This window comes from Schistocerca piceifrons, chromosome 1, assembly GCF_021461385.2.
Source record: "Schistocerca piceifrons isolate TAMUIC-IGC-003096 chromosome 1, iqSchPice1.1, whole genome shotgun sequence".
Taxonomy (NCBI): Eukaryota; Metazoa; Arthropoda; class Insecta; order Orthoptera; family Acrididae; genus Schistocerca; species Schistocerca piceifrons.
The window spans coordinates 368035050-369188482 of record NC_060138.1 but is presented as its reverse complement, the minus strand read 5'-3'; the positions used below and the strand labels follow the sequence as shown (position 1 = coordinate 369188482).

At 42.3% G+C, this 1153433-nt stretch overlaps 2 protein-coding genes and 3 non-coding genes across 8 annotated transcripts; 2 read left to right on the top strand and 3 right to left on the bottom strand.

The window, feature by feature from the left end:
- Positions 1–23563: 23563 nt before the first annotated feature.
- On the bottom strand, positions 23564–23637 carry Trnas-cga. The gene has a single exon. It is a non-coding gene; the product is annotated as a tRNA-Ser (tRNA).
- Positions 23638–23724: 87 nt separating this feature from the next.
- Trnas-cga lies at positions 23725–23798 on the top strand. The gene has a single exon. It is a non-coding gene; the product is annotated as a tRNA-Ser (tRNA).
- Positions 23799–39788: 15990 nt separating this feature from the next.
- On the top strand, positions 39789–165279 carry LOC124783785 (nuclear pore complex protein Nup133). 2 transcript variants are annotated; one of them, XM_047254049.1, is made up of 22 exons: positions 39789–40000; positions 40794–40921; positions 41320–41522; positions 48984–49301; positions 52470–52646; positions 62129–62252; positions 68016–68189; positions 71049–71211; positions 72879–73053; positions 78440–78599; positions 85990–86102; positions 90663–90769; positions 102675–102774; positions 109374–109493; positions 125438–125584; positions 126114–126315; positions 141480–141613; positions 141696–141932; positions 146973–147167; positions 150882–150985; positions 160983–161104; positions 164687–165279. In XM_047254049.1, exons 1-22 carry the CDS (start codon positions 39882–39884, stop codon positions 164827–164829), a joined length of 3465 nt encoding a protein of 1154 aa, XP_047110005.1. In that variant the 5' UTR covers positions 39789–39881; the 3' UTR covers positions 164830–165279. The 2 variants fall into 2 exon arrangements, with proteins under 2 accessions (XP_047110005.1, XP_047110004.1); XM_047254048.1 differs by having other exon boundaries at positions 62126–62252.
- Positions 165280–281227: 115948 nt separating this feature from the next.
- On the bottom strand, positions 281228–1021312 carry LOC124786213 (protein similar). Of its 3 annotated transcripts, none has more exons than XM_047254246.1 (14): positions 1021131–1021312; positions 602973–603160; positions 583729–583874; positions 582055–582237; positions 572785–573020; positions 567600–567706; positions 446793–446940; positions 296277–296634; positions 292276–292822; positions 291894–292168; positions 291550–291785; positions 291163–291362; positions 290773–291068; positions 281228–282515 (listed from the first exon to the last, which is right to left on the bottom strand). In XM_047254246.1, the coding sequence occupies exons 1-14, from the start codon at positions 1021163–1021165 to the stop codon at positions 282243–282245; spliced, it is 3228 nt and encodes a 1075-aa protein (XP_047110202.1). In that variant the 5' UTR covers positions 1021166–1021312; the 3' UTR covers positions 281228–282242. The 3 variants fall into 3 exon arrangements, with proteins under 3 accessions (XP_047110202.1, XP_047110200.1, XP_047110201.1); XM_047254244.1 differs by lacking the exon at positions 1021131–1021312 and adding an exon at positions 718932–719105; XM_047254245.1 differs by lacking the exon at positions 1021131–1021312 and adding an exon at positions 644959–645011.
- Positions 1021313–1038685: 17373 nt separating this feature from the next.
- Trnat-ugu lies at positions 1038686–1038760 on the bottom strand. Its single transcript has one exon. It is a non-coding gene; the product is annotated as a tRNA-Thr (tRNA).
- Between the last annotated feature and the right edge of the window lie 114673 nt (positions 1038761–1153433).

Here is a 1153433-nt window from a genome sequence, read left to right as displayed (position 1 = left end):
GTTCATTTTAGCTGAAATATACTGTATTGCTCAAAGATGCACTGATCATTGTTGCCTTACACAATCATAATAGAGGGCAGCAGTTTCAACATTAAGACTTCTTCTGGATACTTTTTAGCGAAAATGTTGCCCTGCAACACTTGCAGACGCTCAATCCCATGTCTTGCCTTGCACGATGACAGTGATGGGACCATGACAGTGATGGAGTGCTTCATAGCGGCAGTGGTGCACTCAGGCAACAAGTCTTCGCCTGGTCGTCAACGAACGAACTTTGTTCCATCGCCTCCAATGACGCTGATCTTAGTCTCATTACTCCAGATGACTCTAGTCCAAATTATCTTACGTCCATCATTGTGTATTAAAGCATATTGGATAAGTTTCTGCATCGCCATTTTGTTCAGATAAAGATTATTTCTTGAAGTCTTTCTCGCAACCCATTTTCACAAAGGTTTTGTTTATCCATTCGATTAGAAAATTCAGTCGCTGAAATTTTCAAGATGGCATTTATATTTGGGAATTTGTGGTAAGGTCTTATGGGACCAAACTGCTGAGGTCATCGGTCCCTCAGCTTATACACTACTTAATCTAACTTAAACTAACTTACGCTAAGGACAACACATACATCCATGTCCGAGGAAGGAGTCGAAGCTCCGAGGGGGGGGGGGGGGGGGGGAAGTGGCATTCTGTAGCTCCCTGGAACAGTTTTGGTTGACCCAATTTCTTCAAACCGCTCGCAGACATCCCTCAGACTCGCCTTTGTAGCGCCTCCACACATGTGTCTGCTTTTCCTGCGTAATGTTTGCTCTTTTAACAAATGTACCTGCACAGCAATTTTTACTGTTTCCATGGAGGACTTTATTCCTTATTTTCTACTGTTTGACTTGAGCTCCTTAGCTCATCATGCACATTTACAATTTTAAAGTCATGGAACTTATGCAACTTTTCTTCTGAAGAAGGACCTGGTCAAGGGTTTTACAATATACGTATGCAACCGGTTGGCTGTGTACTCCCATAATTGAACATCTCTGCGTATGTAAAACCTTCTCTTGTTTCGGTGAGCGCTATCATCTCGTATAGGTAAGGAGACATTGTTTTCATTACTGTCTTCCGTCTCAACACGACTCACTTCTTTAAATCTTACATTTCAACAATAATGTATTTCTGGCTACTACAGTTACAACACTGATCAGAAAGCTTTTCCGCACTGGAAAAGCAATAATAATACGCATTCATTATTTAATTTGTAGTAACAGAACAAAAGATTAAGTAGCTTTGCAGTTGCACAAGCATCTAAAATAGTGAAATTTTTAAGTCTTTACCAGGTAAGTGCACTTATTTATTTTTAATAAAAATAGAACATATCCCATTTTCTAAAAATGATAAATATCTGGTATGCAGCTTGTAAGCAAAAAAATAGAAGCGTAATTCACGTATTTAGTCTACCGCGACTCCCGTATCTCTCGTGAAGTTAAAATGAGCCAATGTTTCTATAAAATATGCACAATAGCGCCACTACTGTAGATAACTTCAACTATTCGTCCGAAAGCAACACAATCGAACATCGTAAAAGTAACTCTACGGCTGTAGTGGAGGCCATGATTCGCAGTAGGAACTAGAAAAACATTTATTGTAAATGTAATGAAGCTAAAAGACCATTTCGAAAATAACCCACAGAGAAAAAAAAGATTACGAAAACAACAGACTGAAAGAGACAGAAGAGGACTTCAACAAAAATTACACATGAAACGTTTTCGGAACATTCAGAGAAAATATAACAAGATATCAACAAGCGAGCTTTTGCTTCAGAAGGAAAGACATTACACTGGAGACAAACCAGTAAAACATCTGTGAAATATTAACGCAATAGTTCAACACCTAGATGTAAAGTCTACAGTTCGAGAAGCCAGCACCTAACCTCGATTCCAAACCCCCAACGCACAAGGAGACTATGAAAATAATAAAATCATTGGAAAATAATAGAGTACCTGGAGAAGATGGACTGATTTCGGAAATCTGGAAATTAGACTACGAAAACATTACACCCAAAATACACACAATCATCGAAAACATCTGTGAAACAGAACAAAAAAAAAAAACAGAAGAATACGGGTCAGCCCTAACACACCTCCTCCGCAAGAAAGGGAAAAAACAGACCCTAATAACTACATAGGAATTTCGTTACTGGTTGTGACATACAAAACTATGACTTAAGTCCTTGGCTATAGCCTCAGATAGACCCATAAGTAGGAGAATACCAAGCAGGGTTCAGAAAGGGAAGATCAGGCAATGAACAGATCTAGTGCCTGAGAACAATACTAACAAAGAGAAAGTCCAGGAACATCACAATAACGTTCATCGACTTAAGAAGGCTTACGACACCATATGTACAGAAAAAAATCTTCAGCCTACTGAAATAAATGATGGTGGTCAACAAAACCAGAAAGTTGATCCAGGAAACATTAACAAATAAAACAACCAAAGTGAAGTTCATGGGAGAGATCTCGAAACCATTCGAAATCAAGACAGGAGTGAGACAGGGAGATGCCTGTCACCCATTCTATTGAACTCTGTTTTGGAGAAAATAATCAAGATATGGGACAGAGGAGTTGAGGGGGTAAGGATTGGGAGGCACAACGGTAAGACCATCAACATTAAGTGTCTCGCCTTTCTTCATAAAATAGCCATCATAACAATTAACAGAAAAGAAACCAAAGAAGCTCTAAAGATACTACACGAAGTCTCAGCCAAGACAGGACACAAATCTCATACGAAAAAACGCAGTAAATGGACACAAAATTCATAGACAAATACCTACTTCTAACGAAGTATAGAAATATAGACAAGCAGAAAGTTTCATTTACCTAGTAGAAATTGTTCAGAAAACAGGACTGAACTCAGACAATGAAGAAAGGATCACACAACTACAAAAAGCATAAGATTTACGCGGAACCATTTTAAAAAGAAGTATATCCATCAATGTCAAATCAAGACGTAGTATTACCAGAGACCACGCATGTTTCAGCCAAAACAGTATTCAAGGGAAGAACGAAAATCAAGCAGATGGAAAAACATGAGAGGAAAATGGTGAGAAAGATCTACGGCCGGTTCAGAAAGAGGGGATCTGCATAAAGAGACCGACAGAAGATCTGTACAAACAGACAGAGACGATTAGAAATAACATCAGGAAAAGAAGGGCAAAATTCTAAGGACACATACATAGAAAGAACGAAAACATACTGACCAAGAAGATTTTTAACATAGTGACCACTTATACAGTGAAAACCAACTGGGTAAAGGAAACCAAGGCAAGACCTCAAGATCCTAAACATCTCCACAGATGACATGACAGACAGGGAATAATACAGGGAAAAACCGGAAAGAAGCGGACAGAAGAGAGGAAGAAGAACCATAGTGAATATATCTGTAGTTTTGGGGATGAAATAAGAGACAGAAAAAACAGGAAAGAAGCGGACAGAAGAGAGGAAGAAGAACCATAGTGAATATATCTGTAGTTTTGGGGATGAAATAAGAGACAGAAAAAATGCCACGAAAATTGATTGTGTGTTTTAGCGCTCTCCTTAAGGGTGAATTAATGATAATGATAATAATAATACCTAAGATAGCATAGAAAATACAGTTTAGCCGTGGAGACTGCAATACTCAGTTCCTATTATATGTACTTATTAGTTGTAAATCGAAACAGCTATCACACAAGAAGAACTTAAACTATTTATTGAAAACAGACGAATCGTGTAAGGGCAAAAAGCCTCAGAGCTGTAGTGGGAATCACGATAAACGCAACAAACAAAAACGAAATTGATCGTGTAGAAATCGAAGCTAGTATCAAAAAATACTCTTTAGCTGTACATCCCAAGTGAAGACTGCAACACAGAATTATTAATATATCTGTATATCAAGAGTAAATCAAGGCGTTTATCACAAAAAGAACTTTAATTGTTTATGGGAAAGAAAATATAGTGGGGACCCCGATAAACAGTAAGAATTAAGACAAAAATTATGGTTAAAAAAAGGACTGATGAATCGACAGAATGCCACAATTCCGCCGAGACAGAAGATTCCGTATGTTGTTTCTCATACCCAGCAGAGATTAAAAATATAACTTATCTCAAAACTAATTAAAATATCACGACAAACAGCAGAATAAAACACTCAGTTGAAAATTCTCACTCCAAAAGTGATGTCACCGTATCTATTACCATTATGTCAAAATCAACGTTTAGTATCAGAAACTCCTCTTGATCCGAAACGCATGTTATTCACGTCTCACGTAACAGTTAGCGTCTTTCCTTCTGCTGACAGTCGACGCACAGTCACACCACAACAGCGGTTACTATTAGATAATGTCCCTACGTTAGTTACTTGGTAATAACTACAACAGGCAGAGGAGAGCATAGTACACACTTGTTCGACGAATGCAATACCTCTCCGGACCCAATATATCTACGCTTTTAACTCCTAGAAGTTAGTAAGGAAATTTCGAAGTAATCTCTAGATCAAGAACTACAAGGACGAAACATGTATGGAGATATGGGACTGATGTTCATATGAAGAGTCGTAGTAATAAAAATTTACACAAGAACCAAGAATATAGTTTTGATGATAGTAAGGAACATTTGTCTCATTGTGAAATTGAGTAATAGTCTTAAGGTGTAGGTGTCATGCTAAATTAATTACGCAACATCCTAATGATTGTACTAGTTCTTCTTGACTCAACATGGGATCGTAATTGCTATACGAAATACATTTTGAATCTAAATATCCACACCACTACAGTTTCAGAAGATTTAAGCCTTAAGCAAATGATACCAACCTCCGCATCCCGCACAGGCACTTTTAAGCTTGAATTTTGTCGCAGTTCCATCTGACAAAACAATTTTCTTCGTGTAAAACCGTTACTGTCCCTTACGACACTACATTGTGCAATTAAATTTTGAAAGCAGTTGTCATCAAAGATAATAGCTATTTTCACTCATCTCCAGCGATCTTATGGGTAGAGATAACTATTTATCTCTGAGGATTTTCTTTGGACTACGACTTTGTACTGTGATTTATGCACGTAGTAGTATTCCGCTCAAAAGTAGGGCGTACTGTAGCTTTTGCACCTTAATAATTGGATTTTTATCAGGACGGAGACCGGCCGTTGTGGCCGAGCGGTTCTAGGCGCTTCAGTCTGGAACCGCGCGACCGCTACGGTCGCAGGTTCAAATCCTGCTTCGGGCTTGGATGTGTGTGATGTCCTTAGATTAGTTAGGTTTAAGTTGTTCTATGTTCTAGGGGACTGATGACCTCAGATGTTAAGTCCCATAGTGCTCAGAGCCATTTGCACCATTTTTTTTTTTTTATCAGGACGGAACTTAGTTTAAGGCTTTGAAGAGATAAGCGCAAAGGTATTTCACAAGTGCCACAGTTCAGATGTCGCTGTTTTTCGTTTTTTTCAGTAGGAAAAGAAAAATTCTGTCCTGCGCAACTGAAATTTCACTTCATGTGTGTTCTTACTATATGTACAAATCACAGTAAAAGGTCATGCTCCGACCTCTAATGTTATCTTTGTACTGTACTCGGTCCGGTATCCGAATCTTCATTTAAGGGGAGGTTTACTATCTTTGGTCAGAAAAGAAGCATGTTCTTTGAGAATTCTTTGCTCTGGATGTGTTATAGATATCAATGTGAAATTTGGTCAAAATGTTTATTGATATTTACTCTACAAACTGGAATTTTTTTGACCGGAAATGTCGAAGAGCAAAGGCGGAAGTGCCGTCGGAACGAAACAAAATTTCGATGTTGATCTCCGCGCGCGGTATGTCACAGGTCAGCCGGCTCGTCTGAAATCAAAATTGAGTTGACGTTAGCGAAGTATATAAGATTCCTTAGGAACTGTACCTCGCTAAAGTTATTTGGACCATAGGAAACAAAATGGCGGGCATTTGAAAAAAAAATCGGGGTTTTTTTTTCATCGATTTTCCGACTTCGTTGCCGGCCGCGGTGGTCTCGCGGTTCTAGGCGCGCAGTCCGGAACCGCGCGACTGCTACGATCGCAGGTTCGAATCCTGCCTCGGGCATGGATGTGTGTGATGTCCTTAGGTTAGTTAGGTTTAAGTAGTTCTAAGTTCTAGGGGACTGTGACCACAGCAGTTGAGTCCCATAGTGCTCAGAGCCATTTGAACCATTTTTGAACCGACTTCGTCGGCCAAGTAAAAATATTTATAGTTGATGGATCGGAATAAAAGTGGTACAAAACCCAGACAATTTAGTTTGCTTCGTCGGAATTAAAGAATCATACCAATTGGTTCAGTAGATTTGAAGTTACCATACCGCGTGATAAAAATAAATAAATAAATAAATAAATAAGAAATAAAAAAACGCCATATCGACAAAAACACGTTTGAAGTTTTGACTACATATAAGTGCAATATTATGCAACGTACGTTCAATCTGCTTTTCCGGGTCCATAAACTAGTCCTTCTTCTTCCTCATAGAGGGCGTTCTGCTCGTTCTGGGCCATCCTGCGCTGCTCCAGAGCCGCTCGTACGGCCGGTGACACGCTGTTTTCGGCCGCAAACTGCGTCGAATAGAGTCCCAGGGTGACGTCCATCGTTGTCATTGTCTTCAGAATTGCTGAATACCCTTCGTTGAAGCCGCTCACTGCTAGGAAAGTGCAATCTCCACAGTCTTCGCACCAGAATACAAATGCTTGGGGGGCTAACTTCCAAACACACGCGTTCAAACTTTCATCTGAATTTTGTATGTTTCCTCCCAAGCACCGGTACAATAACTCGTCCTCCGAAGGAAAAAAACTGGTGCGTGAAAAAGGCCATTTCAGGCAGGTGCATTTTTTTGTTCAACCGCGAATAACAAACATTTCCGTTCCGTTTCCGGAAAAACCGTTTCAGCGGTGGATTCTAAACACTTTTATGGATCCAAAAATGCCATTTAAAAAATCGATTTTTGAACCAAAAGATAGTAAACCTCCCCTTCATAAACTATGCAACTGTGGAATTGCGAAACTGCTTCTTACCTCTACGCCAAAGCGAAAGTGTCCCGAGAAATATCAACTTTGGAGCTGTGATCAGCGATTTGTCACACATTGATACGTTTTTTTTTTATTTTTTCATTTTCTGGTGTCATCGAACATCCTTAGGAAAACGTACTTATTAATAATACACAGGCCGAGCGGTTCTAGGCGCTTCAGTCTGGACCCGCGCGACCGCTACGGTCGCAGGTTCGAATCCTGCCTCGGGCATGGATGTGTGTGATGTCCTTAGGTTAGTTAGGTTTAAGTAGTTCTAAGCTCTAGGGGACTGATGACCTCAGAAGTTAAGTCCCATAGTGGCTTAGAGCCATTTGAACCCAAATAATGTATAGTGTTGATCCATTGTGCCTTCTAGGTTCAAATGGCTCTGAGCACTATGGGACTTAACAAAATGGTTCAAATGGCTCTGAGCACCATGGGACTCAACATATGAGGTCATCAGTCCCCTAGAACTTAGAACTACTTAAACCTAACTAACCTAAGGACATCACACACATCCATGCCCGAGGCAGGATTCTAACCTGCGACCGTAGCGGTCGCGCGGTTCCAAACTGAAGCGCCTAGAATCGCACGGCCACACCGGCCGGCTGGGACTTAACATCTCAGGTCATCAGTCCCCTAGAGCTTAGAACTACTTAAACCTAACTAACCTAAGGACATCACACACATCCATGCCCGAGGTAGGATTCGAACCTGCGACCGTAGCGGTCGCGCGGTTCCAGACTGAAGCGCCTAGAACCGCTCGGCCACCATCGGCCGGCTGTGTGTTCTAGAATGACCAGATCACCCTGTGAATGCGAAGTAAACAATCCCCAGACCATTACGCTCCCTCCTCGGACCTGGACCCTTCCGATGATTGTTGCAAATTGTTTGTTTTCAGTCCGATGGAGCATAAAATTTGATTCATCTGAAAAGGTCGCCTGTCACCACTCAGTGGACCTTCAGTTGCGGTATTGGCGTGCAAATTCCATCCTTCGTCGCCGATGAGCAGCTTGGATGCACAAACCAGGCGCCTGCTGAGGAGGCCCACACACAGCTAAATTCACTGCATGGTCGTTGGGAAGACACTGTTGGTAGCTCCTAGGTTCATCCGGGTCAGCTGCTCCACAGTGGCACGTCTGTTCGCTCGCACACATACCCGCAGCCGTTGTTCACCGCTGTCATGTATGGCCCGTGGTGCACCGTAGTTGCATAGGCGCCAGTTTTGGATAGCTCCATTTTGCCATGCGCGGTATGCTCCAACCATGGCGGCTAGCGAACAGTTTACAAATTTAGCCGTTCCGGAACTGCTTCCATCCCTAGCCCGAAAGCCAATGATCACGCCCTTTTGGACGTCAGATACGTCGCTCCGTTTCCGCGTTGCGACAACGACTGCACTGTTTTCCACGTCCCCCGAATAGCTTTATGTACCTTCCACTGTTAGTGCTGCTACGTTGACGTCGAACACAGGGGTGGTCACATTTATGGCTGGCTGGCTCTGAGCACTATGGGACTTAACATCTATGATCATCAGTCCCCGAGAACTTAGAACTACTTAAACCTAACTAACCTAAGGACATCACACAACACCCAGTCATCACGAGGCAGAGAAAATCCCTGACCCCGCTGGGAATCGAACCCGGGAACCCGGGCGCGGGAAACGAGAACGCTACCGCACGACCACGAGCTGCGGACGGTCACGTTTATGTGAATGGATCGCGTATATGCTAGGTGTATCGTAATTAATGGCCTAAACACATGCAGTTGAAAATACACGATACCAGAAGCAAAAAATTATTTTAAACATGGGCTCTAAAATGTGTATCCTAAGAGCTACGGGCGTTTTTTCGTTTTCAGTGCTGTGAAACAAATCTCTAGTACTGCAAGATCTTCGCCCTCCATGTTTAGAGTGGTGATAGTATGGACAAAAGCAAGGAAAAAATGTCAGTGGACTCTAAAATGCGTAACTTAAGAGCAATGGGCACTTGTTCATCTTCGCTATTGTGAAACACCTCTTCTACTAAACAAGTGCGGATACTTCTTAAGGTATGCATTTTAGAGCCGATGTTTACTAGACAATGCTATCTTGTTTTGGTCAATACTACCCCCTTCCCAATATCGAAAAAAAGAGCTTGCTGTAGAAGAGACTTGTTTTACAATATCTAAGATGAAGAAGTGCCCATTGCTCTTCAGATACGCACTTTAGAGCCCATGTTTGCTAGACTTCTTTGTTTCTAGCGTAGTGTACTTCCAATTGTATGCGTGTACGCCATTAATTATGATATACCCTGTATATATTATACTAACAATAAGATAACTATTTCAGCTTCTTGTAAATACTGGGTGTTTCAAAGTGTTTGAGTGGAGCGTCTGTGGGTGATAGTTCACGTCATGGATAACAACTTTGTCAGTGACAGAATGTTCGCCGACGTTCCATGGCGACGCAAGGAGACGTTTAACCTTTTGTTACCCCAAAAATATGAAAAAAATATTTTAATTTTTTTCACAAAATTAACTTTGGTTATCGTATTAAGCATTGAATACAAGGAAAAAATGGCAAAGAGTAAACACATAATTGTTCCAAGGAGATTGTTTCAGGTTGGAATATAACTTTAAAATTTTCCCAAAATTAACATTTATTGTCATAGTAAACAGCGAATACAAGAAGAAATTGGAAAAAGTGAACAATAAATTGTTTTTAAGGAGGTTGCGCTGACAAAATCCCACATCTCGAAACTCTGATGAGCTCATCACGCCTAAAACAAATTATAGTCTTAAATAATAAGCAGAAACAAGCTTGAAATTTGGTAAATTTATATCAAAAGAATGTACTGCCCCAGCGCTTTCATTTCGAAACCACTCATAAAAGGAGCAGTACAAACTGAAATTTGCGATACAATAACTTTAGGTAACTTACTTTCAGTACCACTGCGGTCCTCAGTTCAATTATTACAAGAAAAAAAGCACTTCACAATCTCTTACAGCCACGTAGCACATTTCCGCGCCAATTGTTGCTTCGAAAGCTTTGAATGACTGCTTCAACGCACTACATTCATAGAAGTACATCAGCGTGCGACTATATGTCCCTCCTGTCTTTCATGCGAAAGATACTGGTATTTCAAAATTACATTAATAAAATGATGTTGCGAGGCGACTCCGACTACGGTGAAACAACAGGTACTCAAAGGGCTACGACTGGTTACGCCCCTGAGAGGGAGAAGGGTGTAGGCACTCTGCGTTCGTATGCAACGTGTGTTGTCTATCACCCAATCATCAGCTCAGCTTGAGTGGCAGTAGGCCAGACAAAATTGAAGTTCGTGATTGGCTTCTTAAGTATCTTTCTCCGCTGAGAGACACTCATTTTTATGCTTTTCTTGTTGAAAATCACTCTATACCTTTGCTGGAGTAGGTAGTACTCTTATGCAGTACACCTGGTTAGTAGATCCTGGTAGTTCGGTGAAATCTCCGTGTCCTAGATCCGGCGAATACTAAGCGAAAACTTAGCGTAAGTGGTTCTGGTGAAGTTGGTAGCCGATTTGAATATTTTCTTTTCAGAGTTCTTTATAGGTATTCCATAGTTCTAGAGTTCTCTGTACAAAAATTGGATAATTCTGCAGAATTTCGTGAATAAAACGATAATACTTGGGAAATTTTTAATCTTGTACAAAATAAGTAATTGCCAGATTTGCGAAAAAATAAAGAATCACAATTCTGAATAGCTCGCGAAAAGTTCTACAGTACTAATGACATTTCTTATGCAGATAATAGTTTATGAAATAATTGAATCCATGAGAGCCCATTTCCACGACAGAAAATATATGAAATAGCACTAGAATTCTGATGGCAGTTTCGATCAGAGTTCTAGATAGCACCCTAAGAGTTTTTTCGAAAAACTCCTGTAAATTGTTGTGAAGATATTTATAACGGCAATAATGCGGAACCCACTTCACCAACATGAAGCTTTTCGATCGCAGGCTGAGCGTCGCTGCCCTAGTTACGATTGGTGCATGTGGGCACACATCGTGTTGACTGTCGTTATGTATCTGACTGCTGACAACCTCAATAGTTTAGCGGTAGTTGGCCTGTTTAGTCTTCTTACAGTGTTGTATTGAAATAACTTTAATTTAATTTGATACTCTTTGCTACAATAAATTAAGAACCGGATCTGAAAATAGCTGTCTGTATAATGTGCCCTCACGAACTCCCGTTACTTCAGTGTTCGATACATAGTAGGATTTTCTAATATTTAGCAAGGTATACCGTATACGCTGTATTTTTCACACAGGGTTTCAGTTGTGTCATACAATTCTCGCACCTTTGTACCTTCGTACGTTCATTGTCGACGCTGGAAAATAGGGGTAGTATCTCGCTCGATTAGAGGAGGTAGAAGAATAACTGACTCACGCAACTAAATCAATCAATTTACGTCAATTCAAAAGACACACCAGTCATCAATAGTCGTAAATTATCTCTTCGATGAGAGGTGAGTGCTGTCATGGACCTCGCTTATGGTGCTACAGCGGTCGGAGAGTGTCGTTTGGTGAAGGTAACTCTCGGCCAGATTTCTGGGGGGGGGGGGAGACAGCGAGAGAGCCAGATGGAGCTCTGAGAGTTTCGAAATTGGAGATATCTGTTCTCTCTGCTCACTAGGAGTGGTCCAAGCATACGAGTGTTTGTAGTTTTTTAATTGATTTAATTAATATACAGGGTGTCCCAGCTATCTTGTGCACCCAAAATATCTCTAGAACAATAACAGCTATTGGAAAACGACTTTCACCGGTATCAATGTAGGGCTGGGGCCCATGAATGTACATATTTGGAAACATTCTAAAACGAAAGCATATGTGTTTTTTAACACAAACTTATGTTTTTTTAAATGGACCTCCTATATTTTTTCTTCAGCAATCCATAGCATGACAAAGCACATACACAATGGAGTTGATTGCATCGCAATATTCCCATTACATTCCGAGATATTGAGACGCGAAATTGACGCTTGAAACACCCGACATGCGCTGCTAGCGCACGTCCTGAGGCTCAGGCGTGAACCCCATGCTACCTGCAGCAGACCGTATTATTCGTTTCGGACCTCTTCATAAGTATGGAAGTGCGATTATGCATGTCAATCACATCGCGATTACGGGCAGCATGGGGTTCACGCCTGAGCCTCAGGACGTGCGCTAGCAGCGCATGTCGGGTGTTTCAAGCGTCAACTTCGCGTCTCAATATCTCTGGCTGTAATGGGAATATTGCGATGCAATCAACGCCATTGTGTATGTGCTTTGTCATGCTGTGGATTGCTGAAGAAAAAATATGGGGGGTCCATTTAAAAACACATAAGTTTATGTTAAAAAACACATATGCTTTCGTTTTAGAATGTTTCCAAATATGTACATTCATGTGCCCCAGCCCTACATTGATGCCGGTGAAAGTCGTTTTCCAATGACTGTTATTGTTCCAGAGATATTTTGGGTGGACAAGATAGCTGGGACACCCTGTATATAAACAACATCTATCATATCGTAGGCACCTTATATATCATTAATTTGAGTCTTTTATCAGTGATATTTGCCTTTAATAAATGTATTGGATAAGAAGCTAGTCATCTGTATGTTGTCTCAAAGAGACACAGGCTATGTAACTACCCTAAAGAGCCGAAGAAACAGGTACACCTACCTAATACCGTGAAGGGCCACAGCGAGCACGCAGAAGTGCCGCAACACAACGTGGCATGGACTCGACTAATGTCTGAAGTAGCGCCGGAGGGAATTGACAACATGAATCCTGTAGAGCTGCCCATTAATCCGTAAGGCTACGACGGGACTGAGATCTCTTCTGAACAGCACGTTGCAAGGTATCCAAGATATTCTCAATAATGTTCATGTCTGAGGAGTTTGGTGGTCAGCGGAAGTGTTTAGACTCAGAACAGTATTCCTGGAGCCACTCTGGACGTGTGGGGTGTCACAGTGTCCTGCTGGAACTGCCAAAGTCCGTCGGAATGCACAATGGACATCATTGGATGCAGGCGATCGGACAGGATGCTTACGTATGTGTCACCTATCAGAGTCGTATCGACGTATCAGGGGCCCCATATCACTCCAACTGCACACGCCCCACACATTACAGAGCTTCCACCAACTTGAACAGTCCCCGGCTGACATGCAGGGTCATTTGATTCATGAGGTTGTCTCCATACCTGTACACGTCCATCCGCTCGATACTACTTGAAACGAGTCTCGTCATCAGGCAACATGTTTCCAGTCATCAACAGTCCAGTGTCGGTGTTGATGGGCCCAGGCGAGGTCAAGGATACACGAGTGAGCCTTCCGCTCCGAAAGCCCATATCGATGATGTTTCGTTGAATGGTTCGCACGCTGAACTTGCTAATGGCCCAGCATTGAAATCTGCAGCAATTTCCGGAAGAATTGCACTTCTGTCACGTTGAACGATTCTCTTCAGTCATCCTTGGGCAACAGCCTTGCCGCAGTGGATACATCGGTTCCCGTGAGATCACCGAAGTTAAGCGCTGTCGGACGTGGTCGGCACTTGGATGGCTGACCATCCAGGCCGCCATGCTCTGTTGCCATTTTTCGGGGTGCACTCAGCCTCGTGATGCCAATCGAGGATCTACTCGCCCGAATAGTAGCGGCTTCTGTCAAGAATACCATCGTAACGACCGGGAGAGCTGTGTGCTGACCACACGCCCCTCGAATCCGCATCCTCCACTGAGGATGACACGGCGGTCGGATGGTACCGGTAGGCCACTCGTGGCCTGAAGATGGAGTGTGCAGTAGTCGTTGGTCCCATTCTTGCAGGACGTTTTTCCAGCCGCAGCGATGTTTTAGCGGATTCCTGATCTTCACGGTACACTGGTGAAATGATCTTAACGAGAAAATCCCCACTTCATTGCTACCTCGGAGATGCTGTGTCCCATCGCTCGTGCGCCGACTATAATACCACGTTGAAACTCACTTAAATCTTGATAACCTGCCATTGTAGCAGCAGTAACCGATCTAGCAACTGCGCCAGATACTTGTCTTATATAGGCGTTGCCGACCGCAGCGCCGTATTCTGTCTGTTTACATATCTCTGTCATTGAATACGCATGCCTATACCAGTTTCTTTGGTGCTTCAACGTATATCAAAATGTTCTTAGCTCTAAGGAATGATCGCCTTCAAATGAACACCAGAAATTAATTATGGCTGGATCATTTTGATGCGAAACAAACTTATTATATTTCATTTTTAGCAATGAAATTGTTTTTAAACGAATCAACTCTATTTCTGTGTCGCTGGGAATCTGCACTATACTTCGCTCACTAACTAAAAGTGGGTTTAAAATTTATGAAAACGACTTTCAAATTTACCTTGCAATATTTACGTGTTTCAAAATATTTGGTCTTATTGGTGCTATCCACATCACATTCACTCTGTTCATTCAGGCATGGAAATTAACTGAATTCCTTGTTTTACAACTGAGAGAAGATTATTTTACTGTAATTTTAAATGGACTAGTGCTTTACATTCCAGTTCTAAATTTAGGCACTGAGACAGCAAGTAACTTCGACTAAAAATACCAAATCAAATTGCTGACTGCCATGTCATATGTTTTCTTCGGTAGTGTGTCTTCGTGTTCTAAAAAATCAAAAACTGCATTTTTAAATTTCCAAACTGTACTCAGAAGCTTTCCTTTAGAAATACAGCGTCTCACAATGAAGGGCAAGTTCACCATACTCGAAATACAGCAATTCACAGTACCCTCAGAACTGTCGTGTAGTTAATGCCGTAGCCAGTGGCTGTTCGTGAGTGTACCTTCTGGGTATTCACAAATTTTTAGATTCAGATGAATATGAGAGTGTGAAATTAATGACATCTACTGTGTAACAGTTATGCTTATCAGCATATTTATACAACTACAACCACTGTCAATAATAATAACATGCGTAAAAGTCTGAAAAAAGAAAGAACTGTATTTATGGGATTTTGTTGTTTCGTACACAGTTAAGTACATTCCGGCCAGGAGCGAAATAATGCTTTATCTTTCGCTACTCTCCGTTTCGCGTTTTTGTGTAAATGGCAGTTTTAGCGCTTTTTTTTTATTTTTTCGGACAAGCGCACACCATCCGTAATACATATATTACTTAACGAATTAACTTCCGAGCTGAGAATCATTCTCACGTTGCACCTTCAAAACAACTTACGCTTATTATACACTTCGTTATTAAATGGTCGCTTGTAGTCACGCTTTTTTAATTTCGTCACGTTCTCAGTCAACGGATCTGGTATGATAGGCCCTAGTTCCTTCGTGGCTAACTTTCTCTGGTAATTTTCTTTTCTGTTAGCATTTAACACAGATTCGACAGAGTTCATGCTGACACTGCATACGAAAGCCAATTTCTGCACAGTAAACAACCAACTCCAAACACAAACTGCCAGTTTGTGGAAAGATTAAATTCGAGTAGTACTGTCTACCAACGTGGTTACGTGGCTAGAATATCGGTGTGGCGCTGTGAACCACAATGGCCAAAAGCACACCGTCGTCGATACCACAATTAATAGAATATCAGAGAAACCAGTAAGACAGCTTTTCGTGAATGTTCATGTATAAAATGTGGGCCTACTGCACAGATAAACCTGACCCATCAGAAGATCAACATATGTCAGAAGCATGAATGAATGCTACTGTCTCACAACCTATGACGTGCTTTATGGTTCTAAACGCCTCAGATGGATTACTGTTTGATAAAATCCAAAACTCAGTATACTATATCTCCGCCGGGCGGATTCGTGCCGGGGACCAGGCGCTCCTTCCCGCCCGGAAAGCCGTGCGTTATGGCCAACCGGGCGGCCATGTGGAAGGTATATTTTATACTTCTTTTACACTAGGCCCTCGACAACAAAATTTCTAAAATTTGTAATACAGTAACTTTAGCCTTCAGAAACTCTGGATAATCAACCTAATATTTCGATATTTCTTCTTTTGTTGCTTTAACAGCATGCTACTAAGTAGGTTTCATTCGAATACTGGTTGCAGTCTTTATCCTAGCCCCTCTGTGATCAGTTAAGTCGGCAGACTTCGTGATCCTTCGTAATGTGTAGTCAATAGAGGGAGTAATAGCTAAAATCACAATTTTTCCCGATAATCAGTAAACATTTGATGTCTGATCGCAGCATTTAAGAGTATGTTTAGGTGATGACAGGGTACCTGTATGTTTGTGCAGGTGTACGGAGAAGCTCTGTTTTGGAAAAGAGAAAAAATTAGCACAACATTGTCTTGTTTCACTGTTAAAAACCTTCATTTGAATTGTGTTGGCTTTTCTTGGGAATCTGAAGTATAGGCGCACTTCGGGTGTATTTCCGGCAGTCGAACATATTGAGGATTTTAATAATCATCCATATAGGGCGAGTGAATTTTACAGGCTCAGTCCAATTGAGTAGACAGCACGTCAGACAACAGACTGCATCTGGGCTCGGCGTTCGAACTGTTGAACGATTCTTGTAGTGATTCCTCAACTGAAGAGCAGTCCGAAGAAACGGACGTCACGCTTTCATATAATTGATTCACCTACATGGGCATGGAATCTACCTTCTTCAGTGTGGATGCACAATTACGACCGACCTCCTGAGGGAATCTCAGAGTAGCGAGCGTGGAAGGCATGGACAGGGACTGCAGATAGGTGGCGCTAGCTGAGAGTTTGGGTCAGGCAGGAGGCATGCTGAGATAGCCTATGCAATTGTGACAAACAGTGTGAGCAGATGGCACAGTGACTAACACAGCTGCCTAGTACAGGGCTTCCCAACCTTTTCAGCTGGCGGACACCTTCTATAGTCGAAAATCCATGACGGACCCCTAGTCAGTCAAGAGCACAGTAACTTTAAATTTCAGAACGAAACCCATGGGAACTGAAAGCTTCTTAATGCAAGTGCCATGTTCCCAGTGACCCCCCTCCCTTCCCCCCCCCCCCCCCGAAGTATCAATAGTCTTTGGAGCATCTTGTGATTGTTCTTCCTTTGGTCGTCCTCCCTCCTCCTTCATTTCAACTGGAAACTTCCCTTGTTGTGAAGGCGATGGAGAAACCGCACCTTCTTCAATGATCACGACTTCAGCCACCGGATCCATATTAGAAGTAATAAACTGATCAAAAATCGACTTATGAAATAGGTAGTGCACTGACAAAGCAAGTTTAACAATTAATGAAGCCATTGAGTGCCATTGAGCGCTGTGATTGGTCGACAAAGATCGCTCCGCGCAAGCGTAAAAGGTGTAAGTAGGCTGTTTATGTTTTCTTATTGGCAACGTTATGTAGCGCTCTGTATGAAAATCACTGGCTGTGCTGTGTGCAGTCTGTGGCTAGTTTGCATTGTTGTCTGCCATTGTAGTGTTGGGCAGCGGCAGTTGGAGGTGAGCCGCCAGCAGTGGTGGATGTGGGGAGAGAGATGGCGGAGTTTTGAATTTTGTAAGACTGGATGTCATGAACTGCTACATATATTATGACTATTAAGGTAAATACATCATTTGTTCTCTATCAAAATCTTTCATTTGCTAACTATGCCTATCAGTAGTTAGTGCCTTCCATAGTTTGAATCTTTTATTCAGCTGGCAGTAGTGGCGCTCGCTGTATTGCAGTAGTTCGAGTAACCAAGATTTTTGTGAGGTAAGCGATTTGTGAAACGCATAGGTTAATGTTAGTCAGGGCCATTTTTTTGTAGGGATTTTTGAAAGTCAGATTGCGTTGCGCTAAAAATATTGTGTGTCAGTTTAAGCACAGTCTTGTACAATTTTTCTAAGAGGACGTTTCAAAGGTTTCAGCGCATCTAGCGCCGTGACCCGGCGCACAAACGACCCCGAATTGTTGCGAAACAGTCCAGAGAAGCCAAATTGTCCGGCATTAAACTGTGTATGCGTTCTCACTTAGGAACCGCAAAGGCTGCTTAGGAATACGACCTGAAGTAAAAGTACACATGTTTTTCACACGGAAAAAAATAGTGATGAATTCGATTTTCACATTTTTATTCAATAATTTTACTCATTACTTTACATGATTTGGTGAAAAGTGGCCGCGGACCCCCTAGTAAGAGCCGGCGGACCCCTAAGGGGTCCGCGGACCACACGTTGGGAAGCCCTGGCCTAGTAGATAGGAGATTAGTGTTTGGATCCCGGTCGAGCATATATTTTCTCTCGACGCCGCTAATTCCCTTTAATGTCCCATGCAACTGATATCACTACTCCCTACCCTTTCTTCCCCCCTACACCTTTAGTTGACATATAACGTATCACAGCTGTGGATTCCGTGTGGCCGGCCTTTGTGACCGAGCGGTTCTAGGCGCTTCAGTCCAGAACCGCGCTGCTGCTGTGGTCGCAGGTTCGAATCCTGTCTCGGGTATGGATGTGTGTGATGTCCTTAGGTTAGTTAGGTTTAAGTAGTTCTAAGTCTAGGGGACTGATGACCTCCGACGTTAAGTCCCATGGTGCTTAGAGCCATTTGAACCATTTTTGATTCCGTGTGCTGTCTGTTCTTTCGGACGTGTCAGAAGGAATAGCCACCACGCTTTCATATAACTGATTCGCCTATATGGGTAACTAATCCACCTTCTTCAGTCAGGATGCACATTTATGTTCAAATGGCTCTGAGTACTATGCGACTTAACTTCTGAGGTCATCAGTCCACAATTATGTCCGAACTCGTGTGGGATCTCAGAATAGTGATCATGGAGGACAAGGACAGGGACTGTGGGTAGGTGGCGCTAGTTGGGAGTGTTGGTCAGCCGGGATGCATGGGAAGATAGTCCTTGCAGCTGTAATAAACAGTGTGCCCGGGTGCCACAGTGACTAACACAACTGCCTAGTAAGCAGAAGATCCCGGGTTTGGATCCCAATCCAGCACACAGATTCACTCGTCGCCAGTGATTGCACATCTCGTCCCAATGCAGCTGATATCACTAGCCCTTTTCCTTTTTCACCCCTTCACCTTCAATTTACATGTATGGTATTATGTTTTTAATATCATTAGACAAATGTTTATTTGCGAATTATACAGAAAAATATGACAACATCCGTGCACTAACAACAGTTGTTAAGTTATGAATTGGTTCAGTCTTTGAAGCGCTGAGTTTCTGATTCACAAATTTGCTTGACACGAGAAAATTCCTCAGGCACTAAGTGAGTCCGTTGAATCGCTGTGATTTCAGTAAATCTCAGGTCTCCAGGACAGCGATAGGAAACTGAAGGCAACCTGTGGAGCAGGTCAGTTGTGAACGCAAGGGTTTTTGAGTGTATAGCCTCGAAGCACCATAAAATAATATTTATCTCACAACCCATTTGTTTTACAAAGACACACTTTGGTACAAATGCGGATAATTTTAAAAAGAGATACACTTAGAAAGCAGGCCTTAAGCCTTTTAGCAAAAATTATTGAAACTTAAGTTTTTCTGTGGATGCCTGCCTTAGGTAGCACGATAATGGTATGCCGTGTTCTAGAGTTCTCTGTACAAAATTTGAGAAGTTCTGCAAAATTTCGCGAAGAAAACAATAATAATCAGGAAAATTTTAATCTTGTACAAAAAAATTAATTCCCAGATTTCCGAAAAAAATAAATTATCACAATCCTGAATATCTCCCGAAGGGTTCTACAGAAAATTCTAATGACCTTTTTTTATACAGGTAATAGCTCATGAGATAATCATAATCATGAGACACACATTTCTAGATTCATGTGAAGCTGGCACCCGATTTTCGAGAACTATACATTTTTTTCATAGTTCTTAATACGTATGCTATGGTTTTAGAGTTCTTCCTATAAATTTTTATAATAGTTCTGCAGATTTTGCGAAAAAAATTATGATATCAATTCTGAATAGCTGTGAAGTTGGCAATCGATTGTCGAGAAATGTACATTTTTTCTGAGTCCTTTGTATGCATGCTATACTTCTAGAGTTCTCTGTACAAATTTTGAATAGTTCTGTAGAGTTTCGCGAAAAAATTATGATCACATTTCTGAATAGCTGAGAAACTGGCACCCGACTTTCGAGAAATATACATTTTTTCTGAGTTCTTGGTAGATATGCTATATTTCTAGAGTTCTCTGTACTGTATTTGAATAGTTTTACAGAATTTCGCGAAGAAAACTCTAGTAACCGGTAAGAATTTAATGTTGAAAAAAATATTTGTCAATTTACGAAAGCAAAATTGTGATCATAATTCTGAAGAGCTCCCCAACGGTAATTACTTGTGAAGAGGTTTATATTTGTAATAATGTGGACCCATTTCACTAATATATATAGCTTTTCGATCGGAAGCCCAGGGTCACTGCCTTTTTTGTGATCGCTGCATGTGGGTTCAAGTGGACACACATGGTGTCGACTGTCGTTATGTATCCGATTGCTGACAACCTCAGCAATCTGTGGTTGCCATTTTTGGCTGCTTATTGTGTTGTATAACAACAAATTTATACAATTGTGTGCTTTCACAAACACTTGTTCGGTACATACATTTTCAAACATTTAGCAAAACATACTCTAAGATGTGAAGAGTGAGATGCGAAGAGCGTGTGTACGTGTGTGAGAGAGAGAGGCAACCAAGTACGAAATGAACTACTTGCAAATATTCTTAGCTCTTACTAAATGTCCACTGCATAACGAATTCCAGAAATTAATTATGGCAGAATTTTTCTTGGCGTGTCTTATTTTTGTTTATATCATATACATCAGGAACAGATTTGTACATTGTCTGTTGATGTACTCTTTCACGTAATACAATACTTGACTTTGATAGACACTACAGTGCGCAAAATCAGACTAACAAGGAAGAAATGGAGCTTGTACTTGGGTCTCACATATGGAAAGAAAATGTGACTTAGAGGAAAGAAGAAGTCAGAAAAACGCAAATTATATTTGCTAAAGTAAGTTGCGGAGAGTTGGCGATGATATAGGCGACATATGAATCTTCTTCAGCGTTCATCAAAAAGATAATCTTTCTGATGGTGATGGTACTGTTATTCTTGGTCTCCAAATACTTGCACGCTATTGGTAATGAGGGTATTGAAATGAATGTGGAAAAAAAACTGCTGTAACAAGACAGCCAGTTACGAGACGAAACGAGAAATTCTCTCAGGACATATCAAGCAACTGTATTTCTTTGTACTTTCTGTCCTCTAGCTTTAAATGGACCAAGGGACGTACGCGGAGTTACCGAGTTTACCATTTTTATAACTGGAAGTGATGTTAATTTTAATATCTTCGAAGATCTTGCCAGTCTGGAGGCACTGCATGCTACAACAAGAGACTCATAAATATTTGAAAAAGTAAACTTATGCCTACAAAAATTTAAAAGTAGGTTATAGTAGAGTCATCAATGTGTGTACTGACAGAGGGCCATCAATGGTGTGTAACATCAACGGCACAGCAACGTTGGTTGAAAATTTTTTCAATCATCCAGCACTAAAATATTACTGCATTAAATACCAAGCGTCACTGTGTGGAAAAACCTTAAAATCTAAAATATGCAGCATGTTATGACACTGGTTCTGAAATGTGTGTAGAGTTCTGGAGTTAAGGCCAGACACAGCTCTTGTGTAAGAGCACAAGAGCACGTGAACACCCCCACTTTTAGCACCTCACGGATTTATTGGTTATTTTTCTTTGAATACTGTCAAACATAATGTATACGTGGTAATCTGGAACACACAGCACTAAGTCTACAGCGCTTTGCTACATTGATACTCCTCTAGACACAGTGAAACTTGGCATCTGGGTCGTGAGCACATCTTCAGTTGTGCACGTTTTTAGCAGTTTTGTGCATGCGCAACTGGCGTGACGTAATTGCCTTACAGACCAAAAACATATGGTTCTGATAAACAACGTGCACTGTTCATGGTGTGTACAGCTGGTCCTCTCCACTTAACTTCAAGTACAATTAGATCGGACTTCAGTATATGTTATACTGATGGAAAAAACTATTTTGTGGGATTCTGAATGAGATATAGTATACTGAGTTTTGGATGGTTTTTAGGCGGTTTTCCATCTGCCTCAGTGAACGCGGGCTGGTTCCCCTTATTCTGCCTCAGCTACACTATGTCGGTGATTGCTGTGCAAACAAGTTCTCCACGTATGCGTACACCACCACTACTCTACCACGCAAACATAGGGGTTACACTCGTCTGGTGTGAGACGTTCCCTGGGGGGTCCACCGGAGGCCGAACCGCAAAATAACCCTGAGTTCGGTGTGGGGCGGCGAAGGGGTGAAGTGGACTGCGGTAGTCGTCGTGGGGTTGTGGACCACTGCGGCTGCGGCGGGGACGGAGCCTCTCCATCGTTTCTAGATCCCCACTTAACATACATACCTTTCACATTGAAAATAGGTCAAGGTACCTCTTTTATAGTTATTTGCGAAGTACTGAGTGGCACAGTGGTAGGGGATGGAGTGTTCTTGCTACGTGGAAGGATTCACAGAGAAAACGTGATTGACTGCAGCCGCATTCCACAATATCTGAATTCACTTCCTATTGACGAGAAATGAGGTTTTACTTTGCTTTCTTTTCTGAGCTCATTTGAGTCTGACCAAAATTTTCTCGCCAGAGCTGTTTTCATGATCACAGCCCATGCACAGCACTCGTATTTTCTCTCAAAATAAATACGTAAGGCAAGAAGTAGTTGGGGCTTTCCTTGTGGAATGATAGTACAATAGACATCGGAGTACACTGTATTCAATTTATTGCTGAATTTATAAGCATATAATCTGAAAGACTTCCTACACAAATAAATATACTGGCTTGTTCAAAGTAGTCGATTAACGTCCCAGTGCAGCCCCACCTTTCGTTTGAATCCCTCATCAAACATAACACATTGTCGAACAGAACATCAATATCATATAAATTGCGAGCAAGTCTTCTTCTCATTCTCAGCTAGTCTTCCTCGCTCAAGTAATCCCATTTACAGCTAAGACACTGTGAGTCAATAGTAAGCCATTTACCGCCAACCTTATGGGCAAATTTCTTTCCCCAACCAGCACAAAATATTTTGCGGATGCTTTGGCAAAAGAAGAGGCAAAAACTTGGACAAGGGCCACACAGGCAGTTTTACTCCAAGCTTGTACATACGCATCAAGTGCAGGCATGTAGAGGCAACTTTATTCACACGTGTTGTGATGCACACTTAGTCAATGAACAGTGTGGACAGCTCCCCTGCCATCTACTGCCACACAACCCCACCTCACTCGTGAGACACCGCAAGCAAATGCCAGAAGCCACATTTCAGTGCGGCCGATTTTGCGAACAGAGTAAAATTTGGAACTGGTGCGGAAATATACGCACTTGTGGGCAGATTAAAAATCTACACTAACGCAAAATGAAGTATTCTAGAACAGAAGAAAGTGAAGGTGAGATGCCCCGCTTAACCTTGCAGGACAGGACAAGTAGTTTAAATTGTGAAAAGTGGCTGTCAGTTACACTCGAACATACAACTTTATTCCAGAATGAGATTTTCACTCTGCAGCGGAGTGTGCGCTGATATGAAACTTCCTGGCAGATTAAAACTGTGTGCACCGACCGAGACTCGAACTCGGGACCTTTGCCTTTCGCGGGCAAGTGCTCTACCATCTGAGCTACCGAAGCACGACTCACGCCCGGTCCCCACAGCTTTGGAAGGTAGGAGACGAGATACTGGCAGAAGTAAAGCTGTGGGGACCGGGCGTGAGTCGTGCTTCGGTAGCTCAGATGGTAGAGCACTTGCCCGCGAAAGGCAAAGGTCCCGAGTTCGAGTCTCGGTCGGTGCACACAGTTTTAATCTGCCAGGAAGTTTCATACAACTTTATTATTTGATCAAACATTACAAGACCCCAAAAAAATTATTTTTAAACACACAGGTTCAATCTTTGGACTTAATTACCAGCTGAAAGCCACTTTAATTTAAAAACGGCTGAAGGCCAATAACTTAAAATGCAAGCATAAATTTAAAGGCAAGCCTTATCTTACAACAGTTCTTTACATAGGCCTGAAGACCCAAGGAATCGGAGATTATCAGAGCAAACAATTTGAATTCGAAATCGGTTGAAAGCCCAACACTTAAGACTAAACAACGCCTTATCTTAAAACATTTCTTAGGCTGAAGGCCCAAAGCATCAGACTCTTCGAGAGAAAACAAGTTAAATTCAAATCGGCTGAAAGCCTAATGCTTAAATCTCCATAACATTAATTTTTTTTAAATTCCAAAGTTCTTATGTAAAACAGTTCTTTAATTTAGGCTGAAGGCCTGAAGAATCTTATGGCAAAACAACCTTGATTTAAAAAAAAGACGGCTAGAAGCCATACAAGTACAAACAATAACAAATAAAAAAAAGGCAATACACCCAAGGGCGCTCAGATGTTCAAGGGTCGGCCTGGAATTCAAACACTAACGATCGCTTAGGTGAGACAGGCAGTCGGGCCAACCATTCACGATCCGACGACAACCCAACCGACTGACAGTCAATGGACCCACCGACAAGATAACTTCCACCTCACCTGACCAGGGCACAACAGGAATTCAACGGAACAACGTAGAAGATATTGGCGCCCACAACCAATCGTACACGGAGCTGACAAACTACACACAGTGCTGGACAGCAACAACACGGTGAGGAAACTACACTGCCTGAAATTTACGTCAATGGCCAGGGCAGGTAACCAGAGTGTAAACGGTCACAAGGGAGAAGATTCCGCTGGTGCACTTCAATTCAAATAACCAAATACAATGAAACTCCAGTGGAGGGTGGCTAGAATTTTCCAGCCTGAAAACCAAGATGTTGCTCGCGGGAATATCCCAACAGCCGACAACGAACTCCAAACGACACAATGGAACAGACTTGACTTGCTGGTAGATTAAATTACAGTCAACTTTCGATTCGAGGGTCGGTGAGCCACGGACCTCGTAGCAATGGGAACAGCCCCACACATTCCGACACCACGCAAAAACCGCCAGTACCCGGTCAAACTACGTCCCGCGGAGAATTCCTCGCTGCTCCACGCCCACCGACCAACACGTCAGGCCCGGAAACGGTGAAAGGACGAAATATACGTCGGCCGATGAAATGACCAACCAAACACTCAACCAACGGTCGTCCCACTTCAGTCTCCCTCCGTTAGATAGTTCATGTGTGTCACCAGCGGTCGGCGAGCACTAGCTGTCGGCGCCTCCCCGGTGCTCCGTCCCCAACTTCACTGCTGCTGCAACCCGACTGCACTGCTGGTCCATCCCGAACTAATTCCTAGACACACAACGACCCGAAAATACTATCGGTCGCTCCAAAGATGGTATGACAGTGCAGTTATCGATACGTGCTGCTGCTGCCGCTCACGGGCAAGTAAGTCAGGAAGTTAGTGACGCCAGTAAATGGAATAAGAAAACGAGGCAGCAGCACCTCAATAGAAGATGACAAACAATAAATTTGATAAATGCGAGCCGTGCACGGCTCAGAACGTTTCATTTATTTGTAAATATGTTCAACCAAACACAGACTAAAAATTCCTGTTAGTTACCCTACAGCATTGTTTCAGGAGCCAACAAAAAAGGAAAAAGCTTTCTGGAGCTCAATTTCGTCATCATAAATGAGCGGAAGACAGAAAGAAAAACTCACAGGTTGTATTGCGATTTTTTAAAAGTAAGTCTGATAATTAATATCAAGAAATGCTTGGCTTTGTCACATTGACAACATCAGGATCCGAACATATGAAAGTGTTTCAAGATAAATAGATATGTTACACTCTTAGTCTTTCAGATACTCTTAATGATAACATTAATACAAGCAAAAGTATTCCTGATGAATCTTCAAGCAATACAACAGCAGTTTGACTATTAATGATGGCCTACAGCTGTGGCATGCTAATATTAATAGTGATCTTGTCAATACTTTAGTTAAACCTGATTATATTCAGGTCACAATCACAATTTTCACGTTAATGAGAATAGAACAAAATTGGCTGAGATTTACTATTACAAATTTTTTCTAATGGTGAATAAATTGATATAAATGGTTTCATTGCTCTTGTTCAAAAGAATCATTTTATTCTTTTTATTGTAAAACGTTTGGTAAAAGTGTAAGTAGACTGATTTGGATTTTTTTCATATGGGGAACATTCATCTAACTCTGAAAAGATATAAGACGATCAATTTCTACAATGAAAATGTGTAGGTATTAGTGCAACTGAATAACATCCTTAAGACAAAGACTACAATTATTCAGAAGCAACTGAGACTTCTAGAGTAAAAAACAGCAGTGGAGTGACGTATTAGAAAGGATTGTGGCTGTCATCAAGTTCTTATAACGCATTATTTGTTTATTCGGATTTCATAAAAAAAACTGTTGAATATGGCAACAGAAATTTTGTAAAAGCAGTAGAAATGATATATTTCGATTCTGTGATGTGGGAATGTATTTTCAGAAATGAATCAAAATTTAATTCAAGTTAGATGTGTATGGGCTTCTATTAAGGAAATTATATTCAAAACTGCGCAACTCCGATGGGGGGTATTTAAGCACCAAGATGTAAGCAAGGGATTAGCGTGCCATTCATGTCTTATTTGGCACAATGACAAAAAATAAAAATTTTTCCCACCATATTAGACTGCACATCAGACATAAGGTACACAGAAAAAATAACAGTAATGCTTAGATATGTTTATCTAAATTGTAAAAATAAAGGAAAGACAGCTATGTGAACACTTTATTAGCTTTTGTCTGTTTAGTTTGAATTAATTTTCTCAATTAAACCACAAAATTCCAAATTTGTGCAGACAAGGTTCTGATAATGGTTTGAATATATGAGGGAAACACAGTGGTAGCAGAAAACATTTTTGGGTATCAATGACCATGCAGTTTATGTTCCATGCTCAGCTAATAGTTTAAATTTAGTAGTAAATGAAGCAGCATATATTTCTCATGAAACAGTCAATTTCTTTGGCTTAGTTCAAGAAAATTACTTTTACCTTTCATCATCTGCAGTTAGGTGAATCTTAATCTCCAGACATTTAGCAGTGTTAAAATTATAGGCGCTAAGTGCTACACATTGGTCAAACAAAATCAACCCAATCAAAAAAAAATATTTAGTGCTCTGTTGAAAATATTAGAAAATTCGGCTGGTTGGGATTGCATCACAACTCACAAAGCATATTTGCTTGTTTTAAAAATTTAGAATTATAAATTTATTTGTGTGTTCCAGTCCGGTTCGACATTTTGAATGATACTAATTCCTTAAGTTACTGACAGTTACAACTCAGATGAACACTTTGAAATGGTGTTACAGCAAGCTGTGAAAGTGCCACACAAACTAAATGCTGAAGCAGATTTCCTCCAGTAGTTTTATTTTGTGGACTAAAACAGACAAAATTTCAGTACAAACATCGTGTAGAAGTTTCATTACACCCCAAAATAAATTATGATGTGACATTTCTTTGAATTTTAGATCAGATATTAATCTCCTTAACAAATATATTTGAAAAGCTAAAAACTTTAGAGAATATCTGTGGCTTCTTTAGTAGGACACTATTTAGCTATCCTAAAGAAGAATTGAAGAAACATTGTAATGATTTACATCTGAACCCTAAAGACTATTTGAGCACAGAAACTCATATTGATGGTATTCATTTGTACGAAAAAAGTAATTCTCTGAAGCCATGCTTTGTAGACTATCAGTCTTGTGAGCCACATGCCAGTCTGGAATATCCTTTTACAAATTATTTAACATAAACTTTTTCCAACACAGCAATAGTGTTAAGAATACTTATGACTTTCCCAGTTATAGTTGTGCCTGGTGAAAGATCTTTCTTAAAATTAACATTATAAAATTATTTAACATCAAAATGCATCAGTAAAGACTTTCTAATTTAGTTATTATTTCAATATAATTTGAGACCTTAGATAATCTGCATCATAGGCAAACAGCAGAAGCAAGAATGGTTCCATTAAGTAGGTCAAAAATTATCTGCAATGGTGACATCAGTCTTCTTAGATAGTTCACTGACTTGTGTCCTTGTCTATGTTATTGCTATGCTCTTGTGGAGCTTCTTTGAAAGTTTAATCCTAAATCCTCCATTTGTCTTCCTTTTTTTTTTCAAATAGACCATTAGAAGGTTGCCCAGAGAGAGCAAGCAGTGCTCTGGTTTTTATTATCAGAAGGTTTATCGATTGTCAGAGTCCATCAAAGACTTTCAGCACAGTATGGGAATAATATCTTGCCACAGCAGAGAGTCTTTGACTGGATTGCAAAATTCAAAAATGGTCATACAGGTGTTACACATGAGGAAGGAGGCAGACAACCAGCCACCAGCACAAAATGATGACAGCATTGAGTATTAAAATCCTAGTAGTCAACTACTGAAGCATTCACAACAAAGTGCCGATGTTTGAAGCGCTATTGGCAAGCAGGAAAGCTCATACAATACTAGGAACAGAAAGCTGGTTGAACCTATAATAAAAAGGTGTGAGAATTCTAAGTAAAACTGAAGGGCATATCAAAAGGATAGGTTACTGAAAAATGGAGGTGATGCATTTGTCACAGTAGAAAAGAAACACACATCAGTTGAGACAGAAATTGAAACTGCATGTGAGATAGTTTTGCCAGAACTCAGTATCAGATGTAGGCATCAAATTATAATTGAATCCTTCTATCGACCAACAGACTCATCTTATGATGTAACTGAAAACTTATGAGAAGACCTCAGTTTACTAGTGTGTAAGTTCCCTGATCATACTGTAATCATTGGTGGAGACTTAAATCATTCAACAGTGAACTGGGAAAATTACAATTCTGTAAGTGATCGGCATGACAAGGCATCCTGTGAAACATTGTTAAATGACTTCTCTCAAAATGACTTACAATCGATTGTTCAGCACCCCACTCGTGATGGCAAAGTATTAGATTAAATAGTAAGAAATGGACCTGACCTCTTTGAGGATGTCCACATCAAAACTGGTATCAGTGACCGTGAGGCACTTGGGGGAAAGAATGATTATCAGAATGTAAAGGACAACTAAAGCAAGTAGAAAGATTTGTGTGTTCAGTAAACTAGGTAAGAAAGCAGCAGTATCATATCTCAAAGAGGAAGTAGAAACTTTTAACACAGGACTATGGCTCAAGTTTGAAAGAACAGTTGACCCTGATATACCATCATTGTAAAGTAACTTCTAACTGCAAAACAGATGTAAAACAAAGCTTATGTCTGCAGCTACAGAGATGCTGAATGAAATGCATTTGGCTGTAAAAAGAGCAATGTGTGAAGCGTTCAATGACTACCATAGCAGAATACTGTCAAATGAACTTTCACTAATCCAAATAAATTCTAGTCATATGCAGAGACAGTTTGTGGCACCAAAGTTAGCATCCAGTCATTCATGGATGAGACAGGAACTAAAACTAAGGAGAGCATTGCCAAAACAGGAGTGCGTAACTATGTTTTCAAATGTTCCTTTACAAAGAAAAACTCGGAAGCATTGCCCCAGTTTAATTCTTGTACAACTGAAAAGATAAATGAAATAGATATTAGTGTAAGTGGCAATGAGAAACTGAAATCATTAAAATTGAACGAAGCTCTAGAGCTCAATGTAAGCTCTATCAGATTGTATACCGAATTTGTAGCTGAGTTAGCCCCTCTTTCAACCATACTCAGTCACAGATCCTTAGAACAAAAAACCACACCCAATTGTTGGAAGGAAGCACAGGTTACAACCATCTTCAAGAAGGGTAGGAGAAGTGACCCACAAAACTGTCATCCTATATCCTTGACATCCATTTGTTGTAGAATCTTAGAACATATTCTGAGCTCAAACTTATTGAGTGATCTGGAACAGGATCACCTCCTCCTTGCCAACCAGCATGGATTCTGAAAACATCAATCATATGAAATGTAACTCGCAGTTTTTTCACATGACATAATGAAAGCCATGGATCGAAGCAGGCAGGTAGAAGCAGTATTTCTCTATTACCGAAAAGTATCTGACTCAGTGCCAGTACCAGATCTACTCTTATTGCCCAAAGTGCGATCGTATATGATAGCAAGACGTATTTGTGACAAGACTGAGATTTTTTGGTAGCAAGGATGCAACAAATTATCTTGGATGGAAAGTCATCGTCAGATGTATAGCCTGAAATGTATAGTCTGTAAATCGAGGGCTCGGACGAAATACTAACAGTTCTATGTGACAATCACTACCTGTTCCAGTGAAAGCAGCTAGTGTTCATGCAATATGTAGGTGTGTCGGAAATCTTTCATACATGGTGTGCAGTTCGCCACTGGGCTAATGTCACACTGGAGCATGTGTCGCTCGTAAGAAAACCTCTGTTATGAACTTGCACCACAACATAATGAAATAAAGCGAAAAAATACAAGTGGTCTAGCAGTTTTTAACAGAAGCTATTGTAATACAATAACAACACGGTTGCAATAATGTTAACAGACAACAAAGTAGGTTCACTCTGTCGAACTTGAACTGTTTTCGTTCATGTTAATAACAAAACACTCCTCTTTCTCCTTTAAAATTCTATCTAATTTCCACATTTGAGTTTCAACGCATTGGGAACACACTTTTTCTACTGTTCTGCAGTCACTGTTCTTACTGCTTATTCTAATAGTTCTTCAACTTCCAACATTTCATGTGTTCTGTTTTTTCCTGCAGTGCAACCTTTGATTCTGGCCCCAACCAACTCGATGTCCTTTAATTCGCAGTGGTATGGATGAATTCCAAATATAATTTTCCCTGCTTTCTTCGCCATTTCATCTACAGCATCTTCTTGTAGGCTACTCTGTGTTTTTAACGGTGTCGTGTACCTAGTTCTTTATTCAACATATCGTCTTCAAAAGCGATATTTTTCGATCTTAGCCATTGCGATGTAGCTTATTTAATGGAATTCTTTTCTGTGAGAATGGTATGGCGCGTTATCACTAACAATAACTGCGTTTTCCTGAAACCAAGGAAGACTTCTTGAACGTATATGTGCACATCTCCTTGTGATAATTTCTTTTTCTTCTCTTCTTGGACTCAAAAGCCCACATGACGAAACCTGCTTTACTCGCATTATGCGTGATAATCAAGCGTTTTCCCTTACCTGGCGGCCCGTAGTTTGTGATGGATAATCTGGACAGAAACGCTTTTTTCATGATTTCATGGCGTTATCTACCCAAACGGTACTTTGGATGTATGCTACATCAAAATGGCTCTGAGCACTATGGGACTTAACATCTATGGTCATCAGTCCCCTAGAACTTAGAACTACTTAAACCTAACTAACCTAAGGACGGCACACAACACCCAGTCATCATGAGGCAGAGAAAATCCCTGACCCCGCCGGGAATCGAACCCAGGAACCCGGGCGTGGGAAGCGAGAACGCTACCGCACAACCACGAGCTGCGGACTATGCTACATCCATCCACGTCTTGTACAAATAGTAAATGGGACTTCTTTCACCTCTCAATAATTTAAGGGCATGGAGACAACGCTGCCTCCATAAAATTTGATGTCATTCCTGTCTATTAGTATACTATCACATCCATGCAAAACATATTTAAAAATAATTTCTTTTAATAATTCATAAAACATAGCTCTCTGAAAAGAATTGACAAAAATCTGGGTCTTTGTTCACGACTTTGTCAATTGTTGGCAGTTCATTACATAAAAAATCGTGTACTTTCCTTTGTATCACATTTCTGTCGAAGCTTCCAACACTTTCTAGAAGCTTCTGTCATGATTTTCCATTCTTGAAAGTGTTCAGAGAGTGTGGACATTATACTCACTTATCATATGATACACTGAAGAATGACCAACAACTGCAGATGCAATTGTTTTCAAACAATATTGGTAAGTAAGTTTCCTTTAATTTACGTCTATGGTCACAATCTTTTTGTTTTATAGAACAAAAAGATTGTTAAACAAAAAGATTGTGACCATAGACGTAAATTAAAGGAAACATATTGCATATACGGGTAACAGCTTGTGAATATTGGTCAGCTTCAGCTCTGGATACAATAGCCCCATTTGTACACGTGAAGAGCCATGTATATCTCTGAAGAATTTAATGATTTTGTCTTTGATAGTTCTTAGGTAGACTCAAAATCGATGGCCATATTGGAGGCATAGATAAATTAAATTGAGAAATCCCAGTTTTGGGATGAAGTGCATTCCCTCACCTCTACAATTTTGGAAACTTCTCTACCAGAATGAAATTCTCGTAAACAATTTGCACTTATGCTCGCCTTGACTGTTGTTTCTATTTGCTTACTTCTTTCTGTCTAGGCTCACTGTGAGAGTTATCACTATTGTTACATCAAAACTTACATTCACTTCCACCGCAACTGCCACTGCTACTCAGAGGCACACAGTTGTGTGTTTCATTTAGACTTGATTTCTCTTATAACTGTAGGCTTCTGTGGCCATTGTCACATTCAATAAATTTTTTCTGTGTTTGTGAGCGCATTCTAAACATATATAAAACAACTGACACTGGGTTTCCACCAGTTAAAAGAAATAATAAAAACACCAATAGAGGCTTCTAACATCCCTCCCCTTCATCCTAAATAGCCTATCAGAATTAGATAATAGCCATGTCTGTAGGTATATAAGAAACAAAGTTTTCTGATTCAGCAGTAAACAAAAACACCCTGAAGAAGGTCGACTGAAACGTCGTTAGTTTGGTACTATTGACAAAGCAGTCACAAACACAGAAGAATTTCGTTGAAAGTTGATTTCTCTTGTATGAGCCTCTGATCTTCCACTGCAAATCACTGTGATTTTAATCTGCCTCTTCATTTCCTTTCTACTGTCATGCATTGATACATTCTTGCCAGTTCTTGAATGTGAGAAGTATCTGTACTTCTTCAGTTTCTGAAATTGGTACATAACTCATCATATCAGATCGTGCATCATGTTTTCAAATTTCGCATTCTGTTTTCTCACAGCTTTGACTTGCTAACTGATTTCGTTATGTCCTTCACCATCGTTACCTTCTTCTCTTCTAATAGCATGTCTGAAATGTCATCATACTTTATAACAGATTTCCATGGCAGATGTAAAGTCAGCCTCTCTTACATCTTCTTGTGGTCAATTCTTTTTGGTTTCTGGGGCGCTCAACTTTGCAGTTATCAGCGCCCTGTTAATTTTGTGGTGGGCTACATCCACAACGGTCATTGTTTGGTTTTGGTGCCCTGATTTTAGTTAAGTTGTTAGTTTAGTGTTTTGTCTCTTGAATGAGCTTCAAAACAAAAATGTGTAGCTGCATAAATATATTTTACATTCACTGTATTGAACTCCATCTACTGTTAGCATAAATAGCGCTAAGGAGATGTATTACTGGTCCAGTAAGTGTACCACAGTTCAAAATACCTTTATTAGCATATTTTCCGCAATTTGCAATTTCATATTACGTATTTTGTCTCAATGCCATACTTATAACAGCAGACTTTGCACTTGGCTATCGTCCATTTGTACATGCTGCCGCCATTTGGCAGAAACATAGCTACTGTAGCAGCGTTGACATTTCACTCTGCGTGTGGGGGCTTCTAAAGACAAATTGCTGGGTGTGAGATCTACTGATAGCACTAGATACCTGGTGGCCTGACATCATGAGCCAGAACCACAGAAAGCTGAGGGTTTTTTGTCAAATGCCTTGTTCACCTCTTAGCAGCAGCAGCTCTATGACATGTGTCTCGATGTGTTTCAGGGCATCTCACATTTTGTTGAATGTAGTATAAAAGCGACTTTGGGTGTGCCATGGGGAGAAATGTTTTCAACTGTAGCTGTTTGTGTTCTGTGTTAATGACCTTCCAGACAATATTAGTACTAACCTAAGACTTTTTGCAGATGATGTGCAGTTTTCATTAATGAAACACTGACTGAAACAAGGTGCATAAATACTCATTCAGATATTGATAAGATTTCAGTGTGGTACAAAGATTGGCAACTTGCTTTAAATGTTCAGAATTGTTAAATTGTGCACTTCACAAAATGAAGACAACATAGTATCCTATGACTATAATATCAATGAGTCACAGGTGGAATTATTTAGTTCATACAAATACGTGGATGTAACACTTTCTAGGGACATGAAACGGAATGATCACGTAGGCTCAGTCAAGGGTACAGCAGGTAACAGACTGCAATTGATTAGCAGAACAATGAGGAAACGCGATCATTCCACAAAGGAGATTTCTTACATATCACTCCTAGAATATTCATCAAGTGATGGGAGCTGTATCAAATAGGACTAACAGGGTATAGAAGATGAGCAACAAAATGATCACACATGTTTTTGACCTGTGGGAGAGTATTACAGGGATGATGTAGAAACTTAAGTGGCAGGCACTTGAGGACAGATGTAACCTATCCTTCAGAACTGGTTTTAAATTATGACTCTAGGAATATACTACAACCCCATACATTTTCTCCCATATGAATCATGAGGACAAGATGAGATTAATTACAGCCCATACAGAGGTGTTTAAACAATCATTCTTCTTGCTATCCATACATGAATGATATGTAAACTAACCATAAAAACTGAGATAATAGGAAATACCATTTGCTATGCACTTCACATTGGTTTGTAGGGTGTAGATATGAAAGTAGAATTTTTATTTTGGACATTACATAGAAATGGATGGTTAAATGCTTTTGAAATTAGAGGTAGTATGAGTTGAAGACCTTTAGTTTTTCACATGTCAGAATAAGTATAGAGAGTTACAAAACAGAAGAAACTCAAAAGCATGGTTCAACAGTGCTAGAATTAACCCTTTCATTCCCAATGTTGTTCCTAGCCAACACCAATTAAAAGCTGTAATACACACTATTATATGTATTGATCCGTAAAGTCGCCTTGTCATTGAGGGATGACAAGCTTCTAGCAAGAAATTTTGTCACTTGGTGGTGGATGCACCCTCTTCAGATGCATTATTATCTTTGAGTTGGAGGACTGAAAAGTTGAACTGACCCCAAGTTTAAAGAATATGTAACAAATTACAAAAAAATATATAGAAAAGTAATTACAAAAGCAAAATTACTAAGTAATGATAAATTAATAAGAAAATCAGGCAACAAATCCAAAACTATTTGGGAAATTGTGAAAAGGGAAACAGGTAAGGGCCTCAAGGATCAGGAAATAGTACTCAAAAATAGTGAAAATATTGAATTAAAAGATGAAGCTCTGGCAAATTACATTAATAATTACTTTTTAAGTGTACCAGTGTCATTAAGTAAAAACTTTACTAAACATGAGAAATTAACAGCCCCAAAAGTAGACAGTAGTATGTTGTTAATTCCCACAAATGATAATGAAATATTAAAGGTGATAAAGAGTCTAAAATCAAAACTGTCTGCAGGTGTGGATGAAGTGCCTGTGTCAATAATAAAAAAAGTTGCCCAACAAATTATAAAGCCCCTGGTACATATTGCCAATTTGTCTTTCAGCAAAGGTGTGTTTCCTGAGAGGTTGAAAATCTCTAAGGTTAGACCTCTCTTTAAAAAAGGAGATCCATACAAGGTAGAAAATTATAGACCAATATCCCTTCTCCAATCATTTTCAAAAATTCTAGAGAAATTAATGAAAACCAGACTCATAAATTACTCAGATGCTCACAAACTTCTAAACTGCAATCAACATGGCTTTCGCTCAGGCCACAGCACAGAATCAGCTATCCATGCCTATACCAAAGAGATTGTCAGGAGTCTCGACACTAAAAAATGTGTAGTGGGAATTAACTTAGATTTATCTAAAGCTTTTGATACAGTAAATCACAAAATTCTGTTGAACAAGATGGAGGCAATAGGTGTAAGGGGAGTTGTGAAGCAGTGGTTTGAATCTTACCTTCAAGATAGAACTCAGGTGGTAGAAATCATCGCAGAGCATAAAAATCAGAAAATCAAGTGGATCTCAGATGCAAAGAAATTGGAAATAGGTGTCCCACAGGGCAGTGTTCTCGGTCCTTTATTATTCTTGCTTTATATAAATGACATAAAAAATCCTAATATTTCTACCAAAATAATGTTGTTCGCAGGTGACACTAGAATAATTATAAGTGATGATGAAAAATCATTAACCACCACAACTGATATAGTCCTGAAATATATTCAACATTGGTTTAATGCTAATGAGTTAACACTTAATCTAACTAAAACAAATTATATACAGTACAGCAAAGCAACTCAAGATATGGACCTCCAGTTAAAACTAATGGATAAGAAGATAGAGAGTGTACAATCCACACAGTTTTTGGGCATGCACATTGATCAGAACTTAAGCTGGAAAGACCATCTCAAGTACTTATCCCACAGGCTCAATTCGGCATGTTTTGCATTGAGGATATTATCTAGAGTATGCAGCACAGACTGTACTAGACTAGTGTATTTTGGTTACATTCAGTCCGTGGTGTCTCATGGCATAGTGTTCTGGGGTAAAACTAAATCAAGCTTAACAGATATCTTCAAATTTCGGAAAAGAGCTGTACGAATCATAACACATAACTCTCCAAGAACTCATTGTAGGTCTCATTTCAAAGAACTGCAAATACTCACAATACCATCACCGTATATTTTTAAAAGCATTCTGTGTACAAGAGCACATATGAAAAATCTACGTACAAATGAGGACTGCCATAATTATAATACTAGAACTCGTAGGGAATTTGTATGTAGAAAGGGTAAGGACAACACAAACCCAAAAGCATGTAAGTTATTTTGGAATAAAACTCTACAGTGCTCTGCCAGTGTACATGAAGGCAATAATAGATGAAGTAAAATTAAAGACTGAACTTAAAAATTACCTTTTAAGCAAAACTTTCTATGACGTAGATGAGTACTTTGATTGTGTGTAAATTTACTGCCAAAAATTTGAATTTGTATGTCTAAACTTGTACTTTTAAAAAATGTCTTGAAAGTGAAATTCCATTATTATGTCTGTAGTACTTGTACTAGTATGATAACTTTGTTGTGACAATTCCTACATCATGTAAATGATATACAGGAAGATAATAAAATGAAAAATGAAATGAAATATGTTGCTGTCTGCGCATGACTCTTTGTGTGGTGTCTTTATGTTCATTTTACTTTTATTTGACCAGTGAATTGCTATTTCTTTGGTTCTGTGCTAAAGATTATGGTTGCATAATTGCTCTGAGAAATAACAGCTGAAGCAATAATATACCTTGATACAAATATGTGATGTCCATGAACTATGCTGAGACTAGAAGGTTAATAATTCTAAAGTTTAAAAAATAGTATCCTATTTTTGCTGTTTATATTGACTAAATGAATGACAGATTGAGATCTAATTGTTAGATGTATTTCATTTGCTTTGTTTTAGATTGTGCTGTGACTTTCCAACAAACTGGGCCTTGATTACAGACTAAAACTTTGAAAACTTATATATACTGTAATTACTTTTTTTGATGGCAGTGGGACATTTAGATTTAGAAAGAAATGACCACTGAGAAATTTCTGAATTTGCACGTTTATAAGCGTTGGCAATTTGCAGAAATTAGTGATTTCGCTAACAATACTAATAATGATGAACTAATCCATTTATGTGAAAAAATGTATGCTACTGACATAGTTCAGAATGTTGATTGAACCAGTAAAGTTAATTCAAAGCAGCGCCATTCCTAAAGTATCTACTGGCAGTCTATCAGATGTAAATTCGTCTGTGACAGGGACTACTACTATAACCTGTAATTTATCTGATAATTCACCTTCTCCTGAGACGATACGTACACAACAACGAAATAATATCTCAAAACAAAAATCTCTAAAAAAACGCATATAATCGTACAAAAGAGTGGACATCAAGAAAATATATTTTGAATCGCCAAATATTATATGATGCGATTACCTCCTGCTCCCTCCAAGAAATTTAGAAACTCCTCGCATAGATTTCAAAACATTTGTTACATGTGAAATCTATATTCAGAGCATCTTGTATACCTATCAAAGCGATGGAGATGTATTCGACTTTATGGAGATCAAAATTGAACACCTTCTGGAAAATTTACTCCAAATGAGACGTGTAAAAATGGCAGCTACCAAACTGTACTGGTCCATGGCATGTAGATACCCTCCTAGTGCAGATATAATGAGTCAAAAATAAGTTCCAAAAGTTTATCAAGTATTTTCATACAATGGGTAACATCAAACAGAAACGAAGAACTTATCCAGAACATGATGAACTAAATACAGACATTGCTTAACATTATTCTTCACAGTATGAATGTAATTCCTGTAAGAGAATACAATTCTGTTGATGAATGGGTTGTGACATTCAAAGGTTGCAGCTGCTTGAAACATTCGAAATAAACTCCACAGATGGTGTTTCAAGATTTTCACGGATGCAGGTTCATCTGGAATTATGTATTAATTTCGTTCTTATGTGGGAAAAGGTACATGTGGTGATTTTGGACATTGTTTCTCTGTGGACATAGAAGTGGCACTTTGTTAAGATTTATCCGAAGGACAAAATTTCAAAGTACTCTTTGATAACCGGTTCTCATCCTAGCAATTTGCAGTAACACTACAAGATATATTCTGTGTTGTCAGTATTAGGCAGGACTGAATGCAGAAATGCCCTTTGGCAAATGAAAGAGATCTGAAGAAAGTGGGACGTGATAGTAAAGACTGGAGAGTTGCAACCAAGTGTATCCTCTCCGTAATCCAGTGGAATGATTAGTAAGCCATCAATTTAATTTCATCACGTGCTGCCACAGAGCAAGAATCGAAATGCAAAAGGTGGTATACTACAGAAAAAAGTCTGTATATGTGGTCAAACCATTTATTGTAAAACAATACAACACATAAAACATGATAAAGATGACATGCTTCTGGAGCTGTGTAAAATTGATGTATGATCTCACAAGTGGTAGATATGAGACTGGTATTACGGTGTCTGCAAGGTAGCAGTCGTAAACAGGTAGCAGCTGGGTATTGTATGGGTGACATGAAGGACAACTGAGGAAACCAGTGAGTACTCACTGATGCAATTTCAAACTGTTATATAAACATGTTTGATGAAAACTGGAAAGTTGATAGGTATAAAAAAAGGGGAGACTTGCAGTAGTGAGAAGAATCTAAAGAAAAGAAAGGTGTGACTATCAACAAACCCAATTGCTAATGCCAGTTATAACAACATTGGTGAATGGTCAGAATATGGTGTCAAGCAAGGAAAGTGCAAATATTGTGCAAAAGGCTTCACACATATCACATGTGGAAAAATGTGGCGTACAGTTGTGATCGATGGCAAAAAAGAATTGTTTCAACTACTATCACATGCAGTAATGCGTATTTGGAGAAACTTTTGGAGTCTTTATTTCATTTGTCAATTTTTCACAATGTGCGTAATTTTAATGTTTCATTGACGTTTATTTCATTTTTGTACTTAGTAATGCCAAAAATAAACATTTCAGCAAATAATATGTTAACTTACGTCAGATTTATAACATTTTCCATGTGTTACGATGTTAACTTATTTCAGATTTATATTTTCACGTCTGTTGGTTTATTTATTATGTTTCTCATTCCATTTGACCGTCGACTGCCATCGCTGTTCCTAGACAACATTACATAAAATTAATATTAAAGAATATGTTTGTATCAGTGCTTTGTATTAATACTGAAAAAACTGAATTTTGGTTTTTCCATAGCTGAATTCCTAACGTGGGAATAAAATAGTTAATGTTTGAAAAAAACAGGAATTTTCGAGTTATGTCCTGAAAGCTCTATCGATACATCGATCTTCTATCGATCAGTAGCTTGATATTATTTTGAAAGAGTGCGGGTTGGTTAAGTTGATGTGCAATTTGTGTATTCTTATTAACTCATAATTGTTGTAACCTAATAAAGTTGATAACATAAGAATGAAGAGTTTTGGAAGCCCTTTCCAGTCGAAAACCGTCTTGTCGCCTAGAGTTCCAACTTCGGCGTCATCAAGTAGAAGAAGTTCACTGTTGCCGGGAGGAAACAGAAATGTTTCGTCGTAAGTCAATACTTACAGCGTTCATTCTGTCATTCACTTCATTTTTCGCGTTAATTCTTTTCTTTTATCAGTCTATCATTGACAAATATATTTTTTCTCGCTTCTTATTCGACTATGTTTCAAGAATACTAAATGACCCAATAGCTCCAAAGAAGAGATGTATTTAGAGCCGTACCAATCCAAAATAACAATTATGTAGGCATAATCTAGGCGTGTCATTAAATACAAATACTTGCTTCAAATAATGGGTAACAGTACTGTCTATTCATTATATTATTTCTGCCACAACTTTCATTTGCTTTCACATTTAAGCCTAGAATCACCTTTGTAGGTTCCAGCATTACAGCTTAATGTCCATGGAGATGGGCTTTGCTGTTACTGCCCTAAATGCTGAAGATTTTTCTTTATTCTTCATGTGGCTCTGTGCCTTTCTTGCTTTCTTATCCTTCAAACATGATAAAAATCGTTGGGCTGTTGGATCGTTGCTTTGTCCTAAGACACCACAAATATTTGAATATTAGGTAGGCTAGTCACCAAGTTGTTAAGCATCATTAGATCCTCGTGTTTTCTTAGCAGACATGTGTCTTGATTTAGTTTTAGTAGGATATTTTATTTGCCTGCAGAAATAAGTGTTTCTAGTAGAGAGCTAACACAATAATTCACTTCTGCTCATTAACAAGTGCATGTGGACTGTCTTCAAGATGATGAAACATTGGTAATGCTCGACGATAGTAGCTATTAAGAAAAAGAAAGTGCTTAAATACATCACTATTTTCTTTTCTGTGTTTTTCAGGAGGTACAGTATTTCTGGCCAGTCGAATCAGTCTATCCAGATTGTTTGCAAAACACCGTATCATACAGTTGAGAGTTTTGGACTGTCACTTCCTGTATTGGTGACTGAAGTGCTCACGTTTTCAGATAGTAAGTATCAAAAATAATTATGTAGGTGCAAAAAAGTGAAACTTTTTCCCTAGAATTCAGAATATTATCCTTTATCATTAAAAATTTTTTTGGTTTTGGTGCTGAAATGAAATTTTGTTTCTGTCAACTTCTGGACAGAAGCCGTATATAATTCTTGTTTTTATATTCCTGAAAAGCTGGGATTAGAACTCTTCCGCCCCCCCCCCCTCCCATTATCCCTCCTGAAACACATTCTTTACTTGCTTTAATTTGTGCTGTTTTGACTATATTTTGTAATGATATGGAACTATAATTAGGCCTAGTATCTGCATTGTTTTGCAATCAGCAGGAATTTATCTGACTGACTTCCTTATTCTTCTTACCATTTCACAAAGTTGCATAATTGTTTTCTTTTCCAGGATCAACAGCTGCAAGTGTGTCCATGTCAGCAGATGGGTGGGCGTGGTTTGTGTGTGGACGTCGTCTTCTCATTTGGCAGTATCGCCAGCCCCCTGGTCACTCTCGTCCTGCAAGCAGTCAGTGCCAAGAGCTAACGTTGCCACCGAGTGACCTTGCACACAGAGCATCTCTAGTTTGTGTTTTTACACCCCGTGGAAATCAGGTACATGAAACACCCATTGACTGTAAATATATGTTTAATTCATATTTATGTACATATTTTTCAGATGCAGTATTTTCTTCTTAGTATTTAACAACTAGTCAATGTTGAGGTCATTAGACTTTTTTATTATCATGAGTTCACATTTGTGGTAGCTTGAGGTGGTCATTTTACTGTGTTTGCAAGATGGCTTGCAAGGCCAGTTACCTTGTTGAGTGATATTGTAGAATATAGGTACATTTAACAGCATAAAAATTGGCAGAAATCACAGCCCAGGTAGCAGCCTTGTGGAACATTGAAGCTAATGAAAAGTAGTGTGTCAGGTTTTTAGTTGCTGTTATGGGCACCCAGGAGAGTAAAAATTACTTGAATCCTATGCAATAAGGTCCTGTCGATATTCATTGTACATACAGAGACCACCCACAAACTTCCATGCAAGCAAAAATACTCCGCCTTTATCTGTAAACACAATGGATAGTAACTGAAAATTGGACCTTTGTACCTATATGCTCCATGTCCATATTTTCCATGCTGAAGGTCTTGGGCTCAACTCCAAAAGCATTGGCAAAATATCACCTCTGTAGTAGGAACTTAAGCCATCAGCCCACCTATATGGAATGCTACTGATGAGCAGCTCCAGCCTCTTCAAAGGTATCGGAAAAGTATTACTGCCATAGGTGCTCTTCATCATAGTTTCCTCACCACTGTATAGTATTCCAACTGAAATAGTGCAAATCTGTGTCACTGTTTAAATAACTATTACTTACCAATATGAGAATATGATTAATTCCAACCTTCTGCCGTGTTTCAACTTGCTTAAGAAACTTCCAGACTAGTCAGTTATTTGATGTAACATATCTTGTAAATTGTTTAGTAACAAAAATAATACTAAAGTAATTCATCTGGAAAGTACTGCAGGAAACTTGATCCTCAGAGCTTGGTACTGTTATTAACACTACTTCTGTCACTTTATCCTTGGCTTTCCATTTATCTTGCTGCAGCGAGTTGCTGCCCTCCCCCCCCCCCCCCCTCCCCAAAGAAAGTTTGTAGGGATAAAAGTGGAGAAACAAATATTCTCGACTTGTTGATAGTGTCACCTCGCATGAGATGGAACCACATGGTGGGACAGTGTTTGATAAAACACCACATTACGTTAAATAACGCTTGGGATTATCCTGCATGTGTGGGCAGGTTATGCTGTCTAATCAATGAAAGCCAGTGAGAAGTCTGTAAACACACAATTTATTGTGCGATAACAAGTAACACTAAACAGTTATACCAGTTTCTTTACAAACTATACCTCATTGGCTTCCTATCCATAAACATGTCATTGCTCTTGTGGAGGAAAGCGTATAATAGTACTGAAAAACCATGGTGTTTTATGGAGTGACAGTGAATAGAGACAAGATGAAAAGGCAAAAATGTAATTGTAAAGGAGAAGCTCTGTGATGAATATTTACTGGGAGGGGACCAAAGAGCAACATCATTGGTCCCTTCAGACTAGGGAAGAATGGGGAAGGAAGTCAGCCATGCTCTTTCAAAGGAATAATCCCGGCATTTGCCTGAAGCGATTATTCATATAATTTTGAAACGCATCCCCATTGATTTTTGGATGTGTACATGATGTCTCTACCAGGGGAATCCCCGTCGCATCTAGAAATACTTTCCTGTAGACAAATGGGGATGGTGCTATACGAGCTGAGTGGAATAAAGCCGAATGTGTGAATGCTAATCGCTGTTTATGTGGTTGACTGGGTTTGTGAATGATCAGTGTTGTTATATTTACTAGCAAAATCCATGGATTCAGACTACCAGAGTGGAAATAAACGACTAATCGGAATAACAGGTAAGAAAGATTACTGCTGCTTCTTCTTTGTTTAATGCTCTCATGTCAAATGAAAACAAAACAGATTTCTGTGGCCAGAAGCTGTCAAGTGAATTAAAATACATTCACATAATTACGGAAGGCAAAAATTTGTTATTAGTTTCAGATTTTATTTTATTTCCATCTTTCTGACTGGCAAGCATTAATCTCCTTGCAGAACAATGAAGTTGTTATTGCCGATTTGCTAAAGAAATTTGGCTTTTATTAATCTTTTCCGCTGAGGCAGTCAGTGTATTTGAAACGAAGTGTTTAATTCCACACTATTCGCTAGTTTCAACTGTTTGCTGCATTTCAAGTGCACATTTTCGTCTTGTAGCACATGGGACATTATGCCATAATAAAGAACCATCATGAGATAATACAGTAGTGGTACTCCAAGAAAATTTACATTGTGAAAACCACACTGAAAAGCTTATGATATCAGGTCAAGGACTACTTCATTGGAAATCTGGACATATGGACGTGCACTTTAAGTATGCGCTTTAAATGTGCACGTTCCAATACTCTTGGGGTATCCTCTGATGTCTTGTTTCTTTTATGACATAACGTGAGATCTTTTAATGTTTTACAATTACGAACATATGGGCCTCCTACATCATTGCAGCTGCGCAAGCATGGTGGCACCTGTCGTCTGGCACTCTCTGGCAACTGCTGAAATGAACCTATTTCTAACAGGTCAAGGGGAAAATATTGTGAATGGTGATTTGAAAAGCATTACTTTCAAAGTAAATTTCCATTTATGCAAGTTGAACTACGTGCGAGAATGTATGATGAATTTCTTAAATCACACAGCGTTTGACTCTCATTTAAAAATCAACTCTTTGATAACGAGCCATTTAGAAGAATTTCGAGCCCAGCAGATCAGACATTTACGTTGTTATTAAAATTTTTACTGGCACATTTGTGTGATATATCTTAAAGTGTAACACACACAAAAATATCAACATTATTTGTGGAAGCTTCTTGCAGTTTATTAACCTTAGAGACCAATATTATATGTGAATGCTTTGCTTTTCTTGTAGTAACACCATGTATATCAATTTAAACCATTAACTTTTCTTGTTTGTGTGTTCGCGCTACTTAAGTCATGTTGCTAATTGGCTGACTACACCACGTGTCCTATGCTCTAAATATCCACCGTCATTTGCTGGCAAGATGACGTGACATGAGCTATGACTGGCTTACAAAAGCGCATCACAGTCTTGATTTCAATGCTTGGGAAAGTAACATGTGGTCTTTGATGGAATTAGAATTTATGCTTTCGTAATACAAAAATATGCAGGATACATGTTGCTTCACATCAAAGATCTTTCCAAAATGTGTTTTTTTTTTCCCCCTTGAGTTTCATTTTGTGAAGTGCCGGGAAATTCTACGCCCGTGTATAAAATCATAACCATTCAAAGGATTGATAAGTTTTACAGTTTCGAGGGAAATATACTGTCACTTAACTCAGAAAAAGTGTGTTTTCACCCAAGAGAAAGTGTACTTTTAGTTGGGAAATCTGGGAATATTTTTATCCTTGTCTGCGTATACACCCTGTTATAGTATCCACGCCCCTATTTTATAGTCAGTAAAAGATTATTTTTTAAAATATGTGATATCGTGAGAGATAAGTGTGTTGTCAGAGAAACAGTTTGGTTTTGATAGTGCAGAGATGGTGTAAGAGTATCTTCACAAACCATGGAAAATGGACTGTAAACAATGATACCTATTAATTATAAGAACAATTATTATTATCCCTGATTTTTTGTTGCTTTCTTCTTGTTCGAGTAGTCATGATGCTAGCAAGACGCACTTTAATCTGCCGTCTATGATAAGGTCTGGTATTATTACTATTACGTAAACTACCTATTGTAAATTATTGGAGAAAAATAGAGAATAATGTTATTCAAGTTTATCTAATATTTTCTGTAAGAATATTACTAATCTTGATCCTCCGCATTTCATCTTTGCTTCGCTCCGGACAAGCTGCAGTGCCGCCATTAGCGGTAATATATTTATATAATATTATTGGCAAGAGTTATAGTTTTATTTCTGATTGAAAATGCTGAGAACAATTATTTAAGCGGATTAATGTTTTTTTCAAGTCGAATTCAGTCAGTTATTTTCATGTAATTGGAACAGATCACTTCTGTGATACACCGATGCTCATTTATCTGCTGCGATTTCATGAAAGCTTTTGGCGGTGAGTTTCAATTGCCGAATAATTCTGACATATATATTTGCCATTGTAAAAAAGAATCCACGTAAAGGTAACTTTAATGTATATCAAAATCTGTGCTATGAGAAACTATTTTAACTTCTACCGCTCTTTGCTGGTGTCAGAGCATAATACTTTCTCAGCTAAATCTCAGAAATCTTTTCAGTAACATTTGCTGATTCCAATGTTGTGTCTCTCCATGTTATAAAAGTGTAGTGATATTCAAGAGTGAACAAAGTTTGTATGAAAGTAGTCAGCGAACCCAATTGAATAATTTTAAACAGATTTACTTCTTTACAGATAACATATGAAAACGGTTGTGTGCTTCAATGTAGTTCACATTCATGCTCATGTTATATTCTAGCCGGGTAATGCAGTAATTGAATGACAATTTAGAACTGAAGAGATATTTAAATATTTATGTTGGATGCTGCTACATTTACGCATGCACAACATGGTTTAAAAGACAGCACGGTGTCAATGTACTGGCTGAAAAAAATAGGGGGTGGAAGTGCAGTACTGTCTGCTGTAAATGACGTAGCTGACTGGTGCACATTTGTGTTTCAAAGTTGTTGACCTTTCACCCCCCCCCCTCCCATATACACATTTAATATGGCCAGTGCACTATTGTTTAACTTTCGATAAGCCTCATTAACTCATTAATAGTTTTCAGCCTAACATCCACATACTGCTATAATAATTTACTATTGAACATCTGCGAGCAGTAAAAACCTAATCACAGAGGTCGCAGTTCTTGAAGAATAGAAGGGTATGTATAGAGCAGACACTGTCGTTGTTTTAACACACGGCTTAATTGTGTTACACTTATTTCACATTTAAGTTGAAGCATTGTTGTTGCTCTCACCAACACAGGTTTCTCGTCTGAAACTCGGCCGTGGAATGACTGTCCGGGGACCAGAAATTGGGCCCTTATACAAGGGTCGGAATTTTAATAGTGGCAAGTATTTATCTACAGCTTGTACAAAGTTGTACTGACCTTCAAAGTAGTCACCAGCATTGTGTATAGTCCTTTGCCAGTGATGTGGAAGTCGTAGGATACTCTTAGCAGTGCCAGTTGTGTTGACAGTTTGAGCGGTGTGGTGTATTGCCCAACGAATTTGTAGCAGTTCTGAAGCGAATGCCGTGAAGTGTTTCCTTCAGTTTATTTTTGTTCACATGTGTATGTAGAGACATTATGGTCATAATGTTGTATATGCTGGAACTAGTGGTGCCCACCATGTTGATGACCTAATAAGTCAAAGCAGACAGTTGGAATCTGAAACTTCCTTAATGCCTACATTTCAGTAAGTTGATCTGAAGATGGCAACTTAGTTTGCTGAAACCAGTGATCTTGGAAAAATAACAATCTTTGCTGTTCGGAGTTTTTTTTAAAACTATTATTTTACAATGATGGTATTTTTCTTGTGGACTGTGACCACGAATGCATGTAAAAGACACAGTCTTGATTTCTGCCCCATAAAAAGCAGATAATTCCTGCAATGGCCATGTAACTGTGGCAATATGTGACCAGGCAGCTTCATGTGGACATTGAGTGCTTTCTGAAATAGACACAGTTTTTACACTGTCCAGTATACTGAGTAACATCACAATTCCAGATTGCTGCTACTCTAACCAGTGGAAGTAGTGTTTCCTGTGTCCATAAGGACCACACTCTAATGGTGGTGCAAGAGTGGACTGCTCCTCTCCTCTAAACCCCCCCCCCCCCCCCCCCAATGACAGTTTTGTAGGTACAGGCACAGTAAGCACAGGACTCTGGACTGTTGCAAAATTTTTCTTGATTTTCTGTGCTGCAATTTTCTGAGTACAGTGGCATATCCACAGTCATTTGTGTGACCATTATCCAGTCATCTTATCGATAAAACATTAGACACCAACTGATGGTCTACCAGGGCATATGCTACAAAATCCTAAGAAATTGACGTTGGGGAGATACTACATAAAGTAACAAATGTGATTTATTGAATGCTTGGTTCTCTGTAGCTTGTAAATATTTGTTAAAAGCCATGTAAACACCATGAACTGAACGTAAAATGTATAACAGCCAAACCGGTATTCGGGTGTACAACGCATCATCTGTGGCATCTGATACAGAGGACAACGAACAGTTGTACGTACGTCAATGTCTACGACATAAGTTGTATACATAACAGCAGAAATATAAATCTACGTACATTATGTATGTATGTATCAATGACATGAGTGTCAATTATATATTTTTTGTGATGTTGAAATTGAGGTTCAACTGGAAAACAAACAATGGTGCAGAAACCTAGAGCACTATTAAAGCCATGTCTGTGTTAATATGTTAGGATATGAAATTCATCCTACTTCATAGTACATAAATTGCCCTTGTGTGTTACTGTTATGTTCTTAGACAGTGACAGTTCTTAGTCACATTTGAAATATGTAACTTAAACATGGAACAGACAGGTAGGCCAAAGAGTCTATATTACATGTCTTCTGCTATTCTGAGATCATATTTATATGCATCTGTGACAAGGGTTCTTACATGTGAGATACCATGTTTGGAAAATTAGTATGTAAGGATTGAATATACTAAAAGTATAAAAAAGCTCTGACCAGAGATGCTGTAGTTGGCAGTCACATGTGCCTAAGGTATGTTTGGTTATGTGAATGAATGGTGTGTGTTTTTCCGACGAAGGCTGTGGCTGAAAGCTAATGTGTAAGTGTCTTTTAGTTGTGTCTGTGTGCAACTTAGTGTGTGATTTCTATTTTTCTGAAAAACTTTGTTTCTGTTCTTTGGACCCTTATAGTTTTCAGTGCCTTACTTCTATTGTAGAATATGAGTCAAGGAAAGGTCCAGTTATATATCAATATGTAGCTACAACTTAGCCTTAATTTTCTACCAAAAGAAGAGGATATAGGTTATTTGTGAACCTACTAGCTTGTTGTGCATTGTAGAGAGTTGTCAAAAGTATGATCAATGGAACATGCAAATAACTAAATTTTCTGTTGCTGTTTTACCATTATTTGCGTCTTAATTTTCCCACTTTTGTTCCTGTTGTAACTTATATTAGTATTCGTTGAGATAATTAAATATTCCCACTTACATATTGCAGTGTTTGGTGTGTCAACTCCTGTTACTACCCAACTTTGTACGACTCACAGTTGACCATGCAAAATTCATACTTGCATATTGTTTTCTGTGACTTTGAATGTTTCAGGCTTTCTCTATCAATTTTCTCTGAGTACAACATGAAAATAACAAAGTGCATCTATAATATATGGGACTATGATTTATTATTTATTTTTTGTAATCACTTTAAATTCTCAGTGCCCATTTGTTGACATGTTTCAATATTAACACTTCAGTCATTTGTTTCATGTTTTGTTAAAGGTACCATCCTGCATCGCTGTCTCACCAGAAGGCACAGTGCGGTATTGGCCAAGTGTTTTGCATTCTGGTGCCTCCGTAGAGCACGTTGTAGACCTCCAAGGTCAAGAATGCGACCAACTGGCAGATATATCACCTTTTGGCTGTGTTTTAGCAACAACTACAGCTACTGTAGTTCTAGTTCAACCACTGGTGCAGTCAGGTCGACACACACTCATTTGTCGCCCACTTAGATCTCCTCACGGTTGGCTCGGTGGTATTGGGCGGCGTGTGTCCTCGCTCATATTTGGTGGCTTGCCCACTGCACACTCAGCAGAAACAGTAAGTTTCTTGTAAATAATAAACACAATTTAACATCCTAAGTATGTGAATAATATATGTTTTATGTACAGACGTGGACAAAACGAGCAAGACCCCTCGCCTTTTCGTTATGCTGATCCGCACAGCTTTAAAGTCTGCTACACAGCATAACAGGCAAGGCGACGAAGTGTTACCAACATACTATGCACAGGCATGAAACTGAAAAACTATCCGAACTTTGTCAGGCTGTTTTCATGTTTAAGACTACATTAACACTGATTATTGTGTTAAACACAACATGTAAATATAAGATATAAATGAAAGAAGAAACGCTAATTAGTATGAACTGTATTAATAAAAATTAATTTCAGCTTATCGAGATAACATAACTGTTTTAGTAAGACAAAGTACTCCAGATTGTTACGAATTAGCAAAATATTATGTGCATTTGTCCACGAAACTGTCTGTAGCAACGGTCAGAACAGTCATACTGGATTACTGTTGCTGACCTACCATGAAAGTGTGCAAATTTAGCAATGCGTGAAGATTCATAACGAAATTCAGTGAAAAATCATTCAGTGCCACATTTAAGTCAATTCAGTTATTGACAGAAGCAGAAAAAGTAGGCAGTAACAAGTATGAAATTCTACAAGATTTTCTTATTTACATCCACAGAACGCCGATACCCAATAAAGGCAGAAGTAAAACGTATTGGGGTTGCGAGAATTTCTTAGAATTGCTTTACTGATAGTATATTGGCCTCCATCGAGATTAGAGCCGAAAACAAACCAGACCTCCCTTGCAGTAGCAAAACACATTTCACTAGGCTAGCAGACAACTCAGGCAAACAGCCCTCTATTTTTACTCCAGACATGAAGAAGGCGACAATTTCACAATGTAAATGGCAAAATGATCTGCAGTTTCCGTTGCATAGAGCTTTATGGGCTCAAAAACATGAATTTTCTATTTTTATGTCACCACTCATGTGACAATCATTCGGCATGTTTATCGAAATAACAAAATACTCTTATTAGCGAGTAAAATTAGGAGGATAATTCTGCACCACCAAAAGAAATAAATGGCGACAATAGCTGCCAAACGTATTCTACAATATTTCGAATTCTCCATTAGACACGCCACAGCCGTAAAACGTTCAAAAATAGCAGAAGTGTTTCTCAAGCTAGCTAGTAATGGAAATGCTCGCACTTCTAAAACACGTTCGCATTAATACTGGGATCTGAACTACCCCTTGTATAGGCATATGGAATTTATTTGAATTCCTGTAAAAATGATTTGGATCGAAAGCGTAGCTACAATTAAAATGCTGATGTATCGACTGCAACTAGAACACTTCGAACAATGAGTAGGGGGAATTATTTATGCAGCCCTCATCTTCAGCAACTGTCTTAGCTATTTTTGTTGTTAGGATTTTGTCACTTAAAAATGGAACCCTACTAGTCGCACTTTCTTGACCATCTATCTACCCAACCCTTAAAACCCTTTTACCTCGAGTATGGGTAGAAATAATAAGCGGAAATGTATCGCATTTCCTGCGGTATACGGTCTCTTGATGGTGTAAAAAAATGAGCTTTTATGTCAACGTGGCCATATATATAAATAAAATTTACGCGAAAGGTCAAAAAATGGGTGGTGCAGAATTATCCTACTAAATTTACTCGTTAACAACGGTATTTTGTTATTTCGATAAACGTGCCGAATGATTGTCACATAAGCGGTGACATAAAGGTAAAAAATTCATGTTTTTGAGTCCAGAAAGCTCAATGCAATGGAAACTGCAGATCATTTTGCCATTTACATTGTGAAATTTCTGGCTTATTCAGTTCTGGGGTAATAATAGAGGGCTGTTTGCCTGGGTTGTCTGCTAGTGTAGTGAAAAGTGTTTTGTTACTGCAAGGGAGGTCTGGTTTGTTTCGGCTCTAATCTCGATGGAGGCTGATATACTATCAGTAAAGCAATTGTAAGAAATTCTCACGCCCCCAATACGTTTTACTGCTACCTTTATTGGGTACTGGCGCCCTGTGGATGTAAATAAGAAAATCTTGTAGAATTTCATACTTGTTACTGCCTACTTTTCCGCTTCTGTCAATAACTGAATTGACTTAAGTGTGGCACTGAATGATATTTCACGAATTTCGTTATGAATCTTCACGCATTGCTAAATTTGCACATTTTCATGGTAGGTCTGCAACGGTAATCCAGTATGACTGGTCTGAACGTTGATACAGACCGTTTCGCGGCCGAATGCGCAAAATATTTTGCTAAAACAGTTATCTCGATAAGCTGCAACTGATGTTTATTAGTACAGTTCATACTAATTAGCATTTCTTCTTTCATTTATATCTTATATTTACGTGTTGTGTTTAACACACTAATCAGCATTAATGTAGTGTTACACATGACTGAAAACAGTCTAACAAAGTTCGGACAGTTTTTCAATTTCACGCCTGTGGATAGTATGTTGGCAGCACTTTGTCGCCTTGCCTGTTGTGCTGTGTAGCAGACTTTAAAGCTGTGCGGATCAGCATAACGAAAAGGTGAGGGGTCTCGCTCGTTTTGTCCACGACTGTACACTTCAGACTATGGTGGATTTGACTGCAGTTAGTGTAGAAGCTAAAAAGTGTCTGAAAGTTTTAGGCTTGGCGAGGTTTTTTTTCCACAAAAAATGACAGTGAGCAGTTAAACTGCAGAGAACATCAGTAACCAGATGGTTGGCATAATTGGTAAATAAAAATTAGTTTGTCATTTATATAATTGGTATTTTCTGAAACTAGAAGGCTCTATGCTTCAACAAAGCAGTTGTGAAACTTAGTGATGTTAACAGTGACTGGATCATACGACAAGGCTAAAATGTTTATAAAGTTGGTTTTTTTTTACCCTCTGATGTGTGGAGAAGAAAAAAGGAATAATGGTCTGTGCATGCCATTAAGTTGCCTGTGTTCATTTTGATTATATACAGTATTTATTATACCTGCAGTTTTACTTTATAAAGCAGTAGTGACATATATTCTGAATTGTGTGATAACACCAACAGTGCACCACATTTGATAAAGGAAAACAGCATGATAAAAAGTAATGAATAGTTCTTTAACATTCTTTTCTTTAGCTTTTTCATTTTCATACTATTTTCATGAGAGAGCTTCCTAACCCATGTCAATTGTCTTTCTGCAGAAGCTGGTGAAGATAGTTGCTGTCAGAAATAGTGATTCAGCATCAGATGATTGGAATATATTTGTGCTAGCTGAACATTCACTGCAGAAATGGTTACTGTCTTCGGGGGAGACGGAAACCCTTCTCTTTGAGTGTGACATTAGTGTGATGGTTAGAGAAGGGTTCTGTGCTCTTTGGGTAAGTAACTTGCTGCCGATAGTGGCAGAATAGTACCGTTTTTACCCAATGTAAGACGACCCATTCTTTTTTAAGGGGGAAGATTTTTTTTTTTTTTTCATATTCTGACTAATCAAAATTAAAATTTTATTGACCTAAGGCATCTTCCTAAAAAGTTACATGCCTTTTTTGTTTAGTTAGCCTGTTGTCTGTGGTATCACCATTTTTAGTCATCGTCATAACAGGACAACTGTGAAACTTGTATTTTTGTTGTCACAAATATTTGGCTGTTTCTTCCAAGTATGTTGCGGTTTTCGAGTTTGTTATGGAGGGACCTGACAACACGGCCCTTCTTTTTAAGAAGTAGCGGATTTCACTTCTGTACTGACTTGATAATGTTACAAAGTCTCGTGCTTTCAAACACATCGTTTGCCTGCCACTCTCTCTCATTGGCTGTTTAGAACCAGCTGCAGACACACTTGCCTATGATTCCTGTTACACCTCACGATGAGCATCAACAACATTGTTGCACAAAACACTAAGCACACCACTAGCTGCAAACTAGACTTTCACCATATTCTACAGAAATGTGTGCTGTTGTTGAGTACGTGTACGATTTTAAAGTCGGTTTGATTTCAGGTACAAATGGATTCAGGCAAACTGCTTTACAAGTGGTAGAAATTCATAAAAAGCCAGAGTACACAGTTCAGATTGCCTTGGTTGGCAGCACGATGAAATTTACTGTGTACTCAGTACCCTCCCTCCCCACCCTTGTTGCAGTTCTGCTTGTTAGCCAAGTTGGTGTTACTGTTCCCCTCTCCAACCATTGTAGTGTTGTGCTTAAGCAACAGTGAAACAAGATCAGCAATATCTTCTCTTGTACAAGTCATATGTAAAAACAGCAACTGATATATAAATAAAAATTCGCAATCATGATTCAGTCCAGTTCTCGAACTTCTGTTCATCCCGCAGTCTAGTGACATCTGTCAGTATTGCTTCCACAACAGATCTTTCCACTGTAATTTATTCTTGCAATAACAATTGCTGTCAGTTTAATGTGACCTATTTTGTTTGTTAAACATTTAATTCTGAATTAGTTTTCTTTCTCATTTTATCTGAATGTCACTATCTTGTTCTAAAGCTTTGCCTTTGCCTTTGAATGTTACCTTTTGTTTGAAAAGGAGCATAAATGTATGTATATGATATCCATACATATATGAGAACTTTTTATGCAAACCTGTTCAAATACAACAAAAATTTGTAAGTTGATAGAATTTAAAGCTATTTTCTCCACTGCCAATTGTTAAGCAGAGTATTAAATTGTAGTAGTGGCTAGTTCATCGTTTCTCAGTGTCCCTTGCACTAGCGCTGCGAGTCAAATGTTGTGTGATTGTTCAAGCAAGATTGCTACTGTATCAAGTGCTCCAACGTACTGGGAAAATCCTCGTCCTATTTGAATGCAAGTATTGTTTGCTAAGCCCTACACTTCAGAATTCTTCAAAGTAAACTTGTATGAAACTTCAGTGGCCAAAGCTTCATCTGTAAGATGATCCCTATAGTCACCCATTAAGCAATCTAAAAATGTTGACCTCACCAACAATAGTTTTTTATGTGAATATAAGATGAGTATTTTTCGAATGTCAGATTTGGGAAGAACCACATCTTACAGTCAGGTAAGTACGGTAAATGCTGGAAAGTAGGTTCACTATATGGAAATATGTTGTCTTTATTCTGCAGTGCCTGTCTCGTGTAAATATGCTACTTTGTTGTTTAGACTGTTGATCCCATGTGTGCGTAAATTATGAGACAGAATTGTTGGCTAGTTTCTAGGTAAACTACATTATCTACAAAAAATTATTAGATAGATGGGTTGAGGAAGGTTTAAAAGGAAGGGCAGTTCACTCATACTCTAGGACCAGAGGGACCCACGTATAGTGATGATGAGGGAAAACAAAGATCTTTGTCTGATAGTTACAAAAGCTAGGACAGTTTATGCTACTTTTACATGTGTGTATCACAGGGTGTGTACGATCCGGGAAAACCCGGGAATTTTTTAGAATTCCAGGAATTTTTCATTGTTTTAGTTTTCAGTCAAATTTTTGTGATTTTGACTGGTAAGAACTCTAACAAAGGATATTACTGTATCCCGCTACTGCAGAATAATACTGCAGCAACAAAGCAAGAACGAGAGAAAAAAAAAAAAGAAAATAAAACTGAAGTTGCAAAGGAAATTCACAGTGCTCATACAAGCGTCTGCCAGCAGCAAAGTGTGTCAAAGGCTTTAGGAAGACTATGCAATGCTTCATAATAACAAATTGCCTCCGAACAGATTTTTTTTGTGCCCGGAAGCTATCAAATGAATTAAAACACGTTCGCATGATGATGGAAGGCAAAAATATGTTTAGATTTTATTTCTACCTTTCTGACAGTCAAGCATTAATCACCTTGCAGAACAATGAAGTTATTTTTGTCAGTTTGCTAAAGAGATTTGCTTTTATTGATCTTTTCCACTGAGGCAGTCAATTTATTTGAAACGAATTGTTAAATTTCACACTATTGGCTACTTTCAGCTGTTCGCTGTATTTCAAGTGCACGTATGGCATTATGCCATAATAAAGAACCAAACACGAGATAATACAGTACTGCTATTCCAAGAAAATTTACATCTGAATGTGGACATACGAATGTGCACTTCAAACGAAATTATGCATTTTAATGTGGTTCACGAAATTCCAATGCCCTTGAAGTATCCTCTGATGTCTTGTTTCTTTTATGACATAATGTAAGATATTTTAATGTTTTACACATACGGACATATGGGCTTCCTGCATCATCGTAGCTGCACAAGTGTGGTGATGCCTGTTGTCTGGCGCTCTCTTGCAACTGCTGAAACGAACCTATTTCTGACAGGTCTGGGAAAATATTGTGAATGGTGGTTTGAAAAGTGTTACATTCAGAGAAAATTTCTTTTTACGCAACATGAACCGTGTGCGAGAATGTACGATGAATTTCTTAAATCACAAAGCGTTTGACTCTCGTTTAAAAATCAACTCTTTGAGGACAACCATTTAGAAGAATTTCGAGCTCGGAAGATCAGACATTTATGTCGTTATTAAAAATTTTACTGGCACATTTGTGTGGTATATCTTAAAGTCTAACACGCGCAAAAAAGATCAACACTATGCGGAAGCTTAGCTTCTCTTACAGCTTATTAATCCTCGAGACCAATATTATATGTAAATGCTATGTATATTAATTTAAACGATGAATTTTTCTTATTTGTGTGTTCGCACTACTTAAGAGTGATCTTGCTATTGGCTGACTACATCACATATCCTATGCTGTCATCAGCTGGCGAGATACGTGACATGAGCAATGACTGGCTTACAAAAGCGTATTGCAATCTTGATTTCAGTGCTTTGGAAAGTGACATGTGGTGTTCGGTGGAATTCAGATTTATACCTTCGTAATACGGAAATATGCAGCGTACATGTTGCTGCGCATCAGACAGCTTTCCAAAACACTGACTCATGTGCCTTTGGCCATAAGACTTGGCAGCCTAATTTGAAGGTGTAAGAGTGAATTTCAATGTTTCATTCACCTCTGCCCGAAATATTTATCTTCATGTTTTTCAAAAGCTTTCTGGTTTCATCATGAAAATTAGTTTTTCCACAATAATGATTCCTTCTTGAAACTCTTAACTTGGAATACAGGACATCACATTCCCTGATATTTTTGTGCACCAAATAGTACAAAAACAAAATGTTAAAGTGATTTGTAAAGATCTTTAATGGATTTAGTCAATTAAATATCCACATTTTTGTAGTATGTAAGTATAAATACAAAAATCACCAATTACAGCAGTTGAGCTTCATGAAGAAGTAAATTAACATGGCATCTGCTAGGGTTGCTCCTGTCAGCTAGTCACAGCACAAGATCCCTGAATTTGTGTAGATCTGTTGCTAGCAGTACAACAGAAATAGGTTGCTACAGGAAATGTATTACGTATATTAATTGTTGACCGTAAATTCACCATAAAAAGGATCGGTCCTATTCTCTTCATATATTTCCTTTTAATAATTTTATATGGGTAACTGTATTCGTCTTTTAATGTATCACAATTTTAAAAGTCTGCTACATGTATTTTACCTAATGTGATTTTATCAGATTATGTTTTTGTGTAAATGACTATGTAGATATATATATATTGTAGTGGGCGTCGCTCTACTGCAGTGTCACACGTGCCGAATAAATAGGAAAACAGTAGAACGTCTGTGTAGGGCCATGCGACTGCACGTCGCTCGGCCAACAGCGGCCTACTGCAGACCGACACTTAAGAGACACCAAATACAAATCGACATCGAGAGACAGGGTAGCCAGTTGCAATAATGACTGTGTGGACACTGTGGCCTATTCTACACCTTATTTTAGATCTACGTGATGATGCTGTGCTGATTATATGTTTTGATGATGCTATTATGGCCTTACCACTTTAGGACATGGTGTAAAAAAGGGACGTTTTATACTGTATTATGTTGAAAGACACACTGCTTACTAGGTGTATATATTTATATATTGTAGATCTGAGGATGGTCATTATGGACTGAAACTGGTCATCATCTAAAGAATTGATATTGTGGTCAAAGACTGAAATAAAAAACATTTGACAGTATCGGATCACTGTTTCTATACGCAACGATGTTGCAATTGGTGAAAACGGAGAATGTTTATTTCAATATTGTTTTTACTATTTCGTGAATGAAATTTGTTGTTGACAACCTAGTTTACAGCACAGCTGAAAGTGTTAGGCTGTGTTGAAAGGTGATAATTTGATTGTGCACTGAAAGGTGATAATTTGATTGTGCACCAGTGAGCCAATGAAAAGGTTCCAAAAGAACCTGTAATAGTACTTGTGCGTCATGGTTTAAATTCTTTCATCTACCACGTGGGTGATCATGAAAAAACCTATCATATGCGATGACAGCGACACTTGAGAGGCATAATGTATTCTGTGCTGTGATCGACTGATAGATGTAAATTGACAATCCATCATGTTAGTATAAGTGTTCACAAAGCCGAAGTAACTAAAGTGGTATTCATATTATTACTAGCTTACTACAAAGATTTGCACGTTAATTGATGTGGCATATTAAAGATATCTCCCAAATGCATCATTTATGGTGCATTTCATCACGTGAAAAGCTCAGAAAATGCAATGTCATTTACTAAACCTGTTCCTGCATTGAGTTTAGGTGGAAGTAGGATATTTTCATCTTGAGTCACATCTAGAATACTAGTTACTTGTACAGAAAATAAAAGATCATTTCAAGGTTGTATGTGAACCTTTGGTTTAAGGAAAGAACAGACATCCAACTTCAATCTTAAAGAACTATCAGTTGTCAATATTAGATAACTACTGTTCTCAGACTGCTGAGTGTTATGCCTGGAACTGAGGAAAATGCAAATTTCGTGATATTTTATTAAAACTATCGATTACACAATTCCTCATTTTAAAAAATGCCAGTTTCACATTATCATTTAAACAAAACTTTCATGTGTCTGCCTGTCATCTGTTTTTAATAATAGTTGGGTACTAGACTGCTGAACGTAAGTTGAGACCCGCTCAATTACCCATGTGTTCTAATGCAGCTGCTTCCAGGATGGGAAGGTACACCGGCCTCGGCTTGAAACCATCCAGCGGATTAACGAGGGGTCATTGTGCTAGCCAACATGGCTGTGGTTTCTGGAGGTTCCCCACATCCCACTATGTAAATACTGTGTTGGTGCCCATGTTCCGCAAACATTTAGAACACTTTCTCACACTTGCACACAATATTTACTCTAGATGCAGAGAGATTGGGGTACACTGCTTCTTCCCTGGGGGGTGAATATGTGACTGATGATCTTACTGTTTGCTCTCTTAAAATACATAAAGAGCTCAGCTGTAAATTATGATCAGATTTATAGTTAGGGACAAATTGTATACTGGAAAATCAGTTAACAGGAAACCACATGTATTGAAACTAGGGTGTGTATTATTAATGTGTTTCTTCAGTGGAACAAAGGAATTAAGTAGTTTATCTGTACATTTCGTAGCATATAGTGTGGTTGTTACTTCTTGTGGGTCTGTGAAAGGTGTTGTATACGGCAGTATATACATTACAAACGTTCCTCAAGCTTGGAATCATTACCCCAAGTGAAAAGCAGTAGTTCCTCCCTTGTGGTGCTGGTAGGTAGCTTTTAGTGTCAAGTGGTTCGCTGGGGTTGGCCAGAACTATAAATGTGACAGGCCTTGACCCATCAGCTACTGGGTATCTCAGTGCAAAGCAGATGACCAGCTATGGATGAAGATGCAGTATATCCCGGAAAACTTGACAGATAAGTAATGAATCACAGTCAGACAGATAATAAAATCAATTTTTGTGACTATTTTTCCATTGTTCAGTCTTCACTCTTGTGTGTCTTTTTTGAAACCAGCTTACATCCACATTGTTCATCAGAAGTAATATGTTACTGTGCCAACAGTGGAAATGATTACTTGCTCTTCAAGCTTCTTGCTTCGTTCTACTTCAAACCCCACCCACCCCTTCAATTAGTTGGATTTCACCTTGACATCAAAACAAACCTCTCTTCGCAGTTTCTTTCACACACCAGGTATTATAGATCACCATATATATCATACTATGCATTTCAGCTGCTTCCAGTATCATGTCAGGCAAAATGCAAAGATCCATCATGTGGAAACACATCAAGATAGATTTAAGTCGTGCTGTAGGTATCAAATTAGTATCTCAGTTTTTTTCCCTGCATTGGAAGAGGATGAACATTTAAACAGGGTGCTGTACAGCTACATAACAGATAAAACTACACACAATTGGCAGTAGTAATTTAATGTACACTAATTGCATTAACAGCCATAACAGGGGTCCAAAAATATTTACTTCTCTGAGTTACAATGTGTGGGTTGTGTCTTTATTGAATTTCGAAACCACCCATCAACTTGTGACTTCAGGATGGAACAGAGGACTGACCTATACTCATCTATCAGATAACACACTGAGTGGTCAATAAGAAATGTTGTTGAAAACAAAGATTTTGTAAAGGTGATTTACATACAAAACTGACGGAGACTGAAGAACACTCATTGAAGCTGTGCAAACCATTTTAACTAAGGATTCCAATCAAAGCCCAGTTTGCACAGTATCAGAGTTCTGCCAATTACACAAAGGCTGTGATACATAAATACCATAAACCAAACCAGTAGGTCGATATGTGCACGTCGATCAAAAATTGCAGCTGCTGTGGTCTTGCACGGGGCCAATTTATGCACCGTACATCCATAAAGTTCTGAGACTGATTTTATTCCTGGTGTACAAGTGACGTCAGCACAGAAATTATGGTAGCAGCTTGAACTGTGAACGACAGCTGCACATTCAGTCTGTCAGTTGTGAGCAGGCCGTGTTAAGTAGAGGAGGTGCAGTTGTAGCTTGTCATCATAGTTGTCAGAAATCACAATAGATCATCATCTCTAGGTCAAGTCCTGAAGACATTCTCCAGAATGTTTTTGAGAAGAAAAAAGTGTGTCAAAAGTTTGTCCTGCACACTGTGAATCCCAAACAAAAATGGCGTATGAGCGCCTTCTGCAACTTGATCAAAATTCAGAAAGCAGACAATTCTTTTCTGTAAAAAATTATTGTGCGTGACAGGACTTAGTGTTAACAGTACAAACCTGCCACAAAATGTCAAAGTTCAGAAATTAATATGAAGGGTCAACACCCTGATGACCTAACAAGCATTGAAGCTGTTCACACAGCTTGAACAACATTCCAAAAAAGGACTTTCCTGACAGCTTTAAATGGTTGTATGAATGTTATGTGCAAAGGGGGGGGGGGGGGTCACTATGTAGAACATTTCAACCATTAAAGCCACTGTCTTAATAACTTTTCTCTGTTTCTGTATAAATCCAGTCTCAAAACCTTTTGGACTGACAGGATGCACAGGATTTGTCAGAGGGCAGTCCTGGGGATAGGCACCCTCTGAACAATGGGGCTGTGGCAATCAACAGTAATGTTGCGCCAGCTACTCTGTTTTCATAGTGGGAAAGAAATTTGTTTGTGCCTTTTTTTTTACTTTCATTATCAATATTTTTTTCTTTCTGCAACTTTGATAATGAAAAGAGTTTTCAAAACCTGCCTGTGAATAAAGTAAAAAAAGTTATAGCTCTTCGGTGGATCTTCTTATCATAAAAGATTTTTAAATATTTTTCAGTTGTTATTTTTCACTTGGGAGTTGTTATTTGTATGGTGGTGTTATTTTGTGGCTGATCGCAAAAAGTCTGTAATTGGAACAATAAGCACCATGTATTAAAAAAGACATTTATTCACCTTCAGAGCAATGTCTATTGCCCACAGTATGCTTTTTGGCAACATGGTAAAATTGATGTCACATATTTGGATGTTACTATGTCTGCTTTGTGGCTGTCATTCGTGATTCCCATGAACCAGGATAACAAAATGAATTCTGTTGGCATCCGACGTGAGGAGTAGGCGTAGTGTTTCAGACATTACGTGATATGCTTAACCAGTAACTTTCATTCAGGAACTGCAGTGTGTAGTTATCTACAGTTGTGCACTAAATAACAATTTTGATCTGTGGTGTTGTATGTATATGTTACAACCATTTCAAAACTGATTATTTATAGTTTGGCCTTCAAGTTCCTTGAACTTATGGAGATGCCTCTTTGAGACAAGGGGAAGCTGGTGACTACTGTTCGTTGATTGTCTCTTGTACTCTGCATCAAACTTGTAGCACCAGCTATCACAAGTGATTGTGAGTTGATGTCAAGTTGGTTGTTGGTCACTTACGTTAATGAAATCTCCAGCAGTTTCCATTCATTCAATCTGTGTATTACATGTGCAGAAGCAGCTTCCTGCATATCAAAATATGTGTCAACACTTCTTTCAGATTATGAATTCCCAGAGATCGGTATTGAAGGCAAATTGCCAGTTTTGTGCGAAAAAAGGGTAGATTTTGGGAAAGTCATCCAGAACTGTGGGTCAGGGGAGATTACCATATGGGATGAGAAGGAAAGACTAAGGTAATACTTACTTACACTTGCATGCATCTTAGTTGCAGTTTTTCACAGACTGTAACAAATCTTGTACATGCAGCGCCCCATTAAACTATTACATGAGTCCTCCCTCTTATAATGTTTGACTTGCTGCAGCAGACAGATCAATCTGATGTACATTGTGTGCTCCGAAACGTGAACATGCATATGCACGTATTTTCAACCAATGCTTCCATTTATATAGCAGTTCATTTACCAAATATATGGACACTAAATATTTGTGACACAACATGTGTTTGTACGTTTCCTTGATGTTGTCATAGTTGTTGCATGCAAAAAAAATGAAATGTGTGAAGACTAAGATTGAGGGTGGTTTATATGCTACGAAAAAGGCAAAAAGAAATATATTTTTTATCTCTGTGTTTTGTAGCAGGATATGGTGGCTGGAAGTGAGCTGGACATTTGGCTCCTTGACATGCAGTCTACTGATGATGGTCTCATGCTCCTGGCAGCTGCACTTAATTCTTCTGTTTCACAGCAGCTTCATTATGCACTCGGTGAGTTAATACTTAAGTCAGCAATGATCATACATTGAGTAAGATGCGGGACTGATTTAGAAGCAGCTTTGTACAAATCCAGGTTCCACCATTCTCATTAATAACAGCCTCAGTATGGGACAGTAAAAACCACACACACACACACACACACACACACACACACACACACACACACACACACACACACACAGGGTGTATATGCACAACCAGGAAAACCCAGGTATTTTTTCATCCAGGCGAAAAATGGGCAAAATCCAGGATTTTTTTTTAGAATTCCTGGTAATTTTCATTGATTTATTTCTGTAATTTTGACTGGTAAAATCTGACATTCTAACAAAAATTTTACTGTTTCCTGCAGAATAATACTGCAGCAATAAAACATAAACAAGAAGAAGAAACCAAAATCAAAACTTAAGTTGCAAAGGAAATGCACAATTACAACAAAACAGTGCACACACAAGCGACTGACAACAGCAAAATGTGTCAAAGATGAAGACTATGCAATATTTCATAACAACATGCTTCTGATGAGCATGATGTCACAACTTTTTACATCAGGTTCGTTTGAGCATTTGCCAAAGGGGACATGCGCATTTGCAGTTGAGTCATGTATGAGCTGGTAATGTCTCCTGCATTTGGTGACTTGAAGTGTGGGTGTTAGCTGCATCAGCTGTAGCAACAAGCAGCCAGAGGCTACCCAGAAAAAACAGATTTCTGTGGCTGGGAGCTACTGAGTGAATTAAAATGCATTCACATAATTACTGTAGCCTAAAATATGTTATTAGTTTCAATTTCCTGATTTTATTTTATTTCCACGGCTTTGGCAGTCAAGCATTAATTGCCTCACAGAACAATGAAGTTATTTTTGTTGATTTGGTAAAGAAATTTGACTTTGATCAATCTTTTCTGCAGAGACAGTCAATTTATTTGAAATGAAGTGTTTCATTCTGCACTATTGGCTAGTTTCAACTGTTTCCCGAATTTCAAGTACATGTTTTCATCTTCCGGCATGTATGGCATTATGCCATAATAAAAAAACCAACCTTGAAATAATACTATACTGGAATTCCAAGAAAATTTGCATCCATAAAATCACATTGAAAAGTTAATTTCAACTAGGGGCCTACTTCTTTGTGAATCTGGACTTACAATTGTGTACTTCAAGAGAAACTATGCATTTTAGTATGGTTTACGAAATTATGATGTTCATGGAGTATACTCTGGTGTCCTGTCTCATTTGTGATGTGATGTAAGATCTCACAATTAATATTTTATTAATAGTGAAAGTTTACATTTTACAATGTAAGATCTCTTAATATTATATATGAACAAACATAGTGGCTTCCTGCATCATCATAGCTGCTTGCGCGCAATAAAACCTGTTTCCTGGTACTCTCTGAGAACTGCTGAAGTGAAGTAAATTCTAACAGGTCGCAGAGAACATAGTGAATGGTGGTTCGAAAAGAATTGCATTCAAAGTAAATTTCATTTTACACAAGATGAATCTTGTTACATGTGAGAATGTGCTTTGAATTTCTTAAATCACAGTTTGTTTGACTATAATTTAAAGCTTAACACTTTGAGGTCCAGCCACTTAGAACAGTTTGGAGACCAGAAGACCAGGTATTTATGTCAGTAATTATCTTAAAAAGATCAGTATTATATTTGAAAGCTTAGTTGTTCTTGTAGCTATACTATGTTCTCATATATTAATTTAAATCGTCAACTTTTCTTATTTATGTGTTCCCGCTACTTAACAGTGATGTTACTGTTGGCTGACTACATAACATGTCCTGTGCTCTAAATATCTGCTATCATTGCCTGGTGAGATCACGTGACGTGAGCTATGATTGGCTTAAAAAAGTGGGTCGCTATCTCTGTTTCACCAAATTCATATTCTTGAGGAAAAAGATCTTGTTTCACAAAGTGCCTAGCATCCAGTGCACATTGGTCTATCGATTATTCGTATGATTTTGAAACGCATCCCCGCTGATTTTTGAACAAATTCAAAGTTGATTTCAGAACGAATCATAAATTGATTTTTGAATGTGTGCATAGTGTACATGATATCTCTGCCAGGGGAATCCCCATCACACCTAGAAATAAACTTTCCTGTAGAAAAAAGGGGAAGTTGCTATACGAGCTGAGCGGAATAAAGCCGAACTGCTGAATGCCGGTCGCTGTTTATGTGGTTGACTGGGTTTGTGAATGATCAGCATTGTTATAATTACTAGTTAAATCCATAGATTCAGACTACCAGAGTAGGAATAAACAACTAACAGGAATAACAGGTAAGAAAGATTATGTTTTATCTTCTCAGTGTATCCAAGAAAATATAATTTTGACACAAAACTTTTGGCCAGACTACTATGCCAGTAAGAGCCAGTTGTACAGTCCCCGGCTAGCAGCCATTAAAGTTCTATTCTGGGAGTAGCATGGAAAACGCCTTGTACGAACACGTAATAATGCCAAACCAGAGAATAAACACGAGATAACTGCACTGGTGACTGTGGCAGGGTTAGTGAAGTTAACCGGAGAATAAGGTTGCACACTGGCAGGAAGAGTTACAGAATTAGTGGCAACTAGATTGTTTGTTAGATGGAGGAAGGAGAATAAATGGGGACATCACACAAATTATGGAAGAATTTGAAGATTTCAAATTTATATGAAAATTTCATACTACTACTTTTTATCTCATTCTTCAGGAGGAGGAGCATATAAATGAAATGTGAAGCTATTTCCTAACATAAAACTTTTTGCTTGTATTAGGCTTAATAGGCATTTGATATTGGTACTTCATGAATTATATTCTGTCTTTTTATAAAAATGACCATTTGTGTCAAAACAGTCTCATTTATTTGATGTGTTACAATTGCTGCAATATTAGGCAGACCTATTTCGTTTTATCTAGCAGACAGTGACAAAATACATGTAATTACATCAAGAAACCACACCAGGCTTGGGTACTGTTTGTATTAACAGCATTTTCAGTATTAGACGACGACATTTTGTTTTTTCGTGCAGCAAAACGTTTGATGAACTTCGATGAGGTTGTAGGTTCTTTCCCAGAAAGGAAAGCATGCCATGTAAAGCTACAGGAAGATTAGAGAGATAAAAATGCTAGTAATTAAGGATTGAAGAAATGTGTACTGTCTTGCTTGTATCTTGTCTCTACTAGTTTTATGTATCCAATATTTAATTTTATGTCACACAGAACAGCAAGTCACTAGCTAATAGGCAATAAGTAGTGAAAATTTTCTGAAGAGTTGCTGTTCTCTCAGTTACAAATAATCCCATCCAGTATTAATTGCGAGAATTTTTTTAAGAGAGGCAGGATATCAAACCGGCTGACTGGGAGCAGGAGAGGCACCACAGGACATTACAATTTCCACTGTCTGTAATGTAGATTGATTGCACCCATAGCAAAATATTACACGTTTGAATTCCACTGAGTGAAATACAGTGATGTGAGATAGAAAAAATGCAGTGTGAAGAGGTGTGGCACTGCCCTTTGGCACCATTAAGACCAAATAATCTGTCTTACATTTCGTCAAACACAAATGTTTTATGTGTCTGGCTCTTCAGAATAATGTGCACTAGAAAATGAACATATTTTTGAAAAGTCTTTTTTGTGTCCTGCCTCAAATGCTCAAGTATTGCCCCAGTTCAGAAATATCGTAGATCCGGGGCAGAGCAGTCTGAGTCGTAGTGGGGAGGTGGATAGCATCCGTGTGACCCATGTTAATGTTTAATGATTTTGCCCTTTCCTCTTTATTTGTTGCTCTCACATCAAATGAAAACAAAACGAATTTCTGTGACCAGGAGCTATCAAGTGAATTAAAATACAGTCAAACAATTACGGAAGGCTGAAATATGTTATTAGTTTCAGATTTTATTTTATTTCCACCTTTCTGACTGTCAAGCATTAATCGCCTTGCAGAACAATGGAGTTATTTTTGTCGGTTTGCTAAAGAAATTTGGCTGTTATTAATCTTTTCCGCTGAGGCAGTCAATTTATTTGAAACAAGGTGTTTAATTCTGCACTATTGGTTAGTTTCAACTGTTTGCTGCATTTCAAATGCATGTTTTCATCTTCTGGAGTGTATGGCATTATGCCATGATAAAGAACCAAACATGACATATTACAGTACTGGTACTCCAAGAAAATTTACATCCAAATCTGGACATACGAATGTGCATTTTAAGCCAAAATATGCATTTTAGTATGGTTCACGAAATACCGATGCTCTCAGTGTAGCCTCTAATGTCTTGTTTCTTTTATGACATAATTAAGGTCTTTTAAGTGTTTTACATGTACAAAAATACAGGCTTCTTGTGTCGTCATAGCTGTGCAAGCATGGTGACCCCTGTTTTTTGGCGGTCTCTGGCAACTGCTGAAAGGAACCTATTTCTAATAAAATATTGCAAATGGTTGTTTAAAAAGCGTTACTTTCAAAGTAAATTTCCTTTTACGTAAGATGAACTATGTGTGAGCATGTATGATGAATTTCTAAAATCACAGAGCTTTTGACTCTCATTTAAAAACCAACTCTCTGAGGATGACCATTTAGAATAATTTTGAGCCCAGAAGATCAGACATTTATGTCGTCGTTAAAAATTTTATTGCCATATTTGTGTGATGTATCTTAGTGCAACACACACAAAAAAGATCAACATTAAATGTGGAAGCTTAGATTCTCTTGCAGCTTATTAATCTTTGAGACCAATATTATATGTGAAAGCTTTTCTTTTCTTTTAGCAACACTATGTATATTAACTTAAACCATTAACTTTTCTTATTTGTGTGTTTGCGCTATTGGCTGACTACATCATGTGTCCTATGCTCTGAATATCCGCATTATTGTCTGGCAAGATCACATTACATGAGCTATAACTGGCTTACAAAAGCGCATAGCAATCTCAGTTTCAAGTAACAAGTGGTGTTGGGTGGAATTCGAATTTATACTTTCGTAATACAAAAATATGCAGTGTAGGTGTTGCTGCACATCAGATATCTCTCCAAAATGTATTTTTTTCCCTGTGTTTAATTTTCTGAAGTGTCGGGAAATTCTACGCCGATGTATAAAACCATAACTATTCAAAGGATTGATAAGTTTTACAGTTCTGAGGAGTGTATTTTCACCCAAGAGAAAGTGTATTTTTAATGAGGAAATCGAGGAATAATCCGGGACCTTTTTTTTCTTTGCTTGCGTATGCACCCTGTGAAACATGAATTTTTTCATTTCTGACTGAGAAGCCTAATACCAGTTTTCATAACTCTAGCTTTAAATGTATTTTAGTAGTTCTTTAATAATGATTAAAAAAAACTTTCACCAGTTGTTTCACTCTCATTGGAGTTAAATTTCTAAAAATGCTGAAATACATTTTTTTTTTTAAATTTGTGACTGAGAAACCAAATACCACTTGTCATAGGTGTAGCTTCAATATTGTCTTAATAGTGACATATTTTCAGAAAGACCTTTCATCCCCTGTTATACCCCCTTAAGGGTGAAATTTCAAAAAACACCTACAAATAAGATCAACACCCTTGCAACTTTAAAGTTTCTATCCTTAGTGGTTTGGGCTGGCTAATGATGGGTCACTGAGTCAGTCAGTTGGGACATTGCCTTTCATCTGTAGAGATTAATATGAGAGCTTTCCAGTTTCTGGTTTGATTAGTGTGGTGTAGGTAACTACTATTTTCCATTGTTAAGTCATGTTATGAAGCCTGTAAACTTTAATGTAAGATTATGTTCCTTTCAGGGAAATTACCCACAGAAAGAAATAACGTTCCTGCAAAATTTGCATCATTCACGCTTCTGAAACATACCACATTGTATCAAGAGACAGAGGAGCCTGAAGTATTGGGTTACCAGTTACTGCTGTCTGCCCAGGGAGCCTATCTGTTCAATCAGAAATCTGTGATTGCATTGTCAGGTAATATTACCTCTTAATACTTCATTTACAAGACAAGAAATTTGTAAATTTTAAAGACAAATATCTTTATCAAAATAAGTTTTGAATTTATCTAATTAATTATATCAAATGGTGTTTAATTGCTTGTATTTGCAAGTTCTTTTCACTTTTGAGGTCTGGGAACAAGAATTTGTTTTTTGAAATACCGTGTGGCTGATGATTATTATTATTATTATTATTATTTCTTTCTTGTCTCAGACGTTATGTCTGATTAAAAATGGAAGGTGACGCGGACCTTGATCAAGCGTGACTTCCTTTTAACTGTACGGTATATGTTACATTGCATTTAGGAATTTTCGGGTAATTGAACAAGTGTCAATAATTAAAGATTTCTGTAGTTGTATATATAAGTTTGGATGTAGCTGTATTGCATTGATGTACTGGTGGATATTGTGTGGTATGACTCCTGTAGTTGATAGTATAATTGGTATAATGTCAACTTTATCCTGATGCCACATGTCCTTGACTTCCTCAGCCAGTTGGATGTATTTTTCAATTTTTTCTCCTGTTTTCTTTTGTATATTTGTTGTATTGGGTATGGATATTTCGATTAGTTGTGTTAATTTCTTCTTTTTATTGGTGAGTATGATGTCAGGTTTGCTATGTGGTGTTGTTTTATCTGTTATAATGGTTCTGTTCCAGTATAATTTGTATTCATCGTTCTCCAGTACATTTTGTGGTGCATACTTGTATGTGGGAACATGTTGTTTTATAAGTTTATGTTGTAAGGCAAGCTGTTGATGTATTATTTTTGCTACATTGTCATGTCTTCTGGGGTATTCTGTATTTGCTAGTATTGTACATCCACTTGTGATGTGATCTACTGTTTCTATTTGTTGTTTGCAAAGTCTGCATTTATCTGTTGTGGTATTGGGATCTTTAATAATATGCTTGCTGTAATATCTGGTGTTTATTGTTTGATCCTGTATTGCAATCATGAATCCTTCCGTCTCACTGTATATATTGCCTTTTCTTAGCCATGTGTTGGATGCGTCTTGATCGATGTGTGGCTGTGTTAGATGATACGGGTGCTTGCCATGTAGTGTTTTCTTTTTCCAATTTACTTTCTTCGTATCTGTTGATGTTATGTGATCTAAAGGGTTGTAGAAGTGGTTATGAAATTGCAGTGGTGTAGCCGATGTATTTATATGAGTGATTGCTTTGTGTATTTTGCTAGTTTCTGCTCGTTCTATAAAGAATTTTCTTAAGTTGTCTACCTGTCCATAATGTAGGTTTTTTATGTCGATAAATCCCCTTCCTCCTTCCTTTCTGCTTAATGTGAATCTTTCAGTTGCTGAATGTATGTGATGTATTCTATATTTGTGGCATTGTGATCGTGTAAGTGTATTGAGTGCTTCTAGGTCTGTGTTACTCCATTTCACTACTCCAAATGAATAGGTCAATATTGGTATAGCATAAGTATTTATAGCTTTTGTCTTGTTTCTTGCTGTCAATTCTGTTTTCAGTATTTTTGTTAGTCTTTGTCTATATTTTTCTTTTAGTTCTTCTTTAATATTTGTATTATCTATTCCTATTTTTTGTCTGTATCCTAGATATTTATAGGCATCTGTTTTTTCCATCGCTTCTATGCAGTCACTGTGGTTATCCAATATGTAATCTTCTTGTTTAGTGTGTTTTCCCTTGACTATGCTATTTTTCTAACATTTGTCTGTTCAAAAAGCCATATTTATATCATTGCTGAATACTTCTGTTATCTTTAGTAATTGGTTGAGTTGTCGATTTGTCGCTGCCAGTAGTTTTAGATCATCCATGTATAGCAGATGTGTGATTTTGTGTGGGTATGTTCCAGTAATATTGTATCCATAATTTGTATTATTTAGCATGTTGGATAGTGGGTTCAGAGCAAGGCAGAACCAGAAAGGACTTAATGAGTCTCCTTGGTATATTCCACGCTTAATTTGTATTGGCTGTGATGTGATATTATTTGAATTTGTTTGGATATTAAGTGTGGTTTTCCAATTTTTTATTACTATGTTTAGGAACTGTATCAATTTAGGATCTACTTTGTATATTTCCAATAGTTGTAGTAACCATGAGTGGGGTACACTATCAAAAGCTTCTTGGTAATCAATGTGTGCGTAGTGTAGCGACCTTTGTTTGGTTTTATCTTGATATGTCACCTCTGCATCTATTATCAGTTGCTCTTTACATCCTCGTGCTCCCTTGCAACAGCCTTTTTGTTCTTCATTTATAATTTTGTTCTGTGTTGTATGTGTCATTAATTTCTGTGTAATGACTGAAGTTAATATTTTGTATATTGTTGGTAGGCATGTTATGGGGCGATATTTAGCTGGGTTTGCTGTGTCTGCTTGATCTTTAGGTTTCAGATAAGTTATTCCATGTGTAAGTGTATCAGGGAATGTGTATGGGTCTGCAATGTAACTGTTAAATAATTTAGTTAGATGTGAATGTGTTGAGGTGAATTTCTTTAGCCAGAAATTTGCTATTTTATCTTTTCCAGGGGCTTTCCAATTGTGAGTAGAATTAATTGCTTGGGTGATTTCATGTTGCAAAATTATCACTTCAGGCATTTGTGGTATCATCTTCTATGTATCTGTTTCTGCTTGTATCCACCGTGCATGCCTGTTATGTTGTGCTGGGTTTGACCATATGTTGCTCCAGAAGTGTTCCATGTCTGTTATGTTTGGTGGATTGTCTATTTTAGTGTGTGTGTTATCTATTGTGGGGTAAAATTTCTTTTGGTTTGTGTTGAGTGTTTGGTTTTGTTTCCTTCTATTTTCATTATTATTATTATTATTATTATTATTATTATTATTATTATTATTATTATTATTTCAGCTGCAAACTATGGGGACGAACCAGACATTGTAGAATTTATGAGTCCTGGAGACCGTTTACTTGGTGGTGCAATATGTGGAAATGTTCCAATATTTTTTTCAAAGATTCATGGGCTGGTGGCCCTTTCATCTGTAGACATGGCTCCTAATGATTTTTTAAACAGGTAGGCTATGTATGGATAATATAAAATGCATATTGTAAATAAGAAATAAGTCTTCCAAAATAAATAATTCAGGTGTAAAGCACTCACTGAATAGTGGAACCATTGAGTCGTTGACAGGTGCACAAAAAAAGGATAAGAAGTGTTAAGCTTCCAAACAAAATGCTTTGACAAGCTAGGGAGAGTGCACACCCTACCCCCCCCCCCCCCTCTCTCTCTCACACACACACACACACACACACACACACACACACACACACTCTACACACACACACTCTACACACACACACACAAGCCTGTGACAGGTGTGTTGGGAGGGGGGGGGGGGGTGTTGGGGAGGGGGTTTGCCCCACTAGCTCGTCAGATGGCTGCTTTTGAAAACTAGCAATTTTCCTTAATTTTTGTGCGGCTATCAATGCAACTAAACGTAATATAGCCCACACACAACCAAACTAATTAAGATTAAATTCCAATTCAAGTGTGATACCATTGGTGACAAGAGAGAAATAAGGTCATTTACTGAATCTCATTCACAGCACACTTTTTCCGTATTTAGAGTGTAAGAGGGAAAACTTCAGAGATGGAGGAACAACTAAAATATATTCCCCATATTCAGTCATTACACTCCTTGATTCTCTTGTTCATACTGAAAGTAGATACTTGTTCCACTAGTATACACCTTGTCTTCACCATCCACTTAATTTAAAATTGATGGATTTATTTGCTTTTTTTGTTTCTTTCATCTTCTGAAGTATATGCCAAACCTTCCCTTCCCTTCCCGTCTCTGTTAATGTCCCCTCAACTTCATCACCATCTACCTACTTAATTCATTCTGTACCATTTTCGACTACCATCTTTTTTACCTTTTCATTCTTCTTTAGTCAGGCCAGTTTTCTGCAGTAGTGTATGAACTGCTTGTATTCTGGAATTAGAATATCTGCTGTTGCAGGCTAATTCTTTCAGACTACCTGTGGATACAGAGATGATTACTCTGACTCATTACATGAAACTTTTCTGCTTTCTCTTCCAAGATGTAAAACAAAATTTCTCTCCATCTTCATCCTTTCAGCTTCCCCTGTAACCGAAAGTGTCATTGGAAAGGCGCACTTTCGTTAATCTGAATCCAGTTACTTTCTTCCATAGTTTTGAGTTGTTTCCCCTCTTCTACCTCAAATTCTATTAATCTGGTTTTTTACTTCCATAGTTTTGGTTATGGTTTTCCCAAAAAATCATCTGACTTGCATGTGTCAAAGTGTTTGTATAAAGGTGTGTGTAGTGGGTGTTGCTTTTCTTATTGTAAATGTACAAAGATATTCACAAACAGATTTGTCAAATCATTATTTGTACACTATTTATTGTAGCTTGTTAAATTTTTCCTCCAGATTTTCTTTAAGCTGCATTGTATTGCTCTATATATTGAACAGTAAATAACAATTCAGATACTCATTGTAAACATGTTATTAGTCGTCCCTGTCTCGTTAAGCTGTAATCATAAAAGATCCGTTCTTCTATTGTATGTGCGACATGTATTCTAAAAACCTTAACAATTGTAGAATAACTATTGTAGTAATTGACAATAACACGTAATATGTGGGAGATAAGATGCTGCCAAAATTATTGCATGTTTAGAAGAAATGACACTTTGCTTTTGTTTTGTATTCCAATTGTAGCAGTGTCAGTGTGGCTGACTTCCCAACTGTAACAGATGCCACTGTATCTCAGGCAACTGATGGGCTTGTAGCAGTGTCCATGACAGATTTTGAATTGGAGGAACTTTCAATCAGCAAAGACAGTGTTGCCAGAATGCGTGCTGCTTTTATATATCACATTAAAAATAAAAATAAGGTATGTATTAGCAAAAAGAGAGAGAGAGAGAGAGAAGAAGAAGAAGAAGAAGAAGAAGAAGAAAAATCTCTCTCTCTCTCTCTCTCTCTCTCTCTCTCTCTCTCACACACACACACACACACACACACACACACACACATTTTTCTTTCTGTCTTGTAGCATGTACCATGTGGAAATAGACTGTCTTGGAAAGGGTTTTGTATACTTTATTTTATTAAGGATAATGTTAATTTGAATTGTGAACCTTACTAGAATGATCTATCAAACAAGAACACTGATTTTCAGATCACTTATAGACATGTGCTATCAAAGCTGATAGGGTCAGTTCAGTGCGATTTTTCAGTTTTAGAGGTCGTTGAAGTTACATGACAGAAAGAAGTGTACATTCTGCCTCTGCTATACTAGACTACATGCACAGCTGTGAAAATGAAAACTAACTCAGTTACTGTACTCACTGTCCTTTTTGTTAAATAAACTAGACTAAGTTATTTAGAAATTTGTTTTTTTAATATGAAATATAGTTCAATTTTGTTAAATTATAATTTATATTTTAATGGGAAGTGCAGTGTGTGTGATAAATTTTAGTGTGCCATGACTAGAAATTACACAGGAAGAAATCTAGTAATCTGCCATTCAACAAATGCTCTACGCTATGTTATAGATATTGTTAGGGTTTATGTTGACACTTTGAGGTACTCTAGGAAACCCACCTTATTTTCTTAGAACTGGAATGCAATTATCTTAGCTAGGGTAGAGGAGCATTACCATGTTGGTAAAGAAAACATCTGATTTCATACAATGAAAACAATCAATTTTGACAAAATAATGTAATTGTATGGATAAAAAAAAAATCTATTCACCAAGCGGTGGCAGAACACACACAAAAAGAAGGTTGTAATTGGGCAAGAATGCAGGTCAGGGGCGACTTCATGGCAAGTCTCCCTTGACTTGTGGTTCTGGATGACTTTCCTATAATCTACGCCTTTCCCTAGACCTCTCCATTCCTTTTCCTTCACCCCCTCTTCCTTCCCCTTCAAGCCTTCTGCCTGAAGAAGGAGCCACTGGCTCTGAAAGCTTGTCCAACCACAACCTTCTTTTATGTGTGTATTCTGCCTACAATGAATCCAACCCAATCATTTTACTATGTTAAATATATGGTTCAGATTATTGTTATTCTGAGTGATTACAACATTGAAATAGTCCAGAATTTAGCAATAATTATTCCCTATGCATCAGCAATAATGAAGCCCAATTCCACTCTGTTTATAACAAAACTAAATAGAAAACCTTGCAACTGAACAATAGTGTCATCTGAGGTACAATACATGTACATCCCTGAATCGATAAACTGATGGTGAAGAACTCTCTATAGTAGAGAACTGTAGGCAGCAGTTTTTGGTGTATGTTCAGCCTGATATAACAGCAGTAATGATTTTATCCAAGTTAATAAGGAATTATTAACAGAAACAAATACAGTAGGCAACACAGTTACAGTGAATTTATTTGTGGTGGTTTATTGCTGATGAGCACATTGTTTGGACTGGCATAATTGCGAAGTGACTAGATGTCCAAATTATACATTTTCCACTTTAATCAAGTTTCACTCTATTTCTTCTTCTATAGAACCAGGTGGAACGATGATTTTCTGCTTCAAAAAGTTCGGCTTCATGTAGTATAGTATGAAACTTACTTACTGTAGCCCAATACGTATGGTGAACTAAAACAATATGAAATTTGTACTTTCACCAAGTGCATTAGAAAACAACTTTAATTAGACATAAATCATTGGTGTGCCATATCATGAAGGGTTACTTAACAAATATAAACATAAGCACATTAAACTGCACGTTATAATATTTTTCACCTTTGCAGCTGCATGGAATAATACTTAATTGTGAGCTAATAGAATAATAAGTTTCATGTGGAGTGTTTACCTACATCAAAATGATCCTCATAGAAATACACACACATAGTGACGATTGTTTCATTTGGATCTCCGAGTGCGTTGCAGCCACATTTTATGCATCTTCTCGTTCTTTGGAACTCTCGAAAACAATTTTTCAGGAGTTTTTGTGGATGTATGTGTACAGTGTGATACTAGACACCATTTGTAACTCATATTCCAAAATGTGAATTCCAAAACAAGATATCACTTTGAACGAGCTTTATGACAGTAGGAGCAGCAAGCTAGCCAGTGGTGTCATGGGCATGGAGTGTTTTAGTGGGCTTAGGAAATTATTTGAATTTAATTTGCTTTTAAAAACATAAATGCTGAAATTCATGAGAAAAAAGTATGATGTCGGTGTAAAATGACAGTTAATCATTTAAGATGATTTTCAGGAGATAGTCAAATGCACTGTTGTAAGATCATGTTGTGATTATGAAGCTAATTCTGTGTCTAAATCATAGTTATATAGCTGATCATTTTACACGGAAAGATCTATCAAAGGCATAAGCCATTACTATCCTGTTTCCACACTGCTGATGCTATTATGTGCTGCATTCATTGCTGCTATTATTGTGTACATTTGAACACACTGAGATTACTCAAGGCTATACTGCTGAATCAGCTTGTTGAGTGTGGATTAATGAGATGTGCAGTGTTTCAGTCAGTGAGCACTTCATTGTTCTTCTGCTGTTCTTGGTTTTCTTCTTGTAGTCTTGGAATGAGGCTTAGAATTACTATTACTAGTCTTAAATGCCAGACTGCCTCACACCTGTCACCAAATAAAATCACACAACTGTTATGTACATCATTAGATATACATGGTGGAAATGCATAGTCTCCCATTTGTAAAATTAAGGTACACACACACAAATGCACACTATCATGACACTTAGTGTCGCTATAGCCGCCTTACTGTCTCCAGGCACACACCACTAGACCACTGGGCCCAACCTTTCAAAGTAGTTTGAGGTGTTACATAATAACATACCCAAATCATTTGATGATGTCTTCTTAAGAAGTTGAAGCCGGAAACAAATCTACTTGTGTGACTTGAAGCTCAAATAATAATAAAAATTTAACTCTCTTCCTTAGACAATATGCCTAATCTGTCTATAACTTAGTTCTCATTGCTTCCCACTGAATATTAACACTAGAACAGTGGAAAATATGGTAGCCCTAGAACTGCAGGAAGTGGTCACTTTACCTCTATTGAGATTTGCTTTACAGTTCCACTGAATGGTTAAAGTAATTTTTTAAATTCATTTGTATGTTACGTACACATTTCAGTTGAAGCTTTACATTGAAATTCTGCAAAATTGTGTGTGTAAACCGAGAACTGTGACCTATTTCTAAAGTTGCTAACATTTCTTCATTTATTTCACTTGTTTGTTTGTAAAACTTGAAATCACAGTACAAGTACAGTTCTCACAGATGTTGTTAGTCATATTTCTTTCGCAAATTCTAATTTAACGCTTCTTTCAGTTTTTGATTTGTGCAGTACTAAAACTGCTTTTCCATTAGGTTGCCTTTTTGTGTTCTGTCCTGCTCTTTGTTGTTTCCCGTTTGTAAGTTCATTTACCAGCTGATGAATGAATGCAGTCTTCCTCCAGGAAATTTTTGATCATTTGATTGCAAATGACCCTAGTGTTTATTACTGCCATGTCTAAGGAGTTGTAGAACAGCAGATTGCTGCTCGCCATATAGAGGACGCATTAAGTTGCAGACAGGCACAACAAAAAGACTGCTATACATTTGAAGTTTCGTCCACAAGCCTTTTCACTGGAGTTGAAGTCTCAGCAGCCAGAGACGGTGGTCATGTGTGTGAGAGTTGTACTTATATGAACATTTGTGTGTGTTTTATACTTCAGAAGAAGACTTTGATCAAAATCTCAGATATATAGCAGTCATTTTATTGTGCCTGTCTGCAATCCAGCATCTCCTCATTATATTGAGTTGCAATTCATCCTTTCCATAATGTTGTTGTTATTCCATTGTGGATTTTCCACCATTTGATAGTCTAGAAGATATACTAGGCCACCACCTGTAAGCAACGTTAGTTGAATATTTTATGAATCACTAGATTGACGTCCACCCCTTCCTTTTGTTGCATTGTAGAATTTAAGTTTCTGACTGCTTTCCTTCTTTGCTCTTATTACTTCAGGATCTAGTACGCTGAGAATATTGACATTCTTAATCTTCTTCCCTCGGTACAGTGTGTGTGTGCACTCTGGCTTATCAGTCTTTTTTCCAGATGATGGATGGAATTCGTTCAGATTTGTTCTCATTCACGCAGTAGGGGATTGATCAGTGAATTTGGTTCATTGTTGTCACTAATGACATTTTCTTCTGTTGAAGTTTCTTAGGAAGCTGAGGTGTTGTGAAGAAGTTGTTTGTTGTCATGTTCCGTCACTAGTTTACAGATGGCTCCATGAGATGGACAATGTACAGATCCAAAGGCTGGTCGCCAGGTCGCTATTCCTGCCTACCAAGGTATGGAAAGATTTTGCAAATGTACTTGGATACTATCTCTGCAGCTGTCGTAAACTGAATCTACATTTGCAACTTTTATGTGGCATAAATGGAGTAAACCTATACTTCGCTTTGCTTGAAATAACTGCTCATCACTTGTAATCATCTCACCACAGTGGTAACAGCAGAGCCAGTTTTGCACAATTTTGTTCCATATTTCAGAGGTAAAATTGAACTTGTTAGCAGGGACGTGTTGAGCTTGGTTTGGCTTCTCATTGAAGCAGAAGAATGGGACAAGTTCATGGAATCTGTCTTGTTTCAGACGCCCCAGTAATATGATCAAATGTACAACATACCAATCATTGCCTCCAATTCCTCTAACAACATGGTCCATATGCTCCCCCCCCCCCCCCCCCCCCCCGAACATTTGATTCAGTGTGTTTTTTTTATTATAAACAGACTTTGGAAGGCACCAGTGACAGTCATCCACTCGGTGTCTTGCGTGCCACCTGTCATTGAAATGCCATGTGCCAAGTGCCTCTCACGCAGTGGTTTCCTCAGTTGTGGAATGAGGTCGGAGTCACATGAACTGAGATCTGATGAGTAGGGTGGATGGGGGTGGATCCATCTTGTAGCATGGCCAATCTCACACTGAATATTTCAGGTGCTGGTACAGAGCCATCCTTGCCTGTGGTTGCAACCTATCAGTTGATTTTGGTAATGTTTACCAAGGGCTTTCAAATGTATTTACTGAAATTACGGCAATGCCACATGTTTGTGTAATATACCATACTTTGCCATGACTTACAGAATGATGATAATGCTGTTATGTGTGTAGGCACATGTTGGACAGTGTGTTAAAACTAAATTTAGTTTTTGTTTTAAAACATAGAACTGCTGTGATGAAACACACAGTAATTGTGAGTGTTAATGGCATGCAATTTTCACTCATGTCTAAATTTATTTCAGTCCCAAAGTGAAGAAATTATTGAAGACCTTTTCCCTGAACACACAGAAACTATCAATGAAATTGACAATGTTATTGATACCGTCATTGTGAAAGTCAGTGAAGACCTAATAAATGATATTCCAGCTGCTGATCCTCGCTGGAGTGAAGTGAGATCATCAGGTAAGAGTAGGTTATCTGTAATAAACATGTGTGCAAGTGATGGATTTTACATTGAATGAATTGGAGTAGTGCTTAGCGCTGTTGAAATACTAAAAAGTGCTCTAATCTTAACAGAACTCATCATATGATTTCATTTAATAACATTGCCCTATTTCACTTAATCCTCTGTGGACAGAATTATTAAGCAATACAAACAAAGAATTATATGTGCTGTATTTGTGCATCATAAAGGTCACAGTAAACATATTTTGATGAGAAATGCCGGCCGGAGTGGCCGAGCGGTTCTAGGCGCTACAGTCTGGAGGCGCGCGACCGCTACGGTCGCAGGTTCGAATCCTGCCTCGGGCATGGATGTGTGTGATGTCCTTAGGTTAGGTAGGTTTAAGTAGTTCTAAGTTCTAGGGGACTGATGACCACAGCAGTTAAGTCCCATAGTGCTCAGAGCCATTTTTTTGATGAGAAATACAATTGATGTTTATTTTGTGGCGGTGTTCGTAGCGACAAACAATTCGCTGTAGAAACGGCTTACGAAGTCACCGCCACACTTTTAATAGCGGGTCGACCGGTCCGCTGGAACAGTGAACAGAAAGATGAAAACCCAAACACTCTGATTAAATAAAAGTCGGTACTTATCTTTATTGATGAAGATACAGAAACACAATACTGAACTCCGTGTCTACAGAGATCTGTCTAGTTCGAGTCGGAGCGGCTAGGTCAGCGTCGGCTGACGACAAACAACAACTCTGCTGTGATAAACACACAACTGACTAGCAAGTACACAATTCGGTGGCGAGTATACAACTGAGCGGCGAATACAGAACTGTCTTAGCGCTCGCGACTCCAGCACTTAAGAACCCAGACGCCAGCGGTGGCGCACGCAGACTTGCGGCGATTTGCTGTCTCGCTGGTGCTGCTTATGCGGACGGCGTCCGGACTTTGATGCTGCCAACCTTTTGGCAGCGGGCTCGGGTGGCATTACTGGCTAGGATATAACAGTTTATATAATTTATTTTGTAGTGTTACATTTGGAATTTAAGGGTACAGATGAAATAAAAATTGCCATGTGAAATTACTCGTGAGAAATTTTTGCAAGAAGACTGCTATGCCTGCCAATGGTGGATCAGAAATGAATTTGCGCTACAGTTTCCAAACAGTTTTAAGTGTTTTCATAAAAACAAAAGTGGTTGTCTACATAGGTATATGGATGAAACATAGATTTGCCATTGCATACCAGAAGCAAGATAAGTCAATGCCGTGGACAGAAGCAAGGTCTTTAGCACCAAAGAAGACAGATTACACGAATAGGAGGAAAGGTCTGTTGGCTCCCACCTACATAGCAAGAAGTGATCATCATGATAAAATCAGAGAAATCAGAGCTCGCACAGAGAGATTTACGTGCTCATTTTTCCCGTGCACTGTTAGAGTGTGGAACCATAGAGAAATAGCTTAAAGGTGGTTCAATGAACCATCTGCCATGCATTTAACTGTGAATTGCAGAGTAATCATGTACATGTAGGTGTAGATATAGGTATCAGTGGTTTGGAATAGAAAATGTGTTCTGTTAATTGACCTCTGGATGCAGAAATTCAAAGAAAAGAGATTTGGTTCACAGAAGAAGAGAAAAAAATCATCTTTCATACTGACAATGCATCTGCCCACAACAGTCTTGGCAACCAAATAATTTAGGGAGCTTTTCTATGTACCAAAACATAGTCTCCCTTGTTAGTCATTGCTGAGAAGTGAGTAGCAGCACTTACAGAGGAACATGATAGAGATGGAATAATGCCACTGCTAAACTACTGAATGAAGTACATTAATATTAAAGAAGATTATGTAAAAAGTTTTTGAAAAAATAAGTTATCATTTTCACTATCAGGCTTCAGACCACCCTAACACAATACATCTGTATAAAACTCATTGACATACATTGTATACCTTTGTAATCTTACTACTAATCACATTTTTTCTGACTGTTTTTAATAAGACAGTGCTAAAAAGCAATAGTTTGTGTATGATACACTTTATTAGTAGTGCTTATATGACTCTGATTGTCTCTGACTAGTATAGATGTCTCCAGTTGGCACTGCCTGCTGCTTCATCAAATGTCAGATTATATCATCTTCCGTAAAGTTGAATTTAGCTCAGGAAAGAGTGAATAATTCTGCTACAAAAATCTTGGATCACTTACTCATTGATATGTGGCAGAGGATAGAATTCCAAAGAAAATGATGAAAGGTGTGATCCATTCAGCTAGGTGAAAAGGGAGACCTAGAAGAAGAAGAAGAAGAAGGTGGATTGACGATGTAGGAAAGGATCTCACCAGTATGGGAGTCTGGGGGTGTGGAAAAGAGCAGCAAATAAGCGAGAAGTGTGGAGGCAGATCGTTGAAGCAGCCAAGGCTCACCAAGGGCTGTAGCGCTACTGAAGAAGACGAAGAAGAAGGACTCATTGATATTAAATGTACTTCAATAACTTTTCTTGTATGTTGACCACTTTTTTTATTTCCAAAAACACCTTACGCATTTCAACTTTCCGTCATTATCAAAGGCTACAAAAATTATTAGATTTCATCCAAATGACCGCTTCATCTCACAGCATTTTCATGCATTTGCATATTAAATGTCTGACAGGTAGCAAAGTTAAATTGAAACTGAACAGAAAAAAATTCCTTTGGAATCACTTTCCATAAAAGACTTATAATTTACAAAGTTGGAAGCTATTTAGTTCAAAAGTGTTATGAACCTGTTTGTGTTATTAAAATAATATTGTTTTCTGCTTTGTGAACTAACCTGTAAATGGGTAGCATGCAGATACATTTAAATACCAGTGAAGTTAATATGTAAACTGACCCAGTACACACCATTACAATACAGTGCTCAAAGTGACCCTTGGAACTTGTAATTAACTAAATCAACTTTATGCATTGGAGGTGATAAGTCATCAGACCTTTCTTGCCAGTAATGAAGTCATATGATGGGGCTGCTGAGAGAACTGGAGATTTCACAGGAGAAAGCTACCTTAAGGCAGTACAAAGATGGTTTGGATAGCCAGTGGATGGCAAAAGTCCTGCTGGCAGATTTCTTCTGTGCCCTAGCAGAGGACTCATAAAATATGTTGAGTGATATATGTATGATTTTTAACTTGTGCAATGATCACAATTTTTTGAGCATTTGGAGAGAGCTTTGTTGCCATCAGTCAACCAAAAGTTTGAATGTGTGCCACTGTGGAGTGACTTTATATATCTTCTTTCAGCTAAATACTAGAATTTTAGAAAAAAACCGTTCTGTCTTTGGGGAAAAGATTCTACATGTTTGTTATTTCTTTTAGATACAAATACAGAGCATAGTTTTATTTGTGGATGCTTTGTTTGTCATATCCCACCAGGAGATGGTCATCTAGTGGATGCAACAACAGGCGGCTACAAGAACACATGATACTGACGACCTGAGTTGTAAGACTGTAGTGATTGAGATCACCCACTGTGAGCAATATAGTGAGATTTTCAGTTTGTGATCCATATGTATAGGCATGTGATCAGTACATTACAGTAAATTAGCTCAGTGGATGCTGCAGATATTATTTAATTCTAAACACTGCAAACGTGATGAGATGTCGGTGCGACCTGGCAAAAGAAAATGTGTGGTGAATGAACCCTATACTAGTTAAAAGGAGATCTGTTTAAGATTTCTTTCACTTTCACAAGGATTTTGAGAAGAGCCCCTAAGTTCTTTGATTTTTATTGAATGCATCCAGAGATGGGTCACTACATTTTGCCTGGAGCAGAGGGGAATTCATGAAAGCATCTAATTTCAGAGAGACAGTAACACCACTGCATGTCCTCTTAAAACGTAATTGACGAGGCCATTTCCTGCATCACAACATGGACCATCAAAAATGATATTAATAAGCACATTTCAAAGGCATAGAAAGTACAGGTAATGTACCTTTCGTATCGTAACTAGCAACTGGTAACTGCTTCTTCCAACATGTATTGAGGTCAACCCTGATTTCACACATAAGATTGTTAAATGTTAAATTTTGTCATCAACAAGCGAGATGAACAGTATACTGCATCATTATAAGAGCAACCACAAACTGAAACACCCATCATATTTGCTTCATGACGTGAAAATGGAGGCGTCACTAATGCTTGTGTGATCAGAGACAAATTTACAGCATATGTGTGTAAATAAGAACCAAATATACGTGTGCGTTTGGGTGTGGATGTGCGTGTGGGTGCGCATGTCAGTCAATTGCACTGCTTGTGGTATAGGTGAAACCGAGGCATTTGTAGTGCCTCTTACTTGTGTGACACTTATGTCAAGTGGCATCTATCACAACTGTTTAATTGTGACCATATACCACCAGTGACCCACTTTCATACTAAGATCATTCCATACTCATGTCCCATGTTTGATTCCCAGCTGGGTTGGGGATTCTCTCTCCCCGGGGACTGGATATTTGTGTTGTCCTCATCATTTCATTATCATCCATTTTTTTAAGTGCATTATCTGAAAACTACCTTGAGCAGTTACACAGAGAACAGACTCGTGGCAATAACATGTTAGACTTTCTGGTGACAAACAGACCCGAACTATTTGAAACAGTTAACGCAGAACAGGGAATCAGCGATCATAAAGCGGTTACTGCATCAATGATTTCAGCCATAAATAGAAATATTAAAAATGGTAGGAAGATTTTTGTTTAGCAAAAGTGACAAAAAAGCAGATTTCAGAGTACCTGACGGCTCAACACAAAGGTTTTGTCTCAAGTACAGAAAGTGTTGAGGATCAGTGGACAAAGTTCAAAACCATCATACAAAATGCTTTAGATGAATACGTGCCAAGCAAGATCATAAGAGATGGAAAAGAGCCACCATGGTACAACAACCGAGTTAGAAAACTGCTGCGGAAGCAAAGGGAACTTCACAGCAAACATAAACATAGCCAAAGCCTTGCAGACAAACAAAAATTAAGCGAAGCGAAATGTAGTGTGAGGAGGGCTATGCAAGAGGTGTTCAATGAATTCGGAAGTAAAGTTCTATGTGCTGACTTGGCAGAAAATCCTAAGAAATTTTGGTCTTATGCCAAAGCGGTAGGTGGATCAAAACAAAATGTCCAAACACTCTGTGACCAACATGGTACTGAAACAGAGGATGACAGACTAAAGGCCAAAATAATAAATGTCTTTTTCCAAAGCTGTTTCACAGAGGAAGACTGCGCTGTAGTTCCTTCTCTAGATTGTTGCACAGATGACAAAATGGTACATATCGAAATAGATGACAGAGGGATAGAAAAACATTTAAAATTGCTCAAAAGAGGAAAGGCCGCTGGACTTGATAGGATACCAATTCGATTTTACACAAAGTACGCGAAGGAACTTGCCCCCCTTCTTACAGCAGTGTACCATACGTCTCTAGAAGAGCGTAGAATTCCAAAGGATTGGAAAAGGGCACAGGTCATCCCCGTTTTCAAGAAGGGACGTCGAACAGATGTGCGGAACTGTATACCTATATCTCTAACGTCGATCAGTTGTAGAATTTTGGAACATGTATTATGTTAGAGTATAATGACTTTTCTGGAGACTAGAAATCTACTCTGTAGGAATCAGCATGGGTTTCGAAAAAGATGATTGTGTGAAACCCAGCTCGCGCTATTCGTCCACGAGACTCAGAGGGCCATAGACACAGGTTCCCAGGTAGATGCTGTTTTTCTTGACTTCTGCAAGGCGTTCGATACAGTTTCCCCACAGTCGTTTAATGAAAAAAGTAAGAGCATATGGACTATTAGACCAATTGTGTGATTGGATTGAAGAGTTCCTAGATAACAGAACAACACAGCATGTCATTCTCAATTGAGAGAAGTTTTCCGAAGTAAGAGTGATTTCACGTGTGCCGCAGGGGAGTGTTGTAGGACCATTGCTATTCACAATATACATAAATGACCTTGTGGATAACATCGGAAGTTCACCGAGGGTTTTTGCAGATGATGCTGTAGTATATTGAGAGGTTGTAACAATGGGAAATTGTACTGAAATGTAGGAGGATCTGCAACATATTGACGCATGGTGCAGGGAATGGCAATTGAATCTCAATGTAGACAAGTGTAATGTGCTGCGAATACATAGAAAGAAAGATCCTTTATCATTTAGTTACAATATAGCAGGTCAGCAACTGGAAGCAGTTAATTCCATAAATTATCTGGGAGTGGGCATTAGGAGTGATTTAAAATGGAATCATCATATAAAGTTGATCGTCGGTAAAGTAGATGCCATACTGAGGATCATTGGAAGAATCCTAAGGAAATGCAATCTGAAAACAAAGGAAGTAGGTTACAGTACACTTGTTCGCCCACTGGTTGAATATTGCTCCTCAGTGTGGGACCCGTACCAGATAGGGTTGATAGAAGAGATAGAGAAGATCCAACGGAGAGCAGTGCGCTTCGTTACAGGATCATTTAATAATCGTGAAAGCATTACGGAGATGATAGATAAACTCCAGTGGAAGACTCTGCTGGAGAGATGCTCGGTACGGGCTTTTGTTGAAATTTCGAGAACATACCTTCACCGAGGAGTCAAGCAGTATATTGCTTCCTCCTACGTATATCTCGCGAAGAGACCATGAGGATAAAATCAGAGAGATTAGAGCCCACACAGAGGCATAGCAACAATCGTTCTTTCCACGAGCAATACGAGACTAGAATAGAAGGGAGAACCGATAGAGGTACTCAAGGTACCCTCCGCCACACACTGTCAGGTGGCGTGCGGAATATGGATGTGGATGTAGATGTAGATCCCCATCATTCGTGACAGTGGCTGGATTGGACTGTGAGAAAATTGGGACTTTATGTGGGCACTGATGACAAAGCAGTTGAGTGTCCCACAAACCGATCATCATCATCATCATCATCATCATCATCATCCACACTCATAGCTGCTGTTGATTGTCACCTGTTCAGATAACTGTTGTGATATAAGGGTTAAACCTTTAAAGTGCTTGGCCTCACTGTCCCATAGAGTAGTAACAGGCTCATCTTCTCAACACTGAAATACAGTGCAAGGAAGTGAATAAGCCATTTTGTGTGACCTGACAGATGTAGTGGAGCATATGGAATTGCACTCATTTTTCTAGTTGCACATTAACACTCCACTGGGACACATTTTATCCTTCCATTGTGATCTCTTACAAAAATTGGTAACTGTCACATGCTCAGGACTTGAACTTGCCTACGGCTGTTTAAAGACTGACTACACTCAGTCTGACTAGCAGAGGTTTGGCCATCAAGGCCTGTTTCCACTGTACATAGTGCACATACAAAAACTTGTAATTGCATACAGAAATGTAATATTGAATCACACTACTAGTGCTAAGATAATTTTCCACATGTTTCAGCTGTCAGTATTGGGAGTTCCAGTTCTCTCCAGATTCTCCATCAACTGGAAGGAAAACAGAAGGCTTTGGACCTGTTTGTACAGTTTCTGAAGGATGTGAAACTGTGGGATAGGGTAATACAATCACTATTACTTAACTTTGTTAAAGTTAGGAAAAAGTTAATAAAATATGAACAGTGTGCTTTGTACTTGTTTCATAAGTAGTACGTATTTTGCCCTGTGTGGATGTGTGTGTATTCTCCTTGTAGTATGTATTTTAAAATTGCATGAAAGAGTACACCCTTATAGTAGGCTTTATATTGTTCAGTCTCGTTGCAGACATCTTCTCTTCTATCGGGTTGGTATTTCTCACAAAATAATCTGGTGTACATTGTGTACTCCCATTATGCTGATGTAATACTTTGATATACACACAGGGTATGATTGTTACTGCACTGTGTTTTTTAACCATTGAGAATTGAACCATCATGTAAAGTACAGGATCCCAAATTGACATACCAGTCCTCATCCCAATGACTCCTCCACCTATAAACTCTGCCAGAGAGATACCATCCCAGAAGTCCAACACAAACTCCAATCCTTGCTTAAAGCCTTGGGCCCTTCCAAGAACATCTCTCCCACACACATACCTTCTACATGCTCCCAAAAATTTACAAACCCAACAATCCTCCACGCCCCATTTTGGCTGGTTATTGCAGCCCCCCTGAAATAATTTTGGCCCTCATTGACCAAAACAATTGTCTGTAATCTAGCTTCCCTCGTCAAAGACACTAACCACTTCCTTCACCAACTCTCCACCATCCTCACCCCTTTACCTCTTGGATCCCTACTTGTCACCGTTAATGCCACCTCCCTATACATCAACATCCCTCATGCTCATGGCCGTACCGCTGTTGTACACTACCTTTCCGTATGTCCTTCAAACTACAAACCCACTACCTCATTCCTCATACGTCTTACTAACTTCATCCTTACCCGGAACTATTTCTCACGTGAAGGGAAGGTATATAAACAAATCCGCAGCACAACCATGTGCATCCGCATGGCACTGTCCTATGCCGACCTCTTTATGTACCATCTAGAAGAGACCTTCCTAGCGTCCCAAAACACTAAAGCCCTAGCGTGGTTCAGGTTCATTGATGATATCTTCATCATTTCATGACCTGGAGTCAGGGCCAAGACACCCTATCCTTGTTCCTTCACAACCTCAACACCTTCTCTCTCATCTGCTTCATGTGGTTCTCCTCAACCCAGTGTGCCATATTCCTAGATGTTGACCCCATCCTCTGCGATGGCGCCATCCGCACCTCTGTCCATGTTAAACTCATCAACCACCAACAATACCTGCAATTTGACAGCTGTCATCCCTTTCACACCAAAAAATCCCTCCCATAAAGCCTGGCCACCCAGGGACGGTATGTCTACAGTGACACAAAATCCCTTGCTCAGTACTCTGAGAGGTCTTGCCAAGGCCTTCACAGACAGACACTATCCCCCCGAGACCTAGTCTGCTAACAGATCTCCCGTGATTTCTCTACACACTGCCAAACCTCCCATCACCCCCAAGAACCAGCCACAGAGGAGTGTCCTCGTCGTCAGCCAGTACTACCACGGGCTGGAACAACTGAACCACATTCTTCGCCAGGACTTTAATTACCTATGCCCTGAAATGTGGGACATCTTATCCGAAATACTTCCCATCCATCCTAAAGTGGTATTTCATCGCCCACCCAGTCTCTACATCATAATATTCCATCCCTATGCCACTCCCAATCCCAACCCCTTGCCACAAGGATCATATCCCTGTGGAAGACCCAGGTACAAAACCTGCCCAATCCACCCACCCAGCACTTCCTATTCCAATCCTGTCACAGGTTAATCCACCCCATCAGGAGATCGGCCACCTTGAAAGCAGTCATGTCATTTACCATTTCTGCTGCAGTCATTGCACAGATTTTTATATTGATATCATGACCAGCCAGCTATCCACCAAGATGAATGGCCACAGCCAAACTGTGGCACAACATGCAGCTGAACACAACACACTTGAGATCAATGGCTGCTTCGTTACCCCACCCATCTGGATTCTTCTGTCCACCACCAGCTTTTCTGAACTGCACAGATGGCAGCTATTCCTACAACACATTCTGAGCTGTCGTAATTATCCCGGGCTCAACCTACAGTAACATACTGTCCCCACACCCACCAACCAACAGTTTCCACCCTCTCTATCGTATCATCTCCTCCCCATTATCATCTCCCACCCTGTTTATTTGCAAACATCTGCCAATCGCCTATCTTTCCCTGCTCCTCTCCTTTTTTGCTCCATTTTTACCCCCACTTTCCTGCCACATGACATCTTGATGCTGCACCTGTTGGCAGTCTAGTGTCTTCACACTCCATCAGACAGCATTTGTCTCTCCCCCACCCATACACTACTATCCCTTCCCCTTTCACGCCCCCTACAGATTGCTGCTTGCATCCCACTTGATAGTTGCATTCTGGCCCATGATGCAGGAGTTGGCAGTCGCGCAGGAGTGTGTGTGTGTGTGTGTGTGTGTGTGTGATGTGCTTGCTTCTTGTGTGAATGGTGTCTGTCTGTCTTACTGCTGAAGGCTGTGGCCTAAAGCTTTATGTAACTGTCTTCTAATTGTGCCTGTGTGCAACTTAATGTATCTTCTTTACGGTAAGTAGCAGTTGTCTTCTCCTACATTGAAAATAACAAGTAGTATTAATCACTAAGTAAATGAGCTACATATACAGTATAAAGTCCTTCGTCAAAGGACTTTATATTGTGATCAAAGCCTGGAATTAAGAAACATTTGACTACTTATTATGCAGGTTAGCTGAGCTAGTTGTTGAACAGCTAATAGACGATCTAATTTTTATTGACCTACTATGTTTACTGAAGAGACGGTTCAGTTGCTTTTAAGTTTACTGATATTGATACTTCCAAAGAAGGCTAAATGGTCAGTGCAGAAGATCGTGTAAACTACATGACTTCTTTCCCAAAAGCCCTTACCATTGATATAAATTGGAATAAGAGCTTGGTTGAAGATATGTGAGAGAGATCTTTATTGCTGTTTATTGAACGGGAGTACCATTTCAAGGGATTGAAGAGATAGGAGTGCAGTATGACATCAGGTTGGAAAGTTTTATGGGTTAACTGGACATTGTAATATCACTAGACAGTGGCGGCTGGAAAGGAGGAGGAAGTGATGGATGATATCTCACACTGGTGTTTCACACAAAGAAACAAGAAACCTTATTGGAATATGAAACTTCCTGACAGATTACAACTGTGTGCCGGACTGAGACTCGAACTCGGGACAGACACCATTCACAAAAGAAGCAAGCACACCTCACACACACACAGGACTGCCAACTCCTGCATCATGGGCCAGAATGCAACCATCAAGTGTGATGCAAGCAGCAATCTGGAGGGGGTGGGGAAGAGGAAGGGAAAGGTCTCGAGTTCGAGTCTCGGTCTGGCACACAATTTTAATCTGCCAGGAAGTTTCATATCAGTGCACACTCCGCTGCAGAGTGAAAATCTGATTCTTATTGAAATACTTGGTTGAAATGTTAAGGTACAAAGTAATTCTTATAAATTAGCCTGGCACATCTGCATATGAAGCCAATTGGAAGGACGCTTCCATTTTTCAAGCCCCCTAGTACAAATTGGCTGTCACACTTAAAGCGCTAACAGTATTTTAAAGTAAAAAAAAGTCCCAAAGGAAGAAATTCTAACGTAAGTGCGACAAAAACTATAAAAAGAATTTTATTATTACCAAAATTGAAGCAGACAACAATTTTGAGGCCATGTAGTACTCTGTCCACTTGCAAGAAATGTCCCTTCAGGTCATTGTAACAAGACGTGGGAGAGGCACGTAGTATGCCTCAGGAAAAAGTGGAAATGTGAAAGAATGAGAATGGTTTTGGACACAGATAGTTTGTAGTAGTTAACTATTTAAAAGAGTGTGATGAATACTTCTTTAAATATTAGAAATTTCTTTGTGGATGGAAAGATTTGATAGTACATATAGGGAAAAAAATGGATATCACTGGAAATAAAAAGGTTGACGGAGTGGAAGTATGCACATAGATTCTAAAATTGGTCAGTACTGTGATTGGTACTGTGAACCTAAGAACTTCACTGGCTTTTGTTTCTCATTTATAAGGCAATAAAGAAAAGTTAGGGGATATCAGACGAAGTCTCGAAAGTATCATCTAGTGACTGTGAAAGAAGCAGCTCCCAAAAATCATTTATGGTAGCAGTTAACCTCACAAAGGAGTACCTTTTCAGTCAGAAGGACACACTTTTTTTCTGGCTCCCGAAAATTATTATGCCCCCCGCCCCCAAGAAGTCTTACCATAAGCAGAAAAAGCACACCATGTGCACACATGATGGTTACCATAGGTAGCTCCGACTGTAATGCGACTGTCAGTTGAATAATTCCTTTCAGATTTGTTTCACCTAAAATATTGGAAGAAATTCATTTTGAAAACTGAGCCGTTAATTGAGAAAGGTAAGCTGTTAACTACTCTTCAGAAATGATGGGTGCAGGGAGATATAAAATAAAAAAGATACACTAGAATGATATTTTAATAGGAAGTTTTGTTGTATGCTTTGCCTCATACCTATGAGCAGTGATTCATGTTTTGTTCAACCAGTTTTCAGCAGTCTCCATTAGAAGAACTCCAATGCCAACATCATATGTTCTGGGAGAACATGCAGAAAAAGTAGTAGCAGCAATTTCACTTCACTTGCTTCAGCCACAGTAAGTTTTTAAATATTTTGTAATGTAAATTACCATTATTAGTATAGAAAAACTGTTAAACATATATTTGAGAAGGGAACCCCAATATGTCTCTGCTATCTTGAGTGGTAAAAGATGTTAGAGTTGAAAATAAAACTAAAATAAATGTCTTTTTAATGAATGGAAACTCCAGGTTGGACTTTCAACAATGTTAGGAAAAAAATAGATTGCTATTTACCATAAATATGACACATTGAATTGCAGACAGGCACAACGGAAAGACAGCTATATATTATAGCTTTTGGCTAAAGCCTTCTTCAGCAAAGAAAACACACACACACCACACACACACACACACACACACATATCCATGCAAGCACGCACACCTCATGCACACATGACCACTACCATCGGTAGCTCTGACTGAAATGCGACTGTCAGTTGAATAGCAATCTGGAGTGGGGTGGAGAAGGGAAAGGAATAGCAGAGTATGTTTGGGAGGGGGAGGAGAGAAGAATGCTGTCTGGCGGGGTGAGTAGGGACTAGCTGGGGACCTGACTAGGCTGCAGGTGCAGTGTTTGGAGGTGGGGTGTGGGGGAATTGTGAATAGAAAAGGTGAGGAGCAGGGAAAGGGGTGGACAGGTGGGTGCATTGGTAGGGGCAGCACACAATGAGTATAAGGGGACATGAGAAGGAGGTGGTTATGGGGCGAGTAGGTTACCATTGGTTGAGGCCAGGATAATTTCGGAAGTGGAGAATGTGCTGTAAGGATAACACAGATCTGCACAATTCAGTAAAGCTGGTGGTGGAGGGGAGAATCCAGATAGCCCGGTTGTGAAGCAGCCATTGAAATAGAGCATGTTACATTCAGCTGCATGTTATGCCACAGGGTGGTCTGCATTGTTCCTGGTCACAGTTTGGCTGTGACGACTCATCCTGGCGGATAGCTGCTTTGTATTCATACCAGAGTAAAATGTTGTGAAGTGGTTGCAGCAGAGCTGGTATACAACATGGCTGTTTTCATAGGTAGCCCGGCATTTGATGGGTAAAACAAATCTCCAAAAGGATTGAAATAGGAAGTACAGGATGGATTGATGGATCCATCCACACCTCTGTCCACATACCCACTTACCACCAGCGTTACCTGCATTTCAACACCTGCCATCCGTTCCACACCAAAAAATTCTTCCCATGCAGCCTGGCCATCAGGGGATGACACATCTGCAGTGACAATAACTTCTTTCACAGTAGTCTTACCGAAGCATTCACAGACAGGCACTATCCCCTGAACCTAGTCCACAAACAGGTTTTCTGTGCCATTTCCCCAGACACTCCTCAATGTCCCACTAACCCCACATGAGCCAACTACAAAAGAATGCCCCTTCATGACCCAATGAAACCCTGATTGGAACAAGTGAACCACACGGCTTTGAAAGGGCTTTGATTATTGTCATTCTCTGAAATTAAGGACATCCTACCCTAGGTACCCCTCCTAAAATGGTGTTCCATTGCCCACACTATTACAGTCCTGTCACAAGCTTACCTTACCCCATCAATGACCATGTCAACCGTGAAAGCAGCCATGTTGTATATCAGCTCTGCTGCAACTGTTTCACAGCTTTTTATATTGGTATGATACCAAACCAGTGTCCACCAGGATGAACGATCACTGCAGAACTGTGCCCCAAGAACAAGTAGACCACCCTGTGGCACAACAAGCAGCTGAACACAGTACACTTTATTTCAATGTCTGCTTCACTGCCCAGGCCATTTGGATCCTCCCCTCCACCACCCAGCTTTCTCTGAACTTCACAGGTAGGAGTTGCCCTTACAACACAACTCCATTCCCGAAATTACCCCAGCCTTAACATTCGGTCACCTACCGTCCCCACACCCTCCACCCAACAGTTTCCACCACCTCTGTACATCACCTCTTCACTTTTCATATCCCCTCAGCCTCATTGTGTGCCACCCCTCTGCCAATGAACACACATGTCGTTCCCCTGCTTCTCTTCTTTTCCATGCCCCCCCCCCCCCCCCCCAATTCCCCATCTCCTGATATTGGACAGTCTTGTCCAGGTCGCCTTCTAGTCCCTGCACATAAAATTAGCCAGTCCTCTCTTCTCTCTGCCACCCATACCCTGCTATCCCTCCCAGTACCCTGCCCCACGGCAGACTGCTATCCACATGACAGTCACATTCTGGTCAGAGCTGCTGGAGTTTGCAGTCGTGTGCAAGAGGTGCATTTACTTGTGTGAATGTGCTATAATATCTAACAGTCTTTCCATTGTATCTGTCTGCAACTCAGTGTGTCATCTTTATGGCGAGTAGCAATTTATCCTTTTCCTAATATTGTTCATATTTATAAAGAAATTTAGAAGTTCAGCAGTATCACCAGCAGCTTCCAATAGTGAGACAGGAACAGAAGTGTTTAGAACAGGAACCTAATATTGTTTCTGCATCCATATGTAGTCATAACCAGGGATAAAAGTAACACAGTCTGAAAATTTTGTGATAACAGCTGTAACAAAATTTTTCTGTCTATAGTAGACATGTCGTCGTGCATACCTGAAGACACAATTTATGCTATCGAGAAAAATTGGTATGTACTTCATTTCAGGGAATTTCAGAAATTTCATAAAACCTCGGGGAATTCTGTGTTTTTTAACCTAACATTGTAATTTAATTTTATTGAGCTTGATTAACCACAGATTTTAAAATAACTAAATCTAATGTAACCTCGAAAACAATAAGCTTTTGACAATATAATGCAATTGAATAGATAAAAAAAATCTATTCACCAAGTAGTGACAGAACACACACATAAAAGAATGTTATAATCAGGCAAGCTTCAAGAACCAGTGGCTCCTTCTTTAGGTGGAAGGGTTGAAGGGGAAGAAAGAGGGCAGGATGAGGAGGAGTGACTGATGTTGGGGACTGCACAGGAAGAGATCTGAGAACCTGAGAGCTTAAAGGTGGAAGACAGGTTAATGTGCAAGACAGAGACTACTACTAAAACATAATTTACGAGTCAATAAGAATAAAAAACTAAGTGCATTGTATGTAACAGAGGTGGGAGCTGGATGGCAAAAAATAGGTAAGAAAATGAAAGCTGTAGAAAACCAAAATGGAAGGAAATTAAAGTAAATTAAGGCCAGGTGGTTTGACAAGAACCAAGGGCATGTTGCAGTGCTAGTTCCCATCTGTGGAGTCCTGAGAAACTGGTGTCAGGGGGAAGAATCCAGACGGCACATGTGCTGAAACAGGCACTGAGGCCATGATTCTCATGTACAGCATGCTCTGCAACAGGACATTGTGTGTTGCCAGTACACACCCTCTGTCTATGCCCATTCATCCTAACTGAAACCTGGTGGTAGTCTTGCCGATATAAAAGGCCAAGCAGTGTTTACATAACAGCTGGTATAGGACCTGTCATTTCTCAAATTGATTTCCTTTTGATAGTATATGTTTTGCCAGTTACAGGTCTTGTGTGGGTGGTGGTAGGAGGGTACATAGGGCAAGTCTTGCAGTGTAGAAGGGGCATAGGGACTGACATGGATATTGCGGAGATTTGGGAGGGTGACAAAAAGCTATTCTAGATGTGGTGGGCAAAATCTCAGACGGAATGGGTCTCATTTCAGGGCATGATTTAAGTTGTTTTCCAAAAAAAGGCATCAGCAGTACCAGGATTGTATGTGATGGCCTGCGAAATGTGCTTTTGAACTAGGCTGTAGCTGTGGTGAGAATGGTAGTGTATTGCTGTAAAGAGCCTGCATCCAAACAAATAAGCTTGCTTTGAATGCCAAGGTTGTATGGGAGGCAACATTTGACATGGGAAGGACAGCAACTGTCAAAATGTAACAACTGTTGTTTGTTAGTAGGTTTAGTGTGGACAGAAGTGTGTAGATGGCCTCTAGTGAGGACAAGATCAGCATTAGGGAAAGTGACACAGGATTCGGAAAAGAAACATGCGAAATTTAATTGGAAGAAGGTATTCAGAGATTTCAGGAATTTTAACAGGTCAGTCTCACCATGAGTCCATTGGTAAGGATGTCATAAATGTATTTAAACCAAACCAGGGGCTGAAGACTTATGGATCCCTATAAAGCCCCCTCTGCAGCTTCCTAAATAGCCACACCACATTAGCCACCATTCCTCTCCTACAAACCCAGCTTGGCCAAACTCCTTAACGTCAACATCCTTCACCACTGCCTTCTAGACCAACAACTCACAATTACAAGAACCAGTCACAACAGTAGGGAGTGTCCTCAATCTCTCGTCTGAAGCATTCTTCCCTCCTGAATTATCTGTATTTTCCAAGTGTCTCACACATCATTTAGTATTATTAGAGGACATCGAAAAAGTTCAAAAAACACAGCTTGTTATGTATTATAGCGAAATAGGGGGGGGGGGGGGGGAGGAGAGTGCCATAGATATGGCATGAAAATTGGAGTGGCAGTCATTAAAACAAAGGTGTTTTTCGTTGGGGCAAGCTCACCTTTTGAAAGTTCAGTCACCAACTTTCTCTTCCAAAGGCGAAAATATATTTTTGGTGCCCACCTACATCAAGAGAAGTAATCATCCTAGTAAAATAAGAGAAATCAGAGCTTGCATGGAAAAATTGAAGTGTTCCTTTTTCCTGTGCTTTTCAAGGGAGGAACTGTGGAGAAATAGCTTGAAGCTGTTTTGATTAATCCTGTACCAGGCACTTCATTTCGAATTGCAGAGAAATCGTGTAGATGTACATGTCAGTGTGTTCTTACTGTATTTATTTTTTGCCATTCCTTGGTTGCTTTTTTCCTTATTTCTCTTTTTGTTAACAATGTTTTTACACTGAGGTGGCAAAAGTCATGGGATATCTCCTAATATAGTGTTGTACCCCCTTTTGCTCAATGTAGTGTAGGAACTCAATGTGGCATGGAACTCAACAAGTCATTGGTAGTTCCCATGCTGCCTCATAGCTGTTCATACTTGCAGACATATTGGCAGTGCAGGAGTTTGTGCATGAACTGACCTGTCAGCTATGTCTGTTCATATTGGGATTCAGTTATAAAAGAAGTAGCCAAAATTAGATTACATTACAATGTTTTAGCTGATAGCCAGGAAATGCACTCAGTAGAGCACGTAAGTGGGCCATGGGCTCAGAGCAAAAACAGACAAGTGTCTCATAGCAGCGATAATTTCAAATGTTGTACCAGCCTTATATGAATAGAACACTATACCAACTCTGGCAGTCAATAATTTTAGTCATAATGATAAAGCAGGGGCAGTTTTTGAAAGCTCTAGAATTTAAGTTAAAAACTCAGGAAGTTTCATTCAAAGAACAGTTCTAAACTGCACTATGCTCGGAAACAAAAATCCTTTTTTTTCCCTGCATATAACCCTGTTGCTTCAGCTATGATTGCCTGTCCTATTACTTAAATAAAAACAATGCTTGATTTAACAATAATGAAAATTACTGGGTGGAACTATACATAAATAAGATGGAACTATACATAAATAATGCAAATGCAACCACTCGTCCATTACGTACTGTTTGTGGAGCATAGAAATGCATGACAGGAAATGCTGTGCCCTCTAGCTTTCAAACTCTTGCTCTATATGCAGTAAGAGTGCACAGACAACCAATCGCACACTCCCATAGCCACGACGAGAGTGATTGTTGAATTCCCCACGGAGCTTACGGCCCTTTAGTAAGTTCATGCATGGTGCCCTCAGGGCCCGGAGGTATTGCAGCTCGTTCTTCCTTCCTGAGCTGCATTACCTTCCCCATGCCACTTCCTCCCCATCCTCGCCCCTTCCCTGCTGTCCCCTCCTTCCCCTCTCTGTGTTATTACCATGTGTCAACATGGCTATCCACCTGGTTTCTTCTATTCCTCAGTTTTGTTCTCCTTGCCTTTTCTTTTTCATCCTTCTGTTTGGTGTTTTTCGTTTCCATTTCGGGTTTGACCTCCAGTTATAAGTTTTCTGTCTGTAGTGTGAGCCATTTGAGGAAGAACTCCCTCCCTAGTGTCTACACTGTGGATTCCCCCCCCCCCCCCCTATCCCACCCCCTTTACCTTCTCCGCTGTAGCTCCCCCTCCGCACCACTAGATCACCAGAACATGTAGCCAGTCCATGTGGTGAGGCTTTTATGTACCCATATAGCTGAGCCCCCTGAGAACACAGGGATCACACTTCTGATACCTGATCTGTTGCCTCACTCCTCATGTATGCCTTGGAGTGGTTGCTTGTCATTCTGGAGCATCAGAACTCCCAGCGATGGCCAACTTGCCAGATGGCCCTTGCTGTGGCTGTGTGAGACACATGGGGAGAGCCTCTATTGGAGTGGGTGGTATCAGGGCAGATGTTTTGCATTTGCAAAAATCTGGCCTTTTTCTACGGCCGCATCTTTGAATGGTGATGGATCATTGAATACTGGTTCTTATGATCCTGCAGCCTTCAGTTCCCTGACTACACCCTGGGAAGAGGGCTCAGCTCACTGGCTTGGGATGAAAAACTTCCCCCACTTCCTGGTGTACTAGGACAGACAGGAACACATTCACTGCCACGAAACCATTACTTTTTGTGGAAAATATCGAAAACAAGTTTGACGAAGTGGAATATCCAAGTAAGATGGGGTCGGGTTCCCTTTGATCAAAGCTGCTTCTACCACCCAGTCTGCAGCTCTTCGTGCTTATGGTCATCTTGGCAGTCTCCCACTGTCTGTTACAGCTCACCAGTTTTTGAATATGGTACAGGGAGTCATTTTTCATAGGGTCATCATCCTTCAAACTGATAAGGAACTCCGGGTATTCATTTTGTTAGGTGTTTGCAAAAAGATCATAAGGACAATCACATTTATACTGACGCCTTTATTCTGGCATTTTAGGGAGCTAACCTCCCGGAGAAGGTCAAGGTTACGTGTTATTGATGTGACGTGAAGCTGTATGTCCCACCATCCACTCGGTGCTTTTGGTGCTTGCATTTCGGGCAAATGTCTTCACAATGTACATCGGACCCTGTACATGGGACTGTGGACACCCACTTAATGCGGGGAGCCCATTTGTTCCACCACCCCTGTGTGTTAATTGTCACAACTGTCTGTCTCCATGCTCACCAGATTGCCTGGCTTATGAGAAAGGAGAGAAAAGAGAGATACAAAGGTATAAGTCCCTGGATTGTTTGTCTTGCACTGAGGCTCACCAAAAATTTGATTGACTTCATCCTCTAGCGATGACTTCTACTTTTGCCTGTGTTACATTCTTTCCCCCACCTCCCTCTTCCTTACCCCAGTCGCATCCCTTTCGCCTCTACCCATCCCCTGCAGTTTTCATATCCTCCTCAACAGGTGCTGCTTCCTCACTCCGTCCAAAGAAGTGACCCCCTTCTTTGGCGTCCACCAGTAATTGCGCTCCCTCCTGGGACATCTTTCCCAGTGTCTCTCGGTCTGGAGTCCTGCAACCATAACTTGGCCATGGCACAGACAGTCCATGCGTCCCAAGGTTGCCTGCTCTCTCTTGGTTCCAGATCTTGGAGAAGCCTGCTGTCCCTCTGTGCCCTGCCCTCCACAATGTATGAGAGAGAGAGGAGGAGGAGGAGGAGGAGGAGGAGGAAGAGAAGAAGAAGAAGAAGAAGAAGAAGAAACACAAGACCTCCCAGTGCTTCCAGAGGTGCTATCTCCCCCCTTGCACCCTGAGTATGACCTGTTATTTATGGATGTCATCCCGTTTTCATTTGTTATGGATGGTGACACAGTGGTATGATTGACTCTAGTCCGTACACCTCCCATTTGGATACCCACTCCTTGCTTATTCTGTGCAACTGTATTGGATACTGCCATCACCTCCCAGAGTTGCATTCCTTACTGCCTTTTATTCGGCAGCTTGTGTCATTCTCCAGGATTCTCGTTTTACTGATGTTCACTCATCGACCCCTTGTGGGTTCCGTGCTTTGTTAGAATTAAATTGGCCCTTTGAGGACTTCCGGTGATGCATGTATGTTGGTGCATATGGGTATTGCTGTCCTGGTCGACTGGGGTCACGGTTTGCAATATCTATCTCCCTCCTGACGTGGCACCTACATATGCTGTCCTAACTGCACTACTTCAGCAACTCCCTCATCCCTTCTTTCTCCTCAGGACTTTAATGCCCATCACCATTTTTGGGACCTTGCTTTTTTATCTAGTCAGGGGCTCCTTATTGACCAATTTCTCATGGACCACAACCTGTACCTTCTTAATGATGGTTACCCTATCCATTTTAGTGCCACATATCACACTCTCTCTGCTATTGATCTTTCCTCTATTCCCCTCCTGTTCCTCCTTCCTTACACTGGTCGCTACATGGTGACCTTTGTGATAGTGATCCCTTCCTGTCGATGCTCTTGTTCTCTTCCTGCCTCCCAGTGTCAAGGTTATCCCATTGAGCTTTCCATCATGCTGATTGGCCTCTATATACCTCCCAGGTCGGTTTTTCACCCATGAAATTGTCTGTGAGCTGTCCGATAAGGTAATTGGTGCTGCCAGCATTGCCTTTCTCTGCTTGATAGGCTCCATCCGCCGTCAGCAAGTCCTATGGTGGAGCAGAGCCATCGCCAATGTTATCCATGATCATTGTTGTGTCTTGCAACATCTTAAGCGGCACCCATCCTCTGCTGGTCATATTACTTTTAAATTTCTTTTTGCCAAAGCACAACAAAACAGCAAACGGATGTGTTGGAAACACTTTGCCTTCTCTCTAGGTTTTTCTGCTCCTCCGTCATGGATGTGGACTTTTTTCTGTGCCCTCCAAGGTTGCCAGTGGCAGTCTTCCATTCCGGGCCTCACCCTTCCAGGTGGCCTTTGTAAAGATCCATCAATTCTCATGCAACACTTCGTGTCCTATTTGGCGATGGCTTCAGTGTCCGCCTCCTATCGAGGAGCCTTCCTCCTGTGGAAGCTGCAAGCTGAAACTTCCCGCTTATATTTAATCCCTTGTCAGGTGAAATCCTACTGTGAACTTTTTACTAAATAGGAGCTTCTTCTGGCCCTCTTCTTTTCCCACAATTCAGCTCCTCATCCTGATTCCATCCATAACAAGTGCTTCAACACCTCAGTCTTCCACAACAATATCTCCTCCAGGTGTTTAACCTTCCCCTCTCAGTGGAGAGACGATATTGTGGTTCCTGTCCTTAAGCAAGCATGGCATGGATCCATCGTCTCCTGATAGTTTTTGGCCAGCCAGCCTGACCAATGTCTGCTACAAGTTACTAAAATGGATGGTGGCTTGTCAGCTCAATTAGGAATCTCAGCACCTTTCATTGCCTTATCAGTATGGCTTTTGGGAGGGACAGTTTCTGATCATCTGCTTTGATTGAAAACCACAGTTTGATAGGCCTTTTCTCAGTGCCGCTATCTTGTCACAATCTTCTTCGATATTCATAAGGTTATGGCAGCTTGGAACCATCACGTCCTCTTTATGCTGCATGAGTGGGGTCTTCAGGGTCCCCTCCCAATTTTTATTTTCCCATTCCTGTTCACCATTCGTTCAGGGTTTTCTGGGGTCTTCTTTTTGACAAGCTTACTTGGTTGCCCCATATCCTTCATCTGAAGATGACTTTTTCCGTAAACACCATGTTCCTTGCTTCCTTGCCTACACCTTGTTGTAAGTCTTCTCTGCCTCTATGGGTATTAGTTCTGTCTGGATAATGGTTGTCAAGTTCCTGTATCAGCTGCCCCTTCTGCTCTGCTCTTGGACCCGGGTCGTCCATTTAGCCACCAGGTCTTTTCGTGTCAATAGTCTTTTGGTTGACACTGAGGTCTGTCCCCTTTCTATTCGCCAGTCCAAGCTCCTAATTTCCTGTGCCATCACTATCCAGCTCTTCCCCTGCTCACCCCTACTATTCTATTTTTTTCATGGCTTTGGGCCAATGCCCATCCTTGGATTGGTTTACCTGTTGGGCTCCGCCTCACTTGTCTCTTCCATGACTTTCCGTCTACCCTCCTTGTCTTTCTCCCCACATTCTCTTTCGATCTCTACCATCCCCCACCCCCACCCCCCTACCCAGTTAGTTCCTCAGGCATGGATTCTGGTGGATGTCTTCCGGGGTCCAAAGCCTCCATTGCTGCAACGGTGTTCCATTATTTGTTCTGAATGCTGTTACGAGAGTTTCAGAATGCCTGTGTTTCTTATACCGGTGGCTCTAAACCTCCACTGATGTGGGATATGCCTTCATGTCTTCCAGTTGGCATGGAACACCATCTCTTGCCTGCCACATGTGGGGCGTTTATTGCAGAATTGACAACAATCTATCAGGGCCACTGCTTCATTAAACAATCCTTACCCACCCGAGTTCTGTTATGTGTGGGCTCAATGATTGGCGTTCAGGCTATCACTTGTTTTTCGCACCACCCCTTGGTCTCTGTCATTAATGACCTTCTTACTGATCTTGGCGATTCTGCTTGTTTGGTTGACTTCCTTTGGCTTCGTGGCCACTTAGGTATCCCTGGTAATGAACTTGCTGATCGTCTGGCTGGGGAGGGGGGGTCAACCATGCACCCCCCACGTTCTCCGAGACCCGCCATGTGGCATTCTTCCCCCTGCCTCTCCTGGCAGAAATCTTCCATCCTCTTCCGTCTTTGTATTGGCCATACTAGGTTACCCATGGTTTTTTATTCTGCATCAGCTCCCCCCCCACCCCCACCCTTTGTAGTTTCGGGGTTCCTCTCATGCTGATCCATATTTTGCTGTACTGCCCCTGCCTGGTGGCCCTTCGCACTTTATATGCCCTCCTACCTTCCTTGTCTCGGGTGTTAGCAGACACCCTTGCACGGTTACATCTGTCCACAGTTTTCTTCGGGTTATTTGTCATCTCGGGTACAAATTAGCATGAACATTGGTTATGGAGGCCTTGACCTTGCCTCCATGCCAGCCAGATTCCATCTTTTTTCTACACTTTGTTTGGTCTGTTGTACTGTTTCTTCCCCCTTTTCTTGTGTCTTATTGCCCTGGTGTTGTCCCTGTTGTATCGTGATGAGGTGTGGTCTGTGGTGGATGTGGATGTGGGGACAAGTCAGGGTCAGTGATAGTGCTGGTGCCCCATTGCGTGTAACATTTGTGGGCACCCCCTGCTCTCCCCATTTTCACCCAACTGTGTCCTGTTCTTTCCTCTTCCTTCTGCTCTATTGTCCTTTTTCCCCATTCTTGAATAATCAATCTCACTCTAACTGCGGGAGTGTACATTTGGTGTGTGTGTGTGTGTGTGTGTGTGTGTGTGTGTGTGTGTGTGTGTGTGTGTGTTTTTTACTTGTTTCAGTTATTCACACGTCACTCTGCTATAAGTGAGTGGTTGCCTTTTCCTCATTGTATGTACAATACTAAATTTAGTAGGAGTTGAATAGATGTACTAATTAGTACAGGATGACCACTTCTGACCTCAGTGCCAGATTGCATTCATCATTGTCATGTGGGCTTGGAACCTGATGATGTGATTGTACAGGTAAAACCACATGTTGCCCATGCTGTCCTGACAGACCTTCATGCAAAGGGTATGTTCAGTTGTGTTGCCCTGGCCAGCACCTTCTCCCATTCTCTCACCTGTCGGAAACATGTGGGTTCCGTGTTGCCGAGAGACAGGCATGCCACCACTCACCTGTCATCAGGAGCAATGAACTCTACACCAGAGGTGAAGCAGCATGGAATGACATAAGCTTATGTCATTCAGATTCAGTTTGTCCCAATGCATAACCAGTTTAGAGCCATTGATGCGGCCAGGGATGTCAGCTCTGAGTATTAAATTTTCTACTCTGTGTACCTCCAAATAAACTATGAGTTTTTCATGGATTTTGCCTTCTCTGCTGCACACACACAAAATAAGTAAAATTTCATTATTTTCTGTCTTTCTTGGCATCACAATTTTGATGTATATAATTTCTATAAAAGCAATATTATTGCACTTTGTTTTTCAGATACAGCATGGTGATTGAAACGAACATCAAACTACTGCTTGCAGATGAAAGGAAAATGCCAACTGGAGCTTTAAATTATTTTGACATCTTTTATCAAGAGGTAACGTGTGCAAATAGGAAACACTCCTGCTAATTTTGTGCAGAATGATATACTCAGCATATTTTCCATTAAGCATTCTATTGTTAAGATTACAACCATTCAACAATCCAGCAGCAAAAAAGAAAATCATGTGCAATGATATGAATTTGGTCTGATGACCACAAAGAGGTTGCATTGAGTGGCTCACAAGCACATTTAAAAATGGGATAAGCTGTTGGACAAAGTCCTCCTTTAGATTTAGAAAAACACACACACACACACACACACACACTCACACTGAAGTTAGTTGGTAGGTAGCAGTCTCGGCTTGAGTTGGTAATGGGCATACAGAAGAGGCAGGGAGGGGAGAGATAGCAGGCTAGGGATTGGGGAATATGCTACAATGCTTCCTATGGGAGTGTGCAGGGCTGTGATGGGGACAGGATAGAGGGCTGCCTGATGCAGCATTGTGGGCCTGTGATAGAGGGGGGAGGGGGGGGGGGGGGAAGCAAGTAAGTGGAAAGAACTATGCAGTTTTGCGGGGAGGACACAAGGTGCGTGTGAAACTGGAGTGAGACCAGGGAAGGGGATATAGGCAGGTGTAGGACAGGGACTACTGAGGTTTCAAGTAAGGTATGTTTGCTGGGAATCACACAAGGGCAATTGAGAAAAGCTGGAAGCTGGCATTGGTGTGAAGAATCCAGATGGCGTAGGCTGTAAAGTAGTCATTGGTGTAAAGCACACCATACTATACAGCTTGCTTGGTGACTGGACTGTCCAGCTGTTGCATGGCCACAGTTTGGTGGAGGCCATTGATGTGGACAGATGGCTTGTTAGTGGTCATGTCCTCATTGAATGCCGAACAGTGGTTGCAGTTAAATTGGTAGACCAGTTGGCTGCCTTAATGTGTGGCCTTGCCTTTGATGGGATAGGGAATGCCAGTGATAGGCCTGGAGTAGGATGTACGGAACTGGTGTTGCCTCTAGGCCTTGTACTGGCGTATGAGCCATGAAGGTAAGAGTTTAGGAGTGGGAATGGAACAAGGAAAAAAAATGATATTGTGGCCAGGGATATACGAGTGTGGGAGGGGACAATGTTTATTTTTCAGGACACTGTGAAGAACAGATTTAAGTGTTTCCAGTTGTGGGTACTACTGAATCACGAGGGTGGTACTCCTTGTGGGGCATGAGCAGGTATATAAAAAGTGGTAGAAGATTGGGAAGATCTATTTCTTGACAACATGGGGATGTTTATTGTGGTTTTTAAAGTCCTCAGCAAGACCCTTAGTATATTTGAGCAGCGACGGCTTGTTACTGCAGATGCAAACAGCTAGGCTATGTGGAAGGGGACATCTTGGCATGGAATGGGTGGCAGCTGTTAAAAAGGAGGTATTGTTGGTGTTTAGTAGATTTGATATGGATGGATGTGCTTATGAAGCCGTCCATGAGATGGAAGATTCACCAATGAAGGTGGCTTGTTAGGCTAAGGAGGACCAGGTGAAGCAAAAGGGGGGGGAAGGTGTTGAGGTTCTGGAGGAATGTGGTTAGGGTGTTCTTACACTTGGTCCAGATCATGAAGATCTCGTCACTGAATCAAAACTGAGGGTTTTGGGATTCTGGGTGGCTAGGAAGAAATGTCTAGATAGTCCACTAATTGTTTTGTATAGAATGATACCATGTGGGTGCCCATACTGTACTGTGGATTTGTTTGTTGCTGGTACTGTCAAAGGAGAACTAAATCTGGGTGAGAACACATTCAGTCGTGGTGACCAGGAGGGATTTGGAAGTTTTGAAGTCATTTGGGCACTGGGAAAAGTTGAGTTCAGGGCAGCAAGGCCTTGAGCATTGGGGGGATGTTAGTGCAGAGGAAGTTGGCATTGACAGCGATGGGCAGGTTGCCAGGTGATAAAGGGACAGGATCTGTGGAGAGTTGGTAGAGGTAATAGTTAGTTATACAGGAGATTAGTTATTTAATATCATTTATAATTAAAATATAGTAAAGAGAATGGTCATCAGAACAATTAATCATTTCCATGAGAACATTGGTGAAGAATTCTTGTATCGTGTTCCTGTCAGTATTCCTATAGTCTTCCCCAGTTTAGATATGTAAGAGCTTGTAATTGTCACATTTACTCATTTTCATTGTTTTGCCTGTGTTTTGTTTACATCCTTTCAGTTAGAAGGGCCGTAAATCTGAACATTAGAATTTGTCCTCTGCACCTCTTCTCCTGTTTAGAAATTTCTCTCATTTGAAACTGTGAACTCCAAGACATGACAGTGTACAGTGACAATGGTTGGGGTAAAGCAGTATGTGCTCACAGAACATTTGGTAATCTACAAGTGCCCCAGGATTGTGCCATACAACAGACATCTCAGGAACCTCGTCCCGTCTCTTATCTTGGCTGGATGCTGGTTTGTCAATTCGTGGGTTTCCAAGGTGGGAAACTGATGAGTGCTACTAGTCCTCATAGCTATAAGCTTGTGACACAATTTTGAGGTCCTCGTGCAGTGAATGGTGGAATGTTATGTGCCACAAATGAGGTTCTGTGTTAATTCCCAGGAATACAAAGATGGTAGCGATTTTGATTCAAAACCAACCTCAGAGTGTACTTTGCGCTCATGTACTGAAATGTGATCAAGATAAAATCATTACCAGACAACCTGTGTAGCACCTATTATACCACAGTTTGTGTGGGACATGCTCTCATTTTAAAGGATCTTCCTTAGTTCATAAAGTTTCTTGTGGAATTGAAATATCACTCACTGAGTCTATCAAAAACATTCCCAGTGGATCTAGTGGTCCACTAGTTGTTAGTAACACCCAAACAATAAAGAAAGGTTGTGGGGTTAGCCTGCCACAACACAAAAAATATTAAAGTTAAAAATGATAAGTAACTGTTTAACTTCCTCCAATAATAATATGGTATTTCTGGAGTTTTTCCTGTGTGTTGATCATCTGGAAGGCTTGTGATTATAATTTGAAGCATAGTATTTTTGAACACTCCACACATGGTGCTTTTGGAAACATGTTCCTATTTTTCTGTGACTCTTTCATCACATTATTTTATTATTCCAAGTCCATCATATTCTATTCGATCATTTTACACAATGGATTCATGTCTGTCAACTTAAGTGTTCAAAGTGTAACCATGTTTGCAAAATGTGTATCTGTGGGTAAAAGGCCCAGTTCTTTTGTCTTTATTTGTGAATGACTTCTCAGTTTTCAGTTTGTTTTAATGGTTTACAGCAGACATTGCCCAACTGCAGTTGGTAGTTAGAAAGTTGGAGGAATGGCTACTACTAGTCAGTTGTAAGTTTTCGAAAAATGTGTTTGTTTTTAATCTCCAGAAACTTAAAATGAGAGAGACCTTTTTAAATGATAGAAATTCAGAGAAATACCTGGACTACATTTTAATCAGAAATGTACATTGCTGCCACCAGTGAAGATGATGAGAACTAATACTTGAGTGTTTAATGTTGTAAAATGTATTGCTCATAGCACTTGGGGAGCAAAGAGAGCTTGTATGTTCAGATCTGCCTGCCTACAAGACCTGAAGATATTTGATGCATTCCACCATGAGGGAATTAGACTGACAACAGGTGTATTGAGAATCAGCCCAGTTTTCGTGCTCTGCACATAAACAAACAAATTGCCTGTTACCTCTTCATAGTATAAGTAGCATGTACTGGAGACACCTGCATGCCATAGCTCTGCTCACCTATCCACGGAATTATCCATGGAATGACTGTTCAGTAGTCATCCATGAGCAATAAGCCCTTTGGTATTCACACAAAGGGTTGTCTTATAGTAAGGGATGTGCTGAATATTGATCTTTTGTGCCAAGGTTCAATCAAATCAGCTTCTTGCTGTCTCAACACTTCCAGATCATTAATGGGCATTCATCTCACAAAACAGCATCATGATGATAAACATTTTGTCATTCAGAAATTGATGTTAAAACTTCCCAGTGATTAGTTGGTAATGTTGAGTACCTGGAGTGGTTGATAAGTCATAATTTTTCCTCAAGAAAGACACTAATGACTGTTTTAATGCATTAATGCCCAAAACTATTTTTTGTATTTGATTTTGATGAAATTAAGTCAAAGTAGTTCTTCCATGGATAGCAGCATGTGTCAATGACTAAAATGTTATTTTTTGAATTTTTACACTGTTTTATTTCATGTATGATAAAACATACAATGAGCATTAACATTTACAGTTCAGTAGCATAGTGTAATCTTTTATGTAGCAAAAATATTGTGTTAAATCTAATTTTATCCATAAAAACTGTTATGTTACTGTTTTTCCAATTTACAGTTCAGTCATTAATGATATTGGAAAAATAAAAACAAACTGGATGAAGTCCATCATCACATTATATCAGTGATAAGTTCTCTGTTTTGCACAATGTTTACCTGTGATATTGCAAAGTGCCCTTGAGGTTTATCCATTACTGGCAACATCCATAGAGGTAGTAAACACTTCATTGGAACTCCAACAAACTTATGTTATTCACCTTTCTATACAGCATCCACATATTGACGAGGCTTTTGTCAAGGCAGAATCTAACAAGAGGCCAGTACCATTTCTTGGAACAGAAACTGGTTCTATACAGACCTCTGTTTGTCAAAAAGACTGATATCTACCATCCCTTTGTTGTAGAGTTGTACTAAGGTGGGTTGAGGGATGGTCACATGCTTTCATTCTGCTTCATTTCATCTCTTGCAGGTCCCCTTGTTAAGACAATCATTGATTTGCAGATTTGTTGCTAATGTCGCTAGGCTGTTGTCGTGCCGTTTTAGCAGTGTAAAGTGTTCATTTTGAACAACATGATAATATCCACAAGGTTCCTTCTTTAAGTCTTCCTGTGGTGCTTTCTCAATCCTGTCTCTTTGGACAGGGCCAATGCAGTGTAATTCATGTTTGCGTAGTGATTCCAAGAGTGGCAGAAAGTTTAAATAGTTGTGAACAAAGACAACAGAGTTGGGAGGAATCGTTGAAATGCAGAAAATGATAGATTTGTTCAAGCCTGTTTCTACTGAATGAATTACTTATAAGGTAATTCCAAGTATCTGTCCTTGTCTCCCAATACATTCTTCTAAAAGGGACTGGATTGTAACCAGAAAGAATAATAATTCCAAAATATTTGTATAACTCATCAACTGAAAGTTGAAATTCTAAATATCCTTTTGGAGCATCATATTTCACTGTCTCCTTACAAATGTACTTCATAAATTCTTCATTGAAAACTTTGTTGAATATGTCTAAAGGCATCTTATGAAGCTGATTTATTTTAGCCACAAGAAAAGGCTCTGATATATTACCAGTGAAATTTACTTGACTGCCAACATTCATGGTTTTCAGTTCCTTTGATTTCCACTCCCGTGTTATTGTTTTATATTTCTTTGATAGTGCTGGTGTGGTTTTATCTCCATTGTTGCTTTCTCTCTCAGGCTGCTCACCAATATTGTTTCTGTTTCATTCTGTAGTGGCTAGTACTATCACTGGCTGCAAGAGAACTGTTTTTACCCATGTCACTGACACTAACAAGTCTTTCATCTTGACAAAGAGCATCATCACAGTTGAATTATTTCCATCACATGGTGGAAGGAGGACAAAATCTATCTCATTAGCTCGTTCTATTTCACTGCAGATACTATCTTCATCTCAGAGTCTCAAGTAGTTGTAGAATCTCTTCTGTATCACAGGGATTTTCAGGATTATAATAGTATTTATTTGACCTGACAATAAGATATATTACATAAGAATCTAGCAAAATGACCTCATGAAACTCTAAAAGTAAAAAAAGAAATGTTTACTGAATTAAATTTTAAAGTAGTTGTAGTTTCCCATTGTGTGGTATATCATATGACAAAGTATTACTCTATTGTGTAAGCCTAGATAAAGATTTTACAAACAGAAACAACAGTGTGCTTAATTGTTATTGTGATCTAACACTAAAACCGTAAGCCAAACTTTTATATCAATACAAGCAGTTTCAGTATAGGACAAAATTCTTACCTGTCGCACATTATCGTGTTGGTTCAGAGTAGCACTAACAGAAAGTGTCTAACTGTGCAATAATGATATTTTTGTGTCACTGAAAACTACTATTGTGGGGGAGCAGCACCCAATGACTGTACTCACAAACAATTGTAAGCAGTTCACACCATTTAATCTAGTGGTAACAATACAAAGTAAAAACACATGTGCAGCATATGATATAACAAACTGTGGGCATTAATGGGTTAAGGTGGCATAGTTTATTAATGAAAACTGGTTTGACAGTATAAAATCAGTAAATTGTGATTACTGTTCTAGTATATCACCAATAGATGTGCACAGCATCAATGATGATCATTTTAATTAATAAATGTTAATTTTTGTGTACTTACAGTCAGTTGTAGCTGATGTCCATTCATGTATTAAATTATAAAGTTAACACTTTGACGTACATTGATTTTGTCTTGCACTTCATTGCAACTAGATATTTATTTATTTATTTTATTTTTTTTATTTTTAGCTGAGAAAGACACAGTCCAATGGTGCAAATAGATTGTATCCTGGCGAAATTTATATATTACAAATTCTGTATTCAAATCTAATCTGTATTTTTATAGGTTACCAACATCCACAAAATATTCCACTTCATTTCAAAGTGGTGTGAAGATATAGCACATAGTGATCGTCGACCACAAGAGGTTGCAAAGCTCCTTGTTGAGGCAAATTCTGCAATACTGGTAAGTAGATGTTGTTATTATTGATTGAAATTTTGAGTTATTTCAAAAAATATATAATTTTTCTGACGCGTTATATTACAACAAATTAAGAAAGTTTTAACTTTTTGAACTAACTGAGATTAACTTCCCTCACTGCCTCCTCCACCTCATTCACTCTCAACCACCACCCCAACCCCCCCTGCCTCCATCTCTCGCCACCCCTGCCTCTGTTGCATTCTCTTCCACCCACACTGCCACCACCCGACTTGCACTTTCACATCTGCTTCACTGCTCCCCACTCGCAACTGCGCCCCTCACACCCCCATCCCTGCTCCACTCACACTCTCGTACCCCCATCCCTGCCCCACTCACACTCTCGTACCCCCATGCCGTGCCTTCCTGACAGTGGTATGGTTGCAAATGCAACCATGTGTGACCACATTTATGCACAGGTAAGTCAAGTTTGTATGTTTTGTCTCATGACTTGTATAAATTATTAGCTACCGCGAGTTTGGTACAATTTTGGTTCATACTGTGCGGGATGTTTTTAAACCTAAACATAATATCTTCTTTCATGGTATATGTACATGATGTTTGCTCTGTAACTGCTGAATGGTAACGTGCATTGTCCATTAGACTGACTGACTTCGTAACAAGGTGTAGCAAGAAGTGTCCATTGAACCACTTCTTGAAAGTGACAACGTTCATTGCCATATGGTAGTCACTGCTATTTTTCTCACATCTTAATACAAGTTTTCTCTTCGGAACAAAACCAGGAGAAGAGGCAGCTTGCAAAATAATTATCTGAAGACCTTTTCCTATGGGAAATGTAACTGGTAGTATCATCAGTCATTTTCCTGGAATGACTCTTGATTTGCCCATACACTATTGAATTACCTTCTTGTCTTACTGTGTACACCTTTGTAAGCAATGTAGCTTGTGCTGCAGCTATGGCACTTCTTCCCAGTAAAAGCTTTCTTCCATCATTATCCTAACATAATTGAAATCAATGTCTTTTAAAAGTTCTTTGCACTGATGTAGTAGCACATTTGAAGTCAATTTTCCCACACATAACTGTAGCAAATTTTTGTGATGTCAAAGCTTTATATACATTTCAAACATGTAAAGCCTTAAAATAGCCTTGTCAAAACAATCCATTTGTGTCATAAGTGTCTTGCAATGTTGATGCATCCATGGGACACACAACCAATTTTTCTTGATGCTTCTGACACTTTCGTTAACAAGTTGCTGTATAATTCTCTTGCCAACACCATATACTTCTGCAGTCCATTCTTATGTCTTCAGAATGTCATCAACAGGTGTCCTGCTTTCAGAGTCAGATTTGAAATAGTTTTGCATGTGGTAAATGCTTCCCCTTGCCCGCTTGTGAACCACTTAACATTTATTGCCATCAACTGGCACATTTATTTGGAAATTACACTCACACTTTTATGGATACTCATTCACAGCTTTACTGCTACAAGAAAGTAACACTGACACTCGAATGAATAATTCAGTTGCTCTGTGAATAAAACTGCGTTGTCATGAAGAAGAGCAACAGAACAGCCTACAGGGCAGAGATTCTCAATGTGTAGCAATTTTTGGCTAGCTGCTTGGAAGGAAAATGAATCGTATTGGCTGTCACTGGTTAATGGAGGTGGTTGGGCTAGATGGCTGAAAACTGGGCCATCTTTGTATGTGATATGGATTATAAATGCATAATCATTTATGATAAATTGTCAATTGTAGTGAAAGGAAAGTTTTTTCTCACTTACTACTACTCTTGCACTCATCATGGATAGTAAATTAAAGAAATATTTTGCCGCAAGCATAATCAAATTATTATTAATAATATTTTTATTAATTGTCATTATGTTGTTGTTGTGGTCTTCAGTCCAGAGACTAGTTTGATGCAGCTCTACACGCTGCTCTATCCTGTGCAAGCTTCTTCATCCCTCAGTACCTACTGCAACCTACAGCCTTCTGAATCTGTTTAGTCAGGGTGTATACGACCTGGGAGATCCGGGAAAAGCCCGGGAATTTTTTCATCCGGGAGAAAACCGGGAAAAACCCGGGAATTTTTTAGAATTCCGGGAATTTTTTAGAATTCCGGGAATTTTTCGTTGTTTTAGTTTTCAGTTAAATTTTTGTAATTTTCACTGGTAAGAATCGATACTATAACAAAGGATATTACTGTACCCTGTTACTGCAAAATAATACTACAGCAATAAAACGTGAACAAGAAAAAAAAATGAAAATAAAACATAAATTGCAAGGGAAATGTGCCATATACAACAACAAAACATAGTGCTCATACAAGCGTTTGCCAACAGCAAAATGTGTCAAAGGCTTTAGGAAGACTGTGCAATGCTTCATAACAACAAACTGCCTCTGATGAGCGTGACGTCACAACTGTTTACATTAAATTCGTTTTAGCAGTTACGAGCGGGCTCATGCGCATGCGAAGTTGAGTGGCGTATGAGTAGTACCTTCTCCCGTTTCTGGCTACAGAAACAGGACTATTGGCTGTGTAAGCAGTCGCAGCAGGCAGCTAGATGCAACCGGGAAAAATTTTACTGCCGCGCCCAAGCTGCCAGATTCACGCATGCGCAGCGGGCCCTGATCTGTGGGGGTGGGGCGCCAAATTCATATTCTTGAGGAGAAAAAACCTTGTTTCACAAAGCGCCTAGCATCCAGCGCACGTTGGTCTATCGATTACTCATATGATTTTGATGCGCATCCCTGTTAGTTTTTGAGCACACTCTGTAAGTTGATTTCTGAATGAGTCATAAGCCGCGCGGGGTAGCCTTGCGGTGTGAGGCGACTTGTCACGATTCGCGCAGCTCCCCCGTAGGAGTACGCATCCACCCTTGGGCATGGGTGTATGTGTTGTCCTTAGTGTGAGTTAGTGTAAGGTAGATTAAGTAGTGTGTAAGCCTAGGGTCCGATGACATCAGCAGTTTGGTCCCATGGGAAAAAAAAAAATCATAAGTTGATTTTTGAATGCGTGCATAGTGTACGTGATGTCTCTGTCAGGGGAATCCTTGTTGCATCTAGATATAAACTTTCCTGCAGGCAAAAGGGGACCGGGCTATACAAGCTGAGTGGAGTAAAGCCGAACGAGTGAACGCCGATCGCTGCCTGATTATGTTGTTTGGGTTTGCGAATGATCAGCAGTGTTATAATTATTAGGGAAATCCATAGATTCAGACTACCAGAGTGGAAATAAACGACTAACAGGAATAACAGGTAAGAAAGATTATGTTTTATCTTCTCGTTGTAGCAAGGAAAATGAAATTTTGTCCGAAAAGTTTTGGCCAGATCGCTACACTAATAAGGGCCAGTTGTACAGTCCCCGTCTAGCAGCCTCTTAAGTTCTATTCTGGAAGTAGTGCGGAAAATTGTTTGTACGAACATAACAATGCCTAACCGGAGAATAATCAGGGATAACTAAAGCCGTGATTCTGGCAGGGTTAATGAAGTTAACCGGCGAATAAGTTTTGACAAAGGTAGGGATAGTTCCAGAATTAGTCATGACAAGATTGTTTGCTAGAACGAGGAAGGAGAAGAAACGGGGACATCACACAAATTAGGGAAGAATATGACGATTCCAAATTTATATAAAAATGTCGTACTGCTACTTTTCGATCTCATGCTCGAGAAACTGGAGGGTATGAATGAAATGTGAAACTATTTCCTAACATAAAGCTTTTTCCTTGTAGTAGGCCTCATAGGCATTTTATGTTGGTCTTCGTGAATTATATTCTGTCGTGTTATAAAAATGACCATTTGTGCCAAAACAGTCACGTTTATTTGGTTTGGGTTACAATTTCTGCAGTGTTAGAAACCCCTGTTTTGTTTTATCTAGTGGACAGCGACAAAATAGACGTAATCAGTATTAGGTACTATTTGTAGGAAAACGTTTGACGAACTTCGATGAGGTGATAGATTCTGTCACAGAAAGCATGCCATGTAAAGCTGTAGCAAGATTAGAGAGAAAACAATGCAAATGTGTACTGTATTGCTTGTCTCTTGTCTTTAGTGGTTTTTATGTATCCTATATTTAATATTACGTCGCCCAAAATAGAAAGTTATTAGCTAACAGGCTATAAAGAGTGCATATTATCTGTTGAGTTCTTGTCCTCCCGATCACAAATAACCCCATCCCGTATTAATTACGAGTTTTTTTTAATTTTTTATTATTTTTTTTTTTAAAGAGGGGCAGGGTGTCAAACTGGGTGACTGGGAGGAGGAGAGGCACCACAGGACATTTTAATTTCCACTGGCGTGAATATAGTTCGATGGCATCCAGTACAAAATATATACGTTTCAATTCCAGGGAGCGAAATACAGTGACGTGTGATAGAAGAATGCTATGTGAAGAGGGGTGGCACTGCACTCCGGCACACTTAAGACCAAATAACTTGCCTTACATTTCCTCGAACATATATGTTTTAGGTATCAGACTCTTCAGAAAGATGTGCGCTACAAAATGAACATATTTTTGAAAATTCGATTTTTTAATTTTTTGACGTCGTATCTCAAACGCTCTAGGGAGGGGGAGCGGGTTGCAGGGAGCGCCACTATCATAGCATTGTCCCGGTTCAAAAATATCATAGATCCGAGGCTGATGCGCAGAGCAGTCTGAGTTATGTTGGGGAAGTGTGTAGTCTCCACGTGACCCGTGTTTACATTTAGTGAATTTGCTGTTTCCTCTTCATTTACTGCTCTCACTTCAAATGAAAACAAAATGGATTTCTGTGGCCGGGAGCTATCAAGTGAATTAAAATACATTCACATAATTACGGAAGGCTAATATGCTTTAGTAGTTTCAGATTTTATTTTATTTCCACTTTTCTGACAGGCATGCATTAATCGCCTTGTAGAACAATGAAGTTATTTTTGTTGGTTTGCTAAAGAAATTTGGTTTTTATTAATCCTTTACACTGAGGCAGTCAATGTGTTTGAAACAAAGTGTTTAGTTCCACACTATTGCCTAATTTCAACTGCTCGCTGCATTTCAAGTGCATGTTTTCACCTTCTAGCACGCATGACATTATGCCGTAATAAAGAATAAAAAATGAGTTAATACAGTACTGGTACTCCAAGAAAATTTACGTCCCGAAACCCACACTGAAAAGCTTAATATCAGGTCGAGGCCTACTTCATTGGGAATCTGGACATACGAATATGCTCTTTAAGTACGCACTTTAAATGTGCCATTTTAGTATGGTTCACGAAATTCCGATGCTGTTGGAGTATCGTCTGATTTCTTCTTTTATGACATAATGTAAGATCTTGTAATGTTTTGCATGTACGAACATACGAGCTTCCTGCGTCATAGCAGCTGCCAAAGCGTGGTGGCGCATTATCTGGCGCTCTCTGACGACTACTAAAACGAACCTATTTCTAACAGGTCGCGGGAAAATGTTGCGAATGGTGGTTTGAAGAGCGTTACTTTCAAAGTAAATTTCCTTTTACGCAAGTTGAACTATGTGCGAGAATGTACAATGAATTTCTTAAACCACAGAGCGTTTGATAACGAGCCATTTAGTAGAAGTATTTCGAGCCTGGAAGATCTGACATTCATGTCGTTATTATGAGCAAATTGATGTAGTGCTACGGGAAGCTCTCTCTTCTCTGCGGTAGCTAATTTATTTGTGGATAACTTTGAGGACAAATCACTGGACTCGGCTAAAAAATTTTGTGGCACATTTGTGTGATATATCTTAAAGCGTAACACACCCAAAAAATATCAACATTATATGTGAAAGCTTAGCTTCTCTTGCCGCTTATTAACCTTAGAGACCAATATTATATGTGAAAGCTTTGCTTTTCTTGTAGCAATGCTATGTATATTATTTTAAAACATTAACTTTTCCTCTTTGTGTATCCGCGCTACTTAACAGTGATGTTGCTATTAGCCGAGTACATCACGTGTCCTATGCTCTTAATATCCGCTGTCATCGGTAGGCGGGATCACGTGACAAGAGCTATGACTGGCTTACAAAAGTGCATCGCAATCTCGATTACAATGGTTCAGAAAGCAACATGCGGTGTTTAGTGGAATTCGAATGTATACTTTCGTAATACCTAAATATGCAGCGTACATGTTGCTGCGCATCAAAAATCTTTCCAAAAGGAGTTTTCTTCCCTAAGTTTCGTTTTCTAAAGTGCCGGCAAATTCTACGCCCATGTATAAAAACGTAACCATTCAAAGGATTGATAAGTTTTACAGTTCCGTTCACGGAAGAAGTGTGTTTTCATCCGGGAAAAATCCGGGAATTTTTTTTTCCTTGTCCACGTATACACCCTGTTAGTGTACTCACCTCTTGGTCTCCCTCTACAATTTTTACTATCCATGCTGCCCTCCAATACTAAATTGGTGATCCCTTGATGCCTCAGAATATGCCCTACCAACCGATCCCTTCTTCTAGACAAGTTGTGCCACAAATTTCTCTATTCTCCAATTCTATTCAATACCTCCTCATTAATTATGTGATCTACCCATCTAATCTTCAGCATTCTTCTGTAGCACCACATTTCGAAAGCTTCTATTCTCTTCTTGTCCAAACTATTTATCACCCATGTTTCACTTCTATACATGGCTACACTCCATACAAATACTTTCAGAAACGATTTCCTGACACTTAAATCTATACTCAATGTTAACAAATTTCTCTTCTTCAGAAACGCTTTCCTTGCCATTGCCAGTCTACATTTTATATCCTCTCTACTTCTACCATCATCAGTTATTTTTCTCCCCAAATAGCAAAACTCCTTTACTACTTTAAGTGTCTCATTTTCTAATCTAATTCCCGCAGCATCACCCGATTTAATTTGACTACATTCCATTATCCTCTTTTGCTTTTGTTGATGTTCATCTTATATCCTCCTTTCAAGACACTGTCCATTCCGTTCAGCTGCTCTTCCAGGTCCTTCACTGTCTCTGACAGAATTACAATGTCATTGGTGAACCTCAAACTTTTTATTTCTTCCCCGTGGATTTTAATTCCTATTCCAAATTTTTCTTTTGTTTCCTTTACTGCTTGCTCAATATACAGATTGAATAACATCGGGAGAGGCTACAACCCTGTCTCACTCCCTTCCCAACCACTGCTTCCCTTTCATGCCCCTCGACTCTTGTAACTGCTATCGGTTTTCTGTACAGATTGTAAATAGTCTTTTGCTCCCTCTATTTTACTCCTGCCACCTTCAGAATTTGAAAGAGAGTATTCCAGTCAACATTCTCAAAAGCTTGCTCCAAGTCTACAAATGATAGAAATGTAGGTTTGCCTTTCCTTAATCTATTTTCTAAGATAAGTCTTGGGGTCAGTATTGCCTCACGTGTTGCAACATTTTCATAGAATCCAAACTTATCTTCCCCGAGGGTGGCTTCTACCAATTTTTCCATTCGTCTGTATAGAATTCTTGTTAGTATTTTGCGGCTGTGGCTTATTATACTGATAGTTTGGTAATTTTCACATCGGTCAACACCTGCTTTCTTTGGGATTGGAATTATTATATTCTTCTTGATGTCTGAGGGTATTTCGCCTGTCTCATACTTCTTGCTCACTAGATGGTAGAGTTTTGTGAGGCCTGGCTCTCCCAAGGCTGTCAGTACCTCTAGTGGAATGTTGTCTATTCCCGGGGCCTTGTTTTGATTTACCGTATTTACTCGAATCTAAGCCGCACTGGAATCTAAGCCGCACTTGAAAAGTGAGACTCGAAATCAAGGAAAAAAAATTTTCCCAAATCTAAGCCGCACCTGAAATTTGAGACTCGAAATTCAAGGGGGAGAAAAGTTTTAGGCCGCACCTCCAAATCGAAACAATGTTGGTCCATTGTAATATGAGACACAATTTAGGTCGAATGAATGACGATACAGCTACAGTAGTTTGGTTCGAGTCGTAAGCTTAGCAGTTAAGCTTTACCAGGTAGCCATTGCTATGCGTCAGGCGCTCCGTCCATATTTATACTGGTACCCTTCCCTTTTCACGTGCTTCGTGTGGTTTAAATTGATTGCTTATTTTGCTTTGATCTGATAAGTGCCGTTTTCTTTGTTATAGGTGTTTACGTCACTCTAAGCTAAAAATGCCTTATTGTACTGTCAGGCAGTTTGTTGCATTCTGATGATGAGTGTTTACGACCAGTCGCCGCTCGCGGCATGGCTTGCTTTTGTGCGCGCTACCGCCACTTACAATAAAAAAAGGAGAGGAATTCTCTCATTAGCAAAACAATGGCAAGAGACTGCTACTTGTTGTTACTTACACTACTGCTTTCTTTGATAAAGAACAAAAAGAACCAAATAATAGACTGCGTATGATAGAAAATGTTGTGAACGATAATTTAGCTAAAATTATTCTCCGTTTGAAAATCTTTGCAGACGCCTCTTTAGTACATTACATTCTGCACAGAAATTAGTCATCTTAGATTCAAAAATCTAGTCAGTTGCCGTGCTTCATTTCTGACTGTATCACTATTCCACATGAGAATAATATGAATATAAATATGACATGATATGATATGTATATTCTTTAGCGTTTGCTGTTGTCTCACTCTAGTTTCGCTGTGTATTAGGCAGACAGGATTTAAATGAAATAGCAGCAAACACGAAAGAATACATGGCATAATATTTACATTCATATTATTCTTATGGTGAAGAGAATACTGCATGTGATTCACGATTCATAAAAGTTCCCATTAGCAACCATCTCTTGTCACAGGTAGGAAAAAATTCAGAATGTAGAGTTGGCCATATTGACATACATCCCAAACAGTCTTGCCAGCCAGATTTTCGTAGTAGATTTTTAGTGATGACTTCAACTGCAGTGTGTGTTGTTGTCTTCAGTCCGTAGGCTGGTTTGATGCCGCTCTCCACGCTTTTCTATCCAGTGCAATGCAGAGTAGCAACACTTATAAAATAAGAATGAAAATAACTTAGAAATTAAACGCTGAAATTTAAAACAAAATTTTATTAGGTTTGTAATACATCTTATACGATATGTTTAAACTATGTCATGATTCTGAATCACTATCACTCGATTCTTTGTTGCTCATTTCTTCATACAGAGCATCGTCCTCCGTACCATCTAGTGCATTGGATATCGAACACTTTTTAAATGCTTGTTGCACAGTCTGATTTGGAACACACTTCCATGCATCATAAATCCACTGGCACACTTGTGACAAACTTGCGCGTTTTACACGTCCTGTTGGTGTCAGTTGTCTGTCGCTTTTCGAAAGCCAGTCTGTGTACATGCGTTTAATCTTGTCCTTAAATGGTTTATTCAAACAGACGTCAAGTGGTTGCAGAATTGACGTCATCCCGCCAGGAATTACTGCCAAGTCCGTTTTGCTTTCCTCTAATTTTCGTTTAACTGCAGGTGTTGTATGGCCAGCGTACGCATCTAAAACCAACAGACTGCGTAACCCAAGCATTGCGCCAGGATGACGATTCCACACACACCTAACCCATTCCAACACCATGTCCTCCGAAAACCACCCAGTTTCGTTTGCTTGTACAATTACAGTTTTTGGAAACACTTCTGATTTCGGTAAAGTCTTTCGCGTGAAAACTATGAATGGGGGTAATTTATGTCCATCTGCTGTGCAAGCAAGCATGACAGACATCCGCTGTTTTTTCACCCCCTGATGTAAGAACACTTATATCTTTCTTTCCTTTGGCGTCAACCGTATAATTTGACGGCATGTCAAAATATACGGGAGTTTGGTCAGCATTTCCTATCTGACCAAGAAGGTATTGCTTTTCTGTGCGCCGCCTAATTATGAAGCGCTGAAATTCCGCAAGTTTTTGTTCATAATTTTTCGGCAGCTTCTGAGCAACTGAAGTTCGCCTCCGAAGTGAAAAACCCCAGCGCTTCATAAACAGATTAATCCAGTTGCGACTAGCCTTAAAATTTTCGATTTTTTGCTCTCTAGCAATTTCATGTGCCTTAATTTTTAAAATTTCGGCATTCACAGGCAGGAATTTCTGACGCTGTTCCTTAACAAATTCATTTAAAATCACTTCTAGTGCATGATATCGGCCACACTTTGGCCCACTAAATGCTTTCCTGCTACTTGAACATTCAAATAATTTGTCTCTCTGTAGTCGCCATCGCCTGACGTTGCTCTCATCAATCCCGTATCGCAGACCTGCAGCACGATTAGAACTTTGTTCCGCAAAAGAAATAACTTCCCTCTTGAATTTGGCACAGTAATGAAAGTGCTTCATTATGATTCACTAACACCAACAAGCACTTCACAAAATTCCACTAAACAATAGGTGCACTACGTGAAATCTTAATGAGCCCCAGCGTATCAACTCGTGCTACAATCCTAAAGTCTTGTGCATTGTTGATATCTTTGTGTTAAGAAATTTATTTTCGTTGCTACGAGTATTTTGAAAGGCCGCTACATTCGAAGATGAACAATACGAAATTTCTGTTTACTTCGTTGGATAATGTCTGTAAATGCAGTGGTCGAAACTTGGGGCGGAGACAAAAGCTCGTCTTCTACTTTTTTTTTTATTTTTTTTTATTTACTTACTGACGCAGAGGTTTTGGCACCAGTATTTATCTATGTGCCTGCAAAGCATGCCTGTGTAGCGCTTCATATATTCGACGGCAGAACTTAGTTGTGGCGGCAACTACCAACATTTTTCAGAACTTCCGCTTACTTTGCACTCGATTCTAAGCCGCAGGCGGTTTTTTGGATTACAAAAACCGGAAAAAAAGTGTGGCTTAGATTCGAGTAAATACGGTAGGTCTTTCAGTGCTCTGTCAGACTCTTCACGCACTATCGTATCTCCTATTTCATCTTCATCTACATTCTCTTCCATTTCCATAATATTGTTCTCAAGAACATAGCCCTTGTATAGACCCTCTATATACTCCTTCCACCTTTCTGCTTTCCCTTCTTTGCTTAGAACTAGGTTTCCATCTGAGCTCTTGATATTCATGCAAGTGGTTCTCTTATCTCCAAAAGTCTCTTTCATTTTCCTGTAGGCAGTATCTATCTTACCCCTTGTGATATGCGCCTCTACATCCTTACATTTGTCCTCTAGCCATCCCTGCTTAGCCATTTTGCACTTCCTGTCGATCTCATTTTTGAGACTTTTGTATTTCTTTTTGCCTGCTTCATTTACTGCATTTTTGTATTTTCTCCTTTCATCAATTAAATTCTATATCTCTTCTGTTACCCAAGGATTTCTATTAGCCCTCGTCTTTTTACCTACTTAATCCTCTGCTGCCTTCACTATTTCATCTCTCAAAGCTACCCATTCTTCTTCTACTGTATTTCTCTCCCCCATTCTTGTCAATTGTTCTCTAATGCTCTCTCTGAAACTCTCAACAACCTCTGGTTGTTTCAGTTTATCCAGGTCCCATCTCCTCAAATTCCCACTTTTGTGCAGTTTCTTCAGTTTTAATCTACAGTTCATAACCAATAGATTGTGGCCAGAGTCCACATCTGCCCCAGGAAATGTCTTATATTTTAAAACCTGGTTCCTGAATCTCTGTCTTACTATTATATAATCTATCTGATACCTTCCGTTATCTCCAGGCCTCTTCCATGTATACAACCTTCTTTTATGATTCTTGAACCAAGTGTTAGGTATGATTAAGTTATGCTCTGTGCAAAATTCTACCAGGCAGATTCTTCTTTCATTCCTTACTCCCATTCCATATTCACCTACTATGTTTTTTTTCTCTTCCTTTTCCTACTATCGAGTTCCACTCACCCATGACTATTAAATTTTTGTCTCCCTTCACTATCTGAATAATTTCTTTTATCTCATCATACATTTCATCAATCTCTTCGTCATCTGTGGAGCTAGTTGGCATATAAACTTTGTACTTCTGTGGTAGGCATGGGCTTCATATCTATCTTGGCCACAATGATGCGTTCACTATGCTGTTTGTAGTAGCTTACTTGCATTCCTATTTGCCTATTCATTATTAAACCTACTCCTGCATTACCCCTATTTGATTTTGTATTTATAACCCTGTATTCACCTGACTGTAAGTCTTGTTTCTCCTGCCACCAAATTTCACTAATTCCCACTGTATCTAACTTTAATCTATCCATTTCCCTGACATTCCACACTCCGATCCGTAGAACGCCAGTTTTCTTTCCCCTGATAACAACGTCCTCCTAAGTAGTCCCTGCCCGGAGATCCAAACGGGGGACTATTTTACCTCCGGAATATTTTACCCAAGAGGACGCCATCATCATTTAACCATACAGTAAAACTGCATGCCCTCGGGAAAAAAATTACAGCTGTCATTACATATATTATTAATTACTAATTATTAATGTTGTTTTTAATAGTTACTTAAGTATTATTCGAAAGAAACTATATTTTATCATTTACAGATACAAATACATTTTCAATGAGGGGATTTTATGAGTTAGACATCGTTTTAAATGACTCACTGCTTGCAAGGGCAAGGGCAAGAGCAAGGTCAAGACAAAGACTCAGTACAACTGCTGATAAAAATTTCAGTTTCTGTAGGTTCAGGTAGAATATAAGTTCTCTCTCCACACTCTATAACAGTTTGTGTTCTGTTATTAAGGACCTGAAAAATTCACTTTTGTGGTAAAAGCAGATTTAGATGTGAATCCTGCCTCAAAATGTAAAAAAGCAAAATTATCTGATAAATATCTTTTCACAGCAGATTGTATCCAGATGAACTATTTTGTGAGAGATTGTTTGAAACAGCTTTATTTTTGCAAATGTAACCAGTTTTTGGTTACTTGTGTTCAACATCTTCTAGCAAAGCCTAAGCTTGGAAAAGTAATGTGTGTAAGAATGTGTTTACAAAATAAAAATATGTATGAACGTAGCAATGTATCATTATGTTTACGTGCCACCATCTTTCGGAAGGTGAGAACGGAATTTCGGAAGTCAGATATGGCATCTGGAAAACAGTTCTTCCAGCCTCTGACTTAGTCAGCAAATTTGCTCTGTCTCTCCATTAAATATTACAGGTAGATAGCTTCATGATCAGTTTGATATTTCTACTTCCGTAAAATGTTAATCCATCCAAACAAACTGAAAATTTTTAAAAACTAGATGTTACCTGACAACACAAGCAAGCTTTGGAATGGTTGTGCATTTACTTGTAAGCAAAAATTGATTGTGGAAGTGGAGAACTGGCAGCTAGGACTGGATTCTCATAATTGATTTTGGAGTATTTACATGACCAACCGAAAATTGGTTCACAAAATCAGGTTTTGGGAGCTCCATTCATACAGAGTGTACGTGAAGTCTTTAACGTGACAGTTTTAGCTGACAAGTACACTCCTGGAAATGGAAAAAAGAACACATTGACACCGGTGTGTCAGACCCACCATACTTGGTCCGGACATTGCGAGAGGGCTGTACAAGCAATGATCACACGCACGGCACAGTGGACACACCAGGAACCGCGGTGTTGGCCGTCGAATGGCACTAGCTGCGCAGCATTTGTGCACCGCCGCCGTCAGTGTCAGCCAGTTTGCCGTGGCATACGGAGCTCCATCGCAGTCTTTAACACTGGTAGCATGCCGCGACAGCGTGGACGTGAACCGTATGTGCAGTTGACGGACTTTGAGCGAGGACGTATAGTGGGCATGCGGGAGGTCGGGTGGACGTACCGCCAAATTGCTCAACACGTGGGGCGTGAGGTCTCCACAGTACATCGATGTCGTCGCCAGTGGTCGGCGGAAGGTGCACGTGCCCGTCGACCTGGGACCGGACCGCAGCGACGCACGGATGCACGCCAAGACCGTAGGATCCTACGCAGTGCCGTAGGGGACCGCACTGCCACTTCCCAGCAAATTAGGGACACTGTTGCTCCTGGGGTATCGGCGAGGACCATTCGCAACCGTCTCCATGAAGCTGGGCTACGGTCCCGCACACAGTTAGGCCGTCTTCCGCTCACGCCCCAACATCGTGCAGCCCGCCTCCAGTGGTGTCGCGACAGGCGTGAATGGAGGGACGAATGGAGACGTGTCGTCTTCAGCGATGAGAGTCGCTTCTGCCTTGGTGCCAATGATGGTCGTATGCGTGTTTGGCGCCGTGCAGGTGAGCGCCACAATCAGGACTGCATACGACCGAGGCACACAGGGCCAACACCCGGCATCATGGTGTGGGGAGCGATCTCCTACACTGGCCGTACACCACTGGTGATCGTCGAGGGGACACTGAATAGTGCACGGTACATCCAAACCGTCATCGAACCCATCGTTCTACCATTCCTAGACCGGCAAGGGAACTTGCTGTTCCAACAGGACAATGCACGTCCGCATGTATCCCGTGCCACCCAACGTGCTCTAGAAGGTGTAAGTCAACTACCCTGGCCAGCAAGATCTCCGGATCTGTCCCCCATTGAGCATGTTTGGGACTGGATGAAGCGTCGTCTCGTGCGGTCTGCATGTCCAGCACGAACGCTGGTCCAACTGAGGCACCAGGTGGAAATGGCATGGCAAGCCGTTCCACAGGACTACATCCAGCATCTCTATGATCGTCTCCATGGGAGAATAGCAGCCTGCATTGCTGCGAAAGGTGGATATACACTGTACTAGTGCCGACATTGTGCATGCTCTGTTGCCTGTGCCTGTGGCTCTGTCAGTGTGATCATGTGATGTATCTGACCCCAGGAATGTGTCAATAAAGTTTCCCCTTCCTGGGACAATGAATTCACGGTGTTCTTATTTCAATTTCCAGGAGTGTATTTTAAATGTGGTTGCTCAAATACCAGTAGAGATCAGGCATGATGTACCTCGTTTACAACACGGTCAGCCTCAGCAAGCAATTGCACAGTAGCCATTACTGAATGCTTTGTGTTTCTTTTAATTATTTTGGAAATGAGTGAAGAGACTAGTCCTGCTCCAGCACAGAGTTTGATTATGCTCTTTGCAACATCAGAAGGGATTGATGATGCCTATCAGCACATGCCATGCAGAAATGCAGAACAATGGGGCAGCTTGCTACCATTCAAGGTGGATGCAGGTCTTGGTTCCTTGCTCTCTTTCCCCTCTGGTGGTCATAATTCTAGTTTGTTTAAGCTTGCAGTCAACTGTAAGTTTATAGGGTCAGCACTTTGCACTGTAGCAAACAGAAAACAAAACCTGTCAATGTATTTCAAGCACACCAAAAGTCTTCCCTAACGAGCGAACAGAGTTACTTTCAGTTCTAGTTTTACACAAAGTATGTTATCGTTGGTTTTATCTGTAGTAATTTCAAGTGCCCATGAAAGGTCGAAATCAATATTCTCCCAATTTTGTAGTTATGAAGTTGGGTAGGAAAAGATAATGTTTAGAAACACCTTAAGTCAGAGCAGCACTGTTCACTGTTGGGAAAATCCTGCTGCTGCCCTAAAGAAAGAATCATTTGTTGGAAGTTTAAATAGAGCCAGAAGAAGAAAGCAAGGACCCCAGACATTCCAGTCAGAAAGCTTCCCAATCACCGCTTCTTCTTCTTCTCCTCCTCCTTCTTCTTCTTCTTCTTCTTCTTCTTCTTCACTTTATTTTATTCTTTATTTTTTTAAACAGTCAGTTTCAAAGCACTAAGGATTCATCTTTTGGCATTTAACATGACAATCCTTTAAATCTGTGTTGTCATTTACAAACAAAAAAATTTAACGCAGATTTCAACAAAAGCATAAGCGAATTTTGACAAAAATATATGTGAATTTCACCAAAAGTAGATGCTACATTTTCAGGTCTCTATGTGTTATGCATAAGGTGAAAAGATAAAGGAAAATTGAAGGGGATTATGAAATGCACTACAGGAAATTCTGGAAATATCGAGGTGGATAACATGGCTAAATTTCACCTCATCCTAACAACAAATCAACATTTAACTGATTGTAGTAATTTTCAGCTAAGTTATTTATATGAAAAGAAATGTGTGTGTATTATACTCATTCATTTTATTGAGATCTTCTCTCAGTCTCTTGTCATTCATTATTTTGCAGTCTGTTCTGCAAGATGTTATACAGTTTCGCCAACAGAGGGCAGAGATGTTCTCACCTACCACTCCACTGCCTCCATCCATCACTGAGTATATTCCTTGGACTGCTGCTGTTGGTAAAAGTGGAGTGCGAGATGCTTTAAACAAACAGGTAAAAAATGATTTCCTCCAGAAATAATTTTTTTAGATCCAGCTGAAATGTACCTTGCTTATGGATTAAAAATGCATTCCAGATAAGTGTATTCCAGACTGTGACTGACTGCAACCCATATCTTTGGATTTTGTTTTATTTTTGAATACAAAAGCGTAAATACCGGCCCCCACCTAAAGTGCAGTTTTAGTTACCTGACATGACTTCACTTGTTGCCTTCTTATTTTGCATTAAGTATTCTTTTGTTTGGTATTTTAGTTACTGAAAAATTTCATTGTGACAAGTTTTTCGTGCCGTTATTAGCAAATTTCACTCATGCACTTTTAAGTCATAAATTCATAGAGTTAAAAGTTTATATAGATTGTATACTTAAAAAAATTCACACTTACTGGACTCATTGTGGTCAGAATTCATTTTCAAAATGCTGTTTTGCATGCAGTCCTACTATTATTTTTCAGTTAGAAGTTTAAGATGATTATAAAATACAGTATGAATCAAATATTTGTTTTATTGTGTTTTTGGATTTCAGCGAAAACTCACTCTTGAGTGTGGATCCTCCATTACAGGGGATATTGTATTAAAAAATCAACTGTTTGATCAGTTGGTCAATTTGATTGATATTATTCTTGATGGACACAAATGTCGTCTTGAAAGTATTCGTGGAACCGAAAAATTTGATGGCTTATTTCTGCAGTATGAACGTGAGCGGATGTCTCTGATTCAACCATTTTGTAAGTTCCAACAAAAAGCTATTTTCATAATCAGAGAACTTTTTTATCTGCATGTAGCAGAAAAAAATCATAAACAAAAATTTCATTTTTCAGGATAAAATTTAGTTATAAGTATGGATAAGAGCTATAATTAAGTATCAAATATGTTGGTCATGGGTACATGTACAAAAGCACCCCATCTTTGGCATTACAAAATGATGCTGATAAACCAGACCCATCACAAGATACTTGATGTTCTGTTCAGCTTCTTTAAAATTTGAAGTGCTTTTGGAATAATATGGATGCACACGACATATAAATGCAACAGTACCAGAAAAGATGTTCATTTCAAGTGGAGAGTGCCAGCAGGTGTTCATGTACTCCTCACTCCAGTTCGCAGCCCTATACAACTCTGGCCATACACATAGAATACCTAAAAGCAGCCATTTCCAAACTGTCATGTAGAATTTGGCATTGACAGTCTCACCATCAAGGATGAAATTTCAATGAATCATTTTGTTGCTGTTAAAAAAGGTGGTCAGTATTACTTTGAACCACGGCTTTTGGTGGCAACTTCTTTTGGGATATTAGGAAATTAGGGAACACTCTTGATGTGATACTAGGACCTCTGGATTACTCTGGAAACAGAAAGTAATATTTTCTGTACTTACGGTCTTCAGAAAATATGGATGTTGGTCACCTGTGCAATCTTCAGCAGTTTTCATTCATCTGTTTATCTATTCATCCATTCATTCAGTCATAGTCTGTCTTCCATAAATCTCAGCAAAGTCTTCAGGCATAGGGAATGAATCAAGTTATACACAAACTGACTTAAGTTACCACATTCACAACTATGGGAAATATGCTAGATTACCCTTAAAAACAGCTACTCTGTAAAAAGCTTCTGTTCTTCTTGTAAGCTGCTGCTTGTATCTAGCACTTCATGGTAAGCATTTAAGCAACTTCTCATATAAAGATATCAGATGTGTGTATACTGGAAAAGTTCAAACATACGAAAAGGAAAGTTGCCCCCCCCCCCCCCCCCACACACACACACACACACACACACACACACACACACACACACACACACACACACACAACACAACACAACACAACACAACACAACATCACACACACACACACACACACACACACACACACACACACACACACACACGAGACTGCAGTCTGAAGCAACCGTAGCCAAACTCTGTGTCTGTGGATTTGGTGTGTGTGAGGGGGGGGGGGGTTTACAAAGGTCCTACAGGCTGAAAGCTTTATTGGTGACAGTATTTTTTGCTGTACCTATCTGCAACTCAGCATCTTTGTTGTATGGTGAGTGGCAACTTCCATATTCGATCCTGGATTTCCATTTGTTTAAAATTTAAAACTTGTTTCATGTAAACATCAGTGTGGATAGGAATGTACAACCCCAAGTCAAATTATTCTGGTGAGTTGTACAAGGCCAATAGCAAGCTCTCTTAGTTTAGTTTAGAGTTTTTGGGGATTTCCAGTTTCCTGCCTGACATTTTCAGGCAATCTTTTAATGATCATTACATCAGAAAGTAACGCCCCATTTTGCATTCTGTATGAAAATTGCCATATACGAGATGCCTTTTCCTTGTTTGTTAGCTGTGCACCATGAAACAGATTTACCCCTTTCCCAAATTCTCAGTAATTGATGATGTAAACAGAGTTCTTGCTAATCACTAATTCCTTTGATACCATTTCCACAGTCAGTCACTGATTTTGTGCTAACGGCTGTGTCAGCTGTCCAGTGCTTTCCCGTTTGTTGACAGTTGACCCAAATATTACTCACAAACAAAAACTTTCTTCTCTTCCCCAAACCAATATAGCTCCTTATCACGGCCCCCATTCCTTACTTTTGCACGGCATCACATAAATGTTCCCCATTTCTTGTCATATGTAACAAAATTCATTACATGTTGCTCCATCTCACTGTGATTCAAGCCCCTCGCTGTGACGCAAGCCTCTACACTTTGTACTTATTTGTTTTATCAGACAAATTTATTTCATCTTATAAAATACCACATTACATTGAGCAAACTATCGTGTCTTTCCTTGCATACTTTTAACACACTTTTCCAGTTTATGTATTAGTCCATTCATCAAATGTAACTAATCTTTCACAGTTTCTTCAGAACATCAGACTCTGTTAGCCCTTCAGCTCTGATCAGAACTCCATGCTGCTGTGAAAAGACCTGTGGGATTATAGGGAAGGGCACCAAATTCATATTATTGAGAAAAAATACCTTGTTTCACAAAGCACCTAGCATCCAGCGCACATTGGTCTATCGATTACTCAATGATTATGAATGCATCCGGGTTGATCAAATTGTAAGTTGATTTCTGAATGAATCGTAAGTTGATTTTTGAATGCATGCATAGTGTACGTGATGTCTCTGTCATAGAGAGGGTGAATGACAATCGCTGTTTATGTGGTTGACTGGGTTTGCAAATGATCAGTATTGCTATAATTACTAGCTAATTCTGTAGATTCAGACTACCAGAGTGGAAGTAAATGACAAACAGGAATAACAGGCAACAAAGATTACGTCTTGTCTTTGTGTATCCAAGAAAATGAAATTTTGACAGAAAATTTTTGGCCAGACCGCTACATTACTAAGAGCCAGTTATACTGTCCCCGGATAGCAGCTGCTAAAATTCTATTCTGGGAGTAGTGCGGAAAATGCGTTGTACGAACATGTAATAACGCCTAACTGGAGAATAAATGCAGGATAACTAAACCAGTGATTGTGGTGGGGTTAGTGAAGTTAACCAGAGAACAAATTTTGACATTGGCAGGAATAGGTACGGAATCAGTGATGACAAGATTGTTTGTTAGAACACAAATTATGGGAGAATTTGACGATTCCAAATTTATATAAAAATTTCATACTACTACTTTTCGATCTCATGCTTCATAAGCTAGAGAGTATGAATGAAATGTGAAACTATTTCCTAACATAAAACTTTTTGCTTGTAGTAGGCGTAATAGACATTTGATATTGGTACTTCATGAATTATATTCTGTCATTTTATAAAAATTATCATTTGTGCCAAAACGGTCTTGTTTATTTGGTGTGTGTAACAACTGCTGCTGCTGTATTAGGTAGACCTATTTCGTTTTATCTAGCAGACAGTGACAAAATACACATAATCAGATAGAGAAACCACACCAGTCTTAGGTACTATTTGTATTAACAGCTTTTCTAGTATTAGACAGCTACATTTCGATTTTTCATGTAGCAAAACGTTGACGAAGTATAAAGCTGTGAGAGAGAGAGAAGCTAGGACATAAGGATTGAAGAAGTGTGTACTGCCTTGTTTGTCTCTTGTCTTTACTCGTTTTATGGATGCGATATTTAATTTTATGTCACACAAAACAGCAAGTTCTTAGCTGTTGTTGTTGTTGTTGTCTTCAGTCCTGAGACTGGTTTTTTGATGCAGCCCTCCATGCTAATCTATCCTGTGCAAGCTGCCTCATCTCCCAGTATCTACTGCAACCTACATCCTTCTGAATCTGCTTAGTGTATTCATCTCTTGGTCTCCCTCTACGATTTTTACCCTCCACACTGCCCTCCAATGCTAAATTTGTGATCCCTTGATGCCTCAGGACATGTCCTACCAACCGATCCCTTCTTCTAGTCAAGTTGTGCCACAAACTTCTCTTCCCCCCAATCCTATTCAATACCTCCTCATTAGTTACGTGATCTACCCACCTAATCTTCAACATTCTTCTGTAGCACCACATTTCGAAATCTTCTATTCTCTTCTTGTCCAAACTATTTATTGTCCATGTTTCACTTCCATAAATGGCTACACTCCATACAAATACTTTTAGAAACGACTTCCTGACACTTAAATCTATACTCGATGTTAACAAATTTCTCTTCTTCAGAAACGCTTTCCTTGCCATTGCCAGTCTACATTTTATATCCTCTCTACTTCTACCATCATCAGTTATTTTTCTCCCCAAATAGCAAAACTCCTTTACTACTTTAAGTGTCTCATTTCCTAATCTGACTCCCTCAGCATCATCCGACTTAATTCGACTACATTCCATTATCCTCGTTTTGCTTTTGTTGATGTTCATCTTATATCCTCCTTTCAAGACACTGTCCATTCCGTTCAACCGCTCTTCCAAGTCCTTTGCTGTCTCTGACAGAATTACAATGTCATCAGCGAACCTCAAAGTTTTTATTTCTTCTCCCTGGATTTTAATACCTACTCCAAATTTTTCTTTTGTTTCCTTTACTGCTTGCTCAGTATACAGATTGAATAACATCAGGAGAGGCTACAACCCTGTCTCACTCCCTTCCCAACCACTGCTTCCCTTTCATACCCCTCGACTCTTATAACTGTCATCTGCTTTCTGTACAAATTGTAAATAGCCTTTCGCTCCCTATATTTTACCCCTGCCACCTTTAGAATTTGAAAGAGAGTATTCCAGTCAACATTCTCGAAAGCTTTCTCTAAGTCTACAAATGGTAGAAATGTAGGTTTGCCTTTCCTTAATCTTTCTTCTAAGATAAGTCGTAAGGTCAGTATTGCCTCACATGTTCCAACATTTCTACGGAATCCAAACTGATCTTCCCCGAGGTCGGCTTCTACCAGTTTTTCCATTCGTCTGTAAATAATTCGCGTTAGTATTTTGCAGCTGTGACTTATTAAACTGATAGTTCAGTAATTTTCACATCTGTCAACACCTGTTTTCTTTGGGATTGGATTTATTCTATTCTTCTTGAAGTCTGAGGGTATTTCTTGTGTCTTGTGCATCTTGCTCACCAGGTGGTAGAGTTTTGTCAGGACTGGCTCTCCCAAGGCCGTCAGTAGTTCTAATGGAATGTTGTCTACTCCCAGGGCCTTATTTCGACTCAGGTCTTTTAGTGCTCTTTCAAACTCTTCACACAGTATCGTATCTCCCATTTCATCTTCATTTACATCCTCTTACATTTCCATAATATTGTCCTCAAGTACATCGCCCTTGTACAGACCCTCTATATACTCCTTCCACCTTTCTGCTTTCCCCTCTTTGCTTAGAACTGGGTTTCCATCTGAGCTCTTGATATTCATACAAGTGGCTCTCTTTTCTCCAAAGGTCTCTTTAATTTTCCTGTAGGCAGTATCTATCTTACCCCTAGTGAGATAAGCTTCTACATCCTTACATTTGTCCTCTAGCCATTCCTGCTTAGCCATTTTGCACTTCCTGTCGATCTCATTTTTGAGACATTTGTATTCCTTTTTGCCTGCTTCATTTACTGCATTTTTATATTTTCTCATTTCATCAATTAAATTCAATAATACTTCTGTTACTCAAGGATTTCTACTAGTCCTCGTCTTTTTGCCTACTTTATCCTCTGCTGCCTTCACTATTTCAGCCCTCAGAGCTACCCATTCATCTTCTACTGTATGTCTTTCCCCCATTCCTGTCAATTGTTCCCTTATGCTGTCCCTGAAACTCTGTACAACCTCTGGTTTAGTCAGTTTATCCAGGCCCCATCTCCTTAAATTCCTAGGCAGTAAAGACTGCAGATTTTCTGAAGAGTTCTTGTTCTGCCGGTTACAAATAATCCCATCCAGTATTAATTGTGAGAATTTTTTTAAGAGGGACAGGATATTAAACTGGCCGAGTGGGAGGAGGAGAGGCACCACAGGACATTTTAATTTCCACTGGTATGAATATAGTTTAATGGCACCCATTACAAAATATACACATTTGAATTCCACAGAGTGAAATACAGAGACGTGCGTTGGAAAAACGCTGTGTGAAGAGGCGTGGCACTGCACTTCGGCACGCTTAAGACCAAATAACATGTCCTACGTTTCCTCGAACATATATATCTTCAGAAAGATGTGTGCTACAAAATGAAGATATTTTTGAAAAGTTGATTTTTAATTTTTGGCATCCTATCTCAAACACTCGAGGGAGGCAGAGCACCACTATCTAGTATTATACTGGTTCAGAAATAGCGTAGGTCTGGACCTGATGGACAGTGCAGTCTGAGTTTTAGTGGGGAAGATGGTGGTCTCCACATGACCCGTGTTTACATTAAGTGATTTTGCTGTTTCGTCTTCCTTTATTGCTCTCATGTTAAAAAGAAAGAAAAAAAAAGATGATTTCTGTGACCGGGAGTGAATTAAATTACATTTACATAATTACGGAAGGCTAAAATATGTTATTAGTTTCAGATTTTCTTTTGTTTCCGCCTATCTGACAGTCAAGAGTTAATCACCTTGAAGAACAATGAAGTTATTTTTGTCGGTTTGTTAAAGAAATTTGAATTTTATTAATCTTTTCTGCTGAGGCAGCCAATTTATTTGAAACGAAGTTTTTAATTCCACACTACTGGCTAATTTCAACTGTTCGCTGCATTTCAAGTTCGCATTTTCATGTTCTAGCGCGTATGGCATTATGCCATAATAAAGAACCAAACATGAGATAATATGGTACTGGTACTCCCAAGAAAATTTACATCTGAATCTGGACATACGAATGTGCACTTTAAACTGAATTATGCATTTTAGTATGGTTCACAAAATTCCCTTGCTCTTGGAGTATCCTCTAATGCAGGGCCGGCCAGAAATTCTGCACACGTGCAGTGCTCCTGCACATGTGCAACTTCCGGGTCACAGTGTGCACGCCGCAGCCGTCAGCGTTCATGTAGTGCATGTTTCTACGCACAGATGTCGCTTTATCCACTTGCTGAGGTACTCTGTACCTGCGAATTCTAGTGCTCTTTCCACAGCTTGCAAGCCATCCATGGGAAGGTATTTCGCGTATTAAACAATTAAAATACTGTCACAGTCTACTCATTGAGACGTCTACTTTTATGTTAACAGTTTAGCCCAGTAAGACAAGTAATACAGTTAACAACCGTTGGTTTTTATTAAGGCACCTTGACTGACGGTACGTAAATACGTGTAATGTTTTTGATCTAGTATTTAAGAAAGAGAGGACTTAGCGACTTCCAACGAACCTTAGTCATGATTTCAAATAACATTAAACCAATGCAAGGTTTCCTACAACTAATTCTCGGTACCCTCAGTTACACCCACATAATTTCTGTCTCACTGACCTCTGAACAGAATGACAGCCGCAGACCTCTCGATGATGACCTGTACCATTATTGCTATATCTTTCATCAGTTCTGTCTGAAATCTGCATAATAACCGACAATTAGATGAATGTTATGTTTTATCGACTTCAGCTGAGCGTAGCCCTTCACACATTAAAAAAAAGACCCTAAATGTAAGTATACAACAATCGGTTTGTAGGCGACTTGCCTACAACAAATAACTGCATAGCCGTCCGGTATAACGAGTTAACGAAAAAATATTTATTCGTGAAAACTCACAATGAGAAGAAAACTAAAAACAACAGAGAAGTAACAAAAACTAGGAGATCCTATAGTCTTACGGCAAAGATAAAAAACAACACATGACCAAAAAAAAACTCTCGCGCACTTTTGATCTCACTTTGCACCAGACATGAAAAATACCACTGCCACACAGCCCCCCCCCCCCCCCCCCTTAAAGTGCAGAGCCCCAGGGATATCTTGATACTTGAATTCTATTCGACGTCCAGCTCTGGTGTGCGTCGGGTGTCTCGGGGGCGGTGATGTTGTTGTTTGTGGTGGTGATTCACCTGCCTCGGACGATGTACTGAGCGGTGTTTTGGTATGCTCTGCGTCCATCATGTGTTGATGCACAGGCGTGGTGTCACAGGTCGGAGAGGGTAAAACCCATGCTGGCTTGACACGTTCAATCGATACCTTTGTCGGAACACCATTGTACATTATGTCCACGGTATGCTTATTTGTACTCAGCACCTGAAATGGGCCCGTATATGGTGGTTGTAAAGGCGATTTGACTGAGTCTGTTCGCAACATTATGTGAGAGCAATTGTACAAGTCTTTGTGTACAAACACCTTACGGTTACCATGGCGAGAAGGTGGCGGGCAACGTATATTTGTGCAGTGACGTTTTAGCTGTTGCACCCAGTGTGTGAGGCCCTCTGATCCAGGTAGTAAGGTTGATGCTAAATAATCTGCAGGAATCCATAGCGGCTCGCCGTAAACCATCTCGGCAACTGATGCACCAATATCGGGTTTGTGAGCTATCCGCAGGCCTAACAACCCTAGTGGTAATGCTTCCGTCCATCTTTCTTGATGACACATCAATGCTGCTTTGAGTGTTCTGTGCCATCGTTCGACCATACAATTACTGGCAGGGTGATAGGCAGTCGTGTGGTGGCGTTGGAAACCGCACATTTTGGATAGCTCGAGGAGCAACGTAGATTCGAACTGACGTCCTTGGTCAGTTGTGACATGAAGGGGGTGTCCAAAACGGGCAACCCACGTACACAGAAACGTCTTAGCAGTAGTTTCGGCTGAAATATCGACTGTTGGAGTTGCTTCTGCCCATCTTGTGCACCTATCTATGGCCGTAAACACATATCTGTAACCATCTGACTGTGGGAGAGGTCCAACCAGGTCCACGTGAACGTGTGCAAATCTAGCAGAGGTACCTTGAAAATCTCCAATATCAGCACGCACATGTCGTCCTACTTTACTCTGTTGACAAGGAATGCAGGAACATACCCAAAGGCGCGCGTCTCTTTTCATAGAAGGCCACACATAGCGGTCTGTCAGCAGCTTTATTGTAGCGTTGGCTCCTGGGTGCGATAATGTGTGGACACTGTCGAATGCCGTCTTGCGCAATATTTCTGAAATGAATGGTCTTGGTCTGCCTTGAGAAAAGTCGCACCACAGCTTCCACTTGGAGTTAGGCACCAGAATTTGCTCGAACTTCAGACCTGTAGACGGGTCGTTTAACAGCTGTCGTAGCTCTGCATCCTTGGTCTGTTCCACTGCAAGTTTATCATAGTCTATAATTTTTGAAATCCCGCAAATACATGAAAAATAGTCAGCCACTAAATTTTCTGTGCCTCTTAAATGGCATATATCTGTCGTGAACTGACTTATGAACTCAATATAACGGAACTGTCTTGGTGAGCATTTATCACTGGTGTTTTTAAAAGCCGATGTTATGGGTTTGTGGTCTGTAAACACAGTCACTGGTCTAGCCTCTATTTGTGGGCGGAAGTATCGAATTGCTTCGTAGATCGCGAACAATTCTCTGTCATACGCGCTCCACTTCTGTTGTGCAGTCTGTAACTTTTTAGAGAAAAACTGTAGTGGTTGCCATTGCCCTTCTACACGCTGGTGCTATTGCTGACTGGCTCGCGTCTACAGCAATAGCTAGCTGTGCGTAGTGAACTGGGTGAGCGAGCAACACTGCTTTGCTTTGTCCATTTCTTGTGTCCACTTAACTATTCGTCGACCTTTGGCGTCGTGTCCCTTGAGTGCATCAGTGAGCGGTACTTGCACCGCAGCCGTTGCTGGTAGGTGACGTCTATAAAAATTTATTAATCCCATGTATCGTCGTAGCTCTTGGTAGTTTGTCGGTTTCGGAAGGGCCTGTATCACCGTGATCTTCTCTGGCAGAGGCAATATACCTTCTGATGACACAGTATGGCCGAGGAAAGTGACTTGGTTCTTGTGCATGACGCATTTATTTTCGTTTAAAGTGACTCCGTATCAGATAGACGCTTGCGAAGTTGACACAGATGCTGTTCATGTGTTTGACTGTCCGGAGAGAAAACCAAAATGTCATCAAGATAAGCAAAGCAAAAAGTTAATCCCTTTATCACCTCGTCGATAAAATGCTGCCAAGTCTGTGCTGCGTTCTTAAGGCCAAAAGACATAAATAAAAACTCGAATAATCCAAATGGTGTAATCACTGCTGTCTTCTGAACATCTCTTGGAGCCACCGGTATCTGGTTGTATGCTTTCTTGCAATCGAGGACGCTAAAAATTTTCGCGCCGGCCAAAGCACATGTGAAGTCCTGTATATTAGGTACTGGGTATCTATCTGGAATGGTTCTTGAGTTTAATGCTCGGTAATCCCCACACGGTTACCATGATCCATCTTTCCTACATACTAAGTGTAGGGGTGAAGACCACGGACTGTCTGACCGGCGAATTATTCCCGCTTGTAACATTTCCTCGAATATCGCCTTTGTTTCTGTCAATCTCTCTGGTGCGATTCTACGTGCTCGTTGTGAAACTGGTTGTCCTGGCGTGGTACGAATATAGTGAACCGTACTATGTTTAACTTCTTTTGTCTGTCCATCAGAACATCTCCGAATCTTCTCTTCATCATGTAGCTCTTCGGCTACAGAGTTGCCAATCGCCTGTAGCTTCTCACAAGTTGTATGCCCTTTAGTGCTTGATATTGCACTGTTGTCCGTCAGATTTAACAAATGTTTTCCTTGTAAGTCGACCGCCAACTCGAAATGTACCAGAAAATCAGTGCCCAAAATAGGTTCTGATATACCAGCTATCACAAAAGACCAGGTAAACTGTTTGGAAAAACCCACATCAATCTTGCACACTTTACATCCGTACGTGTTAATCACCGAGTTATTCACTGCCTTCAAACGTGGCTGTATGTCTTTTTCGTTGTGTGGTGCATGGCTGACAGGAAGCGAACTAATGTCTGACCCGGTATCCACCAAAAACCTTGTACCCGTAAGTACGTCTGATACATACAATCTTTTCGAAGCAGGAGGCATATGTATTGACGACTGTTGTTGCTGACATGAAAACACTGCACTGTTTCTGTACAAACCTTGGTTGTCTGAGTAGGTGCATGGTGATGTACATCTTGTAGCATCTCTCCCAAAACGTTTATGGTACCAACACACCTTACGCCCATCCTCTTGTTGACTTTGTGTTTCACGCCCAGCCCGGTCTCTCTTGTGCTTAAAGATAACTTGTGGTCGTTGTAGCGTGCGTAGTTGCGCTCGCAAATCCTCTATTGCAGTTTTTAAATCTCTAATTTTGTTTGAACTTTTTGTTGTTTGTCGCGTTGCGACCGCGGCACAGTTTACTGCTATATCATCAGTTTGGTCGTGCTGGTAATGGTAGTTACCGTACGTGGCATCTGTAGACATCATTGCGACTGTTGCATAGGCTCGTGCGTCTCGTAGATTCTGTCTGCAGCGAGCAGCAGTTTGTCAACTGATCTTTCATCGTATATAGCTAGTGTAGTTCTTACTTGCATTGGTAGCTGTTGTTGCCATACGTGGATTAACAGTCTATCAGAGACTGTCGATCTATCTACCAGGCTGCGTAAATGACGCCAGTATTCTGACGGGGTCCTATCTCCCCGTTTCTCTTGGTACAGTACTTGTTTGACTCTGATGTCGACTGATTTCACACACCGAGAAATTAATTCTTCTTTCAGTCTACAGTATGCTCCTTCAGCAGGCGGGTTCACTATAATGTCAGATATCAAAACCGAGGTCTGATGGTCCAAATTACTTACCACCAAGGTGAACTTCTCATGATCACTGAATATTCTTTGTTGTAGAAATATATTTTCCATTACCGCGAACCATGTGTGTGGCTGAGAAGGCATGAATGGGGGTGCCCGTAATTGCAACCGTTGAGTTGGTGAAGCGTTGAAACCAGCGGCTACTTCCGTTGCTGTTACTTGCTGTGGTTGTGCTGCCATGGTTGTTGAACCAACGTCATTCCTTTGGTTCGGTATATGCTTTAAGTTCATATATTTCGAAATATGCAACTGTAAAGTTTCTATCTCATTCTGAAGCCTATGAATTTCTTCCGTTATCGAACCGTATCGTTTGCCGTCATCGTTCATTGCTTTTGCAGTTAATGTTCGACGTAGCTGACGAAAGATTTAAAGTTCCTTAATCGGAGGTCACCAATTATGTAGGCGACTTGCCTATGACAAATAATTGCATAGCCGTCCGGTATAATGAGTTAACGAAAAAGTATTTATTCGTGAAAACTCACAGTGAGAAGAAAACTAAAAACAACAGAGAAGTAACAAAAACTAGGAGATCCTATAGTCTTACGGCAAAGATAAAAAACAACACATGACCAAAAAAAACTCTCGCACACTTTTGATCTCACTTTGCACCAGACATGAAAAATACCACTGCCACAGGTTTAATGACCAATTTTCCTGATAATAATGTAACATGGAGCAGAATGATGCAATAATGCACAGTTAGTAAACAATAATTTTTAATTATGAAAGGAATAAATCCAAATACATTTATCACTGGTCATCAGAAATGATATAGTTAATATCGCGCACAAAAGCACAACTCATTGACAAATGCAAGCAGTTGCGGGAGATTTTCATCACTGATGCTTGATCGAAACGACTGAGAACATAGATCTTCCGTTCTTTGCTTTTTCACAGTACCCGGCATTTCTCAGTACTTCTCTGTTAAGGTTACGGTCACCAGGGGTAAACGAAACTGGGTATGTTGCGTTCTTGCTTGTACCACATAAACAGGGAAGAGGAGCCACTGCCGTTCATTTAGGTCACATGTCTAATAACAGATGTCGCTGTCGCACACGTGCGCACTTGTGCAGCACTTCCGCACGTCTGCACATTGTGCAGCGTTTGGCCGGCCCTGCTCTAATGTCTTGTTTCTTATATAACATAATGTAAAGTCTTTTAATGTTTTATATGTACGAATGTACGGGCTTCCTGCATCATTGTAGCTGTGCAAGCGTGGCGACGCCTGTCATCTGACCCAAGTGCTGAAACGAATCTATTTCTAACAAGTCGCAGGAAAATATTCTGAATGGTTGTTGGAAAAATTTTATTTTCAAGTAAAGTAAGTTTCCTTTTACACAAGAAGAACTCTGTGCGCGAATGTCTGATGAATTTCATAAATCACAGAGCGTTTGATTCTCATTCAAAAATCAAATCTTTTAGGACGACCATTTCAAATATTTTCGAGCCCAGACCGACATTTATGTCGTCGTCAAAAATTTTACTGGCACATTTGTGTGATGTATCTTAAAGTGTAACACGCGCAAAAAAGATCAACATTATGTGTGAAAGCTGAGCTTCCCTTGCAGCTTAATAATCTTAGAGACTATGTATATTAATTTAAATCATTATCTTTTCCTATTTGTGTGTTTTCACTACTTAAGTGATGTTGTGATTGGCTGACTACATCATGTGTCCTATGCTCTAAATATCCGCTGCCATCGGCTGTCAAGATTGCTTGACATGAGCTATGACTGGCTTACAAAACTGCATCGCAATCTCGATTTCAACCCTTTGGAAAGTAACATGCAGTGTTTGGTGGAATTCAAATTTATACTTTCCTTATATGAAAATATATAGTGTACATGTTGCTGCACATCTTTCCAAAACATGTTTTTTCCCCTGAGTTTCGTTTTCTAAAGTGCCGGGAAATTCTACACCGGTGTATAAAACCACAACTATTGAAAGGATTGAGATGTTTCACAGTTCCAAGGAAAAGTATATGTTGCTTAACACGGAAAAAGTGTATTTTCATCCTGGAGAAACTGTATTTTTAACTGGGAAATCCGGGAAAATTCCGGGAATTTTTTTCCTCGTCCACGTATAAACCCTGTAAAATGCATCCAGCCAGATCAGATACCTAACATAATGCTATATAGACTGCCTCAAAAAAGAATTCATCCAGAAGCTTGTAAAGTTTTCACTCTTGTCTGTGTGCCTTTCAACGACACAAGAAATTATTACCTTTACTCTTTAAGTTATTCACATTTGACCGGGACTTTCCATTATCACAATTCCACAATTGTGTTCTTCAGTTTTTCTGGTTAATACAAGATTAAATGCATTGTGAATGTTGCCATATTGCAGTATCATCGAAAATACGAGGGCGGTTCAGAAAGTAACCTCCGATTGGTCACAGTGCGGGTTGTGGGGGGAGTAGCGACGCCATCTGTGCGTTCACGCACTCAACAAGTCAGTCGGCATCAAGCCGTGGTCGAGTGAACGTCGTACCTGCGCTAGTTTAGTTTTTGTGGCAGTTTGAAATGTGTGCTGCAATAGAAAACCCCGCCAAATGTGAAGTGCGTGCTGTCATAAGGTTTTTTACAGCCAAAGGATATTCTGCAGCAGCTATTCATCGTGAGCTTTGTGCCGTGTACGGACCAAGAGTTATGAGTGAAGGAGTTGTCCGTGAATGGGTACGTTTATTTAAAAGTGGACGAGAAAACGTTAATGATGAAGAGAGGAGTGGTAGACCATCATTGGTGACTGACGAGCTCGTTCAGACAGTTGATGCAAAAGTTCGTGAAAATCGACGTTTCTCAATGTCGGAGTTGTCTACTGGTTTTCCACAGATTTCTAAGACTCTCTTGTACGAGATAGTGACAGCAAGATTGGGTTACCGTAAGTTCTGTGCACGATGGGTGCCCAAAATTCTTACCGACCACCACAAAACTCAAAGAATGGCCTCTGCATTAGACTTTCTGTCACGTTATGAGGACGAAGGAGAACCATTGTTAAACAGAATCGTGACCGGTGATGAAACCTGGATTAAGTACGTGAACCCTGAGACAAAAGAACAATCAAAGATGTGGGCACATTCAAATTCGCCTACGAAACCAAGAAAAGCCTCGCAAGATTTTTCTCCCAGAAAACTGATGGCAACGGTGTTTTGGGATGCCAAAGGGGTGTTGTTGGTTGAATTCATGGAACGTGGTACGACCATTAATCAAGACGTGTACTGTGAAACAATAAAAAAGTTACGATGGGCTATACAGAACAAACGCCGTGGTATGCTGACTTCCGGTATCGTTTTTTTGCACGATAACGCCCGTCCTCACTCTGCTCGCAGAACAACGGCCCTTCTTGAGTCCTTCAAGTGGGACGTTATCAACCATCCACCTTACAGCCCAGACCTGGCGCCAAGTGATTATCACCTCTTCATGCATTTGAAGAAATGGCTCGGGTCACAGCGGTTTGATGACGACGAAGAGCTCAAAGATGCGGTCACAGGCTGGCTCCAGGCACAAGAGGGTGATTTTTATGCAGAAGGAATTTCAAAGCTTGTGAAGAGATACGATAAGTGCCTCAATCGCTATGGAGACTATGTAGAAAAATAGTGCAAAGATGTAGTTGTAAGATGTATATATTAAAATATTTTTATTTAACTTGGTGTATTTTTTTAAATCAACCGGAGGTTACTTTCTGAACGGCCCTCGTATTAGTCAAGATATTGCTCCGTGACGTGTTTTCTAAATTGAATCATTACTTTTTTATTACAGTGATAATGGAAGAATATGAAAGGGCAGCCATTCTAGCAGAAAAATACTGTGATTTTCAAATCTTAATTGAAATTTGTGAATCAACAGAAAATCAAGAACGTCTGGAACAATATACGAAAAAATTTGCAGACCAGGTATGATAGTAAATAATTTAAAACTAATAAATGTATGATGATACCAACTAACTGAACTAAATTCACAATTTTTTTTGTTTAGAATTTCTCCCATTTCCTTTTTAATTGGTACATCCGTGAGAATAAACAAGGCAAATTGCTGGAATACTTCAAGATGCGCAAGCTGTCCCCTGACCAGCAGCATTCATTGACAGAATTTTTGACAAAGTATCCTCATTTGTCATGGATAGCTAGTGTTTTTAGTAATGAATTCAATGATGCCAGCCAAACATTACATCATCTTGCGAAGGAAGAAACTGAACTTCTCTGCAGAAAAAAGGTATCATTCATAAAGCAGTACATGTATTCAGTTGGTTTAATGAGAGACACAGCATTATCTGACGTATTTAGTATGTTTATTTGACTTAAATATTTAATATAGAACTGCTTTATTGGAGATCATTATTATATAATTTGCACATTTAGTTCCTCGCTATTGCATTTTTAAACTTTCCAGTGTTTTTAGAATACTTCCACTTTTCTCTCACAATAATTTTTTCACTACCAATAATTATCAACTATACATCATAACATTCTTAAAAGTTAGAGGCTTTTACAAACTATGATAAAATTATGGTGTAGTTTTACATAGATGTTTATGAAAAATAAATACAAACTTGGTTTCTTCAAAGTACGAACTGTATTATGTAGCAGCTGCTGTTACGTAAGGACAGTGAGGAAATGTGCCTATATCACCTGACAGTTGTCAAAGTGAGTGACAACCAGTCTTTCTGTGGAATTTAGCAAGTTTAAGCTTTGAATCAATTAACTTTTAGTTTTTAGATGATTGTCTCACTGGAGACACTACATTTTCAACAGAAATTTATGAATTAGAGATAACAGAAGAGCATTGGTGTTGACACGCTATCTTGCCAGGTGTAAACAAAATTTGTGCTTTCTACAAATTTTGGCAATAGTATCCTCATTCAGACAATCATCCCCATAATTTCAGTGTACATCTGACTGAAAATATATTTTTGAGAGCTCAGCATTGTTGTGCATGAAGTATTTTGTAGTAAATGAATTATTCTGATTTACAGTTGTGAATTATACAAATTTTGATTGTTTGAAAAATCATTTCTCCTTAAATTCAGTGTTGGTAGTTACATGATTAGTGTAATATTTACACCTTTCTCGACTTATTGATCAGTTCGTTCTAAGGAAGTTTTTAAAAGTTTACTATTGCAATGTAAACATACCTCCTAAAAAGTCTACTGCTATGGCATAATATTGTATTCAGCATGTATTATAACTGTCACATTGTGTTCCAGTTAGTTGTTCCTTTCAACAGCTTTGTAAGTTATCTGTGTTGTAAATAATTTCCCTCTATTTTTGAGTTTGCTACAAGTATCTGTTAGTGTGCATAATCTCTACGAAACAAGACTTCTCTGTTTACATGTCTTCAGAGAGATGACTTCCAAAATCTATCAGTTGTTGTAACCATTGTCCTTGAATACTTTCCATAAATGGCTCAGTTCTTTCATTTCAGTGCCTGAAATGCCTTCTTCTCAGTCCACCAAGTTCCTCAGAACAGAATGTTTGTGCAGTGGGTGGTGATAGCTGCATGCTACACAAATCTCTGAACAGAAGAAAGATCAGCCATCCACAACCTAAAGACAGACACTCGTTTAATCATCCTCCTTGCAGACAGAGATTCCATCAGTGTCATGATAAATGGCAGTGATTATTAGATAGAAAACATGTGCCAAATGTTGAATCCTCCACAAAAAAGCCCTGCCATAGTGGTCCCATTCTAGAAGTCCAGTATAATGTCCAAACCCTACTTGAATCCTAAGGCATATCGCAGAATCATTCTCCTGAATCCAGTCAGATTTCCCACACCGTATCCTAACACACTCCTTATTCTCTCGTCATCCCTAGAACCAGCTGCAAAGCCCCCATCCCCAACCCCAAAATCACCCAGAATTGTCCTATTCTGGAACAACTGAGCTATGTCTACTGGCAGGGATTCAACTACCTACAATGACCCAGGTGCAAACTGCACCACAGAAGAAAAAGAGAAAAACAAATGTATATCTAGTATTCCATACATAGACAATGTATCGCAGAAGATTGCAAATATTTTCAAAAATCACAAAGTAAAAATTGGATTTTCTACATCTAATAAACTACAACAAAAACTAATACATAATATAAAGTGTAATCATGATCCATATTCAGACTCTGGAATATACAAGGTAACATTCCAGGAATGCTCCATATTCTACCTAGGACAAACAGGCCAAAATTTCAACACCAGGTACACAGAGCACACTAAAGCCTACACACACAACAAACACACTACGTCAGCAATAGCAACACACATACGTAATACAGGACACCCACTTGGAAAAAAAGGGCAAAATGTCAAAGTACTCCATTGACTAATTAAAGGACATAAACTGGATTTGCTAGAAGAGCTAGAGGTGTATTCACATTACAGAAAATATGAAGGTAAAATATTAAATGAAAAACTTGAAAGTGAATCAGTGAATTTCTTCAGATGTTTTGATAGAATACTTAAATAAAAATAGTAAAACATAGAAATAAGCACAATTGTAAAATGGATGTAAGTAATTTGAGCCAAACTGTTAAGATAAATGACCTCTGTTCAAAAGCATATCATAATGTGTGGATGATGTACAATGTTATCTCTGTGGACTACCTGTAAGAAGATCTTTGTAACTATCTTGTTTATATAAGACATTTTTGATGTGTAAAGTGTACAAGTTGTGTGTGATGTTTAGTGTGTGTGAGACTGCACAAATGTACAACTTCTTCTAAATTTAGCCACTAACTTCACCAAAACAATCGATACCCAACCAAAACATCACGCATTTCTTATATACTGTAGTAAAAGTCGACGAAATGAAGCAGGCACACACACATACACATTGACAACATCAATAGAAATGGCTTAATACACACAAAAAACGCACTTGAAAATGGGAAAATGGGAATCATTTCCCGAAATGTGTCGTGCGAAAAGTACAATAAATAAAAATCGCGACTGGTAGCAGAAGATTTATTTATAAACAAATCTATTGTTTTCACAGTCGCAGGCTTTCAAAAACCATCTATAATGGATCAAGAACCAGACATTTGTCCCAGCCAAATCCAACAAGCTGTAAAATGTGTGATCAGGCCAATTTCTTGATGGTGCGTTGACAGGGTATTTGCAAGCTATTTGGTGTACCATATCCACTCCATATGTAGAGCCATTAGAAAATGTAACTATATCTGGCCTCTTTTTCAACTCCAGTTTTAACGTAAGGATGCATAGTGCTGAGAATTGGGACATTTTGTTGCTCTTTCCCCGGTAAACTGTAAGTGTGATATTTCTTGGTACTGACTGGAATTTCCTTGTGAGATCAAACTATGGTGCCCACTGTGGTGAAAAAATTGTCACATGTGACATGTTTTCCTTTATTGAGGTAAGGTTGCGTCTGTTTCTTCACAACAAAATCACCAAGGCACTCATTAATCAGCCTAGTGCCATCCTTTCTTAGATAAGAGAAAGTATTCACACTATATTTGGAGTCTGTATCTGTTGCCATCCAGTACTTTTGAACCTATTTGTCTGGTTTTCAGGCCATGAACTGTGTGCACCTGCAACGGCACTTTAAAGGAAAAAGCTGTTTGTCAATTGTTATATGAACTCATACCAGGTTTCTTTTCTTTCAGTCGTTCTGATCTTGTGGATCTAATGTTAAATCTGAAATAATGCATGATCTCTCTAAATCAGTTATGAGCATTTGTTGACTTCACAAAATTATTTCCCCACACCATTGACTGCAAGGTGTCTAGTTCTAAGCTCTTCACTCCTATAGCACTACGGACATACAATATAGCTATAACAGCTTCCAGTTCAAAGTTCATAGTCCAATCATCTGTACCCAATACTTGACATGCTTCAGTCTCAGTGCATTTTACAGTGTGATTTAAAATTTGTCCGTGATCATAAGATGCCAAGCACTGTAATAGGTCTCACTAATGTTTTGGTTTGCACATGGAGATGGTCCTGTATAGTCTTTGAAAATATTCTGTTGTCCACATCTGCCAGCTGAACAGTCATCTGTAACTCCCACTTTTCAGGTCTTCCATCTGGTGCTACAATATCTCTACCTGAAGTTAATTGAAATAGTCCACAACCCTGGTCATTTCGTTGACCACAATGTCCTCATCAGTATTCAGTAGAACATCGTGACAAGTATAATCATCTTCTGATGAAAAGTCTAGAACGACAGGTGGTGGTAATTCTTTCTCAGATGAAGAATCCAGTGGCTGGCCCTCGGATTCATGATCCAAAATCTCATTCAGCGCACTTATAATGTCCTCTTCTGTACATAGATGTTTGGTCGTAATAAATTTCTATGTTTATTTACACAGTTAGAATGAACAGCAAAAACCGTATTTCGCGAGATAAAGCGCTGGCTGCACAGTACTTCCATACATGGTCAGACATGTTGTAACCTGCTTTCCCACTCCTCCCCTGCTGGAAAACAGAAATATCAGGCCGTGAGATGAAAGAGAGTTCTGCAACTACTGACCAAACACAGCCTAACAATAAACATGAACCTACACGAAAAATGCGATTGTTATAGCGGCTGCAGCAGAGGTGTCAGAACTGACCTGTCCGCCATTCTAGGTGAATCTTCATATTTCTCTTCTAAGGTTTTTCCACAAATGTAAAATTAAGCATTGCGAATTACCTTATTTCATAAGAGGTCAAAAAAAATTCAGCACTCTAGGTAATAATGCAAAAGAATGACAAACGAAACTATTAAGAAGTGGGTCACGAGTGACCCAGGTGCAGTTCTAAAGTTAAGCACATTGTAAACCATTGGTTCTTGCTGTCGATAGTGGCACTATTCCTTTTCAAGAATACATGTCATTACACAAATTAATTGCCACAATAGTGGAGTCCTTCCTTTGACTACATTCTCACTCACACACTAGTGATAACTCTACTTCTCATACATTTAATGGGCCTCAGAATTTATTTAGCTGCTTGGCTCTGATAGTTCCCATCCTTGTTTTGTGACATTGAACACACAAATATGATGACCCGAGACACAAAAATCTTTATTTCTCCTAGTTATAATTTTATTGCAGATTCCATTTCGTTGTAATGAAAATAAGTCCATATTCAAAGTCATTTGGTTTTTGGAAAGGTGGATAATGTGAGCACATTTTTGGCATTTTATCACGACAGAACATTGGCGTTTATTTTGCTTTTATGATATGATTTTAATGTTTTTGTGTTTTAGATCTATCAGTTGCCTATAATACATGACCATATTTAATTTTTTCCCCTCAGTCTATGCTGTCACTTTCAAAACTTGCACATTTGGCAGCTGGTAGGCAACCCACAGAAGAAAACAAGGAATTAAGATCAATTGATGATGACTTGACTTTAATTGCGCATCAAGAAGATTTACCAGAAACAGTTTTCACTGCCCTGGGATTTGATTACAAAAAGCAGAAAGTTCTTACTCCAGCTGAAATTATAAGGGTGAGTAATTATTATTGTTATGAGATGTTTTACTAGACCATTCCCCTTACCTTGTGTTTTATTAGTCTATTTTGGACATCCATAAATAGCAGTTCACTATAATGCTAAATCTGTATTAGTAGATGAACTTAGTATAGTTGATTCATGGACTTATCTACTGTGACCTGTCATTTTTATGGTGAGTATCAATAATTTGATGCCTTGTGTAGCACACCATCATCTTTAATAAACTACAGGAAAGTCCGTGGTGGAATACAAACAGCAGGAGAGTTAAAGGCAACCAACCATTCACCATATAGTTGACACATTGAGTGATTGCAATGTTTCAGTCTTGTTTGTGTGTCTGTCAGCTCCTCAGTGCCTCAGCTAAACATTGAGTGGTTAGCTTTATCAAAGCCATTGTTTAATTTCTGTCATCTGTTATATTGGTGATTCAATTTTATTTAACAAACATCACAACATTTCTGATCTGTATGAAATAACTTTTAATCGATTGACCCTGCGTAGAATTAGTTTGTAGCAAATAAGCTCCTTTGTAATACAGGCAAAAAGATTGACTGTTTCTATTACTTGTCTCGAAGCATGCAGCAAGTAAATGTGACAAAAGTTTATGAATATTGGAGGAAAAGATAATAATTCAATTACATTTACTAGAGGATCTCATGGGCTTCCTACCAAATGTTGAAGCTGATAGATATTCTTACAAGCTGTTATTGTTTGACATTTTTGGTCTTTTCCGGCAAAAGAAGAAACACACACACACACACACACACACACACACACACACACACGCACATACCTTTGTGATACCAGCCTGGCAAATAAAGAACAGTTGCTAACATATTTTATCCTACAAATATAAAAGCGGTTATATCATTTGTAATCTCTGCACAATTTAGCCTTTGTTCATTGGTAAGATGAAAGTGCAGTTCATCTCAGAAAAAGCCACAGCTCATATGCCCTCCTTTGAATGTTTATGGTACTGTATTTTATTTTGCTCCAAAAGTTTCCTTGAGAAATTTCTGTAAACAGTTTTCATCGGGTAAACTAAGAATATACACTATGTGATCAATACTATTCGGGCACCTGGCTGAAAATGACTTAAAAGTTCATGGTGCCCTCCATTGGAAATGCTGGAATTCAGTATGGTGTGGGCCCACCCTTAGCCTTGATGACAGCTTCCACTCTTGCAGGCATACATTCAGTCAGGTGCTGGAAAGTTTCTTGGGAATGGCAGCCCATTCTTCACGGAGTGCTGCACTGGGGAGAGGTATCGATGTCGGTCAGTGACGCCTGGCACAAAGTCAGCGTTCCAAAACATCCCAAAGGTGTTCTATAGGATTCAGGTCAGGACTCTGTGATGGCCAATCCTTTACAGGGATGTTGTTGTTACGTAAACACTCTGCCACAGGCCATGCATTATGAACAGGTGCTCGATTGTATTGAAAGAGGGCAATTGCTATCCCCGAATTGCTCTTAATCAGTGGGAAGCAAGAAGGTACTTAAAACATCAATATAGGCCTGTGCTGTGATAGCCATGCAAAACAACAAGGGGTATCTGAAATCTCGCTTATAGACGTATGACACAAGTGACACCCAATCACCTGATCATGTTCGAAGTCCATGAGTTCCGCGGAGTGCAACATTCTGCACTCTCACGATGTCTACTGACTACTGAAGTTGCTGATGTGGAGTACGTGACATCTGGTGGCAGCACAAAGCACCCAATATGAAAAACATATGTTTTGGGGGGTGTCCGGATACTTTTGATCGCACAGTGTACCACAGCATCATACATAAAGACCGGAAAAATTTGCATTTTGTGATAAATGCGAAATAGATGGAAATTCTGCCTTGAAGTGCAAAAATGCAAAAATACTTAATAGATGCTATTTCTTAGCGAATTGTATCCAGATGAACTGTATTATCAGTGTTTATTTGAAATAGCCTTATTTTCTGTGTATAAATATTGAACGTGTGACCAGTTTTCAGTTATTGGTATTGTATTGGCGAAACCCAGTTTAGAAAGGTAATATGCGTAAGAACCTGTTTGCAGTATAAAAAATTTATGAACATGGCGACGATATCAATGCAATCAATTATTGGTGCCATGCCAGTTGTGAGCAATTGAATGATGTACTTAAGGTACATGCCACATAATGCAACTCAATACTCATGTGTGGAACCTAGCATTTTATAACAGAGAAACACGTATGTTTCTTTAACTAAAGCTTAAAAGACTGTATAATGTGGACACTTTAAACATGGCGAATTAGGCGATGGATGTTTTGAACTTTGATTGCATAGAATACCATTATGGGGTGGGCCTGAATTATTTCGTTAACAATGCTCTGTTAATTTCAACAAGCGATTGCACGGAAACTGTCCCCCCCCCCCCCCATGCTTTGTGTTGTATGTTGATCATTGTTTTGCTGTTCTGAAATAAGTGAAGGGACTAATCCTGGTCCATCACAGATTTCGATTAAATCCTTACCACACCAGAAGGGATCGACAATCCCTGTGACAGTGTATCAGTTCTGCTGTAGGCTGCTGCCCAGTGAAAGGGAGATGGGACTTGTTTCCCCATACCGTTCCCCTCCCCATTGGTGGTCCAAATTCTAGCTTGTTTACACTTATGGCCATCTATCACTAAGCCAATAGTGCCTGTACTCTGCACTATAGCGATTGGAACACAAAATCTGTAACATTTTTCGCTTGTGCTCAAATTCTTCCCTCAGTGTTAAAATAGTGTTACCAGACATTCAGTTCTACTCTTATGCTAACGGCCTTGTCAGTTCTATCTGAAGCATCGTCCAGCATGGGTCGCACAGAGTATGAATGCCCACGAAAGTCGACATTAATAGTCTGCAGATTTTGTAATCATCGAATCGGACAGGTAAAGAAAAATAATGTCCAGAAACACCTTAAATTGGAGACACATTCAGTTCACTGGTGAATACTACTGCTGCTTTTCCACGGAACAATCATTTTTGAATGCTTGAATACAGCAAAACAATGAAAATAAAGACCATTATGGAAGAAAAAGATGAAAAAAATGTAGCGTAACAAACTTTTAAATTTGTGTCTGATCATTTGCGAACAAAAAAAGATGCAAATTTTGTCAAAAATAGATGCTACATTTTCTGGCCCCTAATGATACACATCACTGCATCATGAAAATACAGTTATATTTGCATCACAGTCTCATTCTTCCAATATGAGTAATAATAATATGTTAGAGTGACAAGTACCTTGTGGGACGTGTTGTTATATTTTGCTGATTAAAGATGTACAAGTGTCTGATAGATCCATCATGTCAGTAGATTTTTTTAAACTGAACATTCTGTAGAAAGTGTGAAATTCCATCAAATCTAAGATATCTATAAATACTTCAGTCAGTTACCATCATGTTTCATTTATACTGAACAAACATTCTTGCCACTGAATTTTGTAATACTAACATTTGTTCAGAACTGTGTTATCCTTTTTGAGATTTGATGTATAAAAAAAATTGTCATTGACAAATAGGAAAACACTGAAACAGTGATCAAGTTTAAAAGTAAACAAGTTGTGACACACATAAGAAAGAAGATGGGTGAACAATCATTGATTGCAGCTAGAAAAGGTTTTTGATGGCTTCATAATTTTATGATCTTTCATAAGTAAATTTTCTGATTTTTGTTTTGCTTTCTAAGAAGCCTTTTTTCATTTCAGTTGTACATAAGTGAAGAGAATCATATGATACAAGAATATGACTTTAAAAAGGCCCTGGACTTACTTGATTACATTCCTGATGAATTTGAAAAGAGTGAATTAAGGTAAATATTTCTCTTGCATAACTAACTTTACTTTTTCTTGCAATTATATAGTGTTAGCACAGTCAACGTTAGCTGTGTTTGAATAGAAATATTGAAATGTGTAGCTACGTTCGTATATTAAGTTACATATTATGTATTAATGGATCTTCTGATACTTTGTATTGGTATACATAAATCTCTTAGATGCTTCATACCAACTACACCTAGCTTCAGCAGACGTTTTAGGGTGGTGCCCTGAGGGAGAATCACTCTTGAAATAGGTAGACTGACCTATGAATGAAACTGATAGTGAATTACAAAAAGTTGACATTAATGTGTGTTTAATCAAATGAAGGGAAGAGGGGAACATATGTCAGTATTGTACCAAGTGGCAGATTTAATCCTTCTGAAAAGTTGCAAACATAGTATCAGGAGGGAAAAATTAGCTGTAATGAGAAACCTATTGTTGTTGTCAGTTGAGCCCGTATTTTTAGATTATAGCCCTTTATAGATCTAAACAAACTATTTTAGGCTTTATGGAGCTCTAATGAAAAATATAATGAAAACTGGTACTAACACACAATTTATTGTAATTTTGGAGCAGTTATTGTAGTACTTTTGGAAAATAAGCAGTTAACTATTCCTTATATTGACACTTGAAAAAAATGCATATATATTTTTATAACATTTTTATGAAAAGTCTTTTACTCAAAAATTCTTTTCACCTGACACAATATAAAAACCACATTCAGTTGCGTACATAAGTATGACCACAATATGTGGCCTAATGCTACAACTAACAAGAAATTTTTCATAAAATATCTAATGTTTGTAAAGTGAAACGTCTTCTGTTGTCTCTCAGTGAATTTTTTAAGGTGGGGAAGTTCTCTATACAGTACAATAGGTCAGTGGTGCATATTTAGGTGCACTTGCTCATGCCCCCCCCCCCCTCCTCCCCCCAATACAGTTGACTTTGAATTTTTCCCCTTGTATAGTGGCAGCCAGGATTCCTCAAAAGAATATTCCTTAATTTCCTCAAAAGAATATTCCTTAATTTAGTGATGCATGCTGTAGCTTTAGGTGTTGAATTGCAACATGTAGATATTGGAAGAGAGCTCTTACAAATGCCAAGAATGCAGCATTGTTGTTATTCTTAAGGTCTGTCTTAAACTTTTCAAGGAAAGCTCATTTACTAGTCAAATATGTCTGCTTCCTCTTTGACTTACTGATAATGTTTAGCACAATGGAAAGCTGCCAGGAGCCAGGTGTGCTGATATGTAAGTGTGGATTCAGGTGGAAGAAGAATGGTTGTTGCTGTTTTGTTAAAGGGGTGAATGTGGGTATGAGCTTTGAGAAATACTTTCTCAGACTATCTCTGTTAGACAGTGTGTACCGTGGGTGCAATGGGTCATACTGGGATAGCATTCTTTCAGTCTTGCTCCACTTGTAACATATTGGCAGCACAGTCAGTCACCAGCACCACAAAATTACTCTCCCCTATCTTCTCCTGAACATAGAATGTGTAGGGTATCCCTGACATTGCAGACTACAGTATTGTGATTCATCTTCTCCATGTATTTATACAGGAGTAGGTGGAGTGTCCATGGTGCAGTTTAATCTAATTTTCCCACCACAAAATTTGCTATAAATCTGCCACAACTGTCAGTGGTCTCATTGACTGGAAGCCAAATGGCCACTGATATCTGTGTATAAGCAATAGCCTTTTCATACACTTGTACAAATCATTTTTGCGTGTTGATGATTCACTTGATATACTGCAGCCATTGATGCTCTCCAATAAGCTCTTAAAAAAAGTATTCTTTAGCACATTCCATGGCACATTAGCTGACACTAAAGCCTCACTCAAATCTAGGTGAAATCTGTCCACTTCATTATTTGTCCTACAGGAAATTAAAGGTTTGAGTCTGTTGTTTCTTCTCATAATCTGTGCTGCGGAATCTTTGTGTTGAAGGAAACATCTCTTTTTATCATGGTTTACCCAAAAGTAAAACAAACGAACACTAAGAACAATGCAGTAACTAAAAAATGTGAAGAATGTGATTATGTAAAATGTCAACTTCAATTGAATTACATATGCATGACAGTAAACTGATTTTAAATTTTTGTTTGAAAATCCAAGGGAACAAGACTGGTAAATAAAAAGAATAATAAACTAACAGGTGTTCACATACTTGTTTTTCACTGGCTCAGCAAAAAATTACTAGGCCATCAGTTGTGAAATGGGAGTCTTCTCCAAGCTAGCGTCAGAAAAGGCCAATTTTTGATCATTTGCGTTTAGTCATGACAAAATTACATTTAAAGTGCAATACTCAGTACGACTCAACACAGCACACAACTTTACCTAACTACAAAAATAAAGAGACTAAAGCCTGGCTGATTTGTTCCTTTAATGGACCTCTCTGTTGTTGGCAAGCATTTAATAAAGACTCCCGGGCTTGTCCCAACAAAGTGGTGTGTGAACATGTTCTCAAAGGAACAATGCAGCATCAGTGCATCATACACAGTGTTGATTTCAGTGCGGGCTGTATCTATTACACCTTTCGAACTATGAAAATAAGTAGACATAAAGTTCCCTCGATGCAGCTGCATATTGACACACTATCGAATCACAAATATTAGCAACATTGAGCCGTACACATTTTTGGTTTCAGTACATGGTATAAATTATTTAATATGTCTTATCTTAAAATGTGCAAGTATACATTATTGATTTCCCTTGGTATTAATGCAGAATTTTTTTTAACCCATATTTTTCTGCTTAAGTTCTCTTTAGCCCTACTTTTTTTGTGAAAATCTTATTTAGCCCCTTTTAAGCCCTTCAGTACAAATTAGCCCTTTTAGGTTCTATAAGGTTAAAATCGTCAACATCGACAAGCAAGTCACCGAAGTGGTATCAACTAAAAAGACTAGCACCAGGCGACCGGTCTACCCGCCAGTAGGCCCTAGCCACACGACATTTCATTTCACCTGCAAATCAGGGCTCCGGTTATCAGGATGTCACACACCACGACAATGGTATTATCCACACAAATACTGGAAAAATAAAAGGAATGTTCAGTGCACAAAGTGTGTGACCTTGTATAGATAGGTAGGCTAAGTACAAAGATTAGAGGAAAAAAATAATAATTTCAAAATTTAGGGCACTGAAATGTCTTTATGCTAAAATATGATTGGTCACTGGGTGGCAGGGGATAAACATATGGCATTAAAATGATTTAAGAAAGTATTCTTGAGAAACTTTTATAGACAACAATATATTTTTCTTATTAGCTGTAGGGAATTGTTATGCAAAAAGGAAAAACTAATTAGAAAATCATAATGGGAAGAATGTAAATGGTAATTGGTTAGCCTTAAGTGAAGTGGAATTATAGATAAGGATAAATGTAAGTCTGTAGTCGTCTGAGAACCTTTTGGGCCCCAGCTAGGGATATAGCATCTGTTGGGGTGTATTGCAATATGTTTTACAGTGTGAAGACTAGTTAAGAGTCATAGCAATAATTAATATTTTGGTCTAGAAATCAGTTTCATTTTGCCCTTCGAGGGATGAGCAACAACTAAATGGTGCATATTAATGTAATGTAATGTGAAGGACTCTTTGAGAGTCAGGGAGAGCTCTTCCCTTCCTTGCCTCAGTGAAGTGCCTATTTACTGGTAGTTATCATGGTCTTTATTCTCTGTACAGGAAAACAATATTTTTCCCTGCTACAGAGAAATACCAGTTTTTTGGTTGGAATTGTCTTATGAAGGAGAGCCAGCAACAAAGGTAATGCTAGTTGTAGATTAAATGCTTAAGGAAATAAAACATTCTGTAAGAATGTTTCACAATGAGAAAATATGAAAAGTCACAGGCAAGCGCACATGTCGGCTTTCAGCTAGAAGGCCTCCTCCTGACATAGGAGGAGAAAAAAAATCCTCTCTCTCTCTCTCTCTCTGTGTGTGTGTGTGTGTGTGTGTGTGTGTGTGTGTGTGTGTGTGGAGAGAGATAGATAGAGAGAGAGAGAGAGAGAGAGAGAGAGAGAGAGAGAGAGAGAGAGGGGGGGGGGGGGGGGGTGTGTGTGTGTGTGTGTGTGTGTGTGTGTGTGTGTGTGTGTGTGTGTGTCCGTCCACTGAGGCCGAACTGCAAACAGCTGTGCCCGCCTGATGGGAGAAGCAAACTGGATGGTGGGGATAAGGAGGAAGCTGGGGAAGGCAGTGGGAAGGATAGCAGGATAGGGGTGGTGAGGGTGTAGTGCTGCTTGTGGGAGCATGCAGAGTCATGGTGGGGACAGGATAGGAAATAGGACTTGCAGATGCAGTCACAAGAAGATCGGGCTCCAGACGGCTGTGGGGTACTGCCGAGAGGAAACATAATTGTGTTCGGCATATGCCTCTGGCACATCGTTCTGCATCTGCAACAGCAATTTGAGCTGCGAACTGTTACACAGTGGTTACCTCAAGGACAGCTCCAAGCTGGCTCTGTGATGTGGATTCCACTGATTCCAAACCATTGCCATTTGCAACTTCAGTGGTGTCAAGGAAGAGTTCATTGGAGGGCAGGGTGGAGATCTGTTGTGTTTTCTGATGAAAGCTGCTTCTATCATGGTCCCAATGACGGCTGTATGTAAGTTAGGTGGAGGTCAGTTGAGGGCTTGCAACCAACCTGTCTTTGTGCGAGACACACTAGACCTTCACCAGGACTTACAATGTGTGGTGCAATTTTGTGTGACAGCAGGAACGCACTACTGGTTATCCCATGCACACTGACTGCAATTTTGTACATCAATCTGGTGATATAACCTGTTGTGCTGCCATTCTTGAACGACAGTCCAGGGGGTGTTTTCTGACAGGATAACATTTGCATATATACTGCTGTTGTAACACAGTACACTGTAAAGAGTGTCAACATGATGCCTTGGCCTGCTTGAGCGCCAGATCTGGCTCCAATAAAGCACATATGGGACATTATCGGACGACGACTCCATCTTCCACAAAAAGCAGTAACCATTCCTGTATTGACTGACCAAGTGCAACAGGCATGGAGCTCCATACCACAGACTGACATCTGGCATCTGTACAACACAATGCATGCACGTTTGCTTGCTTGCATTCAACTTTCTGGCAGTTACAATGATTATTAATGTACCAGCATTTCCCATTTGCAGTGGCTTATTAGTCACTTACATTAACCTATGATCTTTTAGTGTTCATCACTTAAATATGTTGCCTAGATAAATTATCCTGGAAATATGGTTAGTTAACATTAATTATTTTTGGGTGTTGCGGCTATTTTTATATCAATGTAGTTGGTCATGATGACCAGAAAGTAGGTCAGAGGTTAGGAGTCAGTCAGGCATTGGGAAAGGTAGTGTCCAATCACAGCAAGACCATGAGGATTAGGGATGTTAGTGTATAGAGCTAACACAGTAGTGACGAGCAGGGTGCTGTTTGGTAAAGGAACAGGAACTGTGGAGAGTCAGTAGAGGAAATGGTTGGTGTCTTTGATGTAGGAGGATAGGTTATGGGTAATGGGCTAAAGGTGTTGGTCCAAGGGCAAACTAGATGGTTGGGCTTACAGACTTCAGGAAGCATGTCTAAGGGAAGAGTGCGAGGAGTGGTGGGGGTGGGGAGGGGAGGTAGAGAGAGAGAGAGAGAGAGAGAGAGAGAGAGAGAGATGTTCTTTGGTGGGCCTAAGGAACTGAGGAGACACTGGAATTCGGTTGTATTTCCAGAATGGGGTCACTGTGGCACAGTTTGTAGATGTATGAATCTGACAACTGGCCATCACATCTGTAGTTATGAGTAGTCCCTTTCCAAATATACAAAGGATAACTGAGGCTTTTACAGGCCAAAATTACTCTCTGAATTTTGTACAGAAGTCAACCTTCCTCACCTTGTTTCTCTAGTCCTCTACCACCTCCCACATTTCCACCACAGCATTCCTCTCATTACTCAGTGATACATAGGACTGAACCAAATGAATCATGTTCACGTTCTCTGCAAGGGTTCTGACTCTCTCTCTCTCTCTCTCTCTCTGTCTCTCTCTCTCTCTCTCTCTCTCTCTCTCTCTCTCTCTCTCTCTCTCTCTCTTGTTGTGTCCTGAAATGAGGAATATTCTACCCACTATCCTTTCCACCCCTCCACTGTGCTATTCTTCTTTGCACTAAACCCACGCAATATCCTCATCCATCCATACTCCACCCTTGTTCCCAACCCCTTACATCACGGCTCATATCCCTGTGACAGACCTAAATGCAGGACCTGTCCCATACATCCTCCAATTCCCTACTCCTGTCCAACCACAAGCGTCACCTATCCCATCAAAGGCAGGGCCATCTGTGAAAGCAGTCATGTAATCTGCAAACTAAGTTGTAACCATTGTGCTGCATTCTGCATGGGCATGACCACCAACAATCTGCCTGTCCACATGAATGGCCACTGACAAACTGGCTAATAGGCAGCTGGGCCATCCAGTTGCCGAAAATGCTGCCCAAAACAGTATACTTCACTTTAATAAACTGCTTCAGAGTCTGCACAATCTAGATGCTTTCTTTGAGCACCAGCTTTTCTCAATTGCACAGGTGAGAACTCTCCCTGCAATGTAGCCTATGTTCCCGTATCCCCCCTGGCCTAAGCCTTCGGTAGTCCCTGACTTTCACTCACTTGTCTCCTTCCCTGCCCCCATTCCAGCATTGCGCAACCTTATATTTCACCAACTCACCCCCTAGTCCTTTTCCCCCTTCTCTACATCTCTTGTTTTCTGCACCCATTTCCCAGCTGCCCTCCCTTTTTTCCCCCCCATGTGCCCTGACTGCATTTAGAAACCCCACATTGACCCTGGATGCTTCCAATAACAGCACTACACCCTCCCCACCCCTATCCTGCTCTCCCTCCTCCTTCCTACCCCAGAGATCTGAGTCTCCTCCTTACCCTCACCAACAAGATTCCTTCTCTCATTAGGTGCAGTTGCTTGCAGTTTGGCATCAATGGACAGAGATGTTGGTCCTGTGCGTGTGAGTTTTTCTTTTGTGTGTGTGTGTTTCTACTTTTGAAGGAACTCTTCTGACTGAAAGTTCACATATACAGCTGTCTTTTTGTGTGCCTGTCTGTGACTCAGATCTTCTCTATATGGTGAGTAGCAGTCTGTCCTTTCCATAATATTGTCATTATTCCATCTTGGATTTTCCGTTGTTTGAGTCTTCCACATGAAACACTTGCTATAATTAATAATGTGTATAACCTAACAAATTTACATTAAGGTTTCTACGGAAATAGATAACAATAATGAAAATTCCTGGATGGAAATCACTTACCTGCAGATGATTAGTGTGTCTTGCACAGAAACAAGCAATAGAAAACAGTAAACACAAGCTTTTGAGCTCTCCCTCTTTTTCTAGTACATGTAAAACAAACACACACACACACACACACACACACAGGTTGCTGTACAACAAATGGTTTGGCGTGGTTTCTATAATTTGTAGATCTTGCTGTACTGTGCTTAGATGTCGGAGTAGTGCTAAACAGAAATACTAAAAACCTTTTTATCCCATATTCATTCATTGCTTTCCCCTCCTCTTCTTGTATTCAGTCACATTTTCTCTCTCCTACCTGTGTTGCTTTGGATTTTGTTATGTACACATTATTTACTATACTTTAAATGGCATTTCTTCCATTTAGATCTTTACAGGTGGGTATTTTGGTTTAACTTCAACCCTGTTAGTTAATATTTGCCTCTAATGCGTTGTTTCTATTTTTTTGATTTTCTTTGGCAATTCTCATGTCTTTCTTCTACCTGGGTTCTGAAGAATTTAAATATGAATTTTAACTCACCATCTCAGATATTGATGAAGCTTGGCACAGAGGTAATCTGCATGTAGATTAAGAAAAAATTTTAGGCCTAGTCATGTGAAATTGTCAAAAATCATCAAAAAATACCCCAATGTCATAATTTCAAATTTCTGTAGCAGCTGTCTTAATTATACTAAAATATGGGAAGGTGCAATTTTGCCATAGTTTCCATGAGCTTTTCTATTATATACACCACAGCATGAATTTGATAAGAAAATTGTTTTTCAGATTGAAGGGAAAATTAAAGTTATAATCTAACAAAAAGTGCACCTTTAGAAATTTTCAAAAAATTATGTATAACACTTAACATTATTGTTAACTAATTCCCTAAATATGAAAGTGGGACTGTCAAGCATTCACACATTAATAAAATCTGAAAAATAGATATTTTATTTAAAAAAAGACTTTTTGTAAAATTTATAGATGTAAGCAAATATTACCCATAAATAACTTTTCATTTTTTCATAAATTTATTTGTTGTAACCTCAAAATGTAATTGTTATGGGTGATGGTTGTACTAGAACTACTAAAAATGTAAAGTTCCTTTAATGCTTCTGTAATCTGATAGTAACGCAATGAAAAGTACTCTGCAAAATGCATTTGATAATAGTGCAGTCAAAAATATCACTTTTTGACACTGGGTTTCAGTAAACCGATTTAACTTAGAAACAGTGCAAAAGTCCTCGTCGAAGTTTATTGAATCGTTTTATGAAAAACTGACTAAATTCATACTGCATGATTTTGTTGCTAAATAGCAAATCCCTTTTGTAAATGAAGTCGAGGAAATCTTGACTGAGGGTCAATATGTTGTTACATGCAACTTTTTTGAAAATTACACTTTTGTGATGGTGCAAGATGAGGCCCAGAGTTAACATTACTAAACTGAGCAAGTAACAGTACACCACTTTGTAGTGTATTATAAAGGAAAGAAGAAAATGGAGCACATGAGCTGTGTCATAATTTCTAACTATCTACAGTGTAACACCATAGCAGCCTACTGTTTTTTTTTTTTTTTAAAAAAAAAGGCGAATTCAGTTTTTAAAAACCAAACCTCAAACTGATCTACATGAGATATATTCTACTTTTTGGATGGCATTGCAGCCCAATACAAAAATAAAAATAATTTTGCAAACATGTTTCCGTAAAGAAGATTTTGCCATTGAGGCAACATGGCATTGTTTCTCCTTCTTCTGGGGGCCGAACCGCACAATAACCCTGGGTTCGGTGTGGGGTGTCAGTGGGGTGGGTGGACTGCTGTGGCCTTTGTGGGGGTTGTGAACCACTGATGGCAACAGCGGGACGAAGCCTCTCCATCATTTCTAGGTCCCCAGTGTAATACACAACACACACAAAAACTCAGCAATACAAACAGGAGGAATATATCAAATTCCTGGGGATGATACTTCAAAAACAAATGAAGTATTTAAAAAGTTCTAAAATAAAAAACAGATACTATTTGTATCAGGTCTTGCAAGTGACATTTCGAATGCATGTGTTAACGGTAAATTTGAATGTGTACATAGATATATTAAGAATAATGTTATCTATTTTTACTCTTAAATCTTTAACTTTACAAAATTGTAATTTTTTTTTTTTTTTTTTAGTGAAATACATATTTCTGAAAGTTTATGAATATGTGATTCCATGACAGACCAACTTTCATACTTATGGAGTTAATTAACAAGAATGTGAAATATAAGATATAATGCTTCCGAAAATTTTGAAGTTGCGATAAATTAAAAACATAAATTTTTGTTTGAATTTGAAAAACCATTTTCATCTCAAACTTGTAATGTGTTGTGCATCATAGGAAAGCTCATCGAAAACACTGCAAAATGACACATTTCTCATAATTTTAGCTTTATTAGGAGATTTTACTATGGCAATATGAAGTTATGACAGCTGGGAGTTTTTGACAACTCCACATTGCTGTATTTTCAAAATGATTCGATGTATTTTAATAAAATTGGGTATTTAATCTATATGTGGGCCACTTCTGTGCAAAGTTCATCCAAATCTGAGATGGGGAATGAAATCACCATGTTGACTTGATGTGGAATGACTCTTTGAGTTAAATGTTATACCACATAATTTGTTTATAGACTATAAATATTTGAATTGTTAATTTATGTTATGTTTCATCACTAAACCACAACTTTCCTCCTCACAGGCAAAGTATTTGGTGCAGAGCTATTTTACATGATAAGTGGATTGACAAGGGCACAACTTCACCTATTGATGTGATACAGAGTACAATGTTTTATAAAGTGGCAGAAGTAGCGTGCTTACTTGGTAAGTCGTCGTCTTTTGGAATTTGGCTTAATTTTTTGTGATGACAAAGTAACACACAGTGTAAACTAAACATACTTCTTAGATGTTCTGTAGTATTTACAGGTAAAACAATCAGCATACCTGTTGTACAATTTGCTTTTGAATTAGGAGAATACAAAATAAATTCTTTATATAGTAATATTTTAGCCATTATTAGCAGGTGTCATTTTATCTATAGAAGTCACATATGTTATAAACACAACACAATATTCAAATGGAAAGAAAGAAGATGGAAATGCACTTTGCAAGATACAGATATCAGTAAGGTTGCCAGTAGTGGATGAAATATTATGAAGCGAGAGATTTTGAGCCCACAGTGAACTTAAGCAGCTGTTGGTGCTCACATCCTGTTGGCAAAGGAGGGAGATGGCGTGTGTGTGTGTGTGTGTGTGTGTGTGTGTGTGTGTGTGTGTGTGTGTGTGTGTCCATTACTGTACTGCTGTGCTTACTTTCTCTTTTGTCTTGTAGAGTCTGATATTAATTTTCTAACTTTTGTACTTTTTTAACAGTGTCTATTCGTATCATCGTTTCACTGCAGATACCTGTTTTAGAATTATCACAGGCATGTTGTAATTGTAAATTCTCATGTGTGAAGAGTTTGCTCTAATGAACTCACAAAATCCTATAATAAGATTCTGACATGAGTTCTGGACGCTTTTCATAAATTCTTTCTTTTCTAGATAGTACACTGAAATTGTGTTCTACTCTGTTTGATGAATTAATAAATTTTCATTCTACTTCCTTTTATAGAATTACAGAACTTCCTGCTGTGGTTGGAAATGTGGGTTATATTAGTATGACTTCTCCTTTTCTCGTGTCGCTGTGGTAACACTATGCATATTAATTAGTTACTCAGAAGCACTTTACCTTCAGAAAACAGCTAGTGATTTGTTCACTGCTAGTTCAAAATTTTACCTCTTTTGAACTTACCTTTGGCTTTCTGTAGTTACTAAGCAACAATACATTTGTGTGCCAAAATAACAAGTGACTAGATAATCTAGTGACGTTGTTACAGTTATTATGGAACTTTCATTCTCTTTATCGTTATAGTACTGGTTTGAAGCATTATACCTACAATATACAGTGTGAGTCACCTAACATTACCACTGGACGCCTCCCAAACCACAACAAACACAGAGTAACCAATTCCACAGACCAAAAGTGAGGAGAGGGGGTAGTGTAATTTGTTAATACAAACCATTGAGAAATGCACAGAAGTATGATTTTTAACACATACCTACATTATTTAAATGGAAACTTATTGTAATTTTTAGCACAACTGAAAACAGAAAAAAAAAATTAATCAATGGTGTTTCTTACACTGTAAAATGATAATTACATCCAGAGTAATTTGTAACATAAAGTTGACACTTGAGTAACTCCTCAGCAGTTCAGTTGTGTGTATCAGAGAGAACCAAATTAATTAGGGGTACAAAAAGAACAGTGATGTAATGTAGGTACAGAAGAGACTTGAACAGCGACTTATGTCCACATGCTAACATTTTTATTAGTCTTTTTCTCTGAAGAATACTATACGGCACTGATTTGTTAGAAGAAAATGTACATTAACATGAGAATTTAGTTAAACTTACAAATTTGTTTTTTTATTTTAAATTACAGAATGTAAAAGTGTATGTCCTGACATTTCAGGCCAATAAATGTTCAAGGTGGTGCCCATCATTTGCTGCACACATTTGCAATCTACCGTGTAATTAATGTCTTACATGATGCAGTACATCTGGTGTAATGTTGCCACAGGCTGCCTCAATACGATATTTCATATCCTCTGGGGTTGTAGGCACATCATGGTACATGTTCTTCTTTGACATACCCCACAGAAAGAAGTCTAAAGGTGTAAGATCAGGAGAACGGGCTGGCCAATTTATGCGTCCGCCGCATCCTATGAAACGCCCGTCAAACATTCTATCTAGGCTCAGCGAGTTACTCTGCACCATACATTTACATTCCATGCTCTACCTGTTGAAGCAAGCAAGGATTGTCCATGGACCAATAATGCATGTTTCGTTACTTCACTGCACCATTGTTTGTGAAACCTGCTTCATCGGTAAACAGGTAGAAACAATAACACATTCTCTGTTAATGCCGATTATTTAAGTCATCTCCATGTAATAGCTGATAAAGTGACACATAATATGGGTGAAATTTGTGCCGATGAAGTAAGCGCATTACACTACTTTGGCTCATTGCACTGCCTCTAGCAGTGCCACTTTAACTCGTGCGCGTTCATGGCAATAGCAGCCAACACACAAACTGCACCTGCTTCTACCTGTGATGGGTTTGTTACCGACCCTGTTTGCATGTTACAATCATACTTGTTGCATACAATTGTTTTTAGGCGTTTTCAAATGTGCAGCATGTTGGATGATCTCTGTCTGGGTACCTTTCTGCATACAACCTGCAGACTGCAGCTGTGTTTTGTCTACACTCGCCTTAGGTGGAGTATCTTCTCTGCCTTTTCAAGAGTTATGAATAAATCATTTTCATGGTTCTTATAACACAGTACACACTGTTGTACTTGTGACCTCACGTTCCTACTGTGCTTACTTAGACACTCCAGTAATGCAAGTGTACTACAGTTATTCTGAGTACAAGGACTAATTCAGCAAGCGCTACATGCAGACACGGAGACAGCCAAACTTGTAAACATTGTAGTCTTCGTAAACATACGTCTACAGATCTTGTTTGTTACAACATGCTGCTGAATGCCTGAGTGTTTCAAGCATCAACTTTACACAAATTACTCCAGGTGTAACTTATCATTTTACAATGTAACAGATGGCATTTGTTTCTATTTTCAGTTGTGCTAAAAGTAATAACTAGTTTCCATTTTAAAAAAAGTATATTTTGAAAATCAGACTTCCGTACATTCCTCAGTGGTTTGTATTAACCAATAACAACAGCCCCTCTCCTCACTTTCGGTCTGCGGAATTGGTTATTCAGTGTTTGTTGTGGTTTGGACAGTGTTTCCAGTGGTAATGTTAGGTGAACGCACCCTGTATTTATTATGTATCAGTTTCTGGTCAAATGAGTAAGTTGACCATGCAAAGATTATAAACATACAGAAATGTAGTATCTACCATGTTTCAAATTAAACTTTGGGAGTCTTAATTTGAGATACATGGTGTATTACTTCCCAGTGACTGATGCCCACAGAAACTCGACTGTAGAAAAAATCCTTGACACAGTGTTCTTTTGGAATCTGGTATCGCTTTGTAGCTGTCATTTCTGAAATCTAGGTACTGAAGTTCTACATTCATGATTGTTTCCTCAATTGGTAACTAGTCGCAGTCCTTCTGCTCCAGTTGAATAGAAATTAATTACCAAATAGACTAGATGATATGATATATATCCTAACAAATGACACCACTCTTAAGAGCCAGAAGAGCAATTTATGCAAAATAAGTATTGTGTGTGTGTGTGTGTGTGTGTGTGTGTGTGTGTGGTGTGTGCGCGTGCGTGCGTGCGTGCGTGCGTGGGTGTGTGTGTGTGTTTAGTACTGATTTCTAATAACTGTGTTTGCAGATGAAGGTGCCGACGAGCTTCTACCACCTGTGGAGAGGCTGCTAGAAGCTCCAGAAATTGGAAACCTTAAGGACAGCAGTAGTTTTCAGTACCTTTTAAAAGCAGCATATGAACATATAGAAAGGACTCTCCTCACAGTATAAATGTTGTGTTTTGAATATTTCAATTGTCTACTTGTGTAAATTGCGTGATTTGGTTTCATCATGTGGATGGGGGAACAAAAGTAAGGTTGCAAGAAGGATTTTTGAGGTGAATAAAAATCCTAAAACAATGGAAAGTCCAGCCTGGAATAATGACAGTGTTATGGAAAGGATATGTTGCTATTCACCACTATAGCGGAGATGTTGAGTCGCAGATAGGCGCAACAAAAGACTGTCAACAAGTAACCTTTTGGGAGACAGTGTCGTGTTTTTGTTGTGCCTATCTGTGACTCAGCATCCTTGCTGTATGTGTGAGTAGGCAATCTGCCCTTCCAGAATGTTGTCACTAATCGTAACAGTAAGTCTTTTTGTAAATTTGTGATAGTCCTGCCATGTTTTCTACAATGTTTTGTATTTTGAAAAAAAGAACTGTAATAAATGTATTTAGTTTTCTTTCATAGTTTCATACTGTACAATTTTCCACGACCGGGTTATGGGAAGGCAGCTGAGTCAACTACTGATTTTACACCATGTATAGGACATTGTTCAGCGTTGTTTGATTTACTATTCACTATTGTGAACTCTTGATTAATATACTCATACAATTGAAGTAGTATGGTGTGCTACTACCCTTTTCTTTTGCATTTTTTATCACCACCTCATTCCACAAACGGATTTCCTGTATTCTTAGCTCATCCCAGCACTGACTGACTCATGTATATGTAAAGGCAAAAAAGTTTACCTTGTGTCACACAATGTGACCCTAGCTTGTATTACAAATCTGACTTCACCACCAGTGCTTTTGTGAAGTAATTCTCTCAAATCAGTTATACCCTAACCACAGTTACAATCCTCAGGCTGTTTCCTTGAAACACACTTCATGCCTTGCAGGTTCCTTCACTGCAAAATCTCTGCTAAAGGTCACATGCTTTTATGTGGCCCCTAAGCAGAGGATGCTAGGAGCAGAAGCTTGCAATTGGCTCTTAGCACATTGGCTGCTGAAACAAGCTCTGACTCCTCCTCCCAGAGCAGCTTATAAAAGAAACAAACAAACATATAATTTTATAATTAGACCACGGACTTTAGGTAAAAACCTATTTTGCTCATCATTAAATAAAGGCAGTAAAAGTTATACATACACATATTGTGCCTATTTATGATGGAAAACACTAGTTTTGTTGCACCTAAAAATACCTAATTTGAGGTTAGGTTAGGGCCTGATTGTACCTAAATTTTAAAAATCCAATTAAATAAAAATTTTTACAATTAAATAAAATTCTTTAGACTAATATTCTCCTGTGGTTTTCCCTGCCGAGAATTGTGCGAATGTTTTATCGAAAATTGTAATTTTATAGTACTTAAAATACATAATTTCATGTTAGAACCTGAATGTGTCTAATTTTTAAAAATCCAGTCATATAAAATCTGTATGACTAAAACTACTTGTGTGGTCTTCCTGGCCACTTAGAAAACAGTAACTGAATAATAAAAGGTTTGTTTGCATACGTGAATGCCAATCACGAGTCAGAAGACGACAGCATACGCCAGGCTAGTACAGCCCGCCCTACTCCGCAGAGCGTTGTCGCTCACTGTGAATTATCATATGGGCCGGCAGGTCACAAAGGAGCCTTGGGATCTGTCTCCAGTGCCTTCCTCCCTTGTTGTAACAACCTGTTTGAAACACCTTTACTGTCTTCATTCAGTTGGTCAGCGTGCTGCTTGGATGTGGCGAAATATTTCACAGCGACAGTTTATTTGTGGAAAGTCAAGCATGCCGAAAGTAGCCAGCTCCAAATCATCTCTAATTCGTCTGTGGTTGCAAGAATTTCCTAATTTCTCTACAGACAGAAGATTTATTCACTGCAGTGTGTGCAACATAGACTTAAGAAAAATGTTAACCTTTTATCTGCTACATCCACTCAGAGAACAGTGATGCCACTGTTTTTCCCAAGTTAACTTTGACCAGACACATGCGAATGCTAAAATATTGTTTCTAAAAGTGTTTGTTTGTGTTGATCATAAAATATTGCTCCAGAAGTTGCACCATTGCAGAATACGGGGAGTAGCTCAAAGTTCGTTCTCCTCTTATTTCATCAACAGACAGCAAAAGGTCATTTTCCATAATGTTGAGAATCGCTGTGACGTGAAGTCTGAGTGGGGATACGGTCAAATGGGTGGTGCCCTAGGGATCAGTGTTGGGGCCATTCCTGTTCCTTATTTATATGAATGATAAGCCCTCTAGTATTATGGGTAACTCTAAGATATTTCTGTTTGCTGATGACACTAGCTTGGTAGTAAAGGATGTTGTGTGCAACATTGGCTCAGTTTCAAATAGTGCAGTCCATGACCTAAGTTCATGGCTTGTAGAAAATGAACTAATGCTAAATCACTTTAAGACTCAGTTTTTACCGTTTCTGACACACAATTCAACAAAACCCAGAATTTCACAGAAAGGCCATATGATTAGTGAAACTGGACAGTTCAAATTTCTAGGTGTTCATATAAATAGTAAACTCGTGGAAAGACCCCATTCAGAATCTTGTTCAAAGACTTAAGGCTGACATTTTTACTATACAGACGGTACGTGAAGTAAGTGATCGTTCGACACCAAAATTAGTCAACTTCGCTTATTTTCATTTGCTTATGTCGTATGGTATTATATTTTGGAGTAACTCTTCCCATTGTAAAAGAATAAACTACAATGAGAATTCAAAAATCTTAGCAGTAATCCACACACTTTCAAATCGAAAATGAATAGTTGCCTCATGGGTCACTCCTATTCTGTCAAGGAGTTCCTTGAAAAATTAAGCTGATTCTTGTTGTATTGTTGATTGTGTTTATTTAAACTTATGGCTTGACATTTTTTGGGTTCATAAACGTTTTATTTTTATCTGTTATTACTTTTACGATGTAATTTCATGTACTGAGACATTCCATGCCCTTGGAGATCTACTACTCAATTTGGTCCAACAGAACTTGACATGTAAATAAATAAATCACAAACAAACAAAAATTTTCAGCCTTGTGTTATTATTTCTGGTGCAATGAAGGCGTAATAAAATTGCAATTTCATACAAACTCTCATCTTACAAACACAGACAGTTTCGCAGATTTTTGTCCCCCGCGATGCCACGTAATCGTGATGCTTTCATAATCAAAGAATGCCTTTCACCCACATATGTTGCTCATTTGCAACTTCATTATGGAGATGTGGAAACTCTTCTGAGGGAAAACATTGCAGCACTTTTTAACAGTTTTATTATAAAAGAATTCCTGTTTTAAACTGGGATTGTAGTGCAAATCGATCAGGTCCATCCGCACATGTACAACTGAAACAGCAAACAGTCTCAAAAATAGCTCTAAAGGAGAGATAAGACTGGCAGTGTTCTCCAAACGTTTAGAAAACCATTCCTGTAATTCTTTGAATGCCACAATGAGTTTTTCAGAATTTGTTTTTTCCTTAACACAAGTAAGTTCAGGGAAATAGACGTTCTTTTTGGTTCGAAGTTGCCTCTCACTCAATACGATTTCTTTTGAAATAAATCCCAAACATATCAAGAATAAGTTGTTTCTTATCTCACAACATTTTACTGTGGATAGTTTGCAGTCAAGTCCCCTTAAAGTGAGAGGTCTGTAATTCACTTTGGATGTTCCAAGTTTTGTTCTTGCTTTCCTTTCTTTCAGGAGTTCAACAATAGTGGGTCCTCAATTGAAAGTGTTCCAGATCTGCCCCTTGATGTAACTAAATCCTGAAGAATTACATTAACCAATGTTCTTAACACTAATACATTACAACTCCATACTATTTGCTCAGTTCCAGCAAGAATGTTGCAACTGATTATAAAATAATGCATCGACTTCTTACCACCAATTTTATTGCATGATCCATGCCAGCTAATTTAAAACAAAGTGCTTCTTGATACAGAATGATAAATCCTGTACAAATTGTCTGGGGATCATTGTAATTTTTTGTTCTTTCCTCATCAGATAAATCTTTAAATTCTTTCTGAATGATATTGTACCATTCCATAGCATATTCGCAGTTCTGCATAATGGATATTAAGAATTCTGAATTGCTGATTCCCATTCATTTTTATAAGTTGAGACACTAGATTGCCTTAGTGCCTCTTTTTGTGCAAACACCCACTGGACCTATGAATTTCGCTAATACCGCAAATAAATAATGAATGATAATCAACACTGACACTACAATTCTGCGGAACTGAAGAAATTCATGTTGACCATAAAAAGCTGCAAGAAACAGTGTCACATAACACTGTTAAATGAAATGTACCGCATCAAGAAGGACCAAGCAAAACAGAGAGAAGCCGAGCCTCAGACCACACATTTGCAGCACGTCATGCTCGCGTGAAGTCCTGCATGATCTGGCCAACCACGTTGTGATGTGGTTTGAACCTGCTCACTCGCAGTTTACGTCATCACCCACCATGGTTCAGAATGTTCTGAAATAAAATTAACAAGAAACTAGTTCCAATGAGAAAGTGTGTGTGTGGGGGGGGGGGGGGGGGGGGGATGAAGGAATCCCCTTTATGATTAAATTAAGAGCTTACTATTTTTGCAGTATTGTAAACGTAGTCATAGATTTTGTACAAGCACTGAATGTGCACTTCTCATGTTCAACATAAATTAATTTCAATATATTAATGCCTTTCTATTGAGTTCACATAATGTGCAGGGAGGATAATTTTAATGCAAAATTCCTTTAGGAAATTGTCTGTTTTTGATAATTCTTTCAACCTGTTATTGTCTTATTCACCTTCTAACATGTTTTGTGCCACTCACACACACACACACACACACACACACACACACACACACACACACACGTGCGCGCGTGCAAACATGTGTGCGCACACAGCTAGGGTGTTGCTCATAATTCCACTACACTGGGATTTAATGGCTTCTGAACAGCCAACCTTGGAAGACCTAGCCCCTACAAAACTAACACTTTCCAATACAGAGGAATACAAAACTACACACACAGTCATCCATACAAAATTTTATAAAAGCCAGTAAATTTTAGAAAGTCATATTTGTGCTGAGTTAGTCCAGTTTCACTGCCCCCTGGTCATAAAGAATGAATAGATGAGATGGGGGTGCAAGAGCTACGTATCCACGTCCTGTCCAGTCACAGAGTCACAGTACTCCACACAATGACGTCTTCTCAGCAAATTGCCACATCAGTTTAAGCATGTTTGTTCATTAGCAAACCAAATCACAACAGCTGTATTTGCAAGAAATGAGATACCTCTCATCCTCCCCCTTGCATATCAGCTCTTAACACTTAAAAATGCGTGTTGGGACTTACTGTGCCCATCCTGCGCCAAATCTACTTCACAAAACAATGTGTCTACAGGCCTTTTAATCCCTTCTAGATAACAAGCCAACACAACATGAACTTCTGTGTAATAAGATTTGTATGCCTACGTATATTTAACTAAAATTTCAGAAATCCTCTTGCCATTGACCACTCTATGGGCACAGTTATCAAGCTCAATCCTCTTGTATTTAAAATCTTGAAAAACGATATATGTTGGTACTACAAGGAATTACTGCAGTTTTTGTATTTGTAGGCTAGCATGTTTTGAATACTATGTAATCACTGCACCCAAAGCTTGCGGGACACACCATGTTACTTTGCTCCTAATTCATGACTACCATTCTCATTACTATCTTTACTTTCTACCCTATTAAAATATATTTTATGGCAGGGATCAGCATTTTATTAGTTCTTTTGTTTGATTATACTCAATCTTGAATAGATAAACTGTTTTGACTTTACGAGCAGTGTGTGTGCTGAGTAAGGTATTCGAAAATAGCAGGTTTGATTTTTACCGATATGTGGCTGGCAAGTTGGAGTATAGCGGCAGAACCAGATAGGTAAGCAGAAGCTGTCCAGTAGTCTGATTCAGTGCTGCAGGCCATGCATGGAAGTGGGATAAGTTTGTTTACTCATGTAAATTAAATATATTGTACCACTGCATGCTTGTGAATGCCAAGGAAATATGCCCAAGGTCTGGTAAATCTAGAAGTTTTCTCTTATGCAGCAAATAGTAACAGAGTGCCAAAATTGGCTAGTGCTTTGTGTTCTGTTCTGTGAGGTATAAAATATAAGTCACAGTTGATTATTCTGCCGTGTTTAATGTGTAATATAGTAATACCTGTCTGCAAATTGTTTAAAAATGTATATTATATATGTTAAATATAGGAAAATGATGAAAAAGTTCTCATAAGAATGGTGTGGTAGTTACACACACACACACACACACACACACACACACACACGCTCGTCTGTAGTTGCTGGTCAAATAACAGAATTTTCAAATAGGCAAGCAGAGCATGGTTCAGAGCCTTTATGATGTTAGTGTCTCATTGGGTAGAGTAATTAGTAAGGTTTGTGTGGCTGACAGGCACATGTGTTTAAGCAATAGTTCAGAGATAGGAATGTGTCAATGTGCTGCCATTTGGGATTCAGTAATTGTTCAAGGTAACAATTTGGAGACTTACAAAGTATTTGACCAGGTGAGTGCTAATATAACTAACAGTATTGAACTTTGCTAAGGTGAACTGGTTATCACATAGTGTCTGAAAAGAATTTATTGAACTTTATGAATTTCATTCAGTTTGAGTGGTTTTGACACACTGCACAGTGCCTTTTGCATTCACTTTTGGTTGCGAACACTTTGCCTACACTGCTAGGTCAATTATTTTGTCTCTAATTGCATCACTGTATTTAAATATTAGCCTTTGTAAGGCTACTGCTCGAAGCAGTTAGAGTTTAAATCCATATAAATTGATAGTGAACTTTAATTCTGTGGTTGGGTTACTGGTTGGGCTGGCCTCCCTCAACTCATTTATTTATGCACTTTTGTAAAATAATCACTGTTTGTCCACTAGGCAGGTCATATGAATTATTCAGGGTGTATATGACCCGGGAGATCCAGGTAAAACCCAGGAATTTTTTCATTCAGGATAAACCCGGTAATTTTTTAGAATTCCAGGAATTTTTCATTGTTTTAGTTTTCAGTAAAATTTTTGTTATTTTGACTGGTAATAACCAATACTCTAACTAAGGATATTACTGTGTCTCGTTAGTGCATAACGATACTGCAGCAGTAAAACATGAACAAGAGAAAAAAAATAAAACTTAAGTTGCAAAGGAAATGTACCATATACAACAACAAAACGCAGTGCCACTATCTACTGTTTCCCCAGTTCGGAAATATCATAGATCCGGGGCTGATGCGCAGAGCAGTCTGAGTTGTAGTGGGGAGGGGGGTAGTCTCCATGTGACCTGTATTTACGTTTAGTGATTTTGCTGTTTCTTCTTCATTTATTGCTCTCACATCAAATGAAAACAAAACAGATTTCTGTGGCTGGGAGCTATCGAGTTAATTAAAATACATTCACATAATTATGTATGGCTAAAATATGTTATTAGTTTCAGATTTTATTTTAATTCCACATTTCTGACAGACAAGCATTAATCACCTTGCAGAAAAATGAAGTTATTTTTGTCAGTTTGCCAAAGAAATTTGGCTTTTATTAATATTTTCCGCTGAGGCAGTCAATTTATTTGAAACGAATTGTTTAATTCCACACTATTGGCTAGTTTCAAGCTAGTTTCAACTTCATATCAAGTGCACGCTTTCATATTGTAGCACATATGGCATTATGTCATAATAAAGAACCAAACATGAGTTATTACAGGACTGGTACTCCAAGAAAATTTACATCTAAAACTGGACATACGAATGTGCACTTTTAGCTGAATTATGCCTTTTAGTATGGTTCACGAAATTCTGATGTTCGTGGAGTATCCTCTGACGTCTTTTTTCTTTGTTATGACTTAATGAAAGATCTTTTAATGTTTTATACGTATGAATATACAGGCTTCCTGCTTCGTCATAGCTGCGCAAGCATGGTGAGGCCTGTTGTCAAAAACTTTTGGTATGCTGTGTGGTTGTGGTGGTGATGTGCGGATCCATGCAATGTGCTTTGTATTTTGCTGACTAGCTATGGTAACTCCAGAATGTTTGGTGATTCAGTGGGTTCTGACAGGAGGTGTAAAGATTCACCATACAAGACTTATGCTAGTTGTGTCTGTAAGTCACCTTTGAAGGAAGTGCATACACTCAACATCAAAGAAGGAACTCTCTCTCACCATGGTTCCCTACAGCACATTAAAGCTGCCTTGAGGGTGTGATGCCACCACTCTACCAACATATTAATCTGGGGACCGTAGGTGATGGTGTGAAAGCATCACACTCCACAAAGTGTGCATCATCCCCTGAAAAGTAATGAGTCATCGATGGCCCTGGTCAGTGGTAATCACACCCCACCAACCACATCTAGAAATCCACAACTTTACCCATGCTAGAGCTGTTGAGTCCATGGTAATGTCTGCCAGTGGTGCTGCTCTACCCAGTGTGTAACATGATCAGCAACCAAGAGAAAATACTCTGCTGGGAAGAATAAAATAAATAAATAAAATTAGTTCACCTGGAAATACAATGTCAATTTTGTTCCAGTGACAGCATATGCCACATGGGTGATTATTTGTCTGCTGATGATGGTGTCAGCATCATCTACCAATAGATACTGCACTGGCATAGTTACCAGAGCACCATCTGTGTCTACCCTTTAATAGGGAATGATCACAGACAGAAGGCTCAGTGTGGTACAGATATGTTAAATAAGCAGGAAATCATGTCATGGAGAGATACTCGGGCTTCCTACAGCCAACTGAGTGAGTTGAAAGGGGTCAAATTGTGGCATTCCAAGTGGCAAGATAGTCCTTTCAGAGAAATGCCAAACAAGTTGGATGTGCTATGTCAGTTGGACAACAATTCTTGTATCAGCTATAATGTGAACATTCTGACACCAGTAGCAAGGTTCTGGATGTCCATCAGCACAGACATGCACCGGTATTGTCATACCGTTAAGGGCAGCAGTTGCAGATTGTACAGCTACCACCGCACAGATAAGAGGGCTTGCAAGCCCAGATGTGTCAACATGAACTGTTGCAAACCAGTTGTTAACAGTGGGGCTATGGACATGCATACCTCTAGCCTGACTTTCACTCACACTGCAGCTTGTATGTTCATGGCTCGACTGATGCTATCAAAGGATCACTTGAAAGGTGGAACGGTCTTCAGCAAGGAAACCAGATTCTCCCTGCATGCAAGTGATGATATTTTTCATGTACGATGTTGACCTGGTGAGTGTTGGCTCCTACAGTGCATTCGTCCAAGACATACTGACCCCCCACCCCAGACCCCGTTGTCTGGGGGTGCAATAAGCTGTAACTCTCATTCCCCTGTGGTGTTTCTGGAGGGGATGCTAAATAGCACTCAATACATGCAGAACGTTGTTAGATCCATTCTTTCCCTGTTCTTGGAACAGAAAGATTATGTGTTGTTCCAACAAGATTGTGCTAGCCCACACGCTGCTCGTGAAACTCAGCATGCTCTGCAAGATATGCAGCAACGTCCCTGCCCATCACAGTCTCCTGACTTGTCTCCAACTGAGCACGTGTGGGATGTGATGGGATGAGCAGTGACCCGTGCGATTTGTCAAACGACTCCTACAGACTACAAGGGAGGATCGGAAAGTGTCGCACAATAACTTTTTCTTCCCTGGTATTGCAGCTTAAATGTTGAAATTTCACATCTATATATTTTGAAGTTTGCTCTACAGAAGGCATTTTGTTTTCATGTGCAACTCTAGCGAGAGAAGCCTGAACTATAAAACAAACATGGCATACATCTTACTGTCGTCAGCTTGTGAGTTGGATATTTGTGGCCCAAAGGACATAAACTAGTGAAATTCACAGGGACTTGCATGACATGTATGGGGACAACTGTACGGACCGTAGCAATGTCTCCAGGTCATATACATTCTTCTAAGAGGGCTCTGTGAACCTCAGCAATTTGCCATGCACTGAGCAGCCGGTAACAGCTGCAACCCCACAGAATGTCAAACGTATTGAGGTAGCAATTTGGAATGACTGGCATGTGCAACTGCAAACCTAATCGCAGCAGTTCAATATTTCCTTTGGTGTGGTGTAAGATATTGTTCATGAAATGTTGAAATTTCATAAAGTTAGTACTCGCTGGGTGCCTAAGAACCTTACAGGTAACCACAAGGGCTGGTGGATGACGAGCTTGGATCACTTAATGTGTTATACCACAGAAAGGGATAAATTTCTGAATGGAATCATCACTGGTGATGAGACGTGTGCCTACCACTACACACTCAAAACCAAGTAGGCCTCTATGGAGGGGGAACATATTGGTTCCCCAGTACGAATAAAGTTCAGAGTGACTTAGTCGGCTATGAAAGTACTCATGACGGTGTTCTGGAATATGCATGGTGTATTATTGGTGGCCTTTGCTGAACCCAGGACCATTGTGAATGCTGCAGCCTACTTTAAAACTTTCATTAAGCTGCGTCATACCTTTCGTGACAAACACAACAATGTTAATGCTGATGGTGTCAAACTTCTTCATGACGATGGGCTATACACCAACCAATGGAATTCTGCGTACAGGGCATACTGAAACTGGTTACACGATTTGAGAAATGTACTGTGAATGTTGGTGACTATATAGAAAAGTGAGTATAAGATGTAAGTTCAATGGTGATTTTTTTCTTTTGTCTTTTTACGTACTAAACATTTTGGTAATAAAATTATTGATTGTCACTTTTCAATCTTCTGTCATATTTAAACAAGTCAAGCAGGTGTGGCAAAACATATCCCAGGACATTATATGCCAACTGTATGATCGACTGGATGCCAGAGTCACTGCCTGCATTGCCACCCATGGAGGCTATACCACATATTGGAATTGCTCAGCATGGGTCAACACATGATACCTCAGAACTGCTTGTGCTATTGATCTGTAAATGTAACCATTTCATGTACCCCAAATGCACTATTGTAACAGTAAAACAATGGAAAATCCAGGATAGAATGTAACAGTATTAAGAAAAGGGTAGTTGCTACTCACCATAGAGTGGAGATGTGGAGTTGCAGATAGGCACAACAAAAAGACAGTTACAAAATAAGCTTTCGGCCAATGAGGCCTGTGTTAAAAATAGATGATAGACACACACAAACACACACTCATGTAAATGCAACTCACACACACATGACCACAGTCTCTGGCTTCTGAAGCCAGACAACGACCAGTAGCTCATGATGGGAAAGGTGGACTGGTTGGGCGTAAGGAGGCTGGGGCGAGGAGGGGGAGGGATAGCAGGACTGGGGTATGGCACAGTGGAGTGTTGCTGGGGAGTATGCAGGGACAAGGGGGGGAGAGAGTTTAAGGCAGCTGGGTGCACTCAGGAGGTTAGACAGGGAGGAGGGGGGTAGTGGAAAAGGAGAGAAGTAAAAAGACTGGGTGGATTGATGGAATAGAGGGCTGTGTAGTGCTGGAATGGGAACAGGAGTGGGGCTAGATAGATAAGGACAATGACTAGCAGAGATTGAGGCCAGAATGGTTACAGGAACATGGGATATATTGCAGGGAGATTTCCCTCATGCACAATTCATAAAAGCAGGTGTTGGTGGTAAGGATCCATATGGCATAGGCTGTGAAGCTGTCATTGAAATGAAGAATTCTTGTTGGATGGCATGTCAGTAACATGGTGGTTCAGTTTTTTCTTGGCCACAGTTTGTCGGTGGCCATTCATATGGACAGACAGCTTGTTGGTTGTCTTGCCCACATAGAATGCAGCACAGTAGTAGTACTTTATCTGGTTTCACAGGTAGTCCTGCCTTTGATGGGATAGGTGGTGGTGGAAGTATGAACGGGACAGGTCTTGTATCTAAGTCTATTACAGGGATATGAACCATGAGGTAAGGGATTGGGAGCAGGGCTTTTACAGGGATAGATGAGTATATTGCGTAGGTTTGGTGGATGGCAGAATACCACTACGGGAGGGGTGGGATGGATAGTGGACAGAACATTTCTCATTTCAGGGCACAATGAGAGGTAGTCAGAATCCTAGTGGAGAATGTAATTCAGTGGCTCCAGTCCTGGGTTGTACTGAGTTACAAGGGGAATGCTCCTCTGTGGCTGGACAGCGGGCCTTTGAGAGGTGATAGGTGACTGGAAAGATAAGGCATGGGAGATTTGTTTTTGTACAAGGTTGGGAGAATAATTACAGTGTGTAAAGGCCTCAGTGACACCCTTGGTGTATTTCGAGAGGGACCACTCATCACTGCAGATGCTATGGCTGTATGGAAGGGACTTCTTGGTAAAGAATGGGTGGCAGCTGTCAAAGTGGAGGTATCGCTGGTGGTTAGTAGGTCTGACATGGACTGAGGTACTGATGTATCCATCTTTGAGGTGGAGGTCAACATCTAGGAAGGTGGCTTGTTGGGTTGAGTAGGACCAGGTGAAGCAAATTGGCAGAGAAAATGTTGAGATTCTGTTGGAATGTGGATAGGGTGTCCTCACCCTCGATCCAAATCGCAAAGATGTCATCAGTGAATCTGAACCAGATGAGGGGTTTAGGATTCTGCATTTTTAGGAAGGATTCCTCTATATGGCCCATGAATAGGTTGGCATAGGATAGTGCCATGCAAGTGCCCGTAGCCATACCCTGGATTTGTTTGTAGGTAATACCTTCAAAGAAGACGTAATTGTGTGTGAGGATGCAGTTGGCCATGGGTACTAGGAAGGAGGCTGTTGGTTTTGGAATCTGTCAGGCATTGGGAAAGGAAGTGTTCAATAGCAGTAAGGCCACTGGCATTAGGTATGTTAGTGTAAGTGGAGCGGCATAAATAGTGACTATCAGGCCATCATGTGGTAAAGGAACAGGAACTGTGGAGAGTCAATGGAGGAAATGGTTGGTATCTTTTATATAGGAGGTTAGGTTCCAGATAATAGGCTGAAGGTGTTGGTTTATGAGAGCAGATATTTTCTCAGTGGTGGCACAGTAACTGGCTAGTTGAGTTTATGAAATTAGAAAGCATATTGAAGGCAGGAGTGCAGGGAGTGGTAGGGGTGAGGAGAGAGATGGACTTCAGGAAGAGATTCTAGGATGGGTCTAAGGATTTGAGGATAGACTGGAGATCCTGCTGGACTCCTGGAATGGGGTAACTATGGCAAGGTTTGTAGGTGGATGTATCAGATGGCTGGCAGCGTCCTTCTGCCAGGTAATCCTTATGGTTCAAAACAACAGCTGTGGAACCTTTGTCTGCAGGCAGGTTTATAGGGTCAGGATCAGTTTTTAGGTGGTGGACTGTGGGTCTTTCTCTGGATATAAGGTTAGTTTGCGTGTTGATGGATTTGGCAAATGATGATGAGGGAAGGTTCACGGTTGAGAAATTCTGGAAAGTTCACAGCGGGTGATTTGGGGCAGTGGGGGTGGACCACGATTGGATGGAGGAGTGAACTGGGTCAGGCAGGGTTCAACATTGTTCTTTGGTTGAGACTGATTGGTAGGATTGGTGGCAAAAAAGCGTTTCCACTGTAGGGATCAGGAGATGGGGAGAAGGCCTTTAACTAGTCCTGATGGCTGAATTTGTGAAGGGGACAAAAATGAGGCCTTTGGACAGGACTGATATTTCTGTGGGATAAGACTTTTGTACAAAAGGTTAATGATTGTGTTTCATGTCTGTTTACATTCTGGATTCTATGTGGTGGTGGGAGGAAGCTTTGGAGGGTGGGGTAAATGTAGTAGGTCTTTGAGATAGGTTTTTTTCCCAAACCCGTACAAAACAAATCTCCTGTGCCTTATCTTTCCAATTATCCACCACCTGCCAAAGTCTCACTGTCTGGCCACAGAGGAGCATTCCACTCATAACTTAGTACCAAGCAGAACTGGAGCCACTCAATTACATTCTCTGCCAGGATTACAACTATCTCTCATCACGCCTTGAAATGAGAAATGCCCTGCCCACTATCCTTCCCACCCCTCCCACAGTAGTATTCCGCCATCCACCGAACCTACACAATATACACTATGTGATCAAAAATAACCAGACATCCCCAAAAACATACGTTTTTCATTTTAGGTGCATTGTGCTGCCACCTACTGCCAGGTACGCCATTTTAGCGACCTCAGTAGTCATTAGACATTGTGTGAGAGCAGAATGGGGCACTCCGCAGAACTCACGGGCTTCGAGCGTGGCCATGTGATTTGGTGTCACTTGTGTCATATGTCTGTATGCATGATTTCCACACTCCTAAACAACCCTAGGTCCACTATTTCTGATGTGATAGTGAAGTGGAAACATGAAGGGACATGTACAGCACAAAAGCATACAGGCCGACTTTGTCTGTTGACTGACAGAGACTGCCGACAGTTGAAGAGGGTCATAATGCGTAATAGGCAGACATCTATCCAGACCATCACAGAGGAATTCCAAACTGCACCAGGATCTGCTGCAAATACTATGACAGTTAGGTGGGAGGTGAAAAAACTTAGATTTCATGGTCGAGTGGGTGCTCATAAGCCACACATCACACTGGTAAATGCCAAACAAAGTCTCTCTTGGTGTAAGGAGCGTGAACACTGGATGATTGTACAATGGAAGAACATTGTATGGAGCTACGAATTATGGTACACAATGTGACTATCTGATGGCAGGGTGTGGTTATGGCGAATGCCTGGTGAACATCATCTGCCAGCGTGTGTAGTGCCAACAGTAAAATTTGGAGGCAGTGGTGCTGTGGTGTGGTCGTGTTTTTCATGGAGGGAACTTGCACCCCTTGTTGTTTTGTGTGCCACTATCACAGCAGAGGCCTACATTGATGTTTTAAGCACCTTCTTGCTTCCCACTGTTGAACAGCAATTTGGGGATTGCGATTGCATCTTTCAACACGATCAAGCACCTGTTCATAATGAACAGCCTGTGGCGGAGTGGTTACACTACAATAACATCCCTGTAATGGACTGGCAAGCACAGAGTCCTGACCTGAACCCTACAGAACACCTTTGGGATGTTTTGGAATGCTGACTTTGTTTCAGGCCTCACCAACCGACATCGATACCTCTCTCAGTGCAGCACTCCGTGAAGAATGGGGTGCCATACCCTAAGAAACGCCGGCCGCTGTGGCTGAGCAGTTCTAAGCGCTTCAGTCCAGAACCACGCTGCTGTGGTCGCAGGTTCAAATCCTGCCTCGGGCATGGATGTGTGTGATTACCTTAGGTTGGTTAGGTTTAAGTAGTCCTAAGTCTAGGGGACTGATGACCTCAGATGTTAAGTCCCACAGTGCATGGAGCCATTTTGAACCCCAAGAAACCTTCCAGAAGCTGATTGAAGGTAAGCGTGCAAGAGTGAAAGGTGTCATCAAGGCTAAGGGTGGGCCAACACCATATTGAATTCCAGCATTACTCATCAAGGGTGCCATGAACTTGTAAGTAATTTTCCGCCAGGTGCCTGGATGCTGTTGATCACATAGTGTACTCGTCCACCCCTGTATGACACCTGCTCCCAACCCCTTACCTCTTGGATCATATCCCTGTAATATTCCCAGATGGAAGACCTGTCCCATACATCCTTCCATCACCGTGTACTCCAGTCTAGTCACAAACATCACATATCCCATCAAAGGCAGTGCTACCTGTGAAACCCATCATGTGATCTACAAGCTTCAACCACTGTGTTGCATTCTATTTGTGCATGACAACGAATAAGCCGTCTATCTGCATGACAACTGGACCACCTTGTTGCTGAGCATGCCACCCAACACGACATTCTCCATTTCAGTGACTCTTCACAGTCTGTGCCATATGGATTCTTCCCACCATCAGCAGCTTTTCTGAATTGCGCAGGTGGGGACTCCCCATGCAATATATATGTTCCTGTAACCCTCCTGGCCTGAACCTTCATTACTCATTGTGCTCACCCATCTAGCCCCTTCCCAGTTTTGATTCCAGCACGACACAGCCCTCTATTCCATCAACTCACCCAGCCATTTTACTTCTGTCCTTTTCTGCTAGCCCCCCCCCCCCCCCCAAAAATCTCCCCTGCCCTCCTCCTAATGTACTGAGTGCATCTAGCTGCCTTACACTATCTTCACCTCATCCCAGCGCACTCCCCTGCAACACTTCACCGTGCCATATGCCTATCCTGCTATCACTCCCCCTCCCCAGCCCGCCTCCTTCTCACATCCACCCAGTTGCCTCTCCCATAATGGATTACTGCTGCTGCTCATAGTCTGGCTTTAGTGAGTAGCAGCTAACCTTTTTATAATATTACTACATTCCATTCAAGATTTTCTGCTGTTTGATTTTGACTGATGACTTTTCTTCCATACTAACTCAGAGCTGTTTTCCTTTGTTACTATTTTCTAATGCAATATTATACTCCATGTCTGTCCTTCTTTCTTGTGTTCAGCTGTCTTGGCCATGCACAACAGACAGCTACAAGACCATGCTGCTTGTTGGTGCACCACCTTTATGTCCCACATTACTGCTGCCAATATTGCTAATCCTATACCTTCAAATTGATCACTCTCCCATATTTTCGTGTGTTATTTCCCGCAGCTTTGTGGTGCCACATGATCTTGTATCTCATCCTACCAACCCATCCCCACTCCTCCTCCCTTCTATCCCAGCTCGCACATACTAATTTCACCTCATGCCATCACATCTGCTGCCCCCTTCCTTTACACTTATCCACCCTCAGACCTGCAACCCACAGTAAAATATGTTTTTTATTTATATCTTTTCTTGGACTCATTGTGACTTTCCACCAATTTTAGCGGGTTTTTGCCTTTCAAAAGCATCGTATTCCCTCAGATCTCGCATCTTGTTTCCCCCTACTTCATCTGTTTCTTGATTTTCCCACATTTGTGTGTAATTTTGTGAACTGTTTTGGATGTAATCCTATGTTATTTGCTAATGGTTTCACACTTTTTTTCCACCAACTCTGTCCATCTACATTAACAGCAGAAAAGCTTTCGTATCCCTTACCAGAATCCAGTTTTACATACCATTCCTGTGTTGTTGCTTGGCTCATATGATCCACCCAATTGGCCCTACCAACAAATTACCCATCTCTGCCAGCCATCCATCCTTCCACAATAACCTCTATCTGTTCAGATTCCACCAATCCTTAGCCCTTACCAACATAGTCCTGCAAAACTATATCAATCAAGCCCAAGCCTCCTTGCAATACCTTCTCTCCATCCATAACATTCTCCTGCTATGCAATCTAAAATTCGCTGGAACCCATAACATACATTGAAACCCTTGCCCTGCAGGAACTAGAGCAACATGCACATCACCACCTCAAAAATCTCTCCACCTTGCTCACTTCCTACTCCTGCCTTGGAGTACCACTGTCCACCACCTCTACAACAACCTCCAAACCTCCCCCTTGTTCCCTCATAGCTGATAAACCCTGTCTCACAGACCTCCTACATTTACCCAACTCTACAAAACTCCCTCCCACCACTACACATGATCTGGAACCTAAACACACCCAAAACACTGTCATGAACATTTCCTCCAAAACCCTTAGCCTTATAGAAATATCAGTCCTTTCAAAAGGACTCACCTTCTGTACCATTCCCAAATTCAATCATGAGGCTTTGTTAAAGACCTTCCCTCCCTCTTCCAGTCCCTACAGTGAAAACACTGTTTTTGCCACTAACCCTATCAATCAATCAATCTCAACCAAAGACCAATGTTGAACCCTGCCTGACTCAGTTCACTCCTCCATCCAATTGTGATCCACCCCCACTGCTTCCCCCCCCCCCCCCCCCAAAAAAAAAATTACTTCCTGTTAATATTCCAGAATATCTTAACCTTGAACCTTGTCTCATCATCGCTCTACAAATCCCTCAACATGCAAACTAACCTTACATCCACAGAAAGAACCACAGTCCACCCTCTAAAATCTGATCCTGACCTTATAATGATATGTACAGACAAAGGATCCACCACTGTAGTTTTGAACTGCAAGGATCACCTGGCAGAAGGACTCCACCAACAGTCAAAAACATCCACCTATAAACCTGGCCACAGTTACCCCATTCCAGAAATCCTGCAGGATCTCCTGTCTCTCCTCAAATCCTTAGGACCGTCCCAGAATCTCTTCCCAAAGTCCATCTCTCTCCTCATCCCTGTCACTCCCCATACTCCTACCTGCTACACGCTTCCTAAAGTCCAAAAACCCAACCGGTTACTGTGCCCCCACTGAGAGAATCTCTGCTGTTATAGTGCAACACCTTCAGCCTATTACCCAGAACCCACCCTCCTACATAAAAGATACCAACCATTTTCTCCACTGACTCTCCACAGTTCCTATTCCTTTACCACATGGTAGCCTGATCATCACTATTTATGCCACCTCCCTTTACACTAACATACCTAATGCCAGTGGCCTTACCACTATTGAACACTTCCTTTCCCAATGCCTGACAGATTCCAAAACCAGCAGCCTCCTTCCTAGTACCCATGACCAACTACATCCTCACCCACAATTACTTCTCCTTTCAAGGCATTACCTACAAACAAATCCAGGGTATGGCTATGGGCACCTGCATGACACCATCCTACGCTGACCTATTCATGGGCCATGTAGAGGAATCCTTCCTAAAAACCCAGAATCGTAAACCCTTCACCTGGTTCAGAGTCATTGGTGACATCCTACTCACATTCCTCCAGAATCTTCACTCCTCCCCCATTTGCTTCACCTGGTCCTACTCAACCCAACAAGCCACCTTTCTAGATGTTGACCTCCACCTCAAAGATGGATACATCAGTACCTCTGTCCAAACCTACTAACCACCAGCAATACCACCACTTTGACAGCTGCCCCCTGTTCCTTACCTAGAAGTCCCTTTCATACACCCTAGATACCCATGGCCATAGCATCTGCAGTGATGAGTAGTCCCTCTCAAAATATACTGAGGGTTCACTGAAGCCTTCAAATACTGTAATTATTCTTCCAACCTTGTACAAAAACAAATATCCTGTGCCTTATCTTTCCAGTCTCCCATCACCTCCCTTAGTACCACCATCTGGCCACAGAGGAACATTCCCCTTGTATCTCAGTATCACACAGAACTGGAGCAACTGAATTACATTCTCCACCAGGGTTTTGATTACTTCTCATTGTGCCCTGAAATGAGATATGTCCTGCCCACTATCCTTCCCACTCCTCCCACAGTGGTATTCCACCATCCACCAAACCTGCACACTATACTCATTCATCCTTACACATCCCCTGCTCCCAACCTCTTATCCTCATGGCTCATATCTCTGTAATAGACCTAGATGCAAGACCTGTCCCATGCATCCTCCAACTGCCACCTTCTTCAGTCCAGTCACAAACATCACCTATCCCATCAAAGGCAGGGCTGCCTGTGAAACCAGTCATGTGATCTAAAAGCTAAGCTGCAACCACTGTGCTACATTCTATGTGGGAATGACAACCAACAAGCTGTGTGTCCACATGAATGGCCACCAACAAACTGTGGCCAAGAAACAACTGGACCACCGTGTTGCTGAGCATACTGTCCAACACGATATACTTCATTTTAGTGATTGCTTCACAGCCTGTGCCATATGGCTCCTTCCCACGAGCACCACCTTTTCTGAATTGTGCAAGTGGGGACTCTCCCTGCAATATATCCTACATTCTCATAATCTACTTTTGACAAAGGCCTTGTTGGCCGAAATCTTATTTTGTGACAGTCTTTTTGTTGTGTCTATATATGACTCAGCATCTCTGCTATATTGTGAGTAGCAACTATTTTTTTCATAATATTGTTGTGACAATAAATATTGTGTGAACTGGAAGCCTGGGGTGTGCTAATTTTTTTCTGGCAGTTTATTTATAGGAGTTTGATTGTGGAAGGGGCTGACCAAGTCTAAGTGAAGGTGTTGCAGTCTGCCAGAAGGGATGTAGGATTGGCATGAGATCCTGTTTTGCTCTGCTGATGGACTGCATATGCTTGTATCCACTGTTCACATTTTTTTTCTTTTTTACTTCAGGCCACACAAAATTGTCTTTTACCAGTTTCATTAAGGGCCATAGCCCCTGGTGAGACTTTCAGTCCAAGCAGTTAGAGACTTGTTTCTGCGTAGTTGATGGGACAATTGGTGGTCCGTGCCCCAGAAAATGTTGCACCAAATCTGTTTCTCCAAGATGGGGAGTGAGCAATGTTTGAACTTTAGGCTGGTGTTCACATTGTGCAAAAGTTCTTGAATTTGTGGGTCTCATTCCTATGCCACTGCAAGCTTCTCATAGTCATTGCTTAATCTATGCTTGCAGACAGTGCACTGATTCTGGACAAATAGCCAACCACCATGATTTCACCTCCCCTGATGTGCTATACATCAGTTGTGAACTGGCTCACATAGTCAACATGTCGAAATCTTCTTGGTGAACAGTCACTGTCTGAGTTTCCTATTGCTTCTGCTAACAGGCTGTGGTCTGTGAAAATAATGAACTGGTTGCCTTCCACTTCAGGCTTAAAGTGGTGCATCACTTCATATACTGCTAACAACTCATGATTGAACACTGACCATTTGCACTGTGAGTGTATGAGCTTTTGTGAAAAAATGTGTATTGGTTGTTGCTTGCTATCCACGAATTGCTGCAGAATTGCATCAAAGGCTGTATCACTTGCATCATCTGTGATGGAGTGAAGAATGTCCAGTATGGGTTGTGTTAATTTTGTAAGCATAACTTGATGTAACCAAATGCACATTGCATTGCTTTTGCTTGGATCCACTGTAGTAATTGTTTCCCCTGTTTGTTTCTTCCTTTGAAGGCATCAGTGAGTCATGCTATAGTGCTGCTGCCTGAGATAAATGACCCCTGTAGAAGTTTGCTGTCATAGAACTGTCCTCTGTTCTTGCTAATTGGAAGGACTAGGTAGTGCTTAAGGAAGTTTGATATGTTCCTGCATGGGACAGACACTTGTCTGATTTACTAGATGATCTACAAAAAGGTTGTTTTCAGAGCTGGCACTTCTCTTCATTTATTACCATGCTGTGCTGTCCTAGTATATTAAAAACTATGTGGAGGTGTTCCTCTAGTTCATTCAGAAAAGTTGAGAAAAGTAGAATGTCATCTTGGTTAGAAACAGAAAATGAAAATTGGAGTAATAACTTGTCAACCAAGTGCTGCCATGTTTGTGCAGCCTTTTATAATCTGCAAGGCATAAACAATAGTGTGTAGCATTTGAGTGGTGTGATTTCAGCCGTTTTGGCATACAGGAATTTGCAAATGTGCTTCCTTGCAGACTTGTTACCCTGAAAATGGTGACACCCACCAACACGGGGGAAAAGTCTTAGGTATTCTGGATTGGATATCTATCTGATATTGTCCACTCATTCAGAGCATGGTAATCCCCATAAAGTCTCTATGAACCATCATTTTTTGGTACTAGATGTGTAGACAAGGCCCACAAACTGTCCCATGGCTACACTATTTCTGCACATAGTAGCTTATCTGTCACAGTCTTAGCCACATGCATTCTATCTGGCACTGCAATTTAAAATGCACTGATGGTCCGGGGTAGTGTGAATACAATGCACAGTATTTCATTTGGCACCCTGATGTTGAGTACCAATTGTTTGATATGAGTGTCATATGACGGGCACTTGCACACTTTGAATGGTGCACTGACTGACCTGAACATTACATGTGAACTGTGGCTGAAGCGTGTAGTGCTGTTGCTCTTTGTGTTGTAGTTTCATGAGAGGTGCTTGCTTCTTCAATGAAATTGACACATCCTTGTAAAATTTCGTCAGAAGTGGTTTGCCTATGTAATTTTTGTCACAAGGTCCAGCACAAGGTGCAAATAATGAAGGAAATCCCCTCCGAAGATTGGTTTACACACATGCACTTAGTCATCAGTCCGAGATCGACCATTAATTTGACTGTTCTAAACTGTTGCACCAGTGTGTCATTAGCTGTCCTATGTCGTGTGCGTGAAGATCCTGCTGTCTGTGACGATACTATGTATATTATCTCCTTTTGTGATCAAGTTCTACTATAGTACATACTCATATAAAATGAACAATCGTAGTAATTAAGTAATAGTGTAAAGTTACTTGCTCTTCTGAGTTGTAATGAACATTGAACTGTGCTGTGACAGGCACTCCATGAGACATTTGTTCTTTGCTATTTATTTCATAGTCAACTTTCAGCATATGGATATGAGACTGGTCTTGGTTTGGGTGGAGATATATTTGACTCAGTTCTATCGGGAGAGATACTGATTTCTGTATTAAGTTGTACATTAAAGTGTAGGAAAAAAGTGCAGGAAGGTGAATAAAGAATTAAGCCAACATTGTCTATGGATTTATTTGGATGCAAGGCTTTCAAGTCCAGTAAATGTCCTCATCACTCCATTGCTCCGGAGACTAAATTTCAGTTCTTTGCTTATTTATTTTACTAGTCATAAATGTTCCAGATCATTGGCAGGCATGATAGACAGCAGCAAATCCAACGGATGAGCCTGCAGTAAAAAATCAATTGTATTTCTCTATGCTACTAACAGAACGTAGTCTTCCATATCTGAACACACCTTCTATCGAGTGTAGTCCTCCAGTCGTAACTAATCTGTTTTTTATTTCAGCAACATTCAGAAAATGGTCTGAAATAGGCTTATTTACAATAAGAGTAGTATAGGATATTTTAGTGTGGTGGCTGTGACAGAACTAATGAGAAATACAACTCCTGTAATTAGTACATTATATTCTTTTTAATTTTGTAATGTTTATGATAGTAGATAAAACATTGTGTTTTTGTTTCGCGTAATGTTTCCGATGCTGACAAAGCCATAACGAGTATTGGAATGAGATCTGATTAGCATTACCCAGGTCTATGAAGTATTCCAACACTGAATAAGTGTACACACTCTTGTCTATCTATGCTTAACAGTAACAAGGCTCTTGTTGGGCTTCAAGACAGTCAATAAGTTATGCATCTTTATTCAGTAAATACACTCATGCTCATAAATTAAGGATAATTGCGGAATGTGGTGCCACACAATGTGGCATTACACAAAACTGGCACTAATAGCACAGGCACATAGAGAACACACACAACACTGATCTGTAAGTCCACGGTATTGGTGCTAAGTTGAGAAAACTGCCCCGAAGCACATGTGCTACAAAATGCCACTGTTTCCTGCGTATGTACCCTGCCATCAATATGGGATATGATCACCATGCACAAGTACACAGGCCGCACAATGGGTTGGCATACTCTGGATCAGGTGCTCGAGCAGCTGCTGGGGTATAGTCTCCCATTCATGCACCAGTGCCTGTCGGAGCTCCTGAAGTGCCGTAGGAGTTTGAAGACATGCAGTGATACGTCGACCAAAAGCATCCCAGACATGCTTGATGGGGTTTAGGTCTGGAGAACAGGCAGGCAACTCCATTTGCCTGATATCTTCTGTTTCAAGGTACTCCTCCACAATGGCAGCTCGGTGGGGCCGTGCGTTATCATCCATCAGGAGGAAGGTGGGACCCATTGCACCCCTGAAAAGGCAGACATACTAGTGCAAAATGACTTTCTGATGCACCTGACCTGTCACAGTTCCTCTGTCAAAGACATACAGGGATGTACGTGCACCAATCATAATCCCACCCCACACCGTCAAACCACGACCTCCATACAGGTCCCTTTCAAGGACATTAAGGGGTTGGTATCTGGTTCCTGGTTCACGCCAGATGAAAACCTAGTGAGAATCACTCTTCAGACTATACCTGGACTCGCCCATGAACATAACCTGGGACCACTGTTCCAATGACCATGTACTGTGTTCTTGACACCAGGCTTTACAGGCTCTCCTGTGACCAGGGGTCAGGGGAATGCACCTTTCAGGTCTCTGGGTGAATAAACCATGTCTGAAACTGAAAGCCTAACTGTGAATCCAGTACTTAACACAGGTGCAAGTATCAGTGCCGTGACATTATCTCTATTCCAAAGAATTAAGGAAATAGTGAATGTACCATCTCTTCCAGCAGCAAACTATCAAATAATAGGTGCTGTTGGAGGACATTTGCAATTTGTGAAATGACACATATAAGTAAAAATAATTCTGGATAATGGAGTCACATTTGGTACAGTCAGTTACTCAGTTACTTAGGTAGTTACTTTCATGTTCCAAGGATCATTTAGCATGATAAATCCTCATGATGTGGAATGAGTCATTTTACATTCATATTGCAAATTAATTTGTACATCTATTTGTGCTCTAAACATCACCATATTTTTTCCCCCGAAATGAAAACAAGATGTACAGACTGAGTTAGCAGTTCCTACCCACCAGCTTTTACACATTACAGACATAGAAGTTCTTCTATGGAATAGAAGGAATTGTCAAGGAAAAACTTTTTCAATTTGTTTTCAAATTTTATCTTGCTGTCTGTTAGACATTTTATATCATTGGGTAAGTGGTCAAAAAATTTTGTTGCAGCTTTGTGCACCCCTTTCTGTGCTAAAGACAACCTTCATGTTGAGTAATTAATGTCATTTTTTTCTTCTAGTATTGTAATTATGTACATCATTGTTCCTCTTGAACTGTAGTGGATTATTCACAAAAAAACTTCACGAGGTAATAAATATACTGTGAAGCAATAGCCAGAATGCCCAATTCCTTAAACAGATGTCTACAAGATGATTGTGGGGAGCATCGCATATTATTCTTACAGCACTTTTCGGACAATGAAGACTTTCTTTCTTAAAGATGAGTTACCCAGAACGTTATTCCATACGACATTACTCAATGAAAATAAGCAAAATTTGTCAACTTACTGATTTCTCTCTTCCCAAAATTTGCTGTAATTCTAAGCGAAAATGTGGCTGAACTGAGTTGCTTTAGGAGTTCCAAAATGTGTTTTTTCCAATTTAAATTCTCATCAATATGGACACCTAAGAATTTTGAAGTTTCCACCCTATGTATTATTTCATCACCATATGTAACACTTATCACTGGTGCAGTACCCCTACAGGTGCAGAACTGAATATGATGTGTCTTAGTGAAATTCAGGGTGAGACCATTTGCAGAAAACCAGTCAATGATACTTTTGAGAACTTTGTTCACCATTTCTTCCATTTCTGTTTGTATACTGGGAGTATAGAGTATAGATTTAAGTGTCAGGAAGTCGTTTCTGAAAGTATTTGTATGGAGTGTAGCCATGTATGGAAGTGAAACATGGACGATAACTAGTTTGGACAAGAAGAGAATAGAAGCTTTCGAAATGTGGTGCTACAGAAGAATGCTGAAGATAAGGTGGGTAGATCACGTAACTAATGAGGAGGTATTGAATAGGATTGGGGAGAAGAGAAGTTTGTGGCACAACTTGACTAGAAGAAGGGATCGGTTGGTAGGACATGTTTTGAGGCATCAAGGGATCACAAATTTAGCATTGAAGGGCAGCATGGAGGGTAAAAATCGTAGAGGGAGACCAAGAGATGAATACACTAAGCAGATTCCGAAGGATGTAGGTTGCAGTAGGTACTGGGAGATGAAGAAGCTTGCACAGGATAGATTAGCATGGAGAGCTGCATCAAACCAGTCTCAGGACTGAAGACCACAACAACAACAACTGGGAGTGATTGCAATACTCGTGTCATCTGCAAAAAGAACTAATTCTGCTTCTTGTACATTAGACGGTAGATAATTTACATATATGAGAAACAGTAGTGGACCTAAGATTGAGCCTTGGGGAACCCCAAGCATGATTTCTCCCCAGTCAGAATTATGTCCCTGGATTCTGTTGTTTAAATTACTATTAAGTACAACTTTCTGCATTCTTTTGGTTAGATATGACATGATCCGTTTCTACGTTTCTAGCATTTGTAGACTTAGAGAAAGCTTTTGACAACGTTAACTGGAATACTCTCTTTCAAATTCTGAAGGTGGCAGGGGTAAAATACAGGGAGCGAAAGGCTATTTACAATTTGTACAGAAACCAGATGGCAGTTATAAGAGTCGAGGGGCATGAAAGGGAAGCAGTGGTTGGGAAAGGAGTGAGACAGGGTTGTGGCCTCTCCCCGATGTTATTCAATCTGTATGTTGAGCAAGCAGTAATGGAAACAAAAGAAAAATTCGTAGTAGGTATTAAAATCCATGGAGAAGAAATGAAAACTTTGAGGTTCGCCGATGACATTGTAATTCTGTCAGAGACAGCAAAGGACTTGGAAGAGCAGTTTAACGGAATGGACAGTGTCTTGAAAGGAGGATATAAGATGAACATCAACAAAAGCAAAACGAGGATAATGGAATGTAGTCAAATTAAATCGGGTGATGCTGAGGGGATTGGATTAGGAAATGAGACACTTAGGGTGGTGAAGGAGTTTTGCTATTTGGGGAGTAAAATAACTGATGATGGTCGAAATAGAGAGGATATAAAATGTAGACTGGCAATGGCAAGGAAATCGTTTCTGAAGAAGAGAAATTTGTTAACATCGAGTATAGATTTGAGTGTCAGGAAGTCGTTTCTGAAAGTATTTGTATGAAGTGTGGCCATGTATGGAAGTGAAACATGGACGATAACCAGTTTGGACAAGAAGAGAATAGAAGCTTTCGAAATGTGGTGCTACAGAAGAATGCTGAAGATAAGATGGGTAGATCACGTAACTAATGAGGAGGTATTGAATAGGATTGGGGAGAAGAGAAGTTTGTGGCACAACTTGACTAGAAGAAGGGATCGGTTGGTAGGATATGTTTTGAGGCATCAAGGGATCACAAATTTAGCATTGGAGGGCAGCGTGGAGGGTAAAAATCGTAGAGGGAGACCAAGAGATGAATACATTAAGCAGATTCAGAAGGATGTAGGTTGCAGTAGCTACTGGGAGATGAAGAAGCTTGCACAGGATAGAGTAGCATGGAGAGCTGCATCAAACCAGTCTCAGGACTGAAGACCACAACAACAACAACATGACATGATCCATTGGTTGGCTGTGCCCATAAAACTTCAATTTATCTAGGAGTATACTATGATTCACACAATCAGATTCCTTAGGTAGGTCCCACAAAATACCCACCAGTGCCTAGTTGTGTCAAATTTAGTTGCTGATTGCATGCTAGGGCTTGATTGGCTGCAAGAGGAGGATGCAAACATCGACTTTTCTGCAGGCGAGCCTATACATTCAAAACGATGGAGTCCTGACCACAGTAAACCTCTTAATGAAAGACTACATTGATGGGAAGTATTGCTGAGGACCAACGATTCAATTGATAAGAAGAGCAATGGCAAATACAATGAAACAGCTGCCTGTCAATGCAGAGACCGCACTGATTAGTGAACTGATTTGTGTAACAATCACAGATTCCATGGCCTTGTCAGCCACAGGGCAGATCAGGTTTATGAAGAGAAGCCAGAATAATCAAAGGAGACATCTAACAATGGAAAATCCAGGATGGAATGTAACGATACCAGAGAAGGAAAGTTGCTACTCATCATATAGCAGAAATGCTGACTCGCAATAGGCACAACAAAGATTCACACAATTATAGCTTTCGACGATTAAGGCCTTTGTCAGCAGTACACACTCACACACACACACACACACACACAAAATCACACACACGTCTGCAATCTCAGAGAGCTCAGGTTTCAGCTCTCTGAGACTGCAGACGTGTGTGTGTGTGTGTGTGTCTACTGCTGACAAGGCCTTAATGGCTGAAAGCTATAATTGTGTTGTGCCTATGGCAACTCAGCATCTCCGCTATGTGGTGAGTAGCAACTTTCCTTCTCTTGTATTGTTACATTCTAAAGGATACATCTGTCATTTAAACACCAGACCACACTGCATGTACTGCTATAGTCATTGTCCTATTCGCTGGGCATTAAAATAAGTCATGTACCATGAAATTAAGAGAATGTTTCAATAGGGAATTATAGAACCCTCGAACGTCCTTATTGTAGCCCATTACCAATGTTGCCAAAAGCAGGAGGTAGTGTCCACTTAGTCTTTGATGCCTGAGAAATTAATAAAATTTTGATACCTATGTGAACCAGACCACAAAATACTGGAGAAGTCATATGGAAGTTTCCTGATGTCAGATATGTCACCAGTGTCAACCTGAGATATTCGTACTGGCAGGTATCATTAGATGAGGAATCCAGGAAATATGCAGCATTTATATACTCTGGATGGAGTTATCATTGTATCGTCTTGCCTTTTGTGCTTAATGAAAGCTCCAGTGCATTCATACCTATTCTGAATACACTACTGGTTCCAGAGCTCAATTATTTGGTTACCTTGTTCATGGAAAATTTTTTGATAGTCTCACAAACCTGGGAAGCATACAATACAGGGTTGTGTAGAGTATTGGAGGAATTTTATCAGTATGGTGTAACAGCTAACAGAAGAAGTTGGAGCAATGGTACTCCTGAGAAACCATTTCAAATCATCTCTTTTCTCAGCAATAATGTATAAATGATCTGATTAGTGCTGCTACACTAGTTACATGAGACTTCATTGGAATTTCAGTTTGTCTGTTAAGAATTTTTCTGTTTCTGGGACCAGTACTCAATCCTAGGTACGTGCGAGGTCAGGACATTTGTGTGTGCACGTGCACATGTTAGCCCTCAGAAACATAACTACATCTTATGACCTGCTAGATAATGAGTCTAAATAAATGTACCCTGTGTACTTCCAGCATAAATCAGTTTGTGATTGTACAATCACTAAAATCTAAAGACATCTGAACCAGTAATAAAGGTGAACCTTCCCTGACATCCATAGACACAGCTATTATGAAAACTTATGTGTGACATTTAGTGAAAAGTTAGCAATAAGAATGGATTTGAAGACTGACTAAAGTCTGTTTTCAATCTCTTGTGCATCATTGGAATTATGAAGTTATAGTTAAGTGCAATGAATTTGAAACATAAACACTGCATGAATGTCACATGATGAATGTTCCTAAGGGCTTGAACTGTCAATAGCCATTGTGGTGTGAGGAAATCATTACCCCTGGAATATGCTTATTAGTGAAAGCTCTAACACTAAATGTTCAGTGACTGCATTAGTGAGTCAACAAGTTTCATGCTTCTGTTCTCGTCTCCATTGAACAGTGAATGATGAACACCATATTTTTTTCTGAATGTGAATGAATGGTTAAGCCAGACTAATCAATTTCTTCCAGCCCCATCAACAATAACAATTTTTTTTTTCTCTAATCTCATTGTTCCATGTCCGTATCAATCTAAATGTCTGTTGCTGACTGGAATCCATTTGTATCAAATGAGTGTTTCTGGCAATGCGCATTGTAATCCCTCGCATCACTAGTTCCTAACCTGATTCTGTCTGCCCTGCTGTCTACTTGCCACTGTTACTCCAACTGCAACATCTACAATCACTGCCATGTGCCGATCTACATAACGTCAAGACTGTATGAACAACCTACGTGTATATCTATCCATGAAGCATGTGTATGTTTCAATAAGTGTTAACAGAGCACAGTTGATAATGACCAAGACAGATAATTCAATGTAATAATGCAATTTAATTTCTACAGAGCTAACTCATTAATAATGAATGAAAGGTTCAACCTTGTTTTTCTTAACGCTGATGGACTTGTTGTAGATTATCTACGTATATAAGTTTTAAGAACATCTTTCAGTCAAGATTTTCAACTGCAGCATTAATCTAACATTTTAAGTATATGTGCATAGTTTGATTACATCTGCATTATATTACATACCTTAAAAGAATATAGAGTAACACAGTACTTACACGACAGCAACCATGATAGACCCGAGAATTATTGTTCAGTATCCTACAAATATGGCAACTGTATAATCTAGGTTACGAAATTTAATGTAACTTTTTTGTATTATTATTATTATTATTATTATTATTATTATTATTATTATACTAAATTAGTGAAGATTAATTACTTGAAAGTTATAGGATCAAATGACTCCCAGATCAGACCTACATTTGAGTCAATAGTGTTGCAGACTGAATATCTAATAATGAGTATTTTTCAACCAAATATGGTTAAAGGACAACAGATAATTCAAATAATCCATGGTTAACTCTCATTGTATGTATATCAGATTGGTCTTGTTTTGGATGAAGATAAGTTTGAGTGAGTTCTATCTAGAGAGATATTGAATTTTGTACTAAGTTGTACATTAAAGCATGAAAAACAGTGGTAAGAATGCAAATGAAGAATTACGCCAATTGAAATATACCAGGGCATAAGAATTAATTAGCAAGTACTCATCTTCATTTCTCGGCAACCTCCAGTGATGCTGCAGTAGCTGTAAAAGAATTTGCAAGTTATCTGTTCCACCAGAATTTGCTCAGCTTGTTGAGTTCTTGACAGCGTAGCTATAAATTTGGTGGTGCTAAGAGAAATGTCAAGAAATTCAGGTTGACACAATGTCGTTTTTCAGAGTGACTTGTTTATTGGATCATACTGTAACTATATGTATTTTTAACAATTAGTGCCTACATAATCCATTATTAAAAATGGAAAATTTATGGATTACAATCAAAATCTTCCTAGTGTACACAGATTGTCATCATTCCGTTATGCATTAATTTGTTCCTCTCACATTGTAACATGAAGTTTTACATGGCTTTTTCCTTTTTAGATTTGAAATTCGTAAAATCTATTTCATTAATAATTTTTTTTAATAAAGTTTCTTATATCATGAAGATTATGAACTGGAAAATGTTCCAAACATTTCTGTGAGTGTATGTTCAAATAACAATTAGTAACAGTTGAACCAGTGCAGAGATATATGAGTGCTTGCTAAAGACTGAATGAAATTAATGACAAAATATGAAACAGTATAATAAATCAAATGAAACTACCAGATAATTCAAATATGGTCGCTACAAAATTTATATAAGCCTGCAAATGTGGCAGCCTGACAGTTGAGGTCATCACTTCAGGCCCCCCCCCCCCCCCCCCCCAAAAAAAAAAAAAAAAAAAAAAAAAAAAAAAAAAAAAAAAAAAAAAAAAAAAAAAAAAAAACCACAACAACAACAACACACACCCCACACCCTCCCCAGAGTATTGCAGATGAGAATCAGGTATGATACTCTGTCAGAAATAAAACTTCTGCAAGTCTCCGGAAGCCATAGTATAAAATTACCAACCAGCACAACATGTTGACTTCAATGAACGTGAACTGTGGCAGTGAGGTGAGTGTAGTAAATCAAATATGCTTAAAGCAAAACTTGGCACAAAGATTCAAATTTAAACCATGTCTATTTCCACATAATTCAAAAAAGAAATAAGTGAGTCAATTACACAAAATTATAAAGGGAAAATGTATATATTCTTCTTACATGCTTCTCACTGCTTCAGAAAATTCCAGTCCATTTGTGGTAACACCTCCTACCAGTCTCTTCATATTCCTCTGGTGGTCTGACACACACTCTGTATTCAGTAATCTCTGCAAGTACATCCAATTGACTTTGTCACTATTCGTCTCAGCCACACTCACAGCATAGTATACAAAGAAGCAGAACAGCAAAGATGAATTATTACAGAGCAGGAAAGAGTTATACACGGTTGAGGCTCAAATACCCGGATATACTGCTTATATTAAAGTATCAAATTTCATTGTCATACAAATATTGATTCATAGGTTGTAGCTTTCTAGCAAGATAAGTGTTGCTCAATTCTATCAATAAAGATGCATGACTTCCTCAAATGGCATTTGTGGATAACATGTACATTCTCAGATGTCACCTCCAAGAAACAATAAAAGTTAAAACAGTGAGTAGATAGCAAAATAATCAGTTTGTGTTTTCATTGATATAAGTTGTTTTCAGTTTCTTTGCATGTTTGTATATTGATTGTGACATTATAATTGATCTCTCTCTCTCTCTCTCTCTCTCTCTCTCTCTCTCTCTGCAAAATAGTCTACAACTCAGAAAACATCCAAATATCAAGTAACAATTTCTTTTTTCTCTTTTTTTCAGAAGAAGAAAATGCTGTGAAAGCACACACTTTTGGGAAAATATTCCTCTAATTGATATGTAATTAAATTTTCATATACTGACAAATCAATATGTACAGTGTGCATATTATGTGATTAACAGTTATTAATCCAGTCAGATGTGTCACTACAAGTGACAGCTTACATGCCAATTCTAGTCAGCTAACTCCTTTTCTAATCCATCAAAGTTGCATTACAGGAAGGCAGCACTGTCCTTTACCATAGCTTGTCCAAGGTAACCCTTCTTTTTTCAAATGGCCTTAAATGTATCACTAAATAGCATTCATTGTGTGCATATACATACATATACCCAGCGTGCACAAGTGCGAGCCCCCCCCCTCCCCCTCCCCTTCCACACACACACACATTTCAACACCCATAAGTTTTGTAACTAAAAACCTGTCAAAATGCAATAAAAATGAAACTTGGGTATACAAACGCATCTCTTGATAAACAAATGAAGTCGGTTATAAGTTTACAATGTAGAACTCTTCCATGTGAACGTGTTTGAGACACTTTATTGCAAGAACAGCAGAAAGTAATATTGATCATACTTATTGTGTGTCACTAACTTCAGTTTTCGTTTACCAGTAGAATAGAAATCATGTGAAGTAGCATATAAGGCCAAGATGTGTCTATAAAGTGGCTTCAAATGCAATGTTGTTGTTGTTGTTGTTGTTGTGGTCTTCAGTCCTGAGACTGGTTTGATGCAGCTCTCCATGCTACTCTATCCTGTGCAAGCTTCTTCATCTCCCAGTACCTACTGCAGCCTTCATCCTTCTGAATCTGCTTAGTGTATTCATCTCTTGGTCTCCCTCTATGATTTTTACCCTCCACGCTGCCCTCTAGTACCATATTGGTGATCCCTTGATGCCTCAGAACATGTCCTACCAACCGATCCCTTCTTCTAGTCAAGTTGTGCCACAAACTTCTCCTCTCCCCAATTCTATTCAATACCTCCTCATTAGTTATGTGATCTACCCATCTAATCTTCAGCATTCTTCTGTAGCACCACATTTTGAAAGCTTCTATTCTCTTCTTGTCTAAACTATTTATTGTCCATGCTTCTCTTCCATACATGGCTACACTCCATACAAATACTTTCAGAATGCAATATATGTGCATTATTTCAAAACAGTATCGCTTTCCTTTTTACTCATTACTACTGAACCAAAAAATTTATCCACAGGATGTATGTAAAGTATGTGACATAAATTTGCAGAAATATTCTCATCGTAATATAGTGCCTTGTATCAAAATAATTCTCAGACAGTGATTATTTAAATAAAGTATTTCCCTTATCTCTCAGCAATCTGAAGAAATACATCTTCCAGCATCAATAATAGCTAACATGTGTTGTTTCTTTCTTAAGATTGCTAGTACAACTGACTAATTTCAAGTATAAAATTCTGTGTACATAGTCAAATATTCGTTTCAAAACAATGCAGCACAGTTTAGTTTTAAACAGTTTTCATACAGTATATAGGTTACTTAGTGTGTACAATCCACTCCTTCAACAAACTCTTCCAATGCCTAGCAAAATGTCTCTCACATATGTAATATTACCTATGACATATTTTTAGTATATAGTTGTGTAGTTGGCAAATGACAAAATACAAATAAGATGAAATTAATAAGGCCTTGCTGTGTTGGTACTGTGAACAGCTGAAAGCAAGGGAGAACTACAGCCGTAATTTCTCCCAAGGGCATGCAGCTTTACTGTATGGTTAAATGATGATGGCATCCTCTTGGGTAAAATATTCTGGAGGTAAAACAGTCCCGCTTTTGGATCTCCATGTTGGGACGACTTAAGAGGATGTCATTATCAGGTGAAACAAATCTGTTGTTCTACGGATTGGAGCATGGAATGCCAGATCCCTTAATCAGGCAGGTAGGTTAGAAAATTTAAGAAGGGAAATGGATAGGTTAAGGTTAGATATAGTGGGAATTAGTGAAGTTCAGTGGCATGAGAAACAAGACTTCTGGTCAGGTGAATACAGGGTTATAAGTTCAAAATCAAATAAGGGCAATGTAGGAGTAGGTTTAATAATGAATAAAAAGAATAGGAACGCAGATAAGCTACTATGAACAGCATAGTGAGTGCATTATTGCAGCCAAGATTGACACGAAGCCCACACCCACCGCAGTAGTACTAGTTTATATACCAACTAGCTCCGCAGACGATGAAGAGATTGAAGAAATGTATGATGCGATAAAAGAAATTATTCAAATAGTTAAGGGAGACGAAAATTTAAGAATCATGGGGGACTGGAATTCGTTAGTAGAAAAAGGAAGAGAAGGAAAAGTAGTAGATGATTATGGACTGGGAGTAAGGAATGAAAGAGGAAGCTGTCTGGTAGAATTTTGCACAGAGCATAACTGAATCTTAGCTAACACTTGCTTTAAGAACCATGAAAGAAGGTTGTATACATGGAAGAGTCCTGGAGACACTAGAAGATTTCAGATATATTATATAATGGTAAGACTGAGATGTAGGAACCAGGTCTTAAATTGTAAGATGTTTCCAGAGGCAGATTCATTGGTTATGAACTGTAGATGAAATCTGAATAAACTGCAAAAAGGTAGGAATTTAAGGAGATGGGACCTGATAAATTACAGAAATTTATATGTATTTTATGTGTTTATGCCTCAACAATTTATTCCATACTTTGTAAGTGAACTGTTCCCCTTTATGTGACTATTTGGCTTTGGGCCTTCTACATTCTGAAAATAGTCTTTACACATTTTAGAGATATTTCTTGGTTGTAACTTTTCTTAATGGGTAAAGTTTGAAGAATTTTGAGAATAGATGAACCATCACAAAAATATAGCTATAACCACCTTTAGATTTTGGTAACTCCACATAGAAATCCACTCCCACTAATTCCAATTGTGTTTTGGTATAACATTTTCCATATAACTTGCACACATTTGATTACTAACTTTTGTTCTTAGAAATCTGTCACATGTTGCTAAAAGATTTTTAACCATTCTTGTCATGCTATAAAAACATAAATGTTCTTGAATTTTCTGTATACATTTCAGCACTCCACAATGACCACAGCTTTCATGCACATACCAAGTAAGTGTATCCATAAAAGAAAAAGAGTCCTTTTGGACACTTTAAAGTACAATCCCACTTTTTCTTTTCCCTTTGTATCAACTTTTTACTAGTTTCCAATTTGAATCATGATTTTCATTCTGCGTGATCCTTACAAATCTTAATTATCTCCTTCTCATCTTTGATATCTCCATAAACATTATTTTGAAATTATCACATTCGCCTCCATTTTTCTCATTCTAAACCCCCCACCCTTCCGCCAGTGGTGGTATAGACAATTCATCAGCAGTCACATTTTCTCACCTTTTACATATCTGATTGTGTAATTAGACTGTTGTGGAAAAGTGCCCATTGTGTGATCTTGATGTTGTATAGTTTGCAGTTCCATATATAGCTCAGTGCTTCATAATCTGAATATACAGTGATTTCATGTCCTAATAGATAACTGCTGGATTTAAAAAATGCCCACTGAATAGCCAATAGCTCCTTTTCTGCAAATGTATAATATTTTCATGTTTCTGTGAAGTTCTACTTGCAAAAGCTGTTGAACAGTGCTCCACTTTACTATCTACATATTTTTCTTAAAGTAAATGAGTTCTAGAACTACTGTCACTGTTACCACACATTACACAAAAGGATAGATAAATCAGTATAAGATTTACTGACACAAAGTTGTTTCTTTGTCTCCTCACAGGCTTGCAGACAATTTTCATCCCAAATCCAAATACCGTTTTTCTTCAGAAGACTATCCAGATATGATTCATTAAGGGCTTGTATCATTACATATTTTCTGTAGAAATTAGTTAACTGAAATAATTACTTTGACTCTTTTTTATTTCTAGGTTTAAAAAAATTTGCTATGGCCAAGATTTTCTCTCCATCAGGCAAAATTCCCTCTTCTGTTACATAGTGTCCTGGAAACTCCGATTTAGTCACTGCAAACTTCACTTCTGTAATTTTAAGCTCATTCACCCTTTGTTTGATTTCTCCCCCACTTCACTTAAGATATTCAAATGTTTCATCCAACTTTTCCAAGTTATAAGTATGTTGCCTACATATACAGTTAGTTTATTTAACAGTTCCTTCCCCAACAGTAGTCCAAACCCCTAATGAATTCAGCCACAGAGACATTTAATCCAAAAGGTACTAAAGAATATTGGAAACATCTCCCATCACACAAAAAAGCTGTGTATTTCTTACAACTAGGTACAAGAGAAATTTGATGAAAACTGGAAGTAAGGTAAAGACTTAGACTTGACGTACAGGATATGTTTAAAATTTACTTACAAGTTCATTTATATTCTCTGGATAGTCTGTTTCTCTCTTCAAGTATTTATTTAGCTGTCTGAAATCAAATACAATTCTCACCCATCTCTTTCTTCTGCAACAACTGATGGATTATTGTATTCATTGCAGCCCTTTTCTATTATACCACCCCCCACCCCCCACTCTTCGTTTTCTATAGTTCTCTCTCAACATCCCTTCCTTTTGAAATTTGAATATAGTAACATTTTATGAAAAATGGCTCATGTGGTTTCAAGCTCAGGAATAATAAGACAGTCTTGTACAAAGACTAAACCATCAATTTCAAAGTCTAGCCTTACTTGAAACTTTATTATTTTTCTGTGCCTCCCAGTAGCTCCATTAATCTTGACACCAACATATAATTCAATAAAATATTTAATATACTTAATTCAGTTTCTCAGAAATTCTAGGGATTGGACTGCCAGTGTCTTCCAAATAATTACCTTCCCACTTATCAGTTTTAACAAAGATGTAAGGATATAAGGACTTACCTGTGACTCACCATCATCTCTACCTTCTTTCCCAAATAACAAATCATTTTCTACTTCTTTGCATCTAATGCCACACTCACCTTGATTATTATCAGATTCATTATGAGAAACTGGTCACAAAGCTCCTACAGGCATTTTATGTCCCTCTAAGTTATCCTCATTTCTCTCTTCCCACCAGACTGGGTGTAAAGCATTGCGAATCCTCTCTATTTTCACAACAATATTAACATTGTTATCCATATCTCTGTAGTGATCTCAAGCAACTTTTAAAATCTCATTGTCAATGCAAGTTCACCTTTCCTCTTGTTTGCTATCAGTGCTCCCTGCTTTTCTGACATCCACCTGCAACATCTGGTTCTCTTGTACCATCCTATTATATGCATCACTCCCCAGTGAATCATTGTCCCTACTTACATCATCATCTCCTTTTAGAACATCATCTGTAATCTCCACATAAATCATCACATTACTGAAAGTAATCTCACTTCTCAAATTAACATCATTGCCATTACAACATAATCATAATAACATCACAATATCTCTCAGCATTACTTTTACAAATCACAGAAACACCATCAGTGTCCACAGCCTCACAAATCATAGAATCATTATCAACTTCTACAGCCTCAACACTACAAATAATACTCTCTGTTTTCTCTTTGACACAACATCACCAAACTCACTAGTTTCAACATCAGGACTAACAGATTCATTCATACTTCACATGTCTTCATTACTTATCAGATTATTTATAGCATAAAGATCAAATTTGTCATTAGCATTAACACTTTCATCCCTACATTCTTACTATTTCTTGACTATACAAATTATGAAAAGCTGCCGCATCCAGTCTACATTCATATGCTTCCTCAGTTTCTAAATCTCTCCTACTGTATACATCAGTCTTCATTTCTCTCCAATATTTTCTGTCAAAATGTAGTTTTCCCATCTGACAAGCCCCCTCACAATCAAATCTGTGGCATTTCGTATTGAATTCTTTGATCCTATAGTGTTTTGCCCGATTCCAGTGATTTTTCTTGCCGCAAACTGACAGGTACCTGTTGAGGAGCCCTTCAGTTTCCTTGATGATTGGCTTTTTTGTTTTGTCTCAAGTTATGATATTCCCTACTCTTTCTCCCCATGGTCTATTCCTGCCATCTACTTCTCTGTTTTTGTTTCTATTTCTGTCACTCCACTGATTATTCCTTCTATTTCCTGCCCCATGATAATCATTTCTGAAGTCATACCCATCTTTCCTCTCATGGTTATCCCAATTATTACTCTGATCCCATCCATTTATTACTCTGATTCCATCCATTTGGTTGATACCTGTTATTCATAATAAAGTTACTGTCTTGATTTCCATTGCATTCTAAAGCTGTATTAAGTCTGTCCATGTATTTTAGGAATTCCTCTACAGATTCATCCAGTCCATACACAAGCCCTCACACCACATTACTTGGAAGTCTCCTTCTCAAAGCATCAGTCTGAGTGCATTCATCAAATAGTTTGTTTAAATGGGTTAGTGTCCTAAGTCGTTTTTCACAAAATCTTTTATGCTTCCCGGCCCCTCTCTATAGTTTGACCTATTCAAAAATTCATTCTTTATCTTTCTTGCTCTGTTTCGGACCAAAATTCATTTAAAAAACTCCTTTCAAATTTTGTCATACAGTATTTCAGTATTAATATTTTGGACTGCCCTTGATAGCCCTTCCCGGTCCAAAAAATTCTTGACAAATTTGATTTTTAGATTATCAGTCATACCATTTGCAAAGTTTATTCCCCATTGCTGTAAAAAATCAGTTGGATGAAATTTACTGTCGCCTGGAAACTGCTTAATTGAGATGTTACCCCACAAGCTAGTACAAATAACTGCTAAAGCTTTTAGCTACGAAATTTTCCTGCAACTCAATAAATTTCGTGTTAATATTGTTCATTTTTCTACTACATGCATCTATATTGATAGTTACAAGTTTTTCTAATTTAATGACTTTGAAGTCTAACTAACTATGATACTCTGTTATTACAATGGTCTTCTAATTTTATGAATTGAAATTCTAAGTCTGGCTTGTTGTTATTTATAGCATCTTTCAACACATCACAACTATCTACTGAGTTAATCTGAACAACTTCAAAATTGTGTTCAGTATGAGCAATCTCCACATTGAGTTCTGTTTCAAGAGTACCAGTTTTGGTTTACAAAGACCCAACTTAAGCATCAACCTGCTTCCAGTCTGTTTCTACATCATTTTTAAGCTCTGTGATCTCCTCTTTGTTTTTTGTGGTTCTTGTATAACTATTTTCTAATTGTGTTTTAACACCCTTCATAGTATTGCTTGTTTCAGAAATTTGATGACCTAAGGTACTACTTATAGTATTATCAGTTTTGTCTAGTAACCTTGACAATAATTCTAAAACTCCAATGTCTGAACCTGTAACTTCAGTTTCGTCAAAACCAAGAAACATTGCATAACCACTCACATTCCTACTGCCTCATTATCAAGAATCTGATTCTATGCTATCTCACTGTTTCCTTCACTTTCACTTTCATTATCAGTGAAGTAGTTGTTTAAACTGGCAACATTGTCTACTACCTTATCCTGATTACAACATTTCCATTTCCATACTGGCACAGTGTGTTGGCTATCATTACTCACCATAATGATAAACACAATTATAAGCACTCTGAATGAACATTTCAGTCCTCGCATTAAAGTTCTAGTCTTCACATGGAATTTTTAGCACACAGAAAAAAAAGAATAAACAATCAAAGTGCTTATCTCAATTATCCTGGATGATGTAGTTCCATGCCACAATGTCATTTCCTTATTTGTGTCCACTTTTTAGTTACCTTCTCTGTAATCTCCTTTTTTGAATTAACACACATGGTCCATTTCAGAATTCCACACAAGTGCTTTCTTTTAAATTGTCCATTGTATCAGCATCCATTATTGTACAAATCAACTGGAAACTCAAAATTCTGTTAGCAAAACCTCATTAGCAGTGCAACTGTAACCCAGGGATCCTCCACCACAACTGAAATACACCAGGGCGTAACAAATAATTACCAAATACTCATCTTCATTTCTCGGCAGTCCACAATGCTGCAGTAGCTTTAAGGGGTGTTATCTGCTCCACTAAAATTTGCTACAACTTTCTGAGTTCTTGACAGTGTAGCTAAGGATTTGGTAAGGCTAAGAGAAATGTCAAGAAATTTGGGTTGACATAATGTCCTCTTTCAAAATCACATGTTTATTGCAAAGTAACAAAACTGACAGACACCCAAGGCCGATTTGCCACTCCTTATATATATTAGTAACAATTACTGCCTACATCATCCATTATTAGAAACAGAAAACTTATGGATTACAATCAAAATCTTACTAGTGTGGGATTGCTATTGACACTGATGAGCTTCTGGATAGAAGTAACCCACAGTTGCAACTAAGCACTCTTTATTCATGCACAATAACCAGAAAAATAACACAAATTGGGTGAATACAAATTCCACAACAGGATCCAAAGCTCGTGACATTCACCTCATTTGTTGGTTCATAAACAGTCCTCAGTGCTGGCGTACTGCATTGCTATCCTGGCTGAAAAATGAGGGGCAGGGGAGTGGAAGTTCAACACTGGCTACTGGAAATGACTTAGCTGACAGTTGCGCAATTGCATTTCACAGTTCTTTACTTTCACTGTTCACAAACTCCCAATATTGCACAATCATGTGGTCAGTTCACTATTGGTAAATGTTGAGAAGCCTCATTAATAGGTTGCAGGCAACATCAGCATTCTGCTACAATAGTTTACTGTTGAACGTCTATGAGCAGTAAAAACCAAACCACACAGTTCACAGTTCTTGCAGAATAATACAATATGTGTGACACTATTTTTCAAACAAATTAAACAGACATTGTCATTAATTGTTCTACCACACAGCCTATTTGTGTTACACTTATTCCACTTTTAAGTTGCTGCTTTGTTATTAATCTAACCAATTCATGTTTCACATTGGAAAATCAGCCATGGACTGACTGACTGTCTCAGGACCAAAAATCAGTCCTTTATATATCCTCACACTAATAGGCACTGAAACTATACATTATTTGATGTTTAAGTTAGAGAAATTACATTTAAAACATAACTCATTCAATTAACTGAATACATCAAAAAATTCCTTCTACCGCAAAGGTTAGACCAAATTATTTGTTTAAAAAATTAAATTAACAGATATAGTTATACAAACAATACTTTTGACAAACTTGGTAATTATTTTGGAATTAATTAAGGGCTGGATTTGCTAATATGTTCACAAATAGAGCCAAATAAATACTTTAAGAATCCTAGTAATTCCTCTTCCAAATGTTTATAATTAGAACAGAATTTATATTTGTTTATAAGTTACAATAGAATCTAAGTCACGAAACAATTTCTGATTTCACTCTATAATGATCTGTAGAAAAAGGTATTTGCTAGAAATGGTCAAAATAAATTAGAAAATTAATTACATACACAAAACTAAGCGTAAAATTAGATCTGGTGCTTTATTCCTTAAGACTGAGGGCCAACCTCTCTCTTTTATGGAAGTACAGATTATACTCCTGCATGTTAATGGTAATTAGGCAAAAATGAAAATAAAATTAATTTAAGGAGGCAGATACCAAAACAAGAGAGGAAGCAAAGAGATCCCAGATTGCTTTGTCACAAACTCTTCCCATCTGAAGATAGAACATGCTGTATTATATCGTCATTGGCAATTGGTGGTCACCACAGAGCCCTCCCCACCCCTCCACCCCCTCCCCCTCCCCTGGGAAGTGCAGAGCACTGGGGAGAGGACGTGAGTGTAGTTGAATAAATGGGTGTTGAGGGCCACTCAATCACTGTTGGCTGATCGTGCAAGGTAGCGTGACCACCCATGCTGTGTCTGGTCCTAATGGAAGGCATGGGTAGACCATTTCTCACAGAGTCAAGGAGGTCCATGCAGAGTGGACTAGAGAAGGTATAGACTGCCATCCAGTAAGGAGGACGTACAAGTCACTCTGCTCATGTAAACTGTGCCAACACAGGAGGCAATGGTGTCGGAGGAGCAGGGACGTTTGTCTTGAGCATCCCATTTGTGCCGAGGGCCACTGTTATTCCAGCTGCATCACCTCATCTGGAACAGGGCTGTGAACAGGGTGGTTATATGTGAAGTGTGTGTGGCCTTGGATGGAGAGCTCCTCACAGGAGGATGAAGAGTGAGCCATATTGGAGCAGTAAGGAAAGCTCATCCCATGGACACTGAGAAGTGTTGATGGAAAAGCAGATCTTGTCAGTGATAGTTGTAGGTGGCACGAAGGAAGTATGGTGGAGGGAGGGGGAAATTGTAGCTCAGGAGAAGCCCAAGAGCACAGTGGGGGAACAGCATGTGATAGCACTTGCGAGGTTCATGCACAGGCATAGGGGTAGTACATACTGGATCGGCCTCATCACACAGTGATAGGGAATGTGACTCAAGAGATTGTGGAGGGACAGATTCCTCAATCATCCAGTCCAGTTTAACCTGCTGAAGTGAAACTGTCTGATGCTGGCTGTTGTTGAGGATGTCCATAGAATTAGTCATGTGAACCAATACCTGATGTGAACCAACGAAAGGTAGCTGCAGCTTTGACAGTGTCATTCCATAACATAATTCATTTGCATGAGTCCAAGGCGAAGTGTAAGAAAACTGGAGGGGGGGGGGGGGGGGGCACAGGTATGCGGTCACGTGAAGGTATACAAATGGCAGCTCAACAAGAGCAGGGAGATCAAATAGCTTGACTGTTGCAGCACTGTCGATGAACTCAGCTGGGAGGACTAATGTCTCACCATACAGGACTGCAGCAAGTGACACCTGGAGGTCTGCTTTATAAGCTGTGTGGATTCCTAACATGACCCAGGGGAGGGCGTCGAACCATTCACCACTGTGGTACATAAGGGCCGCTTTCAGAGTCCTATGCCAACACTCAATGAGCCTTTTACTCTGAGGATAGTACGCTGTAGTGTAAAATTTATCCACACCACAGAGCAGACAGAGTTTGTTAAATAATAGTGACTCCAACTGTCTAACCTGATTGGTAGTGATGGAAGTAGGGCACTCGAATCTAGCTATCCAAGAAGATACAAATGCTCATGCTACGGACGCTGCCATACTGTGTGCAAGAAAGATCATCTCTACCCACCATGTAATATGGTAGATGATTGACAAGATATACCTGAAACTGTTAGATACAGGTAATGGTCTAATGAGATCTAGGTGCATGTGTCAGAAACAGCCTCTAGGGACATGAAATTTGTATAGCAGAGGCTGCATATGTCTGCCGACTTCACTGTGCTGACAAGGCATGTTGGCGCGAGCCCACATACGACAATCCTGCTGCACGTCTGACCACAGAAAGTGTTCCGTGACAAGCCACATTTAGCCTTAGTGTCAGGGTGTTAAAGATTATGCAAAACAGTGAAAACCTGGTGACATAAAACAGCTAAAACAATAGGTCGAGTGACACCCATACACGTATTGCACCATAATTGCCTGACCAAGCCCTGTAGGTTACAAGAAACTATCTGTAGGGAAGTGGAAGGGACCTGGTGTAGGTTAGCATTTTGATATCATTGTCCTGTAAGTAGGCCATTTCGTCAAAGTTAATAGAAGATGAAATGGCATTGACACGTGACAGATTTTCAATTCAATTCAATTCAATTTATTAGCGTCCTTGTAGTACATCATCAAAATGACATAGGACTTGTCAATAAACATTACAATTTAAAATACATGTACATGAAAATTTATAATTGAATTTACTTGTCACTTAGACATTACAATTTTAATAGAACTATTAGAACATTAACACAAAAATATACAAGTAGGATAACAACGTACAAAAAAAAAAGTTAGTGATTCTCACATCAAAGATTATTTACATTCTTACGTTAACACTGTTTCACACTTTCATAGAAACAGCAAGTATTTAAATGTGAGCAATTACACATATTTATTATGTCAGGGAAATATTAACTGCACTTTTATTGTCAATGATTCATAAACTCTTCAATACTGTAAAAACTATTGCTCAATAACATGTTTTTTTAATTCTCTTTTAAATATGTGCAGTTTTGGTATTATTTTTAGTTCTTTGGGGAGAGCACTGTAGAGGATTTTGGGTTGGTATAGTACACTTTTGTGATACATAGCTGTTTTATGAATTTCTCTGTGGAACTCATTCCTATTCCTTGTTTCATAGTTGTGAAATTCTCTGTTTAATGTAGAAAATGCCTTGTGTTCTTTTAAGAAACATATGCTTTCATATATGTATGAAGATGGTAGTGTCATGATTTTTAATTCTTTGAAAGCATGCCTACAAGAGTCTCTATATCCTATACCTTTTATTATTCTGACTGCCTTCTTTAGTCTAAATGAGTGTTTTGTTAGACTGATGTTCCCCCAAAACTGTACACCGTATCTTAATAAACTGTGCATGAATGAAAAATAAACACATAACACTGTTTTAATATTACATGAGCTTTTAAGCATTCTAAGTACATAACATCTTTGACTTAATTTTTTGTTCAATGATATTACATGCTTTTCCCATCTTAAGTGTTCATCAAACCATACTCCCAAGAATTTAGTGTATGATGCTTGTTCAATCTTACACTTACCCAGTTCTACTGTAAGGTTAGTTTTTATTTTATTTGTAATATGTTAGAAGTTGATCCACGTTGTTTTTTTGGCATTCACAATGAGTCTGTTTTCATTAAACCATGTGTGTGCTTTGTCTGTTGCTAATGTGACTTTTTCCTGTAAGTCAGCTTCACTATTTGCTTTAACAAACAAACTTGTATCATCAGCAAACAGTACCGCCTCTTCTTCAGATAGTTGACTTGGTAGGTCATTGATAAATATTAAAAACAGTAATGGCCCTAATACAGATCCCTGGGGTACTCCATACAAAACTCTCTCGAATCTTGATGAATATGTCCTATCTGCCTGGCTTATCTCTACCTTCTGATACCTGTCCGACAGATATGATTCAAACCATTTGTGGGCAACTCTATGTATCCCATAGGCATATAACTTCCTAAGCAGTAACTTATGGTCGATGACATCAAAGGCCTTTGATAAGTCTAAAAACAATCCACAATTTAATTCCTTTCTGTTTATGGAATTTAGAACAAGTTGCAAAAAATTGAAGATAGCTGTTTCAGTTGATTTATTTTTATGGAAACCATTTTGCACATTAACCAATATTCTATTCTTAATAAGAAATTTGTATAGTCTCTGATACATTATCCTTTCTATTATTTTTGAGAAACCTGACAACATTGATAAAGGCCTAAAGTTACTAACATCATATTTATCACCATCCTTGTAAAGTGGCTTTATAGTTGACATTTTAAGTTTTGATGGAAACACCCCTGTCTTAAAAGATTCATTTATAATTTTCAGTGAGATGCGAGGCTATGTTTCTTGCACTTTGCTTAATGACTTTGTCAGGAATCCCATCACACCCACATGACATTTTATTTTTTAACTTATTTATAGCATTTAGTACCTCTGATTCAGTTACTGGATAAAGGAACATTGTCATGTCATTCATGGGGATTTTTACCTTGCTATTGGAATTGCATTTAGTTTTAATTAAATTTATGGCTATATTTGTGAAATGTTCGTTAAATATTTTGGCAATCTGAAGTGGGTCCTTAACAGTTTTACCCCCACTTTTAATGACAAAGCTGTTATCTTTTCTTTTGTGTCTACCTATATTTTTATTTATTACCTCCCAAGTTGACTTCATTTTGTTGTTACCTTTCTCAATATATGTATCATTATCAAGCTTCTTAGCTGCAATTATTACTTTCTTGTGCAGGCTTCTATAACATTTCACATGTGCTTTCAGTGCGACATTCTTTCTGGATGATTTATTTAACTTTCTGAGAGTGTCTTATGACTTTCTAATCCCCTGTGTAACCCATGTTTTGGTTTTATGTTTAGTTTTGACTCTTTTTATAGGAAAGGCTACATCGAAGCAGTGTTTGTAGCTTTCAAGGAATGAGTCAAACTTTCTGTTGACATCACCACTTGATTCACTACCCCAATTGTTATTTTCCAGAATGTAATTAAAAATTCTTATGCTGTCATCATTTATAAATCTCCTTTCTCTGTAACTGTTATTGATAACAGGGTCCTTGTAAGATCTGACATTTAAACTCAATTTGATACCCTTGTGATCCGAGAAACCAGTGTCAATTACTTCAGTGTTATATTCACACTTGTCCTTGTTTATAAATACTTGATCTATTATAGTTTCAGACATATTTCCGCATCTGGTAACTTCATTTACAGTTGCCATCATATTATGACACAAAAACAGATTGCACAGTTGTTGTTGTTTACTACAATCATTCTTAAAGTTAACATTAAAATCACCAAGAACAATTACATTATGTTTAAGTTCATTCAGTAGTCCCTCAATGTTTTCCATAAAAATGGCAAAGTTGCCCAATGGTGATCGGTACAAACACATAATAGTAATTTTTAATTTGGTTAGCTCACATATACTGTATTCAAAATCTTTTTCTATGCATTTTAGTTTACATTTCATTTCTTTTGATTCTACCCCTGTCCTAACATAAATACATGTCCCACCCCCTTTATGGTTGATTCTACAAAATTTGCTAATCAGTTCAAAATTTGGAATAATTATGCTAGACGCTTGCATTTCTTTTACCCAGTGTTCACTTATGCATAGTATGTTAATGTCTTTTAGATAGTCAGTTAATAGAACTTCTATTTCAGCTAATTTACTTTCTAGTCCTTGCACATTTTGGTTTACAACTGTTAAAGTTTCATGTAGTGGATTTGCTGCACTATTTACCTTTGTACTTTCTTGTTGTTGACACTGTAAAGATTTTGCCTTTTCTTCTTCTTCAAATTGCAAAGATCCCATAAAAAATAGTCACTATGCATAGCAGCTCTTCTTATCCTGAGGCTCTTCCTTTGAGATGTCTGCAGAGCAGCTGATGAGTTTCTGGATCTAAGTGAATGGTTCTTGGCTGTTGGTGTGGTTGCAGTCCTAGTTACAAGTGAGCATGAAGCATTAAGTGTGTCGAATGTGCTGACAGCTTCATCCTTGGAGGTTTCAGGTGCACATGAGTTTACACTAGGTTTGCAGGCTTTCTCATCTGAAGAAATTGTTTCCTCTTCAACTCTGCTGGTACCCCATATTCTACCACTCCTTCAGATACTGGTACCGGTATGTTAGGTATCTCTCTCATCTTAGACATTTCCTTGCAAATTTCCATTTGCTCAGTTACTGCTATGGTGAGGATACCAGGCAGTTTGTGTTGATCATTGAGATTATTTATTGTTTTCATAATTTGAGCACAGACATACAGTTGTCCTGCTCTATTTAGGAGATCTCCACTGTTTATGAAATGTTGTTTTCTGAAATCTAGCTGGACAAATGTTGAATTTGGGTAGCACTTTGTTATTTTGTGAAGCAGTCTGTTAGTTTTTTTTACTTCTTCGTTAACATGAGATTTCTTTAAAAAATCATATGGAATGCTGGTTACCATCACATGTACATTTTTGAGCTTTTCGAGCATCTCTCCTAGCACTCGTCTTGCTGATAATACATCATTGCAGCGGACGTCTACTCCGCCCCCTAGGATTAGAACACAATCATTTTTCTTTATCTTGATACTCAGATTTTCGCAGTTGTTGACGATCTCTTTCAGTGGAGCATCAGGTTTTATTGCGCTAGTAACACTGCATCCTGAGTTATATAGGGTTTCTGCCAGTCTTTTTCCGAGACTGTCGGCAAGTATATGTACAGTAAAAGCATTATTTGTTGTGCTCAAGTCTTCCGAAGTTTTGCAGTCTATTGTACAATCTTCTTTCTTTTCACAGTCTCTGTGTATTATATTATTAACAGATTTTAACGTTTTGAGCACATTATGAGCTGAGTTGTTAAGTTTTCGCTCGAGGTTTCTGTTAACAGTTGCTTGTATGTTAGGAGTAACGAACTTTTCGGAGGCTTGTTTAATTTCAGTTCTCACGACACTTACTGCTTCCACTCTCTCTCCGCAAGATTTTATTTCGTCACATATTTCCAGAGCATTGTATCTGTTTTGTACAGCGATCTTTTTAGTTGCTGTTAGTTCATATTTTTTAAAATTTACACTCGTTTTTGGAAGAATAGAAATTGCTGTAGATTTCGGAGTTTGTGTTAAGTGATGATACTCCATAATCAGCCATTACATTTTCTGAGCCATTGATATATTGGATGTCTGTTGTGAACTGACAGATGAGATCTATCTGCCAAAACTTGTTTGGGGGAGGGTCAATGGCAGGATTGCAAACAATATCTCTGAGGGGTTGATGATCCATGAGAACTGTTATGTTCCTTGGAGTTGGGTTGTTTTGCGGAGGAGACCAAACAGCAAAGTCATCAATCTCATTGGATTACAGAAGGATGGGGAAGAAAATCAGCTGTGCCCTTTCAGAGGAACCATCCCAGCATTTGCCTGGAGCGATTTAGGGAAATCAAGGAAAACCTAAATCAGGATGGCCAGATGCGGGATTGAACCATCATCCTACCGAAAGTGAGTCCAGTGTGCTAACCACTGTGCCACCTTGCTCAGTTATGTTCCTTCCTTTGATGTCTGCACAGAAAAATATTTAACAACCTTGTACTTTGTGAATTTTAAAATTTTCCTGGCGAATTGACTGTTCAAACAAATTTCAGGCTTGCAGCCGGTCGTCGTTCAATACTTCGCACGATATTTCAACTGGGCACCTGCCAGTCATCTTCAGGTGAGCCATCGCAGACTGGCAAAAACGTCCTCCATTCCGCAATATATAGCTTACTGTAACTATTCTGCCCATGCGTCGAAAACTTGATAGTTGAACCACACTGCCCGCCGGCAGTGCCCTCGCTGGTGGAATAGCGGAACTCAGTTGCCCTTTGCGTTGCTGTTTGCCATGGCCGTCGACGCACTCTGTCATGTTCGATTTGAGCAAATCGTGGAGATGATGGGATTCCATGCACTGTCCAGCTAGTAGCTGTTGTGATGGTTTAACAGATTTTCTGCCAGTCGTATTTCTACGGATTCTTTAATAATGGACAAAATCATTGTTTTCTCATACTCCATTGAATGTCCAGTAGAAATACAATGTTCAGCAATAGCTGACTTGCTTGGCTGCGAAAGGCGGGTGTAACGTTGATGTTTCGTGCAGCGTTCTTTCACGGTGTGTGTGGTTTGACCTATGTAAGCCATACCACATTCGCATGGTACCTCAGATCTGGATAGCTTACCTCAAGAACTCGCCCATCTAAAGACAGTATTCGGCGAAAATGGGTATTCCATCCAGCAGATTAACAGGGCACTAACAGTTAAAATTAAGAAGCAGGAAGTGAATAAAGAGGAGAACATGCAGGAACAATCTTTAGCTTTTCTTCCTTTCGTTGTCAACACTTCGTTGACAAGAATCCTCCAAAAATTTCAGGTAAAAGTGGTTTTCCGTCCACCATCGAAGATTGCGTACCTTGTGGGATCAGTTACGGACAATCTGTTACTACGAAAGGCCGGAATTTACAAGATACTGTGTGAATGTGGTATGGCTTACATAGGTCAAACCACATGCACTGTGAAAGGACGCTGCACTGAACATCAACGTTACACCCGCCCTTTCCAGCCAAGCAAGTCCGCTATTGCTGAACATTGTATTTCTACTGGACATTCAATGGAGTATGAGAAAGCAATGATTTTGTCCACAGCAACGTCTTTCTGGGACTCCATTATTAAAGAATCCGTAGAAATACGACTGGCGGAAAATCTGTTAAACCGTGACAGTGGCTACCAGCTGGACAGTGCATGGAATCCCATCATCTCCACGATTTGCTCAAATCGAACACGACAGAGTGCGTTGATGGCCGTGGCAAACAGCAACGCAGAGGGCAACTGAGTTCCGCTATTCCGCCAGCGAGGGCACTGCTGGCGGGCAGTGCGGTTCAACTGTCAAGTTTTCAACGCGTGCGCAGAATAGTTACAGTACGCTATATATTGCGGAATGGAGGACGTTTTCGCCAGTCTGCGACGGCTCACCTGAAGATGACTGGCAGGTGCCCAGTTGAAATATCGTGCGAAGTATTGAAGGACGACCGGCTGCAAGCCCAAAATTTGTTTGAACAACCTTGTACATTGTGAGAAGTTCTCTATAAAAGGGCACTGCTTACATTGAGCCACAGATAGCATTTTCTGAAAAAAATGGACTGGCTGAGTTGTGTCAGCAACATGTTGTTGAAAAACCACACCTGTTGCAAAATGACTTCCGTCCAGTGTTATAGAGATTTGAGCATCTGGCAAGGGCTGGGCAAGTGTGATGTACATCCTAGAGCAGTTTTGAGATCCTCAAAAGCTTTCACCATATTGTCAGACCACTCTAACTGGTGATTACCAGAAGTTTGTTTGCCAACTAATGCATATGCAAGGCACAGGCTTGGATAGCTGCTGCCATCAGTAGGCTGCGTCTGTAAGAACTGATGGTCCCCAAAAACCCACAGGGAGTGGTAGACTGTGAAAGCTGTCGATCTGATCTTCTGGGGGACATTGTAGTGCTTCGAGAATTTCCGTGTAAATTCTAGAACTACTTGGCCTTCCTCCATCTCGAACCCATGATATTTTAAATAGAAGTGTGAGAGAGATGACAAATCGAACCTACTGTGCATTGCATGTTTGTGTGTGGATGTCTAAAAACAGTCATGAGCTTGTGGACGTGGCAGCTGAACGGCAGTCGACAAGTACCTGCTGTATGATCCATGGAGTTTCAGTGTATGTGTAATTCAAGTATTGGTTTCTAAAACAAGACATGTTCATAAATTACAAGTGGTTCTTAAACCAACTCACTTATGAATGTTAATTTAATGCATTTATAAAGCTCAAAATATGAGTGAAATACGAGAAGACGGAGATATTTACATGTGAAATGTATAATCCAATATATCATTAATTGGTGAAAACATAAACTTTGTATGTTTACTCCACACATTCTATCATCAAAGAGTGTTAGAACATGGTGGCCAGTGAAACAGAACCCAAAAAAACAGGAATTAGAGACAAAACTGAGAAAAGTGGATGTTGCATGTTGCTGTAGCAACCGAGTATAACAAGACGAGAAAACCATTATGAGAAACTTGATTTATGCCAGAAATCAAATGAAAAAGAAAATTTGTGAATGCAGCAAAGGAAAAAAAGCAAGGAAGTAATAACATTAAAAGAATGGAAAGAAGACCTCAACGTATTAGACTAAGAAGAGATACGATGAGAATAATTCAACTAAGTAGATCAAGTGTGGGGAGTATACAGCTCTCACACACATCGTGGTGACGCCGATGTGGAAACCAACAACTGACACCACCCACACCAGTTGCTGTTCACCGGTGCTGATTCTACATCATGCCGACGCTGATGTGGAAGCCAACAACCAACACCACTCGCAACAGTTGCTATTCACTGGTGCTGATTCTACATCGTGCTGACACCGATGCAGAAACCAACAACCGATGGCGTTGGCACCAGTTGCTGGTCACCGGTGCTGATTTCACACCCACTCACCAACACTGCCTAAAACTCTATGCCAGGTGAGTGTAAAACAATAATTGTTTGAGTATAAAGTTGAAGAAAATGTTCAGTAGACTGTATTTGTGAATTTATTATACTTAGAATTATTTTTTTAAATGCTTACTAGATCTAAAATTGGTAAAACCATGGAAAACATACAATTAGTTGGAGAAACTTCAGAACCAGCCATGGCTATGAGAATCAGTAAAGAAACACCAGACTGGACTGAGTTAGCAAATTTAATTAAAGCACAAAGTGCAGCTTCAAATGATCAAATTGCAACTTTAAGTGAAAAACTAGATGCCCAGAGGGCAGATTGAGCAGCTTTAAGAAAGGAATTAAATGAAATTTTAAATTCTAGATTAAATGATCAGAATGAAACTCAGGAAAGAAATAGGTTTGGTACATTCTAGTTTAAATGCTCAAAGTGAAGTTCTAAATGACCAGAGTGAAACCTTGAATAGTCAAGCAACAAATATAGGTTTACTGAAGACTGAATTTTACACGCTAAAAAGTAAAGTTGAAAATCTGAAATTAGATTTAAAGAAAGAATTAACAAGTTCTTTAAACCTTTGTGTAAATCAACTATTCACTGACTTTAGTCAGAAACAGAATGATCAAATCCAAGATTTAACAAAAAGGTTAGAATTTGATATTGAGGAAAAATGTAATAATGTAGAAACCAAAACCAATGAAAAATTAGGATCATTTGAAAATGTATGTAATGTTAAGTTCGATGCTGTAAAGCAGAGATTATATACTCTAAGACAGAGCCTTGATAAGCAAGAGAAGTTGATACCAATTATCCAATTGCAAATTACAGGCATGAATACACGACTAGATACAGTGGAAAGAAATTTCAGAGAGAAACTAATGAACTCAGAAATTATAAATATAAATAGTTTATAGAAACAGGTGGAGGAAATGATGGATCGAAAAGTTGCCAGGAGAATAATACAGTGGAAATTATTATGAAATGATGGATGGAACAGCCATGGGTTCGCCACTGTCACCAGCAATAGCGAATTTTTTCATGGAGGACTTTGAAGAACGAGCCCTGAGCAGTGCTCACCTCCGCCCATCATACTTCTACAGATACGTCGACGATACTTTTTTAATCCGGCCACACGGCAGCGACACGCTGCAGCAGTTCGTCGAACATCTGAATGGTGTACATCCAAACATAAAATTTACATTGGAGGTAGAGAAGGAAGGGAAGTTATCTTTTTTAGATGTGTTGGTAGAGCGAAAGCCGGATGGACGACTGGGCCATTCTGTGTACAGGAAGTCAACCCATACAGACTTATATCTGCATAACCATAGCTTCCATCATCTGTCTCAGAAGAGAGCTATGCTGAATACTTTAGTACACAGAGCCAGGACTATTTCCGACAAGGACCACCTCGGTCCCGAGATTAACCATTTGATGACTGTTTTCAAGAGGAATAGTTATTCTGCCGGTGATATTAAATCAGTATTGTCCAAGAAAGTAAGACATGATGCCAGCCACATACAAGAAGAGGACCAACACATAGCGCGGCTTCCTTTTTGCGGTGCTACTATGAGCAAGATAGCCAGAGTCCTGAAGAGGCAAGGAATAAAACCAGTTTTCCGACCACCTAGGAAAATTAAGGAAATGCTGAGACCAGTCAAAAATAGTCTTGGCTTAAGAGTGCCGGGAATTTATACTATTCCTTGCGAATGCGGCAAGAATTACATGGGCCAGTCTGTAAGAACCGTTGCCGACCGCTGCATCGAGCACCAACGCCACCTGAAATACAGGTATTTGGAAAAATCAGTGGTGGCTGAACATAGCCTGCTTAACAAGCATAAGATTTTATTCGAAGAAACCAGAGTAATAGCCCACGCATCGAATTACTGGGACTCTGTGATCCGGGAAGCAGTCGAAATTAGACTTAGCGATAATAACTTTAATAGAGACAATGGCTATGCACTTAGCAACACTTGGAAGAGTGCACTGGATAAAGAAAAATCGCAGAGAAAAACTTCTCGCACTTTACCTCCTGATTCAAGGGATGGCGCTGCAAGCAACGCAGGATAGCAACTACATCTATGGAAGTAGAGGGCACCACTTCACTACGTGCCATATCGTTGACGTATTCCAGCCAATCAAAAGACGTCCTTTGCATATAAAAGTGGGAACCTCGCTAGTTCACGACAGTCAGTTTTAGCCCTGACGACGACCATGGAGGTAGTGGTCGAAAGCTTGGAGTTTTATCCAGAATTGACACGGCATGTACACCGAGAGATTTTTACTCAAGAAATACATCGCAAAAGACTTCGTAGCCAACATTCTGAGTTAATGCACGGAGTGACGACCGTCGGCTCCCGAGTTGTTTTCGGTGTTTCTTCCAAAATAGTTTTCCTGCACCGAATTCCCTTCAAATCTTAAACTATTCTGTCATATATTTCTGAATTCTTAAACTATCCTATAATATGATTACCTAGGAAACTGGATATGGCTATAACCTAAGGACCGGATTAAGAGAATCATGGATAAAAGGTGATCTCTAGATGAAATAAACTGAATAGAATATTATATTTGTGGAAAACATGATATTATGTGACTAATTTAAATAATTATTATACTATAGTGGATACTCTTTCTATTTTGCATAGAATATTTTATAACTTTTATGAGATGTGGTATAGCTTGGGAGGGTTTATATTAGTTTTGAAAGGGGTGGGTATTGTAGATAAAAGCATGATTTACACCAACAGATAAATCATGACTAACACAAAACGCACACCACATCATACCATTCAAACAACCCTCGCAAACAAGTGTGCCTGATTCTTCATGATTTGCCATTTCAATAGTATTGCTAAGATTTCCTTCAGGGACCTCAAGAGTGAAGGTGGGAATGTCCATTCTGTAGGAGACAATGTAACACCAAACGTCCTCCAGCTGCTCCCTCAAATACTGGTGAGGTAGGGATCCTGGGGAAGGGGTGTGGGAAGGGTTTCCTGTCTTTGGGGCTGTCTTCTTTCTCTTCTTCGATCTTAGCAACCTTATCTATTTTTTTCTTTTCTTTCTTACTACTCTTTTGAGGACCTATCTATTTTTCCCTCTTCCCATATTCATCTACTTCTATTGCACAAGTCCTTCCTAGTTTCTGTGGTTTCCAATAACCTACATCTTATAGGCCAAAGAATCAGACTACACAAAAACATGTCCGCATACACACAAAGAAATATGAATACACAAACAATGAAATTACAGATTAAAAGCAAGTGAGAACCTCCAAGGGTTGTAGGGGAAAAATATATGTGTACATCTGGAAAGATACACAATTGTTTTTAAAGTGATGGTTGTACATCCTTCCTTTTTTTTTTTTTGGTCGTATCTTGTATATATATACATGTATAGAGAGGTATATATAAAGAAAGAATGGCAGCAATAGAGATAGGAGCAGGAGAGCTTGTGAAATAATTATTAAACAGTGATACGCAAGGTTGGAGTTAATCATGATAATCATTTAAGAAAAGTCAGGGTAGTAAACACTCAGATGAAGTGATGAGTCATAGAGTAGTGGGATTTGATCATTATGTATAGACACAGTATCTACAATGAGTCGAATAATATCTGTAGACATAGTATCTACTAATACTATAGAAGTTCAGAAATGGAAGAGGACTCTAGAGTATTAGAGGAGGTACTAAGAAGTGAGAGTGAAGTGTAAAATATATTTTATTTTTACCAGGAAATATTTAATTATAGTGTACATAGAGATGTATACTAGGGCAATGATCCATGAGGCCTACTCATAAAGGATTTGCTAAGGATATAGGGCAGGCGTACCTACATAGAGATAGGACAACCTGTGGCCTGATGAATAGGGATTTTTTATAAAGTGGCATACCTACCAGAATGGAAGGAGGAAGTGCACTCATAAAGTCAACCCACATGTATGGTATAGGTACTGATCGTAGGGGAAAAGGACAGTATCGTGACAGAAGTCACACATTTAATAGGAATTATTCTGGTAAGTTTGAATTCTATATACCACTAGCTTTATTATGTTTAGGTAAGTTTACAAGTGTCAAAAGGGAACACATTTATTTTGCCCAGAGTTCCTCCAGACTACAGACTATGATAAATAATGATACTAATACATACGAAGGAAAAAATATTACAAATAATTAGAATAAAGAATAAAGTACTCAAGTCTCCTGAACACCTGGAATTTGCAATTGGATAAAGAGCAGAAAAAAGAAAAAAAATTGGTCCTCACGATTTTTAGATATTGAAAGAACTAACTCCAACATTGATTGAAATATTCATGTTTTGTAATTAAAGTAAAATGGAAAAAAAAGGAATAGCTAAATAAGAAGAAAAACGGTATTCACGGTTATTAAAAGAACAAGGTATACTGTTGAGAGATGAATTGTCATTCTGTGTGATATAAATGGACATAATGATGGTATATAAAATATCATGTGTTTGATCTGAGAGGGGAATATGAAGTGCTTCGAGAATTTCCGTGTGAATTCTAGAACTACTTGGTCATCCTCCATCTCAAACCCATGATATTTTAAATAGAAGTGTGGGAGAGATGAATCCGACCAATTGCGCATTGGATGTTTGTGTGTGCGGGTCTAAAAACAGTCACGAGCAAAATGTAGATGCGGTGGCCGAATGGCAGCCGACAAGTTCCTGCTGTACGATCCATGAAGTGTCAGTGTATGTATAGAGAAGAGCCTGTGCTATTCTTTGCTTGTATATACATACAGTGACTGTGATGATTGTTAAGGACAAATGAAGAAATGAGATTAGACTCTCAAGTAATTCATGTATTGGACTTGCTAGATGCAAGAGATTTTCAATTTTCTGGTGGTTATTAAACCAACCCTGTTGTAAATGTATCTTAATAGAGTCTAATGTTTGATGACTTGGTTGACATTGAGTTCGAATATTTATATGAGAAATGGTGAATTTGTTTTTTGTGGAAGTTGGAATATACCATGACTGAACTAAAAGTGTTCTTCGAGTACCAAATTATTTCAAGAGTAGAGAGAGAGTCTGATAAATTCCCTTAACCAGCATTATTCTTCAGAGAAGAAGTTTTTGGAGATTGGCATGGCTGGCTATCAAGAGAAGAAGATCGGCTGCGCATACTAAGTAAGTCAACCTATGGAAGAGAGGTGGGAAGTTTGCAAACCAGCTCCACATCGCTTCTTGTCGTCTAAAGCATTAGAACATATACCCTCACAGAAGACGGTGTACCTGAGAAAAGTAACAGAGATGTGTCAAAGTTGTGATTTATTGTACGAGGGTAAGTCAATTATTATCCTCAAAGTAGTTATAAAATTTTATTGTAATCAAATAGGAAACCTACAAGAACATTTTTCGGCATAGTCTCTTTGCATATCAACGCACTTGGTCCATCATTGTACAGGATTCCTGATGCCCTCATAAAAGAAGCTTCTTGGCTGAGCTATGAGCCAGGAATGCACCACTTCTTTCACTGCTTCATCCAAGGCAAATTGATGGCCCCTTAATGCCTGTTTGAGTGGACCAAACAAGTGATAGTCCAAAGGGGCAAGATCGCAACTATATGGAGGATGATCCAGTACTTCAAATTTGAGTTTCTGCAGTGTTTCAGCAGTGTGGGCAGCAGTATGCAGACGGGCATTGTCATACAACAACACAACACCTTTCGACAGCAATCCTCGGCATTTGCTTCGAATCGCAGGCTTTAACCTGGCAGTAAGCATCTCACTGTAACATACACTGTTCATTGTTGTGCCCCTTTCCCCATAATGTCCCAGTACTGGACTTGGGGTGTCCCAAAACACCATAAGCATCAGTTTTCCTGCCAACGGTTGGGTCTCAAACTTTTTCTTGCATGGGAAATTTGGATGTTTCCATTCCATACTCTACCATTTACTCTCCAGCTCGTAATGGTGGATCCATGTTTTGTCACCAGTAATGATCCTGTCTAAGAAGTTGTCCCCTTCATTACCACCCATGTCCGACCATCCTGATTTAGGTTTTCTGTGATTTCCCTAAATCACTCCAGGCAAATGCTGGGATGGTTCCTTTGAACGGGGACGGTCGACTTCCTTCCCTAATCCGATGAGACTGATGACCTCGCTGTTTGGTCTCTTCCTCCAAACAACCCAACCCAACCTTCATTACCACATTGATGCAAATGTTTTTTGCAGATGTCCAAGCACATTTGTTTAAGCAAATGTGTGAGTTGTTTTGGGACCCATCTTGCACAAACTTTTTGAATTCCAAGTCTCTTGTGGATAATTTTGCAGGCAGAACCATGACTAATTTGCAGACAATGTGCCACTTTGTCAATAGTTAATCATCTGTCTAAGAGAATCATTTCATGTGAACAGTCAATGGTTTCTTCATTTGTGGTGCTAAAAGGTCGTCCGGCTCCTTCATCATGCATAACACTTGTGTGGACCATTTTGGAATTTATCAATCCATTCGTAGACACTCAGTTGTGGCAAAACACTGTTTCCATACTATACCGAAAGTCCTCGACGAATTTCAGCCCCTGATACACCTTCCGACCACAAAAAATGGATCACTGAATGTTGCTCTTCTTTGGTGCAAATAGACAATGGAGCAGCCATGATTAACAGCACGGCAGCAATGACAAAACTAACTTAGCAGCTTGAAAACTGCAAAGATATAGTAATAAATAAACAAAGCATGTGTCATCAACGTAAAAAGACAGTGCTACCAAAATAAACAAAAATATAACTAAATTGCGGATAATAATTGACTTACCCTCGTAATTAATTTCAACTCCATTACTTGACACCAAGTCTTGTACCATGGCCAGGTGTAGCTCACATTCCTCATCAGAGGAAGAGAAAATGAGAATCTAGGTATGCATAACAGTAAAAGCAGTTAAAGAGAAGGGAGTTGATGAAACATTGCCAAGTTTGAGGCGTGTTTTCAGGGCCATAAGACATTTGACAAAATTCGCAAAGGCTGAAGAGGGTGATCAAGGCTGTTTTGGGTATGTCACTCTTTTCCATTGGTATTTGTAAATATGCCTTGTGGCATTCCAAAGCACTGAAAATGCATGCTACATTAAATAGTTGGGCAAAGTCCTGAATATGTGGGATAGCATAATTGTCTAATACGGTACATGCATTAAGGTGATGATAGTCACTGCAGAGGCACATTGTGCCATCCTTCTTGCAGGCTAAGTGTATGGGGGAAGATCATTTATTGTCCAATGGTCGAGCAATGCCTGCCAGCAGAAGTTCATCCACTGCAGCCTTACCAAGGCTTATTTTGTGCGGAGGGAGGCAGCATGCTTTATGACACACTAGGGGCCATCTGTTGTGACAATTTTTGTGTCATTCCATTCGTAATAGAGTTCATTTGACCCAATGAACACAGCAAGGGGACATCTCGAGAAGGAGTCGATAGCATGCAGAGTCATTAACCTGATATGCAATCAGTGTGGCCAAAGGCATACATGCTGGACTTATAAGAGGTGCATCATTTCTGTTGAGATACGGTGGCATAGACAGTTGGCATATGAGGTGCTGCACAACCGCAAGTACCTGCTTAGCTGTCACGATAGTGTGGCTAAGTTCTGCATTCTCAGCATGAAGATTATTGAACACAGAGTGCGCAGATTGGAGCTGAGTGATGAAAGTGGTGAGGCAATTCGCCAGAGAAGAGCACTCAATGAGAGCTTCGTCAGCATCATCGGAGTGCTGGGGGGGGGGGGGGGGGGGGGGGTAAGGAGAGCTGAGAGAGTGATCATGCAATATGTGTACCCAAAGCAGTGTGCACTAAAGCAGGCAACAGGAGGTCAGCCAACAGACCAAAATAAATCAGGAAATCAATTCCAAGTACCACGTCTTCAACGTTGGCCATGTGGAAGGACCATATGAATGGTTCACAGGGCATGAGTTTAATAGGTAACAAGACCATGCCATTGACACACAGTGACAATTTATTGGCTCCTCGAAGGAGAATTTTGGTTGGTGTTATATCAACTACAGTGAATGAGAGTGGAACAACACTGATGTCAGCTCCTTTTTCGAAAAGGAAATGACAAATTACTAAGCCATATCTTATGTAAAATGCAAATAAATACATTGCTGGAGTTACAGTGTCACATTTTATATGTCTTCAAGCCCCTGCTTATCTTTGTAATTAAGTCCAATGCTGCTGTAACCATTTAGTTTCCTTTTCTAAAAGCACGCTGTGTATTCTATAAAAGTTTGTCATCCTCAACATAACTCAACATCCGGTATTTCATTACACACTCCATAACATTAGCTAAAATGGTGACTACTAAAACTGATATAAAACTGTATACCTCACATGGGTCACTATTAGAGTGGTACTGCCCATGCCAGCTTTTGGAATTCTGCAAAGACACTGAAGGATTAGCATTTCATTAGTTTGGATATAACATACTTTATTGAGTCTGTGACCATGCTTGGCTCAATAATATGCTCTTGTCTTGGTTGCTAAATTCTTTTTATTGGAACTTCTTGTAATGTGTTTTGCTTTACAGCACCCTGTGGTACAAAAAGCTAGCTGTAGAATGGATGGAACAGAATTTTGTAAAGTAACGTTGTTTAGAGTAACTGTGGTGCAGCACAAGATGAATTACATGCCTTATGGATACATAGTGTATAGTCAAAGCTAAACATCTTATTCAACATCAGAGGTCAAACTGGCTCTTTCTGTCCAGTGTGTTATAAAGTAAACATGTTAAGCCATCAGGTAGCTGAAGTGAATGGAATATATCAAATATGATCTCTCAAAAAATTTTAATATGAAATAATTATTCTCTTCCTAAAATAACATAACTGCAGCCCAAATATATTACATTATAAAGCATAGCATTACATTACAATAGATATTACTGTTTGTCAAAATGTGTAACTTGAATCACATGATGACAAATTTACAATACAATTTTTTTAAGAATAACCAACACTGCAATTTACATGCATGCAGAAGAAACATATAACTGCAATATTAATACCATTATACCTATTTTATGTGATGGATTAAATGGTGGTTTTGAAATTTTGGTTTGAAGGACAGTATTTCAATTGAGATTTTTACCTCATTGGAACTACTTCATTGCTCTTGTGTAACTTTGACACTGAGCCACCCATAAAGTGATAATGAACAATGATCTCACTGCCATTATTTTCTAATATAGCAGCAATTGCTTAAGGATTTGTTTTATTTGCATGTAATTGTAATGGTGGACGTATGTGTCATAGGGCATTTGTTGTGGACTCCCACCCTAGTAATTACACATCTCAAATGGTGCATCATACATAACTGATGATGTTTTTTCATTTTAATTTTTATCAAATCTCTGAGTAGACATATGTTTCTTCTGTACATGCAACAGTTGCAGGTTTCGTTACTTTAAAAAATTTCATTGCAAATGTAGCATAATGTGATTCAGGTTACGTATTTTTTGTGCACAATAACGTTGACTGTAAAGTAATAGTATGTTTTATAATGTAATTAATATGTTTAGGCTGCAGTTATAATATTTATGAAAGGAAATAAATGTTTCACATTAAAATTACATGGGACATCATATTTGATTCATGTCATTCACTTCAGCCACCAGGTGGGCGAACATGTTTACTTTGTAATGCACTGCACAATGAGAGCCAGTTTGGCCATTGCTGTTGAGTAAGGTGATTAGCTTTGACTACATACTATGTATCCATAAGCTGTGTAATTCAACTTAGGCATCACACAGTTACTCTAAACATTGTTATTTTATAAAAGTCTGTTCCATCCATTCTAATGTCAGTTCTTTACACCACATATATGATGATGCTGTAAAACAAAACATGTTATAAAGAATAATAAGGAAAAGAATTTAGCAACAAGGCAAGAGTACATTATTGGGTACACATTTGTTAAGTACTTTGGCTATTGGTTTTAGTGGTTGTGCAAACTCCGAGATAATTTTCTTTAGGACTGTGCAGGACACACCACTGATACTTGCGCTCTCTGAAAACTTTTATGAATTCATTATTTTTACAATGTCCTTAGAGAGCACTTCCTTTCAGTTAAATGGTTAAACAGATTACATGGTTTAGGTGAGCTGCAGGATTTAAGACTGAGTCTGTAATTTTACTTACAGTATTTTTCACTATCCTAACAATGTAACTGAACACATCAGAACTACAGGAATTTAAAGTGTAGGTAGGCTTCATACTGTGCTCATATGCCAGAGTCCAATCTGCTTTACATGGTTTATGAGCATCTTTAATGAATGTATCATTGTATTTCTTTTTTTTATCCTCCACCCCATTTTTGTAAATTTTCTTGGCTCTTAAGTAGTTACAATGAAGCACATCTTTCTTTGGAAAATTTAATGGTGTCTTCATGCAGTCCCTGAACATTATGACAATAAATTTTAATTTATGTAGTTCAGATGTGCACCATATCTTGCTTTAATAGGTTTTTCCCTGATGTGTGATTTGTCAATAGGTTTCTACTTGGGGATTATTAGGATCACGTCATCAGATTTCACACTTAAATTTCAGAACAGACAATGAAATATGACACTGTCCCCCATATCTGCAATCTTCTGCTGCCATTTTATGACAGACAGCGCTGATTTCAGATTGTTTAGCCTGTCTTATTTAATAATCCTTCTTTGAATATGTAATATGAGAGCTTGTGCTTGGCTGTAGTTGCACTTGCTCATCATACTGAGCTTCATTACTAAAGCACTAAAGCATTGGTTCCGCTGTGCTGATATTATAATTCCAGGTACTGAGGTTAATCATAACAGTGTCTAGATCGGCATCACCCCCTCTTGGGAGCTGATTTCTTATGAATAATCCGTAGCTGTTTACTAACGCTTGAGCATGTGCACTGATTTTTGTAACAAGAACATGCGTGGTATACTTTGTACATGCGTAAAGAATAGTTGTTCTTGTGTCACCAAACTAAACTTGTAGGAGCAAAATCACAGTTTAATCTTAGTTTAATTAAACAACTATAAAATAAACTTATATGATGTGAGCTAAATCACTGTTTAATTAAACAATACTTTAAAAAAACTTTCATTATGTCACTCTGTTGCTGTGTACAAGTGTTACCCCACAGTAATGGCTGCCTTTGTTGCTAACTCAGCATATGGGGTATTTTCTTGCACAGATTGTAAATTTTATCTTACCGAGCTCACTGTTTTTGTTTTATACTACTGCTGCTCACTTGGATGTATCACAACACAAGTTATCGCTGTATTAGACAAAGCAATAATGAAGGAATAGGTATGGGATCACAATTGTGAAACAACAATGGAACAGTACAAGACAAGTTATTTGCAGTTGGCACACTCTATACAGAGGCACACCCACTTCAGGGTTAAGCCCATAAAGACCCTCTTTTGTACTTTCACCACATATATGTATGTTGAAGTCACCACACAATGTAGTTTTAGACTTAAATGTAGCAGGAAACTTCTGGTAGAATTTAAATAATTTAGAAATAAAGAAGACCAATCTTCCAATAGCAGAATCATTGAGTCATTGACAGACACACACAGAAGAGAAAGAAATCTTGCTAGCTTTCAGAATAAATTCTTTGTTGGGCTAGACAAAAGATTTCTTCTGAAAGCTATAGCATTTTTCAGAATAAATTCTTTGTCTAACTCAATGAAGTATTTATTCCAAAAGCTAGCAAGTTTTCTACCCTTTGTTGTGTGTGTCTGTCTGATGCAACACTTCTTTTTTCATTGAATAACCATCTTTACTCTCAAAGTATTTTAATTTTAGACTTAAGGCATGTTAGATAAGATAAACAATTGTCAAGCTGTGTGATAAAGTTTTCAAAGATATTATTTGGTGAATTGAACACACAGATAACAATGAGATTCATACTTGTTAACACTAGTACAGCCAATTCAAGGCCCCCCCTGTGGGCCTGGGGCTTAGAATAGGCCCAAGATATTCCTGCCTGTTGTAAGAGGTGACTAACAGAAGTTTCACACCTTGACCTTTATGTGATGGTCCTCTGTAGTATTTGACCTCCATTTTTCAAAATTTTCCTGAAGAGCGAACCAACTGGGAAAGAGGCCTTACATGGTGACTCGTCTCCATCGTGTATTGAGATCTTTAGGCCACTTTCTGATTGTGGCATTGCAGTCCCGCTCATCCTCCATCTCTTGAGTGAGGAAACCTTCCTGGGTGCATTTTCCTCGACCCACTATGCAGTGTCTTTTTCTGCACCATGGAATTCTTTGCACCTCATATCCGGCATGGTACCCAGTCCGTTGTGGTGGGGCCGCCATGTACCCTGTTGGTTGTAGCCCCCGAACTACACAGGGATCTCTCTGCTGATGCCTGCACCGTTAACTCCCCACGTATGCCAGGGAGTAGATGCCCGTCACGGGCATCAGGACTCCTGACAATGGCCATCCTGCCAGGTGGCCTTTGCTGCAGCTGGGTGGCACCCATGGGGAAGGCCCCTGGTCGGAGGGGATGGCATCAGGGTGGATGACATGTAATGAAACATACCACGCCATCACTTGCTGGTGATTAAACGCCAACAGTCTCTAAGGGTTCCAAGTCTCAGTACAATGCAAGGAAGTATGATCCTAAATCGTTCTCCTCCATGGCCACACCATGGGAGGAATGCCAGGTTAAGGATGGCAACGAACCTTATTTGCCCTCATATGTACGAGAGCTGATGGGTACTCCTTTGTCTCGATGAAGCCTCAGTTTTTTGTAGAGCATTTAGATGACAAGTTTGGGGAGGTGGAGGGCTTGTCCAAAATGTGGTCAGGGTCATTCTTGATAAAAATGGCATCCTCTGCCCAGTCATGGGCATTACTCGCTTGTGACAAGCTGAGGGATGTTTCTGTTACCATCACGCCTCATAAGAGCTTAAATATGGTCCAGGGTATTATATTCCACAGGGACCTTCTTTTGCAGTCTGATGACGAGGTGTGCACCAACTTACAGCAACGAGGAGTTCATTTCATCTGTTGTGTCCATCCGAGTCCGAGGGATAATCAGGTTGTCACCGATGCCTTGACTTGGCCTTCGAGGGTGACACATTACTCGAGAAAGTCAAGGTGATGGACTACCGCTATGATGTCAAACCATATAGCCCTCCCCCAATGTGGTGCTTTAAGTGCTAGAAGTTTGCCCATATGTCTTCCCACTGTATGTCCAGCATCACATGTTGAGATTGTGGATGTCTATCCCATTCCAATACTCCATGTGCTCCGCCTCCCATCTGTGTCAACTGCGGAGATCGTCATTCTCCTTGCTCATCAGACTGCAGGATTTTACAGCAAGAAAGGAAAATCATGGAATACAAGACCTTGGACCGACTGACCTACACTGAGGCCAAGAGGAAATTTAAGTGCCTACATCCTGTGGCTACAACCTCTTCTTATGCCACCAGTTTGAGAAGAGTTGTAGCCCCATCAGTTCAAGTCAACTCTCAGAGCCAGAAGACTGCACGTGCCCCCTTGATGGTGGGGGACACTTCCCTCCCTGTTGCTTCCGCACCATCTAAGTTGGTAGCACTGTTCCCCCAAGCATAGGGGACACCAGTCCCCACTTCTCAGCTGGAGAAGCATAAGTCTTCTTCAGCTCCTCTCACTAGGAAGGGGTCCCTTGGGTCATTCACTTCCCAGGTTTCTGCTAGTGGGAAAGATGACACCTGCCAGTGGCTGTAGTGGCCAAAAGCAGCTAGTCATTGGACTTCACCATCATCCACAGTCCCAGAGAATGAATCGGTGAAGCCCTCCCAGCCAGAGAAATCCAAGGCTCAGCAAGAGAAATCCAGAAAGAAGACTCCAAGATCAATGGAGCTGTGGTGACACCCACACCACCACTGCCCACAAGCTCTGCGTCTGAGAATGAGGTGAAGATTCTGGCGTCTGCTGTGGACCTAGGTCTTGCCAGACCCTCAGACACAATGGATATAGCCTGTTCAGGAAATGAGTCGGTGGCTTCAGGAGACCCTGAGGCATAGACTACCTCATTGAGTGTTTTGTGATGGTTTTTTCCACCTCCTGACTGAGCTACAGCAACTGTTACACTTTACACCTGCTTTCTGCATTGCCCTCCAGGAAACCCGGTTCCTGGAAATGCAGACCCCTGCCCTTTGTGGCTACAGGGGATATTACAAGAACCGTCATGAATATAATAGAGTGTCAGGTGGAGTTTGCGTTCATGTCTTGAACTCGGTATGTAGTGAACGTGTGCCTCTTCAAACTCCTCTTGAAGCTGTGGCTGTCAGGATACAGACAACGCAAGAAATAACTATCTGCAGTCGATATCTCCCTCCAGATGGTGCACTACCCCTGAACGTATTGGATGCACTGATTGATCAACTTCCTAAACCTTTCCTACTTTTGGGAGATTTTAGTGCCCATAACCCCTTGTGGGGTAGCACCATGCTTACTAGCCACGGCAAAGATGTCAAAAATTTACTGTCCCAACTCGACCTCTGCCTCTTAAATAGTGGGGCCGCCAGGACTCCTCCCAACTAACCATTGGAGAGCACATGACGTCCTCCCAACTAACCATTGGAGAGCACATGACGACCTGTGTGGTAGTGACTACTTGCCCATCTTCCTGTCACTCCCCTGCATCATACCCACAGACGCCTACCCAGATGGGCTTTAAACGAGGCAGACTGGGTAGCCTTCACCTCTGCTGTCACCCTTGAATCTCCCCCACATGGTGCCATCGATGTTGCGATTGAGCAGGTTATTACAATGATAATTTCTGAGACAGAAAACACGATCCCTCGTTCTCTAGGGTGCCCCCGGCGAAAGACAGTCCCTTGATGGTCACTAGATGTGACTGAGGCAATTAAAGTGCTTCGCTGAGCTCTACAGCGATATAAGCGGCACCCTTCCCTGGAGCACCTAATAGCCTTTAAGCGGCTCTATACCCATGTTCGCCTGCTTATAAAACGACGGAAACAGGAGTGTTGGCAGAGGTACGTGTCGACCATTGAATACCGTACTTCACCTTCCCAAGTCTGGACAAAGATCAAACGTCTTTTTGGGTGCCAGACCCCAACAGGTGTCCCTGACATAAACATCAATGGCATGTTCTCTACTGATGCAAATGCGATTGCTGAGCACTGCTGAGCACTATGCTCAAGCCTCTGCATGGGAGAACTACACCCAGCCTTTCGCACCCTCAAATGGCAGATGGAAAGGAAAGTCCTCTCGTTCACTACACGCCACAGTGACCCCCTGTAATGCCCCATTTACAGAGAGGGAGCTCCTCAGCGCCCTTGCACATTGCCCCAACACAGCTCCTGGCCGGGATTGGATCCACAGTCAGATGGTTAAACATCTCTCGTCTGACTAAAAGCAATATATCCTAGTCATCTTCAACGGCATCTGGTGTGATGGCATCTTTCCATCACAATGGCAGGAGAGCACCATCATTCCAGTGCTAAAACCCGGTGAAAATCCGCTTGGTGTGGATAGCTATCAGCCTCACCAATGTTCTCTGTAAGCTGCTGGACTGTATGGTGTGTTGGCGGTTGGGTTGGGTCCTGGAGTCACATGGCCTACTGGCTCCAGGTCAGGGCAGCTTCCGCGAGGGTCGCTCCACCACTGATAATCTTGTGTCTCTCGAGTCTACCATCTGAACAGCCTTTTCCAGATGCCAGCATCTGGTTGCCATCTTTTTTGACTTACATAAAGCATACCACACGACCTGGAGACATCATATCCTTATCACATTGTATGAGTTCGGTCTCTGGGGCTGGATCCTGATTTTTATCCAAAACTTCCTGCCGCTCCGTACTTTCCGTGTCCAAGTTGATGCCTCCCTTAGTTCCCCCCGCATTCAGGAGAATGGCGTTCCGCAGGGTTCCGTATTGAGTGTATCTCTATTTTTTGTGGCCATCACCGGCCTAGCAGCAGCTGTAGGGCCGTCGGTCTCCCCTTCTCTGTATGCAGATGACTTCTGCATTTTGTATTGCTCCTCCAGTACTGGTGTTGCTGAGTGGCACCTACAGAGAGCCATTCACAAGGCGCAGTCATGGGCTCTAGCCCACTGCTTCCAGTTTTCAGCTGCGAAGTCGTGTGTCATGCACTTCTGTCGGCATCTTACCATTCATCCAGAACCTGAACTTTATCTTAATGACGATCCACTCACTGTAGTGGAGACGTATCGATTCTTAGGACTGGTTTTCGATGCTCAGTTGACTTGGCTACCTCACCTTCATCAGCTTAAGCAGGAGTACTGGTAGCACCTCAATGCTCTCCACTGCCTGGGCAACACCAACTGGGGTGCAGATAGTTCTACGCTGCTGCCGCTCTACAGAGCCCTTGTTCAATCCTGCCTTGACTATGGGAGCCTGGTTTACAGCTCAGCGGCGCCCTCAGTGTTGCATTTCCTTGACCCAGTGCACCACTGTGGCGTTCACCTACTGACGGGAGCTTTTGGAACAAGTCCGGTGACCAGTGTCCTGGTGGGGGCCGGAGTCCTTCTATTGCAGATCTGACATGCACATTTACTCTCCAGTTATGTTGCACACATTCATAGTTCTCCTGAGCATCAGAATTACTGTCTCCTTTTCCCACCCGGTGGCAGTTCATCTCCTGCATCAGTGGCCCAGGTCAGGGCTCATGATTGCGGTTCGTGTGCGTCCATTCTCTCCAAACTTGAGTCCTTCCCTTTACCACCTCTACTTGAGGTCGATTCACGTACACCTCCAAGGTGTACACCTTGGCCAAAGTTTTGTCTGGACCTTTTATATGGCCCTTTCCATTAACCCCGCCGCTCTCCACTGTCACTTCCTCTCGATTCTTGACGTGTTCCGGGGCTCTGAAGTTGTTTACACCGTTGGCTCGATGGCTGATGGTAATGATGGCTTCACCTATGTCCTCAGAAGCCATATTAAACAGCATTCCTTGCCCACTGGCTGCACTGTATTCACTCCAGAGCTTGTGGCCATATCTCATGCACTTCAGTACATCCGTTCCTGTTCTGGTGAGTCGTTCCTTCTCTGTTCTGACTCCCTGAGCAGCTTACAAGCTATCAACCCTTGCCAGCCTCACCATCCTTTGGTAGTGAACATCCAGGAGTCCATCTCTGCCCTGGAATGGTCCAGCCATTCAGGGGTGTTTGTGTGGACCCGAAGACACATCAGAATCCCAGGCAAGAAAGTTGCTGACTGGCTGGGAAAACAGGCTACGCGAAAACCGCTCCTGGAGATGGGCATCTCTAAAACTGACCTGCGTTCTGTCTTACGCCGCTAGGTTTTTTTGGCTTTTGGAGATGGAGTGGCATAACAGTATGCACAACAAACTGTATGTCATTAAGGAGACTGCAATGTGTGGAAGTCTTCCCTGTGGGCTTCCCGCAGGTAATCAGTTGTCCCTTCTCGACTCCACATTGGCCATATGTGGCTCACACATGATTACCTCCTGAGTCACAAGGACCCACCTCAGTGTTGCTGTGGCTCCCAAATGACAGTCATCCACCTCTTGCTGCACTGCCGAATTTTAGCCGCTCTGCAACAGACTTTTAACTTTCCCAGCGCCCTACCTTCGGTGTTGGGTGACAACGCCTCAACAGCAGCTCTAGTTTTACGTTTTATTTGTGCGGATGGGTTTTATCATTTTATCTGAGTTTTAGTGCATGTCCTTTGTCCCTCTGTGTCCTACACCCAAGGGCTTTTAGGGTGGAGGTTTTTATGTGTTGCAGAGTGTCTGGCTGCTTCTTTTTTATTCTCATGGTCAGCCAGCCCTGATAATCTGCTTTCTTGTTTTTAATCTCCTCTCCCTGTTTCTTGCATCTCTCTGTGGTTTTTTAGTCCTGTTTTGTCCATTGTAGTGTTTGTTGTCCTGTTGTTCTTCTGGTTCTTCCTTTCTCCTGTTATTGTGCCGTACGTCTTCTTTGTTTTCTTCTTTCCCTTGGGTAATTGATTGTTCTGTTGGGAACAAGGATCCGATGTGGTCGCAGTTTGGTCCCTTCCCCCCCCCCCCCCCCCCACCTTTTAAAAGGTGTTGTAGGCATCTACAACTTACCTACATCGGAAAGAGCAAGTGATGCAAGAGAACACCTAAAAAGAAAAACAAGAGACATATAGCATCACTGCTGTCTTTGTTCCAGTCCTGTTTGTAAAGAACATGCAGCAACGATTATTCTTAATTGTCTGTGTGTGTCACAAGATGATGGATCTGGCTTAGAGTAGTAAAACAAAACTGAAGTTAACCTTAGTGACTCACTTATTATGAGTATTTCAAAGTGCTGTTACGAGAGATGTGGATGGAACGATATACTGTGTGCAACCACTGCATATTGAAATATTGTTAGGGTAAGCAAGATACATGTTTCACTCTATGTTTATACATATTTGTAATGTATTGAACAATGGAAAATCCAGCTTAGAATATCAACTATGTTAAGAAAAGGATAGATTGCTATTCACAGTAAAGATGACGCATTGAGTTGCAGATAGGCTCAGCAAAAAGACTGTTACACATAGTAGCTTTCAGTCAAAGGCTTCTTCAGCAAAGGAAACTCATACACATTTCCACAAGAAAGCACACCACATGCATGCATGAGTGCTACCACCAGCATGTCTGATTAGTATAAGGTAGTGAAAAGACTGATCTAAATTGGATATCAGAGTAAGTTAACTAAAACCCCATAAAAGAGCTTTCAGGTTTTCACCAAGGAAGGTTTTGCTGTGGACAGATTATTAATTTAGTCCAACATGTTGAGGATGGGTATGTGGCTTTCATTCGCTTTCGTTGACCTCACAGCAGCTTATGATACAGTAACCCACAAAAAGCTGGTGTGGAAAGTCTAGTCAGGCATGAAGGATTATTATTTAACACAATGCATTCATTTTTCACCCTAACAAACAAGAAAAGTTGATGGAGGATCCAAAAAATGACCCCTCTCATTGAAGTGTGTTGTCCCCTATGTTGTATAACATCTACAGACATGACCAATCAATTAGCTTTGGAATTTATTTATGCTGATGATAGAGTGATTGCTGCCTAAGGCAAAAATTTTATGGAGTTGGAGATAAAGTTGACAAAAATCCTTTACGACCTGGCCAAGTACTATGATGATAACCACCAGAAGCCAAATCCCGTAAAGACATGAGTTTGTGCATTTCATCTAAGAAATAGGGAATCTGAAGAAAAACTAAACATTACTTGGGCAGGAGGACAACTATTCCACTGTGACACTCTGAAATAGCCTGGAGTAAAGATGGACTGTTCCCTTATCTTCAAAGCCCACTGCAAAGAAATGTAGCTCAAAGTATCTGCACAGAGCACTATCATCTATAAATTTACAAGAACCATCTGGACACTCAACCTTAAGTGCTTCAAAAATCTTTCCTGGTGATATGTTTCTCCATGACAGAATATTCTGCATCAATCTGGCAAAATTCTCTACATGCCAGACAGGTGGATTCAGCTCTGAATGTGATTGGGTGCATTGTGACAGGCTGTATGTTACCAACACCACCCAGTAAATTGCACCAAATTATGGGTAAGCACTAACAAGTATTCACAGGAAAGGAGCTTCAGAAGTGGAGAAGAAGAAAGAGGAAACTGATGTTTAGAGATGAGCTTCAATGACCAAGGCCCAAATGAAGAAAGAGTGCGAAGTCCATTTTCTGCAACTCACTGAATGGAACTTTGGTGAGGTTATTTGTCTGAGGCACACTGAATGAATGTCAGAGGGAAACCAGCTGGAGGCTCAGACCTGCCTTATGTGACATGGAAGACACTGGACAGATTAAGAACTGGGGAGTCATGATGCACTACTTCAGGAAATGGGGCATTCAGAGCGATGATGAAGTTAGTCAGTGTGATGACCTGTAGGACCAATCAAATCTACTAGTCTGCAGGAATATGCTGGATACATAAACTACTAGTGATATGCTGGATTAAACTACTAGTGATCTTGCTGCAGCTAACAAAACAGCAATCAAAACTGCTGAATACTGGGCTGTACACACAATATGAAGTGAATTATGTTGCTGTTTCTTCCTGTCTGTACTTATGAATTTTTATTGTACATGTTAATTTCATATTTTTGTTGTTATTAGTTTCTGTCTTTATTTTATTGAATTTTCTGTAATTGATATTTTGTATGTGATTAATCTCAATGTGTTATTAATGCTCTACCAATGTCGTAATAACCTCATGTCTGGGACATACAAAATAAATAAATAAACTTCCGTACTATGCCATATTTGTGGCACAAATTCTCAAAAATTTCATCCTCACATTATTAAGTCCAACATTCAATACTAGTGGACTTCTTTTGGCCTGATATGTCCTTCTTACCTGTTCTAGTCTGATTTTTATGTCTTTCTTGCTTTGTCCATCATATATTATCTTGCTTTAAAGATAGCACTTCCAACAAGTTGCTGTACAACTTTAGTACAACTTCAGTACTTTCAACAGGAGACATCTCAAACTGATCAACTTATTTATATTAAAAGTGGCAGTAGACTTTTAGTTGAAGATGAATGGCTTCTCTAAACCGAACAGTTACAGAACTTGGACAAACAAATGTAGGTATATGAACAGTATAGGAAAAGATAGATTGCTACTTACCATAAAGAAGACACATTATGTTGCACACAGGCACAATTAGAGATACTTACATAAGGCTTTCAGCCACAGCCTTCATCAGCCAAAGAGAAACACATATAACTCATACACACAAGCAAGCACACGTCACACACAGATGAGCACCACTTCCAGCTTCTCGGGCCAGAATGCATCTATCACGTGGCATGCAAGCAGCAATCAAGATGGGATTGGAAAGGGAAGGAAATGGGAATGAACCAGAAATGGGTTCTAGGCACTTCAGTCTGGAACCGCGCAACAGCTATGGTCACAGGTTCAAATCCTGCCTCGGGCATGGATGTGTGTTATGTCCTTAGGCTAGTTAGGTTTCAGTAGTTTTAAGTTCTAGGAGACTGATGATGTCAGATGATAAGTCCCATAGTGCTCAGAGCCATTTGAACCATTTTTGAACCAGAAATGGGTAAAACAGATGTTGATGCTTGTGAGAGGAGCTGGATAAGAAAAAGACACGTAAAAATACATAAAAATACGTGAAAACATGAAGAAATGCCACAGATATGCAAAAATATGCACAGATACATAAAAATATCCACAAATATGTGCATTTTGACAACTGTTATCCCTTTCATACCAAAATATCCCTCCCATACAGCCTGGCCATCCAGGGATGACATATATACAGTGACAAGAATTCCCTTGCTCAGTATGCTGAGGGTCTCATTAAGGCTTTCACAGACAGGCACTATCCCCCCAGACCTAGTCCACAAACAGATCTCCTGTGCCATTTCCCTCTACTCCCCTAATCCTTCCACCACCCCCAGGAACCACCCACAAAGAAGTGTCACCCAGTACCACCCCAAACTAGAACAACTGAACCATATTCTTCATCAGGGCTTTGGTTACCTATGATCATGACCTGAAATGAGTGTCATCCTACACATGATACTTCCCACCTATCCTAAAGTTCCATAACCCATCTCACCTCCACATGTCCTAGTCCAGGGGTAGGCAACCAGAAAGCCTTCACAGTCTACTATTCCATACCAACTTATCAAAGTGATCTACTTTTAAAAATTCAATTGCTACATTTTTAATTTTTGGATACTGGTACTGTAAAACAACTATTTAAAATATAAGTTTTAAATCTTCACTATTTATTTGAAACATAATAATTTCATTTCATAATATTCTCAACTATATTCTTACATTAATAACGCAAGAATTACTTTACATTTAATGTGAAATCTGAGTAGCTGTTTTGTCAACAATGTCCTTGATATTTGGTGTATAACTTGTTACACTTAGTCGAATCCATGAGTCCAGTTGTTAATCAGTCAACCTTGTTCTGTGTTTATTTTTAATTAAGTTCATATCTGAAAACAGTGATTCACACAGGTAGGTAGAAGCAAACAAGGCCTTTATTCTAAGAGCAACAGTAACTAAGATAGGATATTTCTCCTGAGGAATTAGATGCCAACAGGTTTTGGGTTCACCAACACTTTTGAGAAACAAATCACTTTTAATGATATTATTTCAAGTTCAAGAGCTGCCCTAACTATGTCAAAAACTTTTGCAATGGAGGAAGATGTATTCAATAGTTCAATGTTAGCCCAAGGGAAAGATACAAACTTGGTTACCACTGAAATTTTTTTGAAGTGTGAAAACCAATCACTGGAATCATCCCTCAAATTGGAGATCATTATTGCATGACATTCACTATTGTAAGGTATTTCACTTTCTTCTATTTGTGTCTTCAGAGTTGGGAAATGTCTTAATTCACCCTTCTTAAGGACCTAGGACCTAGTCCATACCTATGCAACTCCTAATCCCAACCCCTTGCTATATATCCCTGTGGAATAATCAGATGCAAGACCTGCCCAATCCACTCATCCAACACATCCTATTCCAACCCCGTCACAGGCTTACCCTACCCCATTAGAGGCCAAGCCACCTGTGAAAACAGCTATGTCATATACCAACCCTGCTGCAAAAACTGCATAGCCTTTTACGTAGGTATGACTACCAACCAGCTGTCCACTAGGATGAATGGCCACTGCCAAACTGTGGCCATAAGAAACATAGACCACTCTGTTGCACAACATGCAGCTGAACATAACATGCTTCATTTCAATGGCTGCTTCACTATCCAAGTCGTCTGGATCCTCCCATCCGCCACTAGATAACATACTATTTCAACACTGTCCACCCAACAGTTCTGCCCCCCCCCCTCCCCCGCCCACTTGTCATATTATCTCCTCCCCATTATCATCTCCCACCCACTTTGTTTGCTGCCCTTTGCCAGTGCACTTGCCCATCTTTCCCCACTCCTCTCCATTTTCCCCCCATCTCCCCGCCTCACAACCTCATGGCAATCTGCCAGACAGCGTTCAGCTCTCCCCTTACCCCTACACTACTATCACTTCCCTCTGCATTCTGGCCTGAGATGTTGGAAGTGGCAGTCAGTGTGCATAAGATGGCTTACTTTTGTGTATGAATGGTGGGTGTTTCCGTTTTTCTAATGAAGGTTGTGGCCGAAAGCTTTACATAAGTGTCTTTTAATTGTGCCTGTCTGCAACATAATGTGTCTTCTTTATGGCAAGTAGCAAGCTATCTTGTACTACACTGTTGATATTCCTACCTGGACTTTCCATTGTTTGAAATGTAGATATGAGGAAGGTGACTGTGAGGAAATGTTGGGTAAATGCAAAATACTTCAACTGATCACCAAAAGAAGGAAGCAGAAAATGCTCATGAACCGAGCAATATAAGTCACTAAGGAATGAAATAAATAGATTGTGCAGAGAGGCTAAGAAGAAATGGCTGCAGGAAAAATGTGGAGAAATCGAAAAAGAAATGTCATCAGAAATACTGACTGACAATGCAGAAAAATGAAAACAACTTTTGGTGAACTCAATAGCAAGAGCAGCAACATTAATAGTGCAATGGGAATTCCATTGTTAAGCACAGAAGAGAGAGTTGATGTGTGGAAAGAGGAGAAAGTTGATAAGGAAAGAGTACACTGAATATCTCTACGAGGGGTAGCAACTTTCTGATGAAGTGATAAATGGAGAAATGGATGTTGATTTGGAAGACATATGTGATCCATTATTACAGTCAGAGTTTGACAGAGCCCTGAGAGACTTGAAATCAAATAAGGCAGAAGCATAGATAATATTCCTCTGCAATTTCTAAAATCCTTGGGGAAATGGCAACCAAATTATTATTTAAGTTGATATATAGAATCTATGAGTCTAGAGACGTAAGAATATGAAAAGGATCATTCATGGAATTCTGAAAACAGCAATGGTAGATAAGTATGAGACTTATCACACAATAAAATAAGAAATCATGCATCCAAGTTGCTTATGCCAATCATGTACAGAAGAATGGTAAGGAAATCAATGATCACTTAGAAGATGATCATTTTTGCTTTATAAAAGGAAGAGGTACAAGGGAAGCAATTCTGATACTCTGCTTGATAATGGAAGGGCACAAGTAAATCAAGACATACTGATGGGATTTGTTGTCTCAGGAAAAGTGCTCATTGATGTAAAGTGATGCACAGTGTTTGAAATTCTTAGAAAAATAGTGTTAGGTATAAGGAAAGATGGGTAATATACAATATGCATAAGAACCAAGAAGGAACAATAAGACTGGAAGACCAAGAACAAAGTGCTCAGATTACAAAAGGCTTAAGACAATGATGCAGTCTCTCCACCCTACTGTTCAATATACACATCAAAGAAGGAATGATGGAAATAAAAAATAGGTTCAGGAATGGGATTAAAATTTGGGGTAAAAGGATATTGATGATAAGAAACAAGATTAGTGGTGAACTTAACATCTGTTAGATGAAGTGGAGGAATTCTGCTACCTTCAAGATAATATATGACAGACAAAGCAAGGAAGACATAAAAAGCAGACTAGAATAGGTAAGAAGAACATATCAGGCCAAAAGAAGTCCACTAGTATTGAATGTAGGAGTTAATAACGTGAGGGTGAAATTTCTGAGAATTTGTGCCACAAACACGGCATAGTATGTGTTATATCCTAGCTAGTAATGCCACCCGAGCCCGCTGCCAAAAGGTTGGCAGCATCAAAGTCCGGACGCCGTCCGCATAAGCAGCGCCAGCGAGACAGCAAATCGCCGCAAGCCTGCGCGTGCCACCGCTGGCTTCTGGGTTCTTAAGCGCTGGAGTCGCGAGCACTAGGACAGTTCTGTATTCGCCGCTCAGTTGTATACTCACCACCGAATTGTGTACTTGCTAGTCAGTTGTGTGTTCATCGCAGCAGAGTTGTTGTTTGTCGTCAGCCGACGCTGACCTAGCCGCTCCGACTCGAACTAGACAGATTTCTGTAGACACGGAGTTCACTACTGTCTGTATCTTCGTAATAAAGATAAGTACCGACTTTTATTTAATCAGAGTGTTTGGGTTTTCATCTTTCTGTTCACTGTTCCAGCGGACCGGTCGGCCCGCTATTAAAAGTGTGGCGGTGACTTCGTATGCCGTTTCTACAGCGAATTGTTCGTCGCTACGAACACCGCCACAAAACTGGCGACGAGGACTTCCGAACTCGTGTGCAGGGCTGGTTCAACTTGTTTCTGGTTATACTAATTATAGCGATAAAATTTTGGGGGCTGGTTTAATTTGTGTTCACTATGTCTGCCGAATTACAACAGTTGATCTTGTTACAGAGTCAGCAAATACAAAGTCTGGTGGAAGCAATCGCCAAACAAGCGGCTAATCCTCCAACACAAAAGGAACAAGCACAGGCAGCACCACATTTCTGTGCTTTTGATGCATCAAGAGAAGAATGGCGAGAATATTTCGCGCAGTTGCAGGCGCACATGACAGTCTACAAAATCACAGGCACTGAGCGGCAGCTTTATTTAATTTCCACTGCAGGCGTGGAAATCTATCGACTACTTTGTAAGTTGTTCCCGGAATCCCAGCCAGAAGCTTTAGACTATGACGTTGTTGTTAACAAGCTTGCTGAGTATTTCGAGTCGCGAGTTCATGTGGCAGCAGCCAGATTCAAGTTCTTCAGATTAAAGAAACTGCCACATCAATCTAATAAACAGTGGTTAACAGATTTACGGGGCCTCACCCATCAGTGCCGATTTAATTGTGTGTGTGGAGCTTCCTACAGTGATGTCATGCTACGAGACGCTATTACTCAAAACATTGCAGATTCTCGTATTCGTGCTGCTATCTTAAAGTTGCCTGACCCGTCATTAGAGACTGTGATGAACATCATTGAAGCCCAAGATACTTTTGACTATGCTGAGTGTGAGTTAGATCAGCCATGTATTTCTCAAATTGCCTGTGCTAAGCAAGTTATGTCACGCCCGCGGCCCCACCGGCAGAGTCAGACTGTAAACACATTCATCAGCCGCGTGTGCAAAATGCAAGAGTTAAGTCTTGCCCTAAGTGTGTTCTTGCTCATCCTCGTGAACGTTGCCCGTTAAGAAACGCGGTTTGTCACTTTGTCAAAGGAAAGGACACATCCAGACTGTTTGTTTGTGTAAACGCAAGAACAATTCTAGTGCTGCCCAGCCCATGGAAATTCATGTTCTTCAAAGCCAGCCCGCCCAGACGGTCGCGTTTAAAGACTCTTCCATGGTTCGTGTGGGTAATAAACTTGTTCGCAATAAGCCACCCACCCAGCCCTCTGCTATGCGACCCAAGCGTAATTCAAACGCTGTAAAAAGTAATGTACAGACTGCAAGTGAAGCGGGAGTTGCTGTTCCACCCGCCCAACCCACGAGTTGTCGTAAGCAGCGAACACGCGCTAAACGTGCTGATTTTGTGTCTTTCGCCTCCACTGCACCGATCCAGAGACAGTGTAATAAACTATTTGTGAAGCTACGCATCCAGGATAAGACCTTCAATTTTCAATTAGACACTGGTGCGTCTGTGACTCTCATAAATAGTGCTACGTATGCGGCTATCGGCCGCCCTAAACTTTCAGCGGCAAAACATTCTTTGGCTACTTATAGTGGAGAACAAATTCCTGTGTTAGGTGTATGTAGCGTGCCAGCCACATTCCGTGGCAATACAAAAACAGTTTCATTCACAGTGCTCCGCGCTACAGACAGTGTAAAACATTTTCGGATTAGACTGTTTTGACTTGTTTGGCCTGTCTATCCAAGACAATGTGTTGCAAATTAATTCTGTTGTTGTTCCTCAAGACAGCATAACCAATTTGTGTAAACGGTACAGTGACATATTTAAAGACGAACTAGGTTGTGCTGCGAACTTTGCCGCTCATATTACGTTAAAAGATAATGCTTAGCCTCGATTTTGTCGTGCTCGTCCAGTGCCTCACGCCCTCCGGGCACCTGTAGAAGATGAACTTCGTCGTTGGCAAAACAACGGTGTTATTCAACCCGTTTCAGCGAGCCAGTGGGCTTCTCCCTTAGTTATTATAAAGAAACCGTCTGGCAAGTTACGTTTGTGTGCTGATTTTAAGTCGACAGTTAATCCTCAGACTGTCATTGATTCTTTTCCTTTGCCTAGACCGGACGAGCTGATGGATAAGTTAGGGGAAGCTCGTTTCTTTTCCAAAATTGATCTCCGTGAAGCATATTTGCAATTGCCCCTCGACGAGCAATCACAACAGTATTTTGTCATAAACACGTCGTTGGGGTTGTTCCGTTTTCTGCGTTTGCCTTTTGGTTGTGCGTCAGCTCCAGCTGTTTTTCAGCGTTTTTTGTCACAACTTCTGGCTAATGTGCCATCATGTTGCAACTATTTAGACGATATTGTTGTGTCCGGTCGGACGCCTGCTGAACATTTCCGTAATTTGGAGTGTTTGTTTAAAGTGTTGTCTCAGGCAGGCCTACGTTGCAACATCGATAAATGTTCATTTTTCCTTACGGAGATGGAGTATCTGGGACATGTTATTAATGCTCAAGGCATTCATCCCTCCCAGTCACATTTAGCAGCTATTCGTGATTTGCCCGCCCCTCGCAATCTGCATGAATTGCAAGCAGTTCTTGGCAAATTGATGTATTATATTAGGTTTATACCTAATGCATCACAGATTGCTGCACCGTTGCATCGTCTCCGCCGTAAGAATGTTCCGTTTGTGTGGTCAGCTGATTGCCAATCAGCCTTTCAGCAGCTTAAAGAGGCTTTATTGAATGATCGTTGTCTGGTCCATTACGACCCTAACAAGCCTCTGGGGTTAGCTTGTGATGCCTCTTCTTTCGGCCTCGGTGCTGTGTTGTCTCACCGAGTCGGTAACACCGAACGTCCTATTGCGTTCGCATCTAAATTGCTCAACAAAGCTCAGTGTAATTATAGCCAATTGGACAAGGAAGCGTTGGCTATTGTGTTCGGTGTCACAAAATTCCATCACTACCTCTATAGTAGACCATTCTATTTAGTAACAGATCACAAGCCCCTGACGTCACTGTTTCATCCGTCTAAACCAGTTCCTCAGCGGACAGCTCAGAAACTACAACGTTGGGCTCTTTTGTTATCACAATACCAGTATGAGATACTGTATCACCCTACAGCTCAGCATGCAAACGCTGACGCGCTTTCTAGATTGCCGATTGCTGCGGATGATGTCTTCGATTCCTCTGACGACTCTTGCCATCAGATTGACGCCGATGAGCATCAATCCCTCCGGGATTTTCCGATTGATTATCGTCAGGTGGCACGTGAGACAGCTACGGATCCTCATCTGAGTTTACTATTACGTTTTGTTCAACGTGGTTGGCCGTCCAAGGCAAAGGACATATCGGATCCTGTGGTTCGTCGCTATTATCCGCAACGTCATCTGTTGTCTGTTTCGCCCGGAGTTTTGCTGTTACGCACCAAGAATGACCAGCTTCGTATAGTGGTTCCCCAAGTGCTCCAATCCAAGGTCCTCGACTTGTTGCACCAAGGTCATTGGGGAGTGGTCCGCACCAAGCAGCTTGCCCGCCGTCATTGTACATGGATCGGCATTGATAAGCAGATTACGCAGATGTCTACAGATTGTTCGACGTGTGCCGAACACCAAGCTGCTCCGCCTCAACGCTATTTTGAGTGGGCACGCCCTGCCGGTCCCTGGCAGTGAGTACATATTGATTTCGCTGGCCCATATTGGAATTCCCGTTGGCTCATCGTGATAAATGCATTTAGTAATTTTCCGTTTGTTGTGCCCATGCAGTCTACAACGTCTGCACAAACTATACAGGCGTTGACTTCAATTTTTTGTATTGAGGGTCTTCCAGAAGTTTTAGTGTCTGACAATGGTCCACAATTTACCTCTGCTGAATTTGAACGTTTTTGTTCTGCCAATGGCATTCGCCATGTTCTTACTCCGCCGTTCCACCCTCAATCAAATGGTGCAGCGGAACGTTTTGTACGCACATTCAAGGATCGCCTTCGTGTTACGCACTCTCGTCAGCAGGCCCTCATCACGGTCCTGTCGTCGTACCGGACCACGCCACGCGACGGCCCTTCGCCTGCGGAGCTTCTCCACGGCCGGCGTCATCGCACCCTACTACGGTTGTTGCACCCCCCGGATCGACCCGCCGCTTCTGAGCATCGCACGCGTTTTCAGCGCAAAGACGCCGTTTTTTTCAGAGTTTATCACGGTCGCCATCGTTGGGAACGTGGTACCGTGATAAGTGTCCAGGGTCGCGGTTTTTATACTGTTCAAGGTGCTACTGGGGTGCACAGGAGGCATCAGAACCAGTTGCACCACGCTGGCCGCCCGGATTCTGCCGCTCGTTCTTTGTCCACAGATTTGGTCCGCGGCGGGTTCCAGCCGCGCCTTCCGACTTCGCTGCCGCCCCCAGGGCAGCAGCATCAGCCGTCGCCGCTACCACGCTGACAGCCCGTCCCGTTGATGCCTCCCGCGCAGCTTCATCCGGGAGCGCCCCAGGTGATCGCTCCGGCGCCTGCGGTCCCTCTTCAGTCGCCACCACCTTTGGAGCTGATGGACGTCGACCCCTCAGCCGGGCCGCCTTCCCAAGCGGTGGATGTGCAGCCTGTCCTGCAGCCGCTTTCCTTGGGCACCCCCAAGGAGTCTGACACCGCAGCGCCTTGTCCGGCGCCCACTCAGCAGCCGTCGACGCAGCGTCAGGAGACGCTGCCTCTCTTCGTAGGTCCCGACGCCCCGTCGCGTCCAGTACCAGAAGCTGCGTCCGTGGTCACAGGCGTGCACCCTGACCTCGGTTTTCAGTCGGTGTTTCCTGAGGCCCCGCGCAGCCAATGCTGGGGTGCAGACCGGGGACTGCCACTGACAACAGTCTCCGCCCCGGTCTCTTCTGCTACGCCTGCGGCCAGACCCCTCCCCCGCCGTCGACGCTCGCCACGTCATTACTCAACGATGGTGCGGCGATTTGGGGGGGAGGAGTGTTATATCCTAGCTAGTAATGCCACCCGAGCCCGCTGCCAAAAGGTTGGCAGCATCAAAGTCCGGACGCCGTCCGCATAAGCAGCGCCAGTGAGACAGCAAATCGCCGCAAGCCTGCGCGCGCCCCCGCTGGCTTCTGGGTTCTTAAGCGCTGGAGTCGCGAGCGCTAGGACAGTTCTGTATTCGTCGCTCAGTTGTATACTCGCCACCGAATTGTGTACTTGCTAGTCAGTTGTGTGTTCATCGCAGCAGAGTTGTTGTTTATCGTCAGCCGACGCTGACCTAGCCGCTCCGACTCGAACTAGACAGATTTCTGTAGACACGGAGTTCACTACTGTCTGTATCTTCGTAATAAAGATAAGTACTGACTTTTATTTAATCAGAGTGTTTGGGTTTTCATCTTTCTGTTCACTGTTCCAGCAGACCGGTCAGCCCGCTATTAAAAGTGTGGCGGTGACTTCGTATGCCGTTTCTACAGCGAATTGTTCGTCGCTACGAACACCGCCACAAAAGTATGGAAGTTAATTTATTTATTTTATATGTCCCAGACGTGAAGTTGTTACAACATTGGTAGAGCATTAATAACATATTGAGATTAGTCACACACAAAATATCAATTACAGAAAATTCAATAAAATAAAGACAGAAATTAATAACAACAAAAATATGAGGATTAACATGTACAATAAAAATTTATAAGCACAGACAGGAAGAAACAGCAACATAATTCACTTCATATTGTGTGGACAGCCCAGTATTCAGTAGTTGTGACTGCTGTTTTGCTAGCTGCAGCAAGATCACTAGTAGTTCATGTATCTGGCATGTCCCTGCAGACTAGCAGATTTGGTTTGTCCTACAGGTCATCACACTGACAAACTAGGAGCCCTAGTTCCTGAAGTTGTGCATCATGACACCCCAGTTCTTAATCTGTTCAGTCTCTTCCATGTCATATAATGTGTGTGAGCCTTCACCTGTTTTCCCTCTGACATGCATTCAGTGTGCCTCAGACAAATAACCTCACCAAAGTTCCATTCAGTGAGTTGCAGAAAATGGACTTTGTATGAAGTTCTTTCTTCATTTGGGCCTTGGTCACTGAAGCTCATCTCTAAACATCAGTTTCCTCTTCTGAAGCTCCTTTCCTTTGAATACTTGTTAGTGCTTACCCCTTGGCGCAATTTACTGGGGGTGTTGGTAACATACAGCCTGTCACAATGCACCCAATCACATTCAGAGCTGAATACACCTGTCTGTCATGTACAGAATTTTGCCAGATTGATGCAGAATATTCTGCCATGGAGAAACATACCACCAGGGAAGATTTTTGAAGCACTTAAGGTTGAGTGTCCAGATGGTTCTTGTAAATGAATGGATGATGCTGTTCGGTGCTGATACTTTGAGTCCAAGTAACGTTTAGCTTTCGTTTAGCTTCACTATTTCTTAGATGAAATGCACAAACTTGTGTTTTTATAGGATTTGGCTTCAGATGGTTATCGTCATAGTAGTTGGCCAGGTCTTCGAGGACTATTGTCAGCTTTATCTCCAACTTCGCAAAGGTTTTGCCTTGGGCAGCAATCACGGTATCATCAGCATAAACAAATGCTTTAATTACAGAGCTGGTTGGTTGGTCATTTTTGTAGATGCTATATATTATTGGGGACAACACATTTCATTGAGGGAGTCCAGTTTTTGAATCCTCCATCAACTTTTACTGTTTGGCATTGTGACAAATCATCTCACATTTTGCAAAAATCGTTGGATGCACTGTCTTAGCAATAATCCTTCATGACTCAGTCCACTTTCCTGACCATCTTTTTGTGAGTCACTCTGTCATAAGCTGCTGTGAGGTCAATGAAAGCCACATGTGTGACTTAACCACTTTCATACCCATCCTGAATGTATAGGACTGTGACTTCCTAGACTTCTGCCATAGGGTTGAGAACTGTAGGGTCACCCTAAATAGGTCAGGTGTGCACTACACATCAGAAGCTGCTACTCAAGTAGCTGACTGTGGGTGGAGTGCACACAAGAGTTTTTTTTAGATCAGGTGACTCTCCATCCAATCCAGATAATGATATTTGTAGAAAACCCAGAAGTATAAGTGTAAGATCAAAAGAAATGCCTCCCTCAGGTGAGAGTATTAAAATCCTAATCGTAAACTTGCAAAGCATTCGCAACGAAGGGCCAGAGTTTGAAGCACTCATGAAAAGCAGTGAAGCTCACTTAATACTAGCTACAGAAAGCTGGCTGAAACCTGAAATTGATAGCACTGAAATTCTTGGGGAAAATTGAAGTGTATATCAAAAGGATAGGCAAATGGGAAATGGAGGCGAAGTATTTGTCACAGTAGACAAAAAACATTAAATACCCCAAGATAGACATTGAACCTTCACGTGAGATTGTTTTGGCAAGTTTCAGTATTAGGTATGGGCATAAAATGATGATTGGATCCTTCTATCGCCCGCCAGATGCACTTCCTGATGTAACCAAAAAATTTAAAGAAAACCTCAGTTCAGTTGTACATAAGTTACCCAATCATATTGTAATCATTGGTGGATAGTTTAGTCATCCAACAATTAATTGGGAAAATTACTGTTTTGTTAGCAGTGGGCGTGATGAGACATCCTGTCAAACTTTACTAAAAGCTTTCTCTGAAAACTACCTAGAAGAGTGCTAGGAACCTTACCCATGATGGAAATATAATGTATCTAATGGCAACAAATAGACCTGACCTCTTTGAGGATCTCCACATTGAAACCAGTATCAGTGACCATGACACGGATGTGGCAACAATGATTACGAAAGTACAAAGGACAACTAAAACAAACAGAAAGATATACATACGTTCACAGGAGCTCAGTCCGTCAGTTCACCTGATGATGGCGACATGTATGATCACCGAAATATTGTGCCCGTTGGACACTATAGACTGGCAGCACACCCGTGGATATTTTGACTATGTACCCAGTAGATCAGTTCATAACAGTAGGGAACCTTCATGGTATGCAGTCACTATAAAGAAACTTTTAAAGAAACAGAGCTTACTGCATAATAAGTGTAAAACAAAGGTTGGGGGTATAGATAGAGAGATGCTGAATGACACATGTTTGCCTGTCAAGAGAGCAATGCATGATGTCTTCAATGAATACTTTAGCAGACTATTGTCAAATGACATTTCACAAAATCGAAAGAAATTCTAGTCATACATGAAGCTTGCTAGTGGCACCACAGTTAGTAAGTTGGGAACTGAAATTGAGGGTAGCAAAGCAAAAGCTTAAATGCTTATCTCATTTTCAAATGCTTCTTTACAAAGGAAAACACAGGAGATTTGTGCCAATTTAATTCTAATACTGCTAAAAAGATGAAAGAAATATCTGTTATTATCAGTGGTGTTGAGAAACAGCTGAAATCATCAAAACTGAATAACGCTCCAGGCTTGGATCGCTGTCAGATTCTATACTGAATTTGCTTCTGTTAGCCCCTTTTCTCACTATAATCTACCATAGATCCTTCAAACAAAAAACAATGCCCAGTTCTTGGAAGAAGGCACAGGCCACACCCATCTACAGGAAGGGTAGTAGAAGTGATCCACAAAATTACCACCCAATATCCTTGACATTGATTTGTTGCAAAATTTTAGAACATATTCTGAGCTCCAACATAATAAGGTACCTTGAACAGAATGACCTGCTCAATGCCAACCAGGATTTGTTTTTGAAAGCACCGATCATGTGAAACCCAACTTGCACTTTTCTCATATGATATACTGAAAACTTTGCATCAAGGTAACCAGGTAGCTGGAGAGGTTCTTAATTTCTAAAAGCACATGACTCAGTACCACAACTATGCTTCTTGTCAGAAGTATGATTATATGGGGTATAAAGTGAAATTTGTGACTGGATTGAGGACTCTTTTGTAGGGAGGACACAACATGTTATTTTGGATGGACAGTCATCATCAGATGTAGAAGTAACTTCAAATGTGCCCCAGGGAAGTGTGTCAGGATCCTTACTGTTTATATTAATGGCATTTCAGACAATATTAATAGTAAAATCATGCCTTTCGCAGGTGATGCATTTATCTAAAATAAAGTACTCTCTGAGAGAAGCTGCATGAATATTCAGTCAGATCTTGATACGATTTCAACATGGTACAGAGATTGGCAACTTGCTCTAAATGTTCAGAACTATAAAATTTTGAACTTAAAAAGAAGTAGTGTTCAATGATTCTAATATCATTGAGTCACTGTTAGAATCGGCCAACTCATACAAATATCTGAGTGTAACACTCTTTAGGGATATAAAATTGAATGATCACATAGGTTCAGTCATGGGTAAAGCAATTGGCAGGCTTTGATTTGTTTGCAGAGTACTGGAAAAATGCAATTAGTCTACAAAAGAGATTGCTTACAAATCACTTAGGTGACCCATCCTAGAATACTGCTCAAGCGTGTGGGACCTGTACCAAATAGTACTAACAGGGGATATTGAACGTGTACACAAAAGTGCAGCATGAATGCTCACAGGTTTGTTTAATCTGTTGCAGAGTGTCATAGAGATACTGAAGAAACTGAAATGGCAGACTCTTGCATGCCGATAAAGTCTATTAACAAAGTGCCAAGAACTGGCTTTAAATGATAAGTCCAGTGATATACTACAACCCCCTGTGTATCGCTCACACAGGGATCATGAGGATAGGGTTAGAATAATTACTGCATGCACAGAGGCATTCAATCATTCTTCCCATTCTCCATATGTGGATTGAACAGGAAGAAATACTAATAACTAGTACAATGGAACATACCCTCTACCATGCACCTCACGGTGGCTTGCAGAGTATAGATGTAGATGTAGATGTAGATGTACACGTACACTAAATTAAGGATCTGTCCACAGCAAGACATTCCTTGCTGAAAACCAAAATGCTCTTTTATGAGGCTTTTGTTAATTTACTCTGATATCTGATTTAGTATCAGTCTTTCCACTACCTTATACAAATGCCAGAGAAGAGAAACTGGTCAGACCTGCTGGTGGCAACACTCGTGTGTGTAAGGTGTGCTTCTTGTGTGAATATGTGTGTGTGTGTGTGTGTGTGTGTGTGTGTGTGTGTGTGTTTTCTTTGCTGAAGAAAGCTTTGGCCAAAAGCTATTATGTGTAACAGTCTTTTTGCTGAGCCTATCTGCAACTCCTACCATTTTTGATATCCCAAGATGGATTTTCCATTGTTCAGTGCATCACAAATATGTACAAACAAAGAGTGAAGCATGTATCTTGCTTAACCTAACAATATTTCATTATGCAGTGGTTGCACACAGTTTATCATACCATCCACATCTCTCGTAACAGCACTTTGAAATAATCATAATAAGTGAGTCACTAAGGATAACTTCAGTTTTGTTTTACTACTCTAAGCCAGATCCATCATCTTGTGACACACACAGACAATTAAGAATAATTGTTGCTGTATGTTCTTTACAAATAGGACTGGAACAAAGACAGCAGTGATGCTATATGTCTCTTGATTTTCTTTTTAGGTGTTCTCTTGCATCACTTGCTCTTTCCGATGTAGATAAGTTTTGGATGCCTACAATACCTTTTATTTTCTACTTCAAGTGGTGTGATATTCTTGGATTTAATATATGTTTTATCATACACTCTTTTGAAAGCATCATACTAATTTCTGTAAGGGTCTTTCTCCTTGGTATTAAATCATTTGTATTTATCTTGCATATTATTTGAGCCCTAACTACCCTAATGGTGATGTATCTGAATATGCCAACAGAAATCTTAGTGTAAAGCAAATCGATTTAAAAAACTGTTGTCAGACCTGCACCTTGAATTGGCTGCACTAGTGTTAATAAATATGAATCTCGTTGTTATTTGTGTGCGCAATTCATCAAATAGTAACTTTGAAAACTTTATCACACAGCTTGAGAATTGTTTATCTGTTGTCTCAGACAGGCACACACAAAAAAAGAAAGAAAACTTGCTAGCTTTTGGAATAAATACTTCATTGAGTTAGATAAAGAATTTATTCTGAAGAACTTACTAGCTTTCAGAAGAAATCTTTTGTTTAGCCCAACAAAGAATTTATTGTGAAAGCTAGCAAGATTTCTTTTTCTTCTATGTGTGCCTGTCAATGACTCGACCCTTCTGCTATTCGAAGAGTGGTGCCCTTTATTCCTAAATCTTTCCTACTACATTTAAGTCTAAAACAACATTGTGTGGTGACTTCAAAGTACAAAAGAGGGTCTTTATGAGCTTAAACCTCAAGTGGGTATGCCTTTGAATAAAGTGTGCCAACAGCAAATAACTTGTCTTGTACTATTCCATTGTTGTTTCACAACTATGAGCCCATACCTGTTCCTTCATTATTGCTTTTTCTAATACAGTGGTAACTGGCATTGTGATACATCCAAGTGAACAGCAGTAGTATAAAATAAACAGCAAGCTAGGTGTGGAAAAAGTTTACGATCTGTGCAGGAAAATGCCCCATATGCTGAGCTAGCAGCACACTCCCACAATGAGGTAGTTATCTATGAGACAATTAGTAATTGAGTAAGCATTTGGCTGGGCTCTGAAGCAAATGCGCTGTTGAATGCTTTGAGGCAGCCATTACTGTAGGGTAACACGTGTACACAGCAACAGAGTGACATAATGAAAGGTTTTTTTTAGTATTGTTTAATTAAACAGTGATTTAGCTCAAATCATATAAGTTTATTTTATTGCTGTTCAATTAAACTACGATTAAACTGTGATTTTGTTCATACAATTTTAACTTGATGACATAAAAACAACTATTCTGTACAAGTGTACAAAGTACGCCACACATGTTCTTGTTACAAAAATCAGTGCACATGCTCAAGCGTTAATAAACATTATGGATTGTTTGTAAAAAAACCAACTCCCAAGCACATCTGAACAAATGCTTTAGCACTTTAGTAGTGAACCTCAATATGAAGAGCAAGTGTAAACTACAGTCAAGCCAATAGCACTCAAATTCCACATTCAGTACAAGAATTATTAAGGAAGTGAGACTAAATGATCTGAAATCAGCACTGTCTTTTGTAAAATGGCAGCAGAAAATTACACATATGGGGCCAGTGTCATATGTCATTGTCTGTCCTGAAACGTAAGTATGAAGTTTGATGACATGGTCCCAATAATCGCCAAGAAGAATCCTGTTGGCAAATTACACAGCAGGCAAAAACCTATTAAAACATGATGTGGTACACATCTGAACCACATAAATTAAAATGTGCCATAATGTTGAGAGACTGTATGAAGACTCCTTTAGATCTTCCAACAAAAGATGTGTTTCTTTGTAACCACTTAAGAGCCAAGAAAATTTACAGATATGGATTGCAGGATAGAAAAAAGAAATACAATGACACATTCATGAAAGAGGCTCATAATCCACATAAAGCAGATTGGACTATGGTGGACGAACACAGGAAGAGGCCTACCTACACTTTAAATTCTGTAGTGCTGATATCCTCAGTCAGCACATTAAAATCACAGACTCAGTCTTAGGCCCTACAGCCCACCTAAACCGTGTAATCTGTTGCACTATTAAAAACTAGAAGGAAGTGCTCTCTACAGACATTTTAAAAATAGGAAATTTGTAAAAGCTTTCAGATGGTGCAGGTATCAGTGGTATGTCCTGCACAGTCCTAAAGAAAGTTATCCTGGAGCTTGCACAACCACTAAAACCAATAGCTGTAGTAATTAACAAATGTTTACCCAATAATATGTTCTTGTCTTGGTTGCTAAATTCTTTTGCTTAATACTATTTATAACATGTTTTGTTTTACAGCAACATCAGATATGTGGTATAAAGAACTGACATTAGAATGGATGGAATAGACTTTTATAAAATAACAATGTTTAGAGTAACTTTGCGATGCATAAGTTGAATTACACAGCTTACAGAGTAAGTGTGGCACTGACACTCTGTGATCTTAGCAAGGTATTTGACTGCATTTCCCACAAGATACTGCACAGTAAATTGAAGTGTTACTGTGTCGGAGGTGTTGTTCTGGCAACTTTTCAGTCTTATCTGGAAAACCGGAGACAAGTGGTATCAATTCATGGAGCAACATCACAAGAACAAAAGCTGGAAGATGGAGTACCCCAAGGGTCCGTCATAGAGCCTCTCCTGTTCCTTATTTATGTCAATGGTATGGGTTAAACAACAATATGTTACAGTTTGCTGATGACACCACCCTTTTTGCCAAAGGAATAACTGCTGCAGAATCACTCCAAGAAACAGATGTACTCTTCCAAAACATTAAAGAATGGTTCATCAAAAACGAAATGAAAATGAATGAAGAAAAAACACAACATCTGATATGCACCCTTATAACATCAGATGTCATGATAATATGGAGGCTGTCAAACTGTTGGGCTTCATGATAGACAGGAAACTAACAATGAATGAACACACAATGTACGTGTGCTCCAAGCTTTCCCATATAATATACCTTCTGAGGAGGTTAAAAGGTGTATTGAGTGGCCAATATCTCATAACAGTATATTATGCTCTATTCCATAGCCACATCAATTATGGCCTACTGCTACGGAGACATTCTGCAGGTTGTAAGGATGTGCTAATTCTACAGAAAAAAGCTCTCAGAATAATCACATCAAGCAAAAGACAGGAGCACTGCAGGCCTATATTCAAGCAGTTAGGAATTACGACAGTCTTCAGCCAGTATGTGTTTTTATATCTCATCAGCGTGAAAGAAAACCAAGGAGTCTTCAGCATGAGGCAAGATATACACAATCACAATAACTGTGACAAGAAGAGCATCGAAATACCCAGGTGTCGTCCGACGGGAATGCAAGACAGCTTTCCAGTGGTTGCCCTAAAGATGTTCAACTCACTGCCTCAAGAAGTGCAATTCCTGCTGCTAGGAACATTCAGAAGGAGAGTAGCACAGGACCTGAAAGAACACCCATTGTACTCCATTGGTGAATTCTTTAATAGTGACCAAAGTGAATGGACAAACAAATATTGTTTCTACTAAGTATAAATGTCTTAATTTTGTGAATATTTTTTAAAATGTATATATGTAATTAATCTTGATGCAGTCTGTCCAGTCATGGCTGTAAACGACACAGATCTAGTAATAAAGTAGTAATAATAGTAATAAAGTAATATGGATACATAGTATGCAGTCAAAGCTAATTGCCTTACTCAACAGCAATGGCCAAACTGGTTCTCATTGTGTGCCACATTACAAAGCAAACATGTTTGCCCACCTGGTGGCTGAAGTGAATGACATGAATTGAATATGATGTCCCTTGTAATTCTAATGTGAAACATTTATTTCTTTTCATAAATATTATAACTGCAGCCTAAACATATTACATTATAAAACATATTATTACTTTACAGTGATCGTCACTGTGCATCAAAAAATGTGTAATTTGAATCACATTATGCTACATTTACAATATAATTTTTAAAGTAACCAAACCTGCAACTGTTGCGTATGCTGAAGAAACATATGACTGCAGTATAAATACTATAAACCATAACTAATGATGTTATACATATAAAGAAGACTGGAACTTTATTTTGAAGGCTGGGAAATATATCCTTTGTATGACATCCTAGGTACAGTATCATAAAAAAACCAGTAATGACAGTAAACAGTATTGAAAATGATAATACACTATGGACATGGCTGTAGGTATTGTCCAAATTCTAGCTTTCTTGTGTGAACTTTATATCCAGTAAGAATAATATTCTGATGGTAAATTTATATACAATAAAAACATTATTAATATTTGATATGAAAATGTGTAATACATGTGTGCCTACTGCATGGTAGAGGGTTCAATGAACCACCCTCAAGCTGTCTCTCTACTGTTCCACTCTCAAACAGCGCGCAGGGAAAACGAGCACTTAAATTTTTCTGTGCGAGCCATGATTTATTTTATCATGATGACAATTTCTCCCTTAGTAGGTGGGTACCAACAGAATGTATTCACAATTGGAAGAGAAAACTGGTTTTGAATTTTCATAAGAATATCCCATCGCAACGAAAAATGCTTTTGTTTTAATGATTGCCACTCCAATTCACGTATCATGTCTGTGGCACTATCTCCCCTGTTTTGCAATAATACAAAATGAGCTGCCCTTCTTTGAACTTTTTCAGTATCATCCGTCAGTCCCACCTGATACGGATCCCACACTACACAGCAATACTCCAGGATAGGGCGGGCAAGTGTAGTGTAAGCAGTCTCTTTTGTAGATCTGTTGTACCTTCTAAGTGTTCTGCCAATGAACCACAGTCTTTGGTTTGCTCTACCCACAACATTATCTGTGTGATCATTCCAATTTAGGTTATTTGTAATTGTAATTCCTAAGTATTTGGTTGAATTTACAGCCTTAAGTTTTTTGTGTGACTTATTGCATAAGCGAAATTTAGAGGATTTCTTTTAGTACTCATGTGACTAACTGTACACTTTTCTTTATTCGGGGTCAATTGCCACTTTTTGCTGTCCTAGATTTCTCCAGTCCTTTTCCTTCACCTCTATTCCATCCCCTTTAACCCTTCTACCTGAAGAAGGAGCCACTGGCTCTGAAAGCTTAGCTGATTATAACCCTCTTTTATGTGTGTGTTCTGCTGCCATTTGGTGAGTTGATTTTTTATCTTCCCAATTATATTATTTTGTCAACACTTGAAATACTGTTCTTTATGCCAAAGTTTCAAAACACCATTTAATCCTTCACCCAAAATGGGTATAGTGGTATTAATATTGCAGTTATGTGTTTCTTCTGCATACATGTAAACTGCAGTATTGGTTACTTTTAAAAAATTTATTGTAAATGTAGTGTCATGTGATTCAAGTTACACACTTTTGACACACAATAACATTTACTGTAATGTAATAATATATTTCATAATTAATATATTTAGGCTGTAATTATGATATTTATGGAAGGGAATAATTATTTCATTTTAAAATTATATGAGGGATCATATTTGATTTATGCCTTTCACTTCATGTTTACTTTATACGCGCTGCACAGCAATAGCCAGTTTGGCCTCTGAAGCTGAATAAGATTTTTATTTTTGACTAGGTTCTATGTGCCCATAAGGTACATAATTCACCTTATCCTGCACCACAGTTATCCTAAACCTTGTTATTTTACAAAATTCTGTTCCATCTATTCTAATGCTAATTCAGTGTACCACAGACCTAATGGTACTGTAAAGCAAAACAGATTATAAGAAGTTATAATGAAAAGTATTTAGCAACCAAATTGTTGTTGTGGTCTTCAGTTGAAAGACTGGTTTGATGCACCTCTCCATGTTACTATGTCCTGTACAAGCCTCTTCATCTCTGAGTAACTACTGCAATCTACATCCTTCTGAATCTGCCCACGGTATCGTCTCTATACAAATAATTTCAGGAAGGATTTCCTAGAATTTGAATTTATACTCGATGTTAACTAACTTCTCTTCTTCTGAAATTCTTTTCTTGCCACTGCCAATCTACATTTTATATCCTCCCTACTTCAGCCATCATCAGTTATTTTGCTTCCAAAATAGCAAAAGTCATCTACTACTTTAAATGTCTTATTTCCTAATCTAATTCCCTCAGCATCACCTGACTGAATCTGATTACATTCCATTATCCTCATTTTTTCTTTGTTGATGTTTATCTTATATCCTCCTTTCAAGACACTGTCAATTCCATTCATGTGCTCCTCCAAGTTCTCTGCTGTCTCTGGCAGAGTAACAATGTTGTCGGCAAACCTCAAAGTTTTTATTTCTTCTCCATGGACTTTAATTCCTACTGCAATTTTTTCTTTTATTTACTTTACTGCTTCCTCAGTATACAGATTGAATAACATTTGGGAAAGGCCAAAACCATGTCTTACTCCCTTCTCAACCACTGCTTCCCTTTCGTGCCCCTCAACTCATATAACTGCCATATGGTTTCTGTGCAAATTATAAATAGCCTTTTACTCCCAGTATTTTACTCCTGCCACCTTCAGAATTTGAAAGAGAGTATTCCAGTCAATATTGTCAAAAACTTCCTGTAAGTCTACAAATGCTATAAACATAGGTTTATCTTTCCTTAACCTTTCTTCTATGAGAAGTCGTAGGGTCAGTATTGCCTCCCATGTTCCTACATTTCTCCAGAATGCCTCGGTGTTCCTACATTTCTCCAGAATCCAAATTGATCTTTCCCAAAATCGGTTTTTACCAGTTTTTCCATTCTTCTGTAAAGGATTCATGTTAGTATTTTGCAACTGTGACTTATTAAACTGATAGTTAGGTAATTTTCACACCTGTCAGCATCTTCTTTCTGTGTAACTGGAATTACTAAGTTGTTCTTGATGTCTGTGGGTATTTCATTTGTCTCACACATCTTTCGCACTTGGTGGAAGAGTTTTGTCGTGACTGGCTCTCTCAATGTCATTTGTAGCTCTGCAGCATATTGTCTACACCCGGGGCCTTACTTTGTCTTTCAGTGCTTTGTCTTTCAGTGCTTTGTCTTTCAGTGCTTTGTCAAATTCTTGACACAATATCATATCTCCCTTCTCATCTTCATCTGTGTTCTCTTCCATTTCCATAATATTGCCCTCAAGTACATCTCCCTTCTTTGCTTAGGACTAGTTTATCATCTGCACTCTTGATATTCATACAGCTGCTTCTCTTATCACCAAAGGCCTCTTTCATTTTCCTGTAGGCAGTATCTATCTTACCCCTAGTGATATAAGCTCCTACATCCTTTCATTTGTCCTCTAGCCATTTCTGCTTAGCCATTTTGCACTTCCTGCCAGTCTCATTTTTTAGACATTTGTATTCCGTTTTGCCTGCCTCATTTATTGCATTTTTATATTTTCTCCTTTCATTGATTAAATTCAGTCTCTCTTGTGTTGCCCATGGATTTATACTAACCCTCGTCTTTTTACCTGCTTGGTCCTCTGCTGCCTCTCACAGCTACCCATTCTTCTTCTACAGTATTCCTTTCCCCTGTTGCTGTCAGTCATTCCCTAATGCTTCCTCTGAAACTCTCTACAAGCTCTTGTCCTTTCAGTTTATCCAGGTCTCATCTCCTTAAATTTCCGCCTTCTTGCAGTTTTGTCAGTTTTAATCTGCAGTTCATAACCAATAAATTGTGGTCAGAGTCCACATCTGCCCCTGGAAAAGTCTTACAATTTAAAATGTGGTTCCGAAATCTCTGTCTTACCATTATGTGAGCAATATGAAACTTTCGAGTGCCTCCAGGTCTCTTCCACGTGTACAACCTTCTTTCATGATTCTTAAACCAAGTGTTAGCTATGATTAAATTATGCTCTGTGCACTATTCTACCAGACGGCATCCTCTTTCGTTCCTTTGCCCCAGTCCATATTCACTTACTACTTTTCCCTCACTTCCTTTTCCTACTATCGAATTCCAGTCCATCATGGCTATTTAATTCTCATCTCCCTTCACTATCTGAATAATTTCTCATATCTCACCACTCATTTCCTCAATCTCCTTCTCATCTGTGAGGCTAGTTGGCATATAAGCTTGTTCTACTGTGGTGGGTGTGAGCTTCGTGTCTATCTTGGCTATTGTAGTGTGTTCACCCCGCTGTTCATAATAGCTTACCTGTGTTCCTATTTTGTTATTCATTATTAAACCTACTCTTGCATTACCCTTATTTGATTTTGTATTTATAACCCTGTATTCACCTGACCAGAAGTCCTGTTCCTCCTGCCACCAAACTTCACTAATTCCCATGATATCTAGCTTTAATCTATCCATTTCCCTTTTTAAATTTTCTAACCTATCTGTCTGATTAAGTGATCTGACATTCCACACTCCAATCCATAGAACTCCACTTTTCATTCCCCTGATAATGACATCCTCCTGAGTCGTGCCCACCCGGAGATCTGAATGGAAGACTATTTTACCATTAGAATATTTTGCCCAGGAGGATGCCTTCATCATTTAACCATACAGTAGATCTGCATGCCATTGGGAAAAATTACACCTGATATTTCCCCCTGCTTTCAGCCGTTCGCAGTACCAGCACAGCAATGCCATTTTGGTTGATGTTACAAGGCCAGATCAGTCAATAATGTAGAATGTTGCCCTGCAACTACTGAAAAGGCTGTTGCCTCTCTTTAGGGACCATATGTTTGTCTGCTCTCCACAGATATCCCAAAGTTGTGGTAGCACCTATGGTATGGATGGCTATCTATACTGCTGAGGCACGCAAAATTCCCTACCGAGCAAAGTCCATGGCTCATGGGGGGCAGCAACCAAGATGAGAGTATATTACTGAGCCAAACATGGCCACAGACTCAATGAAGGATGTCATATCCAAACTAATGAAATGTTTATCCTTTAGCGTCTTCAAAAACTGTCATGGACAGTACCAGCCTAATGGTGGACCATGTGAAGTATACAATTTTATACCAGTTTTAGTAATCACAATTTTAGCTAAAGTTATGAAATCTGTAATGAAATAGCAGATGTTAAGTTATGTTGAGGATGACAAACTTTTTAAGGACACACATCCTGCTTTTAGAAAAGGAAATTAAATGGTTACAGCAGCACTGGACTTAATTACAAAGATAAGGCAGAAGTTTGATGACAGAGAAAATGTGGAACTGACACTGTAGCTCCAGCATAGCATTTGACTGAGTATTACATAACATATGGCTTAGTAAGATAAAGTGTTATGGTATCCAAGGTGCTGTTCTGAGAAGCTCTTCAATTTTATCTTGAAAACAAAAGGCAGGTAGTGTCATTCCATGGGGCAGTCTTCCGAGAACAAGAAGTGGAGCATGCCTTATCTCAGGGATCCATCATAGGACCTCTCCTGTTCCTTATCTATGACAATGATGTGGGTTGTAGCAACCATAAGTTAAAATTTACTGATGACATCACATTCTTCCCAAAGTGAAAACTGCTGCACAAACTCTGCTAGCAGAAGATGTGCGCTTTGAAAACATCATCTGATGCAGCCTCAGCAATGTCAGCTGCTAGGATAATATGGTGGCTGTCAAACTGCTGGTCTGACAGCATTACCGACTAATGAGCACACTGTGCATGTGTACCAAGCTCTCCTATGGGGTACACATACTGAGGAGGCTAGAGCTTGTGTTAACTGGCCCGTTCCTTATAACAGTGTATTGTGCACTGTGTCATAGCCACATTAATTATGACCTGCTGTTATGGGGTCACTCTACAGGTTGCAAGCAAAAGACTGAAGCACTGCAAGCCTGTATTTGCCTGGCAGAAATTATGACCATTTTCAGTCAGTGTATGTTTTTATGTCTCATTAGTGTGAAAGAAAATCAAGGGGATTTCAGCATGAAGCAAGAAATACATAATTGCGACTCAAAATGAGAGAGACAGAGAAATACCAAGCTGTTGACTGTCTGGAACACAAGACAGTTTTCCAATGGTTGCCCTAAAAATGTTCAACTGACTGCCTCCAGAAGTGAAATGTCTTTCACCATGATTATTCAGAAGGAAAATTTCACAGGACTTGGAACAGCAGCTATTACACTCTGTTGGAGAATTTTTCAATAGTGATGGTCAAAATATTGTTTTTATGTGTTTTACACTGAAGAGGCAAAGAAACTGGTACACCTGCCTAATATCGTGGACTCTACTGATGTCTGAAGTGGTGCTGGAGTGTACTGACACCATGAATCCTGCAGGGCTGTCCATAAATCCGTAACTGTACGAGGGGGTGGAGATCTCTTCTGAACAGCATGTTGCAAGGCATCCCAGATACGCTCAATAATGTTCGTGCCTGGGGAATTTAGTGGCCAGTGGAAGTGTTTAAACTCAGAAGAGTCTTCATAGAGCCACTCTGTAGAATTCTGGGTGTGTGGGGTGTCGTGTTGTCCTGATAGAATTTTCCAAGTCCATTGGAATGCACAATGGACATGAATGGATGCAGGTGATCACGCAGGAGGATTACGTACACGTCACCTGTCACAGCCATATCTAGACATATCAGGGGTCCCACATCATTCCAACTGCCCCACACCATTACAGAGCCTCCACAAGCTGCTACAGTCCCCTGCTGACATGCAGGGACCATGGATTCATGAGGTTGTCTCCATACCCTTACATGTCCATCTGCTCCATACAATTTGAAACAAGGCTCATCTGACCAGGCAACATGTTTCCATTCATCAACAGTCCAATGTCAGTGTTGACGGGTCCATAGCATATAGCATATAGCTTTGTGTTGTGCAGTCATCAAGGGTACATGAGTGGACCTGTGGCTCTGATAGCCTATATCGATGATGTTTCACTGAATGGTTCGCACACTGCACTGAAATCTTCAGCAATTTGTGGAAGAGTTGTGCTTCTGTCATGTTGAACAATTCTCTTCGGTCATCATTCGTCCCATTCTTGAAGAATTCTTTTCCAGCCACAGCGATGTTGGAGATTTGATGTTTTACCGTATTCCTGATACTGGCGGTACACTCATGAAATGATTGTACAGTAAAATCTCCACTTGATTGCTGCCTTCGAGATGCTGTGTCCCATCGCTCATGTGCCAACTATAAAACCTCGTTCAGACTCACTTAAATCTTGATATCCTGCCATTGTAGGAGCAGTAACCGATCTAACAACTGTGCCAGACAGTTGTTGTCTCATACAGGTGTTGCCGACCACAGCACCATATTCTGCCTGTTTATATCTCTGTATTTGAATACGCATGCCTATACCAGTTTCTTTGGCACCTCAGTGTATGTGTTCTTGTTGTTCTTTACATGTTATATGAAAAAATATTGTAAATATCTTTCTTCAGTTATAATATGATAAGTAATGTAATTTTGAGGCAGTCTATCCTGTCATGGCTGGTAAACGCTGCAGGTCTAGTAATACAGGTGTTCAGCAAGCTGTAAATCATTGTAAGAGGCCAATGTTGGCTTTGAGACAGAATATTCCAATTTCAGATGATGAACAACATCTACACCTCCTTTTGTGAGATTGTAGAATGTAATCACTGCAGGCTTATTCACTTTGCCACAGTCAGTGTCTATACTGATGGTCTAGACTGAAGGACAGGGTAAGCAGCAACCTGCATCTGTTTGCTGACAATGCTATGGTGCACAGGATGGGGTCATCATTGAGTTACTGTAGGAGGATACAAGATGACTTACACAAAATTTCCAGGATAAATAATCTAGTTATGTTTGGACACAACATTAGTAGTGTACTACAGCATAACATTGCAAAGTGATATAAATGGAAGGGTCACATAAAGGAGAGAAGGTGTAGAACACCAGTACTGCCTGAGCGTTTGAGGTATATACCTGGTAGGATTACAGGAAGATATTGAATCAATTCACGCAAGTTCATAGAGATGTTTCATAAACTCAAGTAGAAATCCCTAGAGGAAACAAGTTCTTTTCAAAGAACACTATCAAGAAAATTTAGAGAACTGGAATTTGAACCTGGCTGCAGAATGATTCTATGCTGCCAACATACATTTTGCATGATGTCCATGAAGGCAAGATAAGAGAATTTAGGACTTGTATGAAGCCAGAGAGAGAATTGTTTTTACCTTCTCTGTCTGTGAGTGAAATGGGAAAGCAAATTACTGGTAGTGGTAAAAGGTAACCTCTGCCACACATTATATGGTGGCTTGCCGGTGTACAAAAATTTGGAAGAACAACGCATTATCATACCTAATACAGTGTAGGAAAACTGTTGACATTCAAAATAGCTTCCAGTTGTCTTGTAATGGATAAATACTGTTCCCATATGGTTTTCAAGGGAATCTCATACCATTCTTCTCGTAAAATGGTGACAAGTTCAGATAACAATGATGGAGGTGGATAGCGATCACACACCCTTCTCTCAAAAGCTGACCACAAAGACTCAATATTATTTGGGTAGGGTGATTATGGTGGCCAGGGGAGATACAATCATTCATCTTCAAGCTCACACAGCCACTCTTGAATGATGTGAGCCTTGTTGTCTTGAAGCACAGCATCATCACTGGGAAACAAACATTGTATAATGCAGTGATCAGCCAAAATGGTAAGATAATCCTTGGCAGAGTACCCATGGGCTCCACAAAATACCATGATCTAGCTGCCCAAATCATCATCCAACCCCCGCCACATAAACTTGGCTAGACGTTGGAAACAGTATAAAACCAGTTGGAAACAGTATAAAACAAGACTCATCTGACCAAATGACATTCTTTCATTGCTCCATAATCCAGGTTTTATGACGTCAGCGTCGCATTTTCCTGTTATGGACATCCTGTTAAGGACATTTGCATCACTGATAAGCAGCTTTGGAATTCCAGCTTTCCCTGCAATTCTCTGCTTATGGAGCTCTCTGTGTGTTTTGGCACTAACAGGTTTCACAAGCGAGACATTTAGTTCTGCAGCAATTTTGGAGCTGTCATTTCTTTATTTTTTGTCACAGTCCTCTTCAATCAGTGTCACAATCACTCAACACACACTTTCATTCATTTTGCGGCTTAATAGGTGATGTTTTTATGCTTTCAATATATGCAGCATAAATCTTGAATATGGTGCCCCTTGGAACACCAAACACTTTGGTTTCCTCGGTTACAGAAGCACCCACTACATGAGTGTCAATAATTTGCCCACATTCAAATTCACTTAGCTCCAACACAATTCACTCGCAACTATACAGGACACTGTCCATATTGTGACTTGGTTGATGATATTTTTACACTTTCCCTATGGGTAGCATAAATCTTCAATCTGGTGCCTGTTGAAATACCAAACACTTTGGCTCCCTTGTTTACAGAGGCACCTATCAAACAAGTGCCAACAGTTTTCCCACATTCAGATTCACTTATCTCCAACTTAATGCACTTGCAGCTACACAGAACACTGTCCTCAGCATGACTGACACTTGCAATTTACTGAGGACATTGCAGAGGTGCCATTCATGATGAAATGCAACAGCTCAACCTACAGGCTTGGCTAGCATCCACAGTTATGTTCAAGCATGCATTTCTCATGGCATTTGCGTGTATTTTTCCAGCCCCTGTAGATATTATTAGTATATTCTTTTTCTGTTTCTTGTTTGGAACATATGATCAAAGGAGGCAATTGATACTTGATTTTTCTCCATGTGTGAAAATGCTGCTATTTTGTTGCCTGCCCTTTATTGACAGCAGTTCTGGTGGAACTGTTCTCTTATTCCTCTGCAGAGTAACTACTACTATGAATTGATGATAAGTGGACTGTTAGTTAGCAACTGACATAGATGTAAGTTGTACATCATCACATTTTTGCATGTGTTGCCAAAGAGTTGAATTAGTGGTGGTACCATATTCCCTGAATCATTGGGTACCTGATATGGACCATCAGGCTGTTTGTCTGTATAGACTTCCATTTTTAGGGAGTAAAAAGTTCTAGCATTACATCGTGCTTATACTTTTATACTGTATTTTGCTGGCTTGCTTGGAATGTTCTGCCTGAATTTACAATTCCACAGAATGCTTCCAACATATCATCTATTCTTGTCAGTGCTCTTGCACTGTCCGCCTCTGGTAGCTGAGTCCTAAGGGCCTGGGTCCAATTCCTGGCTGGGTCGCAGATTTTCTCTGCTCAGGGACAGGGTGTCATGTTGTCCTAATCATCATCATTTCATCCCCATCGACACGCAACTCACCGAAGTGGTGTCAAATTGAAAGACTTGCACCTGGCGAACGGTCTACCTGACGGGATGCCCTAGTCGCACAACATTTCCAATGCTCTCACACTGAAACTCTTCATGCAGACATTCACAAACTGATCAAATGTTTTTATAATTGGTGCCAGGTTATCCATTTCTTTCCACTGTGCGCTTGTAGACTTGTCATCAAATTGTACAGCTTGGAGACGAATATGGAACCTCTGTTTGCTCCTCAATGCAGTAAAAAAATCTGGTGCAGTCCCATAGTTCATCAGTGTTGAGATGCTCTGACTTTTTCACTTGTGCTAGGTATAAAACACCAAGAAAATCAAATAATTCTTCAAAATCTTTCTCTGCACAGTGTCTAGCACTCCATGAATAACCTGCTGCCATTCTGTCTACTATTAGTTCTTGGTCTGTGTACAATGTGGTCTATTACACTATCTGGAAAAAAGTTTCCAGCAATCCTTATGTGTTTGTGACATTTTTCTTTCTTCCTTACAGCTGGAAGCTGTGTCACAATACTCTGATGACCAATTTTTGATGGAGGGGTTTTATGCTTGACACATTTTGTTTTTCCATCCCTACTGCAATATATATCACAGTCTGCAAAAGTTTCAGAATCACTGTCAAACTGCTCTACTGCTGTGTTGATCTCTTCATGCTCAGACTGTGAGTCACTATCTTATTCTTATGTAGCTGTGTGTGTGTGTGTGTGTGTGTGTGTGTGTGGGTGTTTGTGGGTGCGAGTGCGCAGCTGCTTCTTTCAATATATAAAAACCCAATAAGAATATTTACTTTGCATATAAAAGAGGTAATATATGCAGAACAATTCCAGGACAAAACCTAGTTGCACTTAACTAACACAAAGAAACAGACTAAAGAGGAGGCCATGCAATGTTACAGGAATGTGTAAGAAACTGTTGTGTAATAATTCTCATGTGAGGAGAAAATCTAACAATATGCGCTGCTTCAAGCGAATCAATTATAGCAGGCTTGAATTGTAATTTGACCAATAAAAGAGACAATTACTAAAGGTAGATATCAACGAATACACTGTTGGATCAACATTTCAGTTTTTTTAAAAATATTGTTGCGTAGACGAAGATGTAAGTAGATGAATGATGAACACTAACTTCACTTAACGAAGGTTTATTCAGCACTTGCACATACAAGAGCGCAGAGTGAACTGCCTCTGGCCAGAACACATGTGGTATATGTACAGCTACAGAACATTCCAGTACAATGATTCTTGCCATTTGTGGATACTTCTAGAATGTACTCGAACCGAAGACAAAAATTAAAATGTTTCAGTTCAGGTGTGTTTTGAACTCATGACCCTCCATGCAACAATCTAGTATCATAATCACTACACTATGGCGACTGCACTACTTGGCTTCTTCTGCGACATTGCTCCCTCCTGAAGAGAACAGCATCTCAGTGTTATGTCCTCCTAGTCTAGGAATGAGTCATCAGTCCTGCATACTCCGACTCCCGATGACTGATGCTCACCGTGGTGGTGATCTTCTTAGAACTTCTTTTGGCACAATGCTCTTCATCACCTTTCCACTTGTTACCTTTGCTGGTGCTTCGAATTTACCCTGGGATGCAGGATCCTTGTAGGGCTTCATTCAAAGGATGTGGACCATATCTCTGATCTTTCATCATCTCGTGTCGGGGTCGAAATCTTCAACTTTGTAAGTAACATCAGACAACTGTCTTACAACCTTATAAGGTCCAAAGTATCACCTGAAGAGCTTCTCAGAGAGACCAACCTTCCGAACAGGAGTGAAGATCCAGACAAGGTCACCAGGCTGGTAGACAACAGGGTGGTAGCTCGCATCATACCTTCAGTGATCATTTTCTTGATCCTGCAGCGTGCGGAGTCGAGATAACTGCTGAGCTTCCTCAGCTCTGGTTAACACCTGGCCAATGTAGTCATCATCCATGTTATCAGGATGTAACGGAAACACAGTGTCCATCATCGTTGTCACCTCACACCCATGCACTAAGAAGAATGGCGTAGATCCTGTGGTGTCTTGTTTGGCGGTGTTGGAGGCAAACGTAACGAAAGGTAGCACCTCATCCCAGTTGCTCTGCTCAACATTGAGGTACATTGATAGCATGTCGGCCACGGTCTTATTAAGGCGTTCCGTAAGCCTGTTAGTTTGTGAATGGTAAGCAGTCATCATGTGATGAGTAAGGCTGCACCGACAGGTTATCTCTGTCACAAGATTCGATTGAAAAACTTTTCCTTGATCCATAATTAACGACCTTGGGGCACCATGTTTTAATACAATGTCTTCTATGATGAATTTGGCTACCTCGAATGCTTTGGCTGTTTTCACGGCTTTTGCAATGGCAAAGCACGTCAGATAATCAGTGCAAACAATGATCTATCTACTGCCACTAGCAGACGTTGGAAGTCATCCGAGGAGGCCAATCCCAACATGCTGGAAAGGCGTTTTGGTTGGTGGAATTGGTATGAGTTGGCCAGGTGGTTTCAGAGGAACTGCCTTTCTCCTCTGGCACTCTCGACAGTGTGACACATAGTGACAGACACTCCTAAATAAACCTGGCCAGAAAAATCTCTTGCGGATCCTATCATATGTCTTAATAAATCCTAAATGTCCAGCCTAAGGTTCTCATGGAATTTCTGTAGAACATCTAAGCGCATGTGTTTAGGAATCACTGGTAGCCACCTCTTTCCAAACGGATCAAAGTTTTTCTTGCAAAGTAATCCATTAACTACATTAAATTGTCCTTTCACATCCTCTGACCAACTTAAGGCAAGCATAATTTGAGATATCTTGGCATCCTTCTTCTGCTCAGCAGAGATATCCTGAAGTGCAGTGAGACAGTCACTATCTTCATCAAAGTCTTGATAGTCTTGCACAGGGTTTCTTGAGAGACAGTCGGCATCTTGGTGTTTTCTTCCACTTTTGTACACTATGGTAATGTCATATTCTTGAAGACATAGTGCCCACCTGGCGAGTCATCCTGTTGGACCCTTAAGACCTGTCAACCAATAAAGTGAATGATGCTCTGTAACAACTGTGAATGGCCTTCCATAGAGATACTGTCAAAATTTGCACATGGCCTAGATCGCAGCAAGACATTCTCTTTCTGTAGTTGAGTAGTTTCTCTCAGCTTTTGTAAGTGTCCTAGAAGTATAGGCTATAAACTTCTCTTTTCCATCCGAAATCTGCACCAGAACAGCACCGATCCCATACCCACTGGCATCTGTGTGTAGTTCTGTAGGTACTCTCTCATCTACAGACCAAGTACAGGGTCACCGTCAGACCTTTTCGCAGCACATCAGAAGAATCTTGTTGAGCACCACCCCAGATGAATTTAGCATCAGCTTTTGACAACTCTTGGAGTAGCCCGGCTTTGATACAAAAGTCTTTGATAAAATGAAGGTAATAAGAACACAATCTGAGGAAGCTTCTCACATCTCTAATACTTTTAGGAATAGGAAATTCTGTTATAGCTCTCACCTTTTCTGGGTCTGGCCACACACCATTTCTTGACACAAGGTACCCAAGCATTTTGATTTCTTTTGCTCCAAAGAGACACTTTCTTGGATTAAGTTTCAGTCCGGCTTGTTGGAGACACTTAAGAACGGCCCTCAGTCTTTTTATTTGTTCATCAAATGTCTCTGAGAACACTATAATGTCATTTAAATAACAAAGACACATCATCCACTTCAGGTGACATAGAAGATTATCCATCATTCATTCAAAAGTTGCTGGTGCATTACACAAACCAAACGGCATTACCTTAAACTCATCCAGGCCCACAGGGGTGATGAATGCAGTTTTCTCATGATCAGCCTCATCTACTTCAATTTGCCAGAATCCTGAGTACATGTCCATGGTTGAGAAAAACTTAGCCCCCTTCAGATAATCTAGTGTATCATCAATTCGTGGAAGAGGGTAAACATCCTTTTTAGTTACCTTATTAAGCTTCCTGTAATCAACACGAAAGTGTCAATTGCCATCCTTCTTCCTGACGAGAACCACTGGTGATGACCATGGGCTCTGCGAAGGATGAATGATGTCATTCTTCATCATTTTCTCTACCTCGTTGCGAATTACTCGACGTTCCATTGCTGACACATGGTATGCTCTTTAGCTTATTGACTGAGGGCCTCCAGTGCTAATCCGGTGCTTCACCATCGATTTGTCTAATTTGCTCTTCACCTGCGGATTGAAGCATTCAGAGAACTCTTGAAGAATGCCAAGTAGCTTCTCCTGTTGTTCCTTAGTGAGACTCATAGTGGTAGCACTAATTTCGCCCACAGACTCAGCATGGGAGGTTTCTATGACACTCAGCTGTTCTTCAATTAATGGCTCAGCATTTGCTATGCACATGCATCTTGGATGGTTCTCAGCGACAGTTAACTATCCACAATTCACCAAATCTGTTCTGAAATGAGATAACAGAGGCTGGGATGACCAAGTTATTCTTCAGTGGTATGCTTCTCTTACATTCCACTACAAGATCCACGGGTTGATGCATGGCATGACACATGACAGCTACCATTCTAGCGCTGACTGCAGGAATGATCACTTCATCCAGCACACATAGTCTCTACACACTCGGATGTGCATCTTCCTGTCCACAGTATCTCATCTCGTCTAGTGTAATCTTTGAGTGACCACAATCTATAATTGCTTGAGAAGCTTTCAAAAAGTCCCATCCGAGAATGACGTCATGACTACACTCTTGTAAGACGATGAATTCTAAGGTCTGTGTATGGCCACTTATACCCACACGAATGACACATCTTCCTGTAGGTTTTACATATTTCCCATGAGCCACCTTCAGCAGAGATGTTTGGTTTTCTGCAACTGGTGACGGTACTTCTCCGAAATGACTGAATATGATGCTCCAGAGTCCACAAGAGCTTTGGCTGGTGAACCATCCATGAGGATATCAACTTAGTTTCCTATCATTTTTGTAGTGATCGACGACAGAGGATTTTTCTCTTCGGCAGCCTCACCTCCAAGGTAGGTCACACCCTTTAGTTTTCCAGGTTGCAGCGGCTAGGTGATCAGCTGGAGCTTCTAAACAGCGATGGAGACCGTGATCGACGTGTTGGGGAACGTCCTCTCCAGCGGCTAGCTTGTGGCTAAGGTGACCTACGTCATCCTGCACCCACCTCTTCTTGTTCACCTTCGTCGTCCCAGAGTTGGTGTTGGCTAAGATCGGTCTGCTGTCTTCCGGCACAGGCATCATCAAATATCCGCCGCCTTTCTCTACAATAGTGCACCACATGTCTCGGTCATCCGCAGTGGAAACATACTGGTTGGTTATCCTGGGTCCTCCAGACATCAGTCTTCCTTGGTGCCCAAACAGGGTCCTCATGGGGCATTGTAGGAACATAACTTTGCCTGGGTCTCAACTTTTTCACCGTTTTAAACGGAAATGAAGGACGAGAGATTTGGTTCAATGTCTGTTCCACTTCCTTCCTTGTGTTCTCTTGAAGTGTCTCAGTTTTTTGCTTGCCGTGCAATCCAAGTGCCTTCTGAACTTCCTTTCTCACTATCTGATGAAGAACACTTGTGAAATTAGTTTCTTCCTCCATCAAAGACATTGATACAATGCTTGGAAGCTGTTCAAACTTCTTGCATGTAATTCTCTTTTGATGCATTGTCTTGATATACTGGCACCATTTTATTCTGTCGATACCTCCTTCAGGAGTAGGGCTTGATACATATCCTCAGCAACACCCTTCACTAGTTGTTTCTACCATATCTTCCTCCTTCATTCTAGGATCCACTATTTTACACAGCTCCAAGACATCTTGAATGTAGGATGCTGCCGTTTCTCCTGGGGGCTGTGCCCTGCACTTTAATTTATCTTCAGCCTTGCACTTCTGTCATCGTGTGTCGCCAAAATACTTGCACAGTTCCACCTGGAATACTTCCCAGCTTGTGAACTTCTCCTTGTTGTTCTCATACCATTGCTTGGCAGTGCCCTCCAAGTAGAAAAATATGTTAGCCAAACACACGGTGTCATCCCATTTGTTAAATTTGGCTATACACTCATATACCTTCAGCCACTTGTTTGGATCTTGGCCATCATCACCAGAGAACCCGGAAGGATGTCTCATGTGGTGGCACACAGTTCCTGTCATCATGACGTCCTCTTCTTCTTCTTCTGTCTCCGATAGATTGCGATCTGCTGAATATGGCTCAAACTTGGGTTTCTCGCCAGGTAAACAGCGGCTCTGTCGTGGCCTGATGGGAGCCACTGTGTTGTCGATAATGTGTGGTATCACAAGTTCCAATACCCAGCGCCTCCACCAGAAAAATGTCACGTAGACGAAGGTGTAACTAGATGAATGATGAACACTAACTTCACTTAACGACGGTTTATTCAGCACTTGCACATGATGCTTACTATGTGTTCCATCTCTCTTCCTTTGTTTGCAAACATAGTTCTTTGTATTTCTGTAAGTCTATAGCCACATCTCATACTCTTTGAGATTCATTGATAGAGTCCTCAGGAATATTACTCAGCCACAAAAGATATGGTTTACAAAAACCTCATTACGAAGTGTTCAGATATTTTGCCATTGCAATGGTCAATGTGTTAGTGTGTGCACTGATGCAAGAGAATTTTTTATATGGTAATTTTGATTGACTTTCACACTTTTCAGTCCAGTTCTAACTGCGGCTTTTTCTACCTAATGCAGTGGGTGATTCACATTCTGTCTCTAGTCACAGTCAATGCCAGAAGTACCCAAATTTTTCCACACGATTTTGAAATATACTTCTTCAAGGTTTTGGGACTGGAGTCAACAACACAGTTACAAGTTTCACTTTGCACTTTTGCCATGACAAGTATGTGTTTCCCATACACTGCATGGGGAGCTGCTACACTGTAAGTTTGTAAACTCACAAGCCACTTCCTCTATGCAACGTGCCAAAGTGTTGTGCAGTCACCTCAAATAAAGTGACACAGAATCCCTTCTTTTACGTATATGATCTGCCAGATGATGTAATAAAATTTGGAAATTTGGTTTTTCATAACATTTGGTCAATTAGTTAAGTTCAAATTATTAATTTTGCTACCTTAATAGGCATTTAATTCAGTAGCAATGGTAGTGACATTTTGCAGTTAGCTATTGATTCAGATGAAAACTCTACCATTTTGGCTAAAATTTTTATCTGAGACATTGACAAAGTTTTTTACTTATTTTTTTAAGTAAATTTTGTAGATAAAGTATAAGAACTACATAAGATCCAGAGACTTTTAAGTAAAAGTTATAAATAGTAATTTAACTATGCTGTGTCACGCTGGAACTTTGTAAAGTAAATACACTAGTCACATGGAAATTTCTTGGAACATCCCTGGTGGGAATAGATGCATTTCAAAATTATTACAGATGCAGCTTTGTGACTAGTACAATACACTACTTCTAGTTTCATTGGGAATGTGATTGTCTGTTCATAAAAAATTACTGAAAGTTATCAGGAACTGTAATTGGATTGCTGTATGTGATTTACAAAAACCTTTTGCCTTTGTCTGGTAGTTTAAAAAATATGCGAGTCACCTAGATCTAAGATGATCACTCTGTTGAGTGCAATGTGGAACTGATGACTCTTGAATATCAGAGTGCAGAAGCATTCTTGTTCAATGAGAATATCAAAATTCATGAGCAGCCAACCAGTCTCATATTGCCTACACGCTGTTAACAAACAACTATTTATTTGAACCAAAACAGTTACAATAATGTTCCAAATCCACAAGAAATGCTGATAGTAAAATTTCCTGCAATTCTGTAGAAATTTTCCTGACTTATTAATCCTGTCTCATGCATCAACCTTTTAATGACTTAGTATGAAATGAATTTATTTTGATCACAAAAGTTTTGCAGTTTATTCACCAACTAACACAGCTTTTCCCATTGTTGGTATCAAATAAATGTATATATGCTGCAGAGTGACTCCTTTGCACTAATCCATATGTATTATTCTTGTTTAAAATTAATGGAAATCATCTTATTGTTTAAATTCTTTTGTAGTCCATGTTTGCTTCCTAATATACAATTTGTTTCTACCTTGAGCAAACACAATTCTTCTTGTTAGAGCCCAAACATGTTTCAATGAGGTTTCTCCATCTTCAGTGGATTTATTTATTCTTTTCATATTATATATTGGTGTTCATGTGGCTGTCTAGTATTCGTAGTATATTTATAATTACTGGAGGACAATAATTATCTATGGAAGTAGTAGAAGCTGAAGAAATGAATTAAAATATGTGCCACAGCCAGGACTTCAACCAGGTCTCCTTGCTTACTTGGCGGTATAGCTACACAGCTGCATGGACTACCCTTGTCCAGTGACCTCCCTAACAGAAACTTCATTTCACATTTTCAGATTATTTTCGCCTTCTTAGATCATCACTATTGCCGAGGCACTCCGCTATTGGAATAGCACCCCAGAATTGGACGTAATGGGTAAATCCTGCCTGTTCTTCAGGTGTACGTGATCTATAGATCTGATATAACTAAATTTTCCTGGTGATGTTTGAGTCCCATCTTTATCTTTGATAATGATAGAAGCCAAGGAAATGGATTAAAATTTGTGCCATGACCGGGACTTGAACCAGGGTCTCCTTGCTTACTAGCCGACTCTCACCTGTAGTTGTAAATTTGCATATGGAGTACTTCGAGGAAGAAGCCCTAGTGTCATCTAAATGAAAACCCATGTGTTTTTTCCTCTATGTGGATGATACATTTGTCATGTGGCCCCATGGAAGAGACAAACTCCTTCACTTCCTTACACATTTGAACTCCATACATCCCAACATCAAAGTTACTATGGAGACCAAAGCAGAAAGAAGATTACCATTCCTGGACATCAGGGTCAAGAGAAAAGCTGATGGCACCCTGGGCCATGGCGTGTAGTAAAAGAAAACGCCCTCTGATCTGTACTTGTATCCAGAGAGTTGCCACTGATCTTCGCAAAGGAATGGGGTACTAAAAGCACTAGTACACAGGGCGTGCACCGTTTCAGCTGCAGAGTGTCTGCTCCAGGAGCTAGAATGCCTCAGACCTGCATTCCAAAAAAAATGGGTATCCAGAATCGCAGATTAGGTACGCTCTCTGCCCCACCACAACAGTACAACCTGTGGAGATGGAAGAATCCACAGAGGAAGAAGCAGCCTTTATATGGTACACTGGTGCACTATTACGCGAAATCGGATGCATATTAAAGAACCACTGAGTAAAAACTGTCTTTTGCCTGCCCAATAAAACATGAACATTACTAAGAAGTCACAATAAAACACGAGCATTACTAAGAAGTGTCAGAGTTGATCTCGGTTTGCAGAAGGCAGCATATACCAGATTCATTTAAATGTGACACGACATATTGTGCAGACAGTGCGCTCCATCAAAGACCATTGCGAACACCAGAGGCACACTCAACTGATGTATCCCAACAAGTCGGCGGTCGTAGAGCACTGTTTGTCCAAGAATCATGCAATGGAGAATGGCTGTATCCGGATCTTGGCATAGTCTTCCAAACACTGGGACAGCGTCATTAGAGAGGCCATTATAATTGTGGCAAGGCTTGGGAACTGGCAACGAGTTTAATTAAGAAGACTCTCAGCCAACAAAATGATCTAGTGACCAGGGGGGTCAGAGAAGTTACTTCAACGCCACCACAAACACCAATGCTAGGGTCTCCGCAATTGCCAACACAAGGCCAAAGACCACAGACAGAGGAGCTATTGGGGGCAGGGAATATTAGTCAGCCACGCACCCTCAAGAACTCAGTTCGTCAGTGCACCTGATGATGGTGACATGTCTAATCGCCAAAATACAGGATGTATCTAAAAGAATCATCCAACTTGGCTTGTCTATATTTCTGAAACTAATAAAAATTTAAAATGAATAATGTTTTTTTGATGAATGGGAAACTTAAAAAGTTATTTTTTTAAATACCTCTTCATAGGTGTTCAACATGCACCCCTTGAGATGCGCAGCATATGTCAATGGGGTATTCCAATTCTTCCCACACTGCAGCAAGCATGTCTTGAGTTACAGCTTCCATAGTTGCTGTTATGCGACGTCTCAGGTGATTCATTGTTGTTGGTAATAGAGGCACATAAACAGAATGTTTTATAAACCCTCACAAGAAATAATCACTTACAGTCGGGTCTGGAGACCTTGAAGACCAATAACGTAAGGCTGAATCATTTGGTCCAGTGCAACCGACCCATTGTTCAGTAATCCTTTGATTTAAAAATTCTCTCATTTCCAGATGCCAGTGCAGCGGTATCCCATCCTGTTGGTAAATGAAGGCATTCAAATCAGTCTCCAACAGTGGGAAAAGAAAGTTCTCAAGCATATTCAGATATGTCCTTCCTGTAACAGTGTTCTCGGCAAAGAAAAATGGACCATACACGATTTCCCGTGAAACAGCACAAAACACATTAAAGTTTGGAGAGCCCCTCTCATGTTGTACAACTTCATGTGGTTGTTCCATACCCGATATTCTCACATTATGATGGTTCACCTTTCCATTTAAATGGAATATTGCCTCTTCATTAAACACTAAGTGTGGAAGGAAACAGTCATCATTCGGAACACCAAATGTTGTTGTTTTTCACCTTTACGAAGAGCTTGCAGTAGCTGAATTTTGCATGGCTTCATGTGTAAACATCGACAGCATGAGTCAGATGGACATCGGGGGCACGTTGAGCTGTCAAAATGCATGGTGAACAGGTTTCTGTGAACTTCTTGTGAAACTATGGCAGATGCATTTGACGTCTGTGTCAGACAATTGGGGACGGCCTGGCAATTTGCCTTTACACCAACAACCCGTTTCTTGGAATTTTTCATGCCATCATCTAATTCTCTATGCTGTTGGAGGATCCACACAATACCTGGTACAAAAGTCATGCTGAACAGTTATTACTGACCTGCACTGTGCAAAATGTAGAACACGAAATGCTTTCTGGTGTCCGGACACCATTTTTACTAGAACTGAAGGGAGCACAAACTGCTGCTACCTAGTGGGAACCATGTAAAACTCGAAGAGTTTGCTCTTTTCAACAGTACATTGTTCACGCACGTACTTCTAATAAGATAATAATTAGGATTTTTTAAAAATCAGACGGTTCTTTTTGATACACCCTGTATTGTGCCTGTTGGAAGCTATGAACCAGCAGTACCCATGTGGACTGTGTTGTTAGGGCAGCAGCAGACAATTTGTCACTGATTGTTTGAAGGGTGGGGGAATGGATTCCTCACAGATTGCCTGGGATTTTTTTGCTATTTTTAATTGCCAGTATCATTTTTATTTATTCTTCCTTAAGGCTCTCTGTGATACAGAAAAATTTAATTCATAGTTAGAAAAATCTTTCGGCTTAATGATGCAAGAAGCCTGTAATAAACTGAAGTTGATTTTAAAATCAGTCTAAAATTGTTTCTTCTTGAGAACCATCTCTAGTCCACAGAGCAAAAATTTTCATCCATATTCATGCGCTTATGAAAATGAGTAGCATTTATCAATTACGGGGAAGTAATTTCTTTAAAAAAATCCCCCTATTTTCCACAAATAGCACTGTTAACTTCCCAAAAAAAAAAAAGGAAGTTGTAAGTTTAAAGGCATATCATGGAACATTGCTGCTTCAGTTAAGGAAGAAAGACCATGACACTGAATGTTGCCAACCTGAAATAATTAACAGAAACAATTGAAAATTCATACCAGGATGATCAGATGAATATTGAAACTCACTCTTCCTGACTAAGGAATCGGTGTGTAAATTGTTGCATCAGCTTACTTATATTTATTAATCCAAAATGCATAATTATCATCCAGTATATTTTCAATAACTGTAATATTTATTTTGTGTTGCTTAAGGCTTTGTGTAATGACTTCAAACTAAATCATTCTGTCTCTCTTGTTGAAATTTTTAGTAACAGGTAGGACAGAAATGTAAACTTTCCCAACAGTAAAATTGTTGAGGCCCTCAGATTTTGCATACAGCATCAGTAAGGCCTTCTTTGGGTTTCCCATCACCATTACACAAGATACTTTATGCCAGATCACATGCAATGCTCTAACCGACTTAGCTAGTCAGGCATGACTCAAAGATTTACTTCCACCAGTATCTCTCCCCTATCTTGCAAACTTCGTAGAAGTTCTACTGCATACTTTATGGAACTAGTGCTCCTAGAAGAAAGAATATTGCAGTGAAATGTCTTACACACAGTACTCTCGAAACAATAAACAATCACCAGAAGATGACAAGGAGGTGTTTTCTTAAAAATAATACAAATTCCAGCAACATCATCCAATGCAAAGCCCAAGAGGTTCAGAAATATTCATCCATTTCAAAAGTGAGGTTAGCGTTAAAACAAAGACATATTTTTATAGGTAGTTTAGAAGTAAAGGAAACCAATCTCTAGATAGCAGAAGCATCAGGTCACTGACAGGCACACACAAAGAGGAAAAAAAAACTTGCTAGCTTCTGGAATAAATCCATTGTCACTTCCCCCACCCCCACTCACACACACACTTGCCTCTCTACACTATGCTGGCTGGACAGGCTATGGTCTATATTAACTTTGTTTTACAGGTAATATATTATGTATATTTCCCTAAAGAAGTCCTCATTCCCACAAATTTACTATAACATGTCTACTACATGGGTAGCAAGTAAAATTTTCTACTCTGTAGTCAACATCTTGCATTATTCTTTATGAACCAGCCAACATCAAGGATAACATACATGAGGTCTGTTTAAAAAAATTCCAGAGCATTCATAACTTCATGCCAATGGTGTGCTGGAGCAAAATGTGGTTGGCGTCCCTGCAAATGCCTTTGTTTAATGCATAACTGCTGGAAGTTTCATTGTTGATATCTTTTAGTTATTGTTCAGTGCTGTATTGAGTAGAACGTTGTGTCGAATTTCGAGATGGCAGAGTTAGAGGAGCAACATGTCTGCATTACATTTTGCATGAAACGCATGAAAACTTTTACCGAGACACGCCAAATGATACAGGAAGCCTAAGGTGACGAGTGCTTAAGCTGTACTCAGTGTTATGAATGGTTCACATTGTTTAAAAATGGCTGGACAGTAATTAAAGACGACCCTTGTTCAGGATGCCATTCGCCATCTAGTTTTCTTTGACTTTGAAGGATTAGTTCATCATGAATTTTTGCCACAGGGATAAACTGTTGATCAGTGGTACTATCGGGACATGTTGCAATGCCTGTGAGAAAATGTGAGACGGAAACAGCTTCAAATGTGGTAAGACATTTCACGGCTCTTCCATCATGACAACGCACCTGCACACTCATCCCTGCTGGCAAGTGACTTTTGCACAAAAAACAAAATCACTACGCTGCCTCATAATCTGTACTCTCCAGACATGGTCCTTGCACATTTTTCTTATTCCTAAAGTTAAAAACCCCATTGAAAGGATAAAGATTTGCAACAACCAATGAGATAAAAGAAAATTTGCATATGGCGCTTCGTGTGATTGAGCAAGAGGCATACCAAGACTGATTTTGGAAGAGAGTATTTCGAGGGAGACCATGCACAACAAGTAAAAAGTAGGTGTAGGAAACTTTTGTGGACAAAGTTCCGGAATTTTTTGAACATACCTCGCACATCTTAAAAACACAAATAAAAGGACAGTTTCAAATAGTAATGCAAGTTTAAAGAATAAAAAACAACCCTGAAAATACATATGTTCTGAGGGATCCTTAGGAGCCTTTAGATACAAGAAGACTTTCAAACAAAAGGTTTCATAAATGTTTCAGTGCTGATCAGGATTAGGAATCAGTGTTCACTCTAACATTGATTTTAAGCTATTTTCATCAGAATTACCAGTAATGGTTTGGGCTGTGTAATAATGGTAAATGAAAAAAAGAGTACACACTTATGACCCATAAACAAAGTAATGGTTGAGATAATGAAACACCTTCCAGCAGACAAATTGGTCATCATCTGAGATGAAGGCAATGTATTTTTGAATAAGGATACAAATTAGGCAGTACTATACCTGACAAAAGATGCAACCATCATAATGTAGCACTCTGTCTTACTTCTTGACTAACTACAGCTGCAACTCTTAGCTGAACATCAAGGCAAGTGGCGAAGGTATCTAGTTTCTCTGAAACAATACCTCACCAAACCTGACAGCGCACAACAAAAATTAAAGACATTCATTGTGAAGTGTGAGAATACTTATGTTTCTCACTTGATTCGTTGCCCTATGCACACCATTATTTCTCAAAGACAAAAATAATTAGAATTACTAAGTTTCCAAGCCCTGAGAAGAGCTCATTTATCTACTTCCTGCTGGCCTCAGTTGTAGGCTTTATAGTGTCAGAGCCCTCCTGTCTAGCAGATCAGAAAGAGCACTCTAAGAACTAATGCAGACACGTGCACAACACAGAAAGTGAACACATGTTTATAAGTTGAGCTTCACACTGAGACGTAGCAAACTCAGAGCGTTTCCTTTGGTGGGCAACACTTACTAACTACACAGTTTCAACCTTGCAGTACACACCTACTGCCTTCCAAAGTTCACAGAGACTCTCCCACATACATTTGCTGATCCAGCCCACCGTTTAGACAGGCAATGGCTTAACCACTACCTAAGGGTTGTTCTCAGAATGAATATTACACTCTGCAGTAGCATTTATATTGTAATGAAATTTTCTGAAAGATGAAAGGTAATTATAAGTCTGTCTCTTTTCTTCCTTTCTCCCATGTGGACATGCCCAGCATGATATGCAGAAGAACCTTTGTGGATTGTGGCATGCGTGAGAGATAAACTTGCAAATATGAGCTGTGGGGCTGATAGTGGGTCGCACTTGGTGTGCTCAGTCACGTCCTAGACTGGCATTTCGCTTTAAATCAGCCAGGAAATTTCGCAGTAGTGGAAATTCAATTGCAGAGTGAAAGACACATTCTGATAAAAGCTTCATGTGGTTTTTTTTGTGCAACCAAGTAAATGCTGAAATAATATTTCCAATAATCCAAGACACATGGCAGATTTATTCCTTTTATCATTGTCAGCACTAAGTTAGTGAATGAGATGTTTATAAATAACATGTAATTGCTAGAAGAAAGAAAATCAAACTGATACCTAAGAATGCTGACAAGAAGCAAGGGACAAAACTGAAGAAACTGATGATTTTGCTTTTACTACATTACCTTCTCTTATCTCTGTCCTCTACATTCCATACAGATACTACTTCTATTTTATACAGTGCTATTCATTCACTTTCATTATGTGGAACCATCAGAGATGACGCAGCTTAATGCGTACGCCTAAGCCGAATGCCTATTCTTAGTCATAACTGCATATGTGATACAAATCAATGAAAATAACGAAATGGGTGAAAACTGTTACTTAAAAAACTGGAGATACTTTATTAGTCATATAATGATTATTCATATGAACACAAGAATAAAAATGGCTTATTTACTAAAACAATTCCAAAATAAAATATATCATAAAAACGTATGAAAACTATATAATATTTCAACATTAAAATCATAATTCATCTTGTTTATTTCCCATACACAGCTTAAATGTGCATACACTGAAAGTATATTACATGAAATAATATATTCCCATCTGAAAAAAGAGTTTCTGGAGTTCTCCAAAGTTCAGAAAAATTAGAACATTCAAATTTTATAAATCAAGCACTTCTCAATCTTCTGGTGGCAGATCTAAATCTTCCACAATGCAACTGCTTATAAAATTGTCTTTAAAATGTCTGTAGGTATCACCCTGTAATCTAAAATAACATACGAGCATATTTCCTTGTTCATTTCACAATATAGTGCTCTTGGACCCAGATATAAACATCAGTGGGGAAAAATGCACCACTATGATAAATCTTATAAAAAATTCAGGGTCACATCTTACAATTTTGTTGTTAAGGTAATGGCAGTAAAGTTGGTCTATTGTCCTTATCATAGCCCATAATATACCTTCCTTCACCAGCAATCTCCCACAAACACTATGGGTTCAATGGAAAATAAAAAAACAGCTCACTTGTCACTTATTTGTACACCCACAATTTCAACAGTTTTTAAAAGTGCTGTATATTTCATGATTTAAAGCAAATACATTTATATTTCTTTTTCAATAAAAGCTTGTCATGTCTACACAAAATACATCCATATTAATCTATGGTGATATGAACACAATAGGTTTTTTGTTTAATAATAAATACATTCAGGAAGTTCAGAATAAGTTTTAAAAACCTCTCAGAACATGAAGTTGGCATTTGGTGTTTAAGATTTGAAGAACAAGTTTGGATTTTGTACTTCAACAGTTCACCACTATCAAGAACTGATAAATTGTGGAATGTGCTTAATATGTAACAGTTGACTGAAAAAGATAGTCAGCATGCTACCCCATTAAAGCACTGGAAACTTCGAGAGCTGAAAGTAACTCTTGTCCTTGTAACAAACCACCACTTGAACTAACTGGAGCATTAACATCGTAGTCTTGTTGACTCAAATCTGCTAAAGATGGTATAGTTGAACTCTCTGGCTCCAAAAGCGAAAAGGAATTTTTGCGGATGCTTGCTTTTCGCTCCTCTGCCACTTTAGTGCCACTGAAAGCTGGCCCTGGGTCTTGAATTTCAAATTTCTTCTGGCCTGTTTTCTTAGTCATTAACTCCTGGAAAAACAGAAATTTACACACATTAGAGTTTGTTCCAGTTGCTAGCTTAAACTGTATCAAAATGTATACCAACTTCATAATTATTCACTCATTAGCAATAATGTATACAGGGTGTTCCAAAACAGTTATTGAAATTAATACAGGAGGTAGAGAACATCAAAACAAATATATTTCAACAAGGAACATATGGTCTCTGAAATCAACTTGGACTGTATGGGAACATTTTGTTAGTGGTACTGACAAAAGCTGTTGTGTCGATATCGCTGACTGGTAATGTGTACTGACACTGAAATATCCAGAATTCACATGTTTGGGCACAAATGAATCCACAAGGTACTCGGCGTACTGCTCATCAATAGTGATTCAGTGTTAATGTGTGTGCTGGCATTCTAGGTGACAGGTTGACTGGATCATACATTCTTCCATTTCACCTCAATGGATGGAGATATCACATCTTCGTGCAACTTGTACTGCCAGAACAGCTGGAGGGTGTACCCCTGAATATTAGACAAAGAATATTCTTCCAACATGATGGGGTGCCAGACCATTTCAAGATTGCAGCATCTGAACTATCTTAGGGAATTGATGGACTGGGTGGGCTAGGTGGCCCTGTGGCCTGGAAACCTAGCCCTCCTGGCCACATGTGTTTGGATTTCTTCCTCTAGGAGCACATGAAACAGCTGGTGTATAAAATCATTGTAGAAACAGAAGGCCTCATCACTAAAATTGCTGTCACTGCTAGTACAATTGCAGGCTTGCCACGAATCTTCGAAAGGACGTGACACTCAACTGTCCGACAATTTACTGTGTGCATATAGGGCAATGGTTGCGCATTTAAGCAGTTCTGGTGAATGCCACTGCTGTAATTAGCATGCTAACTACCTTCTCTGTAAATCATCCCTAGCATCAGAAATTGCTGTCAGGCATTGTTTTAATCTTCTCTGCCTTCTGCATTCTGAACACCTTGTGTCAAAAACTTAAATGAGCTAACAAAATATTACTCAGAATGCTAACATTTGGTTAAAAAGGCTGATGTATGCCAATAAGAGTCAAAGGAGTTTCAGTAAGATAAAAATTTACTTTTGATACTGATTCTTTCAGAACTATTACTTCGTCACTGCTAGTTAGAATAAAGTGAAAAGTGTCTAATTACACCAACGCAGTTACATCATCATCAAAATGACGAGCTCAAAAATGAAATACTAATTACATTATGTTACAAAGAGAAACACAAACATGACAATAAATTGCCAACAGTATAGATTTTATTCATCACTGTTTGCTTTCCACTCCAGTCAAATTCTTTTGTCTTATGTGTAATAGACTTCTGAATAACTTAGTACCACCATATTGACTTATCTTTTTCTTTCTTTCTTTCTTTCTTCTGAGGTTACATTAGCAATTGCATGCAATGTGTTTGTCAAGTTTTTTTTTAACTTATAGCAACAACAAATTCTTCGTATACCACTGTTCACATACAATAACAATGCTTAATAATTTTATTGTACAACATTTCAAATATAAGTTACAGTATGTTACATCTTTTTGCAGCTTTCCTTTGGGTTTGTGTGGGGAATTGAGTCAAATATTAATCAAGTTGATCGAACAAAAAATGAGTGGAAAAATAGTTCACAAGCAACAAATAGGTTAAATTCACTAAGAAGCATAGTTTAAAACAAGATTTTATTTACTCTTTGTATTAACTTAATAGAGTGATGCTGATATATAAACTGTTTTTTCAAAGTTTCATTATGTTGGTGGGGAACCATAATAGGGAGAAACTGCTTCTTAATAAATAATTACAAAAAAATCTGGCATATTTCTCAGGAGTAGGGACGCATTTCACAAACTGGTTTTTGGAATCTGCATTCTTCTGTCCCTTTTGCATTGTATTTTAATGTCTTTATCAAAGAAGTGTAGTCAAAAAATTCACCAAGCATCTCTCATGTCAAACGTTTAATGTGTCCAATTTTTACTTTTGTTCTGGCCATGACTCGTCAGACAATATGTCTTCATCTTTAATAGGTGGGTCAACACGTTACTGATTTTATGTTTCCAGACATTATTACATACATTATTCTATTCTACAGTCATAGCTTCATTTTATAATTTTACACTCATGAAGTGGTTTAATTACATATATATGAAAATTTAAATTACTAAATTAAGGGTACTACAAACTGTTCCTTTTTATTAGTAGGCCAACTAAGATGGCACATATATGTGTGGACTCAATAGTTGCCAATCAGTCAGCTTTTGTCTGTACTATTAAGCAAAATAACATGGTCTATGGAGCCCGACAAACAGGTTTATGCTCTTCCCTGGAATGTTGACCCTAACTTAGTGTTTTGTGTTCCCAAATTTTAAACGTGTGTTCAGTTTGCACAGTAAACCGTAGCTCATAACAATGGCACAAAAGTTGAAATATACCACTACAGCCCAGAAAGAAGACATGATGTACCTATCCAAAAATAACAATAATTTACCATACTGCTACTTAAGTATACAGGACTGTGACAAAATATGTAACTATTTTTATATTTACATTACCAATTTATTAGAACTTCTATAGAAATTCCTGGATAAAATAACATGTAAAATTACGATAAGACACTCACTCACGTTTAGCTGACTAATGTGTGGTGCATAGAAACATGCAACAGAAAAGATTATGTGCACTAGCTTTCAAGTGCTTGCTCTTCCTCTAACAAAAGTGTGCACGCACGCGCGCGCGCACACACACACACACACACACACACACACACACTCGTAGCCCCAGGAGTATTTTAGTGCCTGTGTGGTTGCATGTGTGAATGTGTGTACTTTTGCTAGAGAAAGAGCAAGAGCTCTTTGCCAGTGTAAATAATCTTTTCTGTTGTGTGTTTCGATGCATTAGACGTCAGTCAGCTACAGATGAGTGATTGCCTTTCCTTAATCTTAAGTGTTATTACACCTCCTGTTATGTATTTAGTTACTATGTGACACCATGTATTGTCAATATTAATTCTGACTTGTTGTGATTTAAATCTTAGCTATCTCTATCTGTATAATTCTCTCAAACTTCCTTGCAACTGTTAAGGCACCCAAGTCATTACCTGTAACTCATGAATGAATGGCGATGAGTTCCTTAGGAAGTAACTGATAAATTTTAATGTATTTGCACAGTTTCCCACTCATGTATTAATGTGGTCAGAGGTATTCCCTATGATAAAACTGATGTTAAAAGCAGGTACAATTCCATGGAAAACATGAGAAATGTCCAAATGTTCCAGACAATGAGGAAAATCTGAAATCATGTAGTAATGCCTCCCACACACCCCTCATCATTTTGAGAATGTTGCTACTGAAACATTAGTAAATACAATTGGAAAGTTTTGTGTGACTGCTGGCAGCCATATAATTAGTTGTATAACTTTTTTTACTTGTTGAGCACCTGTTTTTGACTTGTAAGTTGCAGAATTTATTTTATGCATTTGGTATGTTACATTATACCTAAGATATAACCCTGCATGTGCAACATCAAAATAAATGACTATATTCAAAAGTTTAGTTCTCAATGAGCATCAAGATCTTAATGCAACTTTCATACTGAGAATTTGCAAACATTGGGTTGGTGTTATAATGAAATAGAATTATTTCAAAGTAATTCATGTGTTGGATAATACAAAACTCTTGAGCAAACTGCCCCAGTTTTGATGTTTGACTATTTACAGGATCAGAACCAGATTGAGAACATTTTTTCCACACTAACAACATATCATTTGAATCCCAACCCCCCCCCCCTCCCCCTCCCCTCTCTCTCTCTCTCTCTCTCTCTCTCTCTCTCTCTCTCTCTCTCTCTCTCTCTCTCTCTGCTGCTGTGTACTTTCACCCGAATCAGGTTTCACTACTAATTATGTGTGATACACCCAGCACTTGGGAGCCCTAAGTGGCAGTTTGTGTCACTGGGCCCTTAAACTGGTCCTGTTCAGGAGACTATATAATTTGAATATTCTAAATCATATCACCAGCTTCTCACATCATAATGCCAACCTCACATCCTTCTGACAGTTTTAGATCTGAAAATACCTTTTCCACGCTGTGCAGTTTATGTATTGGGAGGAAAAAGTGCATTGAACAGTACTAAAACTGAAAAGGTTTCTTCAGTATGCAACTGGTTCTATCATATACCTGCATTAATTCAACATATACAGGATGAGTAAAGATGAAAGGTACATGCTTTGAGGGGTACTGGTATTCGCGATTCCAAACAAAAAACTTCATATGGTCATATCCCTATTCCAAATGGTTTCTAGGATGAAACACATTTAATATCACATTTATAGGTTTTTTTAGAATACTTGAAAACCTCACCTTCCAGCAAAAATGGGTCACAGTATAAAATTAAACTATATTAAATTTTGTACAAAAAAGGTCCTATTTTTTCTCTAGGACTAATAGTTTGCATGAAGAGAGAGCAATAATACTGTAAATCTTGCATAATACACATATGCTATAGCTTAGGTAGTTTTTGTAGGACAATTTGAGGGAGTTCCCTGAACTTTTAGCCCACAAGTGTTCTTTATCAAACTGTTCTTCTCAGCTTCTACACTACTGTGGTACCTTGTAAATAATGACAATGCCTGAATAGTATAAAAAAATACATAATGATATACATTAAATGTGTTTTATCTTACAAACCATTCGGAATAGAGCATATGTCCATATGGAGTTTTTTTTGTTGAGAATCACTAATACCATCACCCCTCAAAGCAGATAACTTTGCATATGTGTGTACATTCTCAGTACAGTACAGGTTCCTTGCAACACCTCGTTTGTTCATCTTCCTAATGTACTCTTACAATCCCAAATTCAGGTCTCTCTCTCTCTCTCTCTCTCTCTCTCTCTCCCCCCCCCCCCCCCTCCCTCCCTCCCTTTTCCTCTTTAATGGTATCCCAAGAATCCTTCATCTACAAATCATTCTGCTAGCAAATTTCAGGTTATCATGGTTTTAGATAACAGTTAAGTCTTTACTTTATTTGATTTTATTTAAAGTAAATATAAGCTTTGTTTCAGTCAAACTCAGACAAGACTGTCTCCTTTAAATTGAAGCTGCATACCTTATTATTATCTATTACTTACCAAAATCTAATCACAACAAAGCATGAGAGGAGAAGGAAGTTTTCTCAGTTGTTCTTTACAGGTCACAAGTTTTTAGGAGCGCAGTAGAGCAAATTTTTCCTCAGTGAATGGATGCTAATTTGGATGTGTGTGCCCTTGACTCATGAGATTATATACTTCGTAAGTTACTGACATCTAACTTTACCATTGAATTCTCAAGGTGTACGCAAGGAACTGTTTTATTTTGTAGCAATATGATTGTTGCAATATATCTTTGTGACAAATTATAACTGTTGATCTGATGTGATCTGTGCCCCCCCCCCCCCTCTCCTCCACTGATTTTATTTGTTATTAGAAAAGGACAGATTGCTGCTCACCATAAAGATAACCCATGCAGACAGGCACAACGAACAGACTGTTGCACATTGTAACTTTCGACCAATGCCTTCTTCAGTAAAGAAGAATATGTAACAGTCTTTTCATTGTGCCTGTCTGCAACTGAACAGGCCATCTTTATGGTGAGCAGCAGTCTATTCTTTTCCTAATATTGTTGATATTCCAATCTTGAGTTTCCATTGTTTTATTTGCTTTCGTATACACATAGCCCCCCCCCCCTTTCCCCAACCTTTAATCAGTCACAAAATGTGAACTACAGAGAAAATCTCGTGAAGCTATGTGAAAATCTCGTGAAGCTTTGTGCAGATATATTGTGCAGTGTCTCTCGTATGCCCATCTATTATTTCATGTTGCACTTTCAGTTCTGAGTGCACAGTGAGCATGTAAAGCTGCCTAGAAAATAATGTCTCCCACCAAGTGTGAAGTCCTCCTTGAGGGATTCTGTCTGATTTCATACAGCCCACATAATGTAACTGTCATGCTTTTCCCACTTCATGACAATTCTTGGCTGTATACTGCAGGAGCAACGTAGTCACTCCTGTAGCTTTTCCAGTGAGAAATATCTGATCCTCTTCATACATCCCTTACTTGGCTTCCTCTGATTTTCATCTCTTCACTCATGTAAGCTATGAGGACTGTATTTTGGCACAGACAATGCGCTGCAGACCAGTGTAGAGAACTGGAGGAAGTCACAAGTGGCTGCCTACTATGACAACAATATTGGACTGTTGGTGCCATGCTACAACAGATGTCCAAGTTGGAGGGGCAACTACATAGAGAGCCGCTGGAAGGAGTAGGTAAATTTTGCAAACAAAACATTTTTGATATTCACTGTGGTTTCTATTTCGCATCCAATCAGAAATTGGAAAAAAAAAATATAGCCCTCATATCGATGGGTTTCGTTTTATAACTAGTGAAAAGAAGAAGAACATCACATCAAAAAATCAGGAGGGCTAAATTTCAGACATTGTGAAGTTTTTGGAAATGGGTAATTTTATGTGATGATAGAATGATAGATAAAAACATGTACCTCATCCTGCAGGATAATTTTCCTTCAAATGGGAGGACAACATACACAAAAGAAGTCTCTCAAAGAAAGGAATGGGTGATGGTGGCACAAATGGATAGCAAATCCATTAAATGAAAGGAAAAAGTCACCTTGTTGAATGCTTCTCAGAGGTTTTAGTTATGATATGAGTGTTTCAAAAAGAAAACTTTCGAAAGTAAGTAACTAATGTAAGAATGTCACACTATCCCCCCCTCTGCCATGTGACTTTCTAGCCTCTTCCTGCTTTGCATTTGTTCTGCATATTACACATTTTCTATTTGAAAACAAATGTCAGAAAATACAGTGTTGCCAGTGTACTTAACATAACATATTACAAGGATATGTTCCTGTTGCAAATTGGTATGTTGTTACTTGAACGTGACAACCTTACCATACCTAAATGAATTCACATTGAAGCCCCCCCCCCCCTCTCTCTCTCTCTCTCTCCCACTTGAAGTTCATTTATAACAATTATTGATTCAAGTGCAAAAAAAAAAAAAAAAAAAACCTAATACCAACTTTAAAATACAGAAGGAAATAGGGATGAGTGAAAGAAGGGCTAATGTAAAGCTTACAATTACTACAAATTTCTTTATTGTATCACATAATCATTCTTACACTTAGAAATCAATAAAATACGACAGGTCTGCTGGCTGACACTTGTACTGCATACTGTACCTAGGACACATCTTCTCTATAAATGAAGATGAAAATTTTAAAACATTTCTAAGAGAAAGGAACAATACTTACTGTACATTGTTAAAGGCTGCACAAAGTACAGTGTCCTATTTTGTCTACTTAGCTGTCTTGTTGCAATGTACACTTATTAAGTGTGATGTCATTGTTTAAGAGAGGACTGACTGCAATGCAGTAGCCATTTCTGATACGTTTACAGAATTTCTTTTGACACAGATACAAAAATAATGGTTTCCATCTGATGAAGCATGATATATTGTTAATGTATGTTTCTTTTGTATCTATGAGTCTATTAGCAGTAATTCAGATTTTCATGAAACAATATACTACATAGGGAATGTCTCATTACGTCAAAAATGAAGCAGCAACAACCAGCTGTAACGCAACTAGATCAAGCATGTTTTACACATCTGTCACTGCCTCGCAAATTTTACATTCAGATTATTTTCCTTTTATTTGCGATTCTGTGTGCAAGACTAGCACACCAAAGCTAATATTGTCGACTAAACTTTCCCATCAAAATTATGACTTTCCTTTCCTTACTGATCTACCATGGGTTGGTAGCAACACAAAGATATGTGAGTCTCTGAAGTGTGATGAAGGTAAACAGAACAGATACGTATATACATTCCATTTCTGCTATATGGCATCTAGCCAACAAATGTTTACGTTTCACAACTGACAATTATAATCCTCATATATACATACCACTGTAAGAATGTTCTCTCCACTGTGCAAGTATGGCAATTGTCCTCATTTAGATCTCACTGGAAGAGTCTATTTACACAAATAAGGAAAGTGCCACTTCAGTTCTCCTGTGCTGAAGAGACAATGAGTGGCAGTATCATGTATAATAGGCAGTGTAGTTGATTACTGTGTGACTGTTCGTAAAAATTAACAACCACACAGTGGAAGTGAAACCCAAAGGAAAGCTCTACTTGCCTAAGAGGGCTTTGTCTGCTTGGATACCAGTCCTGCCCTAGTAGGCCCTAAGCAAATATAGCCAGCACTCACATCACACCCGCTGACCAGAAGATTCATCAGCACACTTTCACCAGGTGGTGGCGGTTTGGAACTTGTCCCCCCTCCATCAGGTATCCAGGCTCCAGGTGCCTGTCGAGGTCTTTTGCCTCCTGCCCCACCACCTGCATCTGAGCGAGCCGAGCCTGATGGTGCTACCCTCTTGCACGGAGGCCTGTCAGGGGCTCTTCTGCTGGTGGTTACTCCATTTGTTTCTTTTAAAGGGTCTGGTGGCCCATTCTGCCTCTGGCGTCGTGGACTTTTAGGCCAGTCACTGTCACTCACACACCCTGTTGGGATAGCATACAAAACAATGTAATTACTTTAAAAAGAAATCGAAAGCACTCTACATATGACTGGTGACAATAGAATACCACTGCTTACCTTTCTTACATGTTGCACTGGACAGCATATTATTTGTGTCAACCAACCCTCCACCATGATCATTGCAGCGTCCTATAGTGGTTCTTGCTGATGGTGGTGGTGGTGATGATGAAATCACAGGAGATGATGTACTATCTGAGCATAACAGTTGTGCTAGGTTTGAGCTCAGGTCTGGCTTACTGACAGGTGATAGCAATGACCTGAAAAATAAAGCTCATCATTTCTGTTGTACTCACATGCCACAATAAGGGAATCAACAAACTTAACAATTTATATGCTATACATAAAGTAAAACAACATTTTAAATTACAAAATTCCTTTAAGATGGAGGGATGTCTGAGGAGGAGTGTGGTGCAGGGGAGGGAATAAAAAATGACTTCCTCTCACCAATTGTCTTCAGATGGCGGCTTATCCTGCAGTGGGCCCCACATTAAGTCAGCTGATATGAGCAATGGGAGATCATCTCCCACACCCATTGGTATGTAAGGGGCACGCATTGTAAGATCCTCATCAGCATCAGTGCAAGGTGATCCCATGCCTACAGACATCAGCTGTGTCATATGATCGTCATCGCCAGATAGACTTGGGCTGCACAGGGATGGCATACTGCAACCACCTGGACTCTGTAATGTCAATGCAAATTATCATCATCATACTTCACGGAAGCTGAAGTATCTTAAACTTTGAAATATAGTTTGAAATATGTACAGTTACACCAGGAATATGTTTACCTTTGTAAATGATGAACTACTGAGGTCACTTGGAGATGCTGAAGGAGACAACTCTTCTCTGTATGAGAAGAATGGGTCTCCACTTGTCCTGGAGCCATTGCTTGACTGAGAGTCACTTAGAGAGTTCAAATCATCATTCAAGAGTGGACAATAGTTATCAGATAGCATAATATCATCAAACATGTCTGTGATAAAAGCATTTGTTTCAAGTGGAACACAGACATCTCCAGCTGTTGGGGCCAAGTGAGTAAGGTCTTCAGGCTCATCTTTAAGAACTGCAACAAACATTAAATTGGTTTCAAGACAAACTCTCTTGTGAGAGTCCCCAGTGTCTTACATCTATTAAAAACAAATATGTGAGAAATATAAATATTGTTCTTACTAGTCAACCCCGGTTCCTCGTCTGAAAACATAAGATATCCTTTGTTCATATCTTCAGTTCTTGGAGCAAATATCTTGGATGTTGAAGCTTGTGGTCTAGGCAAATCAGTTGCAGGTGCAGATAGCTTAGGCGGAGACTGCTGATGGATGATGTCTTTGGGAGCTGAAGCAAAGATCTTGCTTGTCACAGCCTGAGGAACATTTTTCACAGGTGTTGCTGGAGCATTAGTTATTATTATTGATGGAGCTTCTTTCACTTGAGGAGTGCTGACAAATGCTTTCTGTGTCACTGTCTGTGGCGGTGTATCTCTGATATTTGAAAAGATCTTGCTTGTCACAACTTGCGGTGTCTCTCGAATTATGTTGCTGAATATCTTGCTGGTGACAACCTGTGGTGCCTCCCTTGTCACGTTTGTGAAAACTTTAGCAGTTACTGTCTGGGGCTGTTCCTTTGAACGTACTCTATCAGGTGCAACTCGCAAAGGCTCACTTGGCGGTGGGGCTGTTAACTTGCTACCCACAACCAGTGCCGATTTGTTGGCCACAATCTGAAAATAAACAAACAAATTGTTCTGAAACTACAACATTTACTTAGGTTATCTCATGAAAGAAATAAAATTAAATGAAAACGTTCACAGCAATTAGTACTATTTCTTCTTCAAAATCCTCCATGTGAATGCTTTCTAGTGGGTTGCAATATATTCCTAGATTAATAATTTAAAACTTGTTTTTGTCATAATTAATTTTTGCTTGGTAAGTAGAGTCTTTCTTTAAATATTTGTTGATTCAGATTATTAATTACTGTTTAAACATTCTTTCATCAGAATAACAAATCACTGAGAACCAGCTCTGCCCTTCTTTGTGAAGCAGCATCATTGCCAACATGCCATGACAACATCCACAGGTTTTAAAGGAACCATTGTCAATTAACAGTGGATTGAAAGACAATGTCTAAAGAATACAGTCAGAACAGATATGAACTGACTGGTTACATGCATTTGTGTATTTCATAAAGTGAGCGCTTATTACTTGACAAAGAAAACTGTAGGCCCAGCCACAGCAGGAACTAACTTCATCTTTTTAGCTCTAAGTAGTGGCTGTTATTACCTCACAGTGTTAGTCAGACAATGTCCCCTTGAACTGCAAAAATGACTTGCTATCAAAGTCTTTTATTGTAATTGACAGAAATTTAATTTAATGAAAGTGTGAACAGTACTTAGTCCAATTTCTTCTTCAAAATCCTTGAAGTGGATATTTACAGAGGGCTTGAAAATACAGCAAGTTCCCAATAATCTCGATTTGAGGATTATCCTTATATGGCTTGGCTTTTTTTTGAAAAGAAATGAAGCCTGAAGTCTTCTATTATAATTGGATTAAAGTTTTCATTTACAATATAGTATTTGCATATTACTCATGTTTTATCATGTACAGTGAGTCCGCCCCGGTTCTGAGCGGTCAGCACGACGAAATGTCATGCCGAGGGGGCCGGGTTCGATTCCCAGCTGGGTCGGAGATTTTTCTCTGCTCAAGGACTGGGTGTTGTGTTGTCCTAATCATCGTCATCATCTCATCCTCATCGACATGCAAGTCACCGAAGTGGCATCAACTCAAGAGACTTGCACCAGGTAAACGGTTACCTGACAGGAGGCGCTAGCCATACGACATTTCATTTCACTGAGTCACTGAAATGCACTGATTCGTTAATAGAGTATTCAGGATAGAATTTGTTTGACTAATATTGATGTTTTGACCCTCTGGAAAATGAAATTGCTCATCAGGAGAAATATGAATCAAAACCAAAAACAGAAAAAAATGAATGGCTGTTTCCCGTAACTGGACTGAATCCAAATTATGTGAAATACAGTGCATTTTCAGCATAATTTCATAAATCATTAGTTAGTTTCCAGAGAGGAACTTATACTTAATCCAGTGGGTTTTCAAATGTGACATGAAACATGTTTTGCAAATAAAGCAAATAGCAATTTCCAGTAAAAACCTTTGTATTTTGGACTATCCATACTTTTAAGTTATCCATGTGGTCTTGGATTTTGCATTTAAGTGAATAACTTGCTGTATTCCTAGGGGAATCATATTCAAGTGGAGAAAACAAAATTGGAATTAAAATCATGAAAACAGCTGGCGGTTTGTTTTAAGGACATGCATATATGCACTCATTACAGAGAGTATAATGTGATGAGTACAGTTGTGCAATGGTTGTTACTGTGCACGTAAGTCTTAAGGGATGCTATCTGAGTTTACATATTATCACTTAGAGATAGTGAGTGGAGCTGTGGATGCTGGAAAATAGAGAACTAAGTGGAGGAATCAGAACATTTCCGACATATTCCTCCTTTTGGGCTCAATATAGGGGTGACAGCAGCGGATGCAGCTAGAAACATTTGCGCCGTGTATCGGGATAATGCTGCTGAACAGAGCAGGGCAAGAAAATGATTTTCCCATTTTATGGAGGATCATTTTGACATTAGTGATTCCACATTCAAGAAGGTCTTCAGGGTTTGATAAACCTCGTTTAAATGCATTAATCTACAATATTCACATCATTGTACTCAAGAGTTCGCAAATGTGGTAAACTGTGGTCATTTCAGCATCGTGCGACATTTGCATGCAATAAGGAAGCTTCATAAACTGGCTCTATGGATACTGCGTGCTCTAAGCCAAAATCACAAAAATCAGCAGGTGACCATATGTGCATCTCTGCTTGCCCCTCATTAACTGACTTATGAACAACGCTGACCATTCCTATCCTGTATTGTTACTGGTGCACCTCGTGGAACAGCAACGGTGTGGTGTGCTACAAATTGCTACCCTGAGGTGTAACTATCATTGCTGACATTTATTGTCAACAACCGAGGTGTCTCAGATACACAATCCAACAACACTGACCGGGAAGACTACGTGAAGTGATGTTATTCTACATACTGTAGACCTCCGACACGCAAGTCGCCGAAGTGGCGTCAACTAAAAAGACATGCACCACGTGACCGATCTACCCGACGGGAGGCCCTAGCCACACGACATTTCATTTCACACTGTACACAGAGGCCTACGAGAAAGATACGCTGTGGCACATACGTCACAGCATGTGACACTGCAGGTCTTATGAGTGCCAGTAACTATTTCAGACGAGTTCGATTATCGTTGACTGTGTGAGTAAATGCCTGCAAGTTCTCGACAGCACACAACAAAATTAAGACCTTTAATAGGTTACGTTTTCAATTGCATATCGATTTCCCGTGGGCTCTACACAGAGCCCAGCATTCGCCGAGTGTGACGGACAGTCGACTAGTGCGATGTCACCAGTTTGTCGCAGGGCCCACATTTCTTGTTGCCTCCGCTGCAGACTCACAAAAACATTTTACAGGAGCCGGGTTGGGAAGCCATTCAGCACACATCTTATTCACCTGATCTCGGACCATAAGATTTTCACCTCTTGCACACTCTATCGAACAACCTTCGAGGAAATTCCTTTCCGGATGAAAATGTGCTCTGAAAAAAGACTCGACGAGTTCTTCACCTCAAAACCACGTGATTTCTAGTCACTGAATCGAATATATTATTGACGACTAATGTCTCCCTCTAACGTCTCTCTTACGTGTATCTACTGCGTTTATTACACTTATGCATCAACGTAGTATTACAAAGAAAACCTGTGAATGGTCAGCGTGTAGCCATATTTATGTACAAATGTAGAATGACTCATTCCACATCGTTACAATTAATCATACAAATCGTTCACGGAACATAAAAATATCTACTTATGAGACACGAATACTAAAGTCACAGTACTTTTGAATGGGATCCATCTGTACCGGTGATGCAATGACATTCAAAATCAGCAGACTATTGGACACGATATAAGCTGGCGACAAAAGTTCTGCGTCTGAATGTTCACTCCACAGATATTCCCACTCTGTTGTGTCAAGTTCAACTGAGACTGCTGACTGATTGGTAGGGGAGTGGGGGTTGGGGGCTGGCGTGTACCTGCGGGGCCTCGAGCACGGCGGGCGCGCTAGCCCGGACTGCGGCGGCGGCGGCCCTCGGCTGGTGGACGGCGGCTGCGGCGGCGGCGGTGGCCGGGGAGGCGGCGGCGGCGGCGGCGGGTGCCGGGGGCAGGTCGGCGAGCGGCAACAGCACCGTCTGCGGCGCGTGGCGCACGGCGGGCGCGGCAGAGAACACTCTGGCCGTCACCGTGCGCGCCGACAGCAGCTTGCCCGACACGGTCTGCGCGACGCAAGGCCCGCTCTTCAGCGGCACCGCCACGCCGGCCGGCGCAGCGGCAGCCGGAGGGCCCGCGCACAACTGGCAGCTCGCGTACACCTCATCCCGGTGCTCGATGCCACTGCAACACGCGACGCCCTCATCAGTACTCAGTTAGCGCACAAACACATACATACACACACACACACACACACACACACACACACACACAACATGTTAATTTGAAATATTTTTGGTACATTTCCTCGAATTTTCAGCCTTTTTTGCCCTCAGTCGCCTGTTAACAATTCGTTACGTTATTTGTGTCGTCATGAATGCAACGGAAAACACGCATATTTACGCCAAAGGCGTCGGGTGTTTTCACTGTGAATAGCGTCATCATTTGCGATGATAATTTTTCGTAACAATTTCCTTGCTCTTGAAGTGTAAATGGACAGCTCTTACAACATAAGAATGGGCATTTATCAGAGAGAACGCAGAAGCCTAAAAAAGTGTCTCCTACGACGATTCTTTGCAAATAAAAAGTGCCTAGCTCATACACATATGGTGCTTTGCACAACTGATGATGTAACTAACCAAAATAATTATTTCTTGAACATTTACATAACGACTTCTTTTCTGTTCAGTTTTCACTAACAAGCGATAGTTTGGCATGGGAAAACTGTCATCTTCAAGTAGCCATAAGTGACAGATACAGCATGGAAGTCTGCCGCGGACACGCTCGCGCCAGTTAGTTTGGCAGCCTAAAAAGAAAAAAATGCAAAATTTTTAAAAGGTCTGGAATTGTTAAGACATCGAGACAAAGTGTACACTGCACTGCTGAACGGCGAATATGATAGTGAAACAACTATCCTTTTTTGATGAACTGTGTACGTTTTCACTGGCATTCTATAAACCTTGTTGGAAAAAGGAGAAGGTTTTACAGTGATATGACAATTGATATTCTGAGTGAGAGAGAGAGAGAGAGAGAGAGAGAGAGAGAGAGAGAGAGAGAGAATGTGTATGAGGGCCATACTATTGTGGCTGTGCAGCTTCACCTACACTGCTATGTAAAAATTCTATATCGAGGTGGAAATTTTGCTGAACCAGCAGACTATAGTTCCGTATTTCGCACATTACCAATGTTCTTTATTGAAGAGTTTATCTGCAAAAATTATCAAGGGCTGTATCGTAGAACTCTTTTTATAACCTCTCTCGAATATCTTTAGCAAGTATAGCATTTCACTGAACGACAAGTATTAGTACAATACGAGTATCAAGTGATTAAACACACCGCCGAGTAATCGTCCCTTCGTAAACTATCAGGAAGAATTCTCTGTCTCTAAAAATTTGTCGTAGCAATATTCTTTATTTATTGGCCATACAATGATTGTATTAACGCACAAGTTCCAATTGGTAACGCACAGCCGAGTCGGTGATGACCTTATGTTTCCAAAGACTGGACCACGTATTTAACTGACCCAACTCAACGTAAAATCTAGTAAGCGAACGAGTTCGCAACCTAGTCACTCCATCGTAAAAGAAGTCTCGCTTTGTTGTCAGCGAATGTAGAAAATATTGAACGCTTATTGATGTCCGCACACTGCGCAATTCGTTGATGATAAATTTCCATTGGAACTATAAATACATGAGCAAGGCACGAAATTTCAATTGCCTTCCGCGAAATCTGGTGGCCTTGGCAGCGCCGTCCTTCGACGAGAAGATAACGGCAGACCTTCCATATGATCGAAGCAGACGCAGCAACAGAGACATTCCGTAATGTCGAAAGAAAACCATGGGAAACAGAGTCCACGTCCGGTTGTACAGAAATTAAGCAGCCGATTTTTTACTTAAGTAACCAGCGTCTCTCAAACTCATCAGTAACGCCGACATGGAACAATGAAACATCACTCTCACTGTTTACATCGAAGACACAAGAAATGATTCGACAGCTTTCGTAAGACAGCGAAGCAGTGAACGGAAAGAGAGACGCACCCTCTGCATCAGTCATGGACACCCTTTGATGAAACATCTTTTAACAACGTAAGAAGCGCCCTGTGCTTTTACAAGGCTCAGCGATATGTCGCACCGTACTCTACACGCACACGCATGACTATGATAACTTTGTTGTCCCCAGAAAGAATCTGGCAGGTTGCGGGAGATCACAAATCACGCTTTTAACGAGAAATCACAGAGCCTGGAAGGGACAACAAGCCACTTTGAGCGATGGTATATGGATGTCAAGAGTTCTTCCCACCTTCAAATTCTGCAGCGGCCACATTCGCAAATAAAAGATAATGCTGAGCTAGTCGCATCAATTGTGCATTTCAGTCGACGTTTCGTGCATTTCTCCCTCGTCTTCGTGTGCAGTAAAACTAGCCGTCAGAACCACAACTAGACCACTCTTTTATACAATGATACTTCCACTAAAGCCTTTCTCTGGCATTAGTTTCCTCTCCGAAGAGTACGCAGCATGTAACTGTAGATTCTGCGTGTTAAAACATTCACGTATCCTGCCGATGAGGATGGATGTAACCATCAAAGCGTTGAGCAGAAAATACACAACTGACGTGGAGTGGATGGGCACTGAAATTGCTATAGACAACTTTTTTTTTCCTTTTTATATAGTTTTACGTTTCTCGCCGAAGCACTTGTATCCACAGCTGCCGATAACGCACATTCCGCACTGTATAATTCATCGCAAGTTCAGTTCTGAGATGTTTCTGATTGAGGCATTCTCCGTATAGAAACGTATTCTTGCTCTAGAAGCCTTTCGCGGATACGGCTTCGTCGTGTTCACTGATGGCGCGAGGAGCCGTAAGCTGCGCCACTCACCAGGAGTCACGGAAGAAACTACTGCTGCTTGTGCGTGGCGAAGCCTGTTGGGTGACAGCCCGGAACGTTGTGCTCGTGTGTGCACCGGCGAGCGACTGACGCGCGACACGGCGACTGCGCCTGCCCCGAGTCCCCGCCCCCTATTCCTCCCCTCCACCTGCCTCCCAGGGCGTTCACAGTGGAGCAACCAGCTGCCTCTCGCCCCTCCGGTGCTCACTGACCACCGAGTGTTGTCAACGGGACGCTTCGAAGCACTTCCTACCCAGAGCACACACACAACTGGGTCTCCCACACTCGCTTCGCACCTGCCGGGCTGCAGCGCTCACCGCTTCTTAACCACGTGCAGTCTGTGGCTGTGATATCTAGTTATTAAAACCGCATATAAAATGTCATATATACACTGACTTGACAACAGTCAAGGCATGCACATACGCAGCTGGCGGTAGCATCGCGTACACAAGACATAAAAGAGCAGTGTATCGGAGGAGCTGTCATTTGTACTCAGCTGATACATGTGAAAAGCTTTGACGTGATTATGGCCGCACAACGGAAATTAACAGACTTTGAACGAGGCGTGGTGTTTGGAGCTAGACGCACGGGAGATTCCATTTCGGAAATCGTTAGGGAATACAATTTTCCAAGATCCACAGTGTAAAGTGTGTGCCGAGAACACCACATTTTAGGCATACTTCACACGACGAACAACACTGGGGCCAACGGCCTTCAATTAACGACCGAGAGCAGCGGCGTTTCTGTACAGTTGTCAGTACTAATAGACAAGCAACACTACGTGAAAATAACTGCAAAAGTCAATGTAGGAGGTACGATGAACGTATCCTTCAGTACAGTACGGCGAAATTTGGCGGTAATGGACTATGCTAGCAGACGACGTCGCCTGCAGCGCCTTACCTGGGCTCGTGACCATATCTGTTCAAGCCTAGACGACTGGAAAACCGTGGCTTGGTCAGGTGAGTCCCGACTTCAGTTTGTAAGAGCTGATGGTTTGGTTCGAGTGCCGCACAGATCCCACGAAGCCACGGACCCAAGTTGCCGACAAAGCACAGTGCAAGCAGGTAGTGGCTCCATAACGGTATGGACTGTGTTTACATGCAACGGATTGGGTCCTCTGGTCCGACTGAACCAATGACTGGAAATGGTTATGTTTGGTTACTTGGAGACCATTTGCAGCCATTTATGGACTTCGTATACTCAAACAACGACGCAGTTTTTATGGATGACAGTGTGCCATATCACTGGGTGAAAGTTCACGTTAGGTTTGAAGAACATTCTAGACACTTCACTGACGCAATCGAGAGACCAATTCTTGCACAAAATCCTGTACCTGCAATACTTTCGCAATTATGGACGGCTGTGGAGACAGTACGGCACAATATATCTGCAGGGTACTTCCAACGATTTGTTCAGTCCATGCCACGTCCAGCTACTGCATTAGGCCGGGCAAAAGGCGGTCTGGCACGACATTAAGGAGGTATCCCATGACTTTTGTCACCTCAGTGTGAACCATGTGAAGTGCAGAAGGGTGATGTGTGTGTGTGTGTGTGTGTGTGTGTGTGTGTGTGTGTGTGTGTGTGTGTGTGTGTTTGGGGGGGGGGGCATTAGCGTATATGTTGCTTGAGCGATCACTATGCCATTGGGCGTTCACCGAGCTACAGAGACTGAAGGGGGTGGAATGGTCCGTCTTCGTGAATTCGGATCGTCATACCGTGAAATGCAGCCGTTGAAGAACCAAGTGCTTCTGGAGTACTCTGTGCGTGACGGGTGACGTGGTCTGAAGCGAGCCCGTAAATCTGGTACAAGATAACACGACATGACGAATATCCTCGGGGAGGGGGTAAAGGTTTTTAGGGGTAATCGTGAACACCACTACAGGTAAAAGGGAAGTTGGATGGTAACGCCTTGTCGACAACAATGTCATAGGTGACAGGGGACCAACTGGAGATGGGTAGCGTGCAAGAATTGAATACGACCATATTAACCAAGCATTCGCCTGACGTGGTTTAGGGAAACTAAGAAAACCTATTTAGTTACTAGACGTTTGTCCGAGCTCCTTTGCCCCTACTGCCTGCCTCCGCCCCTAAAAAATGTCAGTCGACGTTTCTTGTGCTATAGACCGCATACATTTCTTAACTCTCTTGCCAAACGAAAGCGCCTCCAACGACACACTCGCATCTAATTGTCTTTTCAAGTGAGTTTAGACCACTCTTGGACTTCAGTGACGGTTGCCTACGTTTAATTTTGTAAAATATGCCAACTGTGTTTCGGAGATTTAAGTTGCTCATATAATTACAAATTGTTTATTTATTCAACCAGACGATTATCATAGCTTTTACTCGTACAACTGCCGATTTCGACTGTAGTACACAAACATCTCAAATCCAATGATGCAGCATAAAAAGGCTTGCATCAATGGATATGAAGATGGACTGCGGATTACAGTTGAAATCAGGATGAGTACTACCTGTGCTTATAATCTGCTTAAATAAAACAAAAAAGTACGTTTGAGGCGTTAGGTTAATTTACTACACTCTAAAAGTCATACTGGAATTGTCAACTCTGCCTTTTGCTGGGCGGGGAAATTATTTAATGGTTGTCCACAAGCGTCTAGCCATAGTAGAAATAGGAACCCTGGACTACCGAAGGGACCGATAAATGTCTCTGTTGCGCGGTGCCTGATAGTACTATGTGGGAAGCCAGTCTAATAGATGAATTCTGAAAGCAACTCATTATATCGTCAGTTGGTACATTCACTGCTATACTGGAAGCTACCGCCGCCATTACTCTCTTTGAAATCGAGAACCTGCCAATTAAATACTGGTCATTACATAAGTACTACGAAAATTAGGCCCCCCCTAAGAAAGATAAATAGTGTTATATTATAGGCATCTCAGTATATCCGCCTTGCCTCGGCCGTATAGTGATCAGACTGTGACACTAGAGATCCATGGTTCAATTCTATTGTGATATTAGAATTTTTTTCATGACGTGAAGAGTGCCAAGTTGCACCCTGGTTCAAATTCCACGTTAAATTCGATAAGAGAGTTTTAAGATAGAAAGAAGGCTAGAGCACCGTTGTGGTGGCAGCAGTATTCATTTATTATGGCGCCCTTTACATGTACATCCTTCCACTGCAAATTACTGTGAAAGCAAGGCAGTGCGTACTTCACATTCTACCACGTATTAGTATTTCTCCTCATTTCATTCTCATACAGAGCGCTGGAAGAATGACTGCTTAAATGCTCTTGTACGTTCGGTAATTAGTTTAATCTTTTGTACGTTCGGTAATTAGTCTAATCTTTTCTTCCCGGTCTCTATGGGAACGATACCTAGAGGGTTGAATTTCTCTAGAGTCTTCATCTGCTATTTAATATTGGTTCTTGAAGCTATGTACGTAGAATTTAGCCTGATAATTGGTGTCTCTCTTCAATCGTACGCCAATTCATGTCGTGCATTATTTTGGTGACGTTTTCGCGCAAGTCAAACGAACAGTAATTCGTGCTGTCCTCGTTTGTATAAATTCAGTATCCTCCGTTAGTAATATCCTTCATGGTTCCCAAACATTTGATCAATAGCCTAAAATGATACGCACGAGTGTTTTGTAAATAGTCATTTTGTAGACGCCCTGATTATAATTTTTGGAGCACGCTGGTTTACGAATCTGGAATTAGTTTCCTTTTCGATTTGAGTCTTCTGTTTTTAGAAGGTTGCACTGTTTAATCTCAAACTCTCTATTCCACAGTAATTAAGTGTTAGTGGGGACGTTGTGGAGTGTTTTTCTTAAAAATTTGTTTCCGCAAATAGACGTTGGTCTTCTCATACATCGGAAAAAATATGCCGCTTCAAACATTATCAATCACGGAACCTCTACCACATCCAACGGTGCTCTCGTGGCAAGGAGAATTTTCGAGGACTCATTTTGTACGCGTAGTACGTGCTTGAAAACTTGAGAAACCCTTTCAACATCTGTCTCTTAACTACGAAATCCATTTCTGAATATTACCGACACGAAGAATTATAGTACCGTGATCAGAGTGCAAATTTACACACACACACACACACACACACACACACACACACACACACATACACACACCAGGGTACCCATTTTCTGCTGCAACTAGATGCTTGTGTCGTTTCACGCACGGTCTTTATTTCGAGTATCGGAAGAGGCCATGGTCCCCTTTAGTAGGAGAATAGCAGAACGCTAAACATGTCAGCGCTTCTCTACGCTCCAGCGCCACAACACACCATGAGCGACGTGACCGATGCTCGAGCTGACATTCAGGTTATGCGGCAGTTCGGCTGCTGGGGGCGGGACAGCCGAGCCGCCCCTCGAGACAGCGGCATCGCGACCGTCGGCGGAAAGATTGATGCTCCGCACACAGCCGTGGGCAGCAACCGGGCTTCTATATCGCACAGCGCCGTCCGGGAAACCTGCTCCAGCCGTTCGGCTTTCGCCACTTCTACGCTTTACAGCCGCTATAAGCATGTCGATTACTCGCTTCTTTTCTGATACTCCGGTATATACTGACAGCAATGGTCTTCTTGTCGTCCGTGACGAGGAACACGTTGCCAGACAGAACCGACCCGATAAATTTTATCTAGTGAAATACTGCAATGCAACTTCGTGGAACTGATAGATGAGCTGGGAAAGGTGTAGGTCTATTCTGGTCCTGATAATTTACCTATCCTCTCCTTCAATATATGTATGGAAAAAACGAACGATCCTGCTACAAAGCCTAGGCATACTGCCTTAGGGGAACGCAGTGAGCGTTTTGTAGATTTCTTTTATTTATTTCAGGTCAGGTCACACAAATGATACCATTACCGCTTTCTACTTACTACCAAGACATCACTGGATGTTCCGAACACGTGCACGGTAAAAACTGAACACCTCTTTAACATGGTTCGACAGATGAAATGGAAAAAGAATTTCACATCACGCGTTGGCTGCACTGACCTTTATCGCTTTACGATTATCTGTAATTGTTACAATACAATCACTCCTATAACAATGGTTGAAGCTTTCGTTTACAGGGCGTCACACTTTAAGTGGACACACAAAATAATTTCCAAACGGTTCAAGCTGTAGACGGAAGGATTTCGACGAGTGATGTATCCAAAGGGCCAAGTATTGTTTTCCTCGAGTTTAAACTTTTACTTTCTTAGCTGCGGAGAGACTGCTGTAATTATTTATAATAAAAGCAAAAGGCGAAGGATCTACCTCATTTTGAAGGGAAACAGAACTACTTAGTGATTCTGATTGCCTCTGGGAGCCTTTTAACTGAATACTGTGCCTTTTAGTCTATGAAGAGAATAGTTTCCCAAAAACATACAGCAAATGACTTACGCCCAAGGTCGAAATGTGCCGGCATAGAGTAGTTTCAGCCCTGTTATCCAATATTTACGTCGCAAGATAAGCGAAAAAGTGCTATGGCGGCAGCTTTGGTCAGCACTTGTTGTAAACCGGACTACTTCGCAAAATGTTGAACCTCAAAGCTATGGAAAGTGATCAAAAGCTATCCACTGTTGCATTAAAGGCAATGTACAACTGGTGTCTTGTAACTTAATAGGACTAAATGTTACAAGCATAAACCACACAAAAAAACCTCGTTACCCCCATTACGTAGTGTAAAATTGCCGGGAACATTATTTCGCAATCGCTAATAGTTTTATGTGTCCCTGGGGTGCACACAATTTCAGTACATATTCGGTAATAGCTACAAAGGCAAAATGTGATAGCCGGTCAGAGTGGCCGTGCGGTTCTAGGCGCTACAGTCTGGAGCCGAGCGACCGCTACGGTCGCAGGTTCGAATCCTGCCTCGGGCATGGATGTGTGTGATGTCCTTAGGTTAGTTAGGTTTAATTAGTTCTAAGTTCTAGGCGACTGATGACCTCAGAAAAATCGCATAGTGCTCAGAGCCATTTGAACCATTTTTTTACAATGTGATAGTTGTCAACGCTTGGTTCCCTCGTTACACACACACACACACACACACACACACATGCACCTGCACTGCTTGCATGCGTCCTAACGCATTTACAACGTTCGAAGCATTTGCCTCCTGATACGTCATAAAAAAATTGTGTACGTCCTGGCCAGCAGTAATATGGAATTTCCAAGATATCTGAGAATATATAGTTTCGTGTGTTCAGTCGTCTGGGTACTATACTACTCATAAATGGTCGCTGACCAATAAAATAGTTACCTGTCTACGTTTACGATAAAGGTGTGTTCAGAATTGCTTGTAAGTACCTCGAATTAAAACTAAATACAATTCGAGCTGCAAGAATTTCATTGTCAAACGTTAGGACAGAGGGATATCGTCTCTCTTTCGTTTCAGCATCTACTTTTTTTTTTCATATACTATCACGTTCACAATGAACACTTTGTACACATGAAAACTGTTTAGCATAGCTGAATCGCGGTCCTGGTCGTAAGGTATCATGATAATGTTTAGATCGTCTCAGAAGACATTCGAATTGTTTTTCCGGAGATCGATACCACATCTCCAGGCAGACTAAGACTACGAAATCAATATGGTTCTCGAACTAGTCTTCCGATTAATAACTGCTTCGCGTTTTGGGCCCTACGCGTGAAACTGTCAAGTCAGAGCCTTGGTAAGTAAAATCTTTTATGTGTGACTATTTATATCAATAGCTTTTCAATACGGATCGACCTCATCTTGTTTTGAGATGCACTGCCCGCCGTAAGTGTGAATAATCTGATTGGACGTCGAAGTGGAGCCCTGCGATAGATGGCATTTGTAAAAAATACCTCGTGTGCTTTTCTTATCCTTGTGGAAATCTCTTTAAAACCGAGTCCCGCGCTCTGTTCTTTACTCTCATGTTTCTGAATCAGTGCAAGACAGGGAGACTAAATGTGCACTGACCCTCTTCATTCCACCCACTATAAGCACAGTAACTGAGGTCGTACTAAACATCGCAAACTCACAATTTTTTTATAACGAAATTAATTATTAGATGCCTTTCGAGTAACACGCTGCTTGGCGTACATTCGTTACGGTAGATTCGCAATGTATTCGTTTCCAAGAAAGTTTATGTGGAAATTTCCATTCTTATTGTCTTGTACTTGATTTGTGATGCTCATCGTGTACTGGAGTTTGTTTTGCGTATCGCATTCCAATACGCCGCTCTCCGATGGAAACATTTTGTCAACTGGATAACTGTTTGGTGTGAGCGTTATTTCTCTTGCAGGATCTGTACACTAGCTTGTTCTTCCTTCTCGGCTCTACCCTGCTATGAAAGTGCAAGAGATATATAAAATAAATCACAGAAACGTCGATAGTGATGTTGCTTTCTCCATTAAATCGAGAGCATTGTTTGACATAATTGCCTTCTGTTGTGAATAATGTCATTTTTGTACCTTCTATTTAGATTTTTTTAAATCGTGCGTCTCTATGATAATCAAGCAGAAGTAAGCTGATTTGAACCCGAACGGTGGTGGAAAAAACATCTTTGCTGCTGCCATTTTACGAGCGGTAAATTAGATACTACAATTCGCTTGGCTCAAATGGCTCTGAGCACTGTGGGACTTAACTTCTGAGGTGATCAGTCCCCTAGAACTTAGAACTACTTAAACCTAACTAACCTAAGGACATCACACACCTCCATGCCCGAGGCAGGATTCGAACCTGCGACCGTAGCGGTCGCGCAGTTCCGGACTGTAGCAGCTAGAACTGCTCGGCCACTCTGGCCGGCTAGAACTCTCTGCCATGTTACATGGGCTAAGGGCGTAATCCAGTGTTAGTGGTGATCCGTCCCTGGGATACGGAGCTTAAGATCGGCGGGCCCCACAAATCTTCTGATAGCTACGGCCAGTGTGCCGGCACCGAGGTTCGTCCTCTCCCTCGAGTTCACCTCCATCTTCTCACGTAACGAGACGCCCACCACACTACATGTGATATCTGTACTAATCACAGATAGCTACAATACGGACACGCAACGAGCCATTTCGGGTCGAATGTCCTTGCTAGGGCCTTTACTTAAGCTGCCGTGGATTACAGACAAACGTTCAGCGTGCAAAATTACGAACACATCCTATTTTTTGCGGCAACAATAGAAGCTTGCCCTTCCGTAGTCGATGGCTGGAGACTGGAACACGATACATCAGGCCTTTTCGCAGTTGAGAAGTGCCAGTGCCTTCCAGTGTTTCTCGAATATAATCGCAAAAATGAGCCGTATTAAATTGCGCTTCGTCATACCACAACCCACCGATATGACATACTGCCCGCTTTTAGCCGTTACGGCATCTGCAACTAAACTGTGAGATGTTCAGAAGATTCGCTGTAACAGCACAGATAACGAAAACAGGGATAAGCGCATGAAATTTATGACTGCCAGACGTATTACGTCTACACGTTTACTTAGTTCAAATGAGAGTACGACGGATTAATTTCACAGCTCGCTGAATGAGGCTGGCGTAAGGATGTTCTTGGCCGTGGCCTTTTCGTTTGAATCATCTCGTCCCTCAGATGAGACTGTTTTGGGAATTCACACCTTTCGATGACGAGAGAAGGGAAAGGAAGAGAAGATTATATGTGCAGTCTTTTTGTGTGAGATGGCAGCTTTGTTCGCTATGTTTCAGTTTTAACTGACCAGGTACACGAAGAACGAATGGAGAATCAGGCGAGCATTTTCTCTCCAATGTGGAAAACTGGTTTAAGGGGGGTAGGACGTCAAACGGGCCGACTTGGAACAGGAGAGGCATCACAGAACATTTTAATTTCTAGTGTCTATGCTTTTACAAATAAATTCATAAAACTTTTTCAGCATCAGCAGGAAGGATTCGGGATTCACACTCATTGCAGTGGAAGTTCGGAAACAAAACAAAATAAATTTTTTTATTTGTGAAATTTCATCATTTTTTCACTTATTAATGGCTGCATTTGTTGCTATAGGTCCACTTTTCTTCACAAGTTAGAGAGATTCTTCGATGAATTTTGCACATGATACATACCATACTCACAGCTGTATGAAACTCTAGAATTTATTTAATTTATGAAAAAACGAATGAACTGTTATATTTTAAACATCATGTTTAGGAAAAACACAAATTTTATAGTTAATTACCTCAATTTTTACCACAGTTTTTAATAGATTTGGAAAATTCTAGAGTTTCATACACATTTAAGTATGGTTTGTATGCAGTGCACAATTCATCGAAGAATCTCTCTTACTTATGAAGAAAAGTGTACCTATAGCAACAAACACTGCCATTAGTAAGTGAAAAAAAATGATGAAATTTCACATGTAAAAAAAAATTATTTCGTTATGTTTTTGAACTTCCACTGCTATGAGTGTGAATTCTGAATCCTTCCTGGTCATGCTGACAAAGTTTTATGAATTTATTTGTAAAAGTATAGCCAGTGGAAATTAAAATGCCCTGTGGTGCCTCTCCTGCTCCAAGTCGGCCCGTTTGACGTCCAACTCCCCTTAAGTAACTGCTCGGACTGAGCGCTGTACCAGTTCTCTACAAGTACTGATTGCACACGAGCTCACTCAATCTTCGGCACGGAATCCTCTTCCCGAAATACGTGCTTATCTGGACACGCGTATCTATCGAATGCTTAAGCTGTTCTATACTGTGGCAGAGGTACACGATACGGGATATCTATTCTGTGTAATTTGTCGAGTCAGATTCCGCCACGTTTAGGTGTCGTGTCTGCGACGCGAGCCCGTGGCCCTTGGACATAGATCCACCCGTGTTCTACCTCGCCTGCTGAGGCACCGACGACTTGGAGAGTGGTCGTTGTGGAGGCGACGGCCTGCGGCTGCGCTGGATCGGAAGTTGCGTCAGGCTGGTGCGAGTGCTGTGCGTTGCGCGCCAGATTGTCTCAATTGGGGCCTGACACGGGCATAATGCGGCTGCCTCGTTTAGTCCACTTGGCGCGCCGTCGAGCTCGCTCCACGCTTTTCGCTAAGGCCTTTGTATTTCAGATTTGTGCACCTCATCTTCGGAACATTCCTCTACTTTCGACGACGCATCCCCCCCCCCCCCCCCCCTACCGACCGCCTTTTTGGAGGAGCCTCAGTTTCTTTACAGCTTGAATTCGTTAACAATTTTTAAGGGTTGTTAAATATGACTGGCGAACTGACCTCGTGTAGTGCAAGCGGTTACGAGACTCACTACGAAGCGTTTGAGGGAGACACTTTTATGGCTCATTGTTTCATTTCCAAGAAATACGGCCTGCAGCTGTGTCCTGCGTGACGTAGCCGGTCACGTTTCTGTTTGCTCGGCTTATCGGAGCTACTGATGGCATCCACGCGGAACTCTGCTCTCGCTCTCCGTACGGGTGTGGGAAGAGAGTACGTCTTACACATTTGTTACGTTATATTAAAAGTGTTTCGAACCGCAGGGTTTGCGAGGGATGTATCAATCCTCGTTCCTTATAAGGCTGCATACTCGAGTTACGTTCAGCGCACGTCATGAGTGAGCGAGTGAGCAACACATCGCGGAGGGAGGGAGGGAGGGGGGGGGGGAGGAGTACCAGAAATTCAGGGCAGTCACTGAAGTTCTAGTACCGAAACTGTGTAATAAAAATGGTTCAAATGGCTCTGAGCACTATGGGACTTAACTTCTGAGGTCATCAGTCCCCTAGAACTTAGAACTACTTAAACATAATTAACCTAAGGACATCACACACATCCATGCTCGAGGCAGGATTCGAACCTGCGACCGTAGCGGTTGCGCGGTTCCAGACTGTAGCGCCTAGAACCGCTCGGCCACCTCGGCCGGCAACTGTGTAATCAGTGGTGTTTTATCTTCCTGTCCAAGAGGTTTCAGAGTTATGTGTGTAATCAACTTTCGTAAACGAGTACCACCGGAACCGCGAAGAAATGCTTATTAAATTCTTCGGAAGCAGCTTTGGATCAACACAGTGGTGACCTCTAAAACTCAGAGATTCTTACATCCAAAATGAAGCCACTGGTTGGTTGTCTTTTCCGTTTGTTACTGGAATGAAAGTTGAATGACTCATCCCCTTTTGTCAGACCAATGGGTCAATTTCCCTTTTCCACAGAAAAGAAAATTCCGTCAGAGGTTAGGGAGCTCTAGCACAGAGTATAATGTGGCATAACATAAGAATCCTAGGTAGATTTTTCTTGCATCACCCACGGAAAGCAGTAGGGAGAGGGAAAAAGTACGACGAGTGTTCAATAAGTAATGCAACACCTTTTTCTCGGCTAATTTCTGTTGATAAAATGCGGAATTCGTTATGGGACATGCTGGAACATTCCCGCTTCAGCTCCTAGCCTTCAAAATGGCGTCTGCAACGGAGGTGCGTTCCAAGCAGAGAGCTGTCACCGAGTTTCTTTTAACGGATAACCAGAGCACCGCAGATATTCATAGGCGCTTGCAGAACGTCTATCAGGAGACCTGGCAGTGAACAAAAGCACTGTGAGTCGTTGGGCGAGGCGTCTGTCATCATCGCAATAAAGTCGCGCAAACTTGTTCTATCCCCTGCGAGTCGGCCGGCCGCACAGACCTTCCTGCGATGTTGGAATGTGAGGACATTCTCATTCGATGTGATGCAAAAGAACTTCTCCTTCTCCATGACAACATAAGGCTTCACCCAAGTCTGCCCGCCCGGGAGGAGATCTCAAAACTTCACTGGACTCTTCTTCCTCTTCCACCCTACGGCCCGGTCTCGCACCTTCCGACTTCCTTTCGTACTCTGAGAGAAGCAGTACGTGGATGATGGGGGAGGTTACTGATGCAGCAGAATGTTGGTTCCGACGTCGACCAGTAGACTGGTACGATACGAGCATACAAGTCCATCTAGTGAGGTGGCGTAAGGTCGTCGCATTGAATGGAAAAGATGTGGAAAAATAGAGAATTTTGTAGCCAAATGAGTGGGGAATAATACAGTGAATTGGAATTCTGAATAAAACCAACTTGCTTTCACGAAAAATATGCTGCATTACTTACTGAGCGCCCCTCGTTCTTTACTTTGTAAAGCACAATTTAATGCATTACGTTACTATCTGTGTTGCGATAAAAATTGTAAAATGCACGAATGAAATTTATATTCCATATTTTATACAGATCATCACTGGTGCACCGAAATATCTGTAACCCCTGTTGTGAGATGATGTACATAGAAGTAAGTGTTAAGCAACTCAGTAAGTGAAGCATTGTGATACAGTTCAATCGAAATATAAGCATTCACGAAAAAATCTGCACCACCTGTGGTGGTAAACTTAACATCTTCAGGCGACCGCCAAGTCTATCTATTACCCTGTCTTTCCAAAGCAGCAGAAAAGAATGTCGGATTTAGGTCCTGAGAAGAAAGCTAACACGGTGTGTCGTTAATTTCATTCTATGGTTGCCTGCATTCTAATTTCGAGCGACTGGCAGGCGCTGCACCGCCTAATTCTGGATCCTCGTTGGCAGTGATTCTAGAAACGCTTCCTCTGCACACCTAATCGCTGTCATCGAAGTTCTGCGTACAGCCGGTTGGGGGAGCTACGCACAAACGTGCTTTCCTATTCTCTCTTAGCAGAGTTGTCAGACAAGTTTGTTACTGTCTATCTATATCAGATATCTTTGATGATTTCGATCAAATAATTGGAAGACAATTCTATGACTGAGGTCAGGTCTATCTTCTCTTCATTGCCAACTTGCTGGCGTACCGCGAATTAAGTTCACCGGGCGAAGCGGTGAAGATGTTGGCCTTGCAGTCCGGGAAGAGCGGGGTACAAACGTCTTATAGTCAGCCAGCTTCTCAAACTAGTTTTATGAAATGCCGGGGTTGTTCCTTCGAAAAGAACACGGCCTGTTTCCCATCTGCGCTTCTGCTCCCCGTCTCTAGTGACCTAGTCGTCGGTGCTACGGTAAACCCCATTCCTTCTTCGAATTAACTTTCCGGCAACGAATAATTTAGTTGAAAATTAATGTTATAAAGCCGAAGTCTTTTCTTATACTGCAAATTACTGTTTGGTATCGAAGGCCATTCAAGTCAATAAACAAACATCTTCCGAAGAAATGCTCTATATGCGCTCAGCTAAACAGCTAGAACAAGAAGTAACGTGAGAGTATGGACAGTCAAAGACACCTATTGTGCTCGGATCTGAAGTACCGATGAAAGTAATTCACCACACTCATTAAATGTTACAACCATACAATGAGTATAGGGCGGGAAGAATACAGATGCAAATTTTCGCACAACGATAAGAGTGTGTGATGCAGTAAAGAACAGAGTTGGCTGTACGCGAGACGGGCCCAAGTGGCCCTGGGTGGCAGCTATCTACGTACGTGACGCTACGCTGGGCTACGAGGGCGGCAGCGAACTCACAAGTTGGCCGCCGCCGTGAACACCCCTTGCATTACAAGCAGTGGGGACGGAAGGAGCAGCGCAAACCGTCCACAACCGTACGAGATACGCGAGCTCAGCGTCGATTAAAGTGCCGAGTAACCGTGACTCTAAAATGTGCTTCCTGAGTGACCGTCACAACTTTTAAGTGGACTCCGAAGATGTCGATTTTGAGCACGTGCTGGAAACGACAGACGACAGAAAATATGAGGGCGTACGAGGACCAACGTTAATTTTTAGGTGTAAACGTACGTGTGCGTCGCAACAATTACGTGTGTGCCATGCTGAAGAAGCTTATTGTACTTTTCATGAATTCGTTGCATTCGGAATGCAGTGGCAAAGTAGGAATACATAAAGGAGTTCTGCTTACAGGGATGACTGGATGTTGTGTGACGTCCTTAGGTTGGTTAGGTTTAAGTAGTTCTACGTTCTAGGGGACTGATGACCATAGATGTTAAGTCCCATAGTGCTCAGAGCCATTTGAACCGAATCTGCTTACAGGAAATGTTGCTGTTAAAACGGATCAAATGGCTCTGAGCACTATGGGGCTTAACATCTATGGTCATCAGTCCCCTAGAACTTAGAACTACTTAAACCTAACTAATCTAAGGACATCACACAACACCCAGTCGTCACGAGGCAGAGAAAATCCCTGACCCCGACGGGAATCGAACCCGGGAACCCGGGCGTGGGAAGCGAGAACGCTACCGCACGACCACGAGCTGCGGACTAAAACGGATCAATTTGTTTTTATATCACACTACGGAAATCTGCAACTGGTGTCTGATGGTTAAGAGAGAAGAGGAGTTATGATTATTTTGATAATCTTCTCACAAGTCACAGAAGAAAAGCAAAGGGATTGGAACAATAGCAGTCGTTTGCAGTATGAATATTTCACTCTGCAGCACAGCGTACACTGATATGAAGCTTCCTAGCACATTAAAACTGTGTACCCGGGATCTCTGCCTTTCGCCGCGCCGGGTAGCCGCGCAGTCAGTGCGCCTTGCCACGGTTCGCGCGGTTCCCGCCGTCGGAGGTTCGAGTCCTCCCTCGGGCATAGGTGTGTGTCTTGTTCTTAGCGTAAGTTAGTTTAAGTTAAGATTAAGTAGTGTGTAAGCTTAGGGACAGATGACCTCAGCAGTTTGGTCCCAAAGGATCTTACCACAAATTTCGAATTTCTACCTTTCACGGGCATGTGTTCTACCGACTGAGATGTACCCAGGCACGACTTACGGCCAATTCTCGCAACATTACTTTCGCCAGTACATTTCCCACTTCGCAAACTTCACAGAAGTTCTCCTGCAAAACTCGCACGACTAGCACTCCTCGAAGAAAGGATATTTTCGAGACGTGGTTTAAACACAGACTGGAGAATGTCTCCATAACATGTTTTAATCTGCCAAGAAGTTTCAATAGCAGTCGTTATCTATGCAGGATTTTTAACGTCACGTCGAATTGAGGTGGGAATTCCAGCGCATTTGGAAAATGACGGGGAAGGAAATCGGACATGGTCTTGATGGAGTCATCGTCTGAAGCTGATTAAGGTAACCTAGGGAAAGGGCTCTTCACATATAGGAAAACAGGCTATGAAAAATGATGCAGGGGATAGGTAAATACAGAGATATCTCAATGTGTATATCATGGAGAATTCGATGTCACGTCCTACGCAATGTAATGCGGAATATCTGTTACACAAGGAACACGGCTTGGGCATCAAATCCTTCAAAGATACTTCGGGCTACAGGATTCTCCCACAGAAGACATTATAAAAGCATGCGACTGCTACTGGTGGCTACGCTCAAAGTGGCATTTTTGACAGTGCGTAACGCAAAGATATATCCTGTAATTTGTCAAGAAAAGATCCCTAGTGCTGTGAGTGAAGGTGAGCACTGGCTAATAAAAATAATTTCATGAGGCTGTAACTATGAGTTTGCTGACTCGTGATGCTACAACCCATAAACTTTTCTACATGGTTAGTTCATTCTTGAAGTTTCTCTTTATTTTTGTTAGATTCTGGTAGGCGGTATATTTCCAACATCAAAACCCGCGCAAACGTAGGCTGCCACGTTGGCTGATACGATGCGTCCACAACTGACGGTCTTGCAGATATTAACTGAAAAGTTAACGAGAAACCACGGCACTACGAAAACTGTATGAAGAAAGGACGAGAATGATCTGCAGCAAGGAAGAGCTGTTTTCATGTCACATCCGACAACTCTTACTTTCGCAGCTTTAAGATCTGAGTACTCTTTTTCTTACAAAAGAATAGACCACTTGGAAACTGTCACACGTAGAAGCGACTGTGGCTAAATGCAAATATTCTCCGAAATTAGTGCGCTGTCTGTATAACATTTATTCACACACGCTTTGAGTTCCGTCAATACCGAAAAGCTTGTTGAGCACGAGTCAATGATCGATAAACCGGTCATCGCGTGCTTTATGATGTACCTATATATGGAAAAAAATGTAACAAGAGAAGCAAGTTATCATAAAAATTGTCGACTACTTTCAAATTTCTCGGTGTAAACAAACGTCTAAATGAAATTTAGGGAACTTCAAATCTCATTCTCTCGACAATATTGGGTAACTCCAGAACTACCCCAGCATTAGTCTTGAGTAATTTATGATCATCAGCACTAAATAACACAAAGCAGGGACCTGAGCTTCGCTGACAGCGGGCAACATGTAAATCACTGTGCCGCCTCGTTTGATCCAGCTGTCTCGATAACTCGAATCCTTTGGCTAATTACCCGAACGCCAGTGACTGCGAAAGCCACACCTTTTAATGGCAGGTTAAGAGTTTTGTCGACATCAAGCTACGAGGGCTATCCACAAAGTACATTACGTTTTCGTTTGTGTCCGTTAGGGGCGGGGCTAGCGCGGCCATCTTGGTGTCGTGGCATTCCGCCGCTCAGTCGGCATCCTGCCGTGCTAGTGAGAGGTTCGTGCTGTACTCCGTTGAGTGACTGTGACAGTTTGAAATGTCAGCGTTAATTGAAAATGCCGCAAAGTGTGAAGTGCATGCTGTAATAAGGTTTCTGACTGCAAAAAACTATACACCGATAGAAATCTGTCGGCAGCTTTGTGAAGTGTATGGGTACAACATAATCACTGAAAGTGGAGTGCGCCAATGGGTCATAAAATTTAAAAATGGCCGAACTAACGTTCACGACGAAGAGCGAAGTGGAAGACCCAGCATAGTGTCTGCCGAACTTGTCGAAAAAGTCGATGCCGCGGTCCGTGAAAACCGTAATTTCACAATAACGGAACTCTCTATGAGTTTTCCACAAATTTAACGAAGTTTGTTGCACGAAATCATTACCGAAAAGCTTGGTTACCACAAGTTTTGTGCAAGATGGATACCAAAAATCTTGACAGAGATTCACAAAAATCAGCGAATGGCTGCAGCGTTAACGTTTTTGGACGCTTACGAGAAAGATGGCGACTCATTAATCGATCGCATCGTTACTGGTGACGAAACATGGGTTAAGCATGTGAACTGCGACACAAAATTGCAGTCAATGCAGTGGGGGCACACAAATTTCCCCCAAAAACCCAAGAAATGCATGCAGACAATGTCGGCAAGGAAGGTGTGGCGACTGTCTTTTGGGACAGAAAAGGTGTGATTTTTGTGGATTTCCTGGAAAGAGGCACTACAATAAACTCTCAAAGGTATTGCCAAACTCTGCACAACCTGAGAAGAGCAATATAAAACTAGCGCAGGGGAAAGTTGAGCTCAAAGATCTTGCTGATTCACGACAACGCCCAGGCCCACACGGCAAATGCCACTCGTGAAGTTCTCGAATCTTTTAAGTGGTAGTTGTTTCCTCATCCGCCGTACAGTCCCGACCTGGCACCGAGCGACTTCCACTTATTCCCAGCAATGAAGAAGTGGTTGGCTATGCAGCGTTTTGATGACGACGCACAGCTTCAAGAAGAGGTAACCACGTGGTTGAAGGCGCAGGCGGCCGAATTTTAAGACGAAGGAATTTCCAAGCTCGTCCATCGCTACGATAAGTGCCTCAATTTAAATGGCAGCTATGTAGAAAAGTAGTATTTAAGTGTGGCTTTCATCTGTATATAATAAAAAAATTCCAATACTTTATTTATTTTTAATTCCAAAACGTAATGTACTTTGTGGATAGCCCTCGTGTTAGAGACGAAGCATGGAAGAAGATAACGGACTGAATGTTGACGGCGCTCGATGAAACATGCTTTTCCTCACTACCATGAAGCGATTTGCAGCAACCGTGGTTAAATAACAGACAATAGCCGATCAGCACCAACTGGGCACGAGATCTCTACAGGTGCAGGATCTGGACGTAGCAATCGAGAATAAGGAACAACCCTGCTGTATAAAGAAGCGTTTCAGCACGAATTTGAAGCAGTTAAGAGGAACGCTAATTGCTACGGCTGTAACGGCAGCGGATATCAAGACTTCATATTTCGACAGCAGCGTCTAGCTCCTGCAACAAATAAATAAATAAATATCTACATCTTCTATGTTACGAGGCGTCGTCAGTAAACACTCCGACACGTAACTTCTATTGTATGATCTCCTCGTTACCTTACATTCGATCTGTGTAGACGACGTTAAACTAGTGGAACCCCCTGCACAGCACAAAAGAAATGCATTCTCCCGATCTCATGGCAACGCGAGAAACTTCGAAGTGGGTCGCCGCACCAGGAAGTGAACGAAGGCTTCCCAGCGAAATTCCAATTTGTGTGCTCGGGCCACTACACCGCTGTAGCTGCGAATGAGTCAAACATGGAGTCGGCCGCCGTGTTAGTAGATTTTATTGGACGGGGACCTCGTGCCAACACCCGGACAAGGCCTTCGCTTGCCACTGGAAATGTTCCACATCCGACGCTGGCGGCAAACGAAGGCGAGCGGCTCTGCGTTACCGAAGTGCCAAACGGCCCGTTGGCTGACGCAGCAGCCAATTAACGAAAGGCGAACGAGCACTAACGTCGGCTGCGGACTCCGGGACCCGACTGCCCCATCAGATGCGCCTCCCAGCTGCTCTGCTATTTACATCGGCCAGCATGTGAGCGTCTATTCTTACCTAACTGCCGCTGCCTTACATAAGGCCTAGTGTGGCCGGCGGCCAAACGGTGTCGGGCGTACTGTACGTACAGGAGTGGCTTTCCTCACACATCGATACTAGGGCTTCATTCCCGAAGCGGCGAGACCGTTCGCTTCGAGGTCAAATAACAGAATTCTTCAGAGGTCCATAACATCATGCAGTAACAAAGCATTTACTTGGTGATGTTTTTCACAATGTGTCTCAGTTCGGCTATTTTGATAACCCAAACGCGTAAGAAATAGCACGGTGTATGGACTGCAAGGGACGAGTAACGGCAGATGTAAACTATGATGGGGTTCCTGAGTTATGCATTTGTAGGTATGTCGATATGAGCATATTTCACATAAGGCATGGGTTCGAATGCGAATCTCATTATTCGGTGACGTCTTTCACAAAGTATGGCAGATGTAAGCTTACGAGGTGTGTAAGGAAAGTAACAACGCTCATTTTTTTATACACCAAAGTTTTTATTTATTTCAAACAACAATACTGTCCCCTTCAAAGTAGTTCACTTCGGCAGCCTACACCGGCAGAGTCGTCGTTTCCAGTCTTGGTGTTAGTGCTGAAAGGTTTCAACTGGTAGGGCCTTTAACATGTCGGTCTTATTCTTTTGAATGTCCTCCGTAGTCCGAAACTGATATACTTTTCAGACATTTTTCAATTTTAGGAAAAGATAAAAGCCACAAAAAAATGGTTCAAATGGCTCTGAGCACTGTGGGACTTAACAGCGGAAGTTATCAGTCCCCTAGAACTTAGAACTACTTAAACCTAACTAACCTAAGGACATCACACACATCCGTGCCCGAGGCAGGATTCGAACCTGCGACCGTAGCAGTCGCATGGTTCCGGACTGAAGCGCCTAGAACCGCTCGGTCTCCGCGGCCGGCTAAAAGCCACAAGCACTCATATCGGGTGAATAAGGGGACTGTGGAACAACAGGAATGCCTTTACAGGTTAAAAATTTCGAGATGGAAGTGGCCGTGTGGCATGGGGCATTGTCATGGTGCAGCATTCACTTCTCTGCAATGTACAATCTCACTCAATTCACCCTTTTCCTGAGTCTTTTAGTGCGTAAAACACTTGGTTGACAGTTTGTGCTGGAGGAACAAATTCTCTATGTGCGGTATCCCTACTGTCAAAAAAAGCTAATCAGCATTTTTTTTCATCTTTGATTTGCTCATTCAAGCTTTTCTCGGTCGTGGAGATGTCTCAGTCTGTCACTCCACACTTTTCCGCTTTGTCTCAGGATAGTATTCAAAAATCCATGATTCATCTCCTATGATCACATGACTGAACCATTCGTGGTTATTGGCAATCCTTTCGAGAAAATCAATGGACACGATGTTTCGATTGTCCTTCTGCTCTGTTATGAGATATTTCTGTATCATTTTGGCGCAAATCTTTTCCTTCTGCAAAACTGCGGACAACATTTGGTATACGGTGAAAATGTTTAAGTCTAACAGGTCACCCACCACCCATAATGTTAAATGTCGGTCTGATCTCACAAGAGCACACACATGTTCGACGTTTTCGTCGGTTTTTGAAGTTGTCCGAGCGTGGTTCATCTTCAACGTGTTCTCAGTCTTCCAAAAATGATTTTCACCAGCAAAAAGCTTGTGCTCTTGATAAGGACTGTTTTTAAACTTTTCAAAGGTCACACGCGCGGGTTCTCCAAGTTTAACACAACACTCGATTGCACGCCATTGCTCTAAATTCCCTGTTCAGTTTTCTTAACGCACAACAAGGACACGACTTCACCGATGACGCTCTCAAAAATCACGTGATGGCTGTACGGAGCTGAAAACTCGGAGTGAGCATCTGGAAGGAATGAACAGACCTGTCTACACAAGTGCAACAAGACGGCATTGCCAGATCGCTCGCAATTTTGAGGTCTAGGTTAGAAAAATGAAAAAAAAATTTGAAAGTAATCATCGTAATTGAGAAGAACTTCGTGATTTGACGGAAAATTGAAGTATTTCACGAACAGCTACTGCTAGCTATGTAAATGAAGTCTCAAAAAGTTCATCCCTTCAAGGCGTGATTACCGGTGTGATATTTAATTCTTAAAATGACTTCCTCCAAATTAAGAACTAAATTCGGATCAGTTCGAGAATAGAAAACTTCAGGGAAGGAAATAAGGAGTCAATATGATTATGCTTTTGATCAAGAGTTGACAATAAAAAAAAATATAGGCTAATGTTTTGTGACAGGGTTTGTCTAAAAGAAAGAAATAAAACAAATTAGTGAAACATTTGTCGCGCCTTTGAATGATGCTCGAAATCATGTGCTGCAGATAAGGTGCGTCAGATGTTTCTCTAATCTGTTTCATTTCTTTCTTTTAGACAAAACATTGGACCGATTTATTTAAGAAATTTTTAAGAACCGAAGTTCCACAATAGCGCACACTCAGCTGCAGAGTAAATGATTCACCCACGATACAGAGTGGGGAATTGGCGCCACTTCCAAACATTAGCATTAAGTAATGGTAGTGCTGTTAAAAACCGAAACAACAGTTTGACTGACCTCTAAATAGCCTTTCTACAATCTTGTAACATGTTTTGAGCATCCTAGATTAAACAACAAATAATAAATCTATCTTACTGGGCCAATTAATGTGATCAGAAAGGAAAACTGTCAATTTGTTCTTGCTAATGAACACCTTAACGAGGGCAGAAGCGACATAAAGAAAGAAGTTTCTCTGCGGGGCTTAAAGTGAAAAGCCGAGTACAATGAAAGGCTACAAGACGGTTTCAGAATTTCTAATGGTTTCTTTAGAAACATGCAAGAAGACGAGCTGTGGAAAAATCCTGTCATCATCAGTTTTGAAAATGATCGGGGATACATCTCTTTTTATCTTTAAAGGATATGAGTAACGTAACCTACTATTATACGTAACGAAGATGTCGATTGGAATCCAGTGATTGTTGAGATCGTCATATAGACCAGGGGTTCGCAGACATTGGTACGCGTACTACTCGTCGTACTCAAGGACATTTCAGGTGTTACGTGTAGAAGTAAATAATACACATACTGATATAAGTAAAATTATTCTCTTACGTTACTTATTTTTAAAGTAAAATGCCAGTGAGAAATCTGTTTGGTAAAAGCAGCAGCTTATAACGTTAAAGCAAATGGATTTACCGCAGAATGTTTATTTCGGACCGTACGCAGGAGACACGAAAATCGGATTCTAACCCCCACACACTCCCTTGATTTTCGTCAGTGCCTTGGCTGCGAATGGTTAATCTTGTTTTAACTTTGGCGATATTTTGTGGTGGTTATTCGAGGTTTCGTGCCCCTTTGCAATTGCTATCAACTTATGCGGTGCACCAATGTGTGGTGATGCAGTAGTCATTACGCAGTGAACGGTTTACTGTTGTTATTGTCGCTTTGTTGGGCTTTACTTTAAATGGTATGGTATCATCATACGAAGAAAGCTTGCGTCTGGAACCGGAATGTGCGTATTACAACGAGCTAATTCTTGAACACCGTAACTGTGATGCGAAGTTAAGCTTGACTGTGTGCCTTAATGGGTGATTGCGTTTTAAGTTAACCATGAAGTGATTTTTAAGCCAGGGAGCTCCCTTTACCTACAAGGAAGCAAAATCAAATTCAACACCTAACCGCAAGTGCGATGAAAGCTACATACAATTTGGCTTTGCGGCAGGGATCGTTAAAAAGTGAGCACGCTACAGTGGTAACGCTAAATTTATAAAAATTTCGAGTGGTACGGAGTGACAAAAAGCATTGGAACCCTTGCTCTAGACTGAAGCGACACAATCCACGTGTTTACTCGGTACGTTTATGTATCGTTATGTTAAAAGCAGAATCAGCGCAAGAAGTATTTTCCCGCACAACTGTTTATCGCCGCTGATATAGTTATCTGCGCTCCGAAACGAAAGACAGGCCTGACATAAGGAAGTTTTGGAGACTACATTTGTGTTAATGTATGCAGTGTCGTGCCGTGTCGTTGGTTGTACCAAGGACTGTGAGCAATGGGATGAGAATGGAGTGAACGAGAGTAAAGGTGCCTTTCTGGTTCAATCTCAGGAGTTCAAATCGAAAATCCAATAAAAAATATCTGCAATTAGTAGTCTAGAGTTTTCAGATCATCGAAAGTTTCACTAGGCGACACTGTCGGTATGATTCGCTGCAGAAACCGCCGACACTGACGCGAGTTTGATTACGTGGCGAGTGTTCGTGACGAAGCCTACATTTCTGAAACGAGCGAAGAGAGGAGTTCGGCACTGAAAATCCGGAGGTAGTTGAGACAGCGTTATGACACCGGCCAGACAGGGCAAACAGGAGCTATGCAGGCTGAGATGACGTCTGAAACAAACCGATAATGGTGTCACGGCCTGCTGGCTCTGATACGCACCGCACGCGATGAAAACAACTCGACGAGAAAACTGGCATCCGTGTAGTAACCGTTTAGTTTACACGGTGTCTTACGAACTGGCAATAGCAAGGACTATTTGCTTTCTGCTAAATGTTCGATACAGCCCGCTGACCTTCAGCGTCTAGATGAATTTGAGTAATTGCGTAATCCATAAATCATATTTGCAATACATGTTACGACATGGATCGTGAATCGGATATAAGGCGCACATACTGCTTCAAAAATGTATTTATATTATACTATGCCAACACATTCATGAGATTATAAATGTCTGTTCTCAACAACTTCTCTACGGCATATAATTCTGGAAGCCACTATTTTGATCTCTATCTGAAAACACTTTCACTGCCAGTGTGATATTTTACTTCCATGGCTAGATTGCCAAGCGTTTTATAGCTGGGTATTTCGCTACTTCCTGCGACAAAGTTACACAAGACAGGGGAGATATTTTTTCCTCTAGTATTGTATTTGCGAATGCCACTTTTATTTTTGTCAATAAATTTCTTCAGCGAATAAATGTACAGTAAAACCGTAGTTAATACAAGTAATTTGGCATACATTCAATATCCATTCTCGAATTAGAAATTTTCTCGAGTCAGTTCTCCAATGACGTAGGGTTCAGCACAGATTTAGAGTGAGCAAAGAAGGAAACACAAAAATAATTGAAGAAACGTGAATAGCTCAGGCACATATTCATTTCTGAAACGAGCGAAGAGAGGAGTTCGGCACTGAAAACATTTGTTGGTAATCAACTAACTCAACTGATAGCACTGTCCAGTGCTAAGGGATAAAGGAAACACACAGTTTTCTCACGCGTCATGCTGATATTTGGTATCTCTTCTTCCACTGTGGTTTATTTCTTCTTCGCCTACAGAGTCAGTATTTAGCATTGCGTACTGTTAATACGTTCGTTACTTAGTTAATTATGAATGTAATAATTACTCGAGCAACGGTAAATTTTTCTCACTCTTTCACATGGCAAACGCGGGAGTTTTTTCTGGCACAGAAACTGTATGCTTTTATTCAAACTGAATTCTATTTGGAGCCCACTAAAAGCCTTAAAACATTCTGTATAGATTGGAAACAGCACTGGTGCTATAATGCTTCCCTGAAGCAACTCAAATATTACCGTACTTTACCGTGAACACTCGCCACATAATACAGCGCTCTTTACCAGTCAATTACACGTTTGTTATGCTACTACTCGTACTACTGCTACTCCGGACGTTTGTATCTTTCATACCAGTCGACAGTGTGACGCAGTGATGAATGTTTTTAGGAAAATCAGGAATATGGAATGTGTCAGATGTGTGTGAAATTCATTTCAATTCACAAGCTGTCGCTCACACTCACAGGGACCAACTGCACAGCTTCTCTTTAGTCTCATCTTTTACGCTATAATAATAACGGGTGGCTCAAAGTCCTGGTGCAGGTCTTTCAACTGCACACCAGTTCGGCGGTTTGTTTGTCCATAACGTGGACGTTCAGTTTACCGTCGAGTCCGAACCACTTACCGTTCCTGGCGACATTCTTTTCTTTCCTTAGGGCGCTTGTGACAACTTTTAGCCTGGATTCTATTTTCCGTCCAGCTAGATTTATGTGGTCATTCCGCTTCAGATCGCGCCCGACGGATTCCAGTGACATAAGGGTGATCGTGGAGTAATTTACTTATGCCGAGTATCAGTAGCCACTTTATGTACCAAAACTCATGCTCTGGAAAGTCTTTGTAGCGTTAGCAATAATTTTCGAACAACGTGACCATTTATTCAACTGTGTCAAACTATCTGCTAACAATGGACGATTCGTTCAGAGAAGCTTCACTCCGTAGATTCGATGTAACATTTAACTTCGTAATACTATGAATTTCTTGTACAGGTTTAAAATAATAACTGTGAAATATTTTTAAATAATTGAATAAACACGTGAGAGGTTGAAATGAAGTTCGAATTGTACAGAACAAGTTTAACAAAACACTTCAGCTAGTACCACACTACACAAACATGTTGCCCTCAGGGCCGCATACAGCAGAATGCTCCTCTTTACTGTCAAAGGTCTTTCCTGCACCCACTGCCAGACGTCACACCCGCCGTCTACAGTGACTGCATTTACTACAAGAATGCAATGTAAAATACACGTCTGACCACATTTGTAGCTACTTATTACGTTTAACTGGAGGCTGTGACCCGTATTGCCTGGGCCATCTGTTGCTTCATCCTTCTTATAAACTAAACGATTTCTCTAATTTTTTGGGAGTAATCGCTGTGTGAAAGATTAACGCCGACTCAAAACTGACAAATATCCCCGCAATGTGGATCAGGTCCATCAGCATGGACTGCTGCAGCACCAATTGCCAGACAAGCGTCCTCTGCGGCGATGGCAAGTGTTATTTCTGCAATTCATCAGCCTAAAGCGTCCAACGCACGCTCGATAGGATGTAAGCGCCGGGGGGACAACAGGTCTTTCCAGACGCCTATAATATTTATCGAGTATCTCCCGTACATCGAACAGCCCTAAAAGGCTGGAAATGAGCGCACGGCGCTCCTGTCAACAAAAAGGGTGTAATAGAATAGCTGCGCATGGCTACATACCACACAGCTAACATCCTTGAGCATTTTCTCAGCTCAAGCGTTATGACGTTCCCGGGGGCGGGGTGGAAGAAGAAGCGTCTCTCATAGACCAGTACGGATTCAAGATACATTCTAGAGATGGGCCGTTCGCTAACTAACGGATCCAAAGGTATGGACACCAAGATGAATGGAACGAGGGAAGAACGAATTCTAAGGATCGGTCTTTCATAGTTCACTTTGGTCGCGGATTTCTACTTATAGTGCCCGGGAACGCGTAACGGTCGGTCTCGTTCCCGCAACGGCACGTCGGCCGGTCTCGTTCCAGCCTCGGTCGTGTTTCCGTCTGCCTCGGTCTCGATCGCGGCTTTCTACTTATAGTTCCCGGGAACGGGAAAAGGTCGGTCTCGTTCCAGCCTCGGTCCCGTTCCCGTCTGTCTCGGTCTCGGTTCGCTCGGCCGGACTCGTCCTCCTTCGCATGGCCATTCGTCGCAGTCCCACTGCCGACTGCTCATAGATCGTTCAGTATCGAGTTGTTCGTTTCGTTCGCTGCGCACGCCCATTCTAGATCAGTTTCAAACTTTTTTTAACTCTGAACCTCTGGTCCTTTTCGTATTCTATTCAGCGTCCATGTCCGGTAATTAAAATGTATTTTATAATGACGTAAATTATATAAAAAATTACGTGGTATGTAATACATACATTTTTAAGGCAACAAAACGGCATCTCAGCTTACTATTTCGATAAATAGCAGAAGTTTCCCAAAAAAGAGCGATCACCAGTGAACTGGTCCCCAAGGATGAACGAGTCTGCCCATCTCTAATACATTCCACGTGAGAAACACAGTTCGCTTTATTCACATGTTATTTCATGCAAATGCTGCAGGTGAACACTTAAATTGCGTTTTCCTAGAGTTCTGAAAGGTGTTCCACACTGCGCCGCTTTGGTAATCAATAAAGAAGATAGACCGTACTGAGTATCTTCACAAATACGTGATTGGCTCAATGAATATTTTACCAACACAACCTAGTACATTATACTGGACGGCGAATGTTCTACGGAAACTAAATAACACCAGGAATGTCTCAGGAAAGCGTAACAGGACCTCTGATGTTGTCAATACAGGTAAACGACCAGTCAGATAAGATCAGCAGCACTGTAAGATGGGTCCCTGATGGTGTTGTTGTCTACAGGAAAGTACCGTCGTTGGGCGATCGAAAAGGAAAGCAGAAAGACTTGGACAAAATTTCCACTTCGGTAATGCATGTCAGTCTTCTTTAAATGCGCGTAAATACGAGACAAAAGTATCTGACTACAAAATTAACGGTGATTCTCTGGAAGTGGCAACGTCAAAACTGAAGTGGGGAAAAAACAGAAATTAGAATCTACGGCAAGAGAGTTAATACTATGAGATTTGCACATAAGATTATACTGTTAGCAAATGATTTTGAAGAATTGCAGACATTAGTATAGAGTCTCGCCTCAGAACATCAGGCAGCGGGACGGAACATAAACTTTTACAAGATAAAAATTATGTCTAATAAGCGGAGCTCCGTAGAAAACTTAGAACTCGAAAACACACTACTGGACACAGTCAGAGAATATGCCTACATTGACCGAATTGTAAATATGACGGGACACACATGATTTCGCAACTTCCGACTCATAAAACTAAAGTGGCAAGCTTCTGTAAGACATTCAATACCCTTAGGTTAAATACGGCAGTAACAGTAAAAAATAGTTTTTTTATCAGTATGTACTTCTCGTTTGGATTTAACACCTATGAGACCTGGACACTACATGAATATACAAGACGGAAACTTAGAACCCCATATAGAGGGATGGAAAGGTTTATGTCGGATGTTTCTTTTTTAAAAAACGGAGGCAAAAGACACCAGATCAGTTACAGACGTCAGGGACAACCTGGAGAGAACAACCGATATGGACTGGCAATAAGCCGGTCACTGTGCCAGAAAAAAATATCACCGATGGACAAAGTCGGTACTGGAAATGGAGTCCAAAGACAGAGACAGACTACGAGGAAGACCGCCAGACCGATGGCACAAAGACCTGCGCAGCATCGCTGGATTAAACTGGCTCAATATTGCGTCAGACCATCCTTCATGGAAGAAGTTGCAGACATACTTGAGTTCAGTACTTGAAGAGGCCACCTCATCTGATGACAAAAATGAATGATGATGATAATGATCTAGAAACACGCCACATAATTAAAAAACTGAGGGGTAGTATTAAGTAGTGAAATGAAATGGGACGAACAGGTAGTATCTGTATGTAGTACGTATGGCAAATGAAGTATATACACTGACGTGACAGAAGTCATGTGATAGCGATATGGACATATAAAGCTGGCGGTAGTGTCGCGTTCGCAAGGTATAAAAGAGCACTGTATTCGAAGAGCCGTCATTTGCACTCAGATGAATCATGTGAAGAGGTTTGTGATGTGATTAAGGCCGAACGACGGGAATTCACAGAATCTGAACGAGGCATGATAGCTGGAGCTAAACGCATGAAACATTCCATTTCGGAAATCGTTAGGGCACACAATATTTCGAGAACTACAGTGTAAAGAGTGTGCCGAGAATACCAAATTTCAGGCATTACCTCTCACCCCGACATCTCAGTGGTCTTCACTTAACGACCGAGAGCATCGGCGTTTGCACAGAGTTGTTAGTGCCAACAGACAAGCAAAACTGTGTGAAATAACAGCAGAATTCAACGTGGGACGTACGATGAACGTATCCGTTAGAAAAGTGCAGAGAAATTAGGGGTTAAGCGGCTATGGAAGCAGACGACCGACTCGAGTGCCTTCGCTAACAGCACGATATCGCCCACAGTGTCTCTAGAGCCTGGGCTCGTGACCCTATCTGTCTTACTCTAGACGACTGGAGAACCACGGCCTGGTCAGATGAGTCCCGACTTCAGTTGGTAAGAGCCGACGGCAGGATTTAAGTGTGGCATAGAGACCACGAAACCACGAACCCAAGTTGTCAACAACGCACTGTGCAAGCTGGTGATGGCTCCATAATGGTGTGGGCTGTGTTTACATGAGTGGACTGGGCCATCTTGTCGAGCCGAACCGAACACTGACTGGAGCTGCTTGGACACCATTTGCAGCCGTTTATGGATGTCATGTTCCCAAACAACGATGGATGACAATAAGACATGTCTTCGGGCCACAATTGTTCGTGATTGGTATGAAGAACATTCTGGACAGTTCGAGCGAGTCATTTGGTCACCTAGAACGCCCGACGTGCATCCCATCATACATTTATGAGAAGTAATCGAGAGGTGCGTTCGAGCAGAAAATACTGCACCGGCAGCACTTTCGCAATTATGGACGGCTACAGTTTCAGCATGGAACAGTATTTCTGTAGAGGACTTCCAACGCCTTGAAGAGGCTATAAAGACTTGTTGAGGCCATGTCACATCGAGTTGCTGCACTACGCCATGCAAAAGGAGGTCCGACACGATATTGGGAGGTATCCCAAGACTTTTGTCACCTCTCTGTGTATTCATAAAATTATTAAAAAATGAAAGAGTGTTGGTGAAACGAATGTAGTGTTTCGACCATGTCTTCCCAGTGTCACCCTAAGTTTCGAAGCCCATTCACAGACAGATAGCTGGAAAGTGCAGAGTGGAGCGCAGCGCGCGGGGCAGCAGCCAGAGGAGCGGGTTCGCGCCTTGCAGAGGTGACGTGGCTGCGGCTGCGAGACTTCCCGGACCAGACCGGACCGGAGGCGGCGCGATAGCGGCCCAGCCCGCCGGCGGAACTGGGGCATTGCACCTGCCGCTGCCGCTGCCGCGCCCGTACGTGCGGCGCGACATGGCGCGGTTCGCGCACGTGAGCCGCCTCACGGCTGCGGGGCAAAAAACACCCAGCCCCGCTGACTCTGCTCCTCGCCGCTTTCCATTTCTAACGCGGCACGGACGCGCATTCTCGCTGCCACTACACAATATCTATCTTGCAAGCTACCCTACACACGCACCGACGCCTACTTAACAAAATACGTTCGTATCGGATATTCAACCTGATTTTCTGGAGGACTGTTAACTTCGTGACATGAAAATACGGCACGCTGTCCTGTATGGATCATTTTCTAGAGGCACAAGTACCAAAAGACAAAAAAATGGTTCAAATGGCTCTGAGCAATATGGAACTTAACTTCTGAGGTCATCAGTCCCCTAGAACTTAGAACTACTTAAACCTAACTAACCTAAGGACATCACACATATCCATGCCCGAGGCAGGATTCGAACCCGCGACTGTAGCGGTCGCGCGGTTCCAGACTGTAGCGCCTAGAACCGCTCGGCCACTGAGCCGGCACCAACAGACATCCTCATCGAATTATCATAGGATTGCTTATTGTACTGGGTTGGTGCATAAGTTCGTAAAGCTATCCCGCAAGCTCAATATACATAACAACACACAACAGAGTGGTTCAAATGGAGCACTATGGGACTTAACTTCTGAGGTCATCAGTCCCCTAGAACTTAGAACTACTTAAACCTGACTAACCTAACGACATCACACACATCCATGCCCGAGGCAGGATTTGAACCTACGACCGTAGAGGTCGCGCAGTTCCAGACTGTAGCGCCTAGAACCACTCGGCCACTCCGGCCGGCACACAACATAGTCTTTAGTCATCAATAATATATTCTCCTTCACTATTTTCACTATATATTCTCCTTCACTATTTTCACTGTCAAAACTGAGGTAATTTTTCGATCCCGCGGCTGTAGGAATGACGTTGTTTTGAGCCGAAAAACTCGTCGAGCCATGTTCGCAGCCGATTTACACCCGGAAAGGAAGTTCTTTTCAGGTTGTTCAATAGAGAATGCAAAGGTGAAAATCTTAGAGCGAAAAATCACTTGAATAAGGTGGCTGCGGAATAACTGCCCAACCCAAGTCCTGTATCGTGTTTTTTGTGTCTTGCAGAATGCGGGCTGGCGCTATCGTAGAATAGCATCACTTCACGCAGTCTTCCTTACCACTGTTATTGGATTGCGTCTGCAAGACGTCTCAGTTGTTGACAATAAATGTCAGCAATGATGTTTACAAGTCGGGGAAGCAATTCGTAGTACATCACACCGTCGCGGTTCCACCAGATGCAAAACATCTTTTGTGGATGCGCGCAGGTCCTTGTACCGGGAGGTGCTACTTTGTTTGACCTCAATCATTCCTTTTTTTTCCTTATGTTAGCTTAAAGACACCGTGTCTCATCACCAGTAGCGATACAGGGTAGGAATGATCGGCGTTGTTCACGAGGCAAATGATGACGAGGAAGCAGAGATCCACATATGGCCGCCCAGTGATTTCTGTGATTTTGGCTTAGAGTATTTGTTACCCATACACTCGATTTTTGCACCTTCCCCATTGCATGCAAATATGGCACGTTGGTGGAATGATCCCAGTTCATCACATTTTCCAGTTCCCGAGTACACTGACGTGGATTTCTGTGTATTAATGCTTTTAAACAATTTTCATCGAACCTCGAAGCTCTTCCTGAACGTGGAGAGTCACTCATGTGAAAACGATCCTCCTTACACCGAGTAAACCATTTTCTTGCCGTGCCCTGTCCAATGGTATTATCCACACACACAGCGCAAATGTTTATGGCTGCCTCCGTTGCTGTCCCCCCTACATTGAAGTCAAACATAAATATGCCGGAAATGTTCCGATTTTTCCACTTGGCGCTCCATTTTCTAGTGCCCACAGCTGCACTCTTTATCTCCAAACGAGAAAATGACATTATGTAAGCTCAAATGGCAACAGTGAACTACAGACAAAAAATTATATTCGATAAATAAACCTATAGCAAGCTGAATACCAACATAAAAAAACACGCTACGAACTTATGTACCAACCTAATACACGCCATTCACAATGATTTTTTGGAGGGGTTGGGAGAAGATTATGGTTTGATGTGCCAAATCTCTTCACCTCCTACGCTAGTCTCTTTGTGTCAGAGCAGCACTTACATCCAACATCCTCAATTTCTTTGGTACATATAAGTCATAGTTTACGTTTAAGGGAAATTTTATCTCAGGAAAGGTAAAAATTTTTGTGGGCACATGATACGAGTCTCAGATACGTGAGCAGTGCGTAAGTCATACGTGAGCACTGCGTAAGTCAGTGTACAGGGTGTTTGGCTCCTTGAGGTACAAATGAAAGGGGCGAGTAGAGGACAACGAAACAAGTAAATAATCCCAATAAACATAGCTCCCGTAACCAATCATCGCAAGTGAGGCGTAAATTACAAAGTGATAAAGTGCCCTCATTTAGTTTTATCATCATTTCGGATACCTTTGTGCTGGTAAACACTGTTTAGACAGCCACGAACATGGTGTAATCGTTTCTTCAGTTCCCTAAGAGTTTCATAATACGCTTCGGAATTGTTCGACTGATCATGATAGAGGACTTCGAACAGAACAAGCCCATTCAGGTTCCCAAGAGATGGTAGCCATGACTTTACCTGCTGAGAGTACTGTTTTGAACTGCTTCTCCGAAGTGGGTGTTGTGCGGTGTCGCTCCATGGATTGCCGTTTTTCTTTCAGGTTGCAAGCTTCTAAGCTTCATCATCTGTGACAATGTTTGACAAGAAATTGTCACCATCAGCGTATAATGAGAAGCGGGTCAACACAGATGATTTTTCTTTCCTCTTTATGCTCTTCAGTTGGGCTTCGAGGAAATCAGCGAGCACAAACTTCTGAATACGCTACCAGGTGCACAAGTGTATCAGCATTGGGTTGCTTGACTATTATACGTCGATCACGTCGAATAAAGTGTGTCCGGACATTGCAACACTGCAGAAGTCACAAATGTGTGCAGCCGTCTGACATATGACATTACACAGATTTACTTTTTTTTGTTCTGTTGACGACAGACGCATCGCCCAGTGACTTGCGATGCTTTAATCCACTGCCCGGTGTCTGTACATATTCTGTACACGCCTCTCAATTTCGGTGATGGTGTGGTTTTCCGCCAGAGAAAATTCACAAATGCTCTTTGCTTGGGACGCAACTCAGCAGGAGACGCCTTTTTTAAGACCAGTTATAACACTACTAAAGCTACCATTCACCAGGAGTTACTGGATATACATGAGATGACGCAGGAATGTTTAGGGATGTTGTAAACAAAATTGCGAAATTTTTTAACCTAAACTGGTCGAGAAAAAATGTTGCATTGCTTATTAAACGCACCTTGTTTATAGTTTTTGATAAGGAAAGTATCATTGTCATGACTTAATATCCATACATTTCTGCAGCGTGATATACAACGATGGCACAAGAGACTTTCCTATCCTGACGGTAAAGTGGGGACCTCAAGTCTGGATGCTCATTGCTAAGCGTCAGAAACTTCCCCCCCCCCCCCCCCTCCCCACCCCCAAAGCCCTTTTCCCGCGTCTGTCGCCAGACGCAAACCCATACTAGTTACACTTACGAAAGATCATATTCGCATCACGTAAAGGAGGTGCTCCGAGTGCGTGTACACGAACTCAGCAATTCTGTATCCTGTACGAGCACATTTTATTGTGTAAGAAGCCATTCGCTCGTAGATATGCAACGCGGATAAAATCTTGTAAGCATTGCGTTTCTTCGGAAATTCTCCCTCACTCTTCTGCCAATACCATCTTCTTCATACAACAGTTCAGCTCTCCAGGACACAAATCTAAATCAGTGAATAAGCCGGCTGGTCGCACCTTTCCAGCAGCCACACCGTAACACAAACTTATATGCAATACCTCCTCGGGCGCCAAGCCGCTATTGACGGTTCCATAGCAGCCGCCACAAAAACTGTGAAACACTGGCGTACCGCATACAGCGCGCATTCGTATCTTGTAAGGATTGTTTCGTTACCAGTAATAGGCTTGGTTTCATATGTCACAGAAACTTGAAGAGAATAAAAAGAATTAGAATTTCTGTGTCGTCTTTCCTGCTTTCGTACCACATACAGGATAAATGATTTCAGATATGGAACATCACTATGGCTCAGAATTTTTGATACGTTGTAGGAAAAAAAAAGGACCTCAAGCGACGGTTACATGCGGTCGCGCGACCGTCACCCGTTTTACGAAATACTCCTTCTATCACGGTATGCAGCGAAGTAGCGTTGAGATAACCCCGCAGAGTTCACGCCTATACACAAGCTTGCTTACGTTGCAGACATTTTATGTACGCTAAGCCTTAAGTCTCCCCTCGTGATCGTTATCTGAATTACCAAATAGGCCATCGTTCATGGACACTTCTGCGCTCCATAGGCACAAGGCCACGGACAGACCCAATGAGATTGACTGCCGAAACTTACAACAACGGCTGACATGAAAATTAAAAAAAAAAAAAAAACCTGGTAATAGCAGCTGCATATTTATTCAGCACAAGCAGAATATTCGAAACTTCGGTAACACAAATGTGATGTGCATATGACACTGACAAATCTAACAATACTCCGCGAGTTGTTCTTCAAGAATATGGAGTAGATTCCTTCGTCGCTGGTTGACGTGCTGCAGACTGCTAGTTCAAATATGATCACCAACAAATGTTTGTTATTTAGAATCAACTTTTCTAGTAGGTTCTAGAAATTTCTTACGTTTGTAATGTTTGGAAATGCTGGAATATTTTATGTTTGTATAAATACCAGAAGATAGTTCTGTTCTATCGCTACGTAGTAAATGTGCTAAGGGTGCCAAGTGTTGTACTTCACCGACGGAGCTGCTTTCGGATCTGGACTTGATTGGGTTACGGCGTGACAAGTGTCTCAATAAGTTCCGTATCTGTGTACTAAAACACGACGCAAAGATCATTAACGTCGTTGGACGCACAAAGACAAACTAATATAAGCTAGAAACAAAACTACATACAGCTACTAACGCTGTGTGCCTATGGCATCACGTTAGGAGAGAGACGACTACTGAGACGTCCACATCATGAAAGATAGTAACGAAAGAAATTCAATCCATGTTTTTATCACATGGCTCCCGAATGTGCATAAGCTAATCATGAAAATCATCTGCAGCCGATTAAAGGTATTTAACGTAAATGTCGAGTCACTTTTGCATATCTTAAAATTAAGTGGAAAAGAACCTGTAATTGATGACGAGGTTATATTATTATAAAACTGGTGTTTTGGGGGTGAGAATCTGGGACAGTCACTGCTCCATCGAACTCCTCTTCCGCTAGTAAAACACGTTTGAGATTTCGCTCGGAAAGTCTACGTTAATAAATGGAAAACTACCAAAGTTAGCTACCTACGCGTGATGAAATTCTATTCATGCCAAATATTATGGAGTACTGAAACAAAAATATCGATTGTAGGGACACTGGAAGCTGCCTGGTGGTGTGATAGCCTACTCAGTTAGGGCAAAACCTTACCGTCTGTGTGTGTAATTTTGTGCTCCTTACCACGTCAGTCATTCGCATTCATTCACACAGTCATTTCTTATTTACCATCTACATTCCATTACGAAATAATTTCTTTTAAATGTCAGACTTGCAATTATTCACCTACTCCTAATACGTACGAAATTTGATACGCAAGAAATTTAAATTTAGTATTTTCAAATAAACTATCCGACGTAGATTTAAAGTTTACCACAGCGTGAGAAATATACGTTTTTGTACTACAATAAAGTTTATCGTTGAATCATTTATACCATCACTGCGGGAAAAGCCGAGTTACATGACAAAGAACCAAAACACGCAAAGACATAATCAGACGCAAAGAACCGCGAACTCCGTTTCAAAATTTTGCAGCCGTCTAACGGAAACGCTATGTGCTACGGTGAACCATTTTAAAATACTTAAAAACAGTCGACCCATACTTCATACGGGAAACAAACAGGCTGTGAAATAAGAGTAGTGCATGCGTTGCGCACGTAAGGACAAAGATTCTGGATAGCACGCAAGCCTTCGACGGTCACCGAAACACGTAAAACCGACCATACGGCAATCTCGTTTGAGTGAGGCAGGGCAGTTTGCAACAGGAAAGTGACAATGGACGGTGTGAGGCAAGACGGCTAGCCTCAGGGACTATATTTGCCGCTGGCTGCCGTCGCCGACCCAGCATGCCTCAGCGGCCGGCGGTACACACTACTACAGCTCAAATCGCAGATGTAAACAGCAAAGAAAAAGATACCATCAGCGCCGCGAATGAAGCTTTAAGGCGGAATCGTATGGTACAGCGTGACGCCAGCCACACCGGAAAGGACAGAACCTCACAAATTCGAGGGTAATACTTTAGTTTACGACCCCAACATGGAGATAGCAGCACTTGTGTGTAAAAAAAAAAAGGGGGGGGGGGGGGGAATTTGTTTGCGCATGCGTAGCACGCCACTCATCTAAATTTCAGTCATTTTGGACGCGATGTAGTTGTTTGACATTCGTTTTGGTGAGTCGATGCGAGTGTTTTTGTGAAAACGGACAAAATCGAGTATTGAACCGTCATCAGATTTTTGTTTTTGAAAGGCAATATATCTACACAAATTAAACAGGAGTTGTATGCTGTGTACGGGGATTCTGCACTACAATTTACCACCGTGAACTTTTAGGCTCAAAAACGGCTCTGAGCACTATGGAACTTAACATCTGAGGTCATCAGTCCCCTAGACATTAGAACTACTTAAATCCAACTAACCTAAGGACATCACACACATCCATGCCCGAGGCAGGATTCGAACCCTCGTAGCGGTCGCGCGGTTCCAGACTGTAGCGCCTAGAACCGCTCGGCCCAACATTTAGGCAGCTGAATTTAAATGTGGACGTATAAGCTTGGGTGATGAACGTTCGCGTCGGCCAGAAACTGCATCAATTTCCGATAACATTGCTCAAGTTCATCAAATTGTAATAGAGAACCATCGAATTGCGGCGAGAGAGAATGCAAGGGCTATGAACATCTCCCTCCTTACTCACGAGGACAGGAATTTTCCCTCGAATAAAGAGGCAGCCACATTCGTAAACAACTATTTTGCAAAGAAAGACACTAACTACGAGGGTTGGAACTTAAATACAGGCAACTATTTATTCACAACGGATATAAAAGAGTGACGTGTTTGCACGTGTTACTGTTCTTCAAAGTAATCACCAGCGTTGTGTAGAACTCGTTGCCAGCGATCTGGAAGGCGTAGTATAGCGTTAGCAGAGCCTGTTCTGTTGATGGTGGGAATGGAACAGTCTACTGTCTGTCGAATCTCTGGAACAGATCTGAAGCGAATGCCACGAATTGGTTCCTTCATCTTCGGAATCAAATCAAAGTCACAAGGACTTAAGTCCGGGGAGTTGATGGATGGTACAGTACTTCCCAGTCCCATCGACCGAACAGAGCAGCCGCAGCTTGCCCTGTATGCGGTTTCTTACGCCGTATTGTAACACTGGATGAGGCATGGGCCACATCTTATGAGCCAAAACTGAAACGCCAATCCAACGAAAGGCGTCATTATGGGTCGCCGCGAAAGTCGAAAGTGCGTCAGAGCCCCAGTATGGTGATGACGCCCCAGTATGGTGAAAGTTATGGTGATACTCGTGTACGACTGTGATGGTGTTATCCTAACGCATTACGTTCCTCCACGGCAGAATGTCAATGCACAGTATTACTGTTCGTTTTTGGAGCATCACCTGCGACCAGCTTTGCGAAAGAAGTGGCGACACTTTCTGCGCAACCTACCCATCATTTTGCACGACAATGCGTGGGCACATACAGCGCAAGCTGTGGCTGCTCTGTTCGGTCGATGGGACTGGGAAGAACTGTACCATCCACCATACTCCCCGGACTTAAGTGATTCCGAAGATGAAGGAACCACTTCGTGGCATTCGCTTCAGAACTGTTCCAGAGATTCGACAGGCAGTATACCGCTCCATTCGCACCATCAACAAAACAGGCTCTGCTAACGGTATACTACGCCTTCCACATCGCTAGCAACAGGTTCTATACAACGCTGGCGACTACTTTGAAGGACAGTAACATGTGCAAACATGTAACTCTTTCGTATCGGATATGAATAACTAGTTGCCACTAGTTAAGTTCCAACCCTCGTATTACTTGGACTTGTTAAAGAGATAGGACCATCGTGGAGAAAAGTGCACAGACTTACAAGAAGACTATTTTGAGCAATAAAAAGAAATTTGAAGAAAAAGTCTTACTTCTTTGTTAAGACTGGAAGTTGTGAGACTACCCTCATACACTATCTCACCAAAAATATCCAGACATCTATTAGAGGACATTAATGTGAGCTGTGGCTTTCGTGGCCAATTGTTGACAAACTGCCTGTTGGATTCTGCCTCGAGTTTTTGGACGACTTTCGTCTGATAATTTTTCCAGCCTTTCGCTAGTACGAGTGGCTGGCATTGTCAAAGCTTCACCCGCCATTTTTGGTGGTGGGGAGCCAGTCTGCGGCCACGAACTCGGCTCCGGTCCACCACCAGCAAATTAGGGTGAAGCTTTGACAATGCCAGCCACTCGTGCTGGCGAAACGTCAGAAAAATCATGAGTCGAATGTCAGCCGAAGAACCCTAGACGGAGGCCAACAGGCAGTTTGTCAATGTGAGGTTTGTTCACCCTCCAAGTCGGCGGAGGAATGGCAGCCCATTCCTGTTAAGCCGAAACAAGAGAAGGGTGGGGTCTGGTGCGAAGTCGAGGTTCTGCCTCATTCCAAAGGTGTTCCACTGGCCTCAGATCACGACTCGGAGCAGGCCAGTCGATTTCAGGAATGTTATTGTTCATAAACCAATGCCTGACTGATGCTACTTTATGACAAGCTGCATTGCCATACTTATAAAACCATCGTCCCGGAATTGTTCCTCCACTGCATCCAGTATATAATGTTGTAAAATGTGTTCACATGCTTCCACCCTCAGCTCTTTCCTAAGCGCAATAAGGGGATCACGCCCACACCATGATCACAAAAACACCCCATGCCAGAGCACCCCATTCATACTTCTCTCTTGGCACTACATATTATGACAGGTAACGCTCTCCAGGCAACTGCCAGCTCAGACCCTCACCTCGCATTGCCAGAGGGTATAGATTTATCCATCACTCCAAATCACTTGTTTCTACTCATCTACTGTCCAGTGTTGTCGCTCCTTACACCACCTCAAGTGTCACTTAGCACTGACTACAGGAATATGTGTCTTAGAAGGAACAGCTTGCCAACCATACCCCATTCTTATTAACGTCGTATGCACAGTCACTGTCCCAGCTGAACTGCTGACGGCACTCTGGAACTCAAAAGAGATTCCCTCCACTGGTTTCAAGCGATTTTTTACAATCACAACCGAAATGCTCGATGGTCCTTGTCCGTCAGTGAATGAGATTTGCCTGGTCATGGTTTAGAAGTGGGTGTTCCTTCGCATTTCCACTCCACAGTCACATCACCAACAGCAGACTTGGGCAACTTTAGAACGGTTGGACTGTCCCTATGGATTTGTTACACAGCTGACATCCAATGACTGGTTCAAGCTGAAGTCACTGAGCTCTGCTGACTGATCCGTTCTGCCGCGCTACTTCTCCACTGACAACACAGCACTCACAGCTTCTTTTTACACTAGCGGTTCCGCATCTCGTGACATCTAGAGATCAGTTCCGCATAACATGGGGTTGTCCGCATAGTTTCGATCAGATTGTAAATTAATTCTGGTTTACTCGAATGTGCGATGTGCATTGCTGCCAAAAGGAACTGACGTCTATAGATTGAAATCAATAACGTTACGACGTCTCTGGCTATGACAGAGAGTGGCACACATGATTATCGCCGGAGACGGGCTGCCTGAGAGAGAATACGTCACACAATCAGAATCATGCAGGGAGGAGGTGTCCCGGCCACAGCGGAGCTGACAGCTGCGTGGTCCCCAGGCGGGGGCAAGGCCAAAGCAATCAGCACGTCCCCGTCATCTGATGAACACGCTCTAACTAGCGCAGCGTACGGGGGGACGCGAGGGAAGCTATCCGCTTGATGCAGCAGCTCGCGCCGAGGAAGGCATCCAAGAATTCGGGCTGCTGGCTACTTCGCCGCTGTGCCAGCACAATCCCGTCGATCTAAAAAAGAAAATACTGTGTGTGGCAATCGCGCCATCCTCCTAATATATTTCAAGGCCGACGCGCGGCGCACACACACCCCGCTCTCGGTTGCTTCGTCCACTGTCGCCCGAATGTCCTCGGAACCACAGAGTGATAACCTGTGCACCATTTGCTGAATTCCGCTCCGCAGCCTCGGTATGTTGTACTGCAGAAATCGTTCACACAAAAAAATCTGCTATTAAATGATACAGGCTGGGTCGTAAGCCATTTGTCACTACCAATCTTTGTAAAAACTTTCTAAAGCCAAAGATAGCATTAATGTTTCTTTATATACAAACATCAGGTTTCGACAGACTTTTGGTGCCATTTTCAGGTCTTCAAACATTTCTGTTATAAAATGTGTTAATTTTGAGTTGGACCTCACGCCAAGTTGTCACGCACATAAAATGTAGCACATAGTATAAACGTTTGTCACAAATAAAACATTTAAAATCAGGAAGCATTTCGCGCACATGGCAATGCCCATATACGTAGCGCTCACAGATGATTGTTACGTCATAAAAACAAAGTATACAATAAGATAAACAGTGCCACATCTGTTAACGTTAGCTGGACATGTTCTAATCACTGATAATCCACCTTAGTCTAAGGAGGAGGAGGAGGAGATTACTGTTTAACGTCCCGTCGACAACGAGGTCATTAGAGACGGAGCACAAGCTCGAATTAGGGAAGGATGGGGAAGGAAATCGGCCGTGCCCTTTCTAAGGAACCATCCCGGCATTTGCCTGAAGCGATTTAGGGAAATCACGGAAAACCTAAATCAGGATGGCCGGACGCGGGATTGAACCGTCGTCCTCCCGAATGCGAGTCCAGTGTGCTAACCACTGCGCCACCTCGCTCGGTGGTCTAAGGTGTCGAAACCGGTTGTTTGTAAATATTTATGCGGTCCTGGCTTCAGAAAGCTTTTGCCAAGTAAAACAGATAGCTCCTTCTAATTTCTCGGCATGAGGAAATTTAATCGTACCAATCCTTTCACTTTGTGTTGCTTAGCGTAGCAGTAGTCAGCAGTACACTGGACTAGAGCGTAGAGCCCAAGAGTCAATCGGCACCATGGGTTTGAGATTATGTGTTTCTTGTTATCCGAAAAACAAAATTAGAAAGTTAACTGCAAGAGAGCGTGTATTTATTTTGCACACATGATGGAAACGTGTCCATAATTACAGTGATGTTTGTGGTTTGTTTGTGGTACGTTTCCCAAACATCTATCTCGACAAGTACTCGCAAATTAACTTTAAGATTTAGAAAGACTGGGTCGATAGTGGAGTTTCCTCGATTAGGTAGGCCGAAGTGTGTTACAACAGAAGAGAATCTTAATGTTGTCACGCAGCGTTTTGAGCAATTAGCTACTAAATCTCAAAGAAAAGCATTCATGGGGTATGGAAAAGCCTACGAAACATCCAGAAAAAGGTGAAATTGAGACATGCAGGCCTTCTTTACTTTTAAGGCGAAAATGAAGATGATCTGGAGAGGCGTATGATATTCTGCGAGTTGCACACAATCCGAAAAGAAGCCGATCCAAAGTTTTACAAAAGCATTCTTTGGGGCTACGAAGCGATTTTCAAGGTGAATGGCAGAGTTAACGAATTCTACGAATTATCGTGTGGCGATGGAGACGGAATTAAACTCTCCTGACATCAGCGTATAGCCAGAGATTTTCAGTTATTGCCTAATCTGGCCTTCCGCAGCCAGATAAGGAAAATTTGATACGGAGTCACTGCAAGAAACTTTCTAAATGAAAGCTTTGATCTGTGGATTGGCAGAGGGGGAAGAATTGAATAGCTTCCACAATCCCCAGATCTCATACCCATGGATTTCTCAGTCTGGTGTTTACTAAAAAATAAGATTTATTCCGTCAGGATTAGTGGTGCTGAAGGAACGAATACGATCATAATTTGAGTACCTACAGGCTACAGTCCCAGAAGATTCGTGACAAAATTTGTAAATCTGTGTTGAAAAGGCGCAATGTTTGCCTAGAGCAGTATGGAAACCTCGTTCACTACCTTTTGTACATTCATTGAAACCTAAATGTATTCCTGTGCCGGTAATAAATTTTTCATTTGTTTAGAACTAATGCACCATATGTATTTCTGAGAATTGACTGACTGCCCACCCTGCACTTTATTTTACTGTGAGTAGTTTCGACATTGCTTCATCATTTGGCAGACTTCAGCTCAAACTGGTATACATGTCCACGATTACAATGTACCTAAAACACAGTGTTATACATACATGGTGCATCACAATTTACGGCAAAAATTGACCGTGGTAGAAGTATGCGATAGCAGAAGCACAAACTTTTCAGTGAACTTCACAGACGATCCGTCTGAGAGAAATTAGCGAACGTGTGGTTACAAGCTGCCACTGACTTACGGATGAAACACGGCACTAGTTAGAATAAATATATCAGAAATGTAAACTCTTCGATGAGGTTTAAATTTAACCCTTGGACTACTACTCGCATAACAAGTAATAAAATACCACTTCAGTATATTCACTGTTTCACTTTTCTGTACATTCATACATGTTAGCCGGCCGCGGTGGCCGAGCGGTTCTAGGCGCTTCAGTTCGGAACCGCCCGACTGCTACGGTCGCAGGTTCGAATCCTGCCTCGGGCATGGATGTGTGTGATGTCCTTAGGTTAGTTAGGTTTAAGTAGTTCTAAGTTCTAGGGGACTGATGACCTCAGATGTTAAGTCCCATAGTGCTCAGAGCCATTTGAACATACATGTTGAAGGCGGTACTCCGCGCGTCTTCATCCCACTTAGAAGCAATAATGCATTTCACATCTGCAGTGATTTAGGAATTCTTCCAGACACCTTCGGATCAACTGACAGATCTCAGTTACACTACGCAACTGACTGCTCAATTCTTCAACCGTACCAACGATAGTGCCGCACACTGTTGGTATTACCCGAGCAGAAATATCCACAGATTTGAGATCAGGTGATGTTCGAGACCAAGGTACAGGCCGTGCTCGACCTGTCCATATTGGACCAAATTGGCACGATAGACGTCGTCTTACATCAGCAACAAAATGTCCCAGTGCTCCATCATGCGTGTACCAGATGCCCCAACCGTAAGCCATGGACGAAATTGGAATCCAAACAGACTGAAAAGTGATGGAAAAATTTACATTTCAAACATTTTTATACTAACTAGAACTACATTTCATTCGTACGTCCGTAGCAGTTCGTAACCACAAATTCGCAATTATCTCGCATGCGTCTCGTTCGTTTATTGGAACAATTTTGTTCATTCATGTCAGCTTCCGCTATACAGGGTGATTCAAAAATGCATGTAAATATTTCAAGGGTGTATTTGTGAGGTAAATATAAGACAAAAATGTTCTATACAATTTTTTCCATACTTGGCTTATTACAGAGTTATGAACAAAACAGGATAATACATTCAATACAACGTAAGGTATTTAATTCCCAGAGTTCACAGTTTAATTACAGTGCATTTGGACTAACAACGCAAACTGATAAATAAACGTGACGTAACAAACTGAAACAATTCCTCGCGAACACTGTATTAATTTAGGTCCTGTTGATTGAACTACAGCAATGCACAATAACTAAGGAAAATTGAAGCATTTTACAGACTGTACTGTACTGTACTGTATTTGCACAAATCTTAATGCAATGCATGTTCAAAATGCTGTCCCTGAACTTGCAGACAGACCCGTGCTCGTCGCATCAATGATCTCTGCACATTACACAGTCCGTTCAACTCTCCACGAATAATTTCACAACCACCTTCAATTCTTTGTTGTAGCACTTCTCTGTTCGGTACTGCAGAAGAATACACCAATGTCTTTAGTCGGCCCCATAAATAAAAGTCTAAAGGGTTCAGGTCAGGTGATCTGGCTGGCCAAGCAATTGGTCCTCCGCGACCTATCCATCGATGTGGATACGCAGAATTGAGGTACGCCCTTACGTTGCGGCTGTAATGGGCGGGAGCACCATCGTGCATAAACCACATGGTGGCTCGTGTTGCAAGAGGGACATCCTGTAACAATCCAGGCAATTCTCCCTCCAAAAATTCGCAGTACGCGTGCCCATTCAGCCTTGGAGGCAGAACATGAGGTCCGAGTAAGTAATTCCCCACAATACCACACCAAATGTTTATGGAGAATTGATGTTGATATCCACGCACAATTCTCGCGCCAGGATTCTCGACAGCCCACTGGTGCATATTATGCGAATTGATTACACCCGCACGAGTAAACATGGCCTCATCTGTGAATAATATCCGCCGAATGAACATTGGATCATTCAAATGACGCTCTTGTAACCACTGGCAGAATTGCTGACGGCGAGGATAGTCTTCAGGTGTCAATTCGTGCACTTTTTGCAGGTGAAATGGATGCAACTGTTGTCTCCGAAGCAGCCGCCATACAGTAGATTGTGGAAGTCGTACAGCTGCACTAATTTGTCTCGTACTGATAGATGGATCTTGGTCTACCAGGTCCAAAACATGTTCCTCGACGTTCACTGCATGCTCAAGTGGTCGACCTGAATGTGGCCCAGGACGAATGCCATACTCCCGCATACGTCTGTCCACAGATACAAACGTCTGATGACTTGGTAACCGTCTTCCTGGAAACAGCTCACTGTACCTTCGTCTTGCTGCAAGTGCATTTCCATCTGCTGCACCATACACAAGGTGCATATCAGCATACTCACTGTTTGAGTACATCATGTGCACGAAACCTTTAGCCTTCCGACGATGAATGAACGACAGGACGTACTTTTCCGTTACCAACAACATCAGCGCCATCTTCCGTACAGTAGGAGTAAACATCACGTGCAAACAAAAACAAACACTATTCATGCAGTTTCGAATCAACTGTTGGGAGATACGTATGTGAATTACGTACCAGAATATGGCATCCTGCTGCTTGCACTGCCGTCGTTTTGATACGGACATGACTTTCGTATTTAACGATAACTCTGGAATTAAACGTTTATGGAAAAACATTTATAGAACATTTTTGTCTTATATTTACCTCACAAATACACCCTTAAAATATTTACATGCATTTTTGAATCACCCTGTATACACAGAGGTTAGAAAAAATATGGAAAAACCGCGAGAAATGCATGCATGAACAAAAGTGCAGACGCTAGCCAAGCCTGCAGGTTAAAAAAAAAAACACAAAAAACACGAACGACAGTTGTATAATGTCCTCAGTACAATGCAAGTGTCAGTCATGCTCAGAACAGTGTTTTGTGTAGTTTTGAGGACATTATCTCACAGGCAAGTGACTTCGAACACGGGCAAATTGTTGGTGCTCGTATGGTGTGTGTGCTCCCGTAACCAAGGTGACCGTAGTGTTTGGTTTCAGGAGGCGCCGTATCGAAGCTTTGTGCCACATAATGGGAAAGCAGAAAATTATATACGAGAAATTAGGACTCATGTGGAGGTATACAGGCAGTCGTTTTGGCTACCCGCGAGTGGAACAGGAAAGAAAATTACTAGGAATGGTTCAGAGCACCCTCTGCCACGCACCATACGGTGGCTTGCATAGTGGATGTAGATCATCTGCTAAGCCAAAACGCGGACGAACATGCGTGTTGAGTGATCGTGATTGAAGAGGACTGTGACGAAAATAAGAGGACGGCAGCTACGAAAGGCCCTGCAGAACTGAATTTCGCATCATCAAAAGAACACGCATGGAACACCATAAGCAGGGAATTGCAGGACGGGCTACGATTCCAAAATCATTCGTATCAACGATGCAAGTCCCCATAACAGCAAAACGTGGTGCCGAAGCCATAAAACCCGAACCATGGACCAATGGAAGAATGTCATTTGTCCACATAAGTCTTTTTTCACGCAGTTTCCAACTTCAGGGCGAGAGTGGGACATGACGGGGTTTGGGTGATGATTTGGCCATCATATCATACCCTCTTTCAAATTCTAAAGGTGGCAGGAGTAAAATACAGGGAGCGAAAGGCTATTTACAATTTGTACAGAAACCAGATGGCAGTTATAAAGAGTCGAGGGACATGAAAGGGAAGCAGTGGTTGGGAATGGAGTGAGACAAGGTTGTAGCCTCTCCCCGACGTTATTCAATCTGTATATTGAGCAAGCAGTAAAGAAAACAAAAAAAAATTCGGAGTAGGTATTAAAATCCATGGAGAAGAAATAAAAACTTTGAGGTTCGCCGATGACATTGTAATTCTGTCAGGGCAAAGGAATTGGAAGAGCAGTTGAACGGAATGGACAGTGTCTTGAGAGGGGAATATAAGATGAACATCAACAAAAGCAAAACGAGGATAATGGAATGTAGTCGAATTGAGTCGGGTGATGCTGAGGGAATTAGATTAGGAAATGAGACACTTAAAGTAGTAAAGGAGTTTTGCTATTTGGGGAGCAAAATAACTGATGATGGTTGAAGTAGAGAGGATATAAAATGTAGACTGGCAATGGCAAGGAAAGCGTTTTTTGAAGAAAAGAAATTTGTTAACATCGAGTATAGATTTAAGTGTCAGGAAGTCGTTTCTGAAAGTATTTGTATGGAGTAAGCCATGCATGGAAGTGAAACATGGACGATAAATAGTTTGGACCAGAAGAGAATAGAAGCTTTCGAAATGTGGTCCTACAGAAGAATGCTGAAGATTAGATGGGTAGATCACATAACTAATGAGGAGGTATTGAATAGAATTGGGGAGAAGAGGAGCTTGTGGCACAACTTGACTAGAAGAAGGGATCGGTTGGTAGGACATGTTCTGAGACATCGAGGGATCACCAATTTAGTATTGGAGGGCAGCGTGGAGGGTAAAAATCGTAGAGAGAGACCAAGAGATGAATACACAAAGCAGATTCAGAAGGATGTAGGTTGCAGTAGGTACTGGGAGATGAAGAAGCTTGCACAGGATAGAGCAGCATGGAGAGCTGCATCAAACCAGTCTCAGGACTGAAGACCCCAACAACAACAACAACAACAACAATAATTGACGTACACAATAAACGTGGTTGTAAAGTTCGCCACGTGTTGATGCAATGTCGAAGTTATTGTTCTGCGAATAAATTAGCAATTAAGAGCAGCTTTTGGTTATGTAAGAAACGCTTTTTGTACAACTGTCTGCTGCAGTCACGTAAGAACCAAAGCCCTGAGTACCTCACGTGGATCGACACCGGTAAACCGCAAATGGAAATGGTACCACGTACAACCGCAGGAACCCCACTGCCGTGGTAACACGTGAACCTCGGATCGACTTTCGTATCAAATATGAAGAGCCAAGACCTCGTTTCTAGGGCGTAACTGAAACACGTACTGAAGCAGTCCAAAAAACAAACAGTGTCGCTACAGAGGACACACATCACAGCGCGAAGCATTACACAAATTAGTTTCATACTCACGCTTTGTCGGGTCACCGCCGTTTAGTTAACACGTCACAGGCTGTTCTGACATGAAACTACACGGATATGATTGGTAGTTTGCTAACCCCATTCGAGCAAGAAATAGAAAACATCATACAACTGATAGCTATTCAGCACTGTTTGCAAACACCGGAAATTTATCTATAATAACGGTTTTCATATTATACAATTCATTTTCATTCGTACATTGAGCAACAGCTCTCCAAAAAGCAACAGTGAAAATTTTGCTTCCTTAGTCTCTTTCGGTAATTTCTCTTTCTCTCTGACATCATCGTGTCTTTCTCGGGATCTGCAAGTGATTCGTACTCGAGCATCCTGGCTTTAACATACTTTTTTGATTTATTTTCTGTCACTGGACGTTGTTCCTGCCGACCAAGGTAAGCCTAAAGATTAGGCAGAAAGAATTCGTGTACACGACTGGTCTATGAATCATGCAAAGTTTTTGGGAAGTTTCTGATTTGAAGATACGAGAATTTTAAAGTCAACTGACTAAAAAGGTGTACGTGCCCGCTTAAAAACACCTAGTCTCATCAAAGTAACGTATGTTTTTCGGTTGCTTTGTTTTATATCCTTCGTAGCTCTAAGAGTACGTTTACAACTGCCCAAATTTCTTACTCCTACGGAACGACTCCCAACGGCATCAGAGTAACGTACCATCTTTTCACGTCTTTTATTTCTATTGCTCTACAACATATTAGTTACGATATTTATACATTTCTCTAATGAACTCAATATACAATCCACGCAATATCAATTTAGGTGGTTCAAACGCTTCCCAGCATTCCTTCAGAACAGTGGTTCCTTATTTTTATTGCACTTGACGAAACCTTAAATGAGTTACGAGAGCAAAACTGTGTTATCCAAACGACTCTGACATCTAAGAGAAACAGACTCTTGAAAACTAGAAATCATGTTACCAGCCTCTTCTGCCAGCCATAGTAATTTTGACGTTGACATAAATAATATTGGTACACACAGACGACGAAAAGGTGCACAAGTACGCATCAGCATAGCTTCTGGCCCCCGAATTAAAACCTCTTGAGTTAGTAGTATGCTCAGAAGGAAGATTGTCGCCGTTGTTTGGGAGAAACTGATGCGTACAATGGTTCCAAAACGGCGAGTATTTAGGATCGGCGACTCGTTTCTAAGGAATGCGCCTCAAATTCGTAGAAGCTATTTTCCGCAGTCTGATAGACATTTGCGCAGAAGGCAAGCAATCCACGTTCGCCCTTTGTTCACGTCATATTTCCAGTGAAATGCCTGATAACTCGTATCCTACAAATCGTAAACAAAGTCGATACACAGGTTACTGTTTAGGTTTAATTTTGACACATGTGGGGAAAAATGAATGGAACAGGAAAAACTCATCGAGTTATTTGGAAAAAACAGCGAAAACCTATACCAAGATGTCCGAACACCGAAGGAAATTATTCTGCTGCAAATAAGTATTGCTGTGTTTACCCGATCAGCCATCTCGCCTCGTCTCAAACGTACTGTCAGTCTCAGCGTGGTCGACAGTTACATCGGGTCCCGCCGTTCCCAAGAATGACAAGCAAGTATGTAGCAACACATAATGGTGTTAACGCAGCGACACAGTTCCGCGAAGAGAAGTTCCTCGAAGACGCTGAACACGGAAATCAGCTCACGTAGTTATTTCTGTACTGACGTAACGCTGGAGAGATAGATTTTACAAGTATCTTTTGTATTGTTTTTACACATTCCAGTGCCATAACATAGTGCTAATTACAGACTGTCGCCGACAGCCGCATATTTAACGTAGTTACTGTTGTTCTTGACAATAAGGTTTATTACAACAATCTTCGGGGAGCAATGGCATGAAGATGACTGCACAAACGGGCAGATATGCTTCAATAATGTTAACCTAAAAGATGCGAGTAGAGAACTCCTTCTAAAACGTTATTTCTTCTTTGATCGTCAGAATTTCTACGCTAATCTTGCGTTACAGTCAAACTTCTCTGAATGTCCTGAGCGTTCCGCAATCGTGCAACCCCGCCAGGAATCCTGACAGGTCCATTATCCTGACTGTCGTTTGGAATGCTATATCCAGAAGCAAAGTCTCTCTTACAGTCACGAATTGCTGCGTCAGTTAAAAGAGTGCTGCCTGGACCCAGACGGAGAAAACTACTATAGTTGCTTCTGATCATATTTACGACGAAAAATTGATTTATCATTGGGACCACCGATATATTTTATAGGAAAAAGATACGCATAACCAATGCTTTCATTTAAGAGCATCAAAGGTGTGCATATTTGGATTATTTCCTCTGTTGGTCACTTTAAATAATGCAGTTGACTGTGCTCATTTTTCGCGGTTCGCATACGACATACACGCGTAATTCAGTAACCTATCTCTGACAGTTCCGAACTCAAATTCAGCATCATCGAAAACTAATACTATTCCAGTAATCAGTGGTGTTCTTGAATCAGTGCGACATAACATGGACAGCATCTTTCGAGAACCCCAGGATGTAGTACAGACTGTGAAATAATATTTAGTACTGTTCAGAACGGCCCTAACCTTGCGTAAAGTACTGCAAAATCATCTACGTCACAAGCCCTGCTCATAGAAAGGTTGAAAGCAACGTGAAGTAGCCTTTGTATCCTACAGCGTAATCCCTGTTACGAGAAATAACGATGATTGATGATGATGGTGTTGGTGGTGGTGATGGTAACAACAACAACAATAATAATGTACTGAGAGACCTGTCCACAGGAAGTGAGCAGTGGCTGGCGTCCTCTAATCAAGTACTCCATAACTAGGGCAGTTCTCTGCCTATGATTTCCAAATGTAACAGAACAACACTAGTCGGACATATCGTCATTTATAAAAACTCACAATCTACTGGAAATGCTGAACAATTGGGATTGTCGGCACAGGGCATTAACAGTTTCATACCGAAAGGTGAGGACCGAGCGAGGTGGCGCAGTGGTTAGCACATTGGACTCGTATTCGGGAGGACGACGGTTCAAAACCGCGTCCGTTCATCCTGATTTAGGTTTTCCGTGATTTCTATAAATTGATTCAGGCAATTGCCGGGATGGTTCCTTTGAAAGGGCCGATTTCCTTCCCCATCCCTGACGTAATTCGAGCTTGCGCTCCGTCTAATGACCTCGATATCGATGGGACGTTACACACGATCTTCCTTCCTTTTTTTCCGAAAAGAGTGCAATATCTTAACCACAGGACCACAGTACCTTAACCAGAGGGTCCGCAGAGTTGTTGCGCTGCTGACTTTAGCACTTCTCGAACACTGTCTTGTCCGATAGTTTAAGGACCACAGTTGGCTCCTAACCACGTAATTACGCAATGTATTATTACGCAGGATGTAAGCTTTCTATTATCAAATTATTAAAATTTAATTAACTTCTGGGAATCATTAATTAATAGAACAGCTCACATCTGTTGGTAGCATTCGCTTCCAACCATGACAAAGTGCTCTACCAATATGAGCACGGTTGCAGTCATTATGAGTATGTATTATTACTGACTAGGAAACCATCCACTTATAACAGTTCAAGTTTCACGAAACTTCTAGAATTTATTATCAGTCACTATGATTTCCAGCTTTTTAACTCGCGATATCATTTCGTCTCTCTCCTATTAGCAAACTGTTTGAAAAAATGGTTCAAATGGCTCTGAGCACTATGGGACTTAACTTCTGAGGTCATCAGTCCCCTACAACTTAGAACTACTTAAACCTAACTAACCTAAGGACATCACACACATCCATGCCCGAGGCAGGATTCGAACCTGCGACCGTAGCGGTCGCGCGTTTCCAGACTGTAGCGCCTAGAACCGCTCGGCCACTCCGGCCGGCTAAACTGTTTGACATCCACCTTAATATTTTTCCGGTGACGAGGCGCTAGCATCTGTACTCCCGTCACCAGACTTGATACCACTCCACACACTTTACTCAAACAATGCCCACTGGCCACACCAGCCTTGCTCCCAGTTCAAAATGAACCAAACTCGCAAGAAACGGTACCACCGTCCCTGGCTCAGGTCAGTGTTGCGCTTGCAAAGAAGAAACAAACAAAAAATTGCCCACGTACTTTTTACAAAAGCTAATGTGGTAGTTAACTGAATGAGGAAGAAAATCCCTTGGAATAGTATCAAAAAATTTCAAGTTTTCGATGGTCTCCCCAACCCCTCCCCACTCTTAAAACACTTCTCCGCTATGTTCAAGGACAGCGCACAGCGTATGTATGAACGAATGTTTGCTTCTTCTTCTGAATGTTATCTTTGATGTGTCTCAGTTTCTGATAAATGTCGAATGTGACACGGCGAGGAAAAGAATGCGAGATGAAGGGTTGTATCTACTGGAGTAGCGGTGGGGGGATTTGAGCAGCAGCGACAAGCCATTTTCACAGCGCGTCGCGTGACTCTAGTGACTTATTAATAGCCGCATACGTGTTGCCGACGCCATCAGCGACCTAAGTGCAGCGCCGGAACTGCCCTCTCGGAATGCAGCTCCGCGCTCAGTGATGGAAATTGATTTCGTGCAGCGGGCGACTAACAACGCAGCCAGACAAAAATGGGCCATCGGAGCTGGCGCCGTAGAAAATCGGAAATCAATCTGGCGCCTTGCGTAGGCGCTGCTCCGTGTCTTCGCGTGTAGACCGCACGCTGCCCTTAACTTGGGCAGTTGCTGACGTGGTCCCCGTTCTCCTGCGCTTGCAGCGTAACACGGCTCTCCGCATAGAAGGGGAGGAACAAGGGAGGGCAAGCACGGCAGGCGCCTATCACTGTGTGCCTTCCGATAAGGCTCTATCATCTTCGACACTCTGAAGGAAACCTCCTTGGCTGCAGGTTTTTAGTTGCCGTACGTTACCGGTCGGAAAGTATTTCCATTGCGAGATGTGCTACGTAATAGCTGCTTTTGTTTGTTGTCATTATTTACTGCCTAACTAAATTTTACGTGGCACTAACATAATGACAACGGTATAAAAACAAGTTATCGTGAAGTTATCCATGTACTCCGAGAACGTGACCAACTGTTCTGCAGCGCAACAAATCTGCGAATCCTGCGGCTAAGACACTGTGGTACGGTGGTTAAGATACTGTTTCATCATCATCATCATATCATCATAAAACCAAGCCTACTTCACTTTGCTCTCAATCTCTCAATGAGCAGGGCTAGTGACGTAGGTGATTTTGCAGTACTTTACGCAAGGTATGGGCCGTTCTGAACATTGCTAAATATTGTATTTCACTGTCTTTTCTGCATCCTGAGATTCTGGACCGATTGTTGTCAAGCTTATGTCGCACTGATCCCCGCACACCAATGATGACGGCGATGGTATCAGTTTTACTTTTCCACATTCGACTGACGTTGGTGGTCAGATCCTTATTCTTCAAAATTCATCCGTGTCACCCCATCATTAATGTTTCGATCACGTGGGACTAATAAATCGATAAAGAGACGCCATATTTTATCTGTATGGTGTGTCCAAGAGTGCACCAAGGGTCTGAGAAGGCGGCAGACGGGAGGGGATAGGGCAGTGGCCCTTATGAAATTCCGCAGTGAATGACTAAACAGTTTTGAGATTTCACAGCAGATGATTCTGGGTACATTTACTACCAATCAGTATCCATTTCTTCAAACTGATACTGAACTGGCCTATCTGTCAGTGAGACGGGACGGGATCCAAATTTGGTTTGTGAAGATAGTTCTGTCAGTGAGAGCGCAGTTCTCCCCCCCCCCCCCCCCCCCCCCGACCTCCTTTTCCCACACTATGTATGCATTTGCTAATGGACCAAAGTATGCAGTTTCAGATGCTGGAGACTCTCGATTTTCTCGAAATCTAAAGCAATTTTCCGCCGCTCTTTATTAGCCAATAAATGAAAGCCGTTTGATAAACTGTGTCACACGCTTTTCCTGTTGTTATTATTTCTGAAGAGGATAACTTTTCATCTACAGTTATTTATTTCCATGTTATTTCCTAAATTTCTAACTAGGTTTCTAACAAGCCATCTTCTCTCCAGATTGTATTCTCTCTTCCATCTATACTGTTCACGATTTCTCTACTTTTTCGGCATACGTAGCCTTCTAAATTTCTGCATGTTTTGTTCTTAATTCTCCCTCTATCTTTCCAATGATCATTTTTTTTCAATTTTTTTAGTCCAAGGTACGATCTTGTCATGCAAGTACTCACTAAGTTTCTTGTCCTTTCCGATGACTTTTCTCACATCATCTCGTTTTATATGTACTCTTTTTGCCTGCACAGCAACTATCATATTTCCTTGAATCTGCATTCTAGTGGTTCCAATTTATTCAGTATATAAATCATTGTTAAGCATTCTACGCACAAAAAAGTTTTAATCTAGCCACTGTTGCGCAGCTGTAGTGTCCTAATTCTGTAGATACAGATGATGATGGTGATGGTGATGATGATGTTTGGTTTGTGCGGCGCTCAACCGCGTGGTCATTAGCGCCCGTGCTAAGTCCCAATTTTTACACAGTCCATTTTTTACACAGTCCAATCTAGCCACTGTCACGAAGGATGATGATGAAATGATGAGGACAACACAAACACCCCGTCCCCGGGCAGAGAAAATCCCCAACCCAGCAGGGAATCGAACCCAGGACCCTATGATCGCGAGGCAGCAATACTAGCCATTAGACCACGAGCTGCGGACTTTAGATACAGAGATACATTGCTTGAGGAGCCCTTTCATATTAGGCATAGTCATTATTTATTCTTCTGTTAAATATTTTGCTAACACATTTTCCTGCACGATTTTTCAACAATTTCAGTTTTATTAATTCACCAATTTCTGACGGCACGCAATTAGGTATCTTTTTTTTTCAAATATTTATCATGAATTTTTTAGAGGATATGATATCAATTGTATTTCAATTGAGGCCTAATAAAGGTTGCTTCCAGCTGCAGTCTATCGTCGAAAGGGCACGTTTGAGGTGTGCAATACAGCTGAAACTCTAACATCTTTAACACACCAAATGAAAAATATTTTGGAAATATGCCCAACAGCAACACGTTATAAAAATATATTGGACTTGCAGTATTACCTTAGAATTTCTTAATCTTGCTGACATACGTAGAGCAAACAACGAACAGCAACTGTCAGATAGTTACTTCCTGGCAGCTTAAAACTGTGTGCCAGACCGAGACTCGAACTCAGGACCTTTGCACATTTGTTGTACCGTCAGTCCAGGGAATGGGCTGCGGCAGCTCTCCGGGCTGTTCTATATTGCGGAAGATTCTTCGCCTCTGCATAGCTACCGCAGCCTATAAGTAACAGTCAAACGAAAACGAGGCAGATGGAAAAAAGTAAGTGCTTTACAACGAAAATTCTGCAGCACACTCGAAACAATCTTCGTTACATGTAGGTCTGCCTAAATACAACCACGGTTCTGTAGGTTCGACATGCGCGCATTTGGAGAGATCTTGTACACCTGGATGGGTTCCGTGAGTTAAGATTGGTGCGGAACAGTGTTCGCTGAACGGCAGTTACGGACTCGGCTCGTTCTGTTCCTCCATGAGATGTGGAATGTACCGGTCTACTTCTGGTCAGCTGCAACTTAAATCGGCGACTATCCTAAGAATGTGAGAATGCTCTGTTACTCCCATCCGCATAGGGAAAGATGGGCAATCGTAATCGGATATTAATCCCTATGATCGAGGTGCTAGAAATATGTAGATCACTGTCTGGTGTAATACTTGTGAATTAACAATGAATGGACGTACTGCACAGTCTTATGTCTACATTTGCAATCTAGTATATGGTACTCGCAAAGTAGTGGAGGGGTAGATTAGCAATGATACAGAAACTGGGAAGCATGCTGCCGTGTCACTGGTCGGCGTTGAAAAACTGATAAAATTGAAAAACTGATTGTACTATCAACTATGTTGCTTATTACAGTACATCGACAGTGTCTTTTACATCCCAACACATAATGACTGACTGACATCACTTGTCTGAGATGGATAAAGAGTCTTGGTGGAGGGGCAACACCTTCCGGGGATGGCTAGCACCAAGAAGGCATTTCTTCATGAAGGCATTGACCGCCTTGCTTCACAGAGTGATAAATGTATTAACAGTCAAGATGATTACTTTTGAAATAATGAACGGTTTACTTTTTTTTTTCATTTGACTGCCCCTTATACACCCACATGAAGCTGCTCACTGTAGTCAAGTCTCGGTCCACTTCTACAGACTTTTACCCCTCACACTTTTTTCCATTATCAAATTCTCCTTTATACATCAGGACGTATCCTATCAACTGATACTTCTTTTAGTCATGCTATGCCATAAATTAATTTCCTCCTCAATTCGATGCACTACCTCTTCCTTAATTATCCTATCTATACATTTAATCGTCACTTTTCTCTAGCACCACATTTCAAAAGTTTCTTTTCTCTTCTGCTCTCAATTGATTACCATCCACGTTTCATTTCCGTAAAAGGTTACAATCACGACAGCTATACCTTCAGAAAAAAATTCCCATCATTTATATTCAATGTTAATTTCTCTTTTTCAGAAACGCTTTTTGGTACTGCTACTCTGCATTTTATACCTACTTCTGCCATCATCAATTATTTTTCTGCCCAAATAACAAACCTCATCTGTGCTTTAACTGTCTCATTTCTCACTGTAAACAATGAAAGGGAAAGATAGATTCCATTGAGCGTAAAGATGACACGTCAACTTACAGACAGACACAGTTAAAAATATACTCTTACACATTATGGCTACAGCATTCTTCAGAAAATAAAGAGAAGTACACATTCATTCACACAAGCAAGCACATCTCAAGCACACATGACCTTCGTCTCAGGCAGCTGCCGGACGTGATGGTTATGTTTGCTTTTCCTTACATTGTTGATATTCCAACGCGGAATTTCCATTGTTTTATTAGTGTAAGTTAGCGTCGCGCTCTACCAAAATTACGGTTCGGTTGTTTTGGTACACTACACAAATGACGTCGTAAATGGTAGGATTATCGGTAGCACTGGTAGGGAAAGACATAAATGCATGTGTAAGAGAGAAACTGGGAGCCGACGACTTCTGTTTCTTTGTTTGTTTCTCACGTAATTAGGACACACATGGTTCAGTGTTAGTCCATTGTGTATTATACACCCTTAAGAACATAAATTGCATTTTGTACGTAATAAAAATCAGTTAATCGCATAACGTTTGCACTTTTATGTAGCTACAGGAATTAATTCTGATCCAAAAAGAATTTACATGTACAAGCATGAAAAATGTATGTAATTATCGTTGTCATTTTCCAATCAACAGAAAGTTCATCATCATTATCAAAGACAAGAGTTTCCCGTTACTACTGATTAATGCCAAAGTTTCCTATGAATTACAAAAACATGTTTTATATAATTTCGAGGAAGTACAGAAATGATGTTTAATATATTTTGTTTTGCTTTTTTTATCATTTTACCATTTTTGAGGGAATCGCGTTTTCTTGTGCTATATGATTTTTTTTTCCCGCAACATGCCTCTGTTTCACGTTACACATCAATGTTTTTAAAATAAAGCCTGAATTAAATATTGAAAATTTCAATTTTGCTATAAATACTGTCTATTTTTAAGTAACAGACCCGAGGATAACTATGTAGAACTAAAATGTTCCGTACATTACGCGGCCCTTCATATACCTTCTCTCAGTTTGTAGACTGTTATCCATTTCCGGTTTCTAGTATAATCTAATAAGACACTGATCGCATACGTAAACAAATCGAGCGATATGAACATCAAACCTAACGTACAGGTAACGCAGGTACGACCTTAACTGACCAAGGCTACTAGGAGAGCTGCCGTAGTCTACGCTTACTTGTAATAATCTACAGTAGTCTGCAGTAACTTTACAACTCTACTGTGAATCTTTGAGCAGCGCCTGACTGAATCCGAGCAGGTTCGATTACCTCTGCTTTACTTTAGTTGATTTTCATCTTATAACTTCTTTTCAAGACACTATCAATTCTGTTCAACCTATCTTTCAGGGCCTTCGCGATTTATTACGTCATCGGCAAACCTCAGAAGTTTTATTTCTTGTCCTTGGGCTTTAAGCTTCTTTCCAGATTTCTCTCTGGTTCCCTTACTGCTTCCTGAATTTACGGACTGAACGACATCGGGGACAGACTACAAACCTAACTTCCCTGCTCAATTAACGCCCCCCTTTCAACCCTCTTAGTCTTGCAACTGCAGTCTGGTTTCTATACAAGTTGCAGTTAACGTCCCCATCCCTTTACTTTAGCCTCTTATAATGAGACAATGAATTTCAGTTGTGCTTCACATACCGCACGAAAGTGAAGCTACGTTAGCAAAACAAAATACGAAAGACATGGCAGCAAAGCGTTGATGATTACTCCGCCATTGTAGCACGTGGTTATGCAACATACGTCATTCAGGGGGTATTGACCAGCAGCGAATGGAGAGTGTAATTCAGGGCAGCAACTGGATGGCGCCAAACGCGCTGTTGCAGGCTTCCCTAACAGCACGGCATTCGATTAGCGATGAGACCTCTCATATACACACTCAATTTGTGTAGCGGTTACGTACCACTTCTTAACACATTAGAGGTACAGTTGAGCAACACCAATTCCCTAATGTGACTACGTAGGCTTTCCCGGCGTAATAAGTCTTGAAAGTCTTTTCGGGTTTGCTGCCGGATCCTAAAATCAACTTGACTCGATATTTCGGCGATCCAACTGTTCGCCATCTTCAGGAAATGCTGCTTCTGCTGATGAGTCCCGCTGAGAACTGACGCAAGATTGCAATTCGACGTCCTATACAGACCACCGTTCAGTACACGGCGCATGCGCCGCCCATCACGGTTTCTGACTTCCAAAACAGGGAGGTGGCGCCGCCCTTAGTGAAACACTGCTGGCAACGATATATCGCAATCAAGGCCGCACCGAAGAACGTTCAGTTTTGATGCGAGATAATACAGGATTCCACGTTTTGCTAAGAGGAAACCCATTGTCCCTGTTGATTAAATTATCAGCCAACCTAATTTCGATCGCCTCTTTATACACACTATTCCAAAAACCGGAAATGTTGGCAATTACAACAGTTTCCTCAAATTTCATTTTATGTCTCTCATTCAGGCAGTGTTCTGCTACGGCCGATTTTTCCGGCTGTTGTAGCCTCGTGTGACGGCGATGTTCCACACACCTGTCATTCACTGTGCGAATAGAACGGCCAACGTAAGCTTAACGGCCAACGTAAGCTTTCCCACATTGACACGGGATTTTGTACACCCCGGGTTTCCTAAGTCCCAAATCATCCTTCACAGAGCCGAGCAGAGCCCTAATCTTAGAGGGTGGACGGAACACACTCTTAATGTTAAAACTCCTTAAAATTCGTCCAATCTTAAACGATAAGCCTCCAGCATAAGGAAGAAAGGCCACAGATCTATGTTCCTCTTCGGACACCTCCGGAGACGGTCCAAATTCCATAGCCCGACGAATCTGTTTCTCGGTGTATCTATTTTCCTTAAAAACAGTCATCAAATGCTCAAGTTCTTGGGTTAAGCTGTCTGCGTCGGAAATGGCATACGCTCTCCGTACCAAAGTCCTAAGGACGCCACTACGTTGGTGTGGTGGATGACAACTCTTAGGGTGCAGATACAAATCAGTGTGTGTCGGCTTTCGGTGAACGCTGTGTCCCAAAGTTCCACCTGGTTTTTTATAAACCATTACGTCTAAAAATGGAAGCATCCCATCATTTTCAACCTCCATAGTAAATTTGATACGGGGATGAAGACAGTTGAAGTGGTCCAAAAACCTGTTAAGAGCATCACGTCCATGCGGCCATACGAAGAAGGTATCGTCCACGTATCTCCAGAAGCACATTGGTTGCAAAGCTGAAGTCCTCAGTGCCATAGCCTCGAAGTCCTCCATAAATAAATTGGCGACTATGGGTGACAAAGGACTACCCATAGCCACTCCGTCATTCTGTTCAAAAATGTTACCGTTAAATAAAAAATACGTGGAGGTCAGCACATGATGACAAAGCTTCACCCGCTCTTCATCCAGTTTTTCACTGATCAAACTAAGGGACTCTTCCAGAGGAACTCGTGTAAATAGGGATACCACATCGAAACTCACTAACAGATCTGAAGGACTCAACTTCAAAGATCCCAATCGTCGAATAAAATTCACCGAACTGGATATATGGTGTTCACATTTGCCAACAAATGGACTGAGAGCAGATGATAAATACTTTGCAAGGTTATATGTGGGTGCACCCAAATTACTAACAATAGGGCGTAGAGGAACCCCTTCCTTATGCAACTTTGGCAGACCATACAACTAGGCGGAACGGCAGCACCAGGATGAAGTTTCTTACGTAAATCAACTGACAACGAACTCTTTTTCAGCAGTGTAAGTGTCTTACGTTTGATCCTTTCTGTGCGGTCATTAGATAGTCTTCTGTACGCCGGGTCGTTGAGAAGTAAATCCATTTTTAGGACATAATCATCCCGCGTCATTACAACCGTGGCATTCCCCTTGTCAGCTGGTAAAACTACTACTTCATCATCATTCTTAAGGGAACGAATGGCTGCTCTCTCTGCGGAAGAGATGTTATCCCGCGGTGGTCGAGCCCGACGTAATGTGTGCGACACTTCTTGCCTTATTTCCTCTGCTTGATCCTTGGGTAGGCTGTGTACTGCTTGTTCTACAGAGCAAATGAACTCTGTGATAGGAAGTCTCTTGGGAGTGGGCGAAAATTTTAAACCTTTCTCCAATATCAACACTGTGGGCCCATCCAACGCCTTGTTAGAGAGATTAATCACAGTACGCCGACGTTTATCCACTTCTGATGCTGTAGAACGAGAAAGAAGCCGTTCAAATTTCGGGGATTGTCTGGTAACGGCGCTCCTACGTGTCCAATCTGATAGCGCCCGCGTGGATTCATCAACCCACTGCCAAACATCCCTTGAAAACTGCGATGACAAGTTCAAATGTAAATAAAATATATCTTTGGAAACAATATCCAGCTGTCTACGGGTAAACCGAATGCGTTCTCTTAAAAGTGCTTGGCTTGCACGTTCCTTAATCCTATTAGCTCTCTTACTGTTAATAAAATGAATAAATCTGGCGAAATTAGGAATAATACCTTCGTCATGGCATCTCAGCAAGAAGGCGAGTGTACTCAACAGCTTTCTTTTCTTCCTCCGAAGTTTATCTAACTTCGGTACAAGCTTCACCATCTCCTCCCCGTAGAGGTACTTGATGTGACTACGTAGGCTTTCCCGGCGTAAAAAGTCTTGAAAGTCTTTTCGGGTTTGCTGCCGGATCCGGCGCCACACAGATTTGTATCTGCACCCTAAGAGTTGTCATCCACCACACCAACGTAGTGGCGTCCTTAGGACTTTGGTACGGAGAGCGTATGCCATTTCCGACGCAGACAGCTTAACCCAAGAACTTGAGCATTTGATGACTGTTTTTAAGGAAAATGGATACACCGAGAAACAGATTCGTCGGGCTATGGAATTTGGACCGTCTCCGGAGGTGTCCGAAGAGGAACATAGATCTGTGGCCTTTCTTCCTTATGCTGGAGGCTTATCGTTTAAGATTGGACGAATTTTAAGGAGTTTTAACATTAAGAGTGTGTTCCGTCCACCCTCTAAGATTAGGGCTCTGCTCGGCTCTGTGAAGGATGATTTGGGACTTAGGAAACCCGGGGTGTACAAAATCCCGTGTCAATGTGGGAAAGCTTACGTTGGCCGTTAAGCTTACGTTGGCCGTTCTATTCGCACAGTGAATGACAGGTGTGTGGAACATCGCCGTCACACGAGGCTACAACAGCCGGAAAAATCGGCCGTAGCAGAACACTGCCTGAATGAGAGACATAAAATGAAATTTGAGGAAACTGTTGTAATTGCCAACATTTCCGGTTTTTGGAATAGTGTGTATAAAGAGGCGATCGAAATTAGGTTGGCTGATAATTTAATCAACAGGGACAATGGGTTTCCTCTTAGCAAAACGTGGAATCCTGTATTATCTCGCATCAAAACTGAACGTTCTTCGGTGCGGCCTTGATTGCGATATATCGTTGCCAGCAGTGTTTCACTAAGGGCGGCGCCACCTCCCTGTTTTGGAAGTCAGAAACCGTGATGGGCGGCGCATGCGCCGTGTACTGAACGGTGGTCTGTATAGGACGTCGAATTGCAATCTTGCGTCAGTTCTCAGCGGGACTCATCAGCAGAAGCAGCATTTCCTGAAGATGGCGAACAGTTGGATCGCCGAAATACCGAGTCAAGTTGATTTTAGGATCCGGCAGCAAACCCGAAAAGACTTTCAAGACCAATTCCCTAAAATTTTCCATGTACAACGCTGAGAAGATGAGTACAATTTCTAGACGTTTTTACTAGTGTGATTCAACACTTAACGAAAGAAAGGTTAAGGTTGTAACACCCCGTCGACGACGAGATCATGGAAACAAAGCGCAAGCTCTGACTGGGAAAGACATAGGTCGCGCCCTTTCAAAATAATTATCCATGAGTTCGCCTTACGGGGTAATTGTATGTAAAATTAGTCAAAAACGTTGGAATTTTTTGCCACCAGATAGTTCCGTAACGTGTAAGAAATATTGTCTCCAATTTTCATAGTTCAATTCGTGTTACAAATTATGTAGAATCCATTTTGTTTCAACCGATGTGCAGTGCCACGCCGCCTTTTTTATCCGCCTCTGTCCTTCTTTATGATGCTTTATTATTTCCTGCCATCAGAAAAGATATCTGTGGCGTTAAGAAGGCTGTGAGCCCATTTACGATACAATTAATTAAAGAAATAAACACATGGTGGAACTCAAAACCTGAACGAAAGCTTTAATAACCATATTTAGCAGAGACGCCAAAAGACAACATTTTGCACATTTACTATTGTTAAAATTTCCTCATATGATGCTTGTCTGGTGTTCAGTGATGGTAACCCTGGAAGAATCAGGACCCTTACGAGAACAGGAGTTGATGCATGTTGCTTCACTGAAAACATACTGAAGAAGACTGCTGATGTGCGTATTGCTAGTTCTGAAATGTCGGTGAAGAATTTTGACACGAGGGCTTGCCAGAGGAACTGGACGAGAAGAAAAGAGCTACACGAAGACCAACAAGTCCAAATGTATGGTTATGGCCAACATCGAGGTACTCGTTTCTGGCATGAATGATCCTAAAATCTTTTTTTCTGGATACCTGCTGATAAAATGGCGAAATCTGCTATTGACTTTGAACATTCTAAAACACAGCTTCATGTGATGCAAAATTTTTCAAAGGCCATTACTCTTAAATTTATTTAAATTTTTGTGAAATAAGAATTGTGGTGTATCAGAGACATAAATTTAAAAAAAAAATTATTGCGAGGATTCTAAGAATGATTTTTAAAAACTGGTGCACAGATTTATCTAATTAGTAAGAATGACCTTCCATATTTTGAAAGTGATGAGTAAAGTAACCTCTGAGACAATGTTCCTTATGTGATAGTATGTGTTCTCCAGCAATGTCCTGATCAAATTATTTGATAAAAAATCGGAAAAACATCCAAATGATAGTCAATAATACAATGACAACATATTCAAAGTTTGGTTCAATTATCTCTCAAACAGTAAAAGTTACATTAGCTTATGTGCACCCTGTATTTTCTCATATGTCATATCCTTAAGCGACTTTGGGAAATCACGGAAAAATCTAGATTTGAATGCCCGGACAGGGATTTGAAACGTCGTCCGTGCGAATAAGGCTCTAGCGTGGTAACGCAGGACCACCTCGTGCTGTTTGTGTGGTTCAACAGGAACCTCGGTCAGTTCACACAATGATTCTCCACCATACAAAAGACTACGTCTGTGACTGTACAACGACTTCGTGCAGGCAGTTTACAGTATTTTACACGAACACCAGACACGATAAAAAAACAAGACTGGGAGGAAAAAGAGGCAAGCAGCAACAACGTAGAGGTTCCGTCATGCAGCGGCAGTTTGTATGTTGGCGCCATAATGGGAACTCCATTCTGGCGCCAATATCGCGATCAACCTCACTCCAGCAAACGGCTGTGCCTTCTTAGAGAATTACATTCGTCATTCACAAACATGGATTCAAGCATAGAAGTGTTACTGGTAACTCACGTGGTACAGCGTTCTCTTCTCATTATTAACTGAGACTTGTTTCTATTAGTTCTGTAGGTGCAACAAGGGAAAGAAAACGCTTGAGTGTTATAGAAACCAAACGCTCATTTCGGGAGGTAGAGTCTGTTCGCGAATTACTTCGTGCGAAATATACAGTTCCTTGCTGTTGAGCGTTAACCGCACAGTTAAATATAAGTTATAATCACAATAGCCTTATTCGTTTCCCCTTTTTCCCTTACGTCAAGTGATATTAATTTGAACCCCTAATTCTTTTCGGTTTCGAACTTCAAGACGAAAATTCCTATGAAAACACGTTCTATGTTTTTGAAACCTCTGTTCTGTTTTCGGCGTGCAATTTTTATCGCCTAAAAATTATAAACGCACAACGATTTATGAAGTTTCTTAAAATTAGCTCTGAAATGAAATGTGCATGTGGCTAGGGCCTTCCGTAGGGCAGACCGGTCGCCTATTGCAAGTCTTATTAGTTGACGCAACTTCGGCAACTTGCGTGACGATGAGGATGAAATTATGATGACACCAGGATGAAATAATGATGAAGAAGACATAACACCCAGACCCCAAGCGGAGAAAATCCCCGATACGGTCGGGAGTCGAACCCCAACCCCTCGCATGGCATTCTGCCTCCCAAACCACTCAGCTATAATAATAAAACATGATAATAAAACATGAACCTATTGTTCTTGAACACTCTACGCATTTGTCCCGTTGATTTATGGATATTAAAAGGGTTATAACACTACCGTAAAAAACTGTTAAAAATACGGAAATAATATTTTGCGTTGTCTCGTATGTGAAAGTAACTGTACGTTACATTTGAGTGAGTTTCTGCATCTACATTTTATACATTTACCACTTTTCAAGTACAACAGCGAAATCATTTGTTCTTCTAAGAAAAATTTGAAAATATTTCTGAATTTTTATCGTAAAATTATAATCGTGCTGTTGTCACAGCTTACGATGGCTTTCTCCTCTTTCGTGAGTGTTTTTCGTGTTCATATGATGCTAACTAGATTGTAGTGTTTTAAAAGTATGGGTGGGAAAAATAAAAGTGAAGACAGTTCCTCGCACAACGTAGAATCTGCTTTGCCATACATTGAACGTAGGTAACATCAGTTCACAGACACTATACTACCTTCAAAAACTTGTTCTTGGTTTCGGAAAATGTTATGGGGGGGACTGAAGACAGTGGCGCCAAAAATTTAGAAGTACAGAGTGACTCACTCACAATGGGGACAACACAAACTGTTTCTTCCTGTAGTATGTATCAAACAATATCAAGGTAAAGACGAGAATGACAGTAATAAGTTTCAGTAATGGGAATTAATGCGGCTTCGTTTATTTTCTGTATTATATACATCCATACACTACCTTGCATTAAGTTGAAGAATAAATAAGACTGAGTCTGTATCGCAAACGATTTGAAAAAGAGTAATAGATACATAAAATACTATCTTCAAAATACGCTTGAAGTCGCTATGTTGCATTTGATATTTAGGTTAGCAGTGGAGGCGGGTCTAACTGACTACGCGACGAAGAACACGCTGTGACGCTGAGAAAGCAGTAATATACTTTTGTGTGTAAAAAGCAGGTACATACTTTAGTAATCTGTGGAGAACACCGTGTGCAATCCGATTATGAGCTTTCGTAAGGGAAACATGTCATACAGGAGCAAGTGCGAATCGGACAAATAGTTCTTCAAAACCAGCCAGTGCCTACAGATTTTAGACGTTCGTGACAGTAGGGTTTGTTACGTCTGGGGAAGAAGGAGAGAGACGTGCTTGAGCTATTGCACAGGCATGCACCACCTGAAGACGGAGCCGACAGGAGTGAATCACGCTTCCGGTGTGGTCTGGTCCGTAGAGTTGCATCAGCCGCAAGGTGTCGCAAAAACGAGCCACCGTTGCTCTGTTAGGCACAACCTCCTTCGCAAAACGTGCAAAACCGCGATCGCATACTGATAGCGAGCGACGTTAACAACCATTCCGAGAGTAGCTGCCCCCCGTCTTTTACTTCACGTAATACTGTAACGGCCGGCCGCTGTGACTGAGCGGTTCTAGGCGCTTCAGACTGGAACCGCGCTTCTGCTACGGTCGCAGGTTCGAATCCTGCCACGGGTATGGATGTGTGTGATGTCCTTAGGTTAGTTAGGTTTAAGTAGTTCTAAGTTCTAGGGGACTGACGACCTCAGATGTTAAGTCCCATAGTGCTTGGAGCCAATACTGTAACACGGCAAACTTAGTTTTAGCGTTGCCATCATCTTGATGCTTTGTACCTTCATTCTGTCAATCATGGACCCGTAATCGTATGACAGCTACCAAATAATAGCAATTATCTGTTTTAAGCACTTAATGAAACCAGATTCACCAGGCAATAAAGGAAACCAAGGTAGAAATTTGAAAATAGAATTAAAGTTCACGAAGAACAAATTAAAACTTTGAGGTTTGCTGATGACCATGCAATTTTGGCTTAGACGGCAAATGGTTGGTTGGTTTGGGGAAGGAGACCAGACAGCGTGGTCATCGGTCTCAACGGATTAGGGAAGGATGGGGAAGGAAGTCGACCGTGCCCTTTCAGAGGAACCATCCCGGCATTTGCCTGGAGTGATTTAGGGAAATCACGGAAAACCTAAATCAGGATGGCCGGACGCGGGATTGAACCGTCGTCCCCCGAATGACGGCAAATGGCTTGGAAGTGCAGCTGAACGGAATGAATACTGACTTGAAAAGATGTTATTCGGTCATCAACGTAAGTATAACAATGTTAATGGAATGTAGACGAATTGAATCAAGTTATACTGAAGAAATCAGATTAGAAAACCAGGCACTCATTATTATTATTATTATTATTATTATTATTAACAATGATAACAGCCTTCGCACTACGTACGCACAATCAGTTTCAACTTACAGAACCTGGATACTATCAATTGTATAACATTTACATTCTAATACGCAACATACGCACAAGGTACATAGAATATCAGTAAGCTCCAGGAAATGGTATCCGAGATTTATGACTGTTTTAATAAATTAATACATTATATGTAAATATCTCTACAGGCTAACAATCATTTTTGTACATATCGCAACGTCGGATTTCGCTTAACGCTTTAGGCAGTCATTTGTTAGTTAGAAACGAAGAGGACAGCTCGTAATGACGCTGTTGACATCTCCCTAAGTACCGTACGCTCACGGGGATAACGTTATCAATAGTAGCGCCTCTAAATAAAATGTCACGTGAACATCCGTTTAAAGCAGAGACGATACCTCGTCAGCAGACAACAAAACAGTTTGTCGTTATTACTGTTCTACAGAAGTAGAACACTGACATCTCTTCTAAGGAAAAGCAACTGCAAAATTCTGTAATACAGGAAAAATACCCAGTACAGGACTTTTCTTTACAGAATGTGCCAAGAGTAACTTGTGACAAACTGAAACTCCCACTTGTATGTGGTCACAGGTAAGCTAGCTGCGTGTGCTACTGCCACACGGAGACGCTGGCCCAGCACAGATGCTGCCAGCTTCATTAGCTGCGTGCGCGCTTAACGACATTAGTGATGGCATGCGAATCTTCGTTAGTGAGGCCTGTGAAAGCGAGCGTTGAGTAATCACCAATGAACAATACGCTCTCACAGTCAAAGCCGTGCAACAGATTTACACGAGAAGGAACAGGAAAGTGCGCGATTAAATGTCATGGAAATACAAAAACAGTTTCCAGGGCAGAGATCTGGAGATTTTAGCGCTGCTTACTCACCACAAACTTTCATTGAAAGCACTTCGAATATGAAACACGGCCGGAATCGACGCCGGTGCATGGCGCACTGATTTTCGCACGTTTCAGACGAGTTAATAGCAATTAGTTGCCGATACATTACTTCCGCTACGAGATGACAAAATATGCTAGCGAGTGTAATGAGAGATCAGTGCTACATCGCGACCAAGACACGAAGAATGAAGCCTTAATGTATTTTGCGCACAGTTCCATGGCCGAAATGTTGCAGCTCTCCTCTGGTCACCTCATGAACGGAGAATGCATATTTTCTGGGATTTATTTACTTAATGGAATTCTGTGCTTTTGTTATTTGCACACGTATGATTGTTTGGAACGTACACAACATTCGGCTCCAGACTAATATGTGCACATGACTGTGTGGTATCGACGACGTGTCGCCTGTTTACACGCACACCGTACATCCTAACCATTCGCTCAAACGTGGTGTGAAATCTGTTTATTAGTAACACCAATAAACTTGAAGCGTGCGATGGTATAAAATGAATACCGGGTTTATAGGTGTGATTATTAATATTTTTTTTCGGAAACACTGCAAATGGCTTTGACTAATTCTCTTCGTTAACCCACAACATTAAAAAAAACAAAAAATAAAAATAAAGAAAATGGACATTCCTACCCTTAATGCTGCATGATCGCGTCTAAGAATGACTACAAAACATTTTACGGTCGTTTTTAAAGAGCAAAAATATTATCTGACAGACAAGCAAGAAATTAATTTGTCTTAAATACTTAACTGATGCTACCCTCCGACCATAAGTGCAACAAGTGAGTAGGCATATATAATTCGGAGCCACCTGTTTCACTTACAAACGCAATTTCAAAATACCTCCCCAGTAGCAGTTGTCGTCATCTTATGTATTTTCGTTGCCTGTCGTCTGTGAGGTCACCTATTCGAATTCTGGTGGCAGAATAAATTTTTATCATCAGCTTTTGACCAAACTGGAGAGGGCAGGCGATTACGTGATGTTCCTCATCACTCAAGTTCGTGGTTTGGTGATCTTTCCATGTCATTGATGCAAAGTTTCATGGAGTGAGGCATGAGATATTGTAGCTAGTGGTCGTCCGTCGAATGGATATGTTAAGTTCGATGGCCCTCCTCTTTCACCAACAGACACATGGCCTGCACACCACATACACATATGTAACAGTAACCAACGTTCCAATTACTTCCAATTACACACATAATATGTCCGTCATACAAGACATCTAAGAGGCACCCAATCAAAGGCTTGTATGCAGCAATGAACCACAAGGAGAGGTATTTCAAACTGCTGCCGTTTGGTAAGACGTTCGAACTCTAATCCGAATTCCATTTTTATTAATGAATCAGGGCTTTCGTTGCTTCTAAATTCTACTTTCCTCTTACGTGGAAGATGAACGAATTTTCAATGAAAATTAGTTACGTTTCACGAAATTTATATAGGGATGACTATTTCAGTCAGCTTAAAGTCACGACGAAATTCTGATGAAACAGTACTTTACTTCTGCAAACTATGTTTGAAATTCTTGAAAACTCGCGTTCTATGTTAGTTTTACAGAATCATAAAGCAATTTTATATAACCTATTAAGTGTTGATTTTCTTTATTTTGGTTGCCGTGCTTTCCGCAGCCACGACAAACGGTCTGAATAAGCGCATCTTACCACACTGGCCGTCATTAGAAGAAGCACAACTTCGCTTTCATTTATTTTCATTTCGGTGCAGTTTTGGTTATAGAGCAATTTTCAAATACATGCTAAAGCACAGCTCATTAAAGTGGCCAAACTTGCGCCAGAGTTCGAGAATTCGCCAGTTCACACGTGTAATTGTCTATCCGCACGAACGTGCCAGTATTATCTGCTTTCACAGTCGAAGACATGGTAAGTCTATTGCGTACAGCAGTGATCCAGCGCACCACTTAGATCTGTACGGTTTTATCTCACAATCAACGGCCCATAAAACGAGATAATTACATAATACAATATCTCAAGTATATTCGAAACTAGCTTAGCGCCCGCTGTTTCGCTTGCTTAGTCTGTATGGTCTGCATAAGTACAAATTTTCATGTTTTCCACAAATTGCAACAACATCTGAACTTTTCACGCTATGGCCATAGAAATATGCGCTTCTCCGAATGTACTTCCGTCCTAAAACGACTCTGGTAGTTGGAGCCAAGATTTTTTGTTAATCATAGCTTTTGCGTTCTTGTGGTAATATTTCCGTAGGAATTTTTATCCCCTAACACACAGTTCTTCATACCTAACCGAGAAGTGAAACACCAATTGTCAAAGAAGTAGCTTTAAAAATGCTTTAGTAGTTCTTTAATAATTATTTATTTCCACAAAAAACTTTCACCCACTACTTTACCCCCTTAATAGTTGAATTTCCAAAGATGCTGAAGCTTATATTCTTTTAAATAATTACTATTAAAAACAAGTCTTGATCACGATTTATTTAACAAGGTGACCGGTTTCGACCACTACTGTGGTCATCTTCAGACCATTGAGTAGGAACCTCTTTCTGTTGGAGAATCACTAATTCAGTAGTGATTCTCCAACAGAAAGAGGTTCCTACTCAATGGTCTGAAGATGACCACAGTAGTGGTCGAAACCGATCACCTTGATAAATAAATCGTGATCAAGACTGTTTTTAATAGTAATTATTTATAAGACATTGATCACTGCTGTTCCCGTAATGCATTCAAAAGTAATTATATTCTTTTATTTTTGACAGAGAAACCAAGGAGCAATTTTCGTAGCTCTATCTTATACACTGCCTTAATAGGAACACAGTTTCAAAAAGCCTTTCATCCCCTATTTCACCAAATTACGAGTGAATATTCGAACAATCCGTTCTTAAACGAAACGTACAGTACAAGATCATACCCTCTACAAATTTTAAGTTTCTATTCTTCGCGGTTTCGGCTGGGCGATGGCGAGTCGGTGAATCAGTCTGACCCTGTTTCACCCCCGTACGGGCTGAAGCTCCAAAAACAGTGAAATATATAAATTTTCCTGTCTAACCGAGAAGGAAATGCCAATTTTCTGCAACTAAAATCCGCAAAACTGTTAGGTAAGAATATGACACAGAACAAACATAAGCACCGATTCATCAATGTCATCTGTACGGGTGGAAGAAAGGATAGTCTTTAAATTTTCTTCTCTAACAATGCGGAAGAAGCTGACAGGGGTGAAAAAACCCTTTACCCTGTCGTCAATCGAGGAGGCAGCGACGCAGACAGAGCAGCGGTGGCTACTGTTGAGTGCTCCAGCCGGTGAAATCGAGCCGGCAGGCGCGCCGCCCCTAGCGTCTAGTGTCCGTACCGCGGCTACTCGCTGTACAACGCCCCCCCCCCCCCCCCTCCTCCACGAACAAATGGAGCGCTTTCACGTGGCTTTCGCCAGCGCATACCGCCGGCTGCGTGCCGATGTCCGACAAAAGGCCGCCACCTCACTTCATTTGACTTTCCCGCTGACACCGTTCATTACGCCTCCTCTTCAACAAGGCTGCCTAAATCAGTTTCCAGCAAAGGGGAGAAGCGAAAATTTTTTGTGCTCTGCGTCATCTCTGTATTATCTCTATTTGCGAGTGGAACAGGAAAGGAAATGACTAGCAGCGGTACAGGGCACCCTCCCCCGTGCACAATACGATGGCTTGTGGTGTATGTACTTGACGAAGTGAAACCGTCTCCTGGAATCCAGGAGGTACTTCCGAATAACCCCGTATGTCCCAATCCTTCCCAAAAGATCAAAGGAAACAGAGGGACGTATCTTTTAAATATTGTTACTTCTGATAAATAACCATACGTTAATGTTCTTCAGGCCCGATAGAAAAATCGTAATTGATAAGCTAGGGCCGAGTTCAAACCACATGAAGACCATCCAGTTTTAGGATTCTGTTGTTTCATCAAACTAAGTATGCCGGGATGTCTCCTTCGTACAGGGCACCAGTCATATCTGAACGAGTGCTCCGTCGCCGACGTGACGGTAAATTTCAACCTTCCTTCCTACCTCCCCTCCTTCCTTTCGTTCATTTGGCTGTTCGGTAGGCAGATGCCGTACAGCGTAGGAAGTGCCTCTCATTATCGGGTTTTCCGACCCCGCGGCACTTGCCAGCTCCGGCGCGTTCTGATTCCTGGTAAGCCTCTCTCACGCTGGCCGGCAGCGCTACGGCACTCCGCCACGCCCGAATTATGCACGGCTCTTCAGACGTCGGAAGCCCGTCCAGCCAGAGGGCTCTCAGTCGCGGCCCCTGCTACTGTAGGAGAGGCCAGCCACCTGGAGGTAATCACAGGGAGATTGCTCTCGTCGTGAGTAGCTGCCCACTGCTGTTTCCGGTCTACACAGTTTGCATCACGTCACTGTATCTATTACTCACTTCGTTCATCTTCAGTGTAATTCTACCTTTTTTTTATCCTTCTGTGTTATTTTGGCTCGCGTGAAACACCCGCCCTGCTTTGTTTACTCAAAGGTATACACGGAGCTAAATCTACAATTTACCGATATGCTGTGAATCGATTAATGTATTTCACATCTTTCAACAAGCAACATACGGCACACTATGCCATCGCAAAAATCTCACCCTTCCCTTGTGCAATGAAAATCTTAGCTTACTAGCTGAGGTATGCTACTGATACTACCTGCAGAATATCATTTATATCTCTACCTGACAAAAAAAGTGAAACACCCGGAAGACACGGCAGGGTGCCAGTGTAACTTAGTACACGATCACAACATCGTTGGGAATTTACATAATTAAAGTTGCAATTATTTGTAAGTGGAACGGCCACCAGAGTACATTAGTGTTGTTCGTGATTAGTGGTCGTACCAGACCTGGTAGGTTATATAAGGGGCGTGAACAGCGTCAGATGTTGAGTGACCACTGTGAAGGACATGAAGCTACAGCGTACTCGTGTGAGACAGCATTATCAGCATCTGTGAAAGGAGCTTCACTATGGGCCTCCATTTGGTCGGATGCTCGAATCGTGCATTATCCGGATTCGTGGGTCATTCAGATGTGACAGCGGCCCGATGTTGAACTGCATGGGAACGTTAGAGTAGGCACATTAGACAAGGTTCCGACTGACCACATCTGACAACCAAAAGGGAGTATCGCCGTAATGAGCACCGAAGACACCGTAACCCCTCCACGAATGCGCCTGCCACACGAGAACAGGTAACTCACTCCTTGCAACATTCTGTGTCATCTCACACCACTGGCTGGAAGCTAGTAACACTCTGACTATGGAATTACCGACCCGTGCTGCCGGATAACACTTCGACACAACGGCTGCATTTGTAGATATGTCGTGAGCGGGAAACATAGACCGCTGATGAGATTGCGGCATCGCATTGCGTTGGCGATGAATTGTGGTTATGCATTACCCCAGATGACCAGCATCGGCGAGTATTTTATTTATTTATTTCACTAACAGTACAGGGTAACTCACCGCCTTGAAATGTAAGGTGGGTCGGATGCTTCTGAATCCAACAGCAAACACTTCTCAGTATTACTATGTTATTAATGTACAGTTGTTAATGCTTTTTTTAAAAAATAATATAAAGAACGTAATACAAAAATTTATCTAAGGCTACAACGAATTGAGTGCTTCACGTTGGCGAGTATGGCGACGAGGAGGGGAGAGATCCCAGTCTTCCAATATTTTGGAGAGGCACACAGCGTTACTCCTTAGGTCGTGGAGTGGGGCATGGCTGGCTGTGGCTGAGGGAAATCTGACAGCACAACAGTACGCCACGAGCATCCTGAGTCCTGATGTGTTACCTCTCATGCGACAATATCGCGGTGCTATTTTTTTCTCAAGACGATGCTCGTTCACACATGGCACAAGTCTCTCCCGGGGCCTACTAGATACCTAGATCTGTCCTGGATAGAATGTGTGTGCGGCCAAATGCGACGTGAATTCCATCCCTGTTCCAGTATCCAGGATATCAAACGCCAGTTACAACAGTTGTCAGCCAGCTTGCCTCAGCGGAGGATATAACAGCTTTATGACATTTTTCACGATCGAATCAATGCATGCATCCATGACAGAGGGATACAACTTCGTACTGAATTTGTGATCAGTTCAAAATGGTTCAAATGGCTCTGAGCACTATGGGACTTAACATCTGCGGTCATCAGAACTTAGAACTACTTAGAACTTACAACTATTTAATCTTAACTAAGCTAAGGACATCACACACATCCATACTCGAGGCAGGATTCGAACCTGCGACCGTAGCGGTCGCGCGGTTCCAGACGGAAGCCCCTAGAGCCGCTCGGCCACACCGGCCGACTTGTGATCAGTGAAATAACATCACATGCCCCCTCAACCAATGTAGCTTCACTTCGTTTCCTCCTCCCCTTCTGGATGCCTCAACTTTTTTTGTCAGGTAATGTACTTGGCGCACAATATGACCTTCCCTATGGACTCAGCTTGAGATCCAACCACGCACAAGGTGTAAGACAATTCACTAATTGCTACACAAGTGGTCATCGACATGACGTTAGGCAGTTTGAATGCTGGTGGTGGAAAAAATTCTTCAAAATCAGTACTTAGACGACAAGGAGATTAGTGAAGATGGCTAACAGTTTCTACCCATCAAATCGTGCACCAACCACCGGGATAGAATTTGAAACGCCAACCACCTCTATCCCTTTCCTCTTCGTCACATTAAGTGAGGGAAAGTGACACTGTTACCGTAATCCGTCTGGTACATGGACATGTTATGAGGGGTTCTGTTCATTTTGAGAGGAGAAGGCGCGTGTTTCACATTTTGCCTTGTTTTCACCCTCGAAATTTAATAAAACAAACAAGAACTCGCCACAGTTACCCGCACAACACATGTATAGTTGGAATCTTCCGTTGAGGGATGCTATGTCCGTTCTCCGTTACGTCTGACGAACTTCGCGGAAATGCGTCACAGAGTCCTCTTTCTGAATATAATGACTCGGCAGGTAAGGATTCGGCAAGACTAAACGAGAGCGAAGGCATAGTGCGTATCTCCGACTGGCCAGCTAATTGCCTGTACAGAAATGTGCCCTCGCTATCGAGGAGTCTGAGACAGAGGCTAAGCCGATATGGAAGATATCGACATCAGATACCTCTTCGGCCAGCTTGAACTGAATTTCTCGTAAATAATTATTACACACTTCGATAGGATAGCAATAATTTCGCTGTTATGCGTAGGACACGGAATATAATGAAACTTATCTATACTTTATTCATGATTAGTATCTTAAATAAATCAGGATTCAGATGTTCGATTAAAAAACCAATTAACAGACACACTCTTTAGGCACTCATTACTCCATCTTAGTTTTTAAAATCTATCTATAAAAGAAATACAAAGTTAATTTTCACAAATTTTAAGTAGAATAATACAAGCGTTATATCAAGCAATGTTATCTTAAAAGTTATCTCATGTTTGAAATATTTCCCGCAGACTTCAAATTTTCGCAACAGATTCTGCATCTCACTTCGCTATTATCTAATTTATCAAAATACTGCAAAGTTTCATTTTTGGTAGGACCCATTCTGACTGCTAATTCAGTAATTCTTGCACCTAAACTGCTTTACACAACTCAACAAAAACAAACTAGTCAGTCGAATCGTGAAAACAAGGGAATACCAAGTGAACGAACTGCGAAAGAAACGTTGCCAAGTTTGACGATGCACCGCAAAAATTTTTGTACAAACTCTCCGCCGCTAGCACACACGCCGCTCGTCGAACTGTTTTTGATGTGTTGGAACTTATTAATGCGGCTAAAAATCTGAGTTAATAAAAATAAAAATGTAATAAATTATTACAAGAATCATCCGATACGATACCTGCTTTAAAGTAATGATACGAGTAAAAGTATCAACTAAAAGTATCGAGTAAAAAAGTATCCGTATTTAGATGGAAGTACTCGACACGAAGAAGTATTAATACTGTCACTGCGTCCCTACTTATGGGACGTTGTGGCCTAAAAATAGATGAGCAAAAGGAAGCAGGGAGGGTGTACTTTTTCTACCTGGCACCAACGTGAATATGTAACTCGTTACACATTCCGAGAAAACATGTGGCATCTTACTGGCGTACTGGAAGCGGCGGATTCCACAGTAGCAAGCAGTCGGCGATGCGTAGCGTACTGCGCGCAAGGCGGTCCCGTCACGCATGGAACACGTGTTGCTGGCAGCGCGTCTGTTCCTGACGCCTCCACCAACGGCGAGTACTGCGTTTGGCAGGAAGTCGCAAACAGCCGTGTCAGCATCGCCTCAAGCGCTTCCTTCTGGCTTATTTGTTTTGTATATGGATTTTCGCTACGTGTGTATCTGTCCGTGCGCGACAATGCACGGTACCAACCTGTTCCAAAAAGCAGCGCGTGAAATTCGATTTTCCCTGAGGGGGGGGGTCATATCTGAGGTTCTATTTGGGTAGCCCTTGGCCTAGCGACCATTTGTATACCTATCGCATGAATGGGTATATTGTAGTCTGCTACAGTGCAGGGTCAAAGTTTGAACACTACGCACTTCCTCCAGCCCAGACAAATTGGGCAAATAGGTTGGCTCCTTTGGTGTAGGTGTGGTCTAGGGTGGACCTTAGGCAGCTTTTTTTGATGGGTGTTCCTGAAAAAAAAAACTACTAAAGTATGACTTTGGTTACCAAAAGTATCTATTGTGAGGATGGCCACTTCTATAATTTATAGTCACGGCAGACCGTCAAAATTTTTACCATGTATTCTCAAGATGATGATCTCGGTGAATTCTGAAACTTTTTTCGATATCATTATTCGTAGCCGAGATGGAGAGGTTCCAAGTTATCGTGGGTATGCGCGTAATATCCGGTCTGAGGTGCAGATGTAGTTTTAACTGAATTAGTGAACACCGGCAAGTGTTCTGGGATTAATACAAGTGTTCTGAGGTCACCAAACGATGTTTTTAATCGCCATTTTCTCACCACTGAAACTTTATGACGCGCTGTTTTTGTACAATGGGCACTTCCCGCCTATGCACACTGTCTTGACCTGGAAGTTGTTCGATGGTGTCATTTGGCGGCGCAACCATATTATAAAAAATTATCTTCTCATACGGAATTTCTTGTATTTGCAAATCAAACTTCGATTTTTTTGTATCCTGTAGTTGTAACCTTAAAATATTGTGCATTTTTATGTAAACTAGTGTAAAGTGAACTGGCGTTGGCTGGGAGACGATTCTGCATTAACTTTAAATTACGCGCACTTGTTTGTTGTTTATATGTGTCAATGTGTTGTTTACTGTTTATATGTGTCAAATATATGAATGCATCGAAGCATATAAATAAACTCAAACCTTTACTAATCTACAGCATTCGTTTTATATCTGCAGGCAGATCGAAGGCGGTAAATAGCTACGCTGATTTAGTGGACATCTCAAAAGGCTCACAAAAGGAAACAGCAAAAGATACAGTGCCTGAAATATCATTTCTTGAAATAACTTTGTGTGAGCCAAATTCATGTAGCTTCCAACTTGAATACTCACTACGCAGTTTATAAGCGTGAGGACAAAAGTCGAGGTGTAAAAATCCCGTAAATGATCCATTTCTATTTGTGCGTTATGCTTAGAGAAGTAAATAAATCATTTGCAACAAGTAGAAACTCTTGAGAACGTGTTGTTTCGAGAGCGAATTTGTATATATTTCGTGCAATATAGAACACAGACAGCAGTGGGAACAGCTTATTCCAATAAAGGTACAATCTCTCTTCAGTAATCTTGTCAAACGTGAAGCAAGTGGGCGAACAAAGGCAATTGATCCACAGAGAACAAAAGTCTGCGCGCGTGCCCGCTGTGCATATAAGTGACACATTCACTGCGACTGACCGGGAAAGCAGCTTCTGCCGTGATATCTTGCGTTTAATTTTTCGAAATATTTACAAATCGTGTAACTGAGGCGGGACTGAGGAATGAGCAGGCTATTCACCTAGCGGGATGCGTGAAATCACATAAAAACCACATCCCAGCTGGCCGGCACACCACCCACGTCGTTAATCCGCTGGGCAGATTCCATCCGGATCCGGTGCACCTCCCCGTCCCGGAAACGACGCTTTAACACGCACGGCTATCCGTGAGAACGGCCAGTCGAGAGTGAGACAGCAAAAAGCGTGGGATTCTTTTCATGCTTTTCTAAAACCTCTTAGATTTTTCCCTGGTAAGCCCTATAATGAGGCTCTAACCCGACGTAACCTGTACATAAGAGCTTCACTGGGGAGGGTCACAGTATTATGAGAGAGAATAATCTGCTGCGTGTCTGCGTACGCTCTTTGTTGTGTGTGGTTGTGGGTGACTGGCGCGGTACGCAAGAACAATTCTGAATTTGTGTAACTGGGCGTAGAAACCGCTCTAAAGCAGCATGCATGACAGACGGTGACCAGAGGATTGTGGCAGGCCTCTCGACTGCAAGCTTGAAGCGAATTGTGTCGTGGTTACTGGCGCGAACATGAATGCGGCACAGACGGGGCATGGCCGAATGTTTGTGACAGCACATGTTTGCGTCACTACAGTGATCAATTGCGCTTGCGCTCAAACAAACGTGTCAAGTGACCTTAAATTGATCATTATACAATAACGATTAACTTACGAGTTTATGAACTGATGGAGATCTAATTGTGACAAATTATATCAAATGAATTGCGATATTAAACAATGCAACGTTTATCTAGAGTTTCTGTGTCCCTGAACTAGTTTCAGAACGTCAGCCTAGTATCACTCCATAAAATTACCGCCTAACACTCATACAAGATCAAGTGAAACATGGTATTAATTCTAGTTAACATGTTCAATATCTGATTTTCTCCGAAGCCCATATCTCAAAAGCCTCAGAACATTTCTCCTATCTCCCTCACAGTAAACATTTTATGAAAAAGTAATGGTGTGAAATTTACAGCTAAATTAAGTAATGAGGTTGTGTTCCAGAGGGTGCATGAGAAATGAAAAATAGTAGGAATACTTAGAGAGGAGGAAGAGAAATTGGTAAAGACACTAGATGAGAAGAGACAGTACAATAATAGATGCACTAGAAGGAAGGGTGACTGGAAAGACGATCAGAAGCCAAAGAAGATATCACCAAATTACGAACGTCAAAATGTATGCATCTTACTGAGCTACGGAAAAGATGGCGGGAAACAGACGGACTGAAGAATGCTGAACTTCCAAATGGGCAGAACATACCACCGCCACCAGCACATTTGATCTGTAAATAATCCAATATTTCAAATGTGAAAACGATTAAGCGGAGAGGTTATTAACTGGAACTGGGCGGGGCACGTAAAGCAATTGTGTAAAACAATGAGGGTCAAACTATGCTGTCACTGAAAACTGTTTGGATCGAATATCTAATACGTTTAAGGCCAACCTGCGTATAAATCAGCCTACGATCTTGCTGGGATATTAATTTTTGAAACGTGGTTAGGTGTGGCATTGCAATGGGAGCACTGAGCCCCAATTTACGGCGGCAACTTGGCGGTGAAAGTGCTGGTACACGGACAGACAGCTGATTTGTTGCTGTGCCCGCGAGCGGTGCGGCCGATCTCTGCCGATAAGCGATTAATTTTGAAACTGCGATCCAGTTACGGCCGATGACGGAAGCGCTCTACGGGAGTAGAAACAGCTCCACTGTGTGTTACGAGAAACATTTTACCTTGTATAGTCTGATTTTTATTAATTCAGCCTATGGAGAATACGTACTATGGGGTGCCTTGCTGCAGTATTCGTCCATACTTCTGTCGGGACGTAATATTAAAAGTAAAGTTATATACCATCATTGGATGAGAGACCCCGAGGGCTAAGATCAGATATCTAACTGGAAATGTTTTCGTCTTTGTGCACAATGGCAGCTTTCCTTCGCAAAGATTGAGTGTTATGTCTAAGTATTTCTGTCAAGAGATCCTTTGCCCCATATCTACAACAGTCCCAAGGAAGCTGCAGAGCTTAACGTCCTCGTCCAACGAACGGATCATATGCCCTTACTCCATGAGACAGTGCAGAGAGTTTGGAATTTAAATCAGCGCATTGCTGCAAAGTCTGATGATCAGGGGCTTTACGCCACCACCTCTCCTCCCGTCACCGGCCAGAAGCTGGCGGTGAAAATTTCTTCCATCAACACGGGAGTCGACTCTGTGCTTAAGGGTCGAGCGCAGACGCACATCCGTGCACTAGTGACCTCGGCTACGGTGGCGGCTAAAACTTTCAGTGTTTCGCCTTGTGGCGACTTATACCGTGTAGGTGACGGATCAGTACCAGTTTTCGCTCTTTACTGATGAAGGCTACAGAGGAGAGACAGGGAACTTCGCTGATCGCACATAGTTTAACGCTACTGAGTAGTACCAAAGCATCGATGACAGTGTTACGGAGAGATAACCATCTGCCTCGCAGTGAGATACTGAAAATTGTAGCAAAATACACAAAGACCCGCAGAGGATCGATGTATGGTGCAGAGACTAGCAGCTGAAACTAAACACAACCAAATGAATGTATTGCGGATGTGTGGAAACATCTGTCACTGGTTATATTACCCGCGGCCGATCAAGGGGAAACATTAGCATGAAATAAATATCTGGGAGTATTAATACGGAACGATCACATGAAACTAATCGTAGGATGCACGACTGAGATTCGTTGGAAGAATCCTCAGGAAGCGTAATCCGCCCACAGAGGAAGTAGCTTACAAAGCACTCGTTAGACCGATACTTGAATATCTATACCCAACGTGGGACCTTTACGAGGTGGAATTGATAAATAACTAGACAAGATCCAAAGAAGAGCAGTGCAATTCGTAAAGAGTGTTTCACTAAACACGAAATCGGAGATGCTGAGCCAACTGCAGTAGCAGATGCTACAAGCCTAGCGTTGTGCATCGTAGGGTGGTTTCAAAAATGGTTCAAATGGCTCTGAGCACTATGGGACATCTGAGGTCATCAGTCCCCTAGAACTTAGAACTACTTAAACCTAACTAACCTAAGGACATCACACCCATCCATGCCCGAGGCAGGATTCGAATGCTCGACCGTAGCGGCCGCGCGGTTCCAGACTGAAGCGCCTAGAACCGCTCGGGTACACCGGCCAGCAGTGTGGTTTCATTTAGAACCTCTGAGAGCATATATTCCCAGACGAGTCACCAATTATACTGTTTTCCCTTCATACATTTCGCGGAAAGACCTTGACGGTAAAATAGATCAGATTTCATACGGGAATTTATCAACAGTCGCTCTTCCCTTGAAATTATTTATTTATTTATCGTATGGTTTTAAGCACAATATTAAATAGAATACAAAATATAATACTTGTAATTTAAAAACAGGCATTTAAATTTTTAATATAGTCAATTGCGGCGTAGTTAGCATCAGGAAATCGTCGAACGTTTCACGATATGTCCTGGTTAAGACATCCATCACATCTAATTGAGAGAAATAACCCTTACACCATTCATGACAGGATCGGGAAAGGAGAGGAGAGGAAGTTACGGTGGTAAAAGTACCCTCCGCGACACATCCTAGCCGGCCGCTGTGGCCGAGTGGTTCTAGGCGCTTCAGTCCGGAACCGCGCGATTGCTACGGTCGCAGGTTCGAATCCTGCCTCGGGCATGGATGTGTGTGATGTCCTTAGGTTAGTGTTCAGAGCCATTTGAACCTTTTTTTCTTTTCTTTTTTTGACACATCCTACAGTGGCTCGGCGTAATGTGCAAGGAATCAATCACACCATGGCTCACCGCGGAGGACACAAATGCGGAGACCAGACAATAAATGCAGGCGCTTCCTGCAATTGTCGTTAACATGATGTTCTCGTAGTAATGATCGTGTCGGATACGCGCCCAGAACAAACTCTAGCGCAAACAAAACTTCTGAGTTGAGGACGCTTTACTCAGCAGTGGTGCCGTCTTCGGCAGCAGGGCAGGCACGCGGAGGCCGTGGAAGCTGACCCACGGGCGTGGCAAGGTGTGACGGCGCGGCGCGCTGGCCAAGGCGGAACGTATCCCCACACGCGCAGCGTCGCCTTACCGCTTCCGGACAACGATCCCGACACGCTCTTCGACGCCGCCCTGCCCTGTCACAGATTGTAGCCGCCTCTGAAAGAGCGCTCTACCAGAAACATCGCTGAGGCGCCCTACAGCGCGACATCCGTGCCACATACATTCCCCGTAACAGAAATGACAAGAAAATCGAAACGTGGCTGCTTCGGAAACGCTGAGCGTCGGGAAAACTTTAAATTCCTCTTTGCATGGATAACATTTATACTGCGGGATAGTTATTAGAGACGAAGCAGATATTAGTACAAAATTTATATTATTACAAATATTTTATTCATGTGTACACACGTACCTAAAACAACTACAACAATCATTTCTGTTGTACAGAACTGAAGATGCCCGAAACAAGGGGGTGAAATATGGCTCGCTGAGAAGCAAAATAAAATTATGTGGCAGAGATTACTACTCAGAATATCTACAAGTGGACAGCATTGGAATACCAACTGAGACAAACTGGACGCAAATGTGATAAATATAGATTTATGTATGCTACCTTGTCTAAAACGAAATACGTGAAACAGGGAGCCGGCCGGTGTCGCCGTGCGGTTCTAGGCGCTTCAGTCTGGAACCGCGTGACCGCTACGGTCGCAGGTTCGAATCCTGCCTCGGGCATGGATGTGTGTGATGTCCTTAGGGTAGTTAGGTTTAAGTAGTTCTAAGTTCTAGGGGACTGATGACCACAGATGTTAAGTCCCATAGTGCTCAGAGCCATTCGAACAATTTTTTTGAAACAGGGACTGCAGGTATTTTCTTACTGGAATTAGTAATTTATTTCTTAAAAAGAAACAAAATTAGCCGTTGATGATAATAATAATAATGTCGTGTCACTAGGGCCTCCCGTCGGGAAGACCGTTCGCCTGGTGCAACTCTTTCGATTTGACGCCACTTCGGCGACTTGCGCGTCGATGGGGATGAAATGATGATGATTAGGACAACACAACACCCAGTCCCTGAGCGAAGAAAATCTCCGGCCTAGCCGGGAATCGAACCCGGGCCCTTAGGATTGACATTGTCGCGCTGACCACTCAGCTACCGGCGGGCGGACTCCGTTGATGATCACTCTTTCATATTCGCAACTTACGTCTTCTACATTTTTGTTCTTTTTTTCCTTTTTACAGGGTGGTAGGTCTATGCTTACTTATGATAGTGTGGCAATATAATGCTTTTTAGATCCAAATCCTAATCTAATAATCCCAATTTACGTCTTCCGTGATTTCCCTAAGTAGTGAACTGCATCAACTTTTTTTCTTTTTTAGTCTACAGGTGTGATTATTTCCTTTAATCCCCATGTTTTTCCTGCTGTCCAGGCTGTAATCACCTACATAAAACGTATTAATGTCGACGAGACGTTAATACCTACATTCTTTCCAGTAGCAAGAAGCACATATTGTAGCCGGTTATTTTTTAATAATGCGCTCCAGACTGACAGTGTTACGTCGTCACGACTAATTTTATAACAACCTGTAATTTTTTTATACATAGTGTACTGCTAATAAAACTGAAATTAAAAATAAATACTAAAGGAACGAAAAAATTACAGTGGATCACCTTTCTTTCGTTTCTGTACCTACGTGTCTACAAAGACCGGATGTAAAGTGCATTAACAGTTAGAGAGTGATGCAACTGAATAATCTAACAATATTACAAACATTTCCAATGATAGTGAGTTTCGTCTTTCACAAATGCTAACCTAGAATGTTTCGACTTTCACAACTGCTAACCTAGCAACTGCAGACTGCTCAAGGAACCATCGACACTATCTTGGCCACTGCTGAAAATACGAGCGCTTCACTCTGGATGGTATTAAGAATTCTGTTATTGTAAACTGACATACAATTCTTTGATTTTACGTTAAAACTACCCAAATATGCAACTTAAAAGTATAACAAACATATTAAAATGGTCACATGTCTGCCTGGTAACGTTGTTCCAGTGCGAACGGAGAAGTGACAGTAAACGTTCGTACACCGACTAAAAGGCGCGCCAAAAACAAGAATGCATTTTTCCGTTTACGTAAGACTGTCTGTTCACTGCTCTGTAATCCTTGAAGCCTTGGCTAGCACAAAAGAAGCGCCAGTAAAAATAACGCAAGCGAAAGAAGGCTCTGCGTTACGTCGCTTCGCCTGCATTTACAGCTCCGACAGCAGAGCTGTATGTAGATCTGCTTAACGGTCATCTGCATGAATTACTTTACTTCCAGTTGATGCACAACATAACAGTGGCACTAAAGAAACCCATCACATGCATCAAAGCAATATTAGTAGATTTTCGTCACTGTGAAAAGTTTAACACAATATTTAATCATAGTACGAAGAATGTTATAACTGGGATGGAGGTTAGAGAAGTGGTGGCCTGTTTTCACCGACCAAATATGTTTATAAAATCTTGAGAATGTGGTATGTCTCATTGCCAAAGTATCTGTGGACTATTCCTGAAGAAAATGTGCCGTTGATTAATATTACCGTTGTAGTGACTCGTCCACGTCGATAAGATTAGAGGCGCAACACAAGCTGCGTTAGATAAAAACGCAAAAAGAAATTGGGCGTCCTTTTACTAACAGGAATCATCCTTGCACAGCGGGATGTGTCTAGGGAAAACTACGGAAAACTGGAATCAAGATGTACAAGTTGGAGAAAGTCCTTTCCGTGAGAACACAAGTCCAACGTGTTAACCGCTACGGTACGCGTAAGTTACTCACGGAAGAAGCAACAATGCATAACATTAAAATGCTTTTATCAATTGCACATTTCAGAAGTTTATTCCCTGCATCACGACAAGATGGCAGGTGGATAACAACGCTCGCTAAAGTGAGTAGATGTTGACCGAAGAATAATTATTTCGAGGTTTTCCGTCGACATAGTGGGCAAAGTGCAGCTCGATGTGAAGCTTGCAATAAACGTCCACTGATCTGTCAGTTTCGGGTATGGTCTAAGAAAGGGAGTGCAGTCCATGTGATGTATGGCAGGGTAAAAGTACGTGCACAAGAAAGAACAGTCAAACTATGTAACGGTTTTAGCATATGGATATAATTTAGACAAAAGGATTATTACGTAGTGCAAGAGTGATCCAAATAACGCGTAAAAAGTGCACATAAATGATGTGATTGCAGATGTAAACACGTATTATTCCTGTCACTCGCAAACACGAGTATGAAAACACTTTATGATCTGTTTCGTAAATATTCGACTGGCAGCTAAAATCGTCTCTAACTTTTAAAAAATCGATAAGAAATATGTAGTGGATATTGGTACTTGCCCTTCACCCAGATGGTGTTTCACCTTACGAGAGCCTACGTGAACTCTCCGTTTCTCTACCTTGACGTACGACGCAAGTTCTGCTTATGGCGCTGCACAGGAACAAATAAACACACAGGCAGACTACGATCACCGTACGACGCTCGGTCCCGTTGCAGTTATTTATGATAGGAAGCATCTGTCACAGGAACTACATTATCATCAAAAACAACCTTGTAATACTGTCAAGACACATTGACGACGTTCGCTATTGCACTGACCCTCGTGAAACAACAGTAGGTCTTCCCGTTAGTTGTTACTTCTTTGTAAAAAGTTGAAGAATACCGTCCACATCCCTGTGAGGAGTTATGTTTCATGGAAAAAGATCGCCTCAGTTGTCCGTGCCGCACTAATCGCACAACACTCTCTTCATTTCACATCAAGCAGAGGCTCTTGATTTACCTGATGAGGATTTTCAGAAACCCGACACTACTGTTTTGAGTGTTCAAAGAACCCTGCAGATGCATCCATGCTTCATAAGAAAAATGAGCGTTCCAGAACCCACCTCTCCAATATGCATGGGCTGCAATAGCCAGTGGTGTGAAACACAGAATGCAACAACAGTTTTCTCCGATTCTTTCTGCAAGGCCGCTCCTAACTCGTCTAGTTCGACCAAACCCGATACTCTACCTGTGAAGTCCGACGAATTGGTCTGAGCGTATCCGGTGATAAAAGCGTGTCTCCCCGGTACTGGTTTCTGCGTGATAAAACTGATACGTCACATGATACATTGTCCGATAACATCTGCATCTACTTCTACATGAACGATTGTTGTTAAATTTCCCCGTGAACGCGAATCTCTCCAATGTTATGTTCACTGTATTCTCGTGAGATATACGTAGGAGATATCTTGTTGAATCTTAAACAATAAACCATACAGTGATACACTACGCCTCTCTTGTAGCAATCTGCCACTGGAGTTCCACGAGCATCTCCGTGTCGCTTACGAGACTAGTAAATGAATCTGTGACGAAACGCGCTGCTCTTGTTTGCATCTTCTCTATTTCCTCCTTTAATCCCACGAAGTACGGATCGCAGGCTGACTAGCAAAACGGGAATGTCGGTCGAACGCTGGTTCTCCTCCGTGGGGGAACGACACGTCCTGAAAAGTCTTCCCATGAACGTCAGTCTGGTATTTTCCTTAGCTGCGATTATTTTTATGCGGTCGTTCCACTTTCAGTGGCTTCTCTGTGCCTACTCCCAGATAGTTAATGGATGTGACTGCAATCCTGTAATAATACAATAATGGGGCTTTCTGTTTATTTAGATGAAGTACGTTACGTTTGTTGCTGGTGGGTGTCAACGGCCAATCCTGTGAAGGTCTTCCTCCATTTTCCTACAATCTTCTAGCGTTGAGACATCTCGTTATGTAACAGCATCATCCGCTAGCAGTCTGATGTAACTCCGACATTATGCACTACGTCATACCGTACGCTCGTATTTTGTTAATTAGGCGACAGTGTGCGAATGTATGGCTCAAATGGCTCTGAGCACCATGGGACTTAACTTCTAAGGTCATCAGTCCCCTAGAACTTAGAACTACTTCAAAAATGGTTCAAATGGCTCTGAGCACTATGGGACTTAACAGCTCAGGTCATCAGTCCCCTAGAACTTATAACTACTTAAACGTAACTAACCTAAGGACATCACACACATTCATGCCCGAGGCAGGATTCGAACCTGCAACCGTAGCGGTCGCGTGGTTCCAGACTGAAGCGCCCAGAACCGCTCGGCCACCAGCAGCCGGCAGGAACTACTCAAACCTAACTAACCTAAGAACATCACACACATCCATGCCCGAGGCAGGATTCGAAACTGCGACCGTAGCGGTCGCACGGTTCCAGACTGTAGCGCCTAGAACCACTCGGCCACCCCGGCTGGCTGTGCGAGTGTACCGAAAGCATTCTGACAGTCGAACAACACGGTATCACACTGGGCGTCTCTATCTATTGCCTTCTGCGTATCGTACACGAAAAGAGCGAGCTGTGTTTCTCATGATTGTTGTTTCCGGAATTCACGTTGATTTCTATAGCGTAGATTTAAGGTCTCCAGAAATGTCTTAATAAGCAAGAACAAAACATGTTCCAAATTTCTACAGCACACTGACATCAGCGACATGGGCCTACAGTTCTGTGCGCGTGTTCGGTGCCCCATCTTGAAAACGGTAACAACTAGGAATGCTTCGCTTCTCCAGCTGCCGAAGGAGATACTGGTGGCTGTGCATTATTCTGAATTATCAAATATGCAATCTCAAGGATTACGTAGCAGAAGAGTATGGGGCACACGTATGAAGTGTGTGGCTGCCTGCTATCATCCTTTCCTTCCTCTTCGCATCCAGAGTGTAGCCGCACTGTCACCGTGACGCAAGTCGATCTTGAGGGGAGAATGGGACAGCGCGGTTGGGCGCGGCGGAGAGAATCTACGCAGGATGAGCGCATGAGGTCGCTCGTCGATTGTCCAATTGAACGTTGTCCGCTCATCAGTCACGTGACGCCGCCACAGCCGTACAATTTCGCAGCTTCAAGAGATCTCCTGCCAGCTCATAAGAACCCGTACATCTCTGTAGGGGTACTGCGGTCCCGCGTTTACTCGTGGGGGGCACGGATCGGAGCGCAAATACTTTCCGCAACGACGCGTAAGGCATAAATGACGAGAAATTAGCTTAGAGTACTGTTTCAGCCGACACATTTTGATTACTGAAGAACTACGCCGCGTTTTCGCAGCATGCTACAATCATCACGCTTCTGATTTCGGAAAACAAAAAAGCGTTTCACCAGCCATGGACATACGCAACTGCCTCGAAAAAGAGGAAGTAATCTTTGGTACACTGCCACACAGAGAAACTTCAGCAAACGAATAAATCATTGGGGGGCAGTGTGTATTAAACGTATCCTGCGTACAAATAATAGTGAAATACGATGCTAAGGAGAAAATTTTGCATTGTACACAGAGGTAGCACTCACATCAAAGAAAATATGTTTCACGCTATGTTCCTAATTATTACATAGTAATGTAAGTCAAATGCCGACATGATCTGCACAGTAATAGACTAGCTGGTGCGAATTTTTAAAATAGAGTCTGATTCTTACCAACTTTCAACAGCTGAAATGTGTGTGTCTACTTCAAACGTGCCGTACTTTTCTTGACGATGCTCCACGAGAAAGACTGAGCGAAATCTGCACCCATAGATGAATATACCATGGAAGTGTACACCACAGAACTTTAAACTTGTACCATGAACATTACAGACGAGAAGGTATTGCAAATTTTAAATGAGGACTTAGCTATGAGAGTCTCTGTGCAAGATGGGTGCAGAATTTGTTGAATACTGATCAAAGGAAATACGAAAAGAAATTCCTCAAAGATGATTGTGTCGATTTAAATATCTAACAGTACTGATTTTCTGCCCTGATCGATCACTCTGATTGAGACGTGGGTCAACCACTTCATGCCAGAAATGAAACAGCAGTGAAAGCAGTACACGGAAGCCAGTTGCTCTACTCCAAAACGGGTGATGTTAACTTCACCTTTCGATATGACTACTGACAGGTGTGGGAAACAAATTAATGTCAAGGAACCGAACCTTGGTGGAAGCTATCTCGGGCTTCTATACGTTACAACATGGAACCAGAGAGGCATTTAGCATTTAAAGTCTTCCTGGTGTTCTGCCCGTATGGCTCTTTCGATCAAAGTCCACAGTTCATTGATATCGCCTGTCGAAGAATACTAATAGGCTAATTGTCTAGTGAATAGTGTCGCTACAAGAGAGTTTAGCGCGAAACGATTTTTGTTTTATTTCCAAGAAAGTGTCTTCTCAACTACTGTAGTTCTTAGACTTTTCCAGCAAAGGCCGCGCAGATCGTAACCCCGGATTACACCACAGAAAAGATCCCTGAACAACCTTCGAAATTTTCAGTATTTTGGTATAAGGGACACACAGTCTCTAATTGCTCACTACATAATTATAACACTGCAGTTGTTGTTTATTACTTTTGTTACCTCTCTTATCGTTGTTTCTACGTATATATCGTGATAACATGAAAAATCCTGTACACTATCAACGTAAGACGTAAAAAACAAAGTACAGCAAAATCACTCAGATGCAAAAGTAGCGTGATGTCGCCGTCGCTCCGGAGAAACAGTTCAGCATAGCGCCGTTGTGTTGCTCTTCCATTACATTCAGTGAACCCAACACAAATCATTCGCTCGAACTGTCCAGAATGTTCTTCCAACCAATCGCGAACAGCTGTGGCCCGGTGACAAGGCGATTGTCATCCATGAAAATTTCGTCGTTGTTTGAGAATATGAAGCCTATGAATGGCTGCAAATGGTCACCAAGCAGCTAGACACAACCGTTTCGAGTCAATGACCCAGTCCATTCCATGAAAACACAGCCCACACTATTACGGAGCCACCACCAGCTTGCATAGAACACTACCATCATCTCTTACCAACTAAAATTGGGATTCATCTGAAACGGCTATCGTTTTCCAGTTGTCCAGTCAAGCCGATGTCGTAACGAGCACAGCAGAGGCGCAGCAGGCTGTGTCGTGCTATTAGCAGAGGCACTCGCGTCATTTGTCTGTTGCCATAGACCTTTAACGCCCAAATTTCGCCGCTCTGTCCTAACGGATACATTCGTCGTAGGTCCCACACTGACTTATGTGGTTATTTCATGGGATGTCGCTTGTCTGTTTGCACTGACAACTCCACGCAATGGCCGCTGCTCTTGGTCGTTAAATGAAGGCCGTCGGCCACTGCGACGTCCGTGGTGAGAGGTAGTGCCTGAAATTTGGTATTCTCGGCACGGTCTTGACTCTGTGGATCTCGGAATATTGAATTACCTAACGAATTACGAAATGGAATGCGCCTTGCGTTTAGCTCCAACTACCATTCCGCATTCAGTCTGTTACATTCCTGATGTGCGGCCATAATCACGTCAGAAACCTTTTAGTCACCTGAGCTCCGCAAATGTACTGCCCTTTTATAGCTTGTGCACGCAATACCACCGCCATCTATATCTGTGCATATCGCTATCCCATGACTTTTGACACCGAGCGAGGTGGCGCAGTGGTTATCACACTGGACTCGCATTCGGGAGGAGGACGGTTCAATCCCGTCTCCGACCATCCTGATTTAGGTTTTCTGTGATTTCCTTAAATCGCTTCAGGTAAATGCCGGGATGGTTCCTTTGAAAGGGCACGGCCGATTTCTTTCCCCATCCTTCCCTCACCCGAGCTTGCGCTCCGTCTCTAATGACCTCGTTGTCGACGTGACGTTAAACACTAATCTCCTCCTCCTCCATGACTTTTGACACCTCAGTGTACAACTGACACTACCGAAAACTACGGGTCACCCACACCAAAACGGTCCTCTCTCTCAGTTCGACGTAAGTACTAGGGCACAGAACACGCGGGATAAGCGGATGTGCAGCATATGTGACCGAAACTGATTTGTGACTCAAATCACGGTTTCCAGTACTTCCCGTGATGATGAGCAGTTCTCCCGTTCATTAACAAGAGTCAACTCCGCGTCAGTCTTATACGTTTGTCCGTTCCAGTTTTATTTCGCCCATTCAGTGTAACACAATTTAGTCAATTCCCTGAGGGCACAACATATGTTTTTGCAAAGATTTTACAGCATCGTGAATATAGCTAATTCGAGTTAAACAATAAGAAATTTATGTCAGCATTAAATGGCGCTTTGAAGCCAGAAATTGTTCGGCACCCGTACTGATGGCACAACGGATGTTGGTGTAAGCCGGATGGGGGTATAATTTACACTTCTGATTACCGAATGCAACGTCAGCGCACGGCTGTGAAACAGCAAGCAACGGGTGGAATTCAATGGAAAGAAGCAATACAATACATTTACACTAGACAGTTCTGAAGCGGGGTGATGTAAATAAATGTGGCAGACACGGTAGGTTTTTGTAAAACATATGTACGTAACGGTAAGCATCATGTTTATTAATTTGCTCTTTTAAAAGCTTTTCAGTCTACTAACTATGAGAAAACTGGTCTTATATTACCCATGGTACGTTAAGAATTCAACAAAGATACGTTTTACCTGACCCACTTGTATAACATTACCTCAATACGTTCTATTATTAAATACATGGAGGTCTTTTGCATAATTATTCGAACGGGATGTATGGTGATGGAAATTACAATTTCATGCCCGACGTTTTTGTATCGTACTGAAAAACTTACCGTATCTTCTATTCTCTTAATAAAATTAACCTTCCTGCCACATGGTGGGATATCAGGACACATGTGACAAGGCTGTTTCGTATACGACATTTAGCTAATAAAAAATAAAAATAAAAAAGTGTGTTTCCCCTTATAAATCAGATTCATTTCGTCTAGATACATAACACACCCTACTGCACACTAGCGCTGTTTCCTGCGCAAACGAAGCAAATATGTCGGTTAATGCAATCTGTTGGAGGGAAACGAAATTATAGTTCACAGTATTTTACGCCTTGTTTCATCACATCGCGGATACTTTATTTACAGGAGAGACAAAGTGTTATACTGTAAGAAAAAAATAATAAAATGGAATTGAAAACTGTTGCCAGAGGCCGGTCGGTGTGGCCGAGTGGTTCTAGGCGCTTTAGTCTGGAACCGCGCGACCGCTACGGTCGCAGGTTCGAATCCTGCCTCGGGCATGGATGTTTGTGATGTCCTTAGGTTAGTTAGGTTTAACTAGTTCTAAGTTCTAGGGGACTAATGACCTCAGCAGTTGAGTCCCATAGTGCTCAAAGCCATTTGAACCATTTTGAAAGTAGGCCTATACTTAACCAAAAACACATAAATTCCAAAACGTAAGTGGCCTTCGCAAGGTAATAATACACACGTACACCACGTACGTAATACGGCTAACGCAGACCCTATTTCATTGTATGTTAATTGCAGAACACCCAGTGAAGTCGAATATTCTCTAACAACGTCGCCAAGAGATGAAAGAACTTTGTTTTTGCGACGGAAGAGTTATCCAATAATTAGGAATTATATTGGCGAGACATTTTCATCTGTGTGAATCCTGTCCAACGATTAGCAGTCACGTACTGAAGTCCACCGAAGCTGTAGATGACGTGTTAGCACGGCGTTTTCAGAGTCAAAAGGAATACTATACTAAAATAATCGTTTACTGAAAAAATTTCTAATAGCCTGCAAAGAGCCATATTTCTGAAATACAAACAAACAATGCACTCCTTTATTACCACGTACGGTGCATCATCAACCTCTGACGCCAGACGCAACAGCGAATTGCTTATCAAGCAGCCTGCCGTAGCAAGTACAGATATTGCATTTAGATAATGTTATCTGCGTCTTTCGTAATGTGACTTCTTCAGCGAGATGAAAAGGAAGCGTACCATCTACACATCTACGTCCACTAACAGGGGAGATAATCAAAAGAGAAAAGCAGTCTTCTGGGGATACAAACACTACGTAAAGGCATATGGTTACACGTCAATCACTCATTATTCACTTTATTCTACAGTAACTGGGAGGCAGAGAAATCCTTTCACAATACATTAATATACATTGCTCCAATCACTCCAGGCGAACTCCCGAATGGCCAAGACAAGTTTCCTTCCACATCCTTGTCCAGTAAGAGCTATTGCTACGTCTCTAATGACAAAGATGTCGAGGAAACGTTGCATGGAAAGCTGGAAAGCCATAGATTACCACACATTTACAGAACAGACATGGATGAAACAAAACCAGCCTAAAACACTGCACTACAAGTCCACTAACTGAATCTTAATGTGTCTTTTTTCTTAGAAGATCCGAATGGTGCAGCGGCGAGACACTGGACTTGAGTTCTGGAGGGTGGCGATTCAGATCCCTGCCCGGCCATCCAGACTTACGTTCTCAGTAGTTTCTCTAAGCTGCTCAAGGACATCCCGGGACTAAGCCTCTGAAATGGTACGGTTGAGTTCCCTCCATGACATGAAATTCTATTCCCTCTCTAATCTCCTCGTCGTCGACGAGACATTAGCTCTGAATATTTCTCCCTTCCTTGCCGCTTTCCACCGACCCCTCGGTAGAGCGGCGTCTATGTTCATGCGCCTGTCAGTTCAGGTTTCAGCACCTCCGTGAGTCAGACAAGCCCGTGACCATTCGTACTAACATTCTTTGCATAATTTTAACCTTCTCCAACACTCCTATTTGGTGTGGGTCACACATGCTTGATCTATATTTTCATTTTTTACCCATGTGTGTTTTGTAAACACTGTTCTTGGTACACTGACGACATCTTCCCGGCATCATACGAATGAACAGAAATCTACCACCAGCTTTACCTACGACTTAACCTAAGCCTATGCCATTATTCCAGTTCATATTCTTAGACACTGCTTCAATCAGGTATTCCACTTGAAACTCATTGTAATTATACGCGCGCATCCTACTTTCCTGCACATTTCCAATACGTTGCCAATCTTTGCACCACGTTGGAATCTAATCCAGATCTGGTTAGATATTTGCGGAGCTTTCTGACTTAGTACACTACAGGTAACGGTATTATCTGCAAAAATCTACCGTTAATATTAGTTCCTTCCTTTCTATTTTAGAAGAGTAGCATTAGAGCTATACATCGAGGTGACAGAAGTCAAGGGATGGCAATATGCACACAAGGTATGAAAGAGCAGCGCACTGGCGGAGCTGTTATTTTTACTCAGGCGATTCGCGTGAATAGGTTCCGACGTAATTACGGCCGCACGACTGCAATCTAAGCTTTGAACGTGGAATGGTACTTGGAGCTATACGCACGAGACTTTCCATTTCGGAAATTCAATATTCCGAGACCCGACAAGAGCATGCCGAGAATATCAAATTTCAGGCGTTTCCTCTCACAACCGGCAATGCTGTGGCCTTTGCGTAGAGTTGTCAGTCCAAAGAGACAAGCAACACTGAGTGGAATCAACGCAGAAATCAATTTGGGACATACGGTGAACGTATTGGTAAAGACGGTGCAGCGTAATCCGGCGTTTTGGGCTATGGCAGGAAACGACAGGCGTGAGTATCTTTGATAACAGCACGACATGGCCAGCACAACGTCTATTAGGCTCGTGTCCATATCGCTTCGACTGTGGGCTGGTCAGGTAAGTCCCGATTTCAGTTGGCAAAAGCTGATGGTAGGGTTCGAGTGTGGCGCAGACCCCACGAAGCCATGGACCCAGGTTGTCAACAAGGCACTGTGCAAGCTGGTGGTGGCTGCATAATGGTATGGGCTGTGTTTATAGCAATGCATTGCGTCCTCTGGTCCAACTGAATTTAACATTGACTGGAACTTTCTTGATAAAAAAAAAAAAAAACGTTCAAATGGCTCTGAGCACTATGGGACTTAACTGCTGTGGTCATCAGTCCCCTAGAACTTAGAACTACTTAAACCTAACTAACCTAAGGACATCACATACATCCATGCCCGAGGTAGGATTCGAACAGGTGACTGTAGCGGTCACGCGGTTCCAGACTGTAGCGCCTAGAACCGCTCGGCCACTCCGGCCGACATTTACCAACAACCGTATGTATTGTAGACATTTATTTTGTGAACTTCTTATATGCATCCAGTTCCGGCATTACATTGATGCCATCTTCAGGCCCCACACGTCATAGTCGTAAAATCTCTATACACGAAAGAGGCCATGTAACTGGATCCGTGAATCGAATCGCTATGCAACAGCTCTTGGTCATCAGGTGACACATATAGCGATTTTATGACTATGACGTGTGGGGCCTGAAGATGGCATCAATGTAATGCTGAAACTGGTTGCATATAAGAAGTTCATAAAATAAATGTCTACAACACATACGGCTGATGGTAAATTATTGTATCAAGAAATACATGTCAGCCGTTGTCCCACAGCCCATAATGGATCAGCAAAGACTGACTGGAAGTAGTTATGTTCGGCTACCTGGAGACCATTTGCAGCCATTCCTGGACTTCATCCTCCCGAACAACGACGGAATGTTTGTGGATGAAAATGCGTTACGTCACCGGGCCACAGTTGTTCGCGATTGGTTTGAAGAATTTTCTGTACAGTTTGAGTACTGCCCAGACCACCCTATATGAATCTCATCGAACATTTACGGGACATTACAGAGAGGTCAGTTCGTTCACAAAATACTGCACCAGCAACACTTTAGCAATTACGAGCGGGTATTGAGGCAGCATGGCTCAATATTTCTGCAGGGGGCTTCCAAGGACTTGTTGAATCCATGCCACGTCGAGCTGCTGAAATACGATGAGCAAAATGAGGTCTGTCACGATATTAGCAGGTATCGGATGATTTTTGTCACCTGAGTGTATATAATGCTGTGAAATAGTAGAGTGCACGGCTGGGTTATTATTTACAACCCATCCTGTCAACTCCTTCAAAATTCTTACAGTCTCAGACAAGGAATTTTTCCGCCGCATTCATAAAATCTTCAATACCTGACGACTACATCACGACTGTTCTTACTAGGAGAATATGTCACACTGAAGTTGGTGGTGACTAATTCACACAATAACCACGCAAATAATTCGTTAAAGAACACGTGTTAACTGGGAAGTTCTCAAGTCTACTATCGGGTATACTTATAATAGTGGTACTGTATATGCTGTATACTTGTTATACTGGAGTGTTCATTCGGCCGTACAGCAGACACTCGGACGGACGTTTCCCGTTCCGGCGTCCCGCCCGTGGGGCGCGCAGCTGGTGCAGTAAGTTGAGGGCACGTGCTAAGAGCTGCCGGCCCGGTAATGGCCGCTAACGCCACGCCGCGCCGCGAGCACATGCAGAGCACGCGGCCCGGCAGACGGAGTTACGTCACAGCCACAGGCGGCAAGTCAGCGGCGCCCCTTCGCTTGCATAATCCGCTCCACGCCTCTCCTCTCCTCTCAATGAAGGCCGACGCGCCATCCCTGCTGCTGCTGCCACTCTACTAACGACGGCCCAGTGCCACTGTGATACGTACTTCAAATTGGCGGCCGAGTTATCTTGATGTTGCCGGTAATAAGCCTATAGGACACTACACTGGCGCACAGGGCAAACTTCGCACTCCCCTTCCCTCATTTCCGTCTGCTGACATCTAATTCTTTTTTCAAAGTGAGTATAATTAAGTTCGAGGCACACATTTCATTAATTCTTTTCTTGTACGATACAATTTGGTCCGCCTCCGTACGTGAGTGGTCACCGTTCGTGACAGCCACGCTGAGGACTCGAGTTCGATTCACGGTACTGCCAAAGATTTTTCCTTGGTGGAAAAAGATTTTTCCTTGGTGGAAAAAGATTTTTCCTTGCCACTTAGCCTCTTGGTGCCATTTGAGGAGTTACTTGATAGAATAGTAGGCTCCGCTTTCCTTTCATATAACTCCGCCCCTTCCCACTTTAGTACGTTCCCACCCATTTCCTTCTTATTCCTCCACTTCCCCCTCTTACTTCGCCCTGCCTCTCCCCCTTTTCTTTCGCCGTTCTGGAAGTCCGCAAAACGTCCGGGAAAGCGGTGTGCTGACCACATTCCCCTCCACGCTGCATCCGCATGACGCCGAAGGGCAAAGGATGACACGGCGCCCGTCGACATTCCTTGGGCCGTGCGACCTAGGCGACGAGCTCATGATGCAATCCAAACCATGGAGCACATTTTGTGCAAGGTCGCATTGCTTGCAACAGTAACTTATTTCTTGTTTCATTTTCCACAGTGCATAATCATGACCAAAAAAAGAAGAAACAACGTAAAATGTACTTTATACACCTTCACTGGGTTGTGTCACTTATCGTAACAACAGCTACTAAATCTAGCTGCTGGAAATAGGCACCATACATCTCCGTGCCAGAAAAGGTGGGGCTTAACGGAACTATTCCTCAGCATAGCCCATTCCCAATGTTTTTCAGATTTCCTTTCATACAATTCCGCTTCTTCCGAATTTAGTGGACTTCAATATATTTTCTTGTCATTCTTCTTCTTCCCCCTCTTACTTCGCCCTGCTGTTTCTTTTTCTTTTTTCGTCGGTCACAAAACCGCGTTCTAACACAAACGGCGCGCAGCGCACGTATCACGGCTGCCAAACCCAACTTAGGACAGTGACTGTAGGTGTATGTTCCTTTTTTGTTACTAAAGTTTTCATTCCTGCAGTTTTGAATTGGTCTAGGGAAGAACAGCCCATTCAGAACGCCCGAGAGAAATGGTGCAATGGCTAAAAGACTGTACTCACCTTCCTCTAGTTTCTCCGCGTTTTCTACGTACAAACGAAACGAATTCCGCCAAGGATTCTTCAAAATGCACATGGCTGATTCCTTGTCCATTTCTATCTTGTGCTCCGCATCTAACGACCGCGCTGCCGACGGTAAGTTAATTTCTAACTTTTCTTCTTTTCAGTGCAAACTACAATGAGTACATCACCTGTTACATCCTAAACGGTGTAAAAACTGATGTTTTTTTTATCTACGATTGTGTGACTCCGTGGCTCAATTAGCAAGCGCCAAGTTTTCAGAATCAATTACAGTCGGCCCTTCTTTCATCCTGCTTCGGGCATGGATGTGTGTGATGTCCTTAGGTTAGTTAGGTTTAAGTAGTTCTAAGTTCTAGGGGACTGATGACCTCAGATGTTAAGTCCCATAGTGTTCAGAGCCATTTAAATCATCTTCTTTCATCACCGCGAATGATTTGTTACGTAAGAAATGCTAAGCTGCACCATGGCTCGTAGTCCACGTTAGGCTGTAGGCCCCTCTAGAACTGGCTGGGTAAGTGTGTTCAAAAGTCGGAGGAAGGCAAAGGCACGTCATCATTATTTCCCACCACGACCAAACGTGGTGAAGCACTGCTGTGTTGTGGACTGTGTTACATTTTTTTTTTTTTTTAACTTAGAAGCAGCCACTGAATTACAGAGTGTTTAAATAGTCATCAATCGCCTACAAATACTAAGGCAATGCTTATGTTTATTTAAATAATAGAACACTGCACCAGTTAAGTTTATTACTGCACAGCACGACGCGTTTCTGATACTTATTCCCATTTTCAAGTGCAAGGATTTACGTTAGTATTGTATCTGATGCCTGTGTGTGTATTGTTCTGCTTCCTTTGCGCTGCACTCGTCTTCTCATAGTTTTAGTGCCACTGGAAAATCGGAAACACCTCGGACTGTATCCATACTCTTTAGGAAGCGATGATGTTTAGTATCTTGGTACCATGTTTTGACTGATTGTGAACAAGCAACGTGCCATGGTTTGCGAATGTGTGACAATTTATGCGCAATGAAGGAGGCACAATACCAGCACATAAATACGCAAGAAATACTATTTTCTAACATTAGAGTCTGAAGGAATCACGTGCCTAACTTTTATGGTAGCAGAAAACCACAAAAAGACGACCGCAGAGAAACAGAAAAACACACAAAGACATCGCATGCAATACTGATGTAAATAGATGCGCTTGAAAATAGAAACAAATTGTTAAGGGGCGTCGTGTCATGCACAAGAAAAAAAGTAACTGGTGCAAGCTTTCTTAAACATTGAAATGAAGTTAATGCTTTTATTTTGTCGTGGTGAACAGTTTCCCGCTGGGTGGATCTCTATATGACTATGTTAGTTTCCACGATAGTTTCTTGGTTCAAAATGGTTCAAATGGCTCTGAGCACTATGCGATTTAACTTCTGAGGTCATCAGTCCCCTAGAACTTAGAACTACTTAAACCTAACTAACCTAAGGACATCACACACACTCATGCCCGAGGCAGGATTCGAACCTGTGACCCTAGCAGTCGCGCGGTTCCAGACTGTAGCGCCTAGAACCGCTCGGCCAGCCCGACCGGCACCAGTGGTTAATTCAAGTACATTTTGACAAGTGTTATTTGGCAGAATATGCTCTGTGCTCCTTACGTCACGTGTTTTCCACACAACATGTTTTACGCCGCAAGAAACTTTTGTCACAGCTGCTGCCAATACATATAAAATGTCGCCGAAGAGCGACGTAAATACAGATGTAACCACGCCCTAATGGGACCTTACACGAAACTAAGGAGAGGAAATAAATGCTAGTCCTGAGAATTTGGGGTTGGTTTCGAAGTCTTTCAACGATTACTTTAGCGTGGGACTAAGATGATAGTCACCTTCAGAACCAAAGACCCGAGTAATTGTCCATCCTGATTTCCTTTCGTGGTTTTCCCTGTTATTTCCTCTGTATGTCCGCATGGTTGTCTACGCGAAGCCGCGAAGTATCCTCCCCGACTGAACCTCGTCAGTAATGAGCTACAACTACGTCAGCATGAGCGCACCACAAAAAACACACACATACATAATTAACGTCCTGCGAACATAAAATAACGTGCTAAGAAACGATGTTTCAGTCGCACTTGCGTCATGTTGCGTTGGACGCTTTTGCATTCAAGCGAACGAGCCATTCCTTGTGACGAAGGAAAGAAAACCTCCGGCAAGTCACAATCACTAATACGCGCGCCACTGGCTATGTGAGGGCTGTAGCATGAATGCAGAGGGTCGTGCTTTTATTACTTGTGATGTGGAAGGGACGTTTCGAATAGATTTGAATGAGTTTCAAAAGATAATTGGGTAGTTAACACTGCACTCAGCAAATGCCGCCAGTGTACAACGCGAATATTTTCTTCAACATACAGTTCATTGTATTTCCAACCGGTGGACGACTTAAGAGTAATAGTTGTAACACAATGTTCAAAATCTGTGGCAAATATATCTTCACAAGCACATACCAAATTCAGATGCTGCTATCTCAAAAAGTATCTCTGAAACGAGATTTCTGACGACAAATTCAAACTACGAGGGTTGGAACTTAAATAGTGGCAACTATTTATTCACAACCGATACAAAAGAGTTACATGTTTGCACCTGTTACTGTCCTTCAAAGTAGTCACCAGCGTTGTGTAGAACCCGTTGCCAGCGATGTGGAAGGCGTAGTATACCGTTAGCAGACCCTGTTCTGTTGATGGTGCGAATGGAGCGGTCTAAAGTTATGGTGATTCTCGTGTACGACTGTGGTGGTGTTATCCTAACGCATTACGTTCCTCCACGGCAGACCGTCAATAAACAGTATTACTGTTCGATTTTGGAGCATCACCTGCGACCAGCTTTGCGAAAGAAGCAGCGACACTTTCTGTGCAAACCACCCATCATTTTGCACGACAATGCGCGGGTGCATACAGCGCAAGCTGTGGCTGCTCTGTTCGCTCGATGGGACTGAGAAGTACTGTACCATCCACCATACTCCCCGGACTTAACTCCTTGTGACTTTGATTTGATTCCGAAGATGAAGGAACCACTTCGTGGCATTCGCTTCAGAACTGTTCCAAAGATTCGACAGGCAGTAGACCGCTCCATTCGCACCATCAACAAAACAGGCTCTGCTAACGGTATACTACATCTTCCACATCGCTGGCAACGGGTTCTACAAAACACTGGTGACAACTTTGAAGGACAGTAACATGTGCAAACATTTAACTCTTTTGTATCGGTTGTGAATAAATAGTTGCTACTATTTAAGTTCGTAATATAATGTTTCACAATTTCCACATTAATATGCGAGTTTGGTTCCACAGTTACTTATATCCGTACCGCTTAATTTACAGATGTAGTTACGCAATACTGGTGAAGACTGACTTGTGCTCGAGCTCGCTAAAAGTCTGAAAAGTCGGGTCTACGGAAAAACTTGGTTCCGCCATGCTCTTCAGTACTGCTGCTGCTACACCATTACATTGGCCCTCGAGTGCTAGCAACACTGTAACTATGTCCTGAAAGACTCTCGCGATATTTGCTAGATACAGACAATATCACAACAGTGTATGAATAATTGAAACAAGTTCGACGGGTATGAAAATTAAGATAGCCGTTACGCAAAAACGCGTAAATCTCTGATGTTATCGAACGAATCCCTTTTGACTGGATGGTGGTACGTAAAAACGAAGCAGTTGTGTTATTTGCGGAGTCATTGGTACAAAAACATGTCCCAACTGGTTCATGTCAGACAATTCATGTCAGCCGAAGTCTCTAATACCTACTAGCGTTGCAGCTCACTGGGCTTCTATACTGAGACAGGAATATTATACAAGCGGTGCACTGGTCGTAGCCGTTCGACATAGGGGGATCTTAAGATACTTTACGAGAGCCCTACTAGGTGCTACAACGACGTTCTCAAAACATTTGCGCCAGCCATTACATCAGAACGGCAGATATCGATATCAGTGCATGTTATCGGAATGTTTTAAGTGGTCTGGTATTTACAATCAAATTCATAAAATTTAATGGAATTACCGGCTATAATCATAACAAAGTCTGCTTCTTATTGTATTTGCCCTTATATTCGCCACTACCGTGCAAACCTATGTAGATACAAAAGATTTAAAAAGGGTCAAACGAAGTGGCCGTGCGGTTAAAGGCGCTGCAGTCTGGAACCGCAAGACCGCTACGTCGCAGGTTCGAATCCTGCCTCGGGCATGGATGTTTGTGATGTCCTTAGGTTAGTTAGGTTTAACTAGTTCTAAGTTCTAGGGGACTAATGACCTCAGAAGTTGAGTCCCATAGTGCTCAGAGCCATTTGAACCATTTTTGAAAAAGGGGCAAACAGTATGTGAAATGATTTCTCTAAAACCTTTGAATGATGCTCGAAATCATGTATAGCAAATGAGCTGCCGACTGAGAATTTACAGTTCAACGTTTAACTTAGAAACCTAGACTTTTAAAGTGTACAACAGGATACTTGCTGTGTACTTAAAGGCGCATCCCATCCTGTTTCTAACATTTTTAATTTGGTCATCCTTTTTCATTTCTTTATTTTCAAGTTTTGTTCAGAAAGCATAAGATATATTTAAATACTGATCAGTATTTTGTTATTTTCTTAATTACCCAGGTTACTTTCAAACAATTAAACCTTTTTTTTCAGAAGTAGACCTCAAGCTGGTCAATCTGATGCCCAAATTGTCCAATTCCCACTCTTTAACTGGCTATGAAATCTTTAGTGAATCTAATGTTCCATCTCTAACGACTGTGTTATTAGCAGAGGCTCTGTTACGTACCATACGTTACATCAGTAAGCTTCCTTCATTCGTCTTACCACTAACTGGTCTCAGGGGGTATGTTGGCTCGAATATTTACGAAAATAATACAACTTTCCCAGTATACGGAAACGAAAAATATGGGGAAGTTTACCGATATATAAAGTGTGTTTCACAGTTCATGTTACACACTTCTGGAGTTTGTAGAGAGGACTAAGTAGATCAAGTTTTACATCGGTGCCGATGTTCGGAAAGGTAATCTAACGACGCTACGGACTGTCAAAGTTATAGGCGCTGCCACCCGTAAATATATGTATACACAGAGTGATTCCATCATGATGTTACAAACTTTCATGGACGATGGAGAACGACGAATGTGTCAATTTGAGGTATGGGTCCCTGTACCGGAAACAAACGAAGCGAAAGTTATAAGTGAAAACCGTTCTGGTACATCTGATAATGGAATACATATACTAGTACTGTTGTTGCTAATACTGTATGGTAGGCAACTTTCAGAGGTGATTGTATGGACCAAAACAAGAAAAACAAAAGTCTAGTAATCCTGGGCTGTAGAATGCATGCTATGAGCACTTCTGCCGGCCGCGGTGGTCTCGCGGTTCTACGCGCGCAGTCCGGAACCGTGCGACTGCTACGGTCGCAGGTTCGAATCCTGCCTCGGGCATGGATGTGTGTGATGTCCTTAGGTTAGTTATGTTTAAGTGGTTCTAAGTTCTAGGGGACTGATGACCACAGCTGTTAAGTCCCATAATGCTAAAAAAAAAAAGCACTTCTTCAGTAGAGGAGAGGCATATTTACTGGACTTTTTTTCTTGTCTTGATTCATACTGCCACCTCTGAAAGTTGCATACCCTACATTCTTAGCAACAACAGTACCGATACTTGTATTCCACTGGGGTAGCCGCGCGGTCTAGGCGCCTTGTCGCCTTGTCACGGTTCGGGTGGCTCCCCCCGTCGGAGGTTCGAATCCTCCCTTGGGCATGGGTGTGTGTGTTGTCTTATCGTAAGTTAATTTAGGTTAGATTAAGTAGTGTGTAAGGCTAGGGACCGATACCCTCAGCAGTTTGGTCCCATAGAACTTACAACAAATTTCCAAATTTCCACTATCAGAGCGGTTTTCGCTTGCGCCTGTAACTTTGAAGCTCTGTAGCGTTGTTGGATGACGTTGCCGGAGATGAGTTCCTATGTAACACTAGATCTATTAAATCCCCTCTAGGACCTATAGAAGTGTGTAACACGAACTGTGAAACACCCTGTACGTACTTGTCTTACCACACATTGCTCTCCGAAGACTACAGTTTTCCTCGTACCGCTGTATGGCGAATCCAGTTATAACACTGATCATTCTTCACAATATTTTCCTGGCAGAACCGGTTTGGTACATACGAAGGCAGGAAATGATTTCAACAGAGCCTCATATTATGCCGCCTACAATGACGCAAATTCTCTGAAAAGAAACCTGCGAAATCGTGCGGGAGAGCAGCAATTCTGGAACACGCGGCGGCCGCTTCTACATCCCTGACACGTACTACGGTCTTGGGTCAGACGGTATCCGAAACGCTCAGGAGCTGAGTCTGTTTCCAGCAGAGCAGGCTATCGCGCTATGCAGATAACAAGCAGGTGGCACGTAGACATACTTGGCAGGTTACTGAAGAGCGGATGCCGGCTGGGTGTGCGGTGGACTGGTACGAACTTGTCACGCAAGGCCCTCGCTCAAAACAACTGTTCAATGGTAGCTCATGGCCGCGCCGCTCTTTAAAGCACTGCGTAACTACTGTGCGTGAATGTGGCCGACGTGCAAAACAGCCGACGCATATTTAACACAGAGCGCGGTATGACGCAAGCTTTGCTGCACAGCTACCGTACACAAGTTGTCTAGCGAAAAGCTTTGTACGAAACAAATTTACCACAGGGCGTCGTCTACAGATCTCAATACTAAAGAGCTAATTCATTCCCTTTTAACGCATATTTAGCATTCGGCGGCTAGCGGCGACATCAGACATAAAACACTAACGCGGATTAGGGATGGCAAAGCGTAAAGGTTATCAGAAGCTCGTTGGGGATTTCTATGACTCTATTAGTGGAGCGCCAGTCTAGTAAATGCTGAGCTCAATCCTTTGGATTTATATACGATTGACATTGGCTTCATAGGCTTTCTGCATATGAAAATCGAGAAATAAATTCGTTGCTCAGATTTTACAATTCTGCCATCATAGTCACAGCGCGAGAAGTGCTGAGGGATACAAGTATGTCTTTACATGAGACAGGAAATCTCGGTGGGGCTCAGCGCTATTCTATTACACTAAAATCCTCATAGCATAACCACTTTATCTGACATTATTTGCGCATACTAGTGCGCTCACCATGATCAGTATCTTTGGCACACTGAAATAAAAAAAAGTCAGTTTCAAAGTACTATCTTTCTAGCAATTATTTAAGTTCTGAAAAATATGTCAGTTGGCTATTCTTGGAACGAGCGATTTAGGAACTTAAGAGACAAACGGTTTTTGTCTTTTTCTACTGTCCCCCACTGCTTAAGTTACTTCAAACACTGGTGAAGGCTAACCTATACCGTGCCTAAATAAACCAGAGCGGTGATCACATCAAACTTAACATTGAAGACAGATCTACCTTTTTTTAATGGTCGAATAACCATTCTGAGTTTCATTTGATGGACGTTTTATTCCAAGAGATACATGCTGAAGAGATCCTCCAAAATGTAGAACATGTAGAAAAAAAAAATAGATAATAAATATTTTCAAAGAAGAAATAGACTACCTTCCACAGATCTCAAGTGAAATGGTCGTCATGAATGTGAAACAAGTAAAAGAAATCTTAAAGACTTTTCATTTAAAAGGTAAAAAATATCATTTAGTAAAGAAGATTGACATTTTGGGAAGGTTGCGGGGAAAGTATTAGCCGTATCCTGCATAAGCTGTATTGTCAATTGCTTGAGATAGTTCAGAGACGCCACGACAAACTCGAATCAGAATACTGAAATTGGTAAGTGATCCGCGCTTTTCAAAACTGACAGAGCAACGTTTTACCGCTGTATCATCCCGCTCGCTCACAGGTAATCGTCCCCACTGTTTCTAGCAGTTATCACTATTACAGTTCTGGAAAATTATGTTTTATCTTATCTCAATGTGATAACAAACAGTCACACCCGTATTAGTCATATTTTCCCATTTTTCTCCAATAGTGATGCAGCTGCTAATAACTGGTTCACTAGCGGCTCGCTGAAAATCATGTAATTGAACTCATGCGTGAAACTGTGGGAAGCCATAAAACTTACAGCCAATCACAATTATAATCTACAAGCATTCTCAGGCAAATGAAAATTACGTGTTTACTATGGACAGTAATATCAATAGTCACCACACGGAAATTCATAGTTTGATTCTGATAAAAAATTCGGGAATAGTTATTAAATCTGCAGTTCCAAAATGGTTTTCCCCACTTCATCGATCGTAAAGGACATCTGCTTAAATATCATTTCGACTATCTAATGTATGGAGTATAAGGAAATTCCCACCTTCAACAACTGACCTTCATACTATCATTGATTGTGGCCGTGTGGTCAAGCGCGAAGAGCTCCGGATAGGGGCGGGGGCCGTGGACTTTCCCACGTTCCAGTCGCTACAGGAAGGCGCCAAATGAGTACCGGGGATCTCTCCCGGGCATAAAAGGCGGCTGGGGTTATAGGCCCGCCACCTCACCCTACTGGTGCTGCGTCGAAGAAACGCTGTTCTCTACGTACAGCGAAGCCAATAGCCCAGTATTTTCCTTAGTTTCACTGATTTCAAAGTTAAAGCACCTATTGACAACTATTACGATCGCGATTTCTTTGATATGGACTAATGAGTGCAAACTTTTGTGACGCAGCAGGTACATCGAAACAAACGAACACAAATAGGTGTCATCACAAAAGCATCGCGAGCTGTTCCATCTCGACAACATCAAAAACTTACGAAGATGGTTCAAACACAGTCTGCGGACTTCCTTCTGTAATCCACAAAAGACAATGAGCATATTACCACTCTTTCGTCGGTATAAGGCGTAGCTCGATGGGAAACGTCGAACCTCTTAAAAGCGGGTTGAAAGAGATTTTGAAATATTTCTTAGTTGCAGGAGTAGGAAATGACCGCAAGAATCAGGGTGTGACGATATTTGACTGGCCCTTTTACGTAGTGGCCAACAAGAACTGCTACTTTCGAGTTTCTTTGGCTCAAACTTTTGACGTAGTACCCTTAATTTGTCTTTTTGGTGCAAAGTTCTCTGGACGGCAACGATAGCCTTTCTAATTGAAGACACCGAGTAAGTACCGGCTGCCTACAATTAAAGTGCAGCTACTCACAGAGGTCCAGCGTAGCCTGTAATCAGCGTATGGCACCGAAACTTAGTAGATATTCTAACAGGTTAATGAGGAGTCGATTTACCAAAAAAATTAGTTCCAATTTTGGTCACCGGTGCGGGTCTGCAAGGAAGACATGTAGAAATGTTTCCATTTGTAAGGGGTTGGGAACGGGTCGTGGTCAGAAAATACCAAACAAGTGAGAAAGGCGTAGTGTTGATTTTACTACTAATTGCCGTTTACACAATTTGTTAAATACGAGCACCGGAGACGTCGCCAGATTTGCACCTGGTTGTCAAAATTTGAACTAATTTGTTTTCCAGCGTACAGCGATTCCCTATTAACGCATGAGCATATCTATCAAGTTTCGCTGCCATATGATAATTACAGCCTAGACTGGACCTCTGTGACTAGCTGCACTTTAATTGTAACCACGTACAGGTCGCAAATACTTATCATTTAACCACCTTCCCGAAATGCTTCAGTGGAGCCTAACAAATGGAATGTTTGTATGGTGAGTGGCGTGTATTCAAAGTAATGGCTGATTGTCAGGAAGTATGGCTGATTGCAGTCATCACTTTGTCCTTGGACAACAGTAAGTGCAGACCCTGCGTGCAGACGAGGTCAAATTTCATACATAATGCGTGTGAGGCAGTGTATTAAAATTATTGCAGAAAATAAACGGTATTGTCATGTTAGAATCACAATTAGTGATTTCATTACTCACAGCAGAACGACGTACAATCGAGCAGCGTAATGCACATCAACAAAAGTTGAAAAACACTACATTTGCACGGGAAAATGCCGGAACCGTTTTTTCGAGTCCAAGTTATGTTTGTTGGTGGACTTCAAACTCCTGGGAAAGTCAATTACATGTGACATGTGTAGTCAAACAGTTTCGAAACAAAGACCTATAATTAAAAAACTGGTGATATGGGTCTCTATTATCTGGGACCGTCCTCGAAGTATAAACTTTTAGTCCTAATCTGCACTCAATGGGTGTCAGCTATTCTTGCATCACAAAAAACTTCATGCTCATTGTTATAAAGACGTGAAGTATCGACTACATTTGTTCTGATGTGTCTGATGTCTCAGGCGGAGGAATTTTACGCAAATGGTTTCAAAAATTCTTGGACAACAATTACGACTATGGAAAGACAGATACCAAAAATAGTATGCGCGGATGTAACTACACAGGGTATTTCACGAGGAACAGTAAATATTTTAGGAGGTGGTAGTATCGACTAATTCGAGTAAAACATTCCACATAACGCTAGAACAAATCTCACTGGTTGTTTTGCACCGTAAAGCCTTTAAGATACAGTTTTCAGAATATAACGTAAATAAATACGGACATGTGTAGGTGTCAAATTAAAGGCAAATGATTAAGATCAGAGTTGATTTTTTTTAAATTCTTCCTCAGACTCCAGTTTACTTGAGAACTCTTCTGACAACACCATATGTATCTCTTCTGATACCGTCATTTGTGAGAACAGCACTATCGTACGCCAAACGATCACTCTGTCTCAAAGGGGTAATAAGGCGACGGGATCTTGCTGGCCATGAAACGCAACACATCATCTAAACCTAATATCCCCCGGAATATGGTTTGGCATAAATAGTTCCGTTTATTGGCCACCATGGACCCTGGATCTCCCGTCTTTTGATTTTTGTTTTTGGGGACGGTTGCAAGCCGAAGTTTACGATAAAGATTACGCAGTGGAACACCCTGAGAATTTTCTTAGTTTATATCGATATATGCACATAATATGCATAAAAATTCTCGTCGGAGTCTCATTCGTTAGCTAATATGTGTACAAAGTGCGTTTAAATATGATACGTTGGCATCGTCAATTCACAATCAAATTACCACATTTCAGTCTAACCTAGACCTCAGGCTGTACTGTAATCACTGTCACCACAACCTAGACTTTTCAGGGGAGGGGTGGGGGGAGATGTTCAATGTGTGTTCGAACATTATGAATTACCTCGAAGAAAACGATTTATTGACTCATAGTCAGCACCGATTCGGAAAATATCGTTCTTGTGATACACAACTAGCTCTTTATACTCATGAAGTAATGAGTGCTATCGACAGGATATGTCAAACTGATTCCATATTTTTAGATTTCAAGAAGACTTTCAACGCCGTTCCTCGCAAGCGTCTTCTAACCAAACTGCGTACCTATGGAATATCGCCTCAGTTGTGCGACTGGATTCGTAATTCCTGTCAGAAAGGTAACAGTTCGTTGTAATAGATGGAAAGTCATCGAGTAACACAGGAGTAATATCCGGCGTTCCCCAAGGAAGTGTTATAGGCCCTCTATTGTGCCTGATATACATTAACGACATAGGAGACAATCTTTGTAGCCATCTTAGATTATTTGCAGATGATGCTGTCATTTACTGTCTTGTAAAGTCATCATATGATCAAAACGACTAGCAAAATGATTCTGATAAGATAACTGTATGGTGAGAAAAGCGGCAGTTGACCCTGAATAAAGAAAAATGTGAAGTTATTCACATGAGTCCTGAAAGAAATCCGCTAAATTTCGATTACACGACAAGTCAGGCGAATCTGAAGGCTGTAAATTCAACTAAATATTAGGGATTACAATTGCAAATAACCTAAGTAGGAACGATCACATAGATAATACTGTGGGTAGAGCAAACCAAAGACTGCGATTTATTGGCAGAACACTTAGTAGTAAAGAGACTGCTTACACCACGCTTGTCCGCCCTATTCTAGAGTATTGCTGTGCGGTGAGAGATCTGCATCAGGTGGGACTGACGGATGACATCGAAAAGTTCAAAGAACGGCGACTCGTTTTGTACTATCGCGAAATAGAGGAGATAGTGTCATATACATGATACGTGAATTGGAGAGGCAATCATTAAAACAAAGGCGTTTTTCGTTGCGACGAGATCTTCTCATGAAATTTCAATCACCAGTTTTCTCCTCCGATTGCGAAAATATTCTGTTGGCACTCACCTACACAGGGAGAAATGATCATCACGATAAAATAAGAGAAATCGGGGCTCGTACAGAAAAATTTAAGTGCTTGTTTTTCCTGCGTGCCGTTCGAGAGTGGAACGGTAGAGAGACAGCTTGAAGGTGGTTCATTGAACCCTCTGCCAGGCAGTTTATTGTGAATAGCACAGTAATCACGTAGATGTAGATGTAGAGGATGTAGATGAATATCAGACTCTAGTCAAGTCTGCAAGGAAAGAGCACAAAAGACGATGTAATCGTTACGTTTATGAGTAGTGCTGCCGTGATAAAAGATCGACAAATTGACCACATAATTCAGAAGAATTCAAATGTGGTTTGAAGTCGGAGCTTTAATTTATGAAAAATTAAGTTTCAGATTAATCGTTTGCCTTTGTTTAACAACTTTTGTGAGTATCCGTCAGGGTTACATTCTAAAAGCTGTATCTCTGTAACAGCTAAAAACTGGACGCGTGTTATATGGAATGTTTTACTAATATTAGTCTATATTACCACCTCCTAAAATATGTATTATTCTTCCTGAAGCACGTTGTGTAATCTGTATCGGTATCGTTTGTGAACTTCCCTACGCAATCGTGTTTTACTTTTCAGCCGTATCTCGCATATAACACACTCCAACCAAGGATGAATACGAGTACGTTTTAAATTCGTGTCAGCCGCATAATATTTAATCACCCATCATCACAACTCTGCCGGCCGGTGTGGCCGCGCGGTTCTAGGCGCTTCAATCTGGAACCGCGTGGCCGCTACGGTCGCAGGTTCGAATCCTGCCTCGGGCATGGATGTGTGTGATGTCCTTAGGTTAGTTAGGTTTAAGTAGTTCTAAGTTCTAGGGGACTGATGACCACAGATGTTAAGTCCCATAGTGCTCAGAGTCATTTGAACCAACCATCACAACTCTCATCATACTCGGTTCCGTCCAGCAAACCCACCTGAAAGATTAATCCCTCGACGCTCACGATTCTACAAGGGTGGGCGAGAAGTCCCCTAGTCCGTAACCCCTGTTTAGTTATCAAATGTCCGCATGCTTAGCTGGGTGGCAACGTGCTCGCCTCCCATGCAAGTGGACCCGGGTTCGATTCCCGGCTGGGTTGGAGATTTTCTCCGCTCGGGGACTGGGTGTTGTGTTGTCTTCATCATCATTTCATCCACATCACAGGCGCACCAGTCCCCCAACGTGGCGTCGACTGAAATAAGACTCGGCGGCTTAACTTCCCCGAATAGGGGCCTCCCGGCGAACCATGCCATACGCTCATTTCATTTCGGTTATCAAATGTTGTTATCCCGGTTGGTAGTTATGTTATTTGTTATCAATTGTTGGAATTGATGTTTACATGTCTGCGCAGTCGAGTTTTAATTTGTTACGGAGGAACGCTTGGTGATAAGTGCGTGGCTGCACGAACGACAACACATAAGGTAGGTAATGAGACATATAACGGAGGCATTCCAGGAAAGATTTAACAAGGCTACACCACGAAAGGCAACACTTCTGGATTGTGAAAGACATGCTTACGCTTTTGGCAGTGTTAATAGACCGCTGAGTGGAAGGAAGAAGACACGATAAGAAACGTGTCAGAGTCTCTGCTTTGATTGAACAATCTCCTATAACGTCGACACGTAAACATGCTTCGGAACTCTGCATTCGCCGGCCGGTGTGGCCGAGCAGTTCTAGGCGCTTCAGTCTGGAACCGCGCGACCGCTACGGTCGCAGGTTCGAATCCTGCCTCGGGCATGGATGTGTGTGATGTCCTTAGGTTAGTTAGGTTTAAGTAGTTCTAAGTTTTAGGGAACTGATGACCTCAGATGGTAAGTCCCATAGTGCTCAGAGCCATTTTTGAACTCTGTATTCAGCGAACAACAGTGCGAGAACACATGGAAAAAGACCTTAAGGTCAGACCTATTTCGACTGAAGTTCGTAAGCGAGTTATACGATTCAGACCGGAATGGCCGCGTTTTAGCACGTCGTGTTTTGTTTATATCAATTTCAAAATTCAGTGGACCGTCCCAAGGTTACGTTTTGAGATCAATGTGCCATTTATACCAGGTCACACGCTAGAAATATTCTCTTCTGGCCCACAGAGAATCCTCATTACGCAGCCAAATTAGAAAGGAGCCTGCCTCGCGTACACTAGGGGGTACGGGGAGTTATCGCCAACCCTGTACAATCGACGTGTAAAATAACAAAGACGTTGGTATAGAAGGCGAAACGGGATCTTCAAACTACTCTGGTTTGTAGGGTATTAAACAGCGAAGGAATGGCGACCAGTGAGAATGACGTACTCCCAAAGGTCGGCTGCCGGCCGCCGCGCCTCGCCAAGTCTACAATAGAGCTAATGCGCCGGAGATTGCACAAGAGGCGTCAGCTGGTGGCGGCGAGGGAGGCACGCGTAAACACAGGCGACGCTCTATTTTTAGTCCTCAGCCGGGCCCCCGGCAGGCCGCCAACCCGGGACACCCGACCGAGGGGTGCGGGGCGCAGCCTTCCAGCTGGATCCAACATACTTTCCATCACGGCGCGCCCACATCTTTACCACTAGGCGGCCGCAAAATCCATTTCACGCTACCACAATACATGAAAAACAAGCACTAGTGAAAGAGCGACGAATATCAATATGGTCCTTCATCCTTGAAAACACTGATCTGTCTGCTTGGCACAGAACGAATGGCCACTGCTGTTAACGCAGCCATCGGATTACGGAGGAGTAGGATTGAAATCGTGGTCCGACTATCCGCAGCGAGGTTTTTCACGGTTACCTAGAATCACTGTAGGCGAATACCGGAAAGACGTACTACAAAAGGCTGCAGCCGACTGTCCAAACTTACCTGCAACGAATTAATCGTCGCTGGAACGCCAAAACAATACCTTCCCTTCACTCCTTTTCATACCCTTGGAAACTGAAATGCTGCTGCATAGCAAAAATGGTTCAAATGGCTCTGAGCACTATGGAACTTAACTGCTGAGGTCATCAGTCCCCTAGAACTTAGAACTACTGAAACCTAACTAACCTAAGGACATCACACACATCCATGCCCGAGGCAGGATTCGAACCTGCGACCGTAGCAGTCGCGCGGTTCCAGACTGTAGCGCCTAGAACCGCTCGGCCACTTAGGCCGGCTGCTGCTGCATAGCAGTCTCGACATAATTCCGTCGTACTATTGAGACATTGGCCAAAGCGAAACTGCTCAGTTAAACAGAAAATGGATACAAAGTTATACAGAAACAGTCTAGAGCCCAAGAAAGTTTCACAGTAATTTCTAACAGCCTTGCAACTGATGTCCTACTCATGGTATCTGAAATGATCGATAGTTCACCACAATCTCAAGGAGGCCGTTGTTTTCTATAGACACTTGAAGTTAAACTTGGGGCGATTAACACATCCGACTTCCGGTGAAAAACGGAAAGCACTTGCTTTCACTTGACGCACTGTAACTAGATGATATAAATAAAGTATAAATAAATTTCACAGAATGTAACTGTAAAAGAGAGAAATTAGGGAAAATTGTGTAGCTGAGGAATAATAATGGCAAAGACTAAAATCCGGCGATACCTTCGCAGGAGAAGGCAGTGAAATGGAGGACCTTTAGTAATAAATCATTAAAAGATAAAAACCTGAGAATAAACGATGGAAATTATTTTCTTTTTCCGTAGTTAGCAGACGGCTGAAAAATTATAAATAAATAAGTACTGAGGCGACCACGTCATAAGTACAAAAGGCGAATGGCGAATACGCTGTTCTTTAATTCTGTAGGCCGCGGTGTGATGTCTGTTAAGCCTATCCTAATTCGAATTCCGAGTATTTGTTGTACAAAATCAGCGCGCCCATCCATGAAAAAAATCAGTGAATTCTGTACGTTCCCAATTAATGACTGAAAAGTAGATAGGTTTTACAGCGTCACATCGAAACTAAAGTTATTAAGGAAAATAAAGAATAGAAAGAAGGAAGCTGGGTATCCAAAACGAAATTCGAGGCAGTAAGGAGTGCGCGGGAAATCAGTCCAGACTTTTCCGAAGAAACCATGCCGCCATTCGCCTTAACGACTGAAAACGTAATTTGGATGGTTGGACGGTGATTCGCACTCCGTCCCTTCAGAATGTGATGTCAATGCCTTAGGCGCTGCGTTTTGAGCCGGGGATGACTAACAGTGATACAAGGTACCTTTCGCCGTGCACCGTACATTGGTTTGCGGAGTCTGTAGGCTATGTAGAAAAAATCCACCCGGAAAGTGATGTAGGAAAACCATGAAACCGTGATCGCATGAGAATTTGATGACGGCCGCTCCAGTATGCGTGTTCATATTCCTTTTATTCAGCAGCAGACTCTTACAATCTAAAGCGATAAATTATCTCAACCACAAAATACTAGTAGCACATCTCATTTACTTAACGAGCTGGAGGGAGGGGAAGGAACAGATTAACATCGTGCACCGTCTGGTATATACACTGGAGAATAGTTATTTACGTTCAGCAGAGGATAATATCACTTTTTAACAGCCCAGATCAACATTGGTCTATGCCCCGCTTATTACCCACACCCCGGTATAACTGAAACTCGTATCAAATATGCCAACGACGACTTAAAATGAAGGCCGGCCGGTGTGGCCGAGCGGTTCTAGGCGATTCGGTCTGGAACCGCGCGGCCGATATGGTCGCAGGTTCGATTCCTGACTCGGGCATGGATGTGTGTGATGTCCTTGGGTTAGTTAGGTTTAAGTAGTTCTAAGTTCTAGGGGACACATGACCTCAGATGTTAAGTCCCATAGTGTTCAGAACCATTTGACTTAAAATGAGCACATACCCACCGACATAACAAACGACTGTCAGCTCTTGAGTTATCTATATTCCTTGCTTTTAAAGAAGAAACCGTCAGTTCTGAGAAGACTTCGGGAGTTCTCCTGTTTTGTACTTGTCCCTTCAAATCATAATATTCATAAGTTCCAAAGTCATTTGCAGCGACTAAGGCTCTCTGAATAGGGAACACAAAGGGGAACCACACCGATTTAAATTTTCCGTGGTTGTCTAAATCACATCTCGCGATTGCTGAGATGATTAATTCGGGAAGTTCAATGTCTATTACGTCTGCAAGCCTTGTCTAATCTGAGACTGTGCACAATCTCTGATAAACTTGGTACTGACAGGACGTTAAATCCAATCTTCCATCTTTTTCCAATTCCGTCCATTTTCACTTTCTACATGCACAATAATAAAACACAGCGGCATTTAGTCAGTAACAGTTTCATGTCTCCTGCAGCCGAAATTTCAGACAAAAGCGTTAAAGGAGTGTTTCTCAACGACAACGAGGGAAATTATATTTGCTTCACTGGCAAGTTGTATTGGGCTGAGATCAAAACTGGAAAGATGCAGTGCTACGTGCATGATGCACGACAAAAACTCCTCATAAAACGTTACAGCTTAAAGTCGACGACCAAAGGCCAAGGGAGTTATAGAGACCAGCCGTACGCTTGCGAAACAAACTTGGCTGCCTCTTCAAAGAAGCCGTGTGTGAAAGTAGTTGCGCGGCTTATTCTGTAGAAGACTGCGCGTAAATAAGTTGCGATAGTGACACTCGATACAACATCATACACAGTCATGGAGCATTTTCAACATGTTTAGGAGAGAGCAAGAATTTTATGGTAAAATCATTACCACTATTATGCCAGCTAAATTCGTAAGAATAATAATTTTACTGTCATGGCTTCCGACGCAAGGATATGTCGTATGCCAACCTTCAGTCCACGTTCAACTCTTTGGGGACCGAGATAAGTTGGAGAAAGATGGCGGAAGGATCCCGCCGTATCACTGCTGAAGAGAGCATAAGTTATTTGCGTGAAATGGTTAGCATAAATTACGGGAAAACTTAGATTGCCTATGGGTATTAAAAAACCCGTTGGAGCTGAATACAAACCTTGTGTTTTATCACTGCCCCAGAGCGACAGGCCTAATTGCTAAACAGTGATAATTAATTGTATGGTACGATCTCATTTATGCAGTGAGAGACAATGCAAAACCCATCTCCATGGTCCGCTAACAGTATACTCCAGGTATTCTTTTGGTCTTCCCACATATCGTAAGATATTAGAAGATCAGAGAGATTTTTCAAAGAAGTTCTTCAGTCAGTTAGCCGAGCACCACGAGAGTTAACCATCCCTCGCTCAACAGTTCAAAAGGTGCTGCATGAACTACCTCGCATGCATGCTCATAAAGTAAAAATTGTACAACCACTGAAGCGAAATGATTTGCAGCGTCGCCACGGATTTGCTACACAGATGCTGGACTGGATCGGGCAAAACCCCAACTATCTGGGTAACGCCGTCTTCTCTGACATTGTAACCTGCCACAGGTGTGATAAGGTTAATCGGCACAATATACAAATCCGGGGTTCGAAAATCGCTCGCAGTTTTCGGGAACGCGTCCGAGACAGGAAAAAAGATGAATGTGTGGTTTGTGCTGACGAAAGACATCACAGCTGGACCATTTTTCTTTATCGAAAAAACAGTAACAAAGAGCCGTTTATCTGGACATGCTTGAGTAATTTGCTGTTCCTCGGCTTCTTTCCCTTCAGCCAAATGTGCTCTTCCAGCACGATGGTGCACCACCAGACTGGAGTTGATGTGTTAGTGGCTTCCTGGACCGAACGATTTCCACAGTGATGGATACGAAGGGACAACACGCGCAAAAGAGCTCAGGTAGAGTATCGTCAAGACATTTCACAGGTTACGAAAGAAGACTATGTAGAAATGTATTGACATTTTGTAGAAAAATTTTTTAGTTACTTTACATGATGCTGCAATACACTAGAATCTACGTCTCGTTAAAAAAATGAGTTTGAAATCAGGGTGGTTCCACGTGGATACCGAATACTTCATTTATTTACTGCATTGGGAACTAGCACCCAGCAGTACCCCGATTGCAATTTTTGTCTTATCGATGTTACATTATAAAAAGCGCAAAAAATCGACTGTCTACCTCAGTATCCTGCAAAGTTGAGCACTTTCTTGATTAGCTCAATAGCTGTAAGTAAGCAGCTCGCAAGTAAACTAAAATGGTTTCATACTAACTTGGACTCACCATGAGAACACGTCAAGTGCCATCACCCGATTTCCCAGAAATTTCGCTCTGTGGAAGAGGAGTCAAAATACGCGAACACGTGTCACGGCTTATCCGTAGATACTCGATCGTTTCCGATCAAAATTTTCGAGTTATTTTCATGGACATTATATGCGTTTTACCACTGTTGCCACATTGGTTAGCGTCGTGGCTTCTTAATTTTGTGCCCTGTGTTCGAAATCCGGTTTTGTTTTTCATTTATGTACTCATGTCTGCAGATGATTACTACACGAATGTTTTTCAGTGCATAATGATATAACGTTGTCCTTATTCGTCTACTAATTTTGTGTCACATGAATTAATTTTTAAAAAATGAGAAAGTGGTTCAAATGGCTCTGAGCACTATGGGACTTAACATCTGAGGTCATCAGTCCCCTAGAACTTAGAACTACTTAAACCTAACTAACCTAAGGACATCACACACATCCACGCCCGAGGAAGAATTCGAACCTGCTACCGTAGCGTTCGCGCGGTTCCAGACTGAAGCGCCTAGAACCGCTCGGCCACACCGGCCGGCAACGAGAAAAAATATTTGAAACTGTTTTCGGTAAAATTCCTGTGTCGTATCAATTGCAAGCCCCAGCTTTCGGAAAAAGTGATCCGGTAAGTATGGTACGGTGCGAAATTATTGCCAACGCGCCAATGTTAACATTTCTTTCCCGAGTGAAATGCATACGGAAGAAATCACTGTGGCAACCTGCCTTCACGCTATGACGTGACGTTTGGAATATCTCTGTTTTGAATGTGTCTACGATAGGTATCATCCAAGGGAATGCACCATATGTTTCTGAAGAATAAAAATATAAATAAAATATAAAAATTAATATAAGGATTGATATGAGAATGAAATATCAGAATACGAGAATTTAAAAAAGATTATAACCCCTCAACATACCATACACACACATATATTATATAATACACGTGTGACACGTATTGTGAAATTCAGTTGTAACTTTACAATTAATGTATCTCCCTTTGATTCACTAATTTGGTAAGAAACCTTACGTAGGTAGATAAACGAAAACAATAAAAATAAAGTAAGGAAAAACATTAATCGGCTTTCGAACACGGGACGCAATCTTAAGAAGCCGTGACGCAAACTACTGCGCCACTATTTCGTCTGAGAATATTGCGCGGTAAAAGGCACATAACGTACCTCGAACTTTGAATGTCTTCCCCCTCCCCAAAGAAACGGTCGAGTATCTACAGGGATAAACCGAGACATGTTTTCGCTTATTTTGACTCCTCTCTTCCACTGAGTGAAGTTCCTGGGAAATCGGGTGACGGTACTTGCCACGTTCTCCTCGTCAGTTTAACGGAGATGCCGCGTCGACTCGTTGCCTGTACTATTTCCTTTGCAGAATGCCAGAAACTATGTACGAAAATACACACCCCACCATATTTGGGCAGACCTGTTGTGGTATCGCCACTGGGGCGTGCTGCGCGACCGTCTCCCATCTACCACGACGTGCCTGCGGGGCGGAGGCGATTCAAATTATGCGGTGAAACACAAGCCTGAAGAGGCCGCAGGCGACGAAGCGCAGTGCCATCAGCAAACCGGGGTATCGCGTAACGACAGCGGCTCTCAGCGGAAACTTTGAGGCGACACGCCCTTGCTCAACTTCATCGCAGTGAGTGAGCGAATGACGCTTTTCAGGCACAGCTGGCGCACAGAAAAGGCCGGCGTCATTAATTAGCGACGCTCGCGCACGCCAACTCATTAACGCTGTTCTATAGGGAAACGATGATATATTAACAGTGTCCCGCACGAATGTAACGTTCTGATGCGTTCCTGCCTCGTAACGACCGTCCATTAGCAATGAGAATACCTGGAAAAAACGGCTGCAGCAACAGTGAGGTCTTGAACGACATGCAAATTCCAGTATGTGCAACATTTTCGCCTGTTAAGCGACAGTTGCCCTGAGGGGAAAAAAAACTACCTTTCCCCCCCAGGATGCTGATATTCTTATTTAGTAGACGATATAATAGAAGTGATACACTGCTGAAAACTGCAACTGCTGCAAATGTAATCAGCACGACTAAGGAGCGAACACAGTTCCTGTCATAATCTTCAAGAATGTAAAACACTCCTGGACAACTAATTTCCGTTTAACGTCAACAGTACTGCAATATTTTACGAAATACAACATTTTATACCGTATAAAAATATGTATAATAAGAGTATTCGTCGTCTGTATAAAAGAACGTGACGAAGACACCTTAATTAGTAAGTGACTCCTTTTACCAAAGGCTATGACAAAGAGTGAAACATGTGTCAACGATGATCTGGAACTAGGATTCAGTCCAAAATAAACATAATCTTTGCGCAGTTCGAAAAATGTTCAAATGTATGTGAAATCTTATGGGACTTAACAGCTAAGGTCATCAGTCCCTAAGCTTAATCACTACTTAACCTAAACACACACACCCATGCCCGAGGGCCCGAGGGAGGACTCGAACCTCCGCCGGGACCAGCCGTACAGTCCATGACTCTTGCGCAGTAAAATGCACTGAAATTGAAGGTAGATACGAAACAAAATTAAAATATGGAATAAAAGCCCGTGAGTGGTCACGAATCGTGAATGTATTGACGATGCACGACGAATTTCGAGCCCTCGAAGCTGTTGTGCTCTTTAGGTCATCTTTCACTAAATGAGATCTATATTCTATTATTTTACGCAAGGAGAACACTAACGACACTAACACAAATTTTTCAATGAATAAAAATTATTTACACGTTACAATTTTCAATAACGACCAAACACCTACTTATTCAAGCCGAGGCTTTATCGTATTCGTGTCTATATGTGATCTCAGTGAGTGATCTAGCTCTTATAACCCAGCGATTTTGCAGACACGAGAATCCCAGCAAAACAAGAAAAAAGGGCTTGCTGTAACATTGGGCAATCCTGGAACGAAAGGAGCAAGCAATTCATATACGTGGTCTAACGCTGTAGTTCATTTATAGAATGCCTTGCCCCAACGAGTATTATCCTCCTTATCTTTTCCCTAACGAACCGTTATTGACATTTCCACTCATAGTTGAATTCTTATTATTAAACGTTATATCCTATACCATATAACGTTAGTCATCGATAATTGAAGAACGCTATGAGTTCTCTTTTCTTGTTAATTTTTGTTGACACGCAACGCGCACTCTCGAAGAGACACTGCCCAAAAGAATTAGGGGAACATAACTTTTAGCGTCTGCCACACTCCACTGAGCAATAACTGATAAATTATACCTTTATCTTTGACAAATTAAGTACGCAACAAAACAACACTACATTCTCCGTTGTTTAAATAAAGAGAACTGAAATGTTCAGCATGTGTCGGGAACGGAAGGGAAATATTCATTCATCCCAGGTGCATTTAATTGTACTTTTGCGGGCTTCAATAACATTTATGTCCTCCGTGAACGTTTAGCACTGCCTGAAACCGTACCATTAAGTCTACAGAGATCACCCCGCGGCATCCGTTCCCACTGTTCAATGAGAACCCATGAGAGTTCACGATGAGGCTGTGGTGGGACAGGACGACCACGAACACGTCTGTCAGCCATGTCCACATATGCGCAACGGGGTTTATACTTCGCAAGATATCGCTGCTGACGCCCGCCACATAGGCCCTGGTATTAGAAGGAATTCTTGGGCCACCACCCACATGCAGCAGCCGCCACATGGTCCACGAGGATCTGTTCGATGTACTGCCTGGCGGCAAGGCGAGCGTGGACAACGACAAGATCGGTATGGCTGTCAACACTGAAGCCTTCCTAAAACGTCACAGAACCCTGGAAGTCTGTCAAGTTCCTGGGCAACATTTGGTAGGTACTATCCACATACGAATATAGCCATCACCATATGCCAGAGGATATTTGGACTCGTCTGCGAATAACACGTTCGCTGTCTGCAGGGAGTGTTACGAAACCTGGACACTGAAGTAATGGAATAGCCGGCAGTGAGTCCCGAACTAAACCCCATCGTTCATATGGGAGACATGCTTGGAACGGCAGAACAGAAGGCGAGCTGAAAGATATGGTGTCAAGCGGGGTACTCCAACAGGGCGTCTGGATAGTATGGTCCTTTCTCGTAACCTCTTCATTGCAATATAATCGCACACAGCGGCTCCAGTAACCCTCTAAGAGATATAGGTAATAACTTCCTTCTGAACGATCGCCTGGCACTCTAATGCACACTACCGAGCGAGGTGACGCAGTGGTTAGCACACTGGACTCGCATTCGGGAGGACGACGGTTCAATCCCGCGTCCGGCCATCCTGATTTAGGTTTTCCGCGATTTCCCTAAATCGCTCCAGGCAAATGCCGAGATGGTTCCTTTGAAAGGGCACGGCCAACTTCCTTCCCCATCCTTCCCTAATCCGATGAGACCGATGAACTCGCTGTTTGGTCTCCTCCCCCAAACAACCCAAGCCTCTAATGCATACCACAGCTAACAGATGGCGAACAATTTTAATTGTTGCCTACACTGAAAGCGAAGATCTCAATCCCTGCAATAAGACAACATGTACCGCCTATATCAAAATAGTTTTAACATATCGGACGTTAATACAATTCCCCTAATTCTTCTGAACAATGTACCGTATTATAACGAAATTAAGAACTATCTGAATCTCATCTTCATCCACTTCGCATGACGCACAAAAAACAAAATAAAAGCATGCCACCATTCTCATCGAATGGTTTAACGAATTTATTCATTTCTTCGCAAATGTAGCTTATTACCTATAATAGGTCTCAAGGACTCAAACTATGAACCGATGCACTTCATAATTGTACAGGATGATAATTCTGGTTTGTCTGTAAACCGAAGAGTGAGCTGATCTTTTGGTGGGGGAGGTAACATCTCCCGGAATAACACTACGACTGTTGTACAGAATCAATAACAGTTTCCCGTCTAGTTGAGCAGTGTAGCGTGTCGTGAATTACATCTACGTAGATTCTGTTCATGTGCGTTTCTTGCATCAGTTGTATTAGTTACTAATAACTGTAATCTGTCTAGTCTTAACAGGTTTACCGGAAAATTAACACTCCCCGGGTGTGTCCGCGCACTATCTGGTCACTGATGCAAAGCGGAAGGGTCAGTATAACCTAGTGAAACAGGCTACAGGTGCTCCTTGACAAGCAGCTGGGTACAGTGGGGCTCATCTGTTCGCTCTTCAGCCTACTGACAGACTGTACTGTGCTCGCATGAGAAACGGCTCTCATGCGGACAGTACTATGTGCAAGATCTGCACCATCCTCGCCTTCTAACGGTTGCGTACAAAATGCCGTTGCGGTTGAGCAAAGCTTCCACACGCTTCGCCATTCTAGGAAGGGCGCGTGACGTACCTGTGGTCTCCGCACTCTAGGCGAAGCTAATCTATTAATGAACGCCTTGCCACGGCCATGATTCTCACAACCTGCTTTCCGTCCCTCTGGCTCTTTGTCTTGTCGACATAGAGCTCCGCTGAAATGTATCATCTTAATTGTTGTAGTGGAGGATTACACATTCCCGAAATCAAAACAAATATAAACAACTTTTCTACTGCACTATTCGATTTCGAGGAGGCTGTAGCGGTGACATCTGATACTCTGTGCTGGCACCATCCGGCTACATCTCTTTCCCCTTTTTGTCGACATACTGTCATTGTTTTGTGCATTCTTGCTTCCTCCATCTGTTATACTACGTACAGTCAATGCCGCCTATTTGTAGTGTTCTGGTTTAATTTTATTTTCACATTTATTTCTTCATTCATTTAACGACTTGGACTGTGATCTAAAAAAAATTATTTTTTGGCATTCCCAAGAATTATATTTCTGCTAACTCAATTTTATTCTCAACAGTTCACGTCGCGGTGCCACACAGGACTGTCTGAACTGCCAAAGTTTTATGTAATCTACTATGCGTATCTTTCTACGCTTAATCTAACAAAGTTTTGAGAATCGGCCCGGATGTAGTTTGGGACCTGTCACTTATCTCTTTCGTTGCTTATAACGCACGACCAAATGCCTGAAAGGAAGATTAAAGTTGAACTTCGCATCGGCGACGAGGTCTTTAGAGACGGAAGACAAGCTCGGATTAAGGATCAATGGCGAACGAAATCGGTCGTGGTCTTTTCAAAGGAACCATCCCGGCATTGACCTGCATCGATTTAGGGAAATCACGGAAAACCTTAAGCTGTATGGCCGGGCGAGGATTTGAACTGTCTTCCTCCCGAATGCAAGTCCAGTGTGCTAGCCAATACGCCACCTCGCTCGGCCCAAATGCCTGATTTTGTGGGACTTGTTCACGAGCCTCATTATCTGTCACAATATTAGACTAACTGGAAGTTTTGTTTACTGAACGTCTTTACTTTGTATTTAGACAGTAAAGGAGATGAAAATATGTACACTTCTACAGTATGCGTATTTCTACCTTACTTACTACGTGTTACGCCAAATAGCACAACCTAGAACATTTGTTATCTATGGATCCCTGTATGCTTTGTTTAAGCTGAAAGACAGCTGGCTAACGCTGGAGAGAGGAACTAGCGCTGCCACTAAAAGAAGGCAATTCCCCCGTGGTGCGGTCTATTTTAATGCACAAGCCTGCAGCCAACGTGGAGTGGCTTAACGACTTTCGAGACCACTTGACATGGTTTTTACTGCTTCTGCAACATTCACCGTTTTCCGGCACTAGGGCGTCTACCTAACATTTCCCACTGACAAATTGTGTATTTTGTCGATAAAAACATTGTAACAAATTAAAGTGACAGTTGTTTCGTTTATAACACATTATATATGAAAAAATAATTGCATACGTAAGTCTAGAAAGAGCTTGTTGACGGCTGTAGGTTGTTTACCAGATGTAGCTTACTGAAACATCAAAAGATTTTCTTCTTCCTTGCATCGTATCGTGGCCACATGATTCGAGCTGCTGCTTTCATGACTTGACAATTTATTTTTTTATAAATTTGTTTATCAGCTGCGTAAACTTAATGACTGTTGAGAATCAGCCTGGCACTTACATAAATCACGATGGGTAACCGCCTAGAAACGATATTCCGTTCTAGGGAGAACACACGTCTTTTCCTGTCTCCTTTTCCTCCGAAATACATAAAATGTTTTAATGTAACAATTATAATTTTTTACATCAGGGGTCATTACGGAAATTTTGGCTTTTTTTGGAGGGGGAGGGAGGGGGCATTACCACGATGATCTCCTACCCCCTATCCTGGATCCGCGCCTGGGCGGATATACTAGAAAAACAATCGTTATTCCTGCGCGTGGATCACCCCGGTGTCTCTTTAAGATAGCGCTGATCGATCGAAATATTAGCATGTTAATATACGTTTTAAACGCACTAACTTCACGTGTGGACAATTACCATTTTTGAAACTGGCGTAAAACTGCCCACGATAATTCTGAAACCGGTTGGTGCTCTTAAGGCACAATATTTAAAGAACATGATACGGCACAAATTACAAAGTCTACACTATCATTTAACGATAACATATAACAGCCACCTTTGATTAGAGCCGCTTCGATATCTAGTTAAGTGGCGAACTCCTTATCACCCAAAATTCGCGTGTGCCGGTTCTGCACGATACCCTTCACATAATCTTCTTTATAAAACAGACAACAACCTTTAATATCAGGAGCTGCGGCACACTATCGCAGCTCCAGAGCGAAACGAGGAGGACAGATACACAAGGCAGTACAGTCAATATGAACAACATATAGCACAGCATATAGCATGTAAAGCAAACGTCATGGGCAAAGTGGAAAAGTTCGACCCATTGGAAGACACTTCATGAAGCTCGCTACAAGTCTCTAACTGCAATGTATCGCTCAACTCCGTTAGGGCTCCACGTGCTGGAACCACAGAGCGATACTAGTATCGAGTCGGTCCCATAGTCAATTCCTGCAATGCCGTGTCTCACTATTGATGAAGAATGCTGTTTACACACTTGTCGAGCTACTGCAACGGATTCTGGTAGCGCTAACTGAGCGTTCTCATTTGCCGCAGGTCTTGGTTCAATGTATGTCACAGGGTTTTCCGATTACAGTTTTGACGTTCCATCGTACTGATAACGACAGTCGAACTGTGAGACATGTAGTAATACTGTGAAGAAAGACATATCTGCCCCAGGGAACATATCCAGAGCGAGTTAGCGCTCATTACTTGAAAGGATACCATAAAGCATAAGAGAGTCGTAACATAGGCGATTGATTCGAAAAAATGTGAGCAATTTATTCCCCAGTTCATAATGGTGTAAAGCAATTCGGTAGCAAGATGTGTGTTGTCTATCGGTTGCATGATATACACTGTCGAGCCAAAACATTTTGACCACCTGTTTAAGAACTTGTTTGTCTGTCTTTGGCACGAAATATATCACTGAGTCTGCGTATGAGGGATTCGACAGTTTGTTGGTAGGTTTGTGTAGGTAGATGTCTACGCACAGGTCAATTAATTCACGTAAATAACGGCCCGCTGATCTGTGCACGCAGTGATGGCTCCTGATAGCGACGCAGATTGGTTCAATACGATTTACATCGGGCAAATTTGGTCACCGAGACATCAACGTGGGTTCAGTACAATGCTCCTCATATCACTGTAGCAGTTATACTGCTAAAAGGTGACATTGCCGTCGGGGAAGACATCAAGCATGAAGGGATGCACGTTGTTCGAAGCCGTCAGCGTGTCTTCGATTACTACCACAGGTTCCATGCATGCAAGAGCAAGCGCAGGAGAATGTCTCCCACAGCATACTATCAATCCCACCAGCCTGTGACCGTGGCGCGCTACACGCTTCGATCTGTCGTTCATCAACATGACGGCGCTTGTGGAGACGACCGTCGACCTAGCGTAGAAAAAATGTGATTCACCCGAAGAGCCGAAACGCTTCCATTGATCGACGGTCGAATCCCGATGATCCCGTGCCCACTGCAATCGTAATTGACGATGTCGTTGAGTCATGTGATGGTCTGCTCCGGAGCTCCATGTTCAACAACGTACGGCGAACTGAGTGCTCCGAAACACTTGTGCATGCACCAGCATTGTGCTTTGTCGGCAGAGATGCCACAGATCACCATCTATTCTACGTTACAGAGTAACCAAGCCTCTGGATCCCACGTTTTGCGAAGAGTCGTGGACGTCCAACCATTTGGCGCCTAGTGGTAGTTTCACTGTCCAATCTATGTCCGAAGATGCTCAAGACATAACACGTGAACATTCGACCTACTTCGCCGTTTTCGAGATACTCGTTCACAGCCTCTGCGTAATAATTACCTGTCCTTCGTCAAAGTCGCTTACCTCAATGGATTTTTCCATTTGCAGCCCGTATCTTCGTAAGGGTGATCCCCCGTCTGTGCCTGTTCCTCTTACACACTTTTGTTACCGCGTCACGTGTCCGCAACGACAACAGGCCGCATCCAACGTCGCGATAGGCAGTGGTCATAATGTTTTGGCTCATCAATGTACACATTATATTCATTCGTTCCAAGACGCAGACAGTAAGATTTCTCCATGCAGGTAGAGTTTATCAGCCACAAGAGTCAATTACAATACTCCACTGCAAATGCAGGCTTTTCCAGATAGGGTTCAACATTAGCAAACGCTACATCGTTTTACACAAAGCGGCATGGTTACAAGGACATTTGCTTCAGACAGGTACGCGCCTGGCAGCCTCATGGCCCATTCTAAGTCGCTGTGAGGTAGCGCGTCAGACATTTTTAGGTGTTTACTAACCGACGGTCAGAGCCTAGGTCAATGCTATCTGGAGCTTCTAAGTTTCAACGCTGAGGCTGATTTTGTTCACACACAACACACTACCTTACTAAAATGCCCTACCACTCGATACTCCTATTCTATAACTAGTCATTTTAGACTGTGTAGGCGCCGACTTCGCCCTTTACGTAGCCATCTCCCGAAATTTGACGAACTTCGCTACCGATGCCAAATGGCAGAGGTGGTCGTGACACGGCTACTGAACTGTACGCATGTAGCAACAGCGTACACATGCAAAATGACAAAAAAGTGATTTCACTGTTTAAATCTGCGAATGAAGGCTGGTGACAAAAAACTGAAGGAAGAAATAGGGAATAAGAATTCGTTCGAAAATTCCTTTTATGCGAGAATTTGGAAACTCGTGAGCACTGTACACAATGTCTAGTCAGAACAGTAGCGGGAAACTGGTCTGATGCAGTTCACCGCGTTAATCTATCCGGCGCAAGTCAGTTCGTCCGTGCATAATTACTTCAACCTATATCGATCCTTTACAATTTTTATCCCCACATACTTTCACCATTACCAAATTAAAGATTATTTAATGTTTCAGGATGTCTACTATCAACTGATTCCTTCTTTTAGTCAAGTTGTGCCACTAATTTATTTTATCCCCCACTCCTTTCTGTACTTCTCATTACTTATCCAAACTATCCATCGAGTCTTCAGCATTTTCCTGTACCACCACTTTTCGAAAGATTCTATTGTCATCTTGTCCCGAAAGATTCTATTGTCATCTTGTCTGAGCTGTTTACAGTTTAAGTTTCACTTCCGTACGAGGTTACATTCCAGGCATATATCTTCCATAAATGACTACCTACGATTTAAATTTTATGTTTGATGTTAACAACTATTTCTTTTTCAAAAATGTTTTTCTTGCTGCGAACAGTTTGAATTTTATATCCTGCCTGATTTGGCCAACGTCACTTATTTGGTTGCCCTAATAACGAAACACTGCAATTACTTTCAGTGTTGCATTTTCTAATCTAATTCCCTTAGCATCGCCTGATTCGATTAGACTACATTCCACTAACCTTGATTTACCTCATTTTATAAACTCTTTGGAAGACTGTCAAATCCATTCAACTGGCCTTTATTGTCCTTCAGTAAATTACACTGCCATCGGCAAACGTTAAGTTTTGTTTTTTCTTCCTGAATTTTAATTCCCTTTCCATATTTCTCCTTGGTTCCCTTAAAAGCCCAATGTAATGGTTGAATAGCGTGCGGATTAGGCCACAAATCTATTCCACTACATTCTCAGTTACTGCTTCCCTTTCATGTCCTTCGATTCTTAACTGCAGTCTGGTTTCTGGACAAGTTGTAGATAACCTCCTGCTCTCTGTACTTTACCGCTGCTAAAAAAGTACGTTCCAGCCAAAACAGTCAAAATCTTCATTCATGTCTACAAACGCTACAATAGTAGTTTTGTCTTTCTTCAGTCACATCTTCTAGGGTAGGTAGCACGATCAGTATTGCCCACATTTCTCCCGCACACACATTGATCTCTGAAGTCTGCTTTTACCAGTTTCTCCATTCACCTGTAAATAATTCGTGTCATCATTTTGCAACCTTGACTTATTAAACAGTTTGGAGCAATGACAATGCACCCTGTCACAAATCAGCAACTGTCAAGCAAGGATTGTGGACAATAAAATTCCCGAAATGTACTGACCTGTTCAGAGTCCCGAGCTGAACCCAATGGAACACGTTGAGGATGAGCTAGAAGATCGACTTTGCTCCAGACCCCACCGTCTAACACCACTACTTTCTCTGGTTTCGGCTCTTGAGGAGGGATGGGTTACTATTCCAAGACAATCATTCAGACACCTCACCGCAAGTTTCCTCAACACAGTTCGAATCGCCATAATGGCGAATGTTGGACACACCTATCATTAATATCCACAAGTAGGTGACCGGATACATATGATCAGATCTCATGTCCGCTCCCTGCCTTAATTCAGTACACCCATCACGACTGCGTGGTGGTGGTGGTCATGAGGCTCGGCTGTGGCGAGTGCGGCGCGCACTGCAGCGGCCAGAGCGGCGGGTAGTCGAAGCGGCGACCGCCCAGGAATAGAGGCGGGGCAACGGCCGCGCTCAGGCCAGCCTTGAGCGGCAGCCGGTCCGGCGCCGGGGAGCACCAGTCGATACGTCCACCTCGGCCACCGGCAAAAACACTTCGCTCTGCTCGCACACAGCTTCCCAAGATTGAATAAGAGCCTAACTTTTCCACCTCCACGGGGATTCCCCCTTCTGCTCTCAGTACTAGTCCGAGCCTCCCTTGCCAGCAATCGAAGGAAGTGCACTTAGGCCGAGCAAAATAAATCAGCGGCACTAAAGATCACAGACCGAAGAAACAGTGATGATTTCAAAAGTTCCAGTAATGAGTTCTTTCCCCATTTCTCAGACCAGACAAGAACTACTGGCGACCGACTGTTGGTAGTTTCAACTTATCTCAAGTAAAGTGAGCATCTACCTAAAGTTCGTTTAGAGACCATTGAATAGGCTTTGTCCTTATGAAAGCGGTATGTCCTTGTCTTCTTCCAACCTAAGAAGCGAAGCGCCATTTAAATCGTGGGTTTACCAAAAGTTCAGCATGGAATCCGAACCAAAGTGCAACTTCATATTCACAGCGTAGAGCCAGTCCAGCCCCGGTAGATCAGTGGTCGGCGCGACAGAATGTTAATCCTAAGGGCCCGGGTTCGATTCCCGGCTGGATCGGAGATTTTCTCCGCTCAGGGACTGGATGCTGTGTTGTCCCAATCATCATCATTCCATCCCCATCGACGCGCAAGTCGCCGAAGTGGCGTCAAATCGTAAGACATGCACCCGGCGAACGGCCTTCCCGACGGGAGGCCCTAGTCGCACGACATTTTAGCATAGAGCCAGAGGAAGATACATAGTTAGAAAAACCCCAAAGACCAAGTGGCTATTACATTCCATTACTTTGGACTTCTAAAGGCAACGAGCAGTCTTTACTTTGTAGTGATAATGAATTTCACAGCATACATGGCCGCGAGGGGTAGCCGCGCGGTCTAGGGCGCCTTGCCACGGTTCGTGCGGCTCCCCCGTCGAAGGTTCGAGTTCTTCCTCGGGGTTGGGTGTATATTTTGTCCTTAGTTTAGATTAAGTAGTGCGTAAGCCTAGGGACCGATGACCTCAGCAATTTGGTCTCATAGGAACTTATCATCACCAAATGCATACATGGCAGAAGGAAGTAGTACAGTTGTTTATACGTGTGGGCGTGATGCCTTACACACCTGGAACCACGAAGTGGTGCAAAGACATGTGATGCGTGACTTTGGTATTAACTGGATAATTTACACCGGCCGAGCGGTTCTAGACGCTGCAGTCCGGAACCACGCCGAGGCTACGGTCGCAGATTCGAATCCTGCCTCGGGCATGGATGTGTGTGATGTCCTTAGGTTAGATAGGTTTAAGTAGTTCTAAGTATAGGGTTCAAATGGCTCTGAGCACTATGACACTTAACTTCTAAGGTCATCAGTCCCCTAGAACTACTGAAACCTAACTAACCTAAGGACATCACACACATCCATGCTTGAGGCTGGATTCGAACCTGCGACCGTAGCGGTCGCGCGGTACCAGACTGTAGCGCCTAGAACCGCTCGGCCACCCAGGCCAGCTAAGTATAGGGGACTGATAACCTCAGATATTAAGTCCCATAGTGCTTGGACCCATCTGGATTGGATTATTCACACTACTTCACAGGTATAACATAGCAGACCTTCCAACAAGACAACTGATCTTTCATTCCCTTGTATATTTCATTTCAGTAGTTGATTAATTTGTAATGAAGCTCCTACAGACGACAGCGAATTAAGCTCTAATAAAAAAAGAGGACTTGTCCACCGAATAATAATAATAATAATAATAATAATGAAACAATTGCATGCTTATTCCTTGGAAGACCACATCCCTCCAACAAACGGGACACAAACAACCTACGGCTAAGCCTAGCGCTCTCTTTTACGACCAACAAACACCGATAAAACAGATGCAGCTAACAATATAACATTCTTACATGGCAAGTAACATGATAAAGCAGCTCAGAAGAAACTAAAGAGATTAATCGTATGTGGCCAGTGTAAACCGAGTCCATCGGTGTCATAACTGCCTCCCTGGAATCAATACTGCACAGCCGAAGGAGAGCTCTGCCTCATATGTCAGGAAGCAGCATATACGATGAATTTACGGAGCATAGGATTGTTTGGAAATGCTAATATCTCGCTGCTAAACATGCTGGAAGCACTGTTCAGTAGGGCCCAAACCCAACATACTAACACAGAAGTCTCAATATCAAGTTGATGACAATAACTTAATGTCGAACCGCTTACGGCCTGGTGCAAGCCTTTTGACTTGACACCACTTCGGTGGTTTGCATGATTGTATTTGAAGTGTTGATGTTTTGGAGTACGAGACTCTCTTGAGTATAAGATCGAACCTGGGTCATTATGTTGACGAGAAAAGTACAGAACATCAAACCCGGTAACAGCACACTGCCTGCTTCTCTCGAGTAGCACCCCAGGCAGACTCAAAGCAAATCTCCGTATGACTGATAAATCACCAGCTGCATATGGGATTTGCTTTCACTTTAGGAGACACTGTAGAGAAGTATGGCGGTTGATCAAGGCTGTTGGTGCAGTCTCTGGTGCTTCTCAGCGCCTCTTCGCTCCTTGTTGGCGATATATTGGCGATTAAAATTTCATACAGCATCAGAATTTGAATCGGCTACTTCCAGACAACGCTAGCCGCTACCGTGAGGTAGTTTCCTGTATCACCGATAGGGACGAACAGAAGTTGATCGATAACGACCTTCACTGTGTCCTGTAAGAAGAGGGAGATAGGTTACAGAATCATACCTCACGACGGTATTGACGTAATTGGAGGTGGAACACAAGTTCAGTCGGTCGAGGCTTAATGGTGGAATCTGTCGTGGCTTTGTTCCCGTTTCGGTATGGAGGAATGAAATTTGAATCGCAACACATCCTCTTCATCTTTACTGTGTGCTCGTTGCATTTACTTTACTAGTAAATTGCTCAAGAATTTTATACATCATTCAGCATATATATGATTCTTCTTATTCTTTTGCAATGCGTGTTTACATAAACGTACACGGCGCGTTCCGAATGGCTTTCAGGATGTATTTCAGAGCCAATAAAGAATTCTTAAGATCAAAGTGCTTTCTCTTTAAATGAAATGCAAAGATCGTATGCTGCCAGCGCTTTATAATAATAATGGTAGTATTAATAATACAGCAGCTATGGAACGAAATGTCGAATACTTTTGTCACGAATTAATGACCGATTTCATTCTGAATAATACTTCTCGTGCAACACCGCATTCCTGTTGAAGGTGACAGTTCTCTCCACAAATATATACAGTAGTTCATTTATACTTCGCGAACCTCGTATCGCTACTGCAGTATTTCTACACGGGCTTTTCACTTGAACCAAAGCTCATTTTTCAAGTGCCATCTTCACGAGAGATTCACGGCTACACATTCTGGTACTTAATTTGCGAGGTGTGGTCCGCGACAGATGAAGTAACAATTTATAAGAGGGGGCGGTTGCCGCCGTCCGTGCCAAGGAACTGCCTGCTACATATGTTACCAGCAACGCACTAAGCACACACGCTCGGGTCTAGCCTGCAGCGCCGAAGGGAACGAACGAAACTCGGCGGAGTGGAGATACGACATAACACGGTACTTGAGCTTCTCACTCCTTCCACGCAGAAGTACAAACGGGAACTGTGCCAGCTAACGGATGTATCTTAGCATCCTGTAACATATGCTTGGTAGATACTGCTGTTCGTCATTTTCATGGCAGCGTCAGACTTTCACATGGTTTGTAAAAAAAAATCGCGGAACAGAGAATTTGTAAAATAGTTGCTAACTGCTAGGTAGACGTGCATATACTGATAATATTAGTACCCTTTCCCATTGCCAATAACGAGCAGATAAAATTCGGAAGTCTGCGGGATGCTTACGTGCGCTAGTATCGCTGTGGTCGAAATCCAACTACGCAAAACAATCTGAACAATCATACATAGATACATAATAAAGAATGTCGTCTATTTTAAAGTGATACAATACACGTAAAACTGTGACTGAAATTTTAGCTTCGAAGCTGACCACAGTAAATGCTGCATTGTAGCTACGAATATTATTGAAACAATTCTTTGATTTCTCTTTTAATTGTTCACGAGTCCTTGATGCAGAGCGTTGAACAATAAATTTTGTGTTGAATGTGGCAAATTATCTTTTCCCTTAGGACAACACATTGTGAATGCCTTTGTAATAACGTAAAGCAACGTCAGAAATCAGCAATTTAAATTCATCAGACTGCAGTTATAAATCTCAAAATTATTTGGAATTACGTTCAGTGCACATTTAAATCTATCTTTCAAAACAACAATTACCATTATTAGCGTCCACGTTATTCCTACTTTTTGTCTACGCAAAAATTGTTTCTCTCTAGCTCTTTGTCTGTCAAGTACCACCCGTTAGTATTGTTCTTCGAGGCATAGCCTAAAACAAATATAGTTTCCGTATAATAAGGGAAGTCGTTGCTATTCAAAATGAAGAAATTGAAAACTAGGAACTCACTTAAAATTTTATGGTAACGATGGTAAATGAACTTAATTCCTTTTACTCTTAGACGAAAGTAAGAGAAAAAACGACGCCAATAAGCACCTTTATGTATAGTCTGTGTTGCCGCTCCCCGCTTCGTTACTACCTTTTGTTTTCCACTGCTGACACTATAAACTAGCTAGTAGTTGTTGCATTCACATAAGTGAAAAAGTACCTTCCTAATTACGTGGGTTTCACTGCCCTCCTTTCATAATTAATGTTAAAATTGGCACTTCTGTTTCCTATGTTTAAATATTAATATTAGGATGTGGATACTGATTGTTGCATGATCGTTCTGTGGTACTATGTTGTTACTTAAATTACCCTAGTCTTCTGGAGGTACTGAATAAAAACATAACACAGAATCGCAAAAATGTAATGCTGAATCATGTTTGACAGGACTTTTTACCTTTTAGAGGACAATCTCAAAAATCTTTCGGATAGAATGTTAAGGTGGTAGCATAAAGGCGAGCATCATTAATATACATCGCGCCTCATTGATATTTACACAGAAAAATTTTGCAGTTGTAATGCTAAATACAGTTAGATACAGGGAAGTTCAGAATCAGAAGTTTGCGTTAAAATGTTGTAGGCTAACACAGTGTTTCGGAAAAATTAAGAAGGTTACAGCGATACCATGAGAATAAAAAAAGTACAAGAAGCGGTTATTATATTCATAAATATACAGCACCGATCTGAGATCGACTGTCTGATTTCACAAGCCAGTGGCAATGATATAAAATTATTTAAACCTCGCAATACCAAAAGGGGGAGGGGGGCGGTGCGAGGCGGGAAGTGCTTTATGCCCATACGCCCACCTTTTGAAAATATTGTAATCCAGTCATGTATTTTATATAATAAAATTTTTGAAAATATTTATTGTTTCTAATGACTTCCCACACCTGATTCTGTATTTTTTAAGTTTTTGATTAAAACGTAAACCAAAAAATTAAGTTTTAGTAGTGAATGTGAGTTTTTGCAACAACTGTCTCATTAATACTTTCAGGTTCGGGACACTTCTTACGTATCTATGCATCTTTAAAATGTATGTTTTGAATAACAACAAACAGCAATTAACGAAATTTGAATTTCTTAAAAACTTTTTAAGTGTCATTAAGTACACCTCCCCTTTGGTGTACGCATTAAAGACAATGCGTTGGTATTGCTAAGATTGCGCTACAGGATATTTTCCTGTTCTGGACCCTTCTTATATATCAGTACAAACGTATGTCGTTAATAAAAGTTAGAAACAGTTGACGAAATTTCTTTATTCGCTTAATTATTTTTCTTTTTTTGATGTAGGCATTGAGTCCTCGACCTGGCAGTGCACATTATGGAACATACGCTGGCATTGCTAGGATTAAATATTGCATTCATATGACGGCTAGAACTTGTTTTATAAATCCCGTATCCCACCATACCAGCACTGGTACCGCTAACATTCCACCTACAAACACAGTTCTTCGAATATGGGGAAGGGGCACCAGATCGCGACTCGAAAGAAACAAAACATTGATCCGAGGGTAACGTCTCTTAACGGTAGGTGCATTACGTGCGTAGTTGTAGATGGCAGGAAAAAGGATAACTGACGAAATTGGTTGTCGGCACACGAAATCATCTCTTAGAAGTTTTTCTCAGAATAATTTCAAGAAAACCATGAAAAATGACAACGCGGTGGTCGAAAGGGGATTTGAGCCCTGTCCCGTCCGAATACGAGTCCAACGCCTTAAACAAAGCGCTTCGCCTCGCTGTCTTTCCCGGACAGTTTTCTTACAAAGGAGTTTTCCGACCGCTAGTCCTCTATTTCTTGGGTATTTTCTTCATTTTGTTTAAGTCAAATTTAAAAAAAAATAATTTGTGCAATCACTAATTCCGCTGTGTGAGACAAAAGGCGATGAGCCGGAACATCGACTAGGAAAACGATGGGGCGCGCTGATTAAAGGAATCGAGAACATAATTACAGCAGTCCTCATTAATATACGGGAGCGGTGAAATATATCCACTGTTGGTACTATACTTGTTACGCCGTCTTTAATTTTACATATTTTCAGTTGTCATGTAATTAAGGCAGCAATGATATTTCTTAAAATGCAACATTGTTCAGTTATTAAAAACACCCCACGGTTAACAGTGTTCGAACAAGATGTACATTTACGTCTTATTTTTCATTTGTAAGTTCAGTTAGCCGTGAGATTAAACTGAGATCAAGTCTCCTGCCTCTAGTTGCAGGTGATGGAGTTTGTTCTTGATTAGGATGTTTCGTGAGCCCATGAAACGCTGATTTTGGATGTCTCTCGGAAGTTTGGTGTGACAGTGGTGATGGATTACTAATGAATACGGTTCTACAAAAAAGAAACGAATGTAAAATAAAGGAAAAGTCATAACACTGTACAGCCAGAATCATCAAGAACACTGCACAGATCGACTCAAGATTCAGTCTACCACAATCTCTCTTTTATCCCTCGGATTCGATAAATTCTGCAAATTTGAATGGGTTAAAGGTTTGGCGCATATGTACTAGGTGGATTTGGAATCGCAGTATGATCACCCATAGACATTATATTCATTAACTGCTATTGGAGTTTAATCTTCAAACCACATATTTTAGACCCTTTTAATTAACAGGCTAAGCTCTAAAAACTGGGACAACTTATCACAAACTAATGATTAATATTGAAATACAGTTTTTTGAGCTTCAGACTTGAGCATGAACTACGCCAGAGCAGTTTAGTGATCTTTGAACTTTTCATATCGCATGACTATTTCGTAAATGCATTTTTTTATCTTACAGTTGTTTGTAAACATCTTGAGCTAAAGCGATTCATAATTAGCACGAAATGCTACGCTCGTCGCCCATTTTTCACACGTATAGGGTGTTTCACAATTCGTGTTACACACGTCTAGAGGTTGTAGAGGGGACTTAGTACATCATTTTTTACATAGGCATCCGTGTCCGGAAACTGTTCGCTCCTATGTTATAACGTAAACAAGCTGTACAGATTGTACTATTATTTACTATGATATCACAACAGCTGTTCGATATGACGACCAGTAAGTTTGGTGCACACAGTGGCCGGGCCAAGTGGCCGAGCGGTTCTAGGCGCTACAGTCTGGAACCGCGCGATCGCTACGGCCGCAGGTTCGAGTTCTGCCTCGGGCATGGACGTGTGTGCTGTCCGTAGGTTAGTTAGCTGTAAGTAGTTCTAAGTTCTATGGGACTTATGACCTCAGAAGTTAAGTCCCATAGTGCTCAGAGCCATTTTTTTTTTTTTTGCACACATTGTACCTGCGCAATAATTTCGCACAAACTCAGTCCAACACGCATGGTTTATGGTTTATCACGTCTGCCGCAGCCATGATCGGACCACCCACATCTTCCTCCAACTGCACAGGGATCTCGTAAACAAGATTCTTCATGTGGTCCCACAAGAAAAAGTCCAAAAGGGTTCAATCTGAGGATCTTGGTGGCCAAGGATGTGGTCCACCACGACCGATCCACCTCGGACGCGAACTGCGAAATGTACTTCCATGCCATCATGTTAGAACCACAATTCGTGCCGAATGTCCTTGCACATTTTCCAAAAACTTCGCCAGCACTTGTTACAGGAATATCAAGTACCTGGCACCCCTTAGGTGGAGAGGAAGGAGGTATGGCCCAATCACATGACCATCACAGCTCCCTGTCCAGACATTGATACCGAAGGTATGCTGAAATCTTCTTGCACACGTGGCTTTGGGGTTTTCTTGATCGCAAAAGTGGCTATTTAGAGAGTTCAAAACACCTCCCCTGTTGAAACACGCTTCGTCGTTGAACATAATTCGCCAACGATGTAAAAATCAAGTACAGAAATTGACACGTGGCACAAAATCTGCCGGGAGCATGGCGTGTACCTAATGAGGGTGATAAGGGTGGAGTTGCTGTTCATGCAACACACGCCAGACCGACGATTGAGACACATCCAAATCACTTGCAATGGTTCGAGTACACGTCGACTGGTTCTCTTCAACTTGCTGAAGCACTTCGTCTTCCAGTATGACAGTGCGCCGCATTCTTGGAGCACCACAGTTTGATCTATTGCTTGTGAATCTCTTACTGTTCCGCCGCCGTTGTTCTACTGCGGCAAACATGGGGTGAGATGAAGTCACACGATTTGGAAAGTACTCGTGGTACAGGCTTCTATTACGACGAGTTTCACCGTGAATTAACAACATATCGATATATTCTGCGAACGTGTACTCAGGCGTACTGTTACTGCAGTACTAGTCACTATAATGTCACCTGACGCACTACCAATAAGAATGAAAACAAGACAGATGGAAACAGACAACACGTGACATCGCATCATCGTTACAATTCATGAACGTGGGTAGCCTACCATATCAGGCTAACTACGTAAGAAACATGTAGCGCGCGACTGACTAGCTCCTCGGACATGGGTTTCTATGTAAAACTTGATCTACTAAGCGCCTATACAACCTCTAGAAGTGTGTAACATGAAACGAGAAACACCTTGTATACGGCTGTGATGTTGATGTGACACAAGCTTCCACGTAACGGCAACGTCATGTGCCCTACAAGTATCGTGCTCCAATGCAGGGGGATCGAGAATTCATTATCTCGAAGGACAAACTGGGTTCCACAGACTGGTACTGGGTGTTAAGACAACGCTGGTGGTGTAGAATTACTTTTCAGTTACTAACGCGTTCCGGGAGAGGAAACAAAGCTTGATTTTGACCAACATAAACTACTAAATGAGATTTGTAATAATGGTTTATTACACAGGTACTCATTCCCAAGCTACGCTAGTGATTCTGGTATTAGGTCTACCGTCTCTAAACAGTCAAGGAAATGATTGGGGGAAGTGTAAATTGTACCTCATAGTCGTAACTGCTTGGTATTCGAACATAATTCCAGGCGGAAACATTGTGTTGCGACTGTTGTTCCCGAGTCTGATCAGACGAAACGGGCAGCGGAAGTTAACCCGTCCAGCCGAGGTCTATTAAGAGGTCACCGTACAATAAAAACCAGTCAACTGACACAGCACAACGTGATGACACACTGCGACCTACGCAAAGTGTATAATAAAGAACTCATCTAAATCATTTATCTTCCTCTGGCTGCATTCTTGCATTCTGTGAACGACTACTGCACAGCAACAAGATAAAAGTTAGTCCACCATAAACAAAGGCGATTTATGTGCAGCGTCTTCCGACTAAATTACATCCTCATTCATATATGCAATTGTCTTAAAGGTTTAAGATCTGGGAGTGAATTAGCTTTGTAGCTACTGTAAAAAGGTTACGGGCCGCGATCCTCTGTTGAATACTGCTCGATTTCTTTAATTTATTTATTTATTCCACTGTTACTAGTACGGTTCCTGTAAGCGTGTGCTAGTCAACCGTGATCACCATTTCTTCTGAGAATCGCTAGAGCTCCAATTAGGTCTCTGCATTTAATTAATCTTTACAGCGCCGTCTGTTCGCCTTTTCTCGTTACTGCCAGTGGTAGTCACAGCGTGTAGCGGGTCGAAGATTTTTGGGAGGTATCAAGGGATGGCGAAACCGCTGCCTTAGTGGTCGCGGTGGCGGTTTCTATAAAAGGGAGGTTAGATACTGTTAAGACGTTTAGAAGGTAACACTACATGCATCACGACACTGCATCGCCAATGGCTTTAGGAATCACCACTCAACAGCACAACTCCTCCGTGTAGTCGAACATACGCTGAAGCGCCAAAGAAAATGGAAAGAGGCATGCATAATCAAATAAACAGATATGTAAACAGGCAGAATACGACGCTGCGGTCCGCAACGCCTGTATAAGACAACTACCTGGTGCAGTTGTAAGATCGGTTACTGTTGCTTCGATAGCACGTTGTCAAGATTTAAGCGAATGTGAACGTGGTGTTACAGTCGGCGGACAAGCGATGTGACACAGCATTTCCGATGTAGCAATGAAGAGGGGATTTCCCCGTACGACCATTTCACGAGTGTGCCGAGAATATCAGGAATCCGGTAAAACATCAAATCTCCGACATCGCTGCGGCCGGAAAAAAGAACGAGACCGACGACAACTGAAGATAATCGAGCACCGTTCAATGTGACAAAAGTGCAACCCTTCCGCAAATTGCTGCGGAATTCAAGGCTGGGCAATCAACAAGTGTCAGCGTGCGAACTATTCAACGAAACATTATCGATATGGGCTTTCGGAGCCGAAGGCCCACTCGTGTACCCTTGATGACTGCACGACACAAAGCTTTACGCCTCCCCTGGGTCCGTCAACGCCAACATTGGACTGTTCACGACTGGGAACATTTTGCCTGATCGAACGAGTCTCGTTTCAAATTGTATCAAGGGGATGGACATGTACGGATATGGAGACAACCTCATGAATCCATGGACTCTGCATGACAGCAGCGCACTGTTCAAGCTGGTGAAGGCTCGGCAATGCTGTGGGGCGAGTGCAGTTGGAGTGATATGGGACGCCTGATATGTCTAGGTGCGACTATGACAGGTGACAAAACGTACGTAAGCATACTGTCCGATCACCTGCATCCAATCATGTCCATTGTGCATTCCGACGGATTTGGGCAATTCCAGCAAGACAATGCCACACCCCACACGTCCATAATTGCTACAGAGTGGCTCCACGAATACTCTTCTGAGATTAAACACTTCCGCTGGCCACCAAACTCCCCAGACATGAACATTATTGAGCATATCTGGGATGCCTTGAAACGTGCAGCTCAGAAGAGATCTCCACCACAATTTGTAGTGTATTTACTATAATGCAACATTTAATTAGACACTAGACTTTTCCCTGTGGCTTCACCTGCGTACATGTATGTCATTTGAAATGTTCACAACCCTTGGTCCACCTCCTAACCCTTCTCTGTAAATTACTTCTTCGCACCCCCATCTGTCCATCTTCCACTTCTCAGCCCATCTCCTCTCCCCTCTCTTTTTCTGTCCATCTCCACCTCCCCCTACACCTGTCCATCTAGTCCTCCTCTCTCTCTCTGCCCACCTCCTCCACATTCTCTCTCTCTCTCTCTCTCTGCCTATCCCCATCCCCTCCTGCCCCCTCTTTTCTATCCATCTCAACTTTCCCCTGCACATGTCCACCCGAACGTCCAGCGTCGGAATGTGCCAATGCCATTCAACCAAGTCGTACAATGTAATATTTCGTCCTTGCGGTAATGAACATAGCATTTGTACATAGGTATACGGGGGACGAAAACGTAAAGTACTCCTCAATGGATGAGTACAGTCGTACATGCCTGTGCTAAGAGCCTGGCGTACATCTGGTGACCTCACGACTTGGAGCACTCTCTGTGTGTACAGTCGCAATGCATGCAGCATACTTGCTATGATGCTCTTCGGAAGTGACACATTGTTGTCTGTGGAAAGATGGGAATGGAAGAGTGTACGCTGGGGGGAGGAGTGGGGGCCAATACAACCGCATATGGCAGGTTGCCTACGCAATTACCCCTAAGGGGCATGTAGAGCAGGCCGATACTGTTCCCACACAGCATATCTGTTGCGCAGGGGAGCCTATACGGCTCGGACTTAAAATCGTCGCATATCTATATCTCCGTATATATTAGAGCTAGAGCGTTATAAAAACCCCTATATTGGTCTTCTCAGGGCAAGAGGTTTGTGTGCCAAATTTGGTCCACTTTGGTCCAGTGACTGGCTGGAGTTCCTGGACACACACAAACACATAAGATGTGTAACATTTCTCGTCAATATAGCTCATTTAACTACTGTTTGTCTATAATACTTTATTTTTACTAAACAAGTAACAAAATTTTAAAAATTTACTAAATTTTCACAGAAAAAACTGCAGGAAGGTTGTTTTACGGTTGGAGGTAGCTTCAGAATTCCGTTAAGGGCGCAGGATAACCTCAGTACGGCTCTGAAGCTACTGTTGCAAACGTACAGAAGGCACTACTACTGTGGGCAGAAACTAAGGGCGTGGAACCTTGTCACAAATGCGAGGGACAAAAGGTGCGGGAAATGCGACAAAATGGCCGCGGCTTGAGAGAGCATTTTGGTGGCTATTAGCGGCAGGGCGCTGTAACGCAGATACGTTGAGTGCCCCTGGGAAAACCGGCTGCAGCGCCGCGCTGCTGTCGCTGTCGCCGTCTGCGATAGACAGGCCTCCATAGCCGAGACCACGACAGCCTGCCTGCCGCGGTTCGCGTTACCACCAGCTCCAGTGTCGCACGCTCGCCCTCGTCATCGGCTGCGTCGCAGTTTGGGTGCACTCGGGGTTTTACTGCAACCGCGCAATGCAGGGTACTGCCCTCAGAAATGAGACTGCACCATCAGAGTGCACGATATACAGTGTTCAAAACAAAAGTTGCATGCTGCTGAAACTGTAAAACTGAACAATGTGATCCAGAAAAATGTTATAATGTCAGCACACAGGTTTGTTTTTAATGTAATTATAGCGGAAACAGTCCATATTTCCACTGTGAGGGGGCATTATGTGCAATCTGTGGCAACAGTGTCACCTGTGTAGAGAGTTGTGTTGCTTCAGGATGGTTTGGACAACAATAACGTACGATCAGAGGCTCTGTATAGTCACTGAGGTAGCGAATGACACAGGTGTACGTTGCAGTGACGTCGCTGTGAGTCAGAGTAATGTCTCTAGAATCTAGAACAAGTTTCTAGCGACAGGATCAGTCACACTAGTGGCCGCGGAAAAAAAAAGAACGGGTGTGCAGGACTGATATCAGAATGTTGTTGTTGTTGTGGTCTTCAGTCCTGAGATTGGTTTGATGCAGCTCTCCATGCTACTCTATCCTGCGCAAGCTTCATCTCCCAGTACCTACTGCAACCTACATCCTTCTGAATCTGCTTAGTATATTCATCTCTTGGTCTCCCTCTACGATTTTTACCCTCCACGCTGCCCTCCAATAATAAATTGGTGATCCCTTGATGCCTCAGAACATGCCCTACCAACCGATCCCTTCTTCTACTCAAGTTGTGCCACAAACTCCTCCCCAATTCTATTCAATACCTCCTCATTAGTTATGTGATCTACCCATCTAATCTTCAGCATTCTTCTGTAGCACCACATTTCGAAAGCTTCTATTCTCTTCTTGTCCAAACTATTTATCGTCCATGTCTCACTTCTATACATGGCTACACTCCATACAAATACTTTCAGAAACGACTTCCTGACACTTAAACCTGTACTCGATGTTAAAAAATTTCTCTTCTTCAGAAACGCTTTCCTTGCCATTGCCAGTCTACATTTTATATCCTCTCTACTTCGACCATCATCAGTTATTTTGCTCCCCAAATAGCAAAACTCCTTTACTACTTTAAGTGTCTCATTTCCTAATCTAATTCCCTCAGCATCACCCGACTTAATTCGACTACATTCCATTATCCTCGTTTTGCTTTTGTAGATGTTCATCTTATATCCGCCTTTCAAGACACTGTCCATTCCGTTCAACTGCTCTTCCAAGTCCTTTGCTGTCTCTGACAGAATTACAATGTCATCGGCGAACCTCAAAGTTTTTATTTCTTCTCCATGGATTTTAATACCTACTCCGAATTTTTCTTTTGTTTCCTTTACTGCAGCATTCACTTGAAGTGATTTGAGGAAACTGCGGAGTACTTGTATCTGGATGTTCGACCAGGTGTTTGAACTACTTTCCTTCCGAAAACGAGTCCAGTGTCCTTATCACTACGCCATCTCGACCAGTCTTAAATATTTTATATGTCGGGCTTAGTGCTCTAATGGTAAACCTCCAGGGACCAGTCCTACTCACGCATCTTAATTAGTCTGTTTTTCAAATGTTCAAATGTGTGTGAATTCCTAAGGGACCAAACTGCTGAACTCATCGGTTCCTATACTGACACACTACTTAAACTAACTTATGTTAAGAACAACAAACACAGCCATGCCCGGGGGAGGACTCGAACTTCCGGCGGGGGGGGGGGGGGGGGGGGGGGGGGGGGGGGGGGGGGGGGGAAGAGCGCAAACCGTGACATGGCGCGGCCAGTCTGCTTTTACGCTAGCCTTCACGTATCAATGATGTGAAACTATGGAACCCCCTCCCCCCGAAAAGATAACTGGGACAGATTAGCAGCACTACACTCGTCGAAATGGCGTCCGATTGAAAGAACTTGCTAACAGACGGCTGAAAATTCCCAGGCGATCGTGTGATACGGATTCACATTTCTAATTTTGTTTTTGTGCCGTGTATGTGCGGAATTTGTGTCACTGCAGACATACCATCGGACTTTCAAGAATATCATTCACACAATACCGGAGATATCAAACGCAGATAAATGAGAGGATTATCGCACGATCACCTTAACAGCTCATGCACCCAAGTTGCTGACAAGCGTAATGTGCAGAACAACGGAAAAGAAATCAGAGGATCGGTTACATGTTTTGCTCGTGGATTGGTAAAGGCAAAGGAGGGGAAATTTTGAAGATGCTTTTGAAAATGGAGGGAAGACTTAAGAAAAATCGAGACATTTTCATACGATCTGTAGACCCGGGAAAAGTGTTTGGCGATGTAAAATGGTGCAAGATGTTCGAAATTCTCAGACAGGTAAGTGAAGTTATAGGGAAAAGCGTACAACATAAAATATGAGAAGGAGCAATAAGAATGGAAAACCAAACGTGAAGCGTTCGGATTAAAAATAGCATAAGTCAAAGATATAATCTTTCTCCCACAAATTAAAATGCATCGTCAAATAATATGACTGACAAGTTTCGCTGATGGTATTGCTACCCCAGTGAAAGCGAGGAAGACTAAAAGGATCCGCTGAACACACAGAACATGAATTGAGAGTAAAAGAAAGAAACACGAAAGCGAGTAGCATAAATGCTATTAGCGACAAACTTAAGATCAAAATCTGAAATCGTGAGTTAGCGAGTTTTGCTACCTTGAAAGCAAAATAATGCGTGACGGGCAAAGCAAAGAGAGTATAAGAAGCAAACTATTATGAAGAAGGCTTTCCTCCCCAAGAGAAGTCAACAAGTATCAAAGATAGGTCTTCATTTGAGGTAGAAATTTCTGAGAATGTGCGTCTGGCGCACAGCACTGCATGGAAGCCAATCATGCACCGTGGGAAACTGGAAAAAAAGAGAATCGAGGAGCTTGAGAAGTGGGATACTGATAACTACGTACATTGAGAAGACGAAACTTGATGTGGTATTTCAACATTTGCTAGGAGAAGGGAAAGTCTGATGGGACATTTGCTATGACGTGAGGAAATGAATCCCAGGGTACTAGTGAGTGACATAGAGAGCAAAAGCTGTAGGGAAAGGCGGAGACTGGATAATATCCAGCAGGTAGCTGGAGACGTTGGGTGTATAAGTGCAATTATGAGGTGAAGAAGTTGTCATAATTCTTTCATTACTACAACTGGAGACGGGGATAGATACAGGGAAAAGTATCTATGATATCTGATAGCTAGTACTTCCAACTCTATACCAATACTCTTTCATTCGATACTTTTAAGCTGATACTTTTATTCTCATCAGTGCTTAGTAAGAGGTATCGTACGGAATGGTTGTAGTAATTATTTCTTTCTTTCTTTCTTATTATGTACTCAAGATTTTGACCACGTGACTCAGCCGGCCGCGGTGGTCTAGCGGTTGTAGGCGCGCAGTCCGGAACCGCGCGACTGCTACGGTCGCAGGTTCGAATCCTGCCTCGGGCATGGATGTGTGTGATGTCCTTAGGTTGGTTAGGTTTAAGTAGTTCTAAGTTCTAGGCGACTGCTGACCACAGATGTTAAGTCCCATAGTGCTCAGAGCCATTTGAACCATTTTTTTTGACTCAGTTTCAACTGGACGAGCAATGTCATTGCGAGCGAAGAGTGATTGTACGAAAACATTTAAGATTTGCCAATCCAGGCAAGGTTTTGTTCACAACTGGTTCCCTTGGAATCCAATTATTTTCACTATTTGACTTATTACTTTGTTTTCGTATTGCTGTTTACAACAGTTTCGGTGCAAGAATTACTGAATAAGCAGACTGAATGGCGCCTACCACAAGTGAAACTTGTCAGTATTTTGATATACACGATAATAACGAAGTGAAATGCAAAACATGCTTCAAAATTTTGAAGTCTTCGTGAAATACTTCAAACACGAAACAGCATTTATGAAAACATTGCCTTATTTAACTCTTGTATAATTCTATTCAAAACTTATGAAAATCGACTGTATCTATCGCAGATACAGTTAAAAAACAGTGATTGAAAAACTGAAACCGATGGAGAGACGACGACGAGAGTTTTCGTACTGGAAACTCTCAACTTCCAGTTTGAGATGAAACTTTAATCCCGTGTCTTAACTTCCATTGTCTTGCGCTGTTTTACGTCTGTTCCATACGTATGGCTATAGTTACTTGTAGCAGAGTTTTTGGAACCTATTGCTGCTACCTAAGTAGTAGTTTTTTTTCTTTTTTTACTATCGCAACATGTTAGTCTCGAAGGTGGTGTGGTCATTATAGAGTGAGGCGATACTAGCCTTTGTTTTCCAAGCTTCTGATGCGTGTATAGAGTGTCTCACCAGGCGATTATTCAGGGATATGACCGGAACGATCATTTGAAGCAAAAAACTCAGTATGGACCTAGGCGCTATTCCGAACGGTTTTTTCCAGACAGAACACATTTAATGTACATTGTTATTTACTTTCTGTATAATGTGTTGCTGTTCATCCACAGGCTGTTGAACTACTCGTTCTGAAGAAAAACGGGAACTTGGAAGAGTATGCCTGTAGTAAGCTATATGCTAAAAACTCTGATAAACACTCTACGATCAGGAATTCGACCTGTAGGGAAACGCCGAGGTATCCTCCGACAGAAGCAAGAGTACTACCATCGCAGAAACGGTAAACACATACCACATCGGTATATTCTTAATATGTGTAGATGTGTGATATTTTAGCCGGCGCGTGTACAAACACAGTTAACCGATGCTTCTCTCTGATACATTCTCAATCTCTCCAACAATTTCACTCGTAACACGCCGTGGGCAACTGTTCGTTCACTGGTTAGTTTAATGGCATATAAAGATCCCGAGCGAAGAGGTTGAAACAAACGAGATAGGTTTGGCTTCAATAAAACGTCAAAGAGGTTGGGTGGGAAAGATAGCGACCCAGTTGTCAAAAAAACAAGTATACATTAAATGTGTTCCATCTCGGAAACCATTCGGAATAGTGCATTATGCCCATATGACATAATTAGCTTCAAATCAGTTACCTGTCCCATCTCTGACTACTGACTATTCCTCCTGAGATACCCTGTATCTGCAGAGCTAGCTGTACGTTGTAGAACGTACTTGAAGTTTCTTGACGCCGTTCTTTCAGTCGCGGTACGTCAGCCAGTAGGTGCAGTTCTCGTGACAGACATTCCGGAGGACTACCGTATTGCATTCCCTGTGTCGTTCAGAAATACGATGCAATGTTCCTTCAGCGTGTCCCAATGAACAGGCACTGCGGCGACTACAGTCATTAACACATAAAATGTATTCCCAGTTGCGAATATCGTCAACCATCAGCTGTATAATGGAATGACGACAGTGAAGATGGACTGGGACTCGAACCCGGGTTTCCCGTTTATCGCGAGTGGTCGCCTCAGCATTAGGATAGGCGAAGGGATATTGTATCGTACTTCTGAACAATATAGGCACTAGAATATCTTTTTTATCCACCGCCACCGGACAAGACTTTCAATTGAAATGTCTCCCCTATATGGGAATATACATAAAGGATGTACGACTGTAGGTTGTGGACTAGTGGTTGACGACATATGAAAGTATGGGTCTGGCCGTGAAGCGTTGTCTCATAGCGTAATAGTAAGGCGACCGCTCGCGGTAACCGGGAAATCTGGGTTCGCGTGCTGGTCCGACACGAATTTTCATTATACACTACTGGCCATTAAAATTGCTACACCACGAAGATGAAGTGCTACAGACGCGAAATTTAACCGACAGGAAGAAGATGCTGTGACATGCAAATGATTAGCTTTTCAGAGCATTCACACAAGGTTGGCGCCGGTGGCGACACCTACAACGTGCTGACATGAGGAAAGCTTCCAACCGATTTCTAATAAACAAACAGCAGTTGACCGGCGTTGCCTGGTGAAACGTTGTTGTGATGCATCGTGTAAGGAGGAGAAATGTGTACCATCACGTTTCCGACTTTGATAAAGGTCGGATTGTAGGCTATCGCGATTGCTGTTTGTCGTATCGCGACATTGCTGCTCGCGTTGGTCGACATCCAATGACTGTTAGCAGAATATGGAATCCGTGGGTTCAGGAGGGTAATACGGAACGGCGAGCTGGATCCCAACGGCTTCGTATCACTAGCAGTCGAGATGTGTTACGACCCGTGGCTCTACCCTTCATTCGATCCCTTCAAAACCCTACATTTCAGCAGGATAATGCAAGACCGCATGTTGCAGGTCCTGTACGGGCCTTTCTGGATACAGGAAATGTTCGACTGCTGCCCTGGCCAGCAGATTCTCCAGATCTCTCACCAGTTCAAAACGTCTGGTCAATGGTGGCCCAGCAACTGGCTCGTCACAATACGCCAGTCACTACTCTTGATGAACTGTGGTATCGTGTTGAAGCTGCATGGGCACGTAGCTGTACCTGTACACGCCATCCAAGCTCTGTTTGACTCAATGCCCAGGCGTATTATTACGGCCAGAGGTGGTGGTTCTGGGTACTGGTTTCTCAGGATCTATGCACCCAACTTGCGTGAAAATGTAATCACATGTCAGTTCTAGCATAATATATTTGTCCAATGAATACCCGTTTATCATCTGCATTTCTTCTTGGTGTAGCAATTTTAATGGCCAGTAGTGTAATTCCATTATATAGCTGATGGTGTCCATGTTCGCAACTGCAAATACATTTCATACAGTTCCGAAGTAGCTGAAGAGTGAGTCGCAAAGTCCTGTTCTGAATTCGTTGCCCTCTTCGGGCCGATAGAGAGTATGTTTTAATTTCTTTAAATCAAAGATGAGCACTGGTGCAGCAAGATGTCGATACATTTCTTTCGGTACTATTGAGTACGGTACTCATGAGTAAAGTATCGATATTTTTTGTTCGACGTCGTGCTCCTAGATAGAGTTGGTGGGCAAGCTATGGTCTCGCAGCTGCGTTGCTCAAATGGTTAAGCTGTTGGCGAGGTCGGGATTGGATGTGAAACGGAGCCGCGTCCTTTTGTAGCCGGCGTGGCGAGTAGAGCGGGGCCTTGGCGAGTGCCAGGTGAGCCAGGGCCGCTTTGATCTGCGAGGCCAGGTGCGGGATGAGTCCCGCCGGGCGGCGCGAGGTGAACGTGCGGCAGAGCAGAGGCGCGGCGCTGCCGATCCGTGTCAGGGTCGGCGCTCGCCGGCTGAGGCGTGCGTGCGTGCGCGCGGTCACGTACCTGATGACGAAGTTGAGGCACACCACGCTGAGCGGCTTCTGGCTCTTGCTGCCGTAGATGAGCGTCGCCTGCGTGAGGACCCACACGTAGCCGCCGTTCTTGGCCAGGAAGCGGTACTGGCCCGTCTCGCACTGGCCCTTGGAGAACACTGCAACAGGGAAGGGAAGAGAAGAGGGTAGGGCGTCGTCGTACATAGGCCGGCGAGGCGCGGCGCGGCCGCAGTCGCGCGGCGTGCGCTCCACGGGGCAGGCGGCAGGTGGCAGCGCGGCAAACCAAGCCCCACCTGTGAATCAGCGTGTTGACACGCCGGCCGCCGTGCGGCTGCAGCGATACCGCCGCCAGTTCTAGTTCCGACAGTGACCTGTGAAGTGCTGTGTCCAAGTGCGCCACGTTATTTGCTTAGGCTGCCTGTCTCCGTTGTTCCTGCCGGCCAACGGTGCGCTCCAGCACGGGATCCTGAATGGTGAGATGTATCATAGAAATGTTACGGCAAGCCGGCAGGAACCTAAAATGCGTACGGATACGCGTCACTCTGTCGAGACGTCGTACTGTCAGCCGATTAGACTTCGGGGTTGCAAATGGATGTAGTTAACTTTAACTGATGATGATTTCTGTGGCCCGCGGACAGATGCGTGCCTTTTTCTAATTGATGCCACTTCGACATCTTGTGCGTCCAGATTCCAGGGTAGTAGTTTCCTATAGTGTCGTGTTGTTGACAGAAGAGTGTGTCGATTGAATCTGTCTATACAAGACGTCTGTTTTGATCCGTGGCATAACGTTATGGCGAATAACGTCATACGTATGCAACGTAATGACACTCGACAACGTTTCTATAATTTTTTTGGGTTCCAGCCTGTAGTGACACTGGTCTGTAGCGTAGTCCGAAGTATGCTAGGTTGGAAGGTCACTGTGTCGTTGTTAGTGAGCGAAGAAATCTTTGTGAAGTCAGAAAAATCTTTAATAGTCAAGATCTCAATTTTTTATTTTATTACTAATTGCAAGTTATCTACAAGCTACCTTCAGATGTATAATATAGAAAATTGCATCTAAGAGGTATATAGTTTTGAATCGTTTATATATAAGTTCCATCACACGATACATAACAATTTAAACTGATTTGTGTACAACTACCAAACGGTGGATCACGGGACAACTTGGGCGAAGAGGTTCTTCTGTTGTACAAAGCTATGGAACAATGATGTATAATATCCTAAAAAATTTAAATCTTGACAATAACATAGTGCAGAGAAATATAGAAGCTGAGACTAAAATTCGTCACGTGCATTGGACAGTGACATGATACATAGTTCACGTATGTGGACACGGCCATCCTATTTGCTACATTATGTTCTACAGTAGCCTTAGAAGCAGTAACTGTTACGGACTCGGCAGAACTAGACGTCTGTTCCACATTAGAAACCAGTATTGTGTAACTTCCATATGTGAACATGAACATCATGTGTCGCTCATGACACAAGCCTCGATAAACAAGGAAGTGCACGTAATGCGGCAGGACGAAGACTAACTCATGGTGTTAGTCAAGGCTTACGGGAGGTCAGGTTCTACCAAATGGCGCTAATAACTAATTTTTCTCTTAGCAGACCTAACGAACAATTAATATAATGACAACATGAATAATTAATTACACAAAACGAAAGAGTAAAATATAATTTGTTGAGTGCCATAAACAAGGTAGCATGAAAGTGTTGAAAGCACTAGTAAACACATATTACATGTGTAAATTTAACGAAGTATAATTACACTCCAAATGAACTATAAGCAACTTCTATACGAAAGTATAAGTACTTTATTCTAAAGTAATGTTGCAAATATAACAATAGTGTTCACATATGTAAACTGATTGTCAGTAAGCATTAAATATGACGACTATTATTCTGCGTAACAGTTTGTCTCAACTCGCATTTCCTAGTAATGTATCTTAGCACTATAATATTACTGTCACGATTTAAATATGTTATTAGGATAATTCACATCATTGTTCCACTGGAATGTTCAACAAAAGGTCCTGTTCACACAAACTATGACAAGTGTCCCGCCGATTGGTAGTTGCACAGTAATAAATGTATTCTGTTATAGTATATATCGTGTGATGGAACTTCCATATTAGAAATTTGAACTTCTGTACAACTTAGATGTAATTATCTATACTACAGATCTGAAGAGGGCTTGTAGATAAGCCGAAATTAGTAATCGAATAAAATTATATTTGCGACCTGCTTAATAACTGTTTTTCTGAATCCATAGCTTTAAGACAACACGTCGCTTATCAACAAATGTGACAACGTCAAATAATATGAAAGTAATATCCTGAGAATAATTATAATTTTTCTTATGGGGTGTATTTTACGCATATTGGATATCGTGAATAGTACATCTCCATTTTAATGAAGCCATGTGCCAAAGCACACGTGTAATGCAGGCTGATTAAATATTCCCGAAAGACGGTAAAAGACGGTACCAGCATGCAGTCCACTGCTCCGAAAGTCTCGTAAACGCTCCACGGAGCCTAGTTTCCATCCAACGGGGGCAGTGCTATAAATCGCGTCACGTGCCCCAACTCTGAGGCGCTAAAAATATCAGTAAAATAATGGCGATGAAAATATCTTTCAACACCTAGATTCCAAAAGGGTAACTCCGAACCAATTGTATATTTTACATAAATTTAGACTGAGCATCTAACGGGCTTATTGCTAGTAGAAAACCATCGCTGCAATACAGAAGATAGCATATTCGCAGCCAGCAATAGCGTGTATTAATTCAGAGAGACTAGTTAATAGTAACAAATTAAATACTGTACAAAACCCGGAAGTTGTGCACCGCAAGCTAACGCAATTCAATGCAATAATTTCCGAAAGGCATTCCTAAACGTAGCCCATCCTCTCGATTGGTGTTAGTCTGCGCGTTGTCGTTGTTCCGGAAAGTAGCATTAGAATATTCCTCTGTAACAGAATCAGGGTGGGCGTCTAAACCTTTGTCACTAACTAATCTTCCTGTTTTCTTCAGTGGCAAACAAACACTGACATGTGGTCAACGAAGATTATTAGACCACTGCGACAACGAAATTATGGCCAAAGAGTAGCATCAAGAGGTTGTAGCAAATGCATACTTATTAACGTACCTAATTTTGAAAGTAACGGTATACAATTCGTTTTTATATTTCTCGTTCAAGTTAGGCCTCACCTAAGAACTGTCTCCTTTCAAATCTCTCATATATTAAAGATGGGTTTGAACGTGTGACATTCTCTTACTGAGGCTGTTGCGCCCCAAGTAGTGGATGTTTTGGGCATAAAAAGCGTTGTGGGAGCAAATTGCGGAGGACCGGCGATCTGGATTTACATTAGGCATACATTTACAAACGTTCCGTTATGTGGCAGGTCCTACGTCACATAACTTTAAACTGTGTACAGGAGCGACGCGTCAAACGTAGACACAATACCCGTATTTTAGAATACAACAAAACTGCTTTAGTTGAAAATCGCGTTGCAAACGGTTATGTAGACTAGATAACATCAAAATCTTTGAGACCCTTTATCAGAACAGCAATGAAAATTCAACTTGGTGGCAGTTGAATTAAAGGCAATTACAGTTTATGCTGCAGTAAATCCACCAATCCGCCCCTCAGATTCGCTCGGACCCAAGACAATATATAGTGCATGTATAACATGGTGCACCTTACAGTGTCCAAGGCATGGAGTAGACTGTTTGAAGACACCATAGCCTTTTTAACGTAAATTCACTCTTTTAGGATCTGTGGTACTAGTTGTCTGAAAGTATTAATATCTGCGCCTGCACGTGTTTCCTCGTTGCCTGCTAATATGAAACAGCTACAGCCCCACAAAAACGATTGCTCTCGCGTGACACTGAGAACAACAGAAAAAAAGATCAGTACAAAAAAATTAACTACATCTTGCTGTATACCCAGTCTAATCGCGTACTCAGTAAGTAGGGAATATTTTCATGTGAAGCGGAGGAGTGAAACGCTTGTGGCGAAGGGTCTCAGCACTTGCCAGCACCGACGGACTAGAAGTGAACAGTACGCATAATACAGTGTTTCTGACGAAAGTTTTAAAACAATATGTTAACATGTCCACCACAAGTAATTCACTTACGTTCCGTAACGGTTGTCTTGTCGAAACATCACAACAGAAGTCATAAGATACAATTATTTCTCAGGAAAGCATTTTGATGATTAATAAAGTGGAAAAAGGGCACCATGCACGCTAATAAGTTTACATTTAAGATGATTCTTTAGTATGAACTACTTTTTATTAACGTATCGTTACACAAAGATTCTGATTGACATATTTTTTAAGAGTTTGGCTGTTGTCATATAAAACATTAAATAGTAACAACTCCTGCTCAATTAAGTCTTATTACTGTTTCGAAAAGAATGATCTGATTTCAAAACTCCATATTTATTAATAATAAACTACTTCAAACTTGCGATGATTTGCAAAATACAACGTCTTATAGTTTTAGCTATGCTATTACAAATTCTCTGGGTTCGCCAGCTACAGCATCTAGAAACTAAATTCGTCATAAACTTGACGCAATGTATCTGTTTTTACAGAAGTTGCTACTTCTATGTCACGAGGTAACGGAGAGTTGAACAAAGTTTCTTTCACATATCCCCAAAAGAAAAAATCGCTTGGAGCCTTGTCTGGCGATATTGGAGGCCAAGAATGCAGTGCAGTGTCTCGGGACCCCGTGCGCCCTATCGAGTGTTGAGCTTTCTTCAAATGCTGCAAAATTGGCTTTTTCCACAACTTCAAGAAGACTCCGATGACTTCACTTTCCAAAAGGGTGGAACTCCACCACAATGGCACAGCAACGAACATCAGTTTCTCAATGACACACTGCCTCAACACTGGATGGGGCGCACGGGACCCCGGGACCCTGACCTGAATTCTTGGCCTCCAAGATCGCCAGACATGACCTTAGACGTTTTTTTTTTTTAATGAAGATATGTGAACGAAAGTTTGTTCATCTGACATAGAAGAAGTGAGTAAAAGAACAATGGCCGCCGTAACTTCTGTAAAAGCAGATACATTGTGTGAAGTTTGACAAGTTTATCTATGGTCTAGATGATGTTCGTCCTGATGCTGGAGGACACAGAAAATTTTTTGTGTAGATGATGTGACTCACTATTGACATTGAGAGATGGAAGAAAATTTTCAAAACCACCTTCTCAATTTCCTTCTCACGAACGTAAGATCTGAATGATACCAAAATCTGAATGGCGACGAGTGTTTTTCTCGGATATCTCATTAAAACACTTCACCGTACTTGGTGCACGTCAAGGAACCGTATGGACACAAACAAGTATCGACCTGTTCTCCATCTTACTGCCTACCCTCCCCCTTTATTTGCCGGAAGCCTCATTCCATTGTCACAACCAGTTTGCATTTTCTGATGGGTACAGCCCACAGTGTGTGAAAGTGTTTTTTTGCACAGTTTCTGCTAAGAACAAAGCAAATTGCATACTGTTAAGAATGGCTGCAGATTTCATCGAAGTTTAGGCTACGGACATTTATGATATGCAAATTATGCAATAATGTTTAATTACACGTCCTGTACAGCTGGTAGATTTGCTTTATCTAAAGGCCTCTAAGCCTATCTGTGGTGCTACATTCCTTTAGCGCTGCAAATAGTATGTGGAACGTGATTGAAGAGCTTTATTATCTAGATAGTTCTTCGATCTGGTCTACTTGATGTACTACTAATGAAATAGTTCAGAGCAGTTAAGCTTATCCATCACGAATGTTTTAGAAACCGTGACTATTAATTGAATGTAACTGTTACATAAAACTGCAACCAGTCACTTTTTTGAAAAATTATGTTTTATTCCATGAACCGATTTTCGAACCTTTTAAGATTCATATTCAGATGGTTTCTGGAGGTTACATCATTATTTTAAGCATAATGCTGGGTGCTGCTCTGTGACAAGATGGAACACGTTTTAATGTATCCCCATGACTATTGTTTATTTGTCGATATGGACGTAAATTTAGTTTTTTTTACACGTATTAAAGTCGGTATAAGGGCAAATATTTTAATCAGACTGGCGATAACATGAGAGCAAAATAAAATAAATACATAAATGAATTGCTACAAGAGCAAACTTAAGTGATCTGATGACTTATTTCTATTCGTATAATAGTTTATAGCATATATTTCAAACAAGACTGGCATTAACATGAATCCCCAGGAGACATTAATACAGAGTTATCGCATTTGCAATGAGATAAAGCCGTTTGTATGACCGTGACCTTTATATTTAAGTTTAAATTTTAAGCAATAACAAACCCTCAAATGAACTGTTGGCTTATTTCTTTCCTGACGTTTATATGATCTGTAATATTAGTAAGAGTAAATTTTTGTTATTTTAGCTCAGGTAATATGTATAAAAGTTATAGTCTTTCTAATGGACTTTAGCTGTTTGTATGACTGTGTTCTTTATATTTAAAAATAAAACAAAAGTTCAAGTGAACTGATGATTTATTTTTGTTCTTACATTAACATGAGCTGGCGTATTGGTAAAGGCAGATTCTGTTTGTCCCAGCTACAGGTAATTTGGATAAAAGTACTGATGTATTTCAACAGTAGAGGGCTTTACGATTTAGAAATATAGTAACAGTTTTATTCTGTGATAGCATATTTACATTGAACCAGTGTAGTTATGATGTAAGGAGAGGGATTGGGGGGGCGGGGAGATGGGTAGGGTTGGTTGAGTGGTTACTTGTTTTGAACTAGTAAATCTTCGAAGTTCTGATGGAAAAATTAGTTCAGTTTGGTCATTAAGTAGTCAGTTGCTGTATTTGTGTAGATAAATATTTCAATTTCTTAAAGAAGGTCAAGTATCGTGCAAAGCTGGATTTATTCAGGTTGTTAAGACGGAGTGCATCTGTGTGTTCTTTAAATCTCGTTGTGAAGCTTCTACCAGTTCGTCCAATGTAGAAGATTGGACATGAGTTGCGTGTGAGCTTGTATACACCTGACTTGATACTGTTGTATAGTAGTTTTGGTGCTGTGTATGATTCTATTGTGTATTTCGCTGTTGGTGAAGCAGCTTATTTTTATGTTGTATGTCTTGAAGAGGTTGGCAATTTGGTGAGAAATCTTCCCTAGTAAAGGCAGGCTTATAAATGTGGTCTTGTTTGTGGGTGGTTGTTCAGCTGTTTGGTTGATTTAATTTTGCTGTATGGATTAGTTTATCTATTACTGCAGGGTTGTACCCATTGCTCGAGGCAACTGATTCAATAATTTCTGTTTCTTTTTCTCTTTCACTTGTGTCCATTGGGATTTTAAGCATATGATTACCCATTGTTCTGAAGAATGCTTTTTTTATGTTGGTCTCGATGGCAAGAGGACTTGTGTATGGTTCTACTGGTGGTTGTTGGCTTTCTGAAAATTTGAAATTTATGCTTTCGATTTTATTAGAGATTGTTAAATCAAGACAGTTAATGCCTTCTGGTGTTTCATGTTCTACTATGAATTGAATTTTGTTGTGTAATTTGTTAATTTCTTTGGCTAGATTTTCTATTGCTTCTGTTGTTCCACTGAACAGATTGTGTCACCAGCATAGCGTCTGTAGTAAAGCAGCTTATCTTTTAGCTGGGCTTGGGATCTAAAAACGTTGTTTTCAAGATTATTAATACATACGTCTGCTAGCAAGCCTGCAAGACTACAACCACTAGAGGTCGCAGGATCAATCTTTCCTTGGGTATGGATGTGTGTGATGTCCTTAGGTTAGTTAGGTTTAAGTTCTAGGGGACTGATGACCTCAGATGTTACGTCCCATAGTCCTCAGAGCCATTTGAACCATTTTTTTGTTGAACAGGAAATAGTTGAGTGGTAATACAAGCTCCAGAATCTCTAGTTCAGATTTCAGCTCTACCCACTGTTCCATGTTTGAGTAAGTTATTTCTTATTATACTTACTGTTTCTCTGACAGGTATGTTTGAATATAGGTTGACTATGTTGAGAGATGGAAATCTAGTCGTGACTGGGGTGGGGATATCTTTTATGCTACTGATGAGCTCATGACTGTTTTTGATGGAGAAGTTATTTTCGAATACATATGCCTTTCGGATAATATCATTACGTTTTCTGGTGATTTTATAGCTTGGACGATTTATGGAGTTCACAGGGGACGTATTGAACATTCTGGTTTATGGATCTTAGGCTGTGATCTCTATTTTGGTGCTGATGGGTTTATCACTACACAGTGCTTTGCTTCTGTTGGTGTCAACAAGAAGTTGCAGTTTTTAAGCAACTTTCTAATTTTATCTCGGAAATTGGGAGTAGGATCATATGCTATTTCTTTTATGTTATTCTTTCTGAAGAATTCACAAGTTTTTTTAATCTGATTCATATGACAACAGCTGTACTGCCCTTTTCAGCTCTGACAACGAGGGCGTTCTCGGTTGAAAGTTCCTGTTTGTGTCGCATAATGTCCTATGGTCATTATTCATCTCGTTGTATCTTTTGTTCTGGTGAATATTTTTCATAATATTTGCCTTATGGGCATAACATTTTGTTCGTCGTGTTTTAGTTTAGCTGCTGTGGATGCAATTTTTGTGCTTCCTATTAGGTCTTTAATGTTGCTTTTATTTAGTGAGGGGGGTAATATTGTGCTTAAGGCCTTCAACAGCTTTAATTCATTACTATTGAAGCATATTTCTGTAGTATTTCAGAGAGTTATTGTAATCCGAATGTGTGTCTTTCTTAGGTCACGCTTACGGGCTAGACTACACAGGAAACCGTTAACAGTAAATTAGTAACAGCTGAATTAACTCTGGTGCTACGTCAAAAATGCTTAGGTGCAGTTCTGTCTGCGCATATTCTGTTCTTTCTGCAATTAACATCCTCCTTTCGCTGCCAGTGAAAGGTTGGTATTCACTTGTCAACTGCATGACGAACAACACGTATTAATCATTAACTGTGCCCTCCGACATCTGTACTTCGCAAGTCCTCTTACGGTGTGAAGGGATCTCTTGTTTTCTGTTTCATTCACGAATGCTAATCTGGAAGAACCACTGTCGTTCCTCTATTATGAGCCTGAATTTCCAACATTTAACCAATATGATATTTTAGAGATACACTTGGAAGTAAGTATTTGTTGCTCGACTCCTCTTCGAGCAAACGCTTTCGGAATTTTAACAATAAACTTCGTCAGGCACAATGCTTCTATTAAAACGCCTGCCACTGAAGTTAGTGTAGCATTTCCGTGACGATATCGCGTATACTAAATCAACGCGCTGCTCTTCTTTGTCTCTTCTCCAATTAATCGTACCTGCTAGCTTCCCAGCTGACGCACAATACTCGATATCGGTCGAACTGGGGTTTTGTAAGCTACCTCTTTCGTGGATGAATTACATTTCCGTATGGTTCTTCCGATGTATCTGCTTTTCATATAATTAGCTTTATGTTGTCGTTTCACTTCAAACCACTCCGACGGGTGCTCCTGGATATTTTTTGTGTTGCACATGATTCAAGTATTTTATATGCAAATTGTATAATTAACAAGAACGGCCCCTTCCGCCCTATTTACGAGCAGTAGTTTATTCGGAGGTATCAATTGCCAGTTCCTAAACCAAGCACTGATTTTCTGAAATTTTGCAAAAATAGACATAATGTCTTATGGGATAACAGCAATCAGTGATTTTATAATGTTACTTAAAATCCGTCTTCACTGCAATTTTTTTTTTATTCATATGACCGGTTTCGGTTCACATTTATGTGACGTAGCATGTGAAAGTTGCTAGAGTTGGACGGGTTACTCCTGTAACTGAAATATCAGATCTGAAGATGGTTCTAAATGAACCGAAACCGGTCATATGAATTAAAAAAAAAATAAAAAAAATAAAATTTCAATCATGATTTTCTGAAAGGCTGCATGCATTTCGCTACTATTAGTAGAATACCCTTTCGGCGCCTCGATTTCAAGACACTCATCAGCTTTAATAGCCGCTAAGCCTTAACAAATTGTGAAACTTGTACTTGTCGCTCCGTCCTCTGGGAACCTGAACATAATGTCTATGCTTCACATGCGACGAAATAGATATCCGATGCGAACAGCAATCGTTTGGTAGTTGGCGTAGGCCCTGCATGATCCACAAACATGAGTGCAGACCGTAACAGAGAATACTACGCAGGATTATTAAAAAGCCTCCTTCCGATTACACTCACGTATGGCAGACGAAGAGAAATTACGGACTGTACAATTCGTTAATAATCTCGTTCTACAATGGTTACTCTTAATATAGTTTCGCTTGCAGTTTCCGCCATGCTGTCGAAAAAGATGCGTAGAATAACGGCTCTAGTTCCTTATGATTTCGCAAAATGTCAGCTAATGGTTATCGCGAGTGAATACTGAAGAATAATTATTCTGTCGGCAGCAAACTGAAAGCCATCGCAGTGCAACGCGTCTAAATCGTACAAAGAAATGTCATCTAAGCACAGCTGGCACAAGGGAGCTGTTACGAAGCGTTTTACTTCCCCCTCTTTCAACACTTTACCTATCCTCCGTGGTATTTACGCTTTGTCAAATGCTGTTTCGCCAACTGTCTTCCCCATTTGAGTTCATCTTGACATAGAAAAACACAGTAGTTCGACCACTGCAAATTGCATAGGACATATTTAGCGCTTAAGCTACACAGCACATAACTATGAGCATACTTTAGCACGAATTACGCCTTGATTAACCTATAATGACAGTGAAAGAACACGTGATGCGTCACCGTATGTCTTGCGGAATCTTTGTGTGTACATTTTTCCAGGCGTTTGATATTCAGGTGCAAATAGTGAACAAGCCCAACATGCCTTCACGAGGATGGAAAACCACCTAAAAATGACATCCATGCTGCTTTGTTTCAGGTCACCGGTCGTTAACCGTAAAAGGATTCCCAAGGCGTTAGGCTTCCCCCATCCGCTGTTCTCCGAGCCAAGCATTAAGTGGACTAAAGTAATGTAGCGGGAGTGACCGATAAGACAGGAGAAAAACACTGTAAATTGCATCGGACATTTATGTCTAAGAGACATATTTAGCCCTTAAGCTACACCGCCTTCTGTCATTACTATAACTTAAGTATAACAAGCATATCGAAGTACTAAGCGCAGTGCACGAACCAGAAAGCCGCAGCTATGTGCGCAAACGCACGAAACGCGACATGTTTAGTCAACCGCAGCGATTACAAAGGAAACCTTACAGCAATTCCGGGAAGCCGCCACGGTGATGTTTCCGACGTTTCGCAAGTCTTCCCTACACAGGGAGTGGCACCTTGAAATGACATGAAGTCTAACAGTATTCGCAGCATCCTCCTCAACATATCAGTGGCTATACTGCTCGTATATGGCTGGGCTTGCATTCAAGTGGAAATGGGTTCAACTGAACGTCTGGTCATTTCTGTTTTATCTTTACATGGACTTTCTATATCATTCAAGGCCAATACGCGCATGGTTTCTTCTTCGCATCGCCGTCTATCTTCATCTCATCCATGACTAACAGTTTCTCTAATCATCTCGATGTAAATGGAAGGATAAAATCTAGCCACATTCCATTCCTTATACTTACAGAGCAGGTAAATTCTGGAGGCTACTTAACCACAAAGTATTTCTGCATGTGTAGATTAAACTCGTCTCTGCAGACATCTAAATAAGCAGGCGGATTTTGTGTAATCATTTTGCAAGTATATTACTGACTTGCTGCAATGAAGCAGTTTCACTAGCTTAAAATGATAAGCTCTGTTTGTGTTTACCCCCCTCCAAATATATATATTCGCATTTCGTCCTCCTTTACTCTTCGAAGAATATTATCTTCGATTATATGAGAGTTTGATTAATGCAACGTGCACCCTAAGTTTGATCTGGGTAGCGCTCAACCGACTGTAGACGTCTTCTTATTGGGTCTTCAATCACCAGATTGGTTAGCAGTAGCTCGCCATGTTCTTCTGTCCGCGGCCTTTCTCATGAGACCGGTACTTAGCATTCTACGGTAGCACCATAACTCGAATGCAATTATTTTGTTTTTCTGCTTCTCAGAGGGTCCACGTTTCATTCTCGTACAGCAGCATACTCCTAACAGACGGCTCTATTAGATCTTTCCTCAGATGCTGTTCTATGCAGCTCTATGTGAGAAGGTTTCTTCTCTCGTTAAAAGTAGCTGGATTCGGCTTGTAATATCATTTGATTTTTCATCTGATGAAATTTTAGGTAAGTGAAGAATTCGACAGTCACCAGTCGCTCATTTGTTAGGCAAGCACTCCACAACAGTAAGATTTTTGTTTCAGTCTTATCAACTTTCATTTTACAGGAAGAGGAGGAGGGGGGGGTCGGTTTACATCTAGGCCAGCATCGCTTCTAACTGTTCAGCACCTTTAACACTGCGTTATCATCAGCAAATCAACATATCTATTTTCTTAAGATAGATTTTAACTCCTCGTTTCTCCTCCGACTTCTTATACTGCTCTCCGAATGTACCCACTGAACAAGACAGCTATCACTATGTTATGGTTACTTTCGATGTCTGGGTAGGTTCTAAAGTCTCTTATTCGACTACAGAAGCTTTGTATAACAAGAATGGAGTCAATCAGGTATCTCGGCCTACAAGATTCGAAACGATGACCTGTACATCAAGGTATTTTCTTATCCATTACACCACGCAACTAGTCAATGTGATACAACTTTCTTAATGCTACTGAGCGTCACGCAAAATTTCGAAATACTTTTTCGTCTATAACTCGCAAACGAAAGCCTACCAGGGTGAATGAATGGCTGCATGATGTGATAGCTGGGATCTTAACCTATATCATAGTATAGACGATTTCAACTCACTGCTGGGATCCCCCCCAGGGGATCCACAACTCTTTTGTGGATACGTGCGTAGCGAGCACGGGACCCCGAGCTAATGTGGCCTTCCTTCCTTTCTGGGCTGCATACCTTCCCTTTCCGCATCCTTCCCCATCCCCTGTCTTCACCCCCCCCCCTCACCTCTGGCTCTTTCCTTCACTTTCTCCCCCTCTGGGAGTATGGTTTGCGCCTACGTCCGGAGACGGACGCTTGTAAATGTACCGCATTCTTCTTCTGCCTTGCTTGTATGTCTTCTTCCTTCCTTTGTCCTTCTCCTTTCCTTACCTCTTCTCTTTACCCTTTTCTCCGCTGCGGCGTTTGAGACCCCCTCTTCTTTCCTTTCCCTTTCTTCCTCCCTGTGCGTGTCTGAAGGCCGACCCACGCACTTCCATGCGTAGCCGGTGACGGGGTAACGCGTAATTCCCCGCCCCGGGTAGACAGGTAGGACACGTACGTACCCCCTGGTAAAGGCCAGGCCCAGGGAGGGGTGATTACCCGAGCTGATACCTTCCGAAAGTGCCGATTGGTCCCTCCGTCCGTTTGTCGGGAGGTGTGACCTGAGGTGTGAACAATCACCTAAGGCGGGTGTGCCCTCGGTGAGGGCCCCCACAAGGGAGGAGCGCGCCATCGGAGACGCCGGTAATCATGGGGATTCTTCCGCAATGGTTTCCTCACCTTCCACTATGTCTGCTCACAAACGTAAGTTCACTGAGTCTCAGCCACAGTCAGTTCTTCCATCGTTGCCACAGTTCCTTGTTGTTTCTCGGTCTGACGAAGGTCACGACTTTTCCACGGTCAACCCTTTCATTATTCAGAAAGGTGTCGACGCAATTGCGGGTCCTGTAAAGTCTTGTTCCAGATTACGGAATGGTACCCTGTTGTTAGAAACACACAGTGCCCTCCAGGCTCAAAAATGGCTGCCTACTTCTCTGCTCCACACCTTCCCTGTCCGGGTGGAACCGCACCGTACCTTAAATTCCTCGCGTGGAGTCGTTTATACACGCTCCCTTGATGGATTGTCTGACGAAGAAATTCAGCACTACCTGTCTGACCAGGGCGTCACCGCTGTTCATCGGGTTATGAAAAGGGTTGACTCGAACATCATTCCAACCCGCACTGTCTTCTTGACATTTGACAAAGTTCAACTCCCATCAAAAATCAAAGCAGGCTATGAGATAATTTCCGTTCGCCCTTATGTCCCAAACCCTACGCGTTGCTATCGTTGTCAGCGGTTCAATCACACCAGCCAGTCCTGTTCCAATCCGGCCAAATGTGTTACGTTTGGCAAGGATGCCCATGAGGGTGCTTGTCCACCTCCATCCCCTCACTGCATCAACTGTATGGGTGACCACGCTGCTTCCTCTCGAGATTGCCCCGTTTTTAAGGATGAAAAGCTCATCCAGGAAATAAGAGTGAAGGAAAAGGTGTCGACCTTTGCTGCTCGAAAGTTACTCGCCAGTCGACAGCCCACCGTGCCTCAGAAAGGAAAATACAGCACTGTCCTTGCTTCTCCTCGGCCAACAAAGGAGGCGGCCACGCAGACTTGCGACCTCACATTTAGTACCACGGTGGTCAGATCGGCCAGCGCAAAGATCGCCCGTTCAACCTCACCACTTTCGCCTGCTCACTCTATGGCTCACCCTTCGTCGGGTTCTGCTAAATCTCGAGCCCAAAAGTCAGACGCCAAGTCTTCGAAAAAAGAGCATTCTCGTGAAGAGTTTTTACGTACTGCAACTTCACAACCATCGGTTCCTCCTTCATCTAAACATCATACCTCCAAGAAGGCTACGAAGAAACACAGTTCCTCTCCTTCTCCGCCAAGGCGTGTCCCAACTACAGCACCACCTGGCGGAAATCGCCCTCGGCCATCTTCCGTGTCGCCGAGGCGCACTGCTGGTGGCCGGTCAACTGGCCGATCGTTGGTGGCAGGAGCTGCTCCTGACCAACCTATGGATCAGGATCTTCTGCCTTCGACTGAATGCCATTCCATGCTGTCGGTCGCAAGCTCTGAGCAGTCGTTGAGTTGACAGCACCCTTGGTCACGTTTCTCCATTTTCTGTTCACCCTATGTCCATTATCCACTGGAATATCCGCGGCATTCGCGCCAATCGGGATGAATTGTCGATCCTCTTACGATCCTACTCGCCGGTCATCTTCTGTCTTCAGGAAACAAAGCTGCGTCCCCATGACCGCTTTGTTCTCCCTCATTTTCAGTCCGTCCGATATGACCTCCCCTCTGTTGAAGGCACTCCAGCCCATGGAGGACTCATGATTCTGCTCCATGATACTCTCCATTATCACCCAATCCCCTTAAACAGTTCCTTCCAAGCTGTCGCCGTCCGTCTTTCCCTTTCTGGATACACGTTCTCTCTATGTACGGTATACATTCCATCGTCTACACCACTGGCACGAGCTGATCTCCTTCATCTTCTTGATCAGCTTCCACCCCCCTATTTGCTGGTTGGGGACTTCAATGCCCACCACCCGCTTTGGGGATCTCTACATCCTTGTCCACGTGGCTCACTATTGCTAGACGTCTTCCACCAAGCAGATCTAGTTTGCCTCAACACTGGGGTCCCCACATTTTTGTCTGCCTCCACGGCAAATTTATCTCATTTGGACCTTGCGGTCGGTACTGTTCCGCTAGCCCGGCGCTTCGAATGGTTCGCCCTTGATGATACACACTCGAGTGACCACTTTCCATGTGTCCTTCGACTGCAGCCTCAACTGCCATATATGCGCTCGCGACGCTGGAAGTTTGCCCAAGCCGATTGGACACTTTTTTCGTCTCTAGCGACATTCGATGACCGTCGCTTTCCCAGCGTCGACGATGAGGTCACACATTTTACCGACGTTATTCTCACAGCTGCGGAACGTTCAATACCACGCACCTCCGAATTGCCCCGGCGCCCCCCAGTTCCTTGGTGGAACGAGGCATGCCGTGACGCAATACGTGAGCGGCGACGTGCTCTTCGCATTTTCCGTCACCATCCAACTTTGGCCAACTGTATCCGATATAAGCAGCTCCGTGCGCGATGCCGTCGCGTCATCCGCGATAGCAAGAAGGCAAGCTGGCAATTCTTTATTAGCTCATTTAACACCTTCACTCCATCCTCGGAAGTTTGGAGTCGGCTTCGACGGTTCTCAGGCGCGCCTAGTTTCTCCCCGGTCTCTGGGCTCACTGTCGCGCATGTTACCTTAGTGGACCCCGTCGCAATTTCTAACTCATTGGGTCAGCACTTTGCTGAGATTTCGAGCTCTTCAAATTACCCGCCAGCGTTTCTCCCGAAGAAACGTGCAGCGGAAGTGCGACATCTTGCTTTCTCCTCTCAAAATCGCGAAAGCTACAATACTGTTTTCTCCATGCGCGAACTCCAACATGCACTCTCTTCTTCTCGCTCCTCCGCCCCAGGACCGGATGGTATCCATGTCCAAATGTTGCTGCATTTATCAACCCATAGCCTGCGCTACCTCCTTCGCCTTTATAATCGAATTTGGACCGACAGTACCTTTCCCAGGCGATGGCGGGAAGCTATTGTCGTTCCCGTTCCGAAACCTGGAAAGGACAAACATCTCCCCTCTAGCTATCGCCCCATTTCTCTCACGAGTAGTGTCTGTAAGGTTTTGGAGCGTATGGTGAATTACCGTTTAGCTTGGTGGCTGGAATCCCGCAGTCTTTTAACACCAGCCCAATGCGGATTCCGACAACATCGTTCTGCCGTTGACCATCTTGTTGCTCTCTCCACTTATATCATGAACAATTTCCTCCGGAAACGCCAAACGGTAGCAATATTTTTTGATCTGGAGAGAGCATACGATACCTGTTGGAGGACAGGCATCCTCCGCACACTGTTCTCTTGGGGCTTTCGAGGCCGGCTGCCCCTTTTTCTTCGCGAATTTATGGCAGAGCGCACATTTAGGGTGCGGGTGAACACTACTCTATCCCGCACTTTCTCCCAAGAAAACGGGGTACCCCAGGGCTCCGTGCTGAGTGTTGTACTGTTTGCCATTGCCATTCATCCAATTATGGATTGTCTCCTTCCTGATGTCTCGGGCTCCCTCTTTGTGGACGATTTTGCGATCTACTACAGCTCTCAACGGACCAGCCTTCTTGAAAGACGTCTTCAAGGATGTCTCGATCGCCTCCACTCGTGGAGCATCGAAACCGGCTTCCGTTTCTCACCCAGTAAGACCGTTTGTGTTAATTTTTGGCGACGTAAGGAGTTTCTTCCGCCCTCCTTACATCTAGGTCCTGTCAACCTTCCGTTTTCCGACGTCGCTAAATTCTTGGGTCTTATGTTTGACAGAAAACTGTGGTGGTCCTCCCACGTTTCCTATCTTTCGGCTCGCTGTCTGCGTTCCCTTAACACCCTCCGTGTCCTGAATGGCACCTCTTGGGGAGCGGACCGAGTGGTCCTTCTCCGCCTCTATCGCGCCTTAGTGCGCTCGAAATTGGATTATGGAAGCATAGTCTACTCCTCTGCTCGGCCGTCTATTCTTCGGCGTCTCGACTCTGTCCACCACCGTGGATTGCGTTTGGTGTCTGGAGCTTTTTACACCAGCCCTGTGGAAAGCCTTTATGCTGAGACTGCTGAACCTCCGCTATCCAATCGGCGGGAAGTCCTTCTGAGTCGTTATGCTAGCCATTTGTCTTCCATGCCTGCTAATCCAGCCCATGACCTTTTTTTCGACGCCTCCCTTGATGTCGGGTATGCAGGCCGCTCCTCCTCCCTACTACCCCCGGGAGTCCGCTTCCGTCAACTGCTCCATTCTCTTTCCTTCCGCTTTCCTAAAACCTTCTTGATAACTTGGGGTACAGCACCGCCTTGGCTCCGTCCCCGGATCGACTTGCTCAGAGACCTATGTCAATTTCCCAAGGATGGTACCCCTACACTTGTTTACCGTCGGGCATTTGCTGCTCTATGTGCACAAATGACGGAAGCCACATTTATTTACACCGATGGCTCGAAAACATCGTTAGGTGTAGGGAGTGCCTATATTGTTGGCGACACCCCAAATCACTTTCGGCTTCCCGACCAGTGTTCGGTTTATACTGCGGAGCTTTACGCTATTCTCCAGGCTGTCCACTACATCCGCCGCCATCAGCGGATACAGTACGTAATCTGCTCAGATTCTCTCAGCTCTCTCCTAAGTCTCCAAGCTCTTTACCCTGTGCACCCTCTGGTCCACCGGATTCAGGACTGTCTGCGCTTGCTCCACCTGGGGGGCGTCTCAGTGGCGTTCCTCTGGCTCCCAGGACACGCTGGTATCTGTGGAAATGAGGCGGCCGATATAGCGGCCAAGGCTGCAGTCTCTCTTTCTCGGCCAGCTATTCAGTCTCTTCCGTTTACCGATCTACGGAGCGGTTTATGTCGCAAAGTTGCTCATTTATGGCATGCGCATTGGTCAACACTTCCCCATAATAAATTGCGGGAAGTGAAAGCCCTTCCTTGCGCATGGACCTCTTCCTCCCGATCGCGTCGTCGGGAGGAGGTAATTTTAGCTAGACTCCGGATAGGGCACTGTCTTTTTAGTCATCGACATCTTTTAAGCGGTGATCCTCCCCCACTCTGTCCCCACTGCTCTCAGCCGTGGACGGTCAGACACCTTTTAATTGAATGCCCCTATTTTAATCCGTTACGCTCCCGTCTACAGCTATCGCCTGATCTATCGTCTATTTTAGCAGATGACATGCGCTCAGCTGACCGCGTTCTACAGTTCATTAGTGACAGTGAAATGACGTCAGTCATTTGAAGCCTTTTTTTTGGGGGACAACCAACCCCTTTCTATAGTGGATTTTTAAGCATTCCTTCTGCCTTTAGTTTCTCAAATTTTATGACTTTGTTCCCATTGCTGCTGATTTTAAATTTCGTTTTTTTCCTGTTTTCTACGTCACGGGCTGGGCGCTAATGACCATAGAAGTTTTGCGCCCTAAAACCACAAACAAACAAAAAAAAAAACTGCTGGGATCTCTCATTGTTAGACTCTATGTGCTGTAGATATGATAGCCGGCCGTGGTGGCCGAGCGGTTCTAGGCGCTACAGTCTGGAAACGCGCGACCGCTACGGTCGCAGGTTCGAATCCTGCCTCGGGGATGGATGTATGTGATGTCCTTAGGTTTAAGTAGTTCTAAGTTCTAGGGGGACTGATGACCTCAGAAGTTAAGTCCCATAGTGCTCAGAGCCATTTGAACCATTTTTTGTAGATATAATACAACAAAGGCACGACGCTAGAACAGTTCGCTCTTACACCACTGGAAACGAACCACTGTAGTTGCGTACGACAGGCTGACTCGGTAGCCATCTTCCGAGAATTTTCAGAGGACTGGCCAGGAGCTGGGACGCCGAAGCTGGTGGGCAACTGCTTGGGGGAGCGGCCCAACTGGGTCCGGCGCCGGGGCCATATATTGGGCGTATCTGCAGGCAGCTGACGTTCCGGTCCCGGCTTTACGACTGGCTGGCTGGCTGGCGGGCAGCGGCGGGGGCGAACGCCCGCCTAACGCCGCCCCCGCCGCCCACGCTGCTCTGCTGTCCGCTTTACTGCTCGCCCCGAACCGTCTCGGCCCTTATCCCAATCGACGCCGGCTTCCGTCGCGCCAATAAGGCTACACCACTACGCGGAAGGAAAAGGCGGGCTCCGCATCTACATTTAAGCTGTGGGACTGGTAGTCCGCCAATTCTCCGCCAGTACCAGTTCGAAGAGGTTGAGCCCACAAGCAAGTATCGAGACAATCGTGATTAAGTAGCAAAGTGTGGATCGAAACGATCGTGAATAAGTAGCAGTACTAACTTGAAAAATGCAGAACAGTTATGTTGTTCAGCGATTCTGCGACGCTATACTTTGACCATATTCCCATCTCAAAGAGGGAACCTGATCTAAAGCTATAATACAACTGTACCACGATATCAGTCTTACAATAAATCTCAAAATTTCTGCTTCGCTTCATACGTTTGGTAATGCACCTTGAAATGATTTTAAAAAAAAATAACTGGATGCACTTTCCCCCGCGGTTTGAACTTTGGAAAGTTGTATTTTGACACTCGCAAACTCTCTCATTAAAACTTACAGGGTACTTCCCCTTCACGTGGAATCATGAAATTTGGCAAACAGAAAGGTTTCACAGTATAAACGCAGGAAAAGAATCAGAAAATTGTTAATTTGTATCACACAAAAATAATACTTTTGTCATTTGCCATCCGACTTCAAACTTGAAGTTAAAATATTACCGAAAATCTTGGACTCCCTGGGACCGATATCTTGCCAGTATTAATGTCGATGACAGGAAAAAAAATCGTCAATATTCTCGATTTCTGGAATGGGTGAACTGTCTACGGAAACCTCAGTGCGCGAGCCCTACACAGAACTTTTTAAATTTTATTTTATTTCATCGCTGTGTCTAATGGTGTATTACTTTCAAACTGCGTAGTACTACATGGACTACAGACAGATTTTCATTTTATGTATGTTGGTGTGTTAGGTGGTGCAAAATAATTTTTTTTCTTTGTTTACAAAACTCAATAGCGGGATTATGTTTTCCCGATTTGGATAACTGGTGTATCATAAACTCCACACTGATATGAAAGAAGTAAGTTTGAAAGATATTACACACAATTATCCACTCGGAGTGGGCCTCGTGTCTGAACTACAAATTCACATACGATAGTCCCTCTCTTCCTCAGGTCCTCTCAAACTGGTGTAGGTTGGTCATCGCGATTGTAGTTGTAATGGAACATTCTCAATTTTTTATGTATCCCTGGAAGTGGAAAGATGTAAACTTCGTCCTCAACGGAAGCCACAGACATAAATGGGGGGCGCGCGCGCGCGGTGGCTATGTTCAGAATCTGTTGTGTGGGTCCATCGATTTAGGAATAATTATTCACATGAACACTTTTTAATGTAAAACCTTTAAAAACTGATTAAAAAGTATAAAATTTCTCCTAGCCGCATACAGATTCCAAACCCCATACAGATACTTCTGAAAATTTGTCCTTTGAATTTTTAATAGCTGTATCAATAATTGTAAAATTTAAAACGCGTAAAACATGAGGGGGGGGGGGGGTCGGGGCGGGCGGGAAGAGACGGCGTGAAGTAGATAATAGTAAAGAGTGTAGAGAATAGCTGTCGTTGATCAAAATTGCACTAGAGTTCATATGATTTGCGGTGCAATCCTGCATCAATTATCTATTGTATGCGCTTCACGTTTTTCGTTCCACATTTTACAAGTATTGTCACAGCAATTAAAACTTCATAAATACAAATTTTCAGGGCTATTTGTATGGGGCTATGAGAAATTACGTCATACCTTTTACTACGTTTTAAAAACATGTTGTATTAAAAAGTGTTTAATGTAAATAATTACTTTCCGATTTTTAGTACTGGGTGCATGAAATTTTTCAACAGATTTCAATTATTTTGATGACATTGTAAAAGACATTTGGTAAATTTAAAGTTTATTTCAGTTTCTCTTCACTTGATTCAACCAATTACTTGCTTAATTCTATGCATACCTCGCGAAAAGACCGCGAGGGTAAAACTCAAGAAAGATTAGAGTTCACTGGGACACGAAAAGGGAGAAGTGCCGGTACTACAAAATGCCACCCACCCCCACACACCAGACAAGGAAGGGAGTTAACATTACGCTGTCATCCAACTCCTAGCTATGCTGAAAGTTTCATATCTCTAGATCGTCGTGAAGTTAGTTCACAATCAATTGCAAAATTTGTACCAGACAGACAAGAAACAGACCTAACAAAAAAAGGTGTTAAAAATCACATTGTCGAAGGAGATATGTGACTGACTGCTAATTTCTTTTATATTCTTACGACTAGAATCGCAAAAGCGTATCACAATTCAATAACCGGTTTCGACCGGCCGGTGCTCATAATCAGATTACACGCACCCGCTGCAAGCTATAATTATACTGACAGTGCAACGGGAACGACAGTTTATCGCTTGTGGCGAGTGCTTTTAATCTGATCATCATTGGCTGGTCGAAACCGGCTGTTGCATTGTGAAATGGTCTAGCGCTAGTTGTCGTAATAAAATACACGCCCTAGTAGCATATAATAAAAGGACATGAACATTGCCTTTCGGGCCACTGGTGGAAGCATTTCCGAAACGGCTAAGTTTATAAAGCGTTCGCGTGCCGCCGTGGTTGAAGTATATCGTACTTGGTAAAACGGCGCTACCCGAAACCGGCGCCGGGGCGCAACTGTGGTGCACCACCGGCCATACGTGACGGAGGCGAACGGCAGTTAACGGAGACGTATACGGACAAACACACGTTCAACTACTGAGCAGCTGACCGCGCAGGTCAACGAAGGAGCTACCAACAGTGTCTCCTCAACGACCGTTCAGTTGCTGCGTATCGACCTCCATAGCAGGCGAATGGTTCATGCGCCCATGCTGTTCATCGGTGATCGAGGCTAGAATTCGCACGCCACTAACGCAACTAAACGTCCACTGAATGGCGACAGTTGGCTCTTTTAGAAAAAACACGTTTTATGCTCCGCCAGACACATGGCCGTCCGACTCCAAACACCCTGCAACAATCGTCATAAGGGTTCAGGCCGGAAGAGGGAGCGTTTAGATCTGGGGAATGTTTTCGTGGCATTCCCTGAGTGATCTCGCCCTTCTGTAAGGCACAATGGATCAACACAAGTATGCCTTTATCCCATACGCAGTTTGTTTTTCCTCGCACGGTGGCATCTACCAGCTGGACAATACAATGTTTCACACAACCCGCAGTGAACGTGCGTTGTTCAAAGAGCATCAGGATGAGTTTACCATACCCTTCTGGCCACCAAACTCCGCGGATTGAAACCGGTCGACCATCTGTGGGACCGCCTCGATCGGGCTGGCCATGACGATAGAGTCGGAATGGTTCCACATCCCTATCGGTACCTTGCAGAACATCAATGACGCCGCGCGGTTTCAGGCGCCATGTCACGGATTACGCGGCCCCTCCCGCCGGAGGTTCGAGTCCTCCCCCGGGGCGCGCGCGCGCGTGTGTGTGTGTGTGTGTGTGTGTGTGTGTGTGTGTGTGTGTGTGTGTGTGTGTGTGTGTTCAAATGGCTCTGAGCACTTTGGGACTCAACATCTGAGGTCATCAGTCCCCTATAACTTAGAACTACTTAAACCTAACTAACCTAAGGACATGACATCCATGCCCGAGGCAGGTTTCGAACCTGCGCCTAGAACCGCTCGGCCACACCGACCGGCGGTGTGTGTTTTTAGCATAAGTTAGTTAAAGTAGTGTGTAAGTCTACGGACCGATGACCTCAGCGCTTTGGTCCCTTAGGAATTCACATACATTTTTCAAGCTCGATGACACTCTTCCTGCAAGTCTCGCAGCGGTCCGTGCTGCAAAAGGTGCTCATTCAGGCTTCTGACAGGTAATCACATTAATGTGACTGGACAGTGCATATTGATAACGCAACGGGAACGTCAGGTCATCGCTTACAGCGCATGCTTTTAAACTGATCATCACTAGCTAATCGAAACCGGGTACTACAATGTGAAACGTTTTAGTAAGGGTTGCAAGAAAATAAAAGTAAAAAAAGAAGGTAATCCCTAGAGTTCTTTCACCAGGGCGAAATGAGGCAGGGTCTCGTCCTAAACGCCTGTCAGTGCACGTAATCAATGGGCTGTAGTTTTTGTAAGCTGAACTTTTATGTAAGATCCACTGTAATAATTTTCGTAATATCTTCCCCCACCATTGGCCAGCTGTTCACATACACCCTGTATGTTACAGTAACGCCGACGATCTACATCTACATGGATACTCTGCAAATCACATTTAAGTGCCTGGCAGAGGGTTCATAGAACCACCTTCGCAATTCTCGATTATTCCAATCTCGTATAGCGCGCGGAAAGAATGAACACCTATATCTTTCCGTACGAGCTCTGATTTCCCTTGTTTTATCGTGGCGATCGTTCCTCCCTATGTAGGTCGGTGCCACCAAAATATTTTCGCATTCGGAGGAGAAAGTTGGTCATTGGAATTTCGTGAGAAGATTCCATCGTAACGAAAAACACATTTCTTTTAGTGATTTCTAGCCCAAATCCTATATCATTTCTGTGACACTCTCTCCCATATTTCGCGATAATATAAAATGTGCTGCCTTTCTTTGAACTTTTTCGATGTACTCCGTCAGTCATATCTGGTAAGGACCCTACACAGCGCTGCAGTTGTCCAACGTTATTATCTGCAAGCCATTTACTGACAAAAGAGGAAGAAAACGCACCAATCGCAAGGCGTAAGTTGACTGAAAATGACGTAACAGGAGCAGTCAACATGAGCTGACTAGCCTGTTATCGCTGGTTGTGGAAAGGTACATAACGGCCAATGTTTGAAGACCCTGGCAATAATACTGTGCTGGTCTTCCGAAAGTGCTTGGCATCACCGTTGCGGTCCAGCTGCTATAACCAATTAGCAGCTGCAATGACATCACCACAGCTCTCCATTATCGGGCTAAAGGCGTCCAAGCGTCGTTGCTTTCAGTCGCATTCCGCGAAAACAATTTCTTCCTCTGTCTGACCGTGAGTAAGTCTTCACTTATAACCGCTGCCAAGGGCAGGAATGCCTTAACTCTGCTGCCTTTGTCTAAGCCGCAAAATTAGTGCAAACACACACCGCATCGGCGACAAGCAGGAGTCACAGCAATGATGCGGCATCAGATTTAACAGTTCCTAGGAAATTTATGACTGCTTGATTTCTACGTAGTAACAGCGCTGTAAATGTTACACAGGACGCTCCGGGAGAGTTGGGGCACTGTTTGGGGGTTATACAAATACAAGCGTTCAGAGGGAGGTCATTAAGATTTAGGTTCTCGTGCGTTCCTTCAATGACTAACGCAAATATCGGGCTGGTTCCTCTGAAATTGACAAGATCGAGTTTCTCCTCTATTTTTCTCCGCCCGAGCTTTTGCTAAAGCCTTCCTTGTTGTGTTGTTGTCGTCGTCGGGACGTTAGAATCTAATCTTTTTTGCTTGGATAGAGGGAGCGTCTCACCTCGTTAACGAAAACGTGTGTGCAAAAAGTACGCCACTCAGAACTCATTAACGACGAACAATCCCCTTAAAGTCTATGTATATAAATGTGACATAACACCGTAATATAATGGACTATTTTCCTTCCATTTAGTCTGGAAAATGTCGACCCTAACACAGTCTATATTAACTGCAGCTATACCTGCAAACGCATATCCCGTCAGTCCAAAACGTTTCGAAACTAGATTAATAAAAACTATAAGGAAGGTTAAGATGGCGGCTTTGATGTCTCAGGTGTTCTACGTAGTTTGCTCCCACATAAGTACAATGGGCAGAATGTTTATCCAAGAACATGACACTGTCAGAAAATGTTCTTTAGGGTGTTGTTCAACTTAAGCGGCACATTAGTTTGAATGTCGGACATCGTCAAAGCGCTTGACCATTTGTGAATTTTTGCACTCTGTCGGTATGTGGTAGAATTCTTATTCATAACACCCATCTCGTCATCTGTGGTGATTTTATGCAAAAAAACAACATCCCACGTTTTGCCTTTCTGTCAAGTCACAGCAGACGTCCAAGTATCTTTGTTTTTGTGCGGGAGTCAGGGGGCATTGGCCAAACTTTGCAAACACTTTCGTCTTCTCCTACACATTCTGGAGAATGTCTTGAACACTTGATTTACAACTGTTGCTCCACTGCAATCTGTGACACACTGCAGTAGCACGTCCACTACGTAAGACTGCCTTCTTACAACTGTTTACAGTCGGTTTGAACAGCTGCCATAGTTAGCCACGCTGACGTCGCTTATACGCCGGTAATAAAATCAGTGGCGGAACTTTTTGGACGCATGGTGTACGCAAACCACAATACCTTATCTAAAGGTCTGGATAATGCGACCACAGTGACTTTTGACATTGTAGGCTACAGAGAAAATTATACATGACCACCTGTTACTATTGTCAAGTGTGAATACTGTTCCATTCTGCTGTGTTTTAACCATTTTGTTGAAATATTACATCTGTACTTAGAATTACAAATAAGACTTCTAGTTTTGGGAAATAAGACTGTGTAAGTACCGCGTGTGGAAACATGTTCCGAGCAAATATTTAGCTTTTGGTTAAACAATACATTAGTGAGTCTGGTGAATGTCCTGGTGATAACTGTTTTTGTACAGAATTGTTACTGTAACAACTTGTGCTTCTGCGGTCTCTTGATTCGTTAAGCTTCTCACACTGATTGTGCGCTAACCAGTAAAACAGCATAAGTGATGTGCCACATCACCGTATTTTGAAATCATTTTATTCTGTTTTAGCCGTTCCAGTTTGGGCGCGTACCTTGTTTGTATGACCTCACACTGGTGACCAGTCGATAAAGCCGTACACAGGGTGATTCAGCTGCCCCTGCTCATGGGTTTTACGCAACCTGCAAGACCTTCAAATACCACATGTAATGCAAGACTGTCAAACAGAAAAAATTAACAGGACGTGAGCTTCAGACAATACACAGGGGTCAAAAAAAAAATGTGTCCACTGTTTAAAAGTCCATAACTTCTAAACTAATTGACGTAGTTGTCTCATTTTTTGGTGAAAGTGTAGCTTAAAGTCCAACTTAAAGATATCACTGTAGGTGTTCGAAATGGTCACCATTAACATCCACACGCAAACGATGCCGCCGAACTGTAGCACGAACTACTGACTGCAACGTGTACAGTTGGATATTTGCACATGAATATACGATGGATTCTCGAAGTTCATCCAATGTGCATGGCTTTTGTCGATAAACGACGTCCTTTAGTGCCCCCCCACAGGTAAAAGTCCAGATGAGTTAGGTCTGGGGAACGTGGTGGATACTCCACAGCACCTCTACGGCCTTTCCATCTTCCTGGTATATTTTCGTCGAGATACGCCCTAACACGATTTTGGTAGTGGGCTGAGGCACCATCTTGTTGAAAGTAAACTTTTCCGTCTCCATACAAGTCTCGGATGGTAGGTAAAATGGATGTCTGAAGCTTCTGAAGGTATACCTGACCGGTAACTGTGCCGTCAAAGAATGGCTCAAGCAAGTCCGGTAAGACAACCCACACCACACATTTACTCCTGGAAAATTTACGGCTTTTGTCTAAATGGACGTTCGGATTTTCGGCGGTCCAGTAGATGCAATTGTGGCGATTTACTGTACCATTGAGTTTGAACTGTGCCTCATCAGACCACACAATCATCTCTGCAAACTCTTCATCGTTGCGCACCATGTTAGTAAACCACTCGCAGTACTCCATTCTACGATCTGGATCGTCGTCGTTCATTGCGTGTAGCAATCGCGGGATGTAGCACTTCCACTTTGATGTCTTCAAAATTCGCCGAACACTTGAGCGACTCGCTCCAGTTTCACGGGCACACTGTCTCACAGACTTCTGTGGCGAGCGAGTGAATTGTTGTAACACACGACGAGAGTTAGATGAACTAGTTACTGTAACAGGTCGTCCAGATCGTTGTTTGTGTACATCTTTAACACAGCCTTCGGCTTCAAATTTGTCTCGAATGTGACGAATCGTTAAACGTGTCGGTGGCTCTGTTTGATACTCATTTCGCCATTGCCGTTGAACCTCATTAATGTTTTCCTACTTAAAATACCACTTCAAAACTGACTTCCGTTCATCGAATGTAAGCCTTGTGCCAGGCATGTTTACTCGAGTAACTAGGTGCAACTAAGAACAAAACACTGACACTCTGGCGACTGTCATCTGACAAAACAAAACAACGCTTGTGTGGCGATTGCCGGAACTACAAACTATTACACTACCAAAGATGAGACAACTCCATCAATTAGTTTGCCAGTTATGGACTCTTAAACAGTGGATGCATTTTTTTGGACCCCTCTGTATATAAATTTGAAAACCGCGGCCTCCGGCGAAAACGTATTCCAGTAAAAAATTTAACTGCATCACATTTCCTACAAAAAGGTCCTGTTTATTTTTTCTTATGGAGTGAGAGAATACAAAAATCTCGCACGTGGTTTTCGAAGGCACTGCGGGTGTCAAGAAACCTGAATCACCCTGTATACTAGAGCGCCATATGTAAATGTAAGATAAAAAACATTAACATCTGTTCACCTTCACGCACTGATATCCAGATAATGTTCTTGGGAAAAAATCGGGCTATCACTCTTACTACAGATTTTTTTTCCTCCCCGAACCTATGCTGATTCTTCGAAATAAGCTCTTTACGGGGGGTCACAAGCGCCAGCGCACTGCTAAACACGTGTTCCACATGCGCCAGACGGAGTCGGCAGTGTGTTTGTTAAGCCCCGCCGGTATCGGCTAATGGTGACGGCGCTGCGGGCTGTAATTAGGCCCTACTTGCGCAACACTCGCGGTGGCAGGACTCCAGCCAGCGCTGCGGTAGACCACGCGATGCGATCAGCCATACTTGCACTGCACGGAAAGGAAGATTAGGCCTTTCATGTCCCGTCGATGACAAAATCATTTGAGACCAAGACTAATAAAGATAGTAAAAGGGTAGAGATGGGACCACCGAAAAAAATCATCCAGATATACGCATTAATCGATTTAGGGAAACCCCAGAAAACCTGCGTCTGGATCGCCACAACGAGATGTGAACACTACTCATCTTGAATACCAGTCTAGTACGAAAACCTCTGAGTTACATAGTTCGGTAATAGTCGAATTGCAATTTTAATTATTGTTACTCCTAGGTTTCTGAGAGCGTTATTTTTGCTTCGGCCCCAAAATGTGTTTCGGCACAGATGACTTCAGCTTTCAGATACTACTGAAGCTACCATCCCAATTTAATTTTAGTATAGAGTTACAACAGACACACATCAGGCACATGTAGCCATACATCGTATCTTTCTGATGGCCGGAACAAATTCCATAACCCCATTTTTGTGGAATCCTGCAATGCACGATGGAAAAGGTGCAACTTTACCATTCACAGAACGTGCTGATACGGGTGACGTAGACATCAGTTAATGTGTGGGCTCGAAGTTAACCAGCGTCGCTAAAAAATCTTCGAGATACTGTGCGAAAAAACGACACTGTAAATACAGGGAGGAGACAGCATGGAACTCGTGATACATCTTATGAAATAGCACAGAGTGACGGCAACAGCCCATGTTGACATATCTTTGGTGTAAGAGTCATGAATGACTATCGTGTCTGCTTTCTAGCAAGTTTCCGCATTTTGTCATCGTACTATCGCACGCAAAACTCTAACACTTAACCCATGTAACCGCGTTACCAATGTTGGGCGTGGTTGCGCACCATAGTAGCTTAGGGGCACTATTAATACGCCGCTGTTTTCTTTATGATTTGATATGCAGTCGACAGCGAGATCGTTAGTTGAGATCACTTTACTTGGACAAGGATAGACAAAATTTCGGTTTTGCCGTTTATGAAGAAAGTCTCGTCCTTTACCTTCGGTGCTGCCGCAAAACAGTGACACAGCGATGGAAGGTGGAGGAAAAAAGGTGAGGCATCTCAATCTGCACCAGATTCTGACTGACGGCAAATTCAATGATTTAATCAGCTTCTTTTCGCTCTACTAAGGACATCATTGAACAGACAAGTTTAGGTGGTATCTAATATTCTCCTGTATGTTCTGTTCCAATTTCAGAGCGTTTTATTCGGTTACTGCCGTTATGTCACATAAGTTCTTCAGTAACTCCAGACGTCCTATTTCGGGTATTTATACGATAAATTACTAGAGAACTACAGCGTTCGCCATTAATCCGATAAAAGTAAACGAAGAAGATTCCTTTCTACACAACACCAAACGTTTTGGTGGTTTCACGTTACTGAGATGTCACGTTTGGACAAATAAATGAGCCACGCGGTTAGAGGCGCCATGTCACTAATTGCGCGGCCCCTTCCGCCGGAAGTTCAAGTCTTCCCTCGGGCATGGGTGTTAGTTTACGTAGTGTGTAAGTCTAGGGACCGATAACCTTAGCAGCTTGGTCCCTTAGAAATTCACACACATTTTGACAAATAAATGAAATTGTGGATTTTTATTTATTTATTGTGATGGAGTTATTGCCTAGTTTCTGCCTCTAGATGCCAGTACATAATTTCCCAGAATGATGAAGAGAGCTGCAGAACTTTTTCTCTATCACACGGAACGGACACTATCAACCCTGACTTACGCTGCCAGTCGACAGAAAACTGCGAGGAGGTCTGTAAATTAACTTTGAATACTGCGGACACCATCAACTGCACGTGATGGGAAAAAATGTCGACGAAAAACAGAGTTGCCCAGGTAAGTTAAATGAGAAGCGCTAAAAGACATGGGACGTTGTTTCCGCTAAACCCTGTTGTCTTAATTCTGAGGATGCTTAATAGAAGTGAGGCTGTGCAACAGCTCTAGTATCTTTTCTACATATGGTGAAGCCGAACTGGAGCGATTAAGTTTTGGAGGTTGTTCAGATATATTTTCTGAGTATTTTGTTATTAGGGACCCATGGTCTACGGTAGCTCGTTACAGACTAACTGCATTTCGTTTGATTTCTTGGTCTGTATCTATTTCTGTGTAGCAGTGAAAATATCTGGACAATAGTTGCAAAAGTCGATGGTATGTGCTGTGTATTTTGTTCGGAAACATGCTTGTTACGGTACTCGTTGGTTACACTGCTATTCACAATGCTCACTTTGCTTTTCGCCTTCAAGCATGCGTTTTGTACTGCTAGGTTCTGTGTAGGGTTCAGCTTATTTATTTATTTATTTATTTGTTCGGCAGACTTGACTGGACGTTGACTGTGATACACAGCAGTATGGGTCAGCTTACTTGTGAAGAACAGGCTTATATGCGCCTCATGTATGGTTCACTGGATGCAATGAAAGAGCACAAGACGACGATATGCTGAGCTGTTCTCACAGCTACAGTAACAACACCACTGCACTTTAGCATCTTTCGATAGGCTCCTACGAAAATCCGGATGTTACCATGTAGAATCGTCTTGTATGTTTTTGTGATTGCCTATTACAGGCTTCCACTGTAGTGAAGGTATTATAACAGATATAAAGATAGCTGGGGAAACAAGCCAAATAAATTGTGATTACATTATTACTGCGTAACAAGCCACCGGAGACCATAGGTCCCTTGTATCAAAATATTCAGAACGTATCACTGAACAACCTCCGAAATTATTAAGCTGGAGTTCAGTTTCACACTGTATTTTTCTCTCAGGAATCTTGAAAATGGCAAGATTTAGGGTGGCGCACTGAGCCTTACACAGCCATTTTCCGCCAGTCCACACACAAATGAAACAGGAGTGGTTAACATTGGTACGAAGTGCTCTTAGCCATGTATTAGAAAGCGGCCCTCTTAGATTTTCTTCATATTTACAGGATTTAAAGGCCAATGCCTGGGCATCAAGTACAATGCACTCCTCAAAGGACATGGAAAAATGTACTCTGAAGAATTCCCAGAACAGTTTAGTATAAAAAACTGGGGTAAAAATCTCGACTGCTTGGTGCTGCACAGTTAGTAGATATTTGTTAAAGGCCAACTCCTAAACATCATGAGCTGCACTTATTAATCGGATGTATAACCGATCTTCGTGTACATCGATATGTACAAGAAGACAAATGTATACATAAGAGAACAATCGTAAATCTACTTACATTACGTGCCTCTATACCAGTGACATGCGTAACAGTTGTAACTTGATATTCACGTAGAAAGCAAACAACTACATGTATACTTAGATTCCGTGGCGCCTACGTCAAAGCACGTGACACTGCAGGTCCTACGAGTGCCAGCTGCCGCCCCGTCTCCAACGGCGAGCGAGTAACTATTTCAGAAGGGTTTAAATGCATGCACTTTCTTGACAGCACACGAGAAAATTAAGACCTTTAATGAGTACCTTTTCAATTAAATATAGATTTCCCGTGTGCCCTGCACGGAGTCGAACGTTCCCGAAGTGTGACGGACGAGCCTACTTGTGTGACGTCACAAGTTCGTTGTAGGACCTGTATATTTCATTGGCCCCGCTAGAATCCAATTACAAGAAAGTCTACGTTGATGTTAGAAAGTAAAATCCGCCCTACCTCACAGTACACACGTTGTCGTGTATGCCACTGCTGTCATTTCTTAGGCAACAACATTTCTTGGTTGACAGCAGTAACGTACATGATAACCTGTGTAGTGTGAGACAGGAAGGACTTTATATCCTAAAATATTAATAGTTCTGGTTGTATATGGGTTCCTGGTATCCAAATGGTTGTTAGCTTCTAAGATTAAGTTCAAGTTTAGAATCAAATGGAAGTTATATCTGTCACGCATGTCATTGATAAAAAGATACACTGCTATTATATATACAATTATCATGTTACAGATAGCGATGCACTTACATACAATTCTTTGTTGTCCTCTGCGGCAGAAGCCAATGACGATGGGATATGCACCAGAATATCACTTAGGCTATTAAACATTTTAAGTGAATCTCATGCTGTATAGAAGCTGTCCTTTAACATAAAAGAGCCGTTCGTAGTTGCCTCCACAGCGTTCCAGTCTTAACAACTGCGAGGTTGCTGGTTCGATTCTCGCAAAACGTGTCAAACGTTAACAAATATACTGAACCATCATTTATATCAATAACAATGTTTTAATATTGTTTGTATTTATTTTTAATCTCTAGAAATAAAAAGGGTTTATTTTCTATTTGATGTGTTACGTGTTTTGTACAAATTTTTTAATTTATTACGAATACTCGCATTTTCATGCGATTAGTATTTAATGAATTATTTTTATTAACAGCTATATTTAAATACTTATTAGTAAACATTTTCTCAATTTTCTAATAAATATATAAGTGAAACAAAACATCTTTAAAAGTTGCGCATAGTGAAAAATTGAAGGGGGACAGTGATAATGCGGTCTTTTGAGCGTCCGAGAGAAAGGTAAGTAAAAACAGCGGTCGGTCTCACTCACTCAGAAGCACACGGAAATATACGGCTTGCAAGGCAAGAAACGAAGTATATACTAAGATGGTATCTGTTCTTTCTGACATGTCGCCGCGAGTAATGAGTATAATGAACGGGGGCACTACGAATGTAGTGCGGGACAATACGTTGAGAATGTAGGTTTCGCGGGAGGCGTGCCAGAGATAAATCCCTGCAGTCGCGCTATCCTCGGTGGCTCAGATGGATAGAGCGTCTGCCATGTAAGCAGGAGATCCCGGGTTAGAGTCCCGGTCGGGGCAACCATTTTCATCTGTCCCCGTTGATGTATGACAACGCCTGTAAGCAGCTAAGGGTGTTCATTTCATTGTAATTTCAAGAAACAAAGTGTTGGGGGATCAGGCTTTAAGAAAGGAACGCGCCGCATTTCCATTAGCGACCACCAGGAGCCAGGCGGCAGTGAGTCGGCAGGCGCCGCAAATACCGGCGGCCCGAGTGCGGTCCCGTGATCGCCCGCCACCAGTGCGGCGCGGCCCAGAATACGCAGCCCGCTATCACATGATGCTGACGCAAGGCGGCCACGCCCTCCTCTATACCTGTGTGCTCGCGGCCAGAAATCTCGCCCCCCCGAGGCGCCACGCCTACTTGCCGCATCGAGGCGAGGCACAGCGAAACAGTGCTAACGTTGGTTATTTTTGTAGGCCATCCTCTTAAAGGTAACCCCGTCATCAACCGAAAGCTTGCTTGGGCACCACAGCGCTTCACTAGGCATACCCCTATAGCAGGTGGGATGCGCGGCCAGTTACGGGAAGAACCAAAAATTAACGCAGATTGCAAATCACGCAACTCGGCATTTTTCACGTTAAGAAACTTTTATTAAGGTGAAAGAAGGGGTAAATGACACATAAAAATTCTAGGGCTCACCAGGGATCGGACCCCCATGTTTTTGGAACCGTAGTGTGGCACTAAATCACTGAGCCGCCCTCTTGTCCACTCAACTTACATCTTTACTTTACACTACCACTTTTACGAATCTGGACGTAACTGAATGTTCTGAATTGGACAAAAAATATGAAATCATCTGGTGGAAGCCCACCTATGCCATCCAAAGGATCCTCAATTTTAATCAAATATAATCAACAGGTTTTTACAACACTCCTCGCAAAGGAACTTGTTTCATTCCTTGGAAGATGCCAGAGGAATGTGACGAGTCTCGATAGACTTTTACACAAACATCGCTAACCTAGAATGAGATTTTCACTCTGCAGCGGAGTGTGCGCTGATACGAAACTCTCCTGCGAGAGCTTCTGTGAAGTTCGGAAGGTAGAAGACGAGGTACTGGCAGAAGTAAAGCTGTGAGGACGGGTCGTGAGTCGTGCTTCGGTAGCTCAGTCGGTAACGCACTTGCCCGCGAAAGGCAAAGGTCCCGAGTTCGAGTCTCAGTCCGGCACACAGTTTTAATCTGCCGGGAAGTTTCATTGCTAACCTACTTTTCAAACAAATTTTGTGCACTTCAAGTGGGCGCACCATCTTGATGAAAGCCGTAAACCAATGTTGAAAACTGTAAACTTCCACGGTCGGAAATGACACGATTAATAAAATGTTCCGGTCTATTATGCCGTGTTCGAATAGATTTCACATTTAAACCCAACGTTTCGTCTCCATTCGCACCCTGGCTCGCTTCTGACTGCAGCACTATTCTGTTAAAACGTGTTTCTGCGCAGTGGCATGACGTCAAACGTTTTAAATATCGCAGCGCAATAGGCCGTTGTCGACTGCCAACGTCCGCTGTCGCTATCACCCCACGGTGGAAGACTAGTAGACATGCTCTTCAGGACCGGGATCCAGACCCCATTAAATGTCACGCCCTCCTCCTTTCTACTGCAGTTCCTGGGGTGTTTCAAATCTCTATGGTCTTTCGTGGTATCCGCTTGTGGCTGCCAGCACTTGAGTCGTATCAAAATGAATGTGGTGGTCTCTTGGCTGCGAAGTATTTTTCACAACAGCTGATCTGTTATCTTCCTTCTTCTACACTTACTCTTGTGCTTCTAGTTGTTTTTTGACCGTTCTTTTTGCAGTAACCACTTACACCTCCCCACAACTACACGGAATCCTTCATTATTTTTTTTCAGCTGTTTGGGAGCATCCTTGGACATTTTTAGGTGATTTCTTATCTTCCTGATGGTTTTGCAGATTATCGCGATGTTCCCTGGATTTTTTTTTCCAAGATTTTTCCTAAGCGGTCGGTAAAACCTTTAATGAAAAGGAAAAAACTTTCGATTTCACAGACGCTTGTGCCTTGCCATGATTTCTGCACGGTCCCCTCAACACTCTTTGTAGGTCATTCGGATGCCGGTGGTGGATAGTATTTTCACTGACGGTATTTCGCTGGCGAGATATGGTGGGGTAAGGTTCCTGATCACCAGACTTTTCGTCAATATCTTGGATTAAGTTTCAAACCTCTACGCAGTGTGGATCATTAAGGCAGGGTACGTGGCACTGTTGATGGTGATCTGCACGTCGGATGGGGACGTTGAGCTTGGCGGCCCCCTTGGTGCTATTCGAGAGGACTAGGCTACGTGCTGGCACCTGGTTTAAGGCTCTCCCTGCATCATCATCACCATCACTAAACGCAACACCACGATATATACGCATCTATTACACTCAACAAATACACATACGATACACCTCTCACATATTCGTAATGAAGGGGGTCATTGTGCTCGAGGAGTAAAACCCTTTCCGGCTACGCGGCTAAAAAACTACCCCTTGGGGCCTACCCATCAAATATGCCACATGTCCTTACATTTTATTAAGTTTAGAATCACCTCCTTTACTCCGGCTTAGTGACTACTGGAAAACGAAAGACACACAGTCCAGAGAAAATGGAATCTTTCCTTTAACTTAGTCTTGTACCCCGGAAAATATTTGCTCTCGTGAACAAACACTCTCTAAAGGTGCATCACACTTCAGGCAACCTGTAAGGATATAAGGGACACTACAGTTTGCCGCCGTCTGCGCCACTTGAATATCACCGTTCTGTCCGAACACGAGACATACGAACGAGAACTATGATTAATTCTTGCCGAATCACAATCCCATTTGTAAATTTTATGAATAGACCATGATCTTAGAGTACAAAAGGATGGTTTTCAGCACTAGTTCCTATAATGATGCGCGCGAGAGAAAAAAAAAATCAATAATCTCGTGTGCTACATTCGGGATATCTTTTTTTCTCTTTCGAAATAATAAATAATTCAAATTAAATTTTACACTTAAACGACTGAAAAACGGTGGCAACCAATTCTCTACAATATGCACTTAGTAATGGAAGTTTTACACACACACACACACACACACACACACACAGTTTTCCTCATGTTGCGTCTCTACTGGCGTCAATAAGCTGTCCGCGGATCTATCCCAACGATTTAAGTTTGCTGAATGGAGGGAGACATTCAATACGCTAGAATTTCCTCGAGTCAGAACGATGGTATTGGCACAGTGCTCTGCCAGGTGCTCACGTGATGCCAGATGCGACCCGTAAGCGGACTCCGAAGTATTTCGTAACGCACGGCCACGAAACATCGCAGCCGCATCTCACAAAGCTGTCAACGAGGCATCCCTGAACTTATTTTGGCCGCTGGCAGCTACGGTGTTGGTCTTGGCAGTTCATGACTGACAGAGCGCGCTCGCGGCATTACACGACTCGCATGGCAGGCACGAGGTTTTGAGAACAGCCGGAAACAAGTCACTGTTTTCCCTTAGCTTAAAAGCGGCCGCGAAGTTGGTACATCACAACCACCTTGTCCTCTCTACCCTTTCCCCCCAAAAGGAAGATCACGGGGCATTTTCTCATGGCGAAGAACTTCTGCGGAATAGTGCAATGTAGCAACGATCGTAATGCAAGTCTAAAACAAATTCTACTCAATTTTTTTGAAAGAGGAACTCACGCACGAAGGAGGCTGCGTCAAAGACCCTTGACCATGTCATTCTTAGGTTCTCCTACTCTGTTTGCGACCACAGTGAAGCGGGACTAAAAGGAGAGTAGAGGAAAGGATTTAAATAAAAAAACAAGCGCGGTTCGTCATGGGTTTCTTTTATAAGTGTGAGAGTTTTTGCTGAATACAGCGGGAGATGCTACAATGCTGGTGTGCACCAAGAAAACTATCATTCTCAAAATTTTTAGAAACACGTTTATCTCCCATAGACATACTGCGTGATTACTCCACCGTAAAGTTGGTTACGGCTAAGGCGTAGACACATGTGTTCTTTCCACGCACCTAATGCGAACGGGCCTGAAGAAGACCTCTATTTTTACACTCGACTACTAAACCACATCAGTCCAAAATGTTGCGAGACGGATTTTATTCCTGGCGTATAAGCGACATGAGCCCAGTAACCGTGTCAGCTTGAACTAACAACCTAACAGGCGAGAACCAACACCCGCTAAGCACTTTAGAAAATGCATTTTAACGATCAGCTGTTTTATTTAACCTACTTATCCTCTACCGGTTTCGGGTCATAGAACCTCATCACTGGATGCACGGTAAAACAGAACAGTTAAAAACATATCCCATTCTCCTTTAAGCTGATACATCAGCCAGTGGCTACACTGTGACAACCTTGTGTTGTATCAGCTTAAAAGGAAAATAGTATAAGTTTTTAACTGTTCTGCTTTACATGACATCCAGTGACGATGATCTATGATCGAAACGGGTAGATAACATATAGGTTAAATGAAACAGCTGATGGCTAGAATGCATTTTCTAAAAAAAAAAAAAAAAAAAAAAAAAAAAAAAAAAACTAAACAGGCGTCTCTTCCCATCTTCCCAAACAAAATGGCTCTGAGTACTATGGGACTTAACATCTTTGGTCATTAGTCCCCTAGAACTTAGAACTACTTAAACCTAACTAACCTAAGGACATCCCACACATCCATGCCCGAGGCCGGATTCGAACCTGCGACCGTACCAGTCGCGTCTCTTCCACCAATCAGCTACGAAGAGGTAGTGTTAAGTCAACTTCGTTATGTCACAAACCTCAATGTAGCAAAAGAAAAAAAAAGGGTGGTGGTGGTGAAGAGACTTGCTGTTATTAACAAGACCCTACCACGAAACGACACCGTGCACAATGGGTCCCTTACGGTACGGCAAGACCGAAGACAATGTGAATGTGACGAGCGGATACAACAACATCCCAAAAAGAGGAATTTTCTAACAGTTTTACAGCCACCTTAACTCTTCCTTTTTTTTTATTAATCCAGTTTGCAGACTTTTAGGATTGACTTACTGTGTGATGGTGAGGAAGGTTACAAAAACTACTAACAGCCTATAGACGGTCCATCTCTCTGAAGCTTAACTAGAACCAACTAAGGTAAGTTGTGGGTTTCGGCTTTGGATTAAAAAAATGCGCCATTCTGCTTACTCAGATACTTTTGCTGATGCAAGTAATATATATTTTGAGAGTACGCTCAATCGTACGAAGTCAGCGAAAAAGAAAAATTGACGAGGTTGCATGAGTGAGGCCTTCGTCGTAACAGCAGAGTTTCGCGCGGGGCCTCGTAATACCGCCGCTATATTTTCGCTGTCAGGCATCTGGCACCAAACTATGAACGCGAGGAGAGTGGGTCCGTTCAGGAATAGACTCTGTTGCGGCAGCAGAACACAACTCCGGAACAATCAAAAGGCGCAGAGCTATGCCTAATATATTAAGCCAATATGCAACTGCAGTGTAGTCTGCGCTAGGGTCCCAACACCTGTAATACTAGCAGATGCAAATGTAACTGCTGATTTCATGTTAGATTATGGGTCACCGACAACTAGTGCATTTGTTTAGAGTTCTGTCTATATTACTTAATTAATCGATAGAGTTTGGACTAAAATCCTTCATAAATACGAATGTACAATGCGGATACAATGTATATCAACTGAACTCAATTAATAAGAAACGAACAATAAATACTATGGCACCTTGTGAGATGTGTCCCACTTCGCCTGTTTCTTAAATCATTAATCATTTCAGCAACTACAGGAACAAACTTAGAACTTGTTTACGATTATGGGTCATGTACACTCAAATACCTCTACAGGCTGAAACCTAGAACAGTCTACGATCTTGTAAACAAAATCATATCTGACAAGTGATCGAACGTACCGTACACAAATACAGTGAAACAGCGTCTCCACTAACATTTCACAGCATAAAAATTATAATTAACTAGAAATTAATTCGTTTACTCGTTTGATTCCCGTATTGGAATAATCTCAATTTCCTTTTGAAACCAAAAGACACGACGCAAAGATCCGTGCTTTCAAAACATCACAACCTCTTTGCGCTAGAAATATCCGTAACAGACGGGTAAGATCCTTGGATGATAGTACAATATACAGTATCCATTTACATCAACGTGTCCACTTTTAAAAAGTCTGAATAACCAGCCTTTGCAGCTCGGACGGCTGCGAGATGTTCAGGAAGAACGTCAATCTACATCTACATTTATACTCCGCAAGCCACCCAACGGTGTGTGGCGGAGGGCACTTTACGTGCCACTGTCATTACCTCCATTTTCTGTTCCAGTCGCTTTATTATTATTATTATTTAGGGCGCACAACTACAATGTTCCAGTCGCGTATGGTTCGCGGGAAGAACGACTGCCGGAAAGCCTCCGTGCGCGCTCGAATCTCTCTAATTTTACATTCGTGATCTCCTCGGGAGGTATAAGTAGGGGGAAGCAATATATTCGATACCTCATCCAGAAACGCACCCTCGCGAAACCTGGACAGCAAGCTACACCGCGATGCAGAGCGCCTCTCTTGCAGAGTCTGCCACTAGAGTTTGCTAAACATCTCCGTAACGCTATCTCGCTTACCAAATAACCCTGTGACGAAACGCGCCGCTCTTCTTTGGATCTTCTCTATCTCCTCTGTCAACCCGACCTGGTACGGATCCCACACAGATGAGCAATACTCAAGTATAGGTCGAACGAGTGTTTTGTAAGCCACCTCCTTTGTTGATGGACTACACTTTCTAAGGACTCTTCCAATGAATCTCAACCTGGCACCCACCTTATCAACAATTAATTTTATATGATCATTCCGCTTCAAATCGCTCCGTACGCATGCTCCCAGATATTTTACAGAAGTAACTGCTACTAGTGTTTGTTCCGCTATCATATAATCATACAATAAAGGATCCTTCTTTATATGTATTCGCAATACATTACATTTGCCTATGTTAAGGGTCAGTTGCCACTCCCTGCACCAATTGCCTATCCGCTGCAGATCTTCCTGCATTTCGCTACAATTTTCTAATGCTGCATCTTCTCTGTATACTACAGCATCATCCGCGAAAAGCCGCATGTAACTTCCGACACTACCTACGAGATCATTTATATGTATTGTGAAAAGCAATGGTCCCATAACACTCCCTTGTGGCACGCCAGAGGTTACTTTGTCTGTAGACGTCTCTCCATAGAGAACAACATGCTGTGTTCTGTTTGCTAAAATCTCTTCAATCCAGCCACACAGCTGGTCTGATATTCCGCAGGCTCTTACTTTGTTTATCATGCGACAGTGCAGAACTGTATCGAACGCCTTCCAGAAGTCAAGGAATGGCATCTACCTGGGAGCCTGTGTCTAATATTTTCTGGGTCTCATGAACAAATAAAGCGAGTTGGGTCTCACACGATCGCTGTTTCCGGAATCCATGTTGATTCCTACAGAGTAGATTCTGGGTTTCCAGAAATGACATGATACGCGAGCAAAAAACATGTTCTAAAATTCTACTACAGTTCGACGTCACAGATATAGGCCTATAGTTTTGCGCATCTGCTCGACGACCCTTCTTGAAAACTGGGACTACCTGTACTCTTTTCCAATCATTTGGAACCTTCCGTTCCTCTAGAGACTTGTGGTACACGGCTGTTAGAAGGGGGGGAAAGTTCTTTCGCGTACTCTGTGTAGAATCGAATTGGTATCCCGTCAGGTCCAATGGACTTTCCTCTGTTGAGTGATTTAAGTTGCTTTTCTATTCCTTGGACACTTATTTCGATGTCAGCCATTTTGTCGTTCGTGCGAGGATTTAGAGAAGGAACTGCAGTGCGGTCTTCCTCTGTGAAACAGCTTTGGAAAAAGGTGTTTAGTATTTCAGCTTTACGCGTGTCATCCTCTGTTTCAATACCATCATCATCCCGGAGTGTCTGGATATGCTGTGGAAGGAACCAACAGGGATGTGAGCCGTACCGAATCCAGTGACGCGGCCAGCTGCGCCGCTAGGTTTGATTGGAGGCCGTTATGTTGGATGTTACTTTTCGCATTATGTGTAAGATGAAGTCTTGGGATGACTTCCGCGTTATGGTCCAGTGTTACTGGTATCTGGTAGTGATCAGAAACTGTTTATGAAAACTTAAGAGTATTGTGGTAATTCGTTCCGACGAAAATCGCGAGTGAACTTTGAATTATATAGCGTGGCGGTACTGAGTATATTCTTACTGAGTATTTTATGGCGAGCATAAACTTTTACTAAAGACAACCACTGAATATCGTGTGCAGAAGTAATTGGCCGATCATTGACAGTGTTACAAGTAATTGGTTTCGGAATTTGGGAAGGTAAAAGTTCTGGCTGTTTTAGGTATGGTGATAACTGTGAGCAGAAACTTTAGTAATTTTCGTAAATGTGGGCTGGTGATCTTGCTTCACGGCAAGAAAGATCTACTGAAGGTTTAAATTTGAACCTCATGTTTAAAGTACGAGTGACATCCCCTTTCCGAATCATTTCTTTAAAGTACATCGACAATTTTCAGCAAATTTTACTTATAGCGGCCTCCGGCGTGTAGCTATGAGGTTACAGTTTCCTCAACACTGCTTATCTGTGATCTCGTAAGTAGCTGCAGTCAGGAGTTTATGTGCGAAGATCCACCGCTGTAAAAAGGTAGGTGAACAAAAACTATAAAAGAAATTGCATTGCAGCAGCAACGTCAATCCGTCGCAATTGGTGCATCGCAACGCACGCACGTAAAATCCGTCGCACGCTCCCTCCTGCAGCCTGGACCCTTCCGACGATTGCCACAGGGTGTCTGCTTGCAGACGTTTCACGCCTAACACGCCAATGGCCATCTGTCCAACGGAGCATAAACCGTGATTCATCTGAATAGGCCACTTGTCGCCTCTCAGTAGAAGTCCAGTTGCGATGTTGGCATCCAAATTGTAGCCTCCGTCGCCGATGAACAGCGGTCTGCATGGGCGCATGAACCAGCCGCCTGCTACGGAGGTCCATACGCAGCAGCTTTCACTGAACGGTCGTTGAGGAGACACTGTTGGTAGCTCCTTCGTTCATTTGACTGGTCAGTTGCCCGACAGTTGAACGTCTATTCGCCCGTACACATCTCTGCAACCTTCGTTTACTCCTGTCACCTATGGCCCGTGGTGCACGACAGTGGCCTCGGCGCCTGTTTACCAAGTACGGTATACTTCAACCACGGCGGCAAGCGAACAGCCCTTTCGAAAATGCTTCCACCCTTGGCTCTAAAGCTAATGATCATGCCCTTCTGGACATCCGATAAATCGCTTCGTTTCCGGATTACGTAAGCCGGCCGGGGTGGCCGAGGAGTTCTAGGCGCTACAGTCCGGAGCCACGCGACCGCTACGGTCGCAGGTTCGAATCCTGCCTCGGGCATGGACGTGTGTGATGTCCTTAGGTTAGTTAGGTTTAAGTAGTTCTAAGTTCGAGGGGACTGATGAATTTGAACCATTTTGAACCCGGATTACGTAACGTGACCGGACGATATCATCGTTATTTAGATGAAAAAGGAGAAAAGATTATGCTTATCCAGTACGGATATTTTAGAACCGTGACTGCATATTGAATGTAAATAAGTTATACAGAACTGCAACCAGTCACTTTTTTGAATAGTTATGTTTTATTCCATTAACCGGTTTTCGAACCTTTTCAGGTTCATCTTCAGACGGTTTCAGGAAGTTACATCATTACTGGTGGTAGCATAATGCTTTACAACTCAAGTGCATGCTGGATGCTTCAAAAGTCTCGCTGTCAAAGTGTAAATTAATATAATTTGTGTGGAAGTGTATGTCCTTATATAACTACGTGACATCAAAATGGAGGCAGACAGATGGACACTAACCGAAAAAAGTCGCCTATACTGTCGCAAGCCAGCACCCAGATTGTGCTACCACCAGTAATGATGTAACTTCCTGAAACCATCTGAAGACGAACCTGAAAAGGTTCGAAAACTGGTTAATGGAATGAAACATAATTATTCAAAAAAGGAAAGTCACGCTGGGAACTCAACAGAGATACAAACATAACGACGTTACCTATGCAGTAAGTTTATCATAAGTAATGGCTACCTACCACTTACGTCGCGTGGCGGTATGTCTTTTAATTTTTAGGATTCCGTACCTCAATCGGTAAAAACGTAACCCTTGTTGAAGCACTTTGTTGTCCATCTGTCTGCCTGTCCGTCTGTTAAGACCCCCTCCTTTCTGAGAAACGGGTAGAGATATCAAATTGGAAGTTACATCACATACTGAGGTCTACGGTGCCTTTTTCGCAGAAAAAATTAAGCTTTTAAGTCAGTGCAATCAAAAGATACAGCCATTTATGTTAAAAAAAATGGTTCAAATGTCTCTGAGCACTATGGGACTCAACATCTGAGGTCATAAGTCCCCTAGGCTTAGAACTACTTAAACCTAACTAACCTAAGGACATCACACACATCCATGCCCGAGGCAGGATTCGAACATGTGACCGTAGCGGTCGCTCGGTTCCGGACTGAAGCGCCTACAACCGCTTGACCACCGCGGCCGGCAGCCATTTATGTCACATATTTTGATAATTGCAAAGTCGCCCATCAAAACCTATAGTGTACTTCCTATTGACATAAAATAAGTCGCGAAAGTACACAAAAAATTTTAAATTTAAAACTAAAACATTCTCGAAAGTTTTGGTATTCGTCCCGGTATAGATGAATTGTTTAGTACAGGAACCTCGGAGTGCGAGTTCTAATCGCATCCTGACAACTTTTTAGATTCTTCCAGAAACATTGTAAGACTCAACATACACTTCAGTGTCGGTTTCTTTTAATCATATTTTTAACATTCAATCAACGCTGAGAACTTTAGAGAACAACTCAGCTGAATTAACATTTAAAAATTCTACACTGTATACGAGCACTAGAGCAGAGCTGTATCACTGGTCTACTTGCAGAAGAGTGAAATATTGCCCAATGTAAATTCTAAAATATTTGGTTTTGAGATCCAACTTTGGCTAAAATCCAGTGTTAGCAAACACAACATTGAAATAGACTTTCGTGTAAGCGTACAAAACGGGCGGCCACACATCGAAAACTAGAGCGATTCTAGTCACGTAAGGAGAAACATGGTACAAGCGCACTTCTCCGTCTCAGCTGATTTTAGTGCCACCCCATCACTTCCTACTTCTTGGTGAAGCAACAGATTACAACCATTATAATTCAAATCAGTTTTTCTTTGTGCCTTACGTTTGACGGAGCGAAACTCGTGCCGGAACAGCAACTGGTTTAGCGGCCCAAAAACGAATTTTCTGAAAAATTCTGTCAGCATTTGCCAACTCGAGACTTTACTTACTTTGTTAACACATGTACACACTGAAGTCTATGTAAACGGAGTGACATCTGACGAGAACCAGTTCCAGCCTTATGTAAGGAAGCATTCCGACATATGACAAGAATCAACAACAGAAGACCTCGCTGCGCACGTCATCCCAAAAGCCTGCCAGAACTACTTTCGCTGTTTCCTGAGGTGCCTGCTAGCGATTGTTCATACGGGTCTCCAACAGATGGTTGCATGAAGGTATATGAAAATTCACAGGTGGAAAACACTGCTTCTGTTTGAAAAGTACAACTCCCGTGTCTTACTGCAACGTCTGGTATCTCACTTTTGATGAAGAATGTAAATTTAACCGAGAAAATGCGCGTTGAAGCGAAACACCTCCTACCGCCTGAAACATGCGCCGCTACGTGAGCTGAACGTCAGTGGCTACCAAAAACCGGATTAAGCGCCTCACAAGTGAAATAGCGGTTTTTAAATTATGAATTCGATTCTTTCTTTTTATTTTACGTCACTGTACCAAGCATATTACACTAAAAGGTAACTCAAGTACACGAAATACAGTGAATGGTACAGGCCGTCCCAGGAGGAATGGTCAACATTCAGGGATACGACAAGAACGATCATTCTAAGCAAAAAGTCTGGTAAACATTGGCCCTAAAATGCGTGCCTTTAAGGGCTACGAGCATTTCCTCAGGTTCGACACTGTGAAACATATATCTTCTACTGAACAAGACTGAACTTCAGGATCCATGTTTACTGCCCTTTTTTTTCTTTTTTTGGTCCTTACTACCACCTCTCAAAATGTGGAAGGCGTGTTTACTGGACATTTTTGCTTCGATTGTTGGTTCCTCTCATATCCCTGAATATTGACCAATCCCCCTGGGACACGATACAGATGTATAGTACCTTAATTGTCTGTTCTGAATGTAGTCGATTTCGAATCTAGCTAGTGTACAGGTTAACGCTATGCACATTATGCTCCGTTCCAGCTATATACGGCTGGGCGTCAATTCAACGGCGCCTTCGATGCTCAAAGGGTTGCTTATCCGATTCAGGGTGTATGTCATGTTTTCATTAATTGATGCTACGAATTTCCTACCGGTTAATGGACCCAGGGAAGTAATTTCTAATAACAGTCAGCATTTGTCGAATCAGACTTTGCTTGTTCTGTTGACACCTGTTCAGAAACAGTTGTTGTTTAAATACTTGAAGGAACTGAATACAATTTTCATTCGCAGTGGGACCGATGAATTCTCTGTCCGGTCCCCTCCCTCAAATCAACCAACCAATCAATCATTCGTAGTTATTCCACCTCTGATTAGCGCTCTGATGGATTGAGAAAGGTATTAATGGAAAATCTTATTAGAATGTTTACATGTATAAGCAGCAGTCAAATGAAACACAGACTGACTAACGAGCATGGAGAGGAGGTTGGTAATGCACGTACGTGTGTGTATAGAAGTGCCCTTTATTGGGAATCAGGAACGAACAGCGCGAACGTTCACAGACGTGCTCGACGTGAGATCAGCGAGTCGTGTATGCGTCCGACTTCACTACGGAAGCTAGGAAAGATGAACAGCGAGGTGTAGAGCGGTTTTTGAGTGCGGATGGGGTATCAAGAAGTGAAATTTATGCCGGATGTCTGCTGTGTATGGCGAACACAATATGATACGTGCGCATGTTTGCGTGGAATAAACGGTTTTGATAAGATCGGGCGTCACTGAAAGACAGCAGTCGGCCCGGTGAAGCTCATCATGTCATTTCCCCTTCTGTCACTGCTGCGACGGATGCTGCCGTCAGACGTGATCGACGGCGGAAGGTGGAAGACGTTCGGCCCATGTTAGATACCAGTCATGCTACCGCTCATTCCATCATAAGAAAGCATCTGTAGTTTCGAAAAATCTATGCGCAATGGCTTCCCCACAGCCGAAGAACAGAATGTCGGTATATCTGCAGCACCTGGAACGGTATCATGATGAAGAATATTGTTTCTGTCCTGTATTGTCACCGAAGATTAAACGCGGCATTATGTTTTCGAGCTGGAGAGCACGCGCCAGAACTAACAGCGGAAGCACATGGATTCACTCCCTCCGAAAAAATCTAAACCCTTGAGCGCCAGCTCAAATCATGATGACCTTTCTTCTTAGGCCGCAACGGTTCGCTGCTCATTGACTTTCTGGAACAACTACAGCACAGCGGTAGGTGGTCACTTTGCACAGAATGAAGAGCGCCATCGAGCTGAAACGCCTAGAAATGTTGATGGATGGCATCATAATGTTGCAGGATAATAGGTTGCAGAAATTTCGTCGGGAAGCCCTTACACATCCTCACCCACAGTCCCGGTCTCTCCCCATCCGATTTCCATATTTTTGGAGCCCTGAATAAAGATATTCGTGGCCGTTTATTTGCTTCGGACGAAGAGTTGCACACCTGGTTCCGTAGGCAACAGCGAACGTTTTTCCATGAAGGCAATGACCATCTTGCCTCAGAGTGGGATACACGTATTAATAGATATGGCGATTACTTGAAATAATAACTTACTTAGTTTTTTCCATTTGTGTCGGTTTCATTTTACTACCCGTTACAGTAATAGAACATTATTTATGTATTTATACAACTAGTTTCGGTCGACTGACAGTCATGAAGTTCATAAACGTATTCAAAGCATCATGTTAAGCGTAATTATAATCATTAACGTCACATGATAAAACCATTAATTAGACACTGTTATCGTATAGTACTATAAATTATGTCGTCAATCTATAAATAAAATTATATTTCGCCTAACGAGATGCTGTGATAATGTCATGAACCTGACGATGGGTCAAGTCCGCCGAAACTGGTTGCGTAAATTTTATCAACAGCTCAAGGCGGTAATGTACATATTTCAGAATACTAATACCCGAACGTGTGTTGAAACACTTACCCACTGAACGACCAAATCACAGCCACTGTTTGCTTAAAGAAGGTTTACTGGAGTAACTCCAAACCATGCGTTATGCGTCAGTACCTGCTCAAAGAATCCACACGAGGCCTTATCAAGCCTACAGCTAATACTTTAAAGCAGACATCAATTTTAGCTTCAGCCCCCTGCACGTACGAAACAGACTGAAAACTGGCACGCCACAACATAACACATCCTATAAAACATGTCAATCAAAGATGCTACAGAAACAATTGGAAAAAAAAATTTGGATGCCCGTCTGGTGCACTACGCAAAACCTATACCGTCCATCGTCCTTATGATGGACACCATGCGAAGTAGCAACAGAACTTGTAAACACGCTCGTCGCCAAGAGGAGTTTGTTCCGAATACTATAGTGCTTCACAAGGTATGATCTTTGGCACGCCCTCTGAGAAGCGGCGTACGATGTGTACCGAGACTTGGGCCTGGAATTCGTACAACAGTGCGACAGAGTGCTTTCCACAAGTAAAGTACAAGGATTCGTCACAAAAATTTGGAAATTTATGGTAAATTCCTATGGAACCAAACTGCTGAGGTCATCGGTCCCTATTCGTACACACTACTTAAATATCTCTCTCACACACACACTCACACACACGCACACGCCCGAGGGAGGACTCGAACCTCCGACGGGGGTGAGCCGCGCGAACCTTGGGAAGGCACCTCAGACCGGGCGGCTACCCCGAGCGACGTTCGTCACACAATACATTCAAGTTAAGTACAAGGAGAAGTCAATCGCCTACCCGACCAAGGCATACGTATCAGATCCGGACCTTGAGCCTGCGGCGCTAGACAGTGGCCGTATTGTTACCCACCAGTGTGCCAACTGCTTTGTTTACGCTTCGATACGAACCTTAGCTGCAGTTTTCTAACAGAGCGCATGTAACGTCTTTTCACGCCACATAGTTGGCACGTAATCGCATTACAGATGTTCGCTAGGTAGTGGGCACTGCGTAACTGAACTCGCACAGACCTCAGCCGATTACGATAAGTAGCGCCGTTGGCCACCCAATGGTGCGCCCGAGAACAATGAGCCATGCATAATAAGCTGGCCGTGCGGCAGCCCGCTGACGTCACCCTCGTCAACAGGTGCAGGCGCTGGCACGGCCGCTGGGTTTTAATGCCCCGGCTATAAATAAGCAAGTTTCTCTTGGGCCTTTGCAGAGGTGCGCCGCTTTTTATAAAACGCCGCACAATCGGCGTGTGAAAGTGAGTCACCACCTTCCAGTGGACCACAAGTAACACGGCGAGGAGACAAGACGCGGCTGTACAAGGGGGCTGCAGCTGGTGACGGTCGATCAGCGGGGCAGGGGTGGGCGAGCGAGGAGGGCGAAGGGTTTCATCACCGGGAAGCGACGGCCGCCTGCAGCTAATGGCCAGCGCTGCGAGCCAGTCGAATTGGAGCCGCCTACGGGCTTCCTTTGTGGCTGCACAGTAACGTCCGGCCACGCCGCCACTCCTCTTATTGAATGCTACAAGTCCCACGTCAGCATGCAAGATCCCAACTGCTCCTTGCATAACACTGCCTCTGGCGTCAGAACAGTCGCCGGCTCTTACCGTGTGTTGGACAGCCTACAGGGGTTGGACAAAAATAAGGGGACACCATGCATGCTTAAACATAAATGCACGCTGTTTTATTTGATCACGAATGTGCAATGCCCTCTGTACGTTGGAAGGCAGACAGTCGTTGTCAGAACTGTGTAGCTACGGGTGCATAACGTCCGAGCTAAGTGAATTCGAGCGTGGAAAAATTGTTGGTGCTCGTATCGTGTGGTTCTGTAATCAAAGTAGCCGAAGTCTTTGGTGTTTCGAGAGCCACCTATGGAAGATTTATACCGCATACAGAGATAGCACCAAAACGTCGCAACGTGGGCGAAAGTGTGTGTTACATGATCGTGACAGATGACCATTAAACAGGATTGTGACGAAAAATGCAGGACGACACCTCCAAAAGTCACTGCAGAACTGAATGTCGCACCCGCGAATACTGTCAGCACCAAAACAACACAATGGGAGCTCCAGAAGCAGGGAATCCAAAACCACACATCAAAGATGCAAGTATCCGTAACAGGGAAATATGGTTCAAATGGCTCTAAGCACTATGGGACTTAACATCTGATGTCATCAGAGCCCTAGACTTAGAACTACTTAAACCTAAATAACCTAAGGACATCACACACATCCATGCCAGAGGCAGGATTCGAACCTGCGACCGTAGCAGCAGCGCGGTTCCGGACATAAGGGCCTAGAACCGCTCGGCCACAGTGGCCGGCGGGAAATATGGTGTTGAAGCCATAAAACCCGGGGTAATGTCGTGACGAAAGAAAATCATTTGGTCGGTCGAACTTCTGGCAGATTTTACGCCCCAAGAGTGAAACACGGCGTGGGTTCGTTGATGATTTGGGCAGGCATATCGTATTCCATGGTTACCCTGGGAGGCCGCATTACTGTCAAGGATTATGTGACCATTTTGACTACTTAGGTGCATCCCATGGCACAATGTTAGTTCCCCAATGGTGATACTGTGACCTAGGGTGACAGAACCCCTGTTCACCCAGCTCACATCGACCAGAACTGGCTCTGTGAGTGCGAGGAAGAACTGTCACACTTCCCCTGGTCATCAGTCACAACATCTCAATATGATTCAGCCTTTGAGGGCTCCGTTGGAGAGAACAGTGCCTGACTTCTATCCACCTCCATCATCGTTATCTTAACCAGCCACTGTTTTGAGGGAACAATGTCACAAGATTCCCTCGAAAACCATCTTCTCCGAGACGACTGGATGCTGGTTTGGATGCCAATATTTTTCTTACACCTTATTAGGGATGTTAATGTGCTGCATTTTTGATGTTCTCCACCCCGTGTACCATTACTTGGCCTTCTGGCGCTAGCTAATATTGTACTTACATCATACATACACGAACACACACACACACACACACACACACACACACACACACACACACACACACACACAGAGAGAGAGAGAGAGAGAGAGAGAGAGAGAGAGAGAGAGAGAGAGAGAGAGAGGGGGGGGGGTTATATAGTTTAATGAATAAATAAAAAGTAACAGTGTCACGGAGTAATCATCGGAGTAGCAAAAACAAAAATACAATATAGGACTAATATAATAGGAATAAATAATTTATTTTTCTGTACATTAACAGCGGAAGCTGGTATTTTTGTGAGACACTGAGCTGGAGTTAACTCCCTAGCATACGCCCTATACCTTGGCTTAAATGTGTTGAAACGTTTCCTTCCAGCCTCTACGGATCCGAGCCTTCTATTTCTGAATGATACTGACGACTTTATTGGATACATTTTTATTAATCTGTAATATGACAGGTCAAAAGGAAGGGCAAGAAAGGAGCAATGTATAACGTCTCTCAGGTGGTCTAATGTAAAAGTATTAAAACTTTACAAGTTACATGGTTTCTTGAACACAATAATGAAGTACAGATCACTTTCATCAATGTGCGTTGGGGACAAAATGGAAGACTCGTATACATTCTGCTTTCTAATGGTGGCTTTTCGTCGTTGTAGGCCTCTATTCCGTTATTAAGATTCAAGAGTGTATTATATCATTTGGATGACTGTTATGAGTGCAACGTATTGTTATTTTCACAGAAGTGTATTAAACAAAAGAAGGGAAAGAGTGGAACTCATTTCTAGCATGGCCTGGTGCTCTCGATCAGCACCACGAGGTTCACCAAGGTCGACACTCCGATCCAACACACGGGTAGAGTACAATATCTTTAACACGTACTCATTCCATATTAAGAAGTGTTTTACGTTAAATCCACGAGACAGAAGCACGTCCTGCTGACAGTTTTTACACAGCACAAACTCTCCTCCCTTTGTTGGCAACGTATCGTTGCTGAAAATCTTCCATCACTGGGATTTGAACCAGAGGCCTATACGTGGAGTACCACAGCACTAACGTTCCTCACGGATTGCAGGTTTCAGTGCAATACTTTATAGGATGGGAGTCGCCGAACGGAGTTTCTCGACAACAGTTAGATCCACTATCTCTTGGTTCCTTGAATGCAGTACACAACGACAAAGATGCCGATCAAGTGACCAAGCTTTGTACAAACAATGCAACAGGATGACTGAACAGGTACGCACGTTTGCAATGGGCCAGCCCACGTCCAGTAAAATGACGATAAGGACAAGCTCCTGATCACTAGTTTTCATGTCGTGTCAAAAATTACGAAAGGATCATCCCGATTTATGACAAAAACCCAGGGTTTACCACTTTCAAAGCTCATAAATTAGGTTGTTCGCTTGGCATTACCACTCATAATTAATTCCAACAATGTCAGAAAAATAAACCAAGCAGGTAGTACTGTACTGTACCTTCTGCGGAACACGAGCTGCACTCGTATTTAAGAAACGTCGTTAATTCTACGACTGGTGAATACAAGCAGTATTTTCAGTCGCCACAGGTCTAGGTGCATGCAGTGAACTCACGACCAGATGCGTTCCGTAAGCGTTAGATATCACGCACCACAAAGGGAAGAAAAGACAATGGTTTTGTACACTGCACTCCTGAACAGAATAACAAATGTGGGCCAGGAACTTCTCGAATCGTGAAAGAGTAGCTTCTGAAGTATATATGTAGCTGTATATGATGACAGTACCGGTTCCGGGTTAAGGAAGTCTGCTTTGAGGCTTTTTTCTGGATAATGACTTGTTTCGTAAGTGAATATTACACAGTTTTACGGTTCCGTGCCTCATTCGGTAAAAACAGAGCCCTTATGCCATCATTTTGCTGTCTGTCTGTCTGTCAAAAACCTTTTTTCTTATGAACCAGTAGACGTATCAAGTTGTAATGTGTCACATACTAAGATCTATAGGCCCTTGCCGGTGTAATAAATTCAAGCTTCTAAGGCAATGCAACCAAAAGCTTCGGCCATTTAGGTCACATACTTGATACTCGGAAAACCACTCCTCAGAACCTCTGGGATACTTCCCGTTGATCTACAATGACGAAATTTGGCAAGTAGTACGGTTTCACAGTACAAGTAAAAGAAAAAATGCGAAAATTGTTAATTTTAACTATATAACCCGAAAAAAACATTTCTTACGTCTTTTTTATCCGACGTCAAACTCTAAATTTCAACAATCAATAGTTCTTGCATTCAGACTGACTCGACCGCAATAGTAAAAGTCAAACATCAGGCAAGGAATGACTTTATGGCTCACATGACGTGTTTCGAAATTTATTCATAACTGGATACCCAGGAGCGCTTACAGCTCGTAAATAATTCCTCCTATATATCTGGTGATGGATAAAATCCGAAACGCGTCATATGAGCAATAAAGTCATTCCTTGCCTGATGTTTAAGACTTTTACCACTGCGACCTAGTCAGCCTCAACGGAGAACTACTGATTATTATAGTAATGGTCACCTGACTCCTGCATGACTTTTCCACATTCAAATTATTGAAATTAAAACATTCTCGAAAATCTTGGAATCCCCAGGGCCCAGTTCTTGCCAGTCTCGATGCCGATAACAGACAAAAATGGTCGAGATTCTCGATTCCCGGGTCTCTCTCTCTCTCTCTCTCTCTCTCTCTCTCTCTCTCTCTCTCTCTCACACACACACACACACACACACACACACACACACACACTAAACAGTAGCTTTGCGAAAGAAAAGGAATTTGGACGCTTCTGTCGTCCCTAACCCAGGACAAATTTATTTCTGGCAAACGAAAAGCTTTGGCGAGTTATTCAGAGCACGAAAGCTAAATCAGTTTCAACATCTGAACTCATCCATTCTATGGCTTTTGTTTTCGCTAGCACGCTCACCAAAGCTGTAAGCTATAGTTCAGCGAACTCTTGCTAGTGGAAAGATACAAATGATGTGAATCGCAAATCTTCAAAGCAATAAATGTATATTTTGGTTTAAAATTGTACATGAAATCTGGTTTCTTTTTCATTGTCGGTTAAAATGCTGAGACTCCCGCAATCACTGTCTCACGTGTTGCTTGCTGGCATTCGTCTAGAGATTTTCAGTCGACAGTTCTTTAAGGTCCTTTCTGTCGTTTCGCCAGCACAAGTCGCTAGCCTTGTCAAAACGTTCCCCTCCGTTGCAAGTGACGAACTGAGTAAATCTCTGACAAACGCTTCCCTCCGTTGCGGGTCGTGAACTAAGAGAATCTCTGACAATTTCAGCCACTCGTGCTGGTACCGTCGACGAAAGGAAACCGACACGAGCGCCAAAAGGAGACACGTGCTTTCGGTTTCGCGCAGCCATACTGCTTTCTCCCAACAAAAATATAATCATATTTTTCTTTAAAAAATACGGAAATATAGCAATGCAACATGTTTTCTGAACTAAAAATGGCAAATCTGAGTTATATAAGAGGTGGTTACAATTGCTCCTAACATAAAAGCTGAATCGGAAGAACACTATCGGTTTCAGCTGTCGGTGATGTCTTGCTGGTATGGTGGAGATGCAGAGAACCAAAATACGTGAAACGAGTGGCTGACCCGCCGACGACGTGTTTCGTCGCAAGTGAACAGAATGGCGTCAACCGCTTTGCGCTGTACCGTGTGACGGGAGCCTAAGTGGTAACAGCACTACAGCACTGGTGCCTCGCCTTTAGTAGGATGGCTGGCAGTGGTGCCACGAATTTAGTAGGCCCCTTTCCGCTTACGACTTAGCGAACTCACTACACACTAAAAGAGAAAAGTCTTCCGCATTCGTGCAACACACACACACACACACACACACACACACACACACACACACAAAATGGTTCAAATGGCTCTGAGCACTATGGGACTCAACTTCTGAGGTCATTAGTCCCCTAGAACTTAGAACTAGTTAAACCTAACTAACCTAAGGACATCACACACATCCATGCCCGAGGCAGGATTCGAACCTGCGACCGTAGCGGCCTCGCGGTTCCAGACTGCAGCGTCTATAACACACACACACACACACACACACACACACACACGGCACTCCTGAATAGAGCCGATACTATTTATACACCAACTCCCTACAAACGATACAAGAAGAATATGTTACGTAAGAAGGTAAGTACTATTATTGCTGGCCGCGCGGCATTGGCCGAGCGGTCTGAGGCGCTGCAGTCATGGACTGTGCGGGTGGTCCCGGCGGAGGTTCGAGTCCTCCCTCGGGCGTGGGTGTGTTTGTGCTTAGGATAATTTAGGTTACGTGGTGTGTAAGCTTAGGGACTGATGACCTTAGCAGTTAAGTCTCATAAGATTTCACACACATTTGAACATTTTTATTATCGCTGATGCTAAGCAAAAAAAACTGTCACACAAACACAAATCCTTTTCATAAAACAATCAAGGCAATAACAACCAAAATCAGTAAAAAATGATGATGATGATGATGATGATGATGATGATGATGATGATGATGATAATAATAATAATGATAACAATAATAAATAAAAGCAATGCGAGGCCGCGCTTTGGGAACTAGTCGTAGAGATGAGCTGCCAGGACAGCCAGCTGCAGCGAAGCATTACGACTGTGCATACGGAACAGAAGAAGGTGCGACGAATACATCAAGAGGATACCTTGCCCGCATCTCGTGGTCGTGCGGTAGCGTTCTCGCCTCCCACGCCCGGGTTTCCGGGTTCGATTCCCGGCGGGGTCAGGGATTTTCTCTGCCTCGTGATGGCTGGGTGTTGTGTGATGTCCTTAGGTTAGTTAGGTTTAATTAGTTCTAAGTTCTAGGGGACTGATGACCATAGATGTTAAGTCCCATAGTGCTCAGAGCCATTTGAGGATACCTTGATTACAAGAACGCTTCACAGTTGTTATTGGTCGCAAGCCTTACTGTAACATACTAATAAATACGGTGCCTTCTTGACGTTCTAGTGGAGTCGACGGTAATACTGTCTAAGAGGAATCAGAGTTAGTTTCAGTGGCTGAATGACGAGATCGGTGCAACTGCCCTTCGTATATTCAAGCGTCGCAACGCTGTGTACTTATACTAAATGCATTCTTTCCCCTAAGACTGGTTCCACATTGTCTGGACGTAAATCCTGTATAGCTGATATAAAGTAGAATCAAAAATTGTGTCATGTCACATTCAGTTTTGAAGATCATAATATCAGGAGCCACCGAACAAGTCCCTATGGAAGGCTGAAAGATAGCTGTCCTCCACATGAACAAAATAATCGAATAATATTGTACGTCCACAGAGTAGGTTTTGAAAAAGTGAAGATATGTCCGATGACAGAAATCCTGTCGGATGGTGACTAGCTGCTTTCTGACTTAAAAGATCAAATAGATTATTAGAGTTCTTTTCTCACGACACAAAAAATCCTCTTGTTACTAGATACCATTCTTCCAATAAACAGTAATTTCATAATTATATTCGGCATTTTCACGATATTTTTGCACCTTGCGGAACTGTTTGCCTTTTCCTCACATAAGAATAGCTCCACATATGAAATGTTGTAGTTATTTATCTTCATTATAGATTATCTGAATACCTCTCCCCTAACTCTGAAGAGCAACACGACACAGTGCGACAATTACCGCCACTCACGCCATAGGTAATGCGTCACAGATATGTTCTGACTAATAACTGAAATGTGCAAGAAATATACTAAAAATAAAGCTTGATTTGAATAATCTGCTGCAAATTTATTGGAGAAGTGATACATCAGAAAACGTGATACAACTAACAGTCTTTCGAGATTAATCGGTTAAGTTTCGTATGTACAAATTGTAATCTACTTCTTACAGCCGTCTTTCGATTCCCTACCTTCGAGTCATTCTCAACTCACTACGAAGATGACTAAGTTCGAAATACACCATTTCAAATTGGTATGTTATGGAGAATAAGCGCTACTCTCTTACTACTTTTTCTCCACTCAGCAATTTTACTGTTTTTTTTTATTTATTCGTCATCGACGTAACTACGGTTTCATATTCAGCTTAAAGGCCTTTAATCTCCATAATCCGTATACTAATTAACAGCTAACACCCCCCAATACCAGCAATGTGGAAGCAACAAGGCTACTGTTACAATCGGCGGAAAGATAAGTGCAAATTACGTTATCCACAAATCGTTGTTTATATTGCAGCTCATTTCGTCGGGCCTTTTCTGTAAGAAACACGCTTCAAGCAACAAAAGTTTCGTCTCCGCTCTTATTACAACGGGAGACACATCACTGTCAGCGTTGAAATACAAGTGAAAAACAAAAAAAAAATGGTTCAAATGGCTCTGAGCACTATGGGACTCAACTGCTGAGGTCATTAGTCCCCTAGAACTTAGAACTAGTTAAACCTAACTAACCTAAGGACATCACAAACATCCATGCCCGAGGCAGGATTCGAACCTGCGACCGTAGCGGTCTTGCGGTTCCAGACTGCAGCGCCTTTAACCGCACGGCCACTTCGGCCGGCCAAGTGAAAAACACTTTATCGGTGACTCGATAAGTATACTTGCAACGAACGTAATACATAATTTCGTATCATAATAGTGAGGTTGAAGGGAGAAAAAAAATTGAGTTCAGCATGTCGTCGACCATCATGGTTATTAGTGATGGAACATCCGCACATGTAGTACAGAAGTGACGCTCCCTCTATTTAAGAAATCATCCAGACAATCTAGATGAAGATGGATGAACGACGATCTGAAATACTTTCCTCCCGAATAAGAATCCATATATCTTACTCCTACCCCACAATGCTTAGTGCCACAGCGGAAGTAGGTACGAAATCACGATTTGGAACTGCAGTCCAGTGCAATACTTTACACAGAAAGAAACCCGCTATCGACCCGAAGGTTTGTCTGAGCACCACTGGTCCTTTTCGAGGTAGTAAAACTTTATTTTTCTCTTATCTTTGAACTGATTCTGAATCACAACGCAACTAGCCTTTTTTTCACATTAACAAGCATTGGTAGAGGTGACAGAAATAATAAGTGACAGATAAAAATCTTATCACTGATATGGGATCGAACTGCAGACCACTGGGATCGAACCTTCACACAAATGGATGATTGGTCTGGCACTTCACCACAGAGACACAAATAAATTACGTAAAACTCTAGTTTCTCTGAGGCAAGTTAGTGGGGTGCAAACCCTCACCACGCAGCAATTGGTTCCAGTGCCAATGTATGCAGTACGTGAAGCAGACTAACCAGAAGCCAGGGATACAAAAATATACAAAAGTCAACGTGACCTAAGGACAGTTTATATATTTCGCCTCAGTTTCTAGCAAATTTCAGAAAAAAAGCTGAATTGCTAGAACATCAGTGTTACAATTCAAAAAAGAGAGACAAATCAGCAAGCGCGGTACACTTTATATAACACGTCCGTAAAAACGTGCGCTATATTGGACAACATGGCAAAGAGTTTCTGTAGTATGATGCTCATTGGTGTGCGTGAGCAGATGATGTCGCAACACAACGAACCGTGTAGCAGCAACGGATCGGGCCACGTCATTCGAGATGAGGTCGGTACAGAGGAAAGTTTGGTGTGTACTGTGGCTGGCTAAATTCGAATCTGTGACCAATGTTAAATATGAATATCGTCGCGTTACGAAGAAGAGTCACCACATACGTAGAAAGAACTTTAATCAGTAGGATAAGCAGTAAAACAATACCTGCAGTTTGATGGACAAACCAGGTTCTGGCAGACCTTTGATAAGTGACGAGTCTGTAGAATTTATACAGGCCAGCTACCTAACAAGCCTCCCAAAAAATCAATGCATGTGTGTGCTCGAGAATTAGGCCTAAAAAGAACTAGAGTTTACGAGGTTTTAAAGACACGTCTCCAGTTTTCGATTTACAAATTGCTGCTGTTGGACGCTATCGGACTGACAAACACAAATGATTCGAATCTGTTACAGATATGCTTAATGTGACCGATTGTGATGAACGAATTATTAAGAAATTGTGTTTAGCGATGAGGTCACAATCTGCGTCTGTGACCACGTTCATCGCTAATACGTCATAATATGGGCTTCTGAAAATCCTGGTGCCTACATCAAGTACGAAAGTATCACTCTCCCCCTTGATCTACGATAAAATTATACATCCATTTTTCTTTTCGGAGCTGAATTTGATTTCAAAGAACTACCTCGACATGTTGCAACAGTAGGCAGTGCCACAATTTCCAGAAGATGTCATTTTTCAACAAGACAGCGCTCCTCCACACTACTCCAACAATGTTCGCAAATTTCGGGATACAAAATTCCCCAGCGGCGGACAAGAAGGGATGGTTTTAAGCCGTGGCCACCAGGGTCCCCGGACCTAATGCCATTTGACTTTCACTTTTGGGTACAGTGAACGTATCAATGACATTAATCATGAGAATCAGAGGCACTATTCACTGTGTTACAAAAGATGTCCTTCCATGTGTGTAGGAAGAACTAGAGTATAGTTTACATGTGTGAACGGCGACAAATGGAAACCACGTCGAACTGCGCTGAACGCAGACTTGGTGAGTTTCTCTTTCACTGCAATCATTTCCACATTTCTATCTAATTTCGCCGCTTTTCTGTAGACAATAAAACTGCTCCATGACTTTAGGAACGCACTGTATAATTATTTTTAATTAAATAAAATAGATGGTCATCTTTGACACAACTGTAGATGTAGGTGATCTTTAGCGTCGTTTTATTTACAGTGGCACTAGGTTAACTTTCTGACACCGCAGCCTATATTTCATCCACATTGGGTGTAACGGGCAGAATGAACAGGAAAGAACAAACGCACTGGCTTGACAGGGCAGAGAGAAGAGGTCTTTTCCTAGGAACCGCTTTGTGCACAAGCCGCGCTGCCAAGCGGCTGAGAAAGCCCCCGCTTCATTAAGGATGTGGCAAGATTCATGAGCGACAACACTCATGCTACGTGGCTGCTGATGAAAGCTGCGATTCGCGTAGGCTAGGAGGGATGAATAAATTCGTTCCATCGAGCGGCCATTCCTAGATCTCTTCAATTTATTCTGGCGGACAGGTGTAGTTCAGCATAGGGGTCATTGACTGTTGCCACCAAAATAAAATAATAAAAAGCGCCACGCGAAAATTTCCGCGGGGATAGAAACTGTTACGACGCCATTAACCTCACGTTTTATTGAGTGACAAATGGCTTAAGAAAGGTTGCCAGAGAAAAGGGAAAAAACAATCAGAGGATACCGCAACAGCTATTTATCTCTGTAGTCAAGCAGTTTGCTTACGTCCAGAAAAATAACTGCTCTGATGAAACTCCTCCGCCTACGTTCTCGAGACAACATTTCTAAAAATGTTACCGAGTTTCTTTATATTCCGGGAAGAATATTCTTTCATCGTGCTGTACCTTTTCGTTAAAAAATTTTACTTACGTACCGGTCACATAATAAATGGCTTAAACGTTAGTATGGTCCGAAGAAATCAAACAACCAACTCGTCGTTGTACAAAGGGTCTATAGAAAATAGTGGCAACATGTATAGATCGGAAATACACATAGGCGTACTTAGTTTCGGAAATATGAAAGAGTGAAAAAATGAAATGTCATGTGGCTAGGGCCTCCCGTCGGCTAGACCGTTCGCTTGATGCAAGTCTTTGGGTTGACGCCTCTTCGGCGACTTGCGTATCGATGAGGATGAGATGATGATAATTAGGACAACACAACGCCGAGTCCCTGAGCGGAGAAAATCTCCGATCCAGCCGGGAATCGAACCCGTCGCGCTGACCACTCAGCTACCGGGGCGGAGAGACTGAATTACGGCCACTGACTCATTTGTGTGTGTGTGTGTGTGTGTGTGTGTGTGTGTGTGTGTGTGTGTGTGTGTAGGGGGGGGGGGGGGAAGGAGGTGCGTGTCTGTGTCTCAATTACTTCTTCAAAGTTTAAGAACTATTGTTATCCGATTACTTACAAGACATACTGCTAGGTACGCCGATGTATGTACTCCATCAACGATGACGCTCTTGGTCATCCTAATGAGTGTACATGACCGCACCTCATAGATATTTCCCTATTTGGTACGTAGAGGACCACAATTCCGTGGCCTCCAAGCTCATCTGTTTAAACCAATTGGTCTTAGTTTTGTGAGAAAATGCCAATTCTACGGTCTACCTGTGCCAATGATGAAGGGTATCGTGTGCTAGATGTGGAGGCAGACACATGATACCAGGCATATTCGAGTCTGTTAGAAATACTGCGGCGGCGGCGAGCTTAAGGCCATATAAAGACGGAAGGATGTCACTTCGAACAATCTGTGATAATTGTTGTGAACCATTCGTAAACTACAGTAAAGAACAAATGCAATGAAAAGTATCTTCAACATATACATTACACGTGAAATGCTCGTAACTACTATCGATATGGAAATGTCTTGTTATTTTTACGCGAGCAATCGGATCGCTAGTATTCCTCGATATTTTCGCTACAAACAGTAAAAAATCGAAGCAGTCTCTTACTACCGAGCGAGATGGAGCAGTAGTTAGCACACTGGACTCGCATTCGGGAGGCGAAGGTTCAAACCCGCGTCCGGCCATCCTGATACTGGTTTTCCGCGATTTCCCCATATCGCTTCAGGCAAATGCCGGGATGATTCCTATAAAATGGCACGGTCGACTTCCTTTCCCATCCTTCCCTAATCCGATGGGACCGATGACCTCGCTGTTTGGTCCCCTCGCCCAAATCAGCCAACCAATCTCATTCAACATAAACAACTAGTATCAGTGTCAGGAACACGTAAACAAAACTATCTGTGTAGAGCTAATATCGGAACCCTGCAGGAAATATTAATACTAACGTCAGACTCTTCGCAAATGATACAGTTATCTATAAATAAAGTAGTGTCTGATAAAGAAGAGCACAAATATTTAATCGAATCTTGTTAAGATCTCAAAAAGTGGCGCAAAGATCGGTAACCTCCTTCAAATGTTCAGAAATGCAAAACTGTGCACATCGTACAACAAAAACACTTATTACGCAATGATCACTTCATCAAGGAGTCGCAATTACAATCGGCCAACTCAAACAAATACCTGGGTATAATAATTTGTATGGACAGGAAATGAACAGATCCCATAGGCTCATTTGCAGGTAAAGCAAGTGGCAGACTTTGAATTACTTATAGAATACTAGGGAAACGTAATCAGCCTACAAGTCACATTGCTTTCTAAACTCTCTTGCGAGCCACCTAATGGATCACAACCCCAAGATATCGCCCCCGTGGCATCGCCAGGACAAGATTAGACAAATAACAGCGTGTACAGAGGTGTTTAAGCAATCATTCTTCCCGCACTCCTTACGTGACCGGAAAGGGAAGAAGTCCTAGGAACCAGTACATCGGGATGTACACTGTGCTATGCAATTCTCAGTGATTTGCAGAGTATGGATGTAGATGCAGATTCTGTAAAGGAATTAAGATTCGCCTTATCACGCAAGGGAATAAAGCGTGTGCTGTGCGCCATGATAAAATATCCTACACATTCAGTGAGAGAGATCATTACGTCATTGTGCAGGTAAGATTGATATACAGAAATATCTTACGAAATAATGAGCAGCAATGAATGAAATTTAGTCCACATAATTTCTGTTACGAGAGTTCGATTATACGAAAAGTCCAATAAAACAATATAACGCACAACTGCAGTTGCCTGCACAACCACAAGATTACAATTGCTTAAAATAGCGGTTTAATTAGAAGTTTATCCATATTGTTAGAGAGTTGAGAACTGTTTTGTTTTATCTATGCTCTTAACTAACGCGAGGTTCAAATGCAAGTTGCACGGGTCTTAGGCACTGTGACAGTCCATGAGTAAAGGCTGCACATTTAAGTCTAAACTTGACCGCTAAAAGCCAACAGAGTCTCATGGTGCTTTGTATGGGATTTGTGTTGACTTAACAGCCGGCTCCAGTACATTTTCTCGTCGATCTATTCGTATTTCTCGTGATGGTATGATAGGAAAAATGAAATGAACGCAAGAACATAAAGAATCAACTAAGTGTATATTGTGCTAGATGCTCTTAAAGAAGACTGCGGTGAAAGACCTAAGGAACGTTCTGAGACCAAAGGGATTACTTCTGCGTCAGTATCTCGAACTTAGAGAAAAGTGTCCCCTCGCTGCTTAGCTCCTGAAGAGAAATATAAATTATGGGCACTGTACTCTTGATGGAACAAAGATTCGACACTGAAGATAATTATCTCAATTAAAACGTGACGGGAGTGCTGATTACTGATTGTGAGCACCAAGAAATCATCACGGCAGAGGTGATGAGAATTTACTACTGTGGCTTCAGGCAAAATTTGAGCAGAGAAATACACTAAACCCGTCTCGATTTACTCGAAACTGGGCCACCCATTCATCACAGCGTCGGCTGACATAACAAGAGACATGTTTTAGTCGATTTGTTGTGCCAATACGATTGGAAAATTTAAGCTCGCGTTCTCTACATTTCTGACAAGACTCCATCAGTCTTTTGATTATTCCCCAAGTTGAAATAATTTATGATTCAAAGTTATTTTCCTTCTTTTGAATAAAATTCTGTTGGCATTATCCGAAGCATTCGACAGCTGAAGAGAGATGGTGTGCTGAATTAAGTCACAAATTCAAGCAATACGCTACAAGTCTCCGTTGCTAGAATTTATGGGACAAATTGTAGCAATAAAGAGTAAATCTAAATTGCTAGAACTTGAATCAGAAAATTTGTAGACATTTACCGATTTTCTGTGTCAAGAAACAGAAATTGTTTTCAGTAAGGCGATAGAAGTTTTCGATGCAGGGGTCAAGTAATTCACACTGTTGATTCGAAAATTAAGTTTCACCGAACGAAGTACCTGTTAGAAACCTACCGCTGACAGGTGAGCAGCAAAGCACGAGGGGCAGTCAGTAAGTAAAGCAACACATTTTTTTCTCGGCCAATTTCGGTTGAAAAAATGCAGAGTTTTTGTGGGACGTCAAGGAATATTTCCGCTTCAGCCCCTATAATTTCATGAAGTTCCGATAGGTGGCGGTGCTATACGTAGCCTTCAAAATGACGTCCGTAACGGAGGTGCGGCCCAAGTAGAGGGCTGTCAAGGAATTTCTTCTGACAGAAAGCGAGAGCATTGGAGATATTCAAAGGCGCATGCAGAATGTATACGGAGCCCTGGGAATGAACAAAAGCGCGGTGAGTCGTTCGCCGAGACATCTGTCATCATCGCAACCAGGTCGCGCAAACCTATCCGATATCCCACGGGCAGGTCGGCCGCACAGAGCTATTGTGCTACCTTCAGGGGACTGAAGATACGACTTCAGCGTGTGCGTCACCACAAAAAACGCAAACAAACTTCTCCTCCAAGACAATGCAGGGCCTCACAAAAGTCTGCCCATCCTAGAGGAGCTCACACAACTTGACTGGACTGTTCTCCATCATCCAGCCTACATCCCGGATCTCGCACCTTCCGGCTTCCATGTTCGGCACAATGAATGATGAACTCCGCGAGAAGCAGTACGTGAATGACGGTGAGCTTATTGATGAGCAAGACGTCGGCTTCGAAGTCCAGTGGAGTGGTATCACGCAGGCATACAGGCCCTCCCAATATGGCGGCTTAAGGCCGCCGCATTGAATTGAGACTATGTTGAAAAATAGAGTTTTGTAGCTAGAAGAGTTGACAATAACATGGTTTAATGGAATCCTGAATAAAACCAACTAGCTATCAGAAAAAAATGTGTTGAAAGACTTATAAAAAGCTTCTCGTAGATGACATCTGCACACAATTGGGTTCCAATCTGTGCTTCTAACATTAGGAAGAGAACGAACAAAATAAATAACTTGGTATTATACGCACCACAGGAAGACCCTGCTGTGTTCCACGCCAGACACACAGAGGCAAGAAACACTGGCATCTCTTTTAAGGGAAGCGGCGGTTGTGGCTGCGTGGTGCATAAGCCGGAGTGCTGGGCGGAGCGTCATCTCATTATGCAAATACAGCGGCCGCCAAGTCACGCTCAGGAACTGGGGCAATTGCTCGCCCATCAAACACCACCCCTACCGAGACACTCCGATTCCGCACACGTGGCACACAAGCAACAGCAACAAACTGTCTTAAGGTCACAGATGTGCAAAACACACCCACGGCATCCCAGCGTACCCATTTCAATAATATAGGCGTAGTTACTTCACGTTTGTTGCAGTGTAACAGATACTAACACGAGAAAAACAAGCCAAGAAAAGGAGTAGTAGTACGAACGATGGATAAATCAACATTGCCGATAAGAAATATAAGATCTGACAAGACACGCATCATAAAGTTTGATGAAGGAAGAAGAAGAAGAAGAAGAAGAAGAAGATGATGATGATGATGAAGAAGAAGGGGGGGAGGGGGGCAGGAGGAGGAGGAGGAGGAGGAGGAGGAGGAGGGTGACTTTTCAAGTGTCTCAACAGATAAAAAAGGAATGAGCGCAAATAATAGCATGCACTTGAAATGACAATTAAGACTATATCGAGGACGGGGATAAATCAGTACCTGATCCGAGTTATAACATTCGTTCTCTATTATTTATTTGCAGGCTAAGGAAGTCGTATTCGAACCAGATTCAACAAAACTGAGCTAATTGTCGTTCCACTGAGAGGGAACTGGATAATAGCCATCGATTTTTTTAAAATTCACTTTTATGCAAAAATTACTGGCATTTTGGTATAGCAGCTACAGTAGACGCCCTCAACGACCTAAAATATTTATTGAGTGGGAACAAAATCTCCAGACCCATCGCCTCTCGGCTTTTATCTACGGTGCACCTTGGATGAATCAGGTACAACAAAGAATCAAGTGTGATGTGCATTCATCATGGCTGATGCACTGGCAGCGGTAGTTCGCTCGACGCTCAGTGAAATTTAAACTATTCGCTAATGTTGGACACTTCAAAGAAGCAGTGAGAGAACAACGGCAAGAATGATGTATGTAGTTTAAGTACTACCAATGACTGACTCATCATACAGTTCAGCGCAGTCTTTTAGTGAATAAAATAGGAGCTTACCGACTAACGAGGCAGATTTTTTACTGTATTCACGATTTTTTAACAGACAGAAGGGAATACTTTATTCTTAACGTGGTGAAATTGTCAGATGTAAATGTGATTTATGCAGTAACCCACAGGGGCATTAGGGCGACTACTGTTGCTGCCGAACTGGGAGGGGGTGGGGGGGGGGATGTCTTAGAGAGAGACCCTTTACCGTTTTATTCACACCCGTGTCAATAGTGCACAGTCCCGTGGTCACGCCATAGGAGGGTGTGAAACAGGACGGCTGAAAAAGCAGAAACACCATTTGCTGCTTCGGATCATGTTGAGACTTCATCGAATGGTTTTGAACTGTCCCTTGCGGTTCCACCTTGCATACCAGACCAAAAATTGCGGTCGCACTACACTCCAAAAGGGTCAGATCACGTTCAGTGGAGTTGTAACCTTACAATACCTTAGAGACGGGTTGAATCGCCCGAGGGGTGTCATCATTCTTAAAGGATGTCGAGAAAGTCGTCGTGTTGCAAATCGCACTGGAAATTGTAGCTTTCGATTGCAAAATAAGTGAAAATGAACGCCGCAAGAGAAGAGGTCATTTTATTGACGCCCTTTATGTCACCTTTTTCGCGTCGATTCTGAGCAACGGTGTGTCAGAAACGTTTTCCTCCGCCACAGATTAAAAAAAAATCACGTTATTTCGACCCCGGGCATCGCGGTTCTGACCTCCATCGCAGAGGCATCAAGAGAAGGGGTGAAATGTGGGTAAGAGGGGGTTTGACGACCTCGATACCGAGTGACTCGCCCACGGTGGCCTCTGGCAAAATTGTGGTGACATTTGGTAGCTTTTTTTTTTTCGATGTTGCTGTCTACAAGAAGTTTGCAACGGCAGTAGAGACATGCAGAAGGACTTGCACAGGATCGCTGATTGGTGCAGGGTCTGGCAGCTGACGCTGAACGTAAATAAATGTGCCATTGTCCGTAAATAGGCGTTTCGATTACGCATTTGCTGAAAATCGATTGGAAACAGTAACTAACGTAAAATATTTACGATTAACAGTCTGGAGCGACCTAAAATTGAATAACCTCATAAAACAAACTAGGAAACGCAGTTGCCAAACAAATCCGTTAGACGAATCTTGAGAAAATTTAATTCATCCACGAAAGAAGCGGCCTAAAAACCACTTGTAGAGCAATTTCTGAGTGTTTTTCATTAGTTTATGAGCCTTACCAAGCTGAGATATAGAAGATTCAACTAAAAGCGCATTTTTCGTCACGGGATTGTTTAGCAAGCGCAAGTGCGTCACGAAGAAGTTACAGTTGAATTTTGGAAATTTGTGGAAAGTTCCTATTGAATGTAACTTAGGCTAACTTACGAGGGAAGACTCGTGCGAACCGTGTCAAGGCGCCTCAAACCACGTGGTTACAATGCTACCCCGCGCGGGAAGTTACTGTCGAAATCCGAGTGCGTACGATTGAAGATCAACTGCGTAACATACCACTTCCTCCCACGTATGTCTTCCGAAATAACCATGGCGAAAAAATCCGAGTGTTCACACACAATTTTATCGACAGAGCAAGAAGGCGGCGGCGGATGGAGGGCAGAGGGAGTTAATGATGGTGGTACTAGAGTTACCCTCCGCCACACACCGTAAGATGGTTTAGGGAGTACAGATATAGATCGAAGTCAATCACAATCCATATACAAATTATCGTCACGTTGCAATAAAACAGATGAACAATCTGCGAAAGGACCTTGGAAATGCCGCATTCTCTCTATCATGTTCCCGTAGTCACACTATGTAGGTATTATAGACTTCGCAACCACACTTTCATCTTGACGCCAATGTACCTAAATGAAGAGACCTATGGCGCTATAGCTGTCAATACTTCACTATTTCAAATTACTATATATTTCCGTAACAGCTGCGAAATGAACCAGTGATAATTCAGTTTCGGTCGTTGGCGCCCATCTTCCAGTCTGTATGACGGATTACTGCGAGTGCAAGTCACACTCATCGCCGTGAATGGATGCTTCGACGTTGAAATATTTTAATTTCAATACAACCAGTAATGGCGACGACTATGTCACGTTAACACTGTAACCAAGATCTGAAGACGGCTTCTAACGGCCGAATTAGGTCATCCGATTTAATCAATCAACAGTTGCTGTATCTCTTGAAGGCGCCACGTCGGCCCTTATATACATACTCTTCTAATAAATAAATTCCCACAGTTGAGGAAAATCACCACAAAAGTTGTGAAATACGGGTGAAATAAATTAGGAAAAATTACATAAAGTTTTCCGCCCACTGATACGGATGCAAGAATAGTATTGTAATTAAAGTACTACACGTATATTAAAGTCATATAAAAATTTAAAAAGAGTTATAACACGTTGACTAGCTTAATAGGTATTTCCAATGTTTTCGCAGGTCAAAATACCTTTCTCGCTCGTCACCTACCGCCATTTCAAATGGATCCTGACGTTGGCCTCGGATGATTAGTTTACGAGAGTGGGACATCTCCCAGGGGAAATCAACGCTGTTAGCGCCGTGAGGATTCTCGCAACTATACTAAAAGCGCAATGGATACATCTGCTGGTTGCGAAAAATAATCAGATGGCTAACATGGCAGAATAAATACAGCATCCCGCGCGATATGCCTCTGCATATGTGCTCCGCAAACCACTACACAGTTCGTGGCGCGCTGCAACATAATGCCCAAGAGGCTGCCATAAGGACCTTCAGCAAGTGGGCGAAACTTCTGCACAGTGCCACATGCGCTGAATTAACGAGAACTTCTGTCTGTGGTGGATATGAGAAAACATATTTCACTAACAGTTCTATACAGAACCATGGGCCGGCCGCGGTGGCCGAGCGATTCTAGGCGCTTCAGTCCGGAACCGCGCGACTGCTACGGTCGCAGGTTCGAATCCTGCCTCGGGCATGGAGCGTGTGATGTCCTTAGGTTAGTTAGGTTTAAGTAGTTCTAAGTTCAAGGGGACTCATGACCTCAGCAGTTAAGTCCCATAGAGGCAATTTGGAGTAACATGTACCAAATTTTCTATCAGAGAATATTATTGCGTAATAAACTGAATAAAGAGGTGAAAATGATTACTGCAACACATCTAGAAAAAAATAAATAAACAAAAATAAAAAATAAGTAAAACATACTTTTTAAGTAAGGCATAGTACGCAAAATCTACTTCGAGGACAAACAATAGTGGTCAACAGCGAAAATGGACAACTACAACAGCCTGTCACATTACAAAACATTATCAAAGTGTAGCTCTTTTACAAGAAAATCGTGAATGAATAAATAATGTAATTCCACTTCGTATTATAGTTTACGCAAACAGACGTGAACACCTTAAACACAATGTGCCGTAGACCCCGCCCAGTCGACCGCCAGCGACGGACATATCGCCACCGAGCTAGGCGGAGCCCTCAACTATTAAATACTCTGGGAGGGCAAATTCGAAGTTGGAAGGTGGCCCCGGTAAAAAGCAAGATAAAAGGTTTTCATAGTTAAACATGCGAAGTGGTTGGAAAAGTCTACCAGTTCACGAAGCAAGGCGCTGTGCTAGGTGCTCCACTGAAACTAAAATCCACACTGAAATGAGAGGCCGAAGCAACTGCTCAACGGTTTATTTCCGTTCGGCGGATCAAGAGAGAGCTGGGAAAACTCCAAGCAGGTGAATCCTCAACGTTTTCGGCACCTCCCAGGAGAAGAAGTATTACCAAGTAGAGCTTGGAAGGCTATCGTTCACCGCGTGGTGAATAATTTCTACATTACCGATAAAAGAAGACGCACTTTGAGGGAAATTCGTAAAAAAATTAAAGAGTTTAACGAATTCTGAAGTCAGTAAAAATACACTTCGTAAAATTCTTCTCACTATAGGGTATAGATGGAAAAAGACTGCGAACAACCGACAAGTTTTTCGGGAACAAAGTAGTATCAGAGCAAAACGAATTGCTTACTGGAAAATTATCCGAGAGTACATACGTGAGTGTCGTCCACTTGCCTATAAGGACGATACATATGTTCGCACTTGTCGCACAGCATCGTACGGATGGAGTAACAATTCAGCACAGAGTATGTTGAAATTTGTTTAGAAAGGGAGCAGAATTATCAACATCCACGATGGCGGGGAGGACGGTTTTGTAACGAATGCCAACATAATGTTTAAGTCTGTCCAGAAAACAGCGGGTTGTCACGACGACAAGGACTTCTCAAATTATGGACAGTGTCTCACGGAGAGATTAATACGTTATCTAACACTGTCCTCGTTATAGATAACACCGCTTACTACAGTAATAAGCTCGGTAGTGGTCCAATATCAAATTGTACAACGAGAGAGACGATGTCCTGATTAACAGAGCAGAGAATTCCACTTCACAAGGGCATGCTGAGACTCCCCGAAGTGAACAAATCAGGCCACATCACTTATAAAATGACAGTATTTTAACCGAACATGGTCATAATGTGTTACGGCTTCCTCCATACCACCCAGAATTAGATCCTATAGTGCTGAAACGAGGAAGAGTCAAGAATGGCGTTCCTGACATAGTGTGACATTCAGAATGGATTTATACATCAACAAATTGCTTCCATAAGAAAAGAAGACTAGAAGAAATGCTGTGAGTACGTAAAGAAAATTGAAGAGCAGTATACTTCAAGTGACGGTTTACTGGACCAAGCGCTGGAGATGATCATAAATGTGGGAAGTAGTACAGACCCGAGTAGTGATACTCATAGTGATGGAAGCAATACTGATTCCGCAAGTGAAAATGAGAGTGAATCAACTGGCAGTGCCAGTAGAAGTAAAACAGACACGGCTCTGATGATAAAGAAACGTTGGGTGGAGCATTTTCTAACTGTGTTTTTGTGTGGAAATAGTCACAGTGAAACATCCATAGTATTATGTCACACGATGAACTGTATTATTTATATTGTGTAATTGTATGGAATCACTCTAAAGATCCGTGTACGCCTTAAGAATGAAGCTATTGATTACGACAAATTGTACGTTTCACGTGGCTACGCTTGTAAAACATATCCGCAAATATTTTGTTGTGTACGCTCGTGCTGCCTCTAAACCCTCCCCCCCCCCCCCTCCCCTGCAATACCTCATCCCCTTGCTTGTATTTCCCCTTCTGCGCATACGAGTGTCCTCGTCTGTTTACACGAAGTCTATGTAAGTCGCGAAATTATAGAGGAAAAGCAAGACAACATTTCTAACGACCACTCCGATTTTGCGTAAAATAATCTATAGTAGCATTTACTTAATTTCCCAGGTAGGTGAGAACAAACTCGTAGGCAAGGATCAGTTCTCCGCAACTTGCCACCCTGCGAGAAAACAGTGGTGGAAACTACTGTCCCACTGTTACTTTTAGGAGCTGTTCACGTCAACTATAAAAAGTACCGAAGAGAAAGAGGGGAAGAGTCCTATGCTGGCCCCCATCCAGCTTCTACCAAGGGCGCCGCCGAGATTAACGTGCCCATTCGTCGCGCGAATCTCCATGTACAGTGCCTTCTAGCCTCACTCCACGCGGCGAGGCCTGGGATTGGATCCAGGGCGCGGAAATTCCGTGTGGACGTAAGGAACGACGAGAATAGAGGCGACAAACATCGATGGAAGAAAGGGCAATGAACGTCCTCTATACTTTCCCATAGCCAACAGATTGAAGAGTTCTTCAAATGACGATAATTCTAGGTGTAGCTACAATTTTCGCCCTGCTGTTGTTATTGTTGATATGGGTAGACGGGGAGAGAAATAGAGGCGGAGGTGCTGGAAATTTCTAAACAGTGGAAATTAACGTACATATTTAATAAATGGACAAAGATAATTTTCTTGCATTACTTTTAAGAGCCTGATTCTCTGGTAGTGTTCGTTTTTAGCATAGAACAATTCCAGTGTGAAAGAAGACATAACAAGGCAGTATGATAAGTAGCTCGATCATCGGGGTATTTCACACCACACAGCAATAATCAACGCACTTTTATTTAAGTAAAGATATACGGCTGTCTTATTCGAGATGACTGAGTGAACCAAGACATGAAGAATGGCTCTGAGCACTATGGGACTTAACATCGAAGGTCATCAGTCCCCTAGAACTTAGAACTACTTAAACGTAACCAACCTAAGGACATCACACACATCCATGCCCGAGGCAGGTTTCGAACCTGCGACCGTAGCGGTCGCGCGGTTCCAGACTGAAGCGCCTAGAACCGCTCGGTCACCTCGGCCGGCCAAGTCAATCCACATTCCCACCTAGCGCCACCTGTCCGCAGTCCCCATCCACGTCCTCCTTGTTCGCTATTTTTAGATTTTCGCTAGAAGTCGAAAGTAAATGTGCATCCGCACTGAAGGTTGTGACATGTATGAAAGACCAGACACCACACATTCATATAACCATCACAACATCCGCACCACATAATAGTACACTACTGGCCATTAAAATTGCTACACCAAGAAGAAATGCAGATGATACACGGGTGTTCATTGGACAAATATATTATACTATAAATGACACAAAACTGCCTGCTTTTCTTTGAACTTTCACGCAGTGGTCCTTGCTTTATCATCTGAAGCATTATAATTTTGACACAGAAAATGTCAATCTCCAAACAGCTGACCTCGTGTGCTAAGCATGTATTTATGGGACTTCAGGTCCGGCTATTATGCAAAGACCTAATCTTTTTAATGCCCAAACATCTTTCGGCACCATTGCATTGTCATCAGTTCGGGTCTTATTCTCCTAATAAAAGTACCCAATGATGATGGCACCGAGGTATTGACATACATTTGGGATTGAAAAAGAGTAGTTGTTCGCATAACACGTGGAACTAAAGTCCCATACTTAATCTTCAAAGACGGCTGCTGTTACAATTTCAAAACTGAATGTTACTGAAACATATCACTATCGAAAATATATTGTATAAAAACCTGCTTTCAAGTTGCTAGCGACCAAAAATAATGAACCGCCTCCCAGTCAAGGAGAACCCCTCAAGACCGTCGCAGTATTATGTAAATTGAAGATGGAGAGCGAAGAAAGGAAAGGGAAGGGATTGGAAAGTAAGAGAAGTAACTGCATCGGGACTTTATGTGAAATCAGCAGCGACCAGCGAAAATGTGTGCCGTGATCTGCTGCTTACACAGTTGCGTTAACCATTGCTCAATCCGGACACAGTGTTTATCGCAACTGCGCAGACTATCTCGGTGCGCTCCCAAGCCAACCCAAAAATGGTTCAAATGGCTCTGAGCACTATGGCATTTAACTTCTGAGGTCATCAGTCCCCTAGAACTTAGAACTAATTAAACCGAACTAACCTAAGGACATCACACACATCCATGCCCGAGGCAGGATTCGAACCTGAGACCGTAGCGGTTGCTCGATTCCAGACTGTAGCGCCTAGAACCGCACGGCCACTCCGGCCGGCCACGAAGAAATGATCATCATAACAAAATAAGGGAAATCAAAGCTCACGCGGAAAGATACGGGTGTTCGTTTTTCCGCACGCTGTTCGAAAGTGGAATAATAGAGAATTATTGTGAAGGTGATTCGATGAACCCTCTGCCACCCACTTAAGTGTGATTTTGCAGAGTAGCCATATAGAAGTATATGTAAGTATATCGAATAACTAATGAAGAGGTACAGAATCAACTTGGGAGAAGAGAAATGCGCCATCCATCTTGACTGAAAGGTGGGAAATGGAGACGATCGCTTGAATACAGTGAACAGGTAAAAAGGATGTAGGCTGCAGTAGTTATGCGGATACGAAGACCCTTGCACAAGATGGACTAGCGTGTACAGTTGCACCAAAACGGTCTTCAGACTGGCTACCCTACGGCCTCTCTCGTCCGGTATACAAATGCACCCTCGCCGGCGAAATTAAGCGCGCCGCTACGAGCGTCGCCGTCGCATTACCCGGCGCAGCTCTGTCGAACAATAAAAGGGCGGCAGAGGCTCTGTTTTATGGCGGAGCGCGGCGCGGCGGCGCAACTGCGATGGGGATGAAGGACCTCGGCGGCGGCAGTAATTCCGTGCGTGCAGGCTCAGCAGCGCCAGTAGCTTCCTTTCCCTTCCCTCGGTTCCCCAGGGGCAACGCGCGCGCCGAGGCGAGGCGACAGACGACAAAGGCGCGCGCCACCGCCACTGGCCCCATCTCGCCCCGGGCGCAGATTAGACCGTCTTTCTGGGTCGCGGCATTTGTCGGGAAGGAGCGGAGCGCAGCCGCGAGGTCGTCGGCCGCGCTGGCCACCGGCCCGGCCCGGGGACTCCGAACCCCCTCCCACCCCCCACCACCCTGCTCTACCCCTCCTGCTGACGCCTTGGCAGTAAAACACCGCCCGCCCCCTCCTTACGGTACCACGCCGCGCGCACCCTTTATCTCCTGCCCCGAGTCCGCGCATGCGCACCCGAAACTGGGGCACGCAGCCGCTGTGCGAGGGTGCAAGCGGCCCACGCCGATATCGGCCGGAACAACTGGGCTGGCTACGCCGACCAAATAAGCTCACGTTCGATGCCATTCCCGGAGCTCTCCCACCCTTCCCGCCTACCGCCACCACCCCCTTCAGCTGTTACTTCCCGCTGTCGCTGGCTCCTGTTTACGCGAAGAACAACTTCGGCCGATGGGTTTCGTAGCTTTGTGGTTTGCTTCCTCTGTCAACTTTCGCAATACACGTGCAATGGTAAATGCAAACGCTAGCAGTAGCATTATTTACAATTAATCTAATGTCTGAGTAGACATAAGCAGCTTCAATTATAAAAACAAATGACAACGTAATCTTTGTAACACATTGTGTTATGAACCCTCCTGAGAAAGACACGTGCAGTGACGAGCGTGTGGGCGGCGTCGCACGGCCCGAAGCAAAGGATGAGTCGAGAAGTACTTAAAGAATAAGAAACCAGGTGACAGATTCGGACCTTTTTATGATAAACAAACCGCTGCTCTACCCATAATTTACACGCCAATTTTATACTACTGGCCATTAAAATTGCTATACCAAGAAGAAATGCAGATGATAAATGGGTATTCATTGGACAAATATATTATACCAGAACTGACATGTGATTACATTTTCACGCAGTTTGGGTGCATAGATCCTGAGAAATCAGTAACCAGAACAACCACCTCTGGCCGTAATAACGGCCTTGATACGCCTGGGCATTAAGTCAAACAGAGCTTGGATTGCGTGTACAGGTATAGCTGCCCATGCAGCTTCAACACGGTACCACAGTTCATCAAGAATAGTGACTGGCGTATTGTGACGAGCCAGTTGCTCGGCCACCATTGACCAGACGTTTTCAGTTGGTGAGAGATCTGGAGAATGTGCTGGCCAGGGCAGCATTCGTACATTTCTGTATCCAGAAAGGCCCGTACAGGATCTGCAACATGAGGTCGTGCATTATCCTGCTGAAATGTAGGGTTTCGCAGGGATCGAATGAAGAGTAGAGCCACGGGTCGTAACACATCTGAAATGTAACGTCCACTGTTCAATGTGCCGTCAATGCAAACAAGAGGTGACCGAGACGTGTAACCAATGACACCCCATACCATAACGCCGGGTGATACGCCAGTATGGCGATGACGAATACACGCTTCCAATGTGCGTTCACCGCTGTGTCGCCAAACACGGTTGCGACAATCATGATCCTGTAAACAGAACCTGGATTCATCCGAAAAAATGACGTTTTGCCATTTGTGCACCCAGGTTCGTCGTTGAGTACACCATCGCAGGCGCTCCTGTCTGTGATTCAGCGTCAAGGGTAACCGCAACCATGGTCTCCGAGTTGATAGTCCATGATGCTGCAAACGTCGTCGAACTGTTCGTGCAGATGGTTGTTGTCTTGCAAACGTCCCCATCTGTTGACTCAGGGATCGAGACGTGGCTGCACGATCCGTTACAGCCATGCGGATAAGATGCCTGTCATCTCGACTGCTAGTGATACGAGGCCGTTGGGATCCATCACGGCGTTCCGTATTATCCTCCTGAACCCACCGATTCCATATTCTGCTAACAGTCATTGGATCTCGACCAACGCGAGCAGCCATGTCGTGATACGATAAACCGCAATCGCGTTGGCTACAATCCGACCTTTATCAAAGTTGGAAACGTGATGGTACGCATTTCTCCTCCTTACACGAATGATCACAACAACGTTTCACCAGGCAAAGCCGGTCAACTGCTGTTTGCGTATGAGAAATCGGTTGGAAACTTTCCTCATGTCAGCACGTTGTAGGTGTCGCCACCGGCGCCAACCTTGTGTGAATGCTCTGAAAAGCTGATCATTTGCATATCACAGCATATTCTTCCTGTCGGTTAAATTTCGCGACTGTAGCACGTCATCTTTAAGGCCTTTACAGAAACGAAAGAAAACTTGTAATAAAAATTCCCTACATGCAGAGGAACCGAAAACTGTAAACACAAATTTCGGCTTCTGTCATTTTGAGAGAAACTGATAAAAGTGTTCATACGGTGGTGGCTGTCAAAATGATTCAATTTCTAGTTCAAACCGGGTATCTTCTTGGTCTTGAGGCGTGCACGAACGCAGAAAGGCCCACTGTAGCAACGGGCGAGGCTGCGCTAGGTTAGGAAACCTCTGGTGTAAAAAACAAGCGGCCAATTCTATGGCCCACCAGGCAACAGCTACCCGCTTGACCACCCAGCAAGCTGGCACCGAACTACTTTTTTCAGCCGTAGGCACACTAATGTGAGATGCCGACCAGCTAACAAAACCCCTGAGCATCGCCCCCCCCCCCCCCCCCGGGCCCTTTCTGAAACTTCTTCTTGGAAGGTCCACCAGCTGATTGTCCATAGGTGCGCTCCGCCACGCGACGGTAAAGCTTAAAGGTTCGTGACTTGGGGCACAGTCTAATAATGATGCTCGGAAGTACTGTATGTCGCTATAATACGAGAGAGCAGATGCGTCAGCTATGTGGTAAGGTTCACCGAATTCTGCCATCCCCCTCTCATTGCCGATAACTAGATCTAGTCGTTCAGTATTGTCTCTCTGAAGAGTTCTTAGTTAAACTTGTGTAGCTTTTGGTGAATGCTATTTCTATATGTCATTCTGTGAATGTGTGTGTTAATGGAGGCTGCCCTCAGTTAAGAGAGCGTTGCCCTGTACTAATTTCACATCTCTTCGTGTTAGTTTCTAAATCTTTTATTTGTGTTGCGATTTCTATCACCTTTCCCCAGTATCCATTCAAACTAGTGGTCCTCTGGAAGTAGGGTTGTAGTCCAGGCCTTCCCACGCTTTGATACCGGAAAGAATAACAACATGAGACCAGATGTTCAATCGACATTGATCTCGTCCGCTAATTGGGGCATGCTCTTTTCATTTAGTTCGCCTGGGATACGAAAACAGTGGCAGTCAGTTTAAGTCAGCTAGCGCACTTTCACGCGTGAACTGTTCGACGTATTAAATACTTCATCTACATCTACATCCATACTCCGCAAGCCACCTCACGGTGTGTGGCGGAAGGCTGTTATGTCGCGGTCCCAAGGATTCTCTACAACATCCCCAACTTTCTGTCCCATGTGTGAAGAGCATTTTCATGGGACTCAAGCTTACATGTATGGCCGATGTACAGTACATCAACAAATGCTTCTGACGCCACGTGCATCCTCACGTCTCTTGGTGCACGACTGTGCGCGGACGTAGGTTGCAAAGAAAATTCTCTTCAGCGAGAGGCAATCCTCCTGAAGATGACATATAGTCAGCACGGATTCAGAAAATATCGTTCTTGTAAAACACAACTAGCTCTTTATACTCAAGAAGTAGTAAGTGCTATCGACAAGGGATGTCAAATTGATTCCATATTTTTAGATTTCCAGAAGACTTTCGACACCGTTCCTCACAAGCGTCTTCTAATCAAACTGCGTGCCTACGGAGTTGTGCGACTGGATTCGTGATTTCCTGTCAGAAAGGTCACAGTTCGTAGTAATAGATGGAAAGTCATCGAGTAAAACAGAAGTAATATCCGGCGTTCCCCAAGGAAGTGTTATAGGCCCTCTATTGTTCCTGATCTATATTAATGACATAGGAGACAATCTGAATAGCCGTCTTAGATTGTTTGCAGATGATGCTGTCATTTATCGTCTTGTATAGTCATCAGATGATCAAAACCACTTACAAAATGATTTAGATAAGATATCTGTATGGTGCGAAAAGTGGCAATTGACCCCGAATAAAGAAAAGTGCCAGGTTATTCATATGAGTACTAAAAGAAATCAGCTAAATTTCGATTATGCGATAAGTCACACAAATCTGAGCGCTATAAATTCAACTAAATACTTAGGGACTACAATTACAAATAACCTAAATTGGAACGATCACATAGATATAACTGCGGGTAGAGCAAACTAAAGACTGCGATTCACTGTGACTGCTGTGCGGTGTGGGATCCGCATCAGGTGGGACTGACGGATGACATCGAAAAAGTACAAAGAAGGGCAACTCGTTTTGTATTATCGCGAAATTGGGGAGATAGTGTCACAGACATGATACGTGAATTGGAGTGGCAATCATTGAAACAAAGGCATTTTTCGCTTCGAATGGATCTTCTCATGAAATTTCAATCGCCAGTTTTCTCCTCCGATTGTGAAAACATTCTGTTGGCACCCACCTACATAGGGAGAAATGATCATCACGATAAAAAAAGAGAAATCAGGGCTCGAACGGAAAAACTTAAGTGCTCGTTTTTCCCGCGTGCCGTTCGAGAGTGGAATGGTAGAGAGACAGCATGAAGGTGGTTCATTGAACCCTCTGCCAGGCACTTTATTGTGAATAGCAGAGTAATCACGTAGAATGTAGATGAAGGAATTTGCTTTCAAGTTCGATCAATCGGGATTTTAAGAGGAAATGCATATCATATGAAAGGAACCCTGCAAATTAAAAATGGTTCAAATGGCTCTGAGCACTATGCGACTTAACTTCTGAGGTGATCAGCCGTCTAGAACTTAGAACTAATTAAACCTCACTAACCTAAGGACATTATACACATCCATGCCCGAGACAGTGGAAATTACAAGTACATAAAGAGTTGTATCAAGATCAACTAACATCAATGCCTTAACGCATACGTATACAATTACGTCGACTGTTAATCTGGATGGTAAATTAGCTAGAAAGTTATTTATTTTGCTGCAAGATGTTGGACGTGCTCTGCCCCTACGATTCTTTGTCGTCCGCGTGATCTTGCAAGGGCCGTAGGAGACATTTACGTCACAGCAAGCAAGAGTAGGAAATCGGGCTTAAGAGAACTACAACTATGATATGGCCAATAGCTGGTCAAAAGACTTGCTTTTGCTTGATTCCTGGTACACGCACAAAAATATTACTCCTTTAGAGCAAACTATCTCTCCTGAAAAGTCCCGGGGACTGGGTGTTTCTGTTGTCCTCCTCCTCTTCCTCCTCCTTATCATCATCATCATCATCATCTCCTGAAAAGTGTGTAACGCCGCAGTTCACACCACCCGGAATCACTGGACAAATTCAGCCTCTGGATGCTTTTTCTCCGTGTCTATTAAACACATTATCGTATTATCTGCAGCTACCCCTTAAAGAATAGCCAGTTTCACGATAAGCTCCAAGACAAGCTGTCGCATTTGATTGCATGCCATCACATTCCATCAGTTCTCCTTGCCCCTTTACACCAATATTGTACTTGTACGAGGGCTATCCACAAAGTACATTACGTTTTGGAATTGAAAATAAATAAAGTATTGGAAATTTTTTTATTATATACAGATGAAAGCCACACTTAAATACTACGTTTCTACATAGTTGCCATTTAAATTAAGGCACTTATCGTAGCGATGGACGAACTTGGAAATTCCTTCGTCGCAAAATTCGGCCGCCTGCGCCTTCAACCACGTGGTTAATCAGTAACCCGGTAGAAATACGATTTTTGTGGATTTCCTGGAAAGAGGCACTACAATAAACTCTCAAAGGTATTGCCAAACTCTGCACAACCTCAGAAGAGCAATACAAAACAAGCGCAGGGGAAAGTTGGGCTCAAAGATCTTGCTGATTCACGACAACGCCCGGGCCCACACGGCAAATGCCACTCGTGAAGTTCTCGAATCTTTTAAGTAGGAGTTGTTTCCTCATCCGCCGTACAGCCCCAACCTGGCACCGAGCGACTTCCACTTATTCCCAGCAATGAAGAAGTGGTTGGCTATGCAGCGTTTTGATGACGACGCACAGCTTCAAGAAGAGGTAACCACGTGGTTGAAGGCGCAGGCGGCCGAATTTTACGACGAAGGAATTTCCAAGCTCGTCCATCGCTACGATAAGTGCCTTAATTTAAATGGCAACTATGTAGAAAAGTAGTATTTAAGTGTGGCTTTCATCTGTATATAATAAAAGAATTTCCAATACTTTATTTATTTTTAATTCCAAAACGTAATGTACTTTGTGGATAGCCCTCGTATGTTAACCGGGGGCCTAGAAACGACGGAGAGGCTCCGTCCCTGCCGCAGCCGCACTGGTCCACAACCCCACGACGACTACCGCAGTCCACTTCACCCGTCCGACGCCCCACACCGAACCACTCTTTCAGGGTTATTATGCGGTTCGGCCACCGGTGGACCCCCCAGGGAACGTCTCACACCAGACGAGTGTAACCCCTATGTTTGCGTGGTAGATTAATGGTGGTGTACGCGAACGTGAAGAACTTGTTTGCGCAGCAATCGCCGACATAGTGTGGCTGAGGCGGAATAAGGGGAACCAGCCCGCATTCGCCGACGCAGATGGAAAACCGCCTAACAACCATACACAGACTTGCCGGCTCACCGGACCTCGACCCATGTCCGCCCCGTGGATTCGTGCCGGGGGCCAGGCACTCCTTCACAATCCGGAAAGCCGTGCGTTAGACCGCACGGCATAGCGGGCGCGCCCTACACCGATATTACTCTATACGCATTCTTTAAGAGTGGATACTTAGCTGAACGTCCTGCACGGTTTGTAACTCCCAAGCAGTTCGCCCTCGACCTCGGTGGTGCCAACCTTTGTGATCACTGTAGCGCGCCATTTTTCATTCGATATTCATGGAACAAGTTAATGGTTTGGTTTGAACGTTTCTTGTGTGTCGAAGACGTCCATTTTGTGAAACATCCCATAGAAAGTTGATCTCTGCACCTCCCGGACACATTTTCTGTTGGCCTCCTGATGCACATGGTGACTCTTTAGCAGCTAGTATCTTTCCTGCCATAATTGTCAATACAAATCTTTCAAATGTGTCTTACTAAAGATTGAACTTGCCACCTCGACCTCAAAGGGTTCCTTGTTAGTACACAGTAGTACCTTTAACTGTAAAAACAAAGGATAATATAACCTTCCACCCCTGCACAGTTCGACATGTTAAATTTTTGCGGCCTGTTATTTCGTGGTCCTGAGGATTCTCTAGAACATCCCAAATTTTCGTTCCGGTGCGTGAAGAGAATTTTCGGGGAACTCTAGTTTACATTAACAAATGTTACTGACCCATCACAAATTTCCATCCAGCGTGCATCCTCACGAACACCTAACGTCTCTTACATGATGAGGGTGTGACATGTGGGTCACTGATTTTAATCAAGTTTTGCAAATACATTCTACGCTGAAAATAAAGACTTTCTGCTAGACTTCCTTAGTTCCTGAAAAAAAAGTCAAGGTACAACCCAGAAAATAGTATGATCAATGCTATACATCGAAAGATCGTCTAAAAACAAATGTTTTTATTTATGTAATATGGGTTCAAAAGCTAATAATGTTCGAGTTATTAACGCTTTTGTGTTTTCACGCTATAGCTAGGGTACCCGTCATTCAAATCTCTAGCAGGCGGAAGTCGCAAGTCGAGCAGGCAGGGCGTCAAGCTACCAAACCGCTGGTCCGTGTTCGGTTCTTGGTCGTGGCTTATTTTTCATTCGATTTTTTTTCGGTGGATCTGATAATACTCTGCTAATAGGAGGTGTGAATATTAATCAAGTAAGTGTATATAATGTCTGATAGTTACTTTCATTATAATACTACATGAGACACTACGATAAGACTAACGTAGATGATGATGCCCAACGAACCTGCAGCGTGAAAGTGAAACTACCGACATTTACCTATCTTTGTCAACCGTGTGATGTTAATAGTTCAAACATTAATATTTTGCACCCCATGTCACTTTATTTTCAATATAGATCGTCCTTACAAAACTTCATGAAAATGGGTGACCCACATATCAGACCCTCCCCTTGCTAGTGCACGATTGTGCATGGATGTGGGTTACAAGGAAAATTCTCTTCCGCTAGACACAAACCGCCTAAACATGTTCGCCACAGTGTATTTTAATAAATGCAGAAAAAAAGAGATCAAATTATTTTAGCTACAAGCCGATCAAATTAATTCTCTTCATTCTATTCAAACTGATGCAATGCATAGCATATAAATTAATAAGCACTCTCTCTCTTTCTCTCGCTCTCTTTTTCTCTCTCTCCCTCCCTCCCGTAAAAAAATTATGCAGATCAGACCTAACAGTAAGCGAAAAAGTTAATAACATTGTACTTAGAACGCAAGAGAAATGCACAAATATTTACTATTGTGCTTTATTTAACTCAGTATGTGCTCCGTTTTAACTCTTTTTGTAAATACAAATCAGGCCATTTAGAACTCTTTTTTTATGTTCCCAAATACGCTTAACCCACTTCACCTTCATAATTTGTCCCCATCATTTAAAATAAAATAAAAAAGAAACATGTATGCTACCAAATTTTACTAAGTGCCCAAATATTTGTTGCAGTACTGATTAATGGCTTTTTTTAGGCTAAAGACTTCTTTCTTTTTCACGTGGAAAACAATAGTACAACACCTCAAATTTCCATTACGTCCTTGAAAATAGAGTCATTCATCTCCGAAACAAGCTCCAAAGCTCCGAAATAGCCAAGTGTCCAAGAACTTATTGTTTATGCAAGGTGGGCAGATCTAATAGTAGAAAAACCGTACGAAATAAGGAAACAACATTTTTAGTGAGTCACTGTACGCAAAGGGGCGAGTATACTGCAGTACGAATATTCCTGGTAAAATTTTTAAATACAGAGGTACTGAAACACCATTATCTTTCTAACAGAAATGCGTACTTTTATGAACGACATTCTCTAGCTCTTAAAAAGAGGAACAAACATTATGCTCATGTTTACTGCAAGGATTTTCACAATCATTGGGCGGAAAATGTGTCACTAGAAGTAGACGCCCGGAATGCGAACACAAAGTGGTTTCACAACTAATGCCGCATGAACATAGGTTTACGGGGCTCAATCCTACAGCTTTGCTACTATATCCAGAATAGTTTTCGTCTATTTTTGAAAAAAAGTCTTGCTATAAACACGACTAAATATTTATCATTTGCATTTTATATTACTGTAATCTTGTCTTCAAGATCTCCCCACTGTCGCTGAAAACAAATAAACCGTTACAGTAATTAAAAATAACAGACTGTTGTTTTAACATATTGGCAGATTAAAAAATTACAGGCTTAAAGCAGGCATCTAAATATGTATCCCACTGTCTATCACTTGTCTAATATTTGTTTACAGATCTGTGCCAGATTTGAGATGCGGACACCCGAGCAGCCATAATTTTGCGGTATGTGTTTCCCGCCCCACCATCCTATTTCCAGCAAATAAAGATACTGGTTTCTTTTCAGAAGTTGGGCACACGCACGGGTAAATGTGGATAAATCACTGAGATTAAGATAAAAGAGAACAAGTAAATTAGTATCCTCTTCGCTCTTTGTTCCTAATAAATAGCTAAGACGGATCAATTTCGCTTGGAAGCCTATTTCATCTTGTCTTAGCTTTATAATCCATTCAATCAGAGAAGAGCCAAAGGAAAAAAAGGGATTCGCGTTTTAGAAGTTGTGTTTCCTAATGCATATCCCTTTGAGGAATTTATTGCACGAAATATACCTGAGTGTTTGCAAGAACATTTCATTAGGGCTACAACACAGCGGCGGTATACCGCAGAATTTTAATCTGCTAGTAAGTATCGTTCACTGTACCGAGGGTAATAAATCAACTCCACATTTTTTTTTTTTAATTTGGCCGACTTCTTTCTTGAAACTGTCTTAGTAGAATTCGTATGCACATAAGCAGAAGCAAAGATTGGATCACTTAACAATCTGTTTCTGTACATTTGCACTTCACAATACCTATAAATTTATCTTGACATGGTTCTTGTATTTTTGGAAATACCATTTTGACTATCTGAATGTTTTGAAAATGGGTCCGGTCCCGAAACTAGTCATCAACTACACAAGAAAAAGGAGAAATTTGCAACTATGGCTCGTCTTCCGTTGTACTCACATAACAACGTTTGTAAGTACACTTGCACACATGTTACATCTACTTATAATTTATGCAACCGTGCCTGAGTCTATTACTTCAGTTGTATACAAACTTTCGTGCCACTTGATGTTGTTTCGCACGGTTATTTCAAGACGGAAAGTCCAGAAGCCATCGATAGGGCAGTTCTTTTTGAGTTTCTAACTGCAATGGAAATGTGTGCGTAGTCTTCTTTATTGTATTCGCGCAACAGTAATAAACGTCTGAAACATTTTACATTGTTACGCGATGGTGATGTAACAAGTCACTGCGAAAAAAGCACAGCTCTTGTTATTACAGTGCTGTAGGGTAATAGGTAGTTAAGGAAACACGGTGTGTGTGAGTGCAAGGCAAAGAGAGAGAGAGAGAGAGAGAGAGAGAGAGATATGGGCTCAGCTAATTGCAATTTTCCACAAGGTTTGTTGGTAATCGTTTTACATTCAACACGAGATGCAATTCAGTGGCATTAAGTGCATGTTTTTATAATCATGTACGTTGCGTCTGTGAGACGGCAAAACTTTAAACAACGCTGTTCATTGGTACCTATGATGATGATGATGATGATGATGATGATGATGGGAGGACATGCATGTGAACTTTTTGAAACAGTGAAATAAAAGCCAAAGGCAGAGAATCGATCACATCATGACCGAGAATCGATCATGTCACGCCCAAAAAACCGGCACACCTGGGCAAGTCCAAAATCAAAATAATGTCGAGACTTCCTGGCAGAACAAAACTACGTACCAGGTCGGGATTCAAACCTGGGACCTTTACTCTCGCGGGCAAGTGCATAACTGACTTGACAAGAACACGAAAAGTGCCATAACCCAATTTCGGAGAACCTTCGCTCAGTGGAAGGGGAATCAAAATAAGCGAACACATGTCTCAGCTTACCCGTAGATATTCGACCGTTTCTGCGAAAACGACGGTCAAAGTTTTCGAGGCAGCCCTACTGTATGTGCCCTTCATTAGGTAAATCATGCAGCCGTAGTGGTGGCGCAGGGGGTAGCATCGTGGATTCACACTCTTGCGCCCCATGTTCGAAACCAGAGTATTACATTTTTCTATTTATCTACTCCTGCCAGTAGAAGATTAGTACGCGAATGTTTTCCAATGAATACTGAAGTAACGTGGTCCTTATTCGTCTACTAATTGAATGTCTGGCGAATGAATTTAAACAGAAACAATAAGTGAAAGAAAAAATTATTTGAAATTTTTTTCGGTAAAATTCCTATAATGTATCTTGATTCACAATCAACTGCAAGCGGCAGTTTCCCGTTAAGTAATCCGTTATGGGTGGTATGCCGCGAAATTGTTGCCAATGCGTGAAATCTTCAGCAATGTTAACGAAGAAATGTTACTGTGGCAAACCTTCGCGCGATGCTATGTCTCGAATGTTTCTACGATCGGTATCACCCACGGGAATGCACCAAATCTTCGTGAAGAGAATGAATTATAAAAAATTAGTATCAGAATTGATATAACAATGAAATATAAGAGCATGAGGATTTAAAAAGACTGTAACCCCTGAAAATACAATACACAAATATTATGTTATATAGTAAACGTTTGAAACTTATTGTGAAACCCAGCCGTAATTTTACGATTACTATAACTCTCTTGTATTTCTTAACGCGATAAGAAACATTCATGTAGTAACCTCCTACGTTCATGGGTAGATAAATGAACAACACAAATAAATAAAAATAAAAAAATTAATCGGTTTCTAACACGGGGCGCAACAGAGACAGGCCGCGGCGCTAGCCACTGTGCAATGATAGCGCGCGCTAAGAGGCATCTAAATTACACTGAAAATTTTGACCGTCGTTTTTTCAGGAACGGTCGAGTATCTACGGATAAGCAGAGACAAGTGTTCGCTGATTTGATTCCGCTTCTACTGAGCGAAGTTTCTGGGAAACTGGGTTTTGGCACTTGCCGTGTTCTCCTCTTGAGCATCCAAGTGTGACTCACGACGCCCTCACAGCTCTACCTCCGCAAGTGCCATACTTCGCTACAGAATGACAATTCATTCTCAAGATTATGTTTTCTTTCTTTTTTTGATGACAAGCGGTTTGTTTCGGAACAAACCGCTAGTCATCTGTTACGAAAACGTTAGAAAGCTAAAAAAGAAAGCTCTTTGCACGAGTACCGTGCGAGGTGGCGCAGCGGTCAGCATTCTGGGATCGCGGAATCGCATTCGCGAGGACGACGGTTCAAATCCAGATTTATATTTCCAGAGGTTTCTCTAAATAACTTAAGGCAAAAGCCGGGATGGTTGCTTTGAAAGAGCACAGCAGATGTCCTCCCTCATCCTTGACACAATCCGAGTTTGTGCTGCGTCTCTATGACCTTGTGGTGGGACATTGGACGCTAATCTTCCCTCATTTCTTTGCACAAGTATCCACTTCTATTTGGGTACACCTTCAGAACGCTACCTCTTGTGACGTAGCAGTTTCGTTACCGAAATTTTTCGTTAGTGGGGTGCCTCATTAGGAGTCCGAAGACTTTTTTCTCCGGAACTGAGTTCGCATAACTTTGCCTTCTTATCTGAGTTGAATAGCCACTTGGAAGATTTCCACTTTGTCACTTCTAGCCCCGTTCAAAAATCTGTGATTCCGTTTGTACACTGTCGCAAAGTACTAGCGCGGAGTGAAAGCGCTAGCACCATGGTAGTGAATGTTCTAATTCTAATCCTGAGGCCACTACTTTGATCCTTCTAGACGCCGCCTTTGCTTTACTGAGAATAGGTCCGGCTGTCTTCTCAGTCCGTAGTCAGCACTGAGATAATGCTCCGTCTTTTATTATTTGGAGGCTAACGAACATTAAACGGCGGCAGAACAACAACATATTTAGCTTCTGTTGTGCTTAAATACTGCCTTGTGATCTGCTACGGCCGAATTTTATTTCCCCGGCAGCTAAAGCGGCGATCTGTACGCGCCTGAAACACATTTATAGCTTTGTTCTGAAAACCTGCTTTTGGAAATACCTACACACGTTTTCCCCAGTTACTGTTCTTCTTTAAACGTCTGCCAGTTTCGATTTTGCAGAATTTCTATTTACACTCCCTCGTGAGGTAAGCAAAACTGTATTCCATGATGCTATGCTTTGTATACTCTGGATGCCCAGCGCTAGTCTAATATGAATCCCACATCAGAGACTGTGCAAGTGTTTTGTAAACAATCCCTTTCGTACACAAACTAATAAATCAAAGCCACCCATTCCCTTTGCCAACAACTCAGCAGTCTGTCACCATTTCATAACATATACCCTTGCATAGTTACTCACATATAACTTCTTTGATATGACTGACTCAGTAATCGTACACTCTAAAAAAACGTTGTGCGGTGTGCGCAAGTTCTACTTCAACGTTATTTTCTTTTTTTTGTGTGTTAGTTGCCAATCTTCCAACAGGATGATATCTTTTCAAGCTAGGAATAGATATCATTACAATTTTAATCGGATAACCCAGCCTCATTACTACTGTGTCTTATTCGAAAATTTTGGCATCGCAACCAACACTATCTGTTAACTGGTTAATACAAAACAGTAAAATAGTATCCTAACTACACTTGCCTTGGGCACATCCGAGATTGCTCCTGTCTCTGTTATAAGGACCTACACTCAACGAAAACGTGCTCCATTATTTCTGAGAAGAATGTCCTCGAACCAGTCGTAAACTTTCTACTCCAAATGTTGACGCTTTTCTCTACTACTATTTTGGAAAAGTTGACACTTCTTCGCTGTCATACTCTTCTTTTAATTGCTCCTTGTCTGCAGAAATCAATGCAGGATTTGCGGGGCCGTTATAATGCAGGGGACTTCAAAAATTAAGTTACACATTAGTATGGCAGGCCAAGTAGCTCTTATTGAATGCAGCACTACACTTCAAAGCGATGCGGAAACATGACATTTTTCAACATACCTACAAAGTCTCTGCAACAGACGATCGGGACGTTCTACCAAACGTTCAGTTTCTCGACCACAGAAATACACACTTTGTCACGGAGCCGATATAGAACCGCTGTGCGAGCGCATCAGTTCCTCGATTGCCTGGACTTTCTTGTCTCTGGTCGACGTCGACGGCCTTCCTTCCCGATCAGCATAACGTATGTTTGTCTGGTCTTAGTAAAGTTACTGGAAGCATTTCCTATGGCTGGACGCGACATTGCGTTTAGTCCATACAGTGATTCACGTAATTATTCAGACACTCATTATTATCTAGCCTTTACTACACACTGGCCCTACAGTTCACAGAAAATAGTTGCTAATATCCTTGTTTGGCAGAGTCAACACTACGGTAACATGAATGAGATTTTCACTCTGCAGCGGAGTGTGCGCTGATATGAAACTTCCTGGCAGATTAAAACTGTGTGCCCGACCGAGACTCGAACTCGGGACCTTTGCCTTTCGCGGGCAAGTGCTCTACCATCTGAGCTACCGAAGCACGACTCACGCCCGGTACTCACAGCTTTACTTCTGCCAATACCTCGTCTCCTACCTTCCAAACTTTACAGAAGCTCTCCTGCGAACCCAGGCTGTGGCTAAGCCATGTCTCCGCAATATCCTTTCTTTCAGGAGCGCTAGTTCTGCTAGGTTCGCAGGAGAGCTTCTGTAAAGTTTGGAAGGTAGGAGACGAGGTACTGGCAGAAGTAAAGCTGTGAGTACTGGGCGTGAGTCGTGCTTCGGTAGCTCAGATGGTAGAGCACTTGCCCGCGAAAGGCAAAGGTCCCGAGTTCGAGTCTCGGTCGGGCACACAGTTTTAATCTGCCAGAAAGTTTCACTACGGTAACATGTTTACGTTTAGGAAACAGGGGAGAACAAGTGATCCTGGAACCTCCGAACGCCGTTACCGTGCGTCAACAAAGTTATTCGAACACACTCCTGCAGTGGTCGTGTGTAGGATCCACGGACAGTGTGAATGTAAACATTCAGCGGCGTAATGTGCTGTGTACAGTTGAAGTAACAGTGGGAAGCGGAGGAAGAGAGGGAACATTCGAACAGCGGAAGCTATTAATTTCTCACCAGGCTACAGGCAAAAGTTATCGTAAAATTGCTGAAATGTTAAGTATGAAGAGAAGTACAGTTTCCGACATACTCAGAAGATTCCGGGAAAGATAGGATTGACAAGCTACCACATACGGGACGTCCAAGAGCGTTTTCTATTCAAGAAGAGTGTTACAGCATCAGAAAAACGAAAAAGGATTGATACCGCCAAATACAATGGAAAGGAAGTACGTCCCGAAACAATATGGAGGGTGCTCCAAACAGGTAACTTTCACGGCCGTACTGCAAGACGGAAGCCCTTCATCAGTAAAAAAAATTCAAAGAAAGAGAATACTGTTTGAGACGACACTATGTGGTAGAATGACGTTATAGTGATGAGAGTAAATTTAATGTATTTCAATCTGATGGGAGAATAGCAATTGATGGGGACCTAATACTGAATTTCAAGAGAAAAATCTCAGACCAGCTGTGAAGTACGGCGGTGGACATGTAATGGTGTGGGGGTGCATGTCAGCGAATGGAGTTGATGAGCTGGTTTTTATTTAGGGTAAAATAGACCAATTTGAGGACAAACTGTAAAGAAGCGCTGGAAACATGGAGACTGGGGAATATATTCAGTTTTATCAAGATAACGATCCGGAACATATGGCCAGGAATGTGAGGATGTGGTTATTGTTTCACTGTCGAAAGGTGCTTCATCCACACCCTCATCACCAGATTCGAAAGTGGTTGAGAATCTTTGGGAGAAACCTGATAAACAAACAAGGAAAAATGGAAATGAGCGTTTGGCGCCGCGCGGGATTAGCCGAGCGGTCTAGGGCGCTGCAGTCATGGACTGTGCGGCAGGTCCCGGCGGAGGTTCGAGTCCTCCCTCGGGCATGGGTGTGTGTGTTTGTCCTTAGGATAATTTAGGTTAAGTAGTGTGTAAGCTTAGGGACTGATGACCTTAGCAGTTAAGCCCCATAAGATTTCACACACATTTGAACATTTTTGAGCGTTTGGCGTCATTGGCCGGGAGGCCCCTTGCGGGGCAGGTCCGGCCGCCTTGGTGCAGGCCTTATTACATTCGACGCCACATTGGGCGACCTGCGCGCCGGATGGGGATGAAATGATGATGAAGACGACACAACAACCAGTCCCTGAGCGGAGAAAATCTCCGACTCAGCCGGGAATCGAACCGGGGCCCGTAGGACGGTAGTCCCTCACACTGACCACTCGATTTATTTATTTATTTTTAAATCTCATTTTGTTCGCTTTTGTTCGTTGCATCTGCTCGGGGCGGACGTCGTAATACATCCGTTGAAGTTCGTTGTTATCGATTAACTCAGTTTTTTTTTTTTTAATTACAGAGGGCAGCTAACCCTCTGCCGGCCCACTCAGCTATCGGGACGGACAAAAAACAAGGAAAAACCCAACACCTAGAGAACAGCTGAAAAAGAGACTGCAAGAAGAGTGGCAGAAAATATCCTCCGAGTACGCCTGGAAATTAGTGGATAGCATTCCAACTCGTCTCAAAGAATTAATTAAGATCAAAGGAATGCCTACCAGATACTGAACTTTTGGACCATACGTAGAAAAAAAGGTGTCCGAATAATTTTGAGCAATTTTTGTTTGTCTTTGTGTTGTTAATTTTTATGTTTGTATTTCCAGTGTTCTTTAGAAGTATTATGGACGTTTAATTTTTACATTCCTTGCAGGAACTTATATTTACTTTAAACCAATGCTTTGTTATTACTGAAATTACTGATACGAGGGAAAATATAATACATCATGTCTGTCCGATAATTACGTCAGTCACTGTATATCTCCAGAATTCGACGGTGAATCCGTGTGCAATTTAGATGTTTTGCCGACATGAATCATATTGTGCCGTGTACTTCGACTTCGGAGTACGTTTCCAGTTGCTGCGCCATCTCACGCCCTTACTGTAATGCACTTGTTACCCGTAACGCAGTAGAACTGTCTGTAAGACACTCATAAAATGTATTCTATGTGTTGTGGAATACGCTGTTTGTCGATTTCACCTTGTGGCTGAAAACGGCGGACAACACATTCAACATTTCAGTATCATGACAATTAAAAACCGATGTCGTTTTGCTTTTTATGCTGTTTTTGGCCACAGGACAACTGAAGGCCGGCTTTTGCCACCCGATGTGGTACGACCTGGCCGTAGTGGATGGGCTTACCTACAATGCCACAACTGTTGTCTGCCGAACTTGTGCAGTCAACGGATAGCAGTCGTATTACGCTTCATCTGCTGTAGCAGATCCCATTTCCGTTAAGACGCTTACGGAGCCATCTATTGGTAAATGCTGTTCAAATTTGACGCCATTCTGAGCAATGGTTCTCTTTCTACAGCGTTTTGAAACTGGAACAGCTACGGAGATGAGATTTCAAAGTCTCAAGGAACGTAAAGAACAGACGGAATCAGAAATGCTGATATCAGATATGAATTGAACATACACAGCGTCAAATAAAGTTAGTAGAAAACAAGAGAGGGTGGAGTGACCATTCTGAGGAATGGATCCTGAAATATTACTAGCAAAAATGAAGAAATACTTGTACAAACCTAAACCTGAACGAGACCCAGGAAGATCCAGAAAAAATTGGGGATCGTAACAAGCAATAAATTGCATAAAGCAGGGCCTGAAGAAGAAGAAGACTGTAACAGAAAATTAATCAGTTTTCACCACTGTTATTGAATATTTTCATTTTTTCAGATTTTAAAGAAAGCCACTGATGACGATAGAAACAGGAGAAACAAGTGTTTGGCATCAACGCGGACTCTAAATCCTGTTCAGTTCTTCGCAAGTTAACGCACATGATGTGTGAAATAGGTCTTGTTAACCAGTCTTACATTTCCTCTAGTGAGCTACTGTCGGTTGCGAAATGTTACACAATACGAGAGAATTAGGTTGGAAGGTGGGCTACGGGAGTATAAGGGCAGGTATTAATGTCGAGTCCATTGTACTGTGGCACGGTGTCGCGGCAGCTGCGACAGGTAAGCCCAGTGGAAGCCCATTCAAAAACGTGCGCTGCCTGCACGTGCGGCCCGGAAGCTCCCGCCAATACCGGCGTTAAAGGGAAACTGTCCACGCGCTACTTCTGAAAGCAGTCGCGCGCCACTTCTCTGGGTGCCTGCGTGTCAACACAGTTGTAGGTTTCGCGTTGCTGCTTTAAAACGAGAAACAAAGGCGGGCCACTTCATCCAAATCTGCACTCAGCGAACCAGCAGAATGTAGATGGCACATAGGAAACGATACTTTTTACTGTACCGTTTAGTAGGTAGGGTTCTTCTTCGTTCAGCCTACGGATGGAGTATTTGAAGAATCATTTCTGCTTATATGGCTCTGAGTGCTGTTATCAGTCACAATTCAGCTTTTCTGTTTTTACTGAAAATTTCACAACTAGGCTTTTGCGAGATGTTAAACTTTTTTTCAGGCGTCTGTGAATCGAGTTCTTAAGCGTTTGCATTACACTCTTCCAAATACAAACAAGCCTCCGACCACCCGAAAAACCGTTACCTGAATACGCTGTATATGCCCACCTGAATACGCTGTATATGCCCAGCAATTCCTACCCTCGTCTACATAATACAAACTTGATCTGCACCTCAGTATAACGCATTAAAGTTCACTGTCGGCAATCTTTTCAGTAGTCGAGCGCAGTTTTCTAGTATTCTGCACGTAAATAGAAGTCTATCAACAACTCAGCCCATGTAAAAAGCCCGATTCACATCCCCAACACATTATTACTCCCAAGTACTTGTATAACTTGACGCAATGTGATTCTTGCAGTTGTTATGCGTATAACTTCGAATTTCTCTACATTAACGGGTAGAGCTGCCAGTCTTGTTGACCTTTAATCTGATCTCACTACGCATTACTACGAAATTATTTTTATCGGATTACGCATCTCCATACATAATTGCGTTACTTGCGAATAAATTCGGATAGTAACGAATACTTTCGCTAAGGCGTTAAAAATTAACATGATCAGTAATGTCCCTATTATATATCCCTACTGTACACCCGAAAGTGTCTAAGGATGACTCATGTACTTGATGCTTTCTGAGAATTAAAAAGTTTTCAACGACGCCGTAAGTCTATCCAGATATCTTGTACGAACGTTTTCTTCAGTAGGCGGTTCTGAAATATTCCACCAAAAGCTTCTCTAAAATCTAGAAACACCAAAGTCATATTCGACCTTGAGTCTCACCCCCTCCACTGTACTTTTTAAAGACAAAGATTAGTTGGCATCTTATACTGTACAACTTCATGCGTGTACTACTCGCAGCAACTGTTTATTGACGGAACATCCGATCTACGGCGATCAACAGGAGGCTAGAGGCGCATTAGAATTATGCCTCAGAAAACATGCTTTCGTCATTCTGTTTCCATTATCTCACGGGACGAAATTATGCAGCTGTTGAGAAAATGCTCTGGGTTTTGTGAGAAACAGATTTCACGTCCTGGTCTGCGATTCAATGTTTTAGGTTTTCCGCGGTTTCATTATTCATTTCAGGTGAATGCTGGGATGATTCCTTCAAAAAGACCACGAACCATTCCCTTTTCTTCGTTATTGTCCATAGCGAGCTAGTGCTGCACCTCAAACGCCTGATCTCGACGGACCATTTCCCTCTAATCTAGCTTCCGTTTCTCTCACCAACTGAGCACAAGATTACTGCCCAATTCGTGCAAATTCAATGACACAACTGTTCTGCAAACTATCTGGTTTCCTGACTAACCGCAAAACCACTGCTTCTCCTGGGAGGCTGAAGGAGATAATGGGAATAAGACACAATGCAAGCATCCCAAGTATACAAGTCGTGATGAAGTCGTTAACGTTCTTCGCTCTCGTGCAGCTGATATTTGCGCCCTACTTACAGACGTTGGTGCACGTCTTTCACGCTCCACTGAACTGTATCGGTCCGATTATCTTCGCTACGTGAATCCTATCCATGAGCGTAGCTACATCTGGGGTCCGCAGCACGTACCTAAAATTAGGCCCCATCTCCCTACTGCATACCACCCCATTCCCAACTCAACAGCCGGCCAGGGTGGCCGAGCAGTTCTAGGCGCTACAGTCTGGAACCGCGCGACCGCTACGGTCGCAGGTTCGAATCCTGTCTCGGGCATGGATGTGGGTGATGTACTTAGGTTAGTTAGGTTTAAGTAGTTCTAAGTTCTAGGGGACTGATGACCTGAGAAGTTAAGTCCCATAGTGCTCAGAGCCATTTGAAACCAACTCAACAAATCGCCCACATATTGTTCCTCACCACTGTAGCATTATGAGACCAAAAATGTTATAGATGTTCTAAACTGTTTTGAAATACGGCCCAGCTGTCCAACTAGCATCTTAGCCTCTACAGTACCTTTAAGGAGCAGATTCAAAATTTGAGTCTATTCTTTTTTGCACACCATTGTATTCGCCAATCATGATGAATGCTCCTACACAGATTTGGGTAAAACATTTGCTCTCATCTAGCTTCTTCAGTCTACAGTGTCAGTTAACTGGTGTTCGAGACCGATCTTTGACTCAGTAAATGAGGAAAATGATTTTCACATCTTGCAATGGTGTACATACGTCATTTTGTATGGAGGGGGGGGGGGGGGGGACAAGACGTGGGGGCTGGAAATATTGTTAATATTTTGGAAGACAAATGGCGACTCGCAAGTAGCTATAAAAGAGTTCCAGTTCTGACCCTGCTAAAAACCTGCATAATACCAACTTTTAAATCATCTTTCTGAAAGAAAAAAAACCTGACTACACTATATCTTCTTTCTTTCCATGCGAGCTAGATGGGGTGTTCCTCTCTTGCCTCCAGTGGGGTACCCTTGCCACCTTGACCTCGAGTGTTTAGCCCTAGATGCCACAGCATAGTTATGCCCCTGCTATTATTATCGAATAGTTTCCTGAATTGTGCAATGACTATTTATATCTTCTTACAGCAAAAACAAATCAAAATGTGATGCAGTCCTTAACACTACATGGTCCATGCTATTCCTTAGCTTTAGTCGAAAACATAGCAACTGGGGTGCAACACAAGTGCTTCTGTCCTCATTCAGCAAAATCTTAAGACATGAAATGCTGTAAGAGCATGGAGAAATAAAGCAGTCAGAAGATAAGCCATCAACCAGTGCCTGAATTCTGCTGTTACCTGGCACTCAAAGCTTGTGTGTCAAGTGGATTGCACTTTCATGCAGATGCGTAGCAGAAATTCTCACATGGAGTTCATTCATACAGCTCTTACAATCGGTGTAATGCAAACTGTTCATCACAGTTTGTCTGAGGTAGTTTGTGTTGGAAAAAAATGAATTTTATGAATCTTGCAGTTACAATAAAATCAAATATCACAAATTAACAATCTTGCAATGAATCTGTCATGCCAGCTGCTTTCTGTATTTGCTCACAGTGATCCTATTCAGCAAGTTTATTGTATTACCACAGCGTCTTGAAACACAAGCTTTTCTTGCACATGTCTTACGAAATACTATATATTACCAAAAATTTCCAATACATTACAGACGGATCTCAAGCATTAAGTTATGTCTTTGCATGAAAAATAATTTGTCTTCATAGGGGTCTCATTATTGGAATAGAAAGCGATTTTAAATTATAGTTTCTGCATACGTATCATTAAATAAAGTAGTTATCTTTATCATCTTTGCGCTGGTGCAGTTGGTGTTGCCAGTCCCAGTACAGTATACCAACTTTTTTTTCACTTCTCATCTCCATAGAGTTGTATCAGTGATCAATGACCAATTCATAATTAGTCACAAAATTTCATCAGTTTTCTGATGCCACCTTCTGCTTGGTTTTTACGATGTTTCAAATAGTTTTCAGTTTTTATGATTTTTTTTACTTGAAACCACATGTAGTGATGAAACAGTGTTTTTGTATTCATGAGAATAGGTCAAATTACCATCCGAAACCAAGATTTAGGTTTCTGTGATTTCTCTAAATTGGCTATCATAATGCTGGACCATTTCTTTTAAAGATCATAGCTGCTATCCTTCCCTATCCTTCCTAAGTTCAAGTTTCTGTTCTATCTCCAATCATCTCATATGAATGGGGAGATACCTACATTTGATTCAATGGTGAGTTTGCTTGGAATTTTTCAATTATTTTTGTAATTGATGACAATAAGAACCACTAAAGCTGAGTTATGGTGAATTGATTATGTCATGGGTTTGGCGTTTACGTCAATGCTACACTATAAATTATATTTTTGATTCAGATCAAGTGTGTAGTATAAGTCATTACAATCTAAATTTCTCAAATTCATCTTGAAGTCCTCAAATTTCATCATGGCCTTGGCCATAACATTTGTTTGTCTCTAGTCCCTTTTGTTCTATAGATCTAATTAATTGATGTACAAGTCCTAATGTAGATCACTCTTCGACCTAGGCAGAGATAGTAAATGATTTGCATACATCTATCTTTGAAGGATATCCCAAATCAGCTTTAATTATTTTAACGCAGAGAAATACTTCACTTGACTGACTGAGTTTACTAATTTTCCATTTTTTCTTTCCATTTTAATCCATTTTTATCTTCCTTTTAGGACCTCGGGCCAATGCCCCAGTTGCTCAAACCTAATTATATACCTGATCCTATCCTCCCGAGAGTTGTGCACCTGTAATACTCGTACCAGAGGTACCTAAAGTGCGACGGTTGCTCAGAAAGTAATGCACTGCATTTTTTTTCTTCAACAGTTGTTTATTGAACATAATGAGAAGAATGAACATAATGAAAGAATGGTGTTTTATCTACACACCCTATTTTCCCAAGTAATCTCCATCCCATTCTATGGCCTTCCTCCAGCGCTTCACTGTATGAAACATTTCTTCATTGACCTCAAATTGTCTTCCAACTGCCAAGTCATAATGCACCTGTCCTCATGTATGACATCATCAACTCGCTGCAACATGTCAGGTGTGACAGCTGTAGATGGTCTCCCCGACTGCTGCATATCGTGGAGCTACACCGAACCGCTTTCTGATGACCTCACCCTCCATGCCCAGCGACTAACTGTACTTCTGTCAACAGCAGATGCTCTACATACTTTGCACAAGCATTTGTGAATATTCCCCACAGTTTCTTTCTCTGCAGTGAGAAATTAAATGACAGCACACTGCTTGTAACATACATCACCTACAGAAGCCATTTTGAAACTGTCCTGCATTTATGCTATTTTTCAGAAGTGACAGAAACTGGACGCACTCACTCAGGAGACTTCAAATAATACATAGCTAACAATTCGCATTCATAGCATTCTTTTTGGCTGAGAAAAAAAAGTGGTGCATTACTTTCTGGGAAATCCTCATACTATCCTCTCCTATTGACCCTCTCTCCTCTGTAGAAAATACAAGATCTGTCATTATCCATCGACTTGATTCTGAGTGGCATGTCAATAGAAGATCTACGCATCCTGTACATGGTGGAGAGGGTCAAGGGAGGACTCGGGGTGTTGTACCGATTCCCTTAGCAACATGTTTGAGGTGTCTTTCACTGAAACAAAACCTAAGCAATGGGACTCACTTCACTTGTTTTGGAAAAACAGGAGGAAGCAAATGCAAAAGGGTAGGGGTCTATAAATTGTCGACAGTTCAAACATATGGCGAATGACGGTGCCCTTTATAGAAATGCCAACACAGGAGACGACACCAGGTGCACTCGTGTATGCCTGGAGGCCTGATTCAACATGTTGAAGAGGCTATTCCGGCAGTTACTGAGGGCACAGGGTGCAACCAACTGCAGATTGTGGCACTCATTAGAAAAAATATGCCTGTCATCTAGGCTCCGAGGTCATTCTTGGGTCATTCCAGCGACTGGCAGTGAAGGCTGAGAAGTACAGCTTTGCATGTGGAGTCTCAGGAACAAGAGACCTCAAATGTTCTGTGAAAAGCTAGGCTGTGACTGCCTGGACTTGTGTCATAGGTTTTCTTTGACCAGAGCCACTACTATTCGGTCGAGTAGCTCCTCATATGGCATCACAAGGCTGAGTGCACCCCCAGAAAATGGTAACAGTGCATGGCGGCCAAGTGCCGGCCACGTCTGACAGCGCCTAACTTCAGTGATCTGATGGGAACTGGTGTATCTGCTGCGGCAAGACCATTGCCTTTGAGAACTATAGGGTCTCCCTAAAGAGGTTGGATGTGCAGTTCCACATCAGAGGCTGCTACTCAGGTAGCTGACTGTGCGCGGGGTACACACAAGGTTTTTTTTAGATTACGCAACTCTCCATCCAGATAACAACAGCTGTAGGAAACACAGAAGTATCAGTGTAAGATGGAAAGAAATGCCTCCTTCAGGAGACAGTATTAAAATCCTAAAGGTAAACTGCTAAAGGATTCACAACAAAGTGCCAGAGTTTGAAGCACTCATGAAAAGCAGTGAAGCTCACATAATACTAGGCACAGAAAGCTGGTTGAAACCTGAAATTGATAGCAGTGAGATTTTTGGGGAAAATTGAAACGTATATCAAAAGGATAGATACATGGGAAATGGAGGTGGTGCATTTGTCGCAGTAGATGAGGAACTCAAATCCACAGAGATAGAAATTGAAGTTGCATGTGAAATTGTTTGGGTAAGACTCAGTATCAGGTGTGAGCATAAAATGATAATTGGATCCTTCTATCGCCCCCCAGACTCATCTCCTGATGTAACTGAAAACTTTAGAAAAAACCTTAGTTCACTTTTATGAAAGTTCTCCTATCATACTGCAATCAGTGAAGACTTCCATCGTCTGACAGTTAATTGGGAAAATTACAGTTCTGTTAGTTGTGGGAATGATAAGACATCCCGTGAAACTTTACTAAATGCCTCCTCCGACAACTACCTGGAACAGATAGTTAGGAACCGCACCTTCCTGTTTGAGGATTTCTGCATTGAAACTGGTATCAGTGACCACTACTTGGTTGTGGCAACAATGATTAACAAAGTAAAAAGGACAACTAAAACAAGAAAAAAAAAAAAAAAAGATATATATGTTCAGTGAACTAGATAAAAAATCAGTAATGTCATACCTCAATGAGGAGCTTGAAACTTTCAGCTTAGGGCAGGAACATGTAGAGGAATATGGATCAAGTTTAAAAGAATATTTGTCCATGCACTGGATGCATATGTACGTAGTACAACAGTTGATAATGGAAGGGAATCTCCATGGTATACAGCCACTGTACAGAAACTTCCAAGAAACAGAAATTATTGCATAACAGATGTAAAACAAAGCATTGAGCTATAGGTACAGAGATGCTGAATGAAATGCATTTGGCTGTCAACAGAGCAATGTGTGATGGCTTCTATGACTATCGTAGCAGAATATTGTCAAGTGATCTTTCACCCGAACACAAAGAAATTCTGGTCGTATGTAAAGGCTGTTAGTGGCACCAAAGTTAGTGTCCAGATCCTCACAAATGGGACAGAAACTGAAACTGAGGGCAGCAAAGCAAAAGCTGAAATGCTTAACTCAGTTTTCAAATATTCTTTTACAAAGGTAAACCCAGGAGAATCGTCCCAATTTAATCCTCATCCCACTGAAAAGATGAATGAAATAAGTATTAGTGCCAGTAGTGTTGAGAAACAGCTGAAATTGTTGAAACTGCACAAAGCTCCCAGGCCCAATGGAATCCCTGTCAGATTTTACACTGAATTTGTGGCTGAGTTGGCCCCTCTTCCTTCTTCTAACTATAATCCATCGAAGATCCCTAAAACAAAAAAATCATGCCCAGTTCTTTGAAAAAAGCACAGGTGACACGCATCTAGAAAAAGGGTAGTAGAAGTGATCCACAGAACTACCGACCAATATCCTTGACGATTTGTTGTAGAATCTTAGACATACCTTGAACAGAACAACATCCTCTGTGCCAGCCAGTACGGATTCCAAAAACATCGATCATATGAAACCCAACTCATACTTTTCTCACATGACATACTGAAAGCTTTGGATCAAGGCAACCAGGTAGATGCAGTATGTCTTGATTTCCGAAAAACATTTGACTCAGTATCACATCCACACTCATTGTCAAAAGTACAATCACATGGGGTATCTTGTGAAACTTGTGACTGGATTGAGAACTTTCTGTGGGGAGGACACAGCACGTTATCTTGGATGGAGAGTCATTGTCAGATGTACAAGTGACTTGGGTGTGTGCCAGGGAAGTGTGTTGGGACCCTTGCTGTTCATGATGTGTAGTAATGACTTTGCAGACAATATGAATAGTAAGATCAGCTTTCTGCAGATGATGCAGTTATCTATAACAAAATACTACCTAAAACAGGCTGCATAAATATTCAGTCATATCTTGATAAGATTTTAAAGTGGTGCAGAGATGGCAACTTGGTCTAAATGTTCAGAAATGTAAAATTTTGCACATCACAAAATGAAAAGAACATAGTATCCTATGACTATAATATCAATGAGTCACTGTTGGAATTAGCCAACTCATACGAAAACCTGGGTGTAACACTGTGCAGGGATATGAAATTGAATGATCACATAGGTTCAGTTGTGGGTAAAGCAAATGGTAGACTTTGGTTTATTGGCACTCGGTCTACAAAGCAGATTGCTTATAAATCACTCATGAATGGTTCTAGAATATTGCTCAAGTGTTTGGGACCCGTACCATGTTTAATCCATGGGAGAGTGTCACATAAATATTGAAGGATCTGAACTGGAAGACTCTTGAAGATAGATGTAAAATATCCCGAGGAAGCCTATTAACAAAGGTTCAAGAGCCAGCATTAAATGATTATTCTTGAAATATATACAACCTCCTACGTATCACTCACATAAGGATCATGAGGGTAAGATTATAATAATTACTGCACATACAGAGGAATTCGAACAATCATTCTTCTGGTGCCCCATATGTGAATGGAACAGGAAGAAACCCTAATAACTGGTACAATGGGACATACCTCTCCCATGCACACCAGAGAGTATACCGTATATACTCGAATCTAAGCCGCACTCGAATCTAAGCCGCACCTGAAAAATGAGACTCGAAATCAAGGGAAAAAAATTTTCCCGAATCTAAGCCGCACCTGAAATTTGAGACTCGAAATTCAAGAGGAGAGAAAAGTTTTAGGCCACACCTCCAAATCGAAACAAAGTTGGTCTATTGTAATATGAGAGACAATTTAGGTCGAATGAATGACGATACAGCTACAGTAGTTTGGTTCGAGTCATAAGCTTAGCAGTTAAGCTTTACCAGGTAGCCACTGCTGTGTGTCAGGTGCTCCATCTGTATTTATACGGGTACCCTTCCTTTTTCGCATACTTCGTCTGGTTTGAATTGATTGTTTATTTTTCTTTGATCTGATAAGTGTCGTTCTCTTTGTTATAGGTGTTTACATCACACTAAGCTGAAAATGCATTACTGTACTGTGTCGTGCATTGTTTGCCGCAGCATGGCTTGCTTTTGTGCGCGGTACCGCGGCTTACAATAAAAAAAAAGAGGAATTGTCTCATTAGCGAAACAATGCCAAGAGACTGGTATTTGTTGTTACTTACACTGCTGCTTTCTGTGATAATGATCAACAAGAACCAAATAATAGACTGCGTATGATAGATGTTCTAAATGAGAGTTTAGCTAAAATTTTTCTCCGTTTGAAAATCTTTGCAGACGCCTCTCATGTACATTACATTCTGCACAGAAATTAGTCATCTTAGATTTAAAAATCTAGTCAGTTGCCGTGCTTCATTTCTGATTGTATCACTATTAGGCATAAGAATAATACGAATATAAACATGACATGATATGTATATTCTTCCGCATTTGCTGTTCTCACACCAGTTTCGTAGGTTATTAGGCGGACAGGATTTAAATGAGATAGCAGCAAACACGAACGAATACATGGCATAATGTTTATATTCGTATTATTCATATGGTGAAGAGAATACTGCATGTGATTCACAATTCATAAAAGTTCCTAGTAGCAACCAGCTCTTCTCACAGGCAGGAAAAAATTCATAACGTAGAGTTGGCCATATTGACAAACATCCTAAACAGTCTTGCCAGTCGGATTTTCGTAGTACATTGAAATGCTGCTACATTCGAAGATGAACAATACGGAATTTGTATTTACTTCGTTTGATAATGTATGAAAATGCAGTGGTCGAAATTCGGGCGGAGAAAAAAGCTTGTCTTCCACCTTTTTTTAAAAAAAATTATTTAAAGACGCAGAGGTTTTGGCGCCAGTATTTATCTTTGTGCCTGCAAAGCATGCCTGTGTAGCGCTACATATATTCGACAGCAGAAGTTAGTTGTGGCGGCACCTACCAACATTTTTTAGAACTCCCGCTTACTTTGCACTCGATTCTAAGCCGCAGGCGGTTTTTTGGATTACAAAAACCGGAAAAAAGTGCGGCTTAGATTCGAGTAAATACGGTAGATGTAGATATAGATGTAATTGTAGTAATGTATCATTATTATTATCATCATCTTAACCCTCTCCATAAAGAAATGTGGCAGTTTCTGAATGAGTCTGTCTCTAAATTGATGCCCACGTCACTGTATGAATAGTCGGATTTCGAGCTGCTGTAAATTCGATAGAACAATCGCCGCCTCACAGGATCAATGATGAGAGAAATACTGCAACCAGCAGCAATTCTGCTGAGGGAGCGATTGATATGCCCTTGACTAATTTCAGGCCTATAACCATTTTTATATGGCGGCATATATTCTTGTGGAGATAACATACTGTTTCTGCATTACTATAAAAAATAAAGATGGTTGGTAATTTACAACATAATCACTAAAGGTATTTAAATGTTGTGGTGCATAACCTTTCAATATATTAAATGTAAGTTGATGTAAACAACTAAGTGCCTTCATTTGTTCAAACTACAGGAGAAACAAAACATAAGTTTCACAAGATACGTATACTGTCGTCCTCTAAAGATGAGTTTGGCCCTCAAATTAGTTACAGAAATGACAACTGTTCTTTGTAAATAAGTGTGACTCAAAGCGCTTTCTCTATGGATAAAATAAAATGGTGTGCGTGCACCAAAAAGCGTGGGTCACACATTCCTGTACACATATGTATGCTTGAACTCAAGTAAATCATAGAAATCACTATTCAGCTCAAGCTCAAGAGTATTTCCTATAGTTATTAGCCATATCCTTTTCAGTTTCTGTTGGGAACTGAGCAGACAAATAAAGGCTTGATGATGTGCACTTTAACCTCAATTACTTCATAACTAGAGTTCACTATGTGAGATATACAATGTAGGCATCAGAACTGCTTTCAATCTGTCAGAAATTTCGTGTGTTAGACCAACATAATAGAATTTCCCCCCAAACAAATCATCATCTTTGCTCCAAAGAGTCTTATGTAATGTCCCTTAGCATTTATGCTACAGTATTGCAATGATTTAACCAAACAGGTACAATGCTGGCAAGAGGCTTCAGAATTCTTTTTGTTTCCTGTTTCCATCTGACCTAGTGAGCAATGTAAACTCTTTAGCATTTCTTAAGAACAATGCACAAGGATCATGTATGTGGTCACCTTTGTAGATGCATTACAATACAAATGCATGATGTTCTTCTCAGATATCAATTTTGCATGTTTACACCACTTAATATAGCTTCACAGTATTTGCATAGATATTAAAGTGATGTGAATCTTGGAAGTTTCCCAGTGTACAGAATACTCAATATTGCTTTTGGAATGCAGCCAGCATTCTACCATGGATGATATTTCATCTGAGCACCTGCCAGGGATCTTTAGGCCAAGAAGACTCACCTGATGATATCCAAATGGTGCCCATGACTATCTGTGGAAAATGCGAGTCACTTTTTGTGATGTATTGCCACACTATTTACAATTTGTTTAAGAACACTAGTAATATAATTCATAATGATGATATGGAAAAGTGCAGTGAATAACACAGCATAAGGCATATATTTCTACGGGATGAACTGTAGCAAAAATTATGATTCGCCACTGGATAAAATGCAAGAAAAGTCATTAGTTAAGTTGTGTATGACTGTCAAAAGAAATTCTTGGTATTTCATGCCAACTCAAATAGTACGTGACAAGTTAAACATCCTACAAAGTACCCTACTTGTACTGAAGCGCCTTCAAAGTTTCACTGCCAAATCCAAGATTTCATGTGCAGTAATGTGATAATAACCAAAATATAACTTAATAATTTACACATGTAAAGACAACATTTCTATTTATTGAATGGCATTTTTTTCAATAGCAGAATGAAAATAACTGAGGCTCTGACATGAGCTAAAATATTATAGTAATTTGACTACTATTTAAAATCATACAGTCTCACAAGTAACAACTGTTTTTTGATACTTTATGTAATTATTAACAGTTATTCAAGTGGTGTCTACTTAATAGGGATGCGTTCTGCACTGAGAAAGACTCAATGAATAGTTTGTGGCATCTTTATATAACTATCTATTTGTTTCACACATGTTCCACCCATTTTCTGTCCTGGCTACTGGCAATAATGGAGTATGCTTCACATGAGTTGCTCATTCTGTTTATGACTTTCTCTCAGTGAACTGATACACACATACGGTTACAACTCACAAAGGAATTAATAATAGGGTTCGATGTCTTAACAATAATGAGAGTATTATAAATAGAGCTCAAATTAGGATGGTACAAGAATAGGGAAAGAATTGGATACCACTCCACAAAAATGTGAGATTTTTGTGACTTAACCACTGTGCCTTTACATTTGGAGCCATCCACCTTTGTTTATTCACTATATATTTGCTTGTTTCGTGTATGTCACACATAATGAACACTACTGACCATATGTGCACTAACATCAAAATAAATACTAAACATGTACATGCAAGCCAAAGTGTTCAACACAGAACGATGTTACAGGTTGGTAAATCACAGGTACATTGTCTCTGGTTACACTTCTTATCCATTCCCAACCAGGTTACCTGTACACTACTCTATCAGGATTGCACTATTATGTAATATACTATGTTGTCATAACAAAAATTAAGGAAAGGCTTCCTCACACTTATACCTGATTGATGCATTGCACACTGAAACAGTGAACTGCACACAGATTTTACTACCTCTCTAGCTAATGTTCTTTTATAGCCCTCTCTCTCTCTCTCTCTCTCTCTCTCTCTCTCTCTTTCTCTCTTGTTGATTTTCCTCATTTTTATTACAATTTGCATCCTTAAATTTTCAGTACTGTACTTACTCTCTTTCGTTGATTTTCCTCATTTTTATTACAGTTTACATACATTTTCATTACTGTAATATGCATATTTTCAGATTCCTAAAGCAGGGTGAACAGCAGGGAAGGAGATATCAATCACTTCAATGATGTATGGCACACTGGAATGGTTTGACTTCTGGCAAGAGTATAGGAAGATCATTAAAAATATATGTATTGGCAGTAAACACACGACAACAGGAAAATTCAAGTACAAGCAAATAATGGATTGAGAGGCATCATTCTCCTTTCATCAACCTCTTCGCAACTGCAGTAACTATGGGTGAATAGGAAGAGACATTCATGTGGCCTAGACGTTGTGTGCTTTACCTCACTGTGATCATGATGGTAAGATTTCAGCTGACCCTGTTAACAATGTGAACTATTGTGAATATTTTCAAGCACTTGGGCTTTTTTTGTGTGATAAGAAGCCTCCTCTTTCTAATGCTATGACGAGATTTTAAACCTGGACGGTCCTGCATGACCTGAAACTGATTGAGCAGTTCAGAGTTCTGGATTTTGGAAGAATAGTAAAGGAATTTGGGCCAATTGTGTGGAACTGTTATGACACCATTCAGACTTATTCCTTCCATGTGTTCCAAAATAACTATGGTTTCTATGTGCAGATAAAAGTACCTAAAAGAAACAATCAGAAGGAAACAATGAAACATTCAAGAAATCTTCTTGGAATATCAGCCAAGTCACAGCATAACATTGTTGTAATGGTTTGAAGAGTTTTCTATCCATTATCTTCAGGTGGTGACATATCCCGTATAACAATGTCACAGTTCACTCTCACTCAGTAGTGTCGCAGCACATCACTGCAATGTGCATCCCATAATTTAGTGAAGCCACAATAGGCTCTTACCTAAATGACATTTGTTGTGGGGCTACAACCTTTCTACATCGTAATAATAAGATTTTTTTTACATGTTTGCTGTTAGGAAAACCTTTTTGATAAGAAATCTTACGGGATAATGTAAACCATGGAAACACTTCCAAAGTATGTTTAGGATTGATAATACTTAAAAACTGTATGGGTAACCTGAGCCTACTCAGTACACAATGAACCAAACTTTTTTCTCATTTTATACTTAAAATTGTGCCAGCAATATCAGTTTTTTTTATTATGGATTTAGTATTACATGAAGTATTACTTTCTGAGTATTATTTGCAGCAATATTTGCTTTAGAAATCGTTTTCTCGTATGTTTATGAGTTCTGTGGCCCCAACTGAATAAGTAATAATTTCTATTGGATCAAAGCCAGTTGCTCCCACTTTTTTCCTTTCTTTTTGTCATTTACAGTTTCATTCACATCTTACAATGCCTTGTAAATGTGAAAAATGGCAAGTCACAGCATGGTATGTGTGGTGTCACCGCCAGACACCACACTTGCTAGGTGGTAGCTTAAATCGGCCGCGGTCCATTTAGTACATGTCGGACCCGCGTGTCGCCACTGTGTAATCGCAGACCTAGCGCCACCACCAAGGCAGGTCTCGTGATACGAGAGAGCACTCACCCCAGTTGTACGAGAACCTAACTACCGACCAGATGTACGAAGCCTTTCTCTCTCATTAGCCGAGAGACAGAATAGCCATCAGCTAAGTTAATGGCTACGAACTAGCAAGGCGCCATTAGCCATACAGTGATTGAACTTAAAGTCTCCTGTGTATCGTCAAGATCGATGTACCACAATGATATTAAAGATAAGTATTAATCCTGCTCCGTACTTTTCTTCCTAACATTAATTACGTATCCTGTTCCAGTACATCACGCCCGTCTGCGTTAGTCTAGCGTGCATTTTCAGCCATCTCAACTTCACGGTGTCGGCCCAGCTACCGACACAACAGTATGAGTAAAAAAAACTATAGGTCTCTTCTACAATTGGCAGGGTCAGTCAGTTAACAGTTCAGGGGAAGGCAAGGGCACAGCACTGATAGGAACATGTCTAGCAAAGCACTGTGGTGTTCAAACTACCTTTCAGGTTGAGGACAGCTTTACATTTACAAATACACTTCAGGCACATCTCACTTTTTATTTACAAAAGCATCATCAGTGAGCATATGCAGTGCACTACATTTCTAAATGGCTTTACATGGTAATTTAACAGGTGAGGGGATAGCAGGGTAAGATGAGGGGGGGGGGGGGGGTGCATAGTGCTGCTTGTGGGAGCATCCAGGAACAAGGTGGGGACAGGATAGGGCTCCTATGTGCAGTCAGGAGGTTTAGGAAGTGAGCGGCTGGGACAGAAGTGAAGAAAAGGGCAGATGTAGAGAAGGGGAAAAGGAGTAGTGGGTGCACTGGTGGAACAGAAGACTGTGTGTGCTGGAGCAGGAACAGGGAAGGGGATAGAGAAATGTACAACAGGGAGTGGTGAAGGTTGAGGCCAGGGCAGGGATTACAGGTATGTAGCATACACTGTTGGGAGAGTTCTCACCCATGCAGTTCAGAAAAGCTGATAGTAGGAAAGCACCAGATAGCACAACCTGTGAAGCTGTCAATGAAGCAAAGCACATTGTGTTGCGTAGCATGTTCAGTAACTGGGTGATCTAGTTGTCACTTGGCCACAGTTTGTTGGTGCCAATTCAGGTGGACAGACAACTTGTTAGTCTTCATGCCCATGTAGAAAGCAGCAGGAAAAGGTTTGCAGCTTAGTTTGTAGATCACATGACTGCTTACACATGTAGCTTTGTCTCCGATGAGATAGGAGATGGCTGTGACAGAAATGGCTGTGACAGAAATGTAGTAGATGGTGGTGGGAGGATATATGTGACAGATCTTGCATCTAGGCCTATTGCAGGGATATGAGATGTGAGGTAAGGGATTTGGAACAGAGGTGGAATAGGGATGGATGAGGATATTGCATAGGTTTGATGGGAGGTGGAATACTGCTGTGGAAAGGGGTGGGAGGAACAATGGGTAGGACAGTCCTCTCTTCAGGGTGCAGCAAGAGGTAGTTGTAACCCAGGCAGAGAATGTGATTCAGTTGCTCCAGTCCAGGGTGGTACTGAGTCATGAGGGGTGTGCTGCTCTGTGGCCAGATGGTGGGTAACTGGCAGGTGGTAAATGACTAGAGAGACAAGGCACAGGAGATTTTTTTCTGTATATGTATGCATGGGTAATTTCAGTTGGTGAAAGCCACAGCGAGACCCTAGGTATATTTCGAGAGGACCTGGCTGTCATGGCTGTCACTGTAGATGCAATGACCAAAGGTGGCTAGGCGTAAGGAATGGACTTCTTGGTACGGAATGGGTGGCAGCTGTTGAAGTAGAGATATTGCTGGTGGTTGGTAGGTTTGCTATTGACAGAGAAAGGCAGCGGTCAACATTGAGGAAAGTGGCTTCTTGTGTTGAGGAGGACCAGGCGAAGCAAATGGTGGAGAAGTAGTTGAGGTTCTGGAGGAGTGTTGACAGGGTGTCATCACTCATGTCCAGATCATGAACATGTCATCAATGAATCAATACCAGGTGAGGGGGTCTGGGATTCTGGATGATTAGCAAGGATTACCCATGAATTGGGTGGCATAGGATGATACCAGGTGGGTGGCCATTAGTGTTCTCCAGATTTGTTTGTAGGTGGTGCTTTGAAAGGAGAAGTAATAGTGGGTGAGAATATAGTTGGTCTTGGTGACCAGAAAGGAGGTTGTAGGTTTGGAGCCAGGTGGGTGCTGGGAAAGTAAGTTTTCAGTAGCAACTAGGCCATGGGCATTGGAAATGTAAGTGTCAAGATAGGTGGCATCAACACTGACAAGCAGGGTGCCTCGAGATAAAGGAACAGGAGCTCTGGAGAGTCGGTGGAAGAAATGGTTGGTGTCTTTTATATAGGACGGTAGCTTACAGGTAACAGACTGGTGTTGGTCCACAAGAGCAGAGATTCTCTCAGTGAGGACACAGTGAGTCATCACAATGAGGCATCCCTGGTAGTTGAGTTTATGGACTTTAGGAAGCATGTAGAAGGTAGGAATGCAGGGAGTGGTAGGGGTGAGGGGAGAGAGAGACTAAAGACGAGGTTCTGGGATGGGCCTAAGGACCTTAGTGGGGACTGGAGACCCTGTTGGATTTCTGAGACAGGATTTATAGGTGGACAAATCTGACATGTAATCTCTGTGTTTCAAAACCAGAGTGGAGCTTTTGTCAGCCAACAGGATTATGATGTCAGGATCAGATTTTAGGTGGTGGATTACAATTCTTTCTGTGGTTGAGAGATTGGTTTGCACCCAGCCCTTTACATAATACTGTTGTTATTCCATCATCCCAGATTTTCCATTGTTTCATTTTGCCTAACAGCTTTTCTGTCACTGGTCAACCCAGTGCTGTTTTACATTGTCACTATTCTCTAACAGATTATTCAGTGTGTGTCTTTTTCTGTCTATTGTTTCCTGTATTTTATCTTTCACCTTCAAAATCACACACACACACACACACACACACACACACACACACACACACTGACTTATGAGCCACATTGCACACTGTAACAATTATCTCATCTGCACACAAAAGACGGCTATATGACCATGTGGATTTCTGGTGCAGCATCTCATGTTCCACATTCTTTTTGCTGGTGTAATTCATCTTAGACCTCCAAACACATCAAACTTTCTCCCTCGTTTCCCATATTTTTGTGTATGTTGTCCATACCTTCCTGTGCCACATGAACTTGTTGAACTTTGACCTTAATGAACCCTCTCCCCCATCTCTCTTCCCTTATTGCAGCACCCACATACTAACCTCAGCAAACCCATTTAAACCTGCTGTGCCCTAACTTCATACATATCCATTCGCTCCTTCACCCAACCGTGATCCATCCCTACAGCCCCCTAATCACTCCATATTAACATTCCAGATTTTCTTCACTTTAAACTTTGCTTCACTATCACTGTCCAAATCTTTCAACATGGAAACTAACCTTAATCTTTAGGAAGAACAGTAATCCCCCACCTAAAAACTGATGCCAACCTTATAATATTACCTTCCAATGTTTTCAACCACAAGGATTATCAGGTGGAGGGACTCTGCCAGTTGTCTGATTCATCCACCTACAAATCCATCCACAGTGACTCCATTCCAGCAATCCAACAGGATCTCCACTCCATCCTCGAATCCTTGGGACTATGCCAGAACCTCTCCTTCCGTCTACCTCTCTCCTCACTCCTACCAATCCCTGCATTGCTACATTCTACATGCTTCCTAAAGTCCACAAGGCCAACCACCAAGAGTGCCCCATATGGCCACTTATTGTGCCCCCACCAGGAGAATCTCTGTTTTCAAGGACCAACACCATCAGCCTATTACCAATAACCTACCCTTCTACATAAAAGATCCCAACCATTTCCTCCACCAATTCTCCACAGTTCCTGTTCCTTTACCACAAGGCGCTGTCTTTGTCAATGTTGATGCCACCTCCCTCTACATAACATCCCCAATGCCCATGGCCATGCTGCTACTAAACACTACATTTTTTAACATCTGACAACCTACTTCCACCATGACCAACTGTAAACTCACCCACAATTATTTTTGCTTGGAAGACATCACCTACAAACAAATCTATGGTACAGCAACTGGCACTCACATGGAACCATCCCATGCCAACATATACAGGGGCCATCTCGGAAAATCCTACCTAACCATCCAGAATCCTACACACCTCACCTGGTTCAGAATCACTGATGACATGTTCACAATTTAGACCCAGGGCGAGGAAATCTTGTTCACATTCTTCCAGAACATCAACAACTTCTCCCCCATTTGCTCCTCCTTGTCCTCATCAACCCAACAAGCCACCTTCCTTGATGTTGACCTTCACCTTAAGGATGGCTACATCAGTATCTCTGCCCATGTAAGCTTACCAACCGCCAGAAATACATCCACTTTGAAAGCTGCCACCCATCCATACCAAGAAGTCCCTTCCCAATAGCCTAGCCACCCAATATCACTGCATCTGCGGTTCTGAGCAGGCCCTCTCCAGATATACAAAGGTCTCACTGTGGCCTTGACAGATTGGAATTACTTACCTGTTCTTGTACAGAAACATTTCCAGCACCTTGTCTCTCCAGTCACATACCATCTACCAAATACCCAGTGTCTGACCACAAATGAGCACTCCTCTCGTGACTCAGCACCACCCAGGACAGCTCAACTGAATCACATTCTCTTCCCAAGTTTCGACTACCTCTCATCGTGCCCAGAAATATGGAATATCCTACACACTATTTTTTGCATGCCCCCCCCCCCCCCCTCCCAATCCATCAACTGATATTCTGCTGCTCAGCAAATCTAAGCAATAGTCTTGTCCATCCCAGTCCATCCCAACTCCACTCCTGCCTCCAACCCCTCAACCCCTTACTTCAATAGCTCATATCCCAGCAATAGACCTAGATGCAAGACCTGTCCCACCACCACCTCCTCCAGTCCAGTCACTTGCAACTCCTATCCCATCAAAGACAGGGCTACTTGTGAAAGCAGTCAGGTGATCAACAAACTAAGCTGCAAATACCGCTACTTTCTACATGGGCATGATGGCTAACCAGCTGTCTGTCCACATGAATGGCCAGCAATAAACTGTGGCCAAGAGACAGCTGGATCAATCAGTTACTGAACATACTGCCCAATATAATGTGCTTCACTTCAATGGCTGCTTCATAGCTTGCACCATCCTACAAACACCCATTTTTCTGAACTGCACAAGTGGGAACTCTCTCTGCAATACATCTTATGTTTCCTGACCTCAACATTTATTAGTGCCTTGCCTCCACTTACATACCTCGTTCCCTGCTCCCACTCCAGGACAACACAGCCTTCCTTTCCATCAATGCACTCATTCCTTTTCCGCTTCTCTACATCTCCCCTCTTCTGAACCCCTTCCCATCCTCCTCCCACCTCCCCTGCAACTAGCAGACCTACCCTGCCCCCCCGCCCCCACATCCCTGGATACTGCAACAAGCAGCACTACATGTTCCCCAACCCCACCCTGCTATCACCTCCCCGTGCTTGCCCCATTCCTCCTACTTACCTCCACCACCAGATTGTTACAGCTTAATCTGGCAACAGCAGCCAGAGACAGTTGCCACGATTATGTGAGTTGTGCTTATGTGAATGTGTGTATGTTTTCTTTTCTACTTTAGAAGAAGGCCTTTTGGCTGAAAGCTAAAATGTGTAGCAGTCTTTCTGTTGTGCCTGTCAGGAACCCCAGCATCTCCACTTATGGTGAGCAGCAACCTATCTTTTTCATAATGCAGATTACAAGAGACTCATTGTCAGACATGCAATAAAATTAACCCTGTCCAGTAGCAGTAACAATGATTCTTAATTTGTATACATGGATCATATTTCAGTGCGTACGGTAAATTATTGTGCCCACATTACTGAAGGCTCTTCTTAATGATGGGAGCTACAAAAGACAATGTGTGATTGTGAGAGTGAGTGAAGGACGGAGTAGAATACATTTTGCGAGCCGATGATAAAGATAAGAGGAAAGCTGCTACACATACATGAATGTACAGAATTCAAAACACGCATGGCTGTATAAAGTGAGTGGTATCCACTGATCACACTACATATCAGTGGGTGGATTAAATGGGTACAAATGTGGCATCACACCAAGCAACAATGAAGCCTACCCCCTCCATCATTGCCTTATATTATCACCACCAGTTAAAGAATTATTCCACCCCAAAAATGAAACTCTGGGTCTAAGGCTATGCTGACACTATCATCAATAAGCTGCCTCATCGTGTGACATACTGATAATAAGTTTACAGCTCTACCTCATCACTCTGGCACATAGTTTCTGAATGAGATCACGAACTTAATATAACATGCTTAGAGGGGTGTTGTAATTGTAGAAATTTGGCTCATGAAAATAGCACTGTATACTTATGTGATCATGCATGTGACTTCACAATTGTGTACAGAAGTGTTGATTGCAACTACAAAAATTAAATGTAACCTGCAGCTAACTTTGAAAAACAAACTATCTGTGTTGTTATCTTTCCCAAGCAACCAGTACTATTTTCTCCCTTCTTCTTATTGCAAGGATTTTGCTATTATCAAAATCCTTCACACTGCATGTAAGTATACAGTAAACACTTTTCTTACTTGAACATCTATCAAATGAATAAACCTACTATAGAAATATCTACAAAGGGTATACCAATAACAGAAAAAAACTATGATTTAATTCAACAAATATATTATTGTTTTCTCAGACTATTAGCTTCCGTTGCACAATTTCTTTTAAGACCACAACCAACAATGTAAAGAAACTGTAGCATAAGTTGCCTTAGCATTCAAAGCTACCAGCAATGAGAAGAATATCACGAATATTCAACCTGAAAAACTAATAAATGCACATCACAGTGAAACAGATGTTCTTTAATTTTGTCTAGATATTTATTTAAGAGCTGAACCACAGCAGTTTCAAGACACAAAAGCTAAGGTATGTATGACAGGTTATGCTCCACAGGAGTTTTCTTTATTCTCAACAAAAATTTTTGAATAAAGTACAGCTGTTTTTGCTTTAATACAGCTTCTATCTGAATATGTACCTTGATCTGTTGTGCTACTGTTGGCATTATTCATTTAGAAAACAGATTTAGAAACTGTATCACTGTCTCTTCAAGGTCATTAGAGAACAAGGGATAATTTTGTTAGTGAGAGAATAAAGTTGCAAATAATTTATGAAACAATTGTGTGTTAAAACTGATTTCATATCCATGAGCATGGCTCCCCACATAAGAAAACATGATACAAATATCATGCCTTCTAAGATGCATTCAACACAAACATTGGTACTCGTAAGTGATTACAGGACTCTTAAGAGCGAGGAACAATAAACGCAGCAGTATGTTACCCTTATATTCTATGCTATGAAAATGCAAAGTTCATTATGAGCATTGGATTCCATGTTAAAGTGTAGATGTCAGCTACGTTATATTTTTTTTCTATTCTGCTTTGGCATGTGGAAGAAATGAAAACTTAAATGACCTAAACTTTGTGAAAAACCTACTGTCGTTTCAAGATGTTTTTTAACGTATTGTTTGATGATGCCTCTTAAACTAACTTCTTATTCTTTCAAGCATACCTTCCCATCACTCAGTTGATTAATCTACAGAGATGCATAAGCAGTGTTTTTTTTCCAAATGCTATTCTGTTTTAATCAGTATGCATACGACAGGAAGCATTTTCCAAAACTCTGCACATAAAAACAGTATTATTTTGGGGCTTACACGTAGAGTTCTGTTGTTTTCATATGAGGACCTGAAATTGAAAACATTTGAGGTGCATTTTTTTAAAACTGTTTTCAGTGCTATTGTTTTCTCAGTACTCTGCTGCTTGTCTCCAGACTTCCTCCAAGTGTAAAATAATGGAGAAAATGTTTCAAACATTTATTACTATGAGGTGCAAGGTCTTTGCGACAAGAAATACTTTTCTCAGGAGACTCAAATGCCATTTCAACACATACAAATGATTTATATGATTTTGAAGATGCCGCTGAGACATTTGTGTCAATGTAGGCATGCTAGATCTCCAAATGCAGTATGGTCTAAGTGTCTCATACTCAAATAGCTATTCAAAATTCTTACTTTGGAACAGAAGAACGGAAAAACGATGATGTATTCAAAAAAAGGAGAGGCAATGGTAGATGTATGCCATGGCGCACTTCATCTGAAAGACCAGCCACTTTTATCAGTTGTAAAACAGAACGACCTATTAACGATGTTGCCATTTCTTCATAAACGGCACAGAGAGAGTTTTACAGTAAACTTTGCAGCATCTGAGTCCAAGATTGGAGTTGAATAAGAAACAAAAGTCAATTGTGCCTTTTTCATGAAACCAATTTTTTATTCTCTTGTAAAATAAATGAGAACTGGTTTTTGTTGACTATTTTAAATATTTCTGCTGTATTTCTGTACTTGTATTATCACAAATAAAATGCGTTGCCTCTGTATTAATGGCACCTGGAATAAAAACTTTTTTTATTGGTAATTAGAACCAGTCAGCTTCCTGGTATGGTACTTAGAAAATAGATAATTTAATAAGAAAGTTCCGATCTGTCACATTATTTTTGTGGTGATAAAAGTGGGTAGCATTATTCTGCAGTATCAGAATCCTTCTCAACATTTTTGGATACAAATAAGTTATGTACAAGAAGATAAAAACTGTTTTTTTTTAATTCTCCTGACAAATATGAGGTACGGCACTTAGACCGTATTTCACTTCCTCTCTTTATATTTGGTGTACTCAACAACTGGAAGCATTCCAATTTAGTGGGTTTCATGCATAATACCCATCTATGCAACTGGAACCAAATAACTTAAAACTGAAAAATAAGAAAAGTTCTCAAATATTGTCATTTAAACAACATCAATTCAGTGTATTCCTTTACTAATATGAATGCTAATGAATTTTTGTCATTTACACATCAGTTCTTTTGATTCTGGTTCAGAACACATCGTCTTCTAGATTCCCCACAACCAATAGCACAAACATGACACTGATAATTTAATGTTCACACACTAAGATATCCCAATGTTATTTTTTGTATCCAAGGACTCTAAATGCAGTTTTTATATGTGAGGAACTTCTTAAATACATGCATGTACCATAATTTAATCAACAGCTGGTCATGACACAAATTTTCTTAGCAGAAGATGCTACGGAACCTAATGGCACAGATTTTTGGGCTCATGTCACTTTCAGACAACCTTGGAAAACAAAAATAAAAAAGAGGGCTTGGAATTCACTGCATCTTTAGTATATCAACATGCACAACACTTATTTCTTTTCTTAGTTCTTCATCTTTAAAAAGCTTTCATTCATATTAGTTTCATTCATTAAGTGCATTACTTTTGCAGTTCATCTATTTTCTGAACTGTCCTTCACTCACCAGTTCCTTTATGTAAATTCTCTGCTAATTATCCCATTTTCTCTCTTTTTCATCTTCTTTCCTTGCTTCATCTGACTTCACTTCATTTCTCTCTATAGTGATCACCATTTGATCTCCCAAGATTTGTTACACTCCGCATAAAGAGTCCTACACTGATGCTATGTTCAGTAGCACTAACATTATATCAGCCCCTGACAAAGAGTTTCTCCAATGGGCACTGCAATTTCAAGATCCCACACTGGAAGAAATATTTTCTATTGCTCAGTCATTTGAGTTGGAATCCTGGGTGGACATGGCCACAATAAATAGTGACAACAGCAGGCGTTTGGGTTCCGGCATATCTTTTGAGGTGGAAATCACAGTGGTGCAGCCACACCACACAAAAACATCCACAGCAGCCTGCTTACCACAAGCGTTTTCTTCTTGCCCCACTTGTTTTGTTCTACAGGATCAGCCTGATTGCTCCAAGCATTGGTCTTCCTTGCATAATTGTCAAGAAGCTACACAATGCGAGGTGTGTAATGTTTCGCCTGCTCACACTGTACCCTCAGGTCCTCAGCTGAAGGACAGCAATGTTGTAAGCCCTGTATTTGATGTCCTTGCAGCAGTATTCAATAAGTTATTCACGAATGTGCGTATCATCAGGAAAACCCTTCAGTTGCAAGTCAATACTAAATCGATACTGGTGCCACAGAATTTCTCATGAATTCTCACAATTTCTCATTAATTCTCACACATATCAGCATCTCAGTGCCCGTCATTCTCACCCACTACATATCATCTTTTACGCTACAACAGGCAACAGATCCCCATATTTGACCAATTTACAGAAGACACAGTGTACAAGTTTGTGGTTTCTCCATCAACCTTCCTTGTGGTGAACAGCACTTCTACAGAAAACTTGTTTGGCTTGAATGGTTTTCACAGCCTTTGGGTTTACAGTCTCCAAGTCGGTTCACCTGGTTTCTGACTAAACGTCATACCAGGAATTTTATGTTTGGAAGGGATTTCCAGACATTTTGTTGCTGGTCTAAGCACGACTAATGATTTTACCACTCATTTCACCCTTAAATCAACAGCACAGCCTCATGTTTTTTTTCAAGCACAGCCTAAACCATTAGCACTTCATGACCTAGTTAAGCAGGAACTCAACAGGTTATGGCTTTGGGTGTGATTGAACGTACTCTGCCAAGCCAATGGGCTACGCCACTACTGATCATTAAGTAACTATATGGTAAGCTTCATATTTGCAGTGATTTTGAAGTGACAATCAACACACAGGCACTGACTGACACTTACTGCTTATCCAACATCCAGGTGACTGGCAGAGGGTCAGCATTTTTCAAATGTGGATCTTTCAGATATATTGTTAGTAGTCAACATCCCCTACAGACTGTGTAAATACAAATAGTTGTTTTTTGGCATCACAAAAGCTCTTGCACTTTTTCAGCATTTCCTGGAGCAACTCACACTACACATTACTTGTTGTATCAACTCTCTGGACGATACTGTGATCACTGGTCCCTCCATGGAGGAATATCCATGGAACTTCCAGCTTCTTTTTCTGACCCTACAGGATGTGGATCTCAAGCGCAATCTGGATAAATCACAATTCTTTCAGACCCGTAATGGGCAGCTTGGACAGTTCATTTCCCTTTGGGGAATTCAGCAAACAGACAGTCTCGTTGCAATCACTGATGCTCTTTCACAGCCCACAACCCTGAAGGAATTCCAGGCTTTTCTGGGCAAAATTTCTAATTATCATAAATTCAGCCAAAAGCTATCACCATTGCATAGCCTCTAAATCAGTTTGAAAAAGGGTGCATCTTTTGTCTTGTAGGCTATGTGTGACAAAGCTTTCATGATGCTGAAAGACTGTCTTCATTCAGCCCCCCTTTCAGCCAGGTAAACGGCTCACCTTGTCTACTGATTGATCCCAATTGACCATTCAGAGCAACCGGTAACATTTGCCTCAAAGACGTTAAACATAGCACAAAAGAATTATTCAAAAACTGATACGGAGCCCTCTTCATTATTTATGGAATGAAGAAATTTCATGGGTTTTTAATTTTATTTATTTATTTTTTAATATGGTGCAAACTTTCCACTCACATCACAGACCACAAGAAGCTCATCACCTCCCTTAGTACTTCTGCTGGACAAGATGGCCCACAGACTGCAATGGTGGGCCCTGATCCTCAGCACTTGCAATTATCAGATTCACTTCTCCCCGACAGCTCAGCACTCTTAACCCAGATGCCTTATTGTGTCTTCATATGGGTCCTGACCATTGCTTCAACCAGGAAGTACTCTTTTATTTTTATCTCAATGACGAAGCTCAGCAGACAATGGACTGCATCCCTGTTATGATCTCACATATAGCTGATGCCATCAGTGCAGATCCTGTTCTATGCCAAGTGCGAGAGCATATCCAGTGGGAGTGACCAGAATGGCCTACAGCCTGCGTATCACATCCCGTTCATAAATATTTTGTGCTGCACTACAGATTGATTCCCATCAACGGCATGATATTATTGAAGACAGAGGATGCTGTACCACAGGTGGTCATTCCCACATCCCATCGGCATGATGCACTTTGGTTCTTGCATCACAGCCAGTGGGGAGTATCACATTGGAATATGCTTGCTCCCACTACAACTACTGACCTGGCGTTGACCAACTTTTGGAACACTTAATTGTTGCACGTCCCAAGTATGTGGTTACCAGGCTGCTCTGCAACAATGTTATTCGATATGACCAGCACCCACAAACACAGCCATGGAATGCATTCACCTGTATTTCACAGGCCCCTTCTTGCACACATTTTGACTGATTGTCACTGATGCATACTCCTGCTTCCCATACATCCTCAAGTCTGCTCCATGATGGTGGAGCCTACTATACATGCCCTCACCTGGATTTTTTCCACTGAAGGTGCTCCCACACTCTCACAATGGATAACAGGCTGCAGTTCATCTCTCAGACCTTCAAAGAATTTCGCACGCAGCATGGCATCCAATACATCAAGGTGCCAACATTTCACCCACAGTCCAATGGTGAGACAGAAGGTCTCATACAAAACTCTGAAACACAGATGACGTAGTACATCAGGGACACTCCAGCAGAAGAAATGCTCAAGTGTTTTCTTCATTCTTACAGATCCGCACCTGCTGGCAGAGTTGCTGCAAGGGCACACACCTTGCTACACCTCCTGCTGTGGCTGTCACCACATTACATGCCCAGGACCCCTGTCTGGGTTCATGAGTTCCTTCAGTCTTCACAAACAGTGGATTCCGGCAGTCATCCACAAGCAGTGGAGGTGGTGCGACTTCACACTGTACACAGGCGACAGGCTGATGGCCTGCCATCCCAACTCGCTACACCTGTGGGTGGGGGAGGAACTCCCATTGTCCCCCTTGTGCACCTCCCATGCCACTCCATGTGTCAGATCCTGGTTTTATGTACTTTCCTCTGCCTCTCAGGGCACCTCCTCCCTCTTTACCCTGGCCTCCTGTGCTGTGCTCCTCTTTGCCCCCCCCCCCCCCCCCCAGCATCCTCATCTGCTGTTTGTTTCATCCCTCTGCATAATTGTCAGGGATGGTGGCAGAAGAATCTTTCCTCAGGTGCAGCACTTTCTCACTCCCCCCACCCGCAAGCCAGATGCTCCCACGACTTCCACTAGTGTCCACTGTCTGCTACCGCCACACTGACCAGTGTTCATCCACGGTGGAGTCATGGAGTCTTCATGAACAGGGCCACTTCCAGCCCTACTCTCCTGATATCACCAACAGATAGCTCTGTCTGTTTGCTTGTCTTGCCACAGCTCACAGTATGGAGGAGGGATGCCTGGTTCATGCCATCTCATTGTGTTGCCTTATCAGTGCCTCTGCTGCAGCTGCCATAACCTTCCACTACATGCCAATGCTAGCTGTCACTATTCAATTCACCCACACCGGCACCAGGTGGTGCAGTACCAGCCAGGAGGAGGTGGCATTACCAAACATCAGAAGACAGCTTCACATTGCGATCTGCGTTTGCCACTGATGATTAATGCCAATAAGGTTAGCAAACAAACAAACAAACAACATATAACCCCAGAGTGGAGAGCTCTCTCTCTCTCTCTCTCTCTCTCTCTCTCTCTCTCTCTCTCTCTCATTCACTATCGTACATTCACCGTATTTACTTGGACTCCACTCTCGGGACCTAACAGTAAATTGTAGTGTGCAAACCGCCTTGATTGTACTTTGGAACTTGTATGGAACTTCAGTTTTGTGTTCTCGTTAAACCCCGTTAAAACTTTGTGTACCTATGTGTGGAGTTAGAACAAACAATTCTATGGAAACTGACCATTAATAATACAAAGGAAACAGTTTATGGGAAACAGTGAAAAATTTTAATAATAGTGGTCAGAAAGTGATTTCAAGCTTTAGCTCCAAGATTATGAATTGATTTTCTTGAGGGTGGACACCACAGCCTCACTAAATCATGAGAAAATGGATCATTCCACCAGATTGTATTTTAAAATTGTACTTTTTTCGGCACTACTAGTTTCAGGCATGGCCAATTTCCAGTGCATCTGTAATACCTGTGGATACACCATCTTCATTTTTTGGATGACAAGGTGAGGACAATGTACCCACAACTGTTAACTGATACATTTGAAAATGGGTCTTATCCAAAATTGATTATGATGAATACAGTACAATTTTGAAATACTGCCCAGTAGAATGATGTCTTTCCTCACACAATGAATCTAGTTAATTAATCAAACCCCACTCATTGCTGGTAGCAGTTAGAGTGAAACCTGCACGTGAGTCGACATACATCAAATTAAGATATAATTTAAGATCAGAAATGTGTATTCTTACAAGTAAATTACCATAAGAATGAAACCCCAAGTCCCTGAAGTTTCATGCTTATAAACAAAATAAACAAAACTTAAAATATTTTTATTTCCGTGTTGCTACAAGTTACTCCCACTCCCTCATTCCTTAAGTATAACATTAGCAAATATACTATCAAGAAAGATTTTGCCACTTACAGCTTTTAAATCCTTTTTCTATTGCATCCCTGTCCATAGCATGATGATATTCATAAACTGACTTCCCAATTAAATCATCTGGGTGGAATCCCAAGAACTGTCCGATGCTGAAACACAATGTTTTTATCAATCACACAATGGAAAATCCAGGATGGAATAATGACATATGATTAAAAGGACAGATTCTACTCACAATATAGCGGAGATGTTGAGTCGCAGACAGGTTCAATAAAAAGACTACTAAACACGTAAGCTTTTGGCCAGAAGAACTTCATCTGCTTCTTCTTAAATGGAGACACACACACACACACACACACACACACACACACACACACACACACACACAAATGCACCACACACACAAACACACACACACACACACACACAAATGCACCACACACACACACACACACACACACACACACACACACACAAATGCACCACACATGACCACTATCTCTGGCTGCTGGTCTGGCAGTCTGGCCCCAGCAGCCAGAGACAGTGGTCGTGTGTATGAGCTGCATTTTTGAGAATGTGCCTGTATATGTTTTCTGTTTCAGAAAAAGGCCTTCTGGCCACAAGCTTATGAGTTTAGTAGTCTTTTTGTCATGCGTGTGCATGACTCAACACACTTCCGCTACATAGTAAGTAGCAGGTTTTTATTAATGTTTTGTATTACATAGCCTTCCTTCTAATAATATAAATTTGTTGGCAGAGGGGTCAAACAAGAATTAGATAGGAACCTGCCCATGGCCTTATTCAAGGAATTATTTTAGTTGTGCCTCAAATTATTTAAGATAAGCATAAAAAAAAATAGTTACCAGTGGCCAGAATGGGGTTTGCATTCCAGTCTTTCTAAACCTGAGTCCAGAGTGTCAGCACTGTGTCAACTCACTCAGCATGAAATTGAATGAAACTATAGCTTCCCAACAAATACAGCTACTAATAACTGTAAAGCATCACAATTCATTTAAAATCTAGTGAGATACAGAAAGTGAATTGCACTTGACTCTCCACAAATTAAGAAACAACTGGAAAGAAAATTACATGACAAAACAAAAGCTGTCAAATACATGATTTACTTATAACAGAAAGAACAATGCAATTGTGTGATGTAATGATCAAAAATCAGAAAAAACTTATTGCTTTTGACAACAATATATTACATTCCTCAGCTCTTCTCAAGCATAGAGGAACTGTGTAGTTTGTTGCATAAGCACAACATGCTCACTGCAGAAATCTATATCTATACTGTCGTCTTATGAACTTTGGCAAAAGGTGTGTGTTGCGAACTGCGGTTTATTCATCTCATGATATATGTTTACATAAATTACCAGGTCATCCTTCATAAATTCTTCCACTGAGTAATAGCAACTCTCCTTCTGACACCAAATGCACTCAGAGAAAGGAGTGTTTCTATTTCTGTGCACACACTTTTATTTCACTAATTTTACTGGTGAGCTGATTATATGAGATGCATGAAGGATGAAGTAAAATGTTTTGTCAGATCATAGCGAAAGGAGGAATCTCAACATTTTGAAAGTAAGGCTCTATTCTTGCAAGCAATGTATCTCACTGGAATTTATTAAGTGTTTTTTGTACCACTTATACTGTTGAAGCAAATCATTGCTGAACTGTGCAACTCTTCTTCAGCTATATCTCATACATTAATTCAATTTGGTAAGGGCCCAGATTAACAAATAATAATTTAGTATTGGTAGAGTGAGGTGTTTGTTAGCAGACACCTTCGGGTATCACTTACACCTCTTCAACATCGTTCTAATAAACCTATCTGCCCTCCCTAACACTTACATTTATCTGATCATCCCACCTTAGATTGCTTTGGACAAAGAAGGAGTATTAGGGTTTAATGTCCCATCAACATTAAGATCAATAAAGATGGAGTGAAAGCTCAGAGACAAGAATGAAATTTTCTTTCTTTCTTGTGTCATATGTATAGTGTACCAAAATCTTTTTCCCTCTTTTCCTTTGCATTTTCAGGTGAAGAAAGGAATGTGTTGAGGATGGGGAAGGAAATTACCCGTGATCTACGACAGGAACCATCCCCGCATTGCCTGGAGCTATTTAGGGAAATCATGGAAAAACTTAACCTGGATGGTTGGATGCTGATTTGAACTGTCACCCTACCAAATGTGAGTCTAGTGTGGCTCTGGACAAACACTGCTAAATACTTCAGAGTTACGAATGAGATCAAGGGTCTGACAATCATACACGCATACATCTTCCAGTTACTGAATATAGTCTTCTTAAGTGCTCAATGATCACTGAAGCTCATCTGTATAATCGCATTACATTACTGTTGAAAATGGGTTGGACATCGAGTCTAACACTTAGTTCTAGAAGTGCATGCAAACTGTACTCACAGATTCAGGTCATCAGCCAGAGGTAGACACCAATGTTTCCCACACAAATATTGCATTACCTAGTAGCCATGTCAACTATTTTAGTTCCTGTCACACAACACACGAATTAATAAGTGTCGAAAATGAAAAATGGAGATCATATGGAAGCTTAAGTAGGGAGCGATAGCACTGTCTGAAGAACTACACAACAATCATTATGAACACACTCCTTGTTTGTTAGTTTATATCAACACCCAATGTTTTCTGTTTCTCTTTTTCTGAGACACTATTGGCCTGTTATATATAGCTGGTACAAGTACACACAAACCTATTATAACAACAACTGTGGTTACAGTGACTTAAAATGAAGGTAAAACATCCACAGTTGCAGAGCAGGCAAAACTATTCTGCAAAGATTAAAGACATCCAAACAGGATTAGGTAAATATGATGGACATATCAGACACCAGAGTTTGACCCTTCAACTGAACTAAATATAGACTGACACACTGTCTCTAATGCCATAACAGTGGATAACATATCAGACAAACACAATCCAAAAGCAATATCAACTGAGCTCCAGTGATCATTGAGCACTTAAGAAGACTATATTCAGTAACTGGCTATCAACTTCAATAATCAATACAGAGACATTTCATGGCATCAGGGTCAGTTTATGACACCATGACTGTTCGGGACAAGATCTAGACATTTGTTAACATAATCAAGCAGCTCTTTGTAAAAATACACATTAATGAAATCTTGGACAAGGGTATGACATAAAAATCAATGGCATTAGACTAATAAAAGTGACGGGAGTTGAGAATTCATAGCAATTATGGTATTATAGAATGGTTGCTTAGCATCACATATCAGGCAGTGTACAGCCATAAAGAAATGTGGAAGTGGTGCCTTTCTTCACAAAACGTGCTTCCCCCTCTTGCTGCTCAGCTGGGCAATGTCGCAGTAGGACCCAATAAATAATTTGTTTCTTTATTTATCAGGTTTGTGGGACCATGTGAGCCAAAGTTACTTGGTCATTGAACAAGTTAGTATACAGTCTACAGAATGCTGATTAGAAATTTAAAAAAAAATCAAGAATTATTAAAAATAAAAAAGTGAGAGTTTATACACATAAATAGAATATTACAGAGAAAATACCTCAATTACTTTGAGGAACCCCTACACAGAATAGAACGAGTGTACCCTCTTTTTTTTTTTTAAGTTTTGCTGAAAGCCTATTGAAAAAGAAACCAACTGAATTCTGCACATCTTTCCTTTATTGAGTTTTAGTATTTACCTGTTGGCAACCTCCAGGTACTAGTTTGGAGAACTGTGCATATCAATATGACATTTAACATCTTACTATGCAAAAGTATGGTAACAACTTCTCTATACAATTGGCCTGCCTAGAATCATGACATAAGGCAGAACAGTATATTATGGTATGTTTTGACTGTGTTACAGAAAGGCTCAAGAACTTCCAACAGGTTTTTTGATGATCCATCACTGAAGTGGACATGAGACATAAAGCTGTAGAAATAAAGAACACCAAAAGTCATACTTTTTATAAGATATATTAGTTACGCAACCAGTTAGTGTCATCTTCAGGCCCCTATGCAAAGTGAATGGTGATATCCGATGCTCAGTGCATTAGGACATGTACCATGTATGCTCTCATGGATCTATATTTATATTTGGCAGCGGTTTTCAGATGGCTAGGTTGCACACATCATGTAAGTAGAAATCCATGAGACCAGTGTAAATGTACTACTTGTCACAATGCACCAAGGGTTGGACATCACAATGCAGTTTTCATAGGGGCCTGAAGATGACCCTAATGTAGTGTCAAAACTGGCCGCATAATGAATATATTTTATTAAAAAAATATCACTTTTGGTATTCCTTATTTCTGCAACATCCAATGGGGGACATCACTTGAAAGCACAGTGTACTAAAGAGAACCTTACTTCCAAATTCAGGAAATTCTTAGCTTCCAATGTTAGTCACGAAAATATGTTATTTCATCCAACACACATCTCAACCATGACAGTAAATTTAGATAAATTTGAGCCTACAAAAGATGAATACTGTGCGTCATCTGCAAATGAAATAATCTCCACTTGAAACAGACAAAAACTGTGATCTTAACATTAAAAATGGTTCAGTTAACATTTGCTAATGTGTATCCCTTCTTCAGTGCAGGCTGCTTTAAGAAGAAGAAAATCTGCATTGGTTTCACTATTGTTAGCACATTTTCAATGTAAAATAGTAATAGTAACAAACAAACTGTGCCTAAAACTTAAGGTATTGTTACAGATATGACCCAGGCATCTGATCAGTTACAAAATGTTCATTTCTTTAACATCTTACATTTTCTAAATTTTTACATCACTACGAAGATATTCTATGAACACTCATTACTGATATTCAAAATATTTAAAAGAAATATTGATACATGGGAAAAAGTATGATACCATAATCTGTTAACAATTTCCACATGAATTATTCTTTGATATAATACATAAATTGCAAAAATATGAAGTCAAGATAACTGGAGGGCTTTCTTCAGAGTAGTTTAATTTCATTGATGCCTTATGCAATCAAAATATCTGTAAGTGTTAATAGCGTAAAACATACAATCATAATTATTTTACGAGCATTTGTCACAAATGCAAAAACTGTAACTAAGGGGGTAAATACAAAGCACCATGTGCATTAGTTGCCAATAAACACTGACTAGCAGCAGCAAAGAAACTGTGTGGGTTAATAAATTATTCAACACTATTGCTGCATTACACTATATGAAAAAGCTGTACTCACTTTTCATCAGCGTAAGTAAACTTCATGTCCAAACTGTGCTTGCTCAAGAAGGTTTGCTTGTCGAGTGGAATTTCAATGTTTGAAGGATGTGGAATTGGTTCACCAATGGCCACAAGACAGTGCTGCTGATCAACTGTGGAACAATCACTGTCACTACTGCACTCACCACTGCTCTCCGACTTGATCTTCTTTTTACCAGAAGTACCAGGAAGCACATGGCCAGTGCAATGAATAACCTGAAAAAAAAAAAAAAAAAAAAAAAAACTGCACTGCATCTTTGGTGATCATTGCATCTGTTTAGTATTATATAAGAACACACCAACAGCTTTTAAATAGACTGCAATCTCTGTTTATTGCTGCTGCACTAAAATTCATTTAAATTATATCAATGTAAAGCTGTCTCCAACCCAACTGTTTATTTGAACATCACAGTTCTATAGTGCACGTAACTTTGTTGGAGATGATATGCCTTCCGTAGATCTTACCCAGCCAGTTGCAAAGGAACATATAGTTCAACAGACACACTGAATTTCAGAGAAACTTAGCATTTCCATGGGTACATGAACTGAGGCGATTCTACACGGGAATTTGTGTACCAAATTATTTGTCCCAAAAGTTGACAAGAGATACCATACTGCTGACGTACAAAAATCACCACCACCCATTTGATCCATTTTTCAACATAAAACTGGTCAACCACCCAAATGGAGTAAGTTTTGTTCACTGAGAAGTGGAATTAGGGGAGAGAGTAAGCCTGATACGAAAGGAAATAGCCTAGGAAACAGTTGAAAGTTTTGCATACTCAGAACAAATTAGAAACTGAATGGTAAATCACGCACTTTTGAAGTACAGTGTCCTCTCTGGAGCAGAAATACACACCAAAAATAAGAAAATAGGATTTGTGTTTACTGTCTGCCCAATAGTTCCAGCTTGTACCACAGTTCTTCCAGGCTCGTAACTTTCTTGATTGCATCATATATGCATTTGCTTGGCACAGATATTTCCAACTGCCAATAAAGAACTCCCATGGAACCTGGAGGGTGTGTAGAGGGAACAAAATAATGCAGAATATATTTTTTGGTTGATGGCCAATTTCACTTTGAAGGGTTAAAATACACCCCAATAGATAATTTGGAATACTAGATTTGGAAGGAATATCATTGAAACAATGATATATAACAAATGTTCCCTATGTAAAAGTTGATATGTAATTAACATTCTTGAAAACCGTATAATCAAATTTTATAATAATTTACAATTTTGCAAAACACTCCATCACCATGAATTAATTATGGAAAATGAAAACTTTTGTTACATCATCACTCAATGTGCAATAAAGTTAGTTTCTGAAATATCATTGCTGGAAAATAAGTTGTACACAATATGCTGTCAGAGTACTTTCATCATACCTAATTAAAATCTCTAAACATTCATTATTAGCCTACTTTTTATTTTACTGATATTTGTTTTATATTTTAAATTGTTATTTTACATTTCACACTTTTTTCCTTCTTTCACATTGGCTGCCCTACAAATCTAACAATAATACACATTTTTCTCTCTCGATGGGAAAGAAAACATCTTTCGAATATCGTTTGACCTGACCATACATTTTTGTTTACCCAGATTTAGATGGTGTCGCAAGGACATTCTTTTAAAACTATTATTGCAATGATTTCATGTCATAACAATGAGTTATTTATTATTTTCAATGAACAAAATACACACATGTGAAATGGTAAACTAAAAACAATTGCATGTGATACATAAAACAATAATTTAAAACATAAAACAAATATCAATAAAATAAATAATTACACTAATAATGAACGTTCAGATATTTTAATTAGGTATGTTGAAAATACTCTGACAGCACAGCGTGTACAGCTTATTTTACAAAAATGGTATTTCAGAAACCGGCTTTACACAGGGGTGACAAAACTCATGGGATACTTCCCAATATCATGTCATACTTCCTTTTGCCTGGAGTAGTGCAGCAACTCAATGTGGCATGGACTCAAATAGACGTTGGAAGTCCCTTGCAGAAATATTGGGCCATGTCCTATAGCCATCCATAATTGTGAATGTGTTGTTGGTGCAGGATTTTGTGCGTGAACTTATCTCTCAATTATGTCCCATAAATGTTCAATACAATTCATGTCAGGTTATCTGGGGGCCAAATCATTCACTCCAACTGTCGAGAATATTCTTCAAACCATTCTCAAACAACTGTGGCCCGGTGACATGGTGTACTGTCATCCATATAAATTCCATCGTTGTTTGGCTGCAAATGGTCTCCAAGAAGCCATACATAATCATTTCCAGACAATGATCGATTCATTTGGACAGGAGGACTCAGTCCATTCCATGTAAACATGGCCCACATTGTCATGGAGTCGCCACCAGCTTCCATAGTGCCTTGCTGATGACTTGGGTCCATGGCTTGTGGGATCTGCACCACACTCTAATACTACTGCCAGCTCTTACCAACTAAATTGGGACTCATCTCACCAGGTCACGGTTTTCCAGTCACCTAAGGTCCAACTGATATGGTCATGAGCCCATGAGAGGCACTACAAGCGATGTCACGCTCTTAGCAAAGGCATTTGCATTGATCACCTGCTGCCATAGCCCATCAACATCAAACTACCTTGCACTGTCCTAATATATACATTCATTGTACGTTCCACATGGATTTTTGGTGTTATTTCACACAGTGTTGCTTTGTCTGTTAGCACTGACAACTCTACTCAAATGCCGCTGCTCTCGGTCATTAAGTGAAGGCCACTGCATTTTCTGTGGCGAGTGGTAATGCTTGAAACTTTGTATTTGTAGCACACTTCTGACACTGTGGATCCTAGAATACTGAATTCTCTAACAATTTCCAAAACGGAATGTCCCATACACCTAACACCAACTACCCTTCCGTGCTCAAAGTCTGTTAATTCCTGTTGCGTGGCCATAACCACATCGTCAACCTTTTGATATGAATCACCTAAGTACAAACAACAATTCTGCCAATGCACTCCCTTTTATACCTAATGTATACTACACCACCACTTTCTGTATACGTGCACATCGCTATCCTATGGCACTCATCAACTCAGTGCATTACAAATGGATGTATGTAGCTTGGAAGATTCTTTAATTTATGTTACAATAAAGTTTTCATACTTCAGAATTAATTAATGGCAGTGGAGTATTTTGCAAAATTTCAAATTATTATGAAATTTGATTGCACAGTTTTCAGGAACGTTAGTTACATGTCAACTTTTATACGAGAAACATTTTTTTATACACCACTGTTTTGAAGACATTCCCTCCAAATCTAATATTCCAAATTACCTTTTGGGGTTTGTTTTAACTCTTAAAAGTGAAATTAGGCACAAACAGAAAAATACAAATTGGATTATTCTGCCTCCTCTACATACCCTCCAAGTTTCATCAAGATTGTTCATTGACACTTGGGAATGTTCCTGTGTCAGCGATTTTCTGTTCTCTATATGTGAGAACTGTCTTTTCCAGCCCCATTCTAATGGAAAAGAGTTTAGTTACCACAGATGATTTCCATTGCAAATGTCATCAATTACCAGTCAACTTGTCATAATCCTTTCAACAAATTGTTTTCATTTATACACAGCTACCGATTCAGTTCCATGGTAACTGGTGCTGTCGTTATGTCACTGAGATGAAAGGAATTTGAGTATGCTGATTTTCTATTTGAATTGCGGCCCATCAATGTTCTAAACTACTGTGAATTTTCTGGAACAGTTGAAAAAGACTTGGAAGTCTAAATGAGCAAGACATCAGCCAGCTTCATCCTGATCCTGCTGAAATGGCTCTGAGCACTATGGGACTTAACATCTATGGTCATCAGTCCCCTAGAACTTAGAACTACTTAAACCTAACTAACCTAAGGACATCACACAACACCCAGTCATCACGAGGCAGAGAAAATCCCTGACCCCGCCGGGAATCGAACCCGGGAACCCGGGCGTGGGAAGCGAGAACGCTACCGCACGACCACGAGCTGCGGACCCTGATCCTGCATAATAATATGTGACAGAATAGTACCATATCCACTTGAAGGTAATTTTTGTCTTGTTTAGCCTTACAAATAAGTGTCTTACTCTCTTACATCAGACTGATGACAGGATTATGAAAATGTACTTTAATTCATGATACATTATAATCCACAATTGTTAACTTTGAACCATCAATGGGGCATAGACAGAGAGAAATTAGAAAGAGACAAAATGTGAAACTACACATACAATTGATTACATTCAAATTCGGAGCATTTTAACAACTGTATCTACACAGGGACTGAAATATTTTTTTTTTTTTTTATTAACATCTCAAATAACTGGTGCCAATAACATTTTCTAGAAGGATGCAGAGGCTCCTCTTGTAGTAACAGGTAGCATTATTGGAATATAAAAATATAAAAGAGCAAAACTTAATAAAATAAGAGTCTCATCAACTGAGTGCTAATGATAAATGGGTGATTGCTTTACTAGTCAACAGCAGAATATTAAGCAGTTGTGGAACATAGCTTTGCAGGCTGTGTAAATGTCAGTGGCTGTTAAAGGAAGTAGTTTATGGTGGTGTGAAATGACTACTTGTATCATATTGAGTGGTAATGGCCTCTAAGGAGAGGAAACTTCAACTTCAATGACCATGCGAGAACTTGACATCTAGCCCTAGCCTGTCACATAGATGCAATTAACTTCTGTCAATACATTTATGCAGCCTCAACAAGTTGCATGAAATGCATGCTGTTCTAACAATAATTCACCAAAGTTTATTTTTATATATTTTATTTGTACTACTGGTTTTGATTAATGGTTCATTCTATTATAAGTGTCACAAACACACCATGTTTTGTTGTAATTATAATTTTTTACTTACGTTGTAAGATCTTAAGAGGTTATTTTTTAATTAGATCTACTTTTGTTTTGTTACATTTATATATTTGATGCATCCGTTTATATTGTATATTAAATTTACAATTGTATTTTGTTCTGAATTGTCTATTACTGATAAGAATTTTGTCAAATTTCTCATTTTTGCTTAATGCTTCTGAGTTCTGTTTGATCATTTAAAATGATGTTTCATTTCGTTGTCAAGTGTATGTAGATTTCTGTTTCCTCTAAGATGTTCATGTACTTTCCTTTTTTGGCTCTATGAAAAATTGAAATATTAGTGCTTTATTTAGTGTACAGTGTCCATTTTCTCGAAGAAGCTTACTTTCCATGCAAGTAAAGTTGAAACTTGGTGCAGTGGCTGATGGGAGCAACTGTAAAGGCATTTCCCAATTATGGCCATTCTCATCAGCCACTCCACAAAGTGTCAACTTGGTTTGCATGGGCAGGACTAAATGTAGATAGGTAGTTTGTTGCTTTGATTTATATGTTTGTTGTATCTTACAGTAAATTTTCATTATATTGTCCACTGTAGATCTTGTCACACTTAATTTTGTGCATTCCTGACGAGCCGCATTTCTGACTTTTGTCTGTTCTGTGTATTATGTTATTTCCTATCATTCTCTTTGCAGAATTTTAACATTAATACTGCAAAATGTGTTACTTATTTTGTGAGAAATATTGCCTATACATGGTAACATAATGAATTTTTGTTTCTTCTTTTTTCTTGCCTACCTTCAATAACATTATTTCACTTTCTTTTTTTTAATTTAGCCTTGATTTTGTTTTTGTGTATTTCATTTACCATATTTTATGTCGGTAAAAAGTGACTTTATCAGCCCTTTGGATTTACTCCCTGAAAAGTTTATTTTCTAAGTGATCTTCCTTCAAGGCAGCTTCCTGGAGCCACCACATCATTCTGCTTGCCTCTCTTTCCTCGGAGAGTGGAATATTTGTGTGATAGCACTATGTCTAGGACATTGTTCAGTTCATGTATTCATGGATGGCTAACCTTGTTTCATTTTATTTCTTATGTTGTTTATGGTTTCAATAAGTGGTAAATTGAGTCTTTATTCTGTTTTATTAGATCCATTGTACTTTTAACTATGTATTTCTTGGTGTATGTATAGTAATAGCTAAGCAGTTTATTGGTTATTTCTAGTAAGTAAGCATGCTGGACTATTTCTATAATTTACAGCAGGTCCAATAGGAATTCCATATTTGCTTATTTTGGGTTGTGCTCCCAGTTTAGGTGCTTGCTGAGCATTACTATACAATTATTCATTCCCTTATTAGAAAGTGAAAATCACTTTTCTTAACTGCTTATTTAGTAAGCGTCTGAATTTTGTTTGTTGTTCACTTTTCTATTCTCACAATGTTATTCCCTCTGAAAAATTCTTTTGTTTTGTAATACAGTCATCTTCATGTATAACTACAATTGTACCACCTTTGACTGCTTTTATCTCTCTAGCATCAGATGAGCACATTTTATTGTTGATGCTTTTAAATTAATGATTTCGTAAATATTATTTCTACAATTTTCATACTCCTGTAGTGGGTCTGTTAAAAACTGTTGGTAATGTCGCCATATCATATGCTGCTTTACTATAGGCAATTACAGATTTAATATTAGCATCATTAAATGCTGGGTCATATTGCAGCTTCATCCTTTATGCAATAACTCCATTTCTTTAGGGTAAAATTTTATAACAGTAAGACTGCTTGGGTCTAGAATGAAATTTTCACTCTTCGAGAGAGTGTTGCTGATATGAAACTTCCTGGCAAATTGAAACTGTGTGCCAGACCAAGACTCAAACTCGGAACATGCTATGTCTCCACAATAAGTGCTGCAGAGATTGGCAATTTGCTTTAAATGTTCAGAAATGTAAAATTTGCACTTCACAAAACAAAAAAATGTAGTAACCTAGTGACTACAATATCAATGAGTCAGGAATTGACCAACTCGTACAAATACCATACATACATTAATCCTTGTTCCATAGATCATGAATGTCACATTTCAAATGATGTGGAACATGTCACTTTAACGTAAGTTAACAGTTTATAGGGACATGAAATGGAATGATCACATAGGTTCAGTCATGGATAAAGCAGGTGGTAGACTTTGGTTTATTGGTAGAATAATGGGGAACAGCAATCAATCTACAAAAGAGATTGCTTACAAATCACTCATTCTAGAATATTGGTCAAGTGTGTGGGACCTGTATCACTTAGGACTACAGAGGATATTGAGCTCATACAGAGAAGGGCAGCACAAATGGACACAGGCTGACATAATCTGTGGCAGAGAGTCGCAGAGATAATGAAGGAACTGAACTGGAAGCCTTTTGAAGAAAGGTGTATACTATCCCAAGAAAGTCTGTTAATCAAGCTTCAAGAACTAGCTTTAAATGATTAGTCTAGGAATATACTGCAACTTCCTACATATTGCTCACAAAGTGATCGTTAGGATAAGATCAGAATAGTTACTGCACACACAGAGGCATTCAAACAATCATTATTCCCATGCTCCATATGTGAATGGAGCAGGAAGAAACCCTAATAACGGGTACAATGGGACGTACCCTCGCCCGTACACCTCACAGTGGTTTCCAGAGTTTAGATGTAATGAGTGACAGGATATAACAAAAAAAGGAGAACAAACTGTGGGAGTTTAAAACTAAAAAAAGAGCCCTGTTCATTCACAAAACTGGGCTTCACAAATGAAGATTTTTGTCTTCATTGCAAATGTATGATACTGGAAGACTAAAAGATATTCACAGGGGAGAAGTAAATTTAATAGTGTCTGGACAGGGTTCTGCCAACTCATGAAAACATCTGCCTGCACTTGGAAGGTAGAAATGTGATCTCTAAGCTATCAAACTGCTAGTGTTGACTTGAGATTGGCAGAGCAATATGACTGCCCCCATAGGACTTCAGGCCATTCACTTAAATGAAAAAAAGAATGGAACAACTGCAGTTTTACACAAGAATGAATGCAGTTCTACATAGGAGGCAAATTCTCAGATATGTGTATATTACAGATACTTGGAGCCAGGATCCAGATCTCTCTTCCCCCCCTCCCCCTAAACAGTATCAAGATGTGTCACTACTTGCCACATATAAGGAACTTTATTATTATTATTATTATTTTTATTATCATTATTATTATTATCATTATTATTATTATTATTATTCTACATAACTGACTTCTGAGACTGAAAATAATTTCAGTGGCATAAGTTCACCTTCAGATATGCTCTATACTCAAGTTGGCCTTCATCAGTCACTGAAGAGAACATTGCTTCACTATGGAAATTCTGGCTGCAAAGTGTGACGTCTAGTCTCATTTCTATCAAAATAATTATATTATTCTGGTGGAATAGTGTAAACTAACTGGAGGCTTTAAAAGAAATGAAGTTATGAATGGTGGGCTCCATATGGTTCCCAAGTCGTGCAGCGACTATAAACCATAAAATTACCAAATATGGAGCAACCAGTAGCAAAATCATATTTTATTTATTCACTTTTGCAAATCGATTTCAACTGATTAACAGCCATCATTGGTGATTTCAACCAATATAAACTAATCAGGGCACATATTGGTTGAAAGCACTGCTGATGGCTGTTAATCAGTTTAAATCGATTTGCAAAAGTGAATAAATAAAACATGATTTTGCGACTGGTTACTGCATATTTGGTAATTTTAAGAAACGAAGTTATTTTCTACATTTTCTTTTCTACATCGGCAACAAGATTACTGGAGGTGGGACACATTTTTGTTTTGAAGAAAGCTTGGAGATGATTTAGTTATGCTTTGCTTAACTTAGCATACGAGGTTTTAACTGTAATTATTGTGGAAATAATGAGGAACTTATTTCAAGTTGACCTCCTCCTGAACTGAACATGAATATTTGGTGCTAATTTTCAGCAACTGATAAGTACTCTCCTTCACTGTCTCTTCCTACAATACTAATCTGTTTCTTGCAAATGTGTTACTTATTTACTACCACTTCTGTGTCAGCACTTCTGATCTGAGTTGGTTCCCACTCTTCTCACCTCTTTGCAGGTGTTCTACCGCTTATTACTTGTTCTTGGTAAGACTAATACTTAATGGTAGTGGTCATGTGACTCTTGGGGTGGTGGTGGTGGTGGTGGTGGTGGTGGTGGTGGTGGTGGTAGTGGTGTCGGCATTAGAGAAAAGAGGACTCAACTGTATTACCTTAACATTACACACTTTTTCTGTAATTCGTCTGCATACTACCATCAACTTTAGCTGCACAGTAATAAGAAAACAGTGAAAAACAATTACGTGGGTATAATGTGTGTTTTATATTCAACTCACCTTATAAGTAGCTGACTTTATATTTACATTTCTGCCTTTGCTAGTCAAAGTGCATTTCATCCTAATGAAGAAAGAACGTGGAATAGAAGGCACAGCTGGAGTCTTGATGGAGAGAATCTCTTTAATTTCCTCATGGTCACAGGGATGGCTGAATTCATATATACTGTGGCCCATAAGATCAATCTGGAAGCAAATGTTGTAAATGTTACCACAATGGATACTATAAATAATGAATTTGTACATTATCACCTTCTAACAACACACTAGTACCAAGAAAATAACATCCATTGTAGCAGAGATGTTGAGCTGCAGAAACGCACAACAAAATGACTGTCTAACAAGTAAGCTTATCACCAACAAGGCGTTCATCGAAATCAGACTACATAGCTATAGTATCAAGTCTATAGTTCTCATGGCTGCTGGACTGACTGCTGAAAGCCCCGATGGCATTTAACCCTCAAACATGGGGAAAGGGTGGGGTGGAAGGACTGGTCAAGTACTTCCAGGGATGGTGATGAGTGTAAGGAAGGGGTGGATTTGACAAGTATGCATAACTCGGGCATGCATGACAAAATATAAACCAAACATAGCACATAAATGGCTTACTGTCTAGAAAAGAAAATACTATGTGGAAAAACGCTGCTAGCATCCCCATTTCTGGGTGGTGGTGGTGGTTCGGAACTGTTGGTATAGGCATAAATCTGAAATGCTTGAAACAATCTCAACCAAACTTGGTATATGTGAGTGAGTGAGAGAGTGGAGCAAGAATAACAAGAGTTCATTTGTGAGTCCTTTACCACCAAAGATGTAATCACAGATATGTGAGCGGCCTTTTTTTAAAAGTAATATATGAGAATGGTCAAAGCTTCAGCAGAGAAAAAATGATAAATGACATGAGTTGAGTAGATCAATCTTTCATCAGGAAAAACACAGATACAGATAAAAGATGGGCTTTACTATAATCTTCACTTTCCTCCTCCACACAATGGTTCCAAGTGGCATGCACCCTATGTAAGGCCTCCTCCAACTATATCCTCTTTTCTTTCCAGAATACGAGATCTTTGTTTCTAGACAGCAGGAGTATTATCAATACAGAATTACATTTCCTGAAACAAAGGATTGCTCACCTCATCTGTCAATTAAAATTTCTGAATGGAACTAAGCAGTTCAAACTTTATGATAAATAATATTTCCATATATTAGTTTTGGAAAAAATATTATTATAAAGTGTTTTAATTACACCCAGTTAAACCTATATCATTGTGAATAACCATAACATATGTATTAATAGAGAGCAAAATAAAACGAACAGCATTTTCCAGTAAGTTTCTGGTATTATTTCACTAAGTTACCATTTGGATTGCAATGAGAAACATTTTTCTGTCAGCAAACTGATATATGCAATTAAATGCTTTGATATTGATCTTTTTCTGGAGACATTAAAAACATTTTGCTTTTAGCTCTATAATGATTGCATAGGTTATACTGTTTCAGCATGTTCACAAACATGTAATCAATAGTATACAAAACAGCAGCAATATCAGCTAAAATCATACGTTACAAACTACCCTCTTTCATGTATTTTATAGTGATTGGTACTCAACGGTACAAGTACACATCATAGGTCAGAATATGGTCATTACCTTGTAACATTTGACATATAGCACAACATACCTGAGGAATACCAAGGTACTCATTAATGTTATCTGACAGGAAAATCATGTCTCCATCTGCAGACAGGACCAACAGAAAGCCTTCCAGTGCCTTTAAGAATAGGGGATCACTGATAGCATCAGCCTTACAGTCAGTCGGTTCCGGAGCTAAAAAGACAAAAATTAAAATAAAATGTCGGTTCAAATATAAAATACAAACAAATACATTAATATTAATAGGCAAAGCAACAACATCTACCACATCTGTCAATACCTGATACCTTCAGGAAACATTCAAAAGCAAATGTGAAATTTTTGCACTCCTTATCAAAAGTTTATCTACAATAAAAGCTGAAAGGAAGAGAGGACATAAAAGGTTAGCAGAAGTAGCAAAGTGAGGCTTAAATCAGTTGGAATCAACAGACAACAGGCATGCCTAAACAGAGCCAGCAGGACCAACCTATTCATACATAAAAATTTTTAATTGTTTGACTATGGTAACTCAGTTTGCATGTAATTAAATTTTTATCACATTACTTCATTTGCTTGATACTGCAAGGCTTAAGTCAGCTTGAATGGTAATGACTTCCAGTTTTTGTAAGATATTTTTCTTTTACTTTTTTTAATGATCATAATAATAATAATAATAATAATAATAATAATAATGGAATGTGTCTAGCTTGAAGCAACTCTGAAAATATCCTAATATCTTGTAGAAGAGTGTGCCAACAAATTTACTAAACTTAACAATCAAGTAAAATAATAATTATATGAAGAGTTTTATATGTAATTTCATCTCACACTCTCATCATGTCATAAAATGACAAATTTCAGAGCCCTGTCCTCAATGACCAAAGTTCTCTGGTCGCACTGTGTAAGAATCAACTTCAAAATGGTTTACTTTACTTTCGTGGTTGCTGTCTCAAGTTCTGTGACAATTCGAAATTGTTTCATTTCATTTCAGTTAGAGATGTCTTCTCGATGTGGTACGTTAACTTTTACAGTGGACGAGCGAGCTAAGTCATCATTTTTGAAGGGTCCAACAAGGCTACTCACATTACTGTACACCTGTTGTGTCAAGTGGCTTGGCGGCTGTATCAAACTCCTTACACACATTTCTTGAGTTAGAGCATGAGAGTGCACAAGTTAGTCCCTGCACTGCAAATTTCAATATGTAGCAGATACACAAGATATTATTCATATTTAAAGCCCCCGGTGGTACATTTCCTCAGAGTTCCCCTGGAAGACCCATAACTAATTAAACTGCATGACTGAAGTTATTAGAAGATATCCACATTATTATATAATGACAAGACATTTCTACCAAAAATCTCAAAAAGTTATTGACAAATTTATTCCAAATTTGTACACAATGCCCTAATAAACGTTCAGAGGGAGATAGGCTATACACATTCTTTAAAATAAGTTAAATGTGAGTGTGAGGAAGAAAATGCTATGCTGTGCAAACCTGTAGTTTAGTTTTCTTTCTCACAGTCAGTTTTAACTATGATAGCAGGGTATTTAAACCATTAGACAAACTGCATGTGTCTGACACATACTGAGCACACTCTTCCTCCCCCTCTATATGTGTACCTCTTCCTCCCTCTGTCCATCCACCTCATCCTTCTATCTCTATCTATCTCTTCCTCCGCCCCCCTCTCTCTTTATCTCCTCCTCTCCCCATCTTCATCCATTTCTTCCACCCCCACCAACTCTGATCATTCCTTCCTCCTCCTTCCTCTGACCGTATCCTCCTCCCCCTCTCTCTTTCCATTTCTGCCTCCCCTCTTCCTTATTCACCTGCCCATTATCCGTCTGCACCTTCCACCAGCCTCACGCATCTCTCCCCCCCCCCCCCTCCTCCTCCACTCTGTCCGCTTCCCCCCCCCCCCCTATCCTCACTCTGTTCATCCCCTACCATACCAATCACAACCTATCCCCAGCAATGCTCGTTGGCATGTGTACCCTGCATTACACGTCAATAAAGCAGGCTGATAATTCCCACAACATATCTGTCATGCAGGACAGACTACGCATTAGAGCTTGAAAATAATATATTTGCCCCTGTTGTACAGGCTACCATGCCAAGCAGGTAGATATTACTCCAACACAACATGCCTGCCAAGCATGGCAGCCTACATGTAGTGCCCATAAAACCATGTGTTGCCCCTGCCGTGTAGGTTGCCCAACAAAGAAGGTTGATTTGGCAGACTGATACTGTTCTCACACAATATACCTGTCATGAGGGGCAGCCTACACGCCAGGTGCTGGAAAAAAAAAGCTTTTTTGCCTTCATCTCCACTCCTATTGCAGATAGGAAGTTATAAACCTCACTGTGTTGACACTTGTGAGGCTGGCTGTTTCAATGTCAGTTTGGTTGAAACTGATCCAGGGGTTTGGAAGGAGATCCCAGACATACACATATACAGACTCTCTGCATGCACACACCCTGAATCCTCCAGGACAAAACCATTTACAAAAGACTCGTATAAGTCCATCAGACATTTTCAATGGAAACTCATGCAGACAAAGAATTAGCAAATGGTAAGCACTGGCAGAGACTGAAGTCAGCACCAGAAAAGGGACAAAGTGACTTAAATTTTAAAAAAAGGAACACTGGAGAAAAAATTAAGAGAGCAACCTGGGAACTCCAAAGATTTAAACAGAACATTAATCACTGCTTACCAGTCAGTCAATATACTGGTATATAATAGTCGCTACACCCAGTGGTTGCTAATGTAACAGCAACGCTGCAAGATCTTATTTATACTTGCAAACTCATGTGCTTGCTCTCCTTTCTGCATTGGTATAGTTCACTTGGGCCAGACAAGACTTAAGTTATGATTTTATGGTTATGATTGAGCAGTGGCAGAGACTTGCACATCACATCTCCATGCATACAGAGACTGTGAACATAGAGAGGACATCATAATAACTGTTGGAGAGTTTAAAGTGGGTATACAGAGCTCATTTCCAACATCTGGTCCACAGCAAACCTTATTTCTTAAAGTCATTCTTAACACTTTCAACATCTTCCACTCCAATTTGTCCTCTTCCTGTATTCTGTATAACCACAGCAAATGTGTTCATTTCTTCCCAAATACTATGCAATGAATGCTGGGTTCATTTCCATAGCTGCCTTTGCAATATGGTCTATAACTGAGTTTCTCTCTTGTGGGGGTCCGACAGCTGATGCTGCATTTCGCATCTCTGTCATCATTCTTCTTCATAATCTATTTATCTTCTCCCCATCCCTTCTTGGATCCCCTTAACCATAATTTATGTTGTCGTCCTCCTCCTCCTCTGATTATCCTAGCTATCTTTCTTCTATTATATCTGCAATACTATAATAAGTCTGCATCCTTTCTCTTATTTATTCATTTCTTAGAAGGTGAAATTGGGGAATTCTATATGCTCTTCTCAAGTGCTCCATTTCTAAAGCTCTAGGTCTCTTTTTTAGTGTCTTCTGCTATTTTGCAGAGACAAATCAGATGAACTTTGCCTCCACCTCCCCACACCTACTAATTTAAATTGTCAAATGCAGACATGTAACATTGACAAAGAGTACGACCTTGGGACTTTAGCAAGTAGCATGTGTGTTCATTACATTACTACAATTTGTTAAACTAGTAGAACTATCCATAAATAGCTCAATCTTTCATTCTTTTACCATCTTTTTTTGCCTTTATACTCATCTTGTAAATTATGGGACAGTACAAACAAAAAGCAGAATTTCCTGCATTCTGAAATAACAAAACAAGATAATCAGAATGCTGTCAAAACAGGACAGAAATGAAATATCGAAGGAACACAGCTGAGGAAGCAATGAAACACTGCTGACATTGCTTATGTGCACACTGCTGAAAGCCCTGCCATCCAATAATGAGCATAACTTCTTTTAGAGCTGTGCTGATGACAACAAGGACCACTATAACACTTCCAAAACCCCATTTTACTTGTTCAACAGAAAGGACTTACAAGTTCGCTGTTGCCAACTACATCAGTTTCCAAGTACAATTATGTAAACAACTGCCAAACAAACTACAGTTGCAGCATGTTTTTAACATGTGATGAAGAACAAGGCATTTATTTCCAGTTATTTCGCTCAGTTTGAGGGAAAGAAAGGCACTGGACTTTATTTAAGGAACAGCTGTAGCAAATATAGAAAAGGCTAAATCAGTCAGCTGCAAATATGAGATTAGGAGCGCAAGTATTGTAAGCACCCCTATATTGGCTTCAAACAACATGACAATATATTCTTAGTTTTTTTCAGCACCTCAAAAGTTTATTCTGCACCATACTGTCAATATGCAGACTTCTAAACTGTAGAAGTAGTGAAAACTTGTTTAATGCAACAGCATACTAGCCATTTAAATGTGAGGAGTATTAAACATAATAGTATCATTCATTTCCTAACTCATTCACAATGTTACACACTGTCTTTCTCAAAGACATAGTAGCTGCTAACAGCACTGCCCTTGCAATATTAAAAATGAAAGCATTTAAGAGGTTTATTCCTGAAACAAATCCACAGTTATGCATGAAAAGGTAACTGGATGTCAAAAACAGTTGATCTTTCAGCCATTTTGCAAAGTTGGAACAGGAAACCCGTTCATATTATGGTGGACGAGACGAACGGCAATATAGGATGGAACTGAAATACACATGGGATACAAAAGATTTTGTTTGAGGAGCTGAGAAAGTGCTGGGTGGATGAGACAGAGCTGCAGTTGACAAGCTGTAGACAATGGGAGGAGTAAGTGCAGAAGAGTGTACATAGGGTAAGTGAGACATGTAGGCAAAAGGGAAGGGAAGGAGAAGAACACGGACTAGAGAACAACTAGGGCAAAATTAAGAAAATAAAAAGAAATGGCCACAGAAATTCAGAGGAAGAAAATTCAAAGGAAGAGAAGGGGGGAAACTGGAAACAGTAAAACATGGGATAACAAGCAGGAGACAAAGCACAAATAGGTGTGTTGGAGATGCTATATGGAGTGAGTGGACAACAAGAGGATAGACTGAACATTCAAAGACCAACTAGATGAAAGGGGTAATGCACAAGTTGTGGAACAACTTCTTAGCAACGGAGTTCTAATGTGCAAGTAATCTGAGAAGAATCAAGATACCCGTATCAAGTGGTCTTATAATCATTCTGTAATGAAGCACATCAAATCAATGCTGCAATTAGTCTCTCAGCTTCTGTTAACACTTACAAGGGGAGGCCGCCAATTGCGAAATTCAGATTCGATTCATACTGCGCATAATAAAAGCTCATGGCCAGAGGTGTCATGTGGCAAAGCACCAAGATGCACTTCTCAGCCGTTGTCGAGAAAATCGACAGTTAAAAGAAACCGTTGCGGTGAAATACTCTCTACGATTAATAATCTTCTACAGCGTCGTGGCGCAGCGGTAAGCGCTCTGGTTCGTTATCCACAGGTCGCCGGATCGAATCTCGCGCCATGCAGCTTTTTTTTTTTAGTATTTGTTTTTTGTAATTCAAATGTATATATATATATATATATATATATATATATATATATATATATATATATATATATATATATATAATTCCCGGCATTGCAACAATTATGCATATAATAAGTTATTGAAAGTCGTTTGTCGTGGAAAAACTGGCGACTTCGAACATCATTATGTTTTCCGCAAACAAGGTTGTATTTCACAAATGTTATTAATTGTCTTCATAATGTTAACCACGTATAGTTAACGGAAGACGTAGAAACGATATTCCGAAACGAATACGTATAGCGTAAGTCAAACGTTCGAATTAGAATAGAGACCCCACGAACACAAATATGCTGTGGTAGGTATGAAATATAAACTCCGTTACTCGCTCGTTACACTTGAAGGACAGATGTTGAATGGGCCGAAACGAGCCGCCGCATAACAGCGTAGTTGCCTGCTAACTCCGAAGGAAGGTAGATGCGGTCCCTAGCGCAACTTATAACATCATCGAAAATCAGTGCGGACGGGAGAGCTTTGGTACACCCTGTTAAACAAACGTAAAAATGGAGGCGGTACAATTGGAGAGCGATCCGCCTTCACCAACATGCATAAGCAATTCATTAATATTATATATATATTTGAATTACAAAAAACTAATAATAAAAAAATTGCACGGCGCGAGATTCGATCCGGCGACCTTCGGATTACGAACCCGAGTGCTTACCGCTGCGCCACGACGTTGTAGAAGATTATTAATCGTAGAGAGTATTTCACCGCAACGGTTTCTTTTAACTGTCGATTTTCTCGACAACGGCTGAGAAGTGCATCTTGGTGCTTTGCCACATTACACCTCTGGCCATGTGCTTTTATTATGCGCAGTATGAATCGAATCTGAATTTCACCATTGACGGCCTCCCCTTGTTAGTGATGATTTTCAGGTGAGGTATGACCAGTTTAATATTTTTAACCCTGCTGATCTGTTCGAATTTATTTCAGCAGTATACTGGCTGGGGAAATATGAGATCTGTCATAACTGGGCACAAAGTGGAAAATAAATTCCTGACAATTCATTTACGAAAATGCGAATTATTAATCTCTGTATACAGCTGGACACAAGTTTAAATAATAATAATAATAATAATAATAATAATAATAATATCGACAACATAGCACGAATTGACGACTCTCGCTTGACCAACAAAATCTTCCCCATCATCAACGGAACCCGACAATCCAAAATACGAGGGCGGTTCAGAAAGTAACCTCCGATTGGTCACAGTGCGGGTTGTGGGGGCAGTAGCGACGCCATCTGTGCTTTCACGCACTCAATAGGTCAGTCGGCATCAAGCCGTGGTCGAGTGAACGTCGTACCTGCGCTAGTTTAGTTTTTGTGGCAGTTTGAAATGTGTGCTGCAATAGAAAACCCCGCCAAATGTGAAGTGCGTGCTGTCATAAGGTTTTTACAGCCAAAGGATATTCTGCAGCAGCTATTCATCGTGAGCTTTGTGCCTTGTACGGACCAAGAGTTATGAGTGAAGGAGTTGTCCGTGAATGGGTACGTTTATTTAAAAGTGGACGAGAAAACGTTCATGATGTAGAGAGGAGTGGTAGACCATCATTTGTGACTGACGAACTCGTTCAGACAGTTGATGCAAAAGTTCGTGAAAATCGACGTTTCTCAATGTCGAGTTGTCTACTGGTTTTCCACAGATTTCTAAGACTCTCTTGTACGAGATAGTGACAGCAAGATTGGGTTACCGTAAGTTCTGTGCACGATGGGTGCCCAAAATTCTTACCGACCACCACAAAACTCAAAGAATGGCCTCTGCATTAGACTTTCTGTCACGTTATGAGGACGAAGGAGAACAATTGTTAAACAGAATCGTGACCGGTGACGAAACCTGGATTAAGTACGTGAACCCTGAGACAAAAGAACAATCAAAGATGTGGGCACATTCAAATTCGCCTACCAAACCAAGAAAAGCCTCGCAAGATTTTTCTGCCAGAAAACTGATGGCAACGGTGTTTTGGGATGCCAAAGGGGTGTTGTTGGTTGAATTCATGGAACGTGGTACGACCATTAATCAAGACCTGTACTGTGAAACAATAAAAAAGTTACGACGGGCTATACAGAACAAACGCCGTGGTATGCTGACTTCCGGTATCGTTTTTTTGCACGATAACGCCCGTCCTCACTCTGCTCGCAGAACAACGGCCCTTCTTGAGTCCTTCAAGTGGGACGTTATCAACCATCCACCTTACAGCCCAGACCTGGCGCCAAGTGATTATCACCTCTTCATGCATTTGAAGAAATGGCTCGGGTCACAGCGGACGACGAGCTCAAAGATGCGGTCAAGGCTGGCTCCAGGCACAAGCGGGTGATTTTTATGCAGAAGGAATTTCAAAGCTTGTGAAGAGATACGATAAGTGCCTCAATCGCTATGGAGACTATGTAGAAAAATAGTGCAAAGATGTAGTTGTAAGATGTATATATTAAAATATTTTTATTTAACTTGGTGTATTTTTTTAAATCAACCGGAGGTTATTTTCTGAACGGCCCTCGTATGTTGGCTGGTAGAGACAAAAAGTGACCTCACACAAATCGGTATTGATCTCTGGCAACTACACGGATTATACACAGGGAGAAAAACATTACACACGTTTCATACCGAAGAATCCAACAGCAAGAAATTTGAAATTTTAAAAACGCATGCTCGCAAGACAGGCCTGGATAGAGAGGATGAGAAAGTTTTGGGAACATAAGAAAGCCAGTGCTAAGTAATGGCTCCACGTGATCCTTAGCGAGCGAAACGATATGTATATATCCACCACTTCAGCGTAACTTCCGATAATTTATACTTTCGATACAACTGCATAAAGAACACTTGTGGACATGTATGAGCGATGTAATGGTACAGAAATGGGTGAGAGTTTTTAAAGATGACAGAAAAATGTGCATTATGAGGAACGAACTGGAGTCTTCATTCCAGAGAAAATAGACACTTTACGATGAGTTTTTTCCAGTATAAAAAGTGGGCTTTATGCAATTGTTACAGAATGTTTAAATTATCGAAAGTTATGCTCAGGCGGTAGATTTCTATAAAAATGGTATTCAACGTTGGTTGTACAATACGGTAAGTACTTTAATATTCGTGGGAATTAGGTAGAAAATTTAAAGTATAGGATATCATGCAAAAATAAAATTGCCAAGTAAGTCTACTTGTTTTAATTTTATTTCAAAATGGTTCTTACTTAAAAACACGTCTCGTAATATACGTTACACTTCTGTTCGTATCTTAATGTGGGATACTGAAAAAAGATTCCGTTGCAAAGATACAGTATACAAAATTCCAACACAATATTACTATTCATTGGTTACCGTCTGCACCCAAGTAGATGACGTGGGCTTTTCAATGGTGTGTTATATTTTGAAGAAAACCCTTTCCCATAATAAGCCGCGTAGTTACGAAACATTAAACTAATTGCAAAGACAACGTTTCGGGCGATTCTTGAAGTGGTTCCTTCACGACGACAAAATTTATTTAGCTCAGGCGCCCTGAAAAACGCTCCAAAAGTCAATCGAAACGTCAGCTTTGTAATATTTCAGTTTTTCGTAATGAGATGGCCTTTAATATTCAAAATGATTTTATTCAAGCTGGTACTGGCCGTGGAGCCCTACGCTCTTCTGTCTGTTATAGTTTCCACATAAGTTCGTCTAAAGTTTTTTTTTTCTGTGGCACACTGTTAAGACACCAAAAGTATATTCAAGTTTTAGGATATTCTTGAAAATCCTCGTCATTCATCCGCTCCCGGAAAGTGTGTTGTTTTTTTGGTGATTTAAAAATGTCTTCTAACAATACTCTCCATCTTCACGTCCGTTTGTTTACGTACCTACTGTGATCTACTGAAGTTCTCAAAACATGACCGCGGGTGCAGAAATGTCTAATATGTTTTAGAAAATGATTACTGACTACTGATATGTCTTTTTTTCGCAAGAGTACATACTTTTTTAGCATATTGTGTCAAAAGCTCTTTAGTTCTGGTGTACCCATGATCATTTCCTGTTTTTGTCATCTCTCTTGCTGACTGGCCGTGGTGTTGCATTATACTCATGACATTTTTTATTTTCTCTTGTAATATAGTCGATAACAGCAGTGTCATTCGCGAAGTAAGATGACAAACATAGAACTTCCGTGTTGGTTGGTTGCTTGCTGTGGTGGGAGTTCTGGACTATTTTACCGTGTAGATGCTATTACCGTAACTTCCTTGTTCTAGCAGCTGCTATTCCAAATCATAAAGGTAACGACGTCACATATCACATTCTGATCTTTTAGTTCACTGGTGAGTTCAAGCAGAAATCTCGTACGTTTATTTCTTTCTGGTGTTGCTCCTGGTCCTTTGCCTGCATTAATTTGCGGAATCGGAACATCTAAAGTTTGATTGTCGCAAAGCGTCCTTCATTTTATCCTACAGTTTGATGTCAGTATGTTGCTTTCCTTCTCTACATGATTTCCCATCGAATCACAGCATGTGATATTTTACTATGTTCATGGTAAGACTGACGCCCGAAATATATTACGGTCCGTTTTCTTACGCCACAAAAGATTTTTTTGCACACCGTGCTATTCCAGGTGGGTAGCTGCCACTCTATAGCATGATTTCTTGAAGAAATTGCTTGCGTGTTGCTGGCAAAACGATGAGAGAGATCACAATTCTCACTTTTCAAAATTATTACTCACTTGATCCTCACATTCTGAAATCGAACCTTCCGTATCAGAAGCATTCATATAACTTCCATCTCAGCGTCGGTAAGTGTTTGCCATGGTGAAGAACTTACTAAGTTACCACACTACAATAGTCGAGTAATTCACAGAACTTGTTGAGAATGGATGCATTATTATATAAAACTAAATCCTTGAGAACGTATAAACAATTACCTGCTGGGCGAAACTATTTTAATAATCGGAAATTTTATTAGGTCGCGAAAAGTTCTCGAAATTATATACAAAGTCAGTGATTTCCACGAATATATCTCCTTTTATAAAAACATTGTGATACAACATTACAGAGAAAAGTGAGAGTAAGGTCCAAAGAAGAGCGGCAAGATTCGCGACTGGTACATTTAGCCGTGGCGAGAGCGTTACAAATCTCACAGATAGTTTGAAGTGGGACACACTTGCAGAAAGACGACACGCTAAACGAAAGGGGCTGCTCTATTAAAGTCCGAAATCTGATCTTCGCCGAGAATGTAGAGCACATATTATTACCACCAACTTTCAAATCGCGCAATGACCACCATTCAAAGGTAAGGAAATTAGAGCTCGTACTGAGGCGTTCAGACAGTCGTTCCCATGCGCGATCCGCGAGTGGAACGGGGGGGGATATGACTTCGGCGCGAATTGTGCCCTCCGCCACACACCGATTGGTGGCTAGCGGAGTGTATATATATATGTCCACACACCGATTGGTGGCTAGCGGAGTGTATATATATGTAGATGTACACTCAAGGTCACCGTCATTTTGACACTGCACTCCTTCCCCGTATGCGTCTTTTCAGTAGTGCATTCGGCCCTGTCTTCATTTTGATCGGTAACAACGCGCGGCCGCATCGAATTGTGCCCGTCCTTCTCCCGACGTAAATCCCACTGAATACGCGTGGGACGTGTTGCAGCACGTCCACGTACACAAATGACCATCCAGTAGTCGCAACCGCGCTGGCAAAGCAATGGGACGCCCAGCCACAAGAACCATCATTGAGGCCGCCATGGTGGCACACTGCAGGACATGCACTGCCATCCGTGGTGATCGCAGTATTAAGAACCATGTCTCGCTGTTTATAATATCCAGGGGACCATAATAAATCATGGTGACTTCAGTGGTATTATTCTGTTTCAATAAAAGCGTCACTGCTTATTTCTTCACTTACCTTCTGTACTGTACTGTATCAGTTCTCTGTATGTATGGTCCAAGCCGTTACTTGCCAGTGACACATCATGCGAAAGTTACTTTCGTTCTTCAACCAGTGTAGATTACGCGCATTGAATCGGTTTGCAGACAAGACTGTCGAGAGGTGTAGCAGGGTAGATGACCGTCGTCTAGTGGTGATAGCTAGTAAACACCTGACGCTGCAGCTGAGATGAGAAGGCCCTTCGTCGTGGGACCTTGTCTGGTCTTGCGCTCCCTACTGGTGGACAGGTATGAGTTCGTGCACCAGACTGATTTTGCTATTAAGAATAATTTTATCGACTAGTGTGGTCCGTTGCTACTCTATTGCTACATGGACAACTGGAAACGCCTCTCCATACAGTAAATGTCATGTAATATATGTTAATTAGAACTTGAAATTAAGAACAGGAGAATAAATATTCATCTCACGGCAAATGCCGATTACACTCAAGTAAATTCGACTGTTAATTATTATATCTGTGTTTGAACAGGTGGTCAGTCATTGCATAGACATCAGACAAGCCATATATGTATATATCATTTCCGTCAGTGTAATATTTGTCACAATCTCTTCACTACAATCTTTTATATATAAACTCTAGTGTAGAGGTAGAGGTAGAGATTGTGACGATTGGGTTGGGTTGTTTGGGGGCGGAGACCAGACAGCGAGGTCATCGGTCTCATCGGATTAGGGAAGGACGGGGAAGGAAGTCGGCCGTGCCCTTTCAAAGGAACCATCCCGACATTTGCCTGTAGTGATTTAGGGAAATCACGGAAAATCTAAATCAGGATGGCCGGACGCGGGATTGAACCGTCGTTCTCCCCAATGCGAGTCCAGTGTGCTAGCCACTGCGCCACCTCGCTCGGTAGATTGTGATGGATATTACACTGACAGAAAACGGTAGATTGTGATGGATATTACAATGACAGAAAAGAAAGTCTTACACCACAAATATCTCGACCAGGGGTATCAAACAGTTACTCCAATACTTCCATGCGTGCGGGATACGCTGAATAAAATTGCATCCTTATACCGATCCCGTACAGAAAAAAACTATTGCTAAAGATGAAGAATGGTGTGCGGGAACTTTTCACGTGGAAATTGCAACACAGCACGGTCACAGTACGTGCACGCGACTTATCGTCATTTTTCGGACTTTAACGAAGGTCGAATCATTAGCATTAAAGACAGGGCAGCATCATAGGCAAAGGTTCTCCGCGAAGGAAAAAATTACGAGGAAATCGTAGGATGTTCGCCTGGCTGCGATGGCAGATGGATGACAACAGTTGATATCTGGGCAGAGCTTAGTGGCAGTATCGCCATGAATCGTCGGGAATAGATTACTAGAAGCTGGTTTGAGATCTTCCGTTTTCACGTGTGTTTACCGCTGACATCATACCGCAGACAACAGAGGACAGCACGGTGCAGAGCCACAATCATCCGGGACATTGAGTGGCGCACTATTTCTGGCTCTGCAGCAATCGTATTCAGGTACAAGAAGCTCTGCCTAGAGCAATTGAGAAGGCAACAGTGGCAAGATGACGTAATGTGGTGTGAGGTACCGACGACAGAGGATTTGTCGGTACGAGTATTCTGAGAAAGACCGTCTAAACTGTGGTCCTGCTCTGCGATTGGCTGCTGCATTCGGAAGCTGCGCGCCAAAATTATAATCTTCTGTTATTAATACTGGACAAATTAAACAGCGTATTTACTTGCATTTCAAATTAAAGAATTTCTCAATAGCGTGCTACCATTCTATTACTTCACAAGTATTAATAACCAGCAGAACAATAAACAACAGTTACACAAAACGGCAGTCGAAGCACTTCGGTGATCTTCGGATCACGCCTAAATTGGATGGCGGGCGAAGTGGTTCCCTGTAAGATCATAGCTGGTTCGGCTGAATCGGAGGCCAGACATTTTGTCTGCTGCGGTTGGTATCAGTTAAGCCTTTAGTTGCAATTTCTGGTTATTTGGATATGTAGTTGAGAACAGTGTGATAGTAATTACGGAAATACGCAGTTCATTATCTTATCGAAGAATGGAAATTATTTGTGACTCTAAAGTGGAATGTAATTGTACAGTTTCTCGTGTTCTGCTAATAATAAGCGACTGGCATCCCGCATAAACAAACTAATTGGAAATTTAATTATTTCTTAAATGTAAGTTCCTCGATGATGATGATGATGTTTTGGTTTGTGGGGCGCTAACTGCGGTCATAAACGGCTGTAAAAATTCCCAATCTTTGCACAGTCTAGTCTAACCACTTTCACGAATGGTGGTGAAATGATGATGACAACACAAACACCCAGTCCCTGGGCAGAGAAAATCCCCAGCCCAGACGGGAACCGAATACGGGACCTGAACACAGAGGAGGTATGAAGGAGAGATGTTTTTGAGGAAAAGGGTTTATCATAAGCGCATGTACATCTCTCTCTCTCTCTCTCTCTCTCTCTCCCCCTAATTCTCTTACTCAACGTGCCGTAGTGGCATCCCGAGTTGTACAGCGACGAGTCTCGCTTTTGTTTGTGGTGGTCTGAACGATGGCAACGTGTCCGTATACGACCTGGTGAAACATCAGAGGAAGCAGCGATGCTCGGGACCCATATCGCTCCAGTTCTTGGAATCAGTGTGTGCAGAGCTATTGGATAATGATACCAGAACTGATATGGTAAATGTTGACAGGAAGACGGACTCCCACCATATGTATGAATGGTAAATTCTGTAGTTATACCCTTCATGGCCAGGGTACTAAATGGCATATTCCAGCAAGATAATGCAAGACCCACACTGCAAACGCCTTGAGAAATGCACAGATTCTTAAATGACCTGTCTCGTCTACTGAACTGTCACCTGCAGAGCATCTCTGGGACGCGATGGGAAGATTTATACTTTCATCCCAGCCTCTATCCAGGAATCTTAGTGAAACGACGCAACCTGTGTTTCGGGCATGGCAGGAAATTCCTCGAATGATATTCGGAGTCTGTTTACTTCTATACCACAGCCAAGAGTGAATCTTGCAACAGTGGGGGTCACGTCTCATACTGATGTTGCTGATAGACATAAGTTCCGAATGCGATGGAAGTTTAATTATTTCATACCCGTAACGTAATGAACATCTCCAGGAAGTCGGTACTTCATATATGTCATGATATAATACTTTCCATCTGCGTTAAGTGTACATGCGATTGTGTATAACATTGTTTAAAATAATAGGCCAATGCAAAGAAATGACGTTTAACTGCATTTAAGGTTGTAAGAAATTACGTTCTTGGCGTACCAGACACACAACCAGGAACAATGAAGATAGCGCACCAAGAGGGAAGAAAGTTACAAGTATTTCAGGAAAGTACAATGAGTACCAATATGCAAATGATGCAAGTTTGATGCCAATGTGCATGCCCATTGAACTTGCAGTGGCGCTGCAATCGGGCAGGGGATCCTACTTAACCCTTTCGTGTTTGATATGTCCCACTAAAGTAATATGCAGTCTTGTGCATTTGGACGTCTATATCTCATACCTGTCTAGTGCTAGCATCTAGCGAGATGCTTTCGGAACTTGGAGAAAAATACTACGGACCACGGAGGGATATGTAGAAGGCTGTGAGCGATCAAATGAGGCGCCGTGTGGTTTGTAAGTGGCACAGTGCGTTTGTCTCACTATCATCTCCTTTTTAAGAATGTCTGAAGCAACTAACTGTGTTTTCTTATGTATCACATTACTACACACCTCAGCAACGCCGCTGGTTTGTACTTCATTTTTATCTAGTGAGACGTATGTGCCCCAGAGAACTTCACACAATGTAAAAAACATTGGTGTATGATATGTCAAAAGTTATCTTAAAATGTGATGTTGAAAACGTGTGTGAATTGTTTGTGAATGTTTTTCATCGTGAGGACAATAAATGTGTTTTGGTAATAATTTGTTATATTTTTTCCAAAACTGCCTGCCTGATAAAATTATTCAAACATAAAAAAATTATGTCTGAAAATTCTAGGTTCACATGCAAACATGCGTATAGTTAGATTCGTGCAACACATGTGTCCCACTTCACAAAGTTTCAAAATCTGTCAGCTTAAAATTGTTTTGATAGTGAAAGTGTGTTGTTTACCACAAAGGAAGGCAGTGTTTGACCTTTTATTTTTAACAATATATTCAGAATGAATTTTAACCCTGAAACGGCTAAACGGCGTGCACTGGACGGGTCACAAACATGAGTGAAGCCAGTTTGAGAGGGTCCTAATTATCGGCATGAAAACCGCAGGCTGGTCGACACGCCGTGTGGCTCGCCAGGTCGATCGTTCGGACTGTTCAGTCACACAAAGCTGACAGCAGTGGACACGAGGTGGTAGCCAAGTGTGACGTACAGGGGCTGGATTGACCAGGAAGACGCTGAGGCGAGAGGATCGAAGGATCGCGCAGCAAGTGATCAGCGATCCTACTGTGATTCGATCCACAATTCAGGCAGTTGTACGGATGCCAGTTGTTCCACAAACCACTTCCAGACGCCCGGCGGGTGTGCATTTGCAATCCAGGCGCGCTTGCCGGCTACTGCCGTCACAGCCAGACATTGGCGACTCCTTCCGCAGTGGTGCCACGCCAGATCGACGTGGACTGCCACGCAATGGGAAACGTGGTATTAGGGATGAAACCTGATTCGTTTTGGGGATGGATGGTAACCGCTTACGGGTGTGGAGGCAGCCTGTTGAACGGTACAGTTTAACCCACGCTGTCGCGCGCCACAGCCCCCGCACAGCCGGTGCAATGGTCTGGTGGACCATAACTTACGATGGCCGGTCCCCTTTCATTGTGGTTCGTGGAATCTTAACGGACCAGCGTTATGTTGATGACATTCTTCTACCCCACGTGGGACCTTTTCTACATAGTATACGAGGAGTACTTTTCCAGCAAGATAATGGTCGTCCGCAAGACTTCCTATGTCATGTTTCGACTCTTTCATGACTGGCCTGCTCCCTGAACTTGTCCCCTTGGAGCATGTGTGGGTCCAGCTCAAACACCACTCTGTGCATGATTTGGAGGTGTCTGTTCAAGATTTGTGGGCCAGTCTGCCTCAGGACAACATCAGACGTCTGATCAACTCGATGCCGGACCATGTCGAGGCACGTATTGCACCAAAAAGGGGTCCATCGCTTTATTGATGTTGAACTTCATTTGTCTACTTGTACTCACTGTATTTGTTTACTTGTCTTCGTTTTGGGATCAAGTGAATCTCTCACGTGTATCAGTATGTCTAACAAATTTCATTTCGGTCCGATGCTCCCCTGTTGGTGCGCTATTTTCAATGTTCCTGAGTGTATGTTTCTTTTAGAACCAATCACTATGGCCGGCGCTTCAGCCCGGAACCACGTGACTGCTACGGTCGCAGGTTCGAATCCTGCCTCGGGCATGGATGTGTGTGATGTCCTTAGGTTAGTTAGGTTAAAGTAGTTCTAAGTTCTAGGGGACTGATGACCTCAGATGTTAAGTCCAATAGTGCTCAGAGATTTGAACCAATCACTATCATCATCCATGTTGCAAATACATCGCACTGGGGACCAGTGTGCTATGTTCTATGAATCTAACTAAAGGCACATTGTGTGCTGAGTTTGATTCAGTGAATCTTGTGTAAAGACGGTTTCCTAGTGCAACTGCCATACAATAATATTTCGCGTGAACGATTAGTGGGTAGTGTAAGGCCCGTCTTTACGAAATATGCAGGCCATTCATGAAATCTGTTTTAGACGGCATACAATGACTGGCAAAAAAAAGAATGTTGTAACTTGGGTCTCACAAAAAGTGGTATCTACGATAACACTGAAACAACTAGCACACCGAGAGTAGACAGAAGGAAATTTGCAGTAGAAATTGTTGCAGTGATGCCATTCATGAGGTTAAATAAGCTGTTATGGAAACTGTGAAGGCGGTGAAAAGTGACTTGGGTGTTGCAGGTTGGATACCGAGTTGAGTGCCCTCCACTTACGCCAAATCGTAGGCAATGAGGAAAGGCTGATAAATGTGTTTCAAACTGAAATTTTGGTATGGTGTTCTAAGATAATCCAATGTTTGAAAAAGAAAACATGGTGTGATACACATAGATCAGAACAAGTACAAATAATTATTTAATTAACAAACAATGAAACTTTTGATTTTTTAGCAGTGCCACTATTTTTTTGGCGCTACTGAGTAAAATAGCAACGTTACTACGGCTGTTGCAAAAGGGCATGGGAGCTGGCGAGCGCAGAATCGACCAAAACGTTAACGTCAGACGCAGCAACGCCACTGGCGGGTTTCCACATTGCCGGCGGGGCCAGGAGTCAGCAACGCAATAACGACGACACAGCAGAAGGCGGTATCGACAGGCTGGTTACTACACACCCAAGTTAAGAATTTGTTTTGGAGTAACTGGTTGAAAGCGGAGCTTCAGCAAAACAAGCAGACACTGACACATCTAAAGCCAAAGGTATCAAAGTCTGGCAGCACCGTCTACGAGGGGACATCTAAGCTGGTCCACAGGGCGAAAAGGCTATCGTCAGGAGAGCCCCATGGAAGTGTGATAGGAACCGCTTTTATTCTGTATAAACATAAATGACCTGACGAACAGCAGCAATTTATAGCTGTTTGCTGATGACGCTGCGATGTACGGGAAGGCGTGCAGTATGCATTATACAGAATTTCTAGTTGGTATGACAAACGGCAGCTTGCTCTAAAGGTAGAAAAATGTAAATTAATGTGGATGAGTAGGAACTCGCAAGGCACTATTGCGCAAAGTTAGAGAACCAGCATTTCAGGCTGACTGCAGGACAATTCTACTGTCGCCAACGTACTTTTCGAGTAACGATCATGAAGGTAAGACGCGAGAAATTAGAGCTCGTACGCAGGCTTCTAGACAGTCATCCCCCCCCCCCCCCCCCCCCGCTCTTTGCGAATGTCACGCGAGAGGAAATGACTAGTAGTGTGGTACAAGGTACCATGCACAGTACGATGGTCTGGAGAGTACGTATGTAGATGTAGAGGGTTCTGCAAGCAGCCACCACGAGACTTGGCCTCCACCAACTGCGAGCCTACCGTTAGCTGTAAGTTCACCGCTGAAGACTTAGTGCCTTCGATACGGCGGGCCACCTCGGAGCTTCACACGCAACCAGCCTTCTGCCCCGGAAGGCAGTCGCTCGAGACAAGGGCAGTGCAGCCGCACAACCATCTACGCCTGGGCAGGCATACTGATGATGTACACCTCGGCTCGCAAGGGTGTACGCAACTGCTGAGGGATGTCACACTCACCATGAATGAGGGCGGGTGTCCGCGCCCTGCCTCGGGCTACAGAGCCGTGCCTGGGAGGTACACCTTCTGCCGCGGACTCCGCACGTCAGCATTCCTACCCACCCGCTGGACGCCTGCTTGCTTCAGCGCCTCCACACTCGCTGTCTTCAGCGCACATCCAGGAGGTGCTGCCACCGCAGAGTGTCGCTATGAGTCTTGTAGTTAGTTCTCCAATAAAATGTATGACAGTGATGACGTTTCCTTGAGAACCATCGGTCAACACATCGCCTCAACTTAACCCTGGCACTGTAGAGGTCATCCACTCTATGCCTCAATAGATTATTAAGCTTTGGGTGATGATTGTAAAGATATTCACTAGAACCACAAAAGTTAATGACACATCCGCTCAAAGTACACTCTGAAGGCAGAAATAAGTTCGTGAGGCGGCCGTCTATTAGATGTGACTAGATCTACTGCCGTATTTTGTGAATAGTTGGCTGACGTTTTATTTTCTAGACTCCTTTTTTTTTTAAAAAAAAGCAACCAAATTAAGACATACATCTAATTTTTTTCGTTGAAACTCATAAAGAATACATACCAAGGCTGAGCAGGTCCCTAATCTTCAGATACGAGATAGCGAGCCTCATAATAGAGGCTTTGTCAAGTTGCGAAATAGCTGCCTGTGGCAAAGGTAATGCTTGTGCTAAGTTGGTGAAGATTTCAGTCTCACGGCTGCGTCGGCATCGCGCAGCATCTCTGGATTTTTCCTTTCGTTTTTCCGAATTCCTGAAACAGAGAAAAAATTATTAAGTATTGCTTGCATCTCAACAAAAAAGAAGCAAAATACCTTCTTTCGCGCTATTATTTAACTTTATTGTAATCGAAAATCTGTATCAAAAGTTAATGCAAAAAATAGAAACCACACATTTCAGATACGGAGCTAAATCACAATGGACCAATGTTGTTGTGGTCTTCAGTCCAGAGACTGGTTTGATGCAGCTCTCCATGCTACCCTATCCTGTGCAAGCTTCTTCATCTCCCAGTACCTACTGCAACCTACATCCTTCAGAATCTGTTTAGTGTATTCATCTCTTGGTCTCCCTCTGCGATTTTTACCCTCCACGCTGCTCTCCAATACTAAATTGGTGACCCCTTGATGCCTCAGAATATGCCCGACCAACCGATCCCTTCTTCTGTACACTTGTTCATAAATGTCAAATATGTTTTTATTGTAATTAAGATCACAGTGCATCACAGACGGCAGAATATGCACGGCTGTCAATATCAATATCATCATCAATCAGCGTGGTTTTGTGAAACGCTGTGGCACCACCGATGTCGTTCATACCTGCTTTCTCATTAAGAAACACTGTTAGAAAGATCTAATCATCATCACTTTACCCGGAACATGCTTTTGAGCGAGTGCCACGTTATCTATGTGAGCATGAAAAAAATGGAAACGAACGTATGGCATTGTTGGTCGGGAGGCCCCAACCGGGGAAGTTCGGCCGCCAAGTGAAAGTTTTATTTCACTCGACGCCACCGTGGGTGACTTGCGCGCCGGCGATATGATGATGAGGACAACACAACACCCAGTCCCCCAAAAGAGAAAGTCTCCAACGCGGCCGGGAATCGAACCCGGGACCGCATGGGGGGCGTGCACGTTACCACCTAGCTAAGGAGGCAGACGGTGAGCATGAAGACCCGAAGAACTAACTGAATGAGACTGGCTGCTCTAAAACAATCCTGAAAGTCAACTACTATCTGCTTCAAGAGCACCAGGTATCTCTGCTTGTTTCTGTGGGTGCTCATTAGGGACCAACTCTTCACTCCTTTCTGTTCATCATAATAATGGACACGGTGACCAGAGACCTTAAGATATTAACACCTTGAGACACTGTAGTATGCTGATTTTCCACGGGATGCTGCAAACAAGAATAACTTTCAACTACAATCAAACTGAAAAGCAACATACCAGGCACCAGGTCGTGCCAGGTGAAGGCAGAGAGAAAAAAGGGCGGACTCTGCTATATTGCGTGACAAACGTTCACGAGGAAGGAAGACAAAGAAGGTTAGAGCTACTGCCTATTCTACATGCGCAAATGACAATCATACTGAAGTTGCGTGCAGTAATCTATTGTATACAAATAGTATAACCACAGCGTCCAAGACAATGGGTCACAAACTTCCACATCTTTTCTGCTTCTTCACTACAGCAGCAGTGCCAAGCGGCTGTCATGTGCAAGCATCCTGCGAAACGACTGTGTACTGACAATGGAAACTCCAAATCGCAGCACCCCCCCCCCTCCCCCAAACCTCTGTCGTACCAATTTTTTATTATGTTGTTCGTTGAATTCAAATTTGTAGCCATGTCATGATGTAATGCCCGTCTGCAACAGCGAGGTGTAACGAAGGGGTCTATAATGACAGTTGATTCTGCACGACTACTCTGTTAGCAGCCGAAAGGAGGTTGCTTTGGAATGGGAAGTGCAACCGTTTAATGACAAAAATAAACGCAACAATTTCACAATCACACAGTTTCTCTGTGCTCTGTCAAAACATATGATTTTAACGTTTTTGAAGTTGCGTTTCGTTTTGGAAGTTTTGACTCTTCAGTTCCTATGTTGTAGCATATTTCACACCCGTTTATTTGTCGTTTTTATTCCTGTGAGACGTCTGTGTGGTATGATCTCACTATTCATCCTGTTTACTTGTGACGGTAACGTATTCTTACATGACACATATTGTATAACCAATGTATAGGATGACAACTGCCAAGACTACAGAAAGAGAACGAACATTTCAATGACCGGGCGGAAAATTCATAATGTTGCGGGGAAAAAAATGAAAATAAATGGCACAACGAAGTTTTGAACATGGCTCATCAGCTTAAAATTTCAACAACGTGACCACTCAACCACGACGCGGAGGCTGCTTACTTTCGCTCAATATTGCACTTGTTAAGTTTAGGGCGTTAACCCTTTCTTTCTTTCTTTCTTTCTTTTTCTTCGCAGTTCAGTACACCTTCTTCCTGTTCAGCTTTTGATGGACTATCCCCTGAGTCATCTTACCACTGAACTTCAGGGGCGTGCGATGGGGAGTTGCCCTCTGTGAGTACATGGAGTGAAGAAGCACATTTAAAAAGCAAACAGAGATGTATTTCAGAGTTTATTGCGCAGCTATAAATTGTAGTGGCTTCAGTTGTGTCTGGCATACGTTAAGGATTCTCATGGTTTATCAAACACAGAAAAATGGCACAATACAATTAACTGATAATACGACAGTGACAATCGAAAGACAAAAGTAACTGTGTTTTGTATTAAATGTAATTGAACTTGAGTTATCTATAGATTAAGAGACGCACCTAAATAAGAAGACAGCGTCACAGGTGAACCTGATGGGGACTAAATTTTACAGCTAGAAAAATGAGTGCACGATATACGAGCAGACACATTTTGCTATCTGGGAAACAGAATAAACATGTTAGGTACACGCAAGGCACAGAAGCAAGCAAGGCCAAAAGGCCGTTTAGAAGAATAAGTAGCGGCTAATGTCCAAGCACGTAACAATCGTGCACAGTTTCGAATATACCAAAATGAGTCTGAAATTCGCAAAGAAACTCGTGAAACCGACTACAATCAGTGGAAAGCACCAGAAAGTACACGCAAAACACACGGATATACTCTTAATCGGCTCGTTTTGAATTTACAAACGTGAGGTTGCCATGTTTAGTGACTGGAAAATATTGAAGTAACAGCATTAAAAGCAGTAAGTTCTCAGCTTATATCATGCTGTTCTTTTTTGTTCACAGATTGTTTACGCAGTTCAGTGGCATCCTTTCACATTTGTGAGTATAAGCGAACGCCAGCAGTTTATCTAGCTGTTTTAGTAGTGCTATTTATTTTTATGTAAGCGTTTGCGTATTTTCGATCGGTTGTAAGTTCACTTCCTGAGTTCGCTATTACGTTACCTGTGGTTCACACAATAAATGATTTAAGATGGACAGGGACTGCGCCCGTTGTGTACGGATGCAGCGAAAATTGACCGCTGTCTGTAAGCAACTGGAAGCTATGCTGGCCACGGTAGACTAACTTCATGCTGAAACTTCTAGTCTCTTACCTTCCAAACTTCACAGAAGCTCTCCTGCGAACCTTGCGGAACTAGCACTCCTGGAAGAAAGGATATTGCGGAGACATGGCTTAGCCACAGCCTGGGGGATGTTTCCAGAATGAGATTTTCACTCTGCAGCGGAGTGAAAGCAGGAGAGCTTCTGTAAAGTTTGGAAGGTAGGCGACGAGATACTGGCAGAAGTAAAGCTATAAGGACGGGGCGTGAGTCGTGCTCGGGTAGCTCTTGCCCGCGAAAGGCAAAGGTCCCGAGTTCGAGTCTCGGTCCGGCACACAGTTTTAAGCTGCCAGGAAGTTTCATATCAGCGCACACTCCGCTGCAGAGTCAAAATCTCATTCTGGAAACTATCTTCATGCTGTTGCCCTGATGAACGTGGTGTTGGGGAATCTCAGACGAATGCTTCGGCACCTCTGGAACCTACGGTGTCGCCTGGGACCCCTGATGCCGCTGAGTCGTCCGATTCGCATGTCTCTGCCGGTCGACGATTACCTGATGGTGATTGGCGAACAGGGGCAGGATTGCGAATCTCTGCATGGATGGCGAAAAAGGATACAGTCAGCACGGCTGTTCCTTTACGTCTTAGAAACAGGTCTGAGGTATGACCCGCTACTGAAAGTACAAGTGGGCCAGCACGGGATAGCTGGCCTGCTGGGTCTGTGGCCGATCTTCCTGAGAAGTCTGGACAAGTGCAGAGGGTCACTGGGAGCTCCAATGTTAGAAATGTGCGGCAGGTCTGCGGCAGGTCGGGAAAGAAGGCCACTGTCCACTCTGTTTGCCTCCAGTAGGGTCTCGTCCGAGATGTAGAGCAGGCTCTTCCGGCAGCGGTTGAGCGCACTGGGTGCACCCGGCTGCAAAGCGTGGCTCATGTAGTCACGAATGACGCCTGCCGCTTGGATACAGAGGCCACCCTCGGTTCCTATAGGAGGCTAACTAACTTGGAAAGACAGTTAGCCTCACTCGCGGGGTTGAAGAGGAGCTGTCGATTTTCAACATGGTTCCCAGAACCGATCGTGAACCCCTCGTTTGGTGCAGAGTGAAAGGTTTAAACCAGATGTTCCAACAAGCCTGCGGCACGAAAAGATGCAAATTTCTCGACCTCCGCTATCTGGTAGAGAACTGTAGGGTTCCTCTTAATATGGCAGGCGTGCATTTTTATTCCTTTTTATTTTTTATTTTTAACCTGCAGGAGCGTTTGTGGAAAGGTGCCGAAACTAATCTCGTTTGTAAACGTTAACAATGCCCACATATTATTACTAGGGTCAGATAGCTGGTTGAAACCACATGTCAGTAGCTATGTAATTCTACATTGCGACTGGAAAGCATATCGCAAAGATAAAAAATACGATAATGTGAGATTCGTACACACTACGAATGTGAAATAATTTCTGTTAAAGGTCGATCAAACATGGTCACTGGATGCTTTCACAGGCTCCCTGTCTCAGCAGCAACAGTGGCGGAACTGTTGAGAGGAAACTTTGAGATTATTTCGCGTAAATTTCCTTGTCATGTTATAGGTGGAGATATTAACCTACCAGCTATGGACTGGAAGACTCAAGTGATTAGGACGGAGAGTAGGGACAGAGAATGATGTGAAATTGTTCTAAGTTTTTATCCTGAAATTACCTGTAGCACTTATCAGAAAATCGACTTGTGGAGATAAAATTTTAGACCTGCTGGTAGCAGAGCCGAACTTATGGGCTCAGCGTAGAACATGGTATCAGCTATCATAAAGACGTTACGGCATCACCAGGCTGAACAGAAACGTACTAAGATCTTCCTGCTTAGCAAGATCGACAAGAAACAGATATCAGATCACATGAGCGTTCAGCACGAAAACTTCATCTCCAGCACTAACAACGTCAAGTATCAACGGTCAAAGTTCAAGATCACTGTCCTATACGCAAAGTTGGTGGTTCAACACCCATGTTAGAAAACTGCTATCGAAAGTAAAGTTCCGACTACCCACTTGACAGAAAATCCTAAGGAGTTTTGCTCTTATGCCAAATCAGTAAATGGATCGAAGCCATCTGTGCACACATTCTGTGGCCATAATGGCACTGAAACGGAGGATGACACAGACAAAGTCGAAATACTAAAAGTATTTTTCAAAACTGTTTCACAGGGGAAGAGAACACTACAGCGCCTACTTTAAAACGTTGCTCGAACGACAAAATGGCTGATACCGAAATAAGTGACCAAGGGATACAATAGCAATTAAAATCGCTCAACATAATGAAAGCCACTGAACCTTACGGGATACCAACAGTATTCCACATAGAGTACATGAAAGAACTTGCAACTCTTTTAGCAACAGTGTATCGTAGATCTTTGGAGGAGCAAAGTGTTCCGGACGATTGGAAAAAAAAGCGCAGGTCAGTCCCGTTTCCAAGAAGGGACGTCGAAAATACACACAAAACTATAGACCTATATTCCTGGCGGTCACTTGTAGAATTTTGAAACATTTCTGGAGGCCGAAAATCCGTTCCGTAGAAACCAACTTGGATTCCGAAAACCATGATCACGTGAAACCAACTCTCTCTGTTCGTCCACGAGACCCAGAAAGCAGGAAACATAGCGCCTAGTTAGATATCGTGTTCCTTGACTTTCGGAAAGCACTCAATATAGTTCCGCACTGCAGCCTAATGATCAAAATAGGAGCGCACGGAATATCAGGTGTTTCCTGCGACTGGAAGCACCTGATGAAGAAGCCGAGGTACGACGTCGAAATATTGTGTTAGAAAAACGCAGCCCACCGGCAGTATACCAGATTCAACGAGATGTTAGAACACATGTCATTCTTAACGGATAGATGTTTTCAGACACAAAAGTAACTTCGGGCGTGCCCCAGAGGATTGTTAAAGGAACATTACTTTTCACAGCGTACACTCCAAAGAAACAACGCGCCACGAAGGAATTACCCGCATGCGAAGGAAATCGGTATGTGTGGTGTACATGTACAGACAAAAAAATTATTACAATTTCAGAAAAATTGGAAGCTTTATCAAACAGAAAGAGCTTCACAAATTGAGCGAGTCAGTAACGCTGCAATCCATGTCTTACTGTTATGCAAGCAGTTATTCGGCTTGGCACTGATTGATAAAGAGTTGTTAGATGTCCTCCAGGGATATCATGCTAAATTCTGTCCAACTGACCCTTTAGACAGTCAAAATCCCGAGGTGGTTGGAGGGTCCTGCCTATCCGAACGTTTTCACCTGGACAAAGATCCGGCGACCCTACTAGCCAAGGTGGTGTTTGTCAAGCATGAAGGTGAGTAATAGAAACTCCCGCCGTGTGAGAGCGTGTATCATCTTGCTGAAATGTAGGCCCAGGATGGCTTACCATGAAAGGCAACAAAACGGGGCGTAGAACACCGTCGATGTACTGCTATGCTACAAGGGTGCCGCGGATGAGAAGCAAAGGGGTCCTGGTATGATATGAAACGGCACTACAGACCTTCACTCTTGTACGTCGAGCCGTATGACGGGCGACAGTCAGGCTGGTATCCCAACGCTGTCTGGAGCGTCTCCAGGCACATCCTCGCTGGTACTGGGGCGCAGTTCGAAGCAGAACTCATCACTGAAGACAATTGTACTATAGTCAATGTGATTACAGGCCGAACGTGCCCGACATCACAGCAAATGGGCGTGATGGTGCACAGAAGTCAATGGCACCGTGAGCTCAGTCCCCTTTCTGTAAGCCGCGTATTAATGACCCTTGTGGTCACTGAAGCACCAACTGCACATTGGATCGATGATAAAGATGAGTGCGGGGCTCTGGTTGCTTCTCTGATGATTCCTAGTTCCTCGCATTCTCTCATCCCTCTAGGTCGATCGCTTCCTTCTGGGCGCTCTGTTCGGCCATGGTTTGCCCATTCCTGCTAATATCGTCGAATAGTGGTATCGCTCCCATTCAACTGTCGAGTACTCCAACCGGTTTCTTGGAGTCCAAGTACACGTCCCCTCTCAAATGCCGACATCTGCGTGGTTTTTTCCCCGCTCAGTGTGTGTATAAATGATGTAGTAGATGACGTCGGAAGTTTCATGGGACTTCTTGCGGATGATTCCGTTGCACACACAGAAGGTGCGACGTTACAAAACTGCAGCGAAATGCAGGACGACCTGTAGAGGATCGATTCCTAGTGCAGTGAGTGGCAATTGACCTTCAACATAAACAAATGTAAAGTACTGCGAATTTATAAGACAGAAAGACTCTTTATTGTATGATTACATGATTGCGGATCCATCACTGGAAGCAATTACTTTCATAAAATGTATAGGACTATGCATACACAGCTATTTGAAGTGGGTTGAGGACATAAAATTGATTGCAGGTAAGGCAGATGCCAGAATGAGATTCATTGGAAAAATCATCAGCAAATGTAATCCATCAACAAAAGAAGTAGCTCACAAAAAAATATGTGAAATCTTATGGGACTTATCTGCAAAGGTCATCAGTCCCTAAGCTTACACACTACTTCACCTAAATTATCCTAAGGACAAACACACACACCCATGTCCGATGGAGGACTCGAACCTCCGCCAGCTGACAAAACACACGTTCGACCAATACATGACTATTGCTCGTCATTATGGGACCCGTACAAGATAGGATGGTGGTGGTTGTTGGATGTTTAAGGGGGACTAAACAACGAAGGTCATCAGTCCCCCATTCCAAAATCAGGCGAGCCGGAAATCGACGAAGCAGATAAAAACCAAAGGGGGAGGAGACGTCCCCCCAGGCGCTAAAAGCACACAAATCCAGCAACAAACACTACAGACAAGAACAGGACATAGGAACACCAGACAGAAAGAAACAGAAAGAAACAGAAGAAAGGAAGATGGCCGGAGACTGGTTGACTGACCACGAGATCAAAAATGGGAAAGAGTCAACCAGCCCACGGCACACCAGAACAGCAACAGACACAAGGACAATAGACACAGAAAGGGAAAGGCGCAGGACCTCCCTAAATCGAACCATAAAACGGACTACCACGGATAAAATTTAAAACGGTATCAGCCATGGAGGCATCGTCGGATAAAACCAAAGCCAAAGTGCCCGGGAGATTAAAAGATTGCCGGAGTGTGCGCAGTCGAGGACACTCCAGCAAAATGTGGCCGACCGTCAGCCGGGACCCACACCGACACAAGGGGGGATCCTCCTGACGCAACAGATGGCCGTGCGTCAGGTAGGTATGGCCGATGCGCAGCCGACATAGGACTACCGAGTCCCTGCGAGAAGCCCGCAGGGAGGAACGCCACACATCGGTCGTCCCCTTGACAGCCCGTAGTTTATTCGGGGCTGTCATGCCACGCCACTCAGCAGCCCACATCCCAAGTACCTTACGGCGCAACACCAGCTGCTGGTCGCGAACCGTAAGGCCGATATCCAAAGCTGGGGCGTCTATCGCCCCTTTGGCCAGCCTGTCTACACGTTCGTTCCCTGGGATGCCAACATGACCGGGCGTCCAAACCAGGACCACTGAACCACCAGAACGGGCAATGGCGGAAACAGCCTCCTGAATGGAGGACACCAGAGGAGAGGAGGGATAGCAGCGGTCGATGGCCTGAAGGCTGCTCAGGGAGTCACTGCAGATGACAACGGACCTACCTGAGCAGAAACGCATGTGCTCAAGAGCGCGCAAGATGGCCACCAGCTCTGCAGTAAAAATACTGCAGCCAGCCGGCAAGGAGCGTTGCTCAACATGGTCAGAGTGAGCAAAGGCGTAGGCAGTGCGACCATCAACCAGGGAACCATCAGTGTAGACAGTCTCACAGGCCGAAAATGAGGCGAGGAGAGCAAGAAATCGGCGACGGAGGGCCACAGGCGGAACCGAGTCCTTGGGTCCCTGTGCCAAGTCCAGACGGACGGACGGCCGGGACAAACACCAGGGAGGCGTAGGTGCATGGACCCGGAAGGGAGGCGGAAGAGGGAATGAACCCAAGTCCGACAGCAGGGACTGAACTCGGACAGCGACGGAAAGCCCAGACCTAGGTCGCCGTTCGGGCAGATGGAGGACCACGGCAGGGAAAAGCAGGCGACGATTGGGATGGCCTGGCGAGCAATGCACGTGGACAGCATAGTCGGCGAGCAGTCGATGGCGGCGAAACCGCAGCGGGGGAACCCCGGCCTCCACCAGTAAACTATCCACGGGGCTCGTACGAAAAGCGCCAGTTGCAAGCCGGACCCCACAGTGGTGTATGGGGTCTAACAACTTCAACACTGAGGGTGACGCAGACCCATAGGCCAGGCTCCCATAATCAAGCCGGGACTGCACAAGGGCTCTGTACAATTGCAGTAGCGTGCAGCGATCTGCACCCCAAGACGTGTGGCTAAGGCAGCGGAGGGCGTTGAGGTGCCGCCAGCATTTTTGCTTCAGCTGAGTAACATGAGGAACCCATGTGAGCCGGGCATCAAACACGAGTCCCAAGAAGCGGCAAGTGTCCACCACGTCAAGCAGGTGGCCGTCGAGGTAAAGTTCAGGATGAGGGTGGACCGTCCGACGCCTGCAGAAGTGCATAACCCGAGTCTTGGCAGCAGAGAACTGAAAACCATGAGCCAGAGCCCATGATGCTGCCTTGCGAACGGCGACTTGCAACCTGCGTTCGGCGACTCCCGTAGTCGTGGAGCTAAATGAGATGCAGAAGTCGTCGGCATACAAAGAAGGAGACACCGACGACCCCACTGCTGCAGCCAGACCATTAATGGCCACTAGAAATAACGAGACGCTCAACACCGAGCCCTGCGGGACCCCATTTTCCTGTATATAAGAGGAACTAGAGGTGGCACCGACTTGCACCCGGAAAGAGCGGCGCAATAAAAAGCTTTGAAGAAAAGCCGGGAGCCGACCACGAAGACCCCACCCATGCAACGTGGCGAGGATGTGATGCCTCCATGTGGTGTCATACGCCTTCCGCAGATCGAAAAATACAGCAACAAGGTGCTGACGTCGGGCAAAAGCCGTACGGACAGCAGATTCCAGCCGCACCAAATTGTCCACTGCAGACCGGCCCCGACGGAAGCCACCCTGGGATGGAGCGAGGAGACCGCGCGACTCAAGGACCCAACACAAACGCCGCCCCACCATACGTTCGAGCAATTTGCACAAAACGTTGGTGAGGGTAATGGGACGATAGCTGTCCACCGCCAGTGGGTCCGCACCGGGCTTCACGATGGGGACAATAAGACCCTCTCGCCATTGCGACGGGAACACGCCCTCGTTCCAAATGCGGTTAAAGATGGCGAGGATGTGTGTCCGGCAGTCCCTGGAGAGATGCTTCAGCATCTGCGCATGGATGCAGTCCGGTCCTGGTGCTGTATCAGGGCAATCGGCGAGGGCAGCGAGGAGTTCCCTCTCGCTGAAAGGAGCATTGTATGTTTCATAATGACGCGTGTGGAAGGAGAACGGCGTCCGCTCGGCTCGCTCCTTTAGAGAGCGAAAGGCGGGGGGATAGGATGCAGTCGCAGAGCTCTGAGCAAAGTGCGCGGCTAGCCGTTCAGCAATGGCGGCAGCGTCCGTGCAGACAGCGCCGTCCAAGGAGAGCCCAGGGACACCCACAGGGGTCTGGGAGCCATAAATCCGCCGGATACGGGACCACACGTGCGAGGACGAGACACGGGAGCCCAGGGAGGAGACGTACCTCTCCCAGCACTCCTGCTTACGCCGTGCAATAAGTCGACGGGCGAAGGCACGGAGCCTCTTAAAGGCGATGAGGGTCTCCAGAGACGGGTGCCGCCTATGACGCTGGAGAGCCCGCCTACGGTCGCGAATAGCCTCAGCAATCTCCGGCGACCACCAGGGGACAGCCTTCCGCCGAGGGAGGCCAGAGGAACGGGGGATGGTAGCCTCGGCCGCTGAAACGATGGACGTGGTGAAAACACGGACCACCTCGTCAATGTCACCCTGTGGGGGAGACGCAATGGTTACAGCGGAAGTAAAAGCTGGCCAGTCAGCCCTGTGGAAAGCCCAGCGGGGCAAGCGCCCAGAAGAATGACACTGTGGCAGTGACAAATAGATGGGAAAATGGTCACTACCACACAGGTCAGGATGCACCCTCCAGTGGAGGGATGGGACAAGTCCAGGGCTGCAAATAGAGAGATCGATGGCCGAGAACGAGCCATGGGCCACACTGAAATGCGTGGGAGCACCGGTGTTTAAGAGGCTAAGGTCGAGCTGAGCCAACACATGCTCCACGGCCCGACCACGATCATCGGAGACAGTCCCACCCCATAGAGGGTTGTGGGCATTGAAATCGCCCAGCAGCAAAAAAGGTGGCGGCAGTTGTGCTATCAGAGCAGCCAGGACATGCTGCGCGACAGTACCATCAGGTGGAAGGTAAATACTGCAGACGGTGATAGCCTGTGGCGTCCACACCCGAACAGCGACAGCCTCTAAAGCTGTTTGTAGAGGTACAAACTCGCTGTGAAGAGAGTTCAGGACATATATGCAGACGCCACCAGACACCCTTTCGTAAGTTGCCCGGTTCTTAAAATAACCCCGATAGCCACGGAGGGCGGGGGTTCGCATTGCTGGAAACCAAGTTTCCTGCAGAGCAATGCAAAGGAAAGGATGACGGCTGATAAGTTGGCGGAGCTCAGCTAAATGGTGGAAGAAACCGCTGCAGTTCCACTGGAGGATGGTACTGGCCATTGCTGGGAAAGGCGTGACGGGACAGGGAAGGCAGATTACGCCACTGGGTCACCCGCTGCCTCCAAGTGAGCACCTGTGCCAGTGCTTTCCATGGCGTCGGAGGGACTGGCGAGATCGAGGTCCTCAGCGGACGCCAGGATCTCCACCTCGTCCTCAGACGCAGAGCTTGTAGGCAGCGGTGGAATGGGTGCCACCGCAACGTCGGTAGCCTTGGGGAGTTTCTTCTTCTGCTGCTTCGCGCGCTGTGCCTTTGGTGGTTCAGGCTTGGAGGGCGTCACTGGGTCAGTCTCAGGGACAGACGATGATCGTGTGTCCCGACGACCAGGGACTGGCGGTTGTTTGAGCCACTTGCGGCCGTCGGTTTTGGAACCTGTTGGAGCGTGCGAAGGAAGGTCCCCAAGGGACCCCTTCCTTACGAGAGGAGCCGAAGAAGTCTTACGCTTCTCCGGCTGGGAAGGGGGGACTGATGTCCCCGATGGTTGGGGGGGTGTTGCTCCTGAAGTAGATGGAGCAGGAGCAACAGGAGGTTTAGTGCCCCCCACCATCAAGGGGGCAGGTGTGGGACTTCGACTCTGAGAGGTGACCAGAGCGGATGGAAGTGGAGAAGGAGTGACAGTGGCGGCATAAGAAACTGGCATGCGCACCGGATGAAGCCGATCATATTTCCGCTTCGCCTCAGTGTACGTCAGGCGGTCGATAGTCTTTATTTCCATGATCTTCCGCTCCTTCTGCAGGATCGGACAGTCTGGCGAGCAAGGCGGATGGTGCGCACCACAGTTCACACAGATTGGAGGCGGCGCACAGGGATGATCAGGATGGGAAGGTCGACCGCAATCGCGACAGACGAGGTCGGAAGCACAGCGGGAAGACATGTGGCCGAACTTCCAACACTTGAAGCACCGCATCGGGGGAGGGATATACGGCTTGACATCACAACGGTACACCATCACCTTGACCTTCTCAGGTAACGTGTCACCCTCGAAGGCCAAGATGAAGGCACCGGTGGCAACTTGACGATCCCTCGGACCCCGGTGGACGCGCCGGACGAAATGGACACCTCGGCGCTCCAAGTTGGCGCGCAGCTCGTCGTCGGACTGTAAAAGCAGATCCCTGTGAAAGATAATGCCCTGGACCATGTTCAGACTTTTATGGGGCGTGATAGTGACGGAGACATCCCCCAGCTTAGTACAAGCGAGCAAGGCCCGCGACTGGGCGGAGGATGCCGTTTTTATCAACACCGATCCGGACCGCATCTTGGACAAGCCCTCCACCTCCCCAAACTTGTCCTCTAAATGCTTTACAAAGAACTGAGGCTTCACGGATAGAAAAGATTCCCCATCAGCTCTGGTACAGACAAGATATCTGGGCGAATACGTCTCAGTGTCACGCAATGCCTGTCGTTCCTCCCATGGTGTGGCGAGGGAGGGGAACGATTTGGGGTCATAAACGTTACCTTTAAAATGGGCTCTCGAACGCTTAGAGACTGCTGACGGCTGGCCGCCAGCGACAGATGATGTACCACGCTTCATTGCGGGTCATCCGCCCTGATGCCACCTACTCCGACCAAGGGCCCTCCCCACGGGCGCCACCCAGCCACAGCAAAGGCCACCTGGCAGGATGGCCATTGCCGGGAGTCCCGATGCCCCAGGGAGATGGGCATCTACTCCTTGGCATACGTGGGGAGTGAACGGCGCAGGCATCAGTAGAGCGATCCCTGTGTTGTCAGGGGGCTACAACCAAGAGGGTACATGGCGACCCCACCACAACGGACTGGCTACCGTGCTGGATCTTAGGTGCAAAAATGGCCAAGGTCGTCGTCACAGTTAAAAGAAACACTGCAGAGTGCAGCGTGGTAATCGCCCATGAGATCGAAAACGAGCGGGACACCATCGCAACGACGAGAAAGACGGCAAGAGGTCTAATTGCACGAAGGATACAGTGCACCATGTAAGGTGCCCTTCCCCAATTGGCTCGCTCTTCGGAATAATTTGGATAGATGGAGGTCAAACCCGAGAGGGGACCATCACATAAGGCCGAAACGTTTGAGACTCCTTTTAGTCGCCTCTTACGACAGGCAGGAATACCGCGGGCCAATTCTACCCCTCGAACCCGCAGGGGGACAAGATAGGAATGGTAGGGGAAATAGAGAAGATCCAAAGAAGAGCAGTGCGTTTCGTTACAGGTTCACTTAATAACCAAAGCGTCACAGAGATGAGTAACGAACTCCAGTGTCAGGCGCTGCAAGAGAGACGTTCTGCGTCACGGTGTGGTGCACCGTCAAAGTTCCGACAGCGCAGTTCCTTGAAGGCCCAACATATGTAATGCTGTCTCCTACACATATCTCGCAAACAGAACATGAAGATAAAATTAGAGAGATCGGAACCTACACGGAGACTTACCAACAACCGTTCTCCCTGCGAATTATTCGCGACAAGAACAGGAGGGGGGCGGGGGTTTGTACACAGAGTACCGTCCGCCGCAATTTGGCTTGCGGAGTATAGCTGTAAATATACACTCCTGGAAATTGAAATAAGAACACCGTGAATTCATTGTCCCAGGAAGGGGAAACTTTATTGACACATTCCTGGGGTCAGATACATCACATGATCACACTGACAGAACCACAGGCACATAGACATAGGCAACAGAGCATGCACAATGTCGGCACTAGTACAGTGTATATCCACCTTTCGCAGCAATGCAGGCTGCTATTCTCCCGTGGAGACGATCGTAGAGATGCTGGATGTAGTCCTGTGGAACGGCTTGCCATGCCATTTCCACCTGGCGCCTCAGTTGGACCAGCGTTCGTGCTGGACGTGCAGACCGCGTGAGACGACACTTCATCCAGTCCCAAACATGCTCAATGGGGGACAGATCCGGAGATCTTGCTGGCCAGGGTAGTTGACTTACACCTTCTAGAGCACGTTGGGTGGCACGGGATACATGCGGACGTGCATTGTCCTGTTGGAACAGCAAGTTCCCTTGCCGGTCTAGGAATGGTAGAACGATGGGTTCGATGACGGTTTGGATGTACCGTGCACTATTCAGTGTCCCCTCGACGATCACCAGTGGTGTACGGCCAGTGTAGGAGATCGCTCCCCACACCATGATGCCGGGTGTTGGCCCTGTGTGCCTCGGTCGTATGCAGTCCTGATTGTGGCGCTCACCTGCACGGCGCCAAACACGCATACGACCATCATTGGCACCAAGGCAGAAGCGACTCTCATCGCTGAAGACGACACGTCTCCATTCGTCCCTCCATTCACGCCTGTCGCGACACCACTGGAGGCGGGCTGCACGATGTTGGGGCGTGAGCGGAAGACGGCCTAACGGTGTGCGGGACCGTAGCCCAGCTTCATGGAGACGGTTGCGAATGGTCCTCGCCGATACCCCAGGAGCAACAGTGTCCCTAATTTGCTGGGAAGTGGCGGTGCGGTCCCCTACGGCACTGCGTAGGATCCTACGGTCTTGGCGCGCATCCGTGCGTCGCTGCGGTCCGGTCCCAGGTCGACGGGCACGTGCACCTTCCGCCGACCACTGGCGACAACATCGATGTACTGTGGAGACCTCACGCCCCACGTGTTGAGCAATTCGGCGGTACGTCCACCCGGCCTCCCGCATGCCCACTATACGCCCTCGCTCCAAGTCCGTCAACTGCACATACGGTTCACGTCCACGCTGTCGCGGCATGCTACCAGTGTTAAAGACTGCGATGGAGCTCCGTATGCCACGGCAAACTGGCTGACACTGACGGCGGCGGTGCACAAATGCTGCGCAGCTAGCGCCATTCGACGGCCAACACCGCGGTTCCTGGTGTGTCCGCTGTGCCGTGCGTGTGATCATTGCTTGTACAGCCCTCTCGCAGTGTCCGGAGCAAGTATGGTGGGTCTGACACACCGGTGTCAATGTGTTCTTTTTTCCATTTCCAGGAGTGTACATTCTTCTGCATCTACACGCTTGCGCTTGGAGCACTAGCATCGCTTCAGCTGTCAAAGGATTGCTGATTTTTGCGCCATACATTTTGGCGAGATGTTTTCGAAGACTATGGTATAACTTATTACACACATATCAAGTACAGTGACCGGGTAACTAATGAAGTGGCGCTGAATCGAATTTGGGAGGAAAGAGCTTTGTTAATGGAGCCAGTGTGGGGGCTAAAAGTTTTAGACGAAGATCAATGCTTGAATACAAAAAGCACGTTCAAAAAACTGTAAGTTGCAGTAGTTATGCTGGATGGCGAGACTTGCAAGGCGTAGGCTAGCTAGCTTGCAGAGCTCCATCAAATCAATCTTTGAACTTAAGTACCTGCTCTGACTACAGACCTCGCAGCGGCCACTCTGCTTGGCGATCGTTGGCTCTTTGAAGCTACTCTGCTTCGCGATCGGATGGTGATAAAACTCAGTTACATGAATAAAGTCAACGAACCTTGTGTATTAGTCCCCCTGTCACACTCACTAAATAATGTGCGATTACTTCCTGTGTCTGGAGTACTTTTTCCTCTCCTACATCTGTGTGCTTTTCCTATTAGTTTAACGATGAAATTGCCTTCCAAGTCGTAAAACATCGAAGTTAAATGTACACCTTCTCTTTCTGTATTGTTGTCAGTTCTGTTGTAATTCCTCCTGTTACTACAATGCGCAAGTAAATTGTTCTTCTATATCAGACATAAATTATTTTTCTCTGTGAGTTGTCAGTCCAATCATACGGCAAAATTAGGTAGTGCAAACAAAAAAATAGTCGTATGTAAACCTTTCTCCAGAGCGACTATTAACCTTCACTTAAATTTTTAAAAAATGCTTGAAATATATGAAGTTCGATATCAAAGTTTTTGGGCAATTGTCATTGTTTTTCTGTGTAAGACTAATTGAATATCTACCCATGAATAGTTGTGCGGAAGCAAAAAAGGGTCAAATACTGAGACCATATGCCGCTACGCCTTCTATCGCGCCAAAGAAAGGGCGTGGTTCGCGGATATTGCTGATAGTGGTTGAATAAACGTCAGACTATACCACTGAATGTTGGGTGAAATGCGGCTTGTTCAATATCGTTGTGCAACATGTGGTTCTAGATTTTACAAGCCAAGCAAAATTCGTTACCATTCTAAGCCAAATATTAAAAATAAGGACCTTGCAGATGTCGGTTCAAAATTTTAGTGACGTATCTGTTTTTTCACAAACAAACGTTGACAAATGCAAAAAAGCGATGTTGGAAATATTAAGACTACCAAATAAAGTAAAACAAAAACGGGACAGAAGAGGACCTCATAAGACCTCCACGGTGCAGAAGACTGGGCATAGACGACACTGCAACATGTGGCTTGAGGTCTGCTTGGCCTTACACACTCAAAGAACACTCAAAGAACACAAGACTCCACTGTAAGACTCCACCTCCGGAGGTTAGTTCTGCTCAACGTGATACCATGACGGAGTCGGTTGAATGACTTGGGCTCCAACACACCATGTTCGTAGTCTTGTTTGCTGTGCTGCTGCTGTATAAGTTCCTCAACTGTCTTCAAGGAAGTCTTTCTCGACTTCAATCGTGGATGTCCTTCTTGGTAACTGAACACAGGACAAGCGCTGATGTTACTTTGGTCTTGTCTTTTCTGGCTGCTACTTCCTGTCGAATGTCAGGAAGTGCGATTCCAGCTAGACCATATACACTGAGATGGAAAAGTCACACGATACCTCCCAATATTGTGTTGGGCCTCCTTTTGCCCGACTCGACGTGGCATGGACTCAACAAGTCTTTGGAAGACCCCTGCAGAGCGATGCTGCCTTTATAGCCATCTATAATCGCTAACGTTTTGTTGGTACAGAATTTTGTGCACGAGCTGACCTCTTCATTATATCCCATAAATTTTCGGTGGGGTTCTTTTCGGGCGATGTCGTGCTGTTAGAAAGGGCACTCGCGTCGGTCGACTGGTGCCATAGCCCATAAACGCCAAATTTCACCGCACTGCCCTAACTGATACATTCGTAGTCTCACATTGATTTCTGCGGTTATTTCACACAGTGTTGCTTGTCTGGTAGCACTGACAAGTCTATGCAAAAGCCGTTGCTCTCTGTCGCTAAGTGAAGGCCGTCGGTCACTGCGTTGCCCGTGGTGAGAGGTAATGCATGAAATTTGGTATTCTCGGTACACTGTTGACACTGTAGATATCGGAATACTGAATTTCCTGACGATTCCCGAAATGGAATGTCCCATGCGTCTAGCTCCAACTACCACTCCACGTTCGAAGTCTGTTAATTCCTATCGTGCGGCCATAATCAAATCACGTCGGAAACCTTTTCACATGAATCACCTGAGTAGACACTTGTGTAGATGGCGGGTAGACACTTGTATAGATGGCGGGAAGTGCAAAAACTGCAACACATGAGCGTTCCTTGGAAACCGTCCAGAAACATCAACAAAAAAAAAGAAGGGGATAAACATCATTTGTCTATTTCCGTGAAGCTTAGTTACCGTTTTACACCCGGCTACCGAAAGAAAGAGAAGGTAGGAGGGCGAGGGGAGATGTAGCGATGGACATGGTGTCACACAGCTGTATCGTTAACTCTACCAAAATCAGGAGCATAGCTCCTCGAACACCAGCGACGCACAGATAAGGGCTGTGGCGACTGTGACGTTATTGGAGCCGTCGTTCCTGGAAGGCGCGCCCTGCAGAGCCTTATTCCGCAAACAAGCCACAGCGTCCACACCTGCCCTGAGCATCGTCCGCCACCGGAAGCCGCTTCTGCAAAATCAGCAAACACCGCCGTCACACGGCGGACACGCCGGCGTTTGCGAGCTCTCACACGCTGCGCCAACGAGACTAAACAGCTTAAGAGAATGAGAAATATGCCGATTAATTACCGAACTGCCTCAGCATGATAATGTAACCGTGAGCCGGAAAGTAGTCAGGCTAAACTCACTTCCCCCTTGCTGCGAGAGCGTACACGAATGTAGTCTGAAAGTTTAATGTTATCCTTGTTCTATAGCCAATGAGTGTAGCTCTGATGTCTTCTGAATTGAAATTACACCAGCTTTACTTTTTTCTTACACAGAGAAATACTGCCACGGGAGCGAAGCGGGCGGTGTGTGTGTGTGTGTGTGTGTGTGTGGGTGCGTATGAGAGAGGGAGAGAGAGAGAGAGAGGGTGGGAGGGAGGGAGGGAGTGAAGGAAGGAGGGAGGGAAGGAGAGGCAGAGAGAGGGGGGCAGGGGTGCGGAGAGACAGAGGGGAGCGGCGGAGTTAGATACTAAATATTACGTTATTTGTTGAGAAAATTGTATTACAATTGCGAACCGATTCAGTGACAACAGAAGAAAACGCCAATAGAGGACATGAGCACAGGAGACTCTCTTCTTTAACTAATAAATGTCTGCATTTAAAAAATGGTTCACTAACAGCGAGGCACGCCCATTGACATGATAATTAAGCTTACATTCTAATTCTCTCATAAACATAACTGTCGAGACTGCTTAATAACGACTTTCCTTGAACGGACGGAACGCAGATAGTACATATAAAACTGATATTCACGAGAAGTTAAGACGAAATGCAACGTTACAATGAGTAGAAAAATCAGGGAAAACTAGAAAATCGGAACAATCTCATTCAGAACGAAAACGGCCAACTACTTCACGGTGGAACCCCACAAACATTTTGTAGACTGTTACCGCCGCAAAGCGTTGCAGTCGTACAACCTCTTTTATGTTCTCACTGGGCCGATACGATATGCGATAGGGTACAAGATGTGAGTCGCGATACTACGCAGAAGCAAACCACGTTGGTAGAGGGCAAAGAAACGTAGTTGAAGCGACTTGCAACCTCAAAAAATGTTCGAAATTACTGAATGATAAGTCCACGTAGTAGAATCGCTTTAATTCCCTAAGATAGAGTGCAAGCACAAGTTTCTTAGCGAAGACCAAAAAGGCGGATCCGTTGCATTCATGGCACAGGCATGGGACTACAGCGATGCTCCTGGCACCTGCATCGTACGATACACGCGGAAGGAAATTTTAATTCAAATGATATGTCTAAAAAAATGGAGGCACTGAGAACCATAAGGGCCCGAAGTACAGAATCAAAGTTCTGAGAAACATATATGTTTGTGAAAATCAAATTTATTGACAAATCATCAGTCACATTCGTCTGAACTGTTTTGAACCACGTCTCAACATCCTATACTTTCCACAAAAAAACAAAATAATGTACCCATTTTATGTTATGAAATATTAACTAATATTCAAGACTACATTTATTACTTTTAATTCACAAAGATTCGATGTATAGGCTAGAGAAAAAAGCGTCTTTTGACAGTTATAAAGCTTTTAATTATTGTGAAGATATAGTCACATCATAAAAAACAGATACTAAATTCAGACACGCGCAATTGTGACCTATTGCAACACTTCATGGTGCTCGTTATCGTCATTTTCATTAAGCACATTTGTGGGCTTGAGGTTCAGATGAAACAGCCCGTACACCTGGAATTATGAAGTATTAGTACTGCGTACATGATGTATACATTAAATTATGCTGTCAACTATAGACGCTGCCAGCGACGCGAAGCTGTCGGCGCCTGCTGTGTCTTGTTGCTTTTAGTATCGCTCCTGTAGGGGCACGTGCGTCCCACGGTTAACCGTCGCGTCGTGTCGCGTCGCGCGACCTTTAGTACAAAGTGTCGTATCGCATAGCGTATAGTCTCAGTGAGAAATCGCTCCTTACAGTATTCGAGATCAACGGGCATAGACTTGCAACCTGAAAAAATGTTCGAAATTACTGAATGATAAGTCGACGTAGTAGAATCGCTTTAATTCCTTAAGATACAGAGCAAGCATAAGTTTCTTAGCGAAGTCCAAAAAGGCGGATCCGTTGCAAAATGGTTCAAATGGCTCTGAGCACTATGGGACTTAGCATCTGAGATCATCAGTCCCCTACAACTTAGAACTACTTAAACCTAACTAAGGACATCACACACATCCATGCCCGAGGCAGGATTCGAACCTGCGACCGTAGCAGTCGCGGGGTTCCAGACTGAAGTGCCTAGAACCGCTCGGTCACATCGGTCGGCGGATCCGTTGCATCCATGGCACAGGCATGATATGTTCTCTCGGAATCACGGAAGTTTTGTTCGCCTCACACTCCTCCCTGACCGTTTTGGCTCTTCCATTTCTCTTTTCAATACCTGATAAAATAATTCGAATGTTAAGGAGAAAGTGGTTCGCTCATTTTTCCATGTGGAGTTTCACAATAAACTAGCCCATTAAGCCATACAGAATAATAATAATAATAATAATAATAATGATTATTATTATTATATTATTTTTGCAAATGACGTCGCTATGTTGGATTTCGTATTTTAGCACTGCCTAGGACTGCGTGATATATGGGTAGATAATTTGCACTGATGCCAGTAAAGTTGCATTTCCGTGTTAACTGATTCTTCCTTCGCTTCTTGGTAGAATAATTTCATGGTAACAAACGAAAAGCACAATATTGTGTATGTTCTACATTATTAACTGCAGAACATGCACAATACTGGGCTTTTCATTGTTAAGTGGCTTCTTGTAGTTGTTAGATGAATAATAAATATATCAACTGCATGGCCAGAAGGTGGCATTATTTTGACTGATTTCATGCAACACGGTTCAACAGTTGTAGCTTCGTCCCAGAAACGGTAGCCTCCATTTTTCACTTTGTGCAAGGAATCTGCTGTGACCTCGACAACGATTTGACGTTAGAACTCCAGCCTTCCGTTTTTAAACCGTCATCTGTATAATGAAACTCATTTGCGTAACGTGTGAGATTTTATAAGAGTAGCACATACATTACGCTACAGTTAAACTTCACAAATAAGTAGGTTTTTTTCACTTAAACAGAGATGCACTCAGTTTCAACTCTGTTACAGTTTTCTCCAATACTTAGAACGTAAGTAAAACGTATAAATGAAAACAAATGTACGCAGTGCTCGATAAATGATCTTCGATAGAAACGGGTCACGGCAGTAGAATGCAGAGGGTAATGAAATAAACACCAGTAGTAATTAAAAATCTAAATATGACTTTCCGTGGATTTTTAAGTATCTCAAAAACAACAAAAAGATATCGATTACACCATTTTTATCTGGAACAACTTGTAGGAATTGTTTTCTGGGCAATGCTCATACACTTCTCTCAGTCACTTACAGCAATACAGGCAGCAGCACTAAATTCTTAGTGGGACGACAAATAAATCGTTTGTGATCTGAAGAAATTGTTTCGACATTCGGATGTCTATTAAAAACACAAAACCAGGATAATTAAACCTGTACTTAACAGTGTCATTTCTTGAATGCGAATCAAATCACCCTGCGCCATCTTATTCTGGCATAAAATGTTAAGTTCAGTTTATCTTAGAAAGCCCACGCATTTTCCCGACAGCGCTCCTATAACAGCGGTAAATCAGAGGTCAAGTTCAGGTATACACCGCGTTATTATCGGTGGACCTTATGGCGGTAGTTTAACGTATCCCAGCCCTGGCGTACGAGCCACGTGTCCTGGCATCTGTAAGGCCAGCAGTGCCTGTAGTTCGGATCGTTGCCGTTTATTTCACTTCACGAACAGGTTCTTCGACAGGCAGTGAGATAATCGATGCATTTCAACCGCATCACTAATGATGATATACAACAAAATTACGTTTTTACGGCTGCCTGGGTCTTAATTTTATGAGATTTTACACGAAACTACTACTAGTACTACTAATACTCGTAATAACTACTACTACTACTACAACTACTACTACTACTACTACTACTACTACTAATAATAATAATAATAATAATAATAATAATAATAAATCCTGTGGAGGCCCGGGAAAAGAATAGGCCTCCGGTATGTTCTGCCAGTCGTAAAAGACGACGAAAAGAACAAACCACTAATAGGGCTAATTCCCCTTTTAGTGTGATTACTTGGTTCAGGACAGAACTAAAGAAGCCTCGTACAAGCGCCGTCATGGTCAGGGACGACGCTTGAACCCTATGCCCGCCCACAATGGTAACGACACTGCTAGCCAACTGGAAAATGATTTAAATCCAAATAGAGGTGTTTTGCAGGATATGCTTCCTGCAACCACCCTAGAAGGAAAACAGAGACAAAGGATGAGATGGCCAGATGAAGTTAATCGACACCTCATGTTCTGTTATTACCAAGCAACAAACCTAGGAACCAACACAACTGGATGCAGATCACAAGTATACACAACATTTATTACCAGATACCCAGAATTAAAATTTTTAACGGAACAACGACTAGCTGATCAGATCCGTGTAATAATCAAAAATAACAGGATACCCCAGTCAGAATTAGAAAACATCAAATAACAAGTACAACAAATACTGGAACAAAATAACGTGCAATTAGAAGAAGAAGAAAATACAGTAATGGACTCAAACGTCCCAGAGAAAACAAACAAACAACAAAACGCGTCAATTAAACAATCAGAGGAAAACGAAATCTTAAGACAGCCACCAGAACAAGCACAAATAGAACATGAAGTGATACACATGTTAGATATAGAAGAAAAATTTCAGTTGACATATACAGAATACAAAGACACAAATACAGACATTAGACCATTCTTGCATAGACCACCAAATAACCCACAAGTCGAAACAACAATAACAACTATCAACACAATCATACACAACAAAATAAATGAAAATACAACTATGGAAGAGTTACAACCACTGGTTTATGTAGGAGCACTCACTACACTAAATATACACACTAGGCAGAGATCAGAACCAACCAACACCAGAAGAAACCCACAAAACCAGCATGGCAACACAGGCTACAGATCAGAATAGAAAAACTGAGAAAAGACATCGGACAGCTAACACAGTTTATAAGAAATGAAATATCAGACAAAAAACAAAAAAGGTTAGGTAAAATCTCACAACAAGAAGCAATAGAGCAATTAGATGAAAAGAAGTAGAAATTACAAGCATTGGCCAAACGACTTAGAACATACAAAAAAAGTGAAAATAGAAGGAAACAAAACCAAACATTCAACACAAACCAAAAGAAATGTTACCAGACAATAGATAACACACACATTAAAATAGACAATCCACCAAACATAACAGACATGGAACACTTCTGGAGCAACATATGGTCAAACCCGGTACAACATAACAGGGATGCACGGTGGATACAAGCAGAAACAGACACATACAAGATGATACCACAAATGCCTGAAGTGATAATTTTGCAACATGAAGTCACCCGAGCAATTAATTCTACACACAATTGGAAAGCCCCTGGAATTGATAAAATAGCAAATCTCTGGCTAAAGAAGTTCACCTCAACACATTCACATCTAACTAAATTATTTAAAAGTTTCATTGCAGAACCATACACATTCCCTGATACACTTACACATGGAATAACCTATCTTAAACCTAAAGATCAAGCAGACACAGCAAACCCAGCTACATATCGCCCCATAACATGCCTACCAACAATATACAAAATATTTACTTCAGTCATTACACAGAAATTAATGAACATACAACACAGAACAAAATTATAAACGAAGAACAAAAAGGCTGCTGCAAAGGAGCATGAGGATGTAAAGAGCAACTGATAATCGATACAGAGGTCACATATCAAGCTAAAACTAAACAAAGGTCGCTACACTACGCATACATTGATTACCAAAAAGCTTTTGATAGTGTACCCCACTCATGGTTACTACACATATTGGAAATATACAAAGTAGATCCTAAATTGATACAGTTCCTAAACATAGTAATGAAAAACTGGAAAACCACACTTAATATACAAACAAATTCAGATAATATCACATCACAGCCAATACAGATTAAGTGTGGAAAATACCAAGGAGACTCATTAAGTCCTTTCTGGTTTGTCTTGCTCTGAACCCACTATCCAACATGCTAAATAATACAAATTATGGATATAATATTACTGGAACATACCCACACAAAATCACACATTTGCTATACATGGATGATCTAAAACTACTGGCAGCAACCAATCAACAACTGAACCAATTACTAAAGATAACAGAAGTATTCAGCAATGATATAAATATGGCTTTTAGAACAGACAAATGTAAGAAAAATAGCATAGTCAAGGGAAAACACACTAAACAAGAAGATTACATATTGGATAACCACAGCGACTCCATAGAAGCGATGGAAAAAACAGATGCCTATAAATACCTAGGATACAGACAAAAAATAGGAATAGATAATACAAATATTAAAGAAGAACTAAAAGAAAAATATAGACAAAGACTAACAAAAATACTGAAAACAGAATTGACAGCAAGAAACAAGACAAAAGCTATAAATACTTATGCTATACCAATATTGACCTACTCATTTGGAGTAGTGAAATGGAGTAACACAGACCTAGAAGCACTCAATACACTTACACGATCACAATGCCACTAATATAGAATACATCACATACATTCAGCAACAGAAAGATTCACATTAAGCAGAAAGGAAGGAGGAAGGGGATTCAGCGACATAAAAAACCTACATTATGGACAGGTAGACAATTTAAGAAAATTCTTTCTAGAACGAGCAGAAACTAGCAAAATACACAAAGCAATCACTCATATAAATACATCGGCTACACCACTGCAATTTCATAACCACTTCTACAACCCTTTAGATCACATAACATCAACAGATACGAAGAAAGTAAATTGGAAAAAGAAAACACTACATGGCAAGCACCCGTATCATCTGACACAGCCACACATCGATCAAGACGCATCCAACACATGGCTAAGAAAAGGCAATATATACAGTGAGACGGAAGGATTCATGACTGCAATACAGGATCAGACAATAAACACCAGATATTACAGCAAGCATATTATTAAAGATCCCAATACCACAACAGATAAATGCAGACTTTGCAAACAACAAATAGAAACAGTAGATCACATCACAAGTGGATGTACAATACTAGCAAATACAAAATACCCCAGAAGACATGACAATGTAGCAAAAGTAATACATCAACAACTTGCCATAAAACATAAACTAATAAAACAACACGTTCCCACATACAAGTATGCACCACAACATTTACTGGAGAATGATGAATACAAATTATACTGGAACAGAACCATTATAACAGATAAAACAACACCACATAACAAACCTGACATCATACTCACCAATAAAAAGAAGAAATTAACACATCTAATCGAAATATCCATACCCAATACAACAAATATACAGCAGAAAACAGGATAAAAAATTGAAAAATACATCCAACTGGCTGAGGAAGTCAAGGACATGTGACATCAGGATAAAGTTGACATTATACCGATTATATTATCAACTACATGAGTCATACCAGACAATATCCACCAGTACATCAACGCAATACAGCTACATCCAAACGTATATATACACTCCTGGAAATTGAAATAAGAACACCGTGAATTCATTGTCCCAGGAAGGGGAAACTTTATTGACACATTCCTGGGGTCAGATACATCACATGATCACACTGACAGAACCACAGGCACATAGACACAGGCAACAGAGCATGCACAATGTCGGCACTAGTACAGAGTATATCCACCTTTCGCAGCAATGCGGGCTGCTATTCTCCCATGGAGACGATCGTAGAGATGCTGGATGTAGTCCTGTGGAACGGCTTGCCATGCCATTTCCACCTGGCGCCTCAGTTGGACCAGCGTTCGTGCTGGACGTGCAGACCGCGTGAGACGACGCTTTATCCAGTCCCAAACATGCTCAATGGGGGACAGATCCGGAGATCTTGCTGGCCAGGGTAGTTGACTTACACCTTCTAGAGCACGTTGGGTGGCACGGGATACATGCGGACGTGCATTGTCCTGTTGGAACAGCAAGTTCCCTTGCCGGTCTAGGAATGGTAGAACGATGGGTTCGATGACGGTTTGGATGTACCGTGCACTATTCAGTGTCCCCTCGACGATCACCAGTGGTGTACGGCCAGTGTAGGAGATCGCTCCCCACACCATGATGCCGGGTGTTGGCCCTGTGTGCCTCGGTCGTATGCAGTCCTGATTGTGGCGCTCACCTGCACGGCGCCAAACACGCATACGACCATCATTGGCACCAAGGCAGAAGCGACTCTCATCGCTGAAGACGACACGTCTCCATTCGTCCCTCCATTCACGCCTGTCGCGACACCACTGGAGGCGGGCTGCACGATGTTGGGGCGTGAGCGGAAGACGGCCTAACGGTGTGCGGGACCGTAGCCCAGCTTCATAGAGACGGTTGCGAATGGTCCTCGCCGATACCCCAGGAGCAACAGTGTCCCTAATTTGCTGGGAAGTGGCGGTGCGGCCCCCTACGGCACTGCGTAGGATCCTACGGTCTTGGCGTGCATCCGTGCGTCGCTGCGGTCCGGTCCCAGGTCGACGGGCACGTGCACCTTCCGCCGACCACTGGCGACAACATCGATGTACTGTGGAGACCTCACGCCCCACGTGTTGAGCAATTCGGCGGTACGTCCACCCGGCCTCCCGCATGCCCACTATACGCCCTCGCTCCAAGTCCGTCAACTGCACATACGGTTCACGTCCACGCTGTCGCGGCATGCTACCAGTGTTAAAGACTGCGATGGAGCTCCGTATGCCACGGCAAACTGGCTGACACTGATGGCGGCGGTGCACAAATGCTGCGCAGCTAGCGCCATTCGACGGCCAACACCGCGGTTCCTGGTGTGTCCGCTGTGCCGTGCGTGTGATCATTGCTTGTACAGTCCTCTCGCAGTGTCCGGAGCAAGTATGGTGGGTCTGACACACCGGTGTCAATGTGTTCTTTTTTCCATTTCCAGGAGTGTACAACTACAGAAATCCGTAATTATTGATACGTGTTCAATAACCCGAAAGTTCCTAAATACAACGTAACATATACCATACAGTTAAAAGGAAGTTACGCTTGATCAAAGTCCGCGTCACTTTCCATTTTTAATCAGACTTAACGTCTGAGAAAGTAAAGAAATAATAATAATAATAATAATAATAATAACAAATCTTGCGTTTTTTCCAAGCTAATGATTTTTTTCAAATCAACAGCTTTTATCTTGCACATTTTCCTTCCACGGATTTCGTATTCATTGGCTGTTCAAAAATGGCACTATGGGACTGTAGCGGTCGCGCGGTTCCAGACTGTAGCGCCTATAACCGCTCGACCACTCCTCATTGGCTGTTCCTTGTAATGCATATGTATTTGACCTTTTGTTCTCACTCAAGTGCTGTTATTGTTTCGCATAGTTATTTGCCAAGCCTCATTCACCTTCTTTTATACTACCTCTTTTTTATTTCCAACTCTCACATTACATCTCTTTTTCCAACTCGCACTTTAGAGTTCCTTCTATACTTGCATACCAAAAGCTTCTAAACGCTGCTAAAGTCTTTATGGTATTCACTCTTCAGCATCCCGTCCAAGCGACTCTCTTCACAAACTTTCTCATCATGACGTATTTCAAGGTCGACAGAAAATTTTCTGATTGTTGTACATGCCCTGCTGTTCTTCTATAAAGCTTCATATACTATGCTCAGTGATGTAAACGGCCTGCCTGCTTTGCCATTTCTCTTCCTATTACGATTTTATTTTGAGGCTGCAACTAACTCTGTTTTTTTAACGTTATTTATCTTTATAGGACATTGTTTACAGCTATTCCTTCACACCTACAGAATATTTATAGCTGTTTCAGTTTTTTATATTGTATCATTAACGTGAACCATGGGACCTTGCCGCTGGTGGGGGAGGCTTGCGTACCTCAGCGATACAAACAGCCGTACCGCGGGTCCGTAGGTACAACCACAACGGAGGGGTATCTGTTGAGAGGAGAGACAAACATGTGGTTCCTGAAGAGAGGCAGCAACCTTTTCAGTAGTCGCAGGGGCAACAATCTGGATGACTGACTGAACTAGCCTTGTCACATCAACCAAAACGGCCTCGCTGTGCTGGTACTGCGAAAGGCTAAGAGCAAGGGGAAACAACAGCCGTAATTTTTCCCGAATGTATGCAGCTCTGTTGTACGGTTAAATTATGATGGCAGCCTCTGGGGTAAAATCTTCCGGAGGTAAAGTAGTCCCCCATTCAGATCTACTCAGGAGGACGTCGACATCAGGAGAAACAAAACTGGCGTTCTATCGGATCCGAACGCGAAATGTCAGATCCCTTAATCCGGCAGGTAGGTTAGAAAATTTAAGAAGGGAAATGGATAGATTATAGTTGGATATAGTGGGAATTAGTGAAGTTCGGTGGCAGGAGGAACAAGACTTCTGGTCAGGTGAATACAAGGTTATAAATACAAAATCAAATAGGGGTAATGCAGGAGTAGGTTTAGTAATGAATAAAAAAAGAGGAAAGCGGGCAAGCTACTACAAACAGCATAGTGAACGCATTATCGACGCCAAGATAGACAATAAATGAAATTATTCAGATAGTTACGGGAGACGAAAATTTAATAGTCATGGGGGACTGGAATTCGACAGTAGGGAAAGGAAGAGATGGAAAAGTAGTAGGTGAATATGGACTGGGAGTAAGAAATGAAAGAGGAAGCCGCCTGGTAGAATTTTGCACAGGTCATAACTTAACCATAGCTAACGCTTGGTTTAAGAATCATGAAAGAAGGTTGTGTACGTGGAAGAGAGATGGAGACATCGCAAGATTTCAGATTGATTATATAAAAGTAAGACAAAGATTTAGAAACCAGGTTTTAAATTGTAAGACATTTCCAAGGGCAGATGTGGACTCTGACCACAATTTACTGACTATGAACTGTAGATTAAAACTGAAGAAGCTGCAAAAAGGTAAGATCTTAAGGAGATGTGATCTGGATAAACAGAATGAACCAGAGGTTGTAGACAGTTTCAGAGGGAGCATTGGGGATCTATTGACAAACACAAGGGAAAGGAATACCGTAGAACAAGAATGGATAGCTTCGAGAGATGAAACAGTGAAGGCAGCTTAGGACCAAGTACGTAAAAACACGAAGGCTAGTTGAAATCCTTGGGTAACACAAGAAATACTTAACTGATGAAAGGAGAAAATATAAAAATGCAGTAAATGAAGCAGGCGAAAGGGAATACAAACGTCTCACAAATGAGATCGACAGGAAATTGAAAATGGCTAAGCAGGAATAGCCAGGGGTCGAATGTAAGGATGTGGAAGCATATATCACTCGGGGTAAGATAGATACTGATTACTGGAAAGTAAGAGAGACTTTCGAAGAAAAGAAAACCATCTGTACGAATATCAAGAGCTCAAATGGAAAACCAGCTCTAAGCAAATAAGGGAAAGCAGACAGGCGTAAGGAGTATACATAGAGTCTATACAAGGGAGATGCACTTCAGGGCAACATCGAGGAAATGGAAGAGGTCGTAGAGAAAGATGAGATCTGGAAATATGTGGTAAGTTCCTATGGGACCAACAACCGATGTCATCGGTTCCTAGGCTTACACATTACTTAATCTAACTTAAACTAACATACGCTAAGGACAACACACACACCCATGCCCAAGGGAGGACTCGAACCTCCGACGGGGCAGCCGCGTGAACCGTGGCAAGGCGCCATTGACCTCGTGGCTATCCAGCGCGGCGAAGATGAGATGGAAGATATGTCACTGCGTGATGAATTTGACAAATCACTGAATGATGTAAGTCGAAACAAGGCCCCGGGAGTAGACAACATTCCATTAGAGCTATTGACAATCTTGGGAGAGTCAGCCATGACAAAACTCCTGTATCTGGTAAGATGTATGAGATAGGCGAAATACCCCCAGACTTCAAGAAGAATATAATAATCCCAATTCCAAAAAAAAGCAGGTGCCGACAGGTGTGAAAATTACCGAACTATCAATCTAACAAGTTACAGCTGAAAAACACTAACATGAATTCTTTACAGATGAATGGAAAAACTGGCAAAAGTCGACTTCGGGGAAGATCAGTTTCAATTCCACAGAAATGTAGGAACACGCGAGGCAATACTGACCTTCCTTCTCTTGGAAGACAGGTTAAGATAAATAGACTTAGAGAAAGCTTTTGACAATGTTAATTGGAATACTCTCTTTCAAATTCTAAAGGTGGCAGGTAAAATACAGGGAGCGAAAGGCTATTTACAATTTGTACAGAAGTCAAATTGCAGTTATAAGAGTCGAGGGGCACAAAAGGAAAGCAGGGGTTAAGAAGGGAGTGAGACAAAGTTGTAACCTGTCCCCGATGTTATTCAGCCTGTATATTGAGCATGCAGTAAAGGAAATAAAAGAAAAATGTGGAGTAGGAATTAAAATCCACGGAGAAGAAATAAAAACTTTGAGGTTTGCCGACAACATTTAATTCTGTCAGAGACAGCTAAGGAATTGGAAGAGCGGTTGATCGGAATTGACAGTGTCTTGAAAGGAGGATATCAACAAAAGCAAAACGAGGATAATGGAATTTGGTCGAATTAAATCAGGTGATGCTGAGGGAATTAGATTAGGAAACGAGACTCCGGAACCGCGCGACTGCTACGGTCGCAGGTTCGAATCCTGCCTCGGGCATGGATGTGTGTGATGTCCTTAGGTTAGTTAGGTTTAAGTAGTATTAAGTTCTAGGGGACTGATGACCACAGTAGTTAAGTCCCATAGTGCTCAGAGCCATTTGAACCAATTTAGGAAACGAGACGCATAAAGCAGTTAATGGAATTTGCTATTTGGGAAGCAAAATAACTGATGATGGTCGAAGTAGGGAGGATATAAAATGTAGACTGACAATGGCAAGAAAAGCATTTCTGAAGAAGAGATATTTGTTAACACTGTGTATAGGTTTAAGAGTCAGGAAGTCCTTTCTGAAAGTATTTGTATCGAGTGTAATCACGAATGGAAGTGAAACATGGACAATAAACAGTTTAGACAAGAAGAAAATAGAAGCTTTTGAAATGTGGCGCTACAGAAGAATGCTGAAGATTAGATGAGTAGACCGCGTAACTAATGAGGACACACTGAACAGAATTGAGAACAAGAGGAATTTGTGGCACAACTTGACTAGAAGAAAGGATCGGTTCGTAGGACACCCTCTGAGACATCAAGGGATCACCAATTTAGTACTGGAGGGAAGCGTGGAATGTAAAAATCGTAGAGGGAGACCAAGAGATGAATATAGTAAGCACATTCAGAAGGATGTAGGTTGCAGTAGTTAGTCGAAGATGAAGAAGCCTGCACAGGATAGAGCAGCATGGAGAGCTGCATCAAACCCGTCTTTGGACTGAAGACCACGACAACAACATCATTAACAAATAGTTTACACTTGATTTTTCACCTGGCTGCTCTTTTTACCTGAAGGCATTTCTTTAGCTGTATGTTGAACTAGCTCCTCTTCAATGCTTGCTATTATTTGTTTCCAAGCTTTTACTTTTGTTTTTTGCATCATACACAGAATGGCTAATGCTCTTCTTTCTTTTTCACTGCATGTATATTTTGTACAGAGTCATCATTGGATTCCTGAACTACATTCCATCAAATACTGGACTCGCATTCGGGAGGATGATGGTTCGAAAGCCCGTCCGATCATACACATTTAGTTTTCCGAGGTTCACCCCAAATTCAGTTAAGGCAAATGGTGGGATGGTTTCCTTGAATATGACACAGTTAATTCCCTCTCCTCAATCCTAGTTTGTTTCCGTCTCTAATTAGGCCATGGTCAACGGGACATAATACGTCGTCAAAATATGATTATTCTGAATTGACGTTAGCCGTACACTGTTAAGTGCTCAACTTAAGTGACATAGTATTACTTGTCTAAAACGGAAATGTTTGTGGAAACGATAGCTCATGCTCGACAAAGCAGATGACAGATCACTCTATTACGCCCCGGAAACACGGTTCCTCCACTAGCATAATCGTTCCATCTGTAGCTTGGATGAAAAATTACTGTGACGACTATACGCTGAGAATGGATACTTCTACATTACGCAACTTCCATCCGCCCGTGGCAATGGTGTATTACCACGTTGTCTTCGGAAACTTACCGTTCAATTATAGCGAGTGTTATCTCGTACCAAGTGACAGATAAATACTTTTTTCAAATAATTTAATCCGCTGCGTTAAAGCTAAATGTTCAGTAAACAACACTGTGTCGTTCCGCGAACAGCGCTGTTGGGATTAAGCAAACGATCGATAAGACGGGGAAAACGGCACAATGACGTTGTGACATCTGCCTTTAGTGACCAGGAGGTGCTTGTATCAAGTTACCTTGTTAAAGAGAAACGCAGGGTGCTAATTATACGTACTTCTTTATTTCGATGCACAACTTTAAGTTCTACAAGCGGAACACAGTCATTCAGTTATACACGCTGGCAGGACGATCAAAAACGACCGAAGAACAGATCCTTCACAGAAGTGGGTGACGGAAAAATAGTACAATATTTTCAAAGCAACGAAAAATGTGCGTAGCCAGTCTTAAGCACTTACATTTATTAATCACTGCACATTTCGGAGACTTAGTTCCATACTTAGGTGACTATGTCGAAGATTATCACCTGAAGACGTAACGGATGGAAGGATCCGAAACGAGTTGCAACCAATAAACATAGATTTAGATAGTAGTTCACGGAGTGTTTTGTTGTTTCAACAGTTTACCATACAGTCATCGACTCGCACTTCGCAATTTATTAATCAGTTATATTTTCAGTCACAATCACAAATACTAGTGTGATATAGTCCCACGTAGAGAAAGATCATCAGTATATCACACTAAAATATTGAAGGAACAACGATCGAACAGACAATCACGGCAAAAATGAGAGCATATCATCAATGAAGGACTGCGAGTAACTTTATATTTATCTGCTGTCGCTTTTGATCCGTCTGGGCACGTCGTCTTCTATTCTATTTGTGTTTGAGATCGCAACATTTGTTCGTCATGCAAAGTTTTAGTTAACAACTGCTTCCAACTGACAGTAGCAGGTATGGTCGATATACAGCCATAATTTGACGGTGAATCTGTGTGTAACTTACACATTTTGCCGACATGAGTCGCGCTGTCTCGTGTACTTTAACTTCAGAGTGCGTCTCTTCTGAAAACGTGGTCGTAATGCGCAATGGTTTCAACGTGGGACGACACGTTTAACCAACGTTCTGAAGTCCCTACGAAGAAACGATAATCTTCTCTCTGTAGGACTGGCTATCTGAAGATACCTTAAACGCTGAAAGTGATTATAGCTGTGCAAGTTGTTTGTGGCAGTGACTGAAAATACAACTGTTTTACATTAACTAACAATCGCAGATAATCTATCACTCGGAGAATTTTCAGAAATATGGCTGCGTGCAAAGTAAATTATTGTTTCTTAGAAATGAATCTCACACAAGCTGATTTGTTTAGGTACGTAATGAAAAATCACTTGCTAAGAGTCCTTCGTATTACCTGGCCATAATCGACAAAAAGTAGTTATCACCGTTAAAGATGATCTGTGGTAAAAAGAACGTGAAGGAATGGAGATTGCGTTAACGCTTAAGCCGTCCTCACACAACAAGTGGCAGCTAATGCTGACGTGGACGCGGGCGAGGCATTCGATCTCATGCGAGAGAGCGCAGTCGGCGCAAGGAACGAGCTGTTTGGCGTGATTTCCACTCTCAGCGCTCTCCAGCGGCGGTTGCCTGCTTTATCTGGCTCGCAAACCACGCAGTTTGTTTACGAAAATTGACGCTCACAAAATATCTGTGTTAACTACTGTCAGCGATTGTCGAAGAAGGGCGGAGAAAATTGCGAAGAAGGTTTTGGACTCGTCGATGGCTTGAACAGCGAATTGCTTGTAGAGGAAAACTACTTAACACTGTAACATGATCTGAGATATATACTAGCAGAAGTTATTCGTTAACTGAATTGAATTTTCATCTCACTTCCGGTTTTAAATCGAATATCGTTAAGGTCAGTTTGGGCAATATTCTTGATGTAGCATTGGCTACCACCACTCTGGAATAATGTACTTCATCGTATAACACTAAAAACATCAACTACAGACTGGCATCCACTTACCGATATGTAGTTTCCTTTTTTTCTTTTCTTTTCGTAGCGTTTTAGAGAGATCCGCAAATTTCTGATGCTCTGAAATACTTTACATTTATGCCACGTATTCTACGAGAAAGAAAATCCGCCAAATACGATGTTTAACGCCATAAAATATGGCGGCTCCTATGTTCCGATTGTGACGAAGTCGATGTCGAACTTCATTGGCCACGTTCCTCTTCACGAGGCAAAAATCTGACGTGCCAGATCCTTTACGCTCCGCGGTGTAGTGGAACGTGAAATTCCATGCTGTGACGTCACCAGCTCCTCGTAAACATGCGTTTTCACGTCCCGTGAGAGGATGGCTTTAGTGAAGGATGTTTCACCGCCACCCCTGGCCAGGCAACGGCGTGGGACGTGAGGCAGTGCTGTGGCTGCCGTCGACTTCGTGGCAGCTAGCTTGTCAAAAGACCACAGAGCTGCTGACACTGCGAGCGAGTGGAAATGTCACACAGGGCTGGAGCAGCGACATCACTGAGTTACTGAGAAACGATGATTTCGAGCTATTGCCGGTCTCAGCATTACAAAATAAAAGTATTCACGAGAGCGGCACAGCTTTCTTGAGATAACAGTTTTACCACAGTGCGTGAAAAACGTTCGCTTCTGGTTTTTACGTGCTACGAAATAACTTTCGAACTCAACTGTGAACTTGACTTTCCTTGCTCGTACCACGCCTATACACCGCGAGCCATAGAGTGAATTCTTTGTCAGAGAAAACTTTAATCAGACGGATCCTGTCTTTTTTCAGTGCTGATTACAAGTATGATCGACTCCTTGCCTCATATTTAATTGACGTAGTTGAACAATGGATTGATTGAAGGATACACAGAATCCAATGCCCGTTGAATAGTATAAACGACACGATATTGGGAGGTATCCCGTTAATTTTGTTACCTCAGTGAATCTACCACGTGAAATACGAAGAGTCGTGCTTGAACAGTAAGCAAGCCCGCCCGGTTAGCCGTGCGGTCTAACGCACGGCTTTCCAGATTGGGAAGGAGCGCATGGCCCCGGCACGAATCCGCCCGGCGGACTTGCGCCAAGGTCCGGTGAGCCGGAGAGTGTGGGTCGTTTATAGGCGGTTTTCCATCTGCCTCGGCGAATGCGGGCTGGTTCCCCTTATTCTGCCTCAGCTACAATATGTCGGCTATTGTTGCGCAAACAAGTTCTCCACGTACGCGTACATCACCGTTACTCCACCACGCAAACGTAGTGGTTACACTCGTCTGGTGTGAGACGTTCCCTGGGAGGGTGGGAGGGGGGGGGGGGGGTACCGGGGGCCAAACCGCACAATAACCCTGGAAGAGAGGTTCGGTGTGGGGCGGCGAAGGGGTGAAGTGGACTGCGATAGTCGTCGTGGGGTTGTAGACCTCTGCGGCTGCGGCGGGACGGAGTCTCTCCGTCGTTTCTAGGCCCCCCGGTTAACATACAATACAATACAGTTAGCAAGTACCACGCAAATTACAGCAACGAACGTACGAACGATTGGTAAGCTTTAAGAAACGTGGCACAAGCAGACAATCAGCACATTTTCAGTTGCGCAGTCTGAAGCACATAAATTTCGCGCATGACTCAGCATCCCAAAATCATTGTGTAGCCGAAGAAATAACTTGGCCTTAATAAAATTCTCGACTTTTTCCCTTGCCATACCAGTTCAGGACAAAGAAACGGCGCCAACACTATCAGTGTCTTCACAGCAATGATAGTGTCATAAACACAAGCTAATAACTTACATAGAAGCTAGTCACATCGAACAACAAATTCTTACGCATATGGAGATTTTGAACGAGCACTTGAGTAATTATTGGAGATTTTGAAGGAGCACTTGAGTAATTATTTTTCGAATATAGTTTTTTCACATATTATTGTAATGGACTACACGAAAACCATATTTTTAATTGTTATTCATATATATGTACGTAATCGCCTAGTATCGAGATGTCAAACCTGAAAGTAATAGCGTGAATAAATAACCATCATACGGTGACTGGTGCAGACGATCAAATTCTGTAGCACAATCACGGTTAAAAAGATGTCAACACTACACCACAGATTAGTGTAGCTTCTCGCATCATCAATGTAGTAAACAAATTATCAATTCTAAGAAAGTCATCATTTGAAACAAATCGCTAAACTGATTTCTCTAGTCTTTCTTTTGAATTAACAATCTTCACTACGGTACATAACGATATGCTACTGAGAATCCAAGACTCAGATTTGATGAAATGAACACGGGACCCAGTTCGAATATGTGACAGAAGGAAATAAACCGACGTTTAGCGTTTAAAAGATCTGTCAACTTTAAGGTCATCAGAGACGGAGGGCAGCCCAACCATGCTTGTATTTTCGGACAATGATGTGGAATTGTTTCCTTTGTCGAAAACTGCCATTCATTATTCTTATGCAACCAGTTTCCCGCGCAGTTATGTGCCAGTTGTAGAAATATCGTCCAAATTAATTATTGGATAATATTGACTACCGATTGCGTAACAAACGTTTTTATGCAAACAAACACTAAAATTCGGTAGTGAAAATAAGCAATACTCAGCATCTATTTATCATTTCTATACTATAGCTGACAGAAAACCGCAATCACATATAACATACTTCATCTTGTTTTTATTAAAGAGAAGGTAGCAATAAAGCACTATCTGTCAATTTAAAAAGTACCTAGAAGCGTAGCAACAGTCAACCCTCAGTAAGCAACAGCTCTATGAAAATAAATATTGGGTGGTGAATATTCGTGACTTGTTCGTAACGAGAGCGGGTTGTCTTTACTGGCGTAAATTATATCTCTAGTAAGTCAAAGTTATTAGAACAAAAATAGCATATTATCAAACACCAATTTTTACTTGAGTTTCACATGCTATGAGCTTCGCTTATACACACACCAAGAAAAGTTTTGCATCCAGTACTGAAAACTGGAATAGAGATCAACATAACCATCATTTCCGCCCCTTTTATTGCTCATGAAAACCGTACATTGCATGTAGTACCACCATACAGCGAGACCTTTAGAGATGGTGGTCCACATTGCTGTACACACCGGTACCTCTAATACCCAGTAGCACGTCCTCTTGCATAAATGCATGGCTGTATTAGTCGAGACATACTATCCACAAGTTCATCAAGGCATTGTTGGCCCAGATTGTCCCACTCCTTAACGGCGATTCGGCGTAGATCCCTCACAGTGGTTGGTGAGTTACATCGTCCATAAACAGTCCTTTTCAGTCTATCCCAGGCATGTTCAATAGGGTTATGTCTGAAGAACATGCTGGCCACTCCAGTCGAGCGATGTCGTTATCCTGAAGGAAATTATTCACAAGATGTGCACGATGGGGGCGCAAATTGTCGTCCATGAAGACGAATGCCACGCCAATATGCTGCCGATATGGTTGCACTATCGGTCGGAGGATGGCATTCACGTATCGGACAGCCGTTACGGCGCCTTCGATTACCACCAGCGGGCGTACGTCGGCCCCACATAATGCCACCCCAAAACAGCAGGGAGGCTCCACCTTGCTGCACTCGCTGGACAGTGTGTCTAAGGCGTTCAGCCTGACAGCGTTGCCTCCAAACACGTCTCCGACGATTGTCTGGTTGAAGGCACATGCAACACTCATCGGTGAAGAGAACGTGATGCCAATCCTAAGCGGTACATTCGGCATGTTGTTGGGCCACTTCTGTACCGCGCTGCATGGCGTCGTGGTTGCAAAAATGGACCTCGCCATGGATGTCGGGAGTGAAGTTGCGCATCATCAGACCACTGCGCACAGTTTGAGTCGTAACACGACGTCCTGTGGCTGCACGAAAAGCGTTATTCAACATGGTGGCGTTGCTGTCAAGGTTCCTCTGAGCCATAATTCGTAAGTAGCGGTCATCCAATGCAGTAGTAGCCCTTGTTCGGCATGAGCGAGCCATGTCATCGACAGTTCCTGTCTCTCTGTATCTCCTTCATGTCCGAACAGCATCGCTTTGGTTCGCTCCGAGATGCCTGGACACTTCCCTCGTTGAGAGCCCTTCCTGGCACAAAGTAACCATGCGGACGCGATCGAACCGCGGTATTGACCGTCTAGGCATGGTTGAGCTACAGACTACACGAGCCGTGTACCTCCTTCCGGGTGGAAAGACTGGAACTGGTCAGCTGTCGGACCCCCTCCGTCTAATAGGCGCTGCTCGCGCATGGTTGTTTATGTTTTTTGGGCGAGTTTAGTGACATCTCTGAACAGTCAAAAGGACTGTGTCCGTGATACAATATCCACAGTCAACGTCTATCTTCAGGAGTTCTGGGAACCAGGGTGATGAAAAACGTTTTTTGATGTGTGTAGAAGATAACCACAGCTCCCGTTAATATAAAAAAACTGTTGAGGTTCGTCACAGCGGAGCAAACTATGGTTCCTTCTCCTCTGGCATTCTTTAATCGTGTGAGACGTTACTCAGGCATTTATTATTTCTAAACCTGATATTAAGTAAACAGGAATAAATAAAATATCGACTAAATCAAAATTCGGTACACATAAACAGTATATACTTTTGTGAGGAGAGTTTTTCAGCGGCTGCACAGAAGAACTTCACCAAGACCGATGAAATCACAACACATTTGAAAGTTGAAGTCACAATAAGAATGCGAGATCGGGTAATGTTACCTCAACACTGGGTCTTGACTTTCACGTGACTTCACCCGAAAAATTTGTAAGTTTCTGCATACTTAAAATGCTATATAACTACAAAAATATGGCTCAGAGAAATACAAAAGTTAAAGTCTCCATAAGAAGAGGATAAGAATACACTTGGACTACAATATGCACAAAAGAATGAAGCCGTATTATATTTAAAGTGGGGAAAAAGGAGTGCAAGTTAAACCGGAACTTATATGAACTGAGATTGCAATCAAAGATAGGTACAAATATAACAAAAAGGAAATTTAAGTATTAATAAAGCAATATAATCATACATTAGCTGCAAAAACAAAAATGCTATTTTATTTCGAGATTCAATCCAAGGCTTCTCTGCCATGATGTGGATTACACCTATGACATAATCTTACGCATATGAAAACTGCTTAGTCATCCACTGTTTCGAATTTAACGCAACCTCCGCATCTTCAGCTAATTAACGTAATGTTATTTGAGGAAGGTCTCATTAGCAAAAAATGTATTTAACTCTGCAGGTCTTCTGATCTTAGTTTTACTACCAGATATATTTTGCATACAGCTGTTTCTTTGCAGACAGATTACATAAAACTTAAATGTGTAAGTATCATGTAAATGTGCGGAAAATGAGTCACACATGTACACAGTCATTACGAGAAATCAAATTAAATTACATTTGTTCAAATGGCTCTGAGCACTATGGGACTCAACTGCTGAGGTCATTAGTCCCCTAGAACTTAGAACTAGTTAAACCTAACTAACCTAAGGACATCACAAACATCCATGCCCGAGGCAGGATTCGAACCTGCGACCGTAGCGGTCTTGCGGTTCCAGACTGCAGCGCCTTTAACCGCACGGCCACTTCGGCCGGCTTAAATTACATCTGTCATAGTGCAAACATGTAAAACAAGCACTGCTAAGAACGAGTATTAACTTTGACATTCCTTTGGCAATACTAGCTACGACTTCATAAACGTCAGCTTTTATGTTTCTTTGATTATTTTCCAATGGTAGCATAATATCATCAATACAAGTTTGTCAATCATCTGGGAATAGTCTGTCTTCTTGCAGCAACTAACACGTACCATTCTATACATTGTCTCTCTTTGGCCGTCTGTAGGTGGCAGCTAGATCACTACGCAAAACATAACAACGTCTCTAAAGTACGATTACGTTTACATCTGCCGTTTCATATGTCTTTAACCTTGATTTCTATCTGTTAAACGTGCTATATATTAAGAACATTTCTGCCAAATGTTATGAGTACGTTTAGAAGACAAGACAACTATTTATAATTACACTGTCGACGTGATTATTACAGAGCAAAGTATAGTTTTCAAACATAATTGGAGGGGGGGGGGGGGGGTAGCATGATCGCTTATACAGTAGCGGGCAGCGCCACGTTTTCTAACAGGAAACTTCGTCTTAACCTGCGCCTGTGTGACATGGATGCCTAACTGAAACGCCTAACGTTCAAAGCAGCCGTCTCAATGCTGCAGAAAAAACCTATAATATGCAGATGTTCAATTCAGTGTCCAGCCCCCTCAGAGCATAGTCTCCACGTGTCCACCACTGTATGTTTTTTTACTTCACTTATTGGGTCTAATGTCTATGACGAAATACGTAAGTTAATGGAAGCGCTATCAACGAAGATAGCGGAAACAGTTGACGTCCGTCACTGCAATGATCTTGGTGTCAAAAAATGAAAGTGAACAAATATGTGAACACAAACATAACAACAACAACAACAACAACATATGAAGAACGCAGTGCTCGATATCAAACCTGTGACCATGTGTGGTACCTCTCACAAAACGCAATACACATTACTAGATACATTTCTACCTTGTCTTGCGAGTCCAGATATCAGTGACCACAAGGAAACGGCACTCGCAGCTTTAATTTTTTTTCCACAAATAAATCTAATCTTTCTGAAGGTCAGAAACTGTAGAGCAAATGAACTAAAAGTTCGATCTGCGTAATAGAATTACTACTATAAATACGAAGATTATTGCTTCAGATGCTAGTGGCACTAGGGATTTATACGAAATCACTGGGACAAAATTAATCGGGTGTAGTTCGACACACCATACTGACACACTCACCTAATCCTGTCTTCTTCCCGTAGTCGCACTCGACACATGTTTATTCCAACTGTCCGGAGCAAGCACAATTCACTTCAATACGCTTAACTGCCCGATTTAATTACAGAAACGAGCTCGTACGCTGCTATCTTTTCCCTGATACTGAAGCACTTTCCGGTCGGATTCTCTCTGCAGGCGCTATCTGCTCATGACGTAGGCAGTACTTATCGCTCAGTGGCTAGAAATGATTATACCAGTAAGTGCACAGGAGGTGTATCTCTGCGCTTTCTTACACTTTGTAGGATATATATAGGTAGATCATGTCTTTCTGTTTGTTATTCCGTATCCTCACTGGGCTTTGGCAGTCAATGAATCCCGCATTTTTTGGAAGTAGCTGCTCTAAACAGTAAATTTCTTACACTGATGATTCCCGGACATCCAGGACACCTTCATCGTCTCCCCTTCAACGAAGGGGCCGTGGATGCAATATTTTTAATTGCACATTTGTCCACGAAAATCGGATCACCGAGACAGGGCCACAGCTTTGGTTGATGTTCTGTACCTTCTAATCGTATATTTCGTTCTTCAATGGCAGGTGGAATTTTGCTTCCAGCCACTGTTCTTTAAGAAACCTTAATCAAAGAAATAAAGAAGGTGAAAAATAAAGTACTCGCGCTATTCAAATTGAAATTAACATCAAATAACTTCCTGTAATGCAGGCCCACAGCCACTAAAAGTTCTTTAAATGAGGTCATTTTACACTTTCAGCTGCAACTATTTTTACTGTACTGTTGCAATTTCGACGTATGTGCAGTGTCAAGCAGACGGATTCGATGTCATATTACGGTATAGAAACAGGTTAAAAATAACAACGTCCTTGTCGGATGTCACCTTTGATGGTAACAGAGTCAATGGCTATCATAACATGAATTATAAGATACGTGCATTTGTGATAGTTACATGCAGGTTGAAGTCAGCTAACAACATAAATACAGGGTGTTTCAAAAATGACCGGTATATTTGAAACGGCAATAAAAACTAAACGAGCAGCGATAGAAATACACCGTTTGTTGCAATATGCTTGGGACAACAGTACATTTTCAGGCAGACAAACTTTCGAAATTACAGTAGTTACAATTTTCAACAACAGATGGCGCTGCGGTCTGGGAAACTCTATAGTACGATATTTTCCACATATCCACCATGCGTAGCAATAATATGGCGTAGTCTCTGAATGAAATTACCCGAAACCTTTGACAACGTGTCTGGCGGAATGGCTTCACATGCAGATGAGATGTACTGCTTCAGCTGTTCAATTGTTTCTGGATTCTGGCGGTACACCTGGTCTTTCAAGTGTCCCCACAGAAAGAAGTCACAGGGGTTCATGTCTGGCGAATAGGGAGGCCAATCCACGCCGCCTCCTGTATGTTTCGGATAGCCCAAAGCAATCACACGATCATCGAAATATTCATTCAGGAAATTAAAGACGTCGGCCGTGCGGTGTGGCCGGGCACCATCTTGCATAAACCACGAGGTGTTCGCAGTGTCGTCTATGGCAGTTTGTACCGCCACAAATTCACGAAGAATGTCCAGATAGCGTGATGCAGTAATCGTTTCGGATCTGAAAAATGGGCCAACGATTCCTTTGGAAGAAATGGCGGCCCAGACCAGTACTTTTTGAGGATACAGGGACGATGGGACTGCAACATGGGGCTTTTCGGTTCCCCATATGCGCCAGTTCTGTTTATTGACGAAGCCGTCCAGGTAAAAATAAGCTTCGTCAGTAAAACAAATGCTGCCCACATGCATATCGCCGTCATCAATCCTGTGCACTATATCGTTAGCGAATGTCTCTCGTGCAGCAATGGTAGCGGCACTGAGGGGTTGCCGCGTTTGAATTTTGTATGGATAGAGGTGTAAACTCTGGCGCATGAGACGATACGTGGACGTTGGCGTCATTTGGACCGCAGCTGCAACACGGCGAACGGAAACCCGAGGCCGCTGTTGGATCACCTGCTGCAATAGCTGCGCGTTGCCCTCTGTGGTTGCCGTACGCGGTCGCCCTACCTTTCTAGCACGTTCATCCGTCACGTTCCCAGTCCGTTGAAATTTTTCAAACAGATCCTTTATTGTATCGCTTTTCGGTCCTTTGGTTACATTAAACCTCCGTTGAAAACTTCGTCTTGTTGCAACAACACTGTGTTCTAGGCGGTGGAATTCCAACACCAGAAAAATCCTCTGTTCTAAGGAATAAACCATGTTGTCTGCAGCACACTTGCACGTTGTGAACAGCACACGCTTACAGCAGAAAGACGACGTACAGAATGGTGCACCCACAGACTGCGTTGTCTTCTATATCTTTCACATCACTTGCAGCGCCATCTGTTGTTGAAAATTGTAACTACTGTAATTTCGAAAGTTTGTCCGCCAGAAAATGTACTGTTGTCCCAAGCATATTGCAACAAACGGTGTATTTCTATCGCTGCTCGTTTAGTTTTTATTGCCGTTTCAAATATACTGGTCATTTTTGAAACACCCTGTATATGTATCATGTTAATCATGACACTGATGACAGCCGTTGCCATCAAGTGTGACACAGCCCTACATGAGCAATGTTATTTGTAGCCAGTTTCTATGCTGTAATACGACATAGAATCCTTCTGCTCGGCACTGTACATAAGCCGAAACTGAAGGAGCACAATAAAAACAGTAATAGCCAAAAGCAGAAAATGACATTTAAAGTACATCAACTTTAGCGTAAAGTATAAACTATGTTTGTAATGAACTAGAGCTTCTTTAACATCTAGGGATGACGAAGCCACTCATGGCAGAGCGCTCGGCATATGATCAGTTTTGTGGCAAAGGAGGCGGGTTATGATTGCATGAGACCATCATAATCTTGTGTGGACCTTTTAGGTAGTGGATAAAGGAGTCTTATCTAATGAGTGGATAAGAGCGGAGGGGACTATAGCTGGTTAGAAGGCTTATATTTCTGCACGAATTTCTGAATCCGGAAGTAGAGAGTCCGTTACATCGGTGCAGGGTGCGCTTGTACACGAAATTCCCTACATGTGACGATGGTACTGTGTCTCTGCATAGTTTGGTAGTGAATGTCAAAATCTCGGCAAGTAACATAAAACTGTGAACATAATAAACTTACTACTTGAGGACTTGTATTCGTAAGTGTAGGGACCTCGTGGTCACCCATACTGGGACTCCATCTCACATTTCCCATAAGGGCAGAGGGAGGAGGGGAGGGGGAGTGAGGGAGAGAGGGGGGGGAGGAAATTTGTGTCAGCAATGGTCGGAGTGCAGTGTTCACTTTGAGACAAGAGTAGAGGCATCACCAACAATTCACTCGGCAGAGATTTGGTGCTCGAGTTGTTCACCTAAGGTGCTCACTCAACCGTTGCAGTCCGGTTGTTTCTGAGAAGCGCATGGCATGACTGCCGGCCGAGATAAGAGTAGGCACGGCATCCGCGTGGCTTGCAAACCGTTGAGACTCAGCTGCTCAGAGTCCACCTCTACTACCTGAGTCAAAAACATCTGCTCCTCTCAAAAGGCAACTGCAGTGGGGCTGAAAGCCGCTCACAACACGCCCGTCTTCAATGTAATGAACGTCATCACGCATGGTGATCGAATGCAAGGTTAACAGAGAGCAAAATGGAACGTTCAGATTACTCCCGAGCACATTCTTCCCTGTCTAAAAGAAAAATAACCACATTGGACACATTACAGAATGCTATTCCGTCACTATTTGCTATTTAATTAAGAACGAAGCTGTTCGTCAGCAAGCTACCATTACCAGGTGCCTTATTGTTGCCTTTCTTCTTCTCCTTCTTCCGTTACGGTCTCGATAGGACCATGCGTAGCCCCCTCATGAAGTGCATTTTCTTCTCGACCCAGAACCTCTTCATCCTTTGTCTTCTGTTCTGTTCTCCAGCTCTTTTTCAGAGATTTTCAGTATCCACTTCTCTCGTCAGCTACACTGGCGACTCTCTTCCCTTTCCTGTACCCTTCGCTGTCGTTGATCTGTGGCATATTGGTCGGTGTGCACTTGCTTCTCCAAGTTTCTTTCCCTTCTACCATGATCGCTGTGCAGACCAATCCTAGGCTAACAAACCACTTGGTTCCCGTCTTTCCTCTAGTCCTCTTCGTTGTTTCCCATACTCTTTTCGCCACTCGGTCTTTATTAATCCTGATCCCATGCCCCGCAAATTATACTTTTTAAGCCTGATTTTCTGATATTGTCCTCAAGCTCCTGTAGTTTCCCTAGGTCTTTGCGTTCACTTTTCACCACCTCTTCTAGGACCTAGTATTTTCTTTAATATTTTTCACCTTTCTGTAGTTGTTCTGGATCGTATTTTCCTAGTGCTTTTGTCTTAGTCGCTTAAGTATCACATAGCTCGACGCTGAGTTGTAGTGTGTCGGTGGATATATTCTTTTTACTGCGTATGTCTCTGGTCATACAGAAGGATGCATTCATCTTCATCCGCTCTACTATTCCCTCATTGCTCCTGTTTCTTCTTATACATATTGCTGCCTAACCGTAGTACTCCACATTTGCTTAAAAAGTAACTACACACTCTAACTTCGTTAAGGTTACGGAGTAATTACTAGGAAGCGAATGTGGTGTATTATCATGTGATAAGAATAAGGCATCAGATGATTGCTGCATGCTGGCACTACGTTTCATGTTACTCTAATGAAATAAATAATGACTGAAGGAGCAAACTCTGCATAATACTCGTACATCGACAATAGAATCATTCAAGGGCCAAAGAAAATTTTAAAAACTTTTTTCCTAAATTCCTTCAGCGAATTGGGAAAGGTACTCACACGGTGATCAAATAAGATGCTATGTTGCGCAGTATGAGAAAAAAATTATATTTGTCACGAAAACATTTTTTCACTGTTGCTCTCCCTTCATATGCCGGCTGTCTGTGTTTTAAAAATATGAAGGTATTGAAAACCGTTGAATTATTTGCTCTTGAATTTATATTTACTCGCAATGATATTCCTTATCTCGTATTACCGTTTCTGGTGTGCTCAGCCTTTCCCAGAGGATACTTTGCAAAGGTTCAGTTACAGTAATACCGTCCGCAAATAAGTGTGATTCAGAAGGAGTGAATATGTGATAGAACTATTTGACACACAGTTTAGCTTTCCGAATCGATATGTCACCATTATTACTATATGATTATTAAAAATTATTGTCAACTACGTTGGGAAGGATACTGAAAACGCTAGTTATTGCATAAAAGCAACCGAAAAAAGGGAAAAATGTTATGGGGCCATATTAACACAGTGAATCGCCCTGAAGAGGGATCGTTGTAAGTTATTTGCTGCCCTGTATGGGCTGTAAATGGCACATGAAATAAAAGTAGACGGTCAGCTTCTACTCAAACTTTAAAATATAATCGTCACTCTCGACAGTCAAAATTGGTCAACTTCAAAAAAGCGATTCATGTAAATCGTATAAAAGATTGCGTGAAGCAATAGCGTTCATTTGACAAGCCTCAGAACAGTAATTGAAAATACAGCAGTATTGGTACAACAAATTACCCTTCGCCCTCACCCCGCGAGAGAGGGGGAGGGAGGGAGGGAGAGAGAGAGGAGGGAGGGAGGAGGGGGGGAGGAGGTTGGAGGCAGGTCTTTTGCTGACTAGCTTAGGTCTCAAATTTACGTAGCGTCTCATGTACATAAGCAGTCTCTCTTAGCAGAAATATTTCCATGATGTCCGCCCGCAGCTCTGTCTTCCATATGTAGGACTGTAACGAAGTCTACTCTCATGTCCTCTACACAGAGCACCTGGCGATAGACTACGCTTTCCTAGTATCTACTTTCACTCCTGCCTCGCAAATAAAGCAGTGAGATTTCACAGTTTCTACAGCAATGCCCTGCAGTGTGCGACACATTGCTTTAATACTCGTTAATGGAGATACATTACGTTAACTTACATGGCTGACTTGACAGCAGAGAAAACAAGTCCATGATCAACATAGGGAAGGACGAATTCATTACCAATATTAAATATGTCCTAGAATGATGAGAATCAAAGCATATCATGAGAGCCAAAATCGTAAAGTAGCTTGGAGGATGGTTCTCAGGTGATCTCAGTGAAACGATAGCTCTCAAACGAAATAAGATCAAATTATGAAGGGCATACAGAGCGCATATTACTGACTAAGAAGATCGCTTAAGAATCCTCGAATTACAAGAAAGACAGTGCGAAAGACAGTGAGACAAAGGATTCTGCCAGATGGTAGACAATGGTACAGACCTAATGTCGAACTCTACCACCGCCATGAAAATCTGATCCTTGTCGTCAGAACAAGACGACATGCTTTCTATGGCCACCTGTAGGGAATGGACCCCCACGCGCTATCTTACAAGATTTTCAAAGCAGTCAACTAGGGTAAAACAACTGGGTCCCTGAGGTTCGAGCAAATAGAGAAAAACCTTCCAGAACATCAATTACTGACAGCGATGACTATCACAGTTTAGCTATTGAAACCATACCCTTCCTAATATCCCTTATAAAAGTTAATCACAAAGAGACCTCGAAAAGGTCCGAGGAAAGTTCAGCAAGAAAGGACTACTGGGCTAACAGAAAAGCCCACGGTACTAACAAGGGAACAGCCAATACACTTCAACAAGAACACCAAAAGGGGCAGACGACTACAGCAAAAAAGCACGCACCAAGGCCCACAGCTGGCCCAAACGAGTTCAAAAAATAATGGACTATTTTTAGATACGAAACGATACAATCAAGAGGACGTAATCGTGCATTTTTCAGGTCCATACTCCGACTGAAGAACATAGTACCTCGCCTGTATGTATCTCTACCATGCAGTGCTACATCATTATTTTCCATCACAGAAAAGATAAAATGCGGCGCAGTAATAAATAGATCACTATCTAAGCGTACAGCTTTTATGCTTTTTCAGTTATCCCCCAAAGAGTATGCAAAGCTGCAAATCCTGGTAATTCCTTCGATCACTATAAAAACCTCCTTCTACTTAGTTTGGGTGCCAGTTTCTTATAGCACGGTGTAATAACAAGCCCATCAAAAATTCACTCCATTGCGACCCCATAACTGAAAACGTTTATGATTTGTACCCAAGAAGAAAGTGCGGAACACCAGACGGACAGCACAAAAATTAGAGGGACAGGGTAGTCGCTCAGCTGGGAAAGGATAGAGGGCGGAAGCTGGAGTGGCCTGGATTACGAAGCCTCAAGGAATTCGCTTGGAAAATCTTAGACAAGCCACGGTAGACATGAATCGGAGTGGGAAAACAAAGATTTGAGCCACGTTCCTTTGGAGTGCGAGGCTAGAGTGTTAACCAATGCGTCACCTCGATCGTTCTAGCACTGCAACCGGACGTAAAAGTTTCTTTTCCGTTTCATTTGAGTTCCCCATCATTTGAGCACGGAAAGACTGGTGAGCCAGTGCTGTGTAGAGAGAGTCCAGTGAGCGCTTGAAGGAAACCAGGTTGATAACATACATCGAAGAGGCTACTGTTGACGTCAACAGGCAGAGTTTGTAACGGCCAGCAATCGGTCGGTTTGTGTGCGGAGAGGCTTCCCGCCTGTTCAAACAGGCGGCCGGTTCTGAAACTGTCCATCCCGGACCATGGACGCCCCCAGTGCCCACCACGCCACAGGCCACGCCAGACAGCGGCGCGGACGTCACAGACGCCTCCACATGGCTCGGCGTTGGCCGCTTGCAATTCCGCCTTCGTCTACGCCGAGGCCGCAACACACGTGCGCTGCTACGTTGATCGTAGCCTGAAATCCATTGACGTCAAATGCCTTTCTTGTTGACTACCACACTAGCTTAACGTAGTTCCTCAGCTCTGAACACAACACGGGTGGCCCTCCCTGCAAAAGACTCGCCAAAGGTGACCTTATCACCGCAGTTGAGAGTATGGTTACAGTGCTTAGCAAAAAGTTATACTAATTATCTCAGTCACTGCACGAATATCATTCTGACGATGCTAGTAATGTTGCTAGAGAACACATGCTTTTACGGATTTCTAAAAATAATTTATTTATTCATTGTAAAGGAAGGCAACAGCTGTACACTAAATTTAAAAAAGTGGAAGGATACAAAACGGAGACTTGAGCCACTGGTTTACAAGGAACTACTGCGGCCAGTCGAGTGCCTAGGGGTGACGTCCTTACTGTCTCGGAGCATTCAAGAATATTATGTAAATTGAAAGTGGACGGGGAGAGAGGACAGGAAAGGGAAAGAACTGATGATATCAGCTGCATCGGGACTTTATGCAGAATCAGCGGTGACGAATGAAAATGTTTGTCAGACCAGGACTACAAACCGGGATCTCCTGCTTACTAGGTAGTTGTGTTAACCAATGCGCCACCCGGACACAGTGATTATCGCAAAAACGCGGACTGTCTCGGCACGCTCCCCAGCCGACTCATATTCCCACCTTGCGCCACCACTTACCCGCTGTCCCCGTCCGTGTCCTTTTTGCTCGCTAACTTTACGTTCCCACTCGAGACTGAACGTAAATGTGAATCTGCACTGATGGTTGTGGGTTCTTAGACCATCGAGGTAAATCAGCACCAAAGAAAGTGGTATAGGCATGCGTATTCAAATCCACAGATATGTAAACAGGCAGAATACGGCGCTGCGGTCGACAACGCCTATATAAGATAACAAGTGTCTGGCGCAGTAGTTTGGTCGGTTACTGCTGCTACCATGGCAGGCTATCAAGATTTCAGTGAGTTTGAATGTGCTGTTATAATCGGCGCACTAGCGATGGACACAGCATCTCCGAGATAGCGATGAAGTGGGGATTTCCCCGTACGACCATTTCCCAAGTGTACCGTGAATATCAGAAATCAGGTGAAACACCAAATCTCCGACATCGCTGCGGCCCGAAAGAGATCCTGCAAGAACGAGACCAACGACGACTAAAGAGAACCGTTCAGCGTGACAGAAGTGCAACTCTTCCGCAAATTGCTGCAGGTTTCAATGTTAGGCCATCAACAAGTGTCAGCGTGCGAACCATTCAACGGAACGGCTTTCGGAGCCGAAGGCCTACTCGTGTACCCTTGATGACTGCACGACACAAAGCTTTAACTTCGCCTGGGTCCGTCAATACCGACATTGGACTGCTGATGGCTGGAAACGTGTCGCCTGGTCGGGCAAGTCTCGTCCCAAATTGTATCGAGCGGATGGACGTGTACGGGTAAGGAGAAAACACCATGAGCCCATGGACCCTGCATGTCAGCAGGGGACTGTTGAAGCTGGTGGATTCTCTGTAATGGTGTACGGCGTGTGCAATTGGAGTGATATGGGACCCCTGATACGTTTAGATACGACTCTGACAGGTGACACGCACGTAACCATCCGCCTGATTACCCGCATCCATTCATGTCCATTGTGCATTACGACGGACTTGGGCAATTCCAGCAGGGCAATGTGACATTCCACACGTTCAGAATTGCTACATAGTGGCTCCAGGAACTCTCTTCTGAATTTAAACACTTCTGCTGGCCATCACACTCCCCAGACATGAACATTATTGAGCATATCTGGGGTGCCTTGCAACGTGCTGCTCAGAGGAGATCTCCTCCCCCTCGTACTCTTACTATTTTTATGGACAGCCCTGCAGGATTCATGGTGTCAGTTCCCTACAGCACACTTCAGAGTCGAAGTCCATGCTACGTCGTGGTGCTGCACTTCTGCACGACATTAGGCAGGCGTATCAGTTTCTTTGGCTCTTCAGTATACGAATGCTTGGTGTCCGTTGTTTTGGACGGATTTTCATGATATATCTTCAGTGTGGATGCCCCCTAGACCCAGAACAGACACCAAGTATTCATTTAATAGCATTCAAGCACATTTCCGCTGAGTGCATTGTGTAAGTAGGCTGTTTAGGTTTTCTTATTGGTAACGCCACGTAGCGCTCTGTATGAAAATCACTGGCTGTGCTGTGTGCAGTCTGTGGCTAGTTTGCATTGTTGTCTGCCATTGTAGTGTTGGGCAGCTGGATGTGAATAGCGCGTAGCGTTGCGCAGTTGGAGGTGAGCCGCCAGTAGTGGTGGATGTGGGGAGAGAGATGGTGGAGTTTTGAAATTTATAAGACTGGATGTCATGAACTGCTATGTATATTATGATTTTTCAACACTGTTAAGGTAAATACATTGTTTGTTCTATATTAAAATCTTTCATTTGCTAACTATGCCTATCAGTAGTTAGTGCCTTCCGTAGTTTGAATCTTATTTAGCTGGCAGTAGTGGCGCTCGCTGTATTGCAGTAGTTCGAGTAACGAAGATTTTGTGAGGTAAGTGATTTGTGAAAGGTATAGGTTAATGTTACTCAGGGCCACTCTTTTGTAGGGATTTTTGAAAGTCAGATTGCGTTGCGCTAAAAATATTGTGTGTCAGTTTAAGGACAGTCATGTATAATTTTTCAAAGGGGCGTTTCATTTGCCGACCCTTAGCCGAGGATACCTCACTGGAATCTTCTGATTCTTTCTTGTAGTTTATGTAATTAGTGTAGATTTTGTTTATTGCTAGCTCGTAATTGTAGAGAGAATCTCCTTTGTAGTTGTAGTTTTTCATTGTTGTACAGTAAACCAGTTGTGGCATGCATGTAGATTTGCACCAAGTATTTCGCAGCTGCACTAGCAATTAACGAGATATTATTTTCAGTGCTATGTTAATGTGTTTTCTTATTTTGCTCTTCAAATTGTGCTTTTCTGTGTTGTCGTGTGAAATATTGTGACAATAATGGCTTGTGAAGAACGTAATACTAGGCTCCAAAGTAAACTGAGAAATAATAGTGACGACGAGCGTAGTGTATCAGCACCACTGTGTAATGAATTAACAGACATTCAAAGTAGTAATTCGGTAATTGTGCATAGGGAAATGGAGCGGGCGGCAAATAATGGCGTAGACAGTGAAACAATTTGTGAACAGGGAAGCATTATCGATGGATCGGTCGGCAACAGCTTGCCTCAGGAATCCAAAATGACAGGACACAATCTCGCAAATACTGTAGATTCAGGTTTTGGGTCCTCACCGTTTTCTCAAATAAGTCAAGACACATTTTCTGCTTGTCAAAATGTGAATGTTGCCGGTGCAAATTCACTGCCGAAAAGCACTGAGGAACATGTTTCAGACACCAGTGCATCGTTATTACAATTAATACAACAAATGGGACAAACACAGCAAAAGCTTCAAAAGTTAGACACAATGGAACAAAATCTTCAAAAGTTAGACACAATGGAACAACACCAGAGATAAACACAGCAACAGTTAGACGCAATGGAACAAAATCTTCACACCACGCTTGAACAAACACGTGAAGATTTAACTACTGAGTTACATAAAATCGAATCGAAATGTCAGAAAGTCTGTAATGACGTAAAAACACAAATTTGTGAGCATTTCCAACCATTTTTTCGCGTCATGAATTACAGAATCACGAAGCAGCCATAAAAGAACTGCAAACTATTGTTCATGAAAATCATGAGACCTTGCAAGCTAAAATTGACTCAGTTGCATCTACCGATTCGGTTACCCAACTTGCAAAAACTCAGGAAAACTTAAAGGACACAGTAGATACTCTGAAAATTGGTTCAGAAAGACACATGGAGGAAATTAGTTCATTATCAGATAAAGTAGTTAAACTTGCGGATCAGCTAAATAATTTATCTACGAAGGTAGATGATAATCTGAATGACACAAAACCGGTAGTCTTTAATGACACAGAAGAGTGCGAACAAATTAGGAAATTCAAACAAAATCAGAATCAAATTAATACGCAACACCAAAGAGAAATAATACGCAACACCAAAGAGAAATCCGGGAAGTACAAGATCAGCTGACTCAGGTAATACAAGAATTACGTATTTCAGAGGCCACTCGCGCTCCAATACGGGAAGAGGGACATAGAAATACGGAACAGCCACAAAATAATAACTCAGGGCACTTCGGAAATTATGAAAGAAATTGGCAAGGTACACCGAATTTTGAGATGGAACCGCCGAAACGACGTAACAATGACCGACATGCGACTCGCCGACATGATGATTTTGACTATAAGCTGTTCATTACTACACGTAAATTCAAAACATTTAAGAATTCTGGCAACGACATTCATCCTCAAGCATGGCTCCATCAATTCTCTTATTGTTTTCCTCCCAACTGGTCATTAGAGCACAGATTAGAATTTATGTATGGCTACTTAGAGAATGAACCAGCTGTAAGAATGCGATCGGTCATTCACGATTGTCACAGTGAAGGAGAATTTTACCATGCCTTCCTCTCAGCATATTGGTCTCAAGATACACAAGACCGAGTAAAACATAGCATCATGGTGATGAAACACTTTGAACAATCTGAATTTTCCAGTCTTGTCAAATATTTTGAAGACATGTTGCATAAGAATCAATATCTTTCAAACCCATACAGCCCTTCAGAACTCATCTGCATTTGCTTAATGAAATTGCCTGAACATTTAAGAAATATTATTTTGGCAGGACGTTGCAAAGACGACATTGAAGCTTTTCAGGGACTCTTACAAGAATTAGAAATTGACACAGACAGTCGCGGGATGCGAAAACAGGAAAACAATCACTACAGGTCACATCCGTCACAATCCCGTGACGACAGAAACAATAACTCGACACTACAAGTCTATTCTTACAACGCAAATCATGACCAAAACAGACACCATCCATATGACAACCACTGGCAGAGTAATAATAGTTACAGAGAAAGATCGCATTTCCGTAGTAATGAATATGACAGAGATTACCATAGAAACAGACAATATGGGAACAAAAACAATTATTATCAAGGGAGACAGAATAACTTCAGACGCAACAGTTCAGCGCGCAGTTACGACTCCGGGATAAATTCTCCACCACATGACCGAAAACAAGACCGACAAAACGACAGACCTGAATTCCATCAGAAGTGGCGAGCTTCAAACAGGGCAGGGCCTTCTCGTCAAGGTGAATTTGTAGAAGTTAGGTCTCCTAATCCCAATAACGACGCGCGCCAACAAAGAGACAGACAATGACTCGCACCGCAGGCAGCCGCGTGCGCCGGCTGGCTCAGAGAAAAATAACATAGACGCTAACCTTGAGAAAAATTGCAGTATTCTTTACCGACGTATACCGCATGATAATTGCGTTCAAGTTGCAAATCTGAGTACTATGAAGAGTAAAGGATTGCACCACATTTCACATGTAAAACCGTTTATTGAGAGATAATCTGCTTTTTAACTTTGTCTTTGCTATAAAATTTTTCACTTCACGTTACTAGTATGCTTTGTCAGACTTAGAATCTGTTAACATGCAACAATGATTTAAAGTTAACTATCCAGTCAAGAAACTGGATAACTTACTTAGACGAGTATTACAAATGCATTGTTATAGTGAACAGACGACACAGTGTTGTTATTTGTACATTCTTGCTTGTTAGTTGCACGATCACTTAACGACTATAAGGCTCACATACTTAGAACATATACCAGCACTGCTAATGAGATTTTCATGTAACATTTTGGTTTACTTGAAAAGACATTCTTTATTTGAAGTACTTTCTGTGGGATTAAAGATGACTTAGCACTTGGTTTCTTTGACAGCTACACAATTATATCACGACGCTACTAATGTGTGACACAATTTACATTGTTGCTTTTGTGCTGTATCTGCTTTACATCTGCACAGTTTTTCTGAATTCTTCTGGAAAGTAAAACATGTTTAATAGTAACTTTGTGGTACAGCTACAATAAGACAGCCTTTTTTTTTTTTAGCACAACAATACGTTACAGTGTAGTACTTTCTTGATCGCGGTACTGTATGTAATAACTACAATATCTATACGCAAAGCATTTCACTTTTGTTTATCATGAGGTAAGTACATTGGCTTCTGCAGAACTTAGCTTTCGGAGGACAATAACTACGACACTTCCACAGAGATTATCTTACAGCAAGACGCACATTTAGCGCTACAGGACACGTATTTGAGTGATTAATTTTGTACTTAAATCATTTATTTTTAAAGATATTTGAAGTACAATGATACAAAGGTTTTCCGTGATACATTTCATTCCATTGCTGTAATCTGTAACACCTGAGGGTATAATTACATTAATCCTCAAGGGGGTACACGTTTACTTTGTGTACCATGTGTTTGGCAAGCACAAGGAGCCCTAACTAATATGGTATTTGCGTATACAAGTTTACACATCGGTACCATATTTCTCTAACACAGACATTACACAGCTATCTGATCATTTAACTGAGAGATAAACATTTTTTTTTACTACATCAGTGACATGTTTACGCAATTACACAGTTGGGTAACTTCACACTTACGAAATTGTATTTTGTCTGTACTTTGTGAACTGTTCATATTTTTTTGGAACCATTGTGATACTATGAGAGCTTCGAATGATGTATTTGGTAAGGGAGCATGATTTTTAAAGTACGTTTGAGGTAGATGACACTATTGAAATGAGCAGAGAATTTTTTTTAGGTTTTGACATTATTGCAGAAAGCTATGACGTTCTAGAGATTTGACTGAGGTGTTATGATGTTGTTATTTTTACGACAACGATGTGTATTATGCTGTTGAGGTATGTTTATGATCAATAAGCTGATGCTATATGAGGAATTTGATTATGCTATATATTTATTATGATGAAATATTGAAGTGTCGACGAATATGTATATGTGTAATAAGGTAAGGAATAATGGGTAGTGGTTAGGGACTCTGACTTGTGAAAAAGGGTGTTGGAAACCGAGAATCGTACTTTAAGAGTTGTGAAATGTGTGTATATGCTTGAATTTATCATAATGCCGACGAAAACTTTTTGAACACTGTTATATTCATAGGATTTTGTTTCTACACATTTGCAACACAAATTCTCGACCTGTGAAATTTTTTATATGAGACTGTCACTGTAGTGCAAACTGGTGTCGTAAATATTTCGGTGAGAAAGTTAAGTGACCACCTGCACGTAATGCGTCGTGGGCACCCAGCTGCGCGAGTCGCCTGGAAAAAAGCATTAGTGTGTACCTTTCAGAGGCACAGGTGGAGAGAAAAAAAAACAGGCCATTATCCTCGCTATTAACAGTCCTTTGTAGAAAGCATCGCAAATATGACACACTCAAACTTGAAAACATGATTACACTGTGGAGCTCTTAATTTATGGTATTTACTGAAATGCCTAATGAAATGATGAGAAACATTTTACATTTATTGTCTTTCTAGTTGAGAGATTCTTTTGCCTTTGGAGACGCCATTTGCCTAGTGAATGACGTTTCATGCATTGCTCTATATAGGCTATATATATTTGCTCATTTCGTTTAATATCTAGTTTCTAGTTGCACTGCAGCATTGGTTATTATAAAATTTAATAGATGTACTAATATCACTATTTTCTGTCTACAGACCCAGGAAAGAATACATTTATGATGTACTTTCTTAGAAATGAGGGAGCACAAAAAGACATTTCCCTTCACAGGAACTGCATACATAATTTTCTTTTCAACTACTTGATAATTTTTTTGGTAGAGTAAGTTATCGTGATGCATCACTCTAGTGTTAAGATGTGACATAGGTATTAAACATGGCCATTTTTAGTGTAATACTTTTTCTGCTTGAGCTTTGTCATGTTTAGGTATAAGTTATTTCATTTGCTGCTGCTGTTTGCCAGGCATAGTGTTACTGAATTTGAGTTTGTATGACTCTGTTAAGCCAGTTTTACTACTGATTTATTTTTATTGTTTGCTGCACATTGCCTTATATTAGTTGTAATATTGCAATTGCTCTGCTAATTTATTTTAGTGCTGCTTGCTTCGCCAATTTGATTTTTTTTTTGTCATTGCTGTTTGTATTAATTGTTTTATGCTGCTGCATTGCCTCGTCCCTTAGTTTAGCATCTGAGCTCAGTAGATTTAAATTAGCTTAAGAGGGGGTAGACTATGTAAGAGAATGAGTTGCGATGAATTGGAAGAAATGCATTGAGAAGTTTTACGAAAAAAGTACAGAAAGCAGGTATAGATAGCACTTTTTGAAATAATGAAGAACGAAGGGAAATCTCCAAGAAGTAAAGAAAGTTTTGTTTGCAAGATACTGCAGTAAAACAAACCCTGTCCTTTCCCTTTCTGTTATTCCGCTATGTGATTGTGTACTCTTGTATATTTGTGTTCTTTCTGTCTTTATGTGTTTATCTGATGAGAGTTACATTGTAGAATTTTTCTGATAATATGTTATTTACTTTGAAAAGATGTTTAGACATTATTTATTCTGTTTTGTTGCTCACATGTGAGGGTGATGTTTCAAAAGTTATTCTGATCTTTATGTATGTACTTATGTCACAATTCCTGTAACACTGATGTATCTGTTTATTTCTATTCTTTTGTAAAGCCTGTTTTACTACAAATGTTATCTGTATTATTATGTTTTTAATGATGTATTTTGTACCTTTGTTATTGTATTTTTATGTTATAAAATTGTATTGATACCAGTTCATCAAATTATTAACTTGTAAGTTCCATTTCACTGCATACGTTTCTGTTGTAGTATATGAACAATATGTGAGAAGTAGGGACTGTTAGTGTTTGCACGTGTGTTAATAATTCAGCAAGGGACTGGATAACAGCGTTGCTGGTTCTAAGGACAATTCCAAAAACTTTGTGAGTGCACAAGTGGTGGTTATGGACTTGCTATATTATCCGCAAGACTCTTCAATGGTGATTGTGCACCTGCACAGTCACAACAGATGGCTGCTGGCCATCTCTACAAGGACTACAGTGGGTCTGCATCTTTGATGACCCACCAATATCATTATTTCTACAAGGACTACAGTGGGTCTGCATCTTTGATGACCCACCAATATCATTATTTCTACAAGGACTACAGTGGGTCTGCATCTTTGATGACCCACCAATACCATTATTTCTACAAGGACTGCAGTGGGTCTGCACCTCTGGTGACCCACCAATACCGTAATCTCTAACAAGACTACAGTGGTCTGTTCTGTGATGATCTACCTACCAATATTCTTCAAAACTTCGACTGACTCTGCTGTGGGTTTGCTCTGTTGTGACCCATTGCCTGTCAGCATGTCAAGAGTCAGCATTGTCTTTCTGTTGGAAGGACAACACTACTTCTTCAAGACTGCATGGAAATTCACTACTTCTGTGTGCATTTTCTTTTACTGCTCAAACTTTGAGAAAAACGCTGCAATTTTACTGTGATGAATGATCAGGACTGTCTTTGTGGACTGTAAGAAAATTTTAGCTTTTGACCAACATTGTATTAATAAGTGTGTGCATTTGATATCTTTCTTACTATAATTGTGAAAATTTTTTTCAAATCTGTATTGGTTGGTGCCCAAAACAATTTGTAAAATTTTTTGTGGGGAGCATGGGGGCTATGTAAGTAGGCTGTTTAGGTTTTCTTATTGGTAACGCCACATAGCGCTCTGTATGAAAATCACTGGCTGTGCTGTGTGCAGTCTGTGGCTAGTTTGCATTGTTGTCTGCCACTGTAGTGTTGGGCAGCTGGATGTGAACAGCGCGTAGCGTTGCGCAGTTGGAGGTGAGCCGCCAGCAGTGGTGGATGTGTGGAGAGAGATGGCGGAGTTTTGAAATTTGTAAGACTAGATGTCATGAACTGCTATGTATATTATGATTTTTCAACACTGTTAAGGTAAATACATTGTTTGTTCTATATTAAAATCTTTCATTTGCTAACTATGCCTATCAGTAGTTAGTGCCTTCCGTAGTTTGAATCTTATTTAGCTGGCAGTAGTGGCGCTCGCTGTATTGCAGTAGTTCGAGTAACGAAGATTTTGTGAGGTAAGTGATTTGTGAAAGGTATAGGTTAATGTTACTCAGGGCCACTCTTTTGTAGGGATTTTTGAAAGTCAGATTGCGTTGCGCTAAAAATATTGTGTGTCAGTTTAAGGACAGTCATGTATAATTTTTCAAAGGGGACGTTTCAATTGTTCAGGAGGTGTCAAGTCGGATAAGTCCCAAACTGTAGTTTACGACACTGCATGACATGTCCTTCGGCAGATGAAGTTAGTGAGTGAGGTATCATAGTAGTTAGATCACTAGACTAGGATTCGGGAGGACGGCCGTTCAAATCCACGCCCATCCATCAAAATTTACGTTTCCCGTGGGGTCCACAAACGGCAAATTTCGATATAATTCCTTAGAAAAGTATTCTGCCGATAGTAGTCCTTATAATTCCCCTATCCCAGCTTTTGCTACGTCTCAAATGGCGCCGTCGTTGATGTGGCGTTCATTCCTCGTCTTCCTTTCTTCCACATATTCTCCTTCAATTCGAATCCATCTAGTTTAACTGAGGGGTCTATGATGTCTTGAAGTTAAGACTGGCTTTCATACCATGGCGCGCGAAGTGTAGACAACTTTTAGTAAGGTGCATCTTGAGAAATGGACAGCTAACGCAGGAGTATGTCTACACACGCACACACACGGCCGCCAAACTTGGTCACAGATCTCTCACGGTCATTTGAAGCGAGAGCACAAGGCAAGTGCAACCAACGGCACTTCTCAGGGCCAAGCAATGGAAAGATTTTAATTCAGAGACCACACCATTTATATCAACTTGTAGGATCTATCAAACGATAATTATTATCATCATCATCATCATCATCATTTCCGAATGTTCTGCTGCACTGAAGAAAACTTCATGTTCCTGCAGATGACAGACAAAAGCATCGAAATACTGACAAAGAATGTGGAATATTAACATAGATGCACACATGAATGTATATGTTTTATTAAGTAGTATAGTATTTGTGTGTGCTGTCTGTTCTTTGGGACATGACTCTTAGTGACTGCCATTACAAAATTGTTGTTGTTGGTGATGACAAAAAACTACTTCACTGCTTTCGTAGAGGACTGAACAACATCTACTACTTGTACAGTGTGTACAACAATGTAGTGAAACTAGATTTTATGGTGTAGCAATCCAACGTTTGTTTTTTTCAACCCTAACCACTTAACCAATGCTTCTTTCTCAATAGTTTCTCTTTAAGACAGACTTCAGCATAGTTAGTTTTCTGTAATTCATGACGGTAAAATAAGCCAGTTATATTATAGGACTAGTTGCCTTCTATGATCTCAGATCTGTTTTTTGGACTTTAACTACCTTAAATATTTCAATTTGAAATGTACCTCTTATCAAATAATGCACTGTGGTTACCGATTCTTACAAAATCTCACTCCTTGTCTGGTACCATCGCAGCCGACCTTGACTGTTGCCGATCCGCCACACCCTGAACACATCAGACTTAACCAGTGTGTGATGGATGTACTACAAACAAAGCCGATAGACCGCTATCACTATGAACGATAACCCATAGTCTCAAAAACAGTTACACTACCACTACATAAGCACATACTTGGAAACTTAAGTTACGAAATTCAAGCTAAACGCCACAGAGAAAGACACAAAATTGATACCAAGTAGTAATGTCTTTAAAAAATTCTTTAAATGACACTGATACTAACAGCCACGATGTCTCAATGAGGGAAAAAAATCAATATACCCAAGGAAGTGACTATGCGCTTAACATTTTTTTATTTCAAAGTTAATACTAGTGCATACAATAGAAAAATAAATTTTGTTAGTGGTAAAGCAAAAACCCAGGTAACATAGCACGTCAGGAACAAGAGCCTCTGCATTGATAGATCATTGTCAATAGCACTATCATCATCAGAGAAATTGAATAATAAACTAGCTATATCAGTCTGTGTGTGTCTTACAGTGAATTTAACTTTTGTTATCTTTCGATGTCTATCCAATGAACTACACTAGCTTCGGAAAATGTTGAAACAAGCATGTAAAACGAAGAACAACTTGTGAACAAATAGATGTGAAGGAAGGCCATGGAAAAAATCCTACAGAGCGCTGCTTACTGGCATTTTCGGCAATGTGTTGGAATGTATTGTTGCGTTAATTTATGACACTGTCTGCTGCTAATACGTGGCTCTGATCAATTTATTTCATTGTTATATGGGTATATGGACAGTGTCTTGAAAGGAGGATGTAAGATGAACATCAACAAAAGCAAAGCAATGATAATGGAATGTGGTCTAATTAAGTCGGGTGTTGCTGAGGGAATTAGATTAGGAAATGAGGCACTTAAAGTAGTAATGGAGTTTTGCTATTTGGGGAGCAAAATAACTGATGATGGTCGAAGTAGAGAGGATATAAAATGTAGGCTGGCAATGGCAAGGAAAGCGTTTCTGAAGAAGAGAAATTTGTTAACATCCAGTATTGATTTAAGTGTCAGGAAGTCATTTCTGAAAGTATTCGTATGGAGTGTAGCCATGTATGGAAGTGAAACATGGACGATAAATAGTTTGGACAAGAAGAGAATAGAAGCTTTCGAAATGTGGTGCTACAGAAGAATGCTGAAGATTAGATGGGTAGATCACATAACTAATGAGGAAGTATTGAATAGGATTGGGGAGAAGAGAAGTTTGTGGCACAACTTGACCAGAAGAAGGGATCGGTTGGTAGGACATGTTCTGAGGCATCAAGGGATCACCAATTTAGTATTGGAGGGCAGCGTGGAGGGTAAAAATCGTAGAGGGAGACCAAGAGATGAATACACTAAGCAGATTCAGAAGGATGTAGGTTGCAGTAGGTACTGGGAGATGAAGAGGCTTGCATGGAGAGCTGCATCAAACCAGTCTCAGGACTGAAGACCACAACAACAACAACATGGGTAACAACAGCGGGAGAAATTACTCCGGTACTCATGACAAATATTATAGGGAATGAGCAGACAAAATGAGCATCCAGTGCGATGTGACGTGGTACAAGCAGCGCACTTCAAACTATTTGTATGCCACAGTCGGTGAGATGGCTTCGATTAACGGCCGCCTTTCAAACAGACCACTCTATCCTTGTATAGAAACTAAAGAAACCTAAATATTTGTAACAAATGTCGCCTGCCTCTTACTTTAGAGTTATTTGCAGATTGCACGTAGTTATGTGCAGGTAGGGGTACTAACAGAGCTCTCCATCACTTGCTATAAATTCTCAAACTGAATTTGATGTTCCTATGAGTGAGTGTATCTTAACTAATGGGCGTCAAATCGATCAACTACATTCTAAAATGGTGGAAACGATGCCTATATCCTAAAGGTCTCACACCACAAAATCCATCAAAGTACTTGCTCAACGAAATTAAGGGGCTCTAAGAGGGATGAGTATGGTGCAGACTGTGAAAATAATAAACAATAAGTTTGAAAACCGTTGTGAGATACAGAAGTCAGAAAAACTAGAATAACTACATAATATCAGTTTAGGAGTCAATGATAGAAAAATCATAAAACAATACAGGTAGAAGACTGCCCAAATGGAAACTAACCAACGACCTAGACTTTTGATGGCAGTGGGATAATGAGTCTCATAAAATTTATAGCCCGTCGGACCACGATAAAGTAAGATCTATGGATTGGAAGTTCGTACCACAGAATTACTTTGACATTCTATTAACAGTGTTTGATACAGACTAAATTTCCTGATAAGCAGCAACAAAGTGGGGTGGTAGTCTACAGGCTTTGCAGTTCGAGCTCCATTACTTCACGAAAATTAGCGCACAGGAATTACAAATTGCAAGGGAAGCCACCAGACTAGAGGTTTTGGTTTTCAAATGGGACGCTACGAGAAAATACGACAGCTACGTGTAGCACAACATACTTTGAAGAACTCCATTAATATACTTCATTTAACACAGCCATGGCCGATTCGTTCTCACATCCTTCAGCACTACACCATGCCACATTGCCAAGTAGTCGATCAGACGTTAAAATGTAAATCACCTTCTAACTAGGGGCCAGCAAGACCTAATATCGGTTGAAAGATGGCAGAAGTTAAAGTTACCGATGAAACATTCCCCTAGGCGACGGTTGGGTAACCGGCCCGCGATTGTTTCAGTCCGGCCCACCGGGCCACGTAATTAATTCATTAAGAAACAAAATTCACGACGCACAGATAAATTAAACATCTGAAGATAGGGTAAACATAAAGTGAATTCACTCTCTAAAACGCGTGTTTCCAGGCATCATCTGCTGGCGTGACGTGTTGGGAAAGGGGTGCCATTCACATCGGTGCGTGATCCAATAAACAGACACTATAGTTCTGGTTTTATTCGCTAGAAGCCGCTGGTGTCGCGACATGTGACGAGCCGGCCCGCGAGCTTAATTAAGTACGTGAAACAGGTCCGCACGCCACCAAAGATTGCCCATCCCTGCGGCCTAGGCATTAGATCTGTCATCATTCCTATTCAACGTTTAAAATAATGAAATACATTGAGTAGCAAATGCTACCTTAGAGAAATTAGCAAAGCACATCGTATTTGTATTCGAGTGACAGCACTACACTTAAAGGCTAATAAATTAAGTTGACAACTAGTCAGTTTAGTCAAACAAAATAGTGAAAGTATTCACGCGTATATTCCAGCAAAGGGAGAGACCCGACAAAACGTATCCAAGGAGGAGAAGAACAGAAATATTCAGAAGTAATCATACAGTGTAAATTGTTGATATTTTACAGCATAGATGTTTAGCATTGTGAATTCGATGGTCGGTGGCCGTTGTATGGCGAGGAAACTCTTGAGCATAAACAGTTCTGACCTTGATGCAGCCAAGAACTCTTTCGTCGAAATATTCCTGGAACGTTTTTGTATTGCTGACGGGTTAGAAAGTGGAGCGTATTATGTTTGAGATTCCATCAGACTGATACTTTTAGCAGAACGACGAAATATACTATACACATACAATGAGTAAAATTTTATTATTTACTATCATTCCTCGTATTGCAATTTTAATGGCCAGCAGTGTATTAGAATCGTTTTAGGTAGGACGGTGTTTCGAATTAGTAAATAGTTATTTTTATGTAGATTTCGTAGCATCACTGTCCGAATGAATTGCAACAGTGTAGAAGATGTCGATGGGATGTTAAATCCGATCAATTAACACACAGAACAGTATGCTACATTATATCCACGCATCACGGGGTGTGATAATATGCATACATTCACGTCCAGTCGAATTCATTCGTCCGGGCCATTTCTATTTGCCCCACCCTGTACATCTTTTTTTTACTTTCTTTATTATTCGATGCGTCAGGTTCACATGTGCCAAGAGTTAGTAAACATTACAACCTGTGTCGTAGAAAGTACCAATTGAGAAATACTAATTTTAACACATTCACCTTTAAGTACTATCGTATGCGTCAGTTTACACCTGTTGTACGCTTCACAATAACTGTTCGAATATCCCATCACCCACTTCAATTCATTTGTTCATTCTTGGGAGAACAGATGATAATTGTCTGAGTGCCTCTGCACGTTCCCTAATGTGGATGGCAGCGTCCATGATGCTCCCAAGCGGTTGATCTAGCATATTCACGTTTCGTTTGTACACTTAAGACTTCATCCGATCCCATAAACAAAAACCAATTGCGTTGTTGGCCAGTTAAGTGTACAACTATGAGCAATCCAGTGAATTGGTTAAGACACATACGTGCGTGCCACTAGCTTAAAAATAGATGTACCGGGTGATCAAAAAGTCAGTATAAATTTGAAAACATAATAAACCACGGAATAATGTAGATAGAGAGGTAAAAATTGACACACATGCTTGGAATGACGTGAGGTTTTATTAGAACAAAAAAAAAGTACTGCGAGACGCGTGAAAGATTCCTTGCGCGCGTCGTTTGGTGATGATCGTGTGCTCAGACGCCACTTTCGTCATGCTTGGCCTCCCAGGTCCCCAGACCTCAGTCCGTGCGATTATTGGCTTTGGGGTTACCTGAAGTCGCAAGTGTATCGTGCTCGACCGACATCTCTAGGGATGCTGAAAGACAACATCCGACGCCAATGCCTCACCATAGCTCCGGACATGCTTTACAGTGCTGTTCACAACATTATTCCTCGACTACAGCTATTGTTGAGGAATGGTGGTGGACATATTGAGCATTTCCTGTAAAGAACATCATCGTTGCTTTCTCTTACTTTGTTACGCTAATTATTGCTATTCTGATCAGATGAAGCGCCATCTGCCGTACATTTCTTGAACGTTTGTATTTTTTTGGTTCTAATAGAACCACATGTCATTCCAAGCATGTGTGTCAATTTGTACCTCTCTATCTACATTATTCCGTGATTTATTCAGTTTTCAAATTTATACTGACTTTTTGATCACCCGGTACATTAAATGCGTTCTATCCAGGAAACGATTCGTAATACGGCATATGCGCGTATGAACTTTTTACCTCAAATGAGAGTTCCTGTCATATCTCTGGATACTGACCATTCCGTCTTGGGGCACCCTGTATGTTTTGTGTAAGCAATGGTCGCACAACACTCCCTCGGGGCACACCCAGTGTTACATCTACGTCTTAGGACTTCCCTCGTTCAGAATGACACGCCGCGTTCAGTTTGCTAGACTGCTACTGGATGGAAGCAGACTTGTGTGCCGGCACTGAGAGACAAGGCGCAGGGCGCAGGCGCCGCGGCGCGTCCTTCGCCACCTGTAGCTCCTTTGGCAGGCAGCGGATGGCGGCTCGGTTTAGGGAAGGCCCAGCCGGGCATCCGCTGTTCAAGGAAACTGCCGGCGTCAGCGCGGTGCCGCGCCATCAGCTCGCGTCTCACGCACTGCCCTGTCGTCCGGCCGCAGTCACCGGCATCCCTAAGTCCGCTTGGCTAACCACGCCTACATCTGCATCCAGCCCGTCTGCAATTCAAGCACGCCAGCTGCATCTATTATCCCACCCGGCTGCTTGGAAGCACCAGAGACCGCAAACGCCCGTGCTTCTTTGCAGGTCTATTACCAGCACGCTTGTCGTGTCTGTTACGCCACGTAAATGGCGGTTTGTCCCGTCACTTTTGTCTCATTTTATCTAAGACTGTATACCACTAGACTGTCATGTCGAATTCACTCTATAAGATCAAACCCTGCTAGCGTGAAATACTATAAACTACGATCCGTGCGCCCTACGAAAAGCAATTAAATGTGGGGCAGATCTTTTGAAATATACCACATGGTAGAGAGAGGATTGGCATCAGAACATTAAATGAGATGAGTATCATTTGTAAAATAATAATAGCAATATTTCATATACCTTTTCCTTCTAGTCTTCTACAGAACACACACAACAACGCTTGAATATACGGCGCCCGATCATTAAATAACATTTTTAATCTTTTACAACTGCACATCTTCTAATTTAATAAGTTTTAATGCATTTTAAATAAATCATCTTGATTTTGCATTTCAACACAATGGCGACTATATACCACTTTTACGTACGCTCCTTTCTAAAGACGGAGTCGATACTCATCCTCTTCCACTACGGTAGATAAATTTTAAAACGTGGGCAGAGGTGTACATTTGATCCTAATCTGTTATTTTACGTAAGACCAGCTCTTGCTTATTCATTGAATTTTTATTAATATTTTATTAAAAACATACGGATTAATTTCTGCACACGGTGGAAGGCTGGAAACGTACGAAATATTTCCGATATTGCTGTACCTGTGTTGTTCACAAACACAATGCAATGTTCCTTCTAACATGCATGCGTGTCCGAAGGAACAGGCACTGTGGCGATTATAGCCGTTGCGAAATACAGGAAATGTATTCGCAGTTGCGAATATGGACAACCATCAGTTTTACAATGGAATGACGACAGTGAAAATTTGTGCCGGACAGGGACTCAGTGCCTTACAATTAGGCTATCCGGGCACGACTCATGACAAGACCCAAACTTCCATACGTCGTCAACCATGTGTCTACAACCTGCACTCGTAATTTCATTACGTATATTCCTCTACAAGGAAGACATTTTAGCCGGCCGCTGTGACCGAGCGGTTCTAGGCGCTTCAGTTTGGAACCGTGCGACTGCTGTGGTAGCAGGTGGATGTGTGTGATGTCCTTAGATTAGTTAGGTTTAAGTACTTCTAAGTTCTATGGGACATGACCTCAGATATTAAGTCCCATAGTGCTCAGAGCCATTTGAAACATTTGAAGACATTTTAACTTAAAGTCGCTTTCCCGGTGTCGGCAGGTAAATGCGATATTGGTGTGCCTGTGTTATTCTGATTACGATGCGAAGTTCCCTTGGACACGCACCGTAAATGTGCAGACAAAAAAGATCACAATTTCTGAAAAAACTGGATGACTTATTCAAAAGAAAGAGCTTCAGAAATCGAACAAGTCAATAATGCGTTGGTCCACCTCTGGCCCTTATGCAAGCACTTATTCGGCTTGCCATTGATTGACAGAGTTGTTAGATATCCCCCTGAAGGTTATCGTGTGAAATTATGTTCAACTGGTATGTGAGATCGTCAAAATCAAGAGCTGGTTGGAGGTCCCTGCCCATAATGCCCCAAATTTTCTCAACTGGGGAGAGATCCGACGACTTTGCTGGCCAAGGTAGGGTTTAGCAAACACGAAGACAAGCAGTAGAAACTCTCGCCGTGTGCGGGCGGGCATTATCTCGCTGCAATGTGAGCTCAGGATGGCTTGCCATGAAGGGCAACAAAATGGGGCGTAGAATATCGTCGACTTACAGATGTGCTGTAAGGGTGCCGCAGATGACAACCAAAAGGGTCCTACTATGAAATGAACAGGCATCCCAGACCATCACTTCTGCTTTTCAGATTGTTTGGTGAGCGACAGCCAGGTTGGTATACCGCCGCTGTCCAGGACGTCTCCAGACACGTCTCAGTTGGTCATCCGGGCTCATTCCGAAGCGGGACTCATCACTGAAGATATCTACTCCAGTGAATGTAACTAGGCCGAATTGTGCCCGACAGCACTCCAAATGAGCTTGTTGGTGTTTAAGTCGCCAATGGATGTCTGTGAGACGCCTATTAATGTTCCTTGTGGTCAATGAAGCACCAGTTGCAGGCCGGATAAATGGTTCAAATGGCTCTGAGCACTATGGGACTTAATTTTTGAGGTTATCAGTCCCCTAGAACTTAGAACTACTTAAACCTAACTAACCTAATGACATCACACACATCCATGCCCGATTCAAACGTCGGGCGATTCGCCGGTTACTCCGCTGTCCATCGTAGTACACGGAATGAAATTCGCAAAGACTTCATGCCAACATGTTCCCTGTTTACGAATCTTGCCAGCAGCGCGTGGAATTGCGCTGCAGCGTCTTACATTCAATCATCGGCCGCCAAAGTTTACAATTTTACATTTTTCGTCGATAGTTATATGAATATCCGTTTGTGATCAACTTGCTTAACTCCTTTTTTGTCTTAGAGAATACATATACTGCGTTATGAAGAGTACAAGAAAAGTACCCACTGATGATGGCACAAAGATGCGGCTGCTGATAGAGCTTCGAAACCAAATGAAGTTTACAACAGTTGGTACGAAAGTATGAGGAAGATCCAAAATTACGTGGCAAAACAACATCCTGGATGTCACAGTTAGGATTCAAGGACAACTAACGCGCTCGACAAAAGGAAATGGAAGACGCTCTTAGGGGAGTCGTTTGGCCCATAAGATTATTGTCGCAATTAAAGGAATGTAATGAGCTTCCACGCTCACACTTTAGGGATGGTATCTTCCCAGTGGAATAACGTTGGTCAAAGTGTATTAACCTAAAATGGGATTGTGTCGAAAAGGTTGCGCTTTCTCAGCGTGGACGTAGACTTTTCACCCTGACCCGTAAAGTATTCTCTCGATTGAGGAGGTACGTGTACGCGCACTGGAGAGCTGCACTTTATTTTCGTAAGCTCATAACGGGCAAACACGGGAGAACGACAGCAGCGTACCGCTAGCTGTGATGCAAGTGCAATAACGGCACAGCAGACAACTGCAGCGATTCCGTGGGCCGCCCTACAGCGTCGCATTTCCCGGAACTCCGCGCGGTGCTTCACCTTTCCCAGCCTCAAATCTCGCTCACTCTCTATTTGAGGGACATTACAGTTATCTCAAGTCATCAGCTCAACGGCAACCACTGTCCTCCCCACTCCACCTCTAAAATACCGGATCTAATAAAGTCTTTAACTACGTAAACTCCACACCAGGAGATAGTAGATCTAGGGTTGGCTCTCTCTGTTTACGCTCCGTTAACAGAAAGTGTCTCAATACCAACACGTTTTATCGTTCAAACCAAGTTAACTCCCCTAACCCTTTCCGAATGTGGGTTTTCTATTTTATTTCTATTAAAGAACAGTAAATTTGCTCTTTACTACCTGTAAACATGGAAATTTCAGTTTTTACGAAACGCAGTCACAACAGAAAAAAGATTTTATATCTTAGCAAGTACATAATTTTCTCTGTTATTGAATTCCTGAATATTTCGTTAAAACTGAGATTTCCATATGTACAGATAGTAAAGAGCCCTGTTGTTTAATAGAAGTAAAGTAATAAAACCACTGATGATGGTGTTGACTTCAGCGACACACGTCTGGGTGAAAAGAAGAAAAATTGTGCTTGCTCAAGGTGGGACCAATCGAAAACACTTTCACCTGTAAGCAAACACGAACGTAAGAATGGGCTTCAATCTCAAGATCAATAACTCAGTCGTTAACCTCTACGAAGAGAACACTACAGACTGGCCCTCTTCCATTTTCTTTTTATAGAATTTCAAGGTCAGTGTCCGGCCATCAATTTCTTGAAGCAGTGATGCACTTCTCACAACCACACCAAAAAACCGACTTTGTATGTTACAAGCGGTTTTACGCAAAAAAAATTCAAACTTTTTAACACAGCCGTTCGTAGTTGAGTGCCTAGCGTTCTAGGTTTGTAATCTCGAAGTTCAAAAATGGTTCAAATGGCTCTGAGCACTATGAGACTTAACATCTGAGGTCATCAGTCCCCTGGAACTTAGAACTACTTAAACCTAACTAACCTAAGGACATCACACGCTCCATGCCCGAGGCAGGATTCGAACCTACGACCGTAGCAGTCGCGCGGTTCCGGACTGAAGCGCCTAGAACCGCTCGGCCACTGAGACCGGCAATCTCGAAGTTGCTCGTTCGATTCTTGCTAGATTCAGCTTCTTTTAGTTTTAACTATAATTTTTAGTAACTAACGATAATTAAAACTACATTTTTTGTAAAATAAAAATGTTGACGATTAGTAATTAGATTTTAATAAAAATAAAATTCGCATTTTTAATTTCTAATCGTATGAAAATGAACATACTCATAATAAAATAAAGTTTGGTACAAAAATGAGAAATATCTCGTTCTTAAATGAAATAATTATATACATCAAAATACTGTTGACATCGGTTCTGTTGTGGATCGATTACGCCTGATCAACCCTGCAGTGGCCTAAGGCGAACGTTACCTGTATACCAGCGCCATAAACAAGACCTTCAAATGTCACTCTGAGACACAATCATCACTGTCGAAATTGCACTCCATGTCTAGCTGTCTCACGGTGTCAGATGATTGTATTCTACAAACACATCTCAAATGGCGTTTTTTTTCGGCAATACGTTGACTATTGCACCGACAGACAGACTACACTCCGCTCACAACGGAATTAAGCAATGACGACTGAGGCATCCAATAATGGGTCTTCAATTCTTTTCGATATTTTATAATCATGTGTCTACTTGAAGCAAGGAGAATTACTTTATGGGCCGTTTTGTGTCTCTAGAGGCAGTTAGAATGATCATGTCGAAAAATATTTCTTTTAGTTGTTAGTCATGTTACTGTTTTGATGTTGCCTTCTACTTTTTCCCATCATCTCTCTTTTATTTGCCTCTTTTTATTTGTGAAGCACGCTATGCTTTCCTTTCAACAGATCTTTAAAGTCTTCCTTACAAATAACCAGAAAGGGTAAGTTGCGTGCATCATTTAGAACTGGTATCAGTTGCTCTTTTACTTTTGATGCCCTAAAGTTTCTTTCACTTCCTTTAGTGCCTTTTCGACGTTCCACTTGGAACAACGTTAGTGATAAGCTACAGTTGTGCTTGCACATTGCAGGCAACAAATTCTGATAACTTAATTACAGGACAGAGTGAACTCAAAACTAGCAGCAACGTCATTTGTTTTCTTGCTTGTCAAAAATATTTTGTTTTTTCTTTAGATTTTGTCGCGATTTCCGAGGGTGTGGTTTGACACGAACCCAACAGTGCAGCTTAAATTGCTGCAAGTGAAACAAAAAAGAGTGATGTAGTTAAAACAAAAATACAAAGACGATCACAGTCTGAGTGTCTCCGCATACACGCCTAAATTAAGTTGCTGGTTAAACTCAATTTAACCGGTGGCAGAGAGGGGGGGATGAATGAAATCCTGTTTCTTCAATTAAAACCAAACTCTAAGTGCCTTAATGCACATTAATTTATAACGTTTCCAGTAACATGATGTGCATAATTTTCATCGCTGTATGAAGATCATCATACTGCGCATGATACGGTGCATTCAATCATAAATGGCAATAGCAGTATTAAAGAGTCACCATTCTGCCTAACGATAAAATATTGGACAGTGGATTAACTATCACATAATTAAAGATCACTTCGCTGACGAAGCTTACTTTTATCTTAAATATTTAACAGCATCATGTCTATCTTCCTTCTGGCGTAGAAAACGGGTATACATTTACAAAATTATAACTTTCTGGCAAGTATCTGAGAAATTCTGCCCATATATGAGACTGTGAATTATTTTTAATTCTACTATGGCGTCCATGAATCACCAACAGGATCCCTGCTATCACACTTATCATCTACTGATTCTGCTGAAGACTACATGAAACACAATATAAATTATTAAAGAAACATTTACTTCCCTGGCAATGAATGAACGGATAACGAGCCGGAATCAAATCTGTGGTATAATTGGCTTCATCACACCAGCAAGCGGCAGGTACAGAAACGTTTCTGGCACTAAAGCAATGTTATAGCTAAAGTATTCAAATACCACAAGCACTATCTTATTACATGTATGAAGCGTAACGCTGAGCGGTGCCGTGCAACACGTGAAAATTTAGAAAATATTCATATTCAGAGTACATGCTCGGAACATTAAAAGAGCTGTCAGAGTCACAAAGTAAAGATAGACAAAAAGAGGAATTTCCTGTTGGAAGTCCTAGGTTCAATTTAGTTGCTGTACTCCTAAAGCATCTTTTTACATTATTGTCTGGCCACGCACGTCTTAAATTAAGATTAAAAAGAAAGATGTACGACAACTGCTGAGAGTTAACAAAAAATAGTTGACTGACTGCACGTCTGCAAGCGTTGAAAGTGTTTTGCACTTAGCATGTAAATTTCAGAACAGGTGTGTGTGTGTGTTTAGAGAGAGAGAGAGGGGGGGGGGGGCGAGGAGAACGGAAATATTTTAGTTAGTTTCATTCATCTGGGTGTCGTGGTCATACAATGCGATAGTTCATCAAGATGACTTGTTACCATCGTCAGAAGACCTTTACGACTTCCTAAGTACAACAAGAAGTCAATGAGGCGAAATATCGCGCCCCCTTGACGTCACCAGACTCTGTCCAAGAAAACAGTTCAGGATCGTCATACGTTGGGAAAGCCTGAGGTCACACTGAACTTAAGAATAGTAATAAATCCTCGTAAATGTGTGGCTCATGACCTGGTACAAGCCTCTCTACTTGACGACACTTCGGTTGCTTGCGATCCAATGTTCTTGCCTATTTATTCAAGCATCTTCTCAGTTGACCTCGCAGGGCCTGAGTAACCCCGTAAATGGTGGATAATGAGACCTGATTGCACTACGGGGTCTATACTTAAAACTGCGGAAAGAAATCTTGCAGCACGCAACCTGACGCCATTGTAGCGGCAACAGCGTAAGGTGGCTGGTAGAGCGCAGATGTCGACGTGAGACAGCGTAGATCTTTAGAAAGGGTTTGTTCAAGCTTCCGGATAAACTGTAACTATAAGAAAGTACAGTCTGGCAATGTGTATTCACGAAGTATTAATAGGCTATACCTCCTAAGACCCTCTCTCACACCCTCCCTCTCTCTCTCTCTCTCTCTCTCTCTCTCTCTCTCTCTCTCTCTCTCTCTCTCCCTGCCTGTAAGGAAAAATAAACTTAACTAAATAAAATAGATCTTGCGCAAAAAAGAAATGCAAGAATTATGGACGTATCCTTTACTCATAATGTGCCACAAATTTACGCTAACAGTTTTTTCTCCTACTCACTCCCAGTTTGCCGGCCGCGGTGAACGAGTGGTTCTAGGCGCTTCAGTCCGGAACCGCGCGATGGCTACGGTCGCAGGTTCGAATCCTGCCTCGGACATGGACGTGTGTGATGTCCTTAGGTTAGTTAGGTTTAAGTAGTTCTAAGTTCCAGGGGACTGATGACCTCAGATGTTAAGTCCCATAGTGCTCAGAGCCATTTTTTGAATCACTCCTAGTTGAACTTTAAACGAAATTTATGAAAACTTTCTTGTGAATCGCTCCAAGTTTTGCAAACAAATCTGAACGTGCGAACAGGAATGCGGAGTACCAGACTCGGACGAGGCGCTTGGTGTGACAAATTGTGGCGTACTTTCTACGAGTGACCCCGGCACATAATGCACCTCGGCATCTACTTCTTCCAGATGAAGTGTATTTCCTGCGCACCAAACCCAACGCAGTCACGTGGGTCCGTGGTCACACGGTGAACCTAAAGATGTATTGAACTTCTGAAACTACCTACAAGAACGTCGTAGTAAGATTGTACGGTAACCGAAGTACAGGCAGTATTTTCTAATTACGCGGCCCTCCGCCCAGGTGGACTTTCGATAGCTAGGAGAAGGTACTCCTCGACTGGGCTGATGAGAACACGACCGGCTATCAGTAGAATAACCTACGACATGCGTGAAGACATAAATGGATGATCAAGCGTAAGCAGAGAACGGCACACATCTCTGCAACGTGCGATTCTTTACTGAATGCACAATGCGGTGCTTGTAGCACGTAGTCCAGGTGAGGCATTTAAAAGAGGCCTCACTACTGATCTCCCACAAAAAAGGGGTCACATGAAATTATAACCATTTAATAAACATCTGACTGCGAAGCAGAGAATCCGTTTAAAAAAAAAAGGTTAAAAACATGGTTAAGGCGGCAGCTCGCGTGAAAAAAAGCTCCCTCCATCACGATCCAAACCAGCAGAGAGTAGAGGTCTTTCGAACTGGAGATGAATGCTGACAGTAGTCGTGAGTCACACTAAATTTCTCAGGGCGCGTTCATAGAGCATTACAATCGTTTGGGCACAGGGATGGAAAGCATCTCACAGCCAACATCATTTTTCACTATTACGTACGTGCGCAAATTCCTAAATCAATTCTGGCAGTAGTTGCAACTGCTAACAAAACTTTGTATTTCGCTATCGTAACGTCAACAGCTGTTCTCATCGTCAGATTGAAATATTTCCCTATGTCACAACGCCAACTAAAGTTCTTGTTTCTCTCTCTCTCTCTCTCTCTCTCTCTCTCTCTCTCTCTCACACACACACACACACACACACACACACACACACACACACACACACACACACACACACTACTACATCGATCAAGCAACATGAGCCGCCGGTCGTAACTCGGCAGCACAGCGCTTGTGTAACAGCCTTGTCGGCCGCCGGTCAGCTGGCGAGCCGCAGGCTTAACAAGTTGCATCACGAGTCTTCCTGTCTAGTAGCTGTTGACGCAAAGCTTGTCTGTGAGACCCCTCTAAGCTCTACGTGGAATATCTGATTACCCTCAACATCTATGGACGCTAACCAATCTGGATAGAATTGCTGAAACGTTTTTGTAACATGACAACGTAGGAAGAAGTTCCCAATGAAACTGAGAGTTTTCCCGATTACCAGTTTCGCTGCGGTGCTGTTTCCGAAAAGTTAAGATTTCATTTTTCTTCAACAGGCGGAATTCGACTTACAATCCAAGAGCCACGGCTATGCCCAAGAATCAACGTGGGATTTACTGCGCGAGGTAGCTCGTAATAATGAATCATACCACACCAACTGAAAATAACTCCACTACATAAACGCGAACTCAGTGAAGTTATTTCGTCTACACATATAAGACGAGTGGAGAGCAAATGCGTTTGCCAGCCGCTGAGGCCGAGCGGTTCTAGGCCCTTCAGGCTCAAAATGGTTCAAATGGCTCTGAGCACTATGCGACTTAACTGGTGAGGTCATCAGTCGCCTAGAGATTAGAACTAATTAAACCTAACTAACCTAAGGACATCACACACATCCATGCCCGAGGCAGGATTCGAACCTGCGAGCGTAGCGGTCGTTCGGTTCCAGACTGTAGCGCCTAGAACCGCACGGCCGGCTGGGCGCTTCAGTCCGGAACCACGCGGTTGCTACGGTCGCAGGTTCGAATCCTGCCTTGGGCATGGATGTGTGTGATGTCCTTAGGTTAGTTCGGTTTAAGTAGTTCTAAGTCTAGGGGACTTATGACCTCAGATGTTAAATCCCATAGTGCTTAGAGCCATTTGAACGAAGTAAATACATTCATTCTGTGAACTGAAAGGCGAACGGCGCTCATAGCGGGGAATTTACCTTTCCTGGAGAAACACCGCGTATGCCGTACACGATGACTATGAATCAGTTTCCCTCTAGCAGCGTAGAACAGTGTGCAGAGATATGCGTGGATTCTGTCAGCATGCGTTTCTTGCGTTAGTGTTACTAGCAACTGATATATGTATTCCACGTAGTGTTAACAAAATTTTGTGAAAAATGATACCCCCTGGAAATGTCTTTGCAGTGCGCCGCCAGTGATTCATGAAGCCGAGCTTTCCTAGGAGCAGGAACTTTTGAGCCGGTTAGTATGTAATGTGCCCAGCGTAGTGCTTCGTCCTCCCCAAAAGCGACAAAATAATTATAGTGCAACAGTTGCTGCAAGTCACGTGAAGTTCGTGTACAAAATGGTTATAAAGTGCGCTAAAAAGCTACAAGTGTATTTCACTGCCGAGGAAGAAAACCACTTATTTGACGTAGAGTAAAAAACATACTGCTATCTCTTTTTCTGGGCCTCGCGTAAATCTGGAGCAAATAATCCTCTTCTTCATTGGCCGTTATACGATTAGCTACCAGAGACCCAGGAGTATTCTTTTCTCCCCCCCCCCCCCCCCCACCTCTCCCCACGCTATCCATAAATATTGTACAGTACGTCACCACTTTGGCTAAAGTAACAACACATCGAGTACTCTTCTCAGACATCAGGTGTGGACTGAAGTACTTTAATAACAGTAAACGCAAATGGTTCAAATGGCTCTGAGCACTATGGGACTTAACATCTGTGGTCATCAGCCCCTAGAACTTAGAAGTACTTAAACCTAACTAACCTAAGGACATCCCACACATCCATGCCCTAGGCAGGATTCGAACCTGCGACCGTTGCGGTCGCGCGGTTCCAGACTGAAGCGCCTAGAACCGCTCGGCTACCCCGGCCTGCCAGAAGCCTTTAAGAGTGTGTCCCTGTGTACGCGTCAGACTACAAATCCAAAGATCCGTAAGTTCGATGCTCGGTCGGTTCTAAGATTTTTCTGTCATTTAGCTCATCTATCACCCTCGCAATGATTTTTAAAGTGAAAAATGCCGAGTCTCAGCGTGGTTCTGAAGTTACGTTGAACTGTAGGGCCTCTGCAAATACCTCGGAAAGAGAGTTCAAAGGTAGGACGAAGGCAACGGCATAATACCTACAATAAGGCCACGAGCAGTAAAGCACTGCAGTGTTAAAACGGACCTTCAAGTCGATGACAGTTCTGCTAAAGGCATCTGGAAGAAAAGCAATGATTTAACCGACGCAGATGTGCCAGTTTTAGTGATTAACTGTAGAATAAACATCAAGGCAATTGCGAGATAACAAGAACGTACATAAATGTAATGTATTGTGCGCCAACGGATGCGCTCTCAGAGATCAGTCAGAGGAATAAGTTAAAACCTTCAAGCATGTCCGTATGTGTAGAGCAGTTTAAAGCGATCTAAGGCGTAAGACGTCAGTCAAAGACTTATTGAAAGACTTTCGATAAAGTGTAATTCGTCCATGCAGTCAGTCGGTTGAAACGCTTATTCGTGAAGTATTTTTTGTCGATCTGGCACTAGCATCAACCTGAAGGAGTAGAGGGAATTCAGAGGAAAACCGTGCAATTGGTTATAGGTTGTTTGGTCAACGCGAGAACGTCAAATAAATTCTGAAAAGATCTGATGGGATACGCTCCAAGTATTCGAAACAAAACTTGTGCACATCGGAGAGCCTTACTCGCAATATTTCAAGAACTCACCTTTCAGTACGAGTCAAGGAGCACGATTCTGGTACTCCATGAACCAGTTGACCGCACCGCACATCACATCGTATGATCGCTTACGGAGCACAAGTACATTTTGCAGAAGGAATCATTTCAGAAGGAATCTTTCACTCTGTAGTGGAATGTGTGCTGTTTTGAAACTTTTTGGCAAATTAAACCTGATATAAATAAAATTTTCCCCGCGATTAGAACGTTAAAAGAAAATTCAGACTTGCAGCTGGTCGTCGTCTACCACGCTCCACGTGATTACTACTGGGCATCTATCCGTCTGCTCAGGTAAGACACGGAAGAGTGATTAAGATTTCCAGCGTTCCACAAGATCGTGCTGACAGACTAACCACACTAGACCGGGACTGGAAGCCAGAACCTCGTGTCTCAAGGTTCCGAATTCAATCCTCGATCCAACGTACGATTTTAATCTGCAAGAAAGTTTCAGAATTGGTTATTATTTTGTGTGTATATCTGAAGGATGATATTTTTTTTCTTAGCTTTATCAGACCGTCTCGTATATAACAACATTCAGGACATTTTAGAAGAATTTCGTGTGCAGTATACATCAAAGATCAGCCACTGACGGGGCACGTCAAATAATGTGTGACGAGAGTTGTCGCGAGTAATGCACTTTCTCTCTGGAAAGCTCCCCGCGTAACAATGAATCCGGCTTTGCCGCACGACAGCTCATCGACATCGAGGTCATAAGAGGCAAACCGCGGTCATTAAGCAAGCAGCGGCCGGACAGTGGAGGAGCGATAAGGCAGATAACTCGCTGACCTCCGGCCTATATTGTGTGTAGGAGAGCAGTATGGGCCCCGGGCGCGCGGAATGCGTGCTGGCGCCGTGTTATGCCCCAGCCCTCCGCTCCCCTCCCTTCCCCCCTGTTCACTCAGTCGTTAGCGTGATGGCCCGTCGTATCGCTGCACAGCCGCCGGAAAACATGTTTAACGCCGACGGGCGGGCTCAGCTACGCGAAAACAGTGCCGTCTAATTCCATGCCACAGACCGATCCCCTCATACTACCATCTCACTGCACTGCCGCTGTGGACCACCTGCGGGGAATGGACAAAATAATATGAACACAGGCCTAAAATTAGGCACAACCATTCAGAGCTACTGTAGTGCTTTGAATTCTGTTTGGGATCGTGGCATAAAGCCTGGAAAATGGCAATGGAATTTTATATGATACTTTCCAAACAAACTGCTTTCTCCATCTCCACAACAGGCAACGAGTCCTTAATTACTTGCCAATATAAACCACAGCTCTTCCGCAAGATGAGCATTCACATTCAACGATAGCGGACGAAACGTAAAAGGCATTTTTCGAGTCTCATGCTCAACAAATCAATCTCTGGCACTCCCAGCTGTGTGCGTAAGGCATTATCATTTTGAAAACTCCTGTCTCCATTCAGGAACTAAGCTTGTACCAACAGACGAATGTCCAAAATGGCTTCGCAAACGTTACTGTTACCTACATTTAGAGTGACCAGAAGACACTGACGTACAAATTTGCAGTCAGGGTGCGTCGGATAACCACGAGAGTGCTCTTGGTGTCATACGAAATCTCGCCCCAGACGATACCTCCTGCGGCCGGGGTGGACGAGCGGTTCTAGGTGCTTCTGTCCGGAACCGCGCGACCGCTACGGTCGCAGGTTCGAATCCTGCCTGGGGCATGGATGTGTGTGATGTCCTTAGGTTAGTAAGGTTTAAGTAGTTCAAGTTCTAGGGGACTGATGACCTGAGATGTTAAGTCCCATAGTTCTCAGAGCCATTTGAACCATACCTCCAGGTTTAGGTCCAGCGAGTCTAGCACGCAGATAGGTTGTTAGCAGACCTTCAACTGGCCTTCTTCCAACCAAACACACGCCCATCACTGGGACTAAGGCAGAACCAACTTTCATAAAAAAAAAACACAACAGGCCTCTACCCTGTTCCCCAATGAGATCTCGCTTGACACCACTAAATTGCCGTTGCAGATTCAGTACGATGCGACAGAGCCATACGCCATGTGACCTTCCGGAGCCCAGTCTTCTTATGATCGAACCACCGCTGCCAGCAATCATGTATAGTGGCTACACTCCTGTGAAATCTTTCTGCAACACAGCAGGAGGAACATCCAGCTTCTTGTAAGCCTACTACACGACCTCGTTCAAACTCGGTGAGGTGTTGATAATGGCGTCTTTGTCGCCTTAAAGGCATTCGTGACTAACATCAACTCATCACGTTCAATCTCAAGGGTAACTAACACTCACGACAGTTACACCGTGTACTCAAAGCAAATCTGATTTGCGTCCTCACATTGGCGCTACTACCACAAATCTTACGCGACGGGTGCCAAATGTGAACAGACATCATCTTTCAGATGTAGGAACATGCCTACCAAATTTCGTTTATGTTGCACAACTATTTCGTGGTGTTGCGCTTTTTTTCCGTCAGTGTATTACTGGATCCCTGTAAGTGGGTAGATAGCGTAACTAATGAGGAGGTACTGAATAGAACTGGCGAGGAAAGAAATCTGTTGCACAATTTGACCATAAGAAGGGATCGCTTGATAGGACACGTTCTGAGACATTACAGAATCGCCAATTTCGTTCTGGAGGGACGTGTGGAGGGTAAAAATTGTAGAGGGATACCAAGGGATGACTACAGTAAGCAGGTTCAAAAGGGGATAGGTTACAGTGGTTACTCGGAGATGAAGAGGCTTGCACAGGACACAGTATCGTGGAGAGCTGCCTGATAACCAAGTCATCGGACTGAAGTTCGTAACAACCCTGACGCTGAAAATAGGTGTGCGTAATAGCATACTGTTAACTGCGTGACACGATCAAGACGGAAGGATATCAAATATTTTTTGGTAGAAATATTTGATGTTAAAAAAAATGGCTCTGAGCACTATGGGACTTAACATCTGAGGTCATCAGTCCCCTAGAACTTAGAACTAGTTAAACCTAACTAACCTAAGGACATCACACACATCCATGCCAGAGACAGGATTCGAACCTGCGACCGTAGCAGTCGCGCGGTTCCGGACTGAAGCGCCGAGAACCGCTCGGCCACCGCGGCCGGCATTTGATGTTAACTTTTATTGGTTGTCATCGGGGCGAAATTTGATTCACCTGATCACATTACACGTTCCCATAAGCCAGCGTCAATCTTTTGGACCACCTGTACCAATAAAAATTCTCTTTGTATTCAGCTAGTTTACAGTTGGTATGGAAATAGCAGTCCTGCTTCTGCCGCGAATGATTTGTCAATGAAGTTCTAATCACAAATATGCCATTTTCCTTTTATTCTGAAGTGGCATATTAAGTTCACCATTCACAATAGTACTCGGGGTCTTCTTATTAGTGGTACCAACACTGTCCTGCCATATGTCTACATTTGTAGATAGATCTTCCGTGTGACAATATTTACCTATTTATGCGGTGTGCTGCCATGACAAGAGACCCAGCGGCTGTACAAACCCTCTAAGTAGATTTGCGGATTCACTAACTGATAAATGTGTAATGTTCGCCACGGTGTTACATCAACCCGGCATCGCAATGATCTCACACTTACTAGCAGTTCAAAACTTTAGAGAGGTGCTATGGCGTAGCAGGTAAATAGGAAAACAAGTAGCCCAAGTGAGGTTTCTCTATCAGCGTGCATTATGTTATCTGTCCAACATCCCATACCTTCTTGTCGCAGGATACATTATCGTTTCTAAAGCTGGAATCATTCACAATCTGAGCCTCAGCGCGCTATAGCACAGAGTTAGGTATTGGAAAATGCACATTTTCACGATAATCTGTATTTCATTCTCATTTTCGTAGCACACTTAAGCACCAATATGAGGTACAGTAATTTGCAGGAAATGAGATTTAAAGTATGTGGAAAGAACCGTGACAGTTGCTACATATGTCGTGCAGCGCCTTACCCATTACGCCATTGCAGATCGAGAAAAACTAATAGAGGATTTTTGTTCACACAATGTAACTTGCTAATGTTCGATGTGAAAGTGGCAACACACTGTTGAAGTCAGTTGTTTCAGGGCTTCATGTACTTATTATGATAGTCATTACGTTTAGTAGTTTCGTGTGCCCATCTACATCTTGCTATACTTTCCTAATCTTCTGAATTCAGTATAGCTACTGAACCCAACGCCTTTGATAATCGGTTTTGCGTATCTTCGTTGCATGCTCCAAATGATAAAGGAAAGACTGACAGGAGGCTCGCTAGGCGATGTTGTTGGGACGTGCTGCCCCTGACGAGGAAACAGGAGGAATCTGTCTCCTCATTAGCAGCTACGGCTAACGTCCCCAGTGATTTGTCTAGACGAGGCCTCAGGAGAGACGAGACACCAGAGTCGGCCATCGTGCGAACACGGCTACGTGTCTTGACGATCACGGTTTAGGACCACACAGTCGGCTCCTCATGGGTTGCTCGCAAATCAAGTAGAAAAATGAATACAGTCTCTTTTCACTGTATAGCCTTATTAGCACAGCAGATACTAAAATTTGACTACCGTGATCGGCATGTGCTATGGCTAGTAACATTAACATGAACGGCGAGACAAATCAACATCGTTTGCGTCGTATACATCATTGTTATTGACGAAAATTAATATTCAGTATTAACAGGGTCCCTCGACGAACCATGGCCCTTGCCGAGGTGGGATAGCTTGCGTCCCTATGATACACCCAGCCGTACCGTAGGTGCAAGCACATCGGAAGGGTATCTGTGGATGGGCCAGACCAACTTACGTTTCCTAAACAGAGCAGAGCCTTTTCAGTGGTTGGAGGGGTAACTGTTTGGATGACTGATCTGGTCTTGTATTATTAGCCAACATGACTTCGTTACTTTGCTACTGCGAATGGCTGAAACAAAAGCCGTCAGATCTATCGAGAACATGCTGTTCAACTGTATGGACTAATAATGATGGCATCCGCCTAGGTAAAATATTCTTCAGGTAAAATCGTTTCCCATTCGGATTTCGGGGAGGGTACTGCTCGGGAGAATTTGTTGTTATGAGAAACAAAATTTGCGTTCTACTGCTTGCAATGTGGAATGTCAGATCGCTTAATCGGGTCGATAGATTAAGAGAATTTAAAAACGGAAATCGGTAGGTTGAAGTTAAGATATAGTGGGGAAATAGAGATGTGCGATGGCGGCAAGAACAAGAAATTTGGAAAAGAAATTAAAGTTCAGGGACAAGAAATAAAATTTTGTGTTTTGCCGTTGTCACATTAATTCTCTCAGAGACGGCAAATGGTTTGGAAGAGCATTTGAATGGACTGGACAGCTTTTTTTGTTTAAAAAAAGAGATTATAAGAGTAATATAAAAAAATTAAACAAGGATGACGTAGTATAACGAGTTAAATCGGGTGATGCTGACATAATTAGATTAGAGAACGGGACAGTAAATATCACAAACTATGGGCAAATCCGGACGGGTAATAGCAAGAAAATAGTTCCTGGAAAAGAGAAATTCGTTAACATCAAATATAAGTTTATGTCTAAGGAAGTCATTTCCGAAGGCATTTGTTATACGGAAACGAAACGTGGACGATCAACAATTCAACAAGAAGAGAATTGAAGCTTTTGAAATGTGGTGCTAGAGAGGAATGCTGCAAATTAGATGGCTACAACTATTAACTAGTTAGGAGATACTGAATGGAGTTGGGGGAAAAAAAAATTGTGGTACAACTTGATTAAAAGAAGGAATTGCTTCATATGACACATCACAGGGCATCAAGGAATCGTCAATTTGCTAATGGAGCAAAGTATGGGGGGTGAAACAGTACAAAGAGATCAAGGCTTGAATACAATAAGAAGGTCCAATGGAAGTAGGTTGTGATAGTTATGCAGAGATGAAGCGGCTTTCACGCGATAGACTATCGCGGGGAGTTGTATCAACCCAGTCTTCGGACTTCATATAAAAAGCATATTTTAAGGAAATTTACCTTGTCCTAATGGGAGATTTTTGTCAATATGCAGAAACTCACGAGTGAGAGAATCTGAAAAATAGTAGGTCGCTCGGCTTTCCCTTTGGTACACAACAATGAATCCACGCTGTTGAATGTTGATTCTATTGGCATATACTTTTTATAAGGTGGTTAATGTTTTATTTCGTTTCTTTCTACGTAATTTTTCGGTCTAAACATAACTACATCGCAGGACATTATCATAAATTTCGTTTACATACTTTGACTGTCCCTGTAAATAATCTCTTCCAAAGTTTACTCCGCAGGCAAAGTAACTATTCCACAGACAATTATTTCCACAAGCTTCGTCCCTACAACTAACTCTCAATGATCGCTTCTGACTGTAAAAACGACACATGCATAAAATCTACTATAGCAAATTTTGGCCACGTTGCCAATCTGAAGCTGAGTACTGAGAAAACCGCACTTCAGTAACACGTCGAAACTTCGAATCTATCTGGCATGTAAATGTGTAATAATCATATCCGTAGGGCTGAGTATTTAATGTTGCTTCTGAGGCCATCTTTTGCATAAACAACAATCAACCCCCATATATACGAGGGTTATTCCAAAAGTAAGGTCCGATTGATTGCCAAATTGAAACCACAGTGAACATCAGAAATGTTTTACTTGTAACAATTAGCTACACCTTTCAGCTACTTCTCTACGTAGTCGCCGTTCTGACTTAGACTTTTGTCATAGCGTTGTACCAACTTTTCAATAGCCTCATCATAGAAGGCAGCCGCCAGTTCTTTCCGCCAATTCTCCACACTGGCCTACACCTCGTTGTCTGTGTCAAAATGTTGTCTTCAAAGACAGCGGTTCATGTGACCAGAGATGAAACTCAGGGGGAGACAATTGCGGACTGTATTGTGGGTAATCTAACATTTCCATTTGAAAACGATGCAGGAGCATCTTCATTGCCCCTGCAGAATGCGGCTGAGAATTGTCGTGAAGACGAAACAGCACGACAGTTATGTAATGTTGGCTACATAGCTTCAGGCGAAATTTCTCACCAGGCCCTCGTACTTGGCGGCAGACACTATTTTCTAGACATCTTTACGCACTCACTGCGAGCTCAGAAATGAGAAGAGCGACGTGATGCTAACTGGGGTTATACTAGAGGCACTACCCAACACATCTGTGCAAAGCTTTATCGGATTTTCATAGTCGTTTCCATTTCGCGACCGATCGGACCTTACTTTTGGAATAACCCTCGTATTTACTGGATTAATGGGAACTGAGGCTGCTGCCATTAACAGACTGAGCTTGTCTAGTGGTTTAAGGTTTTTTATGCGAGAGACGATCATAGTGATAAAATCAAATACTCAACCTATGGACGTGATGACGACATACATATCCAGCATAAGCAAATCTACATCCACGTCACATATATCACATTTGCAGTGACTTCCCTGTTTTCTCTTCCGTAAAGCATCTTCCTATAAAAAAATTTTTTCTCATCTTCATGTCAACATTTCTTCCTTGCCGCGCCTATTTTCTAGTTTCGGTTCCTAGCTAGGAGAATGTTTTGACGTCTTCTTTGTCTGCAGCTGTATTCCACAAGCCATCTTCCGGCGATCATTGAAACGTACGAGGGGCGTTTGAAAGTCCGTGCAAAGTCCGAGAGATGGCACCACCACTGCGCGCCGAGGTCATGTATAGTTAGTAGCATCTTTGGAAAGAACGCACACCAAGTTTCACCCATATTGGTCTATTTCTTTGTGTTTGGCATTCGTGTGAATCAAGGAAGTCGAGTGATTGTCAAAAACTGGACGAAAAAGAATTTCGTGTGGTGATTAAACATTACTTTATTAAAGGCAAAACGCCTCAGAAGACTAAAGGGAAGCTTGATAAACATTACGGTGACTCTGCACCTTCAATTAGAACAGTTTATAAGTGGTTTCAAAATTTTCGGAGTGGTCATATGGGCACAAGTCATGCTGAACGTTCTGGACGCCCTGTGGAGGTTACGACTCCAGAAATCATTGATAAAATCCATGATATGGTGATGGATGACAGAAGAGTTAAGGTGCGTGAGATTGCTAGTGCTGTAGGCATCTCGAATGAACGGGTATAAAATATTTTGCATAAACATTTGGACATGAAAACGCTATCTGCAAGATGGGTTCCGCGACTGCTCACGCTTGACCAAAAACGGAATCGTGTGAAGTGTTGCAAGGATGGTTTGCAGCTGTTCAGGAAGGATTTGCAAGACTTTTTAGCTTCGTTTCGCCACTGTGGATGAAACATGGATACATTACTATATTCCTGAGACCAAACAACAATCTAAACAATGGGTTACCAAGGGAGAATTTGCACCAAAAAAGGCGAAGACCATTCCTTCGGCCGGAAAGGTTATGGCGACTGTCTTTTGGGATTCACAAGGGATAATCCTCATCGAGGATCTGGAAAAGTCGTAAACTATTACAGGTGCATATTATTCATCGTTATTGGACCGTGTGAAAACCGTGCTGCAAGAAAAACGCCGGCGCTTGGACAGCAAAAAAGTCCTTTTCCATCATGACAATGCACCAGCACACACCTCAGGAGTTGTGGTCGTAAAATTAATGGCAATAGGATTCCAATTCGTTTCACATCCCCCCCTATTCTCCAGACTTCGCTCCCTCGGACTACTGTGTGTTCCCCAATTTGAAGAAGTGGCTGGTGGGACGAAGATTTTATTCAAATGAGGAGGTGATTGCAGCAACTAATAGCTATTTTTCAGACTTTGACAATCCCTATTACTCGGAAGGGATCAACAAATTAGAACAGCGTTGGACGAAGTGTATAAGTCTAAAAGGAGACTATGTCGAAAAATAAGGTTTACCCCAAACACGTAAGTAGTCTTTATTTTTCACAGACTTTTCAAACGCCCCTCGTACAACGAGCACCACAGTGATTTCGCACCCCCACTTCTACTTGACCATTTGCAGTAATGGTCTAAGAGACGAAACGACTACTATAGAGTCTTGATAGTGTCTTGCGACCTTTTTAACATGAACTTTTCTTTCTACATATATCCCACGTAAATTGAAGTATTTCGACTTGCCGAAGTCTGAAATTTTAAGGTAGTATAGCAGAAGACAAGTAGTTGCAGTCTAATGATCATAAACACTCAAGAGAAAGTGACTCGAAAATGGAACCTTGCCCTTCACGGGGAATGCTGTCGGCTGGGTTATGTTCGTCTTCGAAGCTTTACTTATGTCAGTACAGCTCTCCCACTTTCCAAACTTCACAGACGCTCTCCAGCATACCTAGCGGGACTAGCACTCTTACCCTGCAGTTAAACTATTTCTCCGCTATGTCTTTTCCTCCAGGACTTCGCGTGCCGCTCATCCTATAAGCCGATCAGGCCACAGCAGAGAAAATAACCAATAATATTATATGCTGTACAGCACAGAATTCGTCTCTCTTTATGATATGTGGCATTTGAACTAAAAGCCAATACAAAACTTATAGAAAAATAATTGAAATACGAACCAGATAATTACGCGAAGCATATGAAAACTGAAGTGGATTCGAAAATAATTAAAGCTCTCAGATCAAACAGTCATTATCTGAATAACCTTACTTTGAACTCTTACTCTGTGTCAGAAAAGATAACACAAAACACTCTGCATTAAATGTATATGTGTACAGGGTGTCTCAGGAGGAATGGTCAATAATAAGGGGTATGACAGAACCATCATTCGAAGTAAAATAAATAAATAAATAATCTAGTAAACATGAGCTCTAAAATTCACTTTTTTATCTCCGATACAGTCAAACAAATCTCTTCTATTGCAAGCTATTTGTTTCCATGTTTGGAAGGAGGTAGTGTGGACCAAAAAAGGGAAAAATGTTTGGTAAATTTGGGCTCTAAAATGCATACCTTGACAGCTACGATCTCTCGTTTAGTGGAAGATATGTATCTCATAGTAGCGAAGATGAGGAAGTGACCATAGCTCTTGAGGTATGTATTTTAGAGTCCATGTTTATACTTTTTTTGCTTCGAATTATCGTTCGTGTCATATCCCTGACTACTGACCAATCCTCCTGGGACACCCTGTAGACAGCATCCAGACCTAACGATTACAGTGATTAATATTAGACAACTAATACTGCGAATATCGCAAATGTTTACTCTGAACCAACAAACTGCATTCACTGGAACATCACATATTCCGTACAGTGTGTCAGGTCCAATTATGGCACGAAATCTACTCAACAGTGAACCAACAACCACTGGGCCTACTGTCGATATTAGATAAACCTGTCAACAATTACACTGGAGGTGGTATTCTCCGACTTATGAACTTAGTTACCCCGACAGTTATAAGGAACTTATGATTATGATGTAAAGCTAAACTCCGTCCAGAGGCCCGGCGAGCCCCTCGTTACCGATCGACCGCCGTGTCATCAACGGCCAATGGCGTCCTTGGATGCAGTAAAGTGCGGGGTGGGTCAGCACAACGCTCTCCCGGCCGTTATCAATTTTCGTGACCTGGAACTGCTATTACACCGTCAAGAAATAATAATGTCATTCTGACGTAAAGGTACTGACTTTCGTAAAGGATGACGCATGAAGCTCACGAAAAAATTAGGACGAACTGCTCCGCTATTATTTGCAGCTCTGCTGCCCACGAAGCTACACTACTGGCCATTAAAATTGCTACACCACGAAGATGACGTGCTACAGACGCGAAATTTAACCGATAGGAAGAAGATGCTGTGAAATGCAAATGATTAGCTTTTCAGAGCATTCACACAAGGTTGGCGCCGGTGGCGACACCTACAACGTGCTGACATGAGCAAAGTTTCCAACCGATTTCTCATACACAAACAGCAGTTGACCGGCGTTGCCTGATGAAACGTTGTTGTGATGCCTGGTGTAAGGAGGAGAAATGCGTACCATCACGTTTCCGACTTTGATAAAGGTCGGATTGTAGCCTGTCGCCATTGCTGTTTATTGTATCATCGCAACATTCCCGCTCGCGGTGGTCGAGATCCAATGGCTGTTAGCAGAATATGGAATCGGTGGGTTCAGGAGGGTAATACGGAACGCCGTGATGGATCCCAACGGCCTCGTATCACTAGCAGTCGAGATGACAGGCATCTTATCCGCATGGCTGTAACGGATCGTGCAGCCACGTCTCGATCCCTGAGTCAACAGATGGGGACGTTTGCAAGACAACAACCATCTGTACGAACAGTTTGCAGTAGCATGGACTATCAGCTCGGAGACCATGGTTGCGGTTACCCTTGACGCTGAATCACAGACAGGAGCGCCTGCGATGGTGTACTCAACGACGAACCTGGGTGCACAAATGGCAAAACGTCATTTTTTCGGATGAATCCAGGTTCTGTTTACAGGATCATGATTGTCGCAACCGTGTTTGGCGACACAGTGGTGAACGCACATTGGAAGCGTGTATTCGTCATCGCCATACTGGCGTATCACCCGGCGTTATGGTATGGGGTGCCATTGGTTACACGTCTCGGTCACCTCTTGTTCGCATTGACGGCACATTGAACAGTGGACGTTACATTTCAGATGTGTTACGACCCGTGGCTCTACTCTTCATTCGATCCCTGCGAAACCCTACATTTCAGCAGGATAATGCACGACCGCATGTTGCAGATCCTGTACGGGCCTTTCTGGATACAGAAATGTTCGAATGCTGCCCTGGCCAGCACATTCTCCAGATCTCTCACCAACTGAAAACGTCTGGTCAATGGTGGCCGAGCAACTGGCTCGTCACAATACGCCAGTCACTACTCTTGATGAACTGTGGTACCGTGTTGAAGCTGCATGGGCAGCTATACCTGTACACGCAATCCATGCTCTGTTTGACTTAATGCCCAGGCGTATCAAGGCCGTTATTACGGCCAGAGGTGGTTGTTCTGGGTACTGATTTCTCAGGATCTATGCACCCCAACTGCGTGAAAATGTAATCACATGTCAGTTCTAGTATAATATATCTGTCCAATGAATAACCGTTTATCATCTGCATTTCTTCTTGGTGCAGCAATTTTAATGGCCAGTAGTGTAAAACAAGGAATGCATCTAAAGACTAAAACGTAAATACCAGTGTGAATGCTTCCGCCTTGAGCAACGTGGACAGCAGTCAGAACACGTGTATGCGTCGTCGATACATGTCGAGGCTACAGCGTTCTATACAAGTCGCGCATTTCAAGGGAATCTCCGATTTCTGCATCAATAGTTCTGTTTTGTCACATAGCACAGTCATGTACAAACTGAGTGCGTCGACAGTTAAAACGACTCAGCTTTTTGCTGTCCTCAGTGAATTAGACATGCAAGAATGAGAGTTTCGCAAGGGCGACTACGTAGCGTCCTCCATCTGAACGAAATACGCGGCGTAGTTCAGTACAAGCGCCGAAGCTGGCCGTAAATTCCGAACTGTTTCTCCATGGCAAAACATAAATAATTCAAAAGCCGAATCCATAAATCGCTTAAGACGTCACGTGTTCTGCTTACAAACACACGAAATTACTGCAGTCCGCAGCTGTGGAGAGGGCGCACATATCCTCTTGGTCTCACGAGAGCGCTGTTGTTCCGATTTCTTCATACTAGAACATCGCAAGAAAGCTTCCCGCGACTGTATCATCTTGTTTTAAGTATATTTAACGATGTTGATGTGACGATCCCAACTGATATTAATGTTATATTAATATTTTTAGGTTAGGTAGGGCAGTCTGCAAGTGAATAACAAATGGTTCAAATGGCTCTGAGCACTATGGGACTCAACTGCTGTGGTCATAAGTCCCCTAGAACTTAGAACTACTTAAACCTAACTAACCTAAGGACAGCACACAAGTGAATAACAGCAATATTTGTTTTACCAGAAGCGTTTCGCAACAATTTATTACATCATCACCAATGGCATAAAATACACATACATTTTCGTTTGTATGCAGCGCTTTCAACTTACATATTTTGCTACTGTACTTGAAAGTTACAAGCAATTCTGACCTACGCACCCTTTGTTCATATTTGTTTTAGTACTTACTGTGTGTGTGTGTGTGTGTGTGTGTGTGTGTGTGTGTGTGTGTGTGTGTGTGTGAGAGAGAGAGAGAGAGAGAGAGAGAGAGAGAGAGAGAGAGAGAGAGAGGGGGGGGGGGGGCTCTTTGGTCACGTTTAGCAGTGAATTCTATAAATGAACACGAACAGAACAGTCTCAATTGCAAAGAGATTTATTTTGTGGTAATCTTTTCGGTAAGTTTTTGACCATCTTCAGACGGCGGCGAATGAACCCGGTTTTATAATTCAACGAACATCAACTGCTTAGCAGTGAGTAGTTGTTTATACGTGCCTGGTCATATATGGCTCTGAGCACTATGGAACTTAACATCTATGGTCATCAGTCCCCTAGAACTTAGAACTACTTAAACCTAACTAACCTAAGGACAGCACACAACACCCAGCCATCACGAGGCAGAGAAAATCCCTGACCCCGCCGGGAATCGAACCCGGGAACCCGGGCGTGGGAAGCGAGAACGCTACCGCACGACCACGAGATGCGGGCCTGGTCATATATCAGCTGCTTTGTTTCCACTATGGCTTTTTGAATGTGACCATTTCCTTATACTGGAATGAGATATTTATCATGATTAATTATTCTCCCAATGTTAATGTCTTGCTTTATATTTGTGAGATGATGGCTAAATTGCTTTTAATGTCCTGAAAACATGGAGCTATTAGTGTCATACTCCCAATATCTCGTATGTTCTTTATATCTCGTACTAGAATTCCTACTTGTTATTGGCTCAAATGGCCAAATGGCTCTGAGCACTATGCGACTTATCCTACTTGTTATTCCAGCATACACTGCATTGTAGCTTTATAATTTGATTGGGTATATGCCTTGATTCCTGGAATTTCTCCCTCTTGGGCATGTTTACATATTTTTTGAAGTTTTGTTTTTACTTTATAAAAGTGGAACAAATTTTACGTTGCTGTGTAGTTCATCTAGTTATGTTCCACGATTATTTTGCTGCCTACACACACAATCTTCTTATAAAGCTTCTATAAATGACTCTTTTACAATTGTTACATCGATTTTATTAGTTGCAAACTATTTCCCATCTACAAATTGTTTGATTAGACAAACGGGCAAACCTAAGGTAACCATGTAGGATGGAAGATAGAGCATTTCACTAGTTAAGAGAATTTTGGACAGCCAAATTAAAATTAAAATATTTTGAGCTTATTATAAACTTTTCATTGCTTTCTCAGCGAGCTACAGCTAAACTAACCCGTTTTGTATTATTTATTTTTCAGGTCATTCAAGACGCATCGTGGAACGACAGATGCTACCATGGCTCCGGATGCTTTGTTTTCTAGAAAAGCCTCAGCCGCTTTCAATGTTCTCTTCTTCCTGGTGTCTAATCTTGAAAGCGAAAATGCGTTGCACAAAGGCGTAATTACTTACTTTAAAACACACTGCTTGTCACAGACTTCGATGACGGAGGTTTTTGAGAATCTGGCGCTTTTACATAGACTTTTACCATTTTCAGTTTTGTGGTATCGATAGCAACGATGCCACGGCATAGTTTCAAAGGTTGGCACTACCACCGGACACCGCCGACAGCGCCCTCTAGCTGGTGCTGTGCAGCTCTACGAGCGTAGATATAGATTCTGCCCATTTCATCAAGTGCAGACAACCAGGACACTTCGCTTCAGCTTTGCTCTACATACGACGGGTCTAAGGCTACGCATCTGTACAAAAGTGATGTATTCTTTCTTGCACCAGTAAACCACCTTTACTCATTGCAGTACCGACGAAATTTTCCCGCTCCTGCTCCTACCCACGCGCCGCCTTCCAGGCGGGATACGAAAAGTTTAGCACAGTTTATCTAGTTTTTGTTGACCATATATACATGCTTCGTTTAGCTTTTAGTTCATAGATTAATCTTAGTGAAAGAAATCACTAGCTTTATTTTATCAGCTTCATCAGTATGAGAAGTCGTCGAAATCTGTAAAGTGAATTCTAATATTGAAGCTGCGTTTTACTTTGTGACGGATGAATGAACATTCCCCGAAATTTCAATTATCGATTTTTAAAGTTTCATGTATCAATGACAGTCCCAATGTACTCGGTATACCAGTGTAGTCTCAGCAAAAGGGTTCCAACACATAATTTTTTTCTTCTCGAGTTACTTCCAGAAGTTTTGGAAATGATGAACGGCATGGCATAGTTAGTATTTTAATCAAAAAAATTGTTCAAATGGCTCTGAGCACTATGGGACTTAACAGCTGTGGTCATCAGTCCCCTAGAACTTAGAACTACTTAAACCGAACTAACCTAAGGACATCACACACATCCATGCCCGAGGCAGGATTTGAACCTGCGACCGTAACAGTCGCACGGTTCCGGACTGCGCGCCTAGGACCGCGAGACCACCGCGGCCGGTAGTATTTTAATCTAGTACCCACGTGACTACAAGGCCATCGTTAAGATATATGCCGTTTTTTCAGTAAATAATGTATGCGCTTAGAAGTGATTTCCATTGGTGATCGACCTATGTTTATGGAATAAGCTGCTTTTAACTGCTATGCAAGGATACTATTCATTAAACGCTTGCATTCATTTACTACAGACAGGTAACTCAAAAGACAAAATATTCTCATCGTTGTGAAAAAGCGAAGCAAGCCTACAAACGTACTCAAAATTCACTGGAGATATTTCAGCGAGCAGGTCCGCCTCGCTTTTCTTAACTGCCATTACATAGGAGTCTATCAGATTACAGAACACTTTCCAAATGTTTCAGTTTATCATAAAATGAAACTGAGGGTCACAAAACAAAACGAATCTGACAACCGCTGTTAAAGTAACCACTGCTTTGAAAGTGCGAATTTGCAACTTGGCTGTTAGCTACCAAAACTTACGTATGTCAGCTAGAGCTAAGACTATAAACGACAAGGGAAGAAAGTGCAATGTAGGAAAACAAGGTGTAAATGATTTGCGAAAAGTTCTGTAATCTTAGATGTTACTATTAGCAGAAATAAATAAATTTCAAAACTAACAAAAAAACTGTGCAAGGGAATGACGACAATGAGAATTTGTGCCGGACCGGGACTCGAAGCCAGATTTCCCGCTTAACGCGAGCTGTCGCCTCATTCACTTTGGCTGTCCGTGCACGACTCATGGAGAGGCCCAAACTTACATATGTCGTCGCTCCTGCGTCACAACCTGTACTCGTCCACACAACACGTAATTCCCGTACAGGGGAGGACATTTTAATTGAAAGTTGGCAGTATCGTCGGATAAATACGATATTGCAGTACCTGTTGCTAAGAAGACTGATGCAATGTTCATTCTAACAAACTGTTTGCCATGCTTTACTATCATTTGATGTTTTTATGCAAACATCATGAACTCTCGAACAGGAAAAATCTGTTATTACGTACCTTCGGTTACAGATAAACAACGTTATTTGCAAGTGAAAGGAAGTAATAACTGTATTTTAGGGCTGGTAGTTGATTTTAAAATGTCTATCTCGTCTTATTGTCACGGCCACTCCTCAACATGGACTCCACTGACAAAATACCCTTCACGTCCTGCTTCACGAGATATTTTTTTTCTGGGATAGGCAAGGTTCACAATGATTTTTGTCGACACGAGCAGACCGAAAGATCACGAAATTTTCCTTTCTACTGTCTAATTCCCAAACGTTCTTATTAACGAAATTACAAATATGTTCAAATGTGTGTGAAATCTTATGGGACTTAACTGCTAAGATCATCAGTACCTCAGCTTACACACTACTTAACCTAAATTATCCTAAGGACAAACACACACACTCATGCCCGAGGGAGGACTCGAACCTCCGACGGGACCAGCCGCACAGTCCATGACTGCAGCGCCTGAGACCGCTCGGCTAATCCTGCGCGGCTAACGAAATTGCAAACGAAGGTTTGTGTAAACTGCTTTCTTGACGGGTAGCATGAAACTGCCGAATTCGCAAAACAAACCTTGTTAATACTGTTGAAACATTCGTACAGTCATAGCAGAATGTATTTTACTAGTAGCAGGTAAGCATATTATTATTTTAACTTGTTTCCTGGAAAATATATCTTTTCTATCCGATTTAAATGTTATGTGCGCATCCACTCCTGATTTCGCAGAAATCAGATGGATTAATCGGTCTCCGCAAGGAAAGTTGTTGCATGTGACTACTGAGTGGCTAAATTCAAAACTGACCATAATTCTGTTGAAGATGATCCACGTGAATGACGTCTTAAAAGCAAATACAGATGAAAATATAGGCAACGTGGTGATCCGTCGATGAAGGTGACAGAAATATATGGTAGTGTCGTTATGCCACACGATAGAATAAGTTTTATCACACTAGGAAACGCATCTTTTTTGCCCGTATTTCACCAGTTTACACGACCTAGGTTTCAGTCTAAAAGCCATTCTCCACATTCAGTGGACAGTAGTTTCTCCTAGGCCTTACTGAATATTTCAATGTGCTTTCAAATCCACGCTAGACTGATCAGCTAAAACATTATAATCACTATTCACAGGGGACTGATGACCTTAGATGTTAAGTCCCATAGTGCTCAGAGCCATTTGAACCACTACTCACCACGCGACTGAATAAATAGAGTAGACAATTCTAGCGACAATGCGAGCAGCAAATGAGGAAATTCACTGTCATAAGCGGTTTTCACAAAGTGCATATCAGTCTGGTCCGTCGCCTGGGAATGAGTATCTTTGAAACCCATGGAAAAGATGTGTACAGACGTGACAGAAAAACAATTCGTGCTCAGCCACATATCGCTACAATGGCTATGTTCGGTTTTATGACATCATTCACGATAACGGAGAAAGCGATATACACTGCCTTTTATAAACAATTCCATTCGATCGCTTACCCAGCGCGTCAGAGACTATTTTTTTTATTTGATCTTTCGCCATGGTTGAGACACTCGCAGATGCGGATAGCAGGTAACGGCCTGACGGGGCAAAGACGGACTTTGAAATGGCAATGTCTTTTTTCTTTTTAACCAGAAAGCTTAACTGGACGCACACTCATGGAGTTTGAGCAAATACTCAAAAATGGGTCGCACAAAAGATGCGCGATTTTCTTCACAGATGAGGTACATTTAAACTAGAGTTCTACCAATAACCTAATGTCAATCATTCACCATCCGTACAACAAACCTTAGGTACTCCTTCCGTTTCAAGTCACTTTTCAACGTTATGCCTAGATATTTAAACTACGTCACTGTGCCAAATAGCACACCACTAATACTGTATTCGAATATTACAGCATGGTTTTTCCCACTCACGTGCATTAACTTGCATGTTTCCACATTTAGAGTTAGCTGCCCTTGACCGCAACAAACAGAAATTCCGTCTAAGTCATGCTGCATCCTGCTACAGTTACTCAACGACACCTTCCCGTACACTACAGCGTCATTGGCAAACAGTCGCGGACTGCCGCTTACCGTAACCTCAGACCGTTTTCCTGTCAACTTCTCTCGGGCACTCCTGACGATATCTTTGTTTCCGCTGAACACTCGCCGTTTAGAACAATGTACTGTGTTCTATTACTTAAAAAGTCTTTGAGTCACTCACATACCTGAGAAAATACTTCGTATCAAACGCTTTTCCGGAAACCAAGGAATAACGGAATATGCTTGTTTCCCTTCATTAATGGTTTCCAGGATATAGTGCGAGAAAAGCGCAAGGTGAGTTCTGCACGAGCGATGCTTTCTAAATATGTGCTGATACCTGAACAGAACCCGACCATCAATATTCAGGTTTTCCGTGCTTTCCTAAATCGCATAACGCAAATGCCGCGATGATTCCTTTGAAAGGCCACCGTCTGTTTCCTTTCGCAAACCAAACTTCTGTTCCATCTCTTATTACCTAATCTTCCTTCAATGCTGGACACCAGCAACAACGACCTGCAGGCAGTCATACCACACAAAACCATCTCCTAGCTATGAAGTACAGATTTATTTTCTTGTCACAGGGCACAGAGATTAGTTTGGGCGCTAGAAGAATGGGGAAAGGTACCTAGACTGGTGACTTACTGTATTCGTTGACACACGATGTCGAGGCACGAGAACACCATAGGCTGCAGGCATCTCTATAGCCAACACAGCATACTTAGTTCAGGCAGGCGGAGGAGGTATTATTGTGCGCGGGACGTTAACATTGGGATTGGGACCAGGATCGGGGTAGGAGTGGGACTACGGGATGTCCTTGAAAGGTGTGTCATCACCTCTCGCTGTCGAACTACTTATCAGCGTATCATGCCATCTTGGGCATTTGTCTGCTCGCTTACAGTTGCCGCAAGAGATTTGCACCTTGCTTTAGACAATCTATGACCTCATCGTCCCTAAAGTACGAGGGTAGGTCAATTATTATCTCCAATTTAGTAATATTTTTGATTATTTTGGTGTGTCGTTTCACGCTGATGACGCACACTTAGTTTATTTGTTGTTATACCTTCGCAATTTTCAAACTGCTAGGTTAGTGTCGTTATCGCTGCCATGTTGTTAATCATGGCTGCACCGCTGTCTATTTGCACCAAAGACGAGCAATGTCCAGTGATCCGTTTTTTGTGGTCGGAAAGCGTATCAGGGGCCGAAATTCATCGAAGAATTTCAGTACAGTACGGGAACAGTGTTTTGCCACAACGGAGTGTCTACGAATGGATTGAAAAATTCCGAAATGGTCGCACAAGTGTTACGCACGATGAAGGAGCCGGACGACCGCTTACCGCCACAAATGAAAAAACCATTTAGCGTTCACCTGAAATGATTCTCTTAGACAGACGATTAACAATTGACAAAGTCTGCAAATTAGTCACGGTTCTGCCTCCGAAATCATCCACAACACGCTTGGGTTTCATAAAGTTTGTGCAAGATGGGTCCCAAAACAACTCATAAAGTTGCATAAACAAACGCGCTTGGACATCTGCAAAAAAAACATTTGGATTGCTGTGGTAACGAAGGGGACAACTTCTTAGACAGGATCATTACTGATGACGAAACATAGATCCATCATTACGAGCCGGAGAGTAAACGGCAGAGTATGGAATGGAAACATCCAAATTCGCTGTGCAAGAAAAAGTTCAAGACCCAAGCGTCCGCAGGAAAACTGATGCTTACGGATTTTTCGGACGCACAAGGTCCAATACTGGAACACTGTGGGGAAAGGGGCACAACAATAAACAGTGTACGTTACAGTGAGATGCTTATTGTCAGGCAATTCGAAGCAAACGCCGAGGATTGCTGTCAAAAGGTGTTGTGTTGTTGCACGACAATGCCCGTCCGAATACTGCTGCCTACACTGCTGAAACGCTCCAGAAACTCAAATTTGAAGTACTGCGTCATCCTCCATATAGTCCCGATCTTGCCCCTTCTGACTATCACTTGTTTGGTGCACTCAAACAGGCATTAAGGGGCCATCGATTTGCCTCGAACGAAGCAGTGAAAGAAGCGGTGCATTCCTGGCTCGCAGCTCAACCGAGAACCTTATTTTATAAGGACATCAGGAAGCTTGTACAACAATGGTCCAAGTGCGTTGAAACGCAAGGAGACTATATCGAAAAATGATGTTCTTGTAAGTTTCCTATTTGATTACAATAAAATTTTATAACTACTTTGCGGATAATAATTGACTTACCCTCGTATCAGAACTGTATCTGGAACACTGCAGGAATACGAGAGCGCTCACTTGGCCCGTCGGGTCACCAGACTCCAGTCCTTATGAGTCCATCTGTGGTACCATCGAGCGAGTCCTGAATAGCTTGGGTCGAGCTTCGACCAGCTCTGGATTAGTAAGGTTCCACAGCGCCTCCCTCAGTGTATCGAGGAGTCCGTGCCCACTACGCGCGGTCGCCGTAAGTATTGCGGCAAGGATATTGCATAATATTCTTAAGGATACTAATTGGCTCAATAGGATGACATAACCGTACTCTTTACCACTGAAAAAGAAAATTAGCGCTATTGCGGTGCACGGACGCCAAAGTCGACAACAATCAGAATACCGTGCCACCAAATTGGAGATTTATTTGTTTATCCTTTTTCCTCTGATGCAGTTGGTTATCCTGTGACGAACCACCAATGTTTTGTACGAAAGAAATTCATTGAATTTTCAATGTTCAGTACAATATAGAATTAACGTAGAGTGAGCATATCTGTTCTGCAATTTCCTTCATTCCGTAAGGAAGCAAATTTACGTCGTTTCACTATTGTTATTAGAGAAATTACGTCGTACAGCATTGACTGTGCTGCAGCCTTGAAGGTTTGATACAGCCTTTTAGTTGGAAGGATTTCCTTCATCACACACAATGCCAGCTCTCCTTACCACAAGCGCCAGTGTCACGTCTTAAGTGAAACTTTTTAGAACAGCTGAGTGGTAAGTGCATTAGAGGGCAGTGTCATGTTTATGTTGATCTTGACGATAAGTAAAGAGGATTAAGAATGCCGGAGCATAGCGTACAGAGCAGTCATGATCTCTCCTGCGACTGTCACCAGCACTAGCAGCATTCCGTTCCCTTTTCTTTCGAGAAATCTCTTAAGATTGCCGCCAAACGACTTAATCAAGATACAGTCATTCGTAACTGACTCCGGGACAGAAAGTAGAAATAAGTTCCGCGTGCAGAAAAACTGAAGGAAAGAAGGAAGAGGAACCAAAATGACGAGGTTTCGAAATATTATTTTCCGAGAGGACCGTGTCGGTTACTTGGGCTGTAATTATGCCAGCGATTGTCGTAAATGTGCATGACGCAGGTGTATAAAATTCAGTGTCATAGGGCGACCGCAACATCCGCCTTGTTACGGAAGACGCAAAAAAGTCTCTCATAAGACCGTCGTTCAGAAAACCCCCATACATTCTTTCACCTTTTCTGTGCCCCAAAATGCCAAAAGAGACGAAATAACCGGATATTATTCGGAATCACCTTAAAGAAGGGGCAGAAATGTCTGTCATCTACATTTGAACCTCTACCACAATAATCCGTCTACGCAATAGCAAGCATCCGGAATATTTCCTTAGCGTGTCGTCTACTGTGTTCCTCGTACACAGAACAATTCAACATCATTCTTGGTCATGTATAAATGATTTATTACGTGGATGAGAACTGTTTCTTTTGTTTTTAATTTCTGGATTTCTACAGGTAGGTAAGACTTGTTCAGGATTTCACGTACAAAGGGAACGTCGTCTCATTGACATGCGTTAATGAAACCTCCCAAATTTTGAAGTCGTGAAAGCAAACGCGGTGTGGTGTACCTTTGGTAATACTGTTCTCCCCCCACGGATCAAACGTTACCTGAAAGACCAAAAGGCGTAATAAATGTGACACTAAACCAATTTTCAGGAGAAGTTACAAGGGACACAGTCAAAGTTGTTACCAGTGATTACTGTTGAAGGCTGTATTGCCATGTAACATTACTACTGGAAAAGTGTAAAGAAACTGTGTTACGAAAAAAAATGGAAATTCACGTGACAGATTTCAATGTGTGGTTTTTACGACTTTCGTTCGGGCATAACTCAGCAAAACATCTAGACTCGTTTCTTTCAACTTCTGGTAATATACAAATTTCAGAAACGAATGTTTACAGTCAGTTTGCAGAATTTCGTCGTGGTCGGGTCTCTGTCAGCGATCAGTTTCATAAAGCACAGCCAAAACAATTTGTGGTCTCAAAAAGACATAGGCACTCTTCGCCATGTGTTGTAAGAGGATCAGTATATGTCTTCCCAAGGTATCCTTAAGCACGCCAAAATCTGTAGTAAACTCGACTTTGTATAATCTTTCTGCGGAGTTTTCCAGCGAAACCAAGAAAAGTGCTTCGAATTCGAAGAAAGTCGTCGGTTGTTTCTTTGTTTATACCGGACATGTCATGACCACTGCTTTAGAGAGGATCAAGCAACAGCTGATACTGAATGGTATACAATAATCCATTGACTCAGAAGAAACTGCCAAAAACGACGCGCCATTCTTCATCACAATGCCACGTGTCACACATGCTAAATAATAGATTATTTGACGAAGAAAAGCATAGTTTTTTTCATCAAACAAAAATTGCGTGTGCTGAGATTTTCATTGCCTGGAAGAGTTGTTGATTCCTCCAAATACTATTTTTTAGTAACAATATAAGAGAGCGAAAAACGTTTCCAGAAACAGTTCGAATGCATGGAAAAATACTTAAAATTTTAAAGGCTGATATTGTGAGGAAAATAATACGATTTGTACCAAAAAATGTTTTTCTTTAATTGTAGCTGTTAAAGCATAAAAGGCCGCCATGGTACATCAACAAAATGTTAACCACATCCATGTGGAGCGGCAAGCAACTAGCATCTACTGTGGGCTAACGAGGTGCTCTGCGCTTTTAGAAACAATCAAGTGGTGTATCTCTTGACAACTAAAGCAGGTATCAATCGTGTGGTGCAGATGCCCAGGAGATAACAGGCCTAACTAACACCTAAGCTCATGACAGGCTTCGACCCATTTTTAGGTTACTGGGAAACTGCCGTTTAAAAAACTTCGTTTCCAGACACTTGCTTGAACTATTCCAATATATTGCTCAAGGATATCCATGTTGTCGCAATTATAAAATTACGCATATAGCGTATGGGAAGTAGGGTCGCGCTCTTGGTTACTTGTTTGATAGAATGGCAAGTAACTGAAATGCAGAAAATTGTCACCTGGTACACATGTGAAGAAACACGTATTACATCTTACGGCAATCTTGGATAACTTCTAGAATTACCTCTCAGGGCGGAAGGAAAGTACATTTTTCAGTCCCCTTTGATACTGCGAGGATAAAATTAGACCAATGACACTTGCAGAGGCGTATCAGCAATCGTGCTTCGAACGCTCGGTCCATGGTTGGAACGCCGTTATATGCTACAATAAAAACTATGTTGTGTCACGCATACTGCAAAGTAAGAAAGGAAGACTGGGGGTTTGAAGCCCCGTCGAAGACGATGTCATTAGAGGCAGAGTACTGACTCGGATTGGGGAAGTATAGCAAAGACAACAGGTCGTGTCCTCTTCAAACGAACCACCCGGCATTTGTCTTCCGCATTTAAGGGAGCCATGGAAAAAATGTAAATATGGATGGCCGGACGGAGATCTGAGCCGCCATGCTCCCGAGTGCATATTACAACTTTGTGGAGTACAGATGTAGCAGAGTTACTCGTTCTGTTCCTTCCACAGTTAAAACATTTCCCCGTGTCGTTCATGCTTTGATATGCAAACACCCACGGTTTTTACATTACAGAGTAGCGAAGAACAATTCCTGCAAACTGCACGGGTTAAAAAAATGGCTCTGAGCACTATGGGACTTAACTACTGTGGTCATCAGTCCCCTAGAACTTAGAACTACTTAAACCTAACTAACCTAAGGACATCACACACAGCCATGCCCGAGCTGCACGGGTTACTGAAATAGATTTTCACTTATCAAATTGCATACATTTCCACAAATCGTTGATAACAGTATTCCCGCATGGTACTTTAGAAATTGAGTTGGTACGATTGTTACAGTCCTGCGTCTTAAGAATAAGATGTTACCTTGTTCAATCGTGATGTTTTGACTGTTTCTGGCGCAAAAACGCACGACGAGTACACATTTTCACTCTGAATGTTTGTTAATCCATACATATTATGAAAGAGAGAGAGAGAGAGAGAGAGAGAGAGAGAGAGTGTGTGTGTGTGTGTGTGTGTGTCTGTGTCTCCACATCTTCTCCTAAAAATCACTGGAACAGTTTCAACCAAACTTGGTACACATATCCCTTACTATCAGGCAACAACCGCTGTGGGGGTGAGATAGTTCCGAATATGACGTCATAAACAATGAGATGCGTGAAAAACTGCCGCACTGTATATGACGTTTCAACTTATAACTTCTTTTCTATTAACTCTATTAGCAATAGATTTTGCAGACTGTATGCACGTACACCGGTTTATGAACCTTCACGAATATATCATTGTAGGACACGTAGTTGAAGAAATATGACGCCATAAGCACTGAGATGGGTGAAATAACGCCCCATAATGTGTGAGGTTTTAACAAATTCATTCTTCACTACTATAACATTCCTGCAGTCGAGTCAACCTAAGGAAATCCCTGACACCTGGTAGCGCTTTTGGAGCTTTCAAGTACGAAGCGCAAACGGCTGTGTGCGAAAACGATAGCCGTCAACAGTGAGCTAGGAAGAAGCACTGTCATAAAGATGTTTACGATTTCGCGGCGAAGCAGTCGCAGCCAGCGTACAGAAAATGTCCAGGATCGTGTTACTTTTTTGGATACTGTACTTACACATTTGTACATTATTTATATTTCTTTGTACGATTGTTTCGTAATTTCAAAGGTGCTTTCACGAATATATGTAAATGAATTTTTTTTCGGTACCTCAAACACATTTCATTTTTTGTTTTCATTTCTAATAGAAAATCGGCAAAATGAATTCCCACGCAATGCCACATTTGTCAAGTAATTTAAGGTGTAAATTAACTGCGAACGCCTTTAGATGATATTCAACACAAGTAAATTGGACAGTGTCATTGTATTAATATTTCTTGCTTACGACTATATGAAATTGCAGTTGTAAATACATTTTCTACCTGAACATGACATTACGCTCACGACGAGGCCGAGCAAGTTGTTAAAACACAATCAACAAGTAGCGAAATTACATTATGCAAGCACATGCCTGTTGTAAAAAATTCATTTGATCAGGTACATCCGAAAACGATGTTAGAAGACTCGACATCGATTGTGTTGGAGAAAACTGGAGATATTTTCATTGCAGTCTGAGGCAAATTCTCAATTTATCATAACGACTACGTTTCAACGATGGAAAGTTTTAAATACCTCGCAGTTTCATGAAAAGTTTACACAACGGGAGTGTTTTTACGCGCACTGAGCTGGCCGCGAGGGCCGTGGGCCGGGCGAGCCCTGGCGGCGCGACTGGGGACGGCAGACGGGCGACAGGCGACCCGGTACAATCCGGCGGTCACGGCCCGGCTGAGTGGACGTAATAGGCGGCGCAAACAGCTGCCTGCTCTCCCGTCTCTTCGATTAACCATACCGGCCGCCGCGCTGTGCTCTATCTGCTGTCTGCGGGCGCACAAACCAGTACACACCGACATCTTAGCCACTTCCGTCTCTCCACTCTTCTCACTCTGTTTTTAAATATGTTCCCGATTTATACACTGTTCAGGCAGAACATTACGACCACCGACCTATTACCGATATAAACCCGTCCAGGTGATAGCAACATCACTTGGCGAGGAGTGATTATCAGTCAGACACACGCACGGTGCATGTAGCATCAGTGAGCGCGCTGTTCATGTGCAGCATGGGGAAGGCGAGCGATCTCTCTGAGTTTGAGCAAGGGCAACCTGTGATGGTACGAGCATTTCGGAAACTGCGCCACTTGTATGGTGTTCGAGGAGTACTGTGGTGAGAGTCTTCAACACGTGACAAAACCAACCACATCCAGACGTCGTGGGGTTGGACGGCCACCCTTCGTTACAGACGTCGAACGTCGTAAGCTGGGCAGACTGGTGAAACAGGACAGGTGTTGAGTGGCCGAGCGGTTCTAGGCGCTTCAGTCCGGAACCACGCTGCTGCTACAATCGCAGGTTCGAATCCTGCCTCAGGCATGGATGTGTGTGATGTCCTTAGGTTAGTTCGGTTTAAGTAGTTCTAAGTCTAGGGGACTGATGACCTCAGATGTTAAGTCCCATAGTGCTTAGAGCCATATGAACAGATGGCGAACTGGGCGCAACTATAATCAGACTTTAATGCTGGGCAGAGTACAAGTGTGCTTGAACACACAGTGCGCGAACACTCGAAACGATGGACCTTCGGAGCCGACAATCCATGCATGTGCCAATATTAACACCGTGACATCGGCAACTACGACTAATATGGGCACGTAACTATCGGCATTGGACGTTGGCGCAGTGCCAGAGCGTTGCATGGTCTGATGAATCCCGATACCTTCTTCAACATGCCGATGGGGATGCGCGAATCCGTCGTCTTTCGGTAGAACAGCTCCTTGAAACCTGTACTGGGAAACGGAGACAATGTGGCGGCAGTTCCATTATGATCGGGGGAACATTCATGTGGGCATCCATGGGTCCAGTGTAGCTCGTGCAAGGCACCATGACGGCCAAAGAATATCAAGAATTTTCAAATGTGTGTGAATTCCTAAGGCACCAAACTGCTTATGTCATCGGTCCCTAGACTTACACACTACTTAAACTAACTTACGCTAAGAACAACACACACGCCCATGCCCGAGGGACGACTCGCACCTCCGGCGGGAGGGGCAGCGCAATCTGTGACATGGCGCCTTAAACAGCGTCGCGACTTCGCGCGGCGAGCAAAATGTAAAACATGTTATTTGGTCTCAAGTGTGCCAAAATGCAGTGCCACGCCTCTTCACACAGCATTCTTCTATCGCACGTCACTGTATTTCGCTCTGTGGAACTCTAACATGTATATTTTGTAATGGAAGCCATCAAACTTATATTCAGGGCAATGGAAATTAAAATGTCCTGTTGTGCCTCTCCTGCTCCCAGTCGGCTGGTTTGACATCCTACTCCCCTTAAAAAGAGCTCATAATTAATACTGGGTGGGATTTTTTTGACCGGGAGGATAAGAACACTTCAGAAAATTTGCACTCTTTATTGGCTATTAGCTAATAACTTTCTCTTCTGTGCGACATAAAAGCAGTAAAGACAAGAGACAAGCAAGACAACACCCATTTCTTAAATCCTTGGATCCGAGTATTTTTTTCTCTAATCTTGCTACAGCTTTACTTGGCGTGCTTTCTTTTCCGCGAAAGAATCTAGTACCTCATCAAAATTCGTCAAACGTTTTGCTACATGAAAAATCAAAATGTCGTTTTCTAATACTGAAAAAGCTGTCAAAACGAGTAGTACTCAAGGCTGGTGTCATTTCTCGCTCTGATTACGTATATTTTCTCACTGTCTGCTAGATAAAACGATAGTCCTTTCTAATATAGCAGCAATTGTAATACACTTCAAATAAGTGAGACTGTTTTGGCACAAATGGTCATTTTTATCTACCTCGTTTACATAAATAACACGACAGAATATCATTCACGAAGTAATAGCGTCAAATGCCTATTATGCTTACTACAAGTATAAGCAAAATGTTTTATCTTAGAAAATAGTTTCAAATGTCATTCATATGCTCCAGTTTCTCAAGCGTGAGATCGAAAAGTAGTAGTAGTACTAAATTTTTGTATAAATTTGGAATCGTCATAGTCCCCCATATAGTGTGTGTGATGTCCTCGTTTCTTCTCCTTCCTCGTTCGACGACCAGTCCCGTCATCACTAATTCTGTTACTATTCCTGCCATTGTCAAAACTTTCTTTCTGGTTAACTTCGCTAACCCAGCCAGAATCACCAGTTTAATTATCTCGCGTTTATTCCCCGGTTAGGCGTTATTATGTGTTCGCACAACGCATTCTCCGCGCTGCTCCTAGAACAGAACTTAAGCGGCTGCTAACCTAACAACTGGCCCTTAGTTGTGTAGCGACCTGGTAAAAATGTCCTGTCAAAATTTCATTTTCTTGGATAAACCGAGAAGATAATGTGCAATCTTTCTTACCTATTACTCCTATTAGTCGTTTATTTCTACTCTGATTGTCTAAAATTACAAATTTTGCTAGTAATTATGACAACGCTTATCATTCACATACCCAACCAACCACAAATAAACAGCGATTGACATTCTTCCGTTCGTGTTTATTCGGCGCAGCTCGTATAGTCCCGTCCTCTTGTGTCTGGGGGAAAGTTTTTTTATTTCTGGATGCGACCTAGATTTTCCTGGCAGAAACATTGCGTACACTATGCACGCATTCAAAAATCGACTTAAGACTCGTTCAGATATCTACTTAGAATGTGTTCGAAAATGTTCAAAAACCAACAGATATGCGTTACAAAATCATATGAACAATCGACAGGCCAATGTGCGCTGGATGATAGGTGCTTCGTGAACAAAGGCTTTTTTTTCTTCGAGAATATGAATTTTGCGACCCCTGAAACTACCGCCCGCGCAGATACCTCGGTTTGCCGCCCCCTCCCCCCCGCCTTTCCACCCAGATGTGGGCCTGCATACCGTCTGTTGGGTAGGTGGACATAATATTCTGGCATGTGTCGTTAAATGGAGATGTTGCGGTGTGAAATGGTGCTCGATGCTGCTTATGTGTTGTCCCATATCCGATTATCATGTAACACTACACCTGAAGAGGTCTGTTTGTTGCTGAAACTGTAATGAATTGATTAATACAGCTGTGTGCAACCATGATTTTTCAGCAGCTCAAGTTCTTTGTAGGGAGAGGATCAGAAATAAAGTTGCAGGTAGGTGTTGAGAGACGCAGCATGAAACATCTCGCATGTTTTCTGTCTTCCAACGAGGGTACAAATGTATCGTAAATTTTCAATAAAATATTAATAATAAATTGAGTAGCCTCGATCTAAGATTATACAAGGTAACGAATAACGATCTTCCCATGTTCTTATGTTTACTCTTCCGTAGGGCAAGACGTTGTGTATTCATTTTTAGAGTGTTCGATTCGGCAATTTGAGAAAAACGCACGCATACTGTCTATAGCTACCATAGTATTGAGCTGCAAAACTAAGCTGATCTATCTTAAATGTATTAACCTTCGTAATAGCAAGGACGGAGCGAGGGAGAGTCATTTCTGGCTGTCTCTGAAAATATTGTAATCTAGTTAGTTATTTTAGATTTCAAAGTTTGAAAAAGATACTTACTGTTTTAATGAATTATTCTACTACATTCCATATATGTTTTAAAGTTTTCAGTTAAACGTAACCCAAAAATTTAAGTATCAGTAGTAGATGTTAGTTCCCAATAAATGTCGTATTCAAAATTTCCATATTCAGGGCCTTGCTTACACATCAATATCTCTTCCAAAAGTATAATGAGATAAAAATCAACAACGATGAACAAATTTCCATTTTTATTTATTTATTTATTTATTTATTTATTTATTTATTTTTTTTGCTTAAAGCCAGCAGCACACGTTATTGAAATTCGCGACAGTACCGCTAAGGGTGTGCTAACAGATACTTTAGATTCCTTGACCGAACTTACACACCAGTGCCTCTATAAAAAGTATGTTGTTAATACAAAAAAACAACAATTAACGGTTTTTTTATGTTTTAGGGTGCACACATAGTACTCTCCCTGCTGATAATGCACGTTATCGAAAATGCCGTAGTATTGCTAGGGTTCAAACTGATTAAATTAATTAGGAGAAGATCTGTAATTGTAAAAGATTAGATTCTCATACCCAAATGATGTCCAGTTTTGGGGAAAAATGTTATTAGTTTTCAAATGATACTAATCCCGTTTAAAGTTGTTGCCACATAATTTTTATTTTTATAAGATATGCCTTTCCTAGGATGTACGGATCGTAAATTATTATATTTCACGCTAGTAAGAGTGGCTCTCGGGTAACCAAGAGCGTTACCGCACCGCTTTCGGAATACAGGGAGGTAAGCCTGCACCGTATTGAATCAGCCTCGCCGATTAGAGACGAGGACTGCTGAGCCAGCCATCACGATGAGATTTTTAGGCTGTTTCCCACACCAACTGGGTAAATACCAGTCTGGGGCCCACATCATACCTCAGATACAAGAAAAAATTTAGAACTCTTCTTCACACATTTGATTTACTCTAGAAGCAAACACATTGCGTACTCGAATTCTGTCCCGGAGGGAGTAGCGATGCAGGAAGAGTATCTGGTCAGCATTTCTTTTCCTAACACATGTGCAATAACGCCGACTTGTACAGAAACGGGACACGACAAAGAAGAAGGAAGAAGAATAATAAGAAGAAGGCTCTTATAAGAATGTGCTTCAGATTAGGTAAGCACCGAGAAAGAAATTCACTGTGAAATTTCTGAGGGAACCACCTCAGCATTCTGTCGACCTGATTCCGAAAAACAAAAAGAAAAAAACAAAAAGGAAGCCTTCGGTTGAACGTGTCTTCGATGACATGGTCATTTGAGACCGAGCACAAGCTTGGAATAGGGAAGGATATGAAAGGAAATCAGTAGTCTTCTTTTCAAAGGGAGTCATTCAGGTATCTGCCATAATTGGTGTACGGAAAACGCGGAAAACTGAACTGCGATGACCGGATGGGGATTTGAAGCGCCGGTCCTCCTGCGTATGACTCCGCTGTCTTACCACTCCGCTCTGTAAGAAATCAAAGAAAACCTGAGTCAAGATGGCCAGGCGAGGATTTGGTCCTACGCCTTTCGTGTTCTACTCCAATATTCAACCAACATATTCCTTCTCTTGTTGAAATATAAACGAGTGGAGTTTGCGCCGGAACGGTAACTGTGGTGTCCGTGGGGTTATGCGCTGATACCAAAGACCTTCAACGTTGTACGTTAATATTCCATCTGTCGAGGGCCAAAGAAGAAATAGGCCATACATATGTCACGCCAGCAATCCGATATTTGCCCAGGACAGCAAGGTGGCAGAAACATCGAAAAAAGCCGTATATATTTGATATACTGTGAGACGACGGTGGTTACGCTTATGATCAGGAAGAGGAAATGACACAATTAAACATTTCTCGTACGCTGAACAGACAAAGACGTAATAAGAGCAACAATTATCTAATAAATAACGGAACAGCAGAAATAGTTCATCGAAATATTTACTGATATGACTTATCATGCTTTCCCGACGGATCTGTTGTAAATACGCTTCTCGGGTTTGTCGCCGGATCGTATTGTGTAACTCGCACAATTATGCGAATTAGGCCGTGGTCCAAGGCATATTTCTCTGCCTAACGTTTCGTCTTCCAATGCTGGAGACTTCATCAGAGGCTGTGACAACTCACAAAGCAGTTACAATCTCGTACAAGCTCAGCAATCCCAACTGTTTATACGTATCCGGGCAACGGGCGTTGGCAACGGTCGGTTCGTGACGTCATCAGACCGCTGCCTAACATCGCTGAGTCGCACCGACATGTGTTCTGGTCCTTTATTTAGTACTAAGGCCCACAACTTGTCTAATTTCAGCCCTCCTTTTCTGTTAAGGCCGTTGTTATATTTCTGAATTCCTATTGTCTGCCTGTACATGCTAGCATACCAATGATGCGATCTCGATAAAGCCATGGTAGCAGAGAAATGAATTTGGTGGTTCCCTCGTCCCAACGCATGTTCCGTTGCTGACAATTTATCCGTGTTGCCAACACGGCAATCTTGTGTTCCTTAAAGCGGATGTTAATGCTTCTTTTCCTAGTTCCCACGTACACTTGACAGCGTGTGCGAGGGATTTTATGTTTCCTTTGCAGTGTTCAAATATTCGCACATCTATCTTGTTGATGTAAACACTATTTCAATACCGTGTATTCTGAGTACTCTGATATGGCCAACTGTCACCTATTTTACGAACGGTAGGAAAACTTTCCCTTTAGTTCGTTCTATTTCATTAGAAACTCTGGGTCTTATAGGCTGTAGTGCCCTATTTCCCTTTCTGCCAGAACAGCTGTTTCCTCTGAAGGCAGTTCTTAATGATCGAGCTGGTCCTCCAAGTACTGTGGCTGACAAATTTTTGTAGCCCGGTCCACCAACGTTTCGATAATTCTTCTTTTCCGTTTGGGACAATTCTTGAAATTACTGCGAAGGCATCTAACCGTGTGAGTGTACTCTCTGCAGACCTTGTGCTCTAAAGTTCCGTCGGTTTTCTACGTATCTGTACATCAGTAAATGCAATTTGGCATCCTTTCCCTTTTTCCATAGTGAAAATCAGTCAGAAAATTTAGAAATTGTACTTCTTCGAAATATACCAGTCTGCTCAGAACCAGCGCTGTATGAATATTTCACCTGATAGATAAGCTACACAGGACTTTTGCAGGAATGCACCAGAAAAATAGAAAAGGAGGAAGTCTACAGTTTAAAATTCAGTAAACGTGGAGAACTTCCGAAACGTAGCGCTAGCTCAGTTGCAAAAGGACAGCTGACGAAGTCGATCGCACTCTTATTCAAGGAACCATAGCGGCATTTGTCTTTTGTAATTCTGTGGAAAACGCCGAAAATCTAAGTTAGGGAAGTCGCAAGGAATTTGAATCCTGCACCTCTCTATTATACTACAGCGTCTTAAACACTAACATACTTCGCAAGGATGTGCTTGAACACGAAGGCTATACTAAATTCTGTGAAATAAAAAAAATATGAAACAGAAAATTGTTACAAGGACAAGATAAAAACAGCGTAGCGGCGTGAGTAGCACAAACAGACAAACAGCTCTGACTGTATAGTACGTCTGATACACTGAGAAACCGCCAGTGACCACCGTTAACACCAAACGGTGGAAGTAACACAAATTGGAAGGTGTTTGTATGCGGAGCAGACAGCGACGTACAAAGTCTCACAACTGTTTAGTAAACGGCGAGACCGCAGACGAAATTCTTGGAACCTTGTCACGTCGTAGCAACGTCTTTATTCTTGAGCATGGAAAATGGACCACATTATCAACGGGTGTGTCATAAATTTCTTCAACCGGATCCGGTAGTCGCCTGACGTCAGACGTCCTCAGGCAATTCGTAGTAGTCGCATGGGCAGCACTTATTACGTCTCAGCAGTGCAACTTCGCTCGGGGCTAGCGTTTTCTAGCCATCAGCATTGTTTCGACCATTGCCATCCTCTGATTTCGCTCTGAGCAGACATCAAGATAACGTCACTACTAATACTGAGACGTATGACTTTCAACGACGTAGCTTCGTTAAAGGAATGCAGAATAATTACTCATTTTTCTTTCCAAGTGAACGCTGTACGGGAAGACAAAACACAACCATAACAGCGCCTGAAGTTTCTGGAGCTATCGGAAATGGAGGAGCAAGGTTAGCATACAGTGGGAGACAGCGTGTAAAACCCTGGACGGAACACAGAAAATGAGTCGGCCGCGTCTCAGCATTGACCTACACCACCTCCTTATCTCCACCTGCCATCGTCCCCCTCTCCTCCCATCCTTCGGTCTTCGCCTTATAAAGGAGCCAGTCCGGTAGAAGTTTCGAGAAACTTTTTTTCTCGCTGTCTGGAATGCTGCCGGTGAGTTCGCTGCTCCGCTCTATAGTCGAGCAGGGTTCTATCAATGTGCTTCTCATTTCTTGGAAGGAAGTGTACACAATACTTAAGAACATGCATTCTTAAAATTTCTTCATGAAATGATTGGATGACTGGTTACGGAAGGGTGAGTGTTACAGGTAGTGTCAGTGACCATGGAAGTTATAATTCTGTTCATGGTGCCTCTTACGGTGAAGTGTAAGTCATTGCTACATTACAGATCTGTTACTCGTAAGACAGTCAAAACGGAACCTGGAGAGAGTGACGAGATATTCTATCACAATAACGGATTGCTTGGAAATGACAGTCGTGCAGCTTCCGCCGGCAATCATTCAGATGTTCAAGATGATAGCATTCTGCAAATATAAATATCCATTTTCCATGTAAGTCTGGGAGAAGTTATTTATAAAAACGATATTAAATTACTTCAATCCACGCTTCCGACAGAAATAATCAGCTGAAAGCAGTATACGCAGTTTCAAGGCTCTTAAAGGTTAGGATTACATTTTGATGCTTTGCAGCCCCCTTTTCACTTTAATATTTTAGCTTTCAGCGGGTAGTGAAATTCTAAAAAGCACACAGTAAGTTACGTAATCTATCTGTATAAGACGTACAAGTCGAACTCTACCGTGTTATAAATTACCATGGCCAGACACATGTGGCTGAATTTTGAGATTAACTCAGCAGTCGTCCACTTCGTTGGAAAACTTTTATAAGCGATACTTTTGTTCAGTGACAAAGATCTCCGGAAGAAGATGAAAACAAATTCCAACTTCACTGTAAACTCCCGTCCGTCGGTGCATGGCAACTCATCGCGGAATGCAACTGGTTACTTAGCAACCTTCAATCGATTTTTTCAGCTGAACACCTCAGTCATCATCAAGGTCAATCGGAAAATGCATGATACCTGCTCGTATCGCTACGGTGGCAGGTTCGAATCCTGTCTCGGGCATGGATGTGTGTGATGTCCTTAGGTTAGTTAGGTTTAATTAGTTCTAAGTTCTAGGCGACTGATGACCTTAGAAGTTAAGTCGCATAGTGCTCAGAGCCATTTGAACCATTTTGAACCTGCTCGTAAAGCGCAGCGCGCTAGCTTACGACACAGGAAGCACGCTAAAGTCGGGTCGAATCTGCGCGAATGACTGACTATCGCGGGCTGGTATTCTTGCCAACCTGAGTGTGGGTTTTATACTAGTATCCAAATTCCGTCTCAGAGAATACGATACACAAACATTTAAAATACGTTCACACGCAAAACAAAGTTTCCATAAATCACAGACAGATGTGCACAAGACTTCCCTCTCTTAGGTTACTGCGAAAACTGTGACGTAAGGTAGATCATGCTACACTGTTACATACCACAAACTGCCAAATCCTGAAAAGCGAATCACAGGATAAAAGCTAGGCAAAAGAAAAGCAACAACGCCAGTGAAAGACGCATAATCTAATTTCCATGATTTATTTTTTGAAGACATAGTTATCCCACTGGGAAAACTTCAAGATTAACGAGTCCGTGAAATATTTGAAATGAAAAAAAATGGTTCAAATGGCTCTGAGCACTATGGGACTCAACTGCTGAGGTCATTAGTCCCCTAGAACTTAGAACTAGTTAAACCTAAGTAACCTAAGGACATCACAAACATCCATGCCCGAGGCAGGATTCGAACCTGCGACCGTAGCGGTCTTGCGGTTCCAGACTGCAGCCCCTTTAACCGCACGGCCACTTCGGCCGGCTTTGAAATGAAGATACTTCCAATGATGGCACTGTCATGCGCAGTCAGGACTCGCGAATCATTGTCGTGTTCGAACGTTGAGTTTTAGGAGTAAAAATTGGCGAGACCCTATTGCTGATACTGGTCACTGCAAACTTATGTTCTCGACAGATTTGTGATTCTTTTGGTTTCACTGTTTCGGTGACTATAACCTATAAATATTCCCAATTTTTCAATAACGCATCACCGGTTATGTCCACGCTCCAATGCTTCATTGCGCATGAACTATTGAAGAAGATATATCCTTGGCTTCCTCGGCCATGTAACGTGAGTGAACACATGACTGGGGGAATGGGTTGGGGGAATCTTGAGATTAAATCCAAACCATTGTGCAGATGAGCGTTTGAAAGTTGTGAAAAGCGACAGATGAAACCGTAGGACCATCTAGGGAACAAAACCCAAACTTTTACGTTCGAAATATGTGATTTACTCCGTCAGACATTGACAAGTCATCTTGCACTAAAGAAGCTGCGATCGACTAGCCCAGAACTAGAGAATTTACCACAAACTGAGTTCGCGACAGCTCGTATACATAAACAGTGCAGTCAGTGTGAACGTGAGACTGTCCGCGCCATCGTTCTTATTCCAAAATTAACTGACATCACCATTACCTGTCTTTCACATTGCTTTAATTTTTCGATCACATGGCTTTCTTAGGAAGGGAGACGTGCGGGTGTCTTATTAATGAACACAGAGGGAGATGGCCGCGGCAAGACAACGTAGTCGTATTCAGGAGGACGACGATTGAAATTCCCATCCGAACATTCATATTTATTTTTCCCGTGATATCTCTAAATCGCTTAAGATGAATACCGAGATGGTTCCTTTGAAAGTGCATAGCCGGATTCCATCTGCATTATCCCCCTGACTGACTTTTTACTCCATCTCTTATGACCTCATCGTTGACGGCACGTTAATCCCTAATGTTTCCTCCTTCCTTCGAGAAACGTCGGATGCCATGTTAAACCGTATGGCCCCCTATACCCGGCATGATTTATGGTAGGTTAGAGACACGCACTACGATGGAAGTGGCGTCCGATTAAAAGACTTGCACCAGACCTTTGAAACATACAGAATTATTTTTTATTATTAGAGATGTTCATTTCGTAATTTTTTACGATCTCGCTACGACAATCAAAGGTCCACTATTGTGGATCGTATAAAATTGGATAATGTACAGAGCAGGCTCATCACATTCGTTCACGTGATACACATACAGCTGGCCGGAGTGGCCGTGCGGTTCTAGGAGCTACAGTCTGGAACCGCGCGACCGCTACGGTTGCAGGTTCGAATCCTGCCTCGGGCATGGATGTGTGTGATGTCCTTAGGTTAGTTAGGTTTAAGTAGTTCTAAGTTCTAGGGGACTGTTGACCTCAGATGTTAAGTCCCATAATGCTCAGAACGATTTGAACCATTTGAAACACATACACATCACACACGCTGTAAGAGGTTGGAGAAAATAAACGAAAACCAGCTCCTCTAAGAAGGCAGTGCGCGATTCCCACTCATCTCCAAAGCTCCAGAGCAGTATGGCGCAGCCGTTTTACAAGAAACACGTAAGCTCTGAACGTGAGCGATGAAATTGTAATCACAAAAACCCCTCTACTGGAAGACCCAGTAGTCTATAGGTCGAACACGCGATCTAAGGAAGCATTCACAACGAAGTACGTAGCTGTCGCGTTTCATATCAAAAGTGTCACTGGACGCAACTCACTGGAGCAACGGACTCATTTGTCGTATCAACAGAAGCACACAGTCCACCGGTCCGCATAGCGCTCCAAGAATCCTACTGGCACCCCAACAGGCTTAGCCTCGTCGTCGACCGGAAGCTGCGACTACTGGCGCCGTACCTGAAAGAGACGTCCTCTGGAGTGTCGGCTAGTGGTGGTGTCGTCGGCGTGGGAAGGGGCGCGGGAACAGGCAGCGGCACGGCGGCGCAGGCGCAGCCGGCGAGCCGCCACGTTTCGGCGTGTTGTCGCATCCACATGTCACACGGCACACGAGAGACAGACAGAGTGTGTGAGTGGCGCACCTGCCGCAAGCGGACCTCGAGAGCGACTGGCGGCGGGCGGCGGGCAACGGGCACGGCCGGCGGGCAGCGACGCCTCCGCCTCCGCCAGCGCCGCCGCGGCCCTCCCCGCCCGCGCTGCGCGCCCTGCGCTAATGGTCGCCCTCATCTCCACTCGCCTCACGGATCGGCCGTGCCAAACCCAAAAAACACACTTAGCCACAAAGAGACACCTACCTGCACGTCAAATCTAGCGACTCATTACTGTGGGGCACGATTCTGACTGATGCGACAGGACACGCAGATCGCGCTACGCGACGGTTGTTCGCGCGGCACTTCTGTTCCCGCAAGAGCCAAACAACAAGACACAGCCTTGCATGTGGCGCGCCGCTGCCAAGCTCGTTGCGGACAACTTCCAAATGTCATGTATTTAATCGGGAATGGAAATAGGTATGGCTCTCCTTCAGGGTTAAAAACTATTTCGGTATGTTAAAATGGCTCTGAGCACTATGGGACTTAACACCTGAAGTCATCAGTCCCCTAGAACTTAGAATTACTTAAACCTAACTAACCTAAGGACATCACGCACATCCATGCCCGAGGCAGGATTCGCACCTGCGACCGTAGCGGTCGCGCGGTTCCAGACTGTAGCGCCTAGAACCGCTCGGCCACTCCGGCCGGCTTACGCGAATATTTTCCCGATGTACTACGTTACTAAATGGGGTGCACTCAGCCTCGTGGCGCCAATTGAGGAGCTACTCGACCGAATAGTAGCGACTTCGGTCAAGCATACCATCATAACGACCGGGAGAGCGGTGTGCTGACCCCACATAACTCGTCTAATAATAATGTGCACCCTCATCCTTTTAAGATGATATGTGACTCGTCAGTTAATCTTTTTCCTGCAATACAATATTTAACTTTCACGTAAAAACTCCTCTGAAATTCATATATAGCTTCTTCATACACAGCAATAACACAAAGATGTAACAGCAAAGATGCTACAATTTTAAACCGTCGCTTTCTTCCCACTGTTGTGGTCTTCAGTCCTGAGACTGGTTTGATGCAGCTCTCCATACTATTCTATCCCGTGCAAGCTTCTTCATCTCCCAGTACCTACCGCAACCTACATCCTTCTGAATCTGCTTAGTGTATTCATCTCTTGGTCTTCCTCTACGATTTTTATCTTCCACGATGCCCTTCAGTACTAAATTGGTGATCCCTTGATGCCTCAGAATATGTCCTACCAACCGGTCCCTTCTTCTTGTCAAGTTGTGCCACAAACTCCCCTTCTCCCCAATTCTATTCAGTACCTCCTCATTAGTTATGTGATCTACCCATCTAATCTTCAGCATTCTTCTGTAGCACCACATTTCGAAAACTTCTGTTCTTCTCTAAACTATTTATCGTCCACGTTTCACTTCCACACATGGCTACACAACATACAAATACTTTCAGAAACGACTTCCTGACACTTAAATCAATACTCGATGTTAACAAATTTCTCTTCTTCAGAAACGCTTTCCTTGCCATTGCCAGTCTACATTTTATATCCTCTCTACTTCAACCATCACCAGTTATTGTATGACCTAAAACGCAGCAAACGTAAAGTGGCCATACACTACGGTTTTTTACGGCGCATTTCTCAAATAAGCGCTGTGTTTTACTTAATTTCGAAGTATCGTATGCATTTCCTTCATGAAAATTCTCGGCCGCACACTGAAGGGGCAATGAAGACGGTCCTATGGCGTTTTCGGTGAGAAGTGTTCGATCGCTCACCATACAGCCTTGGCTTGGCTCCCCCTGATTTTTATTATCTCTGCTCAAATGAACCGCTGGCTATGAAGACAACATCTTGGCACAGACAGCGAGTTGCGGTCCAGAGTATTAAAATGTCGGAAAGCACAGGTGGCTGCCTTCTATAACGAGGGTGTCCGTTCCCATAGCTGAGTGGTCAGCGTGACGGATTGCCGTCCTACGGGCCCGGGTTCGATTCCCGGCTGGGTCGGGGATTTTTTCCGCTCTGGGACTGGGTGCTGTGCTGTCTTCATCATCATTTCATCACCATCCGGCGTGCAGGTCGCCCAATGCGGAGCGGAATGTAATAAGACCTGCACCAAGGCGGCCGGACCTGCCCCGGAATGGGCTTACCGGCCAATGACGCCAAACGCTCATTTCCATAACGAGGGCACTGTGAAGTTGGTATAACTCTGCGGCAGATGTCTACGTCGAGCGGCGGCTATGTAAAGAAGTGGCTCAATCGTTTAGCTGTTGCAAATAAAACAGTTTTGATTTTCACTGTGGTTCTCATTTCGCGACCGATCGTTCCTAACTTTCCGAATAGCCCTCGAAGTTGCGTGGAGCAATTAGCACTCCGTGTCGCGCTGAGCATACGAATGAGATTCATATCGATGTTGTGTACCTGTCGTCCCAGTGTGCACCACCTAATAGGCTTCAACTACGTTTCTACGCGCTGCATCAATGCGGGATGCTGTTGCGAATTATCATGAGTCCCATCGTATATCGTATCGCCTCAGTGAGAACCGTGCTCAAGTAATTCCAGAATGACTTGGTCGTGTGTCGTGCTTGGATATCTCAGTCGGTAGAGCACTTTCCCACTAAAGGCAAAGGGCCCACGCTCTTGGCTTGTTCCGTTATATCAAATGTTACAATATTTGTTTCGTTACATAATTCTAATCTGCTGTGACATCTACACAACCTAAGTCACGTGATGTGCACGAGTGTGAACACGAGAGAGTCAGGCTGTCCAAGTTCGCTACTTCCTCACCACAATATCTCTACCGCGCATCCATATTAATCACCTACGCCTATCCTCATTAAATTCAAACTTACTTGAATCTCCAATCTTCGTACTCTCGTACTCTTAAGCACTTCATACTACAGTAAATCTAATTCGTAATTCGCAATAATTTAGACTCGTTGTTTTTCATTTTATTTTTTTGTAACCGCGAAATGAAACGCCACCTTACTGCACCGGGCATCATTCGCGCCAAGCTCGTTACTTGTAAGATGTTGAAATACCCTTTCAAACGTATGAAATCATCTTTTATGCGACAAAGAAACCTGTTTGGTCTTGATGGTATCCTGCGAAGAAGACGAAGTCAATGATATGTAGGGACTGCAGAAACTGAGTTATGCTTGATGTTCCACGCTAAGACCATTGCACAACAAATGTGTCTCCTGTCAGAAGAGAGTGCTTGTTGCGGGTTTTCTGCAGACATATTTCTGTCGCGGTACGGGTAACAGATGAAGTACGTCGGACAGTACAAGTCTTGCGGGAAAAACGTTTAATTTGCACGGATATTCACGGTTATATTCCTCCGGTATATGCAAAAAATGTCATGTCGCACATAGCCCAGGGAAATGGTGCCAACAATCTGATCAAGGCCGCACAGATGTGGGTGACACTGATCAGGAAGGAAGATTGTACGCCATACAATTTCCATTTTTTCGGCGAACTTAAAGAAATATGTGGGGGGAAAGAGATTTTCCAAAGATGACGTCCACACAGCGGTAGTCGAATCCACACAGCGGTAGTCGAATGGCTCCGTGGCCAAGGGGCGGATCTCTGTCGTCGAGGAACTAAACGATTGGTTGGTTCCGACCGTTGTTTGCACAGACTTCGTCACTACGTTGAAAAATAGTGTTATATATCTATGTCACTTTGAAGCGTAGTGGAGAATTCAATAAAAATTACATGGCCTGCCATAGTAATGTGTAACATTTTCAAGTCTACTGGTTCTACTGGTATCCGCGTATGTACAGGTGTTTAAGCTATCAAACGCAAGGGAAAATTTCGGTGCACTTATCAACTTTATTGGTATTACCAAAAGCACTACCGAATACTCAGAGATAGGAAACCAAGGCATAAAAGAACAGCGAACAAAAGAGTCACAACCAAAAGTTCCTCTTATGCCTTCAACAACATATACTGAGGATGAAAACATTGCCATGGCATCAACATCAGGTAGTAGTGCATCTTTGGCTGCTGTGGACCATGTCACTCTAAAGATCCAGACGACAGCAGGAAATACGTGGTAAAGCACGTACCGTTCTACAGTAAATGCATCTTACAAATTTCCAGTACAGTGGGGGCTATAACTTTGAATATATACAGAAATATACGAGGAGCGTTCAATAAGCAATGCAACCCTTTTTTTCTGAAAGCAGGTTTGTTTTCTTCAGGATTCCAATACACCATATTATTCCTCACTCTTCTGGCTACAAAGCCCTATTTTTCAACATAATCTCCATTCTATGCGACGGCTGTACGTCAACTTACTGGGAGGCCCTGCATTCCCGCATTGTACCACTCTACTGGTCAATATCATAAGCTCACCATCATCCAGGTAGTGCTTCCTGCGGACTGAATCCTTCATTGGACCAAACAGATGGAAATCGAAAGATGCGAGATTCGGGCTGTTGGGTGGATGAGGAAGGAAAGTTGGATGAATTTTTACGAACTCCTCTCGGGTGCACGGACTCGTGTGAGACCTTGCGTTTACATGGAGAAGTTGGTTTGTATTTTTGTGGCGATGAACACACAGCAGGAGTGACTGGCATGTGCGGCTGGCCGGCACGTGGTAGATCGTCGTACAGGTCTGTGCGACCTTATTGCGATGATGACATACGCCTTGCCCAATGATCACTGTGCTTTTATTCACTGCCAGGTGTCCACAGACATTCTGCAAGCGCCTATGGATATCTGCGATGCTCTGAGTTTCTGCCAAAAGAAACTCAATGACAGCTCTCTGCTTGGAACGCACCTCCATTACAGACGTCATTTCGAAGGCCGCCACCTCTCAGAACTTGAAGAAACTACACTCCTGGAAATGGAAAAAAGAACACATTGACACCGGTGTGTCAGACCCACCATACTTGCTCCGGACACTGCGAGAGGGCTGTACAAGCAATGATCACACGCACGGCACAGCGGACACACCAGGAACCGCGGTGTTGGCCGTCGAATGGCGCTAGCTGCGCAGCATTTGTGCACCGCCGCCGTCAGTGTCAGCCAGTTTGCCGTGGCATACGGAGCTCCATCGCAGTCTTTAACACTGGTAGCATGCCGCGACAGCGTGGACGTGATCCGTATGTGCAGTTGACGGACTTTGAGCGAGGGCGTATAGTGGGCATGCGGGAGGCCGGGTGGACGTACCGCCGAATTGCTCAACACGTGGGGCGTGAGGTCTCCACAGTACATCGATGTTGTCGCCAGTGGTCGGCGGAAGGTGCACGTGCCCGTCGACCTGGGACCGGACCGCAGCGACGCACGGATGCACGCCAAGACCGTAGGATCCTACGCAGTGCCGTAGGGGACCGCACCGCCACTTCCCAGCAAATTAGGGACACTGTTGCTCCTGGGGTATCGGCGAGGACCATTCGCAACCGTCTCCATGAAGCTGGGCTACGGGCCCGCACACCGTTAGGCCGTCTTCCGCTCACGCCCCAACATCGTGCAGCCCGCCTCCAGTGGTGTCGCGACAGGCGTGAATGGAGGGACGAATGGAGACGTGTCGTCTTCAGCGATGAGAGTCGCTTCTGCCTTGGTGCCAATGATGGTCGTATGCGTGTTTGGCGCCGTGCAGGTGAGCGCCACAATCAGGACTGCATACGACCGAGGCACACAGGACCAACACCCGGCATCATGCTGTGGGGAGCGATCTCCTACACTGGCCGTACACCACTGGTGATCGTCGAGGGGACACTTAATAGTGCACGGTACATCCAAACCGTCATCGAACCCATCGTTCTACCATTCCTAGACCGGCAAGGTAACTTGCTGTTCCAACAGCACAACGCACGTCCGCATGTATCCCGTGCCACCCAACGTGCTCTAGAAGGTGTAAGTCAACTACCCTGGCCAGCAAGATCTCCGGATCTGTCCCCCATTGAGCATGTTTCGGACTGGATGAAGCGTCGTCTCACGCGGTCTGCACGTCCAGCACGAACGCTGGTCCAACTGAGGCGCCAGGTGGAAATGGCATGGCAAGCCGTTCCACAGGACTACATCCAGCATCTCTACGATCGTCTCCATGGGAGAATAGCAGCCTGCATTGCTGCGAAAGGTGGATATACACTGTACTAGTGCCGACATTGTGCATGCTCTGTTGCCTGTGTCTATGTGCCTGTGGTTCTGTCAGTGTGATCATGTGATGTATCTGACCCCAGGAATGTGTCAATAAAGTTTCCCCTTCCTGGGACAATGAATTCACGGTGTTCTTATTTCAATTTCCAGGAGTGTATAATGGCTCAAGCGGGAACATTCCACTATGTTCCACAACAAAATTCGCATTTTTTCAACAGAAACTGGCCGAGAAAAAAATGGCGTCACATTACTTACTGATTGCCCCTCATATACAGGGTGTTACAAAAAGGTACGGCCAAACTTTCAGGAAACATTCCTCACTCACAAATAAAGAAAATATGTTATGTAGACATGTGTCCGGAAACGCTTAATTGCATTGTTAGAGCTCATTTTAGTTTTGTCAGTATGTACTATACTTCCTCGATTCACCGCCAGTTGGCCCAATTGAAGGAAGGTAATGTTGACTTCGGTGCTTGTGTTGACATGCGACTCATTGCTCTACAGTACTAGTATCAATCACATCAGTACGTAGCATCAACAGGCTAGTGTTCATCACGAACGTGGTTTTGCAGTCAGTGCAATGTTTACAAATGTGGAGTTGGCAGATGCCCACTCGATGTATGGATTAGCCCCGGCAATAGCCGTGGCGCGGTACGTTTGTATCGAGACAGATTTTCAGAACGAAGGTGTCCCGACAGAAAGACGTTCGAAGCAATTGATCGGCGTCTTAGGGAGCACGGAACATTCCAGCCTATGACTCGCGACTGGGGAAGACCTAGAACGAAGAGGACACCTGCAATGGACGCGGCAATTATTCGTGCAGTTGACGACTACCCTAATGTCAGCGTCAGACAAGTTGCTGCTGCACAAGATAACGTTGACCACGTCACTGTATGGAGAGTGCTACGGGAGAACCAGATGTTTCCGTACCATGTACAGCGTGTGCAGGCACTATCAGCAGCTGATTGACCTCCGGGGTACACTTATGCCAATGGTTCATCCAACAATGTGTCAATCCTCATTTCAGTGCAAATGTTCTCTTTACGGATGAGGCTTCATTCCAACGTGATCAAATAGTAAATTTTCACAATCAACATGTGTGGGCTGACGAGAATCCGCACGTAATTGTGCAATCATGTCATCAACACAGATTTTCTGTGAACGTTTGGGCAGGCATTTTTGGTGATGTCTTGATTGGGCCCCATGTTCTTCCACCCACGCTCAATGGAGCACGTTATCATGATTTCATACGGGATGCTCTACCTGTGCTGCTGGAACATGTGCCTTTACAAGTACGACACATGTGGTTCATGCACGATGGAGCTCCTGCACATTTCAGTCGAAGTGTTCGTACGCTTCTCAACAACAGATTCAGTGACCGATGGATGGTAGAGGCGGACCAATCCCATGGCCTCCATGCTCTCCTGACCTCAACCCTCTTGACTTTCATTTACGGGGGCATTTGAAAGCTCTTGCCTACGCAACCCCGGTACCAAATGTAGAGACTACTCGTGCTCCTATTATGGGCGGCTGTGATACAATACGCCATTTTCCAGGACTGCATCAGCGCATCAGGGATTCCATGCGACGGAGGGTGGATGCATTTATCCTCGCTAACGGAGGACATTTTGAACATTTCCTGTAACAAAGTGTTTGAAGTCACGCTGGTACGTTCTCTTGCTGTGTGTTTCCATTCCATGATTAATGTGATTTGAAGAGAAGTAATAAAATGAGCTCTAACATGGAAAGTAAGCGTTTCCGGACACATGTCCACATAACATATTTTCTTTCTTTGTGTGTGAGGAATGTTTCCTGAAAGTTTGGCAGTACCTTTTTGTAACACTCTGCATATGACGTAGTGTATATACCTGCTTCTTTATTGTAACCTTAGAATACGCATTGTAATTTTAATTTCTTTAATCCTATTGTTAATTATTTAGATATCTTTACATTAATTACTTTTAAATTATACTGCACAGTCGTTATCAGGAGAAAGAAAACTGGCGTTCTGCGGATCGGAGCATGGAATGTCAGATCCCTTAATCGGGCAGGTAGGTTAGAAAACTTTAAAAGGGAAATGGATAAGTTAAAGTTAGATATAGTGGGAATTAGTGAAGTTCGGTGGCAGGAGGAACAAGACTTTTGGTCAGATGAATAGAGGGTTATAAATACAAAATCAAATAGGGGTAAGGCAGGAGTAGGTTTAATAATGAATAAAAAAAATAGGAGTGCGGGTAAGCTACTACGAACAGCGTAGTGAACGCATTGTTGTGGCCAAGATAGACACGAAGCCCACGCCTACTACAGTAGTACAAGTTTATATGCCAACTAGCTCTGCAGATGATGAAGAAATTGATGAAACGTATGATGAGATAAAAGAAATTATTCAGGTAGTGAAGGGAGACGAAAATTTAATAGTCATGGGTGGCTGGAATTCGAGAGTAGGGAAAGGGAGAGAAGGAAACATAGTAGGAGAATATGGATTGGGGAAAAGAAATGAAAGAGGAAGCCGTCTGGTATAATTTTGCACAGAGCATAACTTAATCATAGCTAACACTTGGTTCAAGAAACATAAAAGAAGGTTGTACACATGGAAGAATCCTGGAAATACTAGAAAGTATCAGATAGATTATATAATGGTAAGACAGAGATTTAGGAACCAGGCATTAAATTGTAAGACATTTCCAGGGACAGATGTAGACTCTGGCCACAATCTACTGGTTATCAGCTGTAGATTAAAACTGAAGAAACTGCAAAAAGGTGGGAATTTAAGGAGTTGGGACCTGGATAAACTGAAAGAACCAGAGGTTGCAGAGAGTTTCAGGGAGAGCATAAGGGAACAATTGACAGGAATGGGGGAAAGTAATACGGTAGAAGAAGCATGGGTAGCTCTGAGGGATGAAGTAGTGAAGGCAGCAGACGATCAAGTAGGTAAAAAGACGAGGGCTAATAGAAATGCTTGGGTAACAGAAGAAATATTGAATTTAATTGATGAAAGGGGAAAATATAAAAATGCGGTAAATGAAGCAGGCAAAAAGGAATACAAACGTCTCAAAAGTGAGATCGATAGGAAGTGCAAAATGGCTAAGCAGGCATGGCTAGAGGACAAATGTAAGGATGTAGAGGCTTGTCTCACTAGGGATAAGATAGATACTGCCTACCAGGAAAATTAAAGAGACCTTCGGAGAAAAGAGAACCACTCATATGAATATCAAGAGCTCTGATGGAAATCCAGTTCTAAGCAAAGAAGGGAAAGCAGAAAGGTGGAAGGAGTATATAGAGGGTCTATACAAGGGCGATGTACTTGAGGACACTATTCTGGAAATGGAAGAGAATGTAGATGAAGACGAAATGGGAGATACAATACTGCGTGACGAGTTTGACAGAGCACTGAAAGACCTGAGTCGAAACAAGGCCCCGGGAGTAGACAACATTCCATTAGAACTACTGACGGCCTTGGGAGAGCCAGTCCTGACAAAACTCTACCATCTGGTGAGCAAGATGTATGAGACAGGCGAAATACCCTCAGACTTCAAGAAGAATAGAATTATTCCAATACCAAAGAAAGCAGCTGTTGACAGATGTGGAAATTACCGAACAATCAGTTTAATAAGCTACAGCTGCAAAATACTAACGCCAATTCTTTACAGACGAATGGAAAAACTAGTAGAAGCCGACCTTGGGGAAGATCAGTTTGGATTCCGTAGAAATATTGGAACACGTGAGGCAATACTGACCTTACGACTTATCTTAGAAAAAAGATTAAGGAAAGGCAAACCTACGTTTCTAGCATTTGTAGACTTAGAGAAAGCTTTTGACAATGTTGACTGGACTACTCTCTTTCAAATTCTAAAGGTGGCAGGGGTAAAATACAGGGAGCGAAAGGCTATTTACAATTTGTACAGAAGCCAGATGGCAGTTATAAAGAGTCGATGGACATGAAAGGGAAGCAGCAGTTGGGAAGGGAGTGAGACAGGGTTGTAGCCTCTCCCCGATGTTATTCAATCTGTATATTGAGCAAGCAGTAAAGGAAACAAAAGAAAAATTCGGAGTAGGTATTAAAATCCATCGAGAAGAAATAAAAACTTTGAGGTTCGCCGATGACATTGTAATTCTGTCAGAGACAGCAAAGGACTTGGAAGAGCAGTTGAATGGAATGGACAGTGTCTTCAAAGGAGGATATAAGATGAACATCAACAAAAGCAAAACAAGGATAATGGAATGTAGTCTAATCAAGTCGGGTGATGCTGAGGGAATTAGATTAGGAAATGAGGCACTTAAAGTAGTAAAGGAGTTTTGCTATTTGGGGAGCAAAATAACTGATGATGGTCGAAGTAGAGAGGATATAAAATGTAGACTGGCAATGGCAAGGAAATCGTTTCTGAAGAAGAGAAATTTGTTAACGTCGAGTATAGACTTAAGTGTCAGGAAGTCGTTTCTGAAAGTATTTGTATGGAGTGTAGCCATATATGGAAGTGAAACATGGACGATAAATAGTTTGGAAAAGAAGAGAATAGAAGCTTTCGAAATGTGGTGCTACAGAAGAATGCTGAAGATTAGACGGGTAGATCACACAACTAATGAGGAGGTATTGAATAGAATTGGGGAGAAGAGGAGTTTGTGGCACAACTTGACAAGAAGGAGGGACCGGTTGGTAGGACATGTTCTGAGGCATCAAGGGATCACAAATTTAGCATTGGAGGGCAGTGTGGAGGGTACAAATCGTAGAGGGAGACCAATAGATGAACACACCAAGCAGATTCAGAAGGACGTAGGTTGCAGTAAGTACTGGGAGATGAAGAAGCTTGCACAGGATAGAGTAGCATGGAGAGCTGCATCAAACCAGTCTCAGGACTGAAGACCACAACAACAACAACAACAACAACAACAACAACAAAAGTATTCCGCATAATATTACAGTTCATAGGCCTTTAATGTAACCACTACATGTGCTGCATGTCACGTTCCTAATTCTAGCTTTATTTACACATTCGCACAATACAAATTATCTCCCAATCAACCACTGACACTCCGTCAGTAGCGGGTGTAGCTGCAGAAAAGGTTGCGCAGTCTCTCTGACATACACTTTTTGTTTCAGCTTAAATACAAACAAATCATACATGTAAACCAGGAAGATGCATGTGCCGTCCATGTTCAACGTGAACGCCGGTTACAATTATGCGTGAAAGCAGGTCGACAAGTTACAGTGGAACCATTCACCGTCCAAATAAACAAAGAGCAAACACACCCGTGTCCGTCACAGCAGTTATGGGAATTCTTACTGCGCATCGTGATTCCAGGGTAGACGGATTGTGTCTGCGCCTGTTACAACAACTGAGAACTACTTAGACGTAACTAACCTAAGGACATCACACACAGCCATGCCCGAGGCACGATTCGAACCTGCGACCGTAGCGGTCGCGCGGTTCCGAACTGTAGCGCCTAGAACCACTCGGCCACTCCGGCTGACCGAACAGTAGTTGAATTCTACTCCTTGCTTTCACCGATTATTCCAAAAGAGCATAATTCACAGTTCACCTCAAAACCTCGACGTGCAAGTAATTACAATCTAATTCCCAAAGTTTCAAAAAAACGTCTTTCGTACCATTCCGGACTATCGTTACTGAGAGAATACGGATGATATAGTATAGCTCATACTCGAGCACGAAAGTAGGTCTATTTTATGTGACAAGTTCTAAGAAATTAGTCTGACTGGACCCAATGCGTTGTCGTAGATGTGAGCGCCCATATCGGAGCCAATGGTGCTGTCAGGAGTATCTCAAGAAAAGTTACACGATCCTCATTGTTCTCAGTATATTTATTGGGTTGGTGCGTAAGTTTGTAGCGTTTTCCCATAAGTTTAATAAAAACAACAGGTACACATAACAGTGATCTTGATTGTTAATAATATATTTCCTTCACTGTTTACAATACACTCAGGCTCATAAATTAAGGATAATGCTGATTTATGGTGAAACAACGTTCTGGTGGGCGGTTTGCGGGTTTAAATCACACTGGGGTATGACCATGCGGTGCATTTGACCTGCGGTCGTCGCACGGTGGCGCTGGCAGCAGTCCACATACGCAGAGGTGTGTTGGTGCATGTCAGAGTACGGTGCAGCGAGTAAGTGTGCAGGCGTTTTCAGACACAGCAGGTCGTAGCACGAGCACTCCGTATGCCACAAAGTGTGATCTAAAGATTATGGCAACGATTCCAGCAGACAGGAAACGTGTCCAGACGCTACAGTACGGGACGTCCACAGTGTACAACACCACAAGAAGACCGATCTCTCACCATCAGTACCCGCAGACGGCCACGGAGTACTGCAGGTAGCCTTGCTCGGGACCTTACCGCAGGCACTGGAACAGTTGCCTCCAAACACACAGTCTACAGACGACTGAAGACTGAAGAGACATGGTTTATTCGCCCGGAGACCTGCAAGGTGCACTCCGCTGACCTCTGGTTACAGGAGAGCCCGTAAAGCCTGGTGCCAAGAACACAGTACATGGTGATTGGAACAATGGTCCCAGGTTATGTTCACGGACGAGTCCAGGTATAGTCTGAACAGTGATTCTCGCCGGGTTTTCATCTGGCGTGAACCAGGAACCAGACACCAACCCGTTAATGCCCTTGAAAGGGACCTGTATGGAGGTCGTGGTTCGATGGTGTGGGGTGGGATTATGATTGGTGCACGTACACCCCCGCATGTCTTTGACAGAGGAACTGTAACAGGTCAGGTGTATCGGGATGTCATTTTGCGCCGGCCGTGGTGGTCTAGCGGTTCTAGGCGCTCAGTCCGGAGCCGCGCGACTGCTACGGTCGCAGGTTCGAATCCTGCCTCGGGCATGGATGTGTTTGATGTCCTTAGGTTAGCAAGTTTAAGTAGTTCTAAGTTCTAGGGGACTGATGACCATAGATGTTAAGTCCCATAGTGCTCAGAGCCATTTGAACCATTTTTTGTCGTTTTGCACCAGTATGTCCGCCTTTTCAGGTGTGCACTGGGTCCCACCTTCCTCCAGATGGATGATAACGCACAGCCCCACCGAGCTGCCATCGTGGAGTACTTTGAAACAGAAGATATCAGGCGAATGGAGTGGCCTACCTGTTCTCCAGACCGAAACTCCATAGAGCATGTCTGGGATGCTCTCGGTCGACGTATCGCTGCACGTCTTCAAACCCCTAGGACACTTCAGGAGCTCCGACAGGCACTGGTACAAGAATGAGAGGCTATACCCCAGCAGCTGCTCAACCACCTGATCCAGAATATGCCAACCTGTTGTGCGGCCTGTGTACGTGTGCACGGTGATCATATCACATATTGATGTCGGGGTACATGCGCAGGAAACAGTGCCGTTTTGTAGGACATGTGTTTCGGGACGGTTTTCTCAACTTATCACCAATACCGCGGATTTACGGATCTGTGTCGTGTGTGTTCCCCATGTGCCTACGCTATTAGCGCCAGTTTTGTGTAGGCGCCATGTTGTGTGTCACCACATTCTGCAATGATCCTTAATTTATGCGCATGAGTTAGTCTGCCAAAGCTGGGGTAACTTTGCAATTACATGACTGTAGAAATCACATCGTTATGAGGAGAACAACTCGTCGAGGCAAGTTAGAAACGCATTTTCATCCGGAAACGAAGTTCCTTGAAAGTAGTTCGACAGAGAGCGGAAAAGGTGAAAATCGGAGCGCAGAATCAGGTGAATAATGTGGGTGCGGAATGACTTCCCAACCCAACTACCTTACAGTGTTTTTTGTCAGTCTATCAGAATGCGGGTGAGTGTTATCGTGGAGTAACACCACCTCAGGAAGTCTTCGTAGCCGTTGTTCTTTGACTGCGTCTGCAAGACGTCTCAGTTGAGACAGTAAATGTCAGAAGTGATGGTTACACCTCGGGGAAGCAGCTCGTAGTATACCATACCGTCGCTGTTCCATCAGATTTAAAACATTATATTTTGTGGATGCTCGCAGGTCGTTGTGTGGGAAGTTGCTGCGTTGTTTAGGTTCAACCATTCCTTTCTTTTCCTTATGTTAGCATAAACACACCATTTCTCGTCACCAGTAAAGATGCAGGGTAGAAATGCTCGGTCTTGTTCACGAGCCAACTGATGATGAGCAAGCGGTGACCACCTGCTGATATTTGTGGTTTTGGCTTAATAAAGTATGTGGTACCCATACACCGATTTTTTAAAAACTTCCTCATTGCTTGCAAATGTCGCATGATGGTGGAATTATCACAGTTCATCACACTGCCAGTTATCGAGTACACTGACCTGGATCATTGTGGATTAATGGGCTTAAACGATCTTCATCAAACCCCAAAGGTCTTCCTGCGCCTGGAGAGTCACTGATGTCAAAACGATCCTCCCTAAAACCATAAAATCATTGCCTTGCGTAGCTCTGCCCACTGGCATTATCCCCGTACACGACGCAAATGTTTCTGGCCGCCTCCGTTGCTGTCATCCCTCTACTGAGCGCAAACAGAAGACTACGTGGAAATAGTTCCATTTCTCGAATTGGCATTTCATTTTCTAGCGTCCACAGTTCCACTCACTCTCTCCGAGCGACAATATGACAATATGTGAACCCAAATAGCAACAGTGAACTACAAATAAAAAAAGACAGTCGATAAATAAACCCGCAGAACCGGAATATCAACACATGAAAAACAGAAGATCTAGGAACTTAGGCACCAAACTAATATAAACTGATTGTGAGAATCTAAAAACCACAGGAAAGGGTGTGCAATTTGATGACATGCCAAGCATGACCCCAGAAAGCTGCTAGTAGATGCGGCGTACGGTGCTTTTGTAGACACGATATCTGACCAGTATGTTACAAACAGTTGTGTAGTGCACATCACACCATGTCGCAAGTTAACAGACTTTCAACGTGAAATGACAGTCGGTGCAAGACGCGTGGATTATAATACATCGCCGGCCGGTGTGGCCGTGCGGTTCTAGGCGCTTCAGTCTGCCACCGCGTGAGCGCTACGGTCGCAGGTTCGAATCCAGCCTCGGGCATGGATGTGTGTTATGTCCTTAGGTTAGTTAGGTTTAAGTAGTTCTAAGTTCTAGGGGACTGATGACCACAGATGTTAAGTCCCATAGTGCTCAGAGCCATTTGAACCATTTTTATAATACATCGGAGATTACGCGAGAATTCGATTTCCTGAGGTCAGTGGTGTCTAGGGTGGACTTTCAGTATCGCAGTAACACTGTTTCCAAATGCATAAACCATGGCACAGTGAATCAAAAATGGTGCGAGTCTAATTTTTCGGGTTGCATACTTTACAAACCAAAGCCCCACTACTGTGTCAGTGGTGTTACACAACGTTCCTTCCTTTCCGCTGTTGTTCCGTGAGTGTGACGAGTCTGACAAGGAACCATCACGAACTCAACCTTTTATTTTAAGCAGAAAAAAGTGCGCTTGCAAAATATCAGCCCCAGCAACCGATATCGCGCGAAAATCGGGGCCATGATTCTGAAACTATGAAGTTATGAGCATTTGAATGTACAGCACTCAAATTTCACACGCACCGGTTGTTTGTCACTCGCTCCGGCGCACTGCAGCCACCGAATGCCGAAGCGCGAAGTGTTGTACAGCGGTGTGACAACCGGAGCCTTGGTATTCTCGAGATTTATGACGGCGAGGGAGGATGTGGACACCTTCGCCAAAGGTATTACCAGATCGTGTTCCAGAACACGTTATTCTATGCGAAAAAGAGGGAGTACAGTACATAATATGTCAACCGCAAAAACATATAGGTTGAATAAACTCGTACCGACATTCTACAGCTAGACTGGGTGGTCTGAAAGGTCTGAAACGCTTGTAGCGATTTTGCAGGCAGGTTGTACTGAGACATGTATGCTCAGAAAACAAATTCGTTACGTTGCGCCGTTTCCGAGTTACTTAGCACCGCAGTCAGCCAATCGGTACGTCGCGCGTTCACATTCAAGCGGCCTGCCATGGGCGGCATTGCCCAAGTAGTGCTTTGTTTGGTTATCTGAAACTTCAATTTGCGCGCGCGATGACCTGATTGGCTAATTTCAATACTAAATAATTCGGAAACGGCGCAACGTATGATATTCTTTGTTTCTTAATATTTATGTCTGAGTACAACACGCCCGCAACAGCCCTACGAGCTTTTCGGACATTTTCTTACCACTCTGTATATACGCCTCAAAAGCAAAATGAGTAAACCTAAGTAAATGACGAATTATCATCAAATGAAGTTAATTATTTTGAGTTTACAATTTAATCGAGCAAATAACGTTGAAGAATAGGTCAGCCTCTGATACGTATTTCACTTTAATATTGTCAGTTTTAAAATACGAAGAACGTAACTCGCAACCGTTAGGTTAATAATGAAATAGCGCTCCACTACGCCTTTAATGACATAATCACGAGTTTCACTCATTTACAATGTACTTGTGAATCGCAACACAAAAACATTTAGAGCGACGGTATATTTGCCACTTTGACATATTGAAGAAAGCACATCACCAACGTCGCAGCACTATTTCATAAACCTCTTAGTCACACCACTGTACAATAAGTCGCGTTCGGACATCAAGCGGCTGCAATGGGGTGGAGCGAGTGACAAACAGCGTGCGAAATTTAAAACCTGTACATTTGGAACATCACAAGTGCGTACTATTCAGACTTATGGTCCAAATTTTCGTGCGGGATCGATCGCTGGCACTGAAATCTTGCAAGTGCGCTTTTTCACCTTACAATATGAGGTCAAGTTGGCGATATTTCCTTTAATCATGACTTAGTAAGGACGTCGATGTAAAGTAACAGTGACAAGACGAAACGGCCGATAGTCCGGATTACATAGCTTTTAACGAAGCTGTGTTTTGTGAGACAGTGGCGAGTGTAAGGAGAAAATTAAACGAGGCAGTCTATACAACAATGTGTTCCATTAGGGGATTGACGTCTAGAATAAATTCCAAGCTATAGGCCTCGCTTCAGACTAAGAACGTAACAGATTTCGTTCGGCGCGAACAAAGCGATTGTATTCTTTTTTATTCCACCTCCAACATGGGAAACGTATGTGCTGCGTCAAACGGAAACAGGAAAAAGAGCACCGACACTGCTACGTCCGAGGCCAAAAAGCACGCTATTTTCGTATTCATTTGATCATTCAAACTTCCATTTATGGCTACCAGTGAGCTATGTAGCTTACCATTCACTTCCGTAATTTTTCTTGGACTAATGTAAATACTTAGAATTGCGATCCGGACCCAGAGGAACTTCCCTCCAGACCCCACCGTGCAATATCACTACTTTCACTGATTTCTGCTCGTAAGGAAGAACGTCCTGCCACACCTTCACAGACATTCACACACCTCAATAAAAGTGCGACAAACGGATTTCAAGGCGTCATGAAGACGAAGGGTGGACACAACCCATATTAATTTCCAGTAATCGCTGCCAGGGTACTTTTGATCAGGTAGTGTATCTAGATACTGAAAACTGACGATTGGTATTCTAACATATCGTGGAACAGTTGGTAAATGGAAGCTTTGTATCTGTAACGCGAGTTGTTAACATACGCCGTGGCATTTCACAAGCTCCAATCAAGAATGAATTTATAGGCATTTTTTCCATTGATCCTGCGGGCACAGTGCTGTAGGCAATCTTGTCAAGCTATCTGATGTTGGTATTACTATAAAAATGGAAGATATAATCTAGAGTCGATCTAATTAGTGATCTGTACAGAATCCTTCAAGCACACTGATACTATATTGATGGTCATTAAAAGTGGAAGGAGAGCGTGTAACGAAATAATTACAGTATAGTGGGAAGAAATATAGCTAAATTTGTAGGAAATTTTAAGGTATACAGAGTGAGAAATTTAGTACGTAGAGCTGACGCCACTGGCAGTGACAAAGTTTCTAACCCGGCTGATGATCAACTGAAACTGAGATGAGCTCGTATGACAAATACTGTTTTGAATAGTAGCGCTGCTAACAGGATGATTCTGCGGTCATTTTAGCCTAGTTTACACCATATTTTAAATTTGTGCGAGGAATCTGATTCAGTGTGTATTTTTTGATGATGCCACAATCGTTCCAATATGTTAGGACATGTTGTATAACAGATCTGAAGATAAACTGCCTGTTGGCTTCTGTCTCGGGTTCTTCGGCCAATGTTTGTTTGATACTTTTTCTGATGTTTCGCCAGCACGAGTGGCTGGCACAGTCAAAGCTCCACCCCCCATTGCTGGTGGTGGACAATGGAGGGTGAAGCATTGACAATGCCAGCCAGTTGTGCTGGCGAAACGTCACAAAATTATCAAACAGATGTCGGCCGAAGAATACGAAACAGAAGACAACAGACAATTTGTCAACAAGTGGCCACGGAAGCCTTAACAACTTAGATCTGAAGACGGTCATTGCTAACGAAAACCGGTAATCTAAGGACCAAAAACTTTTACGGTCATTGACAGAAATAAACAAAATGTAGTCATTCCGTCATGCTTCAAGAATGTGTCAGAGTTCATCAACTGTAGTGGCCGGTGAAGCGTATCGTGTCCAGTCCCTCGGCAATCCACAACTAGATGTTTTCAATGAGTGAGGGTTCTAAAGGCCAGGCCAGGATAACAGTCGAATTCTCTCTGTATCGAGGTAGGTTAGGACAACACGAGCAAGATGCGGTCTTGTGGTGTTTTTTTGTACGATAAAGTCACAGAGATCTCGAAGATAGGGCACGGTCATCAATATTAAGACATCAGAAATGTAACGCCTGCTGATCAAATTACAGACTGTGGAAACATCATCAGAGGTGGCCGTGTTACGCATTTAATGGTACCCCTCACCATAATATCAGGTGAGGGGACCGCACGATGAAGACGAACGCAAGCCGGCAATATTCGTTCTCTGAGTCTCCGCGCACTGACAGGTCCATCGTGATGCAGTACACAGCAAACGACTAGACCCCCCCCCCCCTCCTCTCTCTCTCTCTCTCTCTCTCTCTCTCTCTGCTGCCGCAGCACGGGAAGTCGCAGAAATGGTAGCCGTGCAGTCCTTGGCGCTCCAGACGTCGCACTTTCAGTGGCGATGAGCATGGCCCGCCTGAAAGCATAGAAACCATTTCGTTCGGCCATGCGAGCTGCAATATCGCGGATCAGTAAACACCTGTCTGATAGGCTACAGTTCTGTCACTGCCTAATTCCGACACGTGTTGGTAGACGTTTCTCCTTCTTATCCGAAGAATAACACGATTTTCTCCCAAGTAACTAACATGTTTGCCGGCCGGAGTGGCCGAGCGGTTCTAGGCGCTACAGTCTGGAAGCCATTTGAACCAGCCAACTAACATGTTTCCATTCTGACTACATTTAGGGGAAAGTTACTATCGATGGGGAGTTCAATTTCTCTGCGGATATTGACAATAGGCACATTCTAGATGTCATTAAGTGTGTCACGTGTTGCAAAATATTCGTTATCTTAGCGGTGAATTGTTCCACGAACACACAAAGTAACAGTGAAAAAAGATATGACTTTTCACTATGTTCTCGTAACTGACTAACGTTAATGGCTGATTAGGGGGAGGGGACCAAACAGCGAGATTATCGGTCCCAACGTATTAGGGAAGGATGAGCAGGAAGTCGCCATGCCCTTTCAAAAGAACCGCCCCGGCATTTGCCTGAAGCAATTTAGGGAAATCACGGAAAACCTAAATCAAGGCGGCCGGACGCGGGTTTGAACGATCGTCCTCCCGAATACGAGTCCAGTCTGCTAACCACTGCACCACTCGCTCGGTATTAATACTAATGGTTGATACGTCGTAGTGATATGGTAATAGTGATTAAATTTCTACAGCTATCATTGGAAAGTATGACAATTCACGCCATATGTTTTCTAATAGTCTGTAACTATTTTGATAATCAGTGAAACGCTTTTTCTCTTTTTTTTTTTAATCTACGAAAGCAACGTTTCTATCTTTAGCCTCTTTGGTTTCGAATACATGCTACTCGGTTTGAGAAGCCAAAAAAAAAAAAAAATCCTAAAAAATACGAAATGTATTGACATTTATATGTGTTTAGTATTTACCAGCTTTTATGCTATAGCCCATTCACGGAAACCGTCTGACACAATGAATGGAAGCAGTCCCCTTGACTGGGCCGAAACACATGCTTTTATTTTTGAAATATTTCATTACACTGAACACTCGTATTTATGACTTCTACACTCCTGGAAATTGAAATAAGAACACCGTGAATTCATTGTCCCAGGAAGGGGAAACTTTATTGACACATTCCTGGGGTCAGACACATCACATGATCACACTGACAGAACCACAGGCACATAGACACAGGCAACAGAGCATGCACAATGTCGGCACTAGTACAGTGTATATCCACCTTTCGCAGCAATGCAGGCTGCTATTCTCCCATGGAGACGATCGTAGAGATGCTGGATGTAGTCCTGTGGAACAGCTTGCCATGCCATTTCCACCTGGCGCCTCAGTTGGACCAGCGTTCGTGCTGGACGTGCAGACCGCGTGAGACGACGCTTCATCCAGTCCCAAACATGCTCAATGGGGGACAGATCCGGAGATCTTGCTGGCCAGGGTAGTTGACTTACACCTTCTAGAGCACGTTGGGTGGCACGGGATACATGCGGACGTGCATTGTCCTGTTGGAACAGCAAGTTCCCTTGCCGGTCTAGGAATGGTAGAACGATGGGTTCGATGACGGTTTGGATGTACCGTGCACTATTCAGTGTCCCCTCGACGATCACCAGTGGTGTACGGCCAGTGTAGGAGATCGCTCCCCACACCATGATGCCGGGTGTTGGCCCTGTGTGCCTCGGTCGTATGCAGTCCTGATTGTGGCGCTCACCTGCACGGCGCCAAACACGCATACGACCATCATTGGCACCAAGGCAGAAGCGACTCTCATCGCTGAAGACGACACGTCTCCATTCGTCCCTCCATTCACGCCTGTCGCGACACCACTGGAGGCGGGCTGCACGATGTTGGGGCGTGAGCGGAAGACGGCCTAACGGTGTGCGGGACCGTAGCCCAGCTTCATGGAGACGGTTGCGAATGGTCCTCGCCAATACCCCAGGAGCAACAGTGTCCCTAATATGGTGGGTCTGACACACCGGTGTCAATGTGTTCTTTTTTCCATTTCCAGGAGTGCATGTCTACTACAGTGATACGCATGAGATAATGTCCAAGTTACACTGGAAATAAAATATCTGTTACAACATTCGAAGATTTTATTACACACTTTCTTTAGGTGCTCCATCGATAGTAAGAGTCTTCTATTTGTAAGTGGGAAGAAAGGAGAATTTATTTTCCATTTTTTCTGATTTGAATTGGAGACCTCGGCTATAAGCAATGTTAAGGGACTGTCTAGGAGAAACAAGTCACTGGATGTAGAGTATGGTACGTGAAGTGGTTTATTCATGTTATTTGGTAGTTCTACGATAACCCGAGAAGTGATAGCTGTAATTTCAAGTTCTCACAAATGGAAACTTCGTCAGGATGTGTGCATGTAAACAGTGGTAAGCGCCAAAAACAAAGCTACCAGTAGTAATTAAGGTGTGCATTTGTCCTGCCAGGAAAATGCTATCCAGGTACGATTTGTACTAATTCGAGGATGATGTGGTTCAAATGGCTCTGAGCACTATGGCACTTAACTACTTTGGTCATCAGTCACCTAGAACTTAGAAGTACTTAAACCTAACTAACCTAAGGACATCACACACATCCATGCCCGAGGCAGGATTCGAACCTGCGACCGTAGCGGTCGCTCGGCTCCAGACTGTAGCGCCTAGAACCGCACGGCCACTCCGTCCGGCGAGGATGATGTGGATAACTACTATCAGATAGACATCCTGAATATGTTCTTGAACGCAAATTCGCTTCAAACATTACCGCTTATCAGGTAAACGGGAAGTAAACAACGTTAAGCCCTGTTCTATACCATAGTTTACGTGAATTTTCGTGACACACTGATAACAGAAATGTCAAGGGACACACTTAACATTGTTTACGTGCTGTAGTAGGGCGAAAATAAAATTAATGTTGTATTGTGCCGAATCATAGATTAATTTCTGAGGTTGTTACTCTTTATTAATGCAAAAATCAGCAATGGAAGCCTTAGTATCATAAACTGAAACAATTCGGAACTCTCCACAGTAATGTTTCACTAACTCATCCAGCAAGTAAACAGTGGTACGTCAATGCTAATCCATGTTAAAGCGAACTCAGTTTGCAAGTAAACAATGTTAAGTACGTCACAGACGAATTTTTAAGAATAAAATTTAGGATAGCATTTACGTTTTTAAAAATATTTCGTTAATCTAGAAATATTTGAGGACAACGACTTATCTGAATAAATTATAGTGGATATACTTGAAATGTCTAATTTCGAAATTTGCTTTCAACTTCACTGCGCAGTTTCTAAAAAAAAAACAACTTGCTTCTTACCATTGCTTACAGCCGAAGTGTTCAGTTTAGAGGGGGCGCATTATAATCCCAGCATTCGCCTTACAGGTAAGGAAAACCTCTGTAAAAGGTTACTTGGGATTATTTTGAACACGATGCATTTGACTGTTACTTTCCTAGTTTGTCTTTCTTGGTTTTCTTATGAGAGGTGGCTGATGTTGATGGCTCATACAGTTTTCTGGTCTACTTCGCTCTTTTCGGCGGGTAACTTTAATGAAATCTTGGAAAATTAAAAATAATGATTTTCTCCTTAAGCAGTACCGTCGTCACCATATTGGTACTTATCTGTCCATAATGTTACTATGCAGAATGAAGTGACGAATGAAAATTTGTACCAAGGTCGGGATTCGAACATGGGTCTTCTGCTCACTTGGCATATGAGCTAACTACTACGCCACCCTGGCACGGTGGCTTTGCACACATGTACGGAGTGTCTACCACGTCTCCCTCTTTAATACAAATTCCCATTTACATCCTAGCTCACTTGATATTGCTTAGGCTCTCCATCTGTATTGGAATAGCATCTCAGCATCGAACGAAAAGAGGGATCCTGCCAGAAACCCAGACATAGATGCTTTATGATCAAATAAAACTATGTCGTTCCAGAGACCTTTTCAAGTCTCAAACACCTATGATGTTTATATGTACACTACTGGTCATTAATACTGCTACACCAAGAAGAAATGCAGATGATAAACGGGTATTCATTGGACAGATATACGAGGGCGGTTCAGAAAGTAACCTCCGATTGGTCACAGTGCGGGTTGTGGGGGGAGTAGCGACGCCATCTGTGCGTTCACGCACTCAACAGGTCAGTCGGCATCAAGCCGTGGTCGAGTGAACGTCGTACCTGCGCTAGTTTAGTTTTTGTGGCAGTTTGAAATGTGTGCTGCAATAGAAAACCCCGCCAAATGTGAAGTGCGTGCTGTCATAACGTTTTTTACAGCCAAAGGATATTCTGCAGCAGCTATTCATCGCGAGCTTTGTGCCGTGTACGGACCAAGAGTTATGAGTGAAGGAGTTGTCCGTGAATGGGTACGTTTATTTAAAAGTGGACGAGAAAACGTTCATGATGACGAGAGGAGTGGTAGACCATCATTGGTGACTGACGAACTCGTTCAGACAGTTGATGCAAAAGTTCGTGAAAATCGACGTTTCTCAATGTCGGAGTTGTCTACTGGTTTTCCACAGATTTCTAAGACTCTCTTGTACGAGATAGTGACAGCAAGATTGGGTTACCGTAAGTTCTGTGGACAATGGGTGCCCAAAATTCTTACCGACCACCACAAAACTCAAAGAATGGCCTCTGCATTAGACTTTCTGTCACGTTATGAGGACGAAGGAGAACCATTGTTAAACAGAATCGTGACCAGTGACGAAACCTGGATTAAGTACGTGAACCCTGAGACAAAAGAACAATCAAAGGTGTGGGCACATTCAAATTCGCCTACCAAACCAAGAAAAGCCTCGCAAGATTTTTCTGCCAGAAAACTGATGGCAACGGTGTTTTGGGATGCCAAAGGGGTGTTGCTGGTTGAATTCATGGAACGTGGTACGACCATTAATCAAGACCTGTACTGTGAAACAATAAAAAAGTTACGACGGGCTATACAGAACAAACGCCGTGGTATGCTGACTTCCGGTATCGTTTTTTTGCACGATAACGCCCGTCCTCACTCTGCTCGCAGAACAACGGCCCTTCTTGAGTCCTTCAAGTGGGACGTTATCAACCATCCACCTTACAGCCCAGACCTGGCCCCAAGTGATTATCACCTCTTCACGCATTTGAAGAAATGGCTCGGGTCACAGCGGTTTGATGACGATGAAGAGCTCAAAGATGCGGTCACAGGCTGGCTCCAGGCACAAGCGGGTGATTTTTATGCAGAAGGAATTTCAAAGCTTGTGAAGAGATACGATAAGTGCCTCAATCGCTATGGAGACTATGTAGAAAAATAGTGCAAAGATGTAGTTGTAAGATGTATATATTAAAATATTTTTATTTAACTTGGTGTATTTTTTTAAATCAAATGGAGGTTACTTTCTGAACGGCCCTCGTATTATACTAGAACTGACATGTGATTACATTTTCACGCAATTTGGGTGCACAGATCCTGAGAAATCAGACCCAGAACGACCACCTCTGGCCGTAATAACGGCCTTGATACGCCTGGGCATTGAGTCAAACAGAGCTTGGATGGCGTGTGCAGGTACAGCTGCCCACGCAGCTTCAACACGATACCACAGTTCATCAAGAGTAGTGACTGGCGTATTGTGACGAGCCAGTTGCTCGGCTACCATTGACCAGACGTTTTCAATTGGTGAGAGATCTGGAGAATGTGCTGGCCAGGGCAGCAGTCGAACATTTTTGTATTCAGAACGGCCCGTACAGGACCTGCAACATGCGGTCGTGCATTATCCTGCTGAAATGTAGTGTTTCGCAGCAATCGAATGAAGGGTAGAGCCACGGGTCGTAACACATCTGAAATGTAACGTCCACTGTTCAAAGTGCCGTCAATGTGAACAAGAGCTGACCGAGACGTGTAACCAATGGCACCCCATACCATCACCCCGGGTCATACGCCAGTATGGCGACGACGAATACACGCTTCCAATGTGCGTTCACCGCGATGTCGCCAAACACGGATGCGACCATTGTGGTGTCACCGCCAGACACCACACTTGCTAGGTGGTAGCCTTTAAATCGGCCGCGGTCCGGTAGTGTACGTCGGACCCGCGTGTCGCCACTATCAGTGATGGCAGACAGAGCGCCGCCACACGGCAGGTCTAGAGAGACTTCCTAGCACTCGCCCCAGTTGTACAACCGACTTTGCTAGCGATGGTTCACTGCCTACTTACGTTCTCATTTGCCGAGACGATAGTTTAGCATAGCCTTCAGCTACATCATTTGCTCCGACCTAGCAAGGCGCCATTATCAGTTACTATTGATATTGTGAATCATGTACAGTCAAAACCGACGTCCATCATTAATGGATTAAAGTTAAGTATTCCACCAGCTACGTCCGTTTTTCTAAATTCTAATTTCCTTGTCCTGTTCCAGACCTCACACCAGTCTGCGTGAGCTGAAACGCGTGCCTTTCGGCCTCCTCTAGCAACACGGTGTTGGCTCTCCTGCCAACCACAACAACCATCATGATGCTGTAAACAGAACCTGGCTTCATTCGAAAAAATGACGTTTCGCCATTCGTGCACCCAGGTTCGTCGTTGAGTACACCATCGCACGCGCTCCTGTCTGTGATGCAGCATCAAGGGTAACCGCAGCCATGATATCCGAGCTCATAGTCCGTGCTGCTGCTGCAAACGTCGTCGAACTGTTCGTGCAGATGGTTGTTGTCTTGAAAACGTCCCCATCTGTTGACTCAAGGATAGAGACGTGGCTGCACGATCCGTTACAGCCATGCGGATCAGATGCCTGTCATCTCGACTGTTAGTGATACGAGGCCGTTGGGATACAGCACGGCGTTCCGTATTACCCTTTTTGATCCCACCGATTCCATATTCTGCTAACAGTCATTGGATCTCGACCAACGCGAGCAGCAATGTCGTGATACGATAAACCGCAATCGCGATAGGCTACAATCCGAACTTTATCAAAGTCGGAAACGTGATGGTAAGCATTTCTGCTCCTTACACCAGGCATCACAACAACGTTTCACCAGGCAACGCCGGTCAACTGCTGTTTGTGAATGAGAAATCGGTTGGAAACTTTCCTCATGTCAGTACGTTGTACGTGTCGCCACCGGCGGCAACCTTGTGTGAATGCTCTGAAAAGCTAATCATTTGCATATCACAGCATCTTCTTCCTGTCGGTTAAATTTCGCGTCTGTAGCACGTCATCTTCGTGGTGTAGCAATTTTAATGGCCAGTAGTGTAAATCTTCAGTTTGGGTTTCAGGCAGATCATCCATTTCTTTCGAAGCTGAGGTGGTATTGCAACACAGCTGCACGGCTTCCGCAATTCTGTTTGAGTTAGGGGAATACCAAGTGTGCTATGGCGTGAATAGGAATTTGGATCGAGGAGGGAGGCGAGGAAGAGTAGTCCGTGCAGTTGTGCAAAGCCACTGTGGAAGGGTGCCATAGGAGTCATAACATGTGCCTAGTGAACAGGAGACCTGCATTCGAATCCCGGCCATGGTACAAATTTTCATTCGTTGCTGGCACCACATAGTTTCATTTTATTAGTCTGTTCAGTCTCACATTATTATCCAGTTTGATGTGCATGCATTTTAAACGTTTTAATTGACTATTTCATATGTGGCGTTTTTTTGCGTGTGTGTGCAGTATCTTGCAGCTGTTCTTAAGATTTTTTCCTTCGGTGTTCAATATCTTTTTGTTTGGTTTGGATTTGCCATCCATACAGGCGCTGCACATTCGAGAATTGGTCTAATGGAAGACTTGTGCATGTGAACTACGCTTCGTTTGAAGCGTTGTGTAACGTGTCCTGTACTGAGTGTTTAAAAATTCCGAGTCATAACGCCGCCTTGGTGATGCTGCGAGACTCGGTGCGAGATCCTCCCTTGTGTACAGAATGTAGATGGTGCTACTCCTTCCTATTTCGGGCGGTTGCGTGAAATGCTGATCATTTGCATATGCGAGGATGTAGCGCACTTCACGCTAATCTGACGTTTGTTGCACGCCGAATAGAAATTTTAATGGCCTGCTGTGTATGGGTATGTGGGTGGGCCACGCGGCCGTGCCTTAGCGCGGGCACGGACCTGGGCCAACCCACGGAGAGCTGCAGCGGCAATGGCCGGGGGAACAGCAGCTGAGGCGAAGCGAGGCGGGCGCGTTCCTGCGGTGGCGGTGGCGGTGGCGCTTTCTCCGCGCCGAAAGCCTGTTTGTAGTCCGGGGCAGCCGCCAGCCGCTGGTTTACGTAAAACGGCGCGCAGCGACCGCGCTACGGATCCGCTATCTTGTTTACATGGAAATTAACCACACCGACAAATTAGTGGCCGACATACCGAGGCAGACACACGAAGACAACAAGGCCACGTAAGCGGCGGCCTTTCAGAAAAATGGTTCAAATGGCTCTGAGCAAAATGGGACTCAACTGCTGAGGTCATTAGTCCCCTAGAACTTAGAACTAGTTAAACCTAACTAACCTAAGGACATCACAAACATCCATGCCGCAGGCAGGATTCGAACCTGCGACCGTAGCGGTCTTGCGGTTCCAGACTGTAGCGCCTTTAACCGCACGGCCACTTCGGCCGGCTCGGCGGCCTTTCAGTCCACGTGTGTGTTTACCGCGATCCGAAATCTCTTGAGAGTTAGGTGAACGAACAATGTAAGCCAAACTTTCAAGGTCAAAATTATACAGTCGGTGCCTGAACGAACGTACAGAGAAAAGTTTCAGAGAAAGCGCTAAAACTTCTTTGTTACACAATCAGTCTGAGTCTGAAAAAAACATTTTTGACTGTTTACACAGAGCAACGTGCCACCTACGTGTAAACGGCAGCGAATTCACATGATGTGCTTCCATTCGCGACGGTTTCTAGCGTATCAGTTTTTCGGAGACACTCTGAATTACAAGAATTGCGTTTTATTTTCATCAGATGACGCCGGTATTTCTTCTCCTCGCACGAACAAGAAACGTGAACAAAGCTTAGGTATCTTTCTTTTATAAAGTAATTAATAACTGAGAGAAAGAAAAATAATTGTGTTCTTTTTTCTTAGCGTACTTAAGACAGGTTCACCTGCGGAGCTCAGTGATCAGCGTGCCGGGCAGCTATGCGAAGGATCTGGGTTCGGCTACTGGCAGGGATTTTTCGTTGGTAGGACGATTCGAACGGGATGTACTCTGCCTCGTGATACCAATGGCCAGAGAACGGTGTGCAGATTCCACGTCCCCCCTCCCCCCTTCCCATCACCATACCCCATCCAATGGGAGCACTGACAGACGATGACACGGCGGTCGGTCGGTTTCGATTGGATCATCAGAGCCAGAATGCGGACTTTTGCTTTTGCTTTGTGTTTAACACTGCCGAGATAGACGGAAGAGAAAAACGAAGGCTGCGTCATCTGGCAGCAATTGACTGATTTATAAGGGGCGGTCAAAAAGTTTCCGTTCGAAGGCCGTACGATCCGAAGTCGGTGTGCCAATCACGAAAGATCGCTGTGAGCACTGAAGTAATCATCCAAACCGACGAACCAGGTTCAAAATATCTGTTCGCTAAAATATCGTGTCCGCGTGCATGAGAAATCAGTAACTGTCCGCTGCACATCCTCGTTCGGTAGAACTCATTGACCTCTCAAGGCCTTTTTCAAGGGACTCAAAGCATGGGGAGAGATCAAGACTATAGGGCGGGTGGTCGATTGTCTCCCACTTGAGTTGGTGCAGCTTCTGCGTTACTACATTGCGATATGGGGACCTGCGTAATAACGAAAACAGCAACTTAACACACCATTCGGCAACGGTGGTTTTCGACAGACATGCTGCCCCATACAAATCCTTCATTCACCAATGGATGTCTACCGCTCTTTGTTCTTCGGCAGACAAGAAAAAAATAACAGCCGGTTGGCCCTGTTTGGACGCATTCGGTAACAACGTCGCCATAGTCCACGTTTCCGCATTTACGACACGCAGATCGCGAAGACTTGCATCCAGCCTAATCCCTTGCCTACGTGTCAGTAGTTATATGCACGCATCGGAGTCCGCTACGTTGCACGTGCGCTGCAGCAACGCTTCATGTGCAAAATTTTTATCATTCCTTGTACTTAGCAACAGAGTAACGAGAGCGCTATCAAATCGCGTTAGGTGGAAGTACTTACGGCCAGAGGTAAAAAATAATTTTAGCACATGTTTCGAAATCCCTGCAGTGAGTATCAACATGCAAAAAATTAATGTCTTATCTATAAAAGGAAGCCGCTTGGTTTGAGGCACCATTTCACAGATTGCGCGGCCCCTCGCGCCGGAGCTTCGAGTCCTCCCTCGGGCATGGGTGTGTGTGTTGTTCTTAGCATACGTTAGTTTAAGTAGTGTGTAAGTCTAGGGACCTCAGCAGTTTGGTCCCTTAGGGATTCACACACATTTGAAAATTTATAAAAGGAACATCTATAACGAAACGCACTTAGGAACGATTACCATTTAATACGTCATTTTGACTGTCTGAGCTAACGAGGACTTTTTATTGTTCAAGATTAATTTTAATTGAGAGTAGCTTCTACGTAATGTTAAAAAGTATAAACATATATTTAACGAAACATGCTATGGTGATAACTTAGTTACTATTATGCTGGAAACTATGATTACTACAACGTTTGTGCGTTTTTTTGTGACATAATGCTTGTAATGTAAACTATGTGATCAAAAGTATCCGGACTTCTGGCTGAAAATGACTTATAAGTTCGTGGTGCTCTCCAGCGGCAATGCTGGAATTCGATATGGTGTTGTCCCACCCTTAGCCTTGATGACAGCTTCCACTCTCGCAGGCACACGTTCAATCAGGTGTTGGAACGTTTCTTGGGGAATGGCAGCCCATTCTTCACGGAGTGCTGCACTGAGGAGAGATATCGATGTCGGTCGGTGACGCCTGGCACGAAAGCGGCGTTCCAAAACATCCCAAAGGCATTCTACAGGATTCAGGTCAGGACTCTGTACAGGCCAGTCCATTACAGGGATGTTATTGTCGTGTAGCCACTCCGCCACAGACAGTGCATTATGAACAGCTGCTCGATCGTGTCGAATTCTTCAACAGCGGGAAGCAAGAAGCTGCTTAAAACATCAATGTCGGCCTGTGCTGTGATAGTCCCATGAAAAAGAACAAAAGGTGCAAGCCACTTCCATGAAAAACTCGACCACACCATAACACCACCGCCTCCGAATTCTACTGTTGGCAGTACACACGCTGGCAGATGACGTTCACCGGGCATTCGCCATACGTACACCCTGCCATCGGATCGCCACATTGTGAACCGTGATTCGCCACTCCACACAACGTTTTTCGACTGTTCAATCGTCCAATGTTTATGCTCCTTACACCACGCGAGGCGTCGTTTGCCATTTGCCGGCGTGATGTGTGGCATGAAATCCAAGTTTTCTCACCTCCCGCTCAACTGACATAGTACTTGCAGTGGATCATGATGCACTTTGGAATTCCTGTGCGATGGTCGGGATAGATGTCGACCTATTACACACTACGACCCTCCTCAACTGTCGGCGGTCTCTGTCAGTCAAGACGAGGTCGGCCTGTACGCTTTTGTGCTGTACGTGTCCCTTCACGTTCCCATTTCGCTATCACATAGGAAACAGTGGACCTAGGGATGTTTAAGAGTGCGGAAATCTCGCGTACAAACGTATGACACAAGTGACACCCAATCACATGACCGCGTTCGAGGTCCGTGAGTTCTGCGGAGCACCCCATTCTGCTGTCTCACGATGTCTAAAGACTACTGAGGTCGCTGTCCGTTTCCTCTGCTATGCAATCAGAAAAATCATTACTTTTTATGATAGGTTGGAAATCGTAGAATTTTGCTTGATGAGATTTTTTTCTTTCATGACTGACGTGAAGCTGCCGATCAGTGTCAAACATGAATTAAAAATCCACACACAATTCTTTCTGGTGGAAGTGTGGATACGTGTTCGATTTGTACGCTCGTCGGAACTTCACACTGCGCTAGAGTGATTTTGACACATGGTTTAGCACAATTTTTTCTCCGTTGTTGAGAAATGAAAGTACACGTTAATATATCGCAGCACCTCATTGCACCACAATGCACGAGACACTAATTTTCTCTCACAGGTAGCAGGGTAGCTTTTTCCGGAGAAGCTCGAGAAGAGAGAGAGAAATGATGATGAAAAGAACAGAATTAAGCATCTAGGAATATGACTTGTGGACATGGTAGATGAAATACGAAATTTCATTACAGAGTTACGGAGGACATCACACCAATACTGAGCATCACCACATCTACCCTTGATAATCACCTCATTTCTATGAGACGAGAGACCACAAGATTCTTAAGGTATGCCACGGGCAGCTGTAGCAACACGCTGCTGACCAGATGTGCGATAGCGTTCCTGAGTGTTCGTCAAACCTAGTACGTTTGCGTTTAGCCCTGTGAACATGACTGTTAGTATCTTGCATGATGGGTGAAGACATGGAAGAATGGGGAACACCTGGTCCCCGAAATACTGAAATAAACACCGTGGTTCATATTCAAGGTAACGTGAATGAATATGTGGCGATTATGGTACTGTCATCCGACCGCCTCCGGCCTGAACTATACCCTGCTAGTACTGCGAGTTAAACGCCTCAATGCGCCGCATGTGTACACGATACCTTGTAACTTTTAAAAAGAGACTAAATCGCTACTGGTTGGACTAAAATACACGCCTCCAGTCAGCTACTGTCAAGTTCCTGCGATGTTTGTCCAATTGAAGAGGTGTAACTTCGAGTGACTCTGCGAGCAATAGCCTTTTGCGCGGTACTCGGATTCCTAATTACCGCTGTTTGTAATTCCCATCGCTACATTCACTCGAACACTGGTTGAGATGGCCCATCATACCATGACAGCAGGAGTTAGATCAGCAAACCCTAAGACAGCAGCAATTCGCCCCTGGCCCCTGTCGGTTAGGATCATTTTTACAACTACTGTTATTGCGCGGTGTTATACAATGAGGTGACAAAAGTCGCCGGATGCCTCATAACACCGCGTCGGAACACCTTTTGCCCGGCGTAGTTCAACAGCTCGAAGTGGTACTGACTCAACAAATCGTTGGAAGTCCCCTGCAGAAATACTGAGTCACGCTGCCTTTATAGCCGTCCATAATGGCGAAAGTATTGCCGGAGCAGGATTTTGTGCACGAACTGACCTCTCGATTATGCCTCATAAATGGTCGATGGGATTCATGTCGGACGACATGCGTGGCCAAATTATTAGCTCGAATTGTCCAGAACGTTCTTCAAACCAATCTCAAACAATTGTGCCTTCATGCCTGGCTACAAATGGTCTCAAAGTAGCCGAACATAACCATTTCCACTCAATGATCAGTTCAATTGGACCAGAGGACTCAGTCCATTCTACGTAAACACAGCTCACACCATTCTGCAGCCACCACCAGCTTCCCCAGTGTCTTGTTGATAACCTGGGTCTATGCTTCGTGGGGGTCGTCAGAGTCTACCATCAGTTTTTATCAACTGAAGGGGACTCGTCTGACCAAGCCATCGTTTTCCAGTCGTCCAGTGACCAACCGATACGGCCACGAGCCCAGGCCAGGCGCTGCAGGCTATGTCGTGCTGTTAACGAAGGCACTCGCGTCGGTCGTCTGCTGCCATGGCTCATTAACGCCAAATTCTGCAGCACTCTCCTAACGGATACTTTCGTGGTACGTACCACATTGATTTCTGCGGTAATTTCGCGCGGTGTTGCTTGTATGTTAGAACTGCCAGCTGTACAGAAATGCCGCTGATCTCGGACTTTAAGTGAAGACAGTCGCCACTGCGTTGCCCGTGGTGAGAGGTAATGCCGGAAAATTTGTATTCCCGGCATACTCTTGGCACTTTGGATCTCAGAATAGTGGACACCCCACCGATTTCGGAAATGGAATATCCCACGCGTCTGGCCGTCGTGCGGCCATAATCATGTTGGAAACCTTTTCACATGAATCACCTGAACACAAATGATAGCTCCATAGTGCACTGCTGTTTTATAACTTAAGTACGCGATACCACCACCAACTGCATGTGCGCATATCGCTATCCCATGACTTTTGTCAACGCAGTGCGTGGCTCCGAATGGTTGACCGTTCCATCTACACACGTTGGGGAGATCGTACTGATACACCAACGAATCATACAACTTCAATCATGATGTAATAGTGGGCATATTCAAATTCAGCAGCTCCTTTTCTGCAATTCCATCAAGTCTTCACGTCGCTGATATCGCAAAATCTTCACTGCCATTATATACATCAGCGGTGAAGGGTCACATGATCGCATGGTGCAAATTCTATACCATGTGCAGTGCTCCAAAGCCACCAGTACGCTCCTGTAATGGGGCGACTACTATTTACTCCGGTGAGCTCGTATGTGTGTGTGTGTGTGTGTGTGTGTGTGTGTGTGTGTGTGAGAGAGAGAGAGAGAGAGAGAGAGAGAGAGAGAGAGAGAGAGAGCACTACTGTGCTGTCTCCATCGCGCGTGAGGAGGCACTAGCTTCCTTAAATGAAGACAGAAAACAGGAAAGGCAGGAGTGTGGTACAAAGTTCTCTCTGCCATGTATTGAAAAAGAGCATGAGCACAGACGCTGAAAGCTCTAATGCCCTGGGGTAAATGCCGTCGTGCAGACACGCACACCTCTCTCAGTGGCGGAACAGTCCGTGGAGAACAAGTCGTTCACTTCTTGGAAGTGGAGACGAGGCCGCTTCCAGATAATCGTTCACTCGTTTAAGCGGTACACGAAGGACGGACGGACGGACGGACGGCCGGCCGACCGGACGGCTGACGCCGGCGTAAACATCGTAGCGGTGCCAATGCTGACGCAGAAGCGACGCCTTGTTTTCGGGGACAGTAGCGGCCTCGTCAGGAAGCAGGCTGCTTCCCGCGTCCGCCGACCACGTCTCCACGCCAGTGCTACGCGGCGCACTCAGTTGTGTTGACACAAGCACCCATTTGTAATATGGAACCCCACTGGCGCCACATAGTTTCATGATATCGCGCAGTCACTCCTTAGAACTGGCACGTATTTCCGTGGAGCGCGTATCTCATCTGCTCCGTGGCTTGTCCTTTACACTGTACGAAATGTACGAGACAAAGTGAGTTTTAATATGGCCCGTCACGCAGCGACGATCGAAAGCGTAAAAGTCAAATGTTCATGGACACGGTGAAGGACCAGTCCCGAAGGTCATCTTCATTGAGGCGGGAAGTGATGAAAACAAAGAAACGACGAAAACTATACGGAGCGCCCAAAGTCTCTGCTCTAAGACAGCATAATTAAAGGAGCCTTTAGAAATATTGAGTTAAGACGCAGGTTTCGATCCAACATGGGGTTCTTACGGACTCCCCCCCCCCCCCCCCCCCCTCTTCGATTTTCCTCATACTTCAAACTGGAAGCCCGAACATCAATTTCCTCAAGTAGTTCGGTAAAATTCTAAAAAAAAAATTTTGTTGGCTAGAATATTTCCGAACGTCGTTAAGTACAATACTTTATTATTTTCTGACTATAGTCAACAGCATTTGTAAAGAGGTGGAGGAAAACATGGTTAAAGGAAAAACTGACTTGGCCTACAGAACAATAAAACAAAACTTTGCTAAACGGAAAGTAAAATCCTCAGGAACTATAAAGAACAAAGAGGGCAAGGTACTATTTGGATATGACACGCTGAAGAGATGGCAAGAATACATTGAAGAGCTATATCAAGGAGACCCTCTAACAGATAATATGATAGAATTAAGCGAAGAAGTAGAGAAAGAAGAACTAGGGGACACAATTCTGAAAGATGAATTTGAAAAAGCACTAAAAGAACTACCAGATAAGAAAGCGGCAGGTGTTGATGATATACCTTCTGAACTAATTAAGAAATCAGGAGACAAAATGAAAGCTACATTACTGCAACTCATACAGAAAATATACAAAACAGGTGAAGTTCCTGAAGACTATCAGAAATGCATCATATTCCCCATACCTAAGAAAGCATCTACTATGGACTGTGAAAACCATCGAACACTCAGTCTTCTTTCACACGCATCAAAAATTCTAATAAGAATAATTTTGAAAAGAGTTGAAAACCAATTGAATAGCACTCTAAGTGAAGACCAATTCGGTTTTAGAAGCGGTGTAGGGACGAGGGAAGCAATCTTATCTTTAAGACTAATAATTGAGAAACAAATTTCCAAAAACAAACAAGTATTTATAGCCTTCGTAGACCTCGAAAAGGCATTTGACAATGTTGTATGGCCAGAAATGTTTAGAATTCTGAAGAAGGCTGGTCTGAAATATAATGATAGAAGGATAATCTTTAAAATATACCAAAATGAAACAGCCTTAGTTAAGAAGGAAAACAAAGAAGAAACAGCAAGAATAAGGAAAGGAGTGAGACAGGGATGCCCACTATCTCCAGTAATTTTCAACGCATATATCCAAGAAGCAATAGACAAAATAAGAGAGAATATTGAAGTAGGAATAAAACTTAACGGAATGAAAATAGATATGTTGCGATATGCAGATGATATCGCCATAATTACAGAAAGGAAAGAAGATTTAGAAGCCGCACTCAATGAAATGGAAAACACCTTAAAAGAACAGTATGGAATGAAAATAAATAAGAAAAAGACTAAAGTGATGGTGAGTGGCGCCCTGAACTACAATGAACCCATACGAATAACAATAAAGGGAGAGAAACTAGGGCAGGTTACAGAATTTAACTACTTAGGTAGCAAAATAACAGCAGATGGAAGGAGCAAAAGTGACATTAAATACAGAATACAACTTGCCAAAATAGCATTCAATGGAAAAAGAAACTTACTGACGAGTAGAAATGTTAGTTTAGACGTAAGAAAGAGAGTCATGAAAACCTATGTGTGGAGTACAGCCCTTTACGGATGTGAAACTTGGACTTGTGGAAAAGAAGAAAAGAGAAGATTAGAGGCATTCGAAATGTGGTGCTACCGGAGAATGGAAAAAATCAGCTGGCGAGACAAGGCTACAAACGAAGATGTCCTCAGAAGAGTGAAAGAAAACAGATCTCTTTGGCGAAATATACAGAAAAGAAGAATAACCTTCATAGGTCACATTTTACGGCATAACAATTTCATTAAGAGAATATTAGAAGGAATCATTGAAGGAAGAACTCGCCGAGGACGACCTAGATTAAGCTACATTCAACAAGTAATAAATGACATCGGGTGCCAGACCTATGCAGATATGAAGAAGAAAGTTGACAAAAGAACGGAATGGCGTGCTGCTGCCAACCAACCTGTGGGTTGATAACCGAAGAAGAAGAAGATAGTCGCTAGCAGCTGAGAGCGTTGTTTAAGAGATTTGTAACCATGTCGCTAGTTCGAATATCACTAGCACCAACTAATTCTGTTTTCATTTAAAATTTCATATTTGTTAACAAATGGAAAGTTTAACTGAGAAATACTGAATTATTTTTAATATTCTTTTAAAAAATTGCTAATCTTTTGAAAAATGCGATTGTTCGTAAAGAATTAAAATTTGGTACAAACACGGTAAACATCAAACAGGAAATGAAACGCTTCCTTATTTCTAGAGTCTCAAGACTATTATATACACATTTCATTTAACAATAAGGTCTTTCGTACCCTATATCAACCTTTATTTTCATACGACCAGTAGTTAAAAATAAAAAGACGTTTTTATTCAAATTATGATTCAATATTTGTTAATAAATGTTACCATTTGATAACATAACAAATAACGAATATAGAATTTAAACTGAAGAATAAACGTTGTTACTAAAGAGATTTGAACCAGCGACTTTACGATTGCCGGACTTGCACGCTACGCACTCAGTTACCGACAATCGGTTTAATAAGCACTAAATGTGTCTTAATTACTAGCGCTCGACAATATTCTTATCTTCAAAAGCGGACTCTTTGAGATTTGCGTCGTACCGCTCCTTTAGGAAATTGAAGCACGGACACTGACCATCACAACATACCAGTATGAAGGTAACGGAAACCAGCCATTCCGTAAGGCGCCCTTGTAAGTAGAGCTACTGGTGCGTCACTCGCTGGTCTCTTCCATTACGGCCGAGAAACACGGAGCAGGTACTCGACGATGCTTCGGGAGTGCAGCCAGTCGTCATTTACCACCACGCACGATGTTTCATCAGGGCATCTGCCACACATCCTCAGGTGAGACGTCGAAGACTGGCCAACATTCAGCGGTCCGCCTCAGATGTCTCGCAGGTGTCCAGACGAAACGTCTTGCGCTGTAGTGACTATGACTGGCTGCGCTCTCCAAACAGGCAGTATTTAGTATACAGGGAAAATTTCACGAGTAAAGCGAGGCACCGAAGAGATGTTCGTTGGACGAAATAACGCTACGGGCATAAGAAAATAAAGCCGACTCCGACCGGGGTCGCGACATCAACAAACCACACTCAGGGCCAGCTGCGCTGCAACACATGTACTGTAATTCATCGAGTTTAACCCATCTTACACATTCTTCTTCTTATTTTTTAGTGCGTCCGTCTTATGTCAAGTGTCTGCTGGAGGCTCTCCATCGCTTCTTGTTCTGAGCACCTTCCTTCATCTGTTTGTAATGTCATTCCACTCACTCCTTCCTCTTTTCCCTGTGTAACTATGTTGCAGACAATTCCTGCGCAATATATGTCCCAGCCAAGATTTTTCCTCTTTCTGATTACTTCCAATAATCTTCTAGTTCCCTGTTTTCCTCATTCTTAAGCCTGTAAGTCCACTTCACCTTAATCATTCTTTTCCTTAGCCACTTTTCAAAACTTTCTAAATATCTTCCTTTTTTTTCTTTTGATTGTCCACGATTCACTGCTGTATAAAACTACGCACCAGACACAACATCGAGCAAAATTTTTTCGTAATATCCAATGAAACTCTTCTAGAAATTAGTAACTGCTTCATCTTTCCATATACTCTCTTTCCCACAGATATCCTTACTACTTCTGTACAGCTTCCGTCCCACGTCATTGAATTTCCCACATATACCTTTTTGTAACACCCTGTATAAAGGCTTTTACATGTTCTGTCTTTTTTCCGTCTCCGCTGCAGGGTGAAAATTTTACTCTGGATTTACGAATATGTTAACTGGAGCTCTCTTGCACATTAACAGATACAAAATCTTATATTACACCACGTAAAACTGTTTCCGCAGAGGGAATCGAACCCGGATCCTTCCTTTTCGCAAGCGGTGCAAAGACTGCTACTGATTGAAAAATTATTCCGGAAACAATCCCCTAGGCTGCAGCTAAGCCATTTCTCCGCGATGCTCTTGCCTACAGGAGTGCTAGTCTCGCTAGGTTAGCACGAGAGCGTCTTTCAAACTTACAAAGCAGGGGAGGGGTACTGCCAGAAGCGAAGCTGTGAGAGCGCGGACACGGTCCACGTTCGAATCCCGGTGCGGCACTCAGTTTTAATCTGACACGAGGTCCAAAACAGCATACTCTCCGCTACAAATATTCGTTCTGGATACACTAGGTCCTTAATATTTTTGACTGGGACATATCGTCACAATCTTCCGATCCCGATCTCTCGTTGTAAAGCAAATGCCAGAACTGACAATCTCCTGCCAATCATTCCTAATTGGGGACATCTTTGTCCCACACTCACCTTGCTGGAGTTTGGCTTAACGAATTCCTCAACGGACCACCCATCCCACTTGGTTGATTTGGGTCAAGGATAACGAGCACACATAAGATCACTGCCCGAAGGACCTAAAAATGGTGACTCACTGAAATAGACCATAAGATCGGTTGTTGAAATATCATGTACAAAATGCTGTCGCTAAACGGGACTAGAAGCCAGAAAACGGCTTGCCCAAACCCGTGCACGAAATATTGTTACGCAAACATATGTCCCAGTCGGCCGCTGCAAACGCGGCCTCTTCTTATAACAGAAAAATGACTTACCGCCAACGAGAAAAGCTAGCCTGGAAACTTGCACTTCTCAGTGTACTTGAAATGCTCTTACCTGTAACACAAAAGACGAACAAGAATTAAAATTCCGAGATTACACTAGCTCACAGCATTGCAAATCTCAGGTACCTGAGCCATACGAACATGGTTCAACTGCTTCCTTTGTTTTAATGTCGAAACAAACTGTAATGACACTGTGATCATATACAATGCTCCATTTTGGGTCATTCCAAATTTCAACAAAATGTCCCTCTTACTAGTTTATTTTGTTTATGAGAAAACTTACCATACATCGAAGTTATCGTAAAGAAATAAAATAGCACGAACAATAAAGAAATACATGAAAAACATCACTCAAACTAGTGACCTAGTTAACTTGATGGTCATCAAGATAAGAGGAAACGTGCAACATGTCAAATGAATCTTCTGAGTTTATTGCATGGAAATGTGATAAATACTGAACGTCTGAATTTCAAGCCTTCGCCTAAAGAAGTACTTGGCGGCGCTAGAAAATTCCGAACACTCCTCTCCCTGTAACATTAAAGGAGAATTGTAATAGGTCGAGGACGAAGAAGAAGAAGAAATTCCAGGCCAAAATGACAGTCACACGCGAGAGATCCGACAACTTCTACATCCATCAGTATATCTGCATTGCGCGCATACGCCTCCGTAGCTGAGCGATCAGCGAATTTGGCTGCATTCGGAGGAACCGGGTCCGATTCCCGGTGTTACCAGACATGTTCTTCTTGGGGGTGGGAGGGGGCGGTTGGAGGAGAGTACTTTAAAAAAAGCTGCAGTATGACTACTAGGGACTGCCATCCGATTACTTTATGGAGGCCGCACTGCTATCTACACGGACCTCTCAGCCAGCACACGGCCACCACCGCGCAGCAAGGGAGTTCTTAATGCAGCTCAGGTCGCGGACACCATTTCCATGCAGCACCACGTGGAGGTGGGCTGCGTGGTGTTCTTTTGTCTGCTATTTAGTATTTTCTTTTATTTACCTGCAGCAATTATACTTCTTTCCGAAAAAAATGCATGAAACTGGAAGTAGGAAATAAATGTATGTTGGACTTGAAGAGAAAAAAATGTATGTAGGTTTAGCGTGGATTCTAGAACAAATAGCTATCCACGGACTATCTAATTACTACTTATATTATTTACATAGATGTATAATGAAATACAAAAAAAGGTTCAAATGGCTCTGAGCACTATGGGACTTAAAGTCTGTGGTCATCAGTCCCCTAGAACTTAGAACTACTTAAACCTAACTAACCCAAGGACATCACACACATCCATGCCCGAGGCAGGATTCGAACCTGCGACCGTAGCAGTCGCGTAGTTCCGGACTAGAGCCGGCCGCGGTGGTCTAGCAGTTCTAGGCGCTCAGTCCGGAACCGCGGGACTGCTACGGTCGCAGGTTCGAATCCTGCCTCGGGCATGGATGTGTGTGATGTCCTTAGGTTAGTTAGGTTTAATTAGTTCTAAGTTCTAGGCGACTGATGACCTCAGAAGTTAAGTCGCATAGAGCTCAGAGCCATTTGAACCGGACTAGAGCGCCTAGAGCCACCGCGGCCGGCGAAATACAAATTGTGATGTAACTAACGTACATAGTAATTATTGTGTAATTTTTGTGTGTTTATGTTGTGTCAGTGTTGTCACAGTCATTTGTTTCGTCAGTGCTGGAGCCACACACGAATCATTATGTCGTCCTTGACGAGTCTATTTATATGGGGTGTTCAAAAAGTCTCTCAGCAGTGCCGTATGATTGTTAGCCGCGCGTGCGGTATGATTGTTCGCGTGCCTGGGTTACTTCCCTTCAAGTGGACTCTCCCAACATTCCACTGTTTCGTTTATCTCGGTCAGCGTCAGCAGCATTGTTGAAGTGTATCGTTACGTGTCGACGTGAACGTTAAAGTTTACTTCCTTTGTTCGTTTGTTACATTTTTGTCACTGTTAAAATGCTAATCATCGAAGAACGTGTGTTTTAAGTCGAACAAGTGTTCAAAGCAGTTTCAGTTCGTTAAACATTTAATTCAGTTTTCCCGGAGACACACCCGCATCGCGATACCGTGCGAGATTTGACTAACAATTTTCGAAGTACGGGTTCAGTGATAGATGCACCGAGAAGTGGTCGTCCTAGCGTATTGTCTGAGGATAAACCACTCGATATTTCCGATAGAATGTCCATGAGTCCGAACAAGTCAGTAAGAAAACTCGCCCAAGAAATCGATGTTAGTGTCGGAACGGCCCACACAACTGTAAGGAAAAAATTATAACTTTTCCCATACAAAGTTACAGTCGTGCAAGAACTGAAAAATACTGATCATGGCAAGAAACTGCATTATTGTCAATGGTTCAAAACTTTCGTTCAACAAAATGGAAGGAATATTCTTAATGAAACGTTTTTCACTGATGAGGCTTGGTTTCATTTATCCGGGTACATGAACTCGCAAAATTCTCGTATGTGGAGTACTGCAAATCCATTGAGTATTCAAGAAGAACCACTTCACTTCATTCTGTGAAAATAGGAGTTTGGATTGCAATTTCTAGACGTCGGATTGTGGGTCCCATATTTTTCAACGAAACAATAAGCGCACAACGATACAATAGTGATATTCTGTACCCATTCATAGGAGAACTAGTGCTAAGTGAAATACTGAACGGGTTTTTTCAACAAGATGGTGCAACCGCGCATACAGCTCGCGTTACAATGTCACTGCTTGCTGATGTTTTCTGTGATCGCATAATTTCACAGGGGCTTTGGCTCCACGATCGCCTAACCTAACACCACCTGACTTTTTCTTCTGGGGTGCAGCGAAAGCAACTGTCTATAAAAACCGTCCAAAATCCCTCGATGAGTTGAAAACTGCAATATCCACTTTCACTGCTTGTTACAGAAGAAGTGTTACAGATTGTGTTTGGAAACATGATAAGACGAATTGAACTGTGTATTCAACAACAGGGGGGACACTTTCAAAATTTAATGTCAAAATTTGTAAGTAAAGATGAATAGTACTGCACTGCGGAGAGATTTTTTGAACACCCCGTACAATAAACAGAATTAGTTGTTTTTGTAGATGACACTAGTACTGCCACCAACCCAAACTTAAGTTCAGCAACAGACAATGATAAACGATGTTTTAAAAGTGTATGTTATCAATTGCTTTTCAGGTGTTATTGGTGATTTTGTTCAATTGTGTCCATGTGTCAAGGTTCTTCAGTGCATCATATAGTGTACCTCCTGTTATGTGTTCTATGCTCTTGCGTAAATGTCTGCGTGTTATGCAGTCTAAAAGGAAGTGTTCTGGGAAACAAATTCCCCTGCACGTGTACTGACTGCTATCCGAAAGCGACAAGCGCTGCAAGTGCGTGGGTTAAGGGGCCGCGTCCAGTCACAAGCTGAACCACGCCTCGGCTGTGATTGACATGGGGCATCCATAACAGCTCCCGGATATTGGAGAAAATGAACAAACTTGACAGCTCTTATCATCGAACAGGGTGCCCTCTTCGTCGTGTGGTCAACTACAGTTTATGGATACAGGGTACTTTTCCGTCTCAATATTGTGTAAAAATCAACACCTATTCTTTCAGGCACTGTTTATAACATATATGTTTTACATGTTTTTTGTTGATATCAGGTAATGCAGCACACTTTCTAAACAAATTAGAAGTATTTTGAATATTTTTGAACCTGCTTAGGGTTGTTAAAAAATTACAAAGAAACTGATGCAACTTTTTCCAAAATGCTTCCTCAAATTGAGGGCCCATTTAATCCAATGTTATACATTTGAAGGAGACCAAATTTTTAACTGATAAGCATGACATGATGGCTGAGGTACGACACCTATTTAATTCCATATATTGTGTATATCACAGGGATAAAAAATATAACATCTTACATTTTAATTTTTACAATTTTTTTCCTAATAAAAATGTTGTTTTTCCTATAATTTAGTTGGTTCTGCAATAAAGCTTACGTCTACTATATAAATATGGACTACTGCAAGTTACAGAAAAAAATGAGAGAAATGCTTTATTCACTTTAGGAAATATTTGTATCTGAATTTTGAAAAATATAACTTGCGGGAAATTGCGAATGAAGATATGAGTCCAATTAAACTGTGTCTCAGAACATTCCTCAAGCATAGTCTTCATCCTGCAGCACTTCTTCATCTTCAAGCTTCCTCTTGGCATTCCTTTTAGCACTTCTTGCTTCTTTGGTAACTTGAAGAGCGAATCTTTCAGCTTCATGCACCCGTTGTTTGTCACACGCAAGCAACTGATCCTCCATATTAGAGCCACATTTTATGCCTAAATTTCTCAGGACTTCCAGTCTTCCTATCACTCCATCACTGAAACATATCACTGCACCTAGTATACCAACTTTTAATGTATTTAGTTCTACAAAAATATTCTTGGGTAATCTGTCCCGTATGCAATGGTTGAAACTTTCATTTGTATTGTGAGTGCCCCCATGAGGACATTTACTATGCAAAACAGGGTCACTCAGGTCTCTAAACATTGGTTTTATTTCATTCATAACATGCTCAGGAAGAGAATGCTTGTGATGATATATTTGACCATTTTCTTTTGCTTTTTGGTAAGCACACCAAGAATCTGCCCCTTTAGGGCAAAGTCCGTGAACAGGGTGGTCATATGTGAACAACTTATGAAAGTAGATGGCCCATACAGCTTTTCTCATTGCTGTAACATCATTCAGAGGTGCAGTTCGTCTATTGGCCTGTCCATAATAACTCTGAAGAAGGTCTATTTCAGTTTATGTCGATCTGCCTCGGCCAGACAGAGATTTTCCATCAGATAGCAACTTTCCTTTCATTTTTCTTCGTAGCTTCCTCAATCTAGCACCCATCCTCTTTTGCACATGTTCACAACACTCCAGTTTTGTTAGCAAGGTATCACCATAAACATTGAACTCATTAATTTTATTGAAAGCTTTAGAGTCCCCATCGCGTAGGTACTTCGTATATCTAAAGTTATACGGGCAGCGACCTCTGAAATATTTGTAGAGCTCCATCGTGCTCCATACCTCCACTGCAACCATCATAATTCTTAGAACACTGATATTCAATATGTCATTCAGTGTTACCATCGCAGGTGTGGCAGTACTTAGATAAGCAGTCAACATCAACTTTTCCATTCTCCAGAGAAGTAGCACTTACAACACCATTCAAGGAAAGCTGTCCTTGACGTTGCCATGTCCCATTAAGTGCAACAGCAATGTCCCTGGTTACAGTTTCTTTTCCTGCTCGTTTCAAGATGCTTTAGACACAACCTGAAAGTATATTTATGTACTTGCTGAACCTACTGGGAGGGGGAGGAGGAGGAGGAGGAGGAGGAGGAGGAGGGAGGTCCATCAAACCACAAAACGTTTGAGCAGCCTTTTCTCCTTTTCCTATTGCACGCATTGCATACACTAACTTCAAATTCACATCATATGAATTATGCAAAATGTTCGAAGACATTTTCGAGGTAGATTTAGTGCAGGATCTACACAGAACAACTAATTTTAACGCTAAACCCTTCCTGCTACTTTGTTGTTCAGTTATTTCCAGACAGCGTACACCACCACTTCTTTATCAAAGAAAATAAGGTGTCCACATCAACAACAACAAATCCACTACAAACAGCGTCATTGTTAACACAAAAATTTAAATCACCAGGAGGCGTGCCATTTGGGAGTTTCTTCCCTGAAAAACTGACACATAGGTTACTTTCAACAGTGTGGCTTTCTTTGTTTGTGAACTGGTTATTACGGAATTTCCTTTTATTGAATTTCTTGATGCGTCTCATAGTTCGTATTTATTGCACACTAAAGGATATGTACTGCCACAAATATATGTAGCATTTGGGCACAAACATTCAGTAACACGTGAACAAACTGCTTCAGCGAAACAAAAGTAAATACTAGCGAAGATAATCACTTACAGACACTAGAAACCTGCACTGTTACCAACATATACAATGTATCATACGTATAATCGCTGCAAACAGAAAGTTCACAGTTATTTTCGAAATAATACTGGGTTCTGTAACAGAAATGAAGGGGGCGTTGAGGCATACATGACCGTAACTTTAAAATTTGGTGTATATATAGGCCATTTTCATCTGAAACCCTATAATGTATATATCAATGTAATCAGGAAAGACTAAATAATTTAAAAAAGTCATAAAAAATTTCGATTTTTCCATCATTTATAAGTACCCTGTATCCTTAAGGGAATTAGAAGAAGTGATGTGAAGTTCAGAAACCTGACAACACCGACGAGAGTCATGTCTGACCCCTAGCTAGTGCTTCGTCTTGAGCTCTTTAATTTATCGGTGAGCTGCAAGACTGTAGTGTGTGTTTTTCGAAGAACTGGCTGCAAGTGAAGTAACGTGCTTCCTTCAACGCAAATAGTCTTGGAATGATACAAACGGTCTAACGTCAGCTGCATTTCAATCCTAGTATTAAATATTAGATATTCAAAACACCCAAAAACTAAATATTGTTAAAATTCCATCGCAATACCCGCCGTTTTCCACAGAAACGTAACATGGGCCAGAACAGTCAAGGACAGAGGGAAAGGCTAGATCACATGAATGAATGAGCCAGGTTCAATCTCCAAAGAGCATAGTATTCCGGCGACACTTGAGAAATACAGGACAAAGTGGGTAAGCCACATACTAAGAACGGATGACAGCAGCGTCTCAAAAGTAGCTTTTGCTATAAATCAGCAGGGAAAAGAAGCGTGCAACAACAAGTTCCCCAACTCCCCTTAGTGCGTAAAGCTAGGAGGAGGCGGATGAGAGGGAGGGGTAGGCAGGGCACACAGCAAGTAGTTTTAATTTGGCATCCCCCCATATCTTCATTACCGTATCAGTAACGCCGGCCGAGCAAACTGGTAAACAGATTGTGATCTCCCATGCTCACACCGTTGATTGAATCTTCAGATCCAATTCTTTACAGTTTCTGTCGTCGCAAACATTCGAAGTAACACTGAAGTCATCCGTGTTCTATTACTTCTCTTGCCACTTCAGATAAGTACCAGAAAGAATCCCATTAAGCACACTACTGCTTCTTTGATCGATTGTTCCCCTAATAGCCTTTCTCGATGAGATAAGAAACTCTAACAACAAACAGTAAACGAAATATTCAGCACTGCATCTTCCGGCTTGTTATGAATCAATATTGGGCTGCAAACATGAGTTACAACATGTAATTTTTGTCCGAAGCCAGTGATAAGTTAATAAAACAAATTTAAAAACTATAGATCAAGATTAGTGATGTACTTTAAACAGAGATAAAAATGAGTAAAAACAATGCCATCTGAGTTAAGCAGATGTCAAAGAAGTTGAATTTTGCTTCTGGATGTCCAGTGTTCTCCGAGGTGTGTGTGAAAAAAATGTGAATTATTTTGGAACGATTACATTTAAATCTATTCAAAGCCATATCAAATCCTTTGTAAAAAATGAAACTTGCTTCCAACACAATTTGGGAAACAGTTCGAATGTGGTCCTCATCCAGGAAGGAATCAATATATGTGACCAAATGCTTTAAAAATGCGAAAATCTATAGATAAGCACAATTACCGCAGTTGTAGAGAATCAGCGGTCCCCGTTGGTCTGAACCCCTGAATTATCTTGCACCTGCCCTGCTCGATTCACTGATATGAATAAATGAAAAGAAAGGCTACATACTTGTTTCGAGACCGCCACTTTAATTTCTCACTAATCACTATACTGCATTACCGTAATACACTGGAAGAAGGCCTATAAGCACAGCATCGGGTCCTGTAAAAGTACTGAACATATAATTGAGATTTCGAAACACATTCGCGCCTTCTTTAGGTGTTTAACTGGTTCTGAATCGTTGGTTTCTGATTTAAAATTTAAAGAGATGCGCTCTTGGGAGTCCCAGCAGCTGTCTAGAAAAGGCGAAGAAATACATGGTACACGCATACCTGAGAATAGGAGCACAGTCAGGAGAGTCTTTAACCTTCCCCTAGACCAGCCCACGGGCCTGAACGCATGATTCTGCTCCTGTACGTCGTGTGCACCAAAGAACCGGTTTTCGGATTGCTATTCCGCCATTCCGAGATGCAAGCACGCACGTAAACAACCACTGGCCTGTGAACGCCACGTGCCTTACATAAGTAATTCCAAGGAAACGATCACATCGGCATTTTGCCTAACGCTTCAGCCGTGAACTATTAAGACCCTAGCGTCATCGAGCTCTATCAACTTCAACGAGCTTACCATTATCGGAAAGTACAGGACCGGCGTTAAAAATTTGGCAAAACATTCAATTCGTGCTACTCCTGCACAGAAACCTGTACATTTATGAACCCTCAGTCGCATAACACTGTTTTCCTTTGGGCTGAGTTCAAGAAAAGTTAAGCCAATTGATTATTAATGTCTCGTTCAAACTGCGCATGGAAAATGTACGGTTATTTCGGAACGTTGATCATAAAATAAAGCTGATACATTGGTTACTGTAAAGGCATACACCGCAAACGAGAGCATACGAGGATGGTAATGTTCCTAAGTTTGCCGGTTCTAAGTTTCATGACGCTCTATGTTGTTCAAGTATTTCCTGGCAATAGTGTTGTTATTATTCTGAAAATTACATATTACGAGTATCAGTACTCTGGACAACACAGCAGATGTCTCGACCACGATCCATTTCGGGTGAGGGGTTGCCTTCGGTTATCAGTGACACTAAAAGAGACCAAGACAAACACTGTTCTTAAAATCATTCAGTTGCCGAGGTAAATGTAAAACGCCAAACAACATGCTTCTCGTATTCCGGAAAAAATAATCGTTGGTGTCTAATGAGGAAAATGCTGAGGCCAAAGCAGAATCGACATGCCATCGTTCCCGGTTCGGCGTAGCCATCGTCCTGAGATAACGGTTCTCCTACGTCCATGTCCGTTCTCGTTTGGTGGACCTGCTCCAGGTTTCACAATAGCATGCGGTTTCCTGTGCACCAGATCTAAGCATTATGGCAAACCACGTGTCCAATCACGTAGATCATTGGCTCGTCACTAAACACCAAGCTGTTACAAAATCTGTCCTTTTTTAGAAGATATTGCATTTCAGTGCAGGAGATGGTGCTTTTCAGCTTGTCTTTTGGTCTCAAGTTCAAAACGCAATATAGTTGTAAAGATTACATGACAAGCGATTCTGTAACACAAACTGTATGGCGTAACTCACGACCAGACTGCATTGTCAGCTTCATTGTCGATTTCTTTACAACCTATATGCCTTCCACTGATTCCGTCTCTGCTGGTGACTCGAGACTTGTCACGGGGCTGAAACATCCGGTGTGTGAGAACTGTTGCACTCAGACAATGATTGCAACTAAAAATGTGTTCCATAGCGTCTCTGCGCCGTATAAGTAACTTATGAAGACGGTAATTCGAAGCTATCCCGCCAGGATCGCATACGTTATTTCAGCGAAGAATAAATCGGCATTTTTTACACCATACGTTTTAAACAAACCAGTTCACTGCTTCGCGGCCGTTACTCCGTCTCACTGTAAATATCATTTCATTTCTAATTATTCTACACTGTCAGCCAAATACAGTGTTGTTCTGCAGCTATTGACAGGAAGATATGTACAGTGTTTCTGAAAAAGAATGAAAAATTTTACTGTAACAATAAAATTTTAGTCAACCGATGCAGGAATTTCTGTATTTTTTAATTAATAGATATAGAAATTCCAGTATTTTTATATCACCAAGAGATTATTTTGGCAACAGTCGCATTGCATTCCGGCTGGAAGTTTGTTAGCTAAATGTCACCATGGAATCTTTGCAACAAATGGTCTAGAGCGTGGTGTGTCTTGTGAAACTTACGTGTGTGGCTGCAGTTCATATTATGTGTGTTTAATTGTATGGTACACTGAGGTGACAAAAGACATGGGATGCTTCCTAATACTGTGTCGGGTCTCCTTTTGCCCAGCGTAGTGCAGCAATTCGACGTGACATGGACTCAACAAGCCGTTGGAACTCCCCCCGCAGAAATAATGGGGCCTTGTTGGCTCTGCAGCAGTCCATAATTGCGTTAAGTGTTGCTGGTGCAGGATTTTGTACACGAACTCACCTCTCGATTATGTCCCACATATGTTCGATGGCATTCATGTCGGGCGCTCGAACTGTACAGAATGTTCTTCAAACCAATCGCTAGCAATTGTTGCCCGGTGACACGGCAAACTGTCAACCATTTAAATTCCACCATTGTTTGGCTGTAAATGGTCTCCAGCTAGCCGACTTTACCCATTTTCAGTCAGTCATCGGTTCAGTTGGACGACTTCATTTCATGTAAACACAGCCCACACTATTATGGAACCACCATCAGCTTGCACAGTACCTTGCTTACAATTTGGGTCCATAACTTCGTGGAGACTGCGTTACACTCGAACCCTACCATCAGTTCCTACCAGCTGAAATCGGGACTCATCTGACCAGGCCAAGGTTTTCCTGTCGTCTAGGATTCGACCGCTACGGTTGTGAGTCCTGGAGAGGTGCTGCAGGTTATGTCGTGCTGTCAGAAAAGGCACTGACGTCAGTCGTCGCTGCCATAGATCATTAACGCCAAATTTAGCCGAACTGTCCCAACGGACACGTTCGTCGTAAGCCCCACATTGATTTCTGCAGCTACTTCACGCGAGTTGTTTGCTAGCATTGACAACCCTACCTAAGCGCTGCTGCTATCGGCCGTTAAGTGAAAGCCGTCGGCCACTGCGTTGTCCGTGGTGAGAGGTAATGCCTAATTTGGCATTCCCGGCACACTCATGACACTTCCCTAACGATTTCCGAAACGGAATGTCCCATGCGTCTAGCTCCAACTACCATTTCGCTTTCAAAGCCTGTTGATTCCCGTCGTTCCGCCATAATCACGTCGGAAACCTTTTCTGATGATTCACCTAAGTACAAATGACAGCCTCGCCGATGCACTGCCCCTTTATACGTCGTGTACGCGATAATACCGTCATCTGTGTATCTGCGTATCGCTACCCCACGACTTTTGTCACCTCAGCGTATAGACTCCAGCTTTGTTTTCCGAAGCCGGCCGGAGTGGCCGATCCGGCCCGGAGGATTTATTTTGTATGTTTTGTGTTCATTTCTTTTTTAGTACTGACGCTTTTCTAGAAGTTTGCTTTCTTCTCCCTATGAAAAAATTCAAGAAAAGATGCAATTTTGTCGAAAACTGTCATTGTAATATTGTGGCTGTATGAAAATACAGGTTAGTTCTCACAAAATAAAAACGGTAACCTGTCAAAAAATAAATAAATAAATAAATCGGTTCTAGGCGCTATAGTCTGGAATCGCGCGACCGCTACGGTCGCAGGTTCGAATCCTGCATCGGGCATGGATGTGTGTGATGTCCTTAGGTTAGTTAGGTTTAAGTAGTTCTAAGTTCTAGGGGACTGATGACCTTACAAGTTAAGCCCCATAGTGCTCAGAACCATTTGAACCATTTTTCTTTTTGTTTTCTGAAATTAACAGGGCATCGTCTTATGTTAAATGGATCACACTGACACATTGCGCTCTATCTTTGTTTTATCTGACTGCATAAAATCAAATCCTCCCACTAATAGCTTCTCGAATCCACAACTCTGATAGATCTGTTTATACAGATCATGTTTTGTTTTATTCGGTATTATAGGTCCACAGCAGCGTTTGGCATGATGTTGAGAATTGAAAATTTATTACTGCAGCACGGCACTACCGAGCAGAAAATTGTGGTAAGTAGCTGCAGGAAACTTAACAGTGCTGCAAGAAGAGGATGGTGGACGGACAAGGTAAACCGGCCAGCGACATGTTAAATAAAGCTTTTCTACGTTGCAGGATACGGAAAGCTGTTGATGTGACCGCTATCTAGATGATTCAGCGATCGAGGATAAAACAGAACAACGTTTAGACGCGCGTTCTGCTAACATCTGCAGAAAAATAAGCGTTCTCTTTCCGTATAGTAGTAGCCAGTACCATATGAAACGACATGAGCCTTTTTCGAGAGCTCCTTATACTGGTCCCATAACCATTCAAATTTATTGTGAAACAAATAAAACAAAAACGAGTGAGAATTACTATGGAATATAATGATCTTATGTAATCGAAATTTGAAATCTGGTTCCTGTAAATCGCATCTGACCGTGACACTATCTCTTTTGCATGAATGTATTTCTCAAGAAAAAAATTCGAAACTGTTGTACTGTGTTCTTGAGCGTCTAAAATTTCCGGTAAAATCAACGTACAGTGTGACTATCAATAAAGCATAAGGCCAAACACTTCAATGTTGTGGAGTAAGCTTAAAAGAATCATGTTTCTTGCACAGACAACTAAATGTAGCAAGTTCGTCTTTGCACTCGAAAGCAAAACAGCAAAACGCAGTTCATAAGAATGTATTCTCAGTTTGATGCTACAAAAATGAGATGATTAACTGCACACTTTTCCCAGTTCAGAAAAAAATGACAATGACCACGAGAAGCAGGTCCTTTTCAGCTATTACTACCATTCAATGCTACTGCCAACACAATTGTTCGCTAAATAAGTTAGGTACCCAGAGCGAACAAGTCACTACCGGCTGACTTCTACTGATAACTCCGCACCCAGCAACCCACCTCAATGAGCGTATAGTACAACTAGAGTGGTGAAAATGAACGTGCGATGATTGTGGGTGAAAGAATGCAGAGCTTTTAAAGATAATGGTGACAAACTGGAAAAAGCGAACTGCTATATAATTTCAATATAGATCATGCACTGACTGACAGCAATTGCTGATACTTTCGACATGCGGCGAAAATGAAAACTGTCTAGCTTCCTTAGAGAGTACGACCGCTGACTTTCGGCGGACTTCGAAAAGTCGTTGCAATTCGCCAAGAGGTATCTACGCGCCGATTCTGTGACTGAATTTCAACAAATTGAGAAATGTTCTGTTCTTTTTAAACATGGCCACGCCTCCTTTCTGAAAGCGAAAGACAAACTAGATCAATTTGACAAAATAAGTAAGACTTAAATAATTCAACCTGTCCCTAGGATCAACTGAGTATCTCCTGGAAGTGCAATACGCTTGTTTTTACGATCAGAACAGACATACCTAACTTTCTTTAAAGTCAGTAACGCCATTAAGCTGTTGTTTATTTACAGTGTTACATTTACACTTACACAATCATGATTTCGGCTTCAGAGTGCCATTGTCAAGTGTTTTAAGTGTTATAATTTGCCTAAGATGCCATACAGTCGTATTAAAATACATTATTAGACACATTGTCTAAGAGTCGATATTTCTGGCCTACTGCTTTGATTCATTACTGAGTACACCATCTGACTGAATGATAGTAATGAAAAAAAGCAATAGGCTCTGCCACAAATATCGACTATTAGACAACGTGTCTAATAATGTATTTTAATACGACTGTATGGCATCTTAGGCAAATTATAACACTTAAAACACTTGACAATGGCACTCTGAAGCCGAAATCATGATTGTGTAAGTGTAAATGTAACACTGTAAATAAACAACAGCTTAATGGCGGTACTGACTTCAAAGAAATATGACTGTGGCCCCGCATTATGAAAAAATTATTACATACCTAACTGTTCACTATGGTACAACAAACTAAGAATTGTCTACTTACGTGTACCTCAACTAAGTGAAAACTCTACCAAAAAAGAGGAAACTGCAACAGGAGCGAAAGGTGAGCATACGTCACATTGTAACCGTATCAGATGCAGACATTCGCTAATGTCACTATAATACGAGACAGGTCAAAATCTTAATCTCCCACGGCGTTACCTGAGCTAAATCTGCAGGAAAGGTTGGATTTTCAATAGTATAACGCCTTGCTTTCTGTATATTCGTCGTCTTCCAAACCAATTTTGACAATGGAAAGGTGCTAAGATGTAACAGGATCTCCACTGAAATAAGTTCTGAAAATTGTGACTGCGTTCATACCAGATGCTAACCGATAAACTATACACTGCTAAAAGAAGAGCTGTCGTCGTTTGCACAAATCATGAAATCTAGGCAGTTGGACAATTCACGGGGAATTGGGCTTGAGTATGCTGACAGCTGTCAGTAGCTCCTGCGAGATCATTAATGGCTATTATGTCTCCAAATTTTGATTGCAACTGTAAGTGAAGCCCTATTATGAACTTGTGCAACAGATTTAATTGGGTTATGAAATTTATTTACATGAATAAAATCCTCAAACGATAGACAAAGCCAGCAACGAAGTTACCGAAAACCAGAAACATTCAAGTTATAGACTCTGTAGGATTCAAAAGGTGTTTTGGTGATAGAATACAGCAAGATTGAATAGAGACGCCTGCTATTCGAATCTAAAGATTCAGTAAAACTGGATTCCCGTAGAAAGCTACAGTACAAAAAAGTTGCCGTTATGTTACAGGGCAATGTGTAAGCAGGATTGGTTGGCCTTGCGCGTACTGCCATCTTTTTCCGTGTATCTTATCACATCAAACTATTTCCTTATTCGAACTATAAACGACATCTTTACGTGTTTTTGTAGTGCTGCAGGGCACCGCCTTATCGTAGCACTGTTCGTGTGGGCGGGAGAGTTTGTGTGCTCCAAGGAAGCTGAGAGCTATATCGGCGGTAGCGTAGCTACTGGCAGGTCCAACCTAGCCGGGCAGGTCTCAGCAGAGGAGCCAAAGTGTGCCTCACAACGACCCGTCTTATATCCTATATATCCTATTCCCTACCCTCTCCTCAGTTACCATTCCTTTTCTTTCTCTAATTAAACACACCACTGCCTTGTGGTTGGTCTCGGGAGGGATGAAGGCTAAGGGAGAAAACCCTGAAAGAAAATCTGGAGTGGGGCCCCAAAGGCGGTTGGAAGGCGTACTACGACCCCTTTCGGCAGCTCCTGCAACCGAAGTGATACCAGACGTATAGGCTTGCCTTTCCTCTGGATATTATCATTTAGGTCGGGAGGGAGACCGTGATGATTGGGCAACTCACGTGTCTTCATATTTATCGCTCAGGCTTGTAGCATCCTGGAGAGGACACTTCAGCGACGTCCAAGGACTTCGGCACAACATGGGAAGAGGCAGTTACCGGTTATAAGCTCTGTCTGATTGGCGTAAGACTCGAGTGCCAGGGGCCACTTCCGACGGTGGGAGAGATCATTGCATCTCATTGGACAGCTACCGCCCGCCTCAAGCTGGGCAGCCCCTAGCCAATAAGGTGCTGTCCCGCCACTATCCGCCTGCTTCACGGGGTGTGTGAAGCTTAGAAGTAATCTTCGACAAGCGGGTTGATATAGTACACCTACCAACAACAAAAATGATGTAATAAAGAAATCACTATTTCGTATTGCCACCTGGAATGTTACGACCATGTGTCCAAGGTACATTGACGATGCCCAAGAGGTTGATTTAATCCGTAAGACTGCCGTATTCGACAGAGAGTTCCATCGTTTGAATGTAGACATCGCGGGACTGCAGGAGACGCGGCTTCCAGACGCGGGCTCTATCAGGGAGGATAATTACACTTTCTTCTGGCAGGGGAAGTCTCAAGACGATCCAAGACTTCATGGCGCAGGATTTGCTGTTAAAAACGCCCTCCTGGACTGTACTGTACTGTACCACCATTGATTTGAAAATATGCTCCTCAAGTGGCACTGTCAACATCCTAAATGTGTACGCTCCTACCTTATCATCCAGCATGGAAGAGAAGGGTCTGTTTTATGACTTACTCAGTGACAGAATAGCCAAGGTACCTAGCACCGAGACACTGTATATTCTAGGGGACTATAATGCTAGAGTTGGATCAGATAACGACATATGGCCGAATTGCCTGGGACATCATGGGGTGGGAAAAATGAATGAAAATGGCCAGAGACTGCTTGAAGTTTGCTGCTTTTATGGACTCTGTATCACAAACACATATTTCCAGCTTAAGGATCAGCACAAGGTGTCTTCGAGACACCCGCGGTCTCATCACTGGCATCAACTTGACTTAGTCATAGCTAGGCGTACTGGTCTCAAAAATTTGCTACTGACACGAAGTTATCATAGTGCTGATTGCAACGCAGACCACGCCCTAGTGGCGTGCACATTGAGGCTCACTCCTAAGAAATGTCACCAGCTAAACCAAGAGGTTATCCCCGCATCAACACAGACCATGTTCATGACACACAAAGAAAACAGGATTTTGCCAGTAGTTTTGAGAGTGCTTTCCCAGGAAACGTGCAAGCAGAAAGGAATGTTGATAAGAAATGGGCAAAACTCTCGGGTGCAATCTACAACTCAGCAGTAGTGGCCTATGAAATAAAAGGAAAAAGAAATAAGGACTGGTACGAGCAAAATTTGGAAGAAATGGAACCAGTCACTGAGGCTAAACGAAAAGCCCTGCTTGCTTACAAAAGAAACCCAAATGAAAGAACTCGAGATGACCTACGAAAAGCAAAGAACAGGGCACAGCAAACATCCAGGAGATGCGGAAATAACTACTGGCTGAATTTATGTGCAGGTATACGGAAAGCGGCCGACTCTGGGAATGCTAAGGCAATGTACGATGGTATTAAGAAAGCAATTGTTTACTATGGAAGAACTTAGGAGAGAAATAGATTCTCTTGATAACGGAAAGGCCCCAGGTGAAGATGGGATCCCTGCAGAGGTTATTAAGTATAACAAGTCTGTTCTTCTCAAACATTTATATTCACTTATCACAACCAGCTGGGAATAAGGTTATGTTCCGATGAGTATGCGGAATTCGAGGATAGTTACACTATATAAACAGAAAGGGAACAGAAGTGACTGTAACAATTACCGAGGCATTTCATTACTAAGTGTAGCCGGGAAAGCTTATGCAAGAGTCATCCTAATGCGATTACAGATCTTAGTTTCCAGAATCTACCCAGAATCTCAGTGTGGCTTCAGGCCCGGCCGATCAACCGTAGATATGATCTTCTCCTTAAGACAGCTACAAGAGAAATGTCGTGAGCAGCAGAGGCCACTTTATATTGCTTTCATTGACCTTGTTAAAGCGTTTGATTTAGTGAGCAGAAATGGGCTTTTCAAATTGTTGCAGAAGATTGGATGCCCACCTAAACTACTACAGATAATTGTCTCTTTCCATGAGAAAACACAAGCAACAATTTGCTTCAACGGTAAAACATCAGAAGCATTCCCTGTTAATAGCGGTGTGAAACAGGGGTGTGTGTTAGCTCCTACATTATTTGAGATTTTCTTTTCCCTTCTGCTCAGATTTGACTTTGAAGACTGTGAGGAGGGAGTGTATCTACATACGAGGTCTGATGGAAATCTTTTCAACATTGCTCGCCTCAAGGCCAAGACCAAAGTAAATACAGTTGTTATCCGTGAGTTGTTATATGCGGACGATGCAGCTCTAGTAGTGAACACAGAAGATGAGCTGCAGTATATAATCAACAAATTATCAAATGCCTGTGAAAAGTTTGGTCTACTCATCAACCTTCAAAAGACTAAGATCATGGCGCAGAGCACTACCAACCTTCCATCCATTAGCATTGATGGCAATCCTCTCCAGATAGTTGATGACTTTACCTACTTGGGATCTACAATATGTAGCAACTTGTCCATGGACACTGAACTTACTAACAGAATCGCAAAGGCATCATCTATCATGGCTAAATTGAAAAACAGAGTATGGAACAACGGACTGCTTACCACAAAAACTAAATTAAAAGTCTACAACGCTTGTGTTATAAGCACCCTTCACTATAGCTGTGAAACATGGACAACTCTTTCTAGGCATGAATCTCGACTCAACAGCTTCCATCTCCGCTATCTCCGGAAGATCCTTCAGATCTCTTGGAGAGATAGAGTACCCAACACCGAAGTCTTTCATCGTGCAAGCACAACCATCATCTTTGCACTCCTGAGTCATCGACGTCTAAGATGGTTGGGACATGTCAGGCGCATGGATCCTGAACGGATACCGAAACAGCTGCTGTACGGCGAACTTCAGGCAGATGTGAGGCCAGTGGGACGACTGCATCTTCGTTTCAAGGATGTCTGCAAGAGAGACCTGACCAAGACCAGAATCAATCCAAGTCGCTGGGAAAGCACTGCAGATGACCGTGTCAAGTGACGAGTAACTGTGCGCAACGGCGTCAAGCTCTCAGAGGACGAACGCACACAGGGACAAATCAGGAAGAGGACAAAGCGAAGAGACAGAGCGGCTTCTGTTCGAAGTCCCTCAAATTTCACATGTCCAAACTGCAGTAGGGACTGCCACTCTCGAGTGGGACTTTTTAGCCACAGCAGACGCTGCAGACTCTAAACCAAGCATGCTACACCATCATCCCTCAAGGATGGACGGATGCCATTACGGTATGCCATTAGGTAGGAGTGACAACAGAAGTGGTGCATATTTCCTTTGAATTGTTTGGACAATTTCTCTCTATCAGTATTCCAAAGTGAGGATTAATATACAAATGAGTACGGTTTACTATAAGGATTCAGTGATATATTCCGCCTTACGCATGATAATGTGCGTGTGCTTTATTTTTACAAAATATGTGTCAGCACTTGTGCTATCATCAATCGGATATTTTTATTTTGCTGTCTGAAAATTTTTATAGCACAGTTACATTTGAATTTCTGTCTAAAGTTGTTTATGTACATATGAAAGAATGGTGACTACGTATCAGTTTTGCACTGGTTTACAAACGTAATTAACTGCACTTGTCGACTAACTGGTATAAAAAATATTTCACGTTTTTTTGCTACATCAAAAAAACGTCATATTTCTCTATCTATTAGCTGACATTCGCAATTAACTATATATGCAGATCAATGCCAAATTGAAACCTTGTTATCATTACTTCGTATGCACATTAATACGACGACGTGCTGAAAAGTAATGCCTCCGAATTTTTTATGTGAAAGATCTTTAAGCTTTTTAAATGAAACAACCCTTATTAATATTCTACATATTTATTCTTCACGTCTATGTATTTGCAACCCTCTGCTGCTAGGGCGCTCATAACTGTAGCGTGTAACATGGCGATGTGTAATGCAATTATGTCGGTGCGTGAAAAGCAGCGTACTGTAATCGAGTTCCGAATTCGAAGAGTTCGTCCACACGTGGAGCACCCTCCCCTTCAGCAGGACAATGCCAGGCCACACACGGGTGCTGTGACAACTGCAATAATCCGACGCCATGGGTTCACGGTCATCGATTATGCTCCTTAAGGTCCCGACGTGGCACCATTCGATTTTCATCTGTTTCCAAAACTTATAGGATAAGGTAGAATATCTCACCAATTTTCTCAGCAAGACCGGAAAGAAAGAAGAGCGTCAACATCCAAAAAATGACTACAAAGTATTTGGTTTACGCGAATATTTTGCCGATGTACTACGTTACTAAATGGGGTGCACTCAGCCTCGTAATGCCAATTGAGGAGCTACTCGACCGAATAATAGCGGCTTCGGTCAAGCATACCATCATAACGACCGGGAGAGCGGTGTGCTGACCCCACGCCCCTCCTATCCGCATCCTCCACTGAGGATGACACGGCGGTCAGATGGTAACTCGTGGCCTGAAGACGGAGAGAGTGAATACTACGTTACTAAATATGCAGCCTCAAGACTATTGCTGGTGCATAATAAGTCGTATAATAATAATGCGCACCTTCACCCTTTTAAGATGATATGGGACTCGTCAGTTAATCATCCATACTTTTTCCTGCAATACAATGTTTAACTTTTACATAAAAACTCCTCTGAAATTCATATATAGCTTCTTCATACACAACAATAGGACAAAGATGTAACAGCGCCTCAGTCAAAGATGCTACAATTTTACACTGTCACTTTCTTCCCACTGTTGTTGATGTCTTCAGCCCACAGACTGGTTTGATGCAGCTCTCCATGCTACTCTATCCTGTGCAAGCTTCTTCATCTCCTAGTACCTACTGCAACCCACATCCTTCTGAATCTGTTTAGTGCATTCATCTCTTGGTCTCCCTCTAGGATTTTTACCCTCCACGCTGCCCCCCAATACTAAATTGGTGATCCCTTGATGCCTCAGAATATGCCCTACCAGCCGATCCCTTCTTCTAGTCAAGTTGTGCCACAAATTTCTCTTCTATCCAATTCTATTCAATACCTCCTCATTATTTATGTGATCTACCCATCTAATCTTCAGCATTCTTCTGTAGCATCACATTTCGAAAGCTTCTATTCTCTTCCTGACTAAACTATTTATCGTCCACGTTTCACTTCCATACATGGCTACACTCCATACAAATACTTTCAGAAACGACTTCCTGACACTTAAATCTATACTCGATGTTAACAAATTTCTCTTCTTCAGAAACGTTTTCCTTGCCATTGCCAGTCTACATTTTATATCCTCTCTATTTCGACCATCATCAGTTATTTTGCTTCCCAAATAGCAAAACTGCTTTACTACTTTAATTGTCTCATTTCCTAATCTAATTCCAGCAGCATCACCCGATTTAATTCGACTACATTCCATTATCCTCGTTTTGCTTTTGTTGATGTTCATCTTATATCGTCCTTTCAAGACACTGTCCATTCCGTTAAACTGCTCTTCCAGGTCCTTTCCTGTCTCTGACAGAATTACAATATCGTCGGCGAACCTCAAAGTTTTTATTTCTTCTCCATGGATTTTAATTCCTACTCCGAATTTTTCTTTTGTTTCCTTTACTGCTCGCTCAATATACAGATTGAATGACATCGGGGATAGGCTACAACCCTGTCTCACTCCCTTCCCAACCACTGCTTCCCTTTCATGTCTTCCTAAGAATATCGTATAAAAAATAGGTAATTATTTCTCTCCCTTTTCTCGAGGTTTCTTTATAAAGTTTTATGGACTTTTTGTTTTTTCTTTAAAAAAGAAATTTCTGTTACTTATTGATTAATGACTAGGATCCCTCCTGTGTTTTATATTTATTTATTTATTTATTTATAGTAAATCGTCCTAAGACAAAACTATTATCAAATAGATTGAACACTACTTAAAACTGAATCTTGATAAGATATTATTTCTAGAAAAATACTAACCAGTCTTTTACTGTTTAGAAATAACTAAACGAACTTTGTGAGCCATAAAGTCATTACATTTCCCGAGCCCGAGTTCCATTGCACAACCTATCATACTATAACCTGGCCTACCCTAAAAAATAATAGATTGCCACCGCCACGTCTTTAACCCTGTCCGTTATGAAAATGTTAGAAAATCTCAAACTCTTCAGCCGTTGGCTCCGTTCTATACTAGTGTCCCCGATGATTTAATACAGCAGATTGTGGTAACTCGATCCAGCTTCGCCATCAAGTAGCTAAAAACGCTATTCCCTGCTAGTTGATGGTTCCTTAAATTCACAGACAGGATCACATATTTGGCTGTACGATCTCACATAATAGAATCCTCGGAATTGGACTCTTTAGGTGTACGTAGTTTCTATTAGGGTTCGATTTCTAGATTCAATTACGATCGTTTTAGGACTAAATGATTAACTTCACTGTTGACAGTCTCATACTATATCGCTGTGGAACAATTTCCCATCGACAAAAGAATGTCGTATTTATACCTGTAACGACAGTGTAGCTGAATTTCCGTGCGGCCAGCTCTGCCACTTCAGTAAGGATTTTCCGCTCATCGGTTTCTGCCTTCGAACCGCTTTCTTCTCCTCTTAACACATCTACAACGCATTTTATTTGCAGGATTTACATGTGAAGCAAGAACAATAGATAAACATATAATCTTACTGGCAAAAAATATTAATCCCTTGCTAAGGGTCTATAATTGTGATCGTGCGACTATTTCTTTCGTGGCAACGCTTAAGGACGTGAAATGGAATCGAGGAGCTGATGAAGTCACACCGTGAAATTCGAGGCCCACTCAGGCCTCGGTGAAATTTCACGTTCCACCATACTGCGAAGCGTGAAAGGAAGAATCCGCCATGTAAGAGTTTTGCTTCCTGAAGAGCAACGTGACCAATAAGGTGCAGCATCGGTTTTGCGTCACAAGCAGAACTTAAGAAACGCCATATTGTATTAATTCATAATTATGGAGTACGAATTTAAGCTGTTTCCCATTACCTCCACAATGAGGAGCTCTCGAAAACAAGTCGTTCTTGTTACGATTTGTTACAATAAAATGAAAGGAAATTACACATTGGTAGAGAAAAAGCTTCTCATATTTGATGCTTTTGTATTATAACTCGCATACTTCATAAGTATGCCGTTTCAGTGCTAATACGCATTGGTCATTTGTCAAAAGCGCGTAGTTTTTGGTACAATTTGCGTAGTTAAATATCAAATAATGACAGTTGTATACCCGTCCTTAAGACGTTAGCAAAAAATATATACCATCTACTAATCCCGGCCATGTTCAAAACGTAGCGCTAGTGATAGCGTCTGGGGACGGAAAGGTAACAGGTTCGCGTTTGGATATAAGTAAATTGGGAGAACTAACAGTAATTAATGTATACAAACCCCCAGCTATCTCTTGGCCTCCTTCGGTCATTCCGGTATCACAATACCCCGCCATATACCTCGGAAATTTTAACAGCCATCAGACTTAATGGATGTATAAGGAAAGTGGTGAAAATGGAGAAGCCGTTATAAATGGGACAGAAGACAATAGTTTGTATTTGATGCAAAGGATGAAGGGACATTCGCATCAGCAGCTTGAAAACAGGAGTATAATTCTGATCTACGCTTTGTGACAACTAATCGAAATTAATTACCTCTCCAAAGTTCGTGGTTCGTATTATAAGACTTCGCACACAGTCAACACTCTCCAACCTTGATTAAAATAGGGACAAATACCCCACTCGTTTCATCCTTTCCACGATCTAGATGGAACTTCAGAAAAGCAAACTGGGATGTATTTGCTAAAAATCAGGACATATGTCGTGGTTGGATTCCCCCAAAAGCAAAAAACCGTGAGAGACTTGTTGGAGCTATGATAAGTGCAGCAAAGAAGGCAATCCCGAGGGGCTACCGGAAGCAATAAAGTGCAGGTTGGAATCAAACTACTGATAAACAATATGATGAATTTTTAAAAAGCGGGGACCCGGAAATAGCTGATAGCCTACTTCATAACCTCAACACAGCCAGACGTATTAGGTGCATAGAGACTGTTGAGTTACTCAGTTTCCAAATATCAAGTAGAAAAGCATGGTCATTAGTAAGGAAGTTGGATGGAAAAAAATTAAGGTAAGGAACAAAATTCGTATATCAGCTAATAGGATTGCATCACATTTACTGTCCACATCATCAAGAGTACCAAGGAATAAAACTCATACAAAGTACATCAGACGCAAAATTACATTACTCAAAAAGAACATTAATGAACAATCTGACTTCAAGAACTTTCTTTATTCTTGAAATTCTGCTGCTCTTAAAACTCCAAAACCTGGAAGGTCACCGGAAAGTGACGGCAATCACTCAGAATTTCTGCTGTATAGTGGGAACTACGCAAAAAGATGGCTGGCGGATTTCTTCGCTGACAGTAGGATATCTGGTTCAGTCCCACAAAAAAATGTAGCAATCAAAAATCGTAGCAATACTCAAACAGGGCAAAACAACAGACCATCTTAAGAACTATCACCCAGTCGCACTATTGAGCACTATTTATAAGTTCCTTGAAATAATTATACGCAGCCGGATTAATCTAGTAATCTTTGACAACCTTCCTACTGAGCAAGTTGGATGGAGCTGTGCTGATCAAATCTTATCTTTAAAAACATCTGCTGAAGCAGGATACTAAACGAAGCAGAAAACATCAGTTACTTTCGTTGATCTAAGTGTAGCATATGGATTGCTTTATAAATTATTTCAGGTTGTCCCATGCAAACGGACGAAATCAATTGACAATACGTTAGCTGGAAGGAAATTTACTGTGATGACAGAAAAAGACACTAGCTGCCCAAAAGTATTGAATAATGGCTTACCACAGGGATCCGCCCTTGCTCCTTTCTTGTTTAATTTACTTATATCTGATACCCCTCCAACACAGTCCAGAAGGGCTGGCTTCGCAGACGACTGGCAACAGTTACCCAACAAAAATCTTTTGAAACAACTGGAGATATCCTGACTTCTGATCTAGACATCTTAAGCCATTATTTCCGCGAATGGCTGTTACAACCAAACTCAAATAAAACAGAAGTTTCATGTTTTCATCTGTCCAATAGATTGGCACATAGAGCCCTCGATGTCTGTTTTGAAGGAGACAAACTTCACCATAGTATGCATCCAAAATACCTTGGGATCATGTCAGATAGGGCATTTTCTTTTAAGGAGCACCTGACACGCACATCTGCTAAATTCAAAACCACAAACAACATTCCTCGTAAACTCTGCGGCTCTCGTTGGGGATCGTCAGCACATACTCTCTGGGTATCAGCAACGGTTTGGATACTCAACAGCAAAGTATTGCCGGGTTCGATTCCCGGCGGGGTCAGGGATTTTCACCTGCCTCGAGATGACTGGGTGTTTGTGTTGTCTTCATCATTTCATCATCATCCAGGAAAGTGGCGAAATTGGACTGAGCAAAGATTGGATAATTGTACGGGCGCTGATAACCACGCAGTTGAGCGCCCCACAAACCAACCATCATCTTCAGCAAAGTATTGCACGCGTTTGGCTTAATAGGTCACATTTCATCTCTGGATATCAGACGGAAGAGCGTGCTACTGCGTGGATACTAGAAGATTGCTAATAACACCGACCGTCCAATAATGGTTGACGCATTGCCTGCGGAGCGAAAAAGACTAAGATCAAGACATCCCACTCTCATCACAACTAGGACTCTCACGGAAACTGAATTCAATACCATCGATGAAAGGAAAAGCTGCAGGTAATAAAACTTTTCACCACAATGCCCTAAGCTGCCTTGTATCCAGAAGAAATGCCCTGGATTCGACCAGCTTCGGGCAATTTGGACTACCTTGAACCGTTGACGATGTGCAGACACTCTCCACAAGTGGGGCAAATATTCATCATCATCGTGTCACTGTGGTGCGGAACAACAGAGTTGCTCATTTTGTATCGACATGATCCGCATGTGCCTACAAGGATCCTTTCGAAGATTTCCTCACATAACGACTGATGATACAAAACACATAAATGTCCTTGATATGCATATACGGCTATAGTCATTTACGGTATTTTATGCTGGAAAGCTGTGCTTAAACGTTGACTTGCAATAGTTTTGTAATCTTTGTATATGTATTGCCACCGCCGACCGATGTGGCCGAGCGGCTCTAGGCGCTTCAGTTTGGAACCGCGCGACCGCTACGGTCGCAGGTTCGAATCCTGCCTCGGGCATGGATGTGTGTGATGTCCTTAGGTTAGTTAAGTTTAAGTAGTTCTAAGTTCTAGGGGACTGATGACCTCAGATGTTAAGTGCCATAGTGCTTAGAGCCATTTGAGCCATTTTGTATTGCCACCCGATTTAAAAAAAGCAGCAGTATCATTTCTTTCAATACTGCGTGTTCTAAAAAATTCTTGACTTCCCTACTGAGTTACCACAAGTATGACCTGCAATAGTCGATGTTATTTACTATAAATAATGCATTTTCTGCAATTCTTGTTGCATAGCCAACGACTGAAATGTTTCCCCAATGGCCAGAAATCTAAACGTGACTGCCAAGCTATGTTGGGAAGTAAACACCAGTTACGACACTGGAAGTATCTGCTATTATTAAACTTTGTGTAAACGATTTTATGGACTGCTTCGTTTTTATATCTTGACGGTAAATATACTTTTCGATAGTGGTGATCAGCTTCGGAAAAAAAAAAATCTCCCATTCCACTCGAATGAAATTATGGGATGAATCGCCGCGATCTTGAAACCTATGTGATAGGGTACTTTACTTCAGAGCTATGGTAGTCAACAGAACATTGAGCATAAGGATGTTATTTATGAGGGAACTGAAATTAGACACTATACTTTAACTATATTCAATTTAAAACCGGAAATGAAATGGATATTCAATTGAGCCAATGAGAAACCTCTAATGGTACGTATATCAGTTCTTTGTCCAGCGTGCCTAGAGTTCCTCTACTAGCCATTCGCTGTTCGAGTCATCGTCGAGTTCGGACTCTTCCTCGCGATTTCTCCCGCGCTTCTTCTACGTTCGCTACAAAGTTAACATAATCATTTTATGCGAGCCCTTTCTCGTAAACAAGCTGTGTGATTAGCACGCCAGATGCAGCTAATTGCCGCTGGAGTCTGCTGCAGTCGTAAATCACAATGAGGAGCATGCTCCGGGAAATGCAGCTGACCGTTTCAAAATCGTGCAGCAACCACGACGGCGACATTTGGCGCGCTTCGCGATGAGCAACACGTCTCGTGTGAAGACCGCTAGTTGGCCAGTCACAATACGACCTCTGTTTATTTACTCTGTTCTCTTTCTATTGTTACGTTAACAAGAGGTACAAATGCAGTCTAACCAACAACATGACAAATTTTCCTGCGTTTAAAACTGTGGTCTTCCATGCCAATAGAATTATAACACCCCTAGTAACTTGAAACTTCATCTCTTTACCTATAAATTGCGTCTGAAAAGTGCGGTGGATGATCTTAGAAAATAAAGGAAACAAGAGTTACAAACAAAATAGCTTTCCTAGCCTTCAAAGTAATCACCATTAGCTACTACACACTTACTACAACGATTGCAAAGCTTTTGGAAACTGTCAGAAAACGCTTCTTGCGGAATCACTCGAAGCACCGTGGTCAGGCTTTGTTGAATATCCGCAACTACTGCGTGCTCAACTCTCTCGCTCAATGCAAGGTGTCTGTTCTTCAACATTCTCCTTATTCTCCAGATTTTCGCTCCGGCAGATTTCTTTTTGTGATCCCGTCTTAAATTAGCCCTGAAAACCTTACGCTTCGCAGACACTGCGCGTGTTTCCTTTAGTTTCAGAGACCATTTACCACACTTTTCAGACGCACCTTGTACATTTCAGTGGCTTCATCGTCCTGAAGTTGATGACAAACGTCAATACTACTATTGTGAGGTGAACAACAGCTGTACAATTTTTCTGTTCATTCTCTACACACAGATCTTCTGTTCCTTTACATGGTTTCTTAGTATGGGTTCACGCTTTTCTACAGTATCGACATTATTTTGTTCATCAATGTTCACACACTACAATGTCGGATTATAGATCTTATTGTTACATCCGAGTACGTTTAACCAGTCGGGCAAAGGGGTCTTGGTGGGCACAGTGGCTGTTGGGGTCCTGAGGCTATAAGATGCTGGCATGGTGCGGGAAATGCTTTAACTTATTACTGCTGGAGGGCCAGTCACACCATAAGTCTAAACTGTTTGCTGTGCCGCTCCTCAGTGTTATATCAATTTTTGTGGTTTTTAGTTATCCTGATGTAAGGTAAATTGTCAGTTTATGGAAAGGGAATGTGAATTACGTCTTTTTAGTGAAATTGTAATGGAAGTGGCATACACTGTCTCCATAGTCCTATTTAATTACTGCAAGTCAAGTCATTCCACTACAGGGTATACAGCTTTTGTATAAAGGCGTCAGAGTGGGCAAAATGGCCATCTTGGCGGTAGCTTCTGGCCAATTTGTGCAGGGGAAAACGTAAAAGCAGCGACCGAGATGAAGGCTCCACAGCGATACTTGCAGCAGGTCCTTGTAACAGTGACCCCGAAATGGCAATTTGAGAAAGTGAAGAAAAGAAAAATAAAACGAATGAAAAGCGAAAAGCAAACGAAAAGAAGAAAGGCGATAAACAGAAGAATGCTAAGACCAGGAAACCTAGAAGAACTCTTTTTGATCACAACGATGCAGACAGGGGGTGCATGTAGAGCGAAGAAAAATTTTCAAATTCAGGGAGAGAAGCACGATGCAGTGGATTACGTGCCAATTAATTGTGCTCCCTCTGGACTCACGAACACTGAGCAGGAGTCGAGACACACAGTTTGACTTTTACTTGTGAAAAGTGTAGACAATTTAATTCGAATCATGTTTCACGACAAAAGAATTTAGCTCATAGTTAAAATAGGTTTCTTTCTCTTTTTTTTTTGGGTTCAAAACTAAGTACTTCCTTCGCCCACTAATGTAGTGCAAAGTGGCCATTTAGCCACTTTGTGAAAATTGACGTATTTAATGTATTTAATTGGGTCCTAAGGTAATTAAACTACTCGATATTACTTTAATGCCGGCCGAAGTGGCCGTGCGGTTAAAGGCGCTGCAGTCTGGAACCGCAAGACCGCTACGGTCGCACGTTCGAATCCTGCCTCGGGCATGGATGTTTGTGATGTCCTTAGGTTAGTTAGGTTTAACTAGTTCTAAGTTCTAGGGGACTAATGACCTCAGCAGTTGAGTCCCATAGTGCTCAGAGCCATTTGAACCATTTTTATTACTTTAATAGTTGCAGATTGTAATCACTCATTTCTATGCTTTTCTGCGTATTGCCACACATCTTAAAAAACAGGAATGCCATAGGCCTGGCCACTATCCGGCTCTCCCCTTCTTGATGGCTATACATTTGTTGGGGTTGTTGGCCGTAGCGGTCCCACATCTGACTACTAAACAACCGTCTAACATTGGAGTCTACTTTTCTTTTAAATGTTGTTTACATAATATATGTTTAGAAGTTTCGTTAATTTAATGATACAGTGAGAACGCTTGACATCCTATTAGTGATGTGTGAACTTGGCCGACAACTGTGGAAGTTAATCATTCGTACACTAATTGCGCATGCTGCCTTAGGGAAACAGTGATATACTTGTAATTTAACATTATATTTTTATTTTATATTATATTATACATAAAAATTAATAATGCGACTCACTCTCCTCATTCACTAAAATACGATATATCTGCGTATTTTTTATTTTTTATTATTTAAACGGTCGAGAGACATGTTTATTTTACAAATAGCTGAATTGGTAAAAATATTATAATGATTAGTATACATCCTTATAAGATGAACTTGTTGAACGCTAACTAGAGCCATCTACAAATCGTATTCAAAAGCTGCTCTCATCACGCCATGGTTTAAGCCCGAACAAGTGTTCGAGACACCCTATCCGAGCGCAAGACAAATGAGCTAAAATGTAACAAGCTTGATAAGTTGTAACGAATATGGCAAGCAATTTTTCATCAATTCACACCAGACCACTATTTTTATTTACGTTATATATGACGAATTTCAGTTTACCCTAAGAACGAGAAAGAGATCTGTAAATTAAATCTGTTTTAGTGGTATGGATAGCCCATAGATAACCTGCAAAGCGTATCGAAATTTAACAATAAGCACGTCTGGCTGGACGCCACAAGAACCTGAAGAAGATCCTACAAGAGTGGTCGATACGTTGTTCACGTAGAAGAAACATGACGCGGCCTGACAACGGCCACGAAACGCTGCAGACTTACCTGGAACAAAACATATTCAGGTTTCTAGTTCTACTCTGCAAGTACAGTAGATTTTCCATTACACATTTGAGTGTTCTAACGCCCTTGAAGCGGTCCTTTGAAAATGTTTCCATCTTTGCGGAGCCGTAGTGTGTATCATGTTTACGCTTGCACGTGACTGTAAAACGGCTGCGTCCACTCCAAACAGAGCACAATGCCACAGATAACATCTGTTGACATCATTCCGACGTGTAACAATTTTCATTCACGGCGCTGTTACAGATACTTGTGCTCCCGAAACAATAATGAAGACGGACGCTCCCATTAGAAATTTCATTCATTGTAGCATTTGCGTCGTCAGGAGCTGTTAGTGTGGCTAATTCACTTCACTGCTATGGAGTTAAGTTGCTATAACCTTAGAATAGGTGTCGATCAGAGTGTTACTCGGAATTACAACCAGTGGAATTTTTAATAATTAATATCTGAATTTTAAACTACAGATAACCGTAAATAATTCTATCTGTCATATGTGTTTGTTTGTGCTGCAGTCACCTCAGTTGAATAGTAACTAAATAACTTTATGATCTAAATATAAATGGTTCAAATGGCTCTGAGCACTATGGGACTCAACTGCTGTGGTCATAAGTCCCCTAGAACTTAGAACTACTTAAACCTAACTAACCTAAGGACATCACACACATCCATGCCCGAGGCAGGATTCGAACCTGCGACCGTAGCGGTCGTGCGGTTCCAGACTGTAGCGCCTTTAACCGCTCGGCCACTTCGGCCGGCTAAATATAAATATAGAGATAAATATATACAACTTCACTACCTTATTAGCACGTTTTTGCTTCAGTTAGAACCCCAATGCTAAATAATTGACGACATCAAATGTTCAAATGTGTGTGAATTTCTAAGGGACCAAACTGCTGAAGTCATCGGTCCCTAGACTTATACACTACTTAACCTAATTTACGCCAAGAACAACACACATACAACCATGTCCGAGGGAGGACTCTAATCTCCGGCGGGAGGGGCCGCTCAATCCGTGACATGGCGCCTCAAGCCGCGCAGCCACTACGCGCGGCTTTGACGACATTAGTTGAGTTTACCTGTTCTTTATTAAAAGAACACACTGTGTAGTCAAATGGGGAGAAATAAAAATCAATCAATCAGTTACCTAGACTGAAGTTGGCGGAGAAACCATATAAGGGTGGGACAGGTTCCCTGCACCAAAACAACAAAAAATGTCCGGTTAACGTGGGATCTAAAACGCACATCCAAAGAGCTAAGTATGCTTGTTGATCTTCAGCACTGCGAAACGCATCTGTTCAATAGCGATCTCTTCGATTTCCGTATTTTGTGAGGAGGTGGTATGGACTAAAACAACAACAACAAAAAAAGAGTCGGTAAACATGGCCTCTAAAATGCCTACATTAAGAGATATGAGCACTTGTTCATCTTCGCTGCTGTGAAACACGTCTCTTGTATTGTACACGTGCTGACAGATCTCTTAAGATATGCATTTTAGAGCCAAAGTTAAAGGACTTTTTTTCTTGTTTTTGTCCAAAAAAAGGGAAAGAAAACAGCTTGCTGTAGAAGAGATGTGTTTTCAGTATCGAAGATGAACAAGTGCTCATACCTCTTAATATATTCATTATAGAGCACATGTTTACTAGACCTTTTTTTCTTGTTTTGATATAAGAAATCTTTCCTCAAAGTCTGTAAAGGGAATTTAGTTACACCCTTTGTATCCGTCCTCATGGCTTTTCATTGCTCCTGTTTACGCGATAAACAGACAAAGAAAAGGGGCGATTTTGCGATGAAAGAGATTGGACGTAAGATGACGAGTTCGGTGAGCTTATCTGGACATCGTGCAAGGGCTATTGCCAAGAGAAGTTACGAGGCATACAACAACACGCACAGTGTATTTTGTTCTCACGATGGTGCGATGTCTATGCCGTCCGAAACACATGGGTTCAGACTTCAATTTAATATAGAAAGGTGTTGTTCGGTGGCTCAGAGTGTAAGTGAAGTGTACAAACCCAAAAGTCCGGGGTTAAATCCCGTGTTCGCTCTAAGATATTTTTGCGTCAGTAATCTCGTCTTTCACATCGGGCAATGACTTGCAAATGTGAAAAATGCCGAGTTCCACAGTGGTTGGGAATCCAAGTTAAATTGTGGGTCCCTCTGTAATTTGCTAAGTAAGGCAGTTTAAAGAGAAAAGGTAATTTCAGGAAAACGTTTGACACACTGCCACAACGCCGACTTACCAAAGATACAAGCATACGGAATAGGTTCTAACATATGTGAGTGGGTCGAACACTTTGTGAGGAACAGAACTCAATACGCTGTCCAGGATGGCGAGCGTTCATCGGAGACAAAAAGGCAGCGTCAAGAGTGTCCCAGGGAAGTATGATAGGAAGACTCTTGTTGTCTATATACATAAATGGCTCTAAGCACTATCGGACTCAACATCTGAGGTCATCAGTCTCCTAGACTTAGAACCACTTAAACCGAACCAACCTAAGGACATCACACACATCCAAGCCCGGGGCAGTAATCGCCCTGAGACCGTAGCAGCAGCGCCGTCCGTACTGAAGCGCCTAGAACCGCTCGGCCGCCGCGGCCGGCTATATACATAAATGATCTGACGGATAGGGTGAGCAACAACCTGCAATTATTTGTTGATGACGACGTACTGTACGGGGAATATCATTGTTGAGTGGCTGTGGAAACATACAAGATTACTTTGACATAATTTCTATTTCATGCGATGAACGGCAGCTTGTTCTAAATGCGCAAAAATGTAAATTAATGCAAATGAGTAGGAAGCGCTACGGTCGCAGGTTCGAATCCTGCCTCGGGCATGGATGTGTGTGATGTCCTTAGGTTAGTTAGGTTTAAGTAGTTTTAGGTTCTAAGGGACTGATGACCTCAGAAGTTAAGTCCCATAGTGCTCAGAGCCATTTGAACCATCTGAGTAGGAAGTCAATTTTGCAAAGTTCGAATACAGTATTAGTCGTATGCTATTGTAACACTGTCACGTCCACTAAATACCTAGGCATAATGATGCAAAGAGATATGTAACGAGTACATAAGATCGATTGTAGAGAAGGTGTTGGGCGACTACGGTTATTGAGAGAATAGAGATGTGTAGGACATCTGTAAAGGAGACTGAGTGTGGAACACTTTTACTCTTTGAGTGTTTGGGAGCCCCACCAGGTCGGGTCATACGAACGTATCGAAGCAACTCACACGCGTGCTGTTAGATTTGTTATCGTTAGGTTGGATCAATACCTGAGTACTACAGAAATGCTACGAGAACTCAAATAGGACTCTGTAGAGGGTAGAAGAAGCGGTTTTCGCGGAACAGTATTGAGAAAGTTAAGACAACCGAAATTTGCGACACAACTGTATAACGATTCCACTGCCACCAACGTACAACTTGCGTAATGACCGTGAAGACAAGGTAAAAGAAATTAGAACTCGTACGGAAGCCTATAGACGGTGGTTCTTCCCTCGCTCCATTTGCAAGTGGTCAGACAAGGGAATGATTCGTAGCGGTACAAGGTACTCTCCGCCATGCATCGTATGGTCTGCAGCGTACGTATGTAGATGACGATCTAGATAGTTCGCAGGTGCATAGTAAATCACTGCAGTGTTCAGACCAACCACCTGGTTACGGACGGTTTTATTTAATGTTCGGAGAATCTATGTTAGGCACTAAAGCATTTGCTACCATTTAATATTTTGGCGATTAGTAATGTTTTGTCACATTAGGTCTGTGCTGGCGTAAGCTGTCGCCAGCACGCCGGTCAGCAAAGATGAAGCGCAAAGATCGATAGTAGACGATGGATCAAGCGCGCCTATCATGAGAGAGGCCAGAGATGTACCGACAAACAACACGTCGCCAACGCCCTCTCAACAGCATGTATTCAGGCCGCCGCCGCTGACCGGGTGGCCGCACTGATTCACTCTTCCAGTTTGGCGTCTGTCATTTCTTCGCAGAGCAGGCTCAGTTCACGTCACAGGCTACGACAGTGCAGAGCAGCAGGGTTAGCGACTATAGCGGCACTAGCAGAGAGACTGAAGTTTGTAACAGCAAGATTACCGATATTGTCTGCAAGAGAACTATTAGTGATGAACTTGTACCACAACATGGACTCTTTTCCAGTTAAGTACCAGCTTCATGTAAATAAAGAAACGTATTAATCCACGTGTGCAGTTGTTTTGTATAAAGAGGATACTGGCCACCCGTAACAACATCCTCTCCCTTGCTTCCTTACTGTACAAGAATTGGAAATTTGTGGTAAGGTCTTATGGGACCAAACTGCTGAGGTCATCGGTCCCTAAGCTTACACACTACTTAATCTAACTTAAACTACCTTATGCTAAGGGCGACACACACACACACACACCCATGCCCGAGGGTGGATTCGAACCTCCCACGGGAGAGCCGCGCGGACCGTGACAAGACGCCTCAGACCGCGCGGCTCGGTACAAGACTCTACAGTGGTGAGGAGGATTCTACAGGGTCCACCAAGTTCAGATAAAAACTTGTCTGGTCATAGTGTCCAACACCCGGGCTCGAGCTCCTTGCCTATGTCACACTTGCAACACGCGAGTTCACTCTGTAGAAGCTTGCCTCTCCGGCAACCATTGACGGTGCTGCAGTTTTCACAAACACTTGAACTTAGCGCTCTCTAAAGACTACGCCAATTCATCGTCCGGCCGCCCGCTCTTAAATCGACGGGACGAGCGCTGAAAAACTGGTTACCGGTGGGTGTGGGCACCACAGAGCGGCAGCTGTATGTCTTCCTGTCATCTCTGCTGACAAGCTCCAGATGCTGGCCTACTTAGAAGGAGAGAAAAAAGCAAACGGTCTGGCACTCTTGGGTTTTATGTTGCAGAACACTGCCCATCTGTTTCGCCTCAGCGCAGAGGAGGGGTCGCCGTTCAGCTAGGATGTCGCTCCCGACTAAAGGTGCTGCGAGGTTCAAGCGTCAATATTACCAAAAGTGAGTTACCAAGTTTGTTAAATTGGGACACAAAGCATAATTTCTGGAGGTTATCGACGCTGTTACACGTAAACGGGATTTCAATACTTGGTCCTAATTCACTTCATTTGCAAGATGGTCATGAGTTTAACTCACGATACGTGCGAGTTGTAAGTAAATGTAACCTTTGTATTAACGCAACAGCTGCAGCACAACTTAGCGAACTAAACAGAACAAAAGTGAAATATGGCTACCTGGAACATATTGTTAAAACTGGAATGGATTAAGAATTACTTTAAGGGTCCATTCATCCGGTATAGAAACGAAAATGAAGAGTCGTTTACTATCACGGTCACATACACATACGCTTAACTATTATCACAAAATACCTGAATAAACATCAGTATATAAATTAAAATCAATTATCTCGTGCTTCAGATCACACAAACGCTTTCATCACCAGTTTCAACTCTTAGTCAGTCATCATGAGAGGATGTAACTACTGTTGTAGGTCACATAGACGGAAGTGAGCTACATTTGAGTAAAATTACTCTCGTCTACAGACGCGAACAAATTTTTCGTTCACAACACTGTCTCTGTGTTCTCTTGAGGCAGCGTGCTTGTATATTCTTTGAAATAATTGTAATTTTGGTTCTTTGCAGGTGGCACTAGCGAAACCATTGCTCGGAAAATTAAAATATACGGCATCATTTATGCTTGCTGCTTGGCTCAGTGTAAATTATTTTCTCTAATATTTTTATTGAACCCTATACGATCTTCTTACACAATGACTTTAATGCCCGGTCCCGCCTCCCCCCCTCCACACACACACAAAATCCAAGTCTTGGTTCTTATTTTATTCGCCTTATCACGTAAAGACATTATAAAGCAGAAAAGAAGGAAAAAGAGAGAAATGGCAAATGTGCTACCCCTGCTTTGTGGTCGGAAAAGGGTTCTACAACTTATGTACACTGTCATTAAATATTACACTACGAACATGCGACCATAACGAAAGTATAAATTCTTATAGAAGGACAGGGTTTCCCAAGCTGTGTTCCGCAAAACACTGGTGTTCCGCGGAAAATAAGTAAGTGCTCCGCGAAAAACTATCAATAACATTATGTTTTTTGGAACATTTTGACTGTACTAATTATTTTTTCATCCTTTATGATTTCTGTGTTACTAGTTATAATTTACAACTGAAGTCATCACTGAATGAAATAGGTCTTCCCATTTTTAAAATTTCATTAACCTTCAAAATAAACAAGGTGTTCCATCAAAGTACGAGGATTCTCGAACTGTTCCGTCAAAGGGAAAGTTTGGAAACCCGTGTACTAGGAAACAACATCCCGGCGCGCTTCTTTGTCTACAAAGTCAGCATAATGTATAACTATCGCCAGAAAAATGCGCGTGAGCATAAGAGCAGTTACGTAAATGAATTTTTAATACGTTTCCTCTTTACTTGTTAACCAACACCTACACAGACCAAATATAAAGTTTTAAAGGTTTTCGAAGTATTAGAACTCCTCTTACAGTGGTGCTGTTGATGAACAGAGCCCAAAGTGTTTATGAGAAGATGGGCCTTAGCGTCTTACGGACGTTAAGTCTGTGATTTTGAAAAGTCTAAAAATGTGTATAAATTAAAAATAAAACCAGCAGAAATTATGTTGTGGATGACAGGGGAGGTGAGTAAATCATAAAAGGAAAGGGGGGGCGGGGAAGTGAGACCAAGAGAGAGATTCTCATTATTGGTTAAAAACAACGCTTTGCTTCAAAATTACCATAGGATTTAAGTTTAAAGCAGCAAAAGGAAGACTCACAACAGACAGGGAACTACATAAATAACTACAGTGGGAATTGTTCCCCAAATTCACGGTTAGAATCAGCTGCTTGCTCGATAGCTGTGTTCTGCTTTCCTGTCAGTTTTACAGCTCGACCAAACTTCTCGCGATTTAAGAGAACAGTAGTTAAAATATATGAGCCACGAATTCTTTTGGCCTGCCTTGCCATCGCGCAATTGTTCCCGAGGCTATTCATGTGGCCGTCTGAATCTCTTTACTGATACATATGACATACATTTACTGTAAAGCTACGTTGAATAAGATAGAAAAATCAGTGTATAACAAAACTACGCCGGTTTCTCTGAAATCTCATATCGCATTGCGAAGGTTGTGATTCAAAGCAAAGACTGGTCACTGCGTTTCAAACAAAGCAATGAAATTATTTTTAAATTTTTTTTTTATCAAGTGAATCTCACAAAAATTTCAAGTGCAGATAAACTGTACTGGCGTCTTTTGCCCACTGACAGAAATAAACAAGAACTAGGGCACTTGAAGACTGCATCACATGCAAGAGGCAACATGTGTGACCTGCTGCATTGTTTAACACGCTGGGTTCCTAGTATACCAGGCACCGTGCAGACGGGAGCCTGCGAATGAGAACAGACGGATTAGTACACGCAATAGACTGGTTATTTTGCGGGTCTTGAACGCTGTCGAGGTAGTAGATGGAAACAACACGTAAATGTTACTGGTAACATTACAGTTTCCGTAAAATGTACCAAAATACGCCGCGCTCAATACTATAACATTAAAAGGGGGATTATGTATTACTTATCATTATTAGATGTCCAATGGTATGTTACGTACCAAATGTACTGTTTTGTACCCTACTACAATCGTAAATTTTACGAGGTTTCAGTAATCTAGGGTTAAGAAGAAATATAGAAAAGTTACAGAGGTAACTCATTAACAGTAGAGTCTGTCCTGCCCATTTCACCTCAACTGGTCACGCACATTCCAGATTAATCCTATCCCGTCCTTGCTGATCTATTTCAGTATTACACAAGTCATTTGTTAGTCACATTGTTAGAACTTAAAAGCGCGCATATCGTGTTTTATTCTGCTGTGAGGACGAGAGAAGCAGCTAGTAATACACCTAACAGTTGAAAAATGTTGCTAAGATCTGTATTAAAGATAGTATAAGTGGAATGGGTTCACTATTTCTGGAAGTATAATTTGGAAACAGTGCCACAGTGAAAAGTAGTCTTTCTCACTGATCAGACTGACGTTGTGCATTTCCATCATGTGAACAGTCTTAAATAACAGAAACAAAGCAGAGTTAAAGGATTTCGGAAAATAGTTGTGTTAAAACTATTAGACAGAAAGTTAAGAATAAGAAATATATCAACCTATTTAAGACGAGTAGTATGGACATACAAGTCGAGGGCAAACAATATCTACGAACAAAACACTCGTTTAATCACAGAAGCAACGGGCTTTACTTTATCTGATGGTCCGTGATTATAAGTGGGAAATTAAATTAGAACACACACACACACACACACACACACACACACACACACACACACACACACACACACAGAGAGAGAGAGAGAGAGAGAGAGAGAGAGAGAAGTTACAACCGACTTCTAACGGGAGAGAGAGAACGATATAATAAGAATGTGCGACAAATGAGCATGATCACAACAACCGTGCTTGCAAAAAACGCATTTTACTTTATTTGACGCGGAAAAGCACTGTCTTGGCCAATGCTGCGCTGAGGAAGAATGCCGGAAGAACGGCTGTCGCTTCAAGTCCGAGAACAGAAGTGGACGTAGACGCTGAGTGTGTCTTATCAGCTGGACACGGATCTCAAAAAAGAAAAAGGTGGCTGATCTATTTATGGCCTCTTGTAAAAGCAGTAAAAATAAAGGCACAAGTTATAGAGTGAATCACACATTCCGTTCAGTGTGCCGCTGCCGAAGATACCTTACTGGGGATAACAAAAACGAACAGCTGCTTCAGTAGCTTCTTGGCTTTAGCATAGAGCGACGGGTAAACGCAGGAGAAGAAAAAAGTTGATGTACCATGTTTCGAAGGACGTACAGAATCAACTCCTTAACAACCTGCTGCGTTGGGTACACAAGCCGTAGTCGGTTCTTGGCCTCGCCAATCAGCCTCCTCCATCTTCCTCGGTCCGTGTACTCTTCTCCCGATAGTCTAGTCTTACCTACATCCTCTCTGATCCCGTCAATCCACCCCAGCCGTGGTCTTCCCCTCTGACGTCTTCTTCCACCATCTGCCGGTGATCTGGCCTTCTCGCAGCATTACGTGCCCGTTGCACCTCAGTCTCCTCTCTCTAATCACAGCCACTATGTCCACCGACCTGTACAACTCCTGCCATTCGCGGCTTTTCCTTTTTCTCCAGTCGTCTCCATCCTTCGTTGGCCCAAAAATCTGTCTCAGAACTGCATTCTCAAATGTCACGCTTTTTCTTTCTATCTTTTGTATCACAGTTCAGGTTTTATTACTGTCTTGCAGATCCTAATCTTTGTGGATCTCGATAGAGGGCGGGACTTCAGCAGTTTTCCGAATGCAGACCTTGACCTGTTTCCTACTTGGACTCTTACCATTATTTCTTGTGATCCATCTCATTCTCTTCACTGAGTACTTCCACAAGATATTTGAACTCTTTTACCCCTCACACCCAAAGATTTTACCATCTACATCTAAAATTCTTTCATCGTTCTCTCTACTCGCAACAAGGTATATGGTCTTATCCATATTCAGCTTCATGCCTGCTCTCATAGCCCCTTGCCATCTGCACCAGATCTTGCTCATTCTGGGCTGTTAAACTACATCATCCGCTTAAGCTCCTTCCAGAACCAGATTAAGCAGAAGAAGGGAGAGTCAAATCTACCTGTCGCACTCCACTCTTCAGCTTGCATTCCTCTGACATCTTTCCATTCACTTTCACCATATATGTTGTCTCCTGTATACACGTTTATGTTATTTTTATTAGTTTTTTGGGAACCTGCGGCCTTTACAGTATTCAAAATATTGCTTGCCTGTTCACACTGCCGGGCGGTGTGGCTGAGCGGTTCTAGGCGCTACAGTCCGGAACCGCGCGACCGCTACGCTCGCAGGTTCGAATCCTGCCCGGGCATGGACGTGTGTGATCTCCTTAGGTTAGTTAGGTTTAAGTAGTTCTAAGTTCTAGGGGTCTGATGACCTCATATGTTAAGTCCCATAGCGCTCGGTGCCATTTTTTGTTTTGTTCGCATTATCATACGCTTTTTGGAAGTCTAGTGAACATCTCTGCGAAATTCCTAACTCTTTGACAGTATTTGCCTTATTGTATGTAGTTGGTCTACGATTGATTTTCCCTTTCTAATCCCAATTCAAGTATCTCCTCAACGTATGATGTTCGTCGCTTCAGCAATAACATGCTCAGGGTCTTATAAATTGTGCGTAGTAAGGTAATTCGTCTATAGCTGCTGAGTGTCACTAGGTCTCCTTCTTTAGTATTGCGCAGATATCAGACTGCTTCTATTCTGCAGGGATCCTTTCTCTCCTCCAAATTTTACTAATTAGGTGGTATACTCTCTCTTGCAGGTATGCCATCTATTCATGATGCCTTTCCTCTCTTCAGCATTTTTATGGCTTCTCCTGCGTCTGCCATGCACGGGAATTCATTCTCCACTTTAGGCATTATTACTCTATTTTCTCCGTGCAATTCTTCTTCTTCTGCTGCTGCTGCTGCTGTCGCAACACTGTTAATGGCGTCGGCCACATTCTGAAGATTTTTGAAACAATTTCTCCATTCCTCCACAACTTTCATTTCAGCTGTTATGCATGGCCTTTCATCACGTCAATTCTCGCATATTCGTTCTTGAAGAACCTGGTTCCTGTAAAGGTCTCTCGTACTGCCTATTGTTCGATCCTTTTCCGCCGGCCGAAGTGGCCGAGCGGTTCTAGACGCTTCAGTCTGGAACCGCGCTACCGCTACGGTCGCAGGTTCGAATCCTGCCTCGGGCATGGATGTGTGTGATGTCCTTAGGTTAGTTAGGTTTAAGTAGTTCTAAGTTCTAGGGGCTGATGACCTCAGCTGTTAAGTCCCATAGTGCTCAGAGCCATTTGAACCGTTTGATCCTTTAGCGCCAGTGATATCGTGCTGTTTATATACTCTCGTTTTTCTGTTCTGCTTAACAACGCGCAAATGATATTTAGCATCACTTAGTCAGTGTTTCAGGAATCATGTATTTTACCTGGTGATCTCTCATTTCAAAATGGAGGCTTGCCACTCTTGTGAGATGTACCATACGCTTCACCACACATCTATCATCGCAGAGTTCCTCGTGTGTAGTGTACTTTCATAGATTTACTTCTGTTTTTATAGTTCCTTTTGCGAGGCAACAAGCATTAAGCTTACATACATATCAGCAAGGCACTCAAAGAAGTAGCATTCCCATAATACACTTCCCCCGCGCGACAGTTAACAATAATGTGTACCGAGCAGTGTTCTAATTAAGTATAATGACGCAAGCATTCTTTCAAACATGTCGAAAAAATTTGAACATAATAAACTGAGACACCATTATCGACCAATAAGTTATTTTTTTTAATTTACGCTTTCTAATTATAAATACCCGCACACCGTTATGTAATACGGAACTGATCATTAGATGTAACGGAAGGCGGACCTACCAGTGTAAAAGGAAGCTGCAGGAGCACAGTGTCATCAGTAGAGAAACAGTAACAAATGGCTCTGAGCACTATGGGACTTAACATCTGAGGTCATCAGTCCCCTAGACTTAGAACTAGTTAAACCTAACTAACCTAAGGACATCACACACATCCATGCCCGAGGCAGGATTCGAACCTGCGACCGTAGCCGCCGCGCGGTTCCAGACTGAAGCGCCTAGAACCGCTCGGCTACAACTGCCGGCAGAAACAGTAACAGAAGAATGGTCTGGTTACACGAGATCCGCGACTTCAACGCTGACTAGTCTTTGGGTGTAACTTGAGTAACAAATCAATCGGGGACATTTCAATCCTTCTACAGTCGCCCATAGTCAACTGTTGATGTGATTGTGAAGTGGAAATGCAAAGAAACAACTTCATCTAAAACGAGACCAGACAGACCTTCTGTACTGACGCACAAAGACCGTCGAGCGTTAAGAAGGGCGGCTGTAATAAAAAAAGAAGTAATACTGCCGTGGGCAGCACGCATTTCTGCCGCTGGCCGCGTACAGGGAGACTCATTGCAAGTTCAGTGCCGCCTGTATCGTCGACCTCGCTTATTCTGTCCATCTGCAGTGGTTCTTTTTGCTAGCGTTGTTCTGTTCTTGTTTCGGTTTTTATGATGGCAAGTTTAAATGAACAACGTGCAGCCGTGAAATTTTGTTTTCTACTCCGCAAAAATGCTGCTGAAACTGTCTCAATGATGAACACAACTTATCAAGATGACGCTATGCGAAAAACTCGAGTGTACGGGTCGTTTGCTCGATTTGAAAACGGCGATCTGTGTCCACAGATGACAAACCTCGTTCTGGATGTCCATTAACTGCCCGAATCGATGAAAATACTGAATACTGAAAATTCAAGAGGCCGTGCTCACAGTCTGTTTTAAGCAGTTTTAAGAACATTGCGCAACAGCGTTCGTAAAAAAAAAAAAGGCTCGATTTGTGGCAGAAGACCTGTTCCACCACGAAAACGCACCTGTTGGATAAAAATGGCATGGTTCCGCTACCCCACGCACCTTATTCGTCCGATCTTCCACCGTGCCACTTTTTCTTATTTCCGCGCATGAAAAAGGAGATGAAAGGACACCGACTTGACAACATTGAAGAAGTTAAGAAAAATAAACGAGGGAGGAGCTGTCAGCCATTTCTAAAGATGATTGCAAAACATGTTTCGAACAGTGGAAGCAACGGTGAGCCAAATGTATTAGTTGTAATGGAGAGTATTTTGAAGGGGATAAGGGTGTTTTGTAAATATTTTAAAAACATGTAACTTTTAAAAAATAATTCTGGTTTTTTTTTTGGGGGGGGGGGGTACCCCCTCACACAAGTCGCTAAGGAATGAAATAATAAGGAAGTGCAGGGAAGCTAAGACGAAATGGTTGCATGAAAAATGCGAAGAAATCGATAAGAAATGATCGACGAAAGGGCTGACTCAGCATCCAGGAAAGTCAAAACAGCCTTTGGCGAAATTAACAGCAAGGATGGTAACATTAAGAGTGCAACGGGAATTCCACTGTCAATTGCAGAGGAGATAGCAGATAGGTGGAAAGAGAGCATTGAAGGCCTTTATGAGGGGGGAGATTTGTGTGATGTGATAGAAGGAGAAACAGGAGTCCATTTAGAAGATATACTAGATCTAGTATTAGAATCAGAATTTAAAAGAGCTTTGGAGGACTTAAGATAAAATAAGGCAGAAGGGATAGATAACATTCCGTCATAATTTCTAAAATCAATAGGGGAAATGGCAACAAAACGACTATTCGCGTTAGTGTGCAGAATATATGAGTATAGCGATATACCATCTGACTTTCGGAAGAATAGCATCCACACAATTCCGAAGACTGCAAGGGCCAACAAGTGCGAGAATTATCGCACCATCAGCTCATGCAAGTTGCTGTCAAGAATAACACACAGAAGAATGGAAAAGAAAATTTAGGATGTGTTAGATGACGAACAGTTTGGCTTTAGGAAAGGTAAATGCACCAGAGAAGCCGTTCTGACGTTGCTGTTGATAATGGAAGCAAGACTCAAGGAAAATCAAGACACTTTCGTAGGATTTGTCGACACAGTAAAAGCATTCGACAATGTAAAACGGTGCAAGATGTTCGAAATTCTGAGAAAAATAAAGGTAATATACAATACGTACAAGAGCCAAGAGGGAATAATAAGAGTGGACGATCAACAACGAAGTGCTCGAATTAAAAAGGGTGTATGACAGTTATGTAGTCTTTCGCCCCTACTGCTCAATCTGTACATCGAAGAAGCAGTGATGGGAATAAAAGAAAGGTTCAGAAGTGGAATTAAAATTCAAGGTGAAAGGATATCAATGATACGATTCGCTCGTGACATTGCTAGCGACCGTGAAAGTGAAGAACTACATGATCTGTTGAATGGAATGAACAATCTGATGAGTATAGACTATGGATTAAGAGTAAATCGAAGAAAGACGAAAGTAATGAGAAGTAGCAGAAATGAGAACAGCGAGAAACTTAACATCAGGATTGACGGTCACGAAGTAGATAAAGTAAAGGAATCCTGCTACCTAGGCAGCAAGATAACCAATAACGGACGGATCAAGGAGGACATCAAAAGCAGAGTAGTACAGGCAAAAAACGCATCACTGACCAAGAGAAGTCTACTAGCATCAGACATTGATCTTAATTTGACGAAGAAATTTCTGAGAATATACGTTTGGGGCACAGCATTGTATAGTAGTGAAACATGGACTGGGAAAATCGGATTGCAATACCGGTTCGACACTAGAATACTGCGCCTTGGTTCTTCCAAAAGCGATAGTAATAAGCACGTCGACTGCAGTGTCATTTAGGGTAGTGAGTCAGACATGGAGAGGATATAAGGCGGGTGGAATATGCAACGACAGGGGGCATTGCAGGGCGGCCGCCGACTCCTTGCGCTGTGCGCACCGGTGCCGGCGGTGGCCTGGCTGGGCTGCTGGTGCAGTAGTGAATCGAAGCATTAAGATGTGCTGCCACAGACAAATGTTCAAAATTAGGTGGACTGATAAAGTAAGGAATGAGGAAGTTCTGCTCAGAATCGGAGAGGAACATGTGGAAAACACTGACAAGGAGAAGGGACACGATGGTAGGACACCTGTTAAGACATCAGGAAATGACTTCCATGGTACTAGAGGGAGCTGCAGAGAGAAAACCCTGTAGAGAAAGACAGAGATTGGAATACATTCAGCAAATAATTGAGGATGTAGGTTGCAAGTGTTATTCTGAGATGAAAAGATTGGCACAGGGCAGGAATCCGTGGCGGGCCGCATCAAACCAGTCAGAAGACTGACGACTCAAACGCGCGCGCGCACACACACGCACACGCACACACACACACACACACACACACACACACACACACACACACACACACACACACACACACGGAGGGGGAGAGAGAGGGAGAGGGGGGGGGGGGGAAAGAGAGAGAGAGAGAGAGAGAGAGAGAGAGAGAGAGAGAGAGAGAGAGGGGGGGTGTTATGGAATCATTTTGTGACCAATTTTTTTTATGCCTTCGTGGTATGTTGTTTTTTGTGTCTTCGTCTTCGAGTGTATTCACGGAGGTGACAGCGACATCTCGTGACCTTGCAGCAACGAAAACCGCCCTTGTTTTATTGACTGCCACCCCTCCTGCATGTCATATTCGTAGCGCTCTCTCTTCTCTGCTTCTACTTCGTGATAATATAAATGAGCTGCACTTCTTTGTATGTCTGCTTTCCTGAATCGGAAGGAAACTTCAAATGGCTGTAACTGTCTGCGGGACAACCGCATCGCATTTACTGCATCGTCCCTGACCCATCTCAGAAAGGGGTCGGGCGGCTACCGCAGCGTACGTCGCGCGTGTTCGCAGAAGACACGGACGCAGCCGCTTCCGGTCACGGCGGCCGCGACTCTTCTCCGTGACGTCAATGGACGGCACGTGTCACCGCCGACGTGCACAATCCGCGCCGTCGCCGAAGAGGTCGGCTACCATAATGCAGCACTGCAGCGCGGTAAACAAGGCAGAATGTCAACTGTGTATTAGCTCTGCTTTCACATTCTGCTGAAGCGAATCGGCGGACCTTTATTTGCAAATTACCTCCAGCTAAGTCGCGAAACCTCAACCGTCAGTTACTATACAGTAGTGTTTTTGAACCTTTCTGAATATGCGACTCCTTTCAAGGAAAAACATTCTGGCGACCCCTGAATCATAATAAAAGTATGTCAACGATTTCAAAGGCAACGTATTTAATTTACTTTCTATTGACACTACACTGATCGAGAAATCAACTGCAATGTGAAAAAAGGTTGCAGTGCTCTGCGGGCAGTTATATAATAATATACTTTGCCGCGGTAGAGGCGTGGGTGTGAGAAGGGATCAGCGGAGGCATAGTCACGCGTTTTCGGTCACTACAATCAGTTGTCCGAATACGCCAGCAAGTACGGATGTGATTATTGTCTTCGCGATTCGCTCTGAGCGAGAATAAAATGGACAAGTTTCTTTGCTTTCTCCTGCGACCGCGACCCCCTGAACAAGGCTTTGCGACCCCTCAGCGTATCGTGACCCACTGCTATACGGGGTAGAGAGAGAAACTCGTTAATATCAGAGTGGGGTACGCGAGGCCGAATCGGGAAAAATTTTCCAAATAACCACAAATCGAAAATGTGTTTGACGGCTAAACGTCAAGTCAATATCTACTAATCAATGGTGGCTGATATTCGTTTTCCGAAATGGTGTTAGCTGCATAAAATACGATCTTCTTTCTACGTTAGAACTGTGCCACGCGATGCTCCAGATTTATAAGGTTGGAAAGTATAGAGACTTCCTCCCTTTGTAAGGGTATGTCACGATATTTAGATCGTTAGATAGTCGGGGTCGAGCCATTCAATTTGACGTTTTCCTTCGTTTCTCACTTCACGCGAGTTTTGGACAGTTACCAAACAGATAATGTATATTTCTTCCCCTACTGTGGTGCATTGTGGGCTCCGGTCACGCCATTACGGACCAGAAGGGCAATGTGACGTTAGATTCGACCATTCGTTCCCTGGAGTGACTTAGAATACCGATGAAAAATATTTATTTTAAGTGGAGGTTTATGCATATAACAGGAAAGCTTGGTACAACACACGGGCGGAGGTAACTGCAAAGTTTCTGAAGTCGAAATGTAAAAATGTACTTTAGATATTCGTTAAACATATGAGAAAGTAGAATGAAATTTTCACTCTACAGCGGAGTGTGCGCTGAAATGAAACTTCCTGGCATTTTAAAACTGTGTGCCGGATCGAGACTCGAACTCGGGACCTTTGCCTTTCGCAGGCTAGTGCTCTACCAACTGAGCTACCCAAGCACGACTCACGACCCGTTCTCACTTGCCCGCGAAAGACAAAGGCCCCGAGTTCGAGTCTCGGTCCGGCACACAGTTTTAAAATGCCAGGAAGTTTCATATCAGCCCCCACTCCGCTGTCGAGTGAAAATTTCATTCTAGAAACATCCCCAAGGCTGTGGCTAAGCCATGTCTCCGCAATATCCTTTCTTCCAGAAGTGCTAGTTATGAAAGTTTAGCAGGAGAGCTTCTGTGAAGTTTGGAAGGTAGGAGACGAGGTACTGGCGGAATTAAAGCTGTGAGGACGGGGCGTGAGTCGTGCACGGGTAGCTCAGTTGGTAGAGCACTTGCCCCGAAAGGCAAAGGTCCCGAGTTCGAGTCTCGGTCCGGCACACAGTTTTAATCTGCCAGGAAATTTCATATGAGAAAGTGCCGAAGAAACTTTCGTTTACAAGCAAACCTCTGGCTTCCGATGTTTCGCTTCGCACATGAAAATTTATGCTGCATTAAACGCACCCCACCTGTAAAACGTATAATGAATCCGACTTCGGCAAAACCGACCACGATTGTAGTACAGTGCACTAAAAAAAACAAAAAATAAAAAAAACACGAACAACATCTTCCATACAGCACATAGCGCTTCCGCTCGCCGTAGACGTTCTACAATAATCACGCGCATAAATAGACGACTAAAGTGATTAGCATACTCTCATTAGGACGTAGCTTTATGTTTGAACATTTGAAGTTGCACGCCCGCAACAGTTGAGTGCACGAGTGCAGCAGCGTACTGTATCCGGGTCTACCAGCTTCTTCATCGATCATGTTGTAGCAGTCTGGGTCAGAGATAGGGTGGGCGTCGTCATAACCGACAAAATGTCGGGTGTTGTTCAGGAATATTTTAAGATTATTTTGGTATGAGAAACCCGTGGTCTCCGCTGGTTCGTACAAGAGTAATTGCGTATCGCATGGTTGCTTGCTCTCGTTTATCTTTGTATCTGTATTCCACTGAAAATATTTGCACAATAGAGCATATGTCGACCGTGTGTGCTGTCTCTTGTTTCGAAACAACCTGTTCCATTCACTCACGTTACGTACTGTTAATAACAGTAACGTTCGTTTTATTCTTCGCTCTCAAGCTTGCATTCGCTACTGTTGGTTCCGCCTGAGATCACTTTCATTTTGTGTTCACACACCAGTATGGATAGGTTGCCTCAGCAACAGTTAGCCGATATGCAGCTCGTGTATGGCTTCACTAAATACAATGGAAGAGCGGCACGACGATAGTACGGTGAGCTGTTTCCGCGGAGGTGGCAATCACTTTCGCATCTGAGAGTTGTTGCACTGCGCTGTATTTTGTGCAGTACAGTTTGGTGAGTGCATATTACAGGCTTTTTCACTGTTGTGAAAGTATTTTCACGGTAACAAAGGTAATTTCTGTAACAAACCAAATAAAACGTATAAATAGATATCTTGCGAAACACATCTCGCTTTGTTCGCCCATGAAATCCAGAGCGCAACAAAGGCACCCAGCTCGCCGCCGTGTTTCTTCAGTTCCGGGAGGCATTCGATAAAGTTCAGCACTGTCATTAGTGAACAAAATACGAGCTTACCTAGTATCAGACCGGATTTGCGACTCGATTCGCCGCGGGGAGCGGCCGCGCGGTTTGAGGCGCCATGTCACGGATTGCGCGGCCCCTCTCGCCAGTGGTTCGAGTCCTCCTTCGGGCATGGGTGTTGTGTTGTTCTTAGCATACGTTAGTCTACGTAGTGTGTAAGTCTACGGACTGATGACCTCAGCAGTTTGGTCCCTTAGGAATTCACACACATTTGAACATCTGACTCGATTAAATACTTTCTACGAGACAGAACTAAATATATTATTCTTAACGACAGTAAATCGACAGATATTACTGTAAGTTTTGGAGTACACCAAGGGAATGTTATTGGGATATTACTGTTAATAACACAAATGAATTACCTGTTCAAAAAATGGTTCAAATGGCTCTGAGCACTATGGGACTTAACATCTGTGGTCATCAGTCCCCTAGAACTTAGAACTACTTAAACCTAACTAACCTAAGGACATCATACACATCCATGCCCGAGGCAGGATTCGAACCTGCGACCGTAGCAGCCGCGCGGTTCCGGACTGAGCGCCTAGAACCGCTAGACCACCGCGGCCGGCGATTACCTGTAGATAACGTAGGTAAGAGGTTATTCTTGGAGACAAGGCTGTTGTCTATATGAAGACTACAACGCCAGAAGACGGTTGCGAAATGCAGGAACACCTACGGAGGACTGATGATTGCCGCAGGGACTGGCAGTTGATCCTGATCGTAAATAAATGTAACACGCTGGCCGCAAATTGGCGAGGATATTCATTACTGCTCGATTACGCATTTGGTGAAAATTCATTGGAAACAATAACAACCGTAAAATATCTATGTTCAGAGCGACTTAAAGTGGGAAGACAACATAAAGCAAATTATTGGAAAAGCAGATGCCAGGCTGAGATTCACTGGAAATATCTTAAGGAAATGTACTTAATCCACGAAAGCACTTGTTCGACTGATCCTTGAGTACTGTTCACCAGTCTGGAACTCACGTCAAGCAAGATTAACAGTAGAGATAGAGAAGATAACAAAGAGCGGCACCTTTCGTCACGGGATCATGAACCAAGCTCCAGAGCGTCAGACATATGCCTAACAAACCACAGTGGCAGTCGCTACACAAGAGGCATTGTCTATAGCAAAGAGGTTTACTGTTGAAATTGTTTCCTGTTGAAATACCGAGAACGTACGCTCGACAAAGAATCGGGCAACATATTACTTTCTCCCTCGTATGTGACGCGAAATGACCATTACCAGAAATTACGAGAAATCAGAGCTCATACTCAAGTTTACGGACATCTACATCTACAGGACTATTCTGTAATTCAGGGCCTTGCAGAGTGCTCATCGAACCACTAATTTCTCTACCGTTCGACTCTTGAACAGCGCCCGGGGAAAACGAACACTTAAATCTCTCCGTGCGAGCTCTAATTTCTCTTTCTTTTTGCGATGATCGTTTCTGTCTATATGGGTGGGCGTCAACAAAATATTTCTGCATTCTGAAGAGAAATTTTGGATCTGAAAGTTCGTGAAAAGAAATGCCGCTTCGAAAAACGCCTGTGTTTTAATAATCGCCTCCCCAACTCGCGTGTCATATCACTGGCACTCGCCCCTATTTATCAACAGAAGAAAAGAAAGCTGCCCTTCTTTGAACTTTTTCGATGTCCCCCGTCAACCCTACAGGTAAGAATCCCATACTGCACAGCAGTACTCAAGCAGAAGACGCCCAAAGGTGGTGGACGGTCTTTCTTTAGTGGATTTGTTGCATTTTCTACGTGTCCTACCATTGAAACACCGTCTTGGATCACCACCCCACTGCAGTATCTATGTGATGGTTCCAATTTCCAATTGTTAAATGAAGCACAGAAGGGGGAGGGGGGGTTAGAAATGACAGCGGTACTGCAATCTCCGACACACACCGTAGGGTGCCTTGCGGAGTATATATGTACAAGTAAATCATAATTACACTATTATTCTGTAATGAGCTACTGGAGACCACGGGTCCCTTATACCAAAATACTCAAAAATGTCCCTCAAGAATTTCTGAAATTATGTCGGTGGATTTAGGGATCATCCTGTACGTATGTCTTGTGAGTGGACGATATTAAAGCATCATATCCTCGTTAGCATGTAAAAAGTATTATTTTTATGCTATGCTAATAGTACATTATTTCATCTCGTCATCACCGACCCGCAGGTAGCCGAAGTGGCGTCAAACAGAAAGACTTGCACCAGGAAGCACAACCATCCCAGACGGTATCTACTGGCCAATAATGCTGCACACAATAATGTCATTTCAGTACAAAAGCGCCGGACTTATTTTAGAAAAGCGCTCTCTACTGAGATCTGGTGCGTTGGAAGTGATTAGTTACAGGAGAAACATATACGCACATACGCAATACCGTTGGGTCAACAACAGGTTTGCTGGTATGTCTAAAGGTAGCAGCCCCCTCAATCTATCTACAAGTCGGTGACCTATTGCGGAGGAAATGATAAGTTACTCTTCACAATCAAGCAAATAAAATCCGTACACGCACTCTTTAAGTATTTTCGTAACAATATATTCAACCGTGTCGTGGCCGAATTCAAGAAAGTAAGATATCGGCAAACACAAAATATGGAACATCACGCAGTAAATGCGGAGCATTCTGGACCCCAGAAATGGTCTGCCAATAGTCCGCCCTGATCGCTAGCAAATCGGTCTATGCAGAGTAATTAGAAACAGTCGGAAAAGCTTGTAAGGGCGTCGCAGGGTAGGTTGTACTAAGAAATAACTGTTAAGAAAAAAGTTCGATATGTTGTGCCTTTTCCATGTTAATTAGCATTGAAGTTAGCCAATCACGCTATTGTGCACCGAAATTCAAGTGGCCCGCCAAATACAGTAAGTGTCAGTTGTTGCATGACACTGCTCAGCCTTTGGCTCGGGTTGGATCTTTACTATCGTCCCATGTATTGTTCTCTTACTCATCTTTAGGAATCCAACACGTGTGGCGGCACCATCACTGGTGGACAGCTTGAATTTGCACGCCCAACGGCTTGACTGCCCAACTTCACAGTTAATTAACCCGGAAACGGCGCACCGTATCGAATTTGTTTCTTTAAAATTATTTTTCAGGTCAGTCGATCCTGCACCGCCCTTACAAGTTTTTCCGACTGTTTCTGACAATTCTGTGTAGATGTACGTAAGGCATAAATGTGTACCTTTGATGAAGCAAAAAAATGGTTCAAATGGCTCCGAGTACTATGGGACTTAACATCTGAGGTCATCAGTTCCCTAGAACTTAGAACTACTTAAACCTAACGAACCTAAGGACATCACACACATCCATGCCCGAGGCAGGATTCGAACCTGCGACCGTAGCGGTCGCACGGTTCCAGACTGAAGCGCCTAGAACCGCACGGCCACACCGGCCGGCTTACTATTGATGAAGCACTTTCAAAATATATGCAACTGTGTTAGCAACTAATGGAATTTTGTTTACTAAGCCCCCGCCTGTGTAATGAAGTAAGGTGCTCTACGGGACGGGCGTGGCGAGCGGATGTATCGTGAATCAGGGCAGAGGTGAGAGACTTTGATAAGAACGGCTTCTACGTACGGTGCTCTGCAACTTTGAAGAAACTATAAATATGGCGAACAGCTAATTATTAATATGACACATTTACAATGACTTTGGCAAATTGCAGGCGAGTGAGATTCTCAGGCCCTTTCAAAATTGTGGAGGTCCACGGCCCACGCTCTTTATTTGCAGTTCGCCACGGCGAGGTTGAGGCGTATAGTCCACCTGCCTAAAAACTGTCTCCTATAAAACCAGCCGGCCGCGGTGGTCTCGCGGTTCTAGGCGCTCAGTCCGGAACCGCGCGACTGCTACGGTCGCAGGTTCGAATCCTGCCTCGGGCATGGATGTGTGTGATGTCCTTAGGTTAGTTAGGTTTAAGTAGTTCTAAGTTCTAGGGGACTGATAACCACAGAAGTTAAGTCCCATAGTGCTCAGAGCCATTTTTGAACCTATAAAACCACAGAGAAAAGGAAACCGTAAACTCAGTGTGTATTACTGAGGGCGCTTACAAAGTTGGAGCACTCAGTAACACATCCCATAATGCCTATTGAGACGTCTGCGTTGTAGCCGCAGCAGACTTTACGGCAGCGGACGCTGACGTAACACAGATTGCTCCAGTGATGTAAGAAGAGCGCCATTCACCCGTTCCATTACACAACATAAGACGCCTGGCAAACGCTATTATCAAACTGCAAACTCTGGAGCAAAGGCCTTTGCAAGCCGCCAGTGACACGCAGTTTTCCTGGGTCTGCGAAGCGGAACTTAACGAAGCTCCAGCCGGCTTGAGGACTCACGTTGAACTATTTTAAAGTCACATACATGTCCGCTTCTTAAATTAAGGGATCTTCGCTATCCACAACAAAACAGCGCGTTATCGCGGCACTGTCCAGAATAAAATCTGAAGGGACAACACGGAAGCATATACGACGGCCACTCAAAAAGTAATGCCAGCTATTCTTTTTTTTTTTTTTTTTTTTTTCGAGAATTTCAAATGCAACTACATAGCTTCAAAACCACATCACTGACGCTTAATTTATAAATTTTAAATATAATCTCCATCCATTTCCAAAGTTTTGATCAATCTTAACAAGAGCGGATGTTGCAGCGTGATAAAACACAAGGTCCTTCTTCCGAAGCCACTGAAGCACGGACGTTTCCGCGGTCTCCTGAATCCACAGTGTACTACTTTTAGCAGCCCGAAAAGATGATAGTCTGATGTTGCCACGTCAGGGACGTATGTGAGATGAGGCAAGGCTTCCCAACCAATTTTCACAATGTCTTCAGTGGTGTGACGAATGATGTGTAGACTTGCAAACCTTTGAGTGTCCCAGTTGTTGAATAATCGTCATCACACTGCCTTTACTGAGGAGGTAAAGCGACACAAATCATCTGCAGTCACTCGGTGGTCATCACGAATGATGTCAGCGACTCGCTGATATTGTGTGGCGTCACTGTAGTCCAGCACGCCGCTCCCAGCTTCGCCAGCCAACGGTGTTTGCCCTTCAGCTTCGTTACCGCGACGAACCCATCGTCTAACATTACCTGATATCCACTGTTGCATCACCGCACACATTTTTCAGTCTCTCATGAACGCGAATGGGCGCTTCACCTTCTGCATTAAAGAACGCTGTCTAATACGAACTGCGATGTTGGCCATTTCACATGCGACTACAGTACTTGAATCTAACAATGTAGAAAGTTAATACTGCGGTGGATTGGACCTGAAGCATTGTGAATAGCGCCATATTCAACTTTCTTCACCTAACAAACTGTATTTAAGGAGATAAAAACAGGAGGCTTACTACGTAAGTCTTTTTTGCGTTCCTGACAGAGTGGTGTCACAGTTTTGCAAGCAGTATTCAAGTCGCTGGGCAGCAGGACGGTGTGGTGAATGTAAGGGGATAGTTGGAAAATTAGAGGCTGACACGGGTCGTATCCTGGATGTGGAGATAATGTCAGTATGGGGGAAATAACAGCCGTACGGCAAATAGCGTTATCAAGCCGTAAGTGACAGGCGAAGTCCAATCAAATCAGCATCTGCCCGTCGTTCTGCATTATTCCGGTCACAAAAGACAACGCAGGCGAATCCAAGTTTATCCTGACGCTATCCCTCTGCTAACCACCACGGAGACTTTTGGCTGCTCAGTTACCTGCCTGGCCCAGTGCGCCCCTCCTTAGCTAACCTGGTCGCGCAAGACTCCTCTTAAACGACCATAACGATGGCGATATCAATGCGGACGCCACATCAACACAGGATGCTGTGAAACAGTACTCCCAACCTCAGATTATCCACCACACCCGGCCTCCAGGTAGCTGGATTACAGGAGCACGCCACCACTGACCACTCCCAGCCTGGTGTGTGATTCCCTCAGTTTCTCCATCTGGTGCCTTGGGACACGGTACAACCCTGCCAAAACTATGGAAAAGGACCGCTATAGTTGCGCCAGTGGAGACGTCCGTGTGGCATTATATTACGAACACATGTGCAGAGGAGCATATTACCTTGGTCTGCAGTTGCATACACCACCACTTCTGCGGTATATGTCCCTCAGACCTAGTAATCAGAAAGAAGAAGGATACGACTGCTTACGAATTATAGCCACAGAAAGTGGTGACAAGAACAACAGCACGACGCGCCAGTTAGTTCCTTCCCATTGTGAAGGTAAGACTTCAGATGAAGCATATGAGGGATATGACGGATTTTCTTACCAGATATGAACATTACACTACACATTTGAAATGAACAGGGCGTTGACGGAACGGTAACTGTGACTACAGAGAAATTGGAACGCTGTACCATATGATGCGGTAGAACACTCAGAAAAAAATTTATCATCTTGAAACGCACAGCGGAAGCCTACGTAGTTATTTCGGTGTTCCATACTGTTCGGCGCTGTATTCATTTGACAGAAGTCACTGAATACGAAAGAGCTGAAGTCGGGGATGGGACGGAATATATCTTTCGTGGCGAATCTACGTAGCGCAAGGGAAACAAAACAGCCGAAAACATAGCCAAGAGAGAAATGAAAGTTTATCTTCGAAAACAAGAAAGGAGTAACAACGATACACGATAAATATACAGAGTGTATCTCCTAAGATACGTGAGAGGCGAATTTTCTCTGGTATTTCGCCAGATATCTGCAACTGCGTTTTTACAATGTGTAGTTGGAGTCAGTGTAAAGCGTCGGTTTGTTCCCGTTACAAATAAAACTATATTTAAAGCGAAATTTTACGTGCCCGTTCGATAGGATGGTCCTAAATAAGTGTACCGCGATATTTGTTTTATCGCTCTGTATTAACGGGAACAGTAAAACACGAAGACTAAACGGTATTCCAGTAGAAATAGAGCTTCGCTTCTGCATGGCGGCAGCAGTCAGCGCGGGACACGGCGATGTTGTCGCTGGTGGAGTACTAGTTATGATTTGCGTTTTAATGTCCGTATTGATACAAAACGATAAAACAAATATCGCAGTAGACTGCGAACCTAGCAATACTAGCATTCCTGGAAGAAAGGATATTGCGGAGACATGGCTTAGCCACAGCCTGGGGGATGTTTCCAGAGTGAGATTTTCACTCTGCAGCGGAATGTCCGCTGTTATGAAATGGTAGAGCACTTGCCCGCGAAAGGCAAAGGTCCCGAGTTCGAGTCTCGGTCCGGCACACAGTTTTAATCTGCCAGGAAAGTTTCATAACAGCGCACACTCCGCTGTAGAGTGAAAATCTCATTCTGGAAACATCCCCCAAGCTTTCGCTAAGCCATGTCTCCGCAATATCCTTTCTTCCAGGAATGCTAGTTCTGCTAGGTACTGGCGGAAGTAAAGCTGTGAGGACGGGGCATGAGTCGTGCTTGGGTAGCTCAGAGGATGCCGGCACGATAGTTCAGCGTGTTCGGTCAGAGGGCCGATTGCCCTCTGTAATAAAAAAAGCTGAGTAAAGGAGTCAACGATCAATTTCAACGGATGTCATGTGAGGCCCGCACAGACCAAAACGAAACGAACAATACCGAACAAAAAAGATGGTAGACCACTTGCCCGCGAAAGGCAAAGATCCCGAGTTCGAGTCTCGGTCCAGCATACAGTTTTAATCTGCTAGGAAAGTTTCATAACAGCGCACACTCCGCTGCAGAGTGAAAATCTTATTCTGGATCGCAGAAGACTAATTTCGGACCACCCCAACGAATGGGCACGTAAAATTTCGCTTTAAAAAACGATTTTAAAGCAAACAGACGCTGTCCGTCGACACTGGGCGTGGCGTGAAAGACATAATGACCAGTATCTGTTTGCCCTGGTTCCTGCTAAGCATTGCAGAAACGAAATTACAAATATCTGCCGTAACACCAGGGTAAATGGACCTAACTATTCTTAGAAATGACTCCTTGTATAAATATGTATAAGTGAAGACGGTGACGAGCACATATGTTGGGCCACCTGTGGCTGAGTGGTAAGCATTGGGAACTGCCAGGAGTTACTACAATTTCTGCGGCCCCCGGTGCTGTCGTCTGCTCCATGTTGCACTATGGTGATCACACGATACAAGAAGACTGGCCATTCGATGTTGCTGCGGTGTATATCGTTACTAGAGCCATGGAGGCAACTTCAGAGCAGGGGAACAGAGTGGTACATTCAGAACATACTGCAGAACAGTAGAAATTTTTAAAGTATTTCGGAAGTTACCGGACTTAAACTATTTAGACTTATCATGGTCTTCCGGACTACAGAAAATCTGCGGTAGTGCCGGAGGTCGTAACCCTAACAATATCTGATTTTAAATAAAGTGCATTTTAGAAAGAACAGGCATCTTAATTAGTAATTAGCAAGTAGTTATTACGTTGATAATTAAGTCAGTAAGTAGTGTTATCTTCGTAATTAATGAATCAGTAGCAAATTGTTCTCTCTTTGAAAATAGTTACCAAATGAAATTATAGAGGAATATTTATTACACGCAATAAGAAGTTAGTTTGCTTTAATTTCTATGTACCAAACCAATACATAAATAACGATGTTCGAAGCATGCTCTCCAAGGGTCAAGTCTGTAGCGGCGACATCCCGCAATCTTGTATTCTGCTATTATGTGGAACATACAGACCTGGGTTTCATCCGTTGGTTCATTCCACCGAATTACGTGAGACTGAGCACGAAGGAGATAGCCGGCCGGAATGGCCGAGCGGTTCTAGGCGCCTACAGTCCGGAACCGCGAGACCGCTACGGTCGCAGTTTCGAATCCTGCCTCGGGCATGGATGTGTGTGATGTCCTTAGGTTAGACAGGTTTAAGTAGTTCTAAGTTCTATACGACTGATGACCTCAGAAGTTAAGTCGCATAGTGCTCAGAGCCATTTGAACGAAGGAGATCGTAGCCCTAACACCGCTATCACGGATCATTGCCGCTCTCGAGGGGGCGCTTCTTCAACAATGGTAAGCGTTACTGCATACCATGACGCAGAGCGTGTGCCACACAGTAAGGGGAGCCGTTATTCATCCTGTATCCATATGACAGCAGCATCGCACTCGAACTGAAGTTCTGCATGCCACCGGCAGAGGGACACCACAAATAAGTGTGCCAATCCCACTCACAGCCCGTTTTCTAGAACATCTTCTATCCAAGTCATTGAGTCAAATGTTACAATATTGCGATTACACGTTTTGGTACACATATTATACATGTTTCATGCTGCTTCTTGGATGATCTCGAAGATCCATTCCTTTATGGACAGCAGTGCACATGGTCATCACAGATGGAGCAACAACGCAGTTTGTGTCCAAGAAAGGGGTAGGAATAAAACTGTTGACGCTTATGTGGCCACTTCTTGGCTTACTGCGTTGGGTTTTGTGTCGCGGTCTTCCGATGACGACTGTTTCACGACTTTTATGACGCTTCGTCAGCACGAGTGGCTGGCATCGTCCAAGGTTCACCTCCGCCACTAGCAATACACCTCACTTAACCGTGAGGGACTTCCTTTTAAACAGGAACAGACCACTGTCCCCCAATCATGCTACTCTTCATTCAAGTCAACTTCTTTCTCCCTGTATCAAAATAAAATACTATTTCAGTGTTTCCGAAGCAATACCGCGCGGAACTGAAATAGTTACGTAACACGCAAGTCAGCGAACTACTGTTTTCAACGTTAAGATTGCTTGACTCGCTCCATACAATGCTGAACGTAATGTTTTGGAGATTGCAGTTATAGTAACGAAGTAAACTAAGTTTCTTGGTTATTTATTACAAATAATTTGTATGCTAGGTGAAATATTCTATGATCGTTACTTAGCTGGAGAAGGAAAACAGCTATCTAACAGTCTTTGAAGAGTTTCTTTAGCCTAGACTATCTTACTTCCATTGTGGTGCCATTCATGCACTAATATTTGTGAGGAGAGGCACACAATTTTCAATTATGTCTCTTTCACTTAATTACAAGGATTGTTCATCGAGTTGCCCTTGACTGAAGTTATTACCATACTCGAACTGTCGTAAGCAACAACAAAAAGTCTGAAGCGGAAATATTAGTATCTAACGGTCTTAGTAACGAAAAGGTCATGAGCTACATAAGGAAAGAAGCATGAAGAACCCGAATTGTTCCTCTACCATAAATACTGTGCGCTACCTAGAACAACATAACAGACAAAAAAAAAACCGACGGAAAGATGGAAAAGTTACAGTTCAACGCCGCGTCTAGACAAAGGGCTGAGGTCTTGCTCTTACGGAACTGTCTCAGTATTCGCCAGACCCCGTTCAGGGCTTTCAGCTCTGCTTCTCCCACGCACGGGTCCACAGACCTAAACGCTGCTATACCCCAGCACACTGCTGAAAGGATGACGCAAGCAAGTAAACAGTGGCAGCAACCCTAGGATTTCCCAGTATGCCGACACGCGGAATGAGTTTCAGATTATCCTGTCTCGGCAACACGACGCGAATGCAGCATACGAAGTCAGCAAGACAAAGACGTCAATTACCAAGAAAGCTCTGCTTATCAAACCAAAGTAGGTACCGTGCTACGAACAGTTTTACGCCTACAAAACAATGAACAGTTACCTTATGCATAAATGTTCGGAGGAGAATATATGAAAATCAACAATTTTTCAGGTGTGCCTCATATGTTGAGGGTGTAAATATTTATTAGGAAAATAACCTGAAATTTACAAGGTACTCCCCAAAGCACTGCAGGCTAAGCTGGTAAAGCAATCAGATCGGCAAATTTTTGAATATTAGGCCTCAGTATAGGGAAGTCATGCGTAGAACAGATCCGGAGTCTAAAAAAGCGTATTGGAAAGTTACATTTTTGAACACTTGGTGGTCGTCTTCTTCGACTTCACGAAGCCCATGATTCGATCGACGTGGAAGGGGTGTTTGACATCTTAATAGCGTTTAGAGTGGATCCAGAAACAGTAAAACTTATCAATGAAGCAAGCTCCAACAAGGAATCATTCGAAAGTAAGATTCATGGGAGAAATCGCCGAAGAGTTTTTAATTAAAACTGGAATCCGACAGGGGGATGGACTTTCTCCAGTTATCTTTAGCTGCGTGATAGCGAAGGTCAGAGAACCGGAAAAGGAAAAAGCCGGGAAAGAGCTAGTGAACGAAGTTCACATTAGAGGTTCAAAGAACGCTGTTAAGTTAACTGCCTTGCAATCGCCAATGACCTGGCGATCCTGTCAAGAAACATAGAAACAGCTGTGGAACTGATAAATACGCTGAAGGAACAAGTAGATAAATGTTCTTTCGAGGAAACAAAGCACGTAACCAACATCCGAACAACGCCTTATCACATAACAACAGAGTACCGTAAAATACAGCAGTGAAAAAGGAATCAACGACAGCTGGGGAGTGGAAGGTGGCCGCTGATTTTTGTAGAACGCACGTTATATATACTGGACAATCTTAATAAACTTAAGGCACTATAACATAGTGGTCAAAAATGAACGCCTATACGGAAGTGGATACCTCAGAATGACAGGAAAGGCTGAACTGTGAGAAACCGAAACGTTCGAGCGCAAGATCCTTCGGAAAATAGCGGCTCCTAAACGGACAGTATAGACTGCGAGGAAGAGAAGTGTCCTTAGGTTAGTTAGGTATAAGTAGTTCTAAGTCTAGAGGACTGATGACCTCATATTTTAAGTATCATAGTGCTTAGAGCCATTAGAACCATTTGAAAATGTAAAAAAGATCGTTTATGATGTTGGGTTAGTAGTTACGAGCTGACGCAGAGATACAAATGGCAACAATACATCGATACGTACAAAAAATTAAATCAAAAACATAGACCCAAAACAGTCTATATCGATATACTTCACAACTAAATCACGCTTTCATAATTTTATTTTCTATATTTTTACTGTACACAGTCATCAACTAGTCTCAACCCCTCAGAGCGAAACATATATTTACAGTATTCCATTGATATGACACCTCAGCTCTTCTAGATGGTAAGTACCTAACTATTTTTAATGAAATCATTTTCACTTCTGGGTGATCTAGATATATGACAAATATTCGTGTCTCTTGTGTGTCTTACTGAACTGAACAACTCGCTTGACTCCCAATCTATCTTAAACGACTCAGTGAGCCCCCTGTATATCTGAACTCATTGAGTCGCTTCCTCAATTTGAAGTCAGTCATGCATCTCTATCAGTTCATTTCGGCTATTCAGTCAAATTCATGTGTTTTGAGGTATGTAAATTGTTGACTTGCAGTTGAAGAAGTAAATATTGCATCGTTCTGTGATTTTTTTGAAAGCTTGGTCAAAGTTAGTTTATAACTTAGTGGGGCATGGCTCCTAAAAGCGACATGTGAAGGTAGTTTAGAATAAACGCTGTGGAACTGGTGATAAGTGTAACATCTGAGACAAAAATTTGAAAATTTCTGGGAATACTTCACACTCGAAGTCATACCCACAGCTTTACAAAATAAAAGACAAAATGGTTAATGTAAGGCATAAATAATAAGTCAGATTGTGTGCAATGGGTATCTACACATTAGCGACTGACTGCATACCCTCACAAGATACCGATTCAGCACACACCTATCCTGCCGTTACTATCATGAGGTTCAAAAGATATTTTCTTCTCGTTTGCCATCATTTCTTCGGAGTACATCGACTGGTCATCCAAGAAGCGAAAGTAAGTTTAGTCAAAAACGGTGCTGCCCTCAATTTTACGACACAGAAAAATAAGCTTTCACTTCAAACAAAAAATTTTTTGTTACCCTATTTTTGATCTGACAATTCTTCATTATTTTCTAAACTGAACACTTTTGAAGAGCATTCCTTTAAGTCAACATCGAACCAATTTAATAAGCATAACCTTCAATTAAATATTAGTATTGCTGACTTCAGTTACTATTTTCATTTTATAGGAACTGTTAGGTCTCTGCTATCACTATTAATAAAGTTTTGGTTAAATAAACAGCTCTATACTTTCATTAACTTAGAAATAAAGAAAACGTTAATAGTTTTTAATAAAAATCAAACAAATGTCTCGACAAAAATTGTTTGTAAACAACAGACCTATCATAAAACAAATTTAAATAATAGGAGTTTTTTGTTGCCGATTTAAGTTTTGTCAAATACGAATCTCTTTTCTGGTAACTCAAAAATTCTAATATATCGAAATTATCTATTTTAGCCAACGATTTAGCATCGAAGTAGCAATGGGAATACACTGATGTTTCGGTTCTTCAGCTAATTTTACCATCTAACGTGCAGTTTAATACAGAACTGGAGGAGAAGAAGAGCGACATTAAACCAGATGAATCATATTATATAAAAAGAAGCTGTGACATGAGTTTTACAAGCTCCATGCACTACGTCCAGAATTTTTTTTCTTTAGTTTCAGCTGATTATCATAAAAACTGTTGTCAGACTATTCATTTCGACGTTTCGATCCATTATGACGATCTGTCAGAAAAAATTGAATGTACGTATGGCGTAGTTGGTTGGGGATTCCCTCCTTGGTAGTTCGGCCGCCTGGTGCAAGTCCTTATTTGGCGCCACTTCTGCAACTTGCGCGTTCGAAAATGTAGAAAATCCTTGAACCGGCCGCCGGGAATCGGATCCGAGACCGTGTGATCGAGAGTAAACAACGCTAATCACAAGAACACGAACTGCTGACTGTTTGGAAAAGAGATTCCAAATAAAATTTCTGGGTAGTCTCTCACATCTAAACAATGCATTAAGAAATAATGAAAAGATACTCCGGGCGGGGACTACTCAAGAGGACGTCGTTATCAGGAGAAAGAAAACTGGCGTTCTACGGATCGGAGCGTGGAATGTCAGATCCCTTAATCGGGCAGGTAGGCTAGAAAATTTAAAAAGGGAAATGGATAGGTTAAAGTAAGATATAGTGGGAATTAGTGAAGTTCGGTGGCAGGAGGAACAAGACTTTTGGTCAGGTGAATACAGGGTTATAAATACAAAATCAAATAGGGGTAATGCAGGAGTAGGTTTAATAATGAATAGGAAAATAGGAATGCAGGTAAGCTACTACAAACAGCATAGTGAACGCATTATTGTGGCCAAGATAGATACGAAGCCCACACCTACTACAGTAGTACAAGTTTATATGCCAACTAGCTCTGCAGATGACGAAGAAATTGAAGAAATGTATGATGAAATAAAAGAAATTATTCAGATTGTGAAGGGAGATGAAAATTTAATAGTCATGGGTGACTGGAATTCGTCAGTAGGAAAAGGGAGAGAAGGAAACATAGTAGGAGAATATGGATTGGGGGGAAGAAATGAAAGAGGAAGCCGCCTTGTAGAATTTTGCACAGAGCATGACTTAATCATAGCTAACACTTGCTTCAAGAATCATGATAGAAGGTTGTATACGTGGAAGAACCCTGCAGATACTAAAAGGTATCAGATAGATTATATAATGGTAAGACAGAGATTTAGGAAGGTTTTAAATTGTAAGACATTTCCGGGGGCAGATGTGGATTCTGACCACAATCTATTGGTTATGAACTGCAGATTGAAACTGAAGAAACTGCAAAAAGGTGGGAATTTAAGGAATTGGGACCTGGATAAACTGAAAGAACCAGAGGTTGCAGAGAGTTTCAGGGAGAGCATAAGGGAACAATTGACAGGAATGGGGGAAATTAATACAGTAGAAGAAGAATGGGTAGCTCTGAGGGATGAAGTTGTGAAGGCAGCAGACGAGGGCTAATAGAAATCCTTGGGTAACAAGAAATATTGAATTTAATTGATGAAAGGAGAAAATATAAAAATGCAGTAAATGAAGCAGGCAAAAAGGAATACAAACGTCTCAAATATGAGATCGACAGGAAGTGCAAAATGGCTAAGCAGGGATGGCTAGACGACAAATGTAAGGATGTAAAGGCTTGTCTCACTAGGGGTAAGATAGATACTGCCTACAGGAAAATTAAAGAGACCTTTGGAGAGAAGAGAGCCACTTGTATGAATATCAAGAGCTCAGATGGAAACCCAGTTCTAAGCAAAGAGGGGAAAGCAGAAAGGTGGAAGGAGTATATAGAGGGTTTATACAAGGGCGATGTGCTTGAGGACAATATTATGGAAATGAAAGAGGATGTAGATGAAGACGAAATGGGAGATAAGATACTGCGTGAAGAGTTTGACAGAGCACTGAAAGACCTGAGTCGAAACAAGGCCCCGGGAGTAAACAACATTCCATTAGAACTACTGACGGCCTTGGGAGAGCCAGTCATGACAAAACTCTACCATCTGGTGAGCAAGATGTATGAGACAGGCGAAATACCCTCAGACTTCAAGAAGAATATAATAATGCCAATCCCAAAGAAAGCAGGTGTTGACAGATGTGAAAATTACCGAACTATCAGTTTAATAAGTCACAGCTGCAAAATACTAACGCAAATTCTTTACAGACGAATGGAAATACTGGTAGAAGCGGACCTCGGGGAAGATCAGTTTGGATTCCGTAGAAATGTTGGAACACGTGAGGCAATACTAACCTTACGACTTATCTTAGAAGAAAGATTAAGAAAAGGCAAACCTACGTTTCTAGCATTTGTAGACTTAGAGAAAGCTTTTGACAATGTTAACTGGAATACTCTCTTTCAAATTCTGAAGGTGGTAGGGGTAAAATACAGGGAGCGACAGACTATTTACAATTTTTACAGAAACCAGATGGCAGTTATAAGAGTCGAGGGGTATGAAAGGGAAACAGTGGTTGGGAAGGGAGTGAGATAGGTTTGTAGCCTATCCCCGATGATATTCAATCTGTATATTGAGCAAGCAGTGAAGGGAACAAAATAAAAATTCGGAGTAGGAATTAAAATCCATGGAGAAGAAATAAAAACTTTGAGGTTCACCGATGACATTGTAATTCTGTCAGAGACAGCAAAGGAATCGGAAGAGCAGTTGAACGGAATGGACAGTGTCTTGAAAGGAGGATATAAGATGAACATCAACAAAAGCAAAACGAGGATAATGGAATGTAGTCAAGTTAAATCGGGTGATGCTGAGGGAATTAGATTAGGAAATGAGACACTTAAAGTAGTAAAGGAGTTTTGCTATTTAGGGAGTAAAATAACTGATGATGGTCGAAGTAGAGAGGATATAAAATGTAGACTGGCAATGGCAAGGAAATCATTTCTGAAGAAGAGAAATTTGTTAACGTCGAGTATAGACTTAAGTGTCAGGAAGTCGTTTCTGAAAGTATTTGTATGGAGTGTAGCCATGTATGGAAGTGAAACATGGACGATAACTAGTTCGGACAAGAAGAGAATAGAAGCTTTCGAAATGTGGTGCTACAGAAGAATGCTGAAGATTAGATGGGTAGATCACATAACTAATGAGGAGGTGTTGAACAGGATTGGGGAGAAGAGAAGTTTGTGGCACAACTTGACTAGAAGAAGGGATCGGTTGGTAGGACATGTTTTGAGGCATCAAGGGATCACAAATTTAGCACTGGAGGGCAGCGTGGAGGGTAAAAATCGTAGAGGGAGACCAAGAGATGAATACACTAAGCAGATTCAGAAGGATGTAGGTTGCAGTAGGTACTGGGAGATGAAGAAGCTTGCACAGGATAGAGTAGCATGCAGAGCTGCATCAAACCAGTCTCAGGACTGAGGACCACAACAACAACAAGTAATTCCATACCTGATCAAAAAAGACGTCAAAAGTTAAAAACAAAATTAGCTTGGCATCATCGAACAGATATTATAATACAGTGCAAACCAGGCTAGAGCGCCGGAAGAATCATAATGTGAAGGCGTTGCTGTTACTATAAAACTGAGATGCGATTTCGGTTCAAAAAACACGTTTGCGACACAAACTTGTACGGTGGCGTTACTGCAAACATATCTAACAATATGTACAGTACGTACAATTTGGTAAAAATGTATAATAAAGTAAAAAACTGCTCTGTAACTCAAATAAGTTGTTACATTACTAAAATATTTTAAAAAGCGTAAATGAAATTAAGTTTTTGATTGTTAAAAAGGAAATGGGTGGAGAGTGACATTATGTGATGTCGAAAAACTATGGTGTTAACTCTAGATAGCAGTAAAATATACCCATGTATGAAGTATCAGGAGCGCCAACGGCCTTGCCTCGTTGAATACACGGGTTCCCGTCATACTACGGAAGTTAAGCAACGTCGGGTGCGCCCGGTACTTGGATGGGCAACCGCCCTCTTACACCATGCGCTGTTGCCAGTTTTCTCTTCCCCTTTACGGCAAAGGGGAGAAGAATTGGTGACATAATGTTCCTGATCACGAGACTTTGCACCAGCGTCATGGGTTAAATTCCAAACCTCAACGCAGTGTCTCATGGAGTGAGCGCGTGTGACACTGTTGATGGTTCTCTCGTCTTCGTACAACGCGAACACGACACCGCACTACACACACACATCCTTACAGTCGTCCATAGGTATCAGACACACTTAACAAACGACTCTCACACATCGCGAAGGAAAGGTACCACTGTGCGTAAACGATATAAAAACCTTTCCAATTAGGTGCCTGAACCTGCACCACAGGGTCTCCAAGCCAACCATGCCACACGACTTTAAGGAGCTAACAGAATTACATAAATACGATAAAATATAAGGTGCAGTCAAATGACAGCCGAACACCCGCCACAATGAGACCATGGAATGGCGCCATTCACACGCAATCACCATACGCGTTAAGACATTTATCCAAATGGGAGCTGAGACGAATCAATACCTGTTTCGTAGAAGGCGGCCAGCCGCTTACGGATCCGCAGCCGCACGCACTCTTGCACTTCCTCGTCCGACTGAAACGTCCATGCTTGTCTTTTTTCATGTCGCCAAAGATGTGAAAATCACACGGTCAAAGGTCCGGGCTGTACGGAGGATGTTGCAGTGTTTCCCAACCAAATGGCTTAAGCGTAGCCTTCGTCCGATGGCAATGTGGGGGCGGGCGTTATCATGCAGTAGTATGGTTCCGTCCGTCCGACAGCATTCCAACAGCCCGAGGGCAAACAGAGTCAAAACGCCCAGGAATGCTATCGGACGGAATCACCTTGTGCGATAACGCCAATCGGACGAAAGCTTCGCTTCAGCAATTTGGTAGGAAGCACTGCAACGTCCTCCGTACAGCCCGCGCCTTTCACTGTGTGATTGTCACATCTTTGGCGACCTGAAGAAAAATATCCCTCAACATTGGTTCCAGAAGGACGAGCAAGTGCAAGAGTGCGTGCGGTTGTGTATCCGTACGCAGCCGACAGCGTTCTACGAAGCGTGAATCGATCGTCTCATCTGCCAGGGCGATATACACTGTGTGATCAAAAGTATCCGACACCCCCAAAACATACCCTTTTATTTTAGGTGCAGTGTGCTGCCACCTACTGCCAGGTACTCCATATATCAGCGATCTCAACACAGGAATTTCAAACTGCAACAAGATCCACTGGAAATAAAGACAGTTGGGTGGGAGGTGAGAAAGCTTGCATTTCGTGATCTAGTGGCTGCTCAGAAGCCACATATCATGCCGGTAAATGCCAAACGACGCCTCGTTTGATGTAAGGAGCGTAAACATTGGACGACTGAACAGTGGAAAAATGTTGTGTGGAGTGACGAATCACGGTACACAATGTGGCGATCCGATGGCAGGGTATGGGTATGGCGAATGCCCGGTGAACGTCATCTGCCAGCGTGTGTAGTGCCAACAGTAAAATTCGGAGTCGGTGTGGTCGTGTTTTTCATGGAGGGGGCTTGCACCTCTTGTTGTTTTGCGTAACACCATCACAGCAAAGGCCTACACTGATGTTTTGAGCACCTTCTTGATTCCCACTGTTGAATAGCAATTCGGGAATGGCGATTGCACTTTTCAACACGATCGAGCACCTGTTCATAATGTACGGCCTGTGGCGGAGTGCTTACACGACAATAGCATCCCTTTAATGGGCTGGCCTGCACAGAGCTCTGACCTGAATCCTATAGAACACTTTGGGATGCTTTGGAATGCCGCCTTCGTGCCAGGCGTCACCGACCGATATCGATACCCCTCCTAAGTGCAGCACTCCGTGAAGAATGGGTTGCCATTCCCCAAGATATCTTCCAGCACCTGACTGAACGTGTGCCTGCGAGAGTGGAAGCTGCCATGAAGGCCAAGGGAGGTCCAACACGATATTGAATTCCAGCATTACCGATTGAGGGCGCCACGACCTTGTTAGTCATTTTCAGCCAGATGTCCGCATACTTTTGGCCATGTCTGAATGCGTGTAGTGATTGCTTTTGAATGGCACCATTTTATGGTCCCTTGCGGTGCGTGTTCGTTTTTCATTTGACTACCTCTCAAAAATAATAATAAGAAGTAAGGCAAGAAAATTTACTCCAGTCTTAAGTGATGAAATTGGTACATTCTCATTATTTCATTATTTATTGTTTACAAGATGCAGAGAGTCCAGCAGTAACGTGTCATTTCCATTTTCCTGGCAGCTCTGGAGACGGTCATTATGGAACAAAATCAGTGGTCTGACGACAAGTTGTTTGTGTCAATCGACTGGAATTAAACGAACTAATTCCTTACGAGTGCCTGAAGACTGTAGACAGCGCCGTGTTTGCAGCTGCATTCCAATATGAATGCAAGGCAGAGCAGCAAGTGCGGCCTGCCAACGGCAGTTCCTTACTGTGCTGAATACTTCTTCAGGCGAAGAAGAGACCTGTGGTGGGGCGCAGGGTCAGTGGGGTAAGAGCGAAGTGCACTAAACAGCTGCAGGAGCTAGCAGCAGAGACGCGCTGCCGCGAAGGCAGCCTAGAGAGAATATTGTAACCAACGATAAAGGCAGAAAGTGAATTACTGAAGGGAACACAAGAAAGCACAAGAGAATGTAGGGCGAACCCACTAAAGAGACAAGCGAAGAATGTGAGCGGGATGGGATACGAGGAACAGGGAGACAAGCGCTGAAGACGAGGAAGAGGGGCGGGGCGATGGGAAGAGCGGAATGAAATGCGGAAGAGGCAGTAAGCGGCAGCAGCGGGCGAGCGAAGTGGGGAGCGGGCAGAGTGATAAGTGGGTGACCTCCCGGCCGAGGCAGGGCCGCGCGGGTGAACAGCCTGGCGCAGACTCCGGCGAGGCGGTCCAGCCGGCAGACTACGTGCCGCTGCGCGCGCACCGGGACACACGTTCGCAGAAGCCGCGCCGGCGCGGATACCGCCAATTGCGGGGTGGCTGCGCAAAAAGCCAACCGGGCGGCGGGCACTGGCCTGGGGCACGGCCACCAGACGCGGCCGGGACCGGTCTCTGCGCTCAACCTCAATGTCGCGGTTCGAGCCCCCCATACTTACTGCTACCGGCGCCCACAGTTGTGAATAAAATATTTCTGTCCTTCTGTTAGAATCAAGAGATGAAACAACATTGTTCTTTCTCCTCCTCCTCCTCCTCCTACTACTACTACTACTACTACTACTACTACTATTTCGTTTTCACCTTCCTTTGATTTCTCCCATTTCTTTTGTGGCGTCGCCATTGCAATATGGGTTGAGGCAATATTAGAGGTAGATGCCAGCCGGATGCTCTTCCTGAGGTCACCACTCCTCCCCTAACGGAATTTGTGTACCCCCCTGGCTGCGTCTGGAGTAAATCTCATGTTAAAGTAAATGGCTCTGAGCACTATGGGACTTAACTTCTGAGGTCATCAGTCCCCTAGAATTTAGAACTACTTAAACCTAACTAACCTAAGGACATCACACACATCCATACCCGAGGCAGGATTCGAACCTGCAACCGTAGCAGTCGCGTGGTTCCAGACTGTAGCGCCTAGAACCGCTCGGCCACCCAGGCCGGCCTCATGTTTAAGTGTGAGAACGTTTTCGTAATGTTTGGCTATCGTTTACCTAAAACGGAACGTGGATATCAGCCCAGTATTCACCCAGTTAGATGCGGAAAACCTCCTAAAAACCACATCCATGCCCGCCGATCCTTCCTCGTTATTCCACAAGGTAGATTCGATCTGGCCAGGCTCGCTTCCCACATTCGGGAAGCTGCACTTTAACGCGCTCAGGTATCTGGTCGGGTCAAAGTATACTGCTTTATATCCACTCGCTAATGTGACCGATCGACACGTCACAGATTTAGTGCTGTGTTTCTCGAACTGGGTGGCATAGCATCCTTGGAGGAGGAGTTCCACTTTTCGGTGAGGGGGAGGGGCAGTGGTAGCATGCATTCTATATTAGCTACGACGACTTATTTTAGATGCTAACAGACAGCCGCCCGCGGTGGCCGAGCGGTTCTAGGCACTTCAGTCCGGAACCGCGCGACTGCTACGGACGCAGGTTCGAATCCTGCCTCGGGCATGGATGTGTGCGATGTCCTTAGGTTAGTTAGGTTTAATTAGTTCTACGTTCTAGGGGACTGATGACGTCAGATGTTAAGTCCCATAGTCCTGAGAGCCATTTGAACCATTTTTTGCTAACACACAAAAACATGACAGTTTACTCTAATACCATTGATTACAATTATATTATCAATTAGCCTGAAAATCGTAATACGAGTACAATAACTTGAAAGACACACATAAATACGAAAATCCTTTTGAATAGAATTTTGTATGAAATATTATTTCCAGTAGCCGCTGCAACGTGAGCAGATGGAAGAAGTTACTGCACCAGATTCAGGCAAAAGACTCCCACCAGGAGCTTCCGAAAACTGACTCGTCACCACCACTGATTTAGCAACAGCAAAGTGTCAGTACTGAGAATTTCGACACCGTGTATGTTGTGGCAGTTCATTAAAACTATTAAAACACATTTTTAACAATAAGTAACTTATTTTATCTTTATATAAAATTATTATGTATAACATCTTTCATAGTTTTCCCGCTCTGAGTATGGCAATATTCTGTACATACGAGCGTTTGCATGGACGGTACTCTTTTAAGTACATTTAAACTAGGAAGACTCGAGAATGTGACAGTGGATTAGAACGGGAGGGAGGTGGGAGGCAGCCGTTGAACACTACTCCAACCCAGCAAGGGGGTTAAGAGGTATTTTCCATTCAGTTAACAATTTAACAAAGCACAAACTTTTACAATCATAAATAATAAGGAATTTTGAATACCGCCTCAACTGGTGATCCTGGAGAGTCTGTGTCTCACTACATAATATCTAACACAAATACAATGCACCACAACGTGTCCCGGTGGTCTTTCTTAATGCCAGTTCATGTAAAATTTGACGGGTCTTCTCAAAACCTCTTTCGAAGGATGCCTCTGTGCTTTCTAAAAACTTCCTCCTGAAGTTTAATTAATTTTCAAAGACAATGGTGTCGACATGAGAATGAACTAAAAACTAGCTTTCTTCGCTCAGTGTGAGGAACTGTTAACAATCATGACCAGTACACTCGAAGTGTGTTAGATAATAAGCGCCGGCCGCGGTGGCCGAGCGGTTCTAGGCGCTGCAGTCCGGAACCGCGAGACTGCTACGGTCGCAGGTTCGAATCCTGCCTCGGGCATGGATGTGTGTCATGTCCTTAGGTTAGTTAGATTTAAGTAGTTCTAATTTCTAGGGGACTGATGACCTAAGATGTTAAGTCCCATAGTGCTCAGAGCCATTTGAACCGTTAGATAATAAGCGACACTCGTAAGCGATATAATATCGTAAACAGCTCGGTGGTGCCTTTCCAATTTGACAAAACTTTGATATTTTGTGCATTTAATTCGCTGCTCATTTATTCGACAAGCTTCTAATTTGGCCTCACGAAGCAAAGAAGACTCCATCTCCACGGAAACCGAGCGTGAAATATTGCATAACCGTCTATCATTTCAGGCGGGTTTCATTACAAATGACACGAAATTGTGCTCTATTCACATCACATAATTCCCAGATCATTTAAATGATTGTTGTTGACTTTACATCGGGGTCGGTTTCCTGAAGATGAAAAGCATTTGTGAAACTGTCGGAAGCGCACATCATCGTCCTCCCAATAACCCAAGTGAATCACTAGAGTTACTCAGAGTTGTATGTCATTAGTTGTAGTTAACATCAACAGTAAAAATAGTAATACACAAACAAATATACAAACGATTTTAAATTCTCTATACCTGAAAGCATAAGTTAGCAATACCTGTGACTTATTAGGCGTCTTTAAAGTATAGAGCAGGAATTAAGTATAAAATCCTGTCCTCTTTACGTTAGCGTCTATTACTGAGCTATTATTCCTACTAACTTAACTCGCCTAATACCTAGGTATCGAAAAGTGACACATAAATCCAAAAACTTCATAACTATTCTCAGAAATCTGAATCACGCAGGCTTGAAATCGAATCCAGATTATCCTCGGCAATGCCACGCTTTTCCCACTATTTACGAGTTCAACAGTTCAGAAAGCCAGCCACAAACATCTGGCACGGTACGACTTTCTGTCTTCGGAGCTGCAAGCAATGCAGATTGGAAAGAAGCCAACGCCGATTCAGAAACTACTGTTCTTGTGAAACACAACTAGCTCTTCATTCTGAAGAAGTAATGAATGCTATCGACAGGGGAATTCAAACTGATTCCATATTTTTAGTTTTCCAGAAGGCTTTTGATACCTCTCCTCACAAGCGGCTTCCAACCAACTGCGTGACTGGATTCGTGATTTCCTGTCAGAAAGGTCACAGTTCTTAGCCGCGCGGTCTGGGCGCATTGTTACGGTCTGTGCGGCTCCCCCTCCCTCGGAGGATCGAGTCCTCCCTGGGACATGGGTGTGTGTGTTGTCCATAGCGTAAGTTGGTTTAAGTTAGATTAAGTAGTGTGTAGGCTTAGGAACCGATGACCTCAGGAGTTTGGTCCCATAAGACCTCACCACAAATTAAATTCACAGTTCGTATTAATTGACGGAAAACAATCGAGTAAAACAGAAGAAACATTGGCGTTCCCAAAGGAAGTGTTACAGACCCTCTGCTGTCCCTGATATACACAAACGATTTAAGAGGCAATCTGAGCAGCCCTCTTAGATTGTTTGCAGATGATGGTTTTATTTACCGTCTTGTAAAGTCATGAGATGATCAAAGCAAATAAAAAAAATGATTTAGACAGGGTTATATGCGTGGTGCAAAAAGTGGCATTTGACTCCAAATAATGGAAAGTGTGAAGTCATCCACATGAGTACTAAAAGGAGTCCGGTACATTTCCGTTACACGATGAACCACACAAATCTTAAGTCTGTGAATTCAACTAAATATTTAGGGATTACAATTACGAATAACATTGGAACAACCACATAGATCATGTTGCGCGGAAAGCAAACCAAAGACTGCGATTACACTTATTCGCCCTCTTCTGGAATACTGCTCTGCGGTGTAAGATCCCCTTCAGACAGGATAGACGATGGACATCGGAAAAGTTCAAAGAAGGGCAGTTCGTTTTGTATTATCGCAAAATAGGGGAGAGAATGCCACGTACATGATACGTGAATTAGGGGTGCCAATCATTAAAACAAATGCATTTTTCGTTGCAGCGAAATCTTTCGACGAAATTTCAACTAACAACTTTCTCCTCAGAGTGTGAAAATATTTTGTAGGCGCCCACCTACATAGGAAGAAATGATCGTCATAATAAAATAAAGAGAAATGAGAACTCGCACGGAAAGATGTAAGTGTTCGCTTCTACCGCGCGCTATTCGAGAGTGGAACGGCAGAGAAGTAGCTTGAAGCTGCCAGGCTCTTAATTGTGAATCGCAGAGTAATAATGTAGATGTAGAAGAATTATGTAATTTGTATCTCTGTCATTATGGCAAAACCATGAAACTGTCGTTATGTTTGATGAACTCTCAGGAAGTGCAGTAGCGTGAAGAGCTGCTCACTTCGTATCATCTCGAGGGACGCTGGGCAGCTGCAGGTGGCCTGATCTTACGCGTCTGGACCCACATCGTCGAGTCCCCTCCATTTGGCCCGCTGCACCAACCGCAGGCCAGCTGTAGTGAAGGACCTTGGGAGAATGGACGGAGGGGTAGCGGGAACGCAAGGGGAAACGGTAGTGCCTGGTCTCGAGACCTGGCAGAGCCGGCTTTTCAAGACGGCACGATGATCGCAACAGGCGATACGCGCACCGTGCTGTACATCGTGGTGCGGCTCGAACCCCAACAGGGCAACGACCTTTCTGCACCAGACATGCGGCTCGGCATGGTGATCCGCGGGAAGGGAACGCCAGGTTTTGCTGGTACAACACCCAACGAATATCCCGATTTCCGGCTCGAATTAATATTACTATAACCGTAACACGGACTAATGGCTCTTCTTACACCTCATGTTTCCTTTTCCACGAAGCAGTTCTATTGGAGTAACACGATGACTGAAGCTATAATGACCAGTCATCATCATCTGACCGCACGTCTTTCATGAAACAGCCTCTGACTGAATGGTCGAAGAACCGTATCTTCAAAATGGTTCAAATGGCTCTAACCACTACGGGACTTAACATCTGAGGTCATCAGTCCCCTAGACTTAGAACACATCCATGCCCGAGGTAGGATTCGAACCTGCGACGGTAGCAGCAGCGCGATTCCGGACTGAAGCGCCTAGAGCCGCTCGGCCACACCGGCCGGCTACCGTATCTTCACTCGTCAATCTACTCTCGAGAATATGAAATCGCTGAATAATTAAAATCGAGCCTAATTTCAAAATTTTTCAACCTGAAAATGATCTTATTGTTCGGTAGACAGTTTTACAAGAAAGTTTACGTCAAGTCAGTTATTCGAACTTCTCAGAATTTCATGCCTTCTAGAATGTACGTTAGAGTCGTTGTGGGTTCTGTGAAATACATGTTAAGAGCACATCTGTACTGCGAAAGAGAAAAAGGCATATTTTATGTGATAAATCCGATTATTGTGGGTGCAAAACAACTGTTCTTTGTTCTTGTAACATGACAAAAAAAAAAGGGATGGGCTCTGCTCGGCCCGCAAACTCAACCGCTTCAGAACCTTAGAAACAGTGCGCAACGTAAATTTCAACGTCCAGAGGGGTGGCAGAGCTTCAATCATTAGCATGCATTCCCGGGAGAAAAGGCGTATTAAACTACTTTTCTGGCTCTCCCTAACATTACAATATCTATTTTACTTTTCATCATATGGCGATTACCGCAACAATTAGAAACGAGATGCAATATACAGGCACGAAATAAAGTTCTGTAATTTTTATACCACTGTGTGCAATACGATATCAAAGACATATACGAACAGCCGCGATTATATGCATCTGAGGTGGTAGCTGCATGTGCGCGTCAGGAACAAGACATGAGTTGAATTTTCTGTTTTTGACAGCAGTTGCCTTACCTTTAAGCTATTCAAGCCTGAATCCTGACCTCACCCATACTTTTTCACTGTCAGTCCACGTTTCCGCAAGTAAGTCGGTCAACTTACGACGAGGCACTTCGCTGACATTACCCAGCCAGGGGATGTTTATTAATATGCAGTTGGCCCATTTCACGTTAGACATCAGCCAGTATGCAGGAACATTACATCTGCATCTATATTCAGCAAGCCGCATTACATGTGTGGCGTAGGATACTTCGGATAGCGCTATCCTTTTTTCCCCTTTCCTGTCCCATTCTCGAATGGTTTGCAGGAAAAATAATTGGCCCAGTATCTTTACGAGCTAGGACTTTTCTACAACTTCCTGGCAGATTAAGACTGTGTTCCGGACCGGGACTTTGCCTTTCGCGGGCAAGTGCTCCATCGGTCGAGTATCCAAGAACCACTCACTACTCGCCCTCACAGCTTTACTTCTCCCAGTAGCTCATCTGCTATCTTCCAGGTTTCACACAAGTTCTCCTGCATATCTTGCGGGACTAGCATTCGTGGAAGAAAGCAGTTCCAATTTTGCGCACGCTTCGCTACAGAGTGGAAATTCCTTCTGGAAAAAATCTTCCAGGCTATGGCTAAGCCGTGTCTCTACAGCATCCGTTCTTTCAGGAGTACTAATCCTACAAGACAGAAGATGAGGTACTGGCTGATCGAAAGCGGTGAGGCCGGATATTGAGTTGTACCTGGATACTCAGTCGCTGGAGGACTTGCTCGCAAAGGGCAAAGGTCCCAGATTCGAGTCCCAGTTCGGCGCAAAATTACAATCTGCCAGGAAGTTTCAAATATGCGCGTACTCCGCTGAAGAGTGCAAGTTCATGCTGGAGAGCCTTTTCTGATTTTTCCCCATCATGGTCATTTCGCGAAATATATGTGGAGGAAGAATGTTTCCTCAGTTTCTTTTACAATCATCTTTTCCGTGGTGCATAACGCCACTTTATTTAGCCTCTGCCGCTGCCGTTCCTTTCAACACTGTATTTTATGGTCTATTTCTCCGAATCAACAGCACATATGTGAGATCACTTTCCCTCATTTGTGCAGCACATCCACGCACTTCCAACTATTATTCTGCTGAGCTGAGAGCTCGCCGTTCGCTTAAAGCCAAAGGCCTGAGCGTCACAGTAACACGCGGATTGTGCCTACTGACAGTGAACGAGAGGGTGAGAAGTCCACGAATCCCTACTGGCATCCAACAAACGGGAACTCTGCTCGCTCATTACTTCCGACATTGCACCGAAAGATATCCTCAAGCATTGCGTGTATGTCTGCGTCAACTGCTATACAAATAACGGAAAGGAGCTCTTTTCGAAGGAAGGAAGGAAAAAGATTAGGGTTTAACCTACCGTACACGATGAGGTCATTCGAGGAAGTAGAAGTCCGACTGAAGGAAGGAAGGGGGAAGGAAACCAGCCTTGTCCTTTCCTAAGAAACTAACCCAGAATTTGCGTTAAGCGATTTTAGAGCGCCACAAAAACATAAATATGGATTACCAAATGACGATATGAACCGAATATGAGCCCAGTGCCTTACACTTTATCACTTCGCTCTGTGAATTCTTGTCGCACCATTGCATTATTTTTCTGGGGTAACTAAGAGCCATTTTATGGGAGCATCGGGAATGCATTCATGTCAACAAGAGAAATGAGCAGAAACTTCTGTACGTTGGTGCTATTATTGTTCGCCGACGCCTAAATGCTCCATTCCTCATCATCATAATCTGCAAAAAAAGCGAGCCATTTCTTAATTTCATCGACGTGCAAGTAAAGCGTTCTGTTTCGAGTACTTCCTAGTTGCACAACACTACTGGGACCAGGTGGAATGGTCCAATGAAGAAGTTTTTCTTTCGGACAAGGTCGGCAGGCTATTTCTTTTGGGGACTCGATACAATCACTACTCTTGAACTCACTTTGTTCTCATTTCACAAAGTGGGAGGATAACTTTGGCTGTTTGGGACTGGGTGAGTGTAGGTGAAGTAGTAGACTTGTGTGAGAGCGTTGCATAGAATGGACGTGGAGGAAATACACTAACGTTTTAGAAAAGTCTGTCTTGCCAACCACTCGATTTCTTTCTCCAGTAGAAGAAATCCTTTAACTCGCTTAAAGCTTGACAGCAACGTGCACGCACAATAAACATCAAAAACGCCCAGAAGCTTGCGCGTTGGGATGATCATCAAGGTCTCTTTCAGAATCATATCTTCGTCATGTGTGGAGAGCATTGCGTGACTTTAGCTTATTTGGAGCTCTTTGGCCCCAACAGATCTCAAAGACACAAAGAAGTGTTGGACAACCATTTTGTTAACATAGTGTGTTTCCGGAACAATTCAGTGATAATCACATCCCTTGACCACAACAGCTCTAGTCAATGAAAATTTATGGTCCCCCTATAAAGATGAAAAATGATGCAATTGAATTTTATTTTCTCATTTTTATTATTTTTTCATCAATTTCGTAATTGTGTGTCAATACGTCCCACAAAAAGCTATTTTTCTCTTTCATAGAATGCAGTCTTTCATGGCCGACATTTGCTGAGACTGTGTAAGTCTGGAACTGCTATCTGAGTGTTTATAGGCTCTGATGATGTATCCAGCATTACGAGACGAAACGTTAGGCGCAGAAATAGGCGTTGGCTCATGGCGTAGTGCCCATAAAACGATATCACCGACGACGTATTTTTCTTTTTTTACCATCGTATTTCGATACATCTTTCAACACTAAAGAAAACATTGACCACTGGACGCTCTTTTTACGTTAGAACTACACATTTCATCTCGCTGTAACACAGCCACTGGTTATAAAGTATTTTGTTTCAACCCTCATATATAAAACAATTCAATTACTGGAAAAACATCCAGCAACCAGTCCCTTAGTATTATTTTTTGTAACACCTGTATCAGTTTCGAATGCTTTTAAGTACAAGCCCCCCCCCCCCCTCCGTCCCCTCTCTCCTGCCTTCAGGTGACATAAACGTTTTTAAAAATTGTTTACACATTACAAACAAGAAGCTTGATCTAACAAACATGTTATTATGTGTTTATTTTCAACAGTCATGTTCAAATGGTTCAAATGGCTCTAAGCACTTTGGGACTTAACATCTGAGGTCATCAGTCCCCTAGAACTTAAAACTACTTAAACCTAATTAACCTAAGGAAATCACACACATCCATGCCCGAGGCAGGATTCGAACCTACGACCGTAGCGGTAGCGCGGTTCCAGACTGAAGCGCCTAGAACTTCTCGGCCCCACCAGTCATGTCATTTTCCGATTCAACGTCTATGAATGTAAAAGAATCATATAATTAACTCTGAGCATGCTGTTTACTATAAATTATCTGTAAGAGCAATTTGGAAAGCGAGAAATTCTATTAATTATTTATTTGTATTTACGCTACCAAAGAAGTTCAACGTTGTAGACTACGAAAGCTGTGAGCTAAGTATGGGTTTCTTGGCGCTGGACAATCTTTCGCTCTTAGCAACAGATGCACTTGGGAATTCCTGTTCCCACAGATACGGATTTTTTTAACAATTCTGCGTATGTAAGGCTTTGCTCCATTATCATATGTCATAGAAACAGGCGTTCACTCGAAAGAAAACAAACAAACAAACTCAGTAACGTAATAAAATATTGTGATATGTTCGCTTTTTAACTAAAAGATTATCACTATTGTTTTTCTACGAACGAGGACTATGAAAACAATTATGTTCGCAGGTTTGTTGAAAATTTCACAAAATTACTCAGATCTTTTATTTAGTTTTAGTGCAGTGATTTGCAATAGTAGTTTGCCCTATTATATGTGATATACAAGGCCATCCCTCTCCGTAATGCAGGAGGAAGACTTGGGTACGGGTTGTTTATTTCATCTCGTCATCCTGATATTAGGGCTGCACAGTGTGCGCTCTATGACTGGCGGCAGGAAGGGCATCCGGCCACCCCTTAAAATTCACCATGCCAAATCCGTACTTAACCCTGCCGACCCTGCGCACAATGAGGGATAAAGGCAGTAGCGAAAGAAAGAAAGTGTGCGCTCTATGACTAAAGCATCGTAAAGACTCTCTTGAATGAGACTGTAAATTGAGAAAAGACTAGAACTTTATATGGGAATAAATAACATTTGGAGAAGGCACTGGAGCTTTCAACTTTGTATGAAGTTTAAACTACCTCTCGGCCTAAAGAGAAACAAGATTAATTCTTGTACAATTCCGACTAGCACGTACGGCTCTTCGATCTGGGCTTAAATGTAAATGAAGGGGAGAACAAAGTATGAGGTGGGCAGTAGAATGGTGCAAGCTAAATGTAAGTAGTGACAATAGTAATACATCTAGAGGATATAAAACAATGTAAAGGTCTGAAATGGCCCAACCTAAAATACTGTAACGCTTAGGAAGACGAGACAACATGAGAAGAACAGACAGCAGTTGGAGCATACTTGCAACCGACAAGGCGCCTTTATAAGGAAACAGCAGAAGACAAGAAAGAAGACAGAGAACAGAGCCAGGAACTTATGGACGACTTCATGGTCAACGACGATGTCAGTGATAAATGGAAGACACTCAGAGAGGTATTAGCCTAGCCACATGACACAAAGAGCCAATAAAAACAACCATTACGAGAGATTTGTTGATTATGTATATAAGTACAGTACATTGAAGGAGGGGCTACAGCAAGAGATATTTATTTACACGAAAGAGTTGAGGGTTTTTTGTTGTGGCTGATGATGATGGTAGTAGTGGTGGTGGTGGTGGTGGTGGTGGTGGTGGTGATGGTGAGAGAGGGAGTGGTGACACACTGTGCCGACACATAACCTACCATTCCTTTTACTAATTCCAAGGGGACTGATCACACTGTCACATGTCCTCAGTTTAGGAGAGACAGCTGAGAGGTTTGGAAATTAACCTAGGACATTGGTGCAGTCCGGTGACTGTGAACTTTACGCCACCACGTCTCACACCCTTGGCGGCCAAACACTGGTAATGAAATCTTCTTAGAACAAGTTGCTCGCGTGTAGAGTTCCTTTGCGAGTTCTTTCTGGGAGGAGGGTGCCAAAAATCTGCGGTGCGCTGACGAAGCTCGAAGCTCTCGCTCAGAGCGCGTGTACAGTGATCGCCTAGGGGCGAGTAAAGGGCAAGTGGGCTGTGACGTATGCGCAGGAAGCAGTCTGGCCCTGAGGCACAAGGCTGCCGCCACTTCCTGGCTGCTGCGCTGCGCAGTCCGCGCAGGATGGCGACCATCACTCAAAGGCACCGCCAGTTAGCCCAATGGACCGCTCCGTCTTCCTAAGTGCGCAGTTCAATAGCCACGCTACTAACTATAACACCTGGTCTGCCATCACGTTACAGAGTTCCATTTTCTTCGCGCACCTACTAATGAGATTCATATAGAAGCACCGTAAAAACAGTCCCAATTCAGAACGTGACGTATGACAACTCCCAAAATAAAGACTGCAAGAGTAAATTGTGAAAACTCTGTAATGCCAGGTCTTTATCTATATAAAGGGTGACAATTATTGAACTACATGGGGAAAACACTTAAATTAGTTACAAACTACACTGTGCACACACTTTATTCAACATGTAAACGTCGCTACAGATATTCGGCTTTAGGTTATGACACATGTTCGATATGCCTGCCATCATTGGCGATGATGTGGCGCAAACGAATAGCGAAATTGTGCGTGACCCGCCGAAATGTCGGAACATGGATGCTGTCGATGACCCCCCTTAATAGTTGTTTTCAGCTCAGCGATGTTTTTAGGGTTATCGTTGTGCATCTTATCGTTAAAAAAGCCCCACAAAAACAGTCGCATGTGTTCAGATCCGGAAAATATGGCGGCCAGTCGAGGCCCATGCCAGTAGCCTCTGGATACCCCAGGATGCGGTCCTCAAAGTGCTCCTCCAGGACATGAAACACTCTCCTGCTTCAATGGGGTCGAGCTCCGTCTTGCATGAACCACATCCTGTCGAAATCGGGGTCACTTTGGATAATAAAGATGAAACCATCTTCCAAAACCTTCACGTATCGTTTGGTAGTCGCCGTGCCATCAAGGAATATCGCACAGATTATTCCGTGACTGGACATTGCACGGCACACAGTCACCCATTGAGGGTGAAGAGACTTCTCGGTTGCGAATTCTCAGTCCGCCCAATGCGCACAATTTGCTTATTGACGAACCCATCCAAATGAAAGTGGGCTTCATCGCTAAACCGAACCATAATGCGTATACTAATTCCCATCATGACCCGCAGCCTAAGCCACTATATATTGCATGTCGGAGGGTGTATCGGACCAATATTATACATTTTCTTTCCTATTCCATTCGCATACTGAGCGATCGAAAAAATGTTTGTCTAAATGCCTTTGTATGTGTCCCAATCTGTCTTATCATTTTCTCATGAAGCCTGCGCAAGATGTACGTTGGTGGCAACATTCTCCGACTTCCCCAAACACTCTTTCAACAAGCCTAAGCTTTTCATTCGTCTTCCCTAATACACATTTTACGTGATCATCCCACTTCATACCGGTTATTAGCATTAGCCCTAAATACATTCTAAGACAAAAGACAACGACGCACCAGTAAACAACTATCCGAATGACGCCGCAGACAATCACTTCTCGTTGTCAGGCCGTGCGACTGGCGACAGTCAGGATGATCATCCTGACTGTCACCGCCCATACGGCCCGGCAACAACGAGTGATGGTCTGGCATACCACTTTTGTTCAAATGGCTCTGAGCACTATGGGATTCAACTTCTGAGGTCATTAGTCCCCTAGAACTTACAACTAGTTAAACCTTACTAACCTAAGGACATCACACACATCCATTCCCGAGGCAGGATTCGAACCTGTGACCGTAGCGGTCTCGCGGTTCCAGACTGCAGCGCCTAGAACCGCACGGCCGGACCCCTTTGATTAGATCCGCTGCACCCTTACAGCACAGCGCTACGTCGACGATATTCTACGCCCCGTTTTGTTGCCCTTCAGGACCATCCATCTTCCTCTTACACTTCAGCACAATAATGCCAGCACGCACCATACTTTGGCCAGCAATGTCGCCGGATCTCTCCCCAATTAAGAACGTTTGGAGCATTATGGGAAGGGACTTCCAATCAGCTCGGTACTTTGACGATCTAAGGCGCCAGTTGGACAGATTTGACACGATATCCCTCAGGAGGACATCTAACAACTCTACGAACCACATGCCAAGTCGAATAAATGGTTGCATAAGGACCAGAGGCCGACCAACGCGTTATTGACGTTCTCAACTTGTGAAGCTCTTTCCTTTGAATAAATCATCCACTATTTCTGAAATTGTAATCATTTGTATGTCTGTACATGTACATGACATCTAATGATTTCCATCCCATTCGGCTAATTCTTTCGTGCTGCGTCTCCCCCCCCCCCCCCCCTTAGAGTATAATAATACACTGAACGTACTGTCCTAAATATGTTCACCACTAATCTCGTAAACAGATACTGTCTGTTTCTTTCTCTTTGTTACAGGTATTATCTTACATTTATCTATATTTAAAGAGAGACGCCACTCATTACGATCATCCAGCGACGATTCTTTCGTGTACACAACTACATCGTCAGCGAACAACCTTATGGTGCTGCTGATCCTAACACAAGATAGCATGACAGTTACTGACGAGACATGAGCCCTATATAACAGCAACTCCTACATTTTGAAAGAAACCGTGTGAATGTCAACAGAAATCTCAGAAGTCTAAAATTAGGATGATTTGATGAGAATTTAAACTCTGCTTCTCCCGAACACGTGTGCAGCACCAAGAAGCTGAACATCTCAATACTATGCTGACGGTAAAATTTTGATGTGACCCACTCTGGAGCACTCTGCTCCAGTGTTTATAACCCTATCAAGCCTACGCAGGAGATCAAAGCAATTCGGATACCGTCTGCTGGATTTTCGACCTATCGGTTTAGTTAGCACGACAGCCCGACGTAGATGTATTGCAAACAGGACGCAGTACCCCAGCCAAAGGCTGTCAAAAGAATTTCTAGAAAGCGTATTACAGAAAGTCTCAGCCACTATAATTTGCCTCCGACATGCATGCATGGAATTGCCGACCGTACTGATAAGTGTGTAACTAGGGACATGTACAGGCAGGGTTTCAACAGAACTAGGTTTCACTATCTAGTTAAACATCTGAAAATGGATGTTTGCTGTTACAATCTCATTAAGAAATTCCTCTACAGTTATTTTTATCTTAACCCATTTATCAATGGGTGTTCACGTATTTTCAATACTTTTGTATGTAGCACACACACCAGGTACTACAAGAACACTTTTTTCTGTTCTTCTCGAATACGCCAACTAAGGACTACGTGCCGTTTTGAATTCTTTATCCTGTTCTTTTCTTGCAGTACTCTTTCATCTGTTCACTATGTTGTTTCTTTCTGCCTTCTAACCACTTCAGACCAGTTTCTGTCACTCTCCTGCTTTGGAATCTTTCCATACTCAGTTCTTTGTCCTTAAGCACTTCTCTCTCATTCGTTTCTTCAGTCTTTATATTATTTTTTTCTAATTCCTTTTTTACTTCGTGGATCCAACTTCTTGTTGACTTTTATTCCTACAAATATCACCGAGCGAAATGGCGCATTGGTTAGCGCACTGGACTCACATTCGGGAGGACGACGGTTCAATCCCGCGTCCGGCCATACTGATTTAGGTTTTTCGTGATTTCCCTAAATCGCTTCAGGCAAATGGCGGGATGGTTCCTTTGAAAGGGCACGATTTCCTTCCCCATCCTTCCCTAATCCGATGAGACCGATGACCTCGCTGTTTGGTCTCCTCCCCCAAAACATCCCATAAATCAGTAACTCTTCACATAACAACATTTTCCCGCAAATATCTCGAGACATTTTTGGTTAATCTACCGTCTCGAAATCGGTATATATGTTCAAGAAATACCAGTCTTCTTTTTCTCATTACTTCTGATATGTTTTCTACGATACTATGATTGATAGACATTCAGCGATCACAGGCCCTGCAGACCACGCGCTGTTTCCACAAACTGCCTCCATTCCTTCCTGTTTTGTGACCGGTTCCTCCAGGTGTCTTCAGTTCCCAGGGCTGCTAGATCCTTCGCGAGGTCGTCCATTCAGCGCTGCCTTGGTCGTCCAATGGGGCGTTTGGTGCTTGGTTTCGCCGCTAGAGCCATCTTCGCCTGTCTTCCATCAGGCATATGGGCTACATGGCTCACCCGCTGTATTCTTTTGCTCTTTATCTTCTGCAGGATAGCTGGTTGTCGCACCAGAAGGTAGATTTCCTCATTTATCCTTCTCCTCCGCTCTCCGTTATCTAAAACTGGTTCCCATATCTTCCTCATTACTCTTCTTTCAAATACTAATAGCGTTTCCCTTTCTCGCTTAGTCCATGTTTCTGAACCGTACATTACTGATGGGTATATCACTGTGTTGTAGATTTTCGTCTTAGTGTTCACTGAGATCGATTTAGAGCCAAGCCTCTCTCTGAGGGAATGCATGCATTTCATTCCCACTGCTATTCTTCCCTTGATGTCCATTTTCATGTTGTTGTCCGTGGTAAACCAAGATCCCAAGTATTTGAACTGGTGTACCCTCTTGAACCTCTTGCGATCTATCTCAAGAAATTCTTCCTGCTCTTGTCTTCTTCCTAATTGCATGAACTCTGTTTTGTCTCGATTCACTTTGAGCCCTACCTTCTGTGCATAATTGTCCATTTTCTGGTACATTTCTTTCAATTCATGCTGTGATTCACTTAGTAGTACTATGTCATTTGCATATGCGAGACAGTTGAAGTTACCGTCCATCTCTACTCTAGCCCACTCTTGTTGCCTACACTCTTTTATTCCTTTCTCTAAGATGACATTGAACAGAACACATGAGAGAACATCCCCTTGACTGAGACCTGTCTCAATCTCGAATGTTTCTGATGTGGCTCCTTGGAAACGTACTGCTGCCTTTGACCCATCCATACAAGCTTGCACCGTTCTCACTAGCTTCTCAGGGATTCTGAAGTCACACATTGCATTGTATAGGCTATTCCTGTGGATGCTGTCATAAGCACGTTGAAAATCGACAAACAGGCTGTAGATATCTATCATATTCCCAGTGTTTTTCAAACAATTGTCTTAGTGTGAAAATGTGATGTACTGTAGATCGGTTTGGTCGAAAGCCAGCTTGGTACCCCTATATGTTGTTCTCTATGAACGGTTGCAATTTTCTGAGGATAATGATGGACAGCACCTTATACGTTACATTAAACAAGCTGATTCCTTTGTAGCTACCTCTTTCCATTTTGCTTCCCTTCTTGTATATTGGGCATATTATAGCCAATTTCCATTCTTCTGGCAGTGTCGCCTTCTCCCATATCAACTGGATCAGTGGATACTATAAATTTCATAATTACTTCGTAATTTCCAAACGAACATAGTTTTTCGTGGGCCTGATATTTTCCTAATGAATTAATTTTTCGATGGTGCTTTTGGTGCGTAAGGATTGGCCGATGTCTCACCGTTTCCAGTGGACACCAGTGTGTCGTAATTTTTGCACTCTCCAAGGAGGCTCCTTCCATGTCCCATTCTGCAACTGTGAGACTGGGCAGACCGCAGCTCACTTTCAGGGTGCCAATTACGAAGGGCATTCGAGAAGCCATGCAACATTTTTTTCTCGGGAGATTTCGGTTGAAAATGCAGATTTAGCTGTGGGACATTGTGTAATATTCCCCTTCAGCGCCTGTAGTTAAATGAAATTCCGATGGATAATGGCGCTATATCTAGCCTTCAAAATGGAGGCTGCTACAGAGTCGCGTTCCAAGCAGAGAGCTGCTACTGCGTTCCTTTTGGCGGTAAACGATGAGCCGTTGGGGCAACCGTCTGTCATCATCGCAACAAGGTCGCACAAACCTGTCCCATCTCTCGCGTGCCGTTTGGCCGCACACAGCTGTGCGATCACTCTCATTCGAGGTGATCGACTGATCATTCGAGGTGATCGACTGATCACAATGAAACATCTCACTGCTCAATTGGACGTCTCTGTTGGTAGTGCTGACACCCTCGTCCACTAGATGGGGTACCCAAAGGTGTGTGCACGTTGTGTATCTCGTTGCCTAACAGAAGACCAAAAAGAGCAAAGAAGGACAATCTGTGCGGAATTCTTGCGCGTTACGAAGCCGACTTTGACAATTTTTTGTCGAAAATCGTCACAGGCGATGAAACCTGGGTTTATCACTTCGAATCGGAAACAAAACGGCAATCCATGTGAAGTGGCGCCACACCATCTCTCCTCGGAAGAAAAATATAAAAGCCGCACCCTCAGCTACCAAAGTCATGTCAACACTCTTCTGGGACCCTGAAAGGGTTCTTCTGTTTGATGTCCTCCCTCATGGTGCAACGATCAACTCTGAAGAACCTGAAGAAACGACTTCAGCGTGTTGGTCCCCACCAAAATGCAAACGAACTCACGTCGACCAGTAGCGTGGCACCATGCGGGTCCTCCCAGTAAGGTGGCGTGAGGCCGTCTCATTGAACGCTGAATAAAACCAACCTGCTATCAGAAAATAATATGTTACATTACTTATTGAATTGTAAATAAAGCGTCGTCCGCTCAGGAAAGAACAAAAGAGTAAGAATTACGCCGGTACGGAATTGTCGCTAGAGAAATATTAATGCAGTGTGAGAGACAAGACTCAATTTACCCAGTGACAGTGCAGGCGAAGGATAAAATCGCCTACGTATGAGTAATTACGCCAACGGCCCTGCCGCAGTCGTAACACCGGTTCCAGTCGGATCACCGAAGTTAAGCGCTATCCGGACTTGCAGCACTTGAATGGGTCATCGTTTGGCTCTGCCGAGTGCTGTTGGTAAGCGGGGGCACTCCGCCCTTGTGAGGCCAACTGAAGAGCTACTTGACTGAGTAGAAGCGACACCTGTCACGAAAATTGATAACGTTCCGGGAGAGCGGTGTGCTGACCACATGCCCCTCCATACCTGCATCCGATGAGGCCTAAGGGCTGATGATGACACGGTGGCCGGTCGATACCTTTGGGCGGTGTTTGTTTGTTTTGTGAGTAATGTAAGCATGTCGAGGGGGACCGGAGGGGCAGCCGCCTAGTTCCCATCCTACAACTGAGGCTACGACTCCGGACCTGGTGACGAAGTCCGGTTCCGCTCTCTCCACGCTCGTGTGAACGCCACAGAGAGAAAGGCGCTTACAAACGGTCAAGCACTTGCACTGGAGGACGGCGTCATCAAGCACATTAGACAGCGGTTCTGCTGTCAACTTCCATTGTCTTGTCGTGGCGTTGGTCTTACGATGAGAACACGGGGGGTGCCACAGCCCGATTTCCCATAAACTTCGCTCGGAGGAAGAGCAGACAAGATAACCGAACATGTGTCTCGGCTTATCCGTTGATAGGCCGTTTCTGAGAAAAAGACAGCCAAAGTTTACTATGTAATTTAGCTGCCCTTCAGCGCGCGATACTGTCAGCTGAAATGGTGGCACAGTGGTTAGCGTTGCGGCTTCCGACTTGCGCGCCCCGTATTCGAAACCGTATACTTGTTTTTATTTATTTTATTTTTTCAATTATCTACCCATAATCGTAGGTTACTACGCCGATGTTTGTTATCAAGTTATCACTGGGATTCACAGTGTTCTTATACTTGATTCTTGTATCAATTCGTATATTAATTCTTATGTTTTATTCTTATGTTTATACTTCAGAAAGATTGGTGCGTTCCCTTGGAGGATACCGATCTTAGAAACATTCGAAGCAAAGAAATACCGAACATCACGAGCATCACGCGAAGGCAGGCTTTACACAGTAACATTTCTTCGTGCGACTCTCACTCGCGAAAGAAACATCGTTAACATTGCTGAAGAGTTCACGGGTTGGCAATAATTTCGCGGCAAACTACGCATAACGAGTCACATTACCGAAAACTGGCAGCTGCTACTAATTATGGATCAAGATACACCACAGGAATTTCACCGAAAACAATTTCATATAATTTTCTCATTCATTTCTTATTTATTTTTTTTAATTCATCATGGCAGACAGACGATTAGTAGACCAATAAGGTCAACGTTATTTCAATATACACTGGGAAGCAGTCGTGTAGTACTGTTCTAGGGACATCAGTAGATAACTGAAAAACAAAAATTAAAATAATAATAGCGTTTCCAACATGGGGCGGAAAAAACTGAGGCCGCGACGCTAGCCACTGTGCCAGTCTTTCTGTTGAATTTTTTACTCGCTAAAGGGCACATAAAGTACTTCGAAAACTTTGACGGTCGTTTTCTCAGAAACGGTCAAGGATCTACGGGTAAGCCGAGGCCCTTGTTCGCTTATTTTGTCCCCCTCTTCCATTCAGCGAAAACTGGAAAACTGGATTATGGCACTTGCTGTGTTCTCATGAGATTCTCTTCTTGCTTGCCGCATGAACAACAGTGTTGGTTCACAAGTTTTTCGGTTTGCATCCTAGTTGTCACTAGCGCTTTACAAAATATTTCGTCAGTTTCCGTACTTGACTTCGTCGCATGTCGAGCGCAGGTTTCTTTGCTTGCTACTTTAAGTCCAACCAAAATGTGAACGTGCAGCCCTAGCCACTGTTTCCCAGCGCCGTTAAACATTTAAACAAACAATAGAAACTCAGTTATTTGTTTTCCGGCCTGACTGAAGCCACCTGGGTGGCGTACCTCACGCTTTAGCTTAACCCGTAACTGGTATGTTGAATTTCTGTTTCAGTACTGGCATGATGGGGTCACCAACACCCCAGTTTTATTATTTCAAAATCAGGGAAATGGAAATAAAATAAATCGTTATGCTCAATTTAATCTTAATAGTTTCTTTATTACAATTTCAGTACGTAGTTACTAATATCTGAAGGTGAACATGCTTAAAAAATCAAATGGAACTATGTGGATTCAGGGACCTTCTTAAGCCTCAAACATCTATGACGTGTACAGTACATGCAGACTGAAGCGATGAATTAAAATTTGTACTAAGTCCGGGACTCGAACCTGCACAATGGCAAATAACTACGCCACGATGGCACAGTGGCTTTGCGCACCTACGTGGACTACACTGGCACGCCTCTCTCTAAATCCAAATTCCCAATCACGCCTCAGCCCACTTGGTAATTATGATAAACTCGAACAGACATGGCAGTCCTTTTAGTTGTACAAGGGTAGTGTGCCAGGGTGGCGTAGTGGTTAGCACATATGCCTAGTCAGCAGGAGATCCAGGTTTAAAGCCCGGCCACTGCACATATTTTCATCTGTTGCTTCAGGCTGCATATTGAACCATAGATGTTTGAGATTTCGAAAGGGTTTTCGAACTATATTGTTTCCTCTGATAAAAGCACTTATGTCTGGGTTTCAGGCAGAATCCCCCGTTCCTGCTGAGGTGCTATTCTGATATAGTTATTCAAAGCCTCTGCAATGCTGCTCTTGGGCATACCAAGTGGGCTGAGGCGTGAACGGGAATTTGGATTGAGGAGGAAGGCTTGCTGGGGTCGTCCTTGCAGTTGTGCAAAGCCAGTATGCCAGGGTGGCGTAGTGGTTAGTACTTCTGCCTAGTGACTGGGAGCCTCGCTTTCGAATCCCATCCTCCGCACAAATTTTCATTCGTCCCTTCAGTCTGTATTATTGTTGTTGTTGTTGTTGTTGTTGTTGTGGTCTTCTGTCCAGAGACTGGTTTGATGCAACTCTCCATGCTACTCTATCCTGTGCAAACTTCATCTCCTAGTACCTACTGCAGCCTACATCCTTCTGAATCTGCTTAGTGTATTCACCTCTTGGTCTCCCTCTACGATTTTTACCCTCCACGCTGCCCTCCAACACTAAATTGGTGATCCCTTGAGACCTCAATCTGTACATAAATACTTAAACAGCTTAATTAGGACCATACTTCTCAACAGAAAAATGTCATACTGCTATGGTGGAGCTGGTTCCCAACAGAAATAAAAACTGTTCTACGGTAACAAATTTACCTAATGTAAACAAATCACCCTGTTCAACAGCTAAGAACCTAGCATATCAAACGTATCAAGATCCGACAGAATTAACATTAGGAAAGAGATATATATATACACACTTGCATCAACAGTTAATAGTGGATTGAAAAAGGAAGATCGGTTTAATTGTCTTTTGTTTCAGTGACACATATGTTTATGATGAAATAATTCATATATTTTAATATGTATTTAATAATGAAACGAAATTTTGCTTGAGTATGACAAAAAGTGTCGTAATTTGTACTGTTACTTTCTTCGCCAATATTTGCCCCGTAAACACGGAATTACAGCAATTTAGAAGGGACCAACTGTAAGGAAAGGAACTGACATGTCTCTAATGTAAACTGCACAGTTATTTATGCATATACAAGTCTGATTAGTCATAAAAAAGTCTCTATCTTGAAATAAGAGTATCTACAGGTATGAGAAAAATATACAAGCAATCTCCCTTTGGGGGATCAATAAAAGTGGTATTACTGAGTGAGTGCTGTCAGCGTCAGTAATAAGATAGCACTCGGTTTGTATGTTGTGGGTGCGAGGAAAACCAGAAGACATTCGTCAGAAGATGAAGAAGTATTAGAGCACCAATGTATTGAATCAGAAAAGGTATAAGCGGCACAGGGAGTTTAAAGAGGGGGCTGAGGGGGGAGGAGGAGGTTGTCAACACCGACAGATTTTTTGGGTTTTGGCACTCCGCTTGTTGCGATTGCGCCATACATCTACAAATGGAGCGATACTAGGAAATTGGCGATGAACACCAAACGAAATTTGTGAAGAATTGAACACTAATCAATGCTTCTTCGTGGGTTCCAACACTAATTGCCCTGATGTGAAAGAGCTTCGTCTTACTTTTTATGGATCTACGCTATAAATTTATTAGAATGACGAAGATGTTTTCTCAAAGCATATTATTACTTTTCATGAGTGCTGGGAATAATACTTTCAACCAGAACTAAGCAATGAGTGGCAACATTAATTTTCACTGGAACCAAGGAAATTTCTTACCACTCTTTCTGCACAAAGAAAGAAAGAGCGACTCATCTACGGCCGCATATATAAGATGTCCCAGTAGAATACAAATTCTACTACATCATGTACATTCTCACGAAGTATACCTGTAAAGCGCCTCTTATCTTTCAAGAAGGCAACTTGGTGGCAAGCAGTTTGACGTGAAACAGGCGGTACTCGAGAGGCTGTGCAGTCAGACTAATTCATTATGAGTTCTACGTGAAATTGAGGCATTAATAAAACTTAGGCACACTTACGTGCGCCGACTGCAATGCAAACTATGTTGAATAGCGAATTTTTTCTGCCTCTTGTGAATATTACATGTGTACACGACATCGAATTTTTTCTGCCTCTTGTATTACATGTATACACAACATACCAGTTATTATCAGACGCTGCTTGCACGTTCATCTTCCCCAAATGCAGGTAGGTAGGTCTGTGTGGTTTAGAGCAGGCTCGGTACCAATGTAGGCTGCCTCCCCTCAGATTCCACTCATGGGTGGTGCTCGGACGAAACTATCGCCTGTGGGCTTCCTCATGCAACCTAATTTGAGGCTCTCTGCGCGATAAGAATGTGGGACGTCGGGACATTTTCTTTGAGTCGTCCCAGTGTGTATGCGAACGGCATATTAGTAGGAACTGGTCTCACGAGGCAAGACACCTTTCTTGTGTCTCGCACTGGAAGTTATTGAATTGTCCAAGAGGTTCTCGTGCAAACTGAATTATTTCTTCAGTCATTTAGAAGTGGTTTGGATACCAGGGCACATGAGTTGGTTTTACAAATAATCTCATCTGTACATAAGTGGCAACCCTTAAAAAATTTTCAAATGAATCGAATTATAATACAAACCTCCGTCGTAAACATAAAATTGAGATGGGCGTTATACCTTATATCGCTGAGTGTCTAGTGCAAGAATACATTCAGACTATGTGGGTGTTACTCTAATCGTTATCGTCATTATAGTCAGCTCCATAGCTAAGGTCCCTACCTAATGTCTGCTAGTACAGTACTCGAAGCGGGCGAAGTCGGTACATATCCGTGATGGGGAACGCAGCTATCTTCTTTGGAACTGGCCCAAAGGGAGAAGACACTGCTTTGTACTTGTCCTTCACTTTTCATTATTTCCCATATTTCCTTGGTGTCTTAGAGGGAAGGAGATGGTAAGCTGTTAATGGTGATTCATCTGGTAAGCGTAAAAGCTGTGTCCGGTGACATTTTTGGACCTTCCCTTTGGATGTACAACATGCATAGGTACAACCTTTCACCGCCTCCCCTCCTTCTGTTTCACAGTCCGTAATACAATCGCAGGATAACACTGCCCATATAGGAATTTGGATTCCTGGGATACCTCGGTGCTTATTAAAGAGTATGCAGCGACTCTTGATCTGTGTTACGCTCCATCGCTAGTCAAGGGGGAACATCATTGCTACATCTTCAGTTTTTTCTATGATAAAATAGCATCCGAGCTCAAGAAAAACTGCTGAGACGGTTACCGATATTATCATTTACCGCGTCATTTACGCACAAAGACTCAAGTCAACAGATAACCACCACCACCACCACCGAGTTCCCCCCCCCTCCCCCCCACGAATCGTAGACCACATCCATTTCGCTGGTAAAAATTTACTCACTACATTAAAACAGGCCATATATTACGAAATACTACAAAATAAATATATAATGGTTACTCTAACATAAAGTGTGGCTCGATGGGTTTACTGGCAAAGTGCCACATAACAGGTAAAAGGTTAGATCTCTGGTCGATCATAGGATTTTCACCTGTCATTTTTCATTTCTTTCGCCTTTGGCAATGTATGTTAATGTGAAAAATTTGGAGTTGTATAACGGCTAGAAATCCAAGTCAGTTCGAAGCTTGGAGGAAAGCAAGGGCATATCACCTCTACTACGACTATGCCCAGTGAACCATTGTGGTGTTCATACCAGCTTCCGGGTTGATGAAGCTTTACCTTTTAATGCAAAATACTTTTATATACCCTCACACTTCAAGAAGAATATAATCATTCCAATTCCAAATAAAGCAGTTGATGACAGATGTAAAAATTACCGAACTATCAGTTTACTAAGTAATGGTAGCAAAATACTAACACGAATGCTTTACAGAGGAATGAAAAACTGGTAGAAGCCTTCCTCAGGGAAGATCAGTTTGGGTTTCGGAGAAATGTAGGATAATGTGAGGCAAACTGACGCTACGACTTAGCTTACAAGATAAATTAAGGGAGGCAAACGTGTGTTTATAGCATTCGTAGACTTAAAGAAAGCCTTTGACAATGTTGACTGGATCACTCTCTTTGAAATTCTGAAGGTAGCGGGGATAAAATACAGGGAGCGAAAGGCTATTTATAACTTGTACAGAAAACAGACGGCAGTAATAAGATTCGAGCGGCATGAAAGGGAAGCAGTGGTTGGGAACGGAGTGAGACAGGGTTGTAGCCTCTCCCCAATGTTATTCAATCAGTATATTGAGCAAGCAGTGAAGGAAACAAAAGAAAAATTTGGAGTAGGTATTAAAATCCATGGAGAAGAAATAAAAACTTTGGGGTTCGCCGATGACATTGTAATTCTGTCAGAGACAGCAAAGGACTTGGAAGAGCAGTTGAACGGAATGGACAGTGTCTTGAGAGGAGGATATAAGATGAACATCAACAAAAGCAAAACAAGGATAATGGAATGTAGTCGAATTAAGTCGGGTGATGCTGAGTGAATTAGATTAGGAAATGAGACACTTAAAGTAGTAAAGGACTTTTGATATTTGGGGGTGATGCTGAGTGAATTAGATTAGGAAATGAGACACTTAAAGTAGTAAAGGACTTTTGATATTTGGGGAGCAAAATAACTGATGACGGTCGAAGTAGAGAAGATATAAAATGTAGACTGGCAACGGCAAGGAAAGAGTTTCTGAAGAAGAGACATTTGTTAACATCGAGTATAGATTTAAGTGTTAGGAAGTCGTTTCTGAAAGTATTTGTATGGAGTGTAGCCATGTATGGAAGTGAAACATGGACGATAAATTGTTTGGACAAGAAGAGAATAGAAGTTTTCGAAATGTGGTGCTACAGAAGAATGCTGAAGATTAGATGGGTACACCACATAACTAATGAGGAGGCACTGAATTGGATTGGGGAGAAGAGAAGTTTGTGGCACAACTTGACTAGAAGAAGGGATCGGTTGGCAGGTCATGTTCTGAGGCATCAAGGGATCACCAATTTAGTATTGGAGGGCAGCGTGGAGGGTAAAAATCGTAGAGGGAGACCAAGAGATGAATACACTAAGCAGATTCAGAAGGATGTAGGCTGCAGTAGTTATTCGGAGATGAAGAGGTTTGCACAGGATAGAGTAGCATCAAACAAGTCTTCTGACTGAAGACCACAACAACAATAACAACAACAACAACAATAACAACCATTGGATGACAGGTGAATGTTAGCAATATTCTAGGAGGTTCAATAAAATAATTTATGATTCATTTACAAACGTCTAGAAACTAAGGGCGATATCAGAAATATTAAAAAGACAATGCAGTATGAATGAAAAGCAAACTAACCTGAAATTTAGTCACGCACCAACAATAATTTCTCGAACTGGGGACATTAATGGGTCGCAGAAAGGGGGAAATTCCTTTTTTCTACCGCATGCTTAATTTGTTAAGTGGACTGATTTGTGTGTCGTCGTTCGAGTCCACGGCGTCAACCGAAATTGCTGTGAGCAGGTTGTTAGGACTGTAGCCCAACGAAGAGGAGATGTGGTATAAGTACAGACTGAGAGTGCCCTTATAGAAAGCTTTCCAACGTGGCGTCTAATGATACAGATAAAAGGAGTCGCGTAAAGAAGTGAAGACTGAGAGCGCTCTGTACTTATCAGCTGTAACAGCCGTCTTTTACACCTAACGCCTGTGTTTGGTTGTTACAATGAAACGTGGTGCCTATGCTGGATATCTTTACGATGGAATAGTAATGCATGAAGTAAAAGACCATCTCCTATTAAGCAAAAATTCATGTCATTTCATAAACAGTTCAGAAAATTTTCGGCAATGCATAATACCCGCAGTGAAGGCTATTTTTTCTGCTCGTAACAGACTTCTCTACCGTTGCTACTGTTAATTGTTGGTGGTACGATGAACTATTTTTAACAGCGTTCTGCCGTCCCTGTGGAAAAAAAGACAATGAGGTAGCGCAGGGTATTTTTCGCAAAAAAATTATGCCGGACGGGGTTCCACGTCCTGTCGATACGGCAGAATTTATAGACACAGCACTGGCTCATTTGGGCTAGGAAGAGGAAGGAAATCACCCTCACTTTAGTGGAAAGAATCTTCCTAAAATTTGCTTGGAGTGATTTATTAGAACACTGATGAAGTGTAACCACAATGGCTGGTAGGAGATTTCAACTCCGCAGTGTCTTAACCATCGGTTTCGCAAAAACAAGTGAGAAATGTTCGAAAAATGAGGATCGCTTGGCCCACCAAGTAACTTCTGCATAACATCTACAATGAAGAAATTTACTGTGCCAACAAACGTGTCGTTAGTATACCACTCTTTTCACGGACGGTCGAAACATAGATATTTGTATTAAAAACGGATGGTTCATAATTATTTGGATAAAAATTACAAGTATTTAACTACAACTCAAGACTAAGCCTCTTGCTTAGCGTGGATATCTGAAAACCATGCTTAGTTATCTTGACGAATCCAACAAGAATAACTCCGAAAGTATGATAGGAGCTGAAAAGTTTGTGGGACAAAAGTTGCATGGGACAAAGGGGGACATAAAAATATGACGTCGGTTTTCTGTTGCTAGGTGGGGTCGCTTCCGAGATTGAAGGTCAGTTTTGTTTTCTTAAATGGGATGCTATAGTTTGGTACTTATTTTCTGATAGCGGCTATCGAGACGAATCCAATGATGCGTAACAGAAAGGTCTTTGAAGGTCATCGAAGGTCACAAAGGTGGCATGAACGTCCATTTCTAGAAGGAGTTCGTAGTGATGACTATTGGTGTCAATGCAGTGCTGCTATCTTCTTATCATGGATTGAGTGGTATTCCTTATCACATCGGCACTAATCGATGCACATGCTCTGACAATTCTCTCTCGCCTATCTTCACCCCAAAAGGAAAATCCAGAGGCGTCAAGTCTGGCAAACGAACCATCCACGACACATCTCCTCCGCGTCCAGTACAACGATTAGGGAATTGTCTCTGCAACTCATTTCTAGCCATCAGCGAGAAATGTGCAGGACGCCCATCGTCTTGATACCACATTGTGTTCCTTGTTCCTAAAGGTATTTTTTCCAATAACACACCTAATGTTTCCTGCCATAATGTGGTGTATTTCCCACCATTAAGATTTCCTTCGATGGAATAGGAGCATATAATTCTGTCCTCTAGAATCCCACACCATACATTCACCGTCCACGGTCTTTGGTGTGCAACTTGCCGCAGCCAACAGGGATTTTCAGTTGCTCAATAATGTATGTTAGGAAAATTAACATTTCCATGGTTCGTGAATGTAGCCTCGTCAGTAAATAAAATCAAATTAAAAAATGTGTCATCCATCTGAATCTGAAGCTGAGCCCATCGGTAGAATTCAATGCGTCGCGTACAATCCGTATCAGTTAATTCTTGGTGGAGACTGATATGGTAAGGATGATATTTATGGCGATGCAGAACACGACCAAGACTACTCTGGCTCATTCCAGATTTCCCTGCGATTTGATGCGAACTAACACAAGGATCTCGAACCACAGTGGCAAGAGTGCAAATTTGCGTTTCCTCGTTAGTAACTTTCCTTTGCAGGATATGTTTCCGATGCGTTAAAGATCCAGTTGTTCTCAATTTATCATACACATATTTAAATGTACGACGTGTAGGGTGAGTACGTTGAGGATATCTTTCTGCGTATACGTCTCTAGTTGTCATTGGATTTCGTCGGCATTCTCTGTAAATGAGAAGCATATCGACTTGTCCTTCGAAGGAATACAATGTTCACATTCGCTTGATTCGATGATACGTCTTACCGTTCCTGTTAGTGTTGTATTGCGAAACTGCCGAATGGTGTTTACATGTCAATGGCACGTTAGATAGATATGCCGCATTCGGCGAATATTTAATATTTGCACGATGTACGAGAGAGAATTGTCAGGTCATGTGCTTCGATAAGTGCTGAAGTGATAAGGAACACCACTCAATCCATAAGAAGATTGCAGCACTGCATTGATACCAATGGTCATCACTTCGAACACCTTCTGTCACGGGCGTTCATGCCACCTTCGTGAACTTCAAAGACCTTAAAGTTACACATCATTGGATTCGTCTCGATAGCCGTTACCAGAAAATAAGTACCAAACTGTAGTATCCCATTTAAAAAACAAAGTTGACCTACATATCTCTGACGCGACCCCATCTAGCAACAAAAAACCAACGTCATATTGTTGCCCCCGTTGTCCCATGCGACGTTTGTCCCACAAGCTTTTCAGCTACTATAATACTTTCGGAGTTATTATAGGTGGCACTAGTTAGTAGCTCACCCGGTATACATTACACATGAAAAATGCAATTGTACTGTAAACATTACTGAGTCTTTATGAGTAGAGAAGCTACAACAGCTATTGTATTATTTCCTGATTAAAATCCGGATGTCGTCCCTATAATCATGGTGATACTGACACGGTAATTACACGTCGTTTAAACTCCTTTTTTGGTCGAAAGCTACGCCAGAGGCAATAAATACGGAGTTCTCATGATTAATCACACAAGTTATCTAATTTATATAAACTATGCCACGCATAGACACACTGGCAAACGCTAATATCGACTTCCCCTCAGACAGGACCGAGAGCTCTGCATCGAATTTAGACGCAGAAGCAATCAGGTCGTTCTCAGTTTCCTAAAATACGGAGTTTCTCTTTACTGGTACAGATAATATATTAAAAATAACACACAATTGTATCCTGGCTTTAGTATATTTCAGGAGACACAGCAGCCTCATGCATATCTGCATTGCCATCCAAAGCAAGATCTATGACTGTTGGGCATATGCTGCGCGCTTGAGCGAACTCACATGTACGCTGCTTTTAACATGCAGCAGCAGTCGTCAGAAGCCGTGAAATGATTACGAAGTCTACAAGGTCTCCGGACAGTTCTGTCTTACCTGCAACAAAATAATGAAATGTTACAAAAGTGGCAGAATACATAATCGGAAACACAAATGGTTCAAATGGCTCTGAGCACTATGGCACTTAACATCTGAGGTCATCAGCCCCTTAGAACGTAGAACTACTTACACCTAACTAACCTAAGGACATCGCACACATCCATTCCTGAGGCAGGATTCGAACCTGCGACCGTAGTGGTCGCACGGTTCCAGACTGAAGCGCCTAGAACCGCTCGGCCACAGCGGCCGGCACGGAAACAAACTTTAGGCAGAACATTATGATAACCGGCCTACTAACGATATAACCCACCCAGGCGATATCAGCGTCAACCGGCGAGGAATGACTGATAGACGTACGCACGGAGCATGTAGAAAAATGAACGTGCTGTTCAATGGGGTAGAGGCGTGGTCTATGTGAGTTTGACCGAGGATAGACTGTGATAGCCCAGAGGCTCGGCACGAGCACTTAGGAAACTGTACCATTTGTCGGGTGTTCGAGAAGTGCTGTGGTGTCTTCAACACATGGCGAAACCGTGGGAAACCACGCTCAGACGTCGTGGCGTCGGACGTCGTAGGGTGGTCAGAGTGATGAAACAGGACAGGCGGCGAACTGTGATGGAACTAACATCAAACTTTAATGCTCGGCAGAGTGAAGTGTGTGTGAACACACAGAGCACCGAACACTGCTAATGATGGGCCTCCGCAGCCAATGTGAACATCATAACATCGGCAACTACGACTGAAAAAGGCCCCTGATCATCGGTGTTGGGCTTTGGCGCATTGGCAGAGCGTTGCATGGTCTGATGAATCCCTATACCTTCTTCACCATGTCGATGGGAGGGCGCGAATACGTCATCCTACACAGGTTCAGCTCCTTGACACTTGTACTGTGGGACGGAGACAAGCTGGCGGCGGCTCCGTTATGCTCTGGGGAAGATTCAGGTGGGCATCAATGAGTCCAGTGGAGCTTGTGTAAGGAAGGCACCATGACGGCCAAGGACCTTCCTACACTGGTTGCAGACTACATACACCCTTTCATGACGATCATATTTCCCGACGGCAGGGCATTTTTCAACAAGATAATGCGCCATGTCACAAGGCCAGGAGTGTGATAGAGTGGTTCGAGGGAAAACAGTGGCGAGTTCCAACTGATGTGCTGGACCCCCAACTCACCAGATCTGATCCCAAACGAAGACATCTTGATGTGATTTGAACGTGACATCAGAGCTCATCGCCCCTCTCCCCGGAATTTACGGGAATTAGCTGACTCATGTGTGCAGATGTGATGCCAACTCCCTCCAGCGACCTATTAAGGCCTCATTGCTTCCATGCCAAAGGTGGACACACCGGCTATTAGGTAGGAGGTCACAATGTTCTGGCTGATCAGTGTACGTTACACGCAAAACACACATCTTTCATACGGACGCTATATTAACAGGAAGCTGTAAGCATATACCTAGCAAATACTCTCACAGTTGTACTATTGCACTCCATGCGCGATGAATTTCAGAACTTGGCTACGATATTGATGTTTCAGTTGATCATTACCACATACTTCAGCATGCAGTGACCCGCCCTACGCGCTCAAATAAATTTTGATTGTAACTGCCCAACACAACAGTTACTTACTCAGGCACTTCTAAAGGCCAATTACTACGAGTTGGGGGGGGGGGGTTGTTTGTCGGAAGAGACCAAACTACGAGGTCATCGGTCTCGTCAGATCAGGGAAGACGGGGAAGGAAGTCGGCCGTGCCCTTTCAAAGGAACCATCGTGGCATTTGCCTGGAGCGATTTTGGGAAATCACGGAAAACCTAAATCAGGATGGCCGGACGCGGGATTGAACCGTCGTTCTCCCGAATACGAGTCCAGTGAGTTGTGGGTATATCCACTTACTTGCAATCAGTGATGTATTTCTCAAAAGCTGAAAAAGAGTTGTTGCGTTTGAGAACTGGAGCAAAAAACTAGCTCCGCACAGCACCTATAGCCAACGAAATTCAACAACCATCTTAGGACACTAACTGTAGCTCGAACCGTTTAAGTTACAATCCGTACAAACAATCAGTTTTGTACACCTCCACCCCCCACCCCACCCTGGTTCAATTCCATTAAAGCTATTTTCACAGGAAAAAGCTTCCACGAATTTCTATACAGGGTGTTACAAAAAGGTACGGCCAAACTTTCAGGAAACATTCCTCACACACAAAGAAAAAAAATGTGGACATGTGACCGGAAACTCATACTTTCCATGTTAGAGCTCATTTTATTACTTCTCTTCAAATCACATTAATCATGGAATGGAAACACACAGCAACAGAACGTACCAGCGTGACTTCAAACACTTTGTTACAGGAAATGTTCAAAATGTCCTCCGTTAGCGAGGATACATGCATCCACCCTCCGTCGCATGGAATCCCTGATGCGCTGATGCAGCCCTGGAGAATGGCGTATTGTATCACAGCCGTCCACAATACGAGCACGAAGAGTCTCTACATTTGGTACCGGGCTTACGTAGACAAGGGCTTTCAAATGCGCCCATAAATAAAAGTCAAGAGGGTTGAGGTCAGGAGAGCGTGGAGGCCATGGAATTGGTCCGCCTCTACCAATCCATCGGTCACCGAATCTGTTGTTGCGAAGCGTACGAACACTTCGACTGAAATGTGCAGGAGCTCCATCGTGCATGAACCCCATGTGTCGTACTTGTAAAGGCACATGTTCCAGCAGCACAAGTAGAGTATCCCGTATGAAATCATGATAGCGTGATCCATTGAGCGTAGGTGGAAGAACATGGGGCCCAATCAAGACATCACCAACAATGCCTGCCCAAACGTTCACAGAAAATCTGTGTTGATGACGTGATTGCACAATTGCGTGCGGATTCTCGTCAGCCCACACATGTTGATTGTGAAAATTTACAATTTCATCACGTTGGAATGAAGCCTCATCCGTAAAGAGAACATTTGCACTGAAATGAGGATTGACACATTGTTGGATGAACCATTCGCAGAAGTGTACCCGTGGAGGCCAATCAGCTGCTGATAGTGCCTGTACACGCTGTACATGGTACGGAAACAACTGGTTCTCCTGTAGCACTCTCCATACAGTGACGTGGTCAACGTTACCATGTACAGCAGCAACTTCTCTGACGCTGACATTAGGGTTATCGTCAACTGTACGAAGAATTGCCTCGTCCATTGCAGGTGTCCTCGTCGTTCTAGGTCTTCCCCAGTCGCGAGTCATAGGATGGAATGTTCCGTGCTCCCTAAGACGCCGATCAATTGCTTCGAACGTCTTACTGTCGGGACACCTTCGTTCTGGAAATCTGTCTCGATACAAACGTACCGCGCCACGGCTATTGCCCCGTGCTAATCCATACATCAAATGGGCATCTGCCAACTCCGCATTTGTAAACATTGCACTGACTGCAAAGCCACGTTCGTGATGAACACTAACCTGTTGATGATACGTACTGACGTGCTTGATGCTAGTACTGTAGAGCAATGAGTCGCATGTCAATACAAGCACCGAAGTCAACATTACCTTCCTTCAATTGGGCCAACTGGCGATGAATCGAGGAAGTACATACAGTACATACTGACGAAACTAAAATGAGCTCTAACATGGAAATTAAGCGTTTCCGAACACATGTCCACATAACATCTTTTCTTTATTTGTGTGTGAGGAATGTTTCCTGAAAGTTTGGCCGTGCCATTTTGTAACACCCTGTGTAAGACAGCAGCACTGCTGACCTTTCTTCGTTATATTACCACGTCACATTTCAGCTTTTATCCGTCGGTACAGCCTCCTTGACTAGACAGTTGAAACAAAAACTAACGGCGAAGCAGTGGTCTGTTCAGCCAATAAACACAGCAAAAAAGGCAGTCGCAAAGTTTGGAGAGAGGCAGGTTCTTAGAAACTAACACATGAAAATTTAAATTGATTGAATACCACGCCATGGAGAAGTGGGTGTCGACTAAGTAGATTAAGGCTGGAGAGCAACCCATCGTGGCATAACAACAAAATTCAGAAAATGCTGAGAGAAAACGGCGGTTGCTGTTCTCTCGATGATATATATAAAGACCGCAGCAATGCCAACAGGCATTTGTCAGTAGAAATTCCGTGCGCCTATAGAATGATCGATGCGCCAAGCATACAACTGCCACCGCCATACCGTAGCAAAAGATATTGCCCACAACCCCAGAAAATTCTGGTACTGCGTAAAATCGCTAAGCGGATCGAAGGCTTCTATTCACTCACTCGTAGACCAGTCCGGTATGCAAAGAGAAGACAGCTAAAGGAAAGCTGAAATTTTAAATTTTGCGCTGAAAATAGATATCATTCACGCAGGAGGATCGTATAACATACTATCATTTGACTGCCGCACAACGTCCATTATTGAGGACCTAGAAATAGGTGCCCCCCATGAACCATGGACCTTGCCGTTGGTGGGGAGGCTTGCGTGCCTCAGCGATACAGATAGCCGTACCGTAGGTGCAACCACAACGGAGGGGTATCTGTTGAGAGGCCAGACAAACGTGTGGTTCCTGAAGAGGGGCAGCAGCCTTTTCAGTAGTTGCAAGGGCAACAGTCTGGATGATTGACTGATCTGGCCTTGTAACAATAACCAAAACGGCCTTGCTGTGCTGGTACTGCGAACGGCTGAAAGCAAGGGGAAACTACAGCCGTAATTTTTCCCGAGGGCATGCAGCTTTACTGTATGATTACATGATGATGGCGTCCTCTTGGGTAAAATATTCCGGAGGTAAAATAGTCCCCCATTCGGATCTCCGGGCGGGGACTACTCAAGAGGATGTCGATATCAGGAGAAAGAAAACTGGCGTTCTACGGATCGGAGCGTGGAATGTCAGATCCCTTAATCGGGCAGGTAGGTTAGAAAATTTAAAAAGGGAAATGGATAGGTTGAAGGTAGATATAGTGGGAATTAGTGAAGTTCGGTGGCAGGAGGAACAAGACTTCTGGTCAGGTGACTACAGGGTTATAAACACAAAATCAAATAGGGGTAATGCAGGAGTAGGTTTAATAATGAATAGGAAAATAGGAATGCGGGTAAGCTACTACAAACAGCATAGTGAACGCATTATTGTGGCCAAGATAGATACGAAGCCCACACCTACTACAGTAGTACAAGTTTATATGCCAACTAGCTCTGCAGATGACGAAGAAATTGAAGAAATGTATGATGAAATAAAAGAAATTATTCAGATTGTGAAGGGAGACGAAAATTTAATAGTCATGGGTGACTGGAATTCGAGTGTAGGAAAAGGGAGAGAAGGAAACATAGTAGGTGAATATGGATTGGGGGACAGAAATGAAAGAGGAAGCCGGCTGGTAGAATTTTGCACAGAGCACAACATAATCATAACTAACACTTGGTTTAAGAATCATGAAAGAAGGTTGTATACATGGAAGAACCCTGGAGATACTAAAAGGTATCAGATAGATTATATAATGGTAAGACAGAGATTTAGGAACCAGGTTTTAAATTGTAAGACATTTCCAGGGGCAGATGTGGACTCTGACCACAATCTATTGGTTATGACCTGTAGATTAAAACTGAAGAAACTGCAAAAAGGTGGGAATTTAAGGAGATGGGACCTGGATAAACTAAAAGAACCAGAGGTTGTACAGAGATTCAGGGAGAGCATAAGGGAGCAATTGACAGGAATGGGGGAAATAAATACAGTAGAAGAAGAATGGGTAGCTTTGAGGGATGAAGTAGTGAAGGCAGCAGAGGATCAAGTAGGTAAAAAGACGAGGGCTAGTAGAAATCCTTGGGTAACAGAAGAAATATTGAATTTAATTGATGAAAGGAGAAAATATAAAAATGCAGTAAGTGAAACAGGCAAAAAGGAATACAAACGTCTCAAAAATGAGATCGACAGGAAGTGCAAAATGGCTAAGCAGGGATGGCTAGAGGACAAATGTAAGGATGTAGAGGCTTGTCTCACTAGGGGTAAGATAGATACTGCCTACAGGAAAATTAAAGAGACCTTTGGAGATAAGAGAACGACTTGTATGAATATCAAGAGCTCGGATGGAAACCCAGTTCTAAGCAAAGAAGGGAAAGCAGAGAGGTGGAAGGAGTATATAGAGGGTCTATACAAGGGCGATGTACTTGAGGACAATATTATGGAAATGGAAGAGGATGTAGATGAAGATGAAATGGGAGATACGATACTGCGTGAAGAGTTTGACAGAGCACTGAAAGACCTGAGTCGAAACAAGGCCCCCGGAGTAGACAATATTCCATTGGAACTACTGACGGCAGTGGGAGAGCCTGTCCTGACAAAACTCTACCATCTGGTGAGCAAGATGTATGAAACAGGCGAAATACCCTCAGACTTCAAGAAGAATATAATAATGCCAATCCCAAAGAAAGCAGGTGTTGACAGATGTGAAAATTACCGAACTATCAGCTTAATAAGTCACAGCTGCAAAATACTAACACGAATTCTCTACAGACGAATGGAAAAACTAGTAGAAGCCAACCTCGGGGAAGATCAGTTTGGATTCCGTAGAAACACTGGAACACGTGAGGCAATACTGACCTTACGACTTACCTTAGAAGAAAGATTAAGGAAAGGCAAACCTACGTTTCTAGCATTTGTAGACTTAGAGAAAGCTTTTGACAATGTTGACTGGAATACTCTCTTTCAAATTCTAAAGGTGGCAGGGGTAAAATACAGGGAGCGAAAGGCTATTTACAATTTGTACAGAAACCAGATGGCAGTTATAAGAGTCGAGGGACATGAAAGGGAAGCAGTGGTTGGGAAGGGAGTAAGACAGGGTTGTAGCCTCTCCCCGATGTTGTTCAATCTGTATATTGAGCAAGCAGTAAAGGAAACAAAAGAAAAATTCGGAGTAGGTATTAAAATTCATGGAGAAGAAATAAAAACTTTGAGGTTCGCCGATGACATTGTAATTCTGTCAGAGACAGCAAAGGACTTGGAAGAGCAGTTGAATGGAATGGACAGTGTCTTGAAAGGAGGATATAAGATGAACGTCAACAAAAGCAAAACAAGGATAATGGAATGTAGTCTAAGTCGGGTGATGCTGAGGGAATTAGATTAGGAAATGAGGCACTTAAAGTAGTTAAGGAGTTTTGCTATTTGGGGAGCAAAATAACTGATGATGGTCGAAGTAGAGAGGATATAAAATGTAGGCTGGCAATGGCAAGGAAAGCGTTCCTGAAGAAGAGAAATTTGTTAACATCCAGTATTGATTTAAGTGTCAGGAAGTCATTTCTGAAAGTATTCGTATGGAGTGTAGCCATGTATGGAAGTGAAACCTGGACGATAAATAGTTTGGACAAGAAGAGAATAGAAGCTTTCGAAATGTGGTGCTATAGAAGAATGCTGAAGATTAGATGGGTAGATCACATAACTAATGAGGAAGTATTGAATAGGATTGGGGAGAAGAGAAGTTTGTGGCACAACTTGACCAGAAGAAGGGATCGGTTGGTAGGACATGTTCTGAGGCATCAAGGGATCACCAATTTAGTATTGGAGGGCAGCGTGGAGGGTAAAAATCGTAGAGGGAGACCAAGAGATGAATACACCAAGCAGATTCAGAAGGATGTAGGTTGCAGTAGGTACTGGGAGATGAAAAAGCTTGCACAGGATAGAGTAGCATGGAGAGCTGCATCAAACCAGTCTCAGGACTGAAGACCACAACAACAACAGAAATAGGTGCCCCTGGCACTGAAAAACAGCTGAAAGATTTGAAAAGCAATAGGAGGAATCCCAATTCGATTTTACAAAGAATACTCTACGGCACTGGCCCCTTAACTTGCTTGCATTTATCGTGAATCTCTCGCCCAGTACAAAGTCCCACGCGACTGAAAAAAAGCGCAGGTAACCCCAGTGTATCAGAAGGATAAAAGAACGGACCCGCAAAATTACAGATCAATATCTCTAACTTCTGTCTGCCGCTGAATCCTTGACCATATTCTCATATTGTCAATTCACATATAATAAATTTCCTGGAGAGAGAAAAGCTTCTGTCCACAAATCAGCACGGGTTTAGAAAGCATCGCTCGTGCGAAACTCAACTTGTCCTTTTCTCGCACGATATCCTGTGAACCATGGATGAAGGGCAGCAGGTAGATTCCACATTCCTATATTTCCACAGTCTTCGACACAATGTGACACTGCAGACTGTTAACGAGGATCAAAGCACACGGAGTAGATTCTCAGATATGTGAGTGGCTCGAAGAAAAATACAACACAGTACGTTTTCCTCCACTGCGAGTGTTCATCAGAGACAAGGGTATCGTCAGGAGTGGCCTAGGGCGTGTAACAGCATCGCTCTTCTTCTCTGTATGCATAAACAATCTGATGGACAGCCTGAACAGCAATCTGCGACTGTTTGCTGATGACGCTGCAGTGCACGGGACAGTGTCGCCGTTGAGTGTCCGTCGGAAGTTACAGGGTGGCTTATACCAGTTTGTTCTAAGTATGGAAAAATGTAAAACAGGAATATTCTAATACAGTGGAAGTGATATTCTGCTTGACACTGTCATGTCGTTTACATTTTACGCGTAACACTGCAAAGTGGCGTGAAATGGAACGAGCACGTAAGGTCAGTTGCAAAGAATGTGAATGGTCGACGTCACGTTTATTGGGAGAATTTATGAAAATTTATCCCTTCTACAAATGAGATCGCGTACAGAACACTAGTGCGACCCACTGAGTACTGCTCGGCTGTCTGGGATCCCTACCATGACGGATTACGGAAAGACATCGAAGCAATTCGAGGCGTGCTGCGGGATTTGTCATCGGTAGGTTCAATCAAGAAACGAGTATCACGGAAATTATACAAGAATTCGAATGGGAATCCCTAGACCGAAGAAGACGTGATTTTCTTGAAACACTACTGAGGAAGTTTACAGAGGCTGCATTTGCGATCGACTGCAAGACGATCCTACTGTCAGAAATACGTATCTCGCTTAAGAACCGCGGAGAGAAGATAAAACACAGCTCGTACGAAAGCATATAGACAGTAGTTTTCCCTCACTCTATTTTCAAGTGGGGCAGGAAACGAAATGACTAGCAACAGTCCAAGGTACCCTCCGCCACGCACCGTACGATCGCTTGTGTACTTATGTGGATGTAGACCAACAGAACTGCAAAACAAACAATAGAAAAATGCATACTAGTGTTTTAGTCAGTATTGGTTCAAATGGTTCTGAGCACTATGGGACTTAACATCTATGGTCATCAGTCCCCTAGAACTTAGAACTACTTAAACCTAACTAACCTAAGGACATCACACAACACCCAGCCATCACGAGGCAGAGAAAATCCCTGACCCCGCCGGGAATCGAACCCGGGAACCCGGGCGTGGGAAGCGAGAACGCTACCGCACGACCACGAGCTGCGGGCAGTCAGTATTGGTGTTATCCTCAAATATGTTCTTCTGAAATCATAACTAACGTAATATTATAACTATCCCAAAGATGCACTAATCAAATGCAACAGAACTATCATGCAACTGTGCATGCCTCATAATAGCTTAGCTTCACGAACATACCGTTCTCCAGGTACTCCGCTAAGTTAAGCTGATGGCGTCAGACGCGCTGCCGAACTACAGAGCGATTAAATTAACGAGCTTCAAATGTGCTTTTCTGGGAGCCTCAGCCTCCCGCATTACACAGGCGCCACCGCTGCCTGGCACGCACGTTGGGAGTCTCGGTGCCTGTTCAAGGCGCAGAGACGTGAGCGAAGTAACACTGCAGAGTATCTCCAAACCTGCCGCCGCTCGCAAAACAGTCAAGCATCCTCGCGAAACTTGTCTCTTATTAACAGTTTCACCGCAAAAATGTTTACGATATTGCCGTACCATGCCGTTAATAGCAATGTAAAGAGAAACGCACGTACCTACACAGAGCAAGCACGAGCTAAGAGATAGTGTTAACATTTAAAGCACTGAATTGTGCGGTCATCGGAGTCATTGCATGAAAGAGAGACAAGGTTGATTAAACTCTATTAAAACAAAAGTAATTTCCAAAACCAAGCTTTGTAAACAAGCACAGCACAATAAACGAGAATATAAAGTAGAACACCGACATATAGAGAGTCATAAAGACACACTAGAATAACAGCATATAAAATTATACACGGTGCGGCGCGAGAAATTACTTATTTTAAAAAAAAATCATATAACAGGACGTATTGAGATGTCAATTCTCTTTTCTCTAAACAGAGGTACATTTAAAGTTTCATTTCACTAGGTTTTGAAAATGATATCTTGAAGGCGGCCTCCGTTCTGCTCAATGCATTTGGAGAGTCGCAATCGTAAAATTTAGGTGCACTTTGCACAGCATCTCTCTATGTTGGCAACAGCAGTGCCGATGTTGTTCCACAGTTCACCCAGAGACAGTGGACAACTGGTATATACCAAAGATTTAAAACAGCCCCATCAGAAAAATTCGCAGGGGCCTAAATCTCGCGAGAGTGATGGCCACTGCAGATCGCCTCCTCAAAGGGATGAGACAGTCGGGGAAGTGTTCGCGCACGTGAGCCGTGGCGCCGTCTCGTTGGAACCAGACATCCCGCACGTCTATTTCTTCATGCTGCTCGGGAAGAGAAAACAACTGAAACATCTGGACATAACGCTCAGCAGTGACCGCAACTGTTCTATCGTTCTCTTCGAAAAACCATGGGCCACGGGCCAATAACGCTGATTTCGGATAAAGCACACCAAACCGTCACGCGTTCTGTACATGAAGGCCTCGAGGGTTCATATCACTCCATTACTGCATATTATGTTTATTCACACATACAGACAAACTAAAATGTGCCTCGTCGCTGGAAAACGTCTTGAAGCAGGTTTTCGACAATGCTTCCCAAACCTTTTTTCGTGAAACAAAATAGCATGGATGAAGTGTATGAACTACCGCCAGTTTGCACTGACGAAACTTCCAGCCCTCATTAAGAACTCCTCGCACTGTGCGATCAGAGGTTCAACAGCTGCTGCATGTTCGTGCGCAGGTCGCTTGGAGGAATTCAAAATCGACAGCCTTACTTTCTCGACATTTTCTGGTATCCTGAAATTCTAGTTTGTTTTGCAAGTATCCATAAACGTGTCCATCCACCTGACAATCGATTTTCGATCAGGAACACGACCTGCAGGCGCGGTATTAAACTGTTCCCTGAATGCATTCTAGGTAGCGATGACCGAACGGCCATCGCAAAAGTAAGTCGCCAAGGCGATCGAGCACTATCCTCTCGTTCATTGTTGTTCACTACAGGTTCTGATAAAAACACACACACACACACACACACACACACACACAAGCACACGAAGACTTCGCACCGCACCCTGGAAAACAGCCACTCTTCAACACACTAAAATTTCACACCTAATATTTTGGGAAGGAGTCCTGACCCCACACAAAATCTTAAAATATCTACCACATTCGTCCCATTGTCATTTAAAACTAGGGCCATACCCTGTGAGAGATTCATCTTTGCCCTCAGGTAGTCAAATAAAACGCAATTAAAATATGCTGCATCGACATCCGTGACCCGCATCTTCGACAAAGGTGGGCGTGTTCATTTCCCTAATCTCTGTCTGCCCTGGAAACCAGCAAGAAATGATTCCCTCCTTCTATCTTTGCAATATCTTGCACCGTCCTACCCACTGGGTCCATCTAACAGCAAGAACGGCGCTTTGGGACTTAGAAATAGCATCAAATGAAAAAAAAAATGATGTCGATAGCCGAAGTTGCTAACTCATGTCTGTGCCGTGGCACTTGGCTCACATGGAGTCAGATTCTGGTCCCGGGTTCCCGGGTTCGATTCCCGGCGGGGTCAGGGATTTTCTCTGCCTCGTGATGACTGGGTGTTGTGTGATGTCCTTAGCTTAGTTAGGTTTAAGTAGTTCTAAGTTCTAGAGCACTGATGACCATAGATGGTAAGTCCCATGTGCTCAGAGCCATTTGAACCATTTGAACTAGATTCTGGTACCGGAAAATTTGACCAGTGATGTGAAAAGAAACGGCGGCGTTTTATTCCGGATCACAACATTTTACCCCAAAGGTTCGGATCGAATTCCAAAACCTCTCCACAGTATCTCACGCAGTTAGGGCACGTTACGTAGCTGGTAGCGATATGTCTGTCGAATGAGAACGTTAAGCTTGGCGACCCCCTTGGTGCTATCCGCGAGAAGCAGAGTACGTGCCAGTACTGACCTTCAACCTCTCTCTTTTCTCATCTTAAAAAAAAGTTAACTCGGCACTGTATCATAGACTACTCATCACATTCACGTAGATAAGACACTTCGATTTAAGATTCTTGACAAGCAGCCGCCCAAATGACGTCGGTTACACAGGCACACGAGAAGAAAAATAGACGCTCGCTGTATTTGCCCATGGCCTGCGGAAACATCCGGACAGTGTGACCGTAGATCATTCAGCAATTACTGATGCCCTGCTTGCTTGGAATGTCCTCTGTATGCAGGTACCGCCATGTAGACAGTTATGATGGTTGCTCTTAACGCAACAACAGAGACGCTGCACAGTTTCCATGATCGGTCATTACGATCCCACGCCGAACGGCAGGAGGCAGTCTTGCTTTCGTCTTTGGTGTAATCACCAACGTATCCACGTCTGGGGGCAACGTGACAGCCCCAGCATGAACGGCATCAGGCTGCATGTCGCAGATCTATATGGCTCGGGGTTATGACATAGTCATAGAGTGTGAAGTTGCGCAATTTCTGATCCATCTTTTTACCCTGAACGTTTCTCTCTCTTATAGTAGCAAGAACGTGGAACACAAATGTTCTCCTCATCTTCATAGGGACTATTAAACGTTGCTGCTCATGAAGTCTATGGCGCAGTGGTATTTCTTAAAAAAAAAACCTTTGCTATCGGACTAAACATCTTCTGACCATTTCGGAAGATAGGAGGATACGAACCGAAGATCAAGAAATTTAAATCCGAAACATCTACTGAAGCTGTAGTTTAAATCTTCCGCCCAGGTAAAGGCCAGAAGACTGCTACGTGTTTAAGAAATACAGATACAAATTGTGAGTTGTGTATCTATCCCGCGAGCAGCTAGGTGTGTGAAGGATAACGAGGATGGCCTCTGAACTAGGGCAGGAAATACAGTTACGTTTCACGGCGCTAGGAGCCACGATGTGCAGTCAGCTGTGCCAGTTGTCAGAGATCATTCAGTGGTAAAATGTAACTGGACAGGTAAGAGTATTCGTACAACAGTCTGCGCCACACTACATCCGCGACCATGGCCAACAGAGAATCTCTGGTCTCAGCTACAGCGTGGGGCCAATGCAGCGGAACTTTGCCACAGGGATTCCCAGAGAAAGGCACAGCTTTCTCCTTCGTACAGCAGCCGTCTCAAGAGGAGAAGCAAATACAGGTTTCGGAGTGGCCCGAACTTTCGTCTCACGGTGGCATACCATACCTCTTACGTTGTCGAAAGCACCATCTGCATCCAAAAGACGTTGGTGATACCACTGACACATACATAATACACACATCAAAAAAAGTTTTGCATCACCCCGGTTCCCAGAACTCCTGAAGATAAACGTTGACTGTGGATATTGTATCACAGACACAGTCCCCTTGACTGTTCAGAGATGTCACTAAACCCGCCCAAAGATTTAAACAACCATGCATGAGCAATGCCTATAAGACGGAGGGGTTCCGACAGCCGATCAGTTTCAGTCATTTCACCAGGAAGGAGGTACACGGCTCGTGTTGTCTGTAGTTCAACCATGCCTAGACGGTCAATACCGCGGTTCCATTGCGGCGGAAATGTTACTTTGTGCCAAGAAGGGCTCCCAACAAGGGTCCAGGCGTCTCGGAGTGAGCCAAAGCGATGTTGTTCGGACATGGAGGAGAATGAAGGAGACAGGAACTGTCGATGACATGCCTCGCTCAGGCCGTCCAAGGGCTAATATTGCAGTGAATGACCACTATCTACGCGTTATGGCTCAGAGTAACCCTGACAGCAACGCCATGATGTTGAATAACGCTTTTCGTGGAGCCACAGGACGTCGTGTTACGACTCAAACTGAGCACAATAGGCTGCATGATGCGCAACGTCACTCCCGACGTCCATGGTGACGTCCATGTTTGCAACCACGACATCATGCAGCGCGGTACAGATGGGCCCAACAACATGCCGAATGGACCGCCCAGGATTGGCATCACGTTCTCTTCACCGATGAGTGTCGCATATGCCTTCAACCAGACAAACGTCGGAGACATGTTTGGAGACAACCCGGTCAGGCTGAACGCCTTAGACACACTGTCCACCGCAAGGTGGTTCTCTGCTGTTTTGAGGTGGCATTATGTGGGGCCGACGTACGCCGCTGGTGGTCATGGAAGGCGCCGTAACGGCTGTACGATACGTGAACGCCATCCTCCGACCGATAGTGTAACCATATCGGCAGAATATTGGCGAGGCATTCGTCTTCACGGACCACAATTCGCGCCCCCATCGTGCACATCTTGTAAATGACTTCGCTCGACTAGAGTGGCCAGTATGTTCTTCAGACATGCACCCTATCGAACATGCCTGGGATAGATGGCAAAGCGCTGTTTACGAACGATGTGACCCACCAACCACTATGAGGGACCTACGTCGAATCGCTGCTGAGGAGTGAGATAATCTAGAGAAACAGTGCCTTGATGAACTTGTGGATAGTACGCCACGACGACTACAGGCATGTATCAATGGAAGAAGAAGTGCTAATGGGTATTTAGAGGCACCGGTGTGTACAGCAATCTGCATCACCACCTCTGAAGGTCTCGCTGTATGGTGGTACAACATGCAATGAGTGGTTTTCATGAGCAATAAAAAGGGCGGAAATGAGGTTTATGTTGATCTCTATTCCAATTTTCTGTAGAGGTTCCGGAACTCTCGGAACCGAGGTGATGCAAAAAAATTTTTGATGTGTGTATGGGAAGTGTAATCATATAATATAACATACACCGGGTGATCCAGAACTCCACCCAAAAACTGTCAGCGGTTGTTTTGGTTTCAGAGACTCACATCTCTGGTGGTTCCTTACAGAGTTATTGCATTTCGTTTGGTTTCTTGCCCCGACTCGCTTTGCATCTGTATTGCACAACAGTGCAAGTGCCGACGGCATGTGCTGTGTCTGTGTTTCCACTCGTTTACAGTACATGCTGTGTAAACAACGATGCTGTGTTTAACCCGCAAGCCTCGAGTTTGCATTCAGTACTGTTCGGTTATGTCAAGGATTTTGTTTTCCGGCACTATTGGTTGTGCATTAACAGTGACACACACCTGTACTATGGATAGGTTCACTGAACAAGAGTTGGCCGATATGCAGCTCGTTATGAGTTCGCTGAATTCAGTGGATGCGCTGCACAATGACACAATGCTGAACTGTTCCCGCACTGACGGCAACCACAAACAGTACTTTGCAGCTGAGGGTTTTTGCATTACTCTGTGTTGTATGTTGTACGTTTTGTTACTGTATATTACAGGTTTCTTCACTGTTGTAAAGACATTTCCATAGAAACCAGGATGAATGCTGTAACAGACCGAATAAATCATAATTACATTACTACCCTGTAAAGAGCCGTCGGAGACCGTGGATCTAGAAGGTATGTCCGAACAACGTCTTAAAGTTTGTCAGTGGAGCTCTCGTTCACCCTGTGTAATTATACAGGGTATACCAGGAGGAACAGTCAGCATTCAGGGGACAGGAAAGTTAACTCGAAGCAAAAAGTCTTGTAAACAGGGGCTCTAAAACGAATACCGAAAGAGCTACGAACACCTGTTCAGCAGAAGAGATGTGTTTCACAGTAGCGAAGATGAATAAGTGCTCAGAGCACTTAATGTACGTACTTTACAGCCCATGTTTACTGGACTTTTTTTCTTCTTTTGGTCCATACGACCACCTCTCTACATATGGTAAGCAAGGAGGTTGCAGCAGAAGAGACTTGTTTCGTAGTATCGAAGATGTAGTAGTGCTCATAGTTGTTAATGTACGCGTTTTAGTGCCGACGTTTACTAGACTTTTCTGACTCGGATGACCGTTCTTGTATACTATCATTCCTCCTGTAATACCTACCTCCTGTAATAACTACTTTCACATAACTGACACAGTGCACAAACGAAACATACAAAGTATTAAAGCATGTGCACTGATGCGCGGAATACAAGATCAATACAACTGGGTTGATGAAAGACTGATGGTGTCATATAGATGGTTGGTTCAAATGGCTCTGAGCACTATGGGACTTAACTTCTGAGGTCATCAGTCCCCTAGAAATTAGAACTACTTAAACCTAACTAACCTAAGGACATCACACACATCCATGCCCGAGGCAGATTTCGAACCTGCGACCGTAGCGGTCGCGCGGTTCCAGACTGTAGCGCCTTTAACCGCTTAGCCACCCTGGCCGGCTCATATAGATGAAAGGGTGTATATCTGCACAGAACACGTAACTGCGACTACGATCCACATCCGTATCGATATATGTATCAATACTCTGCAGATCACTTTACGTGACTCTTATCGTCTCTGATTTTTCCAATGTCATCATTTCGCTCGATGTATGTGCGAGGAAACAATATGCCTGACTCTTGTTGGAACGTACGCTCTCGGAAATTTAACAGTGATGTACAACGTTTCGTTGCTTCTGCCACTGGGCTTTGGTGAACATCTCCGTATCGCTCTCGTGCTTTTTAAACGATGCGACTAAAAGCCGCCCCTCTTCATTGTATCTCCTCTATCTTCTGTATTAATCCAACCTGATAAAGGTCTCAGACTGAAAAACAATGCCCGATAATCGGTTGAACAATTATTTTGTAAGTCGCTGATTCCGTGAACGAGTTAAACTTCCCCAGGAGTCTTCTAAACACTCGCAGGCTGTCATCGACTTTCTATAAACTATTTTTATGCCATCATTCCATTTTAGGTAACTCTAGACGTCTGCTCCTAAACATTTCCCTGTTGGTACTGTTCCCGATTACATGGACTGGTTATCCACCGCATCATTTATATGCGAAGGTCTGTGAATGAAATAGTGGCAACATAGTCCAAACACTCGCCCAGATCGCGCATGCGCAAGTAGGATATGGGAACGGTAAGGTGGCGCTGTGGATCACGTTTAGAGTGCATCTGAGGGCCATCCAGTTGGAAGTGTTGTTGCCGTGTGGCGTTGAAGCTTTCAAAAGGTGATGAACATTCGTGGATTAATTATTAGAGGCGTTCAAAAAGAAACGAGCCGGAGGCATAATTACAGAAATCAGTAACTGTATATTAGAAGTATTGACCTTGGCTGTTGAGACACTTGTCCCACTGTGACACAAGGCGGTGAATGGCTGTCTCACAACAATTCCGGGGCTGCAATGTGAACCATTTCCGTACGTACAGCTGGACGAACATACTTCCAACATCTGTCAATTTCGTTCCGTTAAGAACCACATGCTGTGTTCTAGCACGCTAGAATTCACAGGCCGAACCCACACTCGGCAACCTCGTATTATGTCCAGTTAAGGAGAGTGCGGAACAGTGTCGAATGCCTTCAGGAAGTGAAGGAGCACGGTATCAATTCGAACGCCGTTATCTACGGCACTCCGGGTATTACGGACGAACGGAGCGAGCCGAGTTTCATATGATCTCTGTTCACGAAACACATCCTGACTGCTATACAGGGCACTTCGCTCTGCAAATACGCCAACGTAAAACGTGTTCCATATTTGTACAACAGACTGATGTCACCGATATGGGCCTGTAATTGTGTGCATCTAACCGACAACACTCCTTGAAAAAGGAAATGATCAGCGCTCTTTACAAACCGCTTGATCAATCCAAAGTATGGTGCCGATAAGTGAGGTTTTAATTCACGTATGTACATCCCGATATATGTTTCCGGTTGTTTCTCTAAATTAGTTGAAATTAATTCTACAGTGCTTCCTTCGACAAGGTTACAGTCAGTTTCCTTACCTGTTCTTGCTTCAATTAAACAGTGGTTCGTCGTTAATGGGGAAATGATAATTCCAGCCTTTACTCCCACTCAGCGTGCGATCTCGTATAAAAATATTCTCACATAGGAATATAATTTACAAAGAAAATAGGCAAGGCTGTTGCTTTCCGGGAAGGTTAACGGAACATATTTACAAGCCTTGGACACGGAAATATTAGGCTTGTGCATAAGTTGGTAGCGTTTTTGTTTTGCATGTTGGTATTCCTGTTGTTAAAGGTTATTTATCAACTGTCATTTTTTAGTTGTAGTTCATGGTTGCTGTCTGAGTTAACATATTGTCATTTGGAGATAATTAGTGGAGCTGTGGACGATAGAAAATGGAGTGCCAAGTGGAGAAACTGGAGAGTTTTCGACAGACTCTTCTGTTTGAGTTCACTAGACGGGTCACACCAGAGGCGGCGGCCACAAACATTCACCCCGTTTATGGGGATATGCCGTTGGATAGAGCACGGCAAGAAAATGGCTTGCTCGTTTTAAGGAGGAGCGTTTTGACATTAGTGACTCTCCGCGCTCAGGAAGACCTTCGGGGTTACACGGAGATCTTTTAAAGGCATCACTCCACTGTGATGCACGTCAGTGTACTCGAAAACTGGCAAATGTGATGAACTGTAATCATTCCACCATCGTGCGACATTCACACGCAATGGGGAAGGTTCAAAAATTGGGTGTATTGGTACCGATGCTATAAGCGAAAATCACAAAAATCAGCGGGTGCCCATGTGCGCAAGCCGGCCGAAGTGGCCGTGCGGTTAAAGGCGCTGCAGTCTGGAACCGCAAGACCGCTACGGTCGCAGGTTCGAATCCTGCCTCGGGCATGGATGTTTGTGATGTCTTTAGGTTAGTTAGGTTTAACTAGTTCTAAGTTCTAGGGGACTAATGACCTCAGCAGTTGAGTCCCATAGTGCTCAGAGCCATTTTGAGCCATGTGCGCATTTCTGCTAGCTCGTCATCAATCGGGTCGTGAACAACACCGATCAGTCCTATCCTGTATCGTTATTCGTGACGAGAAATGCTGTCTTTATGCTAAAATAACGAAAAAAAGGAGTGGTTGAGCCCAAACAAAGCAGCAACTTCCCGTACAAAGACCTGTGCGTCTCCACAAAAGATAATGTTATGCATCTGGTGGAAAAGCGACCGTGTGGTGTACTGCGAATTGCTTCCCCGAGATGTAACCATTACTGCTGACATTTATTACCAACGAATGAGATGCGCTACGGTCGCAGGTTCGAATCCTGCCTCGGGCATGGATGTGTGTGATGTCCTTAGGTTAGTTAGGTTTAAGTAGTTCTAAGTTCTAGGGGACTGATGACCTCAGATGTCAAGTTCCATAGTGCTCAGAGCCATTTGAACCATTGTATTGCAGACTCAATGTAAGAACAACCACTAGGAAGACTGCGCGAAGTGATGCCATTCCTTGATAACGCTCGCCCACATTCTGCTAGACCGACCAAAAACAGTAAACAGGAATTGGGTTGGGAAGTCATTCCGCACCAACCTCATTCACCTGATCTTGCGCCCTCAGATTTTCGCCTTCTCCTTTCGCTATTAGACAATTTACAAAGAACTTCATTATCGGATAAAAATGCGCCCCGAAAATGGCTGAACAAGTTTTTCGCCTCAAAACCAAATGATTTCTACAGTCGCAGAATGGAAAAGTTATCCCGGCGTTGGCAGACTGTTGTAAATAGTGAAAGAGAATATATTATTGATGAATAAAGGCTCTGTTACGTGTATCTGTTGTGTTTATTAAACTTATACAAGAACGCTACGTACTTATGCAAAACCCTATAGTAACAGCAATTGCTGCTACTCATTAAATAATAACGCAACGGATTACGATCGTTGACTAAAGAATGTCTATTTCAGAGCATAGCGAATTTGCAGAGTGTCGATTTTCGTACATGCAATGACGATCCCCGTCAATTATGGCTTAAGTCAGTTGGAGTGGGATTGCCACAATTATGTTCAGCCCAACAGTTCAAGGTCCCTCCGACATTTATGATGTTAGAATTTTTAAACCGTAAGTAGGGAAAAATAGAATTTAGCTAATCATAGATGGACTCGACAACTGGTGAACAAGTATGAGCTCTTTGTCTGATACGCCTCAGCTGCGGATTTGAAACGGTCACGGCATTATCGTTAGTTCTGGAGAAAAAGCTAAAAGGCCATGACCCGAGTTACAGCTTCGCCTGTCGAAACGAGACACGATTTATCTTGTCTCAGTACTAACTGTGCTTGCAAAGGGGAAAAAATGCATTGTTCCCGTGGCAAGGTCTCGTTGAATGGCCTTGCTTTTTGCCTTTCTCCGGCCTTATTGTGCGATGTGACATACTTATAACATCGCACTGTTGGTGCCGTAATTCATACATGCTCAGTGTTCAAAATGGTTCAAATGGCTCTGAGCACTATGGGACTTAACATCTGAGGTCATCAGTCCCCTAGAACTTTGAACTACTTAAACCTAACTAACCTAAGGACACCACACACACCCATGCCCGAGGCAGGATTCGAACCTGCGACCGAAGCGGTAGCGCGGTTCCAGACTGTAGCGCCTAGAACCGCTCGGCCACCCCGGCCAGCTGGATGACGTGTCGTCATCAAAAATGGTAACGTTGGAAATGCTGCAGAAAAGTGTATATAACTGATCTTATACTCATTGTACACAAATGACTCATCCCACAGTGCGAATAGCATATTCAGATTGTTGGAGAAGCGGTTGGGTACCTATAAATATTCGCATCAAGAACTGTAGACACATTCTGAAAGAGTTACAGAAAATATCAACCTGGTGTGATAAACGACATTTTATTTTAAGTGTATATGAAGAAAGGATAACGCTCATGATTAGGGAACAAATCTGGTAGCTTTTCAAGTCAGCGTCAGTGGCAAACTTCTGTGCTCAGATACACAGATAAAAATCTAGGTAAAATGCATCGCTGGTGGGAACCTGGTGCAAATGGTGACTCCATATTCTGGCGCAGAATTAGGCCTACAAATATCTAAGGGCTACTGAAAATAATTTATAAGTCGAAACCAGTTTAGCGGTTAAATAATTTAGTAGAGCAATTGACGGCAAAACGTTTTTCTTTTAAAAAGGAAAAAAAGTAATATACTCGCTTCTGCTCTCAACCAATAACATGGCAAATACGAACAATATTAAGTCGGAGGAAAACATAAGAAGTCTGTTACAGAGAAGTATAATTAGTCATTTAGATATCTCGGAGTAATTCTGGGGAAAAGATAATTCTGATGGAAGGAAATCGCAAACGCTTCTGCGAGCTAGTCTCGATTTCTGCTACTGTTTGGAATCGTTACTACGTCGAGTAAAACGAGAGACCCAAGGAATTCAGAGACTTGCTGCTATATTTGTAACCGGACGATTCATAGGAAGATTTTGGTTTGATGTCCCGACGACGTTATTAGAGCCGAAGCATAAGCTCGTACAGGGTAACGATCGAGAATGAAATCGTCTCCAGAATGAGATTTTCACTCTGCAGCGGAGTGTGCGCTGATATGAAACTTCCTGGCAGATTAAAACTGTGTGCCGGACCGAGACTCGAACTCGGGACCTTTGCCTTTCGCGGGTAAGTGCTCTACCAACTGAGCTACCCAAGCACGACTCACGCCCCGTCATCACAGCTTTGCTTCTGTCAGTACCTCGTCTCCTACCTTCCAAACTTTACAGAAGCTCTCCTGCGAAACTTGCAGAACTAGCACTCCTCAAAGAAAGGTTCGCAGGAGAGTTTCTGTAAAGTTTGGAAGGTGGGAGACGAGGTACTGGCAGAAGCAAAGCTGTGAGGACGGGGCGTGAGTCGAGCTTCGGTAGCTCAGTTGGTAGAGCACTTGCCCGCGAAATGCAAAGGCCCCGAGTTCGAGTCTCACTCCGGCACACAGTTTTAACCTGCCAGGAAGTTTCAATGAAATCGTCTATTTCCTTTACAAAGAAATCATCCCAAATCCGCCTTAACAGATTTAGGGAAACCACGGAAATCTTATGCAGGATACCTGGACGGATATTTGGACACTAGTTCTCCCGATTCGTTCACTTAAAGATCCTTCATGAGAACCATTACAAGAAAGACTGTCTTTGTACAATTAAAGAAGATATCCCCGTAAAACTATTTTTATTGCCTCCGCACCGTATCTCGGGGAAGCTCCTAAACGATGTTGAGTAGCGCATGAAGACACAAAGAAAGTAATTTTACCCACGTTCCATTTGCTAGTGGACAGGACAAGGAGGGAAAATTAGGAGCGAAGTATCATGTATCACGAATTATACAGTTTATAACGGGATATTCATGCAGATTCGTAACACTGGAAATACACTGCATGACAAACTGAAGCACCCAGAAGACGTGGTCGGATTTCAATATAACATCGTAAACGTACACACCATCGTAAATAATGTAAATGGTCAGAATTGCAATTCTCTGTGACAGGTAGAACGGCCACTAGGGTACATTAGTGCAGTTTTTGTGTAGACCTGTTACTGATTCTGGTTACACAAGTGTCAGATGTTGCGTGATCACTGTGAAGGGCACGGAAATGCCGCGTACTCGTACGAGACAGCTTTGTCGGCACCCTGCGTAGTTCGAAAGAGGCCTCATTTTGGGTCTCCATTTGGTCGGCTGGTCGAATCGTGTAATATCCAGATGGTCGAATCGTGTAGTATCCAGACTTGTGGGTCATTAGGATGTGACAGTGACCCGATGTTGGACTGCATGGCAACGTGAGGGGAGACATACTCATCGTCAAGGTTCGGGTAGACACCGAACACGTCTGATCACTACAAAGGAGGATCGATATCTCGTGAACGAAGCACGCTATCATTCCTTTACATCTGAGCCTGTCATCCTAGACCAAGTAATGCACTCCCTGCAAGGGTGTGTGTCGTCGCAAACAACTCGTCGGAAACTAGCTGCATCCGAATTGGGAATTACCGTCTCATGCGTAGGTTGCAGTAAAAAACACAACAGAAAGGGCTGCGTTTGTAGTTATTCCGTGACAGTGAAGTACAGCAGTCCATGCTGATGAATGGTGTCGCATTGTGTCCGGGGATGAATGCGCCTCTGCACTATCCCAGATGATCATCGTCGAGGGAATATGGCGACAGTTTGAGGAGAGATGCCATTCTTGCAAAGTATTGCAGAGGCACAGCGGTGTTACTTTTGGGCCACGGCGTGGGAAGCCATCGCATATGACTTCAGGTCACGGATGGTATTGATCCAGCAAACTCCGACGGCGTAATGGTACGTCTCGGACGTCTTGCACCCTCATATGCTACCTCTCACGCATGGTGCCTTGTTTCAACAGGACAATGCTCGTCCACACACGACACATGCCTCTATGACCTTTCTGCATGACGTTGAGGTACTCTCGTGGCCAGCAAGAGCCCCAGACGTGTCCTCGATAGAACAAGTGAGGGATAAAGCTGGATGTCAACTCCGTGTTGGTATCGAGGTTATCGAGAACCAGTTGCAACACTTTTAGACCAGTTTGCCTCAAGAGAGGATAAAAAAATGGTTCAAATGGCTCTGAGCACTATGGGACTTAACATCTATGGTCATCAGTCCCCTAGAACTACTTAAACCTAACTAACCTAAGGACATCACACAACACCCAGTCATCCAAGAGAGGATACAACGGCTTTATGACATTGTTGCCAACTGAATTAGTCAATGAATCCAGGCGAGAGGGGATGCAAAGTGACACTCATTAAGTGCACTACTTCTGCCAAGTTCTTTGTAACTGGGTCTCGATTTTGTATTCATTGAAATATTATCATACCCTCTCTCAACCTGTGAAGTATCATATCGTTTCCTCCTCCCCTTGTCAGCGTTTTTTTTTTTTTTTCTCCAGGCAGCGTGTTTATAATGGTAAGCTTGAAGCGTATCCCAGGGCTTCTCTTCTCCATGAAACACAAGCATCATATGTTTTTAGGACGAGAACTGGACCAACTATATAATCTATAAAATCATGTTCCTTAAAGGCTAACAACTTTTCCTCCTGGTAACACTGTGTTCTCTCCCCACTACTGACCATCTACATCCAAATTTGTGAGGATGTCGACTTTCAAAAGTGAGCAATAATGATGACAATAATAAATAAGCACTGCTCACCCACATAGCTCTTCAACAAAATAGGCATTTTAACCAATCCTTCACAATATCTATAGTCGGTCTTAAAATTCGTGTCAAGTAAGCCACAATTTGAGGACAGTAACAGGATCTCTAGCGCTAATTAAAATTAAGAACAGATTTTTCACCTGTTTCGAGCAACACAGACGTCTGCACAATGAACGAGATTCAGATTTTTTCGTGATTTTTGTAGGAGATGGCCACTTTAAAGCCATTTCCCATTGCAGCGAAGTGCAGTGTGCTGTGGTGGCTGCCTGCAGGCAGTACTAGTCGCGACAACGCGCAACTCTGGACCTTAAAACTTGAAATGCCAACTAATTTAAATTAAACTATAATCAACAAGCGACTTTGTCGCGACCATCGGCCCCTTTCTTTGGACGCTAGCTACGGCATAGTTACCAGCATTGAGAAGACATTGCCAATAATCACATGGAAAATATGCAGGGGGGTCTGGTGGCCTTCTGCGGAATTTTTTTTAGAATTACGAGCCCGATTTAGGCCTTTAGTAGGCGAACAGTGCATCTTGTTACGTCATCTGGTCAGAGGAACCGGAACCGTTTATAGACGAATTCCTTGACCTTGTGATGTCACTTGGTTCGAAAGCAGTTTCACTCCTATCTCAAGCTGACACTCGCAGAACGAAAAGTTTTCGTCGTCACTCAGCAGAACCTATCGAAGGAAGCCGTGGTGATGAAATAACACGCAGACAGGTTCACTATGTACTCAGGAGGAAAATCATTACAATCTGTAAATCATTTTCACAGCATATGACTAACGAAATGTAAACAGCAATTTTTCCGGTTTTTCAAAAACAACAAATTGTAAAAGGTCTATTTCCGTATTTTTTAGCAACTTTCCTTACCCTCGTAATTAAGATTATAATCAGTAACAATTATTGACAATCCAAAATAGTTGGCAGTTCTGCTACAGCACAGCAAGAGCGGGCAGAGGTTTAAAAACGCCGCAGAGTCAACAGACAGGCCGCCGCGCGCCGCTTAAGCCATCTCCCGTTCGGTAAACAACTCCCGCCACGCCTGGCTACTAAGCCTTATGAAAATATTTGACGACTGCCACTGTGACAATGTAACGTTATAGATTCTGAATTTCATTCATCTGTATTGGCATTACAGTTTCCTCTAAGGCCTCGATGCTTTCCTACCCGCGTGCGGTACATGGGCACAGAGTCATTCTTAGTCCCATCCTGTAAGTGATGACACTTTCTGCAGGACATGACCATCATGTTGCAGGACAATGCTCAAGCACGTAGAGTGCAAGTTGTTACTTATTTGTTTGTCTGATGGGGCTGCTAAGTGCTATACCTCCAACTGCACTCCCTTGACTTAAGCCCTCGTAGGTTCAACTCGATTTCTAAACTGAAGGAAATACTTCACGACATTCGCTTCAGAACTACTACAAATTTGTCGGGCAATAGGCCGCGCCGCTCGAACTGTCAACACGACTGGCACTGCTAAGAGTATCCTACGACTTCCACATCGCTTGTAAAGACAAGTTGACAGCGTAAATAAATAAATTAAAAAATCTTAGAGCGATGTCAGCTCTACAGGCGCAAAATATTTGCGTAAATGTATTTTCTGAGTTCATTTAATTAGGAGCTACATAATTTAATGTGGGGGTGTCGGCTGGTAACGTCGCAAGTGCCCTAATTGAAGCCGAGTAAGTGAGGACGTCAAATAAGCTCACCGGACAAAAACTCTGTCGCCCCTAGAGAAATTATTACCGTGTAATTCCGCCCCAGGACTTCATAAACGGTTGAATTCGGTTACGAAGTGAGTCCACAAGGTTGGGCACGAACGTTGGATCCAGGTTAAGCCACTCGCTGAGGATTTGATCTTGTAATTCCGTCAAATTGTGGGGATGCTGATTTAGGCGTTTTACCCGCTGTTCCCACATACCCCAAAGATTTTCTACACGGTTCAAGTCGGTTGATTTTACAGGTCAATCGAAATGTAACAGGGTGGGGGAGCGTTCAGGAAACCAGTCACATATTCTTACAGCTCGATGAACTTTGCTGTTGTCTTTGTGTTTGCGTGAGCAATGGGCTCTTGCGATGTGACCGACTTCAAACATTCATTGCATGAAATTCACGCCGCGCTGTTCTCTACCACTGAGTTGAACCTTCATTCACTGCCTGGAGTAATTCCTGTTGGGTCTGAAGTGATTTTGATTCACAAGCCGGGAAACGTGTCTACGATACCTATCAGTCCTGATCTTTCTCCGACCACAATTCTGACGTCGTGTTTCGTGACAATGTGTGTTACACCACTGCTTGTAGACTCCTTGAACAGTCTGTCACGGAACATCAGCATATCCAGCAACTTCACACACCGTATGGCCGTGGGAAAGGCCAAACACGATTGCCCCTTTTCGGAACTCTGCTACATCCTTACATTTACCAATGTTTACATGGAATGTCCCCTCGAAAAATAAATGCGTCACTGATCGCCACTGCTTTATGCTCACGAGATACAGTGCGTGACTCGATCACTGCGCCTTCTCTAACAGCTGAAACATTAATTTGTACGAGCGCAATGGAGTGAAAAATTTTTGTCCCGTGAGCTTACTTGATTAATGCCTCTACGACTACTTACAAGGGAAACTACCCCCCCCCCCCTCCTCCCACCTCTCTGATTTAGTGATAAGTTGATCCATTGGGATAGCCCATCAAAAACTGAACACTGATCAAGCATGAAAACAGGAAGAAGTGTACTGAACCGTGGAAAAAGGAAGTAAAACAGAAACAGTGTACTATGTAAATTTGATATGTACAATATCGAGCCACGTCGATGGACGTCGTGTCGTGGTTCCGTGGTCACGTTGTTGGACTGAGAAGTATTCAAATTTGGGTATGTGTCGTGGCGTAATGTCAGCGTGCAACTGCGACGTGTCACGAAGGGACATCCAGACGTACATATCTCCTATTTGTTCTACACAGGTACCATATGCTATGACTCTCGCATTTCGTTTTGCACGTTTTGACGCTTGAATTCCTTCATTGTAACGTATTTCACACTCATTTACTTCCATTTACTTGTTGTTCTCATTTTTGTGAGATGTCTATGCGGCATCTTGCCAGCTCTCATTATTCATCACATTTACTGCCACAAAGACCTCTCATAGAAATGAAAACAACAAATAAAGGGGGGTGAACTACGCTACAACGAAGGAATTCAAGAGTCAAAACGTCCAAAACGAAACGCGCGAGGCATAGCATATGGTTACCTGTGTAGAACAAATAGGAGGTAAGCCCGTCTGAAAATACCTAAGTCACACGTCGCAGTTGCAAACTGACATTACGCCACCGCGCATACACACTTTTGAATACAGCGAACAGACACGTCAACGACAGGACGGCAAGTTCTTAATTTTGGGGGGGAAAAAATAGGACCCAGTGAGATCTCCCCTTCGCAGTCCAACACCGTGACCACTGAACCACGACACGATGTCCATCAACGTTGCTCGGTATTGTACGTATCAAATTTACACAGTACTCTGTTTCTGTTTTCCTTATTTTTCCCACTGTTCAGTGTGGTGTCACCGCCAGACACCACACTTGCTAGGTGGTAGCTTAAATCGGCCGCGGTCCATTTAGTACATGTCGGACCCGCGTGTCGCCACTGTGTGATCGCAGACCGAGCGCCACCACAAGGCAGGTCTCGAGATACGATATAGCACTCGCCCAGTTGTACGACGACTTTGCTAGCGACTACACTTACGAAGCCTTTCCCTCATTTGCCGAGAGACAGTTGGAATAGCCTTCAGCTAAGTCCATGACTACGACCTAGCAAGGCGCCATTAACCGTATCTGAAGATAGTCTTATTTGTATTATCAAGAGCGATGTACCACAAGGATCGAATAAAGTTAAGTATTCGAGGAGCTGCATACTTTTCTTATTAGCTTTCACTACTTATCCTGTTCCAGAATTCACGCCCGTCTGCGTTAGATTTCGGCCTCCTCTATCTACAAGGTGTTGGCACATTTACCAACACATCAGTTCAGTACACCTTCTTCCTGTTTTCATGCTTGATCTGTGTTCAGTTTTTGACGGCCTATCCAATGGGCCAACTAACACTAAATCTGAGAGGGGTGAGATGGTGAGTTTCCCTTGTTAGTACCTCTGTCAGCAAATCCTATTGTCATTCCACGTCGAGGCCCCTGGTCAGCGCACATAGTTTAAATGTTAGTATAATACAACGATTAGCAAAATCTCAACGTTTTGGTCAATTTGTAGTTAAGATGTGGCACTGATTCAAACTTGCAGGTATGACGTCAAGATTCGGCACTGCGTTCCCGTCTACAAGGAATGATGTAGAATTATCACAGAAACTGAAATAACGTGGTAACCGTGGCAATGACGAAAAAATATACGATAATTATATATTCTGTCTTGGCGAAAACGGCTCTTTGATATTCTTCGAATTGAGGTCGTAGATAAGCTCATGCATATTCACTTACGTCGCCGCATATACTCCGCTTCTACAACTGTACGCTGTGCCAACTTATTGTACCTCATAACTATTGCTTACTGTTTAGCAAAGAAGGTATCTTCGTCAGGGTCCTATGTTCTTATTTAATTCGGTGACGAAGCGTGCTCAACTTCGTCGTATTCACGTGCAGAACTCCTAACGCATTTCTTCCTTGCATGAAGGTGGGTATGTGAAAAAGTACTCCAATTCCGAAGGATTAATTCTGCGGTGACTTTACGCGTGGAGATTGCTCTGAGGTATCACGAACCAAATTCATCATGAATCATGGAAGCTCATTTCACAATCTTCTCAATCTGTCTTCTGACAGGTACACAGTACTACATTTTCATAAAGTAATCAGTCTCGATCACAAAATATCTTATTCGTGGTAACCGATTTCAATCTTTGAAGATCATCATCAGACCATTAAGACTCTCCGTTAGCGATCTGCGGAGACGGCAAGCGAAACCAATCATATGCCAGCAGGCTCATTCGTCGACTGATACTTAATGGCCTGATGATGATTGGCAGAATCTCATGATTATTATGAATTACATATTTTGTGGTCGATCAAGACTAACTGAGGCGCTGGGAACCATAAGGGTCATCTACTCTGAGATTATCCCATATGCCCATGTTCCTGATATCTTTTGATCTTAGGTAAACCAAATGCATCTAACTGTCTAGCCCCACACTGTATACTCATGTATGGACATTCACGAAAAGCTTCCTCGCCGATTTCTCGGATATTCATTTCCATATGGGCAGAAAGCATAATTTTGTTAGTCTGTGCTGCTCAATTGTTATCAAGGGTTGACAATATAATTTAGTGTCCACATCATGTACGTAGTAGTTATACTTTACAATCAGAGTTGTATTGGCCGTCTTATCCGAAACTCAAGCCACAGAATGTGTTTTATGAAAACGATGAAAACGACGACCACGAAGCGTTTGAATAGGTCATATTTGGGTGTGCCGTGCATTTAACATCTGTTCTGTTCTAGATTAACATTAATTACAAACCTTACATCTGTCAAAAGGCGCTACTGTCATTAGTCGGTATGTGGAAATAATGTGAATTTTTTCATACTTCTTTAAAAAACAATTCAGAATTATGAGAGTGGTGATTTGTTATAAATTTGATTCTGACAATCGTCTATTTTTCTCGAAACTTTTTTGTGCTTTGGATGATCAATTAATTCATTGAAGTTGTATTTAGACAGGTGTTTACCAACTGTGTTATCACAAATCATTAACACAGTTTTACAATTAAACATCGTGATGAAAGCTGCCAAAACGTTTAACAAACATTACAGTCAGTATCTTGCTACTCTTACACTAAGCAGTAGCCCAGGGTAGCGCAATGATTTCGTTCTTACGATTTAATGTACTGGCCGTTTACTTTGTACTGTGCAGTGGCCCACTGCACCATTACATCATACATATTTTACTTTGTTTCTTAAGAAAAAGATGTTGCGCTGAATTCCTTCAGGTATCTTCGGTCGACTGCAAGAGAAACGGTCGTGCTAACTATTGCCATACTAAAATTTTGCTCTGAGTTCAAAACGTTCATATTAGGACAATCTAGCAAAAGACTATATTAGCTCAAGTTTTCCTTTGTCCTGTCGCTTTCAAAACAGCATTGATTTTATGAAACTACACAGTACAACAAATGTCTCTTTTCGCCACTTGGCCTCTAGTTTTATGCTTTCTGCTGATAGTTTATTTGTCACTCTACACACCTTTTCTCTGCGCACGCGTGAACATAATTTCGTAATTTTATCGCAGGATGGAGGACAAACGAATGCGGATCGATTTTAAATTCCTGGTGGATGAATGCAGCAGTGGGAGTACAAATGCGAACCCAAACAATTCATTGGTTTATGTGGTTTCAAGGGTCATCTGTAAGGAATTCAAGGCCGCACGCTCCAATGGCTTTAATTGTGCGTGTTGGTCAACAAATGTGACGAAGGTCTAGTAAAGTAAACGGAAAAAGGGCGAGATTATAAGTGTAAACAGCTATTAGGTAAATATGGTATATAGTTTATAGCTTCTTTTGTAAATATAGATTCATGACCATAAAGACAAGATAAGGGATCTTAGGGCCAGTAGTCTTCACTTATTCCCTTCGTGAATGGAACACGATAGGAATAGACCAACAACGGTGAACGAACGCTGCTCCACGTCTTGCACAGCTTTTTGCATAGATACGCATACAGTACGCAAGTCTGTGTAGGTATAGAAAGGATGTATGCGACTACAAAATCTGTCGATTCTATTCTCTTATCACTCAATATCTTCTCGAAGGTGAACTTGTAAGAGTTTCTTTTAGTTTTTATTTCTCTGCCTGCGTGAATGACGTAGACGCACGGAATGCAGAACGCAAAAACAAGAGGGCTTAATATTTAAAGAAAGATGAAATTAACAGGATTATCGACACAATGTTTTCATTGCTGAGTACATCGTCAAGGTATTTCTCTAGCAGCTAAACGCTCCTGATCAAAAACAAGAAGGCGTTGTAGATGAACAGCAGATGACACAGCAAACACGATGACAAAAATTGCCCAACACTCTGCCGGTTACTAAACCATTGTCTACAGCAGCGTCTCACACAGCACGGTTCGTTGATTAGCGCGAGCGACCTAATTCGGCGACAAATCGTTACAGAGAATCGACGCCCGAGGTTTACGAAAGACCGTCAAAACTAGACGTCCGACGGGCGGAAGTTTGTCTGATACAATCTCACAGTGGTCAAAGCACTCGTGACCATCTCAATACGATAAAAAAAACTTATTACCGGCGTTGTATGTTGAACGTTCGCGTAAAGGGCAGACACACTACTGTGAACATAATATTCTGATGCTTCTTTAACCATATACAAAGGAAAGGATGGAGACGTGTCCCTCAAATCTGTAGTGGGAAAATTACAGGTGTCCCTCATTCAAAGCGGCGGTTGTAAGAGGGTTATGCGCCCTACCCCGTCCTTGGCATCGTCCTATTGAGTCTTTAGTTTTCAGCGCAGTATTACAATGACATCGACCTATCGACTACACGTTCATCTCAGCTTCATCAGACTCATATCAGGTGGGGAGGGCGGGGGGAAGAGTTTTAAAATTTACAGACGTAGTTTCAAAACATCAGGAAGTGTTAAATTAGACGTGTCTTATGAATTCAGATACGTATGATTTGCTCCGAGCATTTTTTTTTAAACATAAAGGCTCGATTTCCTTGATTTTGTATGGCGTGATTGTAGATAGACACTGATGCTTTTACTGATTGTACCATTGCAAGTGGTGATGGAGCAGGATGTTTGGTAACTTTTAGGGGGTAGGGATGAATTAGTACGGTGAGTGTAGTAGATACGAGAAGTGGGCTATAATCATAGGTGATGGGTGGTGTGGGATTTACGTGGGAGAGTGTTTTGAATAGGATAGATGTTGGATGATTGAGAGGCGGGCACTGAATCAATGTTTTGAAATACTGAGAAGTGGAGTGGGGACAAGAGGAGCTCACGGTGGGTCACGAGTTTTATTACTGCCGTCATGTCCAACCCCGTGACCAAGGACTAACGTTCGGAGGAGCGTGTCTCAGTTCACCGCCCGGCCAGCCTGATTTAGTTTCTCCTTAAATTGCTTATGGCCAATCCCGGGATTGCTCCTTCGAAATGGACACGGCCACTTTCCTTCTCCAGCCCTGGCCATTGCGAGTATGCGCTCGTCTCTAATGATGAAGCCATCGACGGGATGTTAAACACATATTTTTCCTCCTTATCCTATTAGCGCATTTATAGCTCGGCCATGTGTTCCTGGCGCCGCGGGCAACACTGTGCCGGGATGTGCTACGTATGATAGCGCTAAAGGAGAATGGAGCAGTCAGCAGTATTCTTCTAAGATGAAAAGGGCAGCAATTGTACAGAGACACTCAAACACACTGTACTGGTCGCACGAAAATAGAATAATAGAAAATATGCCGTTGTAATCCCAGGCACACTCCTCGAGTTGTCCAGCTATACATGAGCGCAGCAAGAGGCTATTTTACGGGACCATTCACAGTCCGAGAGGACCGTTACAAAAGAAACGACGCTCGTTGAGCGGCACGTAACTGTGCGTTATTTCCAGCACTGTGGCGGGCGGGCGGGGGGTGGAGGGGGGGCGATACTATGTGCCTGCTCCGATTAGCATGGCGTGAAACTGTAATCAACTATATCACTCAAGAAACAATGATTCTCTTACTAGCTGAAATCGGGGATTTAAGCGACGTACATCAAACTGAACCCGAAGTCAAGAAAGTTTACAGTCAAATGATGCAGTTTCGGAGGCTATCATAGCGGGAAAAAAGTTCGATTTTAGAAGAAGAATGAGGGTGCACATACAATACCTTCAACTAGCTAGATACGTAAAAAAATTCAGTGTAATATCCACTGTTGTAATACTTATTTATGTACATCCATCCCAAATCATTTCCTTTGCTTCCGACGTATGCCATAATATTTACATAATATGTCCACATTTTTAATTTTTATTTATATACATCTGCCCCTTATCATTTACTTTGGTTCCAATGTATACCTTAATATTTACATAATATCACTGCAGTAGCATTTTATAACAAACTGGCTGCTTTATTTGTTTATATTAATTTTATCCAGTTCGCTTTTGATACAAACAGCAAGTAACGAAACAACAGTAATTTGTAAATTCCTACTATCACATCTATGCATATATCGAAATATGTCTGAGAGTATAAGTCTTTGACATTGATGTGGTTGTGATATCGCCATCTTTGTACACATACTTCAATGTTAAAATTTCCTTTACTTTACGTCTGTGGTCACAAATTTTTTGTCATCAGACTACCGGTTTCGGTCTGTAATGACCATCTTCAGATCTGTTCTATAATAATATGTCCTAATGTACTGCAGCCATAGTGGCATCGTCGAATGTTAAACACAAAATTAGCACCAGCATCGTCAAATATATATAAATAACAACATATGCAATAGTCATCTTGTCAGCAGCACTACTGTTCAAACCAACATCAGTGTTGCTAACAAGTTGGCTATTGCATATGTTGTTATTTATATATATTTGACGATGCTGGTGCTAATTTTGTGTTAAAATTCGACGATGCCACTATGGCTGCAGTACATCAGGACATGTTATTATAGAACAGATCTGAAGATGGTCATTACAGACCGAAACCGGTAGTCTGATGACAAAAAATTTGTGACCACAGACGTAAAGTAAAGGAAATTTGATTCTATATTCTGGTCAGTGTTTTATTCGCGACCATGTCGCAGCTTGTGATACTTAAATGTGATGAAACTTTTTGGTGTGCGAGTGGTGCTTTAGATTATGTGTATAAAGAAAGTGCTTCATACAGTCTTCGCTGCTGCCTGATCACAGCAGTCAGCTCTGGAGCGTAATGGCGTAGATTTTTGCAACGTAAGTAACCAAAACATCTTCATTTTAACAATTAGTTTACATCAATTAGTAATCGTTGTGAAGCACAATGACAGTTAATAAGCCAACGTGTCACGTCTGGTTATTGTTGTAGGGCACCACCGCCCCAAGGAAATTTCATCCTTTGGGAAAACAAAAAGGGACAGCGAACGTAAAATTTATCTTGACGTGAACTAGCCATCTGAAGATGAAACTGTCAGTTCGAAACCGGTGACGGAGCTATTTATATAAATAAACAGCACTGTAAAAAGTGGCTTGTTGCTGTTATCTTCTCCGTAAAAGTCAACCTATATTTTGTATACAGCCACGGGTTCAGAATGTCAGTTTTCGACAAAATAGCGCCGCGCGGGATTAGCCGAGCGGTCTAGGGCGCTGCAGTCATGGACTATGCGGCTGGTCCCGGCGGAGGTTCGAGTCCTCCCTCGGGCATGGGTGTGTGTGTTTGTACTTAGGATAATTTAGGTTAAATAGTGTGTAAGCTTAGGGACTGATGACCTTAGCAGTTAAGTCCCATAAGATTTCACACACATCTGAACATTTTTGACAAAATAGAATTAGGCGTTTATACGTTCCTCGCACCCGTCACTTTGACGGTCTGAAAAGTAGCACGTCGCTGTCCAGCGCCATCTGTTGGCCGGTTTTTGCACTCGTTTTTGGTTTCTCTAAAACCCCATGTCATCTGAGGCATGTGTGTCAAGTTTTAGCTCTCTAACACACGTCATCCCGTGAATTAGTGTTACAGACTTTTGCGTCGGCATGTACGCCAACTTCCGTTTCCACGCAGCAGTTAGGATAATATCCATAAAATGACATTTTGGTAGCAAGCTCTGCCAGAAAATTACTGGATTAAGCTACGGCCGACCGAGTGCAAGAGCAGAGCCAAGCCGAGCTGCAGTCGGTGGTGCTTATCGCTCTACTGCACGGTCGTGGCCCCGAAAAAGCGAAAGCGGCTTTCGCGCGGTAGTCAAGGCGACGGGCAGCGTTGCGAAACGGCGCTGGTAGACTGGCGCGGCGGACCGGCCGAGAATCTTCCGACAGGCGTGCCGCCGCGCCGCGTCAGCAGCACAAACACACTGATTTGGGTCACGCTAGAGCCGCCGAGCTCAACTGCCGTCTCGCGTGCATCATGACGGCTGCCCTACTGGCGGACTGCAGCTTAAAAAGCGCCCACTTGCAGCGGCTCCGGTCAACTACTGTCTGCTTGCTACGGGGCGCTCGTCAAGGCGCACCCGCAGTGACTAGTCGCGCTATAGGACTTATGAAATTCATCCTCACTTACAATTCTAAAAATGGGTACATGCTCATAAGCCACCGGTAGTTTGGAAGTTATTAGCCAGTGGTCGAATACTCAGTATAATAAATGTGAAAATGAAAACTGATACGCTACAGGAAAAGCTTAATCAAGCCCATTTCCGTTCATCGTTTGCGACAACGTACGGTGTGGCCACAAAGTCAGCTGAACTAAATGTGTTTACCAGCGTAAGATGGTATGATATTTATGGGTTGAATCCCCATTCCGACCACTGATATGGCAACAGTGTTGCTCACGCGAACCGCAACGTGACTGTCGCGTAACTGCCACGCGACTGACCGGGGAGGAGAATAAAGTGTGTGACCTTCACCAGTTCAATGTTCGCCTTTCCGTGTTTGCGGACGAACAATGGCAGATATCAGAGACTTCACCTACTGACAGGTGTGTGGGTCCACGAACGGAAGTACAACAACAAAAATATGACTTAGATGTTGGATGCGTTTAGTGAAGGGTTCGGTATGGAGTCACGAAGTCTTCAGACGGTGGAAAGCATTTCACCTGAGAAGTGTTTTGGATGCCTTCCATTCTGGTCATCCACCAACCCAAAGAGAAATACGTGCTGAAGTTAGCGTGCAATGGCCATCAGTGAAGTAACGGACGATGACTTAAATCGCCAGACGCGTATCAATCTGTGCAGTGATAACAGGTGCACATACGGGCATTGTGCACAAATAACTGTGTTACTAAAGTTACAATTAAATAATTGGTCACCCTGTACGGTATTGGAGGATAGAAAGAAAACACTGTTTCGACCCCTCGCCAACATTGTCCAGATCATAAGAAATTCTATACAAGCAGAAAAAAATAGTAAGGAACCAGAAAAGCAGCGTGAATGTTTCGAAGGCCAGGAAAACAGTCCTGTGTTTAACAACGAGTCATTGTAGCCTTCACTGGCGAACTGCAACGAACTACCTGAATAGGTCTACTTCCATCAGTCTGCGTCGGACAAGGTTTGCTTCTTGCACACAAGCAGAGTGTTTACATTTCTACCTTCTTTAAAGGTACGCTAAAAATGCAAAGAACTTATGTGCAGCCGTTTGCGTGACTTAGCTAAATTAGGGTGAGCAAAAGACCAGGACAAACTCTTACCAGCAAGCTGCTCCAAAAGAAAGCTGCTTCAAGAATTATCTTGAAGAAAACGGTCTACTGACACACAGGTAGTACGCATTCAGACAATATCATTCTCGTGAAACACAGTTAGATCTTTATTCGCTATCGACAGGGGATCTCAAACTGATTCCACATTTCCAGGTCTGCAGAAGGCTATTGACACTGCTGCTCACTAGAGACTTCTAATCAAATAGCGTGCCTATCGAATATCGCTTGAGCTGTGCGACTGGGTTCCTGATTTCCTGTTAGAAAAGTCACAATACGTAGTAATCGACGTAAAATCATCGCGTAAAACAAAACTGATATACAGCGTTCCCCAGGGAAGAGTTGCAGTCTTTCTGCTGCTCCTAATCTGTAGCCGGCAGGAGTGGCCGTGCGATTCTAGGCGCTACAGTCTGGAACCGAGCGACCGCTACGGTCGCGGGTTCGAATCCTGCCTCGGGCATGGGTGTGTGTGATGTCCTTAGGTTAGTTAGGTTTAAGTAGTTCTAAGTTATAGGGGACTGATGACCTCAGAAGTTAAGTCGCATAGTGCTAAGAGCCATTTGAACCATTTTTGAACCTAATCTATACAAACCAATTAGGAGATAATCTGGGCAGCCCTCTTAAGATTGTTAGAAGGCTATAATGTAATTTACCGTATAGTGAAGTCATCAGAAGATCAAAACAAAGTACAAAATTATTTAGACAATACAGCTATATGATGCGAAAAGTGGCAACTGATTCTACATGATGAAAAGTGTGAACCCTCACCCTCGTAAGTACTAAACGATATCTTTTAAATCTCGGTTAAACGATAAATCACACAAATCTAAAGGCTGTGTATTCAACTAAGTAATTAGCTATTACAATTACGAATGTCTTAAACCGAAATGATAACGTAGATAACGTGGGGAAAGCGAACCAAAGACTGCGATTTACTGGTGCAACACTTAGAAAATGCAACAGGCCTAGTTAAGTGTCTGCCTACACTACGCTGGTCCGTCCTCTTCTGTGCTGTGTGCGATTCGTATCAGGTAGTATTGGCGGAGAACATCGAAAAAGTTCAAACAAGGGCAGCTCGTTTTGTATTATCGCGAAATAGGGGAGAGAATCTCACAGATATGATACACGGTTTGGGGGTGGTAATTATTAAAATAAAGCATATTTTCGTTGCGGCGAGATCCTTTCACAAAACCAACTCTCTTCCCTGAGTGTGAAAATATTTTGTTGTAGCCAACCTACTTAGGAAGAAATGACCATCATAATAAGATAAGAGGTATCAGAGCTCGCACAGAAAGATTTAAGCGTTAATTTTTCCTAAGCGCTATTACAGGATGAATGGTACAGAAGTCGCTTGAAGGTGGTTCGAGGGACCATCGCCGGCCAAGGTGGCCGAGCGGTTCTAGGCGCTCAGTCTGGAGCCGCGCGGCCGCTACGGTCGCAGATTCGAATCCTGTCTCGGTCTTGGATGTGTGTGATGTCCTTAGGTTATTTAGGTTTAAGTAGTTCTAAGTTCTAGGGGACTGATGACCCCAGAAGGTAAGTCCCATAGAGTTCAGAGCCATTTGAACCATTTTTTTTTGGGACCATCTGCCTGGGACTTAACTGTGAACTCCAAAGTAACCATGTAGTAGTAGATGTATGAGAATAGGTCTTAACATCCCGTCGACGACGATTTCATTACGGAGGGAGAATAAGCTCGGATTTGAGAAGGATGAGGAGTGAAATCGGCCGCGCCCCTTCAAAGGAACCATTCGGAGTTCACGTTATGCGACTTCCGGAAACACGTGAAACCTAAGCCGTCGTCCTCCCGAACACAAACCTAGTGCGTCACCTCGCTCTGCATGTTTTATATACTCCTTTACTAAAAATCACGGGCAGAGGAAGAACCACGTCTGAAAACTGGTGTGTTATCACCCGTTTCGTGTTAAAGTCTGCTGCTTCTTAACAGCTACGTAACTGTCAAGTATACGCAAATATCACAAAGTCCGGTTCTTCATTTATGCCCCACCCGCCACCAGCTAATAAAAGGGCGCTGTACTCGCACATAACGGCTGTAATTTGCAATGGCCTCTCATACACTTATACCGTTTAGCGGTGGAATGACTAATGCAATTCATCTGGGCCGTAGCGCCGCCCGTGGCGCCACCGCTTGTCGGATCCTACAAAATGGTAGTCCGCTAGAACACGTGCACACACTCCTTACAGGTAACCACTACCGCTCTGAGGCAGCATTCATTCAGGTCATACTAAGGCGGATAAACGTTTGCAAAAGCGTGACATTTCCTAAGCTAAAAAGCCACAATGGTGTCTAAACTACCAAGACTTTACATCTAGTTACCTAGTATTACAAGTGTCAATCCCAATACCATTTCCTGTTCTCGCGCGACAGAGCTTGGCGTGTGGGCCTTGAATTTTCTAAGACTAGCCTCTACGAGACCAAGGTGTTAAATTCTAAACGTGGTAGTGAAATACTGCGTTTCTAGCGTCTAAAGTGCACTTGTTGTTTTCTTCTTTTTACGTAGTACAGTGGAACCTCATTTATCCGGGGTAGGTTAGACCGTACATCGTTCGGATTATAGAAAATTCGGAAAATCTGGAAAAAATAGCATTACATGGGTTTAATGCTAGAAGTACACACGATGACTTTATGGTTCAAATGGCTCTGAGCACTATGGGACTTTACTTCTGAGGTCATCAGTCCCCTAGAACTTAGAACTATTTAAACCTAACTAACCTAAGGACATCACACACATCCATGCCCGAGGCAGGATTCGAACCTGCGACCGTAGCGGTCACGCGGTTCCAGACAGTAGCGCCTAGAACCGCTCGGCCACCCCGGCCGGCGATGAATTTATTTTTACGTAAACATAGTAATGATACATTACACAGAAATTTTGATGAGATGCTGGAACAACACACAGTGAGTTTATGCACTAAAATAATCAGTAAGTTTCTTGTGAGTTGTGTTCGTATGTCGTTTATGTGCAAGATGATAATACAGGCGTTACACCAGCATTATACGAGGGGCGTTTGAAAAGTCCGTGCAAAAATAAAAACTTGTTACATGTTTAGGGTAAACCTTTTTTATTTTTCGACATAGTCTCCTTTTAGACTTATACACTTCGTCCAACGCTGTTCTAATTTGTTGATCCCTTCCGAATAATAGGAATTGTCCAAGTCTGCAAAATTGTTATTAGTTGCTGCAATCACCTCCTCGTTTGAATAAAATCTCTTCAAATTGGGGAACACATAAGGTCCGAAGGAGCCAAGTCTGGAGAATAGGGGGGATGTGAAACGAGTTGGAATCCTATTTCCCTTAATTTTGCGACCACAACTGCTGAGGTGTGAGCTGGTGCATTGTCGTGATGGAATGGACTCTTTTGCGGTCCAATCGCGGGCGTTTTTCTTGCAGCTCGGTTTTCAAACGGTCCAATAACGATGAATAATATGCACCTGTAATTGTTTTACCCTTTTCCAGATAGTCGATGAGGATTACCACTTCCGAATGCCAAAAGACATAACCCTTCTGGACGAAGGAATGGTCTTCGCCGTTTTTGGTGCAGATTCTCCCTTGGTAACCCAGTATTTAGATTGTTGTTTGGTCTCAGGAGTATGGTAATGTATCCAAGTTTCATCCACAGTGACGAAACGACGCTTAAAATCCTGTGAATTCTTCCTGAACAGCCGCAAACCATCCTTGCAACACTTCACACAATTCCGTTTTTGGTCAAGCGTGAACAATCGCGGAACCCATCTTGAGGGTAGCTTTCTCATGTCAAAATGTTAATGCAAAATATTATGTACCCGTTCTTTCGAGATGCCCACAACTCTAGCAATCTCATGCACCTTAACTCTTCTGTCATCCATCACCATACCACGGATTTTATCAATGATTTCTGGAGTCGTAACTTCCATAGGGCGTGTAGAACGTTCAGCATCACTTGTGCCCATATGGCCATTCCGAAACTGTTCTAATTGGGGGTGCAGAGTCACCGTAATGCTTATCAAGCTTCTGTTTAGTTAAAAAAAATGGCTCTGAGCACTATGGGACTTAAAATCTATGGTCATCAGTCCCCTAGAACTTAGAACTACAGAAACCTAACTAACCTAAGGACATCACACAACACCCAGCCATCACGAGGCAGAGAACCCGGGCGCGGGAAGCGAGAACGCTACCGCACGACCACGAGCTGCGGGCTTCTGTTTAGTCTCCTGAGGCATTTTGCCTTTCATAAAGTAATGTTTAATCACCACACGAAATTCTTTTTCGTCCATTTTTCGACAATCACTCGACTTCCTTGATTCACACGAATTCCAAACACAAAGAAATAGACCAATATGGCTGAAACTTGGTGTGCGTTCTTTCCAAAGATGCTACTAACTATTTATGACCTCGATACGCGCCGGTGGTTCCATCCCTCGGACTTTGCACGGACTTTTCAAACGCCCCTCGTATAAACACATACATTAAAAATTTCCGTCCAGCTGCGTTTTGTGTCATGAAGTCTCCATAATGATCGGCAACTTCGACAGAATGTCCATTACACTGTCGTCATTGTCTGCAGATGAACAAACGGCGACAATTTCATCAGTCACGTTGAAACAAAAGTCTGCAGTTTTCTTCCTGTTATTCTTCCAAACTTTCTGCGCGTGGACATTACCACATTCCTTCTTTTTGATGTTACTTTTTACACTTGCAACAAACAGGGTCATGCAATACAGTACAACCAAAGTATAGCGGTCATCTTAATTTAAATTTATTGATTGTCGCTGCTTTTACTTCCAAATTATGAATTACTGTACAGTTACTACACTGGCGAAAAAACGACAAGCGCGAGGACGACTTGCACTCTGAGAGTTCTATAGGTTTTGACGAGTTAGTTTGCGAGTGTGACATAAGAGGCCATATCTTTTGACTGCACTGTCTTACAATTTTTGCACCGCCATGGGACCGTACACTTTAGCAGTAACTGACATAAATTTCAACTTGGTAACTCTACTCGTTCCTGAGAAAAATGTGTCTTAACAAATAGACAATAAAGTGATCCTACATGGATTCTGTTTAGCCAACAGAGATACGAAACCCCAAAAATCATCAGATGAACCAGTGATACTTATTAATGAGCATCGCATAAACGAGGTTTCACTGTACTCTTATTAAGCCAGTGCAGTTTGCTTTAAGTTTTAGCGTTGAATAAATTCCAGCCTGCTGTGTGGCCGAGCGGTCCTAGGCGCTACAGTCTGGAACCGCGCGACCGCTACGGCCGCAGGTTCGAATCCTGCCTCGGGCATGGAAGTGTGTGATGTCCTTAGGTTAGTTAGGTTTAAGTAGTTCTAAGTACTAGGGGACTGATGACCTCAGAAGTTAAGTCCCACAGTGCTCAGAGCCATTTGAACCATTTTTGAACTAAACTCCAGCCCTGAAGTGCGATTCTGGAAGGTCCGCAAATACAATCTATGGCTGCCATAACCTTTTCATTGGACTCAAAAGAAGTGCTTTGCTACCATACATTTCTTTCGATGTGAAAATCGTTGTACGTCAGAGGCTGACGAATCTGGTAGTGTTCTAATAATTACTACTTCACTTATTATCGTTTTTTTTCATTACCAAAGCACTTTAAGCGGACAGATGAATGTTCCTAATTTAAATACATTTTCTTCTCATTTGAAACCCAGGCCTGTACTACTTTATTTTTCCCTCAAACAGTAGTATTATTGTTTCACCCTTTGTCAGGTAACCAGAGTACATTTCGCAACCTGTAAACTTTTCGACTGATGCAATCGCCTTTGCCCTATGTGGTGCAAGGCCACCGGCTTCCACCCACTGTTTTGACAGTTTCGTTTTTCTCGTGTCGAGACGGAGTCAAGTTTACACATAGCAACAAATTGGCGCACATAATCAGATACATTTTGGAACGGTCCAGGCAATGATGAGTAATGCGTTTTCGCTGTTGCTTTTAAGCAGAATTCAACAAATGTGGCACCCACCGGGAACAAATATCATAGTTTGTTCTTCACACAAAATATGGTATTCTTTATTCTGCTTTGCTTATAGTGTCATTATTTAGCACACCTTCAACCGTCAATTGCCCAACAGGAGCGCATACAGCCAACATTCCAGAGACAGGAAGCCGAATGCCGTCGCTGAAGGAGGTCGGGACTAGTTTCGGCAGAGTTTACAGTGAGAACTGTTTTGTGTGATTGTCGTTTTTGCAAGGCTGATTTCCGTGAACAGCGTACGGCGGTGAAATTTTGCCTTTCTGCTCAGTAAAAGTGGAACAGAAACCCTTGCAATGTTAAAAACGGCGTATAAGGGATTACTAAGGTGTTTGAGTGGTTTTTCTGTTTCGAAAATGGTGAAATGCCAACCGATGACGAACTTCGATCTGGTCGTCGTTCCACGGCCCGGACACATGAAAATCTTGAAAACATTTGTGCAATGATCAATAAAGATCGATGACGGACCGTTGATGAAATTCTGGAACTGTCGGCAGTGACCTGGAGTTCAGTGCAGCGAATTGTGTCAGAAGATTTGGAAATGAAAAGGGTGACTGCCGAATTCTTGCCACGGCTGCTGAATGCCGGATAAAAGCAACATCGCGTGGAAGCACGTTGGTCTTTGAAAGAAGGGTCCCGAAATGATCTGAACTTCTTTCAAAAATTATCACAAGTGACGAACCATGGTGCTTTGCTTGCATCCTGAGTCAAAGCAACAATCAGGCCAGTGGAAGACTTCAAGTTCGCTTTGCCTGAAGAAAGTTCATCGGGTGAAATCGGATATTAAGACATTGCTGATTTAATGAGTATGGCATTCATAATGGCTAGTTACGAGCCGAAATATGGTTCAAATGGCTCTGAGCACTATGGGACTCAACTGCTGAGGTCATAAGTCCCCTAGAACTTAGAACTACTTAAACCTAACTAACCTAAGGACAACACACACATCCATGCCCGAGGCAGGATTCGAACCTGCGACCGTAGCAGTCGCGCGGTTCCAGACTGTAGCGCCAGAACCGCTCGGCCACCAGCGGCCGGCAGCCGAAATATGGATTTGCTATAATACACCCAGAACGGAAATGGCGACTGATTGCTACTCTTTACCATTTTTAAAGTCCTATCACAGTCGTGGAGCGCGCCCCACTTTCCCAATGGAAGGTAATTTAATGCTGCTTTGTTTTTGCTATGTGAGACGAGCCGTCTACTCAGAGTTTGTTCGGCAGAGCCAGACAGTTGAGCAGGCGTTCTACTTGGAAATTTTGAAAAGATTGTGCAACAGAGTGCGGTGGAAGCGGTCTGATTTGTGGTACCCGAGTGACTGGTTTTTCCATCGTGACAATGCCCCTGCTGGCATAGCTCTGTCTGTACGACAATTCTTGACCAAAAATTGTGTGATCCCTGTTCCTCACCCCTCGTACTCGCCCGACCTTGCCCCGTGCAATTATTTTTTGTTTCCTAGAATGAAATAAGACATGAAAGGGAAGCGTTTTGGTGATGATGATGTTGAGGTGAAGAATGAAACGACCGTGGCGCTGTCAAGAATCACAAAAGATGAATTTAAGCAATGTTCTGAAAAATGGAATAAAAGATTAGACAAGTGTATTGATGCAAGTGACGAGTAGATTGAAGGCGATTGTGCTTAAAATGTGAATAAATAGGTTTTAAAAAATAGTTCAGTTCCTTTTGGGTACCCGCTCGTAAACAGCTAATATCAGAGATATTAGTCTAGCTTGTTTCATTTTAACACGAATTCGGTCTGACGTAATAACCCTTTTTCACATCTGAGCTTTACGGACTTCGCGTGACGATGACAAAGCTTTATAACGGCTCATACTCGTATTAAGCCCTTATCTTAGCTATGGTCCTTTTTGTCCTCATAATCGTTTAACGACAGAACCGGTTCGGTGTCAGATCTTAACTACCTAAATAAAAATGTAGAACCAAACTCATAAATTATGAAACACTGTAGAAACATCTAGGATGCGTTACGTCGTAAAACGCCAAATGAGTATTAACAGATGCGGCAGTAAAACGCCTCCCTCACTGGAAACATGCCCATACCATAGCTCTTGTTACCTCCGTGTACCACCGCAATGGGTGTTTGTCAGATACAGAGGGTAGTAAACTCAACACAGCGGAAGGTGTCGATCTAATCGGGCGCAGGTAACACAAGTTTTTCCTCACTATAATACCTCCAGTAGATAAACGATAAATTCTTCCAACCTCGAGCTGTGCGAAATAGACTTTGAATTTCGGCACTACTGTATGATGTCGAATAGTATGCGAAAAAAATAGTGTTCTACTCTCTCCGACAGTCTGTTGGCAGAAAATAATGAATGTGACACACACTAACTTCAAGAAAAGTCCATGTTTCTTTAGAAAAAAAGTAGAGTAAAACCTAAATCAGGTAAAAATGTCTCTGCAGGTAACTACAATTTATGCTATGGTTTGGCAATCTACCTGAAAGATATCGATCACCTAATGAATTTAATTCTATAAAACATTACGATATGTAATATTTCTTTCTTTATACACACAATATTCATGCCATCAATTTCACAATTCGTTTAGTAAATGTAGAGAGAGCATACTGGCTCAGTAATCGCACTGTCAGTACAGTTGCATCATATTAGATAATAGTTATCTCACGCGCCATAAGTTATTACGAAACGAACACTCTCGACACAAGACTAGAAGGCTGGACCGCAACTCATACTTCTCTCTCTCTCTCTCTCTCTCTCTCTCTCTCTCTCTGTGTGTGTGTGTGTGTGTGTGTGTGTGTGTGTGTGTGTGTGTGTGTGTGTGTGTGTAATTACGCGTCAGAAACAAAGCCACGAAATTTCCTACTTTCATGTAAGCATCGTGTCTGGATATTTACATGAAAATTATATACAGGTCAATAAACGGCCTTTGCGCACTTGTCTTCTGCCTACCATTTCATAGTATATAACGCATCTGTTATAACATTTTTTCCACCAGTTTTACAAGACTTGTCTGTTTGGAAGAGCAATGTGGAAAACCTTTCACCTATGTAATCATAAGGGTCCAAGATCAGTATTCGCCGCGGCGTACGTTTGGAAAACGGCATTGTATGGTAGTGAAACATTGACTGTGGGAAAACCGGAAAAGAAGAGAATCGAAGCATTTGAGATGTGGTGCTATGGAAGAATACTGAAAATTAGATGCATTTATAAGGTAAGGAATGAGGAGATCCTCCGGAGAATTGCCGAGGAAAGGAACACATGGAAGAAAGGACAGAATGATAGGACATCAGTTAAGACATCACGGAGTAACTTCCACGGTTCTGCAGGGAGCTGTAGAGCGTGAAAACTGTAGAGGACGACAGAGACTGTAATACATCCAGCAAATAATTGAGGACGCAGCATATAAAACGCTACTCTGAGATGAAGGGGTTGGCACAGGAGAGGAATTTGGCGGACCGCATCAAACCCATCAGAAGACTATTGACTCGAAAAATGTGTGGTCGCACTTTTCGCAATTACTCTGCCTTCAGAACTGGATCAGAATTATGGAAAAAAATATACCGCATAGCACTTAAATACTGACTGGGCTTTATTGAAAGAGGGATGGAATTTAAGATATTAGAGCAGCGTCGATGATAAGATCATTACTGTGGGAAGAAAAATGGTTTTGACATAGATACGGAAGCAAACTCTGTATTCTTTTCAAAAGGAACCATCACGGCATTTCCTTAAGGGGCTTACGGAAATCACGGAAAACTTAAATCCTTGTAGCCTCGTAGTCGATCGGATATCTAAAGTCCAATATTTCCCAATGCAAGTACATTGGTTGAGTGAAAGATCCTCTCCCCCCCCCCCCCCCCCCAAAAGAAAAGAAAACTGACTACTGATATTTACGTACCTCAGAATATATTTTGGCGGGTTTGCAACACCAAGAAACGGCAAGCTTCATTTGTAAGTTAAACAAATTTAAGGAGGCTGCAAACGAAAATGACTTTCCCATGCCGCTTTCTGATCAAGAACTGAATCATTGAATGAATAAATCATTAACAAAAAACATGAAAATTATAGTGCCTACAAAATATTTATCTCAATGGACAATTAATAATTGATGCTGCTTTATGGCAGGGTGGTGTTGCTACAAGCAAACACTGTCTCCGAACTGTTGCACTACTATACGCTATGCACTAAAATGTGTTCACATCCTTAAGCATTTAGCGTTTTCTGAGTTGCAGTAAGGAGATCACACCCTAATCACGATAAACACACCCCTACGTTAACACCACGTCCTCCGTACTGCACACGGTGGCAGGTAACGCTCTATAGGCATCTCACAGCTTATAACGTCATTCACGACTCCAAATCATTCGCTTCCATTCATCCACTGTCCAGTGATATCACTTAGCACTGTCTATACAAATATTTGGCTAATGAGGAGCTGCTCGACCACTGCACCACATTCTTTTTAAAATCCCTATACACACTCACTGTGATAGCTGGACGGTTAGTGGCACTGTGGAACTCACATGTGATTCCTGCCATTGATTTCATGCGATTGTTTACAACGACCCTCCGAAATGTTCGGCGATCCCTGCCGACAGTGCATTAGGTCTGCCTAGTCTTGGTTTACCTGTGGTTGTTCCTCCGCATTTTTCCTTTCCGTCACATTAAGTCCGACTCGGACAGTTTTCGAAGGGTTGAAATCTCATAGATTAATTTGTTACTCAGTCGACATCCAATGATTGGTCCGGGTTCGATTTCACTTACCTCTGCTCACTGACCAATTCCATGTTAGCGCTCCTCCACTCACTAGACCAGAGGTTGTCAAACATGCGGCCCGAATCAAATATTCTTGCGACCCACGGTTCTCAGCCGCATTTTATAATATGTATCTAACATAACAGCTGAATCCAATAAAAGTCAAGACCTTCTCAAGAGCGTAGTTTTCCTGCTCAGAAACAAACAAATAAACTTACAGAGACAGTAACATTTTATAATGTGCTGAATTTTTACTGACGTTGGTGAATTTGGCCGTGAGCTAAGTAAAGTTGGCCGCTTACCTCAGGGGTGGATGGGTAACTGGGTGTTTAGTATATACCGTTTAGTGGTAAAGTTCCATCAATATATACTAAATGGCGTCATGTAGAGCCAATTTTCTTGCGCAACAGTTGGCGAATCTGGTTCTACTTATAATTATACACAAAAAATTGTGTTAAAAACATGTTGTGCAAAATCTACCGATATCTTGCAATTGCAACGCTATCGAAGTTTTCAGCCACATCATGTATGTTACTCGATTAATTCTCAAGATAGACGACTGACTAGTTTTTTGTCCACATGTATGTACCCGCCAGGTTCAAATGGCTCTGAGCACTATGAGACTTAACATCTACGGTCATCAGTCCCCTAGAACTTAGAACTACTTAAACCTAACTAACCTAAGGCCATCACACAACACCCAGGCATCACGAGGCAGAGATAGCAGATATCGTCTCGATAAATGAAGAAAAGGTAACGTTAATTCTAACTGAAATGGGTGTTTTCAAACGAGGATTTCGGTTTAAGATTGATGAGACTGAAGGTATTATGTTCAGCTGAATTTCGAGCTATGTGTATGGTACTCCATCTTACTGCCTTTCATTACATTTATAATTTTGATGATGGATCACACTGTTTGACTTATGTACAGTACTAGTTTCTTTTTCTTTTATGAGGCTTAATATTAACTACCACTGGCAAAAACGATATTTCTGGATAGGAGAAGTCTATTAGTATCAAACATACGTCTTAACTGGAGGAAGAAATTTGTGACAATGTATGTTTGGAGCACAGCATTGTATGGTAGAGAAACATGAACTGTGGCAAAACCGGAACAGAAGAGAATCGAAACATCTGAGATGTGATGCTACGGAAGAATGTTGAAAATTGGTGCACTGATAAGGTAAGGCATGAGGTGGTTTTCCGCAGGATCGGCGAGGAAAGGAATATATGGAAAACACTGTCAAGCAGGGACAGGATGGTAGCACATCTGTTAAGACATCAGGGAATAACTTTCATGGTACTAGGGGGAGCTGCAGACGGCAAAAACTGCAGAGGAAGACAGAGATTGGAATACATCCAGCAAATAATTGAGGACGTAGGTTGCAAGTACTGCGCTGAGATGAAGAGATTGGTACAGGAGAGGAGTTCGTGGTGGGCCGAATCAAACCAGTCAGAAGACTGATAGGAAACAAAGCTTAATAAAACACTTAAAAAACTTTATATCAATGTATTTATTTCTGGGTGGTCAAAGTTACATTGTGTTTTTGAAATATTGACCACAAATGGAGTAGTACTTGACAGTTGCGGTGGAAATATAGGCCGGTCAATGGATCGCCAAATCCATGCTAACTTTGACAACGTATATTTCTTTTTACATTACTTCCTCCGCATTTTAGAAACTGTATTGTAATATTTAGCATGTAATCCTTTCATACAAGCCCCCATGTTCACCAACGTAGGGGTCACAGAAGCTAAAAAACAGACTTGATAATCACATCTGAAACTGAAAATCGGTCAAAGGTTATCCGGTTTTTCGTTTTCTATTTACGGTCTCTGCCTGTATCTGACTAGCTGCTTGTTAGTAGTGCCGTAGTAAGAGGGAAAAGAGGAGTGGCTGGCTTGAGGGGACAGCAACGGCTTCCGCTGTGGTAACCGCGGTGATTCATGGCGAGCATCGGCAATGCGGGCGGCGGGAAGCGGGCAGTACGGAGGACGTGAGGCGGCCACTGATCATTACGCCTTATCTGCCAGACGGCGAAGCCACGCTTCCAGTCGCCAACGGCCGGGTTTCCCCGGTGATCACCAATTACAGACGGCTGGTCGTCAGCTCTGGAAGAAATGACATTGGCTGCTGCAGAGTCTCACAAGAGATGCTGACGGACCGGTCCTCTTCTACACTTTAGAATATACATGCAGTGCCCAGACTAATTCGCAAAAAACACTTGCAAAAATCGACTATTAAAATTTCCGAGTGGTGTCGAGAGTAAAAATTTTTTCAACACAGCCGTCCGTACTGTAGCGTATTATTCTAATCCTATAATCACGAGGTTGCTCGTTCGTTTCTCTCTAAAGGCAACATTTTTTCTTTTAATTACTAATCGCATGTAAATGCGAGTATTTATATTAAATTTGGGAACCAAAAATACCAAATATTTCCCTAACAAATGACAAAATTATATATTTCATAGACAGTGTAACATTTCTATTTATTCGTAATCTCTAGAAAGAAAAAATATTTTTTTTCTATTTGATCATTCGCATTCTTGTACCAAATTTTAATTTACTATGAATACTCGCATTTCCATGCTATTTGTAAATAAAAAATGCCAGTTTGACAAAAAATATGATTCCATATTTGTTAATTAACATGTCAATTTGATAATAAATATAAAATGCATATAAAAATACAGTTGCATCTGGCGAGAATCGAACCAGCAACCTCGTGATAACCAGAGGCGCTATGCAGACAGCTCTTTTTTCACTTTTATGTTCGTCGCTACTTACTAAATCAACTCAATCTTTGTTTACAAGGAATGACATTGAAAACTAAAAATAATACGGTCAACTGTTAGGTTCGAAAATTGTTTTACTTAACAGCGCTCGGAAACCTTCAAGTTTTTTCGAGTGTGTTTGAGAAGTGTACTGCTTTAGCAAACTGATGTCCCGGTTCTGGAACTTCAGTTACCGGAAAGTACAAAGGGAATCCTTTGACAGTCAGTCCCTTTGGGCCACTTTGTTTAGGCATTCAGAATGCTCTCCCTCTGTTCATTCGTTCTCTATCAGATTTCTTACGTAGCTCATTACAAAAGGAAGGACGATTACAGTCTGAGGTCCCGTCGACGACGATATCATTAGAGACACGAAGTATCAATTCGAATATGAATGGGCGGTGTCTACATTTGCCAGTTTACAATGTTGTTGTAAAGTCTGAAGAATATCCAATTAAAAATTACAATGTTGCCAGAGTTTTCTATACCAGACCGCATCTGACGGATGATGATAAAACGTTCTAACATTCGCAGTACCTCCGAAAATAAGTAGTTAGTTGGAATAATTTATGAGCCGTAGAAGCAATACAACATCCTGGTCGGTTATGTCTCGTTACAAACAAGGATAACACAGATGCTTAACGCGTTAATAGAGTCTTTCGAGACTGAAATCATACGCAACGCGCTTACAGTTGCTCCTAATCACACCAAGAGTTCAACGTTCAGAGAAGGCTGAGCGTGATCATATAACAACAGGTGTAGTTAACATGTTTTACCTACCGCCCACCTTTGTGTACATACATATATCACTAGCAAAATTTTCTAATCGCCCACCGGTTCAACAGTAATGGTGGTTTATAAAGTATAGTAAGGTAAATTATAAAATTTGTAAAGCAGAGTTACAGCAAGTTAAAGCATATAATAATAATTAATTGACAAATCTTCCTTAAAATTGTATAAAAATCTAATGAAAATGCATGTCTGTTATTTTAAGAGACTAGTTTTATTGGTGTGACAAGCTCTTCATTATAGGGTCTTAACTTTTACATATGGACATACAGACCACTGGCGACACATATCACTTCTAACGAAGACGGTTTAATTCCGTCGAAACCATGGTAAAGGTTATTTGAAAACCATCATTTATTGAAAATGGTTGGCTGTCTATTACGCATGCTATTTTAAACCCCCAGCAGCCTACCGCTCACCATGAAAGCTGGAACGTCCACTAGTGGGTGATAGGGGTCAGGTTGATAACGACTGTACAAAATGTAATCTCCTACTTTTTCGTACCAGAATAACCGTGCATTGTAACCCGCCAGGTTAGCCGAGTGCGCTAACGCGCTGCTTCCTGGACTCGGGTAAGCGCGCCGGCCCCGGATCGAATCCGCCCGGCGGTTTAACGACGAGGGCCGGTGTGCCGGCCATCCTGGATGTGGTTTTTAGGCGGTTTTCCACATCCCCCTAGGTGAATACCGGGCTGGTCCCCAAGTCCCTCCTCAGTTACACAGCTCGCAGACATCTGAACACTTTCGCACTATTCCATGGATTACACTAGTCGCAGACAGTTGGGGTACACGGGGTGGCGGCAGGAAGGGCATCCGGCCACCCCTTCAACTAACATTGCCACATCCGATTAACCATGCCGACCCTGCGTATCCGCGGGAAAAACAGCACCAGCAAAATAAAGAAAGAAAGAATAACCGTGCATTACACCGACGGATGTTGAATCTTACTGTTTGTGACATGTAGAAGAATACACGATTGGAGGCTGAAAAATGTCGTAGCAACTAGTGACCACTATTTGATGAGTCATTATGATAAGGACAGAAAATCATTCTATGAAGGCGTACTTTAATACGCCAGTTCTGCAGGTACATCCACATTAAATTACCGATAACGCTGACAGCCAACAAATAATGCTAACAACTCTGATTACAGGAGGATAATCCCATATATCATAACTGGTCTCGTGTGCACGCCTCTAATGTCTGTCACAGATTTAAAAAACTGAATCTCGACATGCCTTAATGACACCATCTCTAATTACAGGGTGACAGTTACTAAAGAATATGAAATAAAACCGTCGTAACTTCTGAACGGTTTGCGTTAGGACGTTTAAACTGCGCGGTTGGTCGCGGGGCATGATGGGAGTTATAATGCGCATTGTTGTTTGTTTCAGCGACGAGGCCCACTTTCATATGAATAGATTCGTCAATAAGCAAAGTTGGTGCATTTGGGGGACTGAGAATCCGCATTTCGCGACCTAGAAGTCTCTTAACGGGTGGCTGTGTGTTGTGCAATCTCCAGTCAGGACGGTACGCGAAGATTATGGAAGACGATTTCATCCCCATTATCCACAGTGACCCTGATTTCGACAAGATGTGGTTCATGCAAGGCGGAGTTCGACCCCATCGAAGCAGGAGAGTGTTTGAGTCCGGGAGGAGCACTTCGGAGATCGCGTTCTGACTCTGGGGCCCCGGAGACCACTAGTATGAGCCTAGATTGGCCGCCATATTCTCCAGATCTGAAAACATGCGACTCCTTTTTGTGGGGCTATATTAAAGACAAGGTTTACAGCAATAACCACAAAACCATTGGTGAGCTGAAAACAGACATTCAGGAGGTCATCGACAGCATCTATGTTCCGACACTTCAGCGGGTCTTGTAGAATTTCGCTATTCGTCTGCGCCACATCATCGCCAATGAGGGCAGGCATATAGAACGTGTCATAACGTAGTTCCGAATATCTGTAGCCACTTTTACATGTTCAATAAAGTGCATTTGTAGCTAATTTACGTTTTTTTCATGCAGTTCAATGATCATCACCCTGTACATCAAAGTAAGCAAAATCATCACCCTGTACATCAAAGTAAGCAAGGAAATTTTATGGTGAGACCCAAAAACATGTGATACAACGCAATTTCTGTGTCGCCAGTTGAAGAAATTAAAGATACTTGGGCGTATTCTGCCGAAATGTTCCTTGGCAGGGCTATAAGAATTCCAACTTGAACGCACGTGTAGCAGGACATCAATCATCAAAGCACGCATTGTAATAACACGAAGAAACTATGTGAGAAGCGAAATCAGTGAATGTTCCGCTTTAAATGGGAGAAGTGTGTGGCATGACAGTGCTGCGGGTAATGTGCAGAACTCCAAATCCAGAGGTCTGGGATCAGATCCCTGGCAGCTTCTACATTTTTTTCTGGCAGTACTTGCGACTTGCACCTCTGACAAAGATTTGTTTACGTAAGGAAATAGCGTTCATAATGGTACGAATTCCTCATAAAATTGCAGACTCACTTATAACTGGGCGTTGTCCAAATAAACTTTCAAACTGGTGACTGCTTCAGTTTTAAGTATGCGTCCACCAATTGCGACTTATTCAGTAACTGGGGAACTGTTTACCTTTGGAACGCTTGATGAAATATCAGAGAAGACCACAAGACAATGGAATTATAAAACAAGTAAATTATAAAAATGCTTCAAATGATACGCACGGGTTTATCTGCAAGCCAGGTGTTCCTGATAAAGGTCGTCAAATTACCTCTGCAGTTACAAACTAGTAAAAGAGTGCGACGATTCTTCAACATAGTCAAGTTTAACGATACCCCTCTAGCTTACCATCAATAGGCAAAAAAGAATTTAACGTATAAGCTGCATCCTCAATGCAGTCTTAGTGACCTCTTGTCCCTCAAAACATGGTTGCAGAGGATAGCGTTTAGATGAGACATTAATGTACACCGTGCGATTTCATTTTACTTTGTAATTTAAAGATATTCAGTTCACCCCTGTCATTCCTAATTTTGCGTAACGTTTAGATTAATTGTACATGGTGCGGTTTCATTTTTCTGCCTAATTAATACATGTTAATCTACTAAATCATTTTACTGACTGGGTCACATATAAACAACAAGGCAGTAGAACTGATGCTGCAGGCATGAGATATCTCAGAGCAGTAAAAGGATGGAGTAGTTGAGACTGAATTATTACACCAGGAATGAAAAGGACATCTATCAGTTAGGAAATAAAATTCATGAAAACATAGGAAATTGTACTGAGCACATTATCAGGATGAGTAACCAAAGATTACCTCTCAAAACCACAAGATACAAAGTTAAAGGGTAAAGAAGTCAAGGAAGACTGACTTAAAGAAGGCTATCACAACAGGCAAATATCCAACATTTGAACTGTACAAGAACAACACGCAGTAGTTCCGTAGCATGACGGTGTGCAGGGGCAGATAGCAATTTCGTAAAAGTTCAGGATGCCTTATGTGCCAATTGGTTACGGCTTCTAATAATGCTTGACAAATGCAATAACAATCTCGCCTTTACATTACGAAAGTTCAAAATAATTCTTTACACAGCGATGAAATGATTCCACTACCGACTAATAGTTGACTGATTTGGTTAGTACACAGTTTCAGCAATCGTTTACCATCAACTACGCACTACCATTTTCGTGAAACAGCAGACATTGTACTCTTTCTAATCTACTTGGAAAACATGTGGAATAATAAATTGCGTAAAAATTAACGCGTTACGAGGCTTCCTCGAGTATCCACATAAATGCCCATTTCGCTTTCACGAAGAAATTTCCCAGGAGACACAAATTTATTCATTCATGGCCTCTGGCACTACACGAAAGTAAATTTTTCCGAGCACAGGCCATCGTTGAGCTTGATGTGTTACTCCCACAGCGAAACAAAAATTTCGCTACATTGCGAGGCAGGGAGAAGAAGTAGACCTAAACTGAATACGCGAGCAGAGTTAACGACTGCTGTCTTTGTACCCTGACCAGTCTGTGTGGCGTTTCAGTGAAATCGCTTATAATAGCTTTTTAGGCGAATACTGGAGTGATTCCATACTTGAATGAGGTGCGCAAAACTGTTAACATAAGAAAAGACAGGGTTTGAATACTCACGACTCGTTCACACTAATGGTACTAGAGCAACTGATCGCCAGATGCGGGACCTGTCACAGCTGCATAACGCCACAAAAAAAAAGCAAAACCCTGCTATAATGTCCTATTCTGGATGTGAAAACACGTTCTCCCTGGAATGAGCGCATATTGCGCTGATGGATACCTCTCTCCGTCCTCTGAAAGTGTTCTCGGTAACTTTATTACAATCGACGGAAAACTTTTGCTGTTTGTGGCACTTTCCAGTCAGGAAAGGACACATTTTGATCGTCTGTGATGATGATATGCATATATACCAGTTCGCACTAGTATTTATCTTAGTGAAGGTTTTGAAATGAACTGTTCATCTTTCTTCTCACAAAGAAAACTACTACTCAGTCTTGATCAATGCCGGCCGCTGTGGCCCAGCGGTTCTAAGCGCCTCAGTCCGGAACCGCGCTGCTGCTGCTGCGGTCGCAGGTTCGAATCCTACCTCGGACGTGGGTGTGTGTGATGTCTTTAGGTTAGTTAGGTTTAAGTAGTTCTAAGTTCTAGGGGGCTGATGATCTCAGTTCCATAGTGCCTAGAACCACTTGAGCCATCTTGATCAATATAATGTATATCTCAGGTGTGTTGGCTTCATTCATACACCTATATGACAAAAAATAACCGGCCACCTACTAAAGGGCATTACTATGGGATGTGCCTATCATCCGCCTTTATGATGCCTTGAACTCTGTTGACGAAACTTTCAATGATGTGCTTGAATGTCTGTGGAGGCCTGAAAGCCCATTCTTCCTCAAGATCCGAAACCGGGGATGGTAAAGATGTTGGGCGCTGGGATCTAGGGTGAAGTCGACGTTCTCACTCATCCCGACGGCGCTGCATTGGGTTGAGGTCGCGAATCTGGGCAAGCCAGTCCATTTCAGGAATATTATTGTCCACAAACCATTGCTTCCCAGATGTTGCTTTATGACAGGATGCATTGTCATGCTGATACAGTCAATCACTGTCTCCGGACTGTTCGTCTACTGTACGCAGTATATACTGCTGTAAATGTGTTCGTATCTATCAGCGTTTTGGGTTCTCTTAAGCGCAATAATAAGAACACACTCTACCACGAAAAACACACCTCCTCCGTAGTTCACATGATGAGTGGTAACGTTCTCCACGCGTGCCACAGGACACAGCGTGATCCATGTCTCCAAATCACTCGTTTCCAGCGATCCACAGTCCAGCTGCGGCGATCTTCACACCACGTTAAGCGTCGCTTAGCGCTGATTACAGAAATATGTGGCTTCTGAGAAACCGCTCAACCAATGTACCCCAGTCCTTTAAACTCCCTATGCACAGCCAATGTGCTAGCTGGACTGCTCGTAGTACTTTGCAACTCACGACTGATTCCTTCGGCAGGTTTTACGCAACATTTTACATCCATGCTCCGCAAGGTTCGGCGATCCCTGTCCGTGAGTACATAAGGTCTGCTTGATTTGTGGTTGTTCCTTCGCCTTTTCGCTTCACAATCACACCAGCAACAGTCGACTTGAGCAACATTAGAAGGGTTGAAATGACACTGATGGATTTGTTTCTCAGGTGACATTCAACGATTAGTCGACATTCGAAGAAACTGAGCTCTCCTGACCGATTCATTGTGCTCTTATTGTTTCTCGACTGACAACACTACACACCGACACTGGCAGATGCGACTGTTTCAGAACATATGTCAGGATACACAAGGTGTGTCAGGTGGAAAGGTACATGCTTTTACAGGTGATAATATTGGTGATTCTGAACAAAACATTTCAAAAGAACATCTGCTCTTTTCCTAACGGTATCAGACGTACAGCTGTATGAAAATCACGGGCGTACGGCGCATTGTCCTTCACCAGCACTGACATGCGAATACAACAGAAGCGACATTAGGATATATAGTGTTGTCTTTACTGACGATTTCAGAATGGACGCAAAGGACGAATTTCTCGCTCGTACTTGGAACGTACGAGTGAGCTCAGGTCAGCAACACAACAGCTGTCTATACAAGCTGCAAAATGCATTGCAACTGACGGCGGACTTTTTTAATACCTTCTGTTTGGAAATGTACACAATTAAATAAAACACTTGATCACAATGTTTCATTTATTATCACCAGCATATGTCCTGTTTCCCATTGTTTTCATTACATTTCGCGGAAACTGTTAAAAAAAATGGTTCAAATGGCTCTGAGCACTATGGGACTTAACATCTATGGTCACCAGTCCCCTAGAACTCAGAACTACTTAAACCTAACTAACCTAAGGACAGCACACAACACCCAGCCATCACAAGGCAGAGAAAATCCCTGACCCCGCCGGGAATCGAACCCGGGAACACGGGGGTGGGAAGCGAGAACGCTACCGCACGACCACGAGATGCGGGCAACTGTTAAAAGCATACGACTGTTTTGTTCAGAATAACTATCACCCTCCAAGCATGTGCCTTTTTTTCTGACTCAGCCTGTAGAGTTACAGGCACTGTAAATTTATCGACGATCAACTTCTCTTGTCTTTGGTTCAATCCTGATGTTGCAGCTGACGTTTCTGGCACCTGGACAGCTGGTGTTGTGCTAACTAATTACTGACTGCTTGAGAGAGGCTGAGGCACTGAAACCCACTTTTTCCATATACACTACTGGCCACCAACAAGAAATGCAGATGATAAACGGGTATTCATTGGACAAATATATTATACTAGAACTGACATGTGATTACATTTTCGCGCAATTTGGGTGCATAGATCCTGAGAAATCAGAACCCAGAACAACCACCTCTGGCCGTAATAACGGCCTTGATACGCCTGGCCATTTAGTCAAACAGAGCTTGGATGGCGTGTACAAGTACAGCTGCCCATGCAGCTTCAACACGATACCACAGTTCATCAAGAGTAGTGAATGGCGTATTGAGACGAGTCAGTTGCTCGGCCACCATTGACCAGACGTTTTCAATTGGTGGGAGATCTGGAGAATGTGCTGGCCAGGGCAGCAGTCGAACATTTTCTGTATCCAGAAAGGCCCGTACCGGGCCTGCAACATGCGGTCGTGCGGTATCCTGCTGAAATGTAGGGTTTCGCAGGGATCGAATGAAGGATAGAGCCACGGGTCTAACACATCTGAATTGTAACGTCCACTGTTCAAAGTGCCGTCAATGCGAAAAAGAAGTGACCGAGACGTGTAACGAATGGCACCCCGTACCATCACGCCGAGTTATACGCCAGTATGGTGATGACGAATACGCGCTTCCAATGTGCGTTCACCGCGATGTCGCCAAACACGGATGCGACCATCACGATGCTGTAAACAGAACCTGGATTCATCCGAAAAAATGACGTTTTCATAACATATAAGCTTTCACGGCCGGCGTCTTCATTAATTAAAACTTCCGGCCTGAATTGCCGTGGTCCATATATAAAACTGCTTCTCCTTCCTGACGACTCACCTCAGATGTTGCCCGCAGTAGGAAACGAAAACGTCAGGAAGGAGAAGCAGTTTTATATATAGAACACGACAATTCAGACCGGAAGTTTTAATTAATGAAATGACGTTTTGCCATTCGTGCACACAGGTTCGTCGTCGAGTACACCATCGCAGGCGCTCCTCTCTGTGATGCAGCGTCAAGGGTAACCGCAGCCATGGTCTCCGAGCTCATAGCCCATGCTGCTGCAAACGTCGTCGTACTGTTCGTGCAGATGGTTGTTGTCTTGCGGACGTCCCCATCTGTTGACTCAGGGACAGAGACGTGTCTGCACCATCCATTACAGCCATGCGGATATGTTGCCTGTCATTTCGTCTGATAGTGATACGAGGCCGTTGGGATCCAGCACGGCGTTCCGTATTACCCTCCTGAACCCACCGATTCCATATTCTGCTAACAGTCATTGGATCTCGACCAACGCGAGCAGCAATGTCGCAATACCATAAACCGCAATCGTGATAGGCTACAATCCGACCTTTATCAAAGTCGGAAACACGATGGTACGCATTTCTGCTCCTTACACCAGGCATCACAACAATGTTTCACCAGGCAACGCCGGTCAACTGCTGTTTGTGTATGAGAAATGGGTTGGAAACTTTCCTCATGCTGGCACGTTGTAGGTGTCGCCACCGGCGCCAACCTTGTATGAATGCTCTGAAAAGCTAATCATTTGCATATCACAGCATCTTCTTCCTGTCGGTTAAATTTCGCGTCTGTAGCACGTCATCTTCGTGGTGTAGCAATTTTAATGGCCAGTAGTGTATATGTTTCATATAACTGGACTTCTACTTATTCAACTCGGTAGCAACAGTTTCCAGGTACCTGTACTCCAGATGAGGAATGTGTTCCATAAAATAACACATGTAAAAGTATGTCATAAATGACAAGATGTTGCCCGTAAAAGACTCGCCCTCGGACCCGTCTGTTATTTTCTAAAATGGATGCCGGACTAGTATTCGGTGTGTGCTGCTGAGTCAGTTACTTTTTCATGATGTAGATGCAGTATCCTTGAACGAATGTCGAACAACCCATCGAGCCCCGCCTTACCGATTGCAGCGTAGGACGGCCTGGCCAGATAAATAGAGCAGAGGACTGCTGCTGACGTCTACCACGCGCCGCTGCCGTCTCTCAGCCGGACTATTTGAACTCAGGCTGTCGCCAGTGTTCGCTCACGCACTGTTTTCAGCAATTTTCGTCGGTTGTGTGATCATACAAAAAGCTAAGAATTTGTCGAGAGATACCTGTTGGATAATGGAGCGTCAATGAATCATTGGAAAACAGTGACTGCCATTTTTTTTTAAAATAATCAATGTGGAAGATCGTAAATGGATGAATCTTTAATACTGCGTCACGCAAAAGCATGCCCTGAGTTCCTTCCTATAAATGCGCGTTGCGTGTGGTATGATATACCCTGTTTCTTCCTGTCCGCTTGCTCCATTGTAACTGTTCCGGCCTGCCGCGTGTTCTAAAGGGTCACAGTGTGACACAAGGGAACTAACGCGGCTATCGAACATAGATAATCCGTATTCTTTCACTGCGTGAAGTGTCGTAATTACAGAGCTAGTGCTAATTTGCTCAATGTAATCAAAAAAATGTGTGTGAATTCCTAAGCGACCAAACTGCTTAGGTCATCGGTCCCTAGACTTACACACTCCTTAAACCAACAACACACACACACACACACACACACACACACACACACACACACACATATATATATATATATATATATATATATATATATATATATATATATATATATACCTTCGCCATGACGTCAGCAGCAGTCCTCTGCTCCATTTATCTGGCCAGGCCGTCCTACGCTGCAATCGGTTAGGTGGGGCTCGATGGGTTGTTCGACGAGGGAGGACTCGAACCTCCGGCGGGAGGGGCTCAATTCATTCGGGGGATATTATAAGGTTATTTGAGGAGGTGGGATAGCACAGAATAAAAAGGCTAATAATCAGAAGAAAGATTAAGTGTAATCCTCAATGAAGCGCATGAAGTTTACGGTGCAGCTTATTCAATAATATGGTAAGCGAGTGAATGAATCAGCTGCCCATGGTGTTACCAGAGAATGGAAGAATGGTGAGGAAAACGTCATATGTGAAAAAGCGAACAGAGACAAAAAGACTCCAGTTCGCATGCAGCCACGTTAAAACAGGGCGACAGTGGTGGAATGGGTTTACATTTACTGATGAGAGCAACAAACGGAAGATCTATGGCGTGGTGAAAGCCAAATAACGGCGAGCAGGCTAAACATTTGCAACCTACTGAGAAACACGGCGGGCGAGTTTATTGGCACGGAGGCTGCATTTCGTCATCTGATATGGCAGATATTATTTTCGCAAACAGAAGTTAAACAAGCAAAACAGGGGTGCAGAAAGGTTGGAAATTAGATCTACATTCGAATTTTTGCAAGATAAAAAAAGAATGGTTTCTTCAAAACTGTCCCAAAGTTATTCATACACCACTTTAGAGAATTTGCTGAAAGAGTTCGAAGATCAGGAGTACTATAATCAACTCGGAAGATCTGCAGCGGCGAAGGAAGAATAGGAACTATTGGGTCTGAGTAAATAGGAAAAATCGTTGGTAACACACAGGAATATTTGAAAGTGGCGCAAACAAACAAACAAACACCGTCCGAACCGGCCTTGAAGACCTAATGGTACCGACCAGCCGCCGTGTCATTCTCAGATCTTAGGCGTCACCGGATGCAGACACGAACGGGCATGTGGTCAGCACACCGCTCTCCCGGCCGTTGTCAGTTTTCGTGACCGGTGCTGCTACTCTCAATAAAGTAGTTTCTCAGTTGGCCTCACAAGGGCTGAGTGTACACCCCTTGCCAACAGAAGTTATGAACGGTTTGAATATTAATCGCAACTTCTGCAGTTCTAAGACACACAGGGGGCGCAGAACGAGTTACATGGCGCCCGTTAGCGATGTCGTCGGATTAAACTACTAACACATACCAGATCTATGACCAAAGACTCACTCTCTCTCTCTCTCTCTCTCTCTCTCTCTCTCTCTCTCTCTCTCTCTCTCGCTCTCTCTCTCTCACACACACACGCACACGCACACACACACACACACACACACACACACACACACACACACACACACACACAGAGAGAGAGAGAGAGAGAGAGAGAGAGAGAGAGAGAGAGAGAGAGAATTGCCCTGACACTTGAAAATGTAAGTCTGTTTCTTGATTAGGAGCAAAAAAAAAAAAAAAAGTTAAAATCAGTTGTACACCTCTTACCATAAGGTGTTCTAGATGTATAAAGCACATAAAGCACGAGACTTCATCATGTGATGCATTTGCGAACTGTACGCTTTTATTGAGATGAAGATCCCTTTCTCCCTTATATCCTCTGTCCCAGCCACTCGGATGGATGTTACCTTATCCTCCTCTTTTTTTTTTTTTATTCAAATGAGATCAGTGAATTTACAGCACTTGTTTCAATCACTAACTATTCCAGCCAAACTCATTAATGTTCAAATATTTGTTTGAGACCTTTCTGTTTAGTTTCTAACAGCCGTCATTCTGCGTGAATCGACACAAATTTCTACGAAGTCAATAGGTCAGCGTACATTTAATGTACTTTAAGAAGAAAAAACAAATACGGCCGAAGCGAAATAGAAAGGTAAATCGAACATATGACTAATACTTAACGTTTATTTGGCATTCAGTACTGCCCAGTGAGAAGTCTTTAATCGAATTTCATTCTTTCTTACATCGCATTAATTACCTTTTAAGAACAGAATTTATGCGAACATGACAGAAGAAACTCGTGATGATACTTTGTATGAATCACACACAGAGCCAGAGAATACGAAATCTTAGTGGAGGTAATATCTGTAGCATAATGGAAGTCTAAGTGAAGTCGAAAGGTGGCAGTTTGGTTGCGAGTTGGCGAAGCTGTATGGTACGCTTCAGTTAGTTCTCTGAATTCACGGCCTATACCTGGCGCTGTCGTACGAAGATTCCCGCATCAAACCCAGCGGTGATGTGTGCGTTCTCGGAAATTTCGCCCTACAAACGACGACACAGACTATCGCTCATCTGGTACGGTCAACGTAAGAAGCAGCTACGAAAGGAAAAGAAAATTCTGGGATTAACGTCCATCGACTACGACACTAGAGATTGAGCGTAATGGCCTATAATGAGAAGTATGAGGAAGGAACTCGGAAATGTCCTGTGCAAAGGAAGCATTCCGGCATTTGCCTTAAAACTTAAATCTGAACGGCCAGTCGAGAACTTGAACCATTGTTCTCTCGGATGCAAATCCAGTGTCTTAGCGCTGCGCCTTCTCACTCGGTCATGCAGCTACACTTCAGGCTACAGCATATGATGTCCTGAATTCGGCTAGTCCGGAAATCAACTAGTTAGCAGAAGTGGAACTGCTGACCAGCACGGTAGAAAGTAAGCAGCCCTGAATCGGAGCATATATTTAGCTTCTGGCAAAGTGATGTAACAGCTGTATGGAATGCATTTTTAAAGAAACGTGTAACAGACGATAATCACTTGATCCCATACAGACAGCGAACTTAACACGTTGTAGAGCTGAAATCCTTGCAGCCTCCGATGTCTTCAGGATCGCAAAGGATGTTCAAACAACAGGAAAATTATGTTTGGTGAGTAATATGTTGGCCAGCAATAGATTCTACAAGTTATCAAATCAAAGAGGCTGGTCATCTGGTGTTAAATCCACTGCACACTACACAAAGAAATATCGAGACAAAAAAACTTGATAAGCGATATCAATATTTTTGCTTTTTCATTAAAAAAATCACATGATTACTTATTATGTACACCTATTCCGCGTTGATGTAAATGAGGCTTTGTATTTAGGAACGGACGGCGAGTAAGTATGCGGCGCAGAAGAGACCAGAAAACAACGGAACTTTCCGTCGCTACGCGACCCGAGGACTAGAAAAAACGAGCGCGAAGCCGACAGTATACGACTTAGTCGAAAACTAAAACTTCCCATTTCATCTGTATTTGACGCTTTGTCAAGAACGAGCAGTTTCGCACAATTTACTGGAAACAGATCACTTTATATGGAGTTCGCTGAATACGAAAAACAGAAGTATTCTTGTGAAAATCTAGCGATAAACTAAGATAAATAATATTGATTATTACAGGCTGCCAATAACTAGGTGAAAGATATGAATACTATGAAAAGATTTGGAGAAACAAAGACCACTTTCATTGCTCGTGCGATGTGACACACGACATATTTTGTAAATAAAGTGTCAAAAGCAAGTGCAACTAATTTAGAACTTGGTGGAAACAGCCGACCGGATTGCTTATTCTGTCGCATTCGTGGTGACTTATTCGCTTAATGCAGACCAGGATTTAAGGCGAGAACTATCACTACCTATACCAAAGACGAGTCATTTAATCTTGAGCTAATGGAGACCAACAATGCTGGCGCCTCTTAGAGCCGATATGTGCAAATACGTTTATGTGTAACACGATAAACAACAGTAGCATCCGAGTTAGAAACTGCTGACACACAGCAACGATGTAAGGATGTATGAAACATATTATCGAACCTCATACATGCAGTCCGCTTATTCCAGGTTCTATATTTAGTTCTCCTGCTACCAGTCTGACTTGTTATTGTAAATCACTCACCACCACCACCACCACCACCACCACCACCACCACTCTTTTGACATCTACTGCTGGTTGAAGGCTTCCTCCACACTTCTCCATGCATTGCAGTCTTCATCCATACGTTGAACTATTATATAGGAGTGCTACAGAGTCTCCGTTTTGTGACTGTGGGGCTTCGAAACAGACAATCAAGTAAATTAGAGATGAATACCCGTTGCGTTCCTACCAGGGGAGTTGGAGCGACCTCATGAAAGCAGATGATACGGCTCATATGGATTAGGAACCTTGATATTGACATTTAGTTAGTTTTATATGTAATTTTGTATTTTCCTATTCCTGTTGTAGATACTACTACTCATGTTATATACCTGTAATTTTGAACTGCATGTGTGCCATACGAATAAATAAATAAATAAATAAAAACTACTGTACAGCATAGGAATAACGTTTGTGCTCCTTTTTTTTTGGTCGCGTACAATTACTCTGCGTATCTTCTTTTCCCTAACCCTTTTTCAGAATTTGGGAAATTTTACTTCAGCGTACAATTCCTTTGCGTATAGCTGAAAAAAAATACGGATATGTTTTAGTAAACACTGAAACATTTTTGTTTAGACAACGGCCGTTAGCAAACAGGATAACTTAGTATACGTCTTACTGGTCAGAGTGTTTCCGTACGCCTTCCAATACTTCAGGAAATGAAGTCACTCAACGTACTGGAGTAGAAAAGTCGTTTAATGTGTCTAGTTTTCAACGGCCATGAAGAAATAAAATTTTCCTTGAAAAACATTAATTGAGTCTCTGGAAGAAGACGCACTCAGTTTGAAAGAAACACATTACATTCAAATTCTGTGTTGCAGAATGCCTGACCTGACATGCCACCTTAACGTAAGACTTAAAAGCACAATTAATAAATCAAATGGAGTTCAAAAATATTTAAATGCACATATTACCGATACTTTCGAGCTTCATTTCAATCGGCTTTGGTATGATAGCTAATTTATCAACGTAACATGTATCTTACTAATTCATCAACATAAGAGATATCTTACTGAAATCTCGTTCGACCGATTCTTGAATATTTATCATCAGTGAAAGAGAAGATCCAAAGGTCAGCGCGTTTCGTCATATATTCGTTTTTAAAATCACAAGGGCGTCACGGAGATGCTCAGCTAACTTCACTGGCATCAGCAATACGAGATGCATTGTGTTTTTTGCGGAGCTTTACTACCAAAATTTAGAGATTACATGTTTCTAGAGGAATACAGAACATATGCCTCCCACATATATCTCGTGAACTAACCATGATGCTAATATCATGGAAATTTGAGCTCACGCGGAGTATTACCGGAAGTCGCTCTATTGCGCACCACTCACAAATGGAACAGGAAACGGGAGAAATGATAGCTGTACCTGCAGAATCCTCCGTTACTCACCGTGGGCTGTAATTAAACATATAGTGCATTCATTCCTAATCGCAGAAGGTCATGTTTTAGTGGATTTACTCAAGTAATTAATAACTTTCGTGCGGCTTCAGCACTCCGCTGCAAACATATTACTGCTGGGTGTGCAAATGAAACCTGTGAAACAATTACTGTTCCGTGTGAAACACACAAGAAGAAGAGCGCATTAAAACGTTTATGAAGCGAAAATACTTGGCCTAATATAGTATGACCAGTAACTGAGCCGTGGTAAAAATTTCTGTTTTGAAGAGCTCGCCAGTGAGTCAGTCTGGGTCAGTCTCTCGTCCCCAGCTTGCTAGTCTGTCTCTCGTCCGAATTTGTTAGGCAGTTAGTGTCTGTCTGTCGTTCGGATCAACCTTTAAAGCCGGCAAAATGAGAGTCTTTCCACTCCGCCAGTAAGAGAACTCAGCGAGTCTGCGCGTTAGGCCGCCATTCTGCTCGAGTTTGCTAAGGCCGGTATTACACTATCAAATTTCTTTGTCCAATATCTTTGTCAAAGATATTTGATAGTGTAATAGGGACTTTGTCAAATGTCGTCCAATATTTGATCAAATCTAGGGCCTCCCTGTATATTTGATCAAAGAAACCGCTTGTCTTCTGTTCACTGCAATGTGACATGTTACCACATGGAGCGCTAGCATCGCTGCAGGGTTCTGTCGTCTGTAGTGTTTTTATAACCATTGCCGGTAAATACAATTGGTGTGTGCCGACAACTACAAAATTAATAGAGATGTCTGAAGCTGTTGAGGCGCTTTACAATATGAGGCACCCTGAATACAAAAAATAGATTAAGAAGATTGGAGACCTAACCTAACCTAACCTAACCTAACCTAACATAACCCTCTCCTGTAGCAAGGAATCGGAGTGTTATAGTGAGCCTGTCTTCTGAAGATGTAGCAGTTCTTAAGTGAATATTGTGCTTTGTGGTATGAGGATACACTTCATTGAGCACATACAGAAATGTATGCTCATCCATTCTTAAGTAATTGATGTACGACTTGACGTCTTCCACTGTAAGCTCACGTAACAAGTTTTGTTGAATGCTTTTATCGTGTCATCGTAAAACCCACGGCTTCACCCAGATTAGATTAGTTTTTCGTTCCATAGATCCGTGCTGAGGAGATCCTCGTGGATGTGGAACATGTCGATTTTTTTTAAGCTGAAATAACAATACTAATAGTATGAATAAATACAATACATCATTTGTTTCTACTAAAAATTTCGCCAATGGAGTAGAAGGAGTTGGCCAGTAGTAAGCCTTTCAGGCTCCTTCTAAACTGATCTTTATTTCTAACTAAATTTTTTATGTTTCCTGGCAAATTATTGAAGATGAGTGTTCCTGAGTAGTGGACCCCTTTTTGAACTAAAGTAAGTGCTTTTAAGTCCTTGTGCAGATCATTTTTGTTCCTGGTATTGTATGTATGAACTGAGTTTTTTGTTGGAAAAAGAGATATATTATTTACGACAAATTTCATTAAGAAGTAAATATACTGAGAGGCAGTAGTTAGTATACCCAGTTCTTCGAAGAGGTTTCTGCAGGAGGTCCGTGAATTTACTCCACAAATAATACGTATTACACGCTTTTGGACCTTGAAAACTTTTGTTTGACTTCAAGATTTACCCCAAAATATTATCCCATATGACATTATGGAATGAAAGTATGCAAGCTTTTTCATTTTTATGTTGCCTATGTCTGCTAACACTCGAATTGCAAATACAGATTTGTTAAGGCCATTTTGCAGTTCTGTGGTGTGCTCCTCCCAACTGAATTTATTATCAAGTTGTAATCCCAGGACTTTTAAGACTGTCAACCTCGTATGTATGGTTCCATTTTTTCCCCCCACTTCTTTTCCGCATGTGCACACAATGCAATTGGAGTACGTAGAACTGCTGCGGCTAATAACAAGTTGTTGTCAGCCATCTTGAACTTTGACGAAAAATTTGATGACAGTGTAATACCCATTCTAGCGCTACGTCAAAGATCTTTGTCAAATATATTGGACGGAATATTGGATCACATCTTTGATCAAATCTTTGACAAAGAAATTTGATAGTGTAATACCAGCCTAAGGCAATGGTCATTGGCGGTTGGATCGATCGATTGGTCGGTCGCGCACTGAGACACAAGATGACTTGTCCGTCTTGAGCGTCGGCGCATGTGAGGTCGCCACGTGAGTCCAATGGGCCGCGCCGTTTAGCGGCTTCGCGGTCGACACGAGAGAAACATGAGGCATCCAACGACATCAGTCTGGCCGGTGGGAGCTGCGACGCCGTGAGACGGGAGATCGGCGCGCCTTCCTACGTCCGTTGAAGCGGCTGGCAGCGGACGGTTCGGGAGAGCGATTTGGGAGTGCTGCCCCAGGTCTTCTCGAGAAATTGCAGTTTATTAGAAGTTAAGTGATTGGTGATATCTTGTTTGATTTACTCTTGTTAAATTCTACTTGTTTTCTTGATGAGGTCACCAGCTGTTTTGCTTTGGGGTCGTCCCACCATTCTTCTCCGTTTGCCCACCCGCGGGAAGGTGGTTGTTTATAAATTGGGTGGTTCGTTTTTCCCTTGTGGAGTAGGAGCGGGGTGTTCGGTAATCTCCCTATCAATCTACGATACGTTAGTAGCTGCCTCTGTCATGTTTGTCGGATTAGGTGAGTTAACGAATTTATTGCTTGGAGTGCAACGGCCTAATACCTGAAATATGTTTTGATCTTTGGAAACTTTGATATTATTGCCTATGATCTTGAGAGGCGGTATCTGTGTACTGTAGAGCATCTTAACTATTGTTTGGCCAACCTTGAGAATTTTATATAAGACTGCATTTCATTTCTGGGATTTTATTCAAATGATCATTTTAGTATAGTTGCCACCTTTTCACCGTAAGACTTTTCTTAGAAGTTAAAATCAAGTTGCACCTTCGGTAGCAAGGTTAATATTTTAATTGTTAGTGTTTTGTACTATTTACATCCCTCCTACGGGGGTGCATAGTTTGTGTACTTGTGTAAATCGTTAAAATTCAAAGTTTATCTGGTGTGTTGCAGATTTGCACCAGTGTAGTCTTTCAGAGGCTGTTGTGAGCGGTCGTAACTATGGCAGTGTCATAAGGGAGCGGCAAGGTTCTCTGCCCGAAAGCTCATACAGTCAAAACTTGTTCCTTTCTGCCTCTGAATAAATTGTAACTTTGATATTTAGAGGGTGCTTTCTGATTATAATTTTAAATCTGTTTCTTTAAAAAAGCTTTAGGCACTATTAATGTGAATAAAATTCCCATTTGTTAAAAGGAATTTGGTTATGATTTCATCAGTTTCTCCCTGACAACTACTTCCATGCTTACGTAGTGTGATTAAATATATTAATGTTCTTGATGAATCGCTAGTAAATAAAATAAATTCTTAAGAATATTCTTTGAAAATAAACCACGGTTCAGTAACGAAAACTGGTTACAGGAAAAAGACATGAAGTATTATGGAAAGCCGGTGCGAAATGAGTTCCGGTACTCTGTTCAGTATTGCGTCACATTACATAGTGTATCTGCAAATTATATTAATATCAGCGCTTGTGTACTTGGCATTGAAAGATGAAATGTGATTCAGCATGGTATCAGACAATGTCAGGTAGGAGGAGGGATGTCTTATCTTTTGTGCCTATCACTAATGCGAGAAAAGGAAAAACAATACTGAATCATCAAATGCAGCGTTTTTTAACCCACCGACTGCAAGAATCAGAAGTCAATTGCTGGTAGGCAAAAATTAGCCGCAGACACAAATAAAAAAACGGCAATACCAATAGAAAAAAAAGTGAAGCATCACGTCTCTCCAGTCGCATACAGGAGGTGGACAAAAAATATGGAAACACCAAAAACACGAAACATTGCCTCATGCCTGATACGATGTAGGAAAGCTTTTGGCATTCAAAACAGCTTACGGTCGTCCCGGAATGAATAAACACACACCTTTTATTATTTTCAAGAGAAACTTACATCATTCTCGTGAGAAATAGTGGCAAGTACAGATAATGACGAAGGGGGTGGATAGCAATTGCGCAACCTTCTCTCCAAAATAGACCACAAGGGCTCGACACTACTGAGATCTGATGACAGTGATGGAGAGGGGCAGTGCGACAACTCGCCCTCGTGTTCTTGACCATCGAATTGTGTGAATAGAGTCCCTGTCGTCTTGAAACACAGCATCACCATTGGAGAACAAACACTGTGCCACGGGATGGGCCTCATCACCCAAAATGGCCGCATAATCCTTGGTGGTAATGCGTCGTTGCCGAGTAACCATGGGGCCCATGGAATACCACGAAATGGCTGCCAAATTACCACCGAAGCCCCGCCGCGCTTCGTTTTTGGCAGCGAGCTGTCAGCGTCGCAGGCTTTGTTCGGCGTACACCGGGCGTAAACTCGGGCAGACGTTGGAAACTTTCTTCCATCACTCCACAGTCCGGGATCTGAGCACTATGGGACTTAACATCTGAGGTCATCAGTCCCCTAGAACTGATAACTACTTAAACCTAACCAACCTAAGGACATCACACACATCCATGCCCGAGGCAGGATTCGAACCTGCGACCATAGCGGTCAGGCGGTTCCAGATTGAAGTACCTAGAACCGCTCGGCCACACCGGCCGGCACACAGTACAGGTTTTATGGCTTCTGCACCACGTTTTCGTATTACGGGCATTTGAATCGTTCATACGTGGTTTTGGAATTCCAGCTCAACCTGCAATTCGCTGCTTATTCAGAACCATTCGTGTTGTTTTTGTGCTGGCTGGGTTCGCGAGTGCGACTTTCAGTTCTGGAGTTACTATTGCAGCTGTCGTCCTCTTACTTTTCGTCACAATCCTCCTCAAATGACCGTTTTTCACGATCCCTCAGCGCACAATTTCGATCGCGTTATGACTTAGCGGATGATGTTTGTCCGCTTTCCCTTTACGTGTTATAAATTTTCGATACGTTGCCTCTTGAAACACTACACACTTCGGCTCCCTTGGTTACGTAAGCACACACCATACGAACGCCAACAATTTGCGTACGTTCGAAGTCACTTAGATTGGGCATCATGCACTCACAATGACGCAGAATACGCTTTCTGACCATGACTGACACTTGCAATGTACTGAGAACATTGCACAGGTGCCGTTCGCGGTCAGGAACAGCGCAACCTGCAGGTTTGGCCAGCATCTGCATTTAAGTTCAAACATGCATTTCTCGCGATGTTTCCATATTTTTCTCCAATCTCTGTATATGCCCTGTCTGCAAGTCCCACTCTTTCAGATGTCTGACAGCGCTACTGAACAAAATTACAAGATACGCGAATGTTTCCTCCAGGAAAACAAGTGATGATACTTCGACTGATTATTATGTGCCATTTCAGCACGCCCAACACTACGGGCGATAAATGATGTTACAACCGACGTGCTTCAACTAAGAAAGCATAGTGAAAAATGACGTGATTTCTTTCACCATCGGCGAATTTGTCCGGCGTTATAACGCAGCGCAGGTGGGGGATGAAGCGAAGAGCGAGTTCAATACTAGCGAGACGGTATCCGTATCGTTCAGGTCACAAGCTGTCAGATTAAAGCCATTTTCGAAGCGCGGCTGATTGTGCATTTATGCCTGGGATTCAGTGTGCGGAAAATGTTATTAATTCTATTGCACCAGTTCTCTGAAAAGGATGAACAAGTTCAAACACGTGACCGGCCATCCAGATTTATGTCTTCGTGGTTTCCTTGTATCGCTTTGGGAATTGGCAGAATAGCTCCTCTGAAATGGCTCCATCTTCATAAAAATTGAGCTTCTGCTGGGGCTCTAAACGACCCCGCCGTTAGCGCAGTGTTGAAAGCTATCACAGTTCTTTTTCCTCCAAAACGCTGACAGCAAAATGATGCCTACCCTCAACGTCAGGCACACAAGTCGCTTGGTCGAGTTTTCGTAGCTCTACACTGATGGCCAATTAATCAAAATCTTCTTTCAAAAAGATAACAACAATGACCTCTAGACAATGAGATAAGTATCAACTAGTGTGAATTTCTGATACCATACGATTTGTCCGAATCTTTCATGTTGATGTCTGGGATGAAAAACCACAACCCTGAAATGTTCCCGGGAACGAAATCTAATCCTGGTGAAAGCGCTGCTCTGTTCGACGTCCACATGCCTCGCGACAGTTATTATTAGAAAACTGAGAGCAAAGAGATTGTAGAGATGGTCACTCTGGACGTAAGAAAAGATAAAGTAAGCAGTAACGAGCTTCGTGGTCGGTAAACAGCGCCATTATCTAAAGAGATACCATCACATGCTTCACAGCAATCATATTACGCATCCCAATTCCTCCGTGTTTTGTACTGTTTTCATCTGCCACGTACCACAAACAACGTCATGTTTTTACTGCTATACAGTCAGCGCGAAAGGATCAGTTAAATGGTGACCCAGCTCAGTTCCCCTCCCCCAATCCACATCAGTTAAAAAAAAAAAAAAAAAAAAAAAAAAAAAAAGGAGATGGAGAGGGGGACGTGATTGTGAATGGTCCAACGAACAGTAACGTAAGGTACATTTCATTCTTTGACATAAAACAAGCATCTGAAGCGTTAAGAACGAGTACTGCAAATATTATCTATCCGTTTGTCAAAGAAACGGTTTTACCAAAAGCTATTCAGCGGCTTATTCACTGCACTGCCCTGTTCGGTAAACTGAAATACAGAATGAGAAGAGAAGAAAGAGAAGGAAGGCAATAGTGCCTAGTATTGCAACTACGAGTGCTAAGAAGAAACAAGTCACTAAATTATGGTGCAAAGTTCAGTTTAACAACAGGTGCAACGACAGATATCAGATAATTTCATAACAAAAATAAACAAATGAAAAATCTAAAGAAAGCAAAGAGACGTGAGCGATACACTTGGCACACTTCGTCACACTTGCCATCTAGTGGGATTTGGTGTTGGAGGAGATGTGCGGTTTGTTATCAGTGGGTCCCGTGTCGTAGAGGGAATTAAAATCAGTACTTATGAATGGTGGTAAATAGTTCAAAAGGACAAGACAAAGAAAGACTTGAAAGAGGATGTGGATCATGACGCATTTACACAAGGAAAGAACAGTCCAGATTGCGATATAGGCAGTTTCTTCATCGTGTAAGAAACGTACAAGGACGCAGACACACAAGAAAGAGTGTCGTAGAACAAAGCATCATAATCGCACAAGTAGAATACGTAAATATTACTGGCTGATACAAATAGTACACCATTTCTTCTCGTTATTAATAACATAAGGAGCAATTCCGTAATAAAGCTTACTGTGAAACTGAATTACAGACTTTTTCAATAGTTATCTAGAAAAAGGGTGATTTCATTGGATATGTTCTGCAGAAGGCTTTAATACACGTCAGACAACGTGTGACACTAAGCAGAAAGGAGAAAAGAACACTGTGATACGTTCATAAACGACGAATAAACACGAAGAGTAAGACAACGCTGTGGCAACACTACTACGTAACGTTTAAAACAGGCAGATGGACTTGATGTGAATGGAAGTTGCTGGACTCCGTCCTCAGTTCTGCCGTTCTCAAAGAAACCTGACAAGGCCGCACACAGCTACCCATTCGGACATCAGCACACACTCCACGCGTCGCACATAACCCTCTGCACGTGAGCCGATTTGCAGAGAGTTTCGCTTTCTGGTCCTCCAGGAGGCTGTGATAACGGAGAGAGAAGTGACATCGCGCCTGTGTTGCCCTCGTAAACACACACACACACACAGAGAGAGAGAGAGAGAGAGAGAGAGAGAGAGGGAGAGAGAGAGACTGCATGACTGAATAGTAAAAGGTCACATTTCTTTCGTGAAGACAAGAAACTCACAACGATATTCATCGATATTTTAAACGTGTCATATCCACCACAGAATTGCAATTTCGATGCTGTGTAGAAAATAGGTCAAAGTAACTTCCATTTAAAACACGTCCCTCTAGAATTACTCGTGAAGACCCAATGCAATGAACAGTATTCGAGATTTGCACTGACTTGTGTGTGGCTCTAACCCGCTGAATGACGTAACTGTTAACGGATGGCGACATAGGGAATGAGTCTGGTGGCAGAATATATATGACTCACATCCGCAACAGTTTTCCTTAATCACTTCAGACAAATGCCGTAATGATAGAGCTGGTTCCGTTCAATTAAAAAATGTTACCATCTCTATTCAGTCCTTAAGAATTCGACAGTTTCTGGTATTTTATGTATTTACACTTACATTTAACTCAGGGGCACTTTTGCGGATGGTACATACGTAGCTACTTCCAGTATTCACGTTCACATAAAAACGAAAAAAAGGTGTGCTTAACTATGACATTTTACAGTAAATGTTTGGAGAAAAGTGTTACTTTTTTTCCAACACAGCGATAACAACGCATCCGTTCGTGTACAATCAATGGCTGTATGTTCGAACGAATGTATGAGACCGCAGTAAATATACAGCATGTCTCTCATACAATTTACAGTTCTTCGTTGTGTCACCTCTTTCTATGTTATGGCTACATATTTGTATTATAACTAGTAAGCTCCAAGAGTCTTTTTGCAGACGTTGCTGTTGCCTGTAGGAAAGTTACAACTTTAACGAAATGCAGAAAGTACAGCGAAATGACAGTGACTGGTGCAGGGACTAGCAGACCATTCTGAACGTAGCACGTTGCGGGTAAGCGAGCCAAGAGATTAGCTACTGTTTGATTACGCATTTAGTGAAAATTCAATGAAAATAGTAACAACAGTAAAATGCCTATTCTCCGTTCATTATATGAATAAACCTGTGTAAACAATCATAAACGCGGTGATTGATCAGGAGCCGTAGCAGACGTCACTGTTGTACTTGGAAGTAGGTCCTATTTATGTATTACACATCTTATTACTAAGTTATGTTACATGATTTTAAGATATTCTACTGTATTAACAGCCATCAACATTTTTCTTAATCACTCTTTAGCTATGTAGTTTTCCTTTCAAAACCCCGTACAGTCACAGTCTCCATACTGTTGCACTATGATTCTCGCGCTGTTAATACGCGGTATCAAAATGACTATGGTTGCTTCGTACTGCGTTGTGGAAAACGGTTAAAAAGTGCCGAGAAATAGGTTGTTCTTAATTTTTTCATAAATTTACAAAAAAAAATCGGTTTTGAAGTTTTCCGAAGGACTGTATTTCATACAGCTGAGGCACAAATATACGCGGGATGTATAGCGGAATCTGTAACGTAGTAAGGCTGATAATCTGGCGCAGTTCATGGATCGCTTGTTCACGTCTCACCTTCGTCATCTTCTTTCCGTTCAATGTCATAACTGTAAAATTCATCATCATTTTTATTGAATAATGCACGTCTTCTTGTTTCTGTTTACATATTGCACACGAAATTCCTCTTTTCATTTCAAATATAAGTTCTTAATTCTCGATATTTTATGAAAAATTTTTAACACATGTTGCATAAATTGTAGTCTCACACGAACCAGAGTGATAAGTGTCGTAGAAACATGAAAAACAATCATTTTCGCAGCATCGAGCACACCATACAAACGCTGCATTTTTACATTTGCCACTGTACCATTACAATATGAATCCAACAGAACTGATCTAGAGCCAAATTACGGGATTTGTCGTGAGAAATTACAAGATTGTTAAGCTGCCAGACGTACTGAAACTAATGCACGCAGCTTTTTCGCATGCCCCTGCCGAACGCAGGCGCATTATTGAACAGCACGTCATAGAAAACGAGGAGAAACTGCGGCGCCTGGTGGCTTCGTGGATTTTGTTGGTGATCGATTCGTTATCAAGGTAGCAGATGACAGTTCCAGAACTGATATGTATTTCTCGGATTCGAATAAGGAAGGAGTTAAGACATTACCAGACGACTGACAGTAAATAACACCTTCAGTAACTCCAATATTCAATAATACGGTGAGATCCCTGCAGAATGCCTTTGCATCACACATAGCTCGCTCAGAAAAATTACTGTGTGTTTAAGTTAGGAATTTTTATCACTCTCATCTGTGATGAGAACACTATTTTAGGTCAGTCTGGTCGTCTAAGAAGCGTGCAGTATTGCTGGAGTTTTGCGGAATATTAATTCATTCTCCTTAACAATCAATTGCAATTCGAAGCTATATTGTTTCTCTGCTCGTCTCTGTTACGTCTGAACTACAACTGCTCATATCATTGCAGGTTGGTTGGACCAGGTGATTGGCCAATGCTGCCCAAGTTAAATATGCCGGGAAAGCTGTTGTCCGGCATTATCGCTCAATCTATGTGCGTGTAACAGCACGAAGCGCATTCTTATGACCGCACTCGACTGTACTGGACACAGCTTGGCTTCCGCTTTACGTGAAACGAAATCAAATGAGATTGAAGCAAACGTGGCGTAATGTTTACATCAGGTTTATTCTTGTGATGAGCACAGTGTAGTAGTAAACACCTCATGCGACCTAACGCCGCATGATCACACAAAATTAACTGCAGGAAAAGCACAAACCAGGCTGAGAACTCTTTCAAAACTTCAAAAAATCGATTTTTTCCTTAAAATGTTCTCTGGGATGTCTACTTTATTGTAGTGTTCATCCCAATTTTGCCAGAAACTACATATTCGTCTTCCAAGGCGATTTGCGAAAAAGGCCCGCAGGACCGCCATGGCCACCAAAAAGATTGAAGAGGAGCTCCTTTTGGAGCTGGAAGGATTGCTGTATGATCCACGGATCGCTGACCAGACGTACGCTTAACTAAACAAAATGTAATCCAACACTTAAAACGCTTTTTTGTCGACGACGTATTTTTTCAAGTTGGCGAAAAACAAACTTCAGAACAGTACATACGATTTTAATCAGCGTACGTAGCCGTTTTGCGGTATCTTCAAGAGCCTATTTTTGTTGCACGCTTTTGTCTTTGTTTTTCGGGCGAACAAAACGACATTTATTTCAACACCACGTCACCATTTTGTTAGAACTTAATATTTTTCAATTATCCTATGTGTGTTAAAAGAGAATCTATTGAAAATGACTTATACAAAATTATTTTGACACATGTCCAATAGAAGCGCTTCGGGAATTCGCCAATTATCAGTGTCTATACTGCAAGGCGCCCTTCCACCTGGTGCAACAATTACACGGAGTGTTCGGTGAGGACACAAAAGTGATTCTATATAGACGAAAATGTAAAGAATAAAACTGCGTCAAAAGTTTTAGCATTACTTTTTAAATTACTTCTAAAAAATCACGGAAATCACCTATTCTAAAGAAATGTAACTCGTCTACGAAAGTAGTGGCTTACAAAACACTCGTTCGCCAAGTTCTTCGGTATTATTCATCAGTCTGAGACTCTTACCAGGTAGGATTAACAAAAGAGATAGAGAAGACTGCCAGTTGCTTCACGAGATGCGTTATGTATAACGGAGAGCGTTGTTGATGAAATTCCGATAGCGTACGTTCGAAGAAGAGTCTAGCAACAATTATTTCCTCCCACATACCTCCAGCGAAACGACCATGACCAAAAAATGAGAGAAACCCGATTTATAGGCAGTCTTTCTTATCAAGCACCATTCGCGAATGGGATAAGGATGGGGAATTTGATAGTGGAACCAAGGGTATCTTCCGCCACACACCGTAACGTTGCTTGCGAAGTGTACATGTTGATGCAGATATAAAAACACGTTGACCATTTCTCATGCGCCGCGCGGGGTAGCCGAGCAGTCTATTTTATTTCTTATTTATTCATTTATTGCAAAGCGACACCATACAAAATTATAGAGAGCAAAGGGCTAGTTTGCATCTTCCGGATCGACTGAAGGCACTGCCCATTGGGCTACGCTTTCAGAATAGAACGGGAGTAAGAAATTTCCTATGAAATAGATCTCCAGCTGCAAGTCAGCTCTCTTCAACGACTTCTCAGCTGTTGCCGGCCGATGTGGCCGAGCGGTTTTAGGCGCTTCAGTCTGGAACCCCGCGACCGCTACGGTCGCACGTTCGAATCCTGTCTCAGGCATGGATGTGTGTGATGTCATTAGGTTAGTTAGGTTTAAGTAGTTCTAAGTTCTAGGGGACTGATGACCTCAGATGTTAAGTCCCATAGTGCTCAGAGCCATTTGAACCATTTTGAAGAATTGTTGCCCGGTGACATGACATCGCTGTTTGGGAACAGGGAAGTCCATGAAAGGCTGCAAATGGTCTCCAGGTAGCCGAAAATAAACATTTCAATCAATGATCGGTTCAGTTGAAATACAGGATCTAGTCCATTGCATGTAAATACAGCCAAAACCATTATGCAGCCACCACCAGCTTGCACACTGCCTTGTTGACAACATGGGACCATGGCTTCGTGGAATCTGTGCCACAAGCGAACCCTACCATCCGCTCTTACCAAATGATATCGGGATTCATCTGACCAGACCACGGTTTTCCAGTCGTCTACGACTCGATCGTAATGGGCACGAGCCCAAGAGAGGCGCTGCAGACGATTTCGCTCCGTTAGCAAAGTTACTCGCGTCGGTCGTTGGTACCATGGCCCATTAATGCCAAATTTCGCCGCATGATCCTAACGGATACGTTCGTCGTCCGTCCCACATTGATTCAAGTCACTTTTCTCACTGATGAAAGACTTGGTAGAGAACTTGGTTGCAGAAGTTTGTATTTTGCATGTTCAGAAAACGCCCCACCTCGAAAATCAGCTGATCATCATTCTGAAAATACCTGCCAAGCGATGGTCATAAAAAAAAGGAAGAAGTCACCCAGGATGTAACGTCAGGAGTAGTAAGTGGGTGGAAGAAAATCTGTCAGCCAAAAAAGCAGCATGGGTGACCGTGTCCTGTGCAGAATGTGAGGAGGGGGGGAGGGGGAGCGGCTTGTCTGCGGAGCAAAAGCATCCCCTCGGACAGCTTGCCACAACAATTACTCTTTGAGAATAAGAGCCCCTCGCCAGGCCATGAAGGCCCAAGGGATGTCTACTGGTCGCCGAGCAGCGTCATGCGGATGTGGATGCGGTGTGGAGGGACATGTGTCAGCACGCCGCTCTCCCGGCCGTTATGCAGAATTTCCAGACCGTGGAGTCGTTACTGGCCGATCAAGGGGCTCCTCTGTTGGTGTCAAGAAGCTGAGTGTGCCACACACCAGTCCTCCCGCCAAGAAAAAATCCTAAGCAATACTGGGAATCGAACACGGATGCTCCGCATGGCAGTCTTCTATGCTGACCACTCGGGCCGACAATTCGTCTTCAAGCCTCCCGTAATCTAGCCAGATCATTCCAGTAGAATGCGCATGTGACAGCTGGCCATTTACGACTATAATCTCTTAGTACTATATCTGAACAGTCCGTAAAAAGGCTCATTATAATCTTGCACGATAATAGTTGGGTCTTCGATTTTGTCGGTTATGGAGAATCGACTTGTTGGCACCGCTTGCTTTGTTCCTTTGTATTGCGGTCATAGTGACACAGCCAGCAAGCGTCCATGACGGTAGGCGGTTACAGAAGTCATCATCAGAATTAACCCGACACAGATGCGACCTATCCACTGTTACCTCGATTCGGCGGATTTTTTGAGTGGGTGTCGGCAGTGACGTAACGCAGCGGACAGTCACCTTTTGCCGTATCTGAGTTTCATTTTTTTCTGCAATCGCCAATCGCACCATGACCATCTCTTGCGTCATGGCTCTTCAAAGACAGATGGTCTGCCAGACTTTTCTTTGTCATTCAGACTTGTTTTGCCAACTTAAAGCGTCTGCGCCATGTAATATCAAGGTACATTGTTACCGTAGGGTTCCATCCACTCAGCGTGGATTCTTTCGGCGTTGTTCTCTATCAAATGCAAAAAGCGGATTACAGTACGATACTGCACTTTATTAACGAACTGCGAGACTTCTTTTTTACTACTCGACTGTAGACACGTCCTGCGAACAAAGATTAATTATCAAGATTTCAATTAAAAATTTGTGGCTACCCCCCGTAATTAAGCATGTAGACCGTCCTGTCAATCGGAGAACACCGCTGGCACCTAGAAACGTCACTGTTTCCAGTCGGAAACAATGTTGTCTCACGACTTCCAGCAGACACCCACGCAGCATTCACTGTTGCCATTTTACACAAGGTGTTCACCGGCTCTCATTTTCCCAAAGCACCGCAGCCACTGGCAATGCAACCACGTCCCCAGGACGGGAGGATCGGAGCGCAACGGCAGCTTGCAACTGAATGTAGTGTCACCCTGTGTTCGTTCCACGACGTAGTCCTGAAAGGGAACGAACGGTACGACGGCCGCTTAATCCCTTAATGTATTCCGGCGGAGATCCGACGGAGCATTCTGCTTTTGTATCCACGCAGGTATCTTTTCAAAGACGTGACGGTGCCTCCGAAAGGGGTTAATCTTCTCACTGTCGACAAGAAATATGTAACTGAAAAGACCCGAATATCATTTCCACTTATTTGCTTCCAAGTATGAGTTCCGAGACAATTCCAAACGAATGCTAGCTCAACTAGCGGGCACCTGACGGGCATGCTACTGCGAGCAGTTGTGTAAATTCTATGAGGCGCATAACACGGTACTTATTTAGTTAAAATGGGAATCGCCGCGGAAGTAATTCCGGATATATCTATATGACCGATTAGTTTATTTACGTTCATACCCTACAAACCAACGTGAAGTGCACAGCAGAGGGAATTTCCCATTGTACCACGTATTATGTTTCTTCTCGTTCCAGTCGCGTGAAGAATGACTGCTCGAATGGCTAAGAGCCCTCTATAATTCGCCTAACTTGTCTTTTCGGCCACTGCAGCTGCGATGCACAGGTCTGTAGTACATTCCGAGATTCCTCAATTAAAACTAGTTGTCGAAACTTTGTAAGCGGGTTTTCGCGGGATAGGTGACTTCTATCTTCGTAGTGTCGTACACTTCTAATTTTTCAAGATTTCCGTGACGCTCTCCCGTCAGTCAGACAACCTGTGACGATTCGAACTACCAGTACAGTATTTGTATTCGTCCTATATACACTGTTAGTCGTATTTGATTGTGCAAATCCAATTTCAGCATGGGCCAAGCAGATTCCTGACAGGTGGCAGCACTGTCGCCAGCTTTCGAGCGCCATGAGTAAATGGTTGCCGTCAGTACTGCCTGAAAGCCACAGTACTCACTTAGAACCGTGAAAACACGGAGGCGTTTCTCAAGAAACGTACACAAAAACGCTCGAAGCAGACAAGCAAAGCCCACTTTTACCGTATCTGATCTGCTCCCACCGCACGACCTATAGCGTTAGTTGCACCAGTATTTTGTAAGGAACCTCCTCCGTGGACTAACTGAATTTCCCCAGGGCCGTATCAACGGCCCGAAGAAGTATGACATCTGCTATTTCTACAACAGCCTACGCGATACATCAACGTCATACAACCCTCCCCCCCCTCTCCCCAAAAATTAATTTACAGCTATTATTTGTATGATTTCAACTGACACACACCGCCATTATACTTACAAGATGTTTTTATGCTGTATTAAGTGTCCAATTTCGCTATAATGTACGCGTTCTACTAACCAATGCTTCATCCCATTGCGCAATGCCGTAAAAATAATGGTTCAAATGGCTCTAAGCACTATGAGACTTATCATCTGAAGTCATCAGTCCTCTAGACTTAGAACTACTTAAACCTAACTAACCTAAGGACATCGCACACATCCATGCCCGAGACAGGATTCGAGCCCGCGAGCGTAGCAGCAGCGCGGTTCCGGAATGACGCGCCTAGAACCGCTCGGCCACAGCGGCCGGCTAAAAATAATGAACGACAGCAACTAACACTATATGTCCTCCGTAAAGGGCTACTTAGTTATCGATCTGAATTTTGTAAACATAGTAGCTCGAGGAGATACTGTAGAAGCGTCTAAGTTTGGATTTGGACAAGTCTTGGGACAAGTCTTTATATGACTCTGAGCACCATGGGACTTAACTTCTGTGGTCATCAGTCCCCTAGAACTTAAAACTACTTAAACCTAACTAACCTAAGGACATCACACACATCCATGCCCGAAGCAGGATTCGAACCTGCGACCGCAGCGGTCACGCGGTTCCAGACTGAAGCGCCTTTAACCGCACGGCCACACCGGCCGGCACAAGTCTTTATAGAAGTATTTGCTGTCGAGATTATTTGCTCAAGATATCTGTACTGTGTAACGTAAGATAGGCGACGGGGCGAATGCATATTGCACAATAACAGGGGAATGGCCAGACCTGTCATATGGGAACCAGCGACCTTTTTCTTTTTTTTCCGCCTGTAATAGACAAGCCATATTCAGGTGCACGCACATACTATGAGATACCTAAAACAATCGCGAAAACCGGTATTTTCTGGTTTGGCGTCTGCTACTAAGAGTGGATACCCATGGATATCGCTAGCTGTCATTTGGCGCGTGCTGTATGAAGGGGGGGTACCGCGGCCCTCCACCGCAGCGATCCTTGAAGAGGATTAGCAACACAAAACAAAAGCTAATATTCGTTTTCTTCCAGGAATGTCTTTTCGGTATACTTCTGGAAGACACGTTGTAGCGATATTTTGAAATTCAAAAAAAGTTATGTACCATCCGTCTCGCGATATCCTGTGAATGTTTTACTGTTTGCTATGGAAATATGCAATAGATGTCAACTGAAGTCCTCAACAGAAAATACACCAAGTTTATATCAAGTGCAATATGGTGATAAAACGTCTAGAATAGGCGAACAGAAATAGTGTAGACAAATGGTAAGGAACGATTGAAGCACTCAGTGTTACGGGCTGCAAATGCACTGGCGGTGAAAAAACTAAAACTAGTTATACTGATGAAGAAATACACGAGCTCGCTAACACACGCTTGTTTGGTGACGCTCGATTCGAAGGTAAGCCGGTTCGAATCCTGGCATTGGACGAAATTTCACTGTCAGTTCTGGGTTGGCAAGGGGAGGGGGCGTCGTGACGTAAAGTTCCTGATGAGCGGTCTTTGCGCCGATGTCCTGGATTAAATTTCAAAAATCTCGCAATGACTATTGAAGAGAGGCCACTGACGTTGTCGATGGTGATCCGTCCGTTGGATGGGGACGTTTAGCTCAGCGGCCCGCTTAGTGCTATTGGAGAGTAGCAGGCTATGAGCCGTCACGTGTTTCGCCTTCTTCCTTCTCTATCTTCATCATGCAACACGAACATAACACCACACAATATACGCATCCATTACACTCCTACACTCCACAATGGAAGATGTATCTTTCACAAATCTCCAAGGAAAGGGAGTCGCTGTGCGCGACGGAAGGAAACACTTTCCGACTAGGCGGCTGAATCCACCCCTCGGTGTCTTCCAGCCAACAATGTCATACGACTTCGCTTTCTTAACAAGAGGTTCCGCCAGTGTGGCAACAAATGAGCTGGAAGTGTTGGGTTAGTGTAAATTAATCCATTACTCTGCAGCTTCTTTCTAGTGAAACTGTCGCTATGTGATGTTGGTGAAAGTGTTCCTCTATTGCCAACGGAACAAACAGGGCAATTAAAAATATTCCACTAGCTGGAAAGGTCATGAGAGGTGTTTATCTAACCCCTGGAGACTGGCCCCTTGAACGAGCATCGGAACAGTGCATGAAAATCAATTACCGGTGCCATGTTTTTTCAATAATCAATCGGCCCTCAATCGTGATGGCCGAAAACTGTCGATAGATCCTATGCTGCAGGCACGCCCTTCAACCTAGCCGAACATCTCTGCTTGCCTGTTCGTAGTAAGTCGACTGGCGTCTGGTGTCCCAGCAAGAAGGAGAATACCTTCTAAGCAGAGCGGATGACATGGAGATGGCTGCATAAACACCGTATCCTCGTGAAATATGGCTGATTAGCCGTACAAAGCGTCCTGTTCTAGGTCCTTAGTTTTCATCTCGGCGGATTCCTGTCTGTTACAAGTAGCGCTAAATTTGGAAAGTGGTCGGGAGGCGGGAGATAGCACATTCTCCTTCTAAGAGACGATGAGAGAAGTGGAGAAATGGAAAGGTCAATGGCGAAGGATGACCAGATTGGTATGTCTGTCTCGCACATTGTAAACAGTTGTCTTCCGATAAAATGATGTTCTCAAAAACTCTTCAACACCGCAGCATAATTTATGATCTTAAAAGAGTTAATTGGTAGGCTAGTTGTTGAGTTACATCTCATTGGAAGGAGTAATGTGTCGTGAAATATATGTATCTAAAAGTATTTTCTGGCAATGCATACACAATTAAAGCAATTTCCCACATCTCTTGCTGATGACGGGAATAAGGAGTACAATGAGGATTGACCACCGACGCTCTTTTATGGGCAACTACAGGCATTTTGCTACCTACAGACTTGCTTTCTGGTTTTGGCTAGTGATTAAGACACTATGGTCTACTAAACAGACAAACAACTAGAGAACGTTTTTACAATGCTTAGTAATAAAATATAGATAGCAAATCATAATACGAAGGATGAGAAAAGTCACTCAAAGTATCACATTCCAGTACTTTTCTTTTCGGTTCTAAGTTTCGTAACGCAAGACACCTTCAGTGTATATTTATTGGTTACAAATGAATGAAAATAGGGAAAGCACGCCAGTACCATACGAAGATAGAATCAACGTTTCTTCCATTCAACCCGGTCCCGTAAGTCACCTACCATCAATAGCAGGGATCGGCGAAAGAATGTACTAACCCTCAATTTAGTAAGGATTAATCTCATCAATTTATCCGTCGTGTTTTCGAATGCGTCATATGCTGGTAACACGTAGTGCTACAAAATATTTCTACTCTTTAAATTTCTCGGTGTTATTATGTCCTTGTGTTTGAATTTAGCCAACCATAAAATACGCAGAAATGAAAAATACCCTCTTGCGAGTAATCACTTTCTTCCGCCGACCCCTTCTATTACTCCCCCCCGCCCATAATTTGGAATGCTCTCTCTCTCTCTCTCTCTCTCTCTCTCTCACACACACACACACACACACACACACACACACACACACACACACACACACACACACACACACACGAGCGCGCGCGCGCGCATACTCTCTCTCCTGGAAGTTTTGGAAAACCTCAATAATTTTCACACTCTCTCCGAGTTCGTCATCAAGCTTCGCCGGATTTTATCATCCGGAATCTACACGATTGAGACAATTCTCCACATCCATGTTAGCATCGTCATCTCTACATTTATGGTAGTCTACTGCACTAGCAAAGGGTAGCTGCCACGTCTCCGTTCAGAAAGTAATTCTGGTCTTACAACAGTCTTACAAGCCCTTCCTTTTGACGATTATGTTTCTGTCACAGAGAACTGCACACAGGTTGCTCTTCCTTCTTTATCTGGACTTAGGGCCCGCAGGAGTATTGATAATAACTCAAATAATGCAGCAGTAATGCAGGCAAAGTTTTTCCAACGAAATAGATTAAGGCTCAAATTCATTCTGAACTGCCTACGCAAATAGTGAGCAAATGCGCAGCAATCACACCTTACTGCAGGACTGCACGCGGGTAAGAATTTCTTCTGCAATAATGACATGTACTATGAACTGGAATACGAATTCTTTTCATGATCTTCTGCACTATTTTTCAAGGGTAATTTTACTGGCGGGTCCGTATCCGATAAGGTATTTGTTTTGGTAACAAACGATCCCCGGCTACACTATTTCAGTTCATTTATTTATCTTTCGTATTTGCTACTAGTTTCGGGGTCTTAGCCACATTTTCAAGCAATCATTCCTGCTATCAGCCATGCCGTCAGGCTGTGATCCGACATTACAGCAGGTCAGAGCCAAACTTAACTTGCGTAGGAATGTGATATACATCAGCCAGAGAGTACACACATTGACAGTATGTACACTCTCTGGTCAATGTACATCACATTCCTACGCAAGTTTAGTTTGACTCTGACCAGCTGAGGTGTCGGATCACAGCCTAACGATATGGCTGACAGAAGGAATGATTACTTGAAAATGTGGCTACGACCCCGAAGTTAGTAGCAAATACGAAAGATGAATAAATGAAACAGAAACCGCGGATCGGTTGTTTTCAAAACAGATGGGAAGAAGAAGTTATTATCTTTGTCTACAAAGAACCCTAAAGACGCATCTTATACTCTTCCGTGAAGCAGAGACATTACTGGTCAACCAGTTTGATATTGGTACGACACTCTCTAACTCACAATTGTGAGTCTAAGTAGACTAGGTTCCTTTTGTGGAAAAGAGAATAGTAATAGGAATGAATATATAGGAATGAAGTTATTTAAAAACTATAACGGATTGCAAGAATACTCATACAGCTTCTTCGCCTAAGGGAGTTACCATTTCGCCATACTTACCCTAAAATCATGGTTTGGCCGTCAGGAAAAAGTAACTTTGGAGGTTATTTTTATGAGCTTGTATGCACAGAAGCACAGAATTAGTTTTTGGGGAAGGTCCTGAACTGTAATTAATATTTCTAGGGGACGTAAAGTCTATGGGAAATACAATGTCTCGCGTGGCTACGGTATGAGACAGACAGTGGAGCGACGGTCGCTGGCAGGGAGCGGAAAAAATTGGAAATTTGTGGTAAGGTCTTATGGGACTAAACTGCTGAGGTCATCGGTCCCTAAGCTTACACTCCACTTAATCTAACTTAAACTGACTTACGCTAAGGACGACACACACACACACACACACACACACACACACACACACACACACACACACACACCCATGCCCGAGGGAGGACTCAAACTTCCGACGGGGGAGCCGCACGGACCGTGACAAGACGCCTCAGACCGCACGGACCGTGACAAGACGCCTCAGACCGCACGGCGGGGCAAGGAGTGGGGGGGGGGGCGAAGGAGGGGGGGGGGCGAAGGAGGGGGGTTAGCGGTGTAGTAGCGTATAGACGACTGTCTGGTAGGGACCACTGCACGAGGACACTGAGCAACGCGACGTCATCCAGCTTACTTCCTGCTTCCTGTCGCATCAATTCCTTGCACCAGCACCACTCTGTGTATGAGCGAGCTAGGTGACGCAATTCTTACGATGCTGCACCCGTATGCGGAGGGAAGCAGTGTTCAACTCTTCCCCCTCTTGTTTCCGTAGCCAAGGCTATGGCCCATATATTTGTCCAACATAGCTAGTGTTCTGTCTCAAAATAATTCTGTTTTCAGCAGGCAGAAATAGCATCATCATCATCATCATCGCCGGCCGAAGTGGCCGTGCGGTTAAAGGCGCTGCAGTCTGGAACCGCAAGACCGCTACGGTCGCAGGTTCGAATCCTGCGTCGGGCATGGATGTTTGTGATGTCCTTAGGTTAAGTTAGGTTTAACTAGTTCTAAGTTCTAGGGGACTAATGACCTCAGCAGTTGAGTCCCATAGTGCTCAGAGCCATTTGAACCATTATCATCATCATCATCATCATCATCATCACAGGAGCCCAGCACAAAGCACGACGGTATTAGTTGCCACTCTATACATAATGCGAGATTTCTGGTTCGCATAGCCGGTAATTTGGGCAGGGGACGTTACATTTCTGACATGTTGACGCCGGTGGCTGTTCTCTATCTCCGAAGTCTGCGTGACAAGATGACGCAGAACTTTTAATTTCCCGCCCGGCCTTTCCTACCTCAATCCAGAAAGTGTTTCACTGTTGCCCTGACGGCACATTCTCCAGATCTGTCACCCAGTGAATACATCCGGTCCAGGGTTGCCGAGAGACTGCACGCTACTATTAGCCACGCATTACGATTAATGAACTCTGCCACAGGATTGAAGTAGCACGGAATGACGACTCTTATCTGTCGCTCAATCTCAGTGCGACAAGTTCCCAGTCAAGTTGAAGCCACTGTTGCTGCCGAGGTAGCAGCTTCCTGTACTAAATTTCGTACCGTATGTACGCCCAAAATTTTAATCATGTATTCTTTTTAGGTATGCGCACAATAAGTAAAATTTTGTTACGTGCTATACACCGTTGCGTTGCAATTTTATTGACCGCAATGCATAATCTCCGATATGCTCCGTTTTGCACCAATCATCATCCGACATTCAAAGCAGGCCGACTTGCGGCTTGCTGATAAGTTCGTTCCACACCTGTTCGTTAATAGGCTGATCATGTATCGTGTCTACACTCATGCCACATGTTGCATCTAGCCGCAACATTCCGGAATCACACAAAGCGCATCCACAAATAGAAGAAGCATTTTCTTGACTTTCGGCCAGTAAATTTATCTTGTTCGTGTTCTCGACAGTGAACTTTACGCTCCCGTGCACACAGCCCATAGCCAGTAAGTCGCCGCTCCTCTGCCCTGACACGGGGCGGGGCACGCCGCGCAAGCATCGCCCAGCTGACGGTGCATGCGACAGTGAGAAAGGGAGCTCGCATTGCGACGGCTAAGCACTTGGGCACGCGAAGAATGGGCGCAAGGACTGTAAAAATGTTCACGAAGCAGATGGTCCGAGGTGCATCAACAAACGCAAGCGTGGTTGAGCCAGTGGTAGAATGGACCCACGTGCGCTACTCTGACATTCGACGCAAGGATAGGTCGACGGGCTTGTAAGGCGATAGCCGCCTCGGGTCACGCAGTACTGACAAGCCGCAAGACACGGGTGTCGCTAGTGTACCTCCGGAAACAACCTTCCTGGTTCCGCATCCATTATTAAAACGTATGGACATCTACATCTAGATGATTACTCTGCAATTCACAATAAAGTGCCTGGCAGAGGGCTCAGTGAACCACCTTCAAGCTATCTGTCTACCGTTCCACTCTCGAACAGCACGCGGGAAAAACGAGCACTTGAATTTTTCTGTGGGAGCCTTGATTTCTCTTATTTTATCGAGATGATCGTTTCTCCCTATGTAGGTGGGTGCCAACAGAATGTTTTCGCAATCGGAAGAGAAAACTGGTGATTAAAATTTCATGAGAAGATCCAGAACGAAAAACGTCTTTGTTTTAATGAATGCCACTCCAATTCACGTATCACGTCTGTAACACTATCTCTCCTATTTCGCGATAATACAAAGCGAGCTGCCCTTCTTTGTACTTTTTCTATGTCATCCGTCAGTCCCACCTGATGCGGATCCCACACCGCACACCAATACTCCAGAATAGGGCGGACAAGCGTGGTGTATGCAGTCTCTTTAGTATACCTGTTGCACCTTTTAAGTGTTCTGCCAATGAATCGTAGTCTTTGGTTTGCTCTACCCACAACATTATCTATGTGATCGTTCCAATTTTAGTTATCTGTAATTGTAGTCCCTAAGTATTTAGCTGAATTTACTGCCTTCAGATTTGTGTGACTTATCGTGTAATCGAAATTTAGCGGATTTCTTTTAGTACTCATGTGAATAGCTTCACACTTTTCTTTATTCAGGGTCAATAGCCACTATTCGCACCATACAGATATTTTATCTAAATGATTTTGCAATTCGTTTTGGTCACCTAAAGACTTTACGAGACGGTAAATGACAGCATCATCTGCAAATAATCTAAGACGGCTACTCAGATTGTCTCCGATGTCATTAATATAGATCAGGAACAATAGAGGGCTTATAACACTTCCTTGGGGAACGCCGGATATTACTTCTGCTTTACTCGATGACTTTCCGTCTGTTACCACGAACTGTGACCTTTCTGACAGGAAATCACGAATCCAGTCGCACAACTGAAGCGATATTCCATAGGCACGCAGTTTGGTTAGAAGACGTTTATGAGGAACGGTGTCGAAAGCCTTCTGTAAATCGAAAAACATGGAATCAATTTGACATCCCCTGTCGACAGCTGAACTCAAGTTCGCATTCTGCACAGTGTGTATATCTAAAACATTCAAGTGTTGTAACCTTGTGTGAAACACATTGCAGTATGGACTGCCACAGAGAGTTAGTCTATAGTGACCACATGTCAACACACGCTTCGATGAGATGTAACGTATTTGATGGAGCAAAAAGTTCAGGACGGTGATGATGAATCATTAAATCGATGTGTAAGTGCATATGTGTGTGCTGATAGTATTACTCTATACATTTGAATTCAATAGAAACAGAATTTATAGACGGCACACCTAAATCTATCAGTGATCCAATAGGTTCATCACATGATTTAGAGAGATAACGCAGTATGGTATAGTGGTAGGTTTCAATGTTTTTCAGGCATACTTTTGTAATTGATTAAACACATCAGTGGAGTGTATGTGCACATAAAAAATAATTATTTAGACCATACTGTATGATGAATGGGACAGATCTAGAAACTAATAAGAAAAGAGACAGACATGTTTAAAAACATATATTGTTAGTTTATAATGTACAAAAAGTATTCAACACTATACCTACAGGGTGATTATGACTAAAGTTTAACTTCCAAAGCGCTGTAGAAATAACACCACTGGCCACAATGACGTCAAATTGCAACGGGATATTATCGGAGAAGGCGGAAAACGTATGGCAGAAGAAAAAAAAAATAGAGTGAAAATTGATCAGCAGATGGCGCTGTGTGTGTCAGAATACGTAAATGAAAACACCTGTCTTGCGCACGATCCATTGAAGTTGGTATAAACACGCCGGGTACACAGCTTTTCCTTCTTTCGCGTCTGCGACGTTCGCCATGACTGCCTCAATGCAGGATCGCGCTCTGCTCGTAAAAGTGTATTACAAGAATAATGACTGTTCACATGTCGCTCTGCAGAAGATCCGGACACTAAAGGGTTTTAGAAAAGCCGTTGGCACAGAATTGTCGAATATGGGCAACGGAAGATCTACACGCAAATCAACCAGGAAAATCTACACGCAAATCAACCAGGAAAATCTACACGCAAATCAACCAGTACCACTTCATCCTGAAAAGGTCACTGTGTGGTGCGGGTTAAGGCATCATTTATCATAGGGCCACATTTTTTGGAAGAAACAGGTGCTTCCGGTCCTGTTACCTGTACCGTCACTGGTAAGCACTATAAGTGTCTTTTGCGCAACCACGTCATTTCAGCTCTCCGACAGCGTGAATGTGTGGATGGGATCATTTTTAAGCAAGATGGCGCATCTCTGTACATTGCAAATACAGTTAAGCAGCAGCTGAAGCGCCATTTCAGAAATGCTAAAATTATGAGCCACCATTTCCTTAACACCTAGCCGTCTCGATCACCTGACCTTAATCCGTCTGAGTTCTGGCTGTGGGGCCATCTGAAAGGTGTTGTGTTTAGTGTTCCGATTGCAAACTTAGCTGTATTGAAGGCACGCATTGTGCAACACATTCTGGACGTGACGCCGGAAACACTTGGATCAGTTGTGGAACATGTTCTTTCTCGATTTCAACTTGTTGCAGAAAATGGTGGACAGCATATTGAACATGTCACACAGAAATTAATAATTCGCTTCGATTTTGATTGATGCTTTTTATGTGGTTTTCGGCCTCAGGACAATTAAAAACCGATTTTTCCCATCCGACGGGGTATGACCTTGCCTTGGTGGATGGGCTTCCTTAACTAACAGTATTACACCTGTACACTCATGCACACTGAATAGCACAGTTTAACGTCAGACGTACACCTTAGGCATTGTTGTATGATTCATTTGTCATTTGTAGTCGAGCACTATTAAATTACGATGCTTACAGCGGTGTCCGTTGCTGCATATTGTAACTTTTTTTTCTGCCATACGTTTTCTCCCTTCTCAGACAATATACCGTTGCAATTTGACGTCATTCTGACCAGTGGTGTTATCTCTACAGCGGTTTGAAAGTATAGCTTAAATTATAATCACCCTGTACATAGCTTTTAGCTCTTCTTTAATGAGAAGATATTTGACTAATATGTTCATATCAGCCACTGCTCATACAAAATTTATTTATTCTCTATAATGATTCACACTTTCCACTTATTGTCAAGAGCCATACGAAACTACATGAACAACATCCGACAACTGACTGGCTGATTAATATACTAATCAAAGCTATTAATAGCCACCTCAAGATTGCATATAATTATGCTTATTTGTAAAATAAAAGTAACGAGTCTGTCCAAACAGATACTCCTATAACAAAGCACGTGGAGACGCTAGTTTGTTATGAAGCAACATACAATCTTCAAGTGCACCGGAATGACTACTAGACAGTCTATGTTACACATAGATCTCATTTCAAACGGGCGGGCACGTCTTATTAATGAAATGCAAACTAATCGCACTTTTCCACTCAAAGTACAATGAACGAGGTACCATACCCTAAACAGTTTGTCCAGTGATTGGAACAACAGAATGAAACCAATCGATTCAATAGGTCGCAGAGTTACTTACGATTAGGCTGTTATTCACTTCTTTCTTTCGAGCGAAACCAGTTTGCGCAGGCAATAAAACAAAAATGATAAGATTCCGTGCTAGTTCCGTATATGAGCGAATTATTCATTCTTTTTTTTAAAAACTGAAACCGCTCTGTAGTTTTACTGTCGATTGTAAAAAGTATTCGTTCTTTCAACTGAAATCACCCTTTATTGTTTTAGCTGACTGAGCTATTCATTCATTCTTGCGAGTCACATCAGTCGGCAATACTTTGACTAATTGAATGAAAGCAGTGCTATACAACGGGGGTCGCTTACACACAATCTCAGACGATACCCGTGCCCCCAGGGGTACGTGATCACATCCATGGAGTGTAGGCCAAAGTTAAAATAAGCATTACACATGTTTCTTTAATTATTTAATAGACAAATTCTTCTTTTCATCATTTACAACTGATTGCTCTAGAACGAGGTGTAAAAGATGCGATTAACGCGTAACTAATCAAGCTGATGTATCGTTGCGGTACAAAATAGAGACTTAAAAGTATCCTTACGGGTATAAGAAGCAAAGAGAAACAGGGTCAAATTTTAGCGACAGTTTCCACTCCGTTAACTGGAGAGGTGTGATCATCTCCATAAACTAAAAACCGTTTATAGTTAAATACTTACTCTGACATTTCCTTACGTGGAAGATAAATACAGTGCGCACTAAATTGCGCCGGCCGGTGTGGCCGAGCGGTTCTAGGCGCTTCAGTCTGGAACCGCGTGACCGCTACGGTCGCAGGTTCGAATCCTGCCTCGGGGATGGATGTGTGTGATGTCCTTGGGTTAGTTAGGTTTAAGTAGTTCTAAGTTCTAGGGGACTAATGACCTCAGATGTTAAGTCCCATAGTGCTCAGAGCCATTTGAACCATTTTGAACCACTAAATTGCGTCACCGCTTACATATGTACAAATCGCGCTAACGCGCACAAACTTATTTACATTTCATAGCCTGTGAAAAGTAGCATTTCACAGGTATGATACAGTACCACTCATATTCACACGTGCTTACCTCAATTTCACGCATCCCTAGCCAACAATTTAAAGTGCAAACATATTGCAACCACATAAAATCTACGATATTTCGAGTGCGCACCTGTCAGTCACCCTCAGATGAGCCATCGAAGACAAACGAAGAACACGCCGACGGTCGCGACACGGTGAGAACAGCAGAGTTCCGCAGTTCTACCACTGATGGCGCTGCCGTCGTGCAATGTGGTCAGTCCGTTATTATGTTGGTGCATGCACGAAATGCTCCCAGGGCGCTGTGTACTGCGGAACGGTCAGTTTTTCGTTCACGTTTATGAACAGTGCACTTACGGGAGTCAACTTCGGATCTGGGTCAAAATTCCGAAACAGAGTGGTGTAGGAATGGGAGACATCATATGACTGCACATCCTCAGGATAAATTCAATGCGATATAAAGTGAACAGTATCTGCAAGGATGATTCGTATTCTCAAACTACATCAGTTACAGAAATTCGAAAAAAATTAACGCAACATGAGAAATATTTTTCGGGAAAAAAATTTTTCAACATGTGCCAGTATATGCTTAAAAAGCAATAGATTAAGTTCCAAGCAATTAAAAAATATTGTATCCTATATGCTTTTTGCTAACGTTATCTCCGCATATATCGAAAGAAAATTATTCCGTGATAGGTCAAACCAGTGGGAATACAGAGATAGAGCTTCAATAGACCGAAATTAAAAATTAACGTTCATTTATTTAAACAAAAATTTACGACGTAGCATCAGTTACTGATCTACTAGAACCTACTATTTAACGCCAGTACTACGAATAATTCATATTCAAGTAAATAAATACATAAATTATGACACTATTTCATGTTTAGAAATATAGCTTATTTTACTTCTCCTTGAAGGAAGACATTATTTGCATCTAAAAAGTTAACAAGCATAGTCACGGTTCGTGTATAACCGAAAAGGCTGAACATGTATGTAAGTAAAATCACTCAAACCCGGAGGCGTGGTCGCAGATACTAGTCTCTTTCATTAGACTGAAATAACCTTTTGAACCAAAAAACCAACTGGCAAATCGGGTGTAAAATTAGTTGGTTGTCTGTCCTATTACAAAACTTACCCTGTGTTATTCAACGTGCACGATGAGCATGCAGTAAAGGAGACAAGTAACAAATATGAAAAAAGAGAGTTGACGTTCAGGGAGATAATACAAAACTTCAAGGTTTGGCGATGACATTGCAACTGTATCGGAGACTGCACCTATTTAGAAAAGCTGCTGAAGGGAACGGGTACTGTCTTGAAAAGAGATTTATTTATTAGAATCAGAAACAAATACAACACATGGTAATTACCATTAAAAACAAACGGAAGAAAATTATTTAGCTACACTACTGTTGCCCAAAATCTTGCAACATTAATTGTGTTCGATTCAATTGCTTCTACAGTACTGATATTCAAAAAGTAAAACAAATGTAGCAAAGTATGGTGGAATTAAATCAGGTGATGCTATACACGTTAGATGAGGATATGACACGCTATACACATAGTAGATGTGTTTTTTCTCGTTCGACAGTAAAATAACTGACAACGCAGAACTTCAGATGATAAAAATTGCCGATCGGCAATAACAAGGAAATCTCTTCGGAAAAGATAAAGATAGTAATGTCCAATACAAACGGAAGTCTTTTCTGAAAGAATTTGTTTCGTGTGTAGCTTTAAATGGGCAGAAAACATGGACGACAAACAGTACAGACATGAAATGAAATGACCGTACAGCATTACTGACCGGGACACTCATTTGGGACTGTTCGTCCCCGAGTGTACGGCGTCTACAACACGGCTGGGAATCGAATCTAGGGCCTCATTCAACTACGGAGACCGAGGAGAGTCCCTGAATCGAATTGGAGAGAAAGGAAATTTTAGGCACATTTAGTCTGAAAGAAGAATCAGTTGATAGGACACTCCCTGAAGCAGGATTGGGTAGTTAATTTGGCAATGGATGGATATTGGAGGGGGAAGGCGGATTTTGGAGTGAGATTAAGGACTGAATGTGCCAAGCACATTCAAGGGTTGTAGCACCGTCGTGTTGACGCCAGACAGAGACAGTTATGGCGGACACAGCAATTAAATACTGTGCAGAATTTTCACAGTACACCTCGGTCACTATCACCTGGCCAGCATGTGTTTTTGTTCTGCTGTTGTTATTACGCGGACGATATATCGTGGCAGTGGCTGCGACCGTAAACAAACGACAACTTAAAGACTGTCGCAGGGGTTGCGGGAGAATAAGCCCCGTCTCCTTCTCGAAGGGCTGCCATAATACGTCCGCGTTCTGAGCTTCCAAGAAACAGAGCTGACTTAATAGTCTTAGGGATCGCTGATTTCTTTTATTATAGTAAAAGTCGCATTCGGATCACTTTATCCACCAGGCTTAGTCTCTTCACACATTTCAAAATAAGAAAAAAAAGAAAAAAAACAACAATCAAACCATAACAGAGTACACGAAGCATTTTATGGTGGCTACAGCGCAATCGTTTGCTGCAGTTGGCAGTTGTAGTTCAAGCCTGACCTCTAACGGTATGTTACGCAACCATAGTTCTAAATACGCCCCACCTAAAACTGCTACAATATGGTCTTCAGTCCGAAGACTGCTTTGTTACAGCTCTTCACGCTAGTCTATCCTGCGCAGCCTCTTAATCTTCGCACAGCTACCGCAACCTACGCCAATTTGAAACTGCTTACTGTAGCGAAGCCTCGGTCACCATCTACAATTTTTAACCTCCCCCCTCCTTGTCCCTCACTTTCCTTCATTACGAAATGGACAATTCCTTGATGCCTCAGGGTGAGTCCTATCAACCTATCCCTTCTTCTAGTCAAGTTGTGCCATAGATTCCGTTGGTTAGTTGGTTGGTTGGTTGGTTTGGGGGAAGGGTCCAAGTAGCGTGGTCATCTGTCTCATCGGATTAGGGAAATATATATATATATATATGTGTGTGTGTGTGTGTGTGTGTGAAATCTTACGGGACTGAACTGCTACGGTCATCAGTCCCTAAGCTTACACACTACTTAACCTAAATTATCCTAAGGACAAACACACACACCCATGTCCGAGGGAGGACTCGAACCTCCGCCGGGACCAGCCGTACAGTCCATGACAGCAGCGCCCCTAGACCGCTCGGCTAATTCCGCGCGGCTTCAAAGTATCCATCACGGCCTTTGCCTGACGCGATTTAGAGAAACCACGGAAACTTAAATCAGGGTAGCCGGACGCGGTTTTGTATAAAGATTTCGTATTTCTCCAATTCGACTTCGCAGTATAATGTGTATGAAGCCACGTTTCGTATATATATATATATATATATATATATATATATATATATATATATAGAGAGAGAGAGAGAGAGAGAGAACACCTAGCCACTTCGAACTGATGCTTCTTTATTCTGCAAAAATCTAATTTAGTTTGCCTTTTTCTGAAACTCTGTCGCCTTTTTGACTTTTAATAACTGATCTAGTCTGGAATCTATTAAAACAAAATCGTATCTCAGCGATTCTTGGCTTACCCTGATGTTTAGTTTTGTGCTACAACAGCCTTGGAGTTCTGCGACGTACGTAATTCCTTGTGTGCTTAATAGTTGTTTAACAGACATTTATTCAGGTCTTCTGTGGGTTACTCACTGTAGTCACATCACATCTTCTTCTTTGGGTAAATACTTCAATCCCACTGACCTCAGCATCGTGTACCATCTTCCATAAATGAAACGTCATCGACTTGTCAACTTTAACATTTTGCTTGCATGTTCAGTCATTTTTATTTGCACTGTCACTCCTTTGTCCTCTTTCAAAAATGGTTCAAATGGCTCTGAGCACTATGGGACTTAACATCTGAGGCCATCAGTCCCCCAGAACTTAGAACTACTTAAACCTATCTAACCTAAGGACATCACACACATCCATGCCCGAGGCAGGATTCGAACCTGCGACCGAAGCGGTCGCGCGATTACAGACTGAAGCGCCTACAACCTGAACTGCCCACGTCGTGTTGTGCCGACTCCACTGTAGCTTGAATGGATTTTTAAGTTTGTTTTATATGCCCGACTTCTAATTTCACCACACAAGTCCCCAGGGTTGAGCAGTTATTGCCCGATGACGACACGCAATACAGTTTGTTAAAGTGGAGGTCGCCGTTATTCATTATGTTTTTAGATTTAATTTTATTACTCGTGCAGATACTCAACGTTCCTTTGTTTAACAGCGTGTCGTCTTAGTAAGTATGAAATGCTAATGTCTTTGCAATACATAATGTCGACTATTGAGTTAAAGTTCGTACCTATTTTGCCATTTTAGAGAAGAGAAACCTTAAGCGCTTATGCTTCTATAGTCTCAGTATCAAATGTTCACTAATTTCAATTTACTTCCTATCTCAGTTCAGTATTTAACACAAATTATATGTTGTTGTTGTGGTCTTCAGTCCTGAGACTGGTTTGATGCAGCTCTCCATGTTACTCTATCCTATGCAAGCTTTTTCATCTCCCAATACCTACTGCAACCTACATCCTTCTGAATCTGCTTAGTATATTCATCTCTTGGTCTCCCCCTACGATTTTTACCCTCCACGCTGCCCTCCAATACTAAATTGGTGATCCCTTGATGCCTCAGAACATGTCCTACCAACCGATCCCTTCTTCTGGTCAAGTTGTGCCACAAACTTCTCTTCTCCCCAATCCTATTCAATACTTCCTCATTAGTTATGTGATCTACCCATCTAATCTTCAGCATTCTTCTGTAGCACCACATTTCGAAAGCTTCTATTCTCTTCTTGTCCAAACTATTTATCGTCCATGTTTCACTTCCATACATGGCTACACTCCATACGAATACTTTCAGAAATGACTTCCTGACACTTAAATCAATACTGGATGTTAACAAATTTCTCTTCTTCAGAAACGCTTTCCTTGCCATTGCCAGCCTACATTTTATATCCTCTCTACTTCGACCATCATCAGTTATTTTGCTCCCCAAATAGCAAAACTCCTTTACTACTTTAAGTGCGTCATTTCCTAATCTAATTCCCTCAGCATCACCCGACTTAATTAGACTACATTCCATTATCCTTGTTTTGCTTTTGTTGATGTTCATCTTATATCCTCCTTTCAAGACACTGTCCATTCCATTCAACTGCTCTTCCAAGTCCTTTGCTGTCTCTGACAGAATTACAATGTCATCGGCGAACCTCAAAGTTTTTATTTCTTCTCCATGAATTTTAATACCTACTCCGAATTTTTCTTTTGTTTCCTTTACTGCTTGCTCAATATACAGATTGAACAACATCGGGGACAGGCTACAACCCTGTCTTACTCCCTTCCCAACCACTGCTTCCCTTTCATGTCCCTCGACTCTTATAACTGCCATCTGGTTTCTGTACAAATTGTAAATAGCCTTTCGCTCCCTGTATTTTACCCCTGGCACCTTTAGAATTTGAAAGAGAGTATTCCAGTCAACATTGTCAAAAGCTTTCTCTAAGTCTACAAATGCTAGAAACGTAGGTTTGCCTTTCCTTAATCTTTCTTCTAAGATAAGTCGTAAGGTCAGTATTGCCTCACGTGTTCCAGTGTTTCTACGGAATCCAAACTGATCTTCCCCGAGGTTGGCTTCTACTAGTTTTTCCATTCGTCTGTAAAGAATTCGTGTTAGTATTTTGCAGCTGTGACTTATTAAGCTGATAGTTCGGTAATTTTCACATCTGTCAACACCTGCTTTCTTTGGGATTGGAATTATTATATTCTTCTTGAAGTCTGAGGGTATTTCGCCTGTTTCATACATCTTGCTCAACAGATGGTAGAGTTTTGTCAGGACTGGCTCTCCCACGGCCGTCAGTAGTTCCAATGGAATATTGTCTACTCCGGGGGCCTTGTTTCGACTCAGGTCTTTCAGTGCTCTGTCAAACTCTTCACGCAGTATCGTATCTCCAATTTCATCTTCATCTACATCCTTTTCCATTTCCATAATATTGTCCTCAAGTACATCGCCCTTGTATAGACCCTCTATATACTCCTTCCACCTTTCTGCTTTCCCTTCTTTGCTTAGAACTGGGTTTCCATCTGAACTCTTGATATTCATACAAGTCGTTCTCTTATCTCCAAAGGTCTCTTTAATTTTCCTGTAGGCGGTATCTATCTTACCCCTAGTGAGACAAGCCTCTACATCCTTACATTTGTCCTCTAGCCATTCCTGCTTAGCCATTTTGCACTTCCTGTCGATCTCATTTTTGAGACGTTTGTATTCCTTTTTGCCTGTTTCACTTACTGCATTTTTATATTTTCTCCTTTCATCAATTAAATTCAGTATTTCTTCTGTTACCCAAGGATTTCTACTAGCCCTCGTCTTTATACCTACTTGATCCTCTGCTGCCTTCACTACTTCATCCCTCAAAGCTACCCAATCTTCTTCTACTGTATTTATTTCCCCCATTCCTGTCAATTGCTCCCTTATGCTCTCCCTGAATCTCTGTACAACCTCTGGTTCTTTTAGTTTATCCAGGTCCCATCTCCTTAAATTCCCACCTTTTTGCAGTTTCTTCAGTTTTAATCTACAGGTCATAACCAATAGATTGTGGTCAGAGTCCACATCTGCCCCTGGAAATGTCTTACAATTTAAAACCTGGTTCCTAAATCTCTGTCTTACCATTATATAATCTATCTGATACCTTTTAGTATCTCCAGGGTTCTTCCATGTATACAACCTTCTTTCATGATTCTTAAACCAAGTGTTAGTTATGATTATGTTGTGCTCTGTGCAAAATTCTACCAGGCGGCTTCCTCTTTCATTTCTGTCCCCCAATCCATATTCACCTACCATGTTTCCTTCTCTCCCTTTTCCTACACTCGAATTCCAGTCACCCATGACTATTAAATTTTCGTCTCCCTTCACAATCTGAATAATTTCTTTTATTTCATCATACATTTCTTCAATTTCTTCGTCATCTGCAGAGCTAGTTGGCATATAAACTTGTACTACTGTAGTAGGTGTGGGCTTCGTATCTATCTTGGCCACAATAATGCGTTCACTATGCTGTTTGTAGTAGCTTACCCGCATTCCTATTTTTCTATTCATTATTAAACCTACTCCTGCATTACCCCTATTTGATTTTGTGTTTATAACCCTGTAGTCACCTGACCAGAAGTCTTGTTCCTCCTGCCACCGAACTTCACTAATTCCCACTATATCTAACTTCAACCTATCCATTTCCCTTTTTAAATTTTCTAACCTACCTGCCCGATTAAGGGATCTGACATTCCACGCTCCGATCCGTAGAATGCCAGTTTTCTTTCTCCTGATAACGACATCCTCCTGAGTAGTCCCCGCCCGGAGATCCGAATGGGGAACTATTTTACCTCCGGAATATTTTACCCAAGAGGACGCCATCATCATGTAATCATACAGTAAAGCTGCATGCCCTCGGGAAAAATTACGGCTGTAGTTTCCCCTTGCTTTCAGCCGTTCGCAGTACTAGCACAGCAAGGCCGTTTTGGTTATTGTTACAAGGCCAGATCAGTCAATCATCCAGACTGTTGCCCTTGCAACTACTGAAAAGGCTGCTGCCCCTCTTCAGGAACCACACGTTTGTCTGGCATCTCAACAGATACCCCTCCGTTGTGGTTGCACCTACGGTACGGCTATCTGTATCGCTGAGGCACGCAAGCCTCCCCACCAACGGCAAGGTCCATGGTTCATATTATATTATATATATATTATATATATTATATATTATATATCAGTGTCATTTCAGAGATATTACGTCGGTTCCACCCTAACGGAATAACAAGTAATTGTTATTTAACATCACTTTTATTAATAACCCTTTTTCTTATGACGTAAATGTTAATGAATGATCACTATCTAGGAGGAAAGAGGGATTGATCCTAATCATGAGATAATAGCTTTTAATGAGCCCGTAATCGTTAATTAAATAAAAAGTCACGTTCAAGGATGACATGCGAACAACTTTCGTTACGTCCGTTTTCACGTATCTGTCAAAACTAATCCTGTCGCCCACAATTCAAATTAACACTGACGTTAACCCCTTTTGTCGGAACATCGAATCGTAACTATTATGTGAAAGTTTATTCTAGTCCGCGAATTAATTCCTTTCAGATACGCGCACGACCGAACAGCAGAACGGAACATAAATCACTTGTTTTAACAACCGAACAACGTAATGACGTTACATTACGACACTGTCCGCCCAATGAACATCTCTTTGACTTTATCTTTTCTACTCTGCTTAGTTAAATTATTCCCAATTACAATTTATTCAGCTATTTAACGAAAACATCTAACAAAAAATAAAATAAATTTATCGCAACGTAAAAGATCCGTTATAAACTGCTCGACCACACCGGCGGGCTCCTTCTCTTTCCCAGTAAACTTCATGTCACAATAACCAAGCCATCATGTATGCCTGCGAAGGTGTTTTCCGCTTTCACGTGCCTCGGTTGCAAAGCGGAGTAACTACAAGTTCTACTTTGGACTATTGAATGGCTGTACCTAGTCACGTGACCACTAATATCCATTACGGCCAGTTTACGGTTCGCTGTACCGGCTAAAACAAATGTTCCAGTTGTTAATGACTACACACTAAACAAAGATCTATCACAACTGTACGATTCGAGGAGCAGCGCACGGAAGGTCATCTGCTTTCCCAGCCTGGTCGCTGCCCGCGTCTGTCTCGTGCCGGCGCGGCGTCTGGTTGCGTCAGTCTCAGCGCACGCACAGCCGCTCTGTTGTGCCCACGCCGGTAGTTAGCGTGCTTCCGACGGGCGGCTAGGTGGCCGCGGTTGCGCAGGAAATGCGATGTCAGTGGAGTGGGCGCTGGGTGGCGGGTGTCTGGTTTCGCGGCGGTGCGGTGATAAGGTCGCGCGCGCGTGCCTGCGACTCGGCTCTGTATTTTTAGCCGGGCTCTTTCCGAGAGCAGCAGGTGGCTGGGACCGGCGCACCGCTAGCGTGACGCCACTGCCGGCCACCGCGACCACGACTGCTGTCCTCCGCACAATACGGGGAACTGCTCACAATTACTGTGCAACACGCTACACCCCAGTGGCGGGCGTTCGTTGTATGTTGGGCAGACGCCACTCACAGACGAGAATGTAACAGCAAAACTGCGAAGGTCATTCCTATCGAAGAAGGGTCGTCTAACAGATATGCACGAGACTTAGGCCTCTAAAATGAAAGACAGCAAGCGTATTTAACACCGACAGATAGAAGGGCCCCATCGCAATATCACGAAGCAAGGAGTTAAATTTAAGTTGTCATCTACATCTACATGATTACCCTGCAATCCACAATTAAGTGCCTCTCAGAGGGTTCATCGAACCACCTTTAAGCTACATCTCAACCGTTCCACTCTCGAAAGGCTGGCAAGAAAAACTAGCACTTGGAATGTTTCTATAGAATCTCCAATTTATCTTAGCTTATCATCAGGATATTATCTCCCTACATAATAGTCGCCAACAGAACATTTTCGTAGTTGGATGAGAAAGTCGATAATTCAAATTTCACGAGAAGAGCCTGCAGCAACGAAAAATGCCTTTGTTTTAATGATTGCTAACCCAAATCACGTGCCATATCTGTGACACTCTCCGCTATTTCGCGATAGTACAAAACTAGCTGCCCTTCTCTGAACTTTCTTCCATGTCCTCCGTCAACGCCATCTGATGCGGATTCCACACTGCACAACAATACTCCAGAAGAGGCAGGACAAGCGTGGTGAAAGTCGTCTCGTCAGTAGACCTGTATCACTTTCTAAGTGTTCTGCCAATAAATCGCCTATTTTTGTTTGATTTTCCCACAACATTATTTATGTGATACTTCCAGTTTAATTTACTCGTAATTGTAATTCCGAAGTACTTAGTTGAATTTACAGCTTTTAGGTTTGTGTGATTTATCGTGTAATTGGAATTTAGCGAATTTCTTCCAGTACTCATGGTGATGACTTCACACTTTTCATTATTTAGAGTCAAATGCCGCTTTTCGCACCATACAGATACCTTGTCTAAATCATTTTGCAATTGGTTTTGATCATCTGATGACATGACGGTAAACGATAGCATCATCTGTAAACAGTCCGAGATGGCAGTTCAGATTACCTCCGCTGTGGTTCATACATCAAATAGTTCCCTAAAGATCCGTTAAAAGATGATAGGCATTACACGGTCTTAAACGTCTTGTTATTTGAGCTACACTATTTAGAAAACCAGCAAATTTTTCTTCAAAATTTCCCGTGGCGTTCACGAACCAATCATCTTACAGGACCTAAATCCCTCTAGAGACCTCGAAGAACACCAGGTTGTGGTGCGTGACGGAGGGGACACCTTAACTTACAGCGGATTCAGCACCTTCGAGAAGGAGATGAAGACAGACGATTGGATTTTTGTCATTGCCTAATTGCAAATCGACGAGTAATCCCTTAAATATTGTTGTTGATGAAGCCACTTTCACTCGTGCCAGTATCAATAATACTCGTAACTAAAATCGACGGTCCGAAGAAAACCTACAAGCCTCCGTCAAAAAACACATTGCTTCTCTGTAAATGTATGGTGAGTTATGATAGCCAAGCAGTTGACTGGGCCGGCTGTGGTACCGCATCGTCTTTCTTGAAAACAAGCATAATAAAGATTGGTATGCTGTTCCAGCACGATGGAGCTCCTCCACATTTTAGTTGTCAGGTGACTTATCATCTAACTCTAACACTCTCCGAAGATGCGTTGGCAAAAATGGTCACATTTCTTGGCCATCAAGGTGCGCTATTCCTTATCCCACTCAATTTTTGCCTGGGGCGGTGGTTGAAAGGCGACGTCTAAAAAAACAAGTAAACTAAAGAGACGAACTGATCTTTGGGATTATTAATAGTGCTGCTCGCATAAAAGAGCGCCTGAACAGTTACTAGTGGTGGTGTTATGAGAATTCGAAATGCACTGAAGTCGGAGGTAGAACTTACGAAAATCAACTCTTAGTTTGACCACTTGCCTTTGCCTAACACCTTGCATCAGAATTTGTTTTGGATACCTTCTTACAGTTGTATCTCAGTAACAAATTAAAATTGGACACATGTTATACGGAATGTTTTATTCGAATTACTAGGCCTACCAGCTCCTAAAATAATTACAATTCTTCCTAAAACGGCCGCTACCTACAGTAGTTGGACAAAAATATGGGAACACCGAGAGAAATGCAAGCTTGAACAAAAATGCAGATGCTAGCCAAGGCTGCAGGTTGCGCGTTTGTGTCTGACCACAAAAGACAATCGCGCAATGTCCTCAATACGTTGCAAGTAGCATGATTAGAACAGTTTTATGTGGAGTTTAAGAGTGCACTATGTCGGAACTGGGTGATTACGAAAGTGGGCAAATTCTTGGTTCTCGTGTGGTGACCGAGTGAGCCGTAGTGGTGGTTCAAGAGGCACCACATGGAAGATTCATACCGCATACAGGGAGAGCTGAAAAACATTATCTACTGAGTCATAACGAGGACGAAATTGTGTGTCGAATGGTCGTGACAGACGGCAACTGAAGAGGATTGTGACAGAAAATAAGGGGTCGACAGCTCCAAAAGTCACTGTAGAACTGCATGTCGCTCTCGCGAACCCTGTCAGCAGCAAACCAACACGAAGGGAGTTCCAGAAGCAGGAAATTGCAGGGCGAGTAGGAATCCCAAAACCGCTCATGTGATGAAAATGCCCATAGCAGCAAAACGTGTTGTCGAAGCCATAAAACCTTAACTGTGGAGCAAAGGAAGAGATTCATTTGATCGGATGAGTCTTGTTTCACATTGTGTCCAACTTCTGGTTGAGTTTACGTCTCAAGAACGAAACATGTCCTGTGTTCGGTGGTGATGATTTGGGCAGCCGAATATATACTGGGTAGTCACAAACAGTCTGAAAAGCTTGGAACGATACTGCAGGGTACGTCGTGCTGAGAAATAATTGTTAAGGAAAAAATTCAGTAAGTTGCGCCTTTTCCGAGTTGATTAGCACTGAAGTTAACCAGTCAGGCCGTTCCGCGCGCAAATTCATGCGGCCCGCCAGATACAATTAGTGTTAGCTGTTCTTGTAGCGTTGATAATACGCACAACACTGCTCCGCCTTCGTCTCGGGTTCGATTCTTACTACGGTCCCATGCCCAGTTTCTGTATCTCTCTATTTTTTTGGTTTTAGAAAACCAACGAAGAACACATTGGCGACACCGACTCTGGATGACCGCTTGAATTTACAGGCGCAACGGCCTGATTGGCTAACTTCAATGCTACATTAACTCGAAAACATCGCAATGTACCGATGTTTTTTTCTGAACGATTATTTCTCCGCAGAACCTACCCTACATATTACACAGCGGTATTCCACGGACCCTACGGGTACTCTTACTGCCAGGGATTATCATTTTGACTGATCAGGCCTATCCCATAGTACAATGGTGTTTCCCAATTGTGATGCTAGGTTCCAAGATGACAGGGCCACTGTTCACACAACTCCCATCGTCCAGGACTGTTTTGTGACCACGAGATGAATTGTCTCGTCTTACTTGGTAATCACAATAACCAGATCTCGTTATTACTTTTGTCGTCTTCTCTGGAGAGAAGTGGGTGGTACCGTTGTCCACCTCCGTCATCGTTACCGAACTTATCACTATTTTGCATGAAGAATTGTATACGATTTCTTAAAATCGTACAGGACCTGCATTTATCCATTCTGAGACGACTGGAAATTTTGCGAAAGGGTTTCCGTACACTGTGTAAGGCATGGTAATATGTTATGTTTTTTGCGCTTCCATATTTTTATAAATCCCTTGAATAACGCAGTAATTATATTGTTGTCCGCATCCTCGATGTAATACAGCTGTTACGAGAACAAAACAAACTCACTGTCTTCATATGCATCAAAGAACACAACACAATACCGCATAACGACGGAGCTGACGTCGTAGCAAAGGAAGCACGGAGTTCATGAACAGAGGAGCACGATAAAATACCACTTAGCGACTTCGTCCACAGCACCAGAACACAAATAAAAGAGCAATTTCACAAAGAGTTAACGCTCTCATGAGCAACTATTATTGGAGAAATGTCAAAATTTTACTATCGCTAATAGCGATACCTTCGTATGAAAAGTGTAAGAACAATAAAAATTTCATGAGCAGCGTGACACCTCTGTCGAATCAATATTGTTTACTTGGAATCATCTTATTCGCGAATGTGAAAATCTTATTAAAGAGAAATAACCTCTTAATATATGCTTCTTTGTATGAATTTATAACAGAGGTTGTATGAATTTATAACAGAGGAACACATTGCGCTGGAGGTCAGTATTTTGATTCGTCAACTTGGAAAAGAAAATAACTTGTCTTACCTTGTATCCCCTCCCACGAACCATGGACGTTGCAGTTGGTGGGAATGCTGGCGTGCCTCGGCGATACAGACAGCAGTACACTAGGTTCAAAATGGTTCAAATGGCTATGAGCACTATAGGACTTAACTGCAGTGGTCATCAGCCCCCTAGAACTACTTAAACCTAACTAACCTAAGGACATCACACACATCCATGCCCGAGGCAGGATTCGAACTTGCGACCGTAGCGGTCGCGCGGTTCCAGACTGTATCGCCTAGAATCGCATGGCCACTCCGGCCGGCCGGTACACTAGGTGCAACCACAAAAGAGAGGTACCTGTTGAGGTGCCAGACAAACGTGTGGTTCCTGAAGAGGGGCAGCAGCTTTTTCAGTAGTTGCGGGGGCAACAGTCTGGATGACTGACTGATCTGGCTTTGTAACATCAACCAAAACAACATTGTTATGCTGGTACCGCGAGTGGCTAAAAGCAAGAGGAAACTACAGCCGTAATTTTTCCCAAGGGCGTGCAGCTTTACTGTAAAATTAAATGACCATGCCGTCCTTTTGGGTAAAATAACCCGGCGGTAAAATAGTCCCCCAATCGGATCTCCGGCAGGGAACTACTCATGAGGAAGTCGTCATCAATAGAAAGAAAACTGGCATACTACGGATCGGAGCATGGAATGTCAGATCCCTTAATCTGGCAGGTAGTTTACAAAATTTTAAACGAAAAATGGATAGGTTAATGTTAGATATAGTGGGAATTAGTGAAGTTCGGTGGCCGGAGGATAGGACTTCTGGCCAGGTAAATACAGGGTTATTAACATAAAACCAAATATGGGTCATGCAAGAGTAGGTTTAATAATGAATAAAAAAAGAGGAACGCGGATAAGCTACTGCGAACAGCATAGTGAATGCATTATTATAGCCAAGATAGACATGAAGCCTACGCCTACCACATCAGCTCCGCAGATGTGGAAGAGACTGAAGAAATGTATGATGCGAGAAAAGAAATTATTCAGATAGTTAAGGGAGATGACTGGAATTCGATAATAGGAAGTGAAGGAAAAGTAGTAGGTGAATATGGACGGTGGAGGGGGGGGGGGGGGGTTAAGGAATGAAGGAGGAAGCCGCCAAGTAGAATTTTGCACAGAGCGTAACTTAAACACTTGGTTTAAGAATCACGAAAGAAGGTTGTTTATGTGGAAGAGACCTGGAGACACCCGAAGGTTACAGATTGATTATATAATGGTAAGCCAATGAGATTTAGGAACGACGTTTTAAATCGTAAGGCATTTCCACGGGCAGGTGTGGACTGACACAATTTATTGATTACGAACTGTAGATTAAAACTGAAGAAACTGCAAAATTGTAGGAATTTTAGGAGATGGGACCTGGACAAACAGAAACAACCAGAAGCTGTAGAGAGTTTCAGCGGATGCATTATGGAACGATTGACAAGAACAGGGGAAGGAATACAGTAGAAGAAGAACGGGCAGCTTCGAGAGATGAAATAGTGCAAGGCAGCGGAGGATCAAGTAGGTAAAAAAGACGAGGGCTACGAGAAATCCTTGGGTAACACAAGGTATATTGAATTTAACTGATGAAAGGAGAAAATATAAAAATGCAGTAAATGAAGCAGGCGAAAAATGAGATCGATGGAATGTACAAAATGGCTACGCGGGAATGGCTAGAGGATAAATGTAAGGATGTAAACTAGGTGCAAGATAGACGCCGTCTGCAGAAAATTAAAGAGACCTTTGGGGAAAAGAGAACCGCCAGCATGAATACAAGAGCTCAGATGGTAAACCAGCTCTAAGCAAATAAGGGAAAGCAGACAGGTGGAAGAAGTATACAGAGGGTCTATACAAGGGAGATGCACTTCACGACAATATCGTGGAAATGGGAGAGGTGGTAGAGGAAGATGAGATTTCGAAATATGTGGTAAGTACCTATGGGACCAAACAACTGAGGTCATCGGTCCCCAGGCCTACACATTACTCAATCTAACTGAAACTAACTTACGCTAAGGACAACACACACACACCCATGCCCGAGGGAGGACTCGAACCTCCGACAGGGGGAGCCGCGTGAACCGTGGCAAGGCGCCCCAGACCGCGTGGCTACCTCGCGCAGCGAAGATGATATGGACGATATGTTACTGCGTGAAGAATTTGACGAGTCGAAACAAGTCCCCGGGAGTCGACAACATTCCATTAGAGCTACTGATACCCTTGGGAGAGTCAGCCATGACAAAGCTCTTGCAACTGTTGAGCAAGATATGTGAGACAGGCGAAATACCCTGACTTCAAGAAGAATATAATAATACCAATTCCAAAGAAAGCAAGTGCTGACAGGTGTGAATATTACCGAACTATCAGTCTAACAAGTTACAGTTGAAAAATACTAACACGAAATCTTTAGAGACGAATGGAAAGACTGGCAGAGGTCGACCACGGGGAAAATCTCTTTGGATTCCACAGAAATGTAGGAACACGAGAGGCAATACTGACCATACGACTTCTTTTGGAAGATAGGTTAAGGAAAGATAAACCTACGTTTATAGCATTTGTAGACTTAGAGAAAGCTTTTGACAATTTTGATTGGAATACTCTCTTTCAAATTCTGAAGATGGCAGGGATAAAATACAGGGAACGAAAGGCTATTTACAATATGAACAGAAGCCAGATGGCAGTTATAAGAGTCGAGGGGCACGAAAGGGAGCATTGGATGGGAACGGAGTGAGACAGGGTTGTAGCCTAATCCCCGATGTTATTCAATCTGTATACTGAGCAAGCAGTAAAGAAAACAAAAGAAAAATTTGGAGTAGGAATTAAAGTCCAGGAAGAAGAAATAAAAATCTTGAGGTTTGCCAAAGACATTGTAATTCTATCAGAGACAGCAAAGAACTTGGAGGAGCAGTTGCATGGAATGGACAGTATTTTGAAAGGAGGATACAAGATGAACATCAACAAAAGCAAAACGAGGATAATGGAATGTAGTCGAATTAAATCAGGTGATGCTGAGGAAATCTGATTACAAAATAAGAGAATTATACCAGTTTGCTGTTTGGGCAACAAAATAAATGATGATGGCAGAAGTAGAGAGGATATAAAATGTAGACTGGCGATGGCAAGGAAAGCGTTTCTGAAGAAGAGAAATTTGTTCACATCGAGTGTAGATTTAAGTAGCAGGAGGTCTTTGCTGAAAGTATTTGTATGGAGTGTAGCCGTGTATGGAAGTGAAACATGGACGATAAACAGTGTAGACGAAAATAGAACAGAAGCTTTTGAATGTGGTGCTACAGAAGAATGCTGAAGATTAGATGGGTAGATCACGTAACTAATGAGAAGGTACAGAATAGAATTGGGGAGAAGAGGAATTTGTGGCACAACTTGACTAGAAGAAGGGATAAGTTGGTAGGACATGTTCTGAAGCATCAAGGGATCACCAATTTAGTATTGGAGGGAAGCGTGGACGGTAAAAATCGTAGAGGGCGACCAAGAGATGGATACTCTCAGCAGATTCAGAAGGATGTACGTTACAGTAGTTACTCGGAGATGATGAGGCTTGCACAGGACAGAGTAGCAAGAAGAGCTGCATCAAAGCAGTCTTTGGATCGAAGACCACAACAACAAAAACAAACCTGTATTAAACAATTTGTAGTACCAATAAACATTTATAGTGTTACATATTCCCGACATACTGGCAGTTGAAATAGCGATCACTACAATCAGAAAAAAGAAATATTAGCTGATGCTATAGGAGAGCCGTTGTACATCATAATGTGGGTTACTATTGAACTTCCGAGAACGTGAAGTTCCTTGGAGAGTCAACCAACGTACTGGTTCCTCTAACAAATATGTCGTGATCATAGAATGAAGGGAAAATTACACCCGCCGAACAACGTAAATGGCTTGCGTGGAGTTGAGATGTAGATGCAGAATTAGCGGGAAAAGTCAAGGTTATTTTAATCGTGAGTAACGTAGTCACACTGTCGCAAACGCTTCTGTTGAGTGTTCTTCGCACTCGGAAGAGCGTGGCGGAAAACATGGATGAAGGCGTGTGAGTAATAGGAACCTCTCGCAGGCATCGGCTTGGCCCACCACTGCCTTCCTCCAACTTCTGCTCGCTTTCTGCGAACGGGACATTTCCCCTTCCTTAACACTCGTTCGGCGACATCAGAGTCTTTTTTGTTTGTGTTTTCTTTCTCTTTATTGTATGTCACACCAATAAATTAATTTTATACCGGCATCATTCACAAGAGGGCTTTACAGACCGGCCAGCTTCCTTTTCTACATACTGACAGGATCTGAAAGCCAGTGCCCAGATTTCAGTTTGTTCAAGCTGTACGGCACAATTCTAAAGAAAGACAAGCCTCTTAAGAACGTTTAACACCCTTCATCGTTATTTCCACATTTCTCTGTATTCCTTTGGTTTCCATATTATGGACTGGTCACTGAAATAGTCCAGTGTCACTGGAATAGTTTATTTCGTCGTCACTGTGCGACATATCACTCGAAACGAGTGAGAAATTTCGCTTGTACGTGGAACTCAGTCTACCCACGAAGCATGTAGTTTACAAAACCCGTGTTCTACTAATAACTAAATATTTCTCTTTAGTCTCCGACCCGTACCAGAAAGGACTGAGAGAGGAAATAGAGAAGATCGAAAGAAAAGCAGCGTGTTTCGTCGCATGTTCATTTAGTACGAAAGCGTCACCGAGATGCTCATCCAGCTCCAGTAGCAAAAGTTACGAAAGATGCGTTAGGCAACACAATCTTGTTTACAGTAAATATTCCGTGAGCGTACATTCATAGAACAAACAATATATTGCTTTCTCCAGCATACAGGGTGTTACAAAAAGGTACGGTCAAACTTTCAGGAAACATTCCTCACACACAAAGAAAGAAAAGATGTTATGTGGACATGTGTCCGGAAATGCTTACTTTCCACGTTAGAGCTCATTTTATTACTTCTCTTCAAATCACATTAATCATGGAATGGAAACACACAGCAACAGAACGTACCAGCGTGACTTCAAACACTTTGTTACAGGAAATGTTCAAAATGTCCTCTGTTAGCGAGGATACATGCATCCACCCTCTGTCGCATTGAATCCCTGATGCGCTGATGCAGCCCTGGAGAATGGCGTATTGTATCACAGCCGTCCACAATACGAGCACGAAGAGTCTCTACATTTGATTTGGTACCGGGGTTGCGTAGACGAGCTTTCAAATGCCCCCATAAATGAAAGTCAAGAGGGTTGAGGTCAGGAGAGCGTGGAGGCCATGGAATTGGTCCGTCTCTACCAATCCATCGGTCACCGAATCTGTTGTTGAGAAGCGTACGAACACTTCGACTGAAATGTGCAGGAGCTCCATCGTGCATGAACCACATGTGTTGTACTTGTAAAGGCACATGTTCCAGCAGCACAGGTAGAGTATCCCGTATGAAATCATGATAACGTGATCCATTGAGCGTAGGTGGAAGAACATGGGGCCCAATCAAGACATCACCAACAATGCCTGCCCAAACGTTCACAGAAAATCTGTGTTGATGACATGATTGCACAATTGCGTGCGGATTCTCATCAGCTCACACATGTTGGTTGTGAAAATTTACAATTTCATCACGTTGGAATGAAGCCTCATCCGTAAAGAGAACATTTGCACTGAAGTGAGGATTGACACATTGTTGGATGAACCATTTGCAGAAGTGTACCCGTGGAGGCCAATCAGCTGCTGATAGTGCCTGCTCACGCTGTACATGGTACGGAAACAACTGCTTCTCCCGTAGCACTCTCCATACAGTGACGTGGTCAACGTTACCTTTTACAGCAGCAACTTGTCTGACGCTGACATTAGGGTTATCGTCAACTGCACGAAGAATTGCCTCGTCCATTGCAGGTGTCCTCGTCGTTCTAGGTCTTCCCCAGTCGCGAGTCATAGGATGGAATGTTCCGTGCTCCCTAAGACGCCGATCAATTGCTTCAAACGTCTTCCTGTCGGGACACCTTCGTTCTGGAAATCTGTCTCGATACAAACGTACCGCGCCACGGCTATTGCCCCGTGCTAATCCATACATCAAATGGGCATCTGCCAACTCTGCATTTGTAAACATTGCACTGACTGCAAAACCACGTTCGTGATGAACACTAACCTGTTGATGCTACGTACTGATGTGCTTGATGCTAGTACTGTAGAGCAATGAGTCGCATGTCAACACAAGCACCGAAGTCAACATTACCTTCCTTCAATTGGGCCAACTGGCGGTGAATCGAGGAAGTACAGTACGTACTGACGAAACTAAAATGAGCTCTAACATGGAAACTAAGCGTTTCCGGACACATGTCCACACATCTTTTCTTTATTTGTGTGTGAGGAATGTTTCCTGAAAGTTTGGTCGTACCTTTTTGTAACACCCTGCATATCTCGCGAAAAGCCATGCAGGTAAAACTAGGGTGAGTCGAGTTCAGACGGAAGCTTACCAGCAATCGATCTTCCCGCAGGCCATTCGCGACTGATACAGCAAAGGGACAAATGGCAGTGGTGCGCAAAGTAACTTCTGCCACACACTATAGGGTGACGTGCGGCGTTTGGATGTAGATGTACGGTAGCGTGCATGGTCCCTATGTAGACGAAGTGTTGTTGTCATCACAGAGGCAGGGAGAGCTGTAGAGGTCTGGTGCACCAAGGTTTGCTAGGCAAGGGAAACGCCGAGACTTCCTGCTGCCTCACAAGCAGCCCAGTTCTGGGCTCACTTAGCACACTGCCCGTAACGAGGTCAGTGGGCATTCTCAAGTACTAACACGTTTCACACACAGTGGCCGGGTGGATGCGTATGAAGAGACGACTCCCTTAATGACGTAAACAGTTTAAGAGACGCATGTAGGACAGAGCATGAATTGCATGAACGTCACAATTGATTCTGAACATTGCAGACAGGCTACGAAAGCTCCGATCCTCTGCAGGTAAAATGAAAACTGTGGAAAATGGGAAAAATTGACACTTCATTTACATAACTGGCAGCAGCTGTTCGTTAATATTTCAATATTTCCTCAAATCACAAACTTAAGTTTTACTTAACTACGCTGACTACTTTCGCGCAATTTAATCTAATTTAGCAAAACTGCACCTCTAGCTAGTCAATTTGAAAACTTGTTTCTCCATTTCCGACTCTTCCTTTGGCTATTCATTTCCCACTCTTTGCTTGATTATGAATATTTGGGCAAACATCCATTGTGTAATTTTCCAACAAATTACTAACTCAGTTTTTCTTAATTAGCATGACCATTTTGAAACGATTAAATTTTTTTTTTTTCCAAAACTAGACTTCACGCTGGTAAATTTGATAGCCCGCGTTTGTCATTTCCCACTCACCGTTTGTCTACGAATTCTGTAATTTCTAGTGAGTATTGTTTTCGCCCCGCTCAAACATTTGACCGGAAAAGAGCACTTTGTTATCAGTAAGCTAATATGTCGGCGGACGAGGTGATAAACATTCCGATGCAAATGCGTGAAGGAGTATCAGCTGAAGATAATACGTACTAAATATTGTACAAGCGAAAGTTCAAGAGCGTAGATACTTCCTGTCGCTTAGAGAGATATCGTCAGTACATCTGCCGCATGTCTGAAGTTATACCAGAGTATGCTATGTACTGCCGCTCAATACTACTGTTGCCGGGAAATCGTGCAAGCGACTGGCATAAATGCTTCGAATCCTAGCGTCAAAAGCTCCGAGGGTGACGCTGACAGATGAACTAGACCAAATCATATTAATCATCTTAGAATAGAAAATACTGGGGAGAGGCATTAGCGAACGAGAAGAATTCGGATTTGGAGGAAGAGTGGGGAGCGAAATTGGGCGTCTCCTTTTAAAAGCGTTCATCCTGGCATTCGCCTTAAGAGATTTGGAGAACCTACCGTTCTAGTCGCAGCGACACATCACTCGATAGCCTGGAATAGTTGGATTAACTGAAGAGTTCGATATCGCTACGCCAATTAAATTGAACTGTCATCTTCCAACCTAACCTAGACTTCAGGCTCCGCTACATATCCGCGAATCAACAAATCTAGGTTTCCGTATTCACATTCGTTGGCCACGCCAAGTCATTTCCAAATTGTCACCTTTCCAGAATTAAATGTATAATGTCCACAGCGCACCATCGCCACTTCCAACGTACAAAAAGGCAAACACGTTCTAAGTATCTTTTTTTATTTATTGGATTACCAGTTTCGAACCATCAAATCCATGACCGAGACCGGTCATGTCTTTCTACTCGCAAGAACTTCAACCTTCCAGCCTAACCTAGACCTCAGCCTACGTTACAGATCAGTCTGTCATCATATCGTATATTCTAAACACTAATACAGACGAAAAGGAAACATTATGAGGTTTCAGTCTTGTTTCTGTTACTGCACGTATGATATCACCGCCTCAAACCGGGGCCCACGAGAAATACAGCTCCGCAACCAACTTCTGACGTCACACTAGTTGCCTTGCCCGTCATACAACGCGAAACGTAGCCCCGTCTGGGGCCCTCGAAAAAATCAATATGTCAATGAAAAGGTACCCACCAAACGTCTTAACTTACTCATACGTTATCAAGAGCTTGCATGTATTTTAATGTGTAGGTAGGAACAATTAAACTCGTATTAAATAGTAACTCGCTTCCTGCCGGAGACAGTCGGTGGAATTCGTAAGGCCTGTAGTGTCACATGCTGTGACAAACGCCACAGAGCTGGCATCTTGTTGGTCCCTCCACCTCATTATGTTATGGGAAGAAGGCAACCAGTCTCAGCAGGTTCAGTTGACCCGACTTGTGGACACATGTTCCAACAACGAGGAGATCGCAGAACTCACTAGAGTATTTCGTTGTTGCTCATTTGACGGCAGAGCTTGCAGAAGCCACGACGATCAGTAATCAGAAGATAAGAGTCGCCCGCGCAACGCCTGGGATTCATGGAACCGCCAAAGGCAATACATGCATTGCACATAATTCCGACAGCCTCTCATATGTTCTTTGACACGTGGGGGTTTTCTAGCGACGGAGAAGTACAAGTCTCGCTGCACAAAAAATTGAAATCATCGTATCGCATTGTTTGCGGGAGACCGCGCCGGGATAATTCTATGTATTCTACGCCATTTCTGCAACTTGTGCGTCGATGACGATGAGATGAAATGATGATGGGAATATAAACAACTAGTCCCCGAGCAAAGAAAATCTCCGAACCGGTCGAGAAATTAAACCGGGTGTGTAAGGGCTTCCCAGAGAAACTTCTGCAGCATAGTTGAAACTTGCCAACAAAATACCCGCCAACATGTTGCCAAAGTTGTTTCGACTACAGTGCTAAAGTTTCACTGGGAAGCACTTACACATGCTCCATACAGTCCCGAACTCTCCTCATGAGATTTCCATGTTTTTTGAGCCCTGACGAAAGACATTCATGGCCATTGATTTGCTTTGGACGAAGAGGTGCACGGCTGTGTACAATCATGGTTCTGTAGGCAACTATAAACATTTTTCCATGAAGGCACTGAGTGTCCTGTCTCACAGTGATGTACATGTGTTAACAGTCATAGTGATTACTTTTGAAATAATAAACAGTTTACTTCGTTTTTTTTTCAATGTGTCTCTTTTTCATTTGACTGCCTCTATAGATATTGGGGCCACACTGATTTTGTTACGGCGTAAAGTCAAGCGCCGGCACGCCAGTCGGGAACGACAGAGAAGGGAAGACTGAGAAGCGATCTGCCAGAGCACACTAACCGACCCCCTTCCAGGACGACAACGCTACAGCAGCGGCCCCTAGGTGAAGAGGACGTCAGGACGCTACGTCGGAGCCCAGTTCGATAGCAGCTTCAATGTTAGGCACTTGGATAGCAACGTCACAATAGCCACTTGGATAGCAGCTTTAACGTTAGCCACTTCAATAGCAGCTTTAACGTTAGCAGTTCAGGACAGATTTCGTCAGTTAAGGATCAGCAGCCACTGCAAAAACTGATCATTTCGTATGTCGCCCTTTGCTTGCGAGACATCTGTGTAATTGCTAAAGTATTTGCAATTTAAAGTAACAAAACTCATTAATACGAGTTTTTTGTTTGTCTAGGGACCGAGTAGGCAAGATTCCTAGACAAAACAGATTTCACCATGTACCAATCGCAGTTTAAAGCTGATTTGCGGAATAGGATTTTCGGACAGTCAGCATGTGTCTTAACGAACGATTAAGTGCTATGCGGTCACAAGAAACAATGTATGTATGGTATCGTAAAAGAGATACACCATTCGTTTTTCTCTGTGTGAATTGATCTGCTTCTTCACCTACGTGATTACTCCGCTACTCACAATAAAGTGCCTGGCAGAGGGTTCAATGAACCACCTTCAAGCTGTCTCTCTACCGTTCCACTCTCGAACGGCACCCGGAAAAACGAGCACTTGAATTTTTCTGTGCGAGCCCCGACTTCTCTTATTTTGTCGTGATGATCATTTCTCCTTATGTAGGTGGGTGCCAACAGAATGTTTTCGCAATTGGAGGAGAAAACTGGTGATGAGAAGATCCCGTCGCAACGAAAAATGCCTTTGTTTTAATGATTGCCACTCCAATTCACGTATCATGTCTGTGGCACTATCTCCCCTATTTCGCGATAGTACAAAACGAACCGTTCTTCTTTGTACTTTTTCGATGTCATCCTTCAGTCCCACCTGACGCGAATCCCAAACCGCACAGCAGTACTTCAGGATATGGCGGACAAGCGTAGTGTAAGCAGTCTCTTTAGTAGACCTGTTGCACCTTGTAAGTGTTCTGCCAACGATCTTAGTCTTTGGTTTGCTCTACCCATAACATTATCTATGTGATCGTTCCAATTTAGGTTATTTGTAATTGTAATCCCTAAGTATTTAGTTTAATTTACAGCCTTCAGATTTGTGCGACTTATCGCGTAACCGAAATTTCGTGGATTTCTTTTAGTACTCATGTGAATAACTTCACACTTTTTATTCAGGGTCAATTGCCACTTTTCGCATCACACAGATATCTTATCTAATTCATTTTGCAGTTCGTTTTCCATTTGATGACTTTACAAGACGGTAAATGACAGCATCATCTGCATTGATCTTAACTTCATAGCGTTCATCATGCCGATATGACTTCACAATGGAACCAACAGATCAAAACTACGTTACGGTTCATCTCAGTCTTCCGTACGGATCCCGTTTTACGTTTTTCATGCGGCGGAATGGATTACGTGAAGGCACCGGACCACCACGCAACACCGGGACGATTCATGACGGCGTTTGCTCTGTCTGCCTCGTTTTCTGGGCAAAGCTGTCTGAGGAGACGTTCCTGACACAATGTAGTACAAGCACAAACGCTAGCGCTCCTGTCGTGAACGGCAGAAAATCGCATCTACATTACAAAATTCCCTTGTTTATATCCCACCACAAATACATATTTTACATTTACGTGTAGGCATAATGCAGTAACTCCTGGAAGGATGACAGGAACAATGAAACATTACACTATCCGTGTGGAAAGACTCAGTGGTTCTTTACCGACACCAACATTCAAAGACTCAAAAGGAAACAACCATGATGACTGTAGGTGCAGCAAGCTGGAATACATGGCCCGTAATGGTTCAGTGTCGCAATAGTAATCCGCGTCCAGGTACATGCCCGAGAGTCCACACTACTCAGTATCACGAGGCCTGGTTACGGTAGCACCTTTTTGAAGTGGTAAAGAAAATACTGGTCTCAGGCTTTTGAGGCGCATCACTCAGACAATAATGGGGTTCAACTACGTCAACATATATACTGTGCAAGCGGTGTTTGCCGAAGAGTACTTTGTATATCGCTGTCATTCCCATTTTCCTGTTCGAGTCGCGAATAATTCGTGGGAAGAAGGATTGCTGGAAAGCCACCGTGTGCGCTCGAATCTCTCTACTTTTACCTCCACAATCTTTTCGTGAGATATACGTAGGAGCAAGGATTATATTGGTTGACTCTCTAGGAACAATACGCTCACGACGATACTCACCGTGATGTACACCACCTCTCTTTCACTGGAATTGGGTGCATCTCATTGTCAGTGACGATTTTCCACTTAGTAAATGAACCTGTAATGAAACTCGATGTTCTTCATTAGTTCTTCTCTATTACTTCTAACAATCCTATCTGGGACGGATCCCAGACTTATGAGCAATATTCAAGCATTGGTCGTACGAGGCTATTGTAAACTACCTCCGTTATAGGTAGACTACACTTCCTGAGCATTCTTACAATGACTCTCAACCTGCCATCTACCTTCCCTGCGATCTGTTTTATGTGGTCGTTCCACTTTAAATCGCTCAGCACTAACACACCTAGCTATGTAATAGATGTGACCGCTTACAGTTATTGCTCTGCAATAGTGTAATCATACAGTAGTTGGTCTTTCTGGCTATTTACGCACAGTACATTACATTTGTTTATGTTCAGGATCAGCTGCCAATTCCTACACTAAGCGCCGATCCACCATAGGTCTTCCAGCATTTCGCTACAATTTCATATCGTCTGTAAACAACAGCATCATCCGAGTGGAACTTCACAGATTTTGCCACTTTATCCACCAGGTCATTTATATACAGGGTGTTTCAAAAATGACCGGTATATTTGAAACGGCAATACAAACTAAACGAGCAGCGATAGAAATACACCGTTTGTTGCAATATGCTTGGGACAACAGAACATTTACAGGCAGACAAACTTTCGACATTACAGTAGTTACAATTGTCAACAACAGATGGCGCTGCGGTCTGGGAAACTCTATAGTACGATATTTTCCACATATCCACCATGCGTAGCAATAATATGGCGTAGTCTCTGAATGAAATTACCCGAAACCTTTGACAACGTGTCTGGCGGAATGGCTTCACATGCAGATGAGATGTACTGCTTCAGCTGTTCAATTGTTTCTGGATTCTGGCGGTACACCTGGTCTTTCAAGTGTCCCCACAGAAAGAAGTCACAGGGGTTCATGTCTGGCGAATAGGGAGGCCAATCCACGCCGCCTCCTGTATGTCTCGGATAGCCCAAAGCAATCACACCATCATCGAAATATTCATTCAGGAAATTAAAGACGTCGGCCGTGCGATGTGGCCGGGCACCATCTTGCATAAACCACGAGGTGTTCGCAGTGTCGTCTAAGGCAGTTTGTACCGCCACAAATTCACGAAGAATGTCCAGATAGCGTGATGCAGTAATCGTTTCGGATCTGAAAAATGGGCCAATGATTCCTTTGGAAGAAATGGCGGCCCAGACCAGTACTTTTTGAGGATGCAGGGACGATGGGACTGCAACACGGGGCTTTTCGGTTCCCCATATGCGCCAGTTCTGTTTATTGACGAAGCCGTACAGGTAAAAATAAGCTTCGTCAGTAAACCAAATGCTGCCCACATGCATATCGCCGTCATCAATCCTGTGCACTATATCGTTAGCGAATGTCTCTCGTGCAGCAATGGTAGCGGCGCTGAGGGGTTGCCGCGTTTGAATTTTGTATGGATAGAGGTGTAAACTCTGGCGCATGAGATGATACGTGGACGTTGGCGTCATTTGGACCGCAGCTGCAACACGGCGAACGGATACCCGAGGCCGCTGTTGGATCACCTGCTGCACTAGCTGCGCGTTGCCCTCTGTGGTTGCCGTACGCGGTCGCCCTACCTTTCCAGCACGTTCATCCGTCACGTTCCCCGTCCGTTGAAATTTTTCAAACAGATCCTTTATTGTATCGCTTTTCGGTCCTTTGGTTACATTAAACCTCCGTTGAAAACTTCGTCTTGTTGCAACAACACTGTGTTCTAGGCGGTGGAATTCCAACACCAGAAAAATCCTCTGTTCTAAGGAATAAACCTTGTTGGCTACAGCACACTTGCACGTTGTGAACAGCACACGCTTACAGCAGAAAGACGACGTACAGAATGGCGCACCCACAGGCTGCGTTGTCTTCTATATCTTTCACATCACGTGCAGCGCCATCTGTTGTTGAAAATTGTAACTACTGTAATTTCGAAAGTTTGTCCGCCTGAAAATGTACTGTTGTCCCAAGCATATTGCAACAAACGGTGTATTTCTATCGCTGCTCGTTTTTGTTTTTATTGCCGTTTCAAATATACCGGTCATTTTTGAAACACTCTGTATATTGTGAACAGTAAAGGTCCTGCAACACTCTGTCGGGATACACCTGAAATTATTTTTACGCCTGAAGAATTCTCTCCGTTGAGAATGTCCTGTTTGTTAAAAACTCTTCAATCTAGTCATACAACTGTCCTCGTATTTTTTGACGAGGTGGCAGTGCGGGACTGTATCGAACGCCTTCCGTAAGTCAAATAACACGCTCTCAACCTGGTCGCCGGTATCTGCTGTTTTCTGGGCCTCGTGGAAAAGCAAAGTGGACTGAGTTACAAACTTCAAATGAAACTAAATCAGAATTTCTACAGTGAGAGCAGTGAGCTACCAAGCGAGGAGCCGAAGTACAATACAATGAACTTGCATTCTGGAGGATGGTGGTTCAAAATCTTTTTGTACGGCGAAATACGTCCCTCATCTCTTTGTCTTTTTGACGAATTTTAAGTTTTTCTTGAGAAAGGTATGGTGTTGGGTGCCAATGTGTGTCAAGGAGGACATTTTCATGTAAAAGGTTTATAATGCAATATTTTGTGTGATATGGTGTGTTCTTCAAACCAAATTAATAAGTGGTAGAAATATTCACGAGAAAAGCTTCGCAACTAATCATTTTACAGCTGATGCATAACCAAATTTACGATCGTAGATGTCTTCTCTTCAAAGAAGAATCATCATTCTAGATATACTGTGCCGATGATAAACACAAAGACAAGTAATAAATAATTCTATAAGTTTTAAGGGTTATCATGCCACAAAACAATAATTCGGCATTCTTTTGTATGTTCTCAAGGTACTGAGAATTGATTACGGAGAAAGCACCGATGTTCGCTATCGAGATTTCCTGAACAGTTTTAAACACTGCTTTTAACCTATTGCAAAAGAGGTGGTTAGAGACTGTAACCCAAAGATGCTCGTTTAATGGGTTATACCACACAGCTGAAAATGGCTCAACAGCGGAAACTTTGCAGAAGTTAAAGAGACAGAATAAAAGGAAATTCTATGCCCAATTACGATAGCCAGTGTGCCAGGTCTTGTCATTAAAAGAAAAGTTAGCAGTGATGAATGGAAGACTTAGATTTGTTGGAAGGGTTTGGGGAAAATGCAATTCGTCTGGAAATACGAGACGCTAGTGCGTCCAACTCTCAATATTTGGAGTCCTTATCAGACAGACATAGAGGCGACATCGAAGGAATTCAGAGACGCGCTGCTAGGATCGTAATAGATACGTGTAGCCCATTGGGAAGTGCATCAGAAACGCTAGGCGAACTTAAACGGGTATTCTTAGAAGGAAGACAATGTAGTTTTCGCGAAAACATAATGTAACTCTTACAGAACCTGTACTTGAAGAAGACTGTGCAAAGTTTATGCTGCCAACATCTTATATCTAGCACAGGGATAAAGAGAATAATAAAATATAGCTCAGCACGCGTACAGAGGAACATACTCAAGTCGTTTTCCCCTCCCCTCAATAAGCGAATGGAATAAAACAGAAAACCAATATACACTCCTGGAAATGGAAAAAAGAACACATTGACACCGGTGTGTCAGACCCACCATACTTGCTCCGGACACTGCGAGAGGGCTGTACAAGCAATGATCACACGCACGGCACAGCGGACACACCAGGAACCGCGGTGTTGGCCGTCGAATGGCGCTAGCTGCGCAGTATTTGTGCACCGCCGCCGTCAGTGTCAGCCAGTTTGCCGTGGCATACGGAGCTCCATCGCAGTCTTTAACACTGGTAGCATGCCGCGACAGCGTGGACGTGATCCGTATGTGCAGTTGACGGACTTTGAGCGAGGGCGTATAGTGGGCATGCGGGAGGCCGGGTGGACGTACCGCCGAATTGCTCAACACGTGGGGCGTGAGTCTCCACAGTACATCGATGTTGTCGCCAGTGGTCGGCGGAAGGTGCACGTGCCCGTCGACCTGGGACCGGACCGCAGCGACGCACGGATGCACGCCAAGACCGTAGGATCCTACGCAGTGCCATAGGGGACCGCACCGCCACTTCCCAGCAAATTAGGGACACTGTTGCTCCTGGGGTATCGGCGAGGACCATTCGCAACCGTCTCCATGAAGCTGGGCTACGGTCCCGCACACCGTTAGGCCGTCTTCCGTTCACGCCCAACATCGTGCAGCCCGCCTCCAGTGGTGTCGCGACAGGCGTGAATGGAGGGACGAATGGAGACGTGTCGTCTTCAGCGATGAGAGTCGCTTCTGCCTTGGTGCCAATGATGGTCGTATGCGTGTTTGCCGCCGTGCAGGTGAGCGCCACAATCAGGACTGCATACGACCGAGGCACACAGGGCCAACACCCGGCATCATGGTGTGGGGAGCGATCTCCTACACTGGCCGTACACCACTGGTGATCGTCGAGGAGACACTGAATAGTGCACGGTACATCCAAACCGTCATCGAACCCATCGTTCTACCATTCCTAGACCGGCAAGGGAACTTGCTGTTCCAACAGCACAATGCACGTCCGCATGTATCCCGTGCCACCCAACGTGCTCTAGAAGGTGTAAGTCAACTACCCTGGCCAGCAAGATCTCCGGATCTGTCCCCCATTGAGCATGTTTGGGACTGGATGAAGCGTCGTCTCACGCGGTCTGCACGTCCAGCACGAACGCTAGTCCAACTGAGGCGCCAGGTGGAAATGGCATGGCAAGCCGTTCCACAGGACTACATCCAGCATCTCTACGATCGTCTCCATGGGAGAATAGCAGCCTGCATTGCTGCGAAAGGTGGATATACACTGTACTAGTGCCGACATTGTGCATGCTCTGTTGCCTGTGTCTATGTACCTGTGGTTCTGTCAGTGTGATCATGTGATGCATCTGACCCCAGGAGTGTGTCAATAAAGTTTCCCCTTCCTGGGACAATGAATTCACGGTGTTCTTATTTCAATTTCCAGGAGTGTATAGGTAAAGCATCGGCAGAAATAAAAACCACATACGGAAAGAGTAAAAAATCCTTGGAAAATCGATAATTATGCTCCAGCTCCCTGGATTTATGCATGGAGGGACAGTGTGTAAAGAGACTAGCATGAAGAACTCGGGAGAAAGCAAACACGGGGCACAGAAACAGCTAAATTCACAGCTGCGTACACCACGTAAGTGTTGACAGCAAGTGGGACGTTTCTACGGTCAGGTATCAGTTTCAACCAAACGTCGCAGGCAGACTCCGCTGCTCCGCGTGACGACGGTTAATGAGCTCGTTATCAACCAGCCGCTTGCCGACGTGGCGGACAGATTTTCATCACCAACCAGTTCCTAACCTGCACTCATGTCAACAAGGTCGGACAGTGCGCAAAACCGATCGTCTTGAAATACAGGGTGAGTCAAGAGGAAAGGTACATGCTTTGAGACACGATAGTATTAGCGATTCTGAACAAAAAACTTCATATGGACATAAGCCCTATTGCGAATGGTTTCCGAGATAGAACACTTTTAATATTACTTTTGTACGCTTTTCTTTAATAACTCGAAAACCGCACATTCCAATGAAAACATGTTTCAGTACACAATTAAACTAAATTAAATTTGCTACAAAAAAAGGTCATTTTTTATCTTTTGTCTAGGACCAACAATTTGCGCGGAGAGATCGCGAGAATATTGAAAACCTCGCGCGACGCGCATGCGCTGTAGCTTAGGGACTTTTTGTAGGCCAGTTTGAGGTAGTTTTTCGACTTGATGGACCACAAGCGTCCCCTATCAAAATGTTCGCCTCAACTTCCCCTATATTACTGTGGTACGTTGTAAAAATGACAATGAATAATACAGAAAATAAATAGAAATGTACATTAAAAGTGTTCTATCTAGGAAACTATTCGGAATAGGGCATATGTCCACATCAAGTTTTTTGTTCAGAATCAGTAATGCTATCACCCGTCAAAACACGTACCTTTCCTCTTGACTCACCCTGTATATAGCATTTCTCTGTGATGCACAAAAATAATCCATTAATTTTCGAAAAAAATGTACTTGGAAACGTTAGTATAGCATTGACAGAAAAATGTATAATATTGGTTACTGTACAAAAAAATGTATACCAGACGAGTGCTTCCAGCTTTTGGTACAGAATCACCTTGTGAAGCAACGAGATTAGAAACGTGAAGCGCACAGCTCAAAATTAAAACGAGGTACGTGGCGCGGTTGATCAGCGATTAATTGCCGACTACCGATCCAAAGGCTTGGGGTTCTGTCTTCGGGCAATCCTAGTGTTTTTATCTGCCAATGCTTTTTTTCACCTCTGACGATTTTTGTTAACGCGAAAAATACGGAACAGGATCTTGGCCCCGAGTCCATTTTAACTTTAGGTCTCCCTATAATCAGATGGATAAGTCAATCCAAATTTCCGAAGACGGCAAGGACTTACCACTTCCAACAAGAACATGCATCGTAAGGCACTGGTTATTGAAATGAGTCTCAGAGCTGAAGTAGTATGCTTTACCTTTCTATGAACTATCTGGAGACATCAGTTACATAAAGTAAATTAATAGAATATTTATATGTTTCATTTCTCTTTTAAGCATTTACGAATGATAGGCTGGCATCATATTATGTATCTTTACTAATGAGTGGTAGGCATAATACTGCGTACCTGCTTCTTCTCAGGATAAACATAATTCTTGTAACCGGTTTGATGCCATCCTCCTCCTCTTCCTGTAGAGTGCTAATCTTTTCATCTCTGCATACGAGTTGTGATCATAAAGTAACAGAATTTTTTTAATTTTGCGGGCTTTTTACATCCCATTTTCAAAATTTGTTTTATCTTTTTGGTAGGTACAGATGTTCCTGATATACGTTTGCATTTTCAGCTGTTTTGAATATTTAGTTTATTGTTGACAGTCGAAAAGGTTATAAGTGTTTTCGAGAGCTAAGCGAATTTTTACTTACGAAAAATATGGATCAATGAGATTGCATTAAATTCTGCTTGAAAAATGGCATAAAGTACAGCAGCACTCGAAATGCTGATTGTGGCTTTTGGCGAATCTAGTATGAGTATATAAGTAAGACAAGAGCTCACGAATGGTATAAGCGTTTCAAAGAGGGTCGAGAAGACGTTGAAGACGGCGACCGCCCTGGACGCACCAGCACATCAATTACCGACAACGATGTGGAATAACTAAAGAAATTGTTCTCGAAAATCGCCAATCACAATCTGAGGATGCTGATGATGTCGGCATATTCTTTAGCTTATGCCAAACTATTTTTCGGATGTTTTGGGCATGAAACGTGCAGCAACAAAGTATGTGCCGAGCTGAGAGGACTACGAAAGGATACGGTTTTGCTACCACTGATGAGATAAAAACAGAATCGCTGAAGTAGCTGAACACCATAATGAAAAGTGAGTACCAGAAGGGCTTCCAAGATTGGAAAGAACTTTGACAAATGTGTATCGTATATGGGGGGTATTCCTTTGAAGGGGACAGAGTTGATGTTGATGATAAATATAGATTCTCTCAGAAAAAGAAAAATTCCAGTTACTTTTTCATTACACCTCGTACGTGTATTTACCCCTCGCAACTTTCTGATTCACACATTCTTATTTCCATTCTGCTGCTCCTTCCAGCGTCAAAAAATTTCTCTGGGATGTCTCAGAATACGTCTGGCAAACTAACTCGTTTCCTTTTCTTTAAGAGCTCTCGACAGACTTGCTGCTCACCCAAGTGGCACTTGTCTCCTCTTTATTTCGATTTCTCACAGGCTACATTTCACGTCAATATAATGCTATCCGCCAATTATGCAGTTTCAGAAGTTTTCAATTCAATGTCAACATTTGATACCAGTAGAACACTCTGGCTGCAGAAAGTTCTTTCTGTGCTAATTTGCTCGTAGTGCCTCTCTAGCGTCGTATTTTCTACGTAGCTAAACGCTCTATACCTACCTCCCAAGGCTGATATTCAGCAAATTTCTCCGTACTTTTCTATCACTCACCGTCTTTGTCTTAGCATCGTCTTTTCTTAACTCAAATTCTGTGCTACGAAGCCTGACAATTCGATTCTACTGATGTGTTGAAGCACAGATGTCTCACTTTCGGGCAAACGGACTTTGTCGTCTTTCAATCTTAACAATAAATTCCGTTTAACCTGTGTTTTTGCCCGTTCTGAAAACAGGAGTAAAACAACTGCGGAGATGCGCTTCGATATTACCTTAAATCTATTTTAACACGAACTTTTCTTCTACTGTTGTCTCTGAACAATTTCGCAGTTTTTCTCTACAAGTGGCACAACTTAATATAATTACAGTGTTTGCAGGAGAAGTTCATGACAGCTCCAAAACCAGTCATCGCCAATCACTGGTTTCTGTGTCTGGTGCTACCCTTGGTTCCCCCATTGTGCGCTACGGGAGCTGTGTGGTGATAGCTGTTACTGTAGAGATACGACTGTCTGAAAGTGCTCATCAGATCGTGGTGGTTACCGTGACTCCTCTGTCTCTGTGGTATCAATGTATTGTTCAATGGAAAAAATTCGAGACTGTTCTATAACGTTCTTGAGGTTACAGTATCACTGTCTGATGAGAACGAATATTTTCAAATGTTATAATATTGTTGAACGTTCTCGAACACAGTCTGGATATGGCATATGCTACCGCGCTGAACCGCACTCCGACAAAACCGTCCTAACCGACGAATTTTGCAATGCATTGAAGAGAGAGGAACAACTCATTGAGAAAGTGTATCCACTTAAATATATCTACCTAAATAAAGAACAGTAGTGTATGCAAACAATTTTAGAAACAAGTAACTGGCGACGTGCGACTAGGGCTCGCACCACTGAGGGTTCCGTAGAAATTTAACTATGTGTACAGAAAGTTCATCCATTCCGGGAATCGAGGGTCTCGACGATATTTGCCTTTTATCGGCATTGTTACTGGAAAGATATCCGTTCTAGGGATTCCAAGACTTTCGAGAATGTTTTAATTTCAAGCCTGAAGTCGGATAACAAATCACAGAAGGAGAATTTTTTCGTGTGACAGTTCTAAATTAACAGTTTTCTCATTTCTTTCCTTTACTTGTACTGTGAAACATTTCTTCCTGCCAAATTTTATGATTCTACGCCCTGGGGAAGTGCCCCACAGGTTTTAATGAGTAAGTTTGCGAGTATGAATATATGTGACATATTGTTGTTATTGTGGTCTTCACTCCGAAGACTGTTTTTATGCAGCTCTCCATTCCACTCTATCCTGTGCAAGCTTATTCAGCTCCGAGTAACAACTGCAACCTACATCCTTCTGAATCTGCTGACTGTATTCATCTCTCGGTCTCCTCCTACGATTTTTACCCCCACACTTCCCTCAGTACTAAACTGGTGATTGCCGACCGCTGTGACCGAGCGGTTCTAGGCGCTTCAGTCACGAACTGCGCTGCTGCTACAGTCGCAGGTTCGAATCCTGCCTCGGGCATGGATGTGTGTGATGTCCTTAGGTTAGTTAGGTTTAAGTAGTTCTAAGTCCAGGGGACTGATGGCCTCAGATGTTAAGTCCCACAGTGCTTAGAGCCATTTTTTTTTTAACTGTGATCCCTTGATGCCTCAGAATGTGCCCTAACAACCTATCCCGTCCTTTGGTCAAGCTGTACCACAAATTTTTCTTGTCTCCAATTCTATTCAGTAACTCGTCATTAGTTGCGTGATATACCCATCTAATCTTCAGCATTCTTTTGTGGCACCACATTTCAAAAGCTTCTATTTTCTTCTTTCCTACACTGTTTATTGCCCAAGTTTCACTTCCACACATGTACACTTCAGACAAATACTTCCAGAAACGAATTCCTGACACTTAAATCTATATTAGATGTTAACACATTTCTCTTCTTCAGAAACGCTTTTGTATCCTTTCTACTTCGGCCATCATCAGTTATTTTGCTGCCCAAGTATCAACACTCATATACTACACTGAGTGTCTCATTTACTAATCTAATTCAATCAGCATCACCCGTCTTAATTCGACTACATTCCATTTTCCTCGTTTTGATTTTGTTGATGTTCATCGTCTTATATCCTCCTTTCAAACAATGTCCATTCCGTTCAACTGCTGTTCCACGTCCTTTGCTGTCTCTGACAAATATCCATTCTGTCTGCAAACCTCAAAATTTTTATTTCTTCACCCTGGACTTTAATTCCTATTCTAGATTGTTTCCTTTACTGCTTGCTCAGTGTACACTGGCGACAGGCTACAAGCCTGCTTCATTCCCTTCTAAACCACTGCCTCCCTTTCATGTCCCTCGACCCTTATAACTGCCATCTTGTTTCTGTACAAATTGTAAATAGCCTTTCGGTCACTGTATTTTACCCCTGCTACCTTCAGAATTTCAAAGACAGTATTCCAATCGATACTGTCAAAAGCTTTATCTGGCTCTACAAATGCTGTAAACGTAGGTTTGCCTTTCCTTAACCTATCTTCCAAGACGGTCAATATAGCCGTCCATGTTCCTACATTTCTGCGAAATCGAAACTTATCTTCCCCGAGGACGGCTTCTATCAGTTTTTCCATTCTTATGAAAGGAATTCCTGTTTATGTTTTGCAACGATGACTCATTAAACTGATAGTTCGGTAATATTCAGACTTCTCAGCACCTGCTTTCTTTGGAATTAGAATTATTATATGCTTCTTGACGTATGAGAGTATTTCGCGTAGTCTCATACATCTTGCTCATCAGATGGAAGAGTTTTGTCATGGCTGGCTCTCCCCAGACTATCAGTGGCTCTAACGGAACGTTGTCTATTCCCGCGGCCTTGTTTTGGCTTACGTCTTTCAGTACTCTGCCATACTGTGTTCTTTCAGTATCATATCTCCTATCTCAGTTTCATGTACGTCCTCTTCGATTTTTATAATATTGCCCTCAAATACATACCCCTTGTTTAGACCCTCTACAAACGCCTTCCCCCTTTCAGTTTTCCCTTCTTTGCTTAGGACTGGTTTTCCATCTCAGCCCTTGATATTCATACAGGTGGTTCTGTTTTCTCCAAACGTCTCTCTAATTCTTCTGTAGGCGGTATTATCTTCCCCCTACAGATATACCGAGCGAGGTGGCGCAGTGGTTAGCACACTGGAGTCACATTCGGGAGGACAACTGTTCAATCCCGCGTCCGGCCATCCTGATTAGGTTTTCCGTGATTTCCCTAAATCGCTTCAGCCAAATGCCGGGATGGTTCCTTTCAAAGGGCACGACCGACTTCCTTCCCTATACTTCCCTAATCCGATGAGACCGATGACCTCGCAGTTTGGTCTCCTCCCCCAATTCAACCCCAACCCTTGAGATAAACGCTCAATGTTCCCAGTACAGCCCCTGCAAAAAATCTGTTACACAACATTATAAAAGTGCAAATATTAACCGGAAGAGAAAAACGTAAGGAAATACAGAAACCACGAATTTCATCCATTTCAACTAATTTATCATTCAGTTTTTTTGACTACAATTTTCTGTAAGATTAGGCTACATCATGACCATCAACAAAGCACATGGGTGAACATTCCAATGTTGTTTAGTGACTATAAAACGACCAAGCGAAGCGGGTCCTTTTCGGCTAGTTAAATGTAATACTATAATTAGTTAAATTAAGCAGTATTTCAGTTTCAGAAAATAAGTAAGTCACTGAAGCCTAGATCCCTAATACAAATATAAAATTACGTAAATAAGAGGAAATAACAGCGTAACGTAGCTTCCAGATGGTGGGGAAAAATAAATGGCAGCAAAAAAATAAGTTTGTCGAACAGCATTTGAAATGCGCAGCGCGTACTGACAAGAGCCGGAGATCAACTACGGTGCTCAGACTGGGGCGCACAGCGCATCGATCGCCAGTGATCGGGCATTTGTAAGTAAAGAAGCGGAGTAGGTAAATCACACTATAGGTTTCTCTGATTCATAAGGAACAATGCGGATAGTTCTACCAATGAGACTGCTTACACCACGCTTGTCCGCCCTATTCTGGAGTACTGCTGTGCGGTGTGGGATCCGCATCAGGTGGAACTGACGGATGACATCGAAAAAGTACAAAGAAGGGCAGCTCGTTTTGTATGATCGCGAAATAGGGGAGATAGTATCACAGACATGATACGTGAATTGGAGTGGCAATCATTAAAACAAAGGTGTTTTTCGTTGCGACGGGATCTTCTCATGAAATTTCAATAACCAATTTTCTCCTCCGATTGCGAAAACATTCTGTTGCCACACACCTACATAGGGAGAAATAATGATCACGATAAAATAAGAGCAATCAGGGCTCGCACAGAAAAATTTAAGTGCTAGTTTTTCACGCGTGCCGTTCGAGAGTGGAACGGTAGAGAGACAGCTAGAAGCTGGTTCGGTGAACCCTCTGCCAGGCAATTTATTGTGAATAGCAGAGTAATGATGTAGATGTAAATATATGCTCCTACCTAAAACTTTTGGTAGGGGATGGGAACTAACACAATCTGCAACATTTCACGTATTCGCTCTCGTAATTTAGGACAGGTCTACTGCTACGCCACAGACTGCCCCGTACTGTGATTAATGACCGAGCTTGCAATCCACCAAAATGAGGGACACAGGGAAGGGAACACGACAAGCGGGCGGGTTCTCTCGTTGGAGAGTTATCCAACACATCAACCGCCGCCACCCAGCGACAAAATGGAGTAGGCAAATTACGAAGAGGGAAAAAGCGTAACACGTGCATTCAACCTTCGTCGCCAGTAATTAGTGTGCAACGCGAGAAAGCTCGAGAGCACATTCCAGAGAGTCTTTTATCTACACGTGTTACTGAAACTATGTATTTTCATTTGGAGCAGTGGAAGCTAAATTTATACAGCAGTCGAGGATATAACGAAGCGCAACCGAGCTACGGCATTCCTGCACTTAACGTTGCCTACCGTTTTTCTGAGGCTCAGTGAGCGCGGACATATGCACTCAGACGTCGACTTCGTTTAAGAACTGAGACAAACGGCCCACGGTCCCTCGGACACTTCGTGTCCTTTGCGCTACCACTACGCTATTCTCCCAGGCGTAATGAAACACAGTTTCTTTTTCCCGCCAAGCCCTAAACGTAAGACACATCGCGTAGAAATTGTAATTTCCCAGCTGTTGAAGTAAAAGATGATGCCTTCATCAAAGAGCGAAGTGATTACTACAGAATGAACTTCCACTCTGCAGATGAGTGTGCGCTAATTTGAAACTTCTTGGGCGACTGAAACCTGTTACCAGTGCGGGACTTGAACCAGGGGCCTTTGCCTTTCACGGACAAACGCTCTGCTGACTCAGCTAACCAAGCACGACTCTCGGCTACTTTGTTCCACGAGTGCTAGTCTCACAAGGTACGCAGGATGACCTCTGTGAAGTTTTTAAGGTAGGAGACGAGGTACTGGCAGACTTAAAGCTGTGAGGGCTGGTCGTTGCCATTCTTGGATAGCTCAGTCGGTAGAGCACTTGTGCATATAAGGCAAACGTCCCAGGTTCAAGTCCCGGTCTGGCACACGGTTTCAAGCTGCCACGAGGCTTTAAAATAAAGTTAGTAGTACTATAAAAACGCACCGTTTCCCATGCTCGTTTAAGCAAATGCTGGGTTGGTTTCCATTTCCGCCCCAGAAGATTTGATACAAACAGTTAAAATAAGATAACACACGCTACAGTTTACACGATTTACAGGTAGATGACGCACACTGATTCCCTCCCTTAGATTACCTGCTGACTAGCAAGAAGATAGGCTTTCGGCCACGAAGGTAAAATAAAATTTATTGGCCAAATCAAGACAACAGTGGACCCCGTACAATGGGATAAACGCTAGGGGAGGGAGGGAGAGAGGGGCGGACGGAGAGGGAGGGAGGGAGGGAGGGAGAGGGAGAGGGAGAGGAAGAGGGAGAGGGAGAGAGAGAGAGAGAATGCACAGTGTTTTGCTACTTGGGCAGAAAAATAAAATGATAACGCCAGAGGTAAAGAGCATATAAAATGTGAACTGGAAAAAGAACGAAAAGCTTCTGTGAGGAAGAAAAATATGTAATTATCTAATGTAAGTTTAAGAATTAGGAAGTCTTTCCCGACACTTAAGATTGGTTCAATTGGCTCTAAGCACTATCGGACTTCACATCAGAGGTCATCAGTCCCCTAGACTTAAAACTACTTAAACCTAACTAACCTAAGGACATCACACACATTCACGCCCGAGGCAGGATTCGAACCTGCGACCGTAGCAGCAGCGCGGTTCCGGACTGAAGCGCCTAGAACCGCTCGATCACAACGGCCGGCTGACACTTAAGACAACTGAAAATTCCATAAATTAATCGCTTTTTGAGAAGAAAATACCAACTTTGGAGCGCTTCATCTAAGCGGCCAGCAGAATGTGTTTCACCAAAACAAAGAAGAACTAGGAAAAAGTGTAGAAGGAATTCGATGCCCTGCTCTTATTCTCCACAATACCATATCAAGTGCTGCTGGAGTCCAACTGTCGACACTGAAATAAACGTCATGAAAAGATTTAATTATTTTTCAATAAGTACGATAAGGACAGAGAAGCTGAATGACGTCTGCTTATACGCTGATGTCAATCATCAAACTCTTCCATCTCATTCAAAAACAAGAGGGCAGCCATTATGCCCGCAGCTGAGAGAATTCATAAGCTTTGGAGTCCATTAAAACAATTTTTTGAGGCCGAAGATGGACCACCTCAAATAATTTCAGATTTTTTTCAGTAGTCCGATCAGTGAAATTTATTTCATGTTTCTGCAGTCAAACTTCGCTCTGTTTGAAAAAAGTATAAAACTCGTGGAGAAGAATAAAGTCTCCATAGCTGAAATAGGAAATATATTAATCGACACTCAGATATGTCTGGATGAAAGGAAGACTGCCAATTTTATTGGAATGCAAAAACCAAGACGAATTTGAACAAATTAAAGAATGAGAATCCTAACCAAGAAACAACTAATTTGATTTCAAAGTGTCAGGAAGAGACAATGCCTTTCTATACCACACAATTTGATTACTTACTGAAATAGGCTATTTCTTTTAACAAATACCAAGTATTTGATTGGATGACGCTATCTGAAACCTTAGATTGGGTGACGATTGAAAACACAGTTGTATCCCTAACTAAACATGGTTACAAAATTTCAGGTGACAATCGTTTTCAGCAATATATATATATCCCAAGAGCTTTCTAGAAACTAAGCGTGACTCTGAAGAATGGAAGTCTAAACACTCCGTGGAACAAAGGTGGATTTACTTTCTTAAGGAAACGGGAAATCCCGTATGCAAATGCCAACTGCTAAAATGATACGATTATTTGCTTTCTATTCCCGCACACAACGCCACTATGGAAAGAAAATTTTCGCTGGTGTCGGCCGAGTGGCCTGTTGAAAGAAATACACTGCTGCGTGGGACTGTGGAATGAATCTTACGATGCCAATTTAGCTACAAGCTGATTTGCATGACGTTTTACACTACTGGCCATTAAAATTGCTACACCACGAAGAAATGCAGATGATAAACGGGTATTCATTGGACAAATATAGAATACTACAACTGACATGTGATTACGTTTTCACGCAATTTGGGTGCATAGATCCTGAGAAATCAGTACCCAGAACAACCACCTCTGGCCGTAAAAACGGCCTTGATACGCCTGGGCATTGAGTCAAACAGAGCTTGGATGGCGTGTACAGGTACTGCTGACCATACAGCTTCAACACGATACCTCAGTTCATCAAGAGTAGTGACTGGCGTATTGTGACGAGCCAGTTGCTCGGCCACCATTGACCAGACGTTTTCAGTTAGTGAGAGATCTGGAGAATGTGCTGGCCAGGGCAGCAGTCGAACATTTTCTGTATTCAGAAAGGCCCGTACACGACCTGCACCATTCGGTCGTGCATTATCCAGCTGAAATCTGGGGTTTCGCAGGGATCGAATGAAGGGTAGAGCCACGGGTTGTAACACATCTGAAATGTAACGTCCACTGTTCAAAGTGCCATCAATGCGAACAAGAGGTGACCGAGACGTGTAACCAATGGCACCCCATACCATCACGCCGGGTGATACGCCAGTACGGCGATGACGAATACACGCTTTCAATGTGCGTTCACCGCGATGTCGCCAAACACGGATGCGACCATCATGATTCTGTAAACAGAACCTGGATTCATCCGAAAAAATGACGTTTTGCCATTCGTGCACCCAGGTTCATCGTTGAGTACACCATCGCAGGCGCTCCTGTCTGTGATGCACTGTCAAGGGTAATCGCAGCCATGGTCTCCGAGCAGATAGTCCATGCTGCTGCAAACGTCGTTAGACTGTTCGTGCAGATGCTTGGTGTCTTGCAAACGTCCCCATCTGTTGACGCAGGGATCGAGACGTCGCTGCAAGATCCGTTACAGCCAGGCGGATAATATGCCTGTCATCTCGACTGCTAGTGATACGAGGCCGTTGGGATCCAGCACGCCATTTCGTATTACCCTCCTGAACCCACAATTTCCATATCCTGTTAACAGTCATTGGATCTCGACCAACGCGAGCAGCAATGTCGCGACACGATAAACCACAATCACCACAGGCTACAATCCGACCTTTATCAAAGTCGGAAACGTGATGGTACGTTCAAATGGCTCTGAGCACTATGGGACTCAACTGCTGTGGTCATAAGTCCCCTAGAACTTAGAACTACTTAAACCTAACTAACCTAAGGACATCACACATCCATGCCCGAGGCAGGATTCGAACCTGCGACCGTAGCGGTCGTGCGGTTCCAGACTGTAGCGCCTTTAGATGGTACGTATTTCTCCTTCTTACAAGAGGCAACACAACAACGTTTCACCAGGCAACGCCGGTCAACTGTTTTTGTATGAGAAATCGGTTGGAAACTTTCCTCATGTCAGCACGTTTTAGGTGTCGCCACGGGCACTAACCTTGTGTGAATGCTCTGGAAAGCTAATCATTTGCATATCACAGCAGATTCCTCCTGTCGGTTAAATTTCGCGTCTGTAGTACGTCATCTTCGTGGTGTAGCAATTTTAATGGCCAGTAGTGTATAAGTACGTAAAAGTGAAAAAAGGTGAAATTTTCCGAAAAATATGATGTACAAACTACTTCTGCCGCAACAAGTTCCAAGTAAATGTGTTTTAAATAAAAAGTAATTATATCATATAAATTTTTTACACTAAATCTCATGGTTGTCCCGATGTGGTCCAGGCTATATACGGCAACCCTGTTACCGCACTGATAGTAGGAAAATTAAGATGTTACGCCTCGTCGTGAGTGAGACCGTTAGATATGAAGCACAAACTCTGAGGAGGATGGTTTAGGAACCACCCTGAGATCTGGCATAAGTGATTTGGAAAAATCACATAAAAGCTGCATCAAAATATTTGGAGGAGATTTGAACTTCAGTCTTCCCAAATACATTATACCGTTCAGGCTAGTCCATATTTTACATGGTTCTTCTCTGACACAGACACAATGGCGACTGTCTTGTCCGCACTCCGGTGGCGGCGAGTAGTTCGTCGGCTTTTAGGTGCTGCGGGGCTCTGTAGCGCAATCTGTTGATTTCCACACCTTCTGGCCCTTTGTAAATAGGCAGAGGAGCACCACTTAAACATCTCAGAGTATAGTCTGAACGTGGTCCCGCCGCATTTGGGATGGGAGAATATGATTATGGGTAACGACCCCAATGGGTTGGTGCAAGCCGTAACAGCAAAACGCGTTGTGAGATGTTGCGGCCATTTTCTAACGCATTCAGAAACTGATGTTAGACCTGAGCACCGTATTCACTAATTTTATACTGTCTTATGCGTTCCGGCCTTAGGCCACTCTCAAAGACTCAAAATATTTATAACATTCTTAGGTAAAACGAAACTGAATCTGTCACACATGGATTCAAAGTATCTGGTCTAGATTATTTAATGACATCTGAGAGCAAACTCAGATAATGTAGACCATCTGTGATTGAGTTTCGTTTTATCTAAGAATGTGTTATTGAGCCTTTCAGAATGACGTAGGCCGAAACGCGTTAGGCAGTATAAAACTAATAAATACAGTGATCACGACTAATTTCAGTTTTTGAGTTCAGCCCTGCTCAGCCACAGTGGTGTACTTTTCGGAGAAGGGCACATCAGACAACGAAGACAGTCCACAACGAATTCACACACTGCAGCGGAGTGTGAGCTGATTGGAAACTTTCTGGTACATTAACAAACGGTGTGCCATATCGAGTTTCGATACCAAAATCTCTGTCTTTGCTTTTTCATGGACAATCTCTACCAACTGAGCTATCAAGATACCACAGACCCTCACAGCTTTACTTGCGTCATTACGTATGTCAGTACTTTCCAAAACTTCACAAAAGTTCTTCTGCATACCTTACGGGACTAGCAGTGCTCGAAGGCGAGATATTGCGGAGAAAAGGCTTAGCCACAACATTGGGGATCCGAAACGGAAAACAGGAGATAGGTACCGGGAGAAACAAAGCAGCGAGTGATGGTGGTGAGTCGTGTCTGGATAGCTCAGACGGTAGAGAATATGTCCGCGAAAGACTAAGGCAAAGGTTGGAGGTTCGTGTGCCAGTCCAGGACACAGTTTTATACTCTGATTAAAATTGTTTGTGACTGACACATTGCAGTGGCTGGGGCCACAGTTGCCAGCGTGCAGCGAGCCACGCTTCGCAAAGCGCTACACGTACTCACAAAACATGCTACATAGCGAAGACGTGGCACTCGAGAAACAACTACACTATTCGCCATTAAAGTTGCTACACCACGAAGATGACGTAGCCGGCCGGTGTGATCGAGCGGTTCTAGGCGCTTCAGTCTGGAATCGCGCGACCGCTACGGTCGCAGGTTCGAATCCTGCCTCAGGCATGGATGTGTGTGGTGTCCTTAGGTTAGTTAGGTTTAAGTAGTTCTAAGTTCTAGACGACTGATGACCTCAGATGTTAAGTCCCACAGTGCTCACAGAAATTTGAACGATTTTTTTTTAAGATGACGTGCTACAGACGCGAAATTTAACCGAGAGGAAGAAGATGCTCTGATATGCAAATGATTAGGTTGTCAGAGCATTCACACATGGTTGGCGCCGGTGGCGACACCTACAACGAGATGACATGAGGAAAGTTCCCAACCGATTTCTCATACACAAACAGCAGTTGACCGGCGTTGCCTGGCGAAACGTTGTTGTGATGCCTCGTGTAAGGAGGAGAAATGCGTACCATCACGTTTCCGACTTTGATAAAGGTCGGATTGTAGCCCACTGCGATTGCGGTTTATCGTATCGCGACATTGCTGCTCGCGTTGGTCGAGATCCAGTGACAGTTAGCTGAATATCGAATCGGTGGGTTCAGGAGGGTAATACGGAACGCCGTGCTGGATCCAAACGGCCTCGTGTCACTAGCAGTCGAGATGACAGGCATTTTATCCGCATGGCTGTAACGAATCGTGCAGCCACGTCTCGATTCCTGAGTCAACAGATGGGGACGTTGGCAAGACAACAACCATCTGCACAAACAGTTCGACGACGTTTGCGGCAGCATGGACTATCAGCTCGGAGACCATGGCTGCGGTTACCCTTGACGCTGCATCACAGACAGGAGCGCCTGCGATGGTGTTCTCAACGATGAACCTGGGTGTACGAATGACAAAACGTCATTTTTTCGGATGAATCCACGTTCTGTTTACAGCAACATGATGGTCGCATTCGTGTTTGACGACATCGCGGTGAACGCACATTGGAAGCGTCTATTCGTCATCGCCAGACTGGCGTATCACCCGGCGTGATGGTATGGGGTGCCATTGGTTACAAGTCTCGGTCACCTCTTGTTCGCATTGACGTCACTTTGAACAGTGGACGTTACATTGCAGATGTGTTACGACCCGTGGCTCTACCCTTCATTCGATCCCTGTGAAACCCTACATTTCAGCACGATAATGTACGATCGCATGTTGCAGGTCGTGTACGGGCCTGTCTGGATACAGAAAATGTTCGATTGCTGCCCTGGCCAGCACATTCCCCAGATCTCTCACCAACTGAAAACGTCTGGTCAATGGACGCCGAGTAACTGGGTCGTCACAATACGCCAGGCACTACTCTTGATGAACTGTGGTATCGTGCTGAAGCTGCATGGGCAGCTGTACCTGTACATGCCATCCAAGCTCTGTTTGACTCAATGCCCAGGCGTATCAATACCGTTATTACGGCCAGAGGAGGTTGTTCTGGGTACTGATTTCTCAGAATCTATGCACCCAAATTGCGTGAAAATGTAATCACATGTCAGTTCTAGTATAATATATTTGTCCAATGAATACCCGTTTATCATCTGCATTTCTTCTTGATGTAGCAATTTTAATGGCCAGTAGTGTACAATTGGATGGCGGCTGGCTCCTACCAGTCGACTCGATGAAATGTGAATCACAAGTAATTTTAATCGGTATACAATCTGCAACAAAACTTCAATAAACACAGTACAAAAGGGGCGGGATTGAAACGCTAAATGACTCGAAAATTATTTTATTACAATAAGAGTGTTTTATGACGTACTCTGTTTTCCGCTAGAGGGATTGAAATATTATCCATAGCCCTTCAGCCCTATTTTCGATACGCAGCCCGCTGGATTTTGACAGCAGTCACGAAAGACTTTCTTTGCTTTCGGAAGCTGAGCACGGCGGCTGGCGCGTGGCTAACGACCGTCGCGTCAGTGGCGTGTATCTGTATCGCCAGACGGCGCCACCCCTCGCCGGTCGACGCAGATTAGGCAGGAGTCGAGGTCGTTCCTTCACCAGCGCTTCGCCTCGCTTCGGCCAGCCGGCACCGAGTGCACTACAGCCACACCGTTAACCATCAGCACCACACAACATTTACGAGTGTCTGTGTCCCGCTCACTGTTTCACACGAAGTCTGCGTTTGATAGAAATAGTCATCGCTGACTCTCCATACAAAAACATATTACATTTAAGTAATAAGTGGGTCCATCATTAGCCCCCTAAAATAACGGCGTCAGACTAACCAGTTAAACCAAGCTGTTCGGGGATAACCTAGGTTTGTTACTGGAGTCTCCCAAGGTTCAACCGTATGTACATTATTGCTTCCACGCTTTTTTAGGATCTATTGTTTACATGTCTTTGAGCGTGATCAAGATGATGGCGTTTAATGACGATCACAACGTACGTTTTAGATAACAAGGATGGGGAACAGAACTGGAGGTGGACTCTTTCAACGAAACCTCCGCCATTCGCCTCCAGCAATTTAGTTACACCTTAAAATACTTAAATCTCTATGGATAGAATGGAATTTGATCTCTTCTCCTCTGATCACCTCCAACGATTGGTGGGTGATTCATATACATATGTTCAGCGTTATCTGACACTGCTTTGCAGAAATTGACTGTCACTACGATTACAGAACTATCAGTGAAATCAATCGCTGACTAAGAAGGCCTGTGCACCGCTGAAATCAAAGAACGACGCAGCCAGTGCATTACTCTTACCGCTGACACTGGTAATCTCTCTCAAACAGAATACAATGCTTCTGTCAAACACTAACCATGTGAACAGCCTTTGCTAGCAAGCAGATGCCACCTGATTGCGAAATCATAGCCAAAAGCATATGAATCGCTAACTGCACGAAGGAAACGTGTCATAATTTTCGAAACTAGTTTCATCGCATGATTTACTGCAGACACTAAATTTTTCACTCTCGATAAAGCGCGCCTCGTAACAGGTATAAATCACCACTTACTGCAGAAAGGGAACATGACCAGAACGTGTTTCCTTTCTGCTGTAAATAATAAAAGGACTTTGCGATTATCAGAAGAAAACTGAGAAAACAGGAATGATATTACACTGTTAATGAGGTGATACACCCCATATTGCATTCTTCTAAGAAGAAAGACAAACTTAGTGCTGTTCTCATGAAAACAGAAAGAATTTACGTATTACAAAACTCGATGACCAAAATTCTACAAAAAAGCTTGCCTTACTTATGATTCTTACGGCAGAGGTGTTCTACACGAAGAAAAGATTTTTTTTTACCCAATCGAAGTATCACGAATTTAGTTTCGCCAGAAACATCACAGCTAGCTCAAAATAAGATGAACGTCAATGGCCTGCGAACTGGTAGCTTTTATTTAAGGACTACTCAGATGACTCTAGAACTTCCCACGGAACTTGCATACTAAGTCAAACTACCCATAAAAATCTTAAAAATGGATAATATTAAAAAAGGTTTAATTTACATTCTGGAAGAAAGGATGCAATTTTGGAACGAAATTGTGATCAACCCAAAAAAGATGAACTGAAGACAATGTTTAAATACTCGAACTTATTTTGATGTAATAGTGTTTAAAACGTATTTGGCTTGAGGAAAATATGTAAAATAAATTTGTATCATAAAATATAAGGCTCAATCTTTTTAAACCTACTGGTAAACAAAACTGGATAAAATTACTTAATCCAAAGCATGTTACAGCCACGTATTTTTGGACAAAATATAGAATAATTTGGCTTTATGGTTTTTGTATAAAGCATTTTTTATCTCTACTGTAGAATTCGTGAAAGTGGAGTTGTTCCCATTTCTGCCGTTTTTCTTAACACAGCATGTGTCGTCGCTTGAATCAATGTTTGACCAATGGATAAATAAGACAACGTATAGACTGTGTGTTGAAACATGACTTTTGGAACATGAGCATTAATAAGGTCCTTAAAATAGTGATCCCATAAATCATCTAACGTCTGTTACGTTACGTATTTCCAACAGAACAGCTTCGTAATTACGTAACATCGATAGTTGAATATTTCAAACGATACTAGGGTAACAAGAACATCTAAAATATTTACATTTTGTTTTTCAACTGGTATTAGCTAAACCTACGGGAAATAGCTATTGTGCCAACAGTAAGAAATTAATTCAAATTCAATGGCTGTAGGATCGCCTGAGCAAACATACGCCTGTACCCAACGTGGAAGAGGAAAGGTAGTTTCTTCAGAGACCTTCCGGTGATACGACAGGCCGAAAACATCCGGAGCCGCTGTGTCAGCTACGTCAACCACGGACAACGCTGCAAAGGAACTTTACTGCCCAACTACGTCCCCAAAAGAACTACTTTACTATATGGAAACGTGAAAACTTCGTGATGAATGTTAGGAAGTTCACCGCCAAATATGTTCTCCGAAGATGAGAAATGACTGGTACACGAGACCACACACGCAAATTTTCACAGACGAATACAAAATTTTGTTAAATCACTTGAATGCTGACAGGCATGGTAATTGTTTTCGTTTCAAGCACCAAACTGCAGCGAAATACAGTTGGATTTTTGCCAGTCATCTAAACGGTCAGTGTCAGTGATTCACGACAGAAGACGATAACGATCATGTGGAGTATGCGCCATCTTTGTGGATTACATGAACGTAAGATGCGCGAAAGATGCGCTTCGGCAGGCCAGTGCTGTCGTCGCATAGCAACGGAAGATAACGCAATGAAAGCTCACGAGATTGTTACTGAGGCGATGGCACACAAAAATGCTGCTTTAAACTGGCCGACATACCAACCTACACAGTAGCAGCTACAGTGATCATGGAAAAATGTATACAGATGTTGTTTTTTTCTTTTTTAACTTGAGGCAACTAAATATTTCGAAAACGATGCGCCGTACAAAAAAAAAAGTTACAGGCGAAAAGTTAATGTTAGCAAAGGGGACATCTGTCTGCTACGAATGGGCCACCTCCCAACCACCCCTCCAGCGTGTATTTTGAAACGGGAAGCTCATCCCTCATTTTTAATGTATATTCCTATTCTACACCAAAAAATAAGTAATGTTTGCTCAATCTATTGTTTTCCATTCGTGGCAGATGGCGCTGTAATCGATAAATATCAAGGGTGCCTGTTTTTGCAATTGCGAACCGACGCATCTAATTCTACGTTTCATTTAAAGTCTAAATGTAAACCTCTGCATTCTAACGGTTGATATTTATGTTCGAAATTTACCGTAGTGTTGCAAATTTGATTGTATAGCGCAATATGGTTAGTCGTTTCAATGTCTAGTTAGAAGTTTAGCGTGATCCAGGAACAACGGCTTGCAAGCAACAGTTTTTTGTTCCCATGTGGATGCCTGATATCGGCGAGCTCCACCGCCTCTAACGATCGACGTGCTTGATTTTGGTGAGTCCCCTTGCGTGACACCACAACTGTAGTTGACAATAAATGCTCAAACTGACGACCTTCCATTTTCTAGCAAGTCTGGTGGAATGAACGTGCAAGCATTTCTAATAGGTTCCATCACGTTCTTTCGGGTAGTAGGTAATTCTACATACACTTACTCCTTCGGATAACCCCACAACAAAAAAATCGGGCAACGTTAAGGTCGGGTGATCTGGCAGGCCACGTTACCCGACCATCTCTTCCGATCCAGCGACCACTGAAATCGCAATTCAGTGCTTCTATGGCTCTTGCGCAATAATGTGCCAGACACAAACGTTTACATTTACATCGCAAATGAACTGGAGAATCAAATGTGCGTAGGTTCTAAAGTTACAAAAACGGGAACACTTGATAGTTGTCAATTTCAGCGCCATTTACCAAGTCTGGACAACAATGGTTTACGTGAACCGTACGCATTTTTAGGCGTAGAATCCGAATAGTCAATAAAACAGAGGGTTCACATTTGGAAATAGAAAGATGACCACGACCAAGCAGGACGTGTGGTTAGGTGACTAGTTGTAGCACAGACGTAAGTCCCCTTTACTAACATAAACTTTTCACTTAGAACACTTTTTTCGTACGATGCGTCGTTTTCGAGACAATTACTTGTCTCTAGTTGAAACAAACACACTGTATACTTGAATTCGAATTGTCGAATCTTAGCAACAGTATTGCGTATAACGACGTCATGGGCACTGGAGGTTAAACTCTGGTAATTAAAGGAAAGATAAATTCTGGTACGTTTTGTAATCCGTACATCGGAACTGAGAGAGTAATACATGAAAGTCACGTGGTAACCCGACTACAATACGTTGCTCATTCATTACTGCTTGTGAAAGAGCTCCTTGCACGCCCGCATTCCAGTCGGATTGCGACACAAAAGTTGCTCGCTTCAGCTTATGCACCTATCCGCTTTGCTCCTCTTATGAACGACAACCAGCGAAAAAATCATAAGGAATTCAATAACGTAAAAATGAACAGAGCGATCTGGGCAATAATGAAAGATGGAGAACTGGCAGTAGCTCAGGGAGCTCGAGATAACAATTTCACAATCAGATTTGGATATACAAAGATCCAGCCAACTGAATGCTGCAAATGTTGCTTCTGCAAAATCTTCCCAGGTACCCAAGAATTTTATTTTTGGGCAGTCGTGCAAAATGTGGTTCAGTGTTCGTTCCGATATTCCGCAGTCGCATTGGTCATCAGTGGTCATTCCTCACTTGTGTTGCGTTGCTTGGGTCACAACGTGACCAGTTCTGACACGGCTGTGATCTCCAAGCGTCTCTTTGTTGGTTCGCTCCTGGGAGTTGGAAGGTCGGATCTGTTTTACGTAACTTCTCATGACCATTCTATGTATGCTGTATGTTAACAGGGGACCTAGAAACAACGGAGAGGCTCCGTCCCCGCCGCAGCCGCAGTAGTACACAACCCCACGACGACTACCGCAGTCCACTTCACCCCTCCGCCGCCCCACGCCGAACCCAGGGTTATTCTGCGGTTCGGCCCCTGGTGGACCCCCCAGGGAACGTCTCACACTAGACGAGTGTAACCCCTATCTTTGCGTGGTGCAGTAATGGTGGTGTACGCGTACGTGGAGAACTTGTTTGCGCAGCAATCGCCGACATAGTGAACTGAGGCGGAATAAGGGGAACCAGCCCGCATCCACCGAGGCAGATGGAAAACCGCCTAAAAACCATCCACAGAATGGCTGGTTCACCGGACCTCGACACAAATCCGCCGGGCGGATTCGTGCCGGGCACCAGGCGCTCCTTTCCGCCCGGAATCTCATGACCATGATAGGAAGCCCACTGATTTATCCAATTTTTTCTTAGCTCACAGCTTTCTGTGCCGAGTTGGCCATTGTTTACCCAGATTTATTTATTTACAATATTTGTAATACAACGTGTATGTATTGTGTGGAGGGGGCGGACGTGCAGTATAATGTTTGTGTTGTTTGATGATGATGATGATTACGATGATGACAGACGGGAGAGGATGAAACCCGGAGCCGACACGTGGCCTACTCCTAGCTAATACCACTAAGGGAACCGCCAAGCTTAACGTCCCCATCCGACGAAAGATCACCATCAACAGTGTTAAATGTCCTCATTTAATGAGACTACAGAGAGGTTTCGTATTTAAACCAGGAAATTGGCGCAAAGTACGGTGGTCAGGAGCTTCACGGCACCATCTCTCCTCACCTTGGCAGCCAAATAGTGCCAGCGAAAATTTTTTTCACCACGAGGATTTGAACGGTCTTCCTCCGGGGTCGTGTTTACGCAGATTGGTTCTCCAGATTTTAGACGGATGTGAGTTAATTGAGCAACTGAGAGGTCTCTGGATTTTAAAAGTTTCGTCAATTCCAGTGTTATTGCTCATTGTCGTCGCCGGAGATTTACTGAGGCGAATACTGACAGCCATGGTATTGGTGTGGATTTAGGAGCTCCATAGAACTCAAATTCCCCTCTGCCGCTGTTCCTCGCCATCAGATTAGGAGAGTGCTAGACGGTTTCCTAAATGAGCTCACAGCCGCTTTCCTTCCTCTTCCAAGCAACTCCGTAGTCTTAATGACGGCGTCCACGCTACTTCGAATTCTAGCCTCCTTTCCTTTTTCCTGTGACATAGCACTGAGAATGAGAGAATATGTACGTTCTCATACTTACATTGTCAAACATTAAAGGGAACTAAAGAGAAACTCTGAAAGGAGGTCGAAGTTAAGGGAGAAGAAATAAAAACTTCGTGGTTTCCCAATCGCATTGTAGTTCTGTCAGAGACGGGAAAGGATTTGGAAGATATGTTGAACGGAATCCATAGCGTCTTGAAAAAGGAGTTACGAATATCAATAAAAAGTAAAACAAGGCTAATGGAATGTAGCTGAATTAAATCAGGCTATGCTTAGGGAATTAGATTAGGAAATGAAGCTCTGAAAGTAGTTTTATTAGTTTTGCTATTTCGGCAGTAAAATAACTGACAACGGTCAAATTCAGAATGGCAATGGAAAGGAAAGCGTTTCTGAAAAGGGAGTAATTTTTTAATATTGAACAAAAGTTGAAGAGTACTGAAGTCGTAACTCAAGGTATTTGTATAGAGCATAGGCTTACATAGAAGTGAACTGTGGAGCAGCAGAACAATACTGAAGATTAGCTGGGTACATCAGGTAGCTAAAGAAAAAGTACTGAATCGAATCGGGAAGAAAAGAAATTTGTCGAACAACTTGTCCAAACGACGAAACTGGTTGATATGACCCTTCCTACAAGGAATAGTTCATTTGGTAATGGATGAGGAGGGGGCATGGGGTAAAAATAGTAGATAGGGACTAGAATGTAATAAGTAGCTTCAAGTGGATACAGGTTACAGAATTAGATGGATGTGAAGAGACTTGCACAGGATGAACTAGCGAGGAGAGCAGCAGCAAACCAGTCTTCGCACTGACGGCAACGACGGCGGCAGCAGTGGCAGAGCAGTACTCAGAACGGTAGTATGAGTTTTTGGACAGACTTTTTATGTTAGTATCACTCAGTTGTCTGATGAGTGCACCATACGGGTAGATTTGTTGTTCTACAGCTACATTAAGCCACCTGACGGTCTTTGTCGGATGGTACTACTAACTGATTCCTCCTTCCGTTTTCTATTACCGAATGGCGGTTGGGAGAAATGATCAACGGTAAGCCTCTGAATTAGCTTTAATTTTTCGAATCTTTTCGTTGTGGCCATTTCGAGAGATGTATCTGGCAGGAAGTAATATGTTGTCCGACTCTTCCCGGACAGTACTCTCTCGAAATATCAATAGTACACCTCTCCGTGATGCACACCGCCTCTCTCGTAGCGTCTGGCTAAGGAGTTTGTTGAGCATCTCTGTAAAGCACTCGCGCCAACTGTAACGATCCGGTGAGGAAAGGCGCCGCTCTTTGTTGGATCTTCTCTCTCTCTCTCTCTCTCTCTCTCTCTCTCTCTCTCTCCGTCTGTCTGTCTCTCTCTCCATCACCGGATTCAAATGTTCAAATGCGTGTGAATTCCTAACGGACGAAACTGCTAATGTCATCGGTCTCTAGTCTTACACACTACTTAACCTAACTTACGCGAAGGTCAACACACACACCCATGCGCGAGGGTGGACTCGAACCTAACCTCTGGCGGGAGGGGCGGCGCAATCCGTGACATGGCGCCTCAAACCGAGCGGACACTCCGTGCGGCTAGCATCGATTATTTCTTAAGTCCCAGATTGATGAAATGTACTTGAATCGGTCGAACAAGAGCCTTGTAAGCCACTTCCTTTTTGGACGAGTTAAAATTCCTTAAGATTCTTCCTATGAATCTGTCTGGCATCCTACTTTTTGTTTTATGTGGTCATTCCACTTAAGGTCGCTCTGGATAGGTACTCGTAAATTTTTTATGGCAGATATTGTTTCTAGCGGTTTCTGATCAATATTGCTTTTGTACAGTAGTAGGTTTCTTTTCCTATATATGCGCAATATGTTACATTTATTCACGTTCGGTGTCAACTGCCAGTCCCAGCATTATTCATCAATCTCTGCAGGTCATTCTGCAAATCGATAACTTTCTGCCGTTGCTACTTTCCTATAGACAACCGCATCATGTGCGAACAGTCTTAAAGAGTTTCCCACGCGTTCTACTATATCATTTATATACAGGGTGTGGCAGTGAAACGGCACGATTTCGATAGTGGTTGTCGGGCGCGGAGGGGGGTTGCGAGAGTGGGGGAAGTGACCTTGGGCGTCTAGAGTGGTGGAAGTTTCAGTAGCCATGGAGCGTTGGTCGAGTCCGCAACGTGCATATGCCGTAAAGGCATATTACAAAAACGCGGATAGTGTGGTTGGTGCTCAACGCGCCTTTCGTCGTGAATTCAACCTGCCGCCACGGGCTCCCGTGCCATCAAGGAAAGCCATTCTCCTTTGGGTTAAAACCTTTGAAGCTACTGCTAGCACAACAAAGAAAAGAGGCGGCAGCACAAAAACAATCCGGACACCCGAGAACATTAATCGTGTGCGCGAAGCGTTGGGACGAAGTCCGCGAAAATCCGCGAGACGGCACAGCGCAGAACTTGGTCTCAGCAATCGATCAGTAAGACGGATTTTGAAGAGTGACCTTCACTATCATCCATACAAAATTCAGGTAGTGCAAGCCCTTAAACCTAATGACTACAATAACCGTATACGCTTTTGCCAGTCAATGCTTAACGTTATTGAACGAAATGAAGAAAGAGTGCATAACTTATGGATGAGTGATGAAGCCCACTTTCATCTTAGTGGGTACGTAAATAAGCAAAACTTCAGATATTGGTCCTCAGATAACCCGCACGAACTTCATGAAAAACCTCTCCACTCTGAAAAAGTAACAGTCTGGTGCGCAATGTCATCTCGTGGAATCGTGGGGCGCTATTTTTTTGAAGATGAAGATGGCAACACAGTGACGGTAAACTCTGGACGTTATGCTGACATGTTGACCATTTTTGGTCTACCTGGAATTGATCGACATGATCCAGATGCTGAAACACTCTTCCAGCAAGATGGTGCAACAAGCCATACTGCTAATGTCTCAATGGAATTGCTCAGACTTGCATTTCCACGACGTCTAATCAGCAGGAATGGCGATTTCCCCTGGCCTGCCCGTTCACCAGATCTGACGGCACCAGACTTTTTTCTTTGGGGCTACCTCAAGTGCAAAGTCTTCCAGGAAAATCCACCAAGAACAAAAGAAGACCTGAAGGAGCGAATTCGACAGGAAATTAACAACATTCCAGTACAGATGCTACGAAACGTCATGGGACAATTTCATCTCAGGCTTAGACAATGTGTGCAAAACCAAGGACGACACCTCACTGACACCATATTTAAAAAATGATTGTTTTTAAGTTAAATCTTTAATTTCCACTCTTGTACTTGAGATCCATGTTCAACTATTATGATTTTACTTGTAAATAAATCTTTGGTGGTTTTACAAAATCGTGCCGTTTCACTGCCTCACCCTGTACATTGTAAATAGTACGGATCCCACCACACTTTCTTGGGGTGCACCAGAAATTAGTTTTAAATCTTTCGATTTTATTCCGTTAAGAGCGATGTGTTGAATTCTGTTGCAAAGAAGTCTTGAATCCAGTTGCAAATTGGGTCCTTTACTCGGTAAGCTCGTATTTTTCCCACTAAACGGCAGTGCGGAACAGTATCGAATGCCTTCCTGAAGTCGTAGAACACAGCATTACCCAGGCGGATTACAATGCCCTCTTAGGGAGACGTTATTTTCAGCTTCTGGGTACAGCACTGCAAATCTAATAACACAGGGATACAGTTTTTGGGAGCCACAGATCGTGTCTAGACGCATTACCAGCTTCAGTTCACATGACTTGGTGGCAGGGGACAGGTGGCCACAGAAACTGGTGCCAAATCCACGATGAGCGATCTCACATCACGTGCGGAACCTGCAATGGCGGGAAGAACGCCAAGAAAGAGGGACACAGTAGGAGTCACATGTCTGCTGTTGTTGCCCCCACTCAAGGCAACGCAGCTCAACCAACAGTACGACCATTACCCGAAAGATAGTAAATTTTTAACCTATAATTTCGTGATAAGTAGAGTAAATTAGATACCTGGCTATCGCACTAGCTTCCGAAGACAAAGAGTGCGACAGTTACATACGTATACTGAGCTACAAAACTAAAGATACTCTTGCTTCTAGAAACTGCTTGCTGAAATGTTATGCTTAAAAGAAATGTTCCGGTGATAGGTACATCTCGCCAAGTGCTGCAGCCGAGACGTCTACTAGTTTGCACCCTTACCTCCTGGTAAGATTCTGGTGTATTACAAACCTCATTCGTTTTCAACACGAAGCCCGTGTTGTATAACCTGAAATACTGCATGAGGGGTCTTGCGAAATGTACCTGATTACAGACCAAAATTACGAGATATTGTGTGATGACAAGGTAGTTGTCCAGCTATTATTTTCTTTTAAAAAGTTTACAAGTAAAAATCGACAGAGGTTGGAGCACTTTATAAACACGCTAGCATGCGTCCCTTCTAGGTAATCATGACATTGAGCTTCTTGTGACGTTTGTAGCTTTCTTCTATACCAATGTGGGCAAAAAGGGAAAAAATACAGAAAATAGCAACATGTTAAAGTTTCAGTGAAGACGTACGTAAAATGCAGAATATTTTAAAACAAAAGTGAGGAAGAGACAGAAAAGGTGACAAAAGGTGGTACAGTAGATGAAGAGATGGTCAAAATGAACACTTGGGAAAATTTTAAATCCGTTTTATAGCGCAGGAGGCATAGCATAGTACAGTGATGATCTCTTCTGTAAATATGTTGTGTATGCACTCAGTCATTTTAAACGACATTTTGAACATGTGCACCTAAATATATATTTCTCTCTTTGATTTCAAGAGTGTCTCTCTCCCCCTTGGTTACTGATACGCTGCTGAATTTTGTAGCCTAATGGGGACAGTGAGTGATGCATACCGAATGTCTTTCAGAGATATGAGATTTGCAAATGACGAAATGAAAGGCATAATAGCGATAACGCGGTGTTGCGCAGCGGTGTAAGACTGCTGGATAGTAAGAGGAAGAGAACATTGGAAGAATGGAAGTCACTGGAACATCTTCGTTACGTTGGGTACCACAGCTACAAATCTGTTGAATGACAGCGAAATTTTCCGCTTAGGCTGCAATATTTACCAACACATCTGCTTAGTTGCTCTTAGTAACTATTTTTCAGTTATGTTACGTTCGCGCTATTGTGTTTCTGTTTCGTGTCCGTAAGGTAGTGCGCTTTTTATACCGGCAAGCACACGAAAATAGCAATGCAGCGTAAACCCGAACTCCACCGACAAAATTTACGGGGTTATTCAGGAATACTTTCTGAGTATTTTGCTATACACTGAGGCGACAAGAGTTATGTGATAGCGATATGTGAAAAGGTTTCCAACGTGATTATAGCCGAACGACGGAAATTAACAGACTACGAACGCAAAATGCTAGTTGGAGCTAGAAGCATGGGACATTGCATATCGAAAATCGTTAGGGAATTCAATATTCCGAGATCCACGAAGTCAAGAGTGTGCCGAGAACACCAAATTTTGGGTATTACCTCTCACCACTGACAACGCAGTGGCCGACAGACTCCCCGTAACGACTGAGAGCAGCGCGTTTGCAATCGTTGTCAGTGCTAACAGACAAGCAACACTGAGTGAAATGATCGCAGAAATCAGTGTGTGACGTACGACGAACGTATCCGTTAGGGCAATGCGGCGAAATCTGGCGTTAAGGTGCTATGGCAACAAAAGACCAACCGAGTGCCTATGCACGACATCGCCTGCAGCGCCTCTCCTGGCTCTGAGCACTATGGGACTTACCATCTATGGTCATCAGTCCCCTAGAACTTAGAACTACTTAAACCTGACTAACCTAAGGACATCACACAACACCCAGTCATCATGAGGCAGAGAAAATCCCTGACCCCGCCGGGAATCGAACCCGGGAACCCGGGCGCGGGAAGCGAGAACGCTACCGCACGACCACGAGCTGCCTCTCCTGGGCTCGTGACCATATCGGTTGGGGCCTGGACGATTGGAAGGTCGTGGTCTGACCAGATGAGTCCCGATTTCAATGGTAAGAGCTGATAGTAGGGTCCGAGTGTGGCACAGAACCCACGCAACCACGGGCCTAGGTTGACAACAAGCCACTGTGCAAGCTTGTGGTGGCTCCATAATGGTGCGGGCTGTGTTTATATATAATGGACTGGATCCCTTAGTATTTGATTGGAAATGGTGATGTTCGGCTACTTGGAGACCATTTGCAGCCATTCAAGGACTTCATGTTCTCAAACAAAGACGCAATGCGCCATGTCACCGGACCACAATTGTTTGCGATTGGTTGAAGAACGTTCTGGACAGTTCGAACGAATGTTTTGGCCACCCAGATCGCCCTAGATTAATCCCATTAACATTTATGGGATGTAATCAAGAGGCCAGTTTGTGCATAAACTCATGCACCAGCAACATCATCATGCGATGGATAAGGGGTTGGGGGTTGATTTGGGGAGGAGATCAAACTGCGAGGTCATCCGTCTCATCGGATTAGGGAAGGATGGGGAAGGAAGTCGGCCGTGTCCATTCAAAGGAACCATCCTGGCATTTGCCTGAAGCGATTTAGGGAAATCTCGGAACGCCTAAATCAGGATGGCCGTACGCGGGATTGAACCGTCGTCCTCCCGAATGCGAGTCCAGTGTGCTAACCGCTGTGCCACCTCGCTCGGTACCAGCAACACTTTTGCAATTATGGGCGGCTATAGCGGAGCATCGCTCAATATTTTAGCAGGGGACTTCCAACGACTTGTTGAGTCCACATCACGCCGAGCTACGTTGGGCAACAGGAGGTCCGATACGACGTTAGGAGGTATCCGACGACTTTTGTCATCTCAATTACGGAGTGGATGCATTACGTTTCATTTATTACACCCATTTATATTTGTCTCTGCACTGCACTGAAAATATCTGCACAATAATGCAGGCGTCGACAGTATGTGCCGTGCGTCGTATTTGGAAACACGGTACTTGCTACTGACAGTAGCAATGATCACTTTACTCCTTGCCCTTAAATCTGCATTCACTTCAGTTCAGTTCTGTTTCGTGTTTTTTTCCCAAGGATTTTGGTTGTTCTTTAACAGTCACTGGTGGTGGCCAATTTGGCCAATATCTGTAAGCGAACAGTACTATATTTGTTATGTTGTGAAACAATGAACTGAATATACTGCGACGAAAGTTATATGTTTCGTCTGTCGGCTCTTGCATCAATCTGCGTGTAGCGTTGTACGTTTTAGTGATTGTTACAGGCTTTTCACCGCTGAAAATATTTTACAAGGAACAAAGATAATTGGGTAACAAACTGAACGAATCATAACTGTACTGTCAACTCCCTAACGACCCAACGGAGACCTATGGTCCCTTAAATAAAATTCTCAAAAAATCTCTTTGAACAAACTTCGAAAAATATTAAAAGTGCCCTCTTCATTAACGCTGAAGAGCATGTTAAACACTCTGAAGTAGCATACCACGCACGTATAATGGAGATAGGAGGAAGAATATTCTTGCCAGGTAGCATTAACACGGGTGATAGGGATTATCCAAAGAAGAGCAGTGTGTTTCGTCACGGGTTCTTAAAAGTTTGGGAGTGTGCGTCACGGGCAGCCTCATCCGAATCAAGCGGCAGACCCTACAAGAGAGACGTTGCGCATCATAATGAGATTTAATATCAGGGAAATTCCAGCTCATACAGAGTATTACCGACAGCCGATCATCTCGACAGTAGGAAAGGGAAGGAAATTATAGTGGCATGAAAAATGCCTCCACCACACAACGCGCAGTTCTTTAGTGCCGATGTACCTGTAGGGTGAAACCCGTTGTCAGCACATTAACCTCTACATTCACGTAATTTTCCAAGAGGCCACTCGCTTCCACAACGTGATGTTACGTGAAACAGCAAGAAAGCCTCTAGAGAGATTTTCATACCAAAAGGCAACTTGGGTGGAGTACTAGGCAAACAGTGAACGCTGTAAAGAGGTGGTGACTGAAATCGACAGCAAGATAGCAGAGAAGATAGACTTGGAGCACATACGCGAAAGAAACATACTTTATTTAAAAACTGAACTGCATGGCAGGCTACTACAACGAAATAAGGTATCCCTCACGCTTCCAAGACATAGGATAAAATCTAATCGAACTGCTTCAAAATCGCGAGTCAGCGACAGCGGTCTTAGCGTGTCCCCTGTCGTTTTAAAATACCTACACATGCGCGAAGACAGTATGAAAAGTGGGGGTTTGTCATAGTAGTCCCGCCCCAAACAACATTTTAGTAGTTAATTACTTGATTACTTATCCAGTGGCCACCTTCCCTACAGATCATGCGATATGTCAACAGGCTCCACGGCATGCTGTTTCCTCAAACTGCCTACATTCAAAGTCTCCGTGTATTTTTTTTTTTTTTTACGTCATCTTCTCCTCTGTCTGTCGACCTACCCCTTGGTGCCTTTTTGTTGCAATGTGGCAATGATACCTTGCTTAGGAAGTCAATTCTGTGGCATACGGATTACGTGACCTACCCATCGGAGTCGCCTGTTCTTTTGATATTGTAAAATGGTGAGTTGGTTCATGATCTCATAAATTTCAGTGTCCTTTTTTGTTCTCCAAATTTCTACGTCTCTCACCGGGTCTCCGTTTCAAATGCCAGAAGCTTTGCTCCTTTTAAGTTAGTGTCTAGCCTTCTGAACCTCAGGAGGACAGGTAGAATGGCATTGTGGGTCTCCATTTTCGTAGGATGTTACTTGGCTTTAGACTTGAACGCTTCTCCGAGGAAATGTAGACATCTGGAGCCAGCAGAAATTCTTTCATTTACGTCAAGGAGTATTTTGTTATAACAACTGCACAAATTTCCCTGGTACTTAAAACGTTTATATTTTCACACACAAATTTTACATCTTCAGTAAGTAAAGTATTATGAACCGTCATGAAAACGACGCAGAATCCTAGAAATTATAAGCTACGTTTGGGATACTTTCCAGCTGATAGAGCGATGATCTGCTCAGCTGGATGGGCTTACGACCTGACCGATAGCCTTCCAGCCACGTAAATGCGCACATTCACAGGATGACCGTGGCTGAGTCCTCATGTAGAACGGCCATACTACGTACAGAAGGTAAGGTAAGGGAAGACAGAAGGGACAGGCTCACCACAAACATAAAAATAACAGAAACTTTCCAATTGTTGAAAAGGATCCTCAACAAAACTTAGTACGAGGTATACAATATATGTAACGACAAAACGTTTATTAGTTTACATGGTACAACACAGAACGACATAAAACAAGGTTGTAGATGACTTCGTGCACTGATTCAGAAGACAGTATTCTTATGAAACACAAGTGGCTCTTCATTCACACGGAACCATGAGCGATATCGTCAGGGATCGAAGTTGATTCCATATTTCCGGAAGGATTTTTAAGCCGTTCTTCACAAGCGGTTTTTAATCAAATCGAATGCCTGTGGAGTATCGTCACAGCAGTGCGACTCATTCGTGATTTTCTTTTAGAAAGGTCACAGTTCGTACTAATTGACGAGAATTAGTCTACAGAAATCCCAAGCGAGCGATATACGTCCTCTGCTGTTCTTATTCTATATAAACGATTTTAGAGACAACTAAGCAGCCCTCTTAGATGCTTTGCACATGACGCTGTGGTTTACCGTATAGTTAACTCAGCAGAATATAAAACGAATTACAAAATGATTTAGCAAGATATCTTCACGTTGAGAAAAGTGACAGTTGGCCCTCAACAATAAAAAGTGTGAGGTCCTCCACACCAGCAGAAAAGATAATAAATACATAAATCCTTTAACTTTTGGTTACGATAATTCACACAAATTTAAAGCTTATCGATTTAACAGGATAACTTCGGATTACAATTACGACCAACTTAAATTGAAACCACCATACAAAAAATGTTTTGGGATATGTGAACGGAACACAGTGTTTTATTGGCAGAACACAATATGCTACAAACCTACTAAAGAGGCAGCTTACATTACGCGTGTCCGAACTCTTCTGCAGTCTTACTGCGCAGTGTGGAATTCTTACCACATGAATTCACGGATAACACTGAGAACGTTCAAAGAAAGGCACCTTGTGCTGTATTATCCCAAAATAGGGGAGAAAGTGTTGCGTATCTGATGAACGCGTTACTGTGGCAATAATTTAAACAAACGCGTTTTTCGTTGCGGCGAGATCTTTTCCGGAAACATCAGTCAACAACTTTCTTCTCGGAATACCACAATATTTCGTTGGCCCCCACCTATTTTGAAGGAAATAACCATTGCGATTAAAAATGAGAAATCCGAGCTTCAGGTGTACAATTTTTAAATAGGTATTCGAGAGTGAAACGGCCGTGAAATACTCTGAAAGTTTTCGAATTAACTTACTGCCAAACATGTAAGTGTGGATAGCAGAGGAATCATGTGGATGTAGTAGATGAAGAGGAGGAATTTGGCTGACGAGATCACTGGTGAATACCCATTTTAACGTTAAGATTCATCTGCACCACTGATTTTAGTTGAATCTGAGAACAATCACCAACAGGGACTGAATATGCTTACGAAAATTGCGCAAGCGTACAATTTGAATATTTCTACGATTAAAAACACAATTATGGATTTCAAAATACGCAACCCAGTCAAAAGTTACGATTTCACCAACAGTAATTTGTATTTTCAACTGATGATCGTAATGGCCAGTCAAGCGTAACCTAAAATGATCGTATATAAACATAACTCATTTACTGAAAAATAAACATAACGTGTTGCCATAACTCTAGCACGGAAACCATTGCGGGAACTAAGTCACTGATGCCGTAACACGTTATACTCTGCAACCAACGCTCTTAAATCTCATTGCCGAACTGAAACGATTCCTCCAACAGTAGAGGCACCTTCCGTGTAAGAAAGCAGAATCATCGAGACTCCGGCTTTTACTAGTAACGGCAAGTACTGCGCCGGGGCGCCACTGCTTTTCCCTTCAGTGATAAGCTAACTGTTCGTCACACCTCATCTTATCGCGTTCCATTACTGAAGCCTCATTTATTTGGAAAAGATTTCCATCGAACGACTCGGATCTGACGCGTTGGCAGTTTACGGTAAATGTACTTCAAAACAACCAGCAGCTGTAACAGAGTAATTTTCCAAATGTCTTTGACGGAGTTTTTCGCGATTCCTGCTGGAGGCTATTGTTGTTCTCCAAATTTAATTATCATTCTTTTCTTCTATCTACTACACGTCATCTTTCTTTTTTAAAATGATTCATACATTTTGTTTTTTGTATTCTCTAAAAATCGTCAAAAAGGGTGGAGGAGCGGACAGGGGTTCAGGATACTCTCTTGTCCTCGGGGTAGGAAACTGCCCCTAAAGGCGGAAGAATCAGCAATGCTCAACGACATGAGTATACAGAAGGCAATGGAAACCACTGCATTAAAGAGACATAACGCGTATCCACAGGACATGCGGCCTGTAACAGAATAACTGTCATGATGATCTCTCCATTGGCAAAAGATTCCGGAATAGTCACCCATTCGGATCACTGGGAGGGGACTGCCAAGGAGGAGGTGACCATGAGAAAAAGACTGAATAACCAAAGGTACGATAACGTTCTAAGAGTCGGAGCGTGGAATGTCAGAAGCTTGAACGTGGTACGGAAGCTAGAAAATCTGAAATGGAAATGCAAAGGGTCAATCTAGATATAGTGGGGGTCAGTGAAGTAAAATTGAAAGAAGGCAAGGATTTCTGGTCCGACGGGTATAGGATGACAGCAGCGGAAAATGGTATAATGGGAATAAGATTCGTTATGAATAGGAAGATAGGGCAAAGAGTGTGTTACTATGAACAGTTCATTGATAAGGTTGTTCTTATCGGAACCGACAGCAAACCAACACCGACAACGATACTTCAGATATACATGCCGAAGTCGCAGGCGGAAGATGAAGAGACAGAGAAAGTATATGAGGATATTGAAAGAGTAACACAGTACGTAAAGGGAGATGAAAATCTAGTAGTCGTGGGAGACTGGAATGCAGTTGTAGGCGAAGGGTTAGAAAAAAAGGTTGCAGGAGAAAATAGGCTTGGGACAAAGAATGAGAGGGGAGAAATACTAACTGAGTTCTGTAATAAATATCAGCTAGTAATAGCGAATACACACAAGACGAGGTGGTATACTTGAAAAAGGCCGGGTGATATGGGAAGATTTAATCAAATTACATCATGGTCAAACAAGATATTTCGAAATCAGATACTGGATTGTAACGCGTACCCAGGAGCAGAAACAGACTAAGGTCACAATTTAGTAGTGATGAAGAGTAGGCTGAAGTTTTGGAGATTAATCAGGAAGAATCAATATGCAAAGAAGTGGGATACGGAAGTACTAAGGAATGACGAGATAGTTTGAAGTTCTCTAAAGATATAGATTAGCATAAGGAATAGTTCAATAGGCAGTACAGTTGAAGAGGAGTGGACATCTCTAAAAAGGGCCATCACAGAAGTTGGGAAGGGAAACATAGGTACAAAAAAGGTAACTGCGAAGAAACCATGGGTAACAGAAGAAATACTTCGATTGATCGATGAAAGAAGGATGTAAAAAAATGTTCAAGGAAATTCAGAAATACAAGTAACTGAGGAATGAAATAAGTAGGCAGTGCAGTGCTGGAGAGCTAAGGTGAAATGCCTGCATGAAAAGTGTAAAGAAACCGAAAAAGAAATGATTGTTGGAAGGACTGACTCAGCATACAGGAAAGTCAAAACAGCCTTCAGTAAAATTAAAAGCAAGGGTGGTAACATTAAGAGTGCAACGGGAATTCCACTGTTCAATTCAGAGAGGAGAGCGGATAGGTTGAAAAAGGTTGAAGGCCTCTATGAAGGGGGAAGATGTGTGTGATGTGACAGAAGAAGAAACAGAAGTCGATTTAGAAGAGATGGGGTATCCAGTATTAGAAACAGAATTTAAAAGAGCTTTGCAGAATTTATGATCGAATAAGGCAGAAGCGATAGATAACATTCCATCACAATTTCTAATAATCGTGGGGGGAAGTGGCGAAAAACGACTATTCACGTTGGTGTGTAGAATGTGTGAGCCTAGTCACCTACCACCTGACTTGCGGAAAAATATCATCCACACAATTCCAAAGACTGCGAACGCTGACAAGTACGAGAAATATAGCACAATCAGCTTAGCCCATGTACAACTTGCTGACAAGAATAAAATACAGAAGAATGAAAAAGAAAATTGAAGATGTGTTAGACGACTATCAGTTTGGCTTTAGGAAAGGTAAAGGCATCAGAGGCAGTTCTGATGTTGCGGTTGACAATGAAAACAAGTCTAAAGAAAAACCAAGACACGTTCACATGATTTTGTCGACCTGGAAAAAAACTTTCGGCAATGTAAAAGTGTGCAAGATGTTCGAAATTCTGAGAAAAATAGGGGTAAGCTATAGGGAGACGGGGGTAATATACAATATGTACAAGAGCCAAGAGGGAATAATAAGAGAAGACAGCCGGCCGGAGTGGCCGTGCGGTTCTAGGTGCTACAGTCTGGAGCCGAGCGACCGCTACGGTCGCAGGTTCGAATCCTGCCTCGGGCATGAATGTGTGTGGTGTCCTTAGGTTAGTTAGATTTAATTAGTTCTAAGTTCTAGGCGACTGATGACCTCGGAAGTTAAGTCGCATGTGCTCAGAGCCATTTGAACCAAGAGTAGACAACCAAGAAAGATGTGCTCAGATTAAAAAGATTGTAGGGCAGGGATGTAATCTTTCCCCCTTCTGTTCAATCTGTACATCGAACAAGCAATGATGGAAATAAATGAAAGGTTCAGGAGAGCTATTAAAATTCAAGGTGTTAGTATATCAATGATACGATTCACTGATGACATTGCTATCCTGAATGAAAGTGAAGAAGTATTACATGCTCTGCTCAGTGGAATGAACAGTAAAATGAGTACAGAATACGGATTGAGAGTATAAAAAAATCTTGTTAATCAATGTAACGAAAATGAAACACGAGTGGGCATGACAGAAGTCAGCCGTATTGGCGTACCAATTATATTTTCAATGGTGGTGCAAGCAAATCTATCCCTTGAACTCGTCTAATATGAATTTGACATAAATCCTTCATCAAAATCTTTAAGCAAACATGTATGTCGACAATGTGGGAACGTGTGCTACTCAGTCAGTTTTTTGTTGTTCTACAAAGTGAAACAATTTAATATTAAAAGTGGTAAATATGGGCCTACTTTTATAGGTCCATGTTTCAGAAATAATTTCGTTCCACAAATGAAGCAGGTGAAAGGGGATACAAAATCTATAAAGAGAGATTGGAGGAGTTGCTAGACGCCCAATGTAAGGCTTTAGAAACATTTTTGTCCGGGGGAAAAATAGATACCACCCACAGGAAAATTAGTGAGACTTTTGGAGAAAAGGGAAGAACTGTATGAATATCAAGAGTTCATATGGAAAACAAGTACTACGCAAATAAGGGAAAGCAGAAAGGTGGACGGAATATATAGGTCTATACAAGGTAGACGAACTTGACGGCAATATTATAGAAATGGAAGCGGACGCAGATGAAGATGATATATGATCCTGCGAGGAGAATTTGATGGACCACTGGAAGACCCACGTCGAAACACGGCCCTTTGTGTAGACGACATCCCGTCAGAACTACTGACAGCCCTGGGAGAGCCATCATTAAAAGCAATAAAAGAACCCCAGACCCGGCATCTTAGCGTCTGCCTCCCAACAAACATTTTTTTGGTATGTGAGTCCGTATGAGTTTTTGAAAGACTTATTTAGATTCTGCGTCTGCCCATACAGACTCTTCAAGAAGTGAGAATGTGCCAATTCTCTGTAAATTGGATTTGTAATTTCCATGACTGCAGCTGGAGCGGAATGTTTCTGGCTCTATGAACTGTCTGAATGTTGGGCGTTGCGTTACTTACCATCAATTTTGTACGGGAGGCAAAGTTAATTATTGGTTTGCCATTTGTTGACAGTTTGAGGAACAATGTAACCCACAATGCCTGCCGCATTCTGTACAAATAATCAGTGTCAATCCTAATGCTCGTCCCACAGTACTGTTGCAATTCATCAATAATTCTGTCTGCCCGCCTGCCCCTTTTACAATCAGAAGGTTTGTTGTTTCTCAAACTTGTTAGTTTCAACTTCCTTACCCAGTTGAGATCCTCTCCCGGAGGTGAGCCACACATACCTGCTTTTTGATAATCTTATCACCACAAGGCCGAGCTGCTACTACACTGTTGTATACCTTTGATTCCCCACCACACAAGAACATAGAATAACAAACACTCGTATCATTCAAGGACCGACTGAAAATTTCAATAGCTGCACCACTTGTTCTTTCAGAGTTCCTATCACAGATACGTTCTGTTTACTTCACTGATTTACAGTTATAACAATATTTTCTCAGAATCTGAAATTCGATTATCTTTCCGGTCTCGACACTGGTCGCTGTAGCTGTAGGATTCTTAGATCTTCTAGATAGTACATGAGCTTACATTATGAACAGCTACCATATTGTTATCGACAGAGCCACCAATAAATCAACATAATTTCGCCTTTGTAATACTGTAACCCACAGCACTCTATGTAAATAGTTACCAACTTTATCTTACCTTGAAGTAATGCATGTAAGGTTTTTAATTAGATGACATTTAAAAAAAAATTCTCATTCGAGCTCATAAATGATTTGTATACCATTTTATTGCGAAAATTGCAAATTTTATTGGTGGATAATAACCCGAAAAAATCCAAACTCTCCTTAAACGCTAAGGAGAGGGCAGATGCGTAGAAAGAGGGCATGAGCGCCTCTGCGAAAGGAAGCATATGTCTGGTTTTTGTTAACAGCACGAGCAAACTGTACGTCAAAAAATCCAATGTCAAAAATACAAAATTTATAAATAATGTTCAGTCAATCAGAGATAGACAAGCCAAGGAATGTATTGCACATGACTAAACGTTATTTATAAATATATTTTTGACTTAGTGGTTTTTATGTATGTATTTATGTAAACATTATTATTATTATTATTATTATTATTATTTGGGGGCCATTAGTCTTCTGACCGGATTGAGCTGTTCGCTGAGACTTCATCTCTTGTGCCAACCTCTCTATCTCACAACAGCATTTACAACCGACGTCCTCTGTTATTTGATTGATGTAGTCCAATCTTTATTAGCATAAACCTTTGTTATGGCCTCGTTATTTCCAAATAGGAACATCAACTCCCATCTAGTCAACCCATTATCTACTCCATACGTTCGAAATGTACTGTGTGTGTGTTGTAACACACTGCAATTTGCAGCTGCGTTAGGCAACCTTCATCAAACAATCTTTTACTCCTCCTGCGGTCTCTCTACCACCATCCAATTAAGGTATACTTGAAGATACTTCAAGTGATGGTTAAGAAGGGCCACTGCATAAAGATTCTTAATTATCGGTGATACGTTTTTCTTTTCAAACGGCGATTTCTGGATTGCTACGCAGCATGTGCTGATTGGTTTTAGATGTCCATAGCTGATGAGTTTGGATTTCTCTTCGCGAGTATTACCTGCATTCACAAACACATGTTGCACAGGAAATTTGCAATATCCTTGTTCTACAGCCGTCACAAACAACCTCGGCGGCAACACACATCACATATGGGGCAGTCAACGAGACTGACGAAAAAGTAAGTACACTGTATATTATTTCAAAAGAATACGCCATAGCTGTTAATAATTTAACCCACTGTGAGATGCCTTCATGGAAAAATGTCTGCGCTTGATTGTGGAACCGTGATTGTACCAAAGCGTACACCGAAGCAAACTGACGGCCACGAATGTCTTTTGAAGAGTTCCAAAGGTATGGAAATCGGGACTGTTTGGAGAATGTGCAAGGGTTTCCCAGCAAAACAGCAGCGGCGCAGAAAAAAACACTTGGCTACATGTGGGCCCATGGGATAAATGTACTCGTTTTCATTTGACTACCCCGTATACTTTCATTGTTTGCACTATATTCTGTCCCCATCCAGCCTACAAATTTTGCTTCGCAAATAAATTCCTTCCAGATTATTCTGTTTCACCGTATGTAATGTGGCTACACATAGGTCGGTGGATAAGCTTTACCGTTCCCTTGGCTTTTAGTGAGAAGATGCTCGAGTAAATAGAATATGTCACGTAATGGTCAAATAATTGTTTACTTCAGTACTAGACCCAAATACCGTCCATCTTACTTTAAAAATGCTCATCATAATAGAGCTGAAATACATTTTCTTCTTGGACCCAATATTTGCAACTTTTTAATCTTTTGGCTACGAAGTCTTTCGCGACGTATTTCTTGAGTAAAAATCTCTCGGTGTACATGCCGCGGCATGTACACCGAGAGATTTTTAATCTTTTGTTTCACATTTTTAATGCCGTTTTCCCAAAACGACAAAACACGCGACGTAGAGAATTTATATTACTAAAATAAATACGAACAGGTTAGAGTAGACACATGATGAGAGTCAATATCCATTGACGTAACGTATGAAAGGACTGCAGTGTTATCAAGAAGCAAAGGAAGAAAAGTGTTTGACTTGACATCATTCTGGAACGGAACACGTGGTCGGACTGGACGAGAAACGCAAAAGGTCGCGTCCGTTCCAAAGGATCCATTCCAGAGGAATGAGAAACGTCGCGTCCATTTGAAAGGAACCATCCCAGCAGTCACTTTAATCGATAAAGAAAACCACGGAAAACCGACATCAGAATGGGCGAATGTGTGTCCAGTATGCTACCTGCTAAACCACTAGAAATAAAAAAAAACGATATAAAAGTAATAATTTCAAAGAGTGTTTGGATCATTTTGGATGGTTTTCATACAATATGTTGAAAATCTCAGTTCATTAAAAACTCTATGCTGCCCTAGGCATTCTGACAAACTCATTGAATACGATTGTGAGTTCTTGGCGTGAGATGCTTTTTTTTAAACTGTGATAGTAAAAAATACAACACAAAAATGATTAATTTTGTTTAGAAAGTAATGTGTTTTCAAGTTAACTGAATTTCAACAAAAACAATTTATATCTACAACAATAACTTTGTACACTATCACATATGTTAGATTTATGCTTTAGCACCTGTTCTGCATAGAACCGTTAGATGAACAGGGCCGACAAAAGCAAATCAATACAATCACCATCAAAAACATTTCATAAATTTCTGCGTATACTACGTCCCTTTGCATGCCATATTCCAGTTCACATGTAATAACGTAGCCTAAAATAGCTAAATGACTGACAATGTTTTCGCACAAGAAATTAAGAAAGGTTGGCGAGAAAGATACATCGCATCCATGCTCTGGATAATTTACACGTGAAAACTATGCCGCACCATTGCGAATCATCCACATCCCACCTAACTCCAGCTGAAGAATTGACAAATCCGAAATGTGATAGTACTTGTTACTATTCCTTCAAACTGTTCAAACCAAAACTAATGTTGCAAGCTCAGGACAGTGCTATAACGCTTTATCGGCAGACAAAATGATCACGTCTATGAGTGAGATTACCTACGCAAAAAAGGTAGAAAATACCCCTGAGTGTTTGAAAGGCTTAGAAAACACATTTGTTTTTTAATATAATTTTTAGAAACAGAATTCCACACAGTAACACGTAAATAAACTGCTTTGCGAATAACAAACGATAAGAAGTAGATAACTAGAGGTGTGATCATGAAGATATTTATCTTATCTGTCACGAATGTCATTGGATAGCCTTATCATTCCCAACTATAGACTCTGGGTACATAAGTAGTAGCTTCTACTCATCAAGTAGAAGAACTGGCGTCTGCCCTGTTAAATTGGCTCCACAAAAAAGTCTATTTCTACCGAAGCTAGTCATTTGGCGCAGCCGGGAAGTAGCTTGAGGTACGTTGCTTTCTAATTCAAATTATAAAAACGCTTTTATGAAAACGAGCTAGAAGTTCCATGGTTCACGATAACATGAAAAGTGAACCATCCTTACTTGCATGATCTATCACAAATGTAAGCCAGTACAGAAGCAACACATTTTTACAAATCACTTATTTGTAGACTACTGGCTTGAGAAAGATTTTCTGAGGTTCATTTTTCAGTAAACTGTGAACATAGCTGTTTTAAACTTTACATATATTGACGAAAAGCTCTATGAGGTCTTAATAAACTGTTGTCTGTACGTTACTGGTTTCTCGTTCCTTCAATTGCTCCAATGAGACTCTTTGCCTCTAGAAACTGAGCCTGTGGTATATATTACAAGCAAGGCAGCGAAAAATAAATTGTAGTGTTATTAACCCTATCACTACCTTAAATCAATTTTAACTCAAGATAAAAAAATTGTGAAACGGCAGGTAGATCTTTAACTAAACACGGCATAATTTTGCGAGTTCATACCTCAACATTTTCTCTCAGAAGTGAACCTCATAAACAACCACTTAACACAGCAACATTAATTAAGACAAAAAATCGAACGTATAGAATGCTGTTGGGCAGTAAAACTGAGAACACGCTTTTACAGTCTGCAAGCGCAAATTTACAGCACTCACTAAACAATGCATACATAACAAATTGGGAACCGATCAGCTGGTGAATTGTCCGCCACTACCACAGATACCGCACGTGATTACGTACGAAGGTAAATATAATTACATGGAAAGCTTCACGAGATAGTAACATCCGATTACAATTTTCTTAATGATTAGTATTAGTGCTACCGATTAAGTGACCTTCTTGACCTTGTCAACTAGTAGCCTAATGAACAGCAGTGAATTTATGATTTCAGCAAGAAAACAATAACAAATTCTATAACGTAGTTCAGATTAAGCGACACAAAGGTTGCCTGCAAACACGTGTAGTTTGTTCTGTGCGCACAACAAAAATTTGTCTTCGCCAGGTGGTGACAACAAAGCATTGACAAAAACACATGCAGTAAGCACACAATAACGATGTTTATAAAAAAGTATAATCGTAAGACACAGTCTAAGAGCCCAATATTATTCTGCATCTGCCTGACTGTTTAGCCGCAGTCATATGGGCTGTTCTGAACACTGTCATCGGAAAAACATTCTCTTACATAAACAAGAATTAACTGAAACATCATTATTTATGCTCAGTAGTTTACAAGGACACTTAATCCATCCAAAACACACGTCTCTAAGGAGGTACAAATATGATGCACTCACTATAATAGACAAATTTCAGCGAGGGAATAAGATATAGCAATTCAAAATAAAACAGGCGACCTCCAAGAATCTCTAATTAGGATGTAAAAGCTGTAGTCCAGCAGGATTTGCTTCAGAAGTTACAGAGTTCACATATGTTTACTGTTAGTAAAGTTGCTTTCTCATAAGGTTATGGTAAGTTATGTGTACAACACTCTCTTATCATGACAGAACCTATGCACACAATTACATCAGCTTATTAAATTCTTATAGGCTTGATCTTTTACGGAAACGTAGAAGCCACGGAACCGGCTGCAATGTTGCGGAAATTCACGAATTGACCTACTTTAATACACGAGCAGCCATAAACAACTTGAACTTACCTCCGCTTTTCCTTGGTAGATTTCTTTTTCTCCATGACGAAGCAGTTGTACCTTTGTCGTTAAGCACACAAAATTCTTCGGAAAGTTCTTAAATATGCTCTTTATTAAAACAATGTTCACAAAAAAATCACAATATACGAAAGTACGGCACACAAACACAACGCACACCAGCTGACGTCAAACTGGAAATACCGTGCTGCCCTCTGTTATTAAGCTTGTCAAGCGACGTGCCGTCCACAGCCTTCTAAAACGTGAGAACCGCTACGCTTTCAATCTTTCTACAACACACGATTTTCCGGCATGTGACAATCAGCTGAGACTCAGAAAATTTAATAGGAACGAATATGCATTAGGACGTAGCAATTCTGCTTCCAGAGGGGCCTAAATCTATGTGTTATCACCTTAACAAAGGCAACTTTTCCACGTGAACGACGACACAGCTACATCATATTTGCGCATTTTTTAAAAGACATATTTTTACATGAATATTTTTTTCTGTGTCCTGGACATGCTTGAAAAGATGAGACACACTCTTGCAGGTGCTTCAGCGACGATTGTTAGAAAAGTTGTACATGTATAAAGTTAATAAACTTGCTAAGTACATTCGTTACCATTTTTAAGTGCTGTTAATCGATTATGGCACAAATATAATGAACTGTTAAATGGAAGATATTGACTAGCAAAAAGACAAAACAGTAGTGAGGTTGTGGTAATTGAATGTAATAGTTCTTATCAAGATGAATACCAACAAATTCTTGCGCCTAACAATATGTTAACGCAGCAACAATGCGATGTGGTATAAAATTTTACGGTGCAAACTTCTTTCGTGATACGTGAAAAATATATCTTTGTATGGTGATCTTTTTATTTTAACAAAGAATTAATTTACTGATTTTAATACCTTTTCCTCAGAGTAAAAGAAACGTACCAGAGAACATTCAAGAGATAGTCCATCCCACAGATCATATATAGTACGCAGAACTGATTCATTGGGAAGGTGCGAACCAGCGCAGGAATATGTACGCCAACCTTCGCTACAGAAAGTCGGCCGTTTTTGGGGTAAGCAGAAGGCGAATTCTTTCATCTCGAACCAATTTAGAAAAGTGCTTCGTTATTTTCTTGTAGCGTTTATCCTTTTTCGGTTGATGAATAAGCAATGGTCTGAATTGGTAATCGATGAAAGGCATAACAATTAGTGCCTTGATGGTGCAGTTGCTTCTAAGGTTAAAAAAATTCTCAAGTAATGGTCATAGTTCTTGTCCACTTCTTCCAACTACTGCCATATTAAATAGCAAGACAGTCTAAAGTCGTTGTCACGGTATTAAAAATTTGTTTAATAGTAACCAAACATTAAAATATTGTCCGTCTCGATAGCTAAGTGGTAAGTGAGGTGGAATGCTGTGCAAAGGGGCTCGGGTTCGATTCCCGGACCATCATCTCGCGCCGTTCGCCGAAATGGCGTCAACTAAAAAGATTTGCACCAGGCGACCGGTCTGCCCGACGGGAGGACCTAGCCACACGACATTTCATTTCATTTTCACTAAAATATTGTATCATCCTGGAATTAAAATGGAAAGGGGGCGGGGTGTATTGGGACTCAAACCTGGATCTTTGCCTTTCGCTAGAAGTGCTCTTGAACAAATTTCTTTTATATACTGTGAGTTTATTATCATCTGAATGAAGAATTAAATACATCAGCTTTACAATGTAGGATTATTCCCTTCAGTCATTCTTGTTTAGATGAGCTGAACGTGGTTGTGGATGTCTTGGTTCAAAAGACTTTTCTGGAGCTCTCGCACTAACTTTCACTAACGATCCATTTCCAGACAGCAGGAAGACTAGCTTCCATAATTTATTGCAGACTTTTTTTTCACTAGCTGCTTATTTTTTATGACCCACCGTCTAATTTCTTATGGTGGGTCGTATGTTGCCACTTAGCCGCTGTGACTGGGTCCGGGGTCCGGTGTGACTGGAAATAACACCACCCCGGCTGCCGTCCCCGCTCACACCGTTGCCCATGTCCCGCCAGGTGGAGGGGGGTCTATTTGTTTGCATCCATTTGATATCTTTTTTTGTGCAGCATTAGAAAAACTTATAACTAATACAAAATCAAGTGAGATATTAATAAACAAAACGGAATTAAATACTTAGAAAGAAGGAAGGGAGAGAATTGAATAGAGAGGAGATAGGTATAATATTGTCCGTCACCTGGTTGTGGGCGGCGGCCCGGGTCTTGGAATGACCCTCAAGACGCTGGCCATCGCTCACCATGCCTTTAACATCTACCATCCTAAAAACTAACTTAACTAGAAGAGATTAGGATACATTAAAGCTAGAAACTAAGACTAAGACCTCCATGTCCAGCCTGCTAAACTATTTACGATATACAATAGAGAGGTAACTGATTTTGTGCTTGGCTCAAAGTTGCTAATGAAAGGGTTCTTGTGGTAATAGTAATAAAGGTAATGACGCTAACGGTTTGTGTTGAGCGTACAAGGCTCCTAGTAGAGTACATCAGGCGCAAGCACCTCCCGGCCCCGCCGACAACACGACCTGAACGGTGGTTTTCCACGATCTACCATAGGTATCCGTCGGGTTGGGCTCAGAAGAGAGGAACCACAATTAAGATCTTTCCATCCAGGCCGTGCGCCGCCTCTTACCAGGAGGCGTAGGTCCCTTGAAGAGGTGCCTGACTTTAAGCTTCAGATCAGAAGTTATTAATGTAGTGGAGGTTGAGGTATAGGCTGTGTAGGTTAGTTGTACAAACAATTCATGCAGAGCCAATGAGACTTATAATGATACGTGGTGTGGCAGTTACCACCTTCCGGCCCCGCCAGCAACACAGCCTGAACAGTGGTTTTCCCCGATCTACCATAGGTATCCGTCGGGTTGGGCTCAAAAGAGAGTGACCACAATTAAGATTGCACAAGAGAATGTGGCAGAGCGTGGTTTAACCACACCTTACGAGTTGTATTCCAGAATGATTCTTTCGCCATGATGGTGGATGGGCTCCGCAACCGATTAAAATCGTGTATTCGATCGTGTGAGCTCCGACAAGACACCAGTAATCTTTAATTTTATACTGTCTTCGCAAAGTTTTTTTGAAGGGCTGTCTGGCGAGCTGTGTCGAGTGCTGTGTGTGAATGTCCAGATATTTGTGTTGATGGTAACCATATTTAGGGTTCTCGACAACGTGGTTTTGAGTGAACGTCGGCGTTTCTCAGTGACTGACATACGCTTAAGGTAAGAAACAGTAAAACCTTGGGCTCTGTGTCATCATGTTCTGATATCGGTCATAGTCGATAGTTCTGCTAGGAACAGTGTTACCATATTCGCAGTATGTAGATAAATATTTTTGTTTGACAAGTTCCACATTATAACAGATATACGCCGTAGGAAAAACGCAATAGCTGGTTTAATTTCTACTTTTTCTCCTTTCGTTTGCCCTTTTCTCCTTTCCTCCCTTACTATCTTATCTATTTTTATTTGTTTCTAATTGCTACTTTACTGCTAGCCTACAGGAACCACCCTATATATACAAGTACATATTAGGTTTACAAATTTGGTTCTGCAGTTTTTTTCCTTTAAGTTCGGTACCTCATTGTGGAAAACTTACACAACATTTACAGTTCAAAGCATTGGCCGTTGCTGACCTCTTAAGTCTTTCGAGCAGCATACAAATCCCGTGGCAGAAGAACTGTGAATTTTTTGAGATCAATGAATCGATCCAATTTTGTATTTGTTCACATGATTGGAAGTACTGGTCAGTCAGGTTGTGTGCTATTATCGAAAAAGTTGCTAACCGGAGAAAATATAGCTTGGAGAATACAGGCGGGGTCTAGGATTTCCCATTTCAACGTTTCCAAGTATACTATGACAGGTGGTCGAGCACTGTCATGTTGCAAAATCGCCTTTTCATATGCATCGCTGTATTGTGGGCGTTTGTTTTCAGTGCTCGGCTCAAACACATCAACTGCTTTCTACAACGATCTCCTGTGATTGTTTCCTTCCGTTTCAGCTTCGGAAACCTCTTTTTCACCGCCATGCCGGCCATCAACGTTCTTGAGGCACTGGCACCATTTTCTTTGCACGTTCTTTCACTAACAGGTGCCTCACCACAAAGATCTTACTCAGCATTTTATGAGCCTCAGCCGCAGATTCCTTCATGTTGAAGTAAAACACTAAAACTTCCCGCAAATAACGAGAACTGGACTTGTAAGTTTGACAAATTCAATCGAAAATAACTTTAATATTTTGATAGCATTATGCTCACAAACAAAGCTTGTTGTACGACACTTACGACCTACCATCTGCACCATCATTTTCCGCAACTGTCATCTATTGCGAAACGACGGAAGCAAAGTTGTAGGACTAATAAAATTAGACAGCGCAACAGCAGTCCCAGACTGTTCGCTGAAAACTCCGATGTTTACTGGAATAAACTCACCAGACACAAAACTAGTCACCCCTAGAGAAATAATTGCAAGTATCATTTAATACAGCGTAATTCCGTCCCTGGATCTGATAAACGCGTGAATTCGGTTAAGAAGTGAGTCCACAAGGTTGGCAGATACGCTGCATCCAGGTTAAGCCACTCACTAAGGATTTCGTCACGCATTTCCACCAAATTGCGGAGACGGAGATGTCGCTGTTTTACCCACTGTTCCAACAGTTCCCACAGATTTTCTGTGGGGTTCAAGATGATTTTGCAAGCCAATCGAGAAGTGTGTAGAAAACCAGTCACATATTCTTCCGACCCGACGAATTTTGCTGTTGTCGTCTTTATGTGCCTGCGTGAGCAATGGTTTTTCGTGAAGTGACAGACTCCAGATGTTCATTGCTTGCAGTTTCCGTCGCAATGTTCTCTCGCTAGCAGATTTGGATGGACCTTCATTCACCATCTACAGCAATACCTGTTAGATGTGGAAACGATTTTGATTCACAAGCTGGGCAACGCGTCTCCGGCCACTTTCAGTTATGATCTTATTCCGGCAGCAATTCTAACGTCGTGTGTCGTGGCCATATGTGTTACATCACTGCTTGTAGACACGTTGAAAAGTCCTCCGCGAAACACCAACAAATCCAGCAACTTCACATCCGTGTGGCAATGGCACAGTGCCTTTTCCACGCTGTCACTTCCTTACATTCGTGCACGTTTACGTAGAATATTCGCTTGAAAACAAAGATGTCTCACTGCCCGCTGCTGCCTTCTGCTCACGTAGAGGCAGAGCGCGCAGTTCAGCACGTGACTCGATCGCTGCGCCATCTGTAAGGGCTTAACGATTCATATGCTCGTGCGCATCGGGATGGTTAATTTTTTGCTGGGTAAGCTTATGTCGCCACTAGATGACTGTAAAAATATTTAGAGCTATTTGAACGGTATTTGTAATTTGTTGACTATATATGTGGATAAATGTAAGAATACACAAGACAAAGAAAATTAAAAAATGGCCAAATGCAAGTAGCACTCGCAAACTTAATTGTCTATATGCAAAGTATATAGTTCATCCATCCCGGAAATTGAGTACATCTAGAGGGTTGGATCCCCTCCTTCGAAAGCGTCAGATTGCAAAGCCTGGGCTACTCTCAGGGTGGAATCTCCGTCTTCGAAGATTGTGTGTGTGTGTGTGTCTGTGTGTCTGTCTGTCTGTCTGTCTGTCTGCCCGCTGCTGTCGCTGATCGTTCGTTCGTTCGTTCGTCCGTCCGTCCGTCCCCCTGCTGGCTGTCCATCGCCGTCGTCGCAACCGCTGCCGCCGCCTGCTGTTCGTCCGCCGACGCCGACGCCGCCTGCTGTTCGCCGCTGCCCATCGCCGACGCCGACGCCGCCTGCTGCACGTCCGTCTGTCCGTCGCCGTTCGTCTGCAATGAGTACTCCCACCTCCACCGTCATCTACACCTCCCCCTCCCCCTCTCCCTCTCCCACAGTCACTTCCTGGAATGCCGCCTCTGGCCTCCCTCCTTCCACCTCCCCTTCCCTTCCTCCACTTACCCACCCCCCTATCCCCTCCCCTGCTGTATACCCACACCTCTACACCCTTCCTCCAGCCTCCACACCCTCAACAGCTCCCACTACTACCCCCGCCCTCACGTACGCCTCTGTTGCCGCCTCTGCTGCCGCCCCTCAGGTGGTTGGCTTCCCCTCTCTCACCGATCCCGTGTCGTCTTCTGCATCTCCCGCACGCATCACGTTGCGCCGAGCCACCATCGCCACCACTGAACCAGCTGCTTCTCCCGGTGCCTCCACTACGCCACAGGGATCTGCCACCCGCCACCTCCCTCTCCTCCCTGTCCCTCTCCCCTCCTCCCAGCCTCCAGTCTCCAAAAAACCCCAAAAGCGCGTCCTTACCGACTCTGCTCCCACCACTTCCCACAAAAAATCAACGCCACCTCCCCCTCCCCCTGCCGTCACCATGGACACCACCCCTCCTCCTGCCACCCCTACCTTGGCCCCCACCCTCCACACCTTTGTCCTGTCAACTCCCGATCCTAAGTTCCTCGACGCTCGTACCCTCACCAAGGAAATACGAAAGTACTTACCTGGTGCTCCCATCTCCCAACTCATTCCCCGCAGGGACTCAGTCCTTATCAAGTCCCCGTCCCCATCATTTCACACAGACCTCCTGCGAAAACTCCCACGAGTTATGTTTGGCCCCACGCCTCTCTGACACCCTTCCTTTCCGCTTCCACTCCTCGTCAGCCCCAGCCTCCCCACCGCCCCCCCACCTACACCGCTGTGATCACCAAGCTCAGCCCGGTGATCACAGAGGATGAAGTGTTGGTAGAACTGAACTCCCACCCGGACTTGGAAATCCGCTCTGCCCGCCGTATCCACAATGCCTCTGGTCCCACCTACCTCATGCGGGTATTCTCAGAGTCCGCCCCGTCCATAGACCATCTCCTCACCCAGGGTGCCCTGATATACCACCGTCGCCACCCTGTTGAATCCTCCAAATCCCCTCCCCAATCCTACCGTTGCCAACGGTGCCTGATGTACAATGACCACCTGACTCCCAACTGCAAAAACCCCCCCCACCTGTCCCCATTGCAAGGCCTCCCACTTTCTCAAGAACTGCCCCAACCTCGCTGCTCCTCCTTCCTGTAATACCTGCAATGGCCCCCATCCCACATACTCCCACAAGTGTAAAGCTAAACCCCCTCCAGCCACCCCTGAACTTACAGTCCCAGTTCGTCCCGTCGATCCTCCTGTCCATCCTAACAATTCCCTCCGTCCACCCCCCACGGCCGAGGACATCATCCGGTTCATTACCGTTGTACTCCAAAACATTCACCCTTTTCAGCGCCCGCACACCTTCCAACAAATATCCCTTGCTGCTCGCTCTGTTTTCCACCTGAACACCTTCGCCACTTACTCCCACAACCAAGCCCACTTCACCTTCACCCGCCTCGACACCCTAGTTTAAGTCTCTTCCCTTCCCTCTCTTCCCCCCCTCCTTCTCGTCATGGCGCGGCACGAGTCTCGCATCCTCTTCCAGAACATTCGCTCCTTCCGCTCCAACAAATACCTCCTCATGCACACCCTCTCCCACCACCAGGTCGACACCTTCCTCTTGCACGAAACCTTTCTCCAGCCACACCATTCTATCCGCACCTCCCCCTATATCCTCCACCGCACTGATGCTCCTGGTCCTCGTGCGCAGGGTGGAGTCGCGATTGGCCACCTTAAGCATATCCCCGTCCGGCCACAACCTCTCCTCAATGACCCCACTGAACACCTTATCCTTAGCGTCTTCTTCCCCTCCCTCACCATTACCTGTGCCACCATCTATGTCCGCTCCACTGCTCCTCTTCCTTATGACTTCATCTCACACATTGACCACACCTTCTCCACCTATGTGATTGCCGCCGACCTCAACATCCATAGCCGCACTCCTGCTGCCCTTCAGCGGTGGCATCAGTTCCTCTCCACAATCCAGGGTGACCTTGTTCCCATTCCCCAGCACACCCGACCCGAAAGTAACACCACCCCCGATGTTGTCATTGCCTCCGCCAACCTCCTTGGGCGTATCACTGTCGCCGTCCTTGACCCCACAGGTAGCGATCACCTTCCTGTCCTTCTCACCATAACGTCTGCAAACCGCCCCCCTCCGGCTCCGCAACCTGCACCCCCTCCCAAGGTCGTCCATGACTATCGCCGTGCCAACTGGGATGCCTACCGGGACTCCATCTCCACCCAGGTCGAAAGCCACCCTCTTACCTATCGCCATCCTGACGACATCATCCGCGCCTCGTCCTTCCTTCAGACAGTAATTACTGACGCCGTGGAGGCCCATGTTCCTACCAAAACCATCCACCCACACCGTCCCACTCTCCCTCCGCGGGCTGTCCTCCTCCTCCGTGAATCCCGCCGCCTCTATCGCTCCTTCCTCCGCACTCGTGACAGGGATACACTCCAACGCCACCGGCAAATACAGCGACACGTACGGAACCTTATTACAGCAACGAAACGCCGGGACTGGCGCCAGACCTGCACACGACTCAATGCCACCCTCCCTATCAACTCCTCCAAGTACTGGTCTGCCTTCCATCGTCTTACTGGTTCCCTTTCCGCTCCCCACTACCCCCTTCTCCATAACGATCGCCCCCTTCCAGACAACCTCAGTAAGGCCAACCACTTCGCTTCCCACCTTTCCGAGGTCTTCTCCATCCCCGATGATCCCCACTTTGATTATTCTCTTTTCCCCACCGTCATGGAACGTGCTGATACCTCAGTCGCTCCACTTGCTCCTAGTCTCCAGTACTTGGGGCAGTTGCCCCCCTCCGACGTCAACACTCCCATCACAGCACAAGACATTAAACTTCTCCTCCAGTCCAAACGCAACACGGCCCCTGGTCACGACTGTGTCACCTACCGTCACCTTCGAGAAAGCCCCTATTCCTTCCTAACTGTCCTCGCCCATCTCTATAATGTCATCCTCTCTACTGGCTTCTACCCTGACCTGTGGAAGACCTCCCGCGTCCTCCTCTTCCTCAAACCCAACAAACCCCCTTCTGCCGCCTCTTCCTATCGTCCCATCTGCCTCACCTCCGTCTTCAGTAAGGTCCTTGAATCCATCCTCTCCCACCGTATCCATCGGCACCTTGCTCAACACCACCTCCTCCCCCTTACCCAGTGTGGCTTCCGACCCTCCTTCTCTGCTGACGACCAACTCCTCAACCTTGTTCACCTTCTGTCCCTTCAGCTCAACTCCCGTCGCTCCGCCATTTTTGTTTCCCTTGACCTCCAAAATGCCTATGACCGTGTATGGCATCCCGGTCTCCTCTTTAAACTCCAAACCTACGCTCTGCCTATCAGTTTTGTCCGTCTGGTCGCTTCCTTCCTCTCGCACCGTCCTTCCTATGTCACCCTCCACAACACCAACTCCCGTATCTTTTATCCCACGGCTGGCGTCCCCCAGGGTTCTGTCCTCTCCCCTCTCCTTTATCTCTTGTATACATCTGATATGCCCAAGCCACCCCCACCAGTTCACCTTCTCCAATATGCTGATGACACCGCCTTCCTGGCTCTCTATCCTACCCTTCAACGGTCTCAACGTACCCTCCAAACCCACCTTAACCAGTTCACCACTTGGTGTAACCAGTGGCTCCTCCGTCTCAACCCCTCCAAAACCCAGGCAATCATCATAGGCCGTACCACTCGCTCCTTTCGCCTCCAAGATTTCTACCTCACCCTTTATGGTCATCCTATCCAACTCACCCCCACCCTGAAATACCTTGGCCTCACCCTTGACCGACACCTCACCTGGACCCCTCATCTCCTGACCATCCAGCAGAAAGCCCATTCCCGCCTCCGCCTGCTGAAACTCCTGTCCGGCCGGACATGGGGATTGCATCCTTCTACCATCCTCCACACCTACAAATCCCTCATCCGTCCTATCCTCTGTTATGCCAGCATCGCCTGGATCTCCGCCCCCACCCGCTTTTACAAGGCTCTCCAAATCCTTGAACGCCATGCGCTCCGCCTTGCCTTCCGTATCCGCCTTCCTTCCCCCACACGGCTCCTGTATGACCTGATCCCCTTCCCCCACCTCCTCTTGTTCCTCCAACATCTCCGCATCCTTTACATTGTTCGCAGGGTTGATCCCACCCACCCTCTGGTTTCCTCCTTCCTCTCCACCCCCCACCCGTTGCCGCGCCTCTATTGCTGTATCCCTCCCTCTCTCCACCTCCACACCCTCCATCTCCTTCATCAGGGCAATTTCCAACGCCTCCCCCTCTCGGATGACGAACTTCGCCGTGACATATACCCTTCCTTCCAACTATAACCCGGCCTTGTTCCCCCCCCCCCCTCCCCAGGGCCCCCTTCTCCTCTTTCCTCCTTCTCCCAGAGCGGATTTTCCTCCATCCCCCCCTCCCCTGAGACCCTGCACCCCCTACTTGCCTCTCTCCTTCCCACATCCCTCCCTACCTGGCCCTCTTCTGAGCGCCCCCCATTCCCCTCCCCCATCTCTTCCCCTCCCTCCCTTCTTCAGGTCTCCCTCATCTCCTTGAACCTGGCAGATCCTCTGTATTGATCATCATCAGTGTGCCACGTCAGTGTTGTGTTTCGTGCTGTTTCCCGTGTGCGTCAAGAGGTGTGATTTTAATTGTGTACTGCCTTGAGGTTCGCCGTCAGTGTTACGTTGTGTGCTCTGCCATCCGTCAACACCTTTATGCTCCAGTCATACTGTGCCTTGTGCTCTTTTAATCATCGCAGTGTGTGGCTTTTTGTGTGTGCTACTTTTAAACAGTTTTTTATCTCCATTTTACAGTCACCCCGTTTTTTGTATATTGCCTTCCATGATGTTCTCCCTTTTTTATATCTATGTTCGCCTTCTTCTCTCCTTTGCTGTTTTTAAATGTCTTCTATTGTTTTGTTCTATGTCTTTCGGCTGAAGAGCAGCGCATATGCTGCTGCCAGCCCGCCCCGATGGGGAATTGAAATACAATAAAGAAAAAAAAAAAAAAAAAAGAAATTGAGTATCACGACGATATTTGCCTGTTAATCGATGTCGATACTGGCAAGATACTGATCCGGAGAATTCCAAGACCGTATCAAAATCTCTACAGTAATCGCTGAGACTAGCCTGGACATACAAAAGGAAGCGGTATATACATATAGAAGATTTAGTAAAACATTTTTTATTTGTTGTTCTTGTTGTGGTCTTCAGTCTTGATACTGGTTTGGTGCAGCCCTCAATGCTACTCTATCCTGAGCAAGCTTCTTCATCTTCCAGTACTTACTGCAACCTACATCCTTCTGAATCTGTTTAGTGTATTCATCTCTTGGTCTCCCTCTACGATTTTTACCCTCCACGCTGCCCTCCAATGCTAAATTTGTGATCCCTTGATGCCTCAGACCATGTCCTACCAACCGGTCCGTTCTTCTCGTCAAGTTGTGCCACAAACTGCTCTTCTCCCCAATTCTATTCAGTACCTCCTCATTAGTTGTGTGATCTACCCATCTAATCTTCAGCATTCTTCCGTAGCATCACATTTCGAAAGCTTCGATTCTCTTCCTGTCCTAATTATTTATCGTCCATGTTTCACTTCCATACCATCATCAGTTATTTTGCTTCCCAAATAGCAAAACTCCTTTACTACTGTAAGTGTCTCATTTCCTCTCAATTCCCTCAGCATCACCCGACTTAATTCGAATTTTTATTTACTTACTAAAAAGTGACTAAAACTTACATTTTACACGTGCGTGGAGTAATTATCATTTACCATGCTTTTGACGGATGATGAATATGAATGCTCAAATGGCAAAATATATTTTTATGTATTATGATTTTTTACTTTATCTGTACCGCGAAACGCAGCTTCTTGCCGAATTTCATGGTTATAGATCAACGGAAAGTACCCTGTAGGTTTTCATGAGTGAGTCTGCGAGTATCAAATATGTGACAGAATGACCGAATCTTTTGATTGCGTTGACTTGCAAGCTTGCAGTTTTTTTGCATCGCCAAGAGACCATAGGCTTCAATATGTGACACAAATTTGAATTTGACACGCCAACCTGTTCCAGAGAAAGGGAGGTCTTAAAATATGGACAGACAAAAAGAAAAAGACAAAAATGTTTGTTCGTTTGATATAACTAATTTTCGGATTTTTCCTTTTCTTGTACTGTGAAACTTCACCGAATTTCACGATTCCAAGTCAACGGGAAGTACCCTTTAGGTTTTGATGAGTGAATTTGCGAGTATTAAAATATGTAACATAAATGACGGTATCTTTTGACTGCATTAGCTTAGAAGCTTATCATCTTTACATCGCCAAGGGACCGTGGAGCTTAGTAAGTGACATACATTTTTATGAGAAAAAGAGTTCTTAAGAGTCGTGCAGACAAACGGACAACAAAGCGGTCCTTATAAGGGTTCTGTTTTTACAGACTGAGCTACAAACCCCTAAAAATTCGGTCAAAGGATTGAGGTATAAAATTCTACAGGCGATATTACCACACGATGGGAACAGAACGTACATCTGAAATCAGTAATAGTAAGTAGGAGACTTACATCGTTGAGAGGATTCTGAGAAAGTAAAGTACAGTTTTTGGGCAGAATTTCCCACTTAGATAAATGTCAGCTGTCTTTGAGTGTGGATATTGTTGTGGTCTTGAGTCCTAACGCTGGTATACTGCAGCTGTCCACCTTGTATAGTCTAACCAGTGCGAGCCTCTTTACCTCCGAATAACTAATGCAACCTACAGCCATTCAAACCTGCTTATTGTACTCATCTTTTGGTCTCCCTTTACCAGTGCCTTAAAATGAAAAATGAAGGAAGATTAGAGGTTAACGTCCCATCGACAGCGCGATGATTAGACACGGAGCATAAGCTCAGGGTACGAAAGGAGGGGAAGGAAATTGGCCGTACCAGATCTATTTACGGAAAACCTAAATTTGGAGGGCCTGACTGGGATTTGGATCGTCGTCCTCCCGAATGCGAATGCAGTGTGCTAACCACTGCGCCTCCTAGCTCGATTGCAGTTAAGTGTGTCCTATCAACCGATCCCTCCATTTAGTCAAGTTGTGCCATAAATTTCTTTTTCTCCATTTCGATTCAGCGCTTCTTCCATAGTTACTCGATTTACTCATCTAGTCTTCAGCATTCTTCTATAGGATCACATTTCAAAAGCTTTTGTTCCCTTATTCTAGTCTGACTAGAAGAAGGAATAGGTTGATAGGAGCATTATGAGACAGCAAGGTATCAGCTATTTAGTACTGGAGGGTAGTGTGGGAAGCAAAAATCGTAGAGGGAGACCAAGAGATGAACGCAGTAACCAGATTCAGAAGGATGTAGGTTGCAGTATTTATTCAGAGATGAAGAGAGTTGCATAGAATAGAGCAGCATGGAGAGCTGCATCAAACCAGTCTCCGGACTGAACACCACAACAACAATAATTGTTCTCTTCTTGTCTGAACCGCTAATCGCACAGGTTTCACTGCTATAGAAGGCTACGCTCCAAACAAATACCGTCTGAAAAGATTAATTTTGTATAAGATGCTAACAAATCCCATGTTTTAGAAATATTTCTCTTGCTATGACCTCCTTCGGCCACCATCAGTTATTTTACTGCCCAAATAGCCAAGCTGAGATGCTACCTTTAGTGTCTCTAATTTCTAGTCTTTTGCTCTCACTTCGCCTGATTTAATTCGGCTACATTCGATTACCCTTGTCTGATATTTGTTTATGTTCATCTTATATCTCCTTTTCGAGAATCTATCCATTCCGTCCAACTGCTCTTCCATGTCCTTTGCCATCTTTGAGAGAATTACAGAATCATCGACAATCCTCAAAGATTTTATTTCTTCTCCCTGAACTTTACTCCATTTTCCAAATTTCGCCTCAGTTTCCTTCACTGCTTGATCATGGTTCAGGTTGATTAACATCGGGGAGAAGCTACAACGAACTTTTCTCATCCCCTTCTCAATTAGTGCTTCCGTATCGTGTCTTTCGATTGTTATAACCGTAGTCTGGTTTCTCAAAAAATCGTAACCTTTCTTTTTATGTATTGTATCTCTGCTACTTAAAAAATTTAAAAGGGTGTAGTCCAGTCAACATTTCAAAAACTTTCACCAAATCTACAAAAGCTGTAAACATAGATTTGCCTTTCCTTAACCTATCTTCTAAGATAAGTCGTAGAATCAGTGTTGCCTCGCGTGATTTTATATTTTTCCGGAACCCAAACTGATCTTCTCCAAGGACAGCTTCTACCAGTTTTTCCAGCCTGCTGTAAATAATTCGTGTCAGCATTTTGCAAGCACGACTTATTAAACCGATAGTCTGTTAATATTCACATTTATCAGCACCTGCTTTCGTTGAGATTGAAATTACTGCCTACATTTTTGTCAAGTCTGCGAGGATCATTCAATCTCTTCACCATCTGTAGAGTTAGTTGCCATATAAACTTGTACTTCTGAGGTGTGTGTGTGTGTGTGTGTGTGTGTGTGTGTGTGTGTGTGTGTGTGTGTGAGTTTTGAATTTACTCACCTCATCATAATTACTGTTCTTCCTCCCATGGAATTTCACTAACTCACGTTGCATCTAACTTTAGCCTGTCCATTTCCCTTTTCTAATTTTCTAATCCAAGTTTCCAAAAGGGATCTAACACTGCACGCTTCAACCCGTAAAATGCCAGTTTTATTTTTCCAGATGACGACATCCCCCCTGAGTAGCCTCTGCAAACTAACCCAAATGAGTTCTATTCTACCCAACAGGATGCCATCATAATTTGACCATACAGTAGAGCAGCATGCCTACTGCTGTAGTTTCCCCTTGCTCTCAGCCGTTCGCTGTACCAGCACAGCAAGGCCATGTTGCTTATTGTTACATCAGAGCAGTCAATCACTCAGACTGTTGCCGCCGCAACTACTGAAAAGTCCGCTGCATCTTTCACACTAAGTCGATAAGTGTCCTAGTTGTCCTTTTCAGAAGCCGAGTATCAATGTTGACCGTGCTACTCGCTAGAATCCAGTCGACATCCTGACTGTGAGACAGCTACGGCCACGTGCCGTTCTTTATTGAACTCTCTTGCAGAACTGTCGTTACTGATAGGTACGAGATTAATGATAGCCTGCCTTCGTAAAATATGTTGTTAACGCGGACTTCTAAGTTACTGCTGGGCTTGGAGTTTTCCGTTTCGAATCTTGGTAGTCCAGGAAGTTTTTGTTGCCAGTATATGGCCAGCAAGGCGATATAAGATGGACATACGCAATTCGTAACTTTGCTCCAATTACCTGGTTTAAATTCGGATCCTCTCTGCAGCGCTTCATGACGCGAAGAAATTTGAGTTTGCCGATGGTAATCCGGCCATCGGATGAGGACTCTGTGCGTTTTTAGAGGGCTAGTTTCTGATCTTGCACCGACTCTTATCCTCTCCTTCATTAACGTAATAAAAACTACGTCCATCTCAATCCAGTCATAAATTTCGTTCGTTGCCCCCATACGATTGTACTCGAGCTAAAAGGTGTTGGCGATGAGTTAAATGCTTTTCGTGAGTTGAGAAATAGTACACCTTCCTGAATGCCTTGATCCATGGCTTTCAGGAGTCATGGCGATCGCACTGTACTCAATGACTATTTTGGCGAATTCTGAGATTTTTTTCCACTTTGCGTATTCAAATTTTTATTGTAATGCAGGCTTATACTGTCGTTTTTTACAACTGGTTGGGTGGAGCTGTGACTGCATATCGAGTGTGGTGTTTAAATAGAAGGTTCCGATTGTCTACACATCTTCTGGTTATTTAATAAGCTTATTCGAGCCATTCCATCGCAAGTGTTGCGGAACTCTCGATTTTCGTCTCTTGTAGATATCCTCTAACCGGTCCAGACATGTGATCATGGCTGAGAGTTATATTTAGCTTGGACGGGTCATGCAGCGAACCCTTCCAGAACAAGTTATCAGTATTCAGTCGTAAAAGAACCGAATACGGCCGTCATTTTCACGAAACACAATGACCTGTCCCGAGAATATGGCCCATTTTCTTTTCGGACGGCGGGTTGGGAAATACTTGTCACAGAGTTTGTCCTCCTCCACAAAAATTTAAATATGTAACACCCTCTTCGACACAGTAGCAAATCTAAGCGTATAACACATTCTACTGCTCGGTAACTGTCATATATCTGAAAGTCATTATGTGCATTTAGTTAGTCTTAGAAAGCTAAGTAGCTAAGTGCTGTCACTGAACTGGTTTACAGAAATACAGTAACGCCGCCATTGTGACTAATTGTAGAAGTGAATCACTCCCAATACTCTTCGTCCCTTACGACATCCAAGTTGATAGGAAGTTCTGTTCTAACATACTTCCTTTCCAAATGTAAAGTGCTCAAGAGGTGTTGCACACACTTCGAAAACGACATATTGATAAGCTGTGACGGTTTCATGTCATTTCTGGGATTCCTCATTTTATTGTTTTTAGAACAGTGGAGGTACACTGCATATCATTTATGTGGCTGTGAAATCCATCTATCAGTATAACTGTTGGAGTTTGAAACTTTATTATTTCTTTTTTTTTAAACTCATTCTCAGAAGTGTCAAGTTGCTATCTGAGACATGGGTAAACTTCTTTTGATATCGAAATATGTAAATCTCAGTGCAGGGCAACAGAACTATGTGAAAATTTATTTTTGAACGGAAATATGTGAAACTCACGCAACGCAACATCCATACTAGCCGGTACACCAAACAATCTGTTTTCAACTAAATTTTAATATGCCATCTGACTGCAAGACGAAACGACACAGATTAAAATGTTGACCCTGAATATTGCTAAACTTTATCTTTCGTCTTGCAAATAATCACTGTACCACATTGTAATCACACAGCAAATAAAAATTACAATTAACGCATCTGAGTTTCTGATAAAACTACTTGAAAATGTACAAGACAGCACTGTACTGAAATCTTCCGCTGGTATTAAGCCTCTGAACGGATATAATATTTTTACAAATATATCCTGACAATCACTAAGCCTTACAGTAGACACGAACTTTGATGGTAATTAAATTCACTGGCCTACCTGTGCGCACGGAACACTCACCTGCTCTGCAACTTGTTGCTATTAGGAATAATGATGTGACTATCAAAAATCAAATTTCGCTTGCCGTATTTTTTGTGTGCAACGCAAGACGGTTATCTCACCAATTTTCATTAAATGCTTCTCAATACACAACTCGCTATGTGCAATGCGAGTGTGCAAACAGAGCCATGAAAGTAAAAATGAAAATGGGGAACTAATCTTAACGACTGGTAAACGAGAACACAGACTCCAAATTTAACTAAACTTCATTAAGCCATGACAAGATTGTACCTCATCATGGAGTTCTCTCACCTAAACAAGTTAGCAAAAATATTTCTTAATTACTCTCATGTGTGCAGTTGCCTTTCTTGACACTTGTTTCCGCTATAAGGTAATACCACATACTGCATTATTAAATTTCTACAGCAACTTCGACCATACGCGGTTTTCCAACAATACTTAGTGTGAAATGATAATTAAATAGACACCCTAGCTGCAAGCAGGCGTTGATACACTTCATTGGGGACATGTTGAAAATGTGTGCCCCGACCGGGACTCGAACCCGGGATCTCCCGCTTACATGGCAGACGCTCTATCCATCTGAGCCACCGCGGGCACAGAGGATAGTGCGTCTGCAGGGACTTATCCCTTGTACACTCCCCGTGAGATCCACATTCCCAACATGTCCACAACACTACATTCGTAGTGCGCCTGATAGATGTTTGCCCATCATACTCATTACTCGTGGCAGATTAATCTACCAAGACTTAGTGTCTTTGTTCTTGTTTATCAGTCGCGAGTTGAGTACTGAAAAGCATTTTATGAAAAGCTTCACAGTTAAAAACCGGATTACCTTCAGTGTTGCCTTTTATCGGTCTCCCATTAATATAATCTCATTTGGTCTATATGTTTCCTCGAAACATATTACAAAATCATTTTTTAAATAATGCTGCTTCCACTACAGGGCAGGTCAGTTCCCATCCTTTTCAAACAAAGTACATCGCCAGAATGTCCAACACACACTGACCCTGATACTCTCCTCTGACTACCATCTCTGGTATCAAACAGTCTTACAAAAAATATGATTATATCGATACTAGAGAGGTCGAGTACATTTATTAAATTCGCAACTTTATTCATATTTATTATATTTTACAATTAAAATCACCATGGCAAATAGGACAGCTCCCTTTCATCACCTCTCCCTTATTAAAGAAGAATTTTGCAGAGCTGTTTCTGCTGATGCAATAACAGGAGACACTCAAAACATTCTCCAAAAGAAACAATCACAAAAGCATGGTACAAAATGTGTGGTTACAAATACCTGGGCTGGGTGACAATGAATACAAAATATCAGCTAACAGGTACAAAGAGTTACAAATATGGTAAATAAGTTGAAATACAAGTAACAGTACATAAGTGTAAACGAGGACATGGCATTACAAGATGCTTGCTGTGGTAAATCATTATTCTAATTCAGTCAAATACAATGGCATAAATACATACAGTTTTACAATAAGGGACAAGCATTATAAAGCCCTTACAGTTAGGTGTACAAATGTTTAAAACAAACCTCTAAGGACAAGTAAGAGTTCCTGTCAATTCAAATGGTGTAAGAAAGATACACACATTTTATGCAACGTGGTACAAAATTTTACGATACAGTTACAGTTTTTTTGTTCAAATGTTTAAGGAAATGTTATGAAGATAAGTAAATATTCTTGTTAGCTCAAATAAAGCAAGGAAGATACACATACGAGGGCTGAAACTTTAATAGGTGCAACTATTAATTTACCGCTCGTACAAAATAGATACGTATTTCAAAGTTTTACTGACTTTCAGAGTAGTCACCAGCGATGTGAGAGTCGTAGGATACTCTTGGCAGTGACAGTTGTGTTGACAGTTCGAGCGGCGCGGTCTTTTGTCCGACGAATTTGTAGCAGTTCTGAAGCGAATGCCGTGAAGTGCTTCCTTCAGTTTAGAAATCGAGTTGAAACCTAAGCTGGTCGTAGGTTCTGTTCCAAAATGAGCAGCATAGAGACAGAAGTGATGACACTTTCTGCAGGACCTGGCCATCATTTTGCAGGACAATGCTCAAGCACGTACAGTGCAAGCTGTTACTGATTTGTTTGAATGATGGGGCTGCTAAGTGCTATACCACCTACTGCACTTACCTGACTTAAGCCCTCGTAAGTCAACTCAAATTCTAAACTGAAGGAAACACTTCATAGCATTCGCTTCAGAACTGCTACAAATTTGTCGGGCAATAGACCGCGCCGCTCGAACTGCCAACACAACTGGCACTGCTAAGTTTCCTACGACTTCCACATCACTGGCACCGTTTTTTTTTTTGTTTTTTTTTTTTTTTTGTGGTTTTAGGGCGCACAACTTCAATGGTCATTAGCGCCCTGACTACGTTAAGAATGCACCGCGAGGCACAAGTTTAAAACAACAACTAAAATGGAAAACACGATAAAAGACAGACTGACAGGCATAGGATTAAAAAACAGCATCATCAAATGTCCTTAGAGAGGTTTGTCAAATTGATAAAACGAAGAACGCGAGCAGCTGCTCGTGGGTCATCCGCTAAAATGGCATCTAGAGTACATGGCAGGTTAAGATCTAGACGCAGTGTGTTAAAATCCGGACAGGACATTAAAATGTGGCGGACCGTCAGCAATTGCCCACATGGGCAGAACGGCGCCGGCGCAGCCGTCAGCAGATGGCGATGGCTGAACCGGCACTGTCCAATGCGTAACCGGGCCAAAACGACCTCCTCCCGCCGAGAAGGGCGGGAGGAGGACGTCCAAGCCGCGGGAAGAGGTTTCAAGGCCCGAAGCTTGTTGTCTGTAAGTGCAGCCCAATCGGCATGCCACAGCGATAAAATGCGCCGACAAATTACCCTGCTGCAATCCGACGAAGGGACATAACAAGAAGCTGTCCGAGGCTGGAGGACCGCAGCCTTCGCCGCGGCATCTGCAGCTTCGTTCCCAGGGATACCGACATGGCCAGGGACCCACATAAAGCTAACCGGAGAACCGACGTCCACCAGCTGCTGAAGAGAGCGTTGGATCCGGTGCACGAAAGGGTGAACCGGATACGGATCACTGAGGCTCTGGATGGCGCTCAGGGAATCGGAGCAGATGACATAAGCAGAATGTCGGTGGCGGCAGATGTAAAGAACAGCCTGGTAGAGGGCAAAGAGCTCAGCTGTGAAGACCGAACAATGGCCATGGAGCCGGTATTTGAAACTTTGTGCCCCGACAATAAAAGAACACCTGACCGCGTCATTGGTCTTTGAGCCATCTGTATAAATGAAGGTCATATTGATGAACTTCGAACGAAGTTCAACAAAACGGGAGTGGTAGACCGAACCGGGGGTAACCTCTTTTGGGAGCGAGCTGAGGTCAAGGTGAATGCGGACCTGAGCCTGGAGCCAAGGTGGCGTGTGGCTCTCGCCCACTCGAAAGGTTGCAGGGAGTGAAAAATTAAGGTGTTGAAGGAGGCGACGAAAGCGAACTCCAGGGGGTAGCAGGGCAGAGACATACAACCCCTATTGACGGTCGAGAGAGTCGTCAAAAAAGGAACGATAAGACGGGTGGTCGGGCATTGACAGTAGCCGACAGGCATACCGACAAAGCAGTATATCGCACCGGTAGGTGAGTGGCAATTCGCCAGCGTCAGCATGAAGACTCTCTACGGGACTAGTATAAAACGCTCCGATCGCAAGTCGTAAACCCCGATGTTGTATGGAGTTGAGGCGGCGTAAGATGGATGGCCGTGCAGAGGAGTATACGAAGCTCCCATAATCCAGCTTGGAGCGGACGATCGACCGATATAGACGAAGCAGGACGGTTCGATCCGCTCCCCACGACATACCACTGAGAACACGGAGGACATTTAAAGAACGGGTACAACGGGCAGCCAAATATGACACATGTGGAGACCAGCTAAGTTTCCTGTCAAATGTAAGACCTAAAAATTTTGTTGTCTCCACGATTGGGAGAGCAATGGGACCGAGATGTAAGGACGGTGGGAGAAACTCTTTGTAGCGCCAGAAGTTGATACAGACCGTCTTCTTGGCAGAAAAATGGAAGCCATTGGCAACACTCCAGGAGTAAAGACGGTCAAGAGAACGCTGAAGACAGCGCTCCAGGACACGTGTACACTGCGCGCTGCAATAGATGGTAAAATCGTCCACGAAAAGGGAGCCTGATACATCAGCTGGGAGGCAATCCATTATTGGATTGATCGCGATGGCGAAGAGAGCGACGCTCAAAACTGAGCCCTGTGGCACCCCATTCTTCTGGCGAAAGGTGTCTGACAGGACAGAACCCACACATACCCTGAACTGTCGATCCATTAAAAAGGAACGAATAAAAAGAGGGAGGCGACCGCGAAGGCCCCATGTATGCATGGTGCGGAGAATGCCCGCCCTCCAACAGGTGTCGTAAGCCTTCTCCAAATCAAAGAACTCAGCCGCGGTCGGGCGCTTCCGCAAGAAGTTATTCATAATGAAGGTCGACAAGGTAACCAGATGGTCAACAGCAGAGCGGCGCCTACGAAATCCACATTGTACAGTGGTAAGTAGGCGTCGAGACTCGAGCAGCCAAACCAATCGAGAGTTAACCATTCGCTCCATCACTTTACAGACACAGCTGGTAAGCGAGATGGGTCGATAACTGGAAGGCAAGTGCTTGTCCTTCCCCGGCTTAGGAATTGGGACAACAATAGACTCGAGCCAGCATGCGGGAACATGTCCCTCAATCCAGATGCGATTGTAAGTATGAAGAAGAAAACCTTTACCCGCAGAAGAAAGGTTCTTCAGCATCTGAATATGAATAGAATCAGGCCCTGGAGCGGAGGACCGTGATCGGCCAAGTGCGTTTTCGAGTTCCTGCATGGTGAATGGGGCATTATACCTTTCACAATTCGAGGAGCGGAAGTTAGGTGGCCTAGCCTCCTCTGCCTGTTTGCGGGGGAGGAAGGCAGGGTGGTAATGAGCGGAGCTCGAAACCTCGGCGAAAAAGCGGCCGAAGGCATTGGAGACATCCTCAGGGGCCACAAGGACGTCATTCGCGACCGTCAAGCCAGAAACTGGTGAGTGGACCTTAGTGCCAGATAGCCGGCGCAGGCTACCCCAGACAACAGAAGAAGGAGTAAAACTGTTGAAGGTGCTTGTGAAAGCAGCCCAGCTGGCTTTCTTGCTTTCTTTAATAATACGACGACACTGTGCACGTAATCGTTTATAATTGATACAATTCGCCACTGTAGGGTGGCGTTTAAAGGTGCGTAAAGCACGTCGACGAGCACGTAAAGCGTCTCTACATGCTGCGGTCCACCAGGGGACCGGTACGCGACGTGGAGAAGAAGTAGGGTGAGGGATGGAATATTCAGCAGCAGCGAGAATGACTTCCGTGAGGTGTGCGACCTCACGATCGCAGCTTGTGAAGGTTTGATCCTGAAAGGTCGCCCTGGAAGAGAAGAGTCCCCAGTCTGCTTTGGAGATGGTCCAACTAGATGAGCACGGAGAGGGGTATGCTGCAGGAGATGGATAACACACGGGAAGTGGTCGCTCGAATATGTATCAGAAAGTGCATACCACTCAAACCGGCGTGCAAGTTGGGGAGTACATATAGAGAGGTCTAAATGGGAATGGGTGTGAGATGTGCCCGAAAGAAAAGTAGGGGCGCCAGTATTGAGGCAGACAAGATTGAGCTGGTTGAAAAGGTCTGCTAACAGGGAGCCCCTCGGGCAGGATGCTGGAGAGCCCCAAAGGGGATGGTGGGCATTGAAGTCGCCAGTTAACAAAAATGGTGCAGGTAGCTGAGCAATAAGTTGCATCATGTCTGCCCTGGTAACGGCAGATGACGATGGAGTGTAAACGGTACAAATGGAAAATGTAAAAGTGGGGAGAGTAATGCGGATGGCAACTGCCTGCAGGCCGGTGTGCAACGTGATGGGATCGTAGTAAGTATCATCCCGGACCAGCAACATAACCCCTCCATGAGCCGGGATACCTACCACAGGGGGTAGGTCAAAACGCACAGAGGTGTAGTGTGCCAAGGCAATTTGATCACATGGGTGTAGCTTCGTTTCCTGGAGGGCTACGACGAGCGGACGGTGCAAGTGGAGCAGCAACTTCAAGTCCTCTCGGTTGGAGCGAATGCTGCGAATATTCCAGTGAATAAGTGCCATCGTAAGAAGAAAAGGAAGATGAAAGAAGGGGTCACCTCGAAGGCCGCTGAGGGCCTGGCTTCGAGCGAGCACTGCCGCCGCTATCAGTAGGCGGACAGTCATCGTCCATTGGGTCTATAGGTTCATCGGCCATCTTGGGAAGATGGCCGGGAGGGGGGGCTTCCTCCGCCGGTGAACAGACAGATGTTCGGCTACCAGCGGTGCGGCCAGGCGAAACGGATGACGGCCTGGGGCGGCAACCGCTGGGTGGCGCAGGAGAAGAAATGCGCCGTGGCGGAGAAGGAGAACTGTGCTTCCTATGAGCCTTCTTGGAAGGACGTTTGGTGGAAGTACCGGTTGAAGGCTGGGAGGTCGATGTACGTAGGAAGTCTGCACGGGACGGTTCCTTCTTGAAGGCCCGTGCATCTGACTTCTGGGTCTTCGTCTTAGCAGAAGCTGATGAAGGGGCTGGTGTCTGTGGGGTGATGGGAGGAAGAGGAGACGTCGACCGCGCGATCTTAGCACTGGCCGAACGGACGACCGTGGTGCTGAAGGTCAGATCACATGTCTGGGTTGCCACCTCCCTGGTAGTCCGAGAAGAGGCGAGGACAGTACTGTATTTCCCCGCTGGGAGCAGCGTGGGCTTCCTACTAGCCAATAGCTTGCGAGCAGCCGAGGTGGACACTTTCTCTTTGACCCGAATTTCTTGGATACAGCGTTCTTCCTTATAGACAGGACAGTCGCGGGAGGATGCGGCATGGTCACCCTGACAGTTCACACAACGAGGAGACGGAGGTGGACAGTCAGCCTCATGGGCATCCCTGCCACAAGTGACACATTTAGCCGCATTGGAACAAGACTGTCGAGTGTGACTGAAACGCTGACACTGGTAGCAGCGCGTAGGTGTCTGGACGTAGGGGCGAACAGAAATAACCTCGTAGCCCGCCTTGATGCACGACGGCAGCTTAACACTATCGACGGTCAAGAAAAGTGTCCGGGTCGGTACAAGGTCATTGTTGACCTTTTTCATAACCCTATGGACAGCCGTCACGCCCTGCTCAGCGAGGAAAGATTGAATCTCCTTGTCAGTCAATCCGTCGAGGGAGCTAGTATAGACTACACCACGAGATGAATTCAAAGTTGGGTGAGCCTCCACCCGGACAGGGAACGTGTACAGGAGTGTGGCCCGAAGCAGTTTTTGTGCCTGAAAGGCGCTCTCAGTTTCTAGTAATAAGGTACCGTTACGCAACCTGGTACAAGATTTGACAGATCCGGCTATGGCATCTACGCCCTTCTGGATAACGAAAGGGTTGACAGAGGAAAAATCCTTTCCGTCCTCAGATCGAGAAACGACGAGGAACTGTGGGGCAGGCGGTAGTACTTTTGTCACTGGTGGCTGGTCATGTTTCCGTTTTTAGGCAGAAGTCGAGAGAGATGGAGTGAAATCCATTGCGGAGGAATCCCCCATGATTGCCAGCGTCTCAGATGGCGCGCTCCTTCCTTGTGGGGACCCTCTCAGAGGGCACTCCCGCCTTAGGTGAATGTTTACACCTCAGGTCACACCTCCCGAGAAACAGACGGAGGGACCAATCGGCATGGTCAGAAGGTATCAGCTCAGGCAATCACCCCTCCCTGGGCCTGGCCTTTACCAGGGGGTACGTGCGTGCCTTACATGTCTACCCAGGGCGGGGAATTACGCGTTACCCCGTCACCGGCTACGCGTGCGAACGCGTGGGTTGGCCTTCAGGCACGCACAGGGAGGAAGGAAGAAGAGAAAAAAGAAGAGAGAGAGGGAGAGAAAGGACAGACTGTCTCAAACGCCGAGGCGGAGATCAGAGAAGGCAAGGAGAAGAAGGCAATGAGAAGGCAAGGAGAAGAAGGCAATGAGAAGGCAATGAGAAGGCAAGGAGAAGAAGACAAGGGAAAGAGTAAGGAAGACAGTGAGGTGGAGAAGAGCAAAGAAAGGAACCAACCAAAGGAAGGAAGAAACGAGAAGTGAAAAAGCAAAATGACCGCAAATAGAGGTCGTGGAACCGTCCGTCTCCGGACGCAGGCGCTAACGACCCCCTTGAGGGGGTGGGACTCCTTTTAGTCGCCTCTTACGACAGGCAGGAATACCTCGGGCCTATTCTAATCCCCGGACCCGCAGGGGGGACTGGCAACGTGTTATACATAATGCTGGTGACTACTGTGAAGTTCAGTAAAACTTTGAAACACGTATCTATTTTGTACGAGTTGTAAATAAATAGTTGTCTCTATTAAAGTTTACAGTATGGTACAAAAATGCTTACAATTATCTGTTCAAGATTATTAGAAAACCCACTAATCTTTTGAAACTACCTCGCTACTCTCCCATGCAAACCACACATACCCAAATTACATGACATACACCACACTACAACGTGAAATACTACACAGAGAATAGTCACAACATTATCACTTTCAGCTTTCCCACTTCAATTAATATTTATCCCAGTTTCACACGACACTGCCCCACTTCGTAATTCTACTTTCCTACTATGAACTCTGGAGATATTTGCACGTCTTCCTGTGCAATGCAACCCAAGTGGCGTTGCTGGATAGACGGCCGACTCACCTTGCTTCTCTCTCAGAGTTTGAATGAAGCGTCACACGGAATCATATCACGCAAAGTAATATTAAGAACATCACACACGCGAGTCCTCAACTGATACCATGGACGAGTACTTCTCTTTATACTTTGTCTCATACACAGATTGAGACTCACACAGTACTCACCACGTGGAAGTACTCGTCTATAATTTCAAGTCCTGCACACGCCATTTCTTAAATATTTCAACTTATGGTACACACGCTATTTCTTAAATATTTCAACTTATTGTACACACGCTAGTAATTCAGCTTAATTTAAGCACACGGAAGTATTTCAACTTATTGCTACACGTGGTTTCATTGTGACCGTTGGTCACTTCCGAAGATTACTACAATCCCATTAATATTACCTGCCTGACATTTAATTCTCCCCACAAAAGTTCCTGAAATAGAGAAATTAATATTTCAAACTGCTCTTAAATATTCCACATGCATACCATGTCTCCACTCTTTCGTCACTACGGAGCACAACTAAAACAGGTCTTAACAGCACAAGATCCAGCGGCAGAGTGCCGAAACATGGCCGTTCTCTAGGTCCTCTCCCATCTCTGTCGAGGTGGGGGAAGCACCTTGCTTTCTTATTGGTCAGCCACATTTCAGGCGCTCAAAGCTCTGGTAAATTTCATCTCTTTGGTCCCACCAAAGGTGGCCAAAGGATCGACTCAAAGATGATCATATATTCACATTCACTATCTGCGGTTAGCAGGCGACCATACATTCATTCATTTCACAGATCTCACCAAACTGGATGTAGGGATTTACTTTGTGGGAGTGCACATGTGATCAATTAAATAAATAAATTGTCATTCTTTTCCACACTGGTATCCGGCTTCGCTGTATTACTTGAAATTGAGTTATTTTACAAAAAAATGTGTTGTTCTGACAAAAATAATGAAGTATGTTGTACCTATTTTCAATGTCGGGCGGTACTGTACCCTTTCAATATCAACAGCAACAGAAAATGGCATAACGGGTGTAGGATTCGTTATGAATAGCAAGGTGGGACAGAGAATGAGGTAGTGTGAACAGTTCAGTGAATGGGTTATCAGAATCGACAGTAAATCGACACAGACGACGATAGTTCAGCTGAAGATGAAGAGATAGAGAAAATATTTGAGGATATTGAACTCGGTACGTAAAGGGAGATAAAAATCTAATAGCCATAGGTGACTCAAATGCGGTTGTAGGGAAGGAGTAAAAGAAAGGATTACGGGAGACTATGAGCTTGGTACTAGGAATGAAAGAGGATAAAGACTAATTGATTGTGCAATAAATGTCACCTAGTAACACCTCTATACAAGAATCACAAGAGGAGGAGATATACCTGAGAAAGGCCGGGAGATACGCGAAGATTTCTGTTAGATTACATCATGGCCAGGCAGAGATTCCGCAATCAGATACTGGACTATAAGGATTACTCAAGAGGAGATATAGACTCAGATCACAATTTAATAGTGACGAAGAGAAGACATGTTTAAGCGACTAAGGAAGAATCAATGCGCAAATAAGTGAGGTAGGGAAGTACTAAGGAATGAAGAGGTACGCTTGAAGTTCTCTAATTGTCTGAAGTGATAGAAAGAGAAACAGGAACCTATATGTAAGAGGTACGGAATCCAGTATTAGAAGCAAAATTTAAAAGAACTTTGGAAGCCCTAAGGTAAAATAAGGCAGAACGGATAAATAACATTCTATCAGAATTTCTAAAATAATTGGGGGAAGTGGCAACAAAACGACTATTCACGTTGGTGTGTAGAATGCATGAGTCTGGCGACATACCATCTGACTTTTCGGAAAAAATATCATCCACACAATTCCGAAGAATGCAAGAGCTGAAATGTGCGAAAATTGTTCCACAGTCAGCTTAACAGCTCATGCATCCAAATTGCTGGCAAGAATAATATACAGAAAAATGCAAAATTGAGGATGTGGTAGATACCGATCAGTTTGGCTTTAGGAAAGGTAAAGGCATCAGAGGGGCAGTTCTGACGTTGCGGTTGATAATGGAAGCAAGACTAAAGAAAAATCGACACGTTAGTAGGATTTGTCGACCTGAAAAAAGTTCGACAATGCCAAATGGTGCAAGATGTTCGAAATACTGAGGAAAATAGGACTAAGGTATAGGGAGAGACAGGTAAATACAATATGTACAAGAGCCAAGAGGGAATAATAAGATTGGACGATCAAGAAAGAAGTGCTCGGATTAAAGAGGTTGTAAGACAAGGATCTAGCCCTTCGCCTCCGCTGTTCAATCTATATATCGAATAGGAGTGATGGAAATAAAAGAAAGGTTCAAGAGTAGAATTAAAATTTAAGGTGAAGGGATATCAATGATAACATTCGTTGATGACATTTCTGTCCTCAGTGAAAGTGAAGAAGTACGAGATCTGCTGAATGGAGTGGACAGTCTATTGATTATAGAATATGGATCGCAAGTAAATCGAAGAAGGACGAAAGTAATGAGAAGTGGCACAAATGAGAACAGCGAGAAATTTAGCATCAGGGTTGATGGCCACGGAGTAGATGAAGTTAAGAAATTCTGCTAAAAAGGTACAAAATAACCGTTGACGGACGGAGCAAGGAGGGCGTCAAAAGCAAACTGTCACTGGCAAAAAGGCATTCCTAGCCGGGAGAATTCTACTGGTATGAAACACAGGCCAGAATATGAGGAGGAAATTTTTGAGTAAGTACGTCTGGAGCACAGCATTGTATGTTAGTGAAACATTGACTGTGGGAAAACAGAAATAGAGAATCTAAGCATTTGACATGTGGTGCTACAGACGAATTTTGAAAATTATGTGGACCGGTAAGGTAATGAGTAAGGAGATTCTGCGCAGAATCGGAGAGGAAATGAATATAAGGAAAACACTGAGAAGTAGAATGGACAGGATTGTCTTTCATGCCAGTTACTGTTAATTCTTTCATTATACCGATGTCTGTTGAAATCACAATTATTGGCGTAACTTCTTTGATTCCTAAAACCAAGACCTCTGTTTCGGTCTCAAATTGCCGCGATTGTAAGACTGATCTCTCGTATGCTAATTGTTTGAATAATTATATTCACGACTATTAGAGAATTGATTATTCTGTTCATAATAGTTGTTCCAATTTGCATAACACCTATCATGTGATCTGTTTCTCCGTAATTGGAAATTTTGGCTGTTACCGTCTCCGTGTTTATTTCGCGAGGAAAATTCCTTGTTGTCAACTTCGCGTTCTTGCAATAAAGTTTGAAAACACTCAATGTCATCTACACAGCGTTCTGCCAAAATAATGTGTCGCAAGCTTATCGGTAATTTAGTCAAACAAATTCTTATTTATTCAGAAGGACTGTACGGATTCGATAAGAAGTGATTTTTGTGTATCATGTGCTGAAAATAGTCTGCCGGGCTGGAAAAATCTGATTACTCAAAACTTTTTAACATAATAATACTATTTTTCACTCTGTCTTCTGTTGCTTCCGACCAGTATGAAGACAAGAATGCATGATAAAATTTACATTCCATACGGCATTCGTGCGAATTGTCCTCTTTCTTGTACCTGATGCAGATTCTAAATAGTCATTCATATTATATTCCAATTTGTAACCAATTGGCCGTGAAGCTGGGAGACAACATTGGAATTGTTGTATCCACTCTCTGAGGTTCATATCACTGGGAGAATTTCGGAAAACCTTAAACTTCCGAACAAGAGGAAATGTTTGGAATGAAATGTATCGTTCTGTGGGAGGACAAATTATTTTTCGCTCTTTGTGAGGCATCTGCGCCCACAATCAGGAAGTTCTTCAGGAGTATTAAAAGCCAAAGTACGGCTGTCGCCATTATCATGCCCGTGACTGGTTTAACGTTCAGTGCCCGGTAATCCGTCATCCAGTTTCCTTACGTCGGACTTGTGCCGTTGAGATGTCCCTGTTTAAAACGATGAAGAAGATTTGTTCCGACTCTGCAAAGGGAACAGGCTCTGTAACATCAGAATTTTTTTCTGCGTTGCTACTCAGTTGGGCTACGGTTACAGGAAGTTCGTCTACTTGTTTGGTAACTTGATTTAACTGTTTTAGGATAACTGTTTCTTTAGCCTTAAATGATGCGCATTGCCCTTGAAGAACCTGTTTCACAGTTTCAAACAGACTATCTTGCTGTTTTAACTGTAAGATTTCGCCTGTTTCAGTGTGTTCAACTCTCGACTTCAGATTATTCATTTCCGGACTGAACTCTTCACCTACATCTTGCCTAATCTTTTTCATCTCTTCCTTGAAGCACTTAATATTTCCCGTAACAGTTTCTTTAATCTCTTCTTAAAGATTTTCGTTGTCTTCCTTAACACTCTGACAATAGTATCTGCAACAAGTCGTTGTCCTTATCTTTGGCATTACTACCGGAAGGACTAGAGAGTGGCTCAGTTTGATTGACAGCTGTGGGAGCAAAACCAAAATCTCGAACCACAGGAGCGGACTGTTCTAGCAAATTACATCTTGCAGACTCGATGTCTAAAGCAGGATCCCCAGTTCACTTTCATGTTCCATATTTGATACCGAAAAATTATCCCGATCAATCCTGTCAGGCATCTCTGTTAAACCGGTATTGTGAGGGGACCCCTGTTCAGTTGTTTCTTCTCTCTCTACAGATATACCAAAAGCTGCATCAGCCGAAGTTCTAGAATTTGACCGAGCTCTGGCAGCTTTTGACATTTTAATACAACTGTAGTAAAGCAGCAAACAAAAAAGAAATCTCGTACACACACACACACACACACACACACACACACACACACACACACACACACACAAAAGATTTACATTACACAGATAACGATTAAAATCACTTCCTATAATCATTAATGAAAACAGAGAAATGTTTAAATTACCACTGACAGAAATCACTGAATAAATGCAAATGCAAGCCTCTGATAATATCACTGTGCAATGAAATACCTACACTTCAGTAAAGGACACAGAGTAGCATATATCACTGTCTGTCTAATCATATGAAACTTCAGGATTCAGTAAAAAATACTTGTAACTAGGAATGTATCATTAGCAACAGCAAAGATCAGTAGCAAAAACACTTATTCTAAGCACAATATAACATTACAAATGCATAAAAATGAAAGAATCTCACTTGCACTAGACTCAGTAAAATACTTGTCACAATTGCAGGAAATACACAAAACTCTATTCCTACCGAAACGAACCTCAACTGTCCAGAAAATTTATCTATAGTGTTTCCCGGTAATAAATATGCAAAACTGTATTCTTGTCATGGCATACAGTATACAATTACTTAAACTGTTGCGTCATATTGGAAGTAATTGCTAGATCAATGCATGTATATGCCGTTGCAGAATAAATCTTTATCTTACTGCAAAAAATCAGCAGACTACCATACGCATCCTGACAGAAAAGGTCGACAGGTAACAGTTCCTATTTTTTCCCAAGTCGTGCTCAGAAGTGTCAAGCCGGTATCTGAGAAATATGTAAAACTTATTTTGGTATAGAAATATGTAAATCTCAGTGCAGGGCAACACAACTAAGTGAAAACTTATTTTTTAACGGAAACATGTAGAGCTCACGCTATACGATACGAAATCCAGACTCGCTGGTACATCAAACTATTTGTCTACGAGAAAGCAATCAGTTTTGAGTGAAATTTAGGTATGCCGTCTGACTGCAAAACGAAAGACTCAGACTAAAATGTTGGCCCGAATATTGCTAATCTTCATCTTTAGTCTTGCAAACAACGACTGTATGAGAATTTTTACAGTAATTACACAGCAAATAAACATTACAATTAACGCATCTGACTTACTGATGAAACTGCTTGAAAATTTACAAGATAGCACTTTATATAATCTTCCATTGTTATTAAGCCTCTGTATTGATATATTATTTTCACAAATACACTCTGACGGTCACTGTGGCTTACAGCGGACATGAACTTTGATGGTAATTAAATTTATTGGCCTACCTGTGCGCACGGAACGCTCGTTTGCTCTGCAACTTGTTGCTATTAGATATAATGATGTGTCTGTCAAAAATAAAATTTCATTTGGCATACTTGTAATGTGCAATGGAAGATGGTATCTAACCATTTTCATAAAATGCTTCTCAGTATACAACTCGCGACGTGCAATACGAATGTGCAAACAGAGTCATGAAAGTAAAAATGAAAATGTGGAGCTAATCTTAACGACAGGTAAACGAGAACACAGACTCCAAGTTTAACCATGCTTCATTAAACCATGACAACTATACACATTTTCATAAAGTTCTCAGATCTAGACAAGTTAGAAAAAATATTTCGTAATAACTCTCATGTGTGCAGTTGCCTTCCTTGACACTTGTTTCAACTATGAGACAATAACACATGCTGTATTACATAATTTCTACAGCAACTTCAACCATACGCAGTGTTCTGACAGTAAGAAGTTACATAGTTACAAATATAAAAAAACTGGATTTCCTTCAAAGTTATCCTTATAAAATTCTTCCAATAATTTAATCTCATTTGCTCAATGTATTTCCTCAAAACATATGATTATAAAATCATTTTTTAAATAATGCTGCCTCCACTACACGGCAAGTCAGCTTCCATCATTTTCGAACGAAGTACATTGCGAGACTGACCAATACATACTGACCCTGCTACTTTCTGACTTACTCTGACCACATTTCTGACCTCAAACGCAGTCTTACAAAGAATATGATTATATCGATACTGCAGAAGTTGAATACATTTACCAAATTCGCAACTTCGTCTAAATTTATGGCCAAAACTTAATTAAAATCGTCGTGGCAGGTAGGACATCCGCATTCTAAATTGATCTGCTTATGTTGATATTCACACTTCAAGGACTGAAAGAGTTGTACGTGTTTATATTAACATCGCCCATGATAACTTTTCGGCACTTTTATCTGGCGTGATTGAATGGCAAATGGAAGAAACAGGATTCGATAGAAACATGGAGATCTAAATATAAGTGTAATTATTTCAGTTCTTACCTGTTGCACAGAAGCAAGTTCGAGTATAAACTGACTATGATCAATTTTGTCCTTCCTCTTGAAAAACTGCCGCTGTGCTCTATTCCAACTATCCCAACCTCTCAGGAATAAAGTAAATTGGGAAATGACTTGTTGAAACTACAAGTGTTTAAATGCAACTTCGACATTTTTCACTCGTACTAAGTGCTCAGAAAACAGAATATACGTATGTTAAGGTAAACTTATCACTTGTCAGGCACTTTAAGTCCTCACGTATACGGTCTCGCTGTTAAGGCACGGAAATATTGTTCTAGAAGTCTCTTACATTTTTTTTAAAATCAGTGATTCATTCCCATCGGGAGTAGTCTTAGTGTCATAAAGGTTTTCAAACTTTTGTCTCTTAGCCTGTTGTTTTGATTTTTTGCTCTTTCTTTTGTTTGTTTGATCAAGTCGCACGCATAAAGTTTAAGATGTAGGTATTAAACATTTTTCAGTACACCAGTAATAATTTGTGGAAGTGTAACTCTCTGGAAAAAGAAACTGTGGAAATCAGAAGCAATTGTGCTTCTAATAACACTGGTAAAAATCCCTAATGTACTATTCATAAGTGATATCATAGTGAACGTATTCCTAACAGATAGCCAACTTGTAGAATTACGTTACCCCATTTTAGCGCGAAACCTCGCACTCAACAGTAATAACTAGACTTTTTGTTGAAATTGCTCACTGCAGTTTTGTGAAGTTTAATGAGTCGCGAACGTACCCCTAAATATCCGCATTTTCCCATGTATGACATGATTAAATCACCGGTGGGGACTGCGAAAGATTACGTCGAATTAAAGTAAGCGTTTGGATGTCTCTATGTAATACACCATGGTAGGGAGCAGTATCTCATCGTCACTGAAAACCCTACAAATGTTATCATGAGAACTAATACATTTGCTCAGCAAAACAAAATTTTCTTAAAAATCAGACTCCTTGCAGTTTAATTTTGAGGAAAGTAATAAATTTCGTAAGACAAGAGCAGTTTTCGCGCCCTATGTAATGATGTCGTAAGAGTTGCAATGAACTTCTACCATCTTACTTCCTCGTAAGGATGGTGTGAGTGCACATTCAGTAATGTAAATATATACAAGGTTATTCATAAATCCCTCCAGGGTTTCAGAAGACAACTGTGTGGAAACTACAAGACGTGCAGAAAAATGACTCATGTGGGTCGATAGAGCATCTCTGCTTGTTTTTAACTCACATTACAGCCGCTCAATACGGGCATCGTTTGTGACACGGCAGACATCGATGTTACAGATTAACTTTTGCCATATTCTAATTTATTTAGCGTTTGGCATAAAGGATTATATTTTACAAGTAAATGTAATAAAGTTGATACAAAATAAAATGATGTGAATCAGTACGCGCAGATACATCTACGTATGTATAGATTATAATGAAAGTCGGAGAACGGGTAGAAGCTGAAAGCAATTGGGATACCCTTTTTCCATAATAGTTGGATATCGAACGACTCCAGCCAGTTCACTGCTGCAGCTGTTGCGTCTACGATGTTTTTCCAGGTACCCACGAATTTTCTTTTTGGGCAGTCGAGCAAATGTGCGTCAGTGTTTGTTCCGATGTTCCACAGTCGTGTTGGTCATGACGTGACGAACTCTGATGCGGTTGAGGGAGCTGCGTAGTTTTCTTGATTGATTCGGTCGCGGCGGTTGGATGGTCGGACCTGTTTTACCTAACTTCTTATGAACATGGAAGGACGTCCACTGATTTCTCCATTCATCTCTTAGATTATAGCTTTCTGGGGCGAGTAAACCATTGGTTGCCCAGATTGGTTCTCTATATTTTAGTCAGGTGCGTATTAAGTTGTATCCGACTCTCGACAGATCCCTGACATTCAGTACATACGTACAACAAAGAGGACAGAAACTAAAAGCAAGAAATAACATAGTAAGGAAACTGACTGGTGCTAGCTGTGGACCTAATGCAAACATCTTGATAACTACAGCACAAACGCTTGTGTATCCTGTTGCCGAGTACTGTTCTCCTGTTTAGAGTGGAAGTAGCTATGTCAACAAAATTAGATATCCACATAAACGACGCAATGACGATCGTGACAAGAACTCTTAAATCCACACCAATACTATGGCTGTCAGTACTCGCCAATATTCCCCCTCCAAATCTCCCACGACACTGCCACTTAATTTGAAAGAGTTGCAACAAAGCATAAGCAGTGCAATCACTGATACTGACCATGACATGTCGGGGCATGCACGGCAAGTGTCTGTGAAATTGACGTTTTCTGCATCATATACAATGCTCATATTAAGCGCCTGTAATGTGAGTTACAAATTTGGCGAGATGCTCTATCTACTCATATGTGTCTATTTCCTATATGCCTTGCAAATTTTTCGCTGTCTTCTTCTGAAACCTTAATAGTAAATCCTGTACTATGCAACAAAAAGGTAGATATTTGGAAACAGAGAAGTATCTTTAGTTTGGTGAAGCAATAATCCTAGAAGTTAGATAAATATATTTTAAGGAGCGTTACATTGCGGGTCCGCCAAAAAACTTTTCCAGGGAAATGTGCGGAGCAGTACGTCACGTAATTTGTTGCGCACGCATTACATCACCAAGAGCGCGTCGATTCAGACCGCGGCCGCTAGAGGAATTTCGTGCAACGCCACGGAAGCTCCAAAGAGCGAAGGAAAGGAACGTTATTACAGGTTCTCTAAATGTACCCAGCTAAGTTACGCGGGAACTACGTAGCCTCATTACCGAGGATTCTCATTCTCGTTCTCCGTGAATTTCCATCACGCATCGGTATGTGCTCTACCGCCTTGTTATGATCCTAGTAGCGGCTTTTACTTTGTTCGGTGCCTATCGCCATACCAACTGCGTAGAGACTCTAAACACTGGAACATTGTGCTAGTATTGTTCGCACTTGCGTCTTATGTGCAATTTCTCTTTTCAGATGCAATCAATTTTCCCAGAAACTTTCCAATAAACCCGCGTCTTTTTGGAAAGAACGACGTTTCAGCTGAATTGTGGATGCACAATGATCGCCTGTTTTGAAACTAATTTATTGTCTAACTCAATCATAACAGTTTCAAAATTAAATTACCAATTTTGTCCGTCATCATCCATCCTCAGATGATATGACAGATATCATGGTTCTCTCCCACCAATGCGGAAACCCATTGTCAGTATCTTTCACTCTCACATTAAACCGCGAGATCTGTCTTATGATCTGAGGATGGCTAGTGATGGCCGAAAACGGTAATTTCAGTTTGAAACTGTTGTGACTGTGCAGAACAACAATTTATTTTCAAATCTAAGTCCACTTTCGTATTCTCTAATACTGATTTTATGTGGTCATCCCATTTCGTATCATTTCTTACAAGTGACATGAATAAACTTGGACACTCAGATCCGCGGGAAAATGTGATTAGAATGTAAATCGCTCATTCTAAAAGCAGTGGTATGACCCATTCGCATGTAGAATGGCGCGTTTTACGACGAGACACATTCGAATGACCACCTATTGAAGGTCTGAGAGAGGAACTTGGGGAACGCGACGAAGCAAAATATCTTTATGAAGAGTCCAAAAACACACATACGAGAGGGGACCCAAAACTAATGACATTGCTTTAGGAAAAATCGTGTAACTGACGGCATATTTTCTAATCTTCAATATCTTCAAAATATTGTCCATCGGACATAATACACTTGTTTCAACTTTTTTTCCATTCGGGGAAACAGTTGTGAAACTCGCCTGAAATTATGCTGTTTAGTGCCTCGAGTGAGTTTGTTTCACTTCTACTTCTTGAACACATTCGCTATTCAGGTTCGTTTCCATTCTTCAGAGTAAATAAAAGTCACAGGGGCCAGACACGATGCGTAGGGTGGATTAGAAACCATTGTTATTTGGTTTTCGACAAAAAAAAAACTGCCTGACACTCAATGCTGTGTGCTAAGGGGCATTCCTGTGGTGCAAAAGCCAATCTTCTGATTATCACAATGCGGGTCGTTATTTTGTCACTATACGTGGTCGTTAGTTAACTGTGGTATCCTGGGGAGTGAGTTCATGGTGTACGATTCCCTCGGTGTCGGTTTTGCCTATGATTGCCTTCACATGCGGTCTCACCTGCCTTACTTTCTTTGGTTTCCCAGTGGCTGGATTGTTGTTTGGTTTCTGGGTCGTATGCATAATACTGCGATTCGTTGCCAGTGATGACTTTTACTGGACTTCAGGACATTCCAATTATTTCCACCATCTCATCGATTGTTTTACGACGAACAAATAAGGATTTTTTTCTATGTTTTCGTCCGTTCTGAAAATCGAGGGACGTCCCCATTGTCATTTGTCATGGATTGCCATTTGACCACCTTTAAAACGAGAAACCCACTCATAAACTGTTGCCTGGCTCCAAAGTCCCTCACCACATATCGTCCGAACAACTGCGACAGTTTCTGCTGCTGATTTCCTAACAGGAAACAGAACCTGATTTCAGCATGTTGGTATTTAATGTCTAGGAATGAAAAATCACCGAACCCGTGAAACAAGCGCTTGTAGAAACAGTCGCACAGACTACAGTAATATTTCCACCAATGCCGCTAGGGCAACTGATGCAAAATGGTGTCTAGTGAAGGGACCTAGCGGAAGAATTCGGAACTAGTGTTCTACCAACTGCCAGAGAAAAGTTCTCGTTGCTTTTGGATCGCACCTCGTAATAGATTGTCGTGACTTTTTTCTATGTATTTCTCTCTGCTTGAAATAATTACGCTACCTGAAGGAAAAAACTTTTCCTAGTTATCTGATATTAAAGAACAATTACGTCTTCAGTGTGCAGGCGTGGGATATCAATGGCATGCTGACTGCAAAGAGGAACGGAAAACTGTACATGAGCCGTGGCGCGGCTGGCGCCAGCGTTCTCGCACTCAGAATGGCATTGCCGCCATCGATTTCAAGGTCACCATCTTTGCCTTCCGCGATTCAGGCAGGTGGTCGGGTGGTTAACGGGGGAGAGAAAGGAGACAGCGGAGTGGAGATTCGCAGGGTCGGAGGTGGCTTGACGTTTACCATGAGGCCTGTGGTACGACGCCTGTATGCTATGGGCAGGGTCAGCGAGAGATCCCGGTAGTGACTTGATGGGACCTCGGGTTTGGTATCGCGGTGGTGCACTGTTGTGTTTTGGGGCTTTTCTGCTGCGAGGGCATGTGTAGGTTCTTGTTACTGGCCATTGAAATTGAGATGTGTCTATGGCGTGACGGAGGAAATGTGTGATGCTCGCTGCTGTTGCACGTGAAAACGCTTCATCTGCCTTGTGTCTGTGCAGGAAATTATGTGAAGTAAATAGCTGAGACCACGGCGACGTCTTGCTCTCACGCGTTGTTGAATATATTTCGGAATTACTGAATGGTGAAGATATCCCACGTGTAAAGCAAATGAAGCCATTTGCGTCGTATTAAGGTACCGTTTTATTCTGCTTAAATCTGTGTCAGTGATATGTGCATTTATAAACCCTTCTTTAATTGCAGAAGTTATCGAAGTGTGTAAACAGAGAGCTATGTGGAAAGGGATGTAAAGTGGAAACCCTTCCAATAAGTGAATACACTCGAACTTTGTATAACTAAAGGTGCCCCTCGATACCAGCGCCTACCTTGGATAATAAGTGTTATTCGGAGGTTGCCATGGTACTGTAAGTAATTATTATACACGAAATTGTTTATTCTGATTATACTAAATTGGAGATGTAAGGTCGGTTGTGTGTCGTCGTAAATTACTATTGTCTCCTCTGTGTGGCATCCTAGCATTGTCAGTGGCTTCTATTATTATTCCTGTCATATTTCGAGTTTTGCATTCGCGGGTTTGCTTAAGCTGACACTGTTGAGTTGTAAGACCTATAAAAAGGCAAGTCAAACTGCGTATTCTATGAGCTCAAGACGATATCCTATTACTTGGTACCTTAGCTTGTTATAGGTTAGAAGTATTTTACGTGTTATTAATATTCTGCTGTTTGCTACCTCTAAAGAGGAGCTAGTTCTGTGAAGTAGTCGTTTATATTTTGTTAGTGTGTTACGCGTTGTGCCTTTTCATGTTAATTGTTTTTAAGAAGCTACAAATGACTGTGTATGTTGCAGGTAGCTGAAACTGTTGTGTTCACGGGGGTCGCGTGCTGACGGGGTTGATATTGGTCCTTTTTACTACAGCACATCTGGCTATCCTCCTTCAGTACATTTGTCTCGCTTGTATTGTTACTACGTTTGTCGAGTGGAATTAGGGCTTACTGTAATCGCCTTATATGTTGAAGTTAAATATCTCAGGGCGCGAACCTTCGTGGATATAGTCGTATTCTCATCTGTAAAGACTGATAGTGTTATTCATTTGTTCTCGTCACATGTATGATTATCTTGTTATATTTAATGTCAGTAAAATGTAAGTGTTAGCGAGGTCCGCATTGGGACGTTGTATTCTCCTCTTGCGGAAACAAATTTAAGTGATTTTATTCCTTTTTTAAGTAGCCTTTAGATGCGTACATTTTGCCTCCATGTTTGGTGTTTTTACGGCTTCCATGTTAATTAAAATTACAATAAAGGTAAATTTGGCAACGGAGGGTTTCGTGTATTTATTAGTTGCTAACTTAAGTGCAGGAACCCTGCCAGTACACATATGTTTAAAGACACTTTTTCACTGCTATGTCCTCCTGATAGTGTGTGTTAGGGTGAGTGCTTGAATCGGCTGCGAAGTGTCAGTACAGACCGGCCGCTTGAGGCGGCTTGTGGGAGGCGTGGGGCGCGGCGCGGTCTCCGTTCCGCCGTCTGCCGTCGACTCGCGCATATGCGCGGAGCAGCGCTGACGGACTCTCTCATGTTCTTCCAGTTCTGCCGCTGACATCAGTTGTTCTGTGTCTTGTTACGTGCAGATGCCCGACAGGCTTATTCCCGTTATTGTTCAGAGGTTTATGAATAAACCCATATTTGGATTGGTTTCGTGTATTACTTGGTTACTATATTCACATTCAACATCAATTCTGCATTAAAGGTGCCCAGTATGAAACGCCCACACTAATTCCATTTTCAAACCTGGATATTGGTTTGTCAATGTCATAAAATGCCTTTTGCCAAGCATTTTGTAACATTGGCTTTAGCCATGTGTGCATAATGTTTGTTCCACTTTACTTTAAGGGGAGCCGGAGGTGGTCAAATCCAAAAAATTACGATTTTTTTTTGCTACCGAAAATTAATTGGAACATTCCTCTTTAATGTTAACTTTGAATTATTGTTCTACTCGCCCTAGAAGTGGAGGTAATACCATTTTCCCCCACGCCTGCAGAAGAAATGGGCGGCCGCGGAATGCATCTAACACCCTCTCGTGACTTCCTGGCGAACTGCTTGGGATTTTATCGGCCTGTTACGCATACAGCGAGTGTGAAAGGGTTGGCTACATTGTTTTCTGTGACAAATGAAGCGCCAAGAGCGCGGAACATCGTCTCTTTGCTGTTTACCGTTTCGAATTAGTTCAGTGTTGCGCCTGTTGTTGGTAGTATTATACTTCTTGTGTAAAGTGTTGTTCTGGTTACGGTGCCACGTTTTAGTAACCGTGTATATAAGAAGAGGGAGAACGTAGGGAAAAGAAAATTAACACTAATACCAAGTTGCGATACTACAATTACTGAAACAGTGCGTTCTTCTGCTAAGCAACACATGGCCAGCCATAGCCCTGTGACATCTTCTAGCAAATACTACCTTGGGGATGGTGACTCCAAAGGTTTCAAGACTATAGAGGAACTGAAACCATATGGAAATGAATTTGTAGTTGAAAAGTTGGAATGCATCGGGCATGTGCAAAAGCGTATCGGTACACGGCTTCGAAGGCTCAAACAAACTTTGGGTTCAAGTAAGCTCAGTGATGGATAGACAATAGGAGGGAGAGGCAGGCTTACTGATGAGGTGATTGAACGTCTACAGAGACACTATGGGTATGCTATAAGGCAAAATACTAGTAATGTTAGTGACATGCGAAAAGCAGTGTGGGCATTGTTCCTTCATACTGCCTCTTCCAATGAATATCCTCAACACAGCTTGTGCCCAAAGGATTCCTGGTGCAAATATAATGCAAAAAAGGACTATGATCACAAACATGGTTTGCCAGCAGCTGTGATAAATGCAATAAAACCACTTAGCACAGCCAGAATTGTTACACAAATGTTTACACGGAAAGACGCAGAATCCTAATGAGAGTGTAAACAATTTGATTTGGAAAGTGATTCCTAAAAGGGTGTTTGTAAGCGTAAAAACACTGCACTTTGGCATTTATGAGGCAATAGCAACCTACAACCAAGGGAACAGTGTGAAGTTCTGAAGGCATTAGGATTTACAGCTGGGGTGAACACTGTACGAGCACTAAGAAATATTGACAGAGAAAGGATAAGAGGAGCAGAAAGAAGAGAAAAGCATATGAAGTATGATGGAACAACAGGCCAGAAAAGAAGACAGAAGAGGAAGCTTTTGGAGGATGAAGAAGAAGCCCCTGATAATCCATCCTATAGTGCAGGAATGTATTGAGAAACTTTGATAGCCATTTCCCGTAAATTAGAATTTTTCGAATATAAGGAACATTTTCTCAAAATCCACTCAAGGTAGAGAGATGAAATTTTTATACAGCACTCCTAGTGGTCAAACTTACATTGTAACACAGCCATTTGGCAATATGTTCAGTAGTTTCATTTCAGTTTTATTATAAAGCAATTATTTGTAAAAAAATTTGGGTAATTAATAAAAAAAATAATTGGAAGGAAACTAGAAAAGATACTCCAAAATCTCTCTGTCATAACTGCAATACTAAACCACTCTATATGTAAAAAAATTCAAATTTTTCTATTTGGTAGTTTATTCATAAATGTTCCTCAAACTTAGTGATTTTAACATGGGCAGCATAGGCACCTCCGGCTCCCCTTAATCGCTTCATACAAATTCCACATGAACACTTTCAATACTGAATTTCTGTATAACATAACACCTTCAGGTCAGTAGAAAAAGTTTGTTGTTCAGACAGCGCAGAGGGAACTTTAATAAGTCACTACACTGAAATGTGTGTTTTTTGGTCCTGTTATATCGATATTTTGTTTCTTCTCGTTACCAAAGCCCCTCTCTTACAAGGCGCACGGCAATCGGACTTTTGTATTTTCTTAAAACTTTTATGGTACGAGAACTTCAGAACTAAAACATCAGCCTTACTAAGGAGAATCGACTTCCAAGTTTTCTGAGCATCTATAATAACCTGAACTAAGTTCTGTTTTTCGGTGGACCATGTGAGCGGCCTGTCTTGTGGGTAGATTGGGTACGACTCCCAGGTGCCATAAATCTTTAAACGAAGGTGCACGTTCTATCAGCATTTCCGTGAAGACCAGAACATATAAAACTAAAAAAAAAAATATTTGTAATATTTTAAAATCCAAACAATCTTTTACACAAACTCGATAATTAAGAATTCGTTTCGCCAATGAAAGCTGTGTTTTTATGTGTGATATGTAATGTAAGTAGGCTGTTTAGGTTTTCTTATTGGTAACGCCACCTCTGTATAAAAATCACTGGCTGTGCTGTGTGCAGTCTGTGTCTAGTTTGCATTGTTGTCTGCCATTGTAGTGTTAGGCAGCTGGCTGTGAACAGCGCGTAGCGTTGCGCAGTTGGAGGTGAGCCGCCAGCAGTGGTGGATGTGGGGAGAGAGGTGGCGGAGTTTTGTAATTTGTCATGAACTGCTAGAGATATGTGATATTAAGGTAAATACATTGTTTGTTCTCTATTAATATCTTTCATTTGCTAACTATCCCTATCAGTAGTTAGTACCTTCTGTAGTTTGAATCTTTTATTTAGCTGGCAGTAGTGGCGCTCGTTTTATTGCAGTTGCTCGAGTAACCAAGATTTTTGTGAGGCAAGTGATTTGTGAAACGTATAGGTTAATGTTAGTCAGGGCCATTGTTTTGTAGGGATTTTTTGAAAGTCAGATTGCGTTGCGCTAAAAATATTGTATGTCAGTTTAAGCCAGTCTTGTATAATTGTTCAAAGGGGACGTTTCAGTAATTACAGCTAAAAAGACCTACATATTCATAAAAATTACGATTTGATGTCTGTTGATTGGCATATGTTCGATGAATGTTATGTTTAAATGACTTAGGTATTCGAACTGAACAGGAAAAGAACGAAAAAAAAAAAAATTCCAAAACAAGACCAGCAACTGCCAGTCTCGAGCGCAACCGATTTTTTCCCATCTTTATGCCACTTTATGTATTTTACGCTTCACAGAAATGCTCGTAGAAACGTCGTTTAACAATCTGCGTCTGCTTGGAATCGAACACTACCCATCCACGTGGCAGGCGAGCGCTCTAACACAGAGCCTGTCGAAAAAATATCGACATTAATTTAGAATATTAAACACGTTCGCAAAACTTCAAAATCGATTTTCTCGAAAATTATTGAGAGCTGCATCGAATGGCTGATAATTGAGTTCTGAGCTTCTCGTACCATATATATGAAAATTAACATAAATCCGATTGCCACGTGTTCTCCTTGTTAGACCATAAACAGGTGATCATTTAATTGTCTCTCGTGATAAGACGCGCAGCATGGCATGCGAATCGTTCATTCCACTTTTTTGGGGTAAGCGATTTATTTTCTAAGCACATTTTCGTGCGGTTCTACGTGTTCGAGGTCACGCACTTCCCTTGTCAGTATTAGATGAAGTGACGAGCTCGAGTAGTTCACCATTAACCTCGTAATCAGATATTATCAGGTTGTTTCTCATTTTTATGTTTCCGTACCTCAGTCGATGAAAACTGAACATTATAGGATCGATTTGTTGTCCGTTTGTTAGTCTGTCTGTCCTCTTCCCGACTGCGCAAAACCCTATTTCTCAGGAATGGCTAGACCTATCATGTTCAACTTTGTCACATGCAGACGTCTATGGTCCCTTGATAGCGTAAAAATTGTAATCTCCTAAGTCAAAGCAATCAAAAGGTACAGCCATTTATGTCATATATTTTGACTATCGAAAACTGACTCATAAAAACCTATAGGGAGCTTCCCATTGACGTAAAATCATGAAGTTTGGCAGGATGCAAAGTTTCACAGTAGGGGAAAAATGCAAAAATTCTTAATTTAGGCGTTTTATCCGTTTGTCAGCCCGTCTTTTAAGATCCCCTTTTCTCTGGAACAGTTTGGCGTATCAAGTTCAAATATATGTCACGTATTAAAGTCTATGGTACCTTGGCGGTGTATAAAATTTAAGCTTCTAACAAGGGACCCTCCCCATCGCACCCCCCTCAGGTTTAGTTATAAATTGGCACAGTGAATAGGCCTTGAAAAACTGAACACAGATCAATCGAGAAAACAAGAAGAAGTTGTGTGGAACTGTGAAAAAAGTAAGTAAAATATAGAAACTGAGTAGTCCATGTGCAAGATAAGCAACATCAAGGACAATGTGAGCGTACGAGTGCCGTGGTCCCGTGGTTAGCGTGAGCTGCTGTGGTGCTAGAGGTCCTTGGTTCAAGTCTTCCCTCGAGTGAACATTTTACCTTCTTTATTTTCGCAAAGTTATGATCTGTCCGTTCGTTCACCGACGTCTCTGTTCACTGTAATAAGTTTAGCGCCTGTGTTTTGCTACCGCACCCGAAAACCGTGCGATTGTTATTGAAGTCGCGAGCTATATTTGCTGGATTCATATTGCCCACGGAATACATCTCACGAATTTAATGCACTCTCGTCCAAAGTAGTGAACAGTCAACTACCAGCCAGGGAGCCTCGTTAGCAGGAACACTTTCTCTTCTGTGCGCTGTAGTCGACTGACGTGTGTTTCGATGTTTGTTTAGGTTTGGTGTCCCCATACTACGGCGTAGTTGCCTCGCATCGGACGGACTGACAGATAATAATTGTCTGAAAATAAAAAATTAAACTTGTCAGTCAATGGACGACTTGAACCAAGGACCTCTCATTCCGCAGCCGCTCACGCTAACCACGAGACCACGGCGCTCTAGAGCTCACGTTCTCCTTGATGTTGCCTATGTTGCGCATTGACTACTCAGTTTGTATAATTTGCTTATTTTTTTTTTTATAGTTCCACACAACTTCTTCCTGTTTTCTCGATTGATCTGGATTTAGTTTTTCAAGGCCTATCCACTGTGCCAATTTATAACTAATTCTGAGGGGGGTGCGATGGGGAGGTTCCCTTGTATGTAAATGCAGTCAAGAGATTCGGTCATTTATGCCACATATTTGCATACTCGCAAAATCACTCATCAAAACCTGCAGGGTATTTCCCAGTGATCTAAAGTCACGAAATTTTGCAATAATGAAGGTTCCGTAGTAGAGGTAAAGTAAGAAAAACGAACTTGTTAAATTGTATCATATAAAAATATCTTTTGCCATTTGAAGATACATTACATTCATCATCCGTCAAAAGCGTAATAGACGAGATTATTGCATGCAAACATGAAATGAAAGTTGTAGTTATGTTTGAGTAAGCATATCAAAAATATTTCGTTATGTCTTCTCTCCCTACATTTATAAACTGAAGTGCACTGCTCGCTTCTTTTGGTAGACTATATCCGGGCTGGTCTGAGGAAGTACTTTAGAGATTTTGATGCGGTCTTCGAATTTCTGGGACTAATATCTTTCCTGTATCGTTATCTACAGACATTAAAAGCAGTTTTGCATCACGCAGGTTCCCAGAACTCTTGAAGATAGAGGTTGGCTGTGGACATTGTATCACAGGCACAGTCCCTTTGACCTGTCAGAGATGTCACTATCCCCGCCCAAAGATGTAAACAACCATGCACGAGCAGCGCCTAGTAGACGGAGAGGGTCCGACAGCCGATCAGACCCAGTCATTCCACCAGGAAGGAGGTACACGGCTCGTGTTGTCTGTACTTCAGCCATGCCTAGACGGTCAATACCGCGGTTCGATTGCGTCCGGGGTCTCTGAGTGAACCAAAGCGATGTTGTTCGGACTTTGAGGATACAGAGAGAGACAGGAACTGTCGATGACATGCCTCGCTCAGGCCGCCCAAGGGCTACTTCTGCAGTGATTGACCGCTACCTACGGATCATGGCTCAGAGGAACCCTGACAGCAACGCCCCATGTTGAATAACGCTTTTCGTGCCGCCACTGGACGTCGTGTTACGACTCAAACTGTGCACAATAGACTGCATGATGCGCAACTTCACCCCCGACGTCCATGGCGAGGTCCATCTTTGCAACCACGACACCATGCAGCACGCTACAGATGGATCCAGCAACATGCTAAATGGACCGCTCAGGATTGGCATCAGTTCTCTTCACCGATGAGTGTCACATATGCCTTCAACCAGACAATCTCCGGAGACGTGTTTGCAGGCAACCTGGTCAGGCTGAACGCCTTAGACACACTGTCCAGCGAGAGCAGCAAGGTGGAGGTTCGCTGCTGTTTTGGGGTGGCATTATGTGGGGTCGACGTACGGCGTTGGTGGTCATGGAAGGTGGTGTAACGGCTGTACGATACCTGAATGCCATCCTCTAACTGATAGTGCAACCATGTTGGCAGCATATTGAAGAGGCATTCGTCTTCATGGACGACAATTCGCGCCCCCATCGTGCAAGTCTTGTGAATAACTTGCTTCAGAATTACGACATTGCTCGACTAGAGTGGCCAGCATGTTGTCCAGACATGAGCCCTATCGAACATGCCTGGGATAGATTGAAAAGGGCTGTTTATGGACGACGTGACCCACCAACAACGCTGAGGGATCTACGCCGAATGGCCGTTGAGGAATGGGACAATCTGGACCAACAGTGCCGTGATGAACTTGTGGATAGTATGTCACGACGAATGTAGGCATGCATCAAACCAAGAGGAAGTGCTACTGAGTATTACAGGTACCGGTGTGTACAGCAGTCTCGACAACCACCTCTGAAGATCTCGCTGTATGGTGGTACAACATGCAATGTGTGATTTTCATGAGCAATAAAAAGGGCGGAAGTGATGTTTATTTTGATCTGTATTGCAATATTTTGTACAGGTTCCGGAACTCTCGGAACCGAGGTGATGCGAAACATTTTTTGATGTTTGTGTATCAGGCAAAAATTGTTGAGAGTCTCGAGTAGTAGGAGGAGTAAACTGCACTCATGCTCATAAATTAAGGGTAATTGCAGAATGTGGTGCCACACAACGTGGCACTACACAAAACTGGCGAAAAGTAGCATAGGCACATAGGGAACAGACACGAAACAGATCTGTCAGTCCACGGTATTGGTGATAAGTTGAGAAAACCGTCCCGAAACACATGTGCTATAAAACGGCACTGTTTCCTCCGCATGTACTCCGACATCAGTATGAGATATGATCACCATGAACATGTACACAGGCCGCACAACCGGTTGGCATACTCTGAATCAGGTGGTCGAGTAGCTGCTGGGGTATAGCCTCCCATTCTTGCACCAGTGCCCGTCGGAGCTCCTGAAGTGTCATAGGGGTTTGAAGACGTGCAGCGATACACCGACCGAGAGCATCCTAGACGTGCTCGATGGGGTTTAGGTCTGGAGAACAGGCAGGCTACACCATTCGCCTGATACCTTCTGTTTCCGGGTTCTCCTCCACGATGGCAGCTCGGTGGGGCCGTGCGTTATTATCCACCAGGAGGAAGGCGGGACCCACTGAACCCCTCAAAAGGCGGACATACTGGTGCAAAATGACGTCCAGATACTCCTGACCTGTTACAGTTCCTCTGTCAAAGACATGCAGGTGTGTACGTGCACCATTCATAATCCCACCCCACACCATCAAACCACGACCTCCGTACATGTCCCTTTCAAGGACATTAAGGGGTTAGTATCTGGTTCCTGGTTCACGCCAGATGAAAACCCGGCGAGATTCACTGTTCAGACTATACCTGGACTCGTCCGTGAACATAACCTGGGACCACTGTTCCAATGACCATGTACTGTGTTTTTGACACCAACTTTACAGGCTCTCCTGTGACCAGGGGTTAGTGGAATGCACCTTGTAGGTCTCCAGGCGAATAAACCACATCTGTTCAGTCGTCTGTAGACTGTGTGTCTGGAGACAACTGTTCCATTGGCTGCAGTAAGGTCTCCAGCAAGGCTACCTGCAGTACTCTGTGGCCGTCTGCGGGCACTGATGGTGAGATATTGGTCTTCTTGTGGTGTTGTAGAGTGTTGACGTCCCGTACTGTAGCGCCTGGACACGTTTCCTGTCTGCTGGAATCGTTGCGATAATCTTGAGATCACACTTTGTGGCACACGGTGGGCCCATGCTATGACCTGCTGTGTTTGACCAGCCTCTAGTCGCCCTATTATTCTACTCCTCATAACGTCATCAATATGTGTTGGTTGGGCCGTTTACAACATACAGTCACCATCAGTTCGTCTGAAAACGTCTGCACACTTACTCGCTGCACCATTCACTGACGTGCACCAACACACCTCTGCGTATGTGGACTGCTGCCAGCGGCACCGTGCGACAACCGCAGGTCAAATGCACTACATGGTCATACCCCGAGGTGATTTAAAACCGCAAGCCGCCCACCAGAGCGTTATTTCACGAAGTATCAGCATTATCCTTAATTTATGAGCATGAGTGTGTATGTACTCAAATTAAGTTCGTACGGAACCCCCCTACTCGCACTTGACCAATTTTTATAGACATTATCCACATTGAAAGAGAGTTGCTGTTGATCGAGTGGAATTTTTGTCCAAGTCGTTTGGCATTTCCTTACGACGGTCCGTGGGTGGGCTGTGAGCGGTGGTGTGCGCTGTGCAGGGGGACGACAGCTCTGAGTCGGTGTCGCTGGGCTCCGTGGTGTCGCTGGCGCTGCCGCCGCTGCCCGCGTGGGGGCTGCCGCGGCCCAGGGCCCCCACCACAGACTCCCGGCGGCAGCTCGTCGAGTTCCTCGCCTGCCTCGCCGCCACCACCGTGCTGGTCAGCTACACACCGCATTTCTCTACTCTTCTGCTTCTATAACGAAACAAAGTAGTCGATATTCAGGGTGTTACAAAAAGTTACGGCCAAACTTCCAGGAAACACAAAGAAAACAAATATGTTATGTGGACATGTGTCCGGAAACGCTTACTTTCCATGTTAGAGCTCATTTTATTACTTCTCTTCAAATCACATTAATCATGGAATGGAAACACACAGCAACAGAACGTACCAGTGTGACTTCAAACACTTTGTTACAGGAAATGTTCAAAATGTCCTCCGTTAGCGAGGATACGTGCATCCACCCTCCGTCGCGTGGAATCCCTGATGCGCTGATGCAGCCCTGGAGAATGGCGTATTGTATCACAGCCGTCCACAATACGAGCACGAAGAGTCTCTACATTTGGTACCGGGGTTGCGTAGACAAGAGCTTTCAAATGCCCCCATAAACGAAAGTCAAGAGGGTTGAAGTCAGGAGAGCGTGGAGGCCATGGAATTGGTCCGCCTCTACCAATCCATCGGTCACCGAATCTGTTGTTGAGAAGCGTACGAATACTTCGACTGAAATGTGCAGGAGCTCCATCGTGCATGAACCACATGTTGTGTCGTACTTGTAAAGGCACAGGTTCTAGCAGCACAGGTAGAGTATCCCGTATGAAATCATGATAACGTGCTCAATTGAGCATAGGTGGAAGAACATGGGGCCCAATCAAGACATCACCAACAATGCCTGCCCAAACGTTCGCAGAAAATCTGTGTTGATGACGTGATTGCACAATTGCGTGCGGATTCTCGTCAGCCCACACATGTTGATTGTGAAAATTTACAAGTTGATCACGTTGGAATGAAGCTTCATCCGTAAAGAGAACACTTGCACTGAAAGGAGGATTGACACATTGTTGGATGAACCATTCGCAGAAGTGTACCCGTGGCGGCCAAGCAGCTGCTGATAGTGCCTGCACACGCTGTACATGGTACGGAAACAACTGGTTCTCTCCATACAGTCACGTGGTCAACGTTACGCTGTACAGCAGCAACTTCTCTGACGCTGACATTAGGGTTATCGTCAACTGCACGAAGAATTGCCTCGTCCATTGCCGGTGTCCTCGTCGTTCTAGGTCTTCCCCAGTCGCGAGTTATAGGCTGGAATGTTCCGTGCTCCCTAAGAGGCCGATCAATTGCTTCGAACGTCTTCCTGTCGGGACACCTTCGTTCTGGAAATCTGTCTCGATACAAACGTACCGCGCCACGGCTATTGCCCCGTGCTAATCCATACATCAAATGGGCATCTGCCAACTCCGCATTTGTAAACGTTGCACTGACTGCAAAACCACGTTCGTGATGAACACTAACCTGTTGATGCTACGTACTGATGTGCTTGACGCAAGTACTGTAGAGCAATGAGTCGCATGTCAACACAAGCACCGAAGTCAACATTACCTTCCTTCAATTGGGCCAACTGGCGGTTAATCGAGGAAGTACAGTACATACTGACGAAACTAAAATGAGCTCTAACATGGAAATTAAGCGTTTCCGGACACATGTCCAAATAACATCTTTTCTTTATTTGTGTGTGAGGAATGTTTCCTGAAAGTTTGGCCGTACCTTTTTGTAACACCCTGTAGAAGCTGCCTACAGTAATGTTTCCGGACGTGCAGATATGCTTTCAATAGTCTCCAAAACAAAACTCTCTCTCGAAACCGGGCAGAAAATCCGAGGAGATTTTAGTCGTATGTCAAGTACATCAGCGGCAAGACACTATCAATACCCACACTGCGCGATAGCGATGATACCTTTACCCATGACAGTGCCACTAAAGTGGAGTTACCAAATACGCTTTTCCGGAATTCCTTCAGCAAAGGAGACGAAGTAAATAATCCAGAAGGCGAATCAAGAACTGCTACCAACGTGAGTAACGAAAGTAACTTAAAAATACACTGTGCAACAGAATTAGAGAATCACCTCTTCCAAACCCCATAATTCCCTGTCACTCCGACGGTTAAGTTTGTAATTTGGCTGAAAGGTGCGTACGACCTGTGTCTGTAATTGTGCGCCGGCCATGGTGGCCGATCGGTTCTAGGCGCTTCAGTCCGGATCTGCGCGACTGCTACAGTCGCAGGTTCGGAACCTGCCTCGGTCATGGATGTGTATGATGCCCTTAGGTTAATTATGTTTAAGTAGTTCTAAGTTCTAGGGGATTGATGACCTCAGATGTTAAGTCCCATAATGCTCAGAGCCATTTGAACCATTTTTTGTAATTGTGCAAAAGCGTGGCGCCGTGCGACGTCACCCTCGGGCTCGACGACGCTTCAGGTACGAGGGTTGGAACTTAAATAGTGGCAACTGTTTATTCACAACCCATACAAAAGGGTTACATGTTTGCACCTGTTACAGTCCTTCAAAGTAGTCACCAGCGTTGTGTAGAATCCGTTGCCAGCGATGTGGAATGCGTAGATACCGTTATCAGAGTCTGTTCTGTTGATGGTGCGAATGGGGCGGTCTACTGCCTGTCGAATCTTTGGAACAGTTCTGAAGCGAATGCCACGAAGTGGTTCCTTCATATTCGGAATCAAATCAAAGTCACAAGGAGCTAAGTCCGGGGAGTATGGTGGATGGTACAGCACTTCCCAGTCCCATCGACCGAACAGAGCAGCCGCAGCTTGCGCTGTATGCGCCCCCGCATTGTCGTGCAAAATGATGAGTGGGTTGCGCAGAAAGCGTCGCCGCTTCTTTCGCAAAGCTGGTCGCAGGTGATGCTCCAAAAACGAACAGTAATACTGCGCATTGACGGTTTGCGTCAAAGAATGTAACGCGTTAGGATAACACCATCACAGTCGTACACGAGAATCACCATAACTTTAGACCACTCCATTCGCACCATCAACAGAACAGGCTCTGCTAACGGTATACTACGCCTTCTGCATCTACGGGTTCTACACAACGCTGGTGACTACTTTGAAGGACAGTAACAGGTGTAGACATCTCTTTTGTATCGGTTGTGAGTAAATAGTTGCCACTAGTTAAGTTCCAACCCTCGTATTAAGCTGGCGACACACCCGAAAAAAAGACCAGAACCCAGAACTTCATGTGACGTGTAAGGTGGGTTAATGAAGTCATATTGGCACAAAATTTCACCACAATTCTGCTCAATGCCCCATGGACGTGTCACACGATCAGAAAGTCGTCACACACCCTCTAACCGACAATTTACCCCTTGACATCTTCAACTTTCGTGGTCCTGTCCTCCTCAGTTGCGCGTAATACTACGGTATGTTGATGATTTTCACTTATGGACCGTCTGACAGCAACTGAATAAAACACAATTTTAGTGCCATACGCGTTTCGCCTTTATTTTCTGCAAGGCATCATCAGTGGCCTGTAATATGTACATATGTTAGCTATTTTATTTACATTTTTGTCACTGTGCCTATAGGTTATAAACAGTTCTGGTGGTTGGTATTTCCTATTAAGTAGTAATGTTTTGAACTGTACTTACAGGTTGCGTAGACAGTTTCTTACATATTACGCTCCTGTTGCATTTTTGGTCTTGTTCTTCTTCCTATGAGCGCCAATTTGATGTTTTTTCCGCATTCCACAGCACTATGCACTGAACGCTTCTTTTAATGCAATGTTTTGGTTTCTGTTGCCGACTGTCAAATGTTTTTGCCAAAGATCGAATATTACTGCCAAACTTATGAGTGTAACTATCGAAGTATCTGTGGTCTGTTCGTGTATGTGTGTGTGTGTGTGTGTGTGTGTGTGTGTGTGTGTGTTTTTGGTGTCATTAATTTAATTTAATTTTATTGTATTTAATTATTTATTTTTGTTTATGTCCTGTGTATGTGTGTGTGTGTGTGTGTGTTTTGGTGTGATTTTTTTTTTGTGCTGTGTATGTGTGTCTGTCTGTATTTTGGTGTTATGCAATTTTTTTTATTTTATTTTATTTTTTTTTTTTTTTTGGAGGGGGGGCTGTGTGTGTGTGTGTGTGTGTGTGTGTGTGTGTGTGTGTGTGTTTTTATGTTATCATTTCCTTTATTAAGTGTAGTAAGGAGCCTGTGCTGATGTGTGTTTGTTCATTTATCACATGTTTGTTTTCTGCTATGGCTTTCTGGATGTGGAAGTTTTCTTGCATTTGTATAAGATGTTTGTCATGGTTGCTTATTCTCATTATTTTCATTTCTTGTTCCATGTTTGTAGGATGATGGTTGTAGTGTTTTAAATGCTCTGCAAATGTGGAATGGTTTGTTTCATACTTCCAACATCTGATATGTTCTTTGTATCTTGTTTCAAAATTCCTGCATGTCATGCCTATGTATACTGCATCACAACTTTGACATTCAAGTTTATATATTCCTGATTGTTGGAATTTGTCCCTCTTGGTAGCTGGCTGGCTTAGGTGTGATTGAAGGGTTTGCCCAGGCTTATATGCTATTTTGAAGCCCTGTCTCTTTAGGATGTTTGCAACTCTGTGTGTTAGTTTATGTGTGTAGGTCATGGTGTACCATCTGGTTCTTTTCTGTGTGGTGTTGTCATTGTGTGTGTTTGTTGAGTGTGTTTGTAAGTTTTCAGCTTGTGAGTTCTTTTGTATTGTGGAAATGTTGTGTTTGTTTTTTATTTGTGTTTTTATTTTTTGATTGAGCCTGTGTACCACATGTGTGTCATACCCGTTGTTCCTAGCTATTTGTATGATCGTGTTCATTTCTTGTTCATAGTTTCTCTTACTGAGTGGGATTCTGTTTAATCTATGTAACATGTGTCTTAGTGCTGCAAATTTCTGGCTTTGGGGGTGGTTGGATGTGGAATGTATTATTGTGTCCGTGGCTGTTGGTTTTCTAAAGATGTTAAATGTATGTTTTCCATTTTCTTTTTTAATTGTAATGTCAAGAAAATTTATTTGATTTTCTTTTTCTTTTTCAAGTGTGAATTTTATGTTCTTATGAGCTTTGTTTATTTCTGAATGGAGTTCATCTATTTTTTCACTTGGCTCGTCTACCAAACAAATAATGTCATCCACGTATCTGTACCAATATATGATTTTGAAACTTTCATTTGTGGGTATCTTATCAAATATGTGATTTTCGAGGTGACTGATGAAAATGTTTGCTAGTGTTCCTGATATTGGGGATCCCATGGGCAGTCCATCAGTTTGTAGATAATATTCTTCCTCAAACTGAAAGTAGTTTTGTTCAGTTGTCAGTCTGAGCATATCTGTTATTTCTTTTATTGCGTCTGTGGTGAGGTTGCTGTGGGATGAGAGATTTTGTTCTATGATTTCTATTATTTCTGTGATAGGGATGGAGGTATACATATTTTTTATATCGAATTAAATCAGTGATGCTGTGTGTGGTACCTGTATGTTCTGTATATTTTCTATTAGGTTTCCTGTGTTTATCACTGTTCTGTTGTTTTCTACTTTATAGTGTTTTGTAACTGACTTTTGGAGGTGTTTGGCTATGCGGTATGTTGGGGCGTTCTTGAAGTTGATAACAGGTCTCATTGGCATTCCGTCTTTATGTACTTTCGGTTGACTGTGGAGTGTTGGTGCTTGTGGGTTTTTCTGTGTTAAGTAGTATTTCTGTTTGTCCGTGAGTGTGTGTTCAATGTTTTTCAGTGTTCGTTTCACATTTGCCTGGAATCGTGTAGAAGGATCTGACTTCAGTTTTTGTATTGCGTTGGTGTTTATGTATTCCTTGGTTTTTGTGATGTATTGCTCTTTGTCCATGAGTACTGTTACATTTCCCTTGTCTGCTCTTGTTATTAATACGTTGTTGTTTGTTAACTTTTGTTTTAACCTTTTCATAGTAGCTGCTTCTGTTTGCTTGTTCTTATTGTGTGTCTGCTGTGTTTGTTTTATTATGCCTTTTATTTCTTCTTTTACTAGTTCTCTTGTCAGTTCTATGTTTATTTCACAATTACTTTGTTGTTCTTCACGTGTGAGGATGTGTTCGGTTTCTACTGTGAGATTTTCTATGTATTGATTGTTCACCTTGCTATTGGTGCAGTGTTTCAAACCTTTTTCCAAGAGCATTTTTTCGTTTTCGTGTAGTTCTGTCTCTGTTAGGTTAACTAAGCGTGGATGGAATGAGTGTTGGTGTTCATGTGGTTTCACATTTAAAATGTAAATGTATTTTTGCGTCTTTTTTACTGTTTGTTTCATTATCTTGTGTTTATGTTTGTTTTGTAAATGTTTCATTGCTATGTATGTGTTGTGCTCAGTTTTTTCTACTAGTGCCATGAAAACTGCGGCGCTTCCTACGTTTTTTGCCAATTCTAGATGAGTCTCATAGAGCATCATGTTTAGGTGCTGTTTTTTCGAATAGAGCATCTTAATTTCATGTAGTAACCAATATCGTTCTGCAAATGATTTCGACTTTTGTGCCACTGTAGAACTGTTTTTAACCTTTACATTAATGTAGCTTGGAATTAAATCGTTCTTTTTGCATGTTCTGTTGAATTTTATATGCTGTATCGTCTTATGGAGTCTCAGATGTATTTTTTTGAACCTGTTGTACACGTTGACAGGGAATGCTTGACATAGCTGTATTGACATCTTCAACTTTCGTGGTCCTGTCCTCCTCAGTTGCGCGTAATACTACGGTATGTTGATGATTTTCACTTATGGGCCGTCTGACAGCAACTGAATAAAACACAATTTTAGTGCCATACGCGTTTCGCCTTTATTTTCTGCAAGGCATCATCAGTGGCCTGTAATATGTACATATGTTAGCTATTTTATTTACATTTTTGTCACTGTGCCTATAGGTTATAAACAGTTCTGGTGGTTGGTATTTCCTATTAAGTAGTAATGTTTTGAACTGTACTTACAGGTTGCGTAGACAGTTTCTTACATATTACGCTCCTGTTGCATTTTTGGTCTTGTTCTTCTTCCTATGAGCGCCAATTTGCTGTTTTTCCGCATTCCACAGCACTATGCACTGAACGCTTCTTTTAATGCAATGTTTTGGTTTCTGTTGCCGACTGTCAAATGTTTTTGCCAAAGATCGAATATTACTGCCAAAGTTATGAGTGTAACTATCGAAGTATCTGTGGTCTTTTCGTGTACGTGTGTGTGGAATGCGGAAAAAACAGCAAATTGGCGCTCATAGGAAGAAGAACAAGACCAAAAATGCAACAGGAGCGTAATATGTAAGAAACTGTCTACGCAACCTGTAAGTACAGTTCAAAACATTACTACTTAATAGGAAATACCAACCACCAGAACTGTTTATAACCTATAGGCACAGTGACAAAAATGTAAATAGCTAACATATGTACTTATTACAGGCCACTGATGATGCCTTGCAGAAAATAAAGGCGAAACGCGTATGGCACTAAAATTGTGTTTTATTCAGTTGCTGTCAGACGGTCCATAAGTGAAAATCATCAACATACCGTAGTAATTTACCCCTTCTTCTGACACCTCTGTGATGAAAGTCAGATCCGCCACGCTCAGCGTTGAAATCAAGAAGGTTTCTTATAAGTGGTGGAAGCAAACGTTCTAGACACACCGTTGCACAGTACTGGCACGAAAAGGCCGCAGGGGTGGCATAAAGAGCATCGATGAAAGCACACCTTTCCCTGGGGCGTTGATTTCCAAACATTTCGCGCTCGAAAACGACATTTCGCGTTGAAAACGGCATTTCGCAGTGGGATGACCAAGAGGAAGACATTCTTTACAATCTTCAACATTGCTGACACCCTCGTTTCAACCTTTTTCTGAGGACATTGTGGGTCTGTATCCGCATCGAACGTGATCGCACCCATTTAGGGAGCACAACTGCAATTTTTGCTCTCGTGTACAGGTTCAGAACCGTTCGACGAAATTTGAACGTCTTCCGAAGCAGCAAAGGTGTTCCTGAGTTCTGCCCTCCTGTGGCGTAGTCATGAGGAGATGCGACATTGGCAAAGGGCCAAAGATCCCTCTAACAGTTCAGCAAGACCCTCAGCGGCACTCGTCCACCTTTATTGAGAATTTCAAAATGTCCCTGTAGAGACAGAGTCCGTGACGATGTCATAGGCGCTTGCACCCCACAACCACTTCAACTCACTCCGAGTCCGGGTGGCCTACTATCCGGCGGAAGAGCAGAAATATAGTGGCGAATGAACAACAACGTAGCATGCCTGCAGGTGCCTTGGATTCTCGTCACTGGTTCTGCCTGTACAGTTACATTTTTAAGGTGCTCAATAATCGTGGGTGGGTGGCACTGAGGGTTTTGCCGAACTAGAGGAAGGGGTGGAGGGTGGGCAGGGTCTTAGAAGGACCTTGACCTAGCAGATAGTGTCGGAAGTTCCATGCGGCTTTTCGCGGATGATGCTGTAGTATACAGAGAAGTTGCAGCATTAGAAAATTGCAGCGAAATGCAGGAAGATCTGCAGCGGATAGGCACTTCGTGCAGGGAGTGGCAACTGACCCTTACCATAGACAAATGTAATGTATTGCGAATACATACAAAGAAGGATCCTTTATTGTATGATTATATGATAGCGGAACAAACACCGGTAGCAGTTACTTGTGTAAAATATCTGCATGCGTGCGGAACGATTTGAAGTGGAATGATCATATAAAATTAATAGTTGGTAATTTGGGTACCAGGTTGAGATTTATTGGGAGAGTCCTTAGAAAATGTAGTCCATCAACAAAGGAGGTGGCTTACAAAACACTCGTTCGACCTGTACTTGAATATTGCCCATCAGTGTGGGATCCGTACCAGGTCGGCTTGACGGAGGAGATAGAGAAGATCCAAAGAAGAGCGGCGCGTTTCGTCACAAGGTTATTTGGTAAGCGTGATAGCGTTACGGAGATGTTTAACAAACTCAAGTCGCAGACTCTGCAAGAGAGGCGCTCTGCATCGCGGTGTAGCTTGCTGTCCAGGTTTCGAGAGGGTGCGTTTCTGGATGACGTATCGAATATATTGCTTCCCCCACTTATACCTCCCGAGGAGATCACGAATGTAAAATTAGGGAGATTCGAGCGCGCACGGAGGCTTTCTGGCAGTCGTTCTTCCCGCGAACCACACGCGACTGGAACAGGAAAGGGGGGTAATGGCAGTGGCACGTAAAGTGCCCTCCGCCACACACCGTTGGGTGGCTTCCTGAGTATAAATGTAGATGTAGATGTAGAAGCTTTGCCGTTTTAATCACGCATCTGCCAACGTCGAACCCCTCCCTTCTTCACATTATCACACCACACGAGGACGGGAAATAGGATGGACGAAAAAGAATAAGCATCCTTTTCTGCTTCAGATCACATTCAGATTTCGTCAAATGGTGTTTAACGGTCGCTAGTGGTTCCAACCTGCACACGAGAGCTCGTGCTGCGCTCGAAAGGGACCGAATCATGTTTAATGGGATGCTGCACCATAATGTTGTTAGAGAAGGGTTGAAAGGTCCGAAGGCGTCAGCAGTGTCAAAGGTTGTCAAGAACGTCTTTCATTTGCTCATCACACCGTGAGCTGTCGTTTTCCATCGCAAAACAATTGGCAATCAATGACCTAGGAAAGGGGACGGTTTCATTTAGATCCTTCATGTTACCCCCTGAGGCCTTTCCGTGCCGATTCTGAGTGGCGAAGTGTCTGGAAATGTTTTCCTCGGCCACACATAAGAAAACCTGGTGACTGCAACACTGTGCATCGCAGTTCCGACGTTGACCGTGGCATTGGACAGAATTGTGCTGATATTTGGTGCCAATGTGACGTCATTGACACAGTTTCACGTCACACGAACTTATGGGCTGTGGCCTTTTTTCGCACCTGTTGATACCTTACTGTTTGAAGGGTAGTCGACCCAGGAGGCGACGTTGCAGGGCGCCACACTTTTACACCTTTGAGCCAAATTTCAAACTTAAGCTCACAATTGCGTCTCGAAAAAGTGATCCTTTATTTCTGTTGCACTGTGTAGATATCCTCGATGTAGCGAAGCATCTCAAATACTTAATAAAGGCAAGTCTTCCGGTTCAGACCGCATATCAGTTAGGTTCCTATCAGATTGATGCATAGCTCCATATTTAGCAATCATCTATAACCACTCACTCGACGAAAGATCCTTACTTAAAGTCTGGAAAGCTGCACAGATCACACAAATACTCAAAAAAGGAAGTAGGAGTAATCCGATGAATTACAGACCCATAGCACTGACGTCCATTTGCAGTACGATTTTGAAACATACACTGAGTTCCAACATTATGAATTACCTCGCATAAAACAATTTATTGACACCTAGGCAGCATGGATTCAGAAAATAAAGTTCTTGTGGGACACAACCAGCTCTTTCTTCTCATGAAATAATGAGTGCTATCGACAGGGGATCTCAAACTAATTCCATACTTTGGATTTCCAGAAAGTCTTAGACACCGTTCCTCGCAAGATGTTTCTAAACAAATTGCGTGCCTGTGGAGTACCGCTTCAGTTCTGCAACTGGATTCGTGATATACTACAGTCTCGTAAAGTCATCAGAAGACAAAACCAATTGCAAAATGCTTAGACATGATATCATCTATATGGTGCGAAACGTGGCAGTTCACTCGAAATAAGAAAGTGTGAGGTCATCCACATGAGTACCAAATGGAATCCGTTTAATTTTGGTTACACGATAAATCTCACAAATCTAAAGGCTGTCAATTCAACTAAATATCTAGGAATTACATTTACGCACAACTTAAATTGGTACTATCACATAGATAATGTTGTGAGGAAAGCTAGCCAAAGACTGCGGGTTTATCGGCAGAACATTTAGAACAGGTATGCCAAAGAGATTCCCTGCCTACGCTTGTCCGTCCTCCGCTAGAGTATTGCTTTGCGGAATAGGATCCCTACCAGAAAGGACTGACGGACGATATCGATAAAGTTCAAATGAGAGCAGCTCGTTTTGTGCTATTGCAAAATAAGAGTGATTCAATTACCAACTTTCTCTGCAGAATGTAAAAGTATTTTATTGGCGCCAACTTACATATGAAGAAATGATCATCGTAATAAAATAAGAGAAATGCGAACTTCAAGGGTCAATTATTCCCACGCGCTGTTCGAGAATGGGACGGCAGAGAAACTGTGAAAGTTGTTCGATGAACCCTCTGCCAGGCACTTAAATTTGGATTGCAGAGCAGTCTTGTACTTTTAGACGAACGCACGCGATAGGAATGCGGCTTTGTGTCAGGTTTGTATTGTGACCCGGGATCTACAATGTTCGCAAATTATCGATGGCTGATAATAATCGACCCAAAATACAGAGTGAGCAACACAGTGAGCAACATAATACAGAACCCTTAACGTAACCGGTGCAGAATCGGTAGCTTTTTGTAGAATGAAATTTTGGGCATTGATAACCTCGCCGTTGAGAATAAACTTCCACGAATGATACTTAACTTGAATGTTGCATTTGTTACCATTATTGATACAAAAGATGTTCAAAATGATCACCCTGGGCTTCGGAACACTTATGTTCGACTGTTATATTGAGAGATGTCAGACGTAAAACGTTGTTCTCGTAGAATTTTCACTTTCAGGTCATCGATATTGTGGGGATTAGATGCTCTCTGCTTTCAGCAGCTCCACGAGAACGCCATTCAGTGAAATGTTTCTCCATATTATTAGAATAACTTGTTTTTCATTATCAGTAAATTGCGCATACAATTATTCAAAAACTGTTAGGTAAATTTGCTTATTGACCGTCTTGTCAAAAATATTGAACGGAAATAGTAAAAAATATTGAACGTAAATGGCACACCAAATACCAATTTTTTTCTTCTTGAAGCGGACGCTCGAATATCTCGTAAGGATTCTTCTGATACGTGCTGTTCTGGGAACGAATATGGCCGAATAAATGCTGGCTTGAAATACGATGTCGGGTATATCTGTCCACCATCAATGTTTTCGAAAAGTCAACTGTAGCAATCAACCGTTTCGATTTGTGTGTCTCCTGCAGCTATTGTACCGTTGTAACGAGGTATGGTTTCGGTTGTAATTCATGACAAATTTACAATAACATGCGTATTTGACACCAGATTGTTGGAATAACTTGCGTACTGATTTATTTAGACTGGCATTAATTCTCCTTCAAATAGCGGAAATGAGCTGTGTAGTTGTAATAGAAGGTTGCCTATTTCGTTTTGCACCTGAAACCATACCCGTTGTTCGCTTTTTTTCCCCATAAACCTTGTGTGCGACTTTTCACTGGAATATTAGCATTTGGAAATTTTTCTACGAAAGCTTAGAGTATTTCTTCTGAAAACGAATATAGGGATCAGCATATAGCTATTCCCTCCTGGATTGAATAGAATGGCAGCAACAATCATTAGTGACATATACATCCGATGCTAGTCGGACTAGTGTGAGAATTTTTCATAAATAGTGTTGGGTAGCGATTTCATTATGCGTTCGGTTTCATGTTGTTTATTTTCTACATTTAATATCTCATTTATTAACCAATAAATACAGCAACAGTCAACATTAAATCTCCACCAATTTTTGCATGACTATGAAAACAACGTACTCGATAGAAGTTTTACATTCGGTTGTTGTCAGAGAGTGTACCCAACTTCTTAAAAGTTTTTTTAGAACTTCAAATATATATAAGGTGCGATTAAAACTTTCTGTGCAAAGGTCGTACAGTGGAGAATCCATACGCCTCTCAGACCGTGAGCTTTGAGCATTCCATCGATGCACCACATTGAAGATGCACCTTTGGTAAAACACCTTGTCATGCTGTATGAAAAATTCCATAACTGGCCGCTACACATCCTCGTCTGACAGGAACCTTCGACGCTTGAAGGCCTTTCTTTAATGAACCGAAGGCGTGACAATTGCCTAGGGAGAGATCAGGTCTATAGGGCTGGTGCTCGAGTGTCTCCCACTTGAGTTGGCCTAACTTCTGTGTTACGACATTTGCGATTGCGTCTTGTGTCGAATCGCTGCCAGCACGAAACTTGGCGCACCATTCCACAAATGGTAGTTGTCGACAGATATGCTGCCCCATATGCTGAGAGGTGGCATGAGCCCCCTCTCATATTTCTATCTTACGATTTTTCTCTCTAATTGCATGCAGTGAAAAGTTGCTATTACTTCACACGCGGACTTTCCACGCAGCGTCTCTCGTCACCCAGGTGGTCCGGTGACAGGCGGGCTCCACTGATCTTGAAAGGGTAAGCCGACAGGTGTGAGGGAGTCGAGTGAATGCTTTCCAGACGCCGACATTGTAGAATAGCGGCGGAGACACGCTCGCAGGGGCCTGAAGTAGCAGCTGGGCTAGAGGTTCTGTTACTTTGCAGAAACTTAGCGAAAACACTTTCTGGTGGGCTACCAGTGAGGCGTGGGAATGACTTGTGTACCCAGGCAGTTGTGGCGGGCAAATTCCCGCGCTTTCTGCAAAATCATAACTGTGATTGGCTTGCTCAGGGCAAAGCTCCGTGGCGTCGCAAAATCGGCACAGAAATTGGCGCCAAGAATCTCCATTGGTGGAATGGTAGTGCTCCGGCAATAGAGTGGAATTTTCCGCCGGTTTTTGAGTTGCTGATTGGAACGGTTAACCACGGCCACTGTCGTGGGGGTGGGAATGTTCTGCGTTCGGTTTGTACGGGTGCTCTTGTGGGGAGTCGGCTCTCGCCTTTCGGTCGGAGTAGGTTACAGGACTGAGCTCTCGCTGCTCTGGTCAGCCTGCCTTCCGTTGGCTGTCTAATACAATTTTATTTAATTGTAGCTGTTTGACGAACTTGCTGAAGTTTCGACTTCAACGTAACTTTCCGAGTACAGTTGGCAATTGAGCGTTCTGCGTACAAGAGGCCTATGTTGTCTGTCTTGAGCAGTTTTGGCTAAAGTTGTCTGTATCGGAGTTACTGGGTAACTTCGCTTGTTAAAATCAATCACTGTACTGTCAGTGATTGTGTGGCGAGCCTTCTTCGTCTCCCTCAGAGGCGCGTTTGTATTGCTAGGAAGTCTTTAGTCTAGAACAATCAGGCCAGGATAATTTGTTTCGGGCTATACTCGCGACATTATCATCACCACGACGGGACGTCGAAGCAACCAGCCATCGCCTCCTGTATGCCAAATCGTGTCTGTGCAGTTAGGAAGACAGCTTGGTAATGTACGTCCGCAGCACCAGCAAAGCAGGCAATTTTGCTAGGTGATAATCCGAGCTCAGCAGAGCGCGCCTGTTTGTCTTTTCTAACTTTGATCTGTCTTGGGTGTTCATTGTCTGAGTTCTCACTAATGTAGCAGCAATTAATGCTGGGTTGGCTGTGTGTCTCTCTCAAGACTTGAGTTGCAAGGAATTGGCTCCACATACCACTTCGTCATAAATGTCACAATCTAGTTTAGGGACAACTTCACCTTCACAGCATTTATCTGAGTATCCAATTTGAGCCAATTTGATGTATTGTAAATGTTTCATGTGTTTTTGTTTATTATTTTGAGTTATAATAAATCATATTGTTATTTTGGACAGAACTTTCATTCTGTTAATCGGTAGAGCAACCCTATCATTTCTCACTACGTTAATGAAACTTTCCTTTATTTAACTTATTTATCAAATGAAATTATTGCAGGTGCCAAACTCTTTTCTACTCCACTTGCAGGGTCGATTACAGTCAGTTCGCGTTTCTTTTTAATCCATGTTCAACAGCAAAAGTCGGAGTTAGAATAGAGGGGGGGGGGGCTTAGAGCGTCATTTACATATGTAGATTCTAGAAAAATTTAGTGTTAAATACACTGCTAGCCCCGGCACCTCGCAACGCATTCTCCAATCTCCGATGGATGTCTAACAGTATTTGTCATCCGGTAGCCAAGAAAAGAATAAACACCACGTTGGTCCTGTTTGGGACGCATTTGGTGATAAAGTCGCCATAGGTCACGTTTACGCACCTACGGCACGCTCGTCAGAAAGGCACGGATGCCACACTAATCCATTGCCTACGTGTCCGCCTTTATGCCCCCATATCGGAGTTGCGCTACGTTGCATATACAGGGTGGACCTTTGATAGTGACCGGGCCCAATATCTCACGAAATAAGCATCAAACGAAAAAACTACAAAGAACGAAATTCGTCTAGCTTGAAGGGGCAACCAGACGGCGCTATGGTTGGCCCGCTAGATGGCGCTGCAATAGGTCAAACGGATATCAACTGCGTTTTTTTTAACGGGAACCCCCATTTATTATAACATATTCGTGTAGTACGTAAAGAAATATGAATGTTTTAGTTTGACCACTTTTTTCACGTTGTGACAGATGGCGCTGTAATACAAACGTGTAAGTACGTGGTATTACGTAACATTCCGCCAGTGCCGACGGTATTTGCTTCGTGATATATTACCCGTGTTAAAATGAACGGTTTACCAATTGCGGAAATGGTCGATATCGTGTTGATTTAAGGCTATTGTGATCAAAATGCCCAATGGGCGTGTGCTATGTATGCTGCTCGGTATCCTGGACGACATCACCCAAGTGTCCGGACCGTTCGCCGGATAGTTAAGTTATTTAAGGAAACAGGAAGTGTTCAGCCACATGTGAAATGTCGACGACGACCTGCAACAAATGATGATGCCCAAGTAGGTGTTTTAGCTGCTGTCGCGGCTAAGGCGCACATCAGTAGCAGACAAACTGCGCGAGAGTCGGGAATCTCAAAAACGCCGGTGTTGAGAATGCTGCCGGCCGCTGTGACCGAGCGGTTCTAGGCGCTTCAGTCCGGAACCGCGCTGCTGCTACGGTCGCAGGTTTGAATCCTGTCTCGGGCATGGATGTGTGTGATGTCCTTAGGTTAGTTAGGTTTGAGTAGTTCTAAGTCTAGGGGACTGATGACCTCAGATGTTAAGTCCCATAGTACTTAGAGCCATTTGAACGATTTTTGAGAATGCTACATCAACATCGATTGCACCCATACCATATCTCTATGCATCAGGAATTGCATGGCGACGACTTTGAACGTCGTGTACAGTTCTTCCACTGGGCACAAGAGAAATTACGGGACGATGACAGATTTTTTGCAGGCGTTCTGTTTAGCGACGAAGCGCCATTCACCAACAGCGGTAACGTAAACCGGCGTAATATGCACATTTGGGCAACGGAAAATCCACGATGGCTACGACAAGTGGAACATCAGCGACCTTGGCGGGTTAATCTATGGTGCCGCATTATGGGAGGAAGGGTAATTGGCCCCCATTTTATCGATGACAATCTAAATGGTGTAATGTATGCTGATTTCTTACGTAATGTTCTACCGATGTTACAACAAGACGTTTCACTGCATAATACAATGGCGATGTACTTCTAACATGATGGACGTCCGGCAAATAGGTCGCGTGCGGTTGAAGCGGTATTGAATAGCATATTTCATGACAGGTGGATTGGTCGTCGAAGCACCATACCATGGCCCGCACGTTCACCGGATCTGACGTCCCCAGATTTCCTTCTGTGGGGAAAGTTGAAGGATATTAGCTATCGTGATCCACCGACAACGCCTGACAACATGCGTCAGCGCATTGTCAATGCATGTGCGAACATTACAGAAGACGAACTATTTGCTGTTGAGAGGAATGTCGTTACACGTATTGCCAAATGCATTGAGGTTGACGGACATCATTTTGAGCATTTATTGCATTAACGTGGTATTTACAGGTAATCACGCTATAACAGCATGCGTTCTCAGAAATGATAAGTTCACAAAGTAAATGTATCACATTGGAACAACCGAAATAAAATGTTCAAATGTACCTACGTTCTGTATTTTGATTTAAAAAACCCACCTGATGCCAACAGTTCGTCTAAAGTTGGTAGCCATATGTTTGTGACTATTACAGTGCTATCTATCACAAAGCGAAAAAAGTGGTCCAACTAAAACATTTGTATTTCTTTACTTACTACACAAATATGTAATAAAAATGGGGATTTCCTATTTAAACAAACGCAGTTGATTCCGTTTGCCTTATGGCAGCGCTATCTAGCGGGCCAACCATAGCGCCATCTGGTTTCCCCGTTCAAGTTAGACAAGTTTCGTTCTTTGTAGTTTTTTCGTTTGACGCTTATTTCGTGAGATATTTGGCCCGGTCACGATCAGTGGATCACCCTATATACTGCAGCAACATCCTCAAACGGAAACTCTTTGATCTTCCTTTATACGTGCATTTTTTTGTTACTTTGGTTAGGTAGTGCCGATGTTGTGATTCCATATTTGTAATGCTCTTGGTTGAAGAGCTAGAAGGTGATCTTTCAGGTAATAACTGAACTGTGATGGTAGATACATTTCCATTGCAGTTTGAAAATTATTCTTTTCTTATGACATTTTATAATTTCCACTCATAAATCAAATTGTATTTCTCTGTTTGCGTATAATGTATCGACGTGTTGCTCATCTTCAGTGACTGTCGTTTCGACAGCAGCAAGCAGATCCTTGATGGTTTTGATTGGCTTCCAATATGCTAAAGCATTTTGAAAGTGTGTGTCTTGAATCTAGACTCGAACAACATGTTCAATTGGTACTAAGCGGTATTTGTTTCAGTTATGTTGGTACTCTTCAGATTCCTTCCAGTAGTTTGTACTGGTCGCATGCCAGATATTCTGAGCTACAACGTAATAGTTATTGGGATTACTGTACTACGCAAAGTTCACTTCTAAAGGCCGCTGAATGCCATAGACGTCAACTAAACAATAATTTATACAGCTATTAGTCTGGGTGGTGCAATATGAAGGCAGTTAAGGATAGTGTTAATCACTGAACGCAGTTGCAACAATCTTTCAGTTTTAAAGAACGTTGAATTCCATATAGTTGGTAATTCTTGAATTAATTTGAGGTCTGATTCTTTCCTTAGCTCTTTTTTTTTTGCTGTTTTGTTTAATCCACATTACAATCACGTCCACTACAGTAGTCAAATCAGGCAGTTTTTCAGGCTTTCAGTTGTCTCTGTGCTACCAAATTGTTCTTGTGTTCATGAAGTCACGCTATCATTTCCAAAAATCATAACTTGGGGACTACTAGAGATAGAGACTCGTTGTTTGATATAAAACGTTTAGCAGCTCCCAAAGATTTTTTTTACTTTGTTCTTTGTTGCAGATTTGACTTGGAGTGCATCACAATCGCGACAGACCAGGAGAAAGTGTAATGACGCAATTGCGTGAGTCATCTGGTATGCAGAATTCAGTGTGATAACGGTATTGCGGAGTTATCGGCGCCGGAACGGGAAGCAAAAATAAGCATAACGAGGTGGTTAAAAAACTTTAAAGAGAGAGGCAGTGTCAAAGGCCTTGCTGACGAAGTGGACGTTCCTCTGTGTCTCAGGCACGTGTTGACAGAGTGCAAGCCGCATTTCAACGCAGCCGCCGTAGTCAAGTCGTGGCATATCGCGCGAATACCAGGAAGCAAGATCAGCTGTCCACAAAGTGTTATATAAGCGGTAACGGTTTTTGCGTACGAAGTGCAAATGGTCCAAGCATTGCAGCCAAACGATCGTCCTCTGCGTATCTACCCTCATGTTCCAGGCTAGCCTCCATGGATGCTGACAATGACTACCTAAAGAAGTTGCTGTTTGCAGAAGAAACAACAGTGCATTTTTCTGAACTTGCGGATCGCCACGGCATTAGGAAGCGGGGCTCCGAAAATCAGAAAATACTTGTCAACACATCCGTGTTAACACGAAGCTTCATGTCCGACGTAACCAAATGTACGATAGGATGATAGGCTCATTTTTCTTCACAGAGAAAACCCTTACGGAGAATGTTTACGTGGAAAAGCTCAAACAGTTCCTGACATCATAGATCGAAGAGCTACAGCCACGCATGATGTTCCAACATGATGATGCACCCTCACGTTGCAGTTTGAAGGTGCAGCGTCTGCTGAACGACACACATTTCCTGAGGGGGGGGGGGGGGGGGGTTGTGATGGTTCCATCACATGGCACCCACGCACATCCAATGTCACTTCTTTTTGTGAGTTTACGTGAAGGCCAGTCAATGACATTGCTACCCTTTTTGCGCGATTCAATGAAGCAATCAGAACTGTTGTTGATGCTGCCATGCTGACCTGCATATGGACAGAACTGGTATATCGCCTTTAGCTTCTAGGAACTATGAGCAGGTTACATACTGAAATTGTGGCAAATCATAAAAAGTTTTGAGAGCTGCTAAACGCTTTACAACAAACCACAATGCACTAATAGTTTGCAAGGTATGATTTATTGAAATGATAACGATGTTTTACAGACACCATGTATATGATTTGTCCTTCCAAATGCTATTTCTGCTTCTTTAACCACTGCACAGATGTTACAAGTTCGAAATAGATTCGCTTAAATCACGAAAAACTGATTGACAGTGGTAAAAAGTAGCCTGTTTTTAGCCAACGTCGTAGGTCTGTATTTTGTGATTAACATCGATGACACAATGTTTCAGATTTCAGAATCGATATTGAAACATCGATGTCTGAACTACTTATAACGATATTTTTTAAATACTGATGATCCTCGAACATCCCTAATTGTGAAATACTCTAGAAAAAATAGTACGCGCCATTCTAAAATCATTATAATTAATACAGTTACGTCAGTATTCTGACTATGAATGACTTGCAGACGTGCGAGCAATGGCGTACGCAAGGGGAGATGTGGTGTCAAGGGGTTGGGGTGACAATAAAGGGCACTTCCCTCTCCACACCGTGGAATTTCGAACACAGACTTTTTAAACATTACAAAATTCTCATACGCTTCTAGAAATGATTATCTGTGATTTCAATAAACCACGGTCTTAGGCAATTGTACAATAATGTGGACTACCATAATGCCTTTAGGAGTTCTGTAACTTACGATTGTTTGATTTTCATACTGTTCGCGGTAAATGACGGCGAGTTTTTCGGCGCAGCTGCGTTTTTTCGCTGACCGAAACACAAGGCATATGCGAGTCTGAATAGTGCTGCAACAGTTGGCAGTCATTTCTGTCGATTCTCCGTACACGCTATTGTTGGGTACGTACCTGGCACGTGGATGCTATTCAGTTTTACACAGCAGATCGTTGGAATGACCACTAAAGAACGGGGTCGCGTCATGCAGTAAGTGTGCTTTTTCAGTCGCAATAAGGCTTGTGTGCAAAATCGTTAGTCGTCTGAAAGGTAAGACATCTTTCCAAGAGAGTTATCGGTAGTTTTACATGCTTAATGTAATCATTAATGCAGCCCATTGAGTATCAGGACGTGCCCCGTGGGAAAATCTCATCGTGTTCTCTCTCCTGATAGCAAAAAGGATTCCACTTTTTCAGTAACCTTTTTTAAAGACTTGTAAGTTGGCTCGAAACAATGATTTTGTCAAAAGGAGCTCTGTTTTATTAGATAGTGTGTCATGTGATCATAACGACAGTATATACTCACTCTATGAAGGCTCTTGGGGAGGTTACTGATGAGAGTAGGTGCATCGAGTGCAATGGAATTCTTGTGATCGCTATTCATCCCGTTCCCATCGCTTTTAGCTTTAGACAACAGACAACACTTGTTAAGTACGACAAATATGTTAGTAAACAATATGATTCCAAAATCAGTTACACATAACATTTCATCGAGTTTGAACTCTGCATATCAGTTCTGGTTTCATAAGTGTAGATGCAGTAAACAGTGTTGTCTGTTAGTTCACGATAGCAGCGGTCAGAAATCAGTCATTTAATTTTATCGATTTAAGAAGAAGTCCCATCAGCCGCCTGGTTGAGAATCTTAGAGCGCGCATACAATAAGCGCACAGCGAACACTTCACACCTTAGAAACGCATAAAGAATGTAGGCCCCACATTATATTCCATAGTACGGTATAGGAATGTACAGTACGGGGAGTTTGACTCCCACAACAGCAGTGTAACTTCGTGATAAACTTATCAAGTATACGTTCAAGAAGGTAAGATTGAAAATCTGGATGTTACAAAAGAGTGGCTTGATACGAGTATACAGCAGAGAATTCGAAAACATGGAGGGGAAAATGACTTACAAAGGAACGAAATCTGCGCTCGAAATCTAGTGTCATTTTACCGGCCGGCCGGAGTGGCCTAGCGTTTCTAGGCGCTTCAGTCTGGGACCGCGCGACCGCTACGGTCGCAGGTTAGAATCCTGCCTCGGGCATGGATGTGTGTGATGTCCTTAGGTTAGTTAGGATTTAGTAGTTCTAAGTTCTAGGAGACTGATGACCTCTGATGTTAAGTCCCATAGTGCTCAGAGCCAGTTGAACCATTTATTTTACCGTTTCTCCCTACTTTCCGTCAAAAAAGACATTCTTATTCGCGCCATAAATTGAAACGTCCAATAATTAAACTCGTCTTTCTTGCTTTCACAACTAAAAAAAAGTTCGAGGCTTCTTGTAGCATCCTCGACTTTGGGGTAACCATCAATTCCCTGAGGAAACTTGTCTATCTCTCCTATAAAGTTTAGTTCTTGTGGTATGACATGTAGCCAAACTCTTCGAAGTGGTTATATAAATATAAAAGTTTCAGAGTCTTCCAGACCACCGCTCTTCAGGCAAACTTTGGAATTTCGGCGGACGTAATTACATTAAATGGCCTCACGTCTTCAATTTACTGATCTTCCGAAAAATTCGCCATTTTTGTGTACCCATATGCCATCAGTAGCTGCTGTTTCAATAACCACTGAAAAGCATTTTTTCTCCACGATGCACGTTTCGTTTTATTAATTTAAACGTATCGCTCTAATGATAATGTCTTCTCCTCGGCTTCTTGCTTACAATGTGAATGTGTCGTCTGCGTGCACATATCGCTAGAATATTCCTATTTGTCACTTCTGTTGTACATAAAAAACAAAAGGAACTATGATACCCCACGCGGCTACAAACAAAATGCGAGAATACTGGCAATTAAGTATACTGGAAGCTTATTTCAGGACTACTATCAATTATCCACTCGTTTTCAAAGCTCCATATTTTCCAAAGTATATCATGTACAAGCATGAGTGATGCATGAATAGAACCTTAAACTCACAGTGTTTGCATTTTGCCCACCGGCTGGCGTTACGAGTGCAGTGCCTTGACAAAATGCTGTCAGAGTAAGAGAAGAACATTTCTCCACCAAGTTGCTATGCAGCGACGAAGCAACCTTTCATTTGTCTGGAAAGGTTAATCGCCAAAATGTCAGTGTGGGGCACTGACACTCCTCATGAAACTCTAACGCATGAATGATATTCGATTTTCTATACAGTACCACAATCCAAGCTGTTTGCGCCCTTTTTCTTGTGTGAGAAGATTTGACGGGCACATCTTAACTTGATATGTTGCAGTTGTGGTTGTTTCCACAGCTGATTGCTGAGCCTAAGAATTTCGTCTTCCATAAAGACGAGGCGCACTCTCATTGGGAGTATCGGGTCAAATGACTCTGAGCACTATTGGACTTAACATCTGAGGTCATCAGTCCCCTAGAACTTAGAACTACTTAAACCTAACTAACCTAAGGACATCACACACATCCATGCCCGAGGCAGGATTCGAACCTGCTACCGTAGCGGTCGCGCGGTTCCAGACTGAAGAGCCTAGAACCGCTCTGCCACCCCGGCCGGCGGAGTATCGGTGTTCGTCGGTAACTAAATGATGAACTTACGCATCCCTCGATTGGGCGTAGTGGCGAAGATGATATGGCTCAGTTGCCCTAACCTCCTCGTCGCCTGCCCTAATCCCTTGTGATATTTTCCTCTGGGGGTGCATTAAGGACCGTGTCCATTGTACCCCTACTGCCAAGAACACGAGAACAGCTCATAGAAGCTACGACGACGACGACTCATAGCACATTTGTAGATCGAAAAATGCAAACTTGGTGAGTTTACGGTTCTACTCATGTATGAATCATACTTGTTTATGTAATACTTTGGAAAATAACTAAAAAGTATGCTCTTTCACCCATCTTAAGCTATCTTTAAACTACAGACATGGTGTAGAGCGAGATGATCCAGCGCTCTTATACCACGAAATAAACAGGAAATCCGGGAAACGGTAATCAAACTCTTTAGCTTCCCGAATTTTGCGACAGAGGTCTGCGCTATAAAAGACGACGCCAAGCCTTACGAAATCAGGTTAGTCCACAGTCTTTCAGGTTGTAACAAACCGATCTGCTTTCTTTCGACTCAGTTCGGCATTCACTTAGGAATACGTGGTAAGCGCGTATGCTTATGCTGCAAGGGGAGCCAGCTACAGGTACCAGTGTCACGGAGAGCTACGTGCTAGCATCGACAACACAGCGCTGTCCTCGACCACATGTTGACGTGCGTCACACGGTTGCCGCTGGGATTTCGAAAGAAATGCATCGCCTGTACAGGTGAAAGGGATCTTTCCCTATTTTCAGGAGTTGTAGGGCTCTACAGACGCAGGAAATATTTCCTTATACCGGGCTTGGGGATGACTTCATTCGCCTTAGTTTGTACGATTTTGGGTTTATCGGACAATTGGATGTCTCTATAGGCCCCCTGGCTCAGCAGCTGTTGTGGCCGAGCACCTGAAGGATAATTTGGAAAATATTTCGAGTAGATTTCCCCACCAAGTTATAGTTCTGGGTGGAGATTTTAATTTGCCGGATATAGACTGGGAGACTCAAACGTTCATAACGGGTGGCAGGGACAAAGAATCCAGTGAAATTTTTTTAAGTGCTTTATCTGAAAACTACCTTGAGCAGTTAAACAGAGAACCGACTCTTGGCGATAACATATTAGACCTTCTGGTGACAAATAGACCCGAACTATTTGAAACAGTTAACGCAGAATAGGGAATCAGCGATCATAAAGCGGTTACTGCATCGATGATTTCAGCCGTAAATAGAAATATTAAAAAAGGTAGGAAGATTTTTCTGTTTAGCAAAAGTGACAAAAAGCAGATTTCAGAGTACCCGATGGCTCAACACATATGATTTGTCTCAAGTACAGATAGTGTTGAGGATCACTGGACAAAGTTGAAAACCATCGTACAATATGTGTTAGATGAGTATGTGCCAAGCAAGATCGTAAGAGATGGAAAAGAGCCACCGTGGTACAACAACCGAGCTAGAAAACTGCTGCGGGAGCAAAGGGAACTTCACAGCAAACATAAACATAGCCAAAGCCTTGCACACAAACAAAAATTACGCGAAGCGAAATGTAGTGTGAGGAGGGCTATGCGAGAGGCGTTCAATGAATTCGAAAGTAAAGTTCTATGTACTGACTTGGCAGAAAATCCTAAGAAATTTTGGTCTTATGTCAAAGCGGTAGGTGGATCAAAACAAAATGTCCAGACACTCTGTGACCAAAATGGTACTGGAACAGAGGATGACAGACTAAAGGCCGAAATACTAAATGTCTTTTTCCAGAGCTGTTTCACAGAGGAAGACTGCACTGTAGTTCCTTCTCTAGATTGTCGCACAGATGACAAAATGGTAGATATCGAAATAGACGACAGAGGGATAGAGAAACAATTAAAATCGCTCAAAAGAGGAAAGGCCGCTGGACCTGATGGGATACCAGTTCGATTTTACACAGAGTATGCGAAGGAACTTGCCCCCCTTCTTGCAGTGGCGTACCGTAGCTCTCTGGAAGAGCGTAGCGTTCCAAAGGATTGGAAAAGGGCACAGGTCATCCCCGTTTTCAAGAAGGGACTTCGAACAGATGTGCAGAACTATAGACCTATATCTCTAACGTCGATCAGTTGTAGAATTTTGGAACATGTATTATGTTAGAGTATAATGACTTTTCTGGAGACTAGAAATCTACTCTGTAGGAATCAGCATGGGTTTCGAAAAAGACGGTCGTGTGAAACCCAGCTCGCGCTATTCGTCCACGAGACTCAGAGGGCCATAGACACGGGTTCACAGGTAGATGCCGTGTTTCTTGACTTCCGCAAGGCGTTCGATACAGTTCCCCACAGCCGTTTAATGAACAAAGTAAGGGCATATGGACTATCAGACCAATTGTGTGATTGGATTGAAGAGTTCCTAGATAACAGAACGCAGCATGTCATTCTCAATGGAGAGAAGTCTTTCAAAGTAAGAGTGATTTCAGGTGTGCCGCAGGGGAGTGTCATAGGACCGTTGCTATTCACAATATACATAAATGACCTTGTGGTTGACATCGGAAGTTCACTGAGGCTTTTTGCAGATGATGCTGTGGTGTATCGAGAGGTTTTAGCAATGGAAAATTGTACTGAAATGCAGGAGGATCTGCAGCGAATTGACGCATGGTGCAGGGTATGGCAATTCAATCTCAACGTAGACAAGTGTAATGTGCTGCGAATACATAGAAAGATAGATCCCTTATCATTTAGCTACAGAATAGCAGGTCAGCAACTGGAAGCAGTTAATTCCATAAATTATCTGGGAGTACGCATTAGGAGTGATTTAAAATGGAATGATCATATAAAGTTGATCGTCGGTAAAGCAGATGCCAGACTGAGATTCATTGGAAGAATCCTAAGGAAATGCAATCCGAAAACAAAGGAAGTAGGTTACAGTACGCTTGTTCGCCCACTGCTTGAATACTGCTCAGCAGTGTGGGATCCGTACCAGATAGAGTTGATAGAAGAGATAGAGAAGATCCATCGGACAGCAGCGCGCTTCGTTACAGGATCATTTAGTAATCGCGAAAGCGTTACGGAGATGATAGATAAACTCCAGTGGAAGACTCTGCAGGAGAGACGCTCAGTAGCTCGGTACGGGCTTTTGTTAAAGTTTCGAGAACATACCTTCACCGAAGAGTCAAGCAGTATATTGCTCCCTCCTACGTATATCTCGCGAAGAGACCATGAGGATAAAATCAGAGAGATTAGAGCCCACACAGAAGCATACCGACAATCCTTCTTGCCACGAACAATACGAGACTGGAATAGAAGGGAGAACCGATAGAGATACTCAGGGTACCCTCCGCCACACAACGTCAGGTGGCTTGCGGAGTTTAGATGTAGATGTAGATTTACCTAAGCAAACAAATGTAACGGAATAAGGAATATAATTCAAGTATCACGAATAAGAATGTAGACATAGAAGATACAATCCTAGGGTCGCAAATTTTTAGAAAGACAGCAAGGTGAGGTTACAGAAAAAGTAAGCGTGAGGAAATAAAATAAATATATTTCAATGCCTCTTCAGCAACAGGTGATAGATGGCGATTCTGATTTTGTTCATAGTATGCCAAACATGTAAGTGTAAATTTCAGAGTAATTATGGGAATGCAGACAGCATGAAGTAACATATATTCTGCAATCTTAGTCTATTGCTGAATTGACGACTACTTATTGTGTGCCGCTGTTGCAAACGTTCCTACGTTTTTAGTCTTTGTGGTACAGATACACTGTGACCGTCCGTCCACAACATTTGGAAAACCTTATCCAATTTTACATGTTGTACAGGATGACTCAGGAGGGAAGATACATGCTTTGAGGGGTGGTAGTGTTAGTGATTCTGAAAACAGAAAAAAAGAGTCATATGAATTAATGTCCTGTTCTTAACAGTTTCCGAGGAAACTAAGGAAAACAATGGGAAGCAGGACAAATGCAAGTGATGAATGAAACATTGTGATGTCACGTTTTCTTTAATTGTACACATTTCTTCACAAAAGACGTCCAGAGAGTCCGCCATTAACTACAAGGCATTTTTCAGCTGTTGTAGGCAGGTGCTGTGTTGCTGATCCGAACTCATTCGTACGGTCGTTTACTTGAACACACGCATGTAAGATACGAGATAGAAGTTCCTTGTTAGTGGCTGCTCTTCTCTTTTGGACTTCGGTCTTAAGCCAGTCCACAAACGGTAATCTAATGTAGCAAGACTCTCAAAAAGTATCCACTTTTTTCAAAAATCGAAAACTACGAAAAACATCAAACAAAATTGTTGGAACGCGCCAAAAATCGATTAAAAAAAGGTAGTATACTTATGTAATATATTTGTTTCTTCAACCTATATACAGCAATTTACGTCACACTGAACGATTTCTATAGTTCACGATATGAATAGATTGAAATCACAACTTTCAAGCACAGTATTCATTTCAAAAGCAATATTCAATATTTCAGAAAGCTCATAAATTCTCATAGAATGCCGGCAGATGTATTCATTCCTCAAGGCATGTAGGAACTACAGAGAGTGCTCGTGAAGTAGGAAAAGCGACTAATGCCCGTGAGTTTTAAACAACTGTATGTCAGACAAGGCTATGGAAAGGGGCTATGTTAGTTGGAAGTTATTTGTTCAGAATCACCAATACCATCACCCATCTCGAAGTATGTACCTCTCCTACAACATTATAGAAACTGAAGAGGAATAGGTGAGAATGAGACGGGAGGTATGGGACTGCGAGAAGAATTTGACAGGACTCTGGACCTAAGTCGGAACAAGGCTTCTGGGGTAGATGACACTCCGTCAGAACTACTAATAGTCTTGGGAGAGCTAACCATGGTAAAACTCTTCCATCTAGTGTGCAAAATGTATGATACAGGCGAAATACCCGCAGACTTCACGAATAATGTAATAATTGCAGTTCCAAAGACAGCTGGTGCAGACAGCTATGAAAATTACCGAACTATCAGTTTCATAAGTCAAGGTTCCAAAATACTAACACGAAATCATTATGGAAGAATGAAAAAAAAGGTAGAAACCAACCTCGGAAGAGATAAGTTTGGATTCCAGAGAAATGTAGGAACACACGAAATAATACTGACCCTACGACTTATTTTACAAGCTCGATTAAGGAGAGGCAAACCTACATTTATAGCTTTTGCAGACTTAGAGAGAAAGCTTTTGAGAATTTTGAGTGGAATATTTTCTTTGAAATTGTGAAGGTAGAAGGGGTAAAATAGAGAAAGCAAAAGGCTGTTTACAACCTGTACAGAAACGACGTGGCTGTTATAAGAGTCGACTGGCATGAAAGGAAAGCGGTGGTTGAGAAGAGAGTGAGACATGGTTGCAGCCTATCCCCGATGTTATTCAATCTGTACTTTGAGTAAGCAGTAAAGGAAACCAAAGAAAAATTTGAAGTTGGAATTAAAGGTCAAGGAGGAGAAATAAAAACTTTGAGGTTTACCGATGGCATTGTAATTCTGTCGAAGACAACAAAGAACTTGGAAGAGCAGTTGAATAGAATGGACAGTGTCTTTAGAGGAGGATGTAAGCTGGGCATCAACAAAAGCAAGCCAAGGATAATAGAACGGAGTCGAATTAAATCAGGTGATGCCGAGGGAATTAGATTAGGAAATAAGACACTTAAAGCAATAAATGAGGTTTGCTGTTTGGGCAGCAAAATAACTGATGATGTCCGAAGTGGGGAGACACAAAATGTAGAATTGCAATGGAAAGAAACGCGTTTCTGAAGAAGAGAAATTTGTTAACATTGAGTATAGATTAAAGTCTTTTCTGGAAGTATTCATCTGGAGTGTAGCCATGTATGGAAGTGAAACGTTGCCGATAAACAGTTTCGACAAGAAGAGAAGCCTTTGAATTGTGCTGCTACACAAGCATGCTGAAGATTAGATGAGTAGATCATGTGACTAATAAGGAGGCACTAAGTAGAACTGGTGAGAGAAGAAATTTGTGGCACTACCTGACTAGAAGCTGGGATCGCTTGATGTGACACATTCTGGGACATCAAGGGATCACGAATTTAATATTGGAGGGAAGTGTGTGTATGTGTGGGGAATTATACATCGTAGAGGGAGGTCAAGAGATGAATAAAGTAAGCACATTCAGAATGATGTAGGCTGTACGAGTTATTTGGAGATGAGGCTTGCACAGGATAGAGTCGCATCAAACCAGCCTTCAGACTGAAGACCACAACAACGACAACAACAACGACGACGACAACAACAACAAACAGTGCTACGCATTTGAGGTACCTAGGTCAAATCCTCAATCCTACTGGAGGAGAAAAGTTCACACAGAAGACTCAAAAAATGAAGAGAGTTTATGACAGAAGACAATACATATATAATAAGTGTGGTGTGCGTACTGTAAGACCTTCGGTACACACACCATCAGATTATTAGACTTGTCGCTCTAACGAAGTAGGCGAGTGTCAGCAATATGTCTCGTGGTCTTATCGTGGCATGTTTATCTTCTGCCGTTAGGTCAGACGATGGAAATGCCACTTGCACGCTTAGAGTAGCAGATTGACAGTGACCAACTTTAAACAGAACTTGATTAATTTTCACACACATTTATTAAAATAATAAAAATCATAGATATGGTAACTTGATTCTGGATGCTGTTTACGATTGACAATCTGAAGTGCCTTTGGTCTTGGTACGTTAATCTTATTCTCACATATCTCTGATACTTGACAAAAGTGTCTATACATTTTTCTTCGTGACTATGTACAGGAATATGATAATCTTATTAGGCGCAGACTGAAACTTGACTATAGACTGGTACAGACTAATGCAGACTGGTTAAGCGGAGGTCTGTACACTCGTTATAATACCTTGCGCGTTCATGTATCACTGTGCGAGTGTGATCTGCGAGGAGAAAAGGTTCTACGTTAGCAGCAATCTCATTGGCTGCGTTACATATTAATACGCGGATTGGCGGAAGCAGAATTTGGTCCGTCTCTAAAACAGCGCCATCTCGTAGTGCGGAGACGGACGAGCGCTGCGCCTGCGCTGTTGTGCTTAGCGGGGCGCGCTCTATTGGGAAAGTTGTGTACGCGCTGACTACGCGGAACTGTGTACACAACAATAAGAAACGCATGTCCATTCAAACAAAGATGACACCCTAAAACACAGTAATCACGCCTGAAATACTGTATGCAAATGTGATACTTACGCTCCATACGAAAAGCGACATGGAAAGCATACTTAAGGAAGAACGGAAAATCACAAGAAAAATTCTCGGCCCAAAGCAGTGGGAAGAGGGACACAGATAACATTCTAGGACAATAACAGATAAGTTGTTAAACCTAGCAGCAGGTGTCAGAAAATGAAAGTTTATAGTTCCGTGAGCACATCAACAACAGAATTCTGATGTACATATAAGAGGTGAAGTCAAGTTTGACCTACAAAAATCAGAAATCGATCCAGTTGAAGATCAAGACAGAAACATATACAGAGATAAGATACACGAGTAGAGTGTTAGGTTAGAGTGTGAAGTCCCAAAGAAATCTAGAAAAAATGAGAGAATCATGGAAGATCAGATAGAATGTCTGGCGTGATCCTACAGGGTGTCGACGCAAGTAATAGCAGAAAGCTTAAGTAACAGCATATGTAAATAAACTGTTGAATTTAAAAGGAATAGTAAATTACAAATGAGAAAAAAAACAGCAATAATAAACTTGACTGTGACTGATTTGACACAATCTTATTTATTGTAACAACATAAACTGTTATGATACTTTAAATCTTTTTTTTTTATTTTATTATTTTTTTTTAACGAACACACCGCCATTAGAATGTATTGTTCCTAGAATGAGATTTTCACTCTGCAGCGGAGTTTGCGCTGATATGAAACTTCCTGGCGGATTAAAACTGTGTGCCGGACTGAGACTCGAACTCGGGACGTTTGCCTTTCGCGGGCAAGTGCTCTACCAACTGAGCTACCCAAGTACGACTCACGCCCCGTCCTCACAGCTTTACTTCTGCCAGTACTGTTTGATTAATTGCGCCCCAGGCGTCGTTCGACCTTTTACGCCAGTTTCAAGTGATTGAGTTTATGTCATTAACATATATTGCGGGACATCAAGCTTAAAATCGGCCATAAATTAAGAAAAATATTCGGTCCCCATGAACTGCCAGATGTAAAATATCATCTTCTAAAAAGATCAGTAAAGAACAGTGGGAGTACGTCTTATTTAATAAATACAGGTTTACTTTGGTGCATAAAAGATGAACACATGTTCTTGAATTGTAATGAGAGTGAAATCAAAACTCAGTCACTTGAAAATGGCATGAAACGTCTAAACCTGGGTCGTAATTAAATAAAGAGCAATAGTCAAATGGCGGTGTGTTCCTTTAAAAATTATTGTATGACTGTTGTTCAACAACATCAAAAACTGTTTACACTTTAAGTCTATCAGTTGCATTTCTTGAGAAGAAATCTCAGCTGTGGAAAGTAACTTTTCTTTACGAATTACGAAATGATTGCGGGAACAAAGCTGTCTGAGGGCACCTTTTCTTTCCACTAATTCACAAAAGCTGGAGCCTTCTATTCGAACAACAACCGCCAACACATTTCGTTTATCTGTAAGGCCACGGTCAACATCAGGAACTTGTACTCGTACAATAGCACCAGTCTGTGAAGGAGGAAATTTCCTTTTTGAGGTTCTTAACATTTTCTTTGCTTGCACTGCAGTTTTTATTTTTATTTTATTTTTTATAGAAATAAACTCACGCTGTTCAGTTAGGACCTGATGTGAAGACTTGGTAGGTTTCTGTTCATCTTCAATACTTTCCTTTGGAATATGATTTTGGTATGGCGACTGCTGAAATTTTCTTCAAAAGCATTAACAATTTCTTAGAGCTGTTCTTCGATTTCAGTATCCGCGAGCTGTTCGCCACGCAAAGATGAGGGTGCTGTGCCTTTTTTTGGTTTATCGCCAAACATGGCTTCACAAGGATTTTGGCATATTGCTTCGTGGTATGAAGTGTTCTTACCAAATAGAGCAAAACGCAAACCTTCTGATCATCAATTTGTATTTTTATCGTTCATCTCTGTAGTTAATATAGGCCTATTCTGTATATGCTGATTGGACCTTTCAACTGAGCTTTCTGTTAGACTATGAAGGCTTTCTGTGAACTATCTTCACATATATGACACAGCTCGGATACTATTTGATTACAAAATTCCCTACCACTATCTGCTAACAATATAGCTGAGGCACCAAATGTTAAAAATACTGGAAGATGGTGATACACTACTTCTGCAGCTGTCTTAGTTTTCAGAGGTTGCAGCTGGATAATCATCGTTAAACGATCTCGATACACCGTTATGAACTTATATTCGCCATCCCTGTACGACTGGATGTCTATCAGATCGACCTTACATTGATTTTAACCCCCCCCCCCCCCCCCCCCCACTGAACACTGGTTTCAAATACTGCCGTTTTCAGTTGCACTATGTTTCAGTCGATTTTGTTTACACAAATTTAACTACAACGTTACAGCTTCATCTGTGATGCCTTTGTACACTATGTTATCAAAAGTATCCGGACACCGCCAAAAACATACGTTCTTCATATTAGGTGCAATGTGCTGCCACGTACCCCATATCAACGACTTCAGTAGTCATTAGACATCGTGAGAGAGTAGCTTGGGGCACTCCGCGAAAATCACGGACTTCGAACGTGATCACGTGACTGGGTATCACGTGTGTCATACGTTTGCACGCGAGATTTCCACACTCCTAAATATCCCTAGGACCACTGTTTCCGACGTGATAGTGAAGTGGAAACGTCAAGGGACACGTACAGCACAAAAGTACAGGCTGACCTCGTCTGTTGACTGACAGACACCGCCGACAGCTGAAGAGGGTCGTAATGTGTAATAGGCAGATATCTATCCAGACCATCACACAGGAATTCCAAACTGCATCAGGATCCACTGCAAGTACTATTAGAGTTAGGCGCGAGGTGAGAAAACTTGGATTTCATGGTTGAGCGGCTGCTCATAAGCCACACATCACGCCGGTAAATGCCAAGCGACGCCTCGCTTGGTGTAAGGAGCGTAAACATTGGACGATTGAACAGTGGGAAGACGTTGTGTGGAGTGAAATCACGGTACGCAATATAACGATCCGATGGCAGGGTGTGGGAATGGCAAATGCCCGGTGAACGTCATCTGCCAGCGTGTGTAGTGCCAACAGTAAAATTCGGAAGTGGTGGTGTTATGATGTGGTCGTGTTTTTCATGGGGGGGGGGGGGGGCGGCTTGCCGCCCTTGTTGTTTTGCGTGGCACTATCACAGCACAGGCCTACAGTGATATTTTACGCACCTTCTCGCTTCCCATTGTTGAAGAGCAATTCGGCGATGGCGATTGCATCTTTCAACACGATCATAATGCACGGCCTGTGACGGAGTGGTTACACGACAATAACATCCCTGTAATAGACTAGCCGGCACAGAGTCCTGACCTGAATGCTATAAAACACCTTTGGAATGCTTTGGAACGCCGACTTCGTGGCAGGCCTCACCGACCGACATCAACACCTCTCCTCAGTGCAGCACTCCTTGAAGAATAGGCTGCCATTCCCCAAGAAACCTTCCAGCACCTGATTGAACATATGACTGCGAGAGTGGAATCTGCTATCATGGCTAAGGGTGGGCCAACAGCATACTGAATTCCAGCATTACCGATGGAGGGCGCCACGAACTTGTTAAGTCATATTCAGCCAGGTGTACGGATACTTTTGATCGCATCTTGTATCTCGAACTGTTCCATAGCTATTTGCGAGTATCCACGTCATGTTGGACTTTCTCCATAGTGCTATTCAAAATGATGTATAATTCTAGACCCTTTTCAGTGATAATAAAAAAATGTTTGTACTGAGGTAACGTATCTGTCGTCGTCAATCTGCAAGCCTCGAGTCACATGCAGCTCGATTCAGGTATTCGTGCGGCCCGCTCTCAGCCGTATTTTTGATAATATGCATCTAGCAACTAACAGCCGAAGCCTAAAACGTCAACTAACATTAAGATTTTCTTAAGAGCGTAGCTTTCCTACTCAGTAACGAACTTGTTGTTGTTGCGGTCTTCAGTCCTGAGACTGGTTTGATGCAGCTCTCCATGCTACTCTATCCTGTGCTAGCCTCTTAATATCCCAGTACCCACTGCAACGCACATCCCTCTGAATCTGCTTAGTGTATTCATGTCTTGGTCTCCCTCTACGATTTTTACCCTCCAAGCTGCCCTCCACTACTAAATTGGTGATCCCTTGATGCCTCAAAACATGTCCTACCAACCGATCCCTTCTTCTAGTCAAGTTGTGCCACAAACTCGTCTTCTCCCCAATTCTGTTCAATACCTCCTCATTAATTATGTGATCTACCCATCTAATCTTCAGCATTCTTCTGTAGCACCACATTTCGAAAGCTTCTATTCTCTTCTTGTCCAAACTATTTGTCGTCCACTTTTCACTTCCATACATGGTTACACTCCATACAAATACTTTCAGAAACGACTTCCTTACACTTAAATCGATACTCGAAGTTAACAAATTTCTCTTCTTCAGAAAAGCTTTCTTTGCCATTGCCAGTCTACATTTTATATCCTCTCTACTTCGACCATCATCAGTTATTTTGCTGTCGAAACAGCAAACCTCATTTATTGCTTTAAGTGTCTTATTTCCTAATCTAATTCCCTCAGCATCACCCAACTTAATTCGACTACATTCCATTATCCTCGTTTTGCTGTTGTTGATATTCATCTTATATCCTCCTTTCAAGACACTATCCATTCCGTTCAACTACTCTTCCAAGTCCTTTGCACAACTACTCTTCCAAGTCCTTTGCTGTCTCTGACAGAATTACAATGTCATCGGCGAACCTCAAAGTTTTTATTTCTTCTCCATGGATTATAATACCTACTCCGAATTTTTCTTTTGTTTCCTTCACTGCTTGCTCAATATACAGTTTGAATAACATCGGGGATAAGCTACAACCCTGTCTCACTCCCTTCCCAACCACTGCTTCCCTTTCATGCCCCTCGACTCTAATAACTGCCCTCTGGTTTCTGTACAAATTGGAAACAGCCTTTCTTTCCCTGTATTTTACCCCTGCCATCTTCGGAATTTGAAAGAGAGTATTCCAGTCAACATTGTCAAAAGCTTTCTCGAAGTCTACAAATGCTAGAAACGTTGGTTTGCCTTTCCTTAATCTAGCTTCTAAGATAAGTCGTAGCGCCAGTATTGCCTCTCGTGTTCCAATATTTCTATGGAATCGAAACTGATCTTCCCCAAGGTCAGCTTCTACCAGTTTTTCCATTCGTCTATAAAGAATTCGCGTTAGTATTTTGCAGCCGTGACTTATTAATCTGATAGTTCGCTAATTTTCACATCTGTCAACACCTGGTTTCTTTACGATTGGAATTATTATATTCTTCTTGAAGTCTGAGGGAATTTCGCCTGTCTCGTACATCTTGCTCACCAGATGGTAGAGTTTTGTCAGGACTGGCTCTCCCAAGGCTGTCAGTTGTTCTAATGGATTGTTGTCTACTCCGGGGGCCTGTTTCGACTCAGGTCTTTCAGTGCTCTGTCAAACTCTTCACGCAGTATCGTATCTCCCATTTCATCTTCATCTACCTCCTCTTCCATTTCCGTAATATTGTCCTCAAGTACATCGCCCTTGTATAGACCCTCTATATACTCCTTCCACCTTTCTGCTTTCCCTTCTTTGCTTAGAACTGGGTTTCCATCTGAGCTGTTGGTGTTCATACAAGTTGTTCTCTTTTCTCCAAAGGTTTCTTTAATTTTCCTGTAGGCAGTATCTATCTTACCCCTAGTGAGATAAGCCTCTACATCCTTACATTTGTCCTCTAGCCATCTCTGCTTAGCCATTTTGCACTTCCTGTCGATCTCATTTTTGAGACGTTTGTATTTCTTTTTCTTAAGGAGACAGTAACGTAGTATTTTAAGATTTACTTTCTTTGTCGTTGTTGAATTCGGCTGTGAGTTAAGTAAAGCTGCTCGCTTACCGTAGGGGTAGAGGCGCAAGTAGCGCGGCCACTGCAGGGTTGGATGATGTGAGAAGGAAAATGTTTTATTGTTTGTCTTCCACTACTCACAAACCACGGGCGTGAGCATTGGTATAAACTTCAAACGGAAATAGCATGGATTCGTGACGCGAATTATAGAGACAGTTATCTTCAGATGCAGTGTAACTATTTCTAGCAACGAATATGAAATTAGGTGACAATGGTAGTAATACGATGCAATGAGTAGAAGAAAAATGACATTTATAATATAGTGATCGTGTCTCACATTGCATAATGCATTTCAGTATTTAATATAGTTGCAGTTACTAATCAGTTACTCATCCGCACAAACAGTCAATACAACAGTGTCAGGAAATTTCAACGTCACAGCTTTGTGGTCGCTGGGAGTGCAGAAATCTGAAACTGAGAACAGTTCACACAATGTGTTCTGAATGATACCCACTATTAACGATCAGTACTGCGGCCGGCGGCGAACTTATCGCTCCCTTGCTATAGCTGTTCTATTGGGGCCTCATAACAAGCAATTTACGTAGATAACCAATTAATATTAAGATCGGTACATGTACGGCCGGAGATGCTGCCACACAATGCCAGTATTTGCTCCTGAGCAAAAATGTTTGACTATCACTATATTATACCCTACAGTGACAAAAGTTATGAGATAACTCCTTATATCTTGTCGCATCTCCTTTTGACCAGAGTAGTGCAGTAACTCGTAGTGGCACAGACTCAGCAAATCGTTGGAAGACCCTTGCAGAAATACTGACCCATGCTGCCTCAGCAACTTGCAGAAATATTGACCCATGCTGCCTCAGCAACCGTCCACAACTGCGAAAGTGTTGCCGATGCAAAATTTTGTGCACGAACTGACCTCTCAATTACGTCCCATAAACGCTCGATGGGATTCATGTCGGGCGATCTGGCTGGCCAAATCAATCGCTCCAGTTGTCCAGGATGTTGTTCAAATCAATCGTGAATAATTGTGGCCCGGCGACAAGGCGCATTGTCATCCACAAAAATGAAGTCCATGAATGGCTGCAAAGGGACTCCAAGTAGCCGAACATAGCCATTTACAGTCAATGATCGTTTCAGTTGGACCAGAGGATCCGGTTCATTAAATGTAAATACAGCCCGCACCTTTATGGAACCACCACCAGATTTCACAGTGCATTGTAGGCAACTTGGGTCCATGGCTTCGTGGGGCCTGCTCCACACTCGAACTCTACCATCAGTTCTTTCCAACTGACCAGGCCACGGTTTTCCAGTCGTCTGGGGCTAACAGATGTGGTCACGAGCCCAGCAGAGGCGCTGCAGGCAATGTCGTGCTATTAGAAAAGGCACTCACGTCGTTCGACTGATGCCATACTCCATTAACGCCAAATTTCGCCACGCTGTCCTATCGGATACGGTCGTCGTACGTCCCACATTGATTTCTGCCGTTATTTGCTTGTCTGTTAGCTCTCTACACAAACGCCGCTGTTCTCGGTCGTTAAATGAAGGCCATAGGCGACTGCGTTGTCCGTGGTGAGAGGCAATGCCTGAAATGCTGTATTCTCGGCACACTCCTGCCACTGTCGATCTTGGAATATTGAATTTCCTATCGATTTCTGAAATTGAATGTTCCATGGGTTTAGCTCCAACTACAATTCCCCGTTCAAAGTCTGTTAATTTCCGTCGTGTGGCCACAATCACGTCGGAAACCTTTTCACACGAATCGCCTGAGTGCAAATCACTGCCCTTTTATACCTTGTGTACGCGATACTACCGCCGTCCGTATATGTGCATATCGTTCTTAGCGGCACTTCATCCAGAAGAGGAGGAAGAATTCGTCTGAGGAATTTGGCAAATGTTGTGCCGTATAGACTACCATTGATGAAATAAGGGCCAATAATTGAAGTATCAAGCATCCCACACCAGACGTTAACTCTCCATTGACGCCGATGTTCCACCTGTCTAAGCCATCGTGGGTTGTCGCTGGACCAATAATGCATGTTTCTTGTATTTACCTGTGTTTGAGATTGAACGTTCATCGGTAAGTAGAACATTGGAGAAGTAGTTCGGGTTCGCGAGGATTTGCTGCTGTGCCCACTGACAGAACTGTACACGATTCTGGAAATAATTCCCATGCAATTCTTGATGTAGGTGTACATGGTAAGGATGGAACCGGTGACGTGTAAGAATAGATGTACACTGCTTTTAGGAATGCCAATCTAGTCTTCAAGCTGTTGTGTGCTCACATGTGGATTCAAAGCAACGGAAGCAAGAACAGTAACTTCGGCAGCTTCGTCTGTGCGAATGCTTACGAGGATTGCGTTGTCGTGGTTTGAAACTTCCCGTTTCTTGAAGCGTTGCAACAAGAAGCGGAAACATCCGTCGGGAAGGTGGGTTCTAGTCAGAATATCGCTCTCTGTACAGTTCCGCTGCCTGCGTAGCATTTCGCCTGCCTTCAACTACACAAACAATAAAAGAAACTAGGTCGATGCAGTTTGTACGAAGGACAGCCTTTACTTATGCCTACTCTACACAACAGTATTTAAAAGGACTAAACTACCGTACCAAATGTCCCGTACATAAGAAAACAGTACTGCGATTACTGTTCTGCTAACTTACACTCCCCACAGATGAGTAGCACTTCTATCTTCTCTTCGTTGGTGTACATTCTACTCACACAACTCTTCAATTGACGGTGGTTGACGGAATGAAGGGTGTGCATTCGGCTGATGTTTACATTTGCCTTCTATCAACGTCAGCACGTGGATGTGTTCCATTACCCCGAGTACCTGCACTAAGCGCTGGGAGCGTCAACGTCAACGTTGTGTTTCAGTGAATGGTACACTGGGATACATGTTTTGAATAGGTCTTTAGGAGAGGAAATGAATTACCAAATAAAACATACAGGGTGCTATTTAAAAAAGTCATACCGCTATTCATATCTTTGTAAAAAACAAAGCTACAACGAAGGCACTCATGCTGATTGGTGTCCCCCTGACAGCTAAAGAACATTTGCTTGAAACATTTTGTAATTTTCATCCGAACAAACAGTTATTTAGGGTGGTCAAGATAAATGGGACACCCTACATATAGATGCAGCAAATCAAGGAGTTTTTATGTTACAGTGATCTCTTGCAACATGGTTACCAGGCCGGAGGAGAAGGCATTTCACGTGTTGGAGATTTGCAAGAGCGAGTCCGCAACCACAGTCCATCAGAAATTCAAGATCAGATTTATCAAAACTCCGCCTACCAGACAATCCATTTGCGAGTGGGCGCAGAAGTTTAACGAAAACGCAAAATGAATGGTCGGACATCAACATCTGAGGAACAGGTTGAACGGATCGGGGCAACATTTCTCGTAAGTCCACAAAAATTCACGTCTGTGCAAGTCGTGAACTAGGAATTCCACAATGATCTGCTTGGAGAGGGTAAGAAAACGCCTGAATATGAAATCATATCGGATTCAGTTGCTCCAAGCCATAACAAATGGCGACTAAAGTTTGCGGAAACAGTTTTACATTGATATGGAGCACTTGATGGAAGATGACGATTTCACCCACAGAGTGCTATTCATCGATGGCGCTGCCTTTCACCTGATTTGTGCAGTTAACTGGCACCGCGCGCGAATGTGGGGAGCAGAGACTCCCCACATTGTTATTGTTGTCGACCGTGTCTGTAGATGCTCAAAGGTTGTCAAGGCAAAAAGTGTATGGATACTTCTTCTTTGCACAGGCAACTATCAGTGGACATTCCTACTTGGGAATGCTTTATCTGTTGCACACGCCTCAATTGTAAGATGCAGTGATCATTTTTCAACAGGTTTGTGCTCTACTACACTTCCACAACAATGGTCGTGAGTTCTTGGATCCTGAGCTACCACAACGGATCTGTCGTGCATAAGCTTGCAATCTGCTGTTGCTGGCAAGGCCTCCACGTCCACCGGATCTGACACAGTGTGATTTTTATGTGTAAAGTTACATCTAAGACACTTTTCACACCTGAACTTCTCCATAGAGTCGCTAACGTTTGAGGACATATCGGGACAGCTGTTACTGACGCCGATACGGACACTGTGGGTTGAATGTAGGCCACGTTGGACTACATACTGGACGCGTGCAATGTGACTGACGGTTCAGACACTGAATATTGGTAAACATGACACATGAAACTTCCTGACTTGCTATTTCCATACATACTATCATATTATACCTTGCCTCAGTACAAGTATGTTTTACAGTTACTTGAAAGTATATACAGGGTGGTCCATTGATAGTGACTGGGCCAAATGTCTCACGAAATAAGCATCAAACGAAAAAACTGCAAAGAACGAAACTCGCCTAGCTTGAAGGTGGAAACCAGATGGCGATATGGTTGGCCCACTATATGGCACTGCCGTAGGTCAAACGGATATCAACTGCGTTTTTTTAAAAATAGGAACCCCCATTTTTTATTACATATTCGTGTAGTACGTAAAGAAATATGAATGTTGGACCACTTTTTTCGCTTTGTGATAGATGGCGCTGTAATAGTCACAAACGTATACGTACGTGGTATCACGTAACATTCCGTCAGTGCGGACGGTATTTTCTTCGTGATACATTACCCGTGATAAAATGAACCGTTTACCAATTGCGGAAAAGGTAGATATCGTGTTGATGTATGTCTATTGTGATCAAAATACCCAACGGGCGTGTGCTAAGTATGCTGCTCGGTATCCTGGACGACATCATCCAAGTGTCCGGACCGTTGGCCGGATAGTTACGTTATTTGAGGAAGCAGGAAGTGTTCAGCCACCTGTGAAACGTCAACCACGACCTGCAACAAATGATGATGCCCAAGTAGGTGCTTTAGCTGCTGTCGCGGCTAATCCGCACATCAGTTCAAATGGCTCTGAGTACTATGCGACTTAACATCTGAGGTCATCAGTCGCCTAGAACTACTTAAACCTAACTAACCTAAGGACATCACAAACATCCATGCCCGAGGCAGGATTCGAACCTGCGACCGTAGCGGTCTTGCGGTTCCAGACTGCAGCGCCTTTAACCGCACGGCCACTTCGGCCGGCTCCGCACATCAGTAGCAGACAAATTGCGCGAGAATCGGGAATCTCAAAAACGTCGGTGTTGAGAACGCTACAGCAACATCGATTGCACCCGTACCATATTTCTATGCACCAGGAATTGCGTGGTGGCAAGTTTGAACGTCGTGTACAGTTCTGCCACTGGGCACAAGAGAAATTACGGGACGATGACAAATTTTTTGCACGCGTTCTATTTAGCGACGAAGCGTCATTCACCAACAGCGGTAACGTAAACCGGCATAATATGCATTATTGGGCAACGGAAAGTTCACGATGGCTGCGACAAGTGGAACATCAACGACCTTGGCGGGTTAATGTATGGTGCGGCATTATGGGAGGAAGGATAATTGGCCCCCATTTTATCGATGGCAATCTATGCAATGTATGCTGATCTCCTATGTTATGTTCTGCCGATGTTACTACAAGATGTTTCACTACATGATAGAATGGCCATGTATTTCCAACATGAGGGATGTCCGGCACATAACTCGCGTCCGGTTGAAGCGGTAATGAATAGCATATTTCATGACAGGTGGATTGGTTGTCGAAGCACCATACCATGTCCCGCATGTTCACCGGATCTGACGTCCCCGGATTTCTTTCTGGGGGGAAAGTTGGAGGATATTTGTTATCGTGATCCACTGACAACGCCTGACAACATGAGTCAGCGCATTGTCAATGCATGTGCGAACATTACGGAAGGTGAACTGCTCGCTGTTGAGAGGAATATCGTTACACGTATTGCCAAATGCATTGAGGTTGACGGACATAATTTTGAGCATTTATTGCATTAATGTGGTATTTACAGGTAATCACGCTGTAACAGCATGCGTTCTCAGAAATGATTAGTTGGCAAAGGTACATGTATCCCATTGGAACAAACTAAATAAAATGTTCAAACGTACCACCGTTCAGTATTTTAATTTAAAAAAATCTATCTGTTACCAACTGTTCGTCTAAAATTGTGAGCCATTTGTTTGTGACTATTACAGCGCCATCTATCACAAAGCGAAAAAAGTGGTCCAACTAAAACATTCATATTTCTTTACGTACTACACGAATATGTAATAAAAAAGGGGATTCCTATTTAAACAAACTCAGTTGATATCCGTTTGACCTATGGCAGCGCTATCTAGCGGGCCAACCATAGCGCCATCTGGTTTCCCCGTTCAAGCTAGGCAAGTTTCGTTCTTTGTAGTTTTTTCGTTTGACGCTTATTTCGTGAGATATTTGGCCCGGTCACGATCAATGGACCACCCTGTAGATCGTTTTGAATAATCCTTTATTTTAGCAAGCGAGTTTGCAAGGTAGGCACAATGCAGCGCCCAATCAATTCGTTAGTAAGCAGTCTATTCATTGTTTATTCATACGAAATCGAAGCGGTCTGAAATATGTGGCAGGTTCTGTTACACAATAAATGCATCAGAGCGAAAAGAACAAATAATTGAAAGCCTATTGTCTGTATTTAAAATGTGTATTATGTTACTATTTAAGGTAACAATGATAATGGAGGTTACTCGAGGCGAAAAATGAGAAAACAATAGATGCTTGATCGACACAATTACTGTGGGGGTACACAGCCTACAGCAAATATAGCAAGAACTAACGCTTCTGAAAGTGGGATGAAGTAATAGTGTTAATAACACTGCAGTTCCATCATTTCGTCTAGACAGCATGACGCCAACCACCAACCGCAACGTATAAATTGTAGTGTTTCCTCAAAGAAAAGGGGGATTTTGTGGGTGCTGGTGACCTTCCGTAGTATGTCTCTAGCGTCTTGTGCAACAGAAACGTGATGCGGTTACTTCCCTGTTATTTTAATTTGCAATTACGTACGTCGGGAAAAACAGACTAAATTTAGCGCTTGAAGCAGAATCTGGCAATACCACAACTGTCTCCAAAACACCGTTAATATAAATTCGATGTTCTCACAAATGACATAATTATAGCCCGCAGCTCGTGGTCGTGCGGTAGCGTTCTCGCTTCCCACGCCCGGGTTCCCGGGTTCGATTCCCGGCGGGGTCAGGGATTTTCTCTGCCTCGTGTTGGCTGGGTGTTGTGTGATGCCCTTAGGTTAGTTAGGTTTAAGTAGTTCTAAGTTCTAGGGGACTGATGACCATAGATGTTAAGTCCCATGGTGCTCAGAGCCATTTGAACATTATTATATGTAATGAAATGTCGTGCGGTTTCAATGGTATGTGTCTAAGTTTCAGACAAAAACTCAAGATGTTCGATTTCGTATACCCAGGAAGTCCAAGGAGTTTTCTTTTTTTTTCAGTGTATAAAACAGTGTTCACCGCTGTTTGCGTTCTAAGATTGCGAAAAATGACAAATAGTCCAGCGGTTCTGGTTACATACAAACTGTACGTTATCTCCGTAACAGACTGAGCAAGTTCACAGATTGAAGTAACGGGAGGGCAGCCTAGTAAAACATTGCGGTATTCAAATCAGTTTTCGCGTTGATGAAGCTTTATTTTGTGAAAATATCATATTAATGAAGTGCAGCGGATCACTGTGGTATTAAGAAGATTATAAGAAGTCTGGTTACTTTGCCAAGGATCTGCAAGTACTGACATTCATGCCACTTATATCTTAATGCTGATGGACATAGTTAAAAATAGAATGATGAGGTAAGTCTAACACGAAATGAAACTATTGGCTTAACTCTTTTCATTCCAGTATTTTGAACGGTTTGAGAGAGTTACTTAACATTTTTGGGGTTAGAAGTCGGGTCTCCTACTAATCTCGAGGATTTGCCATACTTATTTATTGTGTTTAACCATGACGCCATCCAATTACAACACCATGGCCATTGTGATGTTATTTCCATTTTTTTTTCGACGAGAAAACAGAAGGTTCTACATTCGCGAATAGGACCACCAGAAGAATGGATGCGCTAGAGTACCACCGCTTATCCTACCGCAAGGGATGTATGCCAACTGATGTGTTTTTACTGGCATAAATGGAATCAATGAAGATGATATTCATTAAATACAATGTCGCGAAGTGCAACCTCCAGTTCTGGTTGTAGTGTCTGGAAGTAATGGATGGGAACTCCAATACTGCACACTTGACCTGGGGGAAGGCCTCATTCCTGTAATTTTTTGAAGAGGCACAGCGGTATCACTCCTGGTGTGATGGCGCAGAGAGTCGTCGTGCATGACTTCAGGTCACGGCCGGACCGTCGGAGCAACGGTACGCCACAGACATTCTGCATTCTCGCGTGTTACCTCTCATGCGACAAACTCGAGGTGCCATTTTTCAACAAGACAATGCTCACCCTTCTCTACGAATGGTCTGCGTGATGTTGAGGTACTCCTGTGGCCAACAAGATCCCCAGATGTGTCCCCGATAGAACATACAGTATATGCGACCAGTGCGAACGTCAACTCCGTTCCAGTGTCAGTACCCATGACCTCAAGGACCACTTACAACATTTGTGGGCCAGCTTGCCTCAAGAGAGGATCCAACGGCTTTATGTTGCCGTCACCAAGTGGATCAGCGCATGCATCCAGGGCAGGGGGGGGGAGGAGAGGGGCGCAACGCTTATAGTGATAAGTGGGCTCGTACTGCCAAGTACTTTGCAAATCTCACTTGATTTTATAGTCACTGAAATAACATCACGTCCCTCTCAATCCGTGAAGTTTCATTTCGTTTCCTCCCCCCCCCCTCCATGGGTACTTCACATTTTTGTCCGATAGTCTGTAAATAAAAACTCTTGCTTGCGACAGGATTTTTATTCATAAATGAAAATTAAAAAATAGTGTTTTCCTTCAAATATGGCATTTTCCCCTATTCTTCGGCATTTCGAAGTTAATGTGAAACATTTCTAGGAACATAACGAAGAGACACTTGACGGCCCCAGGTATTTTGATCCGTTTATGGCACAACGTATTCGAACAACATTCCAAAACAAATCAGCAAACATTTCGTAACTAGTCCCTCTCCAGCGAGCCAATGCTTTGTTATAAATGTTGAGTGATGGTGAATCTATCGTCTGTGTTACTTGCGACTAGATTTGAGCATAGTTCAAGAATAACGGCACACATGTTTGACCTGATACTGTTCTGACTCATATTTTGTCTGCTACATTTAATTTAACTGTCGCACTCGTCAAACAGCTAAACATAGATTTATACACACATTCATCCGTACCCATGTTCCGCAAACCACTCTCATATGTCAAATAAAGTCTGCGTTTCTAATAAAAGGACACTCGAAGACTGCCGCACCAACGGATTTCACAAGTTCTCTTCTACAATTGTAATTCGAAGACATTCGGTCATCTGTTGAGTCTATCAGGAACAATAGTATTACAGTTTATCAGACATTACTAGGATGAATTTTGATAGAGTTTACAGAAAAATAAATGCTGAAGTATTAGGATCCGTTATAAAATTACCGTTCAAAGAGAACAATCGTTGTAAAATATTGAACTTTGAAGTATCTTCTCATTGACTGTCCTTTGAGGGTGAATCCACCTTAAGATTTTCTTATTGATCACAGTTAGCAATCAAATCAAGACACAAGCATCTTCTGTAGTGAGCGATTGGTTTCCATGTCCTGGTGCTGGTTTTGCATAATTTTAGACACAATATGACTGGGTTTAGTGTTTTGTATCGAGGAAAGTTGTTGACTATATTGACATAAAAAATACACGAAATTCGACACATTTTTGTATTCTCTGAGAAGTAATTATTGATACATAGCACAAAGCATAAACTCAACATTACTTAACTGTTGTGCGTATATAAACTTTTTTCCTGGATAACACATACTTCCTTAAAAAAACTACTTTAACGAAAATCTTTTAAACGAAGTTTTCAGGGACCAATGTACTGTAATATGCAATTACTCTTCCCAGACTCCGCTTGTGACTAGAATAGAAAGAACTCTTAAGATAGCGTCAGTGAACAATATCCACTACAATGGACTGTGTAGTAAGTGGAGAGGTATACGGGGTGTTTCAGCAGGAATAGTAAACATTGTAGGAGTTGGTAGAATAGACGAATTCCGAATAAAATATTCCATACAACACGAGTGCCATTATAATAGTTACAGAGATACACCTGCTTACAGAGATATTTTTATTTGACTTGTTGGTACTCCAGTTGCTGTGGGTTTCTTTATCGACTGTCTTCTTTGTTTTGACGTTCAAGTCGTGAAGTTGTACTTCACAAAATTGAATTTCTCTACTGTTACTGTGATTTGTTAGCTAATTCTGCTGTGTCATTCAAGTATGTCACAAGTATTTACTAATTCTGAGTACGACAATATGGTATTTGTGTGTGGTGTTTGTGATGGAAACGCTGCTGCTGTGTATAGAGGATTTGGTTGATGATTTCCTAACTGAAGAGCACCACATTCCAGCGAGTTCACTCATGCTTTCAACAAACTGCATGAAACTGTTGCAGTTGCCAGCAATCTTATTTCAAATGAGTGGTAAAATGAACAAAGTGTAGATAAAGTAGATGACATTGTTCAGTTACTAGAACAAGTACAAGCATAATGTCTACACTTATTGATGTTTCGCATGCAAGAATATGGTAGAATTACATACGCAGCTGATGCAATTCTGTCATTGGTTAATTGCAGATGTCATTATAGTACCTGAGGTCTGGCAAAGGTATAGCATCTCACTGCGCTCATTCAACTCAGCGGTAATTAGTTGGTAGGTTAAAATAATGAGGGAGGAAAGAAATCAGTTGGAAACATTTATAGACGGATGTGAGATTTTATTAAAGTTGGATTGGTGAAAAATGCATCATGATCGGAGATGGGAATCATGAGGTATCTGAACTGTAATTCAGCTTAATGATCCGAATTTACGGTAACTGCTGGCGGTCGCGAATAGCCTTTGTTGCACAGGAAAGGGGAGGCGCTTGCAAAAAAAGTGAGACAGCATGGTGGGAATTCAATTGCGGAATTTGTAAGTCAAGAAGGCCGGCGTAACTGGCTTGAACTTCTCAGCTATAGCCTGGTGGAACAGTTCAAGGGAACGCAGAAGGGGAAAGGAAAATTAGTCTCTCACAAAACTATGGACTGTCAGAGTTACGATACAGGTGAAATTATGTCTTGTATTATTTTGAAATTGTGTCCACTGGAGCCCTCAACTTAAGACATTGTAGTGTGACATCCATTAATACTCCTAAAATGGATGGTCTGACATCATTGCAGTCCAGGAAGGTTAGCATTGTGCAGAGAGAGTGTTCTCATGTTGCAATAGATCGGACGTGTGGCGAATGTCAGTTCCAACTCTATGGCATTATAAGCTTAGTTTTTGCTCATGTTGAGAACAACCTCTAATCAAGTATAGTCGCCCAGGCATTTGACTGGTGCTAGTAAAATATTTTTTGATTTGTAACGATGTATATATCATGTGGTTGTAATGCATGGTAAATAATAAGCAAAGCTTATGCTGTATTGCTAAAAGCACATTACTGAGCGATAGGTGCCCTTTCAATACGTAAAGAGCTAATTTTAGTTAAGAGGAGACACGAGAAGAAAACTTTTAATTTAAATGCCAGCGGTTTGAGACAGCAAAAAAGTAAAGTACAATAAGTCCAAAGCTTTTTTAACCGTGTTGAAAATTTGTCTACTCCGATTTTAAACACTGACGAAGAACAGCTTTAAAACAGGGGCTTACAATATAATATAAGAAAGAAACAAGACATAGCTATAATTAAAAATGCGGTAGCTGAGATTAAAATGGCAGGTGAGATAGGAAAACTAAGCAGAAGCGAACAGCTTATTATTGCAGCCAAAAGTGAAAAGTTCTTAAAATGATCCCAAAATCTTTCACGAAGGGAAATCATCGAGGATAAAGTTATTACAACGCTCAATAATAAACTTAAAGATCAAAAAGTTCTCGTCACCAGAGCAGATAAAGGCAACACAACCGTTTTAATTTATGACCCTGATTACATAAAAAAAAGACAGAGGATTTCTTTAATAAAAATAACACTGTAGAAGTTAGAAATGAACCGACAAAGAGGTTTCAGAAAGAATTAAACAAAAGGATAGATAATGTGAATTTCTTGTTTTCAGATAAAGAAAAAAGAGCGCAAATAAAGCTTCATGAACAAGAAAAACCCATTAGGCCAGTGATTAATAATATAGATTGTCCTACATATAAGATTAATAGGGAACTCAACAAAATTTTGAAAGCTAATTTTGTTTACGAAGAATCACACAATGTTAAAAGCAGTGCAGCCTTTGCGCATTAAGTAAAAGATATCAAGATACCGGAGGATGCCACATTCGCAACAATGGATATCGAGAACTTATATACAAATATTGATTGATTGATTGATTGATTTTTATTGCCCAAAACAAAACATTTACAGGGATGTAAAGCTTGTATAAGCAATGTCAATAAATGTACAAACAACAAGGACAATAAATACGCAAATAATTAATCTATGACAGAAATTATGCTCACAGAAATCTTCCATTGTACAAAAACAACTTTGAATTAATAAATTTCTTACAAATATCTTAAATTTTTTCAGCTCCAGACTCTTAACTGACGCTGGTAGTTTTTAAATAGCTTTAAATATGTGAGTTTGAAGCTGTTTAGAGTTTTGGTATACGAGCAGTAGTCTTTTCTTACATCATTACAGTGTCGTGTGTTATAACTATGTACATCAGAATTCAGATCAAAACTAGACAAGTTCTTTTTAATGTCCAAGAGACATTGAAATATGTATATACATTGCAGGGTCATAATACTAAGTTTAATAAATAATTCTCTACAGTGAGTTCTAGGTGGTACTTTACATATCAGTCTGACAGCTTTGTTCTGGGCTGTAAATAAGCATTTTGAGTAGCAATTATTTCCCCACAAGGTTGTTCCATATGTCAAATGAGAGTGAATATAACTATAATAGACAGAAAGCAAAATTTTCTTTCTACTGTTGCTTGTAATTCTTTGAGCATAAATATTCCTTTAGAAATTTTTGGTATTAAGTAATTCACATGTGCCTGCCAGACTAAATTATTTTGCAAAACAGTGCCAAGAAACTTTACAGGAACTGTCTCTAAGGTGATTCTATTGTTATAAGAAATGTTTAATTCCTGTGTTTTATTTATGTTCATAGACAGGCTATTGGCATTGCACCAATCAGAAAGTATATTACCATCGATGAAGCCTTAGAGGTAATAAAAACTAATCTATTACGTAATGGGCGTCTAGGCCAAGCTGAAGTTGTAGAACTGATTGAAATATTGCAGTTTGTTCTGTTGTGTAACTACTTTCTATTTAACAATAAATGTTACAGACAAGGTGATGGAATCGCTATGGGAAACTGCTTAACAGGAACAATAGCAAACATTTTTATTAACCTGCTAGAAAAGACTTTCTTCGAGACGAATCCAGAGATTCTGACGAATATAGTATATCACAGAAGCTATGTCGATGACTCAATTATTCTTTATAGACGTAGTAAAACGCAAATAGAAGATGTGGCACAGAAGTTAAGCGGTATGCATGCCAAGATAAAATTCACGACAGAAATTGAAGTAGCCAAAAAGATAAATTTCCTAGATCTGACGATTCGTAACAAAAATAGTAGACATGCGCTCCAAATATTTAGGAAACCAAAATGTACGGACGTGATTATCAATGCCCACTCCAATCACCCACTACGTCAGAAACACGCATATTTTTATTCAGTATTGCACAGAATAGTAAGACTTCCGTTATGTCAAAATGAAGTGAAATAAGAACTTGACATATTAAGACAGGTAGCCCTAGCCAATGATTATGACCCAGATATAGATAACTCCACACATAGCAAAATTAAAAAGAAGATAAAAAGGGGCGAGAAACCGCAGGTAAAACCGACATCCGAAAAGGATAAGTACGCCACTATGAAATAAATAGGCAAAACATCAGATAAAATCGAATATATATTCCGAAGAAACGGGGTTAAAATTGCATTTAGGACTTCTGATAGTTTAAAAAGACTAGTGCGTCATAGCTTGGCACGGAAAAGTAATATACAGGGCGTTACAACAAGGTACGTCCAAACTTTTAGGAAACATTCCTCACACACAAAGAAAGAAAATATATTATGTGGGCATGTGTCCGGAAACGCTTACTTTCCACGTTAGAGCTCATTTTATTACTTCTCTTCAAATCACAATAATCGTGGAATGGAAACACACAGCAACAGAACGTACCAACGTGACTTCAAACACTTTGTTACAGGAAATGTTCAAAATGTTCTCCGTTAGCGAGGATACATGCATCCACCCTCCGTCGCATGGAATCCCTGATTCGTTGATGCAGCCCTGGAGAATAGCGCATTGTATCTCAGCCGTCCACAATACGAGCACGAAGAGTCTCTACATTTGGTACCGGGGTTGCGTAGACAAGAGCTTTGAAATGCCCCCATAAATGAAAGTCAAGAGGGTTGAGGTCAGGAGAGCGTGGAGGCCATGGAATTGGTCCGCCTCTACCATGCATCGGTCACCGAATCTGTTGTTGAGAAGCGTACGAACACTTCGACTGAAATGTGCAGGAGCTCCATTGTGCATGAACCACATGTTTTGTCGTACTTGTAAAGGCACATGTTCTAGCAGCACAGGTAGAGTATCCCGTATGAAATCATGAAAACGTGCTCCATTGAGCGTAGGTGGAAGAACATGGGGCCCAATCAAGACATCACCAACAATGCCTGCCCAAACGTTCACAGAAAATCTGTGTTGATGACGTGATTGCACATTTGCGTGCGGGTTCTCGTCAGCCCACACATGTTGACTGTGAAAATTTACAATTTGATCACGTTGGAATGAAGCCTCATCCGTAAAGAGAACATTTGCACTGAAATGAGGATTATTGTTGGATGAACCAATCGCAGAAGTGTACCCGTGGAGGCCAATCAGCTGCTGATAGTGCCTGCACACACTGTACGTGGTACGGAAACAACTGGTTCTCCCGTAGCACTCTCAACATTACCTTGTACAGCAGCAACTTCTCTGACGCTGACATTAGGGTTATCGTCAACTGCACGAAGAATTGCCTGGTCCATTGCACATGTCCTCGTCGTTCTAGGTCTTCCCCAGTTGCGAGTCATAGGCTGGAATGTTCCGTACTCCCTAAGACGCCGCTCAATTGCTTCGAACGTCTTCCTGTCGGGACACCTTCGTTCTGGAAATCTGTCTCGATACAAACGTACCGCGCCACGGCTATTTCCCCGTGCTAATCCATACATCAAATGGGCATCTGCCAACTCCGCATTTGTAAACATTGCACTGACTGCAAAACCACGTTCGTGATGAACACTAACCTGTTGATGCTACGTACTGATGTGCTTGATGCTAGTACTGCAGCATGAGTCGCATGTCAACACAAGCACCGGAGTCAACATTACCTTCCTTCAATTGGGCCAACTGGCGGTGAATCGAGGAAGTACAGTACATACTGACGAAACTAAAATGCGCTCTAACATGGAAATTAAGCAGGGTGTTACAAAAAGGTACGGCCAAACTTTCAGGAAACATTCCTCACACGCAAATAAACAAAAGATGTTATGTGGACATGTGTCCGGAAACGCTTAATTTCCATGTTAGAGCTCATTTTAGTTTCTTCCACCTACGCTCAATGGAGCACGTTATCATGATTTCATACGGGATACTCTACCTGTGCTGCTAGAACATGTGCCTTTACAAGTACGACACAACATGTGGTTCATGCACGATGCATCTCCTGCACATTTCAGTCGAAGTGTTCGTACACTTCTCAACAACAGATTCGGTGACCGATGGATTGGTAGAGGCGGACCAATTCCATGGCCTCCACGCTCTCCTGACCTCAACCCTCTTGACTTTCATTTATGGGGGCACTTGAAAGCTCTTGTCTACGCAACCCCGGTACCAAATGTAGAGACTCTTCGTGCTCGTATTGTGGACGGCTGTGATACAATACGCCATTCTCTAGGGCTGCATCAGCGCATCAGGGATTCAATGCGACGGAGGGTGGATGCATGTATCCTCGCTAACGGAGAACATTTTGAACATTTCCTGTAACAAAGTGTTTGAAGTCACGTTGGTACGTTCTGTTGCTGTGTGTTTCCATTCCATGATTAATGTGATTTGAAGAAAAGTAATAAAATGAGCTCTAACGTGGAAAGTAAGCGTTTCCGGACACATGTCCACATAACATATTTTATTTCTTTGTGTGTGAGGAATGTTTCCTGAAAGTTTGGCCGTACCTTTTTGTAACACCTTGTATAGTAAATCGGGGGTCTGTAAAATATGTCATGAATGCAAAAAAAAGCTATATCGGACAGACGGACAGGACCTCTGATGTAAGGTTTAAAGAACACACGTATCCCAGTAATAAGACAGCGCTAGGCTTACATATGCAAGAGGGTCATAATATTGGTAACATAGACGAACAGCTTCAAATTCTACATGAAGTTACAAAAAGTAAACGATTAGACATTTTAGAACAACTGGAGATTTATGTTACGAGACGCAGAGAACTTGACAAACTCCTCAATGAACAGAATGAATTTGCAACAGACGCATACTTCAATATTTACGACGATCTGTTCACATGATCGAATCGTATTTACTACATACGTGCTTCAGCTGAGTATGGAGCCTTCCGGCGGTCAAGTATTGCACTGTCTAGTGCGGACCGTAGTAGAGGTCAACAACCTTTAAGGCGGAGGAGCGTGCCAGCCACCTGCAGCAGAGCACTACACTCGTCGTCCTGCCCGTGTCGCCCTGCCGCACTAATGGACGACGGCATTAACAGGCAACAGCCGGAAATACAGCGCCATCTGCGTCAGAAATACACTCTACAAGTGCTACTACTATTTTCATCCATAGCAATGTTTTCACCTTGTTCTGAAATGTTATTTCACTGATTTAACGGCGTGTTCTGTAAATTTAAATTTTATATACATTTGACCTAAATATTAATAGTAAATTTGTCATATTTTAGGCTTTTGAAAAATAAAGACTGTCTTATAGAGGACGCGCGCAGTAGCGCAAAGAGGGCGAACAAAATCTAACAAATCTTTATCTACGTAAGACCGGTGTTTTACATTACATAGCTAGTTTTACAACACATGAACCTGTGTTCAGTGTATGCCGCCTTTAGGTATGAACTATATGTATTTCGCATAATTTCAGTTTGATTACTAATAAGCCTGGTTAAATATTGCACTTATTTTTAGGTTTTAATATAAATTTTCTTTTGCATTGTTATAGAATCTGAAGATGGTCATTGTATGGCCGAAACAGGTTTATGACTGTGTCATAAGAATGTGATTACGTCTACAAATAAACAAAAATTTTTACAAAATAATCAATCAATCACTCATTCCATGGACAAAATGTCGTTTATTTCCAAAGACCAAAACTTTATTGCAGAATCAACTAAATTACAGAAAAAATAACATTTTATTAGGAAAAATTATAAAAATTAAAATGTAAGATGTGATCTTTTTATCCTTGTTATATAAATAATATATGGAATTAAATAGATCTAGTACCTCAACCATCATGGCACGCATATCTGGTAAAAATGTAGTCTCCTACAAATGTATAACATTGGATTAAATGGTACCTCAATTTGAGGAAGAATTTTGGAAAAAAATTGCATCAATTTCTTTGTAATGTCTTAATAACCCTAAGCAGGTTCAAAAAGATTCAAAATACTTCTAATCTGTTTAGAAAGTGTGCTGAATTACCTGATATCAACAAAAAAATCTGTAAAACATATACATTATAAACAGTGCCTGGAAGAAATAGGTGTTGAGTTTTACATAATATTGAGTCGGAAAAGTATCCTGTATCCTTAAATTCTTATGCAAAATGTAACGTTTGCCGCAAGCTCATCGCCTCCAGGTTCAAATGGCTCTGAGCACTATGGGACTCAACTGATGAGGTCATTAGTCCCCTAGAACTTAGAACTAGTTAAACCTAACTAACCTAAGGACATCACAAACATCCATGCCCGAGGCAGGATTCGAACCTGCGACCGTAGCGGTCTCGCGGTTCCAGACTGCAGCGCCCTTAACCGCACGGCCATTTCGGCCGGCTCGCCTCCAGGGACAGAACACCAAAGCAAGAAAAATTTCAGTACAGAGTAACGTTTTCGGAGTCACGCAAAGTTTACGGTTGGTAGCGCCCGTAAAACAACCGTCCTTTAAGCAAGAATGGACACATAACTATCTACTCCGCCAACATAGCGACTGGTATTTTTTCTGCTCAGCTAAAACCAACTTAAACTTTGTTTCGGAATTTTGTAATTCTGAGGTGTAGGGAAGCTGTGATGATACGTCTCATCAGTGCGCCCAATGCCAATTATTACTGCCCTCTAGATTAACTGTGTTGTAAGAGGAAAAAAACAAGAAAAAGGCATGGGCGTAGCGCATACGCTTCTTAATGCAGCAGAGGAGAAAAATATGCGTGTGTAATAGAATATTCTAAATCTGAGCAGCAAAGTTGTCACTCCAAATATATTATAACACACAAGTTTTTGTATAAGTTGTAGTACAGAACGGGTCAAGGATTGAGATAACAGATTGAGACAACTGTATGTAACATGGAATTACGACTTTGATGGCATTCGAGAGTGGTCGATGGAAAAAAAAAGTCGATATCAAGTAGCGTCAAATCTACCCACGAAGTGTATGCTGTGAAAGATGGAAAAAAGTTAGCACAGTTTCCATCCTATTACTCAGTATTTACATGGCAGTATAAATGAAGCTACCATTTGCTAGTAGTCTTGGCTTCCGTAATTAGCATATTTCCTGTTCTTTTAGGGAAGAATATTACCATAAACTTCAGTAGATGCCATTTAATAAATATCATAATTTCAAGTGCTTTCAAATAGCGTTAAAACGGACTTCTTACGAATGCATAGTTGTTATGTGTAACGTGGCATAAAATGTAGGGTGAATCACGATGTTGCACGACACGACAATAAACATGACATGAGCTAAAGTGACATGTGTCACGGCGTTACGTACAGTGTAATGCGATAAGAGCATGATGCAACACTCGACTTTGCACGACCGTTGCAATACTACACAATGTGCGGTACACCACATGACATGCACTGTACCATGTGATATGTATTATGACAATAGCGTGACAATAGCTCAGGTGGGACGTACCGTCTGGGATATGCCGCACCACATGATACGCGATGAACTGCATGGAACATTACGTAACGTATTTAGTGATGAGCCATAAGATTTGTCATTGACATTGTAAAGCTGTCAAAAACGACAAAGGACTTGCAAGATCAGTTGGACGGAATGGACAATATCTTGAGAAGAGGTAAGATGAGTATCGGCCGAAGTAATGCAAGGGGAAGGAATGTATGGGAACGAAATCAGGCGATGCTAAGGGTAATAGACGGAGAAATGAGACACTGAAATTAGAAGATGCTTTTCACTGTTTGAGCAACGAAATAACTGATGATGGTCGACATTCAGACTGGTAATAGCAAAAAAATCGATTCTAAAAGGGAAGAAAACAGAAATTCGTTAAATTAAATAAAAAAATTACATGTTAGGAAGTCTTTTCTGAACGAGGATTGCAGTGGAACGACACACAGTTCAGACAAGAAGAGAACGGGAACTTCTGAATTGTGATGCTAGAGGAGATGGATAAATCACTTCATCAGCAAGGAAGTACTGAACAGAATTGCGGAGAAAAGAAATGAGGGTGGGGGTAAATATTGCAGAGGGAGACCAAGAGATGAATACAGTAAGAAGGTTCAAAAGGATGTATGGTGTAGTAGTTATTTGGCGAAGAAGAGGCTTGCACAGACAGGATAGAGTAGCATGGAGAGCTGCATCGCACCAGTCTTCGGACTGAAGACAACAAGAACCACAACAACAACAACACTATTTCTCTCATCCACTGTCGAGGAATAAGGTTGAAAACGTGTTTTTTTCGCGTCTTATAGAATAATACAGTGCCTTGATAATTAACTGGCAATTTGTGTGACATTCGCCATAACTATTCTGATGATGTCTGGAGTGCAGCCGTGTATGGAAGTGAAACGTGGGTGATAAACAGTTCAGACGAGAAGACAACGGTATTTTTCTGAAATGTTGCGCTACAGAAGTATGCTGAAGATGGGTACATACGATAACTAATGAGGAGGCACCAAAATGAATCGTGAAAAACTAAATTTGTGGTACAACTTGAGTAAAGGAAGGGATCGATTGATATGACACATTCTGAGACGTCAAGGAATCGTCAGTTTGGCGATAGACGGAAATGTGGCGGGACGAGTGGGAGGGGGGTATAAAACTTGAGAGAGCAACCAATGCTTAGCTATAGTACGGAAGTTCAACTGGGTTAATGTGACAGGAATTGCTAAGAGGTACAATCAAGATTGAGTAGCATGGAGAGTTTCATCAATCCATTCTTCGGGATGACCACCACAACAACAGATACACTACTGGCCATTAAAATTGCTACACCACGAAGACGACGTGCTACAGACGCGAAATTTAACCGACAGGAAGAAGATGCTGTGATATGCAAATGATTAGCTTTTCAGAGCATTCACACAAGGTTGGCGCCGGTGGCGACACCTACAACGTGCTGACATCAGGAAAGCTTCCAACCGATTTCTCATAAACAAACAGCAGTTGACCGGCGTTGCCTGGTGAAACATTGTTGTGATGCCTCGTGTAAGGAGGAGAAATGCGTACCATCACGTTTCCGACATTGATAAAGGTCGGATTGTAGCCTATCGCGATTGCGGTTTATCGTGTCGCGACATTGCTGCTCGCGTTGGTCGCGATCCAATGACTGTTGGCAGAATATGGAATCGGTGGGTTCAGGAGGGTAATACGGAACGCCGTGCTGGTTCCCAACGGCCTCGTATCGCTAGCAGTCGAGATGACAGGCATCTTATCCGCATGGCTGTAACGGATCGTGCAGCCACGTCTCGATCCCTGAGTCAACAGACGGGGACGTTTGCAAGATAACAACCATCTGCACGAACAGTTCGACGACGTTTGCAGCAGCATGGACTATCAGCTCGGAGACCGTGGCTGACGTTACCTTTGACGCTGCATCACAGACAGGAGCGCCTGCGATGGTGTACTCAACGACAAACCTGGGTGCACGAATGGCAAAACTTCATTTTTTTCGCATGAATCCAGGTTCTGTTTACAGCATCATGATGATTGCATTCGTATCTGGCGACATTACGGTGAACGCACATTGGAAGCGTGTATTCTTCATCGCCGTACTGGCGTATAACCCGGCGTGATGGTATGGGGTGGCATTTGTTACACGTCTCGGTCACCTCTTGTTCGCATTGACGGCACTTTGAACATTTGAGATGTGTTACGACCCGTGGCTCTACCCTTCATTCGATCCCTGCGAAACCTACATTTCAGCAGGATAATGCACGACCGCATGTTGCAGGTCCTTGTACGGGCCTTTCTGGATACAGAAAATGTTCGACTGATGCCCTGGTCAGCACATTCTCCAGATCTCTCAGCAACTGAAAACGTCTGGTCAATGGCGGCCGAGCAACTGGCTCGTCACAATACGCTAATCACTACTCTTGATGAACTGTGGTATCGTGTTGAAGCTGCATGGGCCATCCAAGTTCTGTTTGACTCAATGCCCAGGCGTGTCAAGGCCGTTATTACGGCCAGAGGTGGTTGTTCTGGATACTGATTTATCAGGATCTATGCACCCAAATTGCGTGAAAATGTAATCACATGTCAGTTCTAGTATATTTGTCCGATGAATACCCGTTTATCATCTGCATTCCTTGTTGGTGTAGCAATTTTAATGGCCAGTAGTCTACTTCCGCTGGCCACCAGATTCCCCAGACTTGAACATTATTGAGCGTATCTAGGATGCCTTTCAACGTGCTGTTCCGAAGAGATCTCGTACCTCGTACTCTTACGGATTTATGGACAGCCGTGCAGGATTCATGATGTCAGCTCCTTGCTGTACTATTTCTGACATTAGTTAAATTCTTGCCACCTCTTGTTGCGGCACTTCTGCGTGCTCGCGGGGGCTCTACCCGATATTAGACAGGTGTACCGGTTTCTTTGGCTCGTCAGTATATAAGCACAGTGATAATTTTAACAGAAACTCAAATGGCTCTGCAGCGTCGATAGATAAGTTTTTATCCTTGAAAGTCGACAATCGATAGTTAAGTCTTATCTCTGACAAAGATTATGTGTGCTGACCGCGTGTGAACTCGAACACCAGTATCTACATCTGTCTCCGATTTGTCACGCGGCAAGACTCAAATTGGTGTATTGAGTACGTGTAGACCTGTGCTTGACTTTTTGTTGTTGCCCGCCGCTAGTCTTGTGTTACGGGACAGGTGATGCCGGCAGGCGGTGGGCGTGCTGAGCGCGGCGACGGGCTGCTGGCTGCTGCCGGCCAAGCTGTCGCTGTGCCGCGTGGTGGGCGCGTGGCGGCTGCCGCTGTGCGCCGGCCTCATGCTGCTGGCCGGCGCTCTCGCCGTCTGCCTCGCCGCGCTCGCCTGCCTCTCACAGCACGGACAGGGCTACTGGATGTTCGTGAGTCCAACAGCTCCACCTTACAGTACAACGGGCCGTCAAAAGGATTCCGCTCGAAGGTCGAGCGGTCCAGAATCGGTATCCTAGGGAGGTGAAACAGCCGTGAGCAATGAGGCAATCGTCCCACCGACGCACAAGCTTGAAAATAACCGTTTGGTAAAACACTGTGTCCTACTGCTCGAAGAAGTCCGTAAGTGCACACCCTCGTCCGACAGGAATAGTCGACACTTCGAGGCCGTTTTAAGGGGCTGAAGGCGTTACAATCGCATGGGGAGAGATTAGGGCGACAGGGTGGGCCCTCTAGTTTCACCCACTTGAGCTGGGGTAACTTCTGCGCTACATTTGTGTTATAATAAAGGAGCACACCCCTTGGTGCACCATTCCACAACTGTGGTTCGCGACAGACGTGCTGCCATTCCGATGGATGTCTACCGGTTTCGTCCTTCGGCAGCCAAGAGATACTTAACGCACACACGTCGGAAGGGCTCGAATCGCACACTGATACTTTGCCTACATACCGCTGCTTATATACCCGCATCGGTATCGCGCTTCGTGGCATATAGGCTGCAGCAACACCATCAAACAGAAGCTTCCTACATCAACATCTACATTTATACTCCGCAAGCCACCCAACGGTGTGTGGCGGAGGGCACGTTACGTGCCACTGCATTACCTCCCTTTCCTGTTCCAGTCGCGTATGGTTCGCGGGAAGAACGACTGCCGGAAAGCCTCCGTGCGCGCTCGAATCTCTCTAATTTTACATTCGTGATCTCCTCGGGAGGTATAAGTTGGGGGAAGCAATATATTCGATACCTCATCCAGAAACGCACCCTCTCGAAACCTGGACAGGAAGCTACACCGCGTTGCAGAGCGCCTCTCTTGCAGAGTCTGCCACTTGAGTTCGCTAAACATCTCCGTAACGCTATCACGCTTACCAAAGAACCCTGTGACGAAACGCGCCGATCGCCCCACTCTCTGACGGCGCTAGGCTGCTTCAATAGTCGAAGTGCTCCATGTCCTGAATGCAGTTGACTGCCAAAGTGGTCCATTTCCCATGTGACTGAGATGTGGTAGCCGTCTGTCACAGTTTAGCACATACAGTAGTAGTGGGGTAGGGGTGTTTTCTTACAGTCAGGATTGCTGCCACATTTCCGATGATTTCATGCAATAACGTCATGTTGTCATGTTTCTCTCCCCCCCCCCCCCCCCCAATGCTCCCTGACCCCTCTAACATCACAGCTGACACAGGGCAACCACCCTCCGTATAAAATGGCTGGAAATGCAAAAATGGAAGGAAACTGAAAATATCCCAATCGTGGTATTGTTTGTCCTCCAGTCCTGAACGTCACAGACCACTTGTACCAAGTATAAAATAATAGCAATTCCAAAAATCCAATTTGCGCAATTGTTGTATTGGTGAAATATTCAAAAAGGTCCAAGATAGTGGAACTAGAACACTTATGCTACGTATAGAATCGATTATGGCTGACATGAGCCTACTCGTGCAGCCTGAATGCTTGCCAGGACACTTGTGCAAAGTTAATAATCCAGCATCAATGACCTAAGGATACTGAACCAGCCCACACATTTGCCAGGTCGCTTGTCCTATGTATAGAATCCAAGATGGCGTATCTGAGAATGTGCTATTGCAGTCTGCATTGTTGTTAGGTCACTTGCACTAACCATGGAATCCAAGACGGCGGACCTGGGGTACTGGTTCAGCCTGTATAGTTGCCAGGTCACTTTTTCTAAGTCTAGAGTCCTGTCTTAAGTGTAAAATGACATGAAATTCAAAACTTGTATTTTCCTAAATGCAGCCCGCGATTAGCCGAGCGGTCTGGGCGCTGCAGTCATGGACTGTGCGGTTGGTCCCGGCGGAGGTTCGAGTCCTCCCTCGGGCATGGGTGTGTGTGTTTGGCCTTACGATAATTTAGGTTAAGTAGAGTGTAAGCTTAGGGACTGATAACCTTAGTAGTTAAGTCCCATAAAATTTCACACACTTTTTTTCCCTAAATTTCAATCCATTTGTGCTATTGTCATAATAAAAGATTTCAACTGCCCCAGTTAGCGACTGCTTGTGCTGTTTAAATAATGCCACCCTAATTTTAAATGCTAGGAGCTGACTTGCCCTAAGTTTAGAACTGAGTAACTCATTTTCTCTGTCTAACATTTATAGTGTACATGTGCTAAGTTAAAATGTTATGAAGTTTGAAAATGCAAGAAGCACTATTCTGCTTTAGCCCAGTGTCGATCATATTGAAAAATGGCATGGAATTCAAAATTTTCTTAGCTTTAAAATGCTGTCTGTTCTGCAATAGGCCACCGTTATGTCGTGGAAGGTACTTCAAAAGTCCCAGTTGCACACTCATGTTCTGGTGAGAGCTTCTACTATGGCTCTGGAGCGAGAAATTTCTGGCGCTATATTTTTTAAATTCACCACAAAAAATGATGTGTGGGAGGGGGGGCACATCACTAGCAATCTGCCCAATCTGTAAAAACACATAAACCTTTATGTATCTGGCATGTATCCTTTATATTCAAGTAGCAAGTCGAATTACGTCCAACAAAAACGATCCAAATACATGTGACGAAAAGAACATGTTATGAGAGTAATGGTATGCAGCCTAATTGTGAGCAGTAATTCGAGAAGAAAACCTATCAGCACTGGTAGACGAAAGCTGAACACTGTAGCCGAAGGACTAACACACACACGAGAAGTATTCGGACGGCTGAGTATGCGTCATCTCGCAATAGCCGACCTACAGACTGTGCAGAACCATTAGGCAGCTGGCTACAGCATTCACCTGAGCATGCCATCCTATACGTGGAAATCTGTATACCCCTGAAATGCTCGGACGCACTACTCCTTTTTGTACTTTAGCTCAGCTAGCTGTACTGCAACGAACACACACTTTTTTGATTCATGCCACCATTATTCTTTAACCGACATTGATTTTTGCTCTAGATTGGCTTTGCTACGACAGAAATTTATCAGTAGTCGACCTCAGGAGAGTTCTAAGTATATTCGTGTACCTGTGGAAGGTCTTCGCGCTAATCGATCAGCATGGTGTGGGGCTTCCAACCGTTGGCAATGTGTGTTTTTGGTGAAACGGTGCTCCGGCTCAGATAAGAATGTCCTGGAGAAAGGCACTGAAGTGTGTGATTTAGTGAAAGGGTTCCGGAAAGCCCCGTGCATCTGTAAAAAAAAGGCATATAAGACGCCAGTACCACCAACTCTAAGAGTACCTGTCCACTAGTTTGGTGTCATTACCAAGTACACTGATCAAAACTATCCGGACACCCTGAAAAACATACGTTTTTCATATTAGGTGCATTGTGCTGCCACCTACTGTCAGGTACTCCCTATCAGCGACCTCAGTGGTCATTAGACATCGTGAGGGTGCAGAATGGGGCGCTCCGCAGAACTCACGGACTTCGAAGGTGGTCAGGTGGTTGGGTGTCACTTGTGTCATTTCCACACTCCTAAACATCCCTAGGTACACTGTTTCCGATGTGATAGTGAAGTGGAAACGTGAAGGGGCACGTACAGTTGAAAAGCGTACAGACCGACTTCGTCTGTTGACTGATCGAGACAGCCAACAGTTGAAGAGGGTCTTAATGCGTAATAGGCAGACATCTATCCAAATCATCACACTGGAATTCCAAACTGCATCAGGATCCACTGCAAGCACTATGACAGTTAGGTGGGAGATGAGAGAACTTGGATTTCATGGTCGAGCGGCTGCTCATAAGCCACACATCACGCCGATAAATGCCAAACGACGCCTCCCTTGGTGTAACGAGCATAAAGATTGGACGATTGAACACTGGAAATACGTTGTGTGGAGTGACGAATCACGGTACACAAGTGGCGAACCGATGGCAGGGTGTGGGGGTGGCGAATTCACGGTGAACGTCATCTATCAGTGTGTGTAGTGCTAACAGTAAAATTCGGAGGCGTTGGTGTTATGGTGGTGTCGTGTTTTACATGGAGGGGGCTTGCACCACTTGTTGTTTTGCGAGGCACTATCACAGCATAGGTCTACATTGATGTTGTAAGCAACTCCTTGCTTCCCACTGTTGAGCAATTCAGAGATGGCGACTGCATCTTTCAGCACGATCGAGCACCTGTTCATAATGCACGGCCTGTGGTAGAGTGGTTACACGACAATGACATCCCTGTAATGGGCTGGCCTGCACCGAGTCCTGACCTGAATCCTATAGAACACCTTTGGGATATTTTGGAAAGCTGACTTCGTGCCAGGCGTCACCGACCGACGTCGATACCTCTCCTCAGTGCAGGACTCCGTGAAGAATGGGCTGCGCCACAGGCTGCACATAATGAATGGGTGTTCGATCGTGTTGAAAGATGCAGTCGCCATGCCCTAATTGCTCTTCAACAGTGGGAAGCAAGAAGGTGCTTGAAACTTCAATGCCGGCGGGTGTGGCCGAGCGGTTCTAGGCGCTACAGTCAGGAGCCGTGCGACCGCTACGGTCGCAGGTTCGAATCCTGCCTCGGGTGTGGATGTGTGTGATGTCCTTAGGTTAGTTAGGTTTAAGTAGTTCTAAGTTCTAGGGGACTGATGACCTCAGCAGTTAAGTCCCATAGTGCTCAGAACCATTTGAACCATTTGAAACTTCAAGGTAGGCCTGTCCTGTGATAGTGCCACGCAAAACAAGGGGTGCAAGACCCATCCATGAAAAACACGACCACACCATAACATCACCGACTCCGAATTTTACTGTTGCCACTACACACGCTGGCAGGTGACGTTCACCGAGCATTCGCCATACCCTCACCCTGCCATCGGATCGCCACATTGTGTACCGTGATTCTTCACCCCACACAACGTTTTTCCGCTGTTCAATCGTCCAATGTTTACGCTCCTTACACCAAGCGAGGCGTTGTTTGGCATTTACCAGAGTGATGTGTGGGTTTTGTGTAGCCGCTCGACCATGAAATCCAAGTTTTCTCACCTCCGTCTAACTCTCATAGTACATGAAGTGGATCCTGATGCAGTTTGGAATTCCTGTGTGATTACATATTACGACCCTCTTCAACTGTCGGCGATCTCTGTCAGTCAACAGACGAGGTCGGCCTGTACTATTTTGTGTTGTACGTGTCCCTTAACGTTTCCTCTTCACTATCACATCGGAAACAGTGGACCTAGGGATGTTTAGGAGTGTGGAAATTTCGCGTACAGACGTATGACACAAGTGACACACAATCACCTGACTGCATTCGAAGTCCGTGAGTTCAGCGGAGCGTGCCATTCTGCTCTCTCACGATGTCTGACGACTATTGAGGTCACGGATATGTAGTACCTGGCAGTAAGTGGTACCACAATGCACCTAATATGAAAAACGTATGTTTTGGGGGGTATCCGGATACTTTTGATCACATAGTGTATATCGGAGATTTGGATGATGGCTGCAGTGACGAAGGGTCAGTAAGAGCTGCAAATACGAAATTTTCGGGGGGTAGGGAATGTTCTCGCTAGTATTACGGCGACCCCTCGGAACTAAGATCGTGGCGGCGGAATTCAAGCAGTGGCGGATACAGAAAAACCTCAAGGAGGAGGAGCTAAACATGTCTTAAGCTACCTTCATTTTTTCCGTAATAAAAAATAATCAAGTCACATGCAAAGTTTAAGAAACTTTTATTTAAACTGATTATCCAGATATGCAATATAAAGCCAACTTATGATATAAAAAAATTACAATTGTGGTTCTCTTCCTTAAACAATGAATTCTATACGCCTATTCTTTCTGGCAAGTTGGTTCTTTACGATGGTCAATAGGACAATCAGTATCAGGGTGAGTATACAAAAGTGCTTAACCATTAAGTCGATCCTCCTTCACTGTCGACCTCAGCCAGGACTTTGTACTCCGCAATGTTGAAAAACTTCTTTCTACTGTAGCAATAGTTGCTTGTTGAAGAATCTCTCCCATTAGTCTCTTTTTAATAATGAAGAGTGATTCTTCTTCAAAGAAACGAACGAATAGTGTGCGGGCTGACTGGCGGGGGCGGCGCGGGAGGCAATGGTGGCAGCCTCGCAAGGGGGGTGGGGAGCCCCCCCATGTATCCGCCACTGCATACAAATAATCCTGCACTGTCGCGCACGGAATCTCTCGTAAGTAAAATGCGTTCGCAGGTGACACGATACAATAATGATGTCTGAGATGTTACCAAAATTAACTTCATGGTTTCCTTAACAAGTTCCTCGCTGGAAGTTTCTATAACGTTCAATAGAACACAAATTTATCAGCGACAGTTTTCGCTACACAGGCGGAACAGTTTCAGGCCTCTCACAGTATTTTACTTTTTACCTCCGAATACTTTAACCTATTCATGACAATATATGAATCACATGCATCTATAAACTTTGAGAGTGTTCATACATTATTTTCAGTTCAAGTATGTGAATGGTTCTGGTTTTTACACTGGTTAAAGGAAAAACATTTTTCTTCAAATATGTAATGTTAGTTTTTATTTCTTTCGTAGCGGCTAGCAAGAAGTTTCTTTTTAAAAGTACTTCCTTAGGTATATTCTAGGCTGAAAATGGAGATGTGTAACACTTTTTTCAGAATTTTTACTAATATTTGAAATCATCACTAACTCTTGTGGACAGTGAGCTGACCTCGAGGTGCCTATTTTCGTGACGGTCGCTATAGTTCACATTCGAAGTCACTAAGCCGTCCTGACCCCTTGCGCCATTACTGCTTCTCTAGTCTCAACACAATACTCCCTGCCTCCTTTTATACTGGCGGGTTCCCCTCTCGTCAAACCTAACGGTCAATTTCGCATTACATAGCGGTGTCTAGACACTTTTGATGAAATACAGTATATTGTAACACGAGGACTCTGCTACATAATTTTTTCGTTCAGCTGGTCGTAGGTTGTGTTCCAAAAATGAACAGCTTAGAGACAGAAGTGATGGCACTTTCTGCAGGACCTGACCATCATTTTGCAGGACAATGCTCAAGCACGTACAGTGCAAGCTGTTACTGATTTGTGTGACTGTTGGGGCTGCTAAGTGCTATACCACATACTGCACCCTCGTAAGTTCAACTCGATTTCTAAATTGAAGGAAAAATTTCACGGCATTCGCTTCAGAACTGCTACAAATTCGTCGGGCAATAGACCATGCTACTTGAACTGTCAACACAACTGGCGCTGCTAAGAGTATCCTACGACTTCCACATCGCTGATAACGGGTTATACACAATGCTGGTGACTACTTTGAAGCTCAGTAAAACTTTGAAATAAGTATCTATTTTGTACGAGCTGTAAATAAATAGTTGCCACAGTTAAAGTTCCAGCCGTCGTATATACATAATAAATGCAACTTGTAAGTTCATACCAAGAGGAAGTATTTAAAATTCTATGTCATAGGTTACAGAACGCCGCAGTGTAACAATTGGCATGGATAGGTAAAGATTTCAGCATTCCTCAATTGATATAGAAAAAACCATCGCCAAATGATAAAAAGACCATCGTCAAGGATGAAAGTCATGTCTAAAACAAAAGACTAGAATTAGGACTCAGAACTGATCATTATTAATTAAAAAACAGTGAAACATTATCTCAAATGAAAAATAGATGAGGACCATCTCCCTGTGATGTGGATCAACTACCATAAACGAGACCGACTTGTGTCGTGTCGCGAACTGTACACATTCTGATTAAAATATGCTCTTGTCCGCCTGTGTTAAGCAACAAAATGTCCCTCATAGATATTCAGAGAAGTACTGGGTCCTGTAGCGACTCAAGAATAAAATGAAGCTAGTGATGAAAACTTGAGAATTTAATGCACTGAAATCTGTGAAAATTATTTTAACTGTTATAGGGGTTGGGGGCACCAATGACCGAAAAGAAAAAGCGTATGCTGCCTGTTAAACTTATAAAAGGCGACACGCTCATGAGTCATTTGTCACCAACATAGCAGCTGACAACATAAGCTACGAGCGTCCCGTGTGTTGTCGAACCGTGTGTTGCGGCTGCTGTCCGGGAACTCAGACGGTGGCGGAAGTTGGAGCTAACACGAGTAACACAGAAAATAAGAAAGTGAGACGCTCTAGAGCTCAGTTGGGGAGTTACGGTCGTTTCGCAAACTACACTACTGGCCATTAAAATTGCTACACCAAGACGAAATGCAGATGATAAACGGGTATTCATTGGACAGATATATTATACTAGAACTAACATGTGTTTACATTTTCACGCAATTTGGGTGCATAGATCCTGCGAAATCAGTACCCAGAACAACCACCTCTGGACGTAATAACGGCCTTGATACGCCTGGGCATTGAGTCAAACAGAGCTTGGATGGCGTGTACAGACTGTACAGTACAGTAGTGACTGACGTATTGTGATGAGCCAGTTGCTCGGCCACCATTCACCAGACGGTTTCAATTGGTAAGGGATCTGGAGAATGTGCTAGACACGGCAGCGGTCGAACATTTTCTGTATCCAGAAAGGCCCGTACAGGACCTGCAACCTGCGGTCGTGCATTATCCTGCTGAAATGTAGGGTTTCACAGGGATCGAATGAAGGCTAGAGCCACGGGTCGTAACACATCTTAAATGTTACGTTCACTGTTCAAAGTGCCGTCAGTGCGAACAAGAGGTGGCCGAGACGTGTAACTAATGGCACCCCATACCATCACGCCGAGTGATACGCCAGTATGGCGATGACGAATACACGCTTCCAATGTGCATTCACCGCGATGTTGCCAAACACGGATGCGATCTTGATGATGCTTTAAACAGAACCTGGATTCATCCGAAAAAGTGACGTTTTGCCATTCGTGCACCCAGGTTCGTCGTTGAGTACACCATCGTAGGCGCTCCTGTTTGTGATGCAGCGTCAAGGGTAACCGCAGCCACGGTCTCCGAGCTGATGGTCCATGCTGCTGCAAACGTCGTCGAACTGTTCGTGCAGATGGTTGTTGTTTTGCATACGTCCCCATCTGCTGAATCGGGGATCGAGACGTGGCTGCACGATCCGTTACTGCCATGCGGATAAGATGCCTGTCGTCTCGACAGCTAGTGATACGAGGCCGTTGGGATCCAGCACGGCGTTTCGTATTACCCTCCTGAACCCACCGATTCCATATTCTGCTAGCAGTCATTGGATCTCGACCAACGCGAGCAGCAATGTCTGGATACGATAAACCACAATCATGATAGGCTACAATCCGACCGTTATCAAAGTCGGAAACGTGATGGTACGCATTTCTCCTCCTTACACGAGGCATCACAACAACGTTTCACCAGACAACGCCGGTCAACTGCTGTTTGTTTATGAGGAATCGGTTGGAAACTTTCCTCGTGTCAGCACGTTGTAGGTGTCGCCACCTGCGCCAACCTTGTGTGAATGCACTGAAAAGCTAATCATTTGCATATCACAGCATCTTCTTCCTGTCGGTTAAATTTCGCGTCTGCAGCACGTCATCTTCGTGGTGGGGCAATTTTAATGGCCAGTAGTGTATTAGACTCGGCTCTCTGTATTACATAAAACTGAACCCGAATAACACAAAAAGCGTCGACAACGGCCAACTGCGCTCGCTTATTCAAAACATGTGACGTCACGCCACAGCGTGGGGACACAGGTAAACGGAATTTTGCGAGCCAGAGTGTGAATTGGCCACTCAGAGAAGCTATGATAGCTCTTGAAAATGTCCTCCGCAGATGGCGACGAAACATTATGTTTAAATGTAAAATCTATTCGACCACGGCATAACAGCGCGGAACATTTTATTAATTGCAGAGTGGGGAATCCCTATGGGAAGCGCCAGCAAAATATGCTTCTTTTATAAGGAGTGGGAATGGTATCTGTCTGTGGGCCACACCTTTACACCGCTGTCCGAAACCGTCACAGTCCACACGTCGTGCTCTCCTCTCTCGCGGCTGCTACCTGGCTTCGTCACTCACCACTACCCCATCCCTTTTCAGTTAGCCAACCCTTGCAGGTAACGGTTCCTTCCCAAGGCCAGCAGCGTTTAGCGATCGTAAACAGGTGCCGGAACTCCGGCTCCTTCCAGAGTGCTGAAGACTTTCAGCTGCAGGAGGGTTCCTGCCCGTGGTTTCTGCATCTCTGCTGCCGGCTTGTTCGGTTGTTCTAGCGTGATAGTCACGTGATAGCGACAAGCCCGAAAACCGCTGTTTGTCTGACCTTAATACGTATGCAGAATGAGATTTTCACTTTGGAGCGGAGCACTTGCCCGCGAAAGGCAAAAGTCCCGAGTTCGAGTCTCGGTCGGGCACACAGTTTTAATCTGCCAGGAAGTTTAATACTTATGGTTTCTATAAATTGTTTTAATTTCATTAATCATAAACGATGTTTTTGCAAATCCAGCGACTGTATCAGTAAAGACTGAAATAATGATGTACATCTACGTCTACATCTACATCCATACTCCGCAAGCCACCTGAGGAGGGTACCTTGAGTACCTCAATCGGTTCTCCCTTCTATTCCAGTCTCGTATTGTTCATGGAAAGAAAGATTGTCGGTATGCCTCTGTGTGGGCTCTAATCTCTCTGATTTTATCCTCATGGTCTCTTCGCGAGATATACGTAGGAGGGAGCAATATACAGCTTGACTCCTCGGTGAAGGTATGTTCTCGAAACTTCAACAAAAGCCCGTACCGAGCTACTGAGCGTCTCTCCTGCAGAGTCTTCCACTGGAGTTTATCTATCATCTCCGTAACGCTTTCGCGATTACTAAATGATCCTGTAACGAAGCGCGCTGCTCTCCGTTGGATCTTCTCTATCTCTTCTATCAACCCTATCTGGTACGGATCCCACACCAGTGAGCAGTATTCAAGCAGTGGGCGAGCAAGTGTGCTGTAACCTACTTCCTTTGTTTTCGGATTGTGTTTCCTTAGCACTCTTCCATTGAATCTCAGTCTGGCATCTGCTTTACCGACGATTAATTTTATATGGTCATTCCATTTTAAATCACTCCTAATGCCTACTCCCAGATAATTCATGGAATTAACTGCTTCCAGTTGCTGTCGTGCTATATTGTAGCTAAATGATAAAGGATCTTTCTTTCTATGTATTCGCAGCACGTTACACTTGTCTACATTGAGATTCAATTGCCATTCCCTGCACCATGCGTCAATTCGTTACAGATCCTCCTGCTTTTCAATACAATTTTCCACTGTTACAACCTCTCGATACACTACAGCATCATCCGCAAAAAGCCTCAGTGAACTTCCGATGTTATCCATAAGGTCATTTATATATATTGTGAATAGCAATGGTCCCACGACACTCCCCTGCGGCACACCTGAAATCACTCTTACTTCGGAAGACTTGTCTCCGCTGAGAATGACATGCTGCGTTCTGTTATCTACGAAATTTTCAATCCAATCACACAATTGGTCTGATAGTCCGTATGTTCTTACTTTGTTCATTAAACGACTGTGGGAACTGTATCACATGCCTTGCGGAAGTCAACAAACACGGCATCTACCTGGGAACCCGTGTCTATGGCCCTCTGAGTCTCGTGGACGAATAGCGCGAGCTGGGTTTCACACGATTGTCTTTTTCGAAACCCATGCTGATTCCTACAGAGTACATTTCTCCATAAAAGTCATTATAATCGAACATAATACGTGTTCCAAAATTCTACAACTGATCGACGTTAGAGATATAGGTCTATAGTTGTGCACATCTGTTCAAATGGCTCTGAGCACTACGGGACTCAACTGCTGAGGTCATTAGTCCCCTAGAACTTAGAACTAGTTAAACCTAACTAACCTAAGGACATCACAAACACCCATGCCCGAGGCAGGATTCGAACCTGCGACCGTAGCGGTCTCGCGGTTCCAGACTGCAGCGCCAGAACCGCGCGGCCACTTCGGCCGGCCACATCTGTTCGACGTCCCTTCTTGAAAGCGGGGATGACCTGTGCCCTTTTCCAATCTTTTGGAACGCTACGCTCTTCTGGAGACCTACGGTACACCGCTGCAAGAAGGGGGGCAAGTTCCTTCGCGTACTCTGTGTAAAATCGAACTGGTATCCCATCAGGTCCAGCGGCCTTTCCCCTTTTGAGCGATTTTAAATGTTTTTCTATCTCTGCACTATTTTCAATTTTTCAAGCATGTCACGACGTATTTGAGGAATTTATTGATAGTTTCGAGTGCTGTGAGTGTTTTCGTAAGTATCAGACATGATGCCTGTGTCTGTGTTGTCTCTTTCTTTTCCTCTTCTTTTTCTAATTCTCAAGGTATTATGATGGCTCCGTTCGTAGTGAAATTTTGTGTGTTTGTAAGGAGAAAATTGCAGGAGAAAGAGACGCAGAAAAACACATACACCGACATCTTTCATATACACTATCTGATCAAAAGCATCCAGACACCTATTAGTGGCCACTATTACGGCGTGTATCCGCTCTTTGCGTTTATGACGACTTGAACTCTTCTGGGATCACATAAAATTAGGTATCTCAATGTATGTGAAGACAGCCCATTTTCCGTCAAGAGCCGAGACCAGAGAAGATGAGTGTGCGGAGCGAAATCGGCTGTCTAATTCAGCCTTACGGTGTTCCATTGCGTTCAGGTCGGGACTCTGGGCAGGCCAGACCATTTCAGAAATGTTATTGTCCACAAAGCATTGCCCCACATATGACAGATTACATTGTGGAGCCGATACCAACAGTCATAGTCGCCGAACTGTTCCTCTACTGTACACAGTACAGAATGCTGTACAACGTGTTCGTATCCTTCCGCATTTAACATTTTCTTAAGAGCAAAAAGGAGACCAACCCTAACCATGAAAAATATCTCACATCGCAACGCCACCTCCTCTCTGCTTCACTGTGGGCACATCACATGATGGCACATAACGTTTTTCAAGCACTCATCACACTCAAATCCTTCCATCGGATTGTCACAGGATGCAGCGTCATTCATCACTCCAAATAACCTACTTCCAGTGGCATTGCTCTTTATACCATCTCAAGCTTCACTTATCACTGACTACAGAAATGTGCGGCTTAGGACGAGCTGCTCGTCCTTCGTGCCGCATCCTTTTTAACTTCCTGTGCTCAGACATTGCGGCAGTTGGACTGCTGGTGACACTTCTACATCTACATCTACATATACACTCCGCTAGCCACCAAGCGGTGTGTGGCGGAGGACACAATTCGCGCCAAAGTCGTCGTCCCCCCCACCCCACCCCCCTCTGTTCCACTCGCGGATCGAGCGAGGGAAAAACGATTGTCTGAACGCCTCAGTACGAGCTCTAATTTCCCCTATCTTTGAATGGTGATCGTTGCGCGATTTGAAAGTTCGTTGTAATAATATATGCTCTACATCCTCGACGAAGATCGGATTTCGTAATTCAGTGAGCAGCCCCTTCCGTTTAGAGCGTCGTCCATCTGCAAGTGTGTTCCACTTCAAACTTTCTATGAGATTTGTAACGCTCTCGCGATGGCTAAATGTACTAGTCACGAGTCTTGCCGCTCTTCTTTGAACCTTCTCAATCTTGAATCAGACCCAACTGGTAAGGGTCCCATACAGACGAACAGTACTTTAATGCTGGACGAACTAACGTATTGTAAGCAATTTCCTTTATCGAAGGACTGCATCGCTTCAGGATTCTACCAATAAATCGCAATCTAGAGTTCGCCTTGCCCATTACTTGTGTAGTCTGATCATTCCATTTGAGATCATTTCGAATAGTCACACCCAGGTACTTGACGGATGTTACCGCTTCCAAAGACTGGGCATTTATTTTGTACTCATACATTAATGGGGATTTTCGCCTTGATATACGCAGTAGGTTACACTTACTAATATTGAGAGATAACGGCCAGTCACTACACCACGCATTTATTTTCTGCAAATCCTCATTGATTTGTTCACAACTTTCGTGTGATACTACTTTCCGGTAGACTACAGCATCATCAGCAAACAGTCCAATGCCGCTGTCAATGCCATCAACCAGATCGTAAAAAGCAGAGGACCTATTACACCACCCTGGGGCACACCTGAAGTTACGCTTGTTTCTGTTGAAGTCACTCCGTTCAGGACGACATACTGCTCTCTGCCAGTTAGAAAACTATCTATCCAACCGCATATGTCATCGAATAGGACAGTGCGGACAGTGCGGAACTGAGTCGAACGTCTTTCGAAAGTCAAGAAATATGGCATCAACCTAGGAGCCGGTATCAAGAGCCTGTTGTATATCATGCACAAAGAGGGCCAGCTGTGTCTCGCATGACCGCTGTTTCCTAAAACCGTGATGGTTTCTGCAGATGAGCTTCTCGGAGTTTAGAAAGGTCATTATGTCTGAACAGAAAATATGTTCCATGATTCTACAACAAATCGATGTCAGTGAAATTGGCCGGTAATTATGTGCATCCGATTTTCCACTCTTTTTATAGATTGCTATGACCTGGGCCTTCTTCCAGTTCCGTGGAACTTTCCGCTATTCCAATGATCTCTGACAGGTGATGGATAATAAAGGTGATATATTTGTAGCATAGTCATCATAAAATCTTACGGGGATACAGTCTGGGCCAGATGCCTTCCTGGCGTCTAAGGATCTTAATTGTTTTGCAATCCCAGATACACTAAACACTATGTCAGCCATCCTTGCGTTTTTTCGATAATTGAAAGAGAGAACTCACGAGCGATTCCTCAAGCTGATTTCATGCGACTTTTTACAACTTACATCCGCAGTGGCCCACGGTTCCTGTTCGTTAATTCGTGAGGTTTGCATGGTCGTGGTTTCGCTGTGGTCGTCCCTTCCCGCATCCACTTCACAGTTACATCACCAACAGTCGACTTGGGTAGCTGTAGAAGGTTTGAAGCGTCTCTGATGGATCTGTTACTCGCAAGTGAAACTCCGCGCCGGCCGCAGTGGCCGAGCGGTTCTAGGCGCTTCGGTCTGGAACCGCGCGATCCCTAAGGTCGCAGGTTCGAATCCTGCCTCGGGCATGGATGTGTGTGATGTCCTTAGGTTAGTTAGGTTTAAGTAGTTCTAAGTTCTAGAGGACTGATGACATCAGATACTAAGTCCCATAGTGCTCAGAGCCATTTGAACCACTCATTTTGAAACTCCGCATCGCATCCCCCTCAGATTTAGCGGTAAGAGGGCCCAGTGGGACAGCCTGTCAAAGACAGAACACAGATGAAGCATGAAACCAGGAAGAAGGTGTACTGAACTGTGAAAAACAAAGCAAAATAGAAACAGTGAACGGTCAAAGGACAACTAGTGCAACATAGAGCTGGCAGCAATAGTTATGTCGTCGTGGTTAAATACGTTCGAGAGCGTTTACTGATGTCCCGACAGTTGACATCGAAGGACGTGTACCATCTGCTTCTTCGGCAGATCACCCGAAACAGGGTGGAACGGAAACATCCAGCCGTTAATTGGCGCGTGGTGTGGCGCACGATACACCACCCCCGCCTACCTGCAACAGTTAGGTCAACATGGTACATTGCAGTGAACCGGATATACCCAACGAATGACAAAAAGTACTCAATACATTTGGAAGATTCGCCCAGGTGTCAGCAATGCGACATGCTGGATACGGATGACCACTGGCTGGTCTGCGGCGAGGCACTGGCTGTCTGGATTCTAGCAAGGAAGATAATATCGTTCATGCGGCGCACTACATATACAGCAATATCTTCCGACATCGTATTTTTTCCAGAGGTAACGTATTTTCCACGTCATCAGACGAACGCAGTGGCGTGGATCACAGGTATGACGGTCCAATTACATATATACAGACATATATCTGAACGTACTGGATTACTAGCAATTATTGCAAGATGGACACGCAAAACTGTTACGGCTACGAAAGTACAACGACTGGTATGCCAATTTCCTAGTAACGGTTTTTGCGGACCCGCCATATACTTGGGGTGTGCCGGGTGCGCAAAGATGAGCGGCGGCGCTGTCGTTGTGGATCCGAACAAGTAAAGTGATCAGCTAAGGACAACTACGCGAGTATGCGACACAGGAAGAACTAACGCTTGCACAGCTAGCAATGGAATGTTCCTTTTAATTTTGTTTTAATATCTATAAATAAATTTTTAAGGGTGCCGGAGGTGGTCCCACTTTGACATTGTTGTTATTTCATGCCCAATGTAAGACGGCAGCGAGGTTCCTTCCAAAACAGTTATAATGTATAAGGACGTACTATGGTTTTGTGAACAATAAAGGTTACTGTTTCTCCTACCTTCCTTAAAAAAACAAATAAAATAAAAAAAGAGGTCATCCCTACCAAGTACACGAACCGTGTTCAAATATCACTCCTGCATTTTTTTTCGCTGTTCACTATATTCAAATTTGTGTCTGTGTAGTGGTGTAACGTCCGTTTGCAACAGCGAGGTATAAGGAAGGGACCTATAATGACAGTTGAAATCTGCACTACTAGCAGCCGAAAGGAAGTGGCTTTCGAGTGGAAACCGCAAGCGTTTGTTGACAATGCGGCAAGTCCTCTACTGGAAAACACGTCTGGTATGTCATACATGGCATTAGTGACAGTACGTGTGTCATATGATAGGAATCTCTTACCGACGCACTTAATTTGTACCCCTGGCAAGTGAGTGACATATGCCTCCTTGCCCGATTTAAGAGTTAGTATGAATGTGAATGTGATCATTCCGAAGGAAATGATGAAAGCACGATAGTTTGTCACATGAGCAACAATTTCACAATCACACAGTTTTTCTGTGCTCTATCAAAACATATGTTTTTAGCGTTTTTGAAGTTGCGTTCCATTTTGGAAGTTTTGACTCTTGAATTCCTTTGTTTTAACATACTTCACACAATGTATTTTTACCACATGACTCATATTGTATAACCAACGTATCGTAAAGACAAATGCCAAGACTACATAAAGAGAACAAACATCTTAATTACCCAATGGACAGTTCATAACGTTGTGGAAAAAAAACGAAACAATAAGAGGCAAGACGGATTTTGAACACGGTTCGTCCACTTCAGAGTCCAACACCGTAACCACTTTTTTTTTAAATCTCATTTTCTTCGTTATTATTCGTTACATTTGTTCGGGGCGCACGTCCCATGACACTCGCTGAAGTTCATCGTTGATCCATTCACGCATTTTTCTTTTTATTACGGAGGGCAGGTAACCCTCTGTCCGAACACGCTGAGCTACGGTGCCGGCAAAACCAGGAGGCGGTGGCTGTTCAGTTTGAAACGTCCCCTTTGAACAATTATACACGACTGTGCTTAACCTGAAATACAATATTTTTAGCGCAACGCAATCTGACTTTCAAAAATCCCTACAAAAGAATGGCCCTGACTAACATTAACCTATACGTTTCACAAATCACTTACCTCACAAAAATCTTGGTTACTCGAACTATTGCAATACAGCGAGCACCACTACTGCCAGCTAAATAAAAGATTCAAACTGTGGAAGGCACTAACTACTGATAGGGACAGTTAGCAAATGAAAGATATTAATAGAGAACAAACAATGTATTTACCTTAATATCATCTGAAACGTCCCCTTTGAACAATTATACAGGACTATGCTTAAACTGACACACAATATTTTGTTCGCGCAACGCAATCTGACTTTCAATAATCCCTACAAAAGAATGGGCCCTGACTAACATTAAACTACACCTTTCACAAATCACTTACCTCACAAAAATCTTCGCTACTCAAGCTACTGCAATACAGCGAGCGCCACTAATACCAGCTAAATAAAAGATTCAAAGTACTGAAGGCACTAACTACTGATAGGCATAGTTAGCAAATGAAAGATTTTGATAGAGAACAACCAATGTATTTACCTCAATAGTCATAATATGTATAGCAGTTCATGACAAATTACCAAACTCCGCCATCTCTCTCCCCACATCCACCACTGCTGGCGGCTCACCTCCAACTGCGCAACGCTACGCGCTGTTAACATCCAGCTGCCGCTGCCCAACACTACAATGGCAGACAACAATGCAAACTAGACACAGCACAGCCAGTGACTTTTATACGGAGGTGGCGTTACCAATAAAAAAACCTAAACAACCTACTTACACATCATATATATATATATATATATATATATATATATATATATATATATATAGCAGTTCATGACAAATTTCAAAACTCCGCCATCTCTCTCACCACATCCACCACTGTTGGCGGCTCACCTCCAACTGCACAACGCTACGTGCTGTTAACATCCAGCTGCCGCTGCCCAACACTACAATGGCAGACAACAATGCAAACTAGACACAGACTGCACACAGCACAGCCAGTGATTTTTATACAGAGGTGGCGTTACCAATAAAAAAAACCTAAACAGCCTCCTTACATAGCCCCCATGCTCCCCACAAAAAATTTTACAAATTGTTTTGGGCAGTGGCCAATAATGATTTGATAAAATTTTTCATAATTGCAATAACAAAGATATCAAATGCACACACTTATTGATACAATGTTGGTCAAAAGCTAAACTTTCTCACAGTCCATAAAGACGGTCCTAATCATTCCTCACAGTAAAATAGCAGTGTTTTTCTCAAAGTCTGAGCAGTAAAAGAAAATGCACATGGAAGTAGTGGATTTCCATACAGTCTTGAAGAAGTAGTGTTGTCCTTCCAGTGGAAAGACAGTGCTGACTCTCGACATGCAGACAAGTAATGGGTCACAACAGAGCAAACCCACAGCAGAGTCATTCGAAGTTTTGAAGAATATTGGTAGGTAGGTCATCACAGAGCATACCCATTGTAGTCCTGGTAGAGATTACGATATTGGTGGGCCACCAGAGGTGCAGACCCACTGTAGTCCTTGTAGAAATAATGGTATTGGTGGGCCATCAAAGATGCAGACCCACTGCAGTCCTTGTAGAAATAATGGTACTGGTGGGTCATCAAAGGTGCAGACCCACTGTAGTCCTTGTAGAGACAGCCAGCAGCCATCTGTTGCGACTGTGCAGGTGCACAATCACCATCGAAGAGTCTTGCGGAGAATATAGCAAGTCCATAAACCACCACATGTCTACCCACAAAAAATTTGTTTGAAATGTCCTTAGAATCAGCAATGCTGTTATCCAGTCCCTTGCTGAATTATTAAGACACGTGCAAACACTATCAGTCCCTACTTCTCACATATTCTCCATATACTATGACCAACAGAAACGTGTGCAGTGAAATGGAACTTACAAGTTACTTAATTTGAAGAACTGGTGTCTATACAATTATAAATTTACAACATGAAAATACAATTACAAAGGTACAAAATACATCATTAAAGAACATAATAGTACAGATAACATTTGTAGTACAGGCTTTACAAAAGAATCGAAATAACATATACATCAGTATTACAGGAATTATGACGTGAGTACATACATAAAAGATCAGAATAATTATTGAAACATCGACTTCACACATGAGCATTAAAACCGAATAAACAATGTCTCAACATCTTTACAGAGTAAATAACATAGTATTAGAAAAATTCTACAACATAGCTCTCATCAGCTAAACACATAAAGACAGGAAAAACACAAATACACAAGGGTACACAAACATATAGAGGGATGACACAAAAGGAAAGGACAGGGTTTGTTTTACTGCAGTATTTTGCATGGAGATCTCCCTTTGTTCATCATTATTCCCAAAAGTACTATCTAAGCATGCTTTCTGTATTCTGTTCACATCCTCTTTCAAAATAGTTTTTCTCCGCTGTACACTACTTTTTTTTTGGCCAAACTATTTTCTTATATCTTCTCAATGCATTTCTTCCAATTCATCATAGTTAGTTTCTTATATAGCCTACCCTCTCTTAAGCTAACTTTAATCTACTGAGCTCAGATGCTAAACTAAGGGACGAGGCAATGCAGCAGCACAAAACAAGTAACACAAACATCAATGACAAAAAATTCAAACTGGCAAAGCAATTGCAATATTACAACTAATATAAGGCACTGTGCAGCAAACAAGAAAAATAAATGCGTAGTAAACTCGCTTAACAGCGTAATACAAAGTCAAATTCAGTAACATTATGCATGGCAAACAGCAGCAGCAAATGCTATAACTAATACCTAAGCATGGCAAAGATCAAGCAGAAAAAATATTACACTAAAGACAACAATGCAGATAAGGGAAATGTCTATTCACATCTTAATATCTATATCATTAAAGTGGTGCACCACAACAACTTCTTGTAAAAAAAATATTACCATGTACTTGAAAAGAAAATTATGAATGCAGTTCCTGTGAAGGTAAATGTCTTTTTGTGCTCCCTCATTTTTTTAAAAAAAATTATTATTTACTCGATCTGTAGACAAAATATTTATATTAGTACATCTATTAAATTTTATTTTAACCAATGCTGCAGTGAAGCTAAAACAAGATATTAAACTAAATGAGCAAATATATACATAAAGCAAGCCATATGGCATTTCTCTCAGCTAGCAAGACAATAGATGTAAAAATGTTCCTCGTCATTTCATTAGGCAATTTAGTAAATATCATAAATTAAGAGCTCCACAGTGTAATCATATGTTATCAAGTTCGACCGTGTCGTTTTTCCAATGCTTTCTGCAAAGGAACGTCAATAGCGAGGATAATGGCCTCCCTTTTTTTTTCACCTGTGCCTCTGGAAGGCACACGCTAATGGCTTTTTTCAAGGCGACTGTCGCCCAGCTGGGTGCCCACGATGCATTAGGTGCAGGTGGTCACTTAACTTTCTTACCGAAATATTTACGACACCAGTTTCCGCTACAGTGACAGTCTCATATGAAAATTTCACAGGTCGAAAATTTACGTTACAAATGTGTAGAAACAAAATCCTGTAAATATAAGTGTCCAAAAAATTTTCGTCGGCATTGTGGTAAATTCAAGCATTTACGCACATTTCATAACTCTTAAAGTACGATTCTTGGTTTCCAACATCCTGTTCCACAAATCAGAGTCCCTAACCACTACTCATTATTCCTTACCTCTTTGTACATATACATATTCATCGACACTTCTTCAATATTTCATCATGAGAAATACGTAGCATAATAAACATTACTCATATACGGTAGCATCATCTTATTGATCATAAACATACCTCAACAGCATAATACACATCGTCGCCATAATAATAACATCATAACAGATCAATCACATCTCAAAATCGTCGTAGCTTTCTGAATATTTTAAACCTACAAAAAATTCTCTGCTCGTTTCAAAAGTGTCATCTACCTCAAATGTACTTCAAAAATCATGATCTCATACCAAATACATCATTCAAAGCTCTCGTAGTATCACAATGGTTCCGAAAAAAATATGAACAGTTCACAAAGTACAGACAAAATACAATTTCATAAGTATGAAATTAACCAACTGTGTAATTACGTAAACATCTGTCACTGACATAGTAAAAAGAATGTTTGTTTCTCTGTCAAATAATCAGATAGCTGTGTAATTCTGTGTTAGAGAAATATGTTACCGATGTGTAAAGTTGTATAAGCAAATACCATATTAGCTAGGGCTCCTTGTGCTTGCCAAACACATGGTACACAAAGTAGGCGTGTACCCCCCTGAGGATTGTCCTGTAGCGCTAAATGTGCGTCTTGCTGTAAGATAATCTCTGTGGAAGTGTCGTAGTTATCGTCCTCCGAAAGTTAAGTTCTGCAGAAGTCAATGTACTTACCTCATGATAAACCAAAGTGAAATGCTTTGCATATAGATATCTTAGTTATTACGCTTATTGCCATGATGAAGAAAGTACTGTGCTGTAACGTATTGTTGTACTACGGAAAAGGCAGTCTCATTGCAGCTATACCACAAAAGTTACTACTAAAACATGTTTTACTTTCCAGAATAAAACAGAAAAACTGTGCAGATATGAAACAGATACACCGCAAAAGCAACATTATAAATTGTCACTCATTAGTAGCGTCGTGATAAAATCGTGTAGCTGTCACATAAACTAACCACTGTGTCGTCTGTTCACAATAACAATGCATTCGTAATTTCTGTTTAAATAAGTTCTCTTGGTTCTTGACTGGATATTTAACTTCAAACATTGTTGCATGTTAACAGTTTCTTAAGTCTGACAAAGCGTACTAGAAATGTGAAGTGAGAAGTTTTATGGCAAAGACAAAGTTAAAAAGCAGATTATCTTTCAATAAACGGTTTTACATGTGAAATGTGGTGTAAACCTTTACTCTTCCTAGTACGCAGAGTTTCAACTTCAACGCAATTATCATGCGGTATACGTCGTTAAACAATACTGGAATTTTTCTCAAGGTTAGCGTCTATGTCATTTTTCTCTGAGCCATCCGGCGCAAGCGGCTGCCTGCGGTGCGAGTCATTGTCTGTTCTTTTGTTGGCTCGCGTTGTTATTGGGATTAGGAGACCTAGCTTCTACAAATTCACGTTGTCGAAAGTGCCCTGCTCTGTTTGAATCCCGCCAGTTCTGATGAAATTCAGGTCTGTCGTTATGATTATCTCGTCTGTCGTCATGTCGGTAGATTTCATAATTTCTTTCTTGTCGGTCATGTGGTGGAGAATTTCTTCCTGAATCGTAACTGCGCGCTGAACTGTTGCGTCTGAAGTTATTCTGACTCCCTTGATAATAATTGTTTTGGTTCCCATATTGTCCGTTTCTAAGGTAATCTCTGTCATATTCACTACTTCGGAAATGCGATCTTTCTCTGTAACTATTATTACTCTGCCAGTGGTTGTCATATGGGTGGTGTCTTGGTCACGATTTGCTTTGTAAGAATAGACTTGTCGTGTCCAGTTATTGTTTCTGTCGTCACGGAATTGTGACGGATGTGACCTGTAGTGATTGTTTTCCTGTTTTCGCATCCCGCGAATGTCTGTGTCAATTTCTAATTCTTGTAAGAGTCCCTGAAAAGCTTCAATGTCGTCTTTGCAACGTCCTGCTAAAATATGTCGTAAATGTTCAGGCAATTTGAGTAAGCAAATGCGGATGAGTTCTGAGGGGCTGTATGGGTTTGACAGGTACTGATTCTTGTGCAACATGTCTTCAAAATATTTCACAAGACTGGAAAATTCAGATTGTTCGAAATGTTTCATCATTATGATGCCATGTTTTACTCGGTCTTGTGTGGCTTGAGACCAATATGCTGAGAGGAAGGCATGGTAAAATTCTCCTTCACTGTGACAATCGTGAATCACCGATCGCATTCTTACAGCTGGTTCATTCTCTAAATAGCCACACATAAATTCTAATCTGTGTTCTAACGACCAGTTGGGAGGAAAACAATGAGAGAATTGATGGAGCCATGCTTGTGGATGAATGTCGTTGCCAGAATTCTTAAATGTTTTGAATTTACGTGTAGTAATGAACAGCTTATAGTCAAAGTCATCATGTCGGCGAGTCGCATATCGGTCATTGTTTCGTCGTTTCGGCGGTTCCATTTCAAAATTCGGTGCACCTTGCCAATTTCTTTCATTATTTCCGAAATGCGATGTGTTATTATTTTGTGGCTGTTCCGTGTTTCTATGTCCCTCTTCCCGTATTGGGGCGCGAGTGTCCTCTGAAATACGTAATTCTTGTATTACCTGTGTCAGCTGATCTTGTACTTCACGGATTTCTCTTTGGTGTTGCGTATTAATTTGATTCTGATTTTGTTTGAATTTCCTAATTTGTTCACACTCTTCTGTGTCATTAAAGACTACCGGTTTTGTGTCATTCAGATTATCATCTACCTTCGTAGATAAATTATTTAGCTGACCCGCAGGTTCAACTACTTTCTCTGATAATGAACTAATTTCCTCCATGTGTCTTTCTGAACCAATTTTCAGAGTATCTACTGTGTCCTTTAAGTTTTCCTGAGTTTTTGCAAGTTGCGTAACCGAATCGGTAGATGCAACTGAGTCAATTTTAGCTTGCAAGGTCTCATGATTTTCATGAACAATAATTTGCAGTTCTTTTATGGCTGCTTCGTGATTCTGTAATGCATTTTCATGACGCGAAAAAATAGGTTGGAAATGCTCACAAATTTGTGTTTTTACGTCATTACAGACTTTTTGACATTTCGATTCGATGTTATGTAACTCAGTAGTTAAATCTTCACGTGTTTGTTCAAGTGTGGTGTGAAGATTTTGTTCCATTGTGTCTAACTGTTGCTGTGTTTGTCTCTGGTGTTGTTCCATTGTGTCTAACTGTTGCTGTGTTTGTCTCTGGTGTTGTTCCATTGTGTCTAACTTTTGAAGATTTTGTTCCATTCTGTCTAACTTTTGTAGCTTTTGCTGTGTTTGACTCTGATTTCGTTCCATTGTGTCTAACTGTTGCTGTGTTTGTCTCTGATTTTGTTCCATTTTGTCTAACTTTTCAAGCTTTTGTCCCATTTGTTGCATTAATTGTAATAACAATGCACTGGTGTCTGAAACATGTCCCTCAGTGCTTTTCGGCAGTGAATTTGCACCGGCAACATTCACATTTTGACAAGCGGAAAATGTGTCTTGACTCATTTGAGAAAACGGTGAGGACGCAAAACCTGAATCTACAGTATTTGCAAAATTGTGTCCTGTCATTTCGGAGTCCTGAGGCGAGCTGTTGCCGAGCGAACGATCGATAATGCTTCCCTGTTCACTACCTGTTTCACTGTCTACGCCATTGTTTGCAGCCCGCTCCATTTCCCTATGCACAGTTACCAAATTACTACTTTGAACGTCTGTTAATTCATTACACAGTGGTGCTGGCAAGCTACACTCGTCGTCACTATTATTTCTCAGTTTACTTTGGAGCCTAGTGTTGCGTTTTTCACACGCCATTATTGTCACAATATTTCACACGATAACACAGAAAAGCACAATTTGAAGAGCAAAAATAAGAGAACACATTAACATAGCACTGAAAATAATATGTAGTTAATTGCAAGCGCAGCTGCGAAATGCTTGGTGCAAATCTACATGCATGCCACAACTGTTTTACTGTACAACAATGAAAGACTGCAACTACAAAGGAGATTCTCTCTACAATTACGCGCTAGCAATAAACAATAGCTACACTAATTACACAAACTACAAAAAAAAAAATCAGAAGATTCTAGTGAGGTTTCCCCGGCTAAGGGTCGACATATGAAACGTCCCCTTTGAACAATTATACACGACTGTGCTTAACCTGAAATACAATATTTTTAGCGCAACGCAATCTGACTTTCAAAAATCCCTACAAAAGAATGGCCCTGACTAACATTAACCTATACGTTTCACAAATCACTTACCTCACAAAAATCTTGGTTACTCGAACTATTGCAATACAGCGAGCACCACTACTGCCAGCTAAATAAAAGATTCAAACTGTGGAAGGCACTAACTACTGATAGGGACAGTTAGCTAATGAAAGATATTAATAGAGAACAAACAAT

Bases quoted from the DNA above. Each gene is read 5' to 3' on its own strand.
- LOC124783785 (XM_047254048.1), top strand. From the start codon at position 39,882: ATGAAGAGTTTTGGAAGCCCTTTCCAGTCGAAAACCGTCTTGTCGCCT. The intron at 62,253-68,015 runs GTGAGTTAATAC...TGTTCCTTTCAG, and splicing joins GCAGCTTCATTATGCACTCG to GGAAATTACCCACAGAAAGA. The intron at 102,775-109,373 runs GTAACGTGTGCA...GTATTTTTATAG, and splicing joins TTGACATCTTTTATCAAGAG to GTTACCAACATCCACAAAAT.
- LOC124786213 (XM_047254244.1), bottom strand. From the start codon at position 719,068: ATGTGGATGCGACAACACGCCGAAACGTGGCGGCTCGCCGGCTGCGCC. The intron at 446,941-567,599 runs GTAAGTGGCAAA...TCCCTGTTGCAG, and splicing joins AGAAAAAGGATTTAAAAGCT to TGTTCTCCAAGGGCCAGTGC. The intron at 291,786-291,893 runs GTAAACATATTC...TTGACATTACAG, and splicing joins GTAGTTCATCATTTACAAAG to AGTCCAGGTGGTTGCAGTAT.